At 41.5% G+C, this 1,153,433-nt stretch overlaps 6 protein-coding genes and 6 long non-coding RNA genes across 36 annotated transcripts; 6 read left to right on the top strand and 6 right to left on the bottom strand.

Moving 5' to 3' along the window:
• Nucleotides 1–3,677: 3,677 nt before the first annotated feature.
• On the bottom strand, nt 3,678–53,023 carry LOC135421010 (uncharacterized). 2 transcript variants are annotated; one of them, XR_010433813.1, is made up of 4 exons: nt 52,822–53,023; nt 27,166–27,403; nt 7,855–8,087; nt 3,678–6,608 (listed from the first exon to the last, which is right to left on the bottom strand). It is a non-coding gene; the product is annotated as an uncharacterized LOC135421010 (long non-coding RNA). The 2 variants fall into 2 exon arrangements; XR_010433814.1 differs by lacking the exon at nt 27,166–27,403.
• A 63,005-nt stretch (nt 53,024–116,028) lies between these two features.
• LOC135421011 (uncharacterized) lies at nt 116,029–138,243 on the top strand. Of its 2 annotated transcripts, XR_010433815.1 has the most exons (7): nt 116,029–116,323; nt 118,291–118,894; nt 124,924–125,038; nt 125,769–125,838; nt 127,074–127,205; nt 136,376–136,482; nt 137,720–138,243. It is a non-coding gene; the product is annotated as an uncharacterized LOC135421011 (long non-coding RNA). The 2 variants fall into 2 exon arrangements; XR_010433816.1 differs by lacking the exon at nt 127,074–127,205.
• Nucleotides 138,244–170,525: 32,282 nt separating this feature from the next.
• LOC135421013 (uncharacterized) lies at nt 170,526–570,810 on the top strand. Of its 3 annotated transcripts, XR_010433818.1 has the most exons (12): nt 324,320–324,446; nt 454,003–454,070; nt 454,323–454,411; nt 455,430–455,509; nt 456,855–456,938; nt 458,966–459,043; nt 461,918–462,061; nt 463,310–463,386; nt 466,656–466,815; nt 550,855–552,770; nt 559,451–559,557; nt 563,009–570,810. It is a non-coding gene; the product is annotated as an uncharacterized LOC135421013 (long non-coding RNA). The 3 variants fall into 3 exon arrangements; XR_010433819.1 differs by lacking the exons at nt 324,320–324,446; nt 550,855–552,770; nt 559,451–559,557; nt 563,009–570,810 and adding exons at nt 170,526–170,639; nt 468,195–471,120; XR_010433817.1 differs by lacking the exons at nt 550,855–552,770; nt 559,451–559,557; nt 563,009–570,810 and adding an exon at nt 468,195–471,120 and having other exon boundaries at nt 324,343–324,446.
• On the bottom strand, nt 544,217–551,336 carry LOC135421015 (uncharacterized). Of its 3 annotated transcripts, none has more exons than XR_010433823.1 (3): nt 551,249–551,336; nt 550,655–551,100; nt 544,217–549,870 (listed from the first exon to the last, which is right to left on the bottom strand). It is a non-coding gene; the product is annotated as an uncharacterized LOC135421015 (long non-coding RNA). The 3 variants fall into 3 exon arrangements; XR_010433822.1 differs by having other exon boundaries at nt 544,217–545,570; nt 548,360–551,100; XR_010433821.1 differs by having other exon boundaries at nt 544,217–551,100.
• A 20,761-nt stretch (nt 570,811–591,571) lies between the features above and the next one.
• On the top strand, nt 591,572–600,188 carry ARRDC4 (arrestin domain containing 4). Of its 2 annotated transcripts, none has more exons than XM_064669127.1 (8): nt 591,572–591,942; nt 592,939–593,005; nt 593,278–593,425; nt 594,887–594,989; nt 595,750–595,943; nt 596,553–596,715; nt 597,220–597,374; nt 597,497–600,188. In XM_064669127.1, the coding sequence occupies exons 1-8, from the start codon at nt 591,600–591,602 to the stop codon at nt 597,551–597,553; spliced, it is 1,230 nt and encodes a 409-aa protein (XP_064525197.1). In that variant the 5' UTR covers nt 591,572–591,599; the 3' UTR covers nt 597,554–600,188. The 2 variants fall into 2 exon arrangements, with proteins under 2 accessions (XP_064525197.1, XP_064525196.1); XM_064669126.1 differs by having other exon boundaries at nt 591,573–591,942; nt 595,687–595,943.
• Nucleotides 592,821–744,274, bottom strand: LOC135421014 (uncharacterized). Its single transcript, XR_010433820.1, has 11 exons — nt 740,916–744,274; nt 738,245–738,403; nt 738,011–738,132; nt 734,394–734,517; nt 706,019–706,169; nt 690,419–690,675; nt 686,548–687,471; nt 686,083–686,201; nt 681,373–681,534; nt 595,776–600,778; nt 592,821–593,469 (listed from the first exon to the last, which is right to left on the bottom strand). It is a non-coding gene; the product is annotated as an uncharacterized LOC135421014 (long non-coding RNA).
• A 16,333-nt stretch (nt 744,275–760,607) lies between these two features.
• LOC135421018 (protein FAM169B-like) lies at nt 760,608–808,564 on the bottom strand. 10 transcript variants are annotated; one of them, XR_010433826.1, is made up of 13 exons: nt 808,218–808,332; nt 807,490–807,567; nt 803,757–804,123; nt 790,556–790,689; nt 787,736–787,835; nt 782,000–782,085; nt 780,257–780,431; nt 773,695–773,877; nt 771,639–771,767; nt 768,210–768,286; nt 766,857–767,167; nt 765,964–766,113; nt 760,608–761,554 (listed from the first exon to the last, which is right to left on the bottom strand). XR_010433826.1 is itself a non-coding variant. In XM_064669137.1 (11 exons), the coding sequence occupies exons 3-11, from the start codon at nt 803,845–803,847 to the stop codon at nt 766,946–766,948; spliced, it is 1,197 nt and encodes a 398-aa protein (XP_064525207.1). In that variant the 5' UTR covers nt 803,848–804,123; nt 807,490–807,567; nt 808,404–808,564; the 3' UTR covers nt 766,783–766,945. The 10 variants fall into 10 exon arrangements, 8 of the variants coding, with proteins under 8 accessions (XP_064525207.1, XP_064525209.1, XP_064525205.1 ...); XR_010433825.1 differs by lacking the exon at nt 760,608–761,554 and having other exon boundaries at nt 761,598–766,113; XM_064669137.1 differs by lacking the exons at nt 760,608–761,554; nt 765,964–766,113; nt 808,218–808,332 and adding an exon at nt 808,404–808,564 and having other exon boundaries at nt 766,783–767,167.
• PGPEP1L (pyroglutamyl-peptidase I like) lies at nt 808,163–826,315 on the top strand. Its single transcript, XM_064669149.1, has 6 exons — nt 808,163–808,270; nt 810,878–810,930; nt 817,185–817,301; nt 817,785–818,011; nt 818,939–819,022; nt 821,365–826,315. Exons 1-6 carry the CDS (start codon nt 808,237–808,239, stop codon nt 821,411–821,413), a joined length of 564 nt encoding a protein of 187 aa, XP_064525219.1. The 5' UTR covers nt 808,163–808,236; the 3' UTR covers nt 821,414–826,315.
• Nucleotides 820,694–995,835, bottom strand: IGF1R (insulin like growth factor 1 receptor). Of its 4 annotated transcripts, none has more exons than XM_064669130.1 (21): nt 994,137–995,835; nt 964,185–964,730; nt 865,699–866,011; nt 863,184–863,332; nt 861,475–861,619; nt 857,041–857,255; nt 854,975–855,101; nt 854,103–854,341; nt 853,457–853,624; nt 853,094–853,298; nt 848,676–848,962; nt 847,084–847,220; nt 846,627–846,786; nt 845,508–845,613; nt 844,066–844,136; nt 842,527–842,756; nt 842,136–842,246; nt 841,351–841,510; nt 839,057–839,186; nt 834,235–834,369; nt 820,694–828,240 (listed from the first exon to the last, which is right to left on the bottom strand). In XM_064669130.1, exons 1-21 carry the CDS (start codon nt 994,228–994,230, stop codon nt 827,874–827,876), a joined length of 4,095 nt encoding a protein of 1,364 aa, XP_064525200.1. In that variant the 5' UTR covers nt 994,231–995,835; the 3' UTR covers nt 820,694–827,873. The 4 variants fall into 4 exon arrangements, with proteins under 4 accessions (XP_064525200.1, XP_064525202.1, XP_064525201.1 ...); XM_064669132.1 differs by having other exon boundaries at nt 845,508–845,610; nt 863,184–863,329; nt 994,137–994,650; XM_064669131.1 differs by having other exon boundaries at nt 845,508–845,610; nt 994,137–994,650.
• Nucleotides 995,836–1,043,457: 47,622 nt separating this feature from the next.
• On the top strand, nt 1,043,458–1,065,011 carry SYNM (synemin). Its single transcript, XM_064669129.1, has 4 exons — nt 1,043,458–1,044,332; nt 1,049,677–1,049,801; nt 1,056,101–1,056,174; nt 1,057,676–1,065,011. The coding sequence occupies exons 1-4, from the start codon at nt 1,043,547–1,043,549 to the stop codon at nt 1,061,323–1,061,325; spliced, it is 4,635 nt and encodes a 1,544-aa protein (XP_064525199.1). The 5' UTR covers nt 1,043,458–1,043,546; the 3' UTR covers nt 1,061,326–1,065,011.
• Nucleotides 1,065,012–1,070,094: 5,083 nt separating this feature from the next.
• On the bottom strand, nt 1,070,095–1,073,890 carry LOC135421021 (uncharacterized). Of its 2 annotated transcripts, none has more exons than XR_010433828.1 (6): nt 1,073,758–1,073,890; nt 1,073,348–1,073,460; nt 1,072,519–1,072,594; nt 1,071,732–1,071,876; nt 1,070,630–1,070,696; nt 1,070,095–1,070,503 (listed from the first exon to the last, which is right to left on the bottom strand). It is a non-coding gene; the product is annotated as an uncharacterized LOC135421021 (long non-coding RNA). The 2 variants fall into 2 exon arrangements; XR_010433827.1 differs by having other exon boundaries at nt 1,071,732–1,071,911.
• A 12,236-nt stretch (nt 1,073,891–1,086,126) lies between these two features.
• Nucleotides 1,086,127–1,137,138, top strand: LRRC28 (leucine rich repeat containing 28). Of its 5 annotated transcripts, XM_064669145.1 has the most exons (11): nt 1,086,127–1,086,244; nt 1,086,860–1,087,198; nt 1,088,664–1,088,881; nt 1,092,736–1,092,776; nt 1,095,304–1,095,341; nt 1,096,063–1,096,200; nt 1,118,054–1,118,260; nt 1,124,466–1,124,568; nt 1,127,972–1,128,147; nt 1,130,307–1,130,466; nt 1,132,712–1,137,138. In XM_064669145.1, exons 3-11 carry the CDS (start codon nt 1,088,699–1,088,701, stop codon nt 1,132,782–1,132,784), a joined length of 1,119 nt encoding a protein of 372 aa, XP_064525215.1. In that variant the 5' UTR covers nt 1,086,127–1,086,244; nt 1,086,860–1,087,198; nt 1,088,664–1,088,698; the 3' UTR covers nt 1,132,785–1,137,138. The 5 variants fall into 5 exon arrangements, with proteins under 5 accessions (XP_064525215.1, XP_064525214.1, XP_064525216.1 ...); XM_064669144.1 differs by lacking the exon at nt 1,086,860–1,087,198 and having other exon boundaries at nt 1,086,132–1,086,244; XM_064669146.1 differs by lacking the exon at nt 1,086,860–1,087,198 and having other exon boundaries at nt 1,086,141–1,086,244; nt 1,092,736–1,092,786.
• Nucleotides 1,137,139–1,153,433: the final 16,295 nt, after the last annotated feature.

The following is a 1,153,433-nucleotide window of genomic DNA, read 5'->3' on the forward strand; positions in this document are numbered from 1 at the left end:
AGCCATGAGGCAAGTGATGGATACTATTGTCCAAGCCTGACCCTCCATTAACACCACCTATCAGCATCTGTATTCTGTCACCAATTCCCATGCCGGAGCCAAGAGGGGTGACTCTAATATTCTGAGCACATTGAAGGCTTCCATGCTGAGTTCAACCCTGCATCAACTAAATGGGTGGAGAGGATGACCTAAACCTTGCTCTCTCTATCTTCATTCGCCTTATTACCCCTCTCCAATCCCATTGTTTTGCAGGTGCCTGCAATTTGCTCCTTATCTCCTCACTGTTTATGAGGGCTCCTTTTTATTAATACAAAGGGAGAAATGTTATTAATATTAATTAACAAAATAAAAAATGAAGCAGTTTTGGGAATCCACCAAATGAATAATCTCATCCCCTAATTGGAGATGAAGTGGGGGGGGGAGGAGGTGTAAGAGAAACAGATGACCTACTGGGTGACAGGCACAGGTTGGAAGGGTGACATTTTATTGTAAGCCTCCCTATGAAAGGAAGAAAAGGAAAGGACCAGTCAATTTAATGCAGGGACCAAGAGTGCAAGAGTGTTGCTAAGAGACAGAGATGCTGCTAAAGTTCTGTGAGAAGCTGTACCCTGACCTTATGCAAATGGAGGCTTCCAACTCTTTGTGGAAAGGCTGCAAATTCCACCCACTGTGTCACCAATACCTGGCATCGAGCCTTTTATTCAAATGTTCTCTAAAAACACACACGCAGAGGATGTGACAAAGCATGACACATTTAGGGCTGCAAGGGGGAGATGCGGAGAAGGGGGAGCAGAGAGGGGGAAGGACAGATCTCATGGTGGAAATGTCACCCATCCATACCTCCCAGAGCCTGTCATCTTCCCGAGCTGAGAGACGAACCTAAGGATTCCTAAATTACCTTAATCCAGATGTATTAGGAGTCATAAATAGCATCTGTTTCTTGTGCGTGGGGGAAGCTTTGGAAAAACAGAGGAGCCACCACGATCTGCTAGCTAACAGATATCTAACCTACACCTGCAGCACCTATAGCTGGGCAGGGACTTCCTTCTGGATTTGATTACACCTCATGGTCAAAATTAGACCGAGAAAAACTCTTGGTACAGCTTAGACAGGGCCCAGCCCTATGGGAAAGTGTTAAATCTGGGGGAGCAGGGAGGTGAAACACTCCCAGTGAAGTTCAAACACAACCTTCACCAAAGATTCAAGGTGAAGAGTGACTCCACAGTGGCTTTTTCTCAATGCAATCAGCAGAGAGTAAATACCCGGGTAGATCAATACAGCCCACCTCCTGACGGAAAACAAGTTGGTTTTTTTTTTTAATGGAATGTGAGTTCCAGGCGGGCATCAACGTAATTGAAGAGTTATCTCGGGGAAAAAAATTCTATCAAACAGGTTATGCCAACTATCTTCCTAGTGTATTAAACACCTGTAGATGCTGGATGCGGGCTCCCCAAAGCCCCCGGACGTTTCTCTCCCTGCACCCTCCTCACACACAAATGGCAAATTTATATTTTCCCAGGAATGTGCAGGTTTGCGATGCAGAGAAAGGAAGGGCTGTTTGTGCTCGGAATGTTAAATAATAATAAATAAAAAAGAGCAGAATGACCTGGGCATCTCTCGAATGGGAGCGCGATAAAGTGCTCCAGGAGAGGCTCGTCCTGCCGGGCTGAGCTTTAACCGGTGGTTAAATTCGATACCTCTCTGTTTTCCACGCGATCTGGAAATTATCGGTTTACTTTCATTTCAGTTGATCCTCGGGGCACTTTTGGGACTCCGGCGGCCAATTTGCCTTTCACAGGAGATAGGATTTCTCTGTCCGCCCTGAGCAGTAACTGAAAAGTGACTCAGCTGCGGTCTGCGAAGTAAGCTGATGCCCGATTACTCATCTCTGAGACGCTCAGGGTTTCGCTTGGGCTTCAAACCGGCTCGAAAAGTCGAGCTGGGGAAAGCAGTCAAAAAACTTACAACTCCTCTCTCACCACCGGACCCACTTGATTCCCCTCGGCCCCATCGCTCGCCGGGGAAAAGCTACTCTGGGCATCTCCTGTCCTCAGGATGCCACAGACCAGATGGAAAACGTGACCCTTCACAAGTAGATGACTCAGCTCCGTGGGTGGAGGTGGCACTGAGAGGAACATGCTGCTTCCTGCGGTGCCACCCCTGCTCCGGGGCTGCTCCCAGCGCAGCCCCGCTCCACCCCGCGGCCCCCCGCGCAACCCTCCCCGCGGGGCCGGGGCTGCGGGTCCCCTGCGCCAGGTGGACACAGTAAATGAATTTTCCCGTGCCAATCGCCCGGTATATGTTTTTTAATAATAAGAATTTTCATAATGTGCACAATACTATTAATATTTCATATTAGCAGCGCGTGTATGGTGAACTTTGTAATGGGAAATTCAATCGCCGCTGTAAATATTAATAGAATATGAAATGAAGCCACAGCTTCCATGTAGCACTGACAGTAAAACGGAGTGAACATGTGGTGGCCCTGGGGCAAGATAGGCCTTTCCTCTTGTCTCTCTCGCTTTATTACATTAGCCCGAGCCTCTCCTTACAGTCCTGGGCTCAGAAGCTGAAGTTCACAGGTCAGCCATGACAAATGTCCTCACGTCTAGCCAAACAAGACCCCCTGGCCTTGCCATTACATCTGCCCAACAAGCCCCTGGAGAGTGCTTAAGGGTGGCTGGTGCAGGTAAAAGGGCTCTTTAGCGCAACTTTCCAAACAGATCAGAGGAGTGGAGGCGCCCTCAGCTACTCCAGGGCCGGCTGCGGGGACCCTGCCAGCCCCCCACCGCCCCCGGGGGGCACCGGCCCGAGCCTTCCTCCCGTGTCCGCGCCCACGCGTGGTGCCCTGCCACGAGCTGTCCTTTCCTGGAGAATTCCTTCCACCCGAGGTGTCCTGACCGCACCCGCGAGGTTCGGGACATCCCCGCGACGCCCACTCGCGACGAGTGAAGGGTTCCCCAGGGCAGACGGAGAGGACCGGGAGCCAAACGCCTTTTTGGCTTCTCAGCCCCGTATATTTTGGCTGACATCAGACCTGGATCGGCAGCTTCCTGGGCTTTGGGGCGTTTTCCCCCTCTTTCCCCTATTTCCAGGATTTCTCCTGTACAAACATCACTTCCAGCCGGTTTTTTTTTTTTTTTTTTGCTTTTTTTTTCAGCGGGCATTAATCTCCATTTTTTAGGGGAAACCTCGTCAGAATTCCCTTCTGCCTTTCCCCATGGAGGTTTGGGCCGCCCAGTGATTTATGTTGTATCTCCCCGGGGCTCGGTGCGGACTTTTCCCGTGCCTTGAGGGGCTTAAGGTGGGCGAGGAGAGGCTCGGGAAGCGGGGGAAGGGGTCTAACGCCGCATTGCTGCCGCCAGCCCCTCAAACGCGCCGAGGGCTTTGCAGCCCGCCGGGAGACCCGGCAGGATCAGGGCCTGTGTGGGGAGGGGGTGAGGTGGGGAACAGGGGCAAGGCACCGCAATGGGAATTAAAAAAAGGGACACTTAAGTGAGTGGAAAGCGGGGAGGTAACAAATGGGCGATAATCCCAAAGCGCACTCGGGCGACGGCCCTTTTTATCTCAGTAGGTAAAACTTCCCTCACCTGAGACGGGGAAAACACGTTGCACCCCGAGAGTCCCCCTCCTTCCTACAAAAAAACCCCCAATCCAAACAAAAAACCCCATGATCCGACCTTACCAACAACTTTTATTTCAAAAAAACACCCGGGAGAACTGATTTCTTTTAGGAAATTCTAATATTTTATTATTTCTTCGACAAACTATTAAAAAAATATAATCTGAGCATCCTTGTCTCTCCTGCTTTTCCAGCCGCTCCAACTGTCCGGCAGCTGCGATAGATGCTGAGCTGGTAGGGAAGAACCCCCGGTCGTTTCCTCCTTGGAGGGGCTCGTCCCTAATTGCATGCCAAGAAGAAACAGTTCGGGAGCCTTTTAGCCACCCGGGTTGTGAAATCATGAATGGAAAGGAAATAAACCCTAATGCGCAGCCAGGAATCGGCTCCGGCCACTTCTACATTGACTTGTTCTTTTAACAGCTTCTGTATTTTTCCAGCATCGTGGCTCAGGTACTTTGTACAGTGTCTGTGGCTTCATTAAAAGCTTTCTATTATATCCCCCAGGAAAATGCAACTGTCGCCTTTCCTTGCCTTTTAAGAAGAGTTGCACTTTCAAAGAATATTTTTCTCCCCTTTTACTAAAAGAAACAGCACTGAATTCAGGTTTTGTAAGTGTTAAATAACTTTCCCAGCGTGTATTAAAGGAAGATTGTATTTTATCAACAGCTGATTGATGCGGCCATGTGATCCTCTCGGTTTGTCTATAGTATCATATTTATTTAACCTGCTGGGGGACTGTGTTCAGGGGCCGCTTGCTCCCGCTGGCAAGAGCACACACATTACACACTACCCCAGGTATTCTGATTGATTGTTCCCACCCCACAGCCTTTGGATCATAATTTAACACAGCAGGTCCTACAGCACAGAGGAGGTTTTCGGGAAATACAGTGAGGGGTTTCTATGAGCCAATACCGAACAGCTACTAGGCTTTTCTGAACTAAAAATTTGATGTATGTATGGAGAGAGGTGGAGGAGCGCTTGCACAATCGTGATGCGAACGGTGGCACAAGCAAATGCCTTTAGCCCCTACATTTGATCCAAGCCCTTCATTTTTAACAGGTTCTTCCTGCAAATGAGCATTTTCAGGGACTTTCAGGGCACCCACCATCATCCACGTCAAATGATCCATAGCGGCAGTCAGTCAATTATATTCAAGCATATTTAAAATGCGGAGAGAGTCAGACGTCACTTTTCTCCTCACTTTCCCCAAATGAAACAGTTCAGAAAGTCTTTTGGCTGCCAGCTGCTGTTTGGCCCCAGAGAGGAGGTAAAACCAAAACACCCTCCACCGACTCCCCCTCCAAAAAACCCCTCGAACAACCCCCCCCCCCCCTCCCAGTCCACAACATGCTCGCCCTGCAAATTGTTTAACAAGCTCTGTGATGAATTAATTTGCGCGGGGAGATCTGGATCCTGGTGGCTGTTCCCCGCAGCGGGGCTGCTGGTCCCTTCCCGGGCAGCGGCGGTGCCAGAGCGGGGCGTCCCCAGGAGAGGTGCGGGATGCGGGTCTGGACTGCGCCCCATCTAGGGCAGGTTTATTTAAGGTATTACTTTTTCCCTCCCGTGTTTATCCTGCGTGCAGCCACGCTTTACTGCGAAAAGCAACGTTTTCCAACTGTTTTTCAAAAAGAATTATTACATTTATTCCCCCCCCCGCTTCCTCCAGCCGGGTCAGGGATGCGCTCCGGGTCAGGTCCTCGCCCCCCAGCCGTCTCTTCGTGCCTGTGACTTTTTTTCCTCTTCCCTGTCTGTGCCCTTTGGAATGATGGGGAACTCACTCATTTACTCTCTGAAGGCTGCACTCTTGTCCCGCAGGAGCCCCTAAACCCTCACGCTGGGGCCGGGAGGCGCCGGCCCCGGGCGGGTACCCCGGGCACAGCCTGGCACCCGGCGGTGTTTACCCATGACTCAGGGCCAGGGGAGGGATGCAGGGGCTCACCAAGGTGAGGGAGATGGCAAAGGAGGTGCCAGGTAATAGATCGGCTCCGGTCCCGCGGGGCAAAGGCGTATTGACAGATCACGTTAATCAGTAATTCTTTTTATTTTTTTTTTTTTTTTTCCTAGTGGGTGCCGGTGACAAACAGCTCCACTCTCCGGGCTCGTAACCCTTTCGTGGCCGGGGCCCCTCTCCCTGCCCACCCTCCCGCCACCCATGTGAGCTTGTCCCGCTCACCCCTTGGGAAATCCCCCCCGGGGGAGGCCGGATGGGTTTCTCAGGGCATTTCTCCTTTCCAGCTTAATTTTGCTCGAAGGAAATCCCGTCACTCAGGACCACCTGTGGTGGGACCTCTTCAGCTGGCCAGGAAAGGCGATTTTATGGTCCAAATGTCTCTTTTGGAAGAGGGAACGGAAAAAGCTTTTACTCTCCAATAGAGACTTCCCACATTACCTGTTCTGTTGACAAAGTAAAGTAAATCCCGCTTAAAAACATGATTCCTAGGCTCTGTGAGAATGAGGCATATATGTTTTTAGGGCTTGTTAGTGCCAGGTCATATTGACTGATTCCTGAATAGTTGCCATTGTGCCGCGCTTGCTAAAGGAACCCGAGCAAACACCGCCCGAGAAAGGCTTGTGGTTCCCTTCCAGCGCCGGCTGCAGGCTCGCAGCCAGCCTGTCCCTCCCCTGTCTAATCTCTTCCTTCTAAATTTGTTTAGGAAAGAAAAAAAAATAGATAATTCCTGAGAAGGTGGAGAGGGAGAACGGATCAAACAGCACGGCGAGGGTCATGCACCTCCGAGGCGGTCCCGGGGCGAGCATCAGCCGGAGGGAGATGAAGCGCGCCCGGGGGTTCCCGTCGCTTTTCCCGCTGAGGGGCGATTTCTCCCCGTCCAGGAACGGGATGAGGGATCCCTGCGTGGGCTGCGGAGCAGGGTAGGGCTGTTGCCTTTGGCAGGGTGCGGGGCAGGACCCGCGCCCTGCACGCACCGCGCTGCGGGAGCGCCGGGGCCGGACCCGCCCCGACCCGCCGTTCCCCCTCCCCGAGGAGCTGTGGGAGGAAAACAACAACGTTTGTTCATTCCAAGCCTCGGCAAACAGCTAAACTAGTTTACACAGTTGGTTTTGACGAACGAATAAATTGTTTTCTTTAAGTACACCGTCCTAAGCAAGCACACACTTTAACTAGTTTTCCTAGGAGGGAGCTTTTTACTAGATTGCTTTTTCATTGCGTGGCTATCGAAATAAGATAATGACCAAAGAGGTGGAACCTAATCAGCCTTTTAGTTGAGTTTAAAGAGTCTAGAGGTAGTTTAAAGGTAGCTTTGGTCATGTTTGCTGGCCAGCTGCGATGTTTGCACTACCACGTTATGATGGGGAGAGTAATGTGTTTGATAGATAAGGGAAAGAGGCTAGCCAAAAAGCAAGGTCAGGTGTGATAAGGCTTGACACTTTTACTCATTTTTCACACACATAAAAGGAAACTTTAAAATATGAAGCGAAAAGAAGGAAAGACTCTACATGCTAACAGCTATCATAAAAACTGTACATTAACAAACCTTACTTCTTATTTAATTAGCCCAAAACCTTATCATAGTTTGGAACGTGTCATGCCTTTTAAAAAGAAAATCCCAACTTCTATTTTGTCAGCAACTAGGTATGTTCTAAAAATAAACCCTCACTGTTCATGGGATAACCACACAATTCCTCTTCTCCTTTTTCATGTTTTATCTTCACTTTTTAAAGTAGTTAATAAAATAAGTTATAAGCTGAAGATAAGAGCTTGTGAGTGTAATCAATAGTGAAGGGAGGGCATAAGGTTTTGATAGAGACAGAAATCCTGGGGGAAAAGGAAAAAAAAAGTCTCTCTGGAGTTAAAATCAGTTCAAAATAAAAACACCAGGAACTGATGAAGAAATATAAAGTCCAATGTAACCAAACAATCAATGGCAAAACTCTCACTACCTTAAATAAGACCTGCTGTGACTTGAATGGTATTTTAGAAATACTCGTGTCCAGGAGCACAGCTCCATATTATTGATCCTACATTCTATGAAAATGAATTGATTTTTGCCATATACACAAGAATTCTAAATCAGAACTTACTATATTTTTTCTTTCAGGAAACATTTCTGCCATCTTCAGTTGAAATCTAAGCCACACTTTGAAGATCAGTCTCTCAACATGTACCTTCCATTTCAGTCCCCATTCAACAAAAAAGTAGTAAGACAATATTTGCAGAGCCATCTAAACCCAATTTTCAAAGGCAAATTAGGCTAATGTACAGAGGCACTTACACACCCATGTCCAAAATGTGGCTTCTCAAAATGCCTGTGCAACTGCTGGTCAAAATAAATCCAGAATTTGGAGGCACTGCAGCTTTTCTCCTTGAAGCCTGGCAAGCACCTAGAATTTGCCTCTGGGCAGGTCTAAGGTGCTCTGTCCCTTGGCAGGGCTGAACAGCTTGGTGTTTTCTGCTTTTTCTCTGAGCTCTTCACAAATGAGGCTGCTGTGCTTGCCCAGGGGGTCTCTAAAAGAGAAAATGAATCGGGTGAAGAAAAAGGACTGACCTGCTGTCTCTTCCCTCCTGGAAGGTGTGCTTTTCCTAACCTTTCATCAGTCCTCTGGGGGTTAGACTAGCCCCAGTGGGATAGTGATCTAAGCTCAGGGTCCTCCTCCATCTGAGAGGACATAAGCCCCTGCCCCATCTCTGCTGGGAGATGAAGAGAAATGGGTCACATTTTCACCAGTTCTTGCTGAAATGGCTCCATTCTGCAGAAAAATGGGACCAGAAAGAATGCAAGCATGAGCATGGCTCTGTATCTCCATGGTTAGAGTCAGCACCAGGGAAACAGAGGAGGAAATGTAGCTCTTTGGGGAATCTGGTAAGTCTGGGATCCCCTGTGCTTTCAGGCACCTAAAGCACTGCTGCTGCAAATCCCAGCCCTCAAAACTCCCCAGTTTCTGATATCATTCCAGCTCATAAGGGAAAGAGATTGGACGTTGAATGGTCCCTTGATTCCCACTCCACGCTGAGCACCAAGGCAGATCCCTGAGGACGGACTGAAAATTCACCCAGAGGAGTCTGATCTTGGCAGAGCTTTCCTGCAGAGCTCAGTGCAGTGCTGGGTTTAGAGGTCCCTGAGCAAACAAGAACTCACGTCCCACGGCTGGTACCGTCACGCCAGCACAGCCCTGTGCCAGCAAACAGCTCCTAATCAGGTGGGGCTCAAATACCTGCATTGTTCCCAGCCAGTGCATTTGATGTGCACTCACACATCCAAGCATAGGATAGGCTTGAACACACACCTAAGGCTTATGAGATTTAGGTGCCTGAACACCTACAATGCTTTGGAAAATCAGTCTGAAACACCTGAGTCACTCAGGTATTTTTTATGATACTACTCTTAAGCACCTGCTTAACTGATGCCAGATGAGGGGATCTCATAGACTTCATGGAAGCACCTCGTGTCTAAAATAGAATTGAGGGCTGTGCTGAACAGGAATGAGATCACTCACTCACTTGGGGATCATACCATGTCCTAACACGCCGCTGGATCATGGCCAAGGCAACGAAAGTACAAAAAGCACACATGGGATAAAGAAGGTGAAAAGTAGTTTCTCAAGCTTAGCAATATCTTCAGCAATCCTGAAAATAACCCAGCTCAGTGTCTTGGCAAAATCCACTGCTGCACTTCCAGCAAGGACTCATGTAAAGATGGCAAAGGGTTTTCCACATCACCCCAGCTTGGGACAGATGTTTGTCTCCAGTGTGTCTCTCTGCCCCTGAGTCCCACAGAAAAATGACTGGTGGGTGCAAACTTTCCTTAGAGTAATGGGCAGGCAATGGTGGCTCCAGCTGGATTATATTTTCCATTTAAAAAAAAAAAAAAGAACCCTTAGGTTTCAGGAATTATTTTCTTCCTATAGGGGCCACCTTGTACACTTTCTTGGTCTCATTTTAATAATCTATATCAGTGTTGTTTTTTAGCTGATTTTAATGTCAACTGGGGATTAATGTGCATTAATTAAATTGACTGTATTTTCTTTAATGAGCACAAAAGGATTTTATGTTAATACTGATGATCCTAATAAGGATTCTGTCTACTTATCTGTGTTTTCTCAACATCCTGAAATATTTTATTAGGAAACAAATTAATTTAGTTACTATCACAGGGTAAAAACAAAAGCTATCAGGTGACTGCTGACTGGGTGTGATGATTAGGCTGTTAGAACTGCACTTAGCTGCAGGACTGTTCATTGCAATGCATTATTTTAAACTTAATTTATGCTTTTTTTATGTCTAGTTTGGCATCGATTGACCTTTCTGGATTGAAACACACTATTAAATGAGCACCTGAGTAGCCTTAAAAGAGATGCTGGAAGAGAAACTGGGTTAGGGCCCATACCCCTTGCCTTGGAGAGCTGCTAAGAAGTAGAAAACAGGGAATTAGCTGGGACCAGATGCTACAGAGTGATTACAAACAGGTAGACAGGTATTAATGTGCAACCCCCTTTCAGCTGTTCAGATTGGTAACGCAAATTAGTTTTTAACTTGCTAAAAACCTATAATATAATAACAATCATTCGCAACAAATGAAAGAAATACATTTATTTGCATGCATGAATATATCTGTGTCAATATATTTTTATACATTCACAGCTGCTCGGAGCTTGAAAGACACTTGACTTGCTGAGCAAGCATTTAATAAAAAGCCCATGGAAATGTTAATTAATGGTATTTGGTACTAAATGCTCACTTTGATGCTAAAATGTTACGCTGTGCAGATTTAAAATTCATTCGGCATTTTTTGCCCTTGTTACCATCTGCAAATTTCCACCCCACACCCCATTCTCACATCAGGTTGCTGAAATAATTTGATAGTATTATAGCATATGCCAGTAATGAACACTAGGGATGGCTTCTGATCCTACTACACCTGTTTAACATCGTGGCTCTCAACTGCCTGATTCTTGTCAGTCGTTCGCCTCGTTTCCTTGACTATCCCAACTCAAGCCACCCTTGGTTTTGCACAAGTGTGTAGGAAGAGGAAATGTCCTTCAAAGAACTCCCAAGAACTTCAGCAGCTGTCAGCTCTTAAATAAATCAGAGCAATTCCAATGAACTCAGAAAAAAATATTCTGCTGAACAGAGTTGTTCAGGCATAAAATAGTTTGCGAGATCCAGCAGCAAGTAGAGGGGTAAGAAATCTGACAGTGGCTTTAGGATATGCTGGAAGAAGGGATCTGAAGGCTTTCAGGGGCTAAAAGCCCTCTTTGCCCACTTTGACCATGGAAAGGAGCTCTGTGAATCCTACCTAAGGTAATTCTGGTTTCCTAAGCCCTGTGGTATTGGGAAATTCAGTCAAGAAAGTGGTAAATATAATTTTAGGGCTGATAATAAGGTAAATTGCAAACTCTTTGAAAATATCAATATGACTGAAAGAAAAAATTGCTTACATTTCAAAGACTTTAATTTTAACCTTTGTTTACAAAAATGTTACCGATCTGATTTACTAAACTACTTATCTTTTATTTACATTTGTCCTCAACAAGAAAGTGCAAACGAAATCACAATAACAATTTAAACATATTTTAAAATAATTCCATTGGCTAAAATGTTAGAAAAAGGATTGATTTCTTAAACATACTAAAATTATTTTTTTTTTAGATTAAAATTCTTGCTGGAAAAAAACCTCACTGATGTGTCATTTGTAAGGAGAGAATAACTCCTCTAAGAAATCCAACTACTCTATGAAATTCCAATGGATAGATGGCTGTGTAGATGTTTAGGCATTTATTTCTTTATGTTGTTTCTTTATGTTCAGTTCGAGTTTTCAAATGAATGTTTATATGGGGTTTTAATAACATTTCTGTTTACCTTGTGTCTTTCTTGACAAATTAACCTTTTTCAACAGTAACTATAAATTACATAATCACATTACAGCATTAATTAATTGAAGATATTAGTAGATGACCTATAATTAATATAAAATAATTACAGAAATTATTGTTAGTTTCGGCAATCTGGAGCTGAAACCCTATTTGTAATGTCTTATGCCAGTATTCCTCAGTGTGATTATAGTGTATGTTACAGTAAAATATCCCACTATCATTTTAACTATGTGCACAGGAGAATTAATTTTTATGCCAGATATCCCCAGCATGTCCAGGCATTGACTTTTACAGAACGGACTGGGGGCATAATTATGAGCAACACATTTTGCACAGGTCACCAAAGAGCTCCAAACTATAAAAATATAGAATATAAAAATATAAGTGACACCTTCTACCATTTTTTTTTGTTGTTGCTGTTGTCTCTGTAGGCTGTGAATTGTGCTGGCATCGGGTTGCTGTCCTCTAAGGCTTCACTTTTCCTTTCTACCTGGCAGCCTCTGCCACATCCCTCTTGGTCCTTTTGGAGCATCTCAAATGCAGTAGAGCTGAGTGTCTAACTTTGCCTAAGGAAATTCAGCTGTAACTTGACAAATTGGCCAAAAAAATTGGCCAAGGGGTTAATTCTGGTTTTAAAAAGTATTTTGTGAGACAGTTAATGACCTATCCTAACTTATTAAAAAACTGGGCATAGAATGTAAGAATGCAGCAGATGTAGACTTGAGGGATTCTGTTTAGGTCTGCACTCTGGGCACTTTCTATATGTGAAAACTAGACCATAAATTGATTAAAATCCATCTTAATTCGATTATCTTTGTAATTGTTTTCTGTGTCTTCCTTTCCTACACATTCTTCCCCATTTAATAAAATGCATAACTCAATTTGCAGAATCTCAACCTTGCTCTGTCTCCAGAGGCCAATTCTCTCCTAGAAACAGAGTGAAACCTTCCCAAGGATCCTAAACCTTCCTAAAGAGTAAACCAGTCTTCCAACTCCAAACTCTGGTCCCTCTCCTTCCTTAATGAACTGGGAGATTCATTTACCCTGCAGTTTGAAGGTAAAACTTTCCATATTAGACTTTCACAAGAAACAGGCTCATTTGCAAATATTTAGCAGGGTTCTGCAGCCCTCCCCAGGGGCAGCTTGGGCAGAAATGTCAGCCTGAGAACTGTAGGACTTTCAGGAGAGTAAAACCACAAAGCTCTGAGCTGACTATAAATGTTACATTACATTTCATTATTGGTTTGGCACACACTGTACAAGATGAATGTAGACGTCTTTATCTGTGTGTTTGAATCTCTGTACACGCATCTGTCATGAGTGATATTTTTAAGGTTGCTGCCTTGGTTAGATGAAGACAATAACATTTATTTGTGCAGGGATTGCACTAAATATTGGCATGTGTATAAATGGAGGCTGTAGCCAGAAAATACAATCCATAAAGATTTAGGGGATGTCGTTCAAAGCACACAAATCTATGCCTTGTTCATATGCATCTATAAATAGCTGTATAAGAAACTCAAGGCAGTGTCCAGTCTAGATCATGGCCTTATAAAAGCAGCTCCTGTGCAAGAGTCCACTTTACAATTTCCTCTGCTCTAACCACCTCCTTTCATTGCAAATTTAATGAGTGCTTTCAAGTGCACGACAAATACAAGATGAGAGAGTTTGGGGAAGCCTCCTTGTCGGGGAAAAGCAACACCTTGAATTAAAGGCATCAACTAGTTGAGCCTCTGCAGTCAAAGCTGTGTTTTCAGAATATAAAACTAATAGCATTCATTGAACTACTGAAATACTATAAAATAAAGGAGAAAAGTCCAGTAAACACAGCCCCTAAAAACTGCAAAGAGATGCTTGCTTTTGATCTGCAGGAGTATCCGCTTCTCTATATCGTGCAGGAATGATCACTCAGCTTAACCTGTGGGTGCTGCCTAAAGCAATATTTTAACAATTTGATATTTTTTAAAAGCACCCTTGCAATTTCTTGGGACTTTCATAATTCATTTTTCCCTGTATTTTTTTTTTTTTGGTGTGTGTTTTTAAGCTAAAGAAAAATGGGATTTTTTTCCCTCCTCTTGTTTTGTCCGTAAACTGATTTATGTTACAGTGAAAAGTTACATTACACACCCTTGTGTAAAACATGCTGAACACTAAAGAATTACTGACTATCTACCACTTGAAGATTAATATTCTCTTTTTTTGACTATCTGAGACTACATGGCACTCACAGCTGGAAAAGAGCATTCCAGCTACAGGTTTGTGTTTTTAATAGCATATGAAAGTTGTTGTCAGTTTTTTTGCAGTAAAATTTATTTATCATCATCATCGCCAGAATAAATCATTGTAATTCTACTGTACATTTCATCCCCAAACCTCAAAGTGCTTTACAGGCATTAATTATCCCAACCAAATTATGCAACATGTAAATGATGCACAGGGATAATTTAACAACTACTAAAAGGAGCTAACTGTGAGGTAGCTCCAGAGAGGTTGTAAATTAGTTGTATGGGCTATCTGAATGAGTTAGTTGTAGCCTGGGAGAGCTGAAAGGTACATTACCCAACCAAAACAGCACTGTGGCATTAGCAGACTGAGTATAATTATGATTTGGCCAAGTTTTTGGATCAAATTATCACATTATGCTGAGATTCACACTGAGATGGGTAAGAGCCCTCCTTCAATGCCATGTGTGTGCTGGCATCTTTGTGTTCTCCATTCACTAGGGATGATGTGCATTGATGAAGTCTACAGAAGATAAATAATTTTTACCTAGACAGGCCAAACTTGTGACTTTTGGTCCAAAAAAATCAAGGAATAGAGAGGAGTTCTGTTAATTTGATTTTACTTTTAAAGGAAATGAAACCATTCCTCATAAACTGCATTTACAAGGCTGTTCTAAGTTGCATCCTGAAGACATTTCCAACAGCAGAGGCAATGCCACTGCTCTGCTGAAATGTGGGTCACTGTAACTCACTGTTATCTGGTGAGATGTGATGGGATCACACACCCAGGCAGTAAGGCTGAATGAATATAGAGATGCAAATATTTCTATTACCAATACAGGAACCAGGGGAGATGTTTCCAGCATGACTAGGCTCTTGGTGTGCTCCTCACCTCCAAGTGGAAGGAACTTAAAACTTTTATTTTGAATGCTTCATAGAAACTTTAATTAAGAAACAGAGAACATTTTAGTCTTGAAGGGAATGGTGCTATTTTAAAATTTTACTGAAGCTACACTTTATGGAATACTCATGGTTTTAAAACACATTTGCAGTAACAATGTTAATTTTGGTCTTTTTCCAGGATTTATTAAGAGGTAATTACCATCACTCTTCCCATCAGCTACTCACCTCAGAACAGTGGCTGTCCCTGACATCAGTCAGATGTTGCCATGGGAAAGAGTAAGTTGTCTTAATTGGACATGTTGTCACTTAAAAACACCAGAGGGAAAAAAAAGACAAGCCACAACCAAAAGCAATGACCAGGGAACATCTACATGCACTTCTAACAAAGGCTGGAACAAATACACAAGCAATGGAAACTATTGCCTTTAGTAAGATTAGCAAGTTCAATTTTCAAACAACAGTGCTAAGGTGAGGTTTAGGGGTGCATCTCCTCAGCTACAGCAGCTCATTCCTGCTTATTTCAGGGATAAGACAAAGCCTTTCACCAGCTGAGGATGCTCAGATATCACTCAGATGCCACGTGAGTGCTCCATCCCCTGGGCTTTGAAGAGATGTGGAGTGGTGACCTGTACACAACATGTGGGTGTCACAGTGAGAGGTTTGTCAACAGGGTTCAAGGTCAATATGTATCAAAACATGGGGCCTGGCTAATTTATTGTCATTCATGCACTTGGAGTTAAGCAGCAAAGAAGGGGTTAACCATAAAGTATTTCACCTTGAACCTTGCACTCTCTTTATCTAGCACACCATAATAAAAGATCAAGAGTTCCTGCTTATTATCTTATTTTTCCTCCTTGTTCCACTAGGCTAGGGCCCAGACTAGTTATGGATTAACACTGTGATCAATAGTAAGCTTGCTGTCTCACTCTCGGCAGGGGAAAATGAACTCAAAATGCAGTCAAACTCTTATTGATCAAGGATATAGGTCTCACTTTCATTACCTCTGTCTCCTGATAACCCACATATAATGTGATGAGTTGCTAATCTCTCTGATTTTCAATGGACCCTTCACCCCTCCTGTCTGCACAGTAGAGCTTTTATTTTTGCTTCTTCTGTGTAATGCTTGTAGCATTAACTCTCACTCTATTACCATCATGCCTGGTCAATCAGGACTCATAGAAGGACTTTTAAATAGAATTGGGTCAACTGTGTTATGATTTTATTTGGGTATCTCCAAGCAAGTGAGTTACCCTTCAATAATAAACACTGAGAAGATTGGGTAGTTTGGACAACTCAAACCCATCTCAGGAGAAGATGTTTATGTGGATGCTTGAATTAAAAACATGCTGTGCCATAGAGCACCTATAACTTTTAATTTCATTCTTCCATCCATTGTGGATAAAGACTTATTTCATGTCCATCTATCTCATCTGTCATTTTGGATACTCACAAAGAAATACTTATTAGTTCCTTTGAATAAACTTGGTTGGGTGTACACAGGCGAGTGCATTTTGTATGCAAAGATAACATTTCCTCATATCCCCTGAAGTAAATATCTCAGCACCAAAAGAAAGGCAGAAAAGCACTTTATTGACTGGTACTGATAGCCAGAGACATGCAGAGCATTTGGTCACCTTCTGCAAATTTTTAGCAAGCTCAGAAACCACCTTCTATTTGCAGTTTCCAAATGAAGAAATATCCTTCTGAAATACAATGGTTTGCTGGCTAAAAGGAAGGTTTGTATTGATTTTTCATTGAATTTTTAACCCAATATTATAAAAATGTTTCCCTTTGATGGATTCTAAATTTTCTTCATTTATTTCCCATTGATATTAACAATGGTAATGATAAAACTGAATCAAAATTAAATTCTTATCAGAAGCTTGAAAGAAAGAGTAAAAAAACCCTGGTTCTTAAAATAATGAAATTGGAAGGGATTTTGCTCTGATTTGGAGGAAAACGAGGCTTGAAATACCAGAATTCCCTGCAAGAGGAGATTCCCAGCATCAACTAACCCTGCTATCTTTAAAACAGATAATTTGCTGGTAATCTAAATCACTGGATTAAAGTAATCAGAACTGTGTTAGAATGCGTTAATCAATGTCCCCAAGCAGTGCTTTTCCCAGTTAGTCTCAAACAAGTAGTCTGTGTACTTCTATCAGGTAATTGAACCAGGTCCCCTTGCATACAGTGTCACAGGAATTCAAACGGCAGTTCTTGTAGATCCAGTCCTTGTAGATTCTACAAAGTCAGTCATTATTAGCATAATTATTTGTGTGATCTTCAATCAGGGATCTCATCACATTTTCTTAAACATAATATAGATTAAAAATAAGACGTTATTGATTGGCTCTGAAAGAGAAAGGTCTCAGGTTTCATGTGTACTGTTTGCCTTCAGTGGTGGTTTTCTTTATACACGAGATAACACTCATAACCTCGTAGCCATTGTGAACACTGAGCTTCCTTTTGAAGCTTACATCAATCATATAATTAAGACATCTTAGTACCACTTTCACAATCTAGCCAGATTGCGATCTGTGCTCCCTGGGCCTGTTTCTGAAACTTCAATTCATGTGCTTTCTTTTTTGTATGTGTGCATGTGTCACGTAATTACCGCTCTTCTTTCTTTATGCTTCTTCCAGGTACTCTTTGCGGTTGGTCCAAATTTCTTTAGATTAGCCTTCCTGTTAGCTCTAAGTCCTTCCATTTTATTACAAAGAAAAATTAATTGGGTTCTAATAATGAGGTAGGCATGCGGGGCACTTACCAATGAAATACAATTGTTTGTGCATAATAGAATCTCTATGGTGGCATCTGCTTGAACAGCTAAATCAAAGACCAACCAAAATCGCTGGTTAGAGATAATTATCTTTGCTGTAAAACATGCTCAGATCTATATGGTAAGATAAAAGCTCACCCATGATATCACTAACTAATACCTTTTTTTTGGGGGGGGGAGAGGCACCGATGCATTAGTTAAAAAAGCAAAACCAAGATCAAAATATTCAGATGCTCCAACGTTAAGCAGCTGATCTTTCATTTTATCACCTTAATAAAAAGGGGTCTGGTCTTCAAAGGGGTTGTTGACACTTCGTGCTACCCTTACTGCTATGTCTCTCTTTTTTGTTTCTTCTCAGACATGTCTTCTGACACCCAACATTCTCTGCTAAATGTGACATATTGTCAATTTGTGTATTAGAGTTGAAGTTTCTTAAAAATTGCTCATTTATAGGTGTCGGACCTCCCCATATGATTTTCTTTACTACAGTTCTGCATTGAATAGACAAGAATAGAAAATGATAAAGGCAGATGTGAGGAGGAAAAGATATTTTACAGTGGAAAATATTTTTGTGGAAATGATGAAGGTGTCCATCATAAGGAAAAAAAGTGAGCTGAATTTTTGATGTATAAACCTGAGATACAGTCTTGCATGTGTCAAATGGATATGTCAGAAAAAGTGACAGTGGTATTTTTTCACTTTATGACCCAGCCTGATTCTTATCAAAGTCAAATCTGGCCCATAAAGATCATGGACATCAGATACTGGATAGACCTAATAAGGCAGGTTTAGTCTTACAGTCTCAAATGCATTTTATCATTGGAGACCTAAACCACACTTAAAATGTTGCATACAAAGCAATGTAAGCCCAGGGTATAATTTGATAAGACTGGCAAGGTCCCCACTTATGGAGACAATTTATCTCTAGCAGAGGTTTGGTAGAATAGCTGTGGTGTAAACCAAAACCATTTAACCTTTAAATACAGAGGTGGTTTGAGTTTAGTACTGTATTTGTGCTACTTTTTCAATCAAATCAAGGCCCAGGTTTTCCATTTAGTTATTATTCCCTCTTTCTCCAGAGAGACAAACAGGGATAGGCCATCACCATGTGAATTAATGAACTGCTGGCAATAATTACAATTATAGTTGACAGTCACACTGCAGTGCTCTACCTACTAGTCATGACACCAAGAACAATACCTGAGAGGAAGAATTAAATTCTCCAGAAAGGAAAGAATGGGTTAAAAAGCCATATGGAAATTTACACTGGGGATAATTTAAAGCAACTGCTAAGATTAAGGAAAAAAAAAAGTATAATCACAAAATGTCCACCAATTAAGCCTCAAGAAAATATCCTTTTTTTTTTTTTTACTTTCGTGTTTCGAGATGCAGAGTTCACCCTAGAGCGCTGAATTTCCATTCATGAGCATAGTACATACATAATTAATGCAATCTGCTGTCTGTTATGACTAGAGATGACAGAAATTTATGTGACAGCTACCAAATATGTATATATTTGGTTGTTGTGTATATGGCTGTTAATAGGTTTGACTGTATCTGGCATTGATAATATGCCACCAATGTGGTGGAGTTAAACCCATCCCACGTCTTCCAGGCCTGGTGTGTGGTAGGGCTATCCAATTTGAATAGCTCCTTTATGTTCTTTTTCAAACCAAACGTTTTTATTTTTGTCAATAAACTGTGTCATTTATTATAGTTAAGAAAACTCATGTTGTTTGAGGTCTTTATCAGAGTTCCTACAAATCAGGTTAATTGGTGATCAACAGAGCTTTTCTGCCTTTAATGAGCCCTGGTAGCCCAAGGCAAGGCCCAGCTCTTGATAAGGGACTTTCCCTTTCCTTATTCAGGACTCTTTGATCACTTTTTTTTAACTGGGAGAACAACCGCCGGGAATGTCATTGTTTTTTAATTGCCTGATTACCAAATGTTGGAGATAAAAGATAGATGTTCTCAATTAATAACATTTACATAGATTAGCATCACTAACAAGCCTCATTAGTAGCTGCTGACTTTTGTTTAGACTGCGTCCCATGTCAGTTGTGCTCTGATAGTGCACTGGTAACTACGTTCTCCATATTAAAATACATTTCTTTCTAACCTATTTCCATTAATCAAGCTATATATATCATATTTTAAAGCACAAACAGGCTTCCATTAAAGTTAACTCTCACTTCTCGGAACATTCAGTGCAAAGTTGGATATATTGGGAGGCTTTGCATCAAAAAAGCTTTGCCTTCAGGAAGGGGAGTCAGGCCTGAGGTACATTAATGTATTTAGAATAATAAACAAGCCAGCACAGCCAGTTGCTTGTGTTCCTCTGCAACTTGTTTTGCTGATTTAGTTATTAATTTTGAACTGTCAGATCATTAGCTTTTCCTGTGCCTCAGTCTACTCATCCATGAACTGTGTACACTGATACATGTTCTTAAAAGTGCTTTGAATGTGAGGCAGAAAATACACTGGTTGCACTCACAACATATTGAATAAATATCTGGAGTGAGAAAATAAATCTCTTTTACACCATTCTGTTGGTGCAAGTGTTATTCTTGAAATCTGACCTTCTCCTGAGGCTGTTCCTCAGCAAAGCATCTCGTCCTAATGATTAAATCATAGATGTCAAGATCCTTCAGGTTTGCACTCCTTGGTCCTCACCCTGAGATTGACTTTTCTGTTGGCCAATGCACAATGCAAGCACTGTTGGGGTGGCAGGAGAAACCTCCCTCTCCCCTTCCAGCAAACCCTCATCAAGTTGGCTGTGCTTTAAACACACTTGATTTTTGACAACAGAAATCTATTTGAGAACTTGAGCTTTTCTGCTTCAAGAACAAAACAAAACATACCAAGCGAAAGAAAGAAAACAGCAGAGGAGTACTGTTAAAAAAAAAATAAGGCTTAACATGTATAGCTTGCCACAAGGGAAGGGAAAATGGTATTCTGACTGAACTGCCAATGAAATCAAGCTAAAAGCTGAAATATATAGAGAATGTCAAATACTTTGGGAGATAGAGATATACTTCTGCATGTCTTTGTATGTGTGTGTACAACTGGAGATACAAACATGTATGGACTTGTGCAGATTAAAAAATGCTTCTATCTATTATTTTGATCAATGGTCTTATTTTTTTGTATTTGCAACACCTATTGCACTGATACACACAAACCCAATATTTTTTACTCCATCTGCTTGAAAATCTCTAGTGTCACGGCCTTTGCTTCAATGTTGAAGCTGATTTCAGGGTTGCACACAAAAAGTGAGCTCTATAGTTCAGTCAAGCAGCAACGGCAAAGTGCTAAAGCAGAAGCTCTCGTGCTATCAGTGGATGGATTAAATAAATAAATCAATCAATAGTGAATGTAAACTTTTTTTTTTAAAATCTCTCTTTTCATTAGAAAAACTAGGACACAGACTCTTCTATCCTTAGTCTTTAAGACAGAAATAGGTTTGTTGACTTCCACTAGAACCTGTGGTGTAAAATATTTCTCCCTTGTCAGCAAGGGATATCAGGATGTGAAATCAAACAGAACTCAGGAGGGATTAACATGTTTTGATTTGTCACATTTTTCAGCCTGTCACGTATGTTTAATTTTTATATTTTTTAAAAAGCGAGAAAATAACCCTCAGCTTTGTTTTACATAGGGCAATACAAAGCATGAAGCAGAAAACAAAGACAAGAAAGATGTGGGAACAAGATATTCCATTTGTGGCTTTGCAGCAAAAGATGACAGAACTGTGATTACAGTATTTATTATAAAAAATACAGTACATGTATTTATTTTTTAATTATCTGTTTTAGAGGAGAAAAGGTAGCACTAAAATTTCTCATGTGCACAGTACCAAGACTGCTAAGCACCATCATGCAAGGTGTCAAAGCCCTAACATGACAGATGTGCTCAGAGAGTGAAATTCATCTTTGTTTATAGGGCCAATGCGGAGCCTGTGAACCACCTAAACCCTGTTATGGGGAGGGACAAGGCCCACAAACCCACAGTGCTTGGGACCCTGAAGGGCCATCGCCTCAGACTTGGGCTGGGTTCAACCACTTCCCCAAGGGAACTGCTTTTGTGCCATTCTCTGTCTCCTGGACTACCTCCTCCACAAACACAAGTTGTCATTATTTATATCTTAGTACTTCTTTGCTTTTCCTTTTTAAACTTTCACCCTTTGTTTGTGACCAACAGAAAAGAAAAATAAGTAGAGAGAAAGATGAGTCTAAATAAGCAAGTTGGGTCTTTTTCTATCCTTACTTTTCGAGACCAGGTAATTCCAGCATTCTGCTCCTCCAAATTCTTTGATTCATGTTCAGCCAACCAGAATATTTTCCCTCTTGACAAGGTATAATTTCAATGGAGCTGTGTTTTGTCTCTGTATGATGCACTTCATATTTTTCATGATTTTGCATCCCTCACACAAGACTCTGTCAATTAAAATGATAGCTACTTATGTGGGACAATAAGTGACTATGAGGGAAGGGATTTGTGGAGGCAATTTACAGCCTCTAATTCAGCTCCAGGGATGTGCTCCAGCACAGCCACCCTGCAATGGCTGTGCCAGGTAATTTGCTGGAACACTCCACTGAGGCATCAGCCTGTTGATTGCCTGATGTGTAAGAGGCCTCAGACTGGGTCATATTTGACAATTAGTTTTAGTTAAAAAATCAGGAATATTTCTTTCAACATTTGTTTCAAACTAGATTACGTGGTCCCAAATTGCAAGGGTTAAAACATGCAGAAAGAGGGAAGCTTAAATAGAACACTAAAAAAAATTAAATCACTGTTTTGGTTGAAACAAAACATCACAGATTTACCTAAGATCATGTTGTTTGTTGCATTGCAATAAACCTTTACATCTGTCCTTAAGCGCTGACGCAAATCCTATTTAGAACTTGATGTTCAGCCGCAGAAGAAAAACCTCCAAACAACTATTTATCACCTAGATCTAATCCTGACCACATTTTCTCCTTAGCTAGTAGAATATTCTAAAAAGAAACAGATGGTTTTCACCATCTTTCCATACCAAAATATAAAACTGTTTAATTAGTGTGTAAGCAGTCATGGCCACGCACTGCATGTGCAGCTCCCTGCAGTATCTCCTCTCCTCCGTCACTGAAATCCTCCCATTCCCATTACTCCCATAAACCTTGAGCCCAGATCTTCGACTGACATAAATCAGAGAAGCTCCACTGAGTTGGATGGAGTTGTGTCAATCTGTGGAACTTGAGGTTCCGTGCTCGAGTCTTAATTCCCCCCCCCCCCCAAATGTGTTAAGAAAATAAGGGAATACAGAGGAAATTCCAAATGTGGTAGCATTGATTCATGGTTTGGCCCTTTCACCAAATGTAAATACACTACAATGTTAGTTTGGGTTTTTTTCCTGAACACTGTTCTCATTTACATATGCACTTTTAAATAAAACAGGGCATTTGCTAATGAAATGATGCAATTAGAAGCATATTGTTACAGAATCTACAGAAAGAAGACCAGTGAAGATGACCAATTTTAGAAAAATAGCTTTTTCACTGCAGAGGAAACAATTTTTGCAATTGCATTTTTTTTTTTCCTCCTCAGTATTTTATCCTTTTCTGATTTCTAGGGAAATTATGATTTTTTTTTTTTTTTAAACCAAAACAACCTGTTCCTATTTAAACCACATGACGATTCAGGGCAGCTTAGTGGGTAAGGCAGCCAGAGATCACCGACAGGACCTCAGCTTGAACCAACTCCAGGTTACAACCTAATTGGCTTCTTTGTCTGAGCTCAGTGTCTCCAGGTCGGGCCATGGATCACTGCCAAGGCATTAGGGAAACTTGCAGCAGAGTTGAGTGGCCTGGAGATAGACAACTTCACTTACAAGCTCTGCCTGTCCTGACCCTGATCCTTCCCTTGCACGAATATCCTCTGCCTGGTTAAAAGAAAAAAGAAAATCCACGCTCTCCCCGGATCAAAGCTGTTATTTGTCTTTGCTTTGCAAGGCATCTGGGCAAGGAAAAGGAATAAAAAGGTGGTTCGGGTTGTTTGTTCGCTTTTAATTTGAATATGGAGCAGAACTCCGGGAAAAAGTAATAGAAGTTGAATCAAATAGCTGGAAAAACAGTGTTTATGTGGTGGCTTTTAGGCAATTGGACCCATGTGATCAAAGATTCATGATTTCTAGAAAAGAAATAAAAGAATAGCTCTAAGAAGTGGGACAAATCCAGAGCCAAGCCATTAGCAAAACTGGAGGAGATTATTCTTATGATTCAATTAAAACAAACAGACAAAAAAGGAATCATAGAATCATTAAGGTTGGAAAAGACCTCTAAGATGTCCAAGCATTAACTTGAGGTAATTCATTAATTCTTCAGTTTAAATTTTGTTATGGTTGGACTACATCAGTGATGGAACTGGTTTTAACGGAGCATAAAATCCCAACCTTAACACCAGAGGACTGAAATGAGGAGACCAAACAGGTGTCAGAAGGGAGGGACCTACACTAGGTAATGTATTCTTGAGAAATCAGATTTTTTAAATTAAGCCCCCTGAAGAATCTGTCTTTCTTTATTCATTGTTTCTCCTGAATAAATAGTTATCCAATGAGGTCTTTCCATGTTTCTTCATGCAAGGACTCTCTTTTAAAAATCTTCTATTGGTTTTGGTGGCTGCACATTAAATAAGTATATTCATCTCTTCAGCAAATTGATATATAACTTAAGCCTGATTATAATTTGGATTTATTGGACCCATTTGATATTTTTTTTCCTTAAAACATTTGGTGAGAACTATTTTTAATAAAAAATATGTTCCTATGAGGTTGGCAGTCATAAAACACTTTATTTTCTACAGAAGTGCAAAACATAACTACCAACCAATCACATGAAATTTTAAAATTCTATTCTCAAAGAGTGATTTTTAAGAACATTCTGGAGCTTTATATTTGGGTGGGAAAAAAAGTGCAAAAGAATGTTAGTGATTTATTTTTCCAATTTTTTTCCATTTTTTTGCTGTTTCCAAATTTTTAAATATTTCATGGCTTTTGGAAAGTGGCCAGAAGAAAGAGGAGCCTGTCATTTAGTCAAAATCTAATTTTTCTAAGCTGGAGGAAAAGAATAAAGTTTACAGAGTAGAGAAATAAAATAGAGAGGAACAAGAAAGTAACTGAGTGGAGCCACTTCTGTCCCTGAAAACAAACAAAACTAAACCCACCGAATAAAAACAAAACAAAAAAGCCAAACTACAAATCATGTTGTTTCAAATGCTTTGAAAAGCAAACAAATGCCAAAAAGGGGAGGAGACATTTTGGGGGGGATTTTTGCAGTATTAAATTGCAGAATTTGAATTATGGTGACAAGTATTTTGGAGAAGAAATGTAAAATTAAGCTATGAACAGGGTTCCCATTGCAAGCTTTTCACAAATACTCTTTTCCTACCCTCCAGCAATCTTTCTTTGCACCTCTCTTGCTTTGTACTGCTTCCAGTGACAGTGATGCTCAGTTTTACAGGGTCAGATGTGCCCTAATTTAACTGGCTTTTGCTGTGACATGGAGCAAGACTCCACCATTTCATGCCCTGGGGCCGCCCCTGTCACAGAGCAGTTTCTGGGAGAGGTTTGGGACAGGTGAAATGGATATGTAGCTCCTGGTGGTAGGTCTAGTTGTCATCCCAAAGATTGGCACAGCAGGAAATGAATGTCAATAATAATTTTTGGCAGCCTCAGCATCACGTGCAAGTGGTATTTGCTAGATCTCAGCCCTGATCTCTGCACCAGCTGAGAGGGGAGTTAGATTCTATAAATCCCTGTTTTTCCTAGGAACTGAAAATGAAGAAAATCCTCACACTGGTGACTGTGAGTGAGGAATGCCTGCCGTGACTCTGTTCCAGAAGACTCCTCATGGAAGACACCAACAGGACAATTCAAGTCAAAACTTGACTAACAGGTGCCTCTTACAGCCTTTAATCCCATTATCAGCCAGGTTTGGCAGAGAAGGGGAACATGTCATTTCAGCCCTGTGCCCTTGGCACAGGAACAGTGTCACAGCACTGCCAGGTGCCCGTGCCACAGGCTAAGAGTCATCTGTCATCGATTCCCCTGGAATCAGACAGAAATTATCTTTTGTTGCTTTTTGAATCTGTGGTTTATTAAAATCAGTCACACTTCTGGGCTGGGAATTTTCTGAGTTCTATTAGGAATATTTTTTTTTGAGTCATTTTGCATCATTTGCAATTTCTGATGCATTCAAATACTACATTAGGTCCCCAGAGCAAAACCTCTCTGTCAATACACCTCAGCTGACAGCAATTGTGGAACGGAGCTTTGAAACTCAAGCACTAGTTTTAAATGCTGGAAAAAGCTGCCCAAGAGATAAGAAAAGAGGAGATAACTGGTAGTCCTCTTAAAAGTGCTTCATGTCACCCTGAGAATCTCTTGAATATCTTACAAGAGAAAAAAAAAACATGGCATGAATCAATTCAAATTAAATACTATAGAAGATATTTTCTAGATAAATCAGAATGTCTCATATAAATTTGAGCTGCACACCTCAAATTAATTTTTCCATTGTGTCTTTTTCACTACATGAGTGGGTATAAAATGCTCCATAGACACTCCTGTCATCTTTCCCTATCACATTGCAAATATGTTCATACATGAGATTTACTGCCTTTTCCTACAATGAAAATAAATAGCGAATGTTCTTTTCTACTCACCACGTTATATGTTTCAGAAACTTCCAGAAATAAGTCAGAACAGCAATATTTATATAGTTAGGCCTGGCATATTTGTGTATATTAGGTAAACATGGTTATTTGGAACCAAGCTGTGCCTGTATGGTTTCTTCACGCTGTTTTGTTGTCTAGAGGCACAACGAGGCCAATTTTTTAGAAGAAAAATGTGCCATATAATTGCCACTGTGTGATGCATTCAGCTAAAATTATGGAAAGAAAGAATCTCGGTTCTCCCTTTGATGCATTGTGCTGTTGTTCCACTCTGGCTTTTACGAGCTTTCCGATGCAACTGTCCTGTTCAGTAGGAGAAAATACCGGAATTACACACACAAGTGCGCACACGTAAACACACACACGCATACTGATAAGGTTTGTCTAACCCCTGACTTGAGCACACAGCTCAAAAATCACCACAGAGAAAAGGATATATTTGTTGGAAGGGGAAGAAAGGCTACACTGCTAAGAAAGGTGCGAGCTGACATGGTAAATAAAAGCAACACAAGTGAAGGCACAATTGGAGCAGGAGATACTTGGGAGATGTGATTCAGCTGTTAGGCTGGGAGATTATGTTTAACGTGAGGAGTGGAAGATGTAAGGCAGCTCCTCCTTGCTCTGTGTTCATCCTAATCTGGCAAATGGAAAAATGAGGGACCAAGCTCATTTGAGACCAATGCTGTGCAGTCCCAAGTTTTCATCTATTGCCATTAGAAATGTGGGAAAACAAAAAGACTGTATTATTGGTGCATTAAATCACTCAGTAGCTCCACGCAATGTTCTGTGGCACCAGGATGATACTTTAAAAGGGTGCAATTACATTCTCTGTATGACAAAGATGGCCCTTTGGAAAACACCGAGCCTGACTTTTTTTTGACATTGTCACAACAGAAACACAATAACAAGTACCTCTGCCCACTGCCTGTAGACAGTTTATTTATGCAAGAAGAAAATACGAGGAATGCTCAGATATTTATGTTTTAACATGAAAGAAAATTCAGGTTCAGGCCAGCACACAGGAATTACTGCTGAAAATCTGTTCGTCATGGAGAGGTTATCTCTGCAACGCTGCCAAAAGCAGTAAAACATCGTGTTACCTGTGATGTGATTGCCATCAGAGAGAAGGGATGGAGTCACCTTGGTCACACCAGTATTTCTGTAAAAACACTCTGTGCATTTGTGGTGGGCTTGCTTCTCTCTTTTTCTGATTTCACCATTCTCCCTTGCAGATCAGATGCTGGGAAATGCATTCAACATATCTATAGTCTTCCAAAAAATGGCACTGCAGTTCCACTGCATGCATTTTGTTCCCACAGGATGTTTTACACCTGTGGACTAAAAATTAAGAAACTGTGTGTAAAGCTGGAATTTAAACTTCATTGAGTTTTTGACATTTTGTTTCTTCCTGCTTTTGGATGAAAATGCAGAATTTCAAATCCTTTAAAAATGGGATGCCTTGAAAATGTTTACCTCTGAAGGCATCAACATCACCATTTTACAACAAATGCTGAAACAAAACTTTATTGAAAGCATCATTTAAATATTTTGTGGTTTAGAACAGAATATCCTTTTTATTTAATACATTTGAAAATTCCTGGTTGAAAATGTAACATTTTTCCTTCATAATTTTTGAAAATTTTCATGCAGATATGTTGATAGGGCATCTCATTAAAGTGCTAAAGGAAAAGAAATCTCTGTATGTGGCATCATATGCCAGAGGATATGTAATTTAAAACCAAAATATTGACATTTAATCAGAACGGTGAAGTCAAAGTGAAACAGGAAAATCTGACAGATGATACATAAATAAGAATAAAATGAAGTACGATTCCATTTTATAACCAGCCATCAGCACTGTAGACAGAGCTGGTAAAACTTACAAGCTGGTTCAGCTGAAATGAAATGACACTCTTCACATAATTTTTTCCCTGAAATTGTGCAGTAAGTTATATGAATTTAATTTCATATGAAAATGCAATTCCCCTGAGTGCAGAATCCAGCTCAGAGCACATCCTCTTCTCTTGTCACAAGACATGAAGACATGAAAGACCATCAGGCTGGTTTCAACAACTTGAAATTTCTCCCGATGGCTCAACTCTGACCACAAAGAAATATATCAATACACCTCTCTAATGAAAAAAAAACACTCTTCAGTAAACAGACATGGGTTTTTTTCCCTTTCCTTCTTTAATTACCTGCAATTTTCCAAATGTGTGAAACGATAGCAGCTTCCACTCCTTGCCACTGGACAGAAGGGGTAGGCATGTCTTAATTTTGTAGGGGGAATGGCTTGACTTGAGCAGTTTCACAACCCACTCTAGATTAGCCACATCAAGGAAAACTTATGCTCAAATTATTTTTCATATTTGAAGAGACAAGGTTTATGATACCTCTTGTTCACAGGTGGTCAGTTCAAGGACTCATTAAAAGTTAGACAAGTTTCCTATTGATAAATATGTGGGAATTGTAGTCAAACTGTCTTAAGAAGTCACAGCCATTAAAGAACATGTGCAGCATTAAAGGGAAATAACAAATTATTATTTAATGAGATGACTGCTCTTGCTATTGTTGCTTTATTTTCAAGTAACACTGAAATGGGCTCCCTGGTGTTTGTAGTTTCTGGCTATCTTTTTTTCCCTCCTCATTATTAATTCCTTTTTCTCCATGCTAATCAGCCAAAGCACTGTGTGTTTGGAAGACTGATTTTCATACTTCATTCCCTTTGGATTTAAGGGTTACTTGTCGGCCCAGCCAAAAAACTCCAGCAGCAGGTAAAGTCAAGGGCAGTCCTCGTGACCACTGTGACACACACACTCACACGCAGAGTTTATGCGACTGCTACACCTCCGGGTTAGGGTTCATTGAGGATTTCCATAAATCCAATGGGTAATGTGCCAAATAAGATTAGAGAAGACTTCACATTATTGTACAATCCAATGAAATATCTGCTAAGCTCCTTCTGGTGGCGACGGGGAGTAGGTAGCTAATATTAGCAGGTGTTTGTCTCAGAGGCAAAGAGAAGGCAGGAACACCTGCTTATGCCTGTGCTGAGGGTGGGAGCAGCTATTGTAACTTCACCTGTGGCAAAGTCTTCAGTAAAAATGCAATTTTTAAGAGCTGAAATTCTGATCATTGCCACCTTGTCTCAAATTCCTTTCTCTACCTTTGATTACATTATGTTTAATCTCACCCTGTTTTGTATTCCCAAATGTATCTTAATTCAAAATTCTGTTTAAATTTATCTAGCTGTACTTTCATATGCTACCTAATTCCTGACACTGTACTTTCACATGCAGAACTGCATTAATAAATGGAGCAGGTGGATTTTTACATCTGATCTGTGCCTGTTTTATCTATACACATATTTTTCTTTCAAACCTTGACCTGCAAGAAAGCAAGAAGGAAGAGTCAATTTTGATACCTACATCCTGGCACTCAGACAATAATCATTCAATATGTTTGTATTTGAGAATAAAGGAAAATGATTTTTTTCTTTTTTTGTTCCATGAGGCAATAGCAGAGGAAGCCTTAAAGAGGCAAGTGCATTTGCATTCTGTATTTGTCTCCTTCACAAATGTGGTTAATTGCCTCTCCTTTCATCAGTTATCAATCCTTTGTCCCTGAACACAAGCAGAATCAGATTCTGATGCCATCACTGAACTTGATGAGCTCCTGACTCTATTAGTCATCCTCTTGAACTCCATGGTCCAGATTCTCAAATGGTAGAAATCAGCACAGCCCATTCCCATAATCAAAAAAAGCTGACCTAAGGAGATAATCTGTGGAATAAAGTCCTACATGGTGAGAGTAAGGAAATTGGAATCATAATGTTCTAAAATCTTATGAAAAATCCTTATCTGTAAAGCTTTAAAGAAGTAAGGTGGGAATAAATACTTTTGAAACAATCAGCTGTGTTATTCCTAGATAACATGGTTTGATGAGACATGATCTGTAGTTCTGCTCTGAGGTAGAATGGATATATAATATATATTATATATAATAAACTGATATTTATGAAATGACTTTAAAGCATTTAACCTGTTTAGAGATTGCCCAATATATTCATTATTAATAATTGTTGGATACTTGTGAATAATCCTAAATGTTACTCAGGATCTGTAAAATGTGAATGTTGCATCTTGAGACTCCTGGAACTGAGACATATGGCAGATGCAAATAAATGATACTGTTACAGCAGCCTGTCTAGATGGACCTTATCTTTATAAACTGCCATGTTTGCATAAAAATGGGTTTTGCTTCATAGCAGAAAAAAACTGACTTCACGCTGCCCACTGGCTGGTAGCTTGTAAGTGTACCAGAAATACAGCTGTAGTAATGCTTCCAAAAAGTTGAATGGAGCAGGCTGAGTACAAGATCCTGTCTACAAGTGACCAAAACGTTGGAGTCACAATAAAGGAACAGTGCCCAAATCTTAATCCTCTGATGTTGACATGGAGGAATGATGAATTTCCACAGTTGGTGTGCAAAAGTGATGTCCCTAACCATGGCCCTGGCAATCTCTCAGACCTCAGAGTAAATTAATGCAGTCTACAGCTGTTCTAAATTTTGTCAAATCAAAAAACATTAAAAAAAAAAAAAAAAGAGGAAGAAGAAAAAAGCATGTATCCCATTTCTGGCATGATTCTCATTTGCTTGTTCTCCTCCTGGCTCACTGCCATTTGCCTTCCAGTGACTCAGTTATAACAAGGAGGCATGGAAAACATCTCTCATCTCTAGTTCTCCCAGACCTTTAATAGCACAGTGGTTGGGGAACATATGCAGAAAGTGAGAGATTGGATTTTAGTCTCTGCAGGCTCAGGAAGAAGCAGAGATCAGATCTCCCTTGGGAAGCATCCAGAATATGGCCATGGCTAGTGGTCTTCAGCTCCCACGTAGGGTATGGAGCTTCTTGCAAGCAGCAAAGACACAGCAGTGCTCACTCAAGTTACAGCCACGTGTCCCTGGGGAGTCCCATGTTTATAACTTACAGAGTATATACTATGCAATTCAACTTTGTTGACTTCTCTGGAAACACAGTTAATCCAGCACTGAGTGTTCGTAAAACACCAACCTGATGGGCGGTGAAGAAACGCTACAAAAATAGAGTTCTGCTCTTTGCTTCCAAAAGTACCACCCTATCAGTGAAAGTGGGAAAGGTCTGCCAAGGTAACGCATCCCACACCGGGCAGAGATGAAGGTTCATGAGAGACAGGATGAACTTTATAAAACACTTTTAATCTTTGGCCTTTAAGCAGCATAGCCAACAACAGGTTCACATCAGGGTAGTGGCATTAGCCAAGACAAGTTTACAAATCCCTGAGTGTGCTTCCATCATCCTGAGCTTGAGATATCTGTCAGTCCATAGCAGATGCTGCTGTTGCTGTGCATGTGTCATGTTACTGAAACCCCCAGATAATGATTACGACCGATTATACAAGATGCCATGTTCCTTAATCATATCACTTACATTTCTGCTGAACGGCAGTGACAAGGTTTTGAAAGGAGAAGATCACAGCTGTCCAATAAAAAAAAATAATCAGATAAACCAGACAGTGTTTGCAGACAGAAGATTATGCTAACCTGAAAAGTAGCTTTAGTGCTGTTGATTTTTGCACTCTCCCTAACTGAGCTGAACCCTCATTCATCCTCTCTGTTTGGCATCACATCTGAAATGGAGGTGATCGATGCATGAGCAGGTATATTTCAGATTTTTTTTGGTGTGTGTGTTATTTAAAATTTTCTGTTCTCCTGGTGAGCATTTGAGTGGTTATTTATTTTTTTCTACTTTTTTCCCCTTCCCTCACAAGATTGCAGGTCTCAGAGTAGCAGGAACTGAATACCAGTTCCAATGCAGACAGCTGGAGTGAGAAAATCCCCTCCTTGCCCTAGAGGTAACCCCAGCTCTAAGCTGAAGACATTCCCCTCCCTTATAGGCTGGCTCATTTTGGAGTCTCACTTGTGCAGAGGCTGCCAACTGTCCTGAATTAAATGCAGTGCATTTTGATATGAGTAACTGCCTACTAATGACTGAGCAAAACCAGTGTATTCATTTAAGTAAAGAGTTCAAGCAGGGTCCCAGGAACGAAGAGCCGTGTGCCCCACTAACAAAGCTATCTAGTTCAGTGCACAATCTGAACTATGCAAAAGAAAGAACCTTCTACTTTTAAGCAGTTATAATGCTGCACTAGAGCACTTAGAGTTTTCGGTGGAAAAGTCAGATGTAATTACTGTTTGACACAAAGGGATTTTTTTCTTTCCTAGCTCTGCCGACGTTCTATTTTAAATAATTAAAAGTATAATTTAAAACTTAAATTGATCGTTTCAATAGACCTGATCCTGTCCTCAGAGGGAGCCAGTTGTGTCATTGTTAAACTGTTGATCAGCCCAGTGTCACTGTTTCTCCTTCATCAGAACATGTACCATCAGATCTATAATTCTTTTTTGCTTATGATGGCAGAGCTCCAACATGGGTGTAGTTTGACCCAGGTTAAGCAGATTTAGCTAAATGCATAAATTGTTCACATTCTGTCATGTGAAAGATAAGGCCTTCAGCCAATGTTGAGAATACAACTGATAGCTCACCCAATGAAGAAAGTAATGTATATATACAAATTTTCATAGATTCAAGTGTCTGGACATTACTTTCTTCAACTCCTACCTCTCCAAAGGAGGTATATGGATTAAAAAAATGTCTTTGATTTTTATAAAAGTTTAGATGATTCTGTGTCCTGATGTTAACACTCATAGAAATCAGATTTCAAGGATATACAACTCACTGAAAGTGGACTTTCAATCTTCTTTTGGTTTTCCTGGCCCATTTCCACCAATAAAATCACATGAAGAATAAACCCATAAACCAAATAATAAGTCAAAAGGTTTTCATGGTATAAACCACAGACCCAACAGGATGCCAGTGTCCTGCAGACCAGGTTTATTCCTCTGGATTCCTTGTACCATAACACAGAATCTGGTTTCCAGTGCATTCCTGTCCACTGGCAGCTTTGATAGAAGTATCCTATCAGACATGTCCTCCAACATCTGTACTATCTTTTCAGACTGGTTTTCATCAGTGTGCAAGGGAATGATACTTGGAATGATATTTCCATATGGCATAACTTGCAGAAAACAGAACTCAGCCCTGAAAGTACCATTAAACTATATTTTTAAACTATTAGTTGTTAAACTAACAGTATGATGGGTTTCAGTCTCCAGGATTTTCTGTTCCATAGAAGATATTAAGGAACTTCTTCTTCCAAATCATAATGTAGATATCTAATTTAAATAATAAACCCACGTTTAACCTGTGATAATGGTTGAACTCAATGATCTTATAGGTCTTTCCCAACTTAAACAATTTTATGATTCTATAAACATTAAAACAGTCCCTCTCAAAACCAGTGTTTCACATGATGAAGGTTTGCTCCCTTACCCTCAACTCTCGATACTGGACTTCACTAAAAGTCAGGAATATGCGTATAAATTAAGATATATAGCCCTGTGATTTCTGGAGGTAAGGGGGTAAGTTATACCCTCCTCAACAAAGTAAGATGGTTGCCTGGTGTTTGCCTAAACCTCCTAAGGTGACATCTACGGCCCATATGTGACCACATGTGGTATAAATAAAATGGAAGTATAAAAGAGAAAGAGATAAACATATAATTAAAAACAGCATAACAAACACTTGTGCTCATTCATTTTAATGACTGTATGCTCCAGTTTACAGAGCAGTGGCAGACCCACGCCGTAATAGCTGTGTTGACCACATGCCATAAAATACATCAGGGTAGGCTGGGTCCAAATTATTCAATACTTGTAATAAATCCATCCCATTAACTGGATAAATATGCACAAGCAACAACTCTGGTGATAACGCTGGAAAGTGGCATGTTGTTATTTAGCAGGAATGTTAGCTAGGGGGACCTGATAAACAGTAATACCATCGCCTTTTATTAAGAAACAAACAAACAAAAAAGATTAGTTTTGCTTTTAAGATCTCATAACCGTGTCTTTCCTTCCGTTATCTGTAACTTGAAGTGAAAAAAGAGACTGTGGCCTTGAAAGCTTCAATTCTGATTACTTTTTTGTAAGCCTAATAAAGGCATCAGTCATACCATGTATTTGTGAAAATGAAATCTTCATATATTGAAGGTCAATTTTAGTTGAACTAATATAATCACTAAAAGTCAAGGTTCCTTTACCATTAAAATTGTCCATGCTCTGAGTCTTTTGATATTCTATGCTTAACCTTGAGTCATGCTGTGTATGTTGTATGCAGGGAAGATAGTGAATTCACGTTACAGTATAATGACTGAGTCATCTTGGCCTTGATTTTCAGCTGGGCAAAGCAGATATCCAAGAAATATAAGAGTTCTTTAAAATTATTTGAAATTAATACACTCTTGAAGTACTTCCTCTCACCTCAGAATAAGCAGCAGGTCACCTAAAGTCTACAAACAGCTTTTCGTTACAGTTTTATGAAATATTTATTATCACTCCTGAATATATTCCTTAAAGTTGAAAGATGGTTACACATAACTAGAGCAAGTATTGACATCGAGAAGCGCTTTGAGGTTTGCACAGAAGAAATCACACGATAATTAAATATTTACTGCAGCCTGTGATTAAAATGCTCCCAAGCACTGCAGGCTGGCCCTTCCCTGTGCACAGCCCTGCCTCACCGTGCCAAAGCTGTTGCACTGGGCTGACCAGGAGGAGGATTTGTGCAGCAGCTCACTATTCACAGTTGGAGTAGGAGAAGTGCCTGCCCTGCTTCTGCCATGTCAGCTGAGAGAAGGGTGAACCGAGGGTGCGTGGGCTGCTTTGAGAGCAAAGCTTGTCAGAAGATCCACTGGCTAAGCAGCTCATAAGTGATTTCTTCAGGAGGTGCATTCCTCTCAGGGAAAGGAAGTGGAACAGCATTAAAAATTTGTATTATCTTGTAAAGGTGCAAGATATTTGGCTGGAATCTGGGTGCCATGGTTGCAAATTAAAATTCCCTTTGGATAGAGAATGCCTAAACTTGATCTTAACTTTACCTAATTAAATGCTCACATGTCTTCAAGCATATACTTCATGATCTCTGGAGGCCTGTGAAAAGGAATAATGTTGTTCCACTGTTTGGGATCCTTACTTACAGCACAGAAAACCCAAGCTCTTACCTCTGTCCCATCTAGCCCATGATGCCTTGAAGGAAACACAGAGCAGAAAAGATGGAGAGGCTGCTCCCTGAAAGATGATGAATCCTCTGTTCAGTTTTAGGCCTCTCATTGCAAGACAGACACTGAGGTGCTGGAGCATGTCTGGAGAAGGGAATGGAGCTGGGGAAGGGTCTGGAGTACAAGTCTGATGAGGAGCAGCTGCAGGAGCCGAGGGGGCTCAGCCTGGAGAAAAGAAGGCTCAGGGGGGACATTCTCACCTTCTACAATTACCTGAAAGGATGCTGTAGCCAGGTGGGGTCAGTCTCTTCTCCCAACTAAGGAAGTGACAGGACAAGAGGAACTGGTCTCAAGTTGCACCAGGGGAGGCTTAGGGTGGATATCAGGAAAAATTTCTTCCCTGAAGGAGTTGTTAAGCACTGAAACAGGCTGCCCAGGGAAGTGGTGGAATCACTGGAAGGATTTGATTTGTTCCAAAAACTTTCCCTCTCTCTACCTCTTCCTTTTCAGCACAACTATCACATAGTAACCTCATCATTTGCAGTGAGGAACGAAAAGGCAAATCACTGTGACACTGCCAACCCTGGATCAGGGCAGGGTCAGGCTGGATGGAGGCTGTGTGTGAAGGACATTGACCTGAAAGCACTGGCAGGGCAGAGATCTTCACAAGCATGAGTGCCACCTGATTTTTAAAAGAGAGGTTTAATTAAAGAACACATTCAAATCAGTTGGCTCAGAGATGTGTTAAAAGCATCACACACAAAACTGCCAAAAGTACGAAGCAGGGCAGGTTTACAGCAGTGCCACTCTGCTCGCTCCCGTGGATTGAGTTCTGATTTTGATCTGTGTAAATGAGGTTAGATCGAGGCCTGTATCTTATCTCTCGGGAATTGTATAGCTGGAGATGACATAAAAATATCTATTTTGTGTTCTGAAAGCAGTCCTGCACCAAGAGAGAGCTTGAGAGATTTATGTGCTGAAAGATCTAAAGAAAAGTTTTACATTGGGAAGTGAAAACTAAATATAAAAGAAATCATGGATATATAGGCTGAAATGGTCATTCTATTCATGATCATTCTGTTACAGCAGAAGTAATTTTTAACCTGTGGATTCCTTAATTTCTCTTTCCCTAAAAGCCAGTCCTGTTCCTCCTGAGAAAATGATTAACTACAAGCAAAGGATATGTTGATTTTAGTACTGATTATCCAGTTCTAAATTTTAACTTTCTTTTCAAAGTGTCAAGTTTATTGGAAGGTCAGAAGAATACTTAATTGCAAACCCTAGGCCAGCAAAGTAAACCTTCTGATGCAGGACTGAGAGTTGGTCCTGGCCACAGAAAACAAACTTTTTAAAACCCTATTTCAAACTGGTTCAAACTGATTATTATTATTTTTTCCCCAGGATATCTGCACTCTAGAAGAGGCAGTGTCAGCAGTCTATAAATAGACCAGGACAGTATAAACTTTTGAACTGTGAAATCTCGGGGATGTAATCTTCCTGCTAAACAGAGGCTTACAGAAGATATTAAATGCTCTGATGGGACCATCGCCAGTGTTTGAATTGTCGGTGAGAGGAAGGGAAATTCTGAGTTATTGTTAGCACTGTGCACTGGTGTGGTAGTGAGGGTTGGTTCAGAATCGCTTGTCCTGGTTGAATAAGCTGGTTTGGTTGCTTTCCTGTGTGCATGTTTGGGCATAAACATATTGCAGCCAAACTTCCCAGCATTAGAAGTCTGATAAAGAGCCTTTGGGTCATGAACAATTAATTTAGCAGACATTTAGATGTTATGACACACTCCTTAAGCAAAGGATTTATTGGAAGAAGCAGCCTGTATGGCTGTTTGCATCACGTTTTTGTGGAGCAATGCTAATTTTCATCAGCAAAGAGTTTGTTCCATGGGAAATACAGCCAATAAAAGCTTACAGCAGTTTCCCTGGTACTGTCGAGTTCCCGCCTGTCACACTTTGAGCACAAGCAGGACAGTGCTACCTTTTACACAAGAAGTAGCTGAAAAGCAACATCACTTCCCAATATAACTATTGTGCTATAAATTAACATTTGTGTCATGGCTAAATCCTCACAGCAGTTATGCTGTATGGAGAGGCTGCTTTTCAGTGATGCCAGTGTGCAGTCTGGGCACTTTGTAGGAAGGGGGATTGGAGACCTCTCAGTCCACATTGGGCTCCAGGAATGTAACATGTTACATCTTTTTTTCCTGGTAGCACCTGCGTGTGTTTGGAGAGTTTTAGGCATTAATATTCTCAAGCAACCATCATGGCCACGAATTGGACAATGAACACATAGACCCCCTGACTCCAGCAGCTGGGAGTGCCCACAGCAAGGTTCTGCAGGGTGGTGGAAGTCCTCCCAAACAAGGCTATTACCGATTAGAAACACCCCCTGCCTGCTCCCACAGCTGCCATTTGGGTGGGTGTGGAGGTTTTTAGCCATGGCCCCACCCTGCCCTGCCATAAAGGAAGTGTAATGAGTTGCATAGGGGTTTGGAGGGGTGGTTGTTGTGGTGCTCCCTCATAGAGTTGTACACAGCTGTGGAGCATCAGCAGGAGCTTGTTAGGGCTGGGCTGCTCAACTCCTCCCACCATTCTCCAACAAGCATTTTGGAGGAGACCTTCCTGCAAGGTTTGGTTCCCTGCGTGGAAAGATACAGCAGATGTGTGAGTAACCCAGACTTTGTTATAACCTCTGGTACCTCTTGGTTGCGTGAGGGGCTGAATATGTCAGGGTGGTTGCTGGCTGCTCTGGGGAGGGCAACCTGGGGGTGCTGAGGGTTTTCCTGAAGCCAGCAGCAGCTCTGGGTGCTCCTTTCCTTGAGACAGTTGTTTTTGGCCGTGGAAATGACTTGTAGTGAGTGGTGGTGGGAGTTTAAACCCTGATGGCTGGCACCCAGATGTTGGAGATGGGGTTTTTGGTGGTCCTGGTGAGGCAGAGACAACACATCTCTGTGGTTTCAAGTTGACTGTGTCTGAACAGTGATTTATTTGCCCTCTTGCATAAGCATTTGGGTTGTGTTTTCTGTTGGACTCCTTGAGCCTGATGCTGTGGGTTCTGGTGGTGTTTGCAGTGGCCTTGTGGCTCACCCTGTCAGTGAGCACATCTATCACCCACATGGGTTGTGGGTTATAATGTTCATGAGTGTCTTGGGAGAGGGTTTTTTTGGGGCAGATTATCAAGTTCTCCCTTTGCAAGCTGAAGGTTTGTGATGAAGTCTGCAATAAGGGTCTCTACCTCATTGTGTAGGTGGACCAGGCAGGGACTTCTGTCTGGTACACAGGTGTCCTTGGGGTGATGGGTTTTCTTGGTGGGCTACAAGTGGAAAACAAGCCAGATGTGACAGCATCATGCCTAAACTTCAGCTTTGGAAATTAGTAGGGACTTTACAGACCACTGAAATACGTCCCCAAGCACTGAACACTATTCTCCCCAGTGAATTTTCTATGTAAATTGCTAGAGACAGAGGTTTCACTTACTTTACTTCTGTAGCTAGACTAACATATTGATTTTTTTTTGCCATCTTTCTTTTTAAACCTGAAGGAGAAATTCAAATAAAACCTAATTATGTCCCTCTGTTTCTGAACAGTTTTGGAAATTGCAGAGCAATCAATATTAAGTACACTTTACACCAATTTAGAGCCCTATTCTGTCCAGACATGTGCTTTATAGAGCTCTGATTTTTGAGTAATTTAGGCTGAAAAGTAGGGTAATGTGGATTTTCCAATTAGCTTATGTTAAGTCAGTGTTCTTCCACCTGAATATTTTTAATAGCTTGGCTTTTAAAAGCATGGGTGTATATATCCAAAGTAGGTGAATAAAAAGGAAGATAATCTTTTCAGAGGGATGAAAGACAAGTGGATTAATGCAGAGTTTGAGATTTTGTGAGAAATTCAGGCACGCAGGCTGGTGCTGCAGAGAGAGCTTCTACTTGTGAAACTGTCACTTGTTAATTAAGTTAATGTCTACGGTGCTCTGAAAATGTAAAGCAGTATGTAAGTGCTAAGTATTATTATTAATGATGCCAATTTTGACAGGTTTACTGGAATAGGCTTTGCAGTACAATATAAGCTAATGTTCTAATGCTTTACTCATTTACAATGAAACTGTTACAAATAAGAAAGTGGGAATAGAAGGCCAGCAAAGGCCAGCAGACTAGATGGAGTCTCATTTAGTTTTCTCTCTAAGCACTGACTGGGAATAAGGTTAAAGATAATGTGGAGCTGTCTTGCCATCTTCTAGAACTCTTCGGGGAAAACGTCACGTGTATGATGGGCTGCACCAGCTTATTGTGACTTCCAGTTCTCCTTTCAGGAGATCTGTTGGACCTCCAGAGCTGTAACACAAAGTGTTGTAGCCATATGGCCAGTGTGTCCTGCCTGTCACCTACAGACTTGTTCCTGTCACAGACTGCAAAAGGGGAACGGGGTAAGGTGCCAGCCCTGTGTACCCCGAGTACTTTCTCCTCTGAGGGAAATCCCCAGTGGCCAGTTAATTGGGTTTGTGGCCCTTGCCTTTCTAAAGGGGTTGCAGAAGGAAATAGGTGGTTCTGATGTTGGCTGTATTTGTATTAGGTGTATTGCCTGCATAGGTGCAGAAAGCCGGTCAGTAATACATATAAAAGCACATATTAAAAAAAGTGAATAAATTAACTTTCACATTTCATTGAGTCATAGTAGTTTGCATGTCATTTGGATATGGAAGTATAGCTGCACACAGGTATCTGACCCAGTGAATAGAATAGTGTCCTCAATGTCTTGGGCATGTTTCCTGTAATAACTGTAGGCATTGCTTTTTCTCTGAGCAAAGCTATGAAACGTGACCTGTAAAGGGAACAGTCTGATCTTCAGATGTTTTTCTTCGATGCTCTTTAAATTATTTTTTCATTGCTAGTCTTAATTCTCTCCTCTCTCAATGGCTTTTCAGTGAGGAAAACATTGTGCAGTACACAACGAACTGTATAGAAATCAGAACTGGGGTGTCTTTGTGCAGATGTCTCTTTTCAGGTCTTCCCTTTCAAACTTAAAGTAATTTCACAAAAAGTCAAGTCCGGTAGATGTCCTACTGGCATGGTCAGAGTGGTCTGTTTAGCTTAATTGCTGCAGGAAAAACTGATGGATTCTTTAGCAGTTTGGCTTAGTTCTGCTAATGTGTCAGGAGTGCATGTGCACACACACCTACACTCAGCGGTTCCAGCCATATGAGACCAGGCACTCCACTGCCTAATTAAATTCATTTACTGGCTGGCAGACACTCCACCTTTCAGTGCCATGTGGATCCTGGTTGTGCTGGAAGAACTTTAGGGCCAGTTGTTTTGTTGTCTGTTAGAGACTAAATTGTTGTATCCTCATTTAATATGAACTTTGGTATCGTGCCGCATTAGTCAAACACTGCAGGCAGTATTGGAACAGGGATGATGTGGTTGCTTTGGGGGCCTGGGAAATTATCCCTTTGAAAAGTAACAGCAGCAAGGGAGATGAACTCTAATAAAAACCTATTTTTTTGCCTCTTTCTGTGTCTTCAGTCAGTTGCCTTAGAGTTGGACTTCATCAAAGGCTGCTGGGAACCAGCCAGGACTTAGTCCTACTTATACATCCAGAAAAGTGAAAAGTAATATTTTTTTCTTTTTAATATTGGTCAGTGATGTAGTGTTATGAGAATATTGCGCTCATTACAAGATGAATTGGGGATCTGAGTAGGAATGGCTGTCTGGAATCAATGCTTTCATTTGTCAAAGCATCTAGAATAATAACTATCCTCCTCTGCAGGCAGGTAAGAAGGAATGGTGCCTTGGGTGGGAAGGTCTATCAGTTTACCCCATTTTCTTGCCCTTCAACCACCAGTCAGGTGTTAATCACTGTGTAAAGTAGTCTTGCAACATCTTAGGGGGCAGCTTTGAACTGCTGCTACTGAGCCCACAAAGAGGGGTCTCTGCCTTGCCTTCTCTGAGCTGACTCATCTCTTGATGTCCAGATGTCTCCTGAGCCAGATGGTTTCCTATTTACAGAATAGCAGTGCTGGGATTTGTAAACTAAGTAGGTTCACACTACTGAGACTCTGCAGCCTATTCCCTATGCAGAAAAGCAAGCAAAGCAACACAACAGAGCTAAAAGTAAGAATAGGCTCCAGTGGTTGCTGGTGCTTTAATATGGAAGGAGAGACTTAAAAATCTGGGGTCAATGGCTGGATGTTGATACTGGAACTATATGAAATATCAGTTGTATTGAGATCTGAGTCTTTCAAGAAAACCTTAAAAATAATAACCTTAAAAATGTAACAAAGACAAGCTTCTTGCTCTTTTCTAAAGTGCAGTAATAGGCTGTAATTCTAAAGCAGGTATATGGGCATTGCTCTGGTTACAGAATATGGTGCAGCTTGTACATCAACCCTGTCATGAAAGCACAATAGTCAGAATATAGAGTCCTTAGGTATCACTGTCTATTATAAATCAGTTAGAATAATTCATGCTATAGATTTCCCAATGCTGCAAAGCCTCTTATTCAGTAGAGTATAAACATATATCACATCTTAGATTCCCCCCCCCCCTTCTTGGCATGAATCAGACTTAGAGAATTTTGCAAGAGAAGAACAACAATGCATTGTACAGACAATTCCCTAAAAACCTTCATAAATAGGAGGTGGAATGGAAAGATGTTATTTAGCTCCAGGATTGTTTTAACAGCTCTAGTCACACCTTCGTTATTAAGTTTGGAGCATGTTGTGTAGGAGCCAACAATAAGCCTGTGTGTGGAGCATACAGGGGCTGTGTCTGGAATCAGGCTGAAAATGCAAATAGGAGTTTCTTTCCTGGTTTGGTTTCTCAACACAAGTTCGAGCAGCTTGCACCAACTGGTAAAGGCTGCAAAGGGCCATTTTGCCAGCTGGGAGGTGCAAGGGTGTAATAATGCTGCTGGCTCCTTGCCTGTGCCAGCCACAGGGAGGAGAGTGGCAGAGAAGCCAATGGCTGTCTCAGTGCCGCTGAAGAGGAGAGATTTTTCCACAAACCAGGCTTAAAGACAGCTTGTACCACTTGGGAGTGGGGCATTATGGATCTAAAGTATCCGAAGTCCTGCCATGAAATATTTATGCTGTGACTTCCTGTATACTTCATATCACTATTAAACTCCTAAAATTTCCAGGACCTCCCATTAAATTCAGCGGATTTAAATCGTGAAGCACCAGTTAATGCACAGTTCTCCAGGTTCTGATAAACGGCCTTGGGGAGTGAAGGAGTTAACTGACCATCATCAATTACAGCATCAGAGGGGGTGATTAGGACTGAAATTGCAGGGAGGTTTTTAATTTAGCCGAGTAGAGGAGACTCCCCCAGCTTAGCCAAGCTCATCAGATCATGTACGTCTTACAGCCTCATCCGCTTACCATGCGCTGCCACTCAGGGCTATTGTGCATGGAGAGGGCACTGAGCAGACACCATGATATCATATTATTCCCTTGTCCAGAAATCCACCTGAGACTCACTGACACTTTGCCTGCCACACAAGTGCCTCGCGAGCAAAAATTCTCAGAGAGCCCCAAATCAGGAATCAATCAGCGAGTTATGTAGAGGGAGAAATGGCCCAATTTTTAAGCTTAATATGAACTAATTTATTTGTCTTTTTTTTATTATTCCTGGTGAAGTAGCTAGGACTACTTCTAGGAGTAGAATGCATACAGGCATATGTGTTAGGATCAGGTAGGAATCATTGGATACTTGTATTTTGCTTGACTCCATAGGTATTCAACACAAATGAGGTGCATGGAGTGTAATGTATAGACAGCTTTAATTTCTCTGGTGTGTTCTGGTAAAATTGGTTACCTGGGACACTTTGGTCATTGCCTTGGAAAAGAGCATGAGCCTTCACCCCATGAAGAACTGTGGGAGGGAGGGGAAAGGACTAGCCCTGACATGAAGCTTTTTGGGGAGTTGCAGTCATGGGCTGCTGGAGGGATGAGTCAACTCTGCCTGCTGGGGCCTTCTTGGTCGCCCTGGGGCTGCTCCATTCCTGGGATCGGGGTCCCAGCTCCACCCAGGGACTGGCCATTGTCACTGGCTTGGCACATTCTGCTTGGCAGGGCTGTAAAATGCAGGAGGGGAGAAAAAGAAAAAACATCCCCAACATGCACTGAACCCCATGGTTTTTGTCTGCTCTTATTTTATTTCTGGTTTCTGCCAGTGTTACCATTTTCCTTGAGTGTTTTGCCTCTGGATTTTAGGATTTTTGTAGGAGAAATGGCAAGTGGACACTGTTATAGGGGCAGACTTCATGTTCTTAGGGTGGAAAGGAGGACAGCAGTAATCCAGCCAGAAAATGTTCAAGATGGGCCTGACCTGAAATTCAGAGGTAGTTGGGCTTTGGTGATGTAAAGATAAGTTTTTAGCTACTTTTGCATTCCTGAGTCTTGAAACAAGCCCCTCTCTTCCATTAGAAACTTGAGAATAACAAGAATTGAGATCAGGCTGATACTGGCGCGGTGTTAGTGATGCAGAGGCAGTGGGAAGCAGCAGCCCTGTGTGCTCCTTCCCTTGGGTTTTGTTGCTTGTAATGTTGTAGAGCTCCTGCCACCGAGGCTGGAGTTTTCTATATGATCATGTAATTAAAGATTGACTCATAGTGTGCAGGCATATGGAGGCTAAAACAGTTGCCCATGAAGCTTTCGGCAGCATTTTGTGTGGCGTTTGACAAACCATTTTTATTTTGATTTTTGTTAATATGGCACTTTGTGCAATCACGGAGACACTTAGCATAGAACATCAGTCACCTGTGTAATCCTAATGAACTCATGTAAATGGAAATAAGGGGCTTCTGAAGAGTATTAACAATGAGGTGCCATGATGCTGGAGGAGACTTGGCAGCCCTCTCAGCCCACCCCTGATTTTGAAATGTGAGAGCATAGCTTTTCCCATTGCTGAGGGAGAATAATCAGACCTAGTCCTTGAAATGGTCTGTAGTGAAGCAATAGATATTTTAACTCCAGGGTTATCACCGAGTGAACCCTACTCCTTACTCAGGCAAATTCCCATTGATTTCAGAGGAATTATGCCTGAATACAGAGAAGTACAGGGCTTGAGTGTAAGCCTTGGTGTGACCTTTTTCTGTTGTTTCTTCTCCAGCCCTCAGTGGTTGTGAAATGTTGTGTTACTAATACAATAATTTGGATATATTGATTACTGTCAGTTCCCCCTGTGCGGTAAAATCCATATTATTCATATAGGGCAACTGGAAAGGAAAATCTACCTTCTCAACCTGAGAGCAGCCTGTGGAGACACATTGCTTTGCTTTTGGTGTGCTCTGAGCAGTGTCTGTGTATCGTTGTTTCCCTTTGCAGTGCTCTTTGCAAAGGTGGAAAGGAGATCCTTGGTTAGGCAGGTAGAGAATTCAGGGCTCCACAAGCCCTTTTGACCAGGTCTGAGTTATCCATTGTAGCATCTGCTGTGGAAATTTTATAGCTAGAGGATCTAAAAGCATTTTCCATTTTTAGAGGTGAAGCCCAAATTTTCTGGGAATGGCTATAAAACTAGGGCTTAATGCAAAAGTTGTTAAAGGCCCTGAAGTAGAAATTAGAGATGTGCAGTGTTTTCTGGACGCTTGGACCATTTCTTTCCTCTTGCATGTAAACTCATGTTTTGTAAGAAAACAGGACTGCTTTTTTCCAGTGGGCTGTTGGAGATCTTGTGGGTCCTCTGCACTTCCTAAGGCTCACAGGAGGCTTTGTAGACCCCCAGCAGAGAAGCCACAATGTTGCCGGGACTTCCCAAGGAGCCTCAGCAAGTGGATCTTTGACAGGTCCATGCCAAAAGTTGCTGCTGGCTGTTTTTCACCTGTCTGCTTTCATTGTAGTCTTGCTGACCTGTGAGCTACATGTCACAGCTCTGGTGTGATGTGTGTGGCAGCTGCTTGTCCAGACCCATCACACTTTGTATTTCAGGCTAAAAGTCTGTCTGTGCCACTGTGGAGTCGGTGGGAGTTGCACCATGGGCTAAAGCTGGCAGGGACACCTCTGTGTGGGGGTTGTTACTGTGCATTTGGGGAAAGCATCCTGGTCAAAGTAGGCACCAGTACTTCTGCAGAGGGGCAGGAAAGAAAGAAGCCTCAGTGTGCCCAAAACTACTCAAAAGGGAGTTTCTATAAGTGCAGCCTCTCAGAGATTTGCTTCCTACAGAGCCTTAATGTACAATGAAAAGCAGGGCTCTAACCCTAGAACAGACACATCTTCTCATGCTGTTTAATGTCAGTGATGTTCAGGCAGTGATATCAATTATTATTATTAATCCAAAAATAGATTATAGAAGAAAAAAAATGAAGCTGATCTCTGAAAATTCAAGTAATTTTGGCAGGAAGTCAAGTTTAATTTGATAATAGCTCAAATTAAGAGGAAAGAAATTCTTTGAGCCTGTTGAGGATCCTGGTCTGAGCCCTACTGAATTCAGGCAGACTGTTACAAAGATTTTGGTCAGATTGCAGGGCTGGAACATAATTAATATTTTTCTTTTGTGGGAAAGGAAAAGATCTGGGTTTTTGCCTCTTAGTTTGCTGAATTGATTAACACTTGCATTTTCTAGTACCAGCATATTAAATATCTAATACATTTTTCATCTTTTCTTATTTATCTTATTAGGAAAAATGGACAAAATATAAATATGTAAATATATAATGTTTATACTTTAATATAAGCTCTATGCTGCATTCAATAATGAATGTTGTTGACTACAGTAATTAAGTATGATTCCAGGTCCAAATAGTTATTTACTTGTCAATATTAGTGAATCTAGTTCATCTAAAACTCCAAGCAGTTTTCTATTTACCATATAAACAGTAATTGCATGTTTAAGTATTTGCTAAAATATTGTTTAAGTCTAAAATCAAGATCGCAAGTGGATTTCAATAACCAAGTTAATTTACTTTAATTTTGGAATTCTCTCTCTGCATGGGAAGAGAAATATGAAAAGTAATTTCATCTCTGTATAGTTGATTTAATTGTACGTACTTTTGATGGATTAAGTTTCCAGTTAATTGTGGAAAATGCAACAGCAATATTATAAAAAGAGGCTTAAAATAAAACAATTGCTGTCTGCTTTCCATGCTATTTTAAAAACGTGTTTAACATTATTAATTTTACAATGGTAATTTATAAATATTAGTTACATCTTCTCACTCAACCCCCCCCCAAATAGATGGTTTTAATCATACTTATTGATATTATCTACATAATTATTTTTCATTATGCAAATATGTCTCAATTGCGGTGTAATAATGTGATGGAAACAGTTTCCAGTGCTTTAAAACACTTGCTTAACTAAATCCAGGAGACAACAGAAAACTGGAGTGAAAACCACAAAAAAATGGGCTAAGATTTTTTTATTTTTAAGCTTTATATCTCTAATATTTAACACTGAAGATTCAGGTGGTTTCAAAATACGCTATGAAGAAATGAATGAGCAGCAATGACACTTCAAGTTTTTAAAATAATGATCTTTGGTCATGTTACTTTGTATCCTTAGTTAAAACTGACACTAGATTAAAATCTGACTGATTTCTAGTAAACAACATAATTTGTTAGTCTTTTGTATGCATAAAAAATGTAAATAATCAGCTTCTCATTCATGTATATTTCTCAGAACTTTCTGCGGGTGCCTTTTCCCAGGGAGGAGCGATATCCAGTGCTAGAGCATTCTGAAAAGCTTATTTGAAAGTATAATTAACGGCATATTCAAATAAAAATAGACATTAAAAAAATGGAGAGGTTTCATTTTAAGGCTTCTTCTATTTGGAATTTAAAGATTGTGAAGAGAAATACGATTATGGGGGTTGCTTGGGGTAAAATTGCAGTGCCAGATCGATGTTTCTTGACTTTTTAGGGTAACTATGATTGTGAGATTAAAATAATGTAGGCAGTGCTTTCTTTTGTCAAAGTAAAGTATTATAATTTCTAGCAGTTGATAACTTGTGATTTGTTCTTTTTTGTGTGTGTGTGTAGATAGTTAAATAAGTAAATAAGACAGTTGTTTTTTTTTTTAAGGATTCTATTGAGTTTAGTGGAGTTTTAGCTTTAAAACAAAGTAAACGGTTATTACTCTTGGTGAAAAAAACCCAGGGTTGTTTGAAATAATAATTTATTGGATGTATGTTCTCTGTGGATTTTTCTTATAAAAAGTTGCTTTAGTGCTTTGTTTTATTAAAGAAATGTATACACATATGTAAAACCCCCGAAGTGTAAGTGTTGCTTCAGCCTTTATTGCAGCGTCACTGTCTGCAGCTACAATTTCAGCCCTAAGCTTAACTTTTTTTGCAAAGTATGTGGTTTTCATTAAACCTGTAATTAGTATAATTAATAATTATTCCCTAATTGAAACGCAGGTTAACAAACTTCCATATGTAAAAGTAAAGGGGGGGAAAATGTCATTCATTCACACTGGGCTTTATAAGCCTATAAAACTCTTCAAAGGACTTCAAGATATCAAGCAATCTTTTATTCAGCTAAACCTACCCCCCACCTTCCCTCTTACACACACTTAAATACGCAGTATGCTCACAGCTTGGAAAAAAGCAAGAAAAGCCTTAATGGATCACTGATTCTAACCAAAGAGGTAGGTATGTATTCCATATAAATGGTTTCAAAACCATTTTGGTGTTAGTATTAATAATTTTCATCAAATGCAAACAAGCGTCTGGGCGCTATAGAAAGCGAAGCTTTCAACTGTGCATTTATTAACACAGCTTTTATTTCAAGCTCAAAACGTCTAAAACAATTACACTGGAGCAACTGTGTAATTTACTCCTTTCTTTACCACGCAGGTATAGTCTTGTAGACAGAGGCTAATAAAGATTTAAGGGTAAAAGCAGAGAGTTAAGGTCCAAATTTTGTTCCTCTTTACACCCGTGAGTAATTAACCCATTTGAATAGACTATGAGACAAATAACATAAGGAGAAGTGTTCACATGTGCAGAGGTTGCAGTGCCCAGTTCGACTTAGATACTTTACAGCTGATGTAATAAATCAAAGAATAGAATAATTATTTCTCAATTTACCATGACACAGATATCTTGTCATCACCCTGGTTCTATGCACCTTTAAGAAGTGGTGAATGTTAAAAATCTATTTAACCACATCAGTGAAACAGAGCTAACACAGCAGGAAATATTAGTCTTTTTTTTTTTTTAATATAAAATCACTTGTCAAGATATTTGCTCGTATTAGAAACCAAATATTTTCAGTCTGGAACTGAATATTTTGTACCTAGGACATGACTATTTATTTTTAAATGGTTACATATTTAAATAATTTAAAATATTTTGCTGCTGGGGATATTTTATTTTCTTAAAAGAAACACTAGATAAGTCTTATATTTAGCTATGTGCTTCATGAGCTGTGCATTTATCTGAAGTGTTTACATTTCTTTTGCGGAACTTGCTCAAAATATTTATTTATATCAGAAAAATATGAAGGGAAGGCATAGACAGCCCCAAAGAATGCTTTTCCTGCAACCATTTGGATCTAATGGAGTTATTTATTTAGGAATATTTATTCAGTAATTTTCGTCTGCATTTAAAAAGCACAACACTGAGCTAAAATTGAACATTACAGTAAACTAAACACTAAAATCTTCTCTTAATATCAAGCTTCAAAATGCAATTAAAGTAGTAACAAGTCATGGAGAAATTACTGCTGTGCAGTTCCACGGTAGGCACTGAAATATTATAAGCTTTGCTTTTATAATGCTGCCTTTCAAAATCTGTTATCTGTAGTTATCTTAAAATTGGAGTGCTTTCTAGAACACCCAATTTAAAGTTTCTCAGGAGAATATACTGTTTCAATCAGATAGTTTTATAGAGTGCACGTTAACAAAAATCCTTACAATTTCCTGATATCTTTGTCCTTTTTTTAAATGGAAGAGAGAATGCAGCAGATAATGACTTATGGCTTGAATGCAGTTCGGTGTATTTTGTGTGTTTTATTGATAAACATATGCATCTACGTATATAAACACAGGCAGAGGTATGTGTTTATTTGTTATTGAGTTAAACAAAAGCTGTTAGAGTTCCCTCAGCAAGATTTAGCAAGTTTGTCCTACTTGCATGTTACCGACAAATATCAAATCCAGCTCAAATAGTAATCAAATGCTCAGGATGACTGAAACAGCATCTTTTCCTGACTTAATCTGACTAAACAGGTAAGGATATTAAAAAAAAAAAATAAAAAAAAATCTGGAGACCTTGCTGTACCTTCAGCTTCCCTGCTGATGCCTGTCAACTTTTTAAAACAATTTTTAAGCTGGGTTTGGGAAGGTGGGGAGAGAGTAAAAGCTCCTTTCAATTCCGGATGATCAGTGAGAACTGTGACATGGTGGTCAAGCTTCTCTTATCTCTTAAGGGTGTCCTTCATAGTTCAAAAATATGTTCAAACACTCAAATGTATTTGAGGTGCACACTGGTGGTAGGGGGGAGTCATATCTCTGCTGGTATTGAAGTTTTTCAGAGTTACTTACAGGTGATACCTACTTTTATAACCAAATCCATATACTGCATTACAAACCTGGGACCAAAATATATATTTATTGCCTCTACAGTGTGTCCACATAGATAGCAATATAAAATAAAAATAAAAATACTTCCTGTTTTTATTTCTTGATTTTACTGGAAAAGTTTGTATTATGTGCTTGTTATGAACATTCAAAACTTGTTTCACAGGATGGAAAATATCTAATAATTAGAAAATGGGTAGCATGGTCTATTCATACTACTTAGAAAAGTGTGTTCTCTAAAAATAAATACAGTAAACTTGCTTCTTCATTATCTGACTAGTAGAGCGTTCTGTCCAAATAGGATTTCATCTACACTGGGTGGGTCACCCAGGAGAGTAAGAGACCTGTTAGTTAACTACTACGTTTTGCTTTGATTCTTAACCTGTGGTAATAACAAAATATGCTTAACTGCTGGTTTTCTCATATGAAAATAGCACAAATGCGTGTGAATGCATCTCTTGATTTTTTTTTTCCCCCCCTCACCTGAACTGTAAAATTTTTAATTTAAGGGTATGAGATTAATCTATTAATTATTATTTGTAGCTGGAAACATTCAAACAGTGGCAAAAATCTCTGAATACCCAGAATAAGGCATTCTTCTGTCCTGTTTTAAGCTTGTGGTTCTGTTTCCCTAATTTCTTTTGTGAAGTAGTTTTAGGAGACTAGGTCAGTCTGACAAAAGCATTTTACGAAGTAATTTAACTGTATTTTTGTGGCACTACAGAGATCTCATAAAGGGCTGAATCTTGGAGCATCTTTCCTTGTAGGGAAATTAAGGTCAATATGTGTGAATTTACTCTTGTGCCAGAGTTGGAATGCGTAGGTAGGATACATATGCACATATTTCAAGTACTGGAAAATAAATCAATGTAAAATAGCAATTATTTAAGGTAGGGCATAGTCTTGGCATATATCTAAGCAGCATTTAGCATCTGTGGGCATTATTGTAGCAAAATAGTAATATTGGAAATTAGCTTGGATTAGTTTCACTTGTAAAGCTGATTTTTGAGTATAAACTACGGGTTTGAGCCCTAAACCTGTATATTCCACCATGCAGTGCCAAATTTTCACCCCGTGTGCAGACAAAATGTTTCTGCTTTAGTTGGCAAAACACTCATTTATCCAAGAAGATGTAGCCTACATCAAAAACATTCTGATTGCTCGACAGCTTTTAGCACTTAACACATCTCTAAGCATGTACTGGAAAACTACTTGGGAGGAGATGTATGTACATGCATCTCACCCCAAAACACCCTAGAAACTGATTAATCTGTTTTGTTAATCAAAGATTTCATCTTCACATTATAGCACAGCCAGATTAGTGAAGCTGTGATGGTGGGACACAGGATAATTTGCTAAGTAAAGTCAAAATTAATGACAAATAAAATCAGTTTCCCTTTGTGGTTATTTCCAGCCAGCTGCATCCAAATATAAAAGAACTATCAAAGGGAGATACCCATTAATTATTAACTCAGAACAACTTCAGAAAGCACTTCTTAAACATCCATTGACATCATCCTGACAGGCTCCTAATCTCAGAAAGTTGTTGGTAAGAGTTGCATTAGACTCAGCATGCCACCAATTCTGACTTGAACAACTGCAACTAGAGATGCACTGCAGCAGAGATAGGAGCACATGGGACAAACTACTGCCTCTTAAGACATCTGTGAGTAACATTTACAGCACAACATGCTGTATAATTCCCTGCGTAGCTCTGCCTCTGCTGTCAGCATAATAGAGTTGTCAACAGTCTAATTGCAAGATGCAATATGTAGGGGGGTCATCCAAAAAAAAGGAATCTCAGTGGAAAGTAACACAAATCAGCTGTCATTATTATAAAGCTGGACCAACCTTTGGCTAAACCATTTAAACCTCCAGATTAATCCCTAGATTTATCTATATAGATTGGATCAAACTCCCAAGTTTGACTGCAGATGAAAGAGAAACTTCAAAACGAAGGCTATCGTTTATGCCCATTAGACAATGCATTCAGCTAATGATCTGCAACATACATTAGCCTGGAAACAGTGTTTTTAAGGCTTAACTGTTGCATCTTTTTTCTTTTCACTTTGACCTTTTTTTCTTAAAACATTTTTCTCAGAAGGTGAAAATACTTTTTTTTTTAACAGAAGATTCTTTTTGTTTCTGCCTTTCCCTTTCTGCCAACGTATATGATTAAATATCTACTTTAGAAGTTAACTTAGAGCTTATTTGATTATGTGGCAACAGTAGATCTCTTTATTGCAAAGTGTATATGCTAAATCAAGCAGTTGAATTCTTTTGAATAACTTTTTAGAATTTTATGCCACTGATAAAAAAACAAGTAGCAAAACCGCCAAACAATTAAAACCAACCAGTGCTGGAAAAACAGTAATACAGTGAATTGGGTTGGTTTTTATAATGATCATCTGAAGTTACGTGTATATATATATACTTATGTATATTAAAAAATTGACATCATGAGACTATTCCAACTCCACTGTTTCTTTTTTGTTTTTAAAAAAGCCAAGCAAACTCAGACAAAGCTATCCAGCCCCCTCCTCCCCCCTGCTGAACAGGACAGGCTAGTAGTTTTTATTCTTTAAAAAAAAAAGATACTAGCCATTCTTTCATCTTATGGGGAGACATTTAAATTTAGAATAATTACAAGACAACAATAAGCAGCTCTGAGCATGAATGACAAAATGCAGCTCAAATTGATGTTTTAATGCAGTTTTCCCCTCTCATCAGTGATATTAACCCTTCTGACTACTTCACTATTCTTCTCCTTATTTTCCAGACCATAATATGAATGATAGATTATCAGAATATTACCAATTTATAAACGTGGTGAATGAGCACTGAGTTCAAGTATATTTTTTCATATACTACCTCAAATTTCAAGACTATTTCTTTCTGTGTATGTTATAGGCCTTGCGTGTGCTAGGCAACAGATCTTTTAGAATAGCTCCTGGTTGGATGTAAAGAAGTGAAAAGCAAGATTACTGGCGTATCTCAATCAAAATAATTAGAGTTTTAAGCAAACTAGATTCAATATCATTTCCTCTTTTAAAAAATGGTTTTCCTACCTTTGCTGGCCTGTTTCATCTCTTTCATTAAAGATGCAACTTTTACTGATGCTTCTGCTCATCCTATGTTTTCATCAGTGTGAAACCTAAAATGCTCTTTGCCTAAAGTGTAGGTTAATATAATAGCTACTTGAAGCAGGAAACCTCTGCTATGTGTCTATAGTTGTCTTTATTTGGGCCTGTGCAGCATTTTGTTTGTCCTCTAGCCTTTTACGGCAGCTGGACCCTGACCTTCAAGTTCTTAAAAAGAGAGGGGGGGGGGGAAGTATTCTTTTCAGATTCCAAGTTCCTCCCTTTTTACCCTCCCACTGACACCGTCCCATTCAATACTAGAGATAACTTTATTCATCTATACATCATTGTATCAAATTCAATAGGCAAACTGCTTCAACATGCTTCAGAGCTGGACAGGGCAGTAATGTCTTCATTTTTTCTTAATGCAATGAGTTTCTTATCGCAGTCCTTTCAAGCACAAAACAAACACTGTAACAAAAAATGATCTCCAAGTTTTTCCCACCCTGCTATTTCACCATGGGCTTATTTCTTTGTTCCATCTTTTAGTGGACAGCTACAGATACAAAGCTGTAAAATTGATTACATGCATACCTACCTAACAGGAGTTAAAAAGGGAATTGGGGGGAATCTTTTATAATTAGATACTGTATTGAGAAGATTTACTTTGGGCTCACACCAAGAGCGTGGAAGTAATTTGTTCCTGAATCGGCTCTCATCCTTTAAACAGGATACCAAAATTAAGTCTCATCTAGAAAAGCCAGTAGAAATGTCATGTCAACTGCAAATCTAGCTGATCACTATCTGGAAAAGACGGATCTTTTTCCCAGCTGTAGTCAGTGTGAATTTGATACACCTAATATTACAAAACTCTGTCTATCATTAACTGCCAAGCTTGACTTTAAGCTAATGACACCAGCTTCATGGATGTTAATAGAGCCCCAGCAGCCAGGAGTCCAGCTTTTCCTAGTTATTCTGAGTCCTGCTCACCTGCAGATGAGTTTAAAGGAAGGGAATTGAATGCTTGTCCCACATGTTCGTGTTGTAGTGTGGTTTAAGCTTGTTAGCTGAGCTCAAAAAAAATATGCTACGAACATACTGATAAGAGGGATAGATCAGTATTTTAATGAACCACTTCAAAGGTTTTGTAGTGCCTTTTTATTGTAGCATGAAATATGTAATATTAGGATACCCAAATCAAGCTCATGTCTCATTGACATCTTTGTCTTTTAAATGGAAACTAAGGCTGGAGGGGAGAAAGTTGGTTAAAATACAGAACTTCTGAAGTGCTTAAACCAGCTAATGGTACTAGATCTCATTTTAGATTCCAGGGATGAAAAAGAAAGAAATAAAAAAATCAGACTTACATCCCTGACTGGGTGTTTTCCACTATAGGCCCTACATGTTTATGTAGAGGGTATTGCGAACGTTTGGAGGGATTTGGGAGTTTCAAAAGGAAGAAGTTTATACATTAGTGCTGCAAGTTGCAAAACACTGTTGATATTCAAATGTTTATTGTGTAAAATCTGGGATAAGCTTCAGCATGAGAGCTCCTTTAAGTGCCTACAACTATTGCTAATTCCCCTCAGCATTGAGGCTTGCACAAAGGCCTTAATCCAATTCCACTTTTTTTTTTTTTTTTCAGAAAGCCTATGCTATTTTCTCTCGCATAAACTAACAACACTATCCCATCACACTGCAGAATGGGTCAAAGAAAAAGGGCTCTGTGTTTATACTTCACCAACACTTTGTGTTTCTTGGCCAAGTATGGCAAGAAACTTTAAGTGGGTCCCCCAGGCCCCACGCCATCTTTAGAAAGAAAAATAAGCCTTCAGAGATTGAAAACACACTATTTTAGGCACTAAAAAACCTATGAAATGTCAACTGTTCTTTCAGTTACTATCCCTGAAAAGAAATTGATCACTCCAGCCTCATTCTTCCAGCTCTGATTTAAATTATGAAACACAGGAATTGCTTTGATATAACAGTGTATTCTACCTAGCATGTAAAATGCTTGAAGATATTTTAAGAGTGTTCTCAGATAGTAATATTTGTGTATACACATTTTATTCTGCTATAGCAAGAGTACCTACTCATCAAAATGGCTTAAAGCAGTAAGTTCCATCACAGAAATTCTATAAGTTCTCTATGTTTACTTTTATGAAGTGCAAAAGAAACTATCTTGCTTTATGAAGGATATTTGTAGGCTTCATCCATAATCTGTTCTGTACAGAAGATCCCAGTCCAGCTCCAAGTGGTCAGGTATTGCCTGTATATAAACCTTCATTTATTTCTGACAATGCCAGCAGTGTTGCCAAGGTTTAAACAACAACAAAGACTGAGCTGCTTTGAGGCTTGACCTTCCACTAGCAGGAGGGGAGAAGCTGGTCTGGTTCCCATCTGATCATCTATGAGACCCTACAATAAAAATTCTCCTATAACTAGTGGGGATGTGAAAATGCCAGAGCATAAATCAACCTTTAAAAAGGATAAAAAACCCAAAACAAAAACAAAAGGGGGGGTTTGGTTCCAGCAAAAGTTAAAACTTATTTTATAATCAGTGCTAATTAATTTTTAGCATGAGAACCCAGCCTACACCCTATAGCACCAGTTGTGCTAATTCTATTTTAGACAGCGTTGATTACAGTCTCCAGAATAAGCCCATAGTTACCTTGTCCCTGAAGGAGTAAGTAGAATTGAGCTTGGAAGGGGAATCACTAACTGAAGGCTTTGACAAGGTGGAAGTTATTCTCCCATCACAACGACTTTGCTCTTGAACATGTCTTTTAGTGGCTGAGCTAAATCTTCCTGTGTCTTTTCACTCCTCTCTGATTACATTTATGCAGCAGCTACAGGAGGGACTGCGTTATACTCAAATGAGTTTTGAATGCTTTGTCATGAATTATATTAAATACACTCAGTTTTCCTGTGGGTTTTGCTTCTCCAGAGAGCCTTAGTATGTTCCAAGGAGCTGTTTCCCCCCTGCTTCTTTCAGGATTTGCCTCCCTCCAGGGCGCTCAGGAGGGGAGGGGAAGGACCTGCTGCCCTCATGGCCTTGCACTGCCACCTAGAGCCATGTGCTGCCCAGCCCTGAGCAGTGCCCAGCTCCCATTTTCCCCAGGGTGGGTTAGAGCAGTGGAAGATTCCCACAGATGTGACGAGCAGTCGATAAAGTTTGTGTAGGTCCATGTTCCGCACAGGAAGGAGTCTGAAGCAGAGTATTTCAGCATATGTATGAGTTGCCCCTGAACTCAAATGAACTTAATCCACTGTTTCAGCAGATAAGGTGATGGAAAGTGAGGATGGCTACTTTGAGGCACTGTTTCTTAGCAAATACTGAAAAAAGATGTTTTCAAGGGTAGTTTATTTCCTACAGCACTTTTTCTGAAGTAGTTCACATATTTCCATGGGCTCTTCTCTCCTGACTGGCTCTTAGCCTTTTGGATCATACTGTACCTGTTAGCACACACGGATTAGCTGAGTGCTGAAATCACACTTGGAGGGTTTGGCTTATTTCTGAATGGCTTGGAAGGCTACAGCTGTAAGAGGGTTTTATGTGTTGAGGTTAAAATTATCCTGCATACGTAGCTAACACAAGACTTAAGTATCACTTAGTTCCTGTTTAATTTAGTTTAAGCTTTGTGGCAGGGCACAGCCACTGGAACTTGTCCCTAAAAGGCACTTTTCTGGAGCATCCTCTTTTTCTTTTATTTTATCCTTCATGAAAAACATACCTGTGGAAAAAAACTCTAGTGTGCTCCTGTGAAGGACATGCATTCAAGTTAGAACCTCAAACATTTCAGAATAGGCACCAAAATTCTTCTTGAGATTTTAATTTTGCTATGCTACAGAAGTTAAATTAAACACATACATTTTATATCCACAAACACATGAAGAAAAGCTCATTTTGCCCCAGGAAATAGAAAATCTGGGATTTTTTTTTTTTATAGGATCATCAGATGACTAAATCTTTCTAGTGAGAGATTAATTTCTTCTGCATTGTGCTGTAAGCAGTACTTATTGTGGAGAATTTATAAGAGTTGATATTTTAGTTGACTGACAAGTCTCTCGATGTATTTAACAACTTTAATTATACTTGTCATTTTCAAAATGAGTGAAGAAATGTACAAAACCAACAGAAATATGTCAGTTGGTTATTAGTTACAGCAAAGTCTCTCTTTTATCTCTCTTCTCTCGGGTGGAAACCATCCTTTCTATTAAATAGGGAGTCAGTTCAAAAAACTTGAGACCCATCACTGTCTTCAGGGTTTTTAATTACTCCTCTGCCTTTTTCTCTTTCTTTTGGATTGTCGCTGTGTTAGATGACTTCTGTGTTTTTAGATTTCCTCCTTGCCTTGCTGTCAGCACATAGTGTCTTTCCTTTATCATGTCATACAATTCAGATCCCCGATTGTCTCGTTTTTGGTGCCACACTCGCTCGGCAAACATGTCCTTTGTGAGGGGGAACGTGCCTTGTCACCACGGGGAAACGAAGGGAGAAATTGGGGATGGTACTGGGAGCAGAGAAGCAGAGTTCAGGAAGTATGCAGGAACTGGTGGGTGGGTTTTTTGCTAGGCAAAAAATGACCCCCAGGCCTCACTAGTACGTGCTGAAGTGAATGTCTTGCTATTTTATAAATTAACTCGCTTTAAAGGCTGCATTTTCCTTTCTTTTTGCGGTTCAGTCTTTCTTGCATGTGCAGGTTCTTTCTGTTGTCACTCTTCTCCTTCACTGAAAGGTTTCCGTGAAATGCAGATGTCTTAAAGGGTTTCCTTTTGGCTTGGCATGGTGCTTGGAGGTTCCTTCTGTGAGCACTGGAGGTTTGGATCTGGTATCAAAGGGTTTAAAGCTAATGATTTTAAGTATGGTTGAATTTTATTGCTCCTCTGGTGGGCTAAAACCTTCAGCAACTCTTTGACCTCTTCCCAGTCAATCCAATTCCATCTAATACTCTGTGACTAATATGGTGGATATTTAATCTACTTTGCTGCTGAAATTACTTTTAGAGTCACTTTTTTCCTTAAATCTTCCTCTTTAGAGAAATTGCTGATCGTAAGCTCTAAATATGTTGCACACTACCACATAGGTTTTTGAAGAAAAAGCTTTTCTTTTAGTAAAAGAAAATTAAGAGATGTAATTTCTTTTTATAACATAAATGAAATGAAGGGATATAATTATATTATGAAAGTAAAAACCAGGTTAAAATGAAAAATTGACAGAAACCTCTCTGCTGATGCTGGTAATAGAGATATCATGATGAATAGCCACACCTTAGCCAAATATTTCCTGTAATATAATTAAGCTTTGAAGATAAAATTAAAGGAAGCTCCTAAGGACACTATTCTCACCCTCTAGACAGTACTTACTGAGTTAAAATTTGGAATGTGGATCTTTTCCTGTAAGTAGTATCAAGTAACTGTGCTGAGTTTTGCTTATACCATATTTTTTTTCCTTAAAAAGTGACCAAACTGAGTAGTTGAGGCCACGGTTACAAATTCACCATGGTGCCTATGGTACTTGGCTGCTTTTCCCTGTTTTCATCTGTTAAGACATCCAGCTTGCAAGGACTCTGCACTGTGCAAACATGAGCAAAAGGGATTTGCTTATCTGATTTATGTGAGGACCCACCAAATTGGGTCATGGATAATGATCTCTACATCCACAATCCTGTGCCTTATAATTTAGTCATGGGCATAGGCCCCTTCAATACAATGGGCTTGAGTAATCTGAATTTAATGGAATTATTTATATGCCTGAAATTGGGTGTTTAGGCAAGTTTTTGCAGGATTGTGGCATTAACCTTTTCCATATGTAACCTCTTTAAATAAGTGTACCATTGCATCAGTGGAAGTGATACAGAGTTCGGGCCTCAACTTTCTGTCTGAATCCAGAGCAGGCTGATATAATAGCAAGGGTGATATGAAATGAGATTTCTGGTCACAGTCTTAACTACCAAGAAAGATGTACTTACTTGTACATCTGAAAGTTGAGGCTTCCACTGCCAAGAGGGAATGGAAGGAAGAACGTGAATTCTCTTGCCTGTCTGTAATACCAAGAATATTATTGGTGCAATAACATGATGCTAAATTAAGGGTGGAAGTGAGAACACACCTTTGAACTGTTCAAAGAGTGAATCTCAAAGCAGCCTGACCATAGGAGCAATGGTGGAAACAGAGAAGGTGAACCCTCAAGCCAGGCAGTTTTAGCTGCAGGTTGATCAGCCTGTGAAAAGGAATGTGTGTGGTCTGCAGGAGCTGGGAACCAGACTTGGTGATCTAGCTCAGTTTTCCTAAAAAGTTACATCAAGGGAGGCGATGCATTAAAGCAGCAGTGATGGAAAGAATTGTGCTCTACTACTCTTGCAAGTCAGTGAAGGACTTCAGTCTTCAGAGCTGCCCATATGGCAAATTTCACATGTGCTAAAATTAAGAGAGGGGTGAGGTGACCCAACCCACATGTAACAAACATCCGTCCCGCTTTGGATGGAAGTGTGTGCTGAGGGAGTTGGCGGAGAGCCTGGGGCGTTCTGTGATACAACCTTTCTTAAATAGGGCCCCGGGCTCACAGGAGCAGAAGCCAAGCCTGTGGTGTCTTTAGAGCGTGTTCTGCACTGGGAATACCTGAGATCTGTGGATTTCCTTGAGAAAAAACTCCCAGTAATAGCATTTAGCTGCTGACATGAGTACTGACTGCTGCTGGAGAGCAGGAAGGTATAACAGTCCCACAGTACAGGCCAAGAGAAAATGGTTGGTGTTGAGATGAACACTGTGAGGGTTTTTTTGGTGGGTCTTTAACTAGATATCTGCCCTGCAGGCCACTGCCATTAAAGGCAGAGCTCTTGTCTTCTGTCTGTAATATCATGGAATCATAGAATGGTTTGGGTTGAAAAGGACCTTAAGAATCACCTAGTTCCAACCCCCTGCCATGGGCAGCGACACCTTCCACTAGACCAGGTTGCTCCAAGCCCTGACCAGCCTGGCCTTGAACACTTCCAGGGATGGAGCATCCACCACTTGCTTGAGACATTGGTATTTGAAGATAGTTCAGCACTTGAGATGCTGTAGAAATACAGGGTTGCTTTTTCACCTTTTTTACATACGGTTGATGCCTTGGGCATAAATTGCATATAAAAATGGAAAAATACGTAGCTATGTTTATACCCCTCCTCTTTTTGCCTGATGAATAGAACTGTAATTGAGGAAACACAAATGATATATTAAATTTCTTGAACACATGGATAAAATAAGCCAATGTGAAAACCACCATGTGCAGTTAATTTATAGACAAATATATTTGGAGCAGGTACAAACAAAGGTGTAAAGTACTATGTTTTAACAGATTTTCATGCCATATGCATTTGCTTTTGCTGCCTGAAGGAAAAAAAAATGATTGAACTAGATAGCTTTAAAAAAAAAGTTAAAATACCTTTTGAAATTTATCTTTTTTTAAATTACAGGAACATTACTCTTCATGGCTTATTAGTATGTTTAACTGGTTTAACTACTTTAGATTGTTTTAATAAATTAATGGGTTTTTTTCCATTTGTTTCATTAAGGAAAGCAAATTCAGAACAAAAAACCCCTGAACTTTGACTTTCTTTCTTGTATTTATTACATATGTTTTGAAATTACCTAATTTTAGCAATTCACATGAAAACAGTGGTCACATCTCGTCATTTGAAATTAAGTCTGACAGCTCAGAAGTTAAACCAGTTTAGCTTGTTTTAACAGCTACACTTCAGTGATTCTGGGTTATTAAACTCTTTGGGAAACCTTCCACACTTTATTAGGGAAAGGAAATTTATATAGTGGAAAGAAGAAAAATATATGTAATTGCCAACATATACATAGTGACTCTGGTAATAACATCACTTTATATAGATTGTTAGTATCCAGTACAGAACTGTACATATATATGGTTTTGTGGGAAGGAAGTTATATTGGCATGACAAACAGCTTCCCTTAAAACAATCCTCAAGGCAAACATGAGGGGCTATCCCATAGCTCTTTTGGGAAGCTAAATTCAGTGAAGTGAATTTAATCCACAGCATGACTTATTCAGACAGAACTCTTTATTCCAACATTTATATAAAATTTGGTCAAGCTTGCAACCAAATCTGAACATTAGGTTTATCCACCACTTGGATCCCGTGGTGAAGCTGTGGAGGAAGATTCAGGGAGAGGTTAATCCCATCTCCTGTCACAGCTCCTGTCTCACAGTGTCACCTTTGGAGGCCATAAACATGTTTGTTCAGCAGGATGTGATGTATCTGTAAGGACCTTGACTCTGTTCAGGGATCACAAGAGCATCTTGCTCGCCAGATAAAAACTATCAGGTATTTCATGTCCTACTGTGGCTCCAAGCCGGCTCAGATCTCAAGCTGAAGCACTTAAAGGCAGGGTATGGAAGCAAGGAACCTTGAAGGCATGGTGGACTTGGAAAATAATTGTAGGCTGGGAGGCTGAGATGAGCAGGACAGAGCCTGAAGTCAGATTTAATGTTTCATTAAGCTGTAGAGACACTTACATGCATGGCTGCTGCAGAGTTGAACAAGCAGTGGTGGTTCCACTGGCCATGGAGGGTCCAGACCTGGGGTGTAAGACAGAGTGAAGTGGTTTCAAGGTTCTGCTGTAACCTCCTGTTTGTGCTGGGTACAAAGACTCAGGAAGCAGCTCAATATGTCCTGAATACCCAATCTAATACCTTCTTCCCACATCAGTGTTTCTACATTGAAGTCAGGCTAAGTCTGAAATTTTGTAGGCAATCTATTTAAATTGAGGACTTTTTAGATCTCTTGCAACACAGCAGATTTTCCAAACTTTGGCTATGTTTTTTAAATATTTTAGGGAAACTATCTTAATTTTCTATTATCCAGTATTTTGATAATGACTAAATCACTGCTACGTATATTGCTTGTTCTCCCTTCTTACCTTTTTATCCCTGTTTATATATCCAAGAATTACAAGCAAATTTTAGTCACAGCTGGTGATCCACTATGACTCTTATCTGCTTTGAAAATTTGTGAATATAGCCCTGTTCTATTTCCTTCTGGTTTGTTGATGTATACACTCTGCAGTAGTGGATCAAGACAAACTGTGTAAGGCACATCTTCACAGAAATGCTGTTTTTTGACTGATTTCCTGTTAACAACGTGTTGAAAGCCATCACCCAGTTTTTAATCCCTTTAACATATGCACAATTGGTTTTAATAAAAATATCCTGTAGTACTGATTGTGTCTGTGCATTATCACCAAAGCTTGAAGCCCGAAATATCTGTGTCAAAACTGTTTGCCAAGGCTTATTTTCAGTATGTTCTCTGGCTAGCGTAAGGCCAGCACCCCTGCCCTGAAGGAAATGTTTAGAGGGCTGGAAAAATATTTAAAACTGACAATAACTGCTAATATTGGCTGGTAAAAGATAAGTAGGAACATATTTTGCTGTGTTTCATAGTCTAGGTAGATACCAAGGTTTCAAGAAGCATTCAAACAGATGCTTACTTGTCTTCGTTATCCTTCATGAGTTATTAGTCCTAGATTTTAATGAAGTGCAGGACTTAGGTGTTGATAATTTCAGGTCAGGCTACCTGTAAAGGTATAAGGAGCATGTTCAGAAAACCCAAGGTCATGCATGGCCACTGTTGCACTGCACTAACTGATGCTGCCCTCCTGCTCAGTTAAGGTAATCTGTGAGCTAAATGACAGTAATTTCCATTAAAAAGACCCCTAGAAAAGCAGGAGTTTGTGTGTGTGTGTGAGCATGTGCTTTGAAAACTTTGCTTGATGATACATTTTCTCTTTCTTTGATCTATCTGAAATAAATGGAATGCATTAGTGCTATTTAACTTTGCCCTGAACTGTCAAAAAATGGAAAAAAAAGCTGACTGTAGTGTTTATTCTCAAAATCCTACTGACAAGGTTTTTTTTTTCTTCAAGGGAGAAGAAATCTCTTCTTTGCTGTCATGGTCATTATATTTTATTTCCAAAAAAATAACACTGTACAGGTGGGCAGTGTGAGCATGATTGCAAGATATCATTCCAAGCAGTTCTTGTAGGCTAATCATTAGGACAGGAAAGAAGAAAGGTAGTTTTAATGTACTTACATATCAAGGGCTAGTGTTATTACAAAAGCTGCTTTTGGTTTGGAAAACCACATATCGTGATTATCATATCATTAGAGCAGCTTTCAGTGCCTAAAGGGGCTACAGGAGAGCTGAGGAGGGACTTTTGATAAGGGCATGGAGTGTCAGGACAATGGGGAATGGTTTTAAACTTCCAGAGGGCAGGGTTAGATTGGATATTCTGAAGAAATTGTTCCCTGTGAGGGTGGTGAGGCCATGGCACAGGTTGCCTGGAGAAACTGTGGATGCCCCATCCCTGGAAGTGTCCAAGGCCTTACCTCAGAAACACTTTCACGAGTCCTGCGTTGGGTTTAAAAATGAGGGATCAAATTTGTGAAAATATAATCAATCATTTTTCCTGTTTGGCAGATGAAAAGATGATTTTCAAACTTAAAAAGATGACTCCTGGCCTTAAAAGAAAGTCTCACAGCAAGTCAGTGGGAAATAGTAATCTCTTCCAACACAGGGGCCAGTGCAGTAGATAAAAACACACAGATGTAATCAAGGCACTATAACAGCATCGTGATTATTGTCTCTGACAACACAATGGGTCTTTGCATGCACTGTAAGCCCAAAAGTGGGCTATGCTAGTGAGATTGAGATAATGGCAATTAGAAAAAAAGAAGGTTAAAGTGGTTTTGAGTGTCAAATTATCCCCTCCTGAGCCTGATCAAATGCCCACTGTAACTAGTACAGACATCCCTTGACTTTGGTAGGCATTGGAACAGACTCTGTAATTCAGGTTTTTCCTGTTGGTTTGTGCTGTTTATTTTATCAGACTGCTGCCAGAGTGACGTTGAGAATGACCTAAAGAAAAAGTCAAATTACACTTCTGACTTTTCTCTTATTTTGTTTTTAGGTGAGATAAGGAAATCTGAAGGCTTAACTTGCAAATCAGTAATAGGCAGAGGGAGAAGAAGCCACATGAAATAGTCTCCTCCTCCCAAAATGGGCAAAGAAAGAACACTTTTAAGAATCAAAGGCACAATAAAATGAGATGTTTTCCCAGGAGGCAGATTGTGTTCTCCTTTACACAGATTTAAATCAGAAATGGCATGTTGAACCATTTTGGGTTATATCTGTAGGAATGCTGTAAATAGTGCTGAATTCACCTTTGAATGGCATGAGGGCCATGTGATTATCCATCACTTTTTTCTAACACCTTTTGTCACAGAATTTTTCACCAAGGCAGACCTGGTGGGTGATAGTGAGAGCTCATGTGAGAGTCCATGACTCTCAAAGTCAAGAGTTCAAAGTGGCTGATGCCCCACTGTCCATCAGTTTTGAGATAAGTACTGATCCTCAGCCCTTCCCTTCCTCAGTTTCATACATATGGATTGGAATTTGGCTTCTTACCTGGTAGATCCACGAAGGACTGGAGGAGTTTTTGTGAGAAGCAACATGGACTGTGTTGGAAAAACTCTGGATTGAACAGTAAACTATATTGTAGTGGCTATATATTGGTGGTACATGTAGTAACTAAAACTGCAACAGGGAGATGAAATTTCAAGTCTGCTGAAGGGCCTCCACAATCTGGGCAATCTGTTAAAGGACTGTACATAATGAATGTTGTACTTCTTTGTAGCTGAATTCTTAAAACTCATTTTCACTCTCTGTTCTCTCAAACTGAGGTTGTCAAATTGGTGCCAAATAAGACAAGTTTATAATATATATTATGTACCTTGGAAGTTGGTGGAGGCTAGTTCCACTCAATTTAACTGTGTAGCTTTTGAGGACAATTTGTTCTGACCTGGAGTGTGAAGCCTGTATACGAATCAGTTGTTTTACATGTGTCACCGAAACAACTTATACGAATGATTTTTTTTTTTCTATTAATTCAGGCAACTCTGAGGGGGATGGGAAAACATGGTTTACACAGAACTAGTTAATGAGAATGTGTTCATCTACTGGTTGATTTCCCATCCCCAAGTCAGCTGCAGAAATACCTTATTTTAAATTACTCAGCCTGGGCCCAGTAGAAGTGGGATCCATGCTAGTGGTTGTTTTGCAGCCTTCCTGTAAGACTTCAGACAAATCACCTCTCTCTCCTTTGTCTTTTTTCTGCTGTGTCAAATGGGGAAGACTGTAATCATTTCTCTATTAGTAAGTTGTTTTCTGGAAATGTTGGAGCTACAGGCTCAAGAAAGCATGAAGTATTAACCAAGCAGAATGAGATCTGCATGCTAAATAACACAAAGTGCAAAGATGCATTTTGATTTGTTGTTCAAGTGTAATTTTGCCAATGCAGGTGTATCCAGCACTTTTAATTTGAATTGTGCAAGTTACCTATGGAGATTTTATTGATAAGAGCTCTGAAACACATGTGGCCATGAGAGTCATGTGACATTCTTGGCCCTGACTGGGTAAGCTAACTCTTAGATTTCAGGGAAAGAGATTCTAATTTTAATGGAAGAACTAGATGATTAAGAGAACTTTAAACCGTTCTTTCTGGGTGGATTTTCTGTGAGAATTACTCATAAGTTAATGAGTAAGAATGTGTTCATTAAATATCTTTTGTACAAAGCAATTCTATATCATTTTATTTGACAGCTGTGAGGTTGAATACTACTTTGGTTTATCTGAAAGCTTTGGAGCTCTGGTAAGTATTTAATTACTTAATTCAGAGTACAGAACAAAATACTGGCAGGCAAGGGAGGCAGGCCCATATACTATTTTTCAATTTCGGCATGAGGGGTGTTTTACAAATGAGTAGAAGCTACATTTGCTATGACACCATCCTCTCACAAGTAATGATTAGATTAAAATGCAAAGCCAAACTTGTGTAACTTTGCTACAGAAGATCTAGCTGTGAAGTGCTTGGTATATCCTGCTATTAGAGAGGAAGCATCCAATCCATCTAAAAGCAGTAAAACAATAAAAAGTCATTAGTTGTGTTTTGTGACCTCTCAGGCACAATTAGATGCTGTCTGAGAGTCACCTGTGCAGTGTTATAAGGAGCTGTTGTTGCGGAGAATACAAATATAAACCACTCAGGCTGGTCATGAATAGTTATGCCAATTCTGATTGTACTACAGTTTTCTGTTACATATCCTCTAAGGTACAGCAAAAAGAAGTCTGCCATTTTAATGAATCTTTCTGGTGAGCAGAGAAAGACGAAATAGTCAAGCATAGGTCATCTATAGCCCTTAGTATCAGCTGTAGCATACATGCCATTATATCATAATACCATTTTATCCCTCATGATCTTTGATCAGTGCTAATGATCAAAGTTTGCATAGCAGCCAAGAGAATCATGAGACAGTAGATATTTATAGCTTATGGCCAATTCTGATTACTCTATAGCAGCTTTCCCAGTGTTCTGTAGTTTGATTGATGTCATTGGCATGCTTCCGCATTCAGAATATATCAAATAAATTTGCTATGCTTTGAACATGAAAGGGAAGTAAAACACTGATAATTTAAGAAACCAGAAAAGTAGGGAAGATAGGGGATACACATTGCTGCATGTCCTTTGGCAACTAATGCCATACAATGCTTAGCAGCACTGTGCATGCAAATTGCCAAGCATCCTCTTTAAGGCAAGGCTTTGCTTCCACGGTAAGAGTGTTGCTATTCAAAGGGGCTGGTAAATGAAATCTGAACTGCATATGCTGCAATGGAGAGGAGGACAGGAGCAGGAGACAGCTGTTTGGGGTGACTGCTTTACAAGCAGAAGCCTTTCAGTTCCATCAATCAGACAGTGTGAAAGGCCCAAATCCACAGACACCAGCATCCCACCCCCTTTGATCCCGATCCTAATAGCGTGCCAGTCACCGATGGAAATGCATTACAAAGTGAGAATGGTCCATTTTCTTCCTCCTTTTGCTGAGAGTCTGTATTTATCAGATTTAACTAGTTAATGATTCTGCCCTCTCTCTCTCTCTCCTGCATGCCACGGGGAATTGCGCTGCGGAGGTGGCAGTTGTTTATTGTCAGTGGGCAGTTAAAGCATCAGCAATCCCCGGGATCTGAGGGAGCTGTTTGGCTGTTCTGCAGACGGTTAAGCATTGACTTCCTTCAGAATCGATGGCAAAATTATATATACATTTTCCTCATCGAGACACTGTTTAGTTGGGCCCTGTGAGGCTGTGCCGTGGGGTGTGGGGAGCGGACTGATTCTAGAGAAAGTGTTGTAGTGGCCTTGTGCCGAGCCTGAGACTCTGGTTTTTGGAGATGTGTGTTCTGTGCCTGTCTCCACCACAGCCTTTGTGTCTCTATCAGCACTTTCTGCCAATAACAAGCCCATGGTTGCCAACCAAATGAGTTTTTTCCTACCTGTGAGCCTGCAAGCACAGTTGCAGTGTGTCCTTGAGCTCACGTGGCACCTTGTCTGCCCCAATACATCAGCCATATCACCATGTGTGAAATACCTGTGAAGATGCTGAGGTGGACAGACTGTGCAGGAGGTAAAGCATGCCCATGGTCACAGGTGAGATGCCATAAAGATACTTGGAGTGATATAAACTATATGGTCTTAGGCCTCTTAGATTTTTGTGGTGTAAGCTTCCATCTGTGATTACAAAATACTCCTTTGTCTGTCGTACCTATGTAAGGTTTTTTGGATGTCTGGTACCTCGCCCAAGGGCTCTGATTCCAAGCCCTACAATAATGAAAATAATACTCCTGTACAGAGAAGGGCTCATGGAACCTGTCCCTTCATCTGTAAAAGTCACTGTCTCATTTTTTCCAGTGTGAAACATCTTATTATCAGGCTTTCTTACTGATTTGCAAACACGAACGTTTGCAGGGTAATAAAGAAATGGGCAGCACACTTGGGTGATCTTTTGCTTTTTTCTTCTTTAGAAGCAATTTTCTTGGCAGTGAGTACGATAACAACAGTGTTAAGCTATGTCATTAATTTCCATAGATGGTAGATGGAGAATGTTAAATTCTAGGCACCTGAGTGGATCATCAAACTCTTCTACCACATAATGACTCTAAATAATCATATTCATCATAATTAGTACCGTTAATAATGTTAAAAATAAACACTTGTACCTCAGACCATTAGTAATAGTAATCTTGTCATCGTCCATGAAAATTGCTAGACCCGGTTATTTTTCACAGTGGGGCGCAGATATATGAGGTATATAATTAAAATATTAATTACATATTTGATAGAGCTTCAACTATCATTATTATATTACCAATGGCCTCATTATTATACTTTCAATATGTTACTTTGTATATATTGTGTTTAATAAAGTGTTAAAAAGTGGCTTTGGGTTTCCAGGATCAATATATGTTAGAAAGAAAAATGTACATGAATCCAGAGGTAGGGAAGAAATGGGATTCAAACTGTGGTTAAATGAATTTCTGTCATTCAACCCTGTACTAAGAGGTGACACAAAGCTGACACAAAGCTAATCCTGGTCATAAATCCCCAAAATAGAATTTAAGTGATACTTAGGTGATATTTAATGGTTATTTTTACCCAAGTAGATTAAATGAAAAGAACACTAGTTTGCTGAATGGGAGAGATGAGCTTTAGAAAAGAATAATGTATTCTGAAGTTTTTTAGGTACAAGTTTTTTTTCCTATTAACCTAGACAGGAGCTCTTCTAATGTATGTAGGGGCAAGCAGTGCCTTTGCATGCTAAACTGAATTAGTAAAAGCAAGGGGCAGGTGTAATTTGAGGATAAATGACAGTGACACAACACATCTTACTAAAAATGATGGTGCATTTAAGATTGCAAAATCTTTTGTCAGGAGGTTTTCTTTGTTTGTTGTTTCCGTCATGGTTAATTTTCCATTTATTCCTCGCCTGTCTGTAATAGAGTTTTGCAGGTTTAAGTTTGTTGCCATTATTTGAAAATAGTGGCATCATTGTTCTGTAGTAAGCGACTGTTTCAGTCTGTTTTGGATCAGGACATACTTACTCTAAAAGTAAATGCTCTAGAAGTGAAACACAGTCCCCCCTATGTTGTCTGTATCCTTAATCCTGAAGGATTTTGGGGAGTTCCCTAGGATGCTTGTTGTGCCTTCTGTTCCCATTGCCTTGGTTTGCAACATTCAGTGGATTTTGTGGTATCTTTCAGGAACAGAAAATCACTGGAGCTGAGGATAGTCATTGCCTCCCTTTCACTATGGGAATAAACAAGAATGCATTTTTCCTATTTTTCAGTATTTCTCTTAACTGTTGCATTAAAAGAGTATCAAAAGATATAGTTTCCATCCAGGTTTTTTTTTAGTAATTTCTTAACATTTAATGTACATTTATTCCAGAACACCTCCACACCTTCTGAAGCTTAAAGGATAATTAAGTAATGAAGCTACTAAACTTCAGTTTAAAAAAGTAATTAAAACACCACCCCCCAGCCACCAAACCAGGTTATATCGGTGAAGGATGGGGGAAGATATTTCCTAAATATAAAATTGTATTGGATGGACAAAAGAGAGTTCTCTACAATTCCTATCAATGTTGAGAAGCTTGTTCCACTGATGTGGTAGGGAAGAGTGACAGTGTCATCTGCCTGGGAGCAGTTGATGGATGTACAAACCAGGCAATTTCATTTGCTTAATTTATAAACTGGAATTAAGGGAAAACCAAAGATCCAGCCTGTGTGTTGTGTGCATGACTATCACCCTGGCATTGATTTTAGGTTAAACTTCACGTAACCTGGTGGCCGAGCATAATTTTTGGGGATGTGATCCCCTTCTTGCTGTGCTGCAGGGCACTGAGGCACCCACACATCACAGCCTGGTGTCTGTTTTCCCATGAAGATGGGGCTCAGGCAGCTTTTACCTCCTCCCACTAAAGGTATAACATTGTGGAACTTTTTGTCCTCCTCCTCCTGGATTTCCAGGTTTCCTACTCAGCCCGAGTCTCCTCTAAGGTACAGCTTTACACACGTGGGAAGTAATTTCTTTCAGAAGTAAGCAGCAATAATAAAACCTTATCATCTGCTTCACACCAGATATTATGAGTGTGATTGTAAATAAAACCTTATCACCTGCTTTAAACCTCGGAGCATAAGCAGTGATTGCACTAGGATTTCTTTTTTGGTTCAACCCACTTTATTAAATGAGACAGTCTATGGCTACTTTCCCCCTCAACACATCTGATATTTGACAAAGTTTTGAGGAGAGGATGCTTTGAATTATAAATTAATCTGGAGGACTCCTTTTAATAGTGTGGGATATCTCCTCTGGTAAACCATTAACTAAGTCATAGTCAGTGTGGGGCAGTCAGATGAGGACAGTCAAAACAAAAGTGCAAGTTCCTGACTGTCCAGAAAGTAATGGAAGTCCTTCAACAGCTTGGGAAAGCAGCTGATTAATAAAATTTGCCAAAATTTTATTTTGGATGCTTTCTGTGCTATAGATTACTCTCACACTAAAAATGCCTTATGTATTTTTTTTCATCGTTATTATTGAAACTTTTAATAATTCTTTCATTTACCCAAAGCTACTCAAGTATGACATCCAGTGGCAGGGTTTCAAAGTTTAGGACATGAACGAATTTTGTCATCAAATGGAATTTTCCTTGTGGAAATGAGATGTTTATTCTCAGTAAATTGAAGATAATCTCTTTCAGATTTCAGAGCTGTCAGGACTGAAGGCCTGGACTTTTGAGGAGGCTGATGAACCTAATAAAACCTCTATGAAAAATTCAGCTCTTCATTAGATCCTCCTTGTCACTAAGGCTTATTATAGCTGCTTACTTGGGATTAGCACAGAAGACAGAATGTGTTTAATATGTTATTAAACTAGTTACTTACATTAATTTTGTCCCTATTTGTGGTATCAGGGAAAAACCTGAGTTGTTCTATACACACATGATTTTGTTTTGCTCATGTAAGTTTGGTAGATTTTTCTTATCCTGTCTAAGGCCTAATTTTGGATTTTAAAATTTAATGTATAGATTATTAGATAATTCCCATCTTCCTAGTAAAAAAAAAGGAAACTTCATTTTACTGCATCCCTTGATACTCTGAGGTGTAACTGCTTGATATGGGAGTTGGATCACTTATGGATTCCTCACAAATGGTATTGTGGTAATGTGTAAGAATAGCAACAGCATATATTAAAACATCTTTATAATCAGAATAATAATGAAGAGCCTGTAGATATGAGAATCCCAAAGTTTTCCCAGTGCTTTAATAAGTACTGAGCTACCGTTACAATTCCTGAATTATTCAGGGCTATAATTTGAAGTCACAAGGCTTTAGTATGCTGTAGATGTAGCATTAAGGCTTCCAGGGTCATGGTAGATATTAAAAATTGTTATGGAGAGATCTAGATTGCTAATCACACAATGGCAGAAATGTTGTGGAGTGCCCTAGAATTACAAATAATTTAACAGGATCCGGCTGGTGCTAAGTCCCCTCTCTCCCATTCCCCAAAACACAGGATGTACAGCAATGCTTCTGTGACAATAAACAGGTGCAAAATGTCCTCAAATGTGCGTCTGAAGAATCCTATAAGCAATGGAATAACAAGAGCAGAGCATATACAGAAAAAAAGCCTCCTCATGGACTGGAATGATGGTAACTAACCGCTACACTGAGGTTATAATTATAATTTCGTCACAAGAGTAGGGAAGTCAAGGTTTCATAAGGAAAAAAATCTATTTACGGGAAAATATTATGCTTTTCATTTGATAGAAAAAGTAATTATTGCAAAGGGACCCATGGAAGATCTTGAAGACAGTCACCCTCCTTTTAATAAGTGCTTGTGGCAGCTAAGTGGGGATCAGGAGTATTCTTTATCAGGTTTGCATTCAAGTAGTACTAAATATATGCAGGTAGGAATTAAATAGTATCTGAGTTTAATTAAAATTATAAAAAAAAAAGGGGGAGAAGAATGGTTGGTAGACTGCTCGACTGCATTTTAACCAGTAACCTCAGACCCTAATTAGAAATGCTTTTCATATCTCCTCCATGCAAGGGCTTAATCTGACGTGAGTCTGTGAGCGAGGGCTTGGGGGACCAGTGTTAATTCTGCATTCGATCTTGGTTTGTATGGAGGCAGGCAGTGCTGATTGACCGAGTTGCAGCACAGATCCCATGACCTTGCTGGGATTTTCATGTGAGGTGTTAATTGAGAGGGTGGGTTAATCTTTGAGCATCATTGTCCCCGAGCTGAGGACAAAGTTTGTGCTCTCTGTTTCCTTACTCAACAGTATATTTGATCTCTACCTCCTCCCCTTTATGACAGTTTAGCAAGCCTGCAGAAAATTCACTCTTGATAAATTTATTGGTGGGGGATTATCTCTTGCAGGTTTTGTTTGATTTTTATGATCTAGTTTTGGAGAAAGAGTGGTTAACTGGGCTGAAAACCAAAATATCATTCTCTCTGTCCCCCCCATTCCACTCCAGAGACTATCATAGCGGGTGGGGGAGTGACATCTTGAGACTAATTATACTAAAGAAAAGTACAAGGCATGATTTCAAAGTTGTTTCATCTGAGTGCTGGGAAAATATAAGCTCTTTTTATTGCTCCTGAGTGGAAAGCCTAAAATAATTACAAAAACAAAGAGATATTACAGGGGACAGAGCTTTTATAATAGTATACAGGTTGGAGTTTTCATACTGGATTTGTGTAATGGAAGAAAAGACAACCCTGTCGTTTTGCTTTTTCATAAATAATGAATGGCTTTTTTCCCTTCATGGTTTGTTTTACAGGCCTGTCATTTTCAGTGTAAGGGGGAAATTTTTACTCTGGGCAGGACTAACGAATACTGGTTGACCTTAAATATGACTCCCAGTGAGCAGGAGGATGTGGCAGAAGCAACAGAGCTTGTGAAACAACAGTGATAAAAAAGCATGAGTGATATCTGTCCTTGACAGACAAAGAATTTATCTTGTTTTATTGTAAAGTACAGGCAACTTGTGCAAAGCCCAGCAGTGAGCTCTTTGCCCTCTGCAAGCCCCACCACCCCTGATGTGGATGGGAAGGAGACTGTCCTGTGTGCAGTGGGAGGTGGTGGGATGGTTTTGGCCCGTTGAGAAGTAAATGGTGTTTGGGTCTGGTTGGATGGCTGTGGAATACAGTCAAAAAAAGGCTGCCATGTTGTTTTTCATGCCTGACTTGGTGGTTGTGTGACCTTTATGAGGATATTTCCACCTAAGTGGTGCTATTACCTATGCCAGAATAGTTCAGAGAAGGTCTGTGGCTGGGTAAGATGTTCCTGTGCAGTGCCACAAGAGAAACAGCGATGCCTTGATGCCACCAAGTTGTTGTTCAGCGCAGATCTAGCCTCATGACTTCCAAGTTTTCCTAAATAGGGCTGTGGCAAAAATCACAATCCTTAGGAATTGCCCTTCGTGGGGACATTGGGAGATTATTTTTTTTCTCTTTTCAAGAAATGGCGACACGTTACTGACTGGAGAGTAACTTAAATCAGCAAGAATTTAATAGCTTCCTCGGCTGGGTGAAAAGCTACAGGTCAGCTTTTGGATTTATATCCCTATATAGGCTCCAGTTGTAGAGAGGTTCTTGTAGCAATAGTCAGCAGTCTTCTAAGGCTGTTACACCAGATTGTATTTTTCTTTTTTAAAGTTTAAGAATATTGATAGAAACTCAGTGGGAGCTAGGAAATGCTGGCGTTCGCTTCGGCGTCTATATCTTGCTTCAAAAGTGAGGCACTGGAGCTTGGGATTCACTGAGAGCCAGGAGCTGGGAGAGCTTCAAGTCTTCCCTCAAGATGCTCTGACTCTGCGATCCCGCCCTTGCCCCTGCCATGCTAATGCTATTAAAATCCACCCACGTGTTATCTGTAATTGCTGACCACTATCTTAAGCCACCCTGCAGTCTTTGAGGAAAATTAATTTTGGAGCTGTGAAAAAGAGGCAGAAATTTTGTTTCGCAAAGGATTTGGAGAGTTCGAAATCTGGCTTCTGTTCATCCTGGAATGAAATGTGACATTTTCAAATTCTTGGCAGAGGAAAAGTCTCAAAAAAAAAAAAAAAAAAAGCTGCCTTTCAGATTGATCAAAATGGTTCATTCTGGGTTGGACTTGCTTGATTTCATAATTTACCAGAAAAAGCCTGAAATAGAAGTCACTTCAAAATGAAAAATCGAAAAGGTCAAAACAAAATCCCCTTTCCCCAAAAACTCAAGGCAAATTGGCATGACTCATAAGCCCACTTAGTTTTATAAGTCCACATTCTCCACTTCAAAAGAAGACTATTGATGGAGGGGGTTTGTGTATTTTTTTTTTTTTAATTATTTTTTAATTTAATTTTATTTTTTGCAAACACCTCTTGATTATCTCTCAGTTGTGTATGAGGGAGGCACAGAAATGAAGGTGGCATCTTGGAATCTGCATTGATTTTCAGATTTTCATGAATTTCAGTAAAAGTGAGAATTATTTCTGGTGTAGTAGCAAGAGCATCTTATGGGGTACAGAAATGCAATATCTGCTCTTTGTGTTAATTGTAGACAGTTATTGAAAGGGTATCCTTAATCACTGGGTTAATATTTCACAATAGTAATAGTTATTTTGAGCACTGTGATTAACTACTATCTATATGTAGCTGCATTGTTTCTAATAATTTTGTCTTGGTATAAAATAACACGTAAACAAGAATTTCTTCAATGGGTTTGATGAAAGTATGAGATGACTTCAGATGTTTCCCTAGGTAAGACTCAAGCCTTGTGCCGTCTTTCATTAGGAAATGGGAAAACTGTGAACCGTTCTTCCTTCCTGCCCTTAGTGGTGGCTACTGAAAGACTCTATGCTTTAGTGTAATTAGGTGCATTTTTTTTGAAGTTAATAGAAGTAGGAATGAGGATGATTAGGAACAGGTTGTAAGATATTTTCCCTTTCCAAGCCACAAAGTCATTAATGGAAGAAACCAACAGCCAGTGTGGCGTCGCCCCAAGAGAAGAGCTGCTTGGTGCTCCAGGCTCTGTGTAGGTCCCAGTTCTGCTTCATTATTTTGTGTGGAAGAACAATTCTCTGTTGCACTTGGTAAAATTAAGTGATAGAGTGACCTGCAGCTTGAAGGTTTTTGTGTGCATGTTGTGTTTCTGTTTGGTCCTGTCTGTAGTCAAAGATTAGAGGGATGTCCCTCACCATCTTCTTTGTAGACTGACTATAACTCTTATGATTAGGCAACTATAACTCTACAGGCAGGTAGTGAATGTGGCCCCACCTAATTTTGGACAAAGTACAAAATGACTCGTGTAGCAGATGAATTACCAGTTTTAGCAGAAGAATTATCAGTTTCAGCAGATGAATTATCAGCTTCATCTTTGGGGCTTTAGGCCTAATGATCTTAGGGTGCTTGTTTGTTGTTTTCTGTTGTTTTCTGCCTGCCTTTAGTCTGTTTTTTAAAAATTCCAGTAATTCTGTGTTTATAGAAGCCGCTTCACCTCATTGCTCTGGATGATCTTACCAGTTAAAATATGTCTGGCCCGACATAAGGAAGCGGTCTTCTGGTACGTTCCATCTGTGTGATGTACTTTGTCTGTAAGTAATAACAAAAGGCTTCATTAGAGAGCTAATCAGCTCCCTCACCTTTGAGACCTAAAGTAATCATGTATTTCAGATGCACATCTATAAGAATGAGCCTGGTAATGGTGTTTAGGAGAAACTGTCTTTAAGCAAAGCTGGGCGAAGGCGGCAGGTGGTGTGCCCGGCTTCCTCCTCACCGGGCTTTGCCTCTTAATCCTGAGCCCTTCTTTCAATAAAGTTTTACTTTGGCTTCTTGCAGAAAAGAGGTTTCGGAAGCTGGGTAAACAGAGCCTGAGCCTGCATGGAGGGGATTAAGGAGGAGAGGCAAGAGTGGAAGGGAAAATGAGGATATGACAGAGGCCATAGTGAGTTCAAACAAAATTTGGCCTGCAGAAGGCAGAAGAAATCCCACTGGTGACAGGTGCCATCTTGTGGGTCATTCTGCCACTCTGCCTCCTGCCACTTTTTATAACGAGAAGAGATAAAGGAGGACTGGGTTCTCAGAGGCTTCGAATTGGAAAAGTAATTCAAAGGGATGTGAGCATGGTTGGCTTCGGGGTTTGCATGATACTGTAAACATCAATACTTTGCTTGTCAGCACTCTATGCTATTTAAGAATGTTAAAGTCCTCCATGAATAGAGGCTATGTGCGTGTCTAGAAACATGCAATCATAAATAGTACGAATGATAATCAAATTATTTTTACTTTATAGTAATGCAAATAAAATATTCATGCATCATGTAGGCCTAGGAAAGGTTACAGCCTGCAAACTGTGCTAATTAAAATATAATAGCACCGAGGAGTATATGTAAGAGTTACTAATGTCCGTATTTCCCTCTTTCCTTTAAGATCTTATCTTTAATGAATACATAAAAATGCAGTGGTTAGCTGGTACTTTAGTTCTGTGGGGTTTTTTCAGGAAATTTATTTTGAAGGAGTATGCAAAAATAATCACAGCATCTAGTAAGACAAAATGAAATATACTATCATAAAGGATATATGATTTTTTTTTTTAAAGGAAAAGCTAGTATTTCAGGCATGACCCTGAATTCTGTCAAAAAAATTAGAACATCATTTATTCTTAAAGGTTTCACAGTTCAAAATAAAAAAAAACCCCACAACAATATTTATGTCAAACATGATGGTATATCTCAATATTATTTTTACACCAAATTTGAGGGGCAAATTTTTCAGGAGTAGAATAACTAGGCATTACAAATTCCTAATTTTAAGTACTGTCAGACAAGACAAACTTTGAATTAACCTTAATTTCCTTTTTACATGTTCATACTTCTGTCCAAAATATGTTGCTGTTTTGTGGGCATTTATGAAAAAAAAATTGCACTGGGGTGAATGAACAGTAAGGAAAGGAAGCTTTAAGCTGATATGCAAAAAAAATTCTAAATATGCCGTATTTTAGGTATTTCTGCAGTATTTGAGCCAGAAGTCAAGTAAGGAATATAATGTCTTCTGGGTAGGGAACAGCAGCAGTGCCATCCGAGAGCACCCGTAGGTGAGCTCTGTTAAGAATCTGTAAGGAGAAAGCAGATCCATGAAAACGTCAAGTAAATTTGACTGATTAATGCATTTGAAAAGAATTCTTATTCCTTTGCGAGCGTATTCCGTCGTTATGAGGAATATGAAGATCATGGAATGCATTATTCTGTCCCCATGATTCTCTTATCCCCGGTTGTGAATCAGTGCATGAGACTTGACTGTCAATGGCGGGAGTCAATGGCCGTATTGTGCATGGGCGTAATTCGCGGTGATAGAAACTGAGCCCAGGCTTAATATTATTTAATCACTTAAACTTAGGAAGTTGCATAAATGTGGCCATGCTTGGAGCTTGCAGTGAAACTCTTTGCACGTTAAAAAAAAAAATAAATAAATTTATCTATGTGTTCAGATGCTTAAGGGCGGTGAAAAACTTCGTGCTGTGCCTTCCGGTTAGTTGTTCGTGAAATTAAAAAATTATTTGTAATAAAACTTCTCGACGGTTAATTATGACATTTTAATGGGGCAAGCTTGAATTCTTTCACGGGGTTATGAAAACAAATTAATGTTAAATATGACATTTTCCTTTGGATTTATGACATATCCCCTGGCCCCTCCCTCACCCCACACAACGTGTACAAAAGGAGGTATTAACAGAAAAACAGAGATGTTGTGTGTTCTGTTATGAACAAGCTTTGTGATCTCATCCCAAGGTTTTATCCAAGCTTGAACCATCTGGCTTTGAGCTGGGTAAAAGCATGTCAAGCTCTCCCCCAGAATTTCAGTGTCAGGGAGAAGGGGCAGAGTGCCTGCGCTTAATGCCAGGCCCCCTTTCCTCCCCTCCACAACCCTGCTAGAAAGACAGGAGTCAGGCATTGAAAAGCATACCAGGCATTTTTAAACACAACCCTGACATTTCCTCAGCATTTCCATAGCTAAGGCTTTCCTTTTCCCCATCCCCCTTCCCCTCTTTCAATCAAATAAGGCACCCGCTCTCTCATGCCTAGTGCAAAGAAGGGAAGGGAGGAGGGGGGGCGGAAAAGTTGGCAATTTAATTCAAACAAAAGAAGCTTGAAATCTATAAGCACAGCAACTCCGAGGCTTCTGGCAAATAGAATTCTAATTAGTATGCTGCTATTTTTCTTTTAGACAGATGAGGGATGCCCCCTATTGACTCTAGCAGGCAGGCTGGTTAAAAAAAAAAAAGGAAAAAAAAAAGGGAAAAAAAAAAGAGGGGGGCAGGTGGGGGCTAGCCAGCAAACACTGCAGATTGCAAATTATATCGCAATCCCTGCCAAGTCCCAGCTCTTGGCATCAGATTTTTAATGACACCCTGGAAAAGGGAAAAAGAAGCCCTCAGCTAAGGGATAAAAATGAGGGGTTTTACACTGTGATAAGTCTTTGCTTAAAACCCAAATGGCCAAGCACACATTAGGGTTTTAAAATATTCATAGATAGAAGTGAAAATGAGGATATGAGGATGTACATTTGTTGCTTGGTCAATTGACAACTCATTCTGCATATTAATAAAAGGGATGATCTAATTTTAAAGGGACAGTCTGTCTTTTTCAACCATGACTTTTTGAGTATTATGAAGCTGAGGGCAAAACATCACAGAGGAGGCCAGCGATGACACAGAATGTTGTTTTCTTTTGATGTAGACCTGGTACTAACTACCACTTTGCTCAGGAATTCTGGGGTCTCTAAAAATACGATACCCTTCTTGTATAGTCTCTCTGATGTATGGCTGCTGAACACTTTGATTTTTTTTTTCTCTCTCTCTCTCTTTTTTTTTTTTTTTTTTTTTTTGCAGTGCATGAGGCCCTTCACAGTTGTAGGATTTTATCCACAAACAGTCAGACCATCACAGAGATGGAAGCCATTTCTTTTAATAATTAGGCCACCTTCTGTTCCAGAGAACTGCTTTTGGCATGCCTACCTCGAAATAATTTTTTTTTTTATATCACAGTATATCTCCTCCCCTCCAATAATATACAGTGAGCGTTCACAACACTGTGAGTTCATATTAATATTACATATACTACCTTAGTTCAACTAACAGAAATCTCTTGGTCAAAGCTTTAAAAAATAAATCTGGGCCCATGAATCTCAAGTACTTCTGTTCAAGATTCACTTGAGGGTTAATTTAAAAAAAAATGATCCACTTTGTTTTTGTTACACCTGCAAATCCCAGTCACAATTAATGCCACAAATGTCTGTGTCTACCCTGAGTCATGGTTAGGCAGTTAAATACCGAAGAAACTCTCTCTGCTCATAATTAAAAATGCAAAACTGAACTAAAAATTATTTGCATTTACAAAACTATAGCCACTACAAAGGGAGACTGTGTTAATACCAGTCTCAAAAGTCACAGCTAATATTAATTATCTTTAAAAACACACCCGTATACAAATGAAGCATTAATTCATATCGTGTAGTTCGCAGTATTTCTAACATGGGGCTTCAGACATTCCATAGATTTTTATGGCATCCTTTAGGACGTACAGAAATCGGGCTTTACACGATCATTTGCTTTACCTGTCAGCCCCCTCCTAGTGCAGTTGCATTTCTCAACTGAATTTGACAGAAGGGCAGAAATGTCGGTGATAATGAAGTTCTTCTAAGTTTGGTTAAAACTGGTAGAGGAGAGAAAGCCAAATGAGTGCCCCCACAGAGGGGAAAGTGGGCAGGACTCAACCCTTCCATGCTGGCTTTGGGAACAGCTGGCGGGCTGCAGCATCTCCTCGTGCTTCCTGAACAGAGCGTATGGTGAGGATAGAGAAGAGCAAGGGCTAAAGGACAGAAATCCGTAGGAAACCAGGCTAGCAGAAGAATTTAGATGTGTGTTTTTTAGGAAGAGCAGCTAGCTTACGTTTTCTGACATCTAGCCTTTCCTTGGAGCAGTAATTGTGTTGGCATTGTAAGGAAAAATTGATGCTGTTATTAGGAGAGTCTGCTAATCACTGTTAAAAAAAAAGAGTATTATCCCTATAACAAGATTATAGTGTTACTAAATGCGTCCTCGAAGGTTATGTTTAAAGGCACAAAGGTGGGAAGTTTCCAAAGTGGGATATTTTATTACGTGGATCCCATTAAAATTAGCAAGTTCTTGTGATTTGGAAAGTGACTCCCACCACAGTGTGAATGACACAGAGAAACCTGTGTTAGGTTAACACTACCTGTATTCTCCTGATGAACAGTTTCTAAAGAACAGGCACTGAAATGCAAGGAATCAAGGGGAACAAGTCCACTAGGCTGGACCAGAATGGAATTTCTGAGCACATTGATGAATTAGTCTTGAAGCAGAAGTGTCCAGACAGTTGACACTGTTTGCATTTATTCCTGGAAGGAAGAAAACCAGTCCCTAAAGCTCCCACTGATTTATCAGAAACTTCTCAGGGTGACCTCTTGGCAGGAGCTCACCGCAGTTCCTCTCTGGTAGTTGTGGCTGGAAGTCAAGGGAACCATTATTGATGTTACGAGAGTGTATGGTATAATCTATATAGGGTAACATATAATCTGAAAAAAAATAGAGCTCGAGTGGAAATATGGTGGGGTCTAGCTGATTTATTGGAATGCCATTGACTTCTAGGGGAACAGGTTCAAATTCTTCATATAATTCTTATAGTTACATAATATTTTGTTTGTTTGGCAGTTTGAGAGATCATGTAAAGTTATAACCTATGTTTATATGTTTGTTTTGTTGTTATACACAGAAACAGAACTAAAAAAAACCCCAAAAACCCCACACTAAACAAACCCAAAACTTGGGATTTTGTTTAATTGTATTTGTGCAAATTGTTTTTTAAGCAAATTAGGTATGCTTAAAGAGAGTGGGTGGGAGGAAGAAATGTTCTCTCTCTTTCTTTTGGCAGTTGCTCCAATATTAACTGTACATATCCACTTAGAGTTATATAGTCTAAGCAGTAAGCTCAAGTGTAAACTTGAACTGGATGTTGAACAATAGGCATCCCATTAGTAGGTAAATTAGATTACAAAAAATGATCTATAAGAAATGATGAAATGGCTGTGAAACCCATTCTCTCTTTAATGACCCAGCCCTGGGGGAAAAAGAAAAGGTAGTCTGAAGGTATTATCAGAGCTCCAGCTAAGAGTACCAAATATTGCTCTCAAGTGGTTCAGAACTGTTGTAGGAATAGTCAGTGCCCTATCAATTAGTAAAACTTCCAATTATCACTCTCAGTAAATGTTTTTGGTGGAAAATAATTTCCCCCTCCTTTTCTCATGGACAAGTTATATTCAGTTTGCAGGTGTAGGAATCTGACAAGTAATTTCAGCACCCAGTGGCTTAAAGGAGTTCAAATGACCACTAAAGTCATATTAACTTGTCAAATTGACCAGTATTTTCTGCCACTGAAATAGTAGAACGGATGGCTGGAGACAATAAAATTGTTTCAATTATACTGCATTAAGCATCTTCACGAAGAAGTGAAAATGCAGAAAGCAAATAGGAGAGGATCTAGGAGACGAGCTCAACAATGACAAGAATTTCACTGGGACTCTTGAGTGAATACCCCATTAAAGAGGTATATTGGAAGAAATATATTCTGAAGGTGCATGCAGCTAATTTGTACTTAGAGTTGAGAGGAATCATAGACTTATGTAGGTTGGAAAAGACCTCCAAGATCATCAAGTCCTACCATTAACACAGCACTGCCAAACCCACCATTAAACTGTGTCCTTAAGTGCCAAATCTACATGTCTGTGATTCTACCACTTCCCTGGGCAGCCTGTGCCAGTGCTTGACACCTCTTTTGGTGAAGAAATTTTTCATAATATCCAATCTAAACCTCACCTGGCAGAATTTGTGGTCATTTCCTCTTTTTCTGTCCCTTGTTACATGGGAGAAGAGACTGACCCTACCTTCCTTTCAGGGAGTTGTACAGAGCAAAGAAGGTCCCCACTGAGCTTCCTTTTCTCCAGGCTGAGCCTCTTAGCTCCCTCAGCTGCTCCTCAAAAATACAGAAGCATGAACTTCCTCTTAAATATTAATGGCAGTCTAGGAAAAAAAAGGCCAATATTCTGAAAAATGCCGCTAGCCTTTAATATGTGACAAAACAAATGCTTATGCTGTCTGAGAGTTGCCAGGCTCAGCATTTCCTAGAATTTCCTACTTGGGAGAGGTGTTTTGCTCCAAACATGTATAGATAAAAACTTCACTGGCCAGCAAATTTGAGTATCAGTTATAACTCTCAGTTGCATGTAGTAAACTTGTTACGTTCTCTAAGCACTTTAGCAAAAGAGGGTTTAGATTTTGTTACCTAATGTAGAAGTTGTTAGACCAGCATGCTTTCCATGTTCATATGCAATGAGCAAGACCAACCTCTTGGTAGGACTGCATTAAATTCACACTGAAAAACACCAGTACTAAAAATTAGTTGTCTAACTGCAAAGGTGTTGCAGGATGTGATGCAATGTAATTAAGAGCACCTCTGATTTTAAAAAAATATTCTGCTCAAAACCAGCTGCGGTGCTTTCTATAAATTAGAGCTATTGCTGAAGAGTGGGGTGGTTTCAGAAAGTGAGGAGATATGGATAGAGGTTAGAACAGAGGGTTGGAATAGTTTTGGGGATGGTTTTTAATGAAACTCATGCTAAAGACTCGAGATACTAATGAATAGGTATGCAGCCTTCCTTCACTGTCATATACCTAAACAAATAGTTCCATGGATTTCAGAGAAAATTTTCTTCAAGGTGGTGAATTTAATCCAGAACATGAGTAGAAAATATATGGGATCACATTCTGCCATCCTCCTTACAGTAAGCATTTCTACAATTTGCACCTTATGGGTATAATCTGAGTGGGAACAGGGCAGGAAGGGAAGAATTGCTGATTGTAAAGATTAATGAATCCAGCCCTTATTTTACACTGTGATGGATGACATTATAAAAAACAACACACAGTAATTCTGCCTCTTGCAAACTGAACACCTAAAGCCAAGTTTGCAGGAAAAGTGATATGGAAATGAACTCATGTGCCCAGAAAAACTTGAATAAAACCCCCAAATTGGTGTTAGCTCTTGGGTATTTGTCAGTTCAAAGCTAGAAGTGTCTCCTTTGTGTTTGGGTGTATATGCCTTTTCTTTACTCACTGGAATGCATTAGAAGAACATTGTGGAAAAGTTTCAATTGGCAAAAGTGAACATGAAATATATATTTTCAGAGGATAAAAATGTTACGAGCATCTACAAACAACTGGCAGAGAGTTTGATATAGTAAGAAAATGGCCACCCATGACCTTGCTCAGATTCAGTTCAACTTTTCACTTACTTAAAACCACATTTCTTTTTATATGCCAGCTTATAGATTTTACTCAGTGAAATGTTTGGTTTATTTAAAAAATATAAAAGTGTACAGCCAGTCTCTCCATCCAGTTTTTCCTAGAGCACCCACTCCAGTTCAGTGTGCTCCTCTGCAGTGAATAAATCCAGCAGTAAATTATGTATGATTCAAACACACACACAGAGATTTATATTTATGCTTACAATGTCAGTATAATTTTACAGTCAAGACACAGTACATATACTTTGCTGTAAGTACTAGCTTGATATAGTAAACTCAAAAGAGCACATTGGGGGTTAGCTGTTAGAGCTGAAAGTGAAAATCAAGAAACAGCAGTAGGACTGCTTTTGTCTTCAGCATGCTCTTCAAGATGTGAGATGCTCCAGTGGGTGGGAGACCTATGCACCACCCCCCCAATTCTGGGGATAACCCCAGCAGATATGCTTTACAATTACCTTTTCTTAAAATGCCAATTAACCCTTTCAGGGTTTTGTGGCATACTGTGAGCAAGCAGGAGAGGGGCACTCATTTATCCCTTATATTGAACATCAAAACCAATTATAAGGGGATTGGGGTGGAAGGAACAAGTCTTATGCTACTGGAGATGTATCTGGAGTGCTTCCTGGGTTTTTTTTCCTTGTGGTTTTTAACATTTAGGAAGGTCTGCAACTGCAGTTAAAAATACACCAAAAGTAAAAAAATAAAGATAACAAAGTAAAAACCTACAGATAAAGATACCACTTTATTAAATCAAATAGAAAAAAAGGCATTAATTCTCTTTGGCAGTATTGTTTGTACTTGTTAAATCTTACCAGCTCACAAGTCAATGATAGTTTTAATTTTATCAAAATGTTCTAGTGTTTATGCTCACAAAAAGTAGTCACCAGTGCAAATTAAGATTTAACTCTATCAAAGTAATTAATACCAGGCCACTGGGAGACTGAAATTTCATAGTAAAAATAACCCAAAAATATTAAGGTTCTTAGGGGAAATAGAATAGTCCTAGGATGAACTAGAATGAAATATTGCTGGAATAAACCTAGAATGGCATTAATTAACCTGAAGATTAACTTAGCCCATTTAAATATGTTTTGCTACTTGGACTCTGATCCTTCAAATCTCACATGGAGATTGACTCTTCCATGGGGTCTCATTTGGGTAAGTGTTACTCAACATGAGTAAAGGTGAGAGAAACAGTTCTGTTGGTTAGTAGCTGGTGATGTTTTGGGCACTGGACATGGTGGGGGTTTTTTGGATGCATTTGGTTTGTAAATTGTTGGACAACTTTGTGAATTCAAGTTATTTATCTTTTCATTTACATTAGAAAGATGAGAAGGAAAAGGTCCTAAATTTATGAAGTGGGTTTTTGATATATAAGTAGAGAATACTTTTAGATTTTCTGGTAGCTCCCATTAAACTGTGTCCGTATCCTTTCCACATCCCATACCTCCAAGAGTCAGGAAAGAGGAATACCCTGATGTTTCTGATCACAGAAACTGCCATCTGATTTAGAGTTAAACACTTCCCAGAAACTCTGTGATTACTAATGACTGAATTCAGTCTGACTGTTTTACTAGGGTAGAGATGATGCATATGAAACTGTGTCTGGTTGCAAGTTTTTAAGTAAAAGCTGGACTGTGATAATTTTGGTCAAGCTGGAACAGAAAGAATGTGGGAAGATGTAGACTTGTGGGTCTTCACATTGGCAGCCTCACCTCCCCAAAATGATTCCCAGGGCTCCCATTAAGACAAGGATGAGTATCACCCTTAGCAGAGGATGCAGCTGTGCTCTGTCTGTGATTTCTTGACACACTCAGTTTGGAGCAGGGGGAATTTGGCTGAAGTAGATGAAACTACATAAGGTCTGAACTGGACTTGGACCAGTGAAAGGAAGATGGCAATTAGGTGGATTTTTGAGTAAAATAACTTAATTCAGCTCAATCTCATCCAGAATATTTGCTTGTCTCTTTAGAGGTGCAGTGTTCAGTTTGTCTTTGGAATTGGATCAAGCCCTCAAGTGAGTTAAGGGTGTGCTTTCCTTCTCTTCTTAGAAGACTCAAGGCTGAGCACTTGAAAGTGCTAACATTTCTAACTTGAAAGCTAAACATTTTAGCCAAGGTTAAGTTTTCAAGGTAGATTCTTAAGTCATTTATTATGCAAGTTCAAACTGTTGCTGATGCACTGAAATGAGAAATTCCATTATAAAGTTTTTGCCATCAGCAATGGTCAGGTACTTGACAATGAATCAGAACTAACATTTGCTTTATGAGACTTTGAACATACTGAAAAGGTAAAATACACAAAATACAACAAAATAGCCATGGTAACACCAAAGGCTGTTTTTGTGACATGCATTTTAAGAAGAGCAGCACCTACTGAACTGGAGATCTGCAAGCATTTAGCCATTTAAAAAAGATTATATGTGTGTCCTTTCTATGCACACATATGTATATATATATGGTTGGGCAAGTAGGCTTATATAAACAAAGATAAGTCAATCTTGAACTGCATGTGAGCACATTTACTGCACACATTAGGCATGTATCTTTAAAATAAAATGTACCCTATGTAGCTAAGACAAAAGTAAGTACCTTTGCTTTATCCAAGTCCCTGCCTTCACCTGCCATGTGAGAGAGGGAAGGAAAACGGTATGAATTTCATGTGGAAAAGAGAAAGTGCTATTAATGTCCTAACAAAATGAAGGAAGCAGTGTCTATCACTGTTTTAACTGCTTTCTAGATGTCCAGATGTAATGCAGCATCAGAACTCTGGGTGACTGTACATGCTACCTACAGTGCAACAGTGAGGTATAGCAGAGTAAGTGAAGTACAGTTTTAGCAGCCCCTGACAGTGTAGGTAGAGAAAGAGGGGTCTATTATAATGATTTCCCATGGAGATGAGTGCCAATCAAGGGGAAAAAAGAACCTCTGAAGGTCATCACCAAGGAAAATTATATAGTATATTTTTTTCTGGCATCCAAGTTAGATACAGTAGGAATACATACGTACTGTGCACATACACCTGTGTGCATTGGTTTGCTGTGTACTACATAATAATACCTAGGTTTTTCAGCACCTGGGGTTATAATGGATTCTCTTTGGACAGGCAGAGCAGAGGAAGATGAGATGTTTGGGTCATGTCTTGCAGAGAGAGGGTGAGAGCCTGAAGATGGTGATTCTGCAAGATTGAATAACACAGACATAACTATAGGGTGGGAGGGTTGCTGTAGCAGTGTTGAAACATCACTGCTGGGCACACTTGCAGGTTAACCAGACAGTGAAGAGAGTTAGGGAACACTTACCATCATGCCATTAGCAGTTTCACATCATCTATTTGATACCTTTCCATCACTGCCTAGTTTGTGCTTCAAATTCAAAGTTTTTAAGTAGTTTTCCATCTGTCTTTTTATTTCCTGGTTCCATAAGGTGTTACTTAAAGATACTATGTCTGTATTTTTCATACTATGCTTTTCTGCAGGACATTCAGTCAGATTTTTTTTTTTGGTTTCCAAGTTACGTGACTTTTTAATCTGATTGTGTTTGTCTTAATTGTTTAAATTATTGTGCGCCATACAGAGAGGTCTTTAAAAAAAAGAATAGGATATCCTTAACTCAAAAAATATATAAAAAAGCACTAGGTTATAGCACTGACCATGTCATAAATTCTGTCTCTCTTCAGGCTGTCTATTCCTCCTCTAATGATTCCAATTTTTAACTGGCTAGCAAAATACAGTTATCTCCTTGTTAAAATAAATAGACTTCAGTGGACTTTTGAATTCATACATATTTTAGAAACAAAAAACATGTGTTAATAAAGCCACTTTAAAGAGAATACCTCAACGTATTATATAAATTATTTTTTCACTTCTCCGCATCGTCTCCCCTGCATCCTGATATCAGTCATAGGTAGCAACTAATCTGGAAGGCAAAGTTGAGGAGAACAGAGTGGAAGGGAAAGGTACAGTTTTCCTTCTTGTCTAGAAAACGCTTTGTACAGTGCTAATGGAAGACAGTTTCTTCTGGGGAAGAAATACTAATGTGAAATTTTCTCTTTCTCTCAGCGCAGTCGTACATTAGAGATATTTGTAGCAGTGGAGATGCAGACTGCAATAGGTGGATGAATATTTACCCAAGAAAATTTGAGCCATGCCCTTTCATTTTCAGAGAGCCGCCACCTAATCTCAGTGTAGCATCAAGACAAAGGACACATCATTCCGTTTGCGCCTGCCCTGCAAAAAAAAAAAAAGGGAGGGGGGTGTTGGTGATGGGGAGAAAAAACCCACAACCCTTTGTGAATGCTATTAGAATAATGGTCTGGGGAAAAAAAAAAAAAAGATAAAATACAAATTTCACTCCAATCTGGGTTGGATTACTTCCCCATGCCCCTGCCTTTATTGGGCGATTTGGAGTTTCATTAGAATTCAGAATTCCTGCAGAAAGAAAAACCACAGTGGCACGGACTTCTCTTTCAAGGGGATTGCAGGCTGACCCATCAAAATGAAAAGGCTCAATGTTTTGCTGACAGGTCCCTGAGCAGGCCTGAGTGACAGCTTCATTTCAGCACTTCTCAGATGAGATTTGAATTGGGGGGTGGAGGAGGTAGTAGGAGAGAGACTTTGTTCCCTAAAAAGTGTCAGTGTCAAACTCTGCAGTTCAAGTTCTAGTGTCTGAGGTACAAAACCGAGTCAGAAATCATCTTCGACTTGCCCGCTTCCCAATTTATTATTAATGTCTCTCTAATATTAGCACACATGAAGCTTCATTTAAATCTTAGAGTTCATGTCGAGTGTACGTTGTTCCTTTTATTGGAAATAAAAAAGGTAGAAGAAGATGGATTAAAGTACAGTGAACTGCTGTGTAATGTCTGCATCAAAGATTACTTAGTGGCATTTTTCTGTTGTGATAATCAAAACGTCAGTGAGAGCCTGATCCTACCTTTTGTCTGTGGGAATAGGAGCAAATTTCTTCTTATAAATTGAACTAGGTGTTTCTGCCTGCAAAAGAAATGTGGATAGGAAAATACCTGAAGGCGTTCTCAGTTTAAAGTTCAGAAGCAGACTTGAGTCTACTTCATGCTATCCTAAATGAGCAACCCTTTATTGTTTATCTCAGTAGAAAAAAATGGTGAAAACTTTGCAAACTTGTCCTGCCATGCAGGCAAGGGGAACCAGAGAAGCATCTTAACCAGTTCATATAAGGGAAGTAAAACTCATTAATTTCCTCCTTGTTCCGTTGCTAAAGGTTGGTTTGATGTCTGCAGGACCATTAGCAAATTGTTTTTCCTAAAAGTTTATTTTATTTTCCAGGTATCTGGTCTTCATAACTTTTATGAATTATCTTTATTTTCCTCCCTTCTGGGGCCTATTAATGTGTACTTTAGCTTGAGTACAAAATGCAACTGATGGAGTTTGCTTTTAGGAGCTATCACAAATAGAGAGACAGAAAAAAGTTAACCTGATTTTTTAGACAATATTAGAAAATTAGGTTTGAAAATACAGATCTTCAAAGTAACATTGATTCTTACACCTTATTCCTATACATTATGATGTCACCCCATCAGTAACTGTCACAAAACAAGATATTATTCCATAGCACAAATCTGTTCTTCAGAATGAAATCAAATTTTTGTGTATTAAATTCACTTCGGAACAAATTCTTCTCTAATTTATATTGATGGAAAGCTGTAGTAACTTCAGAAAAGGTACAGGCTTTACCATCTAGGTAGAAAAAGAGTTTTGAACTCTCTAAGAGAGAGGTATATTAAGCTTTAAATCTTATGTGAATGTGACTAACGGGGCTGTGTTAGTATTGTTGTACTGTAAGTGTTTATATTGAATGCAACAGCCAATAATGACATAAAATCCATGTAAATGATCAGAATATATGTTAGGACCATCCCAAGGAAGCTTTATCTTGTAAACTTTCACTAATTGTTCATGGTTTGCTTTTCTTTAAAGAACTGCTTGTGCATTGAGAAAATGGAGAGCAAAGACACTAAAACTGCAAAGCCTCCCAAGGCTTCATTTATGTCTTGTCCTATTTCTACATTTTAAGAAATATTGCTACTTTTAGGTTCTGTATTTTACTGAGCACAGAGCAAAAAAGGTCACTTTTCTCAAAACAAGCCTCCTTGTGTAAAAGTTAAGTATCTTTTATGGAGAAGGAAATTCTTCCCCCTGATTCAAGGGATGCCCTGCATTATATTCCTTATATACTTTCATAATGGACTTTTATAATCAAGTTTTTGTATATTGTGAAGCTCAGGGGCCAATTTCATTTCTGAAGCCAAAAGGCCTATCAGCCTCTGCACTTCCTTATCCCAGGGATGAATTTGGTTTCAGAAGTTTAAAAGAATCAACTTGGCGACAGTGTGATTTTGAGATTAAATATGCAATGAAAAATTGTTCAACCTAGAGGCACAAATTTCTCTTATTAAAATCAGTGTGTGGGTTCAACTGACTTTGTAATAGCAGTAGGAAATGGGTATGAGAAAGGGCACATTAAAAAAAAATTACATTAAATACCAAATTAAATATTGCATTTTTTAAGAGTCTTGTTTGAGACTTCAAGATACTTCTCAAGCATTGGGAGCAGAAACTGGATATTAAGAACAGCAAGGCAAATACTTAGAGAAACACAGAGTTAGAAGAGGAATATCCTGTCCTGAAATTTAAGGCAAAAGATCAGGTCCAGTTAGGCTTGATAGAGAAATGTGATATTTGGTTCTTGTAAAGCCAAAATGGGCAAAATATTGATACACTCTACTAGGAAAAAATCCTGTGCTGATTGAATTGACTTTCACATTCTTTGCACAACTTCAAAAAATGTTTTTTCTTTGAGCAGCCACATAAACTGAAGTCTGTGAGTTCGGATTTGTCAGGATTCAGTCTGTGGGTCGGTGGCAAAGCTGTGTGAGTTGAACCTGCTGCCAGTCCAGGGCACTGCCAGAAATTACTGGTTTGCTCAAGCTTTGTACTGAGAAACTTGTTCTCTGTTGACTTTTTCTTGCTCCCTGTGTTGATAAAAGCCAGGAAGTGCTTCTGGAAGTTGTGTGCTGTGTTTTGTGAGTCCCTGCCTGAGCTAATGAGGGAGGGAGAGCAGGAGAGGACTTGGCAGTGCATGTCCCATGTCTGAACATCCCCGTTTTCTCTTCCACTCTCCCTCCAAACTTGCCCTCCTCTTTCACACTCTTATTGAAACTGGTTCGGGTAAATCTCATGTGCTAAAGTGGAGTTTGAAGCAAACAAGGTGGGCAAAGTTGAAGGAGATACCTGCAAGCTGTGCTCCCGACTCATCCTCTTCATTGATACCAGGTCACAGGGGTGGCTGCAGTGAGACAACAGGTCAGGCCCCGTGTTCAAGCCAGGCTAGATCTGCTCTGCTTTACTCCTTTATGTAGTCTCCCCAGTTTCAACGGGGATGCCCTTCTGAGGAGGGTAAGTCAGAGAGGCTTAAAAATGTGTGTGCTGTAATGCCATTGTAATGTATTAGCTGGTCTATTTTTAGATGCAGTGAGCTGTACTGTGCTTTTACCAGTGAGATTGTAGATGTAAAATCTGTCAAGGGAAAGGTGGGTCTTTTTGGGGGGATTTTTGAGGATTGGAGATACTTAATCAGCTCAGGTGTTACAAATATTGCATAAAGAGCTTCCAGAAGAGGGTAGACAGGAGGAGAAACTGTTGTAGAGAAGTTGCTTGAAGAAAGATACTTTTGTAATTATGAAAGTTAAAGCCAGCAGCATGTTGTTAAAAATGCATTAAAATGTTTACCTGGATGTTGATTCTTCATATGAATAAGCTGTGAAGGCATTTAGGCCCCAACATCAGCTTGACATATAAGCAGGGGGGCTTTACTTTAAGCTTGGTCTTAAGTACTTTGTCGAATGCAGCTATTTTCCACAAACAGAAATATTAAAAGTACTGAACTTCTAGTTTCTTGTGCTACTGTCCTCATCTCACATCCTGACCTTATACCATATCTTATGCTTTCCTTGCAGCACTTTTCAGCAAGGAACTGTCATCTCACGTTGGCATCTTTGGGTGTGACGTAATCCAAGATCAAAAATCTCCATCAAGTTTTACCACATCATCAGTTTTGCTGACACTTCATTGTTCATAAAGCACCAAAATGTAACTCTTGCTTTCAAACTCTTTCCCTGACTTCAACGTGATAATGAATGTGAAGGGTTTGCATGGAGGTGGTAAAACTTTTTTATTTACCCCCCCTTTTTTTTTCCTCCAGGTTCACACCAGATAGGCATTTTTTACAGCCTGAAAGGGGATGTTTTCTTTTGTTAATAGCTTACAATCAGATGAAAGGACTCATCACTCTATTTTAGTGCTCCACCACATGGCGTGTATCTTTTATAAATTACAGGCTGGCGTTGTGTGCACTGGGGGAGAGAAAGGTTGGTTTTCTTGCTGTGAGCCATCCTGCCTAATTGTCGTATGCAAATAAAAGCAATTATAAGGCTTTTAGGGTGAAGGGATGACAGCTGAGTTTGGCAGTTGAGGAGGCCTCACCCACCTTGTTGTCATAGCAACAGGGAGGAAAAGGACAAAATGGTGTGTATACAGTGGAAACATTTATTTTGGTTAAAGAATTAAAAATACATATACCGCTGTTAGCATGCAACATCAATATGTGTAATGAATGGGTTTGTTTAAAACATTAGAGAAATTAAACTGTATTTATTCCTTGGCCCTTTAAATGATCCTTGTCATCTAACTACCATTTACAAACCATCACTTGTGATTTTATCTGCTACTTTTAAAGTTATGAACAGATCATAACAATCCAGCCAATAATTAGGAGATTACAAGTTTCTGTGTTTTAGTGCATCTATTTCAATGTTACTGGACCCAGAGCTGCATGAAAGAGAGGGACATTCAGTGGTGTGTCCGTGAAGGGGAAACACTGAAAAATAATAACCTATTAGCAGTCCATAAAGTTCAATATAAAATATGTTTGTGCTAAAGTGTTAAACAAGTAGAACAAATAGCGTGCTAGTAGCATACAAAATTAAAACGAGTCACAAATGGATATTTTCTATGGCAATTTATTTCACAATTACTCTTGTGGAAGCTTTCATGAATTAAATATGAGTTCTATCTTGAAATTAGGTGTTATAAGGCTAAATTACAAGAGGCAGCCAGTAATTGAGGTGGCTGAAACACGGGGTCTAGTGAACTAATCTCTTGCTGTGCCACGTGGCTGTCCCCTCGCCAATGGGAAACCTCCCCATCACAAAAACAGAGGCAGCTGAGAAAAATTGATTTCTCATCTGAGCCATATTTGATAGCTTTTGAAATCGAAAATTGAAATTAACTAACCTAAGCCCCGTTGTAACAAAAGAGCAAATTAAATATGCAACATGGCTTCCTATTGGCAGCAAGAGGGCCTGCCAAGGTAAATTTGTAAATAGAGTTTAAGATGCAATCCTCCCCCCTCCTCTTTTTCCTTTCTCTCAGCGCAAAAAGTATAAGTCTGCAATGGCTTAATAAATTATTTATTAAAAAAAAAAAAATTCATCAGCTGCAAATGGCCACTGTGGTTAAGGTCTTCCATGGAGAAAATCATTGCATTAGAAGATCTCATTGAATGAAGCATCGAATTAAAATTATCCACCGTCATCCTTGAGTTTGTAATCAATTGTACATGAAGAGACTATGTTTTCTTCCAAAGAAAACTTTTATGAATGGAAGTTTACAAAAAACAACAGCAAAAAAAAAACAAACCAAAATCAGATTGGTCATTTAGACTTTACAGATAGCTAGAGCTCAGATACACATTTTTATTCTTTCTTTTCATTAACCCCAAACAATAATGGCATAATGGCTTTCTGAGCTTGGTGGAGTATCCACATGCTTGCCTTTTGTCTTGCTTTTACACATCCTAACACATTACAAAGGATTCTGACAGTGAATGCTAATGATTCAAAAGGTGCTTCTGCAGAGCTGTGGATTTACAGTGGGATTCCCTGAAATGAAGGCAGCCAACAAAATCAGTGATGCCATGCTCTAAATACTGGTTTCTGTCCTTTTAAAAGGAGGAGGGGGGGCAGAAACAAACACAGCCAAGACATCAGCCCTCAGAATTCCTCTCTTACGGGGTTTCTGCTTTTCTCTGCCCAGATTTGCATGGGAAAAGAAATGATTTCATTCCAATACTTGAGTAGAAGCATGTATAAAGATATAGAGCCAGATCCCTGTCTGCATAAATCAGGATAGTTTCTTTAACTTCAGAGGATTTATGCTACTCTGCATCATCTGAAGATCCATCTCATGAAATTGTTCCACTTTCCTGCCGAGGCTGTTCAGATCTGAACTGTATAAAATCTAGTGACAACTGTAATGGAGGATATTACACTTAGCCTGTCTGTCATCCCAGGGATCTTGTAAAATCATTTTCTGTTCTAATTTATTACTTTTAGTGTCAATCAGCTGCTGACAAGCTGAGTAACATCATTAGGCATTGAGTTCATCTACTCAGCACTTTTTAAATGCAGTTTAAGTAGTTGTCTCATTATGTGTAGTAGGATGGAAAGTCAAGGTTCAAGGAGTTTTCCTTTTTGGCAGAGATATTGTTGAAGCCTCTACTATTATCTTTGAAGGAAAAAAAAACCCCACACAAGAAAATAGGTCTTTTTTATTTTTAAAGATTTGAAAGAATGAAAAGAAGGCAGCGAAACGCAGTAGAAACTGTAGAAACTTTCACTGTAGAAACTTTGGTTCTGATTTCCCACTGCTTTACTTTGTATTTACCTCAGATGCACGAGTTGAAAGGTGTGAGGATGCAGAGAGGCAGTGATGAATCGGGGATTTTGTATAATGTGGAGCTGATGGCTTCCAGCCATGAACTAATAAGTGGTTGGGGTTCATCTCCTAACTGAGAGGCTGCTATTGCTGTGCTGAGAATATAATGGATGGAAAGAAACCGTGCACCAATCCTGTAATAGAAAACATTGATTTCACCAGCCCCCAAATAGAGCCTGGTTTTATTTAACACTACTACATGCCAGAAGTATCTCCACAGCTCTGAGTGTGGCAAGGTAAGACTGAAACTAGACAAGTTTGTTTGGAATAATTTTCAGGGTTGTTTTTAAAATAAAATGGGAGTATAGAAAATGTCAGGGCAGACAGCAAAAGCCCTCCAACTTCATCCCCTACGAGGAACCTGAGGGCTTGACTCTGGGCTGGAGGCCAAAGAGGGGCCTCATGGCTATCCCTCAGAAGCTCCCTCGTCCCTTGGCTACTTCCCAGCAGCAGTTCATGTCAGAAGATTCTGTTCCTATGTCAGTCTCCATGCTTCTCCATTTGAATATGGTTCTTCATATATATCTTTGAATACCTGTCTAGGCAATAAACTGTCTTAAGAAGTCCCAAAGCTGCTGAGAGGTACTGATTCAAGGACAGCTAAGAGTAGTGGTCCTTTTTGGGAAGCCCCAATTAACTGGTGTAGCATGAAGCTGAAGAGCAGAAATACAGTGCTGGGCTGGCTGGTGGCCATGTGATTTTTCTCTCTGTAACATGGCTATTTAGTGCCTATTTCTCATATAGTTCTATGATGTGTGATTAGGGAGACAAAGTAGTCATCCTATTACAGTGGAATGGAGCTTACCAAAATTTAGGAGAGGCTACTTGAAGCCTGGAAAAACTAGTTAAAATGGTGGAAAGAAGTCACAGTTTTTCTAGTGTGAATGACTATTTAGGATACTACTGTCTTATTTCCTTACATTTCAGAGGAAGAAGAGCAAGTTATGTCATGTAGAAATAGCACAGAGAAAGGATACTGCATGTTTTCTGAAGGATGCTGAGGATGTGCTCCTTTGATGGAGTAGTGGAAAGTATTTTATAAGTGGTTTATCGTGTTCATGCTGCATTGATGATTTCATCAGGGAAGCTGAGACATCAGCTGTGTGTAACATTACATTAGTGTGGCTGAAACTTTTTCTAAATGCATTTTATTTTATGAATAAAAATAAATACAAAAGCTTTTTACCAGTCCTGTCTAAAACTTTTGGAACACAATCATTCCTAATTAATAATGGTGTCAAATATGTGTGGTATAATGTTCCTGTCAAACACAAGCAAAGAAGGTTATATGAAACAGCAAATATGTTGATAAGCATTCCTAGTTCACAGAAAATTATTACTGGTTTAAAGTCCAGGCCCCCTCCCCTCAATAAACTGCTTTATATGACATTCTGTACATTTTAGATATAGTTACCAAAGCCAGCAGCTTTCATGGTATCCATCCAACAGGATATTGTAATCAGAGTGCCAGTAATTCTGGGAAGCATCAAAAAAATGTTTCAGAGGATGTTTAGTTAGAAGAAAATCACAGCAGAGGCAAATCTGAACTGCTCAAGCAAAAGGAAAATTTCCTGCCGAACTGTAGAACAAATTCTACAAATAATTGCACCTACTGGACAAGTTAGATAAGGATGCAGTACACATTTTAAAATAGTAATCTTGAAACTGCATATGTAGCTGTAAAGTGCATATGGGTGCATCTTGCTATAAGTAGTATCTTTGTGTTACATGTGAATGGCTCATTTTTGAGTTTATACCTTTAAAGATAACCTTTTATTTTTCTTATTAGATCAATCATTAGAATTAAGGGAATATTAATATATGGCAACAGTTATATTATGGAAGGGTATCAATTCCTGCATTCCAGGAGTGTAATTCTCTTAATAGGCACAAATCCTACAGGGACCCCAATATATGGGTTGTCTTGTAAACTCTTAAATTAGGCTTCAAAACAGAATATATTTAAACATATTTAATGGGAATAATTTGGCTTATACATCCATATCAAGGTAAGCAAATGAGAATGGGGGGGAAATCCCAATTTTTCAACTCAGTTGCTTCAAATTGAGTCATAGCTTTGTGCTTTATATAGCAACAAGGCCCTGATTAAGCACTTAAGCATGTGCTTAAGGTTAAGCATGTGATTAAGTGCTTTGCTGACCTAGGGCTTAAGTACCCTGTAAAGCATTGGAAAAATGAATAAATCAAATTTAGGTCAAATCCAGCCCTGTGCCACACACCTATGGTAATAGCACAGCAGAAGGGAGGAAAGCTTTGCCTTCCGAGGCTGGAAGCAGCAGGGCAGGATTACAGCCTGACATTCAGGGGAGCGCTGGGGAGCGGGAGCAAGCGACTGTGACAGCCCCTGCCCCGGGAGGGCACGGGCTGCCAGCCAGAGGCCTCGCAGGTCCTCAGCTGGCTGTCACACACTCCTCAGTCTGCAGCCACAGGAGCCCGGGGGCAGCGCTGCTGCTTTTCACAGAGCAGGGTCTGTTCGGGTGCCCACGGGGCAGCCGCGTGTCCTGCCCTAAAGGCGTGGCCCTGGTCCTGCGAGGATGCTCAGTGCTGCTCCTCTCTCCCTCTGTTCTCCTCCTCACCATATACCCTGGGAGGGAAACGCTGCAGGAGTCTGCATTTCCTTGGGGGATAAGCACCGGAATCATCTTTCATAAGCCTCATGTGAAATTTGGATGCCCAGTTCAGATGTTGGTGCTGGAAGCCCCTCTGTGGGGATCCCTGCCCATGGGACAGTCACACCTCCCACAAGGATGCACCAAACAGCTGCTTTTGTCTCTGCTTGCAGCAAAGGTGGTGCTTGGGTGGCTAATGGTGAGAACTGGAAACATTTGGGAAACAGGGACTGTAGTGATGGACAATGGATAAGCATAAAAAAAGGGAAAGGGTTCTCTCTGGATGAGCATTCCCAGCAGTGCTGGACATTGTTCTAATGCTGCCTAGACTTCTGTGATCTGGAAGCTGGCATTGAAAACTGTAATGGAAAAGACATTTTGACTTTGTTATTAACTCAATCAAAACCAGTCACTGCAGAGATGTACTTAAAAAACCCCGTGAATTCCCACAAATCCTGTTTAGGTAGTTACATCATTCAGTGTTCTGGAGAAGGGTAAAGCAAAGAGAGGACCCCAAAGATGAGGACAAGGTTAAGTTTCAAGGGATGTGGATCGAGAATGCATCCTTAGAAAAGGGAAAAAAAAATCTAAAAGAATTCATAGGTAGGTCCTACAAAGAGTGGTATTGTACCACTTAAAATATTTTGATTCTCTCTTCTTTCTTATCCCTGGCTTCTCTCTGGAAGGAAAAAAGAAAAAAAAGTCTTTCAAACTCTAGAACTTCCAGGTACTGGAAAAGAGGAATACATCTTGTGCTGTCACTGCAGAGTTATCCCTACAGTACCACCTCCAGTGGAAGTCTAGCTGCAGGCAAGAGTTATACAATATCACAGAGGGAGATTAAGCATTACATTTCTTGTGGTTGCTGGAAGGAGATATTATTGCTGTTTCAGTGGAGAGATTTATAGCAATACTTAATGAATGCTACTAGTTTTCTTATCAGTTGGTAACCATACACATATGCATGTGGAAATATTACATTAAGTCTTTATAAAACACCTTGAAAAAGTTCGATATTAGTATTTGTGGCAAATTTGGCAGCATAATGGAACTATGTTAATATAATGGCATGGTATTGTTAGGTTGGGCATGTGCTGTTGGATAGAATACAGACAAAATTTGCCTGACTGGTTTTAGGCGTTTTCTAAATGAAAAAATTCCTGGTCATCTATCCTAAGGAATGTGCAGAGTGTTACAGGTATCAGTCTCACTCTATTTCTATGAAAATATCATAGGTCAGAAACAGTTCAGAAACTAAATGCAAATTAATAAAAATACAAAGCTTTTAATGATATTTTCCACTTTAGCTCTGTTTGAATCAGAGCTGTATGTGAGTCATCAGCAAAATAGGAGCTATTAAGATGGATCAGAAAGATGTGAAACTTAGGAGTTCCTGGAAAAAAAAAATTCAAATATTATTGTAATCATGCTGATCTACTGGCATCTTTTCCTGGTTTTTATGTAGTAGAGAACCCTAATGAGAAACTGGAAGGTGGCAGTCAGTGCAGAGAATTGACTTTTCCCTTTCCAGAATCTTTACTTAGAAGCACTAAAGTCTGAGCATCCCAGTAAATCTGCAAGAAAAAAAAATCTTATTTAAATTCTTTTAGATACAACATTTATTCTGCCCTCTGACTGGGTGCATTAATATTCTATGATCATGCATAGATAGCTGCATGGTAAATATATATTTGTACATTGAGCTGAAGTGAAGTTTTCATTAAGCTGATCACAGGCAAATTATTAGGCTTAGAAGCAGCTTTTTATGTCTCAGTGCAACATCTCTAAGTTCATGACTGGTATCAAGAGTCATTCACTTGAATGCTTGTAGGTGCAGCTTTTTTTCCTTCAGGAGGAGAGATTTATTACGAGATCCTGCTATTGAAACCTCAGTCAAGATTAGGTGTAAAGACAACACAGAATAGGTAAATAGCATCTCTGGGTACTTGCCATCAAAGGATGTGATAGAGTATTCTCAGATGGAAGAGACAGGTCTGATATTGCATATTAGTGGAGTTAAAGTATATGAGGTATTGAAAATATTCATGCCTCTGCAGTGATGGGGAAAAGGCAGAAGCTTTTGGCTTGGATGTTTTAGATAATTAAGACCAACAAAAGATTATGTTGGAAGCAGATTTGCTGAAGATAGATAGTATATTCTTGCTAAAGAAATGGGATATATAGTATAGTGGTCTCACAGCCCTTTTTCTTCTCTTTTTTAAAAGGAAAGAGCACTTCCATCTTCTAAGTGCATTGTAGGATGCATAATCAGACTCATGGCAAGTAATGAAATGACTTTTCCTGCTCTAATAATATTCCTTCCAGAATTTATCAGAGTTTTGCAACAGTATTTGCAGTCCGAGATTACTATAACATAGATATATTCCAAAATTTGGATGAAAGAAACCTACTGTATCACAGAATTTTTAAAGAGAATTTGAGTGTGTAAATTAATTTGACTAGTGTTGAATAAAAGCATCTTATTTTATTGAATTTCCATCACCTTTTTCTAGATGGTAGTGAAGTGGTAAGTAAGAGGGCTAATTATGTATGATTTTAAAATGTACATTTTTTATTAATTTTGTGATGTGCATTCTTTTTCTGTCTGCAGTCTTTTGCATAAACTCTCTGCTCTGACTTACCTTTGGGAATAAAGGATTGGGGCTTGTCCCAGAGCAATGCTTCCTGGCTGTGGTTTGTATCCTTTATTGGTCCATGGGGCCACGCTGTGCAGTTGTGGCACAAATTGTGGAGGTCCCCAGGCATGATGTGTTCTGCTGGGTGACACCATTAGTGCCTCTCTCCATGTAGAGGACTCAGAGCACCAAAGACATCCTGTAGAATAGGAAAAATCCTTTTTTTTTTTTTTTTTTTTGCCAAAGCCTGCATGGAAAGCTGTGAATGTGGAAGGCCATGACGTTGTTACCTGTGGGCAACTGTTATCACTCACGGCTGCTTCACCTCGAACTGCGTTGCAGACCTGCCCTTAAAGGAGTTCATGTGAGTGCCAATTATTGATTTATTAATGTCAGCATTGCCAGTGTTTTCCTGATAAAATTCTTAACAAGTGCCATCATGCTCGTTTCAGACCTAGAATGCACCAAGTAGACAGGAAGATAAGTTAGATACAATTTTCAAGTTGTAGTTAAGAATATGTAGTCTAGCACTCTATATGGTTAGCTGTTTAAGCACAGATAGAAAATTTTGACATATTTTAGAAATAAGTTGATATAGGACAATGTACTTCATAACATTTCACACCATCTGTACATAGGAAACGCGGAGATATCTTTTAGTGCTTACTTACTAAAGATGCAAATTGTTTGTCTAAATAATAAAATATTTAAGGTTGGAATTCATCTTTTTAATTAAAATTTTCCCAAGGCAAGTCAGATTGCTGCAGCACAGAGAGATTTGCTGATACTTGTGTAATGTGTTTTTTATAATGCTGATGGTGACAGACAAACTCAGTTATGTGCCACTCTTGTTGTCTGTTATTAATATTTTTGTATCAATGATGAGAAGAGCAGCAGTAACGATTGCAGTCGATGAGCCACAATAAATAGCAGCAAATGCATTCTAACCTCTGACTCTGTGACAAACAGCGTGGGTACTATCTGCAGCTCTGGTTTTAATTTCAATGGCATCAAAGGGAAACTCAAGAGCTTCAGAAAATAACTCTGGCAGCATGGCTTAGATAAAATAAAATGCTTACCCACAGACATAAATTACTATGGGAATAAAAAGACTACACCAAAATGACATAGTTTCATAATAGTCTTAAATCAAGAAATAGAGGACAGTGAGCACAGCTCCCAAATTGCAACAGTCACACTCTTTGATGAGTGGGTTTTTTTGGCACTAACTAACCTAACAGGTTTCTTCAAGAAGTGGTACTTGATGGCATATCCTCAGATTGTGTGGGGAAATTCAGTAGGACCACACTCCCATTTCATGAGAATTAATTCCCAGTGCACATTAGAAAATGTATTTTCACAGTACTGACTGCAGCGTTGCACTGCACATGTTCCTGTAGTTGGACTTTCATTGCCACTGAACTCATTGAATTTGAAGCTGCATGTAATTACTTTAAGGCATAGTAAATCCTGCTCACCTCACTAGTGATGGCACTCCAAAAGCTACTGAATTTGCAGTCAAAGCCAAGACAACATTGCAACAAGATGAAAAGTTCTGGGCAAAGCATTTTGGAGGAGGAGGCACTCATCTTGGACCAAGTCCTGTGTAAGTATTTACATACATGACCACATAAAACTTGCTGAACTCACCTATGGAAACTGTTTTTAGTTCTTAATAATCCCTGTCTAAGTATTCTTGCTGTAGTATCTACATAGTCTTCTTCACTGGAGTTACTAATACTTACTCTGTAAGTTCCTCATGCCTTATTCCTTATCCTCATCTCAGTGTATGGGATTTTTTTGTCTAGTCAAGGGGGCTTGACAAGCTGACCTGGCTATAAATAAGAAAACCAGTTCTGCTTCTCTGAGTGATGGAGAAACAGGTTACATCACTGAAATAGTTTTCCATTAGCTACCTCTGATTTCCCTGTGCCTAGAAAGGTAGAGTTCTAGAGATCTCTGGGAGGAAAGATTCCTAGAGACCTCTAAGAAGGAGCAGATGTGCCCCCAGAAATTGCACATGAGAAATCAGTGCAAGGATAGAAGTAGTAATCTGGATATGCCTCCACTGTTTCCACTTCTGGGATTGACTATATACTGGCATTCAGACCAAACACTGATCACCAAGATGGTCACCATGGTTCAGACCATACTTTTCCATGCATTAAAGAAAAGAGGGATATAAAACCCTTTTGAGTATATTATTCTGTATTAATACATAGTGATAGTTGTTAATGAACCACGTTGACCTCCACTGAAATCACTTATTCATTACTACAAAAGGAATTGGGCCAGTTCCACTCCAGTATATATCCCATTTGTGGTACCTGTGGACATAGTTCAGTCTGACTTCCTATGAAAATCTAAAATTCCATCACAGTTCTTATGTTTAAATGCACTGAGACACAAGTAAGCTATTAATGTATTACTGTTGTTATTTGTAAGTCTGTTAGTTACCCACTGAAGTTTTCAGTGCATCACTTTGTAAACTTCCATTTAAAATACCTCACATGAAAAAAGTTGGAGCTCACTGGTGCTGCAGTCTCAAGTTGATTTACTTGAGGTCCTGAGAATCCAGTGGCTCAAAAGAGATTTTCATTACTGCAATGAGAAGCACCTCTGTATCTTGTATCTCATTCTAGGGGATTTTAAATGCCTGACAGCTATAGCCCACATAGAAATCAGTTTTTTGTCTGAGTCATAAAAATAGTACTGGTTGCCAGACACACTTAAAAGGAAGTGATCACTGAACCTGGTTTTTCAGCCTTAGAAGGTTCTTTGGTAGGTTTTCAGTGCAACTTCCACAGACTGAGTCTTTACACAGAGGAACAAAAACCTCATGTTTAAGTTCATCTTGTGGACTTCTTTTAAGAAATAAGGGGTTTTGGTAGCATTTTTTTTGTATCTCAAGGGGGAGAAAAAGTCTTTTGATACTTTTTTTCCTTCAAAAGAAGAATAGGGAAGGACAAAAGCAGAAAAAATAAACCTGGTATTCTTTTCTTCAGTGATAGAAGAGAATCCTGTTGTGACCACTGTACCTGAAAAAAAGTTCCTCAAAACACTGGGGAAAAAAGTGGACATTTATTTTGAACTACAGAAAAACTAGTTTCTGCTGGAAAGTTAAATGCATTTACCTTTAGAGAAATACTTGTCAAAGTCTGTAGGGGAAAAAAAAAAAAGACAAAAGCCCATATCATTTCTGATTTTTGCTAGATCCTGAGATACAGGTGGTTTTTAGAAAGCACAGATCAGGTGTGGGAGTATATGAAAGCTCACCTTTGCACTCCTGTAATCTTAGTCACTTGTTTCAAGCTGGAAGATGGCTCTAACTTCTACCAGCATCAAATAGCACCTGGACCATTCTGCTCCCCACAGGCCATCTGTGATCTGCATACCACCCTTTGCAATTATTGGTACAGTGAGTAATTACTTCTGATGTTAGATATAGCTCCAACTTTCCATTAAAAAGACAAGACACAGATGAGGTATCCCCTCTGGAATTCTTAGTGCCAGAAGTAGAAGTAACCTGGTGGGTCAAAGGGTTTCCAGGTTGACACATGCTGCACTCAGTCAAGAGACTTGACTTGTCCTCACTTCAGGCTCAGGACACCTTTTCTAAGAGTGCTTTTGATCTAAAAGGATGATGAAAAGAACCCTGGTGATCTGCATCCTCTGGTGTTTGTGACTCAGTGCTGTGCTAGTCAGCAGGATACACCCTTCCAACAAACAGGGAAAAATCACATCTTTGTCTTCCGTAAGTAGGAATTGCTGACTTTGTATTAATTTTTGTTCATAAACCTGATGTTTGTGTGGAAATGTTTTATGTGAATACATTTTATTGTACTCTACCTGTTTTCCCTTGATTCTGTATAACGCTGACTACTTGCTCTGTACTGGAGCAGGTCTTTAAGCCATGCTGAGCTTTTCCTTCTTCTTGTGAGGCACAACAGAAGATTCTAGGCATTATATTCTTCTAAAATATGTGACACACACTGTCCAGAGATTTCAAACTTTACGAGTAATTTGTTTTAACAACAAGCAACTGCCATAGGGGAGAATTACTCCCACTTCACACCTGCACTGTTGTGCAGCAGCAACCTCTAGATAAAAGGAAGAAAGTTCTGTCCATTATGGTTATTTTTTGGAGTTTTTTTCAGAGCTATTCTTTGTACTTCTGGCTCTTTGTGGCTGCACCAGCAGTTTCCTTCTAGTTTGTGTGCCCTGCTACAATATTATGATAAACAAAACCCACAAGGCTGCTATTGTAAAGTTTCCCAATGTGGTTTGTCACAAAGATATATGGAATTATGGGCACTCTTAAATCCAGCTGATGTTCCAGAAAGGGAAAACTTTGTCTGAAAAGGAAACTAAGCATAAGGTGGTAAGGTTTGTGTCCACCTTCACTCTTGAGGTTCACTGGCTCAGGCTACAGAATGTTTTGTCAAAAAGACCAAGTGATTCACAGGTCATAAAGAACTGAAGTCTGGCAGAAGAAAGAGGTTCCCAAGCTTCAGACTGATACAATAATATTTATACACAGTAAAACTAGGTTGAATCCTATGGATTCAATATGAGCAGTGTAGCAAAGAAACAAGTAGGGCATTTCATGAAGTCTGAGTCTAATCTGATTTTTAAATGGTTGCAGATTGTAGTTACAGGTTCTAAAGAAAATCTACAGAGCTGCAGATGGAAAAGAAGGTATTTGTCTTTTGGTCAGGATATTTGCTTAGATTTTAGTGCAGGACTAACCTTAAGAAATCATCATACTTATGTCATGCTAAATATTGAAGGAAGGACAGGCTGGAATCACTGTTGACTGTCACTGGGAGAGGGTGGTTTGATGTGTTTTGTGAATGACTGGACAAAACCGGTTCTGCTCCAGCAATCTTGACTCTTCCAGGACAAAACAGGTCCAGTTCCTTAGCACCCAGAGGTCATATGGTTTGGTTTTCACTCCTTTCATTAGTGATACAGTTCATGCTGAAGACTAACCTGGGGGTATTGCACGTAACAAATGAGCACATACAGTGGTGATTTAATTACTCGTAGCCCTTTCTACTCAGCTACACACCTCATTTCTTGGTCTTATGCTGACTCCAAAGGCAGAATTCATTATCTGATTGGTCAAAATGCTGCTCTGGGCCCATTGCTTACTTAGCAGAATAGACAGGAGTTAAAAGAAGGATGAGGGGCTATTTCTATGTGGGTTGGGTTTTTATTATTTTAAAATTTAAATAAGAGTCTGAATCACCATAATATAAAGAGACCAAAATCAAACAACTGTGGTTCATTCCTGTCCTTTGATTTTTATACCCATGCATGTTTAAAAAAAAAAAAAAAGAAAACTAAACATGTGTGCTGCCTTTTAATAAAGATCATATTAAAAATTCAATAAATAGCAATATCTCTGATCTCTTAACAAAAGCGTCTGGTGTACAGGAAATTAAATGAAAAAAAACTTGTTAATCCTTTTTGATTTCTGTACATGGTAGCTGGAAGCAGAATTCTTTAGCTCACAGGATTCTCTTTTTGTCCTCCCTCTTTTACATTTCTTCTCCTTTTTTTTTTCCTTTTTTTTTTTTTTTTTTTTTAATCTTCTCCAGCACAAACGTTGTCTGGGTAACCTCAGTGTAAATGCAGTCTTTTTCTCTGATACATTTTAAAAATAAATAATAAAAGAATAATAATAATAGTAAAAAAAAAAAAAAAAGGAAGAAAAAGCCATCGTGTCATTGTCTCATCCCTGTGGCCTTGCTGTGAGGGATCCGTCTCGAACCAGGTGATAACCTGATAGACTTTATCTTGTCTTTTCTGGGCCTCCCTGAAGCCTGCCAACACTTCGGCTGGCTGTTAGGCATTTTAAATATCCCCCATGAGCCCTAACCTTACCCCTTTTCTCTTCTTGTCATCTGGAATGTCTCAGAGCTGTCAGAGGCTTGTTGCTTATTGATGTTTCCGTGTGTTTTATGTCTTTTCTGAGATATGACAGCCCCTGACACAGTGCTGATTTCAATCAGCCGGCTTCTGGAGAGGCCTAAGATTTTGTCCTCGCGCGGTCCCAGCCGCCAGCGCACTTCAGAGGCCTCCATCTAATGAAAATGTTTCAGCAGGCGGAATAAAGGCCTGCTGCTCAACAAACAGCAGCTGATGAATTCACAAGACAAAAAAAAAAAAAATGAAAGAAAAAAAAAAAAAAGAGGAGGAAACCCTCCCCCCCCCAACCCTCTGCCTTTGTTATAAGAAAAGCAAGAGGAGAGAGTGACCTCCCGAGCCAAAGGTTTCGACACTGAATCAAATCCCTTTAGGCCTGAACTGGCAGGCTGGGCCCGGCGTTGGATTACTTTATCACATCTTAGAGCGATGCTTGTATGTACCTCAGGACACCCTACGTGTACAGAGTGGATATTTTACCCCCCTTGCTTATTAAGTCAAGTCTCAGTGTCTGGTGGAAAGGGAAGGTCTGTCTGACAGAGCACCGGGAGGGGAAGGAAGCACATCCAAAACAGGGAGGGAGATGATTTGCATGGAGTAACCTCTTTGAAAGAAAGCAGGTTGTGGACTTGACTTGGAGTCGCTGTGGGAGAACAGATATTTTTGTTCACAATCAGCTGAAAAAGAGAACGAGCTTTGAGGCAATAGAGCATTTGCTCTCTCGGTTTTGGTTGGGTCTTTTAGGCCCCATCAGGGCAACCGGAGCCTCGTGCCCACTTGGGATGCTCTAGCTGCTGTTTGTGCTGCCTCTGTCACCTGCCTCGGGCACCAACACCACTTCTCATGGCTCCTTTCTGCATCTCCGATGGGAGGAAAAGCAAAGGCAACAGCCATCCTCCATCTCCACCTGGAGAAACCTCTTGTAGGGTTTTCTTGCATCATCCCAGGCAACCCCTTCCCTCTTGAGGCATTATCTGAAGCCACATCGATTCCCTAATCCCCTGATTTCAGCTGAAATTACACTACTGTGAGGCATCATTATCATCCAGACTCTGATGCCTGCATCAGGGCATCGGCCCCCGCTGTGCTGGGTGCTGCACAGGCATAGCAGGAGAGCACAGCAACTGCAGCAACACCTTGAATCGCTAATGCTGATGCTGTGGTCATTTCTTCCAGGATGTGCAGCTCATGTTATGCACTTTATCTATGTGATGAAGTGTTTTTTTTAGAGGGATTTTACCTATCTGAGCCTGGGCTGTGGGATTAGGTTCATCAGCGGGTGAGATATGTCGAGGTTCATGTTTACTTCTTTATTTATGGGAGTTTGGTTGGGATTTTTTTGCTGTTTATTTTTAAACAGAGGAAAAACAATCTCTCCCTGTTCTCTAACTAACTAAATAAACACAGCCCACCCCACTTTTGAACATCAGTGAAGTCCATATCTGGAGTGACTCAGATGGTTTTCTTAATAACAGAGAGAGCTCTTGGTGTAGCCTGATTCTGTCCTTCAGATGGAAGACTTTAATCCTGAGTCTTATTTTTCACAGCATTCAGCTACTGGTTTTTGAGCAACAAATTACATCCATGCCTCCAAGCCAAACAAGGAGTGAAAATTTCTATTTAAAAAAATGTGGAAATAATACTGTCTATCTACCTACAGTACAATTCCATTTTTAAAGTGCTTTGATATTTTTAACAATATTAATATAATAACAGCAGCATGTGCCTATTGGATTAGTCTGTATTTTATAACTTGGTATCCAATTTCTCCCTTGTTTCCTGCAGGACTGTCACTATTAATTTCTACTCCCATTTTTTCCGTCAGTGTGAACATTGTCATTGGACTATTGTTTGTAAGTGATAAGCAGCCCCTCATATTATTATTATTTCACTCCTGCTTGTTGAGCATCAACAAATCTACCAAAAATATTAAAAATTTGGTGGAAGTTTTAACTCTCTCTTTGCCAGATGTTCCCCCTTTCTTCAGCTCAAAGGAACATACTTGCTGCTATATTATCCAAGAATAAAAAAATAGTAGGAAACTAGTAGAAAGGCAATCTGTCACAGGGAAAAAAAAAATACCTCAGGGGGTAAAGAATGCCTTCACAGTATGGCTTTAAGGTTTTAATTTATATTGGTCCTGACTCATGACACAGCCAGAGCAAGCCCGGGCCTGGGAGTCAGATCCCCCACTGACCCTTGCATAGACTGGTGGGGAGAGAGATGTCAGCTGAAAACTCCCAGGGATCACGGGGCTGCCAAGCGCTTTGAAAATGACTGCCAATTTGGCCTAGTCTCAGCTGAACACATGCCCAAGAGGGAGGGAATGCCAGTAATAAAGCAGTTTAGAGGGGAAGGATATTTCTTTGGAGCTCCCAAACCTTTCCAGCCTTTTTGTGTGACGATATTGTTTGCGTACACGCAGCTCTCACAGGCACATACCTTCATGCACACGTGTGCACTCACTTCCAAAAACACAGGCTGCAAAGTAATGCATGAGGTTGATACCTTCTTCTGTGTTCACTGCAGCCAACCTATCCCTCTTTAATTTCGGAAGATAGCAACAATTCCAAACCAAATTCAAGCCCATATAGACATTTATGGAGCAGAACAGGTGAATTCCAGAGACACTAGGAAACTCCTTCCTGTTAAATTAAGGTAAAACAAAATTCTGATTTTTCAGTGATGGGAGACAGTGTAAAACTGCAAAAAGATATAACTTTCTTGATAAGTTGTATCAGTGTGGACAAGTTTCTCCAAATTCAGATAATAAGTGAAAGTAAAGATTTCCAGTCTTGTTTTTTCACTCTTGCCTGTAAAAAAGTACTGTGCAGATGCTGTGCTTCTGTTAATATGAGTTGTTGTAAAAGAAACCCAATTTTAAACTTCAAATTGCTATTTCTTCTGTTTTATTATACTCCATTATTATGTTTCAAGGTTAAGAAAGGGGGGGCAAAAAAAGCTTTGTTGAGTCGATCAAATATGAATGACTGCAGTTCATTCAAGCTTTTTCTTCTTCTTTTACTCAGATAAGTAGTGTCACTGGAGTAAATGATATTGCTCATTTGAGTAAAGGCTGCAAGATGAGGCCTAATATGAAGATGTGGGAAAGTGAATAGGAGGAAGAGTGGGGGGGAGAAAAACACCAGCTGTATTATTCATTTCCCAGAGCAGTGCATGAAGTGTGCCAGAAGTAAGAACTATTTGGTGCATGTAACATGACAATTAAGAATACCTAAATGAAAAAAAAAAAGCAACAAACAAAGCACTGCTTGGCAAGCACATTCATCTGCTGCAGCATCTGCCTCCAATATGCTTTATACTTGCATAGATACATTTGGGAACTGAAAGGTAACAAGAATTTATCAAAGGATTAGCAAGCACTGATGCTGCCATTCACAACTGCTACAAATATAAATTGTCATAATCATATTATCCTTTCCTTAGTTTAATTTTTGCCAGGATGTCTTTTGTCTGAAATGCCAAAATGTAATCTGGAATTGGAGGGATGCTGACACAGCTGAAATATTTTGCATTAGTCACCATGTAAAATGTTTCCAGAAGTATTTTTTTTGTATATGTGACTGTATTCGAATAGAGGCTTAACAAAGATTTAGAAGATGACAATATCTCCACCACTTCTTTCATTCAATTAAAAAGTTACAGTTTTTCATTGGAAGGTTTTTTGTAAAGTTCTGGTAAGGAAGATGGCATCAGTGTAAGATACAACCTACACAACAGTCCCACAGCTACAGTGTGTATATGCAGAGGTAGTTTCAAAGGTGTATTCAGACAGGCATAGAGCAGAGTGGTATCCAGTGTGAAGCAAATCTGTGGTTGTTTCAGTGAAACATGTTTATTCTTAAGGAGTTTTGTAGTTACATGTCCCTCATGCAGTGAAGTCTTTCTACAAATCCACATCTTGCAGGTCTTCACATTTCAGAGCTGGAAGTATTTGTGATGGCATGTCCAAAGGCTTGTGTTTGTCACTGTTTTGAGCCCCAGAGGGGCTGAGCATTAGTTATCTGCCACAAGGAGTCAACACATAGCAACTCTGCTATGCCAAATGCCAGAGCAGGTCAGTGAGACACCTGGGCTCTCCTGGTAGCACTTCTGCTGCTGCTGAGTGCCTGGATCTGTTTGCAGAACTTGTCATTCAGTCTTAAAGTATATGCCACATGTGTATGCTGTGGTCTTAAAAACTCTATAGGTCATGTTTTGGTTTTCTTTATATGGTTGTACAGTGGAAAAATAGGAAATGGATATGTGCAAAAAACTAACCTTGGTTAAATGATTATCTCAGATGAGGTTAAGCACCATCTGTGAGTTGAATAGGACATTTAATCCAGAGTTTTGAAGTCCACAGGTCTGGGAAGCAGAACCTTTTGTACACCACTGATGGGGGAAGGATCTGCTAAATGAAGGGAGAAAGGATTTGCACATATGAAATCATTGATCATGTCTTTGTGTGCACATGATTTTTTTCTAGACAACCTCAGATGAAAAACCTTTTGATGTGAACCACAGAGATACTGGGGATGGGACTAAGAGAATTTTAGTGCCTGTTTCCTGAATTATAGCTGGGATGCATGATATGCTCCCCTTGAGCATATCATTGGGTTATGGCTGCTGGACAGACTTTTCCCTCTTCCCTCCTACTTTGTTCAGACTTAGGACTGTGTTTGCTGTTCTTGAGTCCCTCTAGACTATTCCTGAAATATCAAGTAAAATTTATCAGAGTCAATATACAGTTGTATGTGGATTTTCTCTGTAGAGTGTTCTTGGTAACCACTACAAGTAGTTTCATTTTAGAGCATGAACAGCAAGAAGTTTCCCAGAGGCCAGTAAAATTGATACCACAAGCTGATTTCTTCCCCTCCTACATGTTTATTTCACCTTTCAACAATATTCTATCCCAAAAGGAAATGTAGGGCACAGCTGTTAACTCATTTTCTTTGTAAACACAAAGCATTAACCAGTCATGAGGCATTTCTCTGACTCTGTATCACTGGTGCATCCTTGGGAAGCAGTGTCAATGAGCAGATGAGCATGTGGTGCCTATAACCCTGACTCAGTTTCCCCGATGTCTGGCTCCTAGCTCCTTTTGGGACTGAACCCTAAAAACCAGAAGCTTTGGTCTTGCTCTGAGCTGTGTAGGCTCTGTAGGCTCCTTGGTGAACTTCAGCAGGGTGGTGAGTGCCTGAATTCTTTGCTGGATAGGCACTGTGAAATACTAAGGGCCATAACTGATGGGCTTTCAAACAGAGGCTGGTCCTCAAACCCCTCTAAACCAAATACTTTTACATTATTTTCTTCTTGTATTTGTCTGCAGTTTTTTGGCTATTTCTTCCTTCATATCTGAAACCCACATAGTGTAAAAAATATCTCTTTGCTGGTTTCTAGGAATCTGAGATGCTTTTGCTTGATGGAAAGACAAAATGTAACTCTGAAAAGACTTGGCATTTTGGGAATGGTATTTAAGGCAATGGAAACGTGTTGGAGATTTCTGTTTCACTTTGTGAATTTAGTACAACCCAAACTCAGTTCTACATAATGCATAAAGCTCAGGGTATCTGTCTTCCCCTGTAGACAGCAACACAATAACATAAGAAGAAAAAAACCTACCCAAGACAAACCCCTAGTTGATATCTCGCTTCTATTAAAGTGAAATACTGTAATGGAAATCAACACAGCTCTGGATCTGGCATTAGTTTTTCCTCTTTAACACAGATCATCCTGAAGTTTGGACAACAGAAATGTTACACAACTGTGGCTTTTCCATGTCAGGAACACACATCAATTCCTTTATATTGCTTTACTTTGAATGCAGAGTTTTGTGAATTAGATTTGGGCCTTCATCCAAGAGACTCCAGGTCAAATCTATCTTTGCTATGGCTTGATTTACTTCATTTTGCATGCACTAGAGAAAGTTTAAACCCCAGGTGGCAAAGTACTAAAGTATGAAACGCTGAAACAGAATCTGGTATGAGGAAAACAAATGGATGTTCTGCTGCCCTTTGCTCACTGGGACTTTCTAGTGAAGGTAAGAAGCCATAGTTTAGCTCAATCTGCATGATAAATCACGTGTGTTTGATGAACATGCTACTTTTAATTGTATGTCTTACAGTGTTAGTAAGTTATCTTACACGGACAGGTAGTGCCTGCCAAGTGGAGTTGGTTTCTTGGAAGGAGAACAAAAGACGAATAAGAAGAAATGAAAACAAAGTTTACCTGCTTTCTAATTTTTTTTCAGTAACAGTAATGTGCTGGATGTTTTCCAAACATACAGAAAGCACAGTTGTGTCCACATGAGTTCACAACACCCAGACAATGAGCTGGGGAGAGAAGTACAATAATACTAAAGGTACAACGTGACAGCCAGAAGTCTGAGATGGGGTATTTTAGACACATTAGTGTTTGTCACATTAGTGAGCAGGAAAAAGAAGTCCAGTGAATGAGCAATAGTGATTCTCTGATGTAGTAAATAGAAGGGAGAGAAAGGAAATGAAAGGGAAAAAGAAAGGAGGGGAAAGGGAAAGGGAAAGGGAAAGGGAAAGGGAAAGGGAAAGGGAAAGGGAAAGGGAAAGGGAAAGGGAAAGGAAAGGAAAGGAAAGGAAAGGAAAGGAAAGGAAAGGAAAGGAAAGGAAAGGAAAGGAAAGGAAAGGAAAGGAAAGGAAAGGAAAGGAAAGGAAAGGAAAGGAAAGGAAAGGAAAGGAAAGGAAAGGAAAGGAAAGGAAAGGAAAGGAAAGGAAAGGAAAGGAAAGGAAAGGAAAGGAAAGGAAAGGAAAAAGGAGAATTTTGGGTATATTATATGTATGTATATACCTATTTTCTTGCATTTACAGATTACTTACATAGTCTGTGTTCAGGTGATACAACAGATGGGGGCTTTGAAGTAATACAGACTTGTAGAAAGACTGTCTGATAGAGGTAAATGGGAAAAGGTGGAAAGGCATAAGGCATAAGACCTTATTCTCCAGGCCTCATCTGGTGTCTCATTTGCTGCTTCTTACACCACCAAAAGACCTCTGAGCACCATTATGCAGTTATTAATAATGGCTGTGTCATGATTTCTGCTCAGCAGTAACAGCCTTAGGCAGTGCCTGCTCAGTGATCTGTGTGCAGTCACTCTCCACCTCCCGGGATGCCAACAACAGGACGTTCTCAGCTCCTCTTGTAGCACTTCTTGTTTCATTTGTTCCCTTGTCCACACCTCTGATCACTCGCACCAAGGTCTTCTCTTATCCTGATACTGAAGTTCTTGAATTTATTTCCACGCTGTTGCCTTTCCCCCCAGGCTCTTTTTTCAGCAGGACCAGTTTATGTTGTGGGCAGACATCAAACTTCATAAAGAGAGATCAGAACTGCACCACAACCTGATGTCTTTGTAGCAGGAAAGACATCGTTGTGGTTAGACAGAAATGTGCAGTGGCAGGTCTTGGGCAGGGATGAGGTAAATGGACCCCCTGTGTGCCCAACAAAACCTGTGGCTTGCCCTGCAACCCAGAGGACTCATTTCTAGTGAAAAATTAATAGTTTTCCGAAATAAAATTCCTTTCTGTAATATAATATGTGATGTTATGAATAAAACAAGAAAGACAAAAACTTTGTCAAAATAAGCTGTAGAAATTTTCAGGAACTTTTCCTAATTGCTGCAGTGATTTAATTTATTGAAGAGGAATGTGGGTTTTTGAGCGATCAAAGCCAACTTTCAACAATACCAAATAGGATGGAAAGGTGGATATCAGTCAGTAATTAGTAGCAACATTTTCTGTGTGTGACAGTTTCCTGAGGAAAATCCAGAGGGTTTTTCCTCAGTGTTTGATTGTTAGGTGGTGCACTGATGAGCAGAGGAATGAATGAAGCACTTCTCATTGCTTTTTTGTCAGTTAGGAACAGCAGTTGCAGAAGAGAATACTCATTTCTTTTACCATATTTATCACCTTAGTATCCAAGTACCCTCCAGTAGTACATTAAGCATGACTAACATCTGTTCTGTGTTTGTTTTCTCACCTCCTCTCCAAAGGGAATGTATATAAAGTGAACTGTTCTGGTTTGTTTTGATATATATGTTACACTGCTAAATGTTTATGTCAGAAGACTAAGTCAAAAAAATCCTTTCTGAACTTAGAGCACTGGCTCTGTATAAAGCTATCTCTAAGTCATGGGGTTGTTTTCTTGTTCATGCACTCAGAATGGCCAGAGGCAGTTATGCCAGGTATTCAGTTGGACTTTTTACAGGGGAAATAGTGGTGAAGAGAAAAACATTTTTATTATTTAAAAAATGAAGTATGATAACTTGATCAAAACCACATTTTGCACCACTGACATCATGTCTTTCCATCTTCAATGATATAGGTCACCAGTGACCCCAATGATCTATTAAAATGATGTACCTAAGAAAGATATTTGAAAGCCAAATGTATCAGTGGCAATGTGCAACCAATCTGTCAGTGCAGTGGTGATGTAACTTGGCATTATCCCCTATCAATGAGCTCCAGAAACATATCTGGTACTTGAGTCTTTGGGGAAAGATCAATATGGTCAGCCCACATATCAGCTAGGAACATTTAGATGAAGCAATAAAGAGAGTAATAGAAAGATATTTTGCACATATGATGAAAAAGGTGGTGCCATTGATCCCTTGGAGAGTATAAAAATGGTCATTGTAGAAATGAGATGCTGAATCAGCCCAAAAGAACTATCACTTACATTAATATTGAGTTGTATGAGGATGGGAGTTTTGAATAGCAGTAAAAGGACAGGACAGTTGCATGTTTGTCCTTAAGTAGTAGACTTTGCTGCAAAATGATCAGTTAGGGAGTAGGATTGTTAGACTTGTCTGACAATTGTATTTACGTGTTCAATATTTGTGACAGTTTTTCATCAGAGACTGGGTGTAGAGAGTGTGAGTATGGCTACATTTGTGCAGTTATCCTTCCTGAATTTGTCTAGTAATGAGTACCTCCCAAACCAGCCATCCTGTTGGCTGTGGTCTCTCACTGTCCTGTTTCCATAGTTAACACTTTATAAAAAGGTTTTCAGTGTTCCTTGTTCTCAGTATGTGTCTTTGCCTAGGCTGTGCAGCAGTTTTGTTGTGTTAGATTCTAGCTGACTACCCACCTTAAATCATATAATTAATAATGTTTTATACTGTTGGTAGTCCTGTGCCTCTGTAATTCTAGAAAACAACCTTTTCAGTGTGATGAATGGAAACTTATTGAACAGGAACACCTCTGTATCCACTCTTCAGGTTAGCAAAGCAATAAATGCTAACCAGCACAGCCACATGTCAGCCTGGGCAGAAACATCCTTCCAGCCTCTACATATTTGGACAGAACTGTCAGTTCTTACTATGGAGTATGGATTGGCAGCATCTCAGCTGTAAAGCACACATTGGGAATCAACATTTGGGGAAGTGTGTGTCTTCTGTGCACAACAGTAAAAATTTTGCAACCCTAACATTTACGCTTAATAAAAGATAATCTCTTCCAACACTGCATAGTAGGAGGAATGCAAATCCTCTCTGGTGTCATACAGCTACAAGCAGAAGAGTTTCCCCACGACTCAGGGAGAAGCCTGCCATATCAATGTCTGCCTAGCAACTGAAAGGTGACACGTGGAGCCTCCTTTTCAACTCATTTCCTCTTGATGAGAGGAAGGGATCCTCCTGCGAGTTATTACCTGAAATAATACCATATGGTAAAATGTAAACAACATCTGCATATTCATGTAATAATTTCATCTGTTTAATTAGTTCCAGCAAAGCAGTTTACCCTCTGAGGCCCTTGCTGTCAGCTCCACGCTCATACATCCATGCCCTGCTGTCGAGCCTGACAGCCGTCTATTGTTCATTCACTGCTTCCACCTCGCCACTTAATGTAAGTGAATCTTCTGAGGGGTGGAAAGCCTGTCCCCATTGATCCAGATGTAAGGGCTGGGGGGAGAGAGAGTAAATATCTGTCAGCCTGGAATATGGATACTAACAGCAAACTTGACAGATCAGGTGGCTTTGTGGTTTTTTTGGGGAGGGAGTGGGGGCAGGTTGACTCTTAGTTTAAGTGCTGATCAGGACTGCAGGCTTGACTTTGTGCAGTTGTTCAGCCTTTGCTCTCAGGACAAGGCTATGAGCTTCCAAATCAGGTGAATTCAGCAGTGGAATAGCAGCCCAGCTCTTACAGTCAGCTGTGTTTCGGTGCCAAAGTAGTGACAGCATGCCTACTGGTGCAGCAAAACACAGGGCCCTAGAGGGCTGTATGGATTGGCCAAACAGGTTTTCGGAAATGCATGTCAACAAACACTGCTCAGGACAAACTGAGAATGTAAAAGCGTTAAGTCTGACTGGAAAGGTCCCTGGAATATATTTCTAGAGTCTCCTGGCTCATGTAAATAAATTATACTGTGGGTCACATGTAACAATAAGCTGTTCAACTCACCTTTGAAAGGAAACATTTACATTATGGGAATATAAACACTCCATGGTAATATTACACCTAAGTAGATGAAAGTACTGCAGTTCTATGTGGTAAAGTCAATATCATAATAAGGTAATAATAATAATACTTACTACTTATATGGCCTTTTACAGATTTGAGCAAACATTAACAGATTAGTCCTCAGAGCACCCCAAGGGAAATAGGTAAGTAAGAATTATTGCCTTGTTGTAAAAATAATCCGTATCTTATCACATGCCCATCACCATGGTATCTACACAAACAACCCATCTGGCAGACAGGATTCTTTCCTTTGCCTTGTGATGCACTGAGGCGAGATTGCAAGGTGTGAGCTCAGCTAGAGAGGTGTATCTTATGCTTTGTTTTAATGATGATCATATCTATATTAATAATATTATCCTTTTCAGAGGACTTGTGTCCAGTGGTCAGGAAGGACAGATGCCCCACAGCATTCGGGATCTCTCCTCATAGAAATGGCCAGCCCCACTGTCACTGAACGGCCTGTCAGGGAAGGGGAGATGTGTCTGACATATTCAGAGTCCAGATACTAAAAGCAGAGAAAAACTGCAGTGTGCCTGGATACGTATCACTGCACTGGAATAGTTTGTCCTTTTTGTCCTGTGCTCACAAGAGATTCTTCATGTGCATCTCGGATCTTTGGGTCCTTTTTACGGTGCAGTGAACACTTCTGGCATAAGATATAGTGGTTAAGTAAGAGGTACTAATGTGTTCATCCATATATTGAAAAAGGGGTGCTATTTGTTACCTGGAAGTGGTGAGAATAGGTCTTTCCTGCTTACAAAGGGAAAACTGGGAAGACCAGAAACCATCTGCATACTGCCAGCTGGAGTTCTTCAGGTTTCTCTCTTAGCAGTTTAGGACAGTGTTATAATTATTCTTTTAATGCTCTTAATCTGAACCATAAAATAGCAGTTCACAATAGGCAGAAAAACAGGCACCTAAAGGTGAATTATGTTGCCAAAGTCCCCATGACAAGATAACATCAGAAAAGGGTCATAAAACATCCCCCTTGCAGAATTATCCATTGGGATAATTCTAACTTTTGTATCATGTTACCTTTGTTGTGGGCACACAGTACCCTCCTTCAATGAAATTGTAGCTTCCTCCTTAAGACTATTTCATGCAGTCAAAGCAATAAAATGAAATAACCTTCAGATCACAGAACTTAAAAAATATTACCTTTACAAAGCTAATGAGTAACTCTTCTAATTGTTGGCTTGCACATATTTTTAGAATGTTTTCATACACACTGTGGTATAAAAATGAATCTCTGGAAGCTCTTAAAAAACTAATTTGTCATAAATTAAAACAGTAATTTAATAACAACAGTAAAATGACACTGAATTAGTAATGAACTTTGCAAAATAATATTGAATACAAGAAATAATTAATAATGCGTTCATGGCAGGTTCATCAGTCTAATAATGAGAGTTTCTTTTTGCCTGGAAAGAATGAATGCTTATTACCCATGAAATGGGTATGGTGTGCTTCCCCATCACTATGAATCCACATCTATATGAAAAAAACTTTCAGGTTTGAGAAGTTCTTCTTGTCTTGGTATCCATTTTATAAGGTTGTGTGCTGAAAAAGACAGGAATTATGAAATGGGAAGTGGATATAATATCAGTTTAATTTGGGTAGTGTTGACTAGCATTAAACTATTCACACTGTTTTAACTGCCATAGTCATCAGTTCATAAGAAATAATTTTATATGATGAGAAACAAAGTAATCTGAATTTGATTTTTAGACTTGCAGACTTCTGACATCCTATGTGACATTATTTCAGTCAACCATTCTGGACTATTTTTTCTCTGACCATAATGTTTTTTCTCTATCTCATTGTCACACTGAAATTATAACTATTCTAGGCAAGTCTATGAAGAAATAAAGCCCTGAACTGAATTTGAAATAATGATCTGTGAGTTATGTATCTATTAATGTAAAGTACTAGGTAGTCCAGTCATTTATGGGTATTACCTATGATGGTATGAGTTAAATTACAGTGGGACTCTAACATTATGCTACATACCTCATAAATAGTTGTATTATTCCAGTACTAACCTAAAAATCTCTCAAGTCAGTCTAAATTATAGCACAGGTAGTTGTATATTCTTGCACATTTCAACAAAACTATGTTTCATTAATATTCTGGAAAGAAACCCTAAAACTAATGGATCTCATCCTCCTTTCTGCTCTTTTAAGTGCAGTAAAATTGTTCTTTGCCATTTTTTTCTCCATTAAATAACTTATGTGAAGCAATTTCAGGGAGGCCTTAAAATGCTTTCTAAATTAGATGAAAGAAAAGTCCATCATTTTTTAAGTCTATAATTGTTACGGTGTTTTTATGCACAGATCCAAAATAGTTTCTAATGGACATTTTAGAGTAGGAAAGATGATGGTGTTTTAGTGAGGCAACATTGCTGACCATGGCAGGGTTAATTTATCAAAATAATTTTAAAAGTAGTCGCTTAAAGAGTGTAGCTTCACAAATTTTGTGTAGCCGGAAGTTTTTTTTAACAGGTTAATTGCAAAACTAAGTGCATCCAGAACGCTTTTGGTATTTTTATTTTTAATAAGGAAGTTAAGTTATCTGGGTTATGTTCCCAAAACAGAAGCCTTAATGACCTTTATTCTATATTTCTTTTCATAGATTATTGCGATAAGGAAACCCTCGTGTCGCGACCCACTGGCGTCTGGCTAATCCGATGGTATTCGTCGCCGCATTGTCCGTGATCAATAACTAATTATCAAAGTGGCATTTCTTTTCAAGAGCTCCTTGTTAAAAAATGGCTTTTGGCTGAGAGTGGAGGAAAAAGGTCGCCACTTTGACATCGTTGCGAGTCTTTCAAAATCCAGTGGGCCGTCCGATTGAATTACTGTCCCAAACTAATTGATATAAATTTGAACAGAAGAATGCTTGTTACTACAGAATGTCATAATGATATCCTTGGCAAGAGCATGTCAGTGGGAAAAAAAGGAGAAAAGACCAGCACTAGTCACAAAGCATCTAGACAAGTTGCAGCACAAGACTATTAACAAAATTAACAGCAACAAAATTGTACACCAGTTCCTTCTTCCCAGCCAGTCTGATCAGACGTTGGAGAAAGAAAAGCATTAACATTTCCTTTTGAACCTCATCCTTTCTTTGAAAACAGGCTTTAAAAATATCTACTGGAAATAATAATTGCAGTGTACAAGGGACTGAAACTTGATGATCAGTTGCAGAAGTCTCATTGACTCTACGGGGATCATGAGTGAGTATCCATTGGAATTCAGCTTTAGTCATAAGGCAGAATTTGGCACATAGTTTCCTTAGGAAAGGCTTTTAGGCAGCCTTAAAAACTGTGCCTTTGAAATATGGTAGCCTTCTCTAAAGAAAGTTGGGCTGTATGAGCCACATGCCAACTGGGAAAAATCCTCCAAACACTTAGGATACAGTAAGAGGAAGCACAAAAAATGTGGTGAGAAGGGGAAAAAGATCTTGTAGTATTCATGCCTGAAATTTGATGTGTTGTCTTGCATGTCATTTGGAGATTGTCTGCTCATTGGAAAGCTTGGAAACCTGAATTTTCACTACAAGGCACTGGACTTGTGGAGGTTCTGGCTTTTGGTTTTTTTTTCAGATCTCCCTGTCTTGTGCTCCATGTCCTACATTCAGTCCCTGAGCTGGGAATTGCTAGGGAGTGCAGGAAAAGATTACCCTCTAAAGGGTATGGCGTGCTCTGGAGAAGGGCTGTTGTAGAAGCCTTTTTTGGGGGCATAGCTGGGGTTAACTCAGCTATGGCAGAAATTAATAAGCTGAATCTATTAGTTATCCAGTAATAAATGTTGCCAAGTAGTTGGCCAAAATGTGCCATTTTAGCCACATCCAGAGTAAGTCCTATGATTGCTGAGGAACAGAGGAGAGAAAGACATTTGTACCTAATTGGAAACAGTGGTTTGTGAGCTTTTTAATCCCTGATCTTGAAAGGCTCCAGCTGGGGTCTAGTAATGAATATCTTTCCTGCAAACTTACTGTTCTACATTTCCTAATGATAAAGCAAAGGTGACTAATGAATTGACACAGGGACTTTCATCTCTGCAGTAGATTTGGAGATTCCAATCAGACTGTATCAATCAGCAAGTTGAAGTTTTTAGTATCTGATGCCTTGTCTGTAGTAGTGTGAAACAAGTAGTCTCTGTGCAAGCCTTATGGACCAACCCCAGCGCCACCTCTGTGCAGTATTTTTGGCACAGCTTCAGCACAGGGACTCAGGAACAAATTCACTGGAGAGACGAAACAAATTTTGCTGGTGACAGTCTCCTTGTTAGGAGTGCCTTGTGGCAGGTAACCATTTTGAAAACAGGTCAGTGATAGGTAAGTTAGATTTCATAGAAGTCTGACAGATTGTTGCTTGTAAAAGATTTATTGTTTGGATATGATGACCATCAAGCCACATTTTCCTAGTATGTCAAGCCACAGGACAAAGTGGGAAACCACAGGGCTCTGAAGATTCAGCTTCACGGTGGTTCTGGTTGCAAAGGGGGAAATCTTTTCCTAACAAAGGATCTAAGGTAGTGAAGTTCACCACGTTCAGTTCCCACTCTGCCTTCCATATATGACTTTATTACTGTCCTCTTATGCTGGGGGCAGGAAATGCCTTGTGATGGCAAATAGCTGAGCCATCTCTGACAGACTTACATCATCACAGAGTCGCTAGGGAACCGTCTTCTTGTCTTCCATGGCTGCTTTAAAGACACTTTGTGAGGCTTTCTTCTTTAGCAGACCAGAGAATTCAGACTGAAAGCCTGTCGGGCGGGTCAACCAGTGTCTAGGTCAACCAGTCTTGCCCCTTAATTATTCCCTCTGGCATCACATTCACAGGGTGATGGAAGTAGAGGCTAAATATAGGCCCTCTATATATAGGCTCTCTATATACTTGGAATATATGAAGCCACGTCTGTACTGTTATTATTGGAATATACGTTTGCATCATTGCATAATCCAGAGGAGGAGTTGTAATGTGTGTAATAAAACTGAAAAAAGACTCCTACATATTTGTCAACTGGTTTCAGGTCCAACTGAAATTGTGACACTATCACGGCTGGCTTATGATGTCATTAAGCATTTTAGAATTTATAGCAATATAAATATCTAACAGGTAAGAGTAATTGCTCTGAAAGAATACAATTTCTGAGACTGATTTGATGTTGAATGGCTTCCTTACAAAAATTAGTGTCATACAAAAATCAGTGTAGTCCCTACTGAACAGATTTAAAATTTGTTAGTTGATCTAAAAATCTGCTTCTAAATGAGAAATCATTATTCATTGGGGTATTTTTAATATAGTTAGACGTAGATCAGCATGTAGCCAAAAGTTAATATTTTGGAGAAAAGATAAACATCCAAATAGAATTTACAGATGCTAATTTGTAAATAACAATGAAAATGGGTTAGTTATATAGTTTTGTAGAGATTGCATTGTATTATTGCAGCGAAATGTAAATGCGGGTTCATGCATCTAGGAACAGGAATGTAAATTACATTTATTAGCTTGGAGAAAGGAGAACTGGGAGAAAAGACTAATACTCATGATAGTTGTAATTGAACAGAAGAATTAGTACAGGAGGTTCTTGGATGTACAAGAAAGGGACCATTGAAAAAGAGTTAAGTCACTTAAAAACCAAAACACAACAAAGGCATTTAAGAGAATTCTGAGGAGAGAGACAGGAATTATTTGAGATATTGAAAATACATTTCCTATTGGGAAACTTGGAGAGTTTACTTAGTCTGCCCTGTGGAAGCCTAGAAGCTTGTTCACTCCTGGTCTGCAAGACATTTCTAATAGCTGACAGAAAGGTTTTCCTGTAGCTTAAATCCTAAGATGATTAGAGCTATTAGAATTTAAAAGAGAAAAGTTCAAATTTGAAATAAGGCAATACTTTCAATTTTTGATTGCTTACTGCAACACTATTAAGAGAAATGTGACAAAATATTCATGAACCATTTGAAATTTCCTTTATCCCTGATTCCATTCTCTCTTACTAGTCGCTGGTAATGTCTTAGGTAGTTGACTGACATTCTTTATTAATTTCGTAAGCTCTTCTACAAAAGTAAATAGTTACCTGAATTTTAATTATGTAGTAAAATGTGTAATTTTGAATCCAGCTAATTGTCCCAAAGTACTTAGTTTATAAATAGCTCTGAATATCTCACACTTACTGCTTCCATTTACCACTTACTTCCTCTGTTTCTCTTCTTGCTGTTTCGAGCACAGCACCAGAGCAGGGGGCCATATGTAGCTAGATCAAAGCAGGAGCCTGCCCAGAAAGGAGTTGTGACTCATGAATCATAACTAATCCCTTGATTACCCTCAGATGGCACATTTTATTTCCTTTCTTGTATCTGGCCAGCTGTTGCTCCTACTGCTGATCCTGCTGGTATTTTACTGCTTTTATTGGCACTGCTGATGTCTTTTGGTAGTCATGTAGGAACTGAAACAGGGATCCAGGAGAGTAGTTCTGCTCCACCCAGAGCGTTGATGGCTGAGTAGCTGCGGTGGAATTGGCAGGAATGTTTCCTTTCTTCCTCTCCACAACTCTTAAATAGGCCTTGAAGTTTTATTGTGGCAGTTATCACTTTAATATCTGAACAGCTCCCAGGTTAACTGAGTGATGAGCGGGAATCTTATGGATGCTGGATGTTGGCTCCTGCTTAAGAGTCTGTGCTGGTAAAGGTAGAGAGACAGAGCTCAGCAGCTGTAATCTTCAGCAGCATTATGGTAGGAAAGACTTCTGAGTACTTCCAAATTCATGTTAACGTTGGTTTAAAATTATTTACAAACAATTAATTTGTCTGTATACATGTATACTATCTATTTAAAGCTGTAATTTCCCTTTCTTTTCCAGTCCATAGCTGTGGTATCATGAGTAGTAAACCTGGCTTAAATTTATTATTTTCAATTTTAATACAGTGTTTGAAGAAAAATTGGCAACAAAACAGGCCCAGAAAAATAGTTTAAAGTAGTTATATATGCAAACAGACACCCAGCTATAGCTGTCTTAATCTGAAAATCTGTGAGGAAAATAACTATAGAAGTTGCTAATATTATGCACTCAAAAAAAGAATGGAGCTAGAACTAGCCATCTTTGTAAAACATTGAACAACAATCTTGCAGATATTTCTGTACTACACACAGACACATACAGCTAAGTTGGTATTCCATTTTTTTATCAAGCAGCAAACCAGCTAAGAAAGCCCAGCACTTCATTTATGGACATTATTGATCTAAAACTTGTTTTTCCACCTAAGCCAAAGTGACAAAAACTTCTCTAAAGTGAAACAAGTTCAAGCACTCTCAGCCTGTTTCCCATTAAACATCACGAGAACATTGCAATTTGACATTTATCTGGCAGCCTAAAATGTGAAAGACCAGTGTAGCTGGTACACAGAGAATGGAAAGGCCTCTTTGGCATCACTAGGGATGCTTTTACCAGGTTAGGGTCAGGTGGGATGACAGCAGAGTGGAAGGAGGTAGTCTCACTTCACTGCAGACTTGAACTATATTTGACCTCCAGGGTACCAGTGACTTAGTTGGAAATTGCAAGAACGCTGAGCTGCCCTTTATAGAATTATAATTCCTTGCCATTCAAACAAAAAAAAGCTAATTAAGTATCCCTTATCTGATGTAACCCTCATCCAAACAGAACCAGGGATCATCCTGTTGCCATTCTTAGAAAATGTAGCTGTCGGAAACAATGGTGTTGGTGGCTGCTATTTGAATGTAGACCTTAAAGAATCATGATTCCAAACTTCTTGGTGCCCTTTCCCTATCAATCAAAAAGAATCGTATGAAATAATTATTAGGCTACATAATTATTTTACAAAATAGAAGGTGTTTTTACTGCACATTTCCATTTTAGTACCAGTCATTACTTCCCTGAATACTAATAACAGCGTTAAGCATTAATAGCATGTTTTAAGGTAAAGGGTCAATAGTCTAAGACCTATGAAAGAACTCTGAGCATTTGCAATGTAAAAGAAACCTTTCACGGAAAAGTGTTAAATAATAAATGTATTTCTGGAGGAAATGTTATATTGTGCTCCATTTGGAGAGAAATGACAATTTATAGGACATCACTCAGCTGCCTCTGTATAAAATATCTTTAATAATGCTGTGGCTTCACACTTAATACAGAAGTTCACAGAAGGCTTACAGCTCTTTGAAGAGGTCAGTATTATACTCAGTGAGGGGAAACTGAGGCACGTGATGACTCAGTGCACCAGTAAAAGCACAGGGATCTGAACTGGTGACTCAGTCCTTTGAGTGCAAGAAAATGGTGCCTTTTCTGTATTTCCAACTAGTAAGCCATCTTCTAATAGTTCTTTTAAAAGTATAATACGCACACAGGGGATGGTGAACTTATTCAGAAAAGGTAAAGGTACTTGAAACTTTTTTTTTCAAGCTGGTTTAAGCTGCACAATTTGAGGAGTGTGGAGGGAAGGGTTAGAAATACTTGGTATCGATTTGAATTTCTTTGTTATGCCTTCATATGTGTATTGACAGATGACCTGAGGAACTGAAGCCTCAAGAAAGGGCAACTCAAGTCCAAAATCTCCTTGCCCTATTGAAGTCAATGAACAGACTCTTCATCAAGCAATCATCTCCTTTCTGTGGCATTATAAGCACCCCAGTTTCTTCCTTTTCAGGTTTGCTCTGGTTGTTTTAAAGGAATAAATGGGGTGTGAATATTTAAGATCCCAATAAGCTATCATTTTTCTTCATTAACTTTTTCTCTTCGTGTCCTGCAGGTATTCCCCTCTGAGAAGATGGAAATACCTGTGGCCACTTTGGATTCATAATCCTGAAGCATTTTTTAAAACTAAATATCCAAGCCCTATCTTACAAACACTAGTAAGGATTCACTCATATGAACAGACTGAAGGAAGAACCACAACTTCTTATTTGTTATTATTAATATTATTATTAATATTATTCTTATTTACTGATCTGTGAATAGTTGCTGAGGAAATGGGTACTGTGAGTTCAGTTGTAGGGGATCCAGATGAGCCAGAGAGGTAATAATGAGGTGGTTGTCATGTGGATGCCCAGTACTGAGAACACTCCCTTCAAAAAGGGAAAATATCTTAAGCTTAGATTTCCACTTGAAGAAATGATTATTTATTCAATGAAAGCTCTATGCAAAGTATGTCCTATCTAAATCTCAAATCTGTGTCCAAATCTGAGTTTCCCAAGTTTCTATGTCTTTTTAATGCCTAACCAATCAAAACATACCTTTGCAGAACACATGAAACCAATGAATACTCCTCCAGCGGAGCAAATTCTTTTCCCAGCAGCCACGATGAATAAACAATTTTCAAGTGACATCGAGACTACTTGGGATTCTTTCTGATTCAGGTTAGTCCTACAGGTCTGCTCATGTTTTTCTTGAGCTCCACGTGAGTCAAGTATTACCTGCCACCAGTTGTCAGCAGATTGCCAAAAATTACTCTCTCCCATTGTTGAATGGAGTTGAGTTGCTTTCTGGGAAGAAGCTCCAACAGCAAATATGACACAGAGTCTGAGTGGAAGGTTGTGTCTCTCAAAGTTGTCCTGTGTTCCACTGCCATGGAGTTTTTTGGTGCATCCATAACCAGAACTTATGAAACAGTGCTAGTAAGATAATAGAGCTTGTGCCTGTTTTTCTGGTCATTAACAACAATTATTTTATAATGCTATAGAATACATATCTGACTGTTAAAGAGTTAAAGAAGAAAATGAATCCTGTAAAAAATCAGGCCATCGTATAATGCCTCCTCATTGCTATAATGATATCAGTTGCAACAAGTCCAATGGCTGACCTCATTACAAGGGTTTAATTGCATTGTTACACAGTTTCACTTCTTCTCTCTGGCCTCTTTCTCTTTATGACAGCTTTAGAAAGGAATTTCAGCTTGAGGTCAAAGGAAATTAATTACTGCTTTCTTAATCTGTGCTCATCTACATTTAGAAAACTTGGGGCTTTTCAATAACATATTTGTGTCTCATTTCTGTGTAGACCCAAAGTTATAAGACTTTTGTCCTTTGTCAAAGTGCATAAATAGCCTTTTTCATATCTGAGGCCAGATTTTTTTCATGTCATTTACAGTTGTGCACATATGGACTGATGCCAGTGGAACCAATGGAATGTCTCTGGATATACATTCACTGTGACTGAGGTAAGGCACTTGCAATGTATCTTTAATTCAGATTAAAGATTTATGGCAGATACCAGGTGTTAAAAAACCCAGTAACAACAAAACCAACCCAAGAAGAAAGGAAAACCCAACCAAATAAGAAGTTTACACTCAGGATAAAAGTCAGAAAGATGATCTCCAAAATTAAGTAGATACTTATGTAGAGAGAAAGATGAAAAAATATGTCTCTTTGACAACAGATTTTGCCTGCTACCTACCTCGTATTTTCACTAAATACATCATTGCTTAGTTAAGGAGTATCCAGCTTATGTTTCAAAGCACTTGCAATCCAGATAACACAGTGTTGGCATCAGAACAGTGAGGAAGGTGACAGAGACACCATAACAATAATTCTTGGTTGGAAGGCAAAAGCATGTGCAAAACGTGCTTAAATGCTTTTACAGCATGAAATATAAAATGAAAACTCATAAATTAGGGCCCCAGTCCTAGTCATTAGGTCTTTTGAATTGATCCTTGCCTCTTCCATGAATGCTGACTGGTTTCAAGAAGAACCAAACTTCTCCCAAAGAAGAAAACAACGTTGTTAGTTTGCTTCTTGAGGGAAAAAGTTTGGAAGGGAAATTACAATGAGACATGTCTCTGGGATGACTTGACAAATTAATGTGAGAGGCTATGCCATGCACCAAGGAAAATCTGAACAAGTATTACCACCATGCAACCATGATCTTGTAGTTTATAAGAAATTGTTATGTGTTAGGCATGTGTAAAACTACAATACAAGAAATACAGTTTTCTGCAGAAAATTTATATGTATTTCTTACATGTACTTTGTGATTCTGATTTATAGCCATGGAAACGTTGACAGAGATGAAAAATTGCTAAGTTTTGAGCCCTCTGACATAGAACATTTAAAGTTTCACAAATCTATTCACTATCCTTTGATCAGCTTTGCCACCCACTGAAATTCCTGCTACCAGAACTGTGTACTTTTTAGTTTATTAGTTGCTGCTTCAGTCTCCCCTTTCAAGCAGTAAGATTTGCAATAACAAAACTGCAGCTGCAAAGCAAAGCCAACTTGTTGAATTTTACCCTTCATCTATCTTGACTGAAATTCAACTCAGTTATAAACATCTGCAGGAGGAGCAAGGTTTCATGTAAGTCACTGGTAAGCTCTTAACATGGGACCTGCTTGACATAGGGTGAGGTTCATTCTCATGATTGCCCAGTTTTTAAAACAGCCTGTGTAAACCTTGTAGTGTTGCCAGAAAGCTTTATGGGGTGGAAGTTGAAAATTTCAAGCCAACCATCCGTAGCCATGTGTATGATTGTGTTATCCACAGTGCTGGTTGGAGCAGTGTGACAGGAGCCAGGACATGTTGGGAAACAGGGTGAGTTTGAACTTACCCATAGTACTCTAGACCTCCCTCCAGACCTACACCTTATTTCAGATTTTTCTTTAATAGTTGTGCTTCTAAGGCAAGCTTGGACTTAAGCATGAGTTTTGACCTAAACAGAAGAAACAATCAATGTATAGATGTAAAGTTCACCAAGACCAAGTAGCTATGCTGAAAAGAGGTCCTGAACAAGCTTAAATTCTCTACAGCCATAAAGAGATGTAATACTACAGGTAGAATGTGTTTGAACTAAACTGAGTACCTTGGATAACAATAGTAGTGAAGTAATAGTAACTTCAGTATGCAGTAGCTACTCAGGTGAACAGTCAAGGTTTCATGGGCTTGTACTCAGTCTTTCGTAAAGTATCCATTGAGAGTACACTGGTGTTGATACTTCAGGAACTTAGATCAAAGGTAGCTCTAATCATGCTCTAATCATATTTTTAATTTTTTAAGAGACCTCCCCTTGGAGGGCCTGGACCAAGTCACTGTGTAGTGGTGTTATCTGAACTATTTCACTCATTGGCACCAGAGTTTAGTGCATTAATCATCTAAGAACAGTCACAGAACTATTTAGATTGGAAATGACCTTCAAGATAACCAAGTCCAACTGTTGACCCAACACTTCAAAGTCCACTACATCTACATGTCAACTGGGACCTCCTCAGTTAGCCAGGACTGCTGGTAAATGATGGAAAGTGGCTCGGTGAGCACTTCCACCAGCTTCCTGGTACCCTTGGGTGGATCCCATCCAGACTCACAGACCTGTGTGTGTCCCAGTGGTGTAGCAGGTGATTGATCATTTCTCCTTGGATTACAGGGGGCTCATTCTACTCCCTGTCCCAGTCATCCAGCTCAAGGCACTGGGTACACAGAGAACATCTGATCTTACTCTTAAAGACTAAGGCAAAGAAGTCATAAAGTACCTCAGTCTTCTCCTAATCCTTTGTTGCTACATTTTTCCCCTGCATCTGCTAAAGGATGAAGATTCTCTTTAGCCCTCTTTTTGTTGCCAGTGTATTTATAGAAGTATTTTTAAATTGTCTTTTACAGCAATAGTGAGACTAAGTTCTCACTGGGCTTTGGTCCTTCTAATTTCCCCTCTGTAAAACCTCACGACATCCTTGAATGTCACATCAAGGTGTGAACGGATTAAGTTGAAAGGCCCAGTTAACACAGACATGGCACTGGTGACAGAATTAAGTGCTAATGATATATAACAAAATACTATTACATGAAATAGGATCTTTTTCATCCAGCTTTTTGATTCTGTCTGATAGAACTAGTAGAACAAAATGAAAAACTATTCATCAATCAGAAGTCTGTCTGGGTCAGGCACTTTGGTCAAGCAATGTGAGTAATTCCACCTACCTGCACTATAATTTATTGCAAAATTAATGCCATAACACGCTAAGCCATTGTTTGATAAAGGTAATTCTTAACCTCAGGAAAAAAAGCAAAATTTGTTTCTGTCTTTCTCTCTTTTTTTTTTTCTATCCTGACAAGATGAAACCATTATACTAAGTGGGGATTTCATGATGGTTCACTTCTAATGCTTGAAAAAAGGACCTTGAGCAGGGTTTGATTGACTTTCTAAATCACTGACTAAGCCAAGTTACACTAAAAAAGGGGACAAAAAATCACAAGGTATTAATTTTTTTTAAAGTTTACCTGCTTCATTACAACAGAATGAAATCAAGTCTTAGTGGGAAGAATAAGTTTTGATATATGTTACTTTCTATTAGAGTTTTCAGGACAGCTCATTCTTAACCAGACTAAAATACAATAATTCACCAATTCAAAGTCTTAATTGCACTGTTATGAGGTAGGGAGACTAATGGCATATTCTTATTTTTAAAATGTGTAAAATTATAGTTTGTTATAAAACAGGTCACTTATGTCTGGTATTTGATTGGCCTTGATTGCTTCAGAAAATTAAATTGTTACATTAGCTGTGAAGTAATTTGTAGTTTCTAAAGGTGTTCTAAGGTTTTCATTAAGTATCATACAGACATACAGGAGGGACCAGAAACTGAGTGGAAATTTAAAAATGACTCAGCGTGTCCAGAATTCATAGCAGACCTTCACAACCCTCTCTTGTGAACCTTATTATATCCATTTCTCAGTGGGAGAAGCCGAGCTGCACAGAAAGGGTCTTTCCTTTCCTAGAGACTCGTAGATATTCTTCCAGCTGCACTTTTTATTTATTTCTTCCAACATGCTGTTCTGGTGCTTGGTGTGTTCTGCCATGCAATGTGAAGAGGAGCAAAATCCTGTAAAACTCTAGGGAGCGAGAAAGGAAAGAGCATCTCTCACCTATCCGTTGCTCTCTCTCTTGGTGTGCCTCATGAATAGTTTGAAAGATGTTGAAACAGATGAGATTATTTACCTGCTCTCTATTCCACCACTTCATTCCTCCATCTCTTTTTCATAGACACAGCGAAACCGATACAGCAGTGAAGGTGAGCTAACAGGAGGAGGTAGAGTTGTTTGTTGCAGAGGATTTACCCATGTTGTGTTACTGTTTCTTTGGGATTGCCTGAATGAGAATAGATTTAGGAGATGGGAGTCTCTGACTGGAATGAATCTGAATAGGAAGCAAAAAAACAAGGAGCAAGTGCTGTAACTGCAAAGCAGCTCCAGATGTGTTGCTGCACATCGAGGATTTCAGATTTTTTTCCCTTGTGGGTCTGTTTACTCTGTAAGGTATTCAGACACTATGGTAAAATAGAACTCTTATTTTGGTTTTCTCATTTATGTAATCTGATTTTAGGAGAAAAAGAGGGACACTGCAGACCAGGAGCTGTAATTGCCAGATGACTTTCCAGGATAAAAGGCAAAAAAATGGATGATAACATGAAACTAATCAACTAGAAAATAATTTGTGATAGTTTTGCATTTCAATGCAGGTGAGGCAACCATACACAGTAGTGATGTGGTTTATGTCTAGAACAATATCTTAATAAAAAAATATAAAATGGAAAAAATATTGCAAGGATATTGTCATTGACAAGTCTTTCTTTCTAGTATTGTTTCTTTTGAAACTTACATTCAGGGGTTGCAGACTGTAATATCTGGTGACCTGCATAAACTTGTATAGCAGCTACTGTAGTGGTGTGATTCTATTATCTAGACTTCACATCTTACCTGCTGGGAACTTCCAAGAAATGATGTTATAGTACAAGTAATCCAGTTTTTCTTTTTGTTGTGGCTTTCCTATAAATGTGATTGTGGAGATCTTCAAGCACACAATCTCCATCTGTGCGTGTGTATACATGGAATTGCACCTGAAATTGGACACCTGCAAACACCTGCAGAACTAAGAATAGTCTTCATTTTATCTAACTAAGCCTTTATATCATCTAACACCCACATGCTGACCACCCTAAAAGTTTGCTGCCACAAAGCTCATCTGGAACTGTTTAAGAAGACACGAGCACAAGAATTTGATTTGCATCCCTGAACTTTGCAGAGTCCGAACAGAACTTTCAGCAACTGTATCTTAATAACCTTGTATGGTTAATGCATTTCAGTGATTTAAAGGGCATGAGTGACACTCACCAGTTTTTGTCAGTGCAGTATCATGGTGCAGATCTTGCTGGTTTTTGTTGGTGGAGCATCCTGGTGTGGACCTCACCAATCTCTGTCACTATGTTATTACGGTATAGTTTGTTGGTTGGTATAGAATTGTGGTACAGCCCCCACCAGTTTCTATTGGTATTGTATTCTGGACAAGATCTCACCAGGTTTTGTTGGTATAACATCATGATGCAGGTTTTGTGCAGTTGCCCAGTGGAGCACTGGTTGAAAGTCCTCCCGAAATTTCCTGGGGTGGTTTAGGAAAGGTGTAAAATACACCCTCTGCTGCCCCCAGCAGGCAGGGACAAGTACAGGTGTTGGGAACCCCTCTTGGATGTGTACGTTTAGTGCCATTTCCAGCACTTAAGAGAAGTTTGGTCTTTCACAAGAGCTTTCACCCATGCAGTGCCCATTGCAGAGGAAGCTTCTTGCTTTTAGGTAATGCCCATTTCATCTGTTGTAAAGACACACATGAAAAAAGGGCTGGCATTTGCCACATAGCCATAAAAGCCTAGCAACCAAGAGTATTATCTTTATTCACAAGAAGTATAGCACTTTTAAGGTTCAGAAACGTATATAAAAATTGGGTTCTGAAATGGTCATTTTTCCCCTCTGCTATGCCATTATAGCGATCAGCCAAGCTTCTGCAAGGTAAATACTTTTGGAAAATAAGTGGAAATTTGCTGCAAATCAGTCCCTTTTGTGCATGGCCACAGGAGCATGTTGAAATGTTTGGACACTAATACCCATTCATTTTCTTGGCTCCATAAATAAAAGCCGCCAGCTATGTGGCGGCCGTGAAATGGTATTCTTCAGGACCCAGCAGGAAGCCCCATCCTTATTACCACTGCAGGGGGCAGGACAGGCCCAAAATAGCAAGACAACTAAATCAAGACATTTTCAATGTCTAACAAAATGACTGTGGTTTAGAGAGAAGCAAAAGGTTGGAAAAAATTGGACGGCTTTTATACTTAGCATAATACCTTTGTTAAAAGAGTTCAGATAAGAAAATCAGATCTTAAAAAAAAAAAATAATAAAAGGCGTAAGCATATTTCTGAATATCATTTAAAATATATGAAGATCTTATGGAATCATAGACAGAGCACAGTGCTCTCTGAAAGGACATCCTGCTCAAGTCATATTTTCCAAGTGGTAGCCCATGCTTCATAGTAAATAATGTCTTCTGGCAATATCGTAGTGTTTCGATGGAGCCAAAAGGTTTGAAAAGAGATATTGGAAATTTGTCAGTAAAATTTGAAATCTTTTTTGGTCCACAAAAATTACAAACAATAACTATTTATAAGGAGAAAAGGTTTTGGACTAAACCCTTGGTTTTTTCTACAGGTTTATTTAATTTTTATGGGTTTCCTACAGCAGGCAATATGATTCTAGATTTTGTAATAAAAACATATTGAAGTCCTTCAGTCAAAATAAATATGTTAGTGTAACTTGCTGTTTTACATAGCTGAACTGTGCTTAAAGTAGTTTTAAAAACTGAGCTTCAGGTAAATGGGATATTTTAAGTGTATAAAGGACAATTCAGGGGATAGATACCATCTTGCTTAAGATAATGAAAGATCAGACTGTTGAGGTTTTAATGAATTCACAGCACACTGGTGTTTGCCAAAATCAGTGTGTCATTCTCGCCACTAAAATACATATGGAGGAGATGTTAGTTTTATTTTAATTTTATTCATTTGTGATTCTGATTATAAATTTGCTTAAACTAAATTGAAGTAAGGATATGCCTTACACATTCACATTTCCATGAAGTGTATACATATATATATATATATATATATATATATATATATATATATATATATATGTGGGCATATATCTATAAATCTGTACTTACACATACAAGTTGCCACACAGTTTTGGGAATTTAAACAGTTGGAATGCCTTGTTACAGAAGGAAATATTCAGCTTTAGTTTCAAGAAAAAATAACCATTTTACCTTAACATTAAATTTATTTGCACTGCAAAGGAGAAATTACTAAGGTGCAAAATGTCAGAGAAAAATGAATTCAGTGTATTACTGAGTATTGCCTTGTAGACAGGCAAGGGTTTTTGATAATAAAAATAAAGCTGAAAATTAAAAGGGGGAACCACAGTGCTGGTTCAGTGATGTTTCAGTCTTCCCTGGGACTTGAGACTGCCATCAGGCTCAGACTCCCTGGCCATTCCAACTTTTTAATGTTGGCTGTCCTAACTTCACTCTGGAGCAAGCCAGATTGTCCAGGGAAGTTTGTATACGTGAAAGGAGTGGCTCATATTCGATTCTTTCCTTATAGACATAAGAGAGGGAATGGAATGGCCCAAGAAACTCAGGTCTGAAAAGTAAGGCAACACAGCCATGATCCATGCAAGAAACAGGCTGCATGGTCATGTGCAAAGGATTCAGACCACCTATCCTTATGCTTAGACATATAGGATACAGCTCATACATTCTGAGCTGGCTGATATAAATAAGGCCCTAAAATTAGGAGAAATGAAGTCTATTTGTTGGCTGTCTTTTCTGCAGTAATTGAAAGAAGCATTTGAGGGACCATCCTGGTTGTACCTGGTAAAGACACAAGGAGGTTCCAAAGATGTCATTAAGTATGTGAAACGCAGTTCGGTTCATCTCCATCCTGTAAAGATCTCAGTATCATTTTGTTTCGCCTCCTGCCTACACGGCACAGGTTTTATAGAAGGGGCAAGTTGTGCATCCAGAGTGGCAGTGACCATAAACATAATCCTCATGCGTTTGAGCAAGGGCAGCCTTGAGCTTCCCATTACACCAGTAACTTAAGACACACCTTTGGGGCACTGACGGTGACCCAGATACATAAGGCTGCTTCCTACCCAGCTGTACTGCTCACCTTCCTGACCTCCTACTCTGAAAAATCCAAGGATCGGCCTACAAAGGAAACTGTAGCAAAGGATACATTGGTGTCAGGTCTATCATTATCATAATTGGTGCTACTGAAGTAATTCAGACATTAAGCCTGTAATCTCCTCTGCTGTTTGTATCTGCTTCATTTAAAAGTTACAAGGCCAAAAATTCATTGAAACCAGTGGAGATTCGCCTCTTCACTTATTTCCATTTTGGCCCACTGAGTGCATGAAAAACCTTGCTAAATTCTTTGGAAGCTTGTATTTGCAATATGACTTCCAAAATAATTAACCCTGGAAGCAGGATTTAACAAACTCACGTTTGATACGTGGAAGGAATAATACCTGAAACATCTTTCTTATGCTCAGCCTTTTATGACTCAGACTTTAATGATTGCAATAAACATTAGCTTACCTAATAAAAACTCTACTATTTCAGAGCTGGCTCACAGTATGTTAACTGCATCTGGTGTCAACTGGAGCTAATTAATATTTTTATAGGTGTCTTCTCCCCACTGTAGTTTAAACGAAAATATTGTGGGGTGCTTACATCAAAGCTGGAGGCAGTCGAGAGCCGCTGCTTGCTTCCCAGGCTGAACTGATAGCAAGTAGACCAATTTTTATAGGATTGTAAAAGCTGACTGTGGCTGGGGTTCATGCAGAGAAGCACTTTTCCCTGTAGCTCTCACAATTCAGCACTAATGCTCGTGGCTTGTTTGCTGTGAGGTGGCTGGTGAGATAGATGGAGGGACAGCGGACAGATAAACTGGCAAATAGTTCTGCCTATACTTAGACAAAGCACACAGTGACCCAGACAAACCACACTTTTTTTCTCCTCCTCCTTCTTCTAAAGGCTTTAAAAATGTGCTCTATCAAGCATTTACTTGTGGCACAGATAAGATTTATCTAACAAGACTGGGCTAAAATTAAAAAGAAAGATGAAATAGCACAAGCGGTGCTAATATGTGTTTTGAAGCGTACGAATTGGCCAGTGCAATGTCACAGCCCTGGGCTACATTTGCAAGTGGTCGAGCATCTCCTTTTTAAAAGGTTAACCTACAAAGAGCACACAAGCCCCTCACTATGAATATGGGCAAACACCCAGGGAGCTCCACAACAATAAGAAAATAATGACATCAACCTGACCATGCTTAAGTACATAACATGCTGAAGGTTCACGGTTGTGTGGCCTGGAACAATAAAGGAAAAATAAAGAAGCCTGCTTGGTAGGCCCCAGCTGTTATTAGCCATGCTGTGAGATCAAGGGAAGGTATGATATGGGCTGCCATTTCAATTGAGACCAGGTTAATCTCTCAATTTGTGGAAAAGAAAAACTAAAAAAAAAATAAAAATAGGGAGAGAGAGAAAGCAGTCTTCACTCCGCAGTGCTACATATGGGAGAAATAACAATATCCCTATTTACATAATCTGTATTTAACCCTTTCCTAATAGAGACTTAATTTCCTAAGAGTCACAAACTGCAGATTTAATTTTCCTGCCCCCCAAAATGAAATATCAAACCTTTGTTAACCATTTCCCATTGGTGCTGCCATCGTTGGTGGCTGACATCCAATGCTGCCAGTGCTTACCCAGGGGGGACTGCTGGTTGCTGCTGGGAGATCAGAAATAGGTGGAAAGAGCAATGGATGCCACTGTTTTTCTGTCACTAATCTGTTTCTAGCACTGGATAAATAATTTAAAATTTGTGCTATAATTAACAGTCATGAAATTTGGCAAATGATACCAAGCTCTTTCACCAATGATCTCAACTAATATATTGAATTTTTCAAGTGAAGTGCTTTATAGGTGTAAATAGTCCTGTTCTGTGTGGCAGTAGTGTGTGAAGACAATGTGGGGACTTGCTCTCCTAGCTAGTTTTGTTCTGTACTGATGAAAGCAGTGAGGGGAGTCCAGACTCCTCCAAGGTCGCCTGCCATCCTCCCTTGGGATCCAGGTCAAGGCAGGATTTCCAGCAGGTCCATTGAGGAAAGCTGCTTTCCTGCAGGCTTGGAAAACTGAAATGGAATCTCTTAAAGACTGTAATTTATGAAATAATAGCCTAGAGATACTGTATTATTATACTTCTTTTTATGTGTAGTTTATGATGTGTAAGCCAGTGCGTGTGCACAGCCCACAAGGTTCCTGTAGACATTAAACTCCTCCTGAGTGCTGTCCTCTGCATCAGCCCTCTGGAGTCAGGGGAGATTACTCCCTCCTCAGGAGTGTCTCAGCATGATCACAGAAGATGAGTTAGGGGAAAAGGGACCCTGCAGTGAAGGCTGAGGCCAAGATGCTGCTGAGGACAGGGAGTAGGCAGGACTCTGGCCCTGAAAACCCAGTGCTTCAGAGGGAGCCAGGGGACTGTGTGCAGCTTGTCAGAATTTTAGAAAGTCACTGAGCTGCTGGTCTGAGAGCAAGCCTGAGGGAATGGACCTACCTTGTCAGGACACAGGAGGCAGGGAGAGAATTTGCCCGGTTTTTCATTCCTTTTATCTGTTCTTTATTTTTTCAGACTTTTCCTTCATTAGAAAAAGTTCACTGTTCTTGTCTCTGGTTTATGAAAAACTCTCTCTGGTGTTTACAAAGATAGTGCTGAGTTCTTGGTTTTTTTGAAGAGAAAGATGCAGCAGAGTCATCTCAAAGCTCTGCTGACTCAGTATCACAAGTACTAAGACTGACTAAAAACTGATGCCTTATTTTCCAGGTATCCCAATGATTTGATCAGTTAAAATAGCTGAATGAAGCTGAACCAGGGCAGGGGACAAATAGGAAGGCTGTGGCAAGACAGGAAACATGTCCCTAAAAATCCAGGTGAGCAGAACAGCCACTGTGCAATCACTTCTCACTGAGTCACTGCTCTATCCTTTGCTGTCATCAAAAAGTTCATCCAACAGTAGTAGCTGTATTTATTATGTTTCTCAGATGTGCACACCTCAGGTTCTTATGACTTTATGTTATAACATTTCATCATTAGTTTAATGGCTTAATCGTCTAAATAAAGGAGGGAATATCAAAATTGTTTCCTGGAGGATACCTGGACAGGGTTAGTTTTATTTTATTAGTGTAACGATCATGCTTGGATACTTTTTATTTTAAAGACTATGCCTTTTAAGAAAACCGTCCAGGTAATATGAAATATATATTATTACAGAGAAAGAGCTATACTGATAGAGTTGTAAAACTCTTTGCATTTTCTAACATAATATATATTTTTTAATTAATGGTCTGTTACAAAGTGGAGCTTAGCAGCATTTGCCTGAAACATTAACAGTGGCCAACTCCTTTGCATGAAAGTTTTTGGTACAGGTTATTTAGCATATTCATTTTTCCTGAGATCAGGGACCACATTAGAACCTAAAAATCTTTGTACTCTATTCATAGAGAAGTTGTGCTTTGTATATTTTTTCTGCTGCATTAAATTTTTTTGTGATTAAATACCAAAGTGCAAAGGACTTGAAAGCAGCCGTTTCTTTCTATTTCTTTTTTAGTTTTACATGAATTCATTAAAAAGGTATTCCTGAAACTGTAAGGCCAAAGTGGTCAAACAGTGGTTAAAACCAAAATCCTCTCCTTAGGCTCCTGAGTACTCCTTTTTCAGAACTATTCAACCTGTGTCTTAGATCTTCCTTCCCTAGTAAATGTACTTCCCTTGTCTGTGGGCTCAGTAACTCACTTGTTCACTGCATTGACAGAACCAACTTAATCTTTGCCAGATTTATGCAGCACCTTGAGGAAAGACTGTGCTCATATCCATTGAGCTCTGTGTGGTCGGTGGCTACATTCCCTCCAGTGCCCATTGTGTCTGTTCCTCAGTGCTTTAAATTCAACACTTTCAGATTATAATGAAAAACTTCCAGATGTAGAGTTTAAATTTTCATTACATATGTTATCAGCAGGGAACATCACCGATTTCTAGTGCCTGAATGAGTTCTCTGTGTTACCTGTAATGTAAAAACCCCCAGCAATAACAGGGATATCACATCCTAATTAACCACGATATTCTTGCACAGATAAAAATAAATCTATCACCTACTTCTTCCCTACTTAGTAACTCTTGCAGCAAGAAGATGTGGTCCCAAATAATGTGCCTGGATGTGCTGTCGTGGAAAGATGTGGCGTGGCTTCCTTTACAACGTAAGGAGTCGGTTCTGGATCTTTATTATAAACTTATTTAGATTCATTAGAAAACATTTCTGTTGTTTTGTTGCCAAATAGTTCCTAGCACACACTAAATCATGTCTTATTTTATTCACACTGCACTTCACAGCAGTGCAGCCAGGTGTTAAATAATAGTAGAGTTACATCAGACAGCTTGGCCGTTCAGTTGGGAGAAGCATCCAAAAGTTCAGATACCTATCTGGAATCCTCCCAAAGGGTGATGGTCTGGAAACTGAGCTAAAAAAATATCACTAGAAGAGCTGCTTTGCAGAGCCATCCCCTTTTTCTGTTTGTAAGGTACCTTAAGGTACAGAGGTTTGAATACCTTAAAATAATTACATAATGTGTTATTTAATAAAAGGTACATGTGAAGCCAAAGAGTCTGGACTTGCTGACTTTTGATACTGTTTAGTGTTTCCTGTTCCCATTAGAATAAGTAGTACTGAGAGGAAAATAATCAGTGAAGCAGCTTTTAAAAATATGTATCAGAAACTAGGAAAACACATATTCTCGGTTTTTAATAGTTTATTAAATTCAATCTAATTTTAATAAATCAATTTTTATATTTTTGATGATTCTGAGCTCCTCATATATGCACATACATGATTTGAAAGGACAACAAACTGAAAGGAGAAGACAGTCAAATTTTGGCAAGCACAGTGTTTTACTGACAACGACAAACAGGCTTTTATCTATCATTTCTGTACCTATGAGACTGAAAGACAAAGTTCTGGCTTTTCTGAACTTAGCAAAATCAAGGTTCTATTCGTAGAACACCCCAGAAACTTGCTGCTGAAATCCATTGCAGTTTTCCAGCACCTGTGTCCAGAACAGAACCCTGATATTCTGAGTATGGGCTTGGAGGTCTCCAGTCTGAATTTTCTTGTTATGAAGTTGTGTTCATGAGCAATGGGGCTACCACATTAAACTCCTCAGCCTGTGGCTTTCGGGGGGGAAATTTTGCTGGTGCAAGATTTCAGTCTAAAATACCCTGTTTCTATGTATAATATCTTTGAATATGCTCCCAGAATAAATGATGTATTTCTCATTTCCCTCTGGGAAAGATGGTTATTGTAGTGGTGAAAACAGGGCGATGGTTCCCCACCCCCCCATTTTCTCTTTGGACTTTATGTAAAAATAAGGTACTGTTGGAGCTGTATACAAGTGTGAGACCACCAGCTAATTTTGCATAGCCCACTGAACAGTTAGATGGGAATTGCTCTTCAGGGTGTTCTCTTTGACAATAAACAGAAGCCTCGAGTCTGTGTTTGGCTGCAGTTCAAAAAAATTACTAAGGAATCCTACACACTTATGTATATGAATACAAGCAATTGCACATTCCCATACAGTAAGCTTGCAACCACAGTTATTAACATTTTAAAATGAGTAAATGCAAATAAAATGACTGAGTAATACATGTTATGTTAAGATCAGCTATATGAAAAGCAAAAGGATTAAAAGTTAATTTCATCCTTTTTAATTCAAGGGACATATAAATGGCATTCTGGGTAGAGTCAACTCCTCTTTTATCAGTCCTTTGATGCTGCTTTCTCACTGATTCAGTTGTTCAAATGCTACCTACATAATAAAATCCTGAGTTAATTTACTAAGATTTTACACCAGTGCAAATGAAAGAAGGGAAAGTGCTAAACAAGGCAATTAGCACTCTGTTTAGTGCACTCCCAAAATAAATGTAGGCAATTTACAATTTGGCAAATGGTACTCTATCCAGATCCAAGTCATTTCAGCCTAAGGGGCTGGTGTAGTTCATTAGGGGTGAAGGGAAAGGGTCTTTGTTTTGCTTTGCTTTTTAACTATATGTATATATATATGCATAGAAATACACACGTTGCTATTAAGGTTCACCCCATTTTACCATGCAGCAACAGATGTGACCCCTCCTGGGGTTATTAGGATTTCTGGTGGAAAAATGTCAAGCTCAGTGCTCACACTGGCCACATAAGTGACCTCATTTACGGTGATAATGCTCTTTCCAAAGTGAGGGATTCCAAAATTGGCAACTCACTGATAACCTCCTTTGTGGCTTTCTTGCCATGATGGTTTTTTGTGTACTTACATGTTTATTATCACTGGAGCTGTTCAGATCAGATCTGTGAACCTGGGAATGTCCTGAGTGAAATGATAAGATAAAGCACTCTGCAACTACAACTGACTCTCTTTTTAATTGACGGGAAGACTGCACTATGACTTCCATGTTTATTCTTGTAAGCTCCTTATTAATGCAAAAATAATAGCTGTTATTAATGCAGGATCACAGCCAGCATTAATATTTAAGATGTAAGAATGAAGGAGGTTAAATACGTGTTTATATTAGTTTTAAACAAAGAGCTTTGCAAAACAGTTAAGGCAAGTAATGATGACCACGTTCACAGAGAGTGTATGTGGTGTGAAATACCTGCTACATTCTGGGGTTTAAATACATATTCTTACTGGGATAAAGGTCTTTGATGAGTCTCCTGCCTTGTCATGCCATTGTCTCTCTGAATTGCTACTGCTTCTTACTAAAGAGAATACAGATGAAGATTCTGAACAAAATATGTAATATGCTATGATATTAGCACTGATTTATTTTTTGTTTATTCAGTCTGTAGAGCTCTTTTATATGATAGATCATAAGGTAAAAGCATTCTTTTGTGCCCTCTAGCTGCTGGTTGCACAAATGAAAGAAAGAGGGAGAAAACAACCCTGTGATTATTAAATTCTCCTCATCTTTAGGGTTAAGTACCCTGGCTAATAAAGATCTCTCATGAGGATAAAGTTTCTTTCTTGGCAATGTCACATCCATTTAAGTAAAAATCATCTGGATGCTTTCAGGGATTCAAGCTGTTACCTTTACATAAAGCATCCACACCAATTCTTTGTATTGTTTTTATCCTCTGAGAAAGCCTGACACTGCATTTCTTGGTTAAGCAAACCTCCCACTGAGGGCAGGCTGTGGGATTGGGCCCTTTTGTGCTACAGAAATCTCTGCTTCACAAGAAGGAAAAAAAATATTTATATGTTCATGTAAAAATGCAAGAACTACTTAATATCATTAACAACCTGTTTCAGACAGTGACAGTTCAGCCTGATCTTGTACTGAGCAATCATTAAGACCTTTGATTTCAGACTTGTTTTTGTTAGCATCATGTTTGCTGCTGATCTTTATGTCCTCATTTCCCAAACTGCTTCGTTCTCTTTGGTAGGTTGTTCTAATAATACATTTATTAAGGCAAATACCAAGTTTCTGCATTTTTACAGCTTACAAAAATTAATCTTTTTTTTTTTTTTTTTTTAAATTGTACTCTTAACAACCTCATCACCCAACACTGATTGTATATGCCTAAATTCTTTGCAAAATATTTTGGGCCAAAACACCACTGATGATCTCTCTGGGTTCTAGTTGGGTATGTGCAAATTTGGTTTCATGCAGGCTCACTTCATAGCAAAAGGGATCTAGTTTAGACAGTAGAAAGAACTTAATAACTTGTAGGCACAGTGAAGCACTGGCATGGATCGCCAGGGGAGGTGTCAAGTCTCTGTTGCTGCCGGTTTTCAACAAGAGGTCGGACAGACGTGTCAGGAAGAGTTCAGGTATCTGATCCTGCCCCGAGGCAGGTATGCAGCATGGATGAGCTTTGAGTCCTTTTCAGTTAGGTATTTTTATGATTCAGTGCTCCTGCACTTTGCAGGTGAAGCTCTGTGAATGCCTGAATTGCATTGCCATGGGTAGAGCTGTTCCTTCCCCTGAAGGCTGTGCCTGTGTTTCGGAGACAGGGAATGATACTGATGCCCATCCCCTCCCACCCCGTGGAAGAGAAGGAGGTTGATCAGCCTCCAGGCAGTCTGTCAGCAGGCTGTCCTCGTCAGCCAGAAGTTTAGTGTACCTCTTCACCCCTGCTCATGATCTGTTTAGGTGGGCATTTTCCTTCTCAGAGTTGAACCTTACATAATACAGAGTGAAGCGGTCTTTGCTGAACTGTTCGTAATACAATAACACTCAAAACACATCTGAGTCTTATTCACATTTCAGAAATGAAAAGGGAAAAGCCCTTTCTCTTGGCATCAAACATTAGCTGTTATTTTTTGTTACATCCTTGTTATTTCATCAAAGTTGGGATTGCAGAGGAATACCTGTGATCTGTCTTTGTCCCTGTGATACATATGCATCTTTTCTATTCCTATCTACAGACTAAATAATGCTAGGAAAGAACCAGGCAAGATAAAAAGGAGCATAACTTCTGAAGAAACTGTTTTGCTCTGCTTTGGATTTTCCCAATATTGTCAATTCTTTGTTTTGAATCCATTTTTTCGCTGTTAAGGGAAGAAGAAATATACTCCAGCCAGTCTTGTGTTCCAGCTTCTTTACCTTTGTCTGCCTAACTCAGCTGGTATTTAATTGGTCAGCAATAGGAGGGAAGTCTCCTTTGAGGTAATGAATATTGACTGTTTATGTTGAAATGTCACTGTGAAAAGAAAGCCCAGCACCAAAGAGGCGGAACTCAGTGTGAGAGTTTCAGACACAAAGGAGACACCAGCAAAGCACAGGCATTGAAAAGCAAAGCAGCTGAAATTCAAAGAAAAGATGAAACAGAAATGGTCTACATGTGTGGGAATTTTAAGCTGTCAGTTGACAGGTGAAAAAGTCATTATTCCACCTGTTAGAACTAAGTGTAATTGCTTGTTTTTCCTAAAATAACACAGAGGCCGTGACTCATAAATTTTTTAATTGAAAATTCGTTTAAACTTATTTGCTAATACTTTACTTTTTCTTTTGAGGTAAGTGGATTAAACTCATTAGCCAATTTTTCTACCTCAGACATGTGAGAAGGAAGGTACCACATTTTCTGTGTTGTATCGGGTATTAGATAATCAAATCTTTTATTCAGCCACTTGCTTTTTGTCGTAAAGCAACTTGAATAGCAACTTTAGAGTTTGACATGCAAGTTTATCATCCATTCTGTAGCACTCATTGACTTGGAATGAATAAAGGCTTTTCTCCAGCATCAATCCACTGCATGATGTATGGCCTGGAAGTTTTTGCTGTTGCATAAAAGCTGTTCTTTGTTTCCAGTTGCGTAATAAGGGATTGTATGAGGTTCTGATATATTTTAAGCCATTTCTTTATCTAGATGGCGTGGAGAAGCCAACCAGAAGATTTCTGAGCTCCATGATTAAGTTTGGATTGTTGAACCCGCTGTTCTCTCTTCTCTGTCATATTTTTTTGTGGTGACCTTTAGGGAACTCTGCTGAATAGTTTTTGCAAAGTTGACCCATTGCTATGGAGCATAACCTCTAGTTTTTCCATTTTTTTCAGCTGAGTCCTTCAGTATTAAGCTTTGATACATAAAGAATTTTTTATTTTTAATGTAAACACTGACTTTGTTGTTTTGGGTAAAATTTACTATGATGTAGTTTAATTTATGTACATTCTTCTGGCTAAGTATCTTCATGGATGTCAATCAGGGGCTGAGCTCACCATATTTAGTCATAGATACTGTTTTTACAAACTATCTTCTTTTTACATCCCCTCTTGTTTGATTTTGTATTCCATAGTAAATTCCATTAAGTATCTTTGGGAAAGTAAGAGTAAATAAGGAAAAGCTCTTATAAGTCAATGTGTCTTAAAAAAAATATATTGCAAACACATTCTACTTTTTCTGTGAAAAAAACTGATCAAAAAACTTAGACCATTTCAAATATATCTTCACATTAAAAAGAACATTTTTTTCCCCAAGCAGATAGGAAGATTGCATGAGTGGTGCAAATATTCCTTTGAAAATCTGAGCCTTTATTTTCAAATCTCCGTTTTAGTTTTGGCACTTAAAATATTCATGTGGTGTTTTTGAAATGTTCCCTGAATCAGACAAGTGTTTGAATCCAGTAGGCTTTTGTTTTTTATTTTCTCTTGGTGAATCATTGAACAGTTTCTGCATTAGCTTCAATCTGGGCCCATTCACACAATGTGTCCATCTGAAATATCCTGAAATCCTGCAAACAGTGGGCTGCTTTAAATAGAAAAGTATCACCAGGATCTGGACTGTAAACAAAACATTAAATGAATTAAACATGTAAGAAACATCTGCAAAGAGGGGAGCTAAAATTTGTTACCCCTACCATTTCTATACAGTCAGCAAAGGCTTTGAAAATTAATGCTTTCCACAGCCAGTCAGAATTCCCAATGGGAGGACTGTGATATCCCACAATAGTTGGGATGAGCAGGCTGTGGGTGTAGGCACAGTCAGCAAAAGTGGTCTGTGTGTATTTGGTACTTGCCTGTGTGTTGGGTTTTGGTGTTTTCCCCAGAAGCTTTCAAAGGCTTCAGAGAACTTCCTGTATGTTCAAAGGGCAAGCTGCTTCCCCTTGCATTACCTGAACCTAATTGCCTCTCTTGTGCTTTCAAAATATATATGTACATGCTTTGGGAATAATCCAGTTTAGTTAGAAATTAAAGTATTTTTACCATCTGAAATGCTGAAGCTAAACATACAAATCCAATAGTTTTATATTAATTCTCCCTATTGGCACAATAAATGGACTACAGGAGCATCCAATATCTCCCTTCGCTGTTTTCCTGTTTATTTCCCCTCCTCTCCCTCTCTTTTTTTTTTTTTTTAAGACAATTTTAAAATTGTCTTTTTAAAAACATTTGAACTTTTCATGATTAAGGTCCTCGAAATGCTGACCGCTCCAGCAAAGGATTATTTCACATCTCACTGTGTCATTCCAAAATACTTAGATTTAGACTTCTATTACTTTGTTTTGATTGTGTATGTCTACACAAATAGAAGGTAACATCTTTAGTCACAATTCTGTGTTATGCTTGAACTCTAACCTGTGACATTCACCTAGCTCGATCTAACAAGCTTTGTGCTCCCTGTCCAGATGAAGAGTGATACTTCTTCATTAGCAAGATCACTTTCACCTTTAAAAACCCTTTGCTTCCCGTTTGCATTAAGCCAGATTGAGATGTCTTGGGTCACGATGACATTTCGGGAGTATTCAGAAGCAAAAGAGGAAGTCATTACATCTGCAGTTCACCTGCAAAGAAGATGTCATTAAAAGAGGAAGCAAAATGAACCCCTGTCAACTTGTTAGGGCCCAAAAGGTAATTCTGCCATCATATATGGAGCAGAATATGATACAGAATCCTATTATTGCTGACACCAGATAACTTGCTGGTGTAAAAGGTTCTCTTTTCCAGAAAAGTTCAGGTGATACTAAATTTATTAATGTGTCAGTTTGAGGAGATGTGATGTCATTTCTGTTGTCTGCTGGGATAAAAACTGGAGTGTCCTTGCTCCTATCAACACAGTATCATCTTAATTTCTTTCACTGTGCACCTTGTTGCCATCTGTGGAGGGGAGAGCAAGGGATGAGGGTGAAGTGTCAGGGGAGATGCCTTTCTGAAAAGAGCTACTAGTATTTGACATTTATCATTTTAACCTGCCTTTTCCCAAAAATTTATCCACAAATTTATTACATCAGCATTTCTGGTGAATGGTTGGCCTGATCCTGCCAGGATCCTGTTCATTTGAGCTGAATCTGATACTGCAGCTTTACACAATCAGAATTTTGTTCTTCTCTAATAATCCTCCATTCAGAAAATATTAAAATTATTTTGTTTTCTACTTGATATAAAATCTAGCAACTGCATTCCACTCCAATGAAATTGAAAAGCCAGTTGGATTTTGAGACTGTAAATGTATGTGATACAGTTCTGCAGAAATCCTGGTAGAGTCACTTCTCATGTTACTAATTAAGAGTGGGTAAAAGTCTGAATCATGTACATTACTTCAAAAAATGTAGCTTAGTTTTTTTGAAACTAAAACTGGTATCTTTTTGAAAGATCCTGCTTGTAGAAACAAGGTAAAATACTTGTTTTTAAGAAGCAGATGAATCACTTTTCAGTTATGCTGCATAAGAATACTTTCATCCTGAAACATTTTCTCTACTTTCTGTATCTGGAGATACAGAGTAGCTGAAGAAACTAATCTGAATGCTTTTAATGAAGATGGTATTACTAAAAGGGAACACTTTCCAGGTGAAAAGCATTTGCTCTTGCCTACTGAATGCAGTCTAGAGTTTTTGTATGAACACTGTAGTAACAGGAAATATTTTCTTTGAGTTCCAAGCTGTCACATGCTGATTCTGTGCAACACATTTCAATATGGGTATTATAACAACTCGTCTGATACTGATCTTAATGGATTTTTGAACTGCTAATATTTCAGATTTGAACTGCGTGTACTTCAATTGATGATCTGAGCATTCCACAAATACCAGAACTAGCATGTTTATTGCCCTGCAGTTGATTGATATCTCCTAATGAAAAAAGCACCTGCAAAAATGATAAAGGAAAGTTACTAATTGGTTTAACTTAGGTCAGCCACTTCATATTTTATAAATGAGGAAACTTTTAAGGAATTGCTGCTGGAAGCCATCTGCTAGCTAAATAAAAATGAATGATAATCATCAGGTTCCACATGCCACTTAGAGAAAGTATCTTCAGAAAAAAATCCCAGCTGCTTACTTCGAAGTAAGAGCAATGTAGGAACTCAAATTCAAAGCCCCTAATAATCATCTATATAACATAAAGTGTTAATCAGTTTGGTGTACACAAACCTGTCAGCAGTTCTGGATCCCTCCTCTAGATATCAGAGAGACTACTTGTGGTCACTTTTATGAGCTGCCAGTAGAATTTACAATAGAAAATTATGATTTTTTATTCCTTCCAGGACATCTGATATTTCTGTTCCCAATTCTGCTTCCTTCCCTGTCATCCTTTTTTCCAGCTAAACTGTATCAGGCTGGGAAATGTTCAGGATGTGTGTATTCTTCTTGTATTGTGCATAATTTTGCAAGTCATTAAACCTTTGTTTCTTGTCTTTTTTAACCTTCATAGCAACCTATCTAAACAACTCTCAAAGGAAAATGAGTCAATCAGGAAAGAGACAGCCCTAGTGCCAAAGCAAAAAACCACCCAGAAATAGAAATAAAAAGGGAAAAGCTTTCACTTCAGGAATACAAGTACAACTTTGAGCCTCGCTCCTTTAAAGACATACACTATGTTTTAGTTTATTTCTACTGCCTGTGCAGTTCTCTTGAATCTGAAAGGTTATTCCTGTGTGTAAAATTAAGCACACTGAAGAACGTGGGAATACTTCAAGCTGCATTTTAATACGAAGGATGCTACATAAACACAAAATATGAGATTCTGCTTAGATTGTAAGTTCAAAATAAAGACCTGGAGAATATCTATGTGCAGTTTTGTACAAGGAAATGCCAGAAACCACATCTTTCTGTAATAAGGGCCCATCCTGTTTACTGTGTTGGCATGGCAGTCCTGAGAAAATTAAATTTCCTTCACCATAAAGCCATACTTTCTTCCTGTGCTAGTAGTGCTTTGGTTGAATTATGTGCAGCAGGCATAATTTCCTCTGGACCATTTAGAACAACTGGGTTTAAGCAATGCTGGGTGTTCTGTCAGGGTGACAAAGGGGAATTACATTGCACCCATATATGGCAGACAGTGCTTGGACAACATGTAATATTCTCTGTGGGTAAAGTTCACTTCTGGGCAAAAAGCCAACAAAAGGCTCATGCACCACTTAAGTCCCACTTAAACCCTATTTTGAAGGCTTAATAGTACACAGGCCATGTTCTGGCCTCTTGCCCAGGAGTGAATTTTACCATGGTAGCATCCCCTCTCTCTGCATGCAACGGGGGCAAAAGGGCAACGCTTTTGTGCTGGGCAGGGAACTGATTTCTGGAAGAAAACACCAATCTTCTCTACTCCAAAGAAAGCAACAAATCCATAGAACAACATCTATCCTGGTTTATGGCTAATCCATCTTCCCTGATGCAGTGAGAGGTTATGTGAAGCCAACAGTTCTGTCCTACAGAGCCAGGAATTCACCTAAAGATTGACATGTGACTGGTATGGAGATTTCTCTCCTGAGTGGCTCAAGAACTTCAGGTGTCCTTTTCCAAGCTAGGATTAATTTTACTTCTGTGGTGACCGTGAAGAAAATTAGAAAATACTATCTCTGTCATTTCAGAGATTTCTGAGCTCACTGTGCTTGTGTAGATTAAAATCTGGAGGGGAACTGATAATACTCTCTTGTACCGTGCCTGTTTTCCATATTAAGAGCTTGCTATATGCAACAGTGTCCAAATGAATGTTCTGCTGTCACTGAATAGGATGAGATGATCTACTGCAACAACATGCTACATGAATAATTTTCTCTGTTTTTCATGTTAATTCACATTTAAATGTGCAGTGTAACAGTAATACAAACTGTATTATACTATTCATAGAAAATAATTATTCATAGTTGTCAATAGCTAACCATGTACATACAGTACTTAGTATTTTGACCTGATCTGTTGTAGAGTTCTCTGAAAGTTTGGGGGCTGAAGGTACTATTTTCTTGTGATCAGTTATAAACATAACCCTGAAAGCATGAGGCTTCATGTTAAAGATGAACATGGTCGGTCTGTCTCACAGCTTAGACTTTATTATTCTTCTTTTAATTAATGAAAGCTGAACATGCAGAAGTATTTTGAGATATGGCTTTCTGTGAATGGGTTCCAACCCATACTGATTAACTAGATTGGAAATCTTATTTCCTGATCAGATTTTTTTAAAAGTGCATTTCCTTCCTAATTAGCAAGCAGAACACGGAACACAGTAAGTATACAGCTCCTTCTAATAATTTTTTATATTTATTTTTCAGACAGAGTAATGATTTTTACTTAGAATATCTTTCAGAGATCATTTAAAAGACAGAAGCTTATGCCCATTAAAACAGAACTCCTCTCTGAAAACTGACTTTGTGTCACCAAAATACTCGAGAGGTTCAAAAAATATTTTGACACATTTTACTTTTCAATCGTTATAAAAGGATTTTTTTCCCCTTCATATTCTTATTGTGCCTTCATTTCCAGAATTGTTTTTAATTAAAAAAAGACTGTTTTGTTACAATGGATGATTTCAACCCACAAAATATCCTATTGTGCTTGCTATCAAAACAAACAGGTGCACCCAGCAGCAGGCACGGTATGCAGTGCAATTGAGCAAACAGTTTGTGCAAAGATTTAAGCTCATCTGAACAATGTGAGTTCAAGTGTTATGAATTGAAGCCAAGTATTCTGGATGAAGGGCTCAGATCTGAGGGACTCTGGATGGAGCCCAGAACCTGTTGATCTTTGTGGGAATTGTGGGCTCTTTATGCCGCATAAGAGATGACAGCCTCTGTCAGGGTTTGTTTCTCAGTTTGAAACACCCATGAATTTTTATCAAGAGCAGAGCTACTTTTTTATTGAAACACCATGCTCCCTCCTGCCCACATGTGAAAAACACTTTCTGTTCAGATATTTGCAGAGGTTTCATAAGATGAAAAGACATGCAAACTAAAATTTGCTAAAAGTCAAGGAAAAGATGACTGGTAGTTAAATAAAGATATCTGTGGAGGTTCAGAATGCCTCCATTTCCTATGTGGTTGGCTACTATGGGTGATATAATTAATTTTTAAATTCCTGGATAGCCAAGGTGCCCAGCATGACATTTTCATGGAGAAAACACGCTTTAACAGCAGCTGGATGCCTTTCCTTCCTACGATCCCGGAGTTGTGAGGGTAGGGAACACAAGAGGACAGTGATATACTAAAATTCTCTTTGCTACAAGGCAAAGCAACCTGTCCTTTACTGCCAGTGTGTTGTGTGGCCGTCTATGAATATTTCATTACTGCTGGGCTGGGGCCACTGATTCAGTTCAGACTCCCAATTAGCACTCTGCACCTAACTGTCTGTTGTTATCTCTTTTTACTCTGCTGTGATGTCTTCATTTATCTCAAATGGATGGTTCCTTTATGTCTCACCCTTCCTACCCTTCTGCTCCATTTCATGATACTTCTATGCCTGTAAGTTCTTATGTCCTCATCCTGCAATGGAAGGAGCTGCTTGCCAGGAGTCTCTGGGAACCCTCTGGGAAGGAGTTCAGTGTCTCATTGTCCTGTGGACATCCTAATCTTAATAGCAGTGAGTGAATATTTTCCTAACTTGGTCTGTGATGTTACTTCTTTTACAGGCCAAATACCCTGATTTCTCAAATGGCTGAGAAACTCCTCCACCAGCTATCCCTTTATATCTCCTCTGTATGAACAGTCACTACATACTGTTCTGGCTCTGATCTAGGTTGTAATCTTTTCTAGATAAACCAGGACCTTTATTTGTTCTGAAGTGTGCTGTGTACATCTGTAGGATAATTTTGATTCCTAATATAAATTCGTTCTGGTCATGTGCAGTCCAAAAGATCCCAGACACAGCAAAAAGAGACTCTCCCAGGGTCTCAAGGTGCCAGATGCCCCAAAATGATTTGTGGTGTATGGTGATACTAAGCAGCTTCACATATTTTTGATATGAAATTGTTTGAAACTCTGAACTAGGATGAATTGTTTTGTGCTAAGATGTTAAAAAAATGTAAATCCCTGTAACTCAGGATTACTGCAGTAAGTACAGACTCCTCCAGCTTGAAGTGGAATTGAAGAGTGGAAGGAAAGAAGTACTTTTCAAGGTGAAACTCCTAAATAGACAGTATAATTTTTCCCAATTGGCAGTTACAGTTTGGTAATCCCATACTTCTACATGCAAAAATGCTTGACTGTCAAAACATAGTTATTGAGAAAAGAAAGAGAAAACCTGTCTGCTGCTGATAGGGAGGTGACTGCTCAGTATGTGTCGACCTCTTACTTCTGGATGATCATTGTAACATTTTGACTGCGCAGACATGGACAGTTTTTTGGCAACAGGAGACGGTTCAGCTTTGTTTCTATTTTCATTAATTTTATTTCTATTACAGAGAAAATCTTATATTGTAAGATATATGTTATGTTCGTTTAGAATCATGTGTGTGCATGTTTTATGTGAAGGGTCTTCATTTATCTACCATCTTGATATAGAATGTAATGAACCTCTATAAAAGGGTAAAGTGAAGGAAAGTTTTTTCCTTGGAGAACTGTATTAAGAGTTGCAAGCTTTATTAGATAAATTTAATCTCATAGACATTTTGTGAATAATTCTCCATGGGCTGCTTCCTTCTGGGTCCTTGCTTTTATTTCCAGTAGCCAAAGTATTAATAGGGTTAAAGGTGCTGGCACGGTGAATTTATGGTCGACATCTCGCAGTCCGTTAAAGCAAGATCACTAATGGGTGACCTTGAGGTTCGACCGTTCCAGACTCAGGAAGATCAAGTCTCAGACCCCTCCTGCAAGTGCTCTGACCTCTCCATTCTTCCCCTCTATGGCCTAACCTTTAACTCACTGATCTTTGACCAAATTATTAAGCAAACACCTGCTTAGGTCTCTGACCAAAGACTGTAGACCAGGAGAGCTACCATAATTTCATGTGAATTAGCTTTAATAATAACAATACTAGCCTAAGGAGAAAATCAGAGGGTAGGTTTACAGTAAATAATCGTGCTGCTACAGAGCACATGTAGAACGGACCCTTCAACAGCTCTTACCTACAGTAAATCAATGCTAATCTATTTGACTGTGATAATAACGGCTTGTCAGCAGATATAGTTTCTTTATTTGACTTGACTAGGACAATGACTAGGTAAAATTTATTTCCTATTACTAAAGCAAGACAAAGACTAAGATTAATCCTTTGATGCCAGGGATTTCCCATTGGTAATAATGCAGAAACTGCATTAGTGTTCAACACAGTTGCCAAAAATAACCGGCATAGAAAAAAAAAGACTGAAAAATATCTGATGATGTCAGATGTTAAGCCTGTGTAATGTTATCTGATTTAAAAATTGAAAGAATAGTCTGAGTTCCCCCAGATTTCCTTGGATTGCCTGTTCCTTTTTTGGCTCTTGTGGTGTGGTTTTATAAATCTGCATCATCTGAGATTAACTCAAACCTGAGTAGCTCTAGTGTATGGACTCTCCCTAACTAAATTGACTGTGAATTTTGTTTAAAGACTTTAATCACAGAAAGTGGTGGAATCTGAATTTTTATATAATAATTAATATAATATATAATATAATAATAAAATCTAGCTAACAATATTGCAAATGACATGAAAGGTAAATTGGTATATACTTATTTCCTGCCTGTAAAAGAGTATTGCTTGATCAATGCACACCTTTTCCTGTGTACAGGGTTATTCAGATTGACTCTTCAAGTTTAAACTGATCTGCATAGATTATTATTTTTCATTCCCTGACTAGATTAGCTGTAAGATTAAACCTGATACAACTGGATAGATGTCATGGAACACGTGCATGTATATACTTGAAAACATAGGTAATTTGCTTATATATAGGAATTCATACTCAGTAGTCCTAGAAAAACATTAGTTAGATATCTAGGAGTCTGTTGTATAAAATCTGCCCTGTCTGGTACTGCGTCCTTAAGAAAAACTGGTGGCTTCTTTTCTGGAGAAAAAAAATGGAATTACTTATGACGAGATACTGGTTTGAGAGAGGAAGTAAGTTAAAAGGTAATCAATATTCAGTGAAAGTTACAAGGCAAGCACTGTAAAGAGTAAATGGATTTTAAAATGATGTTTATTTGAATTCTTTTGCTTTACACAGTCACTAATTAGTGAAACACAAGACCAGATGATTACAGCACAACAGAGATGTTTAGTTAAATGCATTACCTACTTCTTTTCTGACATGTCAGTGTTCAGGGTCAAATTTTGCCCAGATTTACACAAATGCAGCATCACTGAACTCATTTTCTGCTCTGTCATACCAGGCAATGCCACAGATGATGTTTTTTTCCATTTCATGAAAAAAATACACATAGTCAAGAGCTTGACTGAAAGCCCAATAGAATCAGTGAAAGTCTTTCCTTTGACTGCAGTGAGATGGGAATCAAGACTTACATGGTTGTGAAATATCCATAAGATATTCGGCCACACATCAGTCTGTGCTGTGATATACTGTATATTTGTATTTTAGTACTATAAAACTAGTTCACTTCTCCTATTTGCTCTACATTGATCAGAATATGATGTTAGTGCTTCAGGTGGGTCACATTTGGACCACAGGTGTGTTGAAAGTTACACAAATAGGAGAAAAATCTTAATCCGTAGACTTTTCAGATATTTTATCACAGAATCATGGAATCATTTTAATATATATCCCATCAATGATAGCAACCCTTCTTTATTTAGAAATAAAGGGGAGAATTAATCAATATGAAAATTCCAGAGGTAATGTTAATATATTAGTTTATTACTAACTGTTAATGTAGGTATTGGCAAGGTTTAGTGGCAGGTACTTTCAGTTTTTTGTTGATTATATCATTCTGATGCATAAAATAGCTAAATTTATAAAAGCAGAAATGTGTGTCTGTGTGTGTGTTGTGGGATGTGTTAAAAAAGGATTTTCTTACAATACTAAAGGAAAATAAAAATGGTTTTGCCTTTGTTCATACCTGCCGCAAGTGGTTAAAGGTTGCATTCTTTTGCCTATAAGAATAGAAAACATTTGAAATATAATGTTATAAAATGAGGATATATTACATGCTTTTATTTGAAGAACAAACTGATTTTGTGCTTATTGATAATTCAAGCAGAGAATTGTTTTAACATATCACTGCAGGTAATGCCAAAAGGAAAGTAGGTTCTCTGGCATATGTAAGATGGAAAAAAGAGGGTATTCCTGAAAGAGGAATGCACATCAGTCAAAGGCATCAATAAATAAAGCTCTTTTTCATATGTAAATGGGAATTTCTAAAGTAAAGAAGGTATTGTTTTATAAACAGTGAGATAATATTCTTGAAAAAGGTTACCAGTGATTACATAAGTTATCTCTTCCATAAAGAAATTTAGAGCTCATAGTTGCTCTTTTCATTAAAAAGGCTTTTCATCTACTCTCACACAGAAAACCAAGCTCTGCATTTTAATTAGAGATAATAAATAATTATATTAGGAAACTGAAACTATTAAAGTCTTTTTGTGATGCTGTAAAGCTATATTTCTGTCTAAACATATGAGTATATACATTCAGCTTTTGATTCACATATCACATTAAAGGAGATAATATATAAATATCAACAATATTCAGGGTCTTTTGACAAAGGGAAAAAATACCTTTATATGCTTGCAGCAGAATAAAACACCTTAAAATCTGTCCAGCCTGTCTAAAATATTAAGTGGCCTGAATATAAATGCAAATAAAGACAATAACAGCACCCCCAAAAGTATTGTGAAGATAAGGAAGTATGAGATGACTGGATTTTACTGGGGAATATGTTCCCCTTCACATCAGAGAACTTTGGAGGAAGCTCTGCCAGAGCGAGGGTGTGGTGTTGGTTTTAGCTACATCAGCTCCAAAGGAAATATTGGAAAAGTCTCTAAGTGCAAATTTCTCTCTCTTTTTAATTTTTTTTTTTTTTTATTATTATCACACATAGGGGCGTCTTCTCTGTGCGAAATCAGTGCACCAGAGTCAAGGGCAGCAAAAAAACCGCAGAGACAGACTTCCCCAAGTCACACACCCCTCGGGGACCAGCTGACGTTGAGAAAGCCGAGAAGTGAGCCATTAAAGTCCGGCCTGGGATTGACACTGACCTAGGCCTGCCATCCGGCATTGTCCTGCCATCTGCACAGACGTGAACTTTGCCTCCAAAATTTGGCTTCTCAATTAACGTGTCCAGCTGGGGGGAGAATTCCGTCATTTGCCTAATATCATTATTGCCACTGCTCTGACATATTAATATTAAAAATATATGTGAACAGATCAAGGATTTGCCTAAGCGCTCCTCTTTTTATTTCACATAATAGGCAGGAGGTGAAAGAAGACACAATATAATTTGAAAAGCATAACCCTGATTAGGCAGTGATTGGTACACAGCTAGAGCTTACATTTAAAAACATTTTCATTATTAGCAGTGCCTGTCAAATACAGTTCTTTTTATTTTTTTTAGCTGTTGTGCAAGTAGATGCAAGGTCATATGATGTTTTGAGGTTTCAGTAAACAGAAAATGAGTTATATCTTACCAAGGTTTTTGCAGAATAGACAATTTAAGATGATATTTTTGCCAGGGGACATTCTTTTTTAATTGGTGATTTTGTGAAAAGAAGACACAGGCTTCAGTTGTATTGTTATGGTATGGTGGAATCAGTGACATCTCTGGATTAGGCCTTGAATGCTTCAAGCTTGGTTTTACAGCATTTTCAGCTCTTTTCTCCCTCTCAACAGTGACAACCTAATAGGATAATGAATGAGACCTTAAATGTTGGGAGCTGGGGAGATCAGAGATAGAGTATGTTTGTAAAACTTGGCATGATGCAGCTCCTCCTAAGCTCAAAGATGCTTTAAATGGATAAGTAATAATAACATTATATTTATTTCCAATCCCCACTGGAGAAAATAACACGCTTTCCATACCCTTGCCAGTATTATCCTGTGTGCAACATCATGCTGCCTTCAAAAAATGCTTCGAACATGAAGAAGTCACCTTGAAAATTCTAATATTTTGCCTGTCTCTGAGTCCTGGATTGTTTTATACCTCTCAACAACTTGTGGGTAAATCTAAATCTACCAATAACTGAACACGTCTCTGTAAAATCCACAAGATCCTTTTAAAAATTACTCCCGTAAAGTGTTTGTAAGAGATGGGAATTTTTAAAAACCTCTCAGTTGCTCAGGCACACAAACATCAGTGGTTTTTAATATGCCCTCATTCTACCTAACTGACATAGGTACTTCTGAAAAACCCTCAGACTATTCCTGTTCCTGCAATGTGGAGTTCCTCACAGGTGTTTCCTCATGACTTTTAAAGTCAGGGGTAACTCACTTCTCTGTTATAATGAATCTTTTTGGAGTGAGATAAAATGGTGCAAGTTGCCATATGGCAATGTGAGTCTTTGTGTTGAATTTAATTATTCCTGGTCTTGTCTTAAATCGGTATCAGTGCACCACAGGCAAGAACTGAGGCTTCCATTAACAAAAGGTTCTGAGGATTAAATAATTTCTTTAAATAAATCATGTACTTTTATCATAACAAAATAGGGCTGTGCTGTCCCTTGTTGAAGTATGCTTGTCTCTGATTTAATCTCAAAGGAAAGACATTCTACATCTTTATATTCTAGACGGAGTGAAGGACTTAACTTTAGGGCAACTGCTCTATCTGTTAACTGTAACAGACACAATGGAATTCTTCCCAAAGTTTTCCCATGCTGTGCATTGGTGACATTGTATCTTCTATATAGCACTAGAGAGCATTTTAACCCTGTCTAGTGCAAAGTATGAAGACCAATAGAGGAAAAGAACCAACAGAATTGCTGCAGGAAGCAAATGCCTTTTAGATATTGGCTGTAGAGAGCAGAAATTCAGTCTCACTGTTTCACCAACTAACTGCAAGCTCTGAGAAGCTCAGAGTGCTGCTGAGCACACCAAGTCGGGGGCTGCAGGGGGGTGAGAACAGCTGATAAGCCTGTGGCACGTTCCCAGCAAGGCAGTTTGTGTCTCTGGGGTGTTCATGTGGCCTTTTGTGACTTGAAATGTTACGAGTGTTTCAAGCTGCTTTTAAATCTTGCCTTAAACCTGTTGGATTTGCTGTTGGACCTCCTCTGCAAACTCTTCCTGCTGGAGAAATTGTTAGGTGGACCAGTGGTAAAGTGATTGAGTGAGGGCAGGGAGGCAACTCCGGGATATAGACACTGATTTTTTTAAGAGGTCTGTAGGCTGGGAATATCCTCAGACACTACCCTCATCGCCTCCATGATCTCTTTTCCCTTCTTAGTGAGAAAAAAATTACCAGAAATGCTTCAAGCTTGGTTTTACAGCATTTGCAGCTCTCTTCGCCCTCCAGTGTTGTTTTTCTTTGGGAGGTAGATGATATCCCTCTGTTTGGTTTATTTCCCCTTGTGAGAAATAAATCTGTTTGCAGAAATGCTTCAGATACTTCCCTGTGAGCAATTCTGTCTTATGCCCCAAAGGCGCTCTGAGCTGAGCTGATTTAAGGATTTTGAAGGAAGACACTGGAAATGTTGATATACAGTATAACTCTAAGGCACCTTCTTAAGCAGATCTTAAAAATGGATTATGTTTTTTATTCTTTACTCACACTTCATCTTTCCAAATGGCTGATTACAATTTTCATCTGCTTATTTCAACATCACTGAGTGGGCAAGAGGAGGGAACATGCATCCTGGTTCTGCTCCCATCTTCTACTACTTAAAATATGGTTGTGATCCCAGTGGAAGGGTCCATCCTTTATAACTATCCAGGAGCTGGTCTGTGTTTTGTCACCCAGGGTGACCCATGTAGAGGGTTTTATCATCAATAAGTGGAACTGCAGCTGAGTGAGCCCAGGACTCCTAGAATTCTCTCCATGTCTATAGTAAAAATAAAGCCAAAACGAACAGAAATTTCTGGAAATGTAAATCTGTACGTTCCTGATGTTCCCATTCACCAAGAAGGATCCCAAATAATTTTATTGACAAAGGTGAATTAGGGCTAAAACATTATTAGAGAAGTGTTTAGAATGACTGATAGCAGGTTCATACTTTGCCCTACTACATTCTGAAGGACTGCACTTCACCACTTCGAAAGAGGAAAAGGTGAAAATAACATTGTCTAATGGAAGGTGTCCCTGCCCATGGCAGGTGAGTTGGAACTAGATGATTTTTAAGGTCCCTTCCAACCCAATCATTCTATCATTCTACAATTAAATTATAGGACATAGAGATTTCTTGAATACAGATCACATCTCTAATTTTATATAAACTGCTTTTCATAGTCATCAGGGCAATTCTTCAATAAATCACATAGTTATCTTTGGTGTCTTCATGTACTTAAAGGTAAGGCTGGGATTGTAGACTTGCTGAGAACACTGTAAATTTTGCTTTGACAGTGTCCATTCCAAAATGAGTTACCAAGTTTTCTGTGGATATTTATGCTAAATCCCTTGGAGGATAAGCAGCACAATGTCACCACATTTGTAGAAATGAGACTTTTGGAATTAATAGAAGTCACAAATGTTAAAAGTTAAACTGAAATCATCCTGTGTGGATCACATCTGAAGTTGGTTCTTAGAGTTTCATCCAGGTGCTTTGATATATGTTACCCTACTGATGTCTTCAAAACCAGGGCTTTTTTCCTTGACTCAGGATCTTTTTTATTATCTGTTATAGCTTAGCAACAATTAGTGCATCTTCCCTCTTCCCTAGTCAGTCCTTATTCAAATAACTCTTTTGACAGTTTCAAAGTCTGTAACTTTACATTTTTTTTCTTCTTTCACACATGAACTTCTCTGCCTTGGTTTTATTAAATGGAAATGCTACATAACTATTGCAAGGAGACTTAGACTGAATCTGGACCAGAAACATTAACTAGCTCAAATGAGAAATACAAACTAAAAAGCTGTCTGTCCATTTTGGAAACATGCAGATAATGTGTGTGTCACTTGAAATTCACATGCATTTGGGATTGGCAAAGAAAAGTAATATACAGCAATGATATCTTTGATCATCGAAAGAACTCAGAAACATAGGAACTGTGTCGAGTGTGGTTATCATCAACCCATTTTCTATTCCCAGTGCACAAATCATTTCATGCATTCTACAACCCAAGCCACGATGCTGGGCTTCAAAAGCAATTTCAGCAGCAAAATAAGGTGCTTTTCTTCAATTTTCAAGCCATTTGTACGAGGTTAGTGTTGTTTACCCACCTGGTACACTGATATTTACATACCCCTTTAAAGAAAATTGGTAGGTATGATTTATGGAGTACTGTAAGAGCACAATTTTCCATGTAGTGCACCTAATCTGAAAGGGCACTTGCAAAGGTCACTCTGGCCATACAAATACCAAGTCTTCTCTTTGGAATAAGTTAGGATATTCATTTTTCTTGGAAAATGTCAGCAGTACCCTACTCCAGGGGTTAGTTTATGCAGATAAATGCGTAAGCCTTTAATCTTAAGACAAAAATACTCTACACAAATGTAAGAGAAGTCCATCTATCACTGTTAAGACCTGTAATTTGTTTTTATTTAAATCCCAAGCCAGGGCAGCCTGGGCAACAAAATTGTTAACATGGTAGCTCACATCTGAGCCAAGATTAAAGTATATAAACATACATCTGCTTTCAACCTGGGTGAACAATACACCATGTCTTCTGAAAGCCATAATCTGGATTTCGAGCATCTCCAACATCTGCTCTTGTTGTGCTACTGTGAAGTCTCAGAGTGCCTGACCTGAGCATGTTAAATTGTCCAATAAGTGCACCGTGTATTTCCAGTATTTTATCTCTCAATGAAGAACAGTGACAAATGTTTTTATAGTAAACACACCATAATAAGAAAAAGATTCATTTTCCAGCTTCGGACAAAAAGGACATAACCCTAAGAATTGCTTAAAATAATTCTAGTGCTATTTTTCATATAAAATATTGATTTTTATTTTAAATGTGGGGAACACTTTATGGTTTTTTTTCTTCCATTTTTAATGGTCTGTCTTAATCATTACTAGAAGTTGTTATTGACAACAAGAAACACTTCCATCTTGGTTGTTAATCATATCCATGTGGGAAGTTGTTTTTATAGATAGTTTTTCATGCCTGGTTTTAAATCATTTGGCAGAATATTTTATAATGAGGAGTCTCAGCTTTATTCAAGTTATCTCAATAGCCAGAAACAAAGAATGTGATCTTAATGAGGTCTAGGAGATTTTAAAATGGAAATCATGTTGAAGTGCTTTTTAAAAGTGATGTTTTACATGTCTAAACTATGAAAACTAATACATTGGGGTTGTTTTAGAAATTGCTGGTCAGTACTACTGAAATTTGTCAGGGTCTATAGTATTTCATACTGCATAAGGATGATAAATAGAGTTGGTGGATCCAAGTCTATTGCTATTATCCTCCCATTTATTTTTTCCCTATTTAAACAAGGTAAGGGTGATACAACATATAGTGCACCTTTATTTCACAGGAGCCACCTTTAAAAAGATCTGGACATTGCGTAATTTATTACAACAATTGCAAAGATGTGTGGTTCAAACAAGGAGAATCAATGAGTTAGGAAGCTCCCTAGGACTTGATGCAGCATAGTGGTTTGTTTTGGTAGAAAAATTCTCTTTCATGTAGAAAGGACAAAATAGAACTTTAAAATGAAATCCTAATGTATGTTGGTGTTAACTGTCTTGGATTTTCTTCAGTGTGGCTTTTGCCACTTGCTTCTAAAGGCAGAGGCACTTTGCATGGTAACATGCAGGAAAATATCAAATGATAACTTAGCTGCAAGTCTAATCCTTTCAGGTTCTTAGTCACTGTGGGTGATATCCTGGTCCCTTAAAGTCATGCCATCCTACATCTATGTATGAACACTGAGATTATCCAGTTAATAGACTGGACCACAGCACTGGCTGTGACAATGGATCTCTGTAAGACACTTTTAATTGCAGAGAACAAGAGGTAATTTTTCTTCTTTCTTGATTTGTGGGTGCTGTTGGGGTCCTCTTTCCTTTGGTGCTGACTTTATCTGCACATGATTTCACTCCATGAAATGGAGATTATCTGCAGGACCTGGAACTCAATAGCTCCTTTAGTATATATCCACTGAGGTTAATTAATCTGGAAGTAGCTCAGCTGTTTCTACAGAATACTGGACTATATAGTTATACTGTAAGACAAAAAGTTCCTATTTATTCACAAAGGGTGTAGCCACAAGACAGGGAAAATTTGAGAGGCAGGTAGCCTTGTCACCATAACAGGTAGTAATTACAAATAAGTGTGAAGCTCTGTGAAAGCTTTGAGTACAGAGGAGCCCACTCTGTACTCAAAATATGAGTAAACCAAGGAGCTGAAGTGGATAAAAATACCAGCTTAAAATTTTTATTTCTTTTGAACATTAAAAAAAAAACAAACCAAAACACTAATGATCTTTTATAGGCCTTGAAAAAATGACACTCCAGATAGATCTGTTGTATTCTTTGCCTCATTAGAACAAACTTTAATATAAGGAAATAAATTACTTCCACAGAGGAATGTAATACTGGTCAAAACAAACAGCTTAATTTTCTTCTTACTAGTATCTCTAAAAGTGATGTTAAAAAAGTGTCTTGCTAGACAATTTAAAGCTTGCACTGTGGACCATGCTGAAATCATCTGCAGCCCCTCCATATTGCCATTAAAAAAAGGTAACACAAACTGGATGAGAATCCAAACAGGCCATTAGTTTGCCATTGAAGCATAACCAATGCCTCAACTAAAACAAGCAAACAAGCAGTCGAACATGTTAACATAATTTTGTATCATTTCTTTTTGATGTGGATTGGGTGGAAAAAATCTGGGATGCAAGCCATGATGTAGATTTTCAAAACTGATTAGCATTTTTGGACAGTGGCAGCAAGTTCTGTGGTGGTGTAATTTATTTTAAGCTAAAATTGATTAGTGGTTTGGTGGGTTTTTTTTTTTTTTTTTGGTTTGCTTTGGTTTTTGGAAGTTGTGCACCAAAATTGCTGTGCGTATCAAGGTAAATTGAGCCATGAAATGATGGTGGAAATACCAACTATAGTAAAATGTGAAGGCTAGTCAGTATTGCAGTGTATGTAAATAGACTGGGAATGGTTTTCCTTGGGTTTAGATTAGTGATTTATAATTGTCAAACAGTTCTTGTGGAAGAAAGATTGTTTTGTTCATTGGCATAACATTAATCATGGATAAATTCACTTTAATTCTAATGTGGATCTAGAAATTCTGTTGTAGCTTAATGTTAATGTCCACTTACTTTAATGTTTTGGTGACTTTAAGAGTTGTCATTGCAAATGTTCAGTCTATCCCAGCTGACTGCTGGTATAAATGGATTGTATTTTTACAGCTCTTTGACTTTCTCTCTATTTCCAATACACAAAAACAATCCATACAGAAACTATGTTCTTTTGGTGTTATCAAACACAAACAGAAAGTTAAGGAGTGAGTCATACCAGGGCAATTCTCAAAAGAATGAGATCCAGCAAAGGTCAGCTTTTCTTGCTTGTCAATTGTTGACATTTAAGCATTTATTTCAGACACTGCTGATAATGTTTTCTGAGATAGTGGGGAAGAATTGCTGTGGTGGTATGCAATTATGAGCATAATGAAATGCAAAAATGCAAATAAGGTGATACGTGCCAGTCCTTTGGAGTGCCTTTTGTCAGAATTGCAGGCACCAGGAGACTTTGATAGATACCATGTCAGTACTCATTGCTAGAGCTGTGATATCTTTTAAAGAAGCATCTCTAACATGTTATCACTGGATGCTAATTAGAAGTAACCTTTGAAGATGAAAAATGCAGAGGTCATATTCCGTAAACTCTAAAAACAGCATCGAACTAATTGTGTTGGTATCATTTTTCTGCACAAGACAGCATTACCCTTTTTTATGCCACATTTATACATCAGCACTGTAATACCGAGTTCAGTGACACTCAGCATCCCTTCTGCCCCAGGGATTTTTTCATGGGTCTGTATCCTGTTCATTAAATCCTCTGCATTTTTGGGTAAACCATGAAGATATATTCCTGCATATTTTTTAAAAAATTTAAGTTTTATCCAAGGTCTTCATAAATCAGATCAGGGAAAGGACAGCTGGGCAGAGGGAATATAATAAGCTACAAATGAAGTGAGGCTGGAAATCAGAACAGCAACTGCTGTAGTGGAGTGATCAAGCAATAGGTCTAAAATGGTAGTGTTTAGATGGAATGTGAACTACTTTTAAATTGTTTTTTATGATATAGTTGCCCACAGTAACTGGGACATGACTCTGCTGAACCAGAAGGTCCTGGGTTCCTATAAAGTGCTGTATTTTCACAGCCATATACATTTAACATGAAAAAAAAAAAAAAGCCCACGTATTTAATACTTCAGACTAGAATGATTTTGGACCTGGAGCGTGCTGGTCTGATAATGATGGTCTTTCAAATAAAATTCTTTAAATTCAGCATTTGAATAATTCCATTAATTTTAGCATCCACAATTACTCCTACTGGAATGACTCTCTCCAAGGGGAGTCACTTAAAAAGTTCACTGCTGCTTTGGGGCCACTATTTCAGCCCATCAGAGGATTGGGTTTGGGAAACTATGTGATTATTCCACTTTGCAACCTTGGGTATAGGTAATCTTTTGTTCCTTTGGTAGTTTAAGTGAGCCTGACCTAGAAATAGCAATTAAAAAGTTTTCTACACAAGTTCTGCCTGTCAGAGAAGCAGGACTCAGTCATGTGAAATGTTCAGATTTCGTGTGACTTCAGCCAGCTGGATTCACTGTTAAAATTCAAAACACATTAAGGTGTCAGACCCAGAGCAGGACTGAAGGTAAATGTGAAATAAAAACAGAAAGCAAAAGGAGGAAATATTTTCCATCAGTGGACTGGCTTAATGAGTCCTTATACCAGTTAGCTCTTGTAATTCCCCTAGAATGAGGGATGAATCAGTTCCTGAAATGATTTCTTCAAAAATTGTTTCTATTGCCAAATGTTCCTGAGAAACTGAGAAGAAAATTCCAAAGGCAAAAATAGTTGTTCTACAGCCACTGAAAAAGGGGGCACGTTGAACTTAATTGCATGGAATAGCTACAGCTGTCAGTACTTTTTTCTCTTTTGCAGCACCTAATGTATTCAGATTTTAAGTTTTTGACGTGGAAACCTTAAAAGAATTAGAATAATTTCTCTATTTGTGGGTTGTTTTGCATACAATATATATCAGCTTTGATGTTATATCACTAGGGAACTAGTTGTCAATCCCTGTGTGTAGGTTTTTTTCCCAGAACTTTTAATGTGGTTTTCTTTTATGATGCTCTCTCAGATATAAAGCTACTGTACTTTGGCTACCAACTTAATCAGTCCTCATTATAATTACACTCAGCATATTATCAACTTTGTATTGCACTCAAAATTACTTGCCCCTAGGGAATGATGCCAATAAGAATATGAAACAGATCTCAGGCAAAACTTGTCTCTCACGTTCCTTGCAGATTTAATTTTTTGAGGGCTATCTCTGTCACTTTTGAAATAGAAGATGCTGCATTCTGAAAACTCTTGTCTTGCTCTGCCTTTCGTATTCGTCTGTGAAAGGTTCTAGTTGTCAGCTAAGGCTCCCATGTGCTGTGATAATGAAAGTGATAATAAATTTTAGTGTTACTGGAAGATTGTTTTGCCTCTGTCAGAAAAGCTTGGCTGTAATAGAAAATCTCTATTATACCAGGACTCACTAGATGAATTAAAGCAATGAGCATACACCTGCTGCTTTAGCCCTATTCTCTGTGGCATGTCAGTAAATTTAGCTTTCAGGACTGGTAAACTAAAAAGATATGAGGTGAAATCCTTGCTGAATTCCATGGCAAAAATCCATTCACTACCCATGTTTGCAAAGGTTATTCACAGTTGTCTAAATGACCAGTACGGAAACCAACTGGTTTTACTACCTTACCTTCAGTATCTCATTTCCCTATCAAATTTTGACCATAATGTGGTAATTAAGATTTGTCTTGTGTAAGGATCTCTGTGCTGTGGTCCAGAGAGGGATACTATGAACTAGGGCATCCTTGTGTTGGATCTGTGTCTCATCACTGTTTATTTCTAAATATGCCAGTTCAGTTCTACTACTGGGTGTAGAGACACAAAGTCCAGCCTGTGCCTCATTCTGCCAGTTTTGTTTCTCTTCCAGGAAAACATGAGCATCTGCCAGGACTGGGTTCAACATGGAGTGATTCAGTTTTGGAACTTACTGCATTTATTTGTGGCTTAATGACATTGCAGCAAGTACAATTAATGTTTAAGCTTAATTCAAGACCTGAGAACTAGATTAATATTTCTGGTGGAGGCACATGCTCTCACAAAACAGAAAACACCCCATGAGGGTGCATTGCCTGTCTTCTTTGGTCTAGCAGTCTGTCTGTACAGATTTCCTCACAAATATAAGAAGGCTGCTGCTGACTGTTTTCCAGTGAAACAGATTCCAGCCTGATTTTAGATCTAATCCCCGTTGGTTTGACATTTTTATGTGACATATAGTTTGAAGGAAAATCTGCACAAGTTGAAAATGGTTTGTCTTCTTCAGAAAGGGTGGGAACAGTATGATTCTTTTTCCTTGATTACCACTGATGCTTACAGGTGGTTTTTTCATGCTGTTCCTGCTCAAATATGATAGATATGATATCTAGAGACAAAGTTGGTGGCCTACTTTTATAATGAAGTGGGTCATTTCCTATGCTGTGTTTCTTCCAGGTGTCACAGCAATTCAAGGGAAAATGTCATTAGGAAGCTGTATTTTGACCCAGTGCTTCTTTTCTCATTGAGAGTATAGGGAGTTATCTCTCAGCTTAGGTTTCTTAAAAATTCGGTTGTTTGTCCATGTAGGGTCAGAGAACATCCATCTGCAGTGTATATACTAACCCAGTTCTTGTGGAAGGAGGAGTATACAATAAACTGATATATTCACACTGGATGGGTGTTGGTTTTATGTTCCCCTCCTTTACTCCTAAATTTGTTTCTGAGAACAAGGGCATGTGGCTGCTGTGGCATTCACCTGTACTACTCTGGCACTCCAAAATTCAGTGCTCTAAATAAAGTGACAAACATCTCAAGCTCACACTGTTCAGTCTGAATCAGGTCAAGACAAATGTGACTTAGCTTCCTCCCTGTTCAGACGAGCACATTTTTTAAAGATGTGTTTATAATTCCTATCACCTAAAAAAAGTTTGGATTTGCTTTTTAACTGAGAAAGAACCCAGCATTCCAAAAACTCATATAAATACTTAAAATCATTTGAAATCACGTTATTTAATGTAGTCAAAGGAACCCATGAAAGAGATGGGTCACCTGACACATTTTCCAGGTTCCCACACAGGTGGAACCAGAGGGTACCACCCCCAGGTTCCCACACAGGTGGAACCAGAGGGTACCACCCACTCCCAGGTATAAATGCTCACAGGAGGGTGCAGCATGTTTGAGCTGGTGGGATGTTTTTTCAGTGCAAAGGCAGATGTTGCTCCAGTGCTTCTTTGTGAAGGTAACTTTCTGTCAATTATAACACATTTTTCTCAACGTCTAATTGCTTCTTTCACTATCTGCTCTTCTTTTAATTAACACTTTTGCTATTACAGCAGTCATAAAAACATAAGCTTTATAAGATACCCCTTTCCTTCATGCTCACTGCTTCATGTTTGGCTGGAAGTTTTGTGCATATTCTGGGCTATAGTAAGACAAAATGAGTGTCCTGCTGGCTCTCCTGGTGTTGGTGTTGGTTGTAGGGGAGTTGTGAGCACCTGTGTGTGTGTACTGGCAGTGACCTGTTTTTCTGCTGGCAGGTCTTTCTACCCCTTGGTCTAGGCAGTTAGTGAGCGCTGTAATTACAGTAAGCTGTCGCATCCCAATAAATATTAGGTTGTGAGCTAATTAGTCTCAGCCCTCTCATGAAGGGAGAGACCCTTCTGTGCTCTGTGAACAGTGAAACCTAGGGGTGGTGGTGGCTTCAGGGGTGCAGGAGGTGAGCACTAAGCATCAGCTCTTTGAAGACTTTGCTTCCTTACTGGTTCCCCTGCCTTACAGTTGGGAGAGAATCAGAACACATCACAGTCCATCCAGCTCAGACATGGCCTGTCTGACCCAACTAATGCTGCTGGCACTGCATGATTTCTGTCTCTGGATTCTCCAGTGTAAGCAGCCAATTTATGGTTCCTTCTTCCACTGATGGAGGAAGCAGCTCTTTGTGCCCTTTGTGCCCTTTATGCCCTACTCGTAAAAGTCTGGACTTAATTTGGCCTATGTGAATTAGGGCTGTGAAAACAAAAGGCAGGTGAGGTTTGCAACACCAGGCTGACTGAATAAATCAGCTCTCTTTTTTTTTTTTTCCTTTTTTTCTTTCTTTTTTTTTTTTTTTAAATATGTTAATGTGCTACAGTGAGCCTAAAATAAAAATCCTCATTAATGAAGGAAAAATAAAGCTCCTCCTGAACTGTGTGCCACAGCCATGTGTGTGACACTCCTCCACTTTATTAGCCTGCTGCTGTACCTCACCAGCAATCCCAGCCTGCTGAGCTGGGCTGCCCATGTGTTCCTGGGATGGGAGGGTAATTAGTTCTCCATGCTGTCTGTGTCCTGGGCCTCTCCTGAGCAGAAGCTGACAGCCATGTGCAGCATTGTGATGTGGAATACTGGTCATTAGGGACAGAGCTGAGATTACCTATCTTATTTCCTTCCTGACCTTAGGTCAGAACTGAAGCACAGTCCCTGAGGTGAAGGGCTTTTGCTTTGTACCTAACACTGCCATGCTAACTAGCTCCCTCAGAGCTGGCACCTTAGGGAGACAGCAAATCTAAAATAAACATCATAACTAACATGAGTAATAGGAATGAAATGGCCCTCTCTGAATAGAAACACACTTTGTCATTTGTGGTCTGTGTTACCAGGAAGGCAATGAGAGACTCCACTATGTGTGTTCCACATTTCTTTCATTAGTTGTAGTTTCAAATCCCTATTCCTCATGCTGGTTTCATGGTGTAATTCCAAAGAGGGAAAACAAAAAAACAACCCCAAATATGTGCAGAAGTTGAGGACTTCTTAATTTCTGGTATAAAAAGGCTATAACTGGGATGGGTATTTCCCCACCGCAGGAAATCCCAGCGTGTTGCTGAGTTAGACAGGATTCCATGGGTGTAGGGAAAAAGTGCTGTGGAACAGAACTGTGGGATAGTAGCACAGTTCTGTTGACTCCCTGGTAGTCAAAAATCAGTGACTCCTACCTGAAGAGGTTTTCCTGTGCCATGCAGGAGTGGAGAGGGAAGTTGATGACAGCAGGGACCTGACAGGGAAAGGAGGGACAAGAAAAAGGACTGTAAGTCATGTTTCTGGAAACAGTGGCCGAGAGCATCACTGGGCCTGGACTGAAGTGAGATGGCTCCTCTATGATAGTTTTATTTTGGCTCCTCTTGGAACTTTTGGGACGCTAAGAAGTTGCAACTATACCAATATAAGTGACATGTACTGTCAGTTAGATCTTCCTAATAATCTGACTCTAATGTTAGTAATTCCAAATTAAAGACTAACACATAAAGGAATATTTTTTCCCTTTTTTATTTTACTAATTTCTCCGTTACTGAATAACACAAGTGTTATATTCTGATTATGGCAGAAAATGTGCACAAATAAAAATCATCAGATAAATTAAAAGATTACCTCTTTAGACTCCTAGAGCTATAATTAAAACCACATTTGTTTTACTGAAATTAAGGTTCAGCAAATCTTTATATAATACAAGATTTATATCTCTGTATCTATATAATTTATGTAATACAGTGTACTCCATTAGCCAGTGTTAGTTTAAATTCTTCATGGTTTTCACTGATTTCATAGCGGTGCTATTTTGTCACAATTCAGTCTGTTATTTTACAGCTGGCTCCTACCACTGCTGGTAGGTAACTATGTGATATATAACTTGCAAGCAGTCCTGCTGTTTGTTACTGGCAATTAATTTCTCTGGTGCCTTTCTTCCATTCAGGCCAGGCCTTTATGTTCTAAATCCAGCTATTCTAATACTCCCCACTTCTGCTGTGTAGAAAAGACTCAGACTGACAGATTATCGCAGGGCAGTTAAGCATGTAATTGCTCAAATGAGTTAAAATCCCTTCAAATATCTGTCTTTGTACCTCATCACACCACTTCATGGACTCAAATATTTGACAATTGATGAAGATAAACTAAAAGGATCTTCATTAGCTACCAACCACCGTGACAAGCTTCTTTCAGCTAAAGGCTGGTGAAGTTTGGGACTTATTATCTACTTAAAAACTGCAGGAAAGCAGAAAAATACTTCAGTGTACTTTAGACTAGAGAAAACTAGAAGCTTACATGGTGGCTGGGGTCAAACAAAACTGTGGTTTGCTAATCTAGAGCTGTACTTGCTACAAATGTGCAGTAAAATACCCAAGGAATCTTACAGGATAAAAACATAAAGGAAATATTTCAAGCTTTTGATAGCAGCAATCATCACAGCCTCCCAGCTAATGGTAAATACAGGGATCTTATTCACTGCAGTGTAACTGTGCAGCAGAAATCCAGTTGTCAAACAATGCCCCTTTTTTGTTGCATTGCAGTTTCACCAGTGGGAGTGAAAACTTTGACTTTTAGTGCAGCCACCTGGATTTCAGAGGCTGGGTTTGAGGATGCTGAACATCATTGCACCTAACAGAAAACTCGGGGCAAGGTGGGCTGGGCAGACTCTGTGCTCACCTACAGTGTGTCTGATGATGCCCAAAGTCATTTTATATCTTGAACACACCAGTTTTGTGATGACTAGGGATTTTAAAAGCAGTTGATCACCCTGTTGGAGAGGACTGTTGGAACAGTGCCAGCATTATTAGGTGGAAATGTAGCTACATTAGAGTAAGAGGGGACCAGTGTGTCACTTATCAGGGAAAATGTAGTGTGAGCGTGTACTTAGCGTGCACATGCTTTATTTTCACTGTTCTATGTAGCAAAGAACAGGTTTAGTAAGTGTAAGAAAAGATTTATGCCACCTGTAGAAAGGTAGACACTTAATCTAGCGGGAGGTGAAGTGGCAGGGACCTGCACAGCAAAGCCACCATGGGATCTTGGTGTAAATCAGAGAGAGCGAGGATGTTTTCTTGAGGCTCTTAGAAAAAGTCAGGATGATTTTATATTCTATATCAAACCTGCTATAAGCTTTTAAAACATAGAACGTGTTTTCTGGTACGGTTACAGATTTTTATCTTCAGCAAACCATTCCAACAGAGGTAAATCTAGATTGTGCAGTCCCACAGATTATGTACAGGCTGCAAAAAATAGTGGGATCGATCTGTAGTTCTGAAGCAGGTGGAAGAATCTTCATTAAACGCATTTCTTTCTCATTTTTCCTGAAAATCAGTACTTTGGAATGGTCTGTTGAGGTTCCTTGGTCTGGTTCCTCTGGGGTGTCCCTGCACTGGCATGGGATGCTCAGGGGCTGCCGTCCCTCAGAGACGTGTGCTGTAATGTGGGGTCCTCCACAGGTGGTTGTCCTCTCAGAGGTCCTGACTCAGATATGTTGTCCCACTGTCTGTGTCCCCAGTCACATCCCCTTCCCTTATCCCTCACAAATACGATCACTGAAATCCATCAGATGAGGACTTGCCCTGTTGTAGTCTGTGACACTGAGGATTTGTCACCAAAATTGCCCTAGGGTAAAAATACCCATGAAGTATTACAGTCGCATTTATCTAGGCAAGGACTTTTTTTCTGTTTCAACTCTATCACGTATATTTGGAATATAGGATCTTATATAAGATATATAACACATTATCATGAGTGAAAGGCTCTTCTACCGTATATTTAATGTTTAGAATGGTTTCTGTGATGATAAGAGCTGGGACAGGACACCTCCAGTGCACCTCTGGCTCTTTTGAAACTCGGAGCTCTGCCAGACTCTTCTGCTACTGCAAACTCATGGCCAAAGAAACTGAATCCCTTATCTGGGCTGGAACATTGGACTTGTTGCATTTTTACCTCTCATCTAAAATTAAAATACAGTACTGCACACTTCAAATGTGTTTGAAAGAATGCGTTGCCTAAAAAGCTCTTTTTTTTTATCCTTTCAAGTATTGGACATTCTTTTGTCATCATATTCGCCACAAGGTTTTAAAACCAAACAAACCCAAACCAACAACTTTTTACTTTTTTCCTAGATTCTACCCTGTGTTAAGGATCTGAGTGACCAGTATAAAGCCCTCCACTTGCTAAATTCTCTTGCGCTGTAATGAAGCCTAAAGTCTTCTGCAAAGGAAGAATTCTGCTTGATTCCCTCTGCTCATAGTAAGTTGAACTTTAAGCTTTCTATTGAAGTTAATCACACTTTCTCTCATGAGTAAAAATGTTTTTAACATGAAACAATAGTCCACTGAGGTTTGACAAACTATATTTTAATTGTAATTGATTTATACCAAAAGATAAAATGAGTTAATTAGGGCATGCTATCAGAATTAGTGGCAAGGGAAATGCTCTATAAAGCTGGCAGGTAGGGGGTAGGAGATGAGAGATTTTGAAAGGGAATAGGACACTGGCATTTGTAACCTCCTAGTGCTGAACTGAGTAATGAAAATATTCTACCTCTGGCTTTTACACAGATTGCATGTGTGGATTTTTGTAGTAGAGTTGAGATGGAGGTTGAGTGTAATCCAAAGAGATTTAATTGGATTTGTCTGACTGGTACTCCTGGAATGATAAAGAGAGTGGTTTTTTTGTTCCGTCAACAACAAAGTGCTTTATTGGCTTCAGAGTTTCTGCCTGGTGTAAAGGTAGATTCTGGTTCTGTGAGGATGCCAAGCTGAGCAGGTACAATCCAATATGAAGAAAGTTTAGAAAAAATTGTCCCTTAGTTATTGGTAATGTTTCTGGTTGTACCAAAAAGTTCCCTTTCAAGCTGTTGTAAGCAGGTGTCTCTTCATGCTGTTGGCAGGGGTGTGCAGTGTGTCATCATTATGGCTGTAATTTGGTCATGGAAAGCTTAACAGAAATCCAGTTATCATGGTGGAGGCATTACAAGGGGTTATCTCATCATCAGAAATGTGTCTTGTGCTGGCTTGTCACTGTGGAGACATAAGTCATGGAATGTGCTAAAAATTAGACATGTTTGGCTTCTATCTGCTCTTCGGGGGATGTGCTGTGTGGGTAGGGCTGTGTCAGCAGTCGAAGGTAAACCCCTTTTCCAATTTGAGCATAACAGTGCTGTTGTGTGAGGTGACATACAAGTGTGTTGCACAAAACAATGCTTGCTTTTTATTGGAAAAAGCCCCTTTTGTTCTGTTTTACATGGAATTATTTTCGAGGTGGGTGGAGGTTTAACAATTACAGCTGTTCTCCTGGTGTCAGAACATTCAAAACACAAGAAGTTGTATGACGTTTAAGCCAAATTTAATTCTATCCCTTGAGGATACGAGCCTGGAAAGACTGCAATTTAGAGTGTCAGTTCCTATGTGATATTATTTCTTTTCTGAGATATTTCCAGGAGATGCTACACTTCTGAGATCCACGTATGCAGGCCACATGTTGGAGTCACAGGGGAAGGACGTTTTACCATCACAGAACACTTGCAGATAATTTACACACTTTTTTAGCAGATACAGTTGCATAATCTAGCTTAATATTGCAAGGCTGGAATTTGATGTAAAAGACCTAAGGAAGTTACAGAAATCACTTCAGGGATGATGGTCTAATTCACTCTCCTTATGGTACTCTGTCAGGTCATGCTAAAATAATGTTTTTGACTTTGTCCTTACATGATTCAGGTGATTCAGGTCCTGCTATTGTAATATCCGAGATAAAGTAATTATTTATGAAAGTTCGATCAGCATAGACTTTAAAATGTTATGGAAGTATTTCCATATGTGAGGAAATTACCATCCTTAGGAAAGGCTGAAAAGCTACAAATGTTAATTTTGCAAATGAATCTGGGCCATCTGCATATTCCTGTTTGTTGGGTTTAGTTGACTTGAGACCCTGTAGCACTGGGAGAACTGGTTAACTTAGTAAATTTATAGGAGAAATCTCTTCTTAAAAAATTACAAACCCTAATCACAGAAAGTTGGGTCGCAAAATACACAAGACAACAACGGGGAAGGGATTTTGGTGAAATTTAGTGCTGCCCTTTGCATTTCACCTTTGTTCTCCTCATCCATTTGTGGAATCCTTTCCCCTGTTACTGTTCTCCCCCTGCATGACAGGTGAGGTTGGATGTGAGACAGTCAATACAGTTTCTCATGTATATTTTAAAGAACAGCAGTCAATTAACCTTGGGAGAGTTGGATGTTCTCGTGTCTATAACAATAGGCCAAGACACTAAATGCAATCAGGCCGTGGGGATGTAAGGGAAGAGCCTGAGTCTTCCACTTGCATGTGGGATATAAGTCATACTGAGGTTCTCTTCTCACTTTTAAAATCACCTTTAAAAATGTAGTATCTTTACCAAGAAATGCTCTGGTTTGTAGCACATTTTTTTTTTCCCCCAGTGTGGCAGGGCATTATTATTGCTGTTTGAATAGCATCACATTAAACTCATCTTTTATGAGTATGAAGACAGACAGGGTCATTGATCTGAGTGTATCTAAACTGAACTTGATCAAAGGTGCAACAAGACAAATTGGCAGTGGGGTGAGGAAATAGGCTGGATAATCATCCAAAGCCAAGCTTGTTAATATATCTAGTGATATGGCCAAATTTTGAGTATTCAGACTTCTTGCCAGGGCAGCTCAAACAGCTTTGAAATTTAAAATCTGGTAAAACCAGTGATACCTCTAAGGCAGGGAACAGTTTTGGAAGGAACTTACCCTAAACTTCCCCTTTGCAATTTGGAAGTTTAGAGTTATCTTTTAAACTATTTACACACAACATTGTCCAGGCAGAATTGTACTTGTTTATTTTTTCTTTGTTACAATTGTAGCAATCACATTTTAATAAGACTATAGGATAAAAGCAATGAATTATGCTCTTAAAGGAAAAAAAAATGTTGTGATGATCTGACTTCTACTTAAAGATGTAGAGAATATTAGAGTAGGCTATGTTGTTTTTTAGGAAGTATTCCTCTCAGGTGAGGAGTTTTCTGTGTGTGTGTATGTATGTGAAAGGCATTTTATATGCAGAAAGGATCACAGGAAAGTAGCAGAATGGAAATTACTTTTTCATATCTGTTAGAAAGAAACCCCTGTAGACATTGATATCCTTGCAAGGACTCATCTTCACCTTATATAAGGACTACACTCATCTAGTTATTTCAAATTGGTTGCAAAATAGAATTAGACATAAAGAAGCACAGTAAAGAGCTCTATCAAATGCAGTAGAGCAGTAAATACTGTTTCAATTAAACACTAATCTAAAGGATATTATTTCACTGTCCAAGACCTCTCCAGATTTATTTTTTTTTAAACAAACATCTTTTAATTACAGAATTTCATTTACTGGCTCTGAAAGTTTGTCCTTTTAATGAAGAGGATATTTTAAAATTACTCACTATAGTTACTTGCAGAAGGCCTCATCCTGAATTTCATTAAGCACTCAAAAATCCCTTTGAAGTGTTCTTTTTCTGTGAAAACATTATCAGGCCCAGAGTTGCTCTGCTACTAAAGAAGAGTGTGGGTCAAAGTCTCATACTGGGCAAATCAGTACATCTCAGTTGATTTAAATCAAGTTACACTAATTTACTTCAAATGGGACTCTGAACAACTATTTTAATGTCTGAAGATGTAATATAAGATTATTAAATGTTTTAAAAACATAAACCCATGTATTTAGTCAGTGTCTGAATTTTGGTTCAAACAAGATATGCACAAAATACAGAGTAGGCTTCTGCCATTCTTGGAGCTGCTTGCCTGATGGTGTGTCTAATTATGCTGTATTTTTTAGAGATGATTAAACAGTTATCCAATAATGAGATTTAACTGTAAACTACCTCAAAAAAACCAGGTAATTAGAACTATTCTCACCTCAGCTCAACAATATGAGCAAACACCACTTTTCTACAGGTCACTGTGGGATGGTGCTGAACAACACATGAGTATTTTCAGATGCAGTTTGCATGATGTAGATGCTGAGCTGCCTGGATTTGCCATACAGACAAGCAGTTGTTGGTAATTTTTTACATGCCCAGATGTATAGGATGGGGACAAAGGACAAAATATGCTTTAGAAAATTGTTTTTTGTTAGTCCAACCTTGAATTCTTGTGGTTGGCATTTATACGGCAGGTAATCCATGTACACACTGACTTTGTCAATATTAAAGAGTAATCAATTATCACTGAATTCAATAGGGATAGAAGCATTTTGAGTCCCCATAGTGGCAGAAGCTAATACTGACTCCCTGAAAGAAGCTGTTTATCCTTGAATAGAGGCCATTCAAGAGATCAGTTGTGGCAAGACTAAATTCCTTTAAATGTCTTATCTCTTTGTGTGTGTGCAAACCAGCATTTTTAGACCAAGACCCAACTCTCTAGGCTCACCTGAATGCATCAACCGTGTTCCTTAGGGATTCATTATAGTGGGGAGGTAGAGTGGGAAAGGCATTAGTTTACCAGCAAAGTGTTAGTCGTACAAATGGCTTACTTCATTTCCAAAAGTGAGACAAGTTTGTCCTTGAAACAGTTGCCTCCTCTTGTTTATGTTTAAGGAACACTGTTCTAAGTAGCGTTGGGTTTTTCAAACACCTATGGAATAGGTGTCCTAATTCCATTAGAGATCAATGGGCTTTGTATTCCTAAACCCCTCAGAGTCCCCTGAAAATCCCACTTGTAGGACATGGCATCATTGGTTTAAACAGTTCAAGGCCACTTTACTCATTTGTTAGAAGGACCCTCCAGATTTCTTTGATCTTTTCCTGAAAAGTTCCCTGTGTTTTTGAAGGTATAACTGCCTGTTCAGGAGGCAGAAAGTTGCCTCACACAGTGTGTTTTAGCCATGTACCTGTTGTGAATAGACATGTCTAAACCTATAGTTGATAGCTGGAGTATCATGTACCTGTTGTGAATAGACATGTCTAAACCTATAGTTGATAGCTGGAGTCCAAGTAGTCTTTTCCCATAACCCAATAACATCCACCCACTTTGATTTTGTGATGATTTCTGTCTCTGCCTGTTTCCTTGTCCAGTATTATGACCTCAGGAACACTATTGCTCCACATAAAGATTACTAGGGTAAAATTAAAACATGTAAGAAACTTGTTAAATGTTGTCAGGGTTTATAATTTAAAACTGCTATGTTATTAGATATTGGAACAGCACAAAAGGTAACTTGTGCAAAGGTTTTAACCTCTGGCCCCTTCTATACCAATTAAAATATAATGTATAATGAAATTTTAATCTCATATAATTAAACACAGTATTAATTTTGTAAAACTAGAAAGGCTTTTTAACCTGTATTAATCTTCCTTTTTGAAGAAAGTAAGTGTGTTTCTTACGTTTCTTACAAGTTGCATTGTTTCTTTTTAATTAAAGGAAAGAATTAAATTTCTTTGTTTATACAAGTTCATAAAATATTTTTCTCTACATCTCTTAGGTTAAATATCAAAAGCAAGTTGTTTGGGGTTTTATTCTTATTAAGAAAAGCATTGTTGAATATCATAGTTTCCTCAGGGTAAGGCAATAGACTACACAGATTTAATTAATCAAGAATATATTTATACTGTAAAATGTCTAATATATCATTAAATCCTTTCCTCCTTCTTTGAAGGAACACAGTATCTCTGCTCAGAAGGTATTAAGATTTTAATGAGACTTACGTCATCCATTAATCTTTTTAAATAAAATTCTTGTAGCTTATATATAGGTCTGTATACACACAGGCAGATTTCTTGTAAACATTCTAATTTTGCAAGAATTAAATGGCAAGATTTCCAAGGGCCAAGATCCCTTATAGGATGGAAAAAGGATTGTAACACGAGATTTCCCTCTGCCCATCTCAGAATTTTATTGGCAGTGTCTGTAGCCTAAAAATTGCTTATTTAAAAGCTGGAAAAAAAATGTGCAGCTGGAAAAGATTCCAGGGATTTTGGGGAAGTTAACGCTAAAAATGCAATGAAAGCCCTGGCATAAGCAGTTGGTGTATAATGGATAATTTGGATTTATTACTGATGACATCTCTGTGTATCTTCTCTGTGGCTTTGGTAGCACAAGCCTTAAAGCAAATGAAGGATGGCTGTGTTTTGCATGGGGAAGTGTTGTATTGGATGCCTGGGAGTGACAGTGCTAATTCAGCAGGACAGAACGTGGGTGGAAGGGACTCCAGAGATTCTGAATGCAACTCTGGCAAACTCGTGCCCCAGATTTTTCTCCAGTGCCTTGATGTGATCACGTGAAAATAAAGAAGATGGTGGCATATCTGTATCAGTTGTGTTTTATCCCCCCTTTGCACGCCCTTTTCCCAGATGGATGACTATGCTAATGGTGCAGAACTGAGGTGTGCAGTCAGGGATATTTCTTGAAGACTAGGTCAGCCTTCATCTGATGGCAAACATATTCAAACACTACTATACTTCTTATCTAAATTGCCCCTAGAATATTTTAAAATATTAAATCTCTACCACCCCCTAAAAAAAATAAAATCTGGTGGTAATATCAAAAGACTTTTTTAATAACATGCTAAAGTCTGTTCCTAGAAATAAACCTGAGTTTCAGGGTAGGCATCAAGCTTGATGATTAGCCTGACTTTTTGCTAATCTTCTTGCCTTGCTATTTAAAACAAAAGACAGTCTAAAGCATCAGAAATGTTGGGTTACCAAAAGAGGAGGATCTTTGGCTTTTATCGATACATTCACTAGACTGTCAAATGATGATGGATAGCAGGCAACTAAGATAAATTAGCATCCTGTCAGCCCTGAATAGCAGGGCAAAGTAGCTTTCAGCCAGGTCTGTAATGCTTTCCTCTGTGTATGTGGTACAACTGGGTAATCCATTTGGAAATACTGCGGCGTTTATTTCATCTGCCCAAATCAAAGCATTCCGTGATGTTTGCAGGTGCAGACCACAGTTACAAAATCTCATCACCAGAGTTCAGTGATAGTACTAAAAATCCCAACTCTTGATGGGACTGGCACTTTGAGATTTGTTATTACAGAACTAGGGTTGTTATAGAACACTAGGAGGACAAGGTGGTAAAACATCCATGTTTGCAGGTTATGAAGGAACTGTGAAACTATTTGAGTGGATGTGACTTAAATACACTGAAAACAGAGGATTAGAATTAATACACTTTTCAGATGAAAAAGCAAAGTGCTCATGCTTTCTGTATATATATATATATTTGTTGGAAAAACTAGCATTTTTCAAAAGTTTTTGGCAGAATGTTATTTTGTCAGTTCTGAACTTGGTGGCATAGAAAAGCAAGGGCAGGATTGTCTTTGTATGGTAGCCTTTTGTGGGAAGAGAACTGCAGGAATCCAAGGGATAAATTTGGGTTTGGCCCTTTTGTGTGTGAAGTGGGTACTGTCTTCACCCATGTGCCAACCTATGGATATAATCACACTACCAGGGGGGTCAACAAAAAAATAATTAGGCACAAGCAGAATGAAACAGGTACTCTCCTGTTGTAGGTGGTACAAAGCTCCTCGCTCTGCTGTCAGCATGTTGCCTCAATATGGCCTTACCCCACCCAGAATCTGCTGTTTCCTCTGAGAGGTTCCTTGATAGCAGAAGATCTGCATGTAATTAAGAAACAAAAAGTAGGGCTTACAAAAAAGTCTCATGTTGATGAGACTCTCAAACCTACCACAAGCTTATTTAGCGTGAGCAGAGGTATTAGAAAACATGAAAGCTAAAAGAATAGAAAACAAAATAGGACAATGGAAGGAGGGGGGAATTCAACAATATTAAAATAAAAAGACTTTGCACTGGGCAAGTTTTCCCCAGATTACCTGCCTTTAATATTAAATTCCTGTTTTCTGGCAGGATCATCTGCAAAACTCTGATTTTGTTTCTTCTGTTCATAGTCTGATAATTGAGGCTGAATTCCCTTGTCTTTAATATGCCATATATTCTCCACCTGGCAAAGGACTCAGACAGATACAGATAAATACCCTGTAGACATACAGACAGAGAAACTGCTGTAATTGCTTTCATAATGACTCTCAGACATCAAAGGAAGGCAAATAATGGTATTTAACACTGTTTCCATTCTTTAGCTGAAATCTAATTTTATAGAGTTATTGTCAGGCAGTACAGTGAATGTACAAGTGCAACTGTCATAGTCTACTCATATTAATTAGCTGCCCACAAGAGGTCCAGGATAGTAATGGCAAAGTTCTCCTCATTTCAGATGGTCTGATATTCAGACAGAACCGTAAGTACAATAGCTTGATTAACATAGTTGCTTAGATCAGGTTTTCCCTAGGAGTATGTCAATTGGCATTTTGAAGAATCAATTAATTAGCACTCCAAATAATCCATTCTTGGGTTAATGAAAGTATTTTGTACAGCTGCAAAAACTTACATGAAATAAAATCCAAGCCTTTCCAAAGTGCTAAGGTGGAAGACTTGTAATTTGGAGAACGCAGGGGACTCTGTGGACAACTTCATCATAAGAAGTTATTGAAAGAAATTCAGTTGACCAGAGCTCATGCAGCAGCTGAACTTGTTTTGATTTGTTTGTTTATGTTGCAGAGGAGAAGGGTATTCCAGAGTGTATAACAGTGCAACAGAAATTAGAACTCTACCATGCAATAATATGATTAAAATGCAAAGTTAATTATGGTAACCAAATATCAACATTTTGCCTAATGTTACTGAACACTTATGGAAGTTAGAGCTTGAAGATAATTTAGTTGATTTTGATTCTGCAAAGCTTGACTCATCTAAATAGTCAGTCTAAACCCCTGTGATTACTTTCACTGAGGTCACTGAATTTTTTGTTGGTAGCCCAGAAGGCTTTAAAATTAATAGAAGTGCTTACCCAAGCAAAATTCTTATGTAAGGGAACTTTTAGAAATAGGCTTCTACTTTCAGCTCCCCTGGCACTGAGATTGGAATCCTGTAGAAATGGAAATTGCAAATGGGAGTGAAAATAATTTTTTTAAAATTAGAACTGTAAAAACACAGCATTTCTTGAAAGACACTGCCCTTCATAGCAAGATTTTGTTATATTTTAAACTCTTACAAGTTATATACAGCTTTCAGTATTTTCTGTCAAATAATTTTTCTGGGTTTTGAAGGTAATTTATAACTTTCTGATCTTGAGATGATTCTTATTAGCGGTGTGCCAAAGTGAAGTGCTTACACAAAAATCCAAGCTTGTCTTATATCTGGCTGGTCATGTGCAGCTCTAAACTCAACCCGCCATCAGCTTTCTGAAAATGAAGGTATATTGCCACAACAAAAAACATAGTAATTTAGTAATTATACTGGAGTATAAATACTAGAATGCACCTACACTACTTACATTCTGCACTAATACTGGTAATGGTCTGATTTTTCTCATTGTCCGTAATTCTTGATTCTTCTTTACCTCTCCATCTTCCTGCCTTGCCCTTCTGTCCAGTGAGAGCCAACTTCATCTCATACAGAATAACTTCAACTCATACAGAGTAACTTCATCTCATGCAGAGAAGCAGATGTCTTTCATCTACAAAAGAGCCAAAGGAGGGAGAAAAATAAGGTGCTCCTGTATTTGAGGATAAGTTGTTAGGCTTAATTTCAGTCCATCGCTATTTCAAGGCTTCATACCATTGGTTCTCCTGATAGCTGAATAAGGAATGACTCTATGAAAACAGCTGCAGCTGTGCAGATGTGGAAGAGGGGTATATGATCAGAATAAATCTCTCTTTATAGTCTGAAACTCCAGTTACACTTCCAGTTAAGGATAAACTCTTGTATTCTGAATGTCTGAGTCTGCCGGTTTTGCTGCTTAAGAGATTTTGGTTTACACCCTTGAGTAAGATTAGGAAGTAAATAACACACACTGACAATATGTCATCATACATCTTCTATAGCTATGAATAAAAACTTTAAATGTCAGAGACTGTTTGTTTTTTCCAGATGATTTGGAGTAAGTAGTTCTGTAAAACCATGGAATCTGTCTTCTGTCTCTGCCATGCAATAATTGCTGTGTTTGTTGGTACAGAATACAGCCTTGAACATGATGTGCTGGTCTTTGAGGTGTGGTAAGGCCTATAATCTGAAGAGTTGGGTGTTCAGCAGCTTTTGTAGCCTTTTGTAGGTGTTCAGCACCTTTTCAAATTAGGTGAATTTCATCCAAAATCAGTGATTACTGCACAGGGAAAAACGTAGAGATGGAATTCCGATGTACATGCTCCTTTTTATTCTTTCTTTCTTATCTTTTGGTCTTAACAGATTTGCAGCTCAAATAGCTGCTCCAAACTTTGGTTAGGTTTTGCAATTTGTTAAACAGTCTTAAACCAGCTTGTTAAAGCACGTTGAGCAAGACAGTCATTTGGCATCATTGTGTTAAATCAAAGACCTGAAATACCACCAGGTAAATCTCTTCCTCTGTAGTAAAAAAACTGAATTGTACGATGCTGCAGGGATCTGAAATAAAGAGTGTGGCATTGTGGAAAAAGGTGACACTGGGACTCAGTTGAGCTGAACTAATTTCTGACCTGCAAGAGACATTCTGCAAGCATCACTGAGCCTCAGTTTCCCACCTTTAGAATAAAAATAAATATTTCTGGTGGGTTTTGTCTGTTTAAAGCCTGATATTTTTCTACAGGGAACATTTTTAATTAAAAAAACCTAGAATACCCTGTGTAAGTTCATCTGATGACTTAGGCTGTGTATATGTGTGTAACAAACTCCAGAATTTTTTGAGGTTCAGTTAATTTTACCAAGGGAAAGATCACTGGTATGCTGTACATAATTTAGCTGTGTGCTAAATAAAATGAAGTATAATGTAATTTTATTTATACATTCACTTCCCTTTCCATGGATGGATTTTTGGGAAGCTAAGCAATCATGTCCAATTAATTGAGAATAGCATTATAAACAGTAAAATAAGTCTGACTATTTCCAACATATAATTCCCATGTTGGAAATAGAGCTTGTTTTCCAGCTTTTTTAGAAAGCCTGTTATGCTACTGGTGTTCCAAATCTTCCTTTCACTAAAGCCAGCGCTCAGGAAACTGGTTAAGGTCTATTTATTCTACATTTGTAGGTCCCTTTTGTTTTAAATGCCTAACTCTAAAGTTAGTTGTCAGAGCTTGTTATGGACTTATGCCAGGAGTGAGATCTTCCTTATTTTGCTAATCAGCTTCCTCCATATCTGCATGCTCATTTTCTGATATCTGATGAGGCGACAAGGTCATTGGACGTACAAGTACTTATTTAAAAACCGACACGAGAGTGAGATAGAGGTTAGTTGGGTCTATCAGAGCTGTCAATCAATTAATGAAAATTATTGAGCAAGGACACCGTGGGGGAAGTGAACAGAAGGAATGAAAATGACCATGGAGATGCAACATAGGGAAAATGACAGAACTGACTAAATGTGCTCACGTGAGGACTAAAACCAGACATGCTCACATGGCAAATGAAAGACAGCACCAGGAGACGCCAGGGCCAGAATATATGCCATTATATGGACCGAAAGACTGACAGATTACTTCAGCCTTTTGTCCAAAAGCACATTGAATGCTGCATTTGCTAAGTAAAGAATAAAGTTGAGCTGTCCCCTGTGCGTTCTGAATGGCTTTTGTTAAGGTTCTCCAGACTTACTGCAAATTTGTAGCATGTGAAAAAAATTAAATGTCTAGGGCTAGGTTAGAGTTTGCTGCTATGGTCTGGAATTTGAAATTAGTCAAGGGGGTATAGAACAGATCCCTACCTGTAAATAAATGGTGGATATAAATAGCAGAATAGGGCAGCGCTGACAGAGCCTCACAAAAGCTCACTTAAAAGCTGCACTATCACTACAGTACACGGTGTACTGGCACAAGACAAGAGTATACTGTTTATCAGTACAAAAAAGAAATAATTTATAACTTGATCCTTGGGGGGAAAAATGGAGAAATAAAAAAATAGACAAAAAAAAGAAACAAGAGAGGAGAAAAATTGCCAATATGTTTGTGTGAATGAAAGATAGTGAGGGGAAAAATGAAAAGAGAGCGAAGTCAGAAGCAGGGAGATACTGACACCAAATCTCTGCAAAGCGTTCAAAATTCTCCAGCTGCCACGCTTTTAATTTGCTACCATTCTAATTAAAATGCAAATTAAATTTATAATTAGCATCAGCGCTTTCTAAAGAAACCTCCTTGTGTGCAGCACAAACATATGGGACGATGGTATAGTGTAAAGTTTGTAAAAACAGAAGGAGAGACACAAATGGAAGGACAGAAATGTTGCTACCAAATAAGTTGCTGAGTAGGAGGGGGTAAGGGAGAAAATGGGGGGACATAGTGGATTTTAAGGGATGGAATTGGGAAAGTGTCCCAGTGTAACAAAGAGATTGCTGAATATGAAAGATCTGTCCGGGAGTTACTTTTTGTTGAATCAGGTGTCAGAGGTCATGCTGCATGTCATTGGTGTTGTATAGAGCATGCCAAAAAGGCATAAAGGGTCACAGCTTCTAATCAAAAAGTCTATGACCAAAAATGAACCGCTGCTTGCTTCCAGATAATTAATTTAAAAATTGATGGGAAACAAAGTACTAAAATCACATCATGATTTGAGCGCATATACCATTTTAAAGCTTGCCACTTCCCATGTGAGAATCCCCCCAGAAAAGCTTGACTCAATGACATGGAACATGTAAAATCTCTGTGCCTTAATTTATCTATGTAAATCTGGTAAGATTTCATGGCAGGAGCTCTTATTTTCTTAATTTTTTAATCAATTTTACTTTCTAGAGTAGGAATAAAAGTTGGGAACGATCAGAAGATATTCAAATGCTCTGATGTTGAAATGAATCATTCCAGTTAAATCTGTGTCACTGTTTACATAACTGAGTTTTAGTGGGGGAAACCGATTGTGTTCAGTTATATTTGCAATCGTCTCTGTAAGATCCGCGTGTAAAACCTCTCACCGTGAATCCCTCTGCAACACCCAATCAAAGAGAAAAATGGTGTCATGTGAGAGACCAGACACATCACCACTGAGACACTGTCCCAAATTAAAACATTAATTAGAACAAACTGTGGCGTACACGCTCTGGGTTTTTTTTTTTTTGCTGTTGTTGTTACTATTATTATTATTCCATTTGTAGAAAGCTTGTGGCTATTTCATGAGCAGCAAAAGCAGCTGCATTAATCTGATAAATGATTTGTTGCAAATTTTTCCTTCATCTCTTCTGAGACTGCAGTTGGGTGCTGGTGCTTTTCTGTTGCTACTTTCACTGGATATTAAGCAGCTAATGTGGTATTAAAGGTTTGATAAAACTACTAAGGACAAAATTGGCTTCATTATAATAGCGTTTGGTTGTAGGGGTGTCTTTGAGTTCTCAAGGGAAGGGAGGGGAATAAACCAAGTCTGATCTCCAAAGCAGTAATTTATTTATTTTTCCACTAAGGACCCTTGCAAAAGCTTGAGTGCTTTTAATATTCTGGGAACTTGCCTTTATTTATTAGCCAAGCTCTCCATCAGATAGCTTAAAATCTGAATGTAAGAAGAATGAATATTTCATAGCTGTGTGTTAAACTGTTACAGAAACGATGCAAAGCAGGATTGTAGGAATATTTTTATAAGTGATTTATATTTATATAAACTTTATAAATTTATAATTTGTATTTACAAGTCAATTAAAAATGATAAGCCTATGATATTGTCATTGTGATAGTACAAAAATGCATTTTGCATATGCTGTCTTGGGCATGCAGACAAATAGTGACAATTTTTGCTGTTGGAATTCAGAGCAGAATCAGAATTTTAATATGTTTAGTTTATTTTTAGGGGGGATGAGAAGGCAGCTGTTGCTTCCAGTGGCCAAGCTGGTTCATGCATTAGTCAGTTGGTCAGTTGGCATTAGTGCACTGAGTTCTACTAGATGTTAGATTCTTTATCTTTTAATAAAGGTTAAGAAACTACATACTACCCCACTTATTTTAATCAATATTTAAAAATATATCTGAGAATAACTGAACATGTGATGTCAGTTAAAGTATAGCTTTGTTCTGCAATATAACATATCCCGTGAGCAAACACACACCAGCTCTGTTCTTTATTCACCATCAGTTCAATTTTTGAAAGTTTTAAACACTTGCAACTCAAGCTGACTTCACTGAAAGTCTTATTGATTAGCCTTGAAAATTTGTCCATATGGATGATATCGCTGTGTCCTCTTCCATATCAACATATGCCTATCAAAAGTGCTAAGGAATTGTGATCAACTCAAATAAGGGTGAGGGCAGTGTGTAGAATAGTGATGAGAAAGAATCCATCATAGTGGGATAAAGTTTCTGGGAGAAGTAGTTATTTGGGACTTTATGGATTACATCGAATATATGGAAACTTGAACATGTTGTAAATACAGATTGTCTTAAGTCTATTTTTAAGGAATAGAAATGGACAAATCTGTGCCACTGTGTAACTTTTTTTTTTTTGTGGTGTTTTATATATATCATATATTATCACCATCACTATAGGTCTGGAGAACATGTTCTTTTTTCCAGCTGCTGCTCCTATATGTATCCCAAATGACTACAGGAGAGCTGCTTGTGATGGAAGGGTAAAGTTAAATATTGTGAAGACATTGCAGACTTAACTGATTTAACCAGATTTGTCTGAGCATGGGACCTGAAGCCACAATAGTGAGCATTTGCCCTTTAATCTAAATTTAAGCAATTAGAGACACTTAGTAGCAAAATTCATCTTTAAGATCCTTCTAACTCAAACCATTCTAAGATTCTATGAAAATTTCTTTTCATACTATAATCATTAGAGATGGGTTAAAACCTTTAGAGGGTAGCACTGCATTCATAAGAGGTGATTTGTGCAAATACTTTCTTTTAGACTGGGGATCTAACTTCACATGACTGGAATCCAAGACACAACACTTCAGCAATTCCACAAAATTATTAGTTAACAAAAACCTACACTTTGGGATGAACTTTGGCCCACATTGTACAGCTTTGCAGGCAGATTTTTAAAATAACTCATTGGTCTTATAATAACTGACAACATGAGATTGAAGTGTTTCCTGACAGCAAAATAATTCTACTAGCACCATGATTTGGGCACCATTGTCTTCTCCACAGAATCTGAGTTCCGGATATTTGAGAAGGGAGGCAATGGGCCTAAATAAAGTCTTCTGTTTGACAGACAAAGGGTGAAAAACAAAAAGGCATAAAAGGGTTGCTTTGTGTAATTTTTAATTGTTGTCCTTTCCTTATTCAGTAAATGAAGTCACCTTTGTAGTGGTTTCATGAACCGCTGGGTAATCAAAATTATTATGCTGCCACCTGTTGTCCGTTAATTATTCTGAGAAGATACTCATAAATCATAACACTGGACAATAAATCAAACTGTCAGGGCCCAGGTCAAAGGTTATGCATGAAAAGTTATAGGTCACCAACAGGGTGTGAAAGATCAGGGTTGTGGAGCATCACTCATTGTCAAGTAATGTTGGGAGAAGTGCCACTGGAACAAAAGAAAAACTAAAGTACAGAAGAATTCAGGCCCAAAGATAGGCTCCAAGCTCATGCACAAAAGGAATCAAATTGACATGTCATTACACTGCAGATCTGACAACCAGCAAGATTGTCTGGCAATGCCCTGACTCAAATACTTTTGTCTCGACTGATCCTTGTTGTGAGCCAGGGCTCCTTTTGAAACGTTTCATGTATCTGGGCCAGATTCTGCTCCCGCGAGAAGTCAATGAGTGTCTTGGCCTCTGTGTATCTGGAATTTAAAGCAGTGTTAACTTTTTTTTTTTTTTCACTTGCTGAAGAAGCATGAGAGAGTCTATATTTGCCAGGGCTAAAATTCATGAGCTTCTTTTCAAGTCTGAGTGATTGGGTACCCAGGGTTTATCCTGTTTGGGATGAATTAATTTCCTGACAGAGAAAAGTAAATCCAATGTTACAAAAGAGTTCTGATTCCAACCTGCAATCAGGCTTATGTACCTCTCTGGGAAGGCACAGTTAGATGGGTTACATCCACCTTTCCTTAAGTCAAGGGCTTAACACTGGTTCAGTCGCAATCTCAACAGAAGAAGTAGTGCCAGGGTTACCTCTCCTGCTGGATCTGTGCTGGTGACAGGAGTCTGGCTGTCTGAGAAAAGCTAAAGGAACACGTACCATCTGATGTAGCTTCTTCAACTCATTCTTTTCTTGCCCTGTCTTCCTATACTCCAGCCCTGCTTATCCTGGAAGGCCGTCCATTTCCTGTGTTAGGCATTGGATAGATGCATTTGGAATGAAGTGATGGAGTTTAAGCACTTGCTCTGCACCTCCTCTCTGTTCCCATCAGGTTTGAGCAGGTGTTTGCAATGCCCAGATCCACCAGCCTGAACCTGTGCTCATCCCAGCATCACCTGCAGCAGGGGAAAGCAAAATTTCCTCCCTGCAAGGAGAGGTGGGATAGTGCTGTGAGGTTCAGGTCTGCCTGTACTTCCCTAGTTAGAGGAGTGGGATTCAGGTCTTCCTGGGTGGAAGGTATTATTGGTGGACTTTGAACTGGATTCTGGAACAATGGGTGAGTTCAGTTCTTTTTTTTTTTTCCTATTAAAAGCAAAAGGTTTTGGCAAAGGTGCATAGAATTCTGTAATGCTCTGAGGATATGTTCTATGGCTTGTATGTGCTCTCAAAAGCTTCAACTTCCATTCATAACTTATATATGCTGAATTATATCGAATTGCATGTGTTTAAAATAGAATAATTACTTGAAAGTAAATATGCAGTGACAAGCAATCACTGACTTAAAACCTGGTTGGTGGTGAATTGTTTCTGATGTGAAAGAAGTCGCTTCAGGAAAATATAATAATAATAAAAAAACCACAACACAAAACCCCACCCAATAACAAAAAGGCTGCTGGAAACAGCTCTGATGTGCCAGCAATGTGATGTACTCTGCTGCCTGCTGTTTGAGTTAACTTGCTGTCAGGATCATCTGCTGTAGGATTTGTGGCTAATGGGCAAGCAACTTCAATTTAAAAACAGGATTTATTTTCAAGAAGTATTATGATTTGGGCTTATTTTAATGGGGTGGGTTTTGCTCAGATAATGTGGATTTTGAGGTGTTTAATAAACAAAGTAAAAATTAATTCAAGCCCAACAATAATGTGTGCTTCAGAATTGACGTGGTCTTTATCTCCCTACGAGCTCAAACCTGGATGAATTTCTTCCATGTAATTCTGGGGAGGTCACTAAAGAATTGAGACATGGGTCTTGCCTAAACAGAGAAAAACTTGCTTGTAAATTAGAAGCAATTGAGGTTTTGATTAGATCTGTTCATTTCCCTTTGGTCCTGGTTCCTGAACATTTGCATAAGTGGAGTTCAAAGAAATGGCCATGAGCAGTAATTCTTCCTTTTTTTTTTTTTTTTAATTTTTTAAAGCCTTTTAGAAAGATGCAGAATTCACTGATGATGAATAAATTTATGATGTAGAACTTTAGAACTATTAAAATCACTTGGGGCTCTGCCTTTGTGTTTCATCCTGGATTTTTATTTATGGGTATGACTAAATTAATATATTTAAAAATACTGTGCAAGGAGCAACTCTCTTTTTGCCTTTTACGATGGACAAGAAGCTTGAATTCATGAAGGCCGCTGGAAATGTTGTTTTTGGTTTTATACTAGATGCACTGATGGTGGACAGCATGGTTGAAAACTCTGAAAGGAAACTGTTTGCATTGAAGGGAGATTTTGTTTTTTGTTCAGAGAAGCAGATCTGTGATTTAATAGTAAATATCAAAGTTCAGCTATGAACTTTTTATTGCTCAGTACCTGCCATGGGCACTGTGAGGAACAACTAATGTAGTGTATCAGCTAGCAAGTTTATTTGAAGATCTTTAATTAGAGTAAATTGTTAAAACCCATGATATGCACATACAAATCCCATAAAAAGGAGAGCTTAAAGCTCAATATATTCTTTACATCAATTGTACTAATAATTTTAATGTCTTGAAGAACCAAGCACTGAATGTGTATACAAGAACCACCCAAAATCTGCCAGCTATGGAGGAACGTGGGTTGCCACTGTCTTGCAACTTTCATACTTTCTTCACTATTTATTTTTGGTTTCCTAATGATCATCTTTGAATAAAATGAGGGTCCAGCTGTGGAAGTTTCCTACAAGCCTAATTGCTATAACAGCACATAGAAAATCCGCTAAATAATCTCCAGTCTTCTAATGAGTGAAAACAACAGCGAAAGGTTAGGTGATTCTTCTTATTTTATCACTTTGGCAGGATCCTGAATATCATTTAATGAAATTTCATGTGCATGTGAGATATTGATGCAATGCAAGAAGACAGCCAGTGAATAATGTAGCATTTGTAGGAACTCAACTCTCTGCTGGTAGGGCATAAAACTCTGCAGACAAACTTCCAGGCAGCTTTAAGGAGGAGAGAATGTAACCCCTCAGTGGAGGGTCTCAAAGAGGTTGGACCAGACCCCAAAATGTGGGCAACATATGGGGCACATATAGATTTGTCGAGCCCCTGATGGAGTTGACAGCATCCCAGTGGCGCCTCTCAGCCTGTGAACCTCTCCACACTTGGATTTCCCAGGGTGCACAGGACCACAAAATAAACCCTACAATTATTCTCTGTATCTTTTGGTTTTGAGCAATTATCATATGAATGTGTGAACTCTGTGCACAGAATGAGAAAGCCGAGTGCAGGTCCCTGGTCATCAAAATAGTTATGAACTTTCTGTTCCAAAAGTGAGGTTTTGCTTCTTGCCTGTTATCGGGTTTTTTTCCTTGTGATTCTTACATATAATTATTTTCTTTCTTTTTTTTTTTTTTCTAATTTGCATTACTAGTAATGAACAATTTAGCCATCTACTCTACTCTCGTTTCACATAAAAGCAATTTCTGGCAATTCACTGAAGGTCAATGAATAATACCCAATGCTTTGATATGAAACACTTAAGGACATCAGTAACTTGACCCCAGAACTTTTTGCAGAATCAGGCTGTAAGTGCTCAAGTAGTGTTCCCATGACACTTGGACTCTGTCAGAAAAACACAACTATACTTTGGATTAGTTGTATCATTTTTTTGGTAAGATTTGTGATCAAAAGGGATTGAAATTAAAACTTTGCAAAAGTTGTTAGCAAAATGACATTTAATTTTGATAGAGAGGCAATGAGGCAGAACATTTTGCATGTTTGCAAAATAAGTTTCATTTTGATGCGTTTGGCATTACTGATTATATTAATTAACTTAACAGCAAGTGTGAAGATTATTTATGATGCATTAAAAATGATTGGATCTTAATTGCTTCCCTGTAAGAACAAGGAAGTTGAACTTCAGGTTGTGGAGAACTCCATAGTTAGTCTTCTCTTTGACTTTTATCTGTGTGCTTTAAAAGCAAAGTAACTGAAATAAAACTAACCCACACTATTGAAACTGGTGACTGTGCTTGAACAGTTTAGGCTGATGAAATTAATCTGGTTTGTTGTGCTAAATCTCTTACTTCAGTAAGACCTCATTTTTTTATAGATCTGCACCTGATTTCCAGAATTATTTTGGTAGGGAAAATCTTGCAATCAAACTCAAGAAGCTGGTTCTTTCATGTTTCTATCAGTTACTCCATGAGTGCCCCACTCAGTTATGAGCAGTGAATGTAATTGGTGGGAATTCGACTCTGTATCAAAATGTTAATTAACTCAGTTTCCTTTATACTATGTTTACCTTTATTGTATAAACTTTTGTGTAAGATGCGCCTTCTCTGTGTTCTGTTATAGCATCTGTTATATCAAGGTGGAAGTACTCCCTTTCTGCACATTAAAAATTACTTAATTTTGTTTTCAGCTCCTTTAACAAAAATTTACTTCTTCACCTGGCATGAAGCAGATGCTATCTTGCACCTAAAGTGACAGAGAGCAGCGTCCAAAGCAATGGCTTGACACACAGAGTTGCTTCAAATGGTGATTATTATAACCAAAAAAACCAAGTTTGTTGATACCTTCTTATCCTTTAATATATTTAAAATTGCATAGTTAGTATGAGAGCATGTGTAATATCTGTTCGATAAGTTTCTTCTCACACCCTGAGGTCTTTTAGAGGCAATTTGCATTCCACAATGAGAGAAATCAGCTGGAGAGGGTTTATTGTTTTGTATAATAGAAAGGAGTGTGAAAATATTCCAGCCTTGCAGATGGTGTTGCTCGTTAGCCCTGAACATATACACTCAAAAATATTGTTTCCCCTTAAAAATAGGGTCTCCCCATCTTTCTTCCTTACAATGTGTTCATAAAGGAGAACTCATAGTTTGGTTGTATTGGGATCATTAGTTGATCTTGAAAGGAAAAGTGATGGGATAAAGTCTTTCTTTGAACTTTGATGTGCTGGGTGGTTTAGAGATGACAGAAAGCAAATGCTTTCTTTCTTCTCTGTTGTCTGAATAGAGAGTCCTAGATCTTGGTATAGACATCTGCTTTTCTAAAAAGTGAAAGGATAAATCTCAAGTTTTTCCCATAGCAGCAAAGGAAATCTGATTTGAGAAACCTTTGAACAGATAGACAGGGGTGGATTGATGAAACTGTTTGTCTAAAATCTGACAAACATAAAAGTTTAAAGTGCACCAGAAAATGGAAGATGCTGAATGGTGAGTGTGTTGCGAGAGCATCAAAGACCACGTGAACTATCTCCGATGTATTCAGGGTTTGTGAGGGGGATGGGTTCCTTTTGGCTTTCATGCCCTTTGGTTGAGATCCTAAAATTTCTACTTTGCTGAAGTTGGAGCTTGAAATATGACTTTCACTGCTCTTGCAGCAGCATCCAGTAAGTACGTGTTTAGCTTTATTAATGGAGGATGCCATACTGAGGAAAGACTCTTCTGTGTTCAAAGGCGTATGAACCCAAGGTTAAAACTCTTGGCAAGGTGTTGCAGCTGGTACTGGAGGCATTGTATTTGGAAGTTTTACATGAATCCAAACACTCTGATGTTGTGGGAGGCTGCAGACAGAGGTGACTTATTTTCTGGTGCTTTCTGTTTTGAATGACACTGGGAATACTGCAAGACCCAATTGCTTTCTCATACTTTAGCAATGCTTATGATTTTTACCCAAGGTATTAATTATTCCTGGACATTGCACATGGCAAAACAGTCACATAAAATGGGAGAAACTGAGGATGTTTGATTAAATTATTCCTAGTTAAGCAGTTGTTTTTGTATTGTTATGATAATTGATAGTATTCAAAACTTAACCCAGGTTCACAGTGCTGTCATTTGCAAATCTGGTCCCAAGTCTGTGCTCATAAAAAGTGTCCTGGGGAATCTCTCTGGGACTGAAAATGGCCATAATCTCTTTACGTTGCTGTATCTCTGACCCTTTCTCCTTATTCAATGAAAAGGAGTTTTTGCAGATATGGGTGCACATATCTATAAATTCCACACTGAGTAATTGGAGAGGGACAGATATGGTAGGAATAAGCATAATAAAAGAACTGAGAGAAAGAGTCTTCCTTTCTTCATGGCCCTCCAGGTCTAAAGTGTGCTCTGTTGAATATCACCTACTTGTCAAAACCTGCCATAACACAAGGAATTAAAATGAATCAGTCTTGCAATACATGCAAATTTAAATGAGATACAGATTTCTAGAAGAGGGTAAGTAGGGGGGAAACTCCAAATGGTGGTGCCCTTATTAAATTTAGACATTGAAGAAACAAAAATACAGCCACTCAGTATTAATTGCATTACAGCACTGTCTGAAATACAGACTTATTTTGAAAACAGTAGCAAGAAGTACCATATGTGACTCCTAGATACATCCTAGAATTGTGCATATAGTCATCCAATTGGTCTCTTTTGTAAAACTTTATTTGATGGGTGGTGCTGTGAATTGTTTACGTCAATTAAGTGCAGCTCATCAAAAGACTTGAGTCTAGAGGGTATCGGGTACTTACACTGTAGAAATAAAAAATGCTGCTCTTGTAAGAGGCTTTTGGCCTTTGAATGTATCTATCAAACCATCTTCCTTTTCTCTGCTTTGCATGATGCTGAGAGATTTATATGAGGCACTGGGATTTGAGCAACCAGGTCTAGTGGAAGGTGTCCTGCCCATGGGAGCAGGGTTGGAACAAGATGATCTTTAAGGTCCCTTCCAACCAAAACCATTCTGTGATTCTATGAATTCCACATCCTTTCTAATGCCCAGCTTTTTATATTTTGGAATTGGTTTTTATAGTGTCAACATCCATCCCCTTTCCCCATTTTACCCATGTTTATTTGGTTTCATCCATGGGTAAATATCTTCTGGATGGCTGTTGTTGCATGATGTTCATCTTATTCATTAAGTTCTTGCATATTAAATAAGCATTTGTTGATTACTGCTTCAGAAATAACTCTGTAGTTGCAACGGCCTCTGTATGGATTTAATTTCCGTTCCATCTTTTGACACTATGAATAAAAGCACTGTAAGAAAATATGGGAAACTCCAAGTACCTAATACTCATAAAATTTATAACTCTACAGAAAGCCTTAAAATCCTCATAGTTTAGGTCTGAGGTGACAAAGCACTGTGGAAGAAATTACTCCATTTTATGACACTGTGTGCATGGCACAGTGGTTTTCTATAGATATCTGGCTTACTTCAGTGGAGGAAGCAGGAGGTGGAGCAAGGTGGGCTTAAATCTGTTCTCAAATAGCTGTTCCAGTTGTATATTCCTATAGAAAAGTCACTCCGCTTAATAACCTCCAATGGCTCGTGGTTCATCAAGATATTGATTTTAAAGCTTTATTGATTGTTTATAAAACACTGCACCGCCACTTTCCAAGCTATTTAAGTGATTTGTTTGTCCCATATATTTTACAATGATGAGACTATTGGAAATCCCTGTGCAGATTCGCTCAGACCATTACACATTATTAGTTTTCTCTTGCAGAATTGCCCCTCCTCCAGGGATTCTGAATGTGAAGCACCTTGCTCTTGCAAGGTCTTATACGGGGTGTTTGTTTTATATATGCTCATAACAGGATAATTATATTGCTACCTGAAACACTTTGGCATTCGCGCAGGAAGAGGGCTCTGTGTAATAGTGATTGATAGTTTGAGCTTAAAAATTGTTATGGTGCATTAAAAGTATACTAATGTTTATTACTTTTTACAAGGCTACAGACATTTAGATTACAGTCTTCCAGAGCTATCACAGGTCTTCAGATTGAAGCAAGCACAGTGGGTGTTCTTCCTCTTAGCAGTGTTTTTACCAGGTGGAATGCCCAGCTTAAGAGGCAGCTTATTTTTTATATGTAACAGACACCGCTAAGTTAAAAGCAGAAAATCAAGGAGGGAAGTCTCGAAAGTTAAAGTTCTAAAAATAATTGTGTAGGGATTTTTTTTTTTTTTAAAACTTTCTAACTCTCAATGTTCAAAACCATTAGGCAGCCTTGGAGGCTCGTGAGTCAGGATTCCTCCCTCCCCCAACGCTGGCATCAAAAGCGGGACAGACTTCAGTTTTCTGCAGTTGGTTTTGGCATTTTGTTTTAGGGTTGTTTTTAGCTTTTTGATGTATTCAGGTCATCCTTCAAAACTTCTTTATTTTTTAATTCTGAATGACAGCTGACATGCTACTCTATTCAGATGACAAAAAGTTTGAGAGTAGGTGGTGCTGGGCACATGTGTGCCTATGTATCGGAATTGCAGACCCTTCTAATTATCCTGGAATAATGAATTAAGCTAATGAACCCAGCTGATGACTGATTGTGTGAAAAATGACATCAGATATTGAAGTAAATGAAATAAGTTCTTTGTAGTAAATAAATAAACTTTTCTTCACACAAAGTAATCTTCTTCTGGCACTTTTACATTTAGATTCGATGCTCATTCCTTTCTGGCCCGAACATGCTCCACAGAATAGTTAAAAAGGTGCTTTTTATTTTATATGTGCTCTTTCATTGCAATACAAACCAATGTGCACCTAAAATTCTATGGGAGAAATATAGTCCAGTGAAAATAGAATAATTTCCTTGCAAACTTTCAGCAACTAATGCGATATATGTGGCACTTTATAATACTTCCACATTCCACAGTCCTTGCTATCTGCAGGTTAGACCTATGGGATACACTCAGAAAAGTTACATAAACAACTCTGAACCCTCGGCTGAGAAAATGTATACTTTGAACATGTTGAAACTATCCATATTAAGTCAGTTTAGCACTTTGATTAAAGAGTTTAATCAACCACCATCCTAAGCTGTTTATTAATCACTTTATCAAGCAGTTGATGCATTGCTGGTTTTAATAGAATCCATTTATTTTGATTTCTACCTACTTCATCTTTCCAAAGGGCTTTCTGAATCAGCTGTGATAAAAAAAGGAGGGGAGGGAAAAAAAAAAAGGCTTGGTTGCATCTAAACACTGGAAGGTAAGAGCTCAGACCTCCCTTGCACATACTTCATTATCAACATTCTGCACCGACTTGGCCAATTTATTAAGGGTAAAAAAAACCAACCCTGCTTGGAGTGAGTCTTTTGGTGAACCACACGGTTTAGCTCAGATAAACAGAGGCCATTCGTTTGCTTTCACACCTGACAACCTCATGATATACGATCCTAATAAGATTAATCTCCTCCCTCCCCCCATACACACACACTTTTGTTTTGTTTAGTGGCCTGACTTGGTGATCTTCTCTCATTCCCCTCATTGGGCACTTTTAATGTCTTTGGTTTCGGTTGGTGGTTAGATGTAAAACAAACAAACAATCAATCCCCCACCCCACTCCCAGGCCCTTTCTCATTCCAGGGGAACAAGATTAATATAACAAGAGATATAAAGTAAGCAAGGGAACACTTAAAAATGTTACAAAGCAGAATGGCCATAGAACAAATCCTTCTTTCGTGCAATTTGCCTTGAAAAGCATTAAGCACATGGGGAACCTGTGTCATCAAACCCATACTTTGTAAATGGTGTGGAGGGGAAACAAACCCTTCACAAACAAAAGCATCAAATGCGAAATCCACAACTTAGAGCTGACTTTGGTCCTACTGCCTTTTATGGGGTTTCAAATAACTCTTTTGCTGTGTCTGATCTCTGTACTTTAGAAAGCTGGGGAAAAGTAATCTCAGTCATCTAAATTTGGCCTGTTTTACCTTCAGTAACAAACACTGATGCATAGCTTTGAAATGACATACATTAGCACCTACACAAACTTTCTATTTTGAGCATATTCTAGTTTTATCAGCAATATGTTTCATGCTATATGACCAAAACCCAAAGTTTTTTCTTTTCTTAATTTTGTCCAATAACAGTGATGGGAGTCCTTAGGAATATGAATTCTTTGGCAGGAAAGCAAAAATACACATTTAGTTTAAAATTCCACTGTCTCATGTCCCATACTCGACACGATGATGCAGCAGAAAGATCCAAGAGTCAAAATTCTAATAATAGATTTTAGCATGTCAAACTCCCATGCAGATTCTGTCAGATATGTATTATTAGTATGGCTTAATTTTGTTAATTGAAAAATATTGTTTCAGTGTGAGACCAAGTCTTCCTCCTCTAAATAAGCTGATACTGTGCACTTCCTGTACATACAGACATGCTTATACTCTGGGCCGCCACTGTCCTACTTATGAGTTATAGGAATTATAAAACCTCTTATAAGAGCAGGACTTCAGTAGGACCAGGAAACCAGCCCTAGTCCCATGGAACTCAGTGGAAGCACTGATATCCCTGGACGTGGGTGATTGGGAACTTGTCACTGCAATGCACTATACTCATGATTTTTTTTTCCATAAATATTTGCTCCATGGATAAAGCATTGCTAAAGAATGTCTAATTTTAAAGGCTTGCCATTAACTATAAATTAGCAGTGGTATTCTGGAAGAGATCTGCAGAGATGGCAAAACTGACTTATGGCAGCATCAGATCTTTGGGCTGTTGCATGCAATGGGTTTAGAGCTCAGTTCTAATCCAGGATCCGGCTGGATATCAAGTGAGACAGTGTGGTCACCGAGCTGCCATGCAGCACTTCCAGAAATATTAATTACGGTTGTAAACAGTGCTGCAAAATTAGGGATATTGCAGCCTCCCTGGGCATTGGATCGGCAGCCCAGCTGTGAAAATCACTTCCAGTCAGCTATCAATTGAGATGGAATGGCCATACAGCTGAATTGCAGTGTTTCCAAAAATGTTAATTAAGAATGGGCTGCTGCTGCGAAGCGGCAGCTTTGTGGCCCTTCTGAAGCTGTTTTGCAGTTGCTGTAAGTACTGTGGCATTGTACCACTAAAACCAGTAGCCCTCTTCCTCCTTGCAGATTGTGGCTAAGGCAGGACTGTGTTGTAAATGTGGCATGCTTATATTTTGCTCAATATCAGCTCATCACTTAAATATCCAAATCATTAATGTGATGATAACTTTGGCTGTTGTACCCGTCTCTTCTTAATTTTATCAGTTTGGCTGCAAAGATTTAGCACAGGTATTTGACTTTCACTGAGATCAAAATAAAAACAAGAGGGCTAAATAGCCACAGAAATCCTGACACACAAAAAAAGAATTTTCACCACCATTTATTCTGATAAGAAAAGAGCATGTCAATGAACCTTTGGGGAATGTCATTAAACGAGATTTTCGTGAAAAATTGCTGATAGTTCCAGTTGACTGCAGCCAGAATAAGCCAATTGTAAGATCTCTGGGGTGGTATAGGATTACAGATTTTTTTTTTTTTGTCTTGCCCTTTTCACTTTTGGACAGACTGTACGTAAATTCTTTGCACAAGTCTATATGCAACAGATGGTAACAGCAGAAATAACTGCTTGGTGTTAGGTTTTAAACTGGTACTTAGATGGGTTTATGGAAGAAAGTGTTGAAACAATGGGATAATTTTACTTAATGAGATCATTTTTATAAGGAAGGAGTCAGTCGTTTAGAGCTGAGCTGCAGGAAAATCTGCACCATCAGCGGGTCTGTGGGAACGAGGCATGGGCATACTGATGGGCTGGGGTAAATGCTGGATATTTAAATTAGTTTAGGCCACATTTCCTGAAGTCAATTCATTTTTGATTGCTCTGCATTTGTGTGGACACCGTGGCATGTACAGGTAGTGACCAGAGATCAGCCCACATAAGGACTTATCCTGGTGTGTCCTTTCTGTGGTGGGGTTTGTGCCCCTGATGCCTTGGTGAATATTTGGAGATGTGCTATGAAAGAAACCAAAGCTGCAACAAAACCAGCACTATTTCCAAAATATAAACAATACCTGGAGAAGTAAACCCAAACCTTTGAGAATGGAGATAAACAAGAAATCCTTATTTTCTTTCCTTCATTTTGTTTCAACGATTAAGAAAAACAGTGCAGCATTAATGCCTCGTTTGAAAGCCCCGAGGTAGAAAAGGAACTTGGGGTGCCTGTCCTAGAGTTTAAATTCTTAATTGTTTAAGTAGTATCAGATTTTCAATTCTGCCCTTGTTTTTCATACTAATGCATGCTGGTACTCCCCTAAGAGGACCCACGAGGTGTGATGGCAACGCTTGGACTTTGAAATACAAGCTCATTCCTTTCCCAGTAGCTAATGCAGATGAAATACAAGCTGAAAGGCAGGTAATAAGTTTTCAGATGGAGTTTCAATGATGGTTCATTGGTGGTCTACAGAGACAGCCACTTGTAGTTTTGAAAAAATCGTTTCAAAAGGTAGTTTATGTAGTAAGTGGTAAAATACAGCCTTAAATACAGCTTCTGTTATCGGTATGTGCTTTTGTACATTCAAGTTCTGTATGTCATATTTTGCTCCAAATATAGTGAGAATTGCACAAATCACGCCCACATACCTTCCAAAGAGAAAGGAAAGCTTGTGGATATAACAATGTAGGTAATTTTCTTCTTAAATACCAGCTTATTCTGAAATAACTCTTGGCTCACAAAGAAGTTTTAGCATGGAAAGTATTTTTCAGTGTTAACTACAGTTGATAATTATTCCATTCATTGCTAATTATTGGCTATATTATTATTAGAGATTTCTTGTAATTATTATATTAGATAGAATCAGTGAGAAAGCAATGTACATCAAAAGTTTACCATACTGAATAATTGACTTGTTTGGCTTGATGTGGTTACTTGTCTTTACTTCTGTTTAGTTTTCTGAAGTAATAACATTAGATGTTGATTGGAGCAAAAATACAGAATTATTCTTGTCTTGGGGGGGGGGAAAAAAAGACACCAAACAAAATTCCAGACCTTTAGAAGGAACAGAATATAGTTGTGTAGTCACAATCTGAAAGTGTCTATAAGCCTAAAAGACAAATTTAGAATAGAACTAGTAGAAAGCTATTCTTGAAGAATGTTATTTTTCTTTTTTAATCATCTGAATTTGAAAATTATTTGATATATTTTTTTTTTTTGTGAGAAGTATAATTGTAAAGGAAAAATATAATTAAAATTTCAAAATTGCTGAGGGGGAAAGAGATCAGTTTTACAGAAGTTCCACCCACATGCTTTTCTCAGCAGGGCACTACAATGTCTTAACAAGTAAAGTGCAAGATGGAAACATGACATCATTAGGATAGTCTAATTAGCCTGTAATTTGTCCCAGAAAGGTATCTGGTTGCCAACTAATTGATGTAAACTGATTAACCCTTTCTCTAACATCCCATTCGCCACTTTTTTTTCACTTCCATAGAATATGGGAAGGGTCAGGACTCTGTTGTGCTACACACTGTGCAAACACAAATCAAAAAGACAATCCATACCCTGAAGAGCTTACAACTTACGTGGTGTAGGGGAGGTGATACCTGCATACAAAAAGGATTTAGAATGAATAGCTTAATTCCAGTTAGCATGTTTGGCAGTGGTCTTATCCTAGCAGCAGCCGGACAGTTCTCAGGGCTTTCACAGACCTCAAAAAGGAAAAATTTAAGAAGGATTTGAAGACATATAATGAGGTGTCTCTATAGATGTTTTCTCCCAAGAGTCACAGTGTGCCAGTGGAAAGGTGCTTGTTTGAAAAATATAACAAGTGTGTGCTGGAAGCTGACATTATTGGCTCCTTGGAGATGAGGTTCAGCATCCTGACAAAGAAAAAGAGACGATTGGTACATACGTATTATCTCTGAAGGGCCTTGAGAGTGAAGACAAGTAGCTTATGTTTGATGCAGGTTGGTGGGGGAGGGCAGCACAGAGATGTGGAGAGAGAGGTGACAAGCTCAAATCTGTGGGCTAGGAAAAGCCCATTTATGGAAATATTCTGAAAGGATACAAGCAGGGCAAGGTTGTGTTTGTCAAAGCTGACGAGAAAGATGTTTTGTTGATCATGATGCAAGATGACAAGGCTTTAGCCAGCATAGACAAGGCTGTATTTTTGAGAAGTACTTCAGGTAGGGTCGTCTTCACAGGTAAAGGCTAGGTTATAGGTCTGAGGAATAGGGAGATAAGTGGTGATGTCCATGGTGACTAAACAAGAGGTAGTGTTGGGAGAGCCAAGGAGGACACTTGTTGCCCTCTCTGTTACCCTGAAGCTTGAGCTGGTTTCTGAATTTCTGTGTGGAACTGCTAGGAAGAGATTTAACTTGGACAGGAGGTACAGCTGGAGTAAATAGAGATCTATGAGGCACCAGTATGAGGATAATTTAATTTCCTAGCTGAACTGGCCCAGAGATGAGGGTAGGAAGAGAAAAATGGGTCCAACTGAGAAGGCAAAACCTTCACAGAAGGTTGAGAGGTGTCAGGATCAGATAGAGGGTGAGAGGAAAGCACAGAAGGTTTGTCATGACAGTCAAAGAATAGCAAACTCTAATGAAGAACATCATAGAAACCTGTGTCAAAAGGACCTTGGCATAATGAGCAGGGTATGGTTGGAGTTTGACTAAGAAGAGGTCACTGGAGACTGTGGTGAGAACTGTGTCAATTGAGTGTAACGGGCAGAAATTAGATTAGGAACAGTTTAGGACAAAATGGAAGGAGAACTGACAGCAGCTATAAACAGCTTGTACAATGAAAATGAGAGGAAGCAGTGATTGGAGAGACAGGAGTGGGCTAGAGTGTGTATGTTTTCATTTTCAGATGAGAGACGCTACAGCATGCCCATATTGTGGTGGGAAAGAATCAGAAGAAGAGCAGTAGAAAGTCTGACAACTGTGCTGGAGTTGGAGTGCAATCTGATGGGGGAAACTCAGTGCAGCTTCAATATATCTGGCCCCTACGTTAAAATAGCTGCAGGCAGCACATGCTTCTCTGTGTGATTTAGAATGTGCTTCTTGTAGTACAAAGAAATAAGGATAAGATTCATCATGTGCCTTGTTACGCTCCCCTGGTTGTTATAAGCAAGCAGGGACTACTTGGGCCATCACTCAGTAGCAGAGAACTAAATCCTCTCCCCATCATTGTAATCAACACTAAATTAGTTGGATATTTCAGTGCAGTCAGTAGGTGCTGTACAGGTACCGATTTTGCATTTTCTTCTAAAAGCACTTTAAAAAAAAAATTGCATTTTGAGTTTTTTTTTTTTTTTTTCTGTAAATGAACTTCTCTCTTCCCTGGAGAAAACTCTCTGCTGTGCCAAAATAATGTTTCATATTTTTACAGGTAATTAAAAATTTTCATTCTAGAATGTCAGGGAGTGCTGAAACATATTCTCTCTCATTTTCCTGCTTTTCATCATGCTTTATTTGGATTTAAAAAGTTTTCCTTTATTCTCTTCCTATCATTCTTCCAAAATGAAACATTAAAACACGGAGGAACAACTGAAATGAAACTTTGATTTCTTGGGTGAGTTCCCCCCCCCCCCCCCCCCCCCCCCCCCCCGTCCTTTATATATTTATTTTTCCATCTGTCTCTTCAGGCTACCTGTACACATTTCAGGTTTTTAAAGTTTGAATAGTGATGCACAAAACACCAGCCAAAGGCTGGAGATCCATCTCCCCGAGCCAGAGGTTACATGCATAAATTCATGTCCATCACGCTCTGAATAAATTCTTTTGTTTATGCAACAGTCTGCGCAAGCACAACACACTTGCAGCTGAGCACCAGTTGGTTTACAGCTTTCTGTGCCATTCTCACTTCTGGGTGGGGGGTTGAGTGCATTGAACCCCACAGCTGGTAAAACCAGTCCAGTGTGAGTTGATTTGCATCTGAAAAGCCCCGGTTCCAAAGGTGCTGTGACTTGCCTTGCACTTGCATGTGTAGGTTGCTAAGCGCAACCCCTGGTGTGCACAATTTTTGGAGCACTATTGCTTGTGATGTTGTGAGTGAAAAAATTTGCAGAGAGACTTGGTATCTACTGAAACCAAAGGAAAGATTCCCGCTGATGTCTCTGAGCGATGGCTTGGCTCCTTTAGTTCAGAGGGTTTGCCCATGTGCATTTTCAATGCAGGCGTGTGTGAATGAAGTTTTTCTGTTTTGCTGTTAGAATTTGCTGTGTCTCGTTGTGAGCAAAAATGACATTTTTCTCATGACTAGTAAAGACAGGGTTGACAAGAGGCGTGATCTCCCTTCTCTTTGTGCCGGCTTCACAAGGGCTCGCTCAATGAATGAGTTACTGCTGCTTCTGATTCACAGAAATACAAGTGAGAGGGGAATAATGGTTTAAGGGAGAATACAGTTGTACTCTAATTTTGTAGAGTAAGTGCTGTTCTAGTAGTATGTTTTTGATCCAGAACCGCTTTAAACAGATGGCAGCTCTACTTTTGTGATTTCTTAACACACAATGTTTTGGGAGGATGGAAGTGAACACTTGGGGTTGGGCTGATGCAGGTCCCTTGTGCTGAGGATGTTGCAGAAGCAGCAGGAAGAATCCTTTAGGAGATATCTAGGGAGGTCTGCAGATGGAGAGGCAAAAACCAGTTTCTTACTGGAGTCTGAGAGACACGTTTCTGGTTTCCCCTGCGATCTTGCCTTCCTTGCCAAAACACAAAAGGCCATAACTGAGCACATTTCATGCGCAAATACTTCATCAACTCGGCGCCATCTGAGCTATTTCACATCTCCTCCCCTTGCTCCAAACTGATATATGTGGCTCACTACATTTGAAATGAAAAGTCCTCAGACAATTCTAATCATATTGTCAGTCAGATAGTCATCTTCTGAAAGGGGATCCTTCACCTTTAAGAATGCATGTACAATAGTGATATGTAAGCAGCTCAAAGACTCAATACCCCTTTTTTCTGCAAAGCAAGGCTGGGTTAGGAAAAAATCAATATGTTAGAAGTAAAGGTCATACAAGGAAAAGTGACATGAAACAGTCTTCATGAAGGATATTGTTCCCTTAGTTCTGTTTGAAGTTTTCTTTACCCTTGTGCTAGCCTTAGAACAAATATATTTTGTCCTAGAATAGAAACATATTTTTATTCACCTTTAAAAAAAATCTGTATTTTAAATATTTGTCTATTAGGGCATGTTCGCATTTTAGCTTGTTTTGTTTTTGTCCTGTGGGTGAAGTAATCCTTGGAGAAAAGAATATTGTGTGTCTGCCATCCCAGTGCATTTGCTGGTCAGGGTTCCTTTAGAAATGGAAGTATATAATGCACACAAATGTATTTGCCTATCTTTTTAACAGTTCTCAATTTACTTTTCAAGTGGGCCAGATGCAATACTATAGCTCTTACAAGGGTCAGGAACATCTCCTTATTTCCCCACACTCTGTACTTATTGCTTGGGTATAGTTTTAAAGTAGTCCATGAACCCTTTTCATTCTTGCAACACATTTACCCACAATTAACAATCAAACCATCCTTCCTTCATTCAGGCTCCCATTCTCTCTCTGCCTCATTTTCCCTGCCTCTCTCTTGATCTGCCATTGTGCCGAAAGCTGTTTGTGCCATCGCAATCTGCCCTCCTTACCAGCCACACAAGGATGGGGAGGGGGAGAGAAAAAGCACACAGCATTCAGGCACTGAATAGCAAATTGCTCTTGAGTGTCCTTGCTTCCCCCAGCGCTCCCCCTTCCTTCAGAAGGACAAGGGGGCCCCTGAAAGCAACTATACATTTTGCTTAGTGCACTTGAAAACAAGCGTTTCACACCTGAAGCCTTTCACGGCAGCCCAGAAGCACCCCTTCAAACCACTTAATTGCCAATTGCTTCTGAGCTCGTTGTGAAAGTCCATTATGTCAGGCAGCTCTATGGCGAGTGACAAAGTATGGGGAATGAAAGAGTCCTCCTTGCAGGGCCAGCGCAGTCCTAAACCCCCCAGTTCATTGGTTTGCTTGCTGTTAACAGTTACTGGCCACAGTCAAAGGTATGCCAAAACCTCTATCTTCTATTATTATTAATTTGTTACATGGAAGATGCTGTTTTCCTTATGTTCTCTCACATGTGCCTGTATAAAAACATACAAGGATGAGGCTGGCGAAGGTTTCTTCACACAAACTTCACCTGTACTTGTGGACCTCAGATTGCATCGTTGTTCTGCCTTTTTTTTTTTCTTTTTTTTTGATTAGTGATGTAATAAAAAACCAAAAGAAAATAGAAAAGTGATGTGATGATTTTTAAGGTTAAAACTGGTTTCTTGGGTATTAAGGAAAAAGCATGCAGGTACTCACTTAAGGAGGAAGGGAGATCACCTTGAAGAGAACTGAAATAGATTAATAATAAGAATAAAAAAGGAAATAAAATAAAGTCTTAGCCTGAATCTCAGCTGTGAAGAATTGTTTAGAACTCTTCCTTGTAACTGAGATTCTGGGGAGACTTGGTTAATGTTTGAGCTGAGCCAAAAGTATATGGATATAACTTCATACATCAAAGCAGGTGTTGCAAATATTCTCTGTTTTCATTTGAGTGTTTATAATAATTGGGTTTATGATCCAATTTGGCCTTGTGGACTTGGCAGAAAACCTTCCTCTGATTCTCAAAAGTTCTTGATTTTGGACTCTCACTGCTCACTTTTGTGTTTCTACCAGGGAGATACTCCAGTGAACTAGTTTACTGAATTGTGAATGAAATTCAGGCTAATGCTTGGGAATATTTGCTAAAATATCAAAGCTGGTTTATTCAAAAGATTGTGTGCATAGTATGAACTTGACTCTAAAAGCATCTTTCTGACCTATGATGGAATAGGAATAACATCATATGACATAGTGTCAAATCATGAATAACCAACACACCTCGCGCTCAGACTGTTAAATACAACCGATTACTGAGGAGCTGCAGATCTAAAGAAATGATTTTAATATTATTTTGAATAACAAGTTCAAGGGAATTGCTCTTTGCATATAGACAATTCATGGGTCAAAAAAGGGGTAACATTAATTGCTTAAACTGTTCATTATGAACTAATCACCCAGCTCTAATTAACACCTTTTAGTGGATTTTAAAGAAAAACAACATTACATAAACAGATGCAGTGTAAACTTGACTAAAAAAATACAGCACTCTTAAAGACAAGTAAATTCTTAGAAATGGATTTTAGAGTAATATTAAAACATTTGTTTAAATATGTACTCAGTTTAGGCTTACATTAAATAAATGCAGTAAGGTAGAATGATCTCAATATTGTGAAGTATCTGAAGCCTTTTTGGAATTCAAACTTGTACTCCCCTGACACTCCCAATATACTTTTAAAAAATCTGGTAATTCTCGCTTTTTGATTGGCTTTAGAGAGATTTTTTTTCAAGTATGATGATCTATGAGGTGCTTCAGATAGTTTCATAACTATATTACCAGATATTTAAAGACAGACTGATTTTTTTTCATTCATCATTAACAAAAACACCCCCTTCATCTGAGTGTTGTGGTACAAAGGCAATAAGTAAATTAAATAATTTAGTAAACTTAATTAGTAAGAACCTGCCACTAAAACAAGGCCACCACATATTCTAAATGGAGGTAGAGCTGTTAATATCCACAGAGTCCCCTGAACTACATCTGCTGAAATCCAGGCTGCACTTCGATGAGTGTGTGTGCCCTGTTTTGTCAGTTAGAGCTACACTTATGTTAAAGAACTCCCCAAAACGACTGTTGAAGCTGGTCATTTGGTAATTAATGGTCATTCTGTAATTTTTTTTACCTTTCCAACAAGCTGTATATATGCTAGGGTGATTCCTTTATAAAACTTGGTAGGTCCTTTCATCTGGCACAGTGGAAGGCTGCAGAAATTCAGTGGCTCAGCATTTGGCACAAACATTCAAAGTCCCCTGCTCAGTGGCCTGACAAAAGAAAATGTGTAAAATGTTGGGGTTTAACATTTAGTATTTGCAAGGAAAATACTGAGTTTCATAAAGAAATAATTGAGAAACTTCTCTAGGACCTCTCTTAGAAAAGCGCCTTCCATTCTCAAGGTGCAAATCACAGGAGGACACAAAATGTGATTTTTCTGAGGAGAGATCACTTCTCAGACAGCATTATCTTCCTTTGCTGCAAAAACACACATTCATCCCTCCTTTTCATCATACTCTTTACAGCAATTAGACATTTTCCTATATATTTCACACTGCTATGTAATTTTTTCTGACAGCTCATCAGCCTCTTTGACTCATGACCTGTAATGGCATCCTTGTTTTTTGAGATGTTTGTTTGTTTTTTTTTTTCCCCTCACCAGAAGATGTGAGCACATATTATCATAGATGCATAAGGCCTATCAGTCATTTTTTCAGAAGGTATCCAGTAATAGAGCAATACTGTTCCCTCTCCGCCCACTTGTGATTTTTTTTCTTACCAATTTCCCTCAACTCCCTGAAAATAGCAGGTGCTTCTCTTCATTCACCTCCGCTTCATCCAGCCCATCTGTCTGATTCTTCTATGAGAAAGATTAATGGGACATAACTCACTTCATCTCATGGTTTTTAACAGATCAAGGCGGAGGGGTAGGTGGAAATTCTATCCAACTTTAGATAGATGTTTCATGATGAAGACCTGATGATGATATCGCAGCAGTAAATTTGGGATCTTTCAGAGTGTTGGTCTGTTTCCAAAGTATTTCACAGGCTTGTGTTTTGAATGTCACCATAAGTAAGTTGCTCTCTACCCATCCATCTCAAAAGCCATCACTACTGTACCAATTAGATGCCTTGAGTGTAGTTGTGATAAGATTGCTTCAGCTTCATAAAGTTAAATACACACTGATCCCTTACTTGCCCTGCCTTCCCATGCGGGTTCAATCTTAGCAGGAGTGTTTGAAGGGGTTGTAGGGTTTGTTTGCTTGAAACATATTTTTAAGTACCCCTTCAAAAAACCCTTTTCCCCTTCTGATATACCTCTGTCTGTTTTCTCTCGTATCGTAAACCTTGCCATGTAAGTCATCTGTTTTGTTGTTGTTGTTGTTAAATTTTATGACTTTGTGTTGAGTATGACTTTGCTCTGGTTGTGGCCCTTTAGAAAGAAATGGAAGCACATGAGTAGGAAGACGCCTCTGTGTATTCAATATGACCTACCCTGACATCTGCTACTGCCCAGATCCACACTCAGCCTCTCTTACAGGTCTTTACTGGTATTTTAGTTAATGTTGTTTTCTGTCCCACTCTAGTAGACGCTCAGCAAAAGAAGTAGCTCCTTGTCAGAAGGAGAAAACTAACTGATTTTTAGTTTTTGTGCAAGTTTACAGCAATGCACATGTATCAGACCTAGGTCACATGGTTCATTCTGGGGGTGATACTTTGCCTTCTCTTGGTGCATCTGTGGGAGCTACTAAAACTGGCAACTTCACATGTAAATATGAATTATTTAAAGTTTAGATTTGACTACAAAAATGTGTAAGGTTGCATGTAAACATGCTGCATTTGGAAGGGCAGAGAGAGTACACTTTTGAAGCTGTTATCAGGTGCATCTTGAAGACATTGCTGTTTTGCCCCCCCCTTGAGAACTTAACCCTGAATATCTCATTTCTGCACGGGAGTTTGGAACCACAAAGTCTAATTTTCTATCTATACTTTGACCAGTTTGGTTTAAAAAGGAGAAAATGGTCTATGTGTATACTCTACAACGTTTTGAAATCCTCTTTGCTCTTTGAGTATTGCCCAGAGTGTAAATGAATGCGAAATTTGGCTTTAATACTTCAAATCTGTTCACATCCACGAGGCTTGTCATCTTTGTGCCACGCTGTAGAAGAAAGCTGCCCTACAAGAGCATTACCAAAGAGAATCCCCAGGGTAGTTCAGTATCTGCACAGAGGCAGATGGATTGGTTGTAGTCTGTGATGCCAAACCAGTGTCTCCAATAATTTTTGATTTAACATAACAAGCACTCCTAAGATGAAGGGGATAAGCAGCTACCTGAAGGCTACTCTCCTCTAAGACTGCTCTGACTTGTTCCTCTAAGGCTGGGAGCTTTCTGCCTGTACCCCTGGTTCCAAACACACATCTGTCATGTTTCCTCTGAGATCTTCCAGTTCTTAGTCCTGTAGTTTTCTGTCCAACGATGTGTTTCTCTTTAAGCTGCCAATGACAGCATGGCAGTATGCTGATTTTCTTCAATATGATGCTGTGTGATAATAAAGGTTTGGGACTTTTGCTCTGTGTGGGAAGAGAAAAACTTCAGCGTAAAACTTTGTCGTGTATTAAAATATTCAGCACTTTTGGATCCTCTGCTTCTAAAAAGTAAACAATGGGGAATAAAGCACTCTTGCAAAGTAGTAGGTGTTAGGAAAACAGGATTCACTTTACAAAGAGGCAACTGGTGATGACAGTGTGCTATATCTGTCTTTGCAACTCTTAAATTCTCTTCTACTTGAGTTGGCTCTTGAAGCGAAGCACATGCTGCTTACAATGTGTGCAGTGCATTGTGTACTTTGATTTTGTCTTATTTTTCTGTTCAGAAAGAAAACAGGGACCAAATCTCACCAGTAAACACAGAACTTTGAAATTCCAGCAGTTCCCTCATACTTCTCTGTGCAGTTAAGGGTGATACTCACTGATCCAATCCAAGTGGCAGAGAGAGAAGTTCCCAAAAAGGTGAAAGCCACCAAACTCTGTGCCCAGAAAAACTCTGAAAAACCCAAGATTTCTGTGTCCCCGACACCTGAAACATGCTACCAGTTGTCTTGTGTTCAAAGACTACAGTACCAATAATGTAAACAGAAAACACTGTTGACATAAAATTATGTCATTGACATAAATAACTTCATGTTCTTGTCAGGGTTATGTTTTCTTTCTCTGACAAACCTTCTGATCTGGGCCAAGGTTAGAAAAATCACATTTTAAATCAGTGTATCACGATATTAGGAGGCAGCAGCAGGTGCTGTGCTGTTGTTGGGATCTGGACCAACTTCTTAGGGTATAGAATGAAGTTAAGGTGCCAGTGAAAATCACTTTTCTGATTAATAATGTGTGTTTTGGGGTAAGTGCTTTGCCAACAAAATGATCAAATTTTACAGGTAAACATATGATTTATATGAAATCAAATTATTTATTTATCTATATGAAAATGAAAGAAATAGTTCATATTCCTGCATCCAGGAGTTAATTTTTTTTTTTAAGCACTCTCCAGTGAAAACAGCAAATTACTGATTTAAAGAGCTTGGTTGAACAAGTTTGCATTACTTAGAAATTTTAACTTATATCTAAAGAGGAAAAATAAAGATTTGGGATATTGAAGTTGTACTGGTTGATTTACTGAAGTTGGTACCAGGCCATGTTGTGGCCATAACCTGTGTTGTAAGTCAAATTCTGAAACTCCTCAGTGTTAACTTGCATATATATAATATATTATTAAAAAAATAATCCTCCAGTTTTTGTGGGGGCAGAGATCTTGAAAGTCCCCAAAATGAATTTTTGCTCTAGAATGCTCCCTAGCATAAGCTGGCTCCTTATTATAAGCACAGAATTAAAAACCTTTAATTTAACAAAACAACTCCAGAAAGTCAAAAATGCTCTAAAACAAACACGGCAAATTCTGTATTTGTTCTCTATTAGGAAATTAGTACTGAGTTTAAGGTAAAAGTGAACAAATGCAGAATACATATTCCAGTTCTATGGAAAGAAGTAGTGCCAATGGGAGCTTATGGTTTGAAAGAAAGCATTGGCAAAATCTTGGCAAGCAGTTTAGGCTACATTTAAAGCCCAGTGTACCATAATATTGTGCTCTTTCATAGAATGGTCAACTCTAGGTGGTTGTAAATGAGGTGTTTAGGTATTTGGTAACTCATGGTAGCTGATGCCAACAACAGCACATGCTCCAAGTCACGGTCACATAAGACTGAATATTTCCATAAAAGTTTGTTGAAAAGATCCTTTGAGACTTCTGCAGTACAAGTTTGAAAGATGCAGTAAATCTGTTAAAAAAGGGCAAGGGATGCTCATTAGGAGAGGGGTTTTTATAGGACTGTATTGCTTTTCACAGTTGTAATCTACGGCATAGAGACTTTACTAATACAAAAAACTTCCTGAATTCTGGTTGAAATATTTATTTGCTGTAATTCTCTAGTTTAGTTTTTAAAACTCACAGTTTAACATACTAAGATATATAAAAATGAATGTTAAAAAAAACAACCCTCTTCCTGAGGAAGCATCCTGGTTAATAGACTTCATCTTAAACTGAATTTGAGATTTTTGCTTAATATTTGCATCAAAGATGTTGGTTCTCTTAGAAGGTTGGTCATTTGTGCCGCTCAACAATATGACTTTAGTTTCTCTGGCAGTAAACTAGAGGTCTGTAACTTAAACTCAGATTGTTGTCTCATTGTGTGTACATTGGGAAGTGTGGGTCTATTGCCTGCAGAAGGAACAGTGGGATTCATCAGATGTTTTAAATCACCACACTATTGGCATTTAAAATGTTTGGAAGAACTATAAGGAGTAGAGGAATCAGAGTTAAACCTGTGCAAAACTATTTAAATCAGGGGAAGAGTGTCAAGAAAGGAACAGAGGATGTTTTCTTTGGAGTATTTGTTTTCAGCATGAAATTCCTGATCAAGTGTACACGTAATTTATCTTTTTCTTCATTCTCCGCCCATCAATTTTTCTACTTTTTTTTTTTCTTCCAATCTGAGCTCGAGTGCTGCTGGGTTGTTCAGTATTCCTGACCCATGCAGCAACTCAGGAGTGGTGGTACAAGTTCTTAATGTTCTGCAGGGGAAAATTTAATCAGCAAAACAGTCATCTTCCTTGCAGTGGAGAGGAAGAAAGGGGAACTCGGCACGTATGACAGAACATGCGTGGACCACCAGAAAAGCGTGGTGAGGTTGGAAGGTGTTAGAGCTCTTTTTTAGAACAATCTGATCAGAAGGCAAAAGTCTAAAAGGAAAAAAGAATCCGAAAAGAGTGTTGAAGTGCCAGAATGCACCAGCTAATAACTTTAAATAGTTCATTGAGTCTTCCGGAATTTTTTTTGTTCTTCTTCAGGAATAATCTGCTTACATCGTTAAGACCTCAGCTAAGCTCAGTAACACAAATTACCAGATGTTGTATCCCCTAGTTTTTTCCATCAAAAGACCAACCACCAAGCTTGTTGAAAGAGAGAGGTCATTGTCCTTCCCTGGCAATAAAACTATTTTTGCAACTCCTAAGAAATGAAATGAGAATACCTTTCAGCTGTAGAGGGGATCCTATCTCCTACTTCTTCCAAGTTTCCCTGTTTGGCTTTGTTATTTTCTAATAATGCACTCATGTGTAAGCTAATAATGTGAACAGAGGGAAAATGAAGAGTTTAAAAAAAAAAAAAAGACAGAATGAATTAGGGCAATTGAGGTCGCTCTCTTTCATTTTTGCTGGAAGGATTTTAGCCCTAGTTTTTACCTTATCGCTTATTACACAATTTATGATAAAATGAGATGTGATTCCATTCTTATTGTTGTGCTATAGCCTATTGAACATGCATATATAGAATTCATTTCAAATTTAAACACTATCTTAATTATAAATTGAATAAAATGGACAACCTATCAGATTCCCTAAATTGCATTCTAACAAATAATTTCATTTTCCATTACTTTTCCACCAATGATATACTGGGCATAACAATGTTGAGTATACACCCTGTTCCTCTACTTTAATTGTGCCAGAGATTTTGCTGTGTGACAACTGTTTCTCTGTGGGCATGTGTGTGGCTTGCCATTTGTTCCATAAACTGGTTTTTTTGAGATTTTCTTAGTAAGGCTATATAGAACCTTAGAAAAAATATATATACACATTTTATTTTGTTTCATCTTTCAAGTCTTATTCTACCACAGGCATTACAATTCACAGCTTGTAGTTTAACATGCACAGCTTGGTTAGAACTAGGTTATTCAGTTTGAAAATATATGTACAACTGAGATTCCATAAGGATTTTTAATGTATGTAGGAGCTGAGGTCAGAATGTGGTCCATATCTCCTCTGGAATTTGAAAGATAGTAGCAAAACAGATCTAACAAAATAACTGATGTCTGTTGATAACTCTGCATTTTCCAAAATAATTTGGAATTTAGATAATATTTTCTGTAGTAAAACAACCTGGTGGAATTAAAAAAAATATGCATAATAAAGACATGAAAAGGTTTAGTGACATTTTCTACTAATTTTTTTGAATTACTTCAAAATTAGGATGTGAAAAAATTATAATAGGGAGTAAAACCACCAAAAATTATACCATCAGGAAAAAGACAGTAATGTGGGTTGTCTATTTTATATGACCATGATTTTTTATTTCTATATGTTAAGCCTCTGTTCAGATTTTAACTTAATGTTACCATGTACTTCCATTACAATATCTCAAAAATTGTAGTGATAAAGCACATGAAAGATTTGACTTCGTGATATTGTTTATGCTTTCTAAATAAACTTCCACGTATTTTAAGATTTCCAATGTATTCCAGCCAAATGTAGACTGTTTTTTTACACCTGGCAAAAGGTTGATTGTATTTAAAAATAGCCAAACATCTGCTTTTTTTAACATGCCATTTATAATTTATTTAGATCTTAGTTTTGTTTCACTTAGCTTCAAAAAGCAAATATGTCACTGAACCCTGATTATCAAAGGATTTCTGAAAAGTTGTTGTACTTTCCATATTATTATTTTTATAGGGAATTAAATATTATTTACATGCTAAATTCAAAGAGGTTAGCAACATATTTATTACATTTTTTCGAGTCTAAATAAAGTTAAGTCACTTGAGAAAACATTGAGATTTCCATCAAAAACAAAATTGGACAATAAACATAAATAATAAATTTAGATGTTGCTAATTTAGCATGTTTCTCACATCATAAAGAAGATTTTATTCAAATTCCTCTTTCCTTTAACTTTCCTTTAAAAGTATATTTTATTTTTATTTGAATTCCTTCAGCTTTTTCATGGCATAAATTACTTACAGATCTGTGTGGAGTTAAACTGGCAAAAATAAATAAATAAAATACTTGTTGCATCTCAAAGGCTATTTTTTCCCTTCCAAAGTTTGCAAGTAAGGCGTAAAATCTAATAGTGCCTGAGGAATTCTAGGAACAAGTTGAAGCATCCCAGCGATGTTGCAGTGAGGATATTGCTGAGCTGTACACACAATACTGTTCCCTTTAATATTTTTTACTTTATGAGTTTTTATCCGCCACAAAACCTACAATTTTTAGCTATTTCCCCCCAGTTGAAATGATTTGCTATCACCATAACTCGATCTGTTATCTCCCAAATAGTTTCAACTGTGTTAATGTGTGCATGTACTTTTTTTTTTCCCCCCCTCTTATCAGGCTCTCGGCAGCATTTGTGATTCATAGCAGTCATCAAAGTGATAATAAACTCATTCACAATACTAACAAACATGGGGCTCCCAGTTATTTACGAGGCAAATTCACTGCGATGCTGGGCAGTGGAACAGGGGAGAATCAAGATGGTGTTGATTGATAAATTGACAGGTTAATTTACAAGTGGATAATAGGAGTTAGACCCAGAGGGAGCGACAGCAGCCCCTGCTCTAGCTTGGTTGCACTGCCATCTGTCTTGTGCCTGGGAATCTGCAGGAGCAGGTCCACAGCTTCCGAAATTAAAGACAAAACCGCCTGTTTACGGCAATTTTAATTCGCTGTCTCACACAGCCCACCGGCCACCCCTCCCTCCTTCCACCTCCCCGCCAGCCAGATGACTTGTACCTACAGAAATGCCAGCAGCCCCTCGTTACTTAAAATGTTAAGTGTTTCTAAGGTCCTGGAGTAGTTTTGCTTTGCTTTTAATTGAGAAAAGATAAATATTGTTGTAGGTCATAATAGTATATACAGTTCTGTGCTGCTTGCATTGCTTGAAAAGTGATTGTGCTGTTTTCTATTTCGTATTCACCTGAAATATATATTTAAAGCCATTGAATGAAATAAAACTTTTACCCTATTTTATTATTAACTATTTTTCTTTCTCAAAATACATACGTTTCACTGTTCCATCTGGCTGACAGGAACTTAAACATTTCTTCTATTTAGTTGGGAACATTGAAGAAGTTCTGCGAGTCTCCTCTTTTTTGTAATCCCCAGGAGCCATTTTTATGGCAATCAATCACTGTTTTTATGTCATTAAGCATTTAACTAAACTGGTTGTTGGCTTCCCCACAATGACCTGAAATTTCATGGAATTCAAGATCAAGGAACAGTTGCCATTATGTGTCTTTGAAGTTAATATGTTCCAGTCTTGCATTTTAGCTTTAGGAAAGTTTTATTGGGAAAATAAAAGGGGTGGTCAGAAATACAGTTTTCTTTTTACAGTAAGTGTTAAACACTGGGAGAAGTGTTTTGTTTTAAATACCCTGGATGTTTCTGCTGTGGTTGCCAATGTTCATCAGCCTGCCCTGCGTCACCAGCACAGGGTGAGCCCAGAACCAGATCTCAAAATCTGGTGGTAGGATGTGCTGATGTCTCCTATTGTTGTCCTGTATTAGCAAGTGTGTGATACACTTTTTGCATGCCAAGTTCTGGGAATATGAGTTCTGCAATGCCCAGTGAGACCAGGAATCCTGGGAGTTCATTCTGCGGCTCAAGATCCGAACTGGGTACAAAGCACAGCACTTGAGTGTCTGCTGATTTTGTTTTCTCTGTAACTGCTGTTAAATTAAGGGATACCCAGCACACCTCTTGGATCTGGGATTCTCTTCCCAGTTGTTCCTGGAGCCCCAGTGGAGAGGAGTAGATGCTGGTGGGCTTGCACAGAATGCTAATTGTCTCTGGTGAACAGTGGTGATTCGTAATGCTCTAAATGAAGTTGTGAAGGCATTCAGGGGCAAATCCTTTCCTCCACGCCTGGCCCAAATGTAGAGGCTTGACGTGGGGGAACTCCGTGGGGAGCAAGGGAAGGGATAAACCTTCCCCTGCGCGGGCCACGGACCAGCTTGGCTGTAGTCTCCAAGCTACAGGCACCTCCTCTGTGTTTTTGCCTGTCTGTCACAGGGTGAATCGCTGGCGGATCTGCATAGTAACAGAGATCCTGGCTCTGCTATTGCTCCCGCCGACGCGGTGTCAGCAGCGAGGACCCCCTGCACACTATCAGAGAAAACAGCGTCCTGGTGCTGTGCTAAAACTCTTCAGTGAGACGGTGTCGTTTTCTGATGCTTTACTGATCAGCAAAGTGTTCTCCCAGTTGTGTGAGGCTGAGCTGTTCAGGAACTGCATCTGTGGCAAAACTAAAGTAGTTGTTTTGAAGAAGGGAGAGGAAAAAAAAAAAAACAACCACCCAGACTGCAGAGGTGAAACCCGGTATTTCCTCTGCATGAAAACCAGCCAACCAAAGTTTTTAAAAGATAAAGCACGGGGAAAGTTGGACTCTTACTGGAAGAAACTTTAAAATCAAATAATTTTCTAGTCTTTACTGAGGAGTTAGGAAGATATTGCTGGTGTTTATAACAAAGTCCTACTAGTTAAATTCAGCAGTCTGTCAGTCTCATCCTGCCCATCATTGCAACCGGGCAGTTTCCCTTAATTTATTTAGAGTCATTTTTCTGTGTAATGATTTTTTTGGTGGAAGAAATTAGCTTTGTTGCGCAGAGTGATTCAGGTTAAAACCAGAACGAAAACCAGTATCTGCCTGGGAAGACAAATATTCATTTACTTTATTGACGGGGGTTTTTTTGTTGTTGTTTAACAAAAGCACCGAGATAATCTTGACACATGATCACGGGAAAGAAGAACTAAGTTTTAAAGCAGCAGGTGAGATAAGGGTTCACATGACAGGAGTTTTTGCAAGTTGGTGTGAATCAGCCTGATCTACTGCTTTACCTGATGGGCTTTGCTGGTCGTCACACATGGGTTTAGTGCCCTCTTCACCCGTTTTGTACAAATTTGGGGCTATTTTTTTTGTGGTAGCTGTCTATTGCGGTATTGAACTGATTTAATTCAGGGTTTTTTTCATGACTTTGATTTCCTTTGAGCCACCTGGACAGTGGCAGGTTTACAGAGTCATAGATCATAATAGTAATTAATCTTAGAAATTAATTTTAAAACATTCTGATAAAAGTCTGTTTGCAAATATTGAATATGAGGAATGTAGTGAGAGCAAGGGTGACATTTGGCCCTGATTTTTATAATCTAATGTGAGAACTGTGAATGTCTAAAAAAAGTCTGTGTGTATGTTTATATATACATATATATGCACAGATGTGTAAATGCTCCCAATTCTCACCTAAGTTCAGGTGCCTTTTATTTAATGCTGCAGCACAGGGCTACAAATAACATGGAAAAAAAAGAGGTGCAGATGCATTTAAATCCATCTCTTTCCTGGACATACATAACCATAGCGAACGACAGGTGAGTTACAAGCAGAGAATATTTAGACCCATTGATTTTCATTATTACTTCTTTCTCATTCCATATGTCACATCAAAGCCATGGCAGTGTTCTGTTTGGAAAGGAGATCAATGCAAGGAGATCGGACTGATCCTTGCTATTCACGAGGAGTTTTCAAATTCAGTGGGTGACATAGGATAAAAGTGACCCTGGATTTTCTGTGACTGTTTTCTTAAGTTTAGCCAGACAGACTGCACAAAGAGGGAAACAAAACAAAACAAAAAGCACAGATTCCGGCTTTGTACAAAAACTATTCTCTTAATTGAAGCTTATTTAAAAACTTAGATATTCTTTTCAACTACAATGCTGGAAGATTTTGTCATGACTTCTCTTTATTATTCTGAACCATTTCAAGTAAAAGTGCACATCTCTCCTCAGTAAACATATTTTATGAATCAATCCATGCAAATAATGCTTTCTTCAATTGTGCACTTCCTAAAATAACATGTTGACATCAAATCATCCTGTTTTGAAGAGTTTGTAATAATAAATAATAATCAATGCTGCAGACTGAAGGATGCATCAATTATATTTATTTTACCCACAGTAGAGACTCTCTCAGTTGTATATTTTTCTCCAATAATTTTGCACATTTTATTGTAAAGTGTACTTCAGTCTAATTGGCAATGTGGCTACTGACTGCTGATTGAGACAAAATTACACTTTGCCTGAAACAAAAATTGAGTTCTATTATGTGAAATATAAAATATTGCCATAGTCTTGCAGGATTATTCTAGAATGTGGTTTAGCAGGGACAAAAGAGAATTGAAGAACAGGTAGCATAAAGAAATAGAACTTGATGCAAGAAAAACCCTCAGAAAATGTTGCTTAAACTCAAATTTAAATCACAAGGGAAGTAAATTTGGCAGAATTCAAATCACAAGGGAAGTAAATTTGGCAGATTATCGACTTTATTGTGGGGGAGGGGGAAAGACTAATTTGGAGATCAGGAAAGAAATTTAAATTAAAGGGTTTTTGTAAACTAGACACAGGCTACTTTAGTGACAAGAAATTATTTTAACCTTTAGTATAAGTATGCGAGAAAGAGTGAAAATTTTAGGGCAATTAGGATCAGTATATAAGAAAAAACAATAAACAGGACTAGTTTTTCGTGGAGTTGTTGGTTCTTTTCAGATTTGAAGTACGTATTGAATATGGTGTTACAGAAAAGGGGGCTGCAGCTTTAATAGCTGTGTCCTCAATTATAAAGATTTCTGGGGATGTTTTGAGGGGAGAAAAGATCACAGATGTCACCAGAACTGAACAAAAGAAATTCCCTTTCAGAGAGTATAAAATTCCCCTCCAGTCTCTGTCCTATTTTGAGCCTTTAAGAAGTAGTATTTGAGCCCATGGGGAGCAACTGCTTGCTAACTTGTAATTTCATATGATTTGAAATGTGGCACCTGCTGGCCTCCTATGTGGGATCACTTAGGAGGAACAGCAACTATCTGTAAGACTGGATTGTGGAGCCAGTTATCTTGAGCTAAAAATCCCTTTTCACATTTGTCTTACATAGCATCGCATAGGTGGAGGGTTATTTTAGCACTGGCTGCCCATATGTAGATGCAATTTTGGTAAATCTGTTCTTTTACTTTGGGAAAGTCAAAGTTCCTGTAGTACCTTATTCAAATAAAGCAAATGTTAGAGGTAAGTACCAGATCATAATATTATCTGCTTAGCTCTGTGGAGCAGTGGGCTGAGGTAAGGAAGATGCAAAACAAGTTATCAAATCAGACAAAGGGACCTAATTAAAACATGATTGCTGAGGTCTACGAAAAATACAATTAAGTTGTAAGCCAAAGAAAATGAGGTGGCAAAGTTAATGTATTTGCCATTTATCTCGTGAGATCTCAGTTCAAAGATTCACTTTCAAATCCTACAGGATCAGCTCTTTCAGATCGTACAGCAGTCCAATAGATTTAAAATTAGATTGGACTCATGCAAAGATATAACGTGTGAATGTAAAAAAGCCACTCTGCAAATAAAAATAGCACCCTGGCTGTCCTTGCTGAACATCTTCCCAGGATGCAGCATTCAGTATTGCCTCATGTAGACAGAGTAAAACTGAAACAAGGAAATCCAGGTGCAAATCACACTTCAAGCTGTGTGGGTGAAACTCTGGCATCAGAGCCTAAACATCCTGTCTCTGTGTAAAGGAACTCAAGTTTTCTTGACACGTGCCCCCAGTTTAAGTGGCCAGAAGATATGTGTTATAGTTGGTTTAATTATATTAGTTAGCTTTGCTGTGGCCCAAATGTATTATCTTATTCATGAGTATCTTCAAGACTAATTAATATTTTTCTTTCATTTTAAAAAATTTATTTATTGCTGAATTGCAGGTCAAGAAGGGAGATTGTAGTCATAGGAGGAAAAAAGTGGTACAGAAGTCTCTGAGTTTAAAATTCAGGTCTGTCACCATTTCCTATGTGCCAAGACATGGGACCTTCCTGTTCCTTGAGTTCCCAACTGATAAAAATGAGGTTGTGTTTGAACCGTGTTGTTTGGATGTTCTGAGCTGGGGACAAAAGCATCTTACTCTGATTTTTTTTTTTTTTTTTTCAAATGGTGTTGAACAGGCAGAGTTATTTCAGCCATCTCCTGGCATGTTTCTATGGTCAAGCTGAGGTTGGTTTGGGCTTAGGGCTCAGACTGTAAAGACACAAGGTGACACTTGTCACCTACTGAATTATTGTGTCCAAGAGCTCACAACCTGGTGGTGTGAGGCTCACAGGGGGTGGGTATTTGGCAATTAATGTATATCACTTTTTCTGTGATTTTTGTCCTGCTGAGAAACTGGGCAGAATATAAGTCAAGTTAGAAAATATTTCTTTCAAGTGGAAATGGTCCCCCTCCCCCCTCAAAGATCGACCCTATTCCAGTTCTTTTATTTTATTCTTCCTATTATTTTTTGACAGTCTGTGTATGGAGATATTTCTTGCCAAGATGAAAGTCACCTCTCTCGTGCTTGCAGTGCTCTGTCAGTTCTTTTTAAGGAGTTAAGTGCACTGTGAGTTAGTAGGAACAATGAACCTCACTTGTTCTTGCAGCTGTCTGTAAAATCTTACTTAATATTGTTTTGTGGAACAAAATCAGAATTTTTTAGTTACCTTCCCCAGTGCGTTGGCATCATGATTAGGCACAATATTGAAGGCAATATAGGATGAACATGTGAAACTGAACAAATAATCCACAGGTATCTTGGTGTATCTGAGCCTTCTTACGTAGTATCAGAATTGGTTGTAGATTAAAAAAATATACATATGCCAAACCTCATAGGGGGCAGAGGTGAGAGAACCACAGGCTGCGGTGTGGTGTCCTACTTTCCCACTCTTCCAGCTCATGTTTAATTGGAAAGTAAGATTTGCATTCTGTGCTGAGGTCTGCCCAGCACCGTGCAGCCCTGCAGCTCCAATGGGGAACTCATTTCCTACTCTTGTACAACCTCCATTCTGATGAATTCAAACCTAAAAGGGAAATTTTCCTCGTGAGTGACCTTGCACTTTTCCTCCTGTTGCCTAGAGGAGAGCAAGATCAGTGAGCAATGCTGGATGACACACACCACACTCCTGTTCCTCGCTGCCCCTGCACCCCAGCCGCTACAGATTGTAAAACCACATGTCCATAATCAGAGATAAAAATAAATCCAGCACTGGGAGGTGAGTAGTCTCCTTCTGTTGCATTCAGATAGCCCAGTCTGAGGTGCTGAGCAAGCAGGGGAAAGTGCATCAGGCATCTGTGGAGGATGCTGAAGTTGGGAGATTGATATTTCAACTAGGCTTTTGTCTTGGAACTCTAGAGGATATTTTTTTTATTCCTGCAATTTATTATTCTTATTGTGCATAAAACAGGTTATAACAAAACACCGTGTCATTACAGCTAGGGAGAAAAGCTGTATGTTGAGCAAGAAAAAGCATTGAACTACTTGAGTAAGGGCAAGAGGAGAAAGCAAAGGTACATTCTGTTGTTTCCTTTGAGGAGAGGTGAAGGCAAAGGGGAGATTTAGTGGCTGCTCCTTGTGGCAGAAAATCATCCCTGATTGTTTGTAGAACAGAGGCATATGAGTGTCAAACAGATACGGTGGATCCACAAAGATGCATCCTGACCTGCGTGCCTGCCCGATGCGCATGTCATGACTGTAATTTTGTCATGGTAAAAATGTCAAAAGTCACAGAGACCTAGTGAAAATGAAAGAGAGAAAAGTCACTGGCAAGTTTTGAAGTAATCAAATGACCCTTGCAGACCTGGATCTCTCTAATCTAATTTTCTTAAGGTCTGAAGGGTGACTTATGCACCTTCTATTAGGCAGTACCTAACCCTTACCTCTCAGAGCCCTTGTGTACACCGGGGCCTTTAGGAATCTCTCTGTGCTGGGTTGTGCTGTATGAAATCCCTGTGCTGGGGTCAGGCTGCCTTGTTCCAGTTAAATTTGTGGTACTGTCACAACATGCCGATCATTAGTCTACAACCACATTTTCCATTGTGGGTGTACTGCTATATCATACGTGTCCTCTAGTTGGGCAAGAAAAGGTTTGTGGATTGTTATTTGGTTTGTTTTTTAAACAAATCTGAAAGTAATTTTTCCATGCCGATCCTCAGCATTTTTCTCCTGCTTTTTTTTTTTTTTCATCATAAGGATGAGAATTAGATCAGATGCACAATGTGGCGAAAAGGAAGGACTGGACTGTGACTCTCTCTACAAAATCTCTATCTCCTTCTGACCAGAAAGCTGTCTTGTGTGATGCATCCTTGATCTTCCAATATGCCCCCTAAAGCTGTTAGCCAGGCTGAATTACTTCTCAACTTGTAGTATATGTTATCTAAACAGGCCATTTTTGGGCTAGTATACATTTAAAACCTCCCTTCACCCTCCTTGTCTGAACCAAACTGTCCGTTTTTCAGGTTCAGATCAGATCACATCAATCTCCCCTGAAAAGGTGCCCCCAGCTTCTTTTTTCTCATGCCCTCCAGCTTCCCCTGTGCTGGGAGATCAGGTGGCGAGTTGTCAGCAAAGCCCAGCTGCTGCTCGTCTCGGAATTCACGCTTGCTCTGAGCTCCCCCATTAGTTGTGCCCTGGAGAGTGGTGGTGTTTGCTGCTACCAGGGGAGCCCAGAGCCATCCATGTCTCTGCCAGCTCTGAGACTTCAGAGGGCTGGAGGCTCTGGTGTAACTAATAGGGAAGTCTGGAAGCAATGGGAGATTTGAATGTAGAGACACAGCCCGGGGCCCGAGCCAGTGGTCTGTCACTACCGTTCCTCCTCACGCTGCTCCTGGAAAGATAAAGTGGACCCTGCAACCCCCTGTGCAGGAGCTGTGGCTTCAGTGAAGATGGTGGCAAAGAGATTGCTAATGGTAAAATGTATATTGAAGTCAAGGGAACAGGAGGGAAAGGACATGTGAAGAGCGACCTTGAAAACAGACCCGGTGTGCAGGGGGTGGGAAAGTCCCAAATGACAAGCAGGTTTCTCTGTACAAGGCTGCCCAGAAATGTGCAAAGTCTCTTCTGTGTGACACAGAAAACTGCAACAGAGAGGAAGTGTTCCTGTGATGGAAGGGCTGACACCTGTTTTATTCCAAAGACTGGGAAACACAACCCTAGGGAGTTTTTCAAGAGCTTTGCTCAGCTTTGGACAGTCCCTGTGATAACCATCTGTGTGAGCATCCTCTGTAGCACTGAACACTTCCAGACCAAAAAGCTAGTTAAAATAGCGAGAATAACCCTCTATTTTGATGTTTTTCCTTAGATGTTTGTAAAACTGATTCCACCACCTCTTCAAAATGAGTGCTGCGTACCAAAATGATTAGCAAACGGATAAATGGAAATTTACAGTTGAAAGACAGATTTCATATGAATATTCTTCTATCATGAAAGTGTTCTCTGGAGCCTATTTGCCAGCTGACTGTACCTCTGTGTCCTCTGGATATGAAAAAAATGATGGGGTTTGGGGTAGTGATATTTGTGTTTCGAATGTCAATGTTACATTTCTTCTTAATATGTCAAAACAGGAAAGAAAAGTCTAAGTAACCTTTCACTATAGTAATAAATTTTTCTGCTGGTATAAGTCATATAATTATAGTTTAATTATCTGCACATGCATTCAGTGCTTCACTGTGTTTTACCCATAGAGTCCACTCTGCTGGTGCCAGTTATGGACTAGTTTAAAACTACCACTCAGTGGAGTTGGTGCTGATTAGCACTGATGTAACTGAATAGAATCACACTTCTGTAATAGACTTAGTTCAGAAAATTCACTCGCTTTTGAAAACCCTTTCAAAGATATGCTTATGTGGAGGAGACCAGTGATTCTTGTCCCTCTTATCTGAAGTCTGCTTTGAAATCTATGCATCCCTTTCCTCATTTCTCTCTCTCTCCCATCTCCCTCTCACTTCTGGTAGCTGTAAACTGGTACCTTATGACCATTCTCTTACTTTGTAGAAGTCAAGAATGAATCAGAAGTTCTGAATTCTTGCTCTTCTCGCTTCTTGAGTAACTTCTTCCCCCTTCAGAAAGTTGATTTAATTGTTGTGCAGAAACCTTCTGTTGGAACAGAAGGACGTCAGCTCTGCATTTTTACACTTTTCCCTAATCATTAATCTGAGTTACAGATGCAAGTGGTTTGTGTGCCAAGGAAAATGGACTGATTCCCTTGTATTGAGTCCCTTGTATTTCGTGCTCTTCTTCTTGCACACCACTGTGTTCCTTATGTTCCTGTGGTAATCCCTATAAACTAGGAAACCTTACCAGCTGAGTCTGGATAAATCCCTATCAAGGGAAGGTAATGAAGGACTTGGATAATGCTGTTAGAGTGATGAAATGAGCAGAGGTCAGGCAGACTGAAAGCATGGCCAGTGTGAACTAGGCTGGGAAGGTAAACTATGCTTCTATATGCAACCTGTTACTTACTTTTTGTCGAAGTGGAAAAGCCTTTTCTGCTCAGGTTCTATTACCAATGTCATTGAAAAATGGTAGATATATAGGGGTGCATGGACAGATACATCTTCAAGTATGAAGAATTGCACACTTTAGATATTTGTTTGGTCTAAAATATAAAAAGATAAAAATAATACATGAATCCTTGTCAAAACCGTTTGATGGCATTTCTAGTCTCTGAGAAGAGCCTCAAGAGGTGAAAGTATCACCTTAGTAAAGATAATGACTAGTTCTAGACAAATATTTTTCTTCTACAAACTTGTCTATCTTTCTGCTGAGGACGGTGCCACTTGAAGGGACTTCTCAAAATCTAGACTTATTAAGAGAAGTCATTTATGTAAATGGATCTTGTATTACAAGACTAAGTTTTATTTTTTCTCTTTCATTATCAAATCATAAGTGATGAGACACTCTTCAAGTGCAAGATAACTTTATGACACTATCCCATTGAATTAGAGAAAAAATGAGATTTGTGTTATGGAAGCTTGAGGGTTTTTGGTCATTTTTTCCATTTGGGGACAAGTTTTGCCACGGACAAGGATGTATCATCTTAAGATTGGGCATGTCACAGAATGCTGCAGGATTTATTTTATGCTCTAAATTCTTAGCTAAGCCCTGGTCAATCTAAATACCAGTATGGAGGAAGTAAACCAAAAGGATTTACTTCCTTACCTTCATCCCAAAGTAGTTCTTCCTTGGAAGCCTCTATGCACTATTTAAAACTTTGTTAAATTTGAAGTTAACTTTGTTAAAGTTTGCTAAACTTTCAGTGATAGTGACCTGTATGAAACACCATATGTCCCACAAATTTTCCTAATTTTTGTGTTATTCCTGAAGCCCCTAAAAAATGCCAAACTCAAAAATCCAAACCAAACAAAAACCCAATCTCTTTCCTTCATGTGTATATCAGTTCAACTGCTTGCAGACTTGTATAATGGATTAACTGTTCAAACTATGCCTTTTGCTTCCTTCTTAACCTTTCATAGGCTTGGGTTTGGTGCTCAAGTAGGGAGCAAGAAGAATCTGTGACATATGCTTATATTCTTAGTGGTGCTTTTTCTTGGTGCAAAGTTTGCCAAAACAGCTCCTAGATTTGCAGATGTGCAGTGCAGTGAGTTCTGGGCTGCATTTGTCTTATATTTGGATTTAATCCAGAGAGGGAAAGAGTCTCAACTATTGAGGACTGATGTATTAGTGTCCTTGTGAGCTCAAGATTTTGTAGGATTAGACAGCACACTGCATGAAGATCCTCTGGTCTGTGACCTGTGGTCTCAGGCACCACTGCAATGCACATAATAATAACACCAGTTTAGTGAAAGTGCTTGAAAATGATTATATTTTTTTCCCCTGACTAAAGCTCTTCAATTAGGAGGTTAGTCATTTCTGCTGAAATAAATGCTAAATGGCTCGACTTCACATTTTGTAGTTGGTATGTGTTGAAGTCCAGAGGAGACCTATTTATGTGCAGAATATGTCAGTTTCCCAATAATGATCTCCTGAAAGTCTCTATTTGTACAGGAAAATTATTTTACTGCTTTTAAAGGAAGCTGTTGCATTTATGGATTCTGGCAACTTAAATCCACCATTAATGGGAGAGAAGAAGCAATAGTCAGATTAATACACTTTTTCCTCTGTGCATTATGCTGTTTACCTAATCACGAGTTCATGGTGGAAGATAATTCAGAAGAAAATGTATCACATGAATTTTGGATGACAGCCTGACTTCCCATAACTGGCTAACTAACATTAACTCTGAAATTGTATTTCTTGATGGGAAAAGTATGAAAAAAAAGAAAGAGTACACATGATAAAGGCATTACTTGTTATGGTCTAGCTGACACCTTTCTCAAGATCCTGGAGGGGTAATCACAGGCACTTGGCAATAATGGTGTAAACTTGAGGGGGGCAATGTGTTCCAGCTCTGTGACTGCTAATGAGTCACACATCTCGCTCTCATTTCTGCCTCCCTGCTAAAAGGTGTGGGCACATCACAATCATCCCATGTAATATTGCTGAGGGGGCCTGATCCTGTAAGCCTTGGCTTGTGGGAAGGGCTCCAATGACTTGTCAAACTTGACTTCACTTGTGCTCATATAAATAATAGCTTCAGGACCGGGGTGGTGTTTGCAAGAGACATCACCTCCTGGTTGTCCAAGTTTGTGGTAGCAATTTTCCTGTTTAGAGGAAAAGAGCATTCCTTCTTTCCCTCCCTGAAATAATACCTTGATTAATTGTTTTCTAAAGCAACTTATGTAATGGCATTTAAAACAATCACTGACTATTTTTTCCTGTTAAGATATCAGGGAACTGTCTCAGTGTATTTTTTATTCACTTGATCTTGATTAATATCTACTTAGAAACCTTTAATGCTGTGGGTAAAGAGGAATGTACAAAGGACTGAAAAAAATTATAAGGAACCTTTTGACAGACTCAAGTGAGAGTGGGTTGCACCTGGTACTTTGGTCCTCAAAACAAATGGTTGATGAGAAATAATTTCTGTGCACAGGTGAATTCTTCTTGCTTAATAAGTCAGCCTTCTCTCTGCTTGTGTGCACGTGTGAGTGTAGTGTTGTTTAAACATCATCTAAAATATAATGAGCAGTGAATAAATTAAGAATCTGTTTGTTAAACTATGCATGTATTTATACACAAAATTAAGTTGTGTGTATTTCGTTGAGATTAAACATGAAAATGTTTTTATCAAGTAAGCATAGGCTCCTCCATTCCCCCACCCCTGTTCAATGCAATCTTTCTAATGCTGATTTCTTTTTTTTTTTCTCTTTTGCCCTTCATTGACATTTCTTTCAGAGAAAACATGGATACTTGTCCATGCCTATACCCCTTGTCATGCACCTTCATTTCTGGGTTCTGTTCAGCTTCTTACCTACAGCCCCAGGCATTGCTGTCTGCTCAATAGTTTCCAAACCCTGTAAAGAAGAAACAAGATGACGTATTACTTTTTAAACATAAACTGCACATGACTAAGACCCAATAATTCGCTCGCTCCCGCTAGGATGCTGAATGATTAAGTCTGACATCAGTCAGTGCCAGTAGTGTATTTTTGATAAACCATAGTTGTCTGCTGCATACTCCAACATCTGTATTTTTCACACCAGAGGCATCTGTCTTGTTCAAGAAAATGAGAGACATGTAGCACACTGCTCGTGCAAGTAGTAAAACTGATAGAAACTGTACCAGTTATCATTCTACATAGAGCTCCTTTCTTAAGTGATAGCAAATGACATATTTGGACCACTTTTTATAGAAACTGTTGCAGGGAACATACTTTTGTGTCTTACTGTGAAACTTGTGGTCCGGCCTCAGATCCAGTAGCATCTACAAGTGGCAGAAAAATGAACCGAAGAATTAATTAAGCTTGCCACTGTTATTTATCATTAGACAAAGATTTCCCTCTTCAAACACCAGTAAATTTACATGTCTTTAGAAATTTAATCTACTGAAGGAGGTCTCAAAGTCCATGTTCTTTAGGAACTGCAAAACTGGTTTTATTGTATGGCATCAAATGTCTATACTCTAAATAAATATTTAAAAAGGTAAATTTGGCCCTGGCTATTTACCAGTGATGCAGGAAGAATCGCAATTATTTATATCAGAAATGAAGTTGGACTAATATTCTTTGTGAAAATCATCATTCTAATCATGCTGATTTTGTTCATATTTTCTGTTTCTGTATCATAAGTCATGGATCACAGATCATGAAAGTTTTATTTATTTTTATGTCTGTAAGCACAAAATTACCGTAGTCAGAAGGCAGGTACCTCTTTCTCTCAATATCCTTCATGTGCATAGTAACGTTATCTTTTTATTAAGCAACATCATTGCTATTTCATGTTTATTTATAAAAATAAGAAGTAGGTATTTATTATTTCTAATCCATCTTAACTTAAAACAGACTCCCAAATGTGACCCCCTGGAACAAAGGTGAGAAGGAAGAAGTGCTAATTTGACACTCTTGTGTTAGCAAAACCAGAATGGGAGCATAAAGAAACAATTTCTTATATTGAAATTAAAAATCATGAAGTCATAATGCTGTGACTTAGCAGTGTTTACGTCTGGCAGTGCATTTGCAGCTGGTATTTAGCAGCGTCAGCACTCTGTCTAAAGGAGATTGTGGAAACCAGCCTTTCTCAGGTTTTACTGAGAAGGAAATGTTTGACTTTGATCACAGTTAAAATGACGGCATAGTCAGTAGACAAAATACTGCAGACAGTTAGAAAAGGAAACTGCTTTGGAGTACGTCCTTTAAACTCTAATGGATCAGTTAATTCTCCAGAATATTTACTGGGAGAAGTCCTAAAAGGGTTAAGAAGCTGCTATAAGAAAGGCTAAAAATGATAGACTGGAAGTAAAAGAGGTAGTAAAAATTGAAGGATATAAAAAAGCAGAGGAATGTGGCTGGGGAATAATAAAATAAGAGAGAGAAGTTAAACCAGTGACCCTTGTCGGCAGTGAAAAGCGGGAGATTAGAAAATGTTTCATGCTAATTTCCATGGAGATTTCTTTAATTTATCGAAAATTACTTTCTTCTGCTTTGATTTGTCCAACTGCCTGCCCCCTCGCAGCTTTTTCGGGGTGGTCCTACCCGTCACGCCATGCTGAGTATGGGCCTCGTTTGCCCCCACACTGGGCCAAAGCGTCGTGAGATTACTGAAGCGTCTCTGACGTCTCTATCAGCTTGTGCCACCACAATGCCCTATTCCCTTTTTTTTCTCTTTCTCTCCCGCTCTTGCCTCTCCCCTCCGTAGCAGAGTCTTAGGATTCCTGTCACATGATGGCTTCATTGGGGGCCCCTTGCTGAAGCGTTTTCACTTTTCTCCTGATCCGTTCAGCTTGGTTCTCTCTGCTGCCTGGCATATCAAAGGAGATTTGTGGGTCATTGAGCCATGGACGCAGAATATAAAGTTATCAGCCTGCCTGGCAGCATCAAAACAACAAAACCCGCCCCCACCCCAGCCATCAGTTACCATCTTCATCCTTCAAGTGGCAGGAAATTGTTAGTCTCCCTTACAAACCTATATTGAAAGCATTTAATTTCTAAAGGATAATCAGGATGTAGAGGTACCAGCTAAAAGACCTTAAATATTACGTCTCCTAATAGGACACTTCGGATTATAGCACGATGTACTGAGATGAAGAAGCTGCTTATGTCTCCAGTTTTAAAGACACAGGCTAATACTAATGACAAGCTGGTATTTTTGCAGAATAATAAAGTAATTTGCTTACCATCTCCAACCTTGTCACAGATAATAAACGGATGTATTTGATTACAAGCATTCTGGGCCAGTGGAAATTGATATCACTTCCTCAGTCTAGCTTAGCTGAGGATTTGATCCTGACTATTTATTTGGGGATGCAAAGAAAGGTTCATTACATTAATGTTTCTAAACGTGGCCGTTTACCATCATTTGAATCATCTCTGTCCAGTTCCTTCCTGAGTGCTGGGGCTACTTAGCTCTCAAGTGAGTAATACTGGTAGAAATGCCAAGATTCAGTTTGTATTGCATTGAGTATCCAAAAGGATATGGGGAAAGATGGCACCCAGTACCTGCAAAAGGTGAGGAGTACAGTACAACAGCAGATATTAGAAATATCTGTCTTGTAATGTCCATTTTAACTCAATTAGAAACAGGTTCATTTGTAGTGGTTTGGAATTCTTGTGGGGGCTCTAAGCACCTTTTAAAATGAGTCCTCATTAGTCTTTTCAAAATCAGTGTTTAAACCATAGCCTGAAATGCCTCCCTCAGCTCCCTCTGGACAGTGAACTTGCATATTAAAGACCTTCTTTATCCTGTAACTAAGCCTGCTGTGTCTGCTGCTGAGTTTAAGGCTCTCCCTGCAAGGTGACTCACCTCCATCGATTGATTTCCTGGGAGGTATCGTGGTCTGGGGCAACAGAGATTTGGCTCTGCCTGCCCAAGGCACACACTGCAGCAAGGCCTCTGTAAGGTCCTAGGGGAAATAATCCTGAGGGAAGATGGGTGTAATGGATGATGCCACAAACATTGGAGGGAAAGTCAGAGTGATACCAGGAGTTAGTGATGGCTGGTGAAGAAATTCTGACAAACTACATATACTGTGACCCCACTAACCGTGGTTTTGTATGTACTTGACAGGCAGGAATATGGGCAATTCTCCCCAAATCCCACAGCTGGGAGATGTACATGAAATTGTAGTCCAAACCCACAAACCCTATGCTGGATTCAGTGCTATTGTGGTGTGTCACATACTACTTTAAATACTCACCATATCTCTTAAATCTATTAAAATCTCTTAAATCTGAAACCTCTTGTGTCTTTGATGCAGCCGATGGACCAGCAGAGTCCCCCAGTATATAACTGTATCTCTGCATATTTCCTATATAAATAAAAGTTTATATTTTTGGTTTTGTTTTAATATATAAATATCCCTTTCCATCAGTAGATTTGCTCATTGTGTCTGTATTGGCTTCCTTATTTCAATATAGCTTGGTCTGTCACTTAATGTATTCATACTTCCCTTTCTAACCATCACCATCTCTGTTTCTTGTGTTTAAATCTTGGCTCCATAAATGATTTTAAATTCCCTCATGATCAAACATGATCATGCAGAGCTTGAAGTTAGAGAGAATGTTAAGTGTTCTCTAATTAATTGCATAAATGTGGAATGCAAGAATTAAGTGTTAACTGGTAATTTCTGTGTGCAGTAGGCTTCCTGAATATGTGCTAGATTATAACTTACGTGTGCTTGGGATACTACGTATTAACTATTCCTATGACACTTGTTTTCCAAGGGTGGTCATGATTCTCCTTTCCTCTAATGATTCTAAAGTTTGCTAATGTATTAATAGAAGAATATCTAGAACACAGTTTTGTCCTGCCTATTGTCTATATACTTAACCTTTTCCCTTTAGTTCTGTGTGCAAGCATATATAAAAATGTATATGTATGTGTACTGTATCATGTTCACATATAATTGAGAAAGAAACAACATTTACACAGCTATGGTTCATTACTTAATTCATTTCAAATATAAATGACATACATTTTAGAAGAGTTTACAACTAGGCACACCTTTCTCTTTGAAAACTGACCAATTAAAATGACTGTTCTGTTTGATTTTAAGAGGCAAACCTTTGTAGTATGTGCCATTTTGTTACTTATGTTAGAAAGGAATGCTTTAATCCCCTTAGAAGTTAACCTTAAAAAGGAAACATCTACCTCATTGTGGTATTGACCTTGTTCTGGTAAATTGCCATGTTTTCCTTTACCTACATTGCACTATCAGTGTGAGATGTTTACATCAAGGATAAGGTTAAATGTTTCTTTTTTGAGGTCACTTACTCTAGTTCTTTCTATGTATATCTCAGAAAAAAAAGAGAGCAATCAGACTGACTAACAAAGCAACCTGCGAGAGCTGTACGGAATCCATCAATTCTTTTGTGTAAAACTTACCCTCACTTTGACATTCTTGTCTGGGCAACGGTCAAAATGCAAAGCAAGTTGTGGTTAAATCCAGCCAGGTTTTCACAGAAGCTCATGAAAACTTCTGTTTTACCTGGTCTCCACATGTGAAAGTTTAAACTGCCCAGATACGTCTTCACTCTTCATCCATTTTAGAGTCTCTTGACTTTGATATGAGTTTAGTTTTTTGGTTTGGTTTGGTTTGGTTTTTACCCTTCAAAAATATGAGCTGTGCACTATATTCTCTTTGATTTGGAAAACCAGTCCATATTCTCTCTGGAAAGCAAAGGAAGAGGAAGTTAGTAGAGAAATTGATTTGGGTTTTTATTTGGTGAAAACTTTGAATGTCTGAAAATAGTTAAAGAGGTTTGAAATTGCTTTGATTTCTCCTGAAGAACCCAGAAGGCCTGTAAAGGAAACAGAAAACATACATTTATGGAGAGACTATCTTATCAGTTTGTTGCCCTTGAAATGAAATTTTATATGCAGAGTATGCTAAAGGATTTTTTTGTAAGATATTTGAGTATTTGCTGTGTCAAGGAAGTCAAACTGAACATCAATTTTCTAAAACAGTGCTGAATATTCAAATTTCAATTTTCATATGACAGCTGTATAAATACAGAAAACTCCAGTGTTTTTTTTTTTCAATGCTTCTCACTACAGAAGACTTAGGAGACATCTGAATAATTTGGGTTAATCTTTGTAGGAGCACAAAACTAAAAAGACTCATCTAGAAATCAAAAAACCTGTTTGCACCAATGAATCTGGATTTCCTATAGCAAAGATTTAGGCCATGCCTAATACCTATAGTGTTCAGTAGTCTTTATTTTTTCCCAGAACACAAAACCAAACTGGAAGACCAAAAATTCTGAGTTCAATTAAAGGTAGCTTAACAGAGTAACAGGAAACTATTTTCATATGCATTATTTTTACTGAAGTATTTCTTATGCACTTATTCCACATTATTGTGTTAATACTTATATAGTGTGACTGGCTTACCTTGATGAAAAGAAAAGCATTTTATGAAAATGGAAAAATTCATACCCCTTTTCACTCTACCTCACCCATTTTGATAATTTCTAATTATTTTCATGATATGGCCTCAATAAAGATCATAGAGTAGTGCAGTCAGCATTTGTTGAACCTGTAACTTTAATGAAATGTAGTACTGTATTATCCCTACAGCTAGGCTGAAATCTCATAGGAAAATACTGTTCACTGATTTTATTCTCTGAAATATGATCTAAAAAAAAATAATACATGGCAAGTTGTGTATAAAAACTCCTGCAGCATACCTATGCCAGCCTCTCTTTCCCTGCATGTATTGTGGGCTAACGTAAACACAATTAAATGAAGTATTTCCTTCCTTTGGGATCTCAGGATAGCAGCAGTTAATAATAGAGCACTGCATTTCATTACAATTTTGGGTCTGAGGCTGCAGAACCTAGATATGGAGAATATCAAATGGAATAGCCAGGAGAAATAGTCAGCAGAACTGATTACCTAGAGGAGTGCCTCTGTGTGTTTTATGCATAATCATTTCACCAATTATTCCTAATTTAGTTGATGAGTTGACTTTATTTTTTTTCTCTTCTAAAAACAGAGCATTAAATATTCTTCTGTACTTTTGCTTATTCCAGCTCCACTTTAGAGTCAAGGTGTTTGATATGGACAAGCACGTTATCTCTCCTCGTCCCTTACCCTCTAGGACCTGTGTGGGTGTGTGAAACATGGGAGAGAAGGGATGTAGGACTTCTGACCCACGAGACACTGCCTTGTAAGGATGTGATTGATAGTAGCTAAGGAAGGCAGGAGAGATTCAGGAAAGCAGCTGCTGGTGCTCCAAATAACTTCTGTAGTGGAGCTGCAAGGGTTGTGGGAGTACAAGGACTTTAGTGATAACCAAATAATATGTTTGCCGGAGAAGAAAAAGGGTTGTCACCTCAGAGTTTCTCTGCAAGGAGCCTGTTGTTTACTGGACTTGTACGAGAGGGAAAGGACGTGGGACTGCGTAGTGGTGAGCACGGATATCCTGCTGAAAATATCACATCAGTAACAGGTTGGATTCTCAAATAAGTGGCAGCTTTTTCTGTCATACTGGTGTGGCCAAATCTGGCCCATGACAAGTAGTAGGTGTTCATACCTTGTCCCTATCACTGCAGCATCATCCAGGGAGCCACAGGTGGAGGAGGCAATCGGCATCTGACTCGATAAACCCCATCCAGCAAAACACTTGATGTTTTGTGTTTGATTTTCAGTTCCACACAAACTATTTCTACTGAAAGTCAAGAAGTGAAAGTTGAGTGTCCTTAAGTACCTTCAATGGGTCTATTTTATTTAACTGTATCAAAAACATTTGAAAATAAATATATCTAAATTATGTACAGGAAAGTCAATTAGGCCAAATATGGTACTTAATTTGGCAGAGGTATTCTTAATTAAACAAAAATTTGTCATTTCACAATGATTGCATATGTCAGTCACAGAAAACTCGGAAAGTTTTAGGACTCTGTTACCAAAAAGATGTGCAGTGTAGCTAATGTGATAACTATGGAAATTCTTACAATTTGTGTCCTACACCTATATTACTAGATAGTTCTCACTTTTCTCTCTCATCTATTTAGAACAATAGATGGTTGAAAAGTGCAAGTCAGTCACTGATTACAGTGAGAACATACAGAATATTTGAAGTTTTTAATGGCAAGGCAGATGAGGGAAGCAGGAAAATAAATGAATTTGAACCCTTTGAAAAATTTATTCTGTCTGTTTCACTGATTTTGAGAAAAAAAGAAAAGGAAGACTATACTCATGTTGGTGTAAGTCTGAAGTAATTGCTCTAAGAGAACAACCAGCAAATGATTTAAATTAAATATAAAAAGAGTTACAATCTAGTCCCACATTATTTGGGAAGATTTCAATTAGTGTGCTTCCTTTGTCACTTTGAATCATCAAACCATTACTTTTTTTTTCTCTTTTTCAGCTTTTGTGATTTTGTTTTAGTTGCACACAGTAAAATATTTTTCTTTGCATATTTAAATGTGAATAATTCAAATAAGAAAAAAGTAGCTTTGAGTCTGGAGAACTTATTTTTTTTAAAACCAATCAGTTTTCCGAGTGCCCCAAGGGCAGCAGAAGAATATGACAAATCCGGCAAATCTGAAGACCCTCCAGGAAAAGAAAAGTTGGAGTTACTCCAGCTGCAAAGCCTGATCCCAGAAAACTAGGGTAGTATATTCCTTAAGCTCCGCTCTTGGACTGACCAAAGGAACTTGAGATTTATTGTTTTGAACTTTAGCTCTCCTGGGCTGGTTCTCTGTGTCCCTGCCTAGGTGAAGGGAGGCCATATCCATAAATCTGACCTTACTTAGGGAATGCAGAGTGTCACAAACCTTCCTCTCAACAGTAGTGATTTCTATTCCAGTCTTGGCTTCCTCATCGCTCCCGCGTACTTGGCTCACTGAGGAGCCTCGGTAGGGATCGCTTGTATGTAAACAAGGAATTTGGCAGGAACTCAATCCCTTTCAGCAAAGTTTTCATGATATATTATTACCCATAAGGGAACTTCACTTCCTTCACTGGAACAGTGCAGCATCTCATTTTATTCAGTTCTTGTCTTCTCTCTGTCCTCTCTCTCTCTCTTATCATTTTCATATGCTGTTGTCTCTCAGCTTTCATGGGAAGATTGCTGTTTCAGAAGATTAAGATGAATCTAATTTTATGTTTCAAATCCACATAAAACACGGATAGTTATGGAAGCTTGGACTCATTGTGACAGCAAATTCAGCCTCGAATGCCCTGCAGGGAATTATGTCTTAACATGTTGTATCTCTTTTTCAATGCCTGCAAGGCTATTTCTTCATCACCATGTAAACTGCATGGTGGGGAATGCCAACAAAAAATAAGATGCAGTGGAAGATAAAAATTCAGTGTAAATAAGGTGTAAGATAGACAGTAAGCTACAAATGGCTTGTTCTATTTAAACCTACTGGGTGGAAAACAGAAATGAGGGACACATTTCTGATTATCTCACAAACTAAAAAAAAAAAACCAAAACTATTTAATATTTGTTGACAGTATCAGTAATATGCATTGGAATTCAGCTTGCTGGCATCTGATGCAGTTAAAAAAAAAAAAACACAAAAAAATACACAATATAAACTAGCATTATATTTGTATGTGATGGTAAATGTTTCTAGCACAATTCCCTTTGGGAGAGGTGGGGGATGGGAGATGCTGCGTGATTCTGCTTTTTCATTTGCAGCAATCACTAATTTCAGATGAGTTGTTAGACCACACGCGAGTAATTTTCCTAAACAATGGCTTCAATTAGTGGTCAGATCCAGCTTGTTGGTGTTTTACCCCGGCCTGTACAATAGACATTTTGCAGATGTCATGCAGTGTTCTTCCAACAGCTGTGTGAGATTTCCTTCTGAAGAAAGTGTTCAGCAAAGGGAAGTTGGGGGGCCCATTTGCCTGTGTTTGAATGTTTAATTACAGAGATTGCGAGGCAGGGCTGCTGCTGCCTGCCACCACTTAGCACTTACACAGAGGGCTGAGTGAGTAGTGGGGTAATGTATTTGAGAACATGTTTGTTAAGACCAACTTGCAATTCATTCTGGCTGTCATTATTCATAGAGCTGGATGGGATTCTACCCCACATGTGCACCAAAAAAAAAAAGAAAGGAGTTTTCATCCCCTAAAGGAAAAGAAAATGTATCTTTGGACTTCAGTGAAAGCAACTGTTTTTAAAAAAATATTTTAAGTAAGAAGATATTGTTAAATATTTTAACCAATTCTAATGATATAAAATCTTCTTTTTCACAGTTATTTTACAGTTGGGTTTTGACTTAATTGAGAAAGCATAAAGATCACTTCAGTCAGAACTTCAGCACAGAACAGTGCAAATCCAGGGAATGTGAAAACATTTAGGCAGGATCTCTAACTGTATGAATGGGGGAGGTGTGGCTTATTAATATGGATCTATGTATTTATGCTTGAATTAGTATATCTGAGGGAACAAATGACTTTGTGCTGGACAGGCTATATACACAAAATTACTTCTCTTGTGACAAGAGAAAATGGAACATAAAATCTAATAGACAATAAATCTGGTTTATATCTTCCTGTCTCTTTAATCAGGAAAGAATCTGGCTATTTTTAACTATAGGGTCCAATTATAAAGTGAAATGTAATGTTCTTTCTTTATCAAAAGTGTCAGGAAAATATTTTAAGGGTCAAATCCTTAGCCAGTATAAATTAGGAGACTGTGCTGATTTGTACCAGCTGAAGATCTGACTTTACATGTCCTTAAATTTTCAGATGTATTTAGCTCCTGAAGTGTGTGTGTGCATCTCTCAAAAAGACTTGTTTTTATGATTATCAGCTTATGGTTTGGAGGCAGCGGATCATAAAATACACTTCCAAAATGTGTCAGGGATGTGTTTTGTCAAATTTATTGATGTGAGGAATGTTGAAAACAATGTTAAAACTCATGGGTCCACAGCCGTTAATAGAGCTGTTGTTGATTAAGCAAGTGTAAATTTGAAAAGATTTTAGCAACTTGGTTACTGAGTCATGGCAAAGTAATGAAGAGAGGACTAGAGAAGGGGGATGTGGCATAAGGAAGACCAAAAGGGGTACATTCTGCTTGTTTAAGTGCTTTGACTGTTGGGTAGCAAGGAAAAGATATGTGGCTAAGTATTCTTTTAGTTAATAAAGATTTAGGGTAAGCAGTTATGTCTGCTAAGTGATGTGTGCATTAATAACAATTTTTTAAAAGTTGTTAAAAATATGGAGATATCAAACCCCAAATATCTCCTTTCCCTGTAGCCTTATCACAGTGTGCTGCAGTCAGACATCTCAGATATTATGGTCTGAGCAGTACTGATAAGCTCAGTTCTCCAATATATCTCAGAAACACAGAAGAGAGAACAGTAGCTTAGTTGAGTCACTTGGTAACACTTTCCTTTGCCTCAGCATTAGTCAAAAACACAGGATGACTGTTTTCTGCTGGAGGCACTGTTATTTTAAGATGATATGCTTGTGTGCTGCTGGTTATTAATGAATCCCTGACACTCTTCCTAAGAGCCTTAGCACCATCTCCGTTCCACCAGGTAACCTGTGCTCCTCTGGAAAGCTCCTGCTCCCTTCCTGAGGGTACAGCTTTGCAGATGCTGGCAGCAGGGCAATCTCATTAGCAGGCCCACGCCTTTGAAATTGGCTCCCTATGTATATACACTTAAGTGTGAATCTCATCATCAGCTGAGCTCTTGGAACTTGTTCTCCCTGCAGCCAGTATCAGGAAGGACTGGTGTGTTTTCAGTCTCGTTAGGACAATTCAGGTTTCAGTAGAGCCAGCTAGATGCCACAGTGATGAGTGCCCTGTATTTAGCCATCACTGTAATAACAGCAATTGTTTTTATTATGCCTTCTGAACTCTCAGTAATAGCAAGAACTGGAATATTTCAAGAACTGACCCCATTCTTGTGGTTTCCTGACCACATGTCTTTGGGACAGGCCCAGCTGAGGCGTCTGCTAAGGTCCTGTCACCTCTGAAAATTTACCTCGTTAATTAAGAGGGCTCAAAACAGATGGCTGGTGTACTGATGCTTTGTTTAAGGAGGTAAGAACTGGGAAGAAAAGAATGTTATTTGTTACTGGTGAATTTTGAGCTGGCTACACACCCAAATTCCTCTCAGTCTTGTTGAAGGGCATAATCCAAAAGACCGGCAGAAATTCTTTGTTCCAGTTACTACTTTATGACACCAGTATAACCTTTAGAAGTTTACTGTGAGGCTTGGTACAGTGGATACACCAGCAGAGGCAAAGGGTATTCTTGGGCCCTGTGCAAGGCTTCAGGTGAAGTGTGAAAGGGATCCTTGCTCCCCTTTCTCACCTCTGTGCTGTTGCCTCTTGAGCATTTGGGGATTAGCAGCAGGATTTGCAGAAATACAGGCACACCTTGGCAAAGAGAAATCATGTGCAGGTTGTCAATAATTTCTCCAAAACAGACAAAACATACAAAAAACTCTAGAGTAATTTCATCTGCAAAGGTGAGCTAATTTATAGACAAACTTTTACAACAAATTTTACCATTCGGTTGGCCCATCCATAACATTAACTATGTTTTTTGTATGAATGTAAGAAATGGGCTCTTGTCCGAAAAATACTACCATTTTTTCCTAGTCCAGCCTACATACATTCTTACAGAACACCATTAATAGTGTTGTTCTATGTATGCAAAGACAGGATATGGGTTTTTTCCCCATACTTTTAGCAAGTGCCACTTAAAGTTTTGTAGATGGAGACGGAGCCATGGTGTCTAGGAGGCCAAGCATTCTGACAGACTTGCTTAAGTGCAGCAATTCAAGTTTCATAGCTAGCTACCCAAGGGGACTGTGTACTAACAGCCTCCTCCTATATTGGCTCTGTATGTTGGGAAAGTCATAGGAAGTCTAAATGAAATTGCCAAATACCCTCGGGCCTCAGGCCTATATGGTGGCATCACTGCTGAAAAATAATAAAAATGATGCTGAAATGTACTATCCCTGGTGAACCAAACAGTCAATAAAGAACAGGATCTGTGCAGAATTGATTGTATTCATAGTGAGATTTTGTCTACTTATAGTATCAATTAGAGTTGTATTAATAGGTGCAATTCTGACTTTACGCTGGCATTAATTTTAATGATAAGGGTTATCAGTCAAAAAGTAAAGGAAAGATATTTGCTGTAATGGTTTCATAGCCTGGACCTTCCATAAGTTAGTGCAGTATACTCTCTTTCAAATGAATTGTCTGCTAAGAAATAATCCATCAGTTTGTCTCAGATCCTATAAGTCACTTTTTAAACAACACAAGTTACCAAGGCACTGTGATGACTCTAGTCCACCCAATTCTCTGAGCAGGAATGGGCTGTTCCTTCCATTTCAACTCCTCTTCTTTTCATGTAAAACAGCATAAACAAAGTCTTCCAAATGTGTGTGTGTGTCTGTGTGTACCCAAAGGGGCAGGAGAAAAGCTGGATGCAGGGAAGTATCGGACTTAATGCAGGAGGACCATAACGCTCCTGGATTTAACTGTATGTGGAAGTCAAATATATATTCAAGTAACGTATTAAAACAATGAATATGTTCTGTATGGAAAGTTCCTCATTAAATATCTTCTGGCTCTGGCCTGCAATCTGTTGTGCTATGTCCTAAAAGACTACAAAGAATGAGTCCTGTGGTTCATCTGTGGCACTGTGAGAACATGACCTGATGGTTTCCCAGACTATATCTGGCCCATGCAAACCCACTTGGGCCACAGCTTCACCTTCACCAGTGTAGCTTTACCTGCATGGACTGTGCAGGTGAAGGGAAGGAGTAAGTTGCACTGACTGTGTGAGACACAGATTACTTCCTCTGAAGAGCTGGGATAGTTTTACTGACCTTGTCTGCATGGAAGGAATTTGTTCTTATGTGAGTAGAACAAAGTTTTTGTTGTGTTTTCTCAATTGTTGCATCTTCCGAAGCGCAATATAGGTAAAGTAACATTGGCTTCTTCATTTTACAAGTAGACATGAGTTCTTGCAAAAACAGGGAACTAGAACATCTGATAATAAACGTCTGCTTTCTATGCTTGGTAACAAGTTGAATTGTCAGTGTTGCTCATAGCATGTGTTTCAACAGGAGGATTATGGTCTGGTTTTTAGGTGATTGCTGATGTCTCTCTGAAATTGTGTCTAGTTTTGTCTATGTGACTGGAACCATTTATCAACAAAGCATGACAATGTCACAAGAGGAAATGCATGCTGGCTGTGGCAAAATGTTTATTATTAGAGTGCACAGTTATAGAGCTTGTATGGAGACTTGGTATTGCACAGGGGCTTCCTCTGCACAGTGTTCCTGGAGTTTGGCTTACTGGAACACGACATGGAAGGACATGGCAGGCTCCTGACTGTGGCCCATGAGTAAGGTGTTTTCAGCCTCTTCTGTGCCCTGCAAATGTCCCACTTCTGACAATATGTTTTGGCTACATCGTTTCATTTTGAAGGAGGAAGTTTGTGAACTTTAAAAATTGATGTGTGGTAAATTCTCAGCTGAAAACAGTCTTTAAAAAATATTTTTTCAAGTGCCTTAGACACTGCAGCTCCCCTCCCAGTGAGCTCCAGTAAAGAAAGCTGTGCTTGAACCCCCTGCACATGGTTTTTCAAACCCAGCACATGTGATTTATACGATATTATAACAGAAGAAAATAGGAGGTTATTTTAATGAAATGGGAATAGAAGAGAATGGAGTTTGGTTTCAGATGTTGTATGTATTGTGAGTCATCCCAATGCTTTTATGCTAGATTCCTGAGTTACACCAATCAATGAAATTGGCCTGTGCTTTTCTCTCCCTTTCTTCATTTAAATGTCAAAGTGAAATTCAAAGGCTTGTGCAGAACTACTTGAGTCATTCAGAAGATCACTGCCCCACTGGGGATTCTCTTTGTTTCAGCACTTGAACACTATTGGTTTTATTATCTCCATTCAGGTTTTGTGATTATTCTCATCCATAGTCTCCTAACAGCCATTAGAGATGCAGACAGAGAAAGAGTTCTGCCTTTGCATTGCATGAATAAATATAAATACTATTTTGTGACTCGTCAACAGTCTCTACTAGTGACACAATGTCGTAGCATATTCTGAGTACTAACAGCCCCATTTGTGAGATATTAAGCCCCCTTCATTCCTCTTGGATTCACCAGCATTAACAATTCTCAAGACCAGATGTTTTTTCACTACACTAGAAGATACAGAGGAACAATAATAATGATGATCACTGAAGTTACCAAGTGTTTTAGCTCAGCTCCACAACAGCCACTAATTACTTCAGCTCTATAGTTGCTTAAGGTGAGGTTCCACATTACCAATCTTTTAAAGGTAAAGCTGGTTTAAGTCACTGTCGCTTTTTTGGACAAGTTTAGGAATTTATAAACCAGTACATAGTCCAGATATGTGAAATGTTCTTTGTTTGTTTGTTTGTTTTAAAGTGGTGGTGTTACAGGATTCCTTCAGCATGAGTAAGGGATTTACTGGGGAGCAAGGAGAGCAGCATGGAAAGAGGGAGAAGGGGTCATGCCAGTGATAAGGTCACACAACTCAAATTGAATTAAAATATTACTTTATGTTTTTATAAAGATAAGGGAGCATTTTTAATGATAAGAGATAGATGCATGTGCAAGCCTGAGCCACTTCAGCTACTGCTGGTGGTTTCTAGTTGTGGTTTATGTGGGAGCAGGTGGGGAGGAATGAAGGCTGCTTTGTGTTTCAGAATGTAAAACAGACTTGCTTCTGGTTCTTCTCTGGCACTAGTGTGACATTGTCTGGGTGGTCTTCCCATTGCTCATCCATGTCATATCAGATCACCTGTAAGAGAAATCTTTTAATTAGTTTGCAGTTCTGTTTGAGGCAGATGAACTTGGCAGGAGAAAACATAGGCAGTGGTGATGAGTTTTGCATTTGACTCTGGGAAACTGTATTGTGTTTTCCCTGAAGTAAATTCTGGTTTTCAGATCCCATTTGAAACCACTGGGAAAACCCTATCTCCTGCACAGCCAACCTCCAGTTAAACAAAAGCTTCAACAGAACATAACAGTCATGGGTAGAATGGAAATTATAAAGTCAGTGGAGAAAGTGTGGTGCAGAAACAGAAAACAGACTGCTGAGCTGATTTAGACATATCATGTGTCAGTTAAACAGATAGCTCTGTTTTCTAACTCAGTCTGTTTCAGACAGGATTTAATTTTGTCCAGACTAGATAAGTACTGGTGGTATTTAGTTGTAGACAGTGGAGTGGTAACTCATTGCTTCAGCTCATGTTTTTAATAAAGAGTAGTCTCTGCTCATAGTTTTGTTGTGTCAGGGAGAATAGACATTGCAGGCCAGGTCTAGAACTGGAGGGAACATTCCCTTTGCTCCTGGCAGGGTGGGGAATAACAAAGTTGAAGTTCCATTCCCTTTTTAAATTCTGTTTTCTATGATATGGCCAAACTGTGGTCATAGATTTGCGTCTCTCTCAATATGTTGTGATGTGAATAAAAATCTTATGGATTCTGAGCAACAATGAGAAGTTTAGAAGGAAGTAACACTTAGCAGTAGTGAAAATCCCAGCTCTGTACTGCAGTGTGTATGCAGTTTTTTAAAGCAATATGTTATAGTGCATTCAGTGTTAACCTAAATGGAGACAAGTGCTGCAGCAGATACAGCTATCACTTCTTTTGGTGTTTCCACTTGAAATTTGCTTGGTAATATCAGTCTGCAAAACAACAGTCATTAACACTCATTAACCCTATAGAAGTATGATCGAGACAGGTGTTCCCAGTAGGACAAATAGAAGAGAGGTCTTATGCAGTAGGCCATGAAGCAAGTTGAAAATGATCTCAAAATAAATCTTAAAGATGAAACTAAATAAAAAAAGCACAATAGGGTAAAGAAAGCATAGTAGTGCTGAGGCAAGCAGTAATTTATTAATGTTTGTCTGCAGAAAAGTAAAGAAACTCTGCATATCTGTTTTGCTTAATTATCTGGTTGACCTCAGTGAAAAGAAAAGCTGAAGTTAAATGCATAACATTTCTCTTTACAGTGCTTTTTCTCAGTTCCTTTCTTACGAGTACCCATGTGGTTTCTCTGCTTCTAAGCAGAGTGATAGCTCTAGTCATTTTAATAACCTCTGAGAAAGTGCTTCAGGACATATTTGCAGAGCTGAGGTTGCCATGCCACAGCCTTGTCTCCTTACCATGCTCCAGATATTGAACCTTCCCGTAACTACAATTACAACATAAACCACAAAATGTAGATTTACAGATTGTTTTCAACAACACCCATTCAAATTTACTTATATTTACACTAGAAAAATTAGGGTAAGTGCTATTGTGACCAGAGGCAGAGACCGAGATCAATAACCAACCAATTCTTGGCTAATAAAGCACTTCTCTAAGGTCTATGGTTGCTTTATTCTGACTTTGAGGTTGGCCTCTAATGTCTTATCCATTGACTTTTCCCGTAAATATGTCTAATAGAGACCAGGCTGAACCCTGAGACAAAAAGATACACTCTGTTTGGTAAGAATTGCTAATTAACTTGGTATGTAAAATCTGTAGCTACTCTGTAGCTTTTAGCTGGTCTTTGGTGGCAAATCTGCATGTGTAACACAGGTATAAAAGTCAAAAATTAATTCCTATTATATAGGCAGAGGTTTCCTAAAGTGGCAAGAAGTTCAAATCTACTCTATTTCTTATTTTCTCAGTATGAGAGTCTTGTGCAATAAGGGAAATGACTCCTGCAGAACACATTTGAGGTGGTGTAACAGGATATCTTTGTCATGGACTCTGGTCATGTATATTTTACATACATCGATTAAAAGATAAAAGGGTTTTGTTTTGCTTTGTTTTTGAAAAGAGAAATGAGTTAGCATTTCCTTGCTTGTGCTAATCCATATGAGTTATTAAATTAAAACCTCGGGCCTGGGCACTCTTTGCTGTGTTGCTCCAAGCCCCATCCAACCTGGCCTTGAACACTTCCAGGAATGAGGCGGCCACAGCTTCTCTGGGCAACCTGTGCCAGGGCCTCACCACCCTCACAGGGAAGAATTTCTTCCTGATATCTAATCTAAATCTACCCTCTTTCAATTTAAAGCCGTTCCACCCATGTGGAGTGTGTTCATTGAAGCTGTTGGAGTAAAGACAGGATAACCTCCAGCTGTTTTACTTCCTTTTGGTCTGGAAACAGTGGTAAAAAGACCAAAGGTTATGACCAGAAGGGTGCAAATTTCTGTGGTCATGGCCTAGTCTGATGGGATATTTCATCTGAAGTAGACTGCCTGCTAACTGACAGCATGTTTCATATCAGAAAACAGGCAACACCACTTTGGAAGGTGTGTGATGTTTTGACATCCTGTTTACCTGTATAAACAGGTAAGCAGGGGAGGTTCCATTGGCTGACATTGATGTCACAGTGTGTTATAGTAGCAAATCATGTTCCTCTGTCTGAAAATTTTAAATAGTACAAAAGCAAAATTATTGTCTTGTCTGCTAAAAATGTTCCAGCTCTGTTATTAGTATATTACTGCATTTCTACATCCTCTTTATATTAGAGCCTATCTAGCCTACTTTGACACCTCTATGGGAGAGGGAAATACATTGACATGCTACTACCCTGTGGCTATTTAGACCTGGCACAGTGTTTTTGTGCACGTACACTGAAACTTCTTGTCTTGCTCATCAACAGTGTTGCTTTGCAGACTCCTCAGGCTGGCAGGGCAGGTAGAGCAAGTGTGTGACAGAGTGGCTGCTCTCAGAGCACTGCTCCCCAGTCCTCAGCTTCAAAGACATGTAATGGAAAGCTTGGTGTCCTGCTGATGTAAACAAGAGAGTCTGACAAACTCAACTTTGTAAGGGCTAAGTGTAACTTTGTGAGGTTAAACCGCAGGTTATTCCTTAATCTTTGTTAGGAGAGTGAGAGCATCACAAAAGATAAATAGTACATGCTTCCTATCAAGTACCGACTTTTGACTGGGTGAGTTAGCAGGGCTGTTTTCCTCTGGTGGTTCCTCGTGGTGCATGTGATGTGACAGCACTTTCAGAGGTGGTTATATCACTTCCCTACACTCAGATCAAGGATGTGCCTGGTACTGCAAACCCTCAGGTTTCCTATATCTGCCTCTGAAGCATGAACAGTTTGAACATGGCCAGACAAAGGACACTGAAACTTAGGTATGATGCAGTTTAGAAGCTTCTGGAGAGAATCCAGGTGAAGTCAAGAAGTTTACACCTGTTAACTTGTGGGTCTGACCCAGTTCCCTTGGTTCTTACTATTTCATCTGAGTGGATCCCAGGCTGGAAGAACAGCTGCTATATGTTGCCCTCCAGGTGACAATATTCTATTCAAAGACATCCCTATTAACCACTGAGAAGCAGTGGTTCATTCTGCCATTTTCACTTGGGATGTCACATACTTTCCAAGTGATGTGACTCTGTCAGAATCAGTCGTGCTTGCATGAGAAGATCTCTGCATTGTTACAGTGAACAAAGCAATTAATATGTCTTTAATTTGCACCTAACAAAACAAAGAGGATGCGTTTATCCTGGATGACAAGTAGACAAATTTTTCTTTAAAAAACAAAGTTTCACGCTGTGACTACAATTAGTGTAATTGTCAGCTCTTCTCTAAAAACAAATATGTATTAAGAGAAAAGCCAGTATTGTGCCCTCCTCTGGTGTGAAAATGAGACAATCAAAATCTATTGTAATTACCTCAGTGATATTATAATTAGCAACGATTAAGTTATTCCATGCTGTTTTATTCCTCTTGGCTACAATTAAAAAAGTATATATCTTTCTGTTGCACATTACCAGTGATCATTTTACCTCCATACATGTCTCGTAAGTGGATAAATTAGAAGTAATTTTAAAGCACAACTCCGTTAAAACATATATCTTTCTATTTAACTGCTTTAACCCTTTGCAAGATTCCTGCATCTTTTAACATCTGTGTAAAATAGCCTTGTTTGTTTGTTTTTAATACTCTCTGGGCCATTAAACCAAAGCCATAAAAATGTGGAGAGTACCCTACTTACTGATAATAAATGATCTAGGTTTTCAAAAGTCACTATCCTAAGTGGCAAGTGAGTGATGCCAGAGATGTTTTGTGAGGGAGGAGCTCAGCATCACAAACAGATCCCTTTAGGATGTACATCTGTACTCCCAGTGGGCTTCTGTTTGGGAGACATGCTTTGGGCACTCCAAGATTTCCATTACTTTCAGGAAGGAGGAGGAAATATTAGAAAGAATGTCTCTCTGTCTGATAGACCATCTGTTAATGGTCCATATATACTTGTGGCATGGAGAAACGTCAGGTTTAGCTTCATTTTCTGCCTATAAGAGGTGGATCCATGTGCTGTTCTTGTTTAAGGACTGAAGTACTCCCAGACTTTTTTTTTAAAATTGAATCTATTTAACCTTGTAAAAAAGAACATGGATTACGAAGAGGGGGAAAGACTGGATTTAACCCACGTAGTATTTCAGGCCTTCAGGTGTAACAGAGGAGACCAGTGTTGTCAAAAGGTAGTTATTGTATTTTACCACAAAAGATTACAAGATAATCCACAAGTATTTGTGTCCTGATAGTCAAAACAGAGGCATTCACAGCTCAAAAATGGATACAACCAATATCAGAGTTACTGGTTTTATACAGAACAGCTGCAAAATATCCAAACTCTGTGTCCAATAAGATGAGAGGGGTTGCTTAAATCAGGCAGGTAGGAAAAATCATGAGTCAGTTTTACAACAGATATTTAAAAAGCCAGAATAAACCCTCCAAAATTTGGTCACATCACTTTCCCTAAATGAATGACTGCATTGCTGACCGAAAAGAAGCAGCAAAGCAGTTTAAGAATTGTATGAACTGTAGATTTAATTTATCAGCTCCAGAAATTCTGTGTTCTCTTGAAACTCTCTGTTCTGTTTGCATCCCCAGCATCTTACAAGAGTTAGTTTTCAATCCTGATGCTATCAGACTTGAAATCTCGTTCTCTCACTGATCATCTAGTCTAGCAATGCTTATTTTGGCACCACTCCAGAACTAAACATGGCAAGTCCCGGACCTTAGACCAGTGTAATTTTCATTCCCTGCTAAGTGCCTACATTTTTAACCACACAGAGGCAGAGCTCTGAGCCTCAGGCTTCCTTTGTGTGCATGTCAGTGATGTTAATAATGTCTCTATTGGTATCTTGTCTCTGAAGTGAACTCCTAAGGCTTTCATTTTGTGAGTGGAAATCCTTTCTAAAAACGATTCCATCTCTAACTCTGTATGGGGTGCTGCAATCTACTCTCATTAGAGACAGAGAAAGCTCTTAGGCCAGCTATGGAAAGACAACAGGAAACTTTTTTCATCCAAGTTTACCCCAAAAATGAATCTATGATTTACTATTCATTTTAGTCATTAAGTGGCTGGTTTCAGATCTCATACTAAAAGGTCCCTGTCCTGAGGTTCAAACTCATTCTTTTATAGGAGTTAATGATGTTTCACCTTGCAGGATGATAAGGCTAGAAGTGATATTCTGAATATGTTGAGGAGCTGCTGTACAGTTCCAGAGCACCACCAATTGCTCCTTGTCACATTGGTCAGGGGAAGTTTAGGTCCTAAAGGAGAGCTTCTGGCTGAGCCTTGGGGGTAACAGTTACATGATGCATTGAACCAGCTACAATACCTGTCTGAACACTTTATCTCCTGCTGCTGACTGATTTTTCTTTTAGCTTGCAACTCATTCTTTCATCTCTGTGTTTTCTATTCAGAATAGTCAGGGATATTTTTAGAAACCTGTGTGTACCATGCGTAGGAGAAGATACAAGCAGGTAAAATAGAATAGAGAAAGATCTCCCTAGCAGTGAAGCATATGTGTGTAATACTAATAATATATATTAATGTCAAATGTTGGCTGAAAATCTAGTCCTGTAGATGACCAGCCGAAGATGTGGCATGTGGGAGTTGGAAAGCACCTGGATTCTATAGGGAGCCTGTCGATGCCTTTTGTGTATGTTACATTTCCCTTCCAAATATGCTTATGATTCACTAGGTTTGGATGCCTTGCCTTCACTCCTTCTACCCCCTCAGATATTCCTTAGGTGCTCCTTATATTGGTGTATGATTTTACTTTTTAAATGCTACTTACATACTGAGCACTCACTGAAGACCAGGCATCCTGTAGGAGAAAAACATAGCTCTGGAGTCCTAATGTTTTTGGTCTTGGGAGATTTTAAAGGCATTCTCTGTTCTAGCCAGAGGTACATGCACTGGGCAGAGTTATTTATACGCACCATGTAGTAGCAATGCTTCATTACTGGCCTTATGAAGATTGTGTCGTAAAAGAGCTTGGCAATGGGGTTATCAAAGTTAATGCTACATGAAAAATAGTGATTCTTACAAGTCTGTTAGAAGTGGAACATGTCGTAAGGCTGCAATATATATAGAAGTCATTTGCATCCTGGCTTTTGGGTTTGTCTGACTTTAGGAGTACCACCACCACAGCTTGCAATAAAGAATTGGTTCATTAGCACTAATACTTTCCTCTGCCACTGCGTAAGCAGGTCTACCAAGTGTCAGTGATGGCTGTTTATTTGAGTTGGGAATGTGCTGCATGGCTGCAGAGGCATTTATTCGGTGATATCATACTGATGTTGACGTATAAAGCTAGCCGGATTTTAGGAGCTCACAGAAAGTCTTCATCCTTATATCCTCTAAAGATTCTCTTTTCCCTTTAATGTGGAGGACTGAGTCTATGCCATCTTGCTGACAGTAATACAGAATTAGTAAACTAATCCTGTTCCTCACTGATGATCAAAGGTAGGGCCTTGTAAAATGAGAAAAGAAAATTGCACAGACCAGAGCGACAAAAATAAACTAAGACTAACTCAGTTATTGTTCCTGTTTCTGGTGAAGTGCTCAGTGCCACGCTGACAATGAAGAGCAAAGCCAGAATGAACACTTTCCTGTTTGCATGAATGTAGCCCATGTCGTTAGAGTAGGGAAATGATTTTAAGTAGACTGAGCTGTGCTGCCTTTTGTACACAAGAAAGGCTAATCCCATTAAAAGTAATGGTCTGAGATTGCTCACTCCAAGTACTGTTAATGAGTTAAGTTTGTTCGTGTGTAATGAGTCCTCGTGTTCTTTATGGCCTCCTTGCTGATGAACCGCATAACAGGAGCTGTCACTGGCTTAATTATGAAAATTTCCATGAGGGAAAATATCATTTTAGGAAGCAGGGTAAATAACTGGCATTCGTGGGTGTTGTTGTCTAGAGCACAGAGAACTCTGCTTTCCTCATTTTTCTGGTAGTTGCAGCAGTTCAGGAGAGCTCAAATTTAAGCCTGTGTTACTTAAACTGTTATAATGCCAGACCTAAAAAGCCACGTGAAAGTGTGCAGTTTTATGTAGATCTCACGCACAACTTAATTTCTATTAGTCTTAAGGATTTTGAAACCTTTGAAATTGTTAACATCCACTGTCTCTTTTCTTCCCCACCTGCCTGTGAGCTATTGTGAGCCAAATTGCAAAGATCTCAAATCTTGCTTCTGTCTCCATTTAAATCCACTTCATTTTGGCTTGGGTGTAAACATCATATGTAGATCCATTTGGTTATCAGGGTTACAGAGATCAAATTGGGCAAACTCTCCCTGTGAGGAATTTGGCCATCCCAGGGAAGATGTAGGTCACACTTGCCACAGCGTTTCATGTGTGCTGGCAACTAGTGAGTGTTTAGAGGACCAGGTCCGGACTTAGACTGAATCATTATGCAATATTTTTTTCACAACATGAAGATACTGAAAATAATTATATCGATTAAGGCACCTTGGAAGGGACAGAAAAGCATCTTATGCATATGTAGTAGGGTAACAGTCTAAAAATTTCTATCATCTCACTATTGAACAGGAGTGTTTGATCAGTGATACAAATGCTTCTTGGCAAGGAATGTTGACTGTATCAGACAACATATGGTTCTAGAGTACACATTTGCAAATTAAGTGGTATCTGGTCACAAAATGTGTTCACTTTTTATTTTAAAACACAACTTGCCTCCCCCCATTTTTGGTCACAGCCCATTTAATTCGGTGAGTAGATTATTCAATGAAAAACACTCTTGGACATAAGACAGATCGGATTCAATATAGGAAAAAAAAATCTTAACAGTGACATTAATAACCTCAGTTCTTGTTAGCCAGATCAGCCTCCAGCACAGTATTAATGTGTCCATGAAAAGGAGGAAGGAAATTGTAGGTGCTTTTATTTTATATCCATATCTAAGCTCCTTTGCTGGTGACAGCCACCTTAAAGCAGTCAGTGCTTGGGAACTGGTTTGTTTTTGTTTTTTAATAATGATGTTTTCAAGCCACGATGGCTGTTCTGTTAATTGGGATGCCATTTGTAAGACCTTGAGACCTGGCTCTGATCATGAAAAAAAGATCAGGTCTTATGGACAGAGATATTAGGTTGAAACCTGCATATTTAGGGGAAAGCCTGACTACAAATTTCGCCAGCATTCTCTAATTTGCTATAAAAGAACAAAAATTCAAAACCTACTTGCAAAATTATCCCAAGCCTCAGGCATATGAAGCAAGTCTGGAATCTCATTACTAAATTGTCTTCTGCATTAGGCTGTTCACTTAGACCCGTGTTTGAAAATACTTTTATGTAATTAAACTCCAGTGAAACTTTGTAGGAGTTTAAACACTCCAACAGAATGTTGCCTGTTGTACAAATGTGTGCTAGCCTGATTGTAAAGCACTGTTTTAAAATAGTATTATTGCACACATGGATAAAATCAGGCCTTTTAGATAGGGTTTACTTTTATTGAGTTGAGACTGTTCTGCTGTGTGGCATTTATTAGATGAAAAAATAAGCTTGTTCTACGTGGTATTGCTCTGTTGGAACTCTTACCTCTTTGTAACTGCCATTAGTTTCCTACCAAGGTTGCAGCAGAGCAATATCAGTGCTTTGCTTTTCTGCTATCTTGTAAGAAAATGTTCTGGACCCTCCTAAAATTCCTATTAATTCACCTATGGTGCAAAATAAAATCATGGCAAGAGTTCCATGTAGTTCACGGAGTGGCCTACATGGACCTCAGACTAGCCAACTGTAGCCAAAGCAAACCTTGCTTGCAGTGATAATCAAGTAACAGCTTCTCGTAGTGTTGAAGGTGTTTGTCAAACTGCTTCTCTCAGCAGTGCAAAACTTGGTGGCTTCTACTGCCTATTTTTAGTAAACTCTCATTAATTTCTTTTAAATTCAGAAGGCTGATAACCATGAAGTAAGGAGGCGTGGATGCTGAAAGGTCTCTAAGCAATAGATGTTGAACAAGTTGTTAAACAAGAGAATTGGATGTCTTTTTTCATCGTTCCCTATGTAGTATTGATTGATTGGAGTTTGAATAGGTATTGGTTTTAGATAAGCAAGATAAAGTGAAAGATCAACAGCAGCCAGTGAGGATGAACATTGAAAAGGACTGTACAGATAGTATCTTGTGAGGATCTGACTGGACATAATTCTGCTCTTTGTGCTACCTTAAGTCTAATGTCACTCCACAGAAACAACAGACCTCATGGATTAACTTTGAGGAGAAGATAATTTATTTTAAGAGAGAAACTCAGATAGTTTAGGGTGGTAAAATGGACAAAACCCAACAATTTGACCTGTCAAGGATTTAATACAGTCAGCAGGTGTATTTTGATTGCACACACTAATTTTCTGTTAAGTACTAATGATATGAAATTAGATGGGATATGAGCAATTCTCCTGGGAGTTCAAAGGCAGTGATGGAAAATAACACTTTTAGTACAGTGGCTTATCCCATGGGATCTCTAGGTTTCTGTTGCAGTCTTGGAGTATGTAAGTTTTGCCTATGTACAATCTCTATAGGAATATGAAGGTTCACATTCTTGTGACATGGAGTGAAGCTTTGGGTGAGACAGGGGAAAATCCATTGGTGAGAGCCCTAAAATAGGGAATGCAGATCTAGACCTTGCTTGATCACAGATATGCCATGAAAATTTGTGCAAGTCATACCAGTCTCCTCAAGCTCTGTTTTTTTTTTCCTGTCCTGTTCTTTATTAGCAGTGTCTAATAGTGCCTAGCTGAAGGGACTCTCGATTTCAAGTGGAGCAATATACATTTGTTCTGTAATTAAGAAATCAAATTAGCAGGAGTGCGGATGTCATCCATCCACTTCATGCCTTTAGGACATGAAAGTAATAAATTGACAGTCTCTCAGAGCCAAGTGAGATCCAAAGATGGGTGCAGGAGACCTTGCAAGGATAATTGCACAAGCAGCCCATGGAAAAAAAAAAAAGTGAGTTTATCAGTTCAATGCTACACAGTAGGACTGAAAGCAAAGACTGACATACTCTGAGGACCTCCATTCAATTTGTGATGCAAGAGGGGGATCCTACCTGTTTACAATAGAGTTGGAGAATAATTTGATTCTGAAGAATATTTTCTCTTGAGAAACTGGGAATTTCTTTTAAAATCATTCCGAGCTAGGTATGGGGGATAGCCTTGACTAGCACAGAACAAACATCCTGAGTCTGACACTGACCTTTCCTAGACTTGAAAGCTGAAAGAAACACCCCACAGAAGGTGCTGGTGTTCCCACTGCACTACAGTTACTGCTGTGTAAGCAAGGCCAGCCCCATCCTCCTAAACCCCACCAGCCTTTTGTTTTTCTTTTTATTGAGATTGGAAAGTAGAGCATTAAGATTTGAATATTCAGCCCCCTGCTGTATGTCACAACCTTTAATGTTAGAAAAGCCACCCCTTTTACTTAAGCACTTAATTCAATTTTTATTGTGCAAATTACGCTTACCCAAGCAGTACTGTTTAATTGATTAATAAATTACCATTGACTGTCGATGTTCTTGGATTTCCTCTCTGTGCTATTGGAAGCACTGCTGACAGTAATTAAATAATCATTTCATCACCAGTGATGATTGAGTTTATCTAATTCAGTAGCTCTCTTATGTACCTAGTGTTAAGTTTGGACTCTTATAGGATTATATTGATTGATGGAGGAAGACCAGAAAGATAGCTATCATGAGTTGTTTCTTGCATTCAGAAGAGCAGGTAAGAATTGTCCTGATAAAGTTATTTGACACATAGGTAAATAGGCATTTTTTAATTCCTTGAAACCTGTAGTACTGTACCATGGCTCATTTGAAGTTCAGCTTGTAGCACTCAGCATTCAAGAACACTAATTCACGTTCTCACTAATATGAAAAAATATATAATAAAAATTATGGCTATAAAAAGGTATTAAAAAAAGAAGAAATCTAGCTTGATCATGTTATCTTAACTCCTAAGTATACCTTTAAAAATAATAACATCTGTCCATATATGTATATGCTTAAAAATGTATCTTCTCTGTCACATCAAGTAAATAACCACTCAAGTTACACTTTCTCTTTCACGTGCAGCATGAAAGTAGCATCTTATAGCTCTCCCAGGGAGCACCAGTAACACCAGTTAAAGTGTCCCCCAGTCATAACAGTTATTTGGGATTGACAGAACTATAACTGAGATCGTGGTATTGAGGGAGAAAGATGAAATGTGACAAGCAACAGAAAGGGCTCATGGAATTTTCTTCAGAAGAGTTGTCAGGGCACAATTCAAGCCCAATTGATCAGGCTGGCTTTAGAAAAATGAAATTAATTGTACCATCATAACAGAAACATATTAAATAAAAGGACAGAAGTTCAGCTGTTGGTGCTTAGTCTTGCAAGCTCTCCTGAAGGGAAAAGTGGCATTTTCAGCCAAAAGTCAACCTTTTGCCATTTCAAGATGAGTACATAGCATCAGTATCTATAATCTGGGTGTAAGGAAATGCTGTGGGGAATTGTGGGTGATCCCCAGGGTTTTTTTAGTTAAGTTTGGGACTAAACTTTCACTGTAAAGAGTGCCATCAGTAAATGTGCCTGTTGGGAAAATGGGAAGATCTGAAATTAAACTTGCAGAAGTAGTGAATGGCCAACAAAAGATGACCTCAGGGACACCTGTTTTTAAAGGAACACAGCAGGCTTTGTGTTTGATCACAGAAGGAATGTCTTTGGAGGATCCTTTATTATAATGAAGGGAAACTGATTTATCCACCACATGTATTACACGTGACATTTAAAATGAAGGTCCAAGTCAGGTACAGAAAGTTCCTCTATCATAAGTACCATGTGGTTTTGAGTCTAAATTTAATGAGAGTGAAGAGTAAAATACCCTGAAAAGGAGCAGATGAAGCACTCATGCAGCTTTTATGACAGTGACAAACTATCCAAGATCTGCACTTCTTGCTTTATGATGCTTCTGTCACCTCCTCAATGAAAATGCCATCTTATTATGTACAGTGGGTGTACATTATTCTATATATATTCTAAATCATCTGACTATTTTGGCTCTCCATTAATGGCAAATTACAGTAAAACTCTGAAGGAAATGTCTGTGATGACTCTGTGAACACTGGAAGAATTAATTATGATTGATTTTGTTAATTAAGTTCAGTGGCTAATGTCTTTACAGTAATGGGATGCTTAAAAGACAGAGGCAGTGTTAAGTGTTGCACCTATAGCTGAGCTGAAGAGGTTCAGTGCAGTGTGGGTATCCATCTCCATGGACAAGGCTGTCAGGGAGTCACTTTTATTGTAGGCTCATATGCTTTAAATGACATTTATCTGGTAAATTATCAAGCAAACCCTCCTTGTTTATGGGACACTGAATATTTTACATTTAAAATTATATTTCTGCCAGTTCTGTTTTCTTACTAGGTCCAAGTGCTTGGGATATATTTTGGTCTTAGCTGTCTGGTTTACTTTCTTTTGCTTCTGTCCGGTTGTGTTCAGCCATCTACCTAGAGACAGAATCTTTCCCATTCAATCTTTCCCATTTCTCAGAATCTTTTACTTTCATGGAACACTAGTGAATCCTCATGGAAGGTCTCTTTGCTTTCTGGCAATTGCCTTCACTCCTTTTTCCCTGTTTTGTTGCTATCTGTGCCTCCCATTGAATTTAGGTTAGGAGGATATAAAAAGGCCAAATGCACCCCTTGAAGACATTCTGTATGTGTGTATATATGCACATACGTGCACTTCTATGGAGTTAGAAGCAGCAGAAGAAAAGATTTGTAATTGATGCATGTTTTGCTTAAAAACTGCAAAACCAGTTTGTTATTGACAGAATTGTGCAGCTGAATGGCATATGGATGGACTTTGTCCTTGTGACAAACATGTTTAAGATAAAATACCTTAACATGTAGATTCTTCTGATGCACTGTGTATTATCTTGAACAGGCATCCTAATGCCCTGTATAGATTTGGCCTTGAAATTATTTTTGTAGCTGGGTATATGTTGCTTTAAAAGAAAACTGCCACTTGCTATCCCTGTACCCTTGCAGAAGCTTGCCAAAAAAGGTTTCCCTCTTTTTCCTGCAGAATTATTTGTTTTTCCTGACACAAAGGAGAGTGCTTTGTCATTGTTTTCTGTATAACATTGATGGATTTCATGTTGAATGGGTATTGGGTTTTAGTTAAACATGACAGGGAAGGAGATTTATAGGCAGCGGCCGCAGAGGTTGTTTGAAAGGCCCAATAATGCTTCACTGCACAGATGTGTTTTCAGTGTTCTCTGATGGTAAAGAACCAACCGGCTCATATACACTCCACCCTCATTACGGAGCAATCCTTGAAAAGCCGAGTGTTAACAACTATATAGGTTTTCTTTCTTTGGAGTTTCAAAGTAAACAGGATTCAAGGAGCGGCCTTATGTCAGGAATGCTGTGCTAATGAGGACAAATTATATTCTAATCAGGTTTCTCCATTATTAATTCCCTGTTATTCTGCTCTCTTTTTTCCCCCCTCTCCTCCTCTTTGTGTCCAATTTAAAGTTGCAGAAGAAACATGGGGTGGAGTGTTTTTCTTCTGGTGCTTGTTATTCATATTAAGTAGTCTATTCTGCCTTTGGTGTGATGGTGGGTGTTAAGAATTTAAATCCCCCCTAATGCATTGATAGGATAATATGAATCACCACCCAGAAAAAAATCCTATATAGATCTCAACAGCTAAGGGATACTAAATGTGGTGTCTTATTTCTACACACAAAACATAACCCATTCTAGTTCATCATGGTCCTACATAGTTTAGGGATTTTCTTAGAGAGATTTTCATATTTTGCTTCTGTAAGGAAACTTGAAGAAGTGAGTAGAAATATATCATGCATTGTTCTTTCTTTGTTCTACTATGATTTTTACACATATTCTTAAACCAAATCCTCCAACAAACTTAAAAGTACCATTAAAATATAAGTATGATAATGGAATAAAATAAATCTTACTTGCATGCATTGCATCTCGCTTATTTTGTCTGTGTCCCTTGGTTTGGCTCATGTATATTAAATATTCCATCAGGAAGGACCAGCTCAGCTCTCATGGAGAATATGTAGTGAGCCATGTGAAGCACCAGCTCACAGAGTGTGCATTCAGCTTCCACCACAGTCACATTGTCATGAATCCTTTACTCTCTCGAGCAGATTTGAAGCATTTGGGGCTTAATTAGCAGTTTTCCAGGAGCTGGGGGGCTGCAGCTAATACAGGAACATCATACTGTAAGGGATCCCTGGGTCACCGAGTCCAGTCCTCTGCTGTTGGAGGCTACCTCAGCATATCATTCCTTTCATCAAATGATTAATATCTTTCTTAAAAGTCACCTGCTACATTTAGCACTGTTTTGATTGTTAGAAACCTCCTCCTCATTCTGAGCCTAAGTAAACATCTTGCCCACTGACACTATTTTTTCCTATGCTAGCAATGTCCATAGTTTTAATTTGTTCTTTATTTACCTGCCTATTTTGTGTTTGTCCTCCAGCAAGGCTCAATTTTGCAAGGCCTCATTTTGCAAGGCTCAATTGACCAAGGCTGTTTAGTCATCTCTTGCAAGATGAGCTCATTTCTTCCCGTTTGTAGGTCCTTCTTTCCAATTTGAAATACTCTTTCTTGGGCATCAGTGTTCAAATTTGTGGAACATAAGCTGGATAAGGGCTCACTAGGAACTGGTATCGTGGCATTAGCACATCCTCACCCTCACTAGAAAAATCTAACACACCAAGTAGGAAAAAAATTACTTTCCACCTGGTTATATTATGTTGATGGTTCACAGCAAGGACACTGACTTCTTTCTCCTTACTCATTTTCAACTGCTGAGATCCCATATTATAGCAGAGATTCTTGTTAGTTCCCACAAAGCTTTCCACTTAGAATTTTTTAATTGAGTCCCTTTTCCTCCCTGGGGTCATCAAATACTAGTAGGATCCTCCACTGTCTTGAGGCTGAGGCATACAGCTCTTTAAGAACACACCCCAGAAGGCTTCCCAGACTTTTCCCAAAATTTAAGGAGTTTGCTTATACCTCTGTCTTCTTCCAGAGCTGGAAGTTAATTGCTCATTAGGCAAGCTCACCTGGATTGAAAACACATAGTAAAGAAAGCTCTTACAGTAATTGAAGACTCATAATGCATTTGGGCCTGAATTTTGGAATAAGATGGATGGAGTTGTGTGCTGGATTTGTGTGCATAATAACCACAATTGCTCATACAGGTAATTGGCTGCACCAGTTTACCTTTAGTCAATCTGTGGGTGCCATTCTGGAATTACCACTGTCAAGCAGGGCATCAAGATAATTATTTCACATCTTCTGCCATAAACCCAATTATAAAATATTTTTGAGATAAATTGATGCCCTTCTGTCTTTGTCATTGCTCTCCTGAGCCTTTGAGATATTTATATATTCTGTAACACAAAATGATCCTTCTGGAGCTTGGCTTATTTGTGATGGAATTAATCCTCAGGAAATGCTTCCCTCATCCACAGTGGCTCTCCAGACTTGCATGACTTCTTTCCTAGATGTGCTTACCCTCCAAGTTGTGGCCCCAAGTTGCACCAGGAGACGTTTTGATTGGACATGCCAAAAAAATTTCTTCATAGAAAGGATTGTCAAGTATTGGAACAGGCTGTCCAGGGAAGTGGTGGAATCGCCACCCCTGGGAGTATGTAAGGAATGTGTAGATGTGCTGCTTAGGAGATGGTTTAGTAGTGGACTTGGCAGTGTTGGGCTTGTTGGTCTTAGAGGTCTTTTCTAACCTAAGTGATTCTGTAAATTCGTTTCTGCCTTCTCAGAGTTTTCCCCTAGCCCTGCACAGCTGTCACAGCTCAGTCCCCCACAGGTTGTCTGGGAAGGAGGGTTCATGTCTGTTGTAGGATCTCTCACAATGGTTGATGCAACTTGTTTTTAACTCCTATTTCTAATCCTAGAAGGCAATTCTTTCAGTCTTGTCTTGTGCTTGGGTTTAGGGCATGTTTAAAGGAGAAGAGATCCTGAAAACATTATGCAAGGCCCCTCCCCTTCCTTAAGAAGGCCCCTCAGGCACTGCAAACAGAGGTGACAGTCAACATGGACCTCAGTGCAAGATGGGGACCTGTTTTTGAGATATAAATACCCTGAACTGTGTCTGCCTGTAGTTCTTAGATCTCTATCCTGAGTCTGTGGTCTTCATCGTTATAAATATTTAAGTGTTTTTATTCCTATTAATGTTTTATAATATTATTTATTAAATACTAGAGTTTAGAGCAATTTGTCATCTGAATAAAAATAGTGCATTTCATTTAAAGTCCAGCTTGTGCTGCAAAGTATCAATGTAATACAATGTGTTCAATATGTTTTTTTAATGCTTATTTCCCCCCTCAAATTGGATGCTGGCTTTCAATTTGAATATTGAGCTACCTGAACTGAATTATTTATCAACTTTAATTAGATTTGCAGACAAGTCATTTTTGCACATCTATTCTAGGAAAAAATGCAGTTCTTTCTGGAAACTTTTAAGAAACATCAGATTGAGGACACGTAGCTAATTAACTTCGCATTTTCTGTCAAAGTCATCCTTTCTTTTTTGTCTCTCTTTTTTTGTGTCTAGAAAATTAAAATGTGGGCTATGATGTTGTAGCTCACTGATTGTAAACTAAAACATGTTACAGCACACATCTGCAATCTAAATTTAGGGAGTTTTCGATAGTTATTTTTGTAATTATTTGTATTTCTATATTACTTAAATTCTTCACCTAAGGAACGAGTCCTGTTATGTTTAGCACAGCTTAAATGGAGAATGAGAATCCTTTTCTGAAGGAGACAGCTTATTTTTGCCACAGTAGAGCATCAAGGTCTAAATCATATATGATTTTTATGAACACATTTTCTCGTTCTACCACTAAGCACTGCTGACAAAGTTGAAAAAAACCACTTCTGGTGGACTCTGTAGTGTGACACCATGGAAGCCACTGGAAAATTTGAGAGGTGTCTTTGCCTATAATGCATCCTTTGCTGCTGGAAATGTGAGGATTGAATTTTAAATCTTACTTTAAGGCGTGGGAGATACGTAGCTAATTTTCCAAATAGAGTCCGCACAATTTATGATTTAAGAAAAGAAAGTGTTAATATGTTAATCAAAAAGAACATAAATTTTATGCAGTTACTCATAACTTTATACAATGATTACATGTAACTACATTGTTATTACAGTCTCAAAATTACAGTATAATTATATTTAGTTAATTCCAAAAGCAATTGCTGCGTGGCCAGAATTCATTTATATAAACCTAGACTAAGCACTGAATTGACTAGGAAAGTGAGGTAAATCTAATTGAGATAGATTGAGCAAACCTAATCAGCAGGGATATTTAATGGCAAAGAGAACAAAGAATTAAATAAAGCGATGCAAAGGCTATTCAGAAGAGTGGATATATGAGATAATAGGCCTCTCCATCTCTGATGTCATGTCTGATTCAGTGAGTCATCCCTAGTATTTTGTTAGTTGGCTGCCAGTTTGCATTATATGTATATATATGTTTATACATGGAGGACATGTTCTGCTGTTCTTATACGGAATTTTATCCTGGTATAACACATCCACTTCCAAATGCTGGCACTTTGCAAAGACAGAAGGGCAGAAGAAGGCTTACTCGCTGTCCCACCTCATTTATCATTAGCTGTTATGATTCTGATGAGCCAGAACTCGTATTTACCCTTAAGAGTACAATTCACTTGTCTAGGAAAGGGGAACTTGTAGAGTTACCATGGGGTACCCAAGACCTGCACGGGGCTGGAAAATGCAGTGTGGAACCTGTAGAAAGTTCACACTCCTCTGAAGTCAGATGTGAAGGCCAGATTTGAAATCCAGATTATCTTAAAATGTCATTAAATTACTGCAGGTTGGCAGTGGAATTGAACTATAGGCCATGGTAACCTGACAGCTGAAAAGAAGACCAAAGACCATTTTTGCATTTCCCACTCTGAGTGCAATCTCTAGGAGCTGCTGGGGAGCCTGGGGATTATACTTAGGATGAATGTTATTATATCAGCTGATAATTTCCAGTTTGAAGAACACAGGCTAGTTGTGACCTTGTCCCTTGATTGCATCCTTTGATTACATCCCTTGAACCAGCTACAGAGAAGATGGGAGGCACATAGCAGCTTTCCATCAGAGACCCTGTGTAACAGGATATTGAAAGAATATTAAGGTGGTTTTAATGCAGGAGAAGATTTGAAGTAAATAATATATAATGATTTTTTTAAAAGAAGGAAATCTGAAAAATCATCTTGTTCCTGTAGGTTGCTTTCACTTTTAGAAGCTGTAAGTTCATATTGATCTTTCTGTTAGCACACAGATGAGGTTTATTGCCTTACAAATCTTTATATTGGTGTGATTTTTTTTTTTTTTTGGTATGTTGACCTGACATTTAGTCATATAAAACATCTAATATCACCAGTTTTCCATATAGAGCTGAGATGATATTCTGGCAGTTGGATTTCAGTTACATATGTGAACACTGGTTTATATTTCTGAAAGTTTAAGGAAAACCCTTCTTGTTTTGTATAGCAGCATTGAGCAAATGATGGACTCAAACACCTTATTTTAGAAAGGACATAATTACATTGTTAAATAATGCTTCAGAACAGGAGGAGAGAATGTGCATGGGGGAATTTTCATCCAAAATTGAGCTGTGGAGAGGCAGAGGCAGAAAGAGCTGAATGTCCTGTTTTTGATGGCAGAAGCTGCAGTACTGCAGTCTAAGAAATTAGAGGCAGAGTGGATGATAGGAAACCAAGGAAAATCATATGTTCATGTTGTAGAATAAATGCAGACAACATACAATTTCTCTGCTGTTCCCTTGGTTAGAGATACAACAAAGTTCAAGCCCATTAGTTCATAAGCTGTGAAGTTCTGATTTTGGAATCATGCCATAAATAGAATGAGCATAGCCTTGACCAAAAAAAGGATCGATCAATATATGAATGTTTTATTACTTAGAGTTATACGCATATACTGGAAATTTGACCTCCCATGGATATATAGAAAGAGGAGTGGCAGCTTTTAAAAAGTTGTATTGGTGTTTGGGGAATTGTTTTGGCTATATGAATACTGATCAATGGGTCCACATATTATAGTTGAACAGGTTGCTTTTTCAGTAAGAAGCGAAACCACATATTTTACATGGTAAATTTGAGCAAGTATTCACAGAGATATACAGCAAAATAATATTTAACCGTAGAAAAATACTTGGTAGAAGATAGAGCAGTGCTTCCTCTGGTGATGCAAGTTTTCTCTAAAGTAGTCATACCATTGTGGATGTTTATGTTTAAAAATTTGAATTTTCTTATGATTCTCTTTTCATGGTATTTATCTTAACAGAGCAAGAAGGGATGGTACTACCACACACATTTGTGTTGGAATTACAAAGATCATAAGGAGTCATAATCCAGATAGTTTATTAGAAATACTTAAATAGATTTGTTGACTTTGTGGTGGTGTTATGAAATGAAGAAATAGCCGTAACTGTACATGAATCAAAAGTGAAAAATCAAATGTCACCAGAAATACCATCTCTTTGCTACCCACCTATAGTTTATTCAGAGGAGTTTAGGGAGGAGCTGAAAACAAATGCTTTGGGGGCTTTGCATACATATGATGTATTTCTCAAGTGTGGCAATGTGAATTTGAAGAAGGTGCTTGAAAAACCCATCCAAGTGACATGTTATGTTGTATCAATGCTTTTAATATCCAGACTGTTGACCTCATACATTTATGATGTATGTGGTCAAACAGTAGTGCAGAGAGCTGATTGGAATGACTAATAATTCCAGTGGAATCATTACAGCATAATGGTGTCAACATGTACTGCTGGGAGACTCTTAATCCTTGGAACATTAATATTGCACTGGATGTGACCATTGCATGTCAAGACATACCATAAACCTTGTGTGATACTCATTACTGCAAGCAAAAGGCACAAGGTTGTGATAGTTTCCAAGTGATCATCCTCATGTTTTGATATTATTTGGCTAATATTAAATACCATTTAGATACAGAGAAATAGTAATAGCACACACACAGCTGACAACTTGAGTGTGAAACTCAGGAGTGCTGAACAGACTAAAATAATTTGTGCAAGCAATGGTTTAATCCAAAAGAAGCTGGGTTAAATATAGCTAGTAATATCAAAAGTTGTGCTGTGCTACCAAAAACCCCCATACACTATGAATTTTTACAGTATCTGTGGGTTACACAGATGGCACTGAGAATTGTGTCAGATCTGACACAGTACAGGTCGAGAATGCCCAGGTGACATTTTAAAAGGTCCCCAAAACTCCCGTTTGTCATCCATGTGAGAAACAAAAGACCTTTAAATCCTGACCCAGCCCTACTGGTAGACTGTGGGCACATGCAATGGTAAATGCTGGACTGCAAATTTATGGCCTCTGTGTGCAGTACTCCCCCAGTGTTGAAATGAGCCCCTAGCAGACCTTCACTGCCATAGGACTGGGGGAATGAAGATGCACAACAACAGATTTGGCTCTCAGGACTTACCTGCTGAAGCCCCAAACAGCTGCAGCTACTGCTGCTTTGAAGTAGAGTTTTGGGGTGCTCAACACAGATATAAAGCAGGCACTTCCTCTGCTTATTTTCTGTGACTTTCTCTCGTGGTACCTCAGGGGTAAGCCTGAAGTAATCCCAGCAGCTTCAGTGTAGTTGCTTTAGATTTATACCCATATAAACAGGAGCTCTATTTGCCCATTGTTTCTAAAATACGAGGTTTCTCTTCCATATCAAACTTCAGCGACTTATTTTATATTCCCTTACATCATGTTTTATCACAGATAATCCAGGAATATTGTTTCTCTGAGTAATAAACTTGTTCTTTAGAGCATGACCAGAGTAAAGGATATTGTGTCTTTTAGACATCACGTATAGACAAGAAGATATAAATGAGAGTTAATAACCATCAAATGTGTCTATTTCCTTTTCCTATAAATTAGAGCATGCTTTCCTACTGAATTTTGCAAGAAGGAAAACAGACTCCCTCCTGCTGATGTGGGGAAGCAATGCTAAATCTCCCTAAAGATTCACTCTGGCTTCTTACAGCTGTATGTTAGTACCTTTTTATATGCAATTTTACTTCATTTAGTCTTTAAGGTTGTGCCTGAGGTTAGTTTAAAAGGTTAGTTAAATGTTAATGGATGTTAATGCTGCAATTAAATTGTTAAATCAATTGAAAACTGTGGCTCCATCTCTATCTGTGTTAGTGCCGGCCTGAGTTGCATTGGCGTATAAATTAAAAGCTGTAAATCTAGTGAAGTCTAATTAGAGACCAAATTTCTCATTTATCTTATTTTCACAGGACTGTAAGCACTGATAGATAATCAACGAAGGGCTAAAACTTTTTAACATTAAAAAACTATTTTATCTATTTCAGGACTCAGGTGACTGATTATAATTCAGATCCAATTACTGTAAAAGGTCATATGTGAAATGAAGTTCTTACAGACACTACAAGTTTTATTTTACAAGTTTGCATACACTGCTGCACCACCTACATCCCAAAAAGCAAAAGTAAATACACTGAACAAGATGATATAAAAACGCTCTTCAATTAGCCTCCCTCATGTAAGCCTTTGAAGTTTGTGATTTTAATACATGAACACATCCAGTGTTCAATCCTACAGCACATGCTTAAGCTTCCCAGGTTATGTGTGTGCATAAGAGTCTTGTTGGTTCTTGCTTTCTGTGAGTAAAGGTAATTAGCAACATGCTTAAATACATTTGCCATAGATACAGTGATACAAATTCTTGGATTTGTGAGAATGGTTATTTCCATTGTTATGCTTAAATTAACTACTGGCAACCTGCCACTTAGGAAAAAGAAAGGAAAAAAACCCCAGGCTGTTTTATCCACGAAGGTCTTGAGGAAAAGGAAATGCCGATCTTAATCCAACTTGCAGTGCCCCAGTTTTGAGGGTGTTTTCGTGCACTGAAAACACATGCTACTTAATGTTAGTTCCTCCAAAGTTAAAAGTGAGATTTAATCATGCTGCTTCTGTTGGCTTATTTTTCCAACACCCCCTGTGATTCTCCGAAGTGTAGATCTTAAAGCTGCAAAAAGGCCAACAACAGATTGCAGCATGAGCATAGGGAGCAGCATCAAGACTCATTAGTTTACAAATAAACCACAAGACAAATGTTTAAAATGTTTGTAGGTTCCAAATCACAGTTCTAAAATTGCATCCTTTTGGTCATGTAGGAGTGTTAGAAATGTTACAGTTTTACATGTTAATTTCTTTTTTAGTGACTGTTCCTGGAGCACTTGAGGAAACATGTTTTGCTTTGGGAAATAAAAGGAGAAAAAAAAAATCCTCTGTCCTAACCAATTAAGACTTCACAGAAAGAAGTCATGAGCTCAGATTCTGCTAGAAGGCCTTCTTCCAAGGAAGCGTCAGCTCATGTCCTTTCTAGTGACTTCAGCTAAATTTCAACATCCATTAAAACAAAAAAAGAGATCAAATCTGAAAATGAATTGCCAAGTAGCTTGAATGTTCTAAACTTTTCTCTCTCCTAATTTTGTCACAAATTCAGATCTTCTAAAAACATCTCGGCCGCAAACTCTGCAGGAAAAATGCTGTTGTGTTGTGTGTCCCCTACAGCAAATGAAAAAGGATGTTCTGGTTTTATTCTAAAAGGTGCACAAATTTCCTGACTGTCTTTTCTTTCCTGTTTGCATCAGTTTCAGTATTCACAGATTTGATATATCACATTGCACCCCCCAAAAAAATTGTAAATGAATGTTGAACAGTCAAATATCCACAAGAGTAGATTGTGGATATTTAGTAGATAATAGTTCAAAACATTTTGTTTTGTACATTTTGCTTTTCCAATTATTTTGTTAGGTGATTAGTTAATATTTCAGATAATTATTTAACTATTTTTTTGTCACAGAGGTTCTGCATCTTCATAAGAAATGGACAGGACCATTGCTAACAGCAATCATAAATCACTTCTGCCAGAAGTACTCTCTTTAAAATTGTAACTTGCTTTCCTTTCACTTCCTTGGTAAGAAAAGACAGCGAGGAATGATAATTCTTTTTACTAAGTGCTCAGAGTAGTAAATAGTTGCCTTATAGCAAGATGTAATGTCATAAGGCAGGATATAAAAATAATAATAGTTAATCATTAAATAGCATGTTTCATCCACAGAAAATGGAGCTCTTAGAAAAGATGACTAAATAGCATTATCCATTTCCTTAATCCATCTCCTTTCCTTAATAATGATTTGATAAAATGGAAGCCAACTTTATCTCACCTTGAAAATAATAGTCTAGTTATACCAAACTTTCTCTACTACTTTCTAAACAACAATGCTAAATTTCAATAAATATTTGAGGGAAAGTCACAGTCCTTTAAGTGAAGGAAGAAACAACACAGATACAACTAAATTAATTGTTGAGTCAATGATTAATTGAATTATAAAAGAGAAGCTGAAGTTAACACAAGAATGGGAGAGATCTAAGTGTTTCTCCATAGTAGATCTGAGGCCTGTTGAATCCATAGGGAATACTCTTAGTCCTCTCAGAACTTGTGGTCTGGAAAGTTTCCTCACAGGCCAATTGACTTGGCCAGGGAGATTTTAACTGATGATAAAATACTGGCCTTATAGATGGGCTTCTTGAATGGGGCATAGAAAAGAAGAGATACTTTCTTTGGGAAGTTGATCGGCTGATGTGAATCCCAGCATTCATCAGCTGAGGTGATCACGAAATCGAGAACGTAGGACCAATTCTAGAGTTGTACATTTTCCCTACCAACTTCTGCTTTGCATGTTTGGTGGTAGATTTACAGCAAGGAGAAATATCTGAAGCTAAACGCTATTTTGCCATAGAACAATTTCATGTGAACTCACTCTGGTGGGTGTTTCTGTAGAACTTGAACATTACCTGGACATGAAAGAATACTTTCTTTATCCATTGTTCTCATCTTGTTGACTTCCATTACTGCTCTTGCTTGTGTTTTGGGAGGCAGAGGAGTTCTCATCTTGCGTGATGTGCCTTTGCTGTGCCATGTCATTTCTGGACAGAACAAAAGTATTCCAGCATTGTTCTGTGGACCCAGCAGAAGAAGGGCAAAATTTGGAGCAGTTGGGAAAAGGACTTACCATGTTCCCTATTTCAAACTTTATTTTTCTAGTTCTGTTCTGATCAAGTATCAAGCTGCTGCTATTTGAAAGCTTCTCTTTGTCAGATTGAGTCTCCCTGGCCTGTAACTCAGACACAGAAACCTTCCTTTGATTTTTGTAGCCCACAAAGAGTTCTCCAAGAAACCTTTTCTTTCCTTTCTCTTTGTTAGTGTTCAACTTTCACGTAGATTTTGGTGTGTGAAACCTTGAAGAGATGCCTTGATTTTGTCAGTGGGTCAGATGTTGCTCTTGGTCTGTCTGTTTTCTTGGCTGTAGTACATATTGCATGACATTTGGGGGACAGGTGTTACATACCTGCATGAGTGACATGGTTTTATCAGTTTTACTTGTGACAGCGAGCTGCTACTTCCCCTGGGCCAGCACAGATGTCAGTGGGCCCTACAGTGCTGCTTCAGGGAACTAGATGTGGGAAAATTTCTCCTAGCTGAAGGAGTAAATAACTTTCTCTTGGACTCCATCTATAAGGCAGTGCAAAAACAACCATTACCCACTGTGCAGAGAAAGGGAGTGATGGGGAGGCATCATTCCTTTTGGTGACAGTCCACACTTCATCTCAGTCAGTGTCACAAACAGCAGTATCCCACAGCAGTATCATAAACCTGCATCCAAAACAGCAGTTTCTTTTACATTTTGTTATATTTTGTCTGGAGGGGGTATACTTACTGTTCCAAACAAGAAAAAAAATCCCATGGCAATATGGAACAGTTGTCTTTCAGGCTGGGTTTTATCTGATGATCACCACCCTGCCTATTGCTAACTTCAGCAGGATTTCTGTAAATAGCTTGGTGCTATTTGCTTGGTGAGCAAAAGCATCTCTAAATGTCTGGATTAGAGCACTGGTAAGAGAAAACATTTACAAGTCTAAGTTTGTTCTCCAGTGGGTAATATACTGGGAGGCAGATAAAATCATCCTGCAGCCTTTCATGACTGGCAGTGTCTGGTAACACAGCAATGAGTGCTGAATGTGTAGATAAAAGAGTAAGGCACCGGAATAGCGGGGGACTCTGCAGATCAGCACTGATGTACGTTGATAGAATTACTCCCTGTAAAGGGAACTTGTATGGCATCTGCCTGCCGATATCTGACACTCATCAACATTGTCATTGTCTTGCTTCCATGGGAATCAGATATTAATTTTACAAAGCCTAAATGCAAGCTAGAAACAAGACAGATAAATGTATTTTATGCTGTCGCGTTTCGCCTTGTGATGCTCACGGCAGTGCTTAGCTGGAACCTCTGTAGGTGGGTTTGCTTCAGCATTTACGTGAGGATGACGAGGGGCAGAACGTGTTAAGCAGAAAACAAAAGTACAGGGAATGTTGCCCATCCATTAGGAGTGGGATGGCTCCTGGGAGAGATTCTTGTCTGCGACTACCCAATCTCCAAACTGTGATGATAAACAACAGAACTTGAGAGCAAGGCAGATGACATTGCCTGATTCTGGAGACAGGAGTTCCCTGTAAAAGTCAGATTTTCCTTCTGTCTTCTAGGAAACAGTGGTTCTAAGTGGCTCCCTGAGACAGGAGTGCCTTTTTCTTTTTTATTTTTATGATTTCGGTGTTTTTCTGAATGAGACCCGTTCGTAGTGTGATGATCAGGAGCTCCCCTTCCCTCCATCCATCATTCCCCACTGCTGTGCAAGCAGGAGCCCTGCTCTCTGACAGCAGGGGCCGAGGTGGTTGTTTGCAGCAGAGAGATTCAACCATTTGTGCAACCCGGCTGTTTCCAAACAAGCCGGGCTCCTGCAAGCCTTACCAGCTGTGAGTAATAGTGAAGGGAAGGGGGAAAAAAGAAAGCTGCCTGGGCCTGCAGGCTTCAGACAGGCAGGCTCTGGGGGAAACAAGAGAAAGCCATTAACTAACCACAGTATTATCTTGATTCTCTCAGAGAAACGAGCTAGGGACGGCTAATGAACTAGCCTTAACGTTTCAAACTGAATGCACCTCTGGGAGCTCTGCTAGAACAAACAGTGTGACAGATCAATGCCTGATGCCTATATCAAGAGAAAAGGTTATTTTCCTCTCTAAGGAATTGCAGGATTAGTATATCGCTATGATACACTTTGTATCCTTTTCAAAATATGGGTTTATATGTTGTGCTTATTTTTATTTTTGTAAGTTGTAAACTCCACTAGTGTGAGCAATAAAAAGGTAATCCATTCTTCTCTGCCCCCCTCTCTTTCCCAGGATCCTTTATGTTTGGGAGCCTACACATGCACTGTTTGACTGTTATGCACCTTGCCACAGAGACACTCACTTTTAGAAAGTTTTTTTAAAAAAAATCAATTTAGAACTGTGTCACTTGGTTGGGACCCTATGAAAGGCCTTGATAGGAGGCAGATTCTTAATAGAAGAAAACCTTGTGTGTGGAAGGTTTTGCTTACTTTCTGCTGCTATCACTGGTATTTTCCATGTTCTTGGGCAGTTCTGTGTGTGTCCAGGCTTTAGAACTCCATCTCTAAAATGGGATATTAAACCTTCCTTTCTGCTACTGCTTCTCTGCCTTTGCTGTTTAGATTGAAAACTCCTGCACAGGATGTTCTTCCTATTTATACTGTACCTGGAACGTGGACTGTAGATCCCTGTTGGGAGTTTTTGATAATTTAGTTAATACAAAAATAACCTCCAAGTGTAATACAATTTGTAAAAGAGATGAAAGGAAGTGACAAAGATGAAGGTGGGACCTGGAGATAATTCACCATATAAAATTATTAGAATTGGTAGAGTTTTGGGGCTAGGAAGAGTTCAGGCTAGGTTATTCTTTATCCTTGTGCCTTGTCCTTTGATGCTTAGAGCAATACCAAGCCAAGGGGGTAAATAGTCCAAGTGCAGCAGTCTTACCTCCTCAACTGGAGGCAGAGTTGTTTTTAACTGCTGTCTATGATTTCACTATATCCTTTGATATTGGCATTTCTCTTTAAAGCCAAAGCTCTTGAAAACTATTTTGATCAATTACCTCATTCAGGAAGCTGCTGTATGTATTTAACCATAGACACAGGCTTTGGTCAGGCTATCAAAGTAATTTTCATTTTTACAAATTATTGCTTTAATGGGAATTAGATGAGGAGTGAATTATTGTTTCTTAAGAAAAATAAAAATCTCCAGGTGATTTGTCAAGAGATAATTGTCTGAACATCAGCATTTAAGGAGGTCTGCATTTCCTTCTAGGAAGGAAACACGTTAAATGCTTAAATTAAAACAATGTTGTAAATTAGAAAATGGGACAAAATTAGCTTTATCTCCCCCCAGTTGTACCCAGGAATTGAGTCAGAAAGTGATACATGTATCTCAACTTAAATGCTTTGTGTCAAATTCTGATATCTGTATTCTGCTTTAGTAGCTGTTACTTCATCCCTACTTCTACTGATGTCAGTGGAACTACACATGAAACAAAGAGTGATTCAGTGTGAGTAAAGCCACCAGAATTTGGCCTTTTGAAGTTAGTATGAGCTTTGCTATTGATGCCATTGGAGATGAGAAATTGTTCTTTGATCATCTTCTGAAAACCACAGTTGAGCTTTGTAGGTTTTAAACCAAACATAGCACACAATTGCTTGGTTCAGGACAGGTACTACAGAATTCTTCATATGAGGTAAAAAGTCACTTCTCCTGGACCTTCCATTCTGTCACAAACCCCAGTGTTACTAGGGCTTTTGGAAGCCAATGTTTACATTTAGAATTAATTTTCTAGTGCAGATTTCCTGCAGTAAGTTGAAAATAAAATTCGTTAATACCCAAGAAAGAAAAACAGCAATTTCTGAACATCTGTACTTTATAAATCATGTTGATTTTCACTGGGAGGGTGAAAATATTATTAAGGATGTCACAAGGTCCAAATTTTCTCTGTGTGAGAGATTGAGAGTTGGTTATTTCAGGGGATATGAAATATAATATTGTGTTTCCAGTCTCTTTCTATGTACAGTCAGGCAAAGCTTTCATTCAGAACTGAGTTGAGAATTGGCCTAGTCATGATGAAATGTGAAATCTTCTGGTCATGGAAATTCAGGAAACATGCATGTGCAAAGAGAAAAAGTCCAGATTGATGTAAAGTGTTGATGTTCTGGAAAGGTGGATGGATGAAGGAATTCTTATTTGTCAAAGTGTTTGGAAAGCCTCTGCAAAGCAGCGAAAGACACTAACAAAGCTTATTGTATTATTTGCATCAGAAGTGGTCTGAATCATGCTGATTTTACTCGGGGAAACTGTCCCAACGAAGCAATTGATCCTTATCCTTCTCTTGGCTTTTTGACACCATTTAGAGCCAGAAACAAATTTTTTGGTAATCCCTTCATGCTTGCCACTGATAAATAGCTGTGGCTTCTCCAGACTTAGGGGCTTGTTGTAACTCACTAGTAAAGTTATAGTCGTGCCTGACTGAAGATATGATCAGGGCAAGGTTTGCAAAGAGAGAGATCAAAGATTTTGTTGCTTCCCACACACTTTGCCATAGTAACTTAAGTAGAGGAAACTGAAATGTCTTTTTGTCACTATACACATACTGCCTTGTTAAAGATTATACTTTTTTTCAGTTCCAAGTAACAAGAAGTAATTGATATCAAACTGTTTTGGGAACAACACTGGGCTATTGTATCACCCCAGTCCCTCCACTACAGAGTCATAGAATTGTTCAAGTTAAAAAGACTTTTAAGATCATTGAGTCCAACCATTAACCCAGCACTAATCCATGTCCCCAAGTGCCACATCTACATGTTTGATTAGTGCCTCGAACTGATACCACGTTCTGGACCTTTCCAGTAAAATGCAAAGGAACATGTGAAGTCTCCCCAACTCAGTGCAAAGGTCAGTAAGAGTTTTCCAAAGGGACTAACTGAATAAAAATTTGGTCCAAATTTCAACTAAAGTCAAAACTGACTTAGGTGCTCAGAGGGACTCATTAGTTTCATTTTGCTTCTCTTTTTTTGTATTGTCCAATGGCCCTCTATGCAGCCAGGAAGCTAATTTTCCAAAAAAAAAAAAGACATTATTGCCTTCTCCAGACGTGTTTGAACACCTCTGTTAAGGCAACCTTCTACAAAGCTACGATTTTGCCGAGTAAAACTTTGGCAATTTATAAATTAAAAACCATTTTTGTTAAACTTCGCCTTATACCAAATGTATATAAAACATGCATTTTAACACAGGGCAAAGAGTTTGTAGTGTTTCAGGGCATTACAAGGTGTGTTTATACATTCTTTTCCTGTCTCTTGCCTAGTTTGGACAAGGTCAGTTCAAAAGTCCTTGTTTATATATTTTTCAACGGTCTCATCTTTCCTCTGGGCGTGTGACGCGACTGGGGAAAGGTTACCCAGTGAGACCATTTGCTGTATGGATGAACTCGTAGACAATGGCATATCAGGGAGCTTCTAAAGGAAATATTATATGGTCCATCAAGGCAATCTCAAATTTCCTGATTGCATATATTTAAATAGGATAAGCTCCAGTTACCTAAGCACTTGTTTTGGCTGTAATGGAAAATAGGAGACTAATGTGGATCATAATGCCTATCTCATGCCAGCCCATAAAGGTATATGAAAATAAATCTTAATATCTGTTATTAGAAGAATGGGGGTAGCGGGTGAAGAGTTGAATCTATGCAACTATAGACAGGAAAAAAAAATTAACTGGATCTGGTTTAAGATTATACCTGTTCATTGAATACATTCATCAGTGTCTGGTTTTGTATTTCTTCTTCCTCATGATACCCCAGATAAGAAGTGGTAACTAAGTCTTAATGGTTTTAAAACTTTCTGTCTGTAACCATAAAGTGACCATTTACAAATTGGAATGCATTGTTGAGTGGGGATCCAGTTCCTTTCTCTGCCAGACCTGTCCGTGCAGGTAGATCTTTGAGTTAAGACAACAGCAGACTGTTGAAAAGGTAGATTTTGTGTGTGTGTGGTTTGTTCTTCCTTTTTTTTTTTTTTTTTTTTTAGGCAGTATGCATGTTAGGAGTTTCATCAGAAGACAGCTGCTTAGAACAGCTGTCTGCTTATGTGCCCATCTTAGGAGAGAATGATTAATGAATTCACTTGGGCAGTGAGAAACTCAGTTCACTGATCCATAGTTTCAGCACAGGTATTGATGTGAAACTAATGAGAAATTTGATGCTCAAATTTGAATGTTTATTCCAATTACCAAACAACAGATCTAAATTAAAAAATAGCTTGAAACCTTAACCTTTTATTAGTAACATTGAAAGCTGAACTGTGGCTTTGCATCCTGTGGTGCAATCTGAAGACTCGATGTGCTACCACCTACGTTGTTTTGGGGAAGGGAGAGAGAATGGCTTCTCCTGATTGACCCTGCTCCCACTACCTGATAATTGGAATCTTTTTCCTTCCACCCCTCCCACTCCTGTTTAACGGGTATATTTTTCCCAGGAATTAAACATGTGCTAAGAATTGAGCTGTAGGCATCCCCTACAGCTCTATTAAAATACTGCATTCACTAAGTGCTCTGAGCAATGTTTATCTGATTGTGGTGTGGTACACAGGAGTTCCAGGTCTGTCCTAAAATGCTTCCAGTCTCTATAAGCAAAGGATAGAGGAAATAGGTAGATACAAGCTTTAGTTCATACATATTAAGGTATGGGGAAATGAAATGATTTGTTGAAGTTACACACAAAGTTTGTTTGGCACTTGACCTTTGATTCCTGCATTTTTCAGTCTTGTGAAGAATTGCTGTTATCCTTCAAAACTGACTTTTTACCATGTTTCTATCAGAAGGGAATAATAAGAACTCTTGAAAGTTACTCAATGCATTCAAGTTGTCCTGTCAGCTAAAACCTGGTGTTTTTGCAAAGGATAAATACTTCTAATTTTTATACAAATCAGTGGCAGCTTATAACTCTGCATCTTGCACAATCAAGTAATTTAAAAACAAAGTTCAGAGGGGAAAATTTAGCATTTTAATACAGGAGTGTTTCATGAAAGTACTTGCGGCTGGGCAAGAATCTCTTTTTAAAAGAATTTATTAACTGCACATTCAAGACTGAACTTGGATGATCTCAATACCCTTTGCTTTAGATGCCTGCTGTGCTGGCTTTTTCCTGTTTCATGTAGGTATTCAGAAATGTGATGGCAATTCTGTTCTAATAGAAGTAAGTCAGGTTGCTGAAAATGTGCAGCAAACGTTGCTAAATTCTGCAAAACAGGTCCATCAAATACCCATGAAGGAAATGGAAGATTTTACACTGGTTACTGTTCAAGGATATTTGTGAACAATTCAAATGTTTTTCCGGTACCTGGGTGCTCGTGAATTTGTAGCAAAGCAGTGCTGAGGCAGATGCTACTTAATACATGCTCTTGGCCTGTAAATATCCATCTCAAGTCACCTTCGTACACATCTGCAGTGCCCTGTTTAGCCCATCCACCAAGGAATGGTGGCATCCACAGCAGTTGCTGTTGTCTCCCTCCTCAGGCATTCCCAAAGCTGCCCCTGTCTCTGAGGGTCATGGCATATGTCTTGTGGCACTTGGCCACGTGAAAATTGCAACGTGTAGGTCAGGAAAATTATGTCTTATTGTAGATTTTAGGTCAAGCCACATGTAAAGACGAGCAGTTGTTTGCAAAGCAAACAACACACAGTAAAAGGTCCATGAGTTTTTGAGAAAACCATGTAGATTTATGTGAAGTTAAAATTAAAAGTGAATGTACAAACATTATTTTTAGGTTGGTATGACTATCCATTAGCTTTTCATTTTCAGCCATCATGGAACAATGTTTCACAGCCTGGATTAATATCCCTTTTCTATTTAATTTTAGGAACACAGTTTGTGAAATCACTAATGTTAACAGCTTATCTTGTCAGCATGCTCGCTTTTGGTGATATAAACTCATTTGGGATTGAGATCAGGGAAAGTCCTTGCTTCCTTAGAAGAATCATGGCCCTGGGATCATTAGTCACTAGTTGAGAACAAAAGCACAGAGGATCACGGACAGCAGACTTTGAGGGGTCCTGTGCAAGGACAACACGGTCACCAGGTCTGCCTTCATGCATATTCACAATCCATGCATTTCCAGAAAGAAATTGGTCATGGATTGCTCAAGCCAGTGAAGACACTTCAAGCATTTTTGTACATTTTTTAATGGGTATGGGGCTGGACCTACACTGGCAGTACCCAGACACTGAATCTGCAGCTGTGTGTTCACAGGGTATGATTCTGTTCCTTTTCTCCCGAGGTCCCCATTCATTGCATTATACAATAGCCACTGGGAGGATTAGAGCACAATTTCCATCTTGTTCCATTAGTTATTTGTATTTCAACATCAGCTGGAGACCTTTGTCAAGAGCTAGACCTTGTTGTACTTGGTGCTATGTATATCCATAGCAGAAGGCAATTCTTTCCCCACAGATATTACAGTTTAGAAACCTTGAGGTTTAGAGAGATCTGCTCTATGACATACATAGTGACAAACTTCATTATTGTTTTAAGTCTAGTTAATGCCTAGAAAAATGCTGCTGGATCAGTCAGAAAAAGGGCTTTAATTCCCCTGCTGGGTCTCTCCCTGTTGTGTCATTTATTTGTAAAAAGAAAGTGCTTCAATTTTGTGGTTTTTTTTTTTTTCTTTTCCTCTTTTCAAACCAAAGGTTTGGAGCTTCTTGGAATAAAAAAAAAGAAAAAAAATTCTTTAAGCCTTTGTGAAGCAATGAAAACTTTCAAAAGAAATGACCCAGTCCCCTCTTTGGTTCACACCTATCTGGTCAAAGAGTTCAGCTCTCCGTGGAGGCTCCCAGACCTAACAGCAGTCATGCGGAACCTGTTTGCTGGCTTTCAGGCTCGGCACTTTCCAGGGTGCCCCATCTCAACACGCCTGACATTTCTGGCCTGGCAGCCAAGAGGAATAAAACCTCTGGGGAGAACCTAAAATTAAATGACTCCTTTTGGTCAGATCAAGGTTGTTCACTTCAGTAACTCTGCTGCAACTCTGCCCTTCTCTCATTTAGTGGCCATGGAAAAGCCTATTCTCCCCCTTTGCCTCTTTTCCCTTTAGGGACTTCAAATACAGTCCTTGAATGCCAAGACTAGGAAAAGTAGCTTCGTTTTACAAAGAAAGAAATAAGAAAACAATCAGACCTTTGTTAATGTCCTCTTATTTTATAAAGCATTATTTGTCCATGCATTCCTGTACGGTAGAGAATGTAGAGCACCCTCTTGGTTTATGTAGAACAGTCTCTTGATCTGTTACCTCTCTAACATGAAATATATTAAGGTCAGAAGAGTGTTCTAGTCCTTGTCATATAGCTGTGACAAACCTCTCAGATTCTGATTTTGGAGGTGAGCACAGGAGATGGCAGAACATGCTTCTCCTGATGAGTCTTCCACTTCAATAGCACTTACATCTCCGGGTCTAACACCTACCAATTTATATGCATGCTTTGGTCAAGGGCATTTTCTGAATAGTCTCTTAACTGGGGGAAAGGCCCTGCTCTGCAGCTTAGATGCTGTGAGGTGTTGAAGTGTGCAGCCTGACTAACTGACTCTAGCAGGACTGATATCTTAAAACAAGGCATGTGCTGAAATAAGTTGCTCAGGTGGTGCTTGTGTTTGGGTTGTAGGAAACATCTGATGTGTGAATGGCTGAGCTGATCACTTCTGCAGTAGAACACATTTCTTTTTCCTCTGTCCACAGCCACCATCTATTTATTTTCCTTTGCCACCTGGCTTTGTTTTTCACCTTTTCTCCTCTATCCCTGATCTCTTTTGATCAATTCTTTCTCTTTCTATCCTTTATGGATTCTCCAGAGTGGAACAAAACCCAGTAATACTTACATATGAACACAATTTTTCAAGCCGTGATTTTGTTTTGGGTTAGTGTTTTGGGTTAGTGTTTTGGGTTTTTTTTGGTTTTTTGTGGGCTTTTTTTAATGAGAAGGAAATATCTTGCCCAAGGCTAGTTTTAAGCATTTGGCATAAAAGTTAGGGGTACATCAAAATTATCTGAAAAATAAAATTATGAACAAAATTAAAATACTCATCAATGCTTCTCATTGGCTGGCTTTTCTGCAGCTTCCTACATTGATGCTAATCAGTGTTGTAAGCCAGCAATGTGAACTCTTCTAAAGATCACAGCCTTTTATTTCAAAACTACACTTTTATTTCAAACTAGAGTTTAAGCTCACTGATAGAAGGTGGTGGGTATGATGTGGGTTGCATCCTTGTATGAGGCAGCATCACCCAGCTTTTCAAAACCAGGGGAGAGCTGGGAATCTGTTGCAAATTGATCTTTCAAGATGCTGGAGGTGCCAGCCAGAGCTGCCTCTGCCTGATGCCATTTTGTGCCAGTGCCAGGCTGCAGGCAACTGACTCTTGCTCAGAGAGTCCAGGCTGATAGCAATCCATGTTACCATTTCAGGATATTAGTTTGCAATTCTTTGTCAGAGTAACTCACGTTTGGATGAGAAGCTCTTGCTGTGCCCTGCTAATCCCTTAACAGCCTTTACACCATGTTGCTTTCTGTAGTGAGTGAAATCTCCACTCATGCAACAAGAGACTCAGTCTTTCTCACCTACATTCTGTCCCAGAATCTTGGTTTTTTGCCAAGTACTGTGCTGATGCTGATCTCTGGATTCGAGAAGTAAAGAGAATGTTTTCTTGGGAAAGTGCTGAAGACTTGGTCCACCATTACTAAAGTAATGTCCGCTTGCCCTGATGATGCTTGATTGTCTTTCCCAATCTTGTTCTTCAAGACATGAAGATCTGACTATTAGGCACTCAATTCCTCTGTCTAGGTGAAGTTATGTGATGTTACCATCCCTATTCCTGCAGGAAAATAGGGGTGCCAGGACATCTGCAGCTGTTACTTTCATTGATCCTTTCACTGAACAAACCATCTCCAGCTTTACACATAGACTTATAAATTGGGAAGACATGACAATAGTGCTGCCGTGCTTTACAGATATTTTCAGATTGGAAGAAATTATGGGATTTTTTTGAAGATGGCAACTTTTTGTTGCTTCCCCACCCCCCTTGATAGAAAAATGGTCTAAAAATAAAAAAAAGGGAAAATTTCATGTTGCATACAAAGGAAGACAAAGTGAAGCTAAGAGCAATTAGGCTAGACAGATGAATAAGCTGCCTAGTGAGGTAGCTGAGTCACCATCATTAGAGGTGTTCAAAAAACAGGCTAGATAAAATCCTTGAGGGGGTCAGAGTGTATGGGAAAATCCTGCTCGATAGAGGAGGCTGACCCAGCTGACCCAGGAGGTCTGCTGCTTCTTCTGCATCTCTTTATTTAAAAACAGAGTTGAATTCAGAGAGTAGAAGAGGAAAACAAAACCCAAACCAGGTGCCTGTGTCTGGTAAACAGTTTTCTTTTGTTCTCAGTGATGAGAGTTGTGGAAAAAAAAAAAAAAAGAAAAAAAGAAAAAGAGAAACAAACCCTAAAATAAAAAATGTATGTGTACTGTTTGCAGAAGTGATGTGCTAAAAGATCTGTGTCTGCTTAGTAGAAAGACTGAGCATCTTTCAACAGACCTGACAGAGCATGGAGGGGAAATTCTTTTAGTGTGAGTAGCTGGGGCACACAGGTGAGGTTATGCACCTGTGCAACGGAGAGAAAAAAACAAGCAATTGCTCTCCTGAGGGCCTTCTGGGAGTGGGCCTGTGCAGCCCCACAGCAATCCATTTGGAAATTCAATGCCTTCACGATTTGTGAAAATTTGACCCAGTGACTGTGGTTCTCAGCTGTGCATAAAAACATGAAGATGGAAGCCTGGGCTCCCAGGAGCGAGGTCTGGCATCCACACACAGGGAAATCCTGTGGCTGGTGTTGTTACCAAGGTCAAGCTGATGATCAGCATCAGGCATGAAAAGATTCAGGCTTAAGGCAATAAAAGTTCAAGGAATTCCCCAAAGTCTTCACCACAAACACAGAAATACTCCAGAAGTCAGAACAAGCCAACAGCATCTCATAGAAGGTAGTTCAGTTCATCTTTGCTGATGGACTTTTCCAGATGGGCCTGAGAGAGGACAGAAGTCAACTGCTGAGAACTCCATGGGACAGGTTTCTTTTTGCTCCAACACTTAGGTTTTGTAATATTTCACAGAGCTGCACTGGACAACCCATCATATCTTTGTAGTTTAACTGCCTGAAGTTTGTGCTCTCATTAGTGAGCCTGGCTTAAAATCTCTTCTCTGTCTCTGCCTATGTCTGTTGCATTCTAGTGCTGCTGGGGATTGATGCCACCAGAAAGGGGATGCAACTGCAGCCCAGGACTTTTGAAATGCAGTTGTATGTTGGCTTTTTTCTCCATGTGCAACTACTAACATTAGTTGACTTCTGTAGGATAGCATTGTTCTTGGGATTTAAGAGCAGAAATGCTTTCTCTTGAGTGCCCAGATGTTACAGAGTCACAAGATTTACTGATAGGCAAGCAAATAAATGAGGACAATGGTTTTCATCTTTAAATTTAGAAACACTCTTCAGTCTTCCCATGGCATTACAGTGAATGGCAAGAAACAGAGGAAAAACTATTTTGTTAAATGCAGAACTCCCAATTTAGCTCCAGCTAAGGTGAAGTCTCCTTATATGTTCGGTATTTTCTGAATGCAGAATAAAAAATAAAATACCCTGCATTCTCTAGTAACCTTGTGATACTTGAATGAAAAAAAAGGGAACAGAAGTTAAGCCTTTGGGTGTTATATTCTGGCCAGTGGAGAGCACTACTTTTCTGCTACAAATGCAGTGGACAGTGGTGTTGCTCGTGTATTATCTGCATAACAGGAGCTGTGAGCACAACAGAGCTGTGCTATTTTGCAACAGTTTGCTGTCAGAGCCGTGGACTGGAGTCAGTGTTTATCACTAAGTTACTTCTCAGGAACTGGGCCAGATCAATACTGTATTCTTTCAGCCCTCTCTAAACCCAGCAGGGAAGGCAATCACAGTGGTGCAGAACTCTGCACCTTCTGGAACAGATCAATACCCTGACAGTGCTAAGCTTTGTTCCTTCACCAGCTTTAAGATGTTCTACATGATTGCTTAACGGTTTGTTTTCTCTTCTCCCTATATGACAACACTGCTCCCTCCCTGATCTTTCCTAATAACATCACTGTAATTGCCTTGACATGAAATAGCAGCACAAACATAGATGCTTTGCTTTGAGGTGTTTTATCTCTTTATGAACGTCTCTATTGGTTGAGGGTGTTGATTTCACTTTAATATGAAATCAGAGCTTTTTTTGTTTGTTTGTTTTCTTATTTACATTGTTTTACTAAACTTGATTTTGCTAAATTTGATTTTGACTATGGGGATTGCATACAGGGATTGTATTGCACAGTGTGGTAGATATATTAATATGTACTGAGTAAAGAATATCAGCTTATACTTTGTGTTGCTGAAGTCTATTTTGGTCTAACCCCATTCAACCACATCATCTTGTTCATCTCAGAAATACTGTGGTGCAGTTACCTTTCAACTAGTACTAGGTGGAATATGTTGTCCAAGCTCGAACTAGAACTCCTGCCTCTCATTTCTCTTTTCTGATGTCATCTGAAGCTGCAGAACTTGTAGTTTTCCTTCAAAATCACATCTTTTTCTCTGTTTTTGAGAAATGATTGCATGTTATGTATTGTTAGCTAATCTAAAAGATGGTATTAGCCATTGCAAATGACTGGATTTTTTTTCTAGAGCTGGGAAGTGCGTTTGGTTACATAATTCTGTCTGGAAAAGGCTGATGTCTAGTGGCTTTTCACGTGTACAGAACTACTTGAAAATCTGTAATGTAACACTTACATATTTGTAGGTTGCCCAGAGAAGTCGTGGATGCCCCATTCCTGAAAGTGTTTAAGGCCAAGTTGGATGGGGCTTAGTGCAGCCTGGTCTGGTGGAAGGTGTCCCTGCCTGTAGCACAGGGATTGGAACAAGATAATCTTTAAGATCTCTTCCAACCCAAACCATCCTCTGAATCTGTAGTATAGTGTTAAGGTACTTGCTGCTGAACCAAGGAAAATGGAGTGTTGTTCTGAAGGATGTTCTACATTGCACATGCCTCGAAGGCTCTGTAGTGATGCTCTGCTAGCAAGGATGTGGCTGTTCCATATGCTGAAAATAACAAGAAAAGGGTGATTCAGAGAACCCTTTGTTGTTGTATTTGGACTTATGTCAATCTAGTGGGAATTCTTTGTCGAGGATCTACGTCTTCAGAGCTGCTCCACTGAAGCAGTGGAAATTATTCCTAGATGCCAGGGGAAATGGAAGAGGGATTTTGAACCAGAAGACAGTCTGTTTCTCAATCAAGAACTAGCTCAGAGAACTGTGCTTTGGAGAGTGTCAGATGAGATGATCACACTGGTCCCTCCTCTATTTTTTATCTGTAAATTTGTAGCTCTTGTTGGACAGACATACAAAGGGAGTTCTCAGTCCAAAGTCTCTCTGATACTTTGAACTGAATTACCACTTCATCACATGAAAACCTTCCATCCTTAAGGCCGGACCCACGGGAGTGTTGCTGTTTTTCTTTGATAGTTGACTTCCGCTCCATTTCCCAGGTAAAGCATTAATCCCTCACAGCCCTCTCCTCATTTTGAAAGTCTTTAGCTGCAGTTCTCTGTTAGGCTTTGAAAAGCATGTTGTAAGGAGTACAAATGGGAGATATGCTGCCTTCAAAACAGCAGCTGCCCACTTCTGCATATGTGTAAAGTAGGATAAGATATGCAATTTGTAGGTACTATGATTACTGGCTTAAGGAGAAGATACAGCATTTCTCAACATTTTTGAGACATTAATACAATTCATCCAGGCCATTTTCTGTAATGTGTGGTTCGCTGTATCTGATGTATATTTTTTTCATCTCAGACATAAAGGTAAATCCTTTTCATTTACATAAGCAGGCTCTATAAACCAGATTACCCGAATTAATCATAGATATTTAAGCATATTACATTACTCTGTACCACAAGCTAGCATTCCTAGAAGGTGGATCAGAGATAAGGGTCCCATAAATTACTGACCAAATCCTTTAGTCCATCAGGCTTTATTTCCACTAAAATCAGTTTTGCTTGAGTAAGACCTTCTGAATTTGGCCCTGATACACTTTTATATTCATAGACCCTTCAAATACAAAGAAAGCTCCGTGAAGCAATTGTATAAATTTTTTTTTCTAGCCTTAAATTCACTGTTTTGAATAAAAGTATAAAAATAAGCTGTTTTTTTAGTAATGGTGCTTCTAATAATAATCAGTCACATTACACCTCTATCCTGTCCTGCTTTTATTAGCCTATTAGTTTTTATTTAACGTCTCTATTATGTTATTTCCAGTAAATAGCTTAAATCATGAGATGTGAAAAGCTGGCTGCTTCACCCTCAGTAAAATAAAGATCTGTGTACAGTTATTCTCTAATATTTTGCCTCTCCACTTCCTAGAAGGCTTTAAGTTTCATCTGTCATTTGGAAACCAGTTGGGCTACTGGCAGCTAACATGCTGTTCCATATAAAAGTATAGGGAATATTCCCCACACATGGTTTTTTTACCCTAATCAAACACTGCAGATGCATCTTGTCAAGAGAATGCACCTCATCCTCAGAAATCAAAGGAAAGTGACTTCAAGGAGGACAGAGCGGCACAGCGGCAGCTGACCCCACACCAGACCCCACAGGCAGGTCTGTCAGCGGAGCCAGGGAGGAGACTGGGGAAGATGAGCTGACACCCCATGACACTGCTGCAGAGATTCATCCCGGAGCTGGGCATCTGGGTCCTTCAGCTGCCAAGGTCAACAGGAGCAGCAGCTCCCGTACCGGAGCCGTGAGAGCACCGCACATGTCTCGGCACTCGCAGGGCTGAGGGGTTCGCGGGGACCGGCGCGTGCAAAGCTCTGGGCACGCAAGGGAGACAGATTTAGACCAAGAATTAGGAGAGTGCAGTACTATCCTCACCAACTTCCTGTAAATGAGATTTCTCCCCTTTCTTCTTGCTGTTGTGCTTGCTTCCTACCTTAGCCTCATCCAGGCGAAAATGTTTCCAGCAGAGAATCTTTCTCTGCTCCTAGTGCACAGATGTGCGGATACATTTTTTTTTAAAAAAAAGTTATTTTAATTTCAAGCTCCCTTTTAAAAAGGATTTGTCACTACCTGACACAGTCCTTACTCTGGGAGACTGCTAATGGTTTCAGCAGGGTTTTCTGTGAGAACTACTGGCTTTTATCATATATTGCAACAGCAGTGGGGTACAGTGACATTTTTATTTCAACAAAAAAAAGCAGTCTGCAGTTCAGAAGAGGTTAATAGAACAAGGAGAATTAAGTATATTTAAAAGGTAGAAGGATATGGAAAAAATTCCTTTTTCATAATATATTTTTTATTATCTGGCTTCCTTTCCTTTGTCAGAAGACTTTCAAAAGCCTAAACCAGTCTATCCTCATCTGGTCTCTCTTGAAGCCCTGCAATTCTTAATTCTTCTTTGGACTAGAAGCAGATTTTGTCAAACTGCACCTGCTGGACCAGAGTTCTGTGCAGGGAAGGGCTCCCATTTACTTGTGTCAGGGTGACCGACAGCTTGCAAGGACAAACATCTCTCACTTCTGCTTTTTCTTAGTATTGCATTGAACATGCAGCACTCCATAGCTTGCTCAAGAGTGACATAGGACTGGAGACATAGATCTTGTGCTGCCCTAGGAGCACTTTGTGTTTGTTTGCAGTCATTTTTCTGTTCATTTCCATTTTGTCCCTCTCTTCCTTTATCTTCAATGTCTAACAGAAACTATAATTTTCAGGTGGCTACATCCAGTGCTTTGGGATGCTGTGCAAAGACAGTATGCCCAGAGCAGTGGCACAAAACCACATTGCATCTATTTTATCTCTTAATTATACACATTCATTTCATCTCCTAATTACAATCTACCCGATGATGAAACCAGGACCGGCAGGTTGTTTGTAGCTGGCCAATTTTCCTTGTTTCCTTATTTTTCATTAACCCAGAAAGGAGTCTGCTTCAGTTTTGTGGTTGACCAGGTGATTGAGAGGAACATTGACCTCCTACCACACAAGCACAAACAATTCCTGTAAACTCTGTGATCACTGGAAAAGGCTGTGTTGGAAACCAAGATGCTTAGGGTACAATAAGTCCAGTCTGTTTCCAGTTGTCACCTTTTCTGGTGACTGTCCTGAACCAAACAGGGAACAGGCTGGATGCCTCACTTCAGGACGATGGTAACCACAGATTCTAGGACCCTGTGTCTCTCTGTTGCAGCATGTCCAAGAAAAATCAGGGCATGAACCTGCCGACCTGGGGGATTTCTGTGCTTTTTTAGTTCATGTGTCCTTTTCAGACTCTTCTGACAGTAGATACCCTTCAAAACTTCAAATTTTCTGTTCTGGTCTAAAGGATCTGGTCAATGTTGTCTATGAAATTAGAGGATAATTACAAATACTGAGAATAATGGTGAAGAGAGACATGCTAATCTGCTGGGGAAGCTCAGCAGTTCCTGTGTTGATCTGGTAGCTGAATTGTTTTGTACCAGAGATGTCCACAAATGATGAGGTAGATACTTTTGTCGCCATTTCAGTTTGGGATTTTGGGCTTTGATTCTAATCCAGTTTTCCAGAGTGGCTGAGAGATGTGCCTGACCATTGTCATGCTGAACGAGGCCTCCCGAAACAGAGGAATCCGAAGTGCACTCTGTTTTGGGAAGGTCTTGGAAGTCAGGATGTCTTAATTAGTGGCTCATTTCTCATGGCTGTTTCAGCTCTTTAAAGGTAAGAAATGCAAGGCATGGAAAATGAGTTACAGGAAATAAATATGGAAATTGAGAGGGAGGAGGGAATGCTTATGTCTGTCCCTTACAGGTAAATGGAGTAAAAGGAAGTCTTGTTTTCTCTTGTAACAACAAAGCCCAGCACTTCTGTCCTCTGACTCTCCAGCTGACAAAAGGGAGGCTGGGGTAGTTCAGATGCTGGTAAATTAGTTTGGACAGTAAAATGTTGTAGCTGGTGTCAACTGGAGACTTTGAACATAAAAAAAAAAAAGGTAATCAAACATTGCCTCCCTCTGCTCTGTTATCCCATTATGCTCAGTCCCACCACTGAGAAACACAGATAGTTTTTCTGACTTATTTTCTCTCTGTTCAATGTTATATTCTGGCATCACTGGAGAGTTTAGAATAGTTCTGGTGGACTAAGCTAACTTGCAGTGTATAGGTAGGGAAAAGCAGAACCACTTGTAGTGAGGAGGATAAACCTTAGCATGTGAAAACCACCAATATAAGGAAAATATTAGAGAGGAAATTTGCAGACTGTGGCCTTGACCATGTATGTTTCTCCTGATATCTGTTGACAAATGTTGGACATTGACCTCTAGTGTGTTTCTAATGAAAAGAGACAGGAAGGACAGAGTAGTATGGCCTTAAATTTTGTAGCTATGTGCAGTCTTGCCTTCAACAGGAATGTTCAGTATTTCATAGTTCACAAAGGTCTCTGACCTTCTGTATTTTAAATTTTATCATCTGCATTCCTAATTTATTGGTAGTATCAAGGAACTTTTGGGAAGTCAGATTTTATTTTCATTTTGTCAGTACCAGGCTTTTACTATAAGTGATCCAGAGTGCTGTCTAAAACCAGGATGGCTACCTAATGAGTGATCTTCTGCTGGGACTCTGCAGTCAGGTGGGAACATAAAGCTACCTTGACAGTATCAATGGTCACTGCAAAATGAAATCTGTAGCAGTAGCTAAACCACAGCCATTAGATGCTGTCACTGGGATTTGAAATTAAATTAAGCAGCTGGAATGCCCACTATCCTGCTAACATCATCAACCATATCAAAGATAATCACTGCTTTTATTACTGCAAGCACAGGATGCGGCTGGAAGTAAAACTGCCGATTATCAGATCTCAGTTTAGCCAATTTTGACTTCTAGTTCAGAGATTTGAGTTGTCAAAAGGGACATTTAAAAAGAGATCAGCGCCTTTGATGTGATAACACACAGGAGCCTGGGGGGCAGAGTCACAAAACTTCTGTACACCGTGTGGACTAAAACCATGGAAAATGTTTCCTGTTTTATAGGGGTGCAGGGAGAATATTAAAACTGCAAAAGCTGTTCAGACTAGGATGTAGACAGTTTGATGGTGTCAAGAAAAAGCCTTATTATCTCCTCTGCTTTAGTGCTCTGGTAATGTTTTTTCCAGGAACATGAGGATTCAGGGAAAGTAGTTCCGATTACTAATTATCTTCATATTGCTGGATTTTACATTTAGGCCTCTGATCTAAGATGAGTGGTTGTGAGTTACCACAAGCTTTATCAAAAGAAAAAAAGACCCAAACACAACCCTGCTGCCGTTGTGGTTGAGACACTCAGTGAAATATGCACTTAAATACCTGGAGTTGGGGGAAAGTCACTTAACCCCCAAATTCAGTGAGGTTCTGTGGTACAACCTCCACAGGACTTGAAACAGATCCAGCCTTAAGACTTACAGGGCGCATAAACCCACCACACTTTTACACCAAGGAATAGTCCTGGAAGTGGAGATCTCATGGAGAAAGACTGGAGAAAACTGAAAAGAGCAGGGCATAAGGGCCAGCACATCTTACTTGTAGTACAGCTACTCCTTTGGTTCTCATAGTCAGAGCAGAAGGATTCCACAGCTTCATAATGGCTTATTCAGGTTTGAGGGGTGTATCAGATTTAGAGGAAAGATACCCCAAAGTGCAATAAAATGCCTGGTATTCACAAGACACTTAGTTTGGTGTGAGAAAAGCTAATTTTCTCTTGGTGTTAATTTTTAAGGGTTTGCTTGGATCCTGATGAGAGTTTCTCTTACAGAACGAAAAATTAACATACTTTTATGTAAAAAAAGAATTATGGTGTGATTTGGTCAGGTGGGATCGTTTACTAGACCAGTTGGTGTGGACTGCAAGTGAAAACAGAGTCCAGTCCTTTGATCTGTAGCTGACTGTCACTTCTTACCAAGAAAAGCCTCTTAGCTTTATCATTTTTAATCCCCCAAATGGAATATTTATTTGACAAAAAACCAATTGATTCGTTGTTTTCAGTGCATGGGCACTATAGGGTTGGCCCAGTGTAGGATGGGGTGTGAAACCTCCCAAGGTTTCCTTGCTGTGTCCAGCTGGTCAGTCAGGTACCCACTGAGCAGGAAGGCTTGGAGTGTAACAAAGCCAGGAGAGACCTTTGAAAAGAAAGGTTAGTTCATCAGTGGCCTTCTCACTAGCTTAGAAGGTCAGCTCTTCTCTAAACTGTGTCAGCATCCTTGGAGAGATGGTTAAAGAAAATAGTATCATGTGCCTTTTACAGACAGAAAAGAGCAGATGCAATGCCCTCTGAAGCTAATTCAAAGTTTCCAGTTGATATGAGCTGACACTGCATCACATCACTCCTATACTGAAGCTGTGCATATATACTGTGCTAAAACCCACATGGAAGGAATGATTGAGTTGTCTCAGAGTGCAATCCCCTTAAATGCAAAGCCCAACTGAGCGGGCTTTGTGTTTGGTAACTTAGAGGGCTCAGAGAGAACAGAGCCCTTGCCCACTTACAGCTAATAGTTTTTCATTTTTAGTAATGACCTCGAATGTTTCTGTTTTCATCACCCCAAATAGCTTGATACTGCTCAGCAGCCAGTCTGAGTCCATGCCATGCATGCCATGAGGAATAAATGCAAAAGAGCTGTAGGCCAGAGGAAAAATTTCTTTTCCCAGGTGCCCCATAGTAGTTTTTCCCAGTGTTCACCCTACTCTAAGTGGGTATTTTGTCTGCCTAAGGGCATGAGGGTTGTATCCCAGGCAACACTGGTCTGATATTTTTCCACTGTCTACTTTTGTGGGCAGCTGAATGCCAGCAGAGGTGCTTTGGCTGCATCACAGCCACCCCCTTATATGGTGGCTCTCTTAAGAAAGAAGGCAAATTTCCAGTTTGATTGTCTAATTTGTTTTTTAATAATTGAGACAGATTGGTTTTTGCCTTTGAGAATGAGTCCTTGTGTGCAGTCAGGTGAGCTGTTTGCTATCAGTGTCTGCACTAGTATCAGATAAGCAGAAAACCCCCTCAACCTGACAATTCACTTGAGAATAATCTGATCTGGTTTGCTTTGCTGTTTCCTCTTGAAGTGGACAATGGCTTTTCCCCTGTTAAAAAGTTGACACAATGAGACAAGTGTGTGATTATTGTATCCCTTTATGTCATTTGAGTAACTTGAGATAGCCTGGTGTAATGTGAGTAATCTGTGTTCACCACCCCTTGAATCTATCTGGAGTTGATTGGCATATCTGTGCATTTTAACTTGTCTGGAAGGCCCTTATCTCCTTGCTGCACAGCATCAGTTGCAAATTTTAAACCTTTCTGTTCAACTTTATGTTTAAATATGTTACTCTTCCCCTTTCCTCTTAGGGTCTTAGCAAGGAGCTGGTTTTGCTTTGTGGGTTTGTTTGAGGTAAACCCAGTGACTTCTTTAAAACCAGTGAATCAGGGGAAGCCAGGTAATGCAGCTGACAGACAGGTGATCCTGATAACACTGTCTGGTGCCTGATAGACTGCCCTTGAACATCTGAGCCATTCACACCATTTTAGACAGTTAACACTGGTTCTCCACTACTGAGCAAATCATTACTTTCCATCCTGACCCATTAAAGTTAAGACCTCCATGTGCCTTTCGGGTGCAGCCTGTGGTTAGAGGGTGATGCTGAGGAGAGCCACCCCCTGAGAAGTGCTGCAGGCACTGTACCTCAGTGCCTCCAAGTGTGCATGGGAGCAGGACTGCAGTGCCAGCCCCAGGCAGTTGCCAAAGCAACCCATTTTTTTTTTAATTATTTTTATTTTTAACCTGTGCTTCCCTTTGAAAAGACTCAGATTAAAAATGAATCTTGAGAATCACCTTTCCTTTCATGGTGTTGCACTGTAAATGTCACTTCCTTTATTTTGAGTGAAGGTGACAGAAAAGTGTGGTCTTAAGGAACAAATGTCATGCTCCAGGAGAAGAAGGGAGGCAGTGAGATATGTTCTAAAGGAAGGTAAGATGCCACTTTGATACTAAATTTGTCCTATTTATGTAAGCTCAGTTTGAAACTTCACCAGCTGCCTCGGTTTCCCCTGACAGATGCAGAATCCTGTTCAGGAATGTGTAGTGATTTTGAGGGCTTAAATGTACAGAAACCCCCATCTGAATCACAGAATGTCCTGGGTTGGAAGGGACCTTAAAGATCATCTAGTTCCAACTCTCTGCCATAACAAGGGACACCTTCCACTAGACCATGTTGCTCCAAGCCCCGTCCAACCTGGCCCTGAACACTTCCAGGGATGGGTCATCCACAGCTTCTCTGGGCAACGTGTGCCAGTGCCTTGCCACTCTCTGAGTAAAGAATTTATTCTTATCATCTAATATAAATCTCTTCTCTTTTAGTTTAAAATAATTTCCTCTTGCCCTATCACTCTCTGCCCATGTAAAAACTCCTTTTGTCTCTTTTTTTTATGCCTGCTTTAAGTAAATGAGAGGGATCTATCTGTCCTGTCTTGTATGCAGGTAATCCACAGCCATGTTTCTCAGCTCACAAAATTAATCAGATTATGTAGTTAAGCTGGGTTTTGGCTTCTAGGCATTGGGTCAGAAATACTGTAGCCCTGTGACACAAAACACTGGTTTGGTGTAAATGTGCTATACTGGTTAAAAGTTGTTCAGCATGGTAACTTTGGCTTTATGTTTTAAAATAAAAGCATCAAGTCAGAATAAACTCTGCATTATATGTGGCTAGTTCAGCAGAAATGTGAACTTTTGGCCACACATGACTTGGGCGAAATTTGTCCCAGTCTGCTGGTGCAGAAATGTGATGTGAATGTTTGGGAACCTCACCTGTGGCCATGTTGTTCCTCTTCACCATCCTCCCAAGGTCCTGTCTTGCACTGCTCCCGTGGGTGGCAGGTTGCAGGGGGCAGGTGTGTCATTTCTCCATGTCCCTGTCACACTGACAGTCTGACTCTTCAACTCTCCTTCTCAGGGACAGCACTGTCTGGTATCTGATGTAGGCTGTCTTGGCCCTTTTTTCACTGTTCTGCTATTTAGTGAAACTTTCTCCCTTTGTGGAGCATTGCAGACATATCCTTTGTCCTTTTCCTCTCTCAGCTGAGTGAGCACCAGACTATCCTGGCAATGCTCACTGGGGCTGCCTTCTAGTCTCCTTCTTCTCTGCCCCATGACCCTTAAAGAATTGTGGGTTACACCTGGGACTGGAGAGGCATTTAGGGTCAGCTTCCCTGAAACTACTGCCTTCCACATGCCTTCAGTAGGCATTTCTCTTTTAAAAATGTTTGATAAAATTGAAGACACTATGGTGGGTGAGCTACTGCGGCTCTTGCTACTGTCAGGCAATGAGGCTGCATAACAATTTTATGTCAGACTGTTCAGGTTAGGATAAGAAGTTAATAAACCCTCCCCTATAGAGGAGAAAACACCCTTCTTATATATATTTGAACTCCTGAGGCTTGCTCTGGCTCTCTGTTCTCTTTGCGTTATACACAATGGGATCATAAGCTTGGCAAATGAGAAATAAACTGAGAATACTGTGATTAAAAATGTACAATACATAATATAACCTTGCACAACAAAATTAGTACTTTGCTAATTTAGTCCCAAAGCATATTGATTAAATGCATTTTACCACTTCAGTGTATACTGGAAAATCCAATTAATATAAAAAAAAGGAAAATGAAAACATTCAAGTCACTGAACTCTGGATCATAAATGTTAATCCATCCTGCAGTATCTTTTGAATAGAACACACACTAATTTTCTCTCATTGTTACAGAACAGATTTCACATAAAATAATGCTGTAATTGTTTGGAAAAAAAAAGTATTTGCCATTTGCTGTTTCCATTTGCTCCTCCTTGATTGAATTCACTAAGAAAGGACTTTTTTTTCTATCCATAATGGCTTTCAGCAAACTCTCCTTAGTTGAAAACTTTTAGTACCAAAAATGTCTGCATATTTAGTGAATTAGAAAAAGAAACCTCACACAATATTCAACCATAGGTATAGAATTTGACCAAATTCAGGACTTTGTTTGGACTATGTCCCTACTAGAGATGATGGCAAAAGAAATGAGTCTTTCACAGTGGCTGAATACCAAGAACTCAGCTTTTCTTAGGTGAATGGGAAGAAAAAACTTCTGGTCAAAGGCTTTGTGCCAGCAGGACCTACAGACAGTGCAGATAATGGAGTATTTTATTTGGTACCTAAATTGGGGCCGAACCTCAATAATCCACTGGTCTATACATGCTGCTAGAGCCAGCATAGAAATCCATGTGTCCTCAGACTTCATTTATTTCCTGCTGAAATTTTATGAGGCTTAAATTCAGGATATTTGCTGGGCATGAAGCAATTTTACAGCAAATTCCTGAATTTTCAGTGAGGCACGGTGCAAAAAGGATGACTGCAGCTTGGTCTCAGGAATCTTTAGTGAGAGAAGAAGCCGGTGGTATTGTTGCATCCAAGATGGGGAATCTTTTCCAACAGAGTGATGCTACCAAGGGAATGCAATTGCAGCAAACAGCAGCTGAGTGGAATGATGAGAAAGTTAAGATTTCCAGCACTCTTGAACTCTTACAATTAGTGATATTGTGACAGGTTTTACAATATAAAGATAGCTGTGTGCTAAGTGTTGGAGGTGGTGGTGGAATCACATTTAGAGAAATATTTCCGCAGACAGGACTTTTATCATTTTAGCAGTACAGCATTCCTGAGGTACCTATTAGAATATGTTGTTGTCAAAGGGAATCTTGGTGAAGAGGCATCCCTTTTGGAGCCATGTCTGCAGGGAAACATGTGCAGATGTCTTCATTAGTCTCGTATCTCAGTGACTCCCCCGGAGGGTGTGCTGTGTTGGGCAGTAGCTGTTTCATAGAGAATCCATGAAGAAGCCCATGTGCTCTTCACTCTGCTGGTTGTGTGTGGTCTCTGAAGGCGTTTTCTTCACCCTCTCCCCCCACCTTTTTTTTTTGTGGAAAGAAGAGTAACTGAATTATGATAAAAATGAAACATTGCTCTCAAATGGGCATTAATTCTGGTGCTTTTATAAATAATATTCATCCTCAGACAGGACAACATTCACAAGATTAATCCAGTGAAAGTCTTGTGAATCTTATCCCATCATAACTTGTTTTTATGTATGTTCAGATAAATGCTACTATATGATATATTTGAATATACCTGAGGCTTTTTGACTAGGCTGATATTTACATTTTTGCACGGTCGAGCTTTACCAAAGTACAGTAGTATTTTATGCACCAAAAATACCACTTGATCTCCAGTTCTTTAAAACGTAGAAAGACAGTGAGGAACCCAGGCATTTCGGACTTTTTCCAGTTTTAAGTATTTTGTGTGTATTTTAGAATATGACATATCCTTACCTTTCACCACATCACAGTACACAGCTGCGTGACAAGAAACAGACTTAGTATCACAATAATTTATTTGATGGAACGTGATCATGATATTTTATGTTTTCTGTATTTGGATAATTGTAGCTAGGCAATACACTGTTTCCCAGAACGATGCAACACCCAATTCAAATCAAGTGGGCTAAAGACAGACCTTTCAGACTGTCCCTCGTTCTTTCCAAGGCTTTATAGGGAAGACCTAATTTTGCTATCATATACACTACAAGGAACAGCCTAGAAATTTAATACATCTGAGGAGATAGGAATGGACTGATGGTGCAGAAAGAAGAGAGGATAATCTAATTCTTTTAGTCTTTTCTGGGTAGGGGAGTTGTGATGATCCTACAAACCTTAATTTCTTGGTTTTTTGGACAAATTGAACAACACTTACTTTGTTGGGTAGCAAGTGTTCCATTAGTTTCTTCTCTTCTGGTTTAGTCTTGTTCTGTCCTTCATAGCACTGCTTCATAATACTCTGCTAAAAGTCAGATAAACTGATATTTCCTCAGCCTCATCAGTGACTTGGAAACAGATTGTATTATGGTTTCATCCTAATGTAATGTATTGCACTTATGAATTAGAAGAACAGATCCTCAGCAGCTAAAATTTTACATCATTCAATGCACCTTTACAAAGATATTAAATAAAGATCAGACCCATAAAATTTCTGATCCCATCAGTTACAGTATATAATTTTCCAATATTTTGCTTACATTTAAAAAAAAATCAGACTCATATTTTTTCTTATTCTGAGAGAAATGTGTACGTCAAATATGTGATGTTAATTCTCTAGAAAGTATTCATAAATACACTAACACTTTGGAAGTTAAATGAAAAGTGATAAAAAAAATTAGACAATAATTAATCCATTCTTTATATATAGACCTGATTGGCTGTTGTGCAAAAAACTGTCAGTGAGGCCAAATCAGGTTATTCCAGCTTTCTTTCTTCCATTAACATGTGCCCAAAGAGAGTTATTAGCTCATTTTGGTTGTTCATTGGCAGTCCTGACATGGGAAGTGTCTGCCAGCAAATATCCTTAATATACATGGTTGGAAGGGGAAAAAGAACTACCAAAACCATATATTTGCCCTATCCTGCTGAAGTAAAAATGTCTTCACATACCACTAAGGAGCTCAGATATTTTTTAAATTGGCTGTGATGTTTTTGTGTTTTCTTCTCCTTTACTACCAGCATTCACAGATATCATCTGCATAGGCAGGAAATTCATGTTCATATATTCATTTTTGTCTTTTTAAATTTTTTTCTGTGCTGTTTGGAGTTATTTTTATAGTTCAGGCTGAAAAAAAAATCTGATAAAATTCTTTTTTCCAAAATTTTAAGCATAGTGTATTGGATATTTTATATTTTGAAGTGCTTGTCTTTTGTAATACTGTATGTGTACATGCACGATGTGCATCCTCTAGGACATTTCAGCAGTGTATTTGCAAAACTGATCTGTCAGAACTAAAAGGCAAAGGGGTGATGGAGATTTCAGCTTAAAAAAAAAAAAGGAAAGAAAAAATTATGCCAATTCTTGGCATCATCTGCATGACAAAATAGTGGTAATTAATAATATCATTTTTTTAGTACTACCTTGCTAAGAGGTGTTGCTTGTGGAGAGTTATTGTACCTTGTTAAATACCTGTTGTTTAACAGCCCAGAGTTGTCTGTATTTTGCAGAAGAATGACAAGATTATTAACCATATAGTTGTATTTTGGGGTTTAACGAACAAATGTTGTTCAAGTCTAATTTATTCTTCATGAGAACAGTGTTAGTTCATTTCAAGTTTTGCCTGGGAGGTGAGACCTCCAAAATTGTCCCAAAGGTGATAGCATACTTTTATTTTAGTGCAAAGACTTCTTAGCACGTTGCATATTGCATATATTTATTCATCATCCTTACACCATCCCTGAAAAGCGAGATTAAGGCACAGGGATCAATCCAGGCTTGAGTGATGCACAGCCCACCTCTTAGGAGCTCTCTTAGTGTTTAACCACAACCCTGCACATCATCTCGGGACAAGAAGTGAAGAAAACAACAACCATTTGTAAACCATGTTAGAGATTAAGGACGGCAGAGCCTAATTGCCTGATTAAATATTAGTCTGCTCTCCTATGGCAACAAAAAGTGGCATGGGATTTTTTTTTTTAATTCCTAGAAATACTTAGTACTTGTTTCTTAGCTTATCAACAACATGTTGTGGCTGTGTCAGGCAGAAACATTAGCTTGTGAATTAGCCCTGAGGCACTGTCCTATATACCGCTATGGAAGCGCCTGGTGTGGGATCCACTGACTCAGAGGAAGAGTGCCTCCTGCTGATTCTGTCTTCAATCCAAACACTGACCTTGCCCCCCTGACGGGATTTGACAGGTTTACAACCCACGGGTGTGGCTGTCATAGCATCATTTTCCCCCCCTTTTAGCTTCTTCTCTAATAAACTTGTTAAACGTTTTGCATTAATAGAGAAACTTATGCAATGGGTGTCTCGCCGTCTTTGACAACTCATTCAATGTCAACCTTCAACAATTTTCCTTTAATGGACACGTAACATCCCTGGTGTGATGATTTTTTTTTTTTTTTAAACTTTTGGTGTCAGATTGATAAGCCTGTGAAATAGAATAGCTACACATAATGCTGCTTTATCCTCACAATTGACAGTGAGGCAGTGAAGCAGAACCTCAAGAAAAGCGACCCAGTTCTGCATGTGTAACCACACAAGAACCCAGACTGGTCCCCAGTCCCACCTAACGTCGCAGCTTCGTGACATTTGAGCAAATAATAGGCAGAGAGCGTGAGTTTGTGAAAGTAATTATATAAAGCTGATGCCAGGGGACAAAAAGAAGTGGGGGGGGGGAGAAAGCGAGCGGTTTCACCGCTTTGACAATGTCCACAGCTGTGATGTCATAGGCACAAAGATGATAATAAAATTTGGCCAATGTGGTGTCAACTACACCTTGCTCCTTTTGTCTTTCCCCTCGTATAATTTTGTATCCATGTGTGAATCGGCTCATTAGTGGAGGAGAGTGAAAATTGAGGTCAGGGTATTTAAACCTGACCTGTGCAAAGGCCATGCAATGCCTAAGCCCACCGGGGGTTTCACTTCAGAGCCCTGGACCACCCTTGAAGGTGACACCAATTCAAGCCTCATTTTATAAAGGCCTTATTAATTATTGTCTTTATAAGAAGGAGAAGCCATATAAAGAAATGTGTCATTCTTAGAGTAGGAGTAGGCAGGAAAAAAAAAGAGAGAGAGAGAGAAAGAGAGAAAGAAACAGAAGATCAAAAGAGAGCTTTTTTTTTCCTTTTGCTTTTCATGCCTCAGAACCTCAAAGGAGGTCGGGGAACAATCAGGCTTAGGGGTCTCGTGTGCTTTCTGGCAATTAGACTCAGCTGATGGGCTGAAAGGGATTGAATGGCAGGGTTCAAGGCCCTTCTCCAGAGCTTCAGACAACAGGCTTTTCCAAAGCAGCAGAGCAGCAGACACCACTGAAATAATTTCAAATGGAGACTTACAGCCAGGGATTCATTAATTCACCGGCCTAAACAATTACGGGAACATATAATGTCTCTATATACACTTTGATAAAGACTGTCATCCTAGACCTTCATTTTCCCCATTTTTATTAGAGATTTTTAATGTCAGGTTTGAAAAGAACCTTTTATTTCTTCAATTATCAAATTAAACCTTCTATTTTTTTTTTTTTCAGGACGAGGGGGAATATAAATTCCAGAATTTTTGTTTTATGGCTACAATTGATTTGAATTACAAGAGGAGACTGAGAAAGTTTTGAAAAGCATCCTTAAACATTCAGTCATAAATAGGATGGGAGCCTGAGTAGCAAGAGATCCCATCATCCTCCTTCCTCTCTTTAAAGAGGGTGGTCTGGGACAAATAGATTTAAATGAGCTTGATGTGAGAGAATTAGCTAATAAGGGACATGCAGCAGAGCACTGTATAGTTGCAGGCTGCATTTGCTGCTGGAATGATTTGAACTGAGCAAACTGAATTAATGCACTTTTAGTACAGTTGAAATGTTTTTAAAATAATAGAACAACATATTATTGGGTTTTTTTGTTTGTTTTTCCCCTAGTATAAGACTAGATGCACCCAGAGGTGAAAGGTTTTAGTGCAGACCTGTGGTTCACTTATAAAAATGTACCTGAATATCCCTATGGAGATTAGAGGTAGGTACAGGGATAAGCCCCTCTAGAGCACTTTTAGGAAGGACCATGTGTGCTTGGCCCTAGGAAAAAGCTGTCCTGTGCTGAGGCAGATAAAAAGTCTAATTAGACACAATCAAAAGTGGGTTTTGAATGGAAAATTGGATTTGTGACTAAATTAAATTTTGTGTTTCTCTGTTCCTCAGACACTTGTTTGTTTGTTTTAATAGAAAACTATTTCAACTGAAAATATTTTTATTGGAAAATATGATCGTGGTGTTGCTTAGAAGTGCTGTTTCCTGTAGCCTTGCTCTGTTCTCTGGAGCAGTGCCCTGCTCAGACACCCACCACCTCCTCTGCCCAGCAGTGCAGGGTGGGAGACACAGTCCAACAGGTAGCTCTGTTAGAGAGCAACACAAGGTTTTTTATTTATGATTTTGAAAGAAGACACCAACTTATTCACCATGCTGAACACTGTGTTAGAAGAATCTAGCATCCTCTAACCACACCACAGGGGTTTGCTTGATATGGAGGTGGTCCTTGGCTCATTCTTGTGCCAAAGCCCTGTTGATGTTTGCTAATCCAAACGATAACATGAGTATTTACCATGCAGAAAAGCAGTGTTGGGAAGGAAACCTGCCTGTTACGTGATTCCATAGTGTCATGGTTTAACCTCAGTTGGCAGCTCAGCCCCACACAGCCACTGGCTCCCTCCCCACTGGTGGGATGGGGGGGAGAATCAGAAGAGCAAAAGGGAGAAATCTCGTAGGTCGAGACAAAGACAGTGTACACAGGTGAAGCAAAAGCTGCACATGCAAAGAAAGCAAAACAGGGAATTAATTCCCTACTTCCAAAAGTCAAGAGGTGGTCAGCCACCTCCAGGAAAGCTGAGCTTCATTGCACATATTGGTTACTTGAGGAGATGATTGCCGTCATTCCGAACATCCCCCTTCCTTCTTTTTTTCCCAGCTCTATGTTCTGAGCATGGCACATAAGTGCAGGTACCAAGATCCTCAGCATAGGCTTGTAATAACTATACCTTAATTCATCTTGGTCCTGTTCTGGAACTGAAGAGACAAGCTAAATCAAAGCAGATAAAGCCAAATGATGCATCTGGGAATTGGTATAATTCCTGAAACTGTGGTACCAGTAGAGGGTATCCATCAACCAAGATGATGATGATGAAGGGAATCTCTTGGCTATTTACTACACACGTAATACACCTAGAGGTGCTTGCTTCACTGGGCTATTTTGGATTCCTTCAAAGGAGAGCAGGAGGGATACAGAAAGGTAGGTGGGTTAAAGTGAGCCACTGTGAGTTATTGTGAGTAAGAGCCCTTTCCATTACAACAAATGAGTGCTGTAATGAGATTCATTGAGAGAGGTTGTAGCTCTATTGTACTCCAGGCTTACTTAATAGATGAAGCTAACAAGACTAGAGATTAGAGTTGTCTGTTCTATCTGTCTGTATAGTATCCAGGCCACAGAATTTCTTTCCACCTTTGTGTGTGATTTTTGGTTTTAGTTGTCAGTTATCAGACTAAAATAATTCTTACTTATATTTTGGACCTGGAGTGTGGGCACAGTTTTTGTCTGTCATGAGTTTAACAATACTGTGTGGTATTAGCTAGCATTAAATACATTTTGAGACTGTTAATTTGTGATCTGTAAAACTCTTTGACTGAGGTCGGACTATAATAATAGTTTCTTATGTCTTTGTATCACTTGACCGTTGAACTTGTTTTTGTGACCTCTGCTTACCTTCTTTATACAGCCTTTCCTTCTGATGGTAGCCTTGTGTTGAAACTCCAGCGTGGTTACTCTGTCCCTCTTTTTTGAGATACTAATGCTCTAAGTTTGCTGCAAGGCTAGAGGGAGGATTCTTGCCTTATTGCATTTTTGTACTTCCCTATTCTCCTCTGTGGTTGAATTCTTGCATAGTGCAGCCTTCTGGCTTTAAATTGCGTTTTTAGTACCAAATAATATGTGTGCTGCCTCAAAACCTGGTGAAGATGTCAAAGAAGGAGGTGCAAAATCCTAGTTAGTTACCCCTGTTTCCTGATGTCAGTCCAGTGGCCGTAGGTAACACAAATGTTATCAGTAGACACTTGTCATGACCATTCTGCTCACTGTTAGCTTCACAGTATGAGACACGAGTGAAATCATCTCCCCTGAAGTGTCTCTTTCTATGGTTTTTGAAATTATTCTTTCAACTCAACACACTGGCCACCTTCTGCTGTAATCTGTCTCTTCCCCACCATTCTGCCTCATTCCCCAAACAAGCCTCTTTGTCCTTGCCCATTGCCCATTTATACCATTCTCAATCAATCTTCATTGAATGCAGCGGTACATCATTAACTTGTCTTCCGGCAAGGCACTTAACCCCCTAAACCCTGGAGCAGATTCATTACACTGCCATCTTCCAGTGAGCGCTCACACCCACACTTGACTTGGGCCATTACTTAGTCACACGATTCATCATCCACATGGCTGGTTTTTTGCTCCTGACCAGATTGGCGTGACAGTATCTGGAGCGTATTACAAGGAGATATCCCAAGAAAAGGGCCCTGTTTGGGAGAGTTTGTCTACAGATGAAACTCTTGCTGACCCTGCTCTTCTCCGTTATCACCCCAGAGTCACATATGCCGTTATGCAGCCCTTCCTTGTCTGTGGTCATGGTAGCTTTTGGCATCCTTTGAATCAGGGCTTGGCTTTGTATAAGGGACATGATGCAGAATTCACCCATGGTTTATGTTCTGTCTTGATTTTACATGTTTTCTGCTAATTTTTGAGTTACAGTATCATTACCCAGACAAATTTGTAAGACATATGACTGTAATGCACAGGATTTTTATACTTGGATTGGTATCAGACCTGAATCCAGAACACCCTTCTTTCACTCTCATGTGTGATAAATATTAGAACTATTCTTTTTTTTTCAGTCACTCTGTGAGCCTTATTTTACTTGGCTTTTACTTTTTTTGTTTCCTTCCTGCCAGTTTGAAAGGGAATTGAGCAGCTGAGGTAGTTTCTTTATTGCTGAAAAGCAACTCAATAATTCTGAGTTTATAATCCACTGTAAGATCATCGGTCTGACTTTAGTAATCACACGTCACGGTATGATTACCAAGAAATAACTGAAGAGTGATTATGCAAATCCTGGAGTTCTAATTGGCTAATAATGACTTTAAGACAGAGTACAATGATTCATATGTTGTGTGTTTTTGAGGGGAGAAATCCAAAGTAATTATGTAAATAAGTTCCCCGTAACAACTAGTCAGATGCAAAGCTTTGTTTGGTTATGGAGAGCGCTCGGTAATGCATCAAAACTGTGGAGCATCCCTGCACTGTGATAAACAGAGGCAGTTCCACTTCAGATGTGCTGTATTGTGTATAGGGACTGATTTCATTCCTTTTAGCCAAGTATTATTTCTTGCACTACCCTCGAGGAAGCTAAAACAACCCTCCATGCTCACATATATGTTTAAGGTGATTGTTTAGCCCAGGAGACAAATGGGAAAAGAAAAACTTCATTTTTTAAAGAAGGATAATATACTCCTTCTTTTTTTTCCACTAAGATTCTGGGTCACAGCCAAATTTATTCACTATTAAAGTTACTCTTCATTAGTAACCTTAGAATAAAAGCTTCTTTTTACCTTTTCTCCTGCCATGCTTTTATAGGACCTCTAGGCTGTCTTTGTAAATTCTATGTGTTATTCTTATTAATGCTGATTTTAAAAAATGATTCTCACATGGGATGTAGATTTTTTGAGATTGGTTGAAGAAATCCTGCTCTGTCTTTGTCATGCTGAAGGCTCCCAAAAAACTTAACCAGTTATTGGCACTGTTTGATTCGAATTCTGTGTAAAATATTAGGAGATGTAAATAACAGTCACAACCCTTTATTCTACTTAAAATAAACATGGTTTGGGCAGGCTAGTATCATTGGGAATGCAAAAATTTCACCTCAGATATGTCTTGGGAAACATGCTTGGAGTAGGGAGCTGGAGGGAGGATAGTGGTGTTCATGATAACCATGAAGAAATGGTTTAACCATAAAGACATTTCAGCAAAGGCTCTGGTTGAGGGCACTGCTGCCCAGTCCTTGTGTGATTGACTCCTTTGATCTCCATTATATATATTTAATGGGAAACCTAGTTTTAATATAGATATATTCTTTATACTAGGCCTTGAAAGGAATTTGTTTTTACTGACTGTGGGCTTGATTCAGGGTAGTAAGTTGGCTTTGTTGAGCTGTCAGTCTTCTATCTCTCTAGAATGGGGGAAGTTCAGACCCACATACACTGTTGTATAAGACAACAGTGAGGCAACACACTCATCATGTGTTCAGCATGTTTTCTGTGTAGACACAGACTTTCCTCATATATTTCTCCTAGATCACAGTTTGGGCCTCTGTAGAATGGGCATGACTTTACAACTTCTATCTACACCTTCCAACAAAAAATTTCCATTTGCTGTAATAAATCAGACAGGTAGATGTGAATCCTTAGAGGAGCAGATTAATTTATACATAGGAAGCTGGTACCCTTTTAAGGCTGCTGATAGAGGGTAATAAATGTGAAAAGGAAAGAAGAGAGAAGGGGAACATGTTCCCCATGAAGGGCATTTAGGGGAAAAAAGTGATCTCTAAATGCCTGAAAAAATGTTAAGAGAGAAGACAAGGAATAAAAAAAGAAAGGTAGCTGAGGAGAGGTGGAGACCCAGAGCATTACAAAGCTCCTCCAGATCTGTGACAATCAGCAAAGAAGTTTCTAGTGATTTAGTGCACTTTTAATCTGACACACAGTGAGCAGTTGAGCAATACTCTGAAGCTGAAGCATTTGTCTGTACAATGTGTAGGCCTGGCAGTGCCAAAATATTTTGCAGGTAGGTCTTGGCTTTGCTGAATTGATTGTGTAGGTGGGGTTCTTGAGTGTAAAAATGAATTATATTTCAGTATAAAATCTCCTCACTTTTTTATGTCTAAAAAAAAAGATAATATCCAACTAAGCTCATGTTATGGTTGTAAGAAGAGCTGAGAATTTATCTATGTTTTTGGGCTTCTCCACACAAAAATAATTCAGCATTTGGAAATTAAATGTCCATGAAATTTTAAATAACCTTTTTTCTTGAATGACACGTGTCTTCACAGTTTAGTGGTCATAGAGAAGAGTAGGGATCTACCAGCTTGTTATGCAGACAGTGTACAATCAACTTCTATGCCTGCTGCATCATGAGGGAAGCAGGACAGGATGTGTATGTCCCATCATCTTCCTGTAAGGACACCTGATGCCATGAAGTCCATAGGTTTGTCTTACAGCCCTGCTCTTGGCACTTTGTCCTCAGAAAGACAACTTCACCCTCTTTTCTGCCTGTTTGAGACTTTTAAGGGAACATACCTCTTATAATTTGGGCACTGACTCCTGCTCTCTTCTGGCTTGGTATTTGTAATTAAAGGTGGATGTGGATGTGCCAGTTGGGACTGGCAGAGCACTTTGTTCCCCTCATGTTTGCTTTGCTTAGGTATGAATGAATGTGCCAAATTTCATATGTAAGTGATGTGCCTGGAGACTGTACTTCCTTCTCATAGATGGAGATATTCAAAAATATAGAAGCCATTAGTTTTCTGGATATTTTAAAGCAGGAGGAGGATGAAATGTCAGGACCTTGAAGCAATGCGAACAGGGCTGCTAACATATTTCTAGACCATCCCACTGTGTAATCAAATTGTGCTCTTTTGATTGATCCACTCAGCCATGTCCAAGCAACTGTCTGCTGAATCAAATTCAATGTTGTGTGTGGCTCAGTCGTGAAAATAGTGCCCTAAAAATGATAAAGTTTAAAAATATAATGTACCTCTTAGAAGCTGAGAAACCAAAGAAGAGTTTTAAAAAGAGCTTTATAATAAAATTGATGCTGGTAATTGTTTCTTTTATTATTTGTTGACAAGAATTTAGTCTGACTTAAGATTATAGTTGAGTTAAAAAATGCTAGTTTTTCAAAGCAGCAGTGAAGGTGTTTGAATAAAGAAGTTTTGGGGCATTGACTGATAATTTCAAATATAAATAAAGGAAAAAGATGGAGATGGAAATGAGACAAGTAGAAGGGCTGACTATTTCATTGTAGTAAAAAGGATGAAGAGAAGATGACAGAGCTCATGTGGAACTTCTCTGCATAAGTATTTTTGCACTGGCACATTCCCTAAATTTACCAGATCCCCTTCCCACGCCCTGCTTCCCAAATCTCACCCCACTCAGGCTGTGCTGCCATGTACCCATTCATTGTGTTTTACAGCAGTTATGTTTCAGTAATGTTTTATTTATGTCTCTGGCTTGGAAAAGTCTTTGGCTGAAAGTCACAATTTCAATGACGATTTTTTTCAGCTTGCCACTTAAAATATGATCAAGCATACGGGTGAGCTACACAAAATTTTTTCAGTGAACATTTGAAATCAGAGCAAAACCTGATTGTTCCATCTTATTAGCCACGTCTTGTTTGATGTAGCATGTTTTTCTAACCCGGTATCACTTCCATCTGAAGCTGCACCACAGAGAACACAAAGGTTTCAGTATTGAAGTTGAAGGAGCACTGAAGGGCATCTTACAAATGCTACTTTGTCACCTAGCAGGAGTTCTTGGAAATTTTTCAATGTTTTTCTTTTCTTTTGTGAACGGACATAAAGTGCCTCTTTCAAACCCAACTTGGGTTTCATTCCTGCTTCTGTGATTCTCTGAGGTGCATTAGTTGAGGCTGGCAAACTTTTAGACTCCAGGGAATACAAAGCAAGATAATCAGTGCAAACTCAGTCCTTGAGGCAACTCTGTTTGGGTGGCTGAATTTCCCGACAGGGACTGGGGTGGGGGAGGAAAACTGCTGCCCTAAAGATGTACAGGAGCGACAAAATTGAAACAAGAAGAAATCCTTCATTTTTTTTTTTTAAATCTGAATAAAGACAGAAAAGGATCCAGGGCCATTCAGAGACTGGTAGGAGCTGAGAAAGACACTTCTGCAGGTTTGCTTCCCAGATTTTTGCTTCACTCTAAACTTTTATTTATGTGCCTTTTCCTGTGCCACTTTTACCAATGTTTCTCGACAACACATTAACTTCCCTCCCGGTACAATAATCGACTCCAATCTGCTATTATCACGGAAATAGAAGAGGTAAAGTGCCTGTAATAGGATCCAAATCAAATCACTTTCACTTCAGCCGGCTTTTGCTGTGAAGCCGAAGATTCCCCAGGGAGATTCAATACAGAGAAACACCTGCAGACACAGGCTGAGGCCCGGAGATGATATAGAACACGACAGGCCGAGCTTTGCACTAGCATTTCCTTCGTTACAAGCCGGTCACATTGGCAGTAATAACCAGAGGCAGGACCTGATAAAGTTGTGACTCATTGGCAAAGCCAGGATCTGACTTTCAGCTGATTTGACCCATCCTGAAGCAACACATCACTTGACAATTTACTGTAGAAACAGCTACAGTTACTTTTTTTTTTCTCCTCCCCCCTGAAGCACTTGCCTTAGTCTTGAATGGTTTTGCATGAATCCCTGGTTGTGTTTAAGTGCAGTCCTGCCTGAAGAGAAAAAATATATCATCCTCTCCCAGCAGCTAGGAAAGGCCAGACTAAATTGAATTTAATAAGTTTTAGGTTTAGGGGAAAATAAACCTAGAATCTTTCCCGTGGCATAAGAGAAGACTTCACCAAGGGCTGAACATCGAAATACACAGATGCAACCACATACTGTAGGTTAGAGTCTTTATGCCTTGTTCCCTGTGAATATTAATTTATTAATTCAGATCTTTTCCCAGCCACACTTACGTTTTTATGGAAGTACTTTTTAGGAATGCTAAGAGATTCAATGCCATTTACTTATCCTTATTTAATTTTGTGTTTGTCTCAGGAAGCAAATGTAAGTCCTCTCCATAATTGTCACCTAAGATTTGACAGGTTTGGCTGCTTTGGAGAAATAACAGTAGTGGTAAAAACAGCAAGAAAATACAAAGAAAAGCAGTTATTCCTGAATTTTAAAAACCTGTGGGGAACTTTTCACGGTGTGGAGGGGATCTCCCATTTTCACTTTGAAATATGTCCCAGTAAGTCACCCAATACCTAAGTTGCTGCTGCAAATATTATTCAGTTCCTGACAGGATATAAAGTTCCTCACATAATAGGTGTGTGGCTTTGGTGAGCACACACTGACTCAATATATGCATAAAACACAGCTTTAGCTCCCACACCATTATAAGTAGTACTTCAAGGATAAGCAAATTATTAAAAATTAAATTTAAACAGAATGCTCAAAAGCAAAAAAAAAAAAAAGTTGAAATAATTGTCAGTTTTTCTGCAACTGACTGTTTCTGGAAAGTGTTACATGGTCTTTGATCATGTCCTCATCTCTGCAGTGTTTGGGCACTTTAGTGTATTAGGTAAAGAGGGTAAGAGACATCATGTAGGGTTTACTCTTAGACTTCTTTTTCCTTATGAAGAGAATTGATTTTTCACTAAATGTATGGTTGATAAGGTTTAGTTAAAGTATTTGCTGTAAGGCCAGTATTTTTCATGGGGTGGCAAATGAAAATAACCCTTTTGCTTCTCTCCGACCAGCTTTTATTATAATAATGGAAAACTGTTTTTTTATTGTTGTTGTTTTAGAAAAACCTTTTGAAAGAAAGGAGATAGGTTTAGAAATGTGTTTTGACTCCATATTACAATCACATTAATGTAATGTATAAAAAACCATATGTTAAACACTAACATGGGATCAAAACTCCTGCTGTGAGAGATACTGAAGTCACATTATCTTGTCAACTCAAATGCACATTCTTAATTGCTAAATATGAGCCAGAATCCCATGTCCAAACATTTGCTCACTGGAAACCAAACCTTAATTTTACAGTTCAATTGCAGCTGCAACTCTAAGGGAGTTTGGGAAGCTCTAATGGAAAGGAGTAAAGTATTTAAATTACGGGCCATCAGAATTTGAGATGATAGTTTGTAAATTCAAAACTGAAAATATGGTGCTGATATACAGTGAGAACATGGAAAACAGCATCATCCATCCTCTTTAATTAGATATGAGAACAAGTAGGGCATTTAAAAGCAAAATAAAGGAACGACCGAGAGGGCTACCTAAGTATCTGTTTGTGGATGGAGTATTAATGATTTTATTCTAAATAATTGGTTTTTATTTCTCAGTGCAAATCAAAGCTTTATATGCAGGAGAGCAGATGTGAGGAGAAGAGGGGGAGGAAAGGAGGAATTAGGTCACTCTGTCAGAACATCTTTAGCTTTGCCTGATGAAGAAAAAGTTATATTAATTACAAATATAATATTTTTTAATGTAAAACTCTATGAATTATATGACCTGAAATTAAACATTTCCTGTAGTTCTTGGGGCTTCTTTATATTGTAAAAAAAAAAAAAAAAAAAAGAAAAGAAAAGAAAGAGAAAAGGAAATAATTCAGGTAAAAGGTAAATAAGTTTCCCCTGTGAAATTAAGAATTCATGTGACAGGCCACTGTTCTCTGTCTTGCTTTCAGACTGAAAGCATCTGACTAATTCAGTGGGATTTTGTGAGTGTTTTGGTCGATCCAACCGTGCTTTATTTGGCATTAACAAAATTATTCTATCCAACTTCATCAGCTTCTTATAGTCACTTTTTTGAGAGAGGACCTTTGCCTTGCAACTCCTGTGTATCAGCTAAAGTCTAATATTTCGTACATGTGAGAGCAGGAAGCAGGGACCGAGTCGTGCAGCCGAATGCTCCTGGAAATGCTCCGGGTGGTACGTTCTGTCCGTGGGAGCACTTTGGCACAGCACTGTGTTAAAATACATCTTTCCCCCTCTCCACCTCCAGTCTCACTCTGCTGACCAAGAAAAAACAATAGTACTGGCTGGGAAAACGCGAGATATTTTTAGCAGTTACTGTCTGTTTTTTCGAAAAGCAGCAAGAGCAATGAGAGTATTACTTTTGGTCTTTTTTTTTTTAGGGGTTTAGAGGCTAAAGCCTCTAGGATTTGATGGTGTGATCTCTGACATTGCCTTTAAGAAATGCAGAGGCTTCTTTCTCCTGTGTTTTCAGGTGTAGCTGTGTCTCAGGTGTTAGTTCACCGGCTTCATTTCTAGGAAGCTTCAGGGTTGAGTGTGAGGAGAATGAAAATGCCTCTTGCAGCTTGAACAAAAGTTACTCTGCCTTTTTCTTGAACGTTTCATTCAATATAACACCCAGAAATTTGCTTAAACATTGAGAGGAGAAAGTGATTTTTCTATACTTTATATACCCAGACAATAAATTTAAAAAACAAAACCTAATTCACTAGATACTACATGAGGAAACTATATTTCCTTATGCTGTATCTTTCATCCTAAATAAGATTTTTGAATTTCTTGTCAAACTTCTTTTTGGAAAAACAGCCAACTCTCCTTATAGTGCATTACCCAATGCAGCATTTATATTATTAGAAAATTAAACCAGTGACTGAGAGATTTTGACTAATTAGGTTTCTTGGATAATAAGAGCTTTTTAATAAGGTACATATCACTTACAATATTGCTAATGAAATGTGAAAGCGATTCAGTACTCTGTAAGATAATGGCTAACTTGTTTTAATTGTTAACATTTTTTCTTGCCTGCAATGACACAGTCATTATTTCGCAGTCACCGCTTATCGTGAAATCCAAGAGGATTAATGGTTTCACTTATACTGGCGAAAATGTTTAAGCTGTCCCGATTATCAGTGCAGTTGGAAAGAATAATGGTTATTTGTCATTGCGTTTAGCCGTAGAATGAATTGTCCTCCAGCCAAGAGAATCATTAACCCTTTGAGAGACAGTAATAGAGTTTTACAATTAAAAGTAAGGAAGCAAAGATTTATGGCTGGATATTTTTTTTTTCTTCTGTAGGTAGTTTATTAGCTTATGAGTCCCACTAAAACTAAATATATTTCTCCGGCAAAATAAACCACACAATATATCTTGTTCTCCTGTGTAGCACTTCTGCTAGTTGGAATTAGATTGCACCGAAACGTTCTTTTGGTGAAGGAACAAATCTCCCAACTAGCTAAAATAAAAAGTCAAAAGATTGAACATACATTCTGGAGGAAAAAAAGAAAAAAGAAGATTCACATTGCTTTTTTGTTACTAGATTGCTATATATGTTTAAGTACTGCATTTAGAGGAGAATTTTGTCCATAAATCCTTATAATTCAAAACCATTTACTACTTATAAGCAACTTTAAAAAAAGCAAATTAGCTTAGCGAAGTAATTAATATTGTAAATTTGGTTCATCTGGGAAGAGTTTAGAATTGCATTGTGAGCGAATGAGTATTCTTAAAATTCCATACATGGCACTGAACTAGCTGCCAAAACTATAAAAGGCATCATAAAACAAACAATTGAGTGTTTAAAGTTTTGGGTGTAAAAGGGTAATATAAAAAAAAAAAAAAGAGAAATAAAACCATTACTTGGGAAGTCATTTTAAATCAGGGGAAAATACATCCTCAGTGTGACTGTTACTGTGCTGGTTTGTAACACTGTGGCTCCTTCGTTGTGGGTTTATATTGGCTTGGTGTAACTTCGTGGAGATGGTTTTGTGTGGCTTGGTTTGACCCTGCAGCATCATTTTGGAGGTACTTCTGCACTGGAACAATGTTGATTTCCATCAGCACAGAGCCCAGCTCATAGCATGGATCTGAGGATGAGAAATGAAAGATGTCTGTGAAATATTCCTCCTTGCAACAATGCTGGAAGGAGTGAAAGACTTCTTTTCTTCATGATTAAGGGGGGATGGAAGATGGTTGGCATTTAACTGGCAGTGTTCGGCTCCTTACAAGATTGTGTCCTGTTACAGTATTTTCACCTAAGAAATACACTGAAGTGAGTCTCACACAATAAAAATACATTAAAAAAAAGCAGAGAGCATTTATGCTCCTCAGCAGGTCATTCTTGTCCAAGTGGTTGAGAAAGCAACCGCTAAGGACAATAAAATTTACTTGTAGAAGACACAGGTTCTCTATTTTACCTTCCTTCCAAGAAAGATAAAATACCAGTAAAATGAATACTGGTATTAATGTGTAGCTCAGGCCTGATTCTCAGCCAGTGGAAGGTGGTGGAAGAGGTTTTGACCAGGATCACAGAGGGGTGGTGCCAGACCCAGCACCTGAAGGGGATGCACAATGTCACTGGTTTTTCTGGGATGAAATCGTCTCAAAGATTTTTATGGACTCCTTTTCTAAGAAGGAAAGGAAGGGGCAGCTACTCCCTTCGGCTGTAATAATAAATACAAATGGACTTGAGTATGAAAAGAAAACTTGCTTACCACCAGAGAGGCCACTTTAACAGAGTGAGTGTCTGGGGAAGCATCACCTCCACAGAGGTAGCCGAGGTGTGAATGGAAATTATATTATTCCCCAATTATTTGAAAAAAATTAAATGTTTCTTCAGGTGCTTTTTGAGCCTGTGTCTTGAAGATCAGTGTGTATGGGAATGATCATTATCATTATTATGTGTGATCTATGGACAAAAAACAGGGTTTCTATGGGATGGTAAACAACAGTTTCTGCCGAAGCCCCCTGAGGTTTTCTGGAAGTGCACAGCCCAGCAGTTTTAGATGGGGAGGTCAGAAGAAACACCTGCCAACAGACAAAAAGACATAGCAAATACATATAAAAAAAAGGGAGGGGGGGGGAAGCCAAAAAATAAACCCCACTACTATCCGCCCCAAATACCCATACACACAAACCCGCAAATACTTGAATTTCCACTGTTCCATAAATCTATTTCAATGCAGGAATGTAGAGCTATAGAAGTGAATGGTGGAATTTAGCCCTAGTTTGGAATTTATGATTGACACTTTTGAGAAACCACTGTTAAACCATCCCTGTGGCTTTGATGAAAATTGGCGATAAGATCGCCGGCTTTGTTCCTTTTGGTTTCCTTTTGCAGCAGTGCACGGGCATATGGCTTATGTAAGTCCTTCCCCCCACCCCAAAAATGCTGATAATGGTGGTTATTTTGGGGAAAACAATTACTAATGAAAAGAACTGAATGGATTTTCCCTCCTCACTGGACAGGGGTTCAAATGCTTTTCAGAAAGCATGAAGCAAAAATGCTGCTGCACCTCTGTGGCTGGTCGGCTGCATTTGTTGTCCTTTGGCTCCAGCTGGAACGTTGTGCTCACAGGGTCTAGCTTGGAATGTCAACTCTGTCCCTGCCTTTTGCATTTTAATTACAAATGAAGTGGCCTACAAAAAAAAAAAAATAGTTTACAACTTGTGAATGGACCATTTATGAAATGTTAACTGGAGTTCAGAGGCTTAAGATGCAAGAGGTGGGAAGGAGCTGACATCCAGCGGTGAAACTGTTGGAGAAAAATAAAAATGGGATGTCCAAAATTGGGAAGAACTCTTCATTAATTTCAAAAGAGTCTCCCCACTGCATCTGCTAGAAATAAAATTAGAAGGAGACAGATATATTTAATGGCAATATTTTGTTCCTGGTACAGGGAAGATGGAATCTCTGATCCTTCTGTCCTTGTGAACAAAAACATTTGATAGGAAAAGCTTCTAGGCTCTTTGGCATTAATAGTAAAACCATTACTGAGTTCCTGGGCCTGGTTCTTAAACAGCACTGATTATTTCTATAATAATTGTTATGTTTAAGGGACTCTGCTCAAATGCTCTCCTGCCCCACATACAAGTTCTTGTGTTGCAGACAGGCTTTGGGAGGGGAAGGTTCTCCTGTCTGGGACTTATTTGTAATTTTCAGCAGTTCCTATGAAATACTAAAAGTCTTGTGTTTCTTTTTTATTTTATTTTTAGTTTTTTAGTGAAAATACTGTTTAAACATTGCACACAAAAAAGACACAAAAACCTTGAAAGAGAAACTGGCTGGAGTCAGTAGCCTTCTCTGAACTGGGTAAAACACAGGAAGAAAACAAAGTACGCAAGAGCAAAGCATTGATTGGATTTCATTTTGTTGCATAGAAATATTTTGAACCATAACTATGGGGAGACCTTCTCTGTATTATAGAAAAATATGCTGTTGTATATAGAAATAGCTTGTGCCATTTTCAAAATAACTCTTTCTGCCTTATTTAACTATGATGTGGTAGGGAGGTGGCCCTAAATCAGAGATTATCTTTTATATATATAATATATCCTGAAGGGATGGCAGGGCTATTTTACCTTCTATAATCTCCCTTTGTTAGAAGAAACAAGAGCTAGACAATCCAAAAAATCAAAATATCAGAACAATGAAATATCTTAAGTGTTGGGAAGCAGCAAGTAGTGCCTAATTCTGTGGGGCTTGGGAGGATTTATTTTGTTTCCTTTTTTAAAATTTTATTTTTGATTGGCTTCTTTATTTCTTTAAAATTTTAACCTCTCTTCCTCTGCCAGCTGGAAACCAAAATTCTGATTTTATTCCCAGTATTTAATAGCTTTGACTTCATAGTCTTTCTCCCCCTCTTCCAAAAGGCTAAAATTTTAATTGACACATTCCTGGAAATGTATTAGGTCAATTTAGAATAAAGCATGTCATTTACGCAGTGTGTGGAATCTTAGTTTTCGTGTAAAATACTGCTCTTAATTGATTATCATGTACATGAATTTTCTGCATCATTTACACTTACAAATGTGCATTGCCCAAAAAGCTAATAAATCTCGGAGGTTTGAATATTAACAACATTTTCTCCCCCTTGTGTTATTAGCAGAGAAATCAGCACTAGAGACTGGCAAACTGTTGCTCCCATGAGTACCCTTTCCAAACACAAGGAGCCCTTTGTCACATAAATGGTTCAATTGGAGAAAAATTACTATATCAGACCAGTGTCAACAGCAGAACTCTGGAGAAGGAGAGCTGCTCGTGTGTGTGTGGGTTTGGAGGTCCAGGTCAGTGTCCTGCTCTTTAGTGTGCTTCCAAGGAGACAGAGAAAAATCCTTGTGTGCGCAGTGGGATGGGGGAGTTGCCCAAACCATCAAAATATTCCCCCTGTGGGATAAGAGTGCAATTCCCAAACAGAAGAGCAGGAAACTGTTCAAAAGGCACGGTGCTGCCCAAAAAATGGTTACTGTGTGCTCAAGGGAAGGGTGGTTTGCTTCCCATTCCTAAATCAGCTCAAGCCTGTAGTGCCAGGTGATGTAGGCCGTGGGGATGTTCAGGGCTGTGGAGTTGTGCCATCACCACTTCTCAGATTTTAGCTGGCACAAGAGGCTTTGTGGCTTTCCAAGTCTCTTGCTGGTCTGTCTGTGTTTCAGGGAGTAAAGCTGTGAGATACAGAAACTACCTGGAGCTATTGAACCCTACGCACCCATTTTCTGTTGTCTGCCTTTGTGAATGTCTGTCTTGGGAGACCAGGGTTTTCTCATGTCTTCTTGTGGCGATATGCAGATCTTGTCCGAGCATCCCTGTGTCCCCAAAATTACGTTTTTCCCTAAATTAAAGAAAGGAAAATATTTTACACAATGAAAGTTTGCAAAAATAATTTCAAATCACAAAAAAAAAAAAAATTACATGTTTATGTATGTGTATATGAAATATAAATATATATCACATTACATATATTATCTATATAACATATAGATAATATGTTATCATATATATCTTATTATAGCATTACATAAATTGATATAAATATATAAATATACACATGGATAAGAATATATATACACACATATATATAATAATAATTTATTTTGGCCAAGTTTTGTAGAATTTTCTTGTTTGAGGTCAATCCTAAACAATTGCATTCTTCCTCTTGTTTTAATATGCAATATTAATTATATAATTTAGACAGATCTCTTAAAATCAACTATCTGTAGCAGAGTTCTGCTTACTGCCGATGTTGCTACTGTGGAATGATGGATACAACCTAAAGAACTGACTGGGAAGTCGGGGAAGAGCTAGTTAGGAGCATCTTCAAGCTTACATTCTGGTGATATAACATGGCATTTCAACCTGTCTGTTATCCCTAGAAAATCTGCCATTATATGGTGGAATGAAAGAACTTTGCACTCTCGTGATGATATAGAATAACTCCCATTATTTTCCTCTTCTTGTCAGAATTCCATATTAGTGTCCAATCTCTCCTTTTTTACAAAGAGTTCTCCAAAATTAAAAGCTATAAACAAAAAGAGGAAGGGGTGGGAGCAAAGGGATTCTGCAGAAAGAATGGCAAAAGGAAAATACTGGAGGCAGGAGGAATTATAGAATCATAGAATGGTTTGGGCTGAAGGGACCTTGAAGATCTAGTTCCAAAGGAATTAGATGATCTTTAAGATCATGATTTCCCCCTCCAAAGGAAGAGGGAATGTCATTTTAAAGGAAATGACAGATTGTCTGATGTAGAGGTGATCCCTTGTGGACTCTGTTATGATCTGGAAAGGAATACCAGGAATATCAAGTCCTTATTGATCATATTCCAGCTCTGACCAGATTGTCCTGAGATGCCTTTCCTGCAGTATTTGGTCACATAGTCTTGGTATCCGAAAACATGGGGCTTTGCCTTACTGCTTGATGGTGCTATACTCAGTGGTTGTGTTGAACACAATTCTGTGGTGTCCTGCTCCATGGATAGCTGCATTTTATCACTGGGAATAATGATTTCTTTTGAATATACTTGCTTTTATTCTTTTTCTTTTTTTTTTTTTTGGCAGTATAGGAGTGTCATTTACTACAATTTTTTCACTGGACTGAATTGCTGAAATATAGTTGCCATTAAAAACATGTAAAGCAAAGGGAAACAAGCCTTATCTCTTAGTTTTCACTTAAAGGTGCTCAAAGAAATGGGGACATTTCTTTGCCTGTGTGCCTGACCATCAGTCAGAAAACTCTAAGTAACCCTAATGGAAATTGGGGATTAGACATGTTTATTGAGGGAGTAGAATTATGCCCCTTAGAAAGGATGCTTGCTTGGGATCACTGCAGTATGAATCACTGGGACTGTGGCCAAAGGTGGGAAAGAACACGGCTGACATTCGCAACCCTCCCAGCTATCAGTAAGTACAGCCAAAATAATTACCCCAAGGCATCTGGATAACCCAGCCTAATTAGCAGTGCCTGAAAATGAGTGGGTTGCATGTTTATACCTGAAGAAATCAAATTACCCTCATACATTTCACCAGGGGCTCTTCCAATTCATTGCTCTGTTGATGAAAGAGGTAGCTATTTACCATAAAGTCACAACCCCACAGCCTGTGGCTATTCGCCACGTTGAGGAGTGTTACTGCCCTGCAGGGAAATTATTCCTTTTACTGGAGTTGAAGGCAATATTCTTTGCACTGATGAGCTCTAATACTTTTATGGTAGGTGGCATGGACTGTGGAATATACACAAACACAGTAATATGCACTTAATTAGATTACTTGTTAATATCGTTCATTCATTTAATTTGGTCAAAACTGCTGTAGCCAAATGTTCACCCTGAGCTGCAGATCTCAGTTCCCAGATCTGAGAGCAAGATTTAGAGAGTTGTAACATCCTTACAGATTATGTTATCCATAATTAAAACGTTTTAGGCTAACCCATTTGGAAGGGAATGTAAAGCTTCACATTTTCACTGACAGAGTAAAAAAACAAGATCAAATCTTTGAGGTGGTAAGATTACCCCAAACCATCATAATTTCTTGCATCTTCTTTTGAAATGTCTCAAACTGACTATTTGAAGAGATCACACACTACCTCTAGCAACTATGAACCAAATCAAGTCTGGCAAATTCTTAGTTTGTTACTGTAAAACAGTTTTCCTCTGTTACGATCAAATGCAAAAACTCACAGCAGCACTACTGCACCAGCCAAATACCAATTTAAAAAATAAGGTCAAAAAAAGACCCAGATCCAAATTGTACATGAAACATAGGAAAAGAAGGTTTAGGTAGAACACTCATACATTTAGGAATGGCTTTATTTATTCCTTAATGATTATTATACATACTGTCATGTACTTGTGTGGATAACAAATGCAGTGATTGCCACAGTCGAAGTGTTTGGAGTGGATTTTGAGTCAAATTAAAGGAAGATGCAATGATATACAAATCTATTTTTGTCAATATTATAGAGTTTGCCCAGAACAAACATGGGAGGGCTTGCCACTATCGTGGAACTCAGTCCCAAGGGATATATAATTGGCAAACTGAGTTGTCAGAAACATTCTTCCTTAGGCAGACTGCACCAGTGTTTGAAACCAGAAATTACCAGGGCCGGAGAAAGGCCTGAAAGGAAGTGACACAAAACCTCATCATCCCTTGTTCTGAATTGACCTTCAGCGCAGATTTGTTCTGCGTAATTTTGGTGAGTGAGTGAAGTAAAAAGGAGTTGGGGCTTGTAAAATGGTGCCTGGGTATATTAAGCAATCTCTTCACCTCCAGAAGGCAAGGTTCGGATTGGAGTTTAGTGGCCTCAGGCTAGTCACTAGTGGGCAGTTGCCCACACTGCTAAGCATAACACAATTTAGCAGAAATCAGAACAATTGACAGTTTCTTCTCAAGAGATGCTGTAGACTCATTACTGGAATTGAAGGGGTGTTGGAGGTCAGAGCTGAAGTGCACTGGCAGATCTGTGTGGAGGAAGTTTGCGGCACTCTGTGTGGTAGGACAGATGGTGCTGTTAGTGTCTAACTTTCATGAGTACTAAAATTCACCAAATATCCCTCTTGCCCCAAAACAAACAAACATGCGCGCTCACAGACGCACACAAGTATTCCCACACAGTTGAGAGCAGTCAGTGTCCCTGGCATCCTTACCAGCTTTCCTACTCATTTAACACCAGCACAGATTAGAGGACACAGTAACGCAACACTCCGGGCTATTTGCTGAATGTAGCTCATAATGATTGACACACTTGCCTGCGTCCCGACTTTGAACTACGTGTTGTATATTATTATTTTTTGTTATTGTCCTTTAAAATGCTTTGAGATATAACATATGGCAAGTGCCAATGCACCACGGTGCAATGTAATTTAGTCAAATATCAGAAGCGTAGACAGTGCAAATGGAAAGCAGGAGAAATATCTGATCCAAGTGCCTACTGGTGTAATTGACTCAGTCGAGCCAGCCTGTGTCATTAGTCCTATAAAGAGTTGCATTTACAACAATAAAACTGAAAAGCATGGAAATTAAAAGCTGTTAGAATTTCCTCTTGTGTGTATTTATCTGCACGAGTGCTGTATACTCCCTGCACAATTTTGTAATCTGTTTGGTAAAGTGGCATTACAGTAACCTGTGTCAGCCCTGCACTGTATATCAAACAATATCACACTCCAAAGGAGGATTAATCAAAGTAACGGATGCGCTGGTTTAGTGCACCATGTCTGCTGTCAATTACACACGCAGTAAGCTCACAAATTTAAGCTGCTGAGCAGAATAAAATCAAGGGTCTCTTTTGCTTCCTCTCCAACCAACCAACCAACCTGTAAATTTTGCAAAGGATTTCTGGGCAGGTGAATTGACTCCAGAGCCGGGCGGTGAGACAGGGACTGTTTGTGTTTGGCTGTGTTGGTGCTGAGTGGCAAAGGCAGTTGACGGACAAGTGTACCCCAACAAGGTTCCACTTATTAAAGAAGCCTTGTCAAACAAGCTGAAAGCCCTGCATATAAGTGACCTTTCTGTTCACCTCCCATTACAATGAAGATTTGAGCATTCCTGGCGAGCCTTCCACTGTCGACATTAAAGAATCAGAGTGTCTTTCCATCTCTGCTGATGTGCCACTAGACCACTTAACAGAAAATTGAGAGAGTATATTACGGGGTGAAAGAGCAGAGTTCGGAGGTCACTATCATTCTCATTAAGAGATGTTTCTATGCAGTGCCCATAGGTGGATAAATCAATACTTTCTGTCTGAAAATGATCACGCTTGGTAAAGAGTGCTTTAATTGGGCTGTTACTGTTTATGGAGAGTGAGTATTTATGGGGTTTCATGACAATAAACAGCAGAGAGGATGATGGCTTCCATGTTCCTTTGTGGGATGTGATATGACAAGTGGAATGACAGAAGATTTTGACATTTCAGACCTCCCTTGAGTGAGGGGAGCACAAACTCTTAGCAATTGGCCAGGAACTCCCAAGGTCCCAAATTGGGATCCATTGTTTGATTCATACATTGTTTGAATAGAAAGGCCTTTATTCCAGGTATCCATCTAAATGTTAGACATGAAAGAAATTAAACATTAATGGTCTGATAGACAACCTTTTTTTCCCCTCTTTTCTTTCTCCCCCACTTTTAGTGGTCCTGGATGAATCTGTTTAATGCGTAGCCTTTTCACTGTCAGAACAGAGACAGAGAGAGACAAAGGTTACAGAGAAAAAAGGAGACTAAGATTTCTGGACCTCACAGAGAAACAATTAAATAAAAATAGGATAAATGAAAACCAAAAGCTTTCCTGGCTGTGGAGGACAGGGACACTAAACTCAAGCAGAATCAGTCTTCAAACAAAATTCCTGAAATCCTGCACAGCATCATCAGCTGGTGCAAGCCAAAGTAAAGAGACTACCCCTCCCTATACAAAGCTGGGGGCACACAACAAACTGGGATCTTCAACCAACCTCATTCCTTCAGACAGAAAAGTGTTAAACTAATCTTCAATAAATCCCACTGATGCAGATGTAGTGTACACATCCTGACAAGTTATTTATTTTGAACATGCTTTAGTTGAGATTCCTGGGTTTGACGGTCTCACTGCGTTGTATCTCTGCTTTCTCATTTTGAAATGTGTATATTCTGCAACTTTTTTGAAGGAAGTCCAGGCATTTGAGGTAAGCTGTATGTGGAGAAAATATGGGAAAGTTTCAGAGAATCTAGAGATGAATTAAACCAGCTGTCACGATTTTAACTGAGACATGAAATAGTAATTGTAATGCATTTCCAGAATTCCCTTGTCCTTCGAAAAGTATTCTGATGCAGATGTGTCGTCCCCCCTATTGGCTCCAGTCTGGCAAGGTATGAAAAGGAATTATACCTTGAAGGTGTGACCACACACTAATCCATGCTGTACTGGGGGTTTGCAGAGTTGAGGATCTGCAGTTTAAGATACACACAGAATGAAATACATTGTTTCAGATTATTGTTTTGCTGTTTATTTGGTATAGTGGCTTACTATCAAGGTGATGTCTGGCCTTTTGGCTTATAGCTGATATATCTAAAAGCTGTTAAAGGAAATTCTATTTAAAAGTAGCAAAATCTTTCCTGTGAGGCTGGGCAAATGCTCAACATGATGCCCAAAGAAGCTGTGGAGCCTCCAGCCTTGGAGAAGATCAAAACTCAGCTAGACACAACCTTGAGCAACCTGCTCTGCTTGAGTTGGACTGGCACCAGAGGTGCCTTTCCCCAGCCTCAGGGATTTTGGCATTCTGTGATTCCATTACATTACACAGTTTTGCAGGTAAATGGGTAAATGAGGGTATGGAAGGAAATTCAGAGACTGGTGTCATCTGAAGTATTTCTGTGGTTCTTGTTGTCACTGCAATACTGACATTTAATGGATTTTTTCTTACAAGTCCCCTTTGAGTCACAAGGAGCATCTGTGTTTTATTTTATATATTATATGTAATTATATATGTACTGTATGTGTGGACATTACCCATCAGAGCTTCAGAAACATTTAGGTGACCAACTCTTCCTGGTTTCAGAAGGAGTTAAGCACTGCTATGTCCTCATGTGTTTGTGTACTGATAACTTGCTTTTATATGGGGTTTTTTGACAAGTGCTGTTCTCTCACCTCACTGATAAGCAGCCTAAACAGGATTCTGCTGCTCAATCTTTTATCTTTTTGTCTTTTCATTTCTTTTCATTGTCTTTTAAATACATTGTCTGGTTAGTTGTCTCTTCAAGAGCCCAAGACTGCTGCAGTGTAGAAGCTGCAGTAGAAGTTCTGTACTAAACACGTTCAGCCTCAGATGGTTTTCTTTAGCAAACAGAAATGCTAAATTTTCCAAGTGCCATAACTGACAGTTCTCTGCTTTCAACAGAAGCAAACTACAGACTTTTGCTTAAAAAAAAGTCCATTATGAATTTAATTATATTTTCAAGGGTTCTGTATATAGGATTGCGAATTACATATAAATGAAGGCAAAGCCTTTTTGAAAGCATGTGTTGTTAGGAGAAAAATAACAACAACAACAAAACCCCTAGTCTCCAGTTTTGATGGGAAAATATTACTTCTGGTTATTGTTTCATCAGTAATCCATAATACCTCCAAGGGAACTGCTACAGTCTGTCATCTCATGGACAGCTTAAAAAAAATGGCATGCTATAGAACTGGTAGGCCCTGAGGGAACTTTTGAATAGCTGATACCCTATTTGTGCAATAGATATTTTCCTTGATAACTGGAAATTAAGCTTGCCTGGAAGAAATGTAAATATCATCTCTAATTTGCACTCTGAATTACCATTAAAAATTATGTGTGCACATAATCATATCAAACATTTCAGAGCTTAGAAACCATGATAACACTTGGCACTCTCAGCATCTTCAAAGCACTTTACAAATATTACCAATGCATCCTTCCTCCACCCCATATTGTTATCCCCACTTTACAGATGAGGCAAGGGGGTCAGCGAGGTTCCTTAGTGCCTTGGGATCAGGCTGACTGTAAGTAACACTACTGGGATAGGGACTCAAGAATTTGTCTATGATTAAGCCACTATAGGTAAACTGCTAGTGGTGCTAATTTATTTACAAGTGGACAAAAATAATATATGCAGTGACAGAAGTGCACATGATACCATTACATAGCTGTTGTGCCTCCTAACCTAGTTAAGATATAGCTGCAGGACAAAGATTTTGTTTACATCAAAAGGGTGACTGGAAATAAATGGAGTTTTCCTACATAGGTGCCAGAAGAGAGCTTGAATTAGAACCAGACTGATGTATGATTTAAACAAAAACAAATCAAAGCAAACTCATTCAGATTATATCCTATTCCTAACATGTACTCAATTATTGCAATTGGAGGATAAAAAAATTGTAAAGGCTGTGTACTATAGAGACTAAGCCTAAATTTACCTTGATCATCATTAATGCCATGCAAAAGCAGTTCATGCTGCTAAATCATTTGCTGCCTTGGTTTTTGGTTTTCACTGTGTGAATTCCCAGGTGTTAGACAGTATTGTGTTAAATATTTGATTGCATATTTGCAATCTGGAGGGGGTTTTATGATAGATGATGTTCTTGAATTTTGAGTCTGATTCTGGCCAATTAAGAAGTTTTATGATCTCATGGTGACAAACCAGATTTGGAAGAGAGTTTTCAGCAGAATTCCCTGTTGCCTGATCTCAGCGTGCAAGTCAGCACTACATGCTCTTGTAAGTCTTCCGTAAAAATTCATTCTCAAGAGAAGTTCGTTTCTAGGTGGCTACAAAGGTAGTTTTTGCACTATGTCCCATTTTCTTGACTCCTCCAGTAGAGCTGTGGAAATGACAGATTACACCCTTGGAATGAGCCACAGGAAACAGGCACTCTGTTAATAAGTTGGTGGTCAAGGCAGGAGCTCTCAGCCAGCACCTCTCCTAGCTGGTCTGCTGCTAAACTGGTTTTACTGTGTCTCTTGTTCAAACACGAGCTTTAACCAGAGCACAAGTTGACACTGTCTTCAGACCAGACAGAAGGATCTCAGGTAACCTCTATGATGTGATGAAGGAGCCCTATCTCCCTTCATTTGTTGGATCCAGATATGACCAGCTGACACTGCTCTGTGGCTGGGGAAACAGCAAGATGTAGGATGCATGAAGGGTTCTGCTTTCTGTCGTGTCCTAGGGATGTCTGAGGCTGAGCTGTGACTCCATAAACTCCATGAAGTTTGTTTTTGCATTACTGTGGAAGGGCCCCAGTGCTTCCTGCAGGTTGTCACTGCTGTTTTATAGCCATACCCAGCCTTTGATGGAAATTCACCCTCCTGTCACCTTTCAGCATCGCGGGGTTGTTTGGGCCGCATTACAGGACTGTGTTCCTAGCAATGTTTGCACAGATTGTGGCCAAACATATGGTACAGATTCCGTGCAGATTCTAAATCTTGGGATCATAAACTGATAGAAGGGAGCCACAATTCCCTCCCCTTCCTAAATCATAAGATAAAAGGCAGCTTTGGCTTGGTGGACATGTCTGAAAGTTATAGGAAAGACTTTCCTGACATGAGATGTTTGATATCTTAGCAGACGGAATTAGCAGCATTAAGAGACTCTTACACCAGCATACCTTTCAAAATGTTAGAAGTAATAAAGCCATCCTGAAAGATCTTATGTGAGGAACTCGCTGCTCGAGCGTAACCCTTAACTTTAAACTGCTCAGATGCAGCGGGTGGGGTTTGCTCTTTGATAGACTCTCAGGATTCATCCCAGCTTATGCTTCTTCCTGAGTAGATGATACCCATAATGTCACTTCCGCAGTTCAAAATATATTGTAATTACTGTTGGAAATCCCAGATGTCCTCTCCAGATAACTGGTCTTCCAAAGATTTGGCAGAGAAACTACAGCTGCAGAAAAGTGACATTTATGGTAACCTCTGAAGTTTTACTGATACTACCAAAAAAAAAAAAAAATTTATTCTTTGAGCCTTTCATATTACATAATTTTGAAGCTTCTATCAGACAGATATTTTTGAAAGATTGTCAGAGATGTAGTAGCATAGCTTTAGAATTCCATGTTTTCATGGCAAAATTCGCAGTGATTACGAAGGGGCGAGGATTTTCTTTCTGTTAAGTGGAAAAACAATGTTGATAATTAGGTAAAGTGTAGAAACATTCTATTTACAGTAGACAAACAGTACAGTGATTGAATTTGAAAGGGAAAAAATACCAGCCAAGGAAGCGAGCTTGGATTTGGTAGTTGCAATTCACTAATCAGAAAATAATTCAGTAGCGCTGAACAAAAAAGGCATTTTTATCACCATCAGTTTGGAGGCAGCATTGTCTATCCTACCGTTTCATGTCAGAGAAGAAGGAATTTTACCAAATGTTTGATTTATTAGAAAGTGAATGATTCTTTGCAGCCATGTGGGGCTAGCCCATGTTTCAATAAGACAAATTGCATTGTAGCATTCCACTGGCAGCCAATGATAACTCATGATCCAGACAGAGTCGGTTATACCAGAATGGATGAAAAGCAGGAGCAAAAGGACACATAGCAGAAGAAAAGAAAATGCTTCAAGAGCTGTTATTTAAAAAAAAAAAAAAAAAAAGAAAAAAGAAAACAACAAAACCTAAACAATATTTTAGCTACTATTTAAAAATCTTTCAATTAAGATTCTGCACAGCATTGCAAGCAGAGTGTGGCAGAATAAAGAGGATCATGCTATCTCTTTCCCAGTAGTAAATTATCATATTTATACTCAAAAACATGCCACTGTCAACTTCAGTCATTTGTGTAATTGGAAAAAGGTAAATGATGTAGCAAATGAGACCCTACAGTCAGGTTTTGTTCCAAAAATGAAAAAAAAAAAAAAGTAATGGCAAGTGGTGCAGGTTTAACATGAATTAATGTCAACTGTGAAAAGCAATGCCTAAGACAAACAAAATCAGACTGTTCTTGACCTTTAGTTAATATTGATAGTTTATCACTGGAGAACTCATTGATTTATTTTTCAGCTCATATCTGATTATCACTTTAAAATAGGTCTGAATATTTTAAAATAGCTCAGTCGCCCATCTTCCAGTTCCCACTATTCCAGATTACACATGAATGTTTCTTTATTTCCAAATACTGCTTTTTAAATAGGTGACCCCTCAGCAGCAACCCCCAAGGTGACGGGTTGTTTCCTGCTTGCAGAGATGCGTGTCATGAAGTGCTGCCTCTGCCCGTCGGCTTTGTTCTTGGGGATCCGCGGAGCAGGAAGGGTATTGAAATATACAGGAATCTTGTTCCCGGGGAACTGACAGGCAGACCTGAGGGACAGTGCGAAGTGCATACCTGGTATGTCTAATTTTAGGCCTGCCAGCCCTGACAGTGGTCCTAGAAAAAAAAAAAAAATCTATACTAATTTCTCGGTGACATACAGAGCTGTAAACTGCAGCATTTTTCGTTCCACTACCAAAATGTTCTTGTGCATTTTTTTTCAGTATTATTTAAAAGAACTGTCAAGACTTCAGCATTTAACAAGTATTTTTAAACTGTGTTTTTCAGTGTAAACCTGCCATGTATTCAAGGTATTGTTGCATGAAAAAGCATAAACTAAAGTATCATATCAGAAAAGAAATCAACATTAGATATAAAACCAACTTCATTTTATTGCTTAACACTAATATTGTTCCCCATGGGAGAAGTGTTACAGTTTGATGGGTTCTGGGGGCCCTGTGTGTGCTGGTGTAAATCAGGAATCCCCTATGAATTTTGATGAGGCTCTGCAATTTTACATCAGCTCAGGATTTTCGACCGCAGGTTCAGCATGTACACTGTGTTGAAATAAAGGTGCAGTCATTTTAAATATAATTGAGTAGGCTCATAAGAGGTTCCACTTAGAAGGTAAATTATGGTAACAAGTCAAGAGTGTACTCTGTGTAGTTTTCATTTCAAGTGTATGGTCTTCTGTATTCACTTAACTAGACACACAAATCTAAGCAGACAGATGAGATAGAGGCAATCAAAGAGAAAAGCTTTATTTGGAGCTTATGGGAGTATTGAAGTTTTATTTTGTAGTGTTTCCCCATGAGGCAATTTCAGAAAAAACTGAAGTGATGGATCACAAACAATTTAATATCGGAATTGCTGGCTGTTGATCAGTGTAAGTTTGGACTCCTCCCTGTATAATTCTGAAAATCTTTTCCCCACTTTAAATATTTAGCAAAAGGGCTGGGGAAGGAATTGCTCTGCAGATTTTCTGAGTGTACTCTGCTGTTAAACACCCCGTCTCAGTCAGGAGAAACTGAATGGTGTCGATGCCTTTCATGCCTGTGGATGAACAAAAAACACCATATAATGCTTAGGGTCTTATTCTTTCCATAAAGCAGTTTTTGCTTCGGGGAATGAAGAAGGTCTAGAAAAACATTCTCATAATATGAGAGAAGTGGCAAAGGAAGCATTGCAGGGCATCAGTGTAATGGCTTGTGTTAACAACGTGGTATCGTTTAATGCTTATGTTGTGTTACACTTCTATGGCTTTCAAGTGCTTCTACACAGTTTTGAGTCCACAACAGCTGCTTTTTTAATATCCACAATTTTGTCACTTAATGTTCACACACTTACCTGAGGTGACTTTAAGGCCAGTTGTATCAATGTGTGCATATAAAGGTAACTTTGATCACTTGAACATCAGTTACCTACAACTACAAGCATTTGAAGGGGTAGGCCCTTAAACAAAATCAGTAGCCTCTACCTCCTCTAGAAATGTTCTCACTAGACTTTTTATACCATCCAGTATTTTTATTTACTTTACCCATAAAGAGTAGTTCCTTCTCACAATGAAAAAAAGCTCTAAACAATTTTATTTTTACTTAAATTTCCTTCTGCAGATTGCCTCATGTCCTGATAATGTTTTTCCTTTTAAAAATTCTCCTTAAATAGTTTTCTAGCTTCAGAAGCTGAAACCACATATAGCCATTGAATATGGCATATCTGACTCATTTATCCCGTAAACGTTTAGCACCAGTGATATGGAAATGAACTGAACTGATAATGCTGTGTAGCGGCACAAACAACAGTCAGCTTGTCTTTAGAACCATGGAATTGTTAAGGTTGGAAAATACCTCTGAGATCATCAGTTCCAACCATTAACCCAGCACCACCATGTTCGCCACTAAACCACGTCCCCAAGTGCCACATCCTGTTGTCCCAATACATAATGATTAATTTCTGACATTTGGTACAGAGATTACAAAGCAAGTGGAGAAAATTAGGGAGGATTTTTATTGAAGAAAGAGACTTCTAAAGAAACAGTGTAATCAGTGTCAATTCCTGTACTCCCCAAAGAAGTCTAGGAAGCATCATCCACTCTCGCTTCAGTTGCAGCTGAATGCTTTCTAAGGCAATGTATCATCTTACTTTTGATCAAGGAACTAACTAGAAATAGGGCAGGTAGCTGGACAGAGTTGATTCAGGAAGCACTAGATTTTCATATATATATATATACACACACACATATGTATTCACATATATATATTCAGATATACGTATATATACACACACACACATATGTTACTTCTTCTTCCCTCAGTCACCTCTTGATACTGCCTTTCTTCTACCACCCAGAGACAAGATGTGTCAAGGACAGTACATCAGAGTCAATGCTGCAGGCCTGCTATAGTGTATGTGATGATGCTTTCCAGTTGGCCTTCGGTGTTTCTTTTTACTCTGGAACATCTGAGCTAATTTCTGGCTCCACGAGACTGGAAGATGTTTTGCAAGGGGCACTGGGAATGTTATTTAGCTCTGCCAATAAGGGTGTCATTTGGTTTGCAGAGATTTGTGAACAAAACCCAAACCAAATCACAACTCTTCGCTTAAATTTGTAACTGGTCACATTTCCAAAGCTAGGGATTTTTTAGCATTCAAAAATCTCCAGTACAAAAGACAAGTGGAAAGGTTTGTGTAGCTTGAAATCAGAGCTATTCAAATGCAGAAAATCCGTGTGAAAACACGTACTTTAGTTTACAGCCGTACAAGCCAGTCCTTGCTTTGAATGCTCCATGGACTGTAATTTTTTTATTTTTTATTTTTTAGCTTTGAGTTCTGTTGAATTGGAAGCTTCTAACAAAGCAGGCGAGTTGGGTGCAATTTCTTTGGAAATACTTCACATTGCTCTGTGTCTGATTCTACTCGTGCTTCACTTAATAAGGAGGAGACTGATCAGCATCTAGAACTTCTTGCAGAATTAGCGGGTAGACAGCTAGAGTGTGGATTTACACACTGTAAAGACTGAATATTCTTGATTACAGCCTGTATTCCAGGTGCTGTTGTGCCATCTGAAGGGGTAATCACCAATTTCACCTATAGCTACTGGACATTGCCCTGTAGCAGAGCCGACCCCGTAGCAGAGCTGACTAGAAAGGCTGGGGAATACCCCCACTAGCAATTCAGCAGGCATTAAATCATCAGTGGAATTAATTCAGAGAAAACACTGGTGAAAGTAGGATCAGAATGAGCAGCTATTACCTGTATAAATAAATAAACCTGTACCCCTTGCAGAAATATAACAGAGCTAAAAAAATCCCTTCCCTACAGTAGCATTTCTCAGCATACCTTAGTTATTCACAGAGATCCTTATGTGAGTCCTTTGCTGTGCTAAAATCTACTTTCTTGGAAAATGTAGAACAAATACTCAGGCTGTGATCTCATTCCTACTAGTGCCGGTGACAGGACTCCCAGGGGCTTCACTGCAAATTAGATCCCCTGGAAAGAAACAGAGAGCCAGAACGGATCCGACCTCTCTGCCGTTTCTGGGAGCGAACTCGTATTCTTCCCTGCCCTCCTCGCCTTGCCTCTGACAACTTTTCCAGTAAGATCTTCCCTCCCGTGCGTGCCTTCTCTTCTCTTTCCCTCCCACCTCCCAAAAGAAGTTCAGGACAGGTATTGAACGGGCTGTTAGACTGCTCCTAAGGTACAGCCTCTGTGAGCTCTCTGGCAGTGGCTGTTCCCGTTCCCTGAGTTCTGTAGGTTATTTTTCGAAGTATGTTTTGTTTTAATTCCGTTTTTCTCAGTCTCTGTTCTCATAACTCCATCCTGTCGCTCTTTTGATCAGTTATACATCAACTGTAACATAACTCTGTGATTTCATTTTGGTGCCGCTTACTTCATCCAAAAAGGAACTCACTCTTCAAAGAAAACTTTTATTTCATTGTCTGCTACATATGCAAGTATTCCCTGAGGATCGGGGTTATTTATTATTTCGCTCCCCCTCTTTGCTTTCCCCCGTTCCTCTCCAAAAGACTAACAGACACTAATCTCCTTTCATCAGGTTCCCTTCTTCCTAATTTTTTTTTTCTTTTTGCACAAAATGCTCGCCACTACCTTTAACACCTTATTGTGTCTGGAGTGATAATTACTTTCAGTTGCTGCAGCTGGTGCATGGAAAGGCGTGCGGGCCCTGTAAATTGGGAATGGGCAACCTGGGTGGGATTGCAGGAAAACACAGAGATCTGCAAAATCAGAAGCCACAAGTAAAAGAGGGATAGTTGTGCTTTTCAAATGTTTTCTTTCTTTTTTTTTTTTTTTTTTTTTTACATTGAACTCATCTTTGAGACGTATTTCTGGTGAATCACCTCCGTGACAATTTGTGGTTCCTTTGTTAGAGAAAAGAACCGGCTGATGCATATGATGGAAAATAGGAAAAATATGAGTTGGTACCTGACACGCTTAGTTAAAGCTCACATTTGGAAACAACACACAGAGACATATCTGAATGTGGGAAACATGGGTCTGTCAGCAGGTTTTAAGATCTTCTGAGGCATTATTAATTCTTATTTTAATGTTTACAGTGTTTCTCTGAACTCACCGAGTCTTGATTCAATCTTTTACTTCTCTCTTGTTTTAAGTGTAGGATTGAGTAGGAAATTTGGGGTTATTGTAAAAATGAACATGAAGGCTGGGTTATAACCTTTCAAAAATAAGATTTGCCAATATATATTCCCCATTTAGTTCTTATATCAGTATTAAGCAGAAATTATTATCAGTATTATTAGTGTGTTTTTTAATGTGTTTTGCCTGTTGCAGTCCCTCATAGCATTTTGAGATGTTTTATACTCCCACTAACCATAAGGAATTTGGCACAAACTGTTCACTACATAAAATTGGGTTTTTGTGAGACTGGTTTATACATGTTTTCTTAGATTTCTTAAAGTAAGAAGTACTAAATTATTTAATATACCACTTGAGATGCTTTTAATAAAATGTTTGCCATAATCAGCACTGCTTTGGGCATGCTGGCTTGAAACTCCATGTTTTGTCTGCTTTCTGCTTTCCCATTCTGTGCTGCAGGCTGGCAGATGTTTCCCATGCCCACCTAAGGTTAGGAATAAGATTCAGGTTTGGAAAAATGGGGTCTGTAGTGCAGGAGGGGCAGTGGTCTTTTGCAACTTTCAGACAGGTGAACAAAAAGCGTGACTAATCTGGGAGTCTGTCTTCAGTTCCCAAGCTTAGTTAGGTTAGAGTTAGGGTTAGGGTCAGGAGAAGTGTCCAGTGTGACAGGCTGTGGTATGTTCCAGTTTCTGCGGGGGAAACCTGATGTCCTTGTCTGCTTTAAGCTGGGGTGAGGCTGTGAGTTAGAAAAAACAGGGAGATAGCAGCCAAGATGAGTGTGAGACTTCACAAATTCCTGGAGATAAAACAAGAGCAAAGCATCACGAGCTTTGAAGGAATTATTCTTTTTGATTTGCGGGCAGCGCTGGGTTCCCAGGCCTCTTTGAGTCAGGGTCTGGGGCTGGGTTAAGGTTATGGTTAGGATTAAGAAGAGTTAAGGCTTTTAACTTTGACAAACTGTGGTATTTTGCTATTTCCAGAAAAGTAAATCGAGGGAAAGTATCAATATCTTCAAATTCGTTAATCATTATTTGTGGGCACTGTGAGTGCGTGGACATGTTTTGACTAAGAGTTAATATTCCAGTTGGGTTAAGTAAGCAGGGGAAGGTACAGTCAGAATAATAGGGTACCCACTTTCCAGAGGATAAACTGAATCATTATCTTCAAATAATTCCTTATTTGTGGGCCATTTGCACTAGGAGCTGAAAAATTAATTGTTTTGGAATCATGGCATGCTAAACTTCTTAGGGGTACTGGGATGGGGCTATAAGAAATGCTGCTAATTCCAGAATTAAGCTATAACTGGTCTGAGATCATGAATGGAGGGAATTCCTATTTCATGTCAGGAATTTTGAAAAATGTAAATAAGGCTTCTTAGTGCAGTCAGAGAGGCCACCTCTTCCCACACTGGTACCTCCATTTAGCTGTCGGGTGACAGCTGCTTTCTACCTATATTTAAGAAAAAATATTCCTTTTTCTGTGTGGTAGCTTTCCACTGAGTGCCATTTTTCCTGATTTGGCCTCTTTGAGCAGTTCTCTAGGTGATAAATGCTTAAAGAGCTTCAAGATTTCATCACTGTATTTAGTCAAATCCCAAGTTCAAATGTCATTTTCAGGGTAGCGATGACATAGAATTTTTTTTTTTCTTTTGGGGGTGAAAGAATCCACGTTTCTTCTTGTAGCAAGTTTCTCTATTATAATTTCCAAATAGGCCTTACAATTCTGAGTTGAAGCCAAAATCTTTGCTGGAGTTGAACAAGAATCCCAGGCACTTGACCAAAGCAGTATTTCAAGAATATATTGTATTTATTTGAAAGACGATAATGCAATGCGGTCATCGTTTGCTTCACTACAGGTATAAATCCTCTAAAACCATTGCAGATGTGGCAGGGATATTGCAACCCATTAACCTGACAGAACAAAACTGTTTTTCTCTTGCAAGGCTTGTCTGACTCGGTCTTTTTCTTTCTCTGCTGCGAGCGTGGTTGTGTCTGTTGGGTCTGTGTGTACATTGTGGCGTTGAGTTCCGTTGTCTAGACCATCTCCCTGTGAGTTAATACTGGAATGGAGTGGCCTTACATCCCAACATCTTCCATCCTTTTTCCATGTGCACATTAAACTCAGCCAACCGAGGTCTTACTCAAAGTCTGGCACTTTTATGCTCTTGAATGGGTACTTTTCATGAGTTTGTATATAACTCAGTAGGAGTAGGAATGGTAGAATCTGTCCCCCCCAAAATAATTTAGAAATCACTATTTATTATGGCATTTCAGCATGTATTCAGGATTCCTCCTTGTTGCTGAGTTTGTGTCCAAAATGGAATTACTAGTCTGCATCTTTGCTGATTGTGAATATGTCCATGAGGCTGAATTTCATATCTACCCATTTATGAATCTGGCGTATATGCTGAATGCAGCATTTTGTGCAGGTCACGTGTTGTATACAAAACATCTGATAAAATGCTGCTCACAGTCTTACAGATCTTAGAAATCCTTTCCATATGTCTAATCTTAAATCCTTTCCATATGTCTCCATCTATACATGAGCACCAATTAGTCAATTAATCTGCCACCTTTATTTAATTAGATAATAAAGAAGAACTTTTTGAAGTTAAATCTTATTTCATTTTTCCAGGAATCAAAAATGACAACTAGTAGCAGCAACAAATTACAAGATAAATTTCCTAATCCACTCAGTGAATACATTAATATTACAGTATTTGCTGAGTTAAAACAAGTCTAACATTCAATATTCCTCTTTGCAAACAAAATACATTTGCGTGAATCCAAATAATTTTTTTTTTTTTTTTTTACAAAAATGGCTCTTTGTAGCAGTCCTGGAACAATTGCAAGACATTTTGACTCTTCAGTGTCCTTAGAAATTAACCCTGTGTTAATGAAAGTTCATAAGCAAGAATCCCTATGCAATGGAAATCCTCCCATGCCCTCCTCAGGGCAACTCTCCAGCCGCTGTGCCGTGGCTCAGCAGCGCAGGGTAACCAGACCAGGGGCTAAGGTGCTGGCTCAGTATGTCTATCTCCATTGAACCTGTCTCATTAGCATGCCTCTGGGTTCCCTGAAGACATTCCATTTCATCTGAAAGCAAAATATAACAGAAACTGGATGTTTCTGGGTTTGCTGCTGGCAGCTGTTACCTTTCTGGGGAAAAGGAAAAAAAAAAAAAAATTAAAAAATTCCTCTGCCAGGTCCAGACCTAGAATAAATGAAAATAGCTACACTGAAGCCCACAGAGCAATATCACTTTGCACCTAGGGAAGATTTGTCCGGTGTATTTCTTACTTCAACTGCAAATAAACTCAATATAGAGGCATTAGTATTTTTAAAAGGTGAAAGGGATGTTATTTGCCTTTTTCTTGTAGCAGTACAAGAAAATGATTTTTTTTTCTCTTTTCCACAGGAAAATAGTTTTCTAATAATAGCCCAGTATTAAGTGTCAGGTAGTTGCTTTATGATTTTCTGTGCTTTATTGCAGTCAGCTATTGGGAACGGGGTCAGATTTCCAACTCACTGCAGAAGAGTTGCTTTTATTGGGTTGAGCATTGTTGTTTTCTGTCCATGAATTATCAATTGCTTTGAAGACTGATCACTTCCTTTCGTGGGGATACTTGATGAACACACAACTTTTTGCTGGTACCTGAAGCCTTGTTAGCACAGAGCTTATTGAATATAACCCCCTTTGTTTGTAAGTGCAGAGATGACAGAGATTTGGAAAGCGACTCAGTTACATTTGGATTTTTTTTCTCTGAATTCAGAGTGGACTGAACGTAAAAAACATTAGAGGCTCTTATGGTTTCACCTCATGTCAAAAAGAAAGTACTTGAGGTGCTCTTAACAAAATCATGACTAAATAATCAAATCGCAACGTGATTTATTTTATGTATAAATAAAAATTTCAAAATGAACTGTCCTTGGACAGGTCTTTTTATAGGAACCTGAATATGGAGAAAATCCCTATAACTCCTAAACAACTAATATGGAAAGAAAGCTATTCCTCTGGCAAGTTTTTCAAAGTGAAAAGGAGAATTTAATTGATTGATATCCAAACGTTTAAATCATGCTTTGATGCAGTAGTGGAAGTAGTTTATCTGAATCCTTCTATTTAGATAGATGAAATCATAACGGAATATGTATTTTATAAGTGATAGAAAAGAAGGAACAGGAAGGGGAAAATGCAACCAATATTACCAATGACAAAATGTACTTTAGGTCTTATCACAGAGAATATTTATGCACGTACTGTCTTAGAGTTACTAACTTAAGGAGGGCTCCTTGTGATAGTAAAATAAAGCACTGAGGTTTTTTAGGATATGGGCCTTAGAGATTTCAAAGTTGAGCAAAAGAGATTAGGATTCTATTTTTTTTTATCCTGCTTCTAGTTTTTCATATTTATGTATTAAGCTGCTTGTATTAAGCTCTTTGCTAAGTAGTATTTCTGATCTATGCTGTAATTTGTCATGACATTTCTCTAGGCAGCTATTATAAAGATGTCTGCTTCCTTTTTTTCTTAAGAAAGTAGACTGCAAATAAGTCACTTGATTTTTAAATTACTATCAATTAGGAAAATGGAGTGTCAGGGTCCAGAAAATTGATAGCTGAATTCTGATCTTGGATCTGGAAAATACTGAGCCATAAAATATTCATACACAGACACACAAGAAAAAAAAAAAAAAAAGCTGATGTTATGTTCATCCGACCAACATATGTTGTTTGTGAGTGTCACTGGAGTTCCAGTTTTTAGAATATGGGAAAAAAAGATATTTGAGTGAAACAGGCAAGCAAGTGCATGATCTGACGATCACCTAAGCAGGTTTTAATTTAGAAACTGTTGATACCGAAGCTGCTTTCCAAGTCTATTCAGTACAAGTCAGTGAAACTCACACTGACTTCGGCAGATCTTGTGTTTTCCTGCCAGTCTTCTCTAGCAGCTTGTCTGTTCTGCGTCCAGCCCGGGGAGAAACAGCACCTGCCTGCCTGGGTCCTTCCACTGCCTCCCTTGTCACGAAATCTGAGTGCTTTCCAGAGAGCGATGGCTTTATCTTTGCTGCCCCCCAGTAAGATGGTGAATTGTCATCGCTGTTTTGCAGGAAGGAACAGGGGACCGGTGACACTGGGGCTGGTGCCGTGTCGTGGCACAGCCAGGCACCGAGCCCGCGCCACGGGCAGGCATCTTGGTCCTTTAGCTTTACATCTGTCATTCCTCACCCTGCTTTTATGTGGTTTTGTGAATTCAACATACTTGACACCTACCTTTCAAGGTGTCTGAGTATGATCTGACCCGGAGCTTAACTCCTTTTGCAGCACCCTCTGAAAATGAGCATTTTCTGAACTCTCTCCCGCCAGCAAACATCGCAAGCTCGCTTCTGTCCCCAAAACCAGCCACCCCCAAGGAGAGGGACAGCTTAATAGTCCCTGTTTGCAGGTTTGAGTGTGGGGAGAGGAAGAGGAGTATTTAATTCACAGGTGATTTTGAATTGTAAAAGATTGTACGAATCATCAGAAGCAGGTGACAAACGTTTCTGCAATTTAATTAAAAGTCTAATTGCACCTTTCAGATTCTTGCAAGAGGGAAAATGAAACAGAGAGAAATTGAAATCCTGTCATAATAATGTTTGTGATGAGTTTGATCAAGCCTACCGAATTTCCAGAACTTCACTATGGATTTCAACAGGCTTTGGGTCAGGACCTGTCACCTTTTTTTTCTCTACCTGAACTCTTTTATCTTTGCCTTTATTTTTATTTTGCTTTTATTTTTTTTTTTGCTTTTGAAGTCTAGCCTTTGAATATGCTTTCTCTGTGGAACGTGTGTATATCTTCATGACTTCTATAATGACTCAGTTTTTAAGAGTAAGGCAAAAAAGATGGTAATTTCCATAACACGCATTTCACTTACGATTAAACCAAAAGGAGATTTGTCAGTTAGTACCCTGATTTCAGCTGTAGTTGGAACATTTTCCTGTATAGCAATATGTTGCCTGTGAAGGCTGCAACCCCCCCCCTTCAGTTATTTGAACTTGATGTGATGTCCAGAGACTGAATTCTCAAAAAAAAAAAAAAAAAAAAGAAAGGAAAAGGTAGAGGAGTACAGGTATTGTAAAATTTACTTTTTCACCTTTAGGTGTCCTAAAAATATTTTCAGAGCATTAAACTCTGTTGTTTCATTAAGAAAAAGTCCCGTAGTTGGATTTATAATTAAGAGCTGCTGATTTACATTGCATTTAACAGTATGCTGATCAGACATCAAGCTTTTCCCAGCCCTACTGGATCTGGGATTCAGCCTTGGGAATGAACCCAGGCAGGGCTTGAACTACACAAAACTCTGTAGTCTGCAACGTGTTATCATTAACAAACTTTCCTTGTTTTATCTCCTCTCTCAGTAGCTAGTCCACAGTTTCCTTTCTTCACAAATGAATTGCACTACAGCCCTGCACTAAATTCGAGGTGGGGGATCTTTACTCACTGAAATATTAATGGAGCAGAATTTTTTTCTGTGAGACAGACTGGATTTTTCAGTGGTTTTTTTTCCCCCCCTATCCATCTAACAAAGGTCCCTTCTTGTCAGTCAGCTTTGTAAAAGCAGAGGAAGCGCTGAACACGTTAGAAACCAAGATATGAGAGAACCCAACAAAAAACCTTTTAAAAAAAAAATACTTTTGAACTTCAGAGAGGATGCAGCGATTGCTTTGCTGTGAACACAGAGCTGAAGAGTTTTTTGCTTTTTAACAGACATATGTAGCACATTTGTGTCAGTTTTACATTTGCTGTCATAATATGATGGTTTTATTCGGGTTTTAAACATGCTTCGGCTAGAAACCCTACATCTTTAAATTAGGCAACCCCGGTGCCTTTGCGATTTCCCTAGCTGCACTCTCTCACCTTACCCAGGTGCATGTTAAATCAGTATTAATGACAATATCATCCTTCTGCAGTCATCTCCTGCCTGCAATTTGGTTTTAATTACCCACCACGTTGTCTTTCCCCCTCACTGACAGCCATTAAATAGGGAATGACACCAGAGCCGTGCTGGTGTCGAATAGACACTTCACCAGGGTGGTTGGTTCTTTTTTTTTTTTTTCCTCCCTCTTCTCTTTCTTTCCTGCCTCTTTTTTTTCTTTTCTTTTCTTTTTTTTTTTTTTTTTTTAATAATTAAAAAAAAAAATCCTTCCATAAAGCAGGCTGCAGTGCCTCCTCGTGGTAGTCACCAGGAAAAAAAGAGGGATTATTTTGTTCAGGCTTGTTTTGATGGCTTAGCAATGCTTGCTTTGGCTCGGTTAGAGCTCTTGGGGAGAGGGAAAAAAACAGCAGGATCCTTAAGAGAGAGAGAAGAACCAGCACTAAAAGATTAAGGCATGATTGGGACACACTGAAGTGTCTCCTCATTGAAATCTAACAGTAACTTTGATGTAGTATTTAAGGCTTGTCTGACAGTCTGGAAGAGCTGCTCGCAGGCAGGAGCCCGGTCAGTCCTGGCTGTCAGGGAATAAAGTGCTGGAGGCAAAGCTGCTGGCAGAGGTGACCCAGCCTGCATCCCTCCCTGCATCCCTGCCTTCATCCCTGCCTGCTCCCCTGTGCTCCTGCCTGCACTGCGCTCGGATATTCGACAACCTCTTTCGTTCTCTCGTTCTGTGTCGCTGCGTCGGATTGTACATAAACACAAGCAATAGGAATTTTTCGTGCCAGACACGGCCTTTTAAAATGTTTCTAAAAAGCCTCTAAATTTCTTTCACTTTGGCCAGTGGTTTGAAATAGCCTTGCTCTGCACCCAACATCAGTATTTATCCCTGTGGGAGGATTTCTCTGTGTGAACTAAGTTCCTGCTGGAGGGATTTAATTCTAGACTCATTGCACCAAGTTTTGTGGTATTAATCTTGATTTATAATGCTATAACTGGTGGTAGAACCTGGTCCAAGATTTTCTCTGTCAGTCTGATCCTGTCCCAGTCTCTCTGCAAGCTCAAATCTCAGCAAGGTCAGTTGAAAGGATATTGAGAAAGAGAACTGGGCAGTGATTAGTGAAATAGCATTAGGGAAAATATCTGTCCACTAGAAAACATGAAAAAAATTTAAAATAGTTTTGAAGAGTGAACAGAACTTTTTTAACTGAGAAATTTCTTATTCCTGTTTTCTCATCAGCGTATTAGATTTAAAAAAAAAACAAAAACAAAAACAAACCCAAAAAGGTTATTGGAAGAAAAATGAAATCTGAATGCCCAGGCAATTAAGCTGGTAAAGATGTTTTGTCAAGGACAATCACTGCCCATCCACATTTTGCTTCAGACGTGGACAATATTTGATCTTGTTAAATGTCAGCTGCATTGATTTGATTTGAGGGATCTGAATTGTGAATCACTAAATACTTGCTCTGTAAATTTGTTGGCCCTTTCAAGAAAATTTCTGACTGAAATTCTTACTGAGGCTGATAAACAGCAAGTCTACCAGGAGGGTTTATTCTCTGATAGAGCTTCCACATATTGGTTTACAGCTGTATTGAGTCCCCTTAGAATGATTTTTTTTATTTTTATTTTTTTTTACTTTCCTAATATGAAACTTGATGCTTGGAAAATCTGATAAGTGAGTTTCATTTCCCTGGAAATTTATTGCTTCTATTTCCAAGTGCAAGGAAATAAAACAAGTAAAAACAATAAGCAGTCTGTAAGGAGGGTATTAATGAGAGGTCACTCTTTTCTCATGTAGGCTCACGCTCAGGAGAAAAGGAGAAAGGAGTTGCTTTGGGGGCAATCTAAATGGCCGGTGCAATATATTTTACTTTATTTATTTGGTAGGATCAGCTCTGTTCTATTTCCCTCTTCAAAACGTGCTCTCCAAATCCGAACAGGATATTTATGACAAGAAATAGAGAGTCTTTTCTTCAGGTAGTGGAAACTCCTTTGACTTCAGTTCAGGGACCGGATGATTTTTACTTGACAAAAGTCTATTTATGCTGCTTCGAGCATCTCTGAAATTCGGAAGAGCCCATTTGTATATGTAAAAAAGATGCTATAGAATTCCAGTGTCCCATCCTTATTCCAATGGAGAACTACATTATGCTCATCTAATTCCCTATTCTTTAATTTGGAAATGATGGTGTTCTTCACTTCTTCCTGGTAATTGCTGTACAATGCTAAGAAGCTGCCAAGTTCCACTCCAGAACTCATTATATCTAGTAACAGTGGAAAAAATTGCCATCTATGGAGCATTTTATATCAGAAAAGAACTGGGCTTCACAACAATGCAGATGTGCATCCTTGTAGATCCAGTCACCGAATCAGCTCCTAAGTGAGACAGACTGTCCATTTTGGATGCAAGAAAGACAATTTGGAGAATAAACATGAAGGGAAAGCTGACAGTAAAAGACTTTAATGGAGGAAAATTTTAATGCTAGCAATGCCAATTTGATTTTTAGATTTCTGTTGCTCCAATTCCCTATTATTCCCCTGGTTTGCTTTGGAAAGTTGTACTTGCTCGAGCTGTCTTAATTTTTTGTATTGTAGAGCAGTGACTTAGTTGTATGTTGTAAATGTGATGCTTTTTTTTAGACTCTGTAGCAGGTTTATTTTTAAATGTATTTTCTCTAGGGAAGGGCGCACAGTTTACTCAAAATTTACCATATGCTTTGCATCTCCAGTAAAACAGTTGTAGAAAATACCGTATTTTTAAATCTGGTGAGTTGTGAAGAATCAGAGAGAGGCTGGATGAAGAACACTAGTTAAAATGATAGATACTTAGAAACTCCTTTCCTTCCTAGAGTAAACTGCTTCCATGAAGTAGCTCAAGAGGAACTATTGAAAACATTATTGTGCTTTTAGGGTTATAGGCCTTGAATCTACAAACACTTGTGCATGTAAATAACTTCATATAGGTAAAGTAAATGCTTTGAACTCAAAAGAGCTACTTGCATATAGGAAGTTTTTCATGTTTAAGTGCCTTACAGTTTAAGATTAAAACTGTAGTTAGCGTTTGATTAACATTTAATCCTCCATGGTTGTGCCGCCTTATGGACAATCCAGAGGGAGTTTCAGATGATGTAACTCAGGAGCTGAGTGTGCAAATAAGCTTTTGGTCCATCAGTTACATTGGGTTTATATTTTGAGTTTCAAGGTGATATAAATATTTTGTGGGTTTATTTCTTAAAAATAAAAGTTAAAGCTACTTCCTTCTCAACTGGAAGCCCTAGTTTGTGATACGTGTTGCTGTTTTGGCTTTTTTCCCTGCAAGTAAAAAAAAGTCTTGAATTTAATTCCCCAAAATTTTACATTTTCTCTTCTGCATTTTTCAGCTTCAATATCTAAGGAAAAGTGAAAGAAACTTAGAAATAAAATACTGCCTTTTAAAAAGTAATATTGCCTTTTAAAAAGTAATCCTAATCTTTGCTCTTCTCATTCAGCATTTTACCAAAATCAGCATCAATTTACAGAGGGTATTGATTAACTTAATGTCACTGGTTTTTCTAAAAGAACACAACTCAGGCCCCACAGAAGCCACTAAAAGTTTTTCATTAGCTGTCTTGGAAGCTGATGCCATACAAATTAGAGAACTCCTAAATACAGGAAATATAGGAATTCTTGATATGAAATTCTCCATTTGGTTATAACTGTGCCAGTAGGGCCACACAATCTATGATGGCTGTAAGATTTTTCCACAAATTATTAATCAACCCTTGAGCAGGTTTTATGACAGTGCTGACAGACAATGGATTTAAGGAATGCTTTGAGGAAGTGTCTGTGTTTAAAAGGGAAGTAGTAAATGGGCACAGGTAAGACATTATGAAGAAACTAAAATGTGAAAATGCATCCTGCAGAAATGGAGAAGCACACGGAGAATGAATACAACTGAGCTGTTACACCCAGGCGTCAGTCACTGTTCTTTTTGTCTGGAGAAGTCAGGTTTTATGGGGGATGCTGGGAATAGGCTGCTTTTTAGTGACCAGGGAAAGACTGTGAGGAGCTTCCTAGTTCATCCAGGTAACATGTCCTAGAGAAGCAAGGACATTCCTGCTGCTTTTCTTGGTTTGTTTGATTACATATCACTTTTCTTCTTCTCCCTTTATACTCACACCTCTCAACTGGCATCTTAAAGTAATCTTTGTTATCTAGTACATCTTTGACATTGTTTCTTTGTGCATAAAATAGAAATAGCTTTGTGTTAGCTACTCTGAGAGACTTATCCTGGGCTATGGGTCTATTTTGCTCAGTTGTGTGTGCTCACTTGGAGGACAGACAAGTAATCAGGGGTGAAATCCACCCCTGCGCTGGGTAAACATTTAAAGTTTATGATCCTTGTCCTAGCCCTGTACATAAGGGTGAATTTCATCCTCCATAAATGTAAAGTCTTCCTGTGTTATTACAGTTGCCTTTCCCCATTTCCCATTATCTTTGAACCCCCCTCTCCATCATTAAGCTTTCTTTTAGGGTCCAGGCAAATGTCATTCTCTTCTCCTCTTTCTCTGACTGGCCTCTGGTTATATTAGAAAATAAAATTAATCTCAAGGGGAAAATAGCACTTAAAATTATTACTACTGTTTAGCTTACTAAAGTGATTTGCTCTCCATGACCTGTCTCAGGCTGATCCTTGTACAAATCAAATCAGCACACAAAACAGCGCTGCGGAACGGTTTCCAGACTCAGAATTTCACAGCTCCCAAACCTTTAGAATGTCACAAGCAAATAAAAAATAAACATATTGGTTTATCTGTCCCTTTAGATCCCAGACAGCGCTTTCTTTTTTTTTTTAAAGGCACGTATTCTCCCATGCTCCATATGAAGTGTATGAATAAGACAGCTGTAATGCTTCTAGGTGAGCCCAAGCTTAAATATGTTGTGGAGTGGGGGCTGGAGAAAGTTTCCAGGCGCTTCCAAGTCTATCCCTGTGTTGTCGGGGATTAATGTCACTCTGACCTCCAACAGTTTCTCATTAAGCTGTCTAAAATATGAACTCTTACCGAGCTCCTGCTCTTCATTTTTAACTTGATGGGTTTATCAGTGGGCTGGAGGAGACAGCTTGTGGATAGACCAGTCTGCCATGATATTTCTGTGAGGCTCAGCTCGTTCCCTGCCAGGGGCACACGCCGAGCTCGGCACCGTGCATCGCACAGCCTGCCGAGCCCCAAGAGAGCCACGTGTCCTCACAGCACGGTCAGAGACGCCAGCTCAGCATGGCTGCAACAGCAACACGTTCATTAGTTCTGCCTCTTAACAGCAAATTAGCGTAGGTGTTGTAGCTATCTGCCTTTATATGTGGCTGTACTTTTTTCAGTCCCAGAAGGAGCTCAAACCATTGGGTGTCTCTCTGGCACATGCTGTTGCGTGGTGCAGGTGCGTCCTCAAAGGAGTATGAGGCTGATCCTGTGACACACAGGTAACATCACTCACACCATTTGTTGCACAATTAGGCTCTGACATCTTTGCCTTTCTGACCTTTGTGCAGGATGCCACAAGGATGACATTATCCCTTTTTCCCTTGAAGTCCTTCCCATCCAATTCAGCAGATACATACCAATGTCTGTGAAATTTAAGCAATGACATGACAAAATCCATGACAACAATTTGTTCGTCTTCTGGTGACCTCTTGTGGAGTCATTTAGAAATTAGGCTTGATCTGTTGTGTACGGTACGTTCCGGGGAGGGGAAGACAAGAGTCATAATCCAAAATGTTCTCAGGCTTGGAGGGACAGTCGGCTCATGCTGAAGGACACGCCGTCTCCCGCGGACTCTCTTGCGTCTGGGTTTGATGGCAGGGTCATTTACTTGTCTCTCTGTACTCACTGCATTTGCTGTCTTTGTGCATCATAAAACCCCACTTGCCGTTGACTCTCAAGCACAGGCTTACCTTTAAAGATTTAGTGTAAAAACCCAAAGTATGTTATAGAAATAGATCTGCGCCTTATGAGAAAGATCCTAGCTCTTGTGTCACCCCATTTTTTAAATTGTCGTCCTGCACATATGGTAGACATCAGTGTGATTGCGAAGCCTGCAAGGTGCAACTAGGTGTGAATTGTTTAAAACAGGACTGCCACCAAGTTCATATCCAAGTTTGTATTTGGAAAATCTAGAAGTGATTGTTCTTCACCTGCCCATGTCTAAAGCATAAAATTAAAACCTTCCATGACATCCACATTACTTTTTGTGCCGATTCTGCTCAAAGCCAACCTTTATTTTTCATTAATTCTTGCAAGGCTTGAAGCTGTTCCCAATGAAACCAATTGCCAAACTGATTGTGGGAGCCAGATCAAATCTGTAGTGTAATTTCCCCCCTGCTTTTTTATTGTCCTTGCTCCAAGTCATTCCTCTCTCATGCAAACTACAATCACTATGGCAAGCATTTACTTGATTTACTTGTGGGAAAAATTATCTCAGCTTCCTCTCTGTGCATGTAGTATCTGGCAATGTACTGTACTGAAGAGCATATTGAGAAATGTCATTGATTATTAAGAGTTTAACATGATGAGCCATTCCATTCTTCTCTTCATTGAGACCAATTTTTTCTTACTCTCAGGTAAAGTTTTAATACTCTAAATAAATAAATAACCCCCTCCCATGACCTATTATGAGAAGGATCCTCTTTGCAATGATAGTTCTAAAAACATCCACATGGGTCAAGGTTGGTTTTTTTTTTGCCCTCCATTTGTTTTGGTTTTCATTTTTCGGCTTTATTATTTGGTCACTAAGCAAAAGGTTTGCTGGGTGTTTTGGTTTGTTTTTTTTTTTTTTTTAAGCTTGAGGGAGAATATGAATGTCATAAATATTTCATTTTCCTAGCACATCTTGCATTGTTCCTCACTTTCAGACCTTGCCAGCAGTCAACACAGTAGTAAATTTCAGCACCTGTGGACCTTTTTCAGTAATTTATGATTTCCATTAGATTTCCATTAGAGATGGACTAAAACAGTTTAGGAAAGTGCTAGCACCTTCAGCCATACGGATCCTACCTGTCTCCAAGGAGGGTGGGTTGGATTTTAGTATCTGTGCCCATGCCTGCTGCCGAAGTTGTGGGGCTTCAGTTTGAGCTGTTGGGTCTCAATGACAGCCAAAATGCCTCCTTGGAGAGAGGGTTCCATATCTGAGGAAGGAAGGGCAGCCTGATAATAGAAAACCAGGTTTCTCAGTAAAAATGTCGCTGTTTCTCACTTTCTGCCCCTGTAGTGCAAATTCAGCCCACAGTGACTGGGTTTGTTGGGTCACTGCAAGTGTCTGTACTTTTTACAAACCTAAAGCCACACTATTTATGGGCAGCACTCCATCCTGAGCTTTTTTGGGTGCCTTCGCCCTCCTTCCAGCTATCCTTCTCACATACCTGTGGTCTGGTACAGGACTTTGGTGGTAATGGCTTTTTTCATGTTTTATTATCACTAGGAAATATATTGGAGGGAGGCCTTAAGGAAACCAGGTAAGAAGTGCGGAGTTAATTTGATTGAGAAATTGGCTTGATATTCCCTCCAGGTCTAATGTGAGCTTACAGGCAGCCTGTGTTTGTTCCAGAACTAGGTTTGAACCTGGAAAATCTCCCAGCTTTCAACTCTTCATGCCTGCTACAAAGCGAGATACAGCAGCAAATAAATCACAGAGAATAATTTAGTCATGAATTGTCCATTGGCATTGTATCATAGCTTGAATATATTTCCCATAATAGCTCACGATAGTCCCATTGACATCCACTTGACTTTTATGAAGTTTTGCAGCTTTCACTCTCATATGAGCAGCTCTGACTGGTGTGTGACTGTGGCAGCTGATTCGAGGATGGAATATTAGACCACATATTAGATTAAATATTGTACTCATGGCATTTTCTGGAAGCTGTCCTTTGGGGTAGGATTGGAATCTTGGTTGTTCTGTCAGTTCAGTGTTTATTAATTATTTTAACCAGCTGTACTACATCTAACCACCATCCCTATGTAAAACTTTTCCTTTGTTGCCATCCTCCTACCACCTTTCAGCATTGTCATTCCAGCAGTGGGGCACTCCGGGGCGCGTGGCTCCTGCTGGGATAACGTCACACTCTGAGTGCACTTCACAATGGTTTTCAGCAAGCTGAGGAGTGACATTATCTCAGCAGGACACCTGCCCTTCACCTTCCATATGGGGACCCACCTCGGAAAGGTCAACACTTGCGGTTTAAAATAATATTTTAGCCATTGCTATTCAGAATTCAAAGAAAGAAAGGAGTGAATGTCAGATAGCCATGAAATTCATGAAACCCATTAATCCCAATGACAACTAGCCCCAGACATACACTTTGAACATTGTTTTACTTAGGTTTTAAGCACAATTTTTTTTTTTTAAAGAATATTCTGCAGGATATTTTAACATTTAGCTCAAGTGCCAACAGAGTAGGAATTTGCATTCTAAAAAAGTTATGTGTTTAAAAATGCATTGCTGAATTAATAGGCTGAGGGCTTTTGCTTCTTTTATCTCTTTGTTTTCTCTCTGGTGCTTCTTGTACAGTTTATTTTGGAATAGCAATAAATCTGCTTAAAGGACAGTGAAACGATGTCCTGGATGGAGCTGAGTACATGGCTTGAACCAGTGGATGTGTCTCATCACTGTAGTGTATCTTTCCTCCAGTGAAGCATCTACCTCATATTTTTGGGGTAGAGGTATCTGAGAAATGATTATATTCACAAATCTTATTTACTTTCTAACCTGAAACATAAAACTGAGAATGCACTTTTATGACGTTAGAAATGGTCAAATAAGTCACAGAGTTCCTTTTTTCTGTTCCTTTTTCCCTTTGTATGAAGAACATAACTCATGGAGCCCAGTTCATAAAACAAAATGTCGTTTGTGGAAAATGGAACGTATCCTCCACATAAGTTTGACAGTATTAAATTTGCACCTTGTTTTTATCATTTATGCCACTAATGGCCAACAGCAGAGATGGCAAAGGTAAAGGAGAACATAATATTTGTCGCTGTTTTCTTTTGTTTTACTGCTGATGCAATTCCAGAGAAATTAGTGGAGTCTCACCAGCCCGAGTCAGGCAGTGCCGAGCCACACGAGGTGTTTTGCTTTGAGAATCTGGCTGAGTACTTCTGGGAAATGTTTCTCAGTATCAGCTCAGCACGAAAAAGGCATCAACTGGCTTGTGGGTGGAGTTTATCTTCAGGGGTTAGACACACCTTCAATTTGCTCAATATATGCTGTTTGATGCAACAGCAAATGGGAGGCAATAATTCTGGCAGATGGGTTTAAGAAGTGTCATGGGGAGCAGGTGAGCCTCCATTTACAGATCCCATTTTGACCCTTCTGTTCTAGCAAGGTTCTGTCGTTCTGCCCATCACTGCACTTTCTGAAGATTTTGTCAATACTGAAGGATGACACAAGGATTTTTCTTTCAGTATTATAAGATTTCTAGACTTGGCTAAACAAGTGAATCTGATTTTGCTGGATTTCTGACTGAGTTTTCAAGCCAAGAGGACTTGGCTATGTTTTTATAAGTGCCCTCTTTTTAAAATTCCCAAAAGAGTCAAAACTGCTGTTGTCTTGGGAGTCTTCCATTAGTCATCAAGATAACAGGTTATTAATCCAAAATGCCTTTATGTTCAGAATTAATTTTTCACTAATTTTGTCCTAAAAGTATATACCATGTTCAGGCCTGCCAAATAGGAATGAAATTACAGTAACTGTTGAAAAGACATTTGAACAATAGTTGTCAAAACAGCATTGTCTTAGAAATGGATTAAACCAAGAAGCTCTGTTTTCTTCTAAAGGAGAGCTATTTCCATTGAGCTTGTTTTATTGATAAATTTCCAGAGACCTTGAGCAGTGGATTATTCTCTAACAATCAATGTTCTTACTTCATGTATTGTCTTTCCTACCATGTTTTGGAACATTATGGAACATGTCAACAGAAATCCATAAAAATTCAGTTGATAGTTGAAAGCATAGAATTAGTCAGAGGGGGTTTTTTTCAGGGACAAAATCCCCTTGTGGAGGGGTTTGTGAGTATGTGTATGCACATGGGTGTCTAAGGTAAGCCGTGCTTTCAGCTCTACTCCAATGTGCCAGTGCAGCCTAGGACTGATATCCAAACACCCAATTTGGCCTGGACAGAAGGTGGGCCATGTTTTGAGGAAAACTTCAGGCAAGTTTTCTTCCTCTGTTTTCCATGAAGCTGTTTAATTCATAGAGCTTTGATGTTTAAACTGATCCTGACCTTCTGTGAGTACTTCAAAAAGGGAAAATTAGCTGCTTGGAAAAATAGAATGACTTAAATCCAGCAGTTTGGGACACACATGTTAAAGCCCCACTGAACTTGTGTTGACTTCTTCAGTTCTTCTGGGTATTATTTCCTGATTGACTTATAACTAGAGAAAGGTGTTAATTTTCAAAACTTCAGGAATCTCTGTTTATTGATCTGTCTTTGAAACACTGTTCCTGGTACAAGAAGAATCCATCAAGACACAGGGAGCTGCTCTAAACACAGGGTATAAAAGACTTTGATTAACTTTATTTTGGCTTTTACTTACCTCTAATGAGTAAAATGATTAATTGAATAACACTCCCTGGCTTCACTGTAGTTGATGGTCCATAACAACTCCCCTGGTTCTCATAGTTTATAATTTAACTGTCAAAATATTCTCTAGGTTAGATCTTGGCAAGAAAGGTCTTGACTTTGCTTCTTTTTTTTTTTTTTTTTTAAACTAACAAAGCAAATCTACTTCAACTATTTGTAAGTTACTGAAGTGAGTTGAAAATATCCCACTTTAAAGTATGTGCCTGGTCAGTGTTAGGTAGTTATTATTTTGGGAGGATAAAAATGTAATACATTATTTCAAAGTATTTTAAATGTGCAACTTAGCTTTCCTATGATTTATTATAGGCTGGGATATACATATATTTTGAAAGATTTTCAGGTGGGGGGAATGTCTCTACTGTATATTAATGGTACTTTTTGGAATAGGTAAACTGATCAAGTTTTTTTTTTTGTGATCTACACCTGCTTGATATTTTGGAACTTTTTCAAGTATTGTTTAAGAGTCTTGTATTTTTAAATTACTTTTGCTCTTCAAGATCTAGTGCATTAAAATGCATTTGGGCCCTGTTGGTATGGAAACATAAGTTTCCTTCAAAGCAGGTTTCAGTTTTGTTGCTGCAAGACTCAGCTTTGGGTCCTGGGAGGAGTTTACCCCTCGCATCCATGAAGTTTTCTATTTCCCTGGACAGAACACGCCTCTCCTATGTGTCCTATTTCTGTTTTATCCCACCAGTTTTGGGGGCTTTTTGGTGATTAAATTCCGGCATCTGTTCCTGGGCAATCCTGTCTTCAAGTGGGTCTTTCCCATTCAAAGCCCACAGATACCCTTTGCTTGATTGCAGTTACTAATGGGCAAGTACAACTGTTGGAGCACTGACTGGGACTCAGGTCCTTCAAAAAGAGATTCTCTCACCTTTAAAAGGTTCAGGATAACACCTGAGCCCTACAGCAAGGGCAGCTTAGGAAAAGGTCCTGTCTCAGCTATTTGCCCTTGGCAGATGGTTTTGTGGGGTGGGATTTATTTCACTTTTCAGAAGATCAGAGCCATGCAAAGAGCCAGCTCATGAAAGCAAATCTCTTCTTTCAGTGATTTTTGCTGCTCCTTATAAATCATGCTGTTAAAATTCAAGCTAATTTTGCGCACATATTGTCTGACTTGATGGGGTTATTCTTTTTTTGTAATTAAAAAGACTTGATGAATTATGCTAGGAGTATTCCCTTCCATTACTATACCCCTCTTCCAGTATGTTTTGTTTCATTTTTTTTCATTTTTAAAAATTTAATATTAAGTTCACTTTCTTAATCTTTTACATCAGCTTTCAAAGAAACAAACCCCAAAGTTTCCTAAATTGTTGACTCAGCATCTAAGTATCTCAGTTCCTATTCTGACATATTAAGAGTGTGTGTATGTTCAAGATTTCTTGCTTTGCTGTTATTTCTGGTGGAATTTTGCCATAAATTCTGTGCGTCAAAGGGAATATCCAGTTAAATATGAAGTCTCTGCTGCTTTTATTAAGCCAGATTCTTGAAGGTGCTAACTCCTTTTAAATTCTGTAGTTTTAATGATAACAGAAGGATGCTTATTTTAGTGTAGACTGCTATATCTTCCTGTCTTTTTATTCATTCAGATCGCTAAGATAGTAGTCCAAGGATATCCCAACAGTAAAACTGAATGGAGGAAAAGATCCTTCATAAATGCAAGACCTTTCCTATAAAAATCTCCAAAATTTCCTTCCCAAAAAACCCCATATAAAATCTCACATTGTAAATTTAAGTTTCTACACGTGGGTCAAATTCTTATCTAGCTAAAATTAACATCTATGGCACTAGGGTTTATTAAAGTAGTGAAAAGGTTTGCACAGATATTGCACACTGCAGAAATCCTTTTTACTACTATAATAAAACATAAAATAAAACTGTCTGTACTTCTCTATGTCAAAGCCACCCTTTCCATGCAACACCACTTGTTAAAAAAAAAAAAAGATATCTGTTGTCTCTGTAAAACTGTTTTATGAGAAGATAATCTAAAACTGTTTTATGAGAAGATAATCTAAAAGTCTGTCCAGAGATTGTCAGTAGAATCAGATCACTGATAGCAAGACCCAACAGTGAGATACAAAGCCATTTTTTGACTCACGTTGGCAAATACATGGTACAAACGTGGACATGTGGAAGTTTTATAACAAAACTGAACGAAAAAGTGTTGTCATGAGTTGCAAGAAGCATCACTTAAAACAGCATCTGAACTACCAGTGGATTTTAACTGTTGACTTAAGAAAAAAAATTTCCTTGAGCATGGCTTACAAAGAACCCTCATGTTTGAAGTGGGCTGATGAGATCAAGTTGTAAAGTGTTCAGACATATTCCTTAGATTTATTTACAGTGATGTTACATTTCACTCCTCACCAGCAGCATTTCCAAAACAGTTTATGGTTCCTTCTGAGGACTGGCCTTTTTATCTGTGCCAAATTATGTCAGATGTGAGAATTCTGGGATCTGAAGTGATGCAAACTGGGGAGCTTGAATATTCCAAAATTAATTTCTTTTTTGAATACGAAAACTTTAAAGTGTCTTAAGCTGTAACATTTTCAACTCTCAGTTTACAATATTTATATATTCAAGAACTACCAAGTGGACTTTCCCACCTGGTTATTTGAAGAAGTCCACACAGGGTTGGTCTAATTAGTACTACTGTTGAGATGAAACATGAAAAGTCTGTCAGTAACATCTACTGTCAAAGTGAACTTTACGGTTAATAAATTCGGCAGTACAGAGGTTATTTAGTCAGTAATTAAATGTAAGAGTCAATATTTAAGTCCAAGAAAAAATCTTGAGAATCTTGATCTTGTTAAACTCCTATCTCAATTACATGATCAAAGCCTCTAGAAGTATTTTTCTTTCCAAGTATCACTTTCAAAGTCACTGACTCTTCTTCCACAGGGAGTTTGATTGTTGACTTCACTTGAAGTAAGTTTAGATCAACACTGAGCTATTTTGAAAAATCCTCCCTGATACTTTCTCAGAATAGAGACATCTGAACCTTCTGAGGTTAACCCATCCTTGGTTTGGAGTCGTCATCATGTTTTGTAACACCTCTGCTGCCTCTTCTCAGCTGAAGTTGTTTCAAATGTGAGAGAAAAAAAATTCAAAGTAGTTTAATCTTCTTTTCTTTCTTTTAAGAACTAGAATAAGCAGCAGATTTAGTGAATTTGAAATCAGATTTGTATAGTGATATTTTTTGTGTCTGTACGGGTTATCAATAATATAATTTTTGTTCTTTGATTTCCAGTTTGGTTATGAGAGGGAGAGATGGGATTATGAGAGGGGCTTCCTTAAGCTTCTGTTTTGGTTGGTGTTTTTTCATTACCAAGTGTCTGTTTTGCCCACGATGGCACCAAATAATGTGAGAAAACTATGAAGAAAGCTTCTCTCTTCTTAAGAGGGACCTTGTGGCTAAAACAAAAGCATCCTTCTGCCTTATTTTAGTGAGTGAATTGGAAAACTGACTGGATTGAAAAACTGTAAACTAAAGTTGACAGTATTGCTTCAGACACTTTTTTCTTATTCTGAGTGGAATTTTCCTTTTACATATACAAAGCTCAGAAGGACTTCCAGCCATCTAAGTAGTGGGCAGAAATATAGAAACTTCAGCAAGTTTAGAAAACACATGTGGGCTATTAATGCCTGTACTCACTGAGGTACCTCACTGATATTCATTTATTTGGAAATAAATCTTGCTATTAAAAATGTTGAGGAGGGTGAAATTGGGGCTGGATCTTTGACTGGGATAAACTAGTGTAGCACTTTCAATTCCAAATATTTGAGTTTGTCAGTGCTGAGCATATTGTGAAATGACATCTGTCATATGGAATTTGAAAAAAAACCACCACCTAAACATACAAACTGTTTCATTCTCATTTGATGTAGTAGACAAACCTGAGATGCTTCCATCAACCAAGAAATTAGATCAATAATGTGCCTTCAGTATGGCTTATCTCTTTTCATTTTAAAGTAAAGCCCATTTCATGTCCTTCCCTGTGGTACATAGAAAATGCTGAATATTGAACTTTTCTTTTTTGTCCAGTGATTTTCCTACAATTTCACTTGACCAAACTCCTACTCTTTTTTTTTCCTATTATTACTTATTTTTCTGTTTAAGTTAGTTAATAATAAGATGCACCTGTCTCCCATCCTATTAATTAGACTCCTAATAAAACAGTTGTACAAACTGTACAAATACTAAGAATCTGCATACTTGCATGTATTTACCTTGGAATAAATTCACGTTGATGTTTCCATAAAGGTTCACATTCTTATTTTTAGAGTGGTTGGTTTTTTGTTTTTTTTGGTTGGTTGGTTGGGGTTTTTTTTTTTAATTCTTGACATGCAAATGGATATTTGTACTTAGTTTATGTTTTTGTGAATGACAAATAACTGTATGAAAATTGTACACTGCCTAGATATGCCAAGAATTTTTTATAAAGGGGTTTTTTTATGGCAACTTGTACCCTTGAAAATTAAGGATATTTTTTCAAGTTTCATAATATATTTAGAGGAGCTACACTCTACTGTGTATTATGCAAATTATCCGCATCCTCTTATCTTCTCTCCCGTTTGTAGCATCCTTCACGGGTGCTTCTTGGCTATGCGTGGGTGAAGGATAATTTCAGTGCCCTCTAGCACTTCAGTGTCTGGTGTTGCACAATCAGGGAATCCGGTGTCACATTAAGGCAATTCTTATAATATAATCAAAGTTCTGATGTTGTACTGTCCTTTAGATGAAACAAACTAATGAAATGTATTGACCCTCCTTGCGCGCTTCTGAAGCAAAATGACTAAGCGGTATTGAAACTACATGAAATACATTGACATTGATTGTGGAGTCTGCATTCCCCGAGTCACTTTGGTGGCTGATTAAAGTGTCACATTGACAATATAGCCCCTTTTGAACAGGAAATTAATACCAGCCTGGTGGCAAGGAATGTTCTTCCAGACTGTAGCTTGCACTATCACCAGTCCTCAGAAATGAATCAGAGGCTCAGCCTATTCCGGCGTGGCACACTGCTTTCCTTGATTATAACACATATATTGAAATTGCAACCACCATGAGGTAAAAAAAGGAGCTTGTGACATTTTATGTTTATTCTCATGATTCAATATGCGTATTACTGATAGGAATTTCAACAAAGACTTAACATGAACTATGTGTTTTCAGTCAAAGCTCCATTGAAAGTACGAGTCACATTAACTATGTCTTTCTAATCCATCTATCATCTGTTTGAGTACATAAAAGCCTTTGTTTTACTCTGTGGCTGATGTATGCACAAGTTGGGGGAATTTCTATAGATTGGGATATACAAGCACAGAAAAAAATATGTGTTTGACAGGCAGAGGGAGAGAAAATTATGTATTCAATGCATGGTGCAGTGCTAAAAAGGAAGGTATGAAGCAGGTGGAGCAGCAGTGGAAGCTTAAAGACAGGATCATCTCTGAGATTTCAGGGCCTGTTTCTCCATCCCAGGAGCATCCTTTATAAACAGCCTGATGTAGGAGAAATTGAAGCAATAGAAAAGGAGCTGTGGCATGGGAAACAAATATTTATTCATTACTAAGTGAGAACCTAAAAGGGAAAATTATACAGATGTAGAAAACAGACAGCAGTTCTGCCCTGGAGAGATCAGATTTGAGGCCTGTCACCATCTCACTGCACAGTTCATCCTTTTTGAAATTAAAGGAAGATGCATTTTTGAGCACTGTGTTATCCAGCCATAGTTTTCTTTCTTGAGATGAACTTTGCACTGAAGTTCTAGTGAACAGAGCTACACTGGTTTATACCAGCTCAGGCTACAACTCCACAGGCTGTGTCCCCTTACATCTATTCCAATTCTAGATTGCTCAGACAGCTGCCTCTCCTGCAGTCTCTGCAATTCTCTGCAGCACTGAACCTTATAAAACTCTCACTTTGAGCGCCTTCTGGGTCTTAGACTGGCTACTCAATTCTCATCATATGAGCCAGCTGCAAGCCAAATTTCCCTCATGTCCCTGGGCAGAGTTACGGAGAGGAGCATGGAAAGGGAAAAAACAACTTTCTTATAAGATGTTTAAGTATGATGCTGGAGAATAGGCTGGCCAAAGAAAACTATTCAAGGCTGGAGGAGTTAGGATAGAAAAGGAGGTAGTAAAAACTCTTGCCTTGCAGTCCAGCAGGGAAGTTTTTTTGGCTCATTAACTTGTGAAACGGTTTGGGGATTTTCTAGAAGGTATCACAGGAGTGCAAAGCAACAATATGGCCATTAATAATAGTTTTATTACCACTTAGCTGTACAGATAATTCTTGCATATTTCTTTCCACATCCAGAGTTCAGCATTCTCTCTCTGTGCACAGCTGCTCTGATAGCAGATAGCACCCCATGAAAAGATTTTTGTCAGAAAATACCCGACTGGGAAAAAGGGTAGTGTTTTATGGAGGTACTCTAATCACAGAAACTAAGCAGGTCTCTGCTGGAACCAGCCACCCAGCAAGGAGCCAAATCCTGGTGCCCCAATAGCCCTTGTGCCAGGGTTTCAAAGCCAGTGGAGTTTCCAAGGGACTGACAGTCTTGGGCTTCCCAGCTCCTGGGTGCAAACTCCCCCGGAGTCCCCAGCTTCTCTACCATCAGCCTGGCTTTGTGGGTTCTCCAGATGGAAGAGCATCCATCTGTTTTTCAGCCTCATTCAAAGTTAGCTATGCTGGGAGCCTGGCAGTGCTGCCCTCACCTGCCTCAGCCCTGGGCACCCTGCTGAGCAGGATCCTGTGAGAGCTTTGATCCCTCCTTTGAGAGCTTTGGGTCACCTGAGAGCTGACACCTGAAGGGCCCATAATCCCCGAGCCACCCCCAGATCCATCCCAGGATGCTGCAGCATCCCCCTGCCGTGAAGCAGAGCGATCCATGAAGCCTGTGTTCAGTCTGGGTGATTTGTTGGAGGGATGGAGAGGGTGGGAAGCCCCTCTCTAACTCTCCTCTTCTGGAGTCTGTGACTCCTTGTTCAGGAACATTGTTGTTACTTTCAGTGCTGCTCCTGCTGTTGATCTTGGCCTTTGCTTCTGTGATTTCTGTTCCCCGCTGCACTACTTAGGTGAACAATAAGTTCCATTTCCAGCAGTGGTCGGCCTCCTCTCTTACCCCTTGCCTGCAGGAATTTCTTTTGTTTGGTTTGATATTTTTAGTCAAGCTGTGTTGTAATAATAAGAACAAGACCATGGGTATGCGAGATTCCAGCCTTCCTTCAGTTGCCATGGCTTGCCTTTGCGCGTTGTTATTGCTTTGGATGAGCTACTGCTGCTGCTGCAGCCCTACTCCTTGATTTCTGCTTCTTTAATACTGTTCCCTGCCTTACTACAAAGTGAACAGCGGTGCTTGTTCTCTCTGTCTGACGTCTTGAATCCACCCACGAACCCATTATATTCTGTAACGGCCAAAACTGGTGTAGGAGGGGGGAAAAAGAAATGAAATGAAAAGAAAAAATAAATAAGAATAAAATCCTGTGTGCTTTGGGACTGTTCTCTGCACTATAGAAAGTGCTTGTGCACCCCGTTGGACATGCAGATCGGGATGTGACCCTGAGTTCCTTGTTTACACTGTACCCAGGATGCGATGTGCTGAGAATGAGGACACGGAGGGGCCCTGGAGGTCACACTGAGCTGAAATCTCTGGTCTGTAAGGATTTATGTCCTATTGTTGTCTTAAAAGCTGCACTGCAGAAGCTGTGGTGGTGAGACCAAATCATGGATATGCTTAGAACCATGTATACGCGAAGGCAAGGTCTGAGGGAAAATTAAAACAACATCATCCCACTCTGCTCGTCCTCCTGTGGCCACTGAAGTGCTAGAGGGGCACAGACTTGGTAGAGGTGCCAAGGATTAAGAATGGCTCTGCCATCAGCTTTGATGAAGCTCTAGTATCTGATGGGAGTTTCAAGCTGCTCTGAACCCTCAGTACTTTTTGCAACCGCGCATTTTAATGCCATTGTTAAAACTGATTTATCGACATTTATAACATACCCTTTCATTCCTACTTCTTTCCTTTGTCTCCGCACATTTCCATCCTTGCATCACTCTGATAGAAGGGATTGAGTAACAAAAATCTGAACACTGAACATCTAAGAATGTTCCCCCAAAGTACTGCTTTTCAAAATTTTCCTCTCTGTGATTTTAGCCAACAAAAACAGAAAGGTCATGGAGCTCTTGACCCAAAGTAGGGACATTGCAATATCCTTTGTCTGCCTAAATTTTACGTTGAAAATAGTTTATTTTATCACATGAGTACTTTATCCTGTTAAAATTTATTTTCTGAACTAATGAAGCACTTTGAATACTTCAGTAGAAGGTAACCAGTAAACAAAATTTGTCTGACCTACTGCTGTGATCCCTTTCCTAGACCTTACTGTGTGCAATCTGTACTGTGGCCTGCTGCCCTTCTTCACAAGCTGGGCTTTCACATGGTATTTTAAGAACAGAGACTTGGATGCTCTCTTATTTAAGAAACAAATAAAACAACCCATATGTATATATACATATAAAAAAATCTATACATCTATATCTTTATGTATATGTGTATATATATGTATATGTGTGTGTATATATATATATATATATATATAAAATAAGGAACTGATTTTTCCAGCTGTGGTTAGTCATTCAGCTTACAGTACAAAGCCCTTCTCTCTATATGTAGGTGCAGGCTGCTGCAGGTCTTTTGGCTCTGTTTTTATGATGGTTAGCACAAAAGGGTACCTATTTCATCTATGTAATTCTTCACCTTTTGCACTGAGGGAGCTTCCTTGGAGAAGACTATAACATTTTCTTGATTGCTCTTGTAAGCAATCCAAAAACCAAGGAATCTTATGTAGTTTTCTTTAATGCAGTCTGGATGATGAATTTACATCTATATATCAGAAACACTGTCTTCTGCCCTACATTACTAATGTCAGAAAATTGCCACTATATAATTCATCAAAGTATTTCTATAGACTCCCCCTTTATTATCTCTTCTCTTGCAAACGGTATAATTTGCCTTCATTCTATGTCAATGAGAGGAACTTTAATCTTGGATACTGCTGTATAAGGTGCTGTACACATTAAAAGAATGGCAAGGTAAAGAGGGAATGGGCCTGCATAAAAATATAGATTACAAGCTATTTATTAGCAACTGCAAACATGGCAACAGAAATCTTTTTAAAAGCAGCTTGAAAATTTTGCTTAAAATGGTGTCATATAATGAAAGTCTTTTTGCACTGTATGTGTTTTAATCAAAATTATTTTCCTAGAGTTTCTTTTACACTAAATAGTATAAGCTGAAATGTAAGTTATGTTGCTTTAGAAATGTGTGGAGCCCTGAAGTGGATTTAACTGCGAGAAAGTTTCAATATCTCATAGTCATACTGTACCTTTCACCCTAAAATATCCTAAAGTACTTTTCACACGTAAAAACCTGATATGTAATTGCACCTGCTTCAGATATGAAATGCAGCAGTTGTTTAATGGTGCACAGAAACACTAGACAAGGGTATGAGGCCAGAAATTGAAGAATACAATATCCAGCTGAAAATTCAGGTGGGATTTAGGATGGCAGGATGTAATTGCTTCAATTAGAATTTTGTGAGAATAATATATTTAATAGGTGCAATTCCTGGCCCTATTGGAGTCAATGAGAACATTGCTGCTGATTACAAATGAGGTTGGAATTCCTCTCATATCTCTACCTTTATGAAAACTTTAATGAAATACTGTAGTCAGAATTATTTGCAGGATTTTGATTTTCTCATCTCCTCCAGAAGAATTGGCTTGATCCTCAGCCCAGCATTATAGCTATGAAATCTTGTTAAGCACCTGTTTTACACCAGTAAAAGTGAGAGGAGAATTGGATCCAGCATCTCCTGTGGCCTTTCCCACCAGCGTGGGATATTGGTTCATTCCAGCTCAGATAGAAATGTCAGCTGCAGAATCAGCCTGACGCACACAGCTGTTCCATGGAGGTTTCCAGTGAAAAAGTAATTTCCCATACAAGTACCCAGGCTGAGAGCTCCTGTGCTGTGTTGAGCCTGTCAGCTCTCACGTGGTCGGGTTTTATGACTGTAGGCCATGTTTTAAAATATCAAATGTTTCTTTTCAGTCACTGTAGAATGTTAATAGGTAATGGGGAGGAAAGGATTGTGATTGCGTGGATTCACAGGAAGTATAAGCTGTGAAGCTTAATGTATTTCTGTGGTGAATCCAGAAAATATTTTATTCTATCCATTCATCTCCCCTTTCCCCTTCACTCCCTTCTGTTTCTCCTTAGTTCTTTCAGTATACAAAGGGTTTGATGCTAATCTTAATGAAAATCTTCTATTGATTTGGTTTAGATACTGAGCCATGTAATGCAAATACCAACCTGTGAGCTGTTTGCTTCCCTTTAAACACTCATCCTAAAGTGCAAAAAAAAAAAGAATAGGTGTAAAAGTATATACCCAGGTCTCTCACTCCACCATTAACATATCTACAGGCACGTGCTCTCATTGCCTCCCATGTGGACTTTGGAATGGCCTTCCCCTGTTGCATCTGTGCCTGTCTCTGTGTCCCAAGGAGGACCCCAGCACAGCTGGGATAGGGCAGTAGACGTTTGACCCATCTTGAATGAGTAGCTATGGATCCTCTTGGTTTGGGGGATTTTCTTGCCCAATATCTATTGGGAATACTGAGTCAGTGACACTTCCAGGCCTTGCTGTGCAGGAGTATTTGAGTGGAGCAGTGTATGTGAAGTGCATTTTTCTTACCTACTGTCTGCCCATCATCTGGGAATGAGATTTCCGTGCAGGAAAGAGACTGAGAATTTCTGTGAGAAGGCTCCAGTTAGAGAAAGTTCAGATTCTTTGTATTACATTCTGCATTCCTGCAGAAAGTTTGATTATACCAGAGAAACTGTTGTGACTTTCCAGGCATGATGTATGAGCACTCTAAGCAACACCCCAAAACTGATCCAGCAATATCCCATACAGATACTCAGGGGAGAGTTCACACCCACGTGCTACATGAGCAGAGCTAGAGGCTTTCAGCACTTCCACTCAAAGAAGAAACCAAAGTGAGCAGAAGCTGTTCAAGAGCTCAGCAGCTCTTCCCAGTTCCAACTGGATGCCGTGTGCTCAGGTCTTGCCCTGTGACACTTCAGTGCCTGAGGACAGATCCAAAGCCCTGCCACAGTGTCAGGAAAAGACATTTCCTTTCTTCCTCTCTAAGATAAACACCAAATTTTTAAAAGTGATTTACTTGAAAGCTACAATTTTTTTCTCATCTCATGCCCCAGCTTGCTTCTAGGTTGTTGCTGTGATTTTTTTATTTTATTTTATTTTTTTTTTAACTCATAGCACATGGACTCTTTCAAAAACACCAAGTATTTGAGATAAAGCTGCTCTCAGCCTACGGCATAAAATGTAGGGCTACATGAAAGTAAAAAAGGATGAGAGCTTTTCAATCAATTTGATGAAAAATTTAAGTTAATTAAAAGAATGCTCAATTTTTCCCTAGAAGGCGACACTGATCTTTATTATTAATGCATACCAGTGTTTCATAACTGTGCATAATAATGGCCTGTAACATCAGGCACAGCTTCATCCCCAGCTTAATTTGTTACAAAATCTTTTTTGGTATTCTTAAAGCATGCCCTTTGCCACTGTATCTCTGGTGCTCTTGGGCTAATTCCCAACTCCTAAAGGACGTCTTAGTTTATGCTCACACCTGAGCATTAATTTATCAGATTGTTTTTTCAGTTTAAAGCTTTTTAAAACATAATAAAAAAATTAAAAGGCATATAGAGACCCTTCACTGCTTGGCTTTCATATTACTTTTCTAGTATTCATATTCAATTAGTGGAAATAGCAGTACAGGAACAAATACTCCTAAAGGCTAGAGGAACAGAAACCAGTCTCTGAGTGATAAACACCTAATGTTTCATTTTCTTCCATGTACATCAGTGGAGGAAGTGTCTTTCCAAGAAGATGGGGGACAGGTATTGAAGTAGGATCTTGGAAAAACCATATCTAGGTGTGCCTCCATTGCTGTTGTTTTCCACAGTTAGTGCAGTTAATTGTTAACTCAAGTTGGTAAAGATTTATATTTTAGAGCTGACAGCTAAGGGCCAGTTCCCGCCCTCCACTAATACCTCTACATACAAGGAATAAGAGCCTTCCCACCTTGCTTGAATTCCATCCCTTTTTCCATCAAACCCCAGGCATTTCCCTGAAGAACCTAACTATGCAGCCACCAGGCAGTCCAGTGCTTTCCAGACTGATTGAGGTAGATGGTATTTTGGATTTTACAAGAACTGTTTAGGGAGCTTAAGGTGATGAAACTTCCCAACTAGGGACATTTCTCCTGTAGTAGGAGGAATAAAACAATGCCAGTCTATATACTGGGACTGATGTAGGCATCATGTGCAAGTATCCCTCTGTACTGGGGGGAGTAAGATGAGAGGTAGATTGAACAGGCAGGTAAAAGCAGATCCACAGTCTGTGACTGTTACTGGACATTCAGCTCATCATATAACAGGGAAGAACTGGCACTATTTTGAAAGCCCCTAATTATTATGGCTACATCTGTCTCCATGGATGTACAGGGTTATCTTGGTCTGGGAAGCTAGTACCCTGTCCTGATCCCTGCATTATACTTCCAGTGGGCTGGCTGCAGGCATTGAGAAGTGACAGTGGCCAGGTAAATGATCACTGGTGACTGGTGAACCCCTGTCTAATTTGTCTGTCTATATCTCTGCACCTGTTAGCCAGATTAAAATCATAGTGAGTTGATGTCAGGTAGTCTTGTTGCTCCACTCCCTCTTTGCACTTTTCCCCTCATCTCTCCCAAATACACTTTTACTGCAAACTCACAGAAATTATACTTTAAGTCCTTGAAAACAAAACAGTGTCCTGTAATTTTAGGTTTGATCATAGGGTAATGAGGGCTCTGTTCTGGATGAAGTTTTTGGGAACTAAAATAACACATCCATTTTCTCTTCTGCTTTAGTACAGAAGTTAAAGAAGTTTAGTGCAGTACTTAAAGGCTCCTGAGACTGGTACTCCCTGTGCTGTCCCAGGACTAGGTGCAAGGATGGATCAGTCCCCAACCTGAGCAGTTTACAGGCTAGGTAGCCATGAGGCACAAAAGGATGCCATCACTACTAAACAGGGATATAAAAGGAAATCCTTGGGATTAAAAAAAAAAAAAAAAGCATGAATTTTTGAAGCTTCATGTTGTAAAGAACCAAACTGAAGGCTGCTTTCTTTCTTTTTCCTGTCTACTTCTTTTACTTCTAACATATAAACTGTAATAAATATAGAGGAAGGTAAACATAGTATTTCTTTCTCCCTTTAATAAATATGAAACAGATGTGTAGGCCCTCAATAAAGAAGAGAACTAAAGGAGGGAGAATGGGAATAAAAGTAAATTCTCGGTTACATAACATTTATCAAGAAGATGGAAAAAGCCAAGCTGGGAGTTGAAAGCAAGATTTAATGACAAAGAATGGTGATAAAAAAGTTCATAGCAGCTGAGTTTTATAGTAAGACTTGTAGCCAAGAGTCCCCTCGCCAAACTGGTTGTTTCTATCTATCTACACATCAACACAGCCAGCACCCTGAACCAACCCTTGCTTGCTGTTCCAGCAGAACCCAGGTGCTCTGGTGTAGCCATGGCAGATGGGGAGAAATTTGCACCCTTTGCAAACTGCATCCACAGTGTGGGTTGTCTCCTGCTCCTCCCCGGGAACATGGTGGCACCCTGCACAGTGGGGATCACTAGGACAGGCTTACATGCAGAGCTGATTGGAATTCCTGTGTTCCAAGGGAGCTGGTTTGGCCAGGGACTCGACTTTAACAGCCTTCTCCATCCCTAATGACTGTTCTGACCCCAAGTGGGTAGTTTTGCTGGGATGGACTTCCTCAATCTGTTCTCCTGGAGCTTTCTACTTTGCATAAATAATTGAGCATTCATTAGAGCAGGGTCTTGAGCCTGGGTTTCCCACAGCTGAGGTGAGTGCCCTGGCCACCACACTATTGATTTTCCTACACCAACTGGTCAATATTTCATTGATCTCATTGGTGCTAATTGGCATAGGGGGTGCCCACAGGATGTCTGGTGAGAGCAGGAGACACATGTAACCCCTATGAAAATAATACCATCTATTACCCAAAGGCAATAGCAAACACTGCTCTGTAAGACGTGTGTGTCTGGTGTAGCTTCAGGTATCCCATCTTGCATGTGATCAAACAACCTCCCACTAATGATTCCAGTGGAAATCGCAATGCCACTCGACATAATAAACAATAATTGTATATCTTCAGTAAAAACAACATTTCTGCCTAATCATGAAAAGCACAGTTGAGCTACAGTCTGAACTGACTCAATTTATGTAACAGGATCCCGCTGTGTTTGCCCAAATTGGCATAGTTCCTCTCCAAGGGACTGAAAACTGACGGCAAATCCAGCATGAAGCCTGTTGTTACAGGAAGTGTAGGGAGTAGCACAAGTTTATTGTCAGCCTTCAAGTGTGCCTTTAGGTGGTCACCACATCCTGAGATGCTGCTGATAGAACTAGATGACATATTTCTGAAGGCCTGCCAAAAGATTCAAACAGACAGTATTGAAGACTCTTGCTCTGCTTTTCTTAGCAGTTTACTGTTTCCCTTCAGAACGAATATGAAATTATGCTGCTGTGAAGAAACCCACAGTGTAATGAGGGACACTGGGAAAGATTAGCCAAGGCAGATAATGTCTTGTAAAGACTATCTCTTTGGCACCTTTGATACCAATTATACTGTGACATCTCAAAAGGAAGTCACCTGTCTTAGCTGAGCCGAGATACCCAAGGAAATCTAACAAGCGTTTTTTTTCAGTTCATTGTGCAATGAACATAAGCAATGATATAATAATCATTTCCCCTGGTGTAGTAGGAAAAAAAATTAAGTAAAATTAGTTCTCAACATGAAACCATTATGAGCTGTAATTTATTTCAGTAAGTGGAAAGTGTTAGGGAGAAAAGGAAAAAAAAACCTCAAACCCTTTGCTGATAATTTGTTATGTTCTGGACCCAGCAAATGACCTTATACATATGGACTTAAGTATACTCAGTGGGTACAATATATCTAAAATGACATAGAGGATTGAGCCTAATTGATATCATTAGAGCCCTGGTCCTTTTACACTTGGCCTTTGAGATGTTGGTGTTACCAAGAAAGCTGCTTTTGATTTATTTTGCTTTTCTTCTTCATCCTTTTGCTCTCTCTCTCTTTCTCTCTCTCATTTCTGCCCCCCCTTCTCTCAAGTCCTGCTCAAAGGCCAGACCCAGGGAGGTTAGGAACTCCTGATCCCATCCAAGGGCTGCAGTGCTACAGATTGCAAATTCATTTCTGAAGTGATAACTTCTAACAAGAGGCACTTGGTACTTTTGACCACTGTGCTTCTTAGGGGAAAAAAAAAAAAAAACCCAAGACAGGAAAAAGAGTGCAATTGTATGGATAAAATACCAGCAACATTTATTCCAGGTGACTCCCTTTGGGGTTGGCATGTGCTTTTGTGCTTTATCTTTAAAGGGGATATTGTTTGGCAACGCGTCGCAGAAAGCTCAAAGCTCCCAAATAAACTTATGAAGTAGCACATGCATCATGTTTCAGAGAAAATATTCTCTCCTGCTTTAATGAATCCCGGTATGATTTTTACTTGCAAATAACTTGAACTAGGTAGTTCTACAGAATGATGGCAAACCTAATAGTCTGAGTTTGATCATCAGTTGTTTCTTACTTAGCTGAAAAGATCTAGTTCAGGATTGGCTTTAACTGTGCTCACAGATTTCATGTTGATTTAAGAGTTCTCCATCTGTCATAAAAGCCCAAATATTGGGTACTCAGGACAGGCCCAGCAGTACCCAAGGAGTAAAGTGTACTCAGCATTGTGTAGATTGGTGTGCTTACAGATTTTTAAGTGGTTTTCATTTTTAACTTGTGAATTAGATTTAAAACAAAGTCATATGCTCTCCCCTTAAAAATTCTACGGTGAATATGGTACAATTAATTCAGTATTTTATTGTTTTACAGACAAACCCTGAATGTTGTCACTGACTTTGTACAACATCTTCTTTATACACAAATGCAAACTACTTCTGTGCATCCAGCATTTCCCAAGAATGTTTATGTGCAAAAAATAATAACATAGTACAGGAGCATTTTTTTTCCCATACTGATCAAATGCAGGTTTGGCTGAGACTCAGTTAAAATGCTTCATCAGATATTCATGAAAAAGGAATGAGATTTAGCCATTTGAATGAACTTTTAGTAAACAAGAGGAAAAGAAAACACACACTGGAACTGGTAAAAAGAAAATTCTCTACTTAGAAGTCACTTTTACCTGCTTTTTAACTAAGTTAGCCTGGATGGTCCCTTAAGCCAGTGGATTCTGAGTTAGACTATTACTTCAGGTCAGAAGAGAAAAGACAGGTTCCAGACTACTCAGGGACGGTAGTTTCCTTTCTTTTCTGATTGGGCTGAAAATCATAATCAGAAGCTTGGTGTTCTGTGATCTCATTAGGGTGAGTAACTGTCTCTCCTTGAGAAGCAGTTGTTGCAGGGTGATGGGGATTGGCATTCAAGTGACCTTGAATCCTTAAGCCAGCATCTCCAGTTGTTGATGACAATCAGAGCCATAAATGCCTGAAATGTAGTTGTTCCACCAAGTCCAGCAGGTATTAATGCAAGCTGTGGAGCTGGCAGGACTCTTGTAATGGTCTGAGCATGGTTTTGGTAGAGTGGAGACTTATTAGAAAAACAGGGGAAAAAAAAAAGGAGAGTGAAAGAAAATATTTTAATTGAAAACATGCAATCAAAAATAAACCCCTGCCCTACATCCTTTATTCATCTGCTAATTGAAAATGGGAGACTTGTGAACCCAAAGTGCTTTTGAGCACATCCATTGCTTCTCCTTGCTGCCCTCAGAGAGGCAGAGTGCCATGGCACACACTGTGCACAGAGAGCAAAAGGGCAGAACAATTAAAAGGAAAAATGCAAAGTGCAGTTCTTGAAATGTCATGTATGTTAACAGCACAAAATGCCAGTTGGGCTCCTCGTCGTGTTTCCTGCATCCTTCTTTGCCTTTCTCCTTTATTTTCTATTTTTGTCTTTTCTTCATTTTTGTATCCATGCATGTTGGAAGGCAACCACGGAAGTATGGCACACACAGTTGTAGGCACGACACCACCACCTCCATTCTTTTTGATTCATTTTCCCCACCAGCATCTCACTTCCCAAATGTCCACTCTCTCCAACACCCCCACCCCCCCAAAGCCTGACTGTAACTCCCCCCTCTGCACCATTAACACCCATTACCAGCCAGTGTGTTTTTACGGTCAGGGAGCATTGTTGCTTAGGCCTCCCTCTGGGCTCAGACCACATAACTATAAATTTACTCTGGAGCCTCTCCTTCCTTGTTGGCTTGCTACATCCTCTGGCCTTCCTCTCTCCTGCACTTTTTCCCTGCTTTTTTCTTGTTGGCATATGCATCTTGACCCAAACAGCCTCGCACATATGCAAGATACAAGAAGTTCACCAGCTGTGATCAACAGTAAATAAATCTTGATGCCAGTATTAAGTTACAGCAATTTTATCCTCTCTCTCTTCCCTTCTCCACCCCTTCATCGATGGGAAAAGAATATGAACTTGACATTTGCTCACTGAAAGCAGATGGATGAGGTAGGTCAGCATTAGGTGTAACCCTAGCACTGTTTCTTTGGGTTTCCTGAAGGATGGAGCTAAAAGAATTCTCCTGGTGGGTCAAAGGCCACATTAGTCATTTGCTTAAAGAAGAACTGTGCAGAATTAATCAAAATGAAACACAGGTTTTCATGTCTCTCTCTTATTCAGAATCTCTCGGTCCTTTTTTCCATTCCTCTTAGAGGAAGCAATATATTTTATCCTTTTACACCTTGTCCTGCAGAGGTTTTGTTCGGAGTGGTGTCACAGGCCTTCCCCTTCTGTGTAGAAAACCATTTTAATCAGGATAAAGCCTCCATGTGATACTTGTAAAGGTCATCTGAAGCTGGTGTGTTAGTACCAGTGCAACCACAAAAAAAAAGACTCAACCCTTCATGAAGAAGTTTTGAGTTGAAAAGAATGATTCTATTCACTGCATTTTTCCAACTTAAAAGGAAAGTTAAAAGAGCAGCTCTAACACTCAGAAGCAAAAAACTTTACATATTTTGTTTCACTATAACCTGAGGAGAGCAAACTATTCAGGGAGAAAGTCTTTCATTCTCGTTTCAAGAGCTTTACCCCGAAACTGATTAAGAGCCTGACCTTACCATAAAACAGGTCACAGTAATATTTTTAGGGGTTTCTTTTTTTTTTCCTTTTTTTTTTTTTTTTGAGGTTGTTATCTTGGTCAGGGAGGTACCGGGGTATTTATGGTTTACAGTTTAAATCATCTCACAAAGGAAAAAGTTTCTTTGGACTGAAAGCTTTCGGCAGCAAACTTTCACCTGCTATGTGAACTGTTCCCACTATTTGGCACGCTTGCCTATGAAAGCTTAAAATAGTACATCAGGATTTTGGTTTCTCTGGTTATTCTTTCCCCTCTTCTTTTCTTCTCCTGTTTTTCAAATGCTGGAACTCCCTATTTGGGATTCCTGAAAACATGTTATTAACTTATTTGGGGTTTGTGAGATTGGCATTTAAAACAGGACAAAATGTCATTAGTCTTTAAGAACTTTCACGTTGTTTAGCTGCTTCCCAGCTATGCCCAGCAGTCTAAAATGCTCTTCTTCCCCCAGCACCACGGCAAAGTCACCACAGGCATTCTAGAACCGACTTCTCCTTGTTAACTCAGCTGTAAACCAGTTGAATTTCCACTGTCCTGCAAAATAATCCAGTTTATTCAGATGCATTTATAAAGCAAACAGCAAAACCACCCACTGTCAGTTGCTCACACGTTGGCATATGCACGCACAGACACCTTCAGCAGCCCATATAGCACTGACAGTATGCACAGCTGTTATATTTTACGCTATTTGATGCTCAATAATTAGCGCCTGTTAAGGAAAAAAGGAGAGATGCCACACTACCTTGCAACAAATAGCAGGAATCAGTATGTCCAATTTATCAAGACCTACTGCTGAAAGGAAGATTCCTGTTATAATTTCACATGATGTTGCTGTCACTATTACACTTGTCAGCACTATGATATCAACAAAAGACTTCTAGTATATCTAGCAGGCAATGACTCTTCTCCAGATTCACTGACTTGAGACACAGATGCTTGGTATTGTCTTAGTTTAATCTGTTTTTTTGTTGGGGTTTTTTGCTGTAGTTGGCAGTTTTATTCATATTTTTTGGTAAGAGAAATGGATTGAGGATTGAACTCTAATCGCTTTCTCAGCTGCGAATATTTTGTGAAAAGAAAGCCATTTAAAATTGAGGGACATGATGTATTGGGTCCTTTTCTTAGTGGTGTCCAAGGAGCAACCAGCCTGGCTGCAGACTGGTTCTGCAGGTGATGTAAGTTGGCTTGTAATTCTCTTGTGAGTAAGAGTGTTCCATCAACAAAACAGAGGTGTTGCATGGAAGCTGTGCACATTAACTTGCCAGTCTTCAAGACAACCCAGCTGTATAGAAATATAAAGCTGGATTGGTTTGGATTGGAAGGGACCTTAAAGATTATCTATTTCCAGCCCCCCTGTAATGGGCAGGAACACCTTCCACTAGACCAGGTTGTTCCATGCCCCATCCAACCTGGCCTTGAGCACTTCCAGGGATGGGGAACACAGTCATGTGTTAGAGGCATCTTCAATCTTTCCTGCAGCTCAGTAGGGAGAGTGTGGCAGGCAAAGCATGCTGGAGGGTAGCCATGGCTACTGGGGGTCCTCAGCCAGGTTCTAAGAATTCAAAGAGACAGATGTCCCCAGCACCAGCTGGTGGTTCCTGAGCCTCAGAGATCTACATGAGGCAAGGTGAACTACACGTGAGGCAGCTTTTCCCCAGCAGATCCACGTGTAGCTTCTAGAGCAGAGGAAAGGATCCAATCTGTGATACATCCAGAGACCAATAAATAAATATGCACACGCTGGATTATGAAAAACAGAAATGAGATCCTGACCACGTGTCTGAGAACATAATCTGCAGACAGGCCAGATTTTATGTCTGTGCATTCCTTGAAGACAAATGAGACTCTTGGATGCATGAATTTTTCTGGATGAGTTTGATGGAATATAGACATGTCTTAATTTGCATACACTGCATTTAAACCTCATGGATTCAGTATCAATTAGATGTGTTGAAGTCTCTCTGGCAGCAAAATCTCTCTGATTATCCACAGTAGTGTTTTCCTGGGCTTCTCTTGCTGCTTTAATCCCCTTATTGTTTTATTCCTCACCCTGGCCCATTGTATTGTGCTTACATGTGCAGAGATGCTTTAGGTTACCACAGCAGGAATGATTTTTCAGTGTAAATCTAAAGATTTAGTGCTCTGGTTCTGCAACTTTTACTTGCACTGGAGCAGTACTGTTCAGCTTGATATTTGCAAATTGCTTTAAGTCTCATTGCCAATGCTAAACTTTCAAAAATTATGAGGTTGGCTTTGAAATCATGAGTCTTTTTTTAAAGCAATTAGTTTCATAAGTTCTGGCACAAAAGAAACACTTAGTTCCTTATGATTTGTTTTTCATAATTTACTGCCAGTTTCAACAGATTTTCCTGTAGCTGCAGTTTCTTTGGTGGATGCTCTTGTACCTAATACTCTGTGTCCCCATGCTTGTGCTTTTCCCTTAGGCCACTGATGGAACAGACACAGTCACTTCTATGCAGCCACCTGTTTTCACAAGGCTTGTTTGAGCATCATTATTTTTGTCAAGTATGTCCTTCCCTTTCCCCAGCATAAACACCTTCTGATCACATACATTTTCTCTTCAGAAAGTAGGCTATAAAAATTAACAGATGTCATAGTCATGGGGTTTTTTGCCCTGTGGATTGGGAATCTTACATTTAAACTTGATTGATGTTTTCAGATCTGATATATTTTCATTTACCCCTGTAGCTGTGGGGACTAGAAAAGCATGTTTTGGTCTTTCAAAATTAACCTGAAAATTCTATGATTCTCTGCTTTGAGGATGTGAAGAAGACTTCAGTACTTTCAAGAAAATCATTAATAGAGTGATAACGTTTGTAAGCCTGAAGTTCTGAGCTCCATGTAGGCACGATTCACCATCCAAAATCGATGTGATTCCCTGGTACCGTCAGTTAAATCAAGGATGTTTTGCTGTCAGGAGACAGGCCCTCTTTCCATGTGTGTAATCTCTCTCTCTATACACAGACCACTGCAGGTTACTCATATGCTGTTCAGCAGTACTATTTCTTCCCCTAATAACTTTATCCTTAGGTTTAGGAAGCAGAGCAGGATGCTGGTCACTCCACGGATTTCTGAGCTGCCTTTTTAGCAGGCCCATCAATATCTGATGGTTAACTAAGGTTTTGTATTTGTGGGCTACGTTTCATGTACATTTTGTGGTGGCAGCCGCTAGTGCTTTCCTCAAGCAAATGTTGCAGATGGCAGTTTTTAAGCTTGGAGTGGAGTAAGAGATGTAGTCACCCCCTTGGCTAGCACACCGTGTTCCCTTGACGCTGAGGAGTGCAAGGCAGCATGAATGGAGAGCAGCACACATCCTCTTGTTTGCCTCATGTAGAAGTGGTGCTTCCTCTAGTCTTGCACTACACAGGTCATGGTTTGGTGACCTGGTGGAGCAGTTTGCCCCTCTCACTGGAAATATACCCTGCATTTCATATTTAAAATGTCCATATCATACCTAAATTGACCCTGGATATATGCATTAAGAGACTGTGGTACTCTGGAGATCTGTTGCATTTTCTATCATCTTACAGATTTTATGTCCACAGCACATTCCTTAATATCTTCTTCACACAGTCTGAAATCTCGATGCAAATTCATGCAGGAGAGCAGGTACACCTTTCGCTTTCCTTTCAGGATGAAATTGGCTTTGAACCTGCTAAATGTGCTATCATTTAGGTGGCCTGTAAATCCCCTCATCCAAAGGAAAGGAAAGGCCTTGGAGTTTCCATTAAGTTCTTCTTCCACTCACCTCAGAAATCAGCCTGCCTGCTAAATTAGGGATCAGGTTATTCTGTCTTAATTCATCATATATGTTTTTCTATCTCCACATTACAACTGAATTTATATACATATATTTATAAAGTAATAAAATACATCTGATAATTATAACTGAGTCAAGAGATGTTAGCAGTCAATGGTTAAGAATTATATATCTAAGCAACCATCAGCCACTCCAGTGATTTCGGCATTTAAAAAAATAATCAATGAATTCTAAACATCTAAGTACTGTTGCTGAGCATATGACTGTGCAATGACCAATTTGCAAAGCCACATTAAGAGAAATATATGAGCAGTGCTCTCCTTAGGGAATGGCCATGCCATAGAATGTGGGTATTTGTAAAAAAGCTAATCCTCCCACAGAGTTATGTCAATTAAGTACAGTTCAGGGTAATAAAGAAAATATAGTGTTATCTGGGCCATATATTAGTATCCCTTGATTTAAAAAATTGCAGCAAGGTCAGTGGTTTTGGTACTTGCTACTTACTACTAAAGTGCTGCCTGAGTTTTGCTGTCTATGTCTGTGTGTCTCTTTTTCTTTTCCAGTGGCCTGTAGTGGCCCTGGAATGGGGGGGGGGGGGGGGGGGAAGTGAAAAGAATCAATAATGCCACTTCTTTAAATACCAGGGTGGATTTAGTGTGTGTGACTAGTGGCAGATTGACAGCCTAGAGAGCTAAAGGCCCATTCTTAACCACCATGTGCAGCCAAGAGCTGTGCAAACCCCTCCAGGGTCGCTTTGCACAAAGCTGTTACCACAGCTTTGACCTGGCTGGAGACACTCTTCCCTCCTTCCAACTGAATCTTTTGCTTCCTTTCTGAGGCTACAAGCAAATTAGTTCCAGTTGCAATGGTATAGTATTTTATTGGAGAAGAGAGGCATGGTTTGGTTTTCATTTTAAGGTGGACAATTTCCAATAGGAAATGGATATTTTAATTTGTTTTTCTGTGTTGTAGTAATAAGTGGCTTACTTTTAATAGCATAGCAGAAAAAAACCCACACAAATGAGAGGGACTAGTTTCTCATGGTTCAAACTATACAGCTGTTTTCTGGGAATAAGCAAAGATTGAATATGTTTTTAAATGCACAAATTATTCACAGTCCTCTGATAAATTACTAGGAATATTAGTGCCAGTTAAAGTTTAATTTTCTCTTCTAATGGACCTCTGAAGACAGAGCTACAGATAAAAGTGAATCTTAGTTCTCTGTCATGTAGCAGAACAGTTCTTTGTATCCCTCTCTACAGACCCAAGATCTTCCTCACAAGTGTTTTCTCCTCTGGGTGTCCCAGTCTCCCTTCACCTCTGACTGCCAGGGAAGTCATAGACACATGGAATCATTTAGTTTGGATGAACATCAGCAGTTCAGATATTGCTGTTTGAGAAGTGGCAAAAGGCACGAGTTCTTTATCTAGGATGGATTTTACCATGACATTGAGATGTCATATTGAAATTGCACAAGGACTTTTCATTCTAAACATCTGGAAGTCTGTAAAGCACGAGCCAGACCCCAACAACCACCTCAAAATCCTGGTCCTGCCAATGCATACCTACTTCCTTACCTCTAGTCTTATGTATTGAATAGTACCCAGAGGCTGGAAAGACCTGGATTTTGAACCTGATTGTGATGATACAATAGATATTTTACCTACACAGAGCCCCATGTCAGGAAAAGCACAGAGGTTAATTCTGAGCACATGCTTAAAACCTATTGAAGTCAAACAGATATTTAAATACAGATGTCGGAAATATGTTTATGGGTGTTGTTGAATAAGGGCTTTAACTGCATTAACAGTTTGCCACTTGATGTTGCAAGCCAATAATATGTTGCACTTTGGCTCTGTTAAAAATAACAATGAAATAGTTGTTCTGTAATTTTCATGCCATAATTGAATGATTCTGCATTGTGACTTTGCCAAACTTCGTGAGCCAGGTAACACCACATATGTCTTGGAAGTTTCCTCCTGGTGTCCTTAAATCACTGGTTCTAAGAGCATTTAGGATGACAAAGGGTATACACTGGAACTTCTGAGAGATGGGATATTTTTAAAAAGTTAAGCTTTTGGGAGCTACAACTAGACCAAAAATCCCCAAGCATTTTTAGAGACAGTATTAATGTAATTAATTTTATGTTGATGACTATTTATGTCTTTTTAAAAAAGTTTGGAATAGCTACCCTTCTGATTTTTACTGGGGTTTACCCCTTTTCACTCAGGAGTAGACAGCAAAACCCTCTGTGCAAGGTTCATTAGACTCTATCTGTATGATTTGTGTGATGCATAAAAAATGTCTTAATAAAATAGTTTTAGAAAGACAACATTAAAAATCACTTTCTGGAGCAACCTAGGTGTTTGTCACAGGAGTCACACTTACAAGGTGAAATCCATGATTTACAGCATAGTCCTAGACAGGTAACAGTGACTTCCCTTCCAGTAGCTGGGGTAGGGCAGATCCACTCACGGGAAAGAGTAGCATCCAGCTACTTCTTTGATAGGTAGATAGCAAGAAGTAAAAAACAGAAAGGAGTTTGTCAAAGTTACAGCAGGGCACAGCATTACAAAGTCACTGTATTGACTTGCTGAGATTATTGCAAAGGAACTTCCAACAACTCCTGGCTTGCTGTCAACAGTAAAGGTCCACATACTGTCAAAGAGAGAATACTGTGTAAGCATTTCTTTAAGCAGAAATGTTGTTCACACTTAGTGAACTACTACAGGGGAATAAAACAAAACAAACAAAATAAATTTAAAAAAAAAAAAAAACAACAAAAGAGGGAGTGGAAAATATTGAAAAGAGAATGAGGGGGGGAAAGGTGGTTTCTGTCTGTTTTGTCCTACAGGCAGAAGTGCCAGGACAAATCAGCAGGTCTTCAGGTGGATTTTCTAGTTACAGTAGATGAAGCATTTCGTTGGCCACTTTGACGGATTGTTAACGTTAGTTGGGCTGAGTGTGATTAATTTGGCTGCTCTGTCAGTGACAGGGAGGAAAAGGTTCTGCTAAACCCGAGCAGAGGTGACTCTGCTAGAGTTGGTTAGAGGCACAGAGCAGCGGCGGGTGCAGGGCTGGGAGCAGGGGAAGCACGAGGCAGAGTCATGTCAGCTTCCCAGCTGTGGTCTTCTGGATCAAAGGAAAGATGCTGCTGATTTGAAATGAAAAGTTGGGGGTTTCCCTAATGTGATCTGGCGTAGGGAGTGACTGATATGGGCTTGTCCTTCCCCCGCTTCAGGCAAGGGGAAAAATGGATCCGGATGTGAGCAAATAGTACAAAGAGAAGGCAGAGCTGCTAAGCTACATATTTTTATGCAATTTTCAAATGTGTGAGCTGTCAGGTTTAAAAAATAATAATAACACAGGGTCATTCCTTGGCCTGCTAACAGATGTGTCCAACATTTGGATCCTAGCGCAAGGATTTTGCCTTAACCAAAATGAATACGTCTAATACATTGACAGTAAATCTCTCAGCACCGTTAAAATATAACTCAACTAATAAATGAGAAAGAGAAGACATCTGAGAAACTGCAAGTGTCTGCTTAAAATATATAGAGTTAATATCAGCAACTGGCGAGTGAAGGCAAAGCAATCTGAGCATTCCTGCTCACCATTCCGCTTTGCGGAATCCGGATCCAAAGGCAGATTCCCATCTTGTGTTAACACAGCGCACAGCAGTAAAGCTCCATTGATTTCAGTCTGGTTGTTACGGATTTTCAGCTGTTTAAGGGAGAAAAACAGATTTCTGTGCTCGATGGGGTTGTGTGGCAAAGGCAGCAAAGGGAGATCTCCCTGTTTCCAGTCACTCCAGAGCCAGAGGCAACATAACCTGTGATACTTCACCGCTGAACAGTTGCTACTAACACCAGCTTGCAAGCTTAAAAGGGAGGTCACCTAATGTTTCCAGACCCAAGCAAAGCAGGGAGATGCACAATTAGCTGTGAGGTGCTGGGAATAGCTGTGCAGAGGATAAAGCTCTAGAGTCACAGCAGAAAGGTTATTCTCATAGTACAAAGGGTGCACACCTCAAAGCACAGAGACAAAAATATATTGTAGTGGTATTGACTAACAGATTTGTGCAGAAATGTAGCGGCAGGATTTCTTTGCAATCTTTTCTGGCTGGCTCAGTTGTTTGAGAAATGAAATTTTTATTCTGTATATTATTCTCAGTATATAGTTCTATAATACAAACATCTGTAACTTGCTAGAATTTTTTTATTCTGAAGATAAGAGTGGAACATAAGCATATAGGACAATAACATGGTGCTTAAACTTAAAAAAATTATTTGTAAATCACAAGGTTCTAAGCTGTGGAAGTTGTTTTACCTGCTCTTCCATGATCTTCCATTTCCTTTTGGAACTGGTCAGTCTCCTCCTACATTCTATAGTAAGAGCTGGAACTTGGACATAGAGCTTTTTTCAGGACTTGAGAGGGATCCATCATATTTACACTTTCCCATCCTTAGGAACAACCAGATGTGTTTAATTCCCATTCCTTGCCAGGTTTAGCTGCAGTGACTGAAGAGATAACTTCCAACAGAGTAACCTTGAAGATAAGAGGGGGGCAGACAGCTGGGACAGTAACCTTTTGCAGCCTCATGATTAATCCAATATGGTTATGAATCAGAGCTCTTGGGCACCAGAGCTTGGATGTTCAGCATCTTTGTGTAATCCAGAATTACTGCTGCCCATTCACCCGTGGTATAAAAACTGCAGCCTCAATAGAGGAATTGATGGACAGTAAAGTACTGCAGCTATACCTATGGAGAATTCAAAAATTTCTAGTTTTCGTTGTTGGGTAAAAAGCCATAATGGTTATTGAAGCAGGGAGCTTCAGAATATGCAAAACAGAATGAGATCATTATAGTCCTAATTGAGCAAAGCAAATAAAAACATGCTCAGCTCTTAAGCACTTGAATAATCTCAATCCTTCTGACCAGAATTTAACGAAGGATGTAAGACTATGCTTAATGTTCAACATGTGAGAAGTTGGCTTCTCAGGGTCTCGAGCATATGCCTAATTTTTTTACTGAGTTAGGGCCATATGAATGAAAATGACATTTGTAGTTAGCATCTAGGCTAAATCAAGCCACATGCCTCAGGGTACAAAATAGCTATCAGATGGAGACAGTAGAATAGTGTTCTCACTATAAAATACTCACCAGAGAATCACTTTTCTCAGGTAAGTTCATAGCAGTTAATTTGGAAATCAAGCTATTAGGCTAATATATTTAAGGACTTATTTGTTAATATGAGGTTTCAAAGCACCTTGCATAGCTTCAGTGGCTGAATAATTTACCAAATAATGGGCAATAAATAATTTCTTCAATTAACTTTTCTGATTTTTACTGTTCCCAAATTCTCTGATGAACAGATCAAAACTTTTACCAGCTTAATGATTACTTGAAATCATTTGTGAATTTTTGAAACAAGTAGTTCTCTATCCAAAAACTCTGTTGGCCAGTGTCAGCAAACATTCCACTGTGTGGGTTATTGGTATAGCCAAGTCAGTCAGTCAATCAGAACAGGAGTAGCTCGCTCTGCCTGTGGTCACATATGACTTAAATTCATTTTCTAATGAGCAATTTCCTGAGTTGCCCTAAATTTATAATGTGTGAAGGAAAGAGAGATTTTATTCCCTTTGATGACACCAAAAAAAAAAAAAAGAAAAAAAAAAAGGTAGAATGTGTTTTAGTTGATTTGGCTCAAATTATTATTATGGCATGTCCTAAATTCTGATAAGCATTTTTGTTGCTCCCTATGACCTTTCACTATGTCCTGGTAGTTATATAGACCCTAATTCTAATTGAAATAAAACTAGGTTTCATGTTACTAGGTATGGATGTGTTTACCTGGCTAAGCCAATACAGTACTATTTGCTTCATAATCAATATCAGCTAATAAAATACCACTATTCTTGTGAAACACTCAGGGAAGGCAAAAGGATCTTGGCAAGACTGACATGTTACCTCTTCTATGTTGAATTAACAGGCAAAAATGAAATAGAATAAAATAAGTAAAGTAAAACAAACCGAAATGAAACAAAAATAAAATAGGCCCTTAAAGAAATAAGCTTACTACTGGCCTCTAAATTCTGGTTTCAGTGGAAATTGCTGTAACTTCCCAATATCTATTTTAGATCTGAGGAGAATGTAGATGTGGATGGAATCAAGAAATATTTACTACATGAACATTATACCAATAAGAATTGATAAAAAATCTTTTAGATTGTATTTATAAGTGATATATGGAAGTGTATTTTTATTTGTCCCCCTCTTTTACCTTTCTGTATGTGATCAAAGGCAGATGTAGCTTGCACTTATTTGGTCACGATGCCAAAATTAACAATCCAACATTTCCTATGATTTGTTCTCCATTCCATGCATTACTGTGCTTTGAGCTGGTGTGCCTGTCTGTGCAGCCATGTGGCAACATGACTTGAGGAACTGATTTGCCTCAAAAAGCCATGAAAGAGAAGAGCTTGGGTTTCATTTCTCTTTTGATGGATCAGTTTTCCAATCCCATTCACCTTGCAGTTATAAACAGCCAAGGCACAAAGAAGAGACGGTGGACTACAGCTGTACAAGCTCATACCATGAAACCACAGCCATAGAGAAAAGGCTATAAAAAGATAGTAATTTTTTAAACTAAGTTAAAGCAGTTTCACTATTTAGCTTGCTAACTTTTCAGCTGGTGCGAATCAATGCTGCAAACCCACATGTACTCGTATATTGTGCCACTGAGATTCTGACTCAAAATCTGATATGTGCTTGGAAATACTCCATCCATGGTTGGATGTGAGTGCTGCCTCTGATTAGGATCATGGGAATTTCCCTTCCTAATGGGAGAAATACCCTACACCCAGCCATGCAGAACCATTAAAACAGCTTTGGGAGCTACAGCATTACCTGCAGAGAAGCTGTCGCTGGTTGTGGTGAACCTTGATTTCCTCAGCCTTGGTTATGCTTTTTTTTTTTAGTGTTTTGAAGATAAAAAACCCAAAGAAATAAAATATTAAGGTTAGTTGTAAGTCTGTAAATACAGAGATTCCAAACTTTTATGGAACCTGGTGCAACTTCTCGTTTCCTCATATATTGTAGGACTGCAGCTCTAAATCTTACCTAATGTATATTAGAATCACTCTTCTCCAGAAGCAAATAAATTGCATCTAATTATCAGTTTACACCTGAAGTCTATTGCTGGAGTGACTAGAATAGCAGAACTATAGCAACAGAGTATTCTACCCCTCAGTTACCTTTATGGGGCCACCTATTTTGTCTCTTGGGGGATGAAGACTTGATTAAATGGCACTGGCTTTGGAAAAAAACTGTCAATGGCCTATTCTCTTGGTATTTTTGGTGTTGCTGCTTCCTCTAAGGGAGGAAGCAAGACAGACAGGTAGATGACAGAAACATAATCCCAGTTATATCCCACTCTGTTCTGAATATATAAAACTGGAGTAATGCTGTTACTATCAGTGGGAGAACTCCACATTAACATCTTTCTGTGTAGGAACTGATTCTTGATCATAATCCACCTTTAACCCATTTCACAGAAAGATGGGACTATTTTGCTAATAAAGACATTGTTCTATTGATGCCAATTTACAAGTCTGGGCAACAGTGCTGATTAAAGCAGCTAAGAGTCTTCTGCAGAGTTTTTGGCATTGCAGTTAGGAAAATAATACAAATATTTCTTCAAAATAAGCTGTCTCCGAAACATAAAACAATAGTTGCCTACAGTGTCTTTTTTCCAAATCAACAGACTTCCCTGTTTGTGCGTTCCTGTGCCCATAATGTAAAGACCATTTTTTTTGTGTTTTATTGCCCAAACTGTTTGGGCAGTGGCTTTAAATGCTCGCTTTGGTTTGATAAGATTTCATTAACATATCAGGATCGAATTGTTGTCTGTGTTTGTGGAAATGTATCTGGCTTACCCCAGAGGTTTTGCGAATTTGGCCACTCCCCTTTAGTCATTATAGAAAGAGACCTGCCAAGATGAGAAATTACACCAGGAGGGTTGAATATTAGGATTAATTGTCTTGAACCAGTGCAGTGGAGCAGGTAGGCAAGTCAAATCGAGGTGGGGATAATGAGGGCCAATAGGCAGCCTTTATTGTCTTCTTTCATAAAGAAAAGTATTTAAAAGAAACTATTTCCCATCTTTCAGCACAACTAAAATTGGAATTTAAAGCTTCTGCATTTTCAGCAATGGGAAAATTACAGTGTTCAATAAAGGGAGGATTTCTTTTTAAACAGGAGAAACCAGGTTGAACAAAGATCATCTGTGGGCCATTAGCTCTTTCTTCAACGGTAGCTTAGCACCAGCTTTTCCCTCAAGCTGATAGGATTGGTCTAACCTTTTAGACCTTTGATATTGATCTTTAGCCTTTTCAATTGGACATTTTTACTGTGCTTAAACTGTATCTCCTGGTTGCTTCAAACACTTAATTGTGCTGAAAAGTAGTAATTCATTTAGAGGTAGAGGCAAAGTGGGCTAAAGAAGGGAAGGTAGTATTAACTGTAACATAACAATGACTATCAGTTAATAAAGAGAAATGCTTTGGGTCCTTCCAAAGACTGAAGATTTTTGTTTAAAAGTATGAATTGAAATCATGAAGGTGTAAAGCTCATCTACTTATTATCCTTACTGCCTTCTGTCATTGCCAAAGACTCACCAGACAGTGCTGCAGAGTTTCAGTATCTCTGAAATGGGAAAGGTCCCAAACCTTTCCCTTTCTACAGCAGCTCCAGTGTGCCCCCATTTCAAAAGAATCCCATTGCTATCTAAAACTTAGAGAGACCTTCAAACAGTCCTTTGTTTTGGCTTTAATCCTTTAACCAGCTGTTTGTTCAGTTGTCTCTCCAACGCGGTTCCAGCAGACTGCTTTGTGTTTCCTTGTCGAGTTTATGTTTCATCACAGAACTATCACAGGCTTTTGAAAATAGAAGACATCCATTCTTGTGAGATACTGGTTCAAAGTAGTGAACAATCAGCTCAGATTAACTTTTCAGGAAATTTCCACCTTTTCAAAGCCAAACTCTTGTGAGAGGTATTTCCAAGATTAGTGAAATCAAAGTATTAAAATGAAATTCCATGGCCTTGGCACACTGTCTCTTCTCTCTTCAAGGAAATGAATTGTGACAATAATAGGATTTTAGCCTAAGGAACAACGTAGAATCCAGATTTGGCCCACAGTCTGCATAAATATTCTTCCACTCTCCAGAGTGGCTAATAAGGATGAGGATATCTATTTTGCATGCAAAAATTTAATCAGTAAATTCTGAAAAAGTTCTTCACCAATCTTGGAGAGATTCCAGGATGTTTTGGAAGCTGTTTTAGCTCCTATTTTCCACGTGCACACACATACTTACAAAAGAAGTCTGATGAACTTCAGCAAACTCTGTATTTCCTGACCCTATCAACCAAAATACTTAGTGAATGCATTTGGCTTAGTATTATGGGTAACTTTCATGATCTAAATCTGCTATCCATGATGACAGCATTATTTTTTCCTCTTTTTTTTTTTTTCAAGATTTATAGATTGTATCCACAAAGCACCTTTGTATCACTGTACTCGAATTCTACCATCCAGAATGAAATTTTTATATACCATCTATCAATGTGAGCTGAGTGCAATGAATAGAAAAGGCAGCTCTCTATCTTATCAATAATGAAAGAGTACTTCACTTCCCAGAAGAAATAAAGTGGGAGACTACATACCTATTTCTCCTGGAAACTACTCGAGGATTTCACAAAGGATGTATATCAACATATTCACCTTGGATCAACCAAATACCCTTCAGCTCTGTAGCTGCTAATTTTCCTGATCAAGCTCCATTTAATGTACCTGCGTTTTTGATGTCCCAGCTCTTACCATGTTCAGAACAGCTTTGTATCCACTTGAGTGAAGGAAGAGTTGAAGCCACTTTGAAATTCAGGCCTATTGTTAATATTGTGTTTTACTTTACAATAACAATGAAGTACTACATTCTGAAGTCAGACATTTTCTTACCTGTAAATCATAGTTCTTTTCCTAAATTTGACAACACTTCTCATGTCTGTCTTGTGCCCATTTAAATATAAGAACATTTCCCATGGCTCTGTGTGGACTGTAAAAACTCTGCATGAGACAATAGTTGTCTTTACAAAAAGTAAATTAGAACTAGCCATGGAAAAAAAAAATCTGTAAACATGCAACCATTCCCAATAGCAAGCATAATTAATAGCAACTGTAATGTAGTGCAATGGTGTAAGTCAGAAATAATGCTACCACCATTAAATACACATATGTTAACAAGATCACAAGGAATGAAAAAACATTCACATTTCAGACATCCATTAGTCTCTCAGCTTTGCCGTCTACAAAGGGCCTGTACCAGTGATCTTATGTTAATACAGTGTGTACTGTTTGGAAGGCAGCACAGGGGAATGCAAAATAGAGCATGAATTGCTGCAAAGATGGAATCAGATTTTTGCACTACATAAATTCACTGCAAAGATCCTCAATACATTAGGATATAATTCTGTCTAAAGCTTCAGAAATATATTAGGATATAATTTTGTCTAAAGCTTCAGGATTAGTGCATACTGTAAGTGAGGCAACTTCATATCAGAGAAAGGGTGGCTTTCTTTTTCCAGGTATTGCAGGAGAAAAATTAAAAAATAAGAGACTAGTTTACATATATTCCATAGAGTGTTGGATAATGCTGTTTATTCCAGGGCAACTGAGCATAGCAAGTACACAACCCAATGTACATAACAAAACACCTTAATATCAATGGCAGAGCATCTGGGTGGTGGTTCTTCCCTCTGGTGTCTCACAGATAAGACTGTGGAATATTTCCTACATAAGAAAGGGTCCTTTTATCATACTTACTGAGGTGTGGGTTATTTACCCTGCAGAATGTCCTTCCTGCAGCTGCCCAAAGGACACCAACTGCAGGGTAATGCCACAGACGTAGCTCGGTGTCAACCCTGTGATTTAGGTTTTTCTTTCAAAGAGGCAAGGGTGAAAAAAAGGGGTAAAAATGGGAGGTTGCAACATGACCCGTTTTTGAGAATTAGGAGGAGCAAACTCTCTTTGCCAGATCAAGCTGCAGAAACTTTGAGCAGATGTTTAGTATTCTAGGAAATACCATTTTTAGCAAACTATATTTGTATGAAATCTGTGATTATGGGTAATTGTCTGTCTTACTTCAAATTCTATGAAAAAAAAAGTATTTCATCATCATTTCATCTAAACCACAGAGAGTGGTGACTACAACTTGGTTGAAATATTTTCAAAAACATCTATAGGTGTGAGGGGTTTAAAATTTCCTGTGAAATGTTCTTTTTTTTCTTTTTAACTTACCTCATAAAGTAAGTGGCATTTGGTGGGGATCATTGACTGTAAGAGAGACAGGCAGTTTCTCTGCATACGGATTCAGTATTTAAACATGGATTTAAGAAAGTTGGATTATTTTATTTCAAGTTCACACAACTTCTTTTCTCCTTAACACTTACATGCTGTGACAGAAACACCGCCTGCCTTTGAGCGGGTACGGTCCCCTGCGGTTTATCTTTATTCAACAGTTTATAGAAAGTAACTTTTTAGCTTTACGAGACCTTCAAAGTTTCTTCTCTAGGTGTTGGGGTCTCTGAAGCATCTAAGTCTGCAAAAGGAGATATTTCAGCCATCTAAAATATGCCCTGGGTTTATATGTAACTCAAAAAAAAGGAAGGAAAACCATAAAAGATTAGTCATAAAATGGTCTAATTGGCCAGAAGTCTTTGTGGTGGCAGGGTGTTTTATTAACTGGAAGAGACATCACAGACAGTACACTGAGATAAATCTGACCCGACTTCTGCTAATGGTTTCTAGGAATGGAATAGCAGGCTGTGAGGGAATAGTTTTGCTGGATTTTTCTTCACAGAAAGTGAAGGTTGATTTTTTAATTTTTTTTTTTTTTTCGCTTCTCCCCTCACCTCCCTCCCTGAAATCTTTTGTGAATTAATTTTCTATTTCCTGTGATCAGGGTTTTTCTCATACCTCATTCATTCCAAACATTGCATTGAAAAATGTCAAAGATTAGGACAAAGGACGAAAGAACTGTGCACCTCCCATCTGGGCAGCATAAGTAATGACAGGGTCAAGATTGAAGTCCATGAATCCCTCCATTACCTCACTCTCCCACTTTCTATTTCATTTTTAAGGATGCCCTGAAATGTGAAGACTTCTTTTAATGCCTTATGAGAGTTACTGTGAGAAAGGTGATCAAAAGGACTCTGCTGGCTTGGGTGCCCTTTATCTCCGAGGAAGGTGATGCACAGCATCTGGAGATGATGGAACGCATGATTAACATTACCACAGAGAATGATTAATATCTTCTTAAAGCACCTACTTCCAGATTATCCATCATTTCATTAGAGTGAAAAAAAAGTTCTTTTTGAAAGGGGGCTGTGCCCCTGAACCATGAATAACTAACCCACCTCTTGACATGTTTACTAATTGAGTAGCAGAGTATGCTTAATATTATGTTGAACAAATAGTGGTGCCCCTCTTTATGCAGAAACAAAAAGGTGGGAAAAGAACAAAGTGAATTTGAGACAGTGGTTTAATAAAGCAGTTAAATGATTTTCATTTCACTGAGAGTCTTTAAATACGTTAACCAGCTTTATTTTACTTTTCTTTCTTCTCTCTTAAAGCAGTCTGTGTTTGTCAGGCTAGACTTTTTTGGTAAGGAACACTTTAGGTCTCCGGTTTACGTAACATTTCTTTCTCTAAATGCTCTTGGAAAGCAGTGCTGTTCCTGTAGTGTTGGAAGTGGGTCCTTGGGGGGGTGTAACCTCTTACATCAACTTTCTGTGTTGAAGTCAGGGACCAATCCTGCAAACAGTGAGGAAAAGCCTTTGTGCATGTGCTGACTGATCTGGGGCAGGTTAAACTGAGTTTACCAGGGGTCTGTAGTGGTGATTCCTGAATCTAACTGCAGAGATGAACAGGCTGCTGGCAGTTTGTAGAGGGAAAAACAGCTACTTTCTTATTGTCAACCATCCTCCCCTTTGCAAGTGCCTGCATTCTTTTTGTTTTTGTTAATGGCACTGAACAGCTCTAAAGTTCAGATCAATACAGTGCTACCTTAGTGCCTTGCTCACATATATAATATCTTCTTATATTAATCCTGTTTCCAGGGAAGTGTGACAGGCAGTGGTGATGCAGAATACTAAACTGGTGATTATTAATCACTGTCTTTCAGATCAATAATCCACTGGAACTTTTCCTTCCCCCCATCCTATTTTTTTGTCGTTTGAAGTTAAACAGAAGTACTTATGTGTATCCTGCTCGTGTCGTGTTTGTGTGTTTAACAACACGTGTGTCCTTCTGCTCACCATCAGCCTGGTGCCTGCAGCTTTTCGCAGCACCTTCTTGCTGATGGGAGCCTGATTGCCCGAGGCATTCATCCCCACCCAAGGCTTTCAGGGGTGACCCTGAGACATTCATTGTGGATGCAAGGCGGTAGATAATATGGCATTGCTGGTAATATATTGCTTGCTTGGTATTGTTGCCTGCAAACCAACAAAGGCAGGGATCACTGCCCTAAGAAATAAAGCCATCCGTAGCCCTCTGCCTTTGTTTGATTTCAGGAGCATTAGTTACATTATAGTGTGTTCAGATTCTAATGTTGGGAATTTGAGCTCTGGACAGTCTCCCCTGAGTGCTGTGACAACAGAAGCATGAAAGGATGTTTTCTGAGAATTTTAGAGTATTCGTTGAAAACTATACAGTGTGAAAACCCCACTTGACACACTCCTGGCTTTTTCAGGAAATTGTAGTTGGTTGTAGGAAAAAAAAAAAGTGCTTTCTTGGTTTATTTTTTTTTTATGTTTCTAAGTTTCTCACCTGGTTTTTTTTGTGACGTATAGGCTTTGCAGGGGGCAGGTTAGGAGAGAGGAATGGCTCCTTGAAAGCCACCTCTGGCATTACTATTACAAGAGACAATGAACTCGAACATGCTTCTCTCCCTTTTTTCCTCCAAAGATCATGAACTCGAAACTCAGTTGTGCATGCATGAAAGTTCTATAAACATTACTTAAACAGCAGCCAAAAGACCTTTGCCAGCTCTGGCCTACTTCTCCCCTTGTAGGGGCTCAGCACTCCCACTCAGTTGACTACTTGTCCTACTCTTTGCCCTCTCTGCTCTGCTGCAATCGTCCTGGAATTTTCCTCTATGCAACTGCTGTCCAAACCAGCTGCACCCACTACATCTTCAGCAGTGGACCGAGGAGGGTATTAATCATATTTTTGAGGAGGACACTCTGCTATTTATCTCCCTGACACCTCCAGCGTTTGGGAGCCCACTGCAGCACACAGCCCATTGACTAGTAATATTACACATTACCGTGCTCCATTGCCTCTCCCTGCCCTCTTCATTGAGTGGCTGTTCAACAGTGGAGTTGTGTTTGTTCAATCAGACATAATTTATACCTTTTTTGTTCCTTCTGGAGGGCTCTTGCTAATTTTAAGTCTAAGCACTGCGTTTTCCATATAATTCTAGCTCCGTTGTCACTGAACTGAAGAGGGTCGAATAGATCCGATTCCAGACTTGTTCAAACTTGTTGGTTTTAAATCACCAAAGAGGTGATTTAAAAAAAAAGAAAAGGTGTTAAGGGAGATTATCTCATACTTACTTTAAAGATCTGGGGTTTATTGCATGTCTAAGAATATGTATGTATTCTGTCTCTAAGGGGAATACCTGCAACAGCACATGGTACTGTGATCCCCTGGCTATTGTCCAGCATGCAAAGTCTGCAAAGGAGAAGAGATTAATAATTCAGTTAATTTATAGCAAGTGGGTTTTTTTGTTTTCATGTTTTAAAAGAAATTTATAGGAAGAGGAGTGGGCAAGGAAAGAAAGCTATTATAAGACTAAATGCCTAATCATTCATCCTCGAGTTTGTTTGTTCCCCTTTCAGATTCATCAAACTGTGTAATGAGAGCAGCTAGCTTAAGATCTGCCTAATTTTACACTGTTTAGACAATGTAAAGAAACAGAAAGTGTTGTGCTCTGAGATCTTTGGGGAAAAGGATTACTCATTACAGGAGATGGGGATTATTTCACATAGGAAGGCTTAAAATAAACTCAAAATTCAAAAGAAATTATAAACCCACCATGTTTTTAGCTTTTCTCTTCTGGATGGAATTTCTGAGGGATGTAAACTGATGAGATTTCTAGAGGAGTTGAACCAATTTAGCCGAGTTAAGGATTTAGCCCATCAGGTTCCAGTAAATGGCCCATGGGATGAACAGATCCCTCTGGTGCCAGTCACTGTGGTGTATAATAATACTCTGTATTTCATTCTATCTTCTGTTCTCTCCACTCCACTGGAACTGCTCTTGCCAAGGTCTCTAGTAAGCTCTTCAGGGCCAAATCTCAAGGCCATTATTCCATTCATATGTTCTTTGACATTTTGGCTACATCTGACAGACCTCATTACAATCTCTGTCTTGAAATCTTGATTTAAAGACTCTGTCCTGGAACCTCTTTCTCCTGTTGACTTTCTATTTGCTCCTACTACAGTGACCTTCTTGGGCCACCTTTTTTTTTTTTCTTTCCTGCTTTTTTTACCTCTTCAGGGCAGTATCCTCTGAACTCATATTCATCCCTATCCAGATAATTTCCATTGTAATAATAATTTTGGCTGTTATCACCTCTGCTTCTTTCCTAATGGAGATACTGCTGCACTGGCTTGCCTCAGAGCAGCCAAGCCTAGACATCTGCTCATCTTTTTGACATCTCATCCCAGATGCTTTATCACCAGGAAAAATTAATGTGGGTAAAAGATTTTATAACCATCTTAATCTCTTATTCAAATGTGCAACCTGAGTACCCTGTTAACTGCACCTTCCTTGTACTTTCTTGCTGCGTCTAGAACTTGTCTCTTCTTCTCTCGTAGCAGCTCTCAAGTTCTGGAAATACCCACTTTTTTCCTTGTGTGTAAATTGAAGCTGAGCTGCAGCCCCTCCTGAGGTGCAGTTTGTGGAAGAATCTAGGTCAGTGGATGAGGTGGGCATGGAGCAGGCCCATGTGGTTGGCATACAGCCCTGTGGGAGATATGGCATATATGCAATTAAGACAGAATGCTCTGGGAATTGTGCTGCTATCCTCTAACAAACCTCCACCGAGCATATGCAGATGGTGATTTGCAGAGGATTATAATTTGGCCACGTTTTGTTGAATATTCATGAGGACAGTGAACGATACCTCTCTGTCCCTGCATTGGCCTCTACGACATTTTGAGACAGCCCCCCAATGCACATTAGTGGATTTTCACTAAAATCCTAAACCTTTCAAACTAACTGGTGTGAATTCTTAGAAATGGCTGAACTGCTCTGTAGAAGCTCGTTGGTATTTTTCAGCATGAAGCAATAATAAATCCAACAGCTCAAACATAAAAAAGTTGTAGTCGACTGCAAACAACCTTCACTGGGACATGCTCTCGTTCTTGCACCTCTTGTCAATATTTCTGCTCGGAATTAATATGTAAATTTGAAAGTGAGGCAGAAGTGATGTCTTCTTGCTCACATGAAATCTCATCTTTTTGTTTCATCTCAGGTGTAAAGCTGAGCATAATTAGTCAGAAAACTAAGGGTCAAAGAAACCTGTTTGTTGTAAGAAAGACAAAGAGCAATAAATGAGCTTTACATTGCAACTGAGGTCTTGCATTATGTTTCCTGGTCAACTGAAAGCTTGGAGTCGAATTGCTCTCCTGCTCACTGGAAGCTTTTCTATTAACTTTAAGGGCAGAAACCTTCATCTTTCTGCACCTCTGTACCCTTGATGAGGTTCATACTGACTTCACAGGTCTGGTATCAGCCTCTCTTGATTAGTGCTCACAAAGCCCAGAGAGATGATTTCATAGGACAGCAAACGTTTTTAATACCTAACTTCAAAGTTGGCCCCGCTTTGAGACAGAGGTTGGACCAGATGACCCTCCAGCATCCCTTGCAAGCTAGATTAGTCTATAATTCTGTGATCAGTGTTCTAAGTGGAAGAAACTCTGATGGAAACACACATAAGCTCCTAAAGGTTAAGGATGGGTATGATCTTAGTCTATCACATAGCAAAATAAAACAAGTTCGTCTAAACTGTTTGGGGTCACTCAGTTACCCTTCTCAGTGAGGAGCAGTAATGATTTATAGTCTAAACTCAGTCACTGAGGATCCTCTGATCCTACCTCAGACCTTGCCAGCAGGCCAGCCCAAATAAGACATTGTTATTTGAACTACAGTTACCACAGTCTTCCCTAAACAAGACGAAAATGAGCAGAGTTATCATTATTCCCAGGTCTGCTGTGTATGAGTTCTTACTGGGTTTGTACAGAAACAACTAGAAGAAGGAACTGTTTGGTACATTGCAATTATTTTAGAGTGGAGAGTTTCATAACACTTGATGACACAGAAGGGCAGTCCACAGTTTGAAACTTTCCACTGTATTTGGCCTCTGATTAAAAAAAAACCAAAAAACTGAAAACAAATCTGAAGACCAGGAGAGCTTTATCACAGCTAAACATATCACAGCTGGACAATGTGAAAGGTTTGCAGCTGGGCTGGGTCAGGTTTGCTGTGCAAGAAAGGAGATCTTGTTTCAGAAGCAAAGGACAAGACAAGGAGCCTCTCTGGATTCAGACGAAGAGCAAATCTCTTGACCTCTAGGCCTATGCTAGCCTGTGTGAAATTCAGATCTCAGGACTAAGTAAGAGCTGATTGAGCAGAAGATGAGGCTTGTCTATTACATCCTCACTTTTTAATTAGATCTTCTAGCTGCATGTCCTTTGATCCTGAGCTGTACGTGACAATAAACATATTGACAATGGGGATTACATCAGGCCACTGTCTTTTCCAGCTGAGTGAGGGTGGAGGATTTTTTCTGTGTAGAATTTCTCTGTGCAAAAAAAGTAAATTCTGGCGTGATCTGAAGTGGTTTTAAATGGAGATAGGTAAACTGAATAAAAGGCGGTATGGATAATTTTGCTTTAGCATAATGGCAACTTACTCAAAGTTCATTAAATCCATTTCTAATTAATTCAAATTAAGCCACTATTACACTGCAGTAAACATGTCCACATAGCTTTGTGAACCAGTCTAACTCTACTTTAAATTCACACCTCAAGTTATGTGGATACAGCTTTCTAGCAAGCTGAGCTGAGTATGAGGCTGGAGAGTGTGACAGATGACAGCATCCATGAACAATATCAGTGTGCTGCCATCTTTAATTTTCTCCTTTCTCTTTGTGTCTAAATAAGACAGCAACAGGAAAGCCTGTTTATATAGTTGTTTGCTGACATGTTGGTTTTCCAGATTCAGCAGTTTTTAAGCATTCTTCATACCAACTTGCTCTTGATGGAGCATTTTGAGGCATATCTCATAACTTGACAGCATTCAATGCCTTCCTTAGCTGTTCCTGTCCTAGTAAAATAACAGGATCACCTGTCCTGATGAGCTGTGAGAATGGTCCTGGACGTGTTTTTTTCTTGTGCTGCCTGCCACCATCCCAAATCATTCTGGGGGCCTGTAGGAGTGAAGCAATGCATGGTCCATCCCTATTCCAGCCCTCAGTGGCCTCTGCAGAGGGTGGGAGAGAGCAGAGATGCTTCCATTGTATCAGCCCCTACTTAATGTCACCCTGCAAAAGGATGCCCTGATGAAGCTCAGAGAGAATATGGGCTAAATCAGCTTGCAGTCAAAGGACTTACAAGTGAATAATTAAACCCAGACTAACTTCAGGGCACTTTCCTGTATGTGAACAAAAGCCTGTGGCTAGCACTATAAATTGAACCCACCCACCTGAACCGCTGCCAGCAAATCTGCCAAAGCCCCTTCCTGTGGAGAGAAACCTTCTCCTGCAGGTCTTGTAAATGAATTAATTATGTGTCTGTTGAAACAGAGTAAAGGTTCGTCAGTAGTGCTAATATTTGGAATAACAAAGTTGTTAAGTTTGCTGCAATCCAATGTTGCCTAGTGCTGTTGGAGCTCACAGCTGTCTCCTAACACTCTTGTTTGCTGAGTTCCACACACAGAAGGACCCGGGTGTGCCCTGGGAATGTGGTGAGGTGGGGTTTTTAATAATTGTTATGTTAATAAACACTTGGACTAAAGGAATTCATCAGTAGTTTTTGAAAATAACAGTCTTGCTACCAGCGGGTAACCAGAAATGCAGTCTGAAATGGAGAGATGAGCTCCTTGGGTTGCTTTTTTTCCCTTAAAAAGGAAAAATCCCACAAGACTGTTGAACAATTGCATCTTAATTTACAAAAAGCCACTTAAATGTATATTGTCTTGTGAGCCATTTAGTCCTATTGTCTTCAAATGGAAGCTTATTCACGTGCTTAACTCTAAAGAGCAGCTTTAAGGCTTCATTGGATCAATCCCAGAGACACTAAAGAGACTCTTGTAAAAGTAACTATTGATAAACACAGGTAAAACTTGGGAAAAATAGCAAAGAGCAACAAATCTGCCGGTAGGGAATAGCATGGGGGAAATTACTTTAGAACCTGGGCTGTCTAGGACAGTCGGTGAGGTGACCACTTGGGAAGATATCAGGATGAGAGGTTCCTTAATAGTACTTATGGAAGGCACAGCAAATCGGGTCTGATCCAGCAGATATTGGAATGCTTCTTTTCTGGGCACTTCAGTGACAATTATGTTGACAAAAGGAAGACAGTTCAGAAAGAGAGAAATAAAGAGATGAGGAAGCTTGAGAGAATGACTCGTGAGGAATGAACAAACTGCACTGAGTAATGGAGAACTGTTAAGTGATGTCTGCCCCACATCATGAGTACACCTTGCTGGTGCTGCAAGGGTGTAAACACCAAAGCTGAAGGATTACTGAGGGCACCAAAACTCACAGTGATATGAAAAGAAAATCAAAAATGGAAAATTGAGGTTCAAAGACAGTGAGGTTGTGCTGGAAAATGCATAGTATCCAAATGGATGAAGAACCACAGACAGGGAGGTAGCTGTGAGGGGTTTGGAACAAAGGCCCAAAGGGGCAAGGGAAGTGGAGGAGAGCAAAGAGGAGGGGGAGCGGCAGAGGGAAAGAGAAACTTGCTGTGGTGGCTTTTAGTAGCCAGACCCACCAACCTAAATTCATCACAGCCCTAATGACTAGACGATCCTGGCATGATCTGTGATACCACTGAGTGTGTTACCATTGTGTAACACACTCAAACCCTGCCTGAGTAACATATTTACCTGAATCGAGAATGGAGTAGGAGAGAGGATGGCAGCTGGCTTTTCCATACCCAGTACCTCTGCACTGGACCTCTAATAACCAGCATGAACCTTAATATAAAAAATAAAATAAACCTTATTTTCACTATCTTTTTCTTTTAAATGCTGGTAGCACCTTTCAAGCAGTGACAGATCCCAAAGCCCATCCCTCCCATAGCTGCAGGTAATATCCTGATGTTCCCTATGGGGTGTTGGCAGATACTGTATATTTTAGCACATTTTGACAGGCCTCTACAGCATCTTTGAATCAATCAAGTTCTGCTAAATCTAATAAAAAATTTACCATTAACTTTTGAATCATAGTAAGAAAACTGTAAAAGGAGAATGGTACCAGGCCTGCTGTCTTGGTTTTAGGAAGATGCGTGCTTTTCTGTCAATGTGTATTCACAAGAGTTATTTTCTTAGTCAATCCCGTCTGTGTCTGGAAAGTATTATTATCACTTTGCAATTAAGAAATGAGTGACAGTTTTGTTTTGAGGACATAAAAAGGGGACCTGATGACTCTGGGTGCAGCCATAATTGAGGCCCACCTTGGGTCAGATTTTGCAGAGATCTCAAGTACAGTTTCTCAGCTCCATTGTCAGTAATGAGTATTTCTGAAAACAGCAGTATTTGAGATTAAACTAATAGGAAATCAATGTTCTCCAAACCATATTAAAAAGTGACTTGTCCTGGATCACTTGGGAAACCTGGTGCAGATTTGGGGATCAAACTAAGCTCTTCTAGATCACAAATACTTATCAGTCCTAATGAAATTCAGTAACCCTCTCCAGACATAACATTCATTACCTCAAAGTCCCTGTCACTGCAGTTATATCAGTAGTAGTATACAAGATTTCAACCTCCTTGGGCTGCTCTAACTATGCTGCAAACTGCTTTGTAGTTGTAGTGCAGATTTATTCAATGTTTCTGTGTGTCAGGGATAATGAGAATTATTGAATTCCACTTCATTATATGTTCATGGGTTTAGCAGTGGAAAGATGGGGAAGCTGTTCACCCCTTGCTCCAGGTCGCATGTGCTGCTGCACAGACCTGGGATCACTTGGGTGACAGTGCATGCCCTGAGTAAGCAGGATGCTCTCTGCTGTTTTATGCTGAGGTATTTAATATATAAAAACAGGGCCAATGGGAGCTTAAAATGTGAAATGTCAATTGGGAGAAGATGGATTTACAGGTTCTGATGCTAATGGAGATGTTTCTTCCATCTTAGTACCCACATAGCAGTAGTAGTATCTGATGGTAACCCAAAGAGGAATGGATGTCCTATGATGATGAAAGAACCTAATTGCAGACATCATAATTTCCTGATTTCTGTGCATGGCAGTCCATAACCTCAACTTTTCTGGTTGAAGGGCACTCTTTTTCCTTTCTTTTGTCTGCATTAGAGGCCTGATGTGGTGTCTGGTAAAAGAAAAAGGAGTATTTCTGGTGCCTTAAAGAGATGTTGAATCGAGGCTGTAGTTCTCATATATATGCACGTGTGTAGAAATTGCAATATGTTGTATATACACACATTATACGATCACACATATGCATTTGTATATACTGTTTACATGCATCGATGTTATGCTGTATGTGTTTTTATTATCATGGTTTGTAATCCCACCATCATTCAAAGTCTTACCAAATAGCGCTGTGGGCAGCGTGCCAACTTCTTTCACATTCCTGCTAAAGTCACTTGGAATATATCTGAACGTGGCAAAACGCATTTGCCAAGTTATGTGCATAAAAACATCCTTTGATCTTTCAGACTCATAAATATGTAATAAAGTACATGATTGCCCTACTGATCTGTCCTACATCAATCTTACGTCTCTCTTTTATTGATTCATCAAAATAAGATACGATCAAGGTACAAAAGAGTTAAAGAAGCTATTTATTTTAATGTTTCCTTGGAGAGCTTGCATGTTATTTTGAGTACAAATTATATATATAATATTTCATGAATGATGTTTGAAGCATTAAAAATCACCTCTGCACTTCAAGTTAACGCAAAACTCTGGCAGTCAGCCATCTTTTATTTGCTTTTTTTCTTTTCTTTCTTTTTTTTAAAGGAACACTGCAAGATGTGGTGTCATTTTTCTATGGCCGTACTTCAGGTTTTCCACCTTCTATTTTTAAATCATCTACTCAACTGGTATTGTAATCCAACTTTGAAATGTTCAGGAAGTCATACTTTGCAATAGATTTAGTATATGGGCTGTTTGGATTGGGTAGTGAGTCTTGGCCAAAAGCAGGAATTATCCTGATTTGTACTGAGGGTAAAATGAGAGCTGTGAAGGCAGGGACGTATTGTCAGAGCAATAACAGAAGTAAAAACTTGGCCTGAAAATGCATAATACCTCTGCCTTGTCATTTCTGAACATCTTTAAATGCCACGGTTCAGGCTTTGGCTCTGTCGGGTATAAAGCCGCTGAAGCCGAGAAAAGTGAAATATATTTGGAAAGAGGAAAAATTATGCAAACCATAAATAGAGTCAGTTACACAGCAGGTAATAAAATCTACATTTTGTTTCACAAGGGAGAAATCAGGTGGAGTCCTTAAGTGTTTGTGCTGTTAGTCTTGGTTGCTGGGAGGAGAAGTACTTTTCCCCATGATACCGCATCTACCGAGTTAAAGGACCATCTGAGTTTGCTTTGACATATTTAGTGCATCCAACAGAGGCTGGTTTATGGCAGCCAATGCATTTTTCTCAACCACTTTATGGCGCTTACTCTTTGGAAGTGTAAAAACATCCAGTTCTGAAAATGTACCAATAATGAATGAAATAATTTCTGAGCAAGACCTGCCAACCAGGTAGCAGGGAGTGAGCTTCAACACACTTCTCTGAAGCTGTAAAATATGGGGAAAAAAGTGACATGGGTGCAGAAGAGTTCACTTCTTTGTCAGGTTCTTTCTTGGCCTGCCATATGAGTTGTAGATTCTGGGAAAGCGGAATCATTTTTATGCAGTTCTTGTCGTGAATCCACCAGCAGTAACAGGCAGAAAAGACACAGATTATTGTGTGATTTTATGATAATCAAGATGCTTAGCTGACTTGGATACTGAGAGAGAGAAAAGAGGTGCCAAGTGCTTTGTGATGTTTGGCATCTCCCCTTTGAGGGTCATCACACATAGAAAACATTAATTAAGTTTCAAGTCACCCAACAATAGAAAATGTTGTTACCCTTTCCTTTCACCACTGAGAACTGAGTCCAAGTGCTGTAATCGACAGTATGGAGTAAACCACTGGCTGAGCTGGAAAAATTATTCTGACTCCTGACTCTCAGTTCTGCAGTTAGCCAGCAGAAAGCATTGGCTTTTCCTCACTTCCAGTCTGCAGCAGATTATGGCTTCACGTTACCCTTGGAAATGCTGTCAGTATAACAACCTTTGGAGACAGCAAGCCATATGCTGATTCTGGTGACGTGGGTATAACAAGAGAAGTAGTTTTGCACTAAGGAGGGAGAGCACAGCCTCTTTCCACCAGTCACACTTTACACAATCCACATGAGGATTTGATCCATCTGGATACGTTCTCTTGTCTCCCACCCTGCTTCCCTGAAGATTGGCTGTCCTCCTTTGACCTCCTTCAGGTTCCTCAGTGTTTGTGTTGTGGCCTCTTCTGCTTTCCTGTAGGTCTTGCCACTTCCAGAATCACAGAATATTCTGAGTTGAAAGGGACCCACAAGGATCATTGAGTCCAGCTCTTCAGCGAATGTCCTGGACAGGGATCTGAACCCACAACCTTAGTGTTGTGAGCACCATGCTCTAACCAACTGAGCTCATCTCAGGGCCTGGTATCCTTCTTTGGAGCTGAGTCACCAGGTCTCACACCTTCCATAGCTGAGAAGGAAATCAATTTGGTTGTCCCCAGTCATATGTTTCCCTTGCAGAGACCTGCAGGTAAATAGCTGATGAAGCCCAGCACTGAAATGCAATGGGAGGAAGCTTTCCTGAGCTTTTGTGCCAATCTCTAACCCCAGTCTGATCCCAAGTTTGTTCTGCTGCTCCTGGCCAGGTGGCAGCTGCACTCCTAGTAGCTGGATCATTCCTGATCCTTCCCTTTGATGGCTTTAATCTGAATAATTTCAGTGGCACCATTCCCTGGGGCTGTTCCCTCTGTTTAGTCTGAATTGAGAGCAGCCACAAAGAGGAACCATCATGGCTTGTTTGTGCCACTGGGAAAAGGAGGCTTGAAACTGTTGTCAAGGCACAGGTAGTAAATCAAAGTAAGGTCCCAGCAAGACTGAAACAGCCATGGGTGGGGTGAGACTCCCTGCAGCCACCAGGGACACCATGTTGGGCTTTGGCCAATGGTTATTGTCTTGTCTGTGTTACTGATGCTGAATCATCATCATTTGGCTTCCAAAAAATAGATTTGCTGATTGTTCTTTCTTGTCCAGATCTCAAACCTCATCTCCAAAGAATATTTCAGGTCAAAACATCTCTGTTACCAGTAATATGGAGGCAAATCACTGCAGCCTTTGCTTGACATCCCTCCTGTGGGAGAAGCTGGGTTTCTGGGCTTTTATTTATTACTAATCATAGAATCATAGAATCAGATGGGTTGGAAAGGACCTCTGAGATCATCAAGTCCAACCTTTGATCCACTACCACCACAGTTGCTAGACCATGGCACTAAGTGCCACGTCCAGACTCATCTTAAAAACCTCCAGGGACGGAGAATCCTCCACTTCCCTGGGCAGCCCATTCCAATGGCTGATTACCCTCTCTGTAAATAATTTTGTCAGACTTTTTATATTAAAAATAAACAAACAAAAAGGCTGGAGGATGAAAATCTATGATTACATGTTCTTTATTCAGTTAGGAAGGCAGGGAACTATTAAAGAAGATTTTTCTAAAATCTTTCTTGAATTCACAGACAACATACTAAACCAGAACAGTGAACAGACATGGGAATTAGGTGTTAGAATGATTTCTATTCCTCATTCTTGTAGATGTTGCAATTGTTATTTTAATAACTGGCCTCTATTGCTTTATATTTTTATTTATTATTCATTATTTATCCCATTTATTTCACTTTTGGAAAGCATTTTTACTGAACAGAAAACCTGCTTCCTGAATCCTTCTACTTTTCCAACACTGTAACCATTCAGCAAGAGTAATTAAAGCCAACAACTTTCATTTCTTCAAACAACCTGAAAGAACCCCCCAGGTGAGACAGCAGTGACACACAAGCAGTCTGGTTTAAGTACCTCAGATATGAGCCTCTGATCCTACTTTAATATTAGTCACATCTTAAAATGAAAGAGGAAATTGAAACAGGTTTTGTTTCCATAATTGTTTTTTAAAGCTAGCATATTAAATCTTAGTGAATTATTTAGTAGGAAGGATGACTCTGCACCTTTGAATTGTAAGTTGAATTTTTATTCTTAGCTGCTTTTTCCTGGCAGGATTAAATGCCAGGTTCTCAGCTCTCTACGGAATTAGTAAAACCCTGCGATAGATACTATAGGAAACTAAAACACAGTGAAGAGATGATGATTGTTGGAAATGTTACAGGTTTATTTTCACAGAATTCCTTGGTAGATGTTTCTATTATGCATTTATCCAATTTTTACAAAAATTTTCTCTTTCTTCACTGGCCTCAGAAAAAGATTGAAACACTGAAAAGGCTTAGGCTGGTCAGTGAAACTACTCTGATTTATATCTGCTGCAATTGTGCTGCAGGATTTGTTGTTGAGTGTGGGCTGCTAAGGCAGGTTGCTGGGAAAAGGAAAATGCCGTTTTCTGGTAAAGAATTTGCCACCTTGTGGTTGAATGAATTCAGTGGAGGAGCCCACTGTTGAGGACAGAAGAACAGGGGGGTGCCTTTGCTAAACCTGGAACAGTAATTTAGGTAGGAGTTTAGGAGCCACCATGGAGGAAGTGAAGCTTCTAAAAGGGATATACCTGGGAGAGGTTCAGGTTGGATTAGGAAGAAATTCTTCACTGAAAGAGTGACTGAACATTGGAACAGGCTGTCCACGACTGTGGTGGAGTCACCATCCCTGAAAGTGCTTGGAAAATGAGTACACATTGCACTTCATGTCATGGTGTACTGGGGATGGTGACACTTGGTCGAAGGTGAGACCTGATGACCTTGGAGGTCTTTTCCAACCTTAATGATTCTATGATTTAGTTTAGATATCAAAACTATAATAGCATGAAAAAACCTTTGTCATGTCTCCCTCCACTGCCTATAGACACAGCCTAGATGGCTAAGACTTACAGATACGTAAACTTACAGAGATGGCTGAAGTGGTGTTTGTGAATGCTATCCTTTGTGTCTGTTTTTTCTTCTAGAAAAAACAAAAGAAGTGAGGCAGGGAATAGTCTTTTCCTTCCTGTATGGTTCACGCATTTTTCTCATGTATCAAAATTTCTGATTTCCAGGGCATTTATACATAGCTGACCCCATCTTTTTGCCTTGGGTTTCACTTTTCAGTCTGTGGCCTGAGAGCAAGAGGCATCATGTCAGGCAACACCTTTAAGGTGGTCTTTCTTCTGTCCTCCTTCCCCTACTTCACATGTTCATCCTCAATGCATTCTCACCATACAGTAGTTTTTTTAAGGAACCAGGGGCTAAGAGTAAGTTTGGAAAGGTTAAAAAAAATGAATATGTTAAACTTAAAAAGTACAAATGCTGAGGGGAGGAAAAAAGTTTGTCTATTTGCCCACCAATGGCGGGGAAGGGGGTTAGAACAAAATTAATGGGTCAGGGCCATTCCATTAAACTTGAATTTTTTGGGGCACTTTCTGCTCTCAGAAGGAGCAAAGAGCAGCAGAGGAAATAATTATGATATTTTCCTCCTTACTGCAACTGGGCATGAGTTAATGCAGACTTCTAAGCTGACTTACTAATAACGTGCATTCCAAAGGGTCTGTGCATGTTTCCAATTTAAAGCTGTAAATTAGATTTTATCCTCAACTTGGCATCCATAAAAGACATTCATGGAATACACCTGCATAAAGGTCCTTATTCATCTCTCTCATCCCTATTTAGGGTTGCTTTTAGACACTGTAATGGAGTGCAGAACCAGACTTTACCTGTGAAATCCAGTGGCTTGAAGAGGAAAGAGAATAATAATACTTTTTATTTATTACTATCTTTCAGCTTTGCAGTCCTTTGCCAGTTTAACAGGAATTCAAACATACCATCAAGAAATGGGGATGCTTTCATTATTTAGTGTATCTGGTAGGAGTATCTGGTTTTAATGCTTTTAGACCTTGAAAGGCGACATAGGATGGTTTTGATACAAAGGATTGAATCCACCCTTCTTGGTGTGGAAGAATATATTATTTATACCACTCTTATACCATTCTCATACCTTATACCACCATGGTGTCAGAATGCCTAAAAACATGTTTCTCTGTAGCTTCTCTACCATGTATGTTTTCTCCAAAGCTGTTGTTATGAAAATTCTTACAACCATGGCCTTTGATAAGAGTAACTCCATCTTGCTCTACCTGCTGGAAAAAACATATTCAAATGTCAGTCAGCAGCATCACGCTCTGTTTTCACTGGCAGAGGAGCATCACTGTCATACAGGCTCTGAGCAGGGTGGCCCCTGTGTGGCCACAGTGTTCTTACTGAACTCGTTCTTCCAGGCAAGCTTGTAGTGCCTCCCTCTCCAAAGCAGTTATCCCGGTCCATCGGTGGGGTTGTTATCACGCTGTACCTGTTTCTGGTGCAGCTGTCTGCTCCTGGATGCTGTTGCAGGCTCACTGCATCCCCGGGGCAGCACGGCATCATCAGCTCATTACTCTGAGCTGTGCCCATCAGATACAATCCATCTTCAGAGGAGCGTTTTTTTGGCTCAGGGGGTGAATTTTCTGAGATCTGTGTGTGGGTTTCAGCCACATGGCTCCTATTGACTTTAATGGGAGTCACGCTGCTAGAAGCCCATGCGCTCCCCTTGGGGTTACGCTCTCCCCTGATGTGTGTGGACTGCTCCACGCATTAGCTCTAAGGGGGAGAGTACACCTCTGCCCTGCCTTGTCAAGAAGAAACCAGCCCCCTCTCCACCCTTACCCCCACCCCTTTGGCCTTGTGTATTTATGGATGAGCAACAATGGAGACTCATTTCTATGGTAAGTTAGCAAGATTTATACTATAAATATTACATTACAAGGTTCCGACACGGTGCTATTTTCGAACACATCCACACTTTGCTGCAGAGCAGTGTGTCACTGAAATATTTCCTTTGAAGAATACGTTTTTGAAACATATCATAAAAAATTCTAGCATTGAGGTTTCTCCATTTGCACCATCATGGTGTGTGTCAAAATGACTTTATTAAAATACGATATTAGAAAGTTATAAATCTGACTATTTCTTTTCTTTCTTTTTTTTGGGGGGGGTAGGATTCTATAAGAGATTCAGAAAACAAGCAGCATAGCTTTAATTGAAGGAGACAATGTTGTCAGTATATGTGTTCCTACAGTTATAAAGCCCAGCAGTATAGTATTCATCAAGTCTGATTCCACCTGACACTTGACTGAAAGCATTTTGCACTAATTTGCTTTGTGCTTGTCTAGTAAATCTAAAAAGAATGAGTGAAGGGGTGATAGGTGGCCATTAAACAGAATAAACAGCCTCTGGCAAGTGAATGAGTTTTACAGACTTGTTGCTTTTGGGAGGGGGAGGGTGGAAGGGGAGAAGATTATAGGTCTTTGAATCAGCATGTGGCTGCCTCTATCACTCTGTAATCACAACTGTTTTCTTTGGCCCGGAGACCCATGTGCACCTCCAGAGAGGCTACTACGGTGAAGAAGGAAGCTCTGCCCCCGAACCTCTGCAGGAGAGCCCTCCAGACATATGATTCATATTCCAAGTGTGATAGAGGCCTAAATGGCAATTATTTTATCATATAAACACCAGTAAGATAGATTTCAGTCTGGAGCTGATTGCTTTCCTCAGATAATCCCTTTCAAATTTTCCCCTACATAAAATATAACAGCTTTAGGGTGTTTTCAGGTCCCCGCTTATGGTTCAACTTATGGTAAAAACCTTGGGCTTGTTGTCATCTTTGTCTGACTTTGCTGATAGCAGGCAGGAAATAGCTGTGTAAAGGCAGGAGGGGGTAAATAGCTGACTCTGTGGTCTGTAATTGGTTCATAGTTTTGGCCTGTGAAGAATAGAAAAGAAGGCAGAGGAGGGCTGGAAGACAGCCTAACAAGGAACACATGGGCATCTGAAAACTAAACACAGCTGGACCAAAAAGTACATTTGACCGTCCGTTCCCTGCTCTCAGACTTCTTAGCATTGTTGTTGTTACTGGTGAAGAATATATAGCACCGGATTCGAGGGGGTGGATGGGAACTTCACTGCGATAAAAGGCGAAATATCATGACTAACAAGAAATCAAAACAAAAACTTCCTTTCTCCATGTTCTTATTTATTTAGTTGCTTGCCTGCTTGGGGTTCTCTTATCTTGGCAACCTCATTGCTGCTGTGTTACTGGACAGAATTTCAGGGTTTTGCTCCCTGAAGACTTTATACTTCAGGAGGGTTCCTTGGCTTTTCCTTTTCCTTGTCGTCCTCTCCCTTGTTGCCTTCAAAACACAAGTGTGGTTAGAAAGTCCTGGGCTAAGAAAAGACATAATGAACCTGAAAAAGAGGATAGTGTGATGAAAAAGTCTACCTATTGATACATCAAAGAGAGGAAGTTTTAATCCTCCCCCTCCAACCTCCCTTTGGAAGGTGGGAAAAGGGACCCCACCAAACTCAGATCTTGCACCAAATCTGGTCAGTCTCTCTGAGAATTTAGAACAATTCTGTGTCTGGGATGTCAGTTTTGTTTTGGCTGCTTCTAGGACAGAGGGGAAAACTTTTCCTCTCAGTATCCCTGAATTAAGGCCTCTCATTACTTGAACCTCATTAAAATAATCTCTCATCTGTACTTGTGCCACGAGGAAATGGCTGATCCCTCCCCATTCCTCTCCCCTGCTATCTGCACAAACGTATTTTTCTTTTCCAAATTAAAAAATATCTCGCTGCTGCTACACTTGGCTGTTTACATTCTTTAAAGAAAAAAAAAAAAAAAAGGAATCAACCCTGAACCCCCTGACTGCAGAACTGCCATTAGCGTTGATTGTGTCCAGCAATGCACAGTCCACTTCAAGAAAGGCAACATCCTCTATTTTTTAAGCCAAATGTTGTGCACCGCAGCAAGAACAAACAAGAGTGACTTTCATCCTTCAAACACTGAAGCAGCTTTGCAAAGCCTGACATGAAAGGGCCTCCCTTGCTCTCTTGTCCATGTAGGCCTGGAAATGGAGCTGAAATGGCTAACAACATTGGTAATAATAGGGGCCTGCCTGGCATCAAGAGGTGAGCCGAAAGACTTCAAAAGCTGGCTCGAGCATGGCTGCAGGAGCATTTGCTCTGGGATTCAGGCTCCAACTTTTATTCTCTCCCTTTGAAGAGCTTACAATTGGGTGGAGGGTGGAAACCAAGCATTTTTGACATGAACTCTGCCATGGAAAATTATGAGAAAGACGGAGATGAAAAGGAATGTGTCCTGATTGTGCTGGCTACTTTTTTTATTTTATTTTATTTTTAAAAGTCTGCAAAACAAGGGGCTAGCAGTACTATAATCATTGATCCTGAAAAGGTTCTTCAGAGATTAGTGCTATCAGTGCAATGTGAACCTCAAGGCTGAGAGGCAGAGTGGAGGAGAGAGACCCTTTTGCACTAAAATAACACAGGCTTTTAAAGGAATAATGTATTACTCTGCTGGGGAAAAAAAAAAGGAAGAAAAAAGAACATAATAGAAAAAACACAACACCTGTGCTTGAAAAGAAACAAACAAAACAAAAAATAAACAGCAAGCTTGGCTTACCTCCAAATTTCACAATCACCTGAGGGTCCCAATTGTTTGAGTGTAGATCCCTCAGCGCACACAGACTCCTGTTTGTTTTGTAAGCTCAGATCAATCTTCGGGACTTTGGTGTTGGTTTTACTGCCTATAAACATGGAATAATTTTACTAAACCTCGAGAAGCTGTTGGGGATTTATTTTATTATGGGCAGCTATGTGGATATCTGTGGGATTTCTAAATATTTAAACAAAGTAATGTTATTGTTTCATCCATTTATTTTTGGCAAAGCTTCATTAGTATCGAATATGCAACAGGCAGGTGGGCAGCCCTGCTAAAGGTCACCTGTCATTTCCGATTGCACCACTCTTTTCTGTTGTGTCAACTCTGCTAATCTTTAATCATTGGGGCAATAGATAAAGAAAGGAGGTAAACAAGCTGGAAGTTAGTAGGAAAATGGAAGGAAAAGCAGGGGACAAGGTGACCACTCTCAGAAGCTGACCCAGGAGACCAGACCTAGAGTGAGACTTGGAGAGCAGACAAGGAAAGTAAGAAATAAAGAGCAGGCAGGAATGGGAGAAGGATGGCTTGGAAGGAAGGAGAGCCAGCTGATGGGAACAGCCATTGTTTTTAAGCCACCTATGGCCTGGTGGTTTTCCTCTGAGTGCAGAGAGGGAGCAGAGGTTTGTGCCTGCCATCACTGCTGTAGCTCTCAGTAGAGATCTGCTCACCAAGTGTCCCATTTGCTGCCTTACAGAGAGGGTACAGCCTCCTGTTGCTGACCCCTACTTCCAAACTCAGGTATCAATGCTCTGCAGGGGTGGTGGGTAATGGGGAAGGTGTCCTGCCCCAGTACACAGATGGAGAATCGTGATATGAATAGAGGAACACTGAAGAGCCTGCCCAGAGGCCACTGAAATGAATGGAAAGAGCTGGTTGGACATTCTTGAATTCAGCTTGAAAGCTGAAGAACAGTTCCCACCCCCTAAGCCACCCCCAGATGTTGTCACTCTAAGCCTGTATCAATTTGACATTTTAAGATGAATATTCTGTATTCAGTGGCTCTCACTGCATGCTTTTGGCACTTTCTAGTGGTCCTGAGAGCTCCTTCTGAGCACAACTTGTTTTCCTTCTCTCGTTTGTAACCACACCATAAGGGAAGTGTGTATACACAGTACACTTACCTATTTTTCTCTGAGTGGGGAGTTGTGGAGTGGCTGCTGTACATGATTGCCTGTCAGGCACCAATTAGCAATCCATTCAGAATCCCTAAAGCTGTGATCCACAGCCAGGAGAGAGTTTGAGAACACTTGTTTTGAATTATTCTGAACAAATCTCATGCCATAGATCTACAGCAAAATGAGATCATATCCCCATGTCTTTTAAATACCAAGACATCCAGGTATGCCTGTTTTTGAACAAACGAAAACAAATTTAAAGTGAAGCTTTCCATGTAAAGCAGTTTCTTTGACAGTATGTCTTATAAATTAATATAACTCCATCTGAAATGCAATTTGCTTTTATGTCTCAAGCTACAATGACATGAGTATTTCAGCTGTTGAAATATAGAAGCTAAACTGCTGGATGCTGAGTTCTTAAATGCATTACTGACATGAGTCTTTCAGTTGCTTTTTCCAACCTCTTTTCTCAAAAGCAAAGAGAAGCTGCTTAGCATTTCTAAAGCCCAACTTGTCAGTCTATTGCTGTTGCTGAATTTTATATGTTAAATCTTTGAATCAGTACTGATAGTTCTTAACTAACCAGTTCTCTAACTTTAGGGAGGGAGCAGAAGAAGAAAACAAAGTCCCTGAACTACAAGGACTACAGGTAGAAAGTGAGGCTATATGGGGCTGCTAGTGTTCTCTGAAGGCTGAGTGCTTAAAACAATCAAAGATAGGGAAAGTCTAAAATAATATCTTCACTAACAATCTGTTAATTCGCAAGGACAAGGAAAAGAGCAGCCTTTGGTTGTATTGCTAAGTTTAAGAAATCTGCAAAGCACCAAAGCAAGAGGGAATCCGGCAGCAATTCCCAGGGCTCCCGGCTCACTCACTAGCTGACTTGATGAGCCTCTTTGATCTGGTATTGACATCGTATCAGATCTCCTGCACTGTTTTGCCCACTTGCCAAAGCCAACTTCCCAGAAGTGAAAATGTGCGTTCCTTTCCTTGGGGTAATTTGAAACATTGACATGAAACAGACCTCTCACTCTTCCTCTGCTGTGGTCTGCCTTTCGAGTAGTTCCTTCACTAGTGTCTTCTTAAAAACACTTGGAGGTCAATGCTAGGTTGGAATTGCAGTGTTCTCATCTATTGTGAGTCATGCGATGATTAGGTATTAAGTGTATGAATACCAAGAAGAGAAAAGAGAGAATATATAAGTTGGTTTGGGAGCCTGGGATTCACAGACATCCAGGGTTTTTTAGATGCCTTGTATAATGAACATAGGCTTAATTAATCATTTTTGGCTACTCACAGAGTACTGTACTACACAGAATAGTCACTGTTGTTTCAGTGGTACGTGCAATTTTCATGGTAAGAAAGAAATGGTAAGTTTCCAGTACAGTGTAACACATGGAAAGAAGCCAATGAAAAAACTTTCCTCTTCTCTCTGCAAAGGAATTTTTGACATTGGAAATAAAAGTATAATCTAAGTTAATGGTTAGCTCAAGTACCATGTCTACACAAGTGCCAAAACAGCATGGGAAATATGCTGCTCTGTTCCCAACTAGGCATTCCAGGTCTACTTGTTAAAGAGCGTCCCAGGCCCTCTTACGTTACCTTAACTGTAATGTTGACCCTGTATTTAATTGATTCAGCAGTATTAGGCATATTTAGATCCCAAATTTCCCCCATATATTACTGGTTTCCATAACCCCTTCATGGGGATACTGGAAAAAAACCTCACATAAATTAGAAGTGCTCAAAATTGAGCTAGCCCATGTAACTGTACACAAAGAGACATCTATTTCGGGTAGGAAGTGTGGCAAATATGGGTACTTCAGGAGTTAGGAGACAGTGGTTGGATTTATTTTACTATACTGTCTCCCTTTTGGATGTCAGTTGGCCAAGATTTTTCTCTCTCATTCAGTCAGCACTACTAGGGAGGAAATATGCCTGGAAAAATACTATGACAGTGCTTTAAAAAGTTACAATGGCAAAACCGCCCTTAATCAAATGGCTAGTCATTAATCTTAAATACAAGTGGATTGAGTATCAGGAGGAAAAAACTCTTTGTTGGGGGTCAGGAGTAAAGGCATCCAGGTTGTTTGTAGAATATTAAAAGCTAGAGTTCACTGAGCATCTGTCTTGTGCATTTTAATTGTATCTTCATGAACCTGAACTGTGGGGCCCTCAGCAAGCCCTACTCAGTTGTGCTGGCTCACAAAGTTCAAAGCTAGATTGTAAGTCGTTTTTATTTAGCACCTACTGACAGAAAGTACTGAAGGTGGAGAAACATTAAGTACCACTTAAATCTGTTCCTGTATGTCTTGTTAGAAATGTACTGGAGTGATACTCTGGCTCTGAATTCACTGAGATTCATTATAAAGTCCCCCTTGGCCTGACCATACCATTGGAGAATCCTCAGCCCCCATCCAGCACTCAGCAGTGACTGGTCTAATCCAAAATCAACACACCACAAAGTCAATACTACCAAGTATTGATTCGGTGTTCTTAACTGTGTCAAGGCAGAAACTGGGGGTGACACTGGTTTGGAAACAGAAAATGTCTCTAAAAAGGGCTGCTGAAGATGCACGTAGCTGTTTTCTGAGAGCACATCTCAACTAAATCAAAGTGCTAAATGTACCGGGGTTGGGATGTGTGGACAAGACCCTCCATCAGGACTCACAAAGGTAACATGAGTTTTATCTTTGGCTTCCCTGGGAAATTTGTCCAAAACATTAGGAAACAAAATAAAATACCAAAGGTGGGCTTTTCTTTGGTGAGCCTGTCCCTAGAGAGAAAGCAATCGCTTTGATCTGAGCACTTGCCCAAGCCCGCTGAAGTCCATTTCAGCTCGCTGAGAGAGGCTTGGTGCACTGTTAATGCAGTGAAATGTAGCACAAGTATTTGTTATTGCAGTGAGTATCAAAGGAGGCAGTACGGCTTTGCCACTTACTATAAAGTGTTTCCATGAAAATGGAAATGAATGCTACAGGGGTCTGTTCCCTCTGAATGCACAGGGGAGCGAGGCGCTGAAGGGTTGCTTTCATTACACCATTAACAGGGCATGTTACTTACTTTCTATTTTCCTCCATCCCTCTTCAGAAGCACAGGGGCTTGGGGCTCGTTCTTTGGGTCAGCCAGGCAAAGCTGTGTATTCCCTGCCAGCCAGGGTAGTAAATCCCAGTGTTGTTCCCAGATGCCGTCTCGGGGCCCAGCAGAAATCCATCCCTTGTCGTCATTCCAGCTGCACTTTCTCTGCGGGGAGACGGCAGTCACCCCTTTGGCAAGCAGGGGCAAGCTGTAATGTCTGGCCAGAACCATCTACCATAAACCATCGCTTCCTGTTATGACACTCATGTGTCTAAACTTATGAATTTATTTAGGTTGAACTGTCTAACCTGCTCCAGTAAGAGTGAACTCAGCAGGTACTAAGTCATGCAACAATAGGAAGCACCAAAATACAACTTGCAGTGTTAGATCTCGAAATGAATTTCAGTTTAGTTTTGTTCTTTGAAAACTCTCCCACACGTTATCCAGAAATATCTTTCCCATTTCTTCTTCCATTTTAAAAGTTATTATTAGTATTCTTATTATCTGGCCATAGCTTTTTCATTTGTGTATTTCCCTGATTAGCAGAATAGAAATTTTAGAAATTGCAAATCTAGAACTTGGGCCACCAAGGATAAAAGAGAGGGTATTCTGTTTTGATTTATACATCTGTCCTGATTAGGGAATTCTTTCTTTGTCTGGAAGCAATGTGATCTGGTTGTTAGAAAAGGGGAGACAGACCTTGGGGATGCTTGAGTTCTTTCCTGGCTCTGTCACTCAGTCAGATTCTTTACACCTAAATCTAGCCTTTGGGTTTATTAGTGGGTATAAGGACACCTCACCAGCATACCTGTGTGTTGTGAAACTTAATTAATTTATATTTTTGAAACTCTTTCAATTTATCACACTGGAGAGCTTGTATAAAACATGTAATTAATTATTTTTAAAGATGTAAGGTAGTTTCCCCTCTTATGAACATTAATTTAGGTCGATCACATTTCGAGTACAATCACACAATACTTCTTTCTAGAAAACATTGAATTTAGATATCCATTGTGAGTTACATCTTTACACCTGTAAATAATAATATCTTGAATGTGTGAGCATGTATGCGTGTGGCCATATATGTCTGTATATGTTTATATATGTATGTTTATACACACACAAGCAAGAGAAGACATAGTCTTTCCAAATAGTCTGGAAAATCTCTGGGACTCCACAGCTGGCAGTGCATTTCTTTTATTTAAAGAAAACTTAGGCAAAAAGCTTGCGTGCAGTCAAAAACTTCCCCGGCTCTAATTAATTAATATGAAGTGTAAACAGATCATGAAATATTTTTTAGTGCTTAATACATAGAAATGTCCTGTGTTGATGCTAATGAAAAAGTAATGCCTGGAATGTTTCACATTGCGGGGCCTGGGGACACAGATCCAGGGAAAAGCAGTTCATACCAAACTGCTTTACAAGTGCAAAAATTCCGTTAGCCTAAAGCTACAGCGCCACGTAATTGTGCAGGGTGGGGAGGGGGAAAGGGCAGAAAAACCCCAACCCTCCTCTGCCCTGTGTTTGCAGCACAGTCATTTATTTCAAGCCCTGGTAATGGGTCATTCTCTCAAAAAACGATGACACCAATATTTCAGCAGAAAGGATTTTTAATCTGCCATATTCTCAGTGTATCTCATTGCCTCACTGAATAGTCTGTCATTCCAGCTGATTCTTGAGATCTGATCGTTGCAAGGGAAGTTAAGGAAATATCTGAAGGCCATGAAAACCCAACCCTCTCCCCTGGAGAATAGTCTCTTAATTGTAATAGCCCATTTTAATCATTGTGATTGTTTAAAATATTATGAACAGAGGGAAATAGGGAAGATAATTGTGCTTCAGCAGTCACAATCTTTTGTTATCACCTAAGCTTATTGGAGATTTAGCTGTGAATAGTCCCAATACTTCCTTCACATACCAAGTGGCCTTAATTATGTGGGCAGCTAGAATTCCTCTTGAGAGAGAGGCTTGGATAGCAAAACAGCAGGTAAGAAATGCCTCTTCCTTACTTCTTTGTTTCTTCCCAGTCCCCTGTAGCTAAGGCTGCATATGTGGTTGTCTCTGTCTTTGTGACACTTTAAATGTGAAACAAGTAATTTAGTTGAAAATTTTCTGTTATTTTTTTTACATGCTTCATATGCTGGGTTAAAATCCATTAGCATATAACAAAAATCGGAGCAGATGTAGTGCAACAGATTCCTTAAGGGAGTCCATATTTTTACATATTTTGTAATAAGGAAACTGTCACTCCCAGATGGTATCTAGCTAATACTGGTGGTTTGCTTGCTGATAACATACTAAAAAATAAAATTAATTGTATTCTATTTGATGACAATGAAGCCATTATCATATATAATTCACCCTTAAAGGAAACGTCCAAATGATGGTCTCTTGCAATAACTAAGCTTTCCCAGTCTCTGTGTCTGTCCCTTCTCCTCTGCCTCAAAAATTCTCTCACAATTTGTGGCAGCAGAAACCTCCAGCTGCAAAGTGTAACAGCCGTTCATTAGCAAAGCTGGAAACCAGTGTTAATTTGTACTGGGAATCTGGGCCAGCAGTACCTCAATGCACTCACCACAAGCTTCATCCTTTACCAGTGGTTCTCCAGCTACTCTGGTTTTGATGTCACTATTATATATTGCAGCAAAAGGAAACAATTTACCTTTCCATCGGTGCCACTGAATGGTACCTATTTGGTAATGGGTTTGACTAGTGCAGGAGGTATCCAGAGCTGACACTTGGTGTGAAAATGAAAATCATTATCCGGGGTTTTACGCAAAACACACAACACTGATCTGTAGAATATGTTCAACATAAAGTTAAAATGCTCCAAATATTTTAAAAAAATTCTGAAAAAAAAGATTTTTTTCTAATTAAAAGCTGCTCAATTCCTTTTTTGGGCAAAAACTTGAAGACTGTTACAGACTGGCCAGTTACAACATGATTAGAGGAAAATTGCTGAGCTCAGAGGATTTAAGGTTTTTGATGAGGTTTGTCGACATCAGACACCAGAACAAGCAGCTCAGAGGAATTTTCCTCGTCTGTTTCTGTCCTACCACAAAAATACACAGTTTTCAGGAAGCATGTGAAGAAACTGCCCATGAAGGTGAGGAATTGTGGTAAAGAGCAATAAGGGAAGAGAGATTTTTCCTTCTTAAAGTTGACCTTGGGCAGGAATTGTTGACTTTGCTGACACTTTCTTGGGACCACAGCACTGGTTCCCCAGGCCACAGATAATGTGTAGGTGTTGATACCAGTCTGCAAATGGGAAAACTGGAATAGAGGAGTGAAGTGACTTTTACCAAGTCACAATATCCCTTAGTGCTAATACAGTGATGGAACCCACGTGTCTGAATCCCCAGTTCATTGGCCTGTCCATTGGGTGCTGCCTTAGCACAAGGATAGAGTGAAGAAAAGGAGAGATTTCTTCCGGTGGTGTTGGGTGTGGAAGCAAAAAGCTATTTAGCTGTGCAAAAGAGAGAGTTTGGTGGGACTGACTAGCTTAAATAACTATTCAAGAAAACATCTAACTTGATAATAATGATTTCCTCATCTCTGTATGACTGTAGAGTGATATGGTGAGAAATACAGTCTGAAGGGTCTAAAATGTGTATGGCTGTGTTCATTCTAGGTTATTTAGCTTTTTGTTTAATTTGCTTTCTGGTATAAGCACAAAGTGATATGAGGAGGAACAGATGAGTGCTATTCCACTTGGAGAGTTGGTAAAGAAGGACAGTGTTGTAGCTTCTGTCACACAGGAAGTGATTTTATATGCTCCAAGGCCATTGCCTCAGCTTGGGAACTCACAGCCAACACAGACCAACATAAAACAACCTGAAGCTATTGGCAGACATTGCAGAGGAAACAGGTCTCTTAATATACATGTAATTTTAGTAAAACATTATTTTATTTTAAAAAATCACCGATCAATTTTTGGAAAGTACTATGTAAATCTTAGTCACCTATAGTCCTCCTTCCTCAGTTAGAAGGTTCTTAGTAATCAGTAAGGATTATTTTACTTCATTTTTCTTATTTTATTTTGCTTTCTTTTGTTCTATTTTAGAAATGAAACAGCACTGTGAAAATAACAAGAAAGTAGTGAAGTTTCAGTCCCTCAGTAGAATTTGTCCCATGCTTTCACCTTTTATTTCAATTCAAAAAGAGAAGACCTTTCTTCCCAGGTCTTCCTCTGCTTCATATCTCACAAAACCTATTCTTGTAAGGTTGCAGCCCCAAATGTCAGAATCTCATGAAACAGCTATTCCTATCCTATTTCAGTTATCTGGTGACTAAAGTGCTTTGGAGACTGCCCATAGTCATCAAGAATTTTGGGATTTGGATAACAGATTTTCTCAAAGAGAATTTACCCAGCTCCAAATGCTCTGAACTCACTTCATAATCCTTTTCTTCCCTAGCATCAGGCACTACCTCTGTGCCCTTTTTCTAATACATTAAGTACTAGACAACTGTAATATTTTATTTAGCATGATTTGAATTCACTTCAAATATCCCTTGAATAATAGAATATTTACCTCTTTGAACTTTAATTCTGTATTTTAGCTGACATTATAAGATCTACCTACAGAAGGCACATGCCAGAAAAACCATCATTGCTTCTATGTTTGTGGACCTTAACTCTCTCTCAGCCTTCCTCATTAAGACATCACAGCTGATGTGTTTTCTCCTCTGTGTTTTAATGCCTGAGCAGAAGATGTATTTTATTCATGATTTGGTAGGAAATGTGTCTGGTGGGAAGGAATTTGGACACCATTAAAGCAACCTGAAATTCCACCATGAACACTGGGAGGGAGCTCTTTTTTCTTAGCCACATAAAGCATCTGCTTAAATTCTCAAGTGTGGAACGTGCAGACTTGTTAGGCAAGATTTTAACAGACTGTTTGGCACTGAGTGCAATTTTCCCAAAGACCTGGCAGTGGAAATAGTTTAAATAATGGTTTGTCAAATACTCATCAAGAGAAATGCTAATTGATGCCTCGTCTGAATTGAGCACCACACGATACCGGAAAGGGAATGGGCATTTCCTGTTTCTTTCCTACTCTAGGAAAAGAGGTGCTTCCCAAGAGACTGATAACGTTAGATCAGATTTATCCCACCTGTAGGACTATTCTGTAATGTAGATTAGTTTGTGGCATGCTTTATTTATTGAGTATTTTACTGAGTGATGTGTGGCTTCACAAGCCTGTAGTTTATTTAGTGCCAGCACTGCTTAGATGCCCTTTTACCAAATGCCATTTTGAACTCCACATCAACATCTGTGTTCTGGTGTCTTTCTTTCCTTTGTTCCTTGAAGTTTCTGGGTTCAGTTTAGCTCTTCAAGCCAACATGGGGACATGAGGATAAAGCACAGCTGTGGCTGTGGGACTGGAGTGCCAGCTGGCCACAGCACTGCAGCAGCACCGCAGGGCCGTTGGGTGAAGCCAATCTGAACTTTTGCAATAAATATTAAAAAGACCAAGACTTTGAATGGATTTGGAGGCTGAAACCAGAAACCAAATCTAAATGTCAGAGCCGGTCCCTATCTGCAGACTAAACTGAACTGAATGTTCAGACCCCAGCTTTGGCAAAGAAATCAAAGCCATAAATCCAAATCTGCTTTTTGTATTTCAGACCCTCTTGTGACTCTAATAATACTTTGCCCTTTCACAATCTCCAGTATTTTAGAAACTTTGAAATTATTTATCAAATGAGTCAGACTTTCCAGCCAGACTCACATGAACTAGTTTGCTGGAAATACCACCCGAAACCAAGGGCAGGATTGGGCTGTGGCTGAATTTTTGCTCTCTTCGTAGCTGTGTGTGGATACCAAGACTGTAAGATTTTATCTATATGTCTGTAACTCTTCCAATGCAATCCCTGTGTCAGAAGCCTAAGCTCCATGTGTCTTGGATTCCCATAACTTCCAAGGTGCATGTGTGTTACATGTCTCCACATTGACTTATTCCTCTGTTTCTGCCAAAAGGCTTTGATAGAGAACAGGACAAAGTGGTGGATGCTCTTGGTGCAACAAATTCAAGCTTTGCTTTGTCACTGAGTGCCTACCCCAATATTAGGAAAATTAAAAGATCCACCTGAGGCTCTAAGGGGAGCAAGTGGCAGAGCTGAGACTAAAACACAGAACTGCTGAATCCTTGTGTTGCTCAGAGCCTTTATGTTCAGAGAGAATGGGATTATTTAGCATCAAAGGTACCAGCAGCAGATACAGGGCATCTTCATTCATCATGAATAATGCTCTTAGTGAGAAATAATAGTATTCCTTAGTATTGATGATAATATATTGAGCGTTAGCGGAGCCTTCTGCTAAGAGAGTTATCTAGTGAAGTGAATTATGGAATTTTACTACCTGAGTACAAGGACTGATATAAATGATCATCTCTGTGGCAATGAATTGGTTTAAAAAGGCTTCATAAGAACTTGCCTAATGCTCATAAATTAACATTAAATATGAGATGGGTTATCTAATCACATGCTTTCAGGCAAATTCCTTTTTAATATGTATGTACACTGCTGCTGGAAATACAGAAGATATATCAGAGGAGATATTTCATGCCATAAATGGTTACGTTTGATAACTCTGTATTATTTTCATAGTTTTTGTCAGTTACAGAATTTCTTTCTTTACCATCAAAATTTCTACACATAATCCATGTTAAAATAACATTTAGAGACAACTTTAACCCTGTATATGCCTGTGGTTTCAGACTAAGGCTGGAATTTCACTGATCCTTTGATATGAAATATTGGAATAGTGAGTTCATTTGTCTCAAGTAAAAGTGGGGTTGAATCAGTGAGCTGCTGCACATCTTCTGCAAACTGCTGAGGCTCAGGAGCATCCCAGAGTGTGTCCATTGCAGCCCTTGGTATATTTGGTAAGCCGTACTCCTGATTGCCACCCTCCCAAAAACATTGGTGGAGAGACTTGGTGAATACACAAAAAGCTGTTCTGAACTATCCCTATGCTGGGGCAGATTAATCTAGTGGATTTAATGAAAGAAGAGTAGAATGACCAAAACACAAATACCTATTTTTCCCTGGATTAGCTGGGTAAGGAAACATTGGTGCACCAGTTTAAATAGGATTTTTTTCCTGCACCATATACCACTGCCTTCTGATGAAAAACACCAGCTCAGCCCAGAGTTTTGAACTCTAAACAGGGACATTTACTGTCCTTTGTGGTGCTCGTGATTCAAACAATTCCCTTCTCAACCTGACAGAGGAGATCTGCAGTAGGAAACTGCTTCCACCTGTTGGACTGACTGGAATTTTAAGCTGGGTTAACTGTGGAGCTCCATTTGGAAATAGTTTGTAAAATGCTTGAATCCTCTGGGGGTGGTTGTATTATACACCTTGTAGTTGCTGAACACTTCAGGACTTAAACTTTATCTCTAAGTCAATCGCCTGGGGATCAAGCTAGAGGACTGGATAACAGTTTTACTAATCAAAACAATTTTCTGAATATTGTTGAGTTCCAAGGAGTTTTCCCTGCCATCTGAAAACACAGTGAGAGGACGCCAAGAACAGAATTATAAAACAAACTCTTTAAATCATGTTGTACTTGGAGTTTGATTTCCTAGACTTTACAGTGAGCAATAATAAACTAATTATGATTAAACTGATAAGGAGGACTCTAAGAGTCAGCCAGGAAAGTCTTTCATAAATAAACAAGAAGGAATGCTTGGTCTCACAGTTGACATGCATCAGAAAAGCTTCTTTTTGCCTTTTCAGAGTCAGCTCTTAAAAAAAAATAATCCAAAAACCATCAAAAAAGCCCAAACAAAAACAACTCCAAAACAGTGGAATAAAATATGTATTGTTAGTATTAAATAAGTTCCATTTTATCTTAAATCCCATGACATCCTTCTGACCCCAAGGAACTGGCTCTCAGTCATGTTGAAGCAGCATTATTACTGTTGCTGTTATATAGCAAAATTCAGATCTAAACTTAAGACTTCCTAAGAGAGGAAATAGTTTGTATCTGGGTTTCTGTCTTTGGCCTTTTTGAATAGCATTTGGGTTTCTCAGTTATAACTGGCAAGAATTTATTCGGCTTAATACATGAACATTTCTTCCCAATAGGTTAGGTCAGCTGTGAGGTTTAATCAGTGTTCAGATTTCTGACATGCTGCTCAAGGGCATATCATCTGAGCAAATAAACAACCAAGGAAAGGCCTGTATACCACAGGGATGCTGTAGGATTGCAGGGGATCAGTTCCACTCAGGTGTTCATGGTGGTAGTGTCTTTTCATGGCAGATAAGAGATGACATTCCGTATTACACCCTGCATCGCACCAATACGGATAAAACAAACAGTTATTGTTGTTTCCCCTTTGGAGCACTGTTGTCTAAAGGACTGAACTGAATGTGTGTGCTCCCCTTTGAAGCATGCTGCTCCTTCTCAGTAACATTGCAAATGTTTGGCGTCTTTATGAAAGGAGCATATTTTCAGTGTTTTCTTTCACTTTAATTTTCATACCGAACTTGCCTCTGGGTAGTCATAGTCCTATTATAGTTCTTTTCCCTACAGTTACAGCTCTAAATTAAGGCCTTTGATTTCCAAGACAAGAATGAAAACAGTAGCGGGGACCAGAATCTTCTTTTTCCCTTGCTGTCCTATCCGTACTTGACAGTACTTTGGAGAAGAAGGGGCATTCAGCCAAGGAATGAAACTTAGAGGCAACCCTATTAGCCTCAAAGATTTATTTATTTAATTAAGTCACCATCAGGATGGAAAAATACTCTCAGTTGCCAGAGAGTTGCCTGTTCCAAGCTCAGGGAGGGTCAAAGTGCATGCTTGCAAGTTATATGTTACCAGGACTTGAACAAGAAGCTTCACAAAATGTTGCCCTTTGGTCTAGAGTGAACCATTTCTGCTGTGGGTGCTTTGGCAAGCAAGGAGGAGAGGGAGAAGGGCTGGGAAATGCACTGGTTTGCTCTCCCACTGGAGTAATCCTGCCTTAGAACTCACTTGGCAGCTGTGTTAATGTCGAGTGGCATAACTGGACATACACAGCAAGCCTGACAAATATTGGAGGATGAGTGAATGGGACCACTTCAGACAATGAGAGCAGCCTCCTGCTGTAGGAGAGAGCTACATGATCCAGATAATGTCCTTCAGAAACAGCTCAGTTCCCTCCATACAACTTGCCTCTATTGCCAAGGCAGTGATGAGGGACTCCGAGAATTAAAAACTCTGGCTATCTCATACAGATGGAGAAATTTCCATCACTGAGCCACTAGTGGTCTAGAAAAGCTCCCAAATCCCTTTATCAGCAAAGTTCCTCGAGGGCTGTGGTGGGAGGTTTCCAGTCAGTGCAGCCAGAGGCACAGCCCTGTACCAGGAGGTGTCTCTGTGCCTTGGCTCTTCATCTGGTACAAATTGGCCTCGTTCTTCTGGTCTGGCTCTGCACTAAACTTGCTGGACAATGTTTGCTGTCATTTTAAATAGCACTGAACATTTCTAAGAACGATTTGGGAAGTATATGTATTGCCTTAGACGATTTCTAGTAAATAGCTCATATTTGTTGCTCTTCCCCACTGGGAACGCTTCTGAGCTTTAGAGACAAAAAATCCTCTGGCAGGAGCAATTTAGTAAATCCAGGGTGTATTTTAGTGAGGCCTCTCAGCTTTCCAGTCAGTTCAGTTGTTGATTTTTAGATAAATCTTGCGAGTATCACTCTCAGGTCTTTCATGCTCCTCTTATTGGCTTCATTTGTCTCTCTGAGGGGTGTGTTGCTGCAATATTTTTCTGTTTCAGAGTTGCACCAATTTCTCATGCAAATTAACCTTGTTAATCATCTCTCAGGACAGCCATGATGTCTTTTAGCTAAGTTCTCTTTGCTCAATGAAACACATCAAATGCACTCAGAACATACATGAGTTTTTCCATGATCAATTGAGACACGTTTGCCCCACTAGCAATGAAGAAGCTGTGCTGTGATTCTTCATTTTTCTTCATTTTGATTCTTCAAAATTTGCTTCCTCAAAAGCTAGTCCTCCTGCAGTCTGTTCTTATGGGTTACTCTTTGTGATGCTTGGAAGTCTCAGCAACATCCACACTGAGGGCAGCAAGTATGGTTTTGCTTTTGGATGACATGTGTCAATCAGCTCTGAAATGTGAAAATCTATCTGAAAAGATACTTTTGGCTTCTTCTAGGATGCACAAATAGTTAATTGAAATTGCCTATGAATTATCAGCGATGTAAATTGTTGTCTTCCTTGAAAACCAGAAGAATTGGCTTCAAAATTTGCTATTTTCACCCAGCCCCAGTTCTGGTGATCTTCCCAGACAATGACCTTTTTTTTTTTTCCCCAAAAAATATTGCTTTATATTCTCTCTGGCCTTAGCCAGAGTCATTACTTTCCTCTTTGTCATACTGAGACTCAATAGCATTGTAATTATTTCTGACATATGGTATCATCTATCCACCTCTCCTTCCAATATGTCCAAATAAAAGAGGAATACCACTGTGGCCACTAGACCATAGTTTCCATCAGTTAATACAACTTCATGGCACTCCATTCATGGGGGAGCATGGACCTAAACTTCACGTGCAGGGAGATGTGCTGTGCCTGGAGCCCTGGAATTTTGCTGTCTTATTTCAGCTCCCTCAGAACTGGAAATTACAGCTCCAGTTTACTTCTCCAGTTTTGTGGCAGAAGGCCAATGATTCTATCTGAGAGCTTTTTCTTTACCTTCATTAACCCCCAAATGTTGCTGTATTCAAAACATCCATAGAGAATGTATTTATCATTCATTTTCTGTTCATGTTGATGTGGGAAAACACGTGCAATCAATATTGAATCTCTTTCAAAACAACTTAAAATGGGAATACATATTGCTCTAATCTAAAAGTAATCATGATGATAAATGATGAAAAATATGCCAAAAAGTGAAAATCCTGGTTTTAGAAATTCTTTATTTATGTGAATGGACCTATATATATATCTACTGCTTACCAAGAAATTAAATCTCAAAGCAAAATTCAATTAGAAAGGAAAAAATTGCTTTTAATATTTAATTTTGTGCTCATGTCTAAACCTCATATGCCTAGTTTTGTTCATCTGCCATCTACTTAAATGTAACCTGGTCATATATTTTATTTACCTATATAAAAATGGCTTCAAGTTCATGCTAAAAAATACAAATGTAGATTCAGCCACATTAATCTGTCTCCCACAGTTATTTCCTTATATAAAATAAAACTGCAAAGCAATATAAGCTGTGAAACATAACTGTCCTTCCTTACATTTATGGTTCTCCAACTTGTTTGCTGTCCCCTTTCAGACTGAAGGTAAAAGGCATTGCATTATTAAAGAAGTTAAAGATAAATTTAGATTAAAGATAGATTAGACTGTGGTTTGGTGAACATCTTAATGATATAAACCAACCCTGCTAGCAAAAGAAGTCTTACCTCTCTTCATGGGTACTGACCTCCTACCAGCCCTGGCAGAATTAGGTCAAGGAGCAGATCCACCTGCAAACCAACCTAGCACACACAGACATTTCTTTTCTCATGACTTTTCTGCCAGAGCACAAACAAGTAGCCAAGGACTAGAAAAGGAGAAGACTGTATTGCCATTTAAAACCATCTGACCAGTACTCAGGAGTTCTGGGATCTCCAGGAACTCGCTGGGAAGAAACAGTAGTTTCCAATGTGCCTGCATAGTAAAAAATTCTTCTAGGCACTGCAGCAAATTGAATGGTTTGGACCATGAATAGCTTCCATTAAAAAGTGGCATTTGAGGGAAGAAGTAAATTTTCGATCGATTGAAATTTCAATTTTGATTCTCAAACAGAAAAGGACCTCTTCACTTTTACATTTTAAAATGTAGCAAAAGGATAATCCCTATAAAAAGTAAATTTACTGATAACTATTTATGAAGCTGGCAATACCATTTTTTGTCCTGAGTTCAGAAGAAAAATCATGAGAGCAGCTAAAACATGAGGTGGTTCCATTCTGTGTGTTTTGGAAGAATAACTTCAACATTTGACTTAAGTTTGGCTGCTCACAGAGCATCAAGTTAAGCAGCAAGACATGGTTTTGCCTCATTAGGTCAGCAATGCCAACCACCAAGGCAGTGCAGCTGGTTCTGTGGTACTAGTAAAGAAATTATAAATACATGCACACATGCTTGTAGCATCAGCCCCCAAATGAAGACATATCACAGAATTGTTCAGGGGGGTAGAATCAGTAACACGGATTATAGTAAAAACATAGTGAGTCAATTTAGGGCTATAAATACTCTGGTTTTCTGTTATGGTTTTAATCTTTATTAAGTTGGATGATTCTTATTTATTTTCATTCACATATGCCTACGTTCCAGTATGTAGTTTTTTTCTGCATACATAGGCCTGTAAGACTATAACATATTCTGCAGAAGTGTTCTAAGACATAAATGCTGCTAGTCCAAATCCTTATCTGAGAAACCACACAGACACCAACACGCACTCAGCCTTTAGTATTTCCCTGTGCATTTTTACAAACAATGACAAACCATTTGTGGGTTGTTTTTTTTTTTGTTTACAACCATGCAATATTTTTTGCATTTCTGAAGAAGAATTTAAAATATCTTTTTGCTTTCTATACTTCTTTTAATGGCTTTGCATATTACTTTTCATCTAAACTCAGTATTTGAACATACACTTATCAGGCGCCTGTTTTCTTTGTTGCTTGTAATTACTGAATAAGTCGGAATCATAGCCAAGGAAGTCTGTGTGGGATTACATCTGGAGTAGTGTACTGTAGCAACAGAGTTTCTACTCTCATAGATTTGATCTTAATGATGGGCTACACTTTCATCTTTAAAAAAAATCATTTTCCGCAACTCACTGCTTTTTATACCTCAGCTAGAAAATGCTGTTTATTGTTCAGTTTCCCTTGCATACAGTGTTTGTAACTATAATTGAAACTTAAAAGCTACGAGCTTGAATAATTCAATCAGAAAGCATATTGTTTTTACTGTTCTCGGTATGAATTCAAACGATCGCATTATTGTGATGTTATAATATCAGAATGTATTTATTTTTGCTTGCACAGTCATAGAAGGGAGTGTTTCCTTCAAGAAAAAACAGTGAAAAGAAGGGGAAAAAAAATAATAATAATAATAAAAAAATAGCTGAGCTTTATCCATGGTGGGGTCCTCTGGTCTAACTTAAGCAAATGAGATATCTTGTCCCCTCCAGCAGGCGCCTGGGCTGTCGCTAAGATTCTCTCTATCAGTGCTACTGCATGCACTGAAAGTGCCCCCGAGGCTGAGTGTGATCATGTCGGGTAGGACACACGTAACCTCCTCCTCTGAAGGCACCTCCGTTACCGAGTGTGTCACTGATACCACGCTCGTGGCTCTCAGATGTCAGCTCGGGAAGGCACAGAGAGAAAAGCATCCCTGCTTCCCGTGCTACAAAAACGCCTCGTGGAATTACGGGGAGAGAGAATAGCTCCACGTAATGTTCCGTTGATGTCTCTGGGCACCTTTTCACCCCAGAATTAGCTGGTTTGCTGTAGAACAAATCGAGGTTCATACGTTTTGTTTTTAGTGCGGATATTTTTTTTTAATGGATGTAAAAGACAACTGAAGAAAAATCCCAATGTTTTAATTAAATTATCAGCTATCATGTTCTCTGGGTCAAGGCAAGCATTGAAAATAGAATGGATAAAACTGTGGTGTCTAATGCAAGCACCATGTGTTTTATCTCAACTCCACAGCAATTTTTTGAACTGATAAAACATCACATGTGACTTTTGGCTTAACATGGTTGAAGCAGTTGGTAGGAATTACCGATAATATGGGAAGGATTCATTTTTTCCCTTATTGCTATGTTTGGATAAATCATTATATATAATCATCTACTGTTAGGTAGTGCTGTAGCTGTACCTGTGGAATTAGGCCCAGGAAGAAAAACTGTCCTCACTCCCAGAACCATGAATCTGAAATGTTCTTATTTATATAGATTTTCATTATGTCCTTAGCATAATTTCAGCACAAACAGAGGGCTTAGCCAGACTCCCATGGTGTGTCCTTCGTGTAAGGAACAGCTTAGCATCTTTGCCTCTGCTTACCAAGCTTAACACCTGTAAATCAACCACTCCATTATGCAGTAATTCCCCTTATTCTTAATTCAAAATAACAAAGTTAGCAGCAGAATTTGGGTAATGAGAAACTATATCGTTTCGGCCTGTATCCTCATTCACTGTCTTCTTTCCATTTGGGAGGGGGGCTAAGGGGAAGTGAAAAACCCTTTTATTTGCAAATTCATACATATCGCTTTATAAGACAAAATATTAGGAAATAGCGTGATTTATTGAACTGAGGCATTTCAGTAAGGCCTAAATGACATAGTCTGCTAAGAAACTCATTTTTCCATGATGAGATCTGATGATGATGGGGGTAAGACCAGGAGCCCCCTGCCAAGAAGACATACAGTAATGAACTTGCAGAAAGCTTTCACTAACACCTATCACTGATGATGGTTCCCCCTTCCCTTACCTCAAACATTGCCCAAATGGGGATGTACGAGAATCTCCCAACTGACTGTCTTGTGAGGTAAAATGAAGAAAGCCTTAAACTTCACAATTGCCAATAATGAGCAATCATTACTCAAATTACACCAAGCACTGATTAGGTTTAAAGTAATGAAGAAAACAACACGATCAATCATCATCAACCCAAAAGAAGTCAATCTGTGCTAGAGATACAGCAAGATCTTAGTGGAGGGCTCCATCTACAGGGTTTGGGAGATGAGAGAGAAAAACCTTCACATCACAATATCTGAACAAGATTCCCCCTGCTCCCTACTCTGCTCACATTTTTCTTACCAATATCCAAAAGCCACACACATAAAGGATTTTTTCCCCTTTCTTTAGCTGCACAAAAATTAAAAGGTCTTTATCAAACAACTAAGGCAGGAAAACTTTTTGGAAGGATATTTCATTGCTGGTGAACTGGAATGTCTGTTTAAAAGCAAAAATGACAGGAGTTAAATATCTAACATCTATCAAATAGTAAAATTATAGTGAAAGCTCTGACTGTATGAACAGCATCAATGGAAGCTGAGGGTTTTAATGCAGTTTGTATTAATAGGTTCTAGCCACAGAAATAACATTGGAAAAGCACAAATTGCATGGAAAATTCCCATTTGACAATTTTCATCGTCTGCTAAATAGAAAATTACAAATTAGCACAAAGCTTATTTTGAAAAATCCAGAGGAAATTCATCCAACCCTACATTTCTTAGGCACAGAATAAGATTTCGATACCAGTCACAGACTGGCTCTAGTAAAAAAGAACCCATTGTATTTTAAAAATAGAAAAATAAAAAAGGATGAGAGTAGTTGTGTTGCTATTCCATGTACACATATATGTAAACTTTAAACTGTGCTAATAAGAAAAGTTAATATATGCATTTTATAAAAAAAATATTATTCCTTGGGGATAATTTCAATTGAAATATGTCTCCTGCCCGTGTGTTGAAGGCGTTATAAAAAAATTATTTTAAAGAAAATTATTTAAAATTTAAGCGTAGGAAAATACAAAATTAACATTTCAATCAAAGTCTGCTGAACGTAACAGAAGTTTCCCTACTGACATAATTCACTTTTGAATTGGGGATAATCATTAGAAATAATGAGATACAAATGAAAGCCTAGTAAAAAAAGGCATGACCAAAGGGAAATTAAAAATAATACCCAGCTATTCTAGTGTAGGTTTACATTGTAAGGCCCCTTGTGGAGGATTCCTAAAAATTTAAGGGAAAATTCCCAACTTTTCATACTTTTGCTTGAACTGTTCAGTACTATGGGGCTGATGATTTGTCTTTACTGAGTTCTCAAAGTGGCCTGAGATAATCTATGGGAATAATGTCATCATCACTAAAACTTAAACTTGATTGGAGTCATTTTTATTAAAACAGTATTTCAACATCTTATAGCAGCAGTAAATTTAATGCAGTTTATATAACATGCTTAATATTTATCGACAATAAGGAAATTATGAACAACTCAAGGAATTTTTATATTGAAACCTATTTTTTGTTAAAGACAAAGATGAGGATGTGGCTGGCTGAGCTACAGATTAATTTGAGTACTTGCATAAGTAAAGCACTGTGAGGAGTACTGTAAAGATAAAAAGTGGTTTGGGAGTTAAGGTATTTGTAGATGTCATTTGGAAATAGTTGAGTATTTTGAGATTATTTTGTCTTTACTCCTGGAAACACATAGTCTTCATGGGGGTAATTGGGCTGTGCCCTTACAGAACTGTCATGTAGCCCTAAAAATATTAAATGCCAATAAGGTCTTTTTCAAGAAAAAAATTAATAGTTTGTTTATTAACATTTGGATTTACTTAAATGAACCTTGAATAATATTGATTACCTTTTCCTCCTTCTGCCTTGCAATAGAGAAAAAAAAGTAATTTATACCAACATGCTTAAAAGTTCATCTGTGTTATTCCAAAGTTTTATCTTTTTATAGAGTTTCTCCATTTCTAAGTGTGTTAAAATAATACTTTCTCCATTGCTGGGGATGGTCTTTTTACAAGGGCATTCTATGATAGGACAAGGGGGAATGACATTAATCTGAAGGAGGGAAGGTTTAGATTAGATATTAGGCAGAAATTCTTCCCTATGAGGGTGGGGAGGCCCTGGCACAGGTTGCCCAGAGAAGCTGTGGCTGCCCCATCCCTGGAAGTGTCCAAGGCCAGGTTGGATGGGGTTTGGAGCAACCTGGGATAGTGGAAGGTGTCCCTGCCAATGGCAAGGGGTTGGAACTAGATGGTCTTTAAGGTTCCTCCCAACCCATACCATTATAGGGTTCTATGATTTAATGCAGACACTGAATCTGCCTATTTAATAAGGAAAAAAAACCAAAACCAAAACCAACCAAACAAACAAAAACCCAAGAAAGAAATAAAGTATTGATGGAAGATGTTGACTGCTACAAGTTTGTTTGGGAAAGTTTTTTACCTTCTGCTTCTTTAAAATGTATTTGGATTGCCTATCCTTGACAACTATAATAAACTATTTCCATGGAAACTCAGGGGAGGAAACCGTGGAAATTTCATCAACAGAAAGAGCAGGTACAAACTCTGAGTGCAGAAGGAATGACTTGTCAGTGCAAGGTAAAGCAAGTCAGTTGTTAAGGTATTAAACCAAAAATAATTCCTTTGGTTCTGATTGCTTGTTTTCAGACCTTTTAGAAAAAGCTGTAGAGAGCAGAGGCAAAAATTACATTGGTAATGAAAGTGGAAGGTAGAGTCAGTCCTTGTGGAGGTAGCTTCCCACAGAATTTGTGGGCTTTGAGGATCCTTGTGGGTCCCTCCCAACTCAGGATGTTCTGTGATTGTGTGTTTGGGTGTGTGTGGACCCTCAGGGTGCAGCCTGGGCTCATGCAGTGACCAGTGGGCACATTGCCCCTCACCACAGATGAAAACAGCATCTTAGTGGGCTCTTTCTCTGAAGGCCTCAGACATCGCTGTTGTAATTGGACAATAAATAGCCAACATGACATTAAAATATTGTAATCACAGCAGACAACTCTATTTAATCTTTCATTATGTTGTCAGATAGCAATTGGTTTGTGATGCAAAAGTAGAAAACAGAGGTCAGTGGCATCTTTAAAGTCATCACTAATAAATTTCTTCTAAACCCCTCTGACCTCAGTGCAGAACACCGTCTCAAAGTACTGCTTGGAGAAGGAGAGCAATGTATTGATCCTGCAAGTTTAGAATTTATCTGGCACAGAGATTTCAAGAGAGGGACCTTAACCCAACTTCTTCTCTAGAAGCAATAAGTCCCAGGTATTAATGGATCTCTGGGGGGAAGAAAATGTGGACTTTTTAATGCCTTTGATGCTTTGCATCTCCTGCAGACCCACTGGGGACCATCCTGTTTTTCTGATAGCTGAGATCCTTGGATAGGAGCAGTGGAACAGGTTGCCCAGAGAGCTTGAGAAGTCTCCTTCTCTGGAGATATTCAAAAGCTGTCTGGACACAATCCTGAGTAATGTGGTCTAGGGGACCCTGCTTGAGCAGGGAGGTTGGACTAGATGACCTCCAGTGATCTCTTTCAACCTTAATCATTCTGTGATTCTTGTCCACTAGGAAATGGCAAGAAACTGTTCTTGAGTCCAAACTTCTGCTGACCTTTGTAAGAGGTCTCTTTAAGTGCAAAACTTCAGTAGAATAATTTCAGGAAAAATTTATTCCTCCAGCAGATCACCTGAGAAGTACCTGGTCTGATGGCCAGCCTTACCTCACTTCCACTGGGATCATGAAAAGGAAGCTCCCTCAGCTTTTCAGATCAGAGGAAGTCTAGATGAGAGCACAGAAGAAAAGTGAATCTAGGGAAAATGCTGTTACTGAGCTCCAGCCTCTGTATTCAGTGCAGAATGTATCAGGCAATACAGAGCTAAAGTTATGGACAATGGATTAGGAATTGCAATAGAGCCAGCTGGGAATTTCTTAGAAAACACTTGTCACTGAAAATAGACCAGACCTGTTTGTGAAACTAATATCAGGTTTTGCAAAACTGTTTTTCATGAAGATTTCTCAGGTTTCAGACAAGAATCCCTGGTCAAAGCCAGGTTGGAGTGGGTGGGAGCAGCAGAAGAGAGTATGATCTCCTTTCATGTATAATTATTCAGAAAAAGTGCAACAGTACAGGAGCTTGATGTACTTCTAGTCTTCTGCCTGAAGTAATTTATGTCAGATATAGGAGACAGTTCCTTTCCCAGCATTACATCAGAAACAGCCCATGCTGGGACCTTCACCATACAAAGGAGAAATTACTTTTGTACCCATGTGTTTGTTTTCAGAGCAAGTGCTAAAGAAGATTGGTCATGAGATAGTGAACAGGGTTTGAAGAGATCACCCCTAAGAAAACTGTAACCACCAAAACACCCTTTATATGAAAGCCTAATAATGTTGTGAATAACTTAAAATAATTACATTAGAAACAGGAAAACACGAGCACATGTGGGTTGAGCCAAAGCTGGAATTCTGCTGATGCTCAGCTTGGTGGTCCTGTGGGCAGGCAACATACACAAGCAATTGCCCAAGGCAACAACATTCTTTATTAGATTGATTAAGCACCAGGTTTACTTATTGTCGTTAGTAATGGATGCCAGATTTCTGCTTTGCTTATGGTAATAGGAACCAGCAGAGAGGAGGGAGTGTTACTGTGAGCCTTGGTCCTACTAGTGCTGTGGAATTTTCACACCTACCTTGTTTTAATGTGGAAACAACCAGAAATGGTCCTCACCCAACACTTGCTATATGATTCATTGTTCTCTCAGCTTAAAACTGAGATTTGTGGAATCTGATTTAGGTAAGATAATAAATAATGGCCCTTTGTTATACCATCCAAGTAACTCCTGGGTTTCCTTTGCCCTGTTTGGGATTTCAACAAGGGGAATAGTTCTTGATTGGAGCTAATAGAGAAAAAGTGCAGCAAAGGAAAAAATTGCATTCAAATTGGCCAAAGGTACAATCCATGCGATGAATTCCCTCACCAGACCCATGCCTACCCCAAAGAGTCACAAATTCCTCACTGCAGCCTATAGTGGGGGAATGCATCAAATCTGTAGGAAGGAGGTATAGATCTAAGGCAGCTGATGGAAGTGTGAATGTTTCCATTGACCTCCCACTGCTGTGTGTGCTCCGGAGCAGATCTGTGCTACACAGACCGCTTAAAAAGTTTTCTTTGAGAGTCAGGCAGACTCAAGTTCCTAAATCACTTAAGTGCTCTTGAAAACAGTACCCATAGACTCCATACCCATGTCAAGGCTCTGTCACTTCAACTATCAAAATTTTCTCATAAGCCTTTGATATTGCATTAATTAAAAAATTATGTAGTGATATAAAATTGATGAATTCTTAGTTAACTAATAAATGTCCTTTTCTCACTATTGGTTGTTAACATAAGCATCGTCACACGGTTTAGATTTTACTTCATTAAATACCATCTAATATAGAAGATGCAACATATTTTATCAATAAAAAGAGTACTTTGTATGCTATACATTCCATCAAGACCTCATGCTTCTGTTTTTAGTTAGCTGCTATTTCCAATAGTTTAAATACAAGTGTGATTTGATTATTTTTAATGTTTTTACATATTAAACATCACTCACATGTATATTTTTCACAATAGAACAAATAATATTAAACAAGGTTTATTTGCAGTGCACCGTGTTAACACTTAAGTTTTAAAATGATAGGTAGAAGATGCCATTAGATGTGCTTTTTAAATACCAGGATTTTTAGAGAGGAGAGCATATACAAATATTAATGTGCATAAATAAATATATATATATATGTATGTATGTATAAAACAATCATTTAAATCTATTCCTTCCATATTTATATAATGTGGTTTATATATACTACAAAGATTATTCTAAAATTTAATAATTTTCATCCAATCCTGAAGTTGATTATGCAGAAACTATTCATTATTTAGAGAGAGAAATATTAAAACAAGAAAGTAACAAGTATCTTAAAATAAAAATTATCTCTCCTATAAAGGTTGGTTGTTAATTTTGTGTATTTATTGTAGATTCAGTTCCTAGGATTCGAGACACTTCTGACCTTTTTAAAAATATGCTAATATGTTGAATTACTGTAGGATGTTTCCCATATTTATATTTCCGATCTCTGTCTGCCTTATTTTAGCTAAATTCAATTTTAAAAATTTATAAAAAGGTACTGGTACTGTTCTGGTCTTGTGAACTGATGCTGTGCAGGACAATGATGAAGAATGAGATTTGCAGCCAAGACAGGCAGTAACTCACTATGGAAAATTATGTCATTGTTGCCCCAAATCAAAAGTGCCTCTCCTCATGACCTTCCCCAAAATCCAAATTTTTCTAGAACCAAATGCAGCCAGATTTTTTCCTGTGCTGCACTGAACAGGTCTCTGGCTGTATTTAGGAACAGCCTAGTGGTCTCTGCCTATGGAAAGGTAAGACCTAATCTGTGTCTGCACCAAAGTGACCAGGACAAAGCACAGGTGCAGGGAGTCTGTGCCAACTCATTTTGTGGGATTCATTTGATGCTGACAAAAGTTTTGAATACGGCTGTCCCCAAAGAGCAGCAATGCCTGCTGATTAAAAATAAAAATATAAAACAACCCAGCTGTATCTCAAAAAAATTACACCTAGCATCATAAGGAGGAAAGTTGGAATTTTATGAGGATTGAGGGCTGGTTGTCATCTTTTGATAATGGGCTGGAAGAAAGTGGTTGGTGTATCTTTGTTTTCTTGTTTTATCAAGTTCTTGATTTTCAGGTGATAACCCTCAAGCAGTTCAATTGAAGAAATTGGTAGTTTCCTCCAATAAAATCAGGACTGGACTTTAACAACCCCTTGTGGTACATAAGAAACATTAAAGAAATCCTTTGCCCACTGAAGTCAACAACAGCTTTGCCATTCATTTCAGTTGTGCCAGAATTTTACCCATTATGTTTCATTTCAATCAACGCTGTCTTCATTTGATCTAGCATTTTAAAATACTTTGTGTTTCCTTTATGTTAGGAGCTATTGTTGAGCAATAGTAGGATGTTGCTTTGGGGGGTTTTGCCTCAAGTTGTGCCAGGGCAGGTTTAGTTTGGATATTGAGGAAAATTTCATTGCCCAAAGGTTTGTTCAACCCTGGCACAGCTGCCCAGGGCAGTGTGGAGTCACCATCCTTGAAGGGATTTAAAAGATGTGTAGATGTGGCACTTGGGGACATGCTTGAGTGGTGGGTTTGGCAGTGCTGGGGTAACAGTTGGACTTGATGATCTGAAAGTTCTTTTCCAGTCAAAATGATTCTGTGATTCTATGATTCTATTGTTATGTTCTTTAGAAATCTATTTCTTTAATTATCATTATACAAGCTTACAATAAGTGATACAATGCCAAATCTAAATAATGGCTTTGAAAAGAAAGTATGTGGACTCTTGAAAATCTTCAAGATGCAAAAAAAAAATGTAGAAAATAATCAAACAGAATTGCACATACGTGTGTGAGATGGTATTGGCTTGATTCTGACAAGAGCTGCCAGTTTTGTCTGTGTCATCAGATGAAAAGCACTGATGGCCACATGGACACCAAATCAGAGTTATCTGGAAACTGCAAGTGTTTTTGGCACAAAAAAATTGAAAGGATTGAAGAAAGTGCAGGGACACACTGCTAAAGAGGGAAGACAGGAGATTTTCTGTCTTTCCACAGACGGACTTGGATACAAAATTCAGAATTTTTGGGGGGGATTTTTTTCTAATTTAATCAAATAATTTTGAACAGATATACTACACTTATATTTCCTCTGAGCATATGTTTGTGTGCTTTTGGTGTATACATCTCCTGTCTGTGCCTGTCTGCACACATGGAACATTTCATGCTCTCTGGCTGGCTGTGATGAGTCAGACAGAAGATCACTCTTTGTTAATAATATTTGCTCTTATTTCATCTTGTATTATTGTTCCTTGTGGATAGCTTTATAGCTATTTAACATAAAATTAAAAGAAAACAACCATAGAGGTTTATGGTACAGCAAATTCGGTTGTTCCCTTTTTATTTTTAGAATAGTTTTAGTCATTTTGGGTACCTCTTGAGAGCACAAAGGTGAATCATGCTTTAAATAAATTTGTTTGCAAGGACATATAAATGACTTAAAATGGGAGGAGCGGAGCTGGCTCATGTAGAGGTGAGGCTGCAGCACTTTCCATTGTTCCCACAACACCACTGAGAAAACAGGTGTAGGGCTGTGTAGCCTTAAAACCATGGTAAATCCTGAGCTTCTGAGAGCATTTAATTCTTAGTCTTAATAAAGCCAGGGTTAGGTGGGCACCCAAGAATCCGGATGGCTAGCTACAGCATATTCCTTGAACATTCAGGAAGCATTTGGAAACAGAAGAGATTTTGTAGCTTTATGTTATCATTATCCAGATTGATGTGGACTATATAGACTCCTAAACCAGGCAGAAGATTTTATGAGAGCACAGGAGTGAGCATATGCTTCTGTAACAAACCAAATACAATATATATGTGTTATATATGTATACTTACATATGCATTTATAAAAGACACGTATCACTTATATGTTAGAAGAGAACCCAAGTGCCATATATTTTGAGAACATTACACCTGTAAGAAAAAAAATACATGAAATTACAATGCACACATAGGCATCCCTATTTTCTGCCAAATTTCACAAGTTTGCACTCCTTACAGATACTTGAATTTTTTTACTCATTTTTGCAGAGAAATAAAGAAGGGGACTTCTAAGTTCACTTACCTGTTGTCAATTACTGACGCCTCATTACACAAATCACTTGGAAAGCTGATGAGGTTTTATCTAACATAGAGGCCAGGTCAATCAATCGTCATCAGACCTGTGGATCTTCAATGGACATTGAAAGGTTAACCCAGTTCTTCAGGGCCTCCATCATGTCAGCAAAAATTAGCAAGAAGGTGGCCGAGTTGTCAATAGAGCACAGAGACAATTAGTTAATGATTAGAATGTTAGCACTTGGGGAGTTGATAACAAAATGAGCCATCTTGGATACATTTGCATGCATTTAGAAAATCTATATAGCTTGGTGGGATGGGAGGGAAGTCTGTGCATATGGTGCAGTAAGGAGAGCCATAAAGCAGAATTACGTGTGTCTGAGTGTATTGTAGACTTGGCTGTGCTAAATGAAGTCACTGTATCAAAAACCCTGCACATTTCAGTTTATCAGAGTCAGGTACTTGGCTTTACTGATCTACTTAGTAACCACCATTAGCAATGAGACTGCTGCCCTGTCATCATAACCCCATTTTCAGCTAAATGATTATGGATTTGATATGTTCTACAGTAAGCACTGGCCTTACCAGTTGTGATTGAACTTGGAACTTGTTAAATTAAAGACAAGGTAAAATTAAAATACTCCCTCCTGTTTAGGATTTCATCACTTAATTTTATTCTTGACTTCTCTTCTTTCATAATAATATTTTGTAAGACTTCTGCCTGCAGTTATAATTTCATTTTATATCCCTTGTTGGAACATGAAATCCTCTGTCCATATCACCAGGCCAGGGTTCCTCCTTGTGTTGGCTGAGGCTTCTTAACTAGTTTGGGCAGGAAAAATAAATGTTATAAATAGTCTGCATAATTACTTGGACAGGGTTTTGATCGTTTCAAGGTCTCCTTTACCTTTGTGCTCTCCGTCAGGTTCAGATACATTTCTGATGCTCACGACTGCATTTAAAAATTGCTCAAATGTTCTGCCATTGAAGTATTGCAGAGATTTATTTTAGGCTATTAGGTTTCTCTCTACCTTTGATGGAAGACTAGTGTAGGCTCTATATCTGAATCGCATTGTCCACCATTATAAACACCCCCTTAATAAGAGACATCCACTCAGTGCCTAACAAAAGAATTCCTTGGATTCTGAGAACAGCTTTAAGAAGATATATCATATATACTATAGGTTACCTTGTGACCCAATTGCCTTCCTATTGATGTGCTGATACCTGGATTTATGTCTCTGAGTGCTTTGACATACAAGTATCCAATTATATTCAATTTAGATTCAGGTGGCAAAGACCTTCACTTTTATTTAGCAAGCATAGATTTTGTAAGTTTTAAAGGAAATGTCATGAAGGGAAAGGGAAGATTTTCAGATGGCTGACTCCAGCTTTATGTTTTCTACCCCTATAACCCTCTGCAAACCATGACAATTGAAGTCCTAATCATATTTATATGAGATTTAGTGGCAAAGGGGCATGAGATGACCAAGTGGTGGTTTCTGCAACAGTGAAAGCAAGACATTACAGTCTCCAACATCTGTTCAGTTTTCAGCCCTACATTTTATAAACAAAAAAGGCATCTCTTTTCCTCCTGTGAGCAATAAAGGGGATGAAAATGTGCTTTAAAGACATCCGCATTTGAATTGTCGCATCTGAAGCAGAAAGCCTAATTGTCTGGAATATTAGTCCTCCATGCCATTGTGATGAGCCTTTATGAGTATCTTCCTCCAAGTGTATTGAGAAACTCAAGTGTGCTTGACACAGAGCACTAATGTTTCTCTACACGTTGATGTTACCGTCACAAAAATGTGTCGTGCCTTAGAGCTGTAACTTCCAAAGCAATTACACACAGGAAATATTTTGGATTAAGTGAAAATAAAAATATCATGGCCAGTAAACACTGTTTCATTACCAGGCTTGTGATCAGAGTTGGTGTGTTTAAGCCACAGTCATACTGTGTCGTCTTTATTCTTTCATTATTCTCTTTATTTTTTCGTTATTCAAAGGATTTGCTTTTCATCCACTGAGTTCAGGTTTAAATATATGTAACGGGACAGATTCCACACTATTACATCTGGAGCTATTCAGCTATGATCAATTGAGCTGTACCACATTAACCAAGAGGAAGCTTTTGCCCATAATGTCATAGGAACAGTCACAAAGAGGGACACATTTTCCATAAAGCATTGCAAACCCACACTGCTGGATTGTGCTGGTGGTACCCAGACTTCTGGAACCAGATGCATCCCTCCTTTTCACCTGCTCTTCACCCCTTGCAGAGGAAGCCCTTCCCCCCTGAGATCCATTGCCATCCTGCCTCTTTGACCCCTAAACTGACAGAAATGTTTAAACTGCCTTGATGAAAGTTTTCTTCTTGTCATTTTGTTGAAATGTTGCTCGTACTTTAAGGCCACAATATAGATTCTTTAAGGATGGTTTCTGGTTCCCTAAAGAAATTCCACACTAGCTGTTGAGCTGTTGCAACTATTGCCTTTCTTGTTTCTCATTTCTTTCTTGCACTTTGATCAGAAGCTTTGTTGAAATGTGTTGGTGTTGGTCCAAGGGAAGTTTTCTTTTTTGTCTCATGCCAGCTACACTGAAGAATATTTCTGAGTAGAAGAATGGGCTAAGCAGGGAGTCCTGCTTGGGGAATGTAAACACTATTGTGGTCAGTATATTAAGAAATATCCTGAAGTTAAAGACAAAACTTCTATCTAGATGGGAAGAGATCTCCATAGTAAAAAAAAAAGGCACTGAGAGGCTTTCAGCTAAAAAATTTATTGACATCTGTTCAGCCACTGATCTTAGATTGGTTTTATATGAAAATAATGAAGAAATCCTGAACCAATTCTGCCTAGTTTTCTCTAGAAACACAGCAAAAAACAACTGGAAAAAGCCATTTTAATGGTATTTTCCCTGTAGGTGAAAATAAAAAAACATAGCTGTTCCCTTAAGACCTCTTGTCTTAGAAGACCTGTGAGCCTCATGTACATTTGGATAACAACAGCACCTCAGAGCTCTTTGAAGTTATACCCTTCAGTACTAATCTAATTTCATTCAAAAGAGAAATCTAGGATGATGTTTATGAGGGATTGCAGTTTCACCATGGTTTTGATCAGAAACAGATGGTGTATCTGAAACAATTAGACAAACTTTTGTTTAGAAGCAGCCCACACGTAATTGGCTGTTTGATGTAGGACATCATAGCATTTGGTATTTGGGGAGTGAAACTTGTCCATCCATTTGAATTTGGCATGCCAGGAGCTCAGCAGGTGTCAGTTGGCACTGCTTCTGGAGACTGTGTCAGTTCACATGAGCTGAAGATCCCAGGCCCCAGTCCCCTCAAATGAGCAATCATCTTTTCACAAAATGGCCAGAAACGCACCCTCTCCTAAAAATCATGTCATAGAAGATGCACCAGCCCCAGGCAGCTAAAACATTGGTTTTGTTACCAGAAATTTTTGTTGCCTGCAAAATTACTTTTGTTAAGGACTCCTTCAGCTGTACGTCCAGCTGAGCATTGATGGAACATGTGTGAAGACTGCAAAAAACACCAGGCACTGAGATCAGGGCTCTGGGTTTGTTTTGTCTTCACACACTATTTACATCTTCCCTGAGAATTAGTTCTCAGTCAGGATCTTGCAACTAAATCAATGTTTTCCTACCAGAAGGTGGGAAACTCTGAGTTATTGTAAAGGAAAAAGCCAGTGTACACAATATTAAGCATATGAGTCCAGTTTCCATGACTGGAGACTTTCAGGGGTGGTCGAAATTTAGACATGCAGCTGTTTGAATGGTGGGAGCAGGAAAACACCAGCTGTGGAGACCCATGCCTGCTCTGAAAACTGTTGGTGATCACTTTTCTATAAACTCAAGTGTGATATAACATTTTCTCCTTGGGGATGCTATTTACAAGAGAGCTCCATGAGGGGATACTTAAAAGATTCAGTCCTTTCCTGTGAGTTTTCATTGCCAGACGAATTTAGCTTGTGCCTAAAATACAGTGTAAGCCAATAATTCTTATGCATGGTTGCACACATCTGCATGTGTGGACATATATTCAGTTTAGATTTTTATAGATTTTGAAGGAAGACCAAACAGAACCAGCTGACCACTTAGGAAGGTCACCTGCTTAATAGACACCATGGAGTTGTATTTACTGAGAATTTAAAACAGCACTGTGGTAGACCAAGTCTCTGTCTCCCAAAGATACAACAGTATTTCGATAGGAACAGGATTAGGCACATGAACGGTATAGAATCCCACTATATACACAAAGCTGATTGACTTGTTTGTTGAACAAACTGCAATTTTTATTAAATCCTCTTTTTGCACTCCACTTGTAACGGGATAAAAACTTATGTACTAATGGGCCCAGGTACAGAAAAGTGCACATTTAAACCACTTAAGATGCATATGTAGCATGAGAAAAACACGTAAACATGAATCAGGCCCGCGTATAAAATTACTTTCACCCGCAAGGCCCAGATTTATTCCACCTAATTTTAGGCACTTAACTAGGGTGCTTAAGAATATACTCTCCTGTGGCTCTCCATGTAGTCAATGGAGCGAGAGAGGCACCTTAAGGAGGCAATTTAGCCTCTCTAGGATCTGAATTGTCCTTATGAGATTCCTGTTTTCCTCCAACACCTATCTGTAGGGCAACAGCGTTTTTATGGTTGATACTTCAATTGACTGCCTTGTGTGGGGGGGGAGATAAATCTTGGCCAAGGAGATTTTGTGTTGGAAGTAACTGTTTGCGTCACACTGTTGCTGTGATTTCTTTGAAGTTATGAACATTCCCTCCGGACTCTTAGTGATAAAAAAATAATAATTTGGAGATAAGCTAAGAAATCTTTAGAGTTTCTTTAAACCTTTATACCAGACTCTCCGTATACAACATTAATATTGCAAAATACTCTGCAATGAACTAGTTCCTCAGAATGCCAAATTTTCCTTCGATATCTCAGTTTCTCAACGTACAAAGATCTGATTACTTGACTCAAAGGCAACAAACAGTGATTTTAAACAACATTTGGCTATTTGTATTTCTATTAATAATTTTCATGAGTTGCTGCAACAGCATGTAATGAGTGTAAAAGTCAACAAAAAACGTTTTAACTAGCATTAAATTTGTTTCCTGCCAAAGTAAACACCATCACGATTCTGCTTAAAAAGAAAACCCATCCTAGCATAAGCAATCCTGCTCATTCCTTCCTGCACAGGCTGGGAACGTGCGAATAAGGAAAACGTTTTTCCTGGAATAATATTACAGATGGTTAAGTAGACATCCATTTTCTCGCTCCCTAAAATGACTTTACATGAACCTCATGCAAAGCTGTCCAAATGGCATTATTTTTCTTACAAACATGTGGGGTTTAAATTCTCTACTTCTCCAAGTCCAGTGTGAGTAGCTGAACCTTTTCTGCCGTGTTCTCTCAATAGCAGGGGAACGTTCCTTTGTCCTTGTGGGATGTTGTTCCTCGTTACTAAAGGTGTAGCTACACGTTACCCCAGATATGGCTCTGTTTAGGTAGTAGTGAATGTGCTTATGGAGGATCAGGCCAATTCCACCTCCTTCCCCAGACTGATTCAAGCAGTGATCAGAACCAGATGCCCCACAAGAGAGTGCGAGAAACTCCCTAATAAATAACAGGATGTAATCTACTCATTGAGAAAAGCTGTTTCCTTTTTCTGTGGAGATTAAGTACCATTTAAAGTATTTAATTTTCTGTAATTGAATCAAGAGTACAGCTTCAGTAATTTTTTTGTCTATTGCTAAATTTTTATCCTCAATAAATAGTTTGTGGCCTAGAGCACCACAGACTATTTGTGCATTCTACAAGTATATTCAAGTATCTGTTGTCTTTCATTTTCACAGAATAACCCTTCTCCTTGTGTGATACAGTGAAAACTCAAGTTTTATCTGATTCAGGATCAATTTTTCTTATTCTTTTGATTCATTCTGCATTTTCTGTGGCATTCTCGGAAACTGAAAATGCATGCCTGAGGTCTTACAGAGGATTTTGAGTAAAAAGAAAATAATGAATAAGTCATTAGCACCATTACTAGATCACTTTGCAGCCAGCTTCAAAAATACCTTCAGCATTAAAAAATGACTGGTGCTTTTTTTGACGTCTAATGCAATATTGCCACTCATTTCCAAAAATCTGTGTACAAATCTGTTTCTTTGCTTTCAGTTGGTCATATTTTTGAAACACTTGTGTTTGGGGGGAAAAAAAAGTCTTCTGTATTCCATTTTTTCATGAAAAGTAAACCTTTGAGAACAATCAATTTTGTAAAAAAAAAAAAAAAAGAGGAACATTTCAGACAGATTAAAGGGAAAAAGAAGATTTCTAAATGATTCTAACCCAGAAAATGGTTTATAATGGTTCACATAATTGGACCCTGGCCTGTGAGATTGTAGAATTGCAAGTAACAGATGACAGATATTAAACCAGTTACTCCTTTAACTGAGAATTAAGGAATAGAATAGGGTGTACTACAAGTGAAATTAGTAACTGGGTTCAGGTCTGTGGGAATAGAATTGTCTTGCTTTGGAGCTAGTGAGAGCTCAACTCAAAACTTTTGCCAAAAAAATTGAAATGAAATAGTTTCTTAAGGTTTGAAAAATGTCAGTGAGATGCTGTAGTTAGCTTTATCACTGTTTATTTATTTGCATTAAGGCAGCGCCCAGAGAGCCAGTGAGACCTAATCAAAAAAACATGAAAGGGCCTAAAACCTAATGTCTAATTTTATAGATTTAAGTAGTCCCTGTTGGCTTGTTTACATGACAAGTGACAACAAGTAAATAAATTCCAGATTTAGGGGAGTAGCACATACTAATCGTTGGATGACTAAGACTGACGAAATTTGTCTCCTTTTCTGCTTTACCATAATGGAGTGATTATGATTCTTTAATCTTTTTCTTTTTTTCCACATTTACATGGCTGCTGCCTAAAAACCTTGCCCCTGAACTCTTCCAACAGTGTTGAAATAGGTGATTTGTATTAAAAAACCACAAATGCTGTCGATCCTGGTAGTAAGAGCTCATATTTTTGGGGGGAAAGAGCTACTGGAATAATGAAGCAGTAAAGGTAGATATACCTCTGACAAAGGTTACAGAACTGCATCCTGTTTCACACATTAAGGGGTGCAAATAGGTACTCATATTTATTCCAACAAAAATTGCCAAAAGAAATAACATTAAATAAATATTAAGAAAAGTCTGCATGATCTTGGGATTCTGTTAGGATCTCCCAGATTATGGAGCTCTCCAGCCCAAATGAGTAACAAATTTGGAGCAATACTTTTGAAAAAAAACCAAATTGAACGTGGCATGACACGTGAGCATTTTGGAGATATCAGGAATAGATATTATACCCCATTTTCACTTGTAGGTTGTATAGACCAGCAATAGCTTTATGAATATTCGGGCATTGGTACAGAGTCAAAATCAATCAACACTGTGGTATGAGAGGAGCTTCTTTAGACGCTAAAAACAATGAGGTTCAGAGAAGTCAACACACTTACATTTAAGGGAGCACATCACAAAGCGAATTGGGTCATCTCAGGGAAATATAAAAGCATTATTCTTCTGAGATTTGAAAAAAATACGTAATTACTTCTTCCACCAAGCATGATTCTTTTAAATAACCTTCATTTTTGTCCCTTGGAAATGAAAAGAGGTTTACATTAAAAAGGCATTTCCTCTGACTCTCTGTCCTTGAGCAGCACAAAATGTAAACTATACCTTTCCCTTCTTCCTTTGAAGAAAAAGGAGTTTCAATCTTCTTCTCTGAACACAGTCCATTTAAATAAGGAGATGGAGTCCCATCTTTTCGATCAGCTTTCTTTGTTTGACTTGTCAGTAATAACACTTTAGCTGAAATTGTACAGGCGTCCTGCTAATTTAGTAATTATTGACACGGTGCTGGGCAAGAAATGATAGCAAACACAGGGAACTGTTAAGAAGAAATGAAATAAAAGATCTTCATATCATTGTTGAATAATGGTTGAGATCATTTTGTGCTCTAAGTAGGCCCAAGACACCTTTTTCCATTTTCTCGACACATTTATAATTTATGCTTTGTAATAGTTCCAAATATTTTTAGGACTCTGCACTTTGTTTGAGAATCCAGAAGAACTGAATGAGAATCACGGAGTGCACACACAGATGAGTGAGCAGTGTGACCTGCCATAGCTTTTGATTTAAGAATGATCCCTTGGTTTTTTTTTATATCCCCCTTCCCTGTTTCCCAATTTACAGTTGTATTCGGAGCTGCCTTTGCCCTGGCTGAGATCCGTGTTGCCCGTGCAGTTGACCCCACTGTATGTGGCTGGACTGAGAGATTGCTTTTGGATTTTTTCCCATAGATAACATCATGGCAGCTTTAGTTAGTTCAAACAGCTTCCCAGTGGCCTGGTGTGCAGAGGTTTTAGTATCATTTCAGGGAAGTCTGAGAGCTTCCACCTCAGGGATGTGTCACTCTACTCGTTGTGTGGCCACCTTGAAACAAATCCATGAGAAAGTATCCAGTACTGCATTTGCTTCACACTTTGTAGATGATCAGGCTTGTTAATATTAAAGCTCCCTATTGAGAAAATATGGATATGATGATCTTTGTGGGTCCCCTCCAACTCCTGATATTCTATGATACAATGGAATATTTTATGTACAATAAAACATACAGTTAACTTGTACATTTTTTTATCTTCTTGAAATGCCCTTTTCCATCTCCTCTCACTGAACCTTGTTAGAGTAATTTCCTAGACCTTCAATTCCTAAAACTTTTATAAAACTTATTTAAAATGCCAATATTTCTCAGAAATAGAGAAAATACTCTTAATTAAGAGTTCTCTCTTTATTGAGGCCAACCTGTAGCTCAGCTGAGGATGAAAGATCTTTGTTCCCACCATGGAGCTCCCATGCATGAACACATGGACTTATTACTTCCCATTTGAATTCAAAATTGGGTCCCAGTTATTAATGGTAAATATGTGGTGTAGGTTATTAGTGCCACTGCACCATGGAACCAGCCGGTGGTGGCACTAAAATCATGTTATTGGGATTTTTTTGCAGGTAGCAGGTATCTCTAGCTCCACAGTTACTGTCATTACCTAGACTCACCTATTCTTAATCACAAGGATGTTTTTGGACTAGAATAACAACAACAAAACCATTGTAAAGATAATATATTGGGGTACCCAGGGCTGATTATTCCTTGCTGAACTGTGAGTTTTGAAGCAGGAGGTAGGACAGAGCATGCAGAGCAAGTGATCTTTAAAAGCAAAGGCCTTAATAAAAGGAAATAGAAGGTGAGGTTTTAATGGCAAGATTGTATCAGTGTCTGTGCAATGTATTAGATTTCAATGCAGTTGTATATTGATTTATTTACAAATTCATATTAAAGCTGTTCTTTCACATACTGGTGCATGCACTGCTAATACTCATGAAATATGGGATTCTGCAGCATCCAGGGACATGAAACCCATACTTAGTGACTGGTTAGAGAAGAGAGGAAAGGTAATGTCAAAACTAATGAGGGCTTCGATTCCATGATCACTGCTCTGATCACAGCACAGGTCTGTCCTGTCCTGTCCTGCCTCAACAACCTTTCACCTCACACAAGAGCCACAGGGAGAGTTTCAATCCAGAGTCACTTTATTATTCACTTATATTGAAGGATTCTGGGTCTTTTTGTTTCTGCAAAGTCTCTGCAGCAAGAGGTTGCAGTGGTAGGAACAAGTGAAGCTGTATTATAGTTTGGATGTTTCTAGCTAATCTACAAATATCTGTCTGTGTGGACAAATTATTTGGGTATGAAAAGGAAAATGAAGTAACAGATTTCATCGTAGATGTGTCTGTCTGTTGCCTTTAGGCTACACCCTGCACACACAGAGGTGCCTGAGCCACCCCTGTTCCTGTTCCTGGGAGGTATCTCACTCAAAATTTACCCTTTGGCCAGTGAACACTTATAGATGGTTTGCCATAAAATAGATGTCAAGTATAATTTTTAGTGCAAATGCAAATAGGAATTTTTATTCTTTCAACTTGAAATTGCCCAATCCATTTGGCAAGCCCTCTTTCTCCTTTCCCACCTGTACATATCCATGCAAAGAAACAGAGTGAACCTTCACACTTTTGTGTCATTAGATTGTGGAATTTTGATCACTTTAGGCATTTTCTTTCTTCAGATTTTTTGCCCAAGATTTTTTTCCATAATTCTACCTCAGTTCAAAGGCTTTTGAGGTGGCTTAGGGAAGAACGGAAAACAAAAAGAAAGAAATTACTTGAAGGAATTTCCTGAAGGAAATTTCAGAAAATATTGAATTAAAAATACATCTCTGCTCAATTGAAACACTCTAAAATGATGTGTTGGGCTGTGTTGCTGTGTGTGGCACTCTGTGCATACAAGGCTGTTAACATGCTTTCTGTTTATATTTATCCTCTTCCGAATTCATTTAGGACCTACATTTTTTTATTCATTCCCATAGACTACTCACTTCAGTCAAGTGTTTCAAAATGATTTTTGTTTGTTTCATTTATGTGTGTTAAGTCAAATAAAATATTTAACAGGGCTTGGATACAAATTGGAAAGGGCCTCATCATTGGATGGAAACAGAAGATGCGGTGAAGAATCATATTAAAGAAAAATTTGTATCGTTTTCAGACAAAAACTGAAATGAAATCTGTTTACTAACCCACCAGCTGTCACTGCTACTTCTAGTTGCAATGTATTGCATACACTGAGCTATAGACTTGCAGTCACAGGCATTACTGTAAGGTTTCTGCTGGGAAACTGAGCCTAATGCCTTTTCAACTTCTATTTTCTTCCAGAATGGGAAATTTAATTTTAGTGCCTGCGTGCTTTTTGATTTGCTGCAACGTTTTTTGGGATTTTTTTCTTGCATTTTAAAGCAAACAAACCAAAGCTGAGGTCCAACATATTAAAAATGTATAACCAAGGTAAAAATGCTCAATGGCACTAAAACTTACAAAACACTATTGCAATATGTCCGTGACTATTCTGAATTCTTTCTAATGGTAGGTCTTTGCATCTCAAGCCAGAAGAAATCATGGCTCTGTACTTAATATTTATGGCCTCTCTCGATTCACTGCCTGAGACCAAATTCATTGACCTGTGATGGACAGGACACAGTTAGTGTGCCACACAGTGTTTGTTTTCTGAAGGGAAAAAACAAGGAGATTTTTACTTGTGGGAGGAAAAGAATAAGTACCAAGTAATCAAAGTACTAGAAACGTTTTAGACACACAGTTACAGATGCGCCAAGCTAAAGCACATAAGTAGAGTCAGTGCCCGAGGCTCTGTGATGAGGACTTGGTCTCAAAATGAAGAACTAAATGCAGATCTTCTGCCTGCCTGTGCTTGAGCTGCTGCAGAGAGAGAAAAAAAATAGTCAAAAAGAAAAACACTTTTATTTGAGCTTAAAGGAAACCTTTTCCTGGGTTTTTGAGTATTTTTTGAGGGGGGGGGGAGCAAAATTTGGAAATGTAAAACCTTTTATATCACACAATTAAAATAATTTTGGTTTGACACTGTCAAAGTGAAACACACTGACTTCATTTGAGTATTTTTTCAAATGGTTTTGTTCTACAAAATATCCAACTAAACTAGGGAGAATATGCAGGATCTCTAATTTTTGCCAAACAGTTTTGCTTGCCTGTGTTTCTATTCTGCTACATTTATTCCACAGTCAAGTTTCTGATTCAGAGAACCACCTAAGCCAAAGCAGGGCTTAGTGTTGCCTCCAGCACATTCAAAACAAGTTCCTAGTGAAAAATGAAATTTTCTGGATGGTTACAGTGGTCTCTTTTCCCAAGACTGCATTCATATTAAAGGGAAAACTTCATAAAGTCCTTCATTTATGTGCATGCAATTTTATGTGCTGAGACAAATGTGGTCTTTAAACAGGGTGCGTGGTGTAATGGAATACACTTGCTGGGAGCTCTGCTTGGGCCGTCTGTGCCTGCATTTTGTTCCCACTGTGGAAAACTAACCACATCCCCTGTCCACATGGGCAGCTAATAACATACCAGCAGTGCAGCAGAATAGAGTTTGCACCCACACGGACGGGCTGCTTTTAAAAAACATGGACTTCTCTTTTTTCCCTTTATCTCTAGAATAAAGGGCACCAGTGTGGGTAGTTTCTCTGCTTAATGTGCTACAAAGAAGTTATGGACATGCCCAAACCCTCTGACCCAGAGAATGGAGCATGACTATAAGCAGAGAGAAACCCAGGAAACCAGCAAACTTAATTGTTTATATCCCCAATGTAAATATCCATATATAAAAACAGCCCTTTAAAACCTGAAACCCACCCGTACCGACTGGTCCTTTTTAATCTTAATTTTGAACAGTTGCTACTCCAATTAAATTCTACCACCTAGCATTTTCAAACAGCTCTTAGTTGTTTCAGCAAACTCTTTTAATGGACAGCTGTTTTTGACAGCTCCTCCTGATTTGCCAGCGCTGTGTCATCTGCCAGAGCAGGAGGACCCATTTTGTATTCTGCTGCTGGCACTGAGGGGATATGTAAATGTACACATGAATCAGTTGTCACCAGCACAGACACACTGTGGCGAGATGATCAGAATGTGTTGGGAGTTTAGTTGGCTTAAAGTGGGAGGAAAAAAAAAAAAAAAACCAACACAAAAAAACCCCACCACGCTTAGATTTCTTGAAGTGATTTTTATTTCAAGTGTCTCCAGTTTATTTTCACTTTGTGGCGCTTGTTAGATTTAGTTCAGGAGAGTGCAATCTGCTACTCGCAAATCACCAACCTGAAACTCAGAAGTTGAGGAATTATAGAAACATTTCAGGTAAACAACATCAGAACTTCAGCTACACAAACAGAATTTTATATAGGGCTCCACTTTTCAAACATTTTAACCTCAGTGAGAGAAAACTTCACGTTCCCAGGAGCACAGTATGGAAAGTTTTTTCAGGTTCCCAAGGCATTCTGGTAAATGGTTGGTGCTGTTTCAGCCAGTGAGCTCACAGTGTAACACCTGAATCTCACACTATATAAAGAGTTAATTTATAAAGTATAAGGGAAATCACAGGTGGGGTGAATGTCATTGAATTTACTGCTGTCTTCTCAGTGACCAGACAGTACAGGCTCCATCTCTCTGTGTTAGCAAGTGGGGGGACAAAAATTTGATTGTCCCTCTGTTCAAATTTGTTCCTCTTGCCATTACAGTCCACTGACAAAATCAGATGCTTCTCCAGTTAAACAGAATACATGTGGATTATACATTTAGGAGGTACTTAGAGGTTGGCTGCTGAGGTTTGGATTGTTTTGGCCAATATCTGCAAATCTGAATAACTGGTATGAGTCTGAACCCCCCTTTAAATACAAAAAGAAAATAGGACATTTTGAAGTCCTGAAGACCTCCAAATCCTGTTTAAGTTTGAATAAAAACAACCTTTATTGCCTAAGTACTCACTTAACTATAACTTCATTCTTTTAGAACATCTACATGTTTGAAAGATGCTACTGATGCAAGAATATATTGAGCACTTGAGATCCCCAGTGCCAAAGGCACAACTGCTCTGGTGTGTCATATACATTTTTCCACGAATTCTTCTCAGAGATGACCATTTCTGACTTGAACAATGCTGTATCTCATTTCTGAATTTAGAACTTAATCAGTGAAAGTCCTGGTGATGATGATTTTTTTTTTATAACCAATAATTAGATATGGACTAAGTCTCATTGGTGGTCATTTTCAGCTCTGTTGTATTTGTTTGTATCTTTATTTTGGTAGATAGCAATGCAGGTATGATTCAGGTCACAAACTAAATGAATTTTGAGTGTCTCAGGATAATGTTGTTCTGTTGCAATGGCAGACTAAAGGCTGGAAGATCCTTGGGCAGAACAAGAACTGTTGGCAGAGACCCCTTGATAATCTCGTTCTCATAAGGTTTGAAATTCGGAGGGAATGTTGTACCAGCCCCACCACAGGCAGTCCCAGAGCTTCTGCTTCTGTCTCAGAAACCACAATTCTGAGTTCAAGAAATAAAGGTGACGCTTGTTGAACTACCCAGCTTGGGAGGAAAATGAGCCTTTATCATCACTGTTGTATAAGAAAGGGAGAAACGGTAAATTGGTAACACCACATGGCCTGGATGTTAGAAAGAATAGAAAACTTATGAGAACCAAGGGACACAAAGAAAACTTCCAGTCAAGGCAGTGAAACATCAAAATCTGTGCGTGTGTCTGCATGTGCACATGCTTGGATTGCAGGGTAGGGGTTAACTCCCAGAACATCGTGCTTGGGTATTCCTAGGTGGATATGATAGAATACTTAATAACGATGCAGAAAAATCAGAAGTGCTCAACAAACATTTCTGTTCTGTATTTGAGGAAAAGCCAAGGTATGTAGTCATACAGGACCACTATGCTGCTGAAATAGTTTCTTTTCCAAAAATGCCAAGGTTGATCATTTTAATAATAACGTTGAATCTGAACAACCTGCATCCAATAGTTTTCACAGAGTTGGCCAAGGAACTGTCCGAGCATTTAGTGTTGGTTTTTAGTGCCTTGGAATGCTGGTGAGTTTCCAGAGGTCTAGAAGAAATCTAATGTTGTGCCAATATTTAGAGAGTGAGAATGGAGTGACCCAGGTAACAGGTTTAAGAAAGGCAAGGTTGCAAATACCAGTCAACATAGGATCGTGGGAAACCTACTCTGTTGAGCTAACAAGGACAGTTTTGATGAGATTAAAAGTTTTTGGTAAAAGCAGCAATGTTTAAATTATATTGGGACTCGCATAATCACTCTGTGATAATCACAGAGTGACTATTTGGCTATGATTTCAGGGAATCTGTATATGCCTTTGAAAACAGTTCGATATTTTTAATCTGTAAATCTAAAAGACAATATTTTAGTCCTTTAGAACACATCCAGGCCTGTAGCACCTGCCAGCTATAGATTGCTATTAATGGGGGCTGTCTGGATGTAAATAAATGGTACTTGGTTCTCTTATAAAAATGCAATAAGACCAAAGTTTTACATTTCATGTAAAATGGCATTTTTACTTTAAAGAATATAATTTAACTTGACACAGCTCTGCTGAGCTTTACAGTGGCTTAATCAAATACAGCACTGCTTTAAAAATAGGGATTGCTTCAAACAGTGGATTAAGTTATTGGTCTTTCACATCTCAAGTGCTGAAGCTCGTTAGGTCTCGGGGTGAGAGTGAAAAGCGATGTTGTTTTAGCTCAGACTGAGTGTAATAGGAGTTAACTCACATACCTCTGTCAAGTTGACAGTTGGGTGGAGTTTTTTCCACTTAAAAGAATGCCCTTTCAGGTTTATCTAAGTTTGAAGAACCTGCTCATAACAAAATCAGTGCTATTGACTGAACACAAAGGTTTGTTATCCATCACATGTGCAGGATCCCCAGCACCTCAGAAGACCAGGCTCTTTCTCAGCTGTTCTCCTTCCCCTACTCATTCTCCAAAATCAATCATATTCCTGTAGTGATGTGGTTTTAGCCAGTCTTGAAAAATATCTAATTAAATAAGCAAAGGACATAGGTAAAGTCCTGTTTGACATGAAGCTATTGATTGACTAATGCATCATTTGAAAAATGTGTTCACATCCTCCTGTCTGCACAAGGATGGACCGCCATAATCTCCAAGACAAAGCTCCTCACATGACTCTTGGGTTTGTGCTAATGAAGTTTGTGCCTCCCAACCAAAGACCCTCTTCACAGGAAATACACCTTTTGAACAAGATTAAATGAGGTTTTGTTATACACAATAATCATCCTGTACCTCTTTGCTTGCTTATACACTGATCAATCGCTGATCGATGCTAATGGCTGCAATGTCTGTTTTTCATCAGTGTGCCTTCCTTCTTTCTTTGGCACTTCAGCATGTCACTGTGTTCTTCATGAGAGGCTTGTTGAAAGCAAAAAGTGTAAATCAATTGGTGTCTGTGTCGTAAACAAAAGCTCTTGGATCAGTCAGAGAGAGCCCTGGAGCACTGGATAGCACTGAGTTTTATCTACAGATTGTTTTAATGAGAAGACTGTTAAAACTCAAAATTCCTCATCCAGCCAAAAATGTTTTCAGTCATGATGGACCACAGGGTGAGGTACTGCATTCCTCCTTCATTCCTCTGCAGAATTTCAATTTTTGAGAGGTTTATCATCAAGCACATATATCCCTATCTCAATACTGTGTCACATGTACAAGGTCTGATTGGGCGAAGGGACACAACTAGCATCCTACCAACCATGCTGCAGGTTTATAAAACTTTGTGTTATCTAATTATTTCTTTTAATCAGTAGTTAGTTAGACCAGCAGAACAGGTATGAAAGTTTAAGGCAGGTGGTTTTAAAGCAGCAGCAGCTCACTGAATGAATACCCCACACAACAGGTCAGGAGTAGGGGGTTGTAGCCAGTCTAAGACCAGCCTTCAGTATGTTAAAAACATACTGCCTGTGTAAAAGGTGATAATATTGTGTGCTCAGAGCTAATTTCAGGCAAGAAACCCATTTATGCAACTGGGACTTAGATGTTTGATGGTGTTTTCATTAGTAGATAAAGCCTATGGAGTTACGTTAGCATTTCAATGAATTTAGCTAAGGAAAAATCAGCAGTGTAAATGGGACTGAAGAAACCAAATACCAAGTTATTATTAAGAAAAGCTGAAAATCTTTTTCTAACATGTAATGTTGAGTTTGGCTTTCTAAAACAGTGCTTTCATTTAATGCTGATTTATGGCCTTGTTATGGTTATTTATTACAGGAGAAGTATTAGTCTGTTATAAGTAGATATGAAGTATTGTAGATGGTGAGTAAATATGACTTCTTTTCATTCATTGCCTATGACAACCATCACATATTATTTACTGTTAATCACATTGTACTTAAACAGCAAGTTGTCATTTATCAATCAGTTATAAAATGTCCAAGTGTGAGTCAGGATCTAAATATGTCCTTGATTGTTGCAGAAAGCTATTTTTTTTAAAGATTTTCTCTTTAAAAATTGAGTAAACTTAAAACCTTATAGAGTAGTAATTAATTTTATAGATTGAGGAGACATCTTAAAAACTGGAAAACTATGAAATAATTTGTTGTTATTTCATTACATTGTCACCTTAACATGGTGGCTACTAATCCTTTCCGATGTGCTAAGGTGTTGTTTCAAGCCTCAGTTAATATTACACAACTTAGGATATAATTTAAAAAAGGAAAAATAAAACACAAGGAAAAATTTCTCCCCTCCCTCCCTATATACATACATATATACTCCCAAAATGACACCTGGAATTGCAAGTTAGTGTAGATTTGCAGTCTGATGTGCCAGGGGAGGCTGACACAGGAAAGGCAGGGGTGGGTTTCCCTCATCTCTAGACTTGTAGTGAAAGTGCCTTCCCCTTTTGGAGAATGATGCCTGGCTTGCTTGCTTTTCCCATGCTAAGGTCAATAAATCTCCCTTGAAATGGTAGAACATTTCAAACTGGAGGACACTTCAGGCACGTATGTTGAATATAGATTTTCTCGTGTCCTTTCCATGATTACAGCAGAAAACCCCAGCCATGGTTACAGAGAGCAGCAACATACAACAAACACAGAATGAAGGAGCCTTTCCCCTTCTCCCAGAAAATCCAAGCAGTGTCTTCTGCTACCCACTGTCAATACCAAAACAACTGTCCCATATTCCTACAGTTAGAGCTTTCATCTCATTCTGATATGTCCTGAGATACTGAGTCTTCAAATTGTTATGTATTAAATGATTAAGTAGAGGAGACATTTATCTAAAGTTTCTAAAATGCTTGCCCTCACTCTTGTGTCTGGAGAAATGAACTTCTGGCAAGTTAAGGTAGTTTGACTTTGCAAGTAGGGAGGAGAAAAAAGGAGACAGTATAAATAATTCTATTTAAAACATTCAGCTCCCTTGGAAATGGTTTGCTATTAAATATGTGCCATGCTTGGGTTTGCCAAAAAGGCTCTGTGGAATATCTCACATATTAATGACTTTTGGCTTTGCCATGTACAGTAATGAGAAAATTCCAGGGAAGCTTGTGCTGCCAAAGAAATATTGACTGGATCAGAGGACAGAGAATGGTTGAGGTGGTGGAGACAGGACAGCTTTCAGCTAATGGGGTGGGAACCTCCAGGTCTCCCCAGCTTGATGGAATGGGAACAGGAGGAAGGAACAGCCACTCGCCAAGCTGAGGACAGATCTTGAAAAGGTCCAGAGTAAGATCTGTAAAAAGAACTTGTTAAAAAGTACTATTATTTTTAAAAACTGGTATTTTTACAGCTGCCACTACCAAACCAGGTTTGCACAACCACAAGGCCATGTTCCCACAACTAGAGGGCATGGATTGGAAAGGGTGGTGGGATATGAGGTTGTACTGATACAACCTGGGAACATCCTTGCAGCACAGGTGGCACAGGGACAGAGCAACAAATACTGTGAGCACCCCAAGGGCATGGAATTGAGCAGGCTCTGGAGTTGTACTAATTGACATCCTTCAGTGAATTGAGCCAGTGGGGTGGAAGACAGAAAATTCATGTTTTGGCAGGAAGCATCGTGGTTTTGGAGCAATATGATAAGAAAATAGATGCTCTGATTGACCCTTACACAGTGTACCCTAAGGAACTCCAGCCAGTGGATGCAAGTAGCCACAACAATGTAAGTTAGAGAAGTCTGTGGTTATTTTTCATTAACTTACATTACAGGACAGTATGGCCCTTGTATTTATCAACTTTCAGCTGAGGATTGAGGCCAACATGGCTAAAGACAATATAAAAGTTTTCTCTGTAAAAGTCCTGTAATTGAAGATCTCAAAGCATTTTACAGGCATTAATAAATAAAGCCTCAAACACAGCTACCAGTATTTCAATCCCTAACGTTCAACAGTGCTTGTAAGTGCTGTTATAATAATAACAGTTGTATCAATGCTCCTGCAATTCCAGAAATATTAATGGCATCTTCTCTGTCAACAACTTCCCCTCCTCCAGGCCCTACTTTCTTCTCATGGGCAGGAAGCAAAATTTTGCAAGGCAAAGAGCTTGCTGGGGAGTTTTGGTCATTTGGGATTTTGTTTTTGAGGGTTTTCTTGTGTGTCCAAAACAGGACACCAACCAACTGGAGTGCTTTCATGTACTAATAGGTGTTTTTCCTGTTGTCAAAAGCATTTGGATGGATGGTTTTATTTTTTTACCTTTCTTACTGAAATGTGTTTGTGGTCACAGACAGCTAATGAAGAGAACAAAGGAGAGAAAATGTTGTAAAATCATTAAAAAAGGGAAACACTGTTCAAACAAATGCATTTTGCCATTAAAGTGCCATTTTCAGTCTTGTTTGCAGCCCCTACTGTTCCTTACACTGGTTCTTCACTGGGGACAAAAAATTCATTAAATGGCTCTTCATTTTACAATATCAATATGTTTTAAGTCAAATTGTGCATTCTTTGCAGTTAATTCTCTTTTAAACACAAAGCACCATCAGAAAGTTTAGCTGCAGGGGGGCTACAGGCAAGAAGGAAGATACAAACATCCCTCTTACGAGAAATAATAATAATAATGAATTCTTTTAAAGTTTAAAGGAAAATAGTGGCTTTTTTTACGCCAAGACTGTAAGACCTGTTCATTGATCTTTTCAAAGAAGCAACAACAATAAGGAGAAACCAGAATGAAAGAAAATGAAAGGAAGAGAATAAAAGCCATAAGGAGTTGGGGTACACGGAAGCAACAATCCAGAATCTGTGGATATTGATGAAGCCTGGGATGCAGCACATACGTGATGCCAGGAAAAAGCCTGGCTGTGTTACCTGTCTCTGCTATTAACTTTGCTTAACCACACAGTATTTTTATTGAGAAACCTTTTTTTTTTCCCTTTTTTAATTTAAAACACTGCTCGTCTTATTCATCAGGCTCACAGCTCTGTACAGTTTTCTGGGTGGACTCATGCTGTAAGTGGGAAGCCTTAGCTGAAATGGGGCCTCAGACACTTTGCAGAAAGCCAATGTTTCACTGGGGTCGTGGTGGAAGGGAGACAGACGTGCCGCCCTTTAGAAGCACAGAAGTTTTGAGATAGATGTTTCTGGTTTGAATCAAATTGAGCAACTAATGATTTGTGCTGTGAATGTCTCCACTGGAATGTTTTAATTCACAAGTGACATGTGGTTCTCCTGACAATCAGTGTGAGGGACAGAACACCCATAGCAGAGTGTCTAAATTAAAATGTCAACAATACCCATGGCAAGAAAGCCAGAGAGAACCTGGTGAAGAGATTTTTACACAGTGTGTAGTTATGCAATTTAAATAATAATTAATTCACTCTTATTTGAGCAGAAAGAAAATAAGAAGGGTAGTTGAAAAGTTCAACTTGCTGTCTTTCCAGTGAAAATAGACCTAAGCTGGAATATTTAACCTAAAAATTGCATCTGAATGAATTTTGCACATTTGACGCTCGCTTGGTAAAACTGCTCTGACTGCTGGTTGAAGAAGAGCAGCGGTGCCAGTGCTAGGATGAATCCACATTGCCAGTCATCTCATTGTGAGCCTCAACAGGCTCATTTGGAAGGGAGATTTCCCTGACCTGACCCATCAGTCACACAACTCTGAGAAATACAGAAAGTTTAGCACGGGAAGACTTGCAGCACCATGGTTTCGGTGTCACAAGATCACCAGCAGAGAGAAAAAGCAGAGGCTGACACCCCTCAGCCATGGCAGCTCATGGGGAGGGAATGCCAGCACAGTCCATTATTGCTTCCAAGAAGAGTGGAAGCCATTGAGATGTCCAACAAATATGTGGAGGAGCCAGTCTTGCTATCATATGATTAGGAGTTTAGGCTCCTATTGGGCACAGGCCAAAATAAGTCCTGGAACAAGACAGATAATGAACTTGGGTTGTAAAATCCTGTGTGCTCTGCTGCCATTTTGGCCAGTGATCCCGTACCATATGTCAAGTGGGCTGCAAATTCCCATAAAGCAGCAGTTTGCTACACTAGACCTATAACAACAGAGGTTGTAAAAGGAATAAATGGCAAGTGGAAGGTGGAAATCCTGCCAAATGTACAGCACATGCTTATTAACAGCAGCACAGCAGCCAAAGGGAGGCAGGAGTTGCATATAGGACTAGGATTGTGCATGGGGAAAATGGACAGTGACAATACTGCCAAAGCGTTTTTCTTTTCCTTTTGCCACTTCTGAAATACTTCAGGCATTCTGGGATTTTGGAATGAGAGTTTTGTCTTTGTTTTTTAAACCATGTTTTTGTACAGAAGGCAAACCTGTTGTTTTACTCCTTTGCTTTACTGAATCTGTGCACATTGCTAAACCCTCTAGGTGTTGGGTGGATATAAGTTGTAAACATAAAATCATAGAGTCATAGAATGATTTGGGTTGGAAAGGACCTTAAAAATCATTAGTTCCTGCCCCAGTCTTCAGATACGGGTCTTGGAAGAGCCAAAACACTGAGCCCTCTTAACATGTCCTGTTTCTACTTTAGGAGAAGCAGTCCCAGGCATCTTCAGCAAGGCCTATAAATGTTGATTCTTATAATGGGAATTACAGTAACTTCCAGTGTTCCTATAGGCTAAATACTGTTCACTGAAAGCTTTTTAACTCAGTGAATGCCATTTTACCTAAATCACAGTGTCTTATGGGAGCAGATCAGTTTCAACAAAATGTCATTAGTAAATTCAGAAATGTCTTTACAAAGACTTTACCACAGCAGTACATTTCAAATGGTCATTTCAAACTCTCTTTTTTTAAATTTTAAAATAAGAATCAGAGTGGAATATTTCAGCTTTTCTGAAATAAAACAGAGTAATTTTTAACAATTTCGTGTTAACGACTTCCTTTCCCAGGAATTATTTAAGCATTGCTGGGGAAGAGAGGTTGCTTTTACAAATACAGTTTTCAGTGTTAGAAGTTCTGGCAGAATTAAAATTTTTCTTATTGGTAGAGTTGGAAAGTTATTGGGATTGGCTTTTTTCCATTCGTCAACATTTCATGAAAGAGACTGGATTTGTGGCAAAATTACGATTAAACACATTACTGAATTTCTCTGCAGAGTTTAAGATTGCAGTGTATAAGGAACTAAGAGTTGACACACAAAGTCATTACATTGCTGTTTAAGTGACATGTGTTTTATGTTCGTAAACAAAGAGCAGATCCCAGACGAGCCGCATTTAAAGGGCAGTCATTTATGTTCCAAAATGAAAACATAGGGTTAAAAGTAGTTACAGTCAGTCAAAACTAGGGGGGGGGAAGGCAGAAAAAAGCACCCAAGAAACCAACAACTACCACCAAAAAAACCCCAAACAACAACAAGAATCAACAACAGCAAAAAACAAACAAACAAAAAAAAACAACACCGACACAAAAAACCCAAACAAACCAAAGAGCACTTGCTGCTTAAATTTAACTCTGTCTGGCCATACCTTGTTAGCCTTTCTTGTGTTGAGTAATATTTGATTGATTTTACTGAGACTGTTTACAAGTACAGTTCAGTTCACTGACATGGCTGGTTGAATTTCCTCAAACAACACGCTCTCATTCTAGTCGCATTTTAGTGATGGTTCCTCCAATTCACACCAGCATTAAAGAAGGAGCTGTGAGTAATCTTAAGTGTTTGTACATTACTGGACCTAAAGACATAACTTCCTACCTGCAGGTACCCTACAGAATGGCAAACCTGAGTAGTTTAGACAAAATCCATGAAAAAGAAAGAATAGATAGACATCAGAGAAATCACAACAGGGGCTGAAAGAAAAAAGAGACAGAAAAATCCATTACAAATGAAAATAATAAAGTCCCTTAAACTTTGAGGAAAAAAATAGAAGCTCATTTTGCACAAAGATAGTGAGATGTGTTCATTGATCTTTTTAAGAGTCAAGGAGAAATTGGCCAGCAGCTGAATAAAAGAAAATGAAGTTCCATTAATACAATCCATCGAAAGACAACTCGGGTAAATTGATCAATGCAGCACAAATAATTTCTAACCTTTCCCTTCTTTAGAGAAGATGTTTGGGGTTTTGTTCTGATTTTTTTTCTCCTCTCCCAAAGAGTGTAAACAGCACACATCACCAATTTCAAGTGCTTTTTAGATGGCTTTTCTAGCAATAATTGAAGAATTTCTGGAACTAAACATAGTAATGGCTTTTCTTCTATCCCTCTCCTTCATCTCACTCTCATTGCCTTGAAGAATATCAGTACATTGAGAAAGTTTGAGGGCTTTTTTTCCCTTATTTTTAAATTCAATCATCTTCCTTCTCTGCCTACTCCTTCAAAGAGTTTTTTGAAACATCTGGCAATTAAAAAACTAATGCAGCCATCACCATGGTATCTGTGTATGCCAGGGAATCTTCATATTGACTGAAATGCAAGAAGGGCCCAAAGGCCAAAAGATTTTTAGTCCTTGACAGCCCTTGCTACAATCCTGGCCCTTTACCTTGAATAGTAAAGCTCTTGCTTGTAGAAGTGGCAGGCCTTTCATTGAATTCTTTGTGTTAGTCAGATGTCATATGCAGGAGAGTGTTTGGAACCTGAAGCTGCTGCTACACAGATGCAGCATCCTTTATCCAGAGGAATTATGCAAGCTGAAGTTCCCAACTCTCTTCTTTTTATAAAAGTAAATATTCTCGCCTCCCGGAAATGTGAAAGAGAAACAAATTTGTTCATAGTAAAATAAACCTACAAACTCTAACGATTGGGATATATTTCTTTCCCAACTAAAAAAGGTCTCTGAAAATCAAAAACATGAGAACCAAACTTGACACTTGGGATTTGGCATTTTCACACAGCACCAAGTGCAAATCTAAAACTATTCTAATTTTGCTTACTGGGATAAAATGCTGTGATTTGCATTGAAGCCACAAATTAACAATTAGAGTATGGCAGTTAATGAAACAAAAGAACCAATGCAGCACCTTTGTGAATAGGCTGTAACCTGTGTTTATAGAGGAAGCTTTGTATCATCCCCTTGGGTTCTGTGAATGAAATGGGCCTTCGCATACACTGCATAATTGTGAAAACATGAGGCTTTGTAGTCAAATACCCAAAATACACTCCATTTCATAAAGCTGCATCACATAACTCAGCAGCATAATCATTTTCTTCTCCGTGAGCAAGTTGTTTCTTACCCCTGAGGCAGAGCTTCATTCAGGTCAGATATGAAGTTATGTGAAGGTCAGTGTGGGAAAGATCAAACTACACCTGTCTAGATCACACCCACTCTGCTAATAAAAAGGTATATTCCCTGCCTGGCTTGCACTCAGAAATCTTACACAGAATGGTAAAATGTTCCACAAAATGATTGGGTCCTAAACTATGCAGAAAAGTCCTCGAAATAAATCATTATCACAAATATTTTAACACAGACATCTTTCTGACACAGCTTTCATTGCATGCAAATATTTAAGCTCATGCTTAAGCTTGTTCTGATATCCCATCGTTGAACCTGCAGAGGGGCATTAGTGATTCAGAACAGCATATTATCCACTGACAGATAATCATTGTCTGTTCAGAAAGTTCTCGTTTTACAGTACAGCTGGTGTCTATCAGCTGTGATAAAGAGTGGTGCAGGGAGATTTGTACAGTTTAGAGGGGCTTTTTAAGAGAAAGTGTAGAGTAAATATCAGCAATCACCATTTGAGTATAATTAGCAAGAAGCCAAGACCTTCTTTGCTCCTTTGTAGGAAAGGGTGAAAGAATCAATTTCCCTCTCCTTTATTACTTAAGTTACCCCTACACAGAATTATTCAGATGTCTTTCCATTTAAATCCTCGAATATGTTCTAAAAGCTTACATAGATAGTTATTTTCATTTTTCTTATCACTAGATATAAAAATACATTTTATACAAAAGCAAATGGATTAATTAAAGGAAATGTTAAATGAGATGTTTATAATTTTCATACAGAGAAAATTAGCCTCACTTTTAGCCTGAGGATATTGCATCACACAGACTTCTTGATGCATCTGTAAGGGACACACAAATGAAGGGCTTTATTTTTTTTCACAAACCCAGTGAACTTCAAATCTTACAAGGTTGTGTCCAGCAGTGAAGTCAAAGCCACGAGGGATTCTGGGAGCTAAGATCACACAGAAGATGTTTTATTACATGATGGGAAAAGTGGGAAAGGCTGAACTTTCAACCTTTTTTGTGAAAGCATATGAATACAAAAATCAAGCTGATATACAATAGCAACTAATCATCAAGAAAGACAATCGTTAGTGACTTGTGAAAGAAATCACCAGCAGATAAGAAACAATTGGAAAATATTGCTGGTTTTCTGCACCTACCTTATTTAAGCTTGGAAAGCAGTTTTCCTCTCTCTGTAAGCTTTGAGAAAATCAGAGATGTTAAACAAGAAGGAAATCGGGTCTTCACCTCTCTTGGTTTTTAGGAAGAAAGGAAGGAGTATGTTGGTTAACACTTAAGGACCTTTTATGCATAGCACAAGAAATAAGGATGTTAAGCAATGGAGCTGTCACTGACAAGCACCAGAAAAAGCCAGAACCAGAGGATAACAATGAATATGTGGCCTCTTGGAACTCTTTTTCCTCAGAGATATCTCTGCCAAAATAGCTTCACTTACATTTGAGAACTTTACCGAAGAAATTATCAAGGACTTTCTGAAAGTGATTTTTCTGTATACTGTGTGTAAATCCACAGATGAAGATAACACCAAGGGAGGGGCATTAGCGATGGAAAAGCCCTGCAAAAGTGGAAGATTCTTTTCTTTCCTAATCACTTGCTTGAGCTGTGCCATTAGAGAGGTCTCCAACCAGACAATACCTGTTTTGTTCTCCTGATTTTGACCTGAGTATAAAATATACTGTACCACTCTACTTGCTAGTACTGTAACAGATTATTTTTTATTTGTTTCCCCACAGTACCTGGCAGCACTTGCCCTGCACTCTCTCTTAGTTAAGGAGGTGGAAGGTCTGAACTGCTTATCAGATAAATTGATGTAGATTCATCATTCTCCATCTCTATCCTGAAGAAGCAGTCACACATCTGATGTTAATCCTAAAACCATATTCTATATAATAAAATTTCTTGTGAAAACTCTCCCTACAGCATTGTATGTTAGAATGACAATATTAATCATCCAATGGCATTTGCACACCCACAGTATCATTTCCAAAATCCTTACCAGTTTTCTTATGTGGAATCTGCTAGGTTTAATGAAGCTTTTAATTGACTGCATTAAACACCACCCCACCACCAACCCCACAACATGGATATATAGTCCTTGTTAGAAGAAACACCCTTATATTTGGCAATAGGGCAACTTCCCGAGAGGGGTTTCCAAGTGTCTCTGACTTCTGTCAGTTTGAAATAGAACTACTGCGTCCAGAAGTGTGGATTTTCTTCTAATAAACATAAAGTAAGATCAATCCATCCAAAATCTAAGCCCACTTTACTACCCAGCCACAGTTACTGCAGAACCCAGCACTCTGGCAGACATTTAAGGATAGAGAAGTGGAGGTAGATGTGTGTTAGTCACGTAGATGAAGGGTCAAATTACAGTAAGAAGCCTATAAACCGAGTTGCTTTCCATTCTTTTTCCTTTCCTCAGTTTATGCCACAAATGTACCACTTTGTGACAGAATGTTGGTTATTATTTTGTCTTTTTTCGCCTTGTATGTTAAATTTAATAGAAAAATCCAATTATTATGTAAAGAGAGCCTTGCTATAATTGTCACAAACAAGTTAGCATAACAATGAAGAGCAGCAACTTCCTGAAGTCAAAGAAAGTGCTGATTTATGAATGTCTCTGAGGTGTGATTGATATGGAATGTTCTGAAGCAATATTTTCAGTGTTTCTTCTTCATTTTTCAGCTGCTTCCTCAGATCATCCTAGCTGAAGCATGTTTGCAAAGGAAAGTTGCTTTGGAAGTGGGAACTTTCCACAAATTCATTTTCTTTTCCTTAAAAAAAGAAAAAAAAAACAACCACCAAACTGAGCCTACAAAAGCCATTATTTAAACAGCCTCCTTTTTGAAATGTTTCCGGCAGATGTTTATGTAGAGAATGTGCTGGAGCTCCTTCAGTAAGACACAGAAGTGACATTTCTTGAGGGTTTTAGCTGGAGAATTTGTCTTTCACATCATGTCTTTAAACATCTGCAAAAGGCAACAGAATCTTTATTATCCTGCTAACTTGAAGAAAGGCGCAATGCACAGTCCTTAAAAAATGTTATTTAATGGGACTGACAGATGAGAAATATCCAGCCCTAATGTTTTCCTTCAGTAGAAATTCACCTCTTGACCTTATGACTCCAGAGTACGGCTGCTGCCTTCTAAAAAAGAACATTTCCTTCCATTCAGATGTGCTTTCTATGGTTTTGTTGTTTTGTTTTTCCTTACTGCTCAGTTATTTGCTTTAGGGGAAGGTATCATCATCAGGATTCAAGCAAAAATAAGATTATAAATACTGCAAGAGCACTTGTGCTAGGTCTGGTTTATGGTACTTGTGCTTCCAACCCTCTTTTAATTTCCTCAGTTAGATATTTTTCTTCTCCCTCACAAAAATCAAAGCTCCCTTTTCTTTTAAATGGATTTTCAAAGAGTGGTATAATTCAGCTTTCCTATTCCTTTGCTGGAGTTTGGTTATTTGCTGTTGTGCAGAAAATATGGACTGGGGCCATTGCTCAGGACTACTCAGGTTGGCCCTTCTACCTTACAAAATAACCTTTTAAAGAAGAATTCCATTTATCTTTTGGTTGTCTGGATGGTTTCCGGTTCAGGTTGGAGGGGGGCAAAGTTTGCCTGTGGGCTTTTGTATTTGGGCTCTATTGTATTTTGGTTGTTGAAGCTTTTTTTCCCTCCTCCTCCTTCTTCCTTTTCTCTTTCTCTGTTCTTTTTTTTCTTTTTTTTCTTTTTTTCCCCTCCCTCAAGGGTTTTCTCTGGGAAAAGTTTTCTGGGCTTCCATCCAGCCAGTGTCACAATTCACAGCTGTACTGTTTGATTCAAGTACTTCAAGCTGCCAGTGAGGTAGAGCCAAATGAGATTAAGGGCTTTTTTATTAAAGCAAGCACCCGCATGTGCTGGTATGGTCGAGGCTACGTCAGGCGTTCCAGTACGAACCCCAATTTCTGGAGACCTTTAGTTCTCAAACATAAAATATTTATGCCAGGCTGAAACCTGACCTAGATGTACTCATCTGGGAGGAGCTGTAACTCTTTGCAAAGAAACGGTTTGGCTTTTATTAAGTTACAGCTCCAAGAAAGGAAAATGTACTGGTTTCTGGATAAGCAGCTGAAAAAAAATATAAAAGTTTAGCTATGTATGTTAAAAAGAGCGACAGGCATAAATTAAATAGATTTTAAGAGAAGGTATGTTTTAGGCAGCAGGAGATTAATCTGTGAGCTTCTTGCCCTGGCACATGGTGAATTTGAACCCTCCATGCTGGTCAAACTGGGACACCCACAGCACTGCCTGCCACACTCTGCTCACTCCACCCCAAATGTCACCTCTAAGGCCAGCCACGATGCCCAGCCATTTATATTACTTTTTTTGTTGGGATAAACTGTACAGAATTATGTGATGTGAAACTAAATACCACCGTTACTTTTATTTCGGATGTGAGCCAAAATCTGAACCTGCATTTTCAGAGAGAAATGCATTTTTAAGCTCCCTTTCCTTTTGAAAAGCACCAGAATTAAAACAGTTCTTTTTAATACTGATTCTTATCTTTTGTGCCAACATTTCTGAAGATAAATGAATTAATATTTTAAACACAAGCATACATGTTTCAATGGAAAACCTGATGTGCTGTAGTAGAGCTGATCAAAAATATTTCAAAAAAATAAGGAAGAAAATAAGAAACTTTAAAGAAAAAAACCAATTCACCACTCTAAAGTTATTTTTTCCGTAAGTTTGAGCTAACTATAAAGTGGATCAGAAGGTTTTGAAGGTTGCTGAGATTGCAAAACTTGAAATTCTCAGACAGAAGTAGCCTTTTGCAACCTAAGATTGCCCTTTCTCTTCCCATTTTGCCCCAGCTGGGTTACTAAGCATCACATGGAAACACAGAATCACATGAAGCCATTTGTGCTTGGGATTGTCCTGACCCACATGCAGGGATACCCACATCCTCATCTCTGCTGCTCATGGAATCTTAGCAGTGTTTGGGACTTAAATGCCGATGCACTGCTTAAGTCTACAAGACTTAAGAAGAAATCAAAGGCAGCCACATTAATATTCTGTGCAAATGTGAAAAGCCATGAAAGCTTTGTTTGTTGCTAAAGAAACCAACTAAATCAAACAAGTTGAAGAAAACAAAGACTTGTATAATTGTTTTAATTAAAACTACCACTTATTCCAGAAAAAACTGCAGCACAGTCATGCTCTCCAAACATTTCTTGCTTAGACTTGCATGCTCAAAAACGATGTTTAATAAGTGAAATAAAACATTTCCAGCCATTTTCCAGTCCCCTTTGACACAAAAGCTCCAAAACAAATTGCAAGAAACCCATGCAAAACTTTGTGATGTTTACTTCAGATTTTATCCAAGAGGAATTTTTGGAACTTGCCATTCAACTCCAAAAGCATGTTATCTCAAATGAAATGTAACGCTTCTTAAATCTTCAAAGAGCATCGTGGCATTTAGCCATAAAACTCACTGTGACTTTAGCCATTCAAAAACAGCATTACTGCCACCATCAGACTGCCCTATATGGATATTTTAAACCTTCATGGGCACAAATTTGCTTTTTTGGGTCTGGGCCCTCTATACATTCGGTCTCTAGTAAATGGTAGAGAAGCCATAGAGTTGCTTTGCCTTTCACTGGCTGCTTATCCCCTTCACCTCTTCCCACTCCACAAGAGTACTTTGGCATCTCAAAATAAGTCAGATACAGAAGGGATCATTGTAGTTTCTCAGCTCCTGGAACCAAGCCTCTGCTTTTTAATGCAAAGTATGAATGATATAAATACATCTTAATTTTAATTGAAGGAGAATGTCTGACCTTTCTACAAAATAGTGTCACATAAGGTTCCTGTATTTCTTGTGACCTTTCCAATGCTCATTAGGCTGTTAAGCATGCAAGTTCAGCTTAAATTGGAAATATTTTGTCTTCCTCGAATATAGACTGGCTTTCACTGCAAAATTTGGTCCCACATTTCACTGTTGGTATATGAATCCAGAACACTGTCACTGTGTGGTAAAGAGGCAGTTATAAAATCTGAACCACACTTGCTTTCTCCTCTCAAATAATCTGTTCAGATACTGCAGTCTTGCTTCAGCATTTCTTTTATCTTCTTTTCTCAGCACTCTGGGAGCTCCTTATCTTCACCAATACTTGGATTTGTGTATGTGTATGTTGGGAACCATTTATGGTATGTATTAATTCATTATGTCATTTCAAAAATCTTATTTTTTTCCACGCTTCCTAGGCATTAGCATTTTTAAACTTGGGAGAGGGTGGGGGTGACTGTTAGAAAAATCCCACAGGAAGCCATAATTTATCGATGAAAGACTTGAAATTTTCTTCTAAACATGTTATGTTGACCTCTTTGGAGACTGTAAAGAAGCTTATGGTAACAGCTCTTTTTTGTCTTTTCTTTCCTTTTTTTTTTTTTTTTTTGCAGTGGCTGAGTGACTGAAATAATTTGAAGTCTGTTTTTGCTAGAACCTGATCACCACCTGTTTGAGTGAAGAAACTGAGGACTGTTTGAAAGTAATGCCTTTGGCAACACATACACCTTGCTCAGTCTGTCTCACATCTTTGTCTTATCATATAAAAGGCTTTTCCAAGCGTTGCCTGAGAACAGTGAAAACCTCATTATGAGCTGAAAACTGTTGGGGATTTCAATGTTGATAATGAAAATCTTATTTATGGAATTGCTGAATAGGCATATAAAGTCTAAAAAGCAACAGCCTACTAGACAAAATAATAGTCCAAGGGAAAAGGAGTAATGTAACTATGTCATTCCTATTTTATAATGGCTTTTTCCTTGCATGGTCATAATGACAGAGAGTCAAAGAACTGTGAGATGCAATTGTTTCTGGCATCTCCCAGCCTGATTTCAGAACTCATGTGGGTTTCCCATGTCCAGTTGATATCTTGGTAGTATGCAAAAGGCCTGATCTGTCAGAGACTGCTGAAGATGTGGATGCATTTTTCTGCTCAACAGCCTTTAGGCTCATGTAAGAAAAAGTGCAAACCCTCATCAGCAAAGGAAGAAAAAAATAAGTATGTTTTCTAAAACACAGGCTAGGTTCTCTCATGAGTTGTGCTGTCTCTGTAATGCTACAGAAGCATGTGTGCTAAATACAGCCCTTCTGTGACTAAACCCATCAGACACATGTAAAGCTGAGATGTTTAGCAGGGAGATGTGTGTTGTAGGGGAATAAAGGCTGCACAGTTTTCCAACCCTACTTCATTACATGCTTTTATTCCACTGAAATCAGTAATCATGTCAGAACAGAGCTAGTAAAATATGATGGGAAATAAGGGCCTTTAATACAAGCCTCTCTGCCTGTCTGTCCTTTTATAAGGCACCTCCCAACATAGTGTCTGAGTGCAGAGTTCCTCACCCTCATCTGATTTAAAACTTAAAATGGATGCGGTGAAGACTTACCGTCCATAGTAAACTGCTCGAGATGAATCAGCTGTTCAGATTAGCCTCACAGAAATGATAATGGGGCTCTGTGTTCACAGCTGAGTTATTTAAACTGTCTGATTTGGTCCACAGCTTCCTTGGACATTAATAGGTTGACTGCTATGTCGCTGAACTTAGTGCATGGAAGGTCAGCCTTTGAAAAGCTAAATAAGGTAAGTGCAAACTGAAGCATGTTCCAGGCGATACCGCGCACTCTAAATGCACTTGAAACCCCTAAGAATCACTGCTGCTCCTTAGCATTTCTCCATATCTGATTTCAAAGTGGTAGATCCTTGGATCGATGCTTTGGTTTTGATCTCTCATCCACCAGGAGATTCGGGGGTTGCTCACATGTTACAAACATATGCTGCTCCTGATGCATCTTGAGCAAAGCGGATTGAAAACTTCTTAGAAGGCAGCTTTTCATCAGCAAACGCAGACTTAGATGAATTGGAAAGATTTCTCAGGACTACAGCAGTTTTGCTGAAATTGCTGAGAGGGAGCATTATCAGGCAAGGACACTGCTCTTCCATAAAGATAGAATGCTTCATTTGACTTCTGTTTGATGATATTGTAAATTCTGACTTGAAGCCATTAAGGCAAAATGAAGAATTCAAACAGTATCAAGATGGAATGTTTTCTACTGTCCCAAACAAAGCACAATTCAGTTTAAGTATCTGTGATGATCTCTACATTGGGGCAATCTCATTTTTGTGATACATGTCATCATTTAGATTATTACTCCTATTTGAAAGAAAAGCAAATTTTGACATGCTGATGTTTCCTCCAGACCCGGCAGCCCATGAGAGTGATTGGGAAAGCCAGAGTAAGATCATCTCTCTTCCCTTTCCACAAGCCCTCACTTTGATGCAGGACCGTGGCAGGGGGGAGAGGAGGGAGAAAGATAAGAGTTAGTTTGTCATCTATAAATAGAGACAGCCCTTCACACTCACTTTCTTGAGAAGTCTTAGAGCACTAGGGGAAAGGAGAACAGAATAAATTGAAGAGATGCTGGGAAAGTTCTGAATGTTTCAGGAATGTTCAAAAGCATTGGACTCTGGCAGTCCAAGTTTAGAGGCTTATTCTTTCAAAAGACACCATGAATTAGTTTCTCAGGTTTAATTCTGTCCCGTGTCTACCAGCTGGAAGGTTTGTTGAGCAATAAGTGTAAATGTTTGTAGATCATAAATCACAGCCCATGGCATCCTTGTTTTCTACTGACCTGGTTGTAGTTACTACAAGTTTCTGATGCAGTGGTACAAAATACCAGGCAGAATCAGCAGCTGGGTCCAGGCCTAGATTTTTAGATTGTGGGAATTACAAGCTGAAAAAGATTGTTGGGAAGTTTAGCAAAGGTGGGTTGTCATCACACTTTGACCTGAAATGGAATAAAACTGTCCACCACTAAGGGACCTAATAGCAAAGCTGCCAACATTACTCAAAAGTATTTTTAAAAGAATAAGTACTTTACTATATTGGATTTCTTCCTGCTTGCTTTTCTTTTTTTTTTTCCAATAGGTGAAGAGGATGTAGAAAATAGACCTTATATGGAAAACTGTGAACCCTATGGTGGCATCTGTATAAAGGATCATTTTGTGGGAGGTAGGCAACTAGGCCATTGCTGGTGTTGATTAAAAACAGTCTGATCTCATGTTAAAAAAAGATAACAAAAAGCCTGTCCTCTAAACCAACAAGCAAGTGATACCCAAGCCAGGAAGCTCAAAATCAACAAAATAAACCTTATTCCAAAAGCTGGGTTTGGTTATTAATTGACTGATTTCCTACCAATAAGAGCACACTTTCAGGCTGGTGGGCTTGATGAGAGGTACTTGAAAGCCCAAACTGAACAAGCATGTGAAATATTTAAGGCCACATTTTTATATTTATTAAAAACAGCCTAAATAATTAAACTAGTTGATTCACTAGTGGCTTTCAGGCTCATGCCCAGAGTGAAAGGTCATGACCTGACATACCAGGGCCCCACTTGGTACCGATGATTGACAGGAAAAGGAAATAAGTTGATATCTTTCACGTGGGAATCACAGCTTGTAGCAACTATGAGCAAGTGGGCTATTTGGACTTTGTGGGAAAACTTAATTGTGTTATTATTCAAAATCTTCGTTCCCAAAGTTGGTTCAATGGTGATTTATTTACTTATGTGATAAAACAGCTGTGTACTGTAATAAAATACAGGTCACTTGCTGATGTTTAATGCACAAAAGTGGGGATATGTTTGGTTTCTTTTACTTTGAACTTACAATCACACTAGGCAGCAGGGATGACTTTGAATTATTAGGAATTTTCTGTTAGTGTATTGGAAATAATTAATGTTCTCATTGTACTATATATTCTTCAGTGCTTGGTTATGGAGAAGGAGGAAGGCACCAAACACTGAAATATGAGCGCCTCTCCACCATATGCTTTCATTATTTCTTTTTAATGATAAAAAGGGGCTGCATTCAGTGCCAGACAATGTCATGGCCCCAGAGATTTCAGTGGCCTGCAGAAAAAAGGAGAAAAAAGCATTTATGATATGAATGAGGATTTGAAATGGCTTTTTAAAAAAGGCCTAAGATCCACTTTCACCCTAAATTCTGAAATCACTTGAAAGATGTCTAGATGCGAGTTTGAAGAATAGCAACTTTCCACCAGGCTCTGTTTTATGTGAAGTGTTGCTGCCATCTTCACCAGGCTTTGTTACAAGGTCACATAATTGTACCAAGCAATAGGGCACAGTCTAACTTCACATATTGTCTGATTTGTTGCAGCAATGAACCCTTTCATCTTTATCCAGGGTACATATTCTTTATTCTTTACCCCAGTCATTTACCAGTTAGCCAAGTGATGCTCGTTTTGTTTATCACTCTGAGGTGAGAAGCTCAGGGAGTTTCACACCAGCTGCCCTGTCATTGTGCCTTTCTGCTCCTTCCCCAAAGCCTGAGGTCTGGGGACAGCGTGAACTGTGCCAGACTGCAGCTCTGTACCACACTCCAGGGATTTTCTATCCTTTTGCAGAAATGCCATGCACTACCAGTTCCTGCAGGATTGTGTATGGGCTGTTGGATCATAACAGTCCATTAAAAGTCCCATTAAAGTCAAAAGTGGTTTTACCCCAAGACAGGTCACGATGGAAAAGGTTTGCACATTTCAGCTTGGTGTGACACAACAGTTTGGGTGATAAAGCAGGCGCTCCTGGCATTTCCCTCAGACTATCTCCAGTATAACTTCTTTTCCTAGTCTTTCTCATATCTTATTCCCGGTGTAGAGCAAAGCAACTCTGCTTGGAAAGCTGTGGAAACTCTACCACTCATAGCACAGTCTCCAGGAGAATTTTAAGCCTTAAAATAATCTGATTCTAACACCAATAAACAAGCATGGTTACACAGTAAATCAAGATAAAGGTTGCTTCACAGAGTAAGAGCTGGTGGCATTTCTTTTGCATTGTTTTGATGTTATTCCTTTATATTTAACATTGGGCAATAGTGCATGGTATTTTACAAATAGGACAGACATCAGATCCTGCCACAGGAGTGCAATTCTGTGATAAGTAAATTATACTTACTGGCAGAGAAATTAAATTTAAAAAAAATAGGTCCGGGGCAATAACATACTCAAACATCTTTCTGCAGCAATACCAACCTACTTCCTCTGAACATTTGAGCAGAAGGGGGAGCTTCTCAGGACTTTTTCCCTTGAAAAAAAAAAAGGTATGCACTTCAGGTACCTACCTGCCTTGAAAGGAAAAAGCCATGATTAACCCAAATCCAGCCATTTTCTGGAATTTATTCAATTACAAAATGGAGACACTACAAAGAGGAGACCAGTTATCACCAGAGCTGTCAAAGAAGTCCCAGCTGCAGATGTGTGGAAATGTGTCCCCTGTGTTAGAGGCTACAGTCTGAGCTTACATAGCCCAGGAAAGTGTTTTAAAATCATGATGACACTGGTTTATGACTGACTTTGTCTAGATTCAGCCTGAACATCAAGAGGCAAAAGGCTCTCTATCCCGTGCCAATTCTCTGATCTTCCCATTCCCCTCCGCCTCCCCACCTCCAGGCTCTCTGTCTCAGCAGCTCCCTGAAGTGAGCACCATGACATGAATCTAGAAGTGAAGAAGCCCACAACTCTTCAGAAAAGAGCAGTTACTCTTAGCTTTGTTTTGCTGATGTTTTTCTTTCTTCTTCCCCCCTCCCTTTTTTTTTTAAGAAAACAGAAAGCCTGCCAAAATTTGGGCTCTTTGATGTGCTTTGGAAAGAAAAACAATGCTATCTATCCAAGCCCTCTGAAAAGAACATAAATATGTCATTTTAAGACATGAATTACTTGAGAGGAACAATCAATACATTTCACAATTAAAGATGGTCAAGAATTTTTTAATGTTTTGCTGGAAATTTGTTATTAAGAAATTTTCAGAGACGTTTGCCAGTTTCAGTGAAACTTTCTTTGGGAAAATTTCCTGAATTTGTTGTAGGTGAAAGGCAGGAGGGGGAAGAAGGGGAAAGACACTGATATTTGCTGTAGAATATTCAATAATCTAATAATATCCCTGGGAAATATCCTAGACCCCATTCAAGCTTTTCTTCTGTCAATTTGGTTTGAGTGTGTGAACCTGCCTCATCCATTTCACTCATCCTACTTTGGGATGAGTAAAAAAATGGGTCATAAAAGCAGCATCTGTTCTGTTTTGTTTATTTGTTGATTCAGCTTTGAGTGGACACTTGCTTTATAAAACTCTTCAGCTCTAAATGAGACACTGACTTCATTGTCTCAGGAAATTTGCTTTAGGTGGAAGCATCCCAGGTTGAAATCTTTGGCCAATAAATGTAAGGAAGCTTCTGAAGCTGCAACCTTAGAAGTTATAACCTGGTAACTAAACTTCTGTTTGCCCTCTATTTTTGAGGTTTTTCCTCCATCACTCCAACAAATCTTGAAAGAGCTGATTTATGCAATAAGAGGTTTTGACATTTTTATTAAGTCCAGGCACTTAATAAAGACATTCTTTCTGCAATGTGATTAAACTGAGGTAAAGAAGCACTTGTGCTATTTCTCTCTCTTTATTGAAGTTTTTAACAGATTTCCTTTTTTGCCTTCCTGTGACAGTGCCTGTTGCATCCTTTACACTATCTGCTCTCACTTTCCACAGCAATGGCTGTGTGGGAAATGCATCTGCTTGTACAACTGAGCTTTAAGAGGTTTCTATTTATATCTACTATTTCTAGTCGTGTGTTTTCAAAGAAAAATAAGTAGAAAATAGACATAGACTGCAAATGACAGGACTCCTTGCTTTAGGTTGATATGAAGGTGTTTGTTCTCTGACTTCCTATGCTGCAACTTCTCCATGGATTGAGATGGGTTACTTGGAAAGAAACCTAGAATGCTTTGGGTTGGAAGTGAACTTTAAAGATCATTTCATTCCAAAACCTCTGCCACGGGTAGGGAAGGTCACTCCCTACCTCAAGTTCAGATTACTTACTGTGAGAAAGATAAATAGGCCTGACTTTCAGAAGAAAGGTATTGTGTGTTTCTTGAAGGTTTCTTAGTTTGAATTTGAGTGTCTAAAAGTTTGAAAGTTCTGCAATATCTAATCACCTTGTGAAAGTCTAGGCCAGGATTTCAGGCTTTGAGGACAGCAAGCAAATGCCTTAAATTAGAGGTTTCAATTAGAAAATATTAAATTCTCTTCTGTAACAGGAGATGTTTTAGGAGACATGGGAATAGCCAGGTGGGAGTAATTGGTTTTGGAAGAGCTGAATGTGGGAGCTCTGCCCAGAGCTTTCTTTTATTATGGCTGTTTTCCTTCCACAGCTCAGAAAAACTCATATTCATGCACAGCCTTACACTTCAGTGGGATTCCCTGACTCGGAGGCTGTCAGCATCAGCTTATTATACAAGCCCTTTGTTTTATCCTATACAATACATCTCGCTCTGCGCAATTTGGCCTCTTAACCTGCCATGAAATATTTCAAGGGCTTGTTGCTGGAAGACATGTCTCTCCTCGCTGTGATTTGTGCAGCCGTGGCTGCATTTTCATGACAGCTTATAATGATTCGTGGTGGGTTGCAATACAATGAACTCATGCTGCAGAACAGCACACTGAAAAAGATCTTTCAAATTATTGTTCCGGTGCAAAAGGTGCCCAATCACCTTCCACCTGCGGATTAGTTGGTTGCTATAGGAACACACTGTAGCTTTTCAGTGCTCTGCTACTGTAGTGCCCAGATTACTGACTCTGACAAACACAATAGGGGAAAAGAATCACGGGTTATTAGTGCTGCTGATGATGTGGTGTTATAAACCTGGGGTGGCATAGAGCGGATGAATAGAGCAACAGCCTTGAAATGCGAAGGACGGGAGGAGGAGAGGGAGCAGAGTGAAGTGGAGCTAAAGTCAGCGCTACGGAAATGTTGTCTTTGATCTTATTTTCCATTCTGAATAGATATTTTCATAATATAATGCCAAATGCAAGCAATACTGTAACTGACGGCCACTGGTCATGTCTTTATGTTAGTAGGGGGCTACTCCTCCCTCCCTTCTCTTTTCTTCCAGTGAGTACTGAAATCTGAACCTTTTCATTCCTGCAGGATTAACGCTGACCAAGGTCAGAGCAACTAGTCACCAATATTCTTCACGGGTGAGTCCGGCCTCCTGCATCCCTGGAAAATATCACCTGAAACATCGACCTACGCACCGGACTTGAACAGGGAATTTTGCAGTGTCAGAAACAGGTAGTGAATAGCTGAGATCAGGTCTCTGTCTACTCTGGTGGCCATAACTGAGACTCAGGAGTTTACACCGCTGAGCACCCTCCTGCAGAGTGAGCTGCCTGTGTGCTTCAGAGGGGAGAAATAACTGCTTGCAGCTCTGATTTGTAGATGGTCTAAAACTCCCAGAAATAGTTTTGCTACCACTTGTGCTTGGGCAGGGTGAAGCAAAGGAATAAAATATATACTTGTCCATTGCTTGTGTGCCTTGAGCAAAACAAGCTGTGTTTAGTCACAAGTTCACCAGATGGTACTCTGGGGGTTATTGCTGTTATATTACATTACTGCAATATATTAGACAAGGCACAGTGATTCATTCTCTCTCCCCATCACTTTTGGAGGCTCTGTTTCTCTCCCTATGGAAGGACAGCTGACCCTGCTGCTCATGGCCCTGGAGACCCATGTAGGCTCCTGTTGGTGCCCATCCACCATGGACAGGAAGCACCAAACATTGCAGCACCAGTGACAGCACCAAACATGACAAAAGACGTGGCTTGGACTTATCTCTGTGCCCAGAGAAGTGACTCCACTTTCTGATTAGCCAGATGATTTGTAACATTATTTTTTTTCAACACTGACTGCCTCCTCCCTCCTTCTGTACTCCTACCCCACTTGTTTTGCCTTCTCACTGGACCCTCCCCGACCTCATAATTGGACCCATGTGACCCTCTAAGCTGGGAAACCACTTGTTCACAAAATGCACAGAGTTTGCACTGTACTTTTAGAGCCTAAGAACCATCAAAACACCACACAGAGGCATTGTTTCTCTCCACTTCTGCTACTCTGTAGGCTCAAACCCTCAGTCAAGTGAGTTATGTGCTGACTGACACCTAAGAGCCTGTGCTGGATTGATACCACATGTGCATGCAGGGCATAGGTGCTGCTGCTGGTCAGCTGGACAGCCCCTGGGACCATCTGGCACCCCTCTTTGGCCTCCCTGTCTCCACCATTATGTTCACTGACCAGCTGCTTTTCCTCATTGCCCTTGACAAAGCTTCCCAAGCCACCATTTCCCTTTGCTACAAGAGGAGACGAAATGTCTCAGCCGTTCTCCCTCTCCCAGTGGCCTTGAGCTTCTGGTGCCCCAAGGGCCTGCCCTGGTTCACAGGTTGCCTTCTGCTCTCCAGCACTGCTCTCACAGTGCCAGGACACTGACTTTAGCATCCCCAATGCCTTCTTGCTCTCTCAAGATAATCTATTTTACTCCCACAGATTAATGAATCCGTGAGCAATACAAGGACAATCGATGGCAAAACTTGTCTGAGACATCTGAAGAAGTGAGGAAACAGGTTGGTCTGAACATGCTTGGATCAGAACTTTACCACAGGTGTTACCGTAATTTCAGGCAACTTGAAAACTGCAAGTTGGGCCCTCTGTCACTTAGATTATGCTTTTCATTTTATAAGCCTCTGGAGGAAAATTAATTTCCTGGGCTGAACTTCTGTCTGCAAATTTAGAGGGACAGAACACACTCTGCCTGTTTAATTTTAAGTGGCTTTAAATGGAAATGGAGAGAAACACCTAACCAGGGAAGTATGAAAACGTAGCTTCAATAAAAGAATGGGAAAATCTTCCATCACCATCATCACAGGTATGTATGACCCTAGCAATGCTCAGGACTCCTATGGGAGGAACGCTCCTGTTATGCCTTATTTTTTTATCAACAATGTTCTCCTCCACTTTGACGTCAGCTTCAAGATTGCTTGCTATTATGTGCTGCACCTTTCATATTTTCTTTGCAGTCATAATATTGCTTCAGCTGTAACCTCAGCACTTTGAGGAATAATTGTCCCTGACAAGGGGGTGAATCACTGGCAGAGAGTTGATAAGCATTACATACAGATGACAGAAGTCAGGACATATCGGATTACTGCTGTGAATATAATAAAAGAGCGCCTAAACACTTTGGCAGCTCAAAGACAAGCCATTTCATAACTCTCTAGTGGGGCTATTATCTTCCATTTACTGCCACTGATAACCAGGTTGCAACTGTCTCCCTAGGATCTAGTTACAATTCACTTAACACTTAGAGGACCAGACATATTGGAGGACACTCAGATGAGGATAATTTCTTAAAGATCATTTATTTTTAAATTTTTATCTTACTTGCTCCCCTCTTTATAGTGCGATAAGAACCTAAATCAGGAAGCTTTGAACTTCTTTCGGGAAAGGAGAGTTCATGGTCATCTTGCCTTTAATCTTTTACTCCTGAGTTTCTTTTGAAGCCATTCATATCCAGCTGAATAAGTGACAAGCAGGTTTCCACCTCTGTTACTCTTGTAATACATACACCCAGATCTAAAAGCTTGTTCCAATGCTGACTCCATTAGGTTTACGTGTAGGACTTATGTTTTTGTTTTTGTAGGCAGGAAGGGGCACCTGAGCCTACAAACCAGGGGGTGTTGGTGTGTATCAGTAACAGATAATTCACGGTGTGCCAATTACAATCCACATTTGATAGAGTTTGGATACAGATGATATTTATATGCACTGTGTAAGATTTTGTTTCTAAACCTCAGTGCCTAAGATGAGTTTAACACTTCATGCTCCTAAATATCAAAGTTCTCTCTTTTAGGTAAAAGAAAAAAAATTATTTTGCTATGGCAGAAATCTGGCAAATCACCAGTGAGTCTCCTTACTATCCAGCACACCACTGAGAAATATTTATTAAGCTTGGGAATGAAACCCTCTCCATGTGAAGGGAAACTCTATATTCTGCAGAACTTTTCTCCTGAAGCAATACCATGAGCAGCAAATGTAAGCTGTGCTCAGCTTTCAACATATGAGGTGTTTTTAGATGGAGAAAGCTGTTTCACCCTTTCTCAGGCTGAAGACATGTGCATACATCTGTAGATGGGAGCCTTATTTTTTAAGTTTGGCTGCATAAATCCATACATGGATTCTAGTCTGCTAGAGCCCCCTTCACACAGCCACTGGGGAAGAGTATCTTTGCCAAAGATGGATCAGGACAACGAGAGGACTTTTGAGACAACTCGGAGGTTGCACATTTATAAATGTACCCCTATATCCCAGGTAAAAATGCTCTCCTCACATTCCCATCACTGGAAGCTCTGCAAAGAAACGTCTCCCTACATGTGTTTGAAGAGCCAGATTTGGTGAACTTGGAACTAAAACATCTTTCCCCTTTACTGCTTAGACCTTTATCTCCCAGTGTGAACTTTATGTCTTAGCTGGCTAAAAATAGATCCTTCCTGCTTTATATAAAACACAAAAAATGTATTTGGAGAGAAATAGTACGAGGCTTTCTTAAACTACAAATAATAAGCAATGCTTAAAATTGCCTTTTCAATATGATTTGCATCCCTGCTTGATTTTTCATGGCACAAGCCCTCTTCTGCTGTAATAAAGGACAACAGCGATTAAGGAGGGAGAAAAAAGGTTCAGTCATCATCAAAACAGTAATTCCAAGTGTTTTCTCATCAGGACTTCTGGATCTTGCCACTAACTTTCTAACAGCCAGGGAAAACCAGTTGAATCCCTCCTGTCCAGCTTTATCCATCTGTAAAATAAGTGTGATCAATCTTACCTGCCCAACCATTTTGTCACGTGGTGCAACCAAGTAATATCTGTGAATTGCTTTAAGATGTTGAGATCAAGGGAATGATGGAAGTGCCAAGTGTTGTTGTTGTTATTGTATTAACAATGTTGGCTGTTTTCGCTGTTCATATGGTAGCCTGGCTGGAATTGGGCAGGAAGCCCAATAATACCAACAACTAGCAAGAAACTAAAATAAAATGTTTTACTTAATGAGCGCCTCTGTTTAATCAGAAGCCTGTGTAATTATGTCACAGAGGGCTAAGGATCTAATGTTTTCCTAATACATTTGCTTTTAAAGGGACGATTAACCCGGCATATTTCAAGATGATAAGCTGCTTCTTTGTTCAGTTCCAGTTATTTTTTTCTGCATTCCCTGGTGAGTCCAGAGAGAATCTGAGAGTCAGAGGATTGTTCTTAATTGCACAATAACTATCTTGTATGTCTGATGCTGGAGTATTTTCTAAAGACACAGGTTATTAGTCCTGGGTTGGATGGGTTTGCAAGAGAATTCAGATGCTGAATTTATTCTGGTTTGGCTCCTCTGAGGCATGGCATACATTACAGAAAGCTCTCAGTATTTCTGCCTGAAACAGTCAATATTCTTAGCAGGCAGTTTGATCAGGAAGAAAGAATAAAACTATGCCTTACCTTGAAACAAATAAATCTTGGTTTAAGTAGTAAAGATTGGCTTCGGTTTACTTCTAAATGGTTTGTTTCCACACACATCTATGCACAAGTGTGTCCAGTTAATTCTTTTCAAATGTTTTGAAGAGAATAATGAGAAAAGAAGCTCTTTATCTCCTAAACACCACTGTCTTAAGATGCTAAACATCAGTTTGCACTGAGATTCCAAGAAACAATTTATTTATCCTGCATGAGATGGAGGGAATGATTTTATGTCATATACATGAGATTCTCTGATGTACCTCTCTGTGAGTAGGTTAGATAAAATGCATTTTGTCCATACCTTAGAGGCATTTGATCATTTCTGTTCTTAAAGATCTAAGTGTGGAAGACCCCATGGACCCCCCAGGGAATTTATCCCAGTACTTTGCCAGTAAGGACATCAGCTAATATCCAAGCAGTCTCTTCCTTGTCCAGTTTTGGATTGCCATGATGAGGATGGAAGATACCTCACTGCCTTCCTCTTTCTCTTGCAGGTAACCTCATACATGAATTTTTGTGTGTTTATAGTGTGATGACATTTACTGGGTATTTGTTCAAAGTCTTTTACTACGTAGTTTGTGTTTAAGTATGGTAGTCCTACATATTCTTTGATTGCTGTAAATTACTTTTAAAAGAAAAAAAAGAAAGGAAGCAAAAAAAGATGTACCTCCTTTTGTATCAGCTATCAGCCACATGGGAATTTGGTAGGAAGGAAAGAGTTAATAATATTATTATCAGGTCAGCAACTTTGAAAGGCTCTTCCACTTTGGAAACCATTTTCTTAATTATTTTAAGTTAACACTTAAATGCATAGAAAAAAATCACATGTAATCTGAAACCCCAGACATGGGGACAGGACTGGATTGAGATAACATTAAAGATTTTATTGCTGTTACATTATAAATTATTTCTATTATGACGGCCCTATGGGTATTACATTCTGTCAGTTCGCTTTCACTGTTACATCACTTAATGTTATTAACACACTTTAGGGTATAACATTACAGTTTTATTGTGGAAACCTTAAACACTTACATCCAAAGTACTGAATCAAGTTATTATCCTAGCTGACCAGATCTGGTCTATTATCATTTTATCACTCATAAAAACCTGTGATTCAATTTGATTTAACACTTGAGGAAAAATCATGGCTCATATATGCTTAAACATAGTTGCAATATTAATACAAAGCAACACATGGATGACTTCATTTTATTAAAGTTGAGGTAGCCCTGGGAACTGCATTTATGATCTTTATGCCACACGAGAAATTTGATCTGACCTGTTGCCATTTGTGACTCACTAGTAAACTGATAAGGTTTTCTTACCAGTATATTAAAGAACTGTGAATATTTTACCTTTCATACTGCTTTCATTGTACACTCAGAAACCGTACATTGATCACAGTGCCCTAACCAAGGAAAAAGGTATCTCTCCTTTCTTGGAGTCTTACCTTGCAGACTGGAAAAGTTGTTGCACTTGGGAAGGAGATACGTGCTCCACTGAGTTTAATATTAGAACAAAATTGGCCCCTTGTTTCTGTGTTTGGAAATTTTTCTCTGCAAAACAACTTTGTTGTCTTCTGTATAGTTCAACAAAGCTCTTTAACATTGCATGATGTTTAGAGGGAGAAGTTCCACTGAAGTCACTGGTTAGCATTGCACAGACACTTGATTTTTGGTTTTGGTTTGTTGCCTGAGTTTGCTGGCACTGCCTGAAATATTCAACATCTTACCTAGGTTATCTGTTTTTTCTCTTAAGGAGAAGGCCGAGAATTGTGTGTGAAACTTAAAATGTCTTTTGGAAATTAAAAATGAGGATGTTTTAAATTTTGAAAATGTCAAAATGAAACGGTTCATACATTTCTCTTCAGCGGGAGGAAGAAGACAAGACTACGCCGGTGTGGAACAGCAGTGCTGAATGACCTTAGCAAAGAGTTCTGCTCCTGCAGCCCGATTGCCACTGAGCTCAGAGGAAAGGAGTTTGCTCAGCCCAACATCCAAGAGTTCACTGACATTCCCAAGGCAGGAGGGTGGACTCACTGAACCAACCAGTCCTGCTCTGGCATGCGCACAAAATCCCCCACCCTAGCAACAAAGATGACAGCCTGGTAACAGCAGCTGCTGCTTAGTGGAAAACATTGGAAAAATAACTCGTTCTAGATCTGTATTCCCTCTTTGCAATTTCCTATTTATCATTAAAAAAAAAAAAAAAGTGTTCTAAGAAAACCCACCATCCAGAACTTTAAAAAGCTTTAAGGTGTGAGGGTCAGACACACAGGTGCACAGGCAAAGAGCTGAGCTCCAAAAGCCAGGAAAAATGTGACCCTGTAATTCCAACACACGTTGTCTTTTTTAGCCAAAGCTAAATTGTTTTCCACTGAACAAGTGGGCCTGTCTTGTGGGAGTGGGGTGCAACTATTTATTCTTGCACCAAATGTGAAGGAAGGCCAAACATGACCAAATGTGTGTTAAATTCCAAGTCAGCATTTTTTGGTTATTATTGTTTGAAGTATCCCTGTTTCTGCTCAAAGCCGGGCTCATTGGATAGGAATTAGTATTCTAACAAAAGCAAACCACTGCCTCTGGTAAAATCTTCCCCTTTTTATTTTTTAATAAAAGCAAACTCCAGTTTCTCTTTTTTTCTTCTGTTGCAAATGTTCTTGAAAATTCCAATGAAGGCATAAAGACAACTCTAAAGCAGCTTCCCCTGGTATAAACCAAATCAGAGTAATGCTACATCACCATGTGAAATAACAAATTAGGTGGAGAGACATTAACTAGTGCCATTCATCAGCCTGAAGTGATACAATTTATTACAGGATAATAATGACCATAGTTGTATAAGTAGTAAAGGTAAAATTACATCATGACTTGCATTAGCAGTATGAGATTATATCCTGATTAATGCACAATTAACTTGTCACGGGTACAACACATGTGTTTGTAGGTGGCCAGATGGGTTACACCATGTCTTATGCTCACATATGTAACATTTATCACTTTCTCCTGACTTTCTCCTGTATCTCCAGAAATTAGATGGCTACATCCACTAAAATCTTTAGACATCTCACTGCCTTAATGCAGAGCCATCTAAAGTCACAATATGACTAAGAGACCTTTAGAGGTGAGCACTGGGAAATCTTAAACATGTGCATGAATCCTGTTCTTTTCCATAGATTGGGAATCTCATCCATAGTTCCAGGGAGACACCTCCAAGGTGAGAGCAACAACTTTAACTGCTCTTCTACTAGCAGGCACCAGTCACCTGAACTGCTTTCAGAGCTGTATATCACAGCTCCTACTCCCAAGAGAAAGCTCCCAACACTCTAAAATGTACATGAAGAATTCCTTTGCTCCTTTTTAATTCTAATTTTGCAGGAGAAATAATTAAGCTACAGGGCCAGGTGAGAAGGATTATTACTTTTAATTGCAATTACTGATGGAGGTGCTTCAGCTTCGCCTGAACTCCTCTTTAGATGCAGAACTGGGTTATTTGTCCATGTGCTGACATGCAGGTTTGCCTGTCCATACTCTCCCTCCCTCTGTTATTTTTTTTTGTGTTGAGTGTGTGTGTGATTGCACATCTGGGTGTGTGCAAATGTGTATAAAGTAGCAAGGTAGTTGAAGGGAAACAAAAGGCCTCCAAGTTTTAATCTCTGTTCTGTCACAAAGTTGGTGTTTGTCTTTGAGAAGCTCATTTTAATTTATTTCTCTTACAGGTTTCTCAATGGGAAGTGGGGAGGAGGGATATTACGTTGTTGTGCAAGCCCACCTCACACTGTACATGATATTCAGTTAGCTGTTTGAAGTTATAAATTGCTGAATGATGACAGAACATAACTTCTCAAAATAAATGGCATCAGATTTTTTTTTTTTTTTGCACACTTTTTAGTACTGAAATCTACCAGAAAAGGTTGTCTGACTTTGATCCTTCCTGTGCTTTATTTTCATGTTTGATGGTACCCTCTGGTTCCAACAACAAATGATGGTCATTTTCCAGCAGTTCCAATATAGAAGCAAAAGCTTTTATAATAAGGAAAAAATCTAATCATTTTGTTGTCTAGAAATGTCTTTTCCAGCTGACAATATTGAGTACTTGGATATAGGGCAACCAGCATTTGGGAAATGCAGATTTTGAGTCCCAGTTGTGCACATCTTTGGTGTTCAAGAGATAAAGGAAACTATATTATGTTTGGATTCAACTATTAGAATAATTTTATATTCTTCAGAATTACTTCTGCTGAATAGAATTTAGCAGAGTATAAATATTGTTTGAAGTCTGCATGGCTACAAAATACCCTGTTTGTTAGCAAATGAATTCCTAGGAAACATGCTTGTATCAAACAGTTCCAGGACAGACAGTGCAGTTCATCCTTTCCATCCATGAGGTTTTTGATTCTGGGATGATTAGCTAAGATTATATTGAGATTATGTAGCTAAGATTATTTTAGATTATATTTCTCCTGTCTAGAGTAGACATTTGACTCTGTACTCTATAAGGAGTCTATCTTTGTCATTAGAAATTCACTTTATTATGGCCTAGTCTCCATTTTCAGGATATCCTGTTGATGCTACAAAAAACTAACCAAGACTTCGTTTACACAAGTAAAAATGAGAAGTGACATCAGCATCTATTTGAGATTTAAGCCATGATATAACAAAATTCAAATAAGTTTTTATATTAGCATTAAGTCTGTGTTTGACTGCACACTAGGCCTTAGACCAGAATCTGGTGTGCTCCCTTGAAAATGTAACTAAAAATTCATTTATTACTAAAAATAAAATCATTCTCTCTCATTCTTCAGGATTGGTTTGTGTGTCTCTTGAAGTACTTCAAGATGACAGAGGAGAGAGTCTTTCAATTGCATCACCTGAAATAACTGACTTGCTCTTCACTTGAAAGAGTGAATTTAAGATTCAGTGATACATCAATGCTTACAATGGCCATGGGCAAAGGCAGGAGGAAAACAGTTAATTTCCTTTGTTAGTAAACTCAGTAATAAAAAGAATTGTCAAGTCTGAAAATGTAAATAGAGTAGACTTGGGACATGTTGGGAATTCAGGCAAAATACTTTGGGTTGAAGTAGTTAATTGGCAAGTCTGAAGCATTTCAATGTGAAACCATAAAATATAAATGAAAAAAAAAAGGCAATTACATTTGAGACAGATGTCCACTTCAAACACAGAAACTGAAAAAAAATCCCTAAATTAAAAAGCCCCATTCATGCCATTCCTTAGATAATGTTTTGAGGAGGAAAAAAAAAAAGAAAAAAATATAGTCCAATGGATTTTGCATTCCAAACAGGTATTCTTCCCAAAACAAGAAGTTTTGGGCAGAACTTCATCCAAGCACACAATTAGTTTTTTGCTGTTGTTCAGAAGACATCACAGCTCACAGAGAACCAGCATAATCACTGGCTCACACCTGTGTTCATTCCCAAATTACCCTCCAAAGGCTGGAGCCCTCCCAAAACAGACACAGGTAAACTCAGCCACAAATCCCTGGTTTGCCCTCTGAGCAGTTCCCTACAGATAAATTAGGGGAAGGCACGCTGTGCAGGAGGCACCAGCTCCACTGTCTGGGAGGGCTACAGACTTACTACTTAATTTTGCTTTTTGAAATTCCCTCTCAGCCCCCATTATTGACGTCTAGGCAGGAAGCCTGTGCGAGCTGAAGGGATCTGACATCCATGACTAAGACAGTTAATGCGCCTCGTCACAAAGCCACGAACACGAGCCAGGTAGCAGCTCGCCTGTTTGCATTACAGAGCAGAAATTGGAGGGGTTTGGGGTGCATCCTTCAAGCTTCAGGAGCTGCTTTGCAATGTTTTTGAGCAGAGAGCATGCAAGGCAAACACAAGAGATTATCCTCCCCCCCACACCCCCCTCCAGTCCCCATCAGTCCCCAGCCCAGCCTGTAATTTGGCAAGATGAATGAAGTGTTTTCGGAGTGTCATCACTTCTGCCTCTGGCAGATTTGCTTCCCCAGTCTGCCTTTCGCCTTTTGGACCTGTCACTCAGCCCTTTGGCAGAGGGGAGGAGGGGGAGGGAGGAGGAAATCATCTCTTTGCTAATCACCTATCACAAGCAATGAAATCCCGCAGGCTCCGTGCCAGCTAGGTACATTTCAAAGGGAAATGGAGGGGGGCAAAGTGTCACTCAAGGCAGATATTTATGAAAGATGACAGTTTGCAAATATCTCAATCTTGGACAAGGCTGCTCCAGTGACACAGAGGAGTGTTGCAAAATTGGAAGAGTCAGCAGCCAACATTTATTTCATCAGGACCTGTCCAATCTTCAGTGATCGCTTGACAGTCTGGGGATTGCTGGCACAAGCCGGCCTCTTTCCATTGGTTGCTTTCCTTTAGTTTGCATGGATCAGTCTAAAGAGTTGTAATAAATATGTAAAGGAGGATAAGAGGAGTAGTTTTGCGGAGCCGCATCCTCAATGGGAGAGCCGGCACAAAGCTGCGCTCCCCTTTTTAGCTATGCCAAATAGCAGCAGTGGTAATTACATCTCTATTGATCTCTCCTGCATGGGAACAATGAGATACAGGCCCCATCTCGCTCATGGGGACCCCCCACGACTCCCAGGTTCTCCCCATTGCCACAGCAGCTGCCACGGCAGCAATGGCTTCTCTGAAGGACTTGTGTCCTGTCACCCCTGGCCATGGGGGTAGGAGAGGAGAGATTCCCCCTCTCCCCTCGGGGCTGGTGAATGAGCATGGAAAATTTGCTAATTGTGCGGGAATGAGGTGAGTGATCTAGAAACTCATTTCCACAGCTCTGAGTGGGCTGAGGAGTTCACCTGGCCCCTGCTATCCACACCCTGAGGTAACTGCTGCCAGCTGCCAGCACTGAGTGCTCAGTCAGTGGGAGGGCTCCAGAGCCATCAGTGTGCCATCACTGGCCATTGTAAGGGTATATTTCCCCCCTGTTTCACTCAGCTCCCTGAGAGAAGAGTTTGTGAGTGCTGGTTTGGGCCATGGAGGTTGACTTGGACAGAAAAAGCTGCATGAAGTTCCTCAGGTAGGACAGAGGGTGTGGGAGTACGGTCACCAGAGGGAGGGAGATGGGCACAGGGTTAGAGAACTGAACAGGTGGGAGGAGGAGAAGAAACAGTGGAGAGGAGCTGTGTTCACGTGCAGGGGAATGGACAGAGCAGGGCAGTGAGATGAGGACCACTGCTGGACTTCCCTGTGTAGGCTGTGAGAGCAGGGAAAGGCACATCCCGGTGCTCTTGCTGTCAACTATCCAGCAGAGAAATGTTCCTATGGGTCACATTCGAGCACAGCCTCTCTGCCTTGTTCTATAGAATCTGTGGCTTAAAGCTTTGAGAACCTGAATCTCTGAACATAGGGTTTGTGCTTCTGCCTTTTAATTGCCCCTGTCATTTCACTTGCCCATGCTACAAACTAATTCAGGGGACAGGAACACAAAAATGTTGTCTCCTATAGGAACCAAAGCACTACAGATTGAATTACTCAGCTGTGGGCTGAGAAGCAGGACACAGTTTCTGAAATGCTGTGCTAGAAAGGTCTAAAGTAAATGCAGTTATTGACAGCAGCAGAGGAACCAATGCAGCTGCTGGCACAAAAACTGGAATTTCCAAGGGAAGACATTTCCTTTCTTATAACTAACAAAGAGTTGTAGATTATAGTTGGAATAGTCCTATCTCAATATTCACTATTTTCATGGGCAAATGTAAGGCCTAAAAGGAGAGGCTGATTCAGCTACTTGCTATGTGGTGTTTTCTTGCATCTTATGCACTAAGGGTATGTGTGTGTGACTCATGGGGAGTAACATGGATGGAGGTGGATTATGTTAGCAGAATGCAAAACTGCTCTTCTGTTTTAGGGTTTTAGCAATTCAATTGAAATGGATCTCGAATTCAATTAAAGGCCTTGTTCTTCCTTTCTTTATGCTTTGCATATCTCAGAGTTCTGCATAATTTAAGCTAAACTGTGGCAAAAAACAGCATCTTTATTTTAGTCACCAAAAAGTAAGTGTTTTCTCTGGGATCTCTGGAGTTCAGTAAAGATGCAGATGGGTGACAATTGGTAAGATGCAAGAGAGCTCCTGATGCCTGCTTTTAGTCTAGTGTATTCTAAGACAGTAGATAACTCATGGATGTCAGTAGGACTCTCCAAAATTAATAGTGAAAGGAAAAGAAATGCACCAACAAATCTGCTTATTGAGAGTCCAACAATGAGAAGTGGGAGTATTCATCAGAGGTTCTTAGAAGTACAGCTTGCTTTTCATAAACAGTTCAGTGGTGTTTACAGGTGTGCTGAGGCCAGTACACTTGTGATATAGACCCTAAGGTTAATTTTACTTTGGCAGAATGGTAAAAGTTGCAGTTGTCTGCATTGTTTGCTGTGTTAGCCTGTTCAAACTGGCATGGAGAATCCTCCTCCACAAGTTTCTCCCTTGGCCTCCCCTGGCAGCCCACTGAGAAGCTGATCAGCTGAGTGGGCTGAGATAGAGGTTACCACCCTCCCTTCACTCTATTGCAAATATCTTTGCCAAAACAAATTATTCTTACCCAAGGATTCTTGGGTAAATCTTCCATCACTGGGGGGAAAAAAAATGAAGTGCTATAAAAGGCTAGTTAATCACTGCATACCCTGCAAGGAGCAGAAGGCCATTCCAGAGTAATTGGAGTTATGTTCATTATTCTTATTTTCAATTACATTTCAAAATCAAATAACAACTTGCCTTTTAGACAGTTTCATGATCTAAATCCCACTCCTATAATTTTTACTTAGTGCTTACTTATACAAAAGTTCTCCTTGATTGTAATAGCCTCTTAGCTCCTGGAATAAACTTGCTGGAAGAAAGAAATTAAAAAAGTTTGGTCTTTGAAATAGCAGAATCCCAAGCTGTCCACACAAATGCACATGTAGTTATTGTAAGTCACCTGTCCTGTTATTTAAATCTATATTCAAATAACTGCTTTTCAGGTGCCATCTTGACACCAATTAAATGCACAGCTGTGCATCTGTTCATGTATAAGGGCTCGATGTGCTGTAACTCAGGCCATTGCTGTTACTGCAGAGTAGGCAGAATAATTCTTAATAATTATTAAACAGCAGATGAAAAAAATTAATGGCTGCATCTAAACTATGTGAAGCAGGTGCACAGTTTAGTAGTTTAGTGGCCTTCATGAAGGTGGTTGGCTGTGCTCTGGTTCAAGAGCTGGTGGATTAATGTTATACTGGACTGTGCAGGGAATATGTCCTCAGAGGATTTTTGGTCTGTGGTGCAATGTAAGAATTGTGGTTATCCTCCAGATAAGGATACCAGGCTGCTGACAGTGTTGGACACATCTTTCTTGTGAGGTTTCTGGTTATTTTTCTCAAGTGTCCCTATAAAGAGGAGTCTGCACATGCACAATTATCTCGATGTGCGTATATCCTTATGTCATCACTAACCATCCTGGCAAGAGGGACACTAGGTAGTAAAAAGATGCTTCTGCTTCTCAAATCAACAGAATTCCATCTCTTCTGAAGGCATAAGTGTGATCCAGTCTACAGAAAGTTGTGTGCCTGCATGTGTCTTCATACCACATGCTTAGTCCTCTGAAATATCTCTTGCCTTGCAGGAAGGTACTTCAAAAAAAAAAAGAAAAAGGCAAAACCCACAACCAAAACTCTCAATGTTATTCAATGGAATTCATCCCACAGGACAGGAATTCCCATACAGGTCAGGGAAAAAAAAATACCACCTCCTTTTCTGAATATCACTTTTCATATGGTAAATCCCTCAGAGTCTTTATTGTGGAATGAATAATAGATTAATCATTCCTCTGTGTGCAGTGCTGGGGCTCTCTAATGTCACTGATTATTCTATATTGAATAAATAGTGTTGCTAGGTTGATATGTTTAAGGCAAATGAGATGCTTATTGGTATCCAAGAAGCCAGTTAACAAGATCCATTTTCCTCCATTGACTTCTACTCATGTATTAATGAGGTTCAAAAATGTCTTTTCTGTGTGTATCAGATAAACGTGCCTTTGTTATTCCCAAGAAGCACACAAATATTTGCTCCATTTGTGTTTGTATTAATGTGTCACTGAAGCTAAATCTTCAGAAAGGGAATAAATACCATATCCATTAAGCCACTTAAGGGGCGAGTTCTGCAAAACTGTGCTGCAGTTGTTGCCATGGCAAACATCCATATTTAGGGAATTGTGTGGCATCAACTCTAGTATGAAGGACCAGAAGAAGGAAATGGACTTCTCCCTAGACAACTGTCACCTATATATGTGTTTAAAAAGTGACAGTGGCTCAACAGGGCCTGTATTGAAAGACAATTCAAGTGTGCAGAGTAAAGGAAATGCAGAACAACCCAGGGAATGTGCAGAGGGAGGAAGAGAACAGAGAACAAACGATAACTGTTGGGTGTAAGCGTCAAGTTTTCCTGGGCTGCAGAGTTTTTTCCCACTAAGGAGGAACAAAGATATTCCACAAATTTGAGTCTTGTACAGTTTTTGTTATGCTGGTCCTTTTCCCTTGTCCCAGAGTAGTCTTCAGTGGGAAAATGTGTTTGCTTGTCATTGACTCATGAGTTTTGCACTTTTTGTCTATTCCTGCAGTGTCTGTGGGTGTCTGGAAAACTGTTAGACTTAGGAGCTGAAAGGTCTCACAACTGTAACCTCTATGTGGGGAAGTAGATTTACCTTATCTCGAAATCACAGGTAGGATTAGGTGATCTTTTCCATGGCTTGGAGTGATTCTATTTGTTTAACGTGCTTAAAATGGTTTGTCCTGTAGCAACAAAAATGCCAGAAGACTTTGCAGTAGAATTCAGGACAATTGCCTTTCTGAAGTTTCTCAGTTTAAAAATTAGGAAAAAAAAAACCTGAGAAAGTGCCGAGTTTTTTTCCTAGGGTGTTTTATGACACGATCCATTTTGGTTTGTAATTGAACAATATCTCTAAATCAGTTTAAATTTTGCTGTGTTTTTCTTCTGTCAAGAAAAACTAGTAAATTAACTAAGAAAGGCGTTAAGATTGTTGTAGCATTTTACAACATTATAAATAATGGGAAAATATTGTAAGTCCCTTCTAAGATGGTACCTCTAAGTTTTGGTTTTACTCAAACTCTTTGTGTGGTGAGATTAACTGAATGAAAGAAAACTCATAAACATGCTTTAAAAATAGCTTAACAAGGTTTAAAATAAAATCCTGACTGACTTCATACCTGTTTAGAAATGTGGACATCTTGAGGTTGAATGGAGAATGAATTACACATGGATGTTGGGACAAGGGAGGAAATATTAATGTATAGGAAAGCCAAGAAGTGTACTCCTTTTCTTCACCTGCCTGGAGCAAATTTCCTGAAAACATCTGTAAATGCTGTATAATAGGAAAGCAGACCTGGGCCCATACTGTGCAGGAAGCTCCAACCTTTGTCTGCAGTGCTGGATACAATAATATCAGGATGGTGGCAGAGTGAAGGGTATCTCTATGTATAAATCCAGATCCCTTTTTTCTTTTTCTGCTGAGGGGTAAAAGGGAAACTGGAGACCAGGTTGAAGAACACCTGGGAGCCATATGGAATTTACTGATTTTTTTTTTTTTTTAATTAAAACTTTGCAGCCCAGTTTCAAACATTGCAATAACTTATTACAGAGTAAAACTTTACTGGATTCAGTGTAATAAAGTCCCCTGGATATTCACACGTTGCCTACAAACGGCAATTGTCTTCTAATGCAAGCTGGGAGAATTGCTGTTTCTCTGTGGCCATGATCCAAATCCACAAGTCAGTAGGGGGGCCTCTGGCCTCCAAATCAGATCTGAGGTCTGGTTGATATCTCAGACCTTCCTGAGTGTTTTGAAAATGTCTTGGACTAGAAATGATTCCTTCTCCAGACACTGGAATGTTAGCAAGGAGTAGAGGTCAGACTCCTCCAACCGATTCTTTTGTTTACAATTCATATTCAAGAAGGGGGTCTATTTTCAATTACAGCTTGTTCATCCCCAGACTCTTATGTAGACCCACCTGTGGGCATTCCAGATGATAGAAACACCATGGGAAGGGGTTTACCATCAACATGCCCAAATGTTTGGTAAATTATCAGTATGTAGGGAGTCATTCTCAGTCCTGGTTCAGATTCCTGCTGGAGTGTGATCAGCTTCAGCTCATTGCTGTTCCAAGCTAGGGCTGACTGGTTTGAGCCAGAGGTTTTCCAGCAGCAGACCAAGTACCCAAGCTAAGCTCCTCCTGATTTGTTTCCGTAAGTCTTTTATTTCTTGGATTGCCAGAAAGAATTCTGTGCCATGCTGAATGTCATTGATCACAAGCTACCTTTTCAATCACTACTATAAAGACAGAACAGTTAGATATACTAAAATATGGTTTTAATCTTTATTGCCAGTGATATCTTTGTGGCATGGAAGTTTTGTAAATTGTAATTTTCACTCCTTTTCATCTAATGTTTTAATCAGAAATACAGGAAAGAAAAAAAAAAGCAAGATATATTCTCACTTCTTTGTGCCCTAAATCTGACAATTGGAAGTGACCAGTTTCTTATAATAGAAGTTGGGGTTTAGGAGATTATTTTAGCTCAGTTTCTCATCCAGCTCTGAAAACTGAGAATGTGAACCACGTTGCATCTGGTTTTGTGTGATAGAGTATTTCTTGTTCCACAGTCTGGGTTGTTCATATTCTGGGAGGTTTCTGAGTTGAGATTTGTAAAAAACAAATTCTTACAAGAGGCTGCTTTGCTTACTTCTCAAAGTTGTTTTAAACTGGGGTACCAAATACAAACCTGCTTAAAGATTTCTTATCATTGGAAGTTTGCAAGTCAGTGCTCAAGTTGTTGAGCCATTTAACTTGCTACCTGCAATGTCTGCATTTTTCAAATAAACTGTAACAGTTTGAATCTTCTGTAACTTCTAGAGAGTTTGAAATCAAGTTTTACATAAATTAGTTTCAAGTGACCATACAGTATCTGGTTCATAAACATAGTCCTGCAGCCCTAGAAAATCACAGGGTGTATTTTCTGAGATGACTGGCAATGTTGCAGACACTTATAAGCACTTAGGACCTAATGAAAACCAAGGCTATAGAGTGCTCCATCTCACTTCTCCCATCCTAAAAGGCATATATTTCATATAGATATGAAAGGATATAAAAGGATAATTACACAAAAAAGGCAAATGTGATTGTGATTTTCATTGTAGGGCACAGAGAAGGGAGACAAAACTCCCCGGTCTTTGATTTTTTTTTTTTTTTTTTTTATCTGTATGCAATTACATAAGTCTACTTCAAAGAGAAGCAGGGTATGAAGCAGTAGTTTGAGATTTTGTGATGTGGATCAGTAAATCAATAGGTAGAAGGACATTCAGAGAGAGGTTATTCTGCAGATGAAGTGGTTACTGCTTATTTCGTCAGGAATATCTTGTACACCTAGGGCAGGAAAGCGAAGGGAAGTTATATCCCTGGTTTGACTCCTCAGAATTGTTTAGAATAAATTACATCTAATGGCTGGCTTTAAAAAGAAAATAACAAAAATGCAGGACTGCCACCAGTGTCTTTGAAACACATGCTTTGAGAGTGTGTCTGAGAATCAACTTCTGAGTAGTCCACTGGAGTCAGCCAGAACGGCACAGCTGAGTGCGAGGGGAAGGCAAGGCTGGCTAATTGAAAACTGGGAGCACTTTGCAAACACTATTACATGAAATGTGAGAAGTGTAACGTGGCAGAAACAAGGCAAGGCCCAGTGTAAGCAGTTAATTGTGTTGTACAGCGGCGTGTTAGAGCAGCACACTTTGGTAGAACCTGATCCACTGCCATTTCCAGCCTCCTCGTCCCCGTGCTGACTTGGGTTACGGAGATGACCATTTGGGTGAGAGGGTCCCCGGGGAGCCAGCTCACATTAACCCGGACATTTCCTCTGTTTGATGTGCCTTTATCACACTGCAGCAGCCCAGTGGCTCCGGTTATTTTTTTTACTAATGCACAGCAGTGATTTGTTAAAAGAGAATTTATTTAATTCAGGGTGAATATGGGCTTTTACGTTAAAAGCCCCAGCTCGTCTTTACCTGTAAATGAGGGTGGCTTATTTGTCTGCTACTGTCAGTGTCAGCTGGGGGCCAGAAGTGCTGCTTTCCGTAAATATCTTTTAGAGTTCATGTATTCAGGGGGAAAGGAGAAGAGAGAAGAGTAGATTTCTTCTTCACAAAGTTACCCAAACAATCAGGTAATAATTCTCCAACACCACCTTAACACTGCTGTTGCTGGTTCAGTGGCTGTAATCACATACAAACCCCAGTACTGATGCAGTTATCTCCAGTCTTGTGCTTCTCTCTGCTCAGGTGTCAAAGCAGACTGATCTCTGAAGTTCTGGAAATGCCACCTTTTTATTCAAGTGCAGTCCTAAACTTCCCGCAGTTCTGTGTCCGCATTCCCACTTTGAAAGTAGTTGGTATTCTTTGGGGATGGGCTTCCTCCTGCATTTATGGATTGCCAAATTCGAGCTCCAAGAGCCAAATTTTAAAAGTGCAGTTCTTGAAAACTGCAAGAAACTCCCTAATTTATCTGATTTCTTTTACTTCATACATTATAAAGGGGCAGGGGAACTAGTATCCATCTGTTTACAGTGTAGGCATTAATAATTAAACAGATGCAGAGTATTTTGATATTTGGGGAACATTTTCCAAAACAACCTTGTTTTGTTTAGGAAATAGAGTGGTGTAGTTGAATTTTTCATTTTGATGTGGGATGGGAAGTAGAGGAGTGGATGTGAATGTGTTTCAGTGTGGATGACAGATAAATTCGAGGCTGTTGTTGACTATAGTTATATTCAGATTCAAAGTATTCTTGCTAGGGCAGATTGTGTGGTTTCCAAGCCCAATAGTTCCTTCAGAACCCCTAGGAATAACTTGAATCAGTGCCAATCATTGCAATCTTGAGCCCAGAATGGGAAATGAGTGTTATTATTGCGGATTTGCAGATAATCGTACAGCTATGCTACAACCACTTAAACCAGTTTAACTAAACTATAATTTGTCTGTTGCTTTACTGGATTGTGTCTGTAGTCAGCCAGTTGACTGCATGTTTAAGTGTGGCAATAAACCCTGGCCAAGGCACAGCAGCCTTGTTCCAGGAGAAATACTAATAGTTTAACTGAGTTCTGCTAGATTCATTGTTCTGTACTAATGGGCCTGTGTGCCTCATCTCACAATTCAGACAGAACAACTGCACTGCCCAGGTTTTAAGTTAGTGTGGACTTCTGACATGCTCTACAAACTTGGAAAATGCACAGTTCACCTCCCAGCCAAGCAAGCTGTTTTCCTTCATTGTGCAAAAGGTTTGCTGCAGCTTGTGAAAGTGCATTTGTCAAAAGCCCTGACCAAAAAACAACTGTTCTTGCCTCTATTGGAAACCTTCTCCTTCCCAAGAGCAGTCCAGTCTGCTCTAGAGGCTTTGCAAAATTTGACAGAATGAGAAAAATTCTCTTGCTTCTTCTCATTTCCAGTATACTTAGAACTCTCATGGCAGAAACACTGAAGACAGGAAAACTGCTCACCAGAAACCTCACCATACCCTCCTCAATTTCTGTTGTCTCACAGATAAGCCCTATAGAAAATACTTTCTTGCAGCTGTAGGACATGTGATCTAAGATTGTTCGTGTGCATTGACTGGATAATGGCAGTAAGAGGTTGAAAACCTACATATTGTGCTGACACACACATAGCTACTGCTTCTATAGTGAAAGTGTTGAACCTCAAAACACCCCCGGGGGACTTGGGGAAGAGGCAGTAGGATTTTTGTAATTCTTCTGTTCAGTTTGTTCAACTGCAAAATCAAGAAAAAAAAAACCAAAACCAAACCAAAACTCATAGGACTGAAGATGAAGTACTTTTTTGACAGGTAGAAAGGGCAGTGTTTAATACTCAGTGTGAATTTTTTGCACACAGTACTGGATTGCCCAAAATCAGAAACTCCTGCCTACCTGTTGGCTTCTTTGAGCAGAGCACAAACCTCTCAGCCTGCAAAGAGTTGAGGCCTTGTCTAGCAAGAAGGTGCAGAAATAAAACAAGCCTCTACAAAATGCCTATCAAAAAGATGTTCACTGAAGTACAAAACCAGTAGCTTCTCCCTCCTATTCTTGCCTGCAGATCAAACTCATATTTAGGAGCAATATGACACTTCCTGCCATGTGGATGGGCTTGACTGGGCATTGCTGTAAATTATACATAATGCAACAATGAGTACTAAAACTAGCCCCAGTAAGGCTGCCGACAAAGAATAAAGTATATGCTCTCCCTATGTGGTTTTTCAAAAATGAATTATGCTATTAAGTGCCAAGAAGAAAATTAGCTATGAGCTTTTAAATTTAAAATGATCCCCTTTTTAATTGTAAAACAGTGGCACTTAACTGCTATTGATCCAACAGAGACACATTAGGGAACAGGGTCACCATAACTGTTAATATTCACTGCTTAGTGAAAGAGCATCAAAGGACATTTTAATGTCACAGACTTTCTTGGGGAGTTTTTAAAGAAAGCTTAAATCGGCCAGCCTATGAATGAAAAGGACATGAGGTAGACAAATGTAGAAACAAATGTGATAGCAATTTTCTGCTAATCAAATTGTAACTCGGAATTGATTTTTAGGCAAAAGTTTATGTCATATAGATTTCCAAGGCATAACGACATTTAAAAATCCAGAGTATGTACTTTTCGTAGACCAGGACTTTATAAAAATGGTCATTGGGGAAGGAAGGTTTATTTACTGCTGATGCATTAGCTGGTAGCAAGTTCTCCATGGCTGATGCCTGGACCAGTCCTATTCCACGACTTGGAATATATAAGTAAACAGGGAACCTCACTCAATGGCTTACAAGTTTTGTAGCTGATACTCCAGTGGAACAGCCTACTCTGAAAAATCTCTCTCAAGGTGACCACCCAAAACTGAAGCTTCGTTTCCCCATCCCTGACTAGCACTGCCCATGAATTTGGCAGGCCTTGCAGCATTATCTGTAGCAGTGGCCACACAATCTGTTTCCAGCTGCTAATGGAACATTTTCAATAGTCGTAATTTTTGCAAGTACAAAGTTTTAAGTTGTAAAATTTTCATCATCTTCCCAGTGGGATCATATCCTTGAGAACTTTTTTTTGGACTGTGAACTTAGAGTTTTACTAGCAGTGCTAACTCAAATAACTTTGTTACCTATGCAGCTATACTGTAGCCAGATTTTAGTTAACATTCCAGAAATAAGTGGGTTTAGTAGTCTTTCATTCCAAGAACTCCAAGGAAGTACTTTGAGGAATTCCCTGTAGTCCGTTAGTCATGATAGCTTGATTACTTTCATGTTTAAGCTATTGATCTTTTTAGTTTCTTCATCCCATTTTCATAAGAAAAGATGAGGAATGCAGGGGGAGTCTTTGAAAATGGAAATAGTATTTAATTTACCTTTAGGAGTGGATGTACTGAGAATATTATCCATTCTGAGAGGGGAAGGTGATAACTGCTGTCAGTTTTGGATGCAGTTACCATGCTGTGACTCTGTAGACTGCAAACAACTCAGACCAGGGGGTGCATCACCATGTGTGATTGTACAGCCATTTGCACAACCTTTCCAACACAGGGTTAAATGTATATCAATGATATTGTTTAAAGGAAAGAGAGAAAGAAGCAATAATTTGCCCCCTATTTAAAACTCACTGCCTTAAGTACTAAAATGAGCAGAACAGGAGACTGTTTCCTAAATGCACCAACAACAAACCCAGAGCTGAAAAAGATTTAATATGATCAGGGAGGTTCCTCCAATTTAAAATAAAATAAAACAAGGGTAATTGCCATGCACAAGGAACAGCTTCCTGCCATTCGGGGGCAGCTCGGAGAAACCTTTTATCCACAAAGACCTTATATGAGAAGTTTGAATGGGGGATGCTTTTATCCTGCAGGATGGAATTTGATAACTAGGCTCTGTACCTCTTTCACTTGTGGGTTATTAGGTCTCTTTCACTCTTGGGATCAGTATAGTGTATGGTTTGTGTAGGAACAGATAGTTCTTGTCTCTGTTGTGAAGACAGTGTGGTTGTAGGAGCCCTCCTGGGACTTTTATAATGATCAGTACAGAAAACTCAAGTCTATCCTGGAGCGGGAAAGTGCATCGTTTAATGAAAACGTTGTCTGTTATTAATAGAGTGATGGTAGAACTGAGGAAGAAGCAGGCCTGGGGGGCCTTTGGGTCTTCAGCTAAGTGTTTCTACTCTGCTTCTCTCTTTTTTTCCTTCCTAACCCCTGGAAAAGAGCAGTTACAGTAACCTGAAGGAAGAGATACAATCAAGAGACAGCCTAGAGCAAGAAAAGGTCTCTGTTGTTTTTCAGTGAGGTCATTTGTAGTTCACAAAGCAAGGTCAGACGGATGAGACTGCTGCAGGCTCTACATGCAGTCACTATCACTAAAAGTTAAATTTCCAATTTTTTTCTTACTTGTCTTGCTGTATTTTGTTGGGGGCTGCACGGGTCTGTTATTACAGAGCATCTTATCAACTGTACCCTCTGTAACAAGCAAATGTGTTTGCCTGACTTCCAGAGACTTGTTTTCCTAATCATGCACTGGGAAATCAAGGGATAATCACACAGGAAAGGGCACGTGTGGGACATTAACCTATAAACCAAGAGATAGGCTGAGATTACAGTTGCTCCTTCAGTGAGTTTACTGGGTGATCACTGACATAAGCGTTAATCTCCTTTCTCTTGGTTTTGTCCACATTTAATTTTCTGTTAATGCCCAGTAGGAAAGTGGGAGGTTTCCATGAATCCATAGGCAGGAGAGCAGTTGCTTGCATAGCCAATTATATGAGAAGAATTATTTAAATTATTCAGAAGGCATATCTGTCCCTGCATATGGGGCCTAGTGGAGTATATCTGTTTTCCTGAAATCAAGATAGGGTTAGGAGCAAACAAGGCTTTGATTTGTTTGCTGAGATACAGAAAAGAAATATGAGTATGTGCATATACACATATCTATTTTTTATACACAAAGTTTGCACATGTGTATATATCGATTTTCTTAAGAAAAATTCCTCTACATCTACCATTTTAGTCCCATGCCAGCCCTCTACAAGTGAGAGATTTAAAAACAATTAATGACAAATTGATGTTGACCGAGCTTCTAGATAATTAATACATTTTGAAATTGTTTCTTCTGGGCAGAGTCAATCCTGCAAGGTGCTGGTGGCTGAGGCAGAATCCAAAAAAATTTATGCACACACTTCATTCTAATTAGATGCTAACATCCCTCTCAAAGTCAGTACCCTGCAAGGCTAAACCCACAGAAAAATTTTAAACATTAATTTATATTTTTGATTTTTTTTTTTGAGTGCTTTCTTTGCTAAGGAGGGAGACTTAGGGCATATAGGAATGTGCTTAAAATTAAGTGTGTATTTAAATATTTTGGTGGACTAGGCCAAATATTCAGCAGACCTGAGCTTTCTAGGGCCAAATTCTGATATGTTCCAGTGTGTGATTCCTTCTTCCTTAAAAGAGACTCCTTGAGGAGTTAGGTACCACTCTGAGTAAGGATGTTAGAAACTGGCCCATAAGTTTGATAAATCACTTCTAACAGCTGTTTACCATTAAACTGTATCTAACACACTGCAAATACTGGAAATACACTGGGCCACAAAATATGTGAGAGTGACATTCATGTAATGCCAGATTGTGCACACATGTTAGTGAGCAGTTATCCACTGGGAAGTCTCCCTGAACTTACTCAGATGAGTAAGGGCTTGCAAGACAGAAGGGTTGCATAATTAAGCCCTCAATAATTTGATTTATAAGCAAACCACCATGAGAATGTTCCAAGGGGGTCTCCAAAAATATCATATATTTTCTTCCTCAGATTATAATTAAAAACATTCTCTTAGAACTTTTCAAAAAATAAAAAAAGAGATCCATGGAAGCCCAATACAAAAGTGACAACACTTAAGGGTCAGGGGAAGGCAGAGTGTGAAATAAAGGAAACACAATTTGGGGTAGAACTGCTTGTCAACAAAGATGAATGGTGTCATTTACAATCCTCTTGTCTCTGTCTCCAGTTGTAGCTTTATGAATGAAGTGATTTGAGCTGCTGGGACCATAGACATTCTAGAGAGTATAATAATGTCCTCAGGAGTCAGAGTCAGGAATGCATATGGTCTGCTCAAGACAAATAATTGTTATGCAAGTTTTGGAGAGGTGACTGAACAGGAGTCACTCACGGGAATTAATGGTGTTCTCAGAAGATGTAGAACATCCTTCAAAAAGAAAACTTGCTGAAATTCATAGTCATAGAATAGATTGTGTTGAGGGAACCTTAAAGATGATCTAGTTCCAGTCCTTCAGCCATGGGCAGGGACACCTTCCACTAGATCAGGTTGCTCCGAGCTCCATCCAACCTGGCCTTGGACACTTCCAGGGATGGGGCAGCCACAGCTTCTCTGGGCAACCTGTTCCAGTGCTTTACTACCCTCGCAGTCTAGAAATTCTTCCAAATATCTGATCTAAATCTATCTTCTTTTGGCTTAACATTTCCCCTTGTATAAAGTCCTTCTCCAGCTCTCTTGGAGCCCCTTTAGACACTGGAAGGGGTTTTAAAGTGTCCACAGAACCTTCTCTTCTCCAGGCTGAGCTCCTGCAGCTCTCCCAGCCTGTCTCCATAGCAGAGGTGTTCCAGCCCTCAGAGAATCTTTGTGGCCTTCTCTGGATTCATTCCAACAGCTCCATGTCCTTCTTATGCTGAAGGTCCCAGAGCTGGACACACTAGGGTCCCACCAGAGAGGAGAAGAGGGGGAGAATCACCTCCCTCAACCTGCTGGCCATGCTGCTTTTACTGCAGCCCAGGATACAGTTCACTTTCTGGGCTGCAAGTGCACATTGACAGGTCATATTGTGCTGCTTGTCAGCTCTCTGAAGTTGGCCTTTTCCTCTGGCTCAGTGTTTGGAATAATACTTGAATGTAGTGGTGTCTTGGTGTGAAATGTAGGTAAATATTGTTTAGCCAGGATTTGAATATGCACTCACAGCTTCTTTAATAGAATATAGAGGGATAATTCTATTCATAAAATTTATAAAAAATTAATTTAAAGCTTCTTTAATTTTATATAACCATTGCAAATACAATTTAATCTGTCAATTCCATAGAATTAAGCCTACACACTTCTAACAGAGATAGGTAACAGACCTTGCAGATGACTTAAAATATCTGAATGAAGAAGTATTTACAGACTGGTAACACATACACACCTTCATGCATGCACATATAGGAGATGTAGATTAATAACTAATTCATAACCTGGTGTGGTCAGACAGGAGGCTACAGACACAGGTTAGAACATGCCCTCAGGACAGGTTTCATATGAAGAACTGCAGATGTTTCCAATTGAATTATTTTTTTCATAAATATGTGGAAGCAAATCTGTATGAAAACTGAACATTTCAGGCCATTGTTTGCTGCAGCTCAGCACAGAAATCTTGTTTTGTGCAACAGCTACTAAATATGAAAAAAAATAAAGCACACAGGCTTTTAAAATATCTACTGGGGGGATGCATTTTTGTGAGAGAATATATGCATGGCTAGGGTTTGATGTAGAATAATATACCATATGGCCCCCAATTGACTGCAGAGTTGTAATCCAGGTGTTGTGCTAACTGTTTTAATTGTGCAGTGTGGTACCTACGCCCGGGGCTCAAATTGGGAAGGGAATTGGAAGGAAAACAGTGATCCTCTTGTTGAAAAATGTAATTAGTTTCATAAATATAGTAGTGGACAAAGGAGGGGGGAGTGGAGAGGTCCCTTTTTTAAATGTTTACCAATGTGCCTTTGCAGGTGCTCACATATGCCGAGTATTTATTGTTGCTGCTAAAAGACGACCATTCAAATCCATACTTTCCAAAATTCCCTCCTTTAAAAGGAGAAACACACATTTCCTTTCTCATGTTCTTGGCCGGGAAAAACTGCTCTTCCACTTTTTTCTGCAGAAAAGTGACGTGCAAGCTAATAAGTGGAGTGTCCAGCTCCCACAAAAAAAGCAAAGGGCATTGCTTTGATCCTGCTCAATGACAGATTAAAGAGGCAAAATCGATGTAAATATGTCAAATTTATTTCTGTCCAATTTCAGGATTGTTCCATACCTAGAACCCTATTTCCCACCAATCTTTGCAATGTTTTTGAGTCAGATTTCAAATGTTTCAAAGAGCTGAACTTAGTTTTCAGAGACTGTCCAACAGACTAAAAGATCCTCCTATCAGCAAAGCTTTCCTGCTGCTTTAAGTATTCCCTGAATTTTGCCATGCTGCTTTCCAAAGTACTCTTTGTGTGTTCTCATCACTTGGCCAAGCCAGACACAGAGTTTCTCTTTGGGTTACAGCAATCAAATTTTGTTTTGTTCTGTTCCTGCATCCACCTCTGTTCATTAAATCTAAATTCCTTTTTTAAAGGGGAAGAAGATTTCACCAAAACTTCCTCACAAAAGATTACAGACTCAGTTTGATACTAACATGTAGTTAATTTATTTCAGTGTTGTCAACTTGTTTGAACTGCAGAATATCCTCCAGAAAAGACAAGTATCTGAATACTAGTTACATCATTTGAAATTGTTTCATCTGCTTGGTTCAAAATGTCTTGTTAATTTACCTCTGAGGGAATTCGTTCTATTTTTATTTGTGCTGATCCACCAAACTACAGAAATCTCATTTATTTTAAGTGCTTAGGCAGGACACCTAAATATGTCAAACTATAAGGCCTGATAATCAGTGAGGGATTTTCTCAGTTTAGGATGTATCCCAAGGGAAGTGCTGTGTCAAGACATTTGTTAGGGAATTGCTGAAGTGGCCACCAGTTCAGGTATTTCAGAAGTGGATCAACTAGTGCATAGCAAATGCTAATCTATCAGACTATGAATTATCAATACATGAAGGAAAATGTGTATCTGGAAAAACTTGTAAGGTAGTTCTGAAAAAAAAAAATTAAAGAAAATGTTCCGTGTTGTACTTGGAAAACACACACAATTTTATACTGCTGAAACAAAATTTTTGCAGAATATTTGTAATGCCCAACTACAGAAATAAAACTGCATGGAATAATGGAAATACTTGGAGAGCCAATAGTGTTTGGAAGAAAAAATGCAGCCCATGAGTCTTCTTACAACTTTCTTGATAAGAGTGCCTTAGCCTGCCAGCCAGGCAATCAAAAAAAAAGAGTGAATTTGTAACCAAAGAAAAGACCACATTGCAGATGCCTTGATAGAAGACACAGCTTACATCTGCCTTCAGGATCCAGAAGCTGTGGAATGTCTGAAAGGGAGGGATATTTTTTGGCAGCGTTACCTGATCCATGTGTCAAGGGAAGCATTAACAACATACTTCCATCCCTCACAGACACAGATTGATGGAAGCAACATTCCTGTAAACAAATCACAAGGGGCCACCTCGCTCTCCTCTCACTGCTTCCAACCAGGCCCATCCCACAAAGCTTGTGTGTCTGCAGCAGTGCCTCAGGAGCCAGGCGAGACACAACCAGTGCATTGACACTTTGAGCAGCCAAGATTGTCACGCTGCTTGTACTATTTTTTTCCAGAGTGCTGGAGTTTACGAGCCTCCTTTGTCATCACACATGTGCTGTCAGCAGAGCTTTCCAGACAGAAACTTTTCTTATGTAATGTAGGTCTCTTTAAAACAATAAACCAGGACTAGGATGTCAAGGGAACCGCAGCGTATTACTAGAGAGAATCACATTTGAGAAAACACTTTTAAAGAAATCATGTTTGCCTTTCATGTGCTTTCCATAATATCTTTTACCCTGTTAATTACCAGTGTAGTTGCTGTCTTGTAACTCGTCTTCCTTTAGCTGAGCCTGTGGTGGAGCTGTAATGTGGTGTGATATAATACAGACTTTTACACTTAAGTGGCATCTTTCATCCCTATAATCATAAAGCAGGGTATCAGTAAGAATGAACTTCCAAATGGGGGAAAAAGACATTGCATGTTTACTTAAGGAAGCACACAAATTTTACAAATCTCTGTAAGGAATTGTACTCACTTCACAAAGCAGATTTTGAAGAACAGTCAGGCTTGGACAGATGTGACAAAACGAGAGCAGAGGAGAGAGATCACTTTACACCAGGTAACCTCTGAACTGTTACTTAATTATATCCGAACATCCAGGCAGAGTGTTTCCTTCCACTGTAAGGCACAAGTGGTTTTAAACTCTTCATCCCACATGGGCAAAGTGAGATGTGCATGATTCAGATCATAATGAACCACTGGTGGGGCCAGAGAGAGCCTGCTTTGCAAACTCTCAAGGTGTGCAGGTACAATGCAGTTAACTGATTATAATCTCCTCTCCCACTTCGATTGTGGGATTTTCCCCGTGCAAAATAACCTGTCATGTCTCTCTATCTGAAAGATGAAGAGTTGGGAGCTGGAAGTAAATGCATAGTTGTTTCAAAGCAAGCAGCACTATTTTCTCAGAGTGAAAGAAATTTATCCCAAAAGTATTTGGAATGTGGTGCTGGTTGGACAGGTGTAAGTGAACCCACTTGCACTACCAAAGCAGTTCAGAGAACAGCTAAAATGAACAGGAAAGCAGCAGTGCCAGGAGCTTGTTTGGAGAACATCAGCAGTTTGTGAATAAGTTACAGCATAGTTTGGTTTCTCAGAGTAAATATGGTGACAGCAGAGTGATGCACACAATTTTTGTGTCACACTATTACACCACTGGAGTGTTGTGCTGTTGGAGATCACGTGTGTTACTAAGTAGTCTGTGAGGAGAGGGTCTGTCAAGCAACACAGAAAGAACTTCCACACTATTCTGTTTTTGAGGGGCTGCTTTTGGCTTGGCTCTTTCTAGTCCTGTTAGCAGCTGGAGTGCAGTAGGTGCACTCATGGCACGTAACTTTCTGCTTTAGATTCATCCAAGAGAAATGGATGAAGCTAAAGCAGCCCAGTTCCACAATTCCAGCCAAGGCACAGTACCAAGGATTAATCAGAAGCACACTCCTGAAACCAACTAAAATGCTAATGCATGTGCACTTGGCATCATTCAAAGGTCTGTTAGCATTGCGACCGAAGCAGCACGGCATATGCAGTTAGCAGGATGCCTGTTCCCTCAGTAACTCTCAAATTGGCTGGTTCATTTCAACCATTCAACATGTGATATTGGGGCAGAGATATTGGGTGCTGTGTTCCTATAAGTTTGGGAAACGCAAGTGGGTAGGTAGGGAAAAACCCTCCAAAACAGTGACTTTTCTGAAACCGAAGGCTGCGCTGTAAGTCCAGCTATTAAAGAGGCTGCAGGGAATCCAGGAGGAGAGCATAGATATCCCAGCAACAGCAAAAACTCAGATCAGGGCTCACACCTTATTAGACACAAAATAATCCAAACATGAGACAGAATACCATAGGCATCATATGATCCATTCCTCCCCAAACTGTTTGCTTACACAGCGGTCTGTGTTTCTGTGGTTATGAGGTGTAAGTTTTCCCTGTCCTCCCACTTGCACGCTGGATTTCACAATGGCAAGAGAAGCTGCATTGTTTTGCACGACTTCACTGCAGGTGACAATGTTCAGAGCCAAGAATGGTATTACAGGCATGGAATGGAGCAACCCACATGTGTCTGCCTGCCCCACGCTTAATCCTGCAGAACAGGAGGATGCACCTCATCTACCTACAAGGGTAGGTCCTGTTTTCACCCACAGCCTTGACTTCACTGCTGCATTCCACAGTGTAAAAATACCCCAGGTTCTTAGCTTACACGCCGCTATTTATAATCTTTGTGTGATGCCAGACATGTGCATATATCAGTATGACACTTTCAGAAAGCAGTGCTGCTATTTTAGCAGCCCTCTAATGAACAGTGTGGGCAAAGCCACCTAGACAAGCTGATTGAGGAAAGTGTTGGTGAGTGAAGGCTGTGGTGGTCTGCTGGTTGTTGGTTTGGATTTTTTCCTAAAATATTGGGCTTTTTTTTTTTTTTTGGTTTTTTTTTTCCACACTTCATTGCCATTAAGAATAATCTTAAATGGCCCCTTTCTTCCCTGGCAGCCCTCCCTCCCCTTCGCACCCAGCACCCCTCCCCCAGATGTCTTGATTAGTGGCTGTGTGTATGCTGGTCAGATTCTGGGATTAATGATGGCTAATTTGTCTGAGGTTGGTACAGCCTAGCCAGCAGGCTCTCTACCACCAGCTTTTGCTGCCATATGGGTAGAAGCAGCTGTTTCAATTACTTTCTGTGCCCAGATGTGTCAGACGAGACACCCGTGCTCTGCGGGGTACGTTCAGCCGCTCGGCAGCTAATTACTTCAATCGCGTGTCGGAGCATGATGCTGTGTACTGTAAAAGGGGGTTTGAGAACAGCCGAGTGCCAGCTGTCACCACGGCTCACATTGATGCGAGCCTGATAGTCTGTGACTAGATTTGAGCTTCAACTTTCTGGGAATCTCAATACAGACCGTGGATGTGTCTAATGGTGGGACTCTCATCCGCGTGTGCCCCTCTGCGTACGCGTGTGCTTTTGTCGCAGGGAAATGTGTGCTGGAGGATGAAAACTGTAGAATATGTGCTGTGTAACATGCATATGTATACATGTAAAATACCCTCAGCTGGCGTAAACCAGACTAGCTCTGTTAACTTTGGAGTTTCACTTACACCAGCTGACCATTTCCCTCGGCTGTGAGTATAAAACCTGTTTTGTTATGGAGGTGGGGGATTTTGCCTTCTCACTGGCTCCAGTATAAATTTGGAGTCATTGTATTTTAGTTAATGCAGTTCCCCTGACACAAGGTGAATGTGACAAGGGGATCAAGTCTGTCAAATGTCTGTCAATCAGTGTGACAATCTCATTCTAGATCCTAGTTTCCAGACTCAACAGCTTTGCCTCCATCCTCTAGTTTTACTTTCAGTATCCTTTCAGTGTCAATCTCTGCTTGATCTGGTGTTCATTGTCCCAGGGGGCAGAACCATGTGTTTTTGGGCTAGATCCTTTCCTAGTGGAGCCTTCTTTGCACTTGGCAATGGAAGGGGTCCAGCCAACAAACTTAAAAGGAAAATCACTAACCATTACACCAGCTCTAGTATCCTGATCCAGTAGACCTACGTTACCAGAATTTCTTAGTGATCCCTGCAATTCCCAGGAATATTTTTCTTATCCTGAAGTTTCAATCATTTCCAAAGGAAATGTGTTCATCTGGGGAGATAAACTAGCCCAGCCAAAACAGTGCCTAGGACTCCTGGCCATGTCAACTTCCCAGACTTGCTTACCAGAATCCAGCAAACATTAGCAGTGGCACAGTGGAAGCAAGACAGTTCAGCAGAGGAATCAGATGGCATCCTGGAATCATTTCCAGAATGAATTAAACAAAAAAGTTGGATTAGACACATAAGGACTCAGGAAAAACAAACAGGAGTCCCTCCATTGCACCTCCAACGTTTCTACCTCATTTAGCGTAGTACCATTTTTTCCTCAATGCTCTTAAGCCCAACCCTGCATAGTCTGTTGGTTTAAATTCATATTTTCATTTGTTGTGGTGTAGTTCCCTGAATATGCAATCCCTGAGTGTAAATTAAAATCAAGCCTGTGTTGTCGACTAGGTGAGAGCCCTATAAAAAGGTTAATGGTGCAATGGCTAATGTCAGAAAAGTGTTGTGGTCAGCTGTGAAGTGATCAATGAATCCAACTGATATTCAAATTAATGGAGCTGGTAGAGGGGGGGGGGGCATGGTGGGAGAAAGATTGAGGAAAGAATCTGTTATAAATACACTTCTTTACACAAATTACTACAAGCAAGTCTGAAAACAAGTGCAGAGCAAAGCATTTAATGCAATGCCATTGCCATTTTGGGCAAATACTCTGTAATTTGGGGTAGTTACTAACATTATCATCATCATCATCATCATAATACACGTATTTAGGAAAAAATAAACATTTGTTTTGTGTTAATTCTATGGTAATCAGGGTGATTGTACTGTACTTAGCTACTGTTTGTTACCATGGTTATTTCTAGTGGTTCTTGGTTATTAATGTCCTGGAAGATTCAACAGTCTTCAGCGCTATTTCAGCCTGCTCTTCTCCGATAGGCACGACTATCAGGGGGTTTGGGATTTTTTTTTATATATTCTAATGATCTGCTACAGAGTTTTATAAACAAAAATAGATTTGCTTCTTGTCAGACGAACACTAGACACTGGCTTCTTGCTTTGCACCAGTCTAGCAGTGTAAAGGGCCTAGAGTTGAGTGTCATCTATCCTCGCTAAGCTTTATTTATATTGCCAGATGGGTGCAGAGAAGCCTTCATGTGAAGAGAATCAGACTTCCCCATGTGTTTTCTGTGGTCTATAATCTCATAAAGATGGACGGTGTTGCAACATTCTCACAAGTGAAGTAACGGGTGTCGCAAGGAACAGCATAGAAACACATTTTTCTAATGTATTCTAGAAGCTATTTTTAGTCCTTCCAATGAATTTTTAAAATCTCAGTAGTGTATTGGCACATACCTACTTCCATTTAGCACGATGGACATATTTGTTTGGGAATTAAGGCTCAGACTTAACAAGTTACTGCTGCTGATCTGTGATAACCAAGCGTGTTCATGTGTGCTCTTTACGAGAGTGACCGGGGCTAACTCAGTACATGACCGTGACAGCCTATCACTTAATGGGCTGTAACCCTTTCCTGAGTCCATGCTTTACCTTCTAATCCTATTTTCCTGCTCACTTTCTTAAAACTTCCTATTTTGTTCCATAGGGAATATGTTGAGAGAGTGTGAATAACAACTGAACACCACTTTACCAGGCACCCTAAGCAACAGCTTGTGTATGAATTGTTTGAGCTGTTTATCATAGTTCTGAAGGCAAATCCAGATGAGAAACATACAGTTGCATGTTAAAATGTATGGATCCAAAAAACTCATTTTCCTATTTTTTTTCCCACTTAGGTGTCTATAATACAGCAAAGTTTATAGTTAAGGTTCTTTGGGTACTATTTTTACAGTGTGCCACATCGGTGTATTCTGGGAATGTAATATGCTGTATGGAAGACTGATAGGGCTCCAGACAGGAAGGAAAACTTCTGTGGCAAAACACCTTTGTAGGATTTATTCCTGATGCAATGCATGTAATATCCTTGGGACAAGCATAGTTGCTCTTCAGATAAATACATCCCTTCTTGACTGACTTGTCTTAACATTGTCCAATGGAAAAATCAGGTTAAATCATGTTCAGTAGGATTGCTAATTGTTTCTGGGCATTCTTGATAGGTAGGCTGAGACTGAACTGGATCCAGTTTGGATTTGAATTGGGGGATGGCTTAATCCAAGGTTTTCATTCTGTTTCCAGAACAGAAAACGATAATAGGGAAGAGGGGGATTATGGTCAAACCTTTCTGCATCTTTCCCACTGTATGTTTAACTACTAAACAGTAAAAGAAGGGAAATTTCACCTTTTTTTTCGGCTATGGAGATCTGACTCCAACATCTCTATTCATGCCCATCTGATGTTTTAGTGTGGTTTTCCAAGTATTAAATTGTGGCCAAGACTGTTGAGATTGTCTCCAGATCTAGGCAGTTGTGAAGGTCCCAGTTGTCCCATCATCAGTTGTCTGTCAATCTATTGAAAGTAGTAAGTTACAGTAATGGAAATAAAATCAAGTGTAAGTCAGAAGGGAGTCAAGCCTGTTGTTGGAAAAGCAGAATCTACAGGAGAGAACTATCGAACTCTCTTCACAGATGGAGCCTCAGTAGTGCAGCAGAGCTTTCAAATCCTGTGGATGTTGTCTTAACTGAGTCAGACCTCCACAAATGAATTGTCATTTCCTGAAAGAAATGAAAGTCAGAAGTACAAATGAATTGCTTAAATGTGACAACATTGAAGCCTAATAAGCAGACAAAAGAATGGAAAGCTTCCCAGAAATACTCCCCGGGGAGAAGTCAAGAATTATCTAATGTGGATAAATAGGTTAAAAGGATATCCACATCTTGGGTTTTGATAAATTTAGGATTGACAGGTTGAATGAGGAAGAGGTAGCCCTAAGCAGAAGCTTGTATTTAGGGCGAGATGTCAACTGAGGGAAAAACAGGCTCAAAGCTCAGGCGTATGATTTAATCAAGGAATCTGACAGACTCACTGAAAACTTCTTAGATAAGACACTGGAAATAAAAGAGACAATGTCAATAAATACGTTTGATTCCCATCGTTGTTCCAGGAAGCAAAGTTTTACATTGGAAAACAGAAGTTGAGGCCACATTCGAAAGTTGTTTATACTTTTTCTTATGGAGCAGCGTAGAGGATCAAAATGTGAAGGTGTATTTTGATACTGAGGGAAAAATTATGCCCAGGAAGAGCTTCACGGAGTTATCATAAAACCTAAATGGAGAGATGAGTCTTCTCTCTGTGGGCTTTGCAGCACAGATGAGGTTGCATGAATTTGGGTATGGATTGCTAATGTGAGTTGAGCTATAAAATGAAGCAGGTGATGTCAAACCATGACAGAAACCAGATAGGCCCAGTTGGATTTGGGCATAATTTGTTTTGTGTTCATTGAAGTCTCACAGTTAGATTTATGGAGGCTAAATGGCATGGGAAAGCTTGCACAATGAGTCAACAGTAAATTCAGGATTTGAATATTTCACGGCTTTATTCCATGTCCCTATGGCATATAACATATTTACTTGTGTTCTACTGCAAGAAATGGCTTTTGATACAGGCCTCTATGAAAACACGCATCCCATTCAGTGATAAAGGAGTTAATTTGAAGGTTTCTTTTGGTTTATAGTTCTACATCAAGTGTGAGGAATAAAAAACTACTATCCCGTGCAACATTAAATCATGAATTCATGACCTTTAGGGTTGAGTTTTTAACACCATAATATAATATACTTTTGAAAAAACAAGTCAGTTACTTTGTGCAGACGAGAAGAATTGCCAGGTCCTCAGAAACTGACTGCATAAAACATAAAAGTTGAAGAAAGACACAGGTAAAAATGCAGCCCATGGAATCCTCTTAAAAGAATGGAAAGAATAGGCTTGATGAGTGGTTTACTGCAGCCTCTCTGAACAGAGGGAAAGGGGAATGCAAGCATTCTTAAGTTACTCATAAAAATAACATTAGTTTTTCTTCTACGCTTTTACGATTGAGGAGGGAGATTCACTGGTATCTAAGAACTTCCAGAGCTGGCAGAAAGCTCTCAAAGCTCTTTGAATATGCTGCTACTCCAAGAACAAGACAGGGACCATCAAGATAATTGTCTGATACAAATCTTTTGTTAGAGTAATAGATTTTGTACTGTCACGATTCCTGAATTATAGCCATATGTACCAGTGAATGATGAAACATGTAAATGGTAATTCATCATTAACTCTGTGTATGAGAAACTAAATTATTCTTTTCAGTGCTGTTCTTGTATCTGAGACATGATACATTACGTTATGCTGTAATTTATAGACGTGGTGGAATCAGCCAAAAAGTTGTATTCTCTTCCAACACTTATAGTTGAATATTTAGGCTTCTCCTCCCTCATTCATTCAATTTTTATTTAATTGTAATTTATTTCCTCAGGGGAAATTAGGCATAGTGGCTGTGTTCCAGAAAAATGGGGTGCAGTTTAATATGGTAATTTTTGGATTAGTCTAAAAGTTTTGATGCCAATAGCCTGTGTAATTTTGAGGAAATCACTCAGTCTTTCCATGAAAACTGTAAGAAGGAACAATGATGTACAGCTGTGTCACAGGGGGGCCACTTAAGAGGTGTGTTTAAGGATAAGCATGGAGCTTTCTATCTTCTTCAGTCCATAATCAGCTTTATCAAAGTTAAGAAGACTTTAAAAATAAAAGGACTAGAGAAGTCTGCTCAGGAACTAAATACCCCTCTCTGGGTTAAAAAAAAAAAACAAAACAACACTTTGTATATTAAAAAGCTCATCAAAATTTCTAACTTTGAAAATCTTGATTTGGCTCTCATTGTTCCATTGCATTAATTTATTCACCCTTAAGTGGAACGTGGCCTTTCAGTCTGTTCAAATGTAATACTGGTGGGACACCACTGCTGATGCAACTTGGGTAAAGACGAGGAATAGTTGCTGGTTTTTTGCCCCAAATTCTGTGATCAGAAGAAGAAGAAAGGCCTGGGAAAGGTGTTCAGATTAATGGAATACCACTACAGAGGTGGCTGTGTGATTTGACTGTTTATTGGCGTTGCTCATGCTGGCATGTTCTGTGCAAGCCATAGCCCACACCGTGGGGATCAAATAGATGGCAAAGGCTTCATGTATTTCCAGCCAAGTGATAAGAGCAGATGAAATAAAAATCAGAAACAGACTCTGTGTTACAGTTTAAAGGCCAAAGGAGGGGCAGGGTTAGTATTAATGCTCAAGAAACAAGTCTTTTTAATTGACTTTTCTGGAAAAAGTTTTCTGGTTTCAGGAAAGTTTTCCACAGCTTGATGTCCATTTCCAATGGTTTTTTTTTTCTCTTGCTACATCTGTAAAACATAGAAATGCTGTATTGTTTTATCTCCCAGGGAAGATATCCTTTCTTCTAGATGTAACCCTACCCCTAAATGACTTCAGAGTTCAGATTCCTGGAGGTGTAGTGGATATATGGCAATCCAGGCCGTAATTTACAATAAACCATCTTCTGACACCACTTCCATGACTTAATGCTGAAAGTATGTTGTTGGAGAGGTTGCCCTACACTACCATGGTGAGAGAGCCTTAGTGTGTCATGGTAAATATTTTATTATTTGTCCTGTTGTGGTTATTTCTTATGCTGCCACAGACGTTTTCTCAATTTCTCTTTCTGCCTGGACACGTTTTCTGATATCCCTCCTGGAATAGGCAGATGTTCCTAATGGACAAAAAATTCAACGTTTGCAGCATAAACTAGCTTGTTTTATTATCTTCCATGCTGAAGGAACTTTTCATCCCTCAAGAACATGATTCAAACCCTGAGCACAAAGTGTTAAGGAAAGTGAGCAGAACTAGAGGAAAAAAAAAGACATGTTCATATTTTTCTGTATAAAAGAATGATTGGTCAAGAATGTTTTCCATATCTCATTTTAGTTAGTTAGTTAGTTAGTTGTTTGTTTGCTGTATTTTGGGGGTGAGTCACTTGCTTATTTTCACCTAAAAATTGGTAATTTTGAAAATGCAGTTGTTTTATCATGAAGTTGGTCAGTAAATTATTGCAGTAGCCTGTAAAATTAGCAAATACTTTCATATCTAGAGGAGTAAAGCTGTGCAAAGTGACAATATTTGGAATGCATGACCCTGCAAACATTCTCACTGAAAAGTACATTTGGGACATTCATGATCCTTAGTCTTTTTCTCTGTCTTATCCTTTAATTTTTGGACAGGTTACATAGCTATCCTATGATTAACCTTCTGCATTTATTAAGGGTTTAACGAAACAGGAGTAAGTGGTTTGCTTCACTGGTACATGTTGTAAGATTTAATCCAGGGATGGCTTGGAAGCCTTCAGAAGGCTGGAAGCGCCATCCGTGGCTATAAAACACTGCAGTGTAATCACCTTTAAATCATCTGCTTTGAAAATCAATTAACCAAAAAATACCACTAAGAATTATACTCCCTGGGTTACTAACAGGCATCTTTTGCCAGAGAGTTGGAATTGCAAGAACAATGTCAAGGAAGGACCCTGCAAAGATTGAACTTTTGAGTTTTCTCTGTTTATTGTAATGTGCATCTACCGTGCAGCAGATATTTTTGTGTAGGAGAACATACTTCAAAAAATGTATCTTACACATGGCATTTTAGTACAATTGCTTAAAAAGTGTGTAACTTGAACAGACCCCTCTCAGGAGATCTCTTTTGGCAAAGTGAAAAAGCCCTGTTCTAGCATTACAAAATCCCCACAGATAAATTTGAAATATATGTCCCTTTCAGTGTTTTGACAGACTACAACTGAATTACCGTGAATGAAAGAAATCTTGGGGGTAGAAAGTGAAGGAGAGGGGACTACTTTCACTTCAGGGATGTATTCTACACAAGCCTGTGCCTGATGATTCTCAGCTCCATTTCGGTGTTCATCATCACTAATCCCTGGTACAAATGAATATCTGCACTTCTAAACAATCAAAGGTTAAAGACAACTCAGCCATTCATGTGATCTCATTATACTATGCTGATTGCAGTGCATCAAAGTTATTTATAACCTTAGTTCATAAAGTTGGATTTCCAGTAAATGAGTTCCTTTTCAAAGGTTAAATATTTATGTCCTTATTTTCTGTCTGAAACAGTCTATAGTTAGGAATGTGCACTAACTAATGAGCCATCACAACCATCTTCAAGAAGATAAATAAAAGTTTTGAGTTGCTATACTGGCTCCCAAGGCTACTCCTTGCTTTAACTGCTTCTTACTGCTCCTATGTGTGTTTTCAAAACAGATCAATGCCACGGCAAAGACTTTAAACCGTTAAATTTATATAGTCAGGCTTAACCCTGGTGGAGTGTGCAAAACAGTATAGTAATAATAGTGATATCCTCTGTCTGCTTCCCTTCTACTGACTCAAAGAGCCAAAACAGTTACAAATAAAGGACAGTAATATAATCAATTCTTTCAGCCCTTTTTAGTTCATAGCCTAGGGACAAGTGTTTTGCACTTTCAGAAAGGGTAGGCAGGAGATCCTGTGTTGTCATTCTCTTATCCACCAACTAACACCAATTTTGACCCAGCAGTCTTTGCTTCATTGATTTCTGGACTTGCAGTTCTCCCATTTTCCCATCATGGTTGCAACACAGTTCTCTAAGGTTACCAAGAGTGCTTTCTGTTCAAAATAAATCTGTACATAATGAGCTAAGTTGCACATTCATCATCTTAAAAAAATAGAAAAAAAAGTATAGGCCTTTGTGCAAGAGGAGTACCCTGTTACATACTGTCCTGGGAGAATATACAGGGGGAAAAAAATGAATGGATTTGTCTTACGCTTATTATCCTGATTTCTGATTCAAAAATGTATTAAGTGATACTTACAAAACTGAGCATGAAAAAATTCTGTAATAAAATAGGAAAGCATTAGTATTCAAAAGGCATTCAAGGCATCAAGACATCCTGCAGTTACATGGCACAGATGTATTTATGCTGTAGTTTACTTATACTGGGGTTTTTTTCTGGTCTCATAGTGAATTTTTTTTTAAGCAGTGCGCAGTAGATACTTGCATGGTTAAGATCTCTGTCATATTTGTGCTTGAAAGGCAAGTCTTGGTATTTGTTTGCATGTCACACTTGGAGGGCCTGTCTCTGAAAACATAGAGCATTTAAATCCCCCAGCAAACAGGCTCCCCTAAACCAATCCAGCTGTTTTCCAAGATCAGTGGTATTTTCTTCAGTCTCCAAGATCAGGCTGTTTTCCTTATCTGTCACTTGCGGACTTTTCCAGCCATTCCGTAATCTCTGCATCCCAAATTCAAGGAGCAAAAACATGGTGAAACTTTTTTTGCTTGTATCCCTGTAGCTATCCCAGATGTAAAAGATAAGAACTCAAGTGAAGCTTCTTCCTAGTATTTCTTTCAAGCTGCTTTTCTCTCCCTCAAAGGCCCTATAGGTCTTCCCTTGGCCACTTCAAGTAGATCACATTCCTTTCTTTTGGGTGGAGAAGTGAAGTGTTACCATTATACATCTTTTTTCTGAGGCTCCTTATTACATGAGTAAATGATAAATATTGCAACTTCAATTTGTCACTAGAAAGGTGCCAAAGGGATCCAAGGTGTTGCCAAAACTTGATTTCCCCACAGGAGCAGGAAATTTAAATAAAGTACCCACGTAATGCTCGGAGGATGGTATGTCCCAGACTCCAGAGAAGGGAGAAAAAACAAATAATACTCATTATCAGTCCTGGAAACAATATTCATCCCTAAACCTACTGCTTGAGTCTCTCAACAACTTTGAAGTCATATGAGTTTGAAGTCCCTTTTTTCCCCTCTACAGAAGATTGATGAGGCAGGAGATGTAATTACAATTCTCTAACTGGTATGAGGTAGCAATTTCATCAAACTGTGAAATTCACTGTACCAAGACTGTGGCATATTTATAGGAAGACATCCAATCTCGGTGTCAATTGCATGGCACAAAAATATTTCCAGGGTTTCTGTGTGGGCAGGGGATAAGGCTGGCATTAGTCATACAGTTGGTGTGGGACTGACCCACAGTCTTTCCAACGCCTTCTTCAGAAAAATAGTAGTCCACATTGAAATACCTTTTGAGGGACTATTTTACTACTTTTTTTCCTCAAGTCTGAAAATTATGGATGAATAATGATCTCCCAATTGCCCTTTACAATCACAATATGGCCGAAGAAGTTAATAAGTCACCTCTGTAGCCCCCCTCCCTTCCCTGTACAGACATTTTTTACCACATGGGTGAACACAAAGAAATAATCAGATAAGAGATTTTTCTTCTAAATTAGGCCTCTTGTTTGTAAACTGAAAGAGTGCTAATGCAGTTCAAACTCAGCTGTGTACCACATACGCACACTCGGCCCAGGAGTATTATAAAGAGTGGGAGAATAGGAGGTTTTGTTCTATTCTTCAGTCTCTTTCTATATGAGAGGGCCATTCATTCAATCCCTATGCTTCTCTCTCTCTCTCTCTCTCTCTCTCTATTTCTCTCCATAATGCCAGCATTAGCTGCAAGCTGCTAGCTGTAAAAGTGCTTTGATGTTGACCTCTCACTGCCATTGACAGACCCTCATTGGTGGGTGAGTAGCAGAGCAATAAGGGCATGTGTGGGAGAAAAGAGGATGAAAGCCTGGACAGCTAGGAAGGGATAATATGAACAGATTCCTGCCTGTTCACTTAGTTTCTTTTTTTTAACTGGGTCTTCTGATTACAGAGGTTACGAACCAGTAAAACTTCAGAAATGACCACTGAAAGCCTGCTGTACATGAAGAATCAGATAATTGTTCCAGCTCTTGCCTTGTAAAATTAAATCAAGCCATGAACTAGGCAAGAACACATAGGGGAGTTGAAAACATTTTCCTGTTTAAGGCAATGAAATAGTGGGGTTTTGTCTGATACATACAGTAATATTACAAGGACAACTGGCATGTAAGAGGCATGGGGGTAGGGGACACAGGGGAGAGTTGCCTACTAATGATGTTGATTATTTTGTTTTTCATCTTGTGCCAAAACCTAAAGCATGAGTCTTGGACTTTGAAAGGATCAAAACTGAGAGGTGCACTAACAGGTCAAAAGAACTCAGGGAGGGTCCTGCCCCAGGGAGTACGTGTGTGCACACGCACGGATGTGTGCACATAAAAAACTACCTATTGCTCCCCACTGCGTTCTTGCTTATACTGTAAGTGCTCCTATATTCAGATCACAGTGGGGCTCCAGGCCCAAAAGCAGCTTTGCCCCCTCCAAAGAGAGCTGAGGGATGGAGGGTACGATCAGGACCACCTGGGCCCCCAGCCAGCTGTTTGTGAAAGCACAGTCAGGGACACTGGAAAGGCAGGAAAGCCTCAGTGCTGCCTGTGCCCTATTGAGGCAGGATGTCTCCAGCCACTTCACCTCTGCACTCCCCCTTCACCTCTCTGAAAGCTTGGCTTGTCATACTAATAATTAAACCCTAAGGCTCTAACGTGAAATGGCCAAAAGGCCCTGCAAGGCCAACGGAGGGAACAGGAGGGAGGGAAAGTTCACACAAGTTTGTATTAGAAATCTTGTTTTCAGTTGTGACCTGAAGGACCAACTATCAGAACAAAGCTGCTTGACTGAAGGTTCCCGTTGCCTGTGCTCTGTGGAGCAGTGTCTGATCTTCTGCTTGTTTGGGACAGGAAGAAATCTGTTCTACCTCCACTTCAGACCCTGCAGCAACTCCCTCTTGGCAGCATTAGGCCATCAGAGTTGTTTAACTGTTTTAGGCGAGCTGTAGATCGTTGTTTAAACCTGGCCTATGCCACTTGCAACACACGTGCTGCCATGTCAAGTAACCACTGGCTGGAGCCAAATGAACCAGTTGGAAAAATGGGGGAATGGGTGAAAGAGGTGCCCGTGTTACAAACTGCCATTTAATAGCACGTCAGCATTCAAATCATACTCTGTTCCAAGCACTTGAATAAGAGAGAAGCCATCACTGTTATGCTCTGGATTTTATTTCTTCTTTAAAAATTATAAGGTATTCAGCACACACTTTCGGTGCAGAGACTCTTCACACGTTAATCTGTTAGAAAGAAAGAAATCTTTCGCTGAATGATTAAAAATATTCACATTTTGGAGGGGACAAAATTCTGCAGCACTTTTTGCCTTGCCGTCTGCATTTGCTATCAGGGAACTAATTCTCCAGTCAATTTCACAGATGGTTTCCTGTCATTACTATACAATTCTATTTATTTGATAATAATTTTATAGGACTTTTCCAGAGAGATTTGGAATTACATGTTCAGCTTGTAGCAGTTTTTAAAAGGTGTGTGAATACTGCACTCAGTCAAAACTTCCTCGCCTAAACTTTTTAAATAGAAAATGGATTTTCAATTCAAGCAAGAAATCTTGCCAGAAGTGTCTTGGTTAAAGTTTTTCAATGCATTTATCTCTGTGTAAAGGGAAGTGTATATAACCCTCTCTGTTCTGTCACTTTACCTTTTGCTCTTTTCAACCCCTCTGAAATAAAGGCTATTTTCCCCTTTCCAACTAGAAATGAAATGGCACTTCACTAGTTTTTCAAAAAGATACCATTTTTTAACTTGAGAGCAGAATGTACAAAATATTTTAAATTTCATGTTTGCTTTTACTTTTTTAAGGTAGCGTGATGAACCTACAGAACAGGTCAGACACAGCAGAAAACTGGGGTTTGTGCAAGTTGAAATTTCACCCAAAAGAGAGTAAATCTATCCTGTTTTTGTTATTTTTTCCAGGAAAGATCTTTTCTTACATCACCGTCTTCTGTATGAATATTTTACTTGGAACTGTTCTTTAATACAGTCCAGTCTCTGACAGGGCACTCTGTTGTTGCTAAGCTACCTGAGATTACAAGCCATTGCTGTTTGGTGGAACTCCACTGATCACGGCATTGCTGGAGCAAGCAAGGATTTTTTGTTGGTCATTAAGAAAGAAGGGTCTTCCTGGGGAACAAGCTCCATCCCAAAACTCCAAAGAGTGGATGTTTCAATCTGGATTAATCTCCTTGAGAGCTACATTAAAGCCTCTGGAGCTTCTGCACTATGAGCTAGGCCCACAGTTATAATAATAAAAAAAAAAAGGTCTTCTCTAGCATTTTCAATTAACAAAGCCTTATGGGATCTGGATAGGTAGTTGGAGCCTCCACTCCAGAGGATTAAAAATATATCTTTGCCAGAGGTAGGGGAGCTGTTTTGGTAGGTACTTTGTATTCTGCCTGTCTGTGGACTGCTGAAATCCTTACTGTTCCCTGATGTGTCATTTCACTCCAGTGAAAATCACAAGCGATAACTCAGGAGGCAGTAAAATTACAGGGGTCACAGAGTACCCCCAGTATGCTTGAAATCAGGTCACCAACCTCACTCAGCTGGCCCCCTTGCTGATAACTCCCCTTTTCCCATTTCTCCTCTCCCCTGTTTGCTCTGTGCCTCAATTATTCAAAAAAAAAAAAAAAAAAAAAAAAAAAAGTAAAAAGAAAGGGAAAACAACCAGCTCCCCAGGGCCTATAAGAACAAGTGCACTTGGACAGCTACAGCAGTGGACAGTGCTGGAGCAAGGGAAGATACATTTCTGCTACCCTTTGGACTGATCTGGCCATGTGTTTGGCACAGCTGGAGGTATCCTGCACTCCAGTCATGCTTTGCAGTGTTCCAGCTCTGCAGAGGATGGAGCTCTGCCTGAGAGCAAGTCCCATTTCAGAAGGAAACTCAAGTAATAAACATGATTTCAGCGGGAGTGACTGTGTTGTTGTGGACTTCCAAATGGTTTGATGAAGCATGGCAACATTGGTACTTTGCAGTTTTATAGTATAAGCTGAGCATGAAATAGAGTGCAGGAGAGAAAAGAAAAAGGATATGGATGTGGAAGGCTGGAGGTTTTCAAGTCCCATTCTTCTCGTGGTGTTCACAGATGAGCCATAAGGGATAGAAAGAATTTGATCAGTCTTTCAAATGCAGGTTTTCTTCCAACTTTAGAACAGTCAAGAGTTGATTAAATTTATAGGAGCTCAGAATATTGCAGCGGTATTTCTTTGGTAATAGTTTTTGTTTCTTGAATTTTCTCCTACTATCTACAGGAAATTATGGACTCCAAACTGAAGGGAGAATACTCAAAGTATTCATTGGAGATTTCCAACATATTTGTTACTTTATTGGTTTCTTGTTTGGTAAATGATCTCTTTATGTGGTCTTTCTGATACCCAGTCTTTTGTTTGGGCTTATACAGCTTTAATTTTTTGATGATTTGTGTTTTATAACAATTCCCTGGAAAATGCTGAGCTGGACTACTTTAGTTTTGATAAATGGAAGTACAGGTACTAGATACCTCCTGTGCCAGGTGTTTCTGCTCTGGGGGCCTCTTCCTCTCTCAATACCCACCATTCTTCACTGAGACGAGCTTTGTGGCTTTACCAAATCCAATTTCACTGAGGGTTTTTTTGTGTTGTTTGATTATGTCAAAGCAAGTAAAAAATACTCTAATGGCTTCTTTTTCTAAAAACCTCCAAAAAAAAAAAAAGACTTTGGAGAGTGTGAGCCTTTCTGTTCCTCCTCACTCCAAGCATCCTTCTTCCTGCTAGTTCTTTGCAGGAGGAACTCAGGGATCCCTGTGCCTTGCTCGTAAGCCAGAAGCAGCCTTCCTTCCTTGCAGTGGAGGGGAGAGCTGCTATAAATCAGCCAGGCAATGAATGCATTTCAGTTGCCTGCTCAGTTGGATGGGGGCAAGGAACTGAGGAAACCACCTACAGATGAGGCAGTTGTGTGAGTCATGAGAAGAGAGAAATGTTCAGCACTTCTCAGGAGGTTTTTACCAGCTTTAGAGAGGGAGCTGAGCACCTATGAGCACTTTAGGAAGCTTGTAAGTAAAACTCCCAGAAAATATTAAGCTCTGTTAGTGCATGGGCAGCCATGAGGAGGCCAAGACCCAGTGTTTCCTTCTGAGGGGCACTTATCTTACCCAGGGAGCAGGAAGGCTTTCTTGCAATGGTTGTTATTCTGCAGAGCTCCTCAGGGCAGGTTTGTTCCCTTGACTTTTAATATTCCGGTTCTTCTCTGTTTGTCCCAGAAAATATGACTTGGGTTTCATTTTATAAAAATAATAAAGCCAGAAAAGGTTAAACTCAGATTTGGCCTCTTTGCTTTCTAAAAGATGGCAATAGGCATTTTCAAAGGACCAATTCCAAGCTTTATTATACTGCTACAAGGCCCGCAGGAGGGAAGAGCGTTACGCCCAACTCGTAGTGCAGACAGAGAAAGATGGATTTTTAAATTATCTACCTTTGCTTTGCAACATGAACATTTCAGGGCAATTATCCTGAGATAATGCCTACAAATTGCTCAAGACTTTGGGTTTATAATTGCTCGTGTTCTTTTAAGGTTCCCAGCAGACTAGACCAGGAAAATCACTGCCAGTCAAGCCAAGGTTGATCGTATACGGTAACTGAGTTTTTCTTAGAAGACAGACAAGCAAATCAGTTTTCTTTAAGAGCAATAATTCTAACTAATTGTTTGGTTTCATTGTGCCTCCATAGCAGGAGCTGTAGTGCTTGGCAAGGCAGAACAGTGACACTTCCCATCCGAGGCACATCCATGTAAATGGGCAAATTGAATTCCACTGCATGAGGTTATTCTCGTGCAGCAGTAAGCAGTCAGCAGCACTCCACAGCACATCCCCACATTCCCTTATTTACACACCAGTAGCCATTCCAGCTACCTTAGAGAGCGAATCACGAATTTACAGTGAGGTAATGTTATCATGTCAGTGCAGAGAGAAATAACTGTAGCTGCCTGCCACGTTCGTAATTAAAAATCATTTCTTAATATAATATTTAGGTGAGGTTTCAAATCAGTAAGACCATAATAAAAGAACACAATTTCAAGATAGGAATTTGTATATTCACATCATGTACATTTGACTACATTTATATATACCTATTACCTATTTATATACTTATATGCCCATTTGTAGACACCTATATTTTTTATAGAGAGCCTTACTCCCCATTAGTTTTGTTGTGAAGCTCTGATATCATTCCTATCACAGGCATCCTCCAGGCATTAGTTAAACAAGGGAAAATTTATTTCATCTTTATTACTTGCTAAGCACAAGCAGCATTGGCCGGTTTAGGTGTCACACTCCAGCAGTGTAAAATCTCCCCTTCTGTCCCTCCAACTGTTGCTATTAGAGCAGCTGAATAACTGATTTTTCTCATCCAGTAACTAAGATTAAAGAAAAAAAAATAGAAAATAGGCTTAGCTGACATTTCTGACATTTGGGGGGAAAAAAAAAGAAAGATATTTTGCACAAGAAAAAAATCCTCCCTCCCAAAGTGCATTGGGTTATCAAAAATATTTTGCTTGACCTATATAAAAAAATCTTTGGGTTGTTTTCATGTTATTTTTTAATGTGTTCCAGCAATATTTGGACTGAAAATATTGTCTGGAGAGAGATAGCAAAGTACACGGTTAAAAAACGTTGAAAGTGTGTGTCTAGACTTTCCTGAATATTTTTGCATTTTTTGGCCTTATTTACTAGAATTTACAGATAACAGTGGTCAGTTTGAAGCTAGTTTTTTCAATGAGGAAACTCATTTCCTGAAAAATTCCATCTAGGATTAGGAAGCAAGGAACATGCCCTACCCCACCATTGAAAATGTCATTAGTACCCTGCTAATGTACTTCAGTAGCAGTTGCTATATTATTCCATTTTTAGGGCTTATTGTGGTGCTAAGTGGGGAAAGTTTTGGGAACCTGTGCCTTTATAAAGTTGTGGAACCCATACATTGTAGTTGGATACAACATTGAAAGCCATTGGGTCAATATGTTCATTCTCCCAGCCACCAAAAATATCTGCTTTATTTTAAGGGGCTCCTTCACAGCCCTTCATAATTTCTTACTGTGGCAAAAATCATGATCTGGGTGAGGGAGACGAGAGTTTTATGTTACCAAACTTTTGGTTTAGTGTGTATGTATATATATACATATATATATATATATATATGTATATATAAAGCACAGAGATTTGAGCCCCAGATACTGCCAGATTTTTTCACCGTTTTATTCATATGTCCTTTCTCATGAAAATAAGTCTGTAAAAATAAGAATTGTTTACAGTGGGCTATATGAGCACCAAGAGCTGATATATGTCATAAGCAACCACTAGGACTTCTAATAAATTATTGACGTCAAGACATATTTCCAGAGAAAACCAAAGAGCATGTGTTACTGCAGCAAGTGGGTTCTTAGAATGAGGAAAAATCAATTTTTCATCCACAGTTCTTCTCAGCTAAAAAAAAAAGAAAAGTAGTTTTTTTCCCTAAAATTAATTCAGGGTATGACATTCACACAAACTAAATTTTTCATTGTCTTCTTGAGACATTAACTTGACTAACTGTTATCTCCAAAAGATTCCTATGTTGTAAAGTCTCCCATTTACTGGTGTAATCCTTTTGAATGGCAAAGTGATGTCTCTTCCCACCTTCCTAGGCCTTAAAGGAATAATACAAAAGGCTGCTTGTAAATCTAATGTGTGTCTGGTATGTCAAATCACTTTTCTGCCCCATGGCCACCATGGCATGTTATGTTGTAGCGTTCATAAGCTGATCAGATGATATTTTAAAACTATCTGAATTTTAGTATTTTGGGCAGGGATTTTGTCCCTCTACAACACTCACTGGAAAGTCATTTCAGAAAGTTTTTACTCCAGTGGTTAGAAACATCTTGTAATTGAACTCAAAGCTACTTTATAGCCATGTCTCCCTGGGTCATCTTTACACATATATATGTATATATATACCCTTATATGGCTGGTATGGACACCTCCATTCCTGAATTGTATCTGTGTCCCTTTAAGCCATCACTTAGGGAGGCGTAACAAGCAGAGTCTTTTAGTTTCCTCTCAGAAACTCTTCAATTCCTTGATCATTGTAATAGTCCTCTCTGCACCCTCTGCTCCAATTTGCATGCATCCCTCTTGAGCATGGGTAACTAGAATTTACGCTGTATTTCAGATAATGTCTCACCAGTGCTTTGTGTAGTAGCATTAATATTTTCCTCTCGTTATTAGCACTATTACAGGTGATGAATCCTAGGATTGCATCTGCCTTTTCAGTTGCATTATATTATGGCACATATTTATCCTGTAATCAACTAGGAAACCCAGGTCTTTCTCTTCCTTTGTCATTCCCAACAGCTTCTAGCAGAAATTCTCATTATTAGTCCTTTAGTGCATGACCTTGCATTTTGTACTGTTCAATTTCATCCCATTTCTATTACTTCTGTCCCCAAGGTCATCCAATTCTTCCTGCACGATATTGCGATTTTCGTTTGTGTTGATGGTGCCTCCCAACTTTGTACAATCTGCAAATTTCATTTGAACACTCTTACTTTTTGTGCCCAGTTTATTAATGAAGCATTAAATGAGATCAGTCCACAGACTGATCTTTGAGGAACTCCCCTAATGTTTTCCCTCCAGCCCTATATTTCCCCCTGCAGCCTATTACATCTTCCCTTCCCTGGTCACCAACCCAGACCTTAGAGTTCTGACTAAGTCTCTGTTTTCCCCCAGTGAACTGGGTAGTTCCCTAGTGGCACCTGCTGAAATACTTTAATGAAGGCTGGATGCGTTTTAAGAATTCTAATTTAAAAAATTATTTTTATCAAGAAAACTCTCAGGGTAGCTGGGCACAGTCTTGCTTCAGGAAATCCATGCAGTAAATGTCTGCCCTTTCCTCCTTTTGATTCTGTCTTCAAATTTGTTCTGAAATCTAGTAAGCTATTAAGGTCTGACTGACAGGTCTTCCCTAAATCCCCTTTATCTACTCTAAGAAGAAGAAAATGATACTACAAGGTACAAGAAGTTGGTACAAAGGGGGTAGGTACTGCTGTTCCCTCCCTATGTTATAGTGCAGCACTTCACTGCTCTATTAACTACTGACAGTGGCTACTGGATGTGCAATTTCATGTGTTTGTTCTCAGTTAGTGATCACATTGCCACTCTTCAGAGGTAATAAAAGGAAGATGTTCATTTAGGCTTGTGAAACTTCCTGCACTCTCAACCCATCCTTTCTCCCATAGCGATTTTCATCCCTTCCTCCCTTGTTCTCTTTCCATTCACTTAAATCATGTTCTGATCAGTTCATTTCCTTTCCAAAATCCAACAGGTTTTTCTGAGGTTCCTGTTTCTCTCATCTCTCTTTCATGGTATCCTTATGAACTACAAATCCCTTCTTGAATCCCAAAATTTCATGGCACAATCAAAATTCTGGCTTCTCCTGGCCAGTCAGTGTAGAAGAAAATATCACACACACACATTGCATTAGGCTTTGCAGCAAGAAACACAAGTGACCAGAGCTCCATAAACTCACCATGACATTTAATGGACCTTGATGTGTCCTAAAGGTTCTCTGACTCTTCTTTTTCTTCCCTTTCTGACCTGTAGCTCTTGGAGAGGTTTTAAGAACTCTCTTGTCACGTCCATGTGGATTTGTCTCTCTCTGGGAGAAGGTCATGCCATGGAAGTCAAAACCCCTCTTTTTTACAAAAGCAGTGGCTAGAAAAGGTGCCCTCTACATATATGGGGAGCAGCACTGACATAGTATTTGTTCATTTGTGAAAGTGGAGGCTGACAGGATACCAAAAAATCAGAGATCCTTCCTTAAGAGAGAACATGGCAGGAACTTCTGAACTCAGAAACAGCTCTTCTTCCTTCCACCCTGGTTTCAAACGGTGCCTTTCACCTGGACAGATTTCAAGCTGTGTCAGACTTGTCTCTGTATTTTACCTGGAGCATTTCTAGTATCTGTGGGACCAGCATGTGGAGTTCAGCAAGCCGTGGTTTATGTGAAGCAGCACAGTGAGCAGCATTCCCAGAACCTGCATTTGATAAGCAGATGAGCACCTTGCTGGCCAGGCAGGATAGTTTAACAGGGTAGGTTGCATTAAAGTTTAATTTCACCTCTTGGAAGATGCATTTCTTTGATGGCAGCAAGCTGTGGTCTTCCTCAGTGTCGTGCACCAAACATCTGAGGTGCACCTTGGAAATTAGTTTCTCATCATTTTCATCTAAAAACCTCCAGAATTACTGTGCAAGCAGACAAGACAGCCCAGTGTTTGCTTTTATGAGCTGAAGTCTCCTGTTCCTTATAGCATATGCTGTTTGTTAATTATTCTCTTTCTCTTGTGCCATCTCTTCCCTCCTCTTGTTTATCCTCCCCTGTGTTTTACTTCTCTGATGGTTTGATCTCTTGCACTGCATCTCCTCAGCCCCGGTGTGCTTTTTTGCATGTTGGTTTTGATTTCCTTTTGCTGTGTGGGATTATACATTTATAACAGGCCTCTACAGAGCCTGAAAAGGAGTATGTTTTGATAGTCAGAATGAGAAAAACATCATCTCTAAATCATGACTCCCTTATGCGGACTATTGATGGGGGGAAAGGAAGAGTTTTAAAGCCTTGCCTTCCAACTCTTCCCTTTTTGCAGCCCGAGTTCTTTCAGTATTAGAAACACTTCTCTTGTCTCCTTTGCTTATGCCACTGCTGGCTTGTGGTGAGCACGGTGTGGAGCAGGGATACCACAAGGGGTGCTGGTGTAGCAGCCCTGGAACATGTCACTGTGGTTGTTTTCCAATTCCCCATCAGGGTACCTCTTGAAAGGACACCTTGACCAGCACAGCTCACACACCAGAGCAGTCTTGTTGAAATCTCTGGTTCTATTGTGAGGATGGGGTTTGGAGAGCTCACTCCAAAGAGGGCCCAGGTCCCATTCCAAGGCAAAAATCAAATCTGTTTTGCTTTAATAGAGTTGTCTTATGCTGCAGTGAATTCTGGGCTTCTCCTTTTTAAATTACCAGTGCACCAGAAAGGCTAGATAAGGGCAAATTAATGAAAAGAAGAAGACATAAAAATGTCTAAGGTACCAATCAGTGGAGGAAAGAAGGACTCTGCCATCAAAACCTTCCCCAGTGAAAAGACCCAGCAGGATACAGTGGCTAAATGTATTTGCCACAGCACTGATAGTTAAAGAAAAGTTACTTTCATTCACTAGAAGTGCAAAAAAGATATCTGAAAAAGCTCTCCTCCTTTTTATTCCCTCAGTTCTTGTCAACAAAGCAAAGTTCTGAATGGCAAGGAGGAAACTCATGTCCCCACATTCCCAGGCATGTTGCTGCACATGGTGGGGAAATGATCACCCCCCGAAGAGTGATTACAACCCGAGCAATAAAATGGTGACACTGTCAGTGGAAGGCTGTATTTTGATACTGTGTTTCCTGCATTTCATTTCCTGTGTGAAGCCCGAGGAGAATTTTTTTCTTTTTGAGCATCTGGGGGTTCAAAGACCTAGATACTCATCAGGTACTCGAGGAAAGCAGGAAAGGAGAATAATTCTGTTGCCATCAGAAGACTGTGCTTCCTTTCTTTGTGCAGAACCCAGGGTGATTTCTGGACCTGAGTCCTGTTCCCTTTACATGGCAGGCAATAGGGGCAGGGCTGAAATACTAGAGCAGGAGTCTCTAGCTTGCTCCAAGTCTTATAAATTCTGGAAAGATCCTTATAGCTAAATGGTTATTTGGAGGGATGTAGCAAAATGTCTCAAGGAAAGAACTGTTCAGAGAACTGGAATGGTCCAGCAGCATCCCATCCTCCATGTTCCAGGGGCTCTCAGACCACAAACATCTGAGTCTTGGTCCTTGGTCATGCTGAGATTTCTATTTCTTGCATTACTGTAGAGTATGTGGAGTTTCTCACAGGCTAGAGAATTTTTCTGTGATCCCTAGGGTGTTTTACCACTGCCAGAACCACCAGATTGTTAGGGTGATTTGTGTTTGAAGCCCTCTGCTCCCCGAAACATCGCTTTTCATATGCTTTGCATTGTAATACTGCATGTGACAGGCTGCATTGCACTTATCTGTGTCTTATACCAGAGAGCTTCCTCTCATCTTCTTTCATGGATGGGAGCAGAGTGGTTTAAATCAAAGCATTTGACTTTGAACCTCTCTTGAGCTGGCCTTCAGGCAAGTTCTTTCTGATCAAAGACAGAAGCATACCAGGGTCCAGGTATTAAGGCTGAATAATTGGTTCAGACTAAAATAAGAACTGTCCCAAACCTCCACAGAAAAAGTTTTTATGAAGTTTAAAAAATGTGCAGGTAACTTTTTGGCCCTTGATATACTTCTGTGTTTTTTGAGGAGATGCCAGTGCAGAGATTGCTAATGCAGAATCTGACATGAAATATCAGTCAAATTTACCAGTCAAAGCTTACCAGATTACTTGAGAAGCAGGTAGAATTAGGGGTCCTAAGCAGAATAGCAAAAGGTGGGATACTATCAGTATAGCAGCATATGATTAAGATGATTTTGCAACATCCTGATTTATTCTGCCATACAGGACTCCCCATTTCTCTGAAGAAATGGGTATTTCCACAGCACATAAAGCTGTGGCTTTTCTAGAGACATCACAGACCCTTCAAACTGGGGGGAGAAAAACAAACCAACAACCAGGCAATCACAAGCAATTTACCAGACGGCCCAGGATGCCTGTAGCATCCCAAGCAGCCTGAGCCTGTCTGCCTCTGTTTAGGATAAATACTGAAACTGCACCTCCGTGAACTCTTCTGCCTGTGCCCATCAGTAATGTGTATATAAAAAGTCTATGCCTGGGGATCAGCTAACGGGATTATTCACAGACACAAAATGAAGCTGGCCCGATCCTGACATCCTTTGCAGCCCTCCCTGAGCCTGCTGAGAGGGGTAAAAACAGGCTCAGGCTCCAGGTCTTCATAATTTTGGCGGCGTTTTGGGAATCTGGAAGGAGGGTAGCAGTGGAAATAGGCTCCTATTTTTTGGTTTTGTTGGTTTTCATTTTTAATAGAACAACTTTCAGTCCGAAAGGACACCCTGGTGAAGTGGTGAGGCTTTTGTCTCTTGCTATAATGCCACTGGGCTTTGGATTGACCTGTGTGATACAGTGACACTGTGTGGTTTGAATTTTTACATACAGCTGCATAAAGCAATTCTCATGTAAATTCTGGAGGTAAATAAGCCTGCTGTTGGTCTGCTGCATGGACACATATGCTCAAACCATTAGGCTTGAAAGGAGATTAGAATTAACCCACCCGTCTCTCACTGGCTCGCTCTTTCCCTCCCCACCACGCAGCTCTTACAAGAGCCTAAACACCTTGCTATTTTTAACGAATGGCAGCAGAGTTAAGGCTGACAGAAGAAGAAAATTGTTGTATCCCTTCCCTCCCCCTCTTCCCGCAGCCGCAGAGCCTCTGCTAGAAGCTGTGTGGATTTAGACAAGGCCATGAGCTGATTACTGTGGCACCGACGGGCACGTTGTAGTTGATGCACTTCCCTCGCTCCCTCAACCTTTGAATTGCACAGGGCTGAGCTGAACCCCTTCGGTTCCCACTGTGGCAGTGGGAAAGCTTGGAGCCTGCTGTATCAGGCCTTGTGTGTGTTTTCTTTCGCTCTGGATAGCTCCATTACCTCCTACTGGGCAGGGAAAGCTTTCAGAGCCAAAGAAGCCGAAAAGACCTTTCCAGGCACCCGAAGCTGGGACATACCCCAAGCGCTTCTGCAGGGCTTGAACGGGCAGGGTCTCACCCAACAGCAGGCAGTGGCCACTGGCTACCAGTGTGTCTGGGCCTGACATCTAAATGGCTTTGCTTTCCAGCCGAGGAAGGATTTTATTGCGTGTTCTTTAAAGGCAAGAGAGAGACCAAGCGTGTGCGTGCACACACGTGCACAAAAACACAGAGGGGGCGAGGGGGCCGAGGGGAACCTGGCCCGGGGTTGTTTGTTTATGCGAACTTTAAATAATTCATTTTTGTCCCTATTGAGCTCATCACAGCGTGACAAAAATAAACGTGTCTTCTTGGCCTATTGTTTGGAGCTGAGGATTGTCGAGCGGGAGGAAAATATTACAGTGACTGAGGGAGATACACGTAAGAGTGTGACCTTTAACTGCAGTACCTATAACCAGTCTCATCAAATTAAAGCACTGTATATTTTCCTTAATAATCTCTGATTAGGCTCGGGGTATGAGCGGACACGAACGCCCGCCATTGCTATGCAGCGGGAGGCCTGCTAAGCACCAGCAGAGCGCTTGGGAATAAGTGAGCAAAATGCTTTAATTTGATAGGGTTAGAATCCTGCAGGCTCCGGGGTGAGAAGTCACCAACAGCTCCGCTCGCACTGAATATGCAGAAATAAAAAAGTAAATTGCTTACATCTGCTGCAGGCGGGAGGGAAAATGATCTGATTGGACAGGCCGAGGGCTCTCCATCTCTTTTGGGTTAGGAAGAGGGGTTTGGAGCATCAAAAGCTCGTAATTGGAGTAATTCTGAATTAACGGACATACACACGCGCACACGCACAGGCGCGCTCACCATTTTGGAGCAGCTGGTCACAGGATGCACATGCTCAGGAATGTTTGGGGGTTGCAAAAATGCTGTTAAAAGCGTTGCCCCTTACTCCTAATATTATTGACATTTGGATTTCACGGCCTGTAAGGAGTGCAGTAAGCACAAAAAGCCCTGCCCATCTGCCCGGTAGAATTGCCGGCCTCAGCCTACATCTGTTTATTCACAACACAATTATTCTCTCTTTCTCTCTGCCTCTCTATCTCTGTTGTCTATCTGTTCTTTCATGTCTGAGGGTCTTCGCTGTACGCAGAATCCCAGGCTTTAGCCTTGTCATCTGATACTGTATTTAATCTATGTATTTGATCAATAAGAATCAAAGACAAGGCTCAAGGTCTTTTTGGCACCAGGCATTCAGCTTTGTGTCGGGTGTCAGAGGTTGTCTACAGTGTCACCTTGATGGTGTCACACTAATTTGTAACCTACTTTGCTTGCCTCTGTGATCACGGTCTGCACTGGATTGTTTTTTTTTTTTTGCTCTCTCTCTCCCCCTTTTTTAATGCTTGTTTTTATGAGTTTGAGAGGAAAGAGGTGGGGGAGCTTAGAGGTGGGAGGCTGAAGACATTAGCTTAGAGATTTAAGGAGTGCATTTCCTGACCCTCCTCCCCCTCCTCCCTGTCTTCCCTCTGCGAGTCACTTATGCTACAGAGTCAGGGTGTTACCTCTACCTGACAGGAACCATATCCCAGGGGGGAAGATGTTAGTAAATCCAAAATGACCAAGGGAAGAAATCCTGCAAGGCAAACTTTCAGGAGTGATTTCCCAGCTTGCTGCTGACAGGAGAAGGCAGGCACACCAAGCCAGGGACTGAAAGGCCAGAGTCCAGGCTTTATCCCACTTCTGGGTAAATCCACAGAGTAGGTACATCTCTAAATTTCACTGGTATTTTTCTTGGAGCCAGGGTTCTTTGGATCTCGCACTGATGCACAAACTTGAACAATTTGTTCTTTTATGGCTGCCTAAGGCTGTACTGCATCATTTCAATGGCCTTTTGTCTTGTGACAAGTATTGCAATGCCTATAATGTACTAAACATTCAAAAAATCCATGTAATTAATGCCCCAACATATCTAATATAGAACTATTATCTTGAGGACAGATAAATGCAGTTTATTATCTTTTTTTTTCTCCTTTGCCTACACCTCTTCCTTCTCTTTTCTGTGCTGTTATTTAACACAAAAAATAATAGCACAGTAAATGTATTATTTAAGTCTCTCATTTAGAATTGTGTGTGTGTGAAGGCAGTGCACAAAATGAGGCTGTGTTTAGACCCAGATCTTTAGATTTAGACTGCAGGCTCCACCGCCGATTTCCTGAGGTGCCTTGGAAAGTCAGCCAAAATTTTCACAAACGGGTGGCTGACCCTAAGCATCCATTTCTGAATCTTGTTTTCAGAGGCACCAACCACCCACAATGGCTGCAAGAATCAATGGAGACTGGAGTGCTTCAGAACCACGCACCTCCAGCCACTGCACTCGGCTTTTCTGCCTGTAAAAATTCATTTTTTAACATTATTTAATGAGCTAGTGGAAATATTAGGGCTTAAGAACAGCAGAAGGGCCACCTACCCTGAGATCATGTCCCTGATAACAGCTGGGGTAGATGTTTAAGGACAAAATACCTGAGAGAGAGCAAACAATAATAGGAAAAATTCTGGTTGTGTTTTTTGAAAGCCACAGGCTCTGGGGAAAGGACAGGGCTCGGTGCAGAGGTTTTACTGTTGTGGTTAAGCTGCGTGTTATGAGTAAGATGCATTTTAAAGTTGTCTGGAAGAAGGGACACCCTGACTGGATCTCACATGGCCTTTGGACAATGCTGCTTTTTCTGTCTGAGCTGACTGTCAGTCAGCAGAGGATGAGAACAGGGTTGATTTTACAGGTTTGACTCTAGAAGGTTCTTCGGGGACGCCGGGTTATCTCCCCGTTAAGGTGCCGCGTCTCCCAGATCACTCTGCTCCGGCCTCTGTCGTAGGGAAGCTTCTTTTGTCTGCCTGGCCATGCCTGCCACAGTCTATTGGAAGGTATTTGTCAACAATTATATGTCTATTAAGGACAAGTCAATCAGGCCATGTGCAAATAGCCAGACCTCTGGGGTCTGCCTATTGATAGGGACCTGTCAATAGCCAATCCAGTCTTTTTTCAACCAAACAAGAAATTAAGCACTCACCAAAATCATTGCTAGTCTGAATCCCTATGGTCCATTTTTATTCTCAGAGTGTTGGTCTCTTTCTTTTTCTTTTTTTTTTTCTGGGCTAATATTTATTTTGAATAAACAAAAGAGACTGGAAGGCGCTTGTTAAAGCACAGTTTTAACTGTAAGAAGAATGTCTCCTCGGTGTAATTAAGAATATTACCAAATGGTTGTGCTTGTAAGTGGCTGCAGTTAATCCCAATGACAGTGAAACTATAAAGGAATTAATAACAGAAACTTTAAATTAGCCCAACTGTAATTAATATCTACAGTATATAAATATCCACTCTTTCACCAACACAAATTTCAGACATATTTACCTTTATTAGGCTGAGGAAGGTGGTAATATTATGCAATATTTTCATGCATATTCAATTTGTAAACTCAACAGTTGATTTTGTAATTTATATTGCAAATTACTTTGCTGTTTCACACACGTGAGCAGGAGAGAGAGAGCGGGAGAGAGACAAGACAGTGTGTGGGAAGCTTTAAACAAAAGCCTCTAGCAAAAGCCATGACATCAAAAAGATGCTCCATAGGGCCATCTCCTTTGAACTGGCAGAACTCCTGGTATCACAGAATACATTGGTGTTACACAACAAACGACAGCATTAAATAACTTTGCCCAGAGACCTGAAATGACCAAAAATATTGAAAGCAGATGTAGTATTTAAATCCAAAATGAGATTTGATCTGTCCTTTTTAGGTACATCACAGCTGGCTTTGTTAGTAATTACCCAAACAAACATTCTGTCCATCAGGGCTTTATTTCTTTTCATTTCTACCCTTCAAAAAGGACAAAAACTGAGAGCCAAGCATCTTTTCCCTAATATTCAAACACCGAATTAGTAACTAGCAAACTAATTTATTAAAATTCAGCATTTTCCCAATAACATCCTTGAAACACCTATTCTTTGAACTGAGGTGATCTATTTCTGCCCTGAAAGATTAGTAGAATGCAAAGATACATTCATTGCAGAATATTCCCCAGCCACTGGAGGATTGCTAGGTATGGTATTAGTTTTAATTTGGCCACAAACTTTTTTTATCACAGTCTTTTTTTAGGTACTTGTTTCATGTGAGGAAAAAAAAAAAAAAGAGACTTACCTTTTCACTTTCCTATTTTAAAAGCAAAAAATACTTTTTTTAAAAGTTATCCTGATTTTGGCTCCTTTTCTAATTCTCCATCCTCCCCCCAGACATGGACCCTTTAGAAAACGGCTTTGGCTGTTCTTTAATCTGATTTTAGCAGGTGCAGCGTGTGGACGAAAGCTTTTCAGCAGATGCTTTGCAAAAGTGACCATTAAAGGCAGGCGATTTATTTCACTGTAAATACGAGCTATTTTTGCTAAAGAGCCCTGAAAAAAAAAAAAATCCAAATGTATGAGTACACAGGTTTAGCATGCATGCTTCCAGCTTCTCTGAGCATGCTGTGCTGTGTCAGCTTTCATATGTAAAATCAGCTTTCGAGAGATCATTTATGTAATAATCTAAGGAGAGGAATCTGTAACATTAAAAAGCCCCATTTAAAACAATCTTTCATACATATATGTATATAGGCACAGAACTGTGACACTTAGCACTCAAATAAGTACCAAGTAAAGGGTATTTTTTTTTCTAAAAGCTTTTAATTTTACTTCATTTTTACCTCCCTGAACTTGAAGGGACAATGACTTCATAGGTAACCGGAGCAATTCCTAAATTCATAAATTTTAAAACCACAAGAGACCATGTCATCTGACATAGTCCATAATAGAGACCAAAAATCCTACCAGTCCTTCCTGCCAGCTCCTCCCGAAAAGAAAGCATGTAAGTTTAGAAATTTTATTATTTTTTTTTAAATATACCCATCCCATCAGCATTTGATGTTTTTCTGCTTGATGGACTTCTTTAAAACATCCAAAGAAGCTTTTGAAGGGCTTTATCTTTTCAGTTTTTATTGGAGAGAGAAAGGCCAAATTTTATATTCAAAGCGCTTAAAGTGCTGCTAAAGGTCCGTCTTTAAACTCCCTGCAGTTTAGGGAATTTAGGGAGAAGGATGATGGCTCTTCTGCCCTGCTTCATATTTACACAGTACGACAGCCTGCAAAGAGCACGACTCTCTAAATAGTGTGACATGGGCTGTGATAACTGACTGTAAAGGGGTGAGCTGAGGACAGAATATTTGCCTTTGAATTTCAGGGGTTCAGGGTTTTTTTGGTTTTTGGTCAGGTTTAGCCAACTTACTCACTCTGAAATAATTTTCCTGCTATACCTTCTAAAATCCCTTTTTTTCTCTTTTTTTTTTTTACTCTTCACTATCAAGTTATGTTCTTAATCAATATTCATGAAGAAAAAATAATGCAGGGAAAAACTCTGTAACTTGGTGGGCAAGGACCTAATTGAGGATTGGATGGTGGGAGCTCATTACTGACAGTGACTCTGCTGTCCCTGTGCTGCTCCGATACAGCCGAGCACTTGCAAAATTCAGAATTACCTGAGAAAAGAGTTTAAACATTTGATGGGGAATAGCATGACACGTAGTAACAAAGACTCAACCACTATCTGCATATATTCCACGGCTTTTACGTGAAAAGCAATCTAATTTTAATAGGCAGGATGAGGTTATTTAGGGCTGATTTTGTAAAGTAAAACGGCATGGAATCATAAATGGTGTCGTACACAAAATACACACAGTGAAGGCGCCGCAGATTTTATGTTGGGTAGTTTAACAATGTTTTTCCTGTGAAGATGGTGTTTGTATTAGGTGGTTTCTATTTGAAATACCTGCTTAAAACAGAACGGGGAGGGGGACAAATCAACAAACAAAGGACAACCCTGTCTAACGCACAGAATTCCCTCTGCTCCTCCAGGATGGAGAGGCAGTTAAAAGGGAAGGGGCTGTGAGATTCCCTCTGCACCGGCAGGGGACACAGACCCCGTCCAGAGAGAGGTTCCAAAAGGGTAACAAGTTCTTGCTGTGATTTTAAACTCTATACAGGCAACGTCTGTCCCTCTTTTGATGAGTTAGAGAGATTCTCCCCCATGAAAAGAGCTGCTCCCCTCTGCCCTAAAGTTGCGGCGCACTCAGTTCTGTGTCTGGCATGACACGGCCGGCTTTGCTCGGCGAGGACACCACCACACAGATTACCAGCCATGAAGTTTCTCCTGCTCTAAAACCCAGTTCAGGGAACACAGGTTTGCTACAGATGCAAAACCTTAACACATGTGTGGGAAAGTGGATGTAAAGTCACCATTTAAAAATATATGTATATATATATATATATATACATAAAAATGCAACCGCAGCATTTTACAGCAGCTGACATCTTGTTACCATAGTTATGGCTTTCTCTATGAGAAAGGGATGAGGCTTTCGTGTGCCCTTACTGAAAGCATGTGCAGACAAACATAGGAAATGCAAAATATATTTGCATACTGTGCAGTGCCAGTGCACAGAGAGCGAGCTTCATGTGCTGGAATACAGCTCGGAGACTGCTAAGGAATTTTTCTTATTTTACAGATTGTTAGGACTCAGGGGTTTGCTAAAAATATTCTTTTGAAGCTTGTCTAGTCCTTTAGCGAGGGTTCCAATTTATCCTCCCTTTAATGGTGTGAAACTGGGTTTTGTTAGGGCTGGGTACATGATCTCTGCTGCCTGGTGCTCAAAGGCGGGAGGAAAAAGCCTCTGATGCAGATACGTAAGAAGGGAAGAAAAGCAGCTTCTGATCTGGTTATTTCGTGATCAAAATTGCTTGAAATGAACTTTGATCCAGCGAGTATTCTGAGGAATTACAGCTAACAAATAAACAAACCCAACAGGGAAAAAAAATAAAAAAATAAAATCCTTAGAGCTTTTATTCCCTCCTCGGTTTCCACAGGCATCTTGTCGTCAGCGACAGCCTGATTTCAGGGAAAACTTCCCCAGACTTTGGACTAGGCCTCTCTGTTGTAGGTTCTTGGCAGGAGGGACCGAGTCCTTCCATGCGCGGCTTGTACCGCACGGAGCACCTGGAGCGTAACAAGGGATAAGTAATAATAATAACTGCCCACTAACCACATCAATGTTTTAAGTACCTCTCATAAGTGGATAACTTGATTTGTAAATAAACTACATTCCAGGAATATTTCATAAACATCCTGCGCTAAGTCGGTGCCTGGGGTAATATAGATTTTCATCCATATTCATCTCCGCGCAGGAATTCCCGGGAGTTGCTGGGGGGTTGCGGCAGCACAGGCTTTCATGGTAATTTCTTTTTTTAAAAAAAAAAAAAAAAGAAAAGAAAAAAAAGGTGATCCGAGCGCTGTAAGAGCCCCGCGGACGGGCAGCGTTAATTGCGGCGGTGGCTCGGCGGTGCCCGCGCTCGGCGGCGGGGCGGGGGCGGGCCCCGAACCCGCGGCCTCCGGGGCCCCGGCGCGGCGGGAGCGCGGGGGCAGCGGGGCCGCGCCGCCCTCCGCGGTGCGACAGCGCCATCTACCGGCGGCGCGCCGCGGCGCGGGCACAAAGCGCGGCCGCGCTGTCGGGGGATGTCGCGGGGGATGTCGCGGGGGATGTCGCGGGGGATGTCGCGGGGGATGTCGCGGGGGATGTCGCGGGCGTGTCGCCTCCCCGCACATACGTTTGGCTCGTTCTCCCCGCTCAAGGAGTGTGTTTGTCACCGCCTGGCTCCCTGTGGTTCCGGTACCTGAGCTCAGTCCTTAGCCCGAGGATCAAACCGTTTAAAAACCCGTGTTTATTCGCCCTACAAAAAGCGTGGGAATCGGCTCGGGGAGCGAGGGGATCCCTAATTCCGCAGAGTGGATGCTGGGAGCGGACCTGGCCGGAGGAGGGGAGGTAGAGCCCAGGTGCCCAAGGGACATCACTCCTTGGGTGAGATGAGGTGCAGAACGATGGATTTTATACTTATGACCGGGAAACATTTTCTCGTGTCAACTGATTTGGTACCGGACTATTCCATCAGTGTAACTGGTTTGATTTCAGTTCTGCTGTGGATAGGGGTGATGGAGCAACTACAAAATGCAATGATTTCACACGTGGTATTTCAGTGCTTTGGCTGTGGGGTTTGTTTTAGGGCACCCCGTTCTCCAGGGTCACCAGTTTGAGAGTCAGCAATCACATGGCATGTGCTGAGTAGGCATCCTGTTGTCCCCAGCTGTTCACTGTGGCGACAGCTGGAAATCTCCAGGAAGTCCCTCAGACCTGGAGGGATCCTCAAATCAATTCTTCGTGGAGTAGCATCACCAAACCCACAGAGAGCCCCTGGCCCGGCGGGCACAGACCACCTGGCTGGCTTGCTGTGTGCTTTGGCTTTGTAGCTGCAATGAGCCAGATCTAAAGAGTCTCTGCCTGGAAACTCCTGGCTAAAGCAGCTATCGAGGGCCCTGCTTCTGATTTAATGTAACACCAAGGCTGGGAAACAATATTATCCCAGTGTTTTCCTGCAACAGTGAAACCAGGATCGACTGTGACTGGTATTTAAAACACCCCTGCTGAAAGCATGGTATGTCTCACTCAAAGAGGTATTCCTTCAAGGAATGATGTTAAGGTATTTTCTCTTGAGTATAATTGATCTGTATCTCTGTTTTCATATGTAACAAAAGCTGCTCTGAGTTGCTGGAGCTTTGAATGTTGTAATTTGCACTTTAGGAGTTCACACTGGGGGGAAAGTGTTCCAGCTATTTGGTTATCATTTGGTTACCCTGCCTCACTGGATTTTTATGTTTCTTTCTGTATAGATTTTTCCTGCAGTTCTGCCGTGTATCCTTAATAGAGAGAGAGCTATTTTAAATATTTTCAGTTCTGAAAGGGAATGTTTGGTAATAAGTGTTCATGAAATAAAAGCAAAAGGTGTCTTCTGGGAATAGAAAATACAATCCAATATACACCTTTTGGGGTTTTTTTGTGGAAAAGTTCTTTTTAGTATTTTAATTACATTTTGGGATGGATAGGAGAACAGCATGACCTTTTTGGAGGAAAGGAATTGCAGTCTTTGGAGTTTTAAACTGAAGGGGCGAGGGACTGGGGCTTGCAGATTTCCACCATAGTTCTGCAATTCCCTGACTGAAAACTGATAATGAAATCTCTGTCCTATTTCTAATGGATATAAGGGAGTTCTGGGGCTGGCAGTCCAGCTGCCATGTGGGCATTGGAGACTGGTGGGGAATTCTGGGAAGAAAATGGAACTCAGTGTAAACTCGCTGGTCTTCCTTGCACTGAGACCTGCAGACCTTGGGCTGTGGCTCTCTCTTCCTCTGGGAGCAGAAATCATCTGGAATTACTCCTGTTGGAGTAACTTGAGCTGGCCAGAGGTGAGGCTTTCCTAAGCCCTGGAGTTTCTCCAGAGAGAAGATAAAAGATGTGTGTTGCTTGGAAGTGGTTGGTGGCTCTCAGAAGGCTCTGGCTGGACTTCACATCTGCCTGGTTGTGAACCTGCCTCACCCCACGTGGGCTGAAACTTTTTTGATTAATGCTTTGGTTTTGGTTTTATTCTAAAGGTGGTGTAAATATAAGACCTTCTCTTGCAGGGGCCCTTTCAGTCTTGGCTCTAGGACTAAATTTTGCCCAGAGCTGTGCATATTCAATCCTCAGGTGAGATGCACAGACCCCTGCAAGAGAAAGCACAGAGCTGAGTGAGGATTGAAGTCCTTCCAGTTCCATCAGAGTTTTGCCTGGCTAAGGGCGTAGGCATTTGGCTACAAATGAATTCAGTTTGGTTTTCACCCAGAGAATGCTGCAAACTCCCCAGAAAGATAGATTTATTTTTTTTTTCTCGCTAACACAATCACAAAATAATACAAACTTCTCCCCACAAAGTGTTGATTGTTCTATAATGAAATTGTAAGTAATTTTGTAGTCGCTTTGGGGAAAAAGCAAAAACTGTTCTTAGCACCTGCTGTATGATATCACAAAACTACAGCTCATAATGATTCTAATATGTGAAGGCAGTTGCATAATATCGTCATATTACAGTTTGTATGAGAAAAAAAAAATCACGGACAAGAGATTGCCAGTAGAAACTCTTCATGAATGCTATTTTTTTCCTCATTGCTGTTCCTCTGTCTCAAAATATCTTTGCGTTTTCCTTGTCAGAGTCTGTCGGTTTCATTGGTGGAAATAACAGCCAGCAAATAATGAAGAGGGAAGGGAAGGGGAAAAAAAAAATCACCACGTTTAAAAAAAAAAAAAATGCATTTTTCTATAGGAGCTAATGTTCTATAAAGAGATGCAAAAGGAAGAGAAAAAGATACTAGATAGCACAGCTGCATTGAATTGCAAGACAGCTGGAATTTTTCAATGTAACCAGATTTTAGATGAGTTTTCTTTTCATTTCTCTATAATAAGATCTTTGTAAACCACAGTCCTAAACAAAATCTTCTTGGTGATGATGAAAATAGGGAAGAGCAGTGCTGCTTGTGCTATGTGTGTGTGTGTGACAGTCAAAATATGAGGCCAGATCCTTCAGAGCTATAAACCTGTGTCAGCAGAGCCACACAGTTTCCACTGGCTGCAAAAATGCCTTGTTGCAGGCCCTGAGTTACAAGAATTGCAGCATCCAAAGGGATATTGCTTAGTGGTCAGGATGCCCTGAGTGCCCTCAGCTGAACGGATGAGAATGAAAGAAATTTCAGGCAGAGCCTCTAATAAGACTTAGAGCTGAATCAGAATTTGCCCTGGAAAATCCTGGGCAGCACATACCACTGCAGCTACTCCAGCCCTTGGAAGAAATCCAAGCTGCTTCTGCCTCACGCCCAGACTCTCAGTCTGACCTCTCTGAGTGATAAATAGTGAGTTCACATTTCACCCTGATCCTTCCTGAACCTGCCCCCTTGCAGAGGGCTCGGCGTAGGAGGGGTCAGGGCCCTCGTGGGCATGCAAAGGTGTGATAAAAGGAGAGAAGTTCTTGTGCTCTCTCTCCCTCGCTCCCTTCCTCATTACATTCACACGGGTCAGCGTTGTCTGACTCCTCAGCAGACAGAAGAGCAAGAGGCATTTCCAAGCGATAGTTCCTGTTCTGCCACCTGCCTGCCATGTGCTCTTTAGCAACTTACCTCATGTCTGCTGGTCTGCTGATCTATAAAACACAGTGCAAAGGCAGCCTCATGGAAGAATAGTACAAATGCTCAACCTGTTAAATATCTCACTGAGAAGCCAGTGCATTCAACTATTTTGGATACCTCAATACACAGAACTTGCCAAAAATAAAATCCCATGAATATCTGTTTGAGGCGGATTTTTAGTGCAACTTAGCGAGACAGAAAGCACTGCTGGCTGTCTGCAGTCGGAAGGGCAGTCTCCTGACATTCTGTGCTATATCCTAACAACATCTTCCTTCGAGCTAGAAATCAGTGCTGCATTCATTTTTTCTGTTGTAGTTCCTTTAAATTCTTAAACTGGATCAGAACCAATGCTTTTTCTTGTGGCAGCAGGGGGGTGATTTAGTTAATGCTGGGCTCGGGTGCCAAATCATGAGTTCCAACTTATTCCTATCAGTGGCCATTCATCACCAAACTTGGGGGAGTGAGGCAGAAATATAAGCACACTGACAATTTGCCAGAATGATTTCAGACCTGGCATTTAAGAGTTCCTGTTGTAGTTGTTCTTTTGACATGTCTCCTAATTTGCTTCCATCTTGAAGACACTCACTGCTCTAAGTCTTAAACAATCTTCATCTGGGAATGGGACTCAGCAGCAGGAACAGGGGGGCCTTATCCAAGGGTAAGGTTGCAGAAGGGCAGACAAACCTCCTGACTTCTGCGTCATCAGCAAACATAAATGTGCCTGTGGTGATGCTCTTCTATTGGCTTTGCCTCTCACATGGGAGGAGAAGGCAAAAAGCAATATGCATTATTGATCAGAACGTGCAGGTGAATGAAGATGGACAAGGGTAGGTCACAACTTTATTAACTCCATGTAGCCAGCACTTGCACGGATCCAAGGCTGAGTTATGCTGTCTTGATATCCTGGATCTCAAAGAATAGTGATCCACGGATCCAACCACTCTTCCAAATCCTTCACCACCAGCTGTGAACATGGTACCAGAAAGAGGCTGTGCCTACAAAGACATGAAGACTTCTTTGATGCCATAGGCACAGATTCCAGCAGCAGTTTCCAAGGCTGCCTGTGTTGTGGGAGCCAGTCTCTCCTGCATCAGCCACAAAATAAGAGCCATGACTGAGCTGAAGTGCTGGGACAAGAGATGTACACTTGTCCCTCATGAACACAGTGATGGATTAGCTGCCAGCTCTCTCTTACCCTTCCCACACACACAGCAAAGCAGAAGAACCTGCTGGTAACCCACACTGTCCCATTACCATTTTTGGCTGTTGGCTTTACTCGTGTGCTAAACATCCTTCCTGTGCACTCCTGTGAGAGTCACTCACCACAGTAACCAGAAAATCAAGAAACACAAAAGCTGCAGAAAAACCAAGCTGAACACAACCAAGGTGGAGCAAGTGCTGTTTCAGCAGAGTGCAGGGTACTACAGTGGAGTCACAGATACCCTCTCCATGTAGTGCCAGTGAATAACTAAGTCTGTGAATCCTCTGGATGGTATTTAATTGCCTCTGAATAGATTGCAGCTCTGAGATTCATTTGCTCTTCACTATGAATCACTGAAACATCTTCATGGTCACAAATGTTCACAGCAAAACTGTTCAGAGAAGTATTTTGCTTATTGATAGGCAGAAATCCAAGAGACTTGTTTTAGTTTTCATTCTCACTCAATCCACAGGTTACAAAAGGTTTTCTCTTCTGTTGCAAGGTGTTCCCCTCTCCCACATTGGTGTGACATTATGACATTAGTCTGGCAGAAATGACATTAGTCTGTGCTCCTTCTCAAAGTTTTTATATTAAGATTGGTATCACTAGCAACATCCTTGAAGAGTTGAAAAGAAAACCAAACATGGACAGATAGTTAGAGTACAATAGTATTTAAGATAAATGAGTTTACATCTTGGACTAAAATCCAGACATATTAATATGTAATGGATGTGTGCACATCTGTGGGTATGACCAGAACCTTTAAATCTGAAGTACATGAAGAAAAGGAATAGAAATGCTCTCATGGAAACTGTTAGGCTATTTCTGCTTGGTTATTCCCAGTACTTAGGATTTGAAAATTTCTACTAAATTTTGAGTAGACTTGACATGGCATCATTGCTACCAAATAAATTTGGAGCAGGGCATCCCAAAAATATGTAAATTGAAGTACCAGATTTAGAGCCTGTGTTTGCTCCTTCCAAATAACACAACTTGCATGTATATAGAAAAAAAATGCACTGTTTGGATGTAAAGTAAAGAGGAATATATAGAGGAAGGCCACAGCACAGCCTTGCCTGATGTGGCCCAGTGCTCTGGCTCCAAAGAGCTTTGATAATGACTTAGTAAAAAATAGTGATCTGTGCTTTGGGGAAGCATTTTCTCCCCAAGCCAGCCAGCAGTAACCTTGTCCTAGAAAACATGAGGATGTGCTGCTCTTGTAAAGTTCCACTCTTCATTTTTTGATGAATTTTTAAGTCAGGGAAATGCCACTTGAATGCCCTTGAAAATCTTCTTGGGACATCTTTCTTCTTCATTCTTCCATTCATTCCATATCTATCTGTATAATTCCACCTGTTGGTCCTAAAGGCTCAATATGACTAGCAACAGACCAAGTTTCTTTCAAAATTTCTCCTTTAACTTAAGCCATTTTTTCCTAGGAAAGTATCAAAACCTACCTTCCAAGCCCATTTGAATGGGTAATAGAACTAATAGGGAAATGGTTTGTATTTATTTTTAAAACAACCCCCTGAGTATCACATTTTGTCAAAGCTAACATTGAAACATTGCAAGTGTCAAGTTTATGTCTGTACCCAGTCATGATGTCTGAGCAGGTTTCAAGGTCTCAGCCTGCCAAAGACTGACACACACACTTAACTTTATGCACTGGAATCTTTCCCTGACTTCATGCAGACATCTCTGTGGGATCAAGGCCGGTATTTGTGCAGATACATTAGCTGTCTCTCCAGCATCTCTGTTATGTCAGCCAGTTCTGCTTCTGTTGTGGTGATTTTTATTAATTGGCTACTAGGGAAGCAGAGTAAAGTATCCATAAAGAATACAGGGGGAAATAGGAGATAGAGGAGATGGAAGAGTGTAATAAGAGAAAGGACAAACTTCGTCTTGAGGTGGAGGCTGAATCCATTTGCCTTGGAGTCAGTGACAGGACGTTTCCACCAACACTCTCTTCTCTGAACAAAACTGATTGTTTCTCACCATATGCCAACAAATTCCTGCTACACATCACTTCTCTTCCCTTACCTGTCTCCTGGCCTCTAATAGTCACGTTATGTCCCATAAAAACACACAAACAAATACAGAACACATCACAAAGCAAAAGCTGTTTCCATGCAATAAGTTTATCCCAGGATGTATCAGTGACAGCTCCAGAGCAGAAATTTACAGCCAGTTTGAGGTGCTATCAGCATGCCAGGACTAAAAAGGGACCAAATGAGCCACGGTGTGAGGGAGAAGATGTCAGCCCAGACACAGCACACAATATTCCTGGGATAAAGAAACAATGCAGAAACCAGCAGTGGGTAACAGATGAGGTATTAGGCCTCGTGGGGAGAAGACAAGGACTTAAATCAAAAAGACATCCTGATGAGACTGGATGTAAGCTGAGCACACAAGCCCCCGACGAGGGATATGAGAGGTGGTTAGAGGAAACACTGCAGGAATTCATCCATAGTGAGCAGTGCAGGAGTTGGAGCAACAGGACGGGAGAGGTGGATGCGAGGGGACTTTTCAGTGCTGTCAAGGAAATTGGCCAAACGCTCCCTCCCGGAGGCAGTGTCATCAGGGCAGCACATGGCAAACTGAAAAATAGAAAGTAGGAAAGTAATGGAAAAAAGAGACAGGAATATTTTAAGAATCTTAGCTTTTGCTAAGTTTCAGAAAAAGTCTGTGGACAGTCTGGGATTTCAAGCCTAATCTTTGGAGTCAGTGCAGGCCACGAGCTCATCTCTCGCTTTCATATTTTAGTAATTTCTTCTGATGTTGTAATGTGAAAAGATTTTTATATTTAAAATATTTAAAATATTTATCCTATTAACATGCTGCAAAATAGTCAATAATTTACATATATTTACATCTAATGTTCATTTATAGGCAGACAAATCTAAATTTATCAGTGTGTGTGCATATGGCTGTAACATATGATTAATACACTGTCAGCATAATCTAACGGCTCAGAACCATCAGTTGTGCAAATAGGCCTTTCTAGCCGTGTTTCCTACTGCTATTTAACCTTTCTCCTTCCCTTCCTCCCCCCTTTCACAGTCTGTCTAACCCACCCTCGCTTCAGTACCCTGCCTTAAAAATAGCAGGCAAGGTCTGTGCAGTGGCCATTCTTTTTATACATATTTCACAATGACTAAAACATTAGGGGATCTCTTCTCTGGGGCTTTTGGATATGAGAGGAGTAGAAATTAACAAATATGTTCCTTTCTCCCAGAAATCTTAATATGTAACTAATAAAAATGAGTCCTCTAAAGTAAAGCCCTTGATTCACTGTCCAGCCTTGGGCATCAAATATCTTAATGTACCATTCCTGGCACACTAAAAGTCCTTTTTGGTCTAGGACTCTGTGCCATCTTCCTCCTGTCCACCAGAACAAGCACTTGGCCTCATCACACAGCACCTGCAACGGCCCAAGCAGATGATGCCATGGCACGTTGATCCAGTGGAGAGACTCATGGGAGCCTGGCCACAGAGCCATCCCAAATAACTTCCCAGATCTCTTAGCTGGAAAGGAGCTGAGCTGTCAAAGTCCAGCCCCAGCTATCCACAGTAGGGGTTCTGTTTCCAATAATCCTTCCCAAGCATGGAAGATTAGGTTTGTTCCTGGAGCAGAGATGTCCAGCATACACATGAGTAATGGCTGTATCATTGCAGTGCTGACTTGCATTTCATGATGCAATATATTTTCCATGCTTTATGGCCCAATCCTGAATTTTTTATTTGATGTGAGTGATTCTTCATCCTCAGAATAGTCCTGTTGACTTCACAGGACTCTCTGGACTCCCCATGAAAGTGAAGTTTATGGTCTCACTCATGTTTCTCCTTTATGGCCCAAAGCACCGAGCTGACCTTCCAGGAGGTTCTGTGCTGTTGTGAGCAAAGCAGTTGTTTTTCCTCTGGTTTTCTCTCAGGATACTTGCTTCTCTCCCAGCAGCTCTGAAGTAGGCAAGGCAATCCTTATGGTATGCACTAAACACTTCCAGACTGCCTCGACCAGGGACAGACACCTGTCTTATTTCACACGTTCTGCTTCCTGAAACCCCTGCTTGGATTTACACCCTGGGAAATTGCTCAATTTATGGAGGCTTAATTTCCCTCCCATTTGGAGCCCTATCCCTGTGTTTTGTCCAGTGTATGAGAACTGAAATACTACTGTAGTTTCTTTCTGTCAGCCACTGTTTTTTTGGTGACAAGGCAACAAACCCACCACCTGAAAATGCCCAGACCATGCTTCAGTTCATTCCTGTTAATTAATTCCTTGCACACCACCATGTTGAAAGCCATGGACCTCTCTAGATCTGATCCCTCTGTCTAAGGAACTAAAATATTAAACTGAGAATTCATGAGAAGCTTTCAGAAGGATACCAGCTTTTCATCCCCTCACTTCACTTCCTATCTCCATTCCTTGGCACTCTCAGTATGGCTTTGTCTTTTCAATCCATAGATAGTTTTGTTCCATTGTCAAATTATTAGACTTCTTTCCTCAAAAACAGTCCTAACCTATGATTAAAAAAAAAAGAAAAAGGAAAACTAAATGGTTCAAGTTTTCAGCAGTAAAGTATTTGATAAAAATAAGGGGTTTTTTTTCTGTGAGACACACTGTTCACTAAACTTTCCTTTATTTGAAAAATCAGGTTTCCATCAAAAATGTTTCCATCAGAGAGTTTTTCTCCCAGGCTTTTATTCAGTGTGCAGCCCTGCTAACAGTTACTGAGGTGCAACATCTGTTGACTTCAGTCAAAGTTGCACCCCAGTAATTGAAAGCAGAATTGGGTCTGTTCTTTGTAAGGTGTGTTGAATGGACAAAATCTTGCATTGACTGAAGTGTTAGTCTTAGCAGTAAGTGATCCTCTAATTTAATCCTCCACTCTATTCATGTCTCAGATACAAAATGTTTAATAAACTGCAGCTTAATGGTAAGGCTGAGTTACCCATCAGCATATTTCTCAGCCAAAATTGTAGAGTAAACTACCCTCAATAGTAGGTTTATGTTACCATTTACATTACTGGGTAAAACCTAAATTGGAGTTTTTATGTATTATGTGTTACTTACATAATACACCATATAAGTAGGTTTATTCTCTCAGCTTCCTCCATTTTCATGTTGGATGTTGCTTGATTGTACTTATTACTGATAAATTATGATTGCTATTTTTTTCTTTTATATACTTCATGTATCCATGCAAACGGATTTTGCATCCAGTGTGTGATACAAAAAAATCCTGTGATACAAAAAAAAAAAATCTCCCCAAACCTATAATTTAGGGGGGGGGCTCTGGTACAGCTTCATTTAGATCCCAGACATACTTTATCATTCCTGGACTCAAACTTACCTTTCATGTGTCTCATACCACACAGAACAAGCCTTACATTTATATTTGTATGTTGTTTCTTCCCCACCAGAGCAGGTGAAGTATATATATTCAACATATGACAACTTTTAAAAACATGAGTATGTGTATATACTTTTAATTATACATTTAAATCTAAGTTGCACTTTTATTTGTGTGCTAATGACTGGATCCTTTCTTGTGGTTCTTTAGTCTTAAATAGCTTTGTGCTTGATACAGTTCATCAATAGAGTTCCAGTTCCTACTCTAACTTTTTTGCTACTAAGAAACTTCTTATATAAAATGTTCATATGTACTAGAAAGGTATGTTTTATGAATGTATTTCCTCCGAGAGATACTCAGAAGCAAAACTGATGTCACCTGCACTATATTTGCAGCCAGCACTTGATATACCAAGTGTCTGCAAGTCAAGAAAACCCACCGAAATACTTTTGCAGAATAATGCATTAAAGTTTGAATAGAGGGGGGAAATACACTTATATATCCATTTTTATGAAACTAAATAATTTTTGTTCTTGTTTCTCAAAAATTTTGGCAAGAATAGAAAAGTTCTCAAAGAATTGCAAATTTATTGAAAGTTTAAATAACTTCTGTTTAAGTGAAACTACTTTATTTTGAAGTTACAAAGATCTTATGCCTGTTAGAAACATTTAAATAAAAGCAAAGTTGTGGTCTCATTACATGCCAAAAATATTTATGTATAATCTTTAAGCCAAATTAGTGGTGTTGCTCAGGAGAATTAAGTTTTATAAGCATCTGAAACATGAAGCCTTTGTGTTTTGTACTTAGATTTTTGCCAACAGCAGTTTTGTACTAGTCCAATGAGAGACCTCACTGCTAATGACATTTGAAATTAAGCAAACAAAATATTTATTATCTAATTCATTATAAATTTTAATCACCAGCTGTAGCAGCATAGATATTCACAGGTGTTTTTAAAAGTCTTGACCTGTTTTGAATGAATGATAAAAAAATATTCATATCTTTCTAACGATCTTTTGTCTTAAATTCTTCCAGCAAATTATTTCTGTGAGCAATTGATTTCCAAAATCTCTGTAACACAATTCTACTGGACCCCAGCGTGTTACCCCAACTATTATTTGGGCTCTTAAAATCTTACATCAATAGGCAAACACACGAGTCTAATATGCAGAAATCATGCTGTGGTGTTAATACTGATAGAAAACAATGTAGGTGGTACAATAGCATGGAACAATTCCCTGGACCATTTAAAGCTGATTAAATTGTGTTGATCAATCATTCTAAATAACGGAGGAGGAACAAAACGGAATACTGTGAGGAACGAGGATGGGGCATAATTTTTCAGCAAGAAAAGCTTTCCTGGCTTAGCATGAAAATATAATGTGTTAACAGAGTCTTAAAATCAATATACCATGAATTAGCAGTCAGCAGAGAACAGCCAGATGACAAGGGGAATATGATTCATTTCTTAGAATGACTAAGATCTCAGGCAGCTCGTTGAGCGGAATATTTGGAGACTGTGAATAGAGTTAAAAGAAATTCCTTTAATTTGATCGGGAAGTGTGTTTATGACAGACGTAAAGCACTTGAATTCTACTGAGGATTTCCTCTTGTGCCGCAGTCTTCCTGACTCTGCTCTTTACAGCTCTTTGAGTACTGACTGCTGAGCCAGACAAGCCAGTCCTTACACCTTCATGCATGGAAATGAAGTTTCCAGTTCTAGACCAGTAATTAGATAACCCAGCACTCAAAATGTAACGATAATGAAGTGAAAAGGAAAGGATCCCTCAATAATCAGATCCTTTTCAGGCATTTAAAAGAAAATGCATTTTGATGGTTTTCCAAAGACACTCAGCTGCCTTATTCTACCTCTTTCCTTTCTTTCATTTCAGCTTAAAAACTATAGTTTTTTCATTAGACAAACAACATCCATAGGTGTTCTGGATGCAAACGAATGTGGATTGCCTTAATATGGGAAGTGACAGCCCCTGGCATTTGTCTGAATATTAATGCTGAATCAGATGGAGAAATCATTATGGCTGATGGTTTTGGTTATTAAGTTTAAAATGTCAGAAGCCTGACTTTAAGTTTTCATGACAGCAACAAATTTTTTTTTTAAGTTTTTTAATGCTTAAGTTTCAATTCAAATTCAAATTTCCACTTCTTTTTTTGTCTTATTTTTTGGGCTTTCAGACTGTTCAGGAACTTTTATTTTTGGTGGGTTGGGAGAAATCTGAAATCCACTTTGAGCTGGTAGCAAAGTCGTGCTGTCTGTTGTTGCAGCTGAACACTTTTGCTTTTTGTGCTATCAGCCTCTGTCTCTCTCTTTCTCCCGGGATCATATAGGACAATATTTTCAGTGGAGCCCATGGCCAGCTTTTTGAGCCTGGGCCAGATTTCCAGAGCTGCATCCTGCAGATCCCATTGTTTACAGACAGACATTCAACAAAGCCCTCAAGCTGTTGAGTCCTTTTAAAAACCTGGCCACATATTTCTGTGTTGGCTTTGGATGTAAAAACTGGGCACTGATGCTTTACGGTTGAGCTCTTCTGCCATTTCTGACCTTAGAGGACGTGTCTGGTGGTGTTCATCAGGACTGGAAGCCAGCAGAGTTTGGAAGTCTGAGCAGACTCATCTGGTGTGGAAGTGGGTCTTGGAAGACACTAAAATACTTTGGCATGTGACTGGTTCTCATCAATGAAAGGTGTGTTCGTGTGTCCCATGCAGTAATGCTCACACAGCAAAACAAAATGTAGGCTCAAGCCACCTCTGTTAAACTCTGGATCAAAAGTGCCTCTCTTAATTTCTAAGGCACATATTTTCCTTCTTTATCAAAGTGCCACCTCTTAGAGACCTCCTGGTTCTGCAAGTTCTGTAGAAAACCTCCCTGAGTCCTTCAACGAAACAGGTGTGAAGGTCAGATTTAAAGAGAGGGATGAGCTTAAGCTCAGAGGGAAGCATTCCCAATGGAACAGAGGAGAATGAAGGGCTCCTTGTGCAGAGTCTTGAGAGATGCCCATGCCTGGCAGCAGAAAGGAGTATGAGATGAAGCATCTGCTGAGAACAGGGAGGGGAATTCTGGATGTCTGTCAGAGACTAATAACTCGGTAACCTCGGTAGGAAGCCTGATATGTACAACCATAACAGCAGGAATCTTCAGCACAGGCACTGTGCTTTTGAGCATGGGTCTCTCATCCCTCAGCCATCCCATGCTGAGCCTCCTGCCTTACAAACTGGACTCACTTTGCTTGGAGTGAGATCCAGCATGGGATCCAGCCACAGACACTCTCACACCAACACTTCTTCAAACCCCACTGGTTTTGCTGTGAGTGGTAGCAGGTCCCCAAACCGTAAATCCTCCAGGGCAGGGCCCATGGATGCTCCACACATGCAGAATGTCAGCTACACTTTCGGGGTAACATACTCAGAAGCACCAAAGTGACTTAGAAGCTGAAGTCCCCAGCAGTTTCAACTGCTGTGCAGCCTCTAAATTGCTTTGACTTTCAGGAAGACTGAAGCTATTCAGATGTTTACTCACTTCTAAAAACATTCCCGCTGCTGTTTAACAAATACAGTATATTCCCTCTTTGGGGTGGTACAGTGAGTTAACAGCCTAGCTCTCTTGAGTAAGGCAGAGGAGAACTGAAGGCTCGTCTCCTGCTCACATCTTTGATTTTGGCAGAAAATGTGCAGGATTTTTTTCAGGACTTCTGAAGTTTGTTGTTCACGTGCATGTTCCCCATTTTGATTCTGTTTCTCCCCCCTCAACACTTTTAATTTGGTTGGGGGAGAGAGCAGAGAATGGCTTTTTCTTTCCCATTTATTGTGGCAGAAAATGGGGGATGGAGACCAGCTTTCTTCGACTCTTATATTCAAAATAGCTATAAATAATTAGTTACAGGGACCTAGCTTCCCCCTCCTTTTAAGGCCTAATTTAAGTTCTTTATCAAAATGATTTAAAATGCCTTTCTCAGTGGGAAACTATATTTCAGAGCTTTTATTTATTAGACTTCTCAAAAAGTGTGTTTTTAATGCACATCCTGACTTTCTGCCAAAACTCTCCACTGTAACATTGGGACTGGAACAACCCTTTGTATAGGGAGTTATATTTATTGGATTTTTACATATTGATACAGAGCATTCATCTAAATAAATCATACATAGAATTGGCACATAAATCTCCCAGTGTTCACTACTCACTATACTATATTACTATCTTGACAACCTTCCCTCAAATACAGAAAAACTTTCCTTTTGGTGTACTCTTTTCTAGTCCTCTTGGTCATTGTTGCTGTGAGCTGTGCAGTTTGGACTGGGGATTGTGTTTTATGAGGTAGGGGCAGGACAACATCACTGCATTTTGAAGGAGGGCAAACAGCCTCAAACTCTGCAAAATGTTTGAGTTTCATAAGGTAGCAAAGCAAAGGCAGATTTCACGGTAGATGGTTGAATATCCAAATATTTTAGCATGATGAGCCCATTATGGCACTGAGAGGGTATTACGTTCCTCTGGTTTAAAAAGTGCAACATTTCTCTTGCTGAATGCCTGGTTTGAGGAGTACAGTTTGCTCCAGCAGTTTCAGGACTCCCAGACTGAGTGTGTATGTGTGTGTGTGTGTGTGTGTGTGTGTGTGTAGGTTGGACACATCCATTCCAGGACAGCCTCTATCCTCCTCCCAAATTGTTTCCTGCTTTCTGAGCAGATGTTGCATATGAGACAGTCTGGCCCTAATTACTTTAAGCAAATACAAACCCCTAAACCAAGTCATGGACAGGGACAATTCAGTGTAACCTTCTGGCAGTTCACACCAGCAGAAGCTCTGCCTGTCTGTGTTTTGAATCCCTCTCATCCCAGGGATGTGACAGCCTTCTCTAAAAACTCAAGTTCAGTCTTTCCCAGTGATGGTTTAAATGTGGCTTTCCAAAGGGATTTTGTAGTTCTGGGCCCATCACTCCAGAGGACTCTGACAAGAGGGCTCTGACATTCAGGCAGTACTCTTGAAAGTTCAGAGTTTGGAAAGTCAGAGCTCTGTAAGAAATCATTACAATAAAAGGTAGAACAGATTCTAGCAGGTGTTCAGTCACCCAGCATGGTGCCACTTAGAGGCAGAAGACCTTAAAACAACCAGCAAGATGTCTGCAGAAGAAGCCTCAGCACTCTGTACCCTGTCATTTGAGGCCTTTCATCTGGGGTACATTTGGCTGCGTTTCAGGCTGGGTCAGTGCTCAGCCTGGGCACTGCAGATGTGGCTCAGCTCAGGTGATGTGTGGAAAAGGGCTTCCTTGTGCAGTGCACAGATTAGAGTCAGGCCTCAGGAAGCACCTGGGGCTGACAGCTTCCATTGAACTCTCCTGTGTAACCAACCCCTGCTCGGGGCGGTGAGGGTTGGATGGTGCAGACAGGCCTGTTCGGCTCTTCCAGTCCCCTTCAGGAGATCAGGTTTGGAAGAGACTCTGGTCACAGCCTTGTGGGTCCCAGGGTCCAACCTCCTCCAGGACAGCAGCCAGGGAAGGTGAGAGGGCCAGTGATGACAGCAGGGATGAAGTGACCAGTAGCATGTATCATTATAGTGTCCCCTGCTCCAAGGACCTCCAAGCTACAATATTTTTTCTCTAGTTAAATTAGAAATAGCAATGCTACAGCTCCACGTTTAGATGATCAGTTCAGAGATCTTACGTGGCCACAACTTCTACCCAAACAGTCTCTTGGTGTGAGATCAAGCCCACAACTCGGCTTGATCCTTTTAACTGTGTGAGGACCACAGGCATCATTTCTTCAGTAGAAGAAAATAGAAGGAATCCAATTAAATGCTAAGATAATTTTCCTGATTGAAAAACCAATCTTTTATGAGGATGCTTCATTTAGAAATGGGGAAACTGAGGCACGAAGGCACAGTGACCTGCAGGAGGCCATCAGTGACACTGCTGTCAGCATTCACCTCTGACTGGTGTCCAGCTGTCACCATCTCCAGGATCTGTCATTGCAAGCATGTTTGGGGAAGAAAGCAAACACAGAGATCCTCCTCTTTCAAAAACCCTTCTTAAAATGCCCTACCAGTACAGACTATTCCTAAAGGAGAAGGGGATACTCCAGCTCTGCTTACTGTCAAAATGTCTCATGTCAGCAGATCATGGGTAACTCTGTCAGGCCTTCCTCTGGCCAACTCTGTTTGTAAAAAGGTGATAGATTTGGAGAACGGCTTTAAAATGCCAGAGGGCAGAATTAGGTTAGACAACTAAGAAATTCTTCCCTGTGAGGGTGGTGAAGCACTGGCACAGGTTGTCCAGAGAAGTTGTGGATGCCTCATCCCTGGAAGTGTTCAAGGCAGGTTGGACAGGGCGTGGAGCAACTTGGTCTAATGGAAGGGGGGGTTGGAACTATATGATTTTTAAGGTCTCTTCCAACCCAAGCCAGTCTATGATTCCTTGACCACTGGTAATTTTAATGAATGATGGCTCTGACATTTTCCCTATTATATTCAAATATATTGTTTATCATCTACCTTAAAAAAAAAATCACAAAATGGCAAAATTCTTTTAAAATACATGTAAACTTGCCTCAGAAGAACAAATTTGCTTGGATGGTAAACAAGGGTTTGTTTTGACTTTTTTTATTTTTTTACTTGAAACCTGTGTGCACGTCAGAAAATATTTCCGTGTACTTTCAAGAATAATTGAAGCATATGTACCCAAAATGTAATACTTTTCATAATGGTTTCAGACTAAATTATCCATTATATGGGACTAACACATAAAAGCCTTCCTCTACATCAAGTGATAGATCAAAGGGAGGAACGATGGCTTGTCCACATGCACAAGCCACACCTCTCAGATTCTGAGAACAAGGATATGCCGTCTGCATTTTAACTACATCTCCATGACATGAAACAGTATTCCTGCGTCTCCTACTGCGGGAGAGTCAGGTAGTCCTGGCTACAAAGATTTCCTTTTACATTTCTGTCCCCCTTTTTTTTTTTTTTTTGTTCCATCATACAGATGACATTTCAGTGACTAGTTCTGGGTGAGTCTAATTTGAAAACTAAACCTTTCTCAGTTCCTCCCAAGGCGGTGGGGGAACCTGTCAGGAGGAAGTGATTCTCAGCCCTTTGGTGGTAAATCTGTGAACCAAAATCCCGGTCCTGCAGCCTGGGGGGTGGGTGCTGGTGGAGATGTGCTCCTGCACAAATCCCAGCAGCTTCAGCTGGCTCAGCACGAGGAGTGATGTGTTCCTGTTCCTGTTTTCCCGCCACTGGTTGGAGCATGGAGTTGAGCATCAGACCCTTCCTCTCTTGTCTGGCCAGTTTGTTGAACTCTGATGAATTTAAAACTTTCTGTGCTTCGTTTTTCTGTCTGCACAATTAATCTAGTAATATTTCCATCCTGGTAGGAATTCTTAATTGCTTTGTCTACCTAAAATCCTTTCCTTCAAGTCGATGATGTGAGGGAGACAATTCCTGAGCATTACTGCTGGTGCTGGTAAGCACTAATGGATCACTTTCAGATAGGGATCCAACTTTTGGAGAATTTTGTTGTGAGTTTTTCTCAGTATCTCTTCATCAGTAATAAGAAATACAAACGTACTGGTTTAGTGGCATGATTAAAGATGTTTGTGTTTGGAATTTGACTGCAGTAGGAGACTGAAGATGTATAGCTTCATTTAAGTGCATGTCTAGATCCAGTCTCCCAGCCAGTAGATTGGATGTTAGCCCAATTATTCCCATTAGGGTCTAGTTTCCAAGCACTGATGTACTGCCATGAACAGGGAATAAAGTTCCTTGAAATACTCTACCCTTGCTGAAATGTAAAGGTACCTTTTATTGTTGTCATGGCTGCTAAAAATGTGAAGTGCATTGGGGAAGTGCTGAGTTGAGGCACCAGAAGAAGAGGCTGTGATCATGGAAAGGCTGAAACTTCTCCTCTGATCATTTCTGACAGCTCAGAGTGGTTCTTCCACAATTGGAACCACTTGTGTTGCTTATTAATATAATGAAACTTATCCTCCAGCAAAAACAGAACCAACGGTTGACACAGGAGTGGAGGGAGAGGCTGAAACCTGATCTGTTTAGGGGTCTCTTAAAGATGATGGAAGACTAATAAAATCCAGTCTGCTTCCTACCTTCACTACAAGTCCCACTCCCAGCCTGTCCTCACGAGCTAAAGTGGAATAATGGCTCCTTCCAGAGCCAAGACAACCCCCTGTTCTGTTTGAGGTACCAGTACAGGTGAACAGCCTCTAATGGTATTTGGCACCAGGGCCCGTTTTGGTACCTTCCCTAATCTGTGAAATTCCATATTTTGATTCCAATGGGTGCTGGATGAAGCCGCTAAAATGCCTCTTATTTCTTCAGGATTACACTTTTATTGGTCAGGTTTTGGGGTTTTTTATATAATTATTTTTGGAGCTAAAAAATGTTTCTACAGTACTTCAGAAAACCTCAGTGTTTGGTACATCTTCATCATGGAGATAAACATAAGAACAGAAAAACATTCATTTTTCCATTGGCAGTGGATTAGAGAAACAGTCAAAATTCTGTATTTAATAAGACTGCTCAACACCAAGGAGGGCGATCATGACATGGAGTGAAAAAAAAAATACTATAATGATCAAAAAAAGACCCAAAAAACCCCAAACCTGAGGTCTTCTGGTTTTTCAAGAAGTAGGAAGGAAAGCAGCTAAACAGAACTGTAAGGGTAAGCAGGGCAAAATGTCAGAGTTGATTTAACTCATTACATTTAAGTGGAAAATAAGGGATGAAAGTTTAGTTTAAGAAAAATTAAGGAAATACCCAAGAATGAGTTTACAAAGTGCAATATTTTCTCTCAAAGCCGTAGGGTTAGCAGGTTGGTATCCAGCATCTGTGACTGATTAGGGGCATTTGAGATGGCAGGTGGCTTTAGGAAATGGAAACCTTACAGGGCTTTACAAACACTTTCTGCAGTTAGGCAAAGTTATTTGATTTATTCTCGCTGGTTCTCATTGCATAGCCTGGTTTAAAATCTATCAACTTGTCTTAATCCATGTTAATATTTTCTTATAGACACAGTGTTGTGGAAATTCTCCAATTGGATTCTTTAGAGTTGCCCTGGAGAATAATAGAGGTACTCGGTTTACACCACTGAGGGCCGTGTTAAGGTGAGGAACATAAATCATGGCATTTAAAAATGCCAGCCAAATCTTTTAGATAGTAATGAGATCAAGAACCAGATCTGATCATATTTGCTCCTGACAATTTTAAAGAGACCTATAATTCCATGTACTTCCCCTCTGTGTGGTCACACTGAAATTGCCTGTCTATATTAAGAAGCCAAAGCCCCAAAAAACTCCTCAGCAGAGTGAAGGCTGCAGTGGGGTTGATCCATTGATGAGTGTCACACCATTGGAATATCAGCAGGAAAAGGCAAACCTGTATCTATTCTTTCCTCTGATCCACAGGCCACGAGCCCCACTGAGGCCGTGCAAGAGGCAGGACCACAGGACAGCTTATGGTTCTCCTCTTTGGGTTTGGATGGGAACCAAAACTTATCTCTGGGAAGAAGTATTTGGAAGAGAGACTGAAGAAAAGAAAGTAAACCCCCTAGGAAATGGCTGGAGCTGGTTCACAAGTTCAAGCCAACACACAACAACTGGCTCCTTAAAAAATGATAATAATAGGTAAAACAGAATTCGCAGCTGTGAGTGGTGCAGCCATAAGATGATTCAGGGCAGGTGAAGCTGAAACTCTCAATTAGCCTTCCCAAATAGCATTCCTGGGGAATAATAACTCAAGGAGAAAATACTGCAGAAGCCCCAGTACAGGTTTGTTATTACTAGAGAAGAAAAATCAGTGTTTGGCCAAACCTTTCCATTATCTGATATCGTAAAACCAGTCCTGCAGTGCTGTCTGGGATGTTCAAACCTCAGCACTTGTCCAGATCCATTTCCAGCTATGGACTGTGTGTCTGTGTGTGTGTTCTTCTGCAGATTTATTTTAAATTGCCCTTCCTGAAGTTGTCCAGCATCCTGATTTATAGGATTTTACTAAGCTTCATGTAGCCTTTTCTTTTCTTTACTAAGTATTTTACTTACTTTGTATTTTTCTCAAAAAAAAAGAAAAAAATAGATTTTATTGGACAGGGGTTCACACATAGCTGCATAATGTTTGTCTTATGGATTTTGTATTAAACCACTCTAACACTTTTGTAGACCTGAGGAACTCGGCAAATACTGTGAGGGAAATGCCTTGAGCTTCATCTCATTGCTTTGAACTGAGCACCGTGAACTTTGCCTGGTTACTGAGCTGACACGTGAACAACTCATTTGCAATTCAGAGAGAGAGAGAGAGAGAGAGAAGAAGGACCTGATCCTCCTCTTACCAAAACCGAAGGAAATCCTGCTGCTGACTGCAGCAAAACCAGCAGCAAAATCGTAATGACTATTTAAGATGATATTTCACAAGTACAGTAATGTGACAATCATGATGAAGTGGTGGTTTTTCCAGAGGCACTATCTGAATTAATAGGGCCTTTCCAACTAGCTCTCCTTGAAATGGGTTGTAAGAGGTAAAACAAATTAAAAAAAAAAAAAGTCTCTAGGATACTTTCCCCGTCATCGGGATTTTTATTCATTTAATAAATAGCTGTGATACTTATAAGTCCTTCCTTTTTTTTCATCATTGTCATCTTCTCCTTCTTTATTGTAGCATGAGTAATCTAATTTTTCTGCATAGCATGTTGCAGTTTGATAGACAGGTCTCTGAGGGAAGCCTTATGTGTCAGCATCAGTGAAAATGACTTCTGAGGTTGGCTCACACCCCCACGCGAGCGTGGAATCCAAATCACCCCAGAGTTACGCAGCCGCCTGCCCCACGCCTCGCTGCTGGATAATGTATTCACTTGCCTCTGGCAAAAAAAAAAGTGAGATCCTCCATTGCATACTGATGTCATGAGGAAGGAGCCATAATTGGGGCTGGTCACGTGTGACAGTCACTGAAAGCTGCTTTTTGCCATCGCTGTAGATAAAGTTCACGTCTCTTGATCCGTACCTATAGACATCATGTACTCCGAGGACAAGGGAGGTTTGGAGAGCCAGAAGTTCAGGCATATATTTCACCAAAAAAGGGAAATGCAAATAGGCTGCAGGCGCCCAGGTCTGTCTTTTTATCAGAAATCCACTGTAGTGGCAGGAGATTTTTATTTGGCTCCATCACTACTTCGGTTTATCAGTAATAATTAATGACTTGTGCAATTGCATTTCCCACTTTAATCAAGGACAGATATTTCAAATCCAGAATTACGGCAAGAAAACATCCACAAATGGGCTGCTCTTTCTTTTTTCCTTTTCACAGGCAGATGCAGAGAGAGAGAGACTTTTTGCTTCAGGTGCATATAAAGCTTTACAGTTTCACTTCCAAAAGGAGTCTTTGAGACTGAGCTTCCAAGTTGCATGGCTCATTCCCTCCTCCCAGCAATATACACCTTAAATAATTTGGGTACCAACTATTTGAAATCCTCATGTGAAGTCCACTGAAAGGACAGAAAATTTCCAGTGATCCATCTGTTTCCAATTATGCCTCTAACAACACTCCAGCCCTTTCTTCCTGCTCGTAATAGCTGGAGAAGTCATTAGATCTGCTGGGGCTCTGGATGGTCTGCCACTGATTTCTGTGGACTCGGATCAATGCTCTTTGACTCAGTTTCCCTGTCTGTAAACAAGACCTTTAGTAAGGGCCAGGTCTCTCCAGGGCATGGAAGAGATGCTGAGCACCTGAGACGAGAGCTGCTACCTGGTTATCCCATAACTGCTGCCAGTGACACCAGAGCTGAACCTGCAGATATGAAATACAGCTGTAAATTCTGATTTCGGTGTCGTCCCACCTTCAGGTAAGGAAATGGAGCTCGTTTTGGGACAAACCCACCACATTCAGTGTTCTTAACCTTCAGTCTGGATAGCTGAGAAGAACAGAAGAATTTTATGCATAACATTTTAACTTGGCTTGATATTCTTCCCAGTAGTATGTAAATAAGCTGCCTGATTCAGAGCACTCTATTCCTGACATATAACCCATTGCTCATTTAGCAGATTTAATTTTACAGGCTTTGTGCATTTTTTATGTGACAATGAAGATGTGAGGAGACATGTCTTTATCACAGAAAGCCAACAGCAGAGACTCTTTTTCACAAGAATCCCTTATTGCTGCTTTTTTAGAGCAGGATGATTCTAGTACAGGGTGAGCCATATGTGACATCGGGCATAGTTTTACTTGCAAACTTTATAACTCTTAATCACTGCTGTATTTCCTGGCACTCTCAAGTAATAATGTCAGTGGATATCAAATCTTAAGTACATAAGACTCAATTATGATCTTGCAGAACACAGAGGCTGCTCAAATCCAGTCCAGACTGTGAACTCACAATCTGCTGTTTACTTAAAGTATATAGAAAGCACTTGACCTCTTCTCAGTGGCATCCATGTGGAAACACTCGACAATAGAGGCCTTCCTTGGTTTTCTTAGGAATCATGTTTCGACATTTTTATCTCCTCTAATTAAGGTCAATGGTCATACACTCCCACTTCTCTCCTCACCCCACTCTTCCAAAATTGCAGGCACTTATCCAGCTCCAGTTACCCTGCATGAAACAAACTGGGCCCAATTTGTGCATATGCAATTTCACGGGGGGGTGAGGGGGAATGAAGAGAGTCACAGAGATTTGAGGCTTTGCTGAACCAAATGCTGTGTCTGAGCTCTTGTGCTCACGTGCTCCTACACCACGAGAAGCAGCGGAGTCTGATAGTCAGCAGCAAACAGGAGGCGGGGGGTAGGATTGCTGCAAATGTAATTCCACTATGAGAATATTTCCTAACCCACAGCACATGTTCCCACCCAGTGGGGAAGGTGTGAGCGAGCTCTGAAGGAGGACGGCGAGAGCGAATCTCATCTCCCTTTGCAACACTGTAAGTGCTAATTGCAGGCGGGGAGGAAGGGTGTAGCTGGTAGACGTCTGGGAGAAAGGCTGGGGAATATGGCACAAAGACTCGTGATGTTGTCGAAGAAACCCAGGAGCGCTTCACATCCCAGCATCCCCGGAAGATTCACTCCGACACTGCTGTGCTCTGACTCAAGCCCTGGCTGCCTCTTCTTGAAAACCCTCATCCTACTCAGCGGGGCACTTCCCAGGAATGCTAATGCCCCAGCCAAGGACACCTCCCAGCCCACCATCAAGGCTGAAAGAACACATCCCACTGAATAAGGGGCATATGGGGACTGGCTTTAACATTATAAAATCCTTTTCAGAGCAGTATGCATCCTGCTTAGTAATTATCTTTTTTCTCCTAAAAAGATTATTTCTTTTCGTTATTATTTATTATTGTGCGTGGTGCTAATAAAATCAAGATTGCAGGTTCAATCCCTGTACAGGCCATTCACTTAAGAGTTGGACTCGATAATCCTTGTGGGTCCCTTCAAACTCAGAATATTCTGTGAAATACAATGCAAGAGCTCTGTGAAATCTATCTGAATTCAGCTTTCAGACACTGTGCAACCAACATGCTAACACACATGGCATATAAGAGAACATGGGTTTAAAAATAAGATACCATATAATATTAAAATAAGCTATGTTAAGTAGGTGCCAGCTATGAATGGTTAACAATGGAAGGAGAGGTTTGTAAAATTGTGCTTTTAGAAGTCACCTTACATATGTAAAAACAAAATTGGGCCACACAGTGCAGACCTTGGTATTATTCAGGCAATGCACCCTTTCCCTTTAGACTGACTTGCTCTCATTTCTCACACAGAGCAGAGTATCATTTCCAGAAAAGAGCCAATGCTCTCCTTTTTTTTTTATATTAAAAAAGAAAAAAAGAGAACAAAACTAACAGAGTTGTGCCCTAAGTGAGATTGTCTTGACCCTTTGCAAAGGCAGGTCTGCAAGCCAGATCCCCAGCGCCTCCGTCAGCACAAGCTTCCAGCATAACTCCTTTGCTCCTGCTGAGCTCAGCCATGGGTGCAGGATCAGGGCACCTGTTTTCTGTAGAGAATAACTACCCCAAAACACGATTTTTTTCCCCTCCTATGCTGTTTTTGTAAGTAGCTGAAAATGTCTGTTTGCTTCTAAGGGCAGCCTAAGCTGTTGTGCAGCACCATGGGTTCCTCACCCCAGTGGCATGGGGAGTGCGTTGGTAGTTTCCAGGCACCGGAGAGACATGTCAGAGCAATCTGACAACCCTGAGAGATGGATTTGTCATGTAAAAGTAGGAAGTTATTAGCTCCCAAAGTGTTCTCCTGGCAGCAGCAGGGCAGCCCGTGCCGCCACGGTGAAGGCAGGTGCTGGGCCAGCACGGCCCTGCAAAGGGGTTTGTGTTGTCACGTATTGGAGAACAGTGTAATAAAAACCAAGGATTTTTATTCTTGAAAGAGCTCAGACACTCATGCCACAAGGAAGATTATGTTTAATTAAATATTGAACCCTTTTATATATCTGTACCCAGCTCTGAATCACACTCCCTTTCCTTACAACCAGAGGACATTCCCACATCTTCAAAGATTTTACAAATAAGGCTGGTTGAGAGTTTCGTTTCCCCTGGAACTAAAATTGAGCTACTTTGGAGCTGGAAAGTAGCAGCCCTTAAAAATCCCTCTATCAGCAGAGAGGCCAGGAAAGAAAAAATATACAGTATCCTGGAAGTGAGCTACAAGGTGACTTTTTAATAGCAGACAAACTATATTATTATTTAGTACCTGTGCTTTGTTTTTATGTTGGAGGGTGGGTTACACCTCTTCCACTGAGTTCTGTAAGGGACTCTTGCACTTCAGTTACTCCTTGTTTGATTCCTGCAACAACTTTCACAATGTTTTTTTGGGGGAAGTTTTCATATTCCTGCCAAAATGTAGTCACTGGGGACTGCTTAGACATCCTCAGACCCCCCTTAGATTTAAGTTCCATCTTTTTTGCAAGTATGCTGTGAGTTTTCTTCCGTGCTGGGATATGTGTTATCTTGCTCAATTGCATTTAATTTGGTATCAATTTGCATATTCTCGTCCTGGGCTGAATCCGTCAAGATTTTCCCATGACACATTTTGCCTCTGCTGTTCCCGTGACACATGTTCCTTCTGCTGTGGCAAGATCTACTCTGTGGATTCATCTTTTCTTTTGAGAAAAGCGTGCCTGTTTTTCCTAAGTTCAGGTTCTCGCCGTTAGGATTTTTCTGAGCCTTCACAAATCTGCAGTGATGTCAGTTCAGACACGATCTTTCTCAGTTCAGCAGGGATGAAACTCGAAATCCTTTCTCACTTCAGTCCCTCAGCTGGCTTGAGCAAAAGGTTGTGGTTTGTGCCGTGTCATCTGGTTTGCTGTTGGGTGTTTTGGGTTTTAAAGCTGTTTCTATGTCCATAAGGCTAAATTTTAAATACCAGTCAAAGATTGGCCATGTTCTTATAGCACTGGGACTCCTTTTCAAGGAACACCTGTGGGTGAGTCACTTGAGCTGTCTGTGCCTCAGTTCTCCATGTAGAACATGAGAAAATAATATTAATGCCAGTCTAACTTCCTTCAGATACTGCAAGGCTCAGTGCATGACCAGAGGTGATGTTCTCAGGTATTACAGTAATAGGGGTCACAGGAGTTAGATGGAAAAGTAAAGCAGAAGCTAGTTAAGACTTTCTCAGCTGCAAAGGATTAGTGTTCATTTTAAAATCTCTGGCTCTTGACAAATTGGGAGAGTTACTAACGTGCAGCTTAAAAAAAAAAAAAAAAAAAAGCCAAACCAGCTGAAATAAGGGTGTTAGCAAGTCTGGCAGTGCAGCACAGTGCACCTTATCTCTATCCTGGTGGAAAATCAAAGGCACATTTCCAGCTGTGCCCGTGAGCACTATTTGGTCATTGAACAAAGCAACTGGCACCTCGTATCCAACCTACGGAATGATCACAGCCTGCTTCAGGTGCACAAACAAGTGCAGAAATGAGCTCCATGCACAGAACTCATTGTTATTCAATCAAGCCTTTAATTGTAAATGTTTTAAGCAAGGAATTGCTCTGTTTTATGAAAGTGTGCTCAGCATTATTCCGCCGCAGACATCTGTCATTCAGCAGGCGCCACCCAATAAAAGTGCTTAAAATGTTCTGTTCCTCAATTAAAATATAAACCAGAGCTGTTTAAGGGCTTTTACGAGGTGATTTCTATTTACCTGACAGATTTCCACACTGGAGGAGCACAAAGCAGGATTTCAGTTTCTGATCAGAAGCGATGGCTCTGCAAAATAGTAAAGCTTTAATTTTTACATCTTTTTTTTTGTTGTTTTTTAACTTCAGGGATAGTAAGAATCCATGAAGAAGAAAGAAATTCCTATGCCAGAGGAAAACTAGGAAGAATTAGGAAGGGTCATCGCTGATCACACATGCTGTGCTCCCCAAAAGGAGCCAGAATGTTTCATCCCTGGGCTTATATACTGGAGGAACTGGGATCCAGGATGAACCTCTGGAGCCTTTGCCAGCACCTGCTAGCCTCTTCTTCCAAATTTCATCTGGCAAAAGCCAGAGAAAAGGATGCTCTGCTCTGGTCTGAAACAGCCTCTTAAGAGAAATGAGACTATGGTTAGACAAAATCTCCCATTTTGCCCTGATGAAACACCACATGAATGCTCCCATGGTTGTTCCATTGCAGATGGATATCTCAGCTCCCATCCTGCCTTACTATGGCTCTCAACAAAGACCTTTTCTTTCCTCCCTCTACTCAAGCAGGAGTAGAACTTATACTGAAAACAACCATTTTCACAAAAAAAACCCTGAGACCTCTAATCTTTTTTCCAGAGCCTCAGAAATTCACCTTCACTGCCATGGGAGATGCCACTTGTCCATGGCACTGTGGCCACTCCAAGCACACCTACTCAGGGTCATTGAAACCAGAGATTCCACCATTAGAGGTGCCACCTTTTGCAGTGCCACTGCTGCTGCAGCAGTAATGATGAAAGGCTTGCTGTGCACCCATGTGTTGCCTCACCAGGATTTCCCTGTTACTCACCTGCAGCTTTACTTACCTCTATCCTGTCCTTCTCTGGTACATCTCCTTGCAGAACCACATTTGGGAAGCCACTGCCAGCTCATGTGGGAAACTGGCAAGCAGGGAAACGCTGGCCTGATCCATCTTCAGCTTGAAAGCTGCAGAAAAGGCTTTGCTTTGTGTTGTGCTTTGTACAATGTGCTGATCCATGGTCTCCTGTGCTCCATCCTCTGGCAGGTCATCACTTCAGTGCACCCAGGCAGCATCAGGACAGAGAAGGATGGCAGTGTCAGGATGAGAGGGCTGTACCCTTGCAAGACAAAGCTTTCAACACTGAACCTTAAACCCTCTGGTTTTGCCAGGTAACAATAATTTTTGCACCAATTTGCCCCATCCTATATGACCATTAAGCCATTGTGTCATTCTTCATCACACCGGGGTCCCAGCCGGTCTCCGACAGTGCAGGAAAGCCAAGGATGGAACCTGTGGGGACAGAAGGTGGGTGAGTTTGCCCCACTCCCCTCCATAGCTGGGTGCCACCCTGCTCCCTCCTGCAGCTGCCTTTGGGTGTCTGCAGCTCCACAGACCCTCACAGCAAGACAAACTGGGATCCCACACCACACCAACCTACCCCAGGAAACGCAGTCTTCTCCCAGGAGTTTCAGGTATCCAGTGTTCCTCCTGCCATGCCTTGCTGAAGGAACAAAACTGCCTGTGCTGGAGGTAAAAATACTTGCTGATGCTAAACCTCGAGTTGGTGAGTCTCTGCTGAGCTGCATCATCATAGTCTTCTAGGAGAAATGTTAATTCCCTTTTAAAATTAAGGAGAGGAAAAGCAAACAGCAACTAAATCCAAGAACAGGTAGACAACTTAGCTCCGGGATTTTGCACTGCAGGTATCAGGAGGCTTTCTGCCTTGAACCATGCTGCTTGGAAATGCTGGGAAATCTCATGTTAGTCCTTAACTCAGTCTGTTGTGTGTGGTTTTCTCCTCTCCAGCAGCAGCATGAGTTAAGGAGGAGGCATTAGCCCTCGCTGCGATACCCCCACTGTCAGTTCAAGTCAGACTCTTCACGTTATTTATATGTTCCCTTTTGTAAGTGTATCGATTATACAAGTGAGTTCTCAAGTGCTCAGGCACTCGATAGAGCCACACAAAGGAGGAAAATGTCCAGGTTAGCATGGAATTACATGTGTGCTGAGCATGCCAGGGGACAGGAATAAATAATGACATGTACAATTCAAAGCTACATCTTAAGAGCTTTCTGTTTTATTGCAGAGTGATTAAAAATAAAACCTGCATTTCAATTTCCAAAGTCCAGAAACTAAAGTTTGCCAGAGTTATTCTTAGCCATGGCAGAATTGCCATCTTCAGGCCACTTCCGCACACACCAGGTTATTCCACAATAATCCAAAATCCAGCGCAAGCTCCTCCCTCCCCTCTGTTCGTTTTACCCTTTGCATTATGAATGCTGTGGGTAAGGGCTGCCTGTTTCACAGGGGGCTTGGTATCACAGAAAGCTGGTTGTTGATCTCTGGATGCCTGCAGGCCAGCAATCTGTGCTACAAGTTACCCCTCTTAAAAAAAAAAAAAAAATCACCAAAAAAAAAAGACAAGTGGATAAAACTGATACAAGCATCTGTAACAAGCTAATTGGACCCTTGTGGGCAACATAGCAGATACCAAATTAAAACAAACAAAACATCTCATTGTACAACTGTACTTCCAGGACCACTATCACAAAGAGATCCGTCTGGATTTTTATTTTAGTTTTGTTTTGTTTAAAAGGACCTAATTATGGCCAGAGCTGGAGTATCACAAGTCTGTTTTCATCTATAAAGAAAGGATATTTTGCCTCTGAACCTGAGAAATTGTTAGAAGTTGGTAATTAGTATGACTTGTTAATAGAGTTTGGCTGTGATTAAGCTGTGATTGAGTGTGAGTTTGGTTCTTGTCAATGCGAATGCCTGTAAGGTTGAGAGATGTTTAATGAGACACCTGTTGTCAGCAGCACCCGGTGGGCTTTGTTGCGCCTGATTGGAATTTGTACGGCGGAGCAGGAGCCGTCGGAACAGCAGCAGGAACAGCCCCGGCTGGCGGCTCAGCAGCAGCGGGAAAGGGCCTGAGCCAAAAGGAGGGTCAGACCCACCGGGTACATCCATCCAGCTGCCAGGGCTGCCCCTCGGAGGGACCAGGTTTGCTCCCTTTGGCACGGCCAGAGCCACTCCGGGATGCTCCGGGGACGTGCCGTGTCTCACAAGTCGCGGTGTTTGGGGGGATGCATCACCCACACCCCCGGCCTTGCAATTACATCTGACCTGGGGAGCGCAACAGGCAAAAATATTGACATCTGAATTTAGTCAGTAGGGGGTGTTGGCCTGTGCCACTGTGCAATGGTGGGTCCTCTGGAGATGGCAAAAGCAGGTCTAAGGCGCCCTCTGCCCCCCAACATGTCCAGCCTGGCAACAGTCACAGAATCACAGAATGTGCTGAGCTGGAAGGGACCCACAAGGATCATCAAATCCAACTTCTGGCCCTGCACAGGACCATCCCCAAGAGTCACACCATGTACCTGAGAGTATTGCTCTTTAAAATTTGACACTGATGGACAAAGGGGCTGCACAGGCCACCCCTTGCTCATCCTTCCCCTCGGGAATTTTCCTCAAGGAAAAACGTCCCACTGAGTGACTCCGTATCTCCTGGGTTTGGGATAGAGAAAGTTTCCTTCATAGACTGCATTTTTGTTTCAAAAATCAGCATAATTTTCTACATGACTCCACGTAACCACTCCCCACACTGAAATCCAGGCCTGATGATAAATTTGTGTACTTAGATTACATACATAAAATATTATTTCCCCCAAAATATCTATTAAACATTTTCAAGTGGCTTAAAACATACTTAAAACATAACTGGATTTTACATGCAAAAAGCCTAAAAAGCTGGAAGATATTGAGCTGGTCCCTGTCACAGTCTTCACAGTCTTTTAATGTGAAGTGCCTGAGTTGGGAACAAGAACAGAAACATTTCAGCTTGTGGAATGTTCCTCGGGAAGGAGCCATTGGCTTTGTGATGGATCTGAGCAGCCACTGGATGGCATTGCTCTACACAAATGGACCTGTAGAGCAAGTGCTGAGCGAGTGTGGGCTGCTGTGCCAAGGAGATTAATTCAGCCCTGAGAGGCTCAGGCCACCCTGACCTTACCAATTCTTTAAATAATATTCAGAGTTCTCTTGGCTGCCTGGTTGGGAGCTCTGGGCACAGAGTTTGGTCAGAGCGAACAAAGCCGACATCCCGAAGCAAACCTATCACCAGACTGAGTGCATTTGTCTTTCATTTTACGTTAGATCAAATATTCATGCAGTTCTTGATGGGTTTCCTTCTCGTGAGAAGGGAAAAAGAATCATTTTTAACCTATGACTGTATCAAACCACTGCACCCGGGCAGCGAGCAATGACTGAAGCCCCAGTCCTGCAGCTGTGCCGGGCAGACAGCTCAGCTCCCCAGGCTCACGTGGTGACTCAGCTCAGGCTGTTGAGATGAGCAGGTTATTCGTGTGTAGTGTGAAAAGCAAAGCTAAAGAAAAGAGAAAAACAATTGGGTGTCTGGCATGTTCTGCTCTGATGTTCAAGCCCGGGTTATTATCCCGCGTGCGGTGCCACTCCATGTGACAGCAGCCTCTCAGCATGTCTGTTTTCTGCTGCATCACTTATTGATAAGGAATCAGTTGGTGGCAAAATAAGCCATATTTTCCCGGTATCTGAACAGGAACACACTATCTGTGAGGGTCAGCTGACAGTCATAGCCAGCACATGTATCTTCACAGTAGGGTATAACCTCGTGAGGTGAGTGCTTGTACGTGGGCTGGGAGGTAAAGCTGTTCTGGGCACACATTGTCTATTAGTATTGCCCTGGGCTTGACCAGTCTAATAAATTTAATGACCATAGTCAATTAGTAACTCTAGTTACACTGGGATTAAAACCAGGTCATCAGTTCAAGTCCTGCAAAAGCCCTTACACTCCCAGTTCTCAGTTCTGTGGCCAAACCCCTGCACCCAGCTGCCTTTTTAAGTACTGGAGAGGTAGGATGAGTAAATTGCTTTGCAAAATAAATGCTACATTTCTTTTATGACCCCATTTGTCTCCCTTTTCTGGACCTACCTCCTAATCCAAACAACACGAGAACAGTATCCATCTTGATCTGCGCAGCAGTCCACTGGTAAATGCTTTCTGCTGTCAGAAATGCTCAGGCTCAGTGGGAAATTGAGGTTATATCAGCAGTGGGAAGCTCAGGTCCCAGTTCTGGTGGCCACAGCTCTGCTACAGTGGCTCCAAGAGGAGACCAGGACAACTGGTGGTGATTAACTGCTTCATCTCTCCTATTAGGAACCGCTGCTTGAGGTTTCCTGTGTCACTCACGGGGAGATCTCTATGAAGTAACACCAGTGGGCTCAGGGATTTCAATCTCTTTCCACTGACTTTAGAGGAAAAGGCAATTTGTTCCCAACTTCAGCACCTCAGGGCTGTGTTGGAGCCCCGGTGGGATAAATCTGAATATCTGCATTTATTTAACTGTCAGGGAGCATAAAGACCAAAAAGCAGTGTGCTTCCTATTTCTCCTCCACTGCACTCTTTGGAAAAGATCCCCTTGGACCCAGCATTCATGGGATGGCAGAAATCCCGACCGGGGTGCCCACTGCCGTGCTGGCTGTTTTAAGGCAGAGCTGTTTTAAGGCATCAGCTCAGCACACAAATTTGCCCTGGATCTTTCTAGAGTCAAGGCAGCACTCCAGACCTCCCAAAAGTCAAGGTGACCTTGGAAACTGCAGGGCAGTCCAGAATGCTGGCAAACAAAGGGAATTCAGAAAAAAATGAAATTCTAGACTCATTCCAACCCATTACAAAACTCTCAGGAAAAATTAACTGTATCCGCTGACGTGCCTCGTTCTGTTTGGTGGCACAATGTAACGGGGGATCTGTCACTGTCAGTGCTGCTCTTGTCTCGCTGAAAGCCATGGTGCCTTTCACAACCAGGAAATCAAAATTCCAGCCAGCTGTCCCACCTGCTGGAGCAGCTTCTATTCTGGGCTCCCATGTGCCATAGGTATTGTGCTTATTGATTAGCTGGGGCTTATTGTCCCTTGACATTGTTAGGGAATATTCTCCTGGTTATAATCACTAGAACTGATAAAGGCAGAACATTCCAAGCCTGGCTGCAGCAGCCCAGGAGGGGCTGTGCCAGGCTGTGGATACCTCTCCAGATCAGACTGCGATGGGACTGGCACAAAATGAAAAAAAAAAAAAAAAAAAGCTAAAAAATAGGGATTGTTTTGAGAAGTCACCGAAGTCAGAAAAGACTGGGGGCCTCCGTGACTCTGGCTGTCAATAAGGTGTTAGGTAGGGGAAGATTAACACCCTTTAGCAATGACACAGCTGTTCCATTGAAGGTGATAACATGCAATCAGGGGAGGGAAGAGTCTAGCACGGAATAATGAACAGAGCAAGCAAAGATTAGGGAAAGGGAAGGTTTTAGCCCAAGAAGCTGAAAAAGCCTCTTCAAGCTGATTATTTTAGTGGATATAAATAAGTATAAAAAGATCCAGAGCCTCACATTAGGTCTGCACAACGAGCTCAAATATTTACCTCTCTTTTTAAAGTCAGTCTGGCTCCTAGGAAGAAGAAAAATAATGATAATGTAGAGAATAAACTCTCTTATCTGCCTTGGCAGTGAGTGTGCAGATAAACACAAAAATTCCTACCCTAAAGACAGCATGTAGCACTGAATCTCCTCCTCTGAAAACACAGCAAATTGTGATAAGAGTAGGTTTGGGAAGACAATAGGTTTAATAGTGGAAAGAACCTAGTATTTTGTCCACTCTTGTCTTCCATGGAAAGAAATCAGAACAATCAATTTCTCTCTCTACTGCCAATGGCTAAAGGTAGAAATTGGTGTTTTGATACACCTTCAGCTTTTTTGCTGATTTGACTGAGCTTGTCCACTCCAGCAGGAACCCCTAAGTCAGTAAAATGGCACAGATTTCCACAGGGGACTGTCAGCATCAGGATGCTTAATACAGAGTTAAAGGTGATAGTGCTAGATGTGAGGCCAGTTTGCCACCATCATTACCTTTCTGCTCACCCTGTGCACAGACAGCATTTCTTTAGCCATGTGGCCCATTCCACGATAAAATTTTGGCTAGACTTTAGGAAGATGTGGGAGTCTAGCTGAGAGATGGAGGACAAAATAGGATCACCCTTTAAAACTCAGCATAGGCTTAAGCTGATCCTGAACCATATTGTAACGAAAACACAGTCCTCATAGGCAGTGTTGGGGGACTCAGCTAACACCCATGTGCAGAGAGAATCTAAATCCCAAGGTGCTCACTGAGAGACGGAACATTTTAGTTGACCTCTACCAAACCCTTCAGAGCCCTGAATTCCTGCTGGGCAGGAAATGAGAACTGGCTATCTATTTCCTAGAGGAGTCAGGGACCCACTAGTCGTTTCCCACCTCACTCTTCACTCCCCATCCCATTGGTTACACACAATCCATCTCAACAGCAATTATTCTTAGCCCCCACAACCCCAAAGGTGGCAAGTCCTGTTCCCCCCCCCCATCCCCTGTTGGACACTGGCCAGTCACCCACCTCTGGCTGGACCTGCCCCGTGGGGAGCATCCATGTCCCTTTCCACTCTGAACTGCTCTGCAGCCATCCTGCATTTCTAGGAACAGAGTGAGACAGGCCGTGCCACCGGCTCGCAGGGATGTGACAAGAGCTACATCTGTTCGCTCTCCTCGGTGCTCAGGAGCTGTGACATTGCTATGGGTACAGCCTGGAACAGCACAGGCAGGAGCTCCAGGGAAGAGGAGAGGGTCTGGATGGAAACAATAACAACTGCAGGGACACCACCGGCACCAGCGGGAGCAAAAATGTTGCTTTACCACTTCTGAGTGCAGCAGAGCATATGGCCAGTCTGGGACTGTTGTCAGCAGCCCAGAATGGGGTAGCTCTGTTCTGGCAAACACCATTTTTTGTCTTTATGACCAAAGAATAGTTGCATGTTGGAAGCTCTGTAGTTGCTAGGGGAAGAGCCATTAATATGCTGGCGACTGAGAAGTCAGCCAAAGCAAGTGCTGAGATAAAATTACTTTTTCCCACTTCTATTTCACCCCGAGTGTGTCATCCAGTGTGTTTTCTCTGCTCAGGGTACCTCATGCACACTGTGCCATGCTAACTTCTTTGTCATTTCTGATTTTGTTTTTCACCTTTCCCAGCCACGACTCCAAAGAATAACACTAATCTGACAGATTAGAAAGGCTTCTTAGATGATAAATGCCTGCTTACTGGCAGAGTAAGATTTCAGACTGTTTTTCTCCCGTAAAAATACTTTTCTCTAATAGCCTGAAAAGAATAGCAAATAAAATAATAACGATGGTAATGGTGAGATCACGCTGCTAAATCAAAGCATGAGACTGTGAATACATCCACAGGAGGGAGATCCTATGGAATAGTGAATAATTTGGTGATGGGGCTCAAAGGTGTTACGTGGTTCCCAGCACACAAGAAGTTAACAGGCTTCACCCTGCCCAACTCCTGGGGTAACTGTGCATAACCTCATTCCAGAATAGCAATTTTTTTTCCCCTCTGTAGTTTTACTCTGCTGGGACAAGTAGCATGTTCCCAGGTAGGGCTCTCTCTCCCCTTCCACACTTGGAGCCTGTTTCTCCGTACAGATCATTGCAGCCCTCAAATCTTGCCTGCACAAAGTGACAAGTCCAATTCTGGGAAACGTTTATTCCAAACCAGAACAAAGTATTCTTATTCCAAAGTAAATATATCTGTAAATCTCCTGATTTCAGAGTAGAGTTCACAAAGTAATGGAGAGAACACAAGGTGAGCATCCCTGGGCACCCCTCCCTCCCTCTCTCCAGCTCTGTCCCCATCCATAAATAACAGTGCAGCTATACACAGAAGATGAGATTTTTTTTTTTCAAAAGCCCTCAGTTTTAAAGTAACTGTTCCCAATTCCCTCCAGTAATTCCCCAGACATGTCCCCTTTCCCCTGCTACACAGGAGTACAGCTCCAAACCATTCTTGAATGAATCAGCTCTGCTTTGCCTGTTTGCTCTAATCCACACCACTTAACAGCTATTTTCAAAACTGGGAAACAATACAAAGCCACACTTGGTGTGATCATGCAATACCCTGCAAACACAACTATTCATTAAAAAAAAAAAATAGACAGTGCACTATGCCTGCCAGCTCCTGACTCTGCTGTGACACAGGCACTTTTTTTTTTTCCACCAGAGGATTTTTTTTTGCATCATGAGGCGCCGAACAAAAGTCACGAGCAGTTCCTCTGATCAAAAGAAATCTCTGCTCGAGTCTGGGGCTGGTTCACCCCGTCCCTTCATGCCAGACACTGCTCATTTCACTGAACACTCACTCTGCTCCACACTTGGCCCTTGAGAAGTCAGAGCAAATTCAGCACTGTACAGCAATACACTGAGAATAAATGTGTTGTTTCCATCAGTGGAAAAAGAATTTAACTATTCCTGGGACACAGAAAGCTCATATGCAATGCCAGGATCTGTTAATACTTTGCCTATATCATCAATATGGATGTACGTGGCCTTGTCCTGGCACTGGTTAGTTGTAAACAGAAATGGTATTAATTTTTAAAATGCTTTGCTTTTATTTAATAGATCAATTAAAGTCTTAAAAAAATTATAATAAATGAAATAACCAATATGTCCTAAACAGTTTGAAAACCTTCTCAATCTTAAGTGCATTTTCTCTACAGATCTTGTGACTGTTCTTTTCATCACAGGGTCAGAGTAGGATTTCAGGTGCAGAGCTGCATCTCCTGTATCTGCTCCCTGGCACTATCAGCACCTCCAAACACACTGAGTGACTTCAAGTCTGCTCCATATGCAGGTACTGTGCAATAAATAACGAGCCATGTAATTGCAGTTAAAGTACTGAATCAGTCTCTGAAAGTTTGAAGTGTAGGAGGTGAGTTTTGTGAGGACAGAAATAGCATTTGCTGAATGTACTTCAGTCAAACCATGAACTAGAGTGATGCGGGTTGAAAGATCTACAGAAAAATGCATCTCTCTTCTGGATGAGACTTGGCTATTTTTTCCATTGGCTTCCACATTAATTTGGAGCAAAACCGCAAACACCAACCTTTTCCATTAAAGAAAACAAAAATGCGCCTCCCAGGCAGTGGGAACCATGAAATCAGTAGCTGAAATATGAAGCTGTGGCTTCTTTTTAGAAAGCCAAAGAGCAGCTGGGAACCTCAAAGCCCCAGAAGAGCTAGAAATGCTTGACCACCATCCTTACAGCTTGCTGACTTCCAGCGTATGGATGTGGAAGGAAAAAGCCTTGATGTGGCAATCCCTGACGAGTGTGTATCATGTTGTAAGCCCCCAGCTGACCATCTACAGCTCCTGCACAGAAGCCATAAGTCTTGTAAAACCAAATGTCTGCTTGAGCCTTTCCTCTACAGGAAATAAAGAGGCAGCTTGGGATCTAATGCTCCCAGCTCCTGGATTCTCCCTGGCTTGGCAGATGCACTGTAAAGGAAGCAGGAGCCAAGGAGCCCGGTGGCTCCCAGCACCTCCCCAAGCAGCTGTGACAAAATCAGCTAATTGGTAGGAAAAAGTAGATTCTCTTGTAACTTGGGCAGCATCTGACCCATCAGTTTTCTTTAATGGAAAACTGTTCCTTGAGGGAATTGCATCTGCTCCAGTCAGTAGTGTCATGAAAACCACAAGGGTAGCCGTGAGCTTTATATCATGTTTGGGAAAAAAACTCCATGTCCTTCACCAGAGAAGAACTAAATCATTATCCGAATTTCACACGTGGTGAAACTGAGGCATTGAGAGGTGCTCTCCTGACCTCTGCTCTTTTAGCACAGACTGTGCTTCCATGTCACACTGCCCATAGGCAGCCACGGTGGCAAAAGGCCACAGACTAGTCTTTCTCACCTCTGGAATATTTGCGCATCTGGAATTTTGAGCATCACTGCTCAAATATGGCTTCATATTAAAATATTCTGAACTTTGTATTTAAATGAAAGGGCGCTCTTCAAGGTGAGGGAAGAGAGAGACACTGATTCTTTGTCTGGAAAAAACTACAATTGTCTGAAGAAAATAGCCTTCCTCATTGACTCAAATGGAATAATTGGAACGCGGTTAACAGCTATTAGTTTGGTGATGAGAAGGCCCTATTTAGTGAGGCTGAAGGATTAAAGAGGAAACAATCTGAATTCCCTCTCTCACAGCACACCCCCTCCAAAACCTCCTCCTCAGCTCGACCGCTGCCCGGCTGACTTTAAACTGCCAACGCCGACAAAAAGGGGATGTTGCATCTTTTATAAACAGCCTTTTGTTTGCCGCTCTGACACCTGCGAGAAGCAAAATTGTTATTTTCTTGCTGCTTGTTGCTAGTTTGATGCCCGCTCTGGGGCCCTACATCAGAGACACTGCTCAGAACAGGTTGCAGGGGTCCGTTTCCGTGCTGTCTGCCGACGGTGCTGCCTGAAGGAAAACCATGGAAACGGAGTTTGACAGGCTCGCGGGGACCCACGGCTGCCAGAGCCGCTGTCTTTGAGCGCCTGATGAAGACATCACAGAGCAAACACAACATTAAAACGCTGCCGCCTGCTTTGCATCACTTAGAATGCAAATCTCTTTGTTCTGCTCGGCCCTTGCGTTTGGTAGCCGAGGAATCTGTGCCATCAACTAACACGGATTTGACGACCTTTTTTCCTTCCCTGTACAACTCCCCCCCCCCCCCCAAAAAAAAAAAAATAAATCATTTGTTGTGGGAGGGAGCCTTGTGTGGGGATGTACACGTGAAACAGCCCTGGTCTTCTGCAGTTCCTGGGATTTCCATTCGCAAATTAAGTGCCCACACTGCAGAGCAGAGCAGGCTGGGCTGCTTTGTTGCTCCCTGTGCATTATTTGACTTGGATTCATTTACATGGCAACTCACAGGGGTAAATTTTATGTCATCTTTATGTCATGGATTAAAAGGCAAAACTAATCCTTTATTTGAGCAGCAGGTCCCCTCCAACCCTTCAAGCCACACAGATGGAAACAGAGGGGGAAACCCCCAAACCCTGCCACCTCCAGAATTCCAGGTCGATAATTTTTATGCTAAATTTGAAGAACTGTGTGGTTATTAATTCCCTCCTCCCTTTGCAAGCAGCCTATATTTTAGTTGCAATTTCTGACTGGCTCAGTCAAGGTCAAAACTCCTAAACCATCTAGACCTGTGCCTTGGTGCTCAGATGTGCCACTTCTGCAGCCCCTGACAAGCTGTGCTGAACGAGGGGCAGCCAAGAAGATTTTTGTGCTGATTGGAGAAACTCTGGTGAACGTCTGCAGAAGGACAGAGCTGGTGGGGGACAGCAAACAAACTGATCATCCTCTCAGAAGCAGTAATTTATCATTTTGGTCTCCCTGCACTGCCCAACTCACCCATCACTCACACTGGGAGAGGGCGATCGTTGCTCAACTGGCAGCAACACCCAACTGAGGGTTACTGCTCACAACTGGGAAATCATTTAAGCACAATGTATAAATCCCCTCTACCAAGATTCAGTGAAACTTATATGGCTATTTAGGTTAAGACCGTTCTCAAAGACTTTCCTGAAAATACAGCTGGAGGGCTTATCTGAGAAGCTTCTCCAGAAGTTTGGGGAAGTTGGTGCTCAAGGGCCCCAGAAAGGAGCCCGTGACCTGTCCCTGCCTGGGCTGCAGGATTTGGCAGCAGATGAGGCACCTTCATGGCTGTACCTTGGGGTTACACCAAACTGAAGCTACTGCCTCCTGCCCAGATCTCTTCCAGTGAGAACAATCCATAGAAAGGCCACAGGTTTGTCGCCCTTATTTTTAGGGGATCAGTTCTACAACTGGGAACAGAGGACAGACACAAGAATAAAGACATTTCCAAGTCATGGCAAAGTTGCTTTCCTTTCCATTGCACTGCCACAGTGGATGTTGGTCTATGTTATCTGTGGGTCCAACAAAATTAGGCATCTTCACACAAAGCCAGAGGAGAACAATCTGCCTAGACAAGGTTTTCTAGTGTTTTCAGTACTAGTCCCAAGCTGCTTTGCCAGCTACAGCCTGGGAAAGACACACTTTACAGCATGGGTTAGCTATGTGCGCAGAAAATATTATTTGTGGGCAAAACCAGCGTGCAGTTATTGGAAAACACGGCTGTAAGTCTCCGTGTGAGTGTTGAAGTGACGTCACACAGTATTTTGGCAGTCACCAAGGAGATCCAGGTGCTCTCTGCTTCCTGTGCTCCTTTGGGTTATGCAAGTCTTTCTCCTTTTACACTCTTTTCCACTCTTTTTCTTTCTTTTCAGGCAGACTCCTGGAAAAACCTTTCATTTTCTTATGGACTCATTGACTGAGGTTTCCTGACTCAAATCCCTCTACAAGACCCTGCAGAAATGACATCAAAACATCACCATTTTGAGGCCACATGCTTTTCCTGCCCACTGATGTCCTTTGAGTTTGAATTGCAGTGTTTAGCTTTGACTGTGAGGCAAAGTTGGCAGTTTCCTGACTAACCCAAAGTGAGGTCAGAAAGAAGAATGAAAACCAGAAAGGCGCCCCAGAATGTCTGAGCAGAAGACAATCACATTTCTGTGTCAAAAAGAGGGCAAAACTAAGGATGTGGGACTTGCATGAAAAATCTTGTAGACAGTTATTTTTTTCTTCTTCCTTTCTCTCACAGTGGGACAAATTCCACTTTTATTTCAGTTCATCTGTAAAACATGAGGAGCCAGCTGAGCGTAGCGTTGGTTCAGAATGAGGGCAGCTGACAAGGGAAAGGTAAAAGGAACTTGTAACTGCTGCCGTTTTCTCCAAGAAATTATTGCAATGTGAAAAAAAAGCCCTCAAACTAACTTCCAAAGGATAGAGGAAGGCACTAGGACATCATCTAACATTCCCTGACATAGCAGACTCCAAGGTATAATTATTAATGCATAGGCCATTTAAATATAGGCCATCACCTCCTGTTGTCTCAGGTTTTCTTGTCATCATCTGGTGCTTGCTTAGGATAGGATGCAAATAGGAAGGAGGCAGCTCTAAGGGTCAGGAAGCAGAGTTAATGGGTGCAACTTGGGTGCAAGTGGAAGAGCAGGACATGAAAGAGCACCTTGGCTAGAAAAAGGTTGGAACAAACTGCTTTAGCTCACACATAAGATGTCTGGGGTATTTTGGGGGTCAGTTCTAGCTCCCATAGTTCCTTATAATACTATAGAACTATACAAAGTTCTGTATAGTTGGACACCACTCTTTGTTACTTCAATTCCTAAAGAGTAAAGGCTGCATTTCATAGCCAACATACTTTCCAAATGCTCCTTCATCTTCAAAGACTTCGGAAATTAATCACCAATGCAAGCTGTAAAAAACTATTCATCAACAGCATGTGTCACTTCCCAAGGAGCACAGAGAGGTACAGTGGCACAAGGCATTGCCAGGGAACTGTCCCCACTGATAGTGGCACTGCTCAAGTGGGGTCTGAGTCCCATCAGTGGAAAAGACCCCTCCCCTCCAGACAGCAGCACTGATCAGAGGGTTTGGGACTACAAGCATGCTACAATTTGCAAGTCTACAGCTATTAGACAGCGAGGGAGATTCAGAAACAGCCTAATTAGTTGCATTTTCTTTTCTAACCTCAGTCAAAAACCAGTCAGACTATGCTTTAGATTTGACATCCTATTAAATGCAGAACACAGGCCAATAGCTTTCATTTTCCCTTGTGATGCCACAGACTGTTGTTTTTATAGTTTGACAGAGAGACATAATTAGGCCTCAAAAAGGACAAGTCTAGACTATTAGTTCCCCACAGAGGCTCCCTGGAAAATCAGAACCCACAATTATTCTCCACTTTCCCACTGAGGCAAATTTGCAGATATCTGCTCTCCTGCCTCAGATTTTCTGCTCACAACCTTTAAGCCTGGGAATTCACTGTCCTTTCTCTTGAAGGGCACAAGGGAAGAGACAGGGAAGGATGGTGCTGGTGCTGGATTTTCCAAAGGGCAAAGGCATTTTAAGGACAATACATGGCATTGCTAATGCTATAAGTGTGAGGGCTTTTCAGTGCTTCAGGCAGAGCGGAAGAGAAATTTATTGCCATATTTCTGCCCCTTCAGAATTGGGCTTCAGAAAAATAGAAGTTACAGTTTTTTGCCTCAATCACATGTAAAATGAACCAAACACAGAGCAGCAGCCTGAGCACGATTCCTCTCCTGGTGTCACAGCAGCCATTGTCAGAGCAAGGCATTTAGTGACACTTCTCAGTGAGACCTTTGCCCGTTCTCCTCTCTGCTTCCAAGTTACCTGCAGCTTCGCTTTTTGTTTCTCAACAACCAGGAAGCAGAATCAGTCAGTCTCTGGCTACCACAGTCTCTCCCTCACAAGCAGTTCCTTAATCTTTCTTTGCCAAGTGGTACATACCAGCTCTCCCTTGCTTAGTTTCCAAGTGCTTGGATGGTTTCTGTACCTCTCCTGTTGAGCTGCAACCTTGGACACACCTGATTCAAAGGAGCTCTCAGGCTCAATATGAGCATGAAGCATTGGTCCTTTGTTTGTGCTGCAGCATCATATTTCAGATGCATCTCCAGTGTGTAATCCCCAGTAATCCTCAGTTCACAGTGTGCCTAGCCAGCAGTCCCTAATTCTGTGTAAACCACCCTACAGCTGTCTTTTTTGTCTCATATGTTACTGTTTTCAAGTCATTTCCCCAATCTATCAGCATTGTATTGAATTCTAATCCTATCTTCCAAAGTGTTACTCAGCACATTTCCTGGGAATTCGATGCACAAGGAACATCAGCTCCTTGTGAAGGCCACCTGCTTCCCATTGCTCTGTGCACGATCTGCCCCTGTCCCAGGAAGGTGCAGTGCGGAATATGCTGATGGTGCCCTTTTTCTGTGTGTGTGCTGAAGTGTTTTCCTTTCCTATGTGTGCTATCAAACCTACTCAAGACCATTTTGCTCTGTGGAATCACAGGATCACAGACTGGTTTGGACTGGAAGGAACCTTAAAGATCATTTCATTCCAACCGCCTGCCATGAGCAGGGACACCTTCCACTAGACCAGATCACTCCAAGCCCTGTCCAACCTGGCCTTGAACACTCCAAGGATGGGGCATCCACAGCTTCTCTGGGCAAACCCTAGATGCTTGATATCACAGAAATGAGCAAAATTCTGGACAGAGCTTATTTGCCTCTCAACAACTTCATGAAAATGTTTTCCATTTCTAATAATGAAGGTTTATCCCTTACTTTGGCCGAGGGTTATCACATCCCTACTCAGCTGCAACAGAAACCAAAGTCCTCCAGAGGTGTGCAGTTGCTAAATGTCCCCATTGGTGACACTGGTACCTTTTCTGGGCTGAAAGGGTCATCCACAGTCGTGCAGATGCCAAGTGCAGCCCAGCACCCTGTGAGCACTCAATTAGCCCGGCCGTGTCTGCTCAGCCTCTCAAGCACTCGGTGGAAGTAAAATGCTTACACGATCCCTCTGCCTACAAGGCCTTGAAATCTTTAGGGGGCCTGGCTTTGCTGCCTGGTTTTCCATTGACAGGCTGATAGAGACATCACAAATCTCTCCAAAGGCCAGTCACTAGGCTTCTTTCAACATCAAAGGGTGTCAATGTTCACTCTGCCTCAGAGCCTGGGGCAATATAAATCACACATGGATATGTGAACTGAGTGTTTGAGGTTAAATTCTCTCTGTATACACAAAAATTTCACCTTGGGTAACTGATACTATTGTGTTGTCTCCCCATCAACATCAAATGCTTTCTGTAAATCATAATAGTCCAATAGAAAACAAAGTTTTATAGGTGAAAGGAAAACAAAAAAAGGAAGGATGAACCAGGGTGTTGTGGGGAGAGATTAACTCATTTTAAATATACATTGTAATTATCTTGAAAGAAAAATCATTGAACTGATGAGGTTTTGTTGGTCTCTTTCAACACCCATAGTAACATTCATGCTCCCTGGGCCTGAACTGAGCCTCCAGTCACAGGGATGTGAACCACCTTCCCTGGATCATCTCTTGTGTGTTTCTTCCTAAAAGCACTTGCCCCCCAGCCAGGCTGATGACTGCCCATGGAGCACCTGCTCCCCACACTGCTCCTCCCTCTTCCATCCCGCTGTCCCACAGCGTGAGCCGGGCTGCCCAGATGCCACCTCCTGGCTCCAGCCATCAGCTGGAAAAGACGGAATGCCCGGGTGGTGGCTGTTGGGAGAGTCTGACTCACCCTGACTGGCACAGTTGTGGCACCTCTGTGGGGAGTCTCTGCCACCTCCAAACAGGAGACGGGACAGCTGGGGCTGTCAGTAAATTACACTGCACAAAGATAGCTCCGGTGCCTGCCTGGCCTCCTCCCTGGCAGGGGCTCTGGAGGCAGAGCTACATCAGCACATTTGCACGACGCTGCACCGCTGCCAACTGGCCCTGCCTGCTCCGAGCAGCAGCCGCAGGCACCTGATGCTGCTGCCCAGAGAACTCGGTCCAGCATCTTGCAGGGTATTCAAGAGATCATCCTGCGGCACAGAGTGCCAAGTCCCCGGGGGTTTTGCTGTCCCCAGGAAAGAAATGGCTGTTAAACCCAGGCTGTTTGCTACTCGATAGACTTGCTCAGCTCCCTGCATCTCATCTGCACTCTCAGCAGCAGGTTACGTTCCCTGGTTCAGCAGGGCAGGGACTGAAGCAGATGGAGCTCAGCAGCTCCTGCCTCCTCCTGCAGAGCACACACAGCTCACCCTCCACGCCGCCACTGCTGCTCCTCACACCAGAGAGGGATTTTTCCCTTGGGCAGCCACCCAGCCAGCCTCCAGGCTTTGCACTAAGCAGAAACAGGAGCTGGGAAACTACCTGCCTTAAACGGTGTGGTTTTAATGAGATTTTTTATGACCTCTGCAGTAAATTGCCTGTGCTCAGTATTGTGTTGGAGTAAGTAACACCCGGCAGAAATCGTAGCGAGGCAGTAATTGCAGAGTAGCTGCCTAAGATCTCCCTGCCATCAGGCAGGGGTTTTCATTTCATACATTAGTCACAATTTGCATATAATCATAGTCATAGTTGCATATAATCAGCACATCCCTTTGAATGGGAAGAAGGAAAAGGGGGTGAAAGCTGCCCAGCACTGGGGAAATGCATGGAGTCACTGTGGGTTTTATGGATCTCCCATCACTCCCAGCCTGCCAGGGGCCGCATTGCTACTCGAGTCACACACCCCTTAACACAACCTCTGGATTAAGGCAGAGAAAATGTGTTTGCCTGGCCATTTCTGAAAGGTTTTAGTGAACACTGGGTGCATTATACATCAGATTTTCCATTATTGCCATTGCCCAAGCTGCGACAACAGCAGATTCTCAACCATCCTAACAAAAATTATCTTTTCTTCTGGAAAGCTGTTCCTTAGAAATAATGACACCTCAAAGGGATGGGGGAAGTGTCTCTGGCTCCCTTCCTTCTCCCACTAAAACATCCTCATGCCCCTTAGGACCATGTTTGCTTTCTGATTGCTGCCATATGCACCAAACAGTTTTCCTACCTTCAGACCTCTGAGCTTTTGGATGTCGTATCCTGAGTTGGTTTTGGTTCTTGATCCCTCCTGCTGTCCTCACCATTGCAGCTCTCACAGCAGGAGTGAGGATGTGAGCCTGGGCTGTGTGATGTCCTTGGGAGGTTATCAGGACACCCTGGCAGAAGAGACAGACCCGTCAGGGACAGGCACCATCCTGAAAGGGCAATTGCTTCTGTGTCACTGAAACAGCCTGTGCTTCCCAAGGAGGGGACAGGCTGGTATTATAAGACACTAAACAGCTTGAAAAGTCAGAGCTGATGATCAGAAAAATTTCTCCATCACCTTATGTGGTGCAGGAGATATTCATCACCTCAACCCTTCAAAGCCAGCAACCACAGCTAGAGAAGAACTATATTCTGGCACACGTAATCTTAGTCCTTGTTTGGCACAGTAGTGTTTGAGGCAACATTTCAGGCTGTAACTGAGGGAACTGTGCTTCATCAACAGCCTCCAGCTTTTCACCCAGCAAAAGAGCATGGCTTTTCCTGGGATTTTAAACAGCCTTAAAAGGACCATCATGGGATATTCACTCATTTTTGTCCACTATTGTGAAATCATGATGTGAAGTTCTTTATGTTTTGAATAGCATTTGTCTCTTTCTGGTTTTTATTTTTTAAGCACAGTCTGCTCGGCTGCAGTCAGGGAATGATTATCTTGCAGAAGTTGTACCTTGTCCATTGACTCGCTGGGCCCATCTCATGTCTGGCTTAAAATCTGCATAATGAGAAGAAAGCCATTTTCCTTGAGATCCATTCAAAGCTCCTCGAGCGCCAGGTTGTTGTTTTTTAATCACACAAAATGGTATATATTAATGAGCTCTGAAGTTACATAAAGATAGATTTAAAGCATAAAAACACTAATATGCCCTGTAGCATTCAGTGCTTTGAACACGGAATGGCATCTGTGTGAGAGTGTGATTGCAGGCAGCTATGGAAACCCGTGCCAAAAAATGAGGCAATGCTGAACAAGTGGTGTAAGATTGGGAAAAAACTGGGAACGAAGATATTCAATTTGCATTAAAAGGCCTAGCTCGCTAGCAGCCCAAATTGTGCAACTTTCTGCCTTTAAATGCTTATTTTCTGGTTCTGCTGCCAATGTGGAGATTGTCTTTTTCCTGGAAGAAAATTTCCCTCTCCCTCCAGCCACCAACAGAAATAAAGAGCAAGCCAGTTCCCGGGTCAGATGTGGCTGTTCCAAATGGGACAAGTTTCGCAACCATGGAAAAGTGCAAGGTCTTCCCTCGTCTCTGCATTCATCCTGAGCAATTTCCTTCTCATTTCCAGATGGTGCCAATTAAGACTAGGAACCCCTGCCCTAACAGTTGTTAACAAAACAAGCACAATCTGAGACTTTAATGAGTAAAACTAGAGTCACATCATATGCCCAAGAGAAGCCAAAATGAAAAGAACGATGGCAGTTGGAAAACACTTGGGTGGCTGCTTCTTAAAATTGTAAAATGCTGGAGGATTTTTTACCATTTTTTTAAATTGTAAAATGCTAGATTATATTTTTAATACTGAGGGCTGCCTTCTACTGCTCAGTTCAGTGGGATTATTTTGAGGCCTAAAGATAATCATTTGGATAAACCATTCCAATCAGCGACCATTCCAATCAGCAGGGCCATACGTAATTCATATTAGAAGGTATTTTTCCAATACATTATTGAGTTAATTTTATAATCAGTAGATGGTAATTAGGATAGCATCCATGCTTTCAAAAACAAAACCAGATACTCCTGGTTAGAAGACCTCACCATTGAGACATCACTAAAACCACCAGCTAAAAATAGAAGCTCCATTAACTCAGGCTACAAACCAGATTCACAGGTTTTATGTCATGGGGAGGCAATTAACTATTTTCACAGATTACCTGAGGGTGTAATGGATGATCTGTCACTTGAAAACCTCAACTCAAGGGTGACCACCTACCAAAAACCATTCTCTGCCGCAGCTGTGTGCAACTTAACTCACAGATTTCTGAAAAAAAAACTACTATGGATTTTTCAGCTCCTGGGTAGCAAACCTTACACTTGTCCTGTTTGTATTAGCTACCTTTTTCTGACTCTGCACAAATAAATTGTGAATTCTGGGATTTGTGGACTGAAAAGCCAGCATTTTGCTCAAACCAAAGTTACAAACTTGATGGAAGAGTTTCTGACAAAATACCCATGTCACAAAGAGGTTCTTTTGACCATACAGCCTGTAAATATACTAAGACATGTTGGAAGTGCAGTTGAGAGGAGTTAAACCAAGCAAATGTCAGATAATCTTTTCCTTTAATAATTTATTTTTGTGTTGGGAAGTACTGTGGTATTTTTACATCTGAAAATGCTTGGGGGTTTGAGTATGATCCTATTCAAAGCCTGAGCACACACCAGCTGGTAGGATTCTACCAAAACCCATCCAATGCCCATCCCAGCAAAAATGAAGGAAGAAATACAAATATTTCAGGCTATTCTTCTATGCTACTTTACAATATTTGTTCCTTTCTTCCATGAAACACCAGCACAGAGCAGAACAGCCTGAACATGTCACATCACACGAGATGCTCCAGCCCTCCCATGAAATCTCACGGCCTGCTGGCCAAGAGGTGGCACTCAATAAACATAATGTGCTGTAATAATTGAGAGGGGTGGGCTTTTCTCCCCCTTTTCATATCTGATCTGCACAAATGTTGCTGTTCCATGTACATGACAATTACCAAAACCCAGCTGGAGTTTCCCATCACACTCTGCACTGTTCGGGCATACTCTGCATTGCGCGTGGTCTGTATTAAAGACCTGGTGGTTCCACTTGCAAGGGGAGCTGTAGCCCTGAAGTGCAAATCCCTGAAGTTGCCTCTCCACAACCCAGAAGCCCTCTCTTGTCTGTATTTCTCTTGTACTGCTAATGGAGAAGCCTGTGAACATTGAGGTTGAGATGCCCAGCCGTGGGAACGGGATCACCAGGCACTTCTGGTTAGTGAAAAAGTCAAAACAACCCCTTAGAGCATGAGCTGGTAAAGTCCCTTGCTTTAATTTTGCACCAAAATTTTAGATGACCCAAGCCATTCGTAACTCAGCATACATTATAACAGCAGAAGAGATGGATGTGCCCTGTCACAGCAGTGGAAACAACGCAGTGGATCAGAAGAGGTGGAAACTGATAAAGGACACAGGAGATAAGAGAAGTGACGTGGGGCAGACCAGAGGCCCATCTATCCCAGTGACTTCAGATGTCCGACAGCAAGCACAGGGAATCAGCAGGTATCATAGGAGACTATTTTGTGGCACACTCTCCCAAGAGGCTGCCTGAACAGGGATGCAAGGAACACATCAAGTGTAACACCAATTTCCAGCTCAAGTCTCCTCCTTAAACCTCCTGTTCTCTCTACCATGGCACAAGAAGATCCAGGGCCCTAAACTCAAAACCCCCTCTGAGAGACATAAGTCCTTATAAAGTCCTCATTGCCCAGGAGTCTTCTGAGAAATTCATAAAGGTCACTCCAGTTCTGACAGTGAGATGACTCCCTCAAGCTCAGACACAGTGCAGAGCCAGCTGCTGTGCGTGGTTGAGCACAGGGAGGGGGTTTACTACAGCAAACCTAGGAAGAGCGATGGGAAAGATCCTTCAGATTAGGAAACCCTGAGATTGAGTCCAGACACAAGGAGTCAGTTTAGAAAGCAGATTAATATTATACACAGGGATTTCTGAGCCAGCAAGATGAGCTATGCTTCATACTGCAATCAAAAAAAATAGAGGCAGCAAGAAGTTACATCATCCAGGTCTTAATCCAAAGATACACCTACTAAAAATGTAGCACATGGTTAAAATGCTTTGCTAGGTCAGAGACCTAATTTGCTCCCTGTCAGTAGAGCTGTTCTGTATCATGGACAGTGTTTGGGCTAATTAGACTCTGCTCCTGGCCACTGCAAGAGTAAAACCTAAGGCATGAATCCTCTGGCACTTGGAAGTGCTGTCAGCACTTTACAGATAACAACAAATGATAATAACCACCTTTGTGTTTGAGGTCTGTGCTTGGGGTGGTTTCAGGAGTGATCAGATGTGGCAGGGAAATTTTCCAAGCCAGTCAGGACAGAAAGATGTCCCAGATACAAATCTGGACACAGAGTTATTTTTACACCCTTTCTTACTTCACCTCCACTTTCAATTTCTAAACACTCCTGCAGATCATCCCTCCCCAAATCTTGCACTTTTAATGCTAAACTGTATCATTGCTGGCTCCAGTTTTAGATGTGGAAAGTACTTTTGCTCTTGCATGACTAATTCATATGCACAATTAACTTGCATGCACCTACACAGTGGATGATGGTCATTCAGGTGCTCTCCTGCTCCAGGACTCACCCACTTGTTGCAGGTGACTTTCAGCCTTGTGAGGAAGGGGCTGTTGTCCTGCTGTGTGCGTGGGGCCCAATTCCATTCCCCTCACAAACAACATCAATAATGCCACGATGCTCACTGCACCTGCAAATTTAACACATCATTGGGCATATATTTTGGGCAAGAAATTCCATAACTGCTTTCCCAACAGCACCGCCGCTGCTCTATTTTCTGAGATCCGGGTTCATTTTTTAACCCAGTTGAAACATCTCCTATTCCATCACACAGTAAAAAAGCTTCACTCACCTAAGTTACTCCAGTCATATACTAAAGACCAATAACATCTAGTTATGAACAGTTACAGGTTGGTTGCTCGTCTGCCTTCCCTCTAGCCTGTCGAAGCTGTTCACAGCCTGACAGTGCTGCCTCGCTGGGCAAGGGCCGCCAGCCAGGGCTGCGAACACTAGATGGCACTTTGCAGCAAGGAAGGTTAAGAGTTTATGCAACTAAATGCAGATCTCATTTATTGCCTCATTCACAGGACAAGATACTTTGCTCACTGTGTCCTCACCACCTCCTTGGTTCTAAGTGTTTTAGTTCACTGAGAAAAATTTTATCACTTCCCAGAAAAATTCTTACTTTCATTGATGGATACCTCTACTCTGGTGACATGAGTACTTCATGATGAGCTCTAGCATATATTAATATCAAACCACTTTGTGTTTTGCCTCAAGCTTGAGCATATGCAAGGAGCATCTATATGATAATGGCTAGGCCAGATACTCCAAAAGCTCTTCCTCCTGATTAAAAGACAAAACCAGACCCAGCAATGATCTTATTGCCATTTACTGAACTGCTGCATCAGAAAATGAGGGTCCTGCTTCAGGCCTAGAGATTCCTCCTGCCTTTCACACCAGGCTGTGACTGGTACTTCTTGGATCATTTCAAAGGGTCAGATGTTGCCCTTGGCTCGTGCCTGGAATTTGCTGGCCCAAGAGGAGCTAAGTGATGGTGTGTTACAGCCACACTGCAACTGAGCAGCGAGAAAATCGTCCAGCCCCACAGAATGGGCTCCTCCTTGGAACAGTGACAGGGAGACGTGCAGGTGCCTCAGACGCTCCTCTGGGTTGGCTGAGGACAAGGAGCTGCCCTTTCCCTGCTGACACCTGGGCCAGCATTCATGTGAACGTGGCTCCTTTTATTTATCCCTGCAGCTACACTGGAATAGTAACCCACAGCCAGCCTCAGCCTGCCTTGCAGAGCAGGTACGTGAACATGGTCTGGAGCATCCTCCTCCTTCTCTGCTGGAAGCTGAGGTTTCACCCCACCCTTTCCCAAGCCTGGCCTGCAGGCACCACAGTAAATAACTTGCTGCTCTCTATTTAGGAGCAAGGTAAATGGGCACCCATTGGCAAACATGATGGGCAGAAGGCTTAAGGCTGCTCTCAAGACACACGAGGAGACTGGGCCTTTCTGCAGCACCTTCCCAGGGACACCAGCACCAGCACGGGCTGCAGTGTCACACCAGTGGCATGGCAGCGAAGGCAGAGCTGGCAGCACCAGCTCCCCACGCAGCAGAGCAGACAGGCCGTGTCCTGCCGGGCAGGATACAAACAGCTGCACCATGGGCTCACCCGAGCTGACGCCCTTCTTCACCTCTTCCTCCAGACGTCTCCCAGATAAAATCCAGGGTAAATCTCCCACTAGTGCTACTTCACCTGTTCTGGAAACCTTTTTCATTCTTTTATAGCTATTATTCCTTCATCCTTTTGACTGTCAACTGTTGCTACTCCCTTAGAGCAGCAGCATTCCTGCCCAGCCTGATCTTTTCCAAGGTCTTTCTTAGCTACTTTCAAAACAGACAATGCACTTCCCACCTTTTGTAGCTTTATCCCTATCTTTTAAATAAAAGATTTCTACACTTTTGAAGTCGTCACCTGGATTATCTCTTTTTTCTCTCATCCTTTCCTATCTCCTCACCAAGGGCAGCATATCATTGCTTGGAAGTATTTCTTCTCTCTTCCTCCTTCAGGTCACTCTACTAGATTCTCTTTTTTCCCCAGCCACCAGTCAGGAAAGCAACTTGCTTTACCGCAAAGTCTCAGCTATGTGGTTTCTGAATTAACCAAACTGTTAGAAAAGTCGAACACACATCTGCATAGGTTCCCTTATTCCAGAAAGAACTGGATGATGCTCAAAACCAATTCTAGTTTCTGATGGTATCACAAACACTGTCCTCCCCCCAATTTAGTGAGTTGAATTCACATTACTCGCTCGCTTTGGCCTGCTTTGACATCATTTCTCATCTCCTCAGACAAATTCCAGGCAAATTCAATAGGATTTTTGTCTAAGGACTGGATAGACATCTTGAAGTTGTATATCAGCCCCACAGCCATGGCTAAACAGCACCAGTAACTACCAGCACACTGCTGATGGCCTCCACTGCTGCTGTTGGCTTCACCAACAAAGGCAGAGACAATGAAACGGAGAGAGATGGTAACAGAAAGGTGCTGTCCAGGAGACTGGTGGGGCCATCACATCAGCAGCACCAGACCAGCATGGGACCAGCCTGCTCACCTGCTGGGAACAGGGAAAACCCCCGCTCTCGGTCCCCTCATGGGAGCATGATGTGGGAGCTGGAGGTTGGCTGGTCAAAGGGCTCCCTGCTGCTACTGCTGACACCTAATGCTGAGCACCTCCCATCCAACACCCACACGGGGCCTCCTCCAGCACAGTCTCTGCTTAAAAAAACCCTCCAAACCAACCAGCCAACCAACACATCATAGCATATTCTTCCGTTCTTTCCCATCACACACTATAGCCCTATTAACCTAATAAAGACACTTCAATCTCCTTTCAGTTCAGGAGAATTCTCCCCATTGTTCCCACAGAAATCTCTCGGGATGTACTGCCAAGAGCGCGCATTTGCTGTCGAGTTCCAAGTTGCTTGAAATAACAAAGAATTATCCTTACAATTAAGATCAGGCTGTACAATTTAGATACGTGCCTTAAAAGAGTTATTATTCTCTGCCAGAGATGTATTGTTCTTCCCCATTTAATTTTATTTACTTTTTTAGTGGATGCAACAGTTACGCTGTCATTTATCGGAGAAGAAGGAAGCAGCAGCTGCAGAGCTGTGTATGTAAAATAAACACAGTGTGTATGAAGCTATCAGAAGCTCAGACTTCAAGGAGGAGAGGGGGAGGATTGCTTTTAATAAGATCTCATGTCAGTAAAGTTGTGAGATGGAACGGCGGGGTCTTACCCTATTAAAAATAAGAGTGGGAACAAATTCTCTTATTTAATGGAACAGCAGTGTGAGCTGTGTGTGTACAGACAGAGGCCTTAATTTAAAAAGTAAAAAGCAATTTGGTCATTCATGTTCAGACTTCGGGCACTCTGCAGAGCATGCCGAAAGCACTCATTTCTTTTTAACCCTTTGGCTGCAAGACCTGTACAGCATGGAGGAGGCAAAGCCAGGGTCTGTTTATCCCTTGAAGAGCACTTTTTTTCTTCCTCTGGTGCTGTGCAGGCTGATCCTGGGAAAGGCAGGTGGGAGGCAGGAGTCTTGCTCCCAGCTCTGATGCTGCTGGTTGTGTTTGCCTGGGTGAATTGTTTCACCTGCCATCAGTACAAACACAGATGCTGATGCTATCAATGGCTGCTAGTTGTTTGTTTATTTGTCTGTGTTCAGCCAGTGACCAGGAACCCCCCAAGCATGAGAACACCCAGACCAGACAGCTGGACCAGAGCCTGCTGCAACTGTACTCACCAACATGATGTCACATGTCATGACTCGAATCTGCCACATCCCTCACACATGGGATGTTTGTGCTACAAGGACACTTAGGCACAGTGAAAGGCCTGTCCTAACACCATCAGAAGCAAGCACAGAATGGGGCCTTGTGTCCTGACCCCACAGACCAGCATAAGGGGGCAGTGGTTCCAGGGTGTCTGTCTGTGTGCACTCCCCGACATGCGTCAGAACCATGGGGCACTGGGACCACCAGATCAGGTTGGATGAACATCCTTAACTCAGGTGTTTAATAATAAAGCCAAAACCATTTTTTAATAGAGCTGGATTCACCCACAGGTGATAACAGTAATCCCACACACACTCCTCCTGTATCACCTGGCTCCAGCAGCATACCTTGCTCGACATGGAGCTGCACAATCTCTGAACGGCTCCAAAACAACAAACCACAACGGTATTTCCCAAAATGTTCTTACACACGTACAGAGCTCTATTGCAGGCATTATTTCAGTAATGGCATAATTGTGCAAAATATGTAAGTATTTTCTGTAATTGTATAATCAGTAGGTAATTACATAGAGGAGAAAATATAAACATATATTAAACAGGTGAATGCATTTACGATTCAAATATAAATTTCAGTGGCAAGTGAAACTGAGCCAGTCTGTACCTGTATGTGTAATTAACAGAGGATTGGAATTAAATACGTTGCATTTGTATAAATACCTGATAGACCCGAGGCCACCTTTGGACTAAGACTAAGAGAACAGTGACAACACATGGAGAGGCATTAGAAGGTGACAGAGGTGCAGCTTCAGGAGAGGCCTGTCCCAGTTTAAGGGATCTCTCTCTCATTCTCCTCTGCTGAAAAATGAGGAGCAGTAACAAAAGGAAATAGTTGGAGCTTCTGTTGTGCAGCTGCAGCCTCAGTGAGCCCTCCTGGTGCAAGGAGCCCAGCAACCACATCTGACACTAGAGATTATGAAATCACCGCCTGGACCTCTTAGACTCAACAACCTGACCTGATAAAAAGTAGTACAGAAATTCTGAAGGAAAAGCTGTTAGATCTTTGACCTCATTTCACTCCTGCTTCTCCTGATGTCAGCTATAGTCAGCCACTGGAGGCAAAATTAGGTCTCTAGGGTTTTATGTCTCATCTAGAAGACCCATATTACAGAAAAACAAACCCATTAGCACAAGCATCTTCCAAGAGAAATATTTTATCATATGGAACGTCTCAGGGATTCAGTCTTCAATGAGGACTGTGCTTCGATCACAGATGGGATCTTGGGAACTGCACTAAATCACAGATGGTATATTTCTTTCTATAATTCACAAAATGGGCTATTTCCACTGCTTGCTGGGTTTTTTCCCCTTCTCTGATTTTTATATTTTGCACATGGCAATTGCAAACATGGATACAATTTTTTAAAAGGGCCCTTGAAAACATTTTCTTTTAATGACGCCTGTAATCTTTTCCTGTTCAGTAAATCTAACACCAAAATATCAATCTTTTTAGAAATTAAAACATACTTAATTTTAATAGGATTGCATTTATGTTTTATATGCTTTGCTTATTTATCTTGTGTGTCATTTCCCTTTTCTTGGATAAGCTCAACATTCCCTTGTTATCTCTTGAAATACTGCTTCAGCCATGAGCTACTGCCTAGACTGAGACGCAGCAGCTCCTGCTGCTGCCCACTCATGAGCTGTGGACAACCAGTGGGTCCCACATTCCTACTCCTTACAGCCTGTGTTATCTTCATCCTGAACAACAACCAGCTGAACACAGCAGCATAGCCCAAATTCACCCCATTCCCTTCTTGCCCTTGACTGTGGTAATTATTTAGGCACCCTCTAAAATCCCTGTGCAGTCAGGAAGAGGATGGAAGGAGGGAAGGAGAGAAAGAAGCATCCCCTGGCACATCACATTCTTTGGAGAAGCCTCTTTCTCTCTGCTGTCTATGTAGGGAGCCTAAGGCAGGCAGGTACTTCACCAAACTTGGAGAAGGGAAAGGAATTTGGACATCCTCCAAACAACTTAGTCTTAAAACAACAGATGGAAACAGAGAGATATAGGGGTCCACGAACAGTCAATGGGATTGTGATATGAGTTTGCATAATACATGCCTGGCTTTGAACATCAGTGCATCTCCTCTTTCTAGCTGCTAAGTGACAGCAAAAAAAAAAAGCCAAAATTACATCTAATACTTTCCTGAAATTGCTTCATTGCTTTTCCATATAAACTGCTGCTATAACTGGCACAGAGTTTTTATTTGTTTGCTGGTAGGAGAGGAGGACAGCCTATAAAGTCTGAATAAAAGAAAAAGCAGCTATGAGCAAATCTCTCTCTTCAGCCACGATCCAAAAAGATTTAGAGCTCCACATGTTGATATCAGTACAGTAACAACTGAGCTCCCACCAGCATCATGCTGCGATCCAATCTCTGGGGATCCTCTTCTATATCCATTTAACATCTCCACCTCATTTGCTATCACAAGATGCTCAAATACTGTTGTCATTTTTATTCTGTTTTCTATTTACTGATGTTATCAAATATTACACTTCACTGGAGGGTAATCTAGAGAACATTGCATGCCCTCTTCAATACTGAGCTGCTCAAACACTCACATGCCAACCCCAGAGCCGAACAACAAATCAAACGAAGATTCCATGCAAGCCAATGGCAATCCTTCTGCTGGGCTTTGAATCACACTTTTCAAGAGTATTTCCAATTCTCACCAAATCAGGATTCAATAATCCTTCAACACTGGTAAGAGATCGGGATTGCAATGACACCCAGTCAGGCTCTGGCTGAGTAGGTGTTTGTGACCTACTCATCACTAGGCTTTCAGTGTCTTGTGCTGACCTTCCTGACCCTCAGGAAATGCCCACAGTGATCCCCTGGGGTCACAGACTATGATTTTGACCCACAGGAGAGCAGCTCCAAATTCCACCCTGAACACTTGTGCCTCAGACATGGTCACAGTTATCAGCACATTCTAATTGTGCAAAATTCACAATCTCGCTTCAAACCCTCGTCAACACTCTCAGTGGGTCTCGGTGGGTCTCTCCCACCACCTTTTTTAGGAGAAAATGCATATCTAACACGCGGTCTCAGAAGGGTGAGGGCCACCTCAGATTATGCAGCACTCATCCAACAGACTCACAGAGCAATAAAATCCCTGACAAACCTCATACCAGGTCAGAGCAAAGATCCAGTGTCCCATCTTTGATGGGTCCAGTGCTGCTGGACAGGTAAATCAACATCTGGTTCATAGATGGTCTCCTGCTTTCTGTCAATCAGAAATTAGGGACTTCTTGGATTAGGAGCTGCTTCTGCACCACCATGTTTCATGGCCAGGCAACCATCTTCCCTCCCCTCACTTTGCTCTTCATTTAACATATTCCTGTTGTTGGTCTCTGAGTTCTTCCAGAGCCTCCAGTGACTTTCTCCACTATTTAAATACACACTTCATGAAATCACATTTCTTTGTGAGATGTTTTTTTGGACTCCTTTGTATCCTGCTAACATGTCCCTCTCCCAAGTCTCCCTCATGTAGAAGTAGTGCCTGACTACCAATCTGGTTGCCTTTTTGGCTAACAAGATGGGAAAAGCCAGGAAGGTGGCCAGGCATCTGTATTTTCTACAGATTTGGGAGGATAAGTAGCCAGTGAAAAGTGGTGTGTGAAGCATACTCTGACTGCATCTCTAAAATCCCCACACAAGAGCTCCACAGCTGGAATGGAGACTGCTCTTGGAATTTAATGCCCATACTCTCTCCTATACAGCCCAACCATTCAGCCTTTATGAGGGTGAAGTGGATATGAGCCTAAATGTTTTAGAGGCAGTGAGTTTGTAGTCATGCCACACATGATTTAGTGAATAACTGATGCAAGGCAAAAAGATGGCACAGCTCTGTGATCTAACAGCTGTGCAAACAGGCTAGAGAATTTAAAATTCAGAAAGCTGTATCTCCAGGAAAGCATTTAAAGGAAAAAAAATCCCTAGTGCCACATCTGGTGGCATCAAATTGTCATTATGACATGGTATTTAAGATGATTTAATGGGTTTATTGCTGCGAAAGAACCTTGGAGTTTGCTTAAACTACTGTGCATTAAAAGGATGTAACTCTAAATGATATTCTGACAAACTACTGCCTAAAGAGTTCATTACCTTTCAGGAACACACACGTATGTACATCAGCATGTGTGTGTGTGGAAATAAATAGGTCAGTAGACAGAAAGATGATCAGGAGCTGCACATCTCCACACACACATATTCAACAACACACAGACTCACATGTGTTGGGAGACATACCTTTTGAAAAATTCATTCATCCCCTCTCTCTTCTACACCTCATACATCCATACAGCAGGCAAGATCCCTGTCCACCTTAATTACTTCTCACTTAGGGCACTGAATCAATGGGTGGTTTTGAAACAAAGGATTCAGCTACTAAAAACAGCCTGGGAAAGTGCCCAGGAAAGGTTACTGATTATAGACAGCTTCTAAGAAAAGGTGTCCCAAAAAAGAAAAGGTGTCTCTTCTCTTGCTGAATATTTTTTATGTGACTTAGTGTTTCTCTCACCTTTAGTTCCCAGAACAGTTCTCATTTCCTCTGAATGTTCTGACTTCTTATCTCAAGCTCTTTCAGCTTGTTGATTTTAAATTCAATCTGGTTAATTCAAATTCAGGGCACGTTGCTCCTGAAGTCTTTCACTGTTTCTGATTGCACAAAATGGGGCTGTTAATGGTATGGGGTTTTGTCAGCCAGGAATGGTGCAAACTTCCTTTTACTTCTTCCTTTCATACTAGATTGACACAACACAAGCTGGTCAGACAATCTTGCATTGGGTGTCTCACTCAGGGGGGTCTCTCTCCACTGACTGCACAAAGAATCACAGAACCATAGCATGGTTTGGGTTCAAGGGACCTTAAAGATCATCTTGTTCCAAACCCCTGCTGTGAGCAGGGACACCTTCCATTAAATCAGGCTGCTAAAAGCTCCACCCAACCTGGCCTTGAACACTTTTACAGATGGGGCAGCTACAACTTCTCTGGGCAACTTGTTCCAGGGCACATTGGATAGATGGCTTAGGTGAATGATGAGGATCACAACCCATGAAATTGTATGATGGAGCACATTTGTCCAAACAGACAAATTCCTGAACAATCCCATCAAGTCACCATCATCTGTGGCTATTTTCCACGACCAGTGAATGTGTCTGCCTCTTTGAATGCAAGTAAACTGTCAAAGCATATTCTGCCCCTGCTAGTCAACCCAACGTGCACAGAATGGGGAAGTAAAAAGGGCAGTTTTGCTCTGTTCAAGACTGAATTTGCTCTTTAGACACCAGAAGTGACCCAGACAAGGTGGCATTGAGCTTCACACATCCCAGTGAGCCACCAGACCTCTGCAGTGCCCTACATTGTTCAGGAAGAGATGTGTTTGTTTCAATGGGGGCTTCTGCTGCTGATCCCCCATCCGTGTGGTACCACCAAACAGCTCAGGGCTTGCTCTCACCAACAGTCTGTCCTTGGTATCTGTTCACATCTCTGACTCTTATTTATATTTATCTATAACAAATTACATTTATTTTTCTTTTTTTTTCCCCTCAGTAAAATCCACCTCTTACAAAGCAAGAGAGAAGCTGAAGTTTGTTTCTTCTGAAAGCAAGTCAGCTCCAATTCAAAATGAGCAGGGGACTTCAACACCCAAAGGGTCAGTTTTTCTCTCTCTCTTTTCTTTTTCCTTTTTTTTTTCCAGTATGGCTTTGATAATGAATAATTGGAAGAGGGAGAAAAAATCACCTCAGGTTGTATATTGCCACTTCCTCTTGCATCATGGTTAATGCAAACCTTTGATTAGCCCACTGAAGAGACCACACATTCAATAATTTGAAGCAAAAGGTTAATGGTGTTATTACAACTATTATCCCTTTTAAAATCATTATCCTCTTGTTTTTTATGTCTATATTACCTTCACCTTTCCATGAACCCACTTTACCAGCTGTTTCCCTCCGTCATAAAGTTTGCTGAACATCATCCTAGGAATAGGATAAATGCCATGTTTTATCAATCAAGCCTAAGGGAATTCTCAGCATCTCATAACCCAAACTGTAAAGGGAGATTATTACAAAGTTTCTATTTTGATTTTTAAATTGGCCATGAGTGAAATACACACTTAATGTCAAGGTGCACAATGTTGCAATTATGACACCATTTTTCTTGGGAAATTTTACAGATCAGCAAAGTATGACAACTGAAGACTTAGAAGAGACTAATCAATTATCATTAATTTTAAATAGGTTCTTTACTAGAAGGCCAAATATTCTCAAGCAAAAATGCACAGAGTTACTAAAAGAAAGATAATGACAATGTGCTAAATCGAGGTGATAACCAGTCCCATTTCTAAAGCATCTTCCCCACTTAGCATCCAAATCCTACTGACATTCAAAAACTTTTATGCTTCAATGTAGAGAATATGAATTAACTTCCCAAAAGTTGTAGAGCGAGTTTGATTTTTACATCCATGGCAGTGTCTCAGACATATCTAAAAATGCTCATTTTTTCTCGAGAGACATCAACAGGATCCAGATTGTCTAACTTCAGTCACCTCAAGTCAGTTCCTCCATCAGCATTTGAGCTGAATCTTTGCTCTTTACAGTTAACTTCCTGGTGCAGTTGCTTTACAGTCAGCACCTTCTGGAATCTATTTTTCCATTTTTCAGATCCCATGGACACCAACAGTCAAAGCCCCCATCACACACCGAGCCCAAGATCGAACACTGGACCTAGAACTTGTATAAACAGAAGAAATTCCCAGCAAACCTAATTAAGTTAAAAAAAATGAAGCGTGGAGCGAAATTAAAGGCCTTAAAACAATCAAATTTTACAAGTGCTCAAACTTCATTATGCCGAATAAAATTATCACACTCTTCCTGGAATTTTAAAAGAATCTGTTAATGATAATGCCTCTACACGAAAATACATTCTTTGCAGAATGGCAACGGTGCAGCATTTACTGAGCTCTTAGTAAAATAAATGAAGTGCTCTGTGATTGCTTCCTTTGAACACGGAAAAATACAGGTAGTGCATACTAATGTTTTCCAACAATAGTGTCTATCAGGGAAAAGCTGTGATCTGCACAGATATTTAAGCAGAACAAAATGTAGCCTCTGCCTATGCCATTTTTATAATCATGGATGCACAGGACAAGTTAATGCCTGTATAACTTGGAGCATTGGTGACAGCACAAGCGAGGCATTTTCTTTCTCTCTTTTTAAAATTTGGAACATTTTTGCTACCAACTTCAGAGTAGTAATTCAAGACAAAGAAAGGGGAAAATTTGCCACATGAAAGATGTAATAAGAAGCAAATTCCCACTACAAAAGTCCTGTGATTGACGTGGTCTTGTCATTATCATTGAAAATAATCTTCTGGTATGTTATAATGACAAGAGAATGTGTAATGTTATTCTGATACAAGAAAAGCCTGTGTACATTCATTGATCCAAAGAATTCTAATTCACCCCGATGAGGAAGATAAGAATCACAGCAGCAGGCAGTTAAAAGTCCATCCAGCCCTGTATCCTGGCTCTGACAATGCCTCATATTTCACATTTCAGAAGAAACTGTCAAAATAGCCATTTCATTGTGCTCACTTCTAAAAATGAACAGCATTAATAGTGTGTTCTTATCTCCCAGGCTTTTCACGGCCAGCTGACCACTACTGGCTCCCACAACAACAGTTACCATGGCGAGTTTGATGTGTTCTCTTTTTCTTTTATACATATATATTTATGCATATAGGTGCATGGCTATAACACACAGATGCATGGCTATAACTTACAGATCCATGCAATAGCTGAAATTATAAAGCCCTAACCTTTTACTACATTTAAGAATAACTTGAGCACTTTATTTTAAAAGGAAATACAGGCTAAATGAGCCATGACCAGCCCAGCTTTTTCATTTCTGTTTTAATTCACAGCTTGAACCAGTAACTGACAAATTTCTCCAAGAAATGTTGAAATATTTTTAGATGTGGTTAAACCCACTAACGGTTTTAAAAGGCCACCAGTTAAAACACAGACTCCTGGGTTTGGAGGAATGGGCCTCAGGATATGAGGCATAAAAGATTCCACTTCTTCAGCTCATCAAAGGCAAGGCTAAAAGGCTGATAACTCTTGATAGGTATCTAGAAAAATCCTGTAATGGGGATGATTCGACCTCATACAAAGTAGCCAAAAAAATTACTATTTAGAAACTACCTTGGAATTAAGACACCATTTCCTTGAAGTAAGATGAATAAAAATCAGAAGTGGCTAGAAAGAATAACAGTGTTGCAATGTCCTGGCATCTTTATGGTAAGATTTCGTATCTTACTGGAATGCTCTGCTGCAGAGTTTGTGAGAGCCTTTGCTTTTAGGCACACTAAAGGGGAAGAAAACGTGACTCAAAACATCCTGGTCTCCGCAGGGCCCATGAAATGATTTGAGAGAGATTCAGTTTCACTTCCATAGTGGGACGTGTTCATGAACGTGCAGCTCTACCCTAAGACAATAATTCTAATCAGATTTCATGCCTTGCAGCATCAGCTGGTTGCCTGTAAGAGGATTTTTTTCCCCCCAGATGTGTCAGTCAGCTTCCATTGCTGGGGGTGTTCTCCTTCCCTCCAAAGCACTGGAGCCAGGAGCTTCAGGTCCTCTCTTGGACACCCAGAATATCCTTGGTTGATTCAATGCCTTGCTTACAGGTCCAAGGTTATTCTGGTCACCAAAGTTTAGGGAAAGGTTCTTAAGGAGCTGGATTGTTTTGGGGTATATGTGCTTTTCTGCCTTCTGCCATCCAAAGCTAATTTCCCTCTGCACACCCCTCACCAGTGACAGTGCCCTGCTTTCACTTGTTCCCCTCCTGTTTCAGGCACCACAATGATATGATGGCTGAAATACCAGCTGGGGTTTTAAGCTTGAGAAAAAGTATGCAAGGAAAACCTGTAGTAGTAGCAGTTTGTGATAGTGGGTTAGTTTGACTAGATGGACTCCAGGCAGTTTCTATGAAACTCCAAACCCCCCCTCAGCGTTATGACGAAAAAGGCTCCACGTCACGGAACAACTTCAGCTACTCCAGAAGTGGGAGGTCAAGTATCCGAATGCATTTGTACAAGCTCCCTAACACCCCCCCTTCTCTCAGAACATCCAACCATCTGACATCAGGCAGAAGCACCTCACGACAAACACACCTTAAGGACAGAATCACACTGTGTCTATACCTCAAATGATGCTGAAACAGCAGCAAAAGCCAAATAACGATCCCAGGCTGCTCCCTGTCCTGCCCATCACTCGTGTTATCTCAGGCTGCTGACTCCACTTTCCATCCATTGTAGCTCTTACTCTACATTCCCTTTGGGCATAAAGCATTCCATTATCTCCATTTTCTGCTGAGGTAATATCTCTCCTAAGCCTGGGCAACAACAAAACCAGCTCAGGTTGTGAAAAAATCGCTTCACGTGGAGCACCTCTGCATCTGCAAATTGCTGTGCTGCTGAGAGCCACACACAGACATGAGGGTGACGCCTTCAACCAGAGGTTGTCCAGCAAACAGCTCGCTTGGAACAACCTTTGCAAAGATTTGGGATATGCCACCCGTGTTTTCTCTGAGATGTGATCCAATGTCAGTGCTTGGTGCGAACTGGGAAGGCTGAAGTGGCACCACAAGGCACACATTCCTGTTAACGGGAATGCTCTATCAAAAGATGAGTTCAGATCCAGGCATGCATTTCCCTTCAGTGTGAGTTTCCTGATACGAGATTTGGGTTCATCCCAAGTTCAAGTTTTTTCAGTTTGAATTTAAAAAAAAAAAAAAAAGGCACTTCACAAAGCCCTCAAAACCCTCAAATTATAGACCATAGTAGGAACCAGCTAAAGCAGCACATAACTAAGAACCCAAATGAGTCTGTTAAGTCCCATTTCCCTTTCTGGTTATTCATTCCCTTGAGCTGGAACACCAAACCACGATCCACATTAATAATGCAGCTGCTGTTTCAGAGTTGATTTAACAACAGAAATCTGTATCCTCATTCCATGTCAGATATTTTTAGGAACATTTCTGACCACCTTGCTTTGAAGTCACTGAAATGCAGAGGGGTACATGATACAATTGTAGGAAGCTCTTCCTCCAGAGGAGCACTTCCAGAAGGCCACTCTAATTGTGCAGGCACCACAGCCCCAATAAATCTTTCTGTCCTCAGGGGACAGCAGGATGATGAGATGTTCTAACCACATCCATTATTTTTCTCTACTCACGCTCCTTGCAAAGCCTCTAGCAGCTGTAAACATCCAAAGCTACCTTGGAGCAGTCCTCTGCTGCCCAGCTGAGTGCTGGATTTAGATAATTTTTATGCACAGGAATGAGCTGTAACAGATCCTGCACTCTGATTCATTGTATAAATATTTAAGTAAACAACAGGTCGCTCACATGTTTATCAGCGCACAAAACAACATGATGGTCCGTCACGTGCTGGGATGCAATTCCAGTGTGTGGAACCAGTGTGGGAACCCTTGTCCCGTGGACAGGCTCAGAGGTGTTCACCTGGAGGTGAGGGGGAGGGTCCTGGCACTGCACTGCCACTGGAAGTGGAAGGGATTCCTTGCAGTTTGCACCACAACCTTCCCCTCTGCCCCAGCCTCCTGACTCAGGGATGACACACCTCTCCCACCCCTTGGTATGAACCAAGGATTCAGTGCATGAGCCTTGACAGCTTGGTTCTCCATCATCAACCTTGTGCAACCTACTGTATCCTTCTTCTGTCTCGTATTTCCTACGTGGGCTATCCTACTCTCATTCGTGATTTTCCATTTCCAGACATAACCTTGAATTAAGATTGATCTTTTGGCCTTGAAGGCGATTGTGCTTTGTCTGACTGGGCCATGTGAACAAACACCTGCCCAGATAAAACCTTCAGATTCCTGGGCCAGTATCTCAGTATTTGCTTTTCTCAATTTGCCACATACGGCATGATCCTTAAAAACATGTTTCCTGGTGTTTTATGCACTGGTTGTAGTGACATATCAGACTAGCTGGGCAGCAGCACTTGGAAAAGCATCTCTGGCTGCTCTCAGTCTCTTATCTGTAAATGTCACTTAATTGTCTAAGAAAAATTTGGCTGACCTTTCAATTACTGGTAATAGAATAAAAGCAATAAAAGCCTGTCCATGACAGTAAGTGTCACCAGTATCCAGTCATCGCTTTCTTGTGCTGATTGGGAGTGCCAGGGCTGCATTTTTGGCACAGTGCTGATAAGAAACTTGCTGGTAATAGGCCAGGAAGTAGGGAGAGAAAGGAATTGTCTCTCATCCCTCCCTGCCCTGACTCCACAAACAACTCCAGAAAGCGGATTTCTGAGTTGTCTGGAAAAAGAAGGCCCTACATTCTGAGGGCTTTTGTGGAACTTAAGAGCCCGTAATATCCGCTCTCAGGGGTAAATATTGCTCTCAGCCAACTGCTTCCTGACATGTGTCAGACCCACTGAGAGAGCTGAAACTATGAGCAGATAAAGGATGAGGTACATGGGCAAATCCTCCCTACCATGCAGAAAGGTCAGGATGGAGTTTGCACACTGTTCGTTGCCTGTGTGAGGCCTTCACTCATGCACACCTGTCCCATGGCTCTTCCACCCAGCTCAACTGCAGCTCAGACACTGCTTGTTTGCCCACTGCGTTTTGTACTGGCTGAGAAAGCCACTTGAACGGATGTTATAGCACAGCAATCTCAAATAAGAACTCCACAGCCTGTAAATTAGCTGTTAGCAGCTCTCATAAACACTTCCCCAAGTCCTCCTCCAGCAGCAGAAATAGCTCTTCACTCTCTAAACTGCCAGGCCGTTGATTAAGAACAGAAAAGCTTAGTTGGCAAACTCCTAGTGCTGGTGCCTGACTCACGATGAAGAGCTCTGTCTCCATTCCTTTCAAGCAGGAAGAGGACAGCAAATACTCATCAAGTTTTTCACATCCCTCCCAGTTACTGCTTGGATTTCTGAAAAACAAAACCTTCCCAGAAGCAGAATTTGTTGCTGAGACCATTTCTTATCCTGTATCTCCCACCAAAAAAAAAAAAAAAAAAAAAAAAAAAGTTATTTACATATCATGTGTCCTTCCCATTGTGGAAACCTGGACTCTATTCCATACTTTCCAAAACTCTTCTGGCAGGCTAAAGCCCTGATAGCCTGTTCTATCAGTATGTGCACAGAAATTAGTTAAAAAATAGTTACTGCCTGTAGAAACTTACATCATGAGACCTATCTAAATTCAGTGACCTGACCACAGCAGTCATTTCCAAATTAACCATCAGAGCCAGGACATTACCAGCTGCTGTAGGAAGATGTTCTCCCACTTCCTTTGCCTTCAAGATGAGTCTGTGATTCTAGAGCTGTTCACTGCTTTGTGGATACTCTCCAATTAGACCCTTCTTTGTGTATTTTTTTACTCTTACACACTAATTTGTGCATTAACTAATTCGTTCAGGCAGCTCTTTCTTACACAGTCCTGAATAAAGTGGCAAAATAAGTGAAATGAAAACATAATTAAGCATGTCAATATAACTCCTGCTCTTTCACACCTACTCCTGCATTCAGACAACCAGTCACACACAAACACCCACAACTTAGTCTGAGTGTTCATCTCCTCTTCCTTCCTCCTGGCTCATCAGAGACTAAAATAGTCATGTGGTGGATTCCACCATTCATTTTATGTCATTGGGTGGGTCAGTTAAAATGTCTCAAACACCACAAAGTGTCCTCAAGATGGGTAGATGAGAAAACCAATCACTCCATGATAATTCCAACAAATTCTGGTCTTTGCATCCTGATGAAAAAAAATGTATTAAAGGACAAACAAACATCAGGGATAAGTATCACCTGACTGTGACAGAATGTTCCTATTAACTGTGTCCTCTACAGGCTAATTGTTCAAGTTATTGAAGCCTCCTAATTCTCACTAATTCTGTGTAATGTTTTGTTCCACAAGCAATTGTCCATGTTTATTCATTTCCCTATCTACCTCATTTGCACTTAAAAAGAATAAATGGGAGGCAATGTTTGAATGGTCACATAAACCCCTAGGAGAATTAATTACTTTTACACAGGCTCTAATTCATGCAGGAAAAAGGGAGGTGTGGGATTTTGATTTTTTTTCCCTCTGTATCACGCTCTCAAAATCAGCCTGCACACACACATTGTACTTAAGAAAATTCTGCAAATAAGCAAATATTCAGTCTGGACATCTGAGCATGGTCTCTTGGCTGGCTACAAAACTTACCTTATACTTGCTAATGTGAAAAACTGGACATAAGGAAAAGATTCATGCAAAATTACTCATGTATTAGTTTAATTGAACTAAAAACCACCAATGTAGCGTGATTTCATACATCACAATTCCCAACTACAATGCATTTGCAGTTTCAATTGAAAAAAATTATTTCAAAAGCACAAAGGTATAAGAATATCCCAGAACTCTTTAACTACTCAGACAACCATCACAGCGTTATTTGCTTTAGTTACATAATTCTTCCTCATGAGTTGGGGAATCCGTGGCCAAAGGTCAAAATAAAGCCCATGACTTCACCCTATCTGTAACCACATTCCTTTTTCCCAGGTTATTATCGATTACCACCGAGGTGTTTACAAACTTTTAGCCAACAGAAAGTGTTCCAAAGGCCTACCTGGCTCTCGGCAAGGACAGGTGCTTCATTGCAGCAGTAACTCTAAATACGAGGCTACATTTCACGGGACACACAGGTATGCCGGGGATTCTGAGGGAGCCTGGGAGTTATCCCATCAGTTACTTAAAAGCCAAGGCTCTGAGTCTGGAAGACAATTTTAGCTAATTTCAGTAATTAACTGAGTCAGCTGGGAAGCACCAGGCTGGTGTTTTGCAGCGCCCCAGAGGGCCGGAGGAATGCAGGAAGATGCAGCTGTGGGGAGCTTCAAGCGGGCAGGTGACTCGGACCGGGAAGTGACTCCTTGGTCACCTGTGGAAATGCCGGTGGATCATTCACCGCACACACCTTCAGGAAGATGCACTGCTGTCATCTCAGGCCATCGTAAAACACGACACTGCCGAGAACAGACACGTTCACCACTCTTCCTATAGATGCTGGGGGGTTCCTAAGCTAGCGCTTCTAAAAACTGTAAAGAGCAGTAAACTCTGTGTTTATTCTTGTGGATAAACCTTTGTGTTTGGGAAGGCGCCACTGGCCGGGTGTGACAGCACGCAGCCATTTAGCTTCCCAGTTACAACGGGGGTTGTAAGAACAAGTTCTTGAACCAGGGCATTTCTTGGTTTACAAAGTGCAGAAATAGACAGTATTTGAGTGGGCAATGAGGTTTCCAGACTGTCCAGAATGGCTTATTTACAGACAAACCTTCACCTCCTGCTCCTCAGTGGGGTGAGGAAGGGGCTCACACAGGCAGCATCAAGTCCCCGAGGGAACCCCCTGGCACACCAGGGGGAGAACAGCAACACCGCAGCATTTTTCCACATTTAACAGTCCCAGCCCAGCTGTCGGCGGGGAGAGGTTGAGACCGACCCAGCACACCCCAACAGCCATGACAGCGCCTGAGGGCCACTAAGGACCAAGGTCTCCCCGCAGCCCGGGGTCACACGGCTTCCCCACAGCGCGGGGCTGGAGGGCAGTAACCACAGGCGGTGGAACAGCGAGGGACAAGAACCCCGAACTCCGGTGCCCGGGGACCCCTCGGGACGCTGGAAGGCACAGGGGCCAAAAGGCTGCAGAGGGTTCAGGGCTGGGAGGGCAAAGGCTGAGGGCCCCGCCCTGACCCCGCCCCCTCGTCCGGCCCCGCCCCTCCCCTGCCTGTTTACCCACAGGCTGTGCACGTGGTGGCCGCGCCTCGCCATTGGCCGCCGCTGCGGGGACCTGCCGCCACGCCGCCAATCGCCGCGCTGTCCACGCGCGCCTGCCCTCGCCCCATTGGCCCCGGTGCGGCGATCACGCAGCGTGACGCCACTGCGGGCGTGCGCGGGCCGGGCGGCCAATGAGGAGGGGGCGCAGGGGCGGTGCGCGGCGAATGGAGGCGCGCGGGGCCGCGGCGCGGCCAATGGGCAGCGGGCGGGGGCGGGGCGCAGGCGGGGCGCGGGCGGGGCGGGGGCGGGGCGCGGGCGGGGCGCGGCGCCGCGGGCGCTGGCGGACACGGGCGGGTTTAAAGCGCCGGGCGAGGGCGGGCGCGGTTCCCCCGCGGCCGGGGAGCGATGGCGGCGGCCGGGCCGGGCCCCGGGGCCGGCGGCGCGGTGAAGACGCTGGCCCTGGTGCTGGAGGACGAGGCCCGGCGCCCCGGTGGTGGCGGCGGCTACTGCAGCGGGGACACGGTGTCCGGGCAGGTGCTGCTGGAGCTGGCGGGGCCGCTGCCGCTGCGCGGGCTGCGCCTGGAGGCCGCGGGGCGGGCGCGCGTCGCTTGGAGCGAGAGCCCCGGCGCGGGGCCCGGCGCGGGAGCCTGGGGGGTGGCGGTGCGGCCGCCGGGGCCCGGCCCGCGGAGGGAGGCGGAGGTGCGGTACTTGGACATCCGACAGAGCCTCCTGAGGGACCCGCCCGAAGGTGAGGCGGGACCGGCGGGGGTGGGAGCGGGGGAGTGGCGCTGAGGGAGCGGAGAAAGCGCCCAGGGACGCCGTGGGCAGCGAGGGGAGGGGGAGAAGTGGGCGCCGGCACTCTTGGCAATGGGCAGCGGGTGCTCAGGCCCCGTGCGGACATCGCCGCCCCCGTCAGAGCCCTCACCCGGGGAAGCTGCCACAGCCTCGCCAGTGGCCGCCCACAGACTTTTTTTGCGCGGTGGCTGAAAAGCGCGGAATGGGGCTGTAAGAAAATCCGCAGTTGAGTTCCCTGCAGAGGTTCAGCCCGCCTGTGAATTCCATCAGCCGTGTGGGTTGTGCTCTGTGAGCAGCAGCTGGGAAACCCCCGTGGAAGACCCTGGGAGCAGTCGGGCTCCTCCAATGGCTTGAGGAAGCAGAGGCAGCTCGCTGTGGCAGAGCTCTGTCACTCAGGCACTGCAGCACCTATGGCAGCGTCGGAAAATTAAAAAACAGAGCAGCGACATTTTGTTCTGTGAGAGTGAAACGCAGCTCTCAGGCTGAGCTGCAGGGAAAGTAAATTTAGGCCTTCAGAATTGTGTAACAGCAGGCCCTCTATGAATGTATATTGGGAGCTCATGTATTAATAGTATTTCATCATACTGACCTTAAATTGCAGCTTTTTTAGCACAGAAGTTAGTTTAATTGTTAATTGGAAAAGCAGATTAACTGCTGTCTTGCTGAAAAGGAAAAGAAACTTACTTTGTGCTCTGCAGAAGCCATTTTGGATTCGAAATTGGCCAGAGTCCTGAACTGAATCTCAAGGTCTCCCATGTTTCCTTGATTTTTGTTTTTCATTGAAATCACAGCACAGCACAAATAAAGCACGGGCTGCAGTCCAGAACCCACTGGGATCAATAAAAACTTCTTGTATCTGGGTGTTCTTATACATAAATAACTTATAAAAGCATCTGCTTTGTTCTATTTCTGGAATAACTAAAACATACTATTCATTTTCATCCTACAGGTGAGGAAAACTTAATTCTTCTAGATGGAAGACACGAATTTCCGTTCAGCTTTCAGCTCCCTCAAGAGTAAGTTAAATAATCCAACCTGAAGGGATTGTGCTGGACGCTGCTTGTAGTGCAACATTATCTTAATGTAATTTGACTTGTGTTTTTTTTAGTATCAGCTTTATATGTTTCTCTTAATCAGACCCCACAGACAGGCCTTGTTGGCTTCAGTTTCCCCCAGGCCCTAAAAGTATGAGCTGTAAATTGGTTAAATGTTCGTGTACGCGGGAAGTGCTCACGTTTGGAACTGAATTATTAATTAAGGGTAATGGTTTTGTGACTGCTTGTTTCAGACCTCTGGTGACCTCTTTTACTGGGAAGTATGGCAGTATTCAGTACTATGTGAAAGCCATCCTGGAGAGGCCTGCAGCTCCCGATCAGAGTGTGCAGACAGAGCTCCAGGTCATCAGCCATATCGACGTCAGCTCACCAGCTCTCTTGGTAAGAGGGTCCTTCCTCCGCTCCTCCTCCCCCTTCAAAGCCAGCTGCAAAAAAATAAAACATTTCCAGGCAACATTCACATCCATAACCATTTCCATGTTATTCTGGAGTGTCATTTTCTGACTTCTGAAAGCATATAAGCTCCCTAAGCTTTTCTCTATAAATAGATGATCTTAGGTTGTGTGAATAGCAAACAGAGTGGCTTTTTTAATAGCATTGATTACATCCCTGCTGGCAGAGATGCTCTTGCCAAAAAGTTAGGCAGGCTTCAGATGCATAAATAAGGCTTAATAATAATAATGCATGAGTGTAGAGTAGTTTACTCTTACCAGAGCAACTACATTCACAGGGCTGCAGTGTCCTAAACTCTACAATAATAGTAGGTTGAGGAACAGTAATTAGAGAAGAGTATTAATCATGCCCAGCCTGTCATTTATGCTCTGGCCATTATGTTACATATCCCTCCATTTTGCATGTCGTTTTCCAACATGAAGTGTGTGCACACAGCTGCTCCAGAGATCCTGTCAGTTATTTCCCTGTGACAGATTTGGCCACATTAAAGCATTGAGTTTTTTGTAATGACTGGAAATACTGTAGAGTAATAAGAAAGATCAGGCATTAAGTAATGAGAAAATAGGCAAGATGGAAGCTAATGAGCTGGATTCTTTTATCTCAGCCCATATTATGAAAATAATATAAAATTATACCTTGCACTTTCATGATAGCAACTGGATCTAAATGGTTATTCATTTAAATATGAATGAGAAATTTCTATTTTATTTAAAATTATAGGATAATTTTAACATCATGACGTGAACATAGCTAAGAGATGTTTTGAGTAGGGTGTTTTTCCTCTTTATGTGCTTACATTTTAATCTCTTTTAGAGAGAACTTCAGAGTATTTTGGCAGTGACATCTTTAAGCAGAACAGTCTTTATATTCAACACTATCTATTAGGAGTTTGAAAGCATTATATCCAGATTCTGTAAGGACAGAGCAGCCCATAGGTAATGGCACAGGAGAGGGCTGTGAGGCATATAAAGTAGATAATGCCAGTCAGGGGATTCCAAGGCTATCACCAAAACTGCAAAACAGATTTTTTTCATTATAATAAATATAAAAACAATTTTCATTATGCCATTTTCAAATGCCACAGCACTCCATGAGACCTCTGAAAGGTTCTTCTTTTTGAAGACAGATCACATTCAAAGACACCCTGGCCTCTGTCTTACCCAGTTGATACAGTCTAAATTCACACTGGGATTTTGAAACAGAAATGTGCAGATTGCCAAACCTTGGTTCCATTTCACATGGTGGCAAAACTCCAGTTGCACAGAGCAGTTCAGTGATTCAAATCAAGTGGATTTTAGAGCTGGATTGCAATGATTGACATGGATAACAGGAACTGCAAGTGATTGAGAGCTTTATCCCATAAAATGAAAAATACTCTGTATTTTATAGACACCTGTTCTAAGAAGTCAGGAGAAGATGGTTGGCTGTTGGTTTTTCACCTCTGGGCCAGTGTCTCTCAGTGCCAAAATTGAGAGGAAGGGATACTGTAATGGTAAGAGTAGTTATCTTAAAAATGTAAATAAAGTTATCTTAAAAATGTAAACCCCACCTAGTAGTTGGGGTTCTTTTATCTCTGTGAAGCCAACACTTTATAGTTCAAAGAATAATTCTGTTTAGTAGGAGTAAATTAAGATCTATATGAAAACTTGGTTTAACAAACATCATTTTGCCTTTCCCCTTGGGAAATATAAATTAAAAGGAAGTCCTGTTAATTTTACAAAAAACCCATGTACATTTGAGTGTAAAGAACAATAAAATGCTTTTATTTGGGACCAAATACTTAATTTGGGATGTAATTAGGTTTTTATGTCATTTGTGTAGCTTTACACTTTTGTAAGAATGGGCTTTAGCAGCTTCTTTGTCATCTTGATAACATTAGAGACATCCTGAAATTCATTTAGTACTATATAAAAGGAAGATTGGGGCATAATTTGCAAATAAAGCTTTTATAGCTTGCACATATTACGCTTGATGTTTCAAAATGAATCATTGTTTATATATAAAATGTAGTAGGTGGCTATAATTCTGCCTGGATACCACTCTGAAAAAAATAAACTAGCTTGAGGAAACTTCACAAGTATTGTTCTCATAACACTGCAGATGATGTACGTGCTGTGTAACATGCTTTGATACTCCCAGAGGAAAGTTGGGAAATACAAATTATTCATTGGACTTTTTCTGTCTCTAAGGGGAAGCCATACCAATCTATGCAGAAATTGAGAACTGCTCTTCTCGTTTGATTGTTCCAAAAGCTGCCATTTTCCAAACACAAACTTACCTGGCCAGTGGGAAGACAAAAACCTTCCGTCAGATGGTTGCCAATGTCCGAGGAAACCACATTGCCTCTGGGAGTACAGATACCTGGAATGGGAAAACTCTGAAAATCCCACCTGTATCCCCCTCTATACTTGACTGCTGCATTATTAGAGTAGAATATTCATTAGCTGTAAGTATTGGTTATTCAAATGTACAAACTTTGGATTGAGTTGGGAACAGAAGAATTTACCAAGTAGCTGTTAGGTTTTTAATTTGGGGATGACAAATATAAATCTAGAGAAAGGTGTCCCTACTCATGGCAGGGGGGTTGGAACTACATCTTTAAGGGCCCAAACCATTCTATGATAAATAAATATCATAAACCATATATATAGATGAGAAACTGAAGATCATGAAGAGATTCTGAGATGGAAAGATGGGAATAACAGGGAAAATGGAAATATATTTCTAAGGAAGAAGCAGCTTAGTTTGAGACCTGCAGAGGTTTTTATGGGAAAGTAGTTCAAGCTGAATGGGTTCCTCTGGTGATTCTTTTCAGAAGTGGGAAGACTGAAAATCAAGTGCATAATTACGTTTGTCAAGATGTTTTTAAATGTCACCTAGAGACAAGTTACAGAAAGAAGGAAAGGAATGCTGCCAGGGTATTAGCTGAACATATCTGGGATCAGAAAGCTCTTAATTCTTAGACAATTTGCAGTGTAGGGAGTAGGGCAGCCTTTAGGAGCATTCAGTGGGGTCTCATGATGTTTTTTTCTTTTGTTTGGGGGTTGTCACATAGGTGTATATCCATATTCCTGGTGCTAAGAAATTGATGATTGAAATGCCTCTGGTGATTGGCACTATTCCATGTATTGGATTTTCAAGCAGAAACTCCAGCATTACCAGCCAGTTTAGTATGGATATGAGTTGGCTGGCACTGACCATGCCTGAACACCCTGAAGGTAACACATATTGAACTCTCTTTATCCAGCACAGCACTGTCTGCAGCAGATGGGTGTAGTGCCAACTTATGGGCACTGTAGGGATGTAGGCCATGGAAGTATGACTCAGGAGAAGTCTCAGGTCCAAAAGAATTGGGTGAGGTTACCCTAACTCCAGCCTTCCTTAAGTTTATCTTTACCCTGATCTGACTGAAATAACTAAATTTTGATAGTGGGAATTCTGCTTAGGAACTTAATTTATTCATTACTGAACATATCTTGATACAGCACAGGCTTGTTGCTGGAGTTGCCCTAAAAGCATCTGTATTCCTGCTGAATCACCTAAGCTTACTGAACACATAATTTTAGTTACAATATGTATGAGTTTAATGCACTTCATACAATCTGACAGTTGTACAATGTTTTATAAATAGTTTTCATGGGTTTGGATATACTGTACTACAGATATTGTCTTGCTGTGAGTGAATAGTTTGAAATTTGACAGTAGCATCTCTTATGTTTCAGCACCACCAAATTATGCTGATGTAGTGTCTGAGGAAGAGTTTTCCAGACATGTTCCTGCTTATCCACCACCCATTGACTGCGAGGAACAGTTGTGTTGTCCTGTCTTTGCTTATATACAAGAGTTCCGGTTTCAGCCTCCACCTCTTTATTCAGAGGTAAAAAAATAAATAGCAGGTGGTGTTTTTATTGTCAGATGGCAAAAAAGAACAACAAACCAAAACACATACTTAAATGCAGGAATTGCAGGCAGTAATTGTTGCCTTTCTTCTCTCCCTAGATTGATCCGCATCCAACTGATGTAGAAGAAATTCAGCCCGTTTCGTTCAGGCTCTGAAGAGGATTTGTAACAAGCATCATTGTGATGAATGTCTTAATCTTTCTGCTGCTTAAGCTGGTAGTGCAGCTAAAAAGGAAACAGTTTTCTTTTTCAAAACTTCAGTTTGTGTACGAGAAAGGCAAAGGAAAATGGAGCAGGAGGTATGAGCACGTTTGGTGATAAAAGAGAATCTGCTGGATTAGTCTGCACAGAGGAGTAACGTGGGAGCAGCCAAGCTTGGGATACTTGAGAAGTACCTGAAAATGCTGAAATGAAAATGAATGAATGAAATACTGAATGTTTTCCCAAAAGTGGACACACTACACAAAGTACGAGGAGGAGATGTATGGATCTTCTGAGAAGAAAAGAATTTATATTTTGTTTGGAACACTCTGGAAGAATGTACATAATGATGTTGAGAACTTCTGTAGTAGAACTTGAGTAGTAGAACAGAATGTGGGGTAAGAAAACATTTCCAAAAAAGATTCCAGTGTTCAAGGGGCTTCAGCTTTGCACTGTCTGCATCCAGGAAAGGAACACTACTAAAAGGTGAAGTCTTGAATTTGTATTTCATGAGAACCTGCCCTTCTCACGACTGCCAAGTGGTACTATTTCATCACTCCTAACAATCCTGAAGGCACCACAGATGACAGAGTAGCTATTATGCAATACTATGAAGGCAACCATTTCCTGAGTGAGAGACACAAGTATGGAAGAGAAAAGTGGACTTTGATACAAGCTTATGCACTATGCTTTCTTTCAAGGGATTTCTTAAGGGAATTATTCTAGCCTCTTCTACTGTGAGTTCTTCTTTTGCATCTTAAGCCTATGGATAGCATGATAAGGGGAAGCATGGCAAGGGAGAATCCTTCTGCCAACAGCAGGTATACTTAGCAAAATGGACAATACTTATTTATTCAAAAGCCTTTATAAGCCTACCTCTGTTTTGGATATTTACTTACGGTCAGATTTGAGACCAAAAAAAGTCTTGTTAAAGCTCCAGTATACTTCAAGGTTCTAAAAGGGACCCTAAATGGTTTCTGTGGTTAGTGAATGAGATAAGAGGCGTAGGGAGAGGTGTAAATATACCCAGAATAGACATAGCTTATAACTGAAGTGAAAGCAGATATCAGGGGAACAAAGTCCTCTGGTAATGGCACAAAGCTTTTCATTACTCCTGCATTTTTGTCTAAAAGATCTATTGTCAGGGGCTGCACTGGTCATTTGCTATCCATACTATATATGTTGGTCTGTTTCCTTGTTTGTTTTTGCTGTTTAATTTTGTTTTGGTGCAATATTATAATGTTTTCTTCCTCAGGTCATTTAGAACAGTGAGAGTTTGTTGCTGCTAAGAGTGAAGGCACAGCATTTACGTGCCCTTCTGCTGCCTTCCTTTAAAAGTAGAATGTTTGCTTCCTGCCAAGCATCAATTGGGATAAATAAACCACCACCAACAGATCACTTACAGGAGCAGAAACACAGCATTGTCAGCACGCACGTTTACAGTCCTGTCTTTAAAGTACAGGGGATTTTGGACTATTAGAACTACTCCATATGTCTTACAGAAGGGTTTGGGGTTAAAACCCGGTGCTTCATGTGGTAAAACATTGTACTTTCTGATAACTACAAAACCAGTAATTGAGTTTCCTTCATTTCATCAGTAACTGCAGTTAAAAGAAAGTTTAAATGGTTTTTTATGAAATCTGTCTTCATATAAGAAGCAGGGATTTTTCTACAGGCATACACACGTATATATTTTTAGTATGACTTCCTTACATTGTCTAATTTCTAGCACTTCACCTCAAAATCACTTTTGCATCAGTGTGAAAGACAGACTGATGGAGATCCATGTTTCCAAACTGCAGTTATTTTTTTTTTTTCATTTGCAACATTAAGTATTGTCTTCTATAGCAAATGCAGCTTTAACCAAAATTTGAGTGCATGTTTTAGAAAGGACATTCTAAAAATAAGTATTTAAGTTTCAAGATGTAGCTCTCATGCCTTTTTAAGTGAGGGCCTGCCCATACAATCAATGCAGGATTTTCATTCACATCACCTGGAAAGGGAATAAGCATCTTTTCCTTAAACAGACACCATTATAGTTACTTGAAAAGTAATGTTGCTGTGTATTAACTTGCATGTTAATAATTCAGAAAATTAGCTTAAAGAACATTAGGTGCTTTTTTGGACTGTAATACCTGATAGGTGATGTGTGCTACCTGGTATAATCATGGTCAAGCAAACAAGAGAATGAAGGGTAAAGATGTGCTTTTTTTTTTTTCCTTTAAAATCTTTGAGTTGTTTTTTTATTCTTTGCAGATAAACTGTGGCCTTAGATTGTTTGCTGCAAAAAAAAGTCAACTATTATGTGTTTCTTAGGAAGCACACATGGCCCTTCAAAGGAGGGGTGAAAACAAGATTAAATTCTGCTCTCTGGCACTTGGCTTAGCGCAGAAATTGATCCTTAAAAATAATTACTGTTTGCACAATAATAAGTTCGATATGCAGGGGCTTTGTTTTGATAACTGTGAAACAGTTTAAAAGAGACAAAATAAAAAAAAAAAAAAAGCTGTTTAACATACAGGAACATGATTGTATTTTGTACTAATGAATGAGCCCCATGGGTTCTTTGTTAATAAAAGTGTCAAACCTACATTGTGCTGTTCATCTCTGGTTTGGTGTGTCTAAGATAAAGGGCTGCAATGTCAAGAAATACCTGTACTCTGCCACTTCTGAACACATACAGGTCTCTATTTCTTTTCTCATCTGGGAATTTTGCCTTCATCTGTCACTGTTTTAGTTCCCTCAGCTGTCTATAACCAAGAATTGGTTATGGGTAATAACCAAACAAATTGATCAAACAGGACCCGCTCCCACCTATTGTTATTATGTAATAATATATAATATAATAATTAATTATGGGTCTCCTACCCATAAGGATTGAAGGATATGTGCCCTAATTGATATTTCTCTCATGTATTAATTTTAGAGGATATTCTTTTGTGTTTCCTTTAGACAAGATTATCTTTAGTGTGTAGTTTGTAGATCTAAATACATCAGAACAACCTTATAACCATAGTACAGAATGACTAAGGCAGAGAACCTGCTACACTGGGGAAAGAGGTGACAAAATGGACCACACCACTCACCTGAGCCAGGAGGGAGATGATGAATCTCTATCAAGGTCCTGCCTCCCAAATGACAGTTGATTTCTTCTTCCTGTTTCCACTTTTGAGGGAAGACCTGTTCAGGATCAAGAATCATAGAGTGGTTTGGGTTGGGCTGGACCTTATCCAGTTTCACCCCCTGCCATAGGCAGGGACACCTTTCACTAGACCAGGTTGTTCCAAGCCCTGTCCAACCTGGCCTTGGACACTTCAGGGATGGGGCATCCTCAGTTTCTCCAGGCAACCTGTGCCAGGGCCTCACCACCCTCACAGGGAGGAAATTTCTTCCTTGTACCTTGATGGCCTGTTCAAGCACAGAGGGGTTATGACTCATCAAAAGGAAGATGCAAAACCTCAGATTCTGGTCTTAGATTTCTAAAAGCTCTCTCACTAAATGATACTTAAATATCTTATCACTAAGGTCACAGCAGCAATTCCACTTCCCCCACTATTCAGTTTTATAGAGGCGTATCTCTGTTGACAAGCTGTAATTGTCTATTAAAATATGTTTAGTGTTTAAACAGGTAGTAAAAAGCCATGCAGGGATAGAGCAGATCCTGCAGGCTTGTGTTTGCAGCTCTGACTCCTCTGATGTTTGCATGGAAACGTGCAGTTTACATACAGAGTAAGAGAGATCATTCAATCAACTCCTGGGGCATGTTCCAAATTATTAAAATAGCATGTTCCATGACTTCACCACCCGGTTTGGACAGCAAAAGGGAACATCTTAACTCCTCTTGTAAAATCTGTTGCTATATATATATATCAATAAAAACATGTTTGGAGAGCACAGTTTGCAAACAATGTTGATTTGAAGATAACCAATTGTTCTACAACTCCCTGAAAAAAAACACAGCAGAAATGCCTGTTTTCTAGTCAAATTCTGCTGATTTTCAGTGCCCTCCTCAGGGTAGTGACTGAGCACAGGGACACAGAACCCAGCCTTCAGACTGCTGCATTCTCTAAAGCTGATTATGTAATATGTTCACATCAATATGGACAGTGCAGGCTGCTGCACAAAGTAGATTCTCCAAAGAAGTAATTAGGACTATGATGAACCCAGTCCACTTTTTGGTATTAAAATTTTATATATGGCATAGACAGGGTGAGAGTCTTCTTTCCAAAAGATCACAGTCTTGTGGTCATAATTTCTAAACAATTAATAGGAAATGACAGAAAAGCTCTAGTAGAATGTCACTGCATTGTGGACATTTTAGCACAAGTGACTAATAATTTTAATTTAAAAAAACATAAAAGATGTGGAATGTAAAGTGGCAATTTTAGTAGAATAGCTGCTTATGCCAGCAACATGCTGTGGGCCTTCTTAGTTACACAGGACAGATTCTATCTGATTAAGTACAACTGTACTACTGATAAATCTCCAAACACCCATCCCTTGAAAGGAAAAGAGAAAATCCTGTGTTGGCTTGTGTTCAGCCACCTGGCTGCCTGTAGGGTGAGGAGAAAATGAAAGACAAGGTGAAAGAAGGAGCCAGTGCTGGTGCTCAACAGACAAGTAGGTTGTCTCAGATAACCCAAAGAGTACAGAGCAGCCCAAAATATTTTTATAAAAATGCATGAGACATTTGTTCTGTCAAAATGATGGCAAAGTTTCTTATCACTACTTGTGGTCTCAAATAACAAGTGACTGTGGCCAGATTAGGGGAAACCTAAGTATCATGTCAGGCATATTTTTACTTGGCACTCAGCAACTGTGGCACCCTAACAAACAGCATCATCTAAACATCACACCAGCCCTGCTTTGCTTCTGGCTCTACTCAGTGTCCCAGAACTCTATGGATACCCCCTTGCCATGCTCTCCCCTCTCCAGCAAAACTCCTCACTGATACTTTGCTTATCAATAATTTGATAATTCGCTTATTGTGCAAGGCTCAGATGGAAGTCTCTGAAGGCTCACACAGATGGGGAGAGCTGCATAAAGACATTTCTAGTCTTATTAAATTTTAGGAGAACAGTGGTAGAAATGGTAGGCAATCATCCAGTGAGGGATGAAAGCTGAATGGGGAAATCATAGAATCATTAGGGTTAGAAAAGACTTCTGAGATCATCAAGTCCAACCACTAATTCAGCACTGCCAAGGCCAACACTAAATCATATTCCTAAGCATAAACATGCCTTTTAAATGCCTTGGGGGGTGGTGAGTCCACCACTGCCCTGGGCAGCCTCTTCCAATGCTTGACCACCTTTTCAGTGAAGAAATTTTCCCTCATATCCAATCTAAAACTCCCCTAGCACAACTTGAGGCTGTTTCCTCTTGCCCTGTCACCTGGGAGAAGAGACAGACCCCCCCACCTGGCTGCCACCTCCTTTCAGGTAACTGTATAGAGAGAGTTGTAGAGAAAGGAGGTAGGTATGGAACAGAGCACACAGACACAGCAGTGAGCACTCCTTGAGGGGGGAATTAACCTGAGCACCAAACACAACCACTCGCTCCCAACTCTTGTACTGTCAGGACTCGCTGCCAAATATTTCTGGCAATGAAAAAGTCTCATTATTTTACAGCACCTTGGAACAGCATCAGCCTCCCCACAAAAGGGTAGGATTTTGACTGCAAGGTCTTAAACAGGATTGTTGCACACCCAGGAAGATCCCAGGTTTCTGTATAGGCCAGTCCTATTTGATGTCACGTCTAGAATCAGGTTGCATTGGTCACAACATTATCAGGCCACAGCATGAGGAGAAAGTGATTCTTATTGCTTAAGTAATTAAGTTCAAAAAGAGAGCACAAGGGACAAAAGTTACAATTTCATTTAAATAATTTAAGGCCTAAAGTGCTTTTCTCCTATGTCTTAATTTGATGTGACCAATGCATTAGCCTTAAAAAATTAGAAAGATGCTAAAAAAGAAAATATTCTGCTCCTGAGTGTAAAATGGGAGCAGAAAGGGAAAAGCATTAACTGATCTGACAGATTCTCCTACTACAGTGTCCTGGGGGAGGAGACAAGTATCTGAGAGGGTTTAGTGTCCATACAGACCTATCAAGTTTTGCACACTGTGTGCACGGCTGGTACCGCTCGCCCCAACAGTGGCATTTCAGAGTCAGCACATCTCTCCCTCACCCTGAGATCCTGGAGCAGGTTGGCCTGATCCAGTACCTGCCATGCAACACTCAGAAATGCTGGAATCCAAAGGGGGCCTCCCAGGCTGCAGCCAGACCTCCTCCCATCTCACAGCCTGGAGCAGCTGTGCTGTCACCTGCACGGACGTGAGTGACACAACCAGCTCCTCCAACCCCGCACAGGAGTCTCACACTTCAGGGGCAAAGAATTGGAGATGTCTGTTTGCAGGAGGTGTTAAATAAAAAGGTCCCCAGGAAGGGCAACTTCGCAGACTTTTCCTCATGTGATCCCACCTGCTATCGCTGGGAGAGGACTTTACACTCTTCCAAACAAATTAACAATTCATTTCCAACCCTGACACGAAGATTAACCCTGCCAATTAATTTCTTAATCTCTTGCTGCCGACAAGGCTCACAGTTGCCATGTGGATGCCTGTCCACTGGGGCCTGGAGCAGGGCCATGCTGTTTAATTAATGCTGCAGCCAGGATATGGTGTAGTTGATACTCAAACATATTCCAGCGATACAACCCAGAGCTGCACCTCACACGTCACCAGACAGCGTGGGATGGGCACCTCGACAAGGGCAGGGATTATCTCAGAGCTTGTGGCAGCTTTTGCTGCATAAAGGAGACACTTTAACCAGTACAGAGTCATTTAGCCATTGTTTAGCTGTAGAAAAATGCTCCTTGGTCATTTCCACGAGAGGTGTCATCAGCATTTTGCACATTTCAAGTAGCAGCAGGGAAAAAACAACCCACGAGACTTTGTCAGTCTTCTTCCCCCTGCCTAAAATAATTGACAGGATGTTGGGTTTGGGCTCAGTGCTGGAGGGAGAAAGGGCAGCCACTCTGTGCAGAGGCTGCTTCAGAGAGAGAGATTAAATGAGAACTGAATTGACATGAGTTGCGAAATGTGTGAAGTACAATAAAAAGGAAAAGTGATGCTCAGTCACCTCAAGGAATCTTTGCAAACCAGCTATAACAAATTAGGTCAATTTTCCTTTGTTTCTATAGGTTTTGCCATATGTAATTAAAAAGACACTGCCCATTAACTTGTTTTAAAAAGTTAACTAATACTCAATAAAATCTATGAATAATATTAAATTAAAGACTAAAACCTCCGGACATATAAACCAGGAAATTGCAGGTGTATAAACTAAGCAAACAACAACCCCCCCATAATTTAGTGCCTGTTACAACTAGTCCAGTGCGTGGAACAAGTGAAGGGAACATAGAACTGCTGGGAGCATGTGGATTGTATAAACACACACGTAAAGGGTGTTTACAGAGAAGTACCAGGAAGGAGGCAGGATGATATACTGGACAGGACACTCTGCTCCAGTAGAGTTAGGCAATGTCTGCTTTGGGGTGTTGTTGTTGTTCTTTTTCATGCATTTCTGTTCAATGCTCAATTATACACTGAACTCTCTTAAGCCCAGGAAGGGTCAAGGTCACCGTGTGGCAATGGCCAACCAGGCACAGGGGGGAAAAAAGCTTGGCTTTGCCTGCAGACCTCTGCCCACCTGGTCCTGACAAGGCAAGAGAAACATCTGCTGTTGGTGAGTTACAAAAGGGGAAACAACATTTGATGCAAAAATTACATCTACCTGATTGGAATAACCAGTCCAAGAGCTGTGCAGGTCCCCATGTCACTGGTCACACTAGACAGGTGTCAGCTTCTTCAGTAGATCCTTTTTTAAAGGCATACGGGAAAACTAAGAGTGGTTTGAGAACTGGCAGAGTCTGAAGCAGAGATCAATATTTATGTGGTGGAATCTTCAAGGGCACCGTGTGTGCCACAGAATCAACTCCTCGGGACGTCAGGGTTTGTTTCCACGGGACTTGTCAGAAGGACAAGAAGCTGTGGCTCATGACGTGGCATTTTGTGCAGGAATCTTAAGCTGTCCTTGTTGATTCTTAGTGGCATTTCCTTCGTGAAGTCACTTGGTACCAATTCTCACCAGGATTTGGGGCTACGGGCGTGTGTGGCTCCCATGGGTGTGTGGCAGGGGGTTAATTTGCTGCTCTCTGCAGGATGATTTGGCAATTCCTTGTTTTCTGCACACTTTCTTCTAGGAACTCCTGCTATAAATAACTCTTGGGTAGGTGCCAGGAATGTATTTTTTCCAGGCAGAAGCCCAAATCAAGCAGTGAAACACCTGACTATCAAACACGGCACACCACAGAGCGTACTGGTACATGGAATGGGGCAGAGGGAGGGGATCTGTTGGTTGTACACTGTGGGAGTCGGTAGAAAAGCCCAAGCAGTTCTAAGAGCAACATCCTTCCCTCTTGCACTTAATTTATGCTTAAAATTATTTATCGAATGCAGCTGTCTGCAAGCCACATCAAACCCTAGGAGAGCTCAGAGTTCTGCTCAAGCCATGTGCACAGATTTTGCCCCCCATGCTCAGCTAAGCCATTATGTCAGCCCCAGATTTGGCACATGACAGGCTGAATCCCCCCCAGCCCACTCCAACTCCCACTTCATGCCAGTCCAAAGCAGAGCAGCTCCATGAGAACTCAACCTCTCACTTGTGCTCAGGTTGTCTTCAACCAGCAACTATGGCAATTATTTGCACTCCTGTCTTTAAGGCACCTGTTTGATCCCAGCCAAGCAGCCCTCATGGGAATCTGGCACACACTTAGAATCCAAGCACGTTGGGAAAATGACTTCAAGGCTATTTAGAGGGGATTCCTGTGCCTACTACAGCTCACAGGTCAAGGGGATCCCCATCTCTGCCTTCAACACTCACTGTTAAACACATGCTGCCAGAAAACTTTGCTTTGGGATGGGAAAAGCAGAGGAGAGAACGGCCTGACACAAAGTTCAACAACATCAGCTTTGGCATGTTTTAATTTAGTGCAGGACAGCAATCCAGGATGGACCAGGCTTGGTTGTTTACCATCCCCTCTCTCTCTCCCCCCCACCCACACTCTCCATCCATTTACAGTGGTGCCACTTTTCCCAAGCATAATCCGTCACTCACAGGCCCGAGCAGGCAGCGATTCCTCCCACTCCTTCAACTGCACCCTAACTACTCCCTTCTTTCCAGACAAGGGCACGCCAATCACTGTTATCTTGGCTGCATCACTACTCCAATCCCTGAGCAAAGACAGGCTATTCTATTGCCAGACCTCAACTGTTCAGCCCTTCCCTTTCACACCCAAATCACATGGATCTTAAGATCCCTGCAGCAGGCAGGGGGTGGCAGGGAACAAGGCTTCCTGTGCTCTTGCTGTCACAGCTCTTCTTGCCAACACAACTCCTGAGAGCCAAGGGCTGAATGAAACCAGCAAGGCGGTGTCCCAGTCTCTGCTACACTGAGTGAGAAGCAATCTAGCCATGGTTGGCACACGTTCCTGGCTCTCTGGCAGGCAGAGCTGCAGGAGGCATTGCAGGATGCCAGGAGATGCCCCTTCCTGGGTGACCCACCACTCCATCAGCAGCAGGGCAGCCCTCCTGCCCAGGGTCTGGCAGCAGGACACAGTTCACGCACCACAGCGACCGCTCCGGTGCCAGCACTTGTTTGAATAATGATATTTTCAGGCTGACACATGCAGAGGTGTTTGCATTTTGCTCTCATGCACCTCAGCAGCATTTTCTTTTAATTGATCTCACAGCCTGAGATTTTCCTAAAATACTTAATGGTTTCACAGCCTTGTTTCCAGGAGGATTTTTTCAGCAGACTGCAGTGCACAATAATGTGTCACTTGCTCTCCTGACGATCCTGGGCTTTCCAGGCTCTAGAAATCCAGATGCTGCTTTTCCTGTCCTCATCCCTTGGCATCCTTTTCCTGCTCTCATCTCTTGGCAATGAAATGAAACCAATTTGCAAGAAAATCTACTGCAGACATTGTTGTCTTCAGCTGAGTGGAAACTCCCAGATCCTTTTGCTGTTGCTGGCTTAGGAACATTTGTGGTTTCTGGCATGTCCCTGACAGGTACGAAACTTGTACAACTGCTGAGTCATGAGCTGCGCAGGGACTGACGCAACACACTGTGCAGTCAACTTCCAGAGGTGGCCTTTGGCTGGAAATCTACTGGGAGGAGGGAGAGGTGAGCACCGAAAACACCTGTGGGGATGCAGGGAGGAGGTGTGGGACACAGGCCAGCGGCAGCCGGGAAGAGGTGGCCCTATAACCAGAAAGGGGTGTGTGGCTCACACCACTCCAGGGAGGATTGGGCAGAGCTCCCAGGCAGGACAGCTCACTTGGAATGCTGCTGCTTCCCCGTGAGATGGCTGTGAAGGGGGTAAATGGCGTCACACCTGTCTGACAGCCAACAGCAGAGACAACACCCACTCCTACCTACCCAAACACACACGTGCAACGTCTTGTTCTATCATCCCATGCACCCCAGGTCACTTCTAGCAGATTATTAAGGAATATAATTAGAAATGCTCTCTATGAAGGAAAAAGGGTGAACAACACCTGATCTTAGCTTAGTTGGTTAAAGCATAGTGCTGATAATGCCAAGGTTGGGGGCTTGATGCTCATATGGGCCCATTCACTTAAGAGTTGGACTTGAAGATCCTTGTGGGTTCTTTCCAGCTCAGAATGTTCTGTGATTTTGTGAGCATATTCAAAGCCATCTTCAGCTGGTTAATTTTTGACCCTGAGATGAGCTCAGTGACCCTGAGATTAGCTCATTTGGTTAGACCATGGGGCTAATAATGCCAAGGTTGTGGGTTTGATCCTGGTATGGGCCATTGACTTAAGAGCTGGACTTGAAGATCCCAGTGGGTTCCTTCCAACTCAGATTATTCTCTGACTCCGTGATTTGTAACATAGTCTTGAGCAAAGACACACTTGGAGGGAATTTGTATTTCTGCATAGATTCTCTAATAGCTGAAAGGACCTGCTCCATGGAAAGCATCTGAAATCAACAGCTGGAAACCTGAGCTGCTTTTCTGTCTCTGTCTTTTGAAGCAGAAAGGAAGGAATGGGTCCAGAGAGACCCTGCCACTGCTGGGCAGCAAGGAAACACACTGGGCAGTGTGTTTGAGGCACATATGAGATCCTGTATTGAAGGAGCAAGGCTGCTGCCTTTTGAAAGGATGGAGGGATAACACAAAATGATCAGCACCATAAGGACCTTCTGGCCACAGTGATCTGCTGGTGAGGGACCACAAGTACGTGGTACAGTTTGCATAAGTATAAACAGGCAGCCTAGTAAATTTATCCAGCCTTAGTCATGCCAAATGCAGCCACGGCCTATTGTAACATAACCAGAATTCATTAGGTGCTTCCCTGTCATCCATGTGAGTAATAATAATAACAACAACTAATACTGCAGACATGAACAAGTTAATCCTGCTCTTTTAAAAGCAAAAATATTGCTGCCCTCATTTTAAGGGTGGGAACCTGAGATAAGCAAGGAGGGTGACATAATCATTGTTATTCTCTGGAGTACACGATTGCTTACGGTGTTTTGGCGCCTGGGTCATTTAGGTAATTATTTCTGTGATCCACCCATAAGTAGAACAACAGAGGCAAAGGTTTGGAAATGGAGAACACACGTAAGACCACGCTGCTTCACAGGATACTGGATACTCTTCTCATTAACTCTGACTGGAGGCAACAGATACAGGAGCTTTTGGGAAGAAAGGTGGGATATGATGGGTGAATGCATCCTCCTTGGACCTTGGCTCTAGACCTAGTGAGCACCAAGATTCATGCACATTTTCACTCTACCCTAAAGCTCTTGGAGTCAGGGATAGACATATAAAGGGGACAAGGACTTTTAACATCTGTCTGGAATTCAGCCTCTTGGGTCTAGAACCAGAGCTGGTGTCACTGGGGCTGGATTTAATGCAATCTGGAAAGGACAGAGGGTCACCCACCTCTGCTGCCACAACCAGCACATGAAAATATGGCCCACCAGGCAGAGTCAAGGCAGTAGTTACTAATCATTCTGTACTTCTAATAAGCCTGTCCTGGAAAACTCTCCAAATATTGCTTACTGACCAGTCTTTACCATATCCTGCTTTTTGTGCTGAATTCACCAAGCTCACAAACCTGCTGCCACTTTAACCTACCTTGCAGTTGTTTATTTCAGACAGCAGAAACTTCTGCTTTTAGCTTCAAACACCCAAGCTCAATCCCTTTATAAGAATAAAAAATTTAAGCCTTTATAACAAAATCTCCAAACACTCGATAAGCACTACAATAATCCCCATAATACACATCCATCAGTCCTAGAGTCAGCCTACAATCTGGATATATCAGAGAAATTTTTCTGGGGGCTGCAGGGTGGACTCCTAAATCCCTGCCTTGTTCTTTAGCATAGGGGACAGGCCAGGAGCTGCACTAGTTTCTGTGTAGTGAACCAACCATTCCACCCTGTGCCTATATCAGGCACATTTCAGGAGCACTGGAGGCCACCAATGTAGAGAAAACCTCAGTGAAGGAGGTACTCAGATAGCTTGTGTCTTAAACCAACTTGTTCCCAACTCCACCTGGAAAGGCAACTGCCCCTTAGCACATTCAGATCAAAGTCAAGATCCCACCAGACAACAGGATGCAGTTCATAGGGATATTTCTCACATGGGACAGTTTCATCCTCGTGCTAAGCTCAGTCATCCTCAAAGCTGTCCTGGTTTTGGCTGGGATAGAGTTAATTTTTTTCTTATTAGCCTGTCCAGTGCCGTGTTTTGAATTCAGCGTGAGAATAATGCTGATAACACACTGATGTTTTAATTGTTACTCACACGTGCTTACTCTAAATCAAGGACTTTCCAGTTTCCTATGCTCTGCCAGCAAGGATCTGGAGGGGGAGCACAGCCAGGAGAACTGACCTGAACTGGCCAAAGGGATATTCCATAGCAGAGAATATCATGCTCAGTATATAAACAGGGGGGAGTTGGCTGGGAGTTGCTTGGGGACAGGCTGGGCATTGATGAGCAATTGTATTGGGCAGCACTTTTTTCTCTTGGGTTTTATTCCTCTCTCTACTTTTCCTTACCACTACTATTATTATCATTAGTATATTATATTATATTTTATTTCAATTAATAAACTGTTCTTATCTCAACCCACAGGTTTTACTTTCATTTCTGATTCTTCTCCCCACCGGGGGAGAATGAGCCAGTGGCTGTGTTGTACTTCATTACCAGCTGGGGCTAAACCACGACAAGAAGTGCCAGCAGAGACATTTGATGCTGGTGTATGACAGAGACAGGCAATAGTTCATGGGAAGATCTGTCCTCTCCCAGTCTGCAACTTTTCCCATTCACGCCTCTGCCCTTACCTCAGCCCCGGGCTGGGCAGGCAGGCAGGGAGCTGCTCACTTATCTAAACAGGTGGCACGGGCAGCAGAATTACTGACTTTGGCACATGTTGCTCCAATATTTGTGCAATCCTATCCAGGAGTTTTCAAAACTCTTGGATTTTGCAAAAGAGTTTGCAAAGCAGCAAGAGGCCTCTGAGACCGCAGCCCTTGAAAAATCAGCTCAACCGTGTTCCTGTTGCTTGCTGACAAAAAAACAAAACAACACCTCTGTCACGTGTTGAACTGTGGAAGAAATGGGCTGTTTTCTCTGTCTTCCTGCCCTGTTAACCACAATCTGACAGATGTGAGGAGGATCATGTGCTTTCTTGCAGGCTGGGGCCGGTGGACAGAGCGAGGGAGGATGGTGGAATTTCAGATTCGGTTTGGACATGCAAACTAGCAATGCCAAGTAAAGAAATCTCACTGGGTTTGAGCAATGAACACGTCTGACAGGGTACCAAGGGAAAGGGAAACCCCAAAGGTTTGGGGAACACATCCAAACTCCATAAGACTCAAGCAGATCTTTTCCAGAATCCAACAATCACTGGTCCCAAAGCTCTTCCCACCCTGACCCTCACCTCGTTACACTGTCAGGGCTGTGAATTGCCCTGTTGTGCTTTTCCTGAGCCAGATGCTCTGAAACAAAGGTGGGTGGTCATGACTATGTCTGACTGCAACATCCTTCCAGCCTTGTGAGCCCACAAGTCTGGCATATCCCCAAAGCATTACCAACCTCACCTAATTCCCAGTAAGGATTTTCCAATAGAATGGCAGATGCAGCTTCTTTCCACCACACTCAGGCCCCTTAGTTCAGGAAAAGACCACTGTATCTTCCTCTTTTCTGTTTTCTCTCTTTCCAGACTAGAATCCATCAGTAAGGGTTTGGACAGCAAGGAGAAGTATAACACTTCATAAAGGAAAGTGTGATGATCTTCCATCCCCAAACCCATGTCCATCTCCACCTTGACACTCTGTTCACCTTGTTCAGCCATGTCTGAAGACTGACTTAACTGGAACTTCCATCAGACACTTTAAAACCAATGCTTTTGGGGGGATTTCCATTTCCAGTTGCATCTGAACCAGTCCATTATTTGTAGAAGTGGTGATAAAGGGATTGAATGAATCCTGCCAGCACCCAGATGACACAATATTAATTTAAAGCATTAACTTACTGTTGCACTGCGTCATACAACCTGTTTACAGCCTGCAGAGGCCCCTTTTCTCCCCAGCAGCTCTGGCCAACACCAGACCTCTTTGCTAAGCCCCTGCACAGGGGGAGGCTGAAAATCCTCTCTGCTCTGCACACACATGACCTGCTTGGCTTTGCCTTGGAGACCAGCTGCATCAAGCTGTGGTTTTGCCATGTAAGTGATATAAAAGAGCGACCCTGTGCAGTAGAGGACTCTGATGGATCAGATTGAAATAGCAAACTAATGCTGGTCTATCCAGGCCACTAAGAATCAGAAATCAGATTAGGGAGAAGTCACTTACTGCACTGTCCTCCAAGCAGGAATTATTCAGGGGATATAATGGAAGTGAAAGGACTACTAGAAGTGAAATGACCAAACAATGTTACAACACGGGGTGAAGTCTCCATCCAGTGAGGCACACTGAGCAAAGGGTACATTGCTGAGTGAGGACTGAGAGCAGCAGCCTTTAATTGCCTCTAAATGTGCACGTCCACTGTTCACTTCAGCTACTGGAGCAGGCAAGGGTGGATACTGCGCTACATAAAGGTTCAGAAGATACTAATTTTAAATAGTCTGAAATATAATAGTTTGGACCTTTCAATTTTGCATGTCGAGATCACACTCCCTTAGGTTCAACCCACAGCTAACATGACTCTGCTCCCAGTCCTGCTGGCCAGGAGACTCCTCTCCCCACCTTCCAAGGTGTGAGGATCACCCATGGCTCTCTGTTGGAACAGAAACTGTCTCCCTACAGAAGGGCTTTGCTGTGCCCTTGTGTCAAATATTCAGAAAACACAGATGTCCACTGTTTGTGTGTTCATCTGCCCCTGCTGACAACACTGGGGCACCCAGGGGGTCAGAGGGGCTGGCTCAGCAACCGGCCAGCCTGGGGCCAGCTGCCCTAGGTTGGAAAATATCAGGAAAAATGTCCTGTGCCATCAAAGACAGCAGTGCTCACTGTATATAAAAGCTGAATTCCAAAATAATCCAAAAAATGAAAGAACCATCAAAGCTCTCCTCCCTTTACTATCAGCTACGCTTTGTCTTTGGGTCCAGGAGACCACAAAGCTGATGACTGGAGGGAATAAAACAAGAGTTCTTGACCAAAATCCAATCCTATTATTTTCCAGCTTGTGGAACAGACACAAAACAACGTTTTAAGTGTCTGTCATTTACCAGTGACCTTTGAACAGAAATTTTCTGACAGCCCTTGTTTGCGTTTCCATCGCGATGGGCTGTTTCACAGATTGCTGCAAACGTGGCGAAGCGAATGTGAGCCCACAGAGGTTTCGGTTCTGCAGTCATCTGAACCCTGAGGTAGTTTAAATATCATTTAACTCTCTGCTGTGTTAATGCTTTGAGAGTCACACAGGCCAGCTGAGAAGACATAAACATTTCACAGGCTGATATTTCACGGCTCTGCACAAAGCAAAGCAGTCCAGTCCCTTTTGGTCCCACAGAGCTCAGAGTATGACCCCAGCAGGATTAATCCCCCCAAATGCCAAACACACCTTTGGAAAACAAGAAATTAACAAGTCATTAAAACCAAGTATTACCATTATTAATTGAAGCCAGCTGAAATCATAAGGACCTGAGAGAACAGCATATGGAATTGCAAATCTCCCAGATTTGACAGGGTTCAATGCAAAGCCTTTTCCAACTGTCTGAAAATACTCAGATGACATTTTTTGAAAATATGTGAAATATCAAAATAATACTGCTTGGTGCAAAAGTTGTTTGGAATTAGATATAATTTAACAGAATAATCTTCTGTAGAACATTTTTTAAAATAGCATAAGATTCATCAAATATGATCCTAAAGCAATCCTTAATTATGTCTTAAATTCTCCTTAGCAATTTTAATTATTCTGTTAAAAAACAAAACAAAAACAAAAAAAAGCAAAAAACCAACCAAACAAAAACAAACAAAAAAACCCCCAAACCACCACAACTCTTTCTATGTTAAATAAGGTGTTAAAATAAAAATAAGTCTCTGATTTTGATCAATGTTATGAAATCCTCCTGGAAGAAGAATTTGAACCCCTAGTCCTCTGCCACTTGATCTCACATAGCTTTTCTTAACAATCTCATTTGTGAGGCTGCAGTAACTCGAGACTTTGTGGGGAAAAAATCTCATATAAAAAGAGGGGGGGACGGACAGACACCAAAAACCAGAATGAGACTCAGAGATGTAGAAACCCACGAGCCTCAGCTGTCAAGGATTCATTCACACAGCCTGTGTGTGTGGCCGGATCCCGGCCGTGCTCACGGACACACGGACGGGACCCACTGGCGGGTTGGCCTGGGACACCCCAGACTGAGACACCCCAGCTGCCAGCCCAGATGGTCCCACAGCTCCTGAGAGCCTGGGGACTTCACGGATTTCACACAAGCTCGTTCAGTGCCTGCAGCAGTGACTCAGCACTGTGGGTGCTCACAGCAAGAGGGGAAACACGGATGGTTCCTGGAGAAACGCATTTCCTGCTCACAAGGCCCATCAGTGAGGTTTAGGTGACCTCAGAGGAAAGATTTCCTGGGTGGTATCTCAAACAGCTATCTCAGTGACTGTAAGTAAAAGCCTGACTTCTGGGAAATACAATGTTTTCACTCCCGGAAAGGACACCTAATACATCCACAGCAGCACAGGGTGAATCCCCTCCTTTCCAAGCCCACTTGGAGATACAGCCACCTGACCTCAGACAGCATCCCAGAAACACTGTAAGCATGAGTAAGCACTGGCTCTTTCTTTTCTCAAATAAAGCAGATCCAAGACACAGAAGGAACTGTCCCTGGGAGACCTGCAGGTCCAACCCCACCAGCTGCCCCAGGTACACTCAGCTCTTTCTGGAGCTCCTGCTCCCAGCAGGAATGGCAATCTCAACACTCCTTCACAGAATGCACATCATCCTTCTGATACAGCCTGTGAAGCCACATCTCTTGTCCATTCTCTTCACCCCTTCTCTGTAAGACACTCACAGAGGCTTCAGGCTTCCCTGGGCAGCAGAGTGAAAATGACATTTCTGCTGCCAATGCAGGGTTTTCTACTCTGCCAAGATGCTGTCACAGTTATTGCAACTCTCAGGTCACCAAAGAGCAGCTGTGAAAAACTGTCCCTGGACTACTTTTTTCAAGCTGGAAGCCTGTCACCAGCCCTGCAACTGGTACACAGGGTATTTTCTAGCTTTATTTATCTTCCTTCCCTGTCCCCCATCTCTAACGTATTTCCTTCACAATCCCAAGACATTTGCTCAGTATGTCAAAGAATGAACTGTGTTCCTGGTGGACAATAGGTCATTTTCCATCATATCCAGGGTGGCAATGCAGGGCAGATACTCAGTGCCCTGACTTACAGTTCAGACACACTAATCACTAGGATCTGTGAAGAAACTCCTGGTCTTTCAAAACATTCACATGGTTTCCACCAACAGATTTCATTGCAACAGGGCTATGTGGTTTTGTGTTTCTTCATACTACAACACTGCTGGAATAAAAACATTTCATGACCTCAGGAAAAAGGGGGGAGGGGATCAAAAAACTACAATAAACAGATTACATGACCCCTCCCATATGCTTCAGGATCCTCCTTCCCCTGTTCCCTTTTTCACTTTCAGTATTTGCACTTGGATGTGCTCAAGTCTCAGGTGCTCAGGAGAGCTCAGAGCTTGTTAAAGCCTCATTTGCAGCCTGGATACTGATCCAGCTCTCAGTGGACATAAAGACCATTGCCCAGGATAGCCACTGACCCTGGTAACAGGCTGCTTTACACATGCTGAATTAAAAAACAGATCAGCTCTACTACTGCAAGGTATCTACAAAGCCAGAAGTAACCCTCCTCTTCCTGCTTCCTGGCACCAAACAAGATGGAAGCATATTAAAATATGACTTGTTTTCAGAGAGGAGACACTGCTTAGCAGAAGCTTCTCAGCAGAGCAGCTCTTTGGGGCTCTCATCCAGGCTATGTGTGGCTTTGGCCACATTTTGCCAGCACTGCTGAGCAGCCCTGAGCCAGTGCTGGAAGGTTACAGCACATTTTATGCCTTGCATGACTTTGGAACAGCAGTGCACAAGCCTAGATAGCTCCAGGTTTCATTCAGGAGAGCTGGCTCAGGAGCCACGGCCCCAAAAAGCCTGCAAAGTTATCTCCATACCTACTCCTTGCAGTCCCACAGCTATGGGTCTGTCACATGGAAGAGAACAGCATTCTGGTTTGTTTATGACTTCATAGGATATACCAGACTCAGAGACAGGACAGAAGTGAGAAGTAAAAAAGGGATGGCAGATCCTGAGGGATGTACATGTCCTGACCTGGAGCCATGGACTGTCACCTATCCTATAGCACAGCATGGTGGCAAGGCAGTGTCACTCAGCCATTTTTAGATGGCATTTAAGGCACACTTTCCCTACAGAATAAATGAGGATTTTGTGTTCCAAAAATACATTAGTGAAACATTTCCGCTAGTTCATCTCCTGTTCTTGGTGTGGGAAGATGTCGTAGGCTGATTTCCTGACAGTGCACACTAAAACAGACCAGGAAACCAGCAAACTTCTCCTTTTGGTTCTACCTGTAGGAAAGGGATTTCTTTGTTGCCATCTCTGTGTCTTCCAGTGCCACTGTTTTAGAAACCCAGGCACCTCGCTCCTGTAGTCACTGTCACAGGCGAGCACCAGAAGAGGACTGAGACTGACTGACTGCTTCGGAAATCTGGTGCATTTGGAAGTTCACGAGTTGCCCTTGGTGAGTTTCCCTATGATTAGTGAGCCCTTGCTGGAAGAACATCTCGACCTGGATGCCAGGACTAAACCGAACTGGCAGGAAGGGAAGGGAAGGGAACGAGTGCTCGGAGCACACAGGGTATCAGAGAGAGGAATGCAACTCAGGAGGCAGTTGTGATGGGTGCAGGAAAAAGCAGAGAGGGATGAGGAGAGAACACACAGCCCTGCACACTCTTACTCACAAATACAATCCTTACTTGCCTGAGAAAATGATTCAATCTTGCAAACCATATGAGGATTAGAAGTAGGCTTCCACACTTTCCTTTACACAGAGGTATTTACACGCAGCATTATTTTCCCATACTGTACTGAGACTATTATGCATTTTCCCAAAGCATTCAGGACTATAAATGAAACTTTGGATTCAGTTGTATGGAAACAATCCACTTTGGCTTTCCTTTCTGCAGATGCCCAGTGCTCCGATCCCAGCAAATGACCCAGATTCCTTGGAGAAGAAATTAAATCACTCGCAGGGAGTCGGTGCTGAACAGATCACAACATTTGTTCTCTGATCCAGTCACAAAGACGTCACCAAGCTTACAGCACACCGACTTCTTGTGAATAATCTGCACAGAAATATCATCCAGGAAGCTCTTTACAGAGAATGGGAATGTGCAAATACGATGCTGAGGTTTTCAGCTACACGGGCATGTGACGCTGTGTTTTAATTTTATGTTCAGTGTCCTAGCCAGAAATCTCATGTGGCAGCTGGTCCCAGAATTCTGTAATATGATAATTAAATGTCTGCCTATAAACAAGTGTTTGTGTTACAAGCGCTTTCCCATGGCATTTATCCGTGCAGCAGGAATCTGAGGCAGGCACAGAACAGCAGCAGTTTTTCTTGGGTCTAAGCAAGTCTATTCTATCCCAAGAGAAATAGAATAGCACAGTCCTACCAATAAAAATAATTAATTCTCTTACATTTATATGGGATATTTATCTTTTATTCCAAATAATTCTCAAAGCTATTTACTGCTTAGATATCTACCTCAGCATTTGAGATTGCTGCTCTATCACAGGTCTATTACAACAGCAAAGTCTCACATGGACTTTGCAGAGTCTCTGGCTCTTCTTTGGAAAGGAATGCAATGACTGGTACCAAAACCTCTGGCAAAAAAATCCCATGCCATTAAATCCAGCCACTTGTGAAAGACAGCTGTGCACAGAAACACAGGAGTCCAGGACAGATCATGAGAAAAAGTGCCCCAGCCAGCTGGAAGCCCGTGTTGAGTTCAGGTGGCTGGGAAAGTACCTCCTTCCAAGCAGAATTCCCTAGAGACTGACCAAGAACTGACTCCACTGTCCTGTACACACCAGACAAAGACTTGCACAGGAACTGATCTGCAATTTCTCATTATGTGGGTACTGAAAGGTTGGGACAAACCTGACAGCAAAAAGCAGTGACACAGGGACCCTGACTGCCAGCTCTGAGTGTGTCTTCCCTCAATCACTTCCACAGACTCTCATGTGGTCTGGACATTACTCCCAGTCTAATAAATCCTCTCCAAACCAGCAGAGAATCCAAATGGCTCCCTCAATTCCCTATCCTGGCTGGCTGATGTGGTGTTGAGCCTGAGCTGAGCCAGGCAAGGGATCTACTTCTGCTCACGTAACCTCCCATGTGAGCCAACAAACCGTGACAGACCACAGGCTGACTGCATGTAACTCAAAGAATCAGGGGCCTGACTCTGAGCTATCGACACCAACCCTACCCCAGTGAAGTGCACTGATTTCTGCTGAAATACTGCCAAGGTCAGACTAGTTCAGAAGAGTCCAGGTGTAATTTTGCCTACTGAAGGCAGGACTGCATTTTAAGTGAGAACAGATTTAATTAGTGCTATTTGAACATGATGAGTTGAAGAATTAGGAAAGGGGGGAAATAAAGACAGAGCTCCAACAAGAGTAAATTTTAATCTCCCCAATGTGAGCTTAAAAAACGTGGGAGAGTTGAGGAAGAGAAGAGAAATTACTAGAGGGAAATAATGTCTCTCCTAACAAGATGTCCTGTATTAAACCACAACACAAGATAATGCAGGGTTTGGGAAATAAAACCAAATAGAAAACGCCTGGAGTTAAGAACCCTGCTGCTTAAAAGCAGCACTGAATTCCCATCACTGCAGGTTATACTGGAGTGGTTCTGCTTTGCTTTGTATTTAACACTCTACATTTCACTCCTGCTCCTGTGGAAAGCCAAGTTTGGATGTGGGATTACGGTGCAATGGCTGATGACCACATTAGCCATCTGGTCTCTTGCAGGTCTAAGCACAAGTCCAGGTCTTTCTCAGCCAAGAGTCGTTGGCTAAATGAGGTGACATTTCTGATTTGTGTGTCAAACTGTTTCCAGGGCTGCACACACGTGGAGCCACAGCTTGCTGTTTGGTGTGGCTGAATCGTGTTCAAGACCTGCAGGAAGAAAACTTCCAGCTGGGAGCAGCCGCTAAATGGCTCACCTGGCAGAGCTGCCGCCCGTGGCCAAGGCAGCCCTTGCCAAGTCCAGACATGGCTTGTGATGAATGAAGAACACACGCAACAAGTCTGGCCGCAGTAAACAGACTCCAGCACCTGGCAGGGAGCCAGCAGATGCAACACCACACGTTTTACGATGCACAGGGAGAGGGAGAGCGATTGTGGATCTCCAGCAACAGACCAGGCTCGGCATCTCTGCTCTCTTATTTATGGGAAACCTGCTCGGCCCAAAGTTCGTGCTCCAAAGAACTAAATATCCACTGACATAAACCCCAAATGATACCTGAAATTAGACTGAAACACGTTCTAGAAATTGGCAACAGACAAGAACTTTTATCTGCTGTAAATCAGAGCAGAAAGGAATGAAGCAGTTCCAGGCGGATCTGCTCAGTAGCGGAAATGCCTTAAATGCCCAGAGGAGCACAGTATAAAAATGGAAACAGCCTGATATAAAACCTCTGACGTCACAGGGGCTGTTTCCTCCAGCCTCAGCCAGCTCTAATAAAAATCCACTGAGAAGTTCCAGAAGCCGCATTTGCTTCGGAGTCCAAAAGACTTATTCAGCGTCTGCTTTAAAAACAATTTTGAGAACTTATTTATGGGAGCTGGTGGTCTCCCTGGTGCACTTCCCAGTGCCTCCTGCTGCTGCAGACAGATCCACAGCCATGGATGGCTGCCCAGCCCATGGTACCCAGCCATCAGCTGTGTGCTTGCTCTCAGTCCCCTGCTTGTGGGGGAAAAGCAGTAAAATAAATTAATAAAGTGCATTTCCTGGAGGCTGCAATAATAATTTCTTTCTCTCAGAACTGTGGTAGGTAAATCCCACATACAAGGGCTGGTTCTGTCTTATCACATCACCCTGCAGAGCTTCACAGTCCCTCTCCATGTGTTCTCTGTGCACTCCCCCAGGCAGATTCACTGACACAAGGGCTGTTACATCTCACAGCCCACCCTCACTGTTAGTCACAATCCTGGATATTTTCCTCATCTTTACATCTCTAGTCCTCCTCCAAAAGACTCAGCTTGCTCACATCCAACCCAGGTCTGGACATTTTCCTCCCCACCAGTGTTAAGGATACCCACTGGGCGACAGATGAGCTGTGTAATGGCCTCCTGACATTTTTGTAAGATAATTTGAAAGGTGAAGAAGTAAATAAAACCATCCTGCCTGAGGGAAGTGCCTGTTTCTCCCTGTGGTGGTTTCCACTGTCTCTGTAGCAAAGGAGCCTGGCTGACTGCAGGCTCTGTACCAGGGAGGAGCTCCCTGCAGAGCACACGTGTACACACAACCAGCCTGCACCGTGCCCACAGTCCTCCACAAGAAATGAGGCCAACTTCCAGAGTATTTATAGATTTTGAAAAAGAGCCAGAACCCTCTCTCCAAGAGGATGCACAATTTAACATTGTACAAAGTCATTAAGCCTCACAACACCGACTGTACAGCCCTGGTCTGGTAATGGGGATGGTAGCTCCTCACCAGGCTTCATTAGATTAGTTCACACACTTGCAGGCACCCTAAAACACCTGTGAAATCCCACTGTGATCCCAAACACAGAACAAAACATTTGCTAACTATTGATACAGGCAGAAATGTACTCTTAAAGTTTAGCACAGGCCTCTGCCGATGGCAAAGAATCCAATGGCAGAGACAGCAATTTGTATTTCTCATCACACAACAGCTCTGCCTCTCCCTTTTTCAGGAGAAAATATTTTACAGTTTTTCATTTTTGTTTTACATTTTAACTCCATTTTGAAGGAACCCCAGTTTTCAGCCCTCTGACGTGTTATCCCACATGCAGAAGGCCTTTGCAAACAGCCCCAGCAGTTAATGTGTATGAGGGTGATGGCCGAAATCAGAACAGTTCTCTTTTACCCTTGGACTTGCTTTAGCCTGTCTGATTGAGGAGATTAACGTGATGCCAGAGGAAGTAAAAGTTCACAAACGGATGACTTGTCAAGGGATTGCCACAGGTTAGCTTTTATTTAAAGCTTTCTCAATCATCTTATCTTACTGGGCTTTAAAGCTGGAACAGTCACCTTGGCACCCACCTCCGTCCCCTGAAGTGTACTTATAAAAATGGCTGGGGAGGCCACTTGAGTTACCAGGACACTGACAGCCTGTGACACTGCTGTGCTAACGAGGGCAGATAATCAGCAGGCAGTGAGGCAGCCATCACAACCAGCCTGAAATATAAGGTCTGTGCACTACAGCCTGTCTTCCAAGAGTCCCAGGCACTGGGATCCAACAGATCCCCAAGTTTTCAGCTACTCAAAAGTTTTATCCACCTCTTTTAAATATAAAACCTTTACTAAGGGTTTTATCAATCTCTAGACGGTAAGATAACCTTGAAACGTGAATCAGGCACATCAGGAAATACCTCCTTGGCTCTGCCAAGAGCCTGAGTTACAAGCTCCACACCCTGAATTCCCTTAAGCCCCTTCTCAGCAGAGCTGCCTCCTGTCACATGGGACTGCGTGTGCAGCACCCCAGGGGATTTTTAAAATTTGGCCAAGGATGTCAGTGACCACTATTTTCACTCTCTTTTCCCACCTCATTCCCATGCACATGTTTCTACAAGGCCTGAAATTTCTGGATGAAGAGTATTATTTCAGTTCCAAGGAACATTTCTGCTGGTTGGGTTAGGTAGGTCAGTGCTCAGAACAGAGAGTTTCACTGAACTCTGAGCTCTACCATGGAAAGTTCTGACCTGAAATCACCCATCTGGGCTTGTGAGCAAAGCCATTCATTCAGCCAGGCACCTAACTCCAGGCCCTCTATGATACCCTAAAGGCTGGGGGGACTGACAAAAAGCCGTGCCAAAACCTGCCAGCACAAGCAGGCTCACTGGGAGCGACTCCTATGCAGACCACGTTAGCACTATAACAAATGTTATTTGTTCTTTTCCCTTAACATCTTTACTGCAGTCTTAGCAAACTGCATTTCATCGCTGCCCACTCCTGCTTTAACAAAAACACTTTAACAAAAACAAGCTCGTTTAATTAAAAAGTGGCTATAAAGCCTGAAACCCCAAGTGACGGACAGAGCGACATTCTGACTGAAGGATCCTCTGTTTTGGTCCTGTGCCATTTTCTGACTCTGTAGCAAAGATCTGTCTCCTGAGTGGCAAGTAGTGAAATGTATTTGATGTCTGCAGTTATCTGCCACTCAGATTCAAGTCATTCCAAATCATTCCCAGTACCACACTACAGAGCTCTCTCTCAGCCACGAGGGGCTATATGCATCCAATCTCCATGCATTTACAGTTTGTAACTGTAGCTGTCTAGTAATGCTCTACATATGGGCTTGAAAGAACATTATTGACAGCATATTGCTTAAACTGGGTGAGAAGCTACTTCTCAACCTGTTTTCAACCTCATAATTCAGCAGTGTCCAAATTAATTTTATGATAATCTCATGCATCAATAAATTCAACTCACAGGTGGCTGACAGAACCCAAGATTTTGAAAATTATGTGCATTCCCCTTCAGGGAACAGACACGGGCAGAAGCAAAGGCTTGATTGCAGCCTGTGTATTTTTAGACACGTTAATTAAATCTGCCACATCATTTTAGATAGATGGCTCTGCAACTTTAATCCCAAGGTGCTGCCTTTCAGAGGGAGTCCTGCGGGAGTCAATTATATTTTGTTTGCATAGTGTTAACAGGTGGTACCTGCAACTCTAAACTCTGGGCATGGAAATGAAAATCCAAAGAGCAAATTCTGTTCACTTTGCTAAAACAAATGTAATTCCAAGCAAACAGCCAAAAGTCTCCTTGGGACAAATTACCTTTCCCAAACTCCTCAGAAACATAGTTTGCCCATCTACTCAAAGCCAACTGCCAGTCAAGCTTGGCTCAAAGAAAATTAGGATTAGTTCCCCGTTTTCTCCCCACACCTCACTGCTTCTGGTTTCTTATAGAATTATAGATTGGTTTGGGTTGCAAGGGACCTCACAGACCTTTTTGTTCCAACCCCCTGCCACAGGCAGGGATACCTTCCACTAGACTAGGTTGCTCCAAGCCTCATCCAACCTGGCCTTGGAAACTTCCATGGATGGGTCATCCATAGCTTCTCTGGGCAACCTGTCTGCCAACACCTAAGCCTTCCCTCACAGCCACGGGGAACCAATGAATTCTCTCCATCAGCAAAACTTCAGTGAGGATGAGGAAAAATTAAAACAGAGAAGGACATCTCAGGCATGACATTTTACACACATCATTGAACCTCTGAATCCACTAAGCTGGAATCTAGGCCTGGCAACCAAGGCAGCAATTGAAAGAGGTATTTGTGCCTTGGTTGGGATTTTTGTCTTCTTCCCCCACACAGCTCCACCCAAGGCCACAGTGTCCCTCATGACCATGGACTGCCCCAGGTACCATACAATGCTTTTGTGGATATTTCATTGCCTTCCTCATCCAGGTATTACACAGTTTCCATGTTGCTTTCCCACTACCAAAGAAACTTAGGTGACAGAACACATATGACAGCATCACTACCCAGAAATGCCTCTTCCAATCCAGAGCTCTCTTTTATCCATCCAAATGTTGTTTAGCATATCAGGTCTATCATAAAGCTGTCCAAGGGTCACTCATATCAGCAAGTCATCTGAGCTGATTTATAAATGATGTCAAACAACCCTTTCAGACCCAGAATCCAAATACCCCAGGAAGCTGTTTGTGGAAGGGAAGGGAGATTTGGAGCACAGGCATCATTATCTTATCGGCTCTGTTGTAATTCTCCCAAGCTCCCCTTCTTAGGGTTTATTTTACTAAAGGTTTCTCCATACTTAGACCTCAGTTCTGCATCATTTTGCTTGCATATCAAAGGGTGAGTTAAAAGCTTTATCATGTGGGAAGGGAGGTGCATACGTGCAAACACAAATGTCAAGTCCTCTTTACTTCATTGAATTTGGGATCTGAGGGGCATGAAAAAGCAGGACAAATCCAGGGGAGTGAAGCATCCAGCCAAATTACATCTGTCTTCACACTAATATTCCCACAGAGGTACCTGAAAACCCCAGGAGAAATGTCATCCCAACACATTTAATCTTTAAAAGAAAAATGAGAAGGGAACTGTAAACCTATTTCACCCATAGGCTGATTCCAGGCCAGTTCCTGGCTCTCATTTATTGTCAGCACTGAAGAGTGAGGCCAAAACCATTGAGATTCACTCCATTGAATCTGGATTTTTATTCTCATTTCACCTAGGTGCTGGAGCTGGGTTTGATTCATTAGAGACATGAGACTTGGCTTAGACTTTAAAGTCTGAGCCAATTCTCTATTCTGCACCTTAACTGAAACAAGAGTATCATCTGAAAGATGCTCCCCTGAATTGCTTTCTCTGTCTCCGGTGGAAGGGCACACACACTATTAACAGATGGAGCTTATTTAATTCAATAAAGGCTGATTTAAATCAGACCTAGAGTTCATAGCAATTAACAATTAAGTCCTCAGTTCTGCAGAGGTCATCAGTCATGTCTCTCCCACACAGCTGGGTGAGACGTGGTGGGGAGCAGGGAAATGACAGCCAACGCTGGCCTGTGTGCCTGGATCAGGGCATCCTGTTTGAAGAGAGCAAGCCTCAGAAACAGTCTGGTGAAAAAGTACTGCCCTCCCCAAAAACATCCTGCATTAGGGTGGGGTGTTTTCCTGAGCATGTTAAGGACCTGCACAGGAAACTAATGCAGAGAATCTCTGCAGTGAAAATGAAACTTCACAAATGTTTATGAGCTCTGGCCGTTTAAATGTTTATACACAGCATCCCACACCCAGGCTTATGTTGGAGAATCAATGGACACCTGAGGCCACAGTTGCAAACCTGCTCCACGTGGCCATTTCACCGATGTGCCACCACAGACGGCCCAGCCAGAGGCAGAATCAAACACGGTCACCAAGGAAAGGAAACACGAGAGTCACATTTCGGCACTGAAAACCCACAGCCTGCTTTGTGGAACTGCTAAAAAGAAACCCAAACTGCAAGCTACAGGTGTTTTCAGAAGCTGAGCAACTCAATCCCTGAGGTCATTTCTGAGATTTCTTAGCAGTGGTATCTTAGCAGCAAAGTGACCTGCTTAATTCATCACATCAGTTATTGTGCTGCCTGGCCCCCTGGCACTCACTCTGCTTTGAATAACTTCCCCTCCCAGTAATTCTGCTGTTACAGTCAATGAAAACAAACAAACAAACAAACAAACCACCAATATTCAAGACCAAGGCAGCAGCTTTTGAAATAACAAATGAGAGAAATTATTGTCCCAAAGAGAATATGACAAAAACCAACAGTGAGGACTGTAAATACCATAAATTTGCTCCCTGTTTTCCCACTACATTAATAATGTTAAGATTAATGTCCACAAAACTGCGTATTTCAAATGCCTGAGAAAGAGGGGAGTTGTAAAGCTGACCTGTTCCTTTGCCAAGTCTTTGATTCCTGCATTATGCTTCCAATAGCTTATGAAAAATGTAATACAAAGCCCTAGATGGTAAACTGCATTCTATTTTTCCAGCATTCAACACAATTCAAAGCATAAAAACAAAGTATGGGGTGGCATTTTCCCCTAAAACAACAGCAAAAGAAAATCTTTTATTTCTGCTGCCTTGCTCCCCTTCTGGGAAGAAAAGGAGAGGTGCTGTTGTCCCATTAAGCAGCATGTCCACCTTCTCAGATAAGGCCAGCTCGCCTCTTGAATTTGCATGTGAAAATTACCCTGCTCAGCTCTGGAAATGATGCTCGTAGGTGTAAAGAGAGGAGATTTGCTGCTTTGAAGTTTGCAAGGCAGCAAGGATGAAGGCAGGAATTAACTCAATACCCATTACAGCTGCTAGTCTCCTCCACATCTGACTTTTGAACACAGAACAGAAACGCAGGGAACAGCCAGGTTATGCTTCTTTTTGCCATCCAAAGCCCTCAGAGAGAGGAGACAAGACAAAAGCCCTGTTTGTTCCTGGAGCCCAGCCTTTCCTCTGAGCTGTCTGTTACTGACTCAGGCTTGTGTTGGAAGAATGCATCTTCAGAGAGGTGCCAACATCAAACACACAAGAGATTTTACAGGTACACACATTGAGGCCTCTCTGTGAAGTGCTGTTTCCCAATAAAAGCATGACCAGGAGAATGCACTGGAATATTTTAATAGTAGGAGGGGCACTCTCTTTCTCTGGGCTGCTATAAAATATGGACTAAGCTTTTCCATTTTACTTTACCTTTGCTAATGGACCCTTAATTATCATCACAAAGTTGTAACTTGGATCCTCCACCAGGAAGTCACTTAAGCCTCCACTTAACTCCTTCATTTAAACAAGCAAACAAAGAATAAAGCTCTGCTTCACATCATTACTGGAATAGCTAGTTATTCACTTCCCCCAAAGAGTGCCAAAACCAAGCCTGAAATCCACCATCTCTGGAGCAAAAGGCACATCAGTTAAAAGCACAACAGCTCTGGCCAACAGTGAGGAGAGGGAAGCACATCCCCAGGCTCTGGGCTGGACATGCTCTCATGATGGGCAGCTGTAAGGTGGAGCTTGTTGATCCCCAGGCCTAACCCAGGCTCTTCTGCAGGGCTCAGAAACTTAATATTAAGAGCCCTGGCCCTGATGTGTCTCACTTTCTCAACTTGCCATCCTATTTTCTTGAGGATCTCTGCATTACTCTGTAATGGATATCTGTACTTGATAAATGCCACTCAAATAGGCCACCCAAAAATTAGCTGAGAAAGGCTCTGGTCCACTTTGATATTTTTTTCCCCCAGACCCTGAACACTCAGTGCACTTTCAACTGTGAGTTACAAACACACAAGCAATTATGTCTCAAACAGATGAAAAAATAAAACCATCCAGTGAGAAAACTAAAGTATTTCTCAATATTGTAATAATGATCCCTGAAAAGACAACTTATTGGATCAGTGTCTCTGTATCCATCTCAGTTTATAAAATTAAAACCTTTACAATATTTAAAAGCTAAAGAAAGAAGAGGTTTTGAGGGGGGAGATACACCTCCAACATATGATTTTGCTCTTTTCCTTTTTATAATTCCCTCAATCTAAAGAAGAATATAATGCAGTAGATAACTCTGTAGCTTGAGGAGTATGCTCAGGAGTTCTGTCCCATCAATAAGCAGTGTATTTCCTGAAGTATGTGACACATAGACTTCTAAAATGTAGGAATTAGAGTCGGATAAGCCAATCAAATGAAAAAAAAAAAAAGTGCTGGAAACACTGCCCAAAATCTGAAATAATCTACCATTAACTGACTACCTGCTGCCTTCTACTTTGTTCAGTGTTTGCTCTCACCCATCCCAGTGTCCTCTCTGAAGGTTGTTATGGAATATCATTCCTGGAGGATTAGATGGCCTCTCACTGGCAGCCCACCTTTCTTCTCGGGCATTATTTGCCTGTTTGTTCTTGTGTTTACCTTTGATGTTCTCCTGACAGCAATCAGAGTTAGGCCCAAATGCTGATGGGCTGAACAAGATGAGCTCTTTTGATCTTCCCACTCAGGCTTAGCCATTCCTGCCAGATAAGGACGTTGAAGGTCACACCAGGATGGATGTAAAACTTCTCACCCTGTGCCTCACCCAGATGTGTGTCTCTCTTAGAGCCTTAAGACAGGATATTTGGGTCATGGGTTTGTGGAGAATTATGACCATTCACCCTCTGAGTCCTGGCTCTGTTATCTAAGTTAGTGACCATCTATCACCAGCAATCTTTGATCAGAGCGTGGAAAGAGGTTAAATTAAACCAAGAGCTGATAACTGAGAATAGGACCATGGCAAGTTCACAAAGAAAAGGACTTAAATACTCAGGCTAAGCATCCAGCTTAAAATCCACACTGACACCTACTGCAACTTTGACAGCAGACAGCCTTTTCCCTTTGCTTGCAGAATAGCACATGTTCAGAGAGCTCTCAAGGCCAAAATTCACTTCTTCAGATTGGCTAATTTGAGTTGGCCCATTAAGTATTCCTGAAACAGTCTTAGATAGTCAATTGTAATCTAGAAATGTTCTGTAGATAGGGCTCCAGCAGGAATCCTTGAAATAAACTGCAGTAAAAAAAGAAAATGATAGTCCATAATAGAATCACTCCATTCGACATAATAGAAAATAAAGCATAATCAGTGATGTGAAGAGCGACACACTGTACTAAGCACTATGCATTACTCATTCTCTTCAAATGATCAAAATTGCCAGGATTTTCTCATGTCTAGAGACCAAACAACCCCATAAAGAAACTGCTGAATATCAAGAGGGAGATTTTTCTCTACCAAGAAAAACACACTGGCGGCATTAGAGTCTTGCAGTCTGAATCTTAAAGGCTGCAGACGATATTCAAAGGAACAATTTTAGATTTGATGATAGCCACGAGTGAGTCCCATTACACCTCTAAGGCAGCTTCCCAGCCTCTGGACCGCACCGAAGGATCATTTCTAGAACATAAGAGAATGAGGAACATTAAGCTCAAAGTGAGAGTAAATCTACCTGATGTATTGTTAAACTTGTCAAGCCTTTGTGATGAATTCGCAGCATCTAACCCAGAGCCGTTGTCAGAGAACAGCATTTGTTGCACAGTTTGGTCTCGCTGCCTCCAGCACAGCACACACGTAAATCTTGTTAGTGAACTAAGCATAACTAATGCTTTGTGTAAGCAGTTGTGTGTATGATTGGAGTATTTAGGAATTCAACCTTCTGAAACGAACTGGCTTTCACATGTACCAATGGCAGCTACTCAGTCAAGCCAATAGTGGCTAAGCAGTGTTGTGATGTCAGTTTTTAAGCAGAATTCCCCTGATGTCACCAAGTGACCTCGTGTAAGGAAATGCAAAAAGAGGCCTCATTATTCCTAAACACTTCACAGTCCAAGCTCTGAGGTTTACAGTTTTGACCAAAACATCAGACCCTGATGTGTTCACCTGGGAGAAAGAATACAGAGGGCTGGTGTTCCCAAGAAGCTGTTTAAAGTTGGGTGTGAAGAAAGCAGCAATGCTGTCTTCCCTCCTGGAAAATCCCCCTCCTCCTCCTCCTGAAAGCAAATCAAACATCTGAGAGAGCATCCTGGAGCAACTGGCTCCCTTCAGTGTCGAGCAAGAGCTTATTCCAGCATCAAAGTCGCTGTGTATGAGCCAGCCATCGGTGTTCCTGTTCCATAAGGAGCTGTAAGAAGTAATCAACAGGGGATATACAAAGGTCTACAGAACCTGTGACATAAGCCATGAGAATCTGCAGGATTTACTGCCAGAGATAACTTAGAGCCTGATTTTCCCACTGTATGGATGCCTTCAGGAGCTTAAGCCATCAGCACAGCTCCACAGTTTGTTCATAGTAGAATAAATATTTCTGCAGCACATGTGAAAACTTGCACTGGAAAGACTTTGTTATGTTGTTAGAGTAAAGCTTGAAGAGCTTAAAGGTCCTGCCAAAACTGAGGAGAACAGACAGATTCTCAAGCCAAATACGTATTTCTCCAAGAGCTTTGATAGAAGTGGCAGCAAAGATGCCAAGATTACTGATGTGTTAGAAACCACGAAAGCGCCTGAGAATGGTCACATAGGAATTAGGGCTTTCTCCCCCCAGAAAGGTGACAAGATCAATCTACACCAACACACACAGCACAGGCAGCAAACAGGAGGAGCTGGGAGCCACAGAGCAGCAGGAAAATGATGACATAGTTGCCATCACAGAAACATACTGGAACGGCTCACAGAGCTGAGTTCTGCAGTGGGTGGTTAGGAACTCTTCAGAAGGGATAGGCAAGGCAGGAGAGGTGGTGGGACAGCCCTGTATGTTAGGGAGTGGTTTGATTGTCTAGAGCTGAACTAGAGTGACAATGGGGTTGAGTATATGGGTGAGGATCTGGAGGAAGACAGCTGTCATGGTGGGAGTCTGCTATGGACCACACAACCAGGATGAAGAGGCAGGTGAAATATTCTTTAAGCAGCTGAGAGAAGTTTAGTGGTGGGCTTGGCAGTGTTGGGTTAATGGTTGGACTCAATGATCTTAAAGATCGTTTCCAACCTAAACCATTCTATTCCATTTTATTCAGTATTTGATGTTTAAGTTACCAACCTCTGAATGTCCATCTCACTGTCTTATAATCACATGTGTCTGGCCCATCTTGCCTAATGCACTGCAAAGTCTGTCTTTGTCAAAGCCACCTGTAAAAATTACCTCCAAATCTGAGTATCTTACAATTTTTAATGCAAGAGTTGTCACAACACTCTTCTAAAGTAGGGAAATGATATTTTGCTAACAAGAAAAGGAGGCACAGAGATGATAATTGCCAGACTTTCATCAAAATCAAAATTTACCAATGCAGGTCTGCCAAAAGACAGGGAGAAGATCTGAAAAGCGAAATTCTGTTAGTTCCCTCAGCTAGTCCCCAAACAAGGGACTGTCACTGCTCCCGTCTGGAAAATAAGACGGATTGTTTTGTTGTCTATGCAAAGTTGCATTTATTTGTTGCAGGGTCAGAAGCTGACAAAAACAAACAAAAAAAAAAAGAGCTTAAGAAACCTAAAGCTGTTCCTCTGCTGGTCTTCCGCCCCCCTCAGCACCATGGAGTCCCTTGCTCTGCCTGCACTGTGACACCTGACAGGCCCAGAACCCCCCCTTTGTGATTTAGCTCAAGAAGGGGATGTTTTACATCAGACTGTTGAAATTAATCCCTGCTTTCTCATCCTTCTAACACACCACACGGCTCCTCGATCGATGCCTCCTCCCCGGCAGGGAGCAGGAACATGTTCCCAGTTCCGCTCCGCTGTGTACCACTTTGTGGTGAAACCAGAGTCTGTCACCCTCTTGTCATGTTAAGAGAATAATATAATTTAATCTTTCCAGGCAGTTTAAATGAAGCTGCTCTACCCTGAAATAGATACATGGGTGTACAACATGCACAAGACAGATCCTTCAATAAACACGTTACCCGTGTCTCTATCACGCGCGGGGACGTTCGAGATGTCCAGGGTTGTGTCCCCCCAGCACAGAAAGCTGCCACCACATATGAATGGGACAAAAACATTGTTTGTGCCACTTTTGGAGATCAGACTGACCTGCAGATTTCCCTTTCAAATGCTTTTACTTTGGCAGAGGCAACTGAACACGACTCCCCTCTCCTCTTCACAGAGGAGAGATTATTGCCCTCCTCTCTGTGCTCTCACAAGACATTTTCCACCCTCACACTTCTTCCTGCCCATAACACCATCCATCCCAGACTCTTCCCATTGGAGTGCTTCCACTTATTTAAACAGAGGAGAAATTTTCTGGTCTGCTCTCATCACATGGTGACTCCTCACCCTAGTCCTGTATGATCCTTCATTTCCTGCTCCCCCCTCGCTGCTTTGCTGTGCTGGGAACTGGGAGCACAGCTTGACCATGGGGGCAAGAACACTCACAGTGAGAAATCATTTGTACTAGAGAAATAAAAGGCATAAAACATTAGTTAACGAGAATCTGGAGTACAGAAAGATTAGATTCATACTCAGTACACCACTCTTCACACACATAAAATAAGGTGAGTAATCCAGCTTTTGCAACCCTGCACCTGTTAGACAAACCTAATTTCTGTAGTTATAAGCACCCACACCTATCACAGAAAAACTAGCTGGTGTGTGGATCCCCTGGCACATCCCCCACATCGGGAAGTGGGTCGGGGTTCCCAGTGGGGAAGTGGGATTTTGCAGAGCCAGTGAGCCCTGACCATCCCTTGCAGGGACATATTTGCCACCTATCTGAGGCCTTTCTAAAGAGATCATTCAAATATCATCAAAAAACCCTTAGTCCAATTTTCTTCCACTTCAGTTTACAGCCAGACAACACACTTGTCCTCTCCAGGGAAAGAAAGAGAGCTGCAATCAGCTTGAAAAACACTACGTATTTCTGAGTTGGGAAGTGTAATCCCTCTTCAAACAAATAGTTATTTTCTACTGCTCTAACATACTCTTGGTGACAGCACTTAAATTTGGAAACAAACTCCCTCTGCCACCTGAGAGACACAGTTTATGTATTTGGTTACAACAGGCCAACAAATGGTTGGGTTTTCAATGCCAGAGAGACCCTTGGAGCAATCAGTGGCTTGTAAAAGAGTGTTTCTGCCTGGTGCTCAGTGGTTTGGGGGCTTTTATACATTTGTAAGTGATTTTTGCATTTGTGGTCTTGTGGGACAAATAACACTGCTGGAACCAAGCAGCATGACTAAGTACAGCACAAACTTCTTCACAAGTCTCTTCTGGCACAGCTGAAAATTCACCTCCAACAAGGCAGCTGTTACAGAGAGCACTTGGGCAGCTCTGAAATGGACACCAGGCACAGGCTCAGCTGTAAGAGCTGAAGTATGAGAGTAAATAATCTCTCTGGGGATTAAAACAGATTGCTAACTGCAGAGAGCCTCCCCAGGCAGTTTTAGGGACAAGCAACCAGGGCAATCGCCTGGACTTGTGGTCTGTGAGACAGTGTGACAAAGCCACACAAAGTGCTGGTCACTCAGGTGTGGTACCTGCCCTCACTGCAGCTCAGCATCATTTGGAATCTACAGGCAGCTCCACCTAATCAAGACCCAGTCCTTGTTTTCTTCTAATGGAGGTTTCCTGATCATGGGCAGGACAAATCCCCCACCCAACAGTGACAGTGGTCCCTGCCAGGGGAATGACACTTGCACTACTTCTCTCCTTTGTGGACTCCATGCATTCAAGCCCACAGCAGACCATTAGAGCATTTACTCTGCCATCCTGTGTATCACCACCCCCTAAAAATCACCCATAATCTTGTATGGAGGCCAAAGCTTGTGTGTGGGAAAGCTCTTCTGCAAGAGCAGCCCCAAATGTTACAACTCCCCTTCACACTGCTGACATTTGACAGGCTTGGAAGTGATTCATGGAGTTGGTTGTGGAGAGAGAAGGGTCTGCTGATGAGGGTTCTGGTCTCACACCTTTGAAGAATGAACAGTGACAGACACTGAACAAACAGCTTAACAAGTGTCTCAGGTCTGGAGCACAGTGAGGCCTGGGATCCACAATTCCAAACAGAGGGGTACAGAAACCTGCCCCATGCAGTGATGGACAACAGGGAGAGGAAACAAAAGCAAAGAATGGAAGAAGACGTGCTGCTCTGGAGATGCCAGCCCTTTGGGGGTTGCAAAAGGTTGGAGCAAATGTTTCAGGAGCAAACAGTGCATGGAGACACACAACCTTCGTGGCTGGAGCATGGCCCCATGGGGAGGTATTACATGATCTGCATAATACTCAAAGCCATGTCCAAACATGCTTTCTCTGCTCAACCATCACAGCCTTTACAAGCAATAGAGCAGGAACACTGCAAGAATACAGGTTACTGCACAGCTGAAGGGGACTCTGGGCCAGCCCAGTGCTCAAGAGGTGGTCATGGAGTCAAGGGTAAGTGAGCTGCAGCGGCTCTGCGCTTCACCATCCCTCAGAAGAGTGGCCACAGCTGCTCAGCTGTGGGCTCCCAGCCTGCCCTCGTCACACAGGGATCTCTGTTATCTAAACCTCAACAAAGAGATTCTCAGAAAATACAGCAAGGGCTGTTCCAGCTCCTGAGCATGACTGGGACAGTCAGCTCCCAACACAGACTATGCTCCATGACTCTGTTATTCATTAAATTGTTCCCTAAAGTGGTCGGAGCAGAACTGGTCAGAAACTGTCAGGCAACACACCATTTCAGTGGAAGATTTGTCAGAAATGCCCTGTAAACTTCCAACACATTGCAGTGCATCCATGGGCATGGATTTCAACAGTGCTACTGGATGGGAATCCTGTTTTCTTCAGGCTTTGCTATCAAAGCTGGGCTTCCAGGCTCTGTGTGGGAAGGCTGAGCACCTGGAAAAGCAGGCACTGCTGGTGCTGCAGGAACACACAGGAGCTGGGAGTGCTCCTGGTGTGACCATAGTGGATGCCACAGCCTGGGCATCCTGCTGCCTTTTCTCTTAGAAACATCATGTCTCAGGAGTTCTGGTTGTTTTTTCCTCAATCCCAAAATTTCTGGGTTTGAGGCATTTCTAAATATTTGGCTTAATTTTGTGATAAAAATCAACTTTCAGAAAAGGAGGGTGAATGCATCACCAAGGAAAATATTTGAAAGAATTTGACATTTTTCACGACAGGACATTTGTAAGATTTCCCTTCGACTTTGAGGCAAGCACTAGTGCTGGACTTCCCAAAACAGAGGGAATTCTGTATTTCAGACAAGGCAGAGGACTCGAACCCAAAAGACTTTTTAGGCACTAAAGAAGTGAGCAAAGTTAATGATGGATAGAGCCAGTCAGATATTGATTTTCAGAAGGAAAAATATTTCCAATTCTCCAGCCTCATCCTGCTGAAGAAGCTGTATTAATTCTCAATAAAATTAAGAACAGAATGAGGTTCCTTTTATATGAAAAAGCCTGTAACTACAATAGATACTGACCATGAATATAAATGGGAACATATACAAAATTAGGCCAGGACAATTAGCCAGTGCTAAAAGCCTAGATATAGCCTGCACATGCCAAATGTGACTCTGGAGAAATCTTGTAATTGCTTTAAGGACAGGTTTAAGATACTGTAAGTAAAAGCCATTCAATATGCCAGCAGAGTACAGAGCAGGCAGCTACAGGAGTATCATCATGGAGAAAATGCTTCTTTCCATCTCCATCTAGTGGGTCTGACGAGCCATTGCTTTATCCACGGCGCTCTTACGGCATCGCCCGCAGAGATTTAACCTCCTTATGTAACAGGCCTTTGGTCCCCTAATTCTTTCCCCATGGCTTTCTGCTGCTCCCCCAGCTGCATCTCTCTCCCTGTCTCTCTTTCCATCACAAAAGAGTGATTCCCTAAGTTTCTCCATTTTGCTTAATAGAATTCATTGCACATTAGGGCCATTTTTACAGTGAGATTTACAGCAATGTCACGAATAGAGAAAATTGTTGTAAAATAACCGCGGACAACGTTATAAAGTAGCAATAAAATCAGCAATAATGCACAGCTGTGTATTTATGTCTGCCACCTGTTCACTTCACTTTCCTTTTTTAAGCCACCTCTAATCAGATCAACCAGTTCAGCAAAGAAATGATCTGATAATGTCACACTGGAAAGCAGAGGTCCAAATTTCACACAGCTCTCCCAGCCTTTATATGCAGACACAAAGAGAGAGTGTTCACTGTGCCCATGTGTACATGTGTGTCAGGCACAGACACAGAGAAGAGCCATTGCCCACATTGCTCATGAGTGACTTACCAAATAACCACCTCTACACGCAATGCATGCCCAAAAACATCCCACGCTGTAAATACATCTGATCACATGTTGTATGCACATCTATCTATCCATTTTGATATTCACAGTCCCAATCCCCAGTTCCCAGACTGCAATCTATAGGTCCCATGCAGGACAAGTATTTCTTAGCTGTGGTCTGCAGAGAGCTGGCTGGTCATTGGGATAATTCCTTTATATAAGAAGAAAAAAGAAGGTCTCAGCTCAATATCCAAGCTGTGGATCATGAGTCAGTGATAGGGGGTTCAGCATATCCCCACCACTGAATGACAACCAGTGGCCAAAGGGGCTCCAGCCCAGCAGCCCTTGTGTTGGGTGACAAGGGCTGAAGAATGTGTAAATAGCAACGCTACAAGATTAGTCTTGTCCTTAGTCCAACTTCCAACCTGGACCATCCATGATGGAACATACTTAATATTTCAGCTCCAAATATGTCTTCTACTTAGTGCTGGATGTTTTGCCAAGACCATCCTCCTCCCTGAGCAAGTGAGAGTGGACTGAGACAGCAGTCGACTTGCAGGGAGCAGATTTCGTACAATTTGCTTTCCACCTCTGGCAAACATTTCTACATCCAACACTCCAAAATAATTGCTGTGGGATCTGTGAACAGCCTGGTGCATTTAGATATCCCAATTTACTTTATGGATCATTTTGTGATGAACAAGGGCAGAACAGCCGCCTTGGGTAACATCCAGCCAACAGTGATAAAAGGCAGCCCTGCGTGCTGTGCCACCTAGGAGGGACGTGTGAAAGGGTCTGTCAAAAAACATTTGGATAAACTATCAATAACCCCTCTTGTGCAAACCACAAAACTCTCTGGAATGGGAAGTGCCTGGGCTGAATTTTAAATGCCCCATCCTGACACAGCAAACCACTGATGGTGACACCTCAGGCAGTTTTGTTTGGATGCTGTGGCTCTGCCTGTAAGCGATGCCACCCGGTCAACACACAGTTTTAACAGTCACCTCCTGAATTAGGAGGCATTTTTTCACTGCACAGAGGCCCAGTGGGCAAAATATTAGATGAAACTGCAAATGAAAGCAAGTGTAGAGCTGGTGAAAAGTTTAAACTGAAATGCAGTTTTTAATTGAACATTTCTCACGTTTAGGGCCAATTTCTGGGAAAGAAAACACGTCAGCAGGGATGCATTGAGCAGGTCTCATGCTCTCTTCCTTTTCCACCTGACAGGTTTTCTGAACCCTGTTCCATCTTCCACAGTCCATCAAAACCAGGAACACACAAGTGTGACTACAGCATGTCATGGGAAAGCAGGTCCCCACAGGGAAGGGAATGGGAGAATACAATGCCGAATTACAGCCCTTCTGAGCTTCAGTGTCAATCATTTAAGTACCCCAACATTTTGGTTCTCATTGTAAATACTTGGTATAGTTTCATTTTTATCAGAAAACTCCAAATTGTCCAAGTTTGGCAAAACACCATCTCTTCCAGCCAAGAAGCACAGAACAGCTCTTAGTTAAGCAAACAATGATATCATCACACAGCAAAACACTGCATGAAAGAACTGCTTGAAGCCATATTACCCCTGATTTTATTCATCACTGAGTCACACACAGAGTGAATGAGACTCCAGGAGCATTAGCAAACACTTTCCTTTCTCTGCTCCTCAATTCTCCCACCCCTGCCCTGGGCATAATGAAGTTCTCTGACTCACAAGCTTCAAGGCTAAATACATTAATAGTTGTAAAACACTCTTCCCTCAGTAGCTAGATGAAAAGGATATAGAAATTAAAACAATGTATACAAGATTATTATAATAGGGATGATATGAAAGCCCTTGTGGAAGTGTTGGAAGGCCATTGGATAAAGTCATTCAGTGATGACCCCAAAGCTATAATGAGCTTCTCATCTCATACAGCTTCACCAGCAAACATAATGTGATGGGGAAAAAAGGAATATCAGGCTTTTGTGGACCGAAGCCTGAAGGAAATCTTTCCTTATCAGAAGTTCTGCAGGTCAAAATGGGATCAAGAATCTTCGTCACTCACAAGCAAATAATTACCCCAAAGGTGAAAGACAAGTAACTGAGGACCCATCCAAATCACACAGAGCTAGCACAGCACAAAGCAAGATTTCTAATGTGGTGATCTTTCTCATGGTTATTTGTCACAAGTATTCCTTTATCTGATGGTTTCTGAGGAAAAAGAGAAGGATCAATTCTGGCAAAGAAATCTCTACCCTGCAGTTGAATTTTCAAAGCCACGATAGATCATATGGACATTGTAGAGAAATGAAAAGAAGGTCAGGAAACACATGCAGCTGAGCAGTTAGTGTTGCATTTGAGATGCATGAAGGATCAAGCAAGGATAAGCTGGATACTGTTTGGAAGTTAATAGGAAAGTACACAAAGCAATAATGAAGCACATACTTCAAAAGCACAAGTCTGTCCACTCCTGTCCACAAAGGCACACAAATTAAAACTGAAGTTTGCAGTAAATCTTGTGAGGAGTATATGTGAGCAAGAAGGGGGGATGTAGAAATTAAAACCCACCAATTTCTACTATTTAAATGTCACCACTCAAAAATCTGTAGGAGAAAAGAACTGACCCACCTCACTGTTTCTAACAAGAGCTTCCTTAATGCAAAAAACTTTTTTTTTTTATTTTGTTTTCAAATTTGAAATTCTTGTAGCATCTTTAGTTTCAGACATCTCCTTTCTGCACAAAATTAGCTCACTGGGGTGGCGGGGTGGTCTAAGGTACATTTGGGAAAAAAAAAATTAAATTCATTTTTCCATAATCCCTAATCTTTAAATACCATTCCTTAGACAGACAGCAAGACCAATTTCAACCACCTTATACAAAGCATAACTCCTGGGGCTCTCTGGGGCTACCTCTTGTGGACATTAGACCACATTAAATGTGTAGCAGTGGGCATGAGCAGGGTATCAGAAGATGACTAAACTGTCCACCAAGCATATGATAAAAGGAAACTTAATGCTGAGTTTCGTAGCTGCTGGCACCTGTGATAAACCTTGTGACAACATGCTGCTCCAAGTTAGCAAGTCACAGTATTATCCCTATTTTATTTGGCTGCTGCAGAGGCAGCATTTCAAAGCTTAGGTCAATATCAACCATTTTTAGAAGCAACAACATCCGCATTTAGGAGCAGCTTCAGCTGCAAGCTCAGCTCTCCGGAGTCAGGCCATAAACGTGTTTCTCCGGTCGGACACCCAAAAGCAGAAGCACTCAAACCCAAGAGCTACAGCTGGAACATGGGGCCCAGGTGTTTATTCCTCCCTGAGTCTCCCAAATTATCTACTGAGAGTAGAAGACAGACTGGCCAAGATCAGATGAGTAAATATAGCACTCGGGGCGTTTTGTCATTCCAATCATGTTCTCAATAAGCATGAGATCACTCCTTGCCACGGCAGGCGAGACCCTGAGGGAAGGAAAGATCTAACAACTTACACACGCCAAGGACCTGATTCACCCTTGCTTTACACCATCCTTCTCTGCCACTGCACTTCAGTCAAAACCTGTGTGAATCAGTCCTGTGATTTTTATCGGGGATCTGGTTGGCTGGTTATTTCAAAACCAAAATAAAACATGGAGGTTATAGTCATGTTCCTGCCACCGTGGATAAAAACTCAAGGAGTCGAATTCAGACCACGTCTGAAAGGGGCAGATTTCTCCCCAGTGCAAAGTCACCACTCTGATGAAGGCAATGGAATCTGGATCTGTGTTAAGGACTTCAGAGATTACTTAACTCAGTCCACCTTCATCCCACTGCTTAGGTCCTTCTCCACTACATTTTTTCCCACCTTATCAAAAGCTACAGATTTTGTCTTGCAAGCACAAGCCAAGGGTCACAACTCCCCTCAAAGGATCAGCTTCTGCAAAAAACAAGGGGGGTGGTTTCTATTTTTTCTCTCTGGTAACTTTTCATCACACACTGGGTTGTCTTCAAGGCCCTCTCATGTCCTGCAGGGCTGACTATCCTTTCATCCATGTCAGAAACACAAGTAACATCTGAAGCCATCCTGAAGCAACAAGGAGGAACCTGACAGATTTCAATTAGTCTGATGTATCCTCAGTGCCACAGTTGCAACAGGGACACAGAATTCCAAAGCCCACATGTAAAAAACAAAGATGAAGGAATAGGACCACCCAGCAAAGAGAAGGAAACATATTTGTCTGAGAACTGCTACCAAAAGCCACCACACATCCTGCAATCTACCACATGAACCAAGATGTCAGCAGTAGCATGGGCTTGCTGTTCTCCTCCAGGAAGTAACTGGAGCTCTGACTCTCAGAAGTCTCTCTCCTCCTCCTCCTTCTACCTCTCCTTCATCGGGAACCTCAACCACATGGAGTAAACAGTGATCTTGGCTTGAATTGCAATGCTCAGCTAAGATCTGCCTGTAAGTGCTCTGTCAGGGTATTTGCTGTAGGTATTAAGACAGTTAGTCATCTTTGCTGCTGAGCCTGCAGCAATATTTCTACAACTTCAAAGGCCGTTACAAAGAATAATATCTTTTGGCTAATTAAATCAGGATATAATGTAACAAAGGTTTCTTTTTTTCCCCTTCTCTTCCTTGAGTTTCTGCTTTCATAACCTAATCAGGCATTTTACTGGGTGAAACATCTCTATTAAGTCTCATTTCTCAGCCACATGATACAAAAACAGGATGATAATTGAGGCTGCATAATTGATGTGCGCAATGACAGAATATAGAAAAGGGCTCCATTAGCCAGGTCACATCATTAGCATACATTACGTTCAACAAGATTGCTCTCTTCACCTCCTATTTATTAATGGGTTAATCCAGTCCCATCAGCCTGCATACATCATTGTTTAGGTCCTTTCCTGTAAGATACAGCAGCTCAGTTTTACATTAGGGAAGAACTGCTACCAAGGGCAATAAAATCCCGTAAGTGCCAGTGTTGCAGTGGTGCTGTTTGCAGTTCCCCGAAAAGCCAAGGCCATCAAGTCTGCAGCACCCACATGCCCTTGGCAGCACAGACTCAGGCAGAGAGGGAACTCCTGTAAGGACATGTGAGCTGTTGCCAGATCAGACCACACCACACGTGGACTCCTCGAATGATCCCGCTGTCTAGTCTGTCTTTCCTGTCTGGATTACCACGTTTCTCAGGGAGTTGATTTCCTCTCCCACTGTCATTGACATAGAGAGATATTAGCTGCTGTTTATAAAGAAATTCAAAGCTAAAATGATGTTTAAATCTTACATGAGATTTATATCTCTGCCTCCCTACAGCGAGGATGTTACTGAGCTGCCTGTCTCTTGGGGTAAACCTGCCCAAAGAATTTGCTACGAGGTCAGCCACAGCTACCCATCATCCCAAAAGCTCTGGAAGAAATCACATGTGCTGGCACTGGTGCAAAGTTAAATGCCTGGTCTCCCACAGTGCACTGGTAGCTGCTGGAGGAAAATGTGCTGTTTCTGAAGAAAAATAAGAAAAACTTATTGCTGTGGGAGAGCTTTCTACTTTGGTTACATCACAATGCTAAAGAAACTGGCCTTACAAATTTGGTATTTATTTAGGTGCCTTAGGATAACCTGTATGAATACCCATGATTAATTCCCTGAGCATAGGTGTCCAAAGAATAGATGGCTTTAGTGGAATAATTCAATCGTCACAAGCAAAAAATGAAATGGGATCCTTGCTCCAAGACTACCTGCCACTTTCTGCCTCATGCTTGGTTACAAAGTCCCTTGGGACTTCAAACCTGACAATTCAGAGTCAAATCCTGTGTCAGTTCCCTGGAAGTGATGCCTCATCCCCTGGAAGTGCTCAAGACCAGGCTGGATGGGGTTCTGAGCCACCTGATCGAGTGGGTGCCATCCCTGCCCAGAGTTAGGATGTGAACTAGATGATCTTTAAAGTCCCTTCCTACCCAAACCACTCTGTGATTCTCTAATTCTGTGAAGTCACGGCCAACTGAAAGGTTCATTCATGAGTTATTTTTTCTGCAATAACCTGTGCATGACATCCCAGACTGCCATCATTACTGTACCTTTGCAGTTTTAGCCAGTTTTTCAGCACTAAAACAGTTTTTCATTTTTAGTAAACTAAAACTAGTTTACTATACCTTTTTGTTTTAGCACATGAGCTCAGAGCTCCCTTGTGCTAGACATGATATGGGTAGATAAAGGACAGAAGAAAGCAAGCACTGTTATCATTTTACATCTTGGTTCAAATAAAAAAAACTGAGACTTGTCTAGCCACATAGAAAATCTACAGGAGAAAGGAAGTAAAGACAGGTATTTTTGACTCTAGCCATGCTCCTTACCAAGGCAATAATTATCCACTTCCTCTCCTGGCCTGTCATGCTCCACTCCACCAGGAACAGAACAGAACCAGGGAGGCCAAGCTCTTGGCTTAGGCATGAGTCACTTACTGTTCCTTCAGGAAGAAGACAGTCTTTGTAAATTGACTTTTTCTTATTCTGGGAATCTGCAGATCAATGTATTGCATCGCTTGTCTGAGTGACACCTCCACAACACAGACACTGCTCAGACCCCACAGTTAATCACTGCTGCCAGGTGCCCTTCTGCCTCACAGGGCAGCCTGCTCGACAGAGCTCCTGGAGTGGAGTAGGTGCACAAACCAGTCCCATTCTCATATCTCATTCAGAAAATGTCACAGAAAGACTCTGTGCTCGAAGCTGGTGATGCATCGATATATTTACTAGCATATCATCATCAGTACTGAGGCTGAGACATGAACATAATCAATCTGCTGTGTTGGATCTCTCAGACATGTTAGAGTTATGTTAATAAGACAGCAAGTTGTCAGCTTTTCTAGTGAAGTACCAGAGTATTTTTTTTTAACACCTAATAGTAGCAATTCGGAGTTCAGAAGCTCTGAAATAAAATAAATGCTTGTACCTCTTAACTAGCTTTTCACTCATACTCCTATTCTTTTCTCAGAGTTGGTGTGGGATACAGCACAAAATAATTACTCTGGAGTCCTCCACTAGAGCAAAGCTCTCATAACAACACGCAAATGGAGCTTTCCACCTACCCAAGATGCTAAATTAAACCATATACAGTCCACAAAAGTCTTCAAGTGCCATTGTGAATTAAAAGGTATTTATATAGTCCTCTTTCAAATGAAGTGGGCATTGTCATTCCAGCTGGTATAAATAGGGAAAGGAGAATCAAACATCCCCTTTGTTGCCGGACCCTCTCCCCAAGTCCTCCATCACAAAATTGATAGTTGTTTCTCTAAAAAAATATTCTCCTACATTCAGCTAGGATTAAATATTTGTCTATTTTATATTTATTTTTAATGTGCATCATTTAAATCATTTTCAATCTGGTTTTCATCAAAGGTAGTTCACATCCAAAGCCAAATAAATCCTCAATGAATATATTTTCCCTTTGAAAACTCCCTAATTATCAGACCTGAAATCACAATGAGCATAAAATAGCACTGCTTGATTTCACTCCTCAGCCTTTGTGTCTTGATTCAAATCTCTGCCTAGGACAGCTGATGGCAAGGGAATTGTTCCAGGGCTACCCAGCACCATCCATGGATCTTCCCAGCACTGCACTGACTGAGCACACCCAAAATACAGATCCTGCTCTGGTTTAGGACAGGATTACTCAGCAAATTCCAACTGATCTGTATGGCAGGAGGCCCAGGGACTGACTGTGAAAAAAATCAGTATCTGGAGATTTGGCTCATCCTAGAAAGGGCAGATTGGGGTGCTGACTGCCAGTCCTGGTAAATAACCATATCCCTGACAGGGCTGTCTGCAGCAGAAATAAGGGAGGCTGGATGCACAGTTCCATCTGCCTTCTCCCCTCTTCTGAAAGGAGTAAGCAATCAAGCCTATTTATTTTCCCAAGTGCTCAAGATCCCATGGACTCACACCCTGGAGATGGCTATAAGGAGTTGGGATGTCTTACTGCCACATTTAGTCCTGAGGAGAGTGGTTTTAATCTCTGGTAAGGTCAGGCACGGCTTACCCAGAAGAAAAAATGAGAGAAAGGAAAGGGCTCTTTTAATTGCATTAATTATGATACATTCTCTTTTGTTTCTGATGACTGTTGCATTTTAGGATCTAGGAATGGTATCACTGAATTTTAATCAGAGATCTGAACAAGCTACTGAAATATGATTAGTTTTTCTATCTGACACTGTGATTACTGCTTAGGAGACATCTGCTGCTGCATAAAATCAAATCTTCCTTTTCTGTCTTCCATTGTGACAACGCCAGAGCTTTTCTCTTTTTTTTTTCATAAAGTAGGTGGAGATGATGTCAAGGAACACCCCAGCAAGGCAGCAAGGCTCAGCCTTTAGCTGAAGAACAGTGGAATGCACCCCTTGGATGGTTTTTGCCCTTTGCCAGACCTCTGGGCTGACAGATTGTCTGCTTTTACAGAGGGGAGGAAAAAGCTTTCTCTCTCTCCGTGTGCATTTGCATGCGCAGGATGTGGCCCATCTCCGTACTGCAGTGGGGCTGCCAACTCTTCCCATTGTCCTTGTGACACCTGGTCACAGGAATCGCTTGAACAGCCTCCAGCTGGGTCTCCATTCCTGCTGAAATGCTCCTTCAAAACAAAACGTGTCGCTCTCATCTGTGCAGGTGAAAAGGCCTTTTTCAAGACGACTTCATCAGAGGGCAGATGGTGGCTTTGGGCTACGTGTTAAAAGGCTGATCTAGTGAGGTGCTGATCCCAACTAGGATTGAGGGCAGCACTCAGCACCTTGCAAAGACAGGGTCCAGAAACTAAAGGCAGCAGCAGAGGGGGAAGAGAGGGAGGAAAAAAAAAAAAAACAAACCCAAGAAAGAAATTAAGAAAAAAAAAAAGTAATATATTTCACATCTGACCTCAAAGCTGCTGGGACTGCTGTGAGGTATTTTTCCCACTCAGGTTAGTCTGTTCTAAAAGGCTGTGGGCATCAAAGAGAAAACATTATAAAATATCTGTCTTCCACTCGCCTGCATTTTGCCTGTAATAGTTCTCCCACTTACACTGTTATTTTTTTCCCCCCTCATCTCACCATAGAACAGAGGACGGCTGCTCACCAGGCTCATTAATATGCATAAAGTGCAGTATAATTAGTTGCCACAGGTAACCCTTCTATAACTGTGTGAATTGAGCTAATGTGCAAATATATGAAGCACTGCAAGTAGGACGGTGTAAGTAAAAGTCCCCCATTTCATAAAAGGAAATATTTGAATAATATGCAAATGCACTGGATGTTATTAACAGGATGTCAAGGTTTGACAGTCCATGTTATTGTGGAAATAAATGAGTTTTGACACAAATAACTTAGATATGCATTGATTTTTTGAGCAAACGTTGTAATGAGATGTTATGTATTGTAGTGCAGGTTTATACAGATTTTGATGACTATTAGGGGAAAACATAACTGTGGATCAATTATTAATGTATTCATTAATATGCTCCAATGTGTAACAATAATTATTTTCTTTCTTTTCTCCCATTCCCCCCCCCTTCAAAATGCAGTTCCTCTTGCATTTTTAATATACCTGCTTGAAAGTATACAGAGCAGAGTCAATACAGCATTCAAATCTCAGGCGTCGGGGAAGATGAACTGTACCTAACCACTGCTGACAAACACTACCCAAATGCTCCTTGTGCTCTGCATTTCTTCATTATAACTCCCCAGAGGAGGCATTAGCTTCTGTTCTCTCAAGGAACCCAGTTCACACACTGAAGCTCATCGTGAGGTCAACAGTTCCTAATGTTGGTCAGTGAGCTGATGTGAATTTCCATTGTGCTGGCGTTTGCTCCTGAGAGGCAGAGGGAAGAAGCATCCAGAAAGCATTCAATGCCTAAGGACAAACATCTGCTGAAATGGCTTGCTGGCCAAGTTCACCAACAGGGGAATCTGCAGTTGATCCATTCTGTTGAACCTGCCAGATGTCCCTGTTTTGTGCCATCTCGTCCTGATTTCTAAAAGGGTTGTCATCAAGTCCCAGTAGGTGTTTTGGAGTCCTGCATGGAAGGACGGTCAGAGCCCTGCTCACTGCACCGACTGCCACGTTTCAGAGAGTGCTCCAAAGGGCATCAGTGCGTGGAAGGGGACAGGCACATCAGCATGGGCAGCCCAGCAGCAAGAAATCCTGAGCTGATGGGAAGTGGCACAGATTCAGCTTGACTCATTTTGGCTTTCCTGTCAGGCTGGGCTTGCACAGTCATTTGCACTGGTGCAATGATGATGCAGTAGGTATGGAATGCTCCTCCACTGACAATAACCACAGGAAGGTGTCCCTAAAGGCCAATTAATTTTGAGGATGATGATAAATGATTGAGCCTTCATTTCATTAAGATATTAATTGCTCTGTCACTTGAAAAAAAAAATTATCTGCGCAATAAATCTTTCTAATTTGTAAGATCTTCTCCAATATTCTCAGGTTAAGATGTTCTGGCCTTAAAAGGTTACATCCTAACAGGATCACAGAACAGAAACCATATTTCTGGACAAATTTTTCCCCAATCATTTCATAAACCACAACAAAGCAGTAGTTCTTGTGGAAGGTGGCCATCTGAAGAAAACTAGTCAAGCCCCTGAATCTTGTCCTTGGCAATTGTACCAAGAAAAATTTGATTATTTGGGGGGTGGTCAAGAGAGGTCAGGAAAGGTCCTTCTCTCAGGTTAAGCTGGCAAGGACTGCTGAAGGGGTTTTGGCTTCTTATAAAATACAGGCACAATCCACTTCCTGAGTTGCCTGAAAATGTACTTTGCAAAATTCCCCAGCTTTACAGGAATATAGGACATACATAGCTTGGCCCCTCCAGCAATCTTCCTGCCACACAGGAGAGAAACTCCTTATTGCTTGCTATTAATTTTGTTAAAAGGTACTGAGAGATGTATTCTGGCCTGTAGACTGTGGAGGCAAGTGATGCTCTCTTGACCTTTCCCCACAATAGACAGGATATTCATCTCACTTTAGCTCAGCTTAACAGCCTCTTGCCTATGGTGATTCATCCTAAATAACTAAATAGGCCTCCAGATAGCCCTGTCCCTCTCTCTCCAGTGGCAATAAGTGAAGCTTGGATGAACAGCTCAAACTTGATGCCAACTTTCAGACAAGTTTCTTGTATTGCTGCTGAACTCAATGACCCAGCAACTTCTAAGACCCTTGTAAGATCTTTGGAACTATGGCAAAGAAAGATCTTTAAGCTTATCAACTATGATTAAAAAATACTGCACTAGGACCACAGTTACATAAACTGATTAGTTCATCAGGAGCTATACATTTGTTACACTTTCTCGGACTAATCTGAGGCAGAAGTTACTGCTGGAATATCAAATGTTTCACCACGATGCTACAGGATCAGCCACACTGTCTATTCGGTCCTGCAATATGGACAACTATGACTGGATTTAATTGCTTTTAAGCTATGACATGAACACAGAAATACTGGAGGCAAGAAGGGAAAATAACCTGGGTACCCCAAGTCGTGAAAGTAAAACAGGAAATCCAACACCAGACTTAAAAATGTGGCTAGAATCACTACCAAGAACTAAGAAGCACATTTGCTAATTGTGTGCATGTCATAAATACTGGGATAGCCAGAGATTCACTGCTTGAAACGCTCATTTTATACAGCCAATTAGCATGGTACCTAGACCATTATCCAGCATTACTGCAGGTTTCACGGCGCATGATGAAGAGGTTCATGTAATTATAACATGATCCAGACGACCTTCTGTACCACAGGTAATACACTGTGCCTCTTACACTGCCTAATGCTGGCCAACAGACCTGGCACAACCCTGAATTGTTAAGCTACAGACAAGATTTCAAAAGTGTTTCCAGCCTTCAGGCATCCAAAATAATAAGTCATTTGAGGTCCTGTGTTTTCGAGAACGGGTACTGATTTTCAGGGGCAGATTAGATGCCTGAACATTTGAGGCTTTTGCTTTAGAGATAATAACTCTCTGATGGATTTTGCTCAGACAGTTATCATCGCTGGGTAAGTGAATCTGAAAGCAGCGTGAGTGTATAATTGACTGCACACCGGGGTCTGGCTCGGCACAGTGATGTAACCAAAGAACAGGGAAAAGCTTCAACTGCCAAGAAGAGAAAATATTCTCCTTAGCCCATAAAAAAACCCTGCAGTCCCCCAAAACTGCAGGTTTAAAATTCTAAGCCAAGTTTTCACACGTGATTTCTAAAGCTGACAAACTCCCTGCAAACCACCCCCTTCTCTCTTAGATACTTTAAAAATTCCAATATCACTCTTGTACACAGGTGCAAATAAAGCCATCCGTCCCTACTAATACCAATACCTTTATAGCACAGAACATCTCTTGCCTTTATCATTTGCATTTATTTATAAAGCTGCTGTTTCCCATCACTGGGCAGCATCACATGTTGCATATTTGTGTAATGCAGCAGAAGAGAATAACTGAGATTCCTGCTAGAAAATCTAAAGAAATCATTTTGTGTTGGTTATTTCCAAGCCAATAATAATCCCGTACAAAACCCACAACACTTTCCTCGCAGCAATATGACAAAGTCTGCAAAAGATCATCTCTCAAGGAACAAACTGACAGCTCAGAATTAACCCAAGCAATGCCAACCACAAACAGGAAATACTTTTGAGTGTTACTTTGGAGGATAAGCAGGATATTACTAATATTCTACTTATTACTTTGCACTGATTTGAAGGAGATTTTCAAGTATTTTCTTAAAAAGGGGAAAAATCTTGCCTGCTCTTTACAGGTGTGGAAATCATAGCAAGGGGAGATGAAGTGACCTGACAGTGATCATCCACCTGGCAAAACAGGGAGAGATCAAACCATTCTGGTCATCTCTAAAGCAAGAAGTGATCACGTTTTAGGGCTCTGGACCCCACTCACCCACTGAGGGCACCTGACCAGGATGTGCTACAGCTCTTACTATTTGTGCACCCAAATCTTTCTGTTCAGTAGAAAGGGGCAGGAAGGTACAGAAGAATTGGGGAGCAATTCACAGCTACTCTTGGCCCCCAAAGACAGGATACAGAAACTGAAGGCACATACAAGTCTGGCAGCCCAGAGGTGCTCCCAGGTCTCCCAGTCTGGATGATGCCTCTCAGCTGCTCCTCCATGTGGCTCACTGGCCAACAAAATATGCCTTCTCTGATTTGAAGAGACATCTGACTCTCTGTTTGCTTTACCTGAGGCCTCTCTCTTCCTACTTGCCACAGTGATACAAAAATTCAAGCTGTTTCCAAATGGTGATATCATCACCATTACAGCTACAGCATGTAATGAAACAACATTCCTTCATCCAAGCAAGGACTGGTCCACAGTAAACCACACTTTTTCCTCTGCTGAATCACTCTAATTCACTTTGACTGAGGATGAATGAAGAGAAATATGATCACTGTATTTTCAACATTCCCGTCCACCCAGTGGCTCCTCAACTGTTTCATACTCAGGTCAGATGACTCGATTTCCATGAGCTGGCCCTCAGTTATCCCTCTGGCTTGTGTCAAGGTACACCAAGGCAATTGCATGCTCTCCATGAAGGATGAGAAAACTGGCAATGGGATTCCCCTTAGGAGGAGTTTCCAGAAGGGAACAGATTAATTCAGAGCATGAAGAAACATTACAAGACTTTCCACAATCCTCCTTTCCTACTGTAGCTGCACTACATAGTTACAACACACAGAGCCTTGTTCTACAGAAATCAGCACAAGAACCTCACCAGGGTCATTCCCTGCCAGGGTAGTTTCCTACAATAGGGTCATGGATAGACAATCAGACAGCAAAGGACAAAACTTTGATCCATAAACAGACTTTTTAGATAATTTCTAATTATTCAGCAGAATAAACCCTAAAGAAATATAAATATTTCAAACCAGATATATCTGGTTTTATTCAAGCTAAGCTGGACTTTTTTTGTCCTCCCTTTATTCTCTCCTTCCCTAGTTCAAAACAGAGACAGAAAAATTAAAACCAATAAGGGTGCCAGTGTACGGGGAGAAAAAAGAAACAGGAACTGAAAATCAGGCCAGAGAAATAGATCTTTTATATTCAACATTTCTTTTCTTTTTTTTTTTTTTTTTTAAAGTAAGCCATGGGTAAGTTTTGAACAAAACTGATTTACCTACTGTGCTCGCTCCAGCAGACAAGCAGACAGAGAGCTGCAGTCCTGTATCTGAAAAGCTTTGCTCAGGTTCTTGCCCTCTCTAATGTGATGGCCAACACAGAGTGACAGTTGGTACCATCTGCACTGCTGGTTTTTCTGATTTGAATAACTTCTCAGACTTCCAATGAGACAAACAGGTCATTTCAGATTAGATATCAAACTTCACCAGGTTTTGGTCACTTCTGGCCTGGGTCACGTTTGACTACAACCTGTCACTTGCAAGTTGGGTTGTTCCTACCTCCAAAAACACCAGGTTCAGTAATTCACGTGGTAAACCACAGACTGAGCCCCTGTACACTTTAAAATACATATTTAAATGAAGAAGGATATTTAAGGAGACTTTTTAGGGCCCTTTTTTTAGCCTACTACTTCACAAGAAACTTGTTTGTTTTATTTGTGGAGGCGGGGGCATTTTGAAAAGAAAAACTAATACAAAAAAAGGAAACTATTATTAAAAGGAATGCTAAAATTCAGCATCAGGTACATCAACATGAGCTAATGAAATGCTGAAGTGCAGCTCAGGTGCCCTTTTTTCCCCTTTCTTATGAGATGGATGATACCAGGCTCTCCATTAAAAGTGCTTGCACAGACAGGCCTCCGAGGTCTTGCCTTCAGCTCATGCAGTCAGTGCTAAACAAAAGAATCAAGAACACCAGAGCACCAAAGGTGGATCTTTGCAAAGATGTAATGACTGTCCACGTAACAAAATGCCTGCACTGCCACAGATTTGGGATCACCACAGAAGTGGTTTTATGCAGTTAAATAATTCGAGAGTTATTCCTGTTTAGAAGCTGATAAACCCAGAAAACATTGATGATACAAAAGGAAGATGCATGCAATGTCCTGGTTTCCCAGAATTCATTCATTGCCATGTTAATAGTGCCCCAAAAAAGTTAGTGTGATGATGCTGGAACAGACCTGCCTTGCTTTCATGACTGGCTGATCCAGAGCCCATCTCTAGGAAGGGCTATGACCATCAGAGATCTCCACTTCTGCATCTTTACATCACAGATCACCTTTAACACCACACTTTGTCTTGGTCCAGTATCTCACCCTGCTATTCTACCTAGTTTCAGACCATTTCCTTTTTATTTATAAAATGAAAACTAACTCAGCCGTCTGAAGGCACTTCATATGACGCTGTTTGCTTAATGGTATTTAAAAGAGAGTTTAATTGCTTAAGCCAAACCTTTAGATGTGTTTCAATACCTTCAACATCAAATTCCACATTCCTTTGTGGACTCCAGTCTAACTCACTTGAAAGCCTGGACTACAAAAGAAGAGAATGAAGGACTACTTGGGCCTGTATAACACACAGCCCCTCTCTTCCATTCCTAACAAGAAAACACCAAGGAATAAGTATGTTTTTCAGAAAAGCTTCTTGTCTTGATATGGAGACAAGGGGAAAAACAGCACTATTACCATTAACTTGTCACTGCTTATTTACCCTTGTTGAGATAAACACATGCTTGAGTCATTTCACTTCAGCATCCAAACACTGGTTCTTGTTATAACTTCACAGATAGATTAAAGAACCTCTTACAAAGTAGTGTTTTCCTGCTGTGGAGGCACTTAACACTGAAGACAAGTCATCTCTCAATCTTCCTTTTGATGAGCTAAAAAGATTGAGAGTATCTTGTAGCAAAGCATTTTCCCCAGCATCTCTTTTCTGCATCCTCTGCATCCTCTCCAATTTACCAGTGTATTTTTCAGAATGGGAGCATGGGAAGAATCAGATAAAGCAGAGCACCACTGGCTCCCTAAAGACAGGGGTGAAGTTGCCTTCCCACTTCACTGCCTCCCAGATTAAATATCCATAAATTCTGTAGCCCTTGGAGAACTAGCACAGGAACAGGGGGATTCTGTAGGCACATCCATAGAGAAGCACATGAAAGCCAGACAGTGCCACATATTCTCATTCGCTGTCATTAAAAACTATACATATTCTTGTGGATAGGACCTACTTTGCCCTAATAACCAAACTGCAACTCTAAGGAGGAATTTGCTTCATGACTCCCTTTATCCTGAACAGCCTGGATGGAGCTACACACCGACTTTTTGTACTGACATTGTTACATTCCCGTTTTTAGCGACAGACCGACAAACATGTATCTTCATCATGTTTTCATGGCTGCTTTTATGGTTTAATGGCGTGTTATAGTTTAAATGGTCACCAATTGAATGGGCCTTGTTGGTTTATGAAATAGCTGTTAATATTAGATTGCACAGTTGGGAATATTACAGCGTGCACTTGTGCATTAAATATTAATTTGTCTGGTGAGAGCTGAGACTATTTGAAGTGTAAGAATTGAAATTTGGGCAGGGCTTCAGTGTGTTGTTGCCATTGGCTTAATGATGTATGCAGTGTGTGCTAGCCTGAGTCTTTGGGGTACCACAGCCTTCAGTTAAGGCCTTTGGCCTGTATTTTCCATTTTGTCCTTGTCATGATGAATACTGAAATGAAGATGTACAGATTTCTATTCCACATTCCTTCTTTGAGCTATTCTGGGGCTTCCTCCAGATGATCAATCTATCCCTGCTCAAAGTAGGTCACGCAACACAGTGGCAAAAATAATTTCTGTTGCCAGAAATCTCTTCATAGTAAAGTCTACATCCCCAAGGATAGTCTGTTGCCAGCTATCTCCTCTTTTGTGTAATTCTTATCAGAACAGTCAACGTAAGGCTGTACTGAGCTCTCAAACATCATCAAATGAGACACAGGAAAAACCAAAATCAACCACAGGAAGTGCTCACATTGAAAGAGATTGTTGTATATGTCAGTGTTAAGCAGAAAAGGGATGGCTGGGTGTGAATAACTCATGAAGCAGCAATTTTTAACTTTGGTGATTCCAGGTATTGCACATTATCACACCAATTGCCAACATGTAAAACTTGTGCAGCTCCACAGATACTGAAAGTCTTTTTACTGCCCAGATACCTTCAGGTGGGCACACTGTAAACTGAACAGAGACTGGGCCCATGCCACAGCTAAAAATATTCCATGACATAAATTCAGTCTTGGTTTTATGAAAAGGACTGAGTGAAGTTGTTCACAGTTCACTCAGCCTGGCTAACGAGAGTTCAAAATGGACTTGGTGCTTTGGCTACTCCATGAGTTATTTCTGCAGCTGTATTCCTGGTGCTTACCCACTCGTGTTCATGAATGATCTGAAAATCCTGTTCATGTAACATATAAAAAACACGACCTACTGTTAGACTGTGGAACAGAACACTTGCAACATCTTCCTTGACCACAAAATTCTTCCTGACAGAAGCTATTTCAGGGTGGGTTTAGTATTATTACTTCTTATTTACATACTTTGCTTGCCAGGGAGCTGGGACAGAACAATCAATGTTGGGGGCACAATTCCTCCAGAAAAAGTTAGACAACTCCTTGAGTAGTAAATATGTACCTTAGTAACTTTACACACAGTCCCGCTGACTTCATACACATTATCTGCATGGTTTATGTTACACAAGAACACAGACTGGGAGAGTCAGACAGTATTATCCTGGAGATAGCAGAAGAGTGGGATATTTCTCTGACTCAAACCACCACATATTTAAAAGCTTTACAGCATTTCACCCCAAAGACATGCAGTGCAGCCCCTCTAGGTGTGGTTAGTAAACTGTACAGTTCATGTTGGGCTGCGCTGCTCAAAAGCAGTTCGCAAAACTGTGTGAAGCAACACTGTTAGTTAACTTCTGAAACTTGCTGCCACAGGAGGCTGTGGAGGCAGAGAGTATCTGCAGAGTTTAGAGGGATTACAGAAAGTGGTGGACAACAGGTCCAGCAAAGGCACAGGCAGGAATGCACCCTCTAACAACTTTTGGGGGCAGTTTAAGACATCCAGGCTGGATGAGTGATTAGTCTGACCCAAACTGTATTTCCTAAACCAGTTATTTATCTCATAGCTTTTTAAATTTATTTTATCTTTTTTTTTTTTTTTTTACCTTGCAGTTAAAGCCAGACCTGACCATGTTTAACAGGACCAGTCCTGCCAGTACTGGAGGGAGCCTTATGGTGAATGATCCCAGCATGGCTGCAGGTTGCTTAAATATCAAAATGTAATGGCACTAGCAACAGCAGCACTGCCCACTTCATCCAGTTTCATGTCACTCCTGGGGGTTCTGATAGAGTTCAGGACACACACGGAATATGCAGAGACCTCATACAGCTGCTCTGATATCTCTCTCCGTCTGGTGAGTTAAAATCCCTCTCAGAGGAGATCTCTCAAGGACTACTATTTCTCTGATATTTCCTGATTAGCATTTCCAGGAGCAATTTTGCTTTATAAGGAAATTCAATGAATAGAGTTACTGATAAGCCTGAAACTTGCTTCCCATGATTTCAAAAGTGACTGATGATTTTGAGTACCTCTGATTGCAGCTGGACACTTTAGGATGTTTTAAGGGCCCCCCACTTTTAGAGGTCAGAAGTCCTACAGCAGGGAAAACTTTTGCTCTCTTTTCACACCTTATATTGTGCAAATCTCTGCAAAGAAAAGAAACCAAAATCAACGGCCTTTGAAAAAACCTAAAACTCTGATTTTGAGATGAAGCACAAGAAAAATTAAAAGGGTAATTACAGCTGCCAAGAGAGGAAAGACTTCAGTACATGCCTTCAGGTGAGCAGATACTTCAGCACTGATGAAACATATGGCTTTATCTCAAACACACCTTTGACATTTCTTGTGTGTGTGTTTGGGTGGGAACGGGTGTAAAACAGAGCACAGTTCCTGTAAAAAATGGAAGCAGACTTCAGAGCTCACTGGGAAACGCATGGCAACACCAGATAAAAGAGACAGACAGAAAATAAAAAGAGCAAAAAATCTGCCAAAGGGGAAAATCGCAGCTCACATCCTCTGCTTTGGAGATGGCTCTGTGTGATTACAAGCACATTGTGAATGTGGCTGTTCTGATAAAAACAGTCTGCACCGTTCATACAGGAAAGTTCTTCTTTGGAGGGTGAAGTGTTCTAAGCTTTTGGTATTTTCTTTTCCAAAGAGAAAAGCAGCTTTTGGGTCTAACTAGCCACGCAACATGCAAAGCCCAGCCCACAAGCTAATATCCAAACACACACCCCGATTCCTAAGCGCATATTCATTTGAACCACAGTGACAGCCTCATTTAGAAACAAATTAGGGGTTAACTAAGAAGTCCATGACGGAGGCAGAATCGAGTTTCCCTTTTCCCCTCACTGTCTGTTAGAATTAGAAAGTGTCTATGAGCAGTGTGTGTCAAGAATATGAACATGAGATGTCATTTCTCCTGCCTCTAATTGAAGCCAAGATAAATGAAGTGGAAAGGCGGCGTCCAATCCAATCAAAACATGAAAAAGGTATTTTGACATGTAAATTACAAACTTCCTGTGTATTTTGTCTCCCCAATTACACCCTCCCCTGTCATGTTTTTTTAAATTATATCTTAATCTCCCAGTCTCCTAATAATTATGTCATCATTCTTGGGCCTTGAACACTGTGTAATGGTATTTTATAGGATGTGCCATTCATTATTAACTAAACTTACTCTCTGTCCCCGGTGATGCTATTTCTCATGGTGTTCAAATATGCATTGTGTCAGTTCTCCCTTTGTAAATGTTAGGCCAGTTCCACTCACTGCTTCTTGATTAAATGGTATGGAGTAGGTGACATACTTTCAGACAGTTTATTCTGCCCATCATTATTTTACAGGGATGCACGCTCCCTGGTATTTTTTTTAATGGAATGGGTGAACGGTTTCAAATGTAACTTCCCCAGTCAGTTTGGATCACTGAAAGAGCTCCGTGGCTTTCATGGCGTAATTGACTGTGTTTTCTCTCCACCTCTTGAAAGAGGAGACAGTATTGGCTCAAATTAAAATGCACAGTAAGGGATCGGGAGTAAGATCAATGCAGTGTCTAACTACACCTACATGAGAGTATTTCCATTGACTGCTACAGTCTTTACATCAGATCTAACAGAACAACACCAAGGATCAAATTCATCACATCTATATTTAGATGTTGTGAATGCTACATCTAAGGGAGTCGGCAGGACCAAAACAAGCGCTCCTAGAATGCTATTCATCTCCCTCCTTTAAAGGTCTATTTTTGGATGAGATTAATCACACCTAAGAAGTGCCTTTTTCTCTCAGAAGACTAGAACAGGATTGCTCACGAATTGTTCAAGCTGTAGAAGTCCACCAGAAGAGGAATCCCACCCCAGACAGAAAGGATCCTGTCCCTGGAGTTAAGGGCTGCCAGGATAAGGGGGAGAGATGATTTCAGGGAGGAGGAGAATTAAGGTAAGTCTTGTGATCCTTGATGTTGTTATTAATGCAATTAGTTACAGGTTATTGATGAACTGCACTCCAGTAATAGTTGCTTACATTTCTGAGCAGAGTTTGGCTAAAATACCACCCAAACCATCATATATTCAAGAACAGTAGAAAATTAGACTCAATATCAGACTTTGCACAAACATGCCATACTTTTCTGTTCCAGTGATTATCAGACAAAAAATACGTAACCTTTATGATGTAAATGCAAATATTTAGTTAAATATAGCTAATCTGACAAAATAACTCCTGATTCTGAGAGCACAGAAAGTGCTCTCCAGAGGTGCCTTACACACAAACAGCTGGAAAAATTACAAAGAAAATTACTAATTTGATGGTATTTAAAAGCAATGTTAAACAACTTCCGTCTACACAGAGTTTTATGTTCTCAGTCAAGCCTTCAGCGAGGCAGAGAAGCCTCTGAAACACTTTCATCCCAGACTTTCTGTTATTGAACACAGCACACACACAAGCCAGTCCTGTTTTTCAGCATCCACCTGCGTGACAGGAATTTTGCCCTGGATTTGAACCGCTCCTGGGCTTTGCCTACACTCTGTGTAAGTGAATAACAATCCCAGTATCAAAGATGCAGTTTGCAGATGAAAGTTTGGCTTTGGATGCACCTGGGTGATCTCTTTTTATTACTGGAGCCAGTGAGTGCAACAGAGGAGCTGCACAAACTCCTTAGTGGGACAAGCTCAGGAGTGAAGGAAGTGGAAACTCCTACTGAGTTTCAGCACCCTCTCTCTTTGCAGGATTTCTAACTCTGGAATAGCTCTGCTCTACAGCTGCACAAATGAAAACCAGGAATCCTCTCTCCCTCCCTTGGCAAATGTGCTGCCAGGGCTGGGTCCCACCTCATCAGGCTTCTTCCCAGGGCCTCATGACATGAACATCTCTTCACTCCAGCAAAGACAAAAAGAATCCAGCTCAACAAAAACTATCAGTCACCTCAGACTTCCTTCTTCCTGGTGTGTTTTCTTCTGTTATTTTCTCCAGACCTGTGGAGTGACACCTGAGCTGAGGGGACACTGCTGTGAACAGGGCAATCTCCTCTTCCTTCTCACAGACTGTGGAGGGTCCATATGTCTCTTGTCTATTCTCCCTCCTCTACAGTGTCATTTTTTATTGGTTTTATTGTTGCTGACCTCTCTGCTGTAAAAGCCTGAACTTCTCCTCACCCGTCTCCAAAGCACTCCAACACTAACTTCTGCTAAATTAAGCAGCAAGATGGCTTTCAGGCTTAAATATCTCAGCACAGAGATATTTAACCTGCTGAGAAGATCCTGCTGCTCTCAACCTGCTCCATACAGACAAGCCCACAGAGGCATTAAGCTTCAGAAGGTCCTTCATAACCATCCATCCCTGCTGGGAACTGGATTTTTATATCTTCCTAGCACAGTGTTGCTGCCCTGCTCATGTTCTGGGACCTTGTGCACAAAGCCCACTTTCTCTGGAGATGAGCAAGCCCTCATGTGCCACTGCAAAACACCTTCTCCAGCCTCAGACACAAAGCTTGGTTCCTCTCCTGCCTGGCATATCCAGAGATGTCCACACATCTATCACCCATTCCTTGGAGAAAAGCTCATCTTTCACAGGACTACGCAGTTGGGTTTACTGGAATAGGATTAAGACATCAGAACTGAATTGTTTTAGCCATCCTGTCATCTGAAGGTTCCCTACCTGAACAGGAAGCAGGATTTATTGCACCTCCTTCACCTGAGCTTCTGCAAGTAGGAGGCTCATCTGGTTTTCTACCAGGCTGTGGTTTCATAGCACGGGTTTGCCAAGCTGTGTTTGTCATTCCCAGATGTGCACACACACGTGTTCACTCTTTGGAAAGGAATAGGGAGGTTCCTGCCAAGCAGGATTTAGCACAGCAGCACAAGATGCTCCATGTTTGTGCAGTAGCCTTCTAGCACTAGGTGTAAACAACGGGTACTCAGGCGTGGTAGCACCAGTCTCACCTCAGTTAAAGTCACTTAAAATCACTGAGAGTCTTTTCCTTCAGTTGCACCATTCTTTCTGCACAGGGTTCATCTCTCCACCCAGAAAGATGTAAACCATCCCACACTGACATAAACCTCACCCATCTCTTGGGGATCTCCTTTAAGAACATCACACATCTCTATCCAGATGAGGCTGTGCTTGGGGTATCAACACAAAAAAAGCACAAATTTACACCCAGTCTGCTGTAAGGTGGATCAGTTTGTCCATGGCCAGCCAGTTTGTTATGCTTTTGTTTTATTCAGGTAATTTTTAATGTAAGAGATTTTTTTAATTTAAAATAGAAAGACAATTAATTCAGAAACTATTAACCTAATAGTTGCCAGAGCACTTGTTCAAATATTGCAGCAAACCTTTGACCTGTGTATTGTGCCTTTAGATGGAAATACATGAAAAGAAAGTTTCCTGTCACAGCTTTTCCTGGGGCACAGCCAGGATGCATTTGCAGGGTGAGTTGTGCTGTCCCTATAGATCTTACACAGCCTGAGTGCCCCCATAAAGTACTGCATGTACCAGGCAATGGCTTTTTTATGCACTCCAGTATTCTGAAATGCCTTCCTGTGTCCTTGTCCCTTCCACATGCTCTGTATATATCTGCACTTCAATAGATTTTGTCATGTGCAGCTTCAAGGGCTAAACTTGCTCAGCTGCAGTTTACCAGGTCCCTTCCCACCACTGAGCCACTGCTCCACCAAATGGCTCCTCAGAATTTGTACCCAAGGCCAGCAACACCACATGAAACGCTAAGAAGGTCCTCTTGGGCATGGAGAAAGATGCTGCTGGTCAAAGACCTCCCCTGCCTCCCACTCCAGCTCTCCACAGCTCCTGTAATCACATCACAGGTCTGGCAGCAGACCCTCAGCACAGCCCCTGGGAAGGCAGAGTGAGCAAAGGGAGAGCACAAGGGAGGATTTAGTGAAATGAATGCAATAAGAGTTTGTACAGAGCTTTCCTCACAGAGTTTGTCAGGGCACTAAATACCTAATCTTTATACACACCTCATATACACACCCTGACCTCAACCCCCAAAGTAACTGAGTATGAAGAACCATTTCTTGTCACATCCCAGCCTATCACACGTCCAACAGCAGAATTAGCCATGTTACAGGTATGTTCACCAAATCTTTAAAGGTCCCTTCCAACCCAAACCATTCTGTAATACAAGACAAAGTAAAATCCTGCTGTAAACCCACTGGCCACAGCTCCAAAGGGACACCCCTAAGGCTGGAAGTCCAACTTCTTGCAGACACGCTATCAGTGGGTTTCTTCTATTATTCATTCATACATTCATATTGTAGCACTGATTTTAATTCATCGGTACATTTTCTGAAGTGGACTTAAAAATTGATATTTCTAATGTATTTTTAGCAGCAAAGAATTTAAGAGAGAGAGAGGGAGGAAAAAAAAAATGTTGGTGAATAAAAAACCAGCACCGCTCTTCAGTGAGCTACAGACTCAGTCAGAATGTGCTTGAAATCTAAAATTCTCATGGATTCTTTTCCCCCTCAGAATTGTCATTTGTCAACCATTAGCAAATACGTAGATTAGGGTTTGGATTAGAATCCAGTTGTAACCAAAAAGCCCTTTATCTGCATCAACATCACCCCCACAACGGCGCTTTTGCTAATAAGACGACATGGAGAGTGAAAACAGTGCCTGCCATATCTCTACAAATCCCTCCTTTTCTCTTTTTTTTTTGCTATCAAATCCTTGATTTTAATTCCAAAGCACAGATTTCAACACATACAAATTCAATACCACCTCAAAAAGCAGAGTTTGCTCCTACTGGGCCAGATCCTCTGCTGGTACAAATCAATATGGATCTCTTTAGCCTAAGTGCATTTACACTGTGAATCCGGCCCCTGGGATCCCTGAGCTCACATACAGGAAAAGTCTGCTTTTAATTAAAAAAAAAAAAAAACCAACAAAAACTAAAAGGCTTTGCAAATGTGAGCTTACAGAGGGATGAGGCCCCTCTGCAGGTTTATTCTGGTTTATTTGTATTTTCGTAGCAGGAAATTCATGACCAAACCAAAGTCTGGATGGACACTGCCTTGGTTAAAACATCCTCATAATAATTTCAGTTTTGGCAGCACCATCTTCTGGGAGGCTTGTCCCAGTTTCACCAAACTTTTTGCCTTAGAGATAGGAAAGGAAATAATGTTTAAAACCCGTTATTTTGATATGTACAAGCCAAAACTGAACTACAACTGTTTCACTTGGCAATTTCCTTTATGTTAAATGATTCAAACCATCCTTCAAAGCAAAGCATTTATAGAACAAAACAGTTGTTTTGGAGCAAAATAAAACATTTATTTTGACACAAAAGAGTCTGCTCCTTCCCTTTCACTATTTGATTTCCCAACTTTCTCTTATTTTGCTTAAAAAAAAATATTTATTTTAATTTTTTTTGCACTGCCAGAGAGCAAAAATAATCAATTATTCACACTGCTCTAGATAAACCATGCATAAATCATGAATAAAAACACACATTCATTCCCTCCGCTGTAAACTACTATTTGGTGAAAAGTAGAACACAACAGGAGTCTGAACTTATCCTCTGCCTCTCTTTGTCTTGTTTTTCAGTTAAGATTCAAGTGTAACAGCTTGAATCTTGGGACAATCTCAGAGCAGCCACACTCCTTCCATGTTGTTATACTACCATCTACTGATAAAAGGATGCTACTTCTCTGGGATCTTAGCTCCTGTCTTCATCACCTCGGTGCAACAAGCAATACTTCAACTCAATCAGAGCTCAAAAATGAGCATTAACTGCTATTTCAAATGTTAGCACCCAAATGCTCTTTTCTGCAACACAAACATACAGGGGCTTTAGCTGCCCTCCAGTATTGGGGGATTTATATTTGTTACTTTCTTTGTTTCTTTCAAGGGAAAAAAGCTAAGAGATGGGAAATGATCATCAAAAGCCTTTTGTCAACTTTCAGAAAGGAGGCTGGATTGGTCTTATACTAAAGTGAGGAAACTGATAATTTAAAGAAGCTTAAAAGCGTACTACGTAAAAAAAAAAAAAAAAAAAAAAAAAACCAAACCCAGAAAAACCACAACAATAACAAGTTTAATCCTATAAAATATTAATTCCTCCCCATTATTAACAGTAGGGAAGGCAGTAGCTTGGCTTTTTGCAGTGTCCTCACACCCCTCTTGGGGGTTCATGGTGCTTCCAGTGAGCTGTCCCCAGTCAGCAGCCAAGAAAAAACACTCACCTGGGATTACTATTTTCTGTTTGAGTAAGGAATGGAGAATAGAGAGACAGGCTGAGGACTCTTTGCAAGGTCTCCAGATGAAGCAATTGGAAGTGCCAGTTAATTTCCCATCCTTTGCCCTTCTCAGCTATACCCAAAATAGAAAGAGTGGCAGACACCTTTTATTGTAATCAGCGTGCTACAGTGATTTGGGGTTAATTAGATGTTGGTAATTAAGAAAAGACTGCTGTGATGGATGTTTTTACAGGTTGCACTGTTGATTCAAGAAATAAGACTGTTCACCTTTAAGTATTGTCAGTCACATTTCTTTAGCTGGGAAGAATTAAATGTCAATTTTATCTTGCTTCATCACTGCTCTTTAATCAATGTCGATGCATCACTTCCCCCTATCATTCCTCCATCAAACACTGACCTGGAAATCTGACACTGAGCTTTCCAACACCAGCTCAGCTAATTAAGAACTTTGTTATTCCACCTTCCATCTTTTAAAGAAAAGTAAGAAAAGTGCCAAAGAGCCTTTTGCTTTCATGTGGAAAAGCATCAGCGGGGGGTTAATAATAATTATTAAAATGACTGACAGCTCGGGCTATGCTGTGATTTGGCCCAGCCCTGTAGTCCTGTAGTCATGGGAAGGTAAAAGCCAAGAAAAGTCAGGCCCTGAATTACTACAGTGAATAAATGGGATTTTAGGAAAGCAAATAGCTTCCTACCCTCAGACTACAGGAGATGAGAAAGGTGCTGATACTTATTTTTGCACCTAACCCTTTCAGCGTGGCAGCCAGGCCCTCACCACAGCGCTGGGCGTGTGGAAGATCAACAGGAGGAGCACTCAGAGCCTTCCCAAAGCAGTCACAGAGAGTGTGGGCCACCAGCAAGGAATTAAAAAGCAGGGCTGAGCTATATCCAGATGGGTTTACTGGATTTTCCTGCACGCAAGCAGAAGAGACCGTTTAATGCTTGTACCGCCACAGATTCTGGGAGTTCTAAGCACAGATTAAGATCTCAGCATTCTGGGGGCTGGACAAAATGTCAGCCCTAGTCCCACAGATATCCTGGCCTGACTGTGAGAAACAGAAACACCACGTGGAGGTGCATGAAAAAAAAAAAAAAAAAAAAAAAAAAACAAGGAAAAAGAAAGCAAAAGCAACTAAAAATTTTTTACTGGTACCATGTCACTGCCCCTCTGCCTGTGACAGGCTTTTAGGGGGAAAGCAAGAGAGGAGGCAGAATTTAAATATTACAAAAATACATACTTTTGAAGATATTCCCTCCCCTCCCTTTCCCTGAGCCCAGGGGGAACTCATAAGGCCACATACTGCAAAAGTGTTTGCTAGAAAACTTGGCTGGTAGGAAATCAATTAGTTGTGGCCTGTCAGAAGTGGGCACAGATTTGTCAATACTGAGTAAGAGTGATAAGCAGGATGGATATGGACTGTGAAGGCTCTTCAATAAAGAGATGGTCAGGACTATCAATGAGGTCTTGAGAGGCAGGCCAAAGCTTCTTGGACATGGATTCCAGCAACAAGGCAAATCTGGGCAAGAAATCTGTTTGTGCTTCCAACAGAAAATATTAGGTGCATTTTCTGAACATAAGCAAGAAGAAAAACCAAGGCATATATTTGGCTGATATCAGTGTTTTCTCATTCAACTGCAAACACTATCAGGAAGTTCAAATTTAGTTGATCTGACTCCTTAGAGGTGGGGGGAACAAAAACACAAGCACTTGGCACAAACTGTTGCTTATATTATCTCACCCAGAAGATCTGCAGACCTAATGATTCAAGCAGGCTCTGAAGGCTTTCACAGGATTACTCCCATGAGAAAGGCCTTTTTTTTTTTTTGCATAAAAATGAAGAATCAGAACTCCAAATATATTTTAAGGGCCAGATTTCTGGAGAAAGATGGAGTGGCACTCCTTATCTCCTTTTTCAAGAACATGATTTTCTTTTAGAGAAGAAAGATTGCTACTGAGTAAACCATGCTCATCACCCATCTCATCATCCTCTCATACCTCAAAGCAGTTAAGTGCAGCAGCTTCATCCCGACCCAGCCCTCATCCTAAGTCTCCAATTCAAGCAGGACTCCAGGAAATTCTGGTTCTGGAGGCCCTCAGTTCCCAAAAGCAAATCCCAACCTGGAGCAGGGCATGGTGAGCTCCCTCCCAGCTCTATTTAAAATCCACTAAATTAAAATGCAACTGTAGGGCAGTTCAGATCCCCCAGGTTTTGAACCTTTTAATTTTTTCCGGTCCATGAGTGCGACTAAAACACCAAATGGAAGCACTGAGTTCAAGTCTGGGCACTGCCACACACACTTTCTGAGACTGCTGGCAAACCACAGTCTCTCAGGACCTCAGCCTCTCATCTGGCAAAGGAAGGTTCCTTAATGTATAGATTTTGTGAAGATCAATTCTCTAGTATGTGTGAAAAGCAGCATTAGAGTATCTACAAAGGGACCTCGGTAATACTCTTGTGCCCTCAGTCCCACCTTATGGATTGCACTTTTCCTGGAGCACAGTGACCTTGATCCTGCAACCTGTGTAAGCATGAACTCACAGTTCAGCTGATTTTTTGATGGCTTGCAGAATCACTGCTAATTCATCCATCCCAGATCCATCCAAACACACAGCTGATGAAATAAATATCTTCTTAGTGCTCATATTATCACCCAGTGTTTTGGGGCCGGCTCGTAAAGGCGCTTATGTGCAACAATGCCTAAGCAAACCGGGCTGATTTAAGAGGGCTGAGGGAACACTTAGCTGAGAATTTCCTGGCTTCAGTTAGTTGCAGTCAGAGTGTTAAGATTATATTTCAGTGTCAGTATATTGTTTTTATTTCCTTTATTAAATTTGGTTTAACTTGCATTGACATTTTCTTTCCCTTGTTACTCAATCTCTCAGCTGTAAAGATCCTGTTTGCTGAATTGTTTTGCCATTTGTATCAAAAATAAGCATTAATGCAATAGGAATGCTTAAGTTTTTTACCACTAAGGAGTGAAATCAAGCCCCAGATGCTACTGGCTGCTGCTGGATTTCCAGCCCAGCCTGGCCAGACTAGTCAGGAGATTTTGATTCAGAGGCAGCTGTACCACCAACACACAGAATTTGTTCTTTCAGGCCACACAGTTACTACAGTTGGGCACCACTGGCTGCCACCAAAGTCCAGTTTAAATTCCCCACTCCCTCTCACAGATGGAGCAGTAGTACTGTTGGCAACAGCACTGCTGTTACTGATTGCAACCATGGAAAAGCTTCACAGTGCCAAGTTTCCTAAAGACAACTTCGATTTCAGTGCATGCAGCATTGCACCTGTACGTGTTGTTGGGAGTCTAAGTAGCAGTGTGATGGAATTTCTTACTGGAATCTCACTTGGAAAAAATCAATACACATTTAAATTACATACTACTTACAGTGGTAGAACTCTGCGTTATGCATGAGACAGAATTTGTTCTGCAAAAAGACATTATTTTCAGCTTTTTGAAGGCAAAGGCAGTTGAAGTTTTCCGAGGAAGAGAGAGAAAATGTCCACATCAAAGAGAGCTTTATGTGAAGCCCACAACTGTTCTAAAGTACCTAGACCTTGTGTAAGTTAGACCAGCACAATGACCTTAAACACAATTCTGAGACACTGCATGAGGCTTTGCAGTCACAGGATCTGACCCTGTACCGTGGGAGGGGTTGTGACACAGGGCTGTAGTCAGGGTTACTGCACTCTCTGTCAAGGCTCTTTTGCATGCAGGATCCCTCTGGGGTCCAGTCCCCAGCTCCAGTATCGTGCAGAAGTGGAATCTGGCACAGGAGAGGGATCACAGCACAGGGCATGAAATGCTGCACTGTCACTGGGAGCAGAGAAAACTGAGGCTTGGCATAACCTGTAAATTAGAGCATGGGGAAGCACAGCCAGGCTGGATGGAAATCAGACCTTCACCCTTCCAAGCAGCAGAGGACATGATTTAGGTTTTGGCCTGCCTGTCTCTCCAATATTTGGGGAGGGGCATGACTTCCTGGCACAGGAGGTGAGTGAAAAAGCTTACACTGGCTGGAACCACCTTGTCTGTGCAAGAGGAGATGAAACAGTGGCCTTATGCCCCTAGGTTTACCCAGATCACCTGCAGGTCTCACTGAGAGATTCTCCAACCTCACATAAATCCTCCTCAGTGACAGAGAAGTCCAACCTTCCAGCAATGTCACCATTCACTCAGTGACCTTATTTTGAAACACCAAACTCCAGAGACCTGTGGAGATGTAACTTCTCTCCAGAGAGTGGATCCCAAGTGGTCCTTACTTTATACAGGGCCTTGTTGTACATGTGAATAACAAACCACTGATGCAAGCAAAAAGTTCACAGTAAAACTGTCAATATTCCTCTCCTTCCTTTCTGTGCAGGGGCAGAACTCCCAGAGAGCTGCTGATCTCCTGCACTATTGATGCCAAAGAATAACCTAGAGAGATTGAGGATGAGCAAGGAACAAGCCACAGCTTTGAGGTCTGTGCAGATATTGAGTAAATTGGACCTGTAGTTTTGTTCCCAGTGTGCAGAGATTTCCCAATTTGCTCGGCCAGCTGTGCAGTTCAGGTGTTCTTCAGTTCAAACCAATTCTCAACCCACTAAGAATAAATCCAATGGCAGTCAGCATTCAAGACACTACAGTGGGAGTGGCCCATGGTTTTGAAGACAGAAAGACTGATAAAAGTTTACTTCATGGATATTTTCTGGCTTGTGAGGTAGGGAGAGGAAAGGGCTATAGTTAAAGCACAGCCAGGATTTTTAATGACTGCTACAGAATCAACTCCATGAAGGGGCACCAGTGATATGGTGCACCAAGCTACATGTGCATTAAGTGCTTCATCAAAGCTGCATTTTTAACCCACAGTGCAAACATTTGATCTGCTTCAGGCACAGCATTCCACTGTCCCATTTGCCTGGGATCTTGCCCAGATGAGCAAACCACAGCACCAGCCTTTGCTCTTTGCTCCGCAAATGCTGGCACCAGTCCCAGGGAGGCAAAAGTCCTGACACTGGTGTCAGGAAGCCACATGAAAAGGTGAAACATCAAGTGATCCTTCGAAAAGAAATCACTGCAGGTGCCTTTCATTCACCTTCTGCTTTCTGAACCTTGAGGGCACACTTGCTTTATGTTGCTCAGCTTTCCTTCCCAGCTCTAGAAACCTGAGCCTTTTAAAACGAAAGCTGCAACTCTAGTTCCTACTCTTCCATCCAGCAGCTACAGCTTCCAGAGAAAGCCCAAATATTGCAGTGAAATTTCCAGGGTTGGCAGAGGTTTGTCTCTGGTCCAGGCAAGCTCCAACCGTGAGCAATTGCTGACGGGATCTGCACAGGAGCTACACGTGCAGATACATCAGCTTCTATGGGTCTGCACCCTCCTAAGGACAGAGCTTCCTTTTGCAATTCCCATAAGAGGGTTTATTTATAAAATGGGGGTTTTTTGCTAGTAAGACCTGCCAGAAGGAATTGCTGGTCTTTTTATGTCATGGTCTACAGCACTGATCAAACTGTCACAGACCCAAGGCACCAGCCCCTTTGGGAAAGGATTCATGCCACAAATACCCTCAGACGCTGCAGGAGAGCAGTGCCACGTTTATTAGGAGGGCAAAACTGTCAACATGCCTGCAAGGCTACTCCTGCATGTCCCCTGCACTGAAGATCATTTCCGACCCATTAAAGGCTTTTTAAGGCCTGGACTCAGACCCAGCATGACCCTGTGTAGCACAGCCATTCCCAACACCCGTTGGCCTGGCTCTCCCCAGGGCAGCGCTGGGAGGGTGGCAGCCAAAGAATGGGATTGGTTTTATTGCTTGGAGGGAGCTCTGGTGCCCCTACTCTGAGTCTTCTCTTTTTATAAAGGCCAGAAAATCCCTCCTGGTCATTGCAGGACTGAGCCCAGTAATATCTGCACGCAGCTCTCAGACACACACAGCCAAGTGTAGCCCAAACATGACAAAATCTGGCTTTTTCTTCCCCTTTAAAGAGTACCAAGAGGCAAAAAGGAATTTTAAAAAATCCAGTTCTCAAGCAACATGAGCAAATAGGTCCATCTCCTCCCCCCACGCTTTGTAGAGCACCCCAAAAGGGAATAATCTGACCCATGCAGGCCTGGCAGGGAATTTGGGAATCAGCATGGCCTCTAGCTACCAAATTTAATGTAACATTGACCTACCCAGAGCCCTCCAGCACTGCAGATGGAGATTTGGTTCAGACCAAGCCTCCTGCTTGGTCTACCACAGCAGTCTAGACATTGCAACTACAACATGCCACTTTTTCTACACTAATAAACCCATAAGGGCAGAGAAGGCTGCAGGAAAAATGAGAACTACCAGAGCAGAACAGCCCCTGAGTTTTTGTTTATCACAGACTAATTAAAAGAAAAAGCATACCATAACTCAACCCTTAATAATAGGTAACCAGATGTGTCATTACTTGACCATGCTATATTGCAGCCCATATATAAAGGTTATAAGATTATTTTTCAAAGCAACGTGCCACAGCTAAGGGTTTCCTAGCACTTTTATAACAAACCTAGCACCTGAAGGAATTTTACCTACCAAAGCTAAAGCAAGACATGGCTAAAGCTAAAGCACACAGTCCCTCAGCCCAAAAATGAAAATGTCATACAACACTGCACAGTACACCATAAAACACCATTACTAGTAACAGGAGATGCTTCCTTGAAAGACTATTTTTTTGCTGGTTATAAAAAATGTCCTGAATAAGGAAAACAGTGCCAAAATGCCAGCAGTGGGCAGTTCTAATTTTTTTATGCACAGAGTTTACTCAGTCCCAGCCAAGCACAGACAAAACCCAATGTTTACAGAGGTAATAAAATGTCATGGTGTGAGCAATTTACCTGATTGCTAAAAGGATCAGGAACAAAAGTAAAAGGACAACACTAAAAAAAGTCCTAGGCCTAAATCCAATAAAGCCTGTAGGCTCCTAAGATGCCACAGAAATCACTGTTCATTACATATTTCTCAATGAGGGTACACTTCTTTATGTCTAAAACCACATGGCCAAACAACTCAAGATCTGCATGTTATTAATTTCATCCCACTGTCAATCACTTTTCAATCCACCTGACTGACGTTTTCCACCCTCAATCTCTCTTCTGTGGATTGAATTTTCAAATGTCCAGCGTTGACTGAACTCTCTCCCCATTAAAGCCATCAAGGACATCAAGAGGATCCACCCTGGAATGTGCTTGGGACTGATGGGCAATGACCACTGGAGGCTGCAGGTGGGCCTTCCAGCAGGGTCACAGCAGGAACAGTGCTGGGGACAAGCCACCCTCTGCAGTGGCCTTGTCTCTGCTCTACAGTGCTACTTCAGCCCCAGAAAGCAGCACTGCCAGCTGGGCAGATACAAGCTATGGGCAATGGAATGACTCCAGGACTGGAAATGGGAGGTTTGGCATGTCTGTCCCGTGCAGCATGGATGTATGGAAAGAGATCCCTGCAGATAACCTTATTTTTGGCTTGGTGGTTTATTTAGGCAAAGTAAATAAACTGAACATATACATAGCCTTGGCTTAGAAACAAATAAAAAAACCACAATGGTGCCTTGAACACAAAAAACTGTTCTGACTGCTGTGCCCTGCCCAGAATCTCCTGCAGATTAAAACACAGGCTTTTCTTTCTGAACCATAATTAATGTTTTTGCAATATTGCCTCAGAGTTCGCCTCAGCCATCTGATGAATCTGACTAATAGAGGAAGATGCTTTTAACCTGTGGGCTGCCAGACAGCTGGGTACCTCCTTGGCCACATATATTTGGCTGTCAGGTTGAAAGAAAGGCAGCAGATTCAGGGTTAAGCACTATTCCTGTCATGATTGCCCTGAACTTGCCCAGTTAAATTGCAACAGCATGGGTCTCCATAATTATCTAATTGTTAGTGTTGTGCCTTTACGTAATTTATGATGTAGCATTAAAGCCTGACCTCTGGTTTGAGATGAAGTGCAGTACTGCTGACATCCAAGCTCAAATTAGTAGGTAAGTAAGCACCCAATTAACGATTATGCCACTGAGCTTTCATTTCAATCTGACCACACTGCTACACTAATCAGTTTTGTAAGCCTTTCACCTTCCCCATAACTAATAAGCATTTCTCCTGCTTTTTATGTCTGAAAAAGCCTTGTTATCTTCATAAAAAGCACTCCAAGACTGCTGCTTCCAGTAATTCCTGCATTAAGCCACTGGCCCAGTGGCATATTACCAGCTCTCCAGCCACCTGATCAGTAAAACCCAAGGCATAAAGCACAGGATGGTGACACTCTACAGCAGGGAAGAGCAGGGACAAAATCCTTGCAGTGTAGAGGAGCAGCCTTAGACCCAAAGAAGTGTAATTTAGTTGAGAATTTAGTCCTGCCATGGATCACACAGTTTCCCAGGAGTTTAAGGATGCAGGACAATGGGATTGAATGTCAAACCATATTTTGCAGCTGAATAAATTCTGTCATATTAACAAAAAGCAGTGACAAGACCTGAAGCATCAAATATCTGGAGTTTTAATCTCAGATACATGAATTACCTTGCACTTGCCATGAGATAGGAGCATGCATGGAGTGGCTTTGCCTACACAGACAACTCAAGCCATATGTGAGACACTGTCATCACTTGATAATAACACCCTGCTCCTTGAAGAGCTGAGTTGCAGAGCTGAAGATATGTTCCTCATGGAATGAGATTCCTGATTTTAGATAGATAAAATAAGAAGACAAGACTTGGGGCCTGAGCAACAACATCTGCAACTCTGCACAATGACTGAAGTCAGTGCTGGAACATGAGCCTATGGGGGGGGAACAAATCCCCACTTCACTGCAACCCCACCCTCTTCATCCTCTCTTCACCTGCAGTTTTCCAGAGCTCCTTAATCCCCAAAACTTCTGTCTTCAAGGCACTTGTAATGTTTTTCTTAGTAACTAGCTATTTAAAAATCTGATCTCAACAGTACAAGGGACAGCTTTGAAAAATCCATGTTTTTTCAAAGGAGGAAAGATTCAGTCAAGTGCTGCCACTGGGCCAGGCAAGCACTGCAAACTGTGATTAAATGTAGAAGTGAGCAGCAAAACACAATTCCAAACCAAGTGCAAGGAACCAGCATGTTTTGGATGGAAACACACGCAGTTAAAAACACTAGGGCATAAACAGGTGCAATAAGCAGTGTCAGGAGAAAAGTTAAAAAAATAGAAAAGAATAATACATAATTAGTGTCATGTTTAAGATTTGAATACCACATCAGGGAATGCAATATCAAAATAATGTTACTCACACCAGGGAAAAAGAAAAAAAGTAGGAAAAGCTGCACATTATAGGAAATTAGTTGTGTGAAATGCGTAAAAAAGCTGACAGAGTCACACAGCTATAGAGACTAATTTCCTGTTCCACTGTGGAGACAGCCCTGATCAGCTGGACTTAATATAGCCCTCTCCATGGCAGCTGGGTCAAATAGTGGCCTAAGCACTAGAAAATTGCCTGCCATGTGGGTGAGTTTAGTGCACAATAAGCTGTGTGGTAAATAAACACGTTTAGCATGCTCAAGATAGGACACTCAAGAGTTTTTATGACACATATAGATAGATGCAGCCAGAGAGCTACTGCAAATTGTCTGATTCAGGGCAATGCATTCATGTGACCCAGATTTAGGGGCCCACGAGCAACTTTCTGCATGACACCAAAATGCTGTAATAGGACCCACATGTGCAAGGACAAAATACCATCACTTCCTCAAAACTCCATGTAGATCCAACAATCCCAATGGCAATGCTTTCAAAGACCAACTCCCAGCTTGGAAGGCATAACTCCAAACTCTTCTTGGTTAATAATGCCCCCAAGCCATGCCACAGTTTCCAGCAGCTTTTAAAAGCTGCCACCTCTTCCTGGGCCTTGCTCACGTACAAGGTGGTGCTGATTCTCCAACCCATCTCCTGTTAGCAACTAAATCTGCCAACTTACAGAACATCCTGTGCGTTTTTCCATGGCACTAATGAACACCCCAGTGAATTAGGGACTGGACTGCCCACTCATCTCTTACAAATTACCACAGATTTAAAGAAGAAAACTATTAAGGAATCTATAAGGACTCGAGCCTGGGTTTTATAGCTACCCTTGCCCTGGCTGAGTCAACAAGAAGGCACTCTACCTGACTAATTGGGAGTCACTCTGCCTTCTGACATCCGTGCCTTCAGCTCTTATTCCAAGTTACTCAGAGGAGACTTGGGAATGCTTTAAATTATTGATGAAGATAGGAAACCTATCTCTGAAACGCCTTTGGCAAACTCTTAATATTCTGGGAGCTGGCATCGCAAAAGAGAGTGCCTCTGTCTCACTCGTGCTGTTGACATCTCTCACCCATTTACTCACACTGTAAAATTACAGTTTCTGATCATTTCCATACAGGATGGAGAGGCAAATGGAAAGTGCATTGTTTATAGCTCTGAAAGCTTCCAGGTAATCCATCTTTGGCACCGGAGTCTGCAAACCCCTCCATTTGCAGAATTTTCATTGATGACAGGAGCCCTCAGAGAAGCCGACCCAAAGCAGTCAGTTGTCATAAACATATTGGATAATTATCTTAATTATTTATAATAGCACCAGTAAGCAAGCCAGCACTGAAGACAGGTCCTGCCCTGGACAGCTCACATTTTAATCAGACGTGAGCACAGCGTGCAAGACACAAAGCAGGGATGGCACACAGGCTGCCAGGTGAGTTTATTAATATTTTAGAAAAGGGTTCATCAGTAAGGGAGTATTAATGTTTTCTGACCCTTTGACATGAGAGTGTTAAACCTGACCAAGCATCACATAGCAGAGATATTTTCTTCACCACATATTTAAAGGCAATATATTCAAACATGACAAAGCCCCACAGAAATCCTGTTATTATTTTCTTTTGATTCACATAGTTTCAGACTGCTTTGGCTCAGGCTGTCCTAACTCTGTCTTCAGAGTTAGAAAAGCTGAGCAAAATCTCCTTCAGTGCCTTGAGAGAGTTTGGGACCAAGTTACCAAATCCAGGAGGGTTTAGGGCCTCTGCTCACTCTCAGTTTTGGTGGCTCAAGACATCATTTCTCACCAAAGGCACTGGGGTTCACACACAGGTATTAATTGCATCATCCTCTCAGAAAAAGCACATTGTTAAAGAGACAGAAAAGAAGCTAATGGGAGATGTTTCACCTCCACATTTGAGAAGAGGAAGAGAAGAAGCCCAACAAGGGAGCAAGAACCTTTTTACAGTCAGATGGCAACTTGGGGGTGTGCCTTGGCACTGACCTCTCTCAGATTTGCTCCCTTGTTGCCAGACACTGGTTTGCCATTCAATCAAGTTTCTTCAGGTATTACAACTAAAGAGTATCCAAAAATCTGCCTAAAGATGTAGTAGGCAATGTGTGTACATCTACACACACATACACATATGTACTACACACACACAGTCTGGCCTTCCTTCATGAAAACACTCCTATCTGGGTAAGGGCACCTGACCATACTGAGAGCAGTGACAGAGGTTGAATTTGTCCTTAACCTATGGATTCTGCAAGTGCTGACTGCCAAAATGTGTTTTTTCAGCTGGTTGGTGTGCCGGCTGTTCATTAATCAACCATTTTTATTATCCATTAGTGTACATTAAGCTAAAAAAAAAAATGGATTTGGAGCAGGGATCCCATTCTTTTTGTCTTATCTAATTCTCTGTTCTCAGAGGAAGTTTATATTTTTCCATTTGAAAGGAACAAAATTACTGCAAAAGGGTCTCTCTAGCTTTCTTTTCCTCCTCAACAGCTGGGTCATCATCAGAACTAGCAGAATAATTCATAATGAGTAATTTGACACCTCTCTCTTCATACATATATCATAAGTTGCTCACATTTATTTGTTACTCCAAATTATTAACCGTAGACTTGGTGCCAATAACTCCCAAAGGGGCATTACTGATACAATATATTCCTTGTGTGTCCCCCTCCCCATCAGGAAATCCTTTCATTAAAGTCAGAGTGGGAAGCATTAATTACCCCTTATATAAAGGTAATAACTCATCATCTGTAATCATTCCTCAGAGACAGATGCTCGTGTGATGACCCAAACTACTGCAGAGTTTGAATTCAGTGTTGGATGCAGATGAAAATTCATTGAGAACAGAAGGAAGAACAGCTTTAGCTTTCTAGGGCACGTCCTTGAAGAAAGAAATTTTGGTTGGATTATGGCCTTTTCAGGACTTCTTGCGTCCATAAGAGATCACTTCTGCCTTGTTTAAATGACTCAGGAATCATCAGAGCCTTTAAGCCACCAAGTGTGATGATTGCACTGTGTAGGCTATATTTTCAAAGGTCAGGTGAGACTTTAGCGGTGAATAAACTTCATTTTGGTCCCAAAGCAAGGGTGAATACAATCCTTTGGTAGTAGGTTATGTACATTCCCTTTTGTTCCTTTTAATTTGTAACGGCACAAGTCCAATACACCTCCAGGGACACATTTCTGCTAAACCCTGAGGTCAATCAGCACACAACGAGAGGAGAAGACAGCCCATGGACACATTCATTAAGCCTCCAACCTTGTGTCTCCTCAGCAGAAGGACAAACATTGCTCATTTCTCTAAAGGATAGACCTCACTCCAACACTACCTTGGTGGTGCAATGAAAAAGAAACAGTCAAAACAATATCTAGAGCAGGTACGTTGTTCTTGACAGCTTAGGACAGCCTCAGGTACCTCCTGGCATTAATATACATTGAAAGCACTCACAAAATACCCCAGTAGGCTTGTAAACCCAAGACAAATATCAGCAAACCTAAAAGAAACTGCTGGGTGCAAACCCAAGTCAGCCCATAGCAGATGGGTACAAATACAACAACCAAAGGCCCAGTCTAGAGACTTGGAAAATACAAGAGCTCACTGTCGTCTGGCCCAGACTATACGAAGGCTTTTAGTTATTTCAAGTTCAACAGGTGAGTTTAAACAACCTGCTCAACATAAAACATAAGGCTAAAAACCAGGAGTAAGCTAAACATATTGGCATTCTGGCACCTTATGCTGAATAATTCATACATAAGGTATTGCAGAAAAGAAACATATGCTTTTGGTCCTTAGTGACTTCTTAAGCAGAACATTTAAGAACCAACCTCAAATGTATACATCTAGGAAAAACCTCCCTGTGCAGAATGAAAAAAGATCATTAGAATTGCAGTCTGTCTCTCCCTTCAACGTTTCCCATGGGGATTTAAATTTCCTTATTTCATTCTGTGCTGAAACAAAAGTGAAACGCTTACAGAAATCTCACCCAGGAAAAGATTTAGGGTGTTTCTCCAGTACAACTGGGCTTACCTCGTTTTGACACACTAATGACAGATGCAAGTTTGATGTATTAACAGATACAAAGGCCCTCCTTCCAAAAATGAGCACCAGTTGAGAGGTCCAAACTGTCTACAGAGTTGTCGCACTACAGTCATCAGTGCATCAATTCTCTCCTTGGTTGCTCTGAATAGTCTCCTGCTGAGCACCATATGCATGTCTGATAGCTGCCATTAAAAATCATCATTGCACACACCAGTCCCTCAAACACAGTCGGTGGAAAATAAACTCAGAAACCCAGCATGGTAACTGCTGGCAAATGAAGACTTTTAGCATTATACTCAGCCAAGGTACACAGCTACTTTACTCTTGGCTAATGCTGCATCCTTTCCGAGACACCTAAACCTACGTGCAAAGTGACAGCACTGCTGCAGTTACATCTTTAATCACAGCAGTGGTTAAAAGCCAAAAGTAAGCTAAACATATTGGCATTCTGGCACCTTATGCTGAATAGTTCGTACGTAAAGTGCTGCAGAAAAGAAACATATGTTCTTGGTCCATAGTGTCTTTACTGTAAAATATTTAAGAATTAGGATAGGATGTATATAGTCAATAGCAGCCCACCAGTGTGGTGTCAGAGTCTGTCTGTACCTGCATACACTCCTTCACTGTATTGATACAGCACATATGTATGTATATCAAAGATTCAAATCCACTGAGCAAACGAATTGTTCGGGTTATTCAAGCTTTTTGAACGCTCCTTTACAGTGGGCATGGATGATAACCCCCACGTTCTTATCAGCACTACATGAAGCAATGTGCAAAGCCACTCGTCCTCTGCAAACACGCAACAGTAACTTCAAAATTTACAACCCTTTGCAGCAGCCAATCTAACTTGTATTGCTTTACATTCACATTTAAGGCCATGAATCCCACCTCACCACGCCACTGAGATCAGAATCAGGTCCAGCATATCTGGAAACACACCCAGGCACATGCACACGCAGAAGAAACCTCTTGGCATGTCGATGAAGAATAGACCTTCCAAAAAAACATCCAGTATACAGATGAGCCCTCAAATTAGTAGAGAAAGCATGACGACTTCAGCAGTGGTGGCTGATGAAGAGACACACACATACACACCTCTGCCACTGAGCGTGCTGCTAGGGCATTCATCAAATTAAGTACCAAGAGGAACAACACCTCTGATATCTCTTCATTTGAGGCTCCAGTAAATGAAGCACTAGATTAGGCCTGACAGAGGCCTAATGCAGCTTGAGCTTTTCCTGGTGTAATTAATTGGAACTTCGCCAGCTTGACAAATTGGAATGATGAATCTATCTTGTATGAATAGAAAAAAAATGCATAATCAGTCAAAGATTTAGTTAAGACAGCTTCTCTCTGACTCCCTGCCATAGCTAAATCCATTAAGGCGAGGAAACATCACTTTAAGAAAAGGCACTGCTCTCCCTATGTTCAATTTATAACTTTTTGTTCTTGAATTTAATGGAGCAGTCAACCTGGACAGATTTGACTTTGGAGGGGAGAGGAAGGGGGAGGTGGGAAAGGTTGTTTTATTTTTAGCATTCTAATCTTCCCTGCGCCTGGGTAGTCTGGGAAAGAAAATAGTTGCTTTGGTTTGAACATGTATTCCTGGGGTTGGATTTTAAATCTTTGGGGTTGCACAAGGGAATCTAACAAGAGCACCCCATACTTTGACACCAAGATGATTCTGTGATAAAACTTGCTTGTCAAGTTTTTCCCCCACTAACTTGTTTAATTGCTGGTAACATTTAGGCAGTAGAGGATGTGATAGATTGACTGCTCTGCCAGCAGTGCTTTTTCCTCTCTAATTACCATCTAGTTGTAAAGGCCCTTTCCTGACACATTTAATGGAGAGGCAGAGGGAAAACAGGTTTGCTTACTTTTAAAATACATTTTTATCATTCGGCAGTTATTTTCCGTATATTTAATTTAAACCATGTGCTTCCTTCCTCCTTCCATCTCACTTGCTCAGCCATAAGACCCAAATTTTGAAGACTCAATTAAGCAGCTAATATCCCCATTTGTACTGGATGTTTAGAAAAACTTCACATTTCCTCTTCGAGGCTGTGGGTTGCAAAATAAGTTACGTACACGCGATGGGAGAAACGCTCGTTGGATAAGTGTGAGCTGACAACGATGGTTTTCATTTCAAGCAACCCAGAATTCCTCCCTGGCTCGCAGATGAGAAAAGTGCCAGGCAAATGTTTAGCTGACATAATGCAAATGACTGGCCATAGATTTATTTGACAAACAGTTGAGCAGACAGCCCTATATTGCACTCACTTGTACCCCACACAACCCCACCGGAGCCAGGAGGATTGTGCTGGCAGGAGCGAGAGCAGAATTAAACCCAAACACTGCGGTTCACGCATCGAGCCATTTGCTTTTGGCCACTGGCCAAGCTGACAGCCACATTTAAATAAGCCACCTGCTGAGTAGGGAGTTTAGAGAGCTAAGTGCTCGGGAGAGCTTTAGCCCAAAAGTATATTGAACTTACGCAATAAGGCGTGAATTGAAAGGACTTCAGTGACAAGGAGGAGTAGAGGCCATATTATGGTCCTGACCTCTTGTTCTAGGTCAGGTTCAGAACAGTTTTTGGGATCCTCCCATCCTTGCTTATGCTACCTAAAATATATCAGACAGAAGCTCCATCCAGAGGACACCATTCCATATGTGTCACAAGGAGTGAACAACACAGAGCAATTTGTTACCTCTATCAACGCTATTGAACGGGAATACTTATGCAGAATACGTTATTTCCCTTCAGATATTGCTGTCATTTTATTATTCAGAAGAACTAGATTCTCTGTGTCAGAGGCAGGAGTCCTTTCCCAGGAAAGCAATGATATCCCTCTCTTCCCACGCACTCCCTTACCACTAAGCCTTGTCTAAGTCACCTTGTCATCTCTTTCGATTCGGTTCTCACCCTCCTCGTCAGTTTTAACAAAGATGTCTGTAAGCACCTGGAGGCTGAAACAGGACCATGCTCTTTCTGCTGCTGATTATGTGTGAAAAAATAACAACTTCCTGATATTACCAATCCGGTGACAAAAATCTCTCCGAAGAGAGAGACCGAACAAAGTGACAGCAAGGCGAGCAGTTCTGCTGTTCCACCCTGTAACAACAGCAGATTGCAGAAGTGTTACTTGGCTCTTTCTTAGCCCCAAATTGCTCAAATCAAATCTAACCAAGTTATAGCTGCAGAGACCCCTGGGAGGGAGGCCTGCTTGGTGTCAGCCAGGACTCCAGCAGTCAGACTCTTTAACAACATTGCTTGTCCTCTGAACTTCAGAAGGTGCACTGAGGTATTTGAATCACCTACACTGATGCAATTCATACCCACACTCTTTCCTTATTTGCGCTATTGCTGCTTAACTTTTCCCCTTCTCAGTCTTTGTTCAGAAAGCCCTGATATGGCCTTCTACCAGTGGAAACTACCAGTTTATTTTTTACTTCTTTACCCTCAAACTGTCACAAAAATGACTTCTGACCTGGTGGTGACATGGAGGTTGTCAAGTCCAGTTCAGCAGCTGACTCATAGGCCATTATTCACCCGACTGCCGTTCCACTTTTAACCTCGCCAGCCTGTGTTTAAAATCAAGTATCCCCTTAGCTATGCTGCTAGGAAACACTTTAAGAGCTTAATTTAAATAAAAAGATGTTCTTTTCAGCACAGAAAAGCTCCTATTTAGATACAGTAGACGACAAGCAAATTATTTTAGCAGCGAAGAACTTGAACCTTAGCTCATTACAGTACAATGTGTCGTGGCACCAATTTTATGCAATAGGCATTTAAGAGTTAATGATTTGCCAATTTAACAGCTGTAGTGAAAAGATCTTAAAAAAATATTACAGAAACATATTTGTCACAGAAGGTCCCACTCCCCAAAGTGGGAGTCCAGGAGGGATTTGAACATCAGGTCATTTGTTTCTGGTCACATCTCAGATCCTGCTCTGATGGTGGGAACGACGTGCCCAGTGCTCAGCGTATCGTGCTGTTTGCCCTTTGCTTAACAGGCAGAACAACTGAGATCAGCAGTGGGTTGTTTAACCATAACACAGGCTGTGATTGTGTCACCTCACACAGGATCACAGGAGGTCCCAGAGACTACAGAACTGACCCCTGAGCTGTTTGTGCCAACACACCTCCCTGCAAGCCCACCTGCCTTTGCCCTCAGCTGCTTCTTGATGCAATCAGAGAAATACACTAAAATATACAACCTGCAAAACAAAGGCATGAGTTTGGAACATCTGTGCCTGGGTTCTTGGTTCCAAAAGGCATTTCAGTCTGACAGAATAGTAGAAATTTGAATTCAAGTTTTGAGTTCAGTTTTTCTCTGTCTCCACACTGAATACATGATCCTTTGTGCCCACGTGCACATCTGCCCCTTGTACAGAAGGTTCCTTTTTTTACTGTAGAGATTTCAGTTCAAGCTTTGAGTTCAATTTTTCTCCATCTCCACATTGAATACCCAATCCCTAGTACATACACACACACACCTGCCCCTTGTACAGAAGGTGTGGGGTTTTTTGTTTGTCTTTTTTAACTATCCTTTCTAGGCAAGGACGATCCATCATCTCTGTCTCTTGCTAGTCATGTCCCTATTACAGAAGATCCTGTTCCAATAAATGATTAGTACGTGCAGAATGCATTAAAATGAATTATAATAGCAATCTGATCCCCAGTGCCTCAGCAGAACCTTTCCATCACAGGTGACAGCTGGTTCCCTTGGGCTTCACTCTGGAGAGAGAGTGCCAGACCTCAAAACTCAGTCCAATAACTTTGGATGAACCTGACCAAGTACATGGAACATGAGTTCTCCCATTGTCTCCAAACTGGGAGAGATGTACCTCAAAGGCTATTCAACAAGCTGGTGTACACAACCTCGTCTCAAATAAATGTAAATGCTTTTTTTCATATATTATGTGATTACAGCCTCTATCTGCCTATGGTGCTATGTTTTATTACAGGCCACCAAAAATAATTAGTTGGTGACCCAGAAAACTGATATATAAAATCCTTTTAATCACCAATATGGCTTTCAATTATATAGTGTAAACTTATTAACCTTTTTACTGCTGAGATTTGATTTATGGAATTCCAGCTGCATTAACATTACAGGAGGAGATAGAAAGTGTCTTGTATGATGTGTTGGGATTAACAACTGAGAGCTGGCTTTGCCATCACGGAGCCTCACAGAGCACAGGCAGCATCCTGTGAGTCCCCAGGGGCTCATTTCTATCTGAGCTGTGTGAAAAGTTTGGTCTGTGGAGTGAGACTGTGTAATTCCTGTCACTTCTTATACAAACCAGAACACACAGGGCAGTTATGGCTTTCAGGAGGAGCAGGGGCTGCATTAATAAACAGTAAGGGGAAAGATTGGGCTGCATTTGTACCCCTCCTTACTCCCACAGTCAGAAACACCTTTTTTCATTTTAACTGGACAGGTATTTTCCCATGTAGTTGGGATAGAACTCCAGAAAGTTCCCAGAAACTTATATATCGGTATAAGAGGGTTTGTTGACATTTTCTGATCCAGAAAGCACATTTAATGCTTTGTACAAGGTTTTAGGCATTCCTGGTCATCTTCCCATGGGCTGTGTTCTACAGATAATACAAAGATCAGCAGCAGAGCCAAACAGGCCACAGTGAAGCCCTGCTAATTAAAAAGCCAAATTACTAATCTAAACTAGATGATGCATCAAGATCCGACAAGAGATACAGGCATCTAAAAGGTAAGTACTATCACATTAGACTTGACTGAAGGATAGAAAGAGCTGTATTTCTAGCCCACACATGTCATTTCATTCAAGCCTCAAGAACATACACATAAATAATGAATCCTGCCATAACTTCCATTCCCCTCCTATTTCTTGGTGTCTCATCGTTTGTTGTTTAATGACAATAAAATGGAGTAGCAATGTTCTGTAACATCCTTTCTGCTGTGAACACTTAATTACCTCTTTTACAGTCTTAGAAGGAATAAGATAAGTAATAGATTTGGGTCACATTTTACAAATAAATATCAGTTTTCAATTTTCAAATCTGAGAAACCATTTCAAATCTTAGAAACCATTCTATATTTAACCTATTTTTTCAGGAATTTTTAATGTGCAAGCATCCCCAAATTTCCCACAAACTGAACCATGCCCTCATAACATCCGCTTTGGTTTTGTTCTTCAAACTTGAAAAGCTTTGAAAGTCACAGTGAAGAGAGACAATGTGGGTGGGGCTACTTTGATAAGCTGTGCAAAATCCATCATCTGTAGAGAAGGGAAATGCCAGTATTTCATAGAGCCAGAGTGATTTGAGTTGGAAAGGACCTAAAGATCATCTAGTTCCAATTTCCCTGCCATAGGCAGGGACACCTTCCACTAGACCAGGTTGCTCCAAGCCCCATCCAACCAGGCCTTGAACACTTCCAGGGATGGGATATCTGCCATCATCTTTTTCAGGATTAAATGTTACTGAATGAGACACAGCATCCCATACAGGCCCTTCTTTGCCTCCAAAACAGTCACCCCTATTCCCTTTGTGCAGCCCTCAGGTCAGTGGTTCTGCAGACAGGGATCTGTGATAGTTGACTGCAACCTGCACACTGGGCAAACACACCCACCCCCCAAATCCTGACTGCTCAGGTCATACCTGGACATCCAGCAGATTTATCCCAGGGCCAGCTCTGCCATCTCCTTCTCCTCAAGCTGAGATTTCCAGAGCAGCACACATGTTACTGCCATCAGCTCACACCAGCTCCTCTGGGTGCTAATAAGGCCCATCACAGAGACAGCAAGATTTTTTTAGTGTATTCTGTGAAACAAGGAGAATAAAAATCAATGGCACTACATAATCCAGTCAGTGCCTTTCTTTGCTCACAAATCTTCATTTGTTCAGCTGGGAAAATTATGAACCATCTAGAAATAATACAGTAAAGGCGGTCAATGACAATTATAACATAAAGACTAATAGGGATGGTGTGTCAATCTGGTATATTCTGTTCTGCTGAAGCCCATTTATAATTTTTAATAAAAACAGTAACACTTTATGATAACTGGACATCATTTAATACTCAATTACTATGAAATTCCTTTGGAAATATATATTAAGCACAGCAGCTCTGTATTTATATCAGGAGGGTTCCTGGAGATTGATGTTATTACAGAGAACACTAGAGGAATGTCAAGTCCAACACCAGTGCATTCAATATTCCTGCCCTCTGGGTCAGGTATCCTTTCCTCCCCCACCCTGACATTTGAGATGAGTCCTTATCTATGTGGAGAGGAACAACATAAATTGCATACATCTTGTATTTAAAAAAAAATAAAAAGGAATTTTGCAACACAGGCTGGCAAGGCCTTCTGCAATGATTAACTGAGACATTTTTGAATAACAATACAAAAAGGTACAGATCTTAAACAGGCAATTTTCTCTTGAATGCCAAGAGGTTTCTGAACCCCAGTGTTTATAAAACAAGCATTATCCCAGATAAAGCACAAAACCCTTACACCAGAACTAACCTCAACTTACTGAAGATTTCTCCCAGCAAGAAAAATACCATAAGCCTTTTTCTTCTACTTGCAGAAGCTTTTATACTGCAGCATCTTTAACCCTACCTTACCATTAGAGTTCACCACGTAGATCTGAGCCCTCTAACATGCTCAGCACAGGTGGGCTTAGTTACCCTGGAAAGCAAATGGGATCTCCCTGATCCCCTACAGCTGTCTGCCTCTGTGCTTTCAGCCCCACGTGTTCAGCCTTGACTCTGCACTGCTCTTTCCCAGCAGGCTGTGGGAGAACTTGCTTATCTCAGAGGTATTTTGAGGAAAAGCAAGAGGATGTGACCAGCAGAGCAGACACTGAACCCTGGCAGGGTATGGCTGGGCCCCGCTCAAGTCTGAAACCAGAGACACACATTTGGTTTAGCTACAACCCCTCTGAGCAGCAGAGGCAACAAAAATGGCTGAATTTGGTTTGGAAAATACAGTTTGGGGAGGCAAATCTGAGAGGCCATCTCTTCTCTCTGGATGTATCCACAGCCAGGGCTCTTCCATGAACGTGATCCCTACCTCGACTGCACACAAAATCTGTCACCTGAGGGTGGGACTTCACTTGCTTCTGTGCTGCCCTGCTTGCTTTGCAGTGAGGACTAACAAGACTAGGCAAGGTTTGAAGGATGGCAGGTACCAGACACAGGTCACCAGAGTCCTCAGTTTGCAACACCGCTCAGATCCAAAGGCAAATTTAAAGGAGTACATCTCTTCCCAGACAATAAATACTATTGGTAGCTCCTTAAGCAGCTTAGGAAAAAGAAACACCAGTTGGAGGAAAGGGGGCATCCTAAAGGCTCCACTACAAGTAACGTCATTCCATTTAATCATAAATCATGCTTTGCATCCTCTGCTGGAACACTGTTTATCCCAGACCTCTGAGCAGCTTAGACACCTGGCACAATAGCCCATTAATTACTTCGGCATGGGAAATATATTTTAATATCTTTCTCTTTGATGCTCATTACTAAACACTTCACGCATTCCCAAATGCACATCAATGGTTTATTCTTCTCCCTTTTAGATGTAAGAGGTTTTATTTTACAGTTTAACTTTAATCAACATCTCCCCCAACCCTGTGTGGCATGCCATAATGTTATACCCTCATTCTGGGTCACCAGTTCATTTAGGACCCCAGGACAAGGTATTTATATTTTGCTGCACTCGTGTTCTCATCCTGTTAAAGGTAATTACAACATCAAGTTTTGTCCAGTGTTTCAGCCTCTGAAGATGAAAGGTGGCATGAGGTACAATGGTAGCAGGTCAGCATTTTCAATAAGCATCCATCCGTAAATAAGTCCCTTAAAATATTGCAGCAGTGTGAGGGGAAGCTGCACCCTAATTGGGCAGAGTGAAAAGCCACAGGGCTTATAAATATAACACGTAGGTGATCTGTCTTGCCAAAAAAGAGGAGGTTCGTTATATGAAGGACACATTATCCTTTTCTCTTCCTATGATTCAGCATGGTAAGTAGTCATTCCTAATTGGCTTACAGCTTAGTATGAAATATTAGGATGCCACACAATGTGATGACACAGCTGGATTCCTAAGGGAAGCCGAAGAGTGATCTGAGAACAGAAGAGGGACAAGAGCAGATGCGAGCCTGAAAAAAAATAGTTGTAACTTACAGAGTAGCATGTCATTCTTTATCCTCCTCCTCCTGCGTGCAGCATGCTGTGTACAGCACACTGCTTGCCTGCTAGAAAGGCAAGAGACCTGTCATTTTACAGTTCCTAAATAAAACGGGGGGGGGGGGGGAGAAAATGTGATTGCTGGGCCTATTGAAACAGGAAGAGCCAAGCAGGCTGAATAAATCTGGGCAATAGCTGCCTCATCATGAAAAATACACTGCACAAATTTCACCTCTCTGTGCGTCAAATGATGATTTCCTCAAATTTATTCTTGACTGGAAAGGATTTGCCAAATTACCGAGTCAAACAATCCGTGGGTCACTCACAGAAGTCAGGCATTCGAGAGACAAGCTGTTCGAGCCGGCACCCAGGTCTGTGCTGGGAGCTTGTTTCCTGGTCCTGGCCTTGATTCAGGAAGGTAATTAAACAGCTGCCTACCTGAAGTCAATAGGGCTATTCACATGCACTTAAGTGCTGCTGACGCCAGGCCGAGGGGAATAGACTTCTCAGGGGGAGATTTTTGCTGCAAATACCAGTGCTAATTCAAAATTCACTTTTTACAGAGTCCTTCCCCTGCAGTCAGCTGAAATTAGCTATATCCACTGTGGTGCTTGCCAGGAAACTTGATAGAATATCGCCCAAAGTGAACATAAAGGAGAAATAAACACAGCAGAAATTAATAACAGGAGTTCAGACTGGTAGGTTGCAGAAGATGTGTTATAAATTTCATCCAGCTGTAATGCAAATTCTGCCAAATGACTGGGAACATCTCCCTTTTTATATCACTGTTTCACTACATATTAATAGCAACCAGTTACTGATGCGGCACTAAAATATTAATGATATGGTCATAAACCTGAATCAGTGCCTAACTTGGCAGAACAACGTTGGGCAACTTTTCAATCACGTGTGAACAAACCCAGTTAGCAGAAACCATTTTGTTACTGTGGGACCATGTGAGCAGAAGTAATTGCAGGGCTATTTTAGGCACAAAAAAAATTGTTAGTCTTCCTTGGAAGATCGACAGCCCCGTTGAGGTGTGCAGCATGGGTGCCCAGGTCTTTATGCAAGGCTGAGGGAATCTCAAACCAGGCAGAAACAAAGTTCATGCAACTAATTAGCAAGATTTCTTCTGTGATTTCATCTGCAGCTGGTATGACTGACTTTTATCTGTACATTAGAGGCAGGAGCCTCCAGCCCCTGGGGACGGATTGTTTCAGCGGGATTTTGCCCTTTGTTCTGGACTCAGCTGGAATATGGTCACCAAGAGAGGCAAGAAATCCAAAGAACCTTTACAGAAATGCCTGATATAAGAGCAGGTGAATTTATCAACTCTGCATTGTATCATCTGTAACCACAACAGAAATTTGGGGATGTTAAAAGGCTTTCAAAGTCAGAGACTTCTCTTGCACCTTTTAATTCTTCCAGTCAGCTTCCCAAGCCTTGGAAACCTACTCTGATATTCAGGTACCCTTCTCAGGACAATCAGGGGCCACTTCCAGTTAAACAAGGCAGTCCTTGGGATGCTTGGTTGAGTCTGTAAAACAGAAGCACATCTAGAAGTTCTCCTTGCTCCACACTTTAGTTATGCTCCAACAGAACCAGGCTGGTCCATTTTATTTTTCACTTTCGTCCCTTTTTATGAAGATGGAGCCATATATTTAAGCTCCTTTCACACACAGTTGAAGCTACAAATCAAGGGGAGTAAGGACAGACACAGAAGGATTCTGTACAATTCCCAAGAGCAGCCAGCACCCCAGGAAGAGCTGGAATACCAAAAGAGTATTTTATTTCCACATTTCCACAGGACACAGCTAATGGCTCACTCTTCCTCCACCCCACCAAGATCCAAAGGAGGCTCTGGAGAAAACTCATATACAGCCAACATTTTGCATTGATCTATCAATACTAAACCAAGGTCTTTGTTTAAAGGTGTTTCACTGCTTCTTTAAGTCATCAGTGCAGAAATAAGCTGACTTTGGTCATGACTGAGTTTTCAGTTTAGAAGTGCAGGGAACGGCATGAAATTAATTATGTCTGGTTTTCTATTGCAGTTACATAAATGAGGACCCAAAATCCCACTGAGATATCACTTAACAGTGTTAGCACCTGGGAGGCAGGGCTGATCACTAAGACAATGTCTTTATTATTCACTGACCAGAGTCACTGCAGTCACTTACAGCAATGATAATCTTTCTTCATTATATCTCCAAGCAGATGCCGTCGAGGTGTGGCTGACAATCAGCCCTTCCAGAGTAAGTGATCAGAGGGTTTCCATTGCTCCCACATCCATTGGCTCCTTGTTTATTAAAAACACAGTTGAAATTTTAGTGTTGCTTCTGCTCAGGTGGAAGAAAACAAATATTTATTTGACTGACACCTGTCATTACAAAAGTTTCTCCTACAACTGAAGCAGCAAATAAATAATACAGTCTGACTGCAAATCAAGTTGCCAAAACAAAGACTTTTTTTTGGTTTACAAGTTACCAGAGCAGGAGGAAAACTGCCCATGTTTTGAAACTTGTTCTAGCAAGACAGTGGAAATCTCCCACATCTAAAGTCTACTCTAAAAACCAGAAAAAAATCATCTCTTGGAAGAAGACAAGTCAAACATAACTCATTCCTTTATTCTTTTTCTCTCTTACCATGCTTTACAGATAATTGTTTCATCTTGTTCTTCTGTTTCCAAGAAAGACCTTTCTAAATCCTCAGGCAATATTCAGAGCAGGCAGATTTTTCTTTGAGTGTTCAAGGCTGATCTGATCAATTTTAAAAAAGAAGAAGGTTACAGTACATTTTAAACCAAATACCCCATAGTATAAAATCTCAGAGGTCATTCTAAAGAAAAATATATTTTGTTAGCAAGTAAATGCAAAGAAATTATAAAAGGATTAGGTACAACCCCCTTTCTCATGTGTCCTCTGGGATTTTCTGCATTGTTCTCTCTGTTTAAAGGGTTTAAAATGCAAGGGTAAGGCTGCTGAAGTCCTGGACATGTGAGTTCTGTTCTCTGGATGGAAACATAGTGCCATGGATCACACAAAATTCTTCCCAGCTGTTTTGTCCCACACACACATTTTTTGTCCTTTTTCACTCAGAAAAGCTATGAATTCTCTCCAGTCACAGACTTTCTCCCAGCATGTGATGCACCACAACCTTCTCTGAGGCTGTTGGGGCCCAGCTGCAATATAAACAGTCTTCACCACTGGGACAGGGTTAAGAGTCTCTCTTTGCAACAGCAAATTTCCAGTGAAGTACAACTCATTCCTCAAGGTGAGCGTTCCCCGAGGCCTCAGGAATCAGAGCTGGCATAACATGAAATTTGCTTCCCCCCTTACAAACTCTGGCTACATAAACTCGTCTTCCATACAGCAGGACACACTTCCATTTTCCTGTCCTTCATTCTCTTCTCCCTCTTGTTGATTCCAAAAGGAGACCACATAGACCAACCATCACGGCCAATTTGATTTCCAATTTTCTGAGTAGCTCAGCAATCACGTTCCCTTTGTCACCTGAATGCAGTATTGAATTTGCAGCCCAGGTGTGAATGACTTCTGGAATTATCTCCCCTGGACAAGACACCAAAGCAATTCAAAAGTAAGTAAACAGAATGCAGAAATACCTCTGAACACGATTATGTCAGGTTTCTAAATCCTAACCGTGTTTCTTCAGTCCCCTTTGCTCTCTTCTTCCCTTCTGGTTAATATTTTCCTACCCAGAACTCAGTTCACATGGCCACAACAATCAAATATATTCTGTAAAGTTACTGGGTCTGTATGAACCTCTAGAGCTTGGCAAGCTGTGTTGTAACACCAAAATATGTTCTTGACAACCAGTGACCCCAAAAGCTGATGTGATCAAACACATCCCCCCATGAAAGAAAGAATAAGGCTGTAATCAGTTTTACAACTTTAAGGAAAATAAATCCTAATCCTTTGCCGTTCCGTGGTATTCCTCTAATTGCTGTTTCCTTACACATTCAAACATTCACAATTTGGTTCCGTTGTTTGAACGTCACTTGGAATCAAATCAGTGTTGCGGATACAACGTCTTTGAACCTTTTAGTCCAGCTGTGAACTTTGGGCTTAATTCTTTAGGGCGCCCCTGTCTAGCAAGCTTTAATGTATATTAAATTCTCTAAAAGGAGAGGGAAAGTGGTCAAAGCGAGATAGTGCAAGGTTCTGTGTTTCATAAATTAATAAGCATCACCAACTGCATTGCTTGACCCTTTAAACTCTGTGAAATTAATATAAGTAGACAACCAAAGTGCACTTGGCCCCCAAAGAGCCTTGGAAGTTCACTTAAGCAATCCAAGTTTCCTTAAAGTTTTATAAGCCAGCTTTTAAAGCAAGTCCTTTGTACTTATTACTGGTGACAGTGAGCATTACAACAGCCAATGAACCTTTGCTGACTTCCGACCCCAATATGGTAGAGCACGGTTATCAAGGGAAATATCAGAATCAAAGCTTGTATATTACATTGAGGTCCTGACTCCTGCAAGAGCCCCCCATAGACTCCTCAGAGTATGTCAGAGAAATAAACAGCTAATATTCTCAGACATCTACTTGTGATGTATGGATATGATTGTTTACTTAAGCACTTTTGGCATAGTAACACCCCCACCACTCCCCAATAAAAACTAAAGCCTCTCACAATGAAAGATGTGGCCCTTGCAAGATGACAAAATTTTAAGATCTTTTATTTAACCTGGATAAACCCTCCTCTTGGTGGTGGTGAGTCAAGCAACACTAAGTGTTCATCTTAAGCGATTAATGGATTTAAATTATTAAGTGGCACTAGGTAGGCACGGTGAGGAATACACAATCTTCTCCCAGCTCTCCACACAGGCTGAGACTGCCTTGAACAAAGAGGACAATGTGTATCCACACCTTCAGCTTTCTGGCATTAATTCTGCAGTCACTTGTAATACTTGAGTTAGCATCCTGTAGAAATAAGATATCTCAGCGCTGCCAGCTGATTATATTTTTCATAATGTAAAAGGTTCTTGCTGAATTATTCAGGTGTTTTTCCCACTGCTTAGAAGGAAAAGAAAAAAAAAGAAAAAAGAGCAAGACAAAACCACTAAGGCAGACAAGTATCTGGGAATAAACAGGCTGACAGGCAGTGGTGCCCGGTATTAGTAATTATTATTGGACTATAAAGCCCAATTAATGATGATGTTTGAGATAAACTTTTCAAAAGGGCAAGCAGATATTCAAAAACCAGACAGGTTTTTTGATGCAACGAGAAATCACAAGATTATCTGCTGAAGGACATCAAACTCTATTGCATGTGTGTCCCTCCAGCAGTGAAGTCAGGGAGGGCACATGTTATCTGTTCTCTCCACCTGCTTAGAACATTTGGGTGAAGCTTTTGGGGACATTTAATGACACTGGTTTCCATTTGTTCATCTCATTTTTCTGTCTAGATCTGGACGTGGACAGAGACAATAATATCACGGCATGAAGGAAATAAATATATAAACATAGATACATATTTTATATGCACACCATGCACTATCATACATAAGAAATAAAACCCAAATAAAAAGCAGAACTCAAGTACTAGGAAATAATTGACGAAATTTCTAAGCAGAAACACAGATAACAAGAGACAGATGGAAAAAGGAGGTGCTTTCGAGGAATGTGGCTCACAGCTTCCACGGAAAGCGAATGTTACCAGGGACAGGCTGGTGACAGGGTCACAGTCTCTGCCAGGCAGATTCTGCTCTGAGAACAGTGAAGTTCATCTAGCAACTGCCTGATTATTAAATGTAAATTGGACTATAAGTGAACCTTGAAATACTTTGGGTCTATTCTGACACATGTTGCTCCAATTCGGATTTTTTGTTGAGTGTAACCAAGCAACAATTACTGAAAACGGAATCACATTAATTGATCATTAGCAACAGAACAGCTAATTTGAGAGTGTGTGTATATATATATATATATATATATATGCCTATGGCATCTACAGTGGTATTAGTGTATGGCTGCATGGGCCAATACTGGAGAAAATGAAAGTATGTTCAAATGAACCCCATGCACTGATGGACAGTGCCTAAGGGGCGACCCCCGAGCAGCATGAGGAAGCAAATAACAAAATTGCTGACATGAGAAAATAATTTCTACATTCAGGAGTCCTTTATTTGGAAACCAGTCACTTGTGCCTGCTGGCTTTTCCTCAGAGCTATCCATCTTCCTGTTCGTAAGTGGATCACCAGCTGGTGCCAGGAGGAGATGTCCACAAGGAATAGAACAGGACATTTTTTAAGGGGTGTTACAAAAGGGGTCTGCGTTTCCTTCCAGGAAAGGAAAGCCAACTTTGCAAATCCCAAATCTCCAACACCAACCTCAGAAGGCAGCTCTGGTAAATGCTCATTTAGCACTGGAAAAATAGGATCTACCTAAGAAAGGCAGACTCTAAGTCCTGACTACCTCTCCTTTTGAGAAAGCTCTGTGTAACAGAGTAGAAGCAAGGCAGATGTCTCCCAGAAATGAAAGTTGTTTTCCTTACTTGGAACGGTTCAGTCCTGGACAACCTATAGGAGCTTCAAGATGAGACACTAATTTGTTTTCCACCTTTCCCTGGGAGACTTCCAGGCTTCTTGATGAATGAGCTCTGTCTTCCCAGCTCCCATATCCAGTCAGGCTTGTGACACATCTTTGTTTTTTTTTGTTCCTTGGATCAGAAAAGTTTGCTGAGGCTGGGGGAGTCTCAGAACTGCCATCCAAGTCACTGAGGCCTTCTGCAGACCACTTTTGATTAGCCAGCTGGAAAAGAAAAGCGCCTTTTATCAAATCCCCTGGGGCTAACTCATATTGAAAATAACTTGTTCTTAACACTTTTAGAGGCCGGGCTTCAAATGATGAATGAAGAAGAATATTCTCTGTCACAGGATTTTCTTTGTTTTTTTAAGTCCTTAGAGGGAGTTTGTGATCTTTGAAACTCTGGGACTAAGAGCACTGTCGTTTTCCACTGAACTTGCCACCGCTTCCTTCTGGAGAAGGCTGGCTATGTCTTCCAAAATAAAAGAACATATTTATTTGTTATCCTGAGATCGTGGTCAGAGGATTTCCATAACTAAAGTAATTAATCTGGGGCAAAGATTCTACCTTTTTCTTTCTTTCTTTCTTCAGACAGCACCGAGTACCAAACACTCAGTCCTGACTGTCCATGAACATTCCTGTCCTACAAATGGCTTTTATAATAATGGGAAATAGCCAGGGTATGTCTAACTTCATCAAGTGGTTTTCTGTTTTATTTTAAATTTCTGATACACTTGCTCTTTGAAATATGAGAGTTTTGCTTTTTTAAAGTTTTAGTGTGTTTTTTCTTCTTTCAGTTAAGTAAATTTTCAAGTGCCCTTAGTTATTTCTCAGGACGAACAGAGTCAGGCTCTGAAATGTAATTAAAATTTTTATAGTTTCTAGGCAGATTTTCTTAAATACAAAAAAATTAAAATGGAAACATGAAAAGAGGTTTTGATCAAGTGCTCAAAAATTTTCAGTGGATAAAAAATGCCAGTGTTATTAACAGCTTTGAAGTTCTTGAAATCTTCAGCAGAATCCAGTATAACTTTTATAAAGCAACAAATGCTTTTCTGACAATTTTATCAGTGAAGCTTACAAAAGAAAAATCTAACAGACAATGCATGAGAAAAATGCTCTAATGAGACTATCAATTAAAACCACAAATACTGTACTTGGCTCAGAAAATTCCATTTCCACAATGAGTGCATATTAATTTTAAGGATACAACTTAGTAGCTACAAATAGCCTTATATGAATCATAGAATATCCAGAGTTGGAAGGGATCCACAAGGATCATCGAGTTCAACTCCTGGCCCTGCACTGTACAAACAAGTTCTAATGAGGACAAACACTGCTGGTCCAGTCCCACCAAGGCAACCAGACACAGAACTCTACTGATTTCCCTTGAACCACCTCCCTGAAAGGGGAAAGATTTAGATTCCTTCAAACTGAAAGAGTGTGGATTTAGATTGGATATTGGGAACAAATTTTTCCCTGTGAGGGTGGTGAGGCCCTGGCACGGGTTGCCCAGAGAAGCTGTGGCTGCCCCATCCCTGGAAGTGTTCAAGGTCAGGATGGACAGGGCTTGGAGCAAGCTGGGATAGTGGAAGGTGTCCAACCCCATGGCAGGGGGTTGGAACTAGGAGATGATCTTTAGGTCCCTTCCAACCCAAACCATTCCAGGATTCCTGCCCTGCAGCCAGAGGAAATCATGCTCCAACTTCTCCACCCACCAACGAAGATGACTCCAGCCTCCTGCCTCCAGAAGAGGCAAAAGGAGAAATCCTGCCTAACTATCTGTGACCACACTGGAAAGCAATGGCCATTTTTCACTCTTAACCAAAAAAAGTGTATCTCTTCATGTGGCTGCTTTGGTTTGGGTGTGCATCTCCCTGAGGGAATGTTCTGGGACTTCAGCTTCCCTGTGTGTAGGGTGGAAATGACCTGGGAGTAACCTGGGTGATTCTTTTCCAGCAGGTAAGGGAAGGTTTAAAATGGGAAAAATTGAGATTGGACCTTAACATGTCCCTAAGTGTGGACACCAAAGAAAAAGAGACACACAGGGAAAATCACTGAGAGGCTAAAACTTCAATCACCAGAAGAAGGTCTGGCATTAGCTATAAACTCTGTCACACAACATCTAATTAACCCAATTCTGCCCAGGCAGGCATTCACCCCAGTGCTCCATTTGGCATACTGACACTGCAGCAAATTCAAATACTGAGTTAGCCCCCAAAACAAACCCCTCCCACACAGACCAAACACATGCTACATCCCCCACAAAGGAAGGATACTTTTCCACAGCTCCAGAAATATTCATTTGACAGTTTCTCCTTCCTTGGCTACAGCTCTAGTAATTGATCTGCTCTATTATTTTTTCCATTCTTTCTCTCTCACATTTAAATATGTCCTTCATACTTCTGGAGCTTTTTTTTTCCCCAGCCTGTATCTCCACTGTTACATTATTTTTTATCTCTCTCCTCCATTCTTCAAGTGTGAAAAGGGTGCTCTGTTCTCTAATATTCATTTTTCTTTTTTTATTCTCCAAGTACTTTCTTTCCCATCTGTAACAGCCCCTAATATGCACCTCCATTCGATTTTACTTACCCAGCTTGAAACCCTCTCATTCTAATTACCTTTTCAGTTTTCTTCTATTTCTCCCTTGAGATGTCTCAATTAGTGTACTTTTTCTTACTGGCTGTCACCTCTGAGCTACAAGGTGGGTCTAACTCCAACTTAAACCATGCAGAAAATAAATGAGGAGCTGTTCGTGGCGGCCCTGCTGAAGGTGGTGTTACTTTACAAACTAGTGCACCTTTAATAGATGATAAATGGGCAGAAAAGTGGCCTTGTTAATGCAGCAGCCCTTGATTTGGTTGCCATGCCGTGTCCTTTCATTACTCAAAGATACAGGAAAGGCAACCTATGCTAAGTCCTGGGTGATGTAATTCCATACAAAGGGAGTGAGTAGAGGCTAATTAACATAGTTCTGGTCAAAGCCTGAAATTAACTCTTGTCTTTAAAGACCAAAGCTAAAAATGTCATTTGTCTTGGCCATAATTATGTTTAGAGGTAATTATGGTAGCAGAATAACAGCAGGCAGAACGAGCCTAGGAGTGGGCTTTTCTGCCCTTTCTGTCGCTAGCAGAACTCTGAATTCTATTTCTGTCAAAGAGAACTGGATAAAAATGCAGGTGACATCCACAGCACATTTCTTTGATTAAAATTGCCACCGTCATATTGAAGTTCACACAGAGCTTTCAGAACCTGAGGAGTAAATTCTCCCTCCACTTGTTCCCACAGAATGGAGAAATGAGCACCCTCCCCACCACCACAGGTACTGTGCAGCAAAGGGGAGATGTGTGGCTGATTAAAGTGCCAGGCTTGGAGCCTAAAACCACATCCACAGGGAAGTGTTCTGCCATATATTAAAGTCCCAGGCCCCTTCAACGACCCAAGATATATCCACAGAGATGCCCTTGTCCTGTATTAGCACAGTGTTACCTCTCAACTGAAGCATTTACTTCCTGGGGTAATTAATTTGTCATGCAGGTCTGCCCATATCATCATTTGTCCAGAGCCAGGATAACTCTCTCAGTGTTCTGCAGAACAGATATGCCCCACACATTTGAACCCACTTATTTAAATTATATTTATGTTAAAATAGATGTTATTGTTATTATTATTGCTGCTATTATTAAAAGCCCAATGGCATATGCTGCTGTCACCATTCAGTTGTCCTGAAATCCATCTACCTGCAGTGTCTGCTTCACCACCATACCCGAAATTTAGGAGCACATCAGCCATCAGTGACTTGGAGGAATTATTTGTGAGGTATATAATGCTAATTTAAAGACTTCAAACTAAACTTCTTTAAACTTGGTATATCCACTTGGATCAAAGCTTGACACTGAAGTGAAACTTCTCCCAAGGGTTTATTACTGAAAGAAAATTCAAATATCTGATAGACCTAGAGCTATATATATGTATACACTCATATTTCCAGTTACTGCATTTATCTAGGGTGGCAAAAACATTTAGATTTCTACTGCACTGAGCCTGAAGGGGATGCACAAACACTGGGTGTGCATTACTGGATGGGCTGCTGGCAAATGCCAAGGTCTGTAACACAACTGTATGCAGAGCATATTCACTGGGTCCAAATTTGTCTGTTTCTGAAATTATTACACTTTACAGTGTAAATTCAGTGAATTCACCCAAGGGCCCATAATATCATCTTTGGCACAAGTACAAACTAAGCTATAGCCACGATTTCACAGAGATGACAATACCATATAAAACATGTCATAGCAACTTTTATGAAGTTCTAGAAGAGAAAAGATCACCTGTGCAGACTTTTCTAATGGAACACCTCTGCCATTTTTACTAGTATCCTTCATGCTAGCAGGGAACCAGGGAAAACTTCCCCTGAAGGATCAGCTCTAGGGGTCCCAAAGGCATTCCTCCATCTTCCTCCAGAGATCTTAGTCAGTCTTTGGAGATCACCTCCAACAGAGCATCAATTTTTAAGCACCAATTTAAGGACAGGGTACAGGAGTTTTGCTTCAAAAAACTGCCCAAACCCACAGAACCCTTTTGAAAGTCTCACTGTGATATCAAAGGTGAATTTTGAAAGACCTGTATAGCCCTCGAGCTGTGTTTTTTCAGAACTCCAGAAAACTTGCAGAAAGCAGGACTCCTGTCCGCAAAAGTTCATGTTTTTTTCCCAACTATATCAGTTACCCAATAAAATATGTCCCTTCTCCCTATAGATATTGCCTCACATACCTCTTAGGCCTTCACAGCTCTTGTATTACTAACACTACTTTTACAGGTGGCAAAAGCACTTTTATGGTGACATCTGCCAGTATCACCTGACAAACACAAGCACCAAAGCCCATCTGGAAAAGCTGCCTCTTCCCATAATATTTCTGTATCCTTCATGAGATTTTCTTGCAAAATTTTTAATGATTTGTTCAAACACCAAAAAAAAAAAAAAAAAAAAAAAAAAAAAAAAAAAAAAGCTTAAGAGTTACATGTTACTCTGACATCTGTTACATTCAAACTCTTTGGGTTTCATTCCTGACTAGGTGGACCTCTAGAGATGCAAACTTTGCACTGTTCCCATTTATGGGACCTTCACTGATGTTACAGGTTCTAAGAGCAAAGACACTTCTGTGAAACCTGGCTTGTCCTCCCAGTGGAAAGTGCAAAGCACAGAGAGGACAAAACAGAAAACCAGATGACTTACAGACATGAAACAAGGGTTTCAGTAACCCTGAAACTAAACCATCTTCTGCCTCTGCCTGGCACAGCACAGAACCATCAGAAGGCCATTCCACCAGCAGTGGCACCTAGATCCACAGTTCCCAAATTGTACCACACATACCACTGCATAAAGCCATTGCAAGTTGTCTTGCTGCCACAAAAGGGCTCACTGTCTTTCCATTCACATTATTTGGGCATGACTGAAACCAGCTCCTGACCCTGAGCTCACAGGACCATGATATTCCTCTCCTTAACATCAATGAAATATCTAAAATGGTAAAATAATTTTACAGAAGCCTTCAACTCCTACTGAAAATAAAGATGTGTACTGAAGGGGAAGAGAGAGGGTAGGAGCAGAGAACCCAGTTTGTGCTCAGCATCCAGCAGGATGAACCCATCCACGCTGCTTGGCTTCCAGTTGTTCATTTAAGTGAAGAAACTCTTATCCTCTGTGGAAACCTTAAATCAGCAGGAACTCATTTGTTACAACTGCTTCCCTGTCTGTACTGTATTTTGAGAGCACCTTGGTCTTTGCAGAGCTGCACAAACCAACACAGACAACTCTAAAATGTCTCACATGGCAGCTCCAAATGCTTACAGTTTATGTAAAGCCATGGAGCCAGCATGATAAGATCTAATTACCAAGCAAATTAGTAAAAAAACAGCTGCAAGGTTTGCAGAAATGTCTGGAAGTGCAGAGTAAATGGCCACAATTGATAGAGTTATTGCACAGGCATCCTGAGGGCACAGACTGCAGCACTCGAGTCCTAACCAAAATCACTGTCAACAGTTGTTGTTTTCTCCATTCTGTTAAATGAAAAGAGCACGAAAATGATCCTGCAAACAGCCATTTAATATTCTCATGCACGTGAACTGCAATTATCAGCAGCAGCAACAACAAACTCTGCTGTAATGTGTTCATGGTTAATCAATTCAATTGATCACTGTTTATTAAATAAAAACCTGCTCTCTAAACAGTTCTTCTCTAAATGGCATGTTTTGGGGCTTGGGGGTTTTTTCCTAGCTTTCTCTTTCTTTTTTTTTCTTTTTTTAAATGCTGCTGGGAGAATCAGGAGACCAATCAAAGGTTTTAATTTAAATCCAAGCTAAGAGAAATGTTAGCAACATATAGTGCCTTTACAAAAGCATTAGCTTAGAAGAGGTTTGAATCAGCCTAGCCACTCCCTGGAAAAGCTGCACTGGATCTGATTCGTTCCTATTCCAAAGGCTTTCAAGGCATGTTAGCAAAAGCCAGTGTATTTATCTGTGTAGGAGACAGTCATGACCAGGTCAGCTCAGGATATCAGAAGTGGGCTGTTGTTAATGCAGATTAGGGGACACACTTTATTCACATCAGCACTGTAGCATTGATCACCCCTATTCTGCACCTTTACAAAGCAGATCGGAAATCAATGAATCCCAGGCTGGAGAGATGCTGTGGATAACAGAAATCCTCTATAGCCAGTTATCTCCCTACAAGGAATAACGATCCTGCACAGAATTGAATGCTTTAAATGCACGAAGAATATCCACTACATCCCAAGCTCAATGGAGATTGATACCAGGCAGGCTGAGGGTGTGGGTGTACCCAACTCCAGCACTGGAACCCTGCACCCAGAACTTCCACCCACAGTGCTGGAGTCCTCCTTGCCCTTCGGCTGCTCCAAATGGTGCAGAAGGGAGGAGAAGGGGAGTGTTGACACACAAAAATAACCTCGTGGGATTTAATTAAGACTACTGAACCTGTGTCACTTGTAATTTATGGCAGATTTGAACCCCTGCCTCCAGAGGGAGAAAATGAAGGCATTTCCAGTACATTAGCTGACTTCAATAGCAAAGTCAAATCTGACGTCCTGTGACCCTCGAGTGAACGAAGACTAAGGAGTCCCTGTTATCCCAATTATTTCTGACTAGATTTGTGAGATGTTTGCACTACCATGGAATCCAGCAACAACCAGGTACCTGCCCTAATGGGGGAAGTGCAAAGCCTCCTCATGCCACAAAACCCTTGTAAGAGCATTAGAAACCTCCAGCAAAATTGGGTCATTAATGGCATGGTTCCATGGAGAAAAAGGGGTGTGGGGCATATTCCCTCCCCTGCCAGCAGACACCTGGCCTCCACAGGAGCTAAGAGAAGGCTTGCAAATAAAGCTGTGCAAATAAACCAGCTTTGCCTTTTATGGCCAAAGTGAAAAAATAAACTCAAAAAAAATGCTTTAGGTCAAGTAAATGTTTTGTTCAGTCTCATATCAGGTGTTTCACCTTTGATCCTTTGGGAGACTGGGGGAAGGGTGAGAATGGGCTTTATTTACTGGTCAAAATGAGGCATATTTTGCAACAGAAAATGTTAACATTATTGTTAATTTTCTTTTAATTCTTTATTTTTCAACCAGAATTAATTGCTAACTACGCAACCAACTTCCAAATAGGTTCACCTGATCCAAAATCACTGGTCTCTTTAGGGGTAGGAGGAAAAAAATCACTGAAATCCTTCACTCAGAATAACTTCTACAGAGGTATTTCAGGGAACAGCAAAGCAGAGATTCCTTCTTTTTTGAGTGCCCCAATAAAATAATACTAAAAGGAAAACTTTTCCCCAAGATGAGACAGATGTCTTGCCTGACTGACCAGCCCTGAAACCAATAACAACACCACCAGCGAGGCTGAAAGCTCCAGCAGCAGCAGCAGCCTCTATAGTCTGACCTGTTTGAGAGAAAAGGGATTATTAGGGAATAAAATTAAATCCTTTCGTTATAGGTTCCACAGCCAGTGAGTTTAGCACACAGCTGTCTAGTGACTGTGTTAAATCCATCTTTACCCCCAGGCTTGGTAGGCAGCATCAGCTAAATGAATTCCTGACGCTGCTGATAAGAAGCTGACAGCCTTGCTGGGGAGAGGAGGGAGGCAGGTACATCCACTCGGAAAGGTGCCGTGGGGGACCCTGCCCAGACCAGCAGAAATGTCCCCAAACTGTACCTAAAAAGCCATCCCTGTTCTGGGTGCTGGCAGGAACACGCCCCTGAAGGGAGGGGGGTTTTCCCCGTAGGAAATTGGCATCTGAAGTTGGGGTAGAAGCAACGCCGCATCAAAGTGCTTCATAATGAGCTACAAATTTTGCTTGTAGTTCAGCAATTTATACGGATTAGCAGCCGCTGACCTTCCCAAGGCCCCCAGACGCCGGCAGGCTCCATCCCTGGTCACAGAGTGACCTCTAGTGTTGCCGAGAGCCGCGCGGATTAGGCAGAGTCCCAGGGCTGGGACCAGATTCCCAGCTGGGCTACGCTGGGATCTTCCCGTTCACCTTACTGGAGCCCTGTTTATTTAAGTCAGTTGACGACACAACTCCTAGAGGCTGTTCCAGCTGTGCTGCACGTGGTACCACAGCAAGATGCTGGAGAAGTACCCAAAAATCTGAAGCTGTCAACCTTAATCATAGAAAAATAGACTGGTTTGGGTTGGAAGGTACCTTAAAGATCATCTAATTCCAGGCAGGGACATCTTCCACTAGACCAGGGTAATCAAATCCCCATCCAACCTGGCTTCGAACACTCCTTCCTACATCTTCTGCTTCCCCACTTCTGAGAGCAATCTGCTTCTCTTACCAGTTGGCACACAGTTTTAATGAATTTTTAAAACCCTGAAGAATGTTAATGTGGAAAGGCAAAACAGAGAACTGAGCACACAGGTTTGGATCTATTTCCTACAGAGCCCAGGTGTCTGTAAGCAACTAAAGAGACCCGCTGTTCAACAGCAGGGGTTCAGCACCATCCTCCAAAAGCTACTTAATTCTGTGTCTTTTTAACTCCAATCTGGAAACCCAGGAGCTCTAGCACACTGCCAGGAGGGGACAGACCCATGGCATCTCTGAAGCCTGGCTTTCCCTTTGAGGCTGGATGAGCACTGAGCACACTCAAATCAAAGCAAGCCTACCCAAGATGTGAAGGGCATTGAATCACCGCACGGTAACAAATGCTGGGAGTGAACATCATTTGTCAGGCACCTTCTATCAATCATTCCTGAAGCAAGTCTAGCACAGGATCTCCATGTCCACCTCTTAGTGATGTGCAGCAAGACTTCACCTCTCCAGCCCCACGAGGTTCAAATCCCTTCTCTAAAAGCAACAGTCCGGACTAGCAAAAGTTGAACAAGTTATAAGTGAGGGGCCAGTAAATGCCAAAGGCAAATGGGAATGGGAAGAATTAGTATAAAGGTGAGGGTAGAGAGGAACCAAAAGCTCACAGGAGAAGAGGAAAGAGCTGGAGATCAGTGGACAGGATGTGGCCAAACTGGCTATTACTGTGATTAGGGAATCTTACAACTTCAGTTTTCCTTGTAATGAAAATGAATGCAGGTATTTTGACACGGATGAGGGACGGAGGTAATGCAGATTTTCACTGCTGGAATGGAGTCAGGGTTTACAGATGCTTCTTTGGCATTTCTGATTCCTCTGTGCTTTTAGCTATTCCCTGTCTCTCTTTTACCCACATCTACAAGCACACCTCACACCACACTTCAGTCACAGGCAGCCTTCCACCTTCCACAGACCAACAGCCTGTGATACACATCTCTTCCCCCACATCATGGAATGAAGAGAACATTGCCTAAGATTTAATACATAAACAAAAAACATTTAATTTTAAAACCTTGCATGATGCCTTTCACCTACACAAAAGAGTTGAAGGGACAATGCCTATTTTAAGCAGGGAAGGCCAGAAAGTCCACTGACAGCTGACACGGTGGCTTTTCCAGACAGAATGAAGACATGAGCTGGAATGGCATGAACATCAGGGTTAGCATTCCTTGCAGGCCATGATTATCACTTATTAAATTACCCATGAGCAGAACAAGCCAAGTGGAGCAGCACATCACACTGACACACACCAAACCAAGAACCAAGGCCTGCAGGTAGATTCAGAACTCCCTGTCCTCAGCTGGGGGGAAGAAATTTTGTAGTTGGGCATGAGAGATTGACTCAGTGTTCAAAACTACCTGTTCTCATCTTAGAATTATAAAAGTCAGAATAGGAACCCACTGCTCAAGAAAAAAAAAATATATATTCTGATAACTACAGGGATGAGGAATAGAATAGAAGAAGGGTTAAGGAAGTGGCAGCCTGGGAATACAGCTGGTTATTGTTTGGTTCACTCTTCTCAGGGACTGGCTCAATTGTCCCTGGAGTCTTGGAGCAGTTTCCATCAACTTCAGTAAGCACTTAACACACAGCCAGTCTGACAGATGGATCTCCATCATAACTCAGGTACCATTGCACCCGGAAAAAATCTCAGCTGAAAGAGAAAGCAGGTTTGATGAAGGCTGAAATTAAGACTTGTTCAATACAGGGCACTGAGTTCAAACAGGAGACAGAAAAATCAAGGATGTCTGAAGGCTCCATGACAAGACACAGATTATGGAATAACAGTGCAAACATTCTGCATCCATTTCCAAAGGGCAAAGGAGCTTCCATGGAGTGATAATCCAGAGTTATTCCTAACTGATATCCCCTCCTGCAGACAAACACTCACTTGTTAAAAGTTGCAGTGTATTGACAGGAATAAACTGTAGAACAAACAGATACATTTGTTAGGGCTAAGAGAAGTGTAAACCTCGAGGATAAAATTAGGGAAAGTGTCTAGTTGTAACTTGTTGAGGACCAAGGGAGGAAGCGAAAATCAAACAGTACCAGACAGACAACTATCAGTAACCCAAACAACAGAGAGGTACAACAGGGCAGAGAAATAGCAGCCCAGATGGTGGTCATGTGAAAAAACACATTCCACAGATTGCAAAGTACTTAACTTATTTATGATTACATGAGACAGAGAAGGATGGCAAAGTTAAAAAAGAAATGAGCTCGGGCCATATCATCACAGGCATGTGCCCGTTGTGCACCTCCCCAGTGCTGACCCATTGTTTCTTGGCTTATTTTTCCAGCAAGATACCTTTGATGTTTTAGATATGTCTAGAGGGAAAAAAAAATCTCGTGAGAAAATTTACAGTATTTCATACCAAAGCACTGCAGGAAAGAGTGATTATTGAGAGATAGAAATTCTAGAAAATGTTGAGCTGGTCAACAGTTTCTTGCCACAGATCTCCCCAAGAAAAAAACTAATCTCAGTCTGATGAGTGAAGTGATAATATTGCAGCTTCTCCCAGTACTGCCTGAGCATCAGTGCCCTAACAAGAGAGAAGAATAACTGTGTCAGGAACACCTCTTCTCTTTGTCTTCATTAATTTACATTTTTGGCTGCACACCCCAGAGGTGAGCAGCAGAGAAGAATGTGCAGACTCCAAAGGGCTCAGCTGGAACTGCAGCCCAGTTCTGCCAGAAAATGACTCAAACTTCATTAAATAAAACAAACCTGTTGTGGCCCAAGGATTGACTGAGCTGCAGTTTCCTCTGCTCCTGGGTTAATACAGAGGAGTTGGCACTTTGATAGAACACTCAGCAGGACAATGGGGTTTGCTGAATTCAAATGAGCCTTCAAGGCTGGTAGGACTTTGCCAGGGACTCCATACATAGTCTGCAGCTTGGAGGAAGGGAACAGAATGGAGATTAAAAAGGAAGAAAAATGTAAAAAACTGCAGTTGCACACTGACATAGATTTGTCACATAAAATAGAGGATCTTGAAGACCTTGAAGTGACTGCAAACTGGAAAAGACCATAAATTCTACTTTGGAGTTTAGATTAAGAGGCTCTTCTGATTTAGGTATGTCTGACTACAGGTCAGCAGCTCCTTATAAAAATTAACAGTCCATGCATCCCAATGGGACATTGTCAGAAACTCTACAACAACACACACCTGGAAAACCAAATCATGTAGCAAACCAGTGACTACCAGAATGTGTGACTGCCTTGGATACACCCACGGGCTCAGTTCACAGCTCAGCTGCACATCCTGCTACACAGGAGATGTGAGGCATCAGCCACAGAGCTGGTGGTGTGAGGCTGTGACAGGTGTCTGTAAGGTGGAGCCTGTCCATGACATCCTAGTGCCCATCTGCTGGAGGTTTCTGCTGGTAGAACAACTACCAGCTACTGCTCCAGGAGTGCTGGAAGTCAGAATATACAGTGGATGGCCCATTAACCCAAGGCCTTCTGACAAAAGCAATCAGGACATCTTTCCAAATCTTGATCCTGGTTTCAAATCAGTCAGGCCATTGCTCAAGAATGGGACTTAAGCACTGGGCTGTCCAGGTTTAACTAAAATGCAGAATATTGAGCAAAGGCTCGTGTCTGTGCACTGATGGCAGACACTTGACGGGGAAACACGAGAGCCAGGACAGGAATGCCAAGGAAGAGCACACAGCTGAAACCTGGACTCTTTGCACAGTCACACAGGAGGCACCTCTGTGAAACCTTTATCCAGGCTTGAAGCTGATTCCTACCATCAGCAGATAGGCAGGTGGGGCTGTGACTCCAGGGAGGATGACATGGGGACTGACTGCCAAGGCAGCAGATCTCATGGGAGTAGGAACTGGCTTTCAGGAGGAAAGGCCTTTTTCAGGGAAAAGCTCAATCCATTTTGGCACAAATTATATACAGAAGCAGAAAAAAAAGAAAAAGAAAAGAGATTCTGGAAGCAAAATTTAGGCTCTGGGAAAGAAAATTGGAGACAACAAGTATTCTCTGAAAACACTCCCAGTAAATCCATGCAGGATTAGAAAGAGAGGCAAAAAAGCTAAGGTTTAATACCTGGCTGAGAAGAAGGTTGAAAGAGCAGATTTGTCAGGAGCTGAGGACACTTCTGGAAGAGAGGAGGCCCATGCCAGAGGGACAGATGTCTCTGATGCATTGCCCAAGAGCATTAAGGGCATTTAAAACCAGGAAAGTTGCAAGCAGGCTTTTACACTGGAGAGCAGAGGAAAGAAAACAAGTGCAGAGGCACAAACAGCTTTGGCTGATGCTTCTTTGAGGACAAAGCCATGGAAATCTTGTATCCTCACACAGAGGACACACCAAGGAACAGAACAAATCAGACAGAAGGACAGAAAACAGAGTAGGTGCCATTTGTGCAAAGAACTATGAGAACCAAAACAATGATACAAAGTGCCAGAAATCTAACAAGTGAGAAATCTGGAACGTCTTCATGAGGTGAGGACATCAACTAAAGGTGTATTTCAGAAAGTTGGAGGGCAGAAGACAACCTGAGAGATTCTCCCCACATACCATCCACTCCATTTATGCCCAAATCAGATTAATATGGGGTGATTTTCTCTATGTACAAGAGAAGACATTCTGGGAGGAATGCCCTATGGCTAATATTTGCTCCATGCTAGGTGCATCAGCAGTGTTCTGGCTGCAGAGTTAAGGCACAAAAGCAGGGTTTGTGCCTGGGTGCACTCAGTGCCTCCCTTGGGAGATGCTGCCACCTTTAACTAGCATTTGGGTCATGTTCAGCATGCACGGGTTGGCACTGCTGAATGCAACACATTTGCTATGCTGTCAGGAGAGCAAAGGCTAAATGCAAGTGTTTTGAGCTGGAGAAGAGACTCTGACAGTTTTGGAGAGGCATTAATTCCATAAACCAGAAATAATACACTAGGTAAGAAGTTAACACACCAAGGTGGGCAATATGTTATCGAAAGGTTAACAGTCAGCAGGTGTCCTGCCCCAGGAGATGAGGAAGCAGTACTTGAAATGGTGATTGGCATGGGGAACTGAGAGTCTGCAAGTTCACACCTCTGCACAGCCTTGTCTTTACACCTCTCCCTGTGCCAACAAGAAAAACTGTTCTCTTTTGAGGAGCTTCTCCACTCTGTCTCCTTGGTTTCTGCATCCCCTGATGTCCAGCAGTCCCATCACTCAGGGCCAGCTGTCCCTGTTTAGTTCCTCTGGGATGGTGCACACTGTGTTATCTCTGATAACCAGCTCTGGCACCTGTGCCACGAGCTGAGAGTGGCTGTGTCCAAGGTGTGGAACTGAGCAGAGGTGACCTGGCCTCTGCTGGGACAGCTCCGTTTTTATTGTGTTTAAAATTACAGATTCACAGGTTTTAAGTGACCTCATGTGGGGTCACACAGTTCTTCCTCCTGGCTCAAGACAGGATCTGCATCACTCCTGAGAAAGGAACTATAAGGAGAAAATATTCTGAGAGCAGAAAAACAATCGCTTAAACACCACTTCATTTTAATGCCTATCAGCTTTCAATCTGTATCTGTGTCAGCGTGGGGGTGTTTAACACAGGATTGGACAATTCCTAGAGTAATTTCAAGAACAAATTGTACCAGAGCCCCAGAAAGAGAGAGAGTTCCCTAGGAGGTATTTGGGTAACATAATCAATTCATACAGAGAGCGGGTGTGTGTATGCAGGCGAGGACAAGAAAAGCACATGGACACACACACCCACACATCACACCAGGATGCTGCAGAATCCCACAGACATCAGCAGCATGAAAGCCTGCTTTTTCCTGCATTATTTCTGAAATTTCTCAAGCCTTCCTGTTTTGCAAAACAGAATTATTTAAAACCAGCATAGAGAAGCAGGATTGCACCATAAAGAAGAGGGGGAAAAAAACCCAACATTACCTTTATCTGAGCAAACCAGATTTTGTTTCATACTCACAAATAAAAGTTTATAATCCTGACTTCATCTCACCCAGAGATGCAATTTTCCAGCTCACAGGATGACAAAACTAAGTTGAAATATATATCTGAAAACAGTGACAGCAGTCTGACCCCAGCTTCAGTTAAACTGATTTTTATATCTAAAACAACAGTGATTTTTTGTTTCATCTCAAGTAGCATGGGGGGGGACAACAGTGTGAGGAATGTCACAACATGGGGTGCTACAGACTGGAAGCAGCAGCTCCTTGCTGGGGTTCCCTGGTCTCTGGTGTGCCCCTGGTAAAACAATCTAAGTGGTTCTGGCCCATTGCCACGAGCCCTTTTCTCTGCTGTATGTGCAGAGAAATGTGTTACAGCATTATGAACATGTCACTGGCACTGTTAGCAGGGCAGAGATAAAACCTCACTAATCTTCAGTGCAGCAAGCAGGAAAGGATCATTCCTTTAATTATTAAGCATAAGTGAGCTATCCTCCCAAAGACAGTTTACACTGGATTGTGCCCTGCAGACTCAGCGCTCATGAGTTGATGTTGCAGAGCTTTAAAAACATTTTGCTCTCTTTCTGTAGCTGTTTCTCACTTTATTTTTACTTTTGTTTTCTCCCTTGAACTCCCAAGCCCTCAGAATCTGAGGACAGCACAAGTGAACTCTGAACAAAGCTGGCAGCAATCCTTCCTCTCCACTCACACTTCCTCCTGCGTGGAGCCCTGCCAAGCTCGGGGAGGTTTGTTAAGTCCTGCACCTCTTACCTGAGATGTGCCCATCACTCTCCCAGGAATGGAATGTGTTGTGACCCTCAGGAAACCATATCTCAGGAACAATTCCTCCAGCAAACACATCTCCACTGGTACATCAATTCCTCAGTCCGGACTGTAGGTCCAGAAGGAGCCAGGGGAGGATCTGTGAAATAAAAGGGACAAGATCTGAGTTTTGGCTGGAAGACCCTTTAAATTTTCAATGCCACCTGGGAAGATCTGTCCTCTCCACCACTTGGCTCCTCCAGGCTATTTGTCCACTGTGAATAAAACTACTCACTCCTTTGGAGGTCAGAAGGAACAGCACTATATGACAGAAGGCCAGATTCAAAATAAAAAGGAAACTAAAATTAATCCTTGGAATAGAGGCCAGCCTGAATCTTGATATCTGTATAACGAATCAGGCAACGTCAACTACACCAAAAGAATTGTGAGTGTTTAGGCTCTGGTTTAGTTTCTCTGACTGGGTGTCAAACCCTGTGCTCCTTCCAGATCACATGTTGCCATCTGTCTCTGCTTCTCACCAACTCCTTTTGGCCACATGCCACTCTAGGGCATATGGATGGATAAGCCAGTGAAGAGGAACATTACCTGAAGTATTCTTTTCCCAGTACTCTTTTTGTGCTTCCTCAAGGTAACTGAGACTCACCTCTCCCGCTCCTCATAAACACGATGCTGAATCTGAACTAACTCCAAGTTTGGGGCAGTTCAGGATAGAGGAGAAGCAGCTACAGTGCAGGCAGTGCAAGACAAGAGAACCTTTGTTTTAGGAGAGATAACTGTGGAAAAAGCGGAGGAACAAATTCATCAACATCTACTGTCTGGCATGTGAAACTGGATATTGCTTCAAGTAAGAGTGGTGCAACTGGGCTGCTGAAAACAATCACTAGAAGACAGAGGAATGCCCTGTATCTAGGTGGATATGGATGTTCAGATCCCAAAACGTGGCTCAAGACCATCTAAGTACAGAGTACAAACACAGTAACAGCTATGCCAGTTTGTGCAGCTTTAAATGACAGCTGAATCCCAGAAATTTCAGGAGTTCAGAGCAGACCCTACGCACTGCACAACTTTCCCTGGTGGGGCTTTCCTCCTACTCACCCCCAGGCCTTTAACCACCTTGCAAATGTAAAGCTGAGCCCTAGACACAGGGAGAACTCCCTACCAACCCCATCCTCTCCATGCAGCCTTCCAACATCTCCTCACACCTTCTTTTCCCCTCTTGGCTCATTTGCTGCCTGAGTTTGCTCTGTGCCCTCCATATGGCAGTGCCTCCCCTGCCAGGCAGGACACCATGGGGGCTGTGTTACCCCTGGCTGCAGGGCAGTGCTGGGGGCACAGAAACACCCTGGGGTGGGTCTGTAGCTGATCCCTGTCAACTTGCATCACTCCAGCCACTGAGTTATCTGCTACTGCAAACTGTCCTCAGAGAGTCCCTCACGTCATCCTTCTGCCAGCTGCCAGCCACAGGACAGCTCCTGTTCACTGCTGCAACACACAGCCAGACCTGGAACCCTCTTGTTAAATGACAGAGCTGGTCCAAGCTATTCCATGGCTTGGACTAAACCAACACATCCCTTTTGTTATTCCTTCTAAGCTCAGTCCTGTGTTTCTCTGCATATGTTAAACCAGGGGGTGAAGAGAAAGATTAATACAGTGTCTGTACTGGATTTTTTACTCTCTCAGTCTGTGCTGAGCAAAGGGAGGAGGCAGATGCTTAACCCTCAGCAGGAACACATCACTGAAATCAGCTTGGCAACCTCCTCTTCCTTGCCAACGTTCCTGTGAAGATCCTGCAGGCAATCTGCACAGAGCAGGCTCTGGCTCACCTGCAGTCACTTGCATCTGCGAGATCAGCTGCTTGGTGGCATCTCATCACTGTGAAGGGCTGGAGCTGCTTCATCTCAGCTCCTGCTGGGTTCTGAGGTCAGCAGAAGTTGTGAGTCTCTGCTACATGGGGAAGCACTGCGAGTAGCAGGGTCTCACAGCCTCTGCTCAGATGAGAATGCAGCTGGAGATGTAAGACAGGAGCCCCTGCCTATTACCAGAGACAGGATTTTGCTTGCATGAAAGGCAGACACTCCTCCTTCCCATCTCCTACTTAGCTAGGAACCATATTCTCCTCTTAAGCAGTGCTTATACCTAAGCCTTTCACTGCCTGCTAGTGATATTCATAGCTGGATCCACACAGCTCAGCTTTGTGCTCCTCTCTGTGCTGAACCCCACTGAGCATTAACCACCTTGTACAGGGCTGAGGGCAGCCTGTGGAAAGCATCTTACATATCATGGATACTATTGCCAAGAGAAGAAACAGAGTGAGGACCAAAATCAGCCTTCAGGATTTCAATCAGTGCACAGAAGACAACAAATGCAAATCAATTTTTGCACTCTAGAAAGCTTTTCTTTGCTGCCAAAAAGCTTTATGGAGGCTTCTATGGGGCGGGGGCAGGGAGTATTTCAGAAACAAGAGGTACAGTGCCCCATGATTTTTTCTTCAAGAGGAAAACAGTGCTTTAAGATATTTCTTTGTATTTCTGAGCCCAGGCACACCTGCCTTTTATTGATCTACTGTACAACTGGAAGGGAGCCAACACACTCCCACAGAGCAAGACCCCACAGCACAGCACGATGCTCCATCAAACACTGGCCACCTACCCATTGTCATGTATCCTCTGGTTGTCACTAGCCCAGATCAATCCCATGCTGTTCAGCACATTTTAGGAACTCAGGCTAATAAATCATTTAAGTGCCTCTCACTTCACAGATGGTAAGTGCAGTTCAATGAAGGTAATTATAAAAAAAATTACTTCTGGAGCAAAAAAATCAAAACATGGGAATATCTGTCTAATAGAAAAGGCCTGCAAAGAGATTTGGGAGTTCTAATAATTCTGAGGAGCAGGTTAAAGGTCTCAGAGTCTGACAGTAGGTTTTCCCTCTGATTGACTGAATCGATCCTGTCCTCATGTAACAGCTCTGGGCCCCTGTATCTACCAGATTTCAGGTCCTGGAAACAGTGTTGAGAAAAAAAATACACTTGGTTTCCTCTCACTATAATGTGGTTGTTTTTTCCTTTGTGCAAATGTAATATCCATCACTAAGAAGACAAGATGATGGGGAGGTGCAGGTCCTGCAGGGAGCAGGGAACATACTAAAGCAAGACCCAAACTCCAGTAACAGTGGTAGATTCAAAGGGGACTCCCAAATTCCATCTGACTTTTGTTCCTGGGTTTTGACATGACATGTTGTGGTTGTGCCATTTCAACCCATTGTTTACACTGATCTTTCTAACATGACAGAATAAAACTCCTTAGTTCTTCGATTATACATATAAAGGGAAGATGCCCTTCTCAGCCAGCATCACTGAAGATATATTTACAGTGGTCAAACCACTCTCTTCAGCTGAGAGGCCACAGCAAGTGAAGCCACTTTTGTCTATCCATGTCTCCTAGTTCCAGCTTCAGATCTAAGCACAGAGATGGGCTCTGTTACCTTTTCCAGCCCTCTCTATGCAGCGAAGCCAGTTCTGACAAACTTAGGGTTGTTACAGAACCAGTGCTCCCAATACTGCTGAGATATAAAACCAAATATTAAATTGTTGGATTTTTTTTATATACATAGCATGGTAAGAAATAATTCAGCAACAGGCAAAATCCCTCCAGAGTTCAAAGCAAATTCAAAACAAAGACTCAATCAGTTTACCATTTTCCTTCTTTCTTTTTTCACCTCAGTGAAAGACGAATTCATGTCCTTCAAGCAGTTTACAAAGTTCATCTTCTTATTCCACTTACTTTGCATTAAATCGTACACCCAGTTTTAACAAACAAACTAATTTCAAAAAAACCCACACAAGTCCTTCACAAAAAGCTTCACATACAGCTTCATACAAAGCTTTCAGAGTAAGGGGTGTTCACCTGTCCCTTTTACTACCTAGTAAGTTGTGATCTCCATCATCATTTAAAGACATTATGTTGACTACCCCAAGGGTAAAACTTTGTTTACAAAGCACCAGTTGAGCATAAGTGGCTCTGTCTCCTCCTTACAGAGCTCAGAACAAGTAACATTTCTTTGATTGCAGTTACGATTTGAAGAGCGTGACATTTAGTGATGCATTCTGAGTGACCTTAAATCATTATGTAAAGTAAGATGTAAAAGCCAAATGTGAGATATGATTCCAGGAACTGTTAAGAGATTAGAGATATGAATAAGTAAATCTGTTGAATAGCTTCCTTGGACCTTAGAATTTCAGCTGGCTCTCAACAGCAGCCAAAACAAAGGCCTTTTGATTGTGCAGAGTGCTAAGAGCAGCATGACATGAAATGCAGCCACAAAAAAGAGTTAAAGTGAGGACAGTTTTGGTGAAATTTGTCGCTGTGCTGAAGGCAGGAAGGACAATCTCTATACCCAAGACCTTGGAACTGCTACTGTTTTTACACACTCCTGGAGACTCAAGAGATCTTACCTAAGATCCATCCCTGGCATTTGAGGATTCATCCCAACTGAACCAATAAGGCTTTGAGAATTATCTATTAGGAGTTAGCATAAATTCTGTGATTTCACAAGTGTCTGAAGTTTTCACTGAAGTCATCAATTAAAGCAGTGCATAAACTAGGTAGCCCTGAACTCTCACTCCCTCTCCCACTTCAACAACAACTTCCATTTAATTAGCACCTCATCAGGCTGAGACATCTCAAGGGGCTTTATGAAAGCTGTCCAGTCTTATAATCTGCAGTGCCAAGGCAACAAACAAAATCAAGAAAGAAAAAAATACAAGAAAAGCCTCCATTTAGATTTGCAGAACAAAAGGGTAGCAAAGCACAAAACAGGATGGATTCTCAGCAGGCAAATATCAGGGACTGGGCTCTGTTCTCCATCTGCTGATACTCCACTACACCAAGTCCAGGAAAAGTTTCTCCTTTTACCTAAGTAATGTTTCATATTCACATTTCTACACATTAGGATTTTTTTTTTAAAGAACCTAAGAAAGAAAATATGGAAACAAAGTTTTGACATTGCTGACTGATAACTCCTTACTCCCCTCTGAACCGAGCTCCAGAAGATTCCGTGTGTCAGCACTATGATAAGTGAGGCTGATACTGGAGATGACACTCTTCAAACGAAAAATTAAAAACTCATCCAATATGGATTTCTCCTGATGATCCAGAGGGACACTAAAGGGCACACAACACTCTTCACAAAGCATGGGGGACAACGCTGCTGTCCAAACCATACTCTGAACAGCAGGGCTTTATGTCCTGTATCCCATAAAACAGGTGCTGGTTTCCTTTAAAGCACTATTAACATCACTACTCTGGGTCATGGGGCACACCCTGATGTTCCTACTCAGATTCTGTTCAGGTGAAACATCCAGTAAACACTGAGGATTTCCCCTTGCCCTTACCTGATTCATTATCCTACTAAAACCCCCATTTCTGGAGGCTATTGCAGCCAGAACATGTTCAAGCACTGCCTTCAGCAGGAAGGCAGCTGAAGCTGAAAGACCACAAGATATTAGAACTAAGGTTTAAATTGAGGAGTACACTCAAGCTTGTCAGTTGTGCCAAACTGTTATTAGAAACACTGATAAGGAAATAAATAGATACTTTTAAAAATCACATTTCAAATGCCTTCTCTCATAAAATTCTTTGCTAGGCATTGACCTTACTGAATTTTATTATATGTTGCATCCAGCTACATTAATAAAAGTGATGTCTAATGTATTAAATTCATGTCAAAAGAAATGATAACTTTAAGAAAATCTTTTCTAAGGGGAAAATGCAATTTTAATGACATCAAAGCATAGATTCATAAGAAGAACATGCGCTCTGGTTTGATGACAAGAAGATAATCAAGAGCTCAGGCATCTTCCTGATGTACAACAATGAAGCAAATAAATTATACATTTAAAAAAAAAAAAAAAAAAGAAAAAAACCAACAACCCAAAGGAGGACTAAGATTAGAAAATTAAAATCACAGTCTAATCTCAGTATTATTTCTGAATAGTCAGGGTTAGTGAGCACACGTTACTGGAAAAGATTCCAAGGCAACAGGGAGAGAACAGTTAAAAATCAATTAGTAAGAATCGTTCTGCTTTAAATATACAAAGTATGCACAAAATGAAACAATGTCATAAAGAAAAAAAAATTAAAAGACCACAGCAAGTTATAGTTTCAACAGAGCTTCACTGATATCAGAACTGTGTTTTTAAACACAGATTTCTCCTCTCTTCAAGGATAATATTCAAGAGCTCACGGTTTGTGGCTGTAGAAAAAAAATCATCCTTGAACACCTTTTCACATTATTCCCTTTTCTCCCTCTTGGCTTCTGTGATGCCACTAAACCCAGGATGTACTTCAGTTCAGAAAGATCTACTGGCCTGTCAACTTTCAAAATATCCATCAAGCCATTTTTGTAACACATTGGGGCGAGGAAAGGGGAAACCAGATTTGAAGGTCTTGTCAAAGCTCATAGTAATTTATGACGTGAATGCAAAGTGCCTCTGACAGCAAGAAACTGCTTGCCATGAAACCACTTTGCAGTGAAATAAATACTACAAACTAAACTGGGATGCCAAACTTCTTGGCACATCCTGCCAGGGCCTGTGCAATCCACTGCCCTCTTTGGTCCCTGATTTTGGCTGCCTCTGACAGAAGATTGTGAGAATCCTGACTCTGAGGAGCTTATCGATGTTAATCAGTGGAACACTCTCAAGGAAAGGCAAAGCCATCTTCACTTTTCACCCTTTACTAAAAGCACACCCCATCCTGCCTTATTTAAGCACTGCTCAGGTTACCACAGCACACAGAAGAACCAACAACAGAAATTCTGTTGAGTTTGGTACCACACACATCATGAGATAGGGGAGGTGTAAAGGCTTGAGAAATCATCCTCTAATTTCACCAGATGACACAGGAATTCTTTCTGTCCCTCATTTCAGGGTCAAGAACTAAGAGTGCTCGATTTCTGGCAAAGGTGGGAGTTGAGACAAGCCTTCCAAGTGCCTTAGTTATAATTTGAATTAAGTAGGACTAAAACATCACACATAGCAACAAATATTAGCAAGTAAATAAAGCCTACAGATATAGATAAAGTAGAACTGGCTAAAAATTTCCCATGTTGGATGTGGAAGAGTTCTGTGGAGATTTGGGGTTTAATAAAAGAAAGCTTTAATAGAAATGTCCTTTTCCTGGGGAAAAAAAAAAAAGATGGTGTGGATAACATCACAAATAAATAGCTTCTAGCTCTGATAAATAGCCAGTCACAACACTACATTTGGCAAAGCCTCTGCAGAGAACACATTACTTTATTACTGTTGTTATTTCTACAGAAATAGGTTTGTATCAGCACTGTCATGGAGCAGCCTAATCTTGCCCCAGATTTTTGGGTCAGAAATGAATGTATAGTACAGATGCCCCAGCAAGGATTGTTGGGCAAGTCAGGGAAGCAAAGCAGTGGAAACACAAGGCTGTGATGCAAGGAGAGGGCACTTCAAAACAGGCAAATACAACCCAACATGGAGGGAACAACCAAGCAGCTCAGAGCCAGACTGGTGAGATAACGTGAGTAGTGGGCTCTGAAGAAGCAGAGACTCTGAAAAGGACAGCTGAATACAGTGTTTTGGGAACTTAGACCTCACAGAGCTTCTAATAATTGGCAATGAGCTCCTACTAATTGGCAATCATTTCAGCACAGTGTTCAGAGTACGCAGAATAAATGAGACAGACGATGTGTTTTCCTGTCTTACCCCAAGACTGAAGGATGGTTGAGGAAACTGAAACACCTCCATGCCTGGTGAAGTGGAAAAGGGGTTACAACAGCTGCTGTAACTCCATACAAGTATTACCCAGCCAGCACTGAAAAGAATTCAGAAGAAGAGTCAAGATTAGGTGCCTCACAGAGCAGCCTAAATCACCAACCTGTGGATTGTCCCCAAACACAACTGAGACTGGAAAAGAATTCAGCTGTGAGGAAAAAAAGTCAGAAATTCCTTTTGTAAGCCCAGTGGCATGGGGCTGATTAGAATTGCAGGCAGCAGTTTGGGGCATTGTTTGTTCATGTTTTGTCCCTAAATCTGAAAACTGCAATAACATTTCATACTCCCAAAGAAGATTCAGAAGCAGAGAAAAGATAGTCAGGGTGATCCATACAATGACCTTTTATTCCTTATCTCTCTCTCATTTAATCAGGGAAGGTTATTAATGGAAACAACCCCAGGTTTTATTGGCCCTTAATGCCAGGGTTGCTTTTCAAAATTATTCAAGAGATGTCATCTTATTCAGCTAAGTGAGACTAACTTCCCATGCTAGTAGTAAAGCTAAAAAATTGTCTTTGCCATGAAAACTTCAAGTTTTAAATAGTGAACATTACTTTAGGCTATGCCTTTATTTTCAAGTTTCAGCTATTTATCTTTTTAATTGTGCCAGAATTCAATTTTTAAACTGAGTTCGATCGGGTTTGGATTATTTTATGTATTTGTCAGCCCAAGGTCAGAGTTTGGATGAGTGCCTTATTAGTTTAAGGGTTTTAACAAGTAGCATAGGAGCTGGGGATTCCATTAGTAGCAGACAAGCCAGAGTCTTTTAATACTTAGGATGTTTTTTGGGATCCAAATGTGTTTTGGTTGCTATGGAATGAAGTCTCCCGTAGAAAAAAAAACACCCTGGGGCACTAAGTCCACATTCTGGGGATGTGCTGGCAGCAGAAAAATAACATTGTGCCAGTTGTAGGCTTTTGCATTTTTACAGTGTTTTGTGTGCAAAGGGATGGAACCAAGATAAATGGTTGCAGATGGCTGAAACCAGAGTTCAGAAAACAAACTGAGTTTACCTTGTGCATTGCACATCCACACTGCAGATGTTCCTTGGTTAGCAGGGCCTGCTGAAACAATTCTAAAGGATTGCTTGTAAAACTGGCTCAGGGATGAAACCTGCTAAGGCCATCAGTATATCCCAATTTAAAAAACATCATCAGCTCCAGCTCATTTTCAAGGCTTTGTGACCATGATGTAATTGGAGCTTTTGCCTTCATCTTCCTTTGGGTTGTCTCTGTTTCCTAAAACACTGATGAAGAATAACCTAGTGAGGGTTATCCCTCATCACCAACACAGGACTCTTCAGAACACAAAGGCAGACATGCAGATATTAGAGGGGACATCCTTAGAATTAAAACCCACAAGAAGAGGATCCGGATTCTAATCCCACCTTTTCTCCAATGATGACAATTCTTGTCAGAAAGGGGTCTAACAGAATAGGAAAAGATTCAGAGAGACAGTATGGAAAACCTGTATGAGGAGGGCTCCTACAGACTCTTTAGGACTTCAGCTTCAAAAAGAGACTACACAGAATTTATTTTAGGAGTCTATAAAATCACGAGTGGTCTGGAGGGGTGGGAGAGAAATGGACTGTTCCCATCTCTTCCAATATAAGAGTGAGATAAAGCCCATGAAAAGTACATTCAAACAGGCAAAAGGAAGTTGTTCTTCAAGTAACGGACAACAAACGTGTGGAACCCCACTAAGGGCATTATGAACACAAAGAATTTATGGGACTTCAAGGGAGGCTGGGCCAGGATTGGGAAGAGAGATCCAGTCCAGAGATTCTGAATTTATCCACCTCTTTCAGTGACTCGAGATCTAGTGCCTGCCAGGGCATTTTTCCCAGTATGTAGCATATCACCTGACTCCAAATAGTTTTCCTTATTCTCACTATTATGTGGTACCTCTGTCTCCTGACTGCCCAAAATGCCAGAGCCTGTGGTTATCAAGGACAGGGATCAGATAAAGATGGCTCTTCTTCTCAGTTTTGCCTCTTATGCCTGTAATGTAAGAAGAGGTCACATACTGATACAATAACTAAGGATTTCAAAGGGGATTTCAGCAACTTTGAGAGTAGTAGTATTCAAGCACGAGAAGGAGGCTTAAGCAAAACAAAAACTACCTGGGAGACAAGTTAGTTCTTCTCTGAGATTATGAGCTCCTTGAAGGGTAGTTAGAAACTAGGCCTACAGAAATGCTTCACAACAGAAGTGCATGGGGGAAGCATGTTTATGTAGCAACACACAAATTTTAGGGAGAAGGAATTCTGAAGTCCCATAAAGTATTGCTTGTTTCTAATAAGAGGTCTTATTTAACTAGCTAGAAGGTAATTCAGTTACAGGGAAAAAAAAATAAAAAGAAAGTAAAATTCTCCACTAAACTTAAGATTTATCCCTGTAAATTCAGAAGGCAGAAACTGTGGGGTTCATAATTCTGCACATACATAAAGTCAAAGCCAACACTCCCAGGGTATTTTCATGTACAAGAGTTCACGACCAAAATGGAGCATAACCTGGTACTGTTCATCACTGAGAGACTCCAGTCAGGTTATTCAAGGCTTCCTACAATAAGATTAATAACAAGGGACACACTGAGCCTGGAGCAAAACAGCATCTAGGTCAGGGCAGGATAACTTCCACTCTATCACAATGGCTTCATGAACTTCCGAAGAGCTCAAGTAGATGCAGAGAGGTACTGAATAACTCAAAGTTGTCAACAGTTACTCAACACAGCATGTATTTAGGAATTCAAAAGGGCATTTTCATTATGGAACTCAGGGGAAATGGCTTATTGTTCACTTCAAGAGGAACACTGTGCACTCATTGGAAGGTACCTTTTGCTGCACAGAATTTCTCAGTAATGTAGTGACAGAGAGAGGATGTTTAGTGTAAATCACGTAGGGGCAAAAAAATGTTCTTGCACTAAAGAGACAACAGTAGATTTTGGAATATCATATTTGCCCCAATTCATGCTCGGTGGGGCACGAAGTCCATTGACCTTCCTGTCAAAGCAACACGTGCCTCAAGTTTCAGAACAAAACAAATTACCCTTAACATATGTTGTGTTACACAAAACAAAAAGAGAAAAAAAAAAGAGAGGCAGGACCAAGAAACAATGGCAGACAGAAGAGATAGAGATACTTCAGTATGAGCAACTTTTTCCAAAGATCAGCAATCTCACTAAACAGATATTCACCCACAGCATTTGCTTCCGTAACCTCCTGTGACAGCAAGTTCCTGTGCTGCGTGAAAAAGTGTTTCTTTTTTGCTGCCCCATGTTCACTGCCATTGATTTCATTGACTGACCCTTTTAAATCAGTCAGTGCAAATACATAAAGGGCATCTGATAGGGTTCCAGAGTGACATAACTGGACATAATATAGCCTAGTGTGACAAGCTGCTGAAGTTTGAAGAAGATATTCCCAGTTCCAGACAGATACCAAGGGTGAACTGAGACAATCTCAGGTCCTTTGTTCAGACCTGTGTGATGTGGCACCACCTCACCAACTTCTCTCCCGCTGCTGTCCTTCACTAACTTCCAGGTGGAAGTTACTTGTGGTTTCTGGGCTGGGAATTAAACTAGACAAAACTCCCCAATTTTAACATCCCAGCAAGAAAAGGGAACCCTATCTCTTGCCTACTCATTTGTAACTTACATTACAGGAATAAAAGTAGATACTTAAATCCGAAATTGTCCTTCATCCTTATTCTTTTCCACAGGAAAATCTTTCCCACCACCCAAGCCTTCCTACTGCTATTCCCAAAGTGTAAAGAGGAAATGAACACAGGATGTTACATTTGCCCTGCAGGTGCCCAGCTGAGCTGGAATCTGTTCCTGTCCATCTGCTCAGGTTTTCTGCTGTATGTGACACATAAAGGTAGAAGAGTAAGAACTATCTACTGTTATTTTAACTGTAAGAAGGCTGGTTGAGATCACCTGGAGTGAAAGGTATCAGGCTTTTAGGAACCTATGCAGACAAACACAGTAATTCTACAAGACCAGTTTTGCATATGGAAACTCAGAGTGGGATTCATTACATCCCAATAGCATTCCTCTTTTCTCTTCCTAGGGCTCACCAAAGAAGCTCTAACTTGCTCCTACTTTTAAGGTTCTGGCAGGGTAGCTTCCTCAAAACACTTTTTCTCCGTTAAAATTTCCATTGGTGTGATGGATGTTTCTTGCATTCAGTGAAAAACCCCTATTTTGAATGTCAGGTGCCTCACTGCCTTCCAGGAAGGCACACAGAGGGGCATTTTTGGGGTATCCAGGTGTTCTTGAACTTGGCTTCTGTGACCCTCTTTGAGCCTTGGACTTCTCAACCAGCTGCATGATTGATGCTCCTTGTCCTGGCAGAGCTGATTCAAAGTCTCTCCAGAGCCTCTGTCAGATCTACAAATCTTTGTTGTGCAAGATCATCCTTCCAAACAAATCCAGTTCCAGATACATTGGTAAAATCTGGTAGATAACACAGACATCCCTTCCAAAATGAACTGACCAAATTTTTATCTGTGTTATTTTTTCCCTTTCCTGTGCTATCCATCACCTCCAGTTCCATGCACCAAAAGCCACAAAGCCATACATCTGTCTCCAGAATTACAATTCTGCACATTTGGAACACTGAAAACCACATCTTAAACTTTAACAAAGGCTCTAGAAAATAAAATGCTAGAGGACTATTCGTGATGATTGGTCACATGTCCCTGCAGCAGCTCCCTCTCCATTTCTGCTTGGCTTATGATCACCTAAACAATGGCATGACCAAAACCTGGCACAGAGTCACAGCACCAGGTAGACATTTCCATAAGTACATCAGTACCCCAGGTACTGCTTTCACGGTTTAAAGGGACTTTTGAAGGCCAAGGATTTTTCCTGGCTGGCCAAAGTATATTTTATTTAAATTTAAATAGTAAAAATTATGATTCTGTTGCCATGTGCTTTGCATGGTTATAACTCCTGGGTTTTTTACTTGCAACTTGAAGAGATAACACATACTGAGTTTATTTTAAACGGTTTCCTATTCAACCCCCCTAATCCACAGTATCCAGTACTGAGGTTAAATTCTCCCCTTCAGAATAAACAAGCCTTGAAGCTCTCATTTCTCTCTGACTTATCTCTGATCTGTTTGAAAAAACCTGACCAGATCCTTCTTTTCGTCTCACAAAAATTCACGCCAAGAGAAGTAACATCATCACAACCTGTCAACACTTAGAGGCTAAACAAAGAAAGGAACAGATCAAGAAAACAGGGATGAAAAGCTTTTGTGCCCCTCTTCCCAAACTAATATTCCCAAAATGTGTTTGGCAAGAGGGGGGAGGGCCCATTGTTTGAGCTAACACATCAGCCCATGTGATTATTTAACTAACTATCTCCATCCCCAGACATATCAAACGGAAGGCAATGCCAGCTGAAAGTATTATGTAGCCTTCAGTGATGTGAAACATCTAAGCTCCAAGGCATACGGTTTGGCTGGAGACTCCAGCTGGCACTGGTAGTTTTATTGTGCTGTGAAAAACATTAAAGTCCTCAGATGCCCTGCTGATCATGGGATCTGAGAAACTTTCCCTTCCCCGCCTGACATGTGCTCACACTGCAATTAACACACTCCTCCCTCTCTTTTCCCTCTCTGCAGATGAACACACACACACACACACACACACGTGCACTGCCAAAGTTATTTTGTCCTGGAATGCTTGTGCTGGGAGTCCCTGCTCTGTTGTGGTTGGGAGGGGGGAGCTTTGTCCAAGTGCTAAAAAAATCTGGTACCTCAACTTTCACTTGAAGGTGGCTGCAGCACATGTAGAGACCATTAAGGGTTGTGTTTTGCTTCCTAACTTTTCACACGTTTTCCTCCCTTTATGACATGTTTATTGGCCTAGAAGGGCGAGGAGGGGTAACAGAGGAAACCAAAGTTCTCCGTTCAGCTCTGACTCAACTATTGTACACCTCAGCCTCATTTAAGGGCAAGTTGCACTGGGCATGGTGGGTAGGCAGTGTGAGCAACTGGAACCATTAATCCCTGTTCACATCTGATTTTCGGCAAAATCTAAGCCAGTGGGCCCAGGGTAGTTAAATGTGCAGCTTGGGCAATTAAAAAAAAAAAAAGGTTACAGATGAGTATAACTGGGTCTGAAAACAAATCTGCAAGGGGTTTTGGAGACTAGTGCCTTGAGGATTAGAGCTTATTTGTGGAGCTTTAACAGGAAACTGCTAATTATGACACCTGCACAACTTTCCTTGAATTAGGCCCTGGGGATGCATTGCCTTGCCTATAGATGTTGGCCAAGGCCTCAGGCTCTTAATCCACAGCCATCACCTAAAGTGAGAACAGAACAGCCACAGGGCATTTGCAATGTTATTTAAGAAAGGGTATTGCACCGTTTAAACTGGATTTTTCCTTCCAACACAAACTACTTGAGTTTTGAATACTCTTCCAAGGAGTTTTACCCTTCAGGCTCTTGTGAAATCAGCAGGCTGATCCATTAAAATGGCTCCCACTTGAAGTGAATATGTATGCAGCACCACAAAAGTGTTGGCAAAACAGTTTGGAACGACAGGAATCAAAGCAAATAAACTAATGGATATGATTGTAAAACAAGGGAAATTCACACAGAACCAGCATATCACAGACTCTCCATTCCAGTTTAAAATGGACATGTGTTTCTCAAGCCTTGCCTCGGTCCTGTAGCTGAGATGAATACTAATTTCCAGACTTTAACAAATACAATTTTAGAAGCATTTTCTAGAGCTGCTCTGCTTGCACAGTCCATGCTTTACAGTGCACAGCGTTCACCATGTGAAGACAAAAGCCAGGAATTTGTTCAAGAAAGCTCAACTTGAGGGTTTAAGACTTGAGGGTTTAAGTCAGGCAGTGGTTTACACAAGATGAACTTGCAAAAATCAGACAGGCTTGCATGTCTCACAAAATTAAGGTTCTAAAAACTGCATGACCAGCCATGTCCTGAGTTTTGGGAACAATCTGCCATGATTTCTACAGGCTCTTCTACACTGCCCACTGGTTTTGTGGCAATGAAGCCAGTGCCAAACAGGCTGGTGTGTCTACACAGCATGATCAGCACCTCCTGAGCTGAGCCAGTGTGTTAACCCTCCTCCTCCTCAGCAATTATCAGCCCTTTAGCCTGTGTGTGGATCTGGGTCACAGCAACAGGCTGACACAGCTCTATGATCCTGGTCCAGTGCTACACTGGATATATCTGCATGGTGCTTTATACCCTGAAAATACATACTGAAACCACCAGCATGGAGCATGTGATAGAGGAGATGGCTGCAGTGATACAGGAGATGGCTGCACTAGGAATCCAGTCCACCCACAGCATCGAGAAAGCCTCCTGCACAATTCTCCAGCAAGTTTCCTCCTGAAGTGCAACACACACAGACAGAAGCTATCCTGATGGCAAATAATGACTAGGACATTTTCTGCTTTGAAGTCAAGCTGGTCAGTGGCAAGGACCACTGACACTGCCCTCACCCTGGTGGCTGTAACAGCCACTCTGGAAGCCTCTCTCAAAGCAGGCTCTCATTTTATTGACAGAAACATGCCCAAGGTAATAACTGATCCCTAGGTCTTACACGGTGTTTCTGATCAGCAGACTGTGAAGTTGTCTCCAAAAATAACCTGTCAGTGCCATGCTCAGACAGCAAAGTCCAAGCCAGAACCAAACCTCTCATCTCTGAAGGTCCTGACACTCCCATGTAACATCACAGTGTGCCTCACTCTCTGACTTGTGGATTTGCTGCAAGTCTGCTCTGACCTTACTGAAAGAGCAATATTCAAACAATGATGAAGCACTGCAGCATTTTTTTCTTCTGGGGGCAGCCAGGGTTGACAAGAGGGTGGCAGGACAAGGTTAAGCAATGCATTCATAAGAAAGCACTCACGGGCTTATTTCCTTCCCTCTATCAATGACTTTTTCCAAATGTCTGAGCTCCTTTTTGTCTCAAACTGCTTAAGACATGGGAGTGTTCCAAGTAATAATAAACTCCTCGTCTTTAATTTATAACTCCTAAAATTGACAGAAGCCCATAACACTTTTTCAAGCCTGAAAAGGTGGTGGAGACGCATATTGTGTTCTCAGCACAAGAACTTCTGTGGCTGCAAGGAGAGAGAGCTGCCAATGCGCCTGCAGAAATAGCAGCAGTATTTTATTTATCCCCGTAAAGCTCGGCCAGTCTATTCTGCACAAGGGAGCAGATTTACCAGGAGGAGAGGGAAGTGCAGCCTCCATCCCTTTTAACATTGTTCAGCGTGGAGCCCATCCCAGCCCTGGGCTGTGAGCCTTCCCAGTGTTTCCAACTCTACAGCAGGAGCACTGGGAAGGGATGCTACATCAGATGCCCTGAACCCTCCTGCTCGAGTTTTGGGACTATCTCAAACCATGACAACAGCCCAGAGCCTGTGTCTCCTCTCCTCCCCAGCTTTCCTATGGCTAAATCTGGGAACCAAACATCAGTCAATCCCATTGCACCCTCTTGTCCTTCCAAAGGCTTCTGCACATCTATTGGAGCAGAGGCATGGGAAGCAGGGGTTTAGGATAGGGGGGGAAATGCATCCACCAAACCCTCCATCTGCAGCCCAAAGGAACAACGTTTTTGGGCAGGAAAGGGAGAGGGAATGTGGTGCACACAGCAATACAAAAAGAAGGTTTTGTGCCAGGCTCATCAGTGTGGCAGGGTAATAAGGTCAATGTGAAAACAACTGGAAGGCACATTCCCCAGTAAACATGTGCTGAGTGAAAACGGCCCGACCTTATGTTGTAGAATCCAAACCCATTGAGTCAATTGCCAGAAAACATGACATGACCTTTCAGATTCAGTGAGCATCAGTTCCAAGAGCAGGCTGCCGTGCTCTTTTCCATTTCACTGCTGCCCCCGGAGGGCCTCAAGTCACCTGAAATAATAGCTCGGGCTCAAAATCTGCACTCCTTTAATGAAAAAAAAAAATACACATGGCATCAAGTCTGACCCTGGTGGCAGATTTTTTTTATATGCTTACCTCAATTTCTTTAAACTTAACAACTGTGCTTTGTTTTGCTTGCTTTTTTTTTCTTAATTTATTTTTTTAAACCTTCCCAGAGCTCAGGTTTTCCCACTGACAACCCATTTTTGGGAATGGAGGAAACTTCTTGGTTTTGTGAATGAGGAAAATAATTAATAGCTAATGAGGTGCTTCTTCCAACCCACAGCCTTCCCTCCCCAAACAAGTAAAGAAAAAACTATTCCAGCTGGAACATATTCTCTTCACTTTCTAGACTGAGAAACACATAAAGACGTATTTTCGCCCACAAACCTTCAGAATCTTATTTTAATCCTCAGAACTCAAGCTGCCCATGAGAGGAGTAAAGCTGTGCAATGTTCCAAGCACCAGCAAGATGAGAGTTTGTGATATTAAGTGCAATTCAAACTGTACTTTCCCTCCCACTGAATTGCTTTCCCTGCTAAATCCTGATTAAAATTTTTCTCCCCTTTTACTGTCTCCCTGACAGACTGATGGGGCTGAGATCTGAAATCAATTCAGCTTTTAGGTGAAATATTTATTTTGGGGGCCAAACAAGAAGTTTTTTTGGATACTATTCAGATTTTTCCCCTCCTCTGTCAAAATAAATAAATAAATAAATAAATAAATAAAAGCAGAAAGGAGAGGCAAGGATCCCAACCGTCTGGAAATTGTATTTATTTTGACTTGAGCTCTGCCAACCTGCAGTATACAAATACTCAGTCAAAACTGCCTCCCATCTGTGTTTATTGTGGAGGAATAGCAACATCCAATGGCCAGTTCAATGCAGGTTAATTGCAGGCGTGTATTGAATTCCCTGGAGAGCCAAGTACACAGTTAGCTCCCCTGGTGTAATCTCTTTCTGTTCCATGAAGGAAATCAAAAAGAGGAAGAACAACAATGCCAACCCACAGCAGAGCTTGATGCCTCTCTGCACAGAGGGGGGGATCTGCAGGGAACAATAAGAGTCTATTAAATTCTTTCATTGGCACCGGAGAAGTAAAATGAACATAAATTAATCAGCCACAAAAGATGGGACAAGTGTTGGTGCAACTCTATTGAAGTTGGTGGAGTTGTGGAAAGGATAAATTTAACCCAGGATCTTGCAATGTCTGCATTGAAAACTGGCTTGTTGAAAAAATGGGGCATTCTCAGAAAAGAAAAAAGGAGTGGGAGAGGCTCCCTGAGAAATGCCACCCTTTAATATCCCTGAACACTCATATTTTCACCATATTGACATTTGCCATCTTATTTCCTTGCATTTATAAAGCCATTTAGCCAACATTTTCAAAAGCACTGAGACGCTGTGGGCATCAAAATTTGAGTTTGAAAGACCCAGACTGACAACAGCTGCACTGAAAATGAGTGCCCTGCAGAGGTGAGTCAGGCTGGGCAGGACCAGGCACAGATGTCGTGGTGCATTTTTGGATGAAGGAGAGGGGCAGCCTCTGGTCCATGGGAACCAGAGCAAACACACCAGTTCTGGAGAAGGAGCAGGGAAAAGGGATCTCCAGATTTGTTACAGTCACAGCCTGGAAAATCCATATCAAAAAGGCACACAAAAGTTCAGGGCCCTCAGGTCAACTTTAGCCTCCTCCTAACAGCTGACGTTCTATACTATGCATCACATGTAGCCTAAGAAGAGCCACAAAATACTTTTTAAAAAAAGGGAAGAAAAACATGCTGTTTGTGGTGTACCCAAAGGACAGAAAAACTCTGGGTGGTGCCAGAAGGGGAGCAGAGTTCCCAAGGCCTCTCCAGTGAATGTCTTTGTATATGCACACTTCCAGGCCCCACAACACGATGGGGGTGAGCATCTCTCTCAAAGCACCAAATCAGATTTAGAGCTTTAAGACTAGAACCAGATTCTCCTCACCAGGTGGGGTGAAGAGAAAGGGAAGGAGGCACTCAAGGTTGACTGCAGTATCACACACAACAGAGGAAAGGCACTGCCTTGGCACATCTTCCCCATGAACACAAGCACATCCAGCCCTGGAAGGCAGCAGGACCAGGGCTAGTCAGCCAGGACAGAGAGAGCTCCAGGGCAGAGTCCTGGATGAGATGAGAACAATACTTCAGGTGCAGAGTAAATTGGTACCACAAACAGCCACATTATTTTCTTGACATCCCCTTTTGCTCTGGGAGTAGGAATACACTTTAGCCTTAAAATACCTACTTCCCACCTCTCTAGCGAGTCCCATGGCTGGCACAGAGCCCTGACACAAGTGTGACCCCCCCCCCCCCCACCGAAGGAAAAGCTACACCAGCTCCAGAGGGGCTTAATGGGGCAGTCGGTGCTCGCTGCCTCCCCCCCGTGTGTGCTCAGAATTTCAGCCTCTGAACTGTCAGCCTTGGGGGGGGTTAATGCAGTTTTCTCCTTCCTTTCCACATTGCCAGTGGCGATGTCCTTCTCACAGACCCATATTCTTAGGGGCATTTTCAGCTCTTCCTCCCTCTTCTCCCAGACGTCAAAGCTCCCATTAAATCCGCCTGCCCAATTTATAATGCTGAAGCCTTTCAGCCAAGGCTCACTCATCTCACGCCTCATCTCACTGAAGCTTTCTCCCCTCCAGGCTTCTGCCCTCATCCCCTCCAGTCCATTTATCCAGAGTCACCTACCTTCTCTGCCATCCTCAGATCCTTCTGCTTCCCAGCCAATGTTCATCACATCAAAGCTTATTGTTTTCACATTCAGCACCTTGCACAACTTCTTTTTTTTTTCTCTCTCTCCACTTCCCCCTATTTTCCCTTTCATCCTGGCCCTCCTCAGCTCTCCCAGGAGACAATTTGTTCATGACTTTCTTCCAGTCTCATACCAGAGTTTCTTGTATATGCCAGAAACCTGATCAGGCTACAGTGCTCTACCAGGTCAGATCCATATCTCATATGTCTATGAGTAAGTTTAGTTCTTCCTCACTTTGAAACATTAAAATAACCATTACCACCATGAAAAATAAAATTAATGCTACACTATTCTGCTTCCTTCAGTTACATCCCAGCCTTGTGCTCACAGTGGCTTTAGGTGACAAGTTGTTCTTCTCAGGCCTCACACCTTCTGGGCCTAACATTAGGGCTATACATGATACTATGTATTAACCACCCCCTGAAAATCTCCCTGAAATCTGCTTCCTCTTACATGTCACCCAAAGCTATTCTAGTTCCCTATTTTGAAAAAATACCTAAACATATATTTCCATAATACAGCACTTAAAATGAAATATTTGCAAGGATTCTTAAAAAGCACGAGCCGGTATGGCTTTGTTGATATCCGTGAAGGATAACTGGCTTTATTAAAACGTGTTGAGTAACATCAGATGGCAAGTTGGCCCCACAACTGAACATTTGAATAGACTCAACTCACTGATTCCGAGTTTAATTCAAAAGGCACCACTGCACCCTTGGGATTTTACGTTGCCAAATCTCCTTCAGAAACTGAAGAGTACGAGCACGTTTCTCTTCACACCGATTTCTCAGCTCAGAACAAGCTCTGGGCAGAGGCTCCACATATGCTGTTGTTCAAACTGCTGAGCATTTCAGCCTCAAGCTGACACCCATGGCCGTGACCCACGGTGCCCTCATTTACCTCTTGAATTAAAACGGAGCACAGCAACGTATTTCCTGTCTCACTCCTTGGGTAGTCTCTCACACAAGGCTTCAGACTGCAAAGTTCATCATTAAACGCAGATTTTCACCCCCAGGAAGTTCCAGAGGCCCAGAGAAAGATGCTACAAGCCTGAGATCCTACAGTGGATTCAATTACAGCATGCAAGGGACATTTAAACAAGCTTCCCTGGGATAAATGAGAGAAAAGAGCCAGCACGCTCAGCATGAGTAAAATAAAAAGCAATCTTCAGCTGGTGCTAGCCATGCATATTTTGAAAACCATCCCCTTCAGCCATTACCAACAAAAAGTCAGCAAAAACTTATTTTAGAATCTGAAAAGACAGAAATTTAAAGCATTTGGCGGCACAATCTGTTACTTAGGGACAAGCTCATTAAAAATGCAGCACTATTTACTGAAGGCAAAATGCAGACATGCACTTTTGCATGTAAAGCAAGCACTTATGGAGTGATTGGAACACCTTTCCTCCTGATTGGAATGGGAAGGAGAGCTGGTTAATTGTTGTGATGGATGGCTCTCTGAATGAAGGTAATAATTGGAGAAGCCAGTCCAAAACCTCACACAAACCCAAAAGACCAATGAGTAAGAGACTGGATTCAACCAGAAATGAGCCATAGGGAGTTAAAAGAAGCTTAGGAAGAGCTACGGAATCATCCCTGGGCTGCAGGTACACTGGGGGAGAGCAAGGGTGAACTCAGGGAGCAGCCTGAGCTGATAACTCTGTGTCTTTGGGATGAGAAAGGAGAAGAGGGATGAGGGAACTGAGTTGCAAAGGCAAACGTCAAATGCAGAAGTAGGAGCAGGGGAACCAGAAATCAGGAGAAGCAACACGGTGGGAAGATGAGACTCAGGGAGAACATTGTGATTGTCAACCCAAACCAGAGGGAAAGGAGGGAGGAAGGACCCAGAGCAGAGGAAGTTCACTATCCTCCTTTTCCCACTGAAATGATTCCTTTTTCCTGGCTGGCCCCTGCAGATCTCAGTTAAAGCTTATTGGGAAAACTCAGCTGATTGAGCCAGTGACTGATCTCGCCATGGATTTACACTGCCATGAATCTCTGACTGAAATCAAGTAGTTACTCCTCACCTTGACAGATCAGGAGCAAGCCCTTGGGAGCAAAAGGTGCTATAAGGGCATGAAGCATTTTCTTAAAACACAAAGACCCTGAGCACAAAAAAACACTTGAAGCTCACAGCTATGAATTCCATTGCTATATGAAACCATATATGAGCCATTCCTATGATATATTCCTGATATATTCCTCAAGACAATATATTAGACACATTGCATATGCTCTGTAAAACATCTGAAATTAAATAAAATAACCACTAAAATAATCATTACCAGGCTAACACTCTCTGAACCTTCCCAGGTCTTTTATATGACGGTTTTAATCTCTGGTCTTCAGAGCCCTGGGTATCCACAGCTTCCTTGGAAACACAGCTATGAAATTTAACTTGGAAAAAAAAACAACAACAACAACAACAAAAACCAAAGAAAGCAGGAGAGCTGTCAAAAGGCTTGAACTCGAGGGTTCCTGTCCAAGAAGAAAAAGCGGACAATTGGCATATTAAAAAGGGTTAAAACTTTGAGAGGTTTGCAAAATGATTATACCAGGCTGCTACAACTCCATGGCAACAGTGTATTTCCTCACGTGGAAAAGAAGGAGGGGTAGAAGACAGTTTCCCAGTAAAATAATATCTTTTTCTGGTCAAAGAATTTATTATGCCAGATCTCCACCATCCCATGTGATTCAGAAGAATGCACATCATTCCAAACTGCTCTGGCTTCCCCAAAAACATCTCCAGAAAAAGGAGATGTGCAACCCCAAGACCTGACCCACTTGGCTACTAAACACTGCTCCCAAGCTTCCAAACTGGCAGCTTCAGAAGCATCTTCTCTATTGGACAACTGGAAACATATACTGAGATTAATTAATTCAACATTAGGCTAAGACAAAGTAGAGATTTATAAAGAAGTCAGTCTCTTCCAGATTGTTTGTTTTGCTCCTTTGAATTTTCCCAATCTGGCAAATAAACAAACAAAAAAATGTTTCCTCTGTATCAATATTTGATGTAATAAATAATTAGAATGATTTTTTTAAAAGATAATCCAAAAAGCTCTTATTTCTATATCTTTGCTTTTTGTCTTACCCTCCACTCCCTGTTCTGCTCCCTTTATATAAAAAATAACATTACATTAAATTTTTTTAAAAAGTGTTTAACACAGACTGCATGGAAAGTGAATGGAAAGGAAATAAAAGAATCAGTATTCCTGGTGAATAATTTGGCTAGAGGAAAAAGACAGATACAGATCAGATTCTTTTGATATGTTAAAAGCATCCCAAAATGCCTACGCTCTGGATGCTTTTACACAAATTATCTTTCATCATAAAAGTACAAAATACATATAATGGACAGCTCATCTCTCTCCAATGAATATGTAGCCACGAGCTGATAAGATAATAGACTAAACAGTGACCTGTCACAGACTTGACAATCATGAAAGTAGAGTTTAAAAAGTTGGTTCTCACATCTCAGGCATTTAATGGGCAGACACTAAGATCTGCTTCCAATCTTCAAATTCTTTTCATACTGTTCTGCCTTAATAAGCACAGGCATAACCCTCAAAACTGGTTGTATTTGAAGAAAGACACTGTTTGTACATATACTTCTCCTACAACCTCAGCTCCCAGGAACTAACTCCTTCCCACTTAACCTTAGAATGACTTCAGTGCCACGTAGTTGCTCCGAAACAGATTAAAAATCTCTTTATTGAGTGGAGCAGCCCAATTTGCTTTATAGTCTAATCTCAAGAGGCACCTGAGGCACCAGTTGAAGGATAGGCTCCTAATAAACAATAATTATTATTTTTGCAATGTGCAAAGCAGCTGAACTGTTGAGAACAGAGTCTCAGACCTGGAAATTCTTTGCTGGTGGCCTTCTCTGAGTGCCCCATCTCACCATGGCACCCAAGCCTGCTCTCTTCTCAGTGCCCACGAGAGCCAAGCTCATCTCCTTCCCCCACCACTTCTTCCAAGGCAGCAAAGACAATGTATTTTTGGCCTTAATAATTAACCTAAGAGGCACCTTTGCTCACGAACATGCACTGCACATATCTGCTACTTTTCCCCCCTACACTGCATCTGACAGCCCAACTGTCCTTCCCTTTTCTCAGTATCTCCCTTTGGAAGAGTTCACCCATGGATAGAAAATCCTCTCCTCTGTACACAAAAGAGCAGGTGGATTTGTTTGAACTGGGCAGGACTCATTATGGATTGCTTTTACACAGCTCACCCTCCTGCAAGATGCCTCATTAGCATTGCCTAGTTATTGGTAATTATTGTATTTTAAATCAACAGCCAGCCTGAAAAGAAACAGTATGTGGTGCTCAGACCTCAGAAATGATGGCCTGGGTTCTTACTGCAGTCCTACAACAGTCCCACTGTGGGATCTCTGGAAAGTCACTGACCCCCACTATCACTACTCTAAACCCTGCTAAACAGGAAGATTAGCTGAAAAAAATGATGTTATTAATGTAGCCCTAGCAGCAGTCTCATACAGGCACCACCATCTCTTCTGATTAAATTAATAGAAGCTCAGCTCTTCAAAGGAATTTAGGGGCTTATTTTCACTATAAAAGCCAAAAGTCCAGGAAAGTAAGTACACTTGAACACCTCCTGGGGGAACAGAACCTGCATCTCTCAAGGCTTTTCTTTTTCTCCCAAGTTCACATCAATACGGCTTGTGGGGCACCTAACACTCATTAAAACCAATATTTATTGATTGATTTAGGCACTTTTACAGTCACAGAAGAGCTTTCCATTCTTCCTTAGTACTATGTAGACAGAGCAGCAGCTTTTAGATGACAAAAATGCAAAAGCTGCAAGCACTCAGGATGAAGGCAGGCCAGTGCATACAGGTATTACAGTGTGAAGTGGTGAGTTCCTCCCTGAGGAACAGGCTCATGTATATGGCAGATATCTCACTTTTATTTAACCTGAATATAGTTTTTCTTATTCTCCCACACTCAGAGCAGGCTCTGAGTATCAACTGTTTTCATTCTGCAAAGTCAGTCGAGCACTTGTGGTTTTCCCTTCAGGAGGCTGTGATGAGAAAAGGGGTTGCCTTTATTTTTTCCTGTTTATTGTACTCAGGAGTTATCACAGTGTGATTCCAAATCTCTCCCCTTTGGGTTAAGAAAAACAGCATGTGATTCATCTAGGCAGTGTTAGGAAAAAACACTCTGGGAGTGCAAAACCAAGGTTTTAATTATTTTGGGGCAAGTAATCAGAAAGCACAATACACCTGAAACCACCTTTTAGCAGCCTTCTGGAATATATAAGAACTTGGTCAAGCTTGGGCTGCCTGGGAGCCAGGTGAGAGCTTACAGGATCACACCATGGCTTGTTAAGACACTTTCACAAAGGCTTTTTGATTTCACTTGCACCAGCAGCCTCATGCTGAAAGGTTAGACTTGCAATCAAAGAGAATCTATGAGCTCAATGCACCATGAGCCATTTCTTAGTCACAGAAGGAAAAAGACAAAGATTTTCCCCCAGAACCAGTGGGGTATCATTCAGCATAGAATGGGAACCTGAATACAGCATTAATAAGAGTATCAGGTACATTGATCTATAGTTGGTGGGTTTGTGGAGCTCTGTGAAGCCCAAACCCAAGAGAAATGAAAAGGCAGACAAAGGGATGAAGCTGTGGTCTTTCTACACCTGAATATACAGAGGTATATTCACCCTTGGGAACCAGTTTCTTTGAAGGACAGAAGATTTTCTTGATGCTGTGCAAGAAATTAGCAGCGAGGCAGGAGCTGGCTTTGTGTCTCCATGACTGTACCTGGTGTTGCCCATTCCTATCACACAGCTGTGGCAGGGGCCACTTCCCTGCTGCTCTCCATTTCAGGGGCATGATTCCAGCCAAACAATCTCTCTGCCTTAACTCAGCCTCTACAGATGATTTAATGCAATCCAAACTGGAAATTATGACAGGAAAGTCCAGTCTAGAAATGCATCACCTTTCTTTATAATGGTGCTAGGCAGTCTGGACAGTTCCACCGGTGACTGGTAACCTCTGGTGGTTTAAAAGGATGGAGGTCTAATGGTAGGTACTTTGGAACTCATTCTCTCTGTTTTTCTGCCAGACCCTCAATTGCAGAGCTTCCTGTAAGCACTGAAATGCTAATCTTTCCCATTGCATCCATGTGGGCAGGGATGGGGATGTGGAACCTACGTGTTTTGCCACAGGGTTAATTATGGTGGCTTATGCATCACTGTACTGTCATGAAAGCAGGCTGATACTTCATATTTCACACTGTACAATTCCACCATTGTCAAACATCAAATCCCCAAAACATAACCCAGCCCTGTAAATAAAGGGAATTAAATGATGTAATACATGGAGTACAAGCAATGCCCAAGAAAGGATAAGGAAAAGCCTAAGGGGCACAATCTTCCCTTGAGGCCTGAAACCCACACTAAGCAGCAACCCAAAGTGGTCACTCAGAGAAAGAACAGAGAAGCACATCAGGCCTGGAGTGCTGCTTCTTCCACCTTCCAGCTCCTGGCAATCTGCCATGAGGGGATTTCCTGAGCCAGAGGTTGCATCTGCATCAGTGTGTTTAACAGCCCCTGCTGGACCTATTTTCCATGAATTTGTCTAATTGCTTCTTGAATCCATATCTGTCAGCAATAAGTTCCACAACTGAATTATGCCCTGTGTGAAAAAGCACTTCTATTTGTTCTGGTCTAAAGTAGCTGCCTTAAAATTCCCTTCACTGCCCCTTTACTCCTACATTGTAACAGGGAATAGTCATTTCCAGTTCATTTTTCCCATGCCATTTATGACTTTACACACACCTGTATTACTTGTCTCTCTTCCAAACTGAACTGCTCTGTTTTATTTAATCCTCTCAGAAAGTAATTTTAGAACTCTGCACATCCTCGTTGCCCTCCTCTGTATCTTCTCTTTTTCTATCATGTCCTTTTTGGGAGAAGATGACCAGCACTTTGTGCTCCTTCAAGACATGGGTGGATCAGAACTTTGCAAGCTGCATAAGGCCATTTTCTATTTTGTTGTTAACTTACAGGAAATAGTCACACTGGCCACATACCTGTAGGATTAATCCCAGAACTGCATTCTACATACAAAGGATGGGTAGGGAATACAAATGACAGAAATCATACAGATAAGAGTAAACATTTCTGGTTTAGTAAAGTGCTAAAGTGCAATTCATAGGGAAAAATCCATTATGAGCAATTAATAATTGCTCCAAAGCTCCATTTCTGCCTCAGGAAATCCTGAGCCCCTGCTAACTTCTGCCAGAGGAATGCACCACGGATTAGTACATAGTTTTATCCTTCTCAGAAGCTCTGAGTTGACCACTGTTGATAACAGATAAAGGAAGAGATAAATTTTTGGTTTCACATACCATCCTGCCTGTCTATGTGTTACAATTTCAGTGACTTTAATCACAGTTCCATCCCATAGAGCCCACTCCTTTCAAACCCAGGCTTGAGGCAGCTGCAATTTGAATTCATTTCATTCTAAGGTGGCACAAAAAGATCCAGATTTTGTGCACTGTGGCCAAATACAGTTCATGTTTGCTACAGAATTACATTATCATTGCATCTAAATGTTCTCAGCCACCTCTTCCATACCCAGCATTATCTGTCCTCCCCACCCCTTATCTCCAGTACCCTCAGACTCTGTATCTGTACTTTGGAGAGCACTTGCAAACAGATTCTGAATTATTTTTTAGAACAGGTTAGCTAAAATGCATTGAATATCTATGTGAACTCATTCAGAATTAAAGCAGGCCTAATTCAATTTAACTTACTTCACTTCCAAAGTGAATTAAGTAAATGTAATTGAAGCTACTTAAATTCTGATTAAGAGTCTTGACATCTGCTGCAAGTGAAGCTCTATTATCCACAGGGAGTTAATTCACCACCATAAGTGTGGAAACACAACCAACTGCATAGCAGGAAAGCTGGAGAAAAAGGAAATGGTTAGTCCCTGAATTGCAATAATCACCACAGTGTATTTATGCTAAATGCCTATTTAATTTGGGGAGGCAACATTCTTGCATGACAAAAAAGGGAAATAGACTTACCTCACTTAGAAGAACAATTCTATAAAATTTTCCAGTAACTTCTTTTTTTTTTCATTTTTGTAACAGAATTATAATTGTGTCAGAATTCCAGAGAAGCTGGTTAAGGAAAAAAGAGATGAACTTTCATCACAAGAAGTGCAACAGCAATCAAATTTTCTTTGCTAACTCATTGTTGTGCAAGTATCCATCTTTATGTGGGAATAGTAAAAATGGCTTAGAAAATTACCTCAGTTTTACACGGTACATCACAGAAAACCTCTCTATGCCCCACTGTGCTTGTCTTCTCCCTATCAATTTGATGTTTAATGCATTTGTTGTCACCTGATGGCAGAATCACAGAAACCTCAAGCTCTTGCTGCCTTGACACTGAACCTGTTTCAGGCCACATCTATGGATAACTCTGCTGCTATTGACAGTGACAGAGAGGCATGTGGGTGTCCTGTTTCTTCATGATCTGCTTTTACTATCTCTCAAGAGTCCTGCTATTTGAAAAAAATCAAGGTTTATTACACTTTGTGCAATATTCAGTTCATCCCATGCCATCATTATGCTGATTTTTTGTGTACAGCAGCAGTTATTTACAACTGAACTTAAATCTAAAAAGCACTTTTTTCAGCTTATTCTTCACTTCCCTGCTGACAAGCACAGCAAAAGTAGAATTGCTGGAGTTACTGGTCCAACCTGGGCTTAGGAAGAACAGCAATACCTGAATATAGAGTGCAGCTCCAAGCAGCAAAATGTTGCCTGAGAGCAAAACAAGGTAGTAGTGGCCAAGAGAACAGGTACCTTCTTGAGACTTACACAGCCTAGAAATCCTCCCCAGCTCTCTCCAGGTATCTGAGTCCTTGTTTCTGTGGGTATCTGATGTCCTTGTGGTCCAAGGCTCTTGTTGTCCAAGTCCCAATTCATGCTGGTCTATATGATTCTAGAGATAAATAAGAAATAAAGCTGAGACCCTTCCCATGAAAAAAATCTAAGACCTTTTCTGTACCAGCCTCACACCCAGTAATGAATGCCTAAAGGTCATTTTCTGTCATAAATATATGCATTTTTCCTAATTTTATCTTTTAAAACTTTACAAGGTTTGACACTTGTTCCTTCCTGTACATCCCATCCCAACAGCTGCACTGCCAAGGGTAATTTCTCCATATTCTTTAATATTAACACTACATGTTGAAAATGTGGGTTTCAGCCAAGAAACTTGCTTCTTTTCCCTTCCTTCTGTTGGATTTCATTCAGATAGAATTGCACCATATAACCAAGGGTAATTTCATAGGCTTTTGTGAGAAATTTTCAGTAGAAATCTGAAGGCTTCTTGTCTTTCCTGATGGGATAACATGGAGCAAGTTCTACACCAGCTCTCCTTGTCTACCCCATAGAAAGAGTGTCAAGGATATGCCTCTCCCTGTATACTACTCTCCTCCACAAATTCCCCAACACAGTCCAGCTTATTTTCAGGTTGTACTGGAACCTTCAAACTTGTTAACTTGCTTTAATTATCTTTCACTAACAATCAGACTAACAATCAGAATAATTTTTCTATTTTAAAAAGTACTGCCTGAAATAGAAACACAAAAAAGTTGACTAAAATGGGGGTGGGGGGGGAAATTCATATCTGAGACTAAAACATTTTGTTCTGAAAATTCCCTTTACAAAGTACATATTGACACCAAGGGAGAAGAGGGGAAAAGGTGCTACACGATATTTCTGAGAGATTTATTCCTCTGAGAAAATGTTTGTTGGCAAAGACAGGGGAGAAGAAAAAAAAAAGGCAGAAAAAAGCCACACAAAAAACCCCAACCCAAACCCCAGAAAGAAGTGGGGAAGAATATTTAAGGGACATAAACATACAAGACCTTCCTACCTCATCCCCAAATCATTTCAGAGCAGGACTAATAATATGATTTTAATGACACTTGTGTAGGAATCAGTTTTCCCACCTGGAATTTCTTGCCTGACAAAATGATCAAGTAACTCATAGAGAAATAATATGTGAGAAAAATATAATTGTAATGTCTTCTACCAAAACCAATGACCAGCTGTGCCCTCTCTACTGGTGTATTAGTTCACTCCTCTCAGATAATGGGGAAGTAGCTTTGCTGTGTGGTCGTAAATGAAGTAGACTGGAGTAGTTAGTTCAAAAGTGACAGAAAAAAGAATTCCAAGAACTCAACTGAGAAGCTTACTGGAAAAGTGGGGCTGAAGATCTAAATGCAGGAGGTGGATGATTCAGTAATGAATGGAAGGCTCATTTTGACAGCTTGGGCTGCCATCCAAGCTAATTTGTTTCCAAGCCTTCAGTTTGCCAACTGAAGTGGCTGAGGAATAATAGGCCCCAAAAATATTTCTAAGGAAACACAATGCCCATTATCACTGAAGGAGAAAGAATCTGCACGTTTCAAAAGAGGCAAAAGAAATTTGAGATCTGCCAACTTTGGCCAGTTCCAAATGACACAGGAAGGAGCAGTTACAATGTACTGAAAGGAAAGAAATAGAGCATTGTTAAATAAAGTAAATTCAAAGTAAAAGTCGTCATAAAAAACAGACACAATAAATAGAAGGATGTTTCTTTTAGAGAGAGATGATTTTATGGCTGAGCCCATGCAAGCAGCCTATGAAAAAGAAAAGAGGGGCATAGGAAAAAATTGAAAAGAAACTGGTAAAGAGAAGTAGTATATAGTAAAATGAAGAATAATGAAGCAGTACCTTTATGTTCAACTTGGTCATCACAGTATTTCATATAAACTCACCTGGATATTTTAAAAACATTAGAAACTTTAAAAATTCCCACACACAAACATTTTGTAGCTCTCACTAAAGTCAACAACAGCAAGAAGCGCCTTGCAATTGTCAGCACAGGTTAAGCCTGTCCTTATCCTTCCAGTTTCTGTGCAGAAACACCCACCTTACCCCCGTGGCACAGCACAGGGGGGTGTTGGTTTGACTCCCTGAGCCAGGACATGGAAAAGCCACATTCTGTCCACGGATCAGCCACATGCAGACCTGTCTCTGCCTGTCCCTGCATCCCAGTGGAAAACACATCCACAGCCACTCTGTGCTTTCAACCCCTCTTTCTTCACGGCTACCAAGATGACAGCGCATCCAGAAAACAGAAGAGGGAGATTTGATAAACATCTTCAAAAAAGTGAAAGGGATTTTTAGAGTAGAACAACCAGGTAATTCCCCACTTGAAAAAGGAGTCAGCTTCATGTGCAGTTAAGCAGAATAAGAGATTCTGAGGAGTTGAGAAACCACTGCATGGCTACAGGAAACATCTATGGAGGTTGTGTACTCCTTTTCACCACAGACTTCACTTCTTCAGTGAAGAACAGGTGAAGAGGCTAGACATGGCTGGTGTATATATAAAAAGCTTTTTTTTTGTTTGTTTTACTTTATGCAAACACATTAAAATGCTTATGACTTGTAAAAATATTTCCTTATTATATTTTTTCTACCTAAGGGCAAAAAAATCCATTTTTCTGCTCTAAGACCTGCTCAGCAAAATACTGGAGTTACCTGTTAGCCTTCAGCTTAGGTTTTCCTAACAATCAGCACTGCAAAACTCACCCTTCTCACCTGCTACTCACTTGATGCTACAAACAGACCTTTTTTGTGCACAAAAGGAAAGTAACATTTTACTAAGAGACTTGCCAGCCTTTTAGATGATACCACCTCTGTGATGCCCCATCAACACCTGACTATAAAAACGGCTTTCTCGTCCTCCTAAACACCTTTCTGATCTGAAACCTTTTTTTTTTCCCTGCATTTTTAAATGAATGGAGAAAGAATGAAACTACTGTAATTGTCTTGCACTAGACAGATTTCTAAGCTTCAAGTGGTTTTAGATGCACATTTCATGGTCGGTGTTATTGAGGACCGTTCCTAATAAATTTATACATGTGCTCACCACCTCCATTTCCACTGAGAAGGGAATCTAGCACTGAAGGTTACTTTTCCTATTTCTAATACAATTGCACTACCAGGCTACTTAATTAAATGGGCACTCAAAGCTAACTGTGTTCCCTCAGGGTAACTCTAAATTGCAATGGGAAGGTACGACTGCGATTTTAGTAGTTGTACCAAGCCCAACTTCCACCCCAGGAGGATCAGTAGCAACAAAGCTACACCTGAGCAGGTTTCACTGCAGGCTGAATCACTGCACACATATTCACACACAACTCTGTGGGTTTTACAGCAGCCAGATTAAAACTAGCCACAGCAGAACCAGGGCCAGCACTGGAGTCAAGAAATATCTGAGAAGACAAGAGATGGACTCCCTTCCCCTTCCCAGTGAATTTATACCTAAATTAATTTCAGAGCCCTTGTAACTGTCCTGTTGGTTGTCCCTAAAGCCAACAGTGTTTCCACGTGCTCATTTGCAGCAAAGGTGCACTTTTAATGAGTATGCACTGCCATACCTTGCATTTTTTTCATGTCAGTGGCTTTCATGGGTGGTCACCTCTCCACAGCATAGCCCAAGGACTTACTCAATACCTTGCAAATTGATTCTTCCTCATGAGAGGGTACTGGCTGGATGCCACTGAAACAGAAATAACCATGTTTCCAGAGGTAAGATTGTTTGTGTTTACTCAATAAGATGCATATTCACAAAATTCTATCATTGGAAAATCCAAGTATTTTAAGAAACCAACCTTTCAATGGAATTCTGACAAGTCAGGATGTTTTGCTGATAGATGAGCAGTATCCTGCCACAGTTAAACAGATTACTATTTGTGAATTTTGACATAATTACTGATTTCCTCAACAGATTTAAAGTCTAAGTTTATCTTCATGTTAATCCAATTTCATGCCTAGAACAGAGCAAGCACAACAGAATGTCTTTCGTAACCTTCTGATATCATTAATTATTGCTACATTGGGAGTTACAGCATGGAACAAACAGGTTTTTAAATGGAAATCATTTGTCTCTCAGCAGGGAGACTCAACAGTTTTATTTCCTTCAACACCAAGCTGCATTCAAGTAATCTTGTTTCATGGTGATCCTCCTTCGACAACCTGCAAGTCAGTGGTAAAATGCCATTTATTTTGTCCCTGGATTGGTCAAATATGCTGCCCATAAGGGGAGGTGTCTATTTCCTCTCCTAATTGTGGAGGAAGGGTTTTCTATATGTTAAGGCCACACTTTCCCCAAGGTGTGGGCATTTGGTCAGGTTTCCTGGTGATTTTCCACAAAAGGAAATCCCCTAACTCATTAAAAAAAAAAAATAGATTAATTGACCGGTTCAGTAACAAGCTGCCCCAGGACCCAATAAACTTTACAAAGGGTACATTCCAATTACGACTGGGCTCAGCATGAACCTGATAAGTAAGCCAGCAGAGTCCTTCTCCAGCATTAAGAGTGGGTTTTTTCTCTTTTTCCTCCATTAATTTAACCCTTTCTTGGCACTTGTGGATTGACCAACTCTTTGTTTTCCCTCTCCCTGTGAATGTTAACCCTGCTGAACAACTCCCAGCAATGAGATCTAACGGGCTCAATAAAGCCAACCCTTGGTCTCCAGTCACTTTCTTGGCACTGCTGTGGCCCTGTCAGGGTCAGCTACAGTGCTGCCTCCTTCCAGCCTGGTGTCATAAAATGAACCCAGCTCTCAGACCAGGACAGGGAAGAGGGAAAAAGTGATTTTCTCTCAGCAGAAACATCTAGTGAAGCAACTGGAACCACCTGCTAGCAGAGCACAGCTACAAGCCTGCCTTCCCTGTGTGAGAGGGGTGGGAGGGGTACAGGGGCTTTTGGTAACAGCCATAATTGCAGCAGCAGGAGAAGGAAATGCAAGGCAGGTATCAAGCTGGGGAGACAAAACCAAAGGTTACTGGCTACAAAACATTGTTCTATATTCTCACATGTTAGTCCATCATGGCATTAGTTGATACAGACACACAAGAACATCTAAGACTCAAGTACTCCTGACCCCTTCGTGCCCACCCCTGTTCTTGGCAGCAAAAAAGCCCCATCTTGGTAGCATGTACCTGTCAGATGTGAGTAAGCCTGGTCAGCCAAAAAGAAGAGCTCTTGGTTTCAGGTCTTTGCAGCAGTTCTCCACCTGAGGCACCAAGCTGAGTGTAGATACAGAAGACCACACAGATCAACTCTGTCTCCTCCCTGCCTATGAGGAACACTGTGGAAGCTCAGGCTGAGCACAGGGCTGTCCTCAGGTACAAAAGAAATCATTTGACCAATCTGGCAACATCTGGATGTGTCTCAAACAATCATCAGGCATCTCCTCCAGAGACAGCACACGAAGGTCAGGTGGCAGTGCCCCATGAACTGCATTTTCTCTGCAGAACCCCCAGCCTGAGCCTTCTGCCACACAGCCCAACCGAGGTGCGAGGCAGCCTTTATTCACAGAGGCTTCTTTAGCTGGCTAGCCATGTAAAGCAGATCTACACACCTGCCTTGTAACTACTGCTACTTTAAACACATAAAAATGCACAGAAATTTGTATAGAAGACACTTAAACTGTTTGGACCTGCATCTACTTCTGCTCAGATTTTGAATATCATTTTCATACATTTATTATGCCTAGCCTGCACTGTATTTCTTATAGGAGCAAGAATAGCTGTAATTATTGTTGTCAATCAAAGTTTCTCTGAAGTCCTCAGCTTTACTGTTTCAATAACTCATTTTAACCGGTGGCAAATGTCTTCAACAAGCACTAGAGCCTAATTTGCAGTCTGGTTCCCTTGTCATTTTCTGAGTCATCTTGGTGGAATGCTGTGAGGCAAGAGATTAGTTTTAGGACTTTTTTCATCTCCTTTTTCTTTACATCTGAGAGCTGTTAAGAAGTTTGGTTTCAATAGCTCAGACATATTCAAGGCGTACTACAGGTACCCAAGGTGCAATGAAATACAAAGTTTATTCTACTTCACTACAAAGAAGATACCTGATAAACTGTTTCAAAGTCAGGCTTAGCACATGCAGGTGCAGCTGTTATTGGTTTCACTGGAATTACAGTTGCTTACAACTGGTGCTGGATTTAGCCCCTTACAAGTAAACCCTTCAGCATCACCGGGAGCTCAACTGTGATTGCACACAGTTGATTTACATTGTTGGTGTAAATCAGAAGTAATTCTACCAATGATACACAACCCTCGAGGTAAACATCAACCTCCCAAAATAGCTAAGATGCCAAAAATAAACATGATACAATACTGATGGATTTATAGGCAACTGACAGTTTCCTCCTCAGGTTCTTAATCAGGTCTCACCGAGAGGTGCTAATATAATTAGGGATGAGATATGGATTAATAGGAAGAAAATATCATAACCTCCCTCTTACAATAAAACAATTCGTACACTGTACTTACCTGCAAACTGCTCCATTCTTCTGGTAGCATGACATTTGCTAAGGCAAAAGCCTGTTGATAATTCTCTATAGTCCTATATAGCACTCAGCCATGGCTGCTCTTCAAAAGGCCATATTTATCCCCTGGGAAATATAGCTGTATTAATATGACATTTTGTCACAAATTAATCTTAAACAGGGTAATATTTTTGACACTGAGTTGAAACTGGAACTAAAAGGCAGTTCAGGTGGTTAAAGTGGCAATATCCTGTAGCAGACTTATATTCCCTGAGATAATACTGTTATGGTGTAAGTACCAATGTACTGGGATGTACAAAGGGGGAGAACTGTGCAAGTCTTTCTTCATTTTAACAACATACAGGATCGTTGGCCTTCTACTCTTTATTACAGCTGGCACTGTAGTAATGCCCACTGATCCCAAACACCAGAGCCTGTGGTGCCAGGTGCAGGATAGAATAACAAACCTTGTGATCAGAAAAAGCAGCCAAGACAGATAATTAGCACCTCATCTCCCATCATGACGGGCTGCACTGCTAGAAGAAGACAGACAGCTTAACAAAGATTATCTTTTTTAAAAAAGTAATTTCTCATTAAAGCGATTAAAAGTGGCCTGGTCTGGTTTTTAATTGAAGTCCCGTGGCACAAGTCAGTTGTGACGAAAGGGATTCTCTGTGATGTGCTCTCTTTCCTGCTGTGGAAGTTCCCAGGCTTTGTACAGTTCATCAATGCCAGGCTAATTAGCACAACGCAATCTTACCACTTACACCCACTTCCCAACTCATTTGCACATAGTTCCCAGTACTACAGAAATCAGGGTAAATTCATACTACAGATTTCCACAGGAGTTGATCCTATTACACAGAGGATGCTGTAAACCTTTTTTTGTTCCATTCCTCCAAACTACACAATGTTGATGGTCACTGAAGATTTGGTGATTTGGTGGACCCCAAATACTACCTTATGGGCACTTCAGTGAACATCTCAGCTGTTCTTCACCAACTGCAGTCATCTGCCTTTAATGGGATCATTTTCATTAAGACTAATGTCTCCTCCCTGGCTGTTCAGCTCAGTTCTCTCCTCAGCCTGAAGGCTGCAGCCACAGGCCATGCAGATATTTGTGTTACACGACAGACGGGAATACCCACACTCCTGATCTGTTCAATATCAGCCCTGGAGATGTGATGTGAAGCCCGCTGACCACTAACAGTCATTAAAGATCCTATGACACTTTTTGCAAGAGCAGAGGGTGTTATTAACTCCAGGATCCTGGCCATGTTCCAGTTTGGATAATTACATTCTACCACACTAAATTTCCCCCCACGGTTTCAGACGGGGAACTTCTGTTCTTCGCTTCCTCTTGTAACAACCAGAGCAAAGTGTCGCTGGCGCTGAAATGCCAACACGTCCCGGCCCCGAGCTGGGCACAGGGCTCAGCCCGTGGCTACAATGTGCATTCTGCAAAATGCCCTGGGACTCGTTAGTAAAGAAAAAGAAAACCATAAAAACGCAGCTCCAACCTCGGTGATTCTGCGGGTTGGTCACACACGCACATGTTGCTGCATTTCATTTCTGCCCACATGAAAGGGTTGGGTGTCTACCAGTGCTGTCCTCAGGCTGGACAAAGAGGTTTTGCTACTCAGTGTTTTATCAAGTGCTCAGGTGTAAGAATCAATCCAGCAAAGAGCTGAAATTCAGGCCTGTTTATGCCTTGGTTGTACTCAAGTGTCCACGAGTTTTTTAGGTAGCAACTGGATCTTCTGGAAGCAGACAGCAAATATAAGCAGCTCTAATTTCTGTATCAGGGAACACCAGAAAATATTAAACTAAGGACAAAATTTGTTACTTGAACAGGAAACCATGTGTGTTTATCCAGTGGAGTTGCTTGCTCCTTGTAGGTACTGTGAAATAAGAGTAAAATGCATCCGTAGTGAGGCAACAAAGGCCCATGGGGTACCATTATCATGACCTGGAGAGAGAGAAGGAACAGAAGAGACAACGTAAGAGAGGGAAGCGCTTCCTGTGACTTTGTCTGGAGAGGCAGCTCACCACCTATTTAGTTTTAAAGGCTCGTTTGATTGATTTTCTTACTAAAAACATTCCTGGGAAGTCTAAGTGTGGACTCGGAAATTATGATGGCTGAAGGGACCAAATCACTGAACTATTAAAGAAACTTTGAAAATACTATTTCTGTGTTCATTTGAGAGCAAACAGACAGAATTCTCTTCTCTGAATTCCTCCAGCTTAGCATAAGAAAGATGATGTACTGTAGATTCTGTTGCTCCAGGCAACTGATGAGGAACATCTTTGATGTGCTTTGATTAATGTTGGCTTCTTTGATTCAATGATATTTGGTTCCAGCTCCACTTTAAAAATAAAAAAATCCTTACTACCACAGGGAAAAATATTAAGGACACTTGCTTGGAAAACACTTGGGCTTATGTTAAGAGTTCTTATTCAAGATCAGAAAGTTTTCCTGCCTGTATTGTTCTCTCTCCTTTGAGCTGGTCACCTTGACTGCAAACCTGGACACCAGGTACACTCTCCTGGGGTAAAACTTTCCATCTTTTAGGACAATAAAAAATAGGAGTGAAAGGGACTGCCAGAGACCATGTCACTCCCTTTCCCTCCCAAATTACCTGATTGTTTCTTGCAGACATCTGTCTGTCTCTGTGATGGAGGTTTTGTGCTCCCCTGGAGTGATCTATTTTGGGATTTAACTATCCTACCCACTCACTCCTTCAGACAAAGGGATGCTGTCAGGAAACATCAGACCTCCAGAGAAATACAGCCATTTCTGTAGTAAACTGTGGAAGCTGTATAAAAATAGAGAGAGCAAATCGCTTCAGTGATGTTGTGATTACAAAAATGAAAACAGATTATGTATCCAAACTGGGTGGAAAGGGATTCACTCAGAGTCAGAACAGTGGGAATCTACCCGGTTTTCCTGGTTATTCCACAACTTTGAGACTTTATCATTTTGAGTCTAGCAGCTTTGGATTAATCAGACCAGACCACAATACCCAGCTATCCCAGTCTGACATCCAGTTAACAGTAGAAGGAACAGAGCCAGGAAGCAGAAGGAGGAAAAGAGGGACCACCTATCATGTTTCATTCACTGGGCAGACATCCTCCAACTCACAGTCCAAGAAAACTCCCACTTGTTTCTGAACGAGCTGTTCAAAAGCAGCGTTTTCCTGAATGGATCAGCACAGCTCCCAGACTAAAGGCTATTCTAGAATAAGCCAATGGCATTTTTATCCTGCTCTGAGTTAATATTAGTCCACAATGCAGTGTGTATCCTGATAGTGGTTTAAGTTAAGATTTTTTTTAATTTTTATTTTTTTTTTTTTTTTTTAGGAAATGTGAATTCCCGTATGCCCTACTTTGGTAGCTTAAAGATTGTAGGAGGTCAAAAAAAAATAGGTCAGTGAAAATAACATTGCAACAAGAAATTAATTGCAAAGAACGTTTAATATGACAGGGGACTACATAAAATCCTATTATATTTCTTCACTATTCTACTCAGTAGTCTGTACTATTGCTATACTCAAAGGCCAGGGCAGTCTCCCAGGGTAAATTGCTACATTAGTTTGACATTTCTGGCTCCAATTAACCTTATATTTGAGCTATTTTCCGAGGGTTTTTTTAAAAAAGTCTGTGATAAGGTTATGTTTTTCTATTAGAGTTTCAATTGCTTAATGGTCTGTTCCTGATGCCAATCCCTCTTTAAACACACTCTCAGTAAGAAAATTAGGCCATAGTTTGACAATACATTGCTTTTGGCAGCAGGACCAGCCTAAGGTCTTCCAAGCTCTCCCTCCTTGGCCCTGTCCTCACAGGACAACTCACTATCCCCTCCTTTGCTCTTCCTCAGGACTAAATGCTTCACTGCAATCCAGGAACTACAGCTTCAAAAGCTTTGCCAAATCCCCCTGTCTTACCCAGTCTGGGCTGGGAAGGAATTAGAACATTGAGGATCTGACTTCTTCATGGAAAGAGTCATTAAGCATTGGAAGGGGCTGCCCAGGAAGGTGGTGGAGTTACCATCCCTGAAGGTGTTCAAGGAATGACTGGAAATGCCACTTTGTGGACAAGGTGGTGATGGGTCAAAGGTTGGACTCGACGATCTTGGAGATCTTTCCCAACCTAAATGATTCCAGCTAGGAGCTGGACTCTATGATCCTTGTGGGCCCCTTCCAATTTGGCATATTCTGTGATTCTTTGAATGGCATAAGCTGGATTAGAGAGGTGTTCCATGTACAAAGCAACCTTGATAGAGAAGACACAAGATTCACCTCCCAATCTATATATTAAATGAAAAGAACATGGAAACAAGCAATGCAAACAATTGCCTCAACAAGGAAAGAGCAGGACTAAGGTCTTGCTTATACCTTAAGCACAGACTAGAAGTACATTTGCTCTGGTGCTCCTTGCAGCTCTTCCTGGCATTTTGAACAGATGATTCCAATCCAGCAAACGCTGCCAAGAACACGCAAAAATTTGTTGAGAACCAATGAACCCTGCCCACAGCTGCAGATCCAGCCAGATCAGTACCTTCTGGGGAAGAAGGCAAAGAGAAACAAGATGAAATTCAAGAAAGCTTTCTCTATGGCCATTTGCCAAAATAATATTCAGTGAAAGACACCAGTAGTGAAATTATCTTCCTCCCGTTCCACAGACATAAACATATATTCATTATTTGAGCTTCACCAGAAAGTAATTCTTGGGAGAAAGTCTTGGCCTGTAATTTTCTGGCAAGCAGTTCGCTGCAAGTATGAAATTTTCAAAACATGAAATTCAAGCTCTATGACCTACAGTCTGGCAGACGAGTCGATTTTAATGCTTTAATCACGATCCTGCTATAAATGCTTACATTTATGAATGCAAATTCATTAGCTACGAGCACTTGCCAAAAAAAATACGTATTTTTGAAACATTCCCAATGTCAAGTCTGCTTATTTTAATGTTTCCGGAATAGAATTACTTGGGAAGTGAAACATCTTAGATTTTATTTTTATTTTCGTATTAATGTGTTTCAAATGGAAAGAATAATAGCCAGATTTTGCAGCTCCATCCAGCTCCAGTATTAGGTGAGGGGGTAATAATACTGCACAAAGCATCATAGAGACAACTACAGAAGTGGGAGAGCTGAGATATGGTTGGCAAGGAAACCACAACTGACAATAGCCTGGATTTTCACATGCAGAACCCACAGCTCTGTGATGTTAATTATGTACAGCTCTGCTGCTGAACTCACCCCATTGCCTGCCACATGAGCCAAACTAAGCAAATACTTCATCACCTCACTGGATTTCTCTGATAGACCCAACGGAAGCAAATGATAAAATCTTCCTTTATTTCCGTGGACAAAGATCAGGATCTTTGGCCTTATTTTATTTACTTCAATCTGTTCTTAATATTATTTACCTTCCAAACTCAACGATATGGTAAAATCCATATGATGCAATTCTGTCCTCTACTCAAAAAACAAACAGATTTTTCTCACACAGAGTGAGAAAATAATCATGGCTAAGATTTTTGAAAGATCGATACTTCAGTGAGGCAACTTAATAAGTCATGGTATGGTCTTTAACAGCACAGGAGCTCTTGAAAGCACATAACAAAAATGAAGACACTTTTTTAAGTGTCTAAAGACAGTGACTAAAGAAAATTCAGGTCAGTTTAGTAACCATCAAAAAATCCCAATACTAAAATGATAATTCTGAACTATAATAATCAATCCCTTCAATCCAGAAAACATGGTCAATATGTTGTTAAAATAAGGCATATATAGAAATAATTAAAGCAGATTAAAGCCACTACTGAAACACAAATCCCAAGTGTGATTTGCAGCCTCTGTGGAGCTGCACAGACTTGCAGCAGACTTCAGGGAAGTTTCAGCTCCAGTTCCACAGAGAAACTGGCTGTTGCTCTGTCCCCTCCTCTCAGGACCAAAGAGCTCAACCCCAAAATAAATAAGCCTCACGTGGAAGAAACCTTTCCAAACTTTAACTCTACAGCACCTATTGATAGTTCATCTTGAACCCAGAGGTCTGAGACACAGATCCTGTACAAAGCTAAGGTCAGGAGAGGTCCTGCCCTCTGTGCCAGCTTGTGTGCTCCGGAGCTAATCCCTGACAGGACATTCCTGCCAAGGCAGGAGGAGCTGCAGGGCTGTGAAACCCTGCACTGGACCCAGAATCCCCCTCACCCCTCCCTGCTCACTGCTGCCCAAAACCAGCAGAGCCAACCATTAAGTCATCTTCTGCCAATTTGCATTGGAAATGTCCTGTGAGCACCACTTTATCCACCGGGAGGTTCCCGGCGTATCATTTATTTATTGTGTTGTCTAAAAATTACCTTCAGAAATATAAATGCTAATTTGACTGTAAAAAAGATTGCACCGAGGCAGAGATTCAGGCTGGGGGATGTTTTCTACATTCATTAATGCAAAATAAACTGCTCTGGTTTTCGGAAGCGAAGGATCAAGGACTGTCTTTTACATAATTAAAAATCTGAAATTTTCCCATTATCTTCCCTGCACAAGATTCCGAATTCAGGAAACACCTCTGTGAGTATTAATTGTGCAGAATAATATGGCTGACTGTCTGTATGATCTCTCCATCCTTTGATGTTTAAATTGATCCTGGTATTCTGGAGACAGCTTCTGCAGAACCGATTGCCTTGTCTTTATTTTAGCTAGGTTCATTCAAAGGGCAAAATATCTAAGCATTCAGCTTTTGACCCTACTAGCAAATATTTAATGTATGAATTAAACTGGACAGGGCTTTGCCAGAAGCTCTCTTCATGTTTTATTTCTGAAGCTATTTTTACCAACATTTAATCGCTTAAATGTAAGGAGATAAAGACATCCCTGACAAACTGTGTTTATTGAGCTAAATGCCATCAAGGAAAGCCCTTTTATTTTTTTATAATGGGTTCAGTGCACTTTGTATCTATGGCTTTATCCTGCAACACACTGTTACCATCCTGGAGGATGATACAGTACCTAATATACTCCTAAATAAATGCACAAGTGGATGGGCACAGGAGGCAGCTTGACAAAGAGACGGATGGATAAACTTGAAACCATCTTTAATAGGCTCCCAGGAAATAAAAGAGTGGTTACAATCTCCAGTTACTCTCCTGCCCTTTCTGTATATATTTACAAGGGACCATTCTGTAAAAACCATCAGCAAGCAAACAACAGCCAGACACCTGATTAAAGGTCACACCGGCAGTGACAAAGCACAAATTAAAAGGGAAAACCCTGATTTTCACTCCCCCTCCCCTATCAACCAGGAGGCATTAGAGACCAGACTCCTGTGAGTCAGCAAAATCCAAAAGAATTTTGGGTATCCAGTTTTTGGATATTAATGATGACCTTTGGATGGCCAGGAAGAGGAGGAAGGTAGCGAAGAGGGAAGGGTTTTAAGAACAAATAGCCAAGAGGTGGAGAGGGCGAGAGCAGAACTGGAGAATGACAAAACCAGGCCAGGTGGAAAGGGCTTTGGGAGAGAATGTGACTGAGTAATTAGCAGGTGGAAGGGGAAGTTGGGGGTCAAAATCAATCTGTCAGGGGCAGCAGGGAGGAATTACCACTGCAACTGGCTCTTGCCTGGCTGATGCAGGGGGGTCTGCAGGATGCTGGAGAAAATCACGGCCAAAGCTTTGCCTCAACTCTGCAGTGGCTGCAGCACATTTCAGAACAGCCCACCATCGCTGCCTGTGCTGCACTGGCTCATCTTTGAGGGGCAAAGAGGACCTCACTTAGCCCCCAGTAGCTAAATCAGGAACAGGCAGTGTGCTGTGATAACCTGGTCTTCGTTTATCTAAACAGGGTGACAGACATTCCCAAACTAATTCCAGTCTACAAACCGTTTTAATGCAAGTAGTGACAGATAATGGTCCCTTCCCTTCTCAGCTATATTGGACCCCAACTTGTTCCTGTTAAATTATTTTTATAAGGGCTTTTCATGGCAAAAGGAGAAATACAGTACAAACAGCAAACATGAACTAGACCCGTGGGGGATGTTTTTCCCCCCACAAGATGAGGGGAATTTATATACTTCTGTGATATCAACAACACAACTATGTCTCTGTTTTCCTGAACATCCTTTGATGTTCAAATCCATCTTTGAGGACTGGACAGAGCACTGCAGAAGTGACTTCCTTGCCTTTATTTTCTGTAAGGTTCATTCACAGGTCAAAAATCCAAGTATTAAGCTCTTGACCCTAACTAATCTGCTGGGCAGTACCACAGACAGGAAAACTGTCCATAGGAAGAAGACAGAACGGCAAGTGCTGAGCCAAACTTCCCCACCACACATCCTACAGAACAGACTGCTGACAAATGCCCATTTACTGACAGGGAGAGAGCAGTGCTGTAGCAGGTGAAGCCCTGCACCACTGCCCAGTCACCCTTTGGTGCCCCTGCAGAGGCCAATAATGCTGCTGATTTTTGTTCCGGAGCAGTGATCTGTAATTTAAGTGGAGACATTCATCATTCAGGAGTCACAGTCGAACAAGCTGCTCAATGATGACCTGAGGGCACTCCCAGTCATGCAACCAGCCTCAAACAGCAAGTGGGGGTATAAACGCTCGTGTTTAGGGATGAGTGTTTACATCCTGTCTCTCTCACTACTTCTGTTTAATAAATGTCCTTCAAGAGTCTATCAAGACCTACACAACTTCCAGCAATTACTAGTCCACACCAATGTGTCACTTGCGTTCATCATAAATGCCAAAACAATTAAGTGTTCAAAATTCTGAATGCCAAATACACTGTTTTATTGCACAAATCCTGAATGCCAAGTACCCTGCTTTATTGCACATAGGTGCATTAATCAACTGTTCTCCCACTTCCTCAACAGCCTGTTCCCAAATACTACTATTTCAACAGCAACTGCAGACTCCAGGAAAAAGAAATAAAAAGGGGGGAAAAAAAACAAACAAGGGTGGGAGAAGTGAAATCTTTCCCCCAAGACCCTCTAAATCCATTTTCAGGCAGGACCCAGCAAGAACGCTGAGATTTTGCATCAAGAAAGGCTGGAAGTCAATAAAATTTGGAGAACATTTCACAGCCAGCACACCATACAAGGGATGTTTGTGAGTAGATGATCAGGCATCTTTATGACTGTCTAGTTACCATGCCCATCTAATTACCTATTGGAAAAATTCTATCCATCATCTCCTGACTACCTTCAGTGAGAACAATGCAAGTGTCCGCTCCAGTTTCCCAGTCAGAGCAGACTGCCAGGAACAGTAGCAATAATGACATCCCCTTCTGTCCTCCAGGAACTGAACACAGAAAATATAGCTGCTGGGATTCTTCTGCACACTTCTGCCAACTCTCTTGCCAGGATCTAGCTGTAAGACAGACTGGATCCAGAGATGGCTTCATAAAGGGAAAAACAAACAAACAAACAAACCCACACAAAAAAATCCCAATGACCAGATGTGACCACTGATGGAGAAAACAGCCCCTTTCTCTCTCATGCAGTTGCAAGAAACTTGCAGCATCATGCAAGAAACAGCTTTTGGCTAAAATATAAAATAGGACACCAGAACTCTCAGGATTTTGCTCCTGATCCTTGTGTGATTCACTTCAGTCTTCTGTGCCTTGGTCTCCCTTGTCTAAATGAGGATGACAGTACTTTCCCATGCCTTGGTGGTTTTGTGAGGTTTAACCCTTATTAACATTGGCAAAGCAGACTGGGACCATTGAATGTAAGGCTGAACAGAATTTTCAAAGCTTTATTACTTGAGAGAAAAAATATTGGGGGGAAAAAATATCCCAGTCAGGGGCAGGAGACCCTGCTCCCCTTCTCAGGTGGCAGCACTAACTCTGTGGGACCAGTTTAACCCAGCTCTGTAAGGCCATTCCCTGGCTCAGCTGACTGAAGAATCACGCTCTGCAACCACCTCTTTTCATCCCCTTTACAAAAGGTGAGCAATATTTATTGGTTCAAGCAGGGCCAAGGGCTGACATTAAGCAAATTTCAAGGGTTATTTGAAGTTAATTGAGTTTAATCATGTAATGATTTTATAATTAGTCATAGTTCCCAGTCTCGTACTGAAAAAGTCACACTTAAGAATTATTTAAAAGAAAATTAAAGCCAATTTAGAATAAGCAGGAGGAAACTCCAGCAGTGATTCGTGGGGCTGGGTGAGGGAGCAGAAAGTGCTGGTTAAATGCACTTAGTGCAGTGAACTGAGGTCCCAGCTGGGGATGTGCATCAAGGACAAGGACAGCAGCAGGTTTCTGAATATTGGTCATGAGGACTTGGTGGTGTTTCTCACTGGCAAAGAGTTGCTCCAGGGGATAAGAAACTCCAGAGTTTTTCCTCCTCAATGGAGCCAGGTCCACCCAGGTAACTCAAAAGCAGAGATCAGGAAATTGGGTTTACACACCCTTAAGACAGGACTTGCCAGTGGAAAATTACACTCCTTAGTTCTATAGAGGGTAAGTCTTATCACCCTGCACAGAAACATAATTATTATTAAAACTATACTTCTCATCACCCACTGATAATTCTTCTGTAACTGTCTTGCTTATTTTTATCAAATTACAGAACTGATGTGTTCCCAGCCACTTGGCAATGATGATCCACAAGCAAGACTAACTGGGACAATTTTTTTTTTCTTTCAAATGCTCTAATTGTGTAGAAAATTCAGCCAAGGAGAAATAAACAGATGAACAAAAATTCAAAGCAAAAATAAAGTAGAACACTAACTACAATATATTAAAAATTAATTTGATTTTTCCCTTCAGAAATAAGATTATTCAAGTGATACCTTCCTAACTTTGTTTACAAACACATATTATAAATGTGGATATTCCAGCTGGAAATGACTATTTCTGGGTTTAGTGGTGGAGAGAGGATTTCAGTGATGAAGCTGTGAGACAAGACTTTCAGAACAGCCCAGGAAAAATCAGGGCTTCATCCTCATAAGCAAAGGCCTGACTTGGAGTCAGTGCTCCACGTGTAAGGCCTGACAACATTGTGGTGCCTTCCCAGGACAGCACTGCCATCCCAAACACCACGATGCTGAGGGCTCCTGACACCAGACCTTTGGTCCTTCCTGACAGAAAAATCAGGGACACGAGGGACAAATCCTGAGACAGGACTGTGCTCAGTTGGAGCAAACATTGGGACACCTGATGGTGGACAGCAGGATCAGAGACAGACAATTTGGTCCTAATTCATTCAGAGGAAATCATAGAATTGATCTGAAGGGACCTTAAAGATCATCCAGTTCCAAATCCTAGTTCCACTCACTAGATCAGGCTGCTCAGGACCCCATCCAACCTGGCCTGGAACTCTTCTAGGGATGGGGCATCCAAATCCATGTCCCAGGACAGTTTCCAAAAGCTCATTCCATAAGTTCAGAAGGCAGTGTTTTAAATGACGAGCCCCACAAAGGCTTCTTTTCATTTTAAACACAGTCTCATCCACAATATTCTTACCCTCTCCCTACAGCCATAAATAATACCAGTGTATTACTTAATGATATGACTTATTTATTATTTAAATGATTTATGTAGAGCCTATAACCTTAACAACTATAATGATAACGATTCAAAAACCAGAAGCAACTTGAAAAGGAGATGCTTAAATAATTTAAAGGCTCCCTCCTTTCCCGAAACAGAGCTGAGGAGCAGTGTGTTTTTCTTCCTTTAGGTTTCTAGTTCTCCTACACATGAAAGGGCACAGTGCCATTGGCTAATGCTGGCTTAGCAAAGGAAAACCAATAAATCAGGACACCCATTGTTACTGCAGGTCTTGTCTAGCCTTTCCCATCCACACATCTCAGAGGAGGGTAAGTACCACAGGACCTGTTTTGCAGAAGGTGAAGCTGAGGACAAGGAGGTGCTATAAATGGTCCATGGGCATCCAGAAGTTCACATGCAAAGCTGGGAATAAATCTCTTCTTCCATCTGCTAGACCAGATCTCATCCACCAACTTCTCTCTTCCTGATTTTTGTTCCTTTCATGATTCTCTGCCTTTTCAGCATTCCCCATGTTTCTTCTCTCTCCTCCAGTGCCTCTGTTCTCAATCCCAAGCATTCCTCCTCCCCTGGTAGTCCTTCCCTCCAGGTTTACCCCTTCTGGCATTCACTTTTTACCCATTTTTTTTCCAAATGGGTTTTATCCTCTGCAAGTAGGCAAACACTTGGCAACTCACAGCCCAAGTGGGTAATTGAGCACAGTTGTAAGTGGATTATCATGGAAATGACTGATTTTACCCAATGCAGAAAGCTCAAGGCAGCAACAGGGTGCTTTGCAATTTAAACATTGTAAAGAGTGGGAAAATATTTCCAGGTTTCATTTTAAAACTTTCTAAATGCAAAAATGGAAGCTCATTCCCCAATGGCAAGGCATAAATACACACTGTAAACTCAAATCACCACGTTTGCCTAGTTCTATTAAGGGGAGCAGATGAATTACCAGAATCAGACTTTACAGAGCAGCTGGAGCAGTAAAAAATAAAATAAAAGTTTAAAAGATATTCTGGACTACTCTTCAAACAAGCCAAAAAGACAGAAGTTCCTTGACATCAATCTTGGGGTTCAATGAAAACATTACAAAGTAGATAGACAGGTATCTCCAAGAGAAAACCTTAAATAGTTAGAGATCTCAAAGTTTACACCCATGTCGTGGGGGATTCACAAAAATAGCATAGAGAACTCATGGACTGGAAATTCCTAAAGCCAAACCCAACAACCCTCTGATCTAGGGATTCTCTCTGTCCATTTGGCTCTAAACTAACTCTTTAGCAAAGGGAATTTTTTTATTTAACTGGGAGTGGAGAATGATAAATGCTTATGGACGTTTAGAAGTCCTTATTTTATTATTTTTTTTATTATTATTATTATTCAGGACACTGAACTGAGATTTGGCAAACCAATTCAATATCCAGCTCTGCCACAAATTTTCTGTGTGACCTTGGCAAAGTCATTTAGGTCTGTGCATCCCATTAGGAAGCTAATCCATGGAGACAATGCAGGGAGACAGAGACAGGCACCAAAAGAGTGGGGATGCAGACCACCTAAATAATACATAAACATATTATTTTCTTCTACTCTTCATCTCCTCTATTGAGTATTGCTCGTTCAATGCTGCATTATCTTTATGGCATAGACTTTTCTCCCACCCCCAACAGGATCCCAATTTCATAAACCATCCTGAAGTATTGCATTAATACAAATAAAAGTGAGAACGTGAATTCAAAATTGTTATATTTATCTCATCAGAGCTGCTTACATTTAAAAGATGTAACTGTCACAGTGAACAGCTCACAAGCAATCTGCAAACTAAAAAGGCAAATAAATGTTTTGTTAAAAGTTATTTGAGGAATGATTCTAAAAACCACAATCAACACAGGAAAACCACAGTCTGCTCAGTGACCCATTGAGAACATACAGAGATATGAAGTTTGAATGAAAAAAATTCACAACTTAATCTGCCAAACTACCTTCTTTCTTCTCAGAAACAGCAAATAAAGGGAAGCATTTGTGAATAAGGACTATTCATGACTGGAAGCAGGTACATTAGATATGGTGGAGTGAGAAAGCAGACTCAGTCTGCTGGAGACAGACAGTCGCAACAATTTCCAGTGTCAAAGAAAAATCTGGCACCTTGTTAAATATTAATAAGCTGTCGGGGTCAAAATGTTTAGGTCCTCCCGACTCAATCACTTTCATTTCTACTTCTCAGAAGCCATTCAATTGGAAATACCCTTTCCTGTCTTGCCCCTCCTCATCCTGCCTTCTCACCAAGAGCCAGGCAGAATCAGATGGAAACGGACAGTAAATGAGTTGGCAGCCAAATGAGGTTTTTGTCTGCCCTGCCTTTGCTGGTGTGAATTCTGTTATTGTTAGTGAGGCACAGAAAACTTAAAGACAAGAAAAAGAACAATGTGAAGAGTTGGTTTAGCAAACCTCTGCTGCATTTTCTGCAGGTTAGTGTTATTGATTACTGACACCTAAGGGTCTGACACATAATCGATAGACCCCATGACCCACATATGTGACATGGCCTGTGGGGGCTTTAGAAACAAGAATGAACATGGCAGCTCCATCCAAAGCTTTTCATATAATATTTATTTATTTATTTGCCAGCAAAGCTGTTTCTACTCAAATTACTGTCAGGGTGAAAACAGGTGTCAGAGGGGTTTGCTCATTTTTTTCTCTCGGAACTTGAGGACTAGAGCGAAAAAAAATAAGTGTTGGTGAAACAAAAATCTAACTCCACACCAGCAATCCAGGAGCTGAACATCCTCTTCCCTCCCCAGTTTAGTTCCTCATAGTGAGAACCAGTCATCTGAAGGAGAAAGAAGTGCCTGAATAAGAGAAAGAGGCAGAAGGTGTCTCACCAGCTTACCTTTCTCTTCCTGCAAGGTGCCAGAGCACCAGAGAGGAGTGTGGAAAGCACCAGTTTGTCTCCAGAAGATTGGAGGGGCTCTTTGCTGCTGCAGAGTCCTCAAAGGCAGGTGGTAATGCTTCTGTACTGCAGTTTGCAGACCATAGTCTTCTGACATAACTCTGTTTTGTTGTATCTTCTTCCCAGTACAAACTGGTCACTCGGGATCACTGCTGGGACTCCAAGAGCTGCGCCAGATGTGCTCATTTCCGTGACTGCAGCACTGTTTTTAGCTGGGATTTTACACTCCCAGAGCTATCCTTCTTCTCACTATCTCTGCTGTTTCTGAATGAGAACTGCTTTCACTAAACATAGTTCACTTTTAGTTTGAGGACTCTGCCTACACAGTATTCAAATAAAGGCAAACATCTGAAATTCTCTGGATTTTCAGGTATTACTAAAGATTTTCCTTCCATTTCTCCAGAATATTCTATCAATTGCCAATTGCATCTGTAATTTTTCTAGTTTGTTCGGTTGGTTTTTTAGGCATTAAATTCTTGTTGCAATATTTTAAAACCAGCCCATACACAGAGGCCACATGCAGGCTAGTTATGGTGGCACCTGAGATAAATGCAGGCCTGTCACTTCACGAGCACAGTGAACAACTGGGAGCACTCACTATGGAGTCAGAGGATCCTGGCTGGAAGAAGGGAAACCAAGGAAAGTTTAACATGATCAGGTGGTCTGAATCAGACTCTGGGTATGTATCTTCACCCACAAAAACTGTCACTGTCACATGGCAGGGCTGACATCAAGGCTGAAGATCAGCAGGAGTAAGACCCAGCCTAGTCTGATGTCACTGGAGTGCTGTGCTGCACCAGAGCCAGATTCCTCATTGCTTTGGAGATTTCAGTCTCCAGAGCAGATAATGTCCTACTACAACTGGGCACCCTGCCCAATCCCAGCAAGGACATTCTTTCCTGGATGAGCAAATCCAGGCCAGAATAGCTGAGACCTTTCCATTAGTGAGCAATGGCTTTGGTTCAGTATCTGCCTTCTTACACCACCCAACACAGCTTGCTTCCAAGCCAGGCCCCAGGAAGTTCTTGGTAGGGCTGTCTGAGGCCACAGAAAGTATCCTGCTGTTCTCTTCCCTGTAGACTTTTCACCCTGCTTCTGTCACACTGACACTTTCTTGGCATATCTTGAAGGAAAATACATGTCTGACTCAAAGCTATGTGGACTTTCAATGCTTCTTCCACATCACAAAGAACCAAACTGCTGCAACCAAAGAGTTCCCACCAATAGCAAATAACCAGGACAGAAGCTAAGACCTCCCAGCAATTTCTTACATTAAATGCCCTACAATAGCATCTAATCTTGAAATATCAGTCAGCAAAAGTCAATTGAGAGGCTGTTGACAAGTCCCTCCACAGAGCTGTTCTCTGTGCCAGCTTCTGTGTAATGCTGGAAAGATTTCAGTTTTAATAAATCCTTTGTCGACACAAGCAAAGTTTTTATGAGGCCAGTGAAGCATGGATTCTGTGATGCATGCAGGGTACCACACTGTGGAGAGGGGCAAATACAGCTTAAGACAGAGGTAGAAATGAAATCAGTGTGGGGGACACAACCCACACTCACCTGCTGGCCTCAGAGCCACTCGCTGTTTCAAATGCTCGCTGCTGAGCGAAGCTTGGCAATTCAACCCTTTCCACTCAAATCCTTTCCTGAACATCTAAGTCCAGTGCTTTTCTGCCCTCCCTCAATAAAAACATCAATTCCAGGTGCTGAGCAGCTTCACCTCAGTGTTCTGCTTCATATCAAATACAGATGGTTGTATTTAAGGGGGTTGTCACAGAGCATTCAGCATTCCTGGTCTGTGAAGGGTTCTGAATCCTTCAGGATAAGAAAACACTACACATTTTAAACACACACACCTTACACAAGTCAACTACTGACATTTTTCTCCAGTTTTCAATCTCTTGCAAGACACTGTTATTTTATGGAGAGCTGAAAAATACCTGTAAGTAAGTCAGAGACAAATAATAACACCCATTCAGTTCCACACTAGAAACCCTACAAAGATTTTCTCTTTCCAACACACCCAGCAATATCCTGCAGGAGAGATGGCCTGCTGCTATCATTTTAGAGGTGCAATCTCTTCTTTTTTTTCCATCCTTCCTGCTGCAGAAAATTCTCCATCAGCTCCTGATAAACACTATTTCTGCTCTAGCCTGTTGTGCTGCATGGGGGAACACAGGGCTGGGTGCAGGAACTTCCCGCTATCTATTTTACGCCTCCAGGAGTTTTCCAGCAGACAGCAATAATATAAAAGATCACCATGGACTGTGATACGACCAATTACAGCAGACAGCAGTTATTTATAGAAAAGTCAGCAGCACTGAAGCTTTAACACCAGCCAGCACACCTCTCTGCTTCCCATCACTCAGAGAGCGTGCTACCATCCTGCAACACCCTGCGTGGTGAGGGGTTTTAAGGCAATTACCTTGGTACCTCACAAAACTGCAGAGACACTTGGCATATGCCCACAGGACACGGAAGGAGTAGCACTTTACACACCCCGTATCCTCGAGCTGCCACAGCAGATTTCATTCCCACGAATCCCTGACCCCAGATGTCACTTGCCTTCCGAAATCCTTGTCCGCCTACTCAGCAGCACAGCACACGAGGGCACAGCACAGCCAGTGTGTGTGAGACCCTGTAACACACACCTTCCTCAATCCTGGCTCTTTACTAAGTGTCTCTTCCCATCTTCTGAGAGGTCTGTCCAAATATTACACTGCAAAGGAAGACAACATGTTGGCTACGTACCTTCTGACCCTCCCCAGTCATGACATGAACTAAAGGAGTTGATACAGCTTTCACTCCCTTGATGCAAAGGTGAAAAATTCACTGAAAAGGTGGAAAATCCACCAGAAAGGAGGAAAACTCAACAAAAACCTAAACAAATCACAACAGCCAAGCTGGAGATGTCACTTCCAGGGGTCATATACTGCCTCACTGAATCCCTGCTACAAGACAATGCTGCTGGTCCCCAACATGTAAATAAATGCTCATTCTCGGAGCTGACATGCAGCATCAGGCCTGTTTGGCCTGATCAACTCAAGCACTTGACATGAGTAACTGAAGAAATTCGGATTCAAAATGGGACTTCGAATTATTTGGCTTCTGGAATATTTAATACAGCCTCTAAGTGCAAACCTGCTCTTGGAAGCTGAGGGGAAAAGTTCACGGCCCCTTTCTGAGGTGAGCATTTCTCCCAGAGCAGCTGCAGAATGAAAGGCAATATTGCCATCTACTGCCCTGCCGTGCAGCCAGCCCCTCTCTGGCTGACACAGCCAGCTGGAGATGAGATCAATGTTTCAGGACAAGGAATCTTTTAATCATAATGAAAATGTGATCTTGACTGATCCGAGGTCACATTACATTAATACAGTCTTCAAAGCTTTTTTAATAATACAATTAACGATTTCTGCCATACCATTAAGAGAATTAAAGACCAAAAAGCTTAAGGGGTATTGACCTATTCAGTTTCAGTTTTTAAAATAACCTCAAAGCAACACAGACTTTCTTCCTTTTTTCACTCCCCTCCTTCAAACTCCCAGATACATAATTCTTAGATGTGTTGTTCTATTTGTGTTCATGGATATATCACACTTTTAGTAAAGATTTGGATAAGCCAGTAGAGGGGATCTCCATTCTGATGAGTTAACCCCTTTCATCTTGTGAACCAACAGGTCAGGCTGGGACAGCTTGCACTGCAGTAAGAAGAAAAACAACAACATTAATTAGGAAGGTCAAAACTACAGTTTGATGAAGAAAGAGACTTACTTCTACAAAGGAGCTTTAATTCCTCACCCTCCTTTCTCCAAGCCAACAGCCTCATTGTCTTCCTTAACCTACCATCTTGCTAAAGCTCTCATCCGTGCCTTTGCAAATGACTTGGAAAGCTTTAAAGAAATTCAATAAAGCCCAAAATACATCCTGGCTAATTCTTCCTCCCAATCAGTTCACTCCTCAGCACTAGAAGCCACAGATTCAGCTGGTATTTCTCAACAAGTGGTGCTATTAGTTGCTCACTAACTACAGCCTGAGCACCTCTGGGTTCAAGCTGCTCCCTCAGTGCATGGTGTGGGATATTGGCTCCCAGGAATATCCACTGTCAGGACACAGTGGGGCTCAGACTACCCTGAGGCTGGGATCAAGAAGTCAGGTCTGATGAGCCCCAATATGGTTGTTGAACGAGCAAGGTCAGCATCAGAAAGCAGCAACACAGTGAGTTTCACCATGGATGAGGAAAGATTGTAGCCAAACTGGCACTGTATCATGTGCTTCTCTATCAATTGAGTTCTCTTCTGTGCTTGCCTGTTTTCTTTCTTTTACTCAGGCATTATATCTAAAACCTGTCAGTCCACGTTTATTTTTAAGTTAGGACAAGTGAACCCCGGGAAACTCGTTCTGGATCGATGGCAGACACTGGCAGGGTTTTGTGAGGGAGAGCAGAGTGCTCTGAGGCTCCGAGCTACCCCTGCACAGGAGGGGAGAGGCAGAACTGCACCTGGGCACCAAAAATTGCAGATGAAACCAGGGGACTGTGGAAAATCTATAACAGTGAAGAACACAGCCCATGCCTTCACCATATGAGCTTATTGTCCTGGGCAGGGGTTCAACCACGGGATTTGGCAGAGATGATTCTTTCTGATCAGAGTTACACCAATCCATTGCCACAAATAGAGAATAATCCAGCGTCAAAGCTGCCAGGGTTGTATTTCCCTGCATTTCCAGGTCCTGAGCAGCAGGATACTGTCTGCCTCCTGGATTACTAATACCCTTGGCTAGGACAGGCAATATTGGTTGCCCTGACCCTGCTATGTTGAGAGGTGAATTACCCAAGTACGTCTTACCTCCCCTTCACATCCTATTGCTGGAAAGGGAAGGTACAGGGAATCATCTCTGTCACTGTAATGATGCTGCATCAGAGAGACTGCCTGGTCTGAGAGTAAGTCACTGCAAGGCTGCAACCAGGCAGAAACACAGAGGCAAAAATCAAGCACTTCTATTACTTGGAACTGATGTCAGCTCTGTCTTTGGTAGAAACCTGCCTTCCCCTTCCCCTGTAGGGCCACAGCACTGCTTTGTGAGCTTAGGCCTGTAAGTCAAAAGCCAGGCAAGGACAGAGCACAGCATGGAATATCCATCTGTGGAAGCAAAGGCTCTCTGAAGCTCCCAGTCTCAGTTACCTCAATGAGCAGAAAGACAGAAGGTCCCTCCCTCCCACCCCCAGCGTGGCAGAGCAACGTGCTCTGCAATCTATTTGACAACTCACGAGGATATTACCTATCGAAGTGCTCGTGCCTTTGATGCCTTAACTGTTCAGGCAGGACATGCTAAATATCATCTTGCAGAAACTTCTGATGTCTACAGGGAGCAAGACCCCTTCTTGACCTTTTCTCTTGCTATTTTGCTGGTTTTGTTCTGTGCTTCTCAGAGCTGCTCCTCCATCCCAGATGCACAAAAGAGGTCAAGCTAGCAGAGGTGGCTTGTGCCAAAGGCTTTGGCTTCTACCAAGAGACACTTTAAAAGGAAGATATTTGTGCTTGTGACATGGAGCAAAGAGGGACAATGTGTCTTTCACTCCAATTGATTTACCCACCAACCTTCCACGCAAACAAGGATAAAAGCGGCATTTCAGTCTGTATTACAGCAGATGGGCTCTGCATGCAGCACAAGTGAAATAGCTTTAAAAAAGATTGAACCAGCCCCAAGATCTGCAGAGGGCGGGGGAATCAGAAGGCTCTTCTATATCATGCTGCTTGAAGACAGCATTTACCAAAATGCATCTTAGTTAAGATACTTATCAAAGGCTTGGAGGAGAGGGGACATGCCAAGCAAGGAGAAACTCAGAAAATTAGTCAGTGGAACTAATCCTTTTAGGAAGGGTTTTACTCTTCTCCCTCCCCGCTCCCTGCAGAAAGCTGGGACGGGATTAGTGGTTCCAGGTAGGAGGATTGAAGGTATGCTGCACATCTGTATCCTTTAAAAGCAGCATGAAATTAATGCCATTAAGCCAAGGCCACTGTGTTGGCCAGAGGGCACACAGAGCTCTGAAGTGTTTCTCCTCTCGTGGTCGCTGACCTTTAACATTCCACAGTCCAGAGAGGCTGAGCTATTAATTTACAAATCCAGTGCTGGTGAATGAATACCGACATCCCAAATGTACTCATCATGGTGAATGCAACCTCTGATCTCCTCCCTGAGAAGGAAAAAAAAAAAGTTCAACTTCATCTAAGTGTCAGGTGGCTGGGAGAAAAGAATTCTTCCAGATGGAATTCATTGATCTTCCAAAAATGGAGCCTTCAGTTTAAATTAAAACCAAAAAGATTTCTTAAAAAACACACCGCTGAAGAAAAACCCCAACAACCTTCAAGATAGAAAAATTCAATAAATCAAGGATAAAGTCTAGGGCAAACAGAGGAGATTAAACTGAGACTTCACCATCAAGTTGGACTGCAAGAAGAAAGAAATTGCAAAGCAGGCTAATTACAAACCTCTAATTTTGTCTCCCATGTACTTATATTTTATTGCATTCTCATCTGTAACAAAAATACATAAAGGAAGGCCTAAGTCAGTACCAAACAATGAACTACAGCTGAATGCATTCTTTGTTTATGCAGTTGAGCAATAAATTTTACAAAGCAGAAATTCTATTTGGACACGTTAATTTCCTCTTTTTCTGCAACATCCTTAATATGCAAATGTTATCAAGAATCCATGTAGCTGAATTTCAGACTGCTCCCTCCCTTCTTCATCCACAGGAAAGGACATTAAAATGTGGATTTTAACATCCCCAATTCTCTTCTACTTTGACACCTACTTGTTAGGTCGTCTTCTGGATCACTCACTTCGCAGAATCGAGTAATACAAGTCAGAAGTGGTTATTTAGTGTTTAATTTCTATTCCCAAACCTCTAAGATTTGTACACAAAAACCACAGCAGAAAGAAGGCACCAGAAATTTCAATAAGGTGAGTTCTAGCAGATGCTTCAAGAGAATTCCAGGAGTGTCCAAACTGATCCCATAATACATTGATGTTGGCCCAAGTTACTGATGTGATAAACTCAGATAATCTCCCTCCTCTTAGCAGGGAGATGTATCATGCCACAGGAATCATGGAGTGATACTGCAGGCCTGAAGAACTGGGAAATCACCCCAAAAACAGAGATAGCATTGGGCTTTGCAACAGCAAGTGAAAGAATGGAGAACAACTTGCCTTGAAATGTTTGTATTGCAAACTTTGATTAGGATGGAGACCTGCCTTTAATTACAACTTTATCTTTGCACTAAAGTTTTGTTTTATCAATTTAACTAAATAGTAAACGTTTCCAAAAAATGAAAAAATAAAATTTAGATAAAATCATCTGCTTACTTAATTGCCCTTCTCTCCTTTGAAATTGTCATGTGTAAAACACAGTAGCAAAGGAAGAAAATTTAACCTTTAGGGCAGATAGAGACCATCCTTTCTTTTCTAATGCTGGGAGTATTACCAGTATATTACATGGCAGCTGCTATTACATGAAAGTGCTCAGGAGTTCTCTGATGCAAAGTATGTGTTAGAGAAGGGACAGAAATGAAAAATCAGATGCTCGAGTTATCTGTTGAACACAGACAGAATAATCTGCTGGAAAACAATGAGATACTATGTGGAAAGTCCCACCCCTGATGAGACAAGAGAATGGGGGGCCCAGTCTGGATGCAATTTGCATTTTGTCCTACTCTGACTTCTCCTTGGCTTCACAAATATTTTAAAAAATAAGAACTCCACAGATAAATGAGCCTGAACGACAAACACAAGACAAGCTTTACCACACCCTCATCCTCCATCTGAAGAAGTCAAGCCAACGAGTGATGCATTTAAATCCTGGGCAGGGTCTCAAGCCCCCAAGAGATGATGACACAGTTACGCTGTGTAATGGTGCCATCTCGTGGTGCCGACACAGGTGACACAAGATCAGCTGCATTTTCAGTGCAGCCATCACAGACAACACTTTAAAACAGACACCTCTTAATTAAGTTTTACAGTGCATGGTCACCATCAGAACACCCACGAGCACAAAAGGATCCCACGATGATTTAGAACCACAGGTCACAGCAGTCCTGGAACACTCAGCGTGACTGGAACCAGAATGGGGGGAGGGTCTAATGATATTTAGGCTTCTTAGAGGAATCTGAAAAATTGAAAATCTATCTGAAAGGACAGGGAGAATGAAGCAAGGTCAGGAAAATCTGCCTCAGAGAGGCAGATCCAAAAACCAGAGCTGTGCACTGATGTCGTGACGGACCACAAGGTCTCCATCCCCACGCTGAAAGAATCCTGACAGCACGACAGCCACAGCCCAGCATTACACAGAACAGCAAAATCCATCACAGGGGACTAAAACAAAATTAATTCAGACTAAAGTAACTGGATGCACTCGTAAAGACAAAACTTTAGAACAACTTGCCAAGGAACGTGGCAGATTTCCCGCTGCCCAACATCTGAAAACCAAAACTGCCAAATCAAAACAATCCTTCTTAAAAAACGGGTTGTTTCAACCAAAACCAATGATTTTTTTGATGCAGCGACCATGCATGAAATTGTCTGGCTTTCATTACGTGAAGCATCAGGAGAGATTAACGTAATGAAATTTCTAGCCTTAAAATCCATATGTTTACTTGTCTTGAGAGCGATTCCAATGCTTTATTCACTTGGCACACACCCACTGGATCACTGCTAACACTGAGCTGGATGTCTAACATCTTCACTGCAGACCAAACTTAAGTGTCTGTGCTTGTAAGAACTACAGGAACAAATTCCCTCTGAGCAGACCTGCCACCCCTCTCACACACAAACACACACACACTCACCTCATCTCCTAAGCAGAAACACGACTGTGTGACACCACACCCAGAGCGTAGATTCAGAAAGAGATTAAATCTAAGGCTTTGAAAACTTAACTCCAAGAACTGGAATGCTCTTTCAAGCCTTTGCCAACTTTTCCAGCGCTCTGAAACCATCCTATCCTTGAGTAAATGCAGATTTCTTTCAAATAAAAGAACTTCCACTGAGAGAAAAAAGATGTTTGTGCTGTTGGGTGGGTTTTTTCTATGCTGTTCTGTTAAGAAAGCAAAAATATTAGATCTGTTTCTGCTTCAGACCCTCTTAAGATTCCTGTGATCTGAGAAGAGCTTCAGACTGCTAAAAAGAGTTGCAAGTCCAGGCTTCTGAATTAATCAGATACCTTACAGCACTAATAGAACCAAAAAAAAGAAAAAAGGGAAACAAAATCAATATTCAGACTAATTGTTCTGTAAGTCAGCATTTCTGAACTAACATGGAGCAAGCCTGTGCATCCTGAAACCTGTAAGAAACCTGTAGCCCAGGAGTTTAGTACAGTTAAGTAGGACCTCAGAATTCCTGGCTCTAATAAGTCACAAGTTTTGATTAGAAGGATGATGTGATCACTTTGATTAGAGAGTATCGAGCACTGCCAACACCACCTCAGCAAATGCACCTTTGGTGACTTCTCTAAGAGGCCCAGGTGCCACCATGTGAATTTCTGATGAAAAAGAGACACTTAGAAAACTAAAACCTAAACAAACTCAGGAAAGACAATTCACACACAGAGGAAAGCAGCAACTTTTCTGCGAGAAGGCCCAGTAAAGTGGTGCTAATGCAGGCTGTGGATCACTGGTTAACAGGTGAAACTTAAATTCAGTTGGAGGATTTTGAAAAATTGATGTTTTTTTCCTCTAAATCAAAGTATCTCCAGATATAGAATGAACTGAATCTCATTAGTTGTCTGCCCATTCCACACACAGTACTTTATCCATCTCCTTTATTCTAATATAAATTCATATAGCATTTCCTGGGGCCTTCTTAGATAAAATTTTTTAGAAAGACTTAATTCAGGTTAAATTTCTTAAGGTTCCTCACTTGCTGTAACAACCCCAGCTTACCTTACCCCAACATTACAATATAATGTGCAAACTAGACATGAGGCCAGGCTCCTGCAATACCAGAATCAGCTTTCAGGAGTAGATATAATGATTTTCTATCATACTTAGGCACAACTGGTATTGCAAGTCTTCACAAATATCTCTTTTTTTTCTTTTTCTTAAAAAAAAGGTTTGTATTTAACCATGAATGCTGCACAGGAGGACATGGAGTTTGTGGCAGTCTTCATAGCACACTCTTGGTGACTTTTCAACAATCTGAAGACTAACTGACTATAAAGTTAGTCCTAAATGCACTTTCTTTGAGACAAGAGAACCATAGCAACGTGATTAAGGCTGGCACACGATCCAGTGTTTTAATTCTCTTGGCAAAAACTTGTTCCAATTATAGCTTTTTTTTTTTTTTAAGAGATACCTAGGAAGGTCTGATTTCTATGTGTCTCAGGCATATGGTTTACAGAGCAGCTCAAGGGGGAAGGAGTTACTTGGATACAGGGATAAATGCTACATTAAATCACGACCTTAAACCAAAACAGGGTGACAGGGCTATGAGTGAGCAATTCTGCTGTACAGGGGGGAAAATACACATCCCCACAGTGTACCTACAATGCCTGCCTACAGAACTGTCACCCTGGAAATGCTGGATTAGTATCTGGAAAGAAATAGCTACCTTTCCTTGTTCCAAAGCATTGACTTAAGAATTACAGTTTGCTGGATCTCTTCAGGTTCATCAGGCCCCTACTGCTGTTCAGCACTGAAGTATCTCTCTGCAAAGCCTTCTCTGCCACTGGACTAAAGATCTGATCCTTACAGTTTTCACCTGTAATCATTAACACAACATTCAAGCTTTAGAAAGTCCCCACTAAAAAAAAAAAAAAATAAAATATTCTAACATAACCAGCTTGTGGTAAAAGAACAAAATTTCTTTACCAAGCCACAACATGAGCAATCCAGTGAAATATGTTATATTTCCGAGTTCATCAAATGCAAAACATTAGCAAAGAGCCTACATGGAATAAAACATGCAATGTGGAATCTACACCAAGTCCTACACCCTGAACTTACACATAGCATTGTAACAGTGCCTGAACTGAAAGGCAGTTTAATGCCTGTAGCTCTGTTCACTCTCCTGTTCTCTGCACCAAACTTTTCCTGCATGAATGGCCTTTGTGTGCCATCCTGTCCACCACAGGGTTTAAGGCAGATTTTTCTGCTAGAAAAGCTCAAATGAAAGCAATTCAAGATCAATTGTTCACTCTGAAAGGAAGGTTACAACTGTCATTCTGATACCAACGTGTGTTGTGGTATCTCTCTTCCATAATGCAGGATGTGGTTTCCATAGAAATGTCTTCTTACATCAGTACCTACAAGCCCTCCAATTATTCCCTTTTGGACACCTCATGAAATCCAATAAAATCTTTTCAGAGCAGGGAAATAACTAGGCTCAGCTACTACTTAATTACTTGGTGAGAAGAAAAAGGAAAGGACATTGAGTAAACAAAAGCTTTATTTAAAACAAAACATAAAACGGAGAGCACGTGTTGCAAAAAAATTACATCTTACCTGAAGAAATTTCTGCAGTGTCACAAATTAAGAACAGTCAGTTACAATTTTTAAGACTATACTGAATTTGCTGATTTCTGAAACAGCAATTATGGTGTAGTTCTAAATTGTTTGGTGGCCTTGTCTCCAACCAAGTCCCCGGGGCTTGCTCTTTTCCTGAGTCCTTTGTGTTGCTGAGTATTGCCTGCACCTTTTTCCAAGTCCTCTTCTTCAGGACCTTGTGGGTTTAGAGTCCCTGCTGCTGCTGTGTCATCTTTTTTCTCTGTGGCATCTCCTGCCCCTCTCCCAGCACCAGGAAAGCATTCAACACCCTGAAATTAGAGCCGACACAGAAGGAACACCAAATAATACACAAACAAGATAAACAGTGACTTGATCCCAATATAAAATCCCTCTGTCTGCCATGAACATGCAAGGCAAGGAACTCAGCTGCACTGTTTGTATGGAACAGCTTCACTCCTGCTGCTCTGCCTGCCTTCCCAGAAGTGTCAGCATAAAGAAAACTGGGAGCACAGGGAGCCTTGATCTGGCTGGGTGGGCTCTGGAGCCATGACCACAGCCCATCACACAAGAACGTGCACCACGGGGGCCAGAGCTGCCACAGCTCCCTCAGGAGACACATGCCTGAGGAAAACAAACTGATTTAATTGTGTGGCAACCAAAATGTGCTGAGGAAACAAGCCCTACAGCTCTTTGTTTTGCTTCCACTCATCTCTCCTTTCTCTCTATTACTTGAAAAAGCTTCGTTACTGTGATTTGTTTTCTCAAATACGTGTACCCCTTCCTGGGCTGAGGCTTCATTCAAACCTCACACCTTGGTTTAGGCCTTGGTCCTGCAAAAGCTAAGCACAGTCAGATCTACAGCTCAGTAGTGGGATAAAATAATTAGGACCATAAAGAGTTTGGCCTACTCATTCTAAAGGTGCCACAACTCAAGCCCCTGCACAGGAAGAACAACGAGGAAGTTCAGAAAGCCAGTCCATAAACAGACCTTGCAATTCTCTGAATTCCAGCTTGGTTACAGATCCCTTATTTCAGTAAGGATGAAACTAAAACATGTAGTGAAAACCCTGCTGCAGTCTTTAGCCTCTCAAACTATTACAGCTATATAACTTAGCTGCAGGTATCAATTACATGCATGTGTGTATGTGTATATATATATATATATATATATATATTTATATATATAATGTAGCTGGGATTACCTACACAGACTTATGTAGTTAGGAGTAGCAAAAAACACCCATAGGTAGCTGTGACAGTCTTTCATATTTAAACCTCACTATTTAACTAAAAAGGGAAAAGGCCACCAATGAAAAACAAAATCATAAAATAGCAAATTAGTCACTGTACCTTATTCATCTGGTCCACTTCTGATTGCCTGGGTTTACTGGCTGGAGTATTCTCCATATGAGAGCCCACTGCTGCCTCTGGAGAAATGGGGTGAATATTTTGCCCCAGAAAGAGATTTAAAAGAAAAAAACATTAGCAGACTTCCATGGCTATTTCCATTTAAAAAACACACCAGAAAAAGCCACCTGAATGCTACCTTCAACCCCTCCTGCCTTGTTTCTGTTAATTAAACAAAACAGGGTGCTACATGTCACTACCACAAAAGACTAAGGTGAACAACTGTACTAGAAACAAAATATCTCTGGGTCTTGAAAGTTCTACTAAATAGATAATCCATTTATCTCTTACACATGGAAGACTCATATCCATCCCTCCCTCCCTTTCAGCAAATGCAGGTACTTTGACCAATTCAGACGAAGGATTATAAGCAATCACTTGAAACTGATTTTAATTCTTCTCAGTCTGCTTACTTTTGCACAAGTTTCACACTTACATGCTTTATGCATATTACTAAAGTACTTCAGAGCAGCTCAGCTCACTGCCTGATAGATTTAGCAACCACAACCAAACCCTGTGAAATGATTTCTGTTGCTTCAATCAGCCCCAGAGGAGAAATGTCACCATGTTCCTGTTACTGAGACTATTTGCTGTAATTAAATCTCTGCTTTTTTCAAACAATAAGAATTAATTCAGAATGAATAATTGCAGCTATGTGTGACAACACGTTAAAAAATTTTATTTTTATTGATACACGTTTGCAGACAGAAGTATGTGTGTGTACATGGGCCTATGTATCTGGGCACATCCAAACAGGAGTATCAGCTGCAGTAAACAGAATGCTGCAGTTGGTATGAACTGCCACTAGATGCAGCCACAGAACCTTGCAAAATTTAAAATTCTGACCTCAGGGTTACAGAAACCTGTTTTGGAATATCTGTGACCATAGAATTCTTACAAGAACGTTAATGGCATTCAATCCTGAGTACTGGTGCGGAAAAAAAAATATAATATGAGCAAAATATTCAATTTTTCTTCTCAGTAATTTTGTTCCAAAACACAGCATTGCAAATGTCAACAGGAATCTAAGAAATCAGAGCAGAATAAGACTTGTCTATTTTCACAGTTGTTGCCATAGATCCAGATTGGAGCTGACAACATTGAATTACATTGTGTTTTGCTTTCTGCATAACAGAACAAGTACGAATGAAGCCCTTGCTCCCAAGCGAGCCCCTAAAGATAGAATCATGGAATCATAGAATAGTTTGGATTGCAAGGGACCTTTAAAGTTCATCTAATCCAGCCCAGCAATGAGCAGGGACACCTTCAACAAGACCAGGTTGCTCCAAGCCCCATCCAACCTGGCCTTGATCACTCCCAGGGATGGGGCAGCCACAGCTTCTCTGAGCAACCTGTGCCTGTGCCTCAACACTCTCTTTGTAAAAATTTTCTTCAATATATTTACCCTAAATCTATCCTCTTTTAGTTTAAAACCATCATCCTTTGTCCTACTGCAACAGGTCCTGGTGTCCTCTGCACACCTGCACGTGATCTGGACGACTGTGCACTTGTGGAACACATAAACATGGAACTCCAGGGGTTCCATTCACATCATTTTCCCCTCTGTGTCCCTACACCACAACTCTGGAAACACAAGCTTCTCTTCATCGGCATGGGAAGCACACACTGGGTCAGATGATTAGGAATAAAGGATTGATGCAGGAATGAAGCAGGAATAAAGGATTCCTGCACTCAGAAGATGTTTCTGCTTTATCTACCACTAACAGATAGCAAAAAGCCTTAGACAACTCCCTTGCTATCTCCTCCCTGGCTATTAGACAGAATAAGGCTGCCTTTAGGACAAAGCAAAAGCAGGGAAACTCTCCCCTAGTTTCAGCAGGTGTTATCTGCTCTCTGCCCTCCCTTGGTATTTCCCTGGGTGCAAAATATGCACAGTACTGGGATAATACAAGCATGAGAAGCAGACTGTATATGTAAAACAGATATAACAAATGTAACACATGCTTTCAAATCCTAGTTTTATGGTGGGTTGATTTTCCACTGAAGATGGATGAAATAAAGCCCTTTACAATTAGTGTAAAGAGTGATGCCCAGTGAGCTGTGCACCAGAGTGGAGGACATAGATTAAAAAGCAGATTTTTATTATATATTTTAATGCCAAACTCACTTGCTTCTGCTCCCTTCCACTATAAAGATCATATTGCAATTCACAATCCTTATAAATAAATATAAGCACACACAGACACCATGTCATTTACGTGCAGCCTCACATGTCTTTTTTACTCACAGCCACTCCAGTGGAATGATATTCACCCATGTTTTGGGTCGTTTCTCTTTGTCTGTTTGTTTGTTTTTGTAGAAGATGGCAAAAAGAAGAAAGAAAAAAGAAAAGTATACTCGCCTCCAGGATCTGCTGGGTTTTGATCTGATCACAGTTCTCTTCAATTGCCATTAATAAACTTCACTTAGCAAGATGGATTAAAGGAAAGAGCAACCCCAGGTTTTGGTGATTTAAAGCATGAGGAACACAGATATATTGGCTTCAGAGGAACCCAGCCTAGGGCTAAAGTCTGACTTAACTCTCCTGTGGGTGCTGCAGACAAGATGAAACGCAGTGTCTCAGCAGAAGGTCCCCGAGCCAACATGAAGCAGGATGGATGTGGGAAGGCATGGGAGCAATTTGCTCTGGAGCCCTCCTTGCTGCACTTCCAGAAAGAGACAGTGTGTGCCCTTCTTTCGGAATCTAGTGCTTACCACAGCTTGTGTGCACGCAGCAGAGGGGCCTGTCTGGATCCTCCAGCCAGCTGAACAGATTATACCAATGAGATCCACATAGGAACCGTCAAAAAGTTTCCCTACTCTGTTGCTATCTTTTGTGAAGTAGGCAGAAAATTCTCCCAGCACGAAGGATTTACCCTGTAGGAGAGTACTTGGAATCTTCCAAAAGCCATAATGAAAATGTTTGTGTTCCCATCCAAGAATGGTATTGGCAGCAGTTGAAGGTAATTAAATATACTGCCCATTGGCCATACAAATTTATTTTTTGCAACAATTTCAGAGAAACAAACCCCTGTCTATAACCCAGACACCGTGTTGTGCAACAGGAATTTTTGGGGCTAACTTCTACCCTGCTCTGAGTGCACTGCAATGGGAGTTACAGCCACTTCATGCCAAGACTGTGCTTTGTTCAGTATCTCTCAGATGCTCTGTGGCTCCATTTCATTACCTCATAATTTCTAAGAATTATCCTGTTTAATGTGAAAGGATGAGGGAGCTGGACTGCACACTCAGTAGTTTCTCCAACAGAGACAGCACCTTTCCATGATCACCACCCAACCCTTGATTACATGTCTTATCTTTACAGAACTGTAACTACCATGGCCGAGTTCACGACTGCTTGTTTTAACTCACTTCCTGAAGGGAATAACTCCATCTGAATTTTTAACCAGATATTCACTCGTTGGCTCCAATCTCCCGGTGCTTCCACCTCCCACAGTCGCTTCTGCTCCTCGGGATAAACCTGCAGGAATTTCTGGCAAACTGAATAGGAGAAACCAAGGGGTAAAAGTATGAATGAGTGCAAAGTACAGGGGAAGAGGAAGAGTATTCTATCCCAGAAATCCTCTCAGACCGATTTTCATTAGTTCCTTTGGAAATCTTTTCTCATTTCCTCCTCTATGTTTTAGTTGGGGTTTTAGCAAAAGTCTATGTGGGATGGCCTGAACAGGCAGGAGTGAATCCTGTCCCTCTGCTTCAGTCTAGATTATCTCCTTCTGAGTGCAGAAAGACAGGACTTGAAATCATGGACATTGATGAGCATTGGTCATCAATATAATTTGGGTAAACAATCAAAGTTAGGTTTGCTTCAGTTATCAAACTGAAATATGTGGCTTCTTTAAGATGTCTGCAGCATCTGCACATGTCCTGCTGTAGGAAAAATAGTTCAAAAAGTTCAAAGGGGATTTTTAAATTTTCCTCAACCATCATCTCATCAGTTCATCAACTGCACTGAGACAGCAATCTGTAAACAACAAAATTATTGTCACACTCTGTCCACTGTAGTTCCTCATAATACAAAATGGGTAGTTTATCTTCAGTATTTAGTTGAGTTTAACAATGGGATGGCAAAACAAGACCCTAATGTATGTAAACATTTGCCTTACAGTAATGAGCAGCTTGGGGGCGTCAATTTTATCCAAGGATATCCCAACTAAATTAATCATTCCAATAAAAGCTACTGAAAGTAACATATATACCAAAATACAGGTATCTGCTAAATGGCTTTTTACTTCCTTTTAGGCTTCTACAGCACCTTAAATACCAAGCTGGTGAAAACTGTCCAATTTCAGAGATCTTAGTGCAGAGATTTAGAGTAAAAGGTTGCATTCACTTATCCAAGTATGAGAATGTGGTTCCAATGAAACTAAAAACAGACAGTGACTTCAATATGCTCAAAAATTAACTTACACTATTGGTATTTTTATAAAAGAAAACCTAATCAAAACATGATGCAAGTCAGATTTATTCACTATTAGCTCTAAACTTGAGACGAAAGCTCGTGTTAACAAATAAAAAATGCAGCTTTCTCATCCACAGTGCCTAAAGCTCTGACATCTGCCATAGGAAAAATGGATATTACTGGGAGAAGAGAAGGAATGTCAATACTATCCCTTCCTGAATTTAGAAGTACCTGCTGAAGTACATTTGTATACTTTCAATGGTACATGATAACCAAGAGAAAAAACAGATAGAGCCAAAATGTTGTTGATACTTGTTAGGAAATGGCTGTAAAGTTGTAAGCCAATCAAAGCATCTCCCCAAAAATTTAGTAAAGACCACAGAAAGCAACTTCAGTAAAGAAATATTTTTCTAAATAAAAGAGTTTTATAAATAATGTGAGCACAGATACTTTCCATGAATTGTGCTAGCAAAAGCAGAACTTTGACCTGAACACAGAGAAGATATGCAACTACTATGTGATCTTTTAAAAGTGACAAATGTTCAGACAGTCAATACAACACAAGTACTGATGTGACTGGATGACTGAGCAGAGCCTGGGTATTTGGCTTATTAAATGTAATTTCTTACAAATGCAGGATCTACTAGAGCATTAAGTGCACAGTGTGGGCTTGACATCTTATGATTCTTTTCCCTCTGGTGTCAAATAAAATGTGTAAGTCCCTGTCTAGGGCAATGACATAGTTCTAAGAGAGTGAGATAAGAACACAAAATGTCAAACAGGCAATATGAATTTTATGCTTCTCATTGTCTTACATAAATATTGGCCTACCTTTCTACAGGAAATTCCAGATGTCTCTGGAAAAGTAACCAGTTGCACACTAACAACAGCTCGGTTCAGACAAGGGCACTGAACTCTTACACATTGAAGACAATCTTACCCAGACCATATTGAAAATTATACATTATACATGACCCTTACCTAACGTGTCCACATCAAACCATTTACCTTGATACATGGCAGCAGAAATAGGGCAGCTGATCCCCAAGGCATCCTCAGCCAGGAAAGACTGACAGAAATCATGCAGCATTTTCATCCCTAGGCCACCTCTTCTGCACTTTCTCCGGACAAATATAGTATCCAAGACTGGCAGCAAGTAACACTGACTGGTTGTACCATCACACAGGCTCCCTGAAAGCAGAAAGGTAAAAAACCATGAATTTGCTAACAAAACTGGTAACTGCTGTGTGATTCTAGCCACAGATACTGCCCTGGTACCTCCCCACAGGTTGGGAGGATGATCCCAACAGAACTGCATTTGCACAGACAGTAAAACACTTTCCAAGAGGAAGATCTGTGCCCTCAAACAGAGAGGACCTGCCTAACATTGGCTGACAGGTCTCACCAGAGTACTTTCCAGACTCTGGTTCCTCAGAATCAGACCATCCAGGTACACAGGAAAGCTCACTGTAAAGATATAACTGAGCTACAGCCAAAGAGATATCAATATCCTGAATGCAATGTCAGTATACTCCTTTAGCTTTTGGTTATTTTGGTAAATCATCCCACAAACTCTTTTTATGAAATACACTGAACACACAACAGAGCATGAGCTAAATGCTCAGGTCGTCCATCCTGCCTAATGCAGCTGGACAGAGAAGAAGCCTTCCAGAGAAAATTCCCAATCCTTTTTAAGCTAATCATTCCTACAAGAAAGGCTCCCATGGTCTCTGTGCAGAATACCATAAAAACAGAACCTTCAACTACTTTGTAGCATAAACACTCAACCCCAAACTGAATGACCAACATCACTTCACCAACTACCTACATATAGGATAAAGTCAGCATAGAAACATCTCACTCATTTATTTTCATTTTTAGAAAATATTTATGAAAATTTTATGATGCTTCTATCTGGGTACACGTCAGGTCAAATACAAATGGATGGCCCAGCCTTTACAACAGAAAAGGATCACATTTTCATACCTTGTTGCTCAAATCTCATCTAGACCTTCTTGGTTTTCTTTCCTACTGCTTACCAGTGGACCACTCAGTCTAGTTTTCAGTGTCTCGAGACATGAAACTGTCATCACTTCACTAAGGCCTATTTCACAGTTTCACTATCTTCTATTAAATGGCTGTTCCTAAATCCCACTATTAGACTTTTATTTAATAGATCCATTTTTTCTTTATCTCATTGCCTAACTATCTTAAACTGAGATCTACTTCTGCTCCTTGAGTTGGTGTCCAGTACCCTTTGCTGATACTCACCAGGCCTGAATTTGATTACTCTATTTTCTAGGATGCCAATTCAGCACAGAATACATGATTATATTTAATTCTAGACACTGATTTGTCAAGGTTGTAGCTGTTCATTTAGCAACAATCCACATCTGAGCCATACAACAAGAGTATGTAGCTACATAACCACCCATTCACATCCAGGCTTTGTTCACTCCTGCTTAATCAAAGTGCATGCTTAACTTCAAACACATGTTTCAGCACATTGTTGGAAAAGGCTGGGTTGTGGTGGTGTTTATAACCTTCCAATATTTGTAACACATGATGGGTAGTTACTCTTTTTCTTCATGAGCCAAAAAATTGAGTATATCCCCGGTCCCATTGTTAGCTGCCAACCCAACAGAGATGTTGGATCCCAGCAGAGTTGCACCATACGTTCTAAGAAAGGCACGAACTTTTCCTCATGAACTCTTTAAGGATTCCTACACGTTGCAAGTGTCCTTATAAGTTTATTATTATCTCATATAATCTGTCTCCTATAAATCCTGCCGAGACTGCTGTGCAGCAATCCCAGGAGCCGCGTGATTTATGTCTGTGCTCCTAATTTTGTGTTGAGAAGATGACAAAAACTTGTCATGTCTAAAGGCACTGTAAATAAAAGAAACCATGAAGCCATTCCTCACCTTGTCCCTGGGAAACATATTAGGAGAGTCATAGCCCACAGGCATTTGAAATAAAATAAACAAACCAACCAACCTTTGGAACAAAGGCCACTTTGTCCCCAGTTCCCATCCAATGGACAGAGGTTACTGTAAGCTGATGGTGGCCCGGAGGTGACCACTGGGCTCTCACACATCTGGCTGAGAGGTTTGTTTCTTCGTTGGAACACACAAACAAACACAGTTTTGAGGTGAGGCAGGAGACAGGGGAAACAAGGGCACTGCTGATGGAGATGGAAGCATTCATGCAGTCTGCCCTCTGAAAGCCTTTGATCTCTTTGGTCAGGTCACGAGTGCCAAACGACCAACTCCGGAGCCAGCGAAATGGCAAACAGATATTACCCGGGCAGGGAAGCAGACGGCCATCAGCATTCCCAAAGAGCCACAAACCAGAAAAAAACCAGCAATCTGGTCCCCACATCCAACAGACCCAAACAAAACAAGGTTGTGCACACTGACTGTTTCCCTGCTGAACAAGTTGGCTTGGCACACACATGTTTGGACAGGCCCCGAGCAGGCCGGGTGCTTGTGCAAAGGGTGGGGAATATTCCTGCAGAGTAGAACCCAAGGTCAGCCCATTGTGTGAGTTTGTATGTGAGAAGGGGAACAAAGGTTCTGGCTTCAATAAAATTAAATGAATTCATGTCTTGACTGGTATGTAGTCATTTCATTTTTATTACAGCCAGAACCTCCAATCTGCCTCAGAAATGCACATTAAAAATATTATTGCTAGCAAACAGAGGGAGACAAAAGCAATTATCCAACAAGATTCCAGCTAATTCTCTGTCAGGTTAACTTCAATTCTGATTTATTTTTTTCCTAAAAGAAATGTATGTAATCAGTGAAAAATAAAATCCTGTTATCTTTTTAAGGATCTACTTCTAGAGAAAGCACCTGAGCCACCAAAGTATCAAAAGAAATCTGCAAAGGCTCGTATGAAGAAAGGTGTGAAATGGATTTTTGCCTGGGGAGCCACTTCCAAAGACCATCTCTAAGGCTCTGGGGCAGGGAAAAGCAGAGATTGAGGCAGAGTTGCTTTGCTGCCGACTCTATGTCAGCTTAAAAGTTTTTGCAGTCAGGTTTTCCCAAACTGTGCCTTGTGGAGCATCTCTAAAGAATGAATGAGAAGCCAAGAATGCATTTACTCCTGATTCAAGTGCATGTTTTACAGTCTTCTCAGAGGACTAAATTTGGTTAAGGCTGGTTTGATTCACATCACAGGGAACACCATCCTTCTCCACACTTTTACTGCTAAGGTTTGTCAGGAGGGAAGGGACAAGCTCTGACAACCTGACTCCTTTGCTTGATCCACAGCTGGGCAGCTCCTGTGTGTTAAAGAAACAGTAATATATTTAACAGTAGGGGGAAAAGGATGTACATAAAAAAGGAATTTTGTTCTGTTTTGCTCTTAAAGGGACTAAGACATTCCTGGCTCATTGCACCCTCCAACTTCCTCAGTGATTTATTTGTACCATGAATATTCTACATTCTCCTGGCATTTATGTGAAGGTGGAATAAAAGTCCACTTTCAGTAATTACTAGTCCTCAATAAATAAAAAAAGAAAAACTTCCAGGGAATTACATGGTCTCACTGCACAAAAGCAGTGTCAGTAACCGTGGCAATTAATCCTACATCACTACAAAAAACACATTCTTTTGGGGTTTTCACACAGATTTAGAGTATGAAGTAAATACTGTAAACACGAGATCTGAAAACACGAGAATCTATAGGAAGGCTTTCTGCAAAATATTTCAATTTTCATGTTGCTGTCTGCAGAAAAAGGTACAGGAGCAGGGAACTGTCATTTCCTGTTGTACCTTTAAGTAGCTACATTTAGTGAGGTCTAACTCCTCAGCTGTCTGATATGGAGGCTGCTGACATAGATAAAACTGGAGACATTTATCTTGGCACGTGACAAAGTGTCTTATCAGCCTCATTAGTGGCTTAGTACATCTCATCAATCTTTATATACCCAGTGGTAAATGCTGCATGCCTGTCATTGGACAGGAATAGGCACATACCAGAGAGGGTAAGTTGATGATCTGTGTAGTCATGAATAAATTTTGCTTTAATAAAGGTGTCTAATGCTCAGGAAAAGTGATAGCCTTGAAGAATGAGTCTTCTGTTATTCTACACAACAGGTGCAGGATGGCCAGTGCCAGTAGGTGCCAAACTGTCTCAAAACCTTGACTTGCACTTACTGCATCTCTGAGCAAGACGGGTGCTCAAGACCATCTGTCCCTCCTTAGCTGGACTATTAAAAAAGAGATCCAGTTAAGGGTGTTCATAAGATGGATAAGAGCAGGGCACTGGAGCAAAATTACCAAGTTCACTTTGTACAGGCCACCTAGGAACTGGCAAATGGAAATGACTTCACAATAGTGCCAAGACAGTTAACTGGAATCACTGAAGTCCATTGAAAATTTAGTTTGCATAACGGCACATTAAATCCGTCGTAAAGATAGAACAGACTCTCCTCCTTGGTCACCATTTCTATGATTCACCCAGAAGACTTATGTTTCACACAGCCAGGCTCCACAGAGCAGTTCTGCCTTATTTGGCTCCACTGAAGCATGTTTTTGTCATGCTGTAGATAATGGAAAATTCACAGATGAGAAATACAGTTGAAAATGACATCAATATGAGAGTCTCAATTACTAAGAACGTAAACCCACAAAGAATGGCCAGGTAATTGCAAAGCATAAGAATAAAGGGAATCAGATTCACATGGTGGGCACAGAGGTAAATAATTTCTTCCTAGGATCAGAAGCTGTAAGAGAGGCCCAGCACAATATAAAGTCCTGTAGTTAAACCCACCCCTGCTAAATGTTCTGACCAGGACAGTAAAAACAAAAAGAAATTACATTGTGATTTTAAAAAAAAAAATTAAAAAAAAAAAACCAACAAACATCTAAACTAATCATGTGAAATACAATTTCTAAGTGAAGATATTTATCTTAGTCTCTTTTGGGCCTAATAAATCCAGGGTTCTTCTAAAAAGTAGAGCGAATGGGATCAGCCAGAGCATGGCTGGTATGAAACTGAAATCACAGAACTTCAGAAAGAGGAATTATTTTCTAAATGCGTACATCAAATTGCAAAAAGCAGCAAAAACAATCAGTTTCAAGCTTCCCGAAAAGGCTCTGGCAAAAGACTGCAGTAATTTGTGACACAAGCCAAAAACTAACAAATATAGCTGCCCAAAGAAAAAAACCACTGGCAAGAAAAGGCAGATGCTGACAAAGCTGGACTTGAAGGATTTGTATTTTATGTGGACCTGATTTAAAACCAAACTGTGACTCTCAACTTACTCAGAAACAGTTTCAACTTGGCTAATACTCCACCCATAACAGACTACTGTGCACATTTATTTTACTGAAGTATGAATCATTACAGCCCATACAAGTGTTTCTTTCCAAAAGCTTTGCTCAGGAATATTTATTGACTTAAAGGAAAATGTACTATGGCAATGAAGTGTTTGCCATTACAAACCAGTTCATCAGCATGACCACAGATACAGCCAAGGCTCCTTTATCATGGGCTGAGTTCTGATTCATCACTGATGGTACAGCAGCACTGTACAGCCATGGTGCTGTACAAGCCACACCTCTCTGTCAATAAGGATTTCTCCATCCCAAGGCAGCTGAAGAGCAGAACATCTTATTCCTGCTGGCCTTTGGGATCTAGAAGAGAAGATACCTTCACACTGGTAACCATCTCTCTGGATTCCTCTGGAATCCAAAGCAAACCATCTCTGTGCAGCTCTGAAGCTGTTTCTTATTCTCCCATTTTGGATGGATAGCTACTGAGCACTGACTTGGACAACACATTTTACTTCCAAAGATTCCACCTTTTCTGGTTTTAAGCTGCTGGTATCAAGATGAATCAAACACACACTGGTAACCAGCTCCTACATGGGGGCACACACTCAACTGCATATCTGGAGTTATTCTAATGAAGCCTCTTCCACTCCAGCCTCGTTAACAGCAATGTACCTGCACCAATACAAACCCTCTGTTTAATAAAAGACCTTCACTAAAGCTCAAGTATCACTAAAGAACTAAAATTTTGTTTCTTTTCTATGCTAGTTCATCAATCACAAAATTAATTAATCACCATCCTTTAAACTGACAAAGCATTTCAGGACTGATCTAGTGCACACACCTTCCTCTACACAATCCAGCCACTGCTCCTTACACATCCAAGGAGCCTTCCACTTCTTTCCACCACCCACTCTCAATACACTGTTTTTCCACAGATCGTTCTTTCCAGGATGCAGCCCTCCATTCTGTGGATAGGCCCTACATTCTTTGTTCCTAGATGTATGACCTTCTACTTGGCTGCATTAAAGCCCATTTTATTGGGATAAACCACTGCCTCAGATTGCTCAGCATAACTGAGGAGAGGCTTTGGAACCATCGTGTTTAAATGAAAGTCACATGGATGGCTTCCAAATTCTGGGAGGGTTTGTTCCCCAGATTAATTCTGAGAGAGATTTCATATAAAAATGTAAATGAGAGCCAGGATTATTTATACTGAAAGATAAACAAAAGGATTACATTTGGAGCTATTAGGAACCAATGGAAATGTGTCTCTGAAATGACCTTACCTTTCATCTTGACCGAGTAAAAGGCAACAGCCTCGCCGTTCCTCCAGAGTATCTTGGCACACTCGGTGGCAGAGTGAGGTAGAAAGAATGCATCATTAGCTGAACTCCCTTCCAGCATTCCAAAAATAATGTAGTTCAGAACAAAGAGGACAATCCTTTCTGCAAATGTCTGGACCTTAGAGAACAAACAAAAACAGACCAAAGAAAAATGAGGCAGAGAACAGTATTTTGCATCTCATAAAAAAGGTTTCAAAATCAAAAGAGGCAGGGAAGGAGGAGGTCAGGAAACATGTACACTTAATTTGGGGAAAATACCTCATGAATTGGTTCAGCTGGAATAACAAAAACAGTTTTTCCCAGTGTTTCACCCTCTATCCAGAGGGCATAGAATAATTTAGTAACTATTTATTTATAAGGTTTGACATATCTCCTGATGTCACAGAGAGGAATTCTAAAGCAGCAGGAGTAACTTGACTGTAGTCACAGCAAACCAGTCACAGATTTGGAACTAAGATCAAGGCAATCTAATCCTACCCAAAAGTGGAATAAAGATAGGATTCACTGTGTTGGCCTGGTCACCTCTCCCCATTACCTGTCTCGCCACAGCATCAAAGAGCTTTAGTGGGCCAGGACCTTACTGAGGTAGACACTAAACAAAACAGAAGATGAACAGTCTGTCCCAAATATCATATAATCCAGCTGTAACACGAACAATTAGTCTGTGCTGTGTTTCTTCCAAGACAACCAACAGGACAGGGAGATGAAGAATATAAAGGAACAAGATCACATTGGCCATCAAGGTAAAAACTGGTGCCAAGAAGCTTCACATGAATGCTGAAAAAGAAAATGAGAGTTCTCCCAAATAATGACAATTTACCTCTTAGCAATGAGTTAGAAGGGGCAAGGTTTCTATTTTCAGATACTATTTTCATTCTCTGTTGATACAGCAGATGCTTAAAGCTTCAAGGCCTGTGTTTGTGCTCCAAGTTCTATCTTGCAAGGATTTGGATCCCAAAATCCCTCCAGTTCAGTTACCCATAAAAAGCCGATTTAATTCTGTGAGTAATTAAACTCTATGTGTGACAGATATTAGGGAAAGATGATCAAGAAATGGAATCATTCAGGACCAAAGATACAGAGGGTTGGGTATGAAACAAAACTGACTTAATAACCTCATGGCAACACAAAGCTCACATGCAGTAGGCATCTGACTTTCAGCTACCCAAATCCTTCGAATTATGAAAAAGTAGCTCTATCGTCTTATAATAATTTATTTGGAAAAAGAATTATTGATACAGAAACTATTAAATAACAACCATTTCATAAAATGTATCAACATTATCCAAGGAAAAAAAAATCCTAACTAGCTAGATAAGACATTGCTCCAAAGGGTAGTAACACCTCCCACCAGACAGTCAGTCAAGCAACAATAACATGTGAAATTATTGCTAATGCAGTAATTCAGTTTATCTAATTATTCCTTTAGTAGGCAGTGAGAGTAAATTAAAAAAACAGAAGAAAATAAATCCCACAGGTGACTAATAAACTGCATGCAGAAAATTGTTTGGAGAGGGTTAAAGGTGCATGTCACTGTAATGGAGACATGAAGTACCTGGTGAGCCACAGAGCCCAGATCCCACAGGTCCTACAGCAGGAGCTGCAGGAGGCCAGAGACAATTACATAAGATTGTTCTGGCTGGGAAGTTCCAGGGCAAAGGCAACTGTTTAAAACAGCATCCTCACCAAAAGGAGCCCATCTCTAGCAGGATCAGCCGTCTTCACCACCTCTTCAACAGGCCACCAACGCCGGCCCAAATAAACTGCCAAGACTACAACAAGAAAAAAACAGGGGAACACGTTACCTGCAAATACAAAGTAAGTTCTGAACCTTTCCACCAGCAGCCTCAGATCTACTCCTCCTTCCAGCTGACTCCAGTTTGATCTGCTGTGAGACAGCAGAACAATTGTATTTCAGTTTCTCCTCCACATCCCTTGCTCCCAATTTTCAGTACCGCACGAGGCATGAAGGGAAGGTAATTTTTCTCAGGAATTGATGTGACTTCAGTGTGACAACGTGCATGCCACATGAACAAAGCACTTCCTGCATAATAATAAGTTCAGTAGCAGAGTAGGTTTGAGTGGCATTTGGGACAGAGGAGCTACCTGGCTAAAGGTTACTGTTTTGAAGGTTCTTTCAGACCTTCCCCTGCCCACACACATATATTTGCATATATTTGAGTGCCCACATTTGCACTCATGCAAGTCAAACACAAAAGTTCTCATATCTGTTTTATCAAACAGCTCTCTATGTGACTGAATTTCTCTCTCTCTGTACCTCTGGAGTACAGACTCCTAAATCACAGACAGATATTCACAGAGTTTCAAAATGCATACAGAGAGGTTTCTATCAACAAAGGACAGACAAATACACACATAAATAAGATACACTTTGCCCTGAAGCAAAAGCGTATGATCAACCTACGTAAGTCAAGTCCTCACGTAGGTGCCATGCAAAACTTGCACCCCACTTCTTCTCATCCTTCCTCAATTTTTCACATATGCAGGAACAAGTACTTAAGCCCTACTCCTACATGTTCATCTACAGAATTTGTTGCCTGCCAATAGATTTACCAGAAAAATACTGAAGCAGCAACAGCGACACTGAAATTACTCCCAAGCCTTGTTAAGAAAGAAAAGTTTTGACACGGGGTCATTTCAAAGGATAGAGAAAAGATTTTAAGGGTTTAGATGAGGTTTTAGAATAAACACAGAAGTCTCATCATTTATGACCACAAACACGTCAAAGAAAATATTTCAGCAAGAAGAACTTTTATTGTCTGCACAGTGGTGACATTCACCTCACGAAAGCACATGGTCACAGTTTCAGGATTGCTCAAGAACACCAGTATCTGTACTACGATCAAATCGGGCAGCTAGCATGCCCATTTTTAGATAAAAAGATAATATATAATACAGGAAGTATGTGGCCAAGAACAGCACAGGGCTCATACCCCTTGAGTCCTAAGAGAGCTCCATCAACTGGCTCTCTAACCCACCCAACAAAGGACAAACACAAGAAAGTTCAAACCCATCTATGAGTTAGAGACAAATTCACACACAAGGAAGTGAAGTGACTTTGAGGACAGGGTTCATCATTTACCTGTTTTAGCCCCAGGTTATACAAATGTCACCAATGCACACAGGTTGGTTTCCTTTTTTGCTTCAGCCTCTATTGCTCCCACTGGCTTTAAGGCTTAGCTAACTTATATTCCAAATAAATTATTAAAGCATGTGCCAGAAAGCATCACACTTTGTGCACTGGGTTAACAAGGAAGGAGCACTGCACGCAAGGGCAGATGCCTGTTTATAGCACCAGATTCAATTCATTAAATATTATGCACTTACTTGCATGGGAGTTTCATACCCTTTGTGTGATGGATTCAATCTGTTCCCTCAAACCCTTCCTTCCCTCTGCTTTCAAATGCAGCAGCCACTGCTCCATTACACATCCATGAAACATGCAGCTACAAAGGGAGCTGAGTCACACAAAGGGGACATTACAGGCCAAATGCTGACTTTAATGAGAGCTGCACAGAGGTTTGGCACACAGCTCAGACATACAAGACACACAGTAAAGGTCAGAGAAGTTTAAAAAGGCTTTGAGGAAAATAGGAAGATGCATAACCATGTTGGAAGGAGTTACTTTTATAGAACATTTACTGTGCTATTCAATAATTTAAATGTATGGAAGGGAACACTAGTTGACATAGCAACTGTCACATCACATTACTTGAGCAACCTTATCTATATGGATGCCTTCCTTGAAGGAAAAACATTTCTCCAGATTTCACACAAACATATGTACTTCGCTTTTTGTTATCATTTTTCAAGTCAACATCTGGTCTGCAGTTAAATCCATCCATGCTTCCCCATACTCTCATTTTCATTTTATAATCAACTTGGAGGAGCACTATTTCAAATGTGAACATGATTTGTGAGACCACATGTTCCTTCTCTTTTCCCAGTCCTGCTGTTCTTTCCAAGACATTGGGTTACGTTCACCTGATCATGAGAGATTGAGTTGTTGCCAACACACATCACTTGAACCCTGTGAATCACCTTGTACATGATTACAATGACCTTGCAACTCTTAAGACTTGATGTGTTTGATCTTGCACTTGCAAGACCAGGTGAAGTGGATCAAGTCCAAAGCATTTCAGGTCACAATTAATGGAGTTTATACATGCTCAGGTGGGTGGTTTGCCCTGTAAGCCCCAGCTTGCTAAACCTCAGTACTTTCATCACTTGCAGTCAGACAAACATACTCAGTGTTGCAAGATGCACATGATTCCACAGCACAGGGGTATTTGGAACCCAGTACTGAGCTGAATTAGGCACTGAGAATAATGCAATTGTGATTATGAAATGTCTCCTTTAGCTAGGCAAACATGGATCCCTTCCCAACTCAGGCCTGGATTATATTTTTACTTCCAAATGTTCCCACACTGGTGTGCAACTATTTGAATGAAATGTGCACATCAGGACTCTACAGAGAGAGTAAAGAAATAAAAATAAAGCAACATCCAGCTTGGTCCTCCTTTTTCCCCTGCCTTATCTGAACTGCTGAAACACATCCCTCAGTCCCAAACTAAATAAAGGCAACGATATATAGGAGAGATGTAATTTGAGTTTAATAAATACAGAATTTACCACTTCTTTATCTTAGATAAAGTCATCTTTACCTTAATTCTGACAGTATTTCAAATTGATGGTACACTTACAGAAGCTGGTTTTGCCAGATTTCCACATTGGAAGGAGGATGGTAAATCACCCCAACAAGTAGTTCCATGCAACCAGTCCTAGGTGAGCTCTGATACTGGAGATCCTACATCAAACCGTGTTCTGCAGCTGGGTCCTGTCTTTAAAATGCAATAAGAGCATTTTCCTCTCTTTCCTAAGAGTTTTGTCTAAATAAATATGCTAAAGCTTGGGAGGCAGGCAGATGCTGCAGGAATGGCAGCCACTCAAGTACCTCAGATTATCTTTCCTGCAACCAGCTACGTTGTCTTCTATAATTCAAGTTTTACTCAGTGATTTGTGGCAAATGTCTTGTGATAAATGTTCCAAGGCATCTAACAGTTATTGTGAATTATTATATACAGCACACAGAAAATGCCACAATAAGGTATGTTTATTTAGTGTTATAAAGATGTTAATCACCCATGTTATGCTCTGTAGGCTCTTACAATACAATTTACATTCTCATAAAAATTTCTATACAGATATACTAACAGAACACAGCACTCAGCCCATCAAAAATAAATTAAAAATGCTTCCAACCAAGACCTAGTCCTATGGAAAAGCTGCCATACCCATTTTCTCTTTGAAATATGCAGATCATTTCAGACCACAAGCTACACATCAACTTCTGGACAACCCATGTGATCAAGATCATCAGATATAAAGCTCAGTAGTGGAATACACCCCTCTTTAACCCGTGTTCAAGAATTAAATGCCATCAAACTGAAACACCGTACGTGGGGACAACCAGGAAATCTGCTTCTAGAAGCACCCCTGGTATGAAAGAAAACTAAAATGCAGAGGCAGTGGACAGGTAGAGAAAGAGAAGAGATCAACATAAACACACACCTCAGCAGGCTTTAGAGAACTCATGGAAATAGATTAAAAATCATCTAACAAAACCAAAAATCACATCGAATTTGATGTGTGTAGGAAGGCTGGCCACATGTTTACAGCACATAAAATCCAGAAGCAAAGAACTTCCAGTAAAATCCTTTAAATCATACTTTTAGAAGGAAATATTAAAAGCCAAGTGATGTAGGCCTTATTTAAATAATTAGACCTTACTGAACTCTCTGTTTCTGTGACGATGGGCTGGTAACTTAAGCTGAAGTTTTGCAAGGTGGTCACAGCAGTCAGTCAGGCTGTTGTTTATAATATAATAAGGTGTTTATTCTGCCAGGTTTAACCTTTTAATGAGGACAGCTATCATGTAATTTAGGCTCCAACATGGACTTGTTTGACTTGTTCCTGTGAGAAATCATTTTCCTTGTGTGCATGTATCTCATTAATACTTGTTGTTCCTAATACTATGAGATCATTTAACTGAAGAGCTGTGCTAAATGCACTTTCACCTGCATTTATTTAATAATTCTTTATTTTTGCCTTGTAGTTACAGATCCCAATTCCTCTTGTGCAGCCTGAACTAACTCACTGCTGTTTTCAACTACATTCCTTTGAATATGAGTCAGGAGGTGTGAACAACTGCACTCAGAGCAAGTCTGGCCTCCAGTGTAGACACTTCTCTCCTTTATCACACCAGTGCCTGTATGTCTCTTCAGGAAAATATTAATGGAATATATAAATTAATGGCAGGAAAGGAAGTCAACAACAACAGCTTTAGAGGGACCAGAAAGTCTTTTGACTACATTTGTAACTTGGGAAGGTCTCCTACCTTCAACTGTGTGAATCATAACCCATTAGCAAATGTCCAATTGGAATCGTATGTAGGAGCTGGGAAACTGCAGAGTTCACCTCCAACCACAGATGATTTTAATCTGCTTTTTGTTCTTCTGAAGAAATTTCCTGGTTATGGGGTTTGGACTGAACAATGAACACTTACTTAGAGTAACAGAACCTGTTCTGGGAGTGCAAGATCGTTACCTGACACACTTCAGAACTGAACACAGAGCGCCAAACTTTGTGCCTTGCCTTTGTTCTATTATTAAGAATACTGGCTAGTAAGGCCTTTCAAGCATAATTTATGGCTTATCCTCTAAAAAGAAAGTATACTTTTAAAGACAGATGTCATTAGTTCGCTGCCACATTTGGAAGCTGAAAGTTTAAGAGGCTTCATGTGTTCTGCATTTCCTAAGCAACACAATGGGTCAATGCAAAGGTTCATGTCTCCATTGTAGATGTTCCAAAAATTCCACAGCCCACTGCTTCACAACAGCTCCAACACTCCTCATCTAATCTGTGCACCAGTAGATACTCCTCACACACCAATACTGCAAATAAAAGGCAATTAAACCTAGAACTGAAGACAATATCATAAATAAAAAAAAATATACAAATAAGAATGAGTAAGAAGCAATACAATTTCATAGCTGTATTTTATTGCTAATGGATTTCAGAATTCTACCCAAACTATAATGTACATCATCCTGAATTAGAAAAATATTACCCCAATCGAATAAAGTCACAAAGAGTAACAGATTTTTCCAAGGTGATTTTTCTCCTACCAGCAGAGAATTTATGCACAGAATTTAAAAGCTCTGATTGTCAATTTTTCCTTCTAATCAGCAGCTCATCATCACAAATCCTTGACAGGTAAACTGAATCCACTTCACATTCAAAACAAAACCCAGAATATTTAAATATACAAACAAACAGATCATCTTAAAAGTAAAGAAAGTACAACTACTCAAATTTCAAAATATTTTGACCAATTCTAACCTGTCTCTTTATCCTTTGGATCAGTTAACAGCAACAGTTTGCAAGTAGGATTATTTCGGTAGAGGGGGACAAAACACACACAGGAATCTTCAAGTTTAACCTAAAAAACAAACAAGCCCTGTAGCTGTTTGTACTGCAAAGCTCACCAGAAGTATGTCATGTATCAGATGCACTTATGATATGTTTTATTGACATGCAGGGTATAAACTCAGCTCAACACCCTCTCAATCCTCAACTTCAAGGCACTGAAACATATATAATACTCTAATATTATCCATAAGTAATGTTAATTTAAAAGAAATCAAGCTACTGAAGTTTAGCAAAGCCCTTAATGCTGACTTGCTGTGGTTAGTCCATAACCTGGCTCTGAACAGCTACATGCAGACAAATGGTGTTATGAAAGTCCAGACACATCAAATGAAAACAAATACAACTTGCACTTCTTACAGCATCCTCCAGCTGAGCACTTGTGGTGTTTTGCAAACAATGAATTAAAGCCTCGGGGTACAGGGAGTATCAAAGCATTAGGGCAGTGCCTGGGCAGTTTATCTGCAAGGCACAGGGAGGGTGGATAATTGGCACAAGGTAGTTAAGTTGAAGGCAAAGCTAAAATCAAAATGCAGCTCTCAAGCTTTTGGTCTTAGACTACATGATGTGACACATAAACACAAAATTACTGTGCTCAAACAGCTCTATATGCATAGAAATGACGATTTCCATATGAATATTGCAAATGCTGTCATGTAAGTTTAGGTACAGGCAAAGAGTGTGCATGACTTAGCACAGTATGTACTGTACTTTCCAAAATCTGGTCCATTGTGTATGTGTGGGTGTGCCTCTCTCTCTAATTGCACCCATTTGTCAGTTTGCTATGAAACTCAAATCATTCATGTGATACATTTAATATTTCTTGGTGCACGGAAAGAGTATGAATATGGATTATTCAGGATAACAACTTTAAATTGAAACCACTGTTTGCTGGTTTATGGGTGCCAGAATCTTGGAATCATCTCTGCAAACACTGGACTCCAGGAAAAAAAAACCTGTAAACTGCTTGAAAACTGTATTCATGAGCTTGCCTAAATCTCAGTATGTTCTGGGGATTCAGTCACTCTTTGCACGCTTCAAACATAACAGCATCAATGTCACTATGGCACCTGGGAGCATTACCATAATTAAAAGGCCAGGACTACTTCCAATGCTGTTATTTTGTTTGATAAGGTAATGTGCACTTTCACAGGTGTTAACAACACCAGCAGGAGCCAAGCACAGCTCTGTGTGTGGCTGCTGCCAACATGCTCCCATCCTGACTTGCAACAATCCTGGCTATTTGTGTCCTGAATGCCTGACCAAGCCATACCTAAAAGGAGTTCTGTGACCCGAGCAAGGGGGACTGACAGCCACTTAACTCCTGCTAAATAATTATTCACACTTGCCAGTCCTGCCACTTGAAACCTGCTTTAATTCAGATGCAGAGGAGAAAAAAAAAGCTTGATAATGCAGTATTCAAACACCAAAATCCTCATCCTCCAGGTTGCAGGTATATAACAGAGATTGTCAGCTGGGATGTTCACTGGGAATGGAAGCTTCACCTTATTACATTTAATTCATTTTTAATTACAAAATATCAACATTCTTTGAGCTATTTATTATAGAGTATAAGGAAAAAGACAATACAGCAAGAACATTAGCATCACTTGTGCCCTTGACTAGCTGTCTGACTGCAGATTAGATTAGACCTGAATTAAATGAATGCAAAGAGAAATGTGTTGCTATGAGACTCAAATCAGTCATGTGATATATTTAAGGGTTGGTGACAAGTCACAAAAGCAAAGACAGTTGTGAATCAAAAGCCATAAGTCCACCTTTAACTGCTCTCCCCGTGTGTAGCCACTGCAGGAACACACACAGCACTGTCGGGATTTTAACTTCCCCTCCCATCCAATGGAGCAGCAAATGAGCTTCCAAAAGTACAACCAGGCACGAAAGGCCGAGGTAAGGACACAGAAGCCCTAAACTGGGGGATCTTTGCATTTTCAGGTCTGTTTGTATTTAACCCTACAAGGTCCACTAGAGGGCATTAAAAGAGTATTTAAACCCAGTTACATTCCCAGTTCAAAGCCGAAGCTGAACCCACCTGGAGCAGCATTTTTCTGGAAACTACTACATATCCTATTCCTAAACTGCAGAAAACCCACACTGTTGCAAACATTTATTTCACCTAATCCAATTTCTGCTTTTACAGTACAATAACAGGTAGTCCAACACACCTTTTATGATCTAGAATGAAAGGTTTCATAAGTTGACTGATGTAAAAATTTTTAATAGGCCTGTTCAGTCACCTGCATTCCCCCAGGTGGCTTAGGAATGGACCCTAAAGCACTGACACCTATAGGATTTATGCTGATCAGAACTCCTTCGGGAGAAACCATAGCCAAAATTATCAATATAAGTATTGGAAAGAATGGAAACAAACAATGGGCTGTGTCACAATACCTGTGTAAACTGCACAGCAGAGGCAGAATACAGAGCTGCACCACAGCATAAACCTCGACCAACTTACTTTTGGTCCAGTCCTGTAAGGAGGCAGGTCAAGATGCAAAGTTCACCTAAGTACTCCAAACCCTCTTCCAGACACATGCAGTTGAAGCTCATCTCTCATTTACAGCATGCAAACTATGAAATAATGCAGGATTTGATGATTTTAAGAGATCTGCAATCCAGCCACACCAGTTTATCCCTGTTCACAGACAATGAGCACAACCAACAAACTAATTTCCAAGTATGGAACTTGCAGTATGAAAAACATCAGCCTACTACCTCTTGTCCTCCAGGGATGGAAAAAACATCAGCAGTGGGCAATGATTTCTTCAAGAGTTTTTCATAATATGTTTGAGCATCTCCTTGCAGAACCTCTGGATCTTCTGCTATTGTATCGACCAAGCAAAGGCAACCTGTAGTTAAAATAAAACACAAGATGTTTTGACTTTTTAAATGAACTAAGAAACATGAGTTTCAAAACCCCAGTTTCCCCAGGAGCTGCTTGCTGTAGCTGGGGCCTTAATGATCTCATTAGAGCCTTTTGGATAACCCTAGTCTAAAACAGTAATGCTAGTAAAAAATTAACAGTATGTTATTTAACTCTTGACATGCAATTTTACAAAGGAGATCCATGACAGCATCAAATCACTTTTGTCTCCTTTGAATTCAACAAGCAGAGTCTCAAATTTCTCTAGGTGTAAGTAAATTGCTTTAAAGTTGGAAGAGGGGAAAAAAACCCTTCAAAACACAGCCTAAGACCAAAAATATAACAGGGAAAGAATTCCAAGGATTCCACTCTTTCTTGGAAGTCTGCCCCTTTATGGGTCAGTTGTAGATCATTAGGGTTTTATTTCTCTTTTTTGAGTAACTTCAATTGGGCACTTTCACATCGGCGAAAGAATGTAAAAAATATTAAAACACACACACAAGACTTCCCAAAATAGTAACATCCCCTTTTATGCAACATAACTTTTAATCCACGTGATTCAACGCCAAAGGGTATTTGTTAATTGCATGCAAACAAAAACCTCACACATCTGATGCCTGTTACTTAAATGCAAAGTCCCACTTGGTGTTCCTGAAGAACCAATAACCTCCTCCTGATCTAACAAACCTGTCTGGTGGCTCATCACCAGCCCAAGAGAAAGAACATAAGAAATGTGTTGCTGTCCAAACGGTGTCCTGCCAGTCTTCCATCACAGGAAGGAAATAATTTCAATTTAAGGGGCTTTCAATCAACCAGCTACACCTGCAGCTCTTGTAAGCCCAAAACTGAGGACAAAATCTTCTCCCACACTGCTGTAGTTGGAATCTTAGTTCTGAATGCTCCATTTTTAATCATGGTTTGGCCTCGCACAGCAGCTCCTGTGGCTCAAGTGAAATGTGGAAGAACTGCACAGTAAGTGCAAAATAAATGGCTGAGACAACAAAGAGTGTTGTAAGAACCACTGCAAGAATATCTATATCAAGATTCAGAAATTACGAATCATAAAAGTACCATATTGAAAATGATGAAAATGATACCTTTCCACATAAAAGTAGGAGCAAGGGATTTGTAGTGCCAGTCCAGACTATTCATCCATGGTCCCACCATTCTCCCTCCAGCAGTGATCTGCATCTGATTTCTCAGCAAAGGGTAAGAAACTGCAGCTGATAATTCACCACTACACAGCACTGCTTAAAATGCTTTAAACACTATTTTCCTGCCCTTTGCAGGCAATCAGCTTCTATCCTGAGGCTTGACAGCAAAGCTATGTATTCAGAATGCTGAACAGAAGCTACTCTGTAAATGTGTTTCATGGTATGTTTGTATGTGACAAAATGGGAGAGAAAAGAGCATTGCAACACTGGCAAGTTGGGTCACATTATAAAATCCCAGGCAGTCCTTAGGAGGGTTTCTTCTGCAGAAAGTGTGTACTGTGCAACACCACCAAGCAAAGAAGTCATGTGAGGAGAGAAAATAAAGACTATTATTAAAAACTTTGGTAATTCACAAAAGTAAATCTACTAGTAAATTAATTCTTTGCAAAAGAGCAGCACGCAAGACTTAAGTTTAGCACAAAGAGAAATATTTGCCATGCTAATAAATACTGTTCATGAGGTGCAGCTCACAAGGCTCCCTCCTGCCACGGCTCAGCCAATGCAGCTTCACAGCACAGTCATTTTCTGCTCCCTGAACAAAGCAACTGGTGCCTTCAGGGTCACATGAACCTCCTGGTACAGAACATGCTTGTACTCTAAGGCAACAGTGACCATCTGAAGGACAAAATTAGGTTACAAATTAAATATTGAGGCCTTAAAGAAAACTTCTGATGAACTTACCATCAAGACAGCTTTGCATAGAAGTAATTTTTTTTTAAAATATGTTTACAGATTTCCAGTTGTCTTTCCTGTGCAACACACTGAAAAGGCCCAAGTGAGTCAGGAGCACATACTCCAATAAAAGGGAAATCAAAAAATTTTTCATTAAGAAAATTAATGTCTCAGCCTCTGTGTGTGAGGGGAGGAGGGAAAGTGAGGTTCCTTTAGGAACAATATGGAGCAGAAGTCTCACTTTAGGTCCCCTGGAGTGTTCTCAAGAAGTCAGGGAGCTAAGGCTGGCTTTGGTGAACATCCCCCCAAACCTGCACACACATGCACACACCATTCATACTGTTCAGCTGCCACAGGCAGGAGAAAAATCACTTGTCTGAATTTTTTTGAAATCAACTAATGTGTTTCCCAGTACAAAGTGACAAAATAATATTTGCACTGGTGTGCATGTCCCTTTTACACGTTGTTTTTGTATACAGAAACACAAAAATCCCCTCAAAGTCTATACATAATTATTGTTATTAAGCATTTGACTAAATCAATAATAATTGCTGTCTAACAGGATGTTACAAAGGTTCCTAAAGAAAATGCAAAATAATTTAACTTCACTTTAAAATAAAAGCAGTGCTGCTCTCCCATGAGTGCTTCAGTCTGAGGACCCCACCAGCATCTTGGGATAGCAAAATCACCAAGTTCCAAGGAAAGCTTTTTAACTTAATTGGAATGACAGGATTTTATTTGAATTTGCTCTTCCCCAGCAGCAACAAAAGAGCACATGGTGGCAGGCAGTGTGCCAGGCCCCTGCCAGCACTCCTTGGACGGGCACTGCTCACAAAGGGTTACCCTGAGCAGGGGAAGGAGAGAGGGCCCAGTCATAAAAGGGGCCTCTCTCTGCAGCCACAGAGGAGGGACCATAAACCATAAGGAGGGTAAATTTAGAACGGGAGGCCTCCTGCATGAGAGAGATTCCTGACAGTGCCACTGCAGAGGCTGAGACCTTAAACAGCCAAAGCTGGTAAACAAGGTCAAGGCACCATCGGGCGAAGGGTTCACAGACAGACACGGGGCTTTGTCTCTCCCAGGGCATCCAGGGCAGAGGAGGTGGAAGGGTGGGCAATTCCACCGGGAAAACCTACCTGGAGGTGAATAAAGGAGAAACCCGAAGGAGCATGCTTCCATTTCAAGCATGCAGAATAGATTTTAAAGCAAAAACAAGCAGTGCATCTGCTTCTCCTCTCTTTTGTTTCCATGGAGCAGCCTGGGCCACGTTCTCAAGTGAGGATGTGCAAGTACATCTCCTCTCACTACAGTGATCTGTCATCAATTTGACTGGGAATCTCATTTTTAAAGTGAAAAGCTTTTAATAGCTTAAACCAGCTATAAAAACAAGCAGCACTGCCCATAGCACTCAGTCATCTTTAGGAGGTTCTACCCTCCAGCACCTCTAAGTAACTCAGCCTAAAACATCATGCAACTCTGACAATAAGGCATAAACCAAGGCCCCTGTTTCAGTCCTGATCCCTAAACTCAGCTTTTTCTATACCCATTGCTATTCCATCTCTGATCTCCTCCAGAAGAGAGAGCTGAATTTCATGGGGATTTCATTAAGTGGACAAATATCCTCCTTGAGAGGTTAAAGTAAAAATTTTACATCACTTAGGACCCAAAAAGATCAATATGTGGGAATCCATATATATCTAATTAACATGCATATGGTCTGCATCAGGTAGATAAATAACAAATGCAATCACAAAATGGGAAACAATACTTTAAACTAGAAATAATTCTTGTAGATTAAAGACAGACTTCCATCATTACAGATTCAGCAAGAATTTCTTTCTACCAGATAAAGTAAGCAGGAAATATTTTTCCATGGGCAAAAGAATCTATGCTCAACACAACAGAAAACACATGGTGCACAGAGTTGTATGTGAAATTCAACAAGTGAAACTGCAGACTGCTGAAATACCTGAAGGTGAAGGACATGCTTCCATCTAATCAGATATTCTGAAGATTCTTCTTGATGGTCCTTTTATATCCCCTGCAACTAAACCCTGTGCCATAACAGAAAGAATTGAACTAGAACACAGATAACCACAGACTTACCTCATTAATATAATGCTACAGCAATTCAAATAACCATTACATCCCTCAAGCTCTCTTTCACTAGACCAGTCATTTTAATATCAGTGTATTATCTAACAAACCAGTTACAATTTGGGACAATCAACTCTGTCTCATCATAAAGATGCTTTAAATAGTCATTCAAGTTTCAAATTAGTAGGTACTGCCAATACACTTGTTATTTTTGACCATGAAGCCAATGCAAAATTTATTAAACAAGAGATATTTCATGGAATCATGGAGTGGTTTGGATTGGAAGGGATTGTAAAGATCATCTTGTTCCAATCCCCTGCCATGGGCAGGGACACCTTCCACTAGACCAGGTTACTCAAAGCTCCATCCAACCTTGCCCTGGACACTTCCAGGGATGAGGGATATTTGCTTCCACTCTTAAGAATATTCCATTCCTGCATTCATGTGTAGCTAATTAAGACTGTTTCCTTAAGCCAACAGAGTTGGGGATGCAGTTTTTCCCAGCCCAGACACACCACTGGGTTGATTAGATGCACTGAGGTATTGCTGGTACTCCCAGGAAAGGAGGACTTGTTGAAATGCCCATTACAGAGATTTGTAAGGGCACTCAGGATGCACCAGATTGTAAAGCAAAATACATCAACCTCACCGTAGATGAAGCATGAAAAGTGTTATGTCTGAAGTGAATTAATCATTTATCCTACAACCACTTTTTCGTGTTCTACAAACACAGAGGAGGATATTACATGCATCCATTAGGAACTGTATGTTTACACAAGAGCCATCAGCCACCACCGGATTTGTATCTGGACTTTGTACATTTGTGCAAATCTGTGCATAATTTGACATGCAAAAAAATGAAAAACGCCTCAGTCAGATTTCTAGTGGTGCAGGAACAAGACAGATTAAAAAAATTTAACATTTCTAACTTTCAAGTCTCATTATTTTTTAAGTCACTTTTGCCATGTCTAATGTTCACAATAGCAGCACTGGCTTTGTTCGCTGGCTTTATTTTCATGCCAATAGATTTCACAATAACAAAAAAAAAAACAACCCAAAAAACAACTTCAGCAGGTTTTGAGTGTCTCTGACAGTATTGTGAGGTTTTTTTGTCCAAGAAATATTTTCCCTTTTTTTCTTTTTAAATCAAAACCCACTTTGCAATACGAGACGAACATGTGGACCAAGACAAAATGACAGCATATCCTGCCACTATTTAGGAGGGAGCATTCTGGTAATTAAACCACACAACTGAGCCCAGAACTCTTAAGATTTATTCTTAACACAGGTGTGGTTTTGGGGCCCCTACCAAATCACTCTGGTTTCTTATCAGTTAAGTGCGTGTCTCATCCACCACTTCAAAAAGGTGTGACCTCCTCATCAGTGTCTTTGGAGTCACAACATAAGAAGACAAAGATGTAACATAAATTGTTCTCTGTTCTCCTGTGGACTGTCACTGACACACCATGGCAGCACAACCAGGACAATGGCTAGGATCCAATGCTAAGGGGGTTTTTGCCCTTCTAAATCACACACCCATAACTGAAGTGCTGTCCCTTACCCTCTGTGTTAAACAGAAGTGCTTCACATCAGCTCCCCTCCTTTCCTTCCCATGAGCTTGAACAGCTCTGTGCATGTGGTTAGCATTAGACATCCACACTTGTTTAACCTTCCAAAGGAAGGAACAGGTCTTTGGCACGTTCCCGGGAGCACAGGCACAACCTGACTCTCATATCCTGCATTTAATTGAGCAAATACATGTCAAAAACCCAAGTTCCAGTGCAAGTGAAACCTCAGCATCGTAACAAAGTGTGGTGGAAATGGAGCCAGTGGGCAAGGCCGTGGTGTGGGATCTGCCCAACAAGGCAAGGCAGCTCTTACCACGTGCTGCCCATCATTAATGAAAGCAAAGTTCTTCCCCACTGTGTTGCTTTTCCCCATTATTAACAGAGCAATCACTACTGGAATATAAAGGATGGAAAAGATGCCTTGGTGCTACCAGGTTTCCCTGTTTCAATCCAAAAATGCCATTTATATATTACTTCCTATCCTATCACAACTCAAATGGCAAGAAGGGCTTCAGAACACCAAATATAAGCTTCTGTCTGCAAATAATTTTCTGCTGTGGAATCAATAATTGAAGGCAGAAAAGAAAAAAATAATCCTAATCCCATTCCCAATTAAGAAATCAAACATTAAATAGATGAGTTCAGACATAGCTATACATGGCACTACTACAAATTTTGTCCCTCAAACGTCAGGCATCCCAAATGCAGGATGCCATCCTGTTAGACATCACATTCCCACTAATATATTTTTACTACTTATTTCAGAAAAGAGAAGAAAAAACCTTTAAGCACACACATATCTTTAGCAGGATGTAGATGAGAAAAGGCTCTGAAAAATGTCAAACACCTTCAACTTCCACTCGCTTCAATGTGCTCTGAAGGCCCTCAGAACATTCTGTTAGCAGGGTCTATAAAACATGTGCTATTTATTTTCCAAAACTTCAAGTAATCCACAATTTATGAAATGGAAAAAAAAATTAGGCAAGGGAATTAAATAACTGATTTAATTATTTAGCTCTTTTTGGACAAACACCTGGATGAAACTATTTAAAATGTTTTCAAGGCTGGAAAAGCAAGTGCATACTAAAGGGATATTTCCTCCACTCTAACCTGCAGTACTCCCATAATGAAAGTTCCAAAACCAGGTTCCAACTCTTATCTTATTTTTCCTCAGATGGATCTTTAGCAGTGTAACTACTTACAAAAACAAAGCCACATCCAACTCACAGTACAGATAAATTAAAATACATCTGTGTAAACAGGCTAGCCCCGTCCTATTACACACAGAATGCACATCTGGGATGGCATGTTTAGCACAAAGTTCTAACCTCATGTAATTGAAAAAAGATGAGGAATTATGGCCCAGGAACAGACTTTACAACTAAAAACTGCAGCATTCTGTTAAACCATGGAAGTGCTACCAGCTGTGGCTATGACATATCAGGAATTCATACTTCTGCATATTTAACTTTCTTATTCACAGAGCTTAGATGTAAAAAAGAAAGAAGGGGCTTACAGAATAATTCAGGAAAAAAATATAATGCTGGAGAAAAGGGACACTCAGAATTGTAATTAATTAAGGCTTTAAGGTTCATGTTCACATCAGGTTTTTCTCAAGGAAATTCCACTGATTCACTGGGATTTCTGCTAATACCTCTGAATTTGTGAACATCAGCATTGAGTTCTTAATAAACACTGGTTTTTACACACTCAAGAAATGGGCAGAAATGTTCCTGGAAAAGTCTAACTTTGATTACTGAGGGCAGAGATGCGGATTTTTGGAATCACAGGATGGTTTGGGTTGGAAGGGACCTTAAAGACCATCTCATTCCAACCCCCTGCCATAGGCAAGGACACCTTCCACTATCCCAGGTGGCTCCAAGTCCCATCCAACCTGGTCTTGAACACTTCCTGGGATGGGGCAGCCACAGCTTCTCTGGGCAACCTGTTCCAAACTTGTCTTTTCTTGCACAGGTAAGCAAAAAAAAAAATCTAAGTTTGTCAACTTAATTATTTGTCTCTCCCCTAAACAAAATAAAACATACAAGAAAAATACACAAGTTTTCCAGAACAACTGGAAAGAGGCTGACTTGAAAGGAAAATGACAGCAAAGATTCTGCAAAGAGCAGCAGAGCTTTTATGAATCTCAAGTTCAAATGTAAATAGTGGCAATTCAATCCTTTCCAAAGATGGAAGATGGAAAGGAGAATGCACTGATCAAAAGTCATCCTGTAACTTAAGGGAAAAGAGGAAGACAATGACTCCCATAGTCATAAACAAGGAATAGTGAAATGGCAGGAAATGACAACTGAGTTTGGCAAATGGTCTACACAAGGATGATTTCATCCCATGGGGAGAAGCCAGACAGACTGACAGGACAGTTTCAGAAAACTGCTGCATTTTAATAATTTAAAATTATTACTGAAACGCCCACTGTCACCACCTGGCATCAGGGCTCAAATTTAAGTACCACATAAAACACATTTTCCTATTGCTACCATCACTAAAAGCAGGTGTGAGAAACCCAAGGTGATACCACACAAACTACAGCAGTGTGTGGCACACCAGGAGTACCTGAAAGCTCTGCTACCAGGAAGGACAACATTCCCAAATAAAACAAAAGCAGTGATGAAAATATGAGACAACTGTCTAGATATTCAGAGATACCAGCTTCAAATACCACATCATTTGAGTTGCAAATACTTTACATCTGACAGGCCTACTGCTCCCCACCAGCAGAGAGCACAAGTCTGCCTAAGAAAGCCCAGCAGCCTTTCTCCAAATTACTTGCAACGAGCAATTTGTCCAGCCAGAATAATCTCAAAATAAAGCAATTATTTTGAGGGGGGGAAAAAGGAAAGAAAGACACAAACAAACAAATCCCTTCCCCTGGTAATCCCAACTTTGCTGAATTTATTATGTGGCTGCAAATTAATATGTCACCTGCACCAGCTATCACAAGGTTGTCTCAGAAGTTCCTTTATTAAACAGCTGCAAGTAGTGGAGTAAATGTGTAAACATCTCACTTGCCTCTCCGTGCCATTGTGTCAGCTATTCTACATGCCTTTGAAGGTGCTCCAAAATCAGCATGGCTCTGCTTTTCCCTTTTTCTCCTTCTGGGAGGAGGAAAAAGCAGAGCAGGAAGGACAGGCTGGCAACAGGGGGATAACTCTGTGCTCGCTGTGCTCTTGACAGCAAGGCTGCGAGTGTTCAAATTCAGTTTACACGGGCTCTTCTGTAAGGACAAAAGAAACCACTGCTGGTGGTTAAAAATGCAAAAGGTTTTGATTGCAATGGCTTGAAAATAAGCCAAAGATATGACTAGGGGGAAAAACACAGCAAGGCAGCTATGACCAGAATGGAAGAAACAAGGAAAAACACATGGCTCGACTTCAGAGCAGAAAATTGACTTAGGCTTTGCATAAACGACAGCATACCTCCGAGCCTGCCTGATCCACAGTCTGCCTGGAACGGGAACATGTAGGCTAAAAGCAGAGCCTATTAAAAGGCATAATGTTTCTTAACGGCATCTGTTACATACTAATAAGCATTACTTAAAGGACACAGGCCTTAAATTGCTACCATGCACTTATCTGAAACTGTTGCAAGGCAATCGTTACCCAAATGTCACATGACACCATGGGAATCTGAATAATAGAAAATGTTTTTATTTCCTTTGGCTTGGAATCATTACGCAGGAAAAAAACATGGAGGCCCTTTCTGAGATTCTGAAACTGTGCAACTTCACAGGAACAAAGCTCCAGCGAGAATTCCACCAGCAGAGCCATTTGCCATCTGGTGTCAGTAATGCCAGAAAGACCAGCCACCAGGCAGAGGTTTCAAAGGTTACAAACACAACATTTTTAAGCACCCACAGACCTCTCTGTAAGCGAGCAGGACCCCCTTTAACTACAGATATGTGGGACCTGAGGGTCTGCCAATCGTTTTGCAAAGACAACATTCCAGAGCAGTGAATTGCAAAGGGTTTGGAAGTCTCTCAGTATGCAACCTTTCCACCATGTGGAAAATACATGCCAGCCTGTTCACGTAGGTTCTTATAACATGCTCACAACCAGGATGCCTGCACACCTCCCACTTGCAAACTGAAACCAGTTAGACTTTCTCTTGTGCTGTTTGTTTTCCCAAACTTTCCCCTCAAGGGAAGGAGTGTATTCACTGAAGTGCTATTATGGAAAAGGGCTCTGGTTTGTTTGCTGGGTTCTGGACTGTATTTTTTAGTTTGGGGGAAGTATTTAGGATTTTGTTTCCTGATTTCTTTTCTTTCCAGACCATAGCTACATATTTGTGCTGAAGAAAGCACAGTTTTGGTAACTTGCCTTACCTGTGGCAATGACAGCCCTTACCTCTTACATACACACACACCTCAGTCTGAATAAAATTTTGCCTGTTCCATCCATGAGATCTAAGTTCCACTATGGTTGTTCATCAGCCTCATCTTAGAGCTTTGAGTAGCTTTTCTAGATGCAGAGACCACATTTATGATGGTAGTGCCTATACAATACCTGAATTTTGTGGTTCCATCTTTCAGGCTATTGACCTCCTGCCTATAAACTGATTAACATGGATTTCATGGAGGGCAGGGAGATTTCCATCTTCCTCGAGAGACAGATGGAAATTTAAGACTTCATTAATGCAATTGCTAAACTAGATGTACAGGTTTCTCATTCTGTAACTATTTCTCAGGCTCCAGAGGTGTATATACTTGATTACTCACTGAATGTCCTTCCTGGCCTTTCTGTTGGATAGTTAAACACATACAAATCTGACTTCTGAAACGTTCTGAATCAAAAAGAATTTCTGAGGAGGCTCAATCTAAAACAAGAACCTCAAGTTCTAGGTCAACAGCTGCCCTGCTTCTCAACAGCAAGGTCTGCCTCGGACTTATAAGAGAGCTTAGAAACTTGGAAGTGTAAACAACCTTTCCCTGTGAAAATAGTTACAGAAACAGCCCTCAAGACTGAGCTGTAACATCTCAATTATAGCACAACACGAACTGTTGTTCATTTGTACAAGACCTAATGTCTGACTCCAACACGCTCTTAAAGCCTGCTGTACACTCAACTTTCTTATTATTAAAGATAGGTATATCCAACTAAATAACTATGCCAAAACTCAGACAATACCTAGAAACAACATAGCTGTCCCAAAAGAGGAAGGGGATGGAAGAACAACTATTCTAAGCATTCAATTTGAGAGCAATGAAAAAGTCAGGGAAAAATGCAGAACTGAAGTGCCCAACAATACAATGTTTGTTTGGACATGAAAAACCAAATCCCATTCATCTATTTTATTTAAAAACATCAGCAGAATTGAAAGCCTTCCAAAGGAAAAAAAAAATAGCATTATTACAAATGTTTGACTTCCATAAGTGGTTGATAGCAGGGAAAAAATAGAGCAATCTGACGGAGGCACATTTAGCCATGAGCAGCAAGAGGAACTAATGAACAACATCATTATTTTACTGAAGGGGATGAAGTAGGTGCTTTAGACAAATGGCAGCAACTTAAAATGTGTTTCAGAAGATAAATTCACTTTCTCTCCATTTACCTGCTAGCGTGACAAATTAAGAAAGAGGAGTATAAAAACAGAGCAGGAGGGAAAGCAGTGCGAAAGCTAACTGAGGTGATGCAATGGGCCCTTATCCAAACAAGTGCGTGAACAGAGATTCTTGGAAGTCTTCCTAGTCAAATATAAACCCAGAACACTGCACACGCCAGACTCCTTTGGAAATCCACGGTGGAGCACGTGCAGAAGATCCACCTGTGCTGAAATCAGGTCCCTTCCGAGGCACTGGGAGCAGGGCCATCCGGGAACTGAGGTAACATCTGTTCATCCCAGAGCAGTGCAAGCCCAGCGGGTACCGAGGGGCTGAGCAGCACTTTGCCCACTGCCGGAAACACCAGCAAATTAACTTCTCCTGGTTATGAGGAGATGAGCAGAGTGTGGCTTTTTTCAAAAAATATATCGGTTTCCATGTACTTCTTGTTCTGCTGTCACCTCACCAACAGCAAAAAAAAGGTTTTACTAAATACTTTTTAAAGAAAGCGTATTATATACTTTGTATACAGTATATACATATATAATAATATATTTTATAGTGTAGCATGCATACTGCTCTGTAGTATACGATGCCTTTTATATCTCATCTCTACACCAAAACAGTTCTACTAATTACGTTCGCATGGTCAAGAACCAACGTGTTTACTGCTGCTTTTGTCCCTGTAAAACCATGTTCCTTTTGTTAAACTGTGGGTTTGCTCAGTTTGAGTAAACAACTGCCGGCGGTGCCTAAGATTTGCCTTTAAAAAACTGCTATTTTTACGCCGTATTCCCACCGCTTTTTAGCAGCTCTCAAGCAGTGAGTTATTAAAGCCTTAAACTCATCCACCTGCGCTGAGACCCTCGAACACGCTCTGCACACAGGAGTCCGGGGATGAGCCTCTCGCAGCATCACCCTCCGAACCACAGCGGACGGGAATCATCGGGCCAGTCCTCTCTGCTCCAGGACTAGCCGAAAACCTGGCAAAGTTACCTGTACGCTTGGGATAAGGGGGGGGAAAAAAAACCCGTAGCGCCTGCCCCTGCGAGCAGGGGGTAGGGCTGTCCCACCTCCCTCAGGCGCAGCGGGCGCGGCCATGGAGGCGCGGGGCTCGCCCGGGCACGGCCAAAGGCAGAGATTCCCTGGAAAGACCCGAGTGTTCTGCGGCGTTGCAGCCGCCCGTGGCCATCCCGGCGGCGGGGCCCGGGCTGAGCCGCTCCCTCCCTCTTACCCGCGGCGGCTCTTCCTCCTCCCTCGGCCGCCATCACTTCCTGAGGGCGGGCGCGGGGCAGCCCTGAGGGCGGGACGGGGTGGGCGGTGGGATGGCGGCTGTGGGACCGAAGGACGGGGGTGGCGGCTGTGGGACCGAAGGACGGCGGCGAGGAACAGCCTGGCGACGTTCCTGGAGAGCCCAGCGGAGGCCGGAGAGCCCGGGGCAGGCTGAGGGAGTGCCCTGAGCCCCCGCCATCGAGGCACTGCCCCGGGCGAGGGCCAGCCCAGCGCTGCGTCTGAACTTAACAAAACTCCAATACAAATCCCACGTTATCTGTTTAAAAGGCACAGAACTACAAGGCATAGAGCTAGCGACAGTTTCTGTTAACCTGGGGAGGCGAGGGGGGAGAAGCAGTTTATGAGGGAAAATATGTATAAAAATTACATTTTTATAGCTTTCCACAGTGATCATTGTCAATCTGAAAAAGGAGTTTGGAAGACCTAGGCAAGCAGCCTGCTGTTCATTACCACAAACCATTAAACTGAGGTACGGGAGCTAAACTGAACACACAGCTGTCAAAATTAAAAGTAGAACTCAGGTGGTGACTCAGGGAAGCCTTCCTACCTGCACTGTACAAGCATTTAATTATTTTTAAAATAAGAGATACAGGTATCAAAGAAGTGAAAAGTGCACGGCAATAGCAATATGTTTGCAAAGAAACAAACTCACCTTTGCACTTATACCACCAAGGTACACTGTGACCTTGAGACAAAGTCCCAGAGCAGCATCTCGAGTGCTGCACATCAGCCAGGTACTTCATTGTCAGCACAGTGACCAAAAAGTCCTTAACACTGTTCTCCTTGCAAATGGCTTAAAACACATAGTGAAGTAAATTTATATTTTCTTTCCTCAACAGGGTGAAGCAATCTCAGCCCATCCACTGATATCAGATCACCATACCTTACAGAGCCTCAGAGGATTTCAGCCCATTCTGATGATCCTTTGTGCCTTCCACACACAGCCTGGAGGTTTGGCCATGCCATGGTCCAAGGTCTAGTTTGATGCAGCATTGCTGTGTGACCCTGTGTGAGTTTTACTGAGGAAAATCAGAAAGTACCTGAGTTAAAGCCATGAAATTAAGCTGAAGTCACAGAATTGCTGTTCGTAGGATGACAATAGTTAGCTGGTAAAAGATTCAAGTGAAAAGATAAAGAAGGAAAAAGAAAAAAAAGGCAGAAAACATGATGATAACTCAGTAATGCTGAGGATGAGCTCATACCAATAAATGTCAGAGACCAACTTTCCCCAGCATACTGGAAACTTCCTGGCCAGCTAAAACTCATCAGTTTTCTTATCAGGCGTGATGAGCATATTGCTGTTCAGCCTAGTAATCTCTTAGTGCAAGCTATCCTGGTTTGCATATTAGCTGATAAATAGTTACCTCAATTATGTGTATCCTGCTTGCAGAGTCTCTTTGTGCTGGTAAATGACATCTGAACAAAAGCAACCTGTTGGTCATGAGTTGCATGTTCTCCTGCTGAAGTACTTTCTCCCTATTATAAACAAAAATAAAGTTAAAAAAAAACCTATCCATACACAGCCTTTAGTTCTTGCTAATACTGCAGGAAGACCAGAACTGAAACTGCAACAGCCACACAACAGCTTGGCTACACTGAACTTATATACAGTGGATATTTTTTCCATTATTGCTAAACACTGGGTATAGACCAGTGGATTCAAATCCAGAAGAACTAATATAAACAAGGCAGTGACATAAAATATATAAAACTTTCTATCAAAAAACACACACTGGCACAGGTTGCCCAGAGAAGCTGTGGATGCTCCATCCCTGGAAGTGTTCAGGGCCAGGTTGGACAGGGCTTGGAGCAACGTGGGATAGTGGAAGGTGTCCCTGCCCATGGCAGGGGACTTGACACTAGGTGATCTTCAAGATTCCTTCCAACCCAGAGCATTCTGTAATTCAGGGGGAGGAGAAAGTAAGTGAAATTGTAAATATATTTTTCCATTTACTATTTTTACAGATTTTGTTACAGAAGAGGCCCCTGTCCACAGGGAACAGTGAGCTTTACACTGAAATGTTTGTCTCCTTTCTTTTTGTGACATTGCATTCCATCTACCTGAAGACCTGCTTCAGTCTTTCCCGAGGATCATTTATTTTTATTAGAATGGAAAAGAAATATAGAGCGTTAGATCCTGAAATTTCTATTTCCAGTCCCATTATAGTTTAGTGTTAAATAGCATAACAGCTTGATTTCTTCCTCCTCTCATTAAGTGTTGAACAGCTGAGATAAAAACTGGAATATATTAAACACTTCCACTTAACAGTTTAAATCACTGGTCAGCGCCTGCCAATGACAAGAAATAAAAAACCTACACGTAAGTAATAATAAAAGAGATAAAAATTAAAGAGCCATTTCTAAACGAAGGGCCACATTCTGTTCTTGTTGCCATCTACTAAAAAGCTACTGGAGCAGTGTGCTGGCAGTTCTGCACTGTGGTCAGAATTCATTTGCAGAAAAAGATATTTTTCTCTTACTCAGCAGTTCAAATAAGTTTCAAATGTATCAGACAAGTGTACAGAAAAATATTCAAGGTGATAACCAAGACTTTCATAGTTGAGTTGGTTCCATTTCCTCTTTACCTCAAGATGAGGGCCATGCCAATCACATCTGTGTGTAGCAAGAACAACAACAACCAGTGTTTAGCTGAGTCAGCTGCATCTGACTTGCCTTCAAATATCAAGGGCTTGGATTCTTAATTATGGATGGGGAGATTAATTTGCACAGACCTCAGATATCCAGTGACCCTCAAATCTATTGTTATGGGCACATACACACATGGGAGTGCTAATTTTAAAGCTACAATCATACTTGAACAGAAATTTCGAGAGTAGCTTCGACTTCAGCTGAAGAAATGCTAGAGGAAAGAAAAGGTTTAATTTCTGAATAAAATTCTGAGTAGAACCAAGGCCTAACCTGAATTTTTAAATTCTTTTTTGAACTATGTGGCACTCCAAGTACACAAAGCACATGCACACAAAGCTTGGGAACATGAACAATCAATTAAATCAGTGCAAAAATTAACTTTGGTGTGCTCTGTCAAATTCAATAATTCCATCAAAGCACTTTTACCACTGGCATGCCTCCCAAATTTGCACAAGTATATACCAACACTGGAAATGTCTTGGAATCTTTCCTACCAAAGCAGCAAAGCTCTGCATGGAAAAGGACTAACTTAACTACTGAAGACAATACTTTCCCCAAAAAATATTTCTGTCAGCTTCTTCTTAAAGGCTTGGTGATATAATCTTTGTTGCTTTGTATTTTTTCTACTCCCTTTTGCCAGCTGTAAAAACTTTGAACACTAGTACTACATTCCAAACAGATTGTATCAGTTGTTTCAGAGTGCATGGAACTAATAGACTTACATCTACCCTCTGGAAGAAGGGTAACACTAACACTATATCTAATGAAATACCTACTATTTTATAGCATTCAAGCAATACCTTTCATATATATTTACATATATATATATATGTGTGATTGTATGTGTGTATAAAGCAGCTATAATGTCCCAAAGAAACCACAGTTTCTCACTGTGGAAATTAATTAAACAACTATAGACCTTAAATCTTGCTTTATTCCTTAGAAATTCACTAGACCACCTGTACTTAGATTTTTTTTAAAAATAGCAGAAATCAGAAGTAACTCTAAGAAGACTCATTACCCTGTTCAATGTCATAGGGAGAGTTTTACTGACTGGTCAAGGAGAAAAATTAACTTATAAGAATCTTGATTGACATAGGAGTGTGAAGGACTGTGGGATTTTAGATGTAATTCACTGCTGCCAGTGGCAGATTTTGTCTTATTTAGAGCTGCAGAGAGCTCTGTTTCCTGCATTAGCTACTCCTTCAGCCCCAGCAGCCAGCAGAAGTTAGTTCTGCAAGTTGTACTAACCAAGGGAAGGAATGGATGATGGAATCAGAGAATCTCTGAAATAAAGAGAATCCACAAATCTCTTTGTGTCTCAGCACAGGAGGATTTAAATGACAGACACAGGTCATGGCTCCAAACCTCATTCAGCCACACCCAACCCCAGAGATTTCTTCAGAGATTATTTTTTCCCTAAGGTCTCACAATTACCAGCTCTCTTGAGATGATATAGTGGCTTTCTATTCTTAGCATATTTCTCCCCTCCCTCCCTCCCTCCCTCTCTCTCTTTCTCTCTCTCTCTCTCTCTCACACACATACACACACACACACACTTCCTACTCAAAACAAGACCCAGTGAAACCCTCTGCCCACATAGTTATAATTCCCAAGAGAACTTGCATATGCTTTTGTTTTGGGCAGTGACAATGTGCATATGTTTTGATTTCAGGCCCCCCCCCATTGGTTCTCAGGCTCCAGTTTAATGAAGACAGACCAGCTCTTAAACTCACCAGTTTCAGCAAGATACAACCCAGCTTCTAGAGTTCCTCTGACCTTGCAAGTTGGAGTGAGATTTTTTAACATGTTGCCTGTTAAAGGATATTACTGAGTAAGTGTTTTGGTTTAGCAAATACACACATTTTCCTATTGGTGTTTGGTTTGAAAAGTGTACAGTGCTTTGTCTTCTTTATAACAAGCCTGAGATAGGAATCAAGAGTAGTAAATGACATAACTGCTATGAAGAGGAATAGCAAAGTTAGCCCTGAGTTTAAGTCAGTAAGAGAAAGTCTAAGAACAGGAAAAATGGACAAGATAAGTTTTTGTAGTTAAGTCGCTCCTCATAATTAAAGTGAATTACAGCCGATACCCACAGAGATATAATAAAACTGATTCAATTAATTTTCTGTTTACTTGCACATAAACAGGTGGTGAAAAATGTTGCTGGACATTTTTCAAGAAGTTTCTCTAAGTCTTTCCTGTTCTTCCTAAATCCTATTACATGCCTGGAAAAAGGAATAGAAGTTTGGGGCAGTCCCAGTCAGACAGCTGGGCAGTCAGACTTCTATCTTTAATAGAGACGTAATAATTTTTGCTTTAAAAGCTACATGAGTCACGAATCATCCCTGTCATGTGAATCCACATGCATCACAGTTGGAAGAAAAAAGGTGCTCTAAATGAAGTTTGCCACAGATACCTGAATTATAACACTGTTTGGAACTGAAAGACAACGGGAATTCACCTTCTGGAGCAGAGATTTCATGGGTTCAAATTCCAACACGGTGGTGGTTACTGGTGAGGTTTTTATTTTGTTCTTTGAGCTGGAGATGGTATGCACGCATGCTTGGTCTTTGTCAGAAACAGTTTCCTGGAGGGAAAAACAGTAGCAAATGGTCATACTAACATTTCTAAATGGAAAATAACTTACTGTGCCTTCCTAAGAAAAATCAGATGCATGTCAGAGGAAACAGACTGCAGTCTGCCCTCTTTACTGCCATCCAGTTTGGTTTGTTGTTCATTCTCTCCATGTTTTAATCTTTGTTGACATTCTCTCTGATCCAAACCACATAGCTCAAGGCAGTGCAGGCTAGGATTAGATAAAGCTTACCCAAAAGGAGCTCTGAAGCAAGAAAACCAGGTTGCATCACAATGTCACATAGTCAGTGTCCAGAATTAGAGCAACACATGGCAAGTCTCAGGGGCTCAGTTTCATGGCAAGGTAAGGGAGTTTTAAACAGGAGATGCTGCCTCATCATTGCTAAACTAGACCATTAAATTTAAATATACCAAAGGAACATGCCTGAACATGCAGCACAAGGGACCAAATTTGGAGTTTCTCTTGCTGGCTGTAGCTACTGAGGCTTCACAGTGGCAGAACCCCCAGCTAGAGAGTCCTGAGCTTTAAAAGGTTAAAGCTCTTAAGGAATGCTGCTCCTCGCTGTTCCTCTTGTTGCCACTGGCTCATCTAAAGGCAATCATTACACGTATCTTGACATGTGAGTTGCTGGATAATTTTCCACTGCAGGTCATCTGAGGACATAGGAATGAGGTTGAAGCTACATCAAAGAGATTTGCATCTTGCTGTTTTCAATTAAACACTTTTTTTTTTTAAATAGCTGCAAGATGGGCAGAACTAGTCTGGCTTGCTCCAGACATAACTGCAGCTGAGCTGGATGGAGTGCAGGAGAGGGCAGGAGGTATTAGCTAACCTCTTAAAAGGCTGACAGTCTGGTTCTCTCCTATGATATTTATGGCACATACCCTTGTTAGGAACACTTCTTAGCACCCTCTTAGATTTTTCCTCCCCTTACATCACCATTTATGTGCAGAAATCTACTTGTTCAAGAAGTTTGAGACTGGTGTGCCCTGTTAAAGACACAAGTGCATCTTAAAGCTACTGCAGAGATTATCACAGCATGTCTCTGTCACATTTTCACCTGCTCAGAATATAAACCTGCTGGCAGGGAGCCCAGTTTATTATATGGTGCTCAATAACATTCAGCCAGTTATTCTCCACATTGCTGCAGGTATTGCAGTAAAACTCCTACATTTAGTCATTTTTCATGGAATAATTTTGTCCTAAGCACGAGTTTCTTACAGCCACCACTGACACACATGTGTTTCATTGGGAGCTGATTAATAACTCATTATAATTCTGTAGTTCTGCACAGACAGGTACAGAAGCATGTACAACAACTACAGCTCCAAAATGGAGCAGGTGTCACCCTAATTTTGCTCCCAAAGCAGAGTGGGACCAGTGGGGTTTTATGTTCCCCTGATAATGTGAAATGAGCACCATTTCACTTCTTCCCTCCCCATGGTAGAAACTCAAACCTGGAGAAAACCTTGTCAGAAATATTAGCACCATCAAGCTTTTCAAAATACTAAAGAGAAAAGATGGAGCAGTTATGAAATAAGCATTAACAAATTAAGAAATGCTTAAAGTCTAGCACTAATTAAGCTGTCACAAGCCTGTATTTAGGCTTAATTGTCTCCAATGCAAGTAGCTTTCACTGTGCAAAATAGCAATCATATGCTGTCAAGTATTTATTTGTCCATTTAAGGATTTTTAAATATTTAAGAGTTATAGCATAAAAACCATTTCACAAATTCCTGTTCCTGCCACCCAATATGTAAGACTTGGCAGCGCTCTGGATTGAGAATATTAATTGGGATTAATAAAGATAGTGGGAGTTTTCCATCAAACTTTTTAATGACAAAAATGCCATCTGCTCAAAATGAGTTTTTATTTCCCTTGTATTGAAAAAAAAAATAAAAAGACTTTCACAAAAAAGATCCATAAAATTGAATGTAATACTTTGGATTAAAGTGTGTTTTTCCCTTTTCGCCTTTCTTTACCTTTGGGTAAAAAGTGAAGAAAGAGACAGAAAACTTTCAAGTTTTCACTACCTGGGATTAAAACAAAATTACAAATTAAATAAAATTTTACTTTTTCAAACATTTTCATTAAATATGCATATCTTCATCATTATGAGCTCTAACAATAAGAATGATACATTAACTCTGACCTGGGAGTATTTAACACCAGAACCTTCAGTAGTGGTTATTTCTGGGGATGATGATCCTTGCCCAAAATCATCATTTACTTGATCTGTCCTATCAGTTCCAGTACATTTACCAGCTTTAGTTAAGGCTCTCTCACAAGAAAGCCTTGACATGAATGAAGATTGCAGGATTAGTTCTTTTATCAGTGAATACACAGAATGAAAATACTATTCCCTTAAGTGTTATAAAGGCTAAATCCTACCTGAAAAACTCAACCTCCATAACCAAAAATATGAAGATAAAGAACAAATATGTGTGTGCAGGCAAGTCAGCCCCTAATCTGCAATTGCACAGCAAGTAGAGGTTAAAAGCACCTTTCTTTCTTTTCATTTGCAGGTTTTGGTCCCTTCAGACAATACCTGGTTAATTCCAGCTGGGAGGCAGTGAAGGTAAGCATAATAAAAAAGGGAAAAAAAAAGCAGGGAGACATTTTATTTTGTAGAGATCCAAACACAAACTGCTTTTAGGCTTTCCATTCCCTTCAAAAAAGTTATTTCTCATGACTCATTAAACAGAATTGTGCCTCATGGAGCAGACTCCCAACATGGAAGAAAGGGGATAATGAAAAAGTGAAACGTTATTTTATTTGCATGATATTTTTTGTGCTATTTAAGCACTTTCAAAATATTATTCTTGATTCTTAAAAAAGGTATGTTTTACCCAGGGTGCCTTCTCTGCAACTAATGCATATTGCATGAGTTCTCTCTGTCTGCAGTAAATAGATCATCTCACACCATGGATCATTTTATCATGTCTGTGTGAGGTGATTTCCTTCTCATACAAGTGCAGCTTATGAGTTCTGACTGCCTGCTTCAGGAACACAAAAATCTGTGCCAATTCTAAGTATGTTTTCACGTTTCAGCTTTGGCTTCCACTTTCAAATGACAGTGAAGTCTACAGTTAAATTGAAAACAAGGTAATTCAGATTTTTTTCCTCCTCTATACACCTTGACTAGCACAAACAAGTCTAAGGTGGAGCCTTAAAAATTCCTGCTTATTTTCTAAATCTGTGTATTAGAGCAGATTTATCTGGGGGATAAAAAGACATGGTTTGGATACGTGGCCTTCAGCATCAGCTGATTCATTCTCCCTATCACAGATAAAAACCTTCCTCGAGTTCAGTTACTCTCATAAGGTACTTAGGGACAGAGTTATTTTGAGAGGGTCTTTCATACAAGTTTTTAGCAATCCCAAGGTAGAAAGAAAGTCACACAGTGAAATCTGAAACTACTTGGGGAACAATCAAAATAGTAAAATTGAATTAGAGCTTTGGTCCAAGAAATAACAGATAATACTGGTAAAAATGGAAAGCAAGACATGTAAAACAAACTGAGGGGACTAAGTTCTTTTATGAAGACTGAAGTAAGTCCATACATTTTTAAATTCTTATGGACACTGAAAGGAAAAAGGCAGCTATAGGAAAGTATTAGTAGTGACAGAAAGGCAATGGCTCTACAGGACTATAACCACAGAACAAATTTCAGTGACAGCTACTGAAGATCTGATTTGAAAATGAAATGCATTCCAGCCAAGATGACTGAAAAACAAGGAGCTGGTGCATTTTTCCACAGACCAAAGCTATAGCAACTCCACCAACACATACACATTTTCTATTTCAGATTTGTTGGGCGAGTGCATCTTGGTGTTTGGTAGAATAAATCTATTGCCCCCTCCAAATCATGAGGGATGTTATCCCTGTAGGCTAACAGGAAACAAAAATACTTCTGTGATACCTTTCCACACCCCAGTCATTACAGGAGACCCATAAATTATCTAAACTCCAACCTGACATGGGCCCTAAACCACAAATATTTGTCAGTTGACAGTGTTCTTACTCTTTGTTTCCTGATTCCTATTGGTTCTAATTTTGGGTGGAAGATCATCCTATTCTGGCTGAAAATAAAGCACGTCCTTTATCTGCAAGCAAAACAGCCCAAAGCGAGAAGGCACCAATGGGATGAGTTTCCTGTCCCAATGCCATGAGCTGGCTACAACAGGGACTTACATAACAGGGGCTACAGCATTCCATAACCATACAGCTGTCAGTCCTTGTGTATGGAGGAGAACAAATCCATTTCTCTCTGATGTGACACCCTCGGGGTGGAATTAATTTGTATTCAGACTGGGGATGCTGCTTTGGTTTCCTGTGCCCTGGCAAAGGTGGTAAATTCAGGCAATTCAGAGAAATTTGCTGCAAATCTGGAAGTACTTTGAATTTTGATAGGCTTCTCCATGCTAAATAGCAATCTCATGGTATTGTTCCATTGGCCTTATTCACAGGAGTAGCTCTATGGTCTTCAGGAAGCTTATGCACATATATTAAAGATAGCAAAATTTAGGATTTACATCTGGAAGTAATCCTGTCTTGGCTTGGGGTGCCTGCATGGATCACTGAAGTGACATAAAACCCTCCTGCTGAGTCCCTTTGCTGTGAACCAACAAGTGTGCACTCAGATTCCTCCTCAGGAACGTGCTGAGCAGCCAGACCAGAGCTACAGACGTGACTGCTCAGGCTTATGTTTAATGCCTTTGTAGCATTATCCAGAACTATCCTAATTATTAGCCCAGTATGAAGTGGGTGCTTATCAAAAGCCTGGATACCTTATGGAAAGCCTGGATACCACAGCAGCCTTGGTGATGTTGAAATGCTGATGCATGCAATCTCCAGAGTTCACATCCCAGAAGGGTCCTCATACCAAAAGCATCTGAAATCCTGTAAAAATACATTTAACAGTTCCAGTGTCCTAATTCCAAAGCATAACCTCACCCTCCATGCTTTTGAAATGGATTCTTTGCCAAAGAGCAATGGCTTCCCTTCTGTGAGCAGTACTGGCTCTTACACACAGCTGCTTCCTTAAAATCCCTGTTAGAGCTCCTCCCTAAGATCCTGCCGATGGGATCACCCGTTTTCCTGAACCTCTCTTCTTGCTGTGAGGAGGATCAGAGATTGATCCAGTGACCACACAGCCCATTCCAATAGTTGCATCCCTTCTGTGCCCTCACTGGCGCTCAGAAAAATACTATTTCTCTTAAAATTAACTGTTTACTACTACCACCTTTTTGATGAATAAGCCAATTTCCCTTTTCTGAAGTACTCAGGAATCAAATGATAAGTGTTAATAAAGCTCTATTTCTGCTGGTTTAGAAAGAGTATTTGTCCTGCATTGCCTGTTTTATAATAGAGATACAATTGAAGATACAATTTTCCAAAAATGTGAGGAGTACCCTGTTGGTTTTGCATGGACCCAAGTTCTCCTCACAGCACAAGACCCTCATGCAAGGCATTCATCAGCATGGCATTCACCATCCATGGAGTTCTCACTCCTCAGCAAGTATCCCCTGAGTGTTCAGGGAAAAGGAGAGTCAAATGGTTCTGAAAGTAGAGGCAAACCTGTCAATTCAGGGTCATGGAGAAAAGCTTCCGAGCTCTTATAGACACCATCACATGGCCCAACATGATTGTCTAGCACTAGAAGGACAACTTCTCTTTAGAAACCCACCTCACTAAGTTTTTCATGGTTCTCATAACTCCATTCACCTGAAATCTCCTCCTAAAATATGCATGAGAGCTCCACCAGCAGCACTTTTAACTCTGGAAGTGCAGGACATTGTTGCTAAAGGAAAACAAAACCAGGTATTTGCTCTGCTTTTGCTGACAGATCACACTGATTTACCACCGTGTGTTAGTTCTGCAGCACCACGTGGGACCCTCAGGATCCCAGATCCCCCAAATTATTGATTCCATATTCCAGACTGATGGTCCCATCTAATAACCTTTGATCCGATCCTGTTCCTGTGTCTCCTCCAGAAAGTCCTGTCTGCAACTTGGCAGCAAAATAACCTATCAGGGCAGTCCACCCACCAAGGTCAAACTCCCCAGTTAATAGGGCACAAATGTAAGCTGAGTGACAACATTCACAGTAATTAAACTGTTAGTGCAAAGAACAGGTCACATTTCCAACTGCTTCTGGGAACTATGTCTGCCATCAGGAGATGAGGATCAGATCTCCCAGTGCAGTTTTTCATCCTGCCACTGACCATGTGGTCTTTGGAAATTTGTCATTTAATCTCTGTCTCTCTCCCTCTCTGGTTCAGTTTCATCATCTGTGAAACTAAGAAGACATTGCTATCTAGTGCCTTCATTTCTGTTCTGGAATTTTCTTACATCCCTAAAGCTTTTAAAAGGTATCTGCACAATTAGGAAAAAAAACAAAACAAAACAAAACAAACAAACAAAAAAACCCCACACCCAAAAACCCAACGCAGATAAACAAAAACCCACTAACCAACCAAACAAAACACCTTTGTTTGCAATGCACTTGCAGTGAGAGGGGATCAGCTGAAAACTTCTGGTTCCATTTCTGCACCAACACAAGTGATTCTCAAAATCAACACACGCGACCCCCTTCCTGGCAGCCCAAATCAGTGAGAACTCAGGCAAACTCACGGAAATTTTCTGGAGTTTTTTGGAAGTTCAAGATTCTTCCAACACGCCGTGGGGCACAGCCACCACCTCTGAGCACAGAGCTTACAAATCCCCCCTCTTTGAGGAGGGCTGTGTGACAACACGGGCCGAACACCAGTGCACTGGGGCTGTGACCACAACTCACCAACAGCTCCAGGTCAGCAGCTGGTAATGCTGGACCTCATTTCCCTCCTAGAAGAACTTCCCAATAAAGAATCTTCATGTTTTCTTTTGAACCACTTTTCCCACAAAACAGTCCTCCAAAACTTTTCTCCTCCTTTGAAGTTTCCTTTGCTGTTTCAACTACACTGGACAGGCACTTGTTTACTGAATTCACTCACCACCGTGAGCTCAAGTTTCCTAGTGCAGTTATCCTCCTCTAACCATCCTCAGTCTCTCACCTTACATGCAAAAATGGTTCTGGTTAAGGCTGAGACGAGGAACAACCTTCATTTATTTTATTCCATATTTGCACAACATCTGGTCTAAGGGGGTATAAGCCCATGGTTGGGATTCTTAGACAACACAGTAATGCACGTTATCGATGACGTGCTGAAATCGCTTAGGACATAGCAAACCATCTTCCTTTGACACAAATTCTCAGCCCTTTGCTATTGGGCAGCTTCAGGTTTTTTTTCAGTCCTGCACAAAAGTATTTTTGCGTGTTTCTGCCATGACAATTGTTGACAAAAGAAAATCTGTCAACAGAGAGCACGAGAGGAGAACAACCTTGCAGCTCGCTTTGGGTCTCCACGTTCTGAACCAAAGTTAGGGGCAGTTGAGTTCTCTAGGCCTTACAGTTAAAAAGAAAGAATCTCATTAAATGTAAAAATTAAAGATGCTTTAGAAAAGGAAATGCTAATTGTGAACCAGCTGGGGTTTTCTTTTTCGGAGGCTCAGGCACAGTACAGCATTCTTCAGCGAGATGATGCAATGGTCTCTCAAAGACTGTCAGTGCCCAGAGGAAAAAAGGCTGGCACTGTTCTCCAAATGTGTTTACTTCCCTGCAGGCATTGTTTCCTTGCTTGTGTCAAATAGTTTATTGAGCACAGCTAATCAATGCTTCCGCTGACAAGAAAATTGGAACACTTTATATAGGAAGTGAGTGTTGAAGGGCAAATTTCCCAGAATTGTGGGCCTCATCCACAGGGGTATCCTGAGTGAGAAATGAAAACTTGAGAAGACAATGACAGCTACAGGTTTCTTGGGCTAATCAGACACCTCTGCTGCTGTGCCCCCCTTGGACACTTCATCTGTACCATCCTTTGGTGGTGGTCTACTCAAATGGAACAGGGATTTTCAACCACCATTTTACTTTTCTGGGACAAAGCTTTCCACTTCAGATGCATTCCTTCTGCATCCTGCCATTGCAGCCACCTATTTTCTACTTAGAGGTTCATGCCTTGTTTGTTAGCCCTGTTCCACTGACAAAATCATTTCATGTCCATATGACATTTCTTCTCCAGACCATCTTCTAACCACCTGGCCAACCTGCTGCTTTGAAGTGTACCTTTATTTCATTCACCTCAATTCTGGGCATAATTTTTGCTTCCCTTGGGAAAAGTTCCCGTGTGGAAATTTAACTGTACATAAATGACCCAGAAATAACATCCCAGTGACAATTCCTTTTACTAGAGAAACATATTCTGGACCAAAACATAAATTAAACTCATTCTAAATGTGACCTTCCTCACGTTGACAGTCACCTCCAGCACAGCTTACCTGAACCTGGTCAAGGCAACAGATCACTGGAGTGAAAAAGTCACGTGAATTGTCCTTGGGTTTGTCTCTTGACAGTGCAGATCTTTCAGAGGAACAGCTCTTACCTGTAGCAAAGCCCATTTAGATGCTTTCAAGCGTGGATCTTTTCTGAGAGACACTATCTCATGGTTCCTCAGGGACCACTCCCACCCACTGGAGACTAGGCATCCCTTTGGAAAACACAATAGCTCCACATGGATGTGACATTAGGGAACTGTTCAGCACATTTTAATCTCTTCCAGCTGAAAAAGAGGGAACTGCTATGAAACCAACCTCATTGCAGACCAGTGTTGAGGAACCATGGGGTTAAGCATTGCTCCTTCAGGTGTTTTCTCAGCTGAATCAGCCCAGTTTCTTTACCACAGTCAGAAATCCAATGCTTTTTCAAGTCCATGGTGGCTTTTTTCGTAAACACAGGAGCTGTCCAAGAGAGGCCTTGGTGAAAACATCGATCTCCAGGTCATGCAGCTGCCAGTGGTTTACCAAAAAGCAAAGGAGCAAGTCATCAAGATATGGACGACTCTTCAGCCACTGGTGAGTAATGAGAAAGTTACACAATTTCCTCCCTTCATTTATGAATATGAGAAGATCTTGAAAAAAATCTCCAAGAGAGTATTGCAAAACATGAAACAAATCTGGAAAGTGACTATTGAAACTGTGATCAAGGTTACAACCCCAAATTTGGAGCCCACACTAATTAGCATCCTCTTTTGACCCCATGCCATTTAAAAAGCATAAGTGATGCTGAACAAAGGAAAAAAAAATCTACCATAAACTGCAAAAAAGGTACAGCAGCTCTGCAGTGCTGAGCTGAATAGACACAACAAAAACTGCAGCATAATTTGGTTCTCATTTATATTCTCTTATCAAAGTCTTCTTTAGACATGAGCAAGACTCCTCACCTTGAAGCTAGTGATTCACATAACGCTTGGCACTTTGGCATTACATGTTTGTAAAAAACAGGTCTCATTTTTAATTTCCTGTTGCTCACTCTGGTGGGAAAAAAAAAAAACCCAGCTTACTGTTCACGTTGGGCTGGCTTCATCCACCACAGTCATCATCCTGGAGCAGTGTGGGAAGAACAAAGGCTACCAAGACAGGGATGCTTGTGGTTTTCACCCAGAAGGTGCCTGCTGCGTGCTAGATGGCCCAGAAAAGATTGAATCTACAATTAATATGAAGACTCTCTGGAAAAACGTTTCAGTGGAAGGGATTGATATCATCTTCTCCAGAGATGCAGGGAGGTAAACACCGTGTATCAGGGGCTCGGGGGAGCGGCAGGAGCAACTCAGTCAGCTCCACCTTGGACAGTCTTTGCCTTGACTTTCCCTCCAAACAAAATCACTTTGAAGCAAAGTCTTCAGAGGGGCACAAGTATGAAAACTGCCATGAATTTAAATTTTATGTAAAGCAGCTTTCATGAAATGCTACAGCCAGTAGATATTTTTCCATGGATTTGTAAATTCCAAAAGAAACAAGTTCCAACGTAGCACACCCTGTGATGAACAACCCCAGTAAACCTCAGCTATTAAGAGAGACTGAAAGCAATACTGACTGGTAGCAGATTTTAATCTATTTCTTCTCAGCTGGGAGGGACAGAAAATGTAAATACATACACTGGAGAACAACAATTACAGGTACCTTTAGAAACAGGTCTGTGATCTTATTATGTGTTCCAGTAGTACTGGAGCAATTTTCTGCTGTGCTAGTCTTCATAGAAAAGAAAAAAAAAGTAGGTTTATTTTTAAATAAAAATCAGTTAATCTTGGCCCTTAAATTCAGGATTTGCACCTGCAAGTTAAAAGATGGGGTGATAAAGACAAAACCCCTCCAGACTGAGAGATTCTGTGCCTTACACATAAAACTGTGTTACATGGTTGTAGTTTCCAGCAGGGTGTGTTACCTTTCCCACCCCACAAGAATGCCTGTCTTGTGATTTTTTTATTTAAAGTTCTTTGTGGGTGGGTGTCTGAGAAACCAAACCATCAGATAAGGAACATTTGTTTCTCAAACTTGGTTTATTTCAGCATTTCCTTTATTCACTAAGCAAATATGTTCTTAATAATTTCATAAACCAGATCTGGTTTGGCTACTTAGAATATTTAAATTTAATCAAAGTTTACTGAGCCTTATTTCAGGTTTCTGGTTTTGTTTTGTTTTTAATATTGCAGGTACATCTGTGATTACACCTACTACACTTCTCTGTATTATGGCAATGGAAGAGCAGCTTTCATCCATGTGCCTCCATTATCCAAGTCAGTAACAGCAGACTTTCTAGGAAAAGCATTACAGACCATTATCTTGGCAATGTTAGAACAGTGTGGGGTGGATCATATAGGAAAAAAAAAAAAAAAAGATGATTTCTTAGAAAGCAATTCCCTACTTCTTAAATGAAGCAAATCTAAAGATTATTTAAAACCTTCACACAAAAGGATTTTATAGCCCATGTTATTTTCAGTGAAATTTCCTTGCAAAACCCAAACAACTGTTTACATCTCTGAGAAAAAAGCTCGAGGGGAAAAACCAAGTAACTGGCAGTTTGTCTTGCTAAAAATAAGGTTGTTTCAGATTTCAGAAAGTGTGAAACTGGATTTTAAACATTTTAGATGCCTAATCCTAGTTCTGTTGGTTATAAAGACATTAACAAAGACTTGCTGAACCGAGGTGGGCTCTCAGAGCTGTAAGGACTCAGCACTGGATGGATGGAACAGAGATCCCCCCAAGCCCATCCCAGTCCAGCTGAAGTGCCCACACAGAACATGTGGGTATGGAAAAAACAAGGGTCCTGGTATGTGAAGTTCTACACTTCCCCCTCCCTGACCTGCTGTAAATGCTGCTTTCCCCATCAGCAATGGGCTCTGAACCCAGGGGAACTTCCAAGTACAGAGAAAACTGGAGTCCAGCAGGATCTGGAATGCTCTTGGTAATTTCAGTTTCAGCCTGAAACCACCACTAACCCCAAGAAAACCACCACAGTCCTTCCACAGAGCACAGCCCAAAACCAAGTTTTCAGCAGGACAGGTCATGGCTATTCAGGGACTGACACATCAAAATCCAACAGCCAACCTGTCCCAGGAAAGGCAATCCTGAAGCACTCTGCCGTGGGAAGGGCACATGTTACTGACAAAGCAGGCACCAAATGAGATCCCACATGGTAAAACTTGGGACCAGACCCCCACACAGAATTGCTGTGCCATGGAAGCTGGGTACCACAGGGGGTTACAGCACTGCCCCTCAGCACACAGGGAACGCCCACATGCACCTTCCTCCACAATCCTGCTACTGCCAGGACACGGGGATGAGATGCAGTTAGCTGGGATTTTTCTAAATCAGTCATTAGAACAGGGCAGCAGCAGCTTCATCTGGACACCTGGGATTTCTCCAGGGAAACAAAAGCCTGCTCCTCAAGCATCATGTCAGTACAACGGACAAGAGACAAATGTAACAGCACAGGCAGCTGATGAGGCTTTGGGCCACCACCGTGCCTTGTTTTAGTCAACACACCGATGACAAGAGCCTGAGGAACTGGACCTGCCAAGATAATCCCAGTTTTCTCCCCACTGTCTTTCCCACTGCCGCTGCAGAAAGCTGATAACCAGGTGGCTGCCTGAATGCCTCACCTGTGGACTGCTGTGTGGGTAAAAAGTGGATTTCCCTCAAATAACAAACAATGCCCACCTTATTCAGAGGAATCACCCTGCAAAAAACTGCTCAAATCTCACCAAGAAGGCTCCACACACCCTCAGTGCCACTGCACGACAATACTTCTGATTCCAACTCAGCAATGGCAGTACTGACCCCTACGAAAATATATTCAGAGTAGCTCAATTCAACGCAGCTGACAAGAAAACCAGAGAAACTTTACTCTTAGTTTTCTAACCTGTACTTGCTTTCTGGAAGGAGCAACAAATTCAGAAACAGGCAAATGCATACAGAATTCTTTTATTTAACTTAAATCATGTAGTACTGAAACTACTAGAAAAAAGCAGAGTAAGAGAAACTAAAGGAGCCTTAGCTTCAGCCATTCAAAATAGACAAAGTTTCTTCTTTTCATAATGTAAAGAATCCCGAGTATATCGCAATAACAGGAATAAATTCTTACAACAGAATATACAAAAACATTTTGAATTTTTTTTTATCTACTGATTCATTTTAATATAAACACAGGAATTTCTTTAGGAATAATTTATACACAGCAAGTCTTTTTATGTAATAAATTGGCCATGTTATTGTTTAATTTTCTCTTAAAAAAATTTAAACAAGAAAAATTGGAAAATGTATTTGCAACTGCATCCATTCCTTAGCACTTTCTAGTTTTGTTTTTGTCCCAGAGGTAGACAAACTCTGGCCAATCCTTTCATCGCAAACCTCACTGGTTCAGAAAACAGAAGGTGTCCCTGTCCACGGCAGAGGGGTTGGATCTTCAATATCCTTAAATAAAAATAAATAGGGACCCTGCCTTGCTCACTTCAACCAAAGCTTCCAATGGTCCTCAAAGCTTTAGAGGCTGCACACAAACTTTTAAAGTGATAAGAGATTTGCAAAGAGTTCTTCAACAGCAGTTATGAAAACCATCTTCCCTCTTTCTCTCACACAGTCACTTCCTTCAAATCACATGGAGCAGAGGTGCTGAACAGCACAGGTGAGCCTGGGGAGCAGCAAACCTGTTCTGTTTCCCCAACCAGTGAGGTTCTTGTAATCCAAAAGGTAACTGCCCTAGACAGTAAAGTGAAATGACCAGGTAAGATGATCCCACCCCAACCAGAGGGCTCTGGAAGACCAGGATACTGAAGATACAGAACATTTTCCCAACTCCTTTACTCACTCGCTGTATGGTGGGACACAAAGCTTGGGCGGGAAGGGGGAGAGGAACAAGCCATGAGTTGGACAAGTCAGCGATCCTTTTTGGCATATTGTAAAGCTAACTAGTAAACTGGTACCATGGAAAAACTGATCACAGACAGACACACCCACACACAGACACAGAAAAGTGCCCTTAAATTATATTTTAGGCATTTATAAACTACAAACATTTTATAAAATTATTCTATGTACTTACAAAATGCAATGAAACATTTAATTAGTTCTTGTAAACCAGATCTTCGTCAACTGACTACCCGTAATCTACTGGACTTAAAGCCCTATTGAAAATGCTAATTAATGGTTACTAATCAACAGAACGCATACCAAAAAAAATATATGAGCACACACGCAAATGCACACACACAAACTAGGGAAGTTCTAAGGTACTTGCAGAACAGACCAGCTGTAGGTGAGACAGATCCATACAGACCGATGACAACCACTGCCATGCTCCTGGGAACGAATTCCCCGCTCCAGCTGCCAAGTCCGGAGGTTTATGTACAAGTACCAACGATCAGAACAGGGACACCTGAGCTCTGGTGCTGTCCCACAGATTAAGCTCAGGAAAACCACCTCAAGCTTCTGCCAAGCCCTGTGTCTCCAGATCCCCATTGCCATGTCCTGTTTTCAGGTGTCTCCCCACAAACACATCTCCGTGCTGACTGACCCGGCTGCTCGAGGTCAGGGGCTGTTCAGCACCTCTGAGCAGCAGCTTTCTGAACTGAGGTGTCCTTCCTGCCTACTTGAGTTCTGTATCTTCAGCACCCCTGGCCACTTGGGTTGTTCCTACACATCGTTCTCCAATCCTTGTCTGCACATCTACTCATGGGTTAAGTTGCAATATCTGGCTTTATCACTGGTTAGTAAGGAGTGGATCCCTTGCACCTTCCTCCACTGTTGTTCAGCCCAGTGATTGAATACACGGTTGACAAACAAAATAAAGAAAACAGGAAACAAGTGTTACTTGTACTAATGGAATGAAAAGGGTTTAAATATATATATCTATATTATAGATATACATATGTAGGTATATATATATGTATATATAGATATATATGTATGGAGTTACAGCAACAATAGGAGTGTTGTTCACTTAGTCTCGGATTGCACCGAGCACCCCTCAGCAGATCCCAGAGGACCTGACAGCAGCTCCCTCTGGTCACCAGTCATCCTGGGCAAACTGGGCCTTCTTTTTGTTTTGAGACCAAGAGGAGCATCAGTGTGACCGTGCCTAGAACCACAGAGCACTTGGAGCCAGCTGGGAGGGGCAGAGGCATCGCGCTGAGGGAGCCGCGGTGCCCGCGGGCTGGCCCGGCCCCACGCCTTCCACCGCGCTCGGCTGCTGCGCCTTTGTGTCATCCCCCCAAAACAGCATCTGATTTACTCAGGAATCACGTTCCTTTGCAACCAAAGCACCTCCTGTGCCCCCGAGAGCTCTGCAGTGCGGGGCAGGTGAGAGCCATGGCTGGGCCCTGCAGTCACAGCCGCCTGCTCCCCGCAGCGACGCCAACTCCTTATCCCACTGCATCCAAACATCTCGGTACCATCCGGCAAAACGCTGGGTTTCAGGGCTGGGTGGGCTTTTGTTTTCAATTTATAAACAAACTGGATTACTTGAACTTTATTCAAACATAGCTGAAGTTCTAAATAAATTTTCCATACCAGACAAGCCAGTGGTCTCAGGGAAGAACAACATTACAAACCATATCATGACTCTATCAAGCCAACATTAATTCTCAGTTGTTCACATGCACAAACAACTCGATTTACTGTCCAAGGGAAGTCTGCATGAAAAACCCATGTGAATAAAGCTATTCAAAATGCACAAAACACAACAAAAAAAACTATGGAAACAAACAGAACAAAAAAGGAATTAAGCTTGAATTGCAAACACAGAACGCAATGGTATCACGAAGGTGGTTTGGTCCAGGAGAGCTGACTGCCATCACACACATGTATGTGAGGCCCTGTGACTGTCTTCTACTGAAGTGCTTTTTGAAATGTTTCTCGTGATGCTACGCCATTAGTGTTTCTTCCTAATGCATTGTAAAACCACCTACATACAATTCTACAAACCAGTAACTCGGACAGTTTTAACAAAACCCTCCCAGCCAGCTGAAAGATCTGAGGATCTCCAGTTGTGGTAATCAATATGTGCAAGGGAGGGGAACAACCACTGCACCCAAAGGTCACTGGAACATAATCAAACATGGAAAACCAAACCCATCTAGTGAAAACTTCCAATTTTGCTGGTTTCTCAGGACTAGGGAGAAATGCTCCCTCCAAAGACAAACTCTCAGAATTAACCACAGCACTGTGTATCCAAGAGGCCATGTACAACTCCAAGCACCACATTACTCAGATACCACAACCAACACCTGCAGGAACAGCTGCCAGAGCTGGAAAAAGGGAAACATTATACATCAAATTGATGGCAAGCTCGTGTTAGTCCTGTGTGCTTGTAAACCAGTTACACGCTGTCAGAGAGCAGTTAAAATTTGATGGCTGGTCCATCAGAATCCACAGTTATAAGGCATATAAACAGGGGAAGAAAAGGGAACTGACTTTTTACTGGCGCGTTAAAAGAAATCGATTCAATATTAGTTTGGGGGAAGAAAATTAAAAAAAAAATAAATCAGTGCTCTCATCAAACAGAAGCAGCAAAGACCCAAAGCTGTAAACTCGATCTAGCAGGATCATCAGGCAGCCTGTGACAGGTTTTTTGGTCAAGAAAGTGATGCCATCGCTGTATGAGCCAATTTATTTTGGGGTTCTGATTCAGCCAAATGTCTTTTTGGTGCTTGTGACATCTGAGCAAGAACTGGCAGGAATGACTTAGCCCATTCTACAGGACAAACAGAAAGACCATTCCCTTTAGTATTTCTTCTGGACCTCCAAACATTGTAAACAGTTGATTGCTGTAACAGATTTCAGCAAATACTCACAATTTGAAGTCCCCGTATCAGGTCACCAACATTTCCACTCCTCCAAACATGCAGCGTTTTGCTGCTGACCCACGGACTGCTGTGACAGCACATGAAAAAGCCTCTGTGTTTCCTTACAGAATGGTCACCCCAAGTCAGACAACTCTTGGATTTCTCCTCACAATAACGAATCTGATGCAAAAAATTGGAGAAACCCCTTGGAATTGCGGCAAATATTCTGAAGTGACCCTTTGTGACAGGCAGTGATTGTTCCCCTCCAGAACCTAGAGCATGTGGTATATGGAGTGAGAGGTTACCAGTATCAACGGCATTTATTGGCTGCTGAGAAATGTGAGATGTATTCTTTTTATATACACACATATAAAAAAATAAGAGTGAGGTAGATAAATGTTTGAAAAAAAAAAATCAAAAACTGTCCCCCTGTCATACTCTAAAACCCTTATCTTAGTATTTAAATTTATTATGGGGCATCTCTACAGTGATTTAAACTGATATCACAAAAATAAATAAAAAATCCTACATAGAATACCTTCTTAATTAACTTTTTTGTCTTTTTCATTTTTAAAAGGGAAAAATAACTACGGGACAGAGGCAAGAGAAGATAATGGGACCTAAACTACACAAGCAAAAAGCACTACAAACTTTTTAAAATCTCCAGTCAAAACTAGCAATCAGTATATTTTAATCCGTTGTTCTTACTCAAAAGATTTGAACGTTTCCATCCCAGAACCACCTCTTCCTGCCATCGTTTGGTTGGATCAGTGCTAAACAAAGGCCCGGACGCTGGAACTAAGGTAAGATGAGCAACTGGTGCAACTCCTTGGTTGTCGACTTCCTGACGGCCCCTCCTTCCCCTCTCACCAAGGCTTCTGCAACTGAGCAAACAAGCTCACTCGTTTTCTTTTGTTCTGAGGTTTGGTCTATGATTTAAGCCACAAGCTTGGACTTGTACAGGTTTCCATAGCTGCCAACACTTCACCGTTTGCCAGCCAAGCCGCTGGCCCCAGCTCTGTGCTTTCCACCCAGCTCCACAGAAATGGGGTGGTGGCTTCGTTTGGTTGGTGCTTGTTTTCCTCACCAGGGGTGTGAAGTGCAGCCCAGGTGCCCTCCCAGGAGGGTTCCCCTCCATGAGAGCTTTCCCATCAGGAAGGAGAAGAGCTGGGGTTGGCTGGAGCCAGGTGTTCAGTGGCCACCCTAGGAATGCCTGGCATCATCGCCAGCTGCACCTGGCATAGCTCTTGTTCACAGGGTGGGAGGGCTAAATAGTCTTTTTACAGATCAGTGACCCAAAAGCCTGGTTGTCTGCTGTTGTACCCAACAAATAATTTAAAAAGAATACATGTGTGTGTGTGTCTGTGTGGGGATGGGCGGGTGGGGGGGTGTGCCACAACCAAAACAAGCGGGGAGGGGACGAGGGGTAGGACCCTTGTACAACAATGAATATAAACACTGAACAAGAATGTACTAAATATTTAACCTTTTGTTTCTGACCTGAGTTTGTATCATGCCTTGCACTGTAAGAGACTCCCGTGCTGCCTGGGCAGAGGATAGTGGGAAGGAAGGAAAACCGGGGCTTAAAAACACCACACCACAGCACTGCCAGAGTGTTCCCGTGCGGGGTGTCCCTTCTTTCTCCGTGTCCCCCTCAAAAGCCCTGTAAGCCCACACAGCCAAGATGCTGTAAAACAACTAATGGGAAAAAAAAATAAAATAAAATTAAATTAAAAAAAAAAAAAAAAAGGAGGAAATGTATTTATAAAAAGGCATTAAACAGTTCATGGCAATTCATATGAAAGGTAGCGGTTACCGGGAAGGAGGAAGTAAAGGTTACACACTATAGTACAAAGCATAAGAAAATTTGTTGAAGTGGAAGGGAAGGGAAAGGAGGGCAGACCTGAAGGTTTTCATAGATTAAATCCACAAAGATAAAGAACAAAAAAAATAGCAGCTTTTTTCTGTACAGACATATAGATGAGTATCTGAACCGTAAAAAAGTTATAAAAGTGACACAAAAGACAATGTGTATGCAAATGATCCATGGTCTAACATAGAACTGCAAGACCCTTCGAGAAGTCTTAATAATAAAGAGAAAAGGTCAACAAAGCATCATATACTTGAATCCGGTTACTGCTTTTTTTTGTCTTCTCCAATTTATGTTTCTAGGTGTTTTTCCTCGCCAGCCTGTGGAGGAAGGACAGGCTGCACTGATGGAGATCTCGGCCGCTTAGGTTCAGGTTTCTCATAATTCGTTTTTGGCGTGCGGTTGACTTTTTTTGTACGAAATGCACGTGTTTGTTTAGCTCACCACTGCCAGTTTTGTCCAGAATGGGATAGGGACAGGGGTGGAGGGAGGGCTGGTTCTTTACCCCATCCCTTTTATCTTCTCCATCACAAGAAAAAAAAAAATAAATCACATTTTGTCCAGTTTTGAAAAAAGATCTAGACAATTTGATTTTTTTTCTAATTTTTTTTTTTTTTTTTTTTAAATACCAGTGCATGACTGAATAGAACTTATTGGTCAGGATCTCTTTTGAACAGAGCAGTTGATTACTGTGCTCCTTCCACGCCTACAAAAAGAACAAAAAAAAAAAAGAAAACGAAAACAAAAAACAAAGAGTTCATTTTTTTTGGCAAAATTTGGCAGCGTTGAAAATGGTAACAGCCTTGGACGAATGATGGCCCTTTTGTATTCTTTTACGTGTTCCTAAAAAGATTAAAGAGCAACATTAAAAATCCAGTCTTTTTTAGTTTAGTTTTTTTTTCGTGTGTGTGGTTTTTTTTGTTTGTTTGTGTTTTTTTTTATAAAGACCTACAGTGTTAGGCAGGTGCTTGCAGGGGTACTGGGAACCACCTGGCCTGCGATATCTTTGATCTGATAAAAGTGCTGTACGGTTGAACTTGCACGCAGATATGTTTCCCATTATGAAGCAAAAAGAGAGACAGAAAGAAAGAGAAAAGAAGAGAGAGGAAAGAGAAGAGAGAGAGAGAGAGAGAGAAAGAGAGACATCAGATCTCAAGTTTTCTGTTGCTATTAAGTGTTAACATTAAGAGTTTTTAAAAGGCCAACTGTGTGCCCCATGACTGGAGTCCTTGACTGAAACAAACATCTGCTTGCATATCGAAAAAAAGAAAAATACGGCAACTTGTTTACTGAAAAAAGGGTTCTCCCAAGTGCAGCTATGGCAGTTCTGAAGATCCACTGAGGTACAGTAGGCTTTTGAATATATTGTGATTTTTCCTTTCTTTCTTGCCCCAATGCCTGTGTTTCTCTGGGCGGTGTTCCTGCGGGCTCGGAGGATCAGCAGGCCGACGACTGGGGCAGGGGCAGGGCCCTCTCGTTCTTGCGGCCCCCGTTCATGTGCGCGTACGGCTGTCGCTCCTCGAAGCTGGCCCGGAGCACCACCACGCCGGGGCCGTTCTCAGCTTTGTGTCCTGAGTGCTTGTCAGTGGGTTGGAGGGTGGAGGAGGGATCTAAAGGAATGCTCTCCATGTTCTCAGTCTCCAGGTCAAGCTCCTCTGTGTCCGGAGGCTTGTTCTCCTCACTGTAGAAGAAGGAGACCTCTTTGAAGGCTGGGTCCAGCTCATCTTTGATGCTACCGATGATTTCCAAGAAGGAGGGTCTCATTTTCGGGTTGTACTGCCAGCACATGCGCATCAGTTCAAACCTGGGCGAGAAACACACAGGGAAAAGCATTTACTGAGGTGTTCTACGAGCCCTGACTGGACTGGACCACACGGTTCAGAACATCATTCCACTCTGACGGCAGACGAAGTGCTGAGATCCCTGTGCCAAATTTCAACCTCCCTTCTAATCACCCTTTTACTGCTGTAACTCCCACCTCACCCTTCTCCACTCCCTCTCACACACCTGCCCATACCTGTTACCTGACATCCATTCATTGGATGGCATTACCTGACAACCATTTCATACTTTAATTCTGACCTGATATTTCTCCTTTTCCTCCAAAGTACCCTGTGCTCACTCGGCCATAAGTTACGTGATTGTGCCTCTCAGAGGATCTTTTTCAAACCACCAATCCCACCCCATCAATACTGCCTTGGAAAAATATTAAAATAGGAAATACACACAAGGTAAAGCACTGCTTTTTTCCCCCCGAAAGAAGAAAATTACATTCAAATTAATTGTAATCCCCAGCAGACATTTTCCAATCTCAAAGACACTCTCTAATATTTTTATTTTAAAATTAGGTTGTTTTCATTTACAGCCAGGGATGCATTAATATTTCACGGAGTGTGAGATCATCTGTTTAAGCACATCCATGATTAGATCTGTACAATGTCCCATGCTGGCAAAACAAAACCACAAAATGAAACAGTAATACAGACATAATGAAAACAGCATTTTCATGACACAGCAAAATTGGATATTCCCAGGAGATCGCCCTGAGCTTTAAACATAACACAAGAAAGGATTTCTCTGTCTGTGAAGGTGGAATAGGGATGTCTTCTGTTAGCACAGTGCAGTAATAGGACAAATTTAAATAAGAAAAGGAAGATTAGCATTAATTCTTCGAGCCAATCCTCTGTGTACACAGTGCTCAGAGGAACACGCTGTGTGGAGGAAGTCACTGCTGGCCAAAACTACTACTCTGTGTTAGAGTAAGAATGGAGCTAAAAATAAAATAGAGCAAAGAAAGCTCTCTCATTTAAGGTAACACACTGGAGAATCCTTCGTGTCCTGACTTATCTGCCAGCACTGGGACCTGCAGCCCCAGTGAGACCCCCCTGGCTTGCTGGGGGTTCACTTCTCACCTCTGCCAGCCTTCCCTCAAGCCAGGTCACATCACCTTTTAGCTTTAATTCTACAGAACAGCAGTACCATACTCCAAACTTCCTCATGTTTTCAGAGCGTAAACAAGCAATTCTATTTGATCCTTTAATTAGAGCTCTCACTGCCTTGTGCCCTCAGTTCACCAGATCTCTGCATCAGTGGGGAAAGATTATTTTTTTTAGATTAAAAAGAAAACAAACAAATGAACAAAAATTTGCTCTCTTTTTGAATAGCACCCCAGTCCCTTCCAGAGTAACGGCCCTGCTCTAGGAGAAACCTTCCAACAGGACTGTCACTGAGCTGGAAGACCCTGGGCTCTGCAGGCTGTTGCTGTGCACGGGTTTGGAGAGTCCAGGAACCCTGGCCTGGAACAAAAACCACAGCAAAGAAACCCCCTCCCCAGAAACCTGGGAAACTGGGAAATCCTGTAGGATCTCCACTGTGTTCTGAGCTGACTGAGGCAGCAGGGAGAGGGCAAGCGGCCGTGTTTGGGCTGCAAACACCGCTGAGTGCTTTGACCAAACCCAAAGCAATCGGCGCTGAAGTGCATCTCAAGTCCCCAATCCTCCTGCCAGAGCTCCGCTGGCACAGCTCCCCGTGAGCAAACGTCAGCCACCTGAGAATGGCCTTGTGACACCCAACGAGGAGCTGGCAAAACCAGTCTGTGCTGGGAGCACTCCCCGGGTACTCAATGCTGCATTGTAACCGCACGTAGACACGTAAACACCGCTCGGCCAGCGCCGGGTTCTGAGCCTTTAAAAAGCCTCTCAGAGCAAAAGCGAAGCCAAGCTATAAAACTGCACCGTACCCTCACCCATGAGAGGGGAGGGAAGGCTTGAGACATAAATATATAAAATCCATTTCTGTTACTTCACTGCTGTTTCCTTTCCAGCTGACTGCTGCGTCCCTGAATAGAAGCGCTGGCTGGAGCCAGGAACACTGGATATTCACTGGCACTGCGCCCCGAGGCCTAAGGGCAATGCTAAGGAGATACCACAAGCAGCGGAGTAATGCATGTGACATCAGCACAAACAAGGACATGTGATGTTTCTTTTAAGCCATTCCAGATTTAAAAACCCTACAGAGTTCCCATAAAAGGATTTTTTTTTTTCTTTTTAACTCTGTGTGTCCGCAGACCTTGTTTACATTATCTTAAACAAAACAGAAACCTTTCCAGTAGACAACAGGAGAATTTACAGGCTGTTAATAGAACCTGAGCAGATTTATAAAGTACGTTCCTGACTGGTGGCAAGTGAGCTCCAGGGAGCTGGAGGCACCGTCATGGGACAGGGGAATAGCCAGCATCCCTCTGTGCATCTTTTGCTCAAAGAACTGAGCAGAAAATGAATTCTGGTTTGCGCTGAGACAATAAAAAACAGAAAATGGAAAGTTCCTATAGATGCTGAATTCCATTTGTGCTTTGCATTAGGCTTGATTTGGTGGGGAAAAGCGAAAGGACCTCTCCTCCCCTGCTGGTGGTGCCTGCTGACAGTCCCTCTGCAGAGCAGACCCCGGGTTCTACCCAGGAACAAAGGGAAATCAGCACTGCGTAAATAGTCTCCTCATCTACAATGCATGTGGGGGAAGCAATTTTGCTTCAAAAACAGAGTGGAATTCCAGCCTCCACAACTTTTAAAAGCCCCATGGGAACACGCTGTCTGAGAGCTTCAGCTGTACCCAAGCTCCAGCCACGCAGCCGTCACCTGATGAGCGGTGCCATAACAATGGGAGGACATAAAAACATCACTTGGTGCACAGGAAGAGGAGAAAAACAGCAAAGCTTCTCCTGGCACTGTCTTACTGAACCATCTGTCTCATTGCATGGTTCTGTCTGCAAAACCACGCCAGCTATGCCAAGAGGGTGTAGCACAAACACAACTGAGTCTTGTTTCACCCTGTGCAAGAGTAAAAAGCCTCCAGAAATACCATCCCCTTTGTGCTTTGCCCTTTTTCGCAGGGATTTACCACCTCTGAACCACGGGGCAACCACACCATAAAATCCCCCCTTTGCACAAGCATCTGACAAACCAAACTGCAGAACAGAACCTCTGCAGCTCCTGCTGGAAGCTCCTGATTCACTGCTGAAGGGGCCAGGAGAGCACAGGCACCGACAAGCACGACTAGGAGACGTGGAGCATCCAAGCCTGCCGGCACCGTGAGCACGTGGGGGGAACATGAGGCCCTGAGGAGAACTGCTCCGTGGCTGGAGGGTGCACGGCTGTGTCAACACTCACAGCACCCACACAGTTCAAAACAGTGGAGTTGGTGACAGCAAAACTCTCCTCTCTGTTCTCATCTACACTTCCCCACAGTAGTTACCTCCTCCACCTGTCCTGGAGGTTTCTCCATATCAGCACACTCCCCTCTCCCTACAGACAGGTCCCCTGGTGTTCTGACCATAATTCCACTGGTGTTCTCACCATAATTTCAGTTGTTTCCAAGTCAAGCTAATTTAAAGAACAAAGTACCTCTGCCTTTGTAGCTACCACGAGAGACAAAGGAACACAGTTCCTGGCTCCCTCTCCCACCTGCTTACAGACAGCACCAAGCCCAAATAACTGATCTCCCTGCAGCAGGTGGGCTTTGCTTTTGGGACATCTTGAGAGTCAATATTAAAGTATCACAGACCAGTCTCCACCAGTAAGAATTTGTGCTTTCTAAAAGACACCTTCCACTAGCACAGACATGCCAAGAAACCTGTCTTTAAGCAGAATCTTTTGGCAACCTCCACAAAAAAGAGGATCCCTTATTTTACAAAGGGTTTTATAAAGCAGTAGACTGGAACATGGTGGGATGTCTGGCAAGATCCATATGGAATTTCAGGGCTCTTTGTTACAAGCACCTTTCTGCCTATTCCCTAATTTTCTTGTAGGTCCCTGGCAGCTGAGAGGGGACAGGACCTGTGCCTACAGACCAGGTGTCTGACCCTGCCCACAGCCACACCGGTGAGGGGGACAACTGGCAGGAGTTGTCAGGTCACTGAGTGTGGCACAGCATTGTTAAAGCATCCTGGAATAATGGGGTGGAGGACAGGGAAAGGAGGGAAAGCACAACAGTAACACAAAAGACATTCTTTGAATGCCAAATGCATGTGCAGGGAACAAAGGTGAAGGTTATTCCTGGAGCTCCCAACTGTTATTCCTACAACAGCCTATTTGAATTTCAGCAGATTTGGATGTCTGTCCTAAAACAAAGACAAAACAGGCTGAAAGAGAGCTAAAGCAAGTCACAATAAGGTCAATACATTCTATTTTTTTTTCATTTTGGACATTTTATACTCAACTGTGTCAAACAAACCCCCACCGCTAAAGTGAGCGCGCCTTGGTTCTGAGTTTAGCCCCATTCCTTGTTCTGAAGGAGTGAAGCAGCTCCATTCAAAGGCAGATTTTTTTTATTGTGCACCTCTGCACCATGAGGCCGAGTCCTATGGCCAAAACTAACCTCTGAACTGCTTCTTCCTCAGAATCAGCACAAAAGAGGCCTTTGCTGTTGCACCCCGGTGCAAAGATCTGCTCTGCCAGACTTTAACCAAGTTCTCCCAGCCCACAAGCCAGGACCCTGAGAGTGGATTCATCCAGCAGCAACAGCCAGGAGCAGAGGAGATTTCCTGAGGAGGGGGAGGACAGAGAGCTGGGTGGGCTGCAGTAGGGAGAGCTTCAGCTTCTGTCAGTGCCTCCCCTCCCACCCCTCTGCTCATACCACGCGTGCCCCAGTTAGTGAGGAATTTCTAAAGCTGAATCTCTCCCCGAGTTTGTTCTCACTGCAGAGGTGTCTGTCCCTGTGGACTCTGATCCTGTCACACACCCGGTTCGTTCTCCCCCCATTACACAGCTCTGACCATGTTAAACAATGCCCAGTCAATCGACTGCCAGGAATTCTCCCCAGCATCGTGAAAGGGAAGGAATGTGAAACCAAGGAATCACATGGCAGCTACACCTCCCCCTGCATATACCACCCACCCCCCTCAAACAACAAAACAACACTGCCTGTCATCTGAAACCGCAGCCAGGCTCCAGCCAAAAAAGCTATTTTCCTAAGAATCCCAAGCAGCTGAGGCCCTTAAGTGATTGTATCCCTTCTGTGGGCCTCCAACAAATTTCAATAACTGCAAGACGCAGTATTTCCTTCCCAAAAGTCAGTTTGGGAAGTATATCAAAGCAATAAAGTCTGAACAACTGAAACTGCTGTACACAAAGGCCAGCAGAAGTATTTCAGCAATGTAAAGCTAAAAACTGAAGCTGCTGCACTGCACACCCTCTGCTGCTGCGAGGCTTTGGGTCGATGCTGGGGCAGGGAGAGGTTTTTCTGTGAAAAAACACTTTCTGTGCTTTCAGGGAAGGAAACTGTTTGCAGGGGGGATTTGTTTATCTCCATGGGGTGAGTGCTGTGAGTGACACAGCAGATCCAACGAGGCTTCCGACAGAGGAAGGATACACTGATTTATCTGTATGCTGAACTAAAAAGTTGAATTCCAGTGTTTATGCACATCTCAGCTTGTCCCAGGCTCTTTTCTCTCTTTATGCTCAACAGAATTACTTTAAGCAGAAGAGACAAGGTTTAGGCACAGAGTCTCCCGCCGTAGCAAATGTTGCTTATGAGCTTTATAAAGTCTAATTTTATTCAAGAACACCAAGATTGTGCTTTGTTTCCTTATCAGAGGAGAAGGATAGCCTAAAGTGAGATTCTGGCTTTCTGGAATGTCTGACTACTACAAAATACTGGATTGACAGAGACTGTTTGAGCAGCATCTCCCGTGACTCGAACTCCTTAACAGCCCCTCCTGTGGCAGATGGGGAAGAGCAGGCACCGAAGGGATCAGGAAGAATGAGCTGTGCAGGGAGGAGACAGTGGTGGCTGTGGCACTTACAGCATGTCAGGGCAGTTGTCTGGTTTCTCCAGCAGCCCCCCCTCCATCACGAAGCGAAGCACCTGCTCGTTGGTCATGCCCTGGTACGGCTGCTCCGCCAGCGTCGCGATCTCCCACAGCACCACCCCGAACGACCTGCAACAGAGAGCACAGCTTGAGGAGCCTGAGCCATCCCTACAGGACACAAGGGGGGGATTTCTTAGCTGATGCTCAGCAGTAGGTGTCCATGGGTGTTTTCTTTTAACACAGAATTCCCACTGCTCAAAAAGCAACGCGGCCGTGGTGACAGTCACGGCACCGTGGACTTCAAACACCTCAGGTGGTGTCTCAGTGGTGAGAAGGGCTCCCAGTTCTGAGTGACTCTTCAGAACGGCCTCTGTAAGCAAAGACTGGCACAATTCCATCCCCACTTTTCACACCACAGTCTGCAGCCCAGAGCTGGTCATGTTTATGATGGTTCAGTGGTCCAGCATTACTTGGCTACACCAGTTCTGCCCAGGTCCATCAGTAAAAAAGCCACCACAGGCTCATTGCACTGACCAGGAGCCTCCTGACTCAGAGGAGACTGAAGGTCTGAGCTTGTCTGGAGAATGAGTTCACATCCCATCTCCCTTTAGAGTCCAGACTTTAGATGCACTGCCAGGTGGGAAGAAGGGAAGAACAGTGGAGAGGGGAAAAGGAAAGGTACAGGTAAGGGGGAAAAAAATGTAAAAAATTAAAAAATCCTATCCTATTCTATTCTATCCTATCCTATCTCCATGCTGGCTGTACAGCTCAGGCTGGACACACACCTGACCATTAAAGTCTGCAGTAAGATCTTTGTGTGGCTGGGGGCAGGGAATCAAACCTTCTAAGCAGTGGAGAAGTTGCAGAGACTTTAAAGTAAGCTTGGCAAGCTTTCCCCCAAGCCACAGAGACAGCAAGAAAAAAAATCTGTACACTTAATACACTAAACTCCAAATCTTCATGTAACACATCTCAGGTACTCCTGATAGTGGCTGAGAAGGCAGGAGCACAGAACTGTAAGCTCTCGTTCCAGTGCAAGCTGCTTTTCATCACTTGAGTCACACAAATCCACTTGAAAAGCTGCATTTTCCCTCACTGCTCCCCAGGCTGAGAGAGCCAGACAGCAAACACACACCACCCCCTGGGCATCTCACCTGCCTCACCACCCACAGCCAGCAAACCAACCAGCCTCCACTGCCCAGGCACAAAAACACTGCTTGGGTAATGCCTTCCATTTATCCCTCTGCTTTGGTTTCTGCCACATTCTAAGTTAAAGGTGCAAAGTCAGGATCATACAGCAGCAACAAACCCAATTTCTGGAAAACACAGGGAAGAAACATGAACATTCTCCAGCCTCTTGTACCAAGACCCCAATTTGCTGTTTTAAGCAGCAGAATGTTAAAGCCCCCAGGAAAAACTCAGTTACCCCTTTTGCAACGTGTATGTAACTATGTTCTTGAAACAGAGCTTCCAGCTCCTTCCAGATAACTCCAAAGAACAGCAGAAGTGAAAAAAAAGAAGTTTGTCTAATAATAGGAATTGATTACTGGCGAAGGAAGATAAGCAGAGTTATGTAATTGGGTAGTTTGGACGCAAGTATTGACACTTTCTAAAAATATCTCCATTTAAAATTAGTTTATTGAGCAGACATGGCTCAAATTGTCTGCTCTGCACTGAAGGGGCTCTACTTTTAGAGCTGCTGGGCAAAAGGAGGAAAATCTCGCTGCTGTCTGAGTTGTGTGGCTGAACTGCTGAGTCAAGCTGGGAGGAAAACGCGCAGTTCCACCGGGGTGTTGTTACGAAAACAGGAGTCCGCTGTCATTAGCTGGTTATGGCTGAGTGGTTTTATCTTTCAGCTATGCCCAGGATCTAAACTGGTTTGCCAGAAGCCACAAACAGCCTTACAATTGTTTGCCTTTCAGGGGAGGGAGAGACAGAGGGTCAACAGAACGTTTTGGTGCCTTTGAAGCTACTTTGATCGCTGCAGGAATAATGAGGACAAGTCCTGCACACCTACTCATCTTATTATCCCAACTAATAAACTCAGGTTGCTCCTTCCAGGCAACTACCAGCCCTGAAAGAATGCAAGATGCTGAGGACTTATTTATAGAAATCCACCCTCACCCTGAAGAGTATTACATTAGTTTTAAAATGTCCTCCTTCCCTAACTACAACAAAAACAGTCCTGTCTAATTACCTCATTCTTCAGCCTGAAAAGCAATAAAGGAATGAACTGCTAAAGCTCCACCCTTCAAACCTCCAGACACTCTCCTTGCAGTTTGCCATTTCACCTTACAGCTTATAAATCCTGGGCTCTGACCACTCTCACAGTTTGTCTTTTTGATATCTTGGCTTCCAGAACTGATCTCGAAGAACATGTCACAATATCCGACCAAAAAAAACAGGAAAAACAATCTCAACCTTCTTTTTTTTCACAATTTAATGCAAATAAATGGCTCCCAAAACAGCCAAGCTCCATGGTTTACATGGAGCACTTAAAAATCTGAACCAATACAAGGATTCTGGTAATTTTTCCTGGCATGGAGAGACCTTCAATGTATTATAGTGTCTGGTCTAAAAGTTACTGAGGAGTAAGTTGGACTGATCCTTTTAGCCATAAGCAGATCAAGGAAATAGTAAGGATTTCATGACAGTGATAAGTCAAGCTCCTGCTACATTTGGAATTTGGATTGAAATTTCTCTGTAGCTGTGGATACACATTCTAAACAAACTGCAAATTTCTCACACTGAGCCACTTGTTTTGTGCCTCCAGAAAGTGCATCTCTGTGAAACAATTTTCAGAGCAAATCACTTCTAACAATTAAGATGTGAAACCCTCCCAAAGAAGAACTCTCTGAAATACCCATGAGTGCTGTGGACCTCCTCTCCATAAAACAATTTTTTTCCTCTCTATGCTTTCAAGTAAAAATCTGTCAGATTTTCCTGCTCCTTCCCTTAAATATTCCAACCTTCTAACAAGTAAACTACTTTCCAGGTCAGGATATTTCACTCAGACAGTCCCCACTGATCAACTGCAATGTTGTTTGCACAACCCTGCTTTGGAATGAATGACAGACAAATGCCAAATCATGGAATCACAGGATTGTTTGGGTTGGAAGGGACCTTACAGATCATCTCATTCCAGCTCCCCCTCACCTTCCTCTAGACCAGCTTGCTCCAAGCCCCATCCAACCTGGCCTTGGACACTTCCAGGGATGGGGCAGCCACAGCTTCTCTGGGCAACATCTGCCAGGGCCTCACCACCTTCAGAGGATTGGATATTAGGATTTCTTCCTAACATCCAATCTAACCCTACTCTCTTCCTTGTCAGCATTGAAGGGAGCATTCACATACTTCCTACAACAAGTACAGCACTAATTTACTTCTGACACTTGATTTGGAGTTTTTTTTGTTTGGAATTTGAGTTGTGTTTACAGAATAACATCACTAAACATCTCCAGGCTAAAGGAAAGCACACGTGGAACCAGCCTGCTCCGTCACCACAGGGACACCTGACCCACATTCCCTTTGGATGCAACGGCTGGACCCGAAAGTTCCTCTTGTGTGGTGAGAACAGGCAGCTCTGCCAGCTCCTCACTCCAGGCTCAGCCAGGTCGACATCTGGGGATTTTCTAGTGATCTAGTCCAAATTTCTGTCTGCTTTGTGAAGCCATTACAAGTCCCAAAGTTCTTTTACTGGGGGGACTGCCAAAAGCCTGCCTGCGCTGCTCCATCAGATAAATGGCTGATACAGGGCTTCCCCTCGACTCTACGTGGTTATTTTCATCTGTTTCCAAGTCTGAGGGTTACTGGATTCAAAAGTAAGTTACTGGCCATATGTAAAATAAAATTTAAGCACCATTCTGTTGCTTTGCTTTTTCATTTGAATTCCTCTTATGAACATTTCACTCATAGCTGGTGCTCTGGACCACAGACCACTGACTCCAAATCCTCAAGCTGTTTAAAGAAAGTGCAGTTTACTACACAAAAATGCCTTTCCTCCTGACTTCTAGACATTTGGAGGCAATCAGCTGCCAATTCTGTAACAGATCAGCAGTAAAAACATCTTGTTAGGAAGGCAGAGAAATCATAAAAGACAGAGTAGAGGTTCTGCCAGTACAAGACCATCTTCTGCCAAGTCCTCCCTACCTATGTCCAAAAGCTGGGGGGTGTGTGGGGAGTTGTTCCAGAGGATTACTCCTCCTGAGTGTACTCCTCTATTAATAACTGCACAGATACAGCAGGCAGGTAGTGTGCTTTGAAAGAAAACCCTATTTCTGCATCTTGCAGTACATAAAAACGAGCAAACAAAGCTCCAAATGGAGAGGGATATGCGTGAGGAAGAGATCCCCAAAAAGCCTGCTGGTGTACACAACCCATCTGGGGGAAAGGGGAGTTGTTTACACAGAAGGTTTTGATGGAAAAGCAGGTCAGCACTAGGAACCCTTCTATATTCCTGGCAACTTTTAATGCTTTTCTTGAAGGAGGAGGGCAATTTAAAAAAATGACAACTTGCTCCTCTAGGTGAAGGTAATGTTTTTCACTGCACAACTGATTTTACAACTAACAGCAGGAAACAGGCCACCACCTCCAGTTTCAGAAATCCATTTAATTCTGCTCTCCCTGAGAGACAGAATTTAACCTCACGAGTTCCTGATTTTGCAGTGGGAATATGGCCATAAAGCAGAATGTTTCAAGGTGGAAGAAGGGAGTTACCTTTGAATGGACAGGACACTTAGTTAAGCCTACTAAAACAAGAGGAGGGGATAGAAAGAAGAGGGGCTAAACCAGCTTTTCAGAGCCCCTTCTTTGTTACCAGACGTCGGAGTGCGTTGTGAAGACTCCGTCTTTCAGGGATTCCGGGGACATCCAGCGGACAGGCAGCAACCCCTTCCCTCCTTTCCGGTAATAATCTGTCTCGTAGATATCTCTTGTCATGCCAAAATCTGGAAGGTATAAATGTTTTGAGTTTGCATGAGAAAATGATGGACATTTCCCCTTCCTACCAGCCAGGCAATCACGCTCTGGTGTAAAGGATCTGCAGTCTGTTCTCACAACACTTGACTTTGCAGGCACTTCACCTGCTGCCTTAGGGCTGGTGACCTTCCCTTTCAACACCACCAACAGACACTTGTGCCACTGACTTCAGGGCTGACAAGTCTGAATGATTTAAATATAGCAACATGAAAAGTTCCAGGATTTATGCTCAAGCTTTGCAGTAAGCTGAGTCTTCCAAAGGTCACATAATTCACTAATTGTTCCCCATATTCAATGATTTTCTTTTCAAGAGTGTAAAGAGCTCCTTTAGTACTTAAAACTATTGTCTTCACATGTTGAGGGACATCTTTCTCTTGTGTTTTTTTTCCCTCTCCCAAAGGTAATTCTCAATTCCTGTAAAATATTCTATTTCAAGTGCTACTGAGGATTAGGCTATTAATTTGTGACTAACACAGACCAGTATTAAAGGCATATTTGGGTTATATGCATGTCCTTGGCTGTTAATACATAAGCATTTCCAAGACTTGGGTTCATCTGACTGTAACTCAGATTTATTCCAGCACATTTTTTCTGTACAATCAGCCTGGGGCTCTCAGAACTGCTGGGTCTTGGACTTGCCTATAAAACCAGTTACTGTGTTCTCAAACACTAACCAAAAAGTTAACAGCTCAGGTACCATTAAATCTCTCACTAATATTAAATGCCACCTGCTGACACAGAGGGCAAAATCCATTTTATCAATACAGACCTGGAGTTGCCTGCCCCCCCTTTTTTTTTTTCCAGGAGAAGTGGGGTGAAAAGGGGACAGAATTCCCTCAGCTCTCGCAGTTGTTATCACCAGTCCATGGATGAGTGACCGAGCCCAACGTTCCCTGTGTGCTGGGGACACTGGTACCCTCAGTGATTATGACTAAAGAGCCCATCTGTGCAGCTATTCCAGCACTCCCACACACCAGGGTGACTTTATCCTGGCTGAACGGAAAATTCTTTCAAAATGTAATGCAAATAAGAAACAGATACGCAGCGAGCACAGGCTGGTGTGGCACAAAGCTCTTCCTCTGAGAGCTGAACAGTCTGAGTTGGCGTGTTCCAGCCAAGATGCTCCCAAACTGTTTCTACATGAAGGGATTTTCAATACTGGTACACAAACAAGAGCAATGCACCACATTAAAATGCTTTTGGGGTAACCACGGACATGTTAAAGGGAAGAAATGCACCATCTTCAGTTCAGAGAATTGTAAAACAAGCTGGTAGGGGGGAGGAGGAGAAAACTGGAATGACTTCCTCTGAACCTGCAGAAAATGCACAAAATCCCCCAAAGATCTTATTTCCTAATTAACTGACTCAAAATGAAATCATTTTTTCTTTCTCCCAAATGACAGGATTACTTACACAAATTATCAAAATAGCTGAGTTAAGCTCAGAGAAAAAAAAAATTAGTTTCCTTCAGCAGAAGGCTGTTGCTATACACATTATTTTAATATGCACAACTCAAAAACAGCCAACAGCTTAAAATCACCCTCTCTGGAGAGAAGACTGAAGAAACTCATCTGACACTATTTTGGAAGGATGGTGAAGGGAAAAAAAAAAGGTGGTGATCCAACAGCAGAGCAGAAGAAAAGCCATTCAGCTGTCTGGGAAGCAGAACTCCAGCTCAGACTGGAAAGCACCCAGCTGAAGTCAAGCCTTACATTCCACTTCCAATTCAGATATGATTTAAAATAATCCTAAAGTTCTCATTCTTGAATCAATAAACAGGAGGTGGAATTATTTTTGTGCATTAAGAGAGGGGCAAATGACACACCCGTGGTGACCACGCCATCCACCCAGATGTCTGCAGCGTCTGCACCTCCAACCACTGCCTCCCCAGCTCTTTGCAAACACATGTGCTATACTGTTGCCTCACTGGAACAACAGCAAGTCGAGTTCAGTGCTCACAGGTCTTAAATCACAGCAAGCCTTCGTAAGGAACATATTTCATTCTGTGGAAATTTCAACTAGAGTTCAGTTCTAAAAAGTCTTCCCAACGATTTTCAAAAAATAAAACGCCTTTGAAGATGCTGATTTTTTGAGGATGACTCTGTGATTTGTGTAAGAGCCAGGAGAGCCCACCTCCAATTTTCACTGTGAAGTCTTCTGCCACCATGCAGTTCCTGGCAGCCAGGTCTCTGTGCACGAACTTGTTGGCGTTGAGATAGGCCATCCCGTCCGCGATCTCCCCTGCCATCTGGATCATCTTCTTCAGGGTCGGAGGGGCCTGCCCGGGATTGTTCTGAGCAAGATGAACAAGATAAAACAGGTAACAGACCATGTTCATTCTCTCGTGCACATTCTGTCCTTTAATTTATCCGTATCAGAATTTCTAGATCAAGGGCAAAAGCTGCTGAGCTCATTTTCTACGTGGTCTGCTGTGATTTCAGCGGCCCAAGTGTCATCTTTATCCTTCAGACCCTGTATCAGACGTGCCAGTTTTAGCCCTTAGACTGGTGGTCTGTGTATGAGAGTTTGCAAATCAGCTAAGGTAACAGGTATTTACTCTCCAGCACAGGCAACAGGCAGGATACACAACATGAATCGACTATCCTGACACATATTAAAGAAGCCAGCTTTTTTAACATCTTGATGAGAAATTAGATCAGACAGGAGATTTAATGCAAATCTGGAAAACAGGACTTAGTGATACAAGAAGGGATATATTCCATGTGGTGCATTGGGCTACCTGCAACAGCTGCCTCATGAAAAAGGTGTTGCAGATCACAGAGCAGCTCATGTTTTGTTCTTGGAGCTTAAGGAGAAGGGCAGGAAAGGCTAATTGCCTGCTGCTTCCAACGTGATGCTGTCTTGTTCAAGATGATTCAAACTGAAGAAAAATAAACAACCAGCAGCTCTTGACTCACCTCTGTATCTGGCCTCAATGATCTCAGGTAACTTTTGAGGTCCCCACGTGTCATCAGCTCCATGATAACCAGCGTGGGCTGGCCCTGAGAAACAACACCAAGCAGCCGAACCTGGCCGAGGAAAAACAACCCTTCAGTGACAAGCACAGCTACCTGAACTGCAGTGATCATTCAGCCACGTGGATATGAAGCCCCAAACACCCGTGAACCTGAGGGGAAGGTCTGAAGGTAGATTTGGTTCCACTCCCTGACTCCTGTTTCACAACAATATTATGGAGCTGTGCAGAGCTGAAGCTGAAATCCCAAGTTCCCACTTGAGTCAGTGCAGATGTGCCCTGAACACCCTGGTGTCAATAAGCACATGAGCCACTGTCCCACCTCCATGACTTACCACGTGGTGACAGTTGAACTCCTTCATCACCGAGGCCTCGTTGAGGAACTCGATCCTCTCCCTCATGCTGGCAGACTCATTGACAGTCTTGATAGCCACCCTGGTCTCTGGCTCATCCTTCACCACTCCCTTGGCTATCCCCTCGTACACCATTCCAAAGGAGCCCTGCCCCAGCTCCCGACACATGGTGATCTTCTCACGGGGCACCTCCCACTCATCTGGAACATACACTGAGGGGAGAAAGAACAGGTCATGAGGTCCCACTTCTGCACGAGGTGTGAGCACTCACTGCTCTACAACAGCAACTGCCCAAAGAGCTTGACTGTAACAACACCAGACAGAATGCTGAGACCTTGCCCCCCTGTGTGCAAACAGTCCATGGTCTTTCCCATACAGAGATAGGTTGAGGACTGTATAAAAATAAATCTTAAAGAAATGTGGAGATGGACTTGAAGCAGCCTCACTGTGGCACTGACATATCAGGGTAGAAATAAAGAACCTCAAAGCACAATGAGAGGCTGGGAAGAGGCTCAAATCAATGCTTAAGGCCTGAGCTTTTCTTGGGATCCTTGCTTTTCTAATCCTTCCAGACAGCATCAAACACACTTGATCATCTGTATCAGTTTAGTGTCTGCTGTATTCTCTATTAACAGACTGATTTCATGACTAGAGGGAGGCAGGCTCTGATCCAGCAGCTCTTTGCATGGCACTGTTCTGATCCCTTGCACACTCACTGTTGCACCAGCAAAGGCAGAACTTGCTGCTGCTGCAGGACTTTGATCTGAGGCAGAGCAGAGCTCTCAGAAGGTGACTGCCAGGAGGCAGGACTGCCTCGGGCAAGAACACATCCAAGCACTCACTGATGCTGCTGCCTATCAGTCACCAAAGGAGGGGACAGTTGTGTCACATGCTCTGCGTGGGTGAAATAACAGGATGAAAATAGAGGATTATAGCATGAACACTGACAGACCTTTAACCCTAATGGTGTTGCTATAAAAAATAACAGTAAAATATTCTGCTGCCACTCTGGGTAAAAACTCATTAGTCTCCTGGGGGCTTTTGGAAATGCTATTCCAGCAAAAAGTCTACAACAGCAGCACCAAACTAAACTATAAACAGAAGAACTGAGGCCTCAAGGAAATTTGTCTGATGCTCTGATTTCCTCAAGCCATGGGTTTGTTCCAATAAGGAAAAATAGAGCTTAAAAGGGCAAACATGAAAGACCACAAATTCATGAATTCTTCCTTCATTCCAGTGAAAGCAACACTGGAAGAGTAGATAATAATCTGAAAGTGAAATGAATGAATCCAAATTTGCCTCAGCTGAACAAAACTACAGGAAAACAACTCAAAAACTCCCCACTTTCAATAGACAAGTGACCTTTACGTATTATCAATTGTGGATTCCGTGGCTGTGCTAAGAAAACAAAACAGAGAAAGCGGTTTTACAACATGCCTTTTAGAGTTTCATACCTTTCAGAGTCAGACACCAACAAAGCACATGACAGTAAAAGCATCACAAGTGTAAGGTCACACTCACCATCTGAGGCACTGAAGTACTCGGGGTTCACAGAGGCATAAAGTACTCCATTGCCCAGTCTGTCACTGTTCCTGTTGAAACATTGGTTTTTCCTTTTTAATCTTTAAATCTAAGTAGATTTCAGGCCATCTCTTACAGCTTTTCTGCTGTTTGCTCAACCATAGAATATTATTTAATGTATGTGGGGTTTTTCAGACAAAGGGGACGTGCTGAGTCCTTATCTACTTCACAGAATCAATGGACAAACAGCCCAGAATAGCTTTCCCAGGAAACCTGGAGTCTTCTCTACAGCAAATCAGCACCAGAAAAATGTAAACACAAGGTACTTTTAGCTGCTGGGTAAACTTCCTTTAAGAAAGGCAGTTGTATGGTGATAAACCAGGAGACTCATGGCTGAGAATGGACTTTAACATCATCCAATCTGCTGTGGGAGAGAAGTGATCCAGCAAAGGACAAGACTCTTTAATGGGGATTCCATTCAACTATTTCCTAAGGGTTTCTATCATTTTATTTTAAAACCACACACACAATTCCCACCCCCTCCTCAATTTTACTGGGGTGATTCTCAGAATAGGACACATAATAAATGCTCTGTGAGCACTCTTGCAGGAGACAGACTGTAGAAATAAAATTATCCATCAGATCTCAGGAAATCAAAGGCAAAATATTCTTGTGGTAGAAGAACAATTTAAAGAAGGGTTAAGTTATCAGGCATTTCACCCAGCAGAGCCCAAGGTGTTGTATTCACCAGATACAAAGCCCTTTCTGGAGTCCTCGAGCAGAATTGGTACCACTGTCTGCAGGGCTACCAATGAATTAGAGCTGGAAATCATGGGATACTCATGAGCATCACTTATCTGAGTGTAACAAAAACCCTCCAAACCTGGAAAGTTGCAAGTCTGAACATTTGCACTGACTTGTATGAAGTTCTCGTTATGAATGTCAACAAGATAAAAAAATAAATCACTAAGTTACAAAAAACAAAACAGAGGAAAACAAATCAACAGAACAGTCCCCAAGACTGGGATATAATTTTTTAAGTGGGTGTAAAGACTTCAAAAAACTCTCTAGAATTAAATCAAATTAACCTAAATAGAAATAAGGTTTCATGATTTATATTGAGCCATATTTCAGTCACACGTTCTGATTATACAGGTCCAGTGTGTGCCATCATTGACCTGTATGTTCCTCACAAGCCTTCCTCTTCCCTCTCTAATATGATACTGGAATAAAAAGCCTCTTCATATCTCCAGAAGCAGCAGCCAGAGGCTGGTAACTCTAAACCACCTCCTTTTACACACCAACGAGACAGAATCTACTTCAGCTTCTCGACTCCTCTGAATGTCATTTCTCTTTTTAATTCTTAACCTGCTCCACGGGCACAGATTCGAAAATAAACAATTCCCCTCCTGCAGGTTTAAGCAGCAGCATATACAACTCACCTCTTTTTGTTAAAGACATACAGCATTATCAGCAATCCCCCAATGATGAGCAGCAGAGCAAGAGGGAGCACAATTACCAAGTGCAGGAAGTTTCCATAGTTTGCTGCTGCAACCAACAAGAAAACAATTGTATCAGGGCTTCTATAAAACCTCTACTAAACAAAGAAACATTCAAAACCCACTCAGTGTATTTCCATACAGGGAAGAAATCAAAGTTCTCATTTTCTTGTCTGATGTGGAAAAATGTACTCGGAAACCCTCCCTGACTGCAGATGAGTTCAACAAGAAAGCAGACACTGAGAGGCATTAATTTTGTACAGAACAGTGTCTGTCTGGGCTTTGTTTTCACAAGCTGTGCTTAAGGACTTACATTCCTCAGTGAACAATATCCAATTGTTCACTTGCACATTCACCTTTTTTCCACCTTTTGTTCACCTGGCAATTGCTTATACACATATTCAGAATATACAGGCACTGCTCTTTACTTCAAATCGTTCAAAGTGCAGCAAGCACTCAGAAAACCAAAAAGGAACAAGACGTGGAGTTCCCGTGTTGTGGGGATATATCTGCTCTACAACTACTCAGTTCTTGAGGGTCACTGTGGTGGTGTTCTTCCAAAATATAAATCACTCCCACTGTCAGGACCAGCATCACCCTTTTATCAGGATCTTTACCAAAAGTCACTCAGAACAGGTCAACCTGCCAGCCAAAAATCTAAACAAACTATTTGTTTCTCGTATTATTTTGCAATTTAAAGCAGGTGTGCCTTGTTGCCACACGTTTTGGACACTCCAGCTCCACGTTGTTATGGCTAACATCCCATTCCCAGCATAGCTGTACATCCCAGGAAGGCACAGCAGTGTGTTCTCCACACCCACCACCTGCTGCACCTCTCACAGACACACAAGGGAAGGACACACCTCACACACCCCTCCTGGTTGTCAACACTTGCCATAAAAATGGAACAGAGAAGAGTTCCCAAGGAACCACCAGCAAGTAAGAGGAGTATTCAGAGTACAGGCAACAGGCTCAGACACCCACTTACACACTTAAACATCAGGCATTATTAAAAAGACACCAGTTCTCCAATTTGGCACAGACAACAAACACTTGTCTTACATTTGGGCTGCACATAGAAAGAGACTGGCTCAGTCCAGGATCCGTTTCCAGCTAAGGAAGTGGCCTGAACTCTGGCAGAATAGTTCCCAGGGTTCAGGTGAGTTAGTTTAGCTCCTCCAAGCTTCTTGTATTCCTGTCTGGAAACACATTCCCGCTTCTCCTAAAACAAAAAAGCAATTTACACACGTTAGTATCTTCACTTTCCTTCGTTATTGAAAAGCAATGTAGCTGCAGGGTAAGCTAATTTTTATAACTAAGAGTCCCACCTGATCACTTTTATTTCAAAGATATGTGGAATTTAAGAACTCAAAATAAGGGAAAAAAAGGAATGACATGCTGAGGGTGCTGGGTGTTTGAAATCACAGTTTCTGTTTGTGGGCTGCAGCACTGCACAGAAGCACATTTAAAAAGATCCTTTTTGGTGTATAAGTTATGAGCAGTGATGTCAAATCCTCACCTCTCCGTGCTGCCCATATTTGATTTCATACATCAGGATCAGCCCATTTGGACTTGCAGGCTCTGACCACTTCAGGTAGACGGTATTTTCCTCTTTTGCTTCCCATGATACCGTTCCTGGAATGTTATCTGCTCCCTCTGTAAAATATTTACAGGTGATGTGAGAAGAACATCTACTACTGGAAGAGGAACTTGTGCAGGAGTGGAGGAGAATGGAAGGGTCACACTGTTCTTTGGGTGCAGAAGCTCTGCAGCAAAAGCTACTGAAACCCAGGGAACCAACTGCATTGGCCAGGGCCCTGCTGGAGATCAGCAGAGTCTCAGCTACTGGTTCCCAGAAAACCAGTGCAGTGGATGCAGCTCCACCAGGTATGGGCTCTGTGTGCCAAAAAAACCTGTTTATCAGCACCTGATTCTTCCTTCCCAACTTTCCACTACACCAAAACAGTGCAAGGAGCTGTTCCCACCAAACGGCTGTAACAACAACCTGGCTGCCAACAGCTGTGAACTGCCCCACTGACAGCCCTCTCCTAAAACAGTCAGAGGGAATCTGTCCCAGTTTAAAACAGTCTCATCAGCAATTCAGGAAGTGCTTCATCCTTATTTAGTTCCTAATAATTTTATGTGGTTTATTGAAAATTTAACAGGAATGTGAACCCCATTTCAGTCAAAGAAGACCACTCCTTCAAAAATACAGTTGTTATGTTTAGAAGAAAACAGAATTGTTTAGCCTTTAATTATCAGAGTCATGTGTTAAAAAATCTGGGAACACTTATTTCCTTTTCCCTGATCTCACAGATTTCCTTATTTCCTTGAAATAAGCAATACTTTTTGCTTTTTTTACTGACACAGCTGGATCTGGATTATGATAGCCTTTCCTTCCAGAAACAAAACAAAATTGCTACCATTCTGCATCCAATATCCCCAGACATCTGCTGGAGTCAGAAGCTCGTTGCTGGATGCGTATGAGCTTACACTAAAATCATCTCTATTCTTCTCAGAAGAAGTACAATCTGTAAGAGCCCCAAACACGAGCACAGCATTCAATGTTTCCTATTTGAAGTACTCTAGGGGCCAGGGATTGGGCACAAAGAAACACAGTATTCCTCCTGTTCCCAGGCTGGACAAATGCATGGTCATTCTGTGACAGAAGAAACATTTGGCAAACATTCCCACCAGCAAAGCTCCAACATCTGCAAACAGTTCCAAGTGAGCACAGCAAAACCAAACATTAGCAGAGCAACACTGCCCTGTCTCTATTGAGCACACAGGGAACTGAGGGATAAAACCTTCCAGCCCACCATGTCTGTGGGTCTCACCTCTATTGCTAGGAAACAGATTCTCTCCTAATTATGCTGGTAATGAACTTCTGCCTTTCCCCAGCTCACAGCAGACTCAAACACATCACTCAGCACACACCAGAGACCAGTCGAGGACTTTAAAATCTACACAGTTCCAGTTCATTGTCTTGCACGGAACTGTTATGACGCCCCCATGTATTTCTAACTGGGTTTGGAGAGCTTGTCCTCCCCAGCACACGAGCCAAAGCTGCACCCTGTGAGGGCCCTTGGGAGAGCCCCTGGGAGAGCGTACCTGAGGGCATGGTTCTGGCAAAGACGAAGTTGGAAGCGCTGCAGCCGAGCGTGTCGGCCTCGTGGTTGCAGCTGTGAATGTCGATGCGGTAAAGGGTAAAAGGCTGGAGGTGGGAGATCACGGTTCTCTCCTTGCCATCCACCTTGGTCTCGAAGAAGGGGTACTCCACCTCGCTCTCCTCAGCGTCAGAGGCGTTGGTGAAGTGATCTGTCCCCGTCACGTTCCTGTTCCGAGTGGCCAGAGTGGCGTTTGCGATCCGGAACACGTCCCTCCGCTTCCGATCGGGCCTGTGGGGCACACACGGGTATGGAAAAGGTCTCTTTAGAAGAAACCCACTTTTCCTCCAGCCTCAGGAAAACTGTGCAAAACGCCCCAGAGAAAGAGGCAACTGCTATTAAAAAAGCTAAATAAAGGAAAACTGCAAAACAAGAGGAAAACTGCCTCAATCTGAACCTGCCACATGTCAGCACAGCCCATTTCTCTCTCTTTTGGTCAGGGACCAGCCACAACTCTGAAGCTCACACTGCGCCCCAAGATAAATGTGCAAACTTCTGACCTCACACCAAAGAGCAAAAAATGGCTTCCCTTTTACTCAATAAACATCCCCGAGTTGTGTTTCATGACAGTAATGTTGACGCTTAAAATAAAAATCAGATGTTTAAGGTTGGAAACATTAGGGGGGGGAAAAAAGTGTTTTGAAGTTTGCTGGATTAGCCAAGGAAGTTAAGCCTACTGAGAGTTAGCTTTGCAGTTGTGATGAAATTACAGACCTTAGAATGGATTGCACTGACAAAAGAAACCTTGGAAGGCAGCTGAAGACCATGACTGTTCACCAGCACTCGGGTGGTTATCTGTGCATCTCTACTTCTCTCACCCAAACAAAAGCTCTGCAAAGGAACAACCTTCCTGTGTGAGCAAACACAGCACTGGTATTGGGGAGAGCCAAAAGTTCAATGAGCAGCTTTGCCTTACGGGCATCTGGGTGAAATTTAAGCAGAGTTAAAAACTTGAGGATTTACAGCAACGCTGCTGCTTTCTCAAGCCTCAGAAAGTGCTGTGGTGGACAGGCCTGAGTAACAGCACAAGCACCAAGATTCTCTTAGAGCCATTTTGGATGGTATCAGGTCACCAACACCCAATGCCACATGGTCTTGTCTCAGATGCAAGGCTGCTCTGCACAGGGGCACCAGCTACACAGGGCACACTGGCTGTACTGCTCCTGCTCCCCCACCCCAGGGATGCCCACACCTGGGAAGCAACGCCCCAAAGGGAGCTAAAGGAGAATGTAAGAAAGGCCACAGTACAAAACCAGTCTGGGCTTGAATCCTACCCCTCCTAAAATCACTCCATGTGCCCATGTGGCACCTGGCCAGGGCAAGAGGGATCAAGGACATGAGGTCTGACATCTCTACCAGAGAGTTACAAACCAGGCAAAGGAGGCCTCCCCCAAACACACCACAGGAGGAAAGATGACTCAACAGGAGAAGTTAATTCACTGTCAAACACATCGTCTTAGCACACGCAGCCACAAGGCAGCTGCTCCCAGAGCCAAAAACAGGCTCACTTGGTTTGGAAACCTTCTGGCAGAGGTTGGATTAATTTTTTTATTTTTTTTTTAGGAGTTCATTACAGATTTTTCCAAAATCCTTTTAGTACATCTTCAGTAGTTGTTTTGACACTCTCAGCCACCATGTAAACCAGAAATAAACCAAGGCAAGGAAAGAACTTCCTAAGTTAACAAGAAATTGTTTTAAGCAACATGTAAGTCAATGTCTTGTCAGTTAAGGGAATTTCATAGGAGATATAAGCATTTGTGCCTCCCCTCCACTGGTATTTATGGAAGTTACTAAAGCTATTCACCCTGCTTAGAATGAGTATTCATTTACTGCTTTAACTCAGTGGACAGAACAAACTTTTAATCTGCTAAAATTTTGGGTGCCTAACACTGAACTGATGAGCACTTGCAGAGGTTCTGTGATAAAAGCAGTGAAAATGAAAAGTTCATTTTCAATCAGTCACCAAGGCACATGCCAATGCAAGAACCCAAAAGGCCTGACTTTATCTCTGCTTTTACGGGATGCACAAAGTTTCAACTCTCTGGTGGTATCTGGGAGTAGGGGGAAGTACAGTCCCCCCCTTGCCTTTGGGGAAAAAGATAAAGGGACACAAAACTTGGTGGTGAAAACTGCAGTGGAAGCAGGAAGAGAAAAAGAGCTGCAGGATAACCACAAGGCAAACAGGATTGAAACATCAAGAGATTTGACAGCATTGCTTTTCGGTCCAGCAGCTTCCTGCTTTCATGAAAGGCAGAGATAAAGGCAAAAAACAAGCATCCAAGGAAGTAAGTCTGAGATAAAACCATGAAAAATCATCTATTCTGTTTAAGGAGAGGAAGGAAGAGAAACGCAGGAGAAAAATTAAAAATAACACTATAAAAAATTAAATCAAATTAAAAAAAAGAAGGAAAAAAGTTAACATTTAACAGAAAAGCTCACTGTTCTTTGTGGCAATTTTAATGTTACTCCTCAGACTACACCACAGAGCCTCATCCTGCTCATGAGAGAAACAAAAAACTCGTAGAATAACTCCTCCTCCCCTGGTTGTGAGTGTCTCTTCAAGGCTAAGCAGAGTCCCAGTGTTTGAAAGCCACCATAGCATTAATACCCAAAACTGCACAAGAGATTAGATCAACAGGCTTCTTAAACAATCCCAAAACCACCCAGTCAAATACTTTCACGTTGTATTTGGTGCTGCAACTCTTTCATAATATCCTGGAGACAGGTAGGACACTGGAAACAAATACTACTATTGAGGCTTGGATTAACACATTAATTAACTTTTCCCTTGGAAAAGAGAGGGAAAAAAATGACATCAACAAGTAACAAACTGCTTAGGTTTGTCCCATGGAGGCATCTCACTAGCTCATAATCTTTAATTCCCTGACATACAGGCTCTTAAAAGTTGCTTGGCTATGCAGCTATTGCTGAGTGTTGTACCTTATCTGTCCCTGCTGTTACAAAACATCCTCATGACAGTAAGTTAAGGAAAAAGGACAAACTTTCAGGAAACTCTTTGGGAACTGGTCAGTGTATTTGTTACTGTCTGAGCTCAAGTTCTATGAGTTTACTTGGGGGGGATGAAGGTAGGAATGGAAGAAAATATGAGAGAAGATAGCACATTTTAAATAACAAAACTTTGGGGAAATTAAAAAACTCCTTTGCAATAGACTTACAAGTAGTTTCGACCTGACACGTGCCTTTCAAAACTCCTTGCTGGGCTGTTTCATAGAGTCTGAAATCAGATCTTGAGATGTCACATTGCTCAGGAGTTACATCATGGCCAGACACGGTGCCTAAAACTTCCCTGGACCTGATCTTTGCTGCTGGTTCTCATCATCACTAAGGAAACTCTGCACGAGGTCAGCCCCAAATGCTAAATGTGACCCAGACAGAGCTCAGGTAAGATACCTCACACTTCCAAAGACAGGCAGTATTTAGTTCTTCACTTTTTGGGAAAAACTAAGAAGCTCTGCAAACATCACAGTCCCAACCCCAACAAGTCAATCCAACACATGCTTGAACTGAAGACCAAAAAATCACAATGGAGAGTGATATAAACCAGCATTAATGAGCAGAAATGCCACACTTTAGAGTTCTCAAACACAGGACTTGACCATAAACTTCCCCTGCCAGGAGAGAGAATGAGGCAACGTGCACAACTGAGATCTGACTGCGTATAAACTGTAATTTAACAGCTATACAGTGTGTGTGCCTGGCTCCAGCATCCAATTACCTAAAGCAGAACAGTTTACCTGAAGATAAATTGGAAACTCAAGGATCAAAATCACCAATTAATTCAGTAGTATCTACTCTATGCTGCAGCATAAAATCATTACTATTCCACTTAACACGTAAGCAGGTGTTCATTGTGGCAGGGTGGAAATATTTAATACTTCTCTGCAGCACAAACCCAGGAAACCAACAGGCCCTTTGTAATTAGTGCAGTGAGAAAGACAGACCATTTTCAATTCTGTGAGGTGACTGTGCCCTGAATTTCAAAGGCAAATAAATCTTCAGATTAGGAACACAAGCACTTAAATGACTATTTAGAGAAAGATCAAATCTGAACCCCTTTGTCTACCACATGTTGCTCATCTCTGAAACCCTTATAGACAAAGAGCTCCTTAAGTGACTCTTGAGTCTGAAAAGAACCCCTCACTGAAATCCTTGATCAATACAGGTAAGAACCCTTACTATGGGCTGGAATTGAAAGAAATGAAAGCTGGCAAACAAGAGAAACTGCAGAGGAAGGCTGCAGATTGTCTCCCATGGAAGGAAAGGTAATGCCTGTGTGTTTCAGGTGTTACCCATACTATTATTAGCCCCACTTCCAAAGAGAAAGTGTCCAAAATCCATTACCTAGGGACAAAGATGGAGTTGTGAAGGAAGTTCTCAAAGACTTTGCGGTACTCTGCTTCCTCCTTCTCAGCTTGCTTTTCTGCCTCTGTCTTGGGACAAGCACAGCAAGGTCCTTTTTCCCCCCCACAGCCCTCTGGCTTGGTGGGCTCAGTAGCTTCTTCTGTATCAATGGTCCCATCAGCGTATCTTCGAATTGGGACTTTATCTTAAAAGAAAAGAACAGAGCTTGTTTTGTTTCTCTCCACACCGTGACTACGGCAACAATCCATGTTTTATCCATGTTTATTCCCCAGCTCTTGCCAGTGAAGAGCCCTGGCAGGCAGAGTCCCAGGGATTCCAACACAGCAGGGTTGGTTCTCCTACCTTTGGAGCAGTAATTGTGTCTGTAAAGGTAACTGTCCTGAGGCTGCTGCTGCCAGCGCACGATGTAGTAGGAGAGGTTGCCATTGGGAAGAGAGGGAGGATTCCATTTCACAATCAGCTGGGATGAGGAGTTGGATGCTGAAATAACATCCAAGGGAATGGACGGCACTGGAGGAGGAAAGAAAAGGAAAAGAAAGGAAATTAAACCTAGAGCATTCTACAGTGTATTTCCATGCAAGCCTCTGAAGTGAATCCCAATCCATTTCTGTACTGCAGGGAAAAACATCATCTTATTTCAAATAAAGGATTTCCTACTTATGCCTCACTAACAACAGTTACCAAGGGTTCAACTGCAACCACGTGCAGTCCCAATCCAAAACTGTACTTAAAATTCACCTTCACCAATGGAACAAAGCCTGAAATTCTAACTCCAAGGAACTCCCATAGTTCCCAATGAACGTAATGTCTGAAAAAACACTTTTAATTCAAATTTTAATGCTGCTTCCATAAACACTCAAACTTCTAGCATCATGCACATCATCTGCACATAAATTCCATTTCTGTATTAACAACAGACCTTGCACAATAATGCACTAATCACACCTGCAGCATTATCAACCTCTCACCCCAGAGCTCAGCAACTCACCCGCAGCATTGGTTCGTATATATATGATTTCACTTTTTGCTCCATGAATATGATGGTTTTCCATCATGGTGAGGGTAACAGCCTTGACATAAATGGCATACTGAGTCCAAGGTTTCAATCCCTGCAGCAGAATTCCAGGGTTGTTCTCTTTGTTTGGTGGCAGGTCAACATCAACCATGTTCCAGCTGTTGGAGCCACACGCATCTTGCCCGTCGTACTCTGTCACATTTTTGAATGGTCTGAAATATTCAAAGAAAAAAGCAGCACAAATATTTATTTTCTCCTAAAGATTGTCATATATGACTGAGAGTGCCTCACTTCAAAGCTGCTCAGTGGAACATATAAAGCTTACTTGTTTTTCCCCAGCAGAATAAAACAGGCTAAAATCCATATTTCCAAGCAGTACAAAATTCAGAGTTCAGCTGTAGCTGCAGGTTTACCTTCAGTCACTAGTAATAAGACAATGTTCTCTAAGAAAACACTATATTTATCTATCTTTTATCCCAAACAGGCAGTGAAACGCTTCAGACATACATATCAAACACAGGCAACTCAAGACAGTTATTGATAGTGGCCAAGCTTTTTACCATAAAGAACCCAAAGTTCTGTGACTGACCTTGACCAGTCTAACAGATCTTTTTTTTTTTTTTTTTTTCAAATTTGAAACTTTCTGATGGATTTGCAATCCATTTCTAGGATTCCTTCAAAACAATCCTCTTTAAAGGCGGCCTGTGCTCCACCAAGGAAAGAATTTGAGCAGAGGCAGGGTTTGAGGATGAAATGCATAAAATGGATGAGCTCTCCAGCCCTAGGAACAGAACTGTTACTGTCTCTTGGACGGCCCTGCTGAGGCCCTGACAACATCCACTTACGCTTCTTTGTAGTACACAGTGAAGCTGATGAGGTCTCTGTAATCTGGAGGCCGATACCGCTCCCACGTCAGTTTAATCCTGTTCTTGAGGGTAGTGTTGGAAACAAAATGCAGAATTTTGCTTTCACCTGCAATACAAAAGGACAGGACATGACAGAGTTGGTATCACACTCCCTGTCAGTTTTTGCTGTTTCTTAGGTGTCTGGTTTAGCTAATGAGCCTTTCCAGTAGCACCTCAGGATACCAACAGCCTTTGTCTCTGCAGAGCTTCCTATTTCATCCCACTACATTTGAATACTTAAGGGCAAGCAGTGACCTTGGCAATCATGTTAGAATATGCTGGAGCTACTTGCTATTAATTTTTTTGAAGTAGTTTTTCTTCTAATGCATCACCAGAAAGCTCTTGAAAACTACTTCAGACTCTCCCTGAGTGAGGAATGGAAGTGCTGTTTATCCACAGGACTGGTCTGAAAGCACTAAATTCATCATCCAACTCCAAAGCACGTGCAGAGCAGTAACCAGCCTCTGTGTTCTCACTCTCCAGGACAACTCTTGACAACTACAATTTATTTTTCTGGAGAGTGAACAACATGGAAAGGACAAAGGAGTTTACATTGCTATTCATGAGAGGCTGGACCAAGAACTCCAAAACTCAGTTCATATACGGCACAACCATTTGATGGCAGCAGCTTCCAGCTCCTCTTGTGAACAGGCCTGGATGGAAGCCCACGGCTTTGAGATGAATGGCTTCCCACTACCAACTCACTGAGCTTTCCAATGCAAAACAAAATAGCATTTTAAAAACTCAATTCTTGGATGAAGAAATCGTGTTCTGTCAACTGTTAGTTTCTAACGTTCCATAGAAGGCTCTGAAAATAAAGGGGTTTTCACCCTCGTGTACACTGGCACTGTTGGTGCTATCTTTGCAAAGGCAGTTTGGCTTTTGTTGATTCTTTTCCCCTTCTGAGAGTCAGAAAGCTTTCTGTACTGGTTTCTTAAAAAAGCAAGCAGTGGCTGGCACTGGCCTCAGTGGTAGTAAGGCCTGGCTGTGTGTCTGTAACTCCTCCAGGACTGCAGGGCTTTGCTCCATTGAATGTGCAAAGAATGGAGGGTGCTCACAACAAGGATCTGGGCCGTCTGCGCGCACCCATCCCGCCTGAAGAGACATCCAGCAGAATATGGGTCCTGCTTCTGTAAGCACCATCCACAACAAGGGGGCTTGACTTAGACACAAGATCCATTTCAATTCACTCAGCCAAAAAAAGCACCCCAAACTGGCCAAAGGAAAAATGCCACCGTCAAGTTTTAGGAGTTAGAGGTGAAATTTGTAAGCATTCTGTTGCCTTAATTCCTAGGTGACAGACTGCTTTTAAACACACTAGTTACAACTGGAGAGCTGATGTGCAGCCCACTGGAGCCAGAAGAGGATTTCCCAATAACTGACCGTGGCAGAATCCAAAACTAAATGCAGAGGCACTCAGGTTTAGGAATACTGCAGAACATCAAGAAGCATTCTCAATTCAAAAGCAAGTAATTTGAACATAAAAAAAATCGAGTTTACAACACACATTCCGAGCAACAAGGTACAATATTTGGCAGAAGCTGAATGTAACAGAAAGATTTTGTTTCGGTGTCTCTGGAATTGTTAGTCAGCAGCATCCTTAGCACCAAGAAAGAGTAGGTATCTGAGGGAGGAAAATCCCTATGATGATGCACAATTACAAAGGAGGCTGAGAAATTGCTCCTCATTGGACACACCAATCTGCTGGATTTCACTTCTTGTTTCCCAGGTAGGTTCTTATTGTTATATGCTGCTGCTGTCACCAGATTTGGGAAGCAATCATCTTCTAGAGATGGGTTTTCCAGATGAGATAGGGACTATGTAACCACACTGCTTTCCACGTGTGCAAATGCACCCTCACAGCTACAGTGTAAAACCTGAACAAGCAGAAAGGCTGAAAGGCTCCTCCAGGGTCTAAATCTAAATATTGCTGTGGTGTGTTGGGGTTTCTCTTGTCACACCCTCCTGGGCAGTCTGCCTTGAGATTCTTTTGTCTGTTTACTTACAAGAGGCTCTCTCCCCATTGTTCCTTGGATTTATATCTCCTTTGCTCTGCCGTCCCTTGGTTCCTGAAACCTCCTCCATGCGGTAAATCTCAGAAACACACAGTTTAGGATTAAATGCAAAGTACATTTTCCCCTCACTGATCGTCAGGTTATGATGGTTCCAGTCCCAGAGCTGCTGAAGATTGTGGTTGTCAAGCACATAGAAGGAATAATTCCTGGAAGAAAAAATATTAGTTTTAATTCACAGTCAATTCTATTGAAGAATCCCTTAATATAAGAAAACTTTAAAACACTGTGTTCCCTCTTACTTTAAAGTGCTGGTCAGCAAAGGGTTTTCTTCTCTCCCATGGAGCAAGTTTTCCCTGAATGCTCAGGGGCAGGAAATGACTGTAACACAGGACACCCCACCATCTAAAGCCACTCCAACATGTGTTTTAATAATTGTATAGGAGCTGCTACGAGGAATATAAACTCATGTCCTCTGAACAGCAGGTCTCTACACTGGAAGCAGTAACCTTAGATACCCTATGGAAGGAAAAGCTTGCTGCAGTTCTGACAATAAAGCAATCATTAACACAGCTGTCTTGCTTGTGTTTACAAAAGCAACTCCAAGAGTTTGCACAGGGAGATTTCCTTGCCTCTCTGTCTTAGTTTACCTCTTGGCCCAATAAAGATTTCCCACATTGTGCCAAGTACAGTTGCACCTGTACATCAAAACTTGACAGCAAACAGGACCCACACTTCAAAATGCACAGCTAAACACAGGCAGCTGTGCTGAGCCCACTCCCTAAACACAACCATGGAATAACATGTACATCCTTTATTTCCACAGATGCTAACACAAAGTCGGGTGTGTAAATCCTATTAATCCTATTATATATTATGAAGAAATTCCTGGCACTATTCAATTGTGCTGAATTGGAAAAAACCCACAGGTGCAGCAGAAGCAGGATTATAGGCTCTACATCAGCAGCAAGACAACATCTGCAAGGACACTGACACTTTGGGACACTAGGGACAGGAATGCAGCTGATGAATCACAATCAAACCAACCCACCATGGCAGCATTTATTACACTTCTGTGGGAAGTCCCCCCAGCATGAACCACAGCAACACAAAATCCATTATTAACACAAGGAAGCCCACCTTGCTTGGGTAACCCCACATCAGTGGAGTCACACTGGGCTTTCTACAAAACCTTTTAACTACAGAGTTTCTGCAGGGTAACATGGCAGACAAACCACAGGGCTCATAAGAAGCTGTCATACTAGTCATTTATGGTTTTCCTTCAATTATTTCATTTAAAATTCAGGATTAATTCCTCCCTCATCCAACCTGAAACAAAAGCTGTGCATTCTGGCTCCAAACTGCACAGACCAGATTTGCCATTTCTTGCAATGCAGAGCGTGTTTTCAGGGCAATGTGAAAGACAAGTTGTTTCCTCTATTTCCATCTGTCCCCTAATTATTCAGGACTTGATTTCTAATGAAGTTGATATACCTGGTACCACTTCACACAGATGCAGAGAGGAATGTGCTCAGCTGACAAGGGAGCAGAGACACGTTTGTGCTTTAAATGCATCTTGCCAGGAGAGAACAAGGATGCTGAACTGCACGTGGGACTTGACAGACATCACCAAAGCCTGTGTGGATTTGGAAGTAACGCACCTCACTGACACTAAAGTTCACTGTTTCCTTGTCTTGTTTGAAAAGGTAAACTGATGCACTTCTTAAACCCCCCCAAGCTCAGCCTCACACCTCAGTGTACAAACTCCAAAAGTCAGTTTTGAAACTCCACTGGCACACAGATGGCTGAGGAACAGTCTCTTTAGAGACCCCCCTTAAACAAAAACCAAGCTGAGGAGCATCCCCCACGGGAGCCTGCACTGCAGACGTGCTCACCACCATGCTACCACCAGTCTGGGGCATGTTATTCATCCCCAAACACCCTCACACACCACTCTGCTCTGCTGAAATGCTGTGGCTGGATCAAGCCTTGCTGCTCTCCTGCCGAATTCACCGTCCCCTGACAATGGTGATCCCAGGAAAATAAACTGTAACATCTTCAGTGAGGAGCCACACAGCACTAGAGATCCTGTTCACACCTTCCAACAGGCCTGACAGCTACTGATGCCTCTGCTTCAAAAGGGTGTAGAAAACAGGGGGGGAGGTTGTTTTTACAGAGACTTCCCCCAATTTGCAGCAGGGGGTCAGTGTCACAACTGGAACTCCTCCTCAGTCACCACTTCCTCACTTGTTCCTGAAGGCCACAAGTTGCTCATTTTCCAGGTACCCCACCTGGGATGCTTTGGGAAGTGCTGCCTACACACCATCCACCAACAAGGCATCTGCAGCTCATGAGAGCAGTGACCACACTGACCCCAGCAGAGGGTGGAGGGGCCAGGCAGAGTCAGTGCCAGAGCTGGGACCAAAATCCTGCAACAGATCCCAAGACCCCTCCAGCACATCTCCAGTTCACTTCCCCTCTTTGCAAAGAGAAATTATGTTCTTGCCACAGGAGCACCTTCACATGGTGTTCAAAAGGGACAATGAGAACTCTGAAAACAAAGTAGATTCACCCTAAACTTCCGCTTTCTGTGACAACCAAGGCAGGCACCAGAAACTGAATAAGAAGAGAGAAATTCTGAAGTGCTGTTTTCTTAGTCCAGTTCAATAAAGGGACAGGGACAGTGGAGTCAGTTGTTCAATGAAAAACAATCATAATGGACCTCAAGTTACCTCCTTCTCATCCCCCAAGGCAGTGCTGCCACAAACAGCTCTTCTTCCAGCAGCCACTCCTTCCCAGGCTAAGATCCCACTCCCTGATGTTCATAACTCTGCTCAAGTAATTGTTTAGGCTCAGTTATTCCCTGCCAGGTGCCTACTTCCACTGAAGTATTTTTGGAAATGTCATTTTAGACTGTGGTAATGTCTAAATTATGCCAGGCATTTTCCAAGCAAAGAGACTGCCCCTGACCCCAAGTATGTAACTGCAGTCATTTCCTAACATAGGGGAATTTTAGCACAAGTAGCTCTTTACTATAGATCTATTTTGCCTCCACATTCATCCTCATTTTCTTTTTCAAAGCTGCATTTATTTACTACTTCTATTTGGGAATTTCATTTACTTCTCTGTTTGGAAAAACCTGCCATTTCCCTTTGCATGGGCTCTGCTTGCTGACAGACAAGGTGCCATAAGCATAATTACTACTTGAGACACAAAGCTAAACTCAGATTTAGAGAGATCAAGAGAGGGAGGGGAAGAGAAGAAAAGACAAATCAAGGACTGGAGTATCTGTGAGGGCACACCAGGCCGTGAGAGGCTGAATGAGCCACGTGCTCGGCACTGCCAAGCCTCTGGGATTTGCAGTTGGAAAAAAACATCTCCGTGGAGCCAGTGCTCTTCCTGAGACAGACAGGGTAGGAGGAAGAGCTGCCTTTTCACTCAGTCAGATGGTGGAATTTTAAGAATTTAAGGCTGACCAAAGACTTAGTCTGAGAGAAAAAAGGGGGGTTGTGAAGAGTCCCTCATGTTTTAACTTCACCCAGTCAGGGCAGACAAATCAGACACAAGCAACCTTTCTCATGACCTTCCCACCACCTTTTCTTCCATGATTTCCCCAAATTCTTCATTTAATAGTTCTGTCATTATGGAAGGGGACTGATTTCTCTCAGAGAACACTGGTTTAAACTTGGGATGGCTGTTTGATTCAGGAAAAGAGCGAGCAAGGCAGCTTGATAAAGGACCATCACCACACCTCAGCATCACACATGCTGGGGGGCTAAAAACTTTTGCCTTCACAATCTTTTACCATCACAGGAAAGTAGGAGTTATGTACAGCAAAAAGTATCACATGTTGAGTAATTACAGAAGCAATATAATCCAGAGCAAACATTTCAAGGGATCAACTTTACTCTTCCTGACCAGTCTTTCACGTGCTTGGGAGAGAATTCATTTAAAGGTTAACTTTCAAGGAGCTGCAAACAATTGCAACTTGCAATCTGTTTCACACTTGCTGGGTCACTCTGAGTTTCAGGCCCTGCTTAGCAAAGCTCAGGTTTCCTTTCAGCTAATGTTCTCCAAAAAACTCTGCGAGAAGCCAAAGAACTGCAAGGAAATCTGATTGTTTCTGAAGATGCTCTTTTCTCAAATAGAGCAAAGAGAAAAACAAAACCACTTTATCCATGTGAAGAATCTCCCCAGAAAAACCTGAAGTGAAAAGTACACAGCAAAGTTACCATAAAATACTTGGAATATACTCAATTTAATATGTTGATTTGGACAGTAATGCGAATAATGCTGTGCAGAGGTGTTCATTAGGAGAAAACGCTGCATAGGAGAGGAAAAGAAGACTCTATAAATGACACATGAATGGTTTTTAGGAGCAGCTTTCTATTAAAGTGAAATTGCATCTACAAATATCTGAGCACTTACCCATCCACCTGTTCCTCTCCCAGAATATACCGCAGGTTCTTCAGGAAAGACAGGGAGACCAAAGCATGGGAATGACGGATCTTCACATACCCCGTTACTGTCTCAATCAGCCCCATAAAATTCTCCAGTTCTGAGGCAATGTTATCTACAGGAAGAAAAAGGTAATTCTGTTATTACAGGATTCACAGCTTTCACTGATATTCTCCTTAATGCTCAGGTGAAGAGAATGTTTGTATTTGTTGCTTTTGAAAATGAGACGTGCTGGTTTTCCTCTCCCAGGAACAGTTGCCTGTGCAGCCCGATGGTTGAAGGGCAAAATAAAGCCAAAGAGTAACACTGGGAAACCAGTCTTGCTTTTCCATCCTGGAATACCTGCTTTTTCCATGGGCATTGCACTCTGAAGCCAGCACCAAATGGTGAGCCAGCATGCTGGCAGGGATGAAAAGACCCTTGTTAAATGTACACATCCATGAGACTGGAATTGCTTTTGGATATGGAGCAAAGCTCAGGCAGAAAGCTCCACTGGAAAACAGAGAATGAGACTGAAGATGAAGAGGTGGGGTATGTTACTGGTGTGCCTGGGAGCACAGGGCACTGATTTCCATGACTTGAGAAGCTTTGGCTACAACACTGAGAACTCTGGATGAAACAGTGAAGATAAAACCCATAAGGATGTGCTCATGCCATGGAGCATGTTCTGTACAACTCACTGAAGGTGATTTTCTATTACAAATTATTAAAATGACTGCAGAGAAAGCTCCACTCCTCAGTCCTTCAGTACCCTACACACTGTCCCTGCCCAGGTCTGCAACACCCCATCCTGCACGAGCTCAAGCTTTGCTGTCCTTACCTCAGCAATGGTTGGTTCCCATACCAAATAAGCAGATGCTCTTCAGCCCTCTAAGATAAATAAAATAAAAATCCTTAAATAAAATAAAAACCCCCACACTTGCCACAGGTAACTGGAACATCTTCCATAGGGGAAGACTGTACCTTTAGAAGCGGGGCCTTGAGTAAAATAATCCACATGCTGCTGTTACTAAACCCTGAAGCTTTCATTCAGCAGGAGGCAGGGAATCAAACAGATCTCAATCTTTAAACCTTATTCATGAAACCGAAAGGGACCTTCCATAGGGAGATACACGTCCAATAAAAACTAACAGTGATTTTTACTCTGCTTTTAAGAGCTCATCAGCTGTCAACACCTCCCTGGCTGATGAATCACTGCTCTGACAAATTTAATCCAGAGCTTGTTCAAGACATGTGACAAGGGTGGCCAGCTCACTAATGCTGACCATCCAGCTTTATATGAGCTCCCAGCACTCTGGATTTCATGTTTTAGCAAAACACCACATCTTGCCTTAAAAAGTGGGGATATGCAGCCTTACAGTGTCATGCAACAAGTTATTTACCTACCCAGATGCAAGGATTTTCAACTTTTCTGCCTTTATTATTCTTTTTGGACTACTGCTCATGCAACTGCCTAATCCTGGTTCCTTGTTCTGCCAAAAAAACTAACAAAAATACCAGCTTTCCCTGGGACTGAATACCTGTGCCAGCGTGGGCCAAATCAAACAGGAGCTGAGCTCTGGGGCTGGAGAGCAAACAGCCTGCTGAGTTTTTAATGTTCTTATCACTATGCTGAGGACAAAAGGAAAAACGTGGCCAGCAGCCTTATCAGAGGTTCAGAAAGAGGGGCCATCACTTACTGCCACGGCGGATGTTGATCAGCAGGTTCCCCTTGAGGATTGTGCAGCCCTGCAACATCTGTGCTGATGTGACAGAGTCGATGGTCTTCGTCTTCCCGTCCTCACAGATTTTGGGGCAGGGCCCCTCACAAGGGCTGCAGAACATGCTGCTGGGAAAGAAAGAGAGATTCCAAATAAGCACCGATACACAACTCTGAGTCCACCGACTGCTCTGGGCTGAGTTTTGGAAGACATTTCCCTCTAAAGCTTGGACAAACCCTCCAGGCTAGAATGAAGCTGCCAGCTTGTTCAGAGGACACACTTGACTCCAAGAGGCTGAAGCATCTCTGGCTTACAGTGAATGAATGGACCCACATCCACGGGCTGTCAGCTTCTGGAAGGCTCTGGGGTCCTTCCAAAGTCAAAGGAGCTCCAGGTACAACCCAGTGCCCTTGCATTTGTGCATTTACTCTGATTAAGTATCCCCAGAAACCCCTCCCTTCTCATTTACCTCAGAAAGCAGTGAGGTTTTGTGCTAATCCAGGCCCAACTTCCCAAAATAGGCCAGGCCAAGAACTAGAGATGGGAAAATACTGTTCACGTTCTTATAAAGCTGTCTGTCTCCATGGGCTTAAACCAGTGTTTAAAGCTCAGCACTAGGGAATTCCATGCTCCTGGACATTTTAACTCAGAAAGACAACTGGGGGGGCATAAAGTCAGGATGGATGTGGAGAAAGTGAGCAGTCCATTAGTCACTACTTCTTACAGCTTGAGAGGCATTAAAGGAGCAAGTTAAGCAAACAGGAGGTCGTGTCTTGATGCAAGGAAAACTAATTGACAAGAGGAATTAGGAGAGGCAGACCAGAAGTCTAAGCAGGTTCAAAATGGGTGATACAGATGGAAAGAGAACAGGTCACCACTGGCTATAAAACATTGAGACAGACACAGCCCCAACCTCGGAGAAACCAGATTGCCAGAAGCTGGGAGGAGACACTGAAGCACAGGCTCACTTCTGTTTCTTACACTCTACAGGCACTCAGAAGCATTTTTTAGTGGCCAAACTCAAGTAATAAGAACTCAGGTCAGTCCAAGCTTTTGGCTACAGCAGCTTTTTAAAGGCTTGACATTATACTGCCTGTATATTAATCTCAAAATTGGACATTTCATGGGTGCACAAAACGGGCCCTCTGACCACTCCTGGTAAAAGTCTTTTCTGATTTAAGGTAATTTTTATTTTTCAATTTATTCTAGCACTTTCCTTGGTATTTCATGATTACTTATGCCACCTTATCACTTTAGAGAGGAAAAATAAGAATGAAAAAAACAAATCCAGCTTCAAAGACAAAGGCTTCTGCTGACAACACTGATGGATGTGGATTTACTGTTTATTCTTTTTAAAAGAAACTGAACCTACTTTTTTTCTGAGGCTTAAGGAAACATGCAAATTGATAACAGTTTTCCATGCATAAACCATAACAGAAAAAAAAGCTGCTTTGCTTAGTAGTAAGCTCCTATTTCAAAATCCTGCACTGTAACATGCCACAAACCACTAAAAGCTGCAGACACAAGAAAGAGGCTTCAACTAAATGTACAAAGGACACTGGAAATGTTTTCCATTTGCAAAACAGCACCTCTGGGAAAGAGAACATTGACCAGCCTCGAGTTACAGCTGCTCTCAACCTCTGCAGGAGAGCACAACACCCAGATAACAACAGCAGCATTTCTCAGGTGAGTAGCTGGATTTGGGCAGTGTTAAGGTGCTTGTATCCAAATGTCAGCTGGAGCCTGCCTTGAAGACATGGGTGACATGGATGCACAGACACACAACTGGTGCAGGCATCATCAGAAAAACCAGCAGCCTACAAAGACGTCTTTTTAGCACAGTACTGAGGCACTAGGAATTTTAGCACGCTGACTGTACTTCACTCCAAGTCCACAACTTCCAAGGGTCAGTAGGCAATGAGGGCTGCTTGCTTAAACCACCAGCAAATTACCAAACTCATAAGCACACATCACTTCTACTGTTACAATTAAATAACAGCAGGTGAGTGACACTCTTGTAAGAAATTATTCTGTGTACTATTGCCAGCAGCTGCATTATTTTTGTCACAATCTACACAATCACTGTCTTCTAAAACACCACTGTTATCTCCTGGTAATAGAGGAAACAAAGGGAAATAAAATTAAATACACCAAAGAATACATGTGTCTAAAATGCAGGCACACATAAAGCGAGTAACAGGCAAGGCAAGGTGACTCCTGTGGTTTGCTGTGTGATAATGGTCATCAGCCAACTTGTGATCCTGGGCTTCAAGTAGAGAACACCAAAATGAAAGCCAAGCCCTGGTTCTGCGCTGCGCTGGCAGTGCACAGCACCACACACCACCAGACCTTTCAGGGGCGAATCCACCCAAGCCAGGCTCCACCAGGGAGCCACACCATCTCCATGGGTGTCCTCACTTCTCCCTCCAGCCATTTGCTGCCACGGAGTCGGGAGTGGGAAACCCAAACCCGGCCTCTCCCCCAGCTGTGTTACCTCTGGCTGCCGTTGCGGATGAACCCGGAGGGACACTCGGCCATGCACTCGTCGTTGTGGATCACGAACTTCTCGTACTCACTGGCATCCGTGGCGGGGACTTTGGAGCAGAACTCCCTGGTGACGCAGCGCCAGCCCTCGAACTTGTAGGTGTTGGGGGGGCAGGTGGGCATGCAGACCCCCTCGTAGTAGTAGTTGCGGCAGGCCACGCACGCCGTGTTGTTGTCCGGGGCCGTGCAGCTCCCCAGGCACTCGGGGTGGCAACACTCGTTCTGGTCTGTGCAGGCTCGCTTCCCACACGAGCTGGGGCACACTGCAGGGCAGAAAACAAGGGGGCATCAACACCAGCTGCTGCAGACTGGCACTAAAGCAAAATCCCTGTACAGCTCTACGACACTTTGATTCCCTGGGCGCTGGAGCATCTCTGAAAACAAACAAACAGACAAACAACCCACCAACATAAAAACCGCTCCTGTAAAAAATTCTACTTTTCTCAGCTTTAGTTGCCTGAAAAGTATCTTTTCCTCGGATCGAATTTATGACATGAACGAAATAAGTAATAAAGAAAACTGCTGAAAGCAAGATCAACATAAGGATAATGGAAACAGGCAAGAACCCTTTCCACAGCCCTTGTATTATGGATAATTTTTTTTTTTTTGGCATGTTGGCTTATTGTCTTTCTAAGCATTTCTTGTCTTTCCTATTTGTGCTTCAAATTGGTCTTTCGCTGGCAAGAAAACAAGCTTCCTTCAAACAGCTTAATTACACTTGTAGAAGGAAGCACTGCTCCACTGCAGCACACATGGTTAGGCTGACCCCAGAGTAGCATCCCAATGTTGCTTATGTGTGCAAAATGCGGTTTAATAAAGTATCAAATCATCATCCACATCAAATACCCAGGAATTATGGAGCTACTATTTTCCCCCTGAAGAGCGTAAGAGAATTCTGCCTTATCCTCAAATTCTGGGTTCAGAGAACAAAATATGAAAGGGAGGAAAAAAAACCAAAAAAACAAAATGGGGTGCAAATTTATGGAGACGTTTCGTTTTATGTGAAAGCGTTTCCAGCTTGGAAGGCACGACCAAAGAGCAGGATCCTCAGCAGCCGAGCTCACCACTGTTAGATCAAAGAAGTGGCAGCATTGTATTTATGTAACAACAGCGTTTTGATTACAGCACTGTATGGCCTTTTAGCCACACGAGCCATGTGCCAGAGGCTCTGGAAACACACAGACTGGAAATCTGGTTTGCATTTAGTAGCTGCTTGCCACTTTCTAACTTAGCTAAAGCACTGCCCCAGCAGCAACAGCAGAAAAGCGAATTACAGTGGTACCACTACAGCGAGATCCAAGGGAAGCACCACAGACATTTAAATGGGATGATCTGAGCAAAAAGCAGAGAACCAGGAAAGAAGTTCATATCCCAACGTGAACATGGAAGGAGCTGATGAAACCGTAACAGTTCCACACAAGTTTTGCAGTGTGATTTATCTCTCAGTTTGCAGCTACGGCGTTGTTCTAATGCAGGACTAAACACCCTAAAATCTTGATGCTCTCCCTCTTCCCTTAATGAGGAGCAGGCTTTGCAGTGTGTTTTCACAATGCCACTGAGCAGAGCACCATCATCACCACAGGAAAAAAATGCATGAGAGTGCTATTAAGCAATAATAGCAATAACAATAATAATTCCACCCCCACAAAAAAAACCCCAAAACAAATAAACAAAAAACCAAACAAAAACCCCACAAACAACCAAAAAAATCCAACCCCACTGCATCGAGGATCTTGACATCTTACATCGAGTTCTGATTATAAGAAGCTGTTTTCTGACAGCTTTAAGGTAGTGCCCACCTTGAAAAGGACTTGTCAAAATGCCATCAGAGAATTTTGCATTTCTTACCAAAATGATTCTGTATCAACCCTGATTCATTTCAATCATCTTTTTTTTTTTTTGTTGAATGGATGGAGAGGGGACACTACGAGAACAAGGAGGTGGGGGCATGAGGGCAGCCAGTGCCTGCCCAGGGAGCACAAGTATCATAAGTATCACATGCAGGCCAAAATAAGAACATTTTTGCAGAGCCAGTTACCTGTAAGACTGCAGAGAGCAGGAATGCAGAGGCAACCACTGCTAAATAATGCATTGTGTAAAGCTGCTGGTTTGTTGGTTTTTTTTTTTTTTAGCTTGAAAAGGGAAAAAACCCCATATGCCCCAAACCCTTACACCAAAATAAACCACACATGCAGGTGTGTATCCTTTTTTTGACTGTAATCTGCACCAGAGTAAAAGAAGTCTGCCCAGATGCCACCTTAGTAAGGCATCACAAATTGCCTCTCACCCCAAGGTACACAGGACTTGCATTTGCCACTACTAAGGGATTAAAAAAAAAAAAAAAATCAGTATGTCTTGCTAGCAGATGGACTGCTGTGCTGAGTGGGTGCCAGAACTCAGATTTCATGTGGTAGCTGCATTTCCAGTTCAAAGCCCTACTAAAAAAAAAATAACACGCACACCCCCCCTGCCTCCACAAAGTTCAGTATTGACGTATTGATCAACTACAAGATTTTTTGTTTTCATCTAGACAATCTGCCGAGAAACAAATACTACCAACATTAAGTACTGAGATAAACATAGCACAGAAAGCTGGAGTTTATTTCGTTCTTGGGAAAGACTCCTGTATTCCCTTAATGCCTCTGCCATTCATGAGCAGTCTGCTATAAAAATAGGATTCCCTGCATATCTCCTGGTAAATCTGCTGACTCTAGTCTACAGAAATATAAATTGGAGCACAGAAGGATACACAAGTTCACACGAAAAAGGCAATCACTAGAACGGGTTTTCAAAACTATAGTAATATTTTAATCACAACTGTTTTAACGTGAACTCCTGAAAACTTTTTAAAGATTATTTTGTAAAAGCTCAGCAACCTCGCTTTCCCCTCAGCCCTATTTTCTGCTTGCTCTTGCAAACACTGGCAGAGTTTTCAGCCTGGAGACAATATGGGTATCCTGTTTCTTTGAAGAGGCAGAACAAGAACTTCTGTGTGTGTGTGTAGGACACATTATCAACAACAAAAAGCCTTATCTGCCTTACACGCCAGTTCCCTCAGATATCCCTGTTCTAAAATCCTTACCAAACAACACTGGCTGACCTCACAGCCCAGCCCCATCTGTCCTCCCCTCACCCTCCCTGTGCTACTTGGGCTGCTAGATTTGTAGCAAAACACGTAAAATGCAGGTTCCAAAACACTTTGGCCAAAAAAAGCGCCCTGAGATACACTGGGGAACTTGTTGACTTTAGTCCGCGAGAACATCAGAGACACAAACATAAGCAAACAGTGCTGACATCTGGGGACAGAATTTATCAGCCAGGTACAACAGTGCCTGGGACCATGAAGGCTGATGACTGTATACAACCCCCTGAGCAAATCCTTGCTGACAAGCCCAAGGGCAAAAAATACTTAATTGTCATCACATGGAGATACCAAAACAATGGAAAATATGAGAGACCTTGGAGGGCAGCCACGGGAGAGGGAAGTCAAAGCAAGAGCTGGAGAAGAGCAGACCCTTTAGCACTTTAATAAAGAGATGATGAGGCTTGACTAGACCAGTGTCCAGTTACATCTGGGGAGTGAAAGTACTGTCAGATCATCAGATCTCCAAAGAAGGACAGTACTAGAGTTCCAGTATTCACAAATCAAATTTACTGGAGCAAAACCAACACCAGTACCTTCTTTGACCATCCATGCCTCAGCTTCTCTCTGATTTCTTCAACTCAGTTTTCCTTGTCAACAAAATTAAGGACATTTTTCTGAGTACACAATCACAGAATCAGTTAGGTTGGAAAAGACCTCTGAGATCATCAAGTCCAACCTTTGACCTAACACCACCTTGTACTATTAAGATCCTATGGTCACTCGCAAAAAAAAAGGCAAAATATTTCATTCCAAGATGCTCCTTTACTGAGCAAATCAGATTCAGACTTGACTTACCAGAAAGGAGATAATTTAAAACTAAATGTAAAGATCTTAGAAAGAAGAGGAGCCCCAAGAGAATCTGACTCAGAGAGACTCATTATTCTCAATTAAAACCCCCATGATGCTAAAAAGAAAAAAGGCAAGAAACAATCATCTGTATTTACAGCAACTGCTTTCTGGACAGGCTGGCTCTAAGGAGGTGGCAGTAAGTTTGTCTGACATCTAATGCCTCCCTGCTCTGTGAAAGAGCCCCGAGCCAGCGCTCGCTGCAAACACCCCGCGTTGACATCACGGCTACGGTGCAGCCCGGGCAGACAAAAGTGTTCTTATCATCTCCAAGACGCCATGACTTCAGCAAGGCTGCAAGAGAAAAATCAGGTGAATAAACAATCAGTCACAGGGAGGGAAAAGGCAGCCAGAAGAGGAAGACTCCTGGCAAGCAGAGGCGCCGGCCTCGGCCAAGGATGGCACCGCGCCAGTCACATGCGGGCGAGCAAAAGGTTGCCAAGTGTGGGATAAATATTTTTTAAAGATTCTTTCTCTCTTTGTAAAAAGTGTATTTGATCCTTCTTTTTTTTTTTTCTTATACTGTTTGGTTTTTTAGAGCAACCCTCACATAAAATAATGTCTCAGAAAAAAAAAAAAAAGGGAAAAAAATAAAAGCACCTAGTTTTGAACAGAAACCAGAGGAAGAAAGGAGTGTTTTCTCCTGGCCAACTACTGAAAAAAATTAGCTGTCTAAATTTATCCACAGAGACAGAAAAATACGGTCACTTTTGGAATGTTAATCCTTCTACATGACAGAATTTTTAAAATACTGCATTTTAATGGGCTAAACTTTGGTACGGCCTTTCAAACAGCTGACTTCAAAACTTCGAGCAGCCTATACACGACCTGATTTCTTCTGCCCAGTATATTGTGAGAATAGAGAGACTGGAGAGACATTACTCAGAAAATCCAGTTCCAGTGATTCATGGTCAGGGCTGGAATCAAATAACTACAGAATAAAGGCTGCAATAAGGAAATACACATATTAAATACAAGCAGTAACGTGTTCTGATCACAGGAATATGGGTAAAAGTCATCTCCAAGGAACTGAAGAGGCCACTCAGAGTAGCTGTGTAAATCTTTATATTACTACAGAAATAGGTATTAGCAGCATATCAACAACGGTGTACTTTTGGTGTTTTTTTCTCTTCCCCCCCCCCCAGTGCTCTGAAATCATTTATCTCACATTCAGTGAAAATCCTGAAGGCAAGAAATGTTGCCATCTCAAACTGCTTTCTAGTGGTTAAGGCAAAAAGTCTGGCAGCTTTTGACATAAACTGCCAGATCTCAAAGGTTCAGGTCAACCCAGCACTGATACTGGGACCTGAAAGGGATCATCTCCCCCTTCTCTAAACCTCTAGTATGTGCAGGGTCATGGCCACCAGTGAAATCTTTGGGTAGGGCTACACAAACTTACACCAAGAGGGCATTAAGTCTATCCCCACTCAAGATCATTTCACCAGCCCTGTGTTTCCATGTTTACATCCCAGGCACCACCCGCTCATTTTGATCTTGGGGATCTTTCCAAGAATCCTGAAATTATTGCTGAAGTCGTTCTGTGAATTATCTTCTTCCTCCTACACAGACCCAGCTGATGTTCAACTACTCCTGGTCGACTTCCACACGAAGCTTTTTGTTCTCTTGCTTCCTGGCATTTCAGTTTGCCAAAGGAGTAGGTGTGATGAAGCATCCAGAGCCTCAAAACAACCTCAAAGGATTTGCCCAACCTGATATCAGCCCACTAACTGCCCAATTTTTAACCATATGAAAGACTGATACAGGAATCAACTCTTGCATCCCCCTCCTCATGGGTGAAAAGCAATGCACACTAACTGCCTGCTCAGCCAGTTGAGCAGCAGTTGGAGCCAACTGCTCAGATGGAAACACCTGTAGATGATTCTAGAGCAAAGGAAGCAGAAAAAAAGCAGCAGGAGGCAGGTTAGGAAAGCCCAGCATCACCCAGCAGCTGGAGACTCCCAGATTCCACGGGATGCAATAAGGTCTCTGAAGCAGAGAGGAAACGTTCATCGTTCAGCGAGCGTACTTCAGTCGGATTCACTGGAGTTTGATGACCCCACACACTCCTCTTTTGGCCACCTCTCATTTACACCAAAACAGCTTCCAGACTTGCCAGCTGTGATACACAACAACATGTGTGCTAAGTCCATTTTATTTGGAGTGAGTAGAGGATTCAGGGACACTCTGGCACTGTACAACCTCCCGTCCCCTCAGGTTTCCACGAGTGAAGCAATCAACCCTGCTAAAAGCTCCAGCAGTGTTACAGCGACTCCCATCACACTGAAATCAGAGCAAATGGAAACCTGGGTGAAGAAAACAACCACCTGAGCCCCCAGTGAACAGGAACCCATGGCCAGCACAGGTAGAGCATTTGCTGGAAGTGTGTAATACTACGGCCCAGGAAGGTGCAAATAAACACGAGTTATTGACAAACCCCGGCAGCACGAACTGCATTCTCTTTCAAAACAGTTGATGTTGCCCAGCACAGCCCAGACTGGCATCATTGCAGCTGGCACTGGAGAGAGGGAGGAAAAAAACAAGTCCATTTTGTCCCTTCCACGCCAGTATGAATTCAGTACATAAACAAACCCCACGGAGGCAGATACACAACCAGCTCTGGGGCGCTCAGGCCGGTTTCACTCTGTCTTCAACACTGAGTAAACAAACCGGTCAGGAATGTTTTACCATCAGTACTGCCCTGTTCCAGAAACATTTCCTCCATGAAAGGGGAAATTTCCCACTGGAAGATGCAAATCAGAACAGTAACACCGATGAAAGGGGGGATGCAAGCAGGAACATGTGGTGGCGAATGCTGCTCCCCATTCACTGCCACAAACTTGTTCCCATTCCTAAAGGGGCAACTGGAGTTCCTGAACTCTGCAGGAATGGATAAGGAAAGCAAAGAGCTGCTGAAGAACAGCTCTGAGGCAAATTATTTTTCTTTTTGCTGCAGATTACGAGCAATATATTGGGGTTTTGCTTGTTGTTGCTCAGAGCTAGATTTAATCTGCCTGTCTTCCAAATGCTGCAAGTGTAAGGCAATAAGCTTTACAGGATTTAATTAATATACTGCAAGCAAGGAGTGCTGGTCAGCCATCTCCTGGCAAAACCCCAGCTGGAGGAAGAATACCCTTCACATTCCACATTTATTCCAAAGGAGGAAGACAGTTTGATAACATTATCACACTGGCCTAAATGATGGAGTTCTCTTAATGCCGAAGGATCACGGCAGTTTAATCCGGGGCAAACAAGAGTCACTGATTCTGAGGGATTCAGCTCCTGCTTCTTTCAGGAATGCCCTTTGCATTTGTGCCTTACACCCAACAACAGTTTAACCATTCTGGCACCAGCAATCAAACACAAAGCTCGTCTTGGAGGCAGAAATCAACACTGCTCCAGCCAAAGGCTAATTACACTAACAGGGAAGGGGGAAAAGCTTCAGGAAAACTGTTTACAATACACACAGCAGGGCAAACCCAGATGGTTTTTGCTCATCTCCAGCTAGGATACGACAAATAAGAAAGCCTGTTGAGTTTTAAGAACCAAAAAGATGAAAATTCAAGGAAACGGCCTGAAAGAGCAAGGATATTCAAATTGTTTCACTACAGATCAAGATTTTTCAAGCTGTTCAGCTGCTAGTGAGACAGGTCACTGGAGCCAGGAGAGCCAGGATTAGGATCTAGATGTTTCAGAACCCAAAAAACAAACAAACAAAAAAAACCCAAAAAAACCAAACAAAAAAACCAAACAAAAAAACCCCCAGAATGATAATGGAAGGGCAGAACAAGTTGCAAGGATATGGATGGTTTGGAAAGTTAGAGACACCTGGTGCATTTGTTTTAAATTACAAACTCCCAAATCTGGGAGTACCTCACTTACAATATTTGCACATTGCAAGCGAAGGGACCCTGTTAACGACGAAGATGCTCCAAACAACATTAAGGCAATTATGCTAAAATTATCAAATAAAGCATTTCCTTCAGGACTTCCAGAAATACAAGAGTTTAAGCAAATCTGACAGCAACTGAAGGTTGTGCTCTTGAGATCCACAACAAACACAGTGAGCTCCTTCCTTGGTTTTAGTAATTACGGAGTAGTTTTTTTCATTCTAAATCTTCCTCTATTTTAAACACAGAGGGAATGCAGAAGGCGCCAGAGTTTGTAAGACCTAAAAGCAGACAGGAAGACTGTGCATTAATCCATCTCTTAACGCATTTTAACAAATTTACGGGCAACACCGACAGCAGGAAGGATACAACTGACTTGAAAGCTGCATTAAAATTAGTTTATTGTCACACACCACAACTGTGGATGGAAGTGTTTCAGAGGGAAAAGGGAAAATGTTGATTTATCTTTTCAGACTTCATGCAAATTGCTTTCATACTCTGTAAATCATCCTGGACTATCTGAACACGAACTTTTAACTCCATCCTACATGGGTTGATCTCCAAAGAACAGAACTGCTGCAACAGTTGCCTGTTTGTTTGTGGGTTCCTGGACAGCTCTGTGTGTGGATAGGAAAGGTTGAGTGGGCTGCAGAGCCTGCTTTGGGAAGTGCAAGGATGCTCTCAATCCAAGGAGGCACTAGACATTACCACAACCCCAAAGGAAGCCCCAATCAAACCACTGCATGTTCAGCAGCTCTGAATCCCTGGATGGCTCAAGCCAAGCAAAGGACTCAAACACCTGAGTTGGAAAACACTGGGAAAAAGTGACTTGTGTCAGTGAGGGGCACGGATGGGAACAGCACGTGGGTGTGCTCAGGGTTTTCGTCTAACCTGAGGGAGGGATAGCAGTGTCCACCCTGTACTTAGTCCCTTGTCTCTCAGTTATGAGACTGAACTATTTCAGCTCTTCCAACAGTTTGATAAAATCAACTGTTTGACTGTGTCAGCCCCCAGAATCTGCAAACACACAGAATATACTGACAGGACAAACAGCACTGCCAGCCCTGTCACACACACAGTTAATACTTGGATGCTTGAGCTGTCTCTGCTTACACACTTGCACGTGCTTTTGAGGAATTCCTGTTAGTACAACTGGGGAAAAATAATAATGACATTGCTTTGGACTTTCTAAATCCTTCCCTGTAGTAAGGATTTGTGATCAGATTAGGGAGCACCGGAGTTTTATTTATTTATTTATTTGTAGGAAGGACAGCCAAGGTGAGGCGTATCCCTGGATCTGACAGGGGCTCCAGGCTGCAGCAAAGCCAGCTCAGAGACACTGCCTGGCTGCTCTGGAGCTGGAGATGGCACCAGACAGCACTTATTAAAGGAAAAGAGGGGATTCATGGTTTTGATACTGGCACACAGTGGGAAGCACGCTGCTTCCCACTCTTTTTCTGCTGGAGTTTGGCACGTTTTGAGCTACGCTTTTCTTCTCTGGTACCTTTTTTTGTCATCTCAAGTCACATTCACATGAACATATAAATACGCAGATCCTTACGCTCTGTGTATAGCAGATACTTACATGGATGGGCTCAAAAAAGAATATTCTTTTCACACACACTAAAAAAATTATACAGAGTTATTTTAAATTCAGAACTGTTTGTATATTCCTTATAAGTTTATAAAACTCTCACTGTCCTCCCATGACTAACGAAACTGGAATTGAGGGAGTATTCTATATTTATAGCTCGTCTGGTTGCTCATGCCTATGGCCCTATTTCCACCCTCCGTTACTGTACACAGAGCTATGTGAGGTATTGTGGGTTCCCAAACTTCACCGATTTCCTAACAAGGCAGGCCTGTGTCCCGGAGGAACAAGCTGGGGGCTGTTTCGTTCGAGCATTGGCCGAGCTCGGAGGGAGAGGCCTTGAGCACTGTGGTTTTGGCAGCTCCCCTTGAAACTGGTATTAGAGGCCATGTCTGTGCAGTTCCAGGCCGAGCTGGCACCGGGCTGTGCATCGATGCTGCTCCTACTCGTCTGCAGCCCAAGCCCTGCTGGATTCCTGCTCGCTCTCCCTGGTTATTTTAGCACTCGGATGCTTGACTGAGCTGCTCCGTCAGCCACCTACACCATGGACACACCAGAATTCCAGGCAAATCCAAGCAACTACAGAAAAGCCCAACTTTGGCCTCTCAAAATCTAAAGGACACAAAATCCTCAAACTTTATCCAAAATCCCCCTCTGAGATCACACATATTCACTGGTGCTGCCCCACCACAGACCTTCAGTGAGAGGCAGAGACAGAGACTCTTATCGGGTATCTAAATGCAGCAAAATGAGGAAAAATATGGGCTTTCCTATGAATGAGGGCTGGGTGACACACCCGACCCATAGGAATGCCCAAGAATCACACACTCACATCCCATCTTTTAAACAAGAACACCTCACCAGTTCATAAACCCCAGAGAGAACCACAAGGTTTTGTCGTGACAGAGGCGCCTCAGCATCGATGCGTTTTCAGCTCACACCAGGCACCTGCAGGGCACAAAACTGCTCCTAATTTGCAGCTCCTCTGTATGTTCAGTAAAAATAAGTATTTATCCAAAAACCAGAGGGAGAAATAGGCACAGGCATTTTTCAAATTCAGAACGTTGTTGGTGGGTGGGATTAGGGTCTGTCATGGAGTTGGAGTCACTACAAGGCCAGGTTGGATGAGGCCCTGAGCAACCTGGTCTAGTGGGAGGTGTCCCTGCCCATGGCAGGGGGCGTTTGGGACTAGATGATCTCTAAGGTCCCTTCCAACCTTTAACATTCTATGATTCACTAAGGTACTAGAGATACAAAACTCCCCAAAAAAACCAAGAAACCCACGACTCTTCCTGTGGGGTTTTGCAGAAAAGCACAAATGGTGCTGTCATACCAGGAATTAAGAGAAAGCAAAGAGTAAACTGTCCTGCACTGAAGGGGGAAGGAAGCATGGAAAACATTGTTCTCTTTCCAGGTAATTGCCCTGTACTCTACCCTCCACATAACAACTGCAGGAATTTCCACAAATCCCCCAAGTGCTGAGGAGTCAGCCCATATTAAGTTCAGGAGAATTTCTCTGCAGGTCTAAATGCTTCGCACACAAACGTGTGGCAAGGTCTGGGCTACGCTTAAAAAGTTTAAGCCTCCACACCTACCAACCAAAAAAGCACAACCAGGGAAGCAGGTGGTGACATGGCCAACTCTGTCTAACTGATCTGAGACTGTTTTCCCTTAGAAAAATAGGGGGTTTTTTCCCAATTTATTCAGCAGCTTTCTTTGCTTTGCAGTAAAGCTGTGAGGATCAACAGGCAGCTCTGATGAGTCAGATGTTCAAGGAGCAAACACGATCTGTACCTGTACCTCTCCCCATCTGAACAGTGGAATTGTTTCCCATCACTTTGCACACCCATTACACAGGACAAACTTTTAAATGCTATTAAACACTCCTCCAACTCAGCAAGAAGAAAAATGATCTAAATTTATCAAAGAGGTGCAAGTTTGCTTCACTTTGAGGAAAGGATTTAAGTATGGATTATGTTTTCATCCATCAAGATCAGGGAGTAAAATTATAAAAGGTTCTTTGAAGAACTAAATACAGCAAAACTTAGTGTTATCTTCTGACATTATATATAAAAAAAGTTTCACATATTTACACCATTAAAAAAATGTTAATGCTGCAGTAGATCAATGATGTTCTTCCACATCATGTGATAATTTGACAGGCCCTTTTCTACAGTTTTTAAAAATTCTCTTTTAATGATAAAATTCCACTAAGCATTTCATCAATTCTGCAGAGGGTTAGCACTAGGTACAGGAGAAAACACAGCTTTCCAAGCCAAACAAGCTGTACAATTCAGTAATATCAGTATTTACAGCTTCTTCATGCAGAACGTGCAGACTTCAGACAGACCATGAAACCTGCTACAGCCTCGTTTACCCTACAAACTATTAGATTTATAGGACACCTATAAACACCTACAAATGGAAAATTTATTGAATTCTAAGTTTTATTTCTCAATAATACTGCAGTAACAAGACTGCAATTACCTTTTCTTCCAGTTATGGGTCTCCCTGAGCCAATAACTGCCAATATCTTTGGTTACAGAGGTCAAAGGGGAGAAAACATCCCCACACTTCCCATTTTGCACCTCCTCACGATGCTATGCTGTGTTTTTACTACTCAAAAGTACAATCTCCTCCTTTTCCCTAAGTTCTCCAAGTGTATATTTACAGTACACCAAGCAGAGCAAGAACAAAATATTTCTGGTCATGCTCCAGTTATCAATATCATATCACCCCCCCAAACATGTAATGCTGATGCTGAGAAATGTTGTGACAAATTCATCTGTCACCTCTGGCCCAGCCAGTCCTGACTATAACAGGGGACCAGTGGCTGGTTTTTGGCAGCTGGAGGGGGACAGGGCTCTACTGCCATCAAACCACACTCAATTTGAGAAAAACTTGCCTATTCTAGCATTAGAAATGATATTTCTCTTCCCATGCTTACTGCAAAATGAAACAACAATGGATCTGTCTCTATTTCAAGCAGGGCAGGCCCAGCCTTCTCTGCAGTTCTAGGAACCTCAACTTCCATACCCATTAAATGAAGTTTTCTGTAATTATGCAAACACCAGCCTGAACACACTGTTTAAAAATCACACTGATTAAAAATCAAACAAAACCCCAGACAAACCCAAATTTGCAGACACAACCTTTGCTGAAAAACAATAAAAAGGGAACTACCAAATAACAGCAGCTCCTGCTTCTTGATGGCTCTGAAACACGAAATAGGGAGGGGAAAAAATAATTGGTATTCCAGGATGTCCCACGCACACACCCAAGACTAAAAGCATTAAATTGGATGGGAATAGAAGAGCTGATCTTGCCTGCAGTCAAACACAGAGAAGTATCATTTAAATTGCAAATTACAGAGCAACAGATTTTTGCACAAAGTTCAAGGCTGCTCCATGGTTTGTTTTTATGAATTAGGAATGACGTGGGGGAGAAGCGAGGGGTTGGGCCAGCTACTACCCTTAATACGTATTTCAGCTTAAATGTTCCTCAGGCTCGTTTGATGCACTTTATCCAGGCACAGGGGCTCGTTAAAGTGATGACAGAAAGTAAAGCAGCTTCCCAGGGATCATCCCCAAGGATGCAGCATCCGCTGGTGGCCGCGCTGCCGCTGGAGGATTAACTGCTACAGCAGGATCTCCAAACTGACTAATTACTCCCTCCTCCCCACATCATGTCCCTCCCCACATGGGAAACTTTTAATCCAGTTATACCTTTCCTTGGGAAGTGCTTTTCAAGCAACAGTTCATTTGACAAACCTTCCACTTCCCCTTCCCGGGTTTTAAAGGGCTTGTTCCTCCCAACAGCAGCTTCTTGGCCTTGGTTCCCACAAATTAAATTTGATGAATGCTTAGGAACAGAAAAATATATACTTCACATTTATACAGTGCTTTTTAATCAGCAGTTCTCCTAATGCTTTACAAAGTATGAAATCTAAGCAAGTGGCTCTTTTTAATGCCCATTTTAAAGAGGGGGGGGACGACACACAGATGCAGTAAAAAATTATGAGTTACTCAATGTTAGAGCAAAAGGAGAAGATTTAAGAACAGAAGAAGCTGTTTGCCTTGATATGCAAAAGCCCCTGACATTACATGATCATAATAATTTTCTTTTAAAATGCAACAAGTCCTGACTTTAGCACACGACTACAGAACACTACTCAGAGGACCTGGGGTTCAAGTATTTTCTTATCAGGCTGTTAGTACATAATAGAGAAAAGACCAAGAATAAGCCAGATGATCTTTTTTAAATTATTTTAGAAATAAGCTTGTTTTGGGAATATTTGCAAAAATTTTTACCAGTGAATATGTCAGTAACCACAGAGAAACAGATATTTCAAGTCTAACAGTGGATCCCAGCCTTGTCTGAAATGTAAAATACTGCTGTAATATCGGACTTGGGTCCTTTTGGACAAACACAAAGATCCTCTGGTGAAGATTCTACAGCCTTGAAAGGATGACAACAAATATCACCATCTTCATTCAGCATGGAAAGAAGTGAGGTTTGTCTGACCAAAGAGCACTGAGCCAAGGGCTTCACAGGGATACAGGACAGATCACAGAATCATGGAACAATAAAGGTTGGAAAAGACCTCCAAGCTTGAGTCCAACCTTTGACCAAGCACCACCATGTCAACTAGACCAGGGCACAATAAACTGCATTAGGTAAAAGGATGTAAAGCAGAATCTTGGGATCCCTGTAAAAAACTTTACACAAGTTATCTTCTCCAAAACTTTTAATCTTTGATATTTTGACTCAATGACTTTTTTGGTTTTGAAGGTTTTTTTAAGTAATAAGCCAAATGGCTTCACAAATTAATTTCACTTTTCAAACTACATTGTTTTCTTTGTTTTGTCGTTCTGGTGGTTTTTAATCACATATGCAGATGGTGCCACCTGGGAAAGTTTACAAGCTTACATCATTAAGTGTCTTTGAATTAACTTCATGCCAACAATTGTTTTTAAGAGATAACACTGCCAAATTTGTCACTTGAGAAAAGTTCATCTAATTCCGCTTTTCTGTCTCACTGGAGAGAGATGGTGGCTTCTTCCACCATGGGATGGACACACATGCACAGAGCTGGTTCAGCCACTTCCAGCCACACAAGACTCCCATCTTTTTCCCTCTGGCCCCCACTTGACTGTTCCATGTCTGATGGAACCTCTGCTACACAACCAGTGTCAATCACAACTGGATCTTCTCAGCCACCAACAGCCCCACTGCCCTGCAGCCACTGCTGGATTCATCAACACACCGGTGGGGATGTGACAGGATTTCACCCACGGCACAAATATGGAACCTGGAGTCTGTCTGAGCTGCCCACAGCTGCACAGCTTGGGACACAGTCCAAACCATCTGCATCTGAACCTGGGAGATTGCTCCAAGCTGCCTTTTTTAAGATTAACAAATGTGTCTGGCTTAAAAATTATCATTTGGAGAATGACATTACCAGGTCAATGTGTTCCTGAGCACCAAGTACCTCTGAGAAAAGACAATTTTAAAGGCACTTTGTGGCTTTCGGTGCAATGGATAGCAAAAAACGAACGGGCTCAGAACAAATAACAATAGCAATGCCTCTGAAAACCAAAATCCTTTTAAATGCAGTTTGAAACCTGCCAAGCTACATTTAAAAGAAACTCTACAAGCCCACAAGCCCCTTAGACAGCTTCTCATTCCTCAGATTTGAGCTCACCTGCATGGCAGTGCACAGCTCTGCCCGTGTCTGTCTCATCTCTGGGTGGATGAAACCAGCATCTGCTCCCTCTGCCATCTCCTGCTCTACGTCAGCTTTTCCCCTGTTGGCCTAAATTATCCTTCGGGAACTTGCACACTCTGCAGGCTCTTCCTCGAGCTCTTAAATCACTCCTCAAACCTCCTTCCTATCTCAGACTCCTGAAAATGCAACTTCCTACAAATCAATAAAGTATCATCACGAGTTTGGTCCTTCCCAAACGTCCACACAGCCCACTGGCAACCCTCTCAATAACCAAAGAGGTTACAAAGTTGATGCCCATGTGAATCCAGTTTTTGTTGATTTAGGTCAGTGGTACCTTGATACAACAACAATGTTGATACACATCCAACAAACGAAAGGATCCCTGAGCCCCCATATCCGAGGATGAAGATTACAACTAAGAAGTATTCAGCAGCTGTAAGTCTAATCCCATGATCCAAGTTATTTCCTTAGCGAGGTCCTGCAGCGTATATTGTGTTATGGACAGTACCCTGCTCACTTACAACGTGCACATTGTAAATCAAAAGACTCAGCATGGAGAAATAGAGCTATAATTACACTTGGAGCTAAATGCTTTTTAAGTCTAATCATTCCCAACCAAGGCTCAGCAGACCAGTCCAAAGAATCACGTCGCATCCAGAGCGCTGTGGCTTTGCTGGGTGTGGGGAACTACACGCCAGTGAAACCCATTTCTAACAAAACCTCTATTGGTTAAATGGGGGGAAAAGATGCCTAGGAGAAAACTCTTTAAATCCTCAAAATATACTCATTGTTTTATCTGCACCTCTGCAGCCTCTCACATGACAGTAAATGCGCAGCGCTTGCTCACGCTCGTGTATTTTTGCCAAGAAAGATCAGGCTGCCTTGCAAACACCTGCATTTAAAAAAGAGGCTTCTCACAGGTTCAACGACTCTTTGTGCATCCTAAATCCCACAACTGAAAAGGGAAAAAAAAAAAAAAAAAAAAAAAGGAAAAGAAGAAGGGGGAAAAAAAAAAAAAGGTGCCTTGTGTTGTTTCATTCCCCACTCATTCCAAAACATTCAAATGAGCCCCGGCTCGGCGGGGAAATCCAATCAGGATAATGCCGGGCTGTGTCTCCCTGCCCGCCCCGCTCCCCCACGTGATGGTTTGTTTATGAGGCCGGAGCAGCATCACGAGGCGTCCCCCGGTGCCCCACGGGGACCCGCCCCCAAAAACCCCGCAAACCCCGGCCCGGCTCCACGGAAACCTCTGCCCGGCCCGGCCCGTGGGCACAGCCCTGCACACCGCGGGTTCGGGCCGGAGCCCTTCGCGCTCCCGGGCTTAAAGGAGCAGCCTTTCGAGGCACGGGATAAAAGCCCTTTTAAGAAAGCACGCGCGCGCACGAAAACAAAGCCAACATTTAAAGGCAGGGCTTAGCACAACTTGCGGTCTGGTTCCGCAGGTATGGATTTCCCTTCATAAAAATCAATAAAAGATGATTTTAAGCGGTTTGATTTCATTGCCGTGTATCAAATCTCGGCTCTGAATCAGCCTGCTGAGCTGCTACAGGCTGCGCTGTCGTGGCTTTCACGTGTCTTTACCACAAGGACAGCAAGATAAACCCCCACACTGGAGGTTATTTGATATTTCTAAACAGGTACCAGCAGATTGTTTTTTCCCCTTCAGCACTCGGATTCTTTACCCTGATGTTTCAGCTGGAAAGGAAAAGCCAAACACAAACTACACAAAACCCACTGGGTTTGCTGCAGTGGTGACTGGAGAACTAAAATGTCCTATTTCCAGCACTGGAGGAGGAAAACATGTTGAATTAAACAAACACACATGTACACTCTTCATGCTGAGGCAGTGGGGTTTCACCACAAAAGAAACACGTTATAGATCATTTAATGCATTAAAAAAAGATGGCACAGTGGATTTCTACGCAATGCTCTGAATCATAACGAGAGGCTTAGTAAAACCTGAGCAGACACACAAGCAACTGTTGTGGCAATAGTGTTATTTCTGATATCTGTTTCAGTCAATATGTTATAAAGATCTGGAGTTTCAATATCTGGGCTTCTCTGATCCACCGTCCCTAAATTATGTCCCTTTAGTTCAATTGCTCCCTTCATAATCCAGTCAACACATCCCAAGCTGCACATTCAGAACGGCTGCGATCCCATTTGTTTCCCATTTGTAAGACTGTCAGTGAGAGGGAGTGAGCGGCACAGAATGGCCTCCCAAATTCTCCCAACCCCCATGGGAGTCACCCCAACACCCAGCTCTGCACCCCAAAAACTGCACTTGTCGGAACTTCAGACAAGTTTCTCATTCCTCCGCCTCGTGTCGTTGTCAGAATCACCTATAGAGTGAAAAATGGCAACAATTTGCCTCTTTTGAGCAAAGATGCTCCTGACAGGAGCAACAACAGTATGAACTGGTGATTTTGAGAAAAAAAGAAAATAATTCAGAAACAATGTGAATAAACTGCTATGAAACCTACTACTGATATTTTTATACATATATATATATATGTATAAATATATATATATGTATATATATATATAAACATAAACTTGGGGGTTTTTTTAATATGGCTATTCTGGATTACTGTGAGACTTCTTTGTTCACAGAACACGGACACTCCTATTACCTGCCTGGTAAACTGAGGGATGTAACACAGCCATGACTAAATACTCCAGATCATGTGTCCACACATGTATTTACATTTTAGGGCAGGCAGGACTCAGGGGGACTGCAGGGGGGTTATTTGTTTTCCGTATTCAGAATAAGAAAGTGAAAATGAATGCAAATACCTCCTCTCTTGGCAGCAGGCAGAGCATTGTGAGCGTCTCAGCCTCCCAGTCTGAGCACTGCAGCTGCCGAGCCGAAGAAATAAATAAATAAGAGCCCAACCCTGCAGCGAGGTATTTCAGAGGACAAAGAATATAAAAAGAGCTGCAACAGAGATTGCAGCACAGCCACAAGTGAGATACCCCGAATTCCTGCAAGTTACAGCCGCTCTCGGATTATTTCTTTATTTTTAAGCTCCTTACAGTAAGTGCTACTTATCAGTGATTCACATCCACCCCTCATTTCCTACCCTGTTGTGATTTGCAAAGGCCATCCCCCATCCATCACCCCCTCTGCGGTTGTTTCTGTCACTGCACAGACATCCCATCAATCCAGAGATCCAGGTAGCAAATCCCACGGGCTCTGGATGCACTCCTATTTTGAACACACTGAATAATAATTTACCCCAACGCCTCTCAGAGCTGATGTTGGGGTGATGGACTTCAGGCTTTGGTTGTTTAAATCACCTGAGCAGTGCAGGGCCCTGTGCAAGCCTGGGGAGCGAGGCAGGAGCATCAGGCACCACGGCCTCCTGCTCTGGGCCAGACAACCAGAAGGGCAGAAGCTACTCCAGTACCCTCAGAGTTTGCATTGGCTTCACTTGGGTTGTCTCACCAACTAGAAACATAAACATGAGCTGGAAAGTGGTGTGACTTTATCCCTTTCTGGCACAGTGAGGAAAAGACAAACATGAAGATGCAGCTCACAGTGTGGAGCCTTCACAGGTAAAGGGACTCATTTCCAAATGAAGCTCAACAACTTCTGCTCACAAAACCCCAAATCTGATGAGCTTGGAAGGGGAAGCCCATCAGCCCACGCAGCTCAGTAACACAAGGCAGGAAACATTTCTGGGTTTTCCTTTAACTTCTTTTTCAAACAGCACTCGATTCATAACTTCTCAAAAGTAAAAAAAAAAGGTTTGGCTTAGAAACCACGATGATTTAGGATGGTCATCTGGGGTGGAAAAGTTCTGTCTACCCTTGCACAAGAATAAGGAATAAGAATGGAACAGAAGTTTTTTTCTAAAGACCTTTTACTCTCAGAAATATGACCACAGACAAACAAACACTGTTTGTGTCTCTTCACAAACACTGCAGAAATGTGATACTTTACATACAGGCCTCATACAGCACAGGAAAACCATTCTTCTTGTGAAAGAAGAAATGACATACCTGTATTTTTCACTCAGAGGGGAGTTGAGGGAGGAGAGTCAGGAGATTAACCTCAGTGATTTAATACTGCTTGCAAAATTCACTAAGTACAAATATTAATTGCTGCTTTTAACTTGCTAGAAAAGTTGGGCCTAATTCCTAACAAAGGATTACATCCTTGTAATTCCTTACAAGCATTTCATCAGATCCACAATACTCCACGCACTTGAAGAGGTCTGCTACAAAATATATTAGAGAACGAGCCAAAGGGATAAACACAAACATAATTCTCCAGCTTCTATCTAAAGACCTGTCAGGTTTGCTCACTGATAAATATGTGAAGGAACTCTTCATCCCCTGCCTGCTGCTCCAAGGGACACGTTTCACTCCTCACAGAAAAACACATCCCAAAAGCCACTGGTAAACGAACGCCCTGCACTACCCATGATTTGCATTTAATTAAAAAAATTAGCTGAGTACATCTGTCCTAGAAATGAGAGCTATCACAACAAAGCAAGATTTCTCCATACACACATTGCCCCCGGAATCTGCTGCTTCCCCTGGAGCACGTGCAGCGTTTCTGCAACACGATGAAATTCAGAGTGAGCAAATAATTCCAGCGGGAGCTCCCCACGAGTTTCACAAAAGGCAAACATTGTTTTTTGAAAAGCAAATCCTAGTTATGAAGTTAATCTTCACCACAGAAGACTACTAGAAGAGGAAAGCAGAAAAAAAAAAAGCCCTTAATTGAGCCAATATGGACAGAAATTTGAATGGTCTAAGGGTACGAGCAAGGAATTTTTACAGTAGAAAAATCTTTTATCAGATACTCTTGGAGAAGAGGGGGAAAGTAAATTTTGGAGCATACAAGTAATTTTTCAGGTCAGATGCATCTGTTCCATTAAGGAACTACACTAGCACTGGTTTTCACCACAGTTTTTTTTAGCCAGAAGTTAATGCTTGTCCCATTTGACCCTGGAACGGAGCAGAGAGTAAAATATTTAGAAGACTTGACAAAGCTGGTAACAAGAAGAAAGTGCTCAAAATGCGAAAGTGGAATTAAACCACCAATAAACTAGGTCAAATTATTGGAGGGCAGAGTACCCTGAAATACAGCAAAAAGTAACTATTAGAATTGTAATTTCCATCTCAGATCACTTAAATGATTAATAGCACGACTTAGCAAAAATGAATTAATTCCTGCAACTAATTCAATTTTGTTGTATTTCCTCAGGGTGTCTGGATTTTTAAGCTTCATGTCCTTTTTGCTTTTACTGCAATAACCTGATGGACTTGTACTTTTACACTTTTTGGGGGTGGTCTAAAATATGAACAGTATGAAAGAGATTATCAACATCCTCTCTGAAACTCTCCTTCCATCAAGACCTACACAGAGAGGCACCTAAAGAATAGAGCAGAACTGTGTATGTTGGAAAAGACCTCCAAGATCATCAAGTCCAACCACTAACCCTAAAGTCTACCAGTAAACCATGTCCCTGAGGAAGGGCAGGATCCAGACAGTCTCCCTATGCCGCTGTGACTGGAAGTAATAATTGTGGATCATCAGTTGCAGGGATGTGGAGTCCCTGCTGGTCATGGCACCACAGCTGGATGGGAGCAGCAGCCACAGGGATGCAGAGTCCCTGCTGGCCATGGCACCACAGCTGGATGGGAGCAGCAGCCCAGGCCACTGGGACATGACCAGCAGACCAAACCACCCTTCGGCCTCCTGACAGACACAGCGATGTCCAAATACGATCCACTGCTCTCCACACCCCTGTGACTCTGCCACAGAAGGGAGCTGGATGATAAACACCCTGGCACTCCAGGGAAGGTATCTAAGAGTGCAGCAAGGCCTGTGTGACAACACAGAGTGACAGCTCATGGCAGCTCAGCTTCCTTCGCCCGCGGCTCGCGAAGGAAAACACGTCCATTCCCACGCACGGCTCCACTCCACGCGTTCCCAGCAGCCCTGACACACAATTCCCGTCCACTACTCCTCCATCACACCCACTGTGAGCACATCGTGCTGCAAAAAGGGGGGAACCTGGTTCAGGTCATGGCAAAAGGTAGAAAAACTCTCATTTGAACAGGACGCTGCCGCAGTTCCTTCTCCACACTCCCCCGAGCCGGGGACAGCCACGGCCCTGCAGGAGCCCAAGGGCTGCCTTTTCTGGGGAAAGGGAGATGTGAACATGATCATACAGCTCTGTTCTGCAGCCACGTTCGCCCCAATGCCTCCATTAGGAAGGGCAGGAGCTGCCCCCCCCACCCCAGTGCCCCCTCCTCATCCCAGCGGGAGGTGAGTGGGAAGCGTGGGGCTCCCACACAAAGGGGCTCAGAGGAGCAGACCCTCCCTTCCCGCCCTCCGCCCCTTCCTCCACCTTCCCTCGCCTCCAGGCCTCCAAAACAGACCTTGGCCTTTCATAAAAGACGGAAAAAAACCCCAGAATAACCCACCCTACAGCAACCCCATGTTTTTCCCTACGGGGCGATTAAAACGGCTCCTGTATTAATGAGGGGAAACCAAACTTAGAAGAGGCGCAGCATCCAAATATAGGCTCGAACACACCTCACTCCTGAAAAGGGTCTCACTGTTTTCTTCCCCCCCTGAGAGGAGACATGGGCTGAGCTCACACTGCCAGGGGCTGTGCTTACCCTGCAGCTCAGCAGCATCCTGCATCCCACTGCGACATTCCCGTGGGAAGCATCCCCACGGGCAGCATCCTGCTGCCCCACAGACACTGTACCCACAGCCAGCATCTCTCCACCCCCATCACAACATCCCCAAGGGCAGCATCCTGCTGCCTGGCCCAGCACAGAGATGGTATTTTGGCAGATGCCAATAATCCCTCTCCCCAGGGAGGATCCCTGGGACTGGCCTGTTATTCCAGGCTGAAAGTAGTAAACAACCTCCCAGGGGCTGGAGACAGAGGTAAACCCCAAAGATGCCATGTCCTTGCTCGGGCGAGTGCTATTACAGGACAAAAACAACATGGAGCTTCTGAGGCTGTGCTAAAAAAAAATGTAAGGCAAAAGTTAAGAATGCTGCTCCTATAAGAGGGGAAAAAAATAAAATCAAAGTCATATGTTTCTCCACAGGCTTCATGAATTTGTTTACAAAAACTATGATCACAAACGCTCTGAAATTCAGAATAAAAATTGACTTATTTTTCTATCCAGGTAGATTTTATAAAGATCTTTCTCCCCCTTTTACAAACATTTGCTGCCTTTTTTTTTTTTTTTCTCCAAGACAGAAAACAAAGTGGGGAGGGAAATACCGATGCGCTCAAATCAGCCCTGGGTTTTTCTCCACATATAGAAACATTCTAGCAAAACCAAGGCTTTGGTATTCAGCTTGATAACATACAGATGAAGGAAGAGCGTTCCCAATAAATCCGCCCCACAGGGGAGGATTTTCAAGTTTGTTTAAAATGCTCTTTGACCACGTTCTGCCGCCGTACCCGTGTGATGTCACGCCTGTCGCACGACAGAAAACGTGCCGCTCACACTCACATCTAAGGCAGCTCCAACCAGGATTAGTTTGGCCTCTTTCAAGAGAATAAATTATTGCTGAAGATGTTTACACAATGCAGCTCCATGAGCTGAAAGGTTGCTTTCAAAAGAGGCCCCGGGCCCTGCTGGAGGAATGTGAGCTCAGCCCAGGGCAGGCCCAGCTCAGCAGCTCCATTTCAGCCTCTGTCTTCCCCTTCAGGTGACTGTTTTTGGGAGGCTCAGAGTTGTGTGTGTTGGGGCTGGAACTATCTAGCTTAGGAAACTTTTGGAGTGTTTTAGACATGATGATCACCTATCACGTTCTGAAGGTGATTTGTGTTGTAGGATATGTTAAAAGTGAAAAAAGGGACAGGCCCAGCAGCATTAAAATAAAAATTAAACTAAATCTTAAAGATGAGATCACAATGAAAAGTTTCCTTCTCCACATCACTGCACAACTACACAAAAAACAAAGCCTCACTGCTCTGGAGGCAATGGCAACAGAGTATTATAAGGGAACACAAATTTGGCCTCAATTTACTCCTCAAGTGGTCCCAGAGAACACACAGCATTTCCTAATTTTTACACAGCTGTATGCAGACATCCCTATACCACTGCCTACATATCACACATCAAGAAACACTAAATTAAGCACAAATTTAAATGAAACATCACTGACATTTTGTTTCCATCTTCTCAAAACAGAGAAAAAACAGACTGAGTCCTTTCACAACACTCAAAATCTGTGTATTAAAAAAAACAAGGGAGGGAGGGGGAGTAGGGAGGGAGCAAAGAGTGCCCTCAGATTTGTGCCCAGCTCCTCACTACTGATTCTTTTGTCCAGATACACACTAGAATATAAGGAGACATGAGGACTGTCAGGGTGCTGAGATTCAAAACAGAAGGGCTTACAAAGAGGCACAAAAGACCTGCTGTAAAAGCATCTGCAAAGTAAGTAGGAACTGCAATCCACCCAGTACTCACTTTCAAGTCTTGCCGTTAAATTCCTGATATAATGATGACAAGAAAACCTCTAACTGACTTGAAGGCTATGAAGAACCTACATTAATTCTCATGGTTTTACCTGTGCTTAAAATTAGGAAGTTACATCAGAATCTTGCCCAACAAAGCCCAGGGGCCCCAGGCTGCTGCACTCACAGCAGTGGATGCCCCAAACACCCCCAGAGCAGGGAATCTCAACCTGGAACACACAGGGCTCCAGGGAAAAGTCTTAAGAGCTTGACAACAGCAAGTTTACAGTCTGTAGGCTTAGTAGAGTTTGCACTCCACTGTGTTGTGGGGGTTTTGTGTGTGCTTGATTTGGTTTTTAAGGAGGACAGTGCCACCGAGAAGGCTGAAGCTATTCCACAGGCGCTGCAGGAACAGCTGCACTGGGAAAGAAAAACAGATGTCAGCACACCTTGTTTCTATACCTAGTGATAAAATATTTATAGATCACTCTCCTTTCTTCCCTCTCCTCGTTTCCTCTGCTCTCCTGGACACACAGTCTCTGAAAACTCATTTTCAGTTACCTAAGCCTGGTTTTTGGTCCTCTTGACAGGGTGCGGCTCATGGTCAGACTCGATGACCTTAAAGGTCTTTTCCAATCTGCATGACTCCATGATTAAGGTATCACCTGCTTCCAGGGGACACTCTCCTGAGTCCCCACAGCACACTCTGTGAGCTGCTGGCTTCCATCTCCAAAAGCCAAAGCTGTCCTAACAGGTTCTTCCAAAAGGAACCTTGGGAAAGCAGTGTGATAATTCCTGGGGATCAGGCGAGGTCAGACAGGAGGAGCCACTGGGGAGGAATGACACTGTATCAAGAAACAAAATACCTGCAAAGCTCTGTTTCACCCATCCACCTACCTGCAAGCAACACCCAGCACCTGACTCAGTGGTGTAACCTTCCATTAATTAATCTCACACCAAACACTGCAGCCCCTCCCTTATCCCTGTGCCTCCTTTTTCCCCCCCTAAAAAGGGGGGAATGAAGGAAGTCTCCTTTTGCACGAGGAAAACTTTTTTAAAAAAAATTAAAAGATTAAACTTTCATCTAGCAAGAGAATATCTGAATTTATGGCTTAAATTTGCATGCCTGCAGGCAAATCACAGGCAAGACATCTCTGATCAGCTCCAAAGTTCTTATCTCCCGTAGACAAAGAAACACCTCCATCAAGCATATGGATCATCAACGTGCCTCCTGGAAGGGACAAGGGAGATTAGGTGTCACCAGTTATACAAGCTGCACTTTACAAATCCCGTGTCAATTAAAAGATGCTGTGTATTCTGAAACTCCCACACTCCTCATGCCTACACATCTTCTGTAGGCTGTGTTGGCAGCAAAAGTAGTGGCATTTGGCCCAATAACTGAGAGGATGCTAAAGCTTAATTCAATCCTCTTCCCTGCACTCTGGGTGCAAACAAAACTAACAAACAGAACAAGTCAAAGCTAGCCAAAAAGTTTTTCCAACTACTACATCATTCATGCACAACAAATGCTCCATCCAGCACTTTTTATCGTGTACCAGGAAGCTGCAGTGCCGGAGCCCACCAGGACGTATCTCCTGATCCTTCCCACAGTTGCATCCTTCCTTTGGGACCCAGAGGGGTGACCTCACCAAAACCCACCCCAGGGAGGACTTTGAATTGCAGATACTTTGTTGAAATGGTTTAAAAAAGAAAAGAAAGGCCGTTCTAACACTGTAAAGGCGCAGGTTGCTCACATCTCAAGCACAGACTGCAACTCTGATCCCTCCAGCTCAGAAAGGAGGGGAGAGAACTGGAAAAGGCACAAACCGCACGACAAAAGACCCAGAACACACACATGAAAACAAAGACTTGTCTTCAGTACTTCAGCCTGAATTAAAAACCAGTTGCTGTCAGACTAATTGCAAGTAAAATGCTTGAACCCACATGTAATTCTTACGAATCACTGGATTGCAGCTCCACATTCCTTCTACCACCCAGAGATAATCTTAATGTACAGAAATGAATTCTGCTTTTGAAGTGGATCCGAGTATTCAGACCCCAGAATCCTGTGGGCTGCCCAAACTGTCCATCATCCTCAAGGTTACACTTCACCTACTCAGAAATCTCCTCCTTACTCACAAAATAAGATTTCGTTTTTCTGCTGAAAGATCTCTCAAGTCTTACTTTGCGTTCTTTTGCAGAACATTTAGATGTTTCCATGATGGTTTTTTTTTATCCTGCTACAGTTAAACTACATGTTCTCATTAGAAAAGAACACATTCAATTACGAAATCTGCAATTTTAATTACAATTTTCTATCCCAATCTACTTTTAAACTCAAACCAAACCAAGACTGTTGTTTGTTCCTGTCTGAACAACGTTTTTATTTACCGTGGATAAACGGAGACTTATCTAATACCACTTACATGGAGTCATAAATTGATTTTTGATTAATGTTTAATCAAAAGCAAAGAGACCCATCTGTGCAAAAAAAAAAGTAGGAAGCAGAAAGCCCTGTCCATGGGAATTTTTTCTGTGTCAGCTCTCCCAAGCTCTGTATTGACACGAGATCCTTCCTCCTCTGCTGGTACGAGGATGCAGCTCTGTTGACAGAGCACTTTACAATAGCCAGATAACTTCCTCCAGGAAACACTAATTTAAAACAAGATTATTTATTTTAAACACAAAGACTCCACGGCCGACAACAAGGAGTAAACATTTGAAATCTCAAATGGTCATAAAAATTAAAAGCACTAATGACAACCTGCCCTGTTCCTGGCAGGCAACCAGCTGTCAAAGCTGAGGGTGAACAAAGCTCAGGTACCTCGAGCTCCCTCCCAGCACTGTCACCTGCCAAGGCCACAAGTGAAAACAGCATTAAAATCCCAGGTCTCACTGAGGATGAAGCCACAGTTTTAATGAAAACTGAATATTCGAGTCTTCATTGGAGTGCATGGGACTGCTCCATCCAGGGGCTCACAGACCAGGGGAGCAGCAGCGTTCAGCACCCAGGATCAACACTGTGTAATACAATCAAAACCCAAGAAGGATGCACATTTCTAGCCCTAATCAAAATAATAAAAGATGTTATCTAACCTCAAAAGGAGTCTCTCTCTTCCAAAGCAGGAGCACATATACCAGTTTGGTGGCGTAAATGCCTTGACAACACATCCTCAGGAGGGATGGAGCGGGGGGAGTGATGCCAAAGCCATCCTGGGATATTTGGGGAGATCCAAAACATGGGGTAGACAGTACGTTTTTAAGAAGCTAGGAGTGAAGTGGTTGCTTCTTCTGGATGGAGCCTGAGCAACTCCTGAGTTAATCCACAGGATCTTTTCATTCTTTCTCAATATGTTTCTCTCCCATATTCATTTAAGACCCCAGAAAAGCAAACAGTGCTGCTCTAAAACATTTGGTCCCCAAAACTCTTTTTACCAAATGTAAATACACGCTAATTTTTTTCAACAATTAAGAACTCCCAAAGGAAGGCAGAATATTAAAAACAAGTGACAAGAACAATCTTAATTATAGCCCTGTTAACACATTATGATAATGAGTACTTGTTCTTTATCAGACATTTTTAAAAAAAATTATTATTGTTCTGAATTATACAAAGGCTGGTCTAAAGAACGAGGATCTTTGTCTCTTGCTGCCAGAAGAAACAGCATTTCCTGAGGCCTGTTTCTGCCTTCAACTAACAATTTTGATTTTGGCTTTAGAAAAATAACTGCATGTCCTCAGCTGGAGGGGAAAAAAGTTCCCTTCTTCCCCCTCTCCCAGATGCTCACGGGAGAGTGGCATCACCCTTGGTGATAACTCTGTGTTTCATCAGCCTTCAGGAAAAATAGGACCCAACCTCTGGCTGTCCTGGCTAAGGTAAACAACAGGAGATTATTACAGAGTTAATACTTGGTTTTGTTCATATCCCTCTTCCTCCTTCCCACCTCCCGTTGGAGCCCCAGACTGAATTACAGCCCAACAATGGCCCAATTGTCGCCCCCGGCAGCAACTTCCATCCCAACAATAGGTCCTTCCCTTTTCTCTCCACCCAAAGTAAAATTAATAAGGAAAAAAATTTCTCTGATTACAAGGTCAAGAAAAACATTTTTAAGGGGGAAGACAGAGAGAGCCATGCATATACCATAGGATTCTGAGCTTCCTTTGTACAGAAGAATGTGCATTCCCTCTCCTTTGTATCCCACAGCCCCTCCTATGCAGGGGAAGGGATGGGGAGGAAGGTTATGTGCTCTGGCATGAATGGCATTTCCTAAGAAGGTCTCTTAAACCACTCCTCGAGGGTCTTTTCTTTAAGAAGTCTCACCTGTTCTTACAAACAGGAGGGGAGCTGTGAGCCCCCTTTATTTTGGCACTGTGATAACCTGGGAGTGCACGTGCCCGCTCCCCCAAAAGGAACTCCTGGGAATTCATGCTTCCCAGAGAGCAGCAGACTGGATTTACAAAGCAAACATTTATTTTTGTGGGGAAAGAATATTTGCACATAGGAACAAATATGTTTTATTTCCCACTTTCCAGATGAAAATACACCCGTTGCTGCACTGCAAATATTTTGGCAGCATGTGCCAAAAGCCAAAAACAAAGAGAGGAGCCCTTGCTTTGGAGAGAGGAAAAGAATCCCCATCTACTGCAGCCATGGCTGCACAAAGTCCAGCATTAGGCTCATCATTTGCTTCTGCCTGCTCAGGAGCCCAACATTTATTCCAGAAACAAAGAGATAACAAACATCCAAAGCTGCTTTCCAAAGAAGTTCTCAAGTATTTCAGGAATTTGCTCGTGCTCTGCCCAGTATCCCTCTGTTCCTCACAGGGCTCTACTACCCCTGCAACCAGGGCAACATCTGTTGGTTGTGGGGTGACACGAGAAGAACCAGGATGTTGTGTGATCCTGCCCTGGCTGCAGGAGCTGCTCACCGTGTCATTCACAAGGATATTCATTTCAGCTCCTACCTGCACACTATTTACTCACACAGCAGCTAGTTAAAAGCTCTGTCCAAGTGCCTTCAAGTATTTGAGATTTGTCTCCACTAATCAAGGTTTATTCTCCTTCAGGTTTAAGTACTTACTAAATCACTGCTCTCAGTAGTTCTGACATCTGACTTCTCCTCACTAAAATTATTAAAAAAGGTTCTGCTGCTTGCTGTGGCAACGGGGAACATTTACAAAAGTGAGTTTGAGCTCCTATTGATTTCAACAAGAAAAATCTTGGTGATTTTCAGTAAGAAAACACACATAGAAAAACCCAACACTACAGATGTGTCAGCAGGGCTCCCACGTTAGTTGGAGTCCCCGTCCCAGTCAGAGGTTGCAGGTTCTTTCTAATGTCTAAATTCAAAGTTTGAGTTTCAAAGGAAACCTGCAGCTCACCAGGAACATGCCCACCTCCACCTAAGAACCCCTAGGATACACCTGGGGATCAGGCCAGAATTCCTCAGTGTTCCTCAGGACCCAGCTGTAGCTGAGCAGGAGCCAGGCACTGGCTTGGGTTGGGACTGTCCCTGTACCTGGGGCCCAGAGTGCTTCACCTGCTCTCTTCAAGCAACTTCCCCAGTGACATGCAGACCCTGAAGCTGTGCATTAGCCCCTAAATTTGATGCAATGTTAAAAATCCCAAAGCCATACTGCACCAACAACCAGCAGGTATTCCCTGTATAGGAATTCTGCTGCCTTCCTGAAAGCTCTGCATCTCCCAGAGAAGAATTTTAACAGGCAGAAATGGTTTTGTGTTTTTTTTTTAAAGAATCAACACTGACATCGTTACTTACGATGTAAGTAATCCTTAAGGAGGATTACTAACATCTCCTTGCTTCACTTCCTTCTTGGTTTATGTTTAAAGACAAATATTTTGTTTATAGTGAACTGAGCACACATCCAGCTGATCTTTCTCCCAGTACTTCCTGCAAGTTCACTCGGCAAAAACCTCCGGACTGCCAAAGGCTGCCACGGTCCAGTCAGGTAACCTGGGAATGGCTGTGGAGGTGGGGGATTGGGAAATGAAATGCACAGCTATTCTTCTTTCTCCACAAAAGCATTCACGAGGTGAAGGTGTCATGCAGAAGTCCAATCTCTGCAACAGCTCGTAAATAATGCGCCGTTTGACGCTTCCCTCACAGACACAGTAAAGAGGAGGACAGAAACTGTACCACCCGTGGTTTGTTTATGTAGGTAAATTCAAAATTAACTTCAAACTCCATTTCACTTTATGGTTGTGAATAATCCTCCCCTCTGCCTGTCCTTTCCATGCTTGTGACCGTGAAGGAACACATGAGAAAACTGCATTCTTACAGCTTTCTAGAGCTTCACCCTCCCTGCCAGCTCCTCTAACCTGCCAGGCAAGGAGCACACAGGTAAAGGGAAATGCTGCCACTAGGCAGTGTCTCTCAAATTCAGAATATTTGTCCATGAGAAAGGGATTTTGCTTATAATGCAGCCCTCTACTTTCTGGAATAGACTGGAACGACTTCCCAAACAGAAGTGTACAAAAGGCAGATTAAATTCAGTTGCTACAATGGTTCGCAATGGTATCTCTCAAGAAGTTGTCCAGTTCTTTTGAAGGCCATTTTAAAACCACTTCTCAACTAGTATCTGCAATTCTAGAGTCAAGCAAAACATGGACTTTTCCTATAGATCTTTATACAGGCGGTTTAGAAAAGCAAATTGAAGCACAAACATAGAGGGACTTGCCCAAGATCCCCACAGACGCCAGAGCCCTCCCAATGCCCTACATCCATTCCACAGAATCTCCATATGGATCTTGGTTCACTTGTAGAAGCCCCAAAAAACTGACTGTAAAGCACTTTTGGGTCATGCCCTCAGCAGAAATGTATCTTCAGCTGTTCTCTGAATTACCATCACATGGAGCCACCCCAAGCTCATGGAAACAGAGAAAACAAAGCAAGGTAGGAGCAGAGGGATGCGATTTGTGGCAAACTTTGAGAAGCCTCAGCCTGGCTCTCACAAGAGGCAGAAAGACAGAAACAAACCATATCCCCTTCTGTACATCGTCATTAATGTTCTGAAAGGTGCTATGGGAGGGTTGCTTTTAAAAGTGCTGAAAATAACAAATTGTGATTGAGTGCTCCAAGACACTGCCAGCTCCTCCTGCCTTTACTGATCACCCTGGATGAGCTTCCAGGGAGCCCTCATGCACCTCTCCATCAATACCCTCAGCACCTTGGAGGCATCCATCCCTCAGGGAAAAGCTGCTTGACTCCAAAGGTCATAGGAAGCGGGGACATTTTCCAGCAAAGCTTAATGGGTGTCAATCCAGCCAGGCAGAGGCTGGGACACATGGAAATGCAGCCTCTGGCAGGGGGTGCTGCAGAAGGCAAAAAGGAGAGACAGCAAAGACAGGGGATAAAAAATCCCCAGCACAGTGATGTCTTTGGCTCACATGCACCACAGTCCATACTGGCCTGCCTTCCTCTTCTGTCAAGTTACAGCCACCTCTAAGTCTCACTCCCATCTTTCCTGCACATCTCCAGAAAAAGCAGCTCTGAGGAAGAAGTGACCAGGAAACCCTGCACACCCCCCAAGTCCCTGCTCCTGACCTTCCTTCCTGACTCACATGTAGCCTCACTCACCATTTTTAGCAGTCTGCTGGGGCAGCAATGATTCCTCACTTCGGTTCATTTAAGGACCTTAATTGTTTGTTTTGGCTCCAACCAGCAACCATGTTTATGAAAAACAGGTTAAGCTTTTGGCACCAAATTGTTTTCAAAAAGCCTCAGCCTTTGAAATAGTGCCTTCTTTAAAAAAATGTTTTTCTACCTTGAGATGCTGCATTTCTCTCCAAAGAGGCATTTCACCTCCACTTCTCACTACACTGGTGTCAGCTTTTTGTGTTCCCATTAATAACTCATTTTCCTCAACAGTTCATAACTTGATCTAAAAGATTCTGTCCAAGCTAAGGTGTAACGGGACATTTCAGAGAAATCTAAAGTAATTATTTCTAAATAAAATGAGAAGACACTCCTGCACCATGTAACCAGACTTCAAATCTTTATGACAGATTTGCCTAAGGTGGACTTGTACATTGTGGGTGCCTCTACCTGGAAGTTAGATTGTATAATCTATCCACTTAATCCAAAGAAAATCTTCTGATCCCATAAAATGCTACTAAACACCATACAAGACAGTTCTGCAAAAGAATATCTCCAGTCCAAAACTGGTCACAAGACTCTACACTCCCAACTCAGTTTACTTCACATTCAACAGCTTCTAATGCCAAAAAAAATCCAGAATGTCCCAGAGTGAGAACCCATCACTCCAGGGCACATCACGCTGATGAAGGCCTGTGTGTAAATGCATCAGGAAATCCTGAGTACAGGTCACTCACTTTCTTTTTTAGTTCATTAGAAGGCTGGTTTCAATAATTTTTATTCTAGCTTAATAGTTGTCTGCAGTATTTTATTAATCTCAGTACTTGGAAGGTTCGTTTGGATGCAGAGGAAGGGAATCAGCTGTGACTGTTTTCTCCTGAAGATACAGTTAGAAATGAGATGGCTGAAAGTCTCAACAGTGTAAAATTACCAAAAGCATATATTAAAACAAGAAACACCTATTTTTCGACCAAAAAGAGAGGTGAAAACAGAGTATTAACACTGAGCCTCATTGAGCCATACTAAGATCATAAGTGTCCTGATGTCATTTCTTGTCCATTTGAAATGGTTTTGGTCTCCAGCATGATCATATCCAGGAAAAAAATTTCCAACAGACTAATGCCAATACAGCCACCCTCTTTTCGGGTTATAATTGGTACATGTTATTAGATTTTAAAGCCACAAAATGTTCCAAAACAGCCTGGAGTCACTAGGACGATGCTCTCTTGGGACAAAATAACTCCAATATTCTTCAGAGTCCACTTCCTAGAGAAACAAACTGAATTAGAGCAGGCACCGTCCCTCTACAGGCAAGAATCCCAAAGTGCAACAGCAGGATCCTGCTCACTGCTCTTTCCATCTGTTTTGAAGCAAAGAGAACAACCCCAGGCCACGAGGCAGCCAAGGCATCCTGCAGCACTCAGGGGAGACAGAGGATGAGCAGCTCTGCCACTCTGGGATGGCACTTCAGCCCCCAAAACCAGAGAGGTGGCAAAGAGGCAGCTGAGAACAAAGAGCACAAGTAGATCCAAGCCCTTTGGGTAAATGTCTGTCAATTTAAACTCAATATTGGCTTACTCAAAGTGAAGTCCAGCCTCAGAATACACCTTTGGTCAAATTACTGACATATAAAATTAAAGCTCATTCGACAGAAGACTCTGATGGAAAGGGAAGCTGTGTGACTTCAGCCAGTGCCAGCCAACCTTTTGTAACAGTTCAATCCCCAGCTCCTTCATCTGCCCTCTTAAACAACACCAGTCCGGGTTTTAAGAGGAGAAAAACCTCACCACTACCTCATTCTTCCACCAAAGCATCCTTGCTGGCAAAGAAGGGACTGACTGCTCGAGGTGTAGTGCACCAGCTGGAAGGGGGGAGGATGTCCAAGGCATCTGGCAAAAATGGAGCCGTCCCCACCACCAGAGGAGTAATCCCCACGTCACTGCACCGGGGAATCTTCACAAATCACCACAATCCACTATTAATAGAGAACCAGGTCATCAAGCAAGTCAGCACAAGTAAAACACACCAGTAATAGTTCAGAAACTCCCAACACAGGACCCCAAAGGCCAGTCCAGCAACTTAATGCAGACCCAGAGCACTGCTGACGTGCCTCCCCATCCACACGACTCACAGATCCAGCCCAGGAACGTGGAACTGCGTTAAAGGACCTCAACAGTTGTGTACAAGTTGAGCATGTTAACATTTCAACAGGTTTACTTCACAGATAAACACTCTCTTATGGCAGGTTATTATTTCTGTTACCACAAAGGATCAGAACTGTGCCCTGTTTACAACTGCAGAACACAATTAAGGGGCGAGGATACACCTACAACTTACTGTGGTTGGGCCACACGTTCTGGTGCATTTTTGTATCACACTTTATCAAGTAACCTATTCTGCGGTCCTTCTGCTGGCAAACTCAGCCCTACAGACATCTCCAATTTGTGTTACAATACAAAATTTACCATTTTTATGGTAATTACCAGGAATTAATGTGAGTCACAGGTGAAGGCAGCAAAAACATCCTTATGTCCAGTCTTCTTCAGTTTTCAGCTGTGTAAGACTTTCCCAGAATTATAGAGGCTAATAATGGAAGCACTTGAGTTTTACTGGCTTTGCTTTCAACTAACAAGTGCTCCTCTAGGAAGCCATGTATGAGAGATGCCCTATAAACTGAGACTCAAAAAAGAATCAGTTGCTGGTTTTCAACAGCGCCCTATAACGAGTGGTTGTCCAGAACAGAAAGCTGAAACTTCCCTGTTTAAAGGGGACTCAAATCTGTTTTGGCTTCACTTTCTTTGTTACAGAAGCCCTAAAAAGCATCAATCCAAGCTTCCCACAAGCACCAAAACCCCAAAACAGTGGTAAGGGCTCTTCTCAGAGCATCTTCCTCTGCTTATCTCATATGAGACACTTCACGTGCCTTTGGCTCATTCCATCTTCATGGAACACACAACATCCATTGGCTGGAACACTATGCAGTCCCTTTAGGTGTTCTAAGCTGGTTTGGAACATATTGATAGCTGTAAAACACAGTAAATGTCTTCCTACCCTCAGCATCAACACTGCTAAACCACCCAAGGTGAACATCATGTTATTTTCATTATTTTTCTAAAGCATTTTACTCTGATGTCAATAATTGTCACTGCAGCAGGATTCTCTACAAGGTAAGAACAAAACTATGAGAAGGCCTGAAATCTTAAATCTTCTCTCCTGTTGGCCTGATGGTACAAGTCTCCATACACCTGGCAATGAAGAAGGAAATAAATTCAAAGTTGCCTTTTGATTTACAGCTCCAGTGTGGTTTCTCAATAATGCAGCTATCTCAGGCTCTTGCATACAGTTAGAAAGTATTCCAGCTCCTTCAGAGATGAATTACAGGAGCTGCATCTTTAACTGAAGCTCACAAGTTTCTTTTTACCCTCTCCCTCCAAGAAAACAATTACAAAACAGTAAATCACTTTTATATTGCACTGTGAAAACAAAAACCTTTAATTTGGGTTATGATATGAACAGTTTGTACAGGACACACAGGCTCCTCCACTGCTCCACTTCCTGCCTGGAGCAGCTCCGACTTCCCCGCCCCAGGTCAGGAGGAATCAGCTGCTCAGAGCCCTTCACCTGCCACTGCTCAGTTTATAAAGGCAACACACCTGTTTCTACCTTCTCACACACCCCCCCACAAAAGTGACCCAAAACACACTTCACACCACCTCACTCCTGCTTCCCAAGTCTCATGCTCAGCTCTCATTCCAGCAGTATTTTCAGGCATCCCAAACTGGGTCACATGGCTGTCCTTAAAGTTGATCAAGCACCTCTTGTGCATACCACGTGAAACCCAGTGTACCTAAAATAGGAAAGAAGTTCCAGTACCTGGATTGGAGAAGATTATCTACCCCTGAAAAGCTAAAACCATCAGAGCTCTCTGACATTATTTCTCTTTATCCCAAATGCAGATGAAGCCTATATGACAAAACCTACAGCCTTCCTCCCTCTTCCTCCTCACCATTTGTGCTTATGGAGAAAAAAATTAGAAATAAAATTATAAAAAAAAAAGGGAGTGCTAGAAATAATAATACAGGCTTTTGTCTATCCTCTAAAATTAAATTTCTGTTCTAGATCTGTTTGCTCACATCTTTCTTCTCTGGCTGGCACCAACAATGTCTTCAGAGAGTACAATTATTTTTATTTCTTTTAAATCTACCTCAAACTGTAGATACAGACATTGTTTTGAGTACCAAAAAGGGTGCCTCAGCTCTCTGGTTTGAAAACCTATTAAATTTCACTCAGAAATAATAAACAGCTCCTACAGCCTCCAGCAGCTTCAACCACCAAGATGCTCAACGCAGCCTCTGTTAACTGGATAGGAGGAGACAGAAACAACATGAGCAATTTAGAGCTTATCTGTGGGATTTGCTAATATAAAATAAGACTGAAACGTAAGGCACAAAATAAATAAGGAAATAAGAACGGTGTACAAGGCACATCAAAAGCATTAAACACGTACCAACCATATCCTGCCCAGCACACACAGGGCAGAACAGCAAGTGCTGTAAAAAAAAAAAAAAAAAAAAAAAAAACCAACAAAAAAACTAAGAAAATCACTTTGCCTGCTCGTCATGTGTTTCATGGAAGAGCTGCAAGAGCTCCCACCCAGCTCTGGGAAACTTTGGAATCCCATGAAGTGCAGGAGCGATGAGCTGTGCTTTGTGTGCACTTAACTACTGAATAATGAACTTGCAAAGGTTTGCTCCCGGCAGCGAGAAAGGGACAACTGGCGAGAAGGGGCTGCCGGTCCTGTGGGCGCGGGGCCTGCCAGGGGTGTGACATCAGCCCTCTGGATTGGCTGCCAGTGACATCATTTTATTATCCAGCCTCATGTTTGCATTTCAGCTTCCCCCTTCCAGGGACCTCCGGACCTCACACAGCTCCAGCGCGGAGCGAGGCAGCCCCGAGCCGTGCCCACCTTGGGCTGCCCTGCACATCCAACAGCCACGGGAGAACCTCTCCAGATGGGACCACGAGCTGGGAAAGGCCACAGTGCTGGGAGGCTCACCAGGGGTCACAGGCCTCCAGCAAGAGTTAGAGCAAAATTTCTTCAGGAATCTGTTGCAGAAGGAGACTTGAAGAGCGGAAAATGGAAACCACATGCAATGCAACAACAGAGAGCAGTTACCAACAGCCACGCACAGGGATGCACAACGTGGATGAGAGCAGGGCAGGGCAAATTCCTCCAAAGACTCCTCAAGAGCACCCCTTCTTTTGTTACCAACACGAAGAGTATCATCCTGTTCACCCTCCACAACACGAGGCTGCCTTTGTTCCACCCTCACATCCTGCTTCCCCTCACACACTCGCCCCTCCTGAACTCGGGGGCCTGTAACCTGAGACACAAGAATGTTAATTTCTCAAGTGATTTTTGTACAAGCATGGAATGAAAGTAACTTGATATTTTCCCCATCTTGAAAAATATTATTTTATAGCACATACGACCGTAGGAAAATATATCTGCTCTGCAACAATGCTTTGGGAAAATAAACTGAGAAAAGGGCTGCTCTGGCTCTGTGTACCCACCACGCCGTGTGTTTTCTGTTCAGCACACACACCCCAGGATGTGTGTGTATCCAAATGCATCTGTGTATGATTTATTCATGTGCACATGAACACAGATCAATCGGGCACAAGAGCAGTTTCAAACAAGTACAAAAATACCTGAGTCGATGCTGAGCCTGAGCTGACGGCAGGGCAGCGACTCTCAGGCTTATGGATCCTAAAGTAACTACAGAGCCTGCAGTTTAAACATGCTTTATGAACTATTTACACAAAATCAATTAAGCAAATACAATCATGCTCCTGAAACTCTTCCTGTATTTGCAAAATGCATTTTCTGCTCACTCCCAGCACTGTGCACTTGGAGTGTTTGTCCGTAACCCACGGCATCCGTGTATCCTGTGGGAAAAGCACAACCCTAAGGGATGGCCATCCTAAAAATCCCAAGCCTCTGGCCATTCCCAGGCACATGGACAGGCCAGCATCTTGCCATGCAGGAGTGTAGCTCAGATCCATCCCAATACAGCCTATAAAGAAAAGCTTCTTGTGCACGACAGGCAGTACCACAAACCACTGTATAAATTCAAGCCAACATAACTTGAGTTCTGCCTGAATTCACGTACAGCTTCACTACCCCAATCACCTGCACATGTTATGATGTCACTATTTCTTCTATATTAAGAGAACATAAGTATTTCAGGACACTAAATCAATGTGTTCGGCTTTATTTTCAAAAGCATCCTCCAAAAACACCAGAACTACTTTTAAGACTGCATCTTAATAATTTAAGTTTTAATAGATACTGCTTCCTACCTCAGCACATTACAGGGACAGGAATTCATCCCTCCTTAGACACAAGGAAACGGAATGTTTTTATGTGCAAATTAAATGAAAATGTTGTGAAACTGTTCTAGCTTCAACTCCTAGGCAGCAACAAGATGAGGGGAAAAACACTGGTGAAATTCAGGAAATAGAGAGTGAGATTTTCTTTTGTTTACCATGTGTATTTTGGGATATGGGATTTCACAGGGGTATTTTCCACCAGCTGTGATCTCAGGAATCAAAGTCTCCCTGCTGCCATGTGAGAAATGACTAAAAAATGGCAGAACCTGTTCTCATCCATGTGCGTGGATGGGGGTTAAGGGGGTAAAGCCCACCTGGAGCAGGGACAACCCAGGTACAGCTCAGTCTGTCTGTCCTGCAGAGCCACAGGCAGCTGCTGGAAGACAGATCTGCTCTTTGCTACTATCACAAGGGAGCAGGTCATGCTTGGAGCACCACAAGGAGCCTTCTGGCTCAGAAAGGTTTCCCTGACTTCAGCAAAACAGGCTGCAGTCGCTAAGCAGGACATGTAACAACCTCTTCATTTATCACACACTTTCCAGAAGGCTCTAAAAATCCAAGTGCTCCGTTCTGCACAAAGCAGTGGATTCTCATCACTCACAAGAACACACATTCTGCCCCCATGCAGCTCAGCAAGAACAACTCCAGCAGCGCCCAACGCCTCACCTGAGCACACCTCGGAGCAGGAATGGCCTCAGGGAACTGTCCTAGTTTCCAGTGAAATGGCACTTTTTAGCTCCTTTGGCAAAAGGAAAATGTTTGCTCCCCAGTCTAATTTTTTCAAAGAATTACCAAGTTGGGTTGTCCTCACTCTTATTCTGACTGTGAGGCACTGGCAGTTTCCAAACCTTTCCTCCCAACCACCACAGCTCTCCATGTGCCTTCCTGACATTCCCTCAACCAAGCAATTAGACCTATCAGCCTAAAAAGGATCCAAAGAGGACTGGAGGAGTCAGAAGGACTCTTCCACCACATGCCAGATGCAAGACAAGGCATCACGAGACAGTTCCCATAGACAGGTCAAAGCCAACAAGCACAGAAGCTCACAAATCCACCAGCAAGAATGAAATATCTCACCAAAAAACACGTGAAGCAAGTTCCTACGATAGATGTGATGAAACGATACTGATGAGCATCACTCTCAGGTATATTGCTTTTGGAAATCGTGTTATAGCAGCCCATCAGTCACCTATAACAGAATTTCTCAAGCTCAGTTCAAAAAAATGTGGGATGATTTGGCCTTTAGGAAAATGGCTGAGATTTATTTTGCACAGTACTGTCACAAAGTGAAAGGTATTGCAACATGTTGGACATTTAATCATGACTTTTAGTATTTTTTAGTGTAGTTATCTTCTGCAAGTGTGTAAAGGCTTTTATTTATTACTATTAATCTACATATCTGATGCTTTCTATGTCACCTGCAGAGAGGGTCCATGCTGAGAAAAGCGGGTTCAAGCTATGTCATTTATTTTGAGCCTTTCCATCAGGATCATCTTCTTCTGGATCCTCCCAAGCTCCTTCCTTCTCTCACTACGCCTACACTTCCAGGGAAAACTGAGGAAAATCTAACACTTCCAAATGCTACCGCAGTAAAACACACTAGACAAAACGTGAAGGACATGAACCAAATCCCCAGAAGGAGTTTGTGGGTACCTGTTATTTATGACACTGAATGAAGTTCTGTAGAACTGGGGGTGGGGGGGAGTTGTTTCCATAGCAGGAGTTCCCTGCAGCACAGACTACAGGCATGGGCACTCTGCTGTCCAGAAAAAATTTGGAACAACTGGACAGGAAGAACAAAAGCAAGAAATACTAAGCTCCAAACAAGAAGAGAGGTAAACTCAGCTTCCCCCACCCACCTTCCACAAAAACATCAAATATTTCCTTTCATAAATAATTGCAATAGGATGCCGTGGACTTTCCCGAGCAGACAATAGCTGGATTGTGGAATGTTTTGCCCCAGGCAGGGCCCGGGGGGAGGGGGACACAAAGGCCGGCTTTCAGGGCTTGGGGCCTCTCGCTCCTGCTCCGCTCCTGCCCTACTCCTTCGCCTTCCTGTCCCTCCGCTGGGACTGCGGAGCGCCGGCCATCGGGGGCTCCTGCTACACTCACACCAAAACAGGCAGCAAAAAGCAAACAAACAAAAGCTGATTATAAAGCCCCTCTGGCCCTGCCACAGACCTCACATGGAGCAGCACCTCTTGTTTGCCCAGGAAGGGACCCTTCGGGAGCGCTGCGGGGCGGATTTGGGGGTGCTGGTGACCTGCACCCACTGGGGCACATCAGCTGCTCCCCCGGCCCAGGGAGTGCCCCTGAATGAGCCCATCCTCTTGCTGGGGCCCAGATGAAGCTGTCTGAGGGCAGCCACTGCAGCCCAGGCAGGGCTGAGCCGGGGATATTAAAAGAAAACAATGAAAAGACCTTTTCTGCCTATAAAGTGTTTTGAAAGAGTCACCCATTCGAGTTGGGAAACCTGAGCACTGTAATTCCCGGACTGATTCACCTTCTCCTTCACGTTAAGGATTAGAAAACAACCCGCCCCGGCAACATCAAAGGAGCCCCAGTGCTCCCCCGGCCCCGGCCATGCCAGGCACTCCTCGCCTTTCATGTCCCGGGAAGCGCCGGCCTGGAACCCAAAGCAGCCGCAGGTTTGGCTGTCCCGGGGCTCGGGGTGAAACACTTCTGCCAAACAAATGATTCAAGCTGGTTACCCCACCTCGGAGATAAGAACATTCAAAAATTATATATATTATACATATCAGCTGCATGAGGAAGTACTCAGGCTGGGAAAAGCCAGAGGAACAGGAGTGCCCAACCCTGCCTGCCCAAAATATGCATTAATTCTCCTTAGTGGAGCAGCCTGTACTGGTACCACCTCAGCACTGTCATCTCCCCAAAGCCAAGTGTTTAACATGACATGTTATTTATGCATAACATAGTCTATTATTCTCTGCAAACCATATATAACAGCAAGAAGTCAGCTATGAGACCAAACAGAGTGTTCCTTACAACAGAAGCAGAGGACGTGTGGCCAGTTGCAAGAGCACGGGTAGTTGTGCCAAGTTTGCAGTAAATCAGGTTGTTTTGTTTGGGTTTTGAAGTGCAGCAAAAAGACGTCAGTAAATGCATCAGTGCAGGTAAAGTGATCCAAACTGCACTTCAAAAACACCCACCACGCCTGGTGTAGAGAAAAAACAAGGGGCAGGTGCTGGCCACAGCAATTAAACCAAATTTATGACAAATTTATGCAAAATGCCTGCTGCAAAACTTGCAGGGGGAAAAAAGGGAGTACAGAATAAAAATATATGGCAAAAAAAAAACTTCCCAAGATGCAGCTCGAGATGGAAACTGCCTGTTTTTCCATAGGCTGAGGCACAAAGAGGCACACAGAAAATGGAGCAAAATCACTTGATCATTGACCTGACCTGGTCATGCTTTCAAAAATGTGCTTTGAGACATGATGCTGTATTTGAAGGGTGTTCACCTTTTCTACAAAAGGAGAATTTCTTTAAGTCACTGGATAGCCACAGGGCACACCTGAGCATCTGAAGGCTCAAGTGTCCCTCCCTGGCTTCACCTCTGCCAGCCCCAGCCTGGCAGGGCAGCACCCTCAGCTCCTGTACTTGTCCATCTCATGGCATCAACACTTAGGATGTGCTGGAAATTGGGATGCCCACACCAAGACTCCACCAAACTTCACTAAGGCACGTAAAAAAAAATAAAATAAAATTAATGAAGCAAACTTTTAGTTGTTTGTCAGAAGTATTTGCCCCACCTCTCTGCACACACATGCCTATTTTTAACTCCAGACTCATTAGTGATAATTTGCAGAGAGATTTAAGCCACCACCCATCACCTGGGTACAACAGGTTTCCACCCTACACACATGTAGGAGCTTAGTCTGGGGTTACAGTGCTTCTGTGTTTTCCTCTTCTCAGGTTCTGGCTACAGCTGGAACATTTGGAGATGTATCTGGCAGACACAGTGACGTCATGTACACTGCTCAGAGTGAAAGAGTTGAATAAAAACAGCATTTCTCAATGGATTCTGTGGGTAATCAAATTAATGCAAAACTGCTTCATTCTGCGACCTACTTCAAACAACCTCTGTCTTGACAATCTCCAGCCTGGGCTCAGTAAATCCCTCAGCCCAGAGAACATGGATGATTTTGGGAGAATGGTGATCACTGGTACAGCCACACCCTGGTTTACTGAGGGCTTGGGAGATCAGCGTGGATCATCAGAGCCAAGAGTCAGAAAAGGGCATTTACACCTATTCCTATACTGCTTTTTTACCTGTGTATTACACTTTAAAATACAGGCATGAAAACCATGAGCACTTTAAGAAAAGTATTTAATTTAAAAAAAAATTTAAAAATTTCCCATACCAAATTTCATGCTTCCTAAAAACTTTTACCCAGATATTACTGTGATATTTAGATTCAAGGCACATCTTACACCACCTCAGTTCAGCTCTGGGATTCAATCCTTTAAATGAAAGGCTAAACCTGCGCTGTTCTTGACTAGTGGGAGCCTGGGCTTTTACAAGGCACCTTATCGTGAGAACAGACTCTCTCAAGATTCCCAAATCCAATTTCTAAACCAAAAAGATTCAGATAAGTATCTGAGCATTTGCAATGCTTATCTGCTAGAGCTGCTCTCCCGCTCATTTCTGCCTTGATGTTTTGTAGGCCTCCTCCATGAATGTTTGCCTAAACCCTGAAGAGAATTCCATGGCCATGCAAGCTAAAATTCCTCCATACATACGGATAATTCAGAGGGAAATCTCCAGTTTTTCTGGAGAATACAGAAACTACATTTGCCTTCTTTACATATGCTGCATCCTTTGACAACTCTGACAAGTGCCTCCTCCATCTCACATGACCGGTGTTGGGGTCTCCATGAAGTTTGCCCTTAACTCTCATTACAATCACTTTGTAATTGCACCAACTGCCAGGAGAAGAGATCATTTCCCTTTTAACTTCATTTTTTAATTCGACTATTTAAGGGCTAATTTGTTGGCATACTCTACTTCTGTGATCTTGTCAGACTAACTACTTACTGAAGCAAGGAGTTTCCCACCATCCTCACACAGCCCCTCAAATAGTCCTGTTCGACCTGGTAACTTCACCTTCTCCTCATGGTCCTCCTGTTTGCCCAGGTCATCCCATTTTGCTTTACTAGAACACCGCCCAACTTCTAATAACAAGATGCAGGACTTAACCTAGGTGAGGATCATGTATTTAGGCTTATCTGAAGGTGGAAACCCTGCTTTGCAATGCAAGGTAGTATTCCAAAATTACGCAGGTACCTTGATAGTAAAAATACTCCGGGTGCAAACCCAGAAAGGCAGAGCAGCAGTTCCCACCAGATCTGCAACACGAGCTCTGTTCTGTGCAAGCCTGGCAACCCAGGGATTTTAAATCCACTTCAGACCCACAAATTCAGTGCCAGCTGGGAGAGGGCAGATCGCATGTTGAAGCTTTAGAACGAAGTGAGAAGGTAAGATACAGCAACTTCTGCAAAACACCTCCTAATGACAGCCCACACAGCCATTACAGAGGCCAAACATATCAGCTTCCCACTCAGCAGAGCTGCCAGAACTCGACTCAAAGCAAAATTTATATAAACGGAACAAACAGTATCATATTCAGCCGTCGCTTGTGACTGCCTTCATTTTGAGAGCGAGGAAACCGAAGGATTCTGAGTTACCAAAAGAAGGGGGAAAGTCCTTTCCCACCCTCACAAACAGAACAATCCTTCTGTTCCCCTGTTTTTAAACTCCTAAATACTCCAAAGCGGCTCTGCAGCCGTAAGGACCTGCAGCATTTCAAGATAGCAGTTCCTTATCCTAAAAAGAGATCACAGAACTGAATGCTCTTCACATGCATTCCCCTTGCTTTCACACCTCAAATGCCATAAACATCATGAGCATCTTATTGCCCGTTTTGCTTTTATTCCCCTTTATGCATTAGATCACAAGAGTTTCCTGGGAGAACATTAAAACACCAAGGAGCATCAGTATCATACAGAGAGAACATCCCTGAGAGCCCACAGTGCCTTTCCCAGTGTGAACCAAATCCCTACAATAACAATAAACATAAGGTATTACATGTAGCAGGAGCTCACTCTCGGGGTTTCTAAAATCTGAGTTTGGGAAGGAACAGCTTCTATGAGCATGGAAATAAGTTGTGTGTACACTGGGTGTTTGTCAGATGGAAAAGGCTGGTGCATCTCATACTATTTATTTTTTATTTGAGGGACAAGCTTACAGAACTTAAGATTTCCAGTGCTTCGTTCTTAAATTACGTGACACGATATTACTGGAATCAACAAGTTAGATCACACCAGTCTTGCACCCAAAATACATAAAGAGATACCAGAATGAAATAAAGAGGGTGGTGCAAACAAAAACAAATACTCCATGAATAAAAGCATTACCTAAGAGCCAGCTTCCCCTTTCAGTATTTTCAAGAAATTTCTAAGAGGATTTGCAGAGTTAAAGATAAGGACCAGAAGAGAGATAACAGATGGCAGTGGAAAGAAAACAGCATGTAATAACTTTATAGGGTACATTCAGTACTCCAGTACAGTAGAAGGAACCCAGAGACAACTTCCACGTACATGTTGCTTGGTTCCCTATTTATGAACTGTAGCATCATCAAGGGCTCAACACATAACATCTAGTTTTGTATCTCCCAGTCTCTGTTTCAGCAGGCCAGCCCAGTAAGGAGAGACTTTGAGCATGGCCTGGCCACCAGCCTGGGCTCCTCATCCCACACACAATCCCTGCAAACAAGAGCTGTGCCCTCAGCCAGTCGGCCCTGTGGCAGTGACACAGCGCCTGCAGACATCCCGATCTGAACAGAGTTTGTTTCTGTGACAGGGCTGGTTGTTTGGGGCATTTTGTTGGGGTTTTTTTTTTGTTTGTTTTGGTTTTGTTGTTTTCCAAGGCTGCACTTCAGAGCTGTGTGTTTTCTGAGGAGCAGCACACAGTCTCCCAGTCCTGCCAAGCAACCAAAATATCACTGGTCAACAACCTTCTCTGCTATCACCACAATCACTGCTTTTTTGTTTTGCTTCAAGTTCCCAGGCTACAAGCCAAGGCTTTCAGAGGCAACCCATTGCCTTTAAGGTAAAGGTTGGTGATCCTGCATTTTTCTTTACATTCCCAGCCTCACTGCCCTGGTAGAAACACTGCTGACAAGCACAGCTCCTTCTGCCTAACCTGTTTGTCCCATTCCACCCAGAGGAGGAGGTCAGTCAGTCACAACAGGCACACACAGCTTCTGTTCCTGGGCCCCTGTGGTTGTTGGTTCCGGAGCTGGAGGCACATTAGTGGCTACCTGAAATATGGCAGTGAGCAAAGACAAGAAAAAGGATCCACACATCAGAACTGCAGGACTGCATAAAAAAAATGCAAAAGGCCTCAACCTGTACCTGGAGAACTGAAATGGGAAGGTATTTTGCATTCACATGGCAGGGAGAGCAACACACAGAGAGGCAAAGCTGCCAGCTGGGAGCTGCATGTGCTTGGACTGGGAAGGAAGGGAGACAAAAGTGCCTTAATAAACTCCTGCTGAAAACAAAATCCATTTATTTCTGAACAGGGCTCCTTCAAGACCACGTTACAGGAGCAAACACCTAAACAGTACTGAAAAACACCTAAAGAGTGCTGAAAAGCTCCATAAACTGTCCCAGCCAAGGCTGCCACGGCATTTTGTGCCGCCCTTCCCACGAGCCTCCTGCGTAGAGTTTCGTCTTTCAGTGAAGTCAGGGAGCTCAAATTGTGATAAAGGACTTTCATCCCTGGCCATGAGATGTCAAGTCCCCAGTACACAGTTATGATTTGAGAAGGACAAACTGCAAGGTTATCATAGATGGGGCCACTTTCAAAGCAAGTCACCCCCAATGGCGAGCAACTGCAGTTCTGACCCACGTCCAAGCTCATCTTTTTATTTGTTGGAAACACAGGGGTACTGAGACAAGCTACAGCAGTCTAAAAAAAAAAAACAAAAACAAAACACAGAGCAAAATAAAATAAAAAGAACCAAAACAAAAGCAAATAATAACCAACCCCACTCCACCTCCCTCAGCAGCTGAACACGGTCTGTACGTCTGTATGACCAAAGGACACGGATCGCTCACAGTGAGCAGCCAAACCTGCACCCCAGAACTGCATCTGCCCTTCCCAAGGTCACTTTGAAAAGTTCTCCAGACTACTCTGTCTAACTTAAGAGTTACACAGGATCTGCTTCACAGGATCTGCTCTTAAATAAATATATAACACACACATGTATTTAAAAACCTAAGTACAAAACCAGCTATTCTTCATGTTTATTGTGTTTTTGTTCAACCAGCTGCACCCAGACATGCTTGGAAAAAAATACAGCTGTGTAGAAATCCCATTAAGGAGAACAGTTACATTTCTAATTACCTCCAAGGCAGAGATTCCAGCATACAACAACACAGAAGGGCCATGTTTTGCTTTGGTGGTGGGGTTTGGGGTTTGTTTTTCAATTTGTTTAAAAAGGGCTCCAGTCAGTGGCAATTAAAAAATTCCTTCAGTAGCTCAGAATCAACTAAAGCCCAGAACAATGTGTAATAACATCACACAGTATCACCTTATTTATCAGCCCATTTCTCATGGACCACAGATAAAAAGTTTCTGGCCCAGACATAAATAAAAGAAGGCAAATTTACGTCATGCAAGGCAAGAAATCAGTGAGACAGGCAGAGATGCAGATAACGTGTTCTTTAGGTTCAGAACACCCAACTGGCCTGGAAACACTGCACTAAGTGTGTGTCCTACAGGAAAAAGGATTCACGTGGAGATTACAGGGATGTTTTAAAACCGGATGCAGCCAAGATGCACGAGGACAGAGTTCCTCCTCCAATGTGGGAACTGCAAAGGGTATCCAAGCCAGTAGTTTGTGCACAGTTTTAACCTGCAGCAAGGTCACAGCTCCATGTACCTACACAGAACTCTGCCTTGGCTCTCTCCACGTGGCTCCTCTCTGAAGAATGGGAACAGTCCATCAGTTTACCCCACGGGCTCGTTTTGAGTCTTTAATTGTGTTATGTTGAAGCTGCTCAAATGGAAATCACCTAACAAGCACAGAATAGAGGTTTAGCTCATGCAAGATATACAGATTAGAAAATCCGGGATTTCCCCTATCTCCTCTCAGCCTACCATTGGCAACAAATGAATTTAATTTTAAGACAAGATAACCACAAAATAAAATAATATATATTTTCCACATACCAAAAATAACCTGACAATTGTTATGGGTTTGTTTGTTTAATAATATATTAATATGAGGAAACTAAGAGGTATTTTCCTTCTTTGTTTCAGCTCAGCTTCACTAAATAGCTTACAAAACCCCCAAAGAACATGTCTGAAACTGCAAAGCCACAAACACATCCCTCCCCACTTCCCTTCCCAAATCCTAGTCCCTAACGTGCAACTAGGTAAAGCTCAGGGAAGGAGAAAGGAGTTTTATTAGCAGAGGGCTCAGAATTGGAGGGCAACCACTGAATGTTGCCTGGAGCTAAACCTCTAAAGTTCCTGGTTGGTGAAGTGTGTCTGCCTTTGATCCGTGGAGTTCACAGTCCGCTTACTTAACCTCCACAGGAAGAGCTCACTTATGTGGTGCAAGATGAGCTCTTTCCTACACTTTCTTCAACGGTTCTATAAAACTGGCACACTGACAGGCTTTGCACATTTCCAAACGTAAAAAATAGTTGGGCAGGAATTTGCAGGGAGTGATATGGCTGATGACAACTCCCAAACCATCCACCTCCCCAGACGCGGGTTTTTTCCGAGCCAGGTCCACGAGAGATGGCGAGTTCCAGCATCAAGGATATCTCCTGAACCAAATGTGATGAGCCGACAACCTCACAAAATATCTCAGCAGTGTGTGCTTTGCTGAGCATCCTACCAACAGAACTGATACAGAACTGCAGGGAGAGACTGAGAAGGTCCTTCCAGAAAAAGAAACCCAAAATATTCAGTTATCTTCCTTGTTTACAGAAAACTCAAATAAAAACTGGCCCAAACAAACTCCCTGGAACATTTGAAACGGGATTTTGCAGATGGCTCTGCGTGACTTTGGTGAGGTGATATTAAACACATCTGCAGCTACACTCACATGGGAACAACATGCTGGTTTGGGTGACTAGCAGGAAAACAAATGCAAATATAAGACTGTGCAGGCTGGGTGGAAGAACATCCAAGTCTGCCTGGTCCTGCTCCTCAAAACCTTTCCACATGCTGGTCTTGAAGGTGAAGCTCCTATGCCCAAACTATGCCCCAAGTGCTCAACTCTTCACATAAAAACTGATTTCTGCAGTATAGCCCATTTTTTGTGTATTTCTCATCATCAAAAAGCTCTCATCATCTTCAGACATCTTTTGTAGCAACCTGAAGCCTCATTCCAGTCATTATGAGCCAGCCTTTTGTAGCCCACAAGCCTCTCAAGTCATCTCAGCTTACTCATCCCTCAAGGCTTTTCCTGTGTCTACACTAATGGATCCGAGTCACAAAGCGGCCCTTAACGCCAACACTAAAGGGAGATGGATCTTAGGGAACCAGATTTTATATCATTAGGAGTTTATATCACTGCTTACTTTGATATCACCGGAATGTAAACTGGTCTGGCCAGAATTTGCTTTGAGGAGGGGTGAGCAAAGCTCTGCTCAGCCCTGCCTGCCCACACACACGGGGTGGAGAACGTAAATGCAAAAGCAAGATGACCACCCAGTTTAAAAAGCATTTCAGAATCCTAATACTAAACGGAAAAAGACAAGATGAACCTTCCTCCCCCACCCCTGAGACAATTCATTTCCACTAGATACAATTCCCAAAGAATCACACAAAAAAACCAGGAAATCAGTTTCCCTCACCATACTAACCAACCTTTTCATCACTGTCCAATATCTGGCCAAACAAGCCTTTTAAAGAGTCTTTCTGAAGTCACAGGCCAGCTTGGAGATCCTTACCCTTTACTGAGATTTTCCTTATTATCTCTTGTGGACCTAGTTTGGGTTTAAAAAAAATCAAATTTGTCAAGTAGGTGGTCTGTGAGGTGTCATCAGCGATACCACTGCTTATAAATAACATTCAATATCTTAAAGAAAACAGTAATTTAACCTGCACACCTTATATTCAAAAGGAATGCTGCCCTGGCTTTAAAAAACTTACTGTTGGTAATTAGGTTTCTGGTCCTAAACAGCCTCCACTGTTAAGAGCTCAGACCAGCAGCTTTAACTGAGTTGCCTGTCTCTTTGTGGTTTTCTTTTGATAGAGGCTCAATTATGCTCAGGACAATGGCCTGTCTCTTCATTTTGGGTGAATAGGAAGCAAGGGTGCCATTGTCACCCGGCCTCAATGCAGTCACAGCAAAGGGCTCTGAAGTGCCGAAAATAATGGGCTACCTAAAGTAGCTGGGAGGGGGAAAGAGAGAGAGCTCTGCAGGAGCCACAGGCCCCTTCTCCCAGTCCTCCCTGAGCCTCCAGCCTGGCTGAGGCTTCCCAGCAGGGGCTGGTGACACAGGACACACGGAGCGCTTCCACTGATGCCTTAAAATCTGTATTATATAAAATTTTAGTGTAGCTCTTTTAGCACAGCACTTTCAGCTCTCTAAGCACCTTTGCACAAGATTTCTGGAAACGTTGTTTAACGTTCCTCGTCAAGAATTCCAACGGACAAAGATTTCAGCACGGTGGAAAAAACACCTTATCGGTAGAAATGTACTTAGAATAAGACATAACAGGGTCACACCACTCGATACGACCAGTCAAAACTACCCAGAGACCTTGAAGCCCTTCCAAGAAGGACAGAGATGACGAGGATGATGAGGGTTGGGAGGAAGGGGTGGTTGTTTGGGGTCCACCAGCTCAAATTTGGGAGGCGTGGCAAGGGCAGGACAATGGGAGGGACAGTTCTGGGGATGGGTGTAACCGATGAGGTAATGTCCAGATACTGTCATTAGATGGGATTATAAAAATTTTAAAGGCCTATACTGTCAGTGTGTGCAATGTATTTTGTGCACCAAAGGAGCCACAATTAAAGAGCTGCTTTTTGCCTTTCTATGCTCGAAACTGTCCAGAGAATTATTCCTCCTATTTTAGGCAACACCACCACACCTGCACCGAGGGGCACGGTGTGTCCCTGGTGTGCATTCTGGAATGCTTAATTAGATTGAATACTTACTCTGATAGCACAGGGGTCCTGGTAAAATTCTTGGCCTCCACGTTGACATGGCTTTGAGTTGAAACTCCTCTTTAACAATTTGGGGTTGGTCAAGCAGTCACAACTATAACTGTCCTTTACATTTCTCAGAGTGCCTGGTAGAACCCTCTGTTTTTCTGTGTGTAGCGTTGGGCTGTAAATCTATGGAGAAAGCTGTAATAATAAGTCTGTAGGAAGAGGTGGTGAGCAGCACCATTCAAGTACCTGGCAACTTCCTGAGCAGTCCTTCCAAAAGCCTAAGAGGGGAGAGGTGGGTCAAGACAGGCTTTACAGCTCTGCCCACGGGAGAGAAGGGAAACAGAGTGGCTGGGTGGTTTGTTTTAGAGAAAAATCAAACCCAGGAGCCACGACCCTCATCCCAGGGGTGGGCTCCAGAGGGGAAAGGGGAAGGATGCAGGAAGGCAACAGCATGGAAGCAAAGCGAGCCACACAACTGATCCAATGAGAAAAAAAGCAGGAATGCAATTTGTTTTTTTAAAAAATGGGCCATAGTACTGCTGAGAGGCAGGGAGTGAATGAAAGGCAGGAGCAGGCTGCTATTGTAGCGCGGTCCCTCCTCCCCTTCTGGTGCCTCATTCACAAATGGCTGCGGGGCTGGCGGCACAGCCGGGCTGGGAGCGAGCACGGGGCCTGCACGGCTCGGCGGGGAGGGCTCGCTGCCTCCCCACATCACCCGCCCGCAAACCTCCTCCTCAGCCCGCAATCTGGGACGGCGGGAAGGCTCTGGAGGCTCCTTTCCAGGAGTGCCCGTCCGGCAGCCGCCCCTTGTGCCTCAGAGCAGAGGATTGATCCCGTAAGGCTCGGCCCGGGTCTCACCCAGCCCCTCTCCTGCCAGCCTGCCTTCCCAAAGCTTGCCTTTATCCTCACTCCAGGTGGGAGGCTGCTAAGAAAAGAATCTGTACATCACACAGTCCCAGAAATCTGCCGAGCTGGAAGGGACCCATCAGGATCATCGCAGATAGATGTATATACAGAACCAAACCAGCGAGACAGAATTTCAAGAGGAAATAAATCACCCCAAATCTTGCTTAAAAGCAATGGAAAGGCTTTCCTAAGCATCCTCAGCTTAGGTACATGTGTAGGTAACTCTGGTGCTCCTTATGTTCGTCTTCATGTTATTTGCTGCTAAGAATTCCTTCAGAACATTTTAATTAGGCAGAACAAGACTCAGACGTGCCATAACAGTATCAGTACTAATAAATCAAGGGCTGAACAGTATCCTACTGTTTGTAGTTACAAAGGGGAATTTCCAAAAAAATATATATATATTTTTTTTTAAGAGGAAGAAAAATGAAAGAGAAAATGTGCACAGGAGTGAGGCAGATGCAGGAAGGAGGGTAAAGAACCCACCTGTTACACTCAGGACTTGAACAGATGCAGGAATGGTAAGAAAAACATTTGTAAGCATGGCCCAAAAACTGAGTGAATAATGATAGATGGTGATGGGGGGGCAAGGCCTGACCAAGGACCTTATTTCATTATCAGAAAAGAAATTAACTTACTGAAATTGTCACCATCAGTATGAGTTACTCATCTCTGATTCTCTTGGTAAACAAACATAAATTCCTGCTGAACAATGAGCAATTCTCCTGCTAAACAATAAATCAGGAGTTTAATCCACTTCGTACAAAGCCATTTAATAACAGACTTACTTTTACAGCCAACTTTCCAAGAAGATAAGTAATTCCCTTAAGAAAGCAGTTTCTTATTCCAAAATTAGAATAATTTGACAACGTAAAAGATGACAAACAACATCTCTCTTCCGTTCTGCTAAGGCTCCAGAGGGGCCCCAGCCCAAAGAGCAGGCAAGTGAGAGCAGGCATCTGCCCAGCTCACCAGCAGGAAAAGGCAGCCTGCCCTCCTCATTTTCAATTTACAGTGGGTAGGAAGGAAGGAAGGAAGGATCACATTTACACCAAGGAAAAAAAGAGGTATTGCAGAACTAACCCAGATCCCAGCTCCATCTTTTATCACCAAAACAATTTTCTCTCTATACTAGAGGGGAAAAAAAAAAGGCCTTGAATTAACACAAGTCCAAACTTGAATCAAATGGATTAAAGGTGCAGATATTTCAATGTCAACGTTTCATCAAAGTGCCCACAGAATACTGTGAGATGGTGCAAGATCCTCAGCACTGATTTCAAAAGAAAATTTCCAAACTCCCAAGCAGGTAACCCCATTACCACATCTGACCCACCTGCATGTGTGCAGTTACCCCAGAGAGACTGTTCACTCCACACTTGAATCGACTGTCTCAGATTGACAAAGCAGCCACAAAATGCAGGCAGTGTCCCCCCTGCTCCCACCCCACAGCACCTCTCAGGTTCCATTCCCTCGTCACACATCTGTGAGACCCAGAAGACCATTTTCTAACCCCTGGTCATGGCCTCTGAAGAACAGGCACACTGTTATCAGAGCCAGAGGCAAAGCACGGCTGGCACCTCTCCCCAGAGCTGTTGGTGAAATATTCTGTGAGCTGCCCAAGTCTAAAGCAGAGAAAATTCTGCAGAGAAATTCCCACTGGCATTTGGTGAGTATGTTGTTCATCACAGGTGTGATCACAGAAGATTTTAGGAGCTGAACCCACAAGCTCTGCAGGAGAGCATTTCTTGATGGATACACCAGCACTGAATTTCCACAGGCATCGTTTCCATTAACACTTGTGGAGCCATTTTCATTAGAACAGCACCAGCAAGGGCAGAGAACTCTGAGCAGAGCTGTAACACCAAACTCTTGTGTCCATCATCTGTACCTCCTGCAGAACAGGTAAAGCAAAGGGTAGCACACATTCAGCTGCTGGTCTGGCCAAAATCATCTAGGAGGACCTTTTTGTTTGGCCAAGACACACCACTTAGTTCCACATTGCCAGTGCACAAGGCCACGTGCCCCGAGCCACTGTGCACTGACCACGTTTCAGTAGCATCAACTACAGTTAGTACTCATGTCTGTATTTATATATGTATATATACATACAGAACACACACACAGACATTATGGATGCATCTACCTCAGCCTGCTTCAGAGCAACTGCACAGCTTATATCAAAGAGTCAATTTGATGAGAAAAACACAACAAAAGGACCAGCTTTTTTCACAGCATTGGCTTGAAGCTTCTCTGCATGTCAGCCTCTGAGCCTTGCTGCACAGCACAGTGCTACAGGAAACAACCTCCTGTGAAGGGCATCACTCGATTTTCCTTAAATTCTGTGGCTATGCCCCTAAAGTAAATCTTTTGGCAAAAGTATCAGGTAATGAGAGAAAGTCTCTGGACAGCTTCAGAGGTAAGTGAAATAGCCCATTGAGGTACCCACCCAACAAAGAATAAAAAACCCAAACCCAATCCAAACTTTGGATTATGGTATCCTTTAAAGCTCTGCAATACCCAGCTCTTTAGTACCAGAAGCAGGTCAAGTTTTGCAGATAAACAACACCTCTGGTTGGTTTTGCAGCCTATAAACCACAGCTCTTCCTCGAGCTTGTGAATTAGATCTTTTCAGTACAGCAAACAGGATGATCTGAAATAACCATTCTCTGTTTGAACCTCAATCCTCCATGACCTCAAGCAGCAGAGAGACACACATTTTGTCCTGGAGGGTCCACAAATATCCCTATTACCTGCACCCAAACACCACGAGCCACAAAACACACCCCAACACACTATAGCAAAGGTAGAGCTTCCAGTACAAAACCAGAAGCCACAAACTGCAAGTGCCAGCGATCGTATCTTGCAAGAGGAAACTTGGTCTCAGATCTCAGCAATCTACCAAGACCTAAGACAACATTAAATGATGGAAATAACTTGTTCACCTTAAATGAGAAACTCTAGAGGAGACAGCTTAGTACTTAGTATTCATCAAAAGCATTACTGCTGCAGCCAGCCAGAAAGCCCACATATTTTTTTATATTTTTCCTGGGGGTGTCAGCTCAAAGTCTCTTATACAGGCTGAGCACTGGCTTATGACTGGTAAAACAGCTTTTATACATTCCTCTTCCACTTAAACATCATTATGTACTTTCTTGCAACTTCACTATGATCAAAGTCCTCACAAAACAGCAAAACAAAGTGACAAACAGGATGATACTTAGAACTCCACTTGTGCTGGCAAAATACACAGGATCATTCACGTTTCACTTCAGATCAGTTTGTCCAAAAAAAAAAAAAATAACCAGTACAAATCATATTATGTTCACATCAGCAGGAAAAAAAAGATAAGATACACAAAAACAAGCAGAGCAAATGAGTTTCCATCTCTGTCACAAAACAAGAACAGACTATTTCTGTTAGCAAAGATAAAGCAATTGAAGACAAAAGTAAGGAATTAACGTTTCCTGTACGCTGGCAAGCACAATCATTCGGTGTACAGCTTGGAGCCAGGCTGTCCTGAAAAATACTGGAGAGATCACATGCAAGAATCAAGGCAATCTCAGCTGCTCCCTGTGTCCTAACACTGAACCCCGGAGCACAGTCCTTGAGTCACCGCTGGAACAGGACTCCACAGAACTTCCCTCCATTTTATCTCACCAACAGGTCACCCATTTTATTGCTGCCTGGACACTGATATTCCTGCACTTCCAATCTTTTCACTCACCTGTCAGTCCTCTCCTCATCACCTCCAGCTGTATTTCAGCACTGTACTGATAACTGAGACTGCAGGTGTCACCACTTGATCTAAAAGCATCTCTGTGTGGCTCAGTTAAAAATTCACTGAAGTGTCCCAGTACTTTCCACAGCTGATACTGGAAAAGAGAAGCAGGACACCTTCCACAGCACACGTTTATTTTCATTTGAAAAAGGACTGGTGCCAACTGAAGTTAGTTCTTACTTCCCTGGAGTACTCAACCAGTATCAGCAGGACCATCACAAATTTGAAGTGCAGTACAGTCTGAAAGCATTTTGCTGAAGAAAAACATTCACCTATCACGTTTTTGTTTCTTAATTGAGGTTCTCCACTAAGTGATTTTGCTGTGTAGGACAATGACAGACCGAACACAGCAGTGGGGGAACTGGGTTTCTCTCTCAGTGTCATTTTCTAATACTGTCAGAGAGCTGCTTTGTAACGTGATTACATTTACCAGCAACTTCCACATGATTTTTTTTATTTTTTTTTTTTTGGTGCTGTCAGATTCCTACAGGAGCTCTTTAGGCATCCTTTCATCTGCTCTTCCACCACATAGAAGATGCTCACTTCTGCCTCCTCAGATACGTTCTAATTTTACAAAGTCCTCTTCCAGAGCCTCTTTTTTCACGTTGCTCACAAGTCACCCAAGGTAATGCCCACAGTACCCATGCAGACAGCTCACCAAGATGTATTACCAAGATCTGGATGCTCCTACAGGAGGGGGATTGTACTCTGGTGTAATACTTAATTCTCCTTTCTCACCATGGCTTTGTACCTCAACACGCTGTGGTAACAGCAGCCACCAAAATGGAAACCTCACCAGGGCACAGAACCTGTTTTCCTCTTTAGAATTGCCCAATGCACACAACAGTTTTAGTAATTATCATAAACCAGTTTTACTCCAAACTGTCAGCTCTAGCAAGAGTCTGCCCAAGCTGGGGGAACCTCCCCAAACTTATTTGGGTATAATATTTAGCTGACTTAATTTGAAGCTACTTTTCCCTTCCAAACACGCACGCCTACTCAGCAAACGGTAACCACAGTTGACTCAGAGGAGGAGGACAGGCTCCTCAGCTTTTTTCTTCCTGTACAAGAGAAAAACAAGAGGGCGCAACACTCATTGCCTCCCTCCTTCCTCCCAATCACAGCCAGCTCAAACAGCCCTGCCTGTAAATGGAGCCAGGAGAAACCTCTTTCTGGGATACAAGCAACAATAAAACCTCTGCTCTCAAGGCAAACAAGCATCCTCAGTTCAGGCCTGGGGAGGCAGTGGGTTTAAAAAGCCGTGTGGAAAGCCAAGCTCCATGTCATCCCTCTTCCCACACACACTCTCCAAGGGCAGAAACAGGCCACCCTCTCCTGTCCCCCTCTCCCGGCGCCTCACACTCCCTGAGACGAGGCTGCAGCGCCTGGAGCAGCTTAAAAAACAGACACAGGGCCTTGGAAAGACAGGAGGAGGCACCGAGTTACCCTCCCTAATCACCCCTTTGGAAATCACACACTGCCCATCTCCTCAGCCCTTCGTCTGCTTCACCCTTTTTGTTGTTGCTCCTTGTTTTCCTGACTGGGAGCGCAGAAAGCACCAGGCTGCTACAACCACACCCTGGAATAAAACAAATTGTAAACACGGGCTGATTTACATGCATGCATTACTTGGATAAACACATCCCTGGCACGGAAAAGCACCACCTCTACCCAGAGAGCTGCAGCACAGAGAACTCGACCTCTCATCAGGCTCCTGGAGCTGAAATCACACTTCCAGCTTCCCAGGAACGTGGAGCAAGAATCCAGCCGAGGTACACGTGAAAGAGGCAACTCTGGAGACACTGCAAGAGGCAACACTCATCAATCTTTATGCAAAAGAAACTGTGATGTCTCCAAAAAGTGCAAGAAAAGAAAATTGGTACAAAAAACACAATCCCAGAAACCTGTTGTCCAAAGCACTAAACAGACTTTCGGCCAACAACATCATCCCTTCCCGTTCTAAGGAACCACCTGCAAATGAAGCACAGAACACGGCTTTTCCTGAGGATGTGAGAGTGTTTTCTGCATACAAGATTTCCAAACGCTCCTGAGATGGCCAGTTTTCATTTCAGGAAGGGGAAGGTGGAAAGACAGATCTGCAGGTGTTCCTTTAATTATTGATTAGACTCAGGAAAAGCACCTCACAAAGCTCTGATTGCCCATCACACCAGACTCGTTCCTGGGGGCAGCCGGTCATTCCCTGCAGCGCTCCAAACTGAGCACCTCAGGACAAGACACATTTACCAAACACAGTGATTAAAAATTACTCACATACAGTCCATACTTTTATACTTCTGGAAAGTCACTAGAAACTTACTTTTCCTAGCATTTTGCCTTCGTAGTGCTTTCAAATCCACACAGCAAATAAAAGAGAAGGACGCCGTTCCTGTATGGGGTGCAAATCCATTTCAACTCCACTTGGCTGCTCTTCTGAAGGATTCTTGGATTTTAATAACCACTGAAAAATGTACTGCTACTACTTACAGCAGTGCTTAGGTCACTGCACAGAGCAGGGTTAGAGCACAGCCCTCTGCTCAGGGGCTACATGAGGAGGATTTGCATAGAGGAACTTGTCATTTTGTCCTTGCAACACAAAGAGGTCAGGTACAGAGCTCCCAAGCCACAATAAATAACTTATTTCAGCAGCACAAGGTTGCACATTATCATCAGTGCACTATCTCCAGGATTTTCTTCCAAACCCAAGTGTGATTAAGTTCTTCCAGCCAAAGCACAGTATCAGGGACACCAGCTGATTTTAGGGAAAAAAGTCCAACTTAATCAATTTGCCTGTTACCAACAGACATGTTTTCCAAAACTGTATTTCAGTTTCACAAGCACCACTAATGCTGCTAACAGTCAAGAATTTGCATTGTGAACACTGTGTTAAGAAGTTTATTGGGTATCTTACTCCCTTTGGCTGTAAGTTACTCTGAAATCAACCCAGAAACATTTTCAGCCCAAAATCTTGGGTTTAAAGATCTGTCGTGTAAGTTACGTCAGGTACCAGTTTTTGGAACAGCTTAAAATGAGGATGCTATTCTTTCACATGCAGATGAGTAACCATAGCTGACACGTGGAGAAGTAGAGTAAAAGACAATTGCTCCTCCAAAGATGTTGTACCTGCTAAAATAAGACTTCTGAATTTAAAATGAAACAAATGAACATCCTTGCAGTCCACTTGACCATATGCAGTCTTCCTTCAAGTACTTACTTCTGCATTCCTCGAACACCTCCCCAGTTCTGAACAGAGCATTACTTTCCTTTGAATGACACAGTCACTGTTGTCAGCATTTACTGACACTATTTTCCAGATACATTTCCTAAATCACAACTCAGGAATTCAGGAAAGAACACCAAGGTTGGAAGGACTCTCTTGGATCTCTAAGCCTTGCTCACCCACTGTCCCCACCACAGCACAGCACAGCTTATACACCAACTTCTTCCAGTTTTGGAAGCAACAAAACCTTTCCAGCTACTCTTAGGAATCCTGGAGTAGAGCACAGAGCTGTGAGTGCTGTGGGAGGGATGCTGACAAAATACTTCCAGCAATGTGACGTGAAAGATGTCCTGAAACCATGGGATGTTTGTATCAAACATTCCTCCAGCATCAACTTCCATTTCTCTGAACTTCCCTTTGTTTTTCAACACATTATTGGATTTAGAGCTCTCTCTACCCAAAAGGATCCACTCCTGACCACTTTCCTGCCTGATGGGCTTCCCAGATTTTTATGTTTCGGGCAGGAGGAGCTGTTGGGGTTAATACGACCTTAGTGACGCTCCTGAGCTGCTCCTCACGGTCAGCTCAGTTTCTGGCAGCAGCAGGTCCCCTCTGAGCACTCCCAGCTGTTGGGTTTGCTGCTCCTCACCACATTATGAAAAGCAGTTTCAGTTCCCCCCCAAGTGAACACAACACCACTGGGGAAAAAAATAATTTCACTGACAAGCTGCCACCTACTGCACTCCTCTTCCCCTCCTCTCCTGCCACAGGTTCTTACCAGTGAGGACTTGTTTGAACTGCACAAAGTCAGAGGAAACGGTGTCATCGCCAGATAATATAAAGTATCAAACTACCCAATTTCAGCTACAGAAAGAACTTGTTCATGGAAAAGGGAACTAATACAGAGCAATACAAGTTTAGAGCAACTGGTGGCTCTGAGATGCACAGCCACGTGTTCAGGCTTTTCAAAAGCCAAAGACAGCACAGCTCAGGTGCCTTTCAAAGGCACTTCTGTGAACGACAGGAGGTGGGAATCAGTGACTTCCCTGAGAGGCAGGAAAGCACATTGATCCTGTACCCCAAATACCAGCACTGCTCTGGGATCACACACACACTGCCTGGGTGTGGTAGGAAAACACAGGTTGCTGCTGTACCATCCAGGATCCCAAAGCTAAATTGAAAGGATAAACAAATCCACTGCCGGCTCTGGAAGGATGGCAAGGGTGGGCATGGGAAAGGAACTGCTCTCAGGAACTGGAAACAAAGCAGCTTGGCAATTAGAGCCTCCAAGTCCTGCACTGCAAATCAAGTCCAAGACAGCAAAAATTTTAAGATTATTTCCTGCAGCCAATTAGGGTAAAGATGCAATTAACTGTTTGCACTTCCTGAAGTGCAAGGTGTGGGAGCAGGGAGTCAGCTCGTTCTGGAACTCCCACCTAGACTGCTGTCAGCTGTGACAACATTTTTAATTTAAGGTTTATTCACAAATAACAGATTTGACTGTCCTGAAAATTTTTTCCACATGCTGCACTTCATTGTTCTTCACTTCAAAGCTCTGGGAATTCAGAAGCCCAAAATACACTGCAGTTAACAGCACTTCCACTCTCTTAGATCTAATTACAACCTGAGCCACCACTCCAAGTTAACTTCTACTCAGTTCTGGCTCTTCTGACACCCAAAACAAAGTTCACATTTCCACTCTTAGTTCCCTGACTACATTTGCCTATTTTAAAGTAGCAGAAATTAATGTTATTGTTAAAAATAACTACCATAAATCAGTTGGGAGTTGCAGTTAAAATACTTGCCTGTATGACAACCAGACACAGCAGAAAGAACATCTATCAACTTTTTTTCTCTTTTCGGAAGTAAGGATCCAGAAATAAACTACTTACAGAGAACAAATGCATGATTTGTTTATATGTAACTTTACACATATACACAGAATACACTGCAGACACTCATACACGATCACAATATATAAAATCTGTAAATCAAATTAATGCACTTGAGTACCTTGTATTTTGAACTGGTCAGCAACACACAAAGTGCAGCAGTGGGACTGCCAAAGATAAGGTTATTTTTCACTCAGCTGAGGGGAAGGCTCTGATCACAAATTATCAGTGAATCCACCAAACACAACAAAGAACTTTTAAGTCTCAACAGTTAGAAAATTACTGAGGCTAAAGGCTGAAGAGTACAAATGCCAACTGCTCTTTTAGCACTGAGAGGGATCCCAGAGAGAAGTCTGCTTGGGGGGGGGGGAAGAGAAACAAACAAAAAACCTTTCCCTAGATGGCAGAAGTTGAAATGGTTCCTACAAAACAGCTTATCAGGTACATTCAACATCAGCAAAAAGCTCCCACGAGCAGCACTGATCTGCAGTGGAAGGAAAGGACTCACCAGTTCTGTGTCTGACCCCAGTCTGAAGCATGTGCAAGCAATCCTATGGCCACCAGAGGTTTGGCATAATTTAAACAGCTAATTTTAAACTGTTGGGATGAGGAAAAAAAACAATAAAACCAACACGAGGAAGGTAAAACAAAGCTGCAGCAAAAGGATGGACAAGACAAGATGCCACAGCTGTGACTGGCCAGTCAGGTGGGTGGAGAAGAAAAAGCTCCCCCCTTCAGAAACAGGAAAAGTTGTAGTGCAGACCAGCCATCAGGAAACCGTAGAGGAAACGAGCAGGTTTATCTCACTGAGCCCCTGAAGACTTTTCAGGAAGTACTCCAGGAAGCAATGAAAGGCTTCTCTGGCCAGCCCTGGCTGCCAGCACAGCTCCACAGCCAAGCCAGGCCTGAGCAGCAGGGGCAGGGGTCCAGGTGGTGGATATGAAGCCTCCTCCCCTCCAGGGAGCAATAAAGAGGCTTCACCACGTGGGATGTGCTCCATCCCCTCTCAACAGGCTGATTTGGCCAAGGGCAAAAACCTGCCACTGATTACAGGCAGGAACCTTAGCCAGCATCCAAAGGAATTAAACTTGAGGGGGGGCAATAAAACATCCCATTTACAGTCTATTTCCATCTCTTTTGGTAACATGAGACACCATCTATTCCAACAGCAAGCAAAAGCTTTCAATAGAGTGCACAAAACATTAATATTTTCTGCTGTGTGGGTTTCACAAGTCTGCTGTTGCCTTAAGGGAAACTCAACCCCACTGCTCAGGTACTGCAGAGCTTCGGAGCCCCCAAACCCTCCCTCTGCCTCCTCCCCAGCACCGCCGACAAAAACGCAACGCTGAGATGAGCGAAGCCATCAGGTAGAGCTTCCAAGCACCACCAACTGTTGCTCCAACTGCTGCTCTGGCAAAGCACTGAAATGGCACCTGACACGTTCAGAGACGTTTTCCAGGCTCTGGGGATAAAACAAGCTGACCTTGCTACTCTAAATGCAGAGATTCCACACGTGCCAGTTCCAAGTGGAATCAAGACACCACAGCAAGTGGACTGTCCCAGCAGCTTTTTGTAGGCAACAAACCTGCAGCACAGCTCTTTAAACCTGAAAAACACTCAGGAATTGCATGAACACCTTCCTTTTTAAAAACATTCGAGCCCGTTGTCAAAACTGTTTGGTGCTGATGTGTATGAACACATCATTGATACATTAAAAAACCTGGAGCAAGATGCACGGGTACCTATGGAAACAGTGTCCTGGGCTGATGCCCAGCAGGACAAGGGAGGGGATTCTCCCCCTCTGCTCTCCTGAGATCCCACCTGCAGTGCTGCCTCCAGCTCCAGGGCCCCAAACAGAAGGACATGGAGCTGCTGGAGCAAGTCCAGAGGAGGCCACAGAGATGCTCTGAGGGTGGGAGAAGCTCTGCTTTGGAGACAGGCTGAGAGAGCTGGGGGTGTTTTTTAAGAAATCATCCATTTTTGGTCTACCCTGGCCACAAAGTAACATCACAATACACTACATTGCTGCTTGTTGTGCCAGGATTTGAAGAAATTTAAAGGACAGCTTATCAAAATTATTATAACTCAGTAATACAAGCCTGGAAGACAAGTACTGAGATCATGAGATTGCTCAATAAGTGTGACAAAGGATCTGCTGCTAATACAGCCACACAGCAAACTCCAGTTCTTGGAGAAAGAATCCACACATCCCAGCCTCTGAACCACCTCAGAGCACCCCACTGGGTCACCAAACTGCCTCAAGTACCAGCATTTCTATGAACCTCTGAAACTGTAGCTGAATCCCTCCTACTCCTTTCCTCTCGCTGCACCCTCTTCCCAGAATAAGCTGCAAATCTTCTGTACACTCAGTGAGGGGAGAAAAAAGAAAATAAAGATTCATCTCATGCATTAGGTTTTCATGAGCTCTGTCACAAGCTGTCCATATAGCAACGAGAATTTACTCTTTAACCTTAACTCCTAGCAACATATTCAAATTCTGGAAGCAGCATCTTTGATGCTTAAAGACTGTGCTGACTTTAAGAGTCAGTGGAAAACATATCCATGCATTGCAAATCAATACCTTTTCATTTCTTCTATTCAAACTCTGCGAATTATTTCTGCAGTTGTAGATTTTTAGTTTCAGGCAAGCAAAGGAAAAAAAAATAGTTTGCAGCACCTTGATGAGAAAAAACAGCAGAGAAACTGCAGACAACCAGACACCAGAATAAATCCTTGATAAAGTCTTATGTTTGTTCAAGTAATTCATCAAGAGCAGAAAGAATCTGAGGAATACCTGCTTGATAGGTCAAAAATCCGAGTAAAATGATAACGGAAATATTTAACTGCTTACAGTCACTTTGTTTTCAGCCTTTTAAAAAAACCCCAAACTCCTGTACTGCATTAAACAAACTGGCTCTTCCAATGTGAACTACGTTCTCTACGGATCTCCTGTAATTCCCACACCTTCACCTGACTGCATGTTCCTCAGATCCTGCTCTGTGCACGCAGAAACTAAACCCATGGCTGGTGAAAGCTCAGTTCTTACTTCTCCAGGAGGTCTCTCATGTTCCCAAGTTCAGAACAGTCATCTCAGCTCCAGAATGACTTGGGAAAGCGTGTCTGGTGGTTATGTCAGAGAACAGCAAGTCTGGCATCACACTTCTATTTCAGGCGGTGCCAAGGACTGTGACCTTGCACAAGTCACTTCACCAGATGTTAAGGTACAGACTTCTCTGTGCAAGGAGGAGCTGTGATGCTTAATCCTCTCAGAAACGAGGAGTTATTCTGAAGAAAGGCATGTTTTTAAGTACTGGATTAATCAGACTCTAGATATTGTTTTTTTCTTAGCTCAAATGGATAGTTCATCCTAGGAAATGAAAATACACAAGGCTCATTACTAGAAAATACTGCATTCAAAAATGCTGCTGTTAAGAACTGTTGTTTGCAATTGTTTACCTATTTTTAATGAATCATCCCAACTGACATCGACTCGAGGTGCATTTTGTGTCTTTACTTCCTCACTACCTCTTTCTCCTGCTTTTTGTGACATTTTCCCCACCCCAAGAAGTCACACTTCTCAGCTTCCCCGTTCAGCCTCCCAGAGCGGCGCTGCTGGAATGGGGCAGATCCCTCCAGGGATGAGGAGATAAACCAACAGGTTTTGATTAAAATGGAAAACATTCTTATTCATATCAGGCCAACCCACTGCCTTGTTCCTTTTCTTAAAATTTTAAGTAAACAGGACTTATATTTAGAGCTAAAACTAAGTTGACAGTGACCCTGTTACAACAACAGTACTTGGAGTGCTTTACAGCCCAGTGCCAGTTCAAAGTTTAGATTCTGGCCAAGTGACCATTGGAGAAATAAATTAATATTTCATTACAAAAACAAATTTCAATAAACTGTTCTGGTTTGAACTCCACATCTTTATCAGGAACACGAGGTAAAGCAAACATTCTTTTTTTCCAGAAAAAGAACATCCATAAATTCAAAAGGAAACAGTAGGTTTCAGTGATGGAAAAATATTATTCAGCATCCCAGTTAACCACGGAATGTCACTGCTGATCTGTTGGCAGCAGGTACTTAATTCTTAGGGGGGGTTGTTTCAGCCCCTTTGCACTGTGTACACTGGAGCTGTCAAAGTATTAGAAACAAGTTTGAAGCTCACTGATCCAACATGCAATTTTATTTGATCCCCTCACATCAATCCACAATTTTAATTTCTTTTTAAGCACAGAAGCGCAGAAAACACTGGTCACAACACCAGGGCTGTGATCACACAGCTCTGAGAGCACACAGACCTGAGTGGATTCATCTGTCAGTCCAGACAAGGTTCCTTTATTTACAAAATTTGCTGGTGGGACACAGCTTCACCCCAGGATTATTTTCTATTTCCAGGTAGCAAAGCTGTCCCTGAACAAACTGCACTATTTCACAGCTATCTATAGCACATACCAGGCAGCAAGGAATTTTAATCCCAAATCCTCTTCCCCCTTCATTATCCCCAAACTGACACCAACAGCTTTCAGCATCTCTGGCTGAGAAACTTTGATGAGACAGAGTCTTTGGATAAACCCCCCTGGATTATTCCCTGCACTGGAACATCAACCACAGAGGCTCTGCCAGAGCCTCTCCTCGTGCTCTTGCTGTCACAGAGAAAGGGTTCACCTCCAAAAGCAACACCTTGTGTTTGCAGCTGGAAACCCTGAATCTCTGAGCCCCACAACTCAAACAGCTTCACAGAAATGTATCTCACAATGACACACATTTTGAAATCCAGCTTCCCCAATGGATTCAGAACAGCTCCTCCTGTCCACCTGGAATCCCAGAACATCCTGCCACCCTCAGCAGCCCCTCACACCCTTTTAGATCTCACTGTTCAGACTGAACTGCTGGGAACAAGGGGCAGCAGCCATTCAATTCAGTCTCAGGAAGCTGTTCTGGTGGGTGATCTTACAAAGTCTGTGCCTTCCCCACAAGTTCCACATCTTCCTTTCTTGCTTTCATGGCACCTCGCTCCCAGCAAACCTCCCAAAAGGAAAATAAGGTGTGGACAGATTTATTTGCCAAGTTAAGTATCCATAACTTGTTCCACGCTTCTAATCCCTGCTCAGAAAACATAACCTCCATAACCCAGAGTGAAATATATGCAAGAACACGAACCAGTGCAAAATGCAGCCTCTAATTTTAGATGTTCAGTTCATATGAAACTAATCGAGCCTGTTAATCTTTGAAAATTATTTCAGCTACTTCATTTGAAGAGCCTTTTTCGCAGTAAGTCTGGTTGTGTTAAACTTTTCCACGACTTAGTCAAGGCTTAATAAACAGTATTGTCTTTTTTTTTTTATTTAACAAGAACATTTACAAAGCTGAGAAGTGCCTCAAGAATGAGGCTGCCAGACCGAAGAGAGTGATGCTGCTTATAGATTTTTTTTCTTATTTTGTGGAGTTCTGTAACTACATTCACTGACCAGCCAATGAGTGCAGTTCAGCAATGGTCTGTCTTCCTGTACCAAGTACTAAGAAATTTGAAAGTGAGAACTGAGTTTTACATCACAAGTTCTCACACTCCCACTGAGCAGATACTACAACTGAAAAAAACTGCAGAATCCCAGGATTCCAGTGCATGCAGGGGGAGAGGGAGGGGAGAGAAGATGATGTGAAGACAGACCACACACAACAAGCTCCTCTGTCCACAGAGTGGCAGAAGCTACACTGAAATCACTGCCACCAGTCTTAACCTGTGCAACTAAAATTACAGCTCACTGGGGAGGAAGATTTGTTTGGAGAAGGAAAAAGCATTAAAAATCTAAATTCTTCTCGAGTTTTCCTGCAGTACTCAGCAAAACCTTCAGTATTCAGAGAGGTTTGTGACTAAGATACTTTGAGCTATATGCCCCCTCATCCCAGAACAGCCTGTAGTATTTCCTCACTGATACAGACCAGCAGATAGAGATGCTCCAAGAATGGATGTTTTCAGTAACAGAAGCACAAATTTGGATCACTTTCTCAATTTAAAACCATTTCCAGGCTCCCAGGTTACAATCAGGACAAGTCTATTCCATGCTCCCTCTCACCCACCCAACACTCTCTGAATGCAGACTTGGAGACTTCCCACCACTCCAGGCAAAAACATCCCATACAAACAGCTTAAGACTTCCAAACGTGCAGAGCCAGGGACCAGGTTTGGGCCCTCCTTCTCCATTCCCTGTGTTTCAAAATGAATCATAACATAATCCCCTAAATACTTAAAAGAGTTTCCCAAGGCTGTGTTTGTTAAAAATGGGAGCACTGGAAGAACTTTCCAGGGATTTTGTCGTGTGCTTTGACTACCTCCAAGTTAATAAAAACATTCTGTCCACAGAAAGACTCCACAAGAGGATTTTTAATGAATCAGAGGGACAAAACGACTGAAAAGGAAAAATTGGCTTTTTTGCCCATGACAAATAATCTGTGGGAAAAGTAGATCACCTTTTTCTTTGTTCTTTGAAAAATCAATCTGAGTACATTCTGAATTATATCAGTCCTATAGGACTGAGCTGAATATAGGAATCATCACTGAGATTATGGACTGATGTCTACAACGCTCAAATCATCCTCCTCCATAGAAATGATGGGACAGAGAACCTCAACCTGCAGGGCACAGCCAGCACAGTGAAAGGGGGATTGGAAACCTCAACTATCTTTCCTCTCTTTTGGGAATTCACACCCTCCAGGATAAACACCTGTTTAATCTCCTACTGCTTTACTATCGACAGCCTTCCTACGACTCCATGCAAAGGCCCCATTTCACACAGATTTAAACATTACCACGACATTCCTGTCCCTCACTGCCTCCAGGAAATCTGAGCAGTTTGTAGGAAGCATTCCTCTGGTTTCCCTCCTCCTCCTCTACTACAGCAAGCTGCTACAGCACTGGAACTGGTGCAGTTCAGCGTACGCAGAAGGGAAAGGCTCCCAAGGATATCAAAATCACTCCTCCAAATGCAGCCACTGCCACCACAACTGCAGGGCTGAGGGAGGAGCTGCAGCAGCATTCCCAATCCACCAAAGATGCCTGAGCCAGCCCCGCTCTTCCCATCACTTGGGAGGTTTGGGCAAACCTGACTGACTTTGCCTGGAGGAAGTCAGCACTCCAGTTATTCCACCAGCTCTGGAGAGGAGGTGGAGCAACTGCTGGCACGGGAGCAATAGAAAACAGCTGGGAATCAGCAAAGTCTCAACAAGCACAGGATGTAGATGGACAACAGCTAAATTCATTTACTGAAATGACTTAAGCTCTTTTGTAAGCTTTAGCCCTGGCCTCGGATATGCCAGACGATACCCTGGTTACTCAATCCCAAGCATTCCAGCCAAGGGAGAAGCAAAACATCCAACACCCTCGCCCTTGTGCAGCTCCTCCCACCCAAACCCCCAAAATCCCCTCTTACAGGCAGGTTTAGGGTTTCTCCAAGAGGAAAAAAAGGAAGAGAGAGTTGGCAATTCCCTCCATACTACTTCCTAAGAAGGACTTATTTAAAAGCCTTTAAAAACCCCATAAGCTATTACATTATTACATCAGGGAGAGGTAACTCATTACCTTGCTTAGCCAAGTCAGAAGTAGCCAATTTAGGCAGCCGAAATTTCCACTGATAGTTAACCCTCACTTCCATTTGGAGGGAAACAATCTCTGTGGCAGACAGCAGGAGCTGCAGAGGTAATCCCAGCCTGGAGCACAGGCCATCACAGGGAGAATTCTGTGCACAAGCTGAGACAACTTGAATTTCCTCCAGCTCAGCTGCAACCTGTCATCCTTTTTACCAATACACCTGCTTGATTTCCCCCCCCCCAATACAATCATCATTTTAAAATGCTGTGGAGGGTCTTAAAGTGACAGCTTCATTTGCTGCATGTGACTGATTTTTTAGGTGAACAAGACTGTTTATTGGTTGTAAGACATGACAGGACAATAATAATCCCACCTCAGTACGACTTAGAAGCTTCCAATATTGGAGAACCTGTTCTACCTTCACAGTTCAAACTCTGAAATTCCCTCTCCCAGGCAGACTTGTGCTTGGGAAGTGTTAGCAAGAAGATTACTCCTGGATGATATTTCAGTCACAGCAGCATTTTGACTACACTTATCTCCTACTTCTGCCTGACATGTCTTAACTAAATTTAACCCACTAATCCCAACACACCTGAGACAGACAGCAGCTACTAACACTATCACTCCTACCTTAACCAGGAACACAAACCACAAAGTAAGATTACTCAGATTAAGTGATTGACTCGAGGTCAGAGGAAGTGTGTATTGTCTGCCCTGAATTTGAGCTTCGGACGAGGTAACCTCCAGCCCTGAGCTTGAACCAACAGACCCCTCTGGCTTTCTGCAAGCTGCTGTACCAAAGCACACCTCCTTTCCTGTTTGCTTTCCCAAACCCTGTGCATACTTGCTCCTGCATTTCAGTGGGGCTGCCTCTGTTCCTATCCCCTGGGCCAAGGAGTGCTCTGAGGAAGAGCCACCCAGCTGCACACTCACCCTGCACACAGCACAGAGCCAAGGTTAGCTCTGCCACTGCACAGCCCCAGCTAATTGGCTTTCCACAGCCAGGGAGACTTTGTGTCTCCTCAAAGTGGATTTTTTCCCCATGCCCCAGCCTGAGGAAGAACCCTCAGTGCCTCCCTGTTCCACCAGCAGCCACCCAGTAGCCAAGGGAGCGAAACCAGGAAAACACTTCACATGGTGTGAAGGAGCTCACTGCTGATTCCAGCAAGCCAGCAGATTTAATGGGTTTTTTAAACCATTAGGAAAAAGAGGTATTGGCAACATCTTCCAGCACATCAGCTTGCTGTCCAAAAGGGCAAAGCAAACCCATTTATTTCTAGTTGCATGGAGGAGGAAAGAGCTCACAGTCCAGAACAGCACTTGGCATAACACGATTAAACACACAACCAGCATTTCCAGTCACTTGGAAAAGACAGGAGACCTCCACATCCACCACAGGATTTCAACATTGACCACTGCAACTGAATGGCATCTGGGCATTGGGAGTGACCAGAGAAGTCTCTGGTTAAGACTAGAAATGAAGCATAAGCAACAATTAAAACAGTACCATCAGACATGATCGATGACAACCAGCCTGGAACTGCTGAGCCCTGCAAACTGTTAGTCTTTGGAGTGAGAGAGAGTAATTAAAATATAAAAGATTCACTAGGTTAATCACCTTGCCCGTGATATAAAAACTTGTGTGCCTGCTGTGTTTCTTTTCAAATACACAAAGTGGAGGTGCCTGCAAACATTCCCCAAAACCTCCCTACACAGAGCATGGGACATCCAGGAACAGGAGCGCTGAGCCTGTGGGGAGCTCCCCAAGGAATGTCAGAATTCTTCATACTTAGAAGGGCCTACAAAAAGGGAATGCTGTGCACTGAGCAGATGTCAGGGGAGTCCTGTGCCTCAGCTCCAGGTGCAACCAGGGAGATATCCTGAAGCCCCTGTTCAAAGGCAGCACTGGAATATTACAACCACGTGGCCAGTGAAGCACTTGGGATATGCTGGAAAGGTTCTGCTGGACAAGATTCATAATGAAACCAGAATTTTAAAAGACCCTTCTCATTTCTGCTTGAACTGACAAGAATGGAGACTTCAAAACCTTCCTCTGAGAGACAGACCACGTTGTATTCCTAAAGGAAAAGGCTATATATTTTATCCACTACCCATCCTTTTTCTCTCATATCTTTTTCATTCTCTTTCCTGCCAAAGCATCAAAATCACAGTAAAAATAAGTCTCTAATACTGAGTTTCATCAAGCAGTGATCTGCACAACACCACCATGCCTGACACTTTTGATACTGTGCTCTTTACAAGCAATAATCCAAATTACTGAGATTGGTCAAAGTAATAAAGAAACCACAGCTCCGAAAGTCACCAGAGATAGAAATATTTTCTCATCTTATTACTTGTTCCCCTTTTACTTTCCACAGAACACTACAAATATGGCATTTTTTTAAAATCACTGATTTTAATATTGTCTCATTTGTAGTTGCCATGGATGCAGTATTTTATTCTGCTCAGACACTGACGGTTTCACTGTTAACTCTTGACTCACACATCCTAAAAATGTGGAGCTGCCGGAAACTCTGGTCCTTAAACATAAGGGAAGGTGGGATCATGCAGGATTCAGCACTGAGTCTGAAAATTCATGGTTCATCTTCAAGAAATTATTGTGGTGCAGACACTCTTGGCAGAGAACTTTAAATATGAGGAAGGAGTGCACTTTAATATTAAATATTCAAGGGCCTGACACTTTTCCACATACTTTTTATTCAAATCTGCCGGAAGAACCAAAATAAAAAAATACAAACAGCTTTTCTCTGCCCTGATGTATCTCGGTCCAACAGCTTCCTGTTGATTTCTGTAGTTAAATGGTTGACCCTTGCCAGGAACGGGACCCAAAGTGAAAAGAGTCATGGTTTGCCAAGTGAAGCAGAATCCACAAACAAGCATCTCACACTGGCTACAGATTGTTTCCTTTGAGAGATTTAAGAGGGAGAAGGGAAGGAAGCCATCCTGTGGTAAGGCTGGGTGTTCCTGGGAAATGTATTATTTACAAATCAGAAATTAATGCACGGAGAGAGGGAGACAAACAACCTGCTCTCCAAAGCCTACTGTGTTTTCCCATCTCATCTCTCCCCACTTCCACAAACACTCACTGGCTCCCCCTCAAGCCCAGTGTAGTAAGTTTAACTTGTGCAGAACACTGGCTGACCAGAGGAAGCTGCCACAGAAAAACCCCACAGTTTCTCAAGATAAGGTCTTTTCTGTTTGTACACAGAGTTGTACAAGTCCACGAGAAAATAATGTGCATTATTTATTACACGTAACACTAGCAAATCTGTAACACTTACAAAGACCATTATGATGCCATTAAAAAGATTTCATGTTCAGCTTTCTAAGCATCTTGGGCACCCAGCCATCGCTACAATAATTATTATATTTATCACTATGTAAACTAACTGTAATGCTTCATTAAGATAGAGAAAAATGGTATCACTGAGGTCCCTGCAAGAGCCAGTAACACTCTCCTCAGTTAGATGTTTCCTGTCTGCAACTGCTTACTGGGCTGCTCCAGGAGATTCTACTGTGGTAGGACGACACAGAACTAGAGGCTAAAGAGGGTCCTGAGCTACCAAAAAGCATTTATGGAGTAACTGCATCTGCTGGACTCTCCTGAAGACTATTGTTTAGAGATTTAAGCTTGTGCTCATACACAGCCATATGCCCTTTAATGCCAAAACCCCCTGACAGGTGCCTTTTAAGGTCATCCAAGAAGTAAGGGAAGTGCTCTGAACACATGCTGCGTGTCCCCTCAGTACTGGGAAGGGAAGACAACAGTCCTGGGCCCCAATGGGTTAAAAATGAGGCCGATGGGCATGGAAAGGCAGAGTTTCCTGCTATCTGCTTGACCTGACAGCCTGGCAGGCACAGGCAGCTATTGTCCTCACACATCCATCTCCTTGGAATCAGAAGGATCCCTTCTAACATGGAAAACTACTGACGCGGACCTCAACGTCAGCCCCGAGCCTTGGAGAGTGTTCAAACGTGTTTGACACCGGCACGGCACTAATTGTACAAAACTCCCAGGATCCACGGGGACAGAGCGCTGCCGGCAAAGCCTCGCTGGCCCTCCTGAGCCTGTGCAACCGGAGCTGCAAACACACACATATCTTCCGACAAAATAAAACCACTGGTGTGTTCTCTGTTCCCCTCTCCCTCCCCAGAAGGTTCTGGTGTAGCTGGAGAGCAGATTGAGCTCTTTGCTGGTGGATTTTCAAAACCATTTCAGTGGGTCTTTTCCATTCCTCACTGAGTAAGGGATAGGGACAGTCACCCAACACAGCTGCAGGACACGGAGGCCTTGGTGCCTGACCTTGTGGGCTGGACATCCTCTACAGAGTTTCTACCTGTTCTATTAAGTCAATCAATTGGAAAAAAAAAAAGAAATGTGTTGCCTTCGGAATTTTGTGTGATTAAAAGGGAAGTGGTGAACAAAGCTACCAGAACCACACCAGCACCAGTTGACTGTACCCTCTGCACTGACTAACACAATCCAAGTCAGCACAGCCACCACAGGATACTGGATCTGCAGGAATTTATGGTGCTGGTAATGGCAGAGCTGTTTTTACTGCTCCCACATTCAACCACCAGAAAGGCACAGTCTCGAAGGCCCAAATATTTTTCACTTTTTTTTTAAGGGTTCTTATCTAAAAACTGTTATCCAGCTCCTAAGCAGGATTCAAACAGCCAGAGAGTCAGCAAGAACTGCAGTAATTTCCATTTATGACCGACAGAATTTGCTCTCAAAATAAAGTCAATGTGGCAAGATAAGAGAGAGTGGCCACCCAGATCCAGATCGACTGGTCACTAAAGCCCTGTCACTACAGATAAGGGTCATTTAGGAAACATGAGCACACAAGAGAAATGGGGATTTGCAGCACAAGGAATTTCTGAGGAGTGACAGTTTTAAGCTCCTAAAGACAGGAAAAACAGGAGGGGTGATAAGTGCTGCAGTTCTTCCCTGCCGCACACATAAACACTTCTAACCAGGCCGCATTGATTAAGCTTTTCTGAGCTGACTAGATTATCAGGGAAGGATGGGAAGATGCTTCCTGCCTCAAGTCAACCCCCCTCGTTACTGTCAGAGAGGAGAAAGGATCAACCTCAGCATGTTTTGTTACAGAGCATCAGGCTGCAGAGCACCGAGCATCCACCTCAGCGGATAAAAATCCCAAATTTACTTCCTTTAATTCTACAAGAAAAGAGTAAGGACAGAGGGGTGTTTCTTTTCCAGAGGAAAGACAATATAAATTTCAAGCACTTTATCAAGGAGCTGAAGTGCAACCTCACAAACTGACTCCACAGCCCTGAGATCATCCCGACTCTGCATTTGGGCCTCTCATGCATTTCCTTACTCAAACCCCAAATGGTATTTTACAGTCAAATCCTGTTATTTACTGAGGAATGCAAGACCTAAAGAATAAGACCGAGATTCCATCAACATTCTTGCTTTCAAGGGCAGGATTAGAGCAGCAGCAACACTGTGGGTACTTCTACAGCCTCTCCATCAACACCCAGGCATTTGCACAGTGAGTGACCTGCAGCCCCCACATGCTACAGAGCCCCAGAGCATTTCTGTACAAGAGAGAAAAGAACCACTGCAGTGTCTCCTGCAGGCATGGGAGTCATGCAAGAAAGCAGTGCTCAGTTCTTGTGAATAGGAAAACACTCCACAGACTCAGGTCACAGATGAACTGGGGATGTTTCACAGGAGAGCAGCACACACAAGCTCATCGCCTGCTCTGAGACGGAAAATTCCACGTGCCTCTGCTCTAAGCCCTGCTGTCGAGGTGAACTGCAACACCCTATTTTCTAAGCAAAGTGCATAATGCCAATACCACATGACCTTTTTTTTTTCCCCCATCCCTTTATAATCAGTGAAAAATATGAGAAAAATAAGAAAGCTTTTCTTATTGCTGGGGACAAGAGAACACACTCCACAGCTCTCCAGCCACGCTGCTTTTCTTCGAGGTAAAAGAATGTCACAGTGACCAGAGTTCCTGCAGATCTGCTGCCAAGCACAGACACTTTTTGAAGTGGTGATTATCGGGGCTAAACTACCCCTGTGTCTGACAGGGCTTCTGCTCCCTCACTGTTAGTTCACTCTAACACTGAACTTGCTGGAGAGTCCCTTCCCTGCCATGCAGATCCCAGGGATGCTGCAGAGCAGGGACATCTGTACCTTTGCAAGGTCTGAGATGGAAAGGAAGCCCAGAGTAATCAATAATTCATGGAATTATGTGGAAAAACTACTCCTCTGTCTGTAAAAATGCACAAGTGGGAAAGCAATTCTTCATAAAAATACACTGGTAGATTAACTGGTGCACAGTCTAACCCTGGAAATCCAGGCTGGGGAAGGACAGGCAGCCCTGGAGTAGGCAGGATGGGCAGCCCTGGAGCAGGCAGGATGGGCAGCCCTGGAGCAGGCAGGACGGGCAACGAGGTTGGCATGGTGGCAAGTGGCACTGGGCACTGCAGGAGGGCAGGCAAAGCCTTGCCCATGTTCTCCCACCTTCCCTGCCTGCCATGCAGGGAGCTCTGTGTACTCCCAGGAACGATGTTCCATGTCCCCTGTGCCTGGAATTGGGAGTTCTGGTGCCCAGGATCAGCTCAGTGCCTTGGGCAGCCGTTGTCTGCCTTGGCAACATTCAAAGGAGCTTCTCAGTCCCGGCGACTCCAGGGGAGGTGACCAGGGTCATGCACAGCAGGGAAAGGCCATGGTCAGCAGGGGAAGCCAATCAAGGGGAAGAAACTGCAGCACAAAACAAAGTCACACATTTCTGAACACGCTATACCCTCAAAACATCCCCAAAGTTCACAGATTCTGGCCTTATTCATAAGTAAAAATAAGCATTTATCAGGGCACTGTGCCTTCCATCTGCAGCACCAATTACCCTCAATTCCTGACATTAAATATGCTTCTCCTCACATAAAACACCTGCCACAACTGAGGACATCTGACTGGTCCCATTTCTGTGACAGGGCAAGCCCATGCTGACCTTGGAGATTCAGGACAAAGAAAATGGAACTCACAACTCGGGTTTGTATTTACTGCCTTTCTCTTTTTACTGCACATGTAGCACCATAAACACTAAACCTGGGATAATTCCCCCCCCTCAGAACAGAATGATTAAGAAGGAATTCTCTCCTTTGGTACTGGTAACCAAAGTGTTACATACTGCAGTTGCAAAGAAAGGGGGAAAAAAACCTGCTTAGAACAAAATATCAAAAAAAATTCCTTGTGCATCCTTATCACAAACCCACACAGGCCAATCTCCAGCAGTCCCCAAGGAATCATGCTAATTAGAAAGACACAAACAAAACTACACCAAAAGAGGACTTTATTTACTCTGATACTATCATAATAAATTTCTTCTCCAGGGTGCACTGATCTTCAAACAAACATTTCTCTCCCCACCTCCTCCACTGCTGCCACTCTGAAGTCTCTTGTCAAACATCTGAGTGTCCGATATCCAACACATTTTCATTCAGCAGCAGACATCCACAAACAGTTGGGATTTTTTTATACATGAGAATTTTCAGGAATTGGAATTTATTTATTCTCACCTAACAAACCAGAAGGGAGTGTGAAATCGGGATATCTCTGAAAATCATACACACCTCCCAAGCCAGAAAATACTTCAGTGCTTCTCACAAGTGCTTCTTTAAACTTATGCTCTTGACACAGCCAAGAAAAGATAGTTTTGACTATAGTAAAATAAAAGATATTTCTTTACAAGATGACAAAAAAAAATCAGACATGATAACTATGTAAAACAAATTAAAACCCTGAAGAATTGGATGATTTTCATATCTTTCTCTCTTAGAAAAGTCCCCTCACTTGGAGGGCCCTCCTTGCTACCACCACAGATAAACCTTTGGTAAAACACATCTTCTCACTCTCACCCTAAAAACAGAGAATTCCAGGCCTGGGCTGATATCATACAAAACAGAGTTCCAGGCTAAGTGCTGCCAGGAAAGCTCCTCATCACCCCCAGATAGTATCACTTTAAGCCCTGTCCACTTGGAGCCCCTGATTACGGTGTTATTCCAGACCACAGACTGAAACAGCCTCTAAAATAACCAGGGCCAGTTCCACAAGAGCTCTGCAGATTATAACCCAGACCTAAAAACACGCCTGATAACACACAGGAAGCAGATGTAGTATCTGCCATAATAGGAATGATGGCATTCCCATTGCTAGATCCCTAATTAAACAAAACAGTTACCACGGCAGAGGAGTTTTCTGAAGTGCAAGGAAGAAAAAAAAAAAAAGGAAGGTGATTTCACTCCATTTTCTAACACTTTTAAATCACATCCTACAAAATGAAAACAAACAACAACAAACCCACATACACCAACTTCCCCCCCAACCCCACACCATAAATGGATCCGTTGTTCCCAAAACGCCGATGGCTCAGTTCTGAGACAACCCTCACTTCTCCACACTCAGCTCCCAATCCCAATATTCAGGCAGAAGCCAAGTCTCAAGAGGGCAGAAGAACTGACCCAGGGCAGACTCAGCTGTCTCAACCAGATGCACTGTCAGGACCAAAATCCCCAGGCCCATGGGATGCCCCTTCACACCCCAGAACAGGACACTGAATTAAGCTGTACCAGAGAAACCTGAAATTAAGCTCCACATTCCAAAGGAGATTGAGCCTCTTGGCAGCTTCACACACATGAAAGGCAGGACGTGCTCCCTCCCTCCTTAGCAATCCCATGGTCATTTTTTTCCAAGTGTAAGGTACCCAGGGCTTTGCTGAAATTGAAAATGGGGTATTTTTGCTTCAGAAAGATTCCAATTTTGACCTGCTAAAAGCAAGTCCAGCAGACCTGGACTGTATCTGTGACACTGCTGGGGCTAGAAAGTGGCTCAGCACACGTTTTTCTAGGCAGTGGAAGACATGTGAGAAAGAGGCCACCGAGGGTGGGTGGCAGGAGACAACAGACAGACACCTCGTGAACTGGCACATCCCATCAAGTGGATGACATGCACTGACTCCAAAGGTCTCCCTCAGTGACACGTGGATCACTGGCAGCCCTTGGACATCTCTAAAAGGTATGGAATTCTGTCCCCACGTGACAGGCCTTCAACACCATCCTACCTTTGCAGCAGAGGCCCACCAAGCACCCAAGGAGAGCTAAACTACACTTTGTGGGTCTCCAGAATTTCCCATTTCTCTCTCCTGTCACACATCAGATGCTCCCTGAGCCATTCCACTGAAATGCTTCACTATTAAAGAAATGGATTTGTTTTTTTTTTACTATTATTATTGCTGAAAATTATGCCTGGTTGGTTAAATGATAATACAAAACATGTGACTTTGAACAGAACACTCAGCACTCAAAAAGGCCCCAAACACCCACAAAACACGTCCCACCAGTGCAAGCCTGGGATACAGCAGGAACTGTTTTCCATCTCTGCTTGCCAAACCTATTGCACCTGGGATATAAAGTGCCTCAGTTGCCCCAAGGACCCCTGCAGCACCTTCACACTTGTGTCACTACAAGTGTTTGCAGGGCTGCACAGTGTTCTGAAACAGGAAACTCGATCCAGGTTAAAAATACAGTTTATTTTTTGGGACCAAGTTATTTTTAACCCAGATGGAGTTCTCTGCTTCCAGTCCCTGCTCAAGTCCATGAACAATTGCACCAGTACAGAGCTTGGTACAGGGCAAGGAAGCATTTCAGGCAGCCATGCTACTAAGAGGAAAAATAAAAATAATAAAAAAAAAAAGAAAATAAGAAGAGCACAGTTGTGCTTGGGATTGATGACTGGCATCTTCAAGGTATCTTTCCTTTAACACCTATGAAATATCAACTTCATGGCCACTGCAGGAACCCCCAAACAGTTCTTAGATGCCAGATCCTACTGGGCAGTCTCAGGTGTTCCACCAACCCTCCACCCCTCTGAACATCCACCCCTCTTCCATCATCATTAAAAACTGGGGCTCCACTTAAGATGAGATCCCCAGAACTCAAACTGGGACCCAAGGGGGAGGAAAAACCCAAACAGAAAGCTCACTCCAAGAAAAAAAAAAAAATCAAACACAAAGAGAAAAACCCACCCACTTACCAAGACTTATTTCTGACTCCCCAGGTTTCCATTTCCCCACCACCTGAAGGTTTTCCTCACAGTGGTAACAGCTGAAGGATTTTCGGTGTGTCAGCCTGACTCTGCACAACAGATGGGAAATCCATCCTAGCTCGTGTCCTCCTGCCCAGCCACGGGGAGGAAAATCAGCTTCAACAGGGAGGTAACAGTGCAAGTCTGGCCTTCACTTCATACCAAAGTCAGCAGTCACAGCCCCAAAGTATTTCCAGTTCTGTTTCAAACCTACACCAGTGGGGAAATATGTCAGCAAGAACCTAAATCAGCCCCAAGTGCCACCAATCAGGCTTTTTCACACATTGTTTTGTTTTCAAGGAAACAAGTGCCACCTTTTTGCAGGTGCTGATGTGGCCCACACAAGGAAGGTGTTTTTCCCTTCTTCATTTGATACTTATAAATAAGATTAGGTCATGGCTCTCCAAACAGAGTCACAACACGACACCTCTTCATTCTTACAAACTCAAACCTTACTTTTTGAATATTTCTAATCTCCTGCCTCACTGCACTGCTACTCACAGGGCAGATCTGAGTGGAGCAAAGAGCTTTGCAATTTTCAGTATTTCAGCACGTTGCAGCTAAAGATAATGCCCAGATGAAGTCTTCTTACTTCCAACACAATCCCAAAAATCCATACTCACGTAGGTGTGGTCACAAAGAGCAGCTGAACTCACGCAGCTGCTGGAGCACCATTCCCTGTGATTACGCTGCAACCCAGCACAAAAATTAAGGAATTTATCCTGTGGTGGGTGTGGCAAAGTTGGAAAAAAAAAAAAACAATAATGGGGTGGGGTTTTTTTTAATTTTTTAAATAAAATTGTTCCCAACGACAAAGATGTGCATTTCAAAGTTCGAGAAATTTTAAAGGCAACGATGCTCAGATGAATTAGAAAAAAATTAATGTGGATTGGAGTCGAAGCAACAAAAGACTCTTTTAGCTCAGTAAATGCTTTTATGGTTACTTCAAAAAATTGCCAGTTTAAGTATGACTAATTTGTAAAATATTTAATTGTCTGAAAAAATGCATTGCTTTTGTGCAAATCTGAAATCCAAATAATTCACACATCCACTTAAATGCATATAACCACGGCTAGATTTTTTCCTTTTACTTGCTTGATTTGCAGTGGCTTTTTTAAATTAAAAAAAAAACCCAAACTTCACAGATACAACATCAAGCATTTCAGGGTTTTCAGATCAGGCAACATGCAAAGGTGATCTCTTGCAGAATTTTAACAAGATCCTCACATAAAAGCACACTCCAACTTTAAATCATTGGCTGTTATGTGGTGTGGATGATAGTTTTGCATTAAAAAAAAAAAGTATCTTGTCTCAGAGCATCATCCTGCAGCACAGAGCTCAAATACTTTAATAGAAAAACTGTCTGATCTAAATAATGTTGATTAAGTGCTTTTTATTTCAAACCATCCCAACATGCTTTGCTGACAGTGTCACTGTTCTCACTCACTTCTGGGGAGCGACACGGCAGCTGCTCCCCAAGTGATTAATAGTGTCTCACACTTAAGTCCTCAAAGCCACGATGACAATATCAAATTGAAAGGCAAGGAAAACACCAACTAGCTGTGTGCTCCCAACTACTGACACAGCTTGAAGAATGCTAAGGAAAAAGTATCTTCCCTAAGTGCTGATCCAAGCAGGGAAGATCCCCACTGAACGCTCAAAAAACCACTATTTGGAACACAACAATGCCTCCAGTATTAAACTGCAGCATGGGTAATTAAAAATAGAATCCCAGTTTCAATCAGTCAAGTTCTTCCCAAGATTTAAGCTTCCTTTGAAGTTCTCCCTTCCAGGACTGACCAGTCCTGACCTTCCTTTGTGCACCAGCCCAGGGCAGCCTGCGGGACGACAACACAAATGTGCCCACAGTGCATCTAAAATGGGACTTAAAACACAAAAACTTTGTAGTTCAGCACGCTGGAACTTACAAGCTTTGGAATGCTTTGCATATTTTTCAAGGTTTACCATTTTTGGCAGGAAAATGAGGGGAATTTAATAGTCTTACATAGGGTTCTGTGAGTGTTGCCTAAAGAAGTTTGCAGCCTTCACCTCGGCAGCGCATGGAAATGGTGACGCTGCCCTACCTGAATTAGAGGAAGGAGGAACAACTAAAATAGTAAAATAATTTCTTCCTCATGATCTGGAGTTTTCCTTTCATGTAAGCCTCATCCAAAAAGCAAAACAAGCCAAATGTAATGAATAAATTCACAGAACTGTGCCAGCAACTCTCGAATTGGCCCAGTTTTACTACAACTTGACTGCTTTCAACAACCAGCCACCTCCAACCCCTCTTTTTTTCCCTTGGGCATTTCCAGGAGAGTCTTCTATGTAAAATAAGGACATGGAAGATTACTAAATAAACTTTTGCAGGTCACAGTTTAATACTGTCGAGCCCTACACTTTGGCAGAGCAGCCAGGCTGGATGAAGAGCTTAGTCCATGTGTGTCAGCCAAGAAGGAAACACCAAGTTACAACCCAGGGACAGCAAACCCGACTCCTCATCCACAAGCCACAGTGAACAGAACTGTTTGCCATCTCTGAGCTACAAAAAAATCCCATTGTTCCTCCCCTTGCTTGGGTTCACTTGACAGAAGTGCACTGATAGAAACGTTGCCGGCTGAGCTCCTCTGCGGCTCAGCTTCCGTCGGCTTTCCCTGTGCTAAACTAAAGGATGATGCTCAGACAGTGGATTATGAGCCACACAAAAGCCATGTGCTTCCCAGCCCTACGTCCAGACAGAGCAGAGCCAAATCCCAGGAAAAACAGCCTCAGTAAACAAGCATCCTGAATCACAGCGAGGGTCCTGGAAAACATGTTTGTTCCTCTAAACACAACCTGACTGAGTCAATGCTGCTCAGTCAATGCACTTCACAGAGATGGCTCCCCAGAGGATTTCTTTGAAAGACTTGAGCTTCCTTAGAATTTAAGTTTACTGCCTTTTTCTTCGGGTTGCAACAAATTAAATGCTTACTTATCCACCCACACTTCAGTAAATCCCCAATTCCAGCAGGTGAATAAAAGAGCAAGAAACAAACCCATGGCACCTTCTCGTCATCCGTGGGCTGTAGTTACACATAAAACAGATGCACAAAAGAGGCTTTTTAGTTCAAAAATCCACAGGTGTAGCAAATTCATGGAGGGAACTCCCACTGAGCATCATCTCCTTGGCATTGGCACTAAGCTGGGAAGGCACAACCTTCTCCCTGGATTACCAGCCCAGCAGCACATGATCCTCCTTCGCTGGTCCCGTCTTAGGCACGGGAATCTGATCAGGCCATTGAAGGATTTTCTATCTCATTTTCCCCTACCTGAGCATAACTTGTCTCCTGTCCCTCCAACAGCATTATCCCACAGCCAAAGCTCCTCAGGATTGGGATGTTCTCCCAGATGTGCAGATCCAAACCTCCCTCATTTCAGGTGACTTGACCTTTCCAAGCCGTGCCTTATTTCCTGAGAAAGGATCCTACAGGAAGAACTTTGGTAACATTCACTCTCAAAAATGTACGTAAACCTCTGTCTTTTCAACATTCTCACACCACAACATTCAAATTTCTGTGTTTGCTACCCACAAACCAGTTATTCCTGAGGGAAATTGTTCCATTTAAAACAAACAATCTCCTCTCTATAAAATTTCTGCTTGCTAAAAGGCCTATTTTATTACAGGAAAACCTTTCCAATTTCTTCAATGCCCCAAAGAACAGTCCTGCTCCTAGAAGTCTCAGAACATTCCTAGATACCAGGTGACTTGAGTATAAAAAAGACACATCAGTGTTGTTCCGCTTCTTGAAAATGAAAATAAATATGCACCAAAACCAAAACATAATATATTCCTGAGTGATACCTGGACCAAATTAATCTGTCACATTTGTCCAATGATGCTTTTTTCATGTCCAATGATGCTCTTTTTTGGGCTGTCTGGAGTGGCCTCAGGAGAGGCCAGATCAGGCAGCAAGGCAGGGCTGTGCCAGGGCTGACGTGTTTATCAAACAACTAAACCAAGTCACTCCTGCTTTCTGCAGGCTGCCCACTAACTACTGCTTACAGACACATTTTAAGAACAGCACTGACCTATTTTCCTAGGCCAAATATACATTATTCCTTCATAACTGAACTTGGCTGCGTGAAGATAATAAAAGGAGGCAAACGGTTTTACACTGCTGTAAACAAAAGTGAAAAAAACCAGAGACATTTCAATCACAAATTCAAAAAAGAGGGTTCATTTACATGGGATTTTAGGCTGTCATGGCAGATGTTATTTTTTAAATGCCTATTTCCCCTCCCCAGGAGGAGAGGCAGTGTCAGGATGCACACACATTGCAGGTTTCTTAGCAAATATCAGCGCAGCAGTTCATGTTCCCAAAGACATACCTGCACCAGCATTTTAGCAGATAATGGATTTCACCTTCCCATTCACCTTGACTACGCAATTCCAGACTCACAGTGCTTGCAAACCTTTTCTGCCTTACTAGGCTGGGCTGGGAGATGAGAAAAGAGCCTGGAATTTGTCTTGGTGTTAATGCAGATACAAGTAAAAAGGCAATTTCTTAACAGAGCCAGATCATGAACAAATTATTTATAAGATACTTTACTTGTTTTCAGTCTTTTAGAAGAGCTGGAGTTTGATTCACACAGTGCTTCATTCAAGCTGCTAACAGGTAACATTGGCCTCTCTTGTTGAGATGCATTTTAAAAAACTCTTTAAAAATCAGGCTTTCCAGAGCCAATATAGTTGGTTCACATCAGGTACTTCTCCACCAGGAGTGACAGAGCAATATCAACTGATATGACAAAGATTAAGGTAATCAGAGTATTATCTAAAAAGATTATTTCTGTTCCCTTAAAAAAAGCCCTTAATGCATTTTGTTCTTGCCTTTGATATATGACACATAAAACAGGGAGTTAAAAAATAACAGGTATTCCTTTCCTTCCTCTACAACACCTCAGCCCTTTAAGCAGCACGCTGGAAGAACAATCTCTAAGTTGTCCTTTGGATATTTATACTCTGGTGATGAACTGAAATCTCTTTTGCTTAATGTGCTTTACATGTGCTTCCCAAACAACTCCAGCATTCCCACCCAAACAGATTTCCAGAAGCAGCAAGCTGAAGAATGTAATATATAGTCCTGTACATCACCCATCTGGGGAAGGACAAGAAAATAGCGTTATGCAGTAACAAAAAACGCATTTAACAACAAAATTTACAAGCAAGATGCTCGTCGTTTTTTTATGTTGTATTAAAAAGGTACCTGCAACCACTCACAAACATTAATTGGTGCATCACAATGCTCATGGTAAATAAGATTATCCTCCTTATGGGGCAGATGAGACACTGCAACTTAAGTGACTGTCCCATAAAGCAAGGAGAGAGATCTAAACCAAGCCCAGTCTAACACCTTAAAATGCAAATCCATTGTCCAGAGCTGTCCACGAGCAGAGGTGTGGCACAGGCACAATGCACCAACCAGAGGACAGGTACAGTCCTTCAAAATTCAGACACTGAGAACAAGCTCAGATTAATCCAAATACTGTGATATAATTAAAGGTTTAAAAGTACTGAAATAGAGAACAAAATATCAGTTTGGGGATAAAGTATTCTAAGAGGAAAGCAATAGTAATAAATTACCTTACTTCTCTCACCAGGGACAGTCACTAGGATTTAAACTCTGTATACAGAAAACATTCAGCTGACATGTTTCCCATCATTATCAACAGTGTTTAGCACATAAATTAACAGAGACACAAAGTGTCTGCAAACATTTAATTTTAAACTGTTTGGAACACAGTAAATTATTCAATAATTTTTCCCTTTACCCACAGGAAAAGGAGAATACAGAGCATAAGGAGCACTGCTCAGCATCTTTCTAAAACTAATACATTTAATACACATCAAATGTGCTGGGAGAAAGGGCTTCGTCTGGCAGAAAAGTATCTTTTAAAAAAAACAAACAAACAACTAAACCCAAAATAAACAACCCAATAAAAAAATATAGCAAAGCAAGGCAAGACATTCATCATTTGTCTGTTGATGTTTTAACGATAGCAATGATCTAATGATCGAGCTTTTAAAAGATACAACTAAGATAAAACTAAGTTATTCTTTGAAGAAAGACATGTGAGGCTTCTCTCCCAAGCTTCGAAATCAGCCACTCCAGCTTTCCACGCTTTTGTTTTAGATGCTAAAAGCAGGCAGCTTTATTTCCCCCCTTCTGAAATCCAAACTTTCCAAATGAGGCATGACAAAACAAGCTGGAGTCCCGAGTTAACTTCCACGGCAAGCTCCAGGCATGCCGGGGAATCTGGTGTGCCAGAGCTGTTCTCAACAACATTGTTATCAGAGAAAGCGCTGACATCCAGCATTTAATCTCCCATCAAAACTGGAGTCTGCATTCCCTCTCACCAGAACCTCCAGAGCTCATCTGCAGCACAGACTGATCCATGCTTTAACAAGACATATTAGAAAGTAATTAAATTTATTTTCTGGTTGATTTTTGGACTCGAATAAAACATGTCCCTGGGCTATAACCAGCAAGAGATTCTTCACTTAAAATTAAATTACTGGTTACTTTTCTGCACTCCTTGTTGGGGTTAAATAAAAAAAAAAACAAAAAACAAAAAACAACCAACAAAGTGCCTGGGGTTCCACAAGGCCTTTCCCCTGCCATAAAACAATCAAAGCTCCATGGCCATTTTCCCACCCAAACAATAAAAGCAATAAACACTATTCAGACATTCCCAAAACTCATGGATTAACAAAAGAGGATGAAGGGCGTGGGGGGTAAAATGAGGTCTGACAACAACAAACCCTGGGGAACACGCGGGACTGGGGAGATCCCACAAACCAACTCCAGCCATGTGACCCAGGAGGGGGGAGACTGCTCCCGAGCCCCCAAAATCCAAGGGGGATTCACACACGGGGAGAGACTGAAGAGACTGACATTTTAAACAGATTTGGGAGCAGCAGCACGAGCCAGACCCAGCTCAGGTGCTGTTCAGGTCCATGTAGGAGGTGGAAAGAAAGGAGATCACTCCCTGCTGGGAAACACATTCAGCATCTTTCCCTCCTCCCTCTGCTTCTAGGGCAGATCACCAAGATCCAGAGGCTGGGTTTGGAACTTCTGCCATGGAACACAGTAAAATCCCTATGTTTGCCCACCTCTGGCTCCAACAGGGACAGAATGGAACCCAATTCCACATTTAAGCTGGGGATTTTTTCCAGCTACCTGCAGAAATAGCTGCAATAATCAAAGGCTCTCTGACTTTCAGGCTTATCCAAGAAAAAAAAAAAAGCAATGGAAAGGCCCAATGAAACTGCTGTCAAAGCCAACTGGAAGATTAATTATAAGGTGCCTGCTTAAATAAATAAATCCAGTGTAATTGTAGAATCTAGGAATTACTACTATGGATTATAAAAGCCACTTCTGGTTGGCCTGCTCTAAACCAACCCATTTAAAAACCAATCAGATATATGAATGGCACAAAAACCCGGGTATAAACAGCCATGTCAAGTGCATTGTCTGTCTTCAAGTAAATTATATTAATGAACCAAAATTGTTTGGTTGTTTTTCACACCATGAGACAATGTTTACACTTGGCAAAATCCTCTGGCCTAGATTTTCAAACAGGACTACTGGTTTCAGGCACCTTCTATTTGAGCTGTCAGACCACCCATCAGAGAGCCCCTGGACCAGAACACTTCTTAAGAGAAATCAAATCAATCAGTACCTCACTGACAAACCCAAAACTCATCTTTCTTTTGTTTTATTCAAAGGAAATGTTGATAGCACACGTAAATCGTTAAAATGAGAATCCAAATATTACGTTACAACATGACCCCACTGCTTCATGGAAAAAACCCCACACTTATGACACAAGGAGCAGGAAACAAGATTAAAAAAAAAATCAGTGGCAAGGCTGCAGGACACTTCTGTCAGTGACAGAAAGTTGATACATATACAAAAATCCTTCCAATAAATTGGAGGATGCCTTTTATTTTATCAATATTGTCCTAGGATGGGGCATGACGCATTCAGAGCAAAATACCCAGCACTAATGTAGAAGCCCTGGTTTGCAAACCTGTTTTGGCAGAATGTCCAGAGGGTAAGAACATGACAGGAACAAGAGATGCTTCCTTGATCAAAGTTCCCTTGGTGAGGACGGGCCTCTCAAACCATCTCAGTCTGGGCTTTACCTTCAGCTGCTGAGAGCTGCGCCACTGTGACTCGAGACACCAAACACTTTGTCCCCTCCAGGCACAGCCTGAAGTGGCAGGAGTAAAGGATGTAAGAAATCAAACAGTCCTCTATGTTCCATGCCATAAAACAGCCCATCTGGCCCAAAACAGTTTTCTCTACAATGACTATTTTCTTACCCAGTCTCATGCAATAGGTAGTGAGAAAACTGACTGAAACATGTCAATAGAGGCCTTCCCAAGGAAATGCACACAGAAAAGACCCTCAGGAATACTTTCCTCACCTGGAGACAAGACTGCTACAGATGTAAGAGTCATTCAAGTACAGATAATGATTTATCTGGAAGTCATTTTGAGAAGCAATTCCCTCATATAATTAAAGCAGCTTGGCTCAGGGAGCACTGAGGCAAAGTCAAACAAACAAGTTTGTAATCACAGTCTAACTTGTAGCCATGGCTGTGTTCAGAAGAGAAGGGCTTGCTAAACCAGAGTGCCTGGTCCCTGTTTAACTGGTTCAGCACTTGCCCCTGGCTGTCCCATTAGCTCTTGCATCTGCAGCAGCACAAACACCGTGTTTTTATTATTTCTGCTAATCTTATTTTCCATGTATTACACACAACACTCAGTGTTTATTACTGCAGCATGTAGGTAGGTTAAACCACACCTGCTTCACAAGAATGGAAAAAAATTACCAGCACAACAAAGCACTTAACAAGAAAATTAAAGAGGAGTGGAATACCTCCTTCACCTAATTTTACTCAAGGACACAGTACTGTAATCACATCTGTAGACTCTTCCTCTGTTGGTATTACAGTCACTACACTTCAACAATCATATCCTAGAAAGTTCCTGCTTCCAGAATGTCTTTCCAACAGCACCATGACAAAATCTACCTTCTGTACCCGCAACTCCAGGTCTGTCTCCAGATCCTCAAATGCTTCATGGCAACGGCCCAAGAGATCACCTCCCACTGCTGGGATTGCAGCTTCTCACTGCAGCAGCAGGTCACTACACAGTCACTGGGAACCAAAAAAAACACCCCAAAATAAAGTTGAAAGCATAGAAAGCAGAACCTTCATGTAAAGTGACTCAATAAAGCAAAATGACCAAAGACCTCGCAGCTTCCAAACTAACGTAGGAACATATTCCTTTGACTCCAGCTCCCTCACAATTAATTCTTCATCCACAAGACACACCCACTCACCCACACAAACCAAAACAAGCCCAACACAAACTCTATAAATTTAATCAGGGAAGGAAGAGCGAGCAGGAGATGTTTATTTCTATTTTTAAATACTTGGGAGGTGCCCCAATGCTCCCTGCCTAGATAGATAACTAAGTAGGTGCTCCAGGACTGTGAGATCCAGTGCACGATCTGGCACGAGCAGGCACATCCAAACAGCACAACATCAGAGCAGCTCACAAGGTGATTAGGAGAGCTATTAAGAAAGGCTTTTGAAATAATTGTTTCCTCTAAGCCAGGACAGACACTAACTTGGGGTGTTGTTCCAGAGAAGAGGAAAAAAAATACATATACATATATGTCTGTAGTCAAACACACCAAAATGCTCTAAGCAGCACTAAGGTTTATAAAGACAAGACAGTCTCCTCCTTGTTCCCACAGCTCGTTTCTGCCTCAAGCAAAGTTGGTTGCCACTCTGGTTGCTCTCTCCCTCACCCAAATGGTTTGCATAGCAGATATGCTGAACAATCAAGTTTGAACCAGGCCCTAATCCTGCTGACTTTTCTCGCAGAACTGCTGGAAAGGAATTCCTCCTGGCAGCTGCAGTGCCTCTGCTCATTAGTTTACCAAGCAGCAGCAGAATGGACTGGACAGGCACATCATTCCTGTGCTGCTGCTGCTGCAGAGAACAGCAGTAATGGCCAGGCAGGCAAAGGGAAGGCTCCCAGATTCCCAAACCCATGCTGGAAGGGGAGAACAGCAAAGGCAGAGGCCTGGAAAGGAAGACAGGAGAACCAGGCAAGTTACTGCCACACTTGCTGCTGTTGCTGGGAACGCAAGCTGGGAGGAAACTGGGGGTGGGGATGTGTCCTTTTAGGGGGTTTTTAACTCCTGCTTTAGGGCACTGTGTTCAACCAGGCACAGCACAGTTATTCGCACCAATTCCGGTGTCTCCTGGATACTGGAAGAATGAGCAGGATAACACTGCAGAATAGCTGTCCACTTGCTCATGACGTGCCTTGTCCAGACAGCACCCTCACATGCAGGTCAGATCATGCAGCCCACTCAGCACACCCACAAAAGCAAATGGATTTGCCTCTTGCTCTGCCATGTCATTGAAGTAACCCCACTACAGCACATTCACTGTAAACAAGGGCCTCTCCTGGAGGATCCACAAGGAGCTCTGCACCATTTATGGAGATGGGTGAGCCCCGTGTTGGGGAACGGTGTTTCCTCCTCCTCCCTCATCCCAGGCTGGCTACCATTCCAATAAACACTTAGTAAGGAGACAAAAAGAGCGAGAAAGCTTCACAGCTTGAGGTTTTGAGGTACTACTACGTGCATGATGTTGAATTTATAACCTGAAAGCACATGGACACCGTATCCAAAATCCAGAGCATGAACAGCACAGGACAGGAACACACACAGATCCCAGTATGATTTAAACAGTGCCATGATTAAAACATCAATGACAATTCACAGAGCAAAATGTTCCTTTTAGAGGCAAGAAGCTGAGGCTGGGACCTGTGATCACCACAGCCTTCAGTGGCCTGTCCTGTCACCAGGCACTGCCAAGCTGAAAGATTCCCACTGCATCCCCACTCCAAAAACACTCTCTCACACCTCTACTTCACTTTTCTCCTTAAAAGATCATCTGCCAGGTGCAGACAATTCTAACCATTCAAAGAAGCACCCTAAGGGCAGAAAAGAGTAATTTTTTTGCCTGGGAAGACTATGATTTTTTTCATCTGTAAGATAAATTCCAATTACTTATATTCTCCTGTAAACCACTTGATATCCTAAAGCAGCCCTTGAATTTAAAATCTCTCTCCAGCTGGTTCGCTGGAAGCGGTATTTCTTTTCCCTGCCACCACTCTCTTCATCTCCTGGTGCAAGGTATTACTGATTATTTTAATTTCTTTTCTCCAGAAGAGAAACGGATGCACACAGACAAACAACTGCAGCGAGTGGAAGAGGAAGAAGCCTTCATCTCTGAATTAAGGATTTGCATACTGGTTTTATCTGTTAACACCCACTGCAGTACTTTATCCCAGACTCCCAGATCACAAAAGACAGAGCAGACAGTGACTCACTGCAATTTGGGTTCTACATGTAGCGCTTCACGTGGACCAGTCAGTTCTGATTCTGCCAAACACCCTTCACCAGGCACTTGGAAAGAGAACCATCTCCCCTAACAGAGAGCCCCTATTCATGTGCTGCCTTCACGAGGAAAGCTCCAGAGATGGAAGGGAATTCAGTCAATGTTTCCCCTTTGTGCTGTAATGATTTAAGATTCAATTAATACTACATGGGGAGGCACTAATTCCGAAACACCTGCCTTGGTGATAACCGGATTAAAACCTCCAAACTCGCTGCTCTCCCACCAGCCACAGGCTGCCAAGTGACAGCAGTTGTCAATATCGACCAACTGGAGGCCGGGTTTTCCACTAAATCCTAGAGCACTCCTTAAAGAGGATTCCCCACAAAACAGGAAGGGAAAAAAAAATAATTAAAAAACCACCCCAGTTGACAGCTCGGAATTAGTTTAGCCAGAAGTCACAGCTCCTCCCCTGCACGCTTTAAAGGCTGGAGACTGGGAAGGCTCCTATCAGATCCTTCCGAATCCCTCGAAGGGAAGAGATAAAGCCAAATAGAGGCACCCTGGGAGACAGAACTACTCCCTCACTAATCAATGTACTCCCGGCTCTGGAGAGAATGGCTTGAAGGAAGATTCGGGCGCAGAAGCCTGGCAGGGTGGGGAAGAAGACTGGAGCAGCTGGTCTCATTGGGAGAAGAGCCAAGAGGTTTGGGGTTTAGTTTGGGGTTTTTTCCCCTCCTTGTCCCCCCAAAACAGAGGTTCCTTTGGATTAGTTTGGGCAGCATGAAATAAAGTGCCTCAGAATTAAGACTTGTCTGAAATCTAGAGAGAGCCCTTGAGGCCGGTGTGCCAGCCCAGTAATTAACAAACTGAAACACTTTCCTACCTTTTTAAGGCCACAGAAGCAATTCCAACCACAAAACAAGGAGCTGATTTCCCCCTTTGCACCCCTTCATCACCCTCACACATCGTGACCTATTGGAACCACACTTAAAAGCTCGATCCAAGCGCTCAGTGATACATAACTTCCATTTTAGTGAAACAATCCATCTGCTCCATGTGACTCAGAGCCTGCTTTAAGAATGCAATACTGTTTAGGCCAACGGTTGCACCGCACAAAGTGTTTTGTTCACATGCATTCCTTTGGGATGACAGAGCCTATCCAGGGCCCTAACGGTTGGGGCCTGTGGTTTTTTTCCCTCATCCGCTGAATGCTGCAGTGACTAAGCTGACAAAAATTCCTAGCCAATTATAAACCCACTTAAAGAGACAGGCAACCCCCCTGCAACCTCCTCTTGCCATCCTATACGGGAAGTTTCTATACATAGAAAAACATCTCCTTCTCCCAAGGCCCGCGTTGATATAAAAGACTCGCTCCGCGCGCTCAACACTTCAAACATGCTTCCTAAATGGCATCATTTCCCAAAACTATAACCTTTAATCATCCATCTACATCCCTCACGCATCAACCGGGGGGGAAAAAACCCGATTTAAGACAAACAGACCCCATAATTGAGTAAAAAGTTAGAGAAGCCACTACTGGGGGGGCGATGAGTGCGCTGGGAAGAGATGAGTCTGGACAGCTTTGGAGCAGTGTTTATGAAGGAGGGAACACTTAAGAGCCTGTTAACCCAGGGTGTTGCAACCAGGAAAAAACACATCAGGAGGGTCACACTGGTGTACAAAGAAGGTTGATCCACCTCAGAGCATAAGCTGAACTTTAACCGGCAACCACGAGAACTTTGAGTTGCCTCCTGAATCCCTCTGGACGTGCAAATCGGCCACCAAATTCCCAAAAAACCCAGCCTTTCCAAGCAGGATCCTCAAGTCCTGTGCTGAGTTCATTCTCTCCTGCACTGTCAAGGGCTACAGAGACACACTCAGTAATGAGCTGGGGCACAGAGAACTGTACTTTGGGCAGGTAACCAACCACACGTTCACTTTGCCCAGCAAGAAACAGTAAACAAAAAAAAATTGAGAGGATGGTTTCCAGCTTTAAAAAGCACCTCAGACCCTCCCCATTTCATGGTGGGCAAACTCCTTGCTAGCTCATTTTTAGCGCTGGGCTGGGAGCACATGCACATTCCATTCCAAACACTGCAAACTGCACCGGGGAGGGGGAGGAAGAGACAGTCACAACTGAACCAGGCTGAGTTCACCTCCGAAGGAAAAGGCAATTCAACAGTCTGTATTAACATATTATTATCTCAGCATCTTTTTATCAGAAGTTAATTCTCAGAGCCATAAACAGACTTGAGAAGGAAATCCCACTATTAGTGGGAAGGAAGGCTAAACAAAGGCTGTTTCATGACTGCTGAACACTGAAAAACTTGTTTGCCACCTAAAAACAATTTATGAAAACGCTTAAGGACTATTCATTCCTACATTCATGTGTGTTTGGGGAAGGAAAAACAGGAAAAAATGGTTCTTCCTATTCAAAAGTTTTAGAGAATGTGATTCCTATCCAGGATTGAACCTAAGTTTTACCCTTCCTTCCTAGGAAAAGTCAGCTGGCAAGTTCAGTGGCTTGGCTCACACGCCCACCTCCAAACCCCCTTCAGCCTATTTCAGCCAAATTCAACTGCAGGTCAGTCATCACAAGAGATTATTTCTATACATTCCATGGAAATGGACAGCTGGGTGGAGGACAGATCATTTTAGGGCCCCCACCAGGATAAAAACACTGCAGCTCAAGCTCACCCCTCGTTTGACATCCACACGAGCATCACCTGTCAAAACAGAAATCCCCAGGAAAAGCAACAAGCCGCTCCAAGCCGCACTCTTTGCACGGATAAGAGCCACAGGAACTGCAGGGAACACTAAGCCAGGCTGAGTTTGCCTTGTTCCTGCGACATTTGCAAGAGCACAGCAAAAACACAGCTTTCTCCTGGTTTTACACTTGACATTTCCCTGACATTTTCCCCATAACACTGCTAGCTATTCCCAGCTCCCAGCTGTTTTGCAAATTCATCATAAAATTAAAGTCTTACATTAGATCTAATTAACCATCCAATACAATTGTCTATGCTATTATCAAACATTTGTCTAATATGTATCAATGGGACCTGGAAATGCACGTTAAGCACATAAACCAAAGCTTTTGGTTCAAGTTTAGGTGTGTCTTTAATTGCACAGATTTAACGTGGCTCTGCTGCACAGGAAGGTAAACCAAAATATTCTGTACGGAAGGCATCACCCTCACCCTGCTCTGGGATGAAAGTAAGTTGCCAAGAACAGCAAAGCATTGCAGAAGTAAAACCAAAAGTGTTCTGTTTCTGACCCCAGCTAGCACCAGATTATCACATCTCTGAACCATCACTAACACATAGTACTCTGCAAGTACCTTCAGGATGTTACTGAGATTTTAAAGCTTTTTTTTTTTAACTTTGAAATAAATAAACAACATCTTAGAAATTCTCACTGAGTCACACACATCAGCTCCTCTCCCCTCTGCTCCACAACCTCAGGCCCCTTAGGCTACAGAGTCATTCCCTTCTCCCATGAGCCTCCCTACAATGGGAGGTTAGACCAGGACTTCTTTCCAAGCCCTGCACGTTGGAAGGTTGTCACGCACACAGTGGGATATCTGGGGATGCTTTTGGATCTTCCTGTAGGAAGGAGTGGCACTCTTTTTTCTTCCCCACCCTTTAGCACCCAGCATCAGGGAAACAACTGAGGAATTAACACACATGCAACCCAGAAAACCAGGGAATTCCCATTTCCTCCAGTTACATTTCTGCAGTTTTTCTTCTGATGGTGAAATGGTTTCTTGGCAAGAGACAATTCAAGCACATCCATCAGAATGGTCTCCATGTAAAACAGAGTTTATATTACCCAGAGTAACTGGGTACACTCATTTAACCACCCCATCGCTTACAAGGAATGGCAGTGCCACTGAAATCAGAGCAACGTTTACTGGATCATTCCACAACACATGGATTTCCCCTTCCCATCATCAGAAATGACAACAAAAGAAATAAATTTCTCCAGTAGCAGGGAATGTGGCTACACATCACTTGGTGACCAGAAACACCTCTGGATTGACAAAGCAAGTCAAAGAAAGCATAAAATACAATGTCTTAAGATGAAAGTGTGTGTGTTTACCTGTGAGTAGGAAAGACACAAGGAATTTTCAAAACCCTTGAAGACCACTTCAAACTTTTTGTAATTCTTTATTCCAAAACACAGGGAAAATTTCTAATTTTTTTAAAGTATTTTAAAAAGTTTGTTAATCGGGTTTTTTTTTTTTTCCAAGCGTGTAGCAAAGTGTCAGCAGTGGACCAAGTTCACTGCATCGTGTCTCAGTACTGGAAAGTAAAACTCCCAAACTTAAAGACCTCTCAAAACAAACAGTCCTCTACAAACCTTTATGCCAAAAGAAACCAGGAAGCCAAGATGAGTATTCAACATTAGCACTTAGTTTCCAGTGAGTAGTGCAGGCTGCAAGATTCAAGAGATCCTTCCCAGGTTATGGCATTTCACAACAGAACAAAGAAAAATGGCAAGTATACATTTGTTTAATTTTAGCCCTTTTCTCAGAATATAAACCACTGCTACAGTAATTAACTGCAGATTGGCCTAAACTGCTCTGTGGCCATTCCAGCTTACTAATTAAATATGCTCTCACAGCCATAATAAAAATTCTGGGAAACCTCTGGCTGGAGAGCAGACTTCTCAGGAGGGGAGCGAAAGTCAGCAAAAAACTTCATTCAGAAGGAAAACACTAACAAATTTTTTTTAACGTGCTCCAGATTTTTCTAACTCAGTGACACCAACTGTGCCTTTTACAATTATTTTTTTTTTGGTCTGTTTTTTTCCTTTCAGAAGATGTTTATTTGCTGGAGAGTTTGCATACCAACCGAATGCAACCAACAAACAACCTGTCCATTTCAAAATATGGTCAGGTTTTTATGCTACTTATTTTTGTTAAACCAACAAAGGCAGGATTGGTGTTACATAGATCAACTTCACATTAAACCACATCTAATTTGCTTATGAAAGAGTAAAACTGAAAGCATGTTGTGATATACACAATATCTACTATATTTCAGGGTTTAAGGAAAAAAAACAAACAGAAAGTTTAAAGGAAGCAGCAAACAGAAAAAAAAAAAGGCATGCAAATGTAACTTAAAGCAAAATAAGAGTAATTTGATTCAGCATCTCTGGGTCCCAATTTCTTCCCCTCTCCTCGTGTTCACGTGTGTTCAGTATTTCTAAAGGACGGGGGAATACAGTGAATACTCCTCAGAGAGGAGGAAACAAGAAAGAGAGCAGGGGAGGAGAAAAAAGTCCAGCACATGGTTTTCCCCACTAGTCTGCTGAATGAAGAGGGAGCAGATTCCCAGCTGGCACACACTGTGAGCGCTGCACAAGTCAATGGAGCCATGTCAACCGATACCACTCAACTGCATTATCCGCTGAGCTCCGTGTAAACAAACAGGAGCAGATCCCGAATATTTGTGAGAATACATCATGTTACTGTCTCCATATGTTTAAACATTTTAGTAGAAGGCACATATGGACCACTCTTCCCACTCACTGTCATTCCCTCCCTCCCGCTCCTCACACACCGGGTATCTTTTCGGGCCATTGTCAAACCAATTCAGAAAGGAATAGGGATACATTCTCATTAAAAACACTTTGTGCTCAGCTGCCATCTGCTTCTTTATCAGCCTCCAAATCCTCACATGCCTTTGCCATGGTCCTCAGTTTCACACGTTGGGAAGCTGAAGTTTTCTCCTGTTGTTCTGGAAGCAGGGTCTACGTGAGCTATTGTTTCTCACGTCACATTCGTACGTTCTGAACCAAGTGCTCACGGCCCTAATCCATGTTCTCTCTACAAGGCCAATTTACACCTCCTTTTTTTTATGCCAGTGGCAAATCTAATCTTAAAGCTCCCTCATGCACTTCAGATATTCACCATCATTGCTTTTACAGGAAGCATGGCTATTCCACCCCCTTTGGGGAATAGGGGAGCTATAATTTGCTCTCTCACAAGGGCAGAACCCAGACTGTGCTCTCACTGCCTCACACAGAAGCACCAGCTGAACTCAGTATCCCCCTTCCTCACAGATATCTGTGTCCCCCCAGAACCAGATTCCTCATCTTTCTTTTCTCTGAGTATGAAAGGAAGCGTTTCAGCTAATACTTGACAGAGAGCATCTCCAACTTAATTATTTGTCCACTGTCCCCCCAGTTCAGGTGAAGTTTAAAAGACACAACAAAAAAACCCCACCTGAACACCGTATATCACATATACAGCTAACTGCTGGGTTTGCTATTACTTTCCCAAATAAGGAGCTTACCCAGTTCATTTCTTATGGCCCCTGCAATCCCAACAGTGTTTTAGGAAGAGTCAGCTGGACTTGCTTGAAAAAGAGCACAAGGGTTATGGTGGACAAGGGATCTTGAACTTCCAGGCAGGCTTTCAAGGGTATAATTTACAGTTGGTGTGTGCAGGCTTGGAAAGGCCTAGTGACCAAGGGAACAGACCTCAAAACTTAGTCATCAGTAAGAGGAATATAGAAAACAACCCAAGTTTTCTTTACAGCAGACCACTGGACAGGCAAAGCAAATGCGTCATCAGACACAGTTTTTCTGGTTCTCACACCAATCCCTGAGCAAGGTGCAGGCAGCTTCCAGAAGCCTCTCCAGCAGTCACAACTGCCAGAAAAAAAAAACAAAACACAGAAGGCCATAATCTTATTTGTCTGTCTGGCCGCTCAGTTTTTGTCTTTTCCGTCTCCACCTGTGCCCCAAAGCACAACTCCTGCTGCAAACAAACAACTTCAGTCCTCTCCTTTTATCTTGAAGGGTTCTTCTACGTGGACCTGCAGCTCCAGGGAGGTACAGCTGGTATTTGATACACCAAAACAAAAGTAGGTGCAAGTCAGAGAGATGAGAGCGTGCCAAGCCCAACACAACGTGCTGCAGCTCCAAAGAGAGCAAACTAGTATTGCTGCTGCCTTGGGGCACTCCAAGGTAAAGGAATGTACACTACACAGAAACCAGGGCAACCAAACTGGCAGCGAAGCCGCTGACGCTTTATGCTCAACCTTAAATATAAAAAACAAATTGAAGTTACAGTTGCTTTGTGGCTCGCTCTTCTACACAAATGTCCATGGATTATTTTATGTCAAACACAGCGTATCCTTCCCTCCCTCCTCCCTCCACATTGTTCCTGCACAAGTTATATTGAAGGAAGCACAAGCTTCTTCCTTCGTTTGTGAGCGAGAAAAAGAAGGAAAAAACCAACTTCCACTCAACAGCAAAATTAAACAGAAGCCAGGCTACTTAAAGTACCGAGTGTTCCCACACAGCATTTACCCGCCAACTTCAGATCTTTCAGCGTAAAAACCTAAACAAGGACAAGAGAGATTTAATACACACTCCTCCACAGAGCCAGAGCAAAGGAAAATAAAAAGGCATGGAGGAACCCTGAGTGACAGACAACATTTTCAGCTTAACATGACTGTGACGCACAAGGAGAATGTCAGGGTTAAATTAGATACTACACTAGAAAAATATTCCCTGGAAAATAACAGAGGTGTCAGATCTCTACTGGTAGGAAAATGCAGACTGAAACACTCAGGAAGTGACAAGTCCTTGCTTCTATTCTTTTTCGTGTCTGGGGTGATTTTGTACTGCAAGAGTCCTCTCCAGATCAGGAGTTCAGTGCCAAAGCACCCAAGCAATCTAACAGGAGAGACAAAAAGCTTCCTTTGGAGCAACTGCACATTTATACCTCCCTTCTTTTCCTTCAGAACAGGAGTACTTTGGGGTTGTTTTCTTTTTTAGATGAATGGCTAGCAAATTTGAAGCCCTCTTCCTCCAAGTCAGTGGCTTATCACAACAAACAAATTAAAATAGGTCCAAATTTTCTCACTCCTTTTATTGATTAGAACTTGATCATTTCTTTATATGCTCTGCACCCTAAGATACTCTAAACCTGATGGTTTCTTCCACAGTGTAATGCTCATAACAAGCCTTTCAAGGCTCGTTTCCAATACTTGCTTTCTTCTTCACAATCTCCCACGAAAGGAGATGAAAGCATATAGGGGGGAAAAAAAAAATGTTATCTACACCCTTGCCTTCAAAGTCTTGCTATCACAGTCTAACTATGACCTCATTTTATTTAAACAGATTTCTTCTCATGTGCATTTGGGATCCAAATTATTTTAACATTCCCCTAGAAGCCAAAAGGGGTTTTTTGCACATTACTTGTCTACTCCAAAGAGCCAGAGCACACAACAGAAAGCAAGTAAGTCGTTGTATCTCATTAAATACGCTCTGGTTACATCCATTCAAACCACTGAAGGCACCGAGGTTGCACAGGAATCACCTTGGTCACCCTCTGCAGACAGAGTTAGTCTGTTAATGAAGACATAAATTTGGCCTGAGGAAGCCTAACGTTTCACAACAACACTCCCCTCACCCTGGACAAAGCACAAAGTCTCCCAGTAACAGGCTGAGGGGGTTTTCTTGCCTTTGTTTAAAAAACGAACTTTATTTCCTGTAAGTATTGATAAAAGCACATACTCCAAATGCCTTTTTCCGGAGGTATTTTTGGCATGTGTTGACTGAAACTGCCCTACAAGCTGCTCTAATTGCAGTTCTAATTGAGCATGAGGAGGGCTTCACAAGCAACTGATGAGCCACTTTAGAAAAATCAACATCCCCAAATGAAGGTAACCTGAATTATACTGGTCCTGTTTTCTCTCACACTGTGGTGTTTCCTGTCACTATGGTAGCTTTGGTCAAGATGCCATGTGGAATTTAGGCACAGTGACGACTGCTTGTAATTAAGCCCTCCTGCTACTGCAGGGCTCAGCTTTCCTAAAGTTCCAGGATGAACTCAAAAAGCCTGCCATGGAATCGTGTTATCTGAGTAAACTATGTGCTTGTTTACTCTATTTTTAAAAAGCGAGAAGAGATCAGGTTTTGTTTTTGCTAATACTTTGCTATCAGAAAGACAAGTACAAAACAGGCAGGGATGATTTTGTCAGGAGCCACGATGTCCACTGACTCTTTGACTCTGCAGACTGTACTGCACAAACTGATGCCAGTAAACAAGTTCTTAGGTACAGAATTTACCATTACAGGGATTTCAGAGGGTGCATCCAAGGGAAGCAAAGAACAGTCAGAGTAAGTCCAGTCAACAGCTTCATTACAGCAATGGCTCTGGCACGCACAGAATGTCCCTCTAGCAAGGAGGTGATGGCACTTGATGGCCACCTCCTGCCAGAGTCCTCAAGGGAGCTAAAACTGGCTCCAGCTTTGCTATAATGGCTTTAGTTCTATACTTACACTTTTCATCTTTTCCACAGAGAATTAATTCAGGGAGTTTGTTGGGTTTGGGGTTTACAGTGGTTGATTTGTTTTGTTTTGCTTTTTAAACCAAGTCAGATGAGCCTTTACTGGTTGGGGAGGAATCTATTTGTGTGGTAACTGGGTAGCTCATGTTAACTATACACAGCTAGAGCAAAAGTTTCAGTTGCTAAAGAGTTCAAAATAAACCCACAAAATTAAACCTTCACTTCAAGGAGAGGTAACAAAAACACAGTAGCTACTGAGATCTTACTTTTCTGGCAGTGGTTGGTGGTCCAGCAGCGGTAGTTGTACTCATTGTTAATGGATGTCTTCTCGCACAGCGGCTTCTCTTCCATCGTTCCCGGGCACAAGTCCCCACATTCCTTTGGAGGTTTATTCCCAACGATGTAGTTGTTGGACACCGCATCCAGGATGAGAGACCAGTCCACCGTGGAGAGGTAACACAGGTCCGAGTTCTTCTCGATGCGAATGGCGCCGCGGGTGATGTTCCTCAGGTTGTGGAGCCCGATCTCTTTGAGGTTTGTCATTTCAAAGATCACCAAGGCATAGTTGTAGAAGAGGTTCCTGCCACGGATGACGGTGAGGTTGGGGAAGAGATCACTGAGGCTTTCCAGGCCCGCCACGCGGAACAGCAGCAGGTAGTCCGTGATGACGGTGAGCTTCGGGAAGCGGAAGCTGCGATAATCCTCTGCCTTGGAGATGAGCAGGATCTGCAGGAAGCCCTCGATCACCGTGCAGTTCTCCAGGCGCTTGAGCTCGTGGATATCATTGCGAATGTCGACGTTTGGCCCGCAAACTGGGAAGGTAAGAGGAGAAAGAAAAGTGGGTAAATAAGGCATTTCCAAGCCTTTCTGAAACTGGAACACAAGCGGGATGTTCCGGTGGCCAGAAAATTTTTAACTTCTTAATTAGGTTGCGGTGTTAAAATAGAACCCGAGTGCTTGATTTACACCTGCACCTAACCTATCACCACAAGCACTGCCAGGAGCAGCACAGGGATGGCAGCTCCCTCTGTGTCCCACAGCACACACAGAAATGCTGCTTTATGGCTGCTGTTGACAAGAGCTGCACTGAGGAACACAAAGACAAACCAAATGCATCTGCACACTGCTCCAAATCAGATCATGGCTCCTGTGGCCTGAGCAGGGCTGCAGCCACATCACTGCAAACAGAACAGGTAATACACAAGGTGGTTCACTGGCCATTACACTGCTAATCTACTCCCCACCCCCCTTCAGACACAAAGGGGACACTTCCCACAAAGTTACAACTTAAGCCTCCAATCACTCTTTCTTCCCAGAGTCACGAGCCAAGCGAGCCCTAATTCTTGGAATACTAGTCCTGCTACAATACTAGCTCCATGGAAAGCTGGTCAGCACTTCCTGCACTGGGACTGGGAAGAAAACAAAGTGCTTGGACTTGTAGCAATGCACTGAATTCCTGTTTGCATGTTCCCGTAAACCAAGTTTCACTAATTTTGGCACCAACATATAAAAAGGCTTCTTGAGTTCTAAGAAACACAGGATAAATTTGTTTACAAGAACACACAGCATCACAGTGAGGAATTTCCCCTTGAAAACAGCAGACTGAACTCAGTGAACTCTCCAGAAAACAATGGCCAAAAGGATTTATTCCCTAATAAATCTATATATTAGGTCTTTCCACATTAGACACATATCACAATAACAATGTTAAAGGGGCTGGAAGAAGTGTGTACTAATAATGTAATAATTAGACACATAAACTGCACTTTGATGTAAAACAAAGAACTACAGAGTGTAGAGAGCTGTTGTTCTTCAAAACCCTCAGAGCCGGCCTTCTATGGAAAACATGGATAAAAAGATTCCCCATAATAGATACTAAGTTGCTTGTAAGCAAACAAAGCAAAAAGCCAATTTATTTAAGCAACCCAAAACTCAAATAAACCCGAAGCAATTCAATTTTGTGGAAAGGTTCTCTTTTAATGCACGCTAGGCTTAATTATTTTAACAACATCTTTTCCTCAGACAAGGAAAAGGTCTAAACAAGCACTGGAGCCAAAAAACTTAAATTCTAACCCAGACAAATTGTCCAGAGATTCAGAAATTGCGCTCACAATAGAAAGCAGCCCTTCCATCCCACAACACTTATCTAAGGCTAATAACTTAAGCTAACAAAGGATCCAGAACATGAGCAAGCTAAAACCACAGCAACTCTAATACCCAACAAGGACTTAAAGACTTCTAAGTCTTTAAAAGACTAAAGGACTTTCTGGTTAGTGGGACAACATAAAAAATAAAATAGGGCGAAATCTTTGTTAGGAAACAGATGTTTCTACACAAACTATTACCTAATCTTCCTTCTGTAAAGATTCAAGCTGAAAGCAGAGGCTATTAAATGTGACTTGCTGCACTGAAGCAAGTATTTGCAAGAAAGTTCATTCCCTAGACCTTTAAAAAGAAAGAATAAACAACAAAACTAACGTACCAACAGTAACACTTGGTCACCATGTCCAGTGAGACAGGAAATCCCCATTTGAGCACATACTGATTGCCAAAAAATGGCATGCTACTGCCTGGAATATGGGGGTCAAGGCTTGAACAACTTCAGGAAAGCACTTAAAGGAGTGACTGGGTTGGTATTACCCAGCTCTAGAAGCCAGATGGAAGAGGGGGAGTTTAAAGAGCTCCAAGACAGTAGATCTGGTAAGAGATGCACTGGTCAGCGCAGAAGTGATGCCTCTCTCTCCTGAATCTGTAGGAAAGGCAACCTCATCCCAGATTTAATTCCATCAATGAGCTGCTCCCCACATCTTGCTCCCAACTTCTGAAATTGTCTTCCAAAGCCAACATCCACCATCCCTCCAGCCACCCCCAGGGACAGAGCCCTCAGCCCAAGGCACAGCCCAGCAAGGACACGGCCATGTTGACACTCCCACACTGGGCTCCTCTTGCTTTAAAAAGGCAAGTTGGAACACACAGAGTTTTTCCCATTAAACCATTTTGGTTTCTGTCTCTACCTGCTGGCAGGACAAGGGGAACGTCGCAGCTCCTGCCGCAGCAAAGCAAAAGGAGAGAAATTTATTTTCCTGCCATAAAAGTTTAGAAAGCCTAACTGCTCCAAGCCCTTTATTTTGTTAAAGAAATAAAATTTGCACTTGTGCTGACATTTTGCAGGCAAGGTTCCAGAGTGATGGGTTTAAAAACAGCTGAGTTACAATACCCTAAAGAACAATTTGTAAGAGAAATGGCAGCAACGTTAACTAAAGCATTATATATCTGTTCATGTCTCTGTTTGAGGCTGGGCTTTCAAAGTCATACTGCTTTTAGCTTTATGATTGTTTCAGCTTGAAAGTTACTTAATTTGAGCTATTTAATGCTTTTTATAAATCAGGGAAATTTCTAGAGCTTCATGGCAAAAGTTTGCACTCGCTTGCCTCAGTTATGAAACCTCATCCCCTTAATATGGAGAAGGATGAAGTCCAAAGGGGTCCAACGCTGGGAACTGACCACAGATGAGCAGCTGCTGATGTTTTGATTTAAGAACTTATTAGTTCATTAGTTCATGAAGTGAGTTATGTTTTGCAGAACTCCACATATATAATGAGAACTGCAGAGACCCAAACGTGAAACAGGACAAGCATCTTGGTCCATCCCGACATTTGGGAAATACAGTTCCCATTAAAGCATTATTTTTTTTTTAAAGAAATGTCTTTTAAGTTCACATTGTTCACCAGAGTTAATTATACCACAATATATCATCTTTTTCTCACGTTTTTCTCGCTGCCCTGAAAAGGATTATATGAAAAACAAATTAATCAGAGCTCAAAGTCAATTCCAATTTCCATCTGGCTGTGCTGTGTTTTCTTTGGATCCCATTTTAGAGAAAGCCTATATGGACTTACAATATAAACTGGTCTGTAAGACACAATGAAGTGCACTGAAAATGCTCTTTAGAGCATTTATACTCCATTTAACAGTTTTGGATATCCCAGCTTAGAGAACTTTTTTATATGACTGGGATAACTGGCCTTTGTTTCGTGTTCAGTTCAGAACTGGAAATTAACTATGATGTATTTATTTTGCTCACTAACAGAAAATAAAAATGCAACAGCTGTTTATTACCCTGCCCCACTAGTTCTGGGCAGATTATAAACACCCAGGATAATTACCAATAGTCAGATTCATGCTGTTTTCATTCAGCTGCTTACAGATTTCCAAGCCTTTCCTTAAACTGCCTATCATTTATCAGACTTATTCGAAACTAAGCACCTAATTCTGAGTCAGAAATTGGTTCTTTAAAGACAAAAATATTTATTTGTTAAAAAGATCACTCCCCAGTACAGTCAAATACTGAAGAGAAGCAGTGCACTCTTTACCCAGATGAACACAAGTGACTCCCTGGAAGTAGCTTTTCAGTGCAGAAGTCCTGAGGTTCACCTGGTATCCAACAAGAAGCCCACTTCTGCTCCTTTTTTTAGGGAGCATCCCATGGGCAAGCTGCAGGGCATGGAAACTTCCAAAGGTAATAGAAATAATCCACTCCACACCACTGTCTTCCAGAGGACCTGCAGCCCATTCCTGCTCAGAGGACGGATCCAAGCCTGGTCACACAACTGAGATGGGGTCAATGAGCTACCAGGAAAAATGATTGCACATAACAGGTTCATATGATGAGAGTAATTCCTGGTCCTTGACCTGGCAGAACCTCCTGGCAGGTCCCTGTGTAAGTGGTGCTCCAGCTGGGACAGCAGGGAGCAGGACTGTGAGCACACAGCCACACCCCCACCCTGCACACACACTGAGTGCAGCCTGGGCCAGCTCCAACACACAGCTCGGAGTGCAGTGATCCAGTGGATTCCTCTCAACTTCAACTCCGGTTTGCCAATGTTTACTTGGATCAGAAACCATTCTGACATGGAGAATGCACTGCCACCTGGATAAACACCTGCTATTTCATCACCACCTACTACCAAACAGTCATTTACTCCAGGCAGCAGCTCTTCACTCTTTACCTACATCCACTAGTTACTTCAGGTCACTAGAGACTCCTAAAAGGACTTGCCCGTTGCCCTTCAGTGTTTGGAAAGAACCCTTCTTTCTCCAAAATGTCCTGCTATGACACACAAAGCAGCAGAAAGCCTTCTGTCCAACATTCACTCTCTAGCACAGCTTGTGCTTGCTACACCACCTCCCAGCTGCACCTAAATTCATCACAGCTAATTCACTATCAATACTAAGGTGTTACAGGGCAGCACTGACAGTTCACACATCCACTGTTTTTAATAAGGATTCATTTCCTACAAGAAGCTATTTCATCATAGTGCAGTCCTTGCTTCCAGTTCTGTATTCATCCAAGTTACTTCATTTAGAACTTCTAAAGGAACACAACTGTTTATGTTTTTCTTTTTTAAAAAAAAAATACACTCCTTGACATTTTAAGCCTTGCCTTTGATCCTCTACTTTTCTGGATAGCATTAAAAGGCTGTACTACACTGCACAATACCCTCTCAACCAGCCAGAAGTTAAAGGTGGAGCAACCACCACTATCTGGGCTTTCTCAACACCAGGCTCAGACAAAGCAGCACCAAGGCAGCTCTGAGTCACCAGCCAATCCAGCACATCCCTTTTGCAAGCCTGAGGCCTTTTCAACACCAGTCTGGGTCAGGCTTTCCCTGGCAACAGAGACTGTTCAGCCTGAGCAGCCTTCACATCTCTGAAAGACAATCAGGACAGACAACCTGCCACGACCATCTCACCAGAACCGCGACATCAACTCCCGCTCACCTTTCTCCTGGTTTGTAAACCCACAGCATGCTCTGATTTCCCTTTGTTTCCCCTCTTCTGATTTCCCTTCTGTGAAAATTGTTTCCTTTACTTCACAGTAGAGATGCAAAGTTTGTCTTAAACAGGGAGCTTGGATACCTTCAGCATTTCCATTTTAAAAAGGGTATCCCCTTACACTGGTTGCTGAAAAGGTGCAAAAATTGTTCTAATTCCATATTGTTTTCCTGCCCAGGGGCTCAAATACCCATTCTGAGGATAAAGCCTGTGATCCACAAGGTTCAAAAGGGTTTTTTTTTAAAGGAGGCCATGAGGTTGCTTACTTCTCCTATACCCTGAAATTCTGCACAGTGGTAACAAGCACAGTATGTTACCAGCAGTGCTGGATGATTTCCTACACAAAGACGGAACTACAAGGCTTAATACAAAAAAACAATTGTGGCTGGTTCTACTTTTAGAGAGTGGCTTGCTCACACCACCACAGCTCAGTTGGCCAATAATGGCTTTTCTGAGCACACTCCACTCCAAGGAGAGCTCTGCTTCCCCAGACAGCTACTGCTGCTCCCTGGGCAGCAAAGAGCTGATGTTCCTGAATGCGGGAACGCTGCACTCTCCCAAACTCCTCTAATGAAAGAGGCTTGACCACATCACCCCTCAGCAATGTCAGCTCAGAGCTGTGGGTCTTTCTGGGAGATCAGCACAGTGTTGCTATTTATTCCCAACAGAGCCACTTCCTTTTCATCATGTGTTTTTTAGTTTTAATCTATGGCAGGTCCTTATAAAGAAAGGGCCCAAAGCAGCTACTGAATGTGGCTGCAGTCCAGCTGCCCTCATCCCACATTCCCAGCAGGCAGCATCCTTTTTCAGCCAATCATCTCCAGAGCTCCCATCCCTCTCTCACAACAACAAAGAACATGTTTATGGCATAGGGTGGATTTAGATCTGCATAACTTACCATGGCCTGCATATCAACATGTTTACTACCTACTGGAGCAACTCCACAGAGGGGTTGTCTGGCACATTGCAAAAAACCCAAGGACTCGAAAAAAATTCCTTCAAGGCACTTGAAAGTTAAAGACCAATTCCAGCCAATGACAGCATCCTCATCCCCACATTATATAAAAAAACTGGTTTGAATCAGGTTAGAAAAAAGGAACTAAACTTACAATAGGAACCTCTTTCCTACATGACTATAACTGCTCAGAAGAGAAGGACATATCAGTGGAAACAGAGAGGGAATAGTCTGAAAATGTGATGCCCATGCAGAATTTAAACAGGGAAAAATATAACTTGACCTTAATTTCTCTCTTTATTCTTATTCCTAAGTATTATGGTCGTTTTAAGGACAACATCAGGGCTGTCACGCAGCCCTGAAGAAAAATCATCTTTAAGTGTTATTCAGTCATTGTTGAACAGAGAGGGACTGCAGCCCACGGCCTGGGCTTAAGCCTGGTTTGTTCCTGTAGTCCCACTCAATAACATGGAAGGCAAAGGTAGAAAGACTGACAAGGAACAGCTCAGCAACCACGATTTCCCTGCGAGCCCATGGAAAGTTTCAGCACAGTTACACCATTTGCAGACACAGGGAAAAAAAATTACTACTGAAGTCTCAGGATTCTTTAATTGCATACTCTGCAAAGAAATTAAATGTGGAGTTCACAGAAATCAGTGGTTGGAGAGATTGCTTATGACACTTTACATTAACACAGGATTCCACCACCCACTGAGCTCTTGGTTTTGCCTCCGTAGTGACACTATGAATGAAATATATATTTTAGTGTCTTTAATGTACTTACACAACCTCCCACAAAATTTCTGTACTCTCTAAGCTCACCTATCCTGTATGTGTCACATCAATCACTAGATCTCTTCCCAGGGAAGCCGCTTCTGTGTTACCTCTTGGGATGTCAGAACCAGTAACAAGGAGGGAACTAAATCTACATCGCCATTCCAGCTGCCTCCCTCCCCACTGAACTGCTTCTCTTTGTTCAATATGCTACATAAACCACTTCACATTTACCAAGATTTTAGGAAGCTACATCTGTCAGGGTGTGGGGGGGAGAGATAAAAGGCACCCCACTATCCAGGAAATGTCAATCATTTCAGATTTCGCCAAGCAAGTCCAAAATTGAATTTCAACTCCTGTATTTCCAGCTCCAGCACGACGCTGCCATCTTAGGCTTTCCAAACATGAAAGGGAATACTCAAACCCAAACAAAAACCAACTGTTGCCATCTGAATATAAGTCCTGAGAATGTTCTTGATAACATATCTAAGGCCAAGGATGAGGGCTTGGGGTTTTTTCCCATTTAATTACAAGTTAAGCCTTGGAGGACAAAGCCAGACCACTGTGATCTTCCAAACACTCACAGGACTGGAGATTGCATTGCAATGTAGCTTGTAATTTCTGAGAAATATAGTCTATTATCATTCATTTACCTCATGTCACTCATCACTCCTATCAATCTTTTACAGAATTATTTTTGCCCAGATCTGGAAGGAAAAAGTGCTGTCACAAACAGGCCAGTCAAATTTGGTGCAAATACTTTAAAAAGCAACTTCTCCACACACGTTCCCATTGTCTCCCACAGCCCTTAGAAAAACACACACATCCTACTTTAATTTTCTCTTTTCCCACTCTGCTAACTATATACTCCAAATCCAAGGGCCACTATGTTACCAAGTTGACCAGAAGAAAACATTTGCAAAAATAACACAAAAAAGGGCTACAACCCACATCAAAACTCATACTGTCTCTGCCTTATTGCTCTTGCAATTTTCAGCTGTCACTGGCTAAAGATATCTCTGGTATTGTTGCTTTCCATGAACTTCCTCCAACTTCCCCATAAGTTTACACAAATAAAATTTCAGAATAAATCACGTTTTTGTCCCTCATCTCGCTCGCTTTCTCCCTGCCAACATTTTACTTTGAATGTCAACAGGAACAGCAGCTTAGCAAAAATGGAGCCAACAAAATGAACTGAATCCCTTTAATAACACTGACTGATGCCTTCTCTACGCAGCTCACCAGAGCAAGTGGGTCTGGATTTAGCCCAGCTCACGTGAAAGCGCCCTCATGACAAGTCACCCCCAAATGAATCCTCTCTGACCAAGACTGTGCTGACCCACCACATCCCTCAGGGCTTCCTGGGAAGCCACATCCATTACCTCCTCCTGCTGAAATAGCACAACGTGAGTGGCTCTGTTGGCACAGATTCCCACTGTCCTCGTGGGTACGCAGGGAAAAACTGGAGCAGGGAGAACATCCAAGAGGCCGAGCCTTCACGGCCTCCCCAGAACCCCCGGCCACCAAAGCAAATGGAAAAGAAGCACCCAACTTTTAACCCTGATCTGCAGTGCTCAGGTGAAGGGCAATGCCTGTGAGATTCTCTGCCAAAGAAGAAGAAAAGAAGACAAAGAGGTAACTAGAAGATCAACCTTAGAGCAAAATCCTCCCCCATTAATGCCCAGAGTGTGTCAAACACTGAAGGCCACTGTTGAACCTTACGGCTGGAGCTGAACACTCAAACCCCTCCAAGGTGCTCTGACAGGGAAGGAAAAGCTGTTTGAAGCACCAGCTGAATGTAACTCCAGGATAATTCCATAAATTACACCGCAACACATCAAAGCACGGTCAAGTTCACAAGCTTGTGAGAAAATTATCTAAGCTAAACAACAAAATAACCACAGAAGCAAGCAGATAATGCCTAACTCACTAAAGATGAGCTCCCTCCTCACAGGAGGACACACGGATTTCAAACCTGTGCACTTTCTTACCCTGCACTATAACTTCCCTGAGAGCACCACAAAATGAGAGTGTGCCATTTACACAAAATACTTCAGACACAAGTGAGTAGGTGGCATGTTAAGATCAATAACTACGGGAGTAAAACATTTTTTTAATGGTGATAATAATGTTTAAACCCAGTGGCAGCAGCTTCAGTCTAATGCCTGCTAAAGCAAAAATGGTGGAAGGCTGAAGTTACAAGCTGTTTATAACACTGAATTTATGTTTCACAATCTGTGATGACAATAGAGCTTAACAAAAATTGTCTCTCCTGGGGACTGTTCTTCTCCACCTTTAAAAAAAAAATAGTCGTGTGCAGGATTTTATTTATTTGTTTTTCAAACAGATGTCTGCACATCCAAGTGACTCAGCAACTGGCTGACAGGAACCTATGGGATATACACTTAGGTAGCTGGGATAAGCAGCCAAATCCTTTCAGAATGAAAATTCATCATGTGGCTGGGCCCAGCAACTCACATTTAGGGACACTTTATATCCTTAGCTGCCTGCTGGGTTGCCACCCTGCAGTAATCTAGGAAACCTGTCACTCTTTAAAGTTTTTTGGGATTACTTTTAACTATTATTTCCAAAAAATGACTGGCCAATCAGGTCACAGCATTTAGGCTTCATTAGAAGCAAATTGACAGAACAGTATCATCACATGCAATTGCAGCCACGATGGTGAGCACAGGATTTAATGGCAAGTCACAGATCCACAAAAAAAATTAAAAATCTGATGAAATTACTCAACAATATGCAACACACAGCCCTACTGTGCTGTGCTAACCAGCTCTTAAGCAATGAAACACAGAAATCCCACATTCCCTGGCCTTCCACAGCAATGGTTCTGTTTTAACAAATTAAACTTAGATTTCCATCAGTCCTGTATTTCCACTCAAACATTAACATAGTGTTAAAAAATTATTATCTGATTGCACAGAAGAAAAAGTCAGTGCTATCAAACTTTATTTAATAGAACACAGAGCCCTCCCTCCCCTCCCTTCACACGGCAGCTACTCAGCTTAAAAATCACATAGGTCATGCTGCAACCTGCTTTCTCAAGGCAGTTAAAATATGACCAACTTGCAATCCCCAAAAAGGGCTTTAAAGGTATTAAATTACATATATGCAGGTGCTGTGGGGCTTTCCAGCCATGAGCTAACTGGATTGAAAAAAAAAAAGAACCTTCCTCTCCAAATACAAGGTAAAACACCTGGGTTAGTGCCAGAGCCAAGGTAAGGAGCAGTTCAGGTCTTATCAACCAAAAACAGTTGCACCAGAACACAATTTAAGGCAAATATAAACCAAAGTAGCTCTACCAGGAGGAGTTCTTAGGTGAGCTCACTTTTCTGGCCAATTGGATGCTTTAGACTCGCTTTTAGTGTCACAAACACAGCCCAGCCAAGGGAAGTGTCCTTTCTACCACAAGGGCAGTGTTCACACGGTATTTATTGTCTCAGAGACATCACAGCACAATAACTATGGAAAAAGGAAACAGAACAGCTCTGTGATACCAGTCTAGGTGAGTCTCTCCACAAACAAAGCACTCTTAATGCACACAGGTGAGAAGCTACCAGGTAAAAAAGGTTCAGCATGGAAAACCAGAGCCCCCTTGGCACAGCCAAGTCCCAGAGCCCCAGGAGTTTCATTTCTGTCATGATAAAGGAAAGCTTCCAATCCTGGGTTTAGGATTTTCAGCTGATCTTCTGATCAGCAACTGTTTGACCCTCACTGTAAAACAGCGAAAATTTAAAAGAAATAAATAAAAAACCCTAAACATACACCTTGTTAATAAAAAAGGGCCAACAGTGGTTTACTCCCAAATCCTTTCCCCACTTTTAGGTTCCAGGTGACATTTCAGCCCACAGTGTCCACTTTACATTCACATACTGCCTGAGACATTGGATTTACAATCCCATACACGGTTTCTGGATGCTGCCCAGCAGCACTGTGCACGATGCACAGTCCTGGTTAACAGAACAATCTGGGTACAGAACCAGCCAGGCTGTGCCGAGTTCCATTGCTTGGCAACTGCAATTACTGTCACAGCTTTATTAGAAGAGCATTGGAATGGCAGAGCAAGCAGGAGAGTTACTGCTCATCCTCTGGATGGTACTTCTGGAGAGCCTGGGATGCAACAGGTTGCCCTGCTGCATTTCTAACAAATCCTGCCGTGGGAAAGCAGGTCCAGGTGAGCCAAGCACAGCCAGGGCACCTTTCACTCGGCAGCTCAGCACCAGGGGTTACCTGTTCTGCTCCCCCTCTGAGCCAAAACTGGGGAGAGGAGTGTTGCAAGACTCTGGGGGTGAAGAGAATGCAACAAATTACAGGAGATGGGACTCAGGCAAACCAAACAGTTTGGATGCTTGAAACACTCCCAACTTCAGGCACCTCCTTTTGCTGGGATCTGCAGCAGCACATATTTACCCCAGAGTGAAGGCAAGACCAAGCTGGAGATCTCTGTCTTCATCACTGTTTCACCCTTTGCCTTGCACGCCCACCCCACTCTTAGCTAAAGACAGAGTTGGAGAACATCAACTTAAGCTGAATTTTGCCAGTTCCCTGGTACTATTTCACTATTTGGTCATGAAGGAGATAACATAAGAAAGTAGAAGAAATTTGAGTCATAAAAGATTGTTGTTTTTCTCTCCTCGATGTTATCCAAGTGACAGTTTTGGTTTGTTTTTACAGTGGATATTTACAGAGATAGGTACAAAATAAGATTTTAACTCAGAAAAACGTCTTTCAAGTCACCTTTAAAGTTAACTTGTTGCATTCACTAGGAGAAAGCAGATTTAAACATGCTGTACTAAGTTTAACCTCACTTGATTCTTGAAAAGCACAATTTTTTGTAAGATCACTATCTTAAAAGACCTCATTCTCTCAAAAATCAATTTTCATCTGGGGCAGGGGGGACATGACACACAATATCTTTTCAGGCTCAGATTTTTGCAACTGCAATGGAACTTATCAACTGTTTGACCTGGTTGACTGAATTAAAATTAAAATATCCTCCCTGAAGGAACTGTGGAATGGGCAACTGCTGTTAAGAGGTGATTTAGTACTAGAACACCTGGAACCTCAGCCTTCTGGGCAAGTGTGTTTCTTCAGCAAAGTGCTCTGTGTTTCTTAACAAGCATGTACTACTTAATATTTAAATTATTATAGAAAATATATTTATAATTAACCTGTGATAAGAAATCTTTCCTTGGAGGACTTAGATTAAAAATTAAACAGTGACCTTTATCCATTGCAACAAATAAAAGGAGGAGTTATACAAAGGGGAAGCAAGAGAAACCACACAAACTAATACATTCCTAGATACTTAAACCTGAATGAATATTCTGGAGCTTCATTGCATTCAGAAACTCTTTTAACATTATAACAATAGACACTTTGCAAGGTAGACAAAAAAACATTAGCTGATGCTCAAAAGTCGTACAGGCAGGAACTGCTCCCAAGACTTTAGAATCAGGCTACAGGACTGCAGCAAAACCAACCTCCCTCTGGACCCAGACTGCTTTACAGTCAACAAAGCCTTGGTGAGACTGTTTCCTTCGGACACAAGGAAGGTTTCACCAAGCTCTGCAATCCCAGAACTAATTATAGCACCCCACATCCTTCCCCACCACCACCACTTGTTTTACAGTAAAACCAGCTGCCAATCTGAAAGTTAAAGGAAGAATTTAATTTTCCCTGTGCCACTGCAGCCACCCCAAAAAAAAAAAAAAAAAGGAGTTGTTCTGCCTGTAGTTATGATTTGCCTGCCCAAACAACATCAAGTCACCCCAGCCAAACATCTGCTGCCAACACAAACTGCACCAAGGGGCACAAGTACAGCGGGCAGCGGTGCCACACGCGCGCCTGGACACAGCCACGGTGCGCAGCTTAAACCGGGTCTGAGAGAGAAAAGTACAAATTAACAGAGGAAAAAAAGGCACAGATAAAAAGGATCTGGACAGGAGGACAAAAAAACCCCTCTTTTCCTACTGCCAGCTTGAAGGCAGAGTCCTGTGGGGAGCGGAGCTGATGGACAGCCCCCGGCCTCGCCTCACCCGCCGGCCCCGCGCTGTTGGGAAAGAAAACCACGGTATTTGTGCAAGGCTGGTTGGTTCCATGTTAAGAAAACACATCTGAGCCGACAGTGCTTTGCTTTACCACATGCCAGCTTCATTCAGCTTCACATTCAGAAACCAGGACTCGGTCTCCTTATTCCCTCCACAGTTAACCAGCAATTTAGGGCACGGAGAGAGTTCTGAACTCACGAAGCGCCCCCAGATCTCTGAAGGGCACACACTGCCTGTGACAGAAAACTTCCCAGGCTGCTTGGAAAAGGTGAGGCCCCTGAGAGACAGGAATGACTGTGTTGGGTAACACGACTTAAAGATGTTTATCATGGAACAGATAAAAACAAAAAAATTCAAAAAAAAAAGGCTGGGTAGCAATCTTTGTTTTGGTGTGAAGATGTGCACACCCTTGCTGGGAGAGATGAGAGACAGAAATGGGTCCTCATGGAGACCATGAATTTATTAAAATGTCACAACAAAAAGAGAGCAGCTCTGAACTAACAGATCCAGTCAGCTTAACCAACCCAAAGGATGACAGTTTATCAGAAAGGAAAGGCTGGTCAGAAGGAAGTAATGCAGCAGATACCCATCAAAGCACAAAAAGCAGGTCTGAGCACGGAGCCAGCAGCAAGACTGCACCAAAAACTTCCAAATGAAGTGGAAAACATCAGACTTGGCAATCCTGCTGCCAAGGAATTATTTACCACATGACGATCAATATTACAATACACACAGAGACAGGTATTTTTATCTCAACCTCTATTTGACCCAGTGGGAGCCACAGACACTTTCTCACACTAATTCACATACTTCAAGGAGAGTCAAGATGGGGAATAAAAAAAAAAAAGAGTTGGAAGCATTTCAGGTCCTGTCTCCTTTCAGCCCATTTTCACTGAATCAGACCAAAACTGTCTGAGAGAACAGTTCAGAACTGATTTGTGCTACTTGAGCAGCTGGTCAGTAAAGCAAAATACTCAAGAATCACAGGAAGAGGTGGTTGTTCTGTCAGTCCTTTCAAGTCATTCCCCTTCCTTCACTGCATCAAAAGCAAAAAGCATCTCTTAAAAATTCCTCTGAAAAGCCTGGACAAGTGCCTAAACTTCCAAGATCTATTCTCTATAGCCTTGGGCAAGAGTGATGGGAAATAAACTTTTCTACTCAATGGCTGCTTTTTAAGTTTAAAAAATACAAACAAAAAAAAGGGCAATCAGTAATAGTCCTATTAAATATTTGGAAACTGCAGTTCAGGAAACAGGGAAGGAGGTGAAAGCAATGATGGGAGGAAGGAGAGGACTGATTCTCAGACAATCAACTTGAAAAATCCTTACTTCAGTGAACTGGCAAATAAGCAATTTCAGATGTGTTAGACATCTTGAGTTACCTTCTGAAACACAACCCAGCTAAAGGGAAAAGGGTTAATTATATCCCTTATGCTCCAGAGTATTTCAGCAGGCTACACATTATGTTCTTCTGAAGGGCAAGTTGTTCTTTTATTTATTGTTTAAAGCACAAACATAAACACAAAGTGTCCAACCCTAAGGTGGTGATTACCACTTTCACCGAAACAGAAAGGCAGGGCTGCAGGCTTTCTCTGCTACAAAGCTTTTAAACCCATTCCCTTTCCCTGACATTTCCCCCCCCACCTCACTCTTCCCCGATAGAGATCACAAAAACAAGGAAGACATTTGACATACAGGAGAACGTTCTGCTGATTAAGAGAAAACAAGAGCACACTGCTCTTGAGAGGATACAAAGCACCACTTCCTAATGTGTCAGACTCCCTCAGCACAGCAGGCGTCTTGTCGTTCCAGAGGGAAACTGGTCATATTGATTTTTCCAAGGCACGAGTATTATAAAAATATTAGACATTTAATTGTGTTTAACAAAGTGCACTTGCAGTGGGGCATATCAACAGAGATCCTACAAGACAAGATATAAGGTATCAAGGTGTGGCTTTAAGCATTTGAAGATTCTCCGCGAGCGACAGCGCTGAGAACTGCCAAGATCCCTCCTCATAAACCTCGGCACGACTGAGACACGTCTTTCATGTCTTTCAAGTGTGGCAGCTCTTGCTCCTGAATTCACAACAGCCTGAACAAACATCATACTTTGCTGAAAACCAGTGTCCTTTCCACGCCTCACCAAATTTCAACCGTGCAACTCGGGGCTCCGTGTTTGCTCAACTTTTTCTAGAGGAAAGGAAAGTTCTTTGCACCCTCTCAGAGCAGTTCACCCCTCTAGCTGTTTCCCTTGCAAAAGCCAGAGCAACTGAATCAGCTCTTCTGACTGCAAACCACACACCCTGACTGTCAGGAAGCCTGCAAGAATTTTTTTCCCCCTCTTTTGTTTACAAATTTGAAAACCGAGCTGTTCTCAGACCACCTCTTTTTCCCCCTTCCCATCCTAAATAAGGCAACATTGGGAAAAGCCTGTACATGCTTTCCAAGGAATAAGCATATTTCTCCTTCTCTTAGTTCTTTGTTTTAACACAGCATATCAGACTGTACATCCATGACAAGGTTCAATGGTTCAAAGACCATCTGAACAGTTGTTATTTTGCCTTTCAAAATAGCCCCTCTGAAAAATTCCTTAAAAATCAGGATTTTGTGAGGGATGCAATAAACAGAGGAGAAGGGACAGCCTTACCTCCCACCTCCTCCTATTCCTCCAGGGATCTAAAGTTATCTCTTCCTAAAGTGATATTTCAAGGCTTCTTTATAGCTTGTTTCCAATATAACTCAGAACAGTGAACATCCTCCCTTTCGTTCCTTCTAACAAATCCCCTTTCAGCAGAATTTACTCTCACATATGCAATGTGGGCAGAGTCTAGTAATGCAACTTAATAGTTCCTAACCAAAAAAAAAAAAAAAAAAAGGTTTTGCTAACAATAAGTCCTAGGAAACAAAGAAAGAAATTTTAAATCTTACCTGCACATGTTACCACAGTGTTTCTAATTAGTATCTGTCAAAAGAGCGTTTTCATCACAAGAAAAGAACAAAGCTGCAGAATGACAATTTGTCATTCATCAAAAGGTAATTGCAAACAACAACAGGTAGGGGAAATTTTCTGCATCATGTCCCTCCATCCCACCCTCTGCCACTGTAGGAAAGGAACAGGACACTGCCACACCAGCCAGGGCCTGGGAGCAAAGGGATTTCAGGGGAGGATGTTCTGAGCTCAGCAACACAAACACAGGTCAGTCAGACAGAACTCCAGGACTGAGGAGACCAATGAAAAGTTTAATCTTAAGCTTCTATCATTAGCCACTTAAGACACCTCTTCCCCCCACCTTGCTGCCGAGCGTATTTTAGTGTCTGGATTATCACTGCTGGGAGGTAACTCGGCTCAGACCGGGCACACACACACCTGTTCTCACTGCAAACATCTCCGGGCTGACACCCAGGGCAGCCTGGAGTGACTTCAGACACAGTCACTTCCACATTCCACCCCCAAACTCCCCTCCAAGAAGTGATCAGTCACTCTCGGCTTTCACACTTCAGTAATTTTGGAATCAACAGGAAATGGAGATCAATTGTGATTCTCCCAACTCAATAATGACTCATCATTCAACTCCCTGTAGCCTTCAAATTCATCTGTGAAGAGACACGATAGCGAGGCCAAAGTAAAAATAGCAAATCTGGCTTGCACACAATTAACACTCCCTCCTCCATCAGATTTGCCACATTTTCAGGACATTTTCAGGATTGCGACATTTTCAGGATTGCGACACAATGACCATCCTGCTCATCCCCGGCAGCTTCCAAACTCACAATTTGGCTTTCTCAGCTTAACCAGGAAGAATAATCAAGAAAATGTATATATATATATAATATAAACCCACTGTACCCCACTCTGTACCATCCATCACTCAATTTGAACGTGTCTAAATAAGAGTTAACTCTGCCTACCAGTGCCCCCAGCTAATGACAACGGATCTCCTGCCCTTTATATTATGAAAATACTCTCAAATCGTTAATTTCTTTCTGCTTACACAACCTCCAAGCCAAAAAAAAAAAAACCACATTTGCATGAAATTAAAAGTCAATAAAAAACAATTATTTCATTTACAAAAATAGAAAATCATTTTATATAAGGCACTTAAATGCATTCTCCTAAAAATAAACTTAATTACAAATCTAACATGAAATTGTAACAGCATATATTAGGGCAAATGCCTACTGTAATTTAAATAAAATAAAAATAGTAAGCATATAATTTACACCAAAAAAAGTTGGAACTGGTGAATTTGCTGTTCAGTGCTCTCCTGGAGCCACCCTTTGATGAACTGCTCAGAGAGCTTTTACATTCAACAGCTACTTCTGCAAGAGCCTCATTTCAGTTTACTCAAATGGTTCAGTTCAACAAGCACTTAATCCCAAATTATAAAGGACTCCTGCATGGAAACCTGTGAAACAGTCAGTGGGCATGATCTATTAGCTCTGAACTTTTGAGAAACAATGACAAACTATTTTTTCTGTTGATGGTTTGGGGTTTTTTACATCATGCCCGTCCTCCACACTTGGAGTTTTAATTAAGTCTCAAAACTCAGATCTTCTGCATTCCAACTGAAATTCCATTTTCCATCCAAATTAAAAAAAAAAAATAGTAACACAAATGAGAAGTAATCTACCAGAAAATAAATCATTTGGCATTTTGTCACTTAAAAATGTGAAAATTAAGGATCTGAGCAAATACATCCAAGGCATCTAATTATTTACATGAATTTGTAAAAAGGTCTGTACTTTCAGAAAAGGCTGTTTGTGAATCATTGTTCTAACATCTGTCAATCAATTAAGAAAAAATCCAACTAAAAACATGCAAAATGAGATTAAAACTGTATTTAGAGCAAAGCTCTTCCTGCTTGCTGTTTTAAGTCACTATGGAAATCATTCACTCCATCTCAATAAAAGAAAAAATAATTATATACTAGTAGAGTATATATATATATATATATATATATATATACACAGTATATGAGGCTTTCATACTAAGGAAGAACTGAACTGTGAAGAGCAAATTGGACCAAAATTCCCAACATTTTCACCGGGTGGTTCCGAAGCCTCACGATCCCTCCCCTCGGGCTCTCACAGTGCCCTTCCATGAGCAGTGTAACTAAATCAGGGGAGAAGAAAATGGAACTCTTCCACCCTCTGAACATCTCAGCAGCTGTGGCTGTGCACAGCACCTCACTGCCCCACAGCCTCAAGGTGTGTGCTCCTCATCCTGGGCACCAGGCCCGACACCGGCAAAGCCAACCGAGACACCAAGGAGCACGAGACACCACTGGAAGGTGGAACATTGATGGAGAGGGAGAACAGAGGGGAATGTCCCCATCCGGGGTGCGCAGACATCTTAAATGGAGCCTCCACCCCCTTCTGCAAAAATCATTTCAGGTGATAATTATCCCCCCAGCCCCTCTCCCCACAAAATGGGATTCACCTCTTCTCAGGTCACCAAGTCTGGGAGAAGCCGCAGGGGTGTTGAACCCGACGCTGTGACAGGGACAGTCATCCTGAGGTCACAGCAGTATTTTGATACTGCAGTAAACAAGGCCTGTGGCCACACATCCAACAAGCAAGAAGCACTGGATAGCTGCACACTTCTGGGAGCTGCTGCTCCTGAAGAAGGAAGAAAAGTCCTATGGAAGCATCACAGCCCATCCCGCAGGGAGGCCAAGCCTCGCTCAACCCACCTGGACTTTTGTTCCATTCGAACTGCCCGTGACACCAGGTAACGTTCTCAGTTGCCTGTGAAGATCTGGGTTTATTTTTAGTGTAATATACTATCTCCTTATCAGTCAGCTGATCCCAACACCCCCATCCTCATACTTGTGCTCAGAGTAGAGTCATCCAACGCCTGGCAACGCGCGGCTTCCCGGGGAAGGTGCCGTCACCTGGATGACAGAGTCACACGAGCACCCCGAGCCACGTCAGTGTTGCAAAAACCAAGCCTTGAACCACCCCCCAAAGGCAGCATTTTCTGTATTCTACAAAGGGGGAGGGAGATACAGACACCCGGAGGAGGAATACCATTTCTTCCCAACCCTTCAATACTGGCAGCTCCTGAAGCACGAGATGTGATCACTCCCTATTTTAGCAAGCATGACTACCAGTGCTGTTGCTCACACAAATTATCCAGTCCCTTTTTAAAATCCAGTTACAGTGTTTAACTTCAGTCTTCTCTACCCAACTAGCAGATAGAGAAAGGTGAATGCACTGGTAAAATCCTGACATGCTTTATTTGCTCTTCATTAAAAAAAAAAAAAAAGACCCTTGCTCTGAATTTATAGTTCTCAAACCAGTCTTTAAATCTGGAAAGAAAAACAAATGTGAACACAACTGTGCAGCATTAATCTGATTCCCACATTCCAACTCTCTCGCTCTCCAACACCGCAATAAGGTATTGCAGACAAATTTAAAAGTGAAGTCACTGATATCAACTACAAGAACACCAAGAAAATCCTCCGACAGCGTTGGCTTAGGCAGCAGAATGTGTAATTCTTGTCTTCATACTTTCACTTTCTTTCATGAAAAATAGTGGAAATATCTTTTTGCCAGGTTAACCAACTCTGACTTCAATCTCGCTGACATTTCTTAAGTAGAGCTGAATAATTCCATTCATATGCAAATGGTACAATAAGCCCTGAGTAGCAGCACTTGCAGCTCCCTCACGAGATGAGCATTTACTCTGCCTTACCCTGCCCAAGTCTCATCTGCAGTGACGTATCCAAAATGCTACCAGACCCACAAGGTACAGCCCCAGCAATTTACAGAGGGCATGTTTTCAGCCTTGATGTTGTTTTTTTTTTTCTTTTACTTTGTGGGGTATTTTTAAATATTAAAGAGATGAAAGAATCAAGAACTGAGATTGCATCTGTTGCCATCACAATTTAACCACAGTCCATGTATTTATACAGTGGAATCTCCAAAATAACACTGCATCTGTTAAGCTGACAGTGTTTTTCCATGGGCTGCGCTGTGTTGTAGCACAGTTACTCTAAAGCTATTGCTTTTGAAGTGCTGATTGCAATCCACCCCAAATTCCTTTTGTAATCTTCCTCAAACGTGTTGAATTATAAAGCTGTTGTGTTTCTCAGTGTGGCTTGGGAACAACAAAACCCTCATACATCTCATCAGTGGGCATTTGGCACTAAAGCCCTACAGCTAATGCAACATGTTTATTTAAACAATGAACTACCCAGAGAGCTCCACAGCCCGTGTACAAACAGATGAGCGTTTCATGTGTGCTTCTGCTGCAGCCCAGAACCCACACACACACACCCCTGCACTCTCTGTGCCTGATTTCTGCAGGATAACAACTGATCCCACTTGGAAGGGATCTGTTCCTTCACCGATAACATCGGCCACTTCAGAACCACAACCCGTTGAACAATATAAAAGCTCAAATCTTAAAAGAAACTCTCATAACCTAATTTAAATGTTAAATACATCTTTCGTGCCTCTTGTTGAGACACAGTATCAACAAAAATATTTGTCCACGTAGTCAGCCCACTCCAGTGTGACAAAAATATAAACATTTTATTAGCACACACACAAAAGGAAACAAACAAACAATCAAAACCTTCAGTCGCTCCCAGGCAGGACCCTGGCAAGCTCAAGTCAGTCTCAAACCGAGCCAAGTCTCAAGTTTGGAACAACAAATGTGCTTTTCTTAACCCCCAGTTCTGCTCTCCTGCACAGTGACCACTGCACAGAGTCCAGCTCCACCATGGGTGTAGCCACTGGAAGAGCTGCAGGGAACACCAATAAAACAGAACCTCCATATCCAAGGTGCACAAGCAACAGGACTATCAGACCCTTCCACACCTGGCATCCTCCTCCACACACAACTGGTTGCAAGTCCTACTGGTTTGCAGCTGTCAGGTCCGAGGAAGAGGAGCAACCTACACAGAGTAACAGTCACCTGCAAGCATCTCCTAACACGTGCCACTGCCATTTCAACTCTTCCCACTTGAGCCAAGGGTCAGTCTCATGTCTCCTGGGAAGTGTGGCAGGAATGAATGCCCAGCTGTGTTAGGAGATGCCTGTAGTCTCAGCTCAGCTGAGCAGCACAAAGCTGTGTCCGCTCCCACCGGGCAGTGCCAGTTCCCCACTCCTGCCCGAGCAATTTTAAGCCTTTCAAGGTACAGACAACTCACACCCAGAGTCACTCCAGGATATGTGAGAGGAGCAGCAGGGAAGTAAAAAGAAGGTCAAAATGTGGAGACAACCCTAAACTGAAGCCAAAACAAATAAGGAAACCACTCCAGTGTGATCCAGGGATAAAGCTCTTCCCAAGCCCAAGCCAATTCTCTGCAGAAGGTTGGTTACAGGCAGTTTCCAGAAGCAGCTGTCACCAGACCTTTCTCCAAAAGACTGTATCCCTTTGATTAAGACTTAAGATGTGAACTATTCATCTCCATAAGATGACCTTCCACTTCCAGAAAAACTTGTGATCATTTTTATAACTGCTCTATCACACGTCATTATGGGGGTTTTTCCTACCCCATAAACTCCTTTGGGAGTTGCTTCTCAAATATAATGAGCTGCCGGTCTACGAAATCGGGGAAAACCAGCACTATGTCAATTTGTTTTTTGGGAAGCTGTTTCTTCATCCAAGAGATCTGGAATTCTCTTTCAATAACCCTCTCCAAACACAACAGTTGAGCTCTTGTGAAGCTTTCCCATTCACACACATCCCAGGAAGGCTTCTCGGGCTGAGCACCAGGATCCATGAGCACATCAGACACAGGGTCCCACTAAGCACAAACCTCCCCTCACCTTGCTAAAACACCCCTTACAAACGCTCAGCAATGCCAACAGAAAAGAGAAAATAAAACAGTGGTGCCACCCTAACCTTACCAACACACAGCTACCAGCAGCCCCTGCTGTGCTTACAGAAATTTTTTCACATAAATACTGCCCCTGTTTCAACAGAAATGTGTCTGTAACTAGAAACAAAGGCTGCACCTTGGTCCTCCCTGCTTTGTCTCATCTGTCTTACATAAGAACTGCCACTACACCACAGCTTGAAGATAATGATGCTCTCGTACTTGAGGATCACACACTCAGCTGCAGCTACCTACTGTACTCCAGTAGTAACAAATGGGAGAGATACTTCAAAGAGCACATTATCCCAGCTCTAATTTATGCATGCTCCCTCTTACCATCAAGCCATTTATTTTAAACCTGTCAGATATACTTGTAACGTAGCATAATGAATAATTTAAAAAGTAATCTGTATAAACCAAGTTTATAAACTTAACAGCAGGTACAGTACCTTTCATTCAAGCAGACTGCTCTCTGATAAAGTACAAGAGATCTTTGACTACTTCAGCATGTATTCATTTCATGCATTCTGAACTTCAAAAAATTCTTTCCTGCCTCCAATCAAACCCTCCACTATTTGAACAGTATTGTGTAAGTAGCTCACTTAAATGAGTAGTGTAATAATTTGCAAACTGCTCATACTGAAGGAAAAAAAAAATACAAAGCTGCTGGAAACACTCAGAGAAAATGACCCATCACCAACTTAACGGCAGGGGAAACCCACTCGCCTCTGTCATTAAAACCCTGTTAATATTTCCTGCATCTGCCTGATGCTGTCACATCCTGACACTGCTCCCTCCGCAGGGAAAAGGGATATTCGGCAAAGAACTCCCAAAAAAAGCCCACCTGTCAAGAGAAAGTGTTCTGATCAGTTGATGCTCACACTTCCAAGTAAACAGAGCTATCTTTACAGCAGGTAATGGCACCAATAAGGGCTGTGCAGATAACACTGCCGGTCACAGCCACTGCAGCAACATGTGCCTGGCTCCAGCAAACAAACCACGGCAAACAAACCCCCCCCCCCGGCCACTGGACCTGCCCAAAACACACCTTCACAAACTCAGGGGTCACAAAAGCAGGACGCACCCCCCTAATTTATAAACTATGACAGCAAAGCACATCCATGTGCAGTTCACCTGTTTCCTGCTCTAAAAGGTTTATTTGTACAATGTAGGCTTTTTTTTAAGTCAACAGCACAGCATAAACCACAACCTGGCACTTCAGTGTCCATCCTAACGGGAATTACTGCTCCAAGTTATCACTAAAATAACTTTGTGCTGCTACAAAACACTTGCTGTTCTATAAAATTACTTCCCAGTGGATTGGTTCCTCTAGAGGAATAATCTCAGTACTTTACTGGGGTGTGAGGTCCCTTCTCCCTGGGCAGGTCAAAGGCAACAGTCTCCCCAAAAAACTTCCCGGGGAGTCACTGAAACACAGACATTCTTCTTTCTGCTCGTACCATCAAGTTTACCAACAAAGAAACAGAGTAATTGGAAATGTACAGGTCTGGATAGTCCAAAATTAATAAATAAATAAAATTATGTTACATTAAAGCTTACAAGCCATATGCAAATCAACCCGTAAATAAACAACAATTTTGCTTTTCAGCACATTTTAAACAATCTTGTGCCACAACAGCAACTTCTGGAGGATATCAACACTGAGCAAGTTAATTGGCGTCTCAAAAGATGTCCTAAGGGAACTGCTCATATTTAGCATTTGCAAAGGTTAGAAAGCAAAACTTGCAGTAATAAAGGCAAGTTAAACCCTCACAACACATCACTGTGCCCACCCCGGGTGTGCCAGAATGCATCTCCTTAATTAATCAATAAGTCAAACTATTATCAAACTTAGTGAGAAAAACCAACGAGTCCTGCCAGCAGGAGCCAGAGCCTGTTTTGGAGTTGAGGACTCAGTTCAGCTCTGTTTGCAGAGCACAGGAACATATGAATGAACACTGAGTGCTGCTAATCGTTAGCCGGTCCTCAAACTTTCTCTCAGACAGTTTTGGACACAAAAAAAGACAAATATAGTACTCCAGAAATCAGTCCAGATTGTACCTGTCATGACTTGGCTAAGAGGGAAAAAAAAGCAGCCCAAAAAAACCACACACAAGACAGGCTGGCTAACAACCACCAATGTGTCTTCATCAACTGCTGTTTGTTGAGTTCTGCTTTTGTACAATGAAAAAAAAAAAAAAAGCAAAACTATTCTTTTTAAAGTGGCTTTCATAAATCATAAAAACTAATCCAACTAACCTACACAAAGAACCTGTCTATACAATTTACAGTGATAGAAAAATTATACATGTCAAATAGATCAAAATACTAAAACAGTATTTCTACCTTTCAAACACATCACTGCATTCCAGAAGTCTTTCTGCACACAAACCCTTAAAAGCAGCACGTTCCATTACCACCAAAGCCCAGAAACCTTAAAAGCTCAGCTTTGTCACAAAGATCCGAAATAAACTGAAACTACAAATCTGCAACAAGTTTAATTATGAGACTCTCGAGACAATTACTCAAACTGCAGCTTTTTTTATAAATTCAGCATCGGCAATAGTTTCCAATAATGAGCTGGAGTTTACCCATTCCTGTGTGCACACTCACACGTAAATAAAAAACAGCTGCTACTTGATAACATCCAAAAGCATTTCCAAATGTGAAAGCTTTACACTGAAATCCCGGTAAGAATGTATTTAATTTCATAAACCAAAGCTTCCAGAACTTTTCCAGCAAGTTGCCATTGCTTCTCAGTCATCAGCTCTTCAAGTGCAATAATGCTCACGAAGTTTATTAATTTAACTGTAGGTAATTCAGATAAATACACTAACTTCTTAAAAACAATTTAATTCAGTACGTTTTGTTAAGTTATGAACTTTAGAGCCATTACAGATGATGAGCCAGATAAGTTGTTTGCTGTGTGGGATCATAAAGTTAACATCCAGTGTGAGAAAAACAGGTTTCCTGCATATATTATTGCCTCTCTCTCTCTCTCTCAAAGTTCGGGACTATAAACAAACTTCTCTACAATGAAGTTTGTGGTAGCTCACAATTCACACAGATGGAAAATACACACAATATAATTAATCATTTAACAAAACTGCCTCTTCCGCTCTCACTGAGATAATAGTTCCAGTGATCACTGGTAAAATCTACCTCAGAGTAAAAAGAAAACAAAAATTACTGGGGAAGAGAAGAAGCATTAGTTAAACATGAACTGAAATTGTCCTTTCGAGCTAATAGTTTCAACCCTGAAATGTATTTTAATTTGAAATGTTAGATGCTTAAAGAAAATTCTGCTCCAAGATTTCCTTAGTAAATGCCAGCTTAGCAGAAAATTCAACAGGATTTGAAACAACTTTTCCTGTGGTAACACATACTGACAGAAATTAATTATTTACCGATGAAGACAGATTCAAAAATCATCACATGGATGCTCTGTAACACTAGATTTTGTGTGTGTATTTCAAGATGAAAACAACTTCAGCACTGGAGTTGTGCTTTAGCTATACTTTAGAATCAGCTTGAAGGAACAACAGGTCAGGGAAAAGCTGACACAAAAAAATTAACACAGCAGTTGATCAAGTCTGAGCAATTTCCCCATTAAACCAAATAAATCGTGTCTTCTGTTGTATCTGAAGTTAAACTAACTGATCTGTCTTCTTGCTCTCTGCAGCCCCCTCCTCACTTCTCACAACATACTTAAGAACTAAGTTAAGTTTCCTTCACTTTACACAAAAAAATAACAGCGTTCCTCTCTTAATTGTTGGTTCAACACTGAAACGTCGAACACACCTTCTTTCCACACCCATCTCTCTGCTTCCTCACGTTCTCAACACATTTTGCCTGATATTAGCTAAGTCACTACCATTTCCTAACCCTCTCTGTTTCTGAGTCACACAGCCCTTTGCTCCAGTTCTGGTATGGAAACGCTCCTGAAGTCCAATCTAACAGAATCAAAAAAAAAGTCCAAGTACTGCCTGGCTCCCTCTCCTTCCCCCAGGACACCATCACTCCCTGAACACTCCCCTCCTCTCCTCGTTCTGGTGAGCCCTGACTGACACCAATTCCTTGCCTGCTCTGGCATTTTCTATTCACAACCTCAACTGCAGGCGGAATTATCCAACTCCCAGCTAACAACATTCCCTAACCACCAGGCGCGCAGGAAAACGCTGAGGCAAAGGCGAGGTGTGTGTAACGCCGACACTCAGCAGGTCAGGAGGGCTTTACTAAGCAACCTGGGAGAGAGATTAAGCATCAGCATGAGCCGCTGTTTATTAACAGCAGGAACACAACACAGCCTGGACAGACGAACAAGGCGCTCACGTGAACAGACTCATCAAGATACCCATCAGTCTGAAGTACTATCAGACCTAAATCCAGTATTTTTGTTCGAAGTGCTTAACCCATTTCCTCCTAAACGTTCTCTCTGTAAACAGACAAACGGGTGAAAATCAAAACCCCATCATGATCAAGGTAGAAATGGAAAAAACCACCGTGTTTACACCTCATCTTAAACCCACCCCCAGGATCAAACAGCCTCCAACAGTTGTAGCTTTACACATCAAATGCACGGGTACTCCAGCACATGCTCTGTCTTAATGAAAGGTCTTCTCATTTCCCTTTTTGCGCTGTTCTAACACAATCTCGGGGAATTCTCAGCATTTTTAATGCCTTTTTCTGAGTCAGAAGCCCTCCACTGAAGCTACCTGCATTTTAAAGAGGTTTCTGTCACATAACCACGAACATATTTTATATAATTGAGCATTAAAGGGATGGGTCTCTCCCCTCCAGTTGTAACTCCTTTGTATTCCTATTTAGGAATGCCTTGCTTGTTTGACCGAAAATGGAAGTGCCTTTTAGCTATGACACAGTATATATGAAAAACAAATAAAAATTAAGATTAATCTTCCTTCCACTATTGTGGGGAGAGAGAAGAATATGAAGAGATGCAAAACATCTGCTCTGGAGATCATTTTTCCCCCTAACAGCAAAATTCTTTCAGCAATAACTCGTGAAAACAAAGGCTATTAAACTGTAAACTACAAAGACAATCGATTAGAGGCAGTATTCAGCTAAGACAAGTTTTTCAGCATATCTTCCCAGATTTAAATGCCTAGAACTTCTTCAGAAGGAGATATTTCATTTGGGATGTTCATTTTAGTTGTGGCAACTGCAAACACTTGAGAACCTCAAATCCCAACATACTATTCCTGCATTACTTCATGGTCAGAGCTGAGTGAGCATTTTTATTTGAAGATACTCAGTACTAGGTAAGACAAGAAAAACAATTCTAAGCAGTTTGAGGCCACACCAGATCTCCTCCTCCTCCTCCTCTCCTGTACTGTTTCTCCACACTACTCAATCCTTTGTAAACCCTCCCCTGAAGTAGGGCACTGGGGGTTTGTTTTTAAACTTAGAGATTAATCTTCCTCTTGAAAACAGTTCTAGTCAAAAAGTTCAACTCGTGGAAGTCAGACTGCAGCTCTGCAGCCCTTGCTGGCCCTGCCATTACAACCCAAAAGCCTCAACTGGGCCTTAATTTGCAAGGAGTTAACAGGCATTCACTGCCCAATGAAACACAATATTACTCAACATGCATTACAGACTCCATCTATGTGCTGCTTGCTCACTTTTTTTTTTTGTACTGAGCCTCACTGTCAGTGCATCCAGAGAACTTCCCTTTCTCTTCCATCTGAAACTACTACTTTTAGAAAAGCCTTTCTGCCTCCTAAATTCTTTACATTTAAAATGGAGAACATTGATCTCTCTGTTCCTTCCCTCCGACAACGCGCAGCAAAACAACAGCTCCAGGAGTATGCTGGAAAACGCACAGCAGAAGAAATTAAAGCATCAGGATGCAGTAAAGGAACATCCCTGCTCCTGCAGACGCTGAAGGAGAGGGAGCAGTGTTTAAAATGGTTGGGCTCCAAGGCACATTTACCATCTCCCCGTCCACGGAGATACTCCGGGAAACGAGGGAAGGCTAATTTCATGCAAGAAATCCTCAATTCAGCGTGAGCCCGTCATACCAGAAGAAAACCTATCAGCCCCGGGATTAATCCGGCGATGATTGCGGTGTAATCAATGGCAGCGCAGCCATCCCTGCCCCCTCGGTTCCCCCTGCGCCCGAGAGGGGCGGGCACTGCAACACAATCACAGGTTGGAAACGCACAAAAACAAAGTCGGGGCTTTTGCAACTCCCGGGCGAGGCAGCGGCCGCGGCGATGGGCTGAGGATCCGCGGCAGGAGGAATCCCGGTCCCCGCGGGCGCGGCCCCGCCACGGGGATCCACGTTTGCCCGGGAAGAGCCTCGCACACGCCGCTCAGCGCTGGGTGCAACGCGGCCGCTTAAAAAAAGAAAAAATACATCGCCTTTGAGATTACAGCCATCAAACCTTTCTGTTTGTGCACAAACGTAAAGGGTCAATGTGCAAAATAATTACAAAAAAAAAAAAAAATTTAAAAAACGAACGGCAGCCCGCGACCTTTAGATTGCGGGATGCCGCCGTAATTCCGCACCCCGCGCACCGCCAGCGAAACCCGTCCTCGGCGGCAAAGCGGCAATAAAAAGGCAAGGCGCTTATTTCCAGGAATTCCTCACTCACTACGGCAGGTTACTGCAAACAGCCTCTAAATATTGACAGAGATCAAGCTCCTTCCATGCGGGGAGAGCAAGCAGAGTCCTTTCCCAGCCTGCAAGTGTTTACTACGCAGCTCGCAGCCCTGGCTGCGGTGTCTGAGCGCTGCCCCCGGGGCTCGGGGGGGGACACAAAGGAGGGGCGCGGGCCGGGGGCTGCGGCTGTGCCCGTGTGTACAACCAGCCAGCCGCCCCCGGGGAAGGAAGGAAGGGATGGCAGGGAAGGGAAGGGATGGCGGGGAGACGCGCAGCCCCGGGTTGTTAAACGTGCTCGAGGAGCAGACGCGTAACAGGAGGAAAACACGCAGAGCCCCCGCGGGCAGGGGCGAGACCCGCTCGGCGCCGCGGCGGGAAACGCAGCGAGCCCCGGGAGCCCCTCACACGCACCCACAGACACACAGGGGGTCCCTCACACACCCCTCTCCATGGAGGGGGAGCCCCTCACACACACACCCCCCTCCATGGAGGGGGAGCCCCTCACACACACACCCCCCTCCATGGAGGGGGAGCCCCTCACACACACAACCCCCTCCATGGAGGGGGAGCCCCTCACACACACACCCCCCTCCATGGAGGGGGAGCCCCTCACACACACACCCCCCTCCATGGAGGGGGAGCCCCTCACACACACACACCCCTCCATGGAGGGGGAGCCCCTCTCACACAACCACAGATACACAGGGAGACCCTTACACACACGCAGAGGCAGCTCCTCAGACAGGGAACCCCCTCACCAGCCCCTTCACACGCACACACACCAAACGCAGGGAGCCCCTCACGCATCCACACACACAGCGGAAGCGCCCCCCTCACCAGCCCCCTCACACACATTCACACAGGGACACACAACGCACACACTCTCACACAGCCTACCCCTCTCATTCACACAGAGACACCCCCCCCAAACACACACACACACACACAGAGTGAGCCCTTCACACACCTATAAGGACCCCCCCCACACTCACACACACACTCACACAGGGACCCCCCTCACCGACCCCCTCATAACCCCCCAAACACGCACAGGCAGCCGACGCCCTCGGCCCCCTCCCAAACAACCCCTCACTCGGGGGTCCCTCGCCCCCCCCCGGCACGCATCGTACTCACTTTCTCCATTTGTTGGCCACAGACAAAGTGCGCCGAAGACGAGCAGGAACCCCCAGACGACGGCGAGGGACGCTCCTCCAGCGCCAGACTTCATTCCTCTTTCTTTAATTGGACAAAATCCCCCTTTCCGAAAACAAAACAAAAAAAAGTCCAGAAATTGTTCGCTTTCTTTCCTCTCCCCGTCCTCTAAAAATAACGAGCGGCGGAGGAGAAGCGGGGCAGGGTAAATAAATCCACGTTGCCTCAAGAAATGAAAAAAAAAAAAACAACAACAAGAAAAAAAAAAACAAGACCCTTCGGAGAGCGGCGAACCGGAGGGTTGTTGAGGTCCCTGGGTGTTGATCTTCCGGAGCAACCACACCAAAAATACACAAGATATTCACGATGTATTAACGGCAACAACAACAAGGCATGGAAGCCCCGGGGCGACGCTGTCTCCGGGGCGGCGGGGCGGGCTCGGGGCGGCGGGCGGGGGACGCCGCCGTCTCCCCTCAGCGCTGGCTGCGGTGGTACATCGTGCACAGGAGCCGCAAACACGAGGCGCATCGGGGCTGGCAGTCGGCATCTTCAACCTCCATTTTCAAACACCGCACACACGCACATATACACACACACACAGAGACACAAAAACTGGGAGGGCCGCGGAGGGAGGGGAAGGGGGGGGGGCGCGACCCAGACAATCCTATTACAAAACAACAACAGCTCCGCCGTCCCCCCGCGCGGGGACGGGGCTGCCCCGGCGGGATCCCCGCGGCTCCGCTCCCCGCTCGGCCGGGGAGGGTGGGGGGGACACCCCACGCACAACCACCACCCACAACAACACCGCCGCCACCACCACGAGTCCGGCTGCCTGCAGAGGCTCGAAACGCAGGATTTGGGTCGAAAATGAATTAAAAAGGCTTCCCCCCTACTCCTCCTCTTCCTCTCCTCGGCGCGGCTGCCACAGGCTCCTTCTCCAAAAAAAAAAAAAAAAATGAAAAAGAAAAAAAAAAAGCCGAATCCAGGACACACACACAAAGCAGCGGCGGCGGCAGCAGCAGCGGGGCGAGCGGAGCGCTCAGCACCCCGCCTCCTCCCCCCGCAGCTCTCCTCCTCGCATCCCTCCGAGCCGCCTTCCCATCGCGGCGGGGGCGGGGGGGAGGACGACGAACGACGACGACAACAACAACAACAACAACAAAAACCACCCAGTGAATTTGTAAATCCTTTTCCTTTTTTTTTTTTTTCCTCCCCCCCCTTTTTTTTTTTTTTTTTCCTCCCTTTCCTCTTTTCCCTCCTCCTCTGGGTGCGCGCGCGCTGCAAACCTTCCCCCGGCGCTGCCCAGCCCAAGGCAGGGGGAGGGGGATCCGGGAGAGGTGTGCGTGTGTGCGAGTGTGTGAGCCGGGGGGGGCGAGCAAGGCGATCCGGTTTGCTGAAGGTCAAAGCCCAGGAGCTTGTTGCGAAGGGTCTGTAATTCCTCCGGGGAGGGAACGGGGTGGGGAGGGGAGGGGGGGGGGAAGGGTCTGCTGCTCCTCCCAATTAATTCGCCGCTCGCTTGCGGCAGGGTTCGCAGCGCTCTGCTGCCGCGTCTGCCCCCCCCTTATCCTCCTCCTCCTCCTCCGCGCTGGCTCCCTGTGCACGACGGAGAGTGAGCGCTGGTAAACAAGAGCCCGGCGTCGCTCCGCCGCCGCTTCCCCGCTCTGCGGCCGCGCGGGGACGGGGCTCGCTCCCGCCCTCCCCTTCCCTCCTTTCCCTCCCTTCCCTCTCCTTCCCTTCCCTCCCCTCCCGCGCGCGCTCCCGTGTCCCCCCCCCGGGCTCCCCTCGCCCAGGCGGCGGCGGCGGCGGCGGCGCGCGCGGAGGCGGCGGCGGCGCGAGCGGGCGCCAGGGAAAACCCGGAGCGGAGCGAGCCCGGAGCGGAGCGGGACGGGAGGATGCTGCGCCCAGGGATGCTGAGGGACCGCCGCCGTCCCTGCCCCGGCCTTCCCTAAGGGGGAAACGGGGCAAGGAGCCCCTGATGGCTGCAGCGAGCATCCTGCGGGGCGCCAGGAGAGCCCACGAGCGACCCCCGCCAGTGGAAGTGCCGCTGTGTTGCCCATACATAATAAATAAAAAAATAAATAAATAGCATATAAAAAGGCAAGGACGGAGTTAGGAGGAAGGCAAACCCCATAGCTGCGATTTTTACATGGTTGTGTTCGTTCATTTATGGCATTTAATGGTTGCACACTGAGAGCAGGCCAAGGGCAGCACTGCTCCCAGGGAGGCAGGGCAGGAGCGTGGGATGGGGATGCCAAGGCTTGGCTCACCAGAGGGCACAAACCACAGCAGAACATGTCCCCATCCATACTCACCACCTTCCCCTTCCACACTCACCACCTTCCTCTTCCACACTCACCGTCCCCACCCAACACCCCAGCACTGTGAGCTCCTCGCAGGTTTCTCCGCTCGTATCCCTCGATGGCGTTGGACGCCCAGGCCCCAAAAGGGGGGAGACGGGATTAGTTGAGGCAGAAGAGGTTTGGGCTTTCAGGGATGGGAAAACGTGGGCCGTGTTCCCGCTGTTTCGCCGGAGCTCGTAGTAGCCAGGCTGCTCGGCATATGGGTGTCCTGAGTAATCACTGATTTGTTGCAATACTTTGGCATGGGGAGATAGCAATTTGATGCTTAAGTATAAGAAAGCAGACATCTGTGAACATTAGCTATACTCTAGGGTTCGGGTTTGTTTTTTTTTTAAAAAAAAGCTACATTAAGAAATTTGCAAATGTCACATTATTAATGCAAATGTCAAAATTACGTTTTTTACATTTAAACCTAAATTCTCCTTGAACATCTTGTATTACAATAGCCTTCTGTTATGTTACCACATCATTCCCCCAACCGTATAGATGTTTTTCTTCTTGTGGTTTCTCCATCCATTCTTACACCATTTTCTGTGTCAGAACGGTTCAGTTATCTGAGTTACACATTAGCTCTTTTACCCCTCAGGAAAGGTGAAAAGGTTCTATTCTGCATTACAGAAGTTGAGGGGAAGATCATCACTGAGCACAAGGGGGGCAGAATTGCCACATGTGCACACATATGCAGGACTGTGTCAGTAATTCAGTAATAATAACTCGGAGCACGAGGCTGTGCCCATTTGGGTGGTATCACAATCCTCTCAGGATTCTGTGCAGGAAAATCGGGTATTTACACATGAAACAATCCTGGACTGCCACGTGTGTGTCTACCATAGACAGACTTTCAAGTCCTCAAATTGAACCAGAAATATCTTCATGTCCCATAAATTTTTACTGTTTAAATTGTTGCTGGGTACAGCTGTGCCGGGTGCTGAGCAGTACAAGTGTCCTTTCTGTCCGTGTTGTAGCATTGATGCAGCATAAATTATAATGTGTTATTTACTAATTAATGTATTGTTGTGTAAAGGCAGAGCTGAAGTGGGAGCTGCGTGTCTATGGTGTCATATTCTGCTGTCATAAAGAAGTTCTATTATTGTAAAATAGCCTTTCTTTCATTACTTTGTCGAATGGGGTAAGTCATGGACAAGCACGTTGTGCTGGATGATGCAGAAGCAGAGAACAAAAAGATGTGCTGTGCCCCCAGAGAGCTTCCAATCTCATGTAAACACAGTCCTATAGGTGTCATAACGTAGTTTGTTTCTGGAATCTGTCAGATTATTTTAAAAAGTTTTTTGAAAACATAGTGTTGAACCGGAGGTGTTTGCTGTGCTCTCCATCCTCCTGAGCTGCTGATGCAAAAGTCATCATTTGGAATTGTCTGGCTGGATTCTTCCAGGATGTCTTTACCTTTTATGCTGTGGAGGTACACGAGGGGAATCCCTCTTTGTGTGAATGCTGACACACCCATAGCTCTGCTCTCTTAACCTCTTAGGAGAAGACGTGTGCCCAGTGTTCAGCATTCCTTACCCTTTCCCGTGTTGGGCAGCTCCCAGTGCCAGCCATGCACATGCACGTGCTCAGCTTCAGTGGCACTTTTAATCACATTTGGCTCCTGCATGTTGATGTCTTTCTGCAAGAGTGTTCCCGTTATTTTCAGTGGAAATATTTAAGTCAGGATTTTTCAACATGTACAGCCACACCACGGCCATATATTTGACCATGGAAACCTCAAGCACGCTGTACTACACGTACCATGTGCAAAATTAACGAGTTGTAATTTGGACAAATTAAAGTTAATTTTCATGGTGACATGCAAAGATGCTTCATGATGAAATATGTTTCCTTGTCAACACTGTTTGCCTCTGCTTTTATCTGTAGACCTGTGCAAAGGAGGTTGATATAAGTGCTGAGAAGTTTTGCTTATTGGGAACCCAGATCTGGCATCCTGTGGCTGAACACCTCGCAGATCCTTACAGCAGCTTGAATAGCTTTGGCTTTTCTTTGGACAAAAAAGTGTTTACAAATATTTTGCTGGAACTTCATCACAAGGAAGTAAAACTGACTAGATACAAAAACACCCAGCCCAAAACAAAAACATTGTGGCCAATGGATTAAATGAGGTGGCCAAAATGCAAAATTCCTGTAGATTGTAGTCTCCCCAAGTCCATCTGAACATATCAAAGATGTGTTAGGAGAAGGTTTCCCAAGTTGTTGCCATTTGCAATCTTGTATGAGATTTGGGAAAACTGTCTCTTCATTTTTTCTAACTTGTTTATTTTATCAGGTCATTCTTCCACCAACTTCGACCTCATTTCCACTTCTTTTACCTGCTGCAACTTGTGCAGTGGCTCAGCTATAAACTGTAGCAGTTTGTGTTTTGTTATTGCCCAGCAACCCACTGAGGTCCTGATCCTTAGCAAAGCCTCCCACGTGAGATAATAATAATAAATAAAACTTTTTAAAAATAAGGTGTGTACTGTTCACTGCCTGTTGTGTGTGTAGATTCGTGCAAAGTCGTCTTCTGCTTTCTTTTTCCACAGGAAGCCTGAAATATAGATGTCATTAAGAAATCATTTTGTCATGACTTGATCTTCCCTGGTGGTAGGAAATGGCTTTTCCTCTCCGTCCTGTTGGTTCTGCAATCATCCCTCCTCTCTGTTTGCGCTGGGCTTTGAGCCTCCCCTTTGTCCACTGCTGGTTTATGGTCCTTGAGACAGACAGATGGACAGAAGGAAACACACAACCACACACAGCCCCACATTGCTCTCTCCAGAGTGTGATGCCGAATGCCACCGGCATACCTGTGTCCTGTTCAAAACGCCGCTGAAGTGGAAAACTCGGGCAGTGTGGCAGTGGGGATGAAACAACGCGGTTAAAACAGCCACTGACCCCGGTCTCTCAAAACATGGATCTGCCCAAGGCAAATATCCTCATACTCAGCCATACTTTAATTTTAACAGCGGCCTCACCGCTGCTTTCTGGGGCCACCACTGGGGAGAGAGAGGCCTCGCTGGTTTCCCTGCCTCGGTGCTCATGCTCCATATAGGCTTGACTAGACTTTATTTTGGCTTCTGCAGCACGTTCAGGGCAGCCTGACCTCTTTACCAGACGCTCGCTTGTCGTAACCTTTAAGCATCTGAACATTTTGTATTATCAGCGTAGGGGAGTAGTTGAAATTTATTCTCCTGCCTTCTCCAGCCGTGTCAGCTCCCCGGGACGAAGGTCAGCTGTCACGGAGCGGTGCCCGTGTCTGCTCGAGGTGCTGCTCCTTGGAAGGTCTTTGCAGCTCCTCGAGTGTCCTTTGCAATGGCCCAGGAGCTGAGAGCACCCACCAGAACCACCTCCTCTGCTCCAGGGGCTCCTGGTGCTGCCAGCTCACCTTGCCCAGGCTCTGCTGCAGGCTGAACGTTTCTGTAGCAGGGAGGTGTGGATTTGTAAGTGTTCCAGGTAGGAATTATGCCTGGGTGAGTGATACATCTTTTACACAGCTTGGGTGAGCGGGATTTGTAGACAGAAATCCTTGGACACCACTCCTTTCCTTCCCCCCCCCCCCCAAATCTCCACTTATAAACTGCATTTTACAGGCTCATAACAAGCCAGGCAATGTCAGGCAAAATGTGGGTTGCCCCTTTTTACCACATTTTCCATTTTTTTGCCAGTTTTTGCTCTGCATTGTCGAATCCTGTACCAATGACCTTCACAGGCTCCCGACTGCAGGATAACGCTCGGTCTCCTCTTGGCAAGGGGACAGGAGCCCAGCACACTCTGGGATGGACACTGGGTGGGCAGGTTGACATTAACTCCTCTGTCTGTAGAGCCCCTCCAGCCTCCAGCCACCTTCCCTTTCCCAGATCTGCAGGATTTGGGTGGAAGCAACCATCTCACCATAACAGCAAGAGGGCTGAGCAGAATCCTGCAGCTGCAGGAGAACAACCTCTGAAGAAAAATGGAAGGAAAAAAACCAATTGGACACATTTGATGTGGGAAAAACTTAAATACCAGACTGCTAATCACATGGACCCAAATGAAGGACATTTCTGTGGCTCTGGGTGATTTCTATTTCTCTTGGCCCCAATATTACTGCAAACATTAGCTCAAGATTGGTCCCTTCTGGAGCAAAGGAAAAGCAGAAGGCAGAAAGGGTATTGTTTATTACCTCTTTCCCATACACCTCCCTCCTTCAAACAAAGAATATGCAGTTACATGGATGATTTAAAGGCGGCAGCTGAGCAGGAATAACTATAAAATTCATGTTTTAATAACAACAACAATAATAAGCACACAACAGCATTTATAACCCTAGTTACAGGCCTGAGATATCATATCCATAGCAACTGCAGCAAGCGGTGAATGCCATATATTTAGAGTTCCCGTGCACCTGCCTAAAATAGCCACCGATAAATTATGCTGATGTTTGTGCCTTTTTGACAGCGTTTTTAAGGGGCTGCCGATGCACTTTGCAGCCACGCCGAGCCTTCGCGGCGCGGCACGGCAGCGGCAATACCCCTTCCCTGCCACACCTCGCGTTTGTCTCCTCTTTTGTGTGTGGATGCGAGAAATCAGTGATAAAAGGCACCTCGAAGGTGATGCGGTGGCAGGAGCGAGCGGTGGGCGCTGCCACTCGCTGCCGGTGCCTCTCGGCTCCCCGGCTGTCAGAACCTGCCTCCCGTTAATGGATTGAATTAATAAAGTGCTGCGGGTCGCTGGGGCTCTATCCTGCTCCTGCTGCAGACACCGGCGATGGGATCACGCTGCATATCAATGGCCTGTGCCTAAATAGTTTACCAGGAGTTAATGAGTGGCTGGGAGGTGTTGGAATACACGGCCGGTCGTGTATTGGAGGTTGTTAGAGAGCCCAACAGGTCAATCGCGTGCTTGTAACCGTGGTTTATAAGCATCTACCAGACCATCTGTTGATGTGCTTATTACATTCTATAGCACAAACTCCTGATGTCTGCAACGAGCTCATTACAGCTATTAATCTTGTATTATTAACCCTTTTAAAGCAACATCTATTTTAAGTTTAATATGTAATGTCACCAGCAAGAATTCCACCAGCCTAACTGGGGGAGGGATCAGATTTTTACCTCCACGAGGTGGGTAGAAAGGGTCTGTCCCTACTGTATCATATGACTTTTGGACTGAGCACTTTGGGTTTTCACTTGTTAAATAAACTTTGGACGTGCATGAATCCTGCAGAACATGGAGCAACCTGGTCTAGTGGAAGGTGTCCCTGCCCATGGGAAAGGGGTTGGGAGCTTTAAAATCCCTTTCAACCCAAACCATTCTAGGATTCTCTGAACCAGGCCCACCCAGGTGCCCTCTGGGATGAGGTGATGCTGACCCACAGCAGCGAGAGGGACGTGCTGTAATCGTATCAATACCTGGAGGAAACTTGCTGTATTTTCCAACTGATTAGCAACATCCATCTCCAGATCTCAAAATGTGTTTATAGGCAATTAAATGCCACAGTTCATTCGTAAGGAGAATAATTATCGCTGCTGTGAAGAAAGAAACACAAGTGCAGATTGATTCCGGTGACATAAAGCTCAGCCCTTTTACCTGCAGGAGAATTAAAAGGACCATGAATGCCTCTGGGTTTTTTGGGTTTGTGGGTATTTTTTAAACCTTGGGTATACAATCATTTATTTAAGACGATTTCAAAATAAACTTCTGGTTCCTCTCTGCATTTGGAGTTGACTCCAGATGGAGCTGAATATATGAAAATTAAGATTATTTGTTCTAATTTGGCAGAATGTATAAATGGAACCCAAAATAAAGTCAATAGGGGATTAAATAGGATAAAATTATGGAATTATAGACTGTAGGTATTCATTTATACCAAATCTTTGATAGAGTTCCATACAGAATAAAAGGACCTAAACATTACATGTGCACAATACATACAAGAATATATGTTTTCATTAATCCCCATTTCCATCAGTTCATTGACATGCTAGCATCAAAACTCCTACAAAACTAAGGAACTCCAAACTATCTCACATTTGCAAGAAGAAAGAAAAATGTTTATTCAAGAAGATTATGGAAAAGCACAACCTTAAAACTAATAAATTGGATCTCCAGCATAAAAAGCAAAAAAAAATGTTTCTGAAAATTTTTGAAGAAAAAAAAAACCTGGCTCCTTCTTGGTTGAAATAAGATTTTTTTGACTTCCTATAAAATTCAGGGTTGGGTGGGTATTTTTTTCAAAGGCATCAAATTATGGACAGGATCAAATTGGATTTTAGGGTAAATTAATGTACAACCCTGAATGGCTGTATGCCCATTTAAATGGTATTGAAAATGCTTTAAAGCAGTTGGAACATATTTCCAGGTGGTTTGGGAATGTGTAAATATTAGCACATTCTGAAGGTTGGTTTTAAAAGGCCCTTCATACTCGATAGGCCTTGACATCAATTTTCCCCTAATTTGCTCTGTGTGTGTGTGTGTGAATGTTCTGTATGACCACCACGGATTTTGAAATGGATGACTCATATGGGTTTAGTGGTAGAAGAAGGAATATTGGTCTGGAGATGGAGGACATGGAAAGAAGGTTGTTAATCATAAGCAGCTTGGAAAAGAAATTTTAAAACAGTCTTTCCAAATACAAGAAATTACAATATTCCTTTGAAAGACGGGTTTCCATCAACACTCATTGCCTTTAACCCATTCCTCTGCCCTTGCTCTTTATTCCACGTGTGAGTGTTCAGAGTGGGCACAATGCCCATGCCAAGAAGTGAATGTCTCCTTCTCCACACCTTCTCTGGGAAACTACTGCATTTAGACAAATACATCAGAGGTATAGAAGGCTCTTGGTTGGTGTATCAAGGAAATGAACTTGAGTCAGAAATACCAACTTCAAATATTTTAAAACTTTAGGACAAACCATGATACAGGATGTGGATCTAAAACTTGTTTTTTTTACAATTTTAAGAGAATTAAAGCTGTCTTTTCTTTCTTTTTCTTTATTTAATGCAGAGGGTCCAGGATTATTTCTTGTATTGCACTATTAACTTTCTCTTCCTGTGCTTCCACTACCTACAAACCACTTGCCAAGAACACATGTGCTTTGTGAGGAGACTGGTTCCATAATAGAGCAATTACTCAAAAAACGGACTTTGAATCTCAGTTGTTTAAATCCCAGTTACCAGCCAATTATAACCCCAACAGAGACAAACTGGCTCCTTTACATAATGCTTTTGTTAACTCCTCTGTATTCAGCCACGTGGATACATTCAGGCTACTGCTTTTTTTTCTGGATGGACTCCTCCAGCCTGTCTGGACTTTTATTCTGCCCCTGGAGACAGTCACAGCTAAAACTCCGTCCAAATTGGGAAGACGCAGCGTAGCAGCTCTTGAGACCAGCCATCAAATAGCCTGTACAAATATAATAAACCCTCCTTAGTGACTTAGGACTGCTATTCCTGCAAGTTCACAAACATCTGGGGTAATTAAAATATTTATCCAAATTTTTTGGACAAACCAATCAAAGAATTCCCCCCCCCCCCCCCCATGTCTCTCCCAGTCACACCCTCCCCATTTTCTTCTCTCACAGCATTTCTGGAACTGGTATCCATGCAAATGAACTGGGGGAACAGTGGCAATGTGTCCCTCAGCATCGTGTGAGCTCCTGGGCTTGTTTTGTGCGAGAGAGTTGTCATTGGCCTGGAAGTTCCCAGAGTGAATTTATTGGTCTTCTGACGTTCCTGGCGCCAGGTCCACATTCCCATAAAACAAGCCAGGAGAAACTTTGGAAACAGAACCTTTATAGTATCCACATATTGGGCCATATTCAACTCCAAAGTCAGCAGGTGCAACTCCCATTGATTTCAGTGGGAATTCTGTCTGCTTGGGCTGGAGCTGAACTTGGTCCATAGTGTCTGGCATCCTTCCCAAAAACTCTCTTCACTGAATGCTGGGAATGAACCAAAGCTTAATACACTTCTCTGCTGTCCCTAGGAAAGGAATCAGTCTGTCTTTTCAACAGATTGTAGGGAAAAAATACCTGCTAGTCTTGCAGAGCTTCTTTTGCCATTGTACCCCAGTGTGAATATCTGAAATGTTCTCATGAACTCACACGTCCCTTTGTTTAAAGATTGTTTGTCCAAGATATCCTTTTTTTCTTTTTTTTTTTCTTGAGGCTTAAAAGGAAAAATTCACTTAGTCTTTTTTTTTTTTTTTCACGGCACAGTATTTCTTATGCAGTGATTTTTAAACATCACTGAAAAAAAACTTCTAATGCAAATAATTTAAGAAAGACTCTCTCCTGAAAAGGAACGTGGTTTTGTCTGAAGAACTGTTCTTTCTGCTAAGTCATCTTACAGAGGAGAATTGCATCAGAGAGTATTTTATTTAAATCCCTGAGAGGGGAAGGAAAACTCTCAGGTGCATTTTTAAGACCCTCACGTTTCAGGATGTGTCGCTGAAACTCAACATATGCTTAAGTGCATTCTTAAATAAGACCCTTCAAATGAGGTCTTACATAACTGTATCTTCATACCAGAGGATTTGCATTCTGTAATATTTGCTACAGCAAGTGTAGAAAAATTAAAATAGCATTATAATCTCCAGGCAAAATTATGTGTGGGTTAAGGCATGAGATTCCAATTTGTCAGCAAAATCTGGTGAGAGCAGATTTTTCAGGGGGATGTCCATCACCGTAGGGGCAGGATCTTATCAGGCAGGGCTGTTCTCACAAGAGTTTGGCATAGATTAGTGTATGTAAATTCGAGATAAACTGCTGGTGAGATAGGAGGATGTCTGGCTACTTTCTCCACCTTCTCAATCTGGATGGAAATAACCAAGAGGAGGCCACGCCGTTACCTGCTCGAGTCGAGTTGTCAAAATGTTCTTCCAATCCTTTAGTCCCACCACACTGCCTGTCAAACATGCCTTTGAAAAATCCTCTCGTAGGCTTAGAGTTGGCAGAAATCTGCTCGTGTGTGTTTGTGAAATGTTACTTTCACTTCCCAACACTCAAAACTGCAGGAATTTTCCTGAGGAGGCAGCAGGGCAGCTCCCTCAGAGAGAGGCGTGTGGCAGCAGTGCCAGGGAGATTCCAGGTATTCTCTCCCTTTTTTTCTTTCTAGGTGGTGGCTTTGCCTTCACTCCACTCCAGATACTCACAGTAGCAGCTATTGCTCACAAATCAAACCCCAGGCCATAACTGTGGGATCTTCTAGATTGATTTTAATCCAGGTTACTGTCTTTTGTAGGGAGACCTCTCAGATTTCTGGTGTAACACATCAGCTCTGCAGTCTCAAGGATCCAGAACAAGTTCATAGAGGATCCCTGTGCATCCCTGCCCGATGTGTTGAGGGGAAATCACAGCAGAGCCTGATTTCCTGGAGCAGGAGAGAGGATTTCTACAAAGCACCTTCCTACGAGGAGCCAGACAGCAGGACTGTGTCACTCAACAGTGCCACTGGGTGCACCACACACCTTAAATACACCATTTAACTGATAAAACATATTAAAGAAATAACATCTTCTTTGACAAAGCCAGAAGAATAAAATCCCCAGTAAGTTTTCTGAGTTAAAAGATGCAACAGGCAGTGCTAGAAGATGTGGTCCATAAAGGAGCCTTTTTCTCTTCAAATTTTTTTTGCCAGTGGCCCTAAACACCATTCTGTGCCAGCTCAAGCCAAAGATTTTTCCCACTAGAAACATTTGTGCAGAGCCTGGAATGGGGGAAAAAATATTTTATAAAACACTGTGAGAAGCATCTTCTGAATTTACCGTCTCAGGAAGAGGCTTTGAAGAATATCAGCTTTCTGGAGGGTAACATTGCTCCCGGAGAACAAGATTGGACCTGTGTAGTCACTTTTCTTTCCTGGATCCCATGCACTAATCCTGGCATTTAGACATTAAAGCCTCCTGGCTTCTCCACATGGCCATGTCCCCACAGAGCACAGCACGATGTGCTGTGTGGCTGCAGTGATGATACAGTAGTTTTATCCCATGTACTGTAATATTGTCCCTTGTAAAGCCTAACACTCTGGAGCAGGCACAGTAAACTGAAGACAATCAAGATCTTAAAGGGTAATATGTTTTTATGTGTTTAGCAGCTTATGGTGCTGTATAACTTCAGAGCCCAAATGCAGCAGTGGCCTCTTCAAATCACGCTATTAATATCACATAATGAGCAGTGCTGCCACTCTTGAATTCTGGCTCACCAGAGGGTGATTCCCAGCACTTCCAGTCCCTGTAAAAGTGTTCTCATCCTCTCCACTGCGTGCTGGGATTGCAGTGGTGTCAGTGTGGCTGAGGGGGAGCTTTCTGCAGCAATGCTGGTGTAACCAAAGGTGGGAATTTGGCTTTTTGCTGCTAGAGATTACCTAAATTGAAGTAGAAGAGACATTTTCAAAGGGAGAATAAGTTTTCTTTGCTCGTGGGAACCATCTAGAATTTTTTCTCTGAAGAGCCAGCTCTCCTCCACACTTTAACCCCAAGTCAGGACAGGAGGCATCCCCACTGTGGCACATCCCACAGTGCCTGAGGCTTTGGGTGTTGTACCAAACACCCCAGATCAAATCAACGGTTTTGAGAACTTATTTCTCTTCTTCCCCAGTGAGACCACTCCTCAAAATCAGCTTGTCCATGCTCCTGCAGGAATTTTTGAGCTCAAGTTTTGAGCTCTATCCCAACCCTTTCCCCACTCAGCGCAACATGGACGATGCTCTTCTCGGCTCTGGCATTCAGCACTTCTGCAGCCTCCAGATTTCTGCGAGGGTCCAGAGAGCAGAACATGTCTCCATCTTCCCATCTGCTCTCTGAAAATAGCTGGAAATTAAGGTTAAAAACTGCCTTGCCTTTGGGCTTTACTTTCCTCTGCCTCTCTATAGGAGACACAGGAGCATCATGCCTAGAGCAGCCTCCTGGCACTACACAAGCCTGAGCAGCTGATCACAGGCTGGTGTGCCTGAAATATTTTCCTGAGATTCCATTCCTGTAGAAGGACTCACCAAAAAAAAAAAAAAAATTAAAAAAAAAATTAAGAAACACCCAAAACTCCCCCAAAAAATGACCTGGAGAAGGTTTCCAAGGTCACTGCTGGAGGGCAGGACCAAGCTCAGCTTGCATTGCCCATGTGGTTTTGTGGGATGCTGCTGTACTTGGGAAAAATGGGGTTTAAATTACTGTTTTTTCCAGATTTTTTTTTGGAAGGATGACTGAGCAAGAAGCAGCCCTGTGACTGCAATGCATCCCTTATTTGCCATCAGGAAGAGGTGTGTGAACAGCCGTGGAAAACGACAGGAGCAGTGTTTGTACAATGCATTGGCACTTTGGAAAATTTGGGTACTGGTAATAAACCGTCACATATGCAAGGCTGACACAAATTAAGTCTGTGATACACCAAATGTCATCACATTTTCAAACTGAGAGCATTTTGCTCATAAAATCTTTTCCATTTTGAGTTCCCAATGCCTTCAAACAACTCCCCAGCAGCAGACATGTCCCAGCACCTGGGCAGCAAGCAGAGCACAGGGCAGAATGGAATAGTAGAGAACAGGTTTTTTCCCCATTAGTGGTATTTTGCTCCTTCCCACACTAATTGGAATTCAGATAATGTTAACGTTTCCATTCTTATGTTAAAATTAATAGTAGACTGCTGGTATTTCAGCTAGACATTAATTGTATAATATTCATACGACAAATGCTATTAGTTTTAGAAATCTTCTAGATAAACTTATATAAATTTGTCACCACAAACCCATGAAAAAACTGCCATGCATATTAATTAGGGCTTTTCTATAGTAATGCCAGAATCCTGAATAGTCCAATGTTAGCTGCCTACTTCTAAATAAAAAGGGGAAATATCCAGCTGTATTACTCCATTCTTTCAGTCTTTTTTTCTCTTAATTGTAAGCCTGGTGTTTCTCACCAGTGTGTAACACTGGAGAAATTCTCCTCATACCAGGACTTACTGCCACAGAAGGTGTTGTATAACTGGTTAATATTTTACAGCTAGTATCTGACTGGTATTTGAATTTGAGTGATTAGGAAAGGAGAAGAAAACACATGCAAGTCTTCTGTAGAGATTGAGTGAGCAGCTGGGACACACTTTCCAAAACCCAGGGATCTGGAGCAGGAGCTTTTGGGGCCGTTTCAGCCACAGGAAACTCCCAGTTCACCCCAGTGAAACCTCACTGGTAGCAGCATAACAGCAGTTTTCCAGGGGCCAGACCCTGAGCTGAGCTACAGGGCCTCATGTGGGAAGGAAAACAAAATAATTGCAGACATGTGTTGGGGGAAAAGGTGCAGCTTTACGTCACGTACCAGCCCTGTCCCACCAGTCACATCCCAGCCCCTCCTCATCAACCCACATCTCCTCTGGGCCCTGCTGTTCATGTTCACTATGAACCAAGAACTGTCACTTTAGATGTCATCTGTACTTCTTATATTTTGGTTCCAGAAAGAAATGCCACCTGCTCCCTCCCTTTCCCATATACACACTCTTATTTCCCCGTCCCTCTAGCTGGGTTTGCTCCATACCCTCCACACCTGCATGTTATCTTCATAAACCCCTCCCTGTGCAGCCAGTGAGAGGAGCTCCCCAGCTGGCAGAAACCATCAGAGATCCATTCAAGTCACCTGTCTGATGATCTTCCTGGATATTCCATTGTAAAAACTTAATAGCATGTTTTATTGTTATGCTATTTGCATTAGAGTTGCAAGGCAGATGTTAGGATCATTATTCTGCTGTTCCTTGAAGATTCTACCATCTATTCTTTTCTCCCAGCCCTCCACTACCTCTTTAGCTCTTCCATGGCTTACCCAAACAAGTGTTTGAGGGGCCAAATTATTTTCAAGGTGAGCCTGCAGTTCTAATCCAACTCTCTTCTCCTATAAAAGGATGCATCAGCCTGACTGTGAAGTACAAGCTCATTCAGCAGCAAACACACTGAAAAAAACCTTCTTTTTTAAAAAACAAACAAACTTGAAAGGACTACTTATTTTAGTAACAGAAATGTGGCATGTTAAGGTAAATAAGTACTTGGCAGTGTATAAAATGCCAGAAACTCATGGGCCTCCACTCTTTACTCACGACCGTTAGAAAATGACTTTCACAAATGCTCTGCAGTGCTTTGTGTAACCTGAGTTTCCCCATTTCCCTTCATTGTATCCCTCTGTGCAGTTCAGATTTGTAAATCATTCCAGGAAACTTTATATTAACTCACAAGAGCCCTCCAGGACAATATCCTGTAATTTCCACTGGTCTGAGTCAGACCCAGCCATATCAGCTCAGAAATATCCGTGACCTTTTAGTGTCGTTTTTCTTCTGGTGATCACAGAAAACCAAAGTAACTTCTGGATAAAGTTCTGCTTCCCGGTTTGGAAGGGGAAGGTTTTTTGCCCCTACTTGCAGCTGAATTCACACTGAATAATTTCATTATGCCTCTGTAAATTCCCCTTGCAGCTTAAAAGGCACCGAGTATTTTTCTTTCATTGATTACAGCTGAGTAGTCTAACGCAGCTGCATTTCAATGGGAGTGAAGTGATTCCTTTATGCTACAGCTCTTTTGCCAAGAGCTTATGGTGTGAGGTGGATAAAAAGGACAGCATTGCAGACAGAGCCTCATCCATCATAACTCTGAACCTCCCATAGCACCGTTTTTACGTCTCTCCATCCCTTGCCAATTCCTCCCTGCTGAGATGTGCAGTGACAAGAGCACTCAGTGTCCCTGGAGCAGCTCAGTCACCGGATCTTCTGCTGCATTTCCACCCCAGCTCAGCAGAACCTGTTTCCAAGAGCAAGGAACGCCGACACATCATGGCTGAAGAGGAAACAATAATGAGGGTGGCCGAGTTTTCCCATCCTCTTTCACGTGGTGTTACAACCAAGCAGCCAAGGTATCCCATGGGAGAGCTGCTATTGATTTTGGGAGGGACTGGTGGCACAGGGATGCAGAGACTTCTGTCCCATCAGTGAACTTTCACTGGGAATGTGGCCTGGGCAACGAACTACAGGCTTCAGGGCAGCCCTTCCCACAGCAAGCTCCTGTTTTATTTTTGTCAGTGCCTATTGGAGAACGTTCACTGATGCATCTAAAACCTTCTCCTGACAAACCCACTGCTTCCCAAGGAAGACAGAAACTCACCCCCTTTTGTTTTCATCCGTTTTCACAGTGTACTTATGCTGAGCTGACTGACATGTGAATAAGCCCCAGGAGAGTTATACCTAGGATGCTTCTACTAAATATTGCTGCTGCAGTAGGAGGGTGCAAAGGCAAGGGAGGCATTTGGAACACACTTGTAAACAGTTGCCTTGGTACTACCTAATTAGAGCGTTACATTGTCTGGTGGGATCCACTCCCAGCAATGCACATAGCCTGGATTAACTTTTCCAGAGCCAGGGTGGCAGACTGTAAGCAGTCAAGATCAGGAAATCGTTTGTAAGAGGAGTTGGATTGCTTTTGGATCTCTTTCAAGGGGGCTTTTGCACTGGTGAGCAGAAAAGAGGTTGTTTTGCCTGATCCCCTGGCAGCTGTGCCTGCATAATCCAGGGGTCCAGGTGCTTTATCAGAAAAATTGCCATTAATCCTCAGTCTGGTGGGATTGCTCATGTGAAAGCAGCGTGGCCCAAGAAACCATCTCCAGAGGAGGATTTCTGAGTCCTGGGGTCCGAGTTGATTCCAGGACTGTCTCATCTGGGTATTGTTTGAAGCATCCTCCTCTCCACACTGCTGGGAATCCTTCCCCAGACCTTATGGTCAAAATCAGGTGGAGCTTTTAATCTCTTTTTTTTTTTAATGTTTTTTTATTCACCTAATCTATCACACCTGCTTATGTCAGCACCTGTTATTCCTATGGATTTTCCTACACCTATGGAAGGGCCATCACAGGTTAGTCTGTATGTTCTGAGCTGCTTCTTTCTTCAGTCCTAGTCAGTGGCTTGGGACTTGAACACAGGAATCACCTGCCCACCAGCTACACTGTCAGGGAATATGGTAGTGCTTCATCCCTGAATGAGCTCAAAAAAAGAGGATCCAGATTTTTCTCCTCAGAATTCCCAGGAACTTTCCGGAAGGCTTTCCTAGGCAAAGGACTGCTGAGAATGCAAATGCTGGGACTTGAGAACAGATGATGTTGTGCATGCAGGAGATATCCTGGAAAAGGAATCCCTCAACAGAGAATCAACAGCACGAGGTGATCTTTCCTGTGCAAAGGATCAGACCCGACTTAGGATATATGTGAGATCTCATTAGCACAGTCTGGCCATTTATTGCACACACTAATCACTTACTTAATAGTATTGCCATTAGATTATTTAATGGCCATGGCATCCCTTTTGATCCTTCCTTTGTACACGCTTAAGTGTAACAATTTCCAATTAATTAAATGGCTCTGGATCTCGTATTACTACTTTAAATAAAAAGAAGAGAGGTCAAAGATAGCTGCATGACTGAATTCTGGGATTCCTGAGAATTTTTTCAGTTTGTTTGCTCAGTTACAGAGAGTAATTTCCAGGTTCTGAATTCAGAATTCTGAGTGTCCAAAGGGAAAAGAGCTGGGAACCAGCTCAGCCCACAAAACTGAGAGACATTTCTATAGGGTTTCTGATAGCCATCTGTGTGAAAAATTCTAGATGATGTAATTTCAGCAACTTTCCCTACCATTAATTTTTTCCTCTATAATGACAGCTGAATTGTATGTGTTTAAAGTGATTTAAAAATTTCAAAACTACCAAGAAAAAAATTAAAATGCAGACTAAATGTCGTGTAAACCTGACACCACAGATCTGACCGTGAGCTCATCTAGCATAATGTCCACTGGAAATTTAATCAATTCCACAATAAATTTTTCTTTTATTAATGAGTAGCTGATTGGATTTGGTTTCTGTAACTTGACGTGTGAGTCCACCTGCCACTTTTTGTGGCTTGAACCATCACATTTAAAAGGTTTTTCCCTCTCGCTCTCTTTACATCATCAGGAAAAAAAGCCCGCATGAAGAACAAAAGGAAACTCCCCGAGTGACCACACAGTGGAAACACTGAAACCAAACACCCTCCCCGCAAAGTGATATCGAATGAACCAAGTAAACAACCTGGAAAGAAAGAGATAAACCCATTCTTTGGGTAAGAGATAAACCCAATTTTTGTAATCTTAGACATTATTTTTGACCACAGCACAAATCAGACAGAAAAGGCAATTTTAGAAAACTCTTAGGGAAGTGTGGCGGGACTCTGGCGGAGCCGCTCCCGGCTCATCCCGCTAGAGCCGAGCTTGGCTGGGCCGGCTCGGGCTGCGTCCCTCGTCCCGCGGAGCCTGAGACGGCAAAATTGGGGTTGTTTGCCTGCTCCGTCTGAAACGGTTTCTTTATATCGGCGTTGAGTGAGTCACTAGCCAGGAACCGCATATCATGCGGACCATATGCAGGGAGCTGCAGAGATCTGACTCAGAGATGTAAATCTGTGTCGTGGTGAGGCACCGAGGGGGTTTCGCACACTTTATTCTTTCCGTCTCTTTTGTTGTTGTGGGGGTGGCAAAAAAAAAAAAAAAAAAAAATCCAACACCCTCTTTTGTGATTTTAGGGATGTTTACTTTGGGAGAAACCAATTTCTCCTTTGTGGTTGGGATCAGAGGCGTGCGGAAAACGCGCCGGAGCTCGGATGCTCCCGGGTCAGTCGCCTCCATAAGAATCCCTGGAGGTCTGGGGCGCTGATACGTGAATCCCATCGCTCGGCATTCCTCGCGCCGGGACCACCCACATCCGATGGGAGCCGTGCAGGCATGGAAATCATTTCGCTTGCATGTGTGTGTGTGTCTCTGAGCGTGTAAGCTCAGCGCTGCGAGAGCCGGGCTCAGTTTTGGGGCACCACGAGCCCAGCCCGAGCCACCCACCCGCGGCTGGTCCGGGGGGCGCCCGGAGGGCTGCGAGGGGCTCCCGGTGATGCCCAAATCCCCTGCTCGGTGCTGGGGACCGCCTGGGTGGCTCCCCAGCTCCTCGCCCCAGCACTGCCCTTGGTGCCCGGCTCCCATGGGTCTCCTCCCTCCAGGTCCCGATCCCACCGGGAGAGGCTCCGCTCCGGTTTTTAGGGCGCCGCATATTTTGCTCATGACATATGGCCCGTCTGGGGGCTCACGCCAAGAGGTGGGGTGGACTCTGCTCGGGGAAACCCGGAGCCTCGTCGAGAAACCCTCATTCATCCAGAGCGAGGAGAGGGAAAAAAATATCCCCGGCTCTGCTGTAAGCGGATCCTGTTTATTTTACACCGATTTATCGCAGCCCAGCGCCGAAGGGCAGAGCCGATCCCCCCGCGCAGGTCTCTGCCCTGGGTACCTGTGCTGGAGCCGGGGGGCTTTGTTCCTTTGTTTCGCTTTGACGTGTGGAATTACTGTCTGATAAAATCTCCCGGGCTGGGATGCTGAGAGGGGAGGAAATGAAAGGTGTAGGGCGTTAATGGGGATGCCTTGGAGAGAGTGGCTGCCTCGTGTTGTTTGGAGTTTGTAAAGTCTTGGGACGAAACCACAGGTGGGCATCATCCTGACAAAGCCTTTCTTAGCATGAGCAAGATTTTACCCGGTGTCTTTCCCATACGAAATTACCTTTGTGATCAGATGGAGAAACTGCCACAGGATTCAGCTGGACAGAAGAAACCTAAACTAAAGAATCAGTTGGTCTTTTAAATTTTTAAACAATTAAAATCAGGCCTAGGGAGCAAAGAATTTTATTTTTTTTTAAATGCCATTTCTTTCTTTTTGTCTCCTTTCTGAGGGCTGACAGAGAGCTGCTTGAGGCCCCTCACGTTGTTCAAGGTTGGGTCCTTGGGATTGCAGCCACTCCACAAACCTGTGCAAGAGCTGCTCAAGGCCGGAGTGTTGCATCACACCCGTGAAGTGCAGATGGATTTTGCATAATTCTCCAGTTTTAATTCTGTTGTTACCCCACGCTCTGGATGTCTGAGATGGCTCCTCCAGGGAGTGCATGTGCAGAAGCTTTCCAGAGGCTGGAGCAGACAGAAGATCCTAATCTGGGAGGTGAAGGGATTGGGATCTGGGGCTGTGCAGAAACTTGCTCGGGACCAGCTGTAAGCTCAGAATTAAGACTGTCCTAGTTGTTTTTCTTCTCCTCCCTGACCTCCAAAAGCTGAGCAGACTCCAATGTGGTGAATGCAGGCTGCCAGCTGTCTGCTCTGCCAGGGGAGCCCATCCGTGGGGAATACGCTCCAGTGGCCACATCATTCCAGAAATCATGGCAAGGAGGTGCCAGTGCAAGGCTGAAAATCCCACAGTGTCTGCCATGTCTGGGGGCACGTGAGAGAGAGGTACAGCAGCCACACCGTGTGCAGGGCAAGAGGAGCTTGCAATGCCTGTGCACCTCCTTCCTCCCATCTCCTGCTTCTGCTCCCAGCAGGGAAACTTGGACTTCGTTTTGCCACTCCTGAGAAAAACAACTGGAGGGCTGGGGGTGCTTGCTGGCAGACAGGGCTCAGTGTGGGTTGGGTAAGGCAGGAACGATGTGCAGTGGCAGAAAGCGAGAGGATGGGGGGAAGAGCAGGAGCTGCAGGTCTGGGCACAGTCATGCCTTTGGTAGGAATTTTGCAAGTCCCTGTCTGCATAGTGTTGTTGTTGATTTTGCCATCTTTGATCCAGGTAAACAGGACTTGTGTGCACAATGAAAACAAACAAGCCAGGCTGGAAAATATCATGAGTCAATAAGGCTCTTTCGGTGCCTCCACCTTTCCTAACCCCGAGTCAGCAAATGCTTAAGTGCTTGGCAAATCCAGGGAAGAGCCCAGCACTCGGAGCCCGGGGCGGCCCAGCCTCCACGCTGCGCTCCAGCCACCTTCTCCTGCTTAATTAAAAGACCATCAATGAAAGGTTTAAATCCCGGGCCATCAGCAGTGCCTCATGAATAATTGTGCTGGCACTACTGGAAAGCAGGTTCCCTCTGCGTCTGAGCCTCACACTGGCTGCGAGGGATCCTCCCAAATTAAATGTGAGGATCAGCAAGACACTGTTTATCATTTGCTGCAGGTAGCAGCTCACTCCCTGTGCTCCTCCTCACCTCTTTACTACAGATACCATCAGCCAGAGCTTACACTTTGTGACAGCCCAGTTCTTTCATCTGGAGCCATCTCCCGGAATGACTCAAAGTTTGGTTCTTTCTTAGAGTTTTTCTGCATCAGGCTGATGAAAAAAAAATTGAAATCTAAATCCCATTCCCTCTTTTTGTATTTTACTTTGTCTGGATCACTTCCTTTGTTAGGTTGAAGGTTGGACTCGATGCTCTTGGAGGTCTTTTCCGACCCTAATGATTCAATGAGTCTGTTATTTTTATGGTGTAGCACTCACGCTTTTTGACATCAAGACAAATTCTGGATACTTTCCAGGAGCCTGAGAAGTGCAGTGCACATTCAAAGCCACTCTGGATGTCTTCTGGTGTGAATGGAAGTCGGTTGGGGTGGAAGGAGTTTTTCCTGAGCACCAGCTCTGTGCCCTCTAACTTGCTCTCTCAACTCTGCCCCTCAACACATCGCTCAACTCTGCACCCTGGGATGCTTAGGAAATTAAATGTATATTATCAACAGAGCACAGACCAGTCACACACCATGTGGGTGCTTTAAATTTCTTTCTTGCAGTCTTTTTTGCCTTCTCAAAACGTGCTCACACTTTCCCTGGTGTAGCCAGGGGGACCGGGCATCCCTGAGCTGCATTCAACAGTTGGACTTGATGATCTTAAAGGTCTTTTCCAACCTTAACGATTCTATGATTTGATTGCTCATAAACTTCTTTTTTTACTTTTTAATTTTTTTTTTCTTTTTTTTTAGCTCTGAGGACATTAAGATCAAACACACACTTTCACTATTAACTCTTTTTTGTTTATCTGTAGGTGAAAACTGTGCTGCTCTTCCCCCCTCACCGGAGAGGCAACGGGGAGTTCTTGGTCCTGCTGAGCCCGTGTGGCACCCCAGGGGAGACCCAGGACAATGTGGGACCGTGGGGGTGGAGATTCAAGATGCCAGGAGGAGAAAGAGACTGGAGACTATCCCAAGAACCCAGGGGTGGTGTCACCCCAAAGGCTGCTCCCCTCCCTGTAATGCCCCATGGGTGTGTGGAGTTACATCACAAATGGCTTAAGGGTAATTGTTTTTAATTATTATCACTTCAAAGTAATCATGGATATTGGATATTTGGGAATCTACAAAGAGAACTCAGCCCCTGCATATATTTTAAATTATATTCTGTGTTAAATAAATGAACACAAAACACTCAACGATTTCCCATCCCTGGGTGGTTTTAAATAGACAATAAAAAACCCCAAGATAGTAGATAACATTTTATTGCAGAATATAAATTAATCTCTGTTTAGCTAAGCGAAGAATATACCACTAAAAAATTAAATGCTGGGCACCTAAAAAGCAACAGAATTATTAAGTAACATAACTAATAAAAAGGATGTCCCACAGAATTATCTCTGTTTTCATCATGTGTAGCTCTTAGATGTGCTTTTGATTATTCATCTATTTTATTTTCTTGTTTGAAAAAAACCAACGTAATTTTATTTAGATATTTCCATATTAAAACACCTCGCCCACAAACGAAATTAAAGTTTTTTTATTGCATTGCTGGAATTAAGTTACATTATTTCTACCCTGAAAGTACCATATGTAAAAGTAGGAAAAATCTAATGAAGAGAGAACAGTGGAACTGGTCTTTTATTTGTAACATTTGATTTATTTTTCAGAACAGTGTTGCCAGTTTCCATAGAAATATTTATCTGTTTGTTTCATGAGGAGCCATTAATTATAACTATTTTAATATTTTTATTAACAGTAACATTTTAATATTTTATTTTTTAAATTAAATTACTTTAAGGACAGATTTAATGTAAAACTTGCCTAGACCACCATCCATGGCTATAGTTAAACCACTTTATAAATCATGCACCAGTCAATTGACCAGAGAACTGTACTGATAATACTTTTTTTTTTTTCCAGACTAATAGAATATTTTGGTGTTTTCTCTGTTTCCTCTAGAAAAAAACATGGGGTTTCCAATTTAGGATTTTTAAGGGAATATCCAGTAAGTGGAATCAATCCTGCTACATTTTCCAACACACTGCAGAGGCTTTGTGAAAATCAGTCCCGTACCTGGAGTGTTCACAGAGTTAATTTTCCATTGAGTGTAACAGGAATTCATCTGAAAGTGGGCATCAGTTTTTGCTTTGAGACAGATCCAATTTCCACCTCAGTACTACAGGAGTAAATCAGGTGTAGCTGCTGCACCCGGTGGAGTTGTGTTTGTGTAAAGACACCGAGAGGAAGTGCTCCAGAAATCCCGCTTTTCTTACCAGGAATCCAACTGTAAAACTGATCTTCTCTGGAACTGATTTTCTCCCTGGAACTTGTACTCCTTTATTTTTAAATCCCAGAGCTTCCTGCTGTTTGGAGCCTCCAAATTCCCAACCAGGACCCACTCCTGGTTCACTCTCCAAGGTGGGGGAGGCTGTTTTTAAAGGAGGTGAATTGTGTCCCTCTGCACCCACCACGTGGGTGACCAGGGCCAGGATAAAACAATCTCAGTGATTTGGAACTCCTGGCACCAGGAGTTACCAGAACATCAGTTGCTGAAGAGCAGAGGAGGCTCCTGCGGTGTCAGAGTCTGCCCTACCCCCAGAGAAGTTGATCCCATGGCACAATCTGTGCCTGTTCCACTTAAAAAAAATATATATAGGGATATGTGGCACATTTAGTCTGTACAGCTTTATTAGCATAGAGATTTCTTTTATTGCATGAGCTGATTTGGACATATAAGTGAGGAATGTTTAAAAACATCTTAAAAGTTTAAGGAGTCTTAAAAGCTTCTTTAAAAACTTCTTTAAAACTTCCCTTCTGATACCTTCATACCTTACAGACAGCCTTCATTGGGATTATGATCATTAGGATTAAAGGTCTTTTCCAACCTGAAGGATTCTCTGATTCCCAGCTATGAAATGTGATGCCAGTGGTCCCAGAGGCTGCAGAGACTCAGAGCCAAAAAAGATAATCCTTGAATTCCCCAACCTGAATAAATCACAGTGGTTTTCAGGAGCTGTTTGAAGGACTGGTAAGATTTGCTTAAACTGTTATTTTGATTTTAAATTTGTAATGGCAAAACTGCTGGCTCAGATGAAAGGAAAACAAAATTATACCTTTCTGCAGAATCAGGCAACATTTTCCCATCACAGTTTTATTTTATGTATTTTATATATTGTATATATTCACAGGGTTGGAAGGGACCCACATTCAATTTAATATGGTATCTTTCTAATATGTGTCATATAATTGTTATATCATATGATAAATATGTGTTTATATAATATGATCATAAATACATCATAATACAGTACATAAATACACTATTTAGGGTTGTATCAAAGTGGGGAAATAGTAATTCTTACATTCTGCATTACAGACATTTTTAATAATCTGAAAAAATAAAAATCAAAGCATTAAACTAATGTTCTTTAAATTCACTTTCTTTTTTTGCAAGTATATTAGCAGCTTTTCAACCTGCTGTGCATTCTTCCCATTGACTCCTGTGTTTCCTGATTGAAGCCATGACCAGGGTCAGAAACAATAAAATTCGGGGAGAAGGGACAATTCCCAGAGCTTTCTGAGCCAATATTCTCTGCTTCAGAGGTTGGGATCGTTCAAATAAAGATCAGGACGATATCAGAACTTTCAGTTCTTTATCCAAACAGCCGAGGCTTTTCCAGCTGCCCCGTCACAGCTCCAGAATCATACGGAGTTCTCTCAGTGATGCTCATTCCTATTTCACAGGCTATAATAAACACAGCAAAAATTAGATGAGGTTCCATTTGAGGTTAAATGTTTCCATGAGAGAATAATTTCTGTTTATAACGAGGGGGAAAAAAAAAAAAAAAGACCGCTGGTCTATTTTTAAAACCTAATTTAGAGCTGGTATCCAAAATATCAGTCACAACAGAGCGTGAATGAGGCAGGATTATGCCTCTTCTCCGTAGTTTTTCATGGAAATGAGGGCGCAGGGGGAAGCCCCGCTGAGCAGAGGGAGCCACCAGCCTTTGTCTTGCCCACATTACAGGTGGTTCCATTGTCTCATCCCCAACGACTCTCACAGGATAATTTTCCTGCCCTGTCCAGGGCAGAGCCTTTACATCCACGTGCCACAGTCTTGTTCCTCCCTAAAACTTGAATGTTGTCCCAAGGAAAAGGCAGCACATCCCTTCCTGCTCCCTCACAGCTGTTTAGGGGGCTTGGGATCCAACCCTGGGGACCTCCTGGCATCGCTGTGGGGAGGGTGGGATGTCACTGCTGGGATGTCACCACTGCACACGGGGAGAGGAAGGACAACAGGGAGAAGGGATAACACAAAGGTGAGGTTGGATGGGAGGGATGAGCCTCCGCTGCCAGCGAGCTCACTGGGGCTGTGGGCATATGGGAATGGGCAACACCCCCTGAGGGGTGAAGGCTCAAACCCCAGGACTGTTTGGTGCAGCAGGAAATTTTGCCATTAGAAACACAGCCCATGGACTGCCCCAATCCCAGAGGCTGTTTGGAGCAGGAGGGAAGCAGGATCCCAAAGGGCAGAGTGGTGCTGCTGTGCGGCCAAAGGAAAGAAGGATCCAAGAGTTGTCATTTATTGCACCTTCCAGCATGGCCAAGGCTTGGCTGGAGCCTGGGCTGGGAGGTGAACAAATGCACCAGCCCCACACCAGCCCCTGCTGCACAGACCTTCCCAGGGAGACCTGGGGGGGAGAGGGAAATGCATTAGTCTGGTTCTGCAGTCTGGCAACAGCAGCAGCAGAGCATTTGCAGGTGATTTTCCCCAGGGTCCTACTAAAAGTCCAAGATAAAGGTTGAACAAACCTCTGAGGCTGCTCAGCACCGTGATCACCTGCTCTCCTCCCTGCGCTGAGCTCGCGGCTGCCTTTCCTGCCCTCTCCTTGACTTCAGTGGATTTTTTAGGGCACTCAGAGAGCAAAACTTCCATAATTACAGGCACTGATGTGTTAAGAGCACTCCAAATGCTTTCCTCTGGTTTTGCATCGGAGCAAGCAGGCACGCATGGTTTCTTTTTTCCCTAAATCATGCGGTTATTTGGAGTTTAGGTATTTCTGCCTACGGAGCTGCTCGTCCTGTTTTTGTGCTGTGTTGTTCGTGAGCCATAGGCTGCAGTCTCCTGTCAGTAAGAAAACAATAAAATGACTTGCTTTTGTTTCTTTTCAGACGCAGAACATGATACTAGAGCACTACAAAGTGCCTTTTAAAACCGTGGCTTTGCTTGTGAAAGGCGGTCATTAACATGATTCAGGGAGAGGTTGGACGGGGCTTTGAGCACCCTGGTCTAGTAGAAGGTGTTCTTGCCCATGGCAGGGGATTAGAGATGAGCTTTAAGGTCCCTTCCAACTCAAACCATTCTGGGATTCTATGAGTCTTTGCCTTAGAAAATTTAGGCAAGACAACAGGGGCTGATTCTGACCTTCCTGGGGTGGACCCAAAAATGTCCTGGGCAACCCAGCAGATCCCACCATGACAGGGGAGATCTGCTGCTGCCAACTCACCTGTGGAATGGAGCCCAGGCCATGGCACAATCTCCCTCCCTGCTCTGCAGACATCTCGGGCTCCAGGGTTAAATTCATGCTCTGCAGGAAAATCCCACATTAGCGCAGCTGGAAACCACCTTTCCACTCAGGAATGAAGAAATCTCAGATAACTCCAGCGACCTGACCCTGCAAAAAACAGCAGCAAAGGGTCCCCAGGGGAGGGGGAGGGGGGGAGGCCCCATCCCTCAAGCTGCCACTCTCAGTCCCACGTGTTTTTGCCGATGGCTTTTCGGAAAACCGCAGATCCGGTTATCGACGTTCCCATTAAAATCTCCGGTTCCGGAAGTTTTGTTGTCGTGGAGCCAGATAAGCTCAGAAACGTGAAGCCAAGGTTTCAAAATCAGCCAGCCAGTAAGTGCCTTTGAGAGCTGGCAATCTGGAAACCCTGTCCCTGGAGAGCAGCAGTGAAGCTCCTTCCCACTGAGGAGGACGGGAACAACGGGCTCGCGCTCGGCCGAGGGCACGAGGGGCACGAGGGGGAACTCGGGACTTTTCAGCCTGGAAGTAGCACCACCAAGAAAATGAATAAATTTGACGTCCCCTGCAGTGTGTTTCCATTCCTTCTTTCGGAGAGATGTAGCTAAAAGAGACCATCTTATGTCAAAATCTGAAAAAAAATCAGGAATCATGGGAGTTAAGGCTTCCTTCTAGGAAAATAAAGCCCGTTTGGCAGAGGGAAGGTTTCCAGGCAGGATGTAGCTGCCCGTTCTAACAGGCAGTGAGGGATTTTGGACATCAGAACAGTGTTTAAACCTCATTAGATGTGGCTTTGTCTTAAACAAGACAGGTAACTGGGCCAGTTACACCCAGACCAGTTTGGGACTGGAGACACCCCGTCTGTTTTGCACAGCACCCTCACGATAACCACTCTGGCGGAGGGCTCAGCCCCCCAAATCCATTTTCCCTCTTCCAAAAGAACCCCCCCACACAAGCCCTTTCCCTCAGCCAGCCCCTCTCACCTCCCAGTGCCCCTCAGTGTGTGTTGGGGCTGGATCCTGGGCTCAGGCCTGGCAGAATGGGAATCTCCCGCTGGCAGATTTTACACTTCCAGGTGAAAAGGCTGGACGAGATGGGAGACAGAAAAATCCTCAGCAATTTCCTCAGTTTAACGACTTTTTAATTGGATGGCATTGATTATTTCAGTGATGAAGCATATTTGGAATATGGAGACAACACAAAGGCATGAATGAAGATTAACTCTTGTTTCCAACCCCAGAAAATGTTAAAAAGAGTTACCAGAGTATTTGAAAATATTTTTAATAGTTTGGAACAACTAAATTTAGCTAAGCTGCAGATAGGCCTCTCTTTATTACAGCCAGAGTTACTATGGCAACATGCTACAATTATTTATCGCCATGACGATCCACTGGAGATTTTTTAAATGCATTATCTATTTTTGTTTGCATTGTCATTCCTGCCAGGGGAGGGAAGACACCAATTTGGTGCTCTGTGAAATGGTCAACATTTCACCCTGGCCATGGCAGGGTGGAGGCTGGAGGAGATTTTAAATTGAGCAGCAGAAAAAGCCAAGGAACAACCTCTCTCAGGATTATTTTTTTCCCCCTTTTTTCATTCTAAAATAGGTTACTGTTTCTAGCTGACAAGTGAATAGGAGCTCGTTCTTTGCCAGTCTTCCTCCTGACTGCTCTTTGATAATCCGAGATACCAGAAACAAATGGGAATGAATGAGTTCTGCAACACCCAGGAACTGTTATTATCTCTGCCACGGGGAAAGGGAAACGGACGAGCTATATTAGGCAACTCCTCTAAGGTCACATCACCAGGCAGTGATAAGGACGTGATTAGGACCTGCTTCCTTGGCCACGTTGTCCTCCGGTGTGGCGGCAGCATCACGATTCCAGCGCTGCTGTCACAAGTGCTCTGCATCTTTATTATGCATACCAGGTCAGGGGGAATTGGGAAAGCCTGTCAATCCCTGGTCTGCAGGAGGAAGGGAAGGATATCTGCTACGTGCTGCCACTTCACTTGTTTGGCCGTGACAGCACGAGCGCTCCACCAGCTCGCTAATGCTTGTAGGGCGTTGTTTTGGGCGCAGAACGGGTTTCCACCGACCTCGTCAGTGTTCCTGGGAGGTGGTAGCCAGGTGCTCCAAGCCAGAGGTGCCTTGCCCTGGCAGAGGCACAGCAGACCTCCCTGCATCCCAGGGCACGGTGTGTGGGAAGCACAGCACCCATCTCCCCGTACCCTCCGCGGGATGAGGGCTGAGCGGAGCGGACGTGCCTGGGGAAAGGATGGGGGACATTGTTCTGACACATCCAAATAATGGTCTGCTGGTCTTGTCCAGAGTGATGGTTAAGTAATCCTGAGGAGGACGTGGAAAGAGCTCCCTTTGTGACTCTCTGACTAATGAAAAGCCCTTTATATAATCCTGCAATCAACTGCATGGGGCTGCTGGGACGGGTAATTGGGCTACGAACGGGCTCCACTTACGGGACATTATGTAATTTACCGTTCTGTCATCATCTGTTCCCAAAACTGTGACTCCTTCTCCAGGGCTTACATTTCCAGGGATACAAGTAATGATCAAGGCTTGGCCCTTCACATCTTAGGCCATGAACAGGATCCTTACAGGTGTGGCTGGTTTGGGTTAAACTCGACTCCCTGGTGCGCTGAGGAGAGCAAGAGCCAGCTCCTGGTGGGACATTCCAGATTTTTGCTCCTGTACAGCACATGTAGATGCAAGATCCTGCTCCTCAGAGAGGGATGCTGGTCCAAGCAACGCATTCCATGAGAGCAGCTCTGGGACTTGCTGAGCCTGAGTAGAGCTGGGTGGACATTCCCAGAGAATACCACTCTATTCATGAGGTTATTTCCAATAGTCTTCCAGGGGGATCTTGCTGTAGGTCACCACTGCAAGACCAAAGCCAGACTGAAAAATACCAAAAACAAGAGTAAGAGAGGCTTCCTTTCCAGGCCTGTTCCTGAGGTGACAGTTCCCTGCCACTGGCACACACCGTGGCACAGACACTCTGCTCCCTCAGAGCCGTACATGGTCCTGCCTCCAGATCCCCACACCACGTCCTGTGGAAAATCAATGGAACTGCATGGCTGTAGCAAACCCCGGAGTGCTCCCGCTGCCATGTCAATAGTCCCTGGGCACAGGAAGTTTGGGAACTGGGAGACATTGACAGTCATCGATTTAACACTTCTCCTCCACCTTCCAAGGCTGGGGCAGCACTGAGAACACGCACTCTGCTGCTCTTTCCCCTGACTAAAGGAACAACAGGCCTGAGCACAAACCCCCCTTGGTGTCTGCTGGTCAAAGCCTCCGAGGTGTTTGCACAAAGCCTGAGCACAACCAGCTCCGTGGCGGTGGGTAATGGCTGGGTGACACTGAAACCAATCTGTTCTCCATCTGGCAGTGGGAATATCCCTGGAAGGAAAAGAAAGAGGCAGGATCCAAACTGTTCAGACCTCCAGAGTTCATTGCTGCTGCAAGGGGCCATGAACTGAGAGAACAAGGAGCATCTGTCAGCGTGGTTTGGGACCTTGAGGATGAGAGAGGTGAGCTGGAGAGGTTGGGTTTTCCCTGGTTTTGCAGGTTGGTTACCAGGATGGGACAGAGGGAGCATCATCCCTCCAATGTCGATGCCCAGGGGGCCACGAGGGCAGGTTTGCAATGCACACCATGAGCTGGCAGCAGCAGCACAGACCCTTGCAAATGGGGACTCAGCAAGTCCCTTTGCCCCCAAGTTACTCAGCTCCTGAATGGGAAGCTGTGGATGGAGGTGGATCATATTTTGTGCATTTTTCAGGACAAGAGAAAAGCTTTAAGGAATTAGGGCCTTGTACTAACCACCGCAAATATGCAAAGTAAAGGGCAATATCTGTCTCCAGCTGCAAAGTAAGGGTGGGATTGCAACAGGGAAGTGGAAACATGGGTATATGCAGTGATTTTTCACAGGTCACACACACATCAGAGTGTTTTCTTTGCTCAGACTATTTAGTGACATGGAAAACGAAATCCTGCTCATAAAATCAGACACACAGAGTTTGGAAAGGTGTTTTCTGAGAATTAAATCTGCTTGACATCCTCAGCCAGCCTTTGCAGAGACTACTGCATGGAATGCAGGAGGGCAGATTTGGTTTTAGGCCAGGTCTGTGGGATTACAATGAGCCTCTGATGTTTCCCAAGTGATGAATTATTTCAAGGAACAACCTGGGCAATAGCAGCCCCTGTGTCACGGTGGCAGGGTGAGGGAGGAAGACTTTTAAATGTTAATTAGCAGGGAAGAGCTGTCTTGCAGACTAACCACAAAGATCTCCGGTGATGGCAGGAGGCAAAGGAGAGCAACAGAGCATTTCATTTGTAATGCATGGTTTTATTTCACCTTGGAGATCAGCTCATTGATGGGTTTGGCAGTCAGATGAAGAGACTGCATTGCTGTAGGGTCCCTGACTGCAAGGTGCTTAAGCACAAGAGGAAGCCCCCAGGAATCCTCCTGGCAGGGGGCAGGAAGCCTGGCACTGGGCAGGGATCGTGGGAAGAGGCAGCAGGAAAGAGCTGAACCTGCAAGCAGGTGAGAAAGAGCAGAGGCTGATGGTGCCCAGTCCCCAGCTGGGCAATTCCACTCTGAGCTGGAATGCTCCTTTCCGTTGTCTCCTTTTCCATGTGGAGATCTCCTAAGCAGATCCCCCTCCTGTGCCACTGCCACCAAGCTGGCAGCAGCTTCCAGTGCTCCAGCCCTTCCCATCACACACATCCTTTTTCTTAAGCGGGCAGAGGTGCTGTGGCTCTGCCTTGTGCAGCTTCTGCCTTGGCTTGGGTTGCAAAAAACCCATCTCCAGGCCCTCCTAAACTGGAGGAATGACTCCACTCCATCAGGAATGACCTCATTGACATTGGAAGGGCAAAATACTGTGTCAGGCAAGAAGGAAGCCAAATTTTCTTGCCTGAATCTTTCCCTCCACTTCATCTTAAAAAAAAAAAAAATTAAACCCTGGGCAGAGGCACCAGCTGACAAGGTGTGCCAGGCTGGTGTGACCAGCATTTTGCTGCAGGGACAGGTGACTTCAGCAGCTGCATTTTGCTCAGTTGCACAGAGTTTTTAAAGTGTTTTTGATCCCAGGAAGAACAGTGCTGTATAACAGTAACATTCCCTGGTACATCTGTCTGTCTGTCCATCCCCAGAGCATGGTCTGAGCATGTTTATTTCTGTGGTAAGAAGGGCTGCAGTTACAGCACTCCTGCACGTTTAACACCATTTCCAAGTCCCTCTTGACTTCCTTTTTCATCCTTCTTCAGGGCTATGTTTAGATTCCAATTTCCAATCTCCTGGACTGAGATTGTTATTAAAATGCAGCACTGGTAATGCTCCATGCATCCCAGCCATAACAAACCTCTGCAGCACTGGGGAAGGGGGAGCTCTGAGTGACCACAGAGTGTTTAGGCTCTAAAAAACAGCCAGTTCTGCTTTGTATAGATCTGAAGACTATTCCCATCTGCTACATACAAATATGGCAATGAGGAAAGGGGGGAGAAAGGGAGGGATAAGAGTGTGATCTGCAGAACCAAATAGAAGGGCTATAATTAATCAGGTAATTGCAGTATTTGCATGGAGTGTCAGTAAATATTACCTCTGGTTCTAAGCACGGCACTTTGGACCACGTATCTTATCGTGAAACAACCCGTCAAACAGCAAACACATCCACTTGACTGGAATATAATGAATATTAGGTCAGCCAAAATGCAAACTGACTAAATTAATTTGTAGTTGTGTACCAACTGATGTTGTGAGATAATTTAATGAAACCCTTCAAATAAAAATCCGCTGGGGAACAACGCGGAGGAGCCAGCGGAGTGTGCAGGGCGGGATTGCAGGGGCTGTGTGCTTGCAGCAGGAGGACCTGGAGAGCAAACGGGGATGAGGGGTGAGCCCACAGAGCACGGGGGGGCTCTGCAGAGAGCCTTGGACCTCGGAGCTGCCCTGGAAGGACCTCAGATGGGACACCCACGGCTGGACTCGGCCCCGTGACGCAGGCAGAGGCTCCGTGGGTGGCCCTGGGCTCACGTGGGGTTCCTGCTGCCCCGGTGCCGCGTCCGTGCGGTGCCGCGCTCCGGGAAAGCTCTTGGTTGGCACGACGGCGCTTTGGAACGGAGGGACAAACGCTGTCTCGGCCCTGACTGAGAAATGCAGAGCCAAAGGAGGTTTGAATCCTCCTTTAAATGCTTTGGGTCCTCTGTCAGATCATCTGGGGACTCTGAAAACCAAAATGCTATTTCTGCCTTTCTCATATCCCTCTGGTTCCTTTTTTGTTTGGGCAAGGGCAAAATAATCCTTTTATTTAATAGTTCCTTGGAGGACCCACAATACATTGATCCCAGGGGGCAGAGTGAGCTCTTTTTGGAGGGGAGTGTGTCTGATATCTGGCATGGCAGGGGCTGCCCATTGCTCCAGCACACACAGGACTGGATGTTATTTCCACAGAAAAGCACAGCTGAGGCACAGGGTGCTGAGAGTCGACCATGGACAGTGCAGTGGGGCTGGGATCACCCTCCTACAGCAGCAGAGCCCATGCCACACAAGGATCCTGTTGGAAAAACCCCCAGAGCACCTGGGGTCACTGAGGGTCTCGTGCCACCTCAGTGGCAGCACAGGAGCTCTGCAGACTGGAGCCTCAGCAGTGGAATGAGCAGCTGGTAGGAAATGCTGGTCCCAACAGTGTCCTTCCTCATGAGTTCCCTACTGGCAGGTGGGGACCCCAGTGTCCCAGCCCAGCAGTGCAGCACACACTTACACTGGAGGAGCCAAACTCCTGGGCTGGGAACAGGCCTGACTCTGAGCTACCCAAAACTCCAAAACAAACCTGACTCCTGCAGTGGTCAGAGCTGCTGTCCCGTGGTCACAGTGGAAAGAGGGGGAATCCCTCCGACCCAAAAAGTCCTGATGCTGCATTCCCAGGGGAGCAGAGTAGCTAACTTAGTGATGCTGACATAAGAGATGCCCTTGAAGTAGGATTATAGGACACATGCTGAATTTATTGGGAAGGGGTTTATTAATTTGCCCACATGATGTGTCATAGGACTGACTGCTAAGTTTACATCAGCTATTCACAGTGATATCAGGTGCCTTTTATCAGATCCTACATCAGTCACCCCCGAGTGAAACCACAGAGGAGCAACTGGTAGGGGCTAATAAAGCAACAGCCACAGTGATAATGGGTGCCAGTAAATGAGAGTCGTGCTCAGGGTGTTCGGTGTCAGCCCAAATCCAGGCAGAGAGGAGCCAGGGACACAAGTGGTGGAAAGTTCAGGCAGGGTCACGTCAGCCCAGACTGAGCAGAAGCTGCTGGGGGGTTGCAGTGGCCACACTGATAACCCAGCACATGTCCCACCAGGAGAGCCTGGAGCAGAGGCCACAGAGGGCCCTTGCTCCCACCGAGGAGGCTCCACATCACCTCTTCTCCTCTGGGATGCAGAGGATGTTTGTGCACACTGGGGACAGGGGGGTCATGCAGGTCCTTCCTGCAGCTCCAGGACCTGCTACTAAAGCAGCCAAGGGGTAGGAGAGCAGATGGCTGTGGCAGAGGTGGGATGAAGGCTGAGGAGGAACATGCTCATCCCAGGTATGGGGGCCATGTGGGAGGGCCTGCAGCAGGGCCCAGGAAGGGGTGAAGGGGAAAGGCAAACACAAATACAGGGACAAGCATTGCTGCAAAGCTGCACTAAACTCACCTTCTGCCACAAAGAGGACTCGATAATAACTCTCAAACTCATTATGGTGAGAAATACCCTCCCCTATCACCATGGGATGAGATAAACACCAGCACAGGATAAAAAAAATATTAAGCACATAAGGAGAGAGAGAGAGAGAAGGAACCCAGGAGCCTTCTCAGTGTGAATGCACTTACCCCACATGAGGGAGGTGTTCCTGTCCTCACACAACCCAAGGCTCCACCATCACCCTGCTGCTGCATTTTGGCTGGTGGCTGTGGATATCCTTGACAGCTCCAGCATCCACATTCACCCACTTGGCAGGAGGATTTGTTGGGTAAGGCTGTAGCCACGTTCCTGAGGTGGCCCTGAGAAGCTCTCCTCCTCCTCCTCCTCACCTTGCTGCTCGGCTGTGGGGGCAGGGAAGGGAGGATGCTGTGGAAGGGCTCTCCAAAAAGTGCCTGGGAGGCAGAGAGAACCACCTCTGTGCAAAGCCTGCCCGTGCCAGTCTGGGCAGAGCCGCTCATGACATCAGCTCCCAACCAGCTCCACAACAACACGCTGAGGAGACCCTGCTGTGAGCCATGGAGGGAACCGTGGTGGATCCATGCTGCAAACAGCCAGCTTGGCCCTGGTGAACCTCAGAGGAACCCTCTGCTCTGTCCCCAGAGCCTCTGGGACCCTGCCTGCCACCCAAATCCCTGCTGGGGCACAGGAGATGCTCCTCTGTGTGGGGAGGTGACCCTCACCTCAAGCAGTACTGGCCTAGCAAAGGCTCAAAGCACCCCGGGATGGCACTTTTGGTAACTGGGAAGTTTACACCAATTTAAGCACTCCCTCACCCCCCAGTGAACCTGCCCCTTCTATGAGCACCTGATTTACACTACAGCATCCAAGGCCAGAACTGGCCCCCTGGGAACCAGTTTAGTACCAGCTCTGCTGTGCTGATGCTGATCTGGGGGAGCCCCGATAGTTCTGGGAGCACTGCTGAGGTTCACAGCTGTGATATTCCCTGGGCTCACTTGGGCAGGAGCAATCCCAGGAAAGCTGTTTTCATTGCCTTGCTTCTCCAAGTCCTCCAAACCTTGTGTCTAAGCCTGTCATCAAGTTGGCTATAAAATGGCATCGAGTTAACCTGGCTGTGAGCACCTGTTTGTAAATGCGACCACGCTGACTCTGCTTTGGGGTTGTTTCCTAAACCCACCTAGCAGAGTCCAGACTCCCACCCCGTCATCCCAGAGTGGCAGAAGGCTCTTCTGGAATCCCTGTGCCAGGGAGCACAGGGAGCAAGCCCTACCTGGCTGCGGGCAGGGACCTACAAGCCCACAGGAGGCTGGGACAGGTGTTCCTGCTGCTCCCGCTTGTGAAGGCATTGCGAAGTGTGGGAGGGTGCCGGAGACTCTGTAATTATAGCCTGTGAATTTAAATCCCACAGTTTGCAGGAGTTCTGGGATATTTCATGCAGCGTAAGCTCAGCAACACCTTCGTGACAACACCAAGACTCATAAGTTTTTGCCTCGCTGTAGCAAGGTGCGAGCGCTCGTTAACCCCCGCACCACCAGTGATACCTGCTGTGAATGGTGGGGAAAAGGGCAGGGAAAAGAGAGGAAAAGGTGAAGGAAAACACCCAGAAATGCCTTTATCAACTGCAGAGCTCAGGGGAAGCCTTAGAATCATTGAATCAGAGAATGGTTTGGGTTGGAAGGGGAACTTAAAGTTCAACTTGTTACCACCCCCCTTCCACTACAACAGAGTGCCCAAAGCCACATCCACCCCGGCCTTGGCTGTTCCTGGTTCCCTGCTTGGGTTTGTTTCTGCCTCTGAGCATGGAGCAGTAAATAATAGGAGAGGTTCACATATTCACTTTGAATTTTCTTCACCAGAACTGATCCCTGCTGCATATACAGCGACCCAGCTCCTGTCAATCTGCATTAAACCCCCCTCATTCTCATCTCCTTTTTTCAGAGCATTCCCTTTGGTTTAGAGGGGCTCATATTGGGCTCCCAAATTGAGGTACATCATCAGGAAATGGGGTCTCTCACCCTCTGGATCTCAGTTTGCCTCCCACCAGGGCGAGCAGCCGTGCTCCATGGGCTGCTCACTAATGTGTGTAAAGCACTGGGGGAGGTTAATGATTTTCAAGACATGAGTATTAGTTATGCTCATTGTTTCAGCACTGCCTGTTATCTCAGCATATTCATTTAATAAATATATCTGTCTGCTCTACTTCAGAGGCCACACTGCCCTGTTTGTCACCCACGGCCTCAGCAATGCTCTCCTTCCCCCCTCTTGCTGTGGTGCAGTATTCCCTCTCCTCCTTGGCACCCATGCTCAGCCAGGAGCTCTGAGGACAGAGGCACAGCCTCACTGCCCCACCACACCCCTTGGGGACATTCATGGCCACCAATGTTCCCAGGACTTTTAGAAAGTAATGGAAGCTTTGCTGAAGTCAATCCCACACATTTGTGACAACACTACTGGATTGCACCTCTGGGTACCTGAGCTTTCCTTGCTGAGCCTGAAATAGGCACGGGCTCTGGCTGCTCCCAGTTTGGAAGTCCATCGTTCACCCTCTCACCATAACTCATGGACTCAACAGGCTGTTTCCTCTGGAATAATAAATATGCCTTGAAACAGAGGTTAAAACAGGGCCAGAGAGTGCTGGGAGCGCTGGGGCAGGCAGTGACATGTTCCTGTCCCTCCTTCTCCTCTTTGTATCAGTGGCAGCTCTTCCTGCTTGAGTGCTGCCCCAGGCCTCGGATGGAGATGAGGGGACAGATGTTTTTGTCCCCTTCTGGGTGAGGGAAGCACAAGGTAGGGCAGGAACCAGGGTGAGAATGTCTTTTGCAACCTGGTAAAGAAACCAAGAGATGGGCTGCAGCTGAGTACCATCACTGCACAGAGCTTTGCCTTCAGCATTTTGCTCTCCCTGTCCTGAGCAGATGGGGGTGACCAGTACCTGCAAAGCCTAACTGAATAGGGACCCTTCCCCATTCCCAAAACTACCTGTAATTTGGGTTTTTAGATTCATAAGTGCCATTGGAAAAGGTTTGTGAGTAAGATACCCAAGTGACAGGTGCCAATTCACAGGTCCTGGAGCATCAGCTTCTCACTGAGCTGTAGGTTTTCTAAAACTTGGAGAAATTTAGTGTCTTCACATCTCTGCTCCTCTGTCAAAAATGACTGTGAAGTTCGAGAATGACTGTGGGGAGAGAGGTGCTGGTAGACAGACAAACCTTCCGTGCATGACCACAGCAAGAGGGGAGAGCCTGCAACAGGCAGGTGAAAATACAGGGTGAGTGATGCCTTTGTGTGAACACATCCTTCCATGCAGCTCGTTAATACACTCAGTAGATGCAAAAAGAATACATTTGAGCTTGAACTTCTCCTCAACCCAGGCACAAGCACTTCAGACTGGTTACTCATTAGAAATAGCAGGAAAGTTGGGAGATGTTGGGAGGATTTTGAGTGGAGCTTGATTGTAACCAGCACTTCAGCAAGGTCATGTCAGAGATAAATAGATATTTTTCCCCATCCTGGCTGGCTTTGGCTTTCAGTGCTTTCGTGAGAGCAGAACAGCAGGTCTGAGCCTCCTGCCTGAGTGAAACTCCATTGACACAAATTGTAAGACTCGCACGAGTGAGAGCAGAGCTCGACCTCTGGCTTTGAAGTATCCTTGTCCCAACAGATTTATCACCGGGGCCACATGAAGGCCTTGAAAGAGAGGAAGCAGTTCTGTTCTGCAGCCCTTTCTTCCCGAAAGTTTGTTTGCCGTTGTCCTTTTATTATTATCTTAGCTCCAGTGATTACACATGTGGGGCCCTTCACGCTTCGAGGGCTTTTTGCTTTGTCAGAATCTGAGGGCTGTTAATGAAAAGACTGTTTTAAAATAAAAATCACTCGTTAAGTGGGTTTAGCTCGTCGTGGCCCTTGTATCAGCTTTGAGTTGGCGACTCATAATTAGTCACTGCAGAAGGACGGGTGAGTGGGAGGCAAAGGGTTACGAGCGCAGGCTGGGGAAAGGAAAGATACGTATCATTAAATAAAAATGTGACCACCCATGATTACAAGTGTTGTAGTCCTCCTTTTAACAAGCACACACCGTACTTTCATTAACCCGGGCCTGCCTGAATAGCAGCCTGTCTGGCCGAGCGGGCAGTGATTTTGTAAAAGCCGGCCCTAATGACAAAGACAGGCCACCTACCCTGAACTTTTCTCTATGACTTTATTCTTCAGCAGTGCTCAAGTGTAAATAAACTTGTTTACTCCCATCAGGATGGTAATGAGAACGAAGCCTTATTTGTTTCACCACAATGACAAAGTAATTTGTGCTAGCCCAGGCTTTGAGAGGGGGGTGAGGGGGCAGTTCTGCTGTATGGTCTCTCCATAGGCAAAGTTGCTGCAGTCAGTGTTTTCCTTTGCTCCTCATTGTGTGCGACAGGTCAGCGAGCGAGAACTTCCCACCCTGAAGCTCCAGCGAAGGGCATGGGCTGGGAAGGGAAGAGCAAAGAAAACAGGGTAATAATAATAATAAGTGAAGTGAGGAGTCAGACAAGCCCATCCGGGAGGGAGAGACTGACTAAGTGAGAGGGAAGGGGAGTTACCTGGTCAGAGTTGTGAGTCACTATAGAAAATGTACAGAGCAGCACAACCTGCTGTTCCGTTGGGTTTTTTCCATTCAGACTGATGTCTCTGAAGCATTAATGAATCACAGCAACGGCAGCGAGAGGATGCGTGGAAGGGGGAAGGGGAACTGAGGCAGGATGGGCAGAGGGAGCAGCAGCACCACAGAGGGGCTGAATGGGGACAGGGCATCTCCAGGGAAGAGGAGAATGAAGTGAGGGTGTACTTGTGGGTGGCTCAAGCTGACCAAAGCCTGCTGTGAGGGAAAGGACCCCTCCCGGCTGCACTCACCCTCCTTGTGTCCCAGGGTTTGGGCAGCCTGGCAGGTGAGGACCTGACAGAGATGGAAACAGATCCCTTCAGTTTTTGGTATTGTTCATTTTCAGTTGATCACACTGAGCTGGAGAAAGCATGTATGGAAAGTGATTTGTTTTACATGTTAAAACAAAAGCTTATAGCTGGGTTTTGTAATTGTTATTCCAATTTGTAATTGGAACTAAAGAGCAGAGATGGGCTCACAGTACCCATAACAAGGCAGGCAGTGCAGATTCAGCTTGTGTTTATTATTTGTTACTTCTTGAGAAAACACAATTAATTAAAAAGAAAACAAAAATATAATTTAAAAATATCAATACCACAACCCCCCACCCGAAAAAAAAAATAGAATTGGAGGAGCGGAGGAAAAATCCAGCCCAGACAAAATAGTCCTTGGCAGGGTCCTCAGGAACCCTCAGCAGCAGCTGCAGACTCACCTTCCAGAGCTGGGAAGGCCAGTGTGCCCAGAAACTGGAGAGGATTTTGCATGGGACCCACCCTATGGGGAGCAGGTAGGGGAATGAGGGATGGGGAAACCGGAGCCCAAGCCATAGATGCAGAAGTGGCCAGAGATGGGCAGTGATTCCCAAGTACAGACATGGATTTAGCAGGAGCTCAGGTGGGTCTGGAGAGCAGCAGCAGATACCTAAAAGGTGCCGAGGCACTTGGTAGGGAACAGAAACGTAAAATCCCTCAGGCTGTAGCATGTAACATTCCCGAGTTCCAGACAAGTGTGTGCTTTACCCCGCTCCGGGTGGGACCAGAGCTCTGCTCTCGCACACCACGGGCAGGAGCAGGAACTGGCCTCCCCACTGCAGCTGCCTTAAGCTCCCCTGAAGTGAGTATTTTAATAGCAGTAAACATTGCCTTCCAACAGAGCTCTGGGGGTGCCCCTCACATCCAAGGCAGCTCTGGACCCCCATCCCCCCGGTGAGCTCTCACTCGGGCTGCGCTCCTTGGGCTGCGCCAAAGCATCGAACCCCGCGGTGCCATCGCTCCTGATGAATTCCCTCCATTTTCCCTGCATAAAGCAGGCTATGGAGCTTTCCAGGATGCATTCCCTGCCTGACTGCAGTCGTGGAAGTTCTGCTCAGCCTTCCCTCGGTGTCGAGGTGATTCTGCGGAAGAGCTCTCCAGGAGGCCACGGATACAGGACAACCTCACGCTCTTATCCTGCTTCCACCGAGCACAGCCAACACTCCCAGCCGTGACTCCGGGGCAAAACAGAAACAGTTAATCTCAGTAATAACACTTCGCTCCTCTGTAGCACCTTCTTCAAGGACCTCAAAGTGCTTTTCAAACATGAATGCGTTAAAGCTTTGCAGCCCTCCTGATGGAAGTGAAAAGGAAGGCAAAACACAGCTCAGCGATGCCACACGAGCTCGAAAACTCTCCAAATTGTTTCCATGGGGACTGAAGCGCAGCCCTCTCTGCTAACAGCGGCAGGGATCAGCCCACCCCTCCGAAATGCCACGGGAGCAGGAACACAGCCTTGCCTGGGGGGAGAGGGAAACCAGGCAAGGAAGTCTGGCTTAGGAAAGACCTTCCTTCTGAAGAACCTATTTGTGTAACTCTCTCTTTCTGGTCGAAGATGTCTAAAAATCAAATCACTGCACCCTCCTGAGCAAGCACCTGATCTGACTCCCCTGGGAAATGAGCATGAAGCTCCTTAATTTGTAAGAACAAGAAAGTCCAGGTGAGGCTGAGCTGTAAAACCTTCCCGGTGCTGCACAACACCCAGCTCTGAGCCGCCCCACATCCCTAATGACCTCATTCTCTCAGCTCACCCCAGCCAGCACAACACAACGCCCTTCCCAACACCGCCCCCGCTCCCACTCAGGAATAGCAAGTGTCACCTGCACAACCTCTGGCACCACCTCGCACTCCTGTTCCAGGGCTTTTGCTCCACACCTGACTCCTTTTGACTCTGCCTAGTGAGGAAAACCTGACAGAACCTGGGAAACACAGGAACCACATTCCCTGCACAAGCCACCTCTGCTGCATGACTAAGGATGCAGATGCCCTCAGGCTGTAGCTGCATCTATACTGAAAAATCACAATATCTCTGTGTCTCTTCCATTTCTGCTTGTCCTCATGTCCTCTGTGAGCAGGGTTGAGACTCTGGGTTTTGCACCTTCCAACCACGGAGCTGAGGCTGTTTCCAGGGCACAGGTATGTTGAGAGCTTTGGTGTTATAAAAGATCCCAGAGCAGGAACCAGGTGACCATCATTTTGGTTCTGAATCTGTGCTCCGGTATTGCTTCAGAGGTGCTGGCAAAGGTGAGGCGAGGACCAGGTGACTCTTCTCTCTGAGATGGAGTTAATATGGGAGAAAATGGTTCCAGGGCAAAAATTAAAACTCGGACTGGAACTCTGAACCCTGAAAAGGCAAAATAACTGCACATATTTGTTCCTCTCAATGACAAGAATTCATCAGTGACATGGCTAAGTGTTACTTCCTAATTTAGATTTGTTTCATCCAGTGAATTGGAATAATTAAAGTGGTAGGTCCAGCCTGGTTCACTGGCTCTCCAGTACCAAACCAGAGCTAAATCTCATGAGCACCAGTAAGCAAATGAAAAGGCCAGATAGATTATTAGAAATCAGTGCAACATCATAATAAGCACTAAGTGAAAATAGCACAGTACAATCTAATGGTGGGGGTCTGTTATAAATTTTTGAGTTATTTGTATTTTGGGATTGATTGCCACAATAACTGCCTTGCAGATGGTTCCTGTTGTTAACCCTCGAGGCCTCAAGTGGGACAAATGGCTCAGATAATCATTTATAAAAATGACTCCTTTCAAGGCTTTTTAAGCTTGTGGTTAAATATTGTCCTGAATGAGAATCCAGGGTTAATGGTCAGTATGACTGGAATAACAAATTAAACTCACCCTCCTTAGCTGACTGTCAAAATGGGTAAGGGCATGGGAGGAGGAGTATTAAGATTTGTTCTGCAAATCTAGTTTTTTGGAGTTTACACAAGTCTGAGATAAAACTGGGGTAGATCTGAGAAGGTCTGTCCAACCACTGCTTTATAGAATGCTGACAATAATTTCATGGCTTGGGAAATGCATTTCTTTGCACATGAAGGACCTTAAAAACATGTCCTCTATGTAAAAACAGCCAATGTATTCCCAACCAGAACGACACAGAGAGTGGAATGGGATGTGGAGAATTTGGGGAAGAAGCTGTTGCATCAACACATGGACTGAAAATATCCATTTTGAAGGTTTAACCCAAGCTACCAAGGCTGAGAGGAGGTGAGAGACCAGCCTGGCCCCCACGAGCTGCCCTTCCCAGGCTCTCCTGGCCCTGTGCCACTGCTCCAGGTGAGACAGAACCACCTTCACTGGAGCTACCACCCTCTGCCAAGGGCTTTCCAGCTTCAATAACCATTCCAGCTGCTGCTCAGCCACGGCCAGAAGATTGTGGGGATGCAGGAAAACAAGATGACACAGCTGAAGTCAGAGGTGGTGTCTCTGTGTGAGCAGATCTGCCACCTCTCCCTGCACAGACGCCCGGCTGACAGACAAGAAGAGCAGCGCTGTTGCTGAGGCTCCTCTGAATATTTTGGGACTGATTAAATTCCGAGTGCAAACGCTCTCAGCAGTTTCCTTGCAAACAACCTGCTGTTAAAAAATGTGATCAACAGCCTCTCAGGTGTGTTTTCCAGAATCTAAAATAGCCCAGATGCAGTGCTGCCCTTCACCGACCCCCGAACTGGGGCAGCCGAAACGTGGATGGGAGGAGGTTAGAGGCCAAAACGGTTTAGGAGGCTAAAAAGGGGTGAGAGGGTGAAAAAGGGCTGAAATAGGGGTGCCAGGCTTGAACACAGGGTTAAAGGCATAAAAAAAAGGCAGCAAATGGAAAAGAGGATTGCAGCCCCAGAAGGGGAGGGAGGTTCAGAAAGGATGGGAGGTTCGAAAAGGGTGGGAGAAGGATGGCCAGGCAAAAAAGGGGGTGTCAGGCCAAAGGTGTGGATGTCAGGCCAAAAAGGGGGGTGAGAGTTTAGGAAGACTTGGGATACAAAAAAGGAGTGGGGGGCTGAACAGTGAAGTGGGAGGCCAGAAAACAAGGCTGGAAGGCCAAAGATGGGTTGGATGCCAAAAAAGGCATGAGGTCCGGAGACAGTGGGAGCCACAAAAGAGTTGGGGGCCAGGAGGGGTCAAGGTCTCAAAGAAGGTGAACAGGAGGCACAAATATAGGGGAGGCTGGAAGGAATGGGACTCTGGCAGAGGGTGGGAGCTTGAAGAAGACCAGGAGGCCAAGAAGTGGGAAGGGGACAGAGTCATCCTCCAAGAAGACTCTGAGTGCTGTCTTTTCCCAATGGCTCCTGTGTTGCAGCAAGGAATGTCTGTCATCCACGCTGAAACTGGGGGATATAAATCAGAAAAAAAAAAAAAAGAAAAAACCTCAAATGTTGTAAGAACGAATCTCAGCTCCCATCTCCAGCATCTGAAACCAGTGAGGGACAACATCACATTAGATCAGGACCCAGCAACAACCACGAGGCGGCTCAGCCGGGTCACATCAAACAAAACCGGAGAGGGGCCGGCGGGAGAGGTGCTTCTGATGGCATTTATGGGCCTCTGGGCTATCGGGAGGAACAATCTCCTCGTAAAAGCCAAGTGAAACCCTGTAGCAACACCCTGCGATAACCACATGAAAGGCCGGGTCGTGCCCGGTGGCCTTTTGTCAGGGCGCTGCCAGGGGAGCGAGGAATGTCACACGGAATGTCACAGGCAGCAGCAGAGCAGCCCAGGCTGCTCCTGGAGAAAACAGGGTATTTAAGCAGATGTAACAAAGCTATTTATACCCTAAAGTGTTCCTTTACGCTGGGGAGCTGAGACTGTAGCCTCAGCATCAGAGATAACTTCATAACAGCCTTTTAGTGGAAATAGCCCTTATTTACAAGAAAGTTCTGTCGCTGAGCTGAGATGTAAAATAGGAGCAGGAGATATTACTCATGATGCACTGGAAGGGTTGATTCCATACAAGGCCTTTTTATAAGCTTCTAAAAGCAGCAGTTTCAGGTTAGAAATCATGGAGAAAATCTTGGACCCATTGAAGTCGGCACAAGCAATTTCCTTTGCTGTGTTATGAAGAACATTTTAGCTTATGAAAGCCCAGCAGATTTTTTGATCTAATTTTTTTTTTTAAATCATTTATTCTATTTTGATTCCTTCCTGTACATTGCAGCTGGACAGTGCAAGCAGGTTGGTGTCTTTTCTGCTCCTGCATAATTTGACTGTACCATTCCTACGCCCAAGAACAGTGAAGACAACTACATGTTCTTTCAATTTCTTAAAAATGTGAAATAGAGTAGAACCCACAACAAACCCCAGCAAAACCAAGCAGCCCTTATGCCCAGCCCCAAACTAGTGATATTAATTCTCTATGTCCTCCTCATTGTGTTGCTAAAGTGACCAGAATTGGGGGGGTTGAATTATCTTGGTGGGTTAAATTATCTTGGGTTAAATGACCTTGTTCCTTCAAGCAGGGAAATGCTGTCCAGAGAAAAGAAGTACAAATACTGTGGACAGAGTAAGCTATGGCAACACCACCATCGTTTTAGCCTTGTGGTGTTTCCCATCTTTGTTCCTTCCCTCTTCCTTTACATTCAAGTACAAGAGCAGAGAGTTGTATTTGAAAAAAAAAATAGATTCTGTTTCAAATTAATTAGCACAGTAATGAACCCAGAAGACAGGCAATGCCATCAGTTAGGCAGTAGATACCCCACATAGTAGATACCTCACAGGTCCAACCAAACGTGCCATATAATACATTTTTTTTAAGTCTATTAGGAACATATTTTTATTATTTTTGCATTCCTGCAGCCAGATTCTCCAGTTAAGAAAACAAGGAAATACTAAAATCTGTGTGGTTTGGTTGGAGAGGGTTTGCAACCTCAGACGAGGAGCAGAAGTTATGTAAAGAGCCAGGCACAAAGTTCTTCTGAGTAAAACACACCATCTAGAGGTGGCCACCACTTCTGCAAGTGCTCAAAAAAACTGCAGACAGAAGCTCACAAAGAAGAAAAATCACCTTGACAGAGGCAACAAAATACTTTAATCAGAACCTTTGCGTTCTTTGAAATGAGTATTTCCGAGGGAGTTTCTAAAAAAAGGCACTTCTGCACCAGGTGAAATCAGGCTCCTGTTTTCAGAGGCCTTTTGGAAAGAGAACCAGGTCACTGCTCATGCCTCGAACATCTGAAGGTCACAGGAGGGAGGTGGTTGTTCAGGGGGCTGGGGCTTGGAGGGATGCACAGATGGCTCTGTGGACACACTCCTGCTTTCAGGTTGTATCTCTGCAAAGATTTATCCAAGTATGATGGGATGGCATACAGGAATGGATCTTCCTAGAAGAAAGAGGAAATCTATAAGCTGTGAAACTCCTGATGAAGTCAGGGAGCACAGTGGAGATGCTGCAGGGATTGTGGGAGTGGCAAAGCACCCCCCTGGTCTGGATGCAGTGAGAGGAGCCTCAGTTCCAGCCTATGGAGAAACATTCCCTGTCCTGGTGACATTTCAGCCAGTTTTTGAGGGTCTCCAGGCTTTGTAGATCCTGGGAAAGGGGATGCAGAGAGCTGAAGTCCAGCTTTTCAGGGCATATCTGATATTTATTAAACAGTAAATGGCTGGTGTTTGCTTTCTGATCTTGGTTACAAATGCAGGGTGTCCCTGAAAGCCAAAAGGTGAGGATGGGAAATAAAGCACCTCACACTCCTTCCCACCCACCACAGGGCAGGGGCAATATTCCTACCCTGATCTAATTGCAGGAACCGTCTGTAAACAAACATCTGGTTTGAAACTGCCATATAAACAGGAATCCCAGCCCCTTGCAGGGCTTTAATGAACTCTGTTTGCTCTGTCAGTCTGCCTCGGGAATGTCGGAGTCAGAACGTTTCCCCAGTGACAGCTCCATCCTTTAAACTCCGCAGATGAGAGAGCGCGCGGAATGAGCCGTGCTGAGGCAGGATTAGGAGTTACCAGGGTGACACTTTGTAGTTTGGAGGATGCTGACAAGGAGCCTCTCCAAAGCACAAGACCTTCGCTGCAGCTGAAGCAGCCACAGAGACCCAATTTGCCTCTGCTGCCACTGAAGTGGCAAAGACTGTGAATTCCCCCTGCCTGGGTCTCTGCTGCTATTGCCTGTGCATTACAGCTGAATTCCTAAGGGCAGGGTGTGGCCCCTGGCACCAGGGATTTGCCTTGGGAAGAGGGATGCTCCACTCCATTGCTTGGCTTGGTGGTGCTGAAGGTCTTCGCTTTCTCCTCTAGCAAGCTTTCCGACAGAGAAGGAGAAATAACTGTGGCAGCAGAAGCCTCTGGGAGTCTTTAATTTGGCCACCATCGGCAGAGCACGTCAGGTTTCTTTCCCTTTTTCTGCAGGTGCAAATGAATTAATTAAATTTTTCGGGTAGGACTCCAACAACCCATTGGCATTTCAGGTGTCCACAAAACCACATCAGTCAGGGGGTTCTCAATGGCCTACTTGGAGTTGGAATCCGGGAAAAAAACTTCAAGATCTGTCTTAGAAATGCCCAAACTTTGCCTGCTTCAGGCATTCCCTGTCCTAGCCCACAAATTCCTTGCTCAGTTGCAGATCCAGGCCTGGGATTAACTACAGGCTGTGTATCAGACATCAGCATATACAACTGATGGAGAAGTAGATCCCTCAGCCTGGAAAGCCATCCAGCATCTAGAGAGGTTTGTGGTGTTTTTTCAAGAAAGCTGAAAGCAGAGATTCAGTATCTGCTCTTTTCAATGATGAAATAATAAAAATTTATTAATACAGTTGCAGCAAGAAATTAGTGAAATTGTCAGTAAGAAGAGACAAGGAGCTGAGAGTTGGACATTTGGCTGGACATCCAGCAAACCCCCAAAGGCTCCTTAGTGTGGCTGTCAGTGTCACTCGGGGGTTTTTAGGATAACAGTGACATCAGAGGGAGAAAAAGCCTCATAAACCACAGGAACCTACCTCTTCCCAGAAGCACAGCCCTTTCCCTCATAAAAGAACAGCAGGTGTTAGAGTGTCACCAAGGGACTTGATTTTGACCATAAAGCCAAGAAAAAGCAAGTGCCTTTGGTAATTCTCGGCTTCTCAGTGACCTCTGAGGGAGCAAATCTGCCAAGGCTAAATTGGCTGACTCTTCAGGCCAAAGACAATGATTTATCTGCGTTGGTCGGGCTCAAATCCTGGAGGCTTTATTGAGATTAGAAGGAAACTTAGTCAGCAGCGAGCAAAGAAGCAGCCAAAATTTGGCCTTTCTGAGGGCAGGGAGGTGTGGTGCTGTGGGAGGATGAGACAGAGCAGGGAAGGGGGTGCAGTGCCCAGAGCAGAGCAGTGCCCTGATCCCAGCTTTGTGCCAAATCCCAGTCCTTTCCCTGTGAGAGCTTGGCTTGGGAGCAGTCCTGAAGGGCAAACCCAGAGATGGGAGCTGTGCTGCCTCGTGTGAAGCAGCAGATCTCTGCAAAGTTCCCAGTGCTGCAGCACTGGGTGAAATATAAACGTGTGTGTCTGGGAGGGAGAGGGAGAGAAGAACTGCCTGGGGAGATGAGAAAGGCTGAAATGAGTCACTCCTCGTCTTTTTGTCTAATTTGGTAGATAATACAGGGTGTGATGCTTCACTGCCTCCTCGCTGAGCCAGTTCCAGTGCAGTCAATGAAAGGATCCAGCTGGATCCAGCCCTTATATGGTGCAGAATGAGGCCGGGAGCAGCTCGGGATTGGCCTTGGGAAGAGGGCACAGGGAGTGCTGGCTGCAGGCGCCTCAGCCTTGCGTGGAGCCCAGAGCTGGGATGCTTTTCTGTTGGGAAAAGGTTTAGGAGCGTGACACAAGGTCAAACTTGAAGGTGTTCCACTCAAAGTGGTGTTATGAAGTGGCTTTTGACACTTAATATAAAGTTAAGCCCAGGCTCGGTGCAGTGTCAGCAGCAGGTGATCACAGACCGGCTGAAGACACGAATCCCAGCGGGGGCTGCAGTGGGAGCACAGAATGAGGCACCTGGGAGAGGACAAGGATGCCAAGGAAGGGGGGTCACAAGGGCGATGTTGGGCACTCCCTGAGCAGGGCTTGGCTCCGTCAGTGCAGCTTGGCTTCTCTTTAAGCGGGGTTTTGCTCCCCAAGTGGAATTTGGCTCCCTGAGCCTGGCTTGGCTCCCTGAGCCTGTCTTGCTCCCCAAGTGGGACTTGGCTCCCTGAGCCGGGCTTTGCTCCTTGAGCTCGGCTTTGCTCATTGAGCTTGGTGTTGCTCTCCAAGCCTGGATTTGCTCCCCAAGCCTGGCTTTTCTCCCTGAGCCAGGCTCTGCTCCTTGCACTCAGCTCCGGTTTCCAAGCCTGGCTTTATTCTTTGAGTCCAGCTTTGGTCTCTGAGCCTGGCTTTGCTCCTTGAGCCCAGCTCTGCTCTCTGAGGTCGGCTCTATTCTCCGAGCCTGGCTTTGCTCCCTGAGCCCGGCTCTGCTGTTTGAGCCCAGCTCTGCTCCCTGAGCCCGGCTCTGCTGTTTGAGCCCGGCTTTGCTGTTTGAGCCCGGCTCTGCTGTTTGAGCCCGGCTCTGCTGTTTGAGCCCGGCTCTGCTGTTTGAGCCCGGCTCTGGTTCCCGCTCAGCGGAGTGCGGCGAGGGGCTCCGGGAGCCCGCCAGGGGGCGCCGCAGGGCAGCGGCGCGGGCCGGGGCGGGGCTGGGGGCGGGGCCTGTGGCGATGGGCATGCCCGGAGATCAATGGGCGTGGTCTGTTCCGGGGGCGGGGCCGCGCTCGCCGCGTAGATCCCGCAGGTCCCGCAGGAGCCGCGCAGCGCCCGCAGCCCCGGGGCTACCGCGGCTCCGACCCCGCCAACCCGGCAAGATGTGGCGGCGCTGGGAAGCGGGATGGGACGAGAAGAGGGAGCTGCAGGAGCTCAACTCCCGGCTGCGGGTGTTCGTGACCCGCGTGCGGGAGCTGGAGGAGGAGAACCGCTTTCTGGCGCGGGAGCTGGCGGAGCTGCGCGAGCAGGAGCTGATCGGGCTGCGGGTGCCCGAGCAGGAGCTCGCCTGGCTGCGGATGCAGCTGGAGGAGCTGAGCCGGGCGAAGCTGGAGGCGGAGCTGGAGCGGGACGGGCTGCGGCGGGAGCTGGAGGAGCTGCGGGCGCTGGGCGCGGAGGTGCTGGGCATGCGGCGGCGCCTGGAGCCCGAGCTGGCCGGGCAGCGGGCGCTGCTGGAGCGGCTGCGGGGCGAGTGCGTGGCCCTGGAGGAGCTGCTGCTGGAGCTGCAGGCCGAGCACGGGCACATGGCGGAGCGGCAGCGGCGGGAGGCGGTGGAGATACGGGAGCTGCGGCTGAACCTGGCGGCCCTGCCGCCGCCCTTGGCCGGGCTGAGCCTGGAGGAGCTGGAGGAGACCTACGAGATGCTGCTCGGCCAGTGCTGCCAGGAGACCCTGCTGCGCTACCAGGAGCAGATCCAGATGCTGCAGGAGCAGGAGGCGCAGCGGAGCCGGGAGGACGTGGAGCTGCTGCGGGAGGAGAGCCGGCAGTGCCGGCAGCACCTGGAGGATCTGCACCGCCAGGGCCAGGAGCTGTGCGCGCTCCGGGAGCGGCTGGAGCAGGAGATGCTGGCCCTGCAGGACCGCCACGGCGCCGAGGTGGAGGAGTACCAGGTGGGTGGCGGTGCCCGGGCGATGTCCCCCGGTCCCGGGCCTCTCCCGCTTCCTTCCCGCCCTCCCGGTGCCTGTTTTAGGGCTCCCCTGAGACTCTTTCCGCCCTCGCTTTTCCCTTCGGTTTTGGCCCATCCTGCGATGTGAGCCCGGTTTCCCACGGCCCTGGCACTCCCTCCCATCCCTCCCGCTCCCTCTGCTCCGGGAGGTGCCAGACTCAGGGTGGTCCAGGGCTTACCCACCCCACTGGGGTGCGAAGGGTGGGGACCAGAAGGGGACAGTGACCCCGAGGACATCGTCTTGGTGACAGGTGCTGCCTTCCCAACCCGCCCTCGGCAAGTGCCCAAGATCGTGGAGCTGGCACGCGGGGCTTGCCAGGGCTCCTGCTGGGCTTGGCATGAGCACATGGAACACGGAGCAGTCCCTGGGAGCAGATGGACCGAGTCCCTGTGCGGTGGGACAGGGCTCATCCCATCCAGCCTGGGGCTTGAGGGTGGCCTGTCCCAGTCAGAGAAATGATGTGAGTTTTCTTCCCGTTTTACACACATTCCTGTGTGCCTTGAGCCTCGGAGAGAACTTGTGCTCCCCAGACTAGTTAAGAAAACTTAGTTGTTTAAAGGCAGGAAGACCGTGCTGAGGGCACTGAGCAGTGAGAATCGTTTCGAAATAAAACTTGAAGGACACAGGTACCTGTTTGAGATGTTGGTGTGCTTAAACGGCATCTGTAGCCCAGGATTTGTTTGCTCTCAGGGTGACATTTGGTGTGATGATGTGCGTGGGAAGGGATCAGCAGCTGCCGGAACAGTGAAATATCCGCTCATCAAACTCCGAGTGGAGAGCACACATTGGATCATGCAGCCCATCGATCCCTTTCCCGAGGGCTACACTTCTTTTGTTCATTGTTAGACCCTTTATTAACACCCTGCTGTTTGCCTGGACCCCGTGTGCCAACGGGTCCTTTGTGTCCAGCAGCCCCAGTAGATTATGGATGTGTTGGCAACTGGGAAGGGACTGGGACCTGTTGCTGTGAGCGTGTCTGGTTTTTGTACTCTGCTGGATTGTTTGGAAGTTGCATAGTTTGCAGATGCTGTGAACTGAGACAGATTAGGTATGTAAGAAGTAATCACAAAGGCTCTTAACTTTTAAATGGATTTTTTTCCCATTTTTGACAGGACAGTTCATTCCTCCAATCCTGTATGTAAACATCTCCAAAGCTTTAGGGGAAGGTGTCATATGTAAATCTCTCATTAATTAAATCCAGGTGAAAATTAAAGCCAGGTGAAAATGCCAGGAAGAAAAAAACCTCTTCATAAGCTAATAATATTTAAAGTTTCTTTGATTTCCAAAATGCAGCCTTCTTGCTGCCTATATTTGATATTAGGGATTTATAATGAAAGTGTCATTGATCTTCAGTCATTATTGCTCCAAGTGAAACCTTTGAATAGGGAGTAAAGAGAGCATTTTGTACAGCTCACTAGCCATGCTAGAAGTGTTTCTTCTAAAGCCAGTTAGAATGGCTTGTATTTAACTCTTTCAGGTGTTTTTATAGCAGCTGTGCCTGTATCTTCAAAGAATTTTTAAAGAATGTCTGTATTTTTTAAAAATTTTATTCAGAAAAGCAAGTAGTGCAACCTGTTGTAGAAGTCAGATAATCAAAATCAATGTATGCCCTTGAATTGTCCTGATTCAGTGCTCCAAAATGGATTCTTTTGATACTAACATAACAAACTTCTCTTTTATTCTCACAAGTATCTGGTGTGCTTTGGATATTACAGGAGAAATTTCTTCAAATCTTTAGTAATACAAGAAGAACAAAAAAGTGCTTTGAAAACATGAAAACGTGTGAGCTGTCTTACCATTGCCACCAGAAATTAAATATTATCTAGATGTATATTCAAAGATGCCACAAGGTTTATTTCTTTTGAGTGGTTTTATATCTAAAATGTTCAGTTTCTAATGAGAAAGGCCTTTTTCAGTGGCCAGTCTCCTGTTCATGAGAAATAAAACCTGCTCAGATCCAAGAAGAAAAATTACAGAATGTGTACAGGCAGCTGTTTCTGGTTTTGTTTTTGTGATCAAAGCCTTTTTCCCCTCATTCATTTCTTTTACTGGTTAAAGTATGTTCAGCATGGCTTTTAAACTACTCTTTAAAGAGCATCTATTCCATGCTTATTTATTGTAGAGTGTCACATAGAAATGATATGTATGTGCAGATTACAGTCAAGTGATTGTTCTTCATTGCAGCTGCAATGGCAATTAGATTTATTAATATTTTCCATATATCATTTGGTTGCCTTATATGTCCATCTTTGCCTCCTGCACTGCCCTTACCCTCACTGGAGCTTTCAGCAGTGTTAAATAGAAATAAGTATTTGGAGTTATAATTTAGCTGAACCAGGCAAGCTGTAAATCATGCACTGGAAAATGTTCACTGGTCCTGAGCGCTGAAGGGATGAGCTCAGTAGGTCTCCTACTTCCATAATTTTAACTGTGTGCTGTGAGAAAACTTCTGCAAAAGCTCCTGGTGATTTGAAGCCCCTGTACTTTTGGGATGTAAAAACATCCATGGCTCATCCTGCTGCTTTGAAAGGAGGCAGGTATTTTTCAGTGGTACGCCGGGTTTAGGTCAGTTCCTGCGCCGGTGTTGTGAGCTCCAGAGAAGAGGAAAAACATCTTGTCAAACAAACATTTAATGTCAACATGTCAAGTGCATTTTTCTGCGCACCAGTTTCTTGCCAGCCAAGTGCAGTGTTGGTCCCTCCCCTGCTGAGCCACTGAATGAGCTCTGGGATCAGTAAGTAGGACCAGATGGGAAGGGCTGCAGCCTGGAATCCTCTCCTGATTCCCTCAGTAGGTACAGCTTGGACAACCCAAGTAAATTCTTTCCCCCCTACTGCCCTTCTAAAATTTCCCACTGCTGCCTGGAAAGGAACATCTGAAGGGTGAGAAAATAGTTTCTATCCCATTATTTAGTTCTAGCAGGACATCACTGGGGTCTGGGGGGCTGGGACTGATGGGGCTGAGGAACAGATCTTTCCAAGGGAGTCCTGTGGGAAGCCAATGCTGCTGCCACAGCACAGGTTACCTTTTGCAAAATGAGTCTGTTGGATTGCAGTCTCCTGAGCTTTGCCAAAGTGGTTTATGTACCTTCTGGCACGTTTGGAAACAGGACTGGAGACCAGTTGTCCTCTGCTTTGTGTTTTAAGCATCAGTGGCTGGAGGGCTGGCTGACTGGCTGTCTGCCTTCCAGGCTATACAGCGTCTGCTCCTGGTGGAATGAATTCCTTTGGAAGTACTGCACAGCTGGCTGAGTTATGTAGCCCCTTATGGTAATCATTAACTCAAAGTTCTGGATCCCCAGTGCTCTCCAAATCCAGTGGGGAGAATCTAAGTGGCTTTTCCAACCCCGCCTACAGACTATAGGGCTGAGGGGCTCCTGTGTTTTCAGATAGGTTTGAACATCCCCAGAATTTCAGAGCTCCCCACACTCTGCAGTCCAGCATACAGATTTCCTGTATGAATTTTTCTGGGACTGCAGCACTGTGAAGTTCTTTTTAACATATGCATGCACATGTGTAGGTTAATCTCTGTGTTTAATCTGGGAGGCAAGAAACACCTGGATCACTTAATTTTTGTATCAGAGCTCTTAAGTGCTGGTCCTACAGAGACCCAGTCTGTTGTCTTTGCTCCTTTTGCTGACTCCTGGTTCTGTCAGCACCTTGTCCATTGTTGCTTGATAGCCTTTTCCTTTCAAAAGCAGGGCCTGGTCCTTTCCTTCCCTTCCCACCTTGGGATTTTCCATTGTGTCAGTTCTTGAACACGGTTGTTACCTCAGAGCTCTAAAGGTCAGTGGTTCTGCCTGTGTGGCTCTGCAGGATGGTGCCTCCACTGGGGCTTTTTCAGACATGCAGACAGGATTTGTCTTCTGCCATAAAAAGGGAGGTTTGTTGTGTCAAGCAAAACATCAGTGAAATCATTTAACAACAGCTGCAAATACAAATGAAAAAATAGATTAATGTGTTATATAGAGAGCTGTACCCACATGTGTATGAAGATACAGGCAGCTTCCTTCATAGAGCTTTCTTTTTACTTTTACTTAAAAAAAAAAACCAAAATACTATTGATGTTTGAGTGCCAGCACTTGATAGTCTTAATTCTTAGACCTCACTTCTGCCTTGCACATCATACTGGCATTAACTGATCTGGGGAGTCCCTGCTCTATCTTCATTTTTATGCTATTGCTTATACAGTGATACTTGAGCACTTGCTGCATATAAATTATATATTTTGAGTTTTTTTAAACTAGTCTATCGGTGCCTTGATTTTCCAGTTTGTGTTGCAGAGCATTTATTAGGATGCCAACTGAAATATGCTGTTGTGAATCCCTGTTCAGTGTTGAACACGAGATTTTGCTCTGTAAACGACATTTCAGTGTCCCTGAGTACTACAGAGTGATGTCAACAGAACACAACTGGGCCTCTGAGATTTAATGCCTGTCCTTCTAGCCCCCAGAAGGAAGTGCCATCTATAGCATTTTAGTTAGCAGGATCATATTCAATATAAATACATATAAATGGCAATTTGCCCTTCATGTGAGAGGTAGCACTGCTGACTAAAGCACTTTCTACAATTTTTTTTCTTTCTTCTGCCATTTAGTATAAATATATATAATTTTATATATTTAGTTGTGTTGTACAGGGTCATATTTAGTTATCAGGATGAAAATGAGCAATCCCTTCTCTGTCTTCTGAGTAGCAGCAGTTAAGACAGAGGTGAGTGGACCTCAAAGCACGTGTCCAAATACTCTAGAAAAATTTAAGGAACCACTGGAGGTTCATCCTTCACCTTCTGGTCTCTGTGAATGCCTCCAGATATTAGAATTCCAAAACTGGTTTGGACCCACATGTCTGTGGAACTGAAAATACTGATAAGCTTCTTATGGCAAAGCAGTTGCTGAAATTTCTGATCTGAAGTGTGATCTCGAATGAGATCTTAAAGTGGCAAAAGGAATCACATTTAAGTCACATTGATAGAGGAGCATATTCTCCTTGCTGTGGATACTTAATAACTTTTGTACAGAGCATCTGAATGGGTTTTACTGAAATATTTAACTGCCTTATTAAGGCATAAAATTAACTTGTAGCACAAAGCTCTGCTTCAGTAGCAGTGTATTTCAGCTGGTATATGGGGAGGTTTAGAGATTATTTGCTCTGGTTTTTGAAGGGATAGAACATTTTATTGCTCTCTCAGGTTGCACTTTTTTTAATTAAAAGTTTTAAGTTATTAGGCATTGAAGTGTACAGATTCCTACGTTAATTCAAAACTAAAAATGAGCATTTCTGTTTAGAGAATAATTGACGCCCTGGAAGAAGAAAAGCAGTTCCTGACCATGTCAATCACGGATTACCTGAAGGACTACCAAGAACTACTGCAGGTGAAAGCAGGACTCATCCTGGAAATTGAAACCTACAGGTAAGAGTTGTGGTCACACTCTGTTGTCTAATTGAAGGATAATTTAAATCACTTTTTACAGGTACGGGAACCCCATCCATGCTCTTCCCAGCCTTTATAATACAGGCAGGTACTTGGAGAGCCTCAGGGCTCCAAAGCCAATATAATCCATATGAATCCTGTTAACTTTGTACAAATATAGTGATGTGTAAGTAGTCCTGGTCAGGTGGATATCAAATTGATGGGAATTGTTGGTGCTAGGGTTGATTACAAGCTGAGGAGCCAATATCCCTAAATTGCAATCAATAAAACCTGAGGTCCTGTAGTTGCCATCTGTCAACTCCCAGGCACGTTTCATTGCTTAAATATGTTGATTAGTGGCCACCTGCAGCAGTGAGTTCCTCATTCTCGCTGGGAAGATAACAGAAAAGTCTGTTTATTAAATCCTGGCTTTCTCCATCCTTGATTTGTTATGGAAACATGTCAGGATCAAGTGTGAGATAACAGCAAACAGCATCTCAGCTGATGAATCTTTAGCACTGTGTATCCCTCTGGCCACTTAGTAGCTGTGGGGTTGAAAAACCAGAGTAATTCTCCTCTCTGGGGAGTTGTGATGTATCAGTTGGCACATGGCATAAAACTGATTTGGAAAGAAAAAAATCCCAAACAACCCAAAGCTGATGAAGTGGAGAAAGATACTTCCTTATTGCAAAGATCATGTGGTTTTTTTTTTTCTTCAACTAGCACAATATTTTCAACAAATTTCATTGAGCTACTGATCCTCAAATGCAGAGATGTGCAATTCTTATTGAGCCAAGGAATAATTTGCAAACATTTCATGTCAGACTGCTTCTGTGTTTTTTAAGGAGACTGCCTGAGTTATTAGCTTGTCTACATTGGGTGCATTATTCATATTGAACCTGCATGGACAGGGGTATTTGTGGTTATATATGATATATGCTTCTGTGTCCTAAAGCATTAATGCTGTGTTCTGAGTGTGCAAGGTTCCTGTGCAATAATAACCACCAAGTCTGGATAAAGATGTCACCAGCTGAGTTATGGGTGAGGTGTGTAGACTAAAGCAATCCACCAATACATATGAGATTTAATTGTAGTTGCATAAATAAACTATAAGAAATTTGAAACAGTAACTTCTGAGTAGCCTGATAAAGATTAGTGAGCAAAGATGATCTGTCATTCGTCCAAGAGCAGCAGTGTCTGTTCAAGATGCCTCGAGAGTTGTCTGCCAGGAGACACAGCCCAAGGTTGGTTTCTGGATGAGGTGAGAGCACAAGCAGGCTATGGGACAAGGGATTTGCAGTCACTTGGTGGGCAACAGTACCTGGATGTTTGTTGGTGGAGTGGGATCCCTGTGATCCTTGGAAAGCCAGGAGTGTCTGGAGCATTACTAGTAGAAGAGAAATGGTGGCCACTTGTGCTCCTTGGTTAACTTTGCTAAAACACATGATTCTCTAACTTTAATCCCAGCTCTGTTGTTGACTTTTACTGTTGTTGTTAAACTTTCTCCCTCAGTTTATTCATCTGTGAAATGGGATTAGCACTGTCACAATAACAGAATTATCAGCGTGGTTTTGATGATTAGTGTTCATCCAGAACTAGGAATGATAATGCCCAGATATTCAGTTGTTTGAAATCCTTGTAAGCCCATGAAATTCTGGAACTTCTCCAGAGTTGTATCACTGATTATCTGAGCATTATTGGTTTGTCTAAGGATTCCCTGCCCTGGTTAATGACAGGACAATTCAGCATCACCTGCAGCATGTTTTTGTTGTCTGAATAAGAAGCTCCCGTGGGGTTTCTTCCTCTGATGGCAGTGAATGCAACTTGTATCACTGATGGCAAGGCAGATGTCAGCAGACAGATGAGCATCAACCTACTAAAAAATCTACAGAGGAAAACAGAGAATGGGCCTCACTCCAGATCAGAAAACATGTTGTGTAATGCCTGCAGACAAAAGTCTTTTAACATATCAGAAGCTGAAAAGTGACTATTTTGTGTTTTTACATTTATGCAGTTTTACCTGTTCCTCTTTTCTGCTTATTCTCCCTTTGCTCAAGAAAACAAGTCCTTCCTTACTGTATGACTTTCTCAGCCCTGCTGTGGGAGGGAATCACTAAGCTGTGCAGCAGAAGAACTCTGGACAGCTCATCCATGTACTTTTTCAAATCCTATTCCTCTCCCAGGTCTTTTTACCTGTGGAGAACAGGGCATGTGAACCCAGCTTCAGTTTGTTCTCCCAGAGGATGCTGGCATATAACCTTCCTTATACATTCTGGAAACAAAGGGCACCTACTCACACTAGTTCAGCATCCTGAACTTTCCATGGAGGCCCTGGCATTTCCTCTCCTCCCGTGGCATTAGAGGTTAAGGGTGTGGTACCTGGTCTTCTTGGAGCTTTCTTTGTACCTCCCACCCTGTGTTTTCTCTCTATTTTACAACTCTTACAGTTAGTTCAGTTAAAAAGTCAGTTCTTTCCATTAGTCACCATTGCTCTTGGAGTGGGAATAAAGATCATTGTTGCAAGGAACACCCTTCCCTAAGGTCCAAGTGTGCTTCCTCTCTGACTCTGCTCACCCTTCCTGCTCTGGGAGCTGAGACTCAGTCAGGAAGTGAAATATGTCTCTTATGTGTCTTTGTAAAGTTACACCTTATGGGAATCTTCATTCCTAATCCCTTTTCACCACCGTTGAAGTAAATATTTATCAAGTGCCTTGCACTTTTGTTCTGAGTTCTTGGAACCCTGCAAAACCACAGCTACTTAGACTGTGCTTAAGTTTTATTTCCAGAGAGAAGAGGTGAATTAGTCACTGTCTAAGACTCTTGATTTTAAAAGGAGATAGAAAAATCTGCCTGCCATCAGAATTGCTCTCAGGTCTTTCTTTTTAGTTATCAGAAACTTCTTCTTTTCACATAGCAGGGGCTTCACAGAGACTCATTCAATAGGTTAAGTAGGTTTCCTGTCCTCCCTAAAATATGTTGTTGCTGAAGGGTAAAAGATTTTACTTTGAAATCTTTGTGTCATACAGGTGTTCTGTTCTAGTTACCACCCTGCATTCTAAAGCACCAGAGGCTACACAAATTTGGTTTTTCCGTTTTATTTCTTTTTCCCTTTTTTTTTTCCCATGGTCATTGTCAGGATCTCTGAATACACTTGCCAGGCACACTTTCCAATCCTCCAGTTGTGTTCCTCCATCAGCACTTCTGACCCTTTCCATGCCTTCTTCTCACAAAATCAGCACCAGCATTAAGGCCTCCTCAGCTCCTCACCACTGCTTTTGCACTCAGTTTCATTATTTCTTCTTCATAACTTGTGCCATCCAATATGTCCTGTTCCTGTATTGGTTTTATTTTTAGAACACCCTGAGTTTTCTGCACCCAGGGAATTTAAAATGCAGTTACCTGCTGTTCTTCACTCCTTGACCTCCCATTCCGTGATGGAAAAAAAAAAGTGGAGTGGCCTTGACCCCTAAAAATGCTTTTTCCATTCCACTTCCTGGAGAGGTGTTTTTTTTTTTGTAACTCCTTTGCAAATACCCAGGATGGAGAGGATGAATTTTTACAACCTGCTAGCCAACTGCTGCCATCTGAGCTTTTGGGTTTCTGTAGTTGAAACGAAGTCATTGCTGTTGGGAATAATCATAACATTTGTGCTGTATCCTTTTGTTTTTTTAAGTTCCCTCTCCTCACCCCAACCAGTTTATCTCCTCCTCCTGCTTTCATGGACTGGTTATTTCTGTTGTCATCCAGCACAGGCTGACGAGTGTGTCACTGCTAACTTTAGATAAATGACATTAATAATGAGATGAGTTAAAGGTGCAGTTGGATTATTTACTGGTAACACTTAAACTAAGTGTTAACACAGTATATTTCAGTTGGGATCTGATTTTCAGGAAGTAGCTGACATGGTTATTTTTTAGAAGAGTGCTGCTTGAAGGAATGCTTTTTTTTGCTATTACTGTGAGTACTTAAGAGTTCATGCAGTTGACATTAACACTCTGTTCTTCAGGCAGTTTAAATCGAATTTAAAAGCAGACCTCACCACCAAGAGGTTATAGTTTAAATCATTAGTATTAGCAAAGGATGCAAAGGAACAGAGAAGCAAAATGACTTGCATTAACTCAAGTTATGGTCAAGCTGAGAAACGTAGCCTGAGTTTTCTGACTGCCAAGCCAGCGCTCAGTACATTCCACTGCCCTTTCTCACTCCAGTTTATTGAGCCAAACTCAGTGTAACATTTTCTTGGATTTCTGATAAGCTTGAGAACTGCACAGTAAACCCCTGACTCCCTGTCCAGCCTCACAGAGCTTTCAGGGAGCTTTGCCTTTCACTTTCAGGAGCAGTATTTCAGCTGCAGCTTTTCGGTGGGCTGTTGCCCTTTGCCATATACAGTTACCTCTTGGAACTTATTTTTAGTGACTTCATACTGTTGCTGCAGCAACTGAACAACTGTTGTTTTAACCAGCAGCCAGAAATCTGTAGCCAAACTACCCACATTCCCGGTTTCCTTCGTCATGGTTAACACTTCCACTGCCAGCTCCTGGATGTGTTTCTGCAGCGTCACCAGCAGCTCCTCTGGTGTGTCTGTCAGAGTGATTTGTTTGGCACTCACTGGATTCAGCAGATCAGATGTTTGGTCTTGGGAACTTTATACGTGTTGAGGTCATCTAGTTCCTGAAAGCCTCTCTTAATGTAGAAGAAGATAAATTGCTTTTACTGGGGGTTTTTTTCTGACTAATGAAACAGAAGGAAAGGTGCCCGGCCAAGCCTGTTTTAAAGGGGAGGTGACCTGTAAATATGTCAAGATAATTCTAACTTGACTTTTCTTCTGAATCCAAACAAATCCACGACGGCAGAGAAAACCTTGCTGATGATATTTTGCTGATGTAGCACTGTCCCACTGAATCCTGAGGCAGTGAGAAACCAAAAGAAGCATAAAATTAGCAAAGTGATGAGTCATGGGAAGCGTGAAATGTGCAGGTGATGTTTAAAACACCTGCTTTAATTCTGCCAGGAATGCCCAGCAGTTGTGTTTATACCCTAATCCTAAACTGCTTCCAGCTCTCCCCCTGGGAGTCAGGAGCCTGGGCTATCACAGGCCTCCAGCCTCACTCTTGCCAGCTCTGATGTTGCAGCTGTGTGTTATCAGTGCAGAACATCTGGCAGTCCCACAACTGGCTATGATGAAATGGGGAACTCGCCAATACAAGTGGACACAAACCCAGCAAAGTTACTGTACTGACTGTAACACTCCCTTGCATGTGCAGAGAACCTGACCCAGAATTTCTAGGCTGTTGCACCAGTGCTGCCTTCCTGGGATTACAGAAGCTGTTGGAGTGTCACTGTGAAAAAGGAGGAGGGCTGAGGAACCGAGGGGGCAGACAGAGATGTCACTAAGGGAAACCAAGAAGCTTCTGTCACAGAGAATTTTCCTAGGCCTTTGTTGTCAAATGTATTGTGCTGATTTCCTATGGAACAGGAATTAATTTAATGCTGTCAGGTGTTTCCTCCAGCACTAGACAGGGTTTGACAGTAGAAGTAATGCTTTCCTTCACTTTTCATTTGGAAAGGGTAGAACTTGCAAGTCCTGGCTGTAACAATTCCCTCACATCACCACCTTCACCACTCTTATGAGCAGGAAGGCTGCAGACTGTCTGCTTGCAAATATTTTATTTAATTTTTGCCTTTTCTTTATAAAACATCTTGCCCAGAGAAGCTGTGGCTGCCCCATCCCTGGAAGTGTTCCAGGCCGGGTTGGACGGGGCTTGGAGCGACCTGGGCTAGTGGAAGGTGTCCCTGCCCATGGCAGGGGGTTGAAACAGGATAATTTGAAGGTCCCTCCCAACCCAAATGATCCTGTGATTCCACGATCTCCATGTGTGTCTCTGAGGAAGCTTTACTGAATATTTGTCAGATTTTGTGTGGCTTTGTTATAAGACCGTCATTCTGGAAAAAATTACCAGCTTGTCTGGTCCCATGGTGGAAATCAGTGGATCTTGTTCATGTCAGGAAGAAAAACTTCGGCTGATGTGGAAGATTTGATGTAAAATTGCCCTGTGTCTGCTGTTGTCACCTGCTGTAGGATTATTGCTCCGTTCTCAGGAACTGAACTCTGCAAACTAAGAGTCTGGAAGATACCAAGGATTTCTCATTCCCAGTAATAAAAACATGGGGTGTGAAAAACACTTAAAATCTGACCCAACTGCAGGATAATTGTTCCAGTTTCTGAGACTAATAAATGTTAAATATTATGCTTATCCTTCCCAGTATTTTAATGGAATGCCTTTCTGTGTGTTTTGCAGAGCTTTGTTAGAAGGGGAGAGCAACCAGTGGATTATTACGTGGAGAGAACAGCTTGCAGGGAAATTGCCTCAAGGTAAGATATAAATATTAAAAAAATTAATTTTGAATGAAATTAAATATAACTGGAAATGATTGTGTTATGGTGTTCCTGAAGAATACTTTTATGAGTGTATTGCAGAGTGAAGATTGGATTAGTTTTGAGTGTTAATATTTTAAATGAACATACTGCTGTCCTATATGAGATCATTTATAAAAATCATGACTTGAGTGGAGAAAGTAAGTAGGGAGTGATGTTTTGTAGCTCTAAAGAACTTTTGGATGCCCAGAGGTCTTAAGAGAGTTTTGAAGTATAAAGCAAGAGGTGCTTAACAAAAAGTGTAGTTAAAACCCTGGAATTCATCATCCTGAAGCATTTTGAGTGTTAAAAAGTGGGTTTACAGAGATATTTTAGCAGAGTAATGAAAGACAAATCAAAGACTTACTAAACATAAAGATACCATTTCTATCTTAGGAGCTGCAAATCTCTGGAGGCTGTGAGAGTATGCAAGGGAAGTATCACTATTTACTTGCCCTGTTCTTATCCTCTTCCCTGTGTATCTGCTCTTGGTCACTGTGAACAGGATTCTGGATAAGATGGACCTTCAATCTGACTGCTCTGGCTGTTGTTATTAGTAACAAAGTTAGTCTCTATAACATTCCTGGTCCTAAAATCATCAGAGTAGCATAGACACTACTCCTCGAAGTGATTTTAAGGCTGTGTCTTTAGTGGTAAATTAGAAAAACCTCGGGCCCAGGTACAAATGCTCACACAGATTTGCCTGTGCTGTTACATCATAAGCAGGGTTTGTCCTGGCACAGTTTGGATCTGAACTAGCCAGTACTTCTGCAGACAGTGCTTGAGCGTATTCACAGAATATGGAAGGAATTACAGGAATAATTACCAGAAATTTTACAGGAAAGGCTACCAAAAGTCAGAGGAGATGTGGCCAGCTTTTTAGGAGTAGGGGATGTGAGTGGTGCAGTCCTGGTTGGTCTTAGTCAGACATTCCTGGTACATTTTAGGTTTTAGGTTCTTTATTTCTCTCCCCTGTTGTATCTTGTGGGTGTGAAGGGTTGTGTTTGCAGTTTCCAGTGTGTGGTGGCAGATGTGCCATTAATTCTCAACAGGAACTGAGAAACTCCAGGCCATTTATACCAGTGAAACAAAAAACCCAGCCTTAGGAAGTCAGCATACATTATTTAATAAGAAACTGGAAGTGAACATCAGTATAAATATGAAAGGTGTGATTCTTAAGTAAATGGCACAATACCCAGTAGTTCACAACAGGTAAACTTAGCAAGATTGTGCAAGTTAGCAAAAAGCTTTGCTTTCTTTTTAATGTAATTTATGCATAAACTTAATTCTCATGAAAACCTACAGGCATGCCTTTACAAAGCTCCACGGAAAACGAAGACACTATTTCTTTCAAAAATTGTAGTACAAATTTCCTTAATTCATGCCCTCTATTTGACATTATTTTAGATCCAAGCCATTATTTTAATGTTTGGTCACCTGTGCTCTTTTTTTTTTGCAGATATTATAAACACTTCATATAACTACACTGATATTTACTCTACTTATCAAGAGAGAAATAGAAATAAAGCTTCACCAGCTCCCAGGATCACTGACACGAGGCACAGAATGGCAGTGACAGACACGAGCAGCTCTGCACGTTACTCCACCCGGGTCGGATCACAGACAAGTACCAGTGGAAGAACTTTTGGAAGAGATGTACTTGGTTCAACCTATCGCCCTTCAACAACTGCTACAAAGGATGAAAGGATTATAACAGACCACAAAGAATTAAGAACATTTACTCCTTCCTACAGTAGCTGGAAAAAGACTGAAACGCAGCAAAAGACAATTCCGGAGAGAAAGAAAACAGAGGTTACAACTTCTTCCACGGTGTCTTTTTCAAAAGAATCAACACACGCTGAAAGATCAGACAAGGACCACAAGACTGATGCTGAAAATACAAGAACAAAACCAGGCTTCACTAGATTTCCAGCTTATGAGCTGATTACTGATGCAAAACCATCTAAATATGAGGAAACTATAACTGAAACTCGGACCATATTCAGAGATAAAAGAGGAGGCAGCAAAGCGACTGAAGAGAAAGCACCTCTGCCAAAAGAAAAAGATAAGCTGGAGAAACAAACAAAGGATGAGAAAAAGAAAACAGATGAGAAATCTTTTATAGAAGAAAGTGCTGGTTTTGGAAGGAAGACCGAGCAGAAAACATACATCCGTGAGGAAGTTAGCCAGAAGGTATCAGGGAGTGATATTTCTAATGCAAGAAGTTTGAGAAGTGAATCAACCAAAAAAGATACGAGTGTGACCTCAGAATCAAGAAGCAACGACGTCATTGAGATACCAATCACTCTTGAAAGGCCTGCTCCTGACAGAGGATCACAGAGACATAAAGATATAAGGGTACATGGTGTTAAAACTTCCACAGGAAGAGAAGCAGATGACCATGTAATTGAGTCATTTGAAGCTCACCAAGTGAGGATTTCAGAGGCAGAGTCCAGTCTGGAAGGTGAAGAGCGAATTCGTGACGGAAGTCACAAAATGGGAACTCTGCCAACTGAAAATATAGCAGAGAATATTGTTGCCGACATCCTTAAAAGTTTCACGCACTCTTCTAGTTCACAGATGTCAACAGACACCAAAGTGACCTATTTTAATAAGGAAGAACAATCAGATGATGGGAAAATAAAGACCGAGATCACAGTGCAATCCCAAGTTCAGGAAGACATAGATATTTCTGATGAAGGTAACTTGGGACGTCTGTCAAACCGGGATGTTAGAAAAGTGATTCGAGAGGGTGTTGAGGGAACTCCTTCCAAAGAGGAGATAGTGGACATTGTACATCACGGCCTGAAGGGAAGCGAGGGGGGAAAGAACGTGTCTGTTAACGTTGAGATTGTAGAGGAGCCACTGGATTATGCCACTGATGAAAGGAGTGATTTTTCAACACCTTTTGAAGTAGAAGAAGTGGAGGATTCGTTCCCTGAGCGAGAGAGGCGTTACGGTGAAGAGGAACAGAACGTCACGTTCACTTATGAAGATGTCAAAAAGAAGAAACCACGCCATGAGAGTTTCACTCATGTGGAAGAAGTAACTGAGGAAGATGACTCGCCTATTGAACAAAAATATTTTGTGTCTGTTCCTGATGATCATCCTATTATTAGTGAAAAGGATGATGACTCAGTATATGGGCAAATTCATATTGAGGAAGAATCAACTATCAAATATTCCTGGCAGGATGAATTTTTGCAAGGCACACAGAGTAAGAGAGAGGAAGGTGTGAGCTCTCCAGAGGAAACCTATAAAGTGGTAGGGGAGGAAGCAAGTGCCCATATTTTGAAAGAGCATCCTGAAGGTGAAACATCCCATGTTGAATCCGTTGTTATTGAAAAAGAAATTAAAATTCCCCCTGAATTTCAGACTTCCATAAAAGGGCTCTTATCCAAGGAAACGAAGGACCCTAAACATCGACTGAAGGAAGCTCTGGAGCAGTTGGAGGGCAGTCTCCCAGACAGTGTGAAAGAGGAGCTGTTTGCATTAACAAAAGAGAACCAAGTTGATGCTAGTAACTTAGAATTTGATATCAAAAAAGTTGATCAAAAGGAGGAGGGTGGCTCGGTGACAATTGTTGCTGAAGTCAATCTGTCCCAGACCCTCAGTACTGATGAATTTGATGAATCTCAGCTCGGTGAAGTAATTAAAAGCGAGAAGGAGAAGGCGACAATTCACTCCCTGAAAAGAGAGAGCTCAGAGAGAGTTGTTGATGGTAGAAGCGACATAGAAGTAGATGCTTCTTCTCCCACTGATAAATACACTCCTTTGGCTGATCAAGAAATCTATAACTTCTCCACGACGAGGCGCAGTGGTGGCACAGGGTATCACACCACGGAAAGAGTGATTTACGACGGTTCGGTTTTGGAAACAGCAGATTATGGAGAAGTCTCTCACTCACCGCAATCAGCTGATGAGACCACATCCACCAGGCGTGTCAGGGTTGGCCCAGCAGAAGTTCAGAGCTTCGAGCAGGTCATATACGAAGGGCCCGGTTCGGAAACGCTGGAGCTCAGCGCTGCGGAAGGTCTCGTTCAGACAGAGGGGTCGTCACAATTCAGCCAATCTGTGAAGCATTTTAAACTGGGCCCTAAGGAAATCCAAACCACAGAGCAAGTGGTTTATTCAGGCCCTTTTACTACAACGACCATAGAAGAGATCGATTCTGGAAATCTTTCCCAGAACTTCTCAACGGACTTCAACAGGTCCACGAGACGTGTCACAGTAGGATCAAGGCAAATAACTGAAGAAGTCTCTTTTGAAGGGTCTCTTTCGGACTCTCTGGCACTCAATAGCTCAGAGGACCTTTCCCAGGCAGAAGGGTCTGGGGGTGTGAGCAGTACAATAAGGCACTTCAGGTTAGGCCCAAGAGAGGTTCGTACCGAGCAAGTGATCTTTGAAGGGCCCATCTCCGGTAAGGTGGAGGTCAGCGGCACCAGGGACTTCTCACAGACAGAGAGTTCAGTCAGACACGTTCAGTTGGGTCCCCAAGAGTTTATGACAGCTGAGAAGATCATCTACCACGGGCCTGGCTCTGAGCACACCGAAATCAGTGAACTGGAAGACCACACCCTTTCAGGAGGCTCGAGATCTTTCCGGCACGTTAAAATAAGTCCCGTGGAAACTCACGCTGAGCAAATAGTCTTTACAAGACCTGTTTCTGGAATGCTGGAAGATCTTTCACAAACAGAAGGGTCATCTGAGAGCAACAAGTCTGTAAAGCATATTAAAGTAGGATCCAAGGAAGCATCTTACACTTTTCAAATGGATGTTTCCAGTATGGGTGGAATATCTACGGTGAGAAGTGGAGAACAAGCAGTGCTGATATCCAACCAGCAAGACCCTGCTGTGAGTCAGTCACAGGTCATAGTTCAAAGTGACCAGACTTCAGAAAATGAAAACACAAGAAGTGGCTATGTTCTGTCCAGTTATTCCCAAGATCATGGTGAAAAGGTGGTGGAACAGTCACTTTTTGATAAAACTGTGCAGTTGCAAAGAACGGTCGACCAAAGGTCGGATATTTCTGAAGAAAAGAAAGTCGCTTTTCTGTATCTGGACCATGAGGAGGAGGAAGATGATGATAATGATGGACAGTGGTTCTGAAAGGACTCTTTAATGAAGCCTACTTAGCAATTTGTTTATATATATTTTTTATGATCCTTTTTTTTTTTTAAAGAGAAAAAAAGGGATGGGGAAACAGTCGAGCTATTAGATTATTAATAGTGGACTGAGAAGTATTGAATCTAAGCCTCTATTCAGCACACTATTTTATTGGAAATTTTATTTTTGGGAGAGATCATGCTATTAATATTTTTTTTTTCCTCAGAGATCTGTGTCTAATATTTTCAGATTTTTCCACCCATAGAAAGAGGAATTTGCTACTGGGGAATTGAAAGGATTCTATTTTTTTTTGTTTGTTTTATAGCACATCAGTTATTAAGTGTGTGCTCGAATAGGACTTTTCAAATTATTTTTTTTCTTAATACTGTATTGTACTTGGTTACTAAAATATTACTATGCAATTCTATTTAAAGCTCGAGCTACTAACCACAAATTTAACAGAATGTGAGACTAATAAGAGTGGTAGTAGCTGATTTTTCAGTTCCATTTCTGTGTACTTATATGCAATACCTAATGAATACATTTTAGGAGACAGTTATTACAGCTATAAAATTAAATCATGTCCTGTAGGATCAAACTAAGAATAGCAAGAATTGACAAAAGTGATATTATTTGTATAGCTGGAATGCAGTGCAGAAATGAAAGAAGGAACACTGAAGCAAGAGTTTCTCACAGTATTTCCTCATGAGAAATAGTGAATTTGATGGTTAGATGGTAGTACATTTAATATCTCTAAAAAGAAAACAACTTTAAAAAATAGACTGGATAGAATTCCCACTGAGGTAAGGAGAACTCCTTACAGACTCAGTGGCTGTGTACATTAGTAACCTCAGCCTATTTTGCAGTATATGGGGTACCTTAATCCAAGGTATTGCTAAAGGTAAGTGTGAAGTGTCAAACGTGATGACACAGTGCCTAATTCCTTAACCCAGTGAAATGAGCTGATGCGTGTCCTGTTAGAAGGAAACTTGTACAAAAGGCATTGATGACACTTATGATCATTGTGTGTCAGCTCATTCCCAGATGATCCTTTCTTTGTTTACAAACGAGATGCCCTTTTCAACCCCTTGTCCTGCAAACCCAACTTGAGATTTGAGTTTATTTTTTTCTTCTTTTCTGAATGTAACGTGTGCCTCAGGCCAAAGTTGCCTTCTACTTAAATCATTTGAAAATAAGCTAATTTCACTTGGATTGCACATTGGTTGAATGAAGGACATAATTTAACTCTGTAATTCAGTGACTTCAGAGTTCAGCTCAGAATCCAGCAGAGGCCCTGACCTGGGCAGTGCTGGCAGGAGCAAAAATAGCAGCCGGAATATTTTTGTCACTGGGGTAAGAAATGCCATACTGGACACATGTGAGGAGTAACATGCACAGATGAGAAGCTGCTATTTCTGCACACACACACACACACACACACACACACACACACACACACACACACACACATTTCACTCCCTGTCCCCACCTTCCCTGCAGAGCAGACACACACCTGGATCCGGGTGGCTTTGCTGTGCCAGCCCGCCGGGTGCTCACTCCGAGATTTTTTCCCCTGTGGTTATGTAAGCCTAGTTTTGTGTGTGCTGATCCATATTAGAATCCAGTTAAACTATCTTAGTCTGGCATGACTAGTCACTTTTCAGATGCCTTACTATTAACAGAGCTACATTTTCCAAACCTGCCTGCTGCTTTCTATCTGAATGTAAATGCCAAGCTGAGGAGCAGCTCCGTGCTGACTGACGGATCCTGCTGTTCCAGGGATGGGACAGCTCAATCCCTGTGTGCCTTAGTAACTAACTTTGAAACTGTACAAATGTATTAATGTTCCAAAGATTAACTCACGAGGTTTGTCTGCACTGCAAAACCTTCTGAATGTTTTCCTCATCTTGTGTGAAATCATTTGTTGAAATTGGAAGTGCCACCAACGGCTGGAAAATGAATGGGAAACTGAACTGTGTAGAAGCACTAAAGTCATGTATCCAAGCTTATTTATACTGTTCACTGTGTAATAGGTAATATTTTTTTCAAAATGATTTGTTTGTGCTCAAAAAAGATCTTGTGCTTCCATTTATAAATAGGGTGTTACTGATTGTAGTACTTCTAGTCTCATCCTATACTTCTGTTTCCTTAGTTGACCATATGATTTTAAAGATGGCAACATCTCTGTGCTTAATAATCATGTCTAAGCCAGAATTTTCCAGCTAGATGCCTAACTGCAAGCAAGCAGGTTCTGTACTTCAAGTATTAAATAACTACATAAAGGAAGAAGTCAGGTCTATAGTAAGCAACAGAGGTAAAAATAATCAGTGTTAGTTTTTTTTGAATTTTATTCTTGGCAAATTCTCTATAGAGAATTTACCATTCTCTGTAAAATAGATATGAAAATATCTGCAGAAAACATATTTAGTAACCAACAAAAAGCTACTTATGCCAAAACCATTTATTGGTACGTTATGGAATATTTGACAGACATAGTCCTTAGGAACAATAATACCAAAACTCTGTTTATCTTCACCTGCTCAGAGGACTGTAATGTCACGAATAAACCACTGAGGAGCAAGTGAATCATAAAATGTAGGTGGTCTTAGCATTGAGGGATAAAAAAAATTAATTTAAAAATCAGTATTGTTTCCACTGAGGCAACAACAGCTCTAGAAATTCCTTTGCACATCACTATCAGATGCAGTAGGTTATACCAAGATATATTTCTATTTTGATTGTCTGGAGGGAAAAATTTGTTCAGTGTACTTTAGTTCTATTTCAGGTCAACATTTTAATCAGTTGTTGGAAAGCTGGTTTATTGTAGAGAACTGGAAATGTGCATTAGCAGGACATTAAACAGATATGCACAGTTCCTTTGCATGGATGCTTTCCAGCTGTGAGAACAAAGTTGTCTCACTTAAAAAAGGGCTCAAGTTCTAAAAATGTTTTACAATAAGCAGCCCATTTTCCACTTAGCTCTCATTAACCTGAGACATTTTGGCACGATAACTTTTGGATAATTCTCCCTTCAGGCAACAAAAGGTATTTAAGTGAACAGTCCCATCCTGCAGGCCCAGTGGCTGCATGTGCAGGGCAGGGGCTGTAGGTACACACGTTACTACTAAGAGCAAATATAACCTGCTGTCTGGAGTACTAACTCACCCTACATGATCACTTTTGCCCAGGAATTCTGTCCTGTGGCTGAAGGGATGGGTGATACACCCTCAGTCAGCATGCACTTCTGAAGCTTCCTCCTATCAGTTATGCTTTTCATTAAACACAAATAAGAACTTTGCTGCGTTTGGATTAAACAAAATGCTTTTAAAACATAATTAGTAATTCGGGGGGGGTGGTGGTGTAAAAACTGTATGCTGGTATAGATCAGAGGTGGAGCACTGTCTTCCACAGTGTGTAAACCACTGGTCTAGAAAGCAAATAGAGCACGAAGAAGGATGTGTGAGGTACCAAGAGCTCTGTGCTGGCTGGTGTTTGTGAACAGCAGGTGTTTCAGAAGACGGTCAGAATGTTGAACCTGGGTTTGTTGTTGTCAGCTGTGTGAAACTTTGCAGGCAGCTTGTGTTTTGGTCATTTTGCAATGAAACTGCGTGTTTTTTTTTTTGTGTGGTGGTACAAAGCTTTGTGATTTTACACTTTTTCACTCTTGAGTATTAAACAATCAAAATCAACGCAGATGTTTGGCTTTCTTCCTGTCTGATGTTTCTAAGGCTGCAATCTCAAAGAAAAAGGACTTAATGTCTATAAATATCTTGCTCAAAGGCCTCTCAGACTGATGAGTTCATTTTGGTTCAAAGAATGATTTTTTTATTCCAGCAAAGACATACCTTTTTCATGTTGGTAACAGAAATTATGGCAAAACATGGCATATTCTTTATTGCAACTACACCCAGCAGGGGTGGCCAGGCAGTGGTTCTTGAGTGCAACAAAAGGCAGTGGGAGAAGCAGAGTATAAAGCAGCAGAAGGTGGAATTCCTGGAGTTGTCAGCATCATAGCTGTCCTTGGATCCTGGGATTTGACTAAGGTAAGACTCAACTTCTACCATTTTCTAGGAAAGACAACCATTTTATGCACACTTAGACTGTTAATGGAAAAGGATATATATATATATATATATATATATATATATATATATATATATAAATGCTACCTCTGGTACTGTGAAGTTTATTTTTCTCTTTAACCCCACACTTTATTTATAAACAACAAAATATCATGCCTTTAACCCAATTTCCTCTTAATTAAAGAAATGGGTCAGAATGAGTATTTTATGTGAAAGAGTGAGACTTTGTGAAGATATTCTCCATTTTTAATACACTGAGAAAAAAACCCCACAATTTCTTGCAAAACAGGGGAAAAAAGTATCTGCAGCTACTGACTAAATCACAGCTTATTCTGAAGATGTTTAAATGATCAGCAAAATAGTTTCCACTGAAGCTGGCCTCTATCAGAAAAATATGTTTTCAGACTTCATCCACTAAGCAAAGGAGTATTTCTGTTAAAACTCTCAGTGGTGAAAATCTGATTTCTCTGAAACTTGAAGGGTTTCTCTGAGCAGTAAGGAATGGACTTGCAGTGGGTTGGTGTTCAATACACTGAGATTTCTTTCCAGTTTCCTGGTTTTTACACACTTGTCAGTTGTGATAACTTCTATAAGATGCAGCAAAAATACAGGGGTTTCTCAGTGTTGCATTCTAGAAAGGAGTGCTTAAAGTTAAATGGGAATAAAAGGTGTTTATTTGTACTCCAAATTTAAATAGTTTCAAAGTTGAAACTCTTTTCCTGATGTGTCTCTGCAACCAAATTTGAGTGAAATAACAAGCTGCCTGCCTAACAAACAAAAGTTTTTCTTCAGCAAGGAAAAACTCTGGTTTTTGGAAGATGTTATCTCTGGCTATTGGGTTATCACAAACCACTAGTACTGGCTTTGATTTTCATTTCCAAATCCCAGTGTGAAGTAGGCGTGGCAGGAATTTACAGCTGGAATCAAGCCTGCTTGTTAAACTACAGATTTATTTTTCCAGGTGAGAAAGTGAAGAGATGCTGAACCCTAACAGTAGGTAGAATTTGCTTTATGTTTTACAAACGTGCCAGGAAAAGCAATACACTTCAGCCAAAATGTCTCTGACAAGCTGAAATTTCTACTTTCATTTATCCTGATGTGATCTGGGTCAGCAGCCAGAAAGAGACTCGTGGTGGGTCGATGTTTTAGTGTGTTGGTCTGTCTGATTTGGTTTATGTTTTGTCAGCTTTTTTGGAGTGCTGAGACATGGGAGTTATAGGTTATTGTTTATTATCAGGCCAATATTGTTTGCTATTTTAGTTTTGTGTTGCAGAGAGCCTGTGCCTGCAAGACACTGAGCTATGTCACACAACCTTATAAAAAGGCAAATTATCTTGTTATTTGGAAACTGCTGCTTTTGACTGGTTGATTTATTTTGTTTTTCCCTCTTAATTTTGGCTTTACTCAATGCCATCGTGCCATGCTGTGAAAACACCAAGTGCTGTATGACCACCTCTGTCACTGTTTGCTGTGATCACTTCAGCAGTTACTGATTTTCTTCCTCTGGCTTAGGAGTGACGTTGAAGGTGAACATACCCCCTCACTTTTCACTTGCTGCTTTGGTTAATCAAGGGGGTGCTGGTGGCATGTAATCAAATTTCTTCAGGCACTGGCTGTTCAATCAGTGACACATCTGACATTTAGTGGAGGAAAAAGGCTGAAGAGTGAGTGTGCAATGTGAGCTGCTGCCCTGGGAACTTCCCAACAGTTTGACTCATCCGTCTTTTCCATCAGGCGTTTGTGTGACTCTTGTGCTTAAATATCTCTGAGAAGTGCAGAGGAATATGGGTTCTAACAAGATGCAAAGAGATGCTCAGCCAAGATGAGATCTAATTAAAACCTCACTCTGAATATGTCAGTGGTTTCTTGAGTTGCCATCAAGTCCTTTTTTTGTTGTGGGTGCCAAGTGAGATTTGGCAGTGAAGGCAGTACAATGTATAATCCTGTGATATACATTTCTTAGACTCTCACTGGAGTAAACTGATAGAGAAAACTCAAATACATCTATTTTCCACTAGTACATATACAGATGTGATGAAAAATACTGTTACTCTGAGTAATACAGTTGGCCCTGGGACAGACTAATTAAGGATACAGTTAATTTCATTAAACCTCTCCTAAAATCTTTGCCTCTGGAGCTGTGTGTTGTGGCAGGAGTGTGATCAAGGTAACTTTTTATTTGCTATCACATTACTGGGAAGTGAAGTGTATTTATTGTAGATGCTTTGACTATACAGTGGTGAACACTTATCTAAATACTGGTTGTTCCTTAGCTCTGATCCATAGTGCAGACCAGGTTCTGTTCAGCAAGGAGGGTTGGTGAGAGCTTGGCCAAAGGCTTCTGTATTTTGTTCCAGGCAAAGGAAATTGCTTTTACCGCAGAGTCCTAGAAACTTGCAGTAGGATTTTTTTAAAAGAAATTACTCTAAAATCCTCAAATTACCAGCCAAAGCCAGGAAAAACACCCTGAAAATGAATAAGTTACTGAAAATTAATGTTACAGTATTTCTTAATACCACATTTTTGGTTTTTTGCCCTTGAACCTATAAGCTGACGTTTTTTTTTCCCTCATTTATCACAGTGATTTCGTGGAAACCAAAGAATATTTGAGGGGGTGAATATTCTGGGATCACAGTATTAGTCCTTAGGGAGTTGGGAGGTGAGAAAGGGTTTTGAGGCCCAGTGTTTTAAGGCTCTTATTTACTAAATCTGTAAGTAAAGATGGTAGGAAAAATATCCCTTTCCAGATCAAGTCATGCAGTTAAAAAAGAAAATAAATCTTTTCAGGTATGTGGTTCTTTCCTGTTCTTGGGAGACTGATGAGATTATTTATTCTCACTTGTATGATACTTTCCTGGTGAATGCAGCATGTGCTGGATGTTATACCCACAGGCAAAGAAAATGTGCTATTTATGCAGAGCCTGCCTCATCCAAATTTTAAAAAGATAATACAAGAAATTGATTTTTGGTAACTATTCTTATGGTTGGTTTTAAAAGCAATGCTATGAAGTGTTAACCTTCCATTTTACTGTTACCACTTAGATACAAACTTAGGAGTTTTCAGAGATCCATCTTTCAAATGCCAGTGATGCTTCTTGCAAAGGTACACCTTGTTCCTGCAGTGGGAGGAAGTCTGAATGCTTTCAGCCCACTTGGTCTAAATGTCAGGAGTTAATTTCAACATTCAATATATTTAAAATAAATTACTTGGGTGCATCTCCACAAACTAAGTGGCAGTAGCTCAGAGATGGACATTAATATGGGATAACAGGCAACTCATCTGAAAAATCAGGTGTTTTTTCACCATCTTACATTTTTCATCATCATGTACATCTAAAGATCCTGCAGTGGTTTGGAGAGGGAGAGAGAGAGAAAGCAGGAAGGGGAAAAGGAGGGTCTGGAAACTGGTACTGTAAAAATATGCTACAGAACACCAGAGAATACAGATATCCCCTTGCCTTGAATCCTCCTCTAATAACAGGCAGAATCCCAGGTTAGGGGAGAGAATTGGAAAGCTGGAACTTTTTCAATTCAGTATTTTAAACTGCTCCTCTAGTTCAGCAGTTGCTGTGCAATAATGGAATAATCTCCAATGACAGAGTGTACTCAACAAAAATTCTGATAATTGTAAGTTATTGCCTTGACATTGATCTTTGCTAAACAACTGTGATTCTTTGAAGAGAGGAAGAGTTAAAGTTTGAAATTCTGGTAATTTAAGAGCTACCAACATTATAAAGATGCTTCTCTGCTGGGTAAGTTGTATCTTTGCATAATTTATTTATTCCATAAGAGCCCATCTCATTGCATAGTAAATAATTTGGTAGGTTGGATAGCTGGTCATCTTTCCTTGTGTGAGACAGTAATTATAGTGGGTATTTTTTCTCTATTATGACTATAAAATATTTTTTTCTGAAGCCTTAATAGAAATAATTCTAACTTTATACAGATTATTGGACAATTTGTATACTGGGAGGGGGAAAAGAAAAACTTGGGGAGGAGGGGGGAAAGACGACTTGGGCACATTTTTGTACCAACTGAAGCCCTGTGGAACCATTACAGTGTTTCAGAGCAGATTCTTTGAGCTGAAAGCTCCAGACTCAGCTTCCAGTTTGCTTTTTATCCTGAAGAGCCAGAGCATTTGGCTTGCTCTGAACCTACATCTGGAAAAGCTGCTATTGAAATGGTTTTCAAACAGCTCTGCTGGAAGCTGCCCCAGCAGCTGCTGGGATAATGCAGAGTGGGCTGGTAAAGCAGGCCACAAAAACAGCCCGAGCTGAGAGACCACTGGCCTGGCTTGGGGAGTCCTGAACTGAGCAGTTCTGTGGGGTGCATTCAGCTTTGCAAGTTTTGTCCCTGTGTTAATGCTGCTGCTCAGCCTCAGATTAGTTATTGCACGATTCTCGTGGAAAAATCTTTCTCTAAAAATTGCTGGAGTTTAATGAATCTTTCCCAGTTAGGCCATAACAGCACGTGACTGTGGGGAACAGCAGAATGTTCCTGCAGAAGGGAAAGATCAGCTGCTGAGAAATGTGATGGGGAAAAAAAATATTACACTCTTCTATATTCTTTAAAAAAAAAAAAGAGCCATACTGTCTCTTAGACTGCTCTAAATGCTTTCATTTTAAAGACTGCACTTGCATAAAATCCAACAAGCTACTTTTGGTTTTTTTTCTAGAAAATATTTGTACCAAGTGATTCTTACTTTGCATGCTGAATTTACCAAATAGGGGAGGGTTAGCAGGCTAATTGCTTGCTTTTAAAGAGAGAAAATAAGCAAAATATGAAATATTATACTAATTCCTTAAAGGGAAATGTAACACCACCCAGTTTTTCTTTGATAACTAACTATCCATCTTAATTTTCCATCATGGTTCAATTAAGATTAAATAACATAGCAATAGGTTAAACTGGTGTTATAAAATCTAAAGTGAAGATCTGCTGTTTATTCTTTGTGACCCAAATATGGCTTTGCTTACTTGTAGCTGAAAATAGCTGAGCCTCCTCTGAAGCATGGGGATTCACTTTAAATGTACATTAACAGCAGGGAACAATAAAAGGCAGTAAAACTTGTGCTAGCATTCCTGAGTGGATACAGTTCTCTGTCAGGACAAAAACATAGGGTTCTGTAATAAATGGATTAGTTTCTCTTTTCTGGGAACTTAGAAAGGACATGCTAATTTTTTAAATCAATCCACTGGGTTGCTAAATTAAAGTAAAATCATTACATGCAAAGCAGTCGATTGTATTGATGATTCTCTGATCCCTCTTATCCTGACACAAATACCTTTCAGCCTGGGGGGGAAGACAAAGCATGGGTTTTAGCAATTATTTTAATAGGGTATGATTAGCAAAGCAGGGCTGATCCTTGGGCCCTGCTCTCATAGCATTGAAATCAACAGTAAGTGGGACATGAACTTCATGCAGGAGATGATCAAACCCCTCACCAGGTAACCCAGGGACTCCCTTTTAGGACTTGAATAAGGTTGAAAAGATTATTTTTGGAAAGCAAGCAGAGACAGCTCCTCTCCTTTTGTCTTGAAACAGAGCAAATATTATGTGATATCATAAATAAAACACTTCCTGCCGGCAAGAGCAGGGGAGGAACATCCCATTATCCCATTATCAGTGCCTGTGATCCACCAGCCAAATTCCCAGCAGCGTAGGAGGCCTCTGGCACATGGGCCCTGTCACTTGAGGAGATTATTGCCCCCAGTTCTCTGTCCTTCACTGTGTCAAGGACAACAGGAGGGGACATGTACAACTCCTGCTGCTTGTGCAGTTCTCAGACATGGGGTCAGGATCAGCTGAGGCTGAACAGGGTTAAGTTTCCGTTCCAGCCCCAGAGCCGTGAGTTCTGTGAGTTCTGGATCAAGGGTGTTTGCCCTGGCAGGACTCTGGTGTCTCAGTCCTGGACACTGATGCTCTGAGTGGTGCCTGCTTGTTGCCCCAGTGCCATAAGTCCCAGCAGTGTCCCTTAGGGACAGGAGTACCTGGCCCCTCCCACAGTGCTCTTTCCCAAGTGCTGACAGAGTAGTTTAATATCAGATCCAGAGCTGAAAAGTGTAGCTTTGTCCAGGAGTTATGGCCTGCAGATGCCAGGGTCAGGTCCTCCAGCAGAGTCAGCAGCAGCTACAAATATGGGATTTATCTGCACTGCTTGCTTTTGCACCTCCCTGGTTCTGTGGATGGCTTGGATGAGCCAAGTTCCTGTTACTGAGATGAAGAGGTTCATTACAGAGCCAGCCAGAACAGGATCTGCCAGGGGATGAAATGCCTATCTGAAAAGCATCTTTATAACACTGCCAGCTCTCCAGCTAATGGTTGTACCTGCTTAGGTTTCATGTGTGCTCTACTTGTGTGCCCTTTCAGCCATTCAGGCACTTCAGGCGCCCCTCTGTCTTGGTTCCCTCTGGGCTGAGATCCCTTTGTGGAGCTGTTCGAATTCCTGGCCCTTCTTTCAGCAGCTCAGTTCCTTTTTGTGAGAGGAGCGACCAAAACATTTGAGAACTGGTGCTCAGAGGAGAGGAGAAAAAATATCAACTCTTGCTCGAGCTATTTACCTTCAGTTTTTCTTATGAAAATAAATCCTGCTTATTACAAAATCCAGATCTTCCCTGTGTGCGACCTAATCTTAAATGCTTTTAATTAAGACAGGACACGAGCACCTAAACCAGATGTGCAGGACAAGGTCAGGTGTTGCCACCTCAATTTTTTCATTTTAACACAGAGGAACCGTTAAAAAAAGGAAAAAAAAAAGTTTACTTTCTGGGATTGAACTAGGATAGGTAATAGTTTCCTGTGTTCCTGCCAACTTGCTTTTGAAAACGATCTCATCCAAAGCCTGAAGAGAGTGAAGAGCCTGCCATTGTCTTCTGAGTTGCAGTTTGGGGCTGTAATTATTGTCCTCAAACGTAATCCGGAGTTTTTGTCTTTAAATTCCCTGTGCTAAAATTTGCAAAATACAGAATGTTGAAAAATGCAACTAAAGGTCTCTAGTAGTGACAATAAGAGAAGCAAATTGTGGCTAAGAAAGCAAATGTCTGGTTGTGAAACTTTTCCACCGTGGAAGGGCTCTCCCAGCAATTCAGTGTGGGGAAAAGGACCAAATGATTACCTAAGTTTCTCTTTTTTCTTGTATTTTCTTTATTCGTGGTAAGCTGAGTAGAAACTTGGCCTATTTTATGGAAAGACTATAAAAAAAAGAGTTTATAGATTGCTCAATTTTTGAATTTTAAAAAAAGGGTTGATTAGTAATGAACTAAATATCACATAATATATTTTTAATGATATGAGAGGGTTTTTTCCCCAAATACATTTCTCAACAAACTTAGTAAAAAAAATCCTATTCCAATAATGTAGTTTCCAGTTTTACTTTGGATTTTATTTGAATTTTAATGGAATTGTAAATTTATACTTGAACTGTGAATTCAAATGTTGTTTACAACCAGCTTTGCTAGGATTCTGACTGAAATGTAGTGTAGCTCTTCATAACAGTGAAAAATAGAGCAATTTGCTGTTCTTCAGTATAAATGGTATAAATTTCCTATTGCAAAGGGAAAAAAGAAATAGCAAGGGTTTAACTTTTAATAATAAATCTATAAGTAAACAGTAAGAGGAGCAAGTAAAAATATTTGAGAATTCCTGAATACTGAATGATTTCATTAGATCAAGGTGATAATGCAGAATTCTTTATTTCTGCCAGAAGGTTTTTGCCATGCTGCTTGAAAATGAGCTCAGGATGGAAAAACGCAGTTACTGATTTCTTGCTGTTAAGTGAAAGAATCACAGAAATTTCCCATATAAATTCTTCAGGGTTTTACTCAACAACTGTCCCATTAAAGAACACATTTTCAGGATTTTTCCTTTCTGCTGTGTACTCTCCCTGTGCCCTCAAACTTGTGAATATCTTATGTTTTCTCTGGTATGTTAAATGCTTTATTTACCTTTCAGCACACTTCAGACAAGCTTTTCACTTGCTTCCAGGAAAGTTTAAGGGCAGCAGATAGGTAAGGACTGATCTTTGAAAGAGGTATTTGTAAATTCTGTGCTTCATTTGCTGAAACACAAACAAAATTCAATAATCTGTGCATGTACCTCTGATATCATATTTTTTTCCCAGCTGAAAATGGAGCTAAGAAACGTTTAACTTGGTCCTGTTCAAAAGCAAGTAATCAAGTGGTTGCTGAGCATTAAATTCTGTTCTTGACTCATCAGTTGCCTCATAAGTTATATAAGATTTATGGTCTTGTTTGGAGCATTAGCTCACTTTGTAAGCCCTTGGCATTTGGGCCAGGCTGTAACTGGTACCTCAGGGGTGGCTATTTTAATCTTTCCTATAATCCCTGCTCACTACCTGGGGAAGTTAAGGAGCTCTTTCCCTATTTTTATGGAGGTGCTGTGCAGGTGGAAGGAAATGTAACTCCTGCAACTCCTTGTAGTCATTTAAATTCTGTTTGTGGCAACCCTGCTCCTTGAGGAATGGGTTGGTCCCTATTCATGTCTCTGTGATGTCTGTTTGTACACACAAATACATCACAAGTGCCTTTCTAGCTTGCTGTACTCAAGCACATGCTATTTTAGGCTGACATTTTCCAGCCAGGCCTGAGGGAGTGAGATGGCTGAATTAGATTCAGTTTGACTGATTTGGACCTTGAACATCTCTGAACTAAGATCCCAGTGATAGACAGTGGGGCTGGGCTAAAACAACCTTATTAGCTTTTCAGAAATGCAAAAAATGCACATATTTTTCTCTGTTTTTTTTTTTAAATGGCCATATAAGTGAATTATTAGTGCAAATATAGGACTTGAAGCCTGGGATAATATTTTGTTAAGTGAATATGTAAGAAATACATGCACTGGAGGTGAAGCTTCCATAGTGTTAAAACCACTCAGCATTTTTAATCTGGAGATGATATGAGCACTTCCTATGAAAACACTATACTGTTGTTGATTTAAATATATGTGTATTTTATTGAGTGACAAGTAATTCATTGTTGCTGGTTCTCTCATGAAAAAGAATTGGTTTAGATCATCACACCAAAAGTGCCATAAAATTTTAATACACTAATTTATATAATAAATATTCAGGAAAGTACTAGTGTGTTTTGCACAGCATAAGGGATGACATATATAAGCAGGAAATACAAATTGTGAAAGTTTACAGCAAATAGAACTGATTGCACAATGACTGTGACCATGGCCCAGATCTGCTGTGGACATTCAGCACAATTAGCCTTGTACTGAACTGGGGCATCAGCACCCTGGGCAAGAACAGCAGAGTTACAGAGTTGTCTCCCTGCCTGCTGGGTTGTGCACACTCTGTGTTCAAATGCTCTTTAAAGAACACAGTCTGGAAGTGGCTCAAGCATTGAGAAGCAAAGAGGGAAACAATTCCTAACAAGGCTGCCTGTGTGCAGCTCTGTTCTGATATCACCCTTTGAAGGTTTACACTGAAGTGCTCTTTGCCTCACAAGCTACTTCAGACTAATATCATTTATGGGAAGAGCTATAAACAAGAGGGAAATGTCTTGAATGCTTTTCAGTGCTGGGGAGAAGTGTTATTATAGCAGTCTGACACCAGCTGACACTGGCCACCCTGGTAAGGCCACTCTGCCTCAGGTCATCATCATTTTGCCACCCAGCATAGTAGGAAACAACTGCAAGATTGTAATCCATGGACTTCCCCTCTCCAAACTGCTTGTGCATCCAGAAGCGTTGAAATGAATAAAATACACCAACATTTGTCTGATACAGCTGTTTCTGCAGGCATCTAAACCAGTATGAGCAGTTCCCCAATACAGTCTGGAAAACTTGGAACTTATATTCCAATAAGGGAGGAAGTGTCCTTGTATTCTAAAGTCTTGGGGAAGATGATTGTGTCTCTGGAATATTAGGAAGTCTAATAAACATTAGTCATAGTGGTAACAGAAGAACTGGTAAGTGACCTCAGAATGGACATTTACGCCCTTCTTTTGAAATGACCTGAACTGTAGGATGGGTGAGGTTGCCCACACATTGTACCCCATGTGCTCTGTCAATCTGCTTTCAGAACACCTCAATTACAGTTTCTGAAGCCCTTGATGTTTTGAGAGCTGGTTTACCTGTGTGATCCCCTCTCATCAGCAACAGCATGAAAGTCAGGACATTCCTTTGATGTCATCTACAACTGACTGTCTTCTGGAATTGATGATGGAAGTCTTTGCAGAAAGTTCTCACCTCTGGGAACAACAGTCCAAAACACTCCTAATGTTTTCATCCTCTTCCTCCAATCAGCCTAACAACAGGAGGATGATCTGATTGTAAGAACTTTTCTGGCTGCGAGAAGTGGCTTTTCTTACCCTTTTAAGGAAGTTCTCCCTGTGGTCTCCAAGACTTGTAAATAGCTCCAGAAAGTTAAAGCACTTAAGATTTTTAAGTGGACAATTTACACGTACTGTTGGAGTTTTCTGGGAAAAGAGATGACCAATAATCTCTAGCTGGAATTTATATGATATTGCAGTCATCAACTATTGCCAGCCTTATCAGCTGCACTGTGAATTTGGGTTTGGATTGTTTGCCAAATTATTTTTCAGTGTTTATGACTGTCAGCCCACTGGAGATTCAGTGCAGCTGTACAGACCCAGCAGTGATCCAGTTTGAATCCAGAGCTGCAAACGTGCTGGAATGGAACAGAAGGTGAAGGATTATAGTGCTACCTAATGAAGGGACAGCCACAATTACAAAAAAAATACCTTGCAGGAAGGCTCTGGTCTGCAATGGAAGATTAGGTATGAAAAAAGAGGACAAAGCTATTGTTGTTCATAATCAAAGCTCTTTTCACTGCTGCACTGCTCAGCAAAAATTGAGAATTTTTTGCTTAGGAGTTGTTGCTGTGTTTCTTCTGAATTTCTTGGAGCAAGAAAGCAAAGCTATTAATGTAACTGCTAAGTCAAAATAAGGAGGCAAATACAGAGAAGCACAAGGGAAATCAAATGGTTTAGTGGCTAAAATACTGATAGGATTCATGTAAACTTAGATATGAGAGTAAGTTTGCTTTTCTGATTAATACATATTTCTATTTCTGTAATTTCACTTCAAGCCTCTTGAAGATAACTTATCTCTTGGTTGAGTGATGGGAAAGAAGGAAAGTCCAAGGGACCTGAAAACACTGGGGACCACATTCAACTGTCATGAACAAAATGAGAAGTTTGCTTATGTCTGTCATGTGGGTTGGGAAAGTCAAATACTGCTGGAAAGGGGTTTTATTTCCCTTCCATTTATTTTCCTTCTGTAAACTTGCCATCCACAAATATTTCATGGCCTTCCTGTCTCTGGTCACTTGAAGCAGAAACATTCTTTAAATTACTTTGGCAGCAGCACTTTTATAAACCAAAGAAATACTGATTAGAGATCACTGTGTGGAAGTTTTATCCTCTCCCCACATATTGTGTTTAACTGACCTGCTTGACCTGGGTGCTGGTGCAGGGAGGGAGGTTAAAGGACACGGGCCTGTCCTCATCTCTGAGTGACAACATTTGTTGTCTGCAGCAAATGTATTAAAATATTTTAACAGAATTTCCTCGGTTCTGCAAAATCTCTGTTCTACCTTGATTCTTCCTTGACACCAATTCCCAGAAATAAGCAGATTTTCTTCCTTGCTCCAACATTCACTGGAGTTTGCTCTCATTGAACAGATGAGTCTGTACAACCCCTTGGACATTCCATATTATTGCACTTGGAGCTATAACATGGAATACAAATTATGAAGCAAATTGCAGAGTTTTCTGCATTGAGCTGAATTTCGGTTTTACCAATTCATGAGGATTTTTTCCCCCCCAAAAGATCCTTGCTCTAACTTTGTATAAATAACAACACAGAGAAATACTACTCACTTTTGAGGTGTGTTGTAATGTTCTCCTTGCAGTATTTGCATAGCACTGAGTTCTGTGCCACAGACAGAATTCAAGAAGGAAAGATAAAACTGAAAAATCCAAATAAAATAAAATATATCAAATAGGACAACGTGCTGTCAATAAGTTAACAGAGTGCCTTAGAACAAAGGCTCACTGCCAGCTCTCTGAAAGGTGGTGCTTCTGTCTGAATATCAGGGCATGACTTCTGTCCCTCCTGAGCAAGGAAAGTCCCCTTTGTGTGGTTCACCTTCTGTGGGCTTTGGACACTTTTCCTATTGGGTGTTGAACAAACTCAAACACTTTATGACAGCAGCAGAGGTCGAACCCTGGGGGTCTTCTAAGCACTTAGGTTGTGATGCTTTTATCTGCTTTGCTCCTTTCCCTCTTTGCTGTTACCTTTCCATGCTGCTGTTGTGCATTGATGCTTGACTTTGTCTTTCAGCAAGGAGAAGTCTCTTTAGCAGTTGTTTCATGTTGTTTCAGTGCAGTCCTTCCCCGAGGAGCTGAAGGAAAGGGACAGTTTTTCAAACCAAAAGGATTTGCCATTCCCCCTGAGTTGCTTGGGAAGTCGTGCCTGTGTGGTGAAGGGCTCAGGGAGGAACCACCTGCAAAGGGAAGTAGGAAAAATTTCTTTGCTTCTCTGCCCTGGTTTTTCTCTGCCCCAGGGATGGCCAAAGTCACTGAGAGCTGAGCCCTCTCACCAGGGAAATACAGCATGTCCTGTCATCAACCTGTACAAACTTGGCATAGGTGTTAAAGGCTGGCATGAGGGACCACATCAATCTTCCAGGGAAGTGGGCTGCTCCATTTCACAATATCGGTTTCCTCTTTCTCCACTTATTGAAGGTATATTAAGGCTATTTAGACTGATTTTTTTAAAACCTAAAGTAGAGGCCAAGCCATGGTGCATTTATCCACCTGTTTTTCCAAATCCAGACTGATCCATTTCTCAACCTACTGTCTTAAGCTAGAATAAAGAAAATATTTCAAAATTAAAAAAAAAAAATCATAGCTGTACGGATTTTACAGATATAGATAAACCAGCAACAAAATCCAAATGAAAGCAGGATTCATCTAAGCCATGTTCTTTATTTCCTAGCTCTTCCATCCTTCCCTGCATTTTCCTGTACATCATTGAAGATGTACATGTTAAAACACCTGTCATGTTTTACTCCAGAGTAAAATCTGTGAAGGTCAGGAGTGACCTTACACATTAGTCACCTCTAAGGACAGGATATACACAGAGAATGCCCGTTTTTCAAAAACATAAACCACATGAAACAGATCTGGTGTAAATTTCTCCTTTGGTTTTAGATGTTTTTCAAACATCTAAATAAAATTAATGTAAAATATTAGTGTTTTTTTCCCTGATAGGAGCATGCCAAGGATGTCTCCCCACAGACCCACCCAGTCATGCAGCACTGAACACTGGCAGGGATGTGTTCTCCAACAGGTAGATTTTGTGTTTTGGATGTGTTTGTCTGGTTGGGTTCTATTTTATGAAAGAAACACATATTAATTTAAGGATTACAGTGAAGTTGGAGCTGTATTGGTAGGACTGTCTCTCATTTGTATCTCTGTGTGTCTCTGGATTACCACTGTAAAGGTGCCATCACTCACCAGAGGAGAGCTGTTCTAAGTATATAATTTGTATTTAAGAAGCTTGAACTCATTGAGTGTGACTTCACTAGGTCACTAAAAGGGCTTAACAGACCTAATTACTTCACTGTCCCAGAACTATGGGGAATTAATCTCTGGAAGAGGGTTCAAGGCACATGATTCTTTTTTCTGTGCCTTTGGTAAAAAAGGAAAAATAGTTTCAGTGGGAGGATTTGGTTATATCTGTAGAAGTTACTCTGAGTATCCCTTTCTGATTTTGAATGAAGGCTGAACAAGCTCCTTTTGTCAGATAGAACATGTTATCCCACTCCAGGCACATGGTCTGCAATAGTTCCTTAGGGGCAGGGCTGGTGCCAGACACGATTCTGTATTGTCTGAAACACTCCTTACATCAAGGAAAATGGGAGCTGGGAACTAATACTGTGCCATGGCTTTATAATCCAGGAAAGTCTTTGTCAGTGTTGTGTTGGAAATGTGACAAAACCAGGAAGGAGGGAAGGACTTGGAGAAAAGAACCTCCACTAAGCAGGCACTGCTGCAAGACTGACCACCACCTCAGAGCCTCCCCAGCCCAAGGATCTTGACTTTTTTACCTGTTTCAGCTCAAATTTTGACTATTAGACAGTAACAAAGTGCTCAAGAATTCACAGGAAGAATTTCTGAGAGGATACTCAGAGAACAATAAGGAAAGAAAGATCTTTGACTTTCCTGGTTTGCTCTCGAGAACTAAAAATCCTGCATTTGATCGGAAGCAGTTCATTGAGTGTCTCCCCAACACGTGGGACATCCTGCCATGCACTCGAGCTATTCCTTGTGTGTTCAATGAAAAGAAAGGTCAGATCCCAGCTGTGACCAGATGGATGGTTTACATGAAAAGGAGAAACCCTGCAAGCTCTCTAAAAGCAAATCTCCCACTGGTCCCAGGAACAGAAGATTTCTATATCTGACTTCACCCCGACAGGTTCCACAGTATGGTTGCATAAATCAAAGAGCTGTGTGTACACCACGCTTCCCCCCTTCACTATTTATATTCACTTGGAAAGAAAAATAGCTCACCACCTGCCTCATTTCTATCATAATGTAACAGGTCACAGAGTTAACACCCTTCTGATATGAATGGTGGAATAAAATTACAAAAGCGGTCACCTTACACAACCAGAATATTTGGCACCTCACTTGGAGCTTTTCCATAAGAAATACAAACATCTCATAAATACATGAAATGTTATTTCAAGCATGTGTATTGTCACTAAAAAAACAACTGTACCACACGTTCATTTCAAGCTTACGTGTGTTAAAATTATGAAACTCTGTGGATGAGAGTATAAGGATATAATATTTTATCGAAGTTTTAAAGTAAATTTTTGGCAACAGTGGAGCTTTGCTGGTGGTGTGAAGTCTCTCTACAAGATATAACTTTCTTTTGACACCAGAAGAGCATAAGATCTGTCTCTCAGAAGAATAAATGGCTAAGAGAGGAGAAAGAAAATTACATTAGACAACAATAGACATGGATTAAATAATGGGAGTAAGTTTGGTATCTGGAAGTAGGAACAACTTCAGAATAATTAATATTTAATGTTAAAACCACTGATTTCAGTTGAATGAATAACAACTTTTGGTGTAATTGGATCCAACGAATCATTAGAAATGCTCAGGACTCTTTGGACAATTCTTGTGAACTCGGCAAATCTGTCAATTGAACTGAGGGGAAATGAGGATGAAAAGGAAGCAAACCCTGGGCCAGGCAGAAGGATGGAGAAATAACCACCACACAGCTTCAGTGGCAGCAGAGGGTGGTAGTAAAAAATAATATTACTGAGGTCATATAAAAATAGACCAAAGAACATTTCATGCTATTTGCTGCCTGAAGTTAATCAGCATCCATGTGCTGTCTAAATTTGCATTTTAAGTTTTACTACTTTATTGGTCTGAAGTGAAGCAAAACTGGAGATAATTCTAAGTGGCTTTAATTGAACAAAATCAGTCAAGTCTAAGGAGTTTCATAAAGTGAATTCCAAACAATAACGAAAGTTTTATTTATGAATGCATTTGTGACATACAGCAATGTTGATAAATTGAAAAATAATAGTTGGTTAATGGAAATTAATTTGAAAGCCTTGATTAACTTGTCAACAAGAGGTAACACAAAGTATTTCACATCAGCCACATGCCCCTTTATCAGTCTTTAAAGGACCAACAACTGAAAAGCCATGGAGAGCTGGCTGTTTGTTACCTTTGCCATGATCCCATATTGAGATTTTCCAATGGAGCAGAGGCAGAAATGTTGATTCTGCCCATTGTTATATTTGCTTAACGCATTAACAGAGGAATTTGGATTCTGGGGCAGTCAGAGAGGCATTGTTCTTTTTCCAATTGAGATTAATTAGATCAGTGGGAATTTAGAATGAGCAGAAACTGCACGATCAGGAACAAAATCCACTGCTTGCTTGTTCTGTGTTAGGGTTGTTCCATACAAAATGCAGCTTGTCCAAATGACTGGTACTTTCCATTACTTCCTAGGAAATCTATTACACAACATAATCAATGTGATTACCAGGAAATTTCCCTCAAAAAATGAGCTCAGCCCAAATTAGGAATAAACTGTTTTAAAAGCTTCTATTTTGAGCAGTGCTGATCTGAACCATACCGGGCATTACAAATAACCTCCTTTGAAATTAGCTTTTTCATTAGCACTGCTGTGCCATTGAAAAGGGAGTCAGTTCAAGTTTAACAAATACAATAGCAAATAAACTGAAAATAAAAAGACCTAAGCCAAAGGTGGACGATGCCTAAACGTTAAATACTGGCATGCTGGCACTTGGCAGGCAGGAGCTCCATCTGCCTGCCAGCTTTTGGTACTGCTGCAGAAGCCAGAATTAAAAGTAAATTGTTCATGGAATCATGCTGTGATGAGTCACTGTAACTTTATTCCACTCAAATAAGACAGCTTTGTCTTTGTACTAAACCAAAATTACTAACTGGAAGTTATGAAAGACTTCCTAAGAAGAGCCAGTGCTTTCTGGAGAATGGGTTCTTTCTCCATGAGTAAAAGCTGAACATTTTAGAGAGTTTATTTCTTTCTGGTGTGAGAGGCAAATCAGTGAATGTATGTGTGATGCAAAAACCCTCCTGTGCAAAGAACAGATGCAAAATTCTTGAAATTTATACCAATTGAATCTTTGATCATTATGTATGTGAAAGCTGTATTGACTGAAAAAAGCTTATGTAAGACAGTGTAAAGTGAAAACAAGGGTAGGTAGAATTAAGATTTGAAATTCTCCAAGAAAGAATGCAAACTGAAAATACTCTGTGTGCTTCTCCAAATCTCTGCTGATGACACAAAGCCCTCAGCTCTTGTTAGAAGAAAAATATAAGTCATTAGTCCTAATAGATGAGGGAGAAAGTCACCCTCAGTGTCTGTAAGAGCAAAAAAAAATGACATTGCATATTCAACTACACAAGAACTTTCAAAACTGAAATGACCATTTTCTAGGGATAAGCAGGAGACAATAGGAAACACAAACCTTTGAGCCCCCAGGCTGGAATCCTGCCCTGAAAAGGAAGGCTCTGCCATTTTCCTAGACAGCTTCAAATATCCCAGGTAGGTGTTAAGCAGATTCTTCTCCTGAGCATGGAAAAGAGATTCACTGGCAGATGCAGCAGACAGTGCACTGGGTTACTGCTGCTTTACACACTCGTGTGTGCCATGTGCTAACACTGATATACACAACCTGTCTGCAGAACCTAAACAAAGCTGAAACTGCAGCTGTTCATCACTGGTCACATTGATCTGTGAGTCTTTGTGCCTGGAAGGTTCCTGCAACCCACAGGACCTCTCTGTACCAGGTATAACTGCACGAGCTTAGTGTTCACTGATGGATTTTGCCTCACTGTGATTCTCAGAATACAGGGAAGCCCAAGAAAGCCCATCTCATACTGCTAATTAACAGACTGAAGAGCAAAGAATAAAAATATTTACTAATTATTTGACCTTAAAGGAGAAACACTTTTCGTGTCATGCATCAGTCACACTAAAGCTTCCTGCTGCTAAAACCTGACCTTTAATTGCTCACTGGATATTTGGATCATATTCTAAACTTGCAAAGTCTAATTTAATGCACATGATTCAATATAAGTGGTGTCCATAGCACTGGGTGGAAAAGACTCACCCAGGGTTATTAGGGAGGCTGAACCTCAGAGTGTTCAGGACTCAAAAGCTCAGTAAGATACTTTGGATCTCCTCGGTCTGTGACATTGAGAGCAGGAATCCTGTCACAGAAACGTCAATAACAATAATTTCTTCACGTTTCACTTGGCAAAACAAGAGGAAATGTTTGCATAAAGGTGTTTCCAACTGCATCTTCCCAAAGTTGTTAGGTCTCAAAGAGCTGCCTTGTGTAATAAATCTGATAACACATCATCTCTTTTTATTCACACTACATTCATCTGGCTTGTGTGATTTTGGCACAAACAAGGGATCACCAGTGAAGCTGAGCCCATTTGATCCAATTACTGGATTTGTTCCAGTAAACCACTGGATGATGGTGGGTCTTGAAGTCACTGACAAATGCAAACGACTCGAACAGATTTACTTCTTCAAAGTGGCATTTCAAAACAAGTTTTTTTAGTTTCTATATGTAGGCACAGTAAGATCAGACATCCTTCTGAGCAAGATGGAAATTTCAAGCCCCTTTGTTCCTTGCTTTCAGAAGCACAAAACTAAGACTTGAATTAGGGTAAAGAAACAGTAAAATGTACCTAGCAAAGAGATCCCACTAGTCTGACTGGTTAGATGGGAATGCCTTGGCAACCATGAGGCAAACACTCAGATTCCAATGTCCCCTGCTCTGCTCATCATTTTTAGCCTTGTGACTCCACAGGCAGGACCGTCCACCTGTGCCGGGCAGGATCAGAGCTTTGGAGATCAGCTTTCAGCCCTGAGAGAGCAGCGCTTTTCAGAGATCATCAAGGGGGGAAACTGAGAATGAATGTGAAGACAATAAAGTGAGAATCCTGAGTGATTGCTTCAGGAGGAAAGACACGAGATGACTTGATGTGTGTTGGTGTGAGGAGAAAAGAACAGACAGACAAAGGTTTGCTCTCAAAATACCAGAGTGCAGTAATATTATCTCCTACCTGTTACTGTCTCAAAAAATCTCCAACTGAAAAACCCCAAACCATTACAACATATGTGTCAATAAACACAGTAAGTGTCCTGGCTCTGTTAGGAGCAAAGTCTCCCAAGAAAAAAGCTTCATCTTTCCTGTTAGCATTTCAGTAGAAGACAGAAGCACAGCTTCTGTCCTGATCAATGATTCAATATCCTGGAGAAGTACATTTGCTTTGACACATCACTGAATTCTCTCCGAGGAATGTGTTGCTAACCATGCTCATATTCAGCTTCTACTTTGGTCTGAAATATGCTTAACTTTTAATTTCTCAGCTATTTATAACGCGAGACCAAAGTGACATTAAGAAGTGTGATGTAATTGCTGTTTTTAAAAGCGTGGTGGTATACAAGCAGGCCACTTCCTGGCATGTAACATCCAGCTGGGAAACACAGACAAGTACTGTCAACAACAGTAAGAAGTAATGTGTGCAGTATGATATGATAAATATGGAGGACGTTGAATTTTGAAGGGTAAATTATTTCATCTCAAATTATTTCAACCAAAATCCAATCTATTTTTCTGGAAAAAAAAAACAACTCCAAGAAGACTGCAACTGGCAAGTAAGATGGAGCAAATATACTTGTCACAATCAATTATTGCCTTTCAAGTGCAGGAAAATGACAAATGAGCCATTAAGGATTGCTATTCTTTATTTAGAACTGAAAAAGAGAGAAACGAGTCTCCAAGAAAAAAAATCTTAAGCTTTTTTGCATGTTGCTTTATTTAAAGAGAAAGTTCATTGAATATATAGAAGAAATGCCTTCTGCAAGGTGTTAATCTTGGTTCCCCTGCAGACCTGTTATGCGAATCTTGTTAGGACAAGTGTATGTTAATTAGTCTGTGGAAACCAGAAAGAGGATTTCTGTACCTGGGATTCCTTTTTCAGGCAGCTGTAGGGCTAATCTTCAGCAAACAATAACTTTTTAATACCCAGGGATGTTAAATATCCAGAGCATTAGGGAATTTGCTGTCACCAGAGTACTGTCACAACACAAGCCTTTCCCTAGGATGGGATTTATGTGTTGGGTTATTTTAGTGTGTTTGAACACACCTAAAATCAAAATGTTTCCACAGGCCAACTAAAATGGCTGTGACGGGGAGGTTTCTGGTGCAGGCAGGATTCTGTAAAAATCTGCATTCTTGGTTAACACAGAAATATGGGCAGCAGGGAGGGTGGTCCCTGACCACCACCACTTCCATGGGGAAATGACGTTCACCTTCAACAGCGGGGATGACAGGTCAGCAGCAGGGGCTTTGTGAACACGTTGGGAGGCAGGTGGAGCTGACACACTGGATCAGGAATGGTGTGGCAGCAGGACCAGGGAAGGGATTCTGCCTCTGTACTCAGCGCTGGTGAGGCCACACTTCGAGGGCTGTGTCCAGCTCTGGGCCCTCAGTTCAGGAAGGACATTGAGCTGCTGGAGCGTGTCCAGAGAAGGGCAACAAGGCTGGGGAAGGGACTGGAGCACAAGTGCTGTGAGGAGCAGCTGAGGGAGCTGGAGGGGCTCAGCCTGGAGAGGAGGAGACTCAGGGGAGACCTTCTCACTCTCCACAACTCCCTGACAGGAGGGGGGAGCCAGGTGGTCTCTTCTCCCAGACAACCAACAGTAGGACAAGGGGACAGAGTCTTAAGCTCTGCCAAGGGAGGTTTAGGCTGGACATTAGGAAGAAGTTCTTTACAGAGAGAGTAATAAGACATTAGAATGGGCTGCCCAGGGAGGCGGTGGAATCACCGTCCCTGGAGGTGTTTAAGAAGAGACTGGATGAGGCAGTGAGTGCCATGGTCTGGGTGACAAGGTGGTGTTGGGTCATAGGTTGGTCTCGATGATCTCAGAGGTCTTTTCCGATCTAGCTGATTCTGTGATTCCCTCACGGAGAGGGAAGGGGACACCGGGAATACCGGGAATGCCGTGATCACCCACGCCCCCCTCATCCCACCGCCTGAGGCGGGCGAGGCGCTGCGGGGGCGCCGCGCTCCCATTGGCTGGCGGCGATGAGGCGGGAAACGGGGAGGACTTGCGATTGGCCGGCGGCCGCGGCGGGGCGTCTCGCGAGAGGCGCGTGGCGGCCGCGGTCTCGCGCGGCCCGGCCCGGCCCCCTCCTCCCCCCCCCGGGTCCCTGGGTCGGCGGCGGCGCCGCTCCCGCTGCGGCCCCGGTGAGTGAGGGAGGACCGGGGCAGGAGGGAGGGACGGGGACAGGAGCAAGGTGATTGGGTCCTGGCGGTGGTGGTGATGTGTGTGTGGGTGTCTCCGGTGCTCTGCCCCTGCTCTCTGCCCGCCGGTCCGCGCGGGCACGGCGCCTCTCCGTGAGGGGGAGCTCCATGGCCGCCCTGGCCCCCGTTCCCCCTGTCCCTCTTTCCCCCTCTCTCCCCCTGGCCCCCGTTCCCCCTGTCCCCCCGTGCCCTCCTCTCTCTTCCCCGTTCTCCCCTCTCTCCCTCCCTTTCCCCCCCTCACTTCCCCTCTCTCCCCTGTTCCCCCCTGCTCCCCCTCTCTCTATCCTGTGCTCCCATCTCTTCTCCAGTGCCCCCTTTTTCCCAGTTCCTCCCTTCTCTTCCCCATTTCCCCCCCCCGCCCCCTCTCCCCTTTTGCCCCTTCTCTCGCCCTGTTTTCCCTCTCTCTCCCCTCCTCTTCCCCCTTTCTCCCTCCCGTGCTCCCGTTTCTTCCCGTGCCCCCTCCTCCTCTGCCCTTTCCTCCCCTGAGTGTCCCCACTCCTGACAGGGCCATCCCTGGCTGTTACCAGCTTTCATCCTTCCCTTTTACTCCCCTTAAAGGCCGTGGTTGTGGCTGTTCCTCTTTGCCAAGGCTGTGTCTCATCCCTGGAAGAAGATTTTTGACAAAAAGTTCGGCTGGAGGCGGAAGGGAGTAGGAGGGGTTTGCTTTGAAGTCAGAGCCAAAGCGGAGCAGGCTGTGACTGGACTTTGCATCCGTGGGGTTGTGTGTCCGTGTGTCCCATGGCTAAATGTGCAGCTTTTATGTGTAGTCACAACTCTGGAGAGAAGCCCACGAGTGCCGAACACCTAAAAAGCATCTCTGGACAAAGTGGAAGCCTGTTGGGTATTTGTGTGTGTGTTTTGTGACTTCACAGCTTTTCATTAAAAAAATAAATGCAGGTAAAGATGAGCTTTCCTTTACTGTTTCTTATATTGTAGCAGTTAATGCACAAATACTAAATACTCAGATTATGCACCTTGAAAGTTTTGATGCTTTTCCTTGAACTGTTTTAATGCTGATCACAGAAATGGAGTTGGGAATTGTGATGGCTTAATTTCCTTGATCTTCTGAGCTAAGAGAGCTTTACTCTTGCCAGTGCCAGAGCGTGTACCCTGTCCCCTAAGATAGCCAAGGAAAGGACTTAAACTCTTAAAACAACCAAAACCAAATGCTATATTCTTCCAGAAGGACACAGGTCACCTGTAAGAGCTGCTTATCAGCAAATCAAGGGAATTACTGAAACTGAAAAGCAGTTTGATTTACAGGGATGGTCGGGTTGTGGGGCTTCATCTGGAGTTTTGTTTACAATTACTATAATCAGATGGAATTCTTGATTCAGGACCTTCACTTCCAGTATCTGTTATGGTTAGAAAACTCCTTCAGTGAGAAAATGAACTAAGAGAATGTTTTTGGTGGAAAGCAGTTACAAATCCTTGCCTTTCGTTAATGGTAATTAATTTATATGCATGAGTCTGTAGCAAATTGGTAACTTTAAATTAATAAATAGTCTGGATTTATTATGTTCTGAGACAGTTGAAAAGATGCAGCATTGCTGCAGTTATCTAAATCTACACAACATAATCACAACTAGAATTTTGGTTGTATGTGAAAAACGAGCTGAATAAAGTCAGGTTTGAGATACAAGTTAATTTTTAATTTGTCTTCCTGCTTTTGTTTTGTGGTTTTGAAATTGTCAGTTAAAGCTTGACTCTTTGTTCTTTCTGGGTTTATTTTTAGTAAAGAGATGAAAATCTTTCAAATCTTGCTCTTTCTAAATTTTCTCTCTGTAAGTTTCAGGTTTCTCATGTATTAGTTTATTATTTTAAAATGGCTTTAGTGGCTCTCCATCCCCAATATCTTTTCCAACCAGTAAACTCTTCCAGTAGTTTTGTATGGACAAGCTTAACAAACTTTAATTGCCTTTTGTCCTTCTGGTTTAAAAGATACATAACTGTGAATTTAGTCATCTGAGACTAAGAAGTCCTCTGTTAATTGTGCATTTTTCTTATCTGTGTGTTCTTTTTTTAGCACATGTAACAGAACAGATGTAGGACATCAGTAATGGTTAAGAGAGGTTGCTTTTTTTTTTTCTTTGTGGTGGCAACTTTGACAAAATTATCTGAAAGGTCCATTGACCATGGATGAAAAAGAAAGCATTATGTAGGACTAAAGATTTTATTTCAAGTCCTATACCACACTAAAACTTGATCCAGAAAACAGTCAAAGACTTATGGTGTGGGTGTTCTGGGTACTTTGTGTCTTAACTGGAACAACAAATTATGAGATAACGAGTAACTCTTCCTGCAAAAGAATGCATGGCACACACCTTGATGAAGTTGTTTTCTTTCTCTTTTTGTCTCCTAGAAATGGGTCTGCTTTCAGAAGATGAGAGGCACTAGATGTGGTGCTTAGTCATGGCATCAGAACTGTGTAAAACAATCTCTGAGGCAAAGCTGGAAAGGCACAAGAACTTGTTCTTAAATTACCGAAACCTCCATCACTTCCCTCTGGAGCTACTGAAGGATGAGGGGCTGCAGTACTTGGAGAGACTTTACATGAAAAGAAATTCCCTGACCACATTGGTAACGACAGCCTCTTTATTGCAGTGTTTATTGTCTGTGTGTTTAGGAATTCTGGGTTTTGGAACAGAGAAAACAAGATAATTTTAAAAAAAAAAAAGTCTCAGAGAAAATCTGCCCCTGAATGATGTCATAACTGTGAGAGATGAGTATTGGGTTGTGTCATGATTGAACTTGCATAGGTAATGTAGAGAATAATAAATGAATGTTTAGGATATTTATTGTTACCCTGTTGAAGCTCTGAAGATCTGCTGGGGGTTTTCTTGTCAGGCTGGTTGTTCTGTTGGGGGTTTTTTAACTGCTATAAATTTTACTCACTCAGTGGTCGGGTCTTTCTCCTGTTAAGTGGTACTAGGTAGTCTAGTCTGCATTCCTTCATTAGGCTGAACAGCTTTTCCCTTGGTTTGTACCTAATTCCAAAGGCATTGTCAGTGCCAGGGTCTAATTCCAAGCAAAGTGCCAGTAAAAACTTGTATCTGTGGGCTGCTATTGATAGAACACAGTTCATGTCAGGGTTGTGGGGATTTCCCTTTGTGATTTCTTCCTGTTTCAGTGTTTTTCCCTGAACTGAAGGAATTCTCACCCTGAGTGAAATGTTGTGACCTCAGAATTCAGTGTGGGGCAGTTCCATAACTGTGTGAGGTGTTCTGAGCTGATAAGACTGTAGAGAACAGAGTCAAAACTTGCCACTGTCAACAGGGTCAAGTCTTCAAGGCTTCGTTTTGTTGTTGTTGTTTTTTGTTTGTTTTTTTCTTGGGCTCTTCCATGGTATTAGAGGTAAAATAATAGCCAGGGTGGAGGTACTGGAGGGCCTGACCAAAAAATCACTCAAATTATGTGTTTTTCAGTGTTTCCTAGATAAAGTCCACTACTCCATTTTAAGGAGTGATGTCTAGAGCTTTGAGAATGATACATGAGAAATCCTCAATAAAGGTTTCAGTTCATGGCCCAAAAGCTGAAAGGATTCTGAAGATTTTATACCTTTTCTTCATATTGAATGAGTCACTTAGGTTGGCATGTGCTGTGGAGAATTATTTTAGTGCTCTGGTTTTGGGCACTAATTTATTAATGTATATTAATTGTAATGGGAGGACAGGATTCATGGTTACCAATTAAAGCTGCTATAAAGTCAGACTGTAAACAGTTCTGCCTTGACACTCTGTGCCATTCAGTGATTATTTGGTGGTGGAAGGTTCATCAAGTTTGCACTGCTCAAAAGATGGAACAATAAGTAGAATTTTGCATCTCACTTTTCTATATACCCGTGTTAAGGCCTGGATAAAGAAGTGAAAGAAATGCAGATCATACTTAGACAAAATGACTTCAAGCAGAGTGAAGTAGAGCATGATTAGATTGACAACAATCAGGATAACTTGCTCATAATGTGACTTGTTGGAATCTCATTCAAGTGCTCAGCACTATAGTTGGAACAAGGCAATTAAAATTGGGTCTCATTCACTGAGCATCTGTTCAGCAGAAGAGATGTTGGAAGTTGTAGTGGACCAAAATAGATCGAGTCAGCAGCATGTTACAAAAAAAGGCAGATGTCTTTTTGGAATGTGGAAAGTTTCACAATCTCCATTAGAGGCAGAAGGAAGTAATTACTGGATACTGGTAAAGGATAAGCTGGAGTGGAGAGTTTCATACTTGAGATCAGCCTGGGTGACTCGGAGAGAACCTGGAGAGCAGCAGTGAGGGAGTTCAGGGAATGTGCCCTGGGAGTGAGGGTTGAGATTGAGGTTAATTCCTCTGGCAAAAAGAGAACACAGAGAGGGAGAAAATCTGAGGAGTGGGGGAGAGCAGAAGTCATCAGTATTTTCACAAAGCAGTATTTTCATAATGAGTTTGGTTTATTTCCCCAAGTAATGCTCTTAAGTTAGTAAAGTAGTAGTTAGTTATGTACATTGGGTGGGGTGGGGCAGAAATCTCACCTGAGAATAGTTGAAAACAAATAAGTTAGTGAAGGAAGAGGTCTCTTCCTTACTCATCTGATTCCATGCAAGGTGATGAGCATTAGCTCATCAATAAACATTTTAAATGGTATGAGGATTATTAGCAATCACCAAAACTAATCCTGCACCATGTTCCTTTAAAGTTAAGTGATACTTCTGTCCCACCAGTTCATTCCTTCAGAATTCTGAAAATACTCGACTAACTCAGCTTTTGTTCTTTGCTCCTCTGAAATGACTCCTGTCCTTGACAGATGAGTCCTGTGAAAATGTCTGAAGTGGTTACACTGACAGAATTTACCTTGCCTAAGAATAATTTCATTTTTGTCTTCATTGGCAAGATGGAAATGATGGAGGGCTGTGACATAATGAATGGATCAAGAAGCCAGAAAGCACACCTGTATCCCAGGGTCAGGTCTTCCCATTTCTCAGTTAATACTGACTGATAACATGAGCCTTCCAGTACCCAATTTCCTCATTTATTAAAAGGAAATAGGTGTTTGCCTTGATGGCCCTGTCAGAGGCAGGATGTGGCCATATCAAAGAACAATTGTTGTTAATTTATTGACTCAGAACCCGCACTCTGACAGAGCAGCAGCGACAGTACTTTGTGGTTCTGCTTGGCACCCTTAGTGCGATAAAGAAGGAAAGTGAGGTTGGGTTTTTTCACACTTCCTCTTCATTTCTGCAATTCAAGTTTGAATTCTTGTGCTTGAGCTGCAGCCTTTGCCGGTTTCCCCAGTGTCAGGTTTTCTCTTTGCCCCCATGAACCGGTGCCGGGAAGGCACAGGCGCTGTGGCGAAGCTGCCACGAGGTGGCAGCGCCGGCTCAGGGACAGCCCCGGGCTGGGGCATGACGTCACCTCAGTCACCTCTTGACGTCACCCTTCAGTTCTTCACCTGGCCCGGCATTTGCTGCTCCCGGGTTTAACGAACACCCACAGTGTGGTTGTTTGCTGCATGAGGATATCATTACATTACTGTTTCAGGGGAGCAAATCAAGTTATGAACACAAAAGTTCTGTATTTTGGATAATAATACACCTATTTAAGGTGTCACATGTCACGTTAATTCACATGAAAATTGCTAATTTTATCAGGAAAATGATCGTGTGGTTGAGCTTCTTTTAAAACCCATTTGTTTCTGCGTGTTATCTGTATTGAAAAACCTCATTTTCAATAAAACATATCTGTGTTTAAAGTAGGTTTCTTAAGCAATAAAACTGTCTTAACCTTGAATAATTTTGAGTACAGTTACCAACATGACATCTGAAACTTGTGAAGTCAATTTTGTGATAAGTGTTCATGGTTGTAAATGCCATCAAGGCAAAGAATTACTGCCAGTTAGCAGTTAGAGAATGATATGCATGTTAATATGGAAATATGGAAATCTAGATTGATGGATTCAGCAGTGCTGGCTTGGTGGTAATTGATTAAAGCTACACAAAGATTGTAGGTCATTTCCCAGTTTAGCAGCATTATAAAATGCACATTATGGTTACACATCTTGTGTAGTTCTTGTTCTGCTTTAAGTCTGTAAAGGCTGCAGCTTCTTAGCAGTCTCTTGCCTTCAGCTAACTCATTTATTTGAATATATTTTCAAAAGTAAGATTTTGGTAATCCATCTTTGCAGCCTCAGAAATCTGACTCCCATTTTGTTGGGGACCATATTAATGTCACCTCTAGACTGCAGCTTTGTTTCAGTAGTGAATTGCTCACCCTTGACACAACCCAGATTGCCCTGATGGAGAGTGTTTGGGGGTGTGGAAACAGGGTGTTGGATAGAGGCGCCTTGTTGCCATTTTTCCTGCTGACATGTTTTAGTGTGGTTATTAAAATGACCTGGGTACACAATATATGTGTCTTGTTCCTTGTTTTGAAACCTAAAAAAATCTCTAACTCTCTTTCAGCCAGAAAACCTTGCACAGAAGCTTCCAAACCTCGTGGAATTGTGAGTTTATGTAGGACTTCTAATATATTTTTATTATGCTGATCCATCCTGTGTTAAAATCTAGAATGTATTAATTGCACATAAGCTGCATCTAAAGTGTGAAGGGTTTTCTTGAAGGGCAAGAAGGGGTCATTTTAGGAGGTATTAGTCCTTTTTGAAATTTTTTTTAACTTGTTTATTGCATAACAAGAACCTTTATACAAATGTCTGTACTGCTGAGGGAATAAATCCTGTTGTCACGCTGGAACCTCCCAGTGCAGTGGTCAGAGGGCTGTGACAGAGCCAGAGGAACAGGTTACTGCCTCCAGCCCATCCCTAGTTGCTCCTTCCCACCCCAGCTCCCTGGGGTTTTGTGATCTCAGTCTTGCTGATTGTAGTAATAAGTTTTTTTGGATCCAAGTCCCAGATTGTCAAATAGGAGCAGGGATGAGCATGTCGGGGAAGGAGCTATGGAATGATGATTGCTGTAGGCAGAGCAGTTTATCCAGTCATGTCCAAAAAATGGATGTCCCACAAACTGTATTATTTTGACAATTAATTTGTGAGCCCCTGAGACAATGTTTTATTCCTTCTCCTTTTTACAAGGTTGTGATTTCCCTGTGTGACAGGGTTGGCAGTGGGGGGTTAAAAAGAACGTCCTCTTTTCCCCTTTTGACTCCTTTGGCTCAGTTTCAGCGGTGGAACTGCTGGAGCATTGATCCTGTTTGTTTAATGGAGAGCTGCAAACAGGAGGTGTTTCTGTGAGGAGTCAATGCCCTCAGCTGTCTGATCTTGTCATCTCCATGTGGCCCTGAAGCCCCACCTTCCTGCTGCACGTGGCCACAGAGTAATGGAACTGGTTTGTAGGTCACTGCAGCCTCCAACTTGCTGAAGAGCCAGTCCTGCCTCATCATGCCCCAGTCTTGAGAGTGTGTTTATGCTCTCAAGCAGTAAAATAAATATTGTTGTATTTGATGTAACGATTTGCCACAGGGCATCAGGAAGTCTCAGTGTCAGTTGATGGTGCCTTTAGGAAAACCCGTCTAAATTACAGCTAAAAATAATGTCTTACAAACACTGATTTGTAGGAGTCAAACCTAATTATTTGGTGTTCAGAGAGCTCAGTTGCACCACCACTACCCCACACACTCTGGTGGTCCAGAGAGAGCTGCAGTGGACCTGTGGTTTGTGTAGCTCTAATTGGGCAAGTCAATTTTTGATCAGACAACAAGAGATGTTTTGTTGACAGAGAAGAGACCACAAGATAAAGATTTATTTATAAAGAATAATTTGTTACAGTAGCTTTCAGTTTTGAAAGGCAAACTTAACCGATTTTTATTTTCCTAAAAATTACATCCTTAGTAATTTCACTGTGTTTCTTTGTCTATCATGCCCTCATGCTGGAATACCAGCTGTAGATCCTCATAATATGTACTTTTTTAGGTTGAGTGAAATAGTTCACAAATATTTTCAGGAGCTGCAGCTAAAATCAGTAGGAGAATTCTCATCCCCAGGTTATATCTCAGCATTTCTACAAGCATATCTGCTATTCTTATGCTTGTTAAATTGTTAGCAAATATCTGCAATTTTTAAAGAAAGAGAGAAGGTTCAGATGCTCAATGCAGTTGAAATGTTCATATGTCATTTTTCTTGTTCTGTCTCTGTATCCCTGAAAAGACAGGCTCCTGCTTTAGGAAATGCTTGTGGAATAGAGTGGGAAAAAAATTACACTGTGCAAATAATTCCATGTGCACCTAAGCAATTGGACATGGAGTGCTCAGTATTCCCTTACAATTCAATATCAATACTGGACAATTTGGGTACTGTTGTTTTCTCCAAGATCCAATTGTTTATTTGCAGCAGTGATGATTAAAGACTGACACGTGTAAAGTCTAAGATGAGGTTTTGTGCTACCAGTAGTACTGGAAGTGCTCCATCAGAGGGTGCTGAATATTCTTAGTCAGGGATCTGGCCACCCTCTGTAACTACATAAATATCCATGTGTCAGATTGGGGTTTTCTGTTGAAAAATGTACTTTAAGTTTGAAAAACTCCCTTGCAGTGAGTATATAATGTGCTTGTTTCTTCAGTCTTTAAAGGTGGGAGAGTTCATGTGCAGGGAAAGTGTTTGTAATTGTGTAATTTGGGTGGGTGTGGGCTTTTTCCTTTTCTTGGCTGGCATTTAGCACCAAATAACCTGGTGATCAAGTGTGGTTCACTCTGGCTCTTCTGTCTGGTTTATTCTCTTTCCATTTTGTTTTCCTCTTGTGACTCTCAAACTAAAGCCCATTATTATTGTAACTGTGAGTGGTTTGTTTTACATAATTGTATGTAATTTTCCTTTATGTTAATCATTGAATAGTCTGAGTGAGGCTTAAGTACCTGTCCATTGCCATTTTATACAGTTTCCACAGCTTTTGTGCTAATAGGGAGGAATGGCTTTGAGGGGGTTCTTTCAATCTGAAATTGGATATTTTGCAAACTGATTATGCAGCAGAAGTCCTCCAGGGTAACAGGTGGTGTCCTCTGCTTTTTTCTCCTCCCCCCAGGTACCTCCATTCAAATAACATAGTTGTTGTACCTGAAGGTAAGTAATCTACCAGCTCACGATAAGTGGCAGGAATCATAAAACATTCATTTTTCTTCTTTGAAGGGGCCTATTTTTCCTTTATTTTCCCATAAAACATTAAAGATTTTCATACAAAATATACCAGCATAGCTCTTAGTCGATAATATCCTTGTTACTGCTATGTTAAAATCTTTAAATGATCCTCAAATGCACCTAAATGCTGTTTGCTCCAGTTCTAATTGCAGAAAGTGAAAAGGCTAAATGGCACTCATCTGCAGAACAGAAATCCAGAGTGTCTGCTGCTTTCAGGCAGTTACCACACAATGCTCTGCTGGTTTAGATCGTGACAGATTTGTAACCTAAAGGAGCAAGAACTTGTGGTAGTTTTTCTTAGTAACTGCAGAGTTATGTGCCCAAGTAGAGGAAGTTAAACTCTGGGTATATAAATTGCACAGACTCAGAGCAGAGGAGTGGGGAAAGTTATTTCAGAGCAGAATTGTCTGAGGAAAATCTAGAAAGTGTTCTGTATTTGTTACCCCCTGTCTCACTGCCAGCAGAACTATTTGTTAGCAAGATAAACATTTCCACAATTGATGTCGTTGGGTTGTGAGACCGACTTTTAACACCTCTCACTGGGCTCAGACATAGGGTACTGGGGCTTCTTATCCTCTGACAGCCCTGTTAGGGTTTTAACGTTTCTTTTGGGTCCCATTCATGTTTTAATGTGTTCTCTCACAAGCCATTGGCTCCCTGGTTAAGCTGCAGTTTCTGGACCTCAGTGACAATGCCCTGGAAATCGTGTGTCCGGAGATCGGCCGCCTCAGGTCCCTGCGGCACCTCCGCCTGGCCAACAACCAGCTCAAGTATTTGCCTGCAGGTGAGTGATGGCTGAGGGCTCACAGCAGTGACAGAGTCATTTCAGCTTCATTGGCCAGGTGCTCTGGGTGTGTTAGCACTTTACAGTTGGTACGACTTGCACTGAAGGGCTGGGCAGGGATGGACACTGGAAATGTGCTCTCTGTAGAGTCCTGGAAAATGCTGCTGAAGTGGGAAAAACGTATTTATTTAACAGCCTTTGCCATCGTATCAAGAAAATATTGAACTTCCCTGAGAAGACACAAAATGCCAATGACAACTGTCATTATGATACAATGATGTTTCTTCCAATTTTCCATAATATACAACATTCCAGTCCTTCCTTCCTTTCTTTTCGCCCAACAGCCCTGCTCTCGTATTTTCTAAAAAGACACATGTCTGGTAGGTTTGCCTGTGGCAGTTCTATCTCATTGTGACAGTAGATAACAAATGTTTGTCTTGCTAGTTTATAGTACAAAAGCAAAATTTATTCAAAGTAAATGTGACACAAAGTCAGAAAAAGTTGGCCATAGGCAGATTTTGAATGATTTTTTTTTGCCTTCTAAATCCTTTGATAAGCAGATGTAACATTATCTTCCATCAACCTTATATATTTTCAGATAAGATGATGGTGATTCTCAAATATTTTTTAATTTTATTTTTTAGTTTTTCTCTGGTGTATTTGCATTTTCTGCTCTTCAGAGATGATAAAAATCTAAGGCTATGATTTCAAAAGCCTGGTCTAACTTAATCTAACAGGATTAGCTTTTGGCTCTGATTTTAACTAACTTCTCAATGTGACCTTCATGTGTTTGTAAGTTCACATTGTTTATTCTCAAGAAATATATTGCAAATGCTCCTTGAAGTTTTGGGTGCAGAAATCTCACTGTCCTTTCTTTGACTTTTCTTATTAAGCCTGGAAAAGTCAAAAGAATGTTTATGATCAGAAAGAAAAAAATGTATATGACTATGTAAATGCTCTGGAATGAAATTAGATAAACCTGTTAAACATTATGACCCAAGGCCAGTAAAATTTCCATCAATTTTCAGATGTCCTACATTCAAAAGAAAGGAGTGACTTGAGTGTGCTTTATGTTCCTCAAAGATAATTTACCTTATGGTGCTGTACCATGAAAGAAAGACTTGTTCAAAGAGAAAGTGACACATTTGCTGCAAAACTTCACACATTAACTTAAAAAGGTTCCAAAAAAGACTTTCAAAAAGATAATTTACATTACTGAAGAGTTGATTTGGAGTCTACCACATTTGATTAGGAACTGGTATCAGCTGAGGCTTTGCTGCTTTTCACTTCTCCTGAAGTCTGTACAAAATTTGGTGCTGGGCATTGTCCCTAAGTGTGTTTGGTTTTGTGTGCATGGAAAATTTGCCTGCTTAGGAATAATCCAAGTGTTGAGTTGGAGGAGCCAGTGGTGTCTCTGTGTTTGCTGGGGGAGTCCCACGTGCCAGAGCTGCTGTCAGAACTAATCCTGTCACTGTCACTGTGACGGGATGTCACACAGCTCCAGTGCCACCAGCCTGAGCAGGATTAGCCTTTCACTTACACTGAATAGTTTGCCCTCTGGAGAGTTAATCTGCTGCATTGAGTGTTTCCTAAACATAACAATTCCCAAAGAGGGCTTCCAAGCATGTTTTCACAGTTGTTGTTTGTGGAATTGAGATTTCAAAGACTTTGTTTAAAAAAATAAATTCTGAGTTTCAAAGTAACACATATGTTCAACAATTGCAAAAGTAGAGCAAGATGGTAAGTTATGATGAATTGTTTTATCCTTAATTATACTGGTAGCATGAATCTTCATAATAGTGTTAAATAATGTTCTGTCAGGAGAGCTGGCAAAGTTAACAGGATTAACTGGGGTGGGATGGGATTTCTCTGCAGTGCATCATTTCACTGTGTGTTCACTGCTTTCCTTACAGCAGATCCTGCACTGCAGTGCATTCCTAGGGAAAGACAGCTCCTAATGGCTCTTAATTTATAATAAGTAACCATTTAAGATATAATTTAGCTTCTGCTAGTGCAGCTTGTGTGGAATGTAAAGATGTGCACTAAAAATAGCTTTGGGGTTTAAATGACACTCATTTATGGAAGTTATTTTAGGGTGGTTGCCCTGTCATTCCTGTTGGATCTCCATGCCCATTGTCTGGTCTTACAAATACCCTCAGTTTTTTAGAAATTCCATGGATATCTAGGGGGATACTCTTAGTAACATCCTAAACCAATTGCTAAAAATGTCTTCAGCACAACTGCAGAACAGTTGGATGGTAAATGTTTGTCATTAAATGTTTGAACACTCCCACTGTTCTATTGCATTTTAATTTTTAAGAATGATACTCTGTTGCGTCTTCCTTTAATTGTGATTAAGAGCTGCAAGAAACAATGCAATTAATAGCATATGTTGATTCATTATCCATTTTTTATTGTTTTACTCCACAGTTGTGCTCTTAACATTCATTCATCAGTATTTAAGATTTGCCTTGTAGAAACCAATTTTTAAAATAATTGAAGGAGTAGCATTTAAGATTTCGATTTAAGCCTCTGGTCTGATTGTGGACATTGTTCAGGCTCCGGTAGAGGTGGGGCTGTGGTTTAACTTCCATGTGATGGGCAAGATTTTAGTCTCTTAAGTCCCTGTTTCCACAAAACTTGTGAGAGTTTAATAACAAAGAGCACTCTGCTTTTGTCAGGCTTTGGTCACAATTGTCCGACGAGTTTTAAAAAGTGATTTTATGGGAGGGGATGGGGGAGAACGATAAAGATCCGTGCAGCCAGTGTGAATCCATAAGTTTTAGTTTCCTGAAGAAATCAGGGAATACAGGACTGATGAGGGGGAAATCTGGGATTAGGTGCCGCAGGGAATTGTGTCCCTTGGAGGTGAGAAAGCCCTTTCTGTGTGGTGTCAGTGCTGATCCTTCCTTTGTGCTCAGCAAACACTGCCAGTGGGGTTACCCTGGGTAAGATCCTGTGCTTTGGTTACCCTGGGTAAGATCCTGTGCTTTGGTTACCCTGGGTAAGATCCTGTGCTTTGGTTACCCTGGGTAAGATCCTGTGCTTTGGTTACCCTGGGTAAGATCCTGTGCTTTGGTTACCCTGGGTAAGATCCTGTGCTTTGGTTACCCTGGGTAAGATCCTGTGCTTTGGTTACCCTGGGTAAGATCCTGTGCTTTGGTTACCCTGGGTAAGATCCTGTGCTTTGGTTACCCTGGGTAAGATCCTGTGCTTTGGTTACCCTGGGTAAGATCCTGTGCTTTGGCCTCAGGGCTCTGAGTTTAAAACTTGGGGCTTCCATCAGCAGCCTCAGTGCTTATGGGAGCTGCTGAATTGAGATGACTCAGCTGAATTGAGGAGAACTAAAGGGAAAAATTTGTCCAAAACAAGCGTGTTGAAATTGAAATATAACATAAAATAGCTGGGGAAGAAAATGCCGTGTAAAATTCTCTTAATGTCATGATTTGAATATGCTTTAATGAGTGGACCAGCTTCTGCCTAATGGAGAGTCATCAGTGTCTAAGATTCTCTGGTAATCACAGTCCCTGAGAGGTTCTGCCTTTCAAAGGAGAGCTGATTAAAAGAGTTGCAGAGAAGTAATATGAGATTTAATGTTACAAAGTTCTCCTGAGGACTTGTTGTCATTTAAATGCACATTTTTTTTTGTAAATCTTGTAGCTTCTGTCTTTAACAGTCTCTTGGTTTGTTTATTTGGCTCTGGTATATGTAATTCTTGAACATGAAGTCAAGCTTTGTGAAGTTTTCTACTATTTAACACTCGAATAATCTAAATTCTTGAGGGCCATTTGGAAATGTGTAACAGCAGAGATCTTACAGAAAAAAATCAGCATAAACAAAAGATGGTTGCTTCATATTATTTCATTAGTTCATGTGTAAGCTTGACTTAGAGTTGACATTGTGTTTTCACAGTAGCTTAACTTTTTTTAGAGATTTCTCCTTTTATTCAGTGAATTGATATTTCATTTTAATTTAGAATTGTAGAGTTACCCTATATGAATGTGCTGTCAGAAGTAAATTTTCTGAATCTTCTCACGAATGATTAATTAGAAAGCTCCCCTTTGTTTCTGATGCTTATAATGCATATGATATTTCATCTCCTTTCATTCTTGAGAAATGATATTTATTTTCTCTTTATGTGGGAACCACGGCATCATTTGCATAGAAAAAAGAAAAAAATCCAGTGAGATGTACTATAAAAATTATTCTTGAGGAGCCCCAGAGTCAAGGTTATCTCAGTTTTGCTGTGTTACTGTTTAGATTTGCTTTGACTTGGAAACTTTTGATGTGCAGAGGGGGCTCCTCAGGTTCACATTTTGGTCTTGTAGTTGGTGAGTGCACGTTTGGAGAACAGATGGCTTAAAAGGGGGTGGGTTATGCTCAAATTTGCACTTAAGTTTCTTATTTGACGAGGATTAGATTTTCTTTTTATTGCACGTTACTCGAGAGGTACTTCTCCTTAGAAATGGCAAGTTGTAGCATCTTGTTCTGAGATTTAATTAAAAATGAGGTTATGTTTACTCAGCACATGCTGGAGTTAATTATAGATTTACTAAAATGAAAAGCTTCATGTTTTGCCAAGTCAAGAGCAAAAGCTAAGTAATTAAAGAAGAGGGTATGGTTTATGGTCCCAGCCCATCTTTTGGCAAAATTCCCTTTAAGAAGGGCAGGGAAAAAAATCAGCAGTTGTCTTTACATGGACTGGAGCAAAGTTCCCTTTGTGTTTGCTGTCAGGGAACTTTGAAAAACAAGAGTTGAGTGCATTGATCAAGCAAAAAAACCAAAAAGTGGTCAAATTATGTAAAACTTTGATGTCAAGTGTGGGGTGGTGGTTCTTGGATCGTTCTGCTGGTGGAGGGGCAGCAGCTGCTGAAGGGGGTCAGCTCTGAGAATCAAAGGCAGGTTCAGGGAGTGCCCCCGAGGGAATGTGGGGCTTCCATTTCAGCTCCTGTGCTGTTCCTGAGAATTCGGCATCTTCCAGCCACTTGTTGCCATTTTGCTTCCTTGAGGTAGAGTCTGAAGGGAAATGTCTTCTCCTGCCTTTGGTGTTTTAAAGTGCAAACTTCAGCAGTGGCAGGGGGGTAACAGCACATGGACTCTTCCTTGGGTTTCTCCTCAAATCCTTTCCCTTTTTAAGGCAAATTGTTTTAGAAATACAGTCAGTTCAAGACTCATTAAAATACATTTGTAGGCTTATAAAACTTCATCTTCAAAGCATTTGAGAAAGATCCTGTGAAGCTGATAAGGGAGTGTTATCCTCATTTTACAGAGTGGAAAAAAGTGTTTTTAACAGCAGTGATTTGCTCCAGGCCACAGCAGGAGTCAGTGTTAGCCAGAAATAGAACCTGGGTGTTCCCATTCCATTTGTTAAGACCACACCTTTTTGAGACTGATCATGTTTAATATTGGGGAGGATTGAGTCTCTCCACCCATTATTAGGAAATTAATAATTATCTCTCCATAATGAATAACCCTCCAAGTTAATAGGAAATTAATGGCGGTAAGATCAGTGAGCCTTTGTAACTGAAACAACTTGAGCTTCCAGAAGGCTGGAAGAGTCCAGGAACATGAATTTTGAAATATATAACTTCCAGATAAATCCTAGATAATTTTCTCATGCATAGGTAACTGCAGTGGTAGTGTCAAGAAAGGTGCAGTTGTTATTAAAATTATAAATCAAATGATAATTGTTGATTGCTGCTTTGTTTATACAGTAACTCTTGGAATGTTGAGTGATTATTGCAAAGCTTTGGAATTTGCTTTACTGATTGAGGGGCAAGAGAAGCTTTCAGACATGAAAACTGCATATTCATTTCTCTCACTTTTTTAATGTTGCTGTAAAGTACAATATCTGTATTTACTATTCATACCAGCATTTCACTGGTAAAGACTTCTTGAATGCCCAACTTAGTAATTCTGAATAGAGCTCAATAGAAAGGATTTCAATAAATCTTAATTAAGGGCATATAAACACGACTTCTTCCCTCCCTCCTTTTCACAGTAGATTTCCACTGATCATGGGCACAGCATGCCAATAATTCTGTTCCTGCTCTAGACCCTGGCATGAAAATATGTAGTCCGAACTCATTTTGTTAAACTTGTGTTCCACATTTTGATTTAGAGCCTTCAAAATGGAGGGGAGCAGATCCTTGTTTCTTGCCTGCTCCCCCCAGATTTCCCTTCTGCCTTTATTACCGTCTCTGATCAGGGGAGATCACTTAGATACATAATAAAGTTCAGATTTATTTTTTTTTTACGATGGTTGTGACTTTAAAAGCAAAAGCACAAACTGATGCAGACCCTGTTCTTTTTTTCCAAGTTGGCATAACCTTAGTCCACTCTGCTTTCCTAATTTAGTAACACGGATAAAAATATGCACGGCGGGCCAGGTTTGGCTCTCCAGGCACCCATCCAGGAGCGTGGTGTTTTTGAGTAAATGGACTTGTGGGGATTTGAGGAAAACACAGATTAGGTTACATGAGCTTTGCACTCTGGAAATATGTGACTATTTAAAGCAGCATGGACTCCTAAATAAAAATATGTTAATTATTATAATAATATGTTGTTTTCCTTGAAGTAGTTGATGCCTAATTATTAAAAATAAGGTTTTATTTGTACAGATCTGTAAAATATGTGTTGTTTAATAATTAATTTCTAGCGTCAATTTACTGTATAAACTCAGGAGTCAGCACACTAAGGTTTACATTACCTCTTAGGTTCAGCAACAGCTAATTATTATTTTTTTTACCTAAATTGATGCCAAACTTCCCCACACTTGCCTCTTACTGAATTGTGTTTTTCACTGCAGGATTAGTAAGGCTCAGTAATTACACTGTGTTAATGCAGAAACACAATAAAAATACCTGATAGTATCTCTTAAGACATTCTTTGGATTTCTAGGAGGAAAAGTTTTTAAATGTTTTGCTCTTGTCTAAACTCCAATCCAGGCAGCCTGGAAGGACTGAGTTTTTTATAGGACAAATTTCCCCTATGAAATTACAGCAGAGAGGAGTCAGGACCAACATGGCAATGGTTGGGATTGGACTTGATGACCTGAGTGGAGGTGAGCAAAGGCCAGGGCAGTACAGGCCCTGTACAGTTGATATTCCTTCTGGAGGAGCTTCCCTGCGTGTGCCAGCCCAGCGGGGCCGGGGGAATGAGAGGAGCTTGGGTGCGTGAGATTTTCTAACAGTCTGCCTCGCTCAAACATTTGGTTTGGGTTAAAATCTCAGGAGGACCACTAGTACTTCTGAGTGCTTTGAATTTATGAGGAGGGAAGTGAAGACAGAGGATAAAAAAATTCCACTAAATTCCTGGAAATTTTTGTTAACTGAAGTTTTTCCTGTGTCCCCTCACCTGTGTAGTGTGTCAGAATGAGTCATCTGTGCACAGAGCTGCTCACTATTCTCTCTTTGTCTGCTTGCCCCTTTATTTTTCTTCCACTTCCCCCCCTGTTGAGGGGTTTTTAAAAGCCTCTTTGTTGCTGTCATGCAACATTTTTTCAATATACCATGGAAGGTTCATAATGTCACTGGATGCTGGTAACAAATATAGTATAAACATACAGTCAGAAAAATTCTAGACCTATATTTTATGCTTAAAATGTTGTTCCAATATATGCTTTTGTTCCAACACTTCTTCCAGATGGTCTGTTGGGCTCACTGGAACTGAAATATTTCCCGTAAATGTAGCAGAAATGACGTTAGGAAATGAAAAAACCCAACAAAAGTATCTCTTTCAACAATGGCCTGTGGTATTGCTCATTCTGGGCTCTCACAGCAGGTCCTCAGCAATGCATGTGCTGAGCATGTATGTGTTGTAATTCATTAATCTGCAGACTAATAGGAACCAGTTGGAAGAAGCCATCAGTGTCTTTCACTGCAGCATTTAAATTACAGATTCAGATCTTGCTTTGTGTCCCAGGCTTATTGGACTAGAAAATTCCCATCTTAAAATTTGCTATTCTAATTTAGCCCAATCACTGAAAAAAAGTATTTGGAAATTAAGCTCCTTTAATGAGCATGTTTTTAGTTAAAAAAAAAGTTAAATTGGTTCAATGCGTTGTATTTCCAAGTACGTGCGGTTTTATAAAGCAGATTTTAACTTCTGTGGTCATCACATATCAGGAAAACAAATCAGGGACAGACTGAACCTGGGACTGAGGCTTCACAACAGTAAATTGATGGCTAAAATCCTATTGTAGCACAAACTGTTTGAGTTTTCTCATTAGTTTTATAATATTTAAAGATGGCTCAAAATTGTAACGTAACTGTACTGATTTCAGTGTTTTTCTTATTTCTTACATATTGGCAAAATGATAATGATTTTGTATCACTCACACCTTTTTTTAAAGCCTCTAGTTTTGGTGATGCTTTAACATGAAAAAAAATCTGTGCCTGATTGAGTTTTGACTGTATTTAAACACGAGCAGTGTGCTGATGTAATTCCTGAGTTCTTTAACAGATCCAGGAGTGTCTGGGAGCAGGGTGCTGTCCATCACTGTCTGAGACCATCCTGGTTTTGCTGGAATTCTGACCTGTAAAGATTCCCTTTTTGTATAGAACCCTTACTGGCCACCAAATTTTAGCCAGAGTGACATTGTAGAATGAACGTTGTGGTAGAGGGTCAGACTGTCTGTGCCAGGCTGCCTGTGACCTGTTGCCCAGTTTTTTTATTCTCAATTCCTAATCCCAGTGTTTTTAGTTTTGAAACTGGATTCTGAGACCGGGCCAATGTTGCCACTTGTTCCCTACTGCTCCCTGTGAAATCCTAGTGAAAGTTTCCAGGCACCAAACTCGAAGAATTACCCCCTCCGGTCCCTCCCGGTTCCTTTCCTCCTTTGAAGAGGAGTTCCTGAGAAACCTGGTGAGGTGTAGGTGAAATCAGGATGCAGCAGGAAGAGCCCAGCCAGTTATTCCCAGTGGTGCTCCCAAGCCTGTTGTGCTCCTGGCTTTGCCGTGCTTCTGGAAATCCTTGTAGGGACAAGGCTGTTTGCTGAACTCTGGGCCATGGGCTTTCCCCCATAGCTGTTCCCCTCCAGGCTCTTAGATAGGAGATAAAGGGCTTGGAGCTGCTTCTAATGGAGGGTACTTGGATGATTCCTGCATTCCTGAGGGGATGGGAGCAGATTGAACTGGATTCTCTATTGTTGAGGGATTTGGTGCTGCCTCTCTAATCCCGGCTCATTCTTCTGCTGGGCAGTCCTTGATTTCTCTCCTGACTGTAAGCCCTGTTTCTCCAGGGGTTTTCCTGTTGTTTGGGGGGGGTAGACAGGAATTCTGAAGATGTTTAGAGTGCTTTGACAAACATTCATCTGAAGGTTAAAACTGAGATGGTGGAGGTCTTAAATGTCTTAAATATAACTGTAGAAATGTGGTAGTCATGGTGCATTTTTATGCCTTTTTATTAAATAAGGAGTCCCAAGTACAACTCATTTCCACACAGTTCATTAAACATAAAATTGCATAACATTTTTCTAGTAAACTGAATTTGAGATTTCTCAGTGAATTGTTAAAATACAGACTTTTTCTAAAGGAAGAGTCTTGCATGTCCAAGTAACTTCCAAACTTTGCTTTTAAAAGGCAGTCACGTGGCATATGGAAAATAATAAATTGAAAGGATCTTAAAATTAAATACTGATTTTAGTAGTAGACTGAGAAATGGTCTTTAGATGATGATAAAGTGAGTAAAAGGGGAATGTGGAAGTGCTGCTATCACATAAAAATAGTTCATAGAGTAACATACCAAGTAGTCATTCAAACATCTGCCAGAAGAAATGACAACCTGAAGTTTCTGGGGTGTTCGAGAACAGAGCCCTGATGGAATTATCCCCCCTGCTCCACTCCCAACTCCTGCCAGTGTTGGAGCTGCCACTTGGGAACTGAGGGCTTTGGAAAGTCTCCTGACCTTTGAATAGACTCCCAATGACAAGTGGAGCTGGAGGCCACGAGACAAAAGTGGGAAGTTTATGCAGCAATATATAACTTTAAAGAACATTAAGTTGTCATTGCTGCTTTGATCAGTGGTAGGGTATACTTTGATGAAACTCAGATAAAGGGCTTCAGGCTGTAGCATCAAAACAATGCATTCTGTTCCTTTTAGTTTGTGAAATGTATTTCTACAGTCTGTTTTTAAGAAGTGGAATGTGCTCGTGAGAGCTGATTAGACCTGGCACACAGACCTAAATAATGAAGGTCAAATAGAATTATTTGGGGTTTATGTTTTGATTGTTTGAAAACTAGGGTTTGAGGTTTATGGAGAGGACTTGTTGTGACACAGTTATGTACTACAGGAAAAAAATCACTGTGGAAGTGGCCACAGTTGTGTTTGCATTCAGTCATTATTCCATTTGTGGTGTTTGTTTTATGCAGGTTTATTGGCTGCAGAGGGGAGAAAAGAGAAGTGGAGGGTCTCTGGTTGCTTTTGGTCAACCTTATTCCTCTGGAGTTGAATCTAAGATGTAGAAAAGCAGATTACCAGGAATTTAATTCTGTAGGGATGCAATTCTGTGGTGTTTTCTTGCTTGGGAGTGTTGGAAGGTTTTAATTATATAAATGTATCTGGAAATCCATGAAGACTATAAAACCTAACATTTCTTATTATCTGCGTGGGCTCTAAAGCTCTATAGATCACTACTGTGTTCATAGCTCTGGCAAATCCCCTTCCATCCCCAAAATTGCTTGTGTCACCTTTAATAATCTTCATAAATGAGAAGGTGTGATGGTTCATTGCTTGTCTGCCTGGTTTGCTGGACAGCTGTCAGCAGGACTGCTGGAAGTTCATGTAATCACCCTTGTGTTTATTGTGATGGAATGCTTGGATATATGCTAAGATATTGTGGGGAGGGTTTTTTTGCTTAAAAAAACCCCACCAAAATAATCCAAAAAGGAATCTTTAGGATCTTTTCACTTTATTTTTGTATTATAAAAAATCTGCAGCAAAACAAAATTCACGGAAGTTGCTGTAACTTCTTTTAAGGTGTCGTTCCCCTTCTTTTGAAACTTCTTCCCTCAACATACTGAATCCTCTGTTGAGAGCACAGCAAAGCCTCTTCTTTGGAATTTGATCCAAGGGTTTTTCCGTGTGAGGGCTGGCAGGAGTCACGTTCTGAGCAACCCCAACACCCCCTGGGGCCGTCAGGAGGCGGGTTCTCCTTGTTGCACAATGCGAGTATCAGCCTGTCTGCAGGGGGGAGAGCAGGGATGCTGGACTTCTAGTAAGGCTCTTCCCCTTTGACTGTTCTTACAAAAACCATCACTTCTTATTGAGGGCATATTCCCAGAAATTAACCTCAAATAATCATCCAGTGCCTCATATCACACTGGCTCCCTGAGTGAAGGAGTTGCAGAAAAAGTTGGTTTGTAACTCATCTGCCGGCACTGAATTCTTCTGTTGATGATCTGATAGTAAAGATAAGGCTTTCCTGATTCCACATGTGAGATATATGAACCTCACTTCTGCAACTTCAAAACAGCTGCTCTTTAAAATACTTGTAAAAGTCTTTGGTTTAGAGCTGTTACCCAAAAGTAAAACTGAACTTAAAGGGAGTTTTAAGGGTGTCTCTCGTAAACGTTTGCCAAGAGCTGTTCACATGGGTGAAGACAGATGTGTATTGATAAGGCTGAGACTAAACCTCCAGAGCTGTGGATGTATTTTGAGAGAGATGTTTCATCTACAGATGGTGTTTGTGTTTCTGTAGTATGAGAACTTCTTTAATACCCACAATCTGTTCAGTGGTGTTTAGTCAGGCGTTCAGAGAACCTCAGCTTTGAAAGGATATTAAACTGCAGCTCTTTTTTCTCTGACATTTCTCATCAGTTTGTAAATGTGTGTAGTAACTGCTTTGCAAAGTCCAGGTGTACCTTAGAAGGGCCTTACTGATTTCAGTGTTCTCTGCTGCCAAAGGGCTTTAACTTGGCTTTGCTGCACTGACTTATTTTGGGAGGGTCCTAAGCCAAGCTCAAGTAAGCCATACAAGCAAAACCAGCTTTTCAGGGGGATTATGTCCATGTTTACTGCCTTTACTGACATTGTTTTAAAATAAATAAAGAAATGGTGAAAACTCTGGTTCACTGTATCATTCACCACCATACCAAGGTTAGTAAAATAGTGTGTGTTTGCCAGCACGTGGTTGCAGACTTGCTCATGAAATTCAGTAGTTGTTAGTTCATAGAGCCTATTGAGCTGGTTAGTTTTCAGAAGATAATTACCCGTTAACTAAACTAAAATAATTTGCTAGTCATTTTTAATGTAAAACCTCTTAGTAATTCCTAATTTTTGAGATCTTTCTTACACCAGATTAACTTTTGTGATAGGAAACAATTAGCTCTTGAATCTTAGTTTTTGCAGCTTTTAGGATTGGGTGTTAAAAGTTAACTTGTTTTCCCCTTAAACTCAAGTCTTTATTTATAAAGTTATCTAAGAAGGTACTTTTGTCTCTTTGGTTTCCTTTGGGGTTTTTTCTTTCCCTAAGCTCTCTCTAACCTGTGTGCAGTGATTAGCTGTATTAACAGGTAGTTGATTTTACTTGTGCATTAAGCAAATGCAATTTAGTATTAGGGATTGAGTGCTCAGGGGAGCTTGGAGAACAAAGTCATCCAGTCTTTGCAAGTGAACAAACACAAACTGTTAGTATTGTGCAATAGAAGAATTTTATAGTGTATCAATTTCCATTTTGACCTTGTTGACCAAGTATAATTTTCTTTTTTCCATACCATTGTGACAGAGTTAAATTACTCCTTGTTACTGACATCCTTGTTTTCACTCAGCTGGTCTGTTGAATGAATTGAGGCACAATAAAATGCATCATTTACTGACACTAAATCTAAATGGAAAAAGCCTGTAAAGAGAATGTGTGGAACTGGAGGTATGACGTGGGATTAACCTTCCTGTGGTTCATGTCACACACACAGAGTTTGATACCTGTATTTCAGTTCTCTTAATGTTATTGCAGCCACATTGTCCAAATCTGCATTAAATTGTCATTCGAGATGAAAGGCTTTGATACCAAGTGTACTCCAGTTGGTAATTATTTAACATTTGAGAGCTTTATGAACTAAGACTACTTATTTGTGTAGCTAAAGGAATGCAATTCAGACTGACTTGATGGGGGGATTGGAGTGTCATTGCAAGCCTTACTTGTCTGCTTTGTGCTGATTTGAAACACTGAACAGAAACTGTCACTGATTAAGGCAAGGCTTGCAGTTGCTCTTAACATTTATAAAATCAGGACATTGCTAGTGTTGTTTGAAGTCAGATGTCTTTTTTTTATGGCTAATCTTAGATAAAAACTGTTAGTAGTTGGTCTATACCATTTTTTCAGTAGTAACCATGTCCTCCTAGCAGCTCCTGCCTCACCAGCCAAGCTGGGCAAGTGAGGAGGGGCAAGAGCATCTCCTGCTACTGCTGCTAGGAAAGGACATCTGGACACCATAGTTTTCACCTTTATTATATTGGGAATATTTCCTGTGAACAATTTGTCAGTCCCTCCCTGTAATTACTGTTGCAATTTGTAGTAGTGGCCTGGAGGAACTCTTATTTTCATAGGACTTCAGACAGTCCCATCCATTAGCATTCATTTAAAAAACAAATATGGTGACTCCACTGCCTTAAACATGGTTCCCAGCTAAAGATCTTCCTTTGAATCTTTTCCTTTCCCTCAGCCCACACAAGTTTGTTGTACTTTTTTTGTTGCAAAGGCAGAATTTGACCCGAGTGTTGTGTGGTATTTCCCAGTGGTACAATAATCAAGGCATAACATGGTTTGATATAATGTTATACTTTTCCACTGAAAGATGAAAATTGAACCTGGACCTCTTGATTTTGTTATGCTTTTAGTGGAGAAGAATTAAAAAAAGTAATCCTAAGTAACTTCAAGAAAAGGAAGAAGGATGTGTCTGTTGTGAGTTGGTTGGAAACAGTTGATAGCAACAGTCACAACAGATGGGTCCTTGCGTGGATTATTTAGACACCACTGTAGGAACGGGGTGGGAGCCACTAATCTGTGTTTGTCAGAGGGACCACTCTTGTGTTGATCTGAAGTTTTTCCTTGGAAGAAGAAAGGAAAAAGCTGCCCTAGAATTTACAGCCTGGACTGGCCCTGTCTCTGTGATTTCCTGAGCTCTCCCTAACCTCTCCTTAGGATGCTCCTTTGGTTTGCCTTAGTTTTAGCTGAGCACTGGTTTGTTGGCCTGTAGTTGCCATCTCTGATGTCCAGCATCTTGAGTTCAAATCAGCAGCTCTGTCTTTTGTGCACTAAGTTTTTCTGGAAGGCTTTTTCCCCCCCTTTCCATATTAGTGCACAGTGAATAGTAAAGATAGTCAGACATAAACAAAACAAGAGGAACATAACAGGTCTCATGCTTTATTCATGTCACATTTGTTTATGTTCATACCACCCAGGAACACCCAGAGAAAGGAAAACAGCTGCTCCTCAAAGGAAAGGCAACAACAAAAATACATCCCTCCCCTAAATAAGAGACTTTTTCTGTAAGGTGCTGGCAGAATTTTTCATGCCATATATTTGACAAAGTACCATTCTGTCTCTTTACACTTCATTTTGGCTGCTCTAGTAAAAAATTGGGATATCAATTAATAAAACCATAGAACAATAATAATATATTTCACATCTCTAACTTGTTTGTGCAGCAGCAGTACCTAGCTGTGGGGCAGCCGAGTTCTAGGCAGAGCACATGAGAACAAAATGAAAGGATAGGTTGTCTCCTGGAAAAAACAAACCAACCAAACAAACAAAAAACCCAAGACCAAACCAAAAAAACAGCCAACCTGATCATTTCATGGCCTTGAGTTACCTTTGTGAATAAACAATTTTTTTCTCTCCCTATCACCCACCTTTTCCACCTTTCTCATCTATGATAATTTCTGGTATTTTTATCATGTGATTTGTTCTAACTGTTCCCATTGAGACCATCAAATTGTGGGCAGAAATGGAATTCCAGACCTGCCCCCAGGGGAAATAGGGAGCCCAGGCTAATAACCAGTGTGGCTCTGTGCTCTCTGTGTGGTGCTGAGGGAAGCACAGAGCGCTGGGCCCAGGACGTACAAACAGCTGCCAGTTGTGTTTAATTGTGGTGGAAGATGGGGAACCACTGACCTTTAGAAGGGTTTGACTTAATGAGACCCTCATGCCCCATGTCTATTTTCAGCCATTTTTAGCTGCCCTAAAATTACTGTTTAGCAAGATTGGACTTCAGGGAGCCACTTTTCTCACCTTTGCTTGTGAATGATGGCACCAAATAAATAAGGATTGGTGCTAAATTTGCGTGTGACATTTAGCAGGGTTGAAGGGAAAAAAAGGTTCTATTTGGATATATTCAGTAGAAGTGTGTGTTTTTCACTTGGTTTGGGGCTTTGTCTGCTGGTTAAGTGTTTTGGAGAAGAGTCAATGTAGTTAATGGCTGAAGTAGGTGAAACCATGAATTGGGAACAGCTTTGAGGGGTGTTACATGACCATGGTCATTCACAAAGACTATCCTGCCCCAGAAAAATCTTTTTTCCCCTGTTCTTTCCAGCCAGAATATTTGTGTGAAATGCAGCTGTAAGTATTGCTTTAAAATTAATAGATTCAAGTTTGATCAGCTGGGATAGAGGCATTTTTCTTCCATAGAATTTTTATGGGTTTGAATTCATTCGGCACCTTATGTAAAAATGAGTTATTCATAAAAGAGTTGCAGTATCACAAGATCTCTTCCAGTACCTCTGCTTTTTTGTTCTTAAAATACTAAGGAAATATTGGCCTTTATGGGAAAAAATACAAGGAAAATCATCTTCAGGTCTATTAGACTTGAGAAACAGAACATTTTTCAAGCCCTCTCACCAACAATACAGAAAAAGAGCTGCACAGAGTAGTGTCAAAATGTAAATGAGATTCAATTTGCCTGCCCCTTTCACTGTCCTTAAATCTAATGATACCAATTTTCAGTTATGGCCAAACTTCCTTGCTTGGAGATGGCACAGGTCTACCTTAAGTGTCAATTTGTGCTAGAAAATTTAATTTTTATAGGCTATGAAATGTGAGCTGTGTGGTAGGACAGTAAATGTAATGTAATATATAATGGGCTATTTAATTTGTTTTAACCATCTTAAAGTCTCTTTAAGTCCTCCTGAGACATCCCCGAGCAGATCTAAAGGAGATCTTTTCCATCACACTCTCAGCAATTTAAATTTGTATCTCCTGTCTGTTCCAGTTTTAAATTGATAATAGTATCCACTTCAGATTCGTGGGCATGTAGAGACTTGGAATTTTTTTCTAGTGGGACAGGTAGTGAGCTTTGTGAGTGTGAAAGGCTTTTCAAACACCTTTTACTCATCAGCACGTGGTTTTACAGGTCTGAGCGGAAAATGCATCTTGTGCTCGGGTTCATGGAGGTTGATTAAAACATTATTTCAAGGGTGAGGTAGGGGAGCCACTTTTAGCACCTTCTGTTCCTTTCCTGGAGCAACCAGCATCCATTTTAGAGCCCAGGGCAGGGAGGGATCTCTGGTGCACGGAGTTCACAGTCACAGCCAGTCACCACAGAGCTCCATTTTGTCAGGGTTCACATGGATGTGTCCCTGGGGGTACCACGGGCTGGCAAACATCACTCCATGGTGTGCAGCAAGGATTTGTTAGCACACAGTGCTGCAGCCCTGGAACAGGCACTGTAGGGTGGATCCATCACCTCCCGTTAGAACCCTTTGGTTGCAGAGTGTTTGAGTGTTTGTATGATCACAGCAAACCATCATTACTGCCTGTAATAAAAAGGAATTAACATACTTCCTTGCACTTGATATAAATCTGTATATAGAAATTGTCTTATTTTAACTATGGCTTGTTGCCCTTAGGTGGTGAACAACTAGACTTAGTCTCTCTCTTTCTTCACTGTTTCAAGCAGAGCCCTGACTTGCAGCTCCTTCTTATCAAGCTGATTTTGTATTCTTTTTTTTCTTTCCATTTCTACCACTTAAGTCTAAAAGTTCTTGCTCTTCCTCCTGTATGACAATTTTTTTCTAGTCACTACTTTAAATGCTTGTGCAACAGCAACTCAAAACTTAGGATTGTTTTTTACCCAGCTGCAAAATGGAAGGTGTGAACAAAGTAGACCCTTGAGGAACACCACCACTAGTAATATTTTCTGCATCCCAATGATTTGCCATGAGATGTGATACGTGTGTGTTACCAGTAACCAAGAAATTTCATCAAAGGACAGTAAGCCAGTAGTACATGATTTACATTTGAAAAGATTCATTCTACTCCCTGTTTACCTTCCAGTCACTAGTTGCTCTTTCCCCTTAGAACAGTTGTTATGAGATGCTGGGGAGAGCTGAGCTTGCATTAACAGGGCTTTTTGAACACAGGTTCTACATTCCTTCTCCAACCCTAGGCTGCTATCCCAGAAAATGTCCTGTTCATTGAGAATCCTCGTGCCTGAGTCTGCAATTTTGATATATAACCCATTTTTTTTTTCAGTATTCTGGGATGGAAATTTTTTTAAGCAGCCTCATTTCATTTTAGTAATGGATGTGGTAATTTGCAGTGCTTTGTCCTTGTTCCCATGAGGTATTCTGTCTCTGTCCTCATACACAGCATTATTCTTACAGGAAAAAATTATGCAAAAAGCTAATTTAATATTTGGTTTGTCCTCCTAATTTCTACCCCTTGTTGACACCAGTTCTTCATTTCTTGCTCTTTTATTTCTGGTTGAGAAACCTTTTGTCTGTCTGTGAGTTCCCATTTTCCTGGCCTCCTGGCAGTTTGCATTTAACTTCTGCAGCCTGACCTCCAAGTGCCAGAGCTCTCTTTGCTGATCAGTCCCTTTTTCCATTCCTTGTAGGTTCTCTGCTTTCTCTTAATATCCTGCTTTGAGGTGCATTCTCATGCAGGTAGGTCTGTAGCCCTTTCCTGTCCCCCTTTTTTTAACTTTACTGCGATATAAAGACTCAGATTTAAAGTAAACCCATGCCTTCCATACACTCAGATCCAACTGTGTATGTGTTTCATATATCTTTGGATGAAATTCTGGTTTATGGCCCATCAGGGAAAGGTGGGATTACTCTTGAAATGTAGAGAAAACTGTTAGTTATTTTTGGGTCATGCAGCTGGTGAGGCCTGTACCCCCAGAAAGATTAAGGAAGTTTGAATTGCCTTTGGCAATTATTCTATGTTGTATAGGCTGCTTATTTCCAGATGGTTTTTTTTGTTTCTTTCACGTAAAACCAGGGGAATTAATTTTAAAAACTGGCATTTAAACCACCCGAATGAGAAATAGATTTTTTTTTTCTTGATTCTAGGTATGTTTATACAAACACAGTCAGTTTTGTTAGAAGGTCAGTCATTTTGGAAATTTCCTGAAATTCTTTCCAGGTTTTATGTTAAAAAAAAAAAGAAAAAAAAAAAGGTATACCGATGTTTCTTTACTGATGTTTCTTTTTTTGGGAGGGGCAGACCTATTGGGCAGTTTTCTGTTGAAAACCCAAGTACGTGAGATGACAGTTCACTTGTCCCTTTTTCCAAGTCGTTGGGAAAAGTTCTCACACAAATGCAAAGGCTGCTTTTTGGAGCCTCCAGAAATCACTTCTGAATCTGCACGTTATCAGGGATGAAAAAGATGGAATGAATTCCTCCTGGGCTGGCAGTTCTCGAGTAGATCCTGCAGGATCTCTGTGCCCCTCAGACTCCCCTCAGGGGGCAGCGGGAGGGCACCGGCTCCGCGTGTCCCTGAGGTCAGGCTGGGTGTGGATTTACAGCCTGTCAGCCCTCTGTGTGTGCACCAGGAACACATTGGTGCCATATGGAATTGCCCCTGGAATTGCCCAGCTCTGTGTGATGGCAGCAATCCATGGACACGGGGGAAACGCTCCGGTCCGTGAACCCACACGGGAACGTCGTGTTGGGGCTCTGCCTCCCCAGAGCTGGGGCTGGGGGTCAGCAAAGCTGCTGAGGATCCTCTGCTGGCTTCTGACACCAGCACGGGGCTCAGTGCTCTGCTGGGCTGGTTGGGATGGTGGTAATCCTGGAGCTGATGGAAATTTTAAATTACACTTTTATGAATTTCATTGAAATGCAGTTGGAGCTTCTCAATGGGGTTTAATGGTGATGTGTAATTCTTGTCCCTTTCTTATCCTTGGAGGTGTGGGGGGAATCTCTGCAAGTCCCCTCATCAGCTTTTTTTCCATTTTTCTTTCTAGATCTGCTGGAATTTTCCAAAGTTCACCTCTTGTGTATCTTTGTGCTTGATGAGGTGACAGCAAGAGAGGGATTTGCAAGTCTTTCACTGTGTTTATTAGCCAAGGCTTCCTCCAGTATTTATGTTGCAAGGCTTTTAAAGCAAGGATAATAGTATTTAGTAACTAAAAGCTTGAAAAACCTTATTAATGGACTGTTTATATTTTGTGTTATTCCTCTTTATTGTTTTCCTTTGCTTTCATGAGATGGAAACCAATTTAGTGTCATTAGTAAGTGTCTGAGCATGTTCTTCCAAATGAGCTTTGAGCACTAGAGTGGAGAGTCTGGGGGTTATTGCTTTAATGTGAGGGTTATATTTTTAATATGATGGCACTTTGTGTTGTTTGGTTTACTCTTTAACTTCACTGTGGGTCGGGGCAACATGTGGCACTATATGTTGAAAGTGGATGTTTACATCTGGTATGCATTGGAAGATTAAGGTAGAGAGGATGAAGTTTTGGGCAAGTATGTGTTTTTTGGATGAAGGATAAAGTGAGAATACTTTTATTTCCTCTTAGATTTGAAACATATCATTCTAGCAATGCCTTTGAAACTCTGCCAGCTTTGCCAACCGTAACATTTATGGGATTTTGGACCTAAAGTGAACTAGAGAACTGTTTTTAGTGGCAGAGAAAAAGGTTAGTACATGAAAATAGCTGGGCCTATTATTGACTGCATGTGGTCAGTGGTTTGGCTGAATGTAGGTGGCTCTTTTCCTGTCACTGTTTTCAAGCATATGGCTTTGTGATGAATATAAAACTCTTTCAAAATGAGATCTACTGCAGTTCATTGCACGATAGTTTTGTGCTATTTAGTAGCCCTTATTTTGCTTTTGTCATTTATTTTCAATCTTGTTTAAAAAAACCCCACAACTTTTTAAGCTTATTATTCCTGATGACATAAAACCTGAGAGGTTTGAAGAATGTGGTCATCTGTCTTCAGCACCTGCTTCTGCCAGTAATATTTATAAAGGGATGCATAAACTGTGTTGTCAAGTATTGTAGCTAATGCTGGGATTGTTTGCAGTGGGCAGAAACTCCTTTTAAACGTGCACACACATTTTGTTAATTACTGTGTGAAAATCTCTAATGCTGAATTATAACTTCTCTTTGTTTCCTTTTCCCGCTTTCAGTCTTGAAAGCAACATTTAGAGCAGCTTTTCCCAAGGTCAGCTTCTTTTTCCCATTGTGTAAAGTCAGCTTGGAGTTAACCTGGTGTTTTGTTTCCTTCTCTGGGTGCAGTGTACACAAGGTGCTACCTCAGAGCTCGGGGAACAGTGAATTTTCTGGTTCCTGCTGCAAAGAGCTCAAGGGCACAACAGGTTCTGTTTTGCTGTAACTTAAACAGCATTACCCTATTTATATCTTTGTAAGAAAATCTGGGTGATGGAGCTGTAACTTGTACAGATTGTGGATTGTGGAGATTGTCTGGTGTTTTCAGTGTAGAAAATTCTAGTGAATCTTGTTTTAGCAGCTCTCAGATGCAAGAGCTGGTTTCATTCAGCTGAGAGCAAAGTACATTTGGGTCTGCAGAATGCTGAGAACTGCAGGGAGGGTTAGGGGCACTGAGCACTTGGTGAGTTGGTTCCTTTGCTGTGAAGTACTGAAAGACAAAGGGAAACTGTTCCCCATGTTTGGGGAAAATAATTTATAGAATTATCCAGTTTTTAGTGTAACTGTAGAAGAATAATTAAATAAGCAATTAGATAACCTGTAGGTCTGCTTAATATATTTTAAATATATTTGTCAGGCAGTCCTGCATCCTGGTTCCACAGGCCAGGCACAGGGAAAATCATTGTTGCACAAGTGAGGCTGCTTGTGTGATTACATCAGACTTTTAAGAATGTAATTTGTTGCTTGCATTAAAAAAATTATACAATACCCTTTAAAACAGAAAATGTCCTTTTAAATTCTTCAAATAATAAATCCCAAAATCTCCAGAAGCTGTAGTTACTGCAACTATAGCTTGGAACTTAGTGAAATAGCTTCCTACAATATAACTTTTGTGACATTATAACTGGTTTCAAGAAATTTCATTTCTAATTTAAAATAGGTCTTCTGAACTGTATTATGAAGACAGAGGTGTTGTTCCTGGGGAGAAAGACTGTCACTGAGCAAGAAGTGCTGTGTGTGTGTTTGTAACTCTCATTGCAAGAGAACCTTAAGTAATCCCTCATTGCATCCTCAGTGTTTAAAAAACCCACTAATTTCACTTGAATTCGCCTGACTTTGGGGTCAACACCCTCAATATTAGCAAGCTTTGTAATATGTTTTGTGTATTTGGGGGTTGGTTTGGGGTTTTTTTCTAGTTCTAATTTAGGACTAGAAAGGTGGGTAATATTTTTGATGGTGGTAATTGCCAGAGTTCAGGAATGCTCTGTGAAAGATGTCATATTGGAACATACAGCCTAACTGAGAAGTGTTCCTCATCAGAAGGGTTTGAAATACGAAGATGAGGGAGATTATTAGTGTCAGTGATGGAGATCATTAGTATCAGTTCTCAACATGGATTGATAGAACAGTACTATAAGAAAAAGCAAAGCAGCAGAGCTCACTGCTGAACTTTGTTTTCAGTTTATTTGAGATATTCTTTGTGCAAATATGTAATTGTTAATGCCTGTTTGGATTGCAGAGGTTGGAGACCTGAGGGAGCTGCAGACCCTGGACATCTCCACGAACAGGCTGATGACTTTACCTGAGAGGCTGCACATGTGCCTGTCCCTGCAGTACCTGACTGCAGACAGGAACCACCTGTGGTACGTGCCCCGCCACCTGTGCCAGCTGCCCAGCCTCAACGAGCTCTCCATGGCTGGGAACCGCCTGGCATTCCTGCCTCTGGGTGAGTCACCCCTCGCTGGGCTGGGGGCAGGCAGAAAACAAACTTTCCAGCCCCAGTAAGAAAAAAAAACCCAACCCAACCAGTGAGTGTCTTTGGTGGTCCCCCCACAAGCTCTGTTTGTGAAGTTGTCGCACAGATCGTGTTGTTGGAAAATATGTTCATTTAAAAAATGCAGGTTAAGGTTTCGTGTCTTTTTTAAAACAATAAGGCAGCTATCAAATTTGCTTTATTTTTAGCTAACTGAGGGGAAAAAGTTGAAATGATGCTGTGCTTAAATATAGTCCTGTGTAATCTGAGTTCCACCACTTTGGGTAATGATCTGTTTCTGTTTGCTGGATCTGAGGATTTAACTAAGATCCTTCAGCGAGGGTTTCAAACTTGCTGTGGAATCCCAGTAACTCCCTATAAACTGTTTTTCAGCATTAGGAACATCAGTACCACATAATCCAGCACAGCTTTAGTTTGTGCTGTGTACAGACATCGACCAAAACTTCCACAGTAGGAGCCCAGGGAAGAACTCCTGTGCCTTTTTCTCAACCCTTCCAAAGTCTGGAACTGTGGAAGCAGGTCAAGAGCAGGAGGTGCAGTCAGTGTGTGGGGTTTGTTCTGGGCAGTGCCTGTGTCTTCCCTTGGGAAAGGCAAGTCCTCTTCCCTGGATTTGTCACTTCTCAGCTCTGCCAGGGGCCAGAATGCTGGAATTCTCTGCTGGAGTACAGACACACATGCAGCTCTGTCCAGTCATTTGAGTAACCAGTAGTAGTTTGGTGTTAATTATGTGCAGATGAAGTTACGATAATCATGTTGGAAAGAAGCTGGAAATTGAGGTGGCTAAAAATGAGATCATGATTTCCAAATTAATTACATTGTATAGCTTTAACTTAATCTTTTCACTACTAGCAATTTTAGTCTTTAAAGAACTTTATGATCTTCCTGATTTTCCTATCACCTTAGTTTATATTACTGGAAACTAAGTGCAAATAATGTCTCCAGACACAGTGTTTTAGTTATGTCCCAGCATATGTCATTGTATAAATGAGAAAATGAGTTCCAGGATGCACCATCCAGATTCCACAGTACTAATTAAAACAAGCAAAGTGACTTCCCCTATTTTAGCTAATATTTCTACCTCCATGAGACAGGAAGTTGAATATTTTTAATTTTGCAAAAATAAGATGCTGTTCAGTAAGATGAGATGTGAAATATGAAAGGATAAAAGTTTTTGCTACTTTTGCACTTGTAGCTTATCTGTGAGTGAGCCGTGACCTGGATGAGCCAGAGATCTGCTGCACTGTTTTAAGTTCAAAAGGAGGAAATAAATCTCTAATATAATGACACACCTTCTTTTTTCTTTATTTTTAGAGTCAAATTCAAAACATTCGAAAGGAACTTTTAAAATAACGGGAAACATCAAAGACTGTCAATTGACCTTGTTCAGTAGTTCTTAATAGTGACTCACTGGTGAACATTTGGAGATAATTTGCTATCTGTGGATATGAAACTGAATCATAAATCCTAGAGTTCAGAGGAAAAGCAGCACAGTATAAATGTAAATGTTTAATCCTCCCTCTGAAGAATCAGAAAGGCTTCAGAGTGGTCAAGATGTGCTGAAATAAAGTAGAAGAGAGAGTGCATTGAAAAGCGAAAAGATTAAATCTATCTTCTGTTGCATGGGAAAATATTTTTCTTGGAGTGTTGCTGAAGTTAAGGCATAATTGTGGCATTATTTCTGCTTGCTGCACATGTTGGCTAATGGGGGTTTTGTGTGTGTTCTTACCTCCAACTCCACTTCATTAGTTAATGGCTGAGTAAGGACCTTAAATAGCAGTGCAAGGTACTGCAGAAATATCTGCAAGTGATATTCAAGTGAGTATTGTCACAACAATCCTTTGCAATTAGGGAGCTGTGTTGAAAAGCAGATAATTTATTCATCTCCTGACAGAATGGTTGGGTTCTTTCTCTTTTTTTTTTTTTTAGACATGTCCATGTTAAAAGAATTATGTTTGGAACAAATTGCTTAATGCTTTTTAAGGCGAGATTTACTTTATTTATTTCACGTGCTGGTTGACATCTACTTATGCCAAGGAATCCATTTTTCCTTGTCTGAGTATGTCCCTTGTAGAGCCTCTTGTTAAAGGTGATGGAAATTTGCATTTTCCTGTTCCTGGACTGATAAATTAGATTTATTCCAGTGGTAGCACGGCACTGCTGGGTAGGGACTAGGGAGTTTTTTTTGCTCTGTACATTCTTTTAAGTTTGCAGCCACTTGTGTCTTAAGAAAAACAGTGTAACACAATTAATTAATTTTACAAAATACAGTAAAAATACCTGATCCCACTCTCTGACTTTCAGAACTGGTACATAAACAAGCAAGTGGGTAAACAATAGTGAATTTGTAATTTGTTCTGCAGAATACATTTAATTGCTGGATACGCCAGTATTTTATGAAAATTATTGTTTTTCAGCTTTGAATATTTCAGTTTATATTCAAAGAAATGAGACACTGTGGATCTGAGCCTTAGTGAGCCTTCCTAATAAACTAATTTTTAAAAACACCCCCCCAAATTGTCTGTGTAAGTTGGACTGGAAGCTGCATCCTGGACAATTGTATTATTGTCATGGTAACTTCGTGCTGCCCCAGTAAAAGGTCTCAGGGAATCTGCTGATCATTTTATATCCATCTGCTTACAATATAAATTATCTTTTGACAGAAAATTAACTTAAAATTTTTTAGCATTGAGAGATGCTCCAGTGCCTGAAAACAAATTCCACTGCAAGCAGAAATGTGAATCTGATGACATTGCAAAAAGAAAAATGATTTATGTAATTAAGTACAACTAGAATTAAAATAGGCCATAAATTCTCAAGTGTACTGACAGTACAGGGGGGTGTTATGACAGCAGATATTCAGTGTTATATCACTTTATTGAGGGTTTATGTGCACTTTTTGTTTAGAAAATGGGTCCAGTAATTATCAGTGCACAGTAAACAAAGGTCTTATTCTACCTCAGTATATGGTGCTTTTGTGTCCTTGCCTTCACAGTATGGTTAAAAGAGCATCAGTGCAGCCACACAAGAGCTTTTGTTCCATCTTCAGCCATGTGGAATGCATATGCCAGGGCCCTGAGGTTAGAAAAAAAAAAAAAAGGCAAAAAAAAAAAAGAGGGAGAAAAAGAAAAAAAAATAGAATTGGGGTTTGTTCAGGACTCATGGCATTTGGTCATTTCTGGGAGAAAGGTCTTTGATCTGGGAGCCTGGAAGGAGGAAAGTGGAAATGTTTTAGACACAGTACAGTGCTTGCAAAAGCCACATGAAAACCCTCTTTGTAGCTTTAGCCTTTTCAGAGATGGGCAGCTTCCTCATGGCACAAAGTCCTTCAGAAGCGTGGGTTTTAGAGAACTTTTGACAATATTTGTTGACTGATATAAGACATAAAAATTAATGTGGAGGGGATACAAAGAGCTTTTCAAAGTGATGATTTATTTAAATTTAAACTTTATGGATAGTGTTTGAAACTGGGGGAGAAAAAAATCTTTTGGAGTGTAGAAGATGCTTGGTTATTTAATGCAAAGAAACTATATCAAAGGAACATTTATAGTTACAGGCTATTTGGCTTTGGGAATTGAATTTTTCCTACTGAGATATTTTGTCTAACATCCAAAAATTTGCTTTAATTACCTAGGAAATGCAGTCAACTCAGAACTTAGAATCTAAACATAGCCTAAGATAAAGACAGAGGGAAGAGATGAGATGCAGCCTCACTCCCCCCTCTCAGTGCATATGAAAAGAACAGCTTTAGGGCTTTTTTTGACTTGCCTGATTTTCAGCCCATTTGCATACATCTGTGTAGGAACCAGCAAGATGAGCCTCTTTTAAAAATTTTCTGCCATTCTCTAAATTAATAAGTTAAACTGTAGCACATTCAAGCTGCCCCAGCAACCCGTGGTTTTCTGCTGTTTTTAGGCTAATTGGCTTCTGCAGCATGAGGGGCATTCTCTGAGCATTTTATGTCCCATCCACCTGCTACCTGCTGTAAATTTTATTGGCTGATTCCTTACCAGCCTTACAGTATTTTATGGTGTTGCAATATTTTTATTCATTGTAGGATAACAGTGGTTTTTTGTTTCATCTAAAAATATCCCAGAACTTTACTATTTACTATTTTCAGCCCTGCATTACTGAGCCCAAATAAACCATGTTTTGGAGGTGCATCTCTCAGCAGTGCCCATCAGTCAGCAGGGAGATTTGTGTTCCCTTCTTGGGGCAGGACAGTTGATGGAGGCAGCAGATACTTCTGTGAACTAGAAAGTCTTTGGGACAGACTCAAAGCACCATGTGGTCAAATGTGTCCTCTCATGTCCAGTGACTCTGGTTTAAACAAAGCCCAAATTATGGCCCCTGAAACCTCCATAGACTGTTGCAGGGCAAGGGCCTGTGTTCAAAGTCAAAAAAACCCCCCCAAACCTATTTATTCTCTGCTTTTATTTCAGAAAAGGATTCTGTTCGTTTCTGTTGTATCATCACTTGTTGTCTCTATCAAAGCTTTGATAATGTGTCACTCCTCAGCATGAGCTTTTAAGGTTTCTGGTGCTCACAGCTGCCACTCAAGTGGGTGACAGCTGAAGACATTCAGTATATTTTAGGATGGCCACACATTTGGGGAGGGATCACTCAAAATATCTGCACTGAGTGGTGTCCAGAGATCTTGTGTACAAGAAAACTATTCCGTAATAAAGGGCTTGTATTACCTGTTGTCATAGGAGGGAATTAGAAGAGATGGTTGTTCCAAATGGAATTTCTGAGTAGAAATATCATGCAAATTGTTTTAATTTTTGTTCTGTTCTTGCCCACAATTCCAAAGGGGACAGAAGCTGTGCCCACCCCTCTGGTCACCCTTATCCTTCTGCCAGCTGAGGGAACTGACGGTTGATAAAGATGGGAAGCCAGTCAGTATTAGTACTGTCTTGGCTGATTCAGCCACATGCTTGTTTATCTTAGTTTCTCTAAGGTACTCATAGAAGTTGTTTCTCTAAGGTACTAATGGAAGTTTTTTATTTGTATAGAGATTTTTTATTTGTATTTTTTCCCTGATGCAGTTTGGCTGGTCTCAGCTCTCTCCTCCCGGGCAGAGGCTTTAAACGCTGTTCAGTGGTTTGTGCTTTGCATTAAACACAGATGTCTCTCCCTGAGCCACTGTCTGGAAGGGCATAGGAGCTACAGATGAGATGGGCTGCCCAGATGATCCCACACATCAGTCCCAAACTCTTTTAGTCTATTCTTTTTAGTTCAGTTTGGTATCTTTTTAAACACCTCATATACTATGTTTGTCACGTCTTTTAATAGCAGGTGGTTTTACCACTGACTAGTTCTGTTGATAAGCAAAGTTACTATTTCTCAGAATCCTTCCAAGAAACCTAAATTTAATTTTCTAAACAAAATAAACTAATTCCATACCTATATAGTCCTGTCTCAAGGTATGTTAATAGATTTCTGGTCTGTGAAGGCACTACTTAATCATGCTGTTCTTGCTCCTTTTGCCTGCCAGCCATGAATATTTTAGCAGCAGTAATGCAGGCAGCACACCTTCAGAAATATTGATCCCTTATTGCACCACAGCTTTGGATGTAGAACATTCAGCAGTTTAATGCTTTCTGTTTTCTCGTGTTCTTGAATTTACTGCCTCACACAGGTTTGTTTCTGGCTGTTTGCAGTGGTGCTTGGTTAAGGCTATGAACCCAAGCAAGGCTCCTCTTGGGGAAGCGAGAGTGGGACAGACACGTTCCTGTTCCCATCTTTACCACTTTCCCAAAGATAGGGAAGCTGTGATTCCAGTGCCATGAGGCCACTTAATGAAAGCAGGTTTGACCTTGTGAACTTGAAGTATGCACTGAGGGTTTGAAATCAATTGTCCCTTTGCTGCTTCAAACTGACTTCAGAGTTTGTCGATGTTCAAATTTAATTATTTATAATGGGATTTTCAGGCCTCCTGAAAGGGGGCTTTGTTTTGTTTTAGTGATTTTAAATGCTTTCCTCTAAACAGCTTTTCAGCTTAAAACCATTGGCTGAAATTTTACTACTGAGGAGTACTAATTTATGTTTGCTTACATTGAGTCTGATTAGCTTATTTATAATTAAAGAGACTGCTTTGCTTATGATTGTTACTGTGTCATCCCTTCTCCCCTTGACTTTTCTTGTTTTCTAAACCCAGATTTAGGTCGTTCTCGAGAGCTTCAATATGTTTATGTGGATAACAATATTCACCTGAAAGGCCTCCCATCCTATCTGTATAATAAAGTCATTGGTTGCAGTGGGTAGGTATGAATTAATTCAGATGTCTTGTGTACCTGTTCCTTGTAAAAATTCTCCTGTATTACACACCTGACTGTTTTTTTGTGTGTCTGTGATTGATTCAGAACTGATGTTACCTTGAGGGGATTAGTGCAACTCCCAGTTCTGTTTTATTTTTGTAGTATTTTATGTTAATTGCTGATTTTCAGTATTTTAGTACTGAGTTGTAGCAGAAAGGGCAGTTACTCTGAAGTCATTTGTAATGATAATCTGAGGCCTACAGCTAAATTTAAAGGTTGGCCAAAAGTGTAGCCAACCACAGTTTCCAGAAGTAAAGACTGAACAAAATATTTTTTTAGTGTGTTGCAGCATCTGTTTGGGTCTCACATTTCTGTAAGTTATGGGCCACATCTTGGAATGTCACTCATTTTACATCCCAGCAGCAGCTTCTTGTAGGTCTTGGTACCTACTAACTACAGTAACTTTTTTTAGGAGTTATGGATTGACAGGTTTATTTTTACATGTGGATTTTAAAAATATCCCAGGCTGTCTCATGTTTGTGGTTAGGATGCAAGAAAAGAGTGGTCTGTGTAGGACACTGGCTTAATTCTTTCTGCCCTGACAGTGGCATAAATTAGGAGCAGCCCCACTGATGAATGGAGCCTTACTGGTGTAAAACTGATCAGAAGAGGATTGTCCCCATTACCCTCTAATTATAAATTTCTGGTATGCTCCCTCTCAGCAGATCTTGCATTAAATATAAATTCCCTCCCTGCACTCTGCTGCAATATGGGAGCTGCTGAGTCTTGGCATTTCCAGGTTTTTCTAATATTCCCGTGTCAGCTGGTTGGTGATATTTAAATCCTTGCAGTTGGATTACACTTCTGAAGTGGGTGCACTCTCGAGCTTGTACCAGTTTTGTTTTTCAGGAAAAATAAATTCTAGCCTTTGTTCTTTCAGAACTGATTGTAAATTGTAAGACAGACATTAAATTAAACTTAAATGTAAGAGCTGTATTGATTGTGACCAAAACCACTAATGACAGTGCAGGAAATGTTCCAACAAGTTTGGTCCAACTGTCCTGCCTGTTTCAGGTGATTTCATACAATCATGTCTTTTATTTTATTTTTTTTTTACGTTTAAGATACCATTTTATACTTAGTCAAAATAATTTTATCTTTGCACTGACCTTTTGTGAAGATACTACCAGTTTTCTTTCTGTCATTACCTGTGCACTGCTGGTGAGGCCAACTGCAGTATCTCTGATATTATAAGTCTAGTATAGAATTATACAATCTAGTATTTTAAATCTAGCATAGAAGAGACTAAAAAGGTTGCAAGTGTTGCAATGAAATTAATTCTTGTTGTGCTTCTGTGGAATAAATTGGTTTCCCCTTAATAAGAAATAATAAAAAGAGGTTATTTTTAGTAAGAAAAGTAATATTTGTATTTGTGCACCAAACACATATTTGTCTTTGTTGTGAAACCACCTTCAAACACCATGGATTACTTTTAAGAAAAATTTTCAGCATAGGAAGAGCGCTTATATATATTAATAAAAACCCAAAGGTTTTATTTGATAATGTGCTGAGTGACTTTAAAATTGTGTAATAATGGTCATGTGAAGAATTTCTGTGTTCTTTCCAAGAAAGCATTAGTAACCAGGCTGAGGTTTTCATGGGTCAGGCAAGAGCTGACAATCCAGGCTTGAGTGCTCTGTCTGGTCATCCACTGGAGAATAAAATCTGACAAGCTGCTGTTACTAACATAAAGCTTGATTTCTGAAAATAGAATATAAATTGCATTGTGGAAGTAATGGATCTCTGTCTGGGCATCCTGCAGTCAGACTGGCTGAAAAAAGTCTTTTATATGAGAGGTGATGATCTCAGCACTCAAAATATATTTTGATCTTATTTTTTGCAGATTGGATTTCATAGGCCCCAGTCAGGGATCTGTCAGTCTTGGAGAATGCAGCCAATAGGTGGTCACAGCTTTTTATCCCCCAGTTATTTATTCCTCAGGATTCTTCTGCAACTCCTTTTTTTTCCCCAGCTGTTTAATCCATTCTCTGCTCCACTTTTTAACCTCCCTGGATTTTGTGTCTGGCATTAACAGCCTCACCCTTTACATAGAGGAGACCAAATGGCCCAGCTCTGAACTGCAGAGACTGCAGGGACTTTATGGGTTTGTTCCCTTGTGAGGGTGGTAAGGGGTTAATCAGCTTGAAAATAAAACATTACAGATTCATTTGTTGTGATAGATAACTCACTGGCTCTGCACTGCTGGGCAATGGACTGTTGGGATAGTGGATCTCTGAATTCCCAATTATATTTTAATCCCACTAATGGTTTGTGGGAAAGTATTAAATATTTAACAAGAGACATATTGACTTGCTGTTTGATGCTGCTCTTTTTTGGTTGTTTCTCTGAGCTGTTCCTCCTTTAATCAGGAGGGATGAGAGTCTTTGTTGCCAGGGAAGTACCGTGAGATTCCTTTCACATCTGATAAGGTCGAGAGTAGTTACCTCAGTTTTAGGTCCAATATCTGGGAAGGCTGACAAATTTGTGTTTCTGTTCCATTCGTTAGGACTGGCCCTAACAAGTTGCTCTTGGCTTCAAATTTCAGTTGTCATAAACAATTCCAATTCCCCTGTTGACTTCCCCAAGCTCTGAGTAGAATTTTCCTCTGCGTGTCTCTCTGGTATGATCGCTCACAACAGGCATCACGTAAAGAGTTATTATTTTTACTACAAGCTCACTTTCTCTCCTTGGATCCAAATAACCTTCCTTTTCCATATATGATTGGGGAAGGGCAAGGCTGGTAGATTTACTAGGATATCTTCCCACTGTTGTTATTTTTCCTTCACCTCCAAGGGGACTCTGTGGCACCCAGTGGCACTTAAAATGTATGTTTTGAGGTTGGAGTTTGCCTCGTGTATTAAAAATGAGAAATCCATGACTATTGTCAACTGCTTGATCCAAGACACAGAAAACAAACTTGGGTATGAAAGGCTCCACTACATTAAATGTTTAATAACAATGGAATTCAGAGGCTAAAAGAGATTAGCACAAAGTAAGGGGCACAGAGTGCATTTGGTTCACCCCCTGGGGATTGTGTTCTCATTGCTTTGTGTTGTTTGATAAGTAATTCCTCCAGATGTCCGATGACTAGCACATCACAGAAGGTGGGAATCTATAAAAAATGTGTTTCAACATAGAAACATAGAATAGTTTGGGCTGGAAGGGACCTTTAAAGGTCACCCAGTCCAACCCCAACATGTCCTGCCCTCTGCAAGGAATCCTTGAGGGCTGCACTGGAGAACAGTGTCAGGCATACTTTGGGTTGGTCATCTGGGTTTCCCCATAAAGTTACTTTTATGATTTATTTTTTTTCTAACCACTTTCTAAATGTCTTGTGTCCTTCTAGTTGTGGTTCTCCAATTCAAGTTTCAGAGGTGAAACTGCTCTCTTTTTCATCAGGCCAGTTAACTGTGTTCCTGCCAGCAGAGGTGAAATCTATAGGGACAGAAACAGATCATGTGCTGCCTTTGCAAGAACTGGCCATGAGGACCCTCTATAACACCTACTACAGGTTTTTGAAAGGTATGAAATGTCTGCATTCTTCAGATGACAGAAATAGTGAAAGTGCTTTTCTGGCAGTGGGAGGAACGTTTCAAACAGTCCTTCAAAGAGTTGGGCAAGGATTTATGTTTTAAAAGATTTATGTAATCAAATTATGTTTGAAATGCTGTATTAGAACAAAAATGTTCAATATCAAAAACCAAAGATCCAAAGAACTATTTCTAAGATCAAGTGGTGCTTATAAATGGTTTCTTAGTTGAAGACTGCATAAAGAAGGATGCTTTTTCTTTGCAGGAGAAACTCTTTAATGGAAATAGGAGATGAGAAATACAGTTCCTGAGGCAAGATCAGATGCATCAGCCAACAATGCAACTCCTTGCCAGGCAGCACAATCCTAAACTGGCAGACTTGTTATACATAAGGCAAAAGAAATGTGAGCAGCCCTGGGCCATTTGAGCACAGCCTGACAGCTGAGCTGCTTTAGTTCTGCCCCAGTTCAGGCTCTGCTCTAAAGTGGCCCTTGGCTCATCTGGGTCTGCATCCTGCAACCACATGAGTTAGCAATATCTGATGGGAACCTGCAGATTTGGTCAGATTTAGATGTGTTGTGACTCCCCCCTGTTGATGCCGTCTTGGGAATTCTCAGCTTTAAAGGTCAATAAGAAAGCAGAAGGGTGGAGAGCTCAGAAGGATTAGAGGGTTTGTGGGAAGGGGTCACTTGTACCTCAGCTCTGCAGTAAATCCTCACTGCTGAATCACTGCTTTGCCAGGAAAGGTGTACAAGGAGGTCTTCATTTTCTCACCCAGTTGTGACTTACACAATGGTTTTTAGATCCAGCTGAACATGGTTCCTGAAGATGCCAGAGAAGTTTGGGTTGGAAATAGCAAGGGAGTATTGCAAAACCAGTTTAGGAAATGGTTTCTAAGTGGTTTTTACAAGGCTGTGAGGATTATACCTATTTGCACATACACATATACATCCTATTGTGAGTGACCTTCCTAAAGACTGTGGGCATCACCACTGGAACACCCTCACTCTGGGGAGGCAGGAGAAGTGCCTGGTTCAGGCAGGTGTAGGGTGATGGAGTGCTGGGGAGGCAGGTGGCACTGTATGATTAAAGCAGCAGATTTGAACTGTCACTGCCTAAATTTGCAGTTTCAAGGGTGCTGTTAAATACTTGGTGGCTGCTGGGGAAGTGACAGAAGTGACTGGACTCCTTTTCCTGTGTCTTTGCTTGGCTACAGAGTGTGACCTTTTCATTCTGACGCAAATGTCCTGTTTGTCACCTCAGTGGAGCTGTTTGGTACATTTTGTCTGGGGTTAAACCTTACAGGGTTTGAAAGCTGAAACCAGTGTGATACCTAAAACTGATTTATCAGGTACTGCATCTTGTCCTGATTATTCAGCACCTAAACTCATTCACCTGCCTTGGCTGTCTCTCAGTTTCTAGATGGAGATTAGCACGTGGGGTTTAATTTATAAAACACTCTATGGCTTGGGCCAAGCCTGGGAAAATGATGGCTCTTTCCCAAGAAATGACCCTAGAGTTCCATTTGGTGAAAATTACAGCATCTTGTAAGCTGTGGGGGCTACATTTAACAGATTAGGAACATATTGATCTTTTTAGAGTGGCCTCTGTGGTTGGACCTGTGAGAATTACTCTGGGCTGGGTTGTATTTCAAGTAATTCCAAATATTGCAGATCCTTTTTTGCTGATGGTGGAGTTTGGGCTTTGTAGTGAGTTTAGCTATCCTGCTGGATGGGTTGTTGAAATATTTTAGTAAAATACTACTGATGTCCCTTTCAGAATGTTGTATTAGTTACTAAACACCTTTCTAGACCATCTGTGTGTCTAAAAAATCCTTTATGATCTGTTACTGTTTTCTGTTATTTGCTTGTGCTGTAATATTTTCAGCTGGATATTTTGGCCCAGTTAATCTTACTCCCACAGCTGCCAAACTTATACATTTAACTTCAACTTCTTGAACTTGCACATGGAAAGCACCGTGTGCTTCACCCTAATTGTGGTATTTTGTGTTACCTCGTTGCTGTTTTGACAAGGCCCTAAGAATGTGAGGCAGCTGTTTCCTGGACTGCTCATGGATTGTGCTTGTTGTGTCTGACTTTATCATGCAATCCTTTTGTTACAAATATTTTTTTTGTTTCTTTTCTGCTCCAGATTTGAACTTTCTGACTCCAATCTCACTGCCCAGAAGCCTCTTGGAATTGCTGCACTGTCCCCTGGGACACTGCCACCGCTGCAGCCAGCCTATGTTTACCATTGTCTACCCAAAGCTCTTCCCCTTGAGGGAAACTCCAATGGCAGGATTGCATCAAGGGTAATTATACAGGAAATTACACCGGGGTTTCATTTGGGAAGAAAAACACCTTATGGAACAAAGAGTATTCTTAAGGATTTATTTATTTATTTTAACTTAGCAGCATTTCAGATCTAAAGCCCCTGGCCTGTGATTGCATGTAAAAGTTGAGAAATATTTTATTCACAAGACAACCAGAATACTCCTCTTGAACTGTTAGAAAGGGTCTCCACATTTGCCTGTTCCCCTGGTGTAAGACAGGGAAGGGTTTTGATGTGGGGGGATTGACCTGTTTGTGGCAGTGCAGAACATGCCTGGCACTGCTGTGCCTTGGGACAGAAATGGTGCCCAACCCTGACCTCAGGACAATGCCACCACAGGGACTCAGAACTGAGATATGGTTCAGGGAATATTGCCCTCATGGAGCTATAGGTAGGAAATATCTCTAAGCTGAGCAGTTATTGCTTTGCAGTGATTATTTCCCTAGTCCTTATTAGGTTGAGGGGATACTGTAGCCTACCATGAGCCATAATATCAATAAATCTGCAATGGAAAAGCATCATCAGAGAAGTTTCAGCTTCTACTATTTGAAAAGCAATAAAGATTTAAAGCTAAGTCACTTGGAGTTAAACAAGCAAATGTGATGTTAGTTCTTGTTAGAGAATTGAAGTCAAGCCATTAGTTACAAAGCATACACCTAAAGGTGTGGAGCAGGAAAGAAAGGGGCTTTAAAAAGGAATGTTTCTGATTGTTGGTATATATAATGCACAAGAACACCACACAGCCCCTATCCTGCTGAAATCCATTGATTTGATAGTTAGCTTCCATAAAAGCAAGAAAGTGCTTTTCAACAGGAAGGTCTTTAAGCAAACAGACTAATTGTTGCTTTGGGGTGGTGGTACCTGTTTGACACAGCTGTATCACAACCTGGTTTGCTGGGACTCTGTGACATGAGAAGTATGTCACAGAAGTATTTTCTAAGGAATGATGGAACCTACTTGCTGGTCATTACCCAAATATACAAATCTGTATATTACCCAAAATAATCCAACAATGGGAGAGCTTGGACTATTTTCTGATTAATTGCTGAGCATTGCTCATTGTAGAACTTTCAGTTATGAGATGATAGACGTATCAGGAGACATCCTTTGGCATTATTAAAGTTACAACTCAATAAAATCATGCTTTAAGGCTATTTTGGAAGAACACTATATTAACATTCTAAAATGAAATAATTGAAAATACACATTTCTGCATGGTTTTCACTTGTTTAAAAAATACTTATCATTCCTTCCCTCAGACAAGAATGTAGTATGTTCTGCAAAATGCCTTAATGAATACAGTTTAAGTAGCTGACATTTGATGCAAATCCACAGAAAATGAGATCTAAACAGGGCAGCCTGTCATCTTTATCTCTGTAGCTCGTGCTCTTGTCATGGTAAGATTATGTGGAATTGTGGAGGTGTGATAGCTGGTTTAGAAAGATGTGAAGGACAGGGTTTCTGTTCTAAAGAGCTTAAAGTGACCATGAAAACACACAGGGTAGGGATCCTGATTAGCAAGTGCCACATCCATGCCAGTAACTTCTGCTGGATTTCTGTATCACATCTTGTGTCCTCTTATAGGAAAGGACAGTGAAGTGCTGAACTGGATTTCTGTGTCTGAAAAAGCACAGATGCCATGGGTGAAGTGTGATTTCTGGGTTAGTGGAAAACAGGTCTTTATATTTCTAAAACAGATCTGTAGGTTCCTGCCAGGATGGGGCAGGAGGAGGGTCACTGTGAGGCCCATGTCACACTGTCCCACTGCCATCCCTGCCGTGGGACGTGGCACAGAGTGACAGCACTGCCTGTCCATCGTCCTCTCGGAAGATCTGGGCCCAGGGAGGACACTGGACTGCAGCTATTTCGTGCCTACAAGCAGTAATTTAAGAACCACATGAGCAGGGCTGAAGCTGCCCAGCTATTTTCCTGTCAGCTGTTAAACCTGCTGGCTGTGACACCGAGCCACACCCTGCCCAGACACACAAACCACACGCTGCTGCTTTAAACCCAGGGCAGGAGAAACCAGGAAGGTCTTGAGAACCCCTGCAGTGTTTCCCTGCACTCAGAGAGAGCAAATGAACCTGCTTTTTCTGGAGGGTGGAGATGGGCTGATCCCATATTTCACAAACCAGCACATTGTCTGTGTGGAATGGAGCCAGGAGCTTTTTTAACCTTTACTGACAACTGTTCCCCCCCTCCCCTGTTTTTTTCTTCCCTTCTAGGAGGACAACTGTTAGTTTTGTGGCATACTGCTGCTCCACCCAGTGTCTGCAGACTTTTGACCTACTGAGTTGATAAACATTTCAAACCACTCAGGAGTGCTGCCAGTGTAAAGCTGCATTAGATGTCATATCCATTGGTACTGGAATACCCTGTGTGTGCTCGTGTGCCAAAGCAGCAGAAGTGCCCAGTCAGGAACACTCTGAGGCACTTGAGTCCTGCCCTATCAAATTTGGATGAGCTGCGGGAACTTTTCAGAAGTGTAAATACCAAGCTTTTAAAAGTATTAACTTCTCTCTCTCCTCCAAGGCAGCACACAAACCAAACACATTCACAAGCTCTGACTTCAGGATTTCCAGTATTTTTCAAATGTGTCTGTCTTCAGGTTGACCCATTGCATCATTTGGGGCAGTTTCATTCCTCCAACGGGGGAAAAAAAAAGGTTTAGTTTATGGCAAATAAGTTTTCAGTTACTCATCCCCATCCTCTTCACCTCTGCAGCCAGAATCAGGTGTACAGCTCTAAACCTACAGAAACCCTTGATGGATCCCAGTGACTTTTCCATAGAATTCAGCTTTATTTCCTCCCTCTCATCTTAATATTTCCCCCAGCAGATCTATCCCAGTTGTGTACCACGACTTTGACAGTTATCTGTGGTATTTAAATCCACATACTAAAAGCAGATCTTTCTTTCCAACATCATTAAATGCCACACTGATTTAATTGGAGTAACCAGGCTATGTCTGGAGACTGAAGATGCTGTTTCAGTGAAGGCTGGTCCTGGTGCCTACACTGAGGGCTCTTGCTCCAGCCTGTTTGAGGATGTGCTTTCTTTAGTTTCAGTGCTTGAATTTTATATTTTTTAAAAACAGTTCCCCTTTTGTTTCTTTAAATTCTTCAGGAAGAAGATGACTTTTAAGTAGCAATTTCCCTTGGAAAAAAAAAAACACCCTAGTAATATGATAGTAAATATTTATATTTATTATATTTTTAAGGTTGCAGAGTATTGATCTGCAAAGAGCTGGTCTTGATATCTTTTTCTAGATTCAGCATTTGGCTGATTTGTCCAAGTGTGTCAGTGGAGTGTGTGCCTTGGAGAAGGCTGGAAATCCAGGGGCAGGTGTGTGTCTCCATGCACAGGGATAATACAGAGATATCTGCTCAGAAGGGCTCTAACACTTGTTTTCATGTACGAATGGCAGATTTGGTGCAAATTCCCACTCACTGTCACATTTGTGGGAATCCTTCTTTGTTAGATCTTGTTCATTTTAAATATAGAACAAAGGCTGGAGAAAAAGGCCCAAATTGCCTACATGACTTAAAATTTTGATTTTATACTGAAACGGTTTATAGAAAATTAGCCCCTCTTGACTTGTTTTTGAATATATAATATTTTTTTAATATCATGTGTTGGGCTTTTTTTTTTTTTTTTTACCTTCTATTTCTTAGGTATAAACTACTTGTTGATTTAGCACAGTGTGCTACTCTGTGCAGTAGGTAGTTACAAGCTGAAATAGATATGAATGAAACAGTTTGTTATAAAAATGGCAAGATAAAGAGACTTATTTGGTAGGGTATTAGCATATGTTGTGGTGAGGTGTGCGTACTTTGAAGGCAGGAGGCATTAAAATGTTTTCCTTTTGCCAAAGAAGCATTTGTTCCCTCTGCAGGCTTCCTGGCATCTCTTCAATAAATAGAGCATCTTAAGAGCTTAAAAGTGTACCAAAAAGGCAGTTTTGAGGGTGGAATTTTTAGGTTGTGCGTGTTACTTGTAAAATCTTTGCTGGTTTTATTGGGTTAGTTTTAGAGAGTTGAATTAGCATTAAGAAATGTAGAACTTAATCCTTCAGGAATGCAAGTATCATCTACTGTTTAAGAATTGTGAAACTTTCTAAAATAAATCCCATTTATTAAATCTGCTTTGCAGCAGAGGCAAGAGCCATGTCCAAGCAGCCTTGGTGCTATTGGATTTCTGACTGTGTTTGGATGTGGGTCTCCCAGCAGACCTGCCCACCCCACAGGGTTCACTGCTGAGGCAGCAAAAAATCCATCCTCAGCTTTTTCCTTTTCCTTCAGTACCACAGAGCTGAGATGGAGATTGCCCAGGTACAGTTATACCTGAGTCACAAATGTGCAAGTGCAGGACAGAATCCACTTGTGTTAAACAGGTGATAAGAGAACTGTGGTAGTGTTACAAGTATTAATTTTGATACAGTACTCTTGATCGGGAATTTTCAGTAATATTTTTGCTGTGGCTTTCTCTGTCTGTGAAGGAGATGTTATCTTGGAAGTTTTTATAGCAAGTTATAGACTTTAAATCACAGTTTATATCACAATTCAGTCTGTAAATATTGTTTTGGAGTTAAATCTCGTGATCACCCAAAAGGCATTATTGTTTGTTTTATCAGGAGTCAGATAGGAAGAGTGGACCTTGATTTTATTATTATTGCTATTATCATTATTTATTTATTATTTTCTTTCTTCTACCCATAACCTAATTATTTCTTATTGAGTCCATATCAGTCTCTTTATTATTGTCTACAAGTGCAGTTCAGAAGAAATGTAGCCCGTTCTAGGAGCAGGATGAATCTTAACTAACATTTTAAAAGATATTTCAAGAATGGAATGTTCAATGAATAAATGACTTAAACATGCAATTGAAGCTGAAATGTCATACCCTATTTTTATAAAACAAGGAAGAGGAAAGCCAATATATAGACTGAAAATCCAGCTTAAATTCATGTTTCTCTGATGTTTTTTTGGTACAAACAGTGTTTGTATTCATCTGTATCTTTGGGTGATATTGTTCTAGATTAAAATAACTCCATTCTCACTTGTCCAAATTTTTCTAAAGTTGTAGTTCTACTGGAAGAGTATTTCATAACCAGCAAACATGAGAGCCAGCTATGCAAATTGCAGAGGGGAGAGGGAGCTTGTTGCTGAGTGGTGTCACTTCTCTTTAATGGTATTTTTTCCCAGGTAATTTTTGATTGCTTGCTCTTGTTTGTCAGGTTAGTTCCCACCAAGATAAATTTTCCCTTGTACTACAAAAAATCTGGTTCCAGCAGTTTTAAAAAATGAGCATTTTTAAAAAGACTTTTTGTGTCATAAAAGTAGATCTTAACTCTTCACTTAGGGTGGGAGCAGGAAAAGTTTCTGGTTTGGTTTTTTTCTAGGCATTACAAAGAGGTGCAGGAGAGAGATGAGATAAAATAAGTCTTTAACCCATTGATATTGTTACAGAATTTTTCTGAGTAAAGATTAACTCATAATTAGGGAGCACAGGCATAATTTTTGTTTAGGTTGTGATAACAGGCACCATGTTCATAAAATGGGAGCCCTATACAGAGGTAATTTTTTTGTTCTGGAACGAAGGAAGTGGAGGAATCTCTGGCTTTGTTTAAAAATTCTGCTGGAGTGGTTCTGACACTGTTAGGTTTGGAGCACTGTTCTTGGGAACCTGCCTGTTGATGCCCCAGAGGATCAGGAATACAAGTGTCCTTTCCTGTGTGAAGAACAAGGTCTAATACCAAGAAATGTGTATTTTTCTGTTTGGACCTGATGCTTCTCTTGGGCTCCTACCGAAGTTCATTACAACCCTTCTATTTACTTGGTGAGGTTGAGATGTTGCTCTGAGCAGAGCAGAGCTGTTCATTGCCAAGTTGGCTTCAATTCTTCCAGATCAAATTCTGCTGAATCCCTTTTTCTGGCCTGGAGGGAGGACAGGACTGTGCTAACACCCGGGTGGCAGCAGCGTGTCAGGTTTTACTGACATCACGGCCGAGCTGGAGGCTCGAGAGTGACACCCCTTTCCCCAGAGAGGATGACCAGAGTACCACTGATAACAGAAGAACTTCTGCCTTGATGTCAGTGGAGGATGGATCACCTTTAATTGATGAGAGAGAAGAATGTTTTACCATCTTTGCATTTCTTGCAAAAACTGGGACAGCGACACCGGAGCCCAGGGCTGCCCTGGGCAGCCTCTGGCTGCAGCTGGACATGGATAATTCCAAGACATAACTAACTTTGCCTCTTACCTCCCTCTTAATACTACTCATGTTGTTGCAAAATGTTATAGTTAACTTGTGATGGGAGAGGCTGAGTAAATTGAATCCAGAGGTTTTTATTACTTTTTGTATTACAGACCTATTTTGTAAGAGACCAAAGGTCTGGTGGAAAGAAATGGCAACGCTCATGTGAAGTCTTCATTGCTTTTGCTTTTATGTGCCCTTTTTTTTTTGGATTATAACGAACTTGGTTTGCAACTGAGCTCGTTCTGTGTCTGTGGGAAGCATATGTGAGCTGCTTTCTTGCTCTGTATTAACCAAATGTCACTCAGTGTGAAGGTGAGCTTGCTAGATGGTTTATTTAAAGTTAGTGGTGCGATTTATTGTATGTGCCTGTTAATAAACTATATTTTTGGATAGAATTACAGTCCATTGAAGTTAACTAAAGTCTTGCTCCTGGGGCTATTAAGCTATGTTAGAATGTAACATTAATTTACATTTTGGTTCATTTACATAGTAATTAGCTAATAAGTCTCTTGTCCCAAGGCTGAAGAGGTGGGGTGATGACACTTAAAACACTGCCAAGCCCAAAACACCACTTCATTTCACTTAATCCCTTTGTCTCAGACAATGTAGCTCATCAGATCTTGCATAATGGGAACAAAAGCCATATGGAAACGTTACTTCAGACCCTTCTACGGATTGATTGAAAGAAAAATAAGCTTCAGTAGGACTGTATTGCCACCCTGACAGTCCAGAGATGTGGCTGTGGTTCATGGATTACGTATTAAGCAGCATTCAGCAGCTTTTCTCCCTCATCTAACAGATATCATAGGAACAAGGCTGCCAAAAATAAGTAGAAATTAAGCATCTGTTTCTCCAGTTATTTCCCTCCTTGCTCTGCAGCACTTTGCTTCAGTCAAAGCTGCTGCTCTCCACGATGAGTTCTTTGAGCTGGATGCTGTTTGAGTTACGGTACTCGGTGAGTACTTGCAAATCCATCATGGAATGGGACCTGTGTTGGTCAAGGTGACACATCAGTTGTAAACCTTGCAGGGTTTAGGTGCCATTCAGACTTCCCTGATGCCTGGTTTGTAGTTACTTTACAATGACTTGCCTTTTTAGTATTTTACAAGTGACAGTGTGAGTTGGCCTCCCCTTGTGATGGAGGTAACCTCAGTTTGCCCACAGCAGGAGGAGGATGTGAGTCCCTTAATGAGTGAGATGGGCAGAGAACAACCCTTAATCTCTAACTTTTACCAACCACTGCTGTGTCCCTTATGAATTAGAAAGAAAGAAATGGGAGAGCTTAACATCCTTTTCCTTTGCAATTAAAAGTACTTGGCATAAATGCAAGCTAAGTGGAAACTTCAGTGGCTGAATAATGCTATTGTATGCAGGAAATGAGAGGAGCTGAGATCTCTCTTGGAAAGGCACTGGATGTTTTGTGACTTCCAAGCCCAGATTTAGGGCTGTTCTATGTGGTGACATTTTGGGAACTTGAGAGCAGAATTGAACCACTGCATCTGTGTCCCCCAACTTCAGCAGTCACTGAATGGTCCAGCAGAGTGTTCTGCACTGAAGAATCCTCCTGGTATTCCCTGGAGCTGGCTCAGGACTATCAGATTTGTGTCTGCTACTTCAGCAAGAAAGAGAGCAAGAGTTGACCAAATCCTTCCTTTATGTTTTCACATTTTAAGTAATAAAACCCTCATGTCAGGCTTTTCCAGCACCCGTTGTGCCCTTCAGACACCTCCAGCTCCCAGGGAAAGACCTTGACACATCTGGGACTCGTTCCTCGCCTCAGGAACGAAAGGATTCTGTTGCTGGAGGTGCTGAAGTGATTTGACTTTCTGATGATGCCTTCCAAGTGGCAATCAAGGGCTAATTTCTCAAGTACCCTGATGCTCTTTTGTATGTTCATGAGGAGTGTAAATATTGACTGGCTCCCTCTGCCAGAGAAAGCTGTCACTCAGGGGTGCCTGTCCTGTTGCTAAATACGACTGTGGGCCGGTGCTGCGAGGGTGTTCTGCTGTCACCTGTGAACCTCACCAAGTTATGTCTAAATTGTTTTCTTCAGATCAGTTGAGAAAGCTTTCTTGTAATGAAAAATGCAGTGCTGGTTTGATTATTGGTTGTTGCACTATGAATGTTCTCTAAGTGCACTCTTGTAACAGCAAATCGAACCGTTATATTAAGAAAGCAAAAAATGCAGTTAAATCCCCTTTTGTGCAGGTAGAGTCCACTGGAACGTTAACATTTTGTTTGAGAAAGAGCACATAATTCATCATAAAATGCAGATACAGCCTGAAGATGCTGATGACATTGCCTGGATCTCATGAAAAAAAGGTTTAAAAAGATCACCAGTGTTTCTTCCACAGGTAAATATTAAGCCATGGTGGTATCAAATATGCCCCATTCTGCTTTTGTTCTGCTGCTGGATCCTAAAATTCTGCACTTGTAGCTATTACATCAATCTTATTAGGTTTCCTTTATACTACAGAGTTGTAACCATTGATTTTTATTGTCTAAGCAATTAGAGGAATCAGGCTGAATATTCTCAGGTCAGTTTGTGATAACTGTGATTGCTTCTCTGGCACTGGAGTTTCAGAGCAGTCTGAGCAGGGACCTGGATTTGGCTGCCTTTGCCTCGCTTCTGTTGGCTCTCTGGTTTCATTTTGCAAAAAGCCAAATCAATGTGGATGATACATGAAGAGAAGAATTACCAAGAAAAACAACTTTAACTTTCTTCAGAAAGCCTGGCTTGGAATAGGGCTGGCAAGATCTCCTATCTGAATTGCAGGTAAGTGTTCCTTTTGAAGTAGGATGAAAAGCAGGGAGTTGTCCAGGCAATAGAGAACCCTATGTCTAAAAGTACCAGGATTAATTATTCTGTATATTCACACCTTACTGCTCTATATTTTTGTTTCTATAAAAACTGAGTAGCTGCCACAATAGGGAGTTATTTGTATCTTGCCTCTTTGTAGAATTGAGATTGATTTTATAGTTCTGCTGAGGCACTCATTACTCTCACAGTGTAATGCCCCTCCTGTTCCTCTGCCTCCATAGTTGCAAATAACAGCCCTTCTTTGCCCTCTCAGTCCTCACTGGTGACCAGAAAATGATGTTCCCCTTTCTGGTCAGTACAAACCCCTGATGTGGTCCCATTGTCACCAATATTAAAGCAGTTTGTTACCTGCACAGTGACACAGGTCTGTGCTGCATGTGACAGAACCACCTAATCCCATTTCTGTGCAGTTCTCTACCTCACAAATATGTGTTCTGTTCTGGCTGCAGATGAACTGAGGAGATCTCACCTAAAGTAATGAATTCATTTATAATAAATCAGTACTTTGTATCAGGTTTTTGATCTAGCACTATGTAATCCTGGCACTAAAGCCTCCGTTATGAAACGGGGGCTCAGATTTCTCCAGTAGCTCGACCTAAACTGTGGCCAAACCTATGTCTGATCCCAAGAAAGATATTTGAGAGGTTTGAATTGAAAACCTTTAATTATCTCCTTTTTCCCTCCTTCCTCCAGGAAGCTCAAATGGTGCAGGAACTGATACCTACTGGCTAGAAATGTCTTTCCAAGCCAGTGCTGCTCCAGCCCCCCTTCCCGTGTCGGTGGCTGTCCCTGCCCAGCTCCTGCTCTCTGGCCCCAAGCTGCCAAGATGAAAAATATTGATTCCAGTCCATCTCATTGAAGTATTATCATGAGGTGCTCACAGACATGCTGGGACTAGTCTTTTCCTTACAGGAGCATTTATCCAGGGGGATCTGGTGTGTTATGTAGCAAGAAACTGCAAGAGGCAGAATGAATTTACTGTTTTCACTTACAGTCAGTAGCCTGAGACCTTCCTGTGGCTTTAGCTGTTCTTGATTAACTTCATATGTGGATGCTCCTATTCCAGAATAAAAGTGCCTCGTTATGAAAGAATTTAATTCCTTTAATTTCATTTGGGAATAAGCACATCCACACACCTGCTATTTAAATCTGAGATAACTATTTCTTTACGCATTTACACCCTGCTCTGTTCTGGATCAGATCTCCTGTGTAGCTAGATCCTTGTATTTATTTAACCAGATCTGATGTTTTGCTAAAAAAATATTTCTTTTGGGAAGTACCTGGTTGGAAAATTAAAATTCTGCTTACAAAGATAAGATTGGGCTAGGGGAGGCAAATTAAAAATTCTGAAAACAATCAGTTTGGAAGCACTGCATTGGAAAACATTGTTACATGTCAGGTCTTATTCTGCTGTTTTATTCTAAAACATCTGGCTTTTGACACTTCAAAAAACCATTTATTTTGATATCTTTCAAATTGAGAAACACAGCTTCGAAACATGGCTTGGAATATTTACATTTCCTGCCATGAAAATGTCTTTTATGTCTCCATGATCATATTTTCTGATGCAAACACAGCTGGCAGGAATGGTTGGGACTGGCTTTGCACTGCCCACGTGTCAAGGTAAGGAGCTGCCCTCAGAAGTCCCTCTCTGTCCCAGCCCTCCTTGCTGGATGTGGTTTGAGTTCCCCGGAACCACCCGAGGCAGCTGCTGTGTGTCCCTTGTGAGGGAGGAACTGAGGAGGGGATGATTTTTCCTCTCTGGCCTGTGCTCCTCACAGTGTCCTCGGGCCTGCTGAGTGGCAGGGGGTGGTGGGAACGTGTTCCCCTTGTTGTCTGTGCCCCAGTGTGACTTGCTGCTCTGGTTTCTGTGTTTCACTGCTCGGGTCTGGTTCAGCTGCCGGAGGGGTCTCGCTGTCGGTGGAAGGACGGGCAGGGCCACAGTGCAGCATGTGCACTCTGGATGCATAAGCACAGGGGAGAGCTTTCCTCAAGATGTATTACTAAGCTCTTTAAGATTTAATACTCTCTTGAAGTTCAAACCAGTGTAAGGGAAGGCTTAAGCAGCTTAATGGGTTAAAATGATCCATGACTGTGTCCTTCAGACGGTTTAAAGACCCTGCAGCAACCCAAGCGGGCCACCTGTTCCTCTCCCAGACAAACAGGTTCCCCCCTTGACCTTTATTCTGCCACCCTTCAGTTTTGCCTGGCCTGCCTCCATGTGTGGAGTGATTGTTCTGAAGTTTGTCATTGTTTAAAATGCCACTTGCCAGAGTTTAATGTGCACAGCTGCAACCTGAGCTGCCGCCGTGTGTTAATAAGACTAAAACCATTGGACTGACACCAAAAGATCTGCTTGCATTTGGCATGTCATAAATTAATATCATTCTTACCTGCCAGGGATGATTCACTGCTGGCTCAAAGCATATTTAAACTTTAGAGGATGCCAACAAACTGGGCGGTGGTTTGACCTGCCACGTGGCCCGGGACTGCTGCTTTTCCCTGCCTCCGCCTTCCCGCTCTTGCAGAGTGTCGGGAAACAGAAGCTCTTTATGGCCTTATGAGAGCTTGTGTTTGTGTGCTGCCCTGGCCCTCCTGCCCCCTTCTGCCAAAGGGCTGGCCTGTTTGTGGGAAGATCTCACTGCCTTTCAAATTCCTAACTGGACTCTCGCTGCCGGCTTTGGGAGCGGTCCTGGGGGTTACTGCTTGACTGGACTGTAGCCTGTGGTTGCAGCAGCTCCAAAAGGCTTTCGTCCCACTGATCCTGCCTATCCTAGGCAGGCAGGTTGGGATAGCCTCTCAGCATCCCAGAAACTGCAGATAAATCCCATGTTAGGGAAGCACACTTGACCAACTAACAGCTCAGAGCAGGTGGGTTAAGCTGGTGCCCAGGCTGGGGAGGGCTGGAGGTGGAAAGGGATGGCCCCGTGGAAAGGATGGAGATCGGATTGCAGGGTTATATGCCAGAGGTTGAACGTGCTCCCTGGAGCCCAGACTCCCAGGCTCCAGTGTCACACAGAGAGCCCAGCAGGGAGGTTCTGGTCTGTCCCCAGGGACGTGCAGAGAGGGGCACGGTGCTGCTCTGGCATTTGTTCCCTTGCTGCCCTGCTGCATCCAGGGGACTGCGGGGTCAGACACTGCAGTGCAGCCCTGGGATCGGGAACGGTGTCCCTGGGCTGTTGCAGGGCAGAGAGAAATAGGAGATAAGAAGGGATGGGAGACAGTTCGAGGTGTTTTGCCCTTCCTTGCTAAAGTCCATGGATGGGGAGAAGGTGGGTGTCTCTGGTGGGCTGGGGAGATACACATAGGTCTCTTTTATATAATGACTTGATATTTGTCTCCTCTCACTTTTCCCTCAGGGCCGATGTGTTCCTCATAAAATAACGTGAGGGCATAATGTGCTCCCTCAGCTCAAACTGCTGCTTTGCTTTCCATGGTGTCCCCATTGCCTGTTTACCTTGGCTCAGCCAAACCATTTGTTAAATACCAGGTTTGCATAAGCAAGTCCCTGTGGACTTGGGACCCTCGAAGCCTCCCTACAGACATCAGGAGGGATAGAAACACAGCCTGAGTGAGATGTGTTTCAGTCTGGAAATCCCAAGTGTTGTACAGAACAGGGTGTAGCCATGATTTGGTTAAGGGGTAATTACGGGTTGGCAATGCCAACAGCAGCCTGCAGTCCTCTTCCTGTTCCCCACCACAACTGCACACAGCTTAACCCTGGTGTGACTGTTGCATCATCCTCACCATCATATCCACTGGCTCTTCTTTTCTTTTCCAGCAAGGAAAAAAAATAAATTACAAGTGGTCCACTATGTATAGATAAACACTGAGGAATCCTGGAACAGCAGGAGAAGAGACCCAGCTTACCTACTGACACGACTGTGGTCACCTCCTGAAGCGCATTCAGAGCTGGAGCAGAGGTTAGACAGTGTCTAGGACAAGGATTGCAGCTCTGCTCTGCTCAGCTTGCAGACACGTGGTGCCTGAGCTGCATAAAGGCTGATGCTGTCTATATTTTATTTTGTGGGTAGTGTGGGCTGTTGGGTTTTATTATTTTCTCTTTATGCAGGGCTGACATGGAGCACGGAGCTGGTTGCTGGGCAGTGGGGACTGCAGTTGGTAATAAAGGTCTGTTTTCTCACTTCCTCTATTTTTGTCTCTGGGCAGGATGAGGCACATCAGGGGAAAATCTGACTTGAAACAGAAGCTCAATTTTTAAGTTGGAGTTAGACAGTCCTGCTGGGAGAGGTTTGCTCACACCACAGCTGTCCGTCAGCTCGGGGCACACGCTGTGACTGCTCACACAACAGCAGCCCCTGGGGTGCCACGTCCCTCCTGGACAGGTCTGGGAGGGGACAGTGTTACTCCAAATCCCCTCATTAGTTTGCCAAGTGACATTTTGATGCCTTGGGCAGGATATCTGCCTGGTTGTTCCCAAGCTCCTACAGGTCTTGTGAATGTACAGAAAAGGTGACATATATCCTCCTGTAAGGAGGGAATGGTCTTTACCAGGCATTGGAGTCAGGACTCCTGGGTCTTAGACCTTTTCTTCCCTGTTCCTGCACCTATGGAAATTCTGTGTATCCTGTGAGAACAGAGATGTCTCCCTGTGTGTGTGACCCTGCTGGTGGTCTGTTATTTGCAGGAGGACTTTTGCAATCACCAAGTGCAAATTGCTCTTTGGAAGAACTCTGATCTTGGTACAAACCTCTGAATCTCTCCAGGTGAGTCTGTTTTCACCGGATATCCTCACATCTGCTCGGATGAGGAGATCAGTGAATCCAGCTGAGCTGCACTTAGCATGTGCCCTCTCTAAAATAAACTGCAGAGCTGATAAATCTTTCACCCCTTGCCCCTGCCAGCTCTGCAAACTGCAGCTTCTTCCAAAGCTCAAGTGAGAAGTGCCAGGGTGCCACGGCACCACTGCAAGTGTCAGCTGAGGGCCAGGCTGCAACAAGCCTAGACATGTACCAGAGCCACTGCCCAACCTGGGAGGGGGCATGCCAGTCCCTCTACTCCAGGGAGGGCACTGGGATGTGGCTTTTTTGGTGTAACTTCAGTTTGAAGCAATGGAGAATCAGCGCTCGGCACTGCTGGAGGCAGAAGGGAAGGGCTTGTCCCCTCGGAATTGCTGGTCAGTAGTTGTTGCAGCAAGAGCCTGCAGCTGACATTAGTGCATTTGGGGTTTTGCTGTATAAAGGAAGATCAGAATCTGGCCTGGGGTGAGGGTGTTTGTGCTTTGGCAGTGGGTGTGAAAGGAGAAACTCCAGAGGGTTGGGCGGCAACACGCTGGTTCTGTTCTCTTCCGTAGATGGCCTTCCGGAGACACGCTGGGTGAGTGGAAAATGTAATGAAATTCCCAGAGCCTCCTGGTGCACTACCAAGGTATTCCTGCCAGCTTTCCAGCCCGAGATGTTGGTGCAGCTGTAGGGGCCAGGGCTGCAGATAGAGCTGATTGCAGATTAACCCCCCTCAGAGCAGGATTTCTGAGGGAGAGGTTTTCCTCACCTGTGAAACAGCCCACACTGGAGCCACGGTTACCTTTGGGGTAAAATGAGCTGAATCAAGGGCCCACAGTAGATCAAGCTCTTTTCAAACTGCCTTTATTTTTTTTAAAAGCTCATTTGTTTACTCTGGTTCACAAACTGAGCAGTACAAACAACAGTAAAAATGTGATGCGTCCCAAATTCTAGCTGCAAGTGTGGGTTTCGTGACCACTGCAGCCTGCACAAGGTCTTCAGATCCAAACCATCTGTGGGGCTCAGAGTATGCAAACTATTCATGTCGTCTTAAAGATTTACCAGGGAGCAGGGCCTCAATGTGCCAGAATCTGGAAGAAAACAGAGACCTGCACCACTGATGGTCCTGAGGGTCTTGTTTTAAGCTTCTGTTGAATAGATTGATCATTGTCCTGCAGCACTTAGTGGTGGAGAAAGAAGCAGGGAGGGGGTTTAACAAATGTCTCATATGGTTTGTGTTGTCTCAGCTATGCTGAACCTTTCTTTCTGCTCACACAGTGGGGTTTTGCTTTGCCTCTGTTTCCTTTGTGCAGATGGTAGCAATGGGTTTCATTTCCCCCCCAGCCGTCAAATTAACAGCCTTGGCGAGCTTTCCTTTGCTGGCTGGTTTTGGGTGGTGCTGGAGGATTGCTCCACTCAGTACATTTCCAAGACTGGCTTTTTAAGCCAAGCTCTATAAAAACAAACTTTTGTTGTTGTTGTTGTTGTTTATTTGTTTGAGAGAAGGACCTTGGGAAAGCAGATATGAAATTTGCTCTGAGTGTATTCTGTCCGCTGAAGGAGTTGGCTTTGAGTTGCATTGGAATAGCAGATTGGCTTCTTGCATAAATCTCCCACAGGCAACGGGCTGAATTGGGAAAAGCTGGTGGGCAGAGGTACTGGAAACAATCCTCTGAGTTAAAGCATTTGCAGGAGGGACTAATGAAAACTCTGGCCTCATATCTCCAAACTCCGCAGTGAAGCTTTTTGATCCACCCTGTTGTACTGATCAGCTTCAGAATATCACGATATCCTGCGCTTGCGAATTTGCAGTGTGATTTTCTCTTTTTCCCAAGAAAGTGTCAAGGACCAGTTGCAGAATGGCAGCCTGTCACTATCTCCAGTGGCATTAATAGCAATATTTAGGTTACAGAGAAATTAGTGATCTGAACTGCCCCATCGATACCGATGCTGATGCAAGTGGGTCCTATCCAGAAACAGATGAAGAATTAACTTCTTTGTTTTATAAATGTAACAACCCAACCCAAAGGAAGACAGGAGCAGTAGGTTTCCTAAACCTTTACAGAAAGCCTCTGGGAGGGGCATAAACCTGAGCCCAGTGCTGCTGAGTCCTTGTGCCTTTACTACATATAAATAAATCGTGTGTATATTTATAGTGTATATAGTTTATATACTAAGGGAACTTAGCACAAATCTGAAGTTCTTTCATTGCCTGCCTGCATGCCTTTCTAACTCAAAAAGCTCTGCTCTTGGCATCTTTCTGTAGTACAGCAGCATGTGTGGGCACATCAGGGTTGGAAGCTTTGTGCATACTTGGTGCATCTTCACCTTTGAGGGTTTACTTTGTGGCAGAGACCTGTAACGTGCCAGAGACTGCAGGACCCTGGCTTTTGGCTATTTCCTCTATCTTGAGGATGTAGTTTGAAATATTCCCTCATCAGGTGTTTCATTTAAGCTTGGTTCTACTTGAAAAAGAACCTATGTATCCAACATACTGCCATGCCAGGAACAACAAAAGATACAGAGCCCCTGCTCAGCCTCGCATTTGTTCCTCACATGTGTTCCAGGACTGCTCTCCTCAAACCTCCTCACTGCTTGTTTTCCTCTGTTGCTAGAGCCTTATGTCTCTGAAGGAAGGACCAGCTCTGCCATTTGAACAATCCTCCTCCATCTGCTGCTGCTGCTCCTGTTGCTGGAGCTGTGTGTGAAGTGGCAGCTCGGTGACGCCAGGCCTGCAGACACCTCATCCCTCTCTCTGTCACTGCTTGGGTGTTTCCAATGGGTGAGGTCATCACCAACTTGCATCTCAGTGCTGGGCTTCAATGGTTTCAGTTTGTCAGGAATAAGAGCACTGCCACCAGCAATGAGGCTGGCTGGGTAAAAATTCCCCGCTGTTCCTGGGGAAACAGAGACTTCTGCTGCTGTGAGTTGGCTCCCAAGTGCCTTTACAATCCTGCCCTCACCACGAGGAATAAGAGCATGGACAAAATCTAGTCAGAGCTATTCCATAGTTTCAGTTCTCTGTAGGCTCAACCTATGCCCTAGGTTTAATTCCTACCTCTGGCTGGACTTTTATTTCAGTGGAAACTGCAGTCTGCACTCTGGTCTCATGGGGGTTATGCAAAAAGGAGTCAGAGACGCTTCAGAAGTTTTCTATCCTTATTAATGGGCAATATTAAGGGTAAAACCAGGCATCTTGTAGAACATCAGAGAGGCCAAAAAGTCTCCTTTGCTCTATGTGGGGTTTTATGGAGATGGATGTGGACTGCAAACCCTGGAACACAAGTTGTTTGTTTTCATTTACAAACTAAAAATAAAACCATGTTTATCTGCATCAGCTGAGGGTCTTTTGCTCACGGCTGCCTGAAAAGTGGGCTCTAGCTGCCAAGTAAAATGAAGTTTAATGTTACAACGTGCACTGGGAAGGGCAGAACTGGAAATTACCCTGCCAGCAGCAAGGCATGAGGAGGTACAATAGTAGAAATCCATGGAAGTGCAGAACTTGGCTGTGGGTTGTGACAGATGCAGGACTGAGGTGCAGGAAGGTGTTGCAGAGTGTCAGGCACCTACAGTGAGTAACCCCGAGGCTGTGTAGGTGAGGGAGCCGTGTTGTCAGGGAGGCCCTGAGGAGCAGCTCTCTGCCACACACCAGCTGCCAACCCCTGTCTGGCATTCCCATTACAGAAAAATGATCAGGAGGTGGCTGGTTTCCCTTTAGTCCTCTCTTGTCAAGCTTTGTGCTCTGGTGAATGCTGGAAAACATGCTTGCTGTGTGGGGCAGTGGTTTGCTCCTAAAAATTGAAGAGGAGAAAGCTCATCTTCTGCTTTCTCCTCTGGCCATGTGGACGTGTCCGGTGCCTGTGAGGTCTGTGGGAGCTGAGCTGGGCACCCACAAGGCTGCAGGCAGGACACTTGTCAGGGGGGGATCTGGTTTTTTTCATCTCTGTTTGATGCTGATGAAGTGGTTTGCGGGGCAGTGATGGCTGGTGTGGTCTCAGCTGTGTTTCATCTGACTCATCTGGTACAGTGGAATAAGTGAGCAGGATCTAAATGCTGCTTTACTGTGGCTGAATCTGAAAGCCTGACTATCAGTACAGGCAGTGTGGGGTTAGGTACCGTATTTATTTACAGACTTCCCCTGCCTGCAGGGGATAAATGCAGGGAAAAAGAGAGGAGGCAAAGCAGAGAGAGGCTGAGAGAGGCTGGCCTGTTTGACAGCTACACGCAGGGGCAGAAGTTCAAATCAGATCCTTTGACACCTACCAGAAAGACTGTCTTTCGTCTTGTTAATGACAAGGAAACATGGAGGGGTCTGGCTGGTAGATAGCCCAGATGAGATGGAGACAGTGTCCTCTCGGTGCCGGCTGTGTGTTGCCCGGACTGAGGGAGGGCTGTGTCCTGCAGAGCAGCGCTGTCATTACCTGCCCCCTGTGGCACGACAAGGCTCGTTCCTGCTTCGTGTCGGTGCAGCCTTTTGTTGCCGGCCCTCCTCAGCTCTGCCTGCTTTGTGACCATAATTTAACAAGGCACTTCACAATGGCTCTGACACCATTTGGGTAGATGAAGTTGGCTCAGAAAGCATCCACCCACTTGCTAAACAATGCCTCAGGCTCCGAACGCATTAAACTTGCTCTGCTCTGCTGCCTACATGCAGCTTTCCAGGTGGAGTTTGTTTTTGATGTTATCCATCCCCCTTGATGGCTGGTGAGCTGGCTAACTCTCACTCCACCTCCCATCTCTCCTGCTTGTAATTTGTTTTCTAATTTTTGGGAGCCTGCTCGTTGCAAAGTCTTGCACAAGCGAAGAATGGTCTTTGCTTCAGAAATTATCCCTTCCCTTTCAGCTGGTTGGTGAGGGCAAGACCAGAATTAAGACTTTAGTAAAAAAAAAAAAGGACGCTCTACTGTATATTTGTTGTAAAACTCTGAGTCCAGTTAAGCACTCATCTCACAGGGATGACAAAATGCCCTGGGCTATTGCAAATTCTATCCCTGTTTTGTTTAAGAATTGGTGATTTGGTGCTGAATTAGACTTACTGGAATTGCAGAGACACGAAATTTTTGAGAAACCTTGATTTAAGTTCAGTTTGGTGTGACAGAGGCTCCAATTCTGAGTCAAGCTTTAAAAAAACCCCAACAATCATCCCACCAACAACTAGTTTCTTTTTTTAACCAGAAGCATATAATCTTCCTTGGAGCTTTTCTGAAGCACCAGGAGGGCAAAGAGGTGGATGTTGTGAGCTAGAACAACTGGTGGCAAGGATCATGCTTTTTTGGACTTTGCTAATGCAGGTCGACGTGTGTATATGTTGAAAACTCACAGTGAGCAAAGAACAAACAGCTGTCTGCCATCCTGCCAGAGATGGCTGGGAAATGGCCCAAACACAGAGAAGTCTTAAAAAAAAAAAAAAAAAAAAAAAGAGGAAAAAAGGGGGAAGAGGAAAGTCTCTGTCTTCAAGTATGTTTGAAATAATGAAAGGAACCGATGTGCAAAGCGATTAAGAGATCTTTGAGGATCAAAAGCCTTGATTCAGTTTTGCCAATGGAACAAAACTTTTCATCTGTTCTTATGTGGACCTTAAAGTAGGGCAGAAGGGTGTAGTTTTTAAATTATTTCATTTCAGGATTTACTTTGGGCCGAGGGGGAAAGGGTTCTTTCTGTTTGTTCTTGCTCTTGTTATTCAGTGTCCTTAACACAAAAGGCCAACCTGGCTCTGAAATGAAGAGCAGGGTCGTTCTATGAACTGGTGGTTCATTAGTCTCCTTTTGATATGTCAGAACAGTAAGGGACCCTTTTATTTTTTCTTCCCTTTCTAGTAATGTCTGTGTTCTTAAAGCAAGACATCTTCCCTCATCATGCTGCAGTGGCTGAATCTTTGTCGGAGATTTCCTAAGTGGGTTGTGCCAATAACACTGATCTCGTGCACGCAGAGCAGGGAGTCAAAAGTCTGATGCATAAGGAAGCGAAACCCAAAGGTTTTCAGTGCTCTGTGCAGTAAATCCTACCCCAGCTCAGTGTTCACTTGGAGCTGGATGCCCCCCACCAGGTTATCTCTGTGCTTGTTTTCCCTAGTAGCCTCTTGCCAGCAGAACTGTGGAGCAAGGGTAGCCTTGGGAAGGTGGGTGAGGGAGGCTCAGAAGTGCAAATTCCTGGATTCCGGCACTGCCAGCTCAGGAGCAAATGTGCCCCTCCTTGGGGAAGGGGTGCTGGAAGTAGCAACAAAAGAAGATGAAGGGATCTGGGGCTGTGAGAGCAAAGACAAGAGGTTGAGAAAGAGAGGACAAACTCAGGAATGCCCTTGTGTTTGGGTTTCTGCAGGGGATAGTGGAAGAGCTCCCTCTTCCTGCTCCAGCCTGCTGTAGCCATTGTGGGAAAAGCCTTCCTTGCAGGCTGGAGTGTCTCCATGGTCCCAGCAGCCATGAGAGGGTGTATTTCTCTCAGCATGGATTTGCAGACTGGAGGATCCCCGGAAAGCAGGGATTTGCTCTGCAGGTTCCCCAGACCAGCTGTGGCCCCACACACCACCACTGAGGAGGTTTCCAGGGTGGAGTTGCAGGTTTGTTGGGTTTAATGGCAGGAATCAGCCCAGTTGGTGGAGGTTGTGTGTTGGTCCTGTCTCGTTGCAGAAGGATTGGGGGGAGCAGAGAGGTTGAGTTCCTGTTGCCATTGCAGATACTCAGGAGTTGGCATCTGGTGCCGCAGGTGCTTCCTGTGACCTGGAGCTGAGGCACTTCTGGCCTGTGGTTTCCTGCTCTGTCCTGACCCGGCTCAGGTGGGAGGTGTGCTCTAACCCCTTCACTGGGGCATCTGTGGTAAAACCCTGTTCTCTCTCCTAAAACATAGTTAACACAAGCCATGTTTAGTCACCACATGTGCAGCAGAGATGGCAACTCCCAGTTCTGCTGTTGTGGGAACCACATCCGTGTGCTGCACAAACTCTGTCACGCTCTGGTGACAGACCAGTGGCAGGAATGGAACCCTGAAAACAACACCAGCAAAAGCTGAGAACTGTGTGTGACAGAGCCAACGTTGTTGGTTGCAGGCTGGAAAAGTTTTGCTGGTAAAATTTTCTAGCAAGGTGTGGGCTGCAGGATGAATTAATCTGCTTTCTTCTTCGACCTGCTTCTAGATGAGTTCGCTCTGTCTGATCCAACACTCCTGTATCCATATCCATGGCAGGAACTAAATGTCACCATTGACACAAGCCTGGTGTAAAAGTCTGTAATTACAAGCTTATTTTGTGAGCAATATGATGGGTGAAAAAATGACCTCCTATGGGCTGGTGATCTCCACCCTCTTGGCCTTGAAAGCAGGCATACATTAATTTACTGCATACATTAATTTACTGCATAATTTTTATGCTGCTCTAACATCATCATAAGCCTGTGTCATTTCAGCATATTATCAATTCTAATACAGCTGTGAGCAGCAAAAGGGAGTGAAGAGAGTCTTGGTGCCTGCCTTTGGGGCTGAGGGTGGAGATTAGGTTGTCCATGTATTATGTTTCGACAGTAGCTTCTCCCTTGGTGTTCACGTAAATAGTTATTTTTAGGAAGATCATATATTTCCCAGTAATTGTTTTAAATGCATCAAAGAGCTCCCTGATATAAAGCCTGTGATTTATGGGTTCCCGCTACTTTTTAATAGCTGAACTTAAATCCTGGATTCACTGAAGCCATTTGGAAAATTGGGATTATTCCAAGCTGGAGCAAAGGGAGGGAGGCTGGTAGTTTGCCAAGATCAGCAGTGATTCATTCCTACATTCGTGCTCAGCATCCAGTGAAGGGCAGGAGCTGGGAATGCTGTAAGGAGAGCTAGCAGGAGATTATCATGTTGAAGGTGAATCTGCCCTCCCCGTTCCCTCTGCTGCTGGATAAGGTCATTTGAATGAGAAGGACCAAATTCTGTCATGTTTTTCTTTCATCCCCTCCAAAAGCTGATTTATTCATAGAAGCTCCAAGCCAAGTAAGTTGCCTCCTGACCATAAGGCATAGAGAGAACTGAATTTTGGCTGTCCCAAGGATGTCCCCGTAGGGGTGAAGGACTGGAGAACACCTCAGGATAAATATACTTTGGAAATCCCTTACAAAGAGATGTTTTAGTGCCTTTCTTGGAATGAAGCAATGCCTGTATCAGGTTAGCTCAGCAGGCTCTGGCAGTGTGAGCTGGGGCCCTCAGGGACCTGTAAAGGGACAGAGTGGACCCAGCACTCACTGCTGGCACATTCTGTCACGCTCCAGTGGTATTTGGCCCCTGAACACCCTGAGTGAGAGGTGATCACAGAATAAATTAGATTGGTGATACTATCATTCAGATTAGGTGATAAATCTTGGAGTAATAGAAAAAATGGAAACTTGCTGTGGGTCTAAGATTTACTGAGTTTTATTTTGCCTGAGGACATTTATGCTTTCAGCGCCTGCACCAGGGTTCAGACTCCATCTCTAGGACATACAGCCAGACAAATACTCACAAATACTCACTAGGACAGGGGTGTGAGGAATCAAAGGGGCTGTCTGTCCATCCAGGAGCCTGCTCTTGTCTGTCTGTGCAGCTCACAGGGGCTGAGCTCCAGCTGCATGTCCAGTAGCCGCGGCTGTGCTTACGGGGAGAGCAAAGCGTTCACAGCTGAAATACTTCCCAGTTGTGAGCCCCTTGGGAACTGCCTTCCCTCAGAGAGTTCTGTCCTCCTTGTCCTCGGGCCAGCTGACGTTGGAGTAAAATTTCTCATCGTGTTTTTGCTCTCCCAGCCCTGGGAGAGAAGCTCAGGGAGATGGTGAAGTAAATGGACCAAATACCCCAGCATGGTTCAGTCACTGCACAAAGGACAGGACTTTGTCTTTTCAGTCTTGCAGGGCAGGGGCACAGCCAAACCTGTGTTTTCTTCTTTTCCTGACCTGATCATTCCTGTTGTGTATTTTTGGAGTATAAGAAACTCTGAGAGCACTGCTGTTGTGATCAGGACACAAAATAAGCGAATTTATATTTGCAGATAAAAGGCAGTAATAAACCCCTGGGTTTCCAAACACATAGAGGAGCATTGACATCTAAATACCAGAAATTCTGAGCCCTTACCTTGCTAATTCATGTGGTATTTGGAGGGGCTGTGGATTTTTATTTCATCCTGGCA

Source organism: Pseudopipra pipra, chromosome 12, assembly GCF_036250125.1.
Source record: "Pseudopipra pipra isolate bDixPip1 chromosome 12, bDixPip1.hap1, whole genome shotgun sequence".
NCBI lineage: Eukaryota > Metazoa > Chordata > Aves > Passeriformes > Pipridae > Pseudopipra > Pseudopipra pipra.

Excerpts from the sequence above, each read along its gene's own strand:
- ARRDC4 (XM_064669126.1), top strand. The coding sequence starts at position 591,600 with ATGGCGGCGGCCGGGCCGGGCCCCGGGGCCGGCGGCGCGGTGAAGACG. Across the intron at positions 593,426-594,886 it reads TCAGCTCACCAGCTCTCTTG|ACACCTGTTCTAAGAAGTCA; the intron begins GTAAGAGGGTCC and ends TGTATTTTATAG. Across the intron at positions 594,990-595,686 it reads GAGGAAGGGATACTGTAATG|GGGAAGCCATACCAATCTAT; the intron begins GTAAGAGTAGTT and ends TCTGTCTCTAAG.
- LOC135421018 (XM_064669137.1), bottom strand. The coding sequence starts at position 803,847 with ATGAAGTACCTGGCTGATGTGCAGCACTCGAGATGCTGCTCTGGGACT. Across the intron at positions 773,878-780,256 it reads TTACTCGGTCAAGATGAAAG|GGAGCCTGTGTGATGGTACA; the intron begins GTAAGGTCATTT and ends TTCTGCTTTCAG. Across the intron at positions 768,287-771,638 it reads GGAGTTATTCCCTTCAGGAA|AGGCAGCAGTGGGCTCTCAT; the intron begins GTGAGTTAAAAC and ends CCATTTCTCCAG.
- PGPEP1L (XM_064669149.1), top strand. The coding sequence starts at position 808,237 with ATGGGTTCAAATTCCAACACGGTGGTGGTTACTG. Across the intron at positions 808,271-810,877 it reads CAACACGGTGGTGGTTACTG|GTTTTGGTCCCTTCAGACAA; the intron begins GTGAGGTTTTTA and ends TTTCATTTGCAG. Across the intron at positions 819,023-821,364 it reads CATGTGCCTCCATTATCCAA|TCACTTCCTTCAAATCACAT; the intron begins GTCAGTAACAGC and ends TCTCTCACACAG.
- IGF1R (XM_064669130.1), bottom strand. The coding sequence starts at position 994,230 with ATGAAGTCTGGCGCTGGAGGAGCGTCCCTCGCCGTCGTCTGGGGGTTC. Across the intron at positions 861,620-863,183 it reads GATCAACATCCGCCGTGGCA|ATAACATTGCCTCAGAACTG; the intron begins GTAAGTGATGGC and ends TTCTTCCTGTAG. Across the intron at positions 853,625-854,102 it reads TATACGAACCAATGCTGCGG|TGCCGTCCATTCCCTTGGAT; the intron begins GTGAGTTGCTGA and ends TTCCTCCTCCAG.
- SYNM (XM_064669129.1), top strand. The coding sequence starts at position 1,043,547 with ATGTGGCGGCGCTGGGAAGCGGGATGGGACGAGAAGAGGGAGCTGCAG. Across the intron at positions 1,044,333-1,049,676 it reads CCGAGGTGGAGGAGTACCAG|AGAATAATTGACGCCCTGGA; the intron begins GTGGGTGGCGGT and ends ATTTCTGTTTAG. Across the intron at positions 1,056,175-1,057,675 it reads TGCAGGGAAATTGCCTCAAG|ATATTATAAACACTTCATAT; the intron begins GTAAGATATAAA and ends TTTTTTTTGCAG.
- LRRC28 (XM_064669145.1), top strand. The coding sequence starts at position 1,088,699 with ATGTGGTGCTTAGTCATGGCATCAGAACTGTGTAAAACAATCTCTGAG. Across the intron at positions 1,128,148-1,130,306 it reads CTACTACAGGTTTTTGAAAG|ATTTGAACTTTCTGACTCCA; the intron begins GTATGAAATGTC and ends TTTCTGCTCCAG. Across the intron at positions 1,130,467-1,132,711 it reads ATGGCAGGATTGCATCAAGG|GAGGACAACTGTTAGTTTTG; the intron begins GTAATTATACAG and ends CTTCCCTTCTAG.